The sequence below is a fragment of the Haemorhous mexicanus genome, chromosome 8, assembly GCF_027477595.1.
Source record: "Haemorhous mexicanus isolate bHaeMex1 chromosome 8, bHaeMex1.pri, whole genome shotgun sequence".
NCBI lineage: Eukaryota > Metazoa > Chordata > Aves > Passeriformes > Fringillidae > Haemorhous > Haemorhous mexicanus.
The window spans coordinates 4510319-5663751 of record NC_082348.1 but is presented as its reverse complement, the minus strand read 5'-3'; the positions used below and the strand labels follow the sequence as shown (position 1 = coordinate 5663751).

The 1153433-nt window shown below is 39.7% G+C and overlaps 5 protein-coding genes across 6 annotated transcripts; 1 reads left to right on the top strand and 4 right to left on the bottom strand.

The window, feature by feature from the left end:
• The first annotated feature begins 33840 nt into the window (after positions 1–33840).
• SPOPL (speckle type BTB/POZ protein like) lies at positions 33841–66910 on the top strand. Of its 2 annotated transcripts, none has more exons than XR_009487293.1 (11): positions 33841–34057; positions 48794–48928; positions 49108–49229; positions 49488–49639; positions 53134–53261; positions 57365–57542; positions 57637–57692; positions 59253–59375; positions 60424–60566; positions 60653–60811; positions 62721–62861. XR_009487293.1 is itself a non-coding variant. In XM_059852535.1 (11 exons), exons 2-11 carry the CDS (start codon positions 48851–48853, stop codon positions 62863–62865), a joined length of 1179 nt encoding a protein of 392 aa, XP_059708518.1. In that variant the 5' UTR covers positions 33843–34057; positions 48794–48850; the 3' UTR covers positions 62866–66910. The 2 variants fall into 2 exon arrangements, 1 of the variants encoding a protein (XP_059708518.1); XM_059852535.1 differs by having other exon boundaries at positions 33843–34057; positions 60653–60706; positions 62721–66910.
• A 12807-nt stretch (positions 66911–79717) lies between these two features.
• Positions 79718–114915, bottom strand: NXPH2 (neurexophilin 2). The gene is made up of 2 exons (XM_059852534.1): positions 114680–114915; positions 79718–82540 (listed from the first exon to the last, which is right to left on the bottom strand). The coding sequence occupies exons 1-2, from the start codon at positions 114731–114733 to the stop codon at positions 81797–81799; spliced, it is 798 nt and encodes a 265-aa protein (XP_059708517.1). The 5' UTR covers positions 114734–114915; the 3' UTR covers positions 79718–81796.
• Positions 114916–145125: 30210 nt separating this feature from the next.
• LOC132330287 (basic helix-loop-helix transcription factor scleraxis-like) lies at positions 145126–149640 on the bottom strand. The gene is given in 4 exon segments (XM_059852351.1): positions 145126–148697; positions 148842–149224; positions 149227–149266; positions 149371–149640. Coding segments are annotated over 4 exon segments (744 nt in total). The 3' UTR covers positions 145126–148646.
• Positions 149641–225974: 76334 nt separating this feature from the next.
• Positions 225975–390823, bottom strand: LOC132330286 (von Willebrand factor D and EGF domain-containing protein-like). The gene is made up of 28 exons (XM_059852350.1): positions 390662–390823; positions 354484–354668; positions 344392–344617; positions 341661–341893; positions 333468–333557; positions 331726–331861; positions 327188–327405; positions 324126–324199; positions 318086–318356; positions 314155–314333; positions 309674–310611; positions 296466–296602; positions 295260–295415; positions 290794–290898; positions 287960–288074; positions 284734–284984; positions 283285–283504; positions 278638–278775; positions 276511–276682; positions 274865–274998; positions 260547–261422; positions 253853–253948; positions 253011–253106; positions 250638–250733; positions 248731–248826; positions 234937–235032; positions 233088–233183; positions 225975–226123 (listed from the first exon to the last, which is right to left on the bottom strand). Exons 1-28 carry the CDS (start codon positions 390756–390758, stop codon positions 225975–225977), a joined length of 5676 nt encoding a protein of 1891 aa, XP_059708333.1. The 5' UTR covers positions 390759–390823.
• A 122817-nt stretch (positions 390824–513640) lies between these two features.
• On the bottom strand, positions 513641–991585 carry LRP1B (LDL receptor related protein 1B). Its single transcript, XM_059852348.1, has 90 exons — positions 991297–991585; positions 984754–984879; positions 885946–886083; positions 812370–812489; positions 810621–810749; positions 804358–804615; positions 784422–784584; positions 746701–746923; positions 743729–743900; positions 740890–741033; positions 738818–739054; positions 734202–734382; positions 731174–731393; positions 729357–729546; positions 724400–724522; positions 722252–722392; positions 718911–719036; positions 717061–717177; positions 713909–713989; positions 712475–712642; positions 710647–710829; positions 704015–704215; positions 702298–702543; positions 696260–696457; positions 695364–695568; positions 692884–693048; positions 692257–692501; positions 685665–685796; positions 684253–684480; positions 681282–681456; positions 680889–680983; positions 677179–677328; positions 668349–668489; positions 667461–667586; positions 666147–666278; positions 662513–662647; positions 660871–661000; positions 658405–658531; positions 658099–658250; positions 657687–657811; positions 654275–654646; positions 643954–644143; positions 641859–642063; positions 636489–636681; positions 635233–635358; positions 633125–633253; positions 631626–631745; positions 630004–630117; positions 629664–629813; positions 627027–627149; positions 625145–625264; positions 623037–623165; positions 622063–622185; positions 620674–620814; positions 619281–619468; positions 617645–617828; positions 616332–616417; positions 612734–612856; positions 608907–609088; positions 606443–606642; positions 594689–594877; positions 593791–593939; positions 591176–591269; positions 590025–590141; positions 589735–589854; positions 587318–587437; positions 581678–581794; positions 576631–576737; positions 575850–575979; positions 574756–574862; positions 574301–574433; positions 570980–571102; positions 570401–570523; positions 569618–569755; positions 568967–569101; positions 568167–568286; positions 566781–567022; positions 560886–561109; positions 560528–560634; positions 558744–558860; positions 556720–556893; positions 556080–556205; positions 548854–549018; positions 539849–540010; positions 535631–535805; positions 534854–534958; positions 523481–523557; positions 521332–521422; positions 518953–519097; positions 513641–515442 (listed from the first exon to the last, which is right to left on the bottom strand). Exons 1-90 carry the CDS (start codon positions 991583–991585, stop codon positions 515302–515304), a joined length of 13908 nt encoding a protein of 4635 aa, XP_059708331.1. The 3' UTR covers positions 513641–515301.
• Between the last annotated feature and the right edge of the window lie 161848 nt (positions 991586–1153433).

Below are 1153433 nucleotides of genomic sequence, written 5' to 3'. Positions count from 1 at the left end.
CAGTTGCCCTGGAGAGAAAGGCTTACATGCAATCAGGCAAAGCTGAGTCTTCCTCACCTCAAAGTCTTCCAGCTTCTACTTGGGTTCTGAGGACAGGGAAGATTATCCAACTGCCCACTTCCTACTGGATGGTTACTGTGGTGGTCCTGCCTCATCTTGGAGGAGTGCAGAGACTTCATCCTTCTGCTTTATGCAGACCCTGACCCAGCCTCCCTCAATTCAGTGGGAGTTGAAGCAATGATCAGAGTCACTCATAAGCCACTGATCACATCTGAAGTCATCCAGCCCCTTCAGTCATTCCTTTAACAGCCTATCTCTGAGTACACCAATACCTTCTATCTGGAAGGAGTGAGAGGAGCACAGCCCTTCAGTTTTTTATGTGCAAAACTGTAAGTTATACTGAAATAGTAAAAGAATGAAGAGACACTTACAAAAAGAAAGCTCGCTGTCAAGATAGTAGGAAAAAAAACCTCTACAAACCTGAAATGAAGTCAGTGACATTTAAAAAGAAAACTAAGAATCTACTCAGCTTGGCTTTGCAGTCCAGCAGCTTGGAAATGATGGCTCGTGAGATGTTCTGTAACAAACAAATGTACCCTCTGGGCACAATACATATTATTGATCCTCAGGCAAAAAGAGAGGAGATTGAAAAACACAGATTAGAAAAAAGCTGTAAGAAAACCTCAATTTCAACTTCTCTTTCAGGTTTTAAAATAAATGCAATTGCAGATGTATACTTGGGGAAAGTGCTTCATATTTTCTGACACAGCAGCTTCATATCTGCTGCAGTTCCACACAACGTTGTAATTCACAGGGAATTCTCACAGGCTTCAGCTGTTGTGGACACTAATTGGAAAATTCAGGGAACAATAGAAACGATAAAGAAGTTACACTTCAACACAAAATTGTGTTCTTTGAAAAAAAAAATACTCCTACAGTATGATGTAAGCTCCTCAAAAACCTCACTGTCCTGCAAGGAAACTCAGGGGAAGTTTTGTACAGTGTTACACAGACAGGAATGGCTTGAGTCCTGAAACAAAGTTATTTAAACAGCAGAGTCACCAACCCTTCCAGTGGCTTCTCAGTTCAGAGTTTATGGAAACAAATTCTGAAATTATTAGCAATAGATGTGGCCCAAATTTCATTATTCTGTATCTAACAAACTTAATTTATTTAATTGCAACTCCTCCCAGAATAGCCTGAGAATGTGTTTATACAGATCTTTTGTGTAAATAACAAAAGCAATTCTCCCCACAAACCAACCCACAGATTTGGATAATTTGTTTCTAGCTAAGTGCTGCCCTCAGAAGGACACTTCTTAAATGTTGGATGAGAAAAGGGGAAAAATTTTAGTGCAGGTATGTAAATGTCTGTAATAATTAATAGTTCATTTCTTAACTCTTCCTATGTAACTGAGAAAGTTTATATCTTAAAAATCAAAATCTACATATTGCAATTAAGTATTAAAGTTTTCTATTCAATTGTTGCCTCAGCTGGACATGACCTGCCCCTTTAAAAATATCTCTGCCTGTAGAAATCTGCAGCACAGATCTGGGACTCATTCTCAAAACTGAGTTTTTTTTCAAGAACAAGTTTTCTGTGATCATGGGGAACAGAGACTAAAAATAGTCTCCTACTCACAATTAATGGCATTCATGACTTTTCATTGACTTTCTATTAATGATTTCAGAGGTATTCCAAGCGGAGTTACATTTAAATTAAAAATTAAAAGCACTTACCATACATGATGTAAATTCATTAGGATTGCTTAGTTACAGAAATGTTTATGTGAGAACATTTTTTTCAGTATTGTTAAAATAGGCTATCAAGTTGCAAATGCTAAACCTATGAATAATTATTGTCAAACTGCACAATGAATTACAAGTTATTACACATCTTACACCATAAAGTTGTTGTGCAGTTTATTTGGCTCTGGAAAAAGAGCCAGAGTTGGGGCTAACAATAAAATTGATGAGATTTTGGACAACGGAATAATAAACAAGATAACAATCCAGACGTTTTAAGTAATTGTATGGATAAAGTCCCACTTTTCCAACACAAATATCTAAAATTAGAATTTATCTTCATATTTCAGCTAACTGGAAACAGCTGATCTGAAAAGGTACCAAAAACATACTGCTCTAGTGGGAGCTGATATTTTGCAGTATCATCCAGCCCTGGCCTGCTCTGTTTAGGAGCTTATCATTAGCATTTCACCTTGCAAAGTCTGAAAACCTGCCGACAGGTTCTTGTGCAGCATCTCTTGCTCAGCTTCACTGCCTTTTTATGGAACACGATAATGCTTGCTTTTTTGTTTTTCAAAGCTTCTTTCCTTTATAGTCCTTAGACTGAAGGCATTTCCTGCTTCAAAAAATTTCCTTTTTGTGTTTTCTACACTGACAGCACCCTGTTAAGTCTCCAGAAATCAGCTGTGTTATTAAATGATTATTTATGTATGAGGTCACGATAATTACCATTCCTAATGCCTTGCATACCCTAATACCTCCAGGCTGGTAATCTTTAGCATGTCTTCTTCCAGCAAGTGTTAAGAGGCTTATGCCTGAGAATTTCAAACAACTTGGAGAACAAGACAGAGTCCTGTTGCATTTCCAGCCTCCCTTTTAACTGACATGCCTTTCCAGCTTCAGTTCTCACGTGTGTTATCATTCTTTCATCATCCAGTCTTTACAGCAAGTCCACAGGGCTCCATCAATTCTCAGACAGCCCTCCCAAACTGAGTAACACGCCTGTTTAAATTCAAAAAAAGATCATTTCCTGGCCCTATTTGTTTATTCATCTCAGCAAGATCACCTGAAAAGCACAAACATCCTCTTCTGAAGCTGGAGACACTTTCCTGCAGCTTGTAAGGGCTGTAAGTACCCAGGAGGCATCAATATGCCTCAGATTTCCACTCCCCTGTTTGAGCAACAAGAATATTGCTACAGCTTCACTCACCTTTCCTCATTATATGTGCATTGGATTAGTCCACACTAACTTATTGGCATTGTGCTTAGTGCTATTTCACACACTTTCCATGCATGTGACTCCATCTCACATTTCTCATATTTATCACTTGTTCTTTTTAATTTCACATCTTTTTAATGGTCTCTTATTTTCCCACAACAGCTCTTAGCTTATTTTAAATACCTACTGGTTCCAGTATGGCTGCTTCAGCACAAAACAAAACCTAATGACTCTTTGCAGGTTGCCAAATCACCCCAGTAACCTCCCATTTTAACCATGGTGAGAAAATCAGTTTGGGTTCAAGGAAATAGTCAAAAGCCCCATGGACTGTCTCATCCAATTGCTGTTGTCTCAGAGGTATCAGTGCTTAGAGGAAATATTTGCTCATTACATACTTGCATGCTAATGAGGAAGCATCTCCATCACACCTTAAGCTCCTTTTTTTTTTTTGTCACAGGAAACTTTAGATGAATCAGCTTCCTGTGCATCACTGGTGATGTAAGAGGTAAAGAATATATGGGTGGGAGGCCATGGCCCAGAGCTGATGTGGATATTCACCCTTGCCCTTTCTTAATAGCAAAGCCAGTTTAAAAAGTTCCTGCTCCTCTCAACCCATGCTTTCCTGCACCTCTCTTATGGTCTTCCAACTCTGTGATTTCTGTGCTCAGAAAGGACATTAGAGAGGACAGGCATTCTATGAATATTTCTATGACATTTTGGAGGAGATATCCCCTTGTGCATCTGGAAAAAATCAAGAATGCCTGCTTCTTAATGCTACATTGGTGCTAAGTAGTTTTTTTAATTTTTACCAAATTTTTGGTAACAGTCCAATGCCTTCTTCCCAAGGTAACAAGGATATATTGGCTGTATAGTAATAGCTTGTCTTCTCCAGGCCCAAAATGCTGATGCAAACCAATCATTCAATAGCTACAACAATCAGAAAAGCTAAAGATGACCCTGAGAGCTTTCGACATCTCCACTGGCTGGATTTGGGTCACCATCTCCTTACTGGAGGTGACTGTGGTGTCATGTTGTGGAACCAGTAATCCAAACAGGTTAATTTGGCAGCTTGCCTGCAGGAGGGCAGGTACCCTCCCCTCTCCCTCTGCTTCTCACTGTGCCCTCAAGCCCCTGAGCCCATGCTACTTTGGCCAAAGCAATGTTAATTTTCTTTCTGGTTAATGCTTGATCTGTTCACGATGAAGTCAAGCAGGGCTTCCCCTTGGAGACCAGCAGGCTCTGAGAATGGCAGCATCATTCAATAGTCCATGTTCATGAGCTGCTTCAGTGCCAAGTCTTAAAGTTAAAACTGTGAACAAAAACCAACCCAGAAAAAAACTCATCAGCCTCTGGGCACTGAGACTGGATTTTCTATTGCCAGCAAGAAATGCAACAGCCAGCAGATGGGCAGAATAAACAGCTGGAGGAAAAATGTAGCAACATATTTTGAAATATCATGAGAAGATGAGTTAGAGCTCATCTCATCATGCTGTCATGACACTTGGAGCATTTTGCTGCTCTTACTTCATTAAAAGCTGAACAAATTGCACAACTGAATCCATCAGCTGAAACCAACCACGTCAATCAGATCTGCATAAAACCACCCAAGAAATCAAAAGAACACATTGCTCTGGAGCCAGCCCCAGGAGCTTTGGCCATTTCACAGAGTCAGCACTGCAATGTGCTGACTGTGCTGTGAGCACAGGGGCTCTGGGGGCACAGGGGGTTGACATGGCCCCAGCAGCCCATGGCTCTCTCTTCTCAGGGGTTTCTGTCCCCACTGCAGAAGTGTGCACTCTGCAGCCTCCCTGCCTCATGGTAACACAGAATGGGTGACAAATCTCTTTTAAAGCACTGGGCTAAACATCAGCTAAGCTGCACTCTCTTCACAAGGTCTCCCTGCCAAGCTGCCCCTGCACAGAGCAGGAATTCAGCTGTTCCAGTGTGATGCTGTAATTCCACATATGGTTTAGGGCAGTGTAGGCTGGTGCTGTGTCCATATCCTCCACATTTTTAGCTTTCCTTTTCTGGTTTGTACATCTTTCTTGTATAACATGAGCACTTGTATGGTCACAAAGTGAAGCGGGTGAAGGACTGAAACAAATCTTTTGTGTTTTACCCTACCAAATCTGCTCTTGTAAACACAGATCTGCACAAATGCTTGTGCTGCCACTAGGTCTTTTCTGGAAACCCTTCATGTTATGAGTCAGTGAGTACTCCTGGTCACGTTACTTGCAGCCTGAGTTTAGTTCCTGTATTATGTAGTTCATACACAAGAGGTTTTACCAAGTTCCTTCAGAAACTGATCTATGAATTGACAAACAAGAAGCCTAGTTTAAGTTGAAAGAAAATGAGGCAAATTTTATCTGGCTTGGCAATCCTTTTCAAAGGTGTCTCTCTGCCTCTCCATCTCTGCAGAGTAGCTCAAACCAGAAAATAAGGAAAAATGCAAAGATCTCCCGCTCAGAGTCACATTCAAAGTTATTTTTAGACTAAATACTCATACTTTTAAATAGTCAGATGACAAACTGTCTTTCAATGCTCAAAATGGCTAAATATTAATCCCTTTTATTTAAAATGGCATTATAGGTATTTATAATCCCTGTTGGTATTTATAATCCTTGACATTAACACACAACCCTACACAATATGTAATTTTGCAATTGTACTTTCATATTTATGTAAATGAGCTCTTCAGTGTAGTGCAGCTGTTTCCTCAGCCACATAAAGTGTTTGTTTGTTGCAGGAAAACATACGTAATTACGTTAGGTTGGCTGCCAAGAAATAATAGTCCTAGAAGTGAAACCTATGGATCAGACAACTGCTACATCAGTCTGTATGTCACAGCACAGCTGCTGCTGCTAGGAGCTGTGGGATCAGTCCTTTGTAAACTTTCCAGCTTCTCACAGGTTCATGCCAGGCTGCCTTCCCTCCATTCAGCCCGATCTCTAACACTGTAAAAGCAGCACCCTTCATTTCTCCTCATAATGGCTTTTCAAAAGGCAAATCTTACAACTGTCTCTCTCTTACAGGCACTTTTCTGTCAGGTATATAGCACATTGCTGGAAAGTGCATGTGCATCAATTGGATTTTCAGTGGAGACAGTTATGAGGCAGAGTGCCTGGCTGTTCAATTTGGGATTCTGGAAACCACTGTAGAAATTTAATGGTGGGGAGAGAGAGGTTTCGGACATCAAAAGTTTGGCTGCTCCTCTGGGCACAGAAGCTGTTCCAACTTCTCTGGTTACATCCTCCAAAAGCCTCCAAAAGTTTCAGGGACCAGCTGTCCAGCAGGATATGTCACAGAATTGCAGCCACACTAACAGTTCTACCTACTGGTTGCTGGAAACCATACTGAATGGTGGTAGCTTATCAATCATTTCAATGGGATTCCTTAAACTGTGAGGGGTGGTCAACTGGAAGCTTTACTGGGTTGTTTCAATCTCCTCTAATGCCAACTGGTAAAAGCAAAACACAGCTTGCACTGTCTGCTTGGCTCCACTCTGGGGTGGAGTAAAGAGCAAACAGACTCTGAGGTTGGTGTTTTCCACAGGGACAGGCAGAGGCTGCAAGTCAATGACAAGGGGGAAGAGAAGACAACAAATGATCCATTACAGCTCTAGGTGATCTGGGAAGCTCTAAGACATGACTTTAGAGGTTTCACATCAAACAGAGCTCTTTTCTCTCCCACAGAATGTCCAGGCAAGTTTGCAAGGATCACCTGAATCAGAGAAGAAAAAATGATTTCTGCCACATCCAGCCATGCCTGCTTTTGTGCATATGTTTCAGACTGACCCACACTGCTGCCTCCAACTTAATCTTTTATACACATCAAATATTTTATCTGCTGTACCATTTTATGGTCTCCAAATTAAGAAAATAAAATGTTTACAGCAACAAACAACTCAGCTGTAAACTGCTTGCCTTCACTTGCAACACCATAGGGTCTTGAACCTCCAGCTTTGGTGTGGCCATAAAGGCTGAGGGTGTAAACACCTTTACTCAGTATCCCAATACAACTGTCAAACTGTAATAAAACACTTTAAAGAGTCAATGCATAAAGATATATGTGTTTCTCTAGCTAATTATGGAATGCCTAACTGCCTCTGTGACATTTAGACTTTAACAATTACTTTAGATAAATGCTTGCTATCTTTATTATCCTGTTGATTTTCAAGATGAAAGAAAACTACAAAATATGCATTTTTTTAAAGCACTAGCTCTTGACTCTGTGCTTATATGTGGCAAAGTTGTAGCAGCTGCAGTGATCTGATCTCACATTGAATTTGGTTTGCTACAGATTGAAATTTATTTTTTCAGATGAAATAAGAAAGCTTGGTCAACAATAGCATATAGTTAGTAAAACCACTACCTATATACAAGTCCCTTTGCAAATCCCATCTCTCAATTTCTTCTTAAATGAAGACTCACAAATGGAGTCCACTTAAGAGCCACATTTTGTCACAGAAAACAGTGTTTTTTCCTTCTATTTTCTATTACCACATCTCAAAATCTGTCCTCCCTGACACTTTCCAAAAATGGAGATTCCTCCTTTCCTTCTGACAGCCTCGGACTTCCCCTTTCCATGTAACCCACAGAACTCTCCCAGTGAATCAGCAATCCAGTCACGGGCAGCCTGATGTGCCTCGCTCTGGAGAGCAGCTGAGATGCAGTGAAATGAGGCACGTTTACTCCAGCTGAGGATGCTGCCTTATCAGCCCTCACAGCCCCTGCCAGGGGCTGACCTTGCTGATTGATTTCTGCACAGCTGAGCTCTGTTCCCACATTGTATTTTCTCTCTGGCCTCAGCTGACAAAGGGGCTGCTAGTGCTGGATATCCAGGGGTGTGGAACTCATGGAAAATCTGTGGACCAGCAGGTGCTGCCTGAGCACAGGGAGAGCTTCAACAAGCCCCCACCTGCAAACTCTGCTGAGACACTGACAGGCACAACCAGGTGAAATGCAGCAAGCTGAGGTGTGTGGATGTTCAGGAAGAAGGGTGCCCTAACCTGCTGCCCATCCCGTTTCAGAGCTGGGGAAGTTGTGCTGTAGGTGGCACTGGGCAAAGCCTGCCTGTCACATCAGCAGATCTCACTCACCTCTAATTAAATTTAATTTCCTGCTACTAGAGCTAAAAGGAAACCACAGCCTCCCAGGAATTGCCATTTCTGCTGAAAAGCAAGTCAAAAATCACAAGAAAGTGTAGCTTAGAGTATGAAACACAGACAACTGTACAGACACTGCCTTTTTATTTTAGAGAGAAGCCAACACACAAGTTTAAAGCAATCACCAGGTCTGTGAAATTTTGATGGGGAGGACCAACTGCACTGATGCCAAGGATTTCACAATCCCAGGGAGGCATTCCACCAGCACACTGTAAATGAACTCCCACTCGCCCATTGGAGAGGAGACGACAAAACACTCATTTACAACACCACACAGCATCTGCAGGTAAAACCAGTCTCTGTGAGGGCTCTGAACCAGGAACAGATGAGTTACAGAAGCTCTTGTGAAAGAACAAGAGCGTTTCTGTTGAAGCCACCCAGTGCAGGTGAGGCCCGAGGCAATGACAGTAACATAAGAAAAAGTGGCAACCCAGACCAGTCCATCAGAAATTGCCATCATCACTGGTTAGTGCCTGTTTCAGAGGAAATAGATTGAGAAGCTGATAACTAATAGTCACAAACTAATCGTGACAAATCATGACTACAGCAATTGTTGCTGTCTGAGTAAAGCTATAGATCTACTAATTTGCCACTTACACAACAATACATTCCTTTGTTAGAGCCTGGGCTGGATGAGTCCTGTTAGGCTGAGTGGAAGACTGCATCACTACTCTAATGGGGAGATCTATTTGCTTTAGAGTAATCACAGTTAACCATTACTGTGTGCTGAGAACTGATTTCTCACATCTGAAACGGGAAACAATGAGCCTTCAGCTGCTTCTAGAACCAGAAGGGTAAAACACAAGCAAGCCTGGGATCTGTACCCAGAACAAAAGCTCAAGCAGGGCAAAATAATTAGAGCAAAGGGAAGTGTGTCATACTCATCAGCTTTACCCTAAAGATTCTCTTGTTTTCTCTTAAGGCCTATTCCAGTTCCTAACTTGAGAATTTCATTGACTTCACTTGGGCTGTGTGTCAATTTTTTTCACTTTTACTGCATGACCCAGATTTTAGACACCATGCTCATTAATCTATTCCAAATACAAGTTAAGCATATGACAAATTATTTCCTCATGTGTATTCTGTTCTAAAAACTGCTCCAAAACAGCTTAGCAATTTGCATTGTTAGTATGCTTGAAAAATTCCTCACTTTTTGTCTTCAGACACTTTTTGCTACTATTAGAATTGTCCCTTCAATAAATACACTTATTTAACCAGAAGAGAGATCACTAATACAGAAAGAAGTTTTAATCCTACACATATCCACACAACTAAGGAAAAGGAAGTATCAGCCCAAATATATCAATTTTACTTTGAAGGACTTATTAAAAATCATAGACTAAAGAAGCTTATTTTCTTGGAGATGATTTTTTGGTATAGCAATATCTGACATCAATGTAAGGCCAGCAAAACTTCCTTAGTATGCAGTGAGGTGCCTGGAGTACTGCAGTAATTACACATTTGGCAGGACATAAACTCCTCTGCATTTGTGAGCAGCCTGCTAGGCAGAGTGCAGAATGTAAGGGGCACAGACCAAAAAGCAGGCTCAAACACCACATGGAAAAACAAAGTTAGGAAGGAACATACATGACTACAGCATCAATGGTTGACTGATCTGATCCCTCTGCACGTGGCAGAATAAAATCTGCTGAAGCCAAATCCCTTCCCTAAACTCTCCTCACTCTTGAAGCCATGAATTAACCACTGTTAACATAGATGCTGTCAGGCACTCAACCATTATTTCAAGAAGCACCATTTCTCTCAGAAGCACACTCCCCAGCACACTCTGCACTGTCTGTCGTTACATTGCACACTCCATGGGCCACCAAGTGTCATTTTTGCTGCCTCTTACAGCACTAAGCACATTATTGAAGCTTAGCATCCATAACTATGAAAAGCAAAGCAAAATCCCACAAGTTAACTTTGATGTGGTAGCAGATCCCAGTCCTGGTCTGACATCAGGAAATTGGACTCATAAAGGATTTGGGAAGGCTGTTAGAAAACATGGTGGGGATATTTAGAGCTCACCTACTGAGGGAAAAATGGGAAGCTTGACATGGTTTACTGCAGTTTATTTAACTTCATGAAACCTCTCCATGGGCACTTATAATCAGTGACTTAAACTTGCTTAGGGAGGGTCTCTCCACATAAAGAAGCTTTACACAAACCTGGGCTGTGAATTTCTGAATCTCTGATGGCTCTACATTCACTTGCAGGTAATGATAATGGCTGAGTCCACTTTTACATAGATATGAACACATAAAAATACATATATAAATACATATATACACAGACACAAGTCATGCCCACACAGGGATTTAGCACAAGGAGAAATAAACAGCATGTCTTCGATTCACACTCTGCTGAGCAGCACTCTGAAGTGTCAGATGGCAATGATAGCAGTCAGATCTTCAGGGTATGTGTGCCTTTGTCATCAAACTTGAATCCAGACATTCTCTGCCACCTCTGAGCCCTCAGTTATTTCAGAGAGCTTTTCTTCCATGTAGCATGGGAAATGTGCAGGCTGGCACAGACTTTTTCATTTCTAGTTTCTATGGGGTGACAGCACTGTACCATCTAAGAGAATTAAAATGCCATCATGCTGGGTGCATGCATAATGCCACAGTGAGAAATTCTGTCTCATCTCCTACCACTGAATATTTATACAGAACAAGTGACTGGATTCCCCAGTGAAGTTTGGGGTTCTGTTGTGTTTGTGATTTTTTGCATGTCTATAACAAGTCAATCACAGACCTAAAATATTTATCTCATTTGGAGATGACAAAATCCCAAGGAACATCTCTCTCTCATGATCTAAAAGCCATATGACAGCATATTTTAGCAACAATGGATACTTCTCTTATAAACAGGTTTTAAGGGAAGCTAGGATTTTTGTTTCAAATTTAACTTTTCCTACAGTAACCAAGACATACTCCTTCTTGCCTGTATCTATTTTCAGTGCAGAGGGGAATGTTTTTACTACAGTAAAAGCTAGGAATTAAAGGACAGCAAACCATACTCTGGAATGCACTGATAGTTGAGTGTAACTAATGACAAGAACTCTGGAATGGATCATTGGATCAGGACTCCATCCTGACCTTTCTGAACAGGACAGGATGAGCTAAGCCCACCCAGATTTTGTCACCACTAATTTAAACCAGAAACCATAAAACCACACAGTGTCAAATGCATTCTTAGCTATTTCATTCCCTTGGTGCAAGGAAACACCACTGATCTCTTCCTCAGGAGTTACATTCACAGTTCTCCTACTAAAAAGCAGAGAGACCAAGCACTTGTACCAAGTAATATTACATAACCATTCTGTTGGAAGGAGAATGTTTGGGTGTACTCTGCCAATTCAACCCAATTCTCAAGCAATACTGCCCTTCCTTACTATTAAGCATCTCATCCTCCCAGTTTGTAATAAATGGAACTGGAATCCTCTGTCTTTTACCACAGCATTTTCCACTGATTGAATCAGTCTATTAATATTTCTTGCTGACCTGATTTTTCTCAACTTTCACTTCTAAATCTTTTTTTGACTTGAATTAATCTTGCAGAGTACAACTGGGAACTCATTGAGTTTTGAGTGCAAGCTCTGGTAGCTCACTGAAGGCCTTCTAACACATCTATTTTCAAAAAGAAATAGTTAAATGCCTAGTGAGAGAGGTAGCCAGGTGCCATTGAGAAAAACCACAGTCCAAGACACACAAGTAGAGAATCAAAGCGATGGTTAAAGCAAATCTGTTCCTGAGAAACAGTTTCAATTCAAGTCAAAACTCATTTGGGTGAAAGAATACAACTTTGCATAGGAAAATTAATGACAGAATTGTTACTGAAATTAAGGCCTAGACAAGTTTCATGTGTACCACACTTAGGTCCTGCCATAAACCCTCTTACTTCAGGCAAAATACAGACAACACCCTGCAAATATCAAAATCTGTAACCAGCTACATTCAAATAACATGAAGCCATTTAACAAGATCTGATCACAGGTTGATACTTTTGATCCCATCTTAAAACTGGAGAATATTTACACAACAGGTACCTGCCTGTACAAAAAAAGGACACTTCAGTATGATATAAACTCATGCTGTGCACCTAAAACAACCTCCCTAAATTAAAACTTATTAGTTAAGAGATTGTGAACAGAGGGCAATTCAAGCTGCTGCAGTTTCATGAGAACCACACTTTACTGCCTCAGTTTAATTGCCCCTTCTTAGCTGTACTAAACTGAGGAGACAAAGAGGCTGCAATTTCATGACACAGACTGAACCTTTGTAATATAATAAATAAGCACACCAGGAACATAAATTCAAAACCTAGTTTGTAGTAGTCAGATGCAAACCCATGCATACTAGGAAAGAACAAATTTTCTGCAGTGGAATGTGTGGAAACAAATATCCACTGGTGCCTAGAAAAATATGAAATGCCTCATCATTTTTTTCCTCAGTTTTAGTCTCACTCATGGCGTGGATTAAAACAGTTCTTCCAAGTACAGTGGTTGTATTTGCCATTTCTACTACTATTTCATAGATGAGAAAATTCTCTCAAACTGGGGACAAAAACCAGCATGATACTACAGTACTGAACAACATAATAGAAATTATAGAACAACATAATAGAAATTATTATAGTTCGCCTTTGTGATAGAAATCCCTAATATAGTTTGCCTTTCTTATGGTTCTTTGGTTTTGGGAAATTGTTCCTGAAGTGTGGTCTGTGGATCACTGTTAGCCAGCTAAGTCATGTCAGGGGATCTGCAGAGCTGCATACTCAGTACTGCACTAAAGAATTTGACAGAATTAAATGTTTCCCTGAGAAATTAGAGGTCTAATGTTGACCCATAATTACATGCTCCTCTCAGTTATAGGGGAATATTGTCAGAAAGCAGCATTGTCCATGTGGCCACAAGCTGAACTTTCAACCAGGAGAAGGTACTCTTAGCCAATTACAAGAAAACTTATTGTCCCTTCCTGAGATGAAACCATTTGCTACCCTTTACTATTAATACTACCACAGCAGTATTTTTTATCTAGAGAGGCAAAAGCCAGCACATGCAAAAAAGAGCAGCCCTTTGGCAAGGGAAACAGTGGAAGTTCAAAGGCACAGAAGGCATCACTTAATAGCAGAAGCATAGTTAACAGGTTTTTATCCCACACTTTTTGCTATTTTTTTCTCATCTTTGTGTTGTATTCCTGGTTTGTTGTGGTTTTAGGGTTCCTTTTAATGGATTACTTAGAGTTTTGTGAGTTTCTGTCATGAAAAATACTATGTAACTATTGGTCTAAGACAGAAACAAATGGAAACACTTTTCCTTAAGTGCTTAAGACGTAAGGAGTAAGGTAAAGCAGAAAACCATTTCAGCTGGATTCACTATTGCATTTAGCAAGTGTGCATGCAAAGATATTTATGAAGATGAATTTCATGTTATAACAAAAGGTACAGAACCTTTTTGCTTATGTTGACAATTCTCCTCATTATTATACTATTAAAATAGCTGTTGACAGCACTCTTATGAAAGTAACTATTACAGAAACTGGCACATTACATCTCATTTTCCTTCTTTATTCCAGTGCTTTGACCTTTGAAAGTTAGTGTAGATTCTTGGAGTAATTATGTAGCTGTAAGTTTATGTCCAGTATCTACTGAAAGTATTTGCAAATTTAAGATAAATAATTTCCACGTTTAATTGCAACAGCAGAACTATTGCCTTATTACTATTCTTACTCACTTTGAAAGTGCCAAAGCTGCTGTGGGCAAATTGCCCCTCAATAAAAGAGCTGCACATGAAGTTGCTGAAATAATCATGCAGCACAGTATGGACATTTAAAAATTAAGTAAAAACATTATTTGCAGATTCAGAGGAGCAATAAAAAAAAAATGAACTCTATCCCAGCCAAAACCAGAACAAACAATAATGAGCACTTATTGGTTTTGAAGGTATTTGGTGAATTAACCCACACTTTTTTTTGGTTTTACAAAACTAGCTTATTATTTTAAATGTCCTTGAGAGTGCCCTGCCATTAGCTATCTGAGAGAATGCAATGACCTTTTCCATCAATATGGGCATGAAATCCATATCAGATTTTCCTTTGAGCTTATGTCTGTCAATATAGTTTCTGCATACCACCGTTTTCCATACTGTAACAAATTAAAATTAAATACCTAATGAAGAGGACAAGACATGTGGATGTTTTTCTGACTGAGAACTTTTGTGGTGTATTATCACCATGTCTTCACTAACCACAAGTCATGGGAGCCAGGAGAAGAGGATAACAGAAGTAAGAGGAGGAGAAGGAATTTAAAGTCCTTTTTTTTTTAAAGGATTTGAAAAGGCCTAAGAGCTCTTTGACAGCCATAACATGGCTTCCACCTCACTGGCAGAATGCCCCTTACAGTCCAAACAAGCACTTTCCACATCCAAGGGGTGCTCCCCTAGAGCTTGAAGAAGTCAACTCCTTTCCATGAGCCTGAGCAACCCATAGGTGGCACAGCACCTGTCACAGCTGAGAAGGCCACAATACACAGAATAACACCATGCAATGTCAGAAGGCTTTGAGCATTGCCCCAAACAGAGTAACACCATACCTCATCAGAGGGCTTCCAACAACTTCAGAAGGCATCTGCCCATACAAAGTAACATCATAAAGCTATTACTCAGAAAGCTGCAAGCAGCTGCTTTTTCTTGTTCTTTATCCCAACCTTTTATACCCCTCCTGTTCATGCATTGCACCTGTGTGCCCTCTGTTCCCTTTGGTGGTTGGTCAGTGCCCCTGGGCACTCCATGGCTCATTGCTGTCAATGCTGTTCTCCTGTTTCTCACAGCTGTGCCCATTGGGGATGAGGCTGGGCCACAGCCCCACTCCCAATCACCACAAAGTGTGTGCCTACACCCAGGTCCTCTGGAAAAGGAATCCTCCCCTCCAGCAGCATCTCTGCATGCCCACAGCCTCCCTAAGTGCTCCAGCAATGCCAACACTGCTGACTGTCCAACATGGCAGGTCCAGTTCCTGGCTGCCTGGTCTGCTTTGCCCTTGAGAAAAACACCACAGTCAGGACCATCAGTCACTCTGTTGATCAGAGGAAAAGCCTGGCTGAATCAACACAGTCTTAGGATCTAATCCTGACAGAAGAGTGAAGAGAAATTTCTGGTCAAGCAGATTTGCCACACTGCATGTCTGTGATTAATTTCAAATTAGGCTGATGTAGTCTAAATAGAAGTGACAGCTAGAAAAAGCTGGAAACTGAACCTAAAAGTAAGGGGGATGAACCACTGCTTGAACAGTGATCTTCCCACTGTATTAAAGTAATTAATTTAATATTTTCATTGAATCACAGCAATTAGAGTTAACTGAAGGGGAGGATTCCTTTTTTTCTGAAGATCCAAGATATAAATTATATCCTTCACCCTCCTATCTATTTATTACCTAAATTTTCAAGAACTCTTGGCTCAATAAAAGAGATATCATTCCTCCAATTTCTGGTTTTGTTTGAAATTTCTAACCTATTTGGTCCAGACTTCATGTCATGCTCAGTGAAAACAGCTTGAAAAGAATTAGAGATAATAAATTTATGCTAAGCCTTCAGGTGTTAATTCTTATTAACTAATTTGGCCTGTATGAAAAAAAGCCTCTCCTAAGCCTGAGACTGTGAAGATCTCAGATCTCAGCTTTTCAATCATGATCACAATTTAATGCAGACTATATACACAGTACCAGGTAAACATCAGATAGCTTAGCCCACCTAAAAGGAATACAGAAATATATACTCCAGGATGCAGTTTCAGTATTACATTTGAGGTACTGCAGCTGAACTATAACGTATTTGCAATTCCAAATTACTAAAATCACTTAGGGACAGTTTGGTACAACATTCAGAGCCTGATCACTGCAGAGATGGTACAAAAAAGGAACACTTGCTGCTGTAATGATTATCTCTGGAGGCCATGCCTTTTGGAACTGTACAGATCCCATTCAGAACATTTTGCTTCCACTTGTGTTTCAAAGTGAAAATGGAGCTGCTGGAACACTGAAAAGAAGTCAGAAAAGAACCTTGGCTATTTCTCAGTTTTAGATCCCCATAAGCATTCAGATATAATTCACTTTCATATGTTAAATTGGAAAGGGGAAGATTTGAAGTTTCAAAGGCCTATTTATCTTCCTCTTAATCTGCCCTGCTTGTTCCTATGCAGTGAAACTCTACCTGTTATCTGCTCCTGTCTATTATCACATTCCCCAATTCCCCTCTGGTGTTTCTGACCTTCACCTGCACGTGCTGCTTCTCTCATCCCAAGCTCCTCTGGGAGATGCCAGCTCTGCTCTGAAACATGTGGCTACTTTTTTGTAAACTCTTTTTTTCTTTTCTTAAAATTCACATCCACTGTGACGCGTGGGAACAATGAGGTGACTAATGAGAGATCTGCCAAAGGGAATCTGGGAAATGTATGATAGTGGAAAGAGCAACAGCAAAATTTATTCTTCATTGATGAGTTTTTTTAGGGCATTTCTGCACTGTAAAATACTACAGGACACAGGATGTCTGAGCTGCTACCGGATGGAGCAGCTTTGAAGGACAGAGCTAATCAGGCTGAGCCCAGTGCTGTGCCAGGAGGGTGAGAGAAGGAAGTTAGTGTGTCTTCACCAGAGAGTAGAATTTCATTAGCAATTGAGACAATGCAATTCCCTTGAAGTTAGCAAAACTCACACAATGCCTTATTTGTAGAGTTTATTCTTAAGGTCTTAGGTGCAGGCAAACAAATGTTTCTGGTAAAAACCCAACAATTTTGAACTTCTGTTGGAAAATAGAGAAAGGAATTCCTTGACATTTCTTGAAAAAACTACAACGCAGCAATTATTCTCTTTTTGTGGTCTTTTAACAATACAGAAATTTGAATAACTATAAATTTAATTTTGAGAGGTCTCCCTTCAGTGGAACAGAAAACCTCCCAAGCAGAGCTGCTCTGTTTGCTTACAGCTATTCCAGTGAGCTCTGAAATGCCACTCCCCACCTCGGGAGGCAGAGCAGAGACCTTTCAGTGCACTTCAAGGCACCAGCTCACTCCATAGGAAGTGGCCAGGCACGGAACAAAGCAGCTTTAGGGATAATGGTCCGGGTGTGACCGGCTGCCAGCCCTGTCCCAGGGGTCACTCCCACACACTCCTGTGTGCGGTCAGCTCTGCAGCATCACAGCTCTTTTTGAAAATGTAGAGCTCCTACACTGATGGGATTACTTGTAATGCTGTGTAGTGAAACCAAAACATGAATTTTGATTAAGTGCATGTCCTGAAGTTTTTTAGCTAGCCAGTGCCATAAGCTGCATTTTTATGTCATCCTCATCCTCGACATTTTGACTTCTATTTTTTCCAGGTGGGTTGCTTAATGACCAATTTCCAGCATGCTCCCAGTGACTCAGGCATCATTTCTGCACCAGTCTGATCACCCTGTCACAAGTTCTCGCTCACACAGATCTCTACACCCACCTTCCATCTCAGACTGGGGGCCATATCTTATTGGCTGAACAGCAGGAAAGCATTAGCAGTAATTACAGAAATGTTTTTCCTCTGCTCTAATTACAGTGACATCAGCATTCTATTAACCTTTAAATTACTGGTATTTTTCCAGAGAGAGCTGTAATGAAAAGCAGTTAAGAAAAAGAGTTTCAGAGCAGAGAAAAGAAAGCAGAGGTGCTTTATGCTGGCGCCAGTGTAAACCCTCCTGACAGTGCTCTGGTACAGATGGACACCACTGCCTCTCACAGGTCAGAGCCTCAGCTTGTGTATTTTGGAACAGCTTCACTGATCCTGCAGCCTGGTATCTACAGAGCACAGTTTTTATTTCCCAGTACTCAGATATCTTGGGAAAAGACACCTGGAGCTCAAAGTGCTATTGCAGGCACCTTGCAGCTGAAAACAGTGGGAAGCTACCACCTTGCATGTGCTCCTGGACAGACAGAAAAAAGAATTTTCTGGATTTACCTCAATAACAATAGACATTAAGTGCTGAAGAATGCGAAAAAGAAAAAATTTTCTTTCTTTTGTGATAGTCCAGTTTCATCTGTTATAAAGTTGTTTTTATTCCCTTTATGAGATTCCTTAATTTCTTTTGCAACTGGTCTCAGAATGGAAATATCTTTTCAAGAGAAGCTAAGGAAAGATGAGGCTGGCAGAAAACCTTTTTTTTTTTTTTTTTTGAGCAAGTCAAATGAATTAACACATACTTTTGTGTATTCTGAAAATTATGTTTAACATTTTAGGGATGTTAAGTTAGAGGAAATTATATTTTATTGTCCCTTTAGGCTTTCCAAACACTTCATTCCTTTAAAGGAAGTGTATGGAAATACTTCCCATGAGAATATGAACATTCAGGAAAAATAGGGGACTATTTATGGTGATAAATATTTTTTACTCCGTTGTTTCTGGCAGAGGTGCTTGTTCCCCAAATACACCAGATACACAGTGGCAAGCACTTCTACAGTGATACAACACAAATTTGTGCTCACAGCATACACAGTGGCTTGGCACAGGAAGAACAGAGAAGAACCAGTAATGGAGTAAAATAACCTTACTATCTCATGCACAGCTAGAAGGAGCCCAATGCAGATGATTCTTCATGGTAACAAAATTGTTCTCTTCTTTCAGTGACAAGAATTACTTTTGCAGATGCATTTCTTGCTTCAGTGTAGAACTTTGCTGTGTGTCCTTTGTAAATGTGCCTAGAGTTATCACTTTTATGTCAAAGCTTCTCTGGTTATCACATTGATTTGTGGCTAACATATTTATGCACATATATTGTGAATTTCACACAATCCACTCCTGAAGAATGAGACCTAGATAAAAGAGTTCTGCCTCAGATTTTTTTTTTAATTTATTAGAAGGCAACCCTTATTTCCTTTTTCTCAGTATCTTTCCAAAGAATCATTCTACTGCATGTAAATATTTAAAAATAATTGAATCAGATGAAGTGAGTGCTATGACAGAAGACCTAAACTGAGACTCAAATCCTTGATATGAGTCAGGCAGAGAAGAGACTTGAGCCAGCTTTCTTCTCTTGCCGTGCGACAGAGCCATCATGCCATGGATAATGCTGGATTGATTTTCTTCCTCTGTGTTTGAAATTTTTCAGGGAATCCTTCACTGGCCAAGAATGACTGAAACTGCCCTTCTCAAAGGAGAAGTTTCAGCCTTTCCACAAAACAGTTCTGCCAACTGAACAAAATAGCATGACCAGTGGACTTGTACAATTTCCTAAAACAGCCAAGAGGCTTCAGGACCATGATATTCATTTTCAGAACTTTATACTCTTAGAAACCTTAATCTTACTTCATTTCCTCGAGGGTGAGAACAGTCAGCATGAATTTACCACAGGTCAGATGAAGATTAGAGCAAGCCAAAGGCAGAGAGGAGCATGTAACCTCAGGACAACCCTGATGGCTTTAGGAACGTGGTGTTTTCTGAGCCTTGGCTGGGGTGACTGACTCCAATACAGGAGCTCTTAAATCAGCACACACATTTATTGGAAATGCATCTGCAAAGAATTTCCTCCTAATGAAGCAAGTAAAGAGAACTGAAATTGCTTAGCATATACCTTTAGAAAATTACTCATCTTAGTATTAAACCGTAATATATTGGCACTGCTACAATTAATAGCCTGTTTGAATTTCCCTTACAGTTTCTATTACAGGAGGCTCATAATTCAGGCATAACAATCTTACTCTAGGCTGAAACTTGTTATTATTTAGTGTCTGAACCCATTTCATGCAGCTTTTCTGCACAACCCAGCTCACCTCCCACCCTCTAAGAGTAACAGATGTGGGGTTCCTCAACATAACCTGCTGGTAAGGGGCCAGCCAGCTCAGGTGTAAAATTTGCAAGAGTGTATTTTTAAAAGAAACTGCTGGGTCTGTCCAAGAGCAGGTGGGGTAAGAGCTCAGGAAGTGGTTCTTCTATCTAAATCTTTAAATACAATCAGAGAATGATTCTGCTTAGAAATGAGCCAGACAGAGAATGGAAACAAGAATCATGTCTGGAGACATTTTCACCACAGCAAAAGATGTGATGACTTTGGGATTCCTTCCAGATTGGTCATTACTGTTCATTCTGGCTCAGGTTGTGACTGCAAACACCAAAACCAGATCTGTGTAGGATCAAACCACTCTGCCATGTAAATCTGTTCCACCAGCCACAGATGCAAACTGCACTCCTGTTGAATTATCCAGAACAATGATGATGCTGAGAAAGGTTTTCTACCGTGACATGAAAACAGAGCATCTTAACTGGCAAATTAAATTTGTGTGAGATGATGGTTTGCAGGTGGAACACAAAATTTTTCTGACTGGACAGCTGGAGTTCAAAATCCTAATTTACTACACCCTCAAATCCACTACACATTTCCTTTTCCTTGAGGCATTACAGGCTTTTACACTCTCACTTTTACGACAATTTCTTTGAATGTTTTTGATAATTTCCTGAAATTTACAAGTCCATTCCTTGAACTCTCTCCTAATTTTTTAAAAATTCTAAAGAGTCAGAATTAAGACCTGCTTTTTAAAAAAAAAAAAAAAAAATTCTCCAAAACACAGCCAGAGTGTTTTGGAGAAACACTCCAAACACTCCTCTGGACTGTTTACCTTTTACTATTTTGCACTAAAATTGCATGACAATGATAACATCAATGAGTGATTACACCACTTATCATACTATCTGCAAACCCATAAGGATCATGACTTTAAAAAGCAAATTATGGAAAAATAAGGAGTAGTAGGGAATAGTCACCATCCAGTAGAATGGATCTGGCAGTAAAGATCTCCAGTTTCTATTCCCAGCCTTGCCACTTACAGTATCACCCTGAAATTCACTTTCTTTCTCTGTTCCTCATCTTCCCCATTTGTAAAATATGAATATCGTGACTGACTTCACAGAAAGCCTTCATGATTCACTTAATCAAAATGCTTAACTGAAAAGTTTATATGAACTTTCATTGAGGAAAAGAAAATAAAACCTGCAGTTGATGTAACTCCCAACAAGAAGAATCACAAGGAGAAAATTCACCGTAAATTATGATTTTTGAGAACTTTACCAAACTGTAAAGGTTATGACCCACGATATCATGCTAAAACAGAGTTCATATGAAAATACAATTCTACAGATGATAATTGATGAGCACTGAACAGGCAGCCACCAAAGAAGTTGTGTTTATAGGAATTACTTGATCATAAAATGTGATAAGTGATTCATGTGCATCATGTCAGAGCATGATGAGATTCCACCAATTCTTGTGCACTGGTGCAGATTTTTCATAAAAAGGAAAATCTCCCAGGCTAAATCCACATATTTTAAGTCAGAGATTGGCTGAGTTTTTCATTAGCCTTAAAAATAACCCTGTTTCTTAGGGTTTTAAAAAATCTCTTTTCTTGCATGAGAGACAATAACTTCTCATTTGCACTGTTTTGTTTTTTCAGTGAGATCACTGAGCATGGATTCCAGCTTCCTACAGTATGTTTCATCATCAGCCTGGAGTTCCCATTAAAACACTTCCTCATTTTGCTCTAGATTGATATTTAAATTTTGAAGAAAGAACCATCATTAAAAATATACAAAAAAAAAAATCGACACTGCAACACTTGGTTTGGATTGTTACAGTTGTTTTGGTAGTTCGTATCTGGATAAGAGTTGGAAGGTGTATTTCTGATAATCAAAGGGAGAGAAAAAACCCAACTGAACTGGAAAGGTTTATAAATTCTCAGATGAAATGATATATTTTTAATTCTCAGGCATCTCTCTACAGCTCAGAAGCTTTCCTCTACTGTGACAGATTGGAAAACTCCAGTACAATTTGTCTTTTCAAGCTGTCCCTGAAAGAAGATTCTGGGGGAAGCTTTTCAAGTGCAGAAACATGTGCTGTGTTCTTTGCTTTTAGCTTATATCCAAGCCACTGAACTGAGAACATTTTATGTTCTGTCAGTTTTAATGTTTGCTAGTCTACTTCTGTAATTGTGTCACTTGTGAGATTCTGTTGGAACAAAGACTGGGGTTTGTAACAATGTGAGGTGTGAACATAACACAGGAATTCACAGAGAGTTTTGTATTCACAAAATTCCCAAACAGAGGACGTGCAAACTCTCTGGTGCTCCTGGACAGATTTGTCAACTCAGGCTTTGTCCTGTCTCTCATGTGGAAAGTAGAACCAATTCTTTATTCCAGAGCAGTGAGGTCTGCCTGCTACTCAATATCAAGGCACACTTTTTCATTTTTGTGGCACAAGTTCCTTGATTCCCTTGGCCAAATCCTTTTTTATTTGCTAAAATACTGAAGAAAACCCAAGATATGTGTGATTTTGAGGTACATTTTGTCTGGGTAAGTGACAAAAATGGCAGGTAATGAGAGAAGTCTATGCATTTTTGAAGAAATAATCTGTGTCTAAGTTATACAATTATTTCATTTTGGTTTTTCATTAGAAAACATTTTAGAAGTCACTTTAATGCAAAAGAAAAGAGTAGAAAAAATTTAACTCAGTTTGATTTTAGAAAAAAAAGTGAAACATTCCTATGGTAGATAAGTTAAGGGCTCATGTGAGATTTACTCAGCTGTTTTGGGAGGCAGTTTTCTTGGAAGATAGGGCATTTCTGTGCCAGTTGTTTAAAAATTCAGGCAACAATGCATCATCTTGTGGTGAATGTTTTGACAGCCACTCCAATGGTCTTGCAATGCTGAAGTTCTCTCTCATGATCACATACCAGTTGCTTATCGGTGTTGCTGGAGTAAGATTGCAGCTCTGCTGGTCAGCCAGAACTCAGCTTGTTACTGGGCTTACAGCACACTGCAAAATAACACCCAGGATTTTATTTTCTGCATGAGAAAATAGTGCCTTTTTGAGAGTCTTGTCACACAACTAGTGTTTCTTGGTAGCCTCTGTGGGTGCCTGTATGTGCTTCAGTTTCCATTTTCTTAAGGGAACGAACACTGGGATGTTTTCCCAGTGATGATTTCCTCTGCCCACAAAACACCCAGTAATATTTTGGGCTAAGTGTTTTAGTTCCTGGTTTTTGTGCATTTTCTCTGCCTTAAGAGGCAATGTCTGCTCTCTCAGACAGTGCCTGCCTGCTCTACTTCCCTTCCCTTACCTTCAACTTTTGTAATTGTTGTGCATTAATGGCTATTAAGGTTTTGATCCTTTTCACTCTAAAGCCTCTTTCTGCCCCAAGTCACAGCTCTCACCAGACACTAAATACTTATTCCAGTATTTCAGGCATTATGCCTAGTAGCAGTGTCAATCATTTTATGTCATTGCTTCACAATGGGAAAGTAGAGAAATAAAGGAGAAGAAAAATAAAACCAACTTTATCTTCATTTTTTCCTCATCACCATCTTCTGTAGGTGTTGCAGTGTTGCCTTATTAATTGCATTTCCTGCCTTGTTGTGGATGCCATAAATCTGCTCAGTGACATCAAATTTCATCTTGGGAATGCTGAACAGTAACAGCTCGAGCTTTACAATCAAATTGTTCTTTATCTGCTGCTTACAGAAATCCCAGAACTGTGGCAAACACCCGAGCCAGCATTTAGATTTGTACTGTCTGGCCTACACTCTTCTGTTTTTCAACTTGTACTCCTCATCTAAGTGCCATCCAATTTATTACTTGCATGAAAGACAGCACAGGAATTGAAAAGGCTTCAAATGCTGCAGGTTTTCAGCCAGAATTGCTGCTCAACTTCAGCCTTATCTTCATGGGTAGCACTAACACCATGGTAATTTCTTTCTTTCTTCCAGGTGAGGCACCACGATCAGCAATAGTTACAAACAGGGCCTGCACTTGTAAAGTTGTTTGAGACTCAAAAGAGCTAATTAAGGCTTTTTAAACCAGCATGCCATACTTGATAAATGCAACTTTGCTATGAATAAAATGCTGTAAGGTCAGAAGCACAAGTTTTTTTCTTTTCCAGCATTGTCTCTAACTGATCCCAGGACCCATTCTGGCAGTTTTGTACTATGAAGCCCTGGGCTCAAGTCCTCAGAGGTTTCTCTTATCTGTAAAAATGAGGTTGCACAAATTCCCTCTCTTCTTGCATTGTTCTGAAAGCCCTTCTGTGTATCTGCACTCTATTATCCAGTATGCAGAGAGAAGAACAAGTAATATTGACCATTCAATAACTAATTCTCTGATAAAGAGACCAGCTGAATGGAAAACAGCTTTCCATTTATTTCAAAGAAAAATATTGATAGACTTATCTTTTTAAATAAAACAGAAACACAACACCACCATCCATGTTTCTCCTAAGTAAATATGTTTGTCACTGATGAGAAACTCTCATAAACCAGTTTTTTAAGCTCCTCTTGTGATTGTTCATTTAGGTAGAAAAGAGCCAAATTCCCAAGCTTTGGTAAAAGCATTTGAGACAAGGTGCACACAGTTAAGAGATAAGAGCTATCCACCTCCTTGCACATGAGCAGCCAAGGAACTAGAAGCAAGTAGAGGTGATATTAACTGAGATCAACAGTTGGAAATTTCCCTCTCTGTTTTGGGTTCTGAGTTAGCCTGCAACTCCAAGGAATCAGCATTTGTGAAAGGTCTTTGTTGCATAAAATTTTTGAAATAAAAACTGAAAAATAAGTCTCAGTAATGGCTGATGAAGCTTTGTCAACAATGACTGATCAAAGCCCTAAAACGAAATCATTCTCCATCCAGATATTATGGAATTCAGACTCCTTCCTAAAGTATTGGATGAAAAATTAGAACTGATTTCTAGAACAACAGAATACCAAAGCTGCAAATCAAAAGTATTTCAAAGGCACTTCAATTAACTGCACTACAGTCATATGTTGTACCAATTGATCTCTGTTTCTTTCTTGGCAAGTATTGTTTCTTGTCTCCAGAATAAATTGTCCATATTTAGGAGTGACCTTAAAATTGCCATCAGGGAGAGATGACTCAGAGAAAAGCCTCAAGGTATTCCATTATATCACAGCTTCCTGTGAATCTCTTCATTTTGAGGAGATGATGCTGTCATCTTCTCTGATGTTAAAACTTGCAGGGCCAAACAGGTGGTTCAGATGACAAATCTGATCCTTGTGTTCTTAGAACACATTTTTTAGAGTTGCAGCCATGACTGTCAATGACTTTGAGATAACACACTTCAAGTTTTGTTGGCACTTAAATAAAGTTCAAGGTTGTTATCCAGGATGATCATATTTAACTCATTCCTTTTTTGTTATCTAGCTTGTGTAAATACCTTGAAACACTAAAATTCAAAGGACATTCCAGTTTTATATTACTGAACAACTGAAATGCAAGATATCTGTTTGGATTTGTACCTATCTGGTCTTTTTCACTAAGACTCACTAGGTAGCTATTATTTATGTTTTCTGAACTTAAACACAATATCTTGCAGTTGTTCCACAGTGAATTCCTGCTTTTTGGATATGACCATTACTGAGTCACCTTCTGTACCACTATGAATAATTTGTTGAATCTAATAGAGATACTCAGGCATAAAACAGCCACATTAAAATATCTGACTCTAAATATCAACTATTTAAGTATTCAGAGTATAAAACAAGAAAGAGTTGAAAGCAATTAGGCACCTGCATTTTGGGTTACAATAAAGTTGTTATTTAAATAAATGCTTGTGATAACAAAGGCAAATTCTTTTTTAATGAAGAGATACAGAATGAACCCACATATAAATATGATAATATCATATCTTTCCAAATCAATGGTGTCATCAGACTCTTTTTTCAAAAAAAAAATGAAGCTACCTTCACCTTTTGATATAAGTGGAATGTTGACCTAAGCATAATGTGCACAGTTTTCTGCATAATATTTGTCACTAATTAGCTTTTGTGTTATGTAAATATGGTGAAGCAGTTGAAAGCTGAAATCTCAAATGAAGTTTGCATCCAATTACAGTATTGCAAAATGATTCTAACCCTGTTTTACCTCTACATAACCTGACTCAGAAGCCCTCTATCTGCCTTAATCTACCTCTTCCTGACCAGCAGTTTTAAGCTGCTGAAGGGACTCCAGCAGATCTCCATCAGTGAGTGTTGCACTTGTCATATCACATTATTCATCTGAGATTCTGCTCTAGGAATAGGATACTTCCATGCTGGTCTCTTGAATCCCAGAGCAAGGGGAAGCAATTCATCTTATGAATCATAATATGTCTAGAGACACTAAATGCTTGCCAGCAAGGAGAAATGAAGTGGATGATAGCATCAACAGTGCAAAATCTTTGCTAAGGAGAACTACAGCACTTACAGCACACATTGATAGGTAAAAAGGTGTTAAGTCTAAGTAGATCCCAAAAAAAAAAAAAAAACCAAACACCTAAGAAACACCTGTATTGTCTTAAAATGAAAAGGTTGGCTTCATCAAAATTTCAAATATCTGGCACAATTCTGTTAGAAATTGCCATGGGGCTATTCTGCGTTCCCAGCTTGGTATTTAGCATTTGCATTGGGATCCTTCCAATAATCCTGAGTGTTGTTTGGTGCTTTTTTCTGGTGTTCAGAATATGCCATTTGTCCTTACATCTATTCACAAGGAATGGGGAATCTCGTATGCAAATCTCCAATATTTCTTAGAGATGAAATTCAGTGAGCCTGTATCTCTTCAGCAAAATTCAGAAATCATTCTGCTTAGGAGATTTTCCTACAAAAAACTCAAACTTGTTGCACAGGTCATGTTATTTTGACTACTGAAGATATTGTTCTCTCTCTCTCTCTCTCTCTCTCTCTACATATATATATATATATATATATATATATCTAACAAGATATTTTTATACAAATATATCTAATATTGCTTATTATCTAGTGTACATGGTTCAACATACTTTAAAATTAGCTTAGAGGACAGTCACAGTCTTATACTTTAAGTACTTAAATTTTAGTAAAACCATATGACCAGATTAATTATAGATAGTAGTGGTGAATACAGCTGTGTAAATTATGTCTTTTGTGGGGATGGTGAAATTGAAAAATTAGAAAAAACAGCCAGTAGAATGCTTCCATTGCCCATAAAAAATTATAAAAAAAATTTATGGTCAAACAAAAATGCTGTTTGATACACAGTAAAAGCATGTTTCATTAGGGATTAATTAACTTCTTGAATTAACAGAGGCCAAGTCACACGTACAACATGAAGGCATGAGCTTTAAATTTAATACTTTTCCCCCAATCCATTTTTTCCCCAGTGTACAATTTCATACCCAAAAAATTGCACAAGAGGGGAAAAAAAAGGAATAAGAAAATAGAGGATGTTTTGGTGGAATATGCAGAACAGAACAAAATAGGCAATTTCATGTGTAACTCATAAATCCATGGGTAAATTATTGTGCAACAATCAGTAAATATCCAATTATCTGTTATGCATATTTGGGAGGAATAAAAGTAGGCATCTACTGGAATGACAATGCTGCTTTATTTTAATCCTTATTAAAAATTATGTATTTTATACATATGTATTTTATATTTAGTGCTCCATGCTAAAAAAGTTTGGTTTGTAAAGTATCTCAGAAGACTCAGTCCCCTAAAATGCTATGTTAGAAGGAATATGGGGGTTTTTACCATGCATAGAGACAATTATACCAAGTCCTGCCATGAAACTCAATAATTTGGGGAATATTAATATTGAAATGTACTTCTGTGAGCAGCATAACTAAGGATTTTGTTTATCAGCTGGGAAGCAGGAGGCTGTTTCAAGAGGCAACACCACAGAATCTCACAACCAAAAAGGGTAATAAAGTTCAAAACAACTTATGTTTTTGACACAACTGAACTGAGGTGTGGTTTTTCCTCTAAATGTGCCTTAGCAGCTTGATCTTTATTCAGTGAAGAATCTGGATTCTTCTGAGAGTCTGTTCACAGGCTCTCTGAGCCAACTGAATCGTGTTCAGATGATGCTGGGCATATCTCTATTTATAAATAATGCTGTTTGGGGCTTTCATAAAATTCAGAACTTCGTGCTTGTTCTTCTCTTTATGAAAGTTACTTTTAAAGACATTTTAAAAGCAACTTGGTATTGAAATGAGGAAGAGACTGCATTTGACTTCATTATCAAATTTATGAGTATAAGCCACAAAGTAGCATTTGTTCTTTTTTGCTTTCTGGTAGAAAAAGAAGTTTACACACTCTCTGAAGCCTGTAGAAGGGAAGTCCTTTTGTGTTTCAGTGGAGTTTGGAGAGCAGAAGGAAGTAGAGAAGGACAAATCTGGCGTAACATTTAAAACCACAGGGTTTGATTTTACCATTTTTTTTTTTTTTGAAAGGAGATGAATGCTTATTTGCAAAGAACTTTAAAGAGGTTTTCTCCCCCTTTAGCAAGTTCTGAAAAGAATCTATTATTTTGACAAAGAAATATTTAAAAAAAAATCTTTCCTTGAAGACACTATTATAAAAAATGTTACCACATCCAGTTATGTCTGTCTGGACTGTGACTTACTGAGCAGATCAAACAATACCCCTGGTTTGCCACGTCACTTGTGACCCTCAGTGGCAGTGAAGGGAGAGTAGAAGAAAAACAACCTGGGACACAGCACATGGTTACATAGCCATCATGGTTGTGGAGTTCTGGCAAATATGAATGAAGAAAAACTAAGTACAAGATCAGATTTGTTGGGGTGCATATGGGGAATTTTTGACAAGAAACTGGTGATACTACATAAGAAAATACTGGGGAGGAATAAAACAATGATGGTCAGTGATTTGCAGCTCATCATTCTGCAGAAGAATTATTGTCATGCAGCACTGCAACAGTTTCCAGGAAGTTTTCTGCCATTATGAATTAAAGAAATACCACAGGAAGATAGGATACCTGCTTTGAAGTCTTTGCTCTCTATTTTAAGGCATAACAGTGAATAGCACAAACACAGAAACTGATGGAAAGGAACATGACAATACAAAGCAAATTCTTTTTAATAATTCTTTTTTCAACGCTAATAACATATAAGCACCTCTTGAAATAAAATGTGTTGAAAAACTGACTGAAACTATTTGGAAAACCTGTGCCTGCCTTGTGAAAGTTAGAAAACTGAAATGTTTTCACATTTTGCATGAAAATCTGTCCAGTGTTTATTTATTTGTTTTAATGGAAGAAGAAAGGGAAGCTCACACCCAGCTGCTGAGCTCAGGCAAAGTTTGGAAGTCCCAAGTTCAAACCCCTGCTAAAACTAGTGTTTGTTTATGCAAAGTATAAACAGAGAAGACCTGGTGGTTACAGTAGCTTGGTGGTTTTTATCTGTGGTGAAAGATAGAAGATCAAAACTCACACAGAATCAGGAAAAACAGAGACTTGTCTGTGACTCACCCCCAGTCAGGCTCTGTGCTGCAGCCACTGGCAGGAACACTTCACTCCTCCAGTGTCACCTCGTCTCTCAGGAGAAACTGCATCTTTGCTGAAACCTTCCTGCAAAACTAGCAGATAGGGAAGAGTGCTGGCTTCAAAACAGCGACCTTTTCAATGGAATACCCATTCTGTTGAAACACTAGTAAATAATTTCAGGGTTGTATCACCACTTTTTAGGAAGTCAGCTGTTTGTCATGGCCTAACAGTTTTATTCTTTTCTTTTCTTTTTCAGAAAGGAAGTCCAGGAAAATATAAAAATAATTTAAGTTGGAAAAGTCACTCTAAATTGAGTAATATCTGAATGCCCTGGAACTTTAAATTCCAAAAAGCAATTCAAATTCTGACCCCTCTATTACAAAAAGACAAAAAACTTTCCTGATGGAATTTTTCACTCTTTTAAAAGTGCCCATATAATAGTGATTTATATCAGCTAGATCTGCCTTTGCATTTACTTAATGCAAAGTCACCCATACATCTTGGCAGCACATTTGCAGCGTTGTCTGCTGGCTCTGTTAAAAGTAAATAGGGTTGAATGAAATAAGATGCTGGGGATTTATCATGATTCCTCCAGAAAGTGCTCACATTTGGACAACAGACAGGAAAAGAAAACAGAAATCATGTAAAACTTGCCCTCTCTTGAGTTGCTTGAAATGGATTTCTCTAGAATATGTTAATGAAATAATTACAGTGATTAAGGAAACAGATTAAATTAATATTCCTGTCTTTAATTTCTTTTAAAAATGTTATTTTAGTGGCATAATCCTGTTGTGGATCTTGAAAACTTATTGCAGCAATGTGCTTACACATATGTATATAAATGGCTCCTTTCAGCAGAAATATCTCAGAGATTTATGATGAATCTGTAATTAGGATATATAATTTCACCATTGAAATGTGACTACTTATTGAGTGGAGAATGGTTTCCACTCACAACTGCATTTTGCAAATAATTTCAATTCATGTTTACATATGCAAGTCCTTCCCTTTAATCTGTGGGAGCAATACTAAAACCAATCTATTTACAGGCCCTGAGAGTTAACATCACCACGTGTAGCAGCTGAATTCAGCTCACCTCATATCACAAAGCAAGGGTGAAGAAATCTCATCAACAACCTAGAATAAATCATATTTCACACAGAAGCATAAGAAATACCATGTTTAAAACTACAGCAGACAGAATTTGTGTTTTGAGGGGTTTATCTAAGGTGAAACTCCCAACAGCCTGAAATTTGATCACACTGTATTGCCTGCCCAGACTAGAGCACTGAAAATCTCCACATATTAATCCTTTTATAGCTATATGTTAATATGCTTTCTTAATCTTTCCAGGAGCAATAAGTAAAATTATTTTAGAGGCCTTTCACATTAAACAACCCTTCCCCACACAGAAATGTGTGCATTGAGAGCTTTTTCATAATGAGAAGTGATGGGCAGTCTAAATAGAGGAGTCAGTACTGCTGGCTGTATGTACAATTAAAAACAACCAGAACAGCCATTGTGCTTTCTTCAGACATACAGTTTAGACATACAGTTTCCCAGGAGGTAATTTGGAAATTAAATACATTTAGTATTACGATTTTTTTAGGAAAATAAACTAGCATAGCCTCTTTCTGTGAACATTTTTTGAAAAGTATAAATATCACCAAGGCCCTGCCAGAAAATGGTGTATATTATAAGAGTATATTCCTGTGAGTCCTCCTGCCTGGTCTGAGGAAGCATGACCCAGGGCATTCACTCTGGACCCAGGAAAGTTTTGTCCTTCCTCTGGTCTCTGCCAAAATCCTTGTTCTGGAAGTGTGCTTAATCACTTCACCCTGCCTTGTTTTTCTCAACCCTTTCTGTCATAACTAGATTACAAACTCTATGTTTGGTAAAACATTTGGCATGAAGGGTCATTTACCTCAATTGACCCACTAAGTGTTGCCAAAATGCAAATCACACCGATGCCTCCTGATGTGACAAAATTTCACCTTAGTGTTACACAACAGGCCAACACTGCACGGGGCACTTTAATTCAGCACTGAGAGGGTGCAAAAATGGGAATCTGAGGGGGAATAGAAGGAAACAGGACTAAGCAGTGGATGAAAAGTACAGGAAAATAAGTTAAACTTCTGCTAAAACCAAGTGGAGACTCCAGATCTGGAAGGTGGTAGCTGCTCTGCTTGGCCCCCATTTACACACCCTGCTGTGGCATATGCCCACACCCCCCACAATATCTGAGGGTGAGCAAAGGAACTTTTCAGCCCAAGGGATGCATGAGCTGTAATCTCCCCTTTTGACTGCTGGCAAATATGCATGTTTTCCACAACTTCTGTTAATGATTCATCTTTGCAGACTTTCTCTCGAGAGGGATTTAAGGGAGGGATGGTTACTAGATACAAAGATTCACTTACTGATTTTCTAATGTGCCAACTTACTCTATTTAAATCCTAAGATTCCCATTGCAGACTTTTCAGTTACAACTAGGAATGCACCCCTGATTTTCACTAAGAGTGACTGAATTCTGCCCTGTGAAAGAACGGTCACCTTTCACTTCCCAGTAGCAACAGTGTCTCCAATCACTCAACAGTTCAGCTCACAGGACCAAACATTCTGTGTTCTGTTTGTGTTTCTCACAAATGACAAATGTTTACTGTGTTTTCTTCTAAGTAGTGGGCAACATAAAAGCAGCCTGCAAGAATCCTGCTCACTAAATGGAGTAAGCACTGGCTGCGGATGTAAAGCTGTTTCCTAAAAGGGCTGGTGTGAAAAAGACTCCAAATAAACAAAAACCGCTGAGACATCTGAAAATAGAGTGCAGTGCTAAACAGGTTCATGAAACAGTTCTGAGAGAACTAGTACTACCAAAGGCAGTATGGCCCTGTCAGTGCAGTTTTTCTCTGCAGGATGAATTATCCAGGGCTCTGAGCCTCACTAATGCAGTTGTATCGATTTTGAGACCTTGCTAGCCTGGGTATCCTTACACAGCACAATGCTCTGTGTGTATATTCTTAGTGCTCATTCTCAAGAGAAGCAATTAAGGTGTCACTGGGTCTTAATTGTCTCCATAGAGGATGTTTTCTTTAAAGCCCTGTTTGTTTGAAAAACAAAGCAAAACATATTGCTTAAGTTTTATTTACAGACCTCCACGGGGAATTTTGCAGTACTGTGCATGTAATTTACAAATTATCACACCATTTATTTTTAGACGCAACTACTTCAGTGATGTAGAGAAATTCACCTGGTTCTAAAGGAAACAGATCTGACCAACAAGTCTCAGAACTGCTGGGTGGTGAACAACTGTCACCGAGGACTGGCTCTTCTTCAGCCCCATTACTGAGGAGCAGATGGAGCTTGCGAGTGTCACTTTCAGGTCAATTTCAGGTCAATGTCATCTGAAAAACAAAACAAAATAAAAAATAAGTAAATAAGGAGTCCTCAGAGGAGCCTTACTGACCATTTGGAGCAGAGGTCCAGAGGAGGGCAATGAGGATAATTGGGGGACTGGAACATTTCTTTTATGAGGAAAGGCTGAGGGAGCTGGGCCTGTTAAGTCTTGGTAAGAGACAGCTGAGAGGGGACCTCATTAATGTGAATAAATACCTAAAGGGGGTGCCAAGAAGACAATACCAGGGTCTGGTGGTGCCAAGCAAGAGAACCATGGAATGGTTTGGGTTAGAAGGTGACCTTGATGATCACCTTGTTCCACGCCCTGTCATGGCAGGGACACCTTCCCCTATCCCAGGTGGCTCCAAGCCCTGTCCAAGCTGGCCGTGAACACCTGCAGTGATTGGGCAGTCACAGCTTCTCCGGGAAATCTATGCCAGGACCTCACCACCTTCATTTTTTTTTTTTTTTTGCCTAATATCTGATCTAAACCTGCTCTTTCCATCTGAACCTATTCCCCCTTGTCCTGTCACTACGTGCTATGTAAATAGCCTTGCCTCATCTTCCCAGTAAGTTCCCCTCAAGTACTGCAAGGCCACAACTGGGTCACTCCAAGCTTCTCTTTTTCAGGCTGAACAATCCCTTTGTCCCAGCCCCTCAGAAGAGGTGCCCCATCCTTCTGCACGGGCAAGAGAACACGATTCCACGGGAAGGCACAGGAAATTCCACCGGAGTACGGGGAAGAGCTCCTTTCTGGAACAGACTGGAGCAAAACTCCTGGTAAGGAGCGGAGCTATTCCAGGACCATCGGGACGCAGTCCAGCGCCATGTGCTCTGGGAGCCCCGATGAACCGCTGGGGTCCCCAACAGCCCGGGAGCGTTCACCCACAGCGCTTGGCTCGGCTTGGCTCGGCACGGCCCACTCGGCTCCCGCCCCGCCCCGCGCGCGTTCCCGGATGGAAGCGGCGCGTCCCGCGGCCGCGTGACCGCTCCCTCCCGGAAGTGCGGCGGGAGCGGGAGCGGGGCCGTGCGGGAGCCGGGAGGTGCCGAGCGCGGGGTGGGCACGGCCGGGAGCAGCGGGACTCGGCGCGGGCAGCGATGCGGCTCCGCCGCCGCCCGGGCTCGCCGCCTTCGCCTCCCGCCGGGCGCCGGTGACCGTCACAGCGTCCCCGCCCCGGCGGAATGAGCCCCGCCGCGCCGCCCCGCCAGCGCCGCGATCCGGTACGTGCCGGGCCGGGGGTGCGGGGTGATGGGGGGAAAAGCCTTTGTTGTGGTCTCGGGCCCGGGGCAGCGCCGGGCCGGGCCGGGCCACCGTGCGCCGGGGCGGGCGGTGTCGGCTGTCCGCGGTCCGGAGATCCGGCGATCCCCGCATCCAGCGGTGCCCGCCTCGGGCTCCTGCAGGCCCCGGGTGAGCGCTGCCCGCCGCTCGGCCGCGGAGAGCCCCGCGGAGCAGCGCCGGCTTCTCCGGCCGTGCCCTCGATACCCCCCAAATGCAGTTTGGTTTGGGAAGTTGACGCCGTGTGAGAAAGCAAAAGGAGGCGGCGGGGGAGGGGGGGGGTGTTGGTTGGGAGGTTGTTCTGGTTGTTCGCCGTCTTTGGGCTGCGGCAAAGTTTGCAGCAGGGTTCAGTGGATGGTGTGTGAGGGAAGCTCCTCTCGGTTCACCGGCTGCGCGCACCATCTTAGCCGTGGTCAGGAAGTGGAGTTGACTCAGGCTGGTTTCACCTGATGATGTCGTCTGCTGAAATTCCCGGGAGTCCGGGGAAAATTTGCATCACACTGAGGCAGTTCGAGGGCAGAAGTAGGTGAGAAAGATTCGTAAAGAATGGAAAACGGCAAAACAAAGGAAACAGCCTGAGCGATATCGATGAGGTCTTGGTGTTTTTTTAACTGTAGGATACTGAAATCAGCAATCCGTTTTAAAACGTAGCTTTGCTTTGTGACTGTATTCTTAATTTTTCTAAATAGGTTTTGAGAGTCATAAAAATAGTATTTGGACAAAGTGGATTGTCTCGAACCTCCTGCCAGGAAGAACAATCTGTGACAGAGTCGAGTAGGGTCCTTCCTTATTCTTATCAGTTCTGCAGAAGGCATTATTTTGATAGATATCCCATATGGTTACAGGAATTTTTACCACAGTGGTTCTGAGCTAAACCATTTGTATGACTGCCAAAGAATTTTGTTTTAACCATAAGAAAAAAAGGTTAACAAAAAATGTCTCCTTTTCTGTTTTTTACTAGAAGTTGTATTATTTCTGGAAATAAATATCCCTTTTTAGAGGGGTACTCAGCAGTTACTGTCACCTCTCAAAGTATTTTACCTGGCTTCTCTCTGGGCCTTTTGGGATGTGTGGCCAGGACAACCATAAATGTTTGTGAAGGATTTCCAGTGTGTGTCTATTGCATGGTTATTTCCCCCTCACTCTGCAAGGGGATATTTACTCAGGAAAGGGAAAATAATTTTTAGACAATATGCCTTTTGTGTATAAAGCTGCAAACTCGTCAGGCTTTGGTACATCAGCAGAAACTGCGTTTAACTCTCTTCTGGAAATCTGAGATTTTAAATATCCAGAAATATCCTTGGTGTTATATTCCCTTGAAACAGCTTTCTGCCAAACTTTTAACTTTGGTACTTTGCAGCCTGCTTTTAAACTGTCAGCGAAAATAAAGAATTACATTCTGTACTTGCATAGGCGGCACAAGCTACTTGTTGCTATTAAAAACTTGTATATGCTATAGATAAATATAAAATGAATTTGAAAATCTACCAAGTTCTCTTTCTGGCTCTAATCACTGATTTCAACTGTCAGTGCATGCTGTTTACAGTTTTGCACGTTCAGTTGAAATCACATAAAACTACTTTTTTTCCTCTCTTTTTTTACCTACAGGTTGTGTTTCTCTGTTGATTTTTGTGCCTTTGAAAACACCTAAACATAAATATACAGTAGAGAGAATAAAACCAGTTGTCATTCTCAACGTAAGTTGGAGTGGAGAAGAAATAGCTGAGGACAGCAACAGGAAACAGTTGACTTCCACTTAAATCTCCCTTTTTGCTTCATTCGTTCTTCCCAGGTTTTCTGCCTGCATTGGCAGACAGTCTGCATTGTTTTTCATCTACAGTCTCTTCACATCTGTACACTTTTTTTCTCTGTGCATCCCATGCAGTTGTAGAGGTGGTGGTAATTAGAAATTTGTCCTGTTGAATGTTTCCAGGTGCTTTGGTATGCTCAGGCATAGGCTTCTGTGTGTCTTGCCTTACAAAACTACCTCAGCCTGCTTTTTTCTTTTTTGTTATATTTTCATGTTGATGACAAGTGGATATTTTTGGTGGTTTTTTTTCTCACAGTTTTTGTGACAGGTTTATATGCTCCTTATGGGCATTTCTGTCTCCTTGTCAAAAGCAGTCTGCTTCCTGTGTATTTAGCAAAACCTGGTTGAGACTAAGGAAGTCTTAAGTGAGATTGGTATACTTCCCAGAAGCAGCAACCTGGTGCCTGTAGTCATAAAATCCTGGGGTCTTCGAAATGCTGTGCTCCCAATCAAAGCATGAAGACTGCATTTTGTCCTGGATGTCCTGGGCCCTGCATTTTTGGGATGAAGTAGAAGGTGCTTGCCTCAATGCTTGACTAATGGTCTTGCCTGTGGTCTCCAAGAGCCTCTTGTACCTTGGCACTGGCACAGGGTGCTCAGAGAAGCTGTGGCTGCCCCATGCCTGGCAGTCTCTAAGGCCAGGTTGGATCCTGCTTGGAACAGCCTGGGACAATGGAACATGTCCCTGCCATGGCAGGGGGGTTGGAATGAAATGATCTTCAAGTTTCCTTCAAACCCAAACCATTCCATGATTCCCTTTCCCCTCTACACAATATGTGCATATTCACAAGAGACCTTCCTCCCTTTGATTTCTTGAAAAAATTTCCAGTTCATGTTCCTGTGACATTCTGTTGCTTCTTGTCCCACCCATATCAAAAAGGCTTCCTATTGGAATTGTCCCTTTGCATGGAAGTAGGAAATCTCTCATTCAGCTTGTGCTCAGTACTTAGTGGAGATTTGTTGCAGCTCTGTGAGAGGTGGAGGTGTTTCAGTGGTGATAATTCAGGTGCTGTAGGTCTTAACTGAGAGAAGATGGCTGCTTGCCTTAGTTCAGTGGGTTTCTTAAGAAGTGTGTGTAACTGTGTTACACAGTGAGTGTTCTGCATAAATGTGGAATTTTGGTAATGTTTAAGCTATTCAACTTGTGTGGTGGAATTTTGGCAGGAGTGTATGTTCAGTATTGGAGAGAGCTTAACCTAAAAACCCTCAGCTAGAAACCTCAACTCTGTTTAGGTTCCATTTTATCCAAATTTAATAGCTTTCCAGTGTGTTTTTTGGTAGCCTGGTTTAAAATTATTCTTTATCAGCTACAAGGTTTATTAGGTTTTGTACAAGGAATCACTTTGCAACCATGCATGTATCTGTCAACGTTGTTGTGATGAGTGTTTGCATATAACATTTGGGAAATGTAGTGGAAAGTCAGATACTCTTTCAGCTAATTCAGAAAGTCATTGGCATGGAATAATCCAGAGAGCTCACATGTCCAAATTCCCTGGATTACTTATCCTTGATACAGCCTTGCATCTCCCAGAAGCCATTTATCACTTCATTTTTTGGTGAAAAATATTACACATGCTACTTTTAGTTGTAACAGTTTGCATCAGCTCATCCACCGGGGTTCATGTGGCATTTGCTCCTTGCTCTATATTGTGACTTGAATTCTTAAGTAGTTCAAGGGTGAAGTATCATTTGATGTGTAATTTACCTGTGTGCTTTAAGAAAAAGCAGTTGTGTGCCAGGGAGAACGCAACAGAGTAGCTCTTGGCATAGGCAGTGCTGCTGGTGGTGGAGTAAATGTCTCCAGAAGTTGGGAAACTTCCAAAGTTCATGGGGTGGGAACCTCTTATTGTTGTGCAGTGGAAAGGATCACTGGGTGAAACTCGGGAGCCAAGCTTTCTCTTGGCCTCCTTCCTGGTAGTTCCTTTAATGTTGGTCCCCTCCCAAGAGCTCACTTACCAGTTGGTCAAGTCTTTTGCAAAATCGATTTGCGAGCAGGGCTGCCAATGGAGATGAAGGAAATGGGGGGTGATGACTTGCACTTGATTTCTTTCAAATGCCTTGTTTTCTTGTGTGCTGAATGTTCAGCAAATTAATTAGACTTGAGTGTCTCTAAAAGGGTTTGGGGTGGTTGCATCAGCAGTTGCTTCCTGAACAACTGGAATCGAGCTCCTCTGGCCTGAGAAATAGCTGGTATAACTTTCTCCTCTGGTGTTCTACTTTCTAGTTCTCTGTTCCATGCTCACTTTTTCTTTGGAAAAGTTCACAAAAGCTTTGATTTTCCTGGCTTTCTTTATTCAGATTCGGTTTCTATTGATGAATCTGCTTTCTCCATTAGCATGGCCTGTAGCCTATGAAATACAGATGATTTCAGTACACAGAGTTTAAGTTAAAAATCACTGGGTTGAGTCAAAGTAAAATCTGAACACAAGTTATTCGTTGTTTCAAGCACTTAATAAATTAATCTAGTGATTCAGATTAGCTAGTAATTCCTCTAAATTCTTTCGAGGAGACACGTATTCACTGTCTTCACAATAGGGTCTGAATTACTTCATATGTAGACATTACCTCAGCAACAAAACCATCAGTCTTTAGTGGCAGTTTTTCTTAAATTTTAAAACAGATAGATTCCTTGTTAACAGAGATTAATTTCAGAATTAGTTCAATCAAAACTCTTGAAGATAAAACCAGAACTTGTTTGTAATGAGTTTATATAATGAGTGGTTAATATAGTTTCTTCAGCTTCAAGGATGGAGCAATATACAATAAAAATAATAAATCTTAGCTCTTTTTTGTAAGTATCAGATGTACCAGTGGGCACACAGATATTTACATATCAAGCTGAGTAACTGTTCTTGTAACAGGACAAAATAGTCATTTTAACTAACTTGTCTGTGCTGTGTGCAAAGTTACTTGCAGCATTTATTTGTGGACATCTGGATTTATACCTCTTAGCTGTTTTTTTCATGCATTTGGAAAGTTCCACATAGAGTCTATGTGAACTTATGTAAAGTCCTATTATTTCAGTTCTGAAAATGTTATTCTGAAGACGAAGCTGTCTGAAGTCTCTGGCTGATTTGTGTGATTGCAGGTTAATGTAATGCATTGCTGTACTGACTGTCCAAGTGGGTGTGATCTCACTCTTGGATCTGGCAGTGCACTTGGCATATGGTGGTTTCAGAGGAATAAAATGTATGAAATCTATTTTCATTGGGTTTTTCTGATCTCTGCAGAATATGTCAAGGTAGATTTTTTTTTTGTTTATTTATGTGCATATAGCAAGCAAATTTAAATTAAAAAGAGCAGCAGAATTATATTTGTGTTGCGATGGGTGATAGAGTATAGAAGAAACTGAAACTTTTTATACTGAAGAAGTTTGCATAAATACATTTTAGGTGAGATTTGCAAAATCCACTGGGCAGGTGGTTGACCCAGGGTAAAAAATACAGTAAATAAATCTGAAAGGTTTGAATTAATACTGTTGCATCTCATGAGAGGCTTGTGATTATTGGAGGTCCTGTCTTGCTTACAGCAAAAAAAACCATTTTTAGTAACATTCTGCTCAAGTGGGGGTTTTCCCCTTTAAAAAAAAAAGGGGAAGGGAAGAGAGAAGGAAAGCATAATAGAAGTAGAAGTGAAAGAAAAGCTTCCATAGGCTCAAAATTTGTGTGTGGCAAACTTTATACCCAGAGTTAGTTTCTATGATTAGTTATATTAATATAAGATCAACAAGCAAAATCCACTTTTATTCTGTAGCCAGTGGTTTTGAATATTATTTTACAGGCCAGGCATCATTTTTAATGATTAAATAGCAGTTGTGTTTGGAAAGGTGCCATCCCCTCCAACAAGTGTGAGACTCTGCTCACTGAGTGCTGAGGGGAAAGATATATGGCAGTAACATCATCAAGTGTTAGTCTGGGTTACTAATAAATTACAGTGTCTGAGCCTTCAGAGGTTTCCAGAGTCACTTGTAAAGAGGGGCTCGGCACTTGGAGTTGGCTGACTTCTTGATTTCCTGGTAGTAAATCTCCTTTTTTCCTGCTGTTTGTTTCTCTGCTCTGGGAGAGCATTTGTCCGTGGCAGCGCTGTGTGTGTGGGGTGGGATGATTCACTGCGGGGTTGTGTCTCCTGTGTGTGCATGGAGGCAAAAAGCAGCAGACTCAGATCTGCTTCTGGTCTGCCTTGTTTGACAGCACCCAAGATGAAACCAAATCTATTTACTGCACAGCCAGGCTACCCCGACAGGCCTGTGCCAGCCTCTTTGCCTTGCTGCTTACTTGGGAAATACTCTTCTGTCTTGAGCAACTGGGAGTGTGTAAGTGGGGAAACTTACAGGAAACTGCCAAGCTTTGGATTGTTTTTGTAGTGAAAAAAGGGATCTCAAACAGATTATATCAGAATGGTTCTTAAATCCTGAAGTATAAGCAGAACAGTATCTGGATGTTTTCTGAATGATAGAAGTTGTCCACTTTGAAATTCAGAAGCCAGTTTCTGTTGTACTAATTTGTGAGCTGGACTCAATCATCCTTCCAACTCAAGATATTCTATGATTCTATGAACTTTTAGGATTTTCTTTATCTCTGTGGGTCTGAAGCAGTTTAGCTGCAGTCCAGTCCTGAGATGTTAAGTTTTGCTTGCACTGATGGCTTTTAGAGATTACTGCTTCATATTCACCAAAACGAGTGTGCAGCTCTACCTCTTGGCCTGCCTGTATTTCCTAGGATGTTTTTAATCAGCTGTTGTTGGTTAGCTCAATTTCAAGACTGTTGGGGCAAATTAACACCGAATGTAGTTTGGTCCTCTGGCAGAATTGAGTTTTAGGCCTTTTTTCTCAGTTTCCTAGCTTTAAAATATCACTTGTTTTTTGCATTAAGTCTGACACTCAGGCATAGAGGAGGTCTGAAATGAGCTGTGACTCTCAGAATCTCCAAGATGCAGCTGTGTGCACAAATGTGACCACTGCTTTGCCATGAGAGGTAACAGGGCAACAAATGACTGATCAGCCCCCTCCTGAGAGCATCTGTGAGTATGAGCTTTTGCCTGCTGAAAGCAATTGTACCAATTCTGTGTGAGCTTTGCAGGTGATGCCAGTCTGCAGAAGTTAATGAGGAGAACTTTCTGCTGCTCTGTTCAGCTCCTTTGCAGCAAATGACAATGCAGCACCTGTCTCCAGAGGGTGCAGGCCAGTGCTTTCCACAAATCTTATGGATTTTAAAAGAAAAGAAAACCAAAACAACCCAAACCACCCCAGACCAGCTGTGAATCTGCTAGATAAAGATATTTCTTTGTTACAATTGGAATCAGCTTTCTGTTGGCTTATGCAAACTCGTGTTCCAAGTACAAAGAAGAAAGTTAAGATTAGCTTTTTTGATTTGGTGAACTCTTGATTGTGTGTAACTGAAGCATTTAGGGAAAAAATGCCTTCATTTAATATACTTTTCACATGTCAATGATTTGTTGGAGTAAGAGTAATGGAGTGAAACTAAGGAGGGGAAAAGATCACTTTGGCTGTATACCAGGAAACAAACCCCAAAAGCAATAGATTATTTGAATAGAATATTTTCCCAAGAGGAATCGTGGTGGAAAGACACCTCTTTTGGGTCCTGTAAAACTAGACTGGGCAATGAAAATGAAAAATGCTGTAAGAAATAATCTTGCATTTCTTCTCTGGGGAGAAGCATAGATGACTGCTGTAGGGGATGGTCTGGGATATCTAATACAGAGCACAGTGGGTTTCCTGTATTACAGAACAATAATGCAAGGCTAATGCTGAGGGATTTTTATCAGTGAGCTTGGTTGATGTAAACTAGACAGTTTTAGCTCCAGCTCTGTTGAGCACTTGGGCTTTCTCACAGCTGAGATAAAATTCAACTTTATTTTTCAAAGCCGTAGGATAGGAAAGAAAATTGAGAGAAAAGCCTGAAAATAGCATGTAAGCAACTTAACAGTTTTTACAATTAATAGTATTACCTTGCTGGTTTTGAGCTGCTGACTTCAGAGTCATCAGTCAGAGGTACACCATCATCCTTCTGAAAAGTTGGGCATTTCCCACGTGCTGGGTTGTGCCTTGCTGGAGCTTTTTTGCTGGAAGCACCGTGAGGATGTGCTTTTAAATTCTGGAGTCTTAGTTGCAGCTATTTTGAGATGTCTGTGGCCCCAGCTGCCTGCCCTCTCTCTGCTGGAGTTTACTGTCCCTGGGCAGGGGTGACAGGGTGTATATGGAGTTTCTCAGCTGTCAGAGCCCAGTCCATGGCTGTGTTTTTTTTCCTCACTGGAAAAGTGTGCAGAGAGTCATGAATTGGCTCGTGGTGTGGCTGCTGATTGTGTCTCCTGGCAGGGCACAGGCTTCCAGCAGAGCTGTGGGATGGCAAGGGTGACATGGTAAGCATGAAGCACACAGGAGCAGCCAGAGCTTCTGATTTAAGCCCCAAAGCTTGGGTTTGTGTAAACTTAGTTGCTATTGCGTGGTTCCAGAGCAAACAAATACTTAAATAAGCATTTTTTAATATCAAGTTCTAAAAAAGCCTCAAACCTTTTTTAAGTGTTATAGGCTGCCTTTTGAGTAAGTGTCACAGGGGTTTCCTGTGTGTAGCCCAACTGCTGTTCCCTTCTTTTGCCCCAAAAAGGAGGAATTTTTCATGTTAGAAGTACTACAGGTAACATAAAGTGTAGTACCTCCTTAACATATAAATTTTTTAAGTTAGAGGATGGATATATGTTATTGCAATTGTGTAAGTGTGAGTAATTCTGTTCACTCAAATGATGCAGGGATGGAAAAACAATAAATGCTGAACACTGTATTTAAATTTTTGTAGGTATATTTTAAATATGTTTTCAGAGGAGATAATAACTGAACAAATTGGAAAAGTGCCTGAGTTTAATAGACCTTTCAGGCATCTGTTATTGTGTTGTGGATCATCCAGCAGGAAACTCAGTTTAATAGTTAGCTGTTTAGGAAATACAACAGGAGTTCTTTCAAAAAGATCAATTGTGAAGGGATGCAAATCCTCCTAATTAAGAAAACAATCCTATTTTTTGCAAAGTTCATTTTTTTCCTACTTACTAGTAAAAATTGCAGGAATTTATGTAAGCTTAATTAGCTGATATGACAAGCTCTTTAACAAAAAGAAAAAATTTGAAGCCATAGGTGTTTCATGCCACCGAATAAGTGTGACCCAGGTGGTGGGTGGCTGTTACACAAATCCTTCTGTGATCAATGAGAAAGGAACATGGCTTTTTTCACTCTTAAATAGTTGGGTCTTCATAAGCTGATGCTGCCTAGAACTGTGTGATCCATCTGGGTCCAGGTGGGGCAGTGCAGAAATAACTTTGTCTTTGGCCTTAGAATGTCTTTCACTTCAGACATAACTATTTTGATTGGGTTTGTTTGTTTCCTTCATTTTTATATTCATAAATATATTCTTCCTCAGCCAAGATCTGAGAAGACGGTGTTTTCCCCAAGAATTTTCCTTCTTTGTAATTTGAAAAACAAAACTGATTCCTTGAACAAATATTGATAGTTTTACATAAAACACTTACATAGTAATTATATAATAGTATGTAATATTTTATTCACTGATCATTTAATGAGAGGAAATTAAATAAGTTTCTCTGTAACTATACCATGTTTATTTTGAATGGGAGTTGATGTTACTGAATGAAGGACTTATTTTGGATTTTTTTTTTTAAAAGCCACACTGTCAAAATTTCACAAACTGTATTTGGTTTCTGAATTACGTATTTACTAGGAATAAAAAGTTGGAGGAACAGAGTGTTATTTTCCAGTTAAACTTCAGAAGGTGATCTTTATTTCAGCCACTGATGAAATACCAGTATTTCCAGAGAGGGGACAAGAAGTTAATTCACAACAGCTTTGCATTTTGTGCAGTGTTGAGCCCTGCTCAGGAAAAGACTGTCACCATCTGAGTGGAATATGCAGTAAGTGCACTTGGAATTTATTGGTGTGACCCTGGAGGGAGCCACTTTGATCCTGGAGGCCTGAGCCCTGGGAAGAGGGGATGCTGGAAGGAAGAGGCTCAGCAGGACCTGATCACCCGAGTTCACAATGTGCTTTTCTTCTCAATCATGGGGGGGCAGGAGAAGGTCACTGATTTGCTTGGAGAACCATCCCTAGGTTGGATTCTGGCAGGCTGGATTTGACTTTGGGGTGTGTTGGGTACCCTGCAGAAGACAGTTTGTTCAGCCATCCTACCAGCAGTGTGCTGGCTGCAGTCCCTCACTGAAATGCCACAGTAAACCATTGCTGTTAATGGTTTAATGTGCAACACCTTATGTGCACCTGCTGCACTGTGCCTGCCCTGGGAGGGTCCCAGATCCTGGGATCTGCTTCCTGCACTGAGCTGCTCCTAAGGACAGCCAGGCCCAGCATCCTCCTGACAGGGCAGCTCTTCAAACAGCTTAGCAAGTGTTTTGTGGGTTTATTATTGGGGACATAGAAAATTCTTCTTTGTGTGTTCCTGACTATGTGGTGCTTTCTTAATAAGCTAGTCACTTTTTCAGTGAAAAAGTTGAGATAATTCCAGCACAAGATGTAAGAGACTGGGAATGTGCTCTTGTCTAGCTCTGAGAGGTTGAAAAGTAACTTTGGTTAGAATCATGTTGATAAATACTCAATTTCAGACAGGGGAAACAACAAGTATTTTTGGAAGTCATGCTACTGATGTAGGAAGTCACTTTGAATCTTAAGATCTCTTCTTAAAAGTTAAGAAAATGGAGATCTGATACAGCTTTTGATAAAAAATCTGTGCAAATACATTTTTTGGAAGGTAGCCTGTGCTTTCTTTACACTGTGTGTACAGGTAATTAATTAACAATAATCAATTTTGCATGGCTTTAAGTTTAGCATAAGTGTTTGTTTGACTAGGAGGGCACTTCAGTTAACTCCTAAATAAAATGTACTTTGAGAAATCTCCTTTTTTTTGATGTGATTTCTGCCTACATGCTCACTGTAGGAGGATCAGCTCCTGGAAGATCCAAATTTAACAGAATCTGGCCTAATTGCAGAGCGATTATCAGGTGAAGCCAATATCTTCCTTAACAGACCAGTAGAAGAAGTGATAAGCCCATCATGTTTGGGGTCTGGAAGTACAAGCAAAGAACGTTTGACCTTTCCTTCTTTTCTTTGAACACAAAGTGTTCAATGAAGACAATGAGCACAAACTCTGAATTAAATCAGCACTGGCTGCTGTACAACATTCAGTATATCAGTTCATTAGAAAAAACTCCAAACAAAGGAACTTGACACCCTTTAAAAATACATCTCATTTTTCTTTTGAAAACCAGAAACTTATTTTACCCCATCCATTAAAGCTTGTTTTCCTGTTCCCAGTGCACGTTTGCCCTGATGGTCAGGCATTTCTGCCTGGCAGAATGGCCACACAGACTGGTTTGTTGGGCCATGTCCAGACAGGCACAGCATTGCCTGAAAATTCTTGGAGCTATTGTCTGATAATGTTCCCTCATTTCTGCTGCTTTGTTCATGGTATCCTGCAGAGTAATAAATGCAGGTTCTAGCATGAAAATTGTCCCTCTAAGTTGTTTCATCCTGTGGATAGCAGACCTGTCTTCCTGCAGCTCACTGATTGAATTCCACCCAGTCGTTCCCTGACTGGTTTTGTGAACTGCAGCTCTCTCTGTTCCCAACCATTTGGTCTAATAGGCTATGATGAGGGGTTGGTACCTGGAAAACCATTTTGTTAGAGCTGATGACAGTGGCTGATCAATGATTCATAAACAATTTCTTCAGAGTAGTATTTAGTCTCCTCCCCACGCAGAGTGCGGTAGAATAGAGATGCAACCCTTTGTTCTCACCTTCAGGCTGCCTGTGCAGGGTCCTTTTTGCCGTGGTGACCACTGGTGGCCACTCAGTGTGGTCTGGCTGTCAGTCTAAAGACTGCAAAAGTCCCTTCTGCGAACACCTCTGCACTTTAGGACAGCATCTTGAAAGCTTGTGTTCTCTCTCCCCTTGTAGCTCTGGTAAATATCCACATGACCCCACCCAAATCCCAATTAATTGATTTAATAAAGGGAAGGGCAGATCTGCAGTACTGCTAAGCCATTTCCATCCTTCTCCCTTTTGGTACATGTTAACAGAGCATCAGAATCTCTGTTTATTCATTCTCCCATTATTCAGTTTGTCTTGGTTGGTCCTTTGTTGTGTTTAAATTGTGTGCTTAGATGTACTAAAAAATACAGACAGCTCCTCAACACAGACTCCCAGTATCAAGGATTTAAAGTTACTGCTTTCTGCCAATTTTTTCAGTCTAAAAATGTGTTTGGCTTAGTAAATCTGTGCAAAAAAAGTGGAGTGTTAATCTGTTCCTCAGAGGTGTGTCAGGAGGTCATGAAAATCACTTGTCTGGTGCTAGTGCTGTAAAGGGGAAACCTTACAAAAAGCTGAGGCTGTTCAGAATGACCTGAGAAGTGCACTTAGGTAAAATCAGGCCTTCCTTAAATAAAGGCCATGTAGCAGGTGGAAGCAGCCTCTGAAGCACAGCTGCCATGGGTAGAGCAGGTACAGAGACAGGGCAACAGATGGACCTGAAAATAATTGCAAATAACTACCTTTGCTTAGAGTTAAATTCTCAGTGAATCAAGCTGATTTAGCTGTGAGATGGGAGTGGGCAGATAACTACTGGTAGCTGGCCCAAGGTCACTGAACACTTTCTTAAAAGAGATTGTGTACAGCGGTTATTTTCAGGCTTTTCCAATTTAGAAACCCCTTCAGAGCAAATTTGGTTCAGATCTGCTGCTCCTTCATGGTTACTGGGAGCTGACTGGTCTAATGGGCTAAAGAACTGAGGTACAGGTGAGAGACCAGACAGTCCTGTGCATCTCATGCAAATGACAGAATAAGGAATGGGCTGTATTCTTCTTGGTTTTAGCTTTGGAGACTCGAGGAGCAGCAAGCAGAGTCAGTAAGGCTGAGGTAAGCTGTTCTAACCCTTTCAGGATATGGTTCTGTGTCAAAATCCATTGCATTGGGGGAATAGCTTCAGTTGTCACCACTGAGTAGGATGTGCTTCCAGAAGTAATGGTAATATAAGTGCTAATATTTGCTTTATGAAAGCAGAAGTTCATATGTATACTTCCCAGGAGTTTTACTCTGGGTGGTTCTGTACAGAGAATCAAAACCAATTGTAAACATGTAAGCAAAAACTGTGTAAACACAACATTCACAATAGATGTGTTTCCTGCTTAAAAAAACATGAAGCAAACAAGTTCGGTTATCTTAAATTTAGGGATGATGTTGGTTTTTCATTTATTGAAAGTACTAATGAAGTACTGAATGTTGCCACAAATACAAATTTTATTTGGGGAAAACTCATTTGTTAAAGACAGCTGAATTGTGTTTATTATTAGTTTTCACTGTCTCAGAGATCCATATCTTACAGGAGACCTATTCAGTATTTTGTTTTCACCCTGTCATAGCAGATCTGTTGGTAGAATTTCATTAAGGCATATTATTATAAAGCATCTGCTTCCTCATCTGGTAAAAACTGAGAATTAGCTTTCTTTTCAAGCTCTTATACTTCTGTGATTCAGAGCAATCACCTGTCAGCAGGCTTTGATGTGGAAGGGCTGCTTCATACCATGAGTGAGAAGCAGTACCAGAAAGGCAGAGGGGAAAACATCCAGTGAGGATCACAGCATGTCACAGAGCAGAATTCTTCCTGTAGGAATAATGAACTTGTTACATCATGACTGAATTGTACATGCTCTTGCAGTGCCTTTTTACCAGTGTTTGCATAAAACCTTGTTTCTAAGTGTTGCTCCATCCCTGGAGAGTTCCATCGTTATTAGTGATGTGCAATCACATCTTTTGAGGAAGAGAATTAATGCTGTTCTATCACAGCTAAAAAGAGCTGTACAGTGAAGCAGTCAAATGTTGCAGAAAGATGGTTGCTTTAAAGTGATAGCAGGATATGTTTAAGGAAACTTTCTGTACTAAGAGAAAATGTTTTGTGGCAGAAATAATTGATTTTTTTTCTGGTTTGATCAGGGTTCATTTCACTTTTTTAGCAATTTAATGAAGCAGTTTAAGTGAGAGGCTGTGCTTGTGACAGGAATCTGCCCACAGCTGACAGCAAACCCTCCCATAAAGGAGAGCCAGCCAGGAAGCCAGAGCTGCCCTCTCATTGCCCACCTTCTTCATTGGCCAGGCCCAATGACTGCTGTGTAGCCAGGTGTGAGCGATCTGGGCAAGTGCCAGGCAAGTTCCTCGTGGGCAGGAGGAGCTGCAGTGCTCTGTTTGGTGGTGGTAGTTCATAACAAAATCACTTTGTTTCTTGTTAGGAGTTGAGTGAAACTGTTTACTGGCTTTGTGTTATTGTAGTTCTTCAGCTCTGTCTGTTGGTGTTAAAGATCTGTAAGAAAATACTGCTTGAAATGCAGGTCTGATTTCTTACCCTCCGTTCAGAAATCTCAGGGTTGTGTCAACCTATTCTCCTCCCAGGTGGCTGAGTGTTCTTGTGAATTATGTCTGGGTGAAAACCTAAGGCATTGTACTAATGACTGAGTGCTCTGGGTACTCTGCAAGTCAAAGGAGGAGAGCCTGAAGAAAGTTATAACACTTCTGGAGTGGCCAAAGTGGTAATTTGCAAAGGGGGTGTTGAAATATTGTCATTAGTGGTGGTGTGTGATCCAGAGGTGCTTATTTTTATAAATTATTGTGTGAGGGCTCAGCCTGCAGGTTTTGAGCACCAGTGGTTGTTAATGTGTGACACCCAGCAGAGCCATTGTCCTCTTTTCAGGTTTAATTTTCAGATGCATCCTTTAGTAAACACAGTAAGATGAGTTTTTGTATTTCCCATGCCTAAAAAGGGTGAACAGAATGTATGAATTCCTTTTTTAGGAGAATTACTGAAGCTTGGATTGCTCTCTTGATACTATAAACCTGCAATAAGTGGCAATGTCAAGGGTTCCCACCCCACCTCCTCCTGGGGAGATGTCCAGTGGACCTGTGGCTGAAAGCTGGTGTTACACCCAGGTAATCTACATAAATTCCAATGGCTTCATTTTCTATTGTTCTCATAATAATTGTTAAAAAAAACTAAACTAAAGTTATTGACATATTGAATAAATATAGCTGACGATCTAAGTAGTTCTCATACCTAATGCTTGATATGTAAATTAAATTTTCTTAACATTTTTTGATCTTTTGTTCAGGTTAAAGTAGTAAAATTTTCATACATGTGGACCATTAATAACTTCAGTTTTTGCCGTGAAGAAATGGGTGAAGTTTTAAAGAGTTCTACATTTTCATCAGGGCCAAATGACAAAATGAAGTGGTAAGGTCTTTATTTGAGCAAGTGCTTTGGTTTTGTTTTGGGGTTATTTTGCTTACAAAAATTGTTAAGTTAAATTAAAAATAAATATTGAACACTTCTTGGAGGGTTACTGTAGGTATGGATTGGTTCAAATTTCAAAATGTCAGTAATCACAAAGGAAACATTTATTTCAGCAGCATTTATGATTGTGTTTTATAAAAGTATTTCTGAATTTACTCTGGGTACCATTAAAAATTACAATTTCTCCATTTTTTTCAGGTGCCTGAGAGTGAATCCAAAGGGATTAGATGATGAAAGCAAAGACTACTTGTCATTGTATTTGCTTTTAGTCAGTTGTCCAAAAAGTGAAGTCAGAGCAAAATTCAAATTTTCCTTGTTGAATGCTAAAAGAGAAGAAACAAAAGCAATGGGTAAGGGAATATTAATGTGGTTTTGTAAGAACATCAGCAGTGTTATTTTTTTCAGTTGAGAGCAGAATTTAATATTGAGATAAACTTTTAAAATACCTTTTTTAATTTCCTTTTAGAAACATAATTATAAAATCCTGTTCATGTTTCACACGTTTCTGATCACTGAGCTATGTTAATTCTATCCTGAGCAGTATAAATTACAGCACATTGCCAACTGCTGTCACTCCAGGTCCTTGTCACTTCGTTTTTCCAGCAGATTATTCTTGTTTCCTGTTAGGAGAGGTGTATTTGCTTGTTTGTAGCTACATTGGAAGTATTTGATTTCCATTGCTAAATAGGATAAGCAGAGATGGCTGGATTTTTTTAGGCATCCTTTACAATATTTTGGTCTATTTCAGCAGATTTACTCTGTAATCAGTTTAACAACATGTGCCACGTACCCAAGGAATTAGAAGACTTTGAAATAACTGATTATTTGATTTAATTGTTTTTGTTGATTTGAAAAATATATGGAAGGCTCTTAGTTTCAAACTTGTGAGCACAACCTTCATTGGAAATGCTGTTTGGGAAAGCTGGGATTCTTGTGGAAATGAATAATTTAATGCTGATCTGCACTGAATTTATTCTGCTGCAAGCCCTGTATATGAAGAATATCTGTTTTTCTTCCCTTCTTCTACTCCAGGACTTAAGAGATGTTTCAGGTCCTGTTTTGTTGCAAATTCTGCATTTCTTGCAAAAAATCTGTAGTTCTGCAGTGTTTATACCCAAAGTTCATGCTATTTCTCCTTAAGTAACTTGGCCCACTTGTAATCTTCCAATTAAACCCACATAACTGAGTTCAAATGTAAAAATTAAATTATTAGACTCTTTGGAAGGAAGGTAAATGTATATGTTTCACATGCATGTTTCACTCTCCTAATCCTTTTACACTGATGGTTATGGTTTCTTCAGTCCCTGCAAACTTCCTCTTCTGGAGCTTATGTGAGCACAGCTACACTTGTGTACGTTTGGAGGATGTATGCATCTGGACTTGACACAGTCCTGGGGTGGATTGGTATTTGTAATAAAATGTGAAACTGCATCAAAACCTATTTAGGGATAATCATGGAAGCATAGAATTTTTGAGTTTGCCCTGGGGCTCTGGAGGCTCAGGGTCAGCCCAAGCAGTTTGCTTGGGACTTGTGGTGCTTTGAGATCTCCAAGGATGGAGACTCCACAGCTTATCTAGGCAATCTGTTTTAGTCTCTAGCCAGGTCCTGCTGGCCCTTTGTTTGCCTTAGGGATTTATTGTGGGTTCTTGTTGATTTGTTGTCCCCCAGTCTCCAGTGACCTGTTTGTTCTGGTCTGTAGCAAACACCCAAATCCTGACCCATCATCTCTGCTGGTTCATCATCCACTGCAGTGCTAAAAATCCTGAGAGTGGGTGTGTCTGCAGCTTCTGCAATAGTAGCTGTGCTAGGTTTGGCACCACAGGAGTTATAAATATCTTTTCACTTTGGGAAATTACCAACAGAAGTCTTATTTCTTGGACTCTCCAGCCATTTGCCATCTGCTTCTGTGGGTGCTGTGTATTTACTGAGACAGGAAAATAATGCCCCACTTCCAATGTCCCTTGTAAATTGATAATTTGTGCATAGGCTGCTGCTTCAAGGGATGTTGTATGAAACAGATAGTGAACTAACATTTTAACTTTATTAGAAGAAAAATACATTTGCACTTTTGTGCTGCTCTATTTTTGTTCTTAATTTTGGGGTTTAACATTGGTTGTTGCTAAAATCTAAGTCTGCAGAGTAAAGAATTGGGCTGAATCTAGAGAAGAAATTTGTGAATTCTTTTGGGAATATGATTTTCTGATTTTTTTTCTTTTAATTCAAGGTAATGAGGTTAAAAGTTGGTGAAAGTGTGAAAACACTAATCCAGATGCCAAAAAAACTAGATAATATTGTTTTAAAATGTGTTTTTCCTCCTTGGTATACAGATTTTCAAATGTGAGCAGTGTTGTGTGTTTGTGCTGTTGCCCTCGAAGCCCACACTGCACTTGAGGGAATGCATTTCCCTCTGCTGCTGTACTCTGCATGGGCAAGGGCTTCTTGATCCAGGAGTGTGATTGAGGTGGCAGGGACAGAGACCTCACCCCTCCTGCAATGGCTGCTCCTGGGTGGCTCTTCAGTATATTCTGAAAATACAGTGAAAATCTACAGTATATTTTGCTTGATATAATCCTAGTGGAGAGCTGTTCTGAATATAATTTTTCCAGCTCTTGGAGGTGAGGGCAGTGTGTGACACGTGTGTGTTTTCTATGGTACATGCTTCAGTGTGTTCCAGTGGTGCTGCCAAGGTCAATAGTGTAGGGAAGTCTGGCTTTGCTGATGGCTTTATTTTGGAGGCTGTAGAAGGAAGGATATTTCAACAGATTCTGTCATGCAAAACACTTTGCTTTTATTACAAGCCTCTGATTTAAACTTCTGAAGTGCTCTCTTTACTGAAACATCTCATTGCTGTGTACAGCAAATGAGATGGTGATGTGTTTCTTGCCCATCTTTTTTGGAATAAAAGAAAAGTTCTTTAAGAAAGAACCCTTCATGAGATCCCTCCCCACTTCCCCCTCTGCTCGTATTTCAGTATTCTTGCTGTCTTCATTTTGAACAATTCTTCTAAATTTAATTCAGAATGTGCTTTATTCTCCTTAGATTCTCAAAGCCATTCCCAAAATAACCTCTTTCCCATATTTTACTTTAAGTATAGGGTGCCCTTTCCTGTGGTTTGATTTGAGGAACAAGTGGCCACTTTTCAGTCAACCAGCCATGTAAGATGTGTGATCTTACTGAATTTAAATGTGTTTGCACTGACATGACTGTGGGAATTCTTTTTTGGCTGTGAGCTTTAGAAAAAAAAAGTTGTGTGGTCACAGCATATCTGATGGATTTAAAAAAATTCTTACAACTAGGGTCAAAAGATAAATATAATTAATATCTTTTATGACCAGAAGATAGTTTAGTAGTTGAAAGCTTACATTTCTGTTTTGCTATTTTAATGCTTTTACTGTATTTCAAAATAATTTCAACCTGTGAAACAAGATTTTCCATTTCAGGAAGAAGTCAAACCAGATTGTTGTGACAACTGCAGAGCGTTGTCAGGATGGGTTTGTGGTGACAAATTCATTGTAATGGTGCTTCCCTCTGAACAATTCCTGTTTTGACACATTGGCATTCTAAAACACTCACTGAGAAATCCTTGTGCTGGATGGTGCCTGAGAGATCTAATGAGAGGATATGGTTCAGATTTCAAATTGTGCTCCACCAAGTTCTGTGAAGTGTTTTATAAAATAACACTATTACAATAGTAAAAAGGCTTTAATCCGTTCTGTTGGCACATGATCCAAATGTGTGAAACTGATGAATTTTTTTATTAACACTTAGTTTTGATGTGGAATTGGGTGCTGTTTGTTAATATTTTCCTTTAACTTGCTGTATTTGTACACAATTTTTTATCAGAAAGCCAAAGAGCATATCGATTTGTGCAAGGCAAGGACTGGGGGTTTAAGAAATTTATCCGAAGAGATTTTTTACTAGATGAAGCTAATGGTCTTCTACCAGATGACAAGCTTACATTATTTTGTGAGGTGGGTATTAATTTTTAAGTAATAAAGTTTTAAATAAAATGTTCCCTGCTCTAATAAATAGTGATTTATGTTGATTTAAACAATAACATACTATAAAATTGTCTTCTGAAAACTAAAAACTTGGTAAATTATACATTGCGTTGTCTGCATTGCTTTTTTTTTTTTTTTTTTTGGTGTTTGTACATTGAGGTGTAGAATATTGAATTGATTACTTGTAAACTGCTGGACTTCTCTGTGAATTTGCCACAGTTACATCAGAATTGACTGAAGAATTATTTATGCCAGAGGTGGCTGGTGTGCGCTGTCTAGAGAAATGCTGTTTTACTGAGGTCACTTTTATTTAAAGGAGTTGTATTTGGAATTAGAGGACTGGTTTTCACTGGATGGAAATGTTCACATACTGGTTCACATTATAAAAGAAAACCCAACTGATTGTCAGAATCTATATTCCTTTAATATCCTAGTTGTTGGCTTTAACCAATGAACATGTATTTCCAGTAAATGAAACACTTTATTTTTTTACTAATTGTTACATTTTGTTTTCTGAGAGAATGCAAGTATCTTGTAGAAGTTGTGCTTGATACTAAAAATTAACATTGAGAGCTGTGATATAAATTTAACTTCATGGTGTACTGTGGGTCCCTTCTTCTATAATATCATATATGTCCATAACCTAAATTTTCCTATTAAATTTCAGTAAAAAGCTTACTTGGTGTTAAAAATGGAAAGCAGAGAAAGTAGCAGTGTAAGTGGAATGTATGTTGAATATACATTGGCTGGTTATCTGGGCTGCCATAAAGTGATTAGCGACTTAGGAGGATGATAGATGCTCCAACTGCTAATAAGTTTGCTTTGATCTGTGTATTTACAGGAAATGTGTAAAATTGTCTTGGCAAGATTACAATTTAATTATATGTCATTATGCTGGGTAGGAAGAATAATTGAAATGTGGCCCTTGAGACTAGATATTGCAAATATAGTGCATCTTATTTTCACTTAGACAAGTTAAATTAGCTGCATGATAAATTTGTTATGAATACAATTATTTGGGTGATAAAAGCAGATATAACAAGTGTTTTATGTTTCTGAAAAGATACTTTTGAGTATTTTCTCTTCTTAAGTTGTCCTCTTAATGAACACTTTGATGTAAATGAAAAGCTCTTAAAAGTAGCATTTGATTTTGGAATAGATCACTCTCTAATTTTAGAGATTAGGTTTGTTTAAAAAATATAACTAGAAGAAATACTGGATTTCCAGAGAAATGCTGTTATTTAAATTCTGATGCTAATCACTGAATTTAGCTGTGTTTCCCTATGAAAATAACTTGGTGTTTTAATGTGAGTGGCTTTTGTGAAGTGTTGGACCTACCCTGATTATAAATGTGAAAGGAAGTAAAACATCAAGTTTTAACATGTTCACTGTGAACGACTAAATGTGAACATTTAGTTGCTCACAGTGAACACGTTAAAATAACTTCTGGCTTGTGTCAGGGTGAAGGAAAAACTTGAAAATCCAAATATTTTAGGAATTTCTTTCTTTGGATGTGTGATACCAGCTCTTCAGCTGTCCTTAGAAATGACAGGTGTTGTTTGAAGGACCTGTTTCTATAGACAAGCCTGAAGTTTTTGTCCTTTTAGAACTTTACTCCTAAGCTCTGATTTCCATGTTTGCCTTCCTACTTGTTTCCTGTTTGGAAAACTGACTTACCACTTCTTAACTATTGCACTTGGCTTGATGAAGCTTGTCAGATATAGCTGATATTTAGTGAAAGTCTCTGATTACTGACTGTTGGTGGGCCCTTCTTCTTGTTGGCTTGCAGGAAAATTATTTGCTTGTCTTTGGCAGCAAAGATATTCATTCTGTGTTGCTAAAGATTCTCAGGATCAGCTGGATATGCCCTTGGATGGGATCTGAGGGGCTGTTAAGTTTAATATTTTGTGAAGTCTGGTGCTGCCAGCAGCAACTAGTCATTAAATGCAACTTCAGATTTTTGGGCATACTGATCTGTTTGCCTGAATTCTCTCTTTCCATATAATCTGAAAGTACTTTCAGATGTTCCATTTGCTAATGGAATAGAGTGTTCTCTGCTTTCACAGATCTCTTACCTGCCTTAGTAGTCCAAGGTGTCATTTATATCACCCTTACCGTTAGATTACCACAGATTGAAAATCCAGAAAATCATGGACATTAACCTGGTTAAGTGTCACCACACAGAACTTGTTCAAGTTGATAAGTTTTCAATGGTTATATGGGGTTAACTTGATTGGATTTCAGCTTTATTTAAATAAATTATAAATAATAAGAGGATGCGCTTGATATATGGCATGGCTGTTGGACTGAGATATGAAAGATCAGATCCCTGTAATCATTTGTATTTAGAATCTTTAAAGGACAATGCACTCCAGGTCACTTGGGTGGGGGAGATTTGAATTAAAACTTTGCTTGGGTTATGCCTTAAAAAGATGACCTGTAGCAAATTGCTGTGTTGCCCAGCTCTCAGTATGTATTAGAAACCATTCTAAACCAGAAGTTTGGAAGGTCAGAGATCAGTTTAAGTGCACATAAAGAGTGTGTAGATGACTTTCCCTAGGCATTGTCTGTAGCTAACAGGAGGATGCTGTGTGGACAACTGGGACCGTGAACTTTGAGTCAAGGCTCTGGAAAAGCAGAACTCTCCTCTGGCAACAGAAGATGAGCTTGGCTAAGCTAAAACTTCCTTTGTGTGTATGTATGTCTCCTGAAATCACTGTGTGTGTGAAAACTGGGAAATAGCTCTATAGATTTTTTTCAATGTTATAAATGTACAGTCTAACTGTGAAAGAGAAATTTTGCTGTGCTTTGGGTTTCTTCTCTTTTTTTAAGGTGGAAGAATAAAAAGGAATTTCTTGTATTCACAAGGGGGTATGAGATGATACAGGGAATTAGGCAGTGATTCAAATCCCCAAGCTGCTGTCATAATTGGATCATCTTCCTCCTCTTCTGGTCTGGAGTTTGGCTTGCAGTGCTCTAACTTTGTGAAGCTGAGCTGTGCTGTTTTTGCTTTATGCCAGATTTATTCCAGATGCCTTTGGAAATCAACCAAAGCTCTGATCCTAACAGTATCAGCATTTTCTCTTAAGATCTAATCCTAATTTTCTATATTTGGGAGATGGAGTGATCAAGATCTTGTAGTATGGCTCGTTACAAAGGTTTTATTCTCAGGTCTGTGCTCTCAACAAGAGAAGCAAAACCTGCTGAGCTCTTCTGTTTTCCCAGCACACTGATTAAAAGGACTTAGTATGGGAAGATAACTGAAAAAGCAGCAAGGAGTGCTGCTGTCCTGTTCAATTCCTATATGAAAGACTTAAACATGGGGAATAATAGCAGAATATTCACTCCAAATGAACATATTTCAGTTTTCTTGGCTAGTTCAGTACAGAAGTTACATCCTGTGAGAATGCATTTCACTATTGAAGTTACTTACACCTTGTATTTTGAAAGTAATGGCTTTTAATCTTGTTTGGAAAACAATTACTTGTGTTTCCTGCCTCATCTGGACTAAGCAAAAGGAAATAATGAAGGAGCTGTTACCTGCACTTAGTTTGCATTATCACATTCTAGGTTGTGTATGAACTTAACTGTCAGTACAATAAGGGATATTGAAAAATTCTACAGATTGTTCTTCTGAACCTTTTCTGTGACCATGTGATCCTGATGGTCTGTATAGAATTGTATATTGTGTATATTTTACTGAGATGGGTGAAGTGTTAAACTGTTAACTTAATTCTGAAATAGCACTAACTTGTTATTGTTCCCACTGCTTTTCCAAGAACTGTATCTGTCCTTGTTTATGTTGGCATTTCTGTCGGGTGGCATGTGGTATTGTGCTCTCTCTTTTTGTTTTGGTTGGAAAAGTACACAATATTAGAGTAAACCCTATTTGTTTTATGTTACTTAAAAGTAAATTGTAAAGCATTGGTTTATGGTTCTGGCCTAATGCCAGAAGCTTCACTGTTTTTTTTTCTTTGCTTTGGATTTGTTGGAATTCTAGCAATAGGTACTGTGATTTAATTATTGTTGGCATTCAGTTATGAAGGAGTTGTCTTGCTGTGATTTTCTGTTAGGTAAGCGTGGTCCAAGACTCAGTAAATATATCAGGACAGTCTAATACAAACACTTTGAAGGTACCTGAATGTCGACTAGCAGAAGATTTAGGGAATCTCTGGGAAACAACAAGATTTACAGATTGCAGTTTTTATGTAGGAGGACAAGAATTCAAAGCTCATAAATCTGTCCTTGCAGGTACTTTCTACTTTTGTATTGCTATTATTTTGTAATTTAAATTGCTGTAAGTTTAAAATTTGATTATATTTAATGTTTACTTTTCTTGATACAGCACGATCTCCAGTTTTTAATGCAATGTTTGAACATGAAATGGAAGAAAGCAAAAAGGTAAGCTTCACTGAAAATGTTACATGTAAATATTTGTACCTTGTGGAAGAGGAACATTGCAGAAAACTTGAGGCAGAGCAGATTGAGGAGGATGAGGGTTCTTATGGTGCATGAGGGACAGTTCCTGGATCTCCCCTGGTGATTTCTGAGGGAATTTGTGTAGGAAGAGTGGAGAGGTGCTGGAGGATTTGATTTTTTTCAGGTACTTGTACCTGCCCTGGATAGTGTTTTTTAACATTAGCTACTGGTGTAATTGACCTGGTAATCTCTGCTCCCTTTTTGCCTCAGTTTGTGTCTTCCTGTCAGCTGATTGATTTGACTAAGGTTTTGCTGTAGAGTATTGAAGTGTTTTTTATGGTAACCGAGAAACAAGAGATGGATTGTGACTGGAATTAAGGCCTCAGGCAGTGGAACACCTTTTCATTCACAGCTTCTGCAGGCACTTGACCTGTGTGTTTTGGATAGATGGTTTCTTAATCAGCAAAGTGCTGCTTCTGCTTTTATGCACTTGCTGTCTCCCACGACAAGGAGCTGTTTGTGTCTTTCTTGAAGAGTTACCAAAAGTGGGTTGGTTTTGGGCAGATTCCATGAAAAGGTGAGGAACTGATCACCTCACAAAAGGGTTATGATAGGTGATCATCATTTGGTGTTGAAAACTGCCAGGTGGCACTTGTGTGCACAAACACATCAGGTGAACGTGGTGCTGTGGTACGGCTGAGGGTCTCTTTCCTTCCCGGCACCTCTCCAGTTTGGGAACTGTCACAGGTGGAAGGGGAGTACTGGGAGCATTTTATGGAGATGTTCCTGGTCTGAGAGAAATGCAGACATGTCACAGCTTGAGTAATGTGCCATGCCAGGCCTTTGCCTTCATCAGCAGTGGATCCCCTGTGCAGCCCTCCCCTAGATACTGACAGGAAACCAGACCATGCTCGTCTCCTGTGCTTGGGATTCTTATACTCCTTTCAAAAGTCTGGTGTTTGCTTCTGCATCTTTGACATCGTTGCCCACTTCATTAGTTGCCTGTAGGGGATATTGTTATAGGATTGGTCAAACTTGCAATGCCACTGTTGTGTTATGGCAATCTTCAGCTGTGTGATGTCAGTTCAATGTGTTTGCTTTTTGGATTCTCAGAACAAAACCGGGCTGTGTTGGCTCAGTTTAAGGTGAGCCAAGAATAGCTCAATTTGTTCTGTCTGCTTCTCTGACTTCTGATATTCCAAACGCATTGTCTTTGTGTTGGAAGCTAAGAAGCATTTTTTAGTATTCCTGAAACTGCCTTGATTTTTATGTACAGTTTGTGTGATAGACTTCAGAGTTATGCATTTCATGGGAAAAAATTGCAATTATTTTTTATTGCTGGAGCTGATTTCTACCTAAGTTTTAAGAGCTTTTTTGATTGCTTTTGGCTTAACATTGTTGAATGTTTACGTTAATTTGTAAGGATTTTGTATGATGGATGGTGAATGAGAACTTGTAGCATGCATGCAGTTGAGATTTAAAATTCACTTTGAAATTGTAGCTAAATTCCAAAGACTTTTATTGTTTCTTCTTCTTTACCAGAATCGTGTAGAAATAAATGATGTAGACCCTGAAGTTTTTAAAGAAATGATGAGATTCATTTACACAGGAAAAGCACCAAACCTTGAAAAAATGGCTGACAGTTTGTTGGCAGCTGCAGACAAAGTAAGTAATTGACTCCAAACTTCCCAAATCTGGTGTTTGCTTGGGGAATGTTGATTTTAAAAACAAAAAATCTTATTTTCAGATTGTTTGATATATATTTTGCTTTTTTAAAACGCGAGGAGCAGTTCTCATCAGAAATGAAGAAAAATAGGAAAGAATAGATTTTTTTAGCAGTATAAGGCTGATACATCTTTTTTTAAAGAGAAGTGTTTTAGGTATTTATTTATTATCAATTTTTTTTAGAAATGGGATTGTCTTCCCTACAAACCTAATAGTTCTAATCTTTCATCTCTTCTTTGTTGGGATCATGTCTACTCTTAAAATTGTTGCTCTTTGAAATACTTTTTCTACTGTGATTTTTGAGATTAAGGGATTTACAGCACCTCAGCAATTATGGGGTTTTTTGAATGCTGGCCTTGATTTAGGGCATAATTGATAAATGTAGAGACTGTTATGAGGTGTATGATTGTCTGCAATACCAGGAAAGAAAAATGAAATCTGTTCAGACTGTGACATTCTTCAAAAAAGAAGCACAGTGTATTAAAGCAAAATATAATATGGGAATGCAGGTTTTTTCCCATCAAATTTCTTGTAGGTTGTATCAAAGGTATGATGGAAATTAGGAAATTCAGAGATGGGTTGCGGGTAAAGTTAAATTTGTTCTAAACAATAAGTTGATGAAACTTCATTGTATCATTTCTTGCCCCTCACTTAAAGATGTGAACCTGTTCAATGCTGGTTTGGTTCCTTGTTCCTCCTTCCTTACTAAGCAGAATTAAAATGAAAACTTTTGAATGAGTTATTTTTGTTGTTTGATAAAAACTCTGTCAGCAAGGTCTTTAATGACTTTGTGCCAAGCCTAATGCCTGTGTTACGTTTGAGAACTGTTCAGTGCAGCACATTGTGCTGTGCAGTACCCCTGGGGAAGCAGTTTGCTGTTAAACTTGGGAGGCACCAAGCCTAGCTGGAAGTGTCTGAAGAACTGTAGAGATGAGGACAGAGGGAGTGAGTTTGAGGAATGATGAGTGCAGTTTTTCTCTCTCTCCAGTATGCACTGGAACGGCTGAAGGTGATGTGTGAGGAAGCACTCTGTAGTAACCTCTCGGTAGAAAATGTTGCTGACATTCTTATCCTCGCAGATTTGCACAGCGCTGAACAGCTAAAAGCACAAGCAATAGACTTTATTAACAGGCAAGTAATACTTGGATTACTTACTAAATATGTTTGTGTTTATATTTGGTGTACTTTCTCAATATTAGCACACTTCTCTCTTGCAGGTGCAGTGTTCTTAGACAACTTGGGTGTAAAGATGGGAAAAACTGGAATAGCAAGTAAGTTTCCCTGCCCCACGATGTTCTGTACAAACACTGCTAAGTAGACTGCAGATCTTAAGAACTGTTGCTTCATTTCCACACTACTGAGGCCTGTCACTGACTGTAAGTAAAGTAGGATTCAGCAGATGCTACCCCAGTTATGATTGTGACTCCCCCTTTAAATGACAGGGAATGTTAGCTTCTCTCCAGTGTGAGATCCTAACAATAGCTGGTTTTCATTCCCTCTCCCAGGGGCATAGTGCTGTGAGATGATGGAAGCAGCCTTTATAGAGAAAACCATTCTCATGAGTACCCAGGTTTGTGCCTGGAGGAGTGATAACCCCAGTGTGGTTTTGAGACTTGCTTGGGTCAGTCTGAGCCTGCAGTATTTCCACAGAAAGGAGGGCAGTTGCTCTCTTTGCCTTTGGGGATGTGTTTGTGCACCTTCCCACATGCCAGCACAAGTGCTCTGGAGGCCACACAACTTGTCAGTCAGGTCCCTCTGACTCTGAGGGCTCCTGCCTACACTGGAAATAGGTTGAGACTGTGTGGCTCAGGCTCTGGATTGCAGCAGCTTAAGCGAATCACAGAGTGGAAGACAGCCAGCTGCAGAATAGCTGGTAGTAGGCTCAAACAGTGTAAGGGCAGTGGAGCACTTATTTCTTACCATCAGAATCTCCAGAGAGCTGAAAGGCTGTGTTGTACCACTTAGTTGAAATTATTGTTTCTCCTTGAAACAAAAATGGTTTCATAGGCATAATGATTGAGCATCATGTGGAAAAGCAGTGGGCGGTGAAAGGTAAATAGTAAAATACCAGTAATAGAGATAAGTCAGAATCATAACTATGTAATTACTTGATGTGTATTTTCTCAAGAGATTTGGAAGTTCCTGAGCTGACTTCTTGAATGTTTGCTAGTTAACATGCTGATCATCTTTGCTTCAGCTAAAACATCTACAGGAATTCAGGGAAATAATAGGAGTGGGCCTGGCTTAATTTACTGACTCTGGGGCACTCTGAACTTCAGTATTGTTCCTCAAGGCCCATACCTTCACTGACTTGCAGCAGCAGATTAAAGGCTTGCATTAGAAATCTGCCAAAGATTAGAGATCATTTGGTGTAGAGATCAGCTGATAACTTCATGCTTGATAATGTTCCTGAAACAGTGTGAGGGTGCTCACAAAAGGCTTGTGAAAATGCAGAGCAATGGGAACTTTGGATTGATGCATATTAGTTCCAAATTACAAGTTTATCCTGTGTCAGTGTGACATGCAACCCAGCCAATATAATATTGTTCATGTGCAAAGTGCATTTTTTGCTTTCTTTCCTATTATTTCACCAAAAAGTAAATACATATACTGAGTAAACACATAGTTTTTTATCTCCTGGTGTCATTGTGATACTTGCTGAAATCTGTTGTTGCTTTTGTGTTAGTTAGAAATCAACAGTGGCCATTGAGAGCTATTTTGAAAGTGGCCCATCATCTGCAATAAAAAAAAAGTGAATATTCTCAGTACGCTCCACTGGTACTGAGACTGCAGGCTCCCAGGGAAGGAGCTTGGAGCCAGCCTTCATGCATGGCTCTTTCTAGGAGATGAACTACATCATTTTTGAGGCAGTTTCAGCTGATTCATCTTGTCATCCTTCTCTCTCCCCAAATTGAGCATGCCCTTTTGTGTAATGAGATTATCGTTGTCTTCCCTTGCTTTTCGTCTCTGCACTAGACCTCATTTTCTCCCTAGTTTTCCTCTTTGTTGTTTCTTATGAGCAATTTCAGGGTGGTTATTCTGACACAGTTCTCTAGCTGAGGTCTGGCTGGTACTGAGTAGAGCAGAACAAGTACCTTTTGTCCCACATCTGGTTCTATTTCTATACCCAAATTGCTGCTTCTCTCTGTTGGCACCCTCCCTGGCATCCAGTCTGTCCCACAATACTTGACTGCCCTTCTGCAGCACTTCTGCCTTGCCTGCTCTTCTCCACTGTGCATTTGGTTTGTAAAATGGTGTGACTCTTCTTAATGCTTCTGTTTTCAGCCAAGCAACAGACATAATGGAAACTGCAGGCTGGAAGTCCATGATCCACTCCCACCCTCACTTAGTAGCCGAGGCCTTTCGCGCTCTGGCGTCTGCACAGTGTCCACAGTTTGGCATTCCACGCAAACGGCTAAAACAGTCCTGAAATCTTCCATGAACTCTAGAGAAATTGGACTGACTCCACTCCTCCTTGTCCAGAGGTGTTTTCACAAACCATAAGAGTTTTTGTTATCCTTGTCCACAGAACAGAAGCTGAAAAAGCCTATTGTTTGCTTTTCAGATGGATAATTTATGGTTTAATCCTCAGCTTTAAATTAGACTGATTACTCTAATTCACTGAAAGGCCTTAAATTATCTTCAATGACTCTCTAGTCCATATAGTCTAATGTATCTTGATTTTTTTATTATTATTTTTTAACGTGCCTTGTCTTTTTGACTAGGCTCTGCAGGATTGCACTAGCTCCATAATGCAGTAAAGTTGATATCTGAAGATTAATTTTTGAAAGGGATCTTCCATTGTTTTCAGAAGAAGAAAGAAAAAAGATTATAGTTTGGTCCTGTGCTAACTGGAAGGTTTTGGCTGTCCTCTCATTAAAAGCACTTGAACCAGAGGCGCATCACGTACCCTAGGCGAGTGCTAAATATAGGGAGAGCCTGTTTACCTTCAGCAAATGCCCACAGGCTATTTATGGCAATATACTGCTTTGAACATAATTTATTTTTCATTGTGGGGGCAAATATGCAATGGTTTGGCCCAAAAATGTATTTTCATTACAGTTTGTAATGCTTATTGTGTGTGTGTCAAAGCTGTCCAAGCGGTAAAGAGAAACACAGAATAAACCTTTTGCTTGTGTTTCTTTACGGTCCATCATTAGTTTACATTTAATGCAGAACTGAACGAGAGGTAAAAGAGCTCAATGTGAAAAGGAATAGTGTTGTATATGGAATAAATATATCCCAGTGTATGGTTGCATAGAAAAGTCAAGGATGCATAGAATGACCAAATGTAAATTGAGGAAATGGGCCAAATGGATTTTGAATATGCACTTTTAATGTGTAACTTTTGTATGTTGTGTGGTACATATATATTTTGCTTTTGATGAATTAATGAGGTACAGGTAATTGTGGCTTAACTTTTTAGATACATTTTAAGATGCCCACAGCCACATGGGATTTAGTTTTGTTAGAAAAGAAAGGCATGTCTTTTTAAGACTCAACTGAAGGTGGCTATTGCGAGCTTTCATATTTAAGTAACAAAATATTTTCGCTTATTTGAAAAAGGCATGTGAATGGTAAAAACTTTGAGGGGATTTTTCCCATCTTGACGTACATGCATGGCTCCCACAAACACCTGGGGAGGCTGTGCACACATCCAGGAGTATTTCCCTGAAATGTCAGATGGTATCTGCAAGCAGAGACTTGCTCAGTCTTGCATTTCAGTTATTGTACTAGCATTGTGGATGGTATTGAAATTCTGCATAATGTGGGTGGTATTGAAATTCTGCATAATGTGAAAAGGATGAAACATTTGTAAACTGCTTGTCATGGGCCAGTTCTTTATTATATGAACCTTAGCTTTAATATCAACATCCTCAGTGTTTGATAGCTTTGTTTACAATTGGGAGGAAAAGTCTGCAGTAGTGCACACTCTAAATGTTCCCTGAGTTATTGCATTGAGTTTACTGTAATAGTGATAATATGCTGTATTTCTTTTTTTGGGGGGAAGATTTGGGTTTTACAGTGGGGAATGGGAGGAGATCTCACCTAATTTATAAACATCTTTGCGTAAGGGTTTGAGTTTGCCTATTAAAAAAAGTCATGCAGGGAAGAGAGAGGAAGAATTTCAGATTGTTTCTCCATCCTCATTTCACTGAGATTCATCTGACTTGCTCTGAATGAAATTTTTAGAGGAAAGAATATTTAATTTTATACTTTGGCATCTAGTAAACCACTTACAAAGGTAAATTGGAAAAAAAGCCCAGTCCCATTTTGAAGACTAAAACCTCTGAACATGAATTTTTTCTTACCCTCTAGCTAAATCTTTATGATGGCTAAAGTGTAAAATCAGAAATTTTAATAATACACAAGGCATCAAATTATATATATACAGAGATTTATCAATTTTTAAATATTTATCTAAGATAAGGTCTCACAAACATTCTCCACAACAGGAGGTGAAGGTGTTTATTCCAAAATCGTGTTTTTGCTGCACTGTGTAACGTGTTGGGACTACAGCTCCTCATCCTCATCACTGTAAAGCTCACAGCACTCACGTGCAAAGTGACTTGAATATTTAATGCTGTAATGATTGCCCAGCTCAGCCTGTTCTAAAGTAACAACTTACAGTAATCAGATGGAAAGCTTAAGGATTTGTAGGATTTTTTTTTTTTTCCAAGCCCGATAGCACATTTTGTACCAAAAAAAAGTCAGACACTGTGCTGTGCTATTGTCTGCATCATGGAGTGTCCCCTCCTCGAGCCAGGCAGTATGTTACACCAACAGGAAAGAGCCCTCTGCTGATCCATCTCTTCAGATTGGACTTTATTTATTTATGTTTTCAAGTTCTGACAGATCTTGAGAAAAAGGTAAAGCAGTTGCTGTGTTCTTAAGTGAGTGCACTAATTATTCACCTCTTTAATTACCTACATGCAGTGTTCTCACTGGAACGGGACATTGATAATTAGCTCAGTTTTATTCCCCACATCTCAAGAAGTTGCCCTTAAAGCCTCAGTTGGAAGTGCAGCAGATCAGGAATAATCAGTGGTCAGGTTTTTCCAGGCTGAGATCCTGGGGGTTTTTCCTGGTGTTCCCTCCAGGTTAGGAATATGCCGTATGAAGGTGCCATGTTTTGGCTTGCCAACACTACTCTCTGATAGATGTGAACCACCACTTCTGTGCTTTTCTGGGGAGAGCCCTGCATGTGTCCTGTGTGTGTGTGTGTGCGTGTGTGTGTGTGTGACTGTGTGGTGTTTTTTGTCAAGGGTGACTTTCTAAAAATAAGGACTCAATTTGCTGTTAAAATGCTATTATGTATTATATATATATTTTTTTTTTCCTCCATTCAGACCTCTCCTAAGGAGATGCTTTGGGTGGAAGTTGCTTCAATAAATAATCCTTATTTCCTAGTCCATTTACTGCATGCAGAAGTATGAACACATTGTGCCTTTATAGGAAACTGTTGCAATGAAAGGATGATTTAACAGGGTGCAAGGTCTTTGTCAAACGTATTTTTAAAGGTGAAGAAGAATACTCTTTGGTACACAATTGAGATGGAAAAGTTCAAGTTGCATTTGACCTCTGTTGCATGTTGATTCTTGCTTCCTAAATTCAATTTCACCGAGGTACAAACTACACAACAAGTGGAATAAGTATTACAGATACAAGTTGAGTAATGGTATATTTTCGTGAAATTGTGCTAATATTTGCTGTAACAAGATAAGTGTGTGTCAAAACGTGGTAATCATGGACACAAGGTTACTCTAGTTCTGATGTTTTTCTACACATTGAGTATTTAGTATAAAATTCACCTTTGCACAGGAGATCAGTAGAGGACCTACACGGAGATTGTGTTCCTTTTAAATCCTCACAGCAAGGCTTCTCCTTTGGGAGAATAAAAGCCATGTGCAGTATTTGAAACTGTGTTTCATAGAAGGCAGTGAATTGCAAATGTGAGGTACTGCTACCTGAAATATTGTCAGATTTTGTTGAATTTTACAGTTGATTAAAATTCTTAAGCTTGATTGCTTTTTTTTTTTTTTTTTTGTAATTGACAAATGGAATGTTACCTGTCCTCTGTCTGTTGTCAGTAGTGTATTTAGTGCAGAGCTTAGCTCCTTAGCTAGCCAAGACACTTAGTCTCATATCTTGGCTTCTGCTTACAGTAAATGGACTATGTTTGTAAAGGGAATTCACTATTTCAAGTGTTTTGCAAGGAACTTCACTGTATTTGTAACCTGGTTTTTGAAGGCTTAAGATCAATGAGTCCTATTTTAGAAGTTGAACCAGTGAAATGACTTGGACCTGTTTTGGGGTGGAAACGATAAAGAGAATTCAGATATGTAAACAGTCGTATCAAACCATCCAGCCTTTTTTTATCAGCTGATGTTAATGGTGAAATACTTTTTGTACCTTGTTGCTGAAAATATTTTTGCGTTTCAGCACATCAAGTTACAATAAAGTTGTTACTTATACAGAGTGTGTCTGTCTTTATTTGTTGTCTTGCATTTGTTCCCAATGGCTGCCTTTGCTTTGAGAAAGATATTTTATCAGCACTGTCAGTCTAGTGTCAAATATGCTGCTGTTCTTTTGGAAGCCTCTTTTGGGGAGGATCATCTTGCAGCCTTGCTCTGATCTCCATTAACTTGGTTATTTTTCTGTTTAGACACTTTTAAGCTCTGGACAGTTTAACTTGCCCACCTGAGAAGTGTCTCCCTTAGCACAGGCTCTCAGGGCTGGTGAGAAGAAGGGTTGATGCTGTGGTAATGAAGTTTGAAATCTGCTTTCTTCCACCCACCATCAAAAACCATCATCCTTTGTCCTGCCAAGGAGTTCAGGCTGCTGATGAGCCCATCCAGCAGGAATGCTGTTGGCATTTGTTACAGGAGAAGTGGTGTGTCAGAGGAGGAGTGGTATGTAAGGAGTTTCATATGGGGATAAATATTTGCAGTGATATGTGGCACTGTTGATATGTGGCTCTGGACATTCTGAACTCCTGAAAATGGTGATGTCAAGGTAAGTTATTTTATAAAAAGTGTGGGTCTGGGTAGGTATGTGCAAAATTCTCCAGGTGTGCTTAAAACAAAAAAATTCATCCCTTAAGTGACTCCATAGTGATCCAGTCTAATGTTCCTCATGGGGTTTGTGTCAGTAATGGCATAACTCACATCCCCACAGAGAGTTCAGTACCCCGTGAGGGGAGCAGGACTGCTTACCCCTGAGTGGTATCAGAATTATTAATGCACTCCAAATGTCTGACCTGAGCTTCACATTCCAGACAAACCAAGAATATTCATCTTCGTTATTTCTTTATTTAGAAGGCTATATCTTTGTCCTTTCTGAAGATTGTTTTCCTCCCAGTTGTTAATCTTGTCATCATAAAGAATTTTGTTATTCAGCAAAATAATTCAATGAGCATTAATTTTAAAAAACACCTGTTTTTTTTCTATAGCATATTCCAGTTTTTTTGTGTGGAAACTGAGCACATGAAGAAAACTTTTTCTCCTTTAAGTTGAATATTGTGGAAAGGATTTTACAGTGTTGGTCCAGTCCTGTGTATGTCCTCTTTCTTTAAAAGGCTCAAATACTGAATCTCTAGTGGTGCTGGGTAAAAACCATCTCTTGCTGTACAGAATTGCCTGGCCTGCCCTGTGCTGAAGGGATGGTTTGGTGTTGAAGTGTTTGAGTGCAGCCTGAGCAGTCAGGTGAGAAATTAAAGTTGATTAAAGTGAATCTTTGTGCCACTACTCCAAACTTCATAGTATTAAAGGTTTTCTGTGTTTTAGATGGCTTCAGTTACAATTACTATTCAAGGTAGAATATTACCCATTCCACTACAAATTTTACTTGCCATGTTTATTAAGTAAATTAGATTAAAGATGCAGCTGCTTCCTTTACACACAAATAACTTTGCACTTAACACTGTGATAGCGTGCTAACAGAGGAAATGCTATTAATTGCCTCTTAAAATTAATCTTGAATAGTTTATTTTTCTGCAAACATCTTGGCAGTTTTCCACTAGAAGAACTTATTTCTTGGTGTCAATTTTGAAGATTCCTTCTTTGTACTCAGAGAAAGTTGGAAAAAACACAAGGAGTCGAGTGAAGCATTTCAGATGTGAGATGCAAAGGATTTGCTTTTTCCATTACAAGCACTGCACCAAGGGAAGAAAAGCCATCCCAGGCTCAGTTTGAGAGAGTTCTTGAGTGCTTTGGAATGGCATTCCAGGGGGTGTCAATAAGTTTTAACAGTATGTGAAGCTGGTGCTCTGAGTGTAAAATATGGCTTCTTGTGAGTCAAGTATAAAGAACAGAAACAAGCTTGTGATTTTGAGACTCGGGCAGAAAAAACAACTTTGCAGAGTTTGCATGGCCTTGGCTTATAGAGAAAGTACCAGGAGTGTTTTGAGCTCTTGGTTCAAGTGTTCTGAAGGAGCAATACCTGGTGATCATCATCCTGCCAGGCAGGGGGCAGGGCCTTCTTTGAAAACTGTTTCCTGACACTAACATTTTTGCCTTGCATTCTCAGCAGAGTTTGGAGCATAACAATATTTTGGTGCAGGTACTGTGTTTCAATCAAGGGTAGGTGTATAATGAGTGGAAATCTCTGCTTTGCCCAACTTATGCATGTTTCATGCGTTGGCAGTGATAGTCATGCAGAAAATAAATTACACCATGTCAGACGTGGTGCTGCTGATCAGAATGGAGACAACTGCTGCTGCATTTTAAGCAGTCACAGTTTTTGACTTCCCACGTTTCTCCCTGCACAGTTGACTGAGCCATTTCTGTTAAAAAAGGTAAATTTTGAAGAGTATGCAAAAAACATTCTAATAGGATGAAATCTTAAAGCATAGAAGCTCTAGCTCCAGTCTGACTTATTTTAACCTTAATTGCCATATAAACTATTTATATTTTCTGTTTTTAAGTTGGTGAGTTTTCAGTAAGCTTTGAAATAAATTTTATGTATTATGTGCACAATTTTCTAACCCAGCTGAGTCCTGAAAGTTTAAAACAAACCACCTACTTGCTACTGAAGTGTACAACTGAAATGTTTGCCTGCAGCAAAGACTTAATCTTGCCTCTGGTACTTATTCCATGCCCAGATTAAGAGCTGTGGTGGTCTTTGTCAAGCCCACACCATATGTTATTAAATGGAGAATAAAAATGTCAATTAAGTGGTGCATTTTGTGCCTGTCACCTCTTGCAGGTGGGCTGCCCTTGTCAGACACAGACAGGAGGGAGTTCTTGCACTCCCAAGCCCTCATTCCTCCCTCACAGCAGCATGGGGGGTTATTGTGCTGGATCAAGAGTTTGTACCAACTCAGCTCAAATGGGGAGGATTAGTGCAGGACCACAAATAGAAGGACATGAAATATTTGCATATTTATTGGCTGTTCTGGTCAAGATGGATTTGAGGCATGGGTATGGGGCAGGGTGGATATTTTTTGCATGCAGCTTTTGCTTCAAATGCCTTGCTGTTCATCTCCTGTGGGTTTTTTGAATGTATGCTGGCACCTCTCAAATAATGTATATAAATACAAAATACCTAGTGAACCTGCAAATGCTTTATAGTGAAATTTGAGCAAGTTCAATTTTGCTGATTTAAAGAAATGCAGATGCAAATTTCCTTGTGAAAATGCCTTCTAGCAGAAAATGTCAGATGTGGTTAATCTCAGAACAAACTATAAAAGGGGTTAAATTGTGTACTAGATTAGGAAAATACTCAGTATTTTACGAGTAGTGCTAGAATAGCAGGCATCTACTTCTGACAAGCTGACAGACCAGAGAATTGAAACTTAATGAATCTTAATGCTTTCTGTCATGTACTTCAATTTTCTCAAATTATTTCTCCAATTAGTTCTAGTCCTTGTGAAGGAATGATTAATGATAATTAATACATTCTTATAATTTGCATATTCAGTCTCCAGTGTTTCTAAAAAAATACAGATTTGTGTGTGTGAGCAAGGCTGGTTTGTCTGTTATTTCTTTGGGGTGCTGGGGTTTTTCAGATTTTCAGCTTTGGATTTCCAGTTGAACAGGGAGAATAAGATGGATGCATTAGGGAGTTAAATGTGGTCTCTCCAAATAAATAATTTGGACATAACCCAAGGCTTCAATCTTTCCTGTAAAGATGTTTTCTCTTTAGTGGATAGGTGGGGAATGTAGGGGTACAAAGTTATTGTCAGGAGCTCAGCTCATCCTGCATCAGCTTTGGGAAATATTTACAGCTGCAATTTTGCAAAACTGGGTAAATCCTGGAGGGCATCTGCTCTTCAGAGGTTGGTTTTGGTTTATTTTATTTTTAGAGTTTATATGCCTCCTTTATGTTGTCATTAATTTTGTTTTACTCTTGACATGCACACGTGGAGGGATTTATCCAAATAAATAATCATATGAATTTTGTGTTGAAAATCAATACCATGAGATTTTAAAAGTCACTGTTTTTTGTCTGCACAGGAGCTCTGGCTTTCCATGCTGGTCTGCAGGTATCCAACATTTGACTCATTAAAACAAACCCAAAACCTGCCCCAGCTCTGGGAGCCTGCAAGAGTGGCAGGGTCTGTATGTCTGAAATCAGCATCTCTCATCTCAGCTCTAGAAATCCTTTTTCTTTAGATACACTTCATCAAAGAAATGGAGTGTTAGCAGTTTCAGCTACTTTTTAAATCAATAAATACTTCATTCTAGTTGTTTTGCCACCCAGTTAAATATGTAGTGTTTGCTGGGGCAGTGTGCCCCAGTTAGATTCACCTCTGAATATTCTGTACAAATCATTATTGAAGTGCTTAAGCAGAGTATAAAAACTGTTTTTATGGAAGATTTATCCTGAAAAAAATAGTGTGGGTATTCAGAATGTGTTGATTTGGTAACCAAGGTACACACTCAGCAGGAGGCTGCAGTTTTCCAATAAGGTATTGGAATATTTTGGGCAGTTAGAAAAATAAGCAGAGGTAGAAAGTGCAGGTGTTTCATTACCTTAAAGGAGAAAGGTTTGAAGGACCAGGTTTGGGGATTTTTTTAAAATAATCAGATGTTGAGGGTGCTCCATGTGGTATAAAACTAAGCATTTTGAAGTTGGGCCAATTTTGTGTAATAAATACTCAAAGTTATACTCAGTGCTGTCAAAAGAATCCATAATCTTGTTGTTTGGAGAGAGCAAACTAAACATTTATTCCTGATTCCCCTGGATAAAAATATGTAGGGAAGGTGCTGTCGCTCTGAGATTGTCTTTAGCAATAAACCTGGTTTGTGTTTCTGCATGAATTACAAAGATGGAAAGAAGTTTTTCCTGGGGTGAGTGTTTTTCTTCATTCTTTAGAAGCAAGAGTGGAACCCAGGCCTGGCTCAGCAATGTTCAGTGCCACTGGGACAGCATCAGGAGTAAAAATAAGCTTTCTTTAGCTGTATGTAGAGATTCATACCTCAAAACCATCAATAGTGCTGTCACAGTTCTGTAATCTTTACTTGCTTCTTGTGGGGCTAAACTTGGTGAGAATTGGCTTCTATTCCTGCAGCTACCTGGGGATTGAACAGCTGGGAGGGAAATGCTGCCCTGGAGGGAGGCAGAGGCTGGCCACTGCTCACCTGCCCACAGCCGTGCTCCTGTGTGGGGCTGTCAAGAGCTCTTTATTCAGCAAGTTTGGCTTAGAGAGTGAAGCTGGGGGTGAAGTGGAGGAGGGCACTTCAGTGGGAGCAGTTGAGCAGCCAGAGGGACAACGGGGCACTTGCAGTTTGCTTGTGTTGTGATTGTTTTATTTTACATCATCACCAGAAGATTCACCAAATAATGGGTAAGCAGAGGGTGATGAGTGCTTTTATTTCCAGTGGATTTGATCTGGAAGGACTTGGTGTCCCTTTCACATGGTAGGCCAAGTATTCTTTCCCATTTGCACCTTGCAGAATTAATTCTGTCTCCCTCTCCTGGCTGTCAGCTGCTCAGTGGCTGAGGGGCAGTGACAGGAAGGGAGAGATTCTGGCTGTGCTGGGAGTGCTGGGCTCACTGACCTGCTCCTGAGTGGGTGGGGGCAGAGCTACTCTCACTGCTCTTGGGAAGAACTAATTTGCAGAACTCTTGCAGAAATAATTTGGAAGGGAAGAGAATCTTACTTTGGTCCTTGCTCCCAGAGCTGTGTGCTGACATCATGTGTGTCCCTCTGCAGCCTGGAAAAGGGATTTGAACAAAGGCACATGGAAGAGCCTGGTGTGATGGTGGTACAGTTTGTTTTCTGAAAGTGTTGGTTTAGCAGAACATTGCCCTCACTGCAGCAAAGCCCGAGCCAAATGCACGTGCACAATGTGAGCTCTAATGTGCTTTTGTATCCTGCAGTAGATTAAAATGTCAGTCATATTCCCCTTATTTCAGTCCCCTTGGATCCCTGGGGAAGGAGCACATGTCTCATGTTACTTATGTCCCACCAATAAAACAACCCTCTAGGAGGAAATCTGTGCAGGCCGTCCAGCAAGATGTCAAATTAATTGCACCGAAATAATGAGTTAGCACCAAATGCTAATTAAATATTGATGGAAGTCATACTTTCAATTATCTTCATTATGGCACAATGTTTTATGTAGACTTGAAGTGCTGGCAATGTGGGCATATATTATCATTAATCTTGTCATACAAAAATATTAGTAATTTCTCAAAAACCCACTGTAAGTGTGCTGGAGGTCCATGTTTAGGATCTTTTTGACAGAGTAAAGTTTTTTGTGTTTTTTTTTCCTTTTTCTTTTGAAGGAGCAGGGCTGGAAGGGCCAGGAGATGGGGCTGAGGCAGAGGGGGGCTGGTGACTGAGATGTGACCCAGGGCGTTCTGCTCTGGGACAATGGGATGGGCAAGAGCCACTCCCCTCCCTGTGTGCATTAGCACTGAGGGAAAACACTTTTAATCCTAAGAAATTAGAACATTTTTTAAAGAGAAGGACTTTGTTAGTCAAAAACAAAAGTCCAGGGCAATCTAGACTAGAGACTAATTAAAGGGTGAGTCCCAGGAAGAATCCTAACCAAAACCAGTTTTATATGCAGTTGCCTTTGGGGAGGATGGACAAAATTTACCACGTAATTCACAGATGAAACAGGTACTATAGTGTGCAGTCTTGTTGCTCTCAAGTCCCTTTGAGCTCTTCTAGAAAAAAAAAAATTCCAAGACCTCCAAAGTCGTCCTGGAAAATGCTGTCCTAGGAATTCTTTTTGTTTTAAAAGGAATTTCTTTTTCATCAATCAACAGAAGGCATAAACTGAGGTGAAAATTAATCCCTCCTGCAGACTTTGAGGAAGGGAAGAGTTTGTACAGGACTGCCTTGGTGGGCCTTCTTTTCCAAGCTGGACTGCAAAAGAGGTCCTCCTGCCATCTCTGTGTGAAGAAATAGTAAATTTGTGCTAGTTTGCAGGAAAAAAAAAAAAAATGCTGCTTTTGTGCCTCTTGGCCTTAATTGGCAACTTTTGCAGCAGGTGAGCGTGAAGGATGCTCACAGCAGTGAGTGCAGGATGTGCCAGTGTGCCTGTGTCTCCATGGGCAAAAAAAATTCCTGTCCCAGGAGTGTGAACGTTCTTTGTCACTTCTGAGAGCACTGAAAGGCTGAGAGTGGAGACAGGTGGGTGACCATAATTAGGGAGGAGGATGTGAAGCTTTTTATTGCAGTGGGTGCAGCCTTAGTGCCATTGTCTAAGTGTAAATTGTTCCTAAAAGATAACTCTGAGATTATTCACCCTGGCGTCTCCCTGAGTCCAGGGAGAGGCATTTTCAAATTACCAGTGGTGAAGTGGGGCAGAGCAAAAGGAGCACTTGAGCTGAAGAGCAGCTAATGCCCAGCAGAGCAGAACTGCAGCAGCAGCTGCTCAGGAGGTAATTCTGTGCTCATAATGATTCCAACTCCTCTCAAAAACTATCACTTTGCAAGTATCCCTCATCTGAAGTACAGAGCTTCCCCAGACCATCAGAATAGAATCTCTCCACATCCTGAGCATGTGAAATTAATGACTGAATATTATGCTGAGAGCCGTTTAATTAAAAACACTTTCATTAATAATGCAGTTGGAGAGTGTATGTGTGTTATGTAATTAAAGATAGTACATCAGTAAATGATACTATGCAAAACCAATTCAAAAAATTCAAATGAGTTGGTGTAGCATAAGGAACTTAATTCAAGTGGGAATAAAGTCAGTGTGAAATAAGCTCAGAGTTTTTTTTTTTCCTGGAAGCTGCAATTAATCTGCTTCTGGCAACACAATTCAATACTCATATTTTAAATAAGGGGCTGTGCTTGTTTTAAAGATAACTGGGGTTGTGAATCAAACTAGATTACTCTCTCCCCTCTTTTTTCCAGATAGAAGTATCTCTAAATGTCTGGACCCTGCTGAGCCTGGCTGACCTGGAGGATATGGGCAGCCTTGCACACCATTCATCTGAGCTGCTCTTTCTGCTTGGAGCACTCAGGATGTGCTTGGCTGTGATAAAAGACCGTGGGCCTGGTATTTGTAGTATTTTCACTTTAAAACCAGGTGCTGGAAGAGGAGGAGAGGGGTTATTCCCTCGGGGCAGATCAATCTCCCTGTGTGGCATTGCCTTCAAGCAGCTAGGGGAGCAGGCTTGTGTTGTTTTCCCCGGGTGCTTTGGCTAATCCAAATCTTCCCCGATTGAAGTCAGAAACGCCTCAGTTAAATATTATCTGACATGAGAAGTGGATTGGAATTAAGTGGCTCTAAGTGCTATTTAATAAATAGGCTTGCTTATCATCTTCAATATGGCAGCTTGAAATAGTTTTTAATCCTTTCGTTTACCTGCTCAGAAATCTGTGTTAAATATTCTGTGCTCCCAGGTTAGCAGTGCTCAGCATCACCTGCTTCAGACACACTCTGCCACCACCTCTTCTTTTAAGGAGCACTGCTGGCTTAGAAGGGACTGACAGCTCCTCTCAGAGCAGTTTCCTGCTAAGCCAGAACGTGTTTTTTTTTTTTTTTTTTTTTTTTTTTTGTCATTCTCTAGAACAGCTCAGTGTGAATTGCATTTCATCAGGGGCTTTGGAGATGTGGGCAGGAGTGTAAGTGCTTTCCACCCATCTAAAACCCCATAATTTGGATGTTTCTCTCGTGGCTGTTTAGGTGTTTATCAGTTCAATCGTTTGAGTTGGAAGGAACCTTCAAGACCCTCTTGTTCCACCCCTGCCAAGGGCAGGGACACCTTCCCTAGACCAGGTTGCTCCAGGCAGGATCTCCAGCACAAAAGATGCCAAGTCTTGTTTTTTGGGAAGCAGCAGTGACTGGAAGTTCAAAGCTAACACTTTGATAACTTTAGGTGGGGGAGGCTTTTTGGCCATTTTAAACTTCAGGGCTAATTCAAATAACCTCCAAGACTCATGTTTCACTATTCTCTTTCCTGCCAGTTTGGAACCAATTATAATGTATCACCTTTCAGGAAGATCACCAGCTTATTTGGAGCTGTTAAGATAAGGTAGCCGAGGCTTAATTGTCTTGTAATGATGAAAGAGCCACGAGCTGTCTGGGAATGAGGAAAAGTAGGGCTGCCAAGGGCAAGTGAGCAGGTGAGGACTGAATGCTGCTCTGGGACCAGGCTGCCAAAAAAGCTGCCTTGTTTTCCAAGGATGGTTTGCATGAGAGGCAAGGAGAGCACTGGGGTGGCTGGAAGGTGTTCCAGGGGCAGCTGTTGCACAGGGGCTCCTCTGTCGTGGCTGTGCTCGACTCCTGCTGGTGCCTTGTGAAGGCTGAGCTAGAGCAGAGACTAGGCAGAGCTAAAGAATAAATAGGGATTTATTAAAAGGCCTCAATAGATCCACCTTGGGCAGCACAAGAACCCAGCCAGGGCTACACCCCAGGTGAACCCAAAATGGTCACAAAATGCACAACCAGTCACAGGATCTCTCACTTTTCAGTTCTGCTCCATTTGCATCTTGGAGTTATTGTCCAGCTACAGCTTTAGGTTATGAAATCCCATCCTTCTTGTTTTTCTCTCTTCAGCCCACATTGTTTATGCTCTTGGAGCTGAAATTTGGATCATTTGTCCTTGGTCCCCAGCTAGGGAGGAGTTTTGTCTCCCTACTCTGTGAAGAGAGCTCACCATCCCCTAATATAAAGCTCAGAACTGCTCACTGAAGCAGCACAGTATGTGAAAAATATAAAAGCTAAAACCTGAGGCATCAGTGCCATCAGGCCACGTCCTGTGGTGCTCCTGCCCTGCTCCCATGGCCCAGCTCTGGGTGGGAGTTCCAAGTCTGGCCTCCTGACAAGCCAAAAGAGACCACGGTGTCCCCACGTGCCAGCTCTGAGCTTCCCCCATCACTCCTTTGCTGGTAGCTGGGAAAGGTGTTTGAGCTTCTGACTTGCACAGGGGGATGCTCATCTCCTCTGAGCCCTCACAGAGCTCAGCTCCTCGAGTCTGGGTGAGGAGTCCCAGCACATTCCGAGTGGGAAGCGAGCCAGAAGGATCTCTGGGTCCAGCTCTTCACTGCATGGCCCACGTGGGGCTCCAACCCATGACCTTGGTGTGATCAGCACCTGCTCTGGCCAGCTGAGCTGATCTCATTCCTTTTGCCATAAAATGAAGAAAATACATTAAAAAGTCCCTGAAGCAGTGGAGGTTTTTTTCCCCTCTGCTCTGGCTTGAGGACAGAAGCAGAGAGCAGTGCAAGAGACTGACCTGGCTGACTGTTCCTTTCCTGTTGAGTAGGAAGGTGCTGATATTTCTTTTGGAGTCTATTTTAGAGTCTCACCACTGTTTATGCAGGTAGGATTTTTTCTTCTCCAGCTAAACTGTTTTCCCATGGCTGTGATTGCTTTTTAATTGGGCTGCAGCTGGTGCTGGATTTGTGCTGAGTTGGAGACTGAGTTACATCCTTGGAAATAGCCTTTTTTTTTGGTGATTTTTTCTTTTTTCCTTTCAAAATTCAGTCAGGATGGCTGGGGTTCTTGCTTGAGGGTACCAAGAGCTCTGGCCTTGCTTCTGGCTGACAACCCCCTGGTATTTGGGGCTGCAGAGCTGTGCCATGGAGTTGGTGGCAGCAGCCTTGGCCATGTCCTGTGGACTCTGTTCAGTTCCATCACTCCTGGCTGCAGATCTGAACAGATTTTGCAGCCCCAAGCTCAACAACCCCCAAGGGAGCCATGGTTTGACACCAAGTAGAATTTTTCATGATAATTCAGCTCCTCTTCCGTAAACCCACTTGATTTGTTAGCTCCAAAACAAAGGATGCTGCTCCTGATGGACACGTGCAGGAGGTGCCCACGAGAGAGAGGTGGGAATGGCAAAGTCTGGTTTTTCAAACTAGACACCCTCCAGCTAAAAATCTACTTGATTGATATGTGTTTCATTGAGCTACTTAGTGTAGAGCAGCTTGTTATTGTCTTTTCAACTGTGCAAATTTGAATAGAGACAGTGCTAATGACGAATCATTATTATACCATAAATAAAACATTATCCAGATTATGCTGGTCAACAGAGCATAAAACAAATAGCAAATTCTAATGTCCTTGAATTACAATTTAAAAAGAAAAGCAGCACAGGATGCTGATCTGCACAGAACACCCTCGCTCGGTTGCTGTGAGAGTTTTTCCAGTTGCATCAGGATCATCCAGGGGTTTGCTCATTTGCAAATTCACCCTAAAAAGCAAATGTGCAACCCCAGGTAGCTCGTGGCACACAAAGCTCAGCTCTGCTGTTCTCTGCCCTGCTGGTTCCTTGTGAGGGGCTGGCACTGCCACGTGGTCCCCACGGCACTGGGAGCTGATGGTGAGGCTGAAGAATTCACAGCAGGATGTGACCACTGCTGAGGGCTGCAGGGAAATCAGAAATCTGGAGGTCCAGAGGACAAAATTCTTCATGGTCAAAAGAAGAAAAACCTCAAGCTGTTACTTCCTTCCTTAAGTTGGAATGATTAAAAAACTGTGGATGTGCATGGTTCCTGCAGCTCTGCACAGAGGGCAGGCTAAAGAAAAAAGCTGAGGCTTTGTATGTTTGTCATGAATGAACTTCTTATTGGAAATTTTTAATGTTCTCCCCATTGGGTGGTGAGAACAATAGGAAAGGTATTTAGCAAGAAGTTTGTATATTTAATATGAACTACTCAGGAAGTGGTCACAGTCCCAAACATGCCAGAGTTCAGGAAGTGCTTCAGGCACAAAGTGGGATTTTTGGGGTGTCCTGTGCAGGGCCAGGAGCTGGACTCAGTGATCCCTGTGGGACCCTTCCACCTCAGGATATTCCATGATTCTATGACATTTTCACTGATATAAAGGTGTGCAAAACTCCTGTGGAGATTGGGATTAAATAAAGGCTGTATTTGAAAAACTTCTAGATTAAGTTGCTGCAGTCATAAATTGTCATTGCTCACTCAAGACACTTTAAAAAAATGGTATTTAATCATTCAAGTTTTTGTTTCAAAATCCTTTGAATAAGAGCCATAATAGCAAAAAAATTTGAAACTTGTCTGAAACAGTCACCTGCTAAACAGGAAAATGTTTTTAAAAACACGTCCTGTTCTGTGTGAAATGAAATCACATTTAGTTTTGTTTACATGGGCAGCATGACATCTGACCTAATCAAGTCTGTCATCATTGCATTGTATTTTGCTTACCCTGCTGGGTGTAAATAATTTCTTCTTTAGCAGATTTTGACTGCAGTAAGAATAGACTGTTTTTTTTTTTTTTTCTGTGATGTTTCAAAATTGATCTGAAAGGAAAACCAACCACCTGCTTTTAAGCTGATTCATAAAGTATTGTGGTTGGGGACTTGTTGGGTGTGATGGAGTTTGGTACCACAGCTCCCTCCCTTTGCTCCTGCTGCCAGGCTGCTTCCCTGTGCCAAGGCTGCATGGGAGGAGACGGGTGAGTTTCTTCCATGGTTTGTCTTCCTGAGGCCTGGAAACCTCAGCCTGGGAAGTGCCACAGCCAGGGAGGAGGAGAATCCAGCTGCCCTTCTGATGAGGAATTGAGCAAGGGCTGAATCAGCAGTGAGCTGCCCTCTCTCCCAGCACGTTCCTGCTGGGGAATGTTGTCCAATTTAAACTTTCCTCTTCGTTTTAATGGTACCTGGTGCAATTATTAAACAGTTTAGGAGTGTCTTAATCAAAACATGTGCTTCTTTTCCCAAATCTCATGGAACGCTGCTGAACCTCCTCTGCCTAGGCTTGCACACAGTTCACTATAGCACACATTTAAATATCTCCTAGAAAAACAAATTCCAGCTGGGCAAAAATTGTTGCTGTGCCTTAGTTTTACTTTGTCTCTTCATACATGCAACATTTAAAAGAAAATATCAAATGGGCCACAACCAAGTGCCAGATTTAATAAACTCTCTTTATTTACATACAAATACATGTACACATATGTTCTGTATATGTACACATATTTAAGTGTATATACATACATGGTTTCCACATACTCTACAATAAATAGCATGTAGGGTTTTCTTTTAATTGCCTACAGTGCTGAGTAAAAATACATGGCAATAAAATCATGGCTTACAGCTAAGTTACAAAAGCACCAACCACTGAACTCGTAGCAATAAATCCAAGCTCATGTACAGCTGGGGCGAGGACACGCTATACAGAATACAAAGAGACCAACTTGTAGGAATTGACAGGAATAGGCAAACTAAAAAACATCATTATAGACCAGGAGAGACTCTGTATGAAATAAGATGAAGGAAAACATTTAGATTATTGATTAAACTAAACCACACATTTAAATTTGTCACCTAAAGAGAAAAACAAATCACCCAGTAAGTCATATATTTTTAACAGAGTAATTTTTTTTGTGTGAGTCTTTACCAAGGAAATCAGAATTAATCTCATGAGTGAGTCCTTCTGAGCTGCCATAGTCACTTGTCTGTGTGCACATCACCAAACAGTATTTCAAGAGTGCTTTATTTAAGCTGTGTGTAACTTCTTGAACCTGTGTGTGAGTCTGACTGGAGGCAATCAGCACTTCCTCAGCCAGCTCCTTCCCCAGGACCTGTGACATTGAACTGTCACCAAGGAGCAGGAGAGCAAATTGGCAGCAGCAGCAGCAGATCAATACCCAGAACAAGCCCAGGGGTGATGCTGGAACTGCATGGCCAGAGCCAACCACTCCTGACTGCAGTGGGACCACAGCTGGTGGAGCACAACCACAGCTGGATCCCAGCTTGCTGCAACTGCAGTGCAGGAGCTGGTGCTGCACTGGGGGAAAGCCTGGCTGAGTATTTATATTAGAAGTTTCAAACCTGCTTTATGAGGTGAAGGTGCATAGATTTTTGTTGTTCTCTCTCTTTGTCATGGCTGACACTTTGACTTGAGGTGTGCAGCGCAGTGCTAAGGGAACAACTGGTGCCAAGAAGGAGAAAGCTGCTTGTTCAGGTATCATCCTTGTGCTGTGATGTGTTTTCCTTGCTGCACTTTAATGCTCAGGGGCTGGACAGCAAAACAATTGCTTCCTTTTCCTGGAAGCCAGCCCTGCTACAGTTCAGAGAATCACAAAATGGTTTGGGTTGGAATGAATCTTAAAGATCATCCAGTTCCAATCCCCTTGCCATGGGCAGGGGCACCTTCTACTAGACCAGGTTGACTTAAAGAGAGATTATCTTTTCCCCAGGTTTTTATAGATTCTCTGTTGCTGCAAAACTAATACTGGGGTGTGTGTGCTTGTGTGAATGTGTGAGAGGAATCAAACCCAGTGGTGGGCACGGGAGGAATGGCTGTATACCACACGTGCACACTTGTGGGGTCTAATAAACTAAAGCTCATTGAGCTCTAATTACATCATTGCTATCCATGGGCAGGAAGTCTGAAGGAAGAACTACTCACTCTTCACTTCAGTGAACATCTACAGCTACTGCAACTCATAAAAATGAGACTTCTTTCCTTTTTTTATCAAAGAATTAGCACTTCCTCTTAGTATTTGGACTTGACTACTTGAGCCCTCTGTGTAACATTCTTTATGAAATCAGTGGGAGAGCTGTTTATTTGAAGTTTGGGTATGAGCAGCTTTGAGGCTCCATCACTTGTTCTTTCTATTGTCACCTGAAGTTCCCCATGAGAAATAGGACCTGCTAAGTGCTGTCCAATTCAAGTAAAAGACAACCTCTCTGCCGTGGAGTTGTTCAAAAAAGTGATTTTTAAGATCAGTGTTCATTCCAGACACAATTTTGTTTGATTCTTGCCACGAGCCTGCCTGGCAGTTCCCTTACGAATGATGAGAGAGCTAAAACGCGACGGCCTCAAACGAAAACGACTGTTACATAAACAGCTGGATTAGTTACCATACAGCACGAACACAGCTACGGTTTTTAGAGACTTTTTAACCTGATAGGAAACCACATTCCTCTCCAGAAGGTTAATGGGAATGCTCGTTTCTGTGAGTGATCCCCAGGCCGGGTCAGCCGGAGGACAGGTAGGGTGTCTCGCTGTGGTAGTTGTAGTCGGGACAGACCTTCTGCACCAGTTTGTAATCTACGCTGTAGAAAGCGATGTAAATGCAGATGACTTTGAAGGGTTTGGAACACAACCAGGAGACATGGCTTTGGGTCTGCTCTTGGTAGCAGATCTTGGAAGGGTCAAAGTTGCACAAGGCAGTTTTTTTAGCGCGGTCTGTTTTCTCGTACTCGATGCGGCAGTTGAAGGACTTGGACTCCTTGGTCTCCAGCGTGGACTGCGGAGATGGCTCAAACTCCACCACTTTGGAGGGCGGCACCAGGCTGACAGAAACATTCCCCAGGCCCGTGGAGTTGTGTCGGAAATAAACGCTGAAGGTTCCGTTGCCGTGATCGACGATTTTCCCCGTGATCAGGAGGTTCAGCTTTACAGTTTTGATGTTGGAATGGAAGTCACCCCATCCAAACATTTTCTTGAATTTCCCAGTTTTCACTATAGGTCTGCGTTTAGTTCGTGCCAGAGATTCCTGAACCTCCGTGATGTTGGACAACCAATCCCAAAAGTTTTCTATGCTGTCCGAGTAGGACACCTGGCCGTGTTTCAGCACTGGGGATGGTTTAACAAAGAGGCGTAGAGGGTTGATGATCCTGGAATGGACCACGTTGTCAACCAGTGTCTCTGCAGCATCCTTGTCTTCCCAGTCCAGCACCTCTGCGGCTTGCACCACCCGGCTGGTGTCACAGAACACCTGCTCAAAACAGAAAGGGAGAGCAGAGTCAAGGGGAGAAATGAAACAGCCAAGACACAGAAGGAGCCATTGATGTTTATTTTTATACCCATAGGGTCTGAATCTGTCACCTGGACCACTGTAAAGAGTAATTCCTACTGCTCTATGAGAGTTCAAGGATTTAACTCAAAACAGTTATGAAAGATGCAAAAATCTCAATGGGAGCCATCCATGGGGACAAATGGATAAACCTCTGGACAGGCTGATGGCTGTGATGTGAAAGAGCAGGCAGGTGCCCCATGCTCATAGATTTTTTAGATGAATACCTGACTGGGGAAAGTGGAAACCCTGAAGACCAAAATGGCCCCTCTGCTAAAAGATGGAGTGAAACAGAACAGTATGAATTTCTAGTCCCTTCCTTTTTCTCCCCACAACCTTCCAGCTGGTTTAGGCTTTAAATCCTGTTCTGTTGGTGTAACTGTCTCCTAAACCATTTATTGTACATTTGTCTTTTCTGGTGTTGCTTTTTCCATTTGATCCAAACCTTGTTTGCGCACTTGTGCCCTTAGTTTGTCACAGTGAACATGGCCTTGTTTTGTTGTGCTGGTTTCAGCTGCACAGCTGCCTGTGCTTAGCAAGGCCCAGCCTTCCAGAAGTGCTGAGCACTCCCAGCCACATAGCACAGCTCAGTTTTAAGATCCGTGACAAAGCCAAGCTGAGTCTGCAATCAGAAAGCAAAACCTCCTTCTGGTAGTGACAGAATGGCCTTAAGGTTTCAGAGTCAAACACACAGGTCCCTGTAAAATGTCCAACTCAGTGCAAACACACATTTCCCAGGTGTGTTTTCCTGCTCTCTCTGGCAGAGAAGTCCTGTTGGAAATGCAGAACTCGAGTGTATGATCCAGAGGTCAGGAGGAAGATCTGTGTTTCAACAGGATAGAAGATCATCTGACTTTCTAGGTCCTTTAAATCTTGAGTAGAAGCTTTGAAGAAGGCGTTTTTAGGGTCTGTTCTGTTTAGAACTGTCTTACACGGTCGACCTAATATACAAAAGAAAAACTTTTTCAGCTGCCACTATTTCTACAAAATGTGTGAACAGAACAAAGAGATGCTTAAGATGGGAAGAAGAAAGGCCACTGTTGTCCTGCCTGTGTCCCCAGTGACAAACTGCTCCTGGCCCTTCCTCCCGGCAAAATGCTGCTCTTGCTTCATCACTGATCCCACAGTGCCAGGGTCCAGATGGACCCCAGTATAACTAATGCAGGGATGGGGTTTTCACTCTCCAGCAGCAACATTACAGGGTGGAAGTTTGCCTAAGGCAGCCAAAGTACGGACTGCAAACGTGGATGTGTGCAATGGAATTTTGTGCTTCGTGTCTCATGAGGGAAACCTCAATGCTGGGCTTGCTTTTCCCTCTGCTCCTGATCCCAAAGGGTCTCTTACACCACTGGTTCCTCACAGGGCTCTGTTTTTACAATATCCAGCTGTTATTTCTATAAATTGCAATTTTTCATTTCATCAGCTGGCAAAGATTAGAAACTCCAAAGCCCTTAATCTTCACTGGGGCCTGTTCTGCAGCAATAGGCTCCAAAGCAGAGCCCAAACCCCCAAACCCACTACCATGTGTCCTTCCTGATCACCCCTAATGCAGTGATTAAGATGGAATGTAGAACAGCAGCAACATTCACAGCTTGAATGTTGAAAGGTGACCATCATTATTGCTAAATCATAAAATCACAGAATGGTCTGGGCTGGAAGGGATCTTAAAGATCATTCATTTCCAAACCCCCTGCCATAGGCAGAGACACTTTCCAGCCTGGCCTTGAAAAATTTCAGGAATCTGTTCCAGTGCCTCATCGCCCTCACAGTAAAGAATTTCTTCCTAATAACTAATCTAAACCTCCTTCAGCTTAAGGCCATTCCACTTGTCCTATCACTTATTTTTTACTAGAAATAAATCCACGGCTGGGTTGAAATGCAGTGGGCCAGGTGTGTCTCTGCAAAAATACCTTATTTCCTTCTTCAGATTAAAAGCGGGGGAAGAAAAGACAACTGTGATCACTCTCAGCCCCAGACCTTGTATGTCAACTTTCTGCCTCTATCTTATATTTTTTTTATGGCTGAGCTAGGAACCCGAGGAAATAGGAGATTCTAATGGAAACAGTGACAGATGCTGATCTGTACCAGCCCAAATAGCACTGTCATAATGATGCTGGGGGAAACATTACTTCTGCTGTGATGGAAAGTTCCTGGTGAAGCTCTGTCATGTTTATGTGTGGCTCTTCAGCCACTCCTAAGCCTGTCACCGGCCCAGGATCAGCTGTGTGATGCTGAGATCGCTGGCCATCCCCACTGGCAGGGAAATCACTCCCCCGCTGCAGAGAAGTGACTCTGCTCACATGAAGCAAGAAGTGCTGCACACGTTCACCCATCCCCAACCTGACCTGAGCCCTTGAGAAGCACAAAAAAGAGGCTTTTCTGCTGCTTTTCTAGATTACAGCTGGGCCCAGGGGCCTGGCAGTGCTGGAATACCAGCAACTTTCCTCATTTGCATGGCTAAATGAAATGCTATTTAAAATGCTAATGACCACTCAAACCATGGGCACCTACAGCTGGTATTGCTGTTAGCAACTGAGTCAGAGGGCAATGTGGTTGGATATTTTAAGGTGAAATATATGGAAAAGAAGCTGTTTAGTTCACAGGGGAATCTGGCTTTGCTGGTGTCTGCACCCAGCTCCGACTGTCCTCTGGCAAGGACGCAGGAACACCCTCAAATATCTTCTGGGCTACTTGTCTTCTGCAATGCTTATTGAAATCCTGCAATGGCTCTTTGGCTTTTCTCCCCTTGCCTTTTATGAGGAGAGGCAGAGGACATTGAGCCATGTGCTCAGTGTATGTCTCTTCTGGGGGCCCTCACACCAGATGAGATGGCAGAGCGCTGCTTTCCCAGGGGCGCCCTGCTGAAGGCTCTGATAGAAAAGAAGAAATATGTGGATACAGGGCTGGGGATGGCTGAAGGGTGGGAAACATTAACACATGCTAAAGCCAGGTGGGTTTGCCACATCAATAACGTATCAGGGCACAAGTATTTCAAGATCATGATGGTGAAATCACAGAATTGCACCTTGCTAGACTACTGCTACTTTTATTTATGTAATTCTTACACCAAATGAGGTTTACTCATGGGGTAACGAAACACACCCCTGAAGTTACAGTGACCTGGGCTATTTCATGTGGTAACAGAACAGCTTTCATAACACAGGAATGTGAAATCATTGATCAGTTGAATTATAAGGTTGTAATACTCCTGTTTAAGGCCCAGACAGCAATCCCTAGGCTCTGCAGAAAGCTGTACCTCACAGCTTGAGTTTACTCAAGCTTACTTTGCTTGAGTATTTTTTCCTCCTCATTTTTTAAGTATTTTGCAAGACTGTGTGATTATCCAGTCTTGCACAGCCTTAATTCTTGACTCTGCTCCATCCTAGTGTTGCCTTGTTCCGCTCATTTCATTACAGGGGTGAGATTCAGGAGCTGACAGAGCTGTCAGCTCAGGGGGCTGCAGGGAAGGGACCTTGTGGCTCGGGGTGGTAAATTGTTGTATTTTGCAAATATTCAGTAAAAAAAGAGCTTAACAAAGAACTGCCTGGTTCTGCTCAGTGCCTGCCTCAGCAGCAGGAACGAGGGGACACTGCTCAGAGATGTGAATGGTGTTTGTGCTTTTGTAATGTAAAACCTTTGTGGCGTGCAGATTGTTTTTCCTGTTTTGAATAAAGCTTTCTGCAGTACAAGAGAACCAACTCTAAAACTTGTTTTTTCCCAAGGCCCTTCCCTCACTGGCTGCATTTTGCTGTTAGTGAGGAAGGGCCGATGGCTTTGTTCAGCTGTTTATTCACATTGGTTAGCAATTTCCGGGCAATAAAAAAATCTGTATTGAAAGAATGCAGCACATGCTAGAAAAAACGACTTCCTCAGCATCTTTCCATTTCACTATAATGCACTGCTGTAGTGAAAAATATTGCTGGTAGGGTATTTGAAAAATACCAGCTTAGGGAAGTTAGTGTATCCATTTAAACAGATGGCTGTTGCTGAAGTTCTCCTCCACTGCACCAGTGTTTTCCCATTCCCTCCAAACCATCAATTTCCAAACAGAATTCACCTAATCTTTTTCCTGATTACAGAGGCTGTAAAATGGCACCCAGTTACCCTGAAATTCCCATTTGCCTGTAGATATTTTCCAGTAAGAAACACAACCTTGGCCCCATCCACAGCGCATCTTGCTGTTTTCTTTCGCTGCGTAAACGCCGAGAGCAGCTCAAATCAGTGCAGCATGGTTTATATCTATGGAGTTTTAAACTTCAAACCTTTGGTTCTTCCTCTGCCCTCCTCTAAAAGATGGTGACTGCTCTGCACACTCTCCCCCTACCATGCACGATCCTGATCATGGCAGGGCAGCACAGGGTTAAATAACACTCCCTGTGAGCTATTTTTGAGGAATGAGCTGACACTGATGAAACACTGGTATCAGTAAATGCTCTGTTTTCTCCATTTGCCCAAATTTGGGCTCATTTGGAACTCACTCCTGTGCCTTTCTCTGTGGGCAAGGCACTAAATAAAAGCAGGTGTCCCCATGCAAGAGTTAATAGTTCTGGTGCTTTGGGAATTTTATCCAGGTTATTCATCAATCACCAGCAATCATTCCTTTAGCTTCACCCCTGCCAGGAATCATTTAAAAACTCTCAGCAATTAGCTGGAATGAATTGGTCTGTTGGAATAAACAGCTCTGAAGCACCATTCTGCTGCTCACTGGGAGCTTTTTATCCCACTGCTAGAGAGGAGAGGTACCACCTCCTCTGGCCTCCAGTTTCACCAGCGAAAAACTCATACTGGGGGAGGATTCCAGTGGTCTTCTCACTCTCTGCTGCTTCCATGCCCAAGTGCCCCATGGGTTTGCACTCGTGTCCCCTCTGCAGCAGCACAGGACACCTCTCTGGGTTCCCTCTGCTGATTTTGGATCCTCACAGGCCATGAGATAACGTGGCCCCATCGAGTGGCTGCACAAAAGCCCAAGTTTGAAGGGGTGTGTGTGGCAGGGAAGAGAAATAACTCTGCTTTATCGGTTTGAAAATTCAGTGATTTCAACACATTTATCAAATTTTAAATAATTTATGTCTTGACAGGGCTTATCAATTTTGCAAAGCACACACATTAACCAGATACAATGATCTCATATTAGCTTTTTCAGCATCTTACACTGGAGCCCAGAAATATTAATAAAAACTCAGCCCGTCATCAATTAAATGGAAAAAACCATAAAATTGTGTTCCATTATAGTCTTTTAGTCTTTTTTTCCCCCCAAGAAAATGATGACAGGCTCCAATAATTCATCACAACAAGCTGAGCTTGAACTTTACTGATTATTAAATTTTTTTTTCAAAGACAGAGGCTGTGGAGGGTTTTATGGCTGCAGATGTGATTGCTGTCAGGAATGCTGTGAGGAATTTGGGAGCTAAGCAACATCTTTCAGCAGGACTGTGTAAGAGTGCCATGCTTGTTGCATCCAGTCACAGCCTTATTTTTCAGGATGCAGTGGAGCTGCTCTGCAACGAAGCAAAATGGCAAAGCTGGATGTGGCTTGGAGCAACCTGGTCTGGTGGAAGATGTCCCTGCCAATCCATGGCATGGGGCTGGAATAAAATGAGCTTTAATATTCCTTCCAACCCAAACTTCTGAGATTCTACAATCCACCAAGCACTGAGCTGGTGGTGGAGCAGTGGGATGTGAATATCCAGAAGAGAGGCTGAACTCTGTGGCTGAGGGTGCCCTCACTCCTCAGGCACCCAAAATGCCCTTCTAGGTTCTACAGCCTTGTCCTTGCTAAATGGTAAGGTTCTTGTGCCTGGCCTTCTCTCTTCTGGGGCAATGACTGGCTCTTCAAAACACTCTGGTGCAAAGATGAAATTAAGTCACAAATTCAGAGTTCACTTGCTTGATTTCCGTTTCATTTTGAACCCGATGACACAGAGGGACTGTGGAGTTCAGTGTGCCAAATCCAGCAAGGATATCCATTATGGGGGGAAACTGCAGAGCTGGGAGTCAGGGGGGCTGATCTCCAGCTGGACAGTGGCAGAGTACTCAGACTTTTCAAAATCCCCCAGACAAGTTAGGGAGGTTACAATTTAGAAATCTTTAAATGCTATTGCAACCTTCTTTCACTCAGGGAAGGTAGCCAGAAATCCCCTGTTCAATAACTAACAGAATGGCATTATTTTAGCAATTTTACCCAGCTTTGTGTAGTTAAAAATACAACGAGAAGATGCTTCAGCAGAAAAGAAAGCCTTCATGATTGAACCTTGCAGCCCATTAGATTTTCTGCTTGTAAACAGAATCACTGAATCATTATGGCTGGAAAAGCCCTCTGAGATCACTGAGTGCTACCAGAGACTGAGCACCACCATTTAAATCAGAGCATGGCACTGAGTGCCACACCCAGGTTTCCTAAAACACTTCCAAGGATGGTAACACCACCACCTCCCTGGGCAGCCCATTCCAATGTTTAATCACCATTTCTGTGAAGAAATTCCTCCTAATGTGCAACCCAAACCTCCCCTGGCACAGCTGAGACCATGACCTCTCATCCTGTTGCTGGTTCCCTGGGAGCAGAGCCTGACTTCCAGAGCCTCCTCTTCTCCAGGCTGAGCCCCCTGAGCTCCCTCAGCCACTCCTGGTGCTCCAGATCTTTCTCTGGACGTGCTTCAGCCCCTCACTTTCCTTCCTGAACTGAGGGGCCAGAAATGGACACAGCACTCAAGGTGTGGCCTCACCAGTGGCCAGTCCAGGATCCTGCTGGCCACGCCATTCCTGACACAGGCCAGGTGCCATTGGCCTTCTTGGCCACCTGGCCACACCTGGGCTCACATTCAGCCAGACAGGACCACTGAAAGGGGCTTTGCCATTCCTCCTCAAACCATGTGAGGGAGAAAGGTCTCTGTCTACACCTGCATCCACCTAAAGGCCAGCGAAGGTACAGGTCAAAATCTTTCGTTTAATGAGAATATGAGATGATAACATCCAAATAACCCACAGACAAAAGTACAAATCTAAAAAGGTATGTTGGGAGAAATTTCTAATCCTAGATACAATTTCATTGCATATTTTTAAAACAAAATGGACGCATCAAACTCAGTATCATATTTTACAGGGGAAAAAAAACCACTTTAAAATTCTCCAATTTGTGCAAGCAAGCAAAATACTACTTTACTAAAACAGCACTTCAGTAAAGAAACAAAACTGGGAGGAAGAAGCAGCAGAAGAAAAGAGTGAAAATTAAAAATAATGCCTGCAAAGATTTCCTATTTCAAAAATGTGCCTTTTTCACAACCCTGACAAGTAGTTTTAGGTTATCTGAAGTGTTCCCTCCAGCCGCAATTGGATAAATTGCTTAGAGCATAGATTGCTTTTAAATTATATCCATGCATTGAATTGATCTACCTTTTTGCTGAGAGAACAGAAAATTTGTTCTGAGAAATGTTTCTTGCCAAAAAATGTGCACCAATTCTCTTCATGAAGACTTTGACTCTTTGGGTTCCCCTCCCCTCACCTTAAATCTAAATTAGAGATCTCTGAGATAAAAATTATGTCTTTTATTTGTATGTTGTTGGGGAAAGACTTTTAAAATTTTTTCTTACATATCACTAAGTAGTTTTAGTTCTTCACTACATATGAGGCATTCTGGAAGGGTGGGGAATTAACAGAAATGTAAAACTTTCTGTGAAGGGTCTGAAAAAGTCTCGTATAAAAATATCAAATTGAGATACAGTAGGTACAGAAAACTTAGATTATTATTATATTAGCACCAAATAACCCCCAGTGACTCTCAAGTGGCTTTTTCAGTCACTCTGTGCATTTTCTTGATATTCAGGCTGAATTCTCACAATCTATTTTGTACTGAGCTTCACTGCTACTATGGACACACGTACTGTCTTATGATGTGCTTTTAGGGTGGAGATCTGGCATTAAATTATTTTTAGGGCCATTTAGAAGACAATCCTATCCACCTGGAAATCCTGTGAGACGTGCCAGGTGTTTTCAATCTACACGGAAGTTGCGCTGCTTGCAGGTGCAGCTCATGGAGTCATTTAGGTTGGAAAGGACTGTAAAAAACAAAGAGTCCAAGCACTGATCCGGCACTGCCAAGTCCCACTAAACCCTGTCCCTAAAACCCATGGCAGCCTGCAGGACCAAAGCCCATCCCAGCAAAGGGAAGCAGGGGCACTCAGCCCCTCTGCCAAGCCAGCACCTGCCCACCAGCCCTCTGCTGAACTTTACAGTTAATAATTTCCCTTCCTGCTTATTTCCTTAATGCCTGGGAGATTTCCCTCCACGTTTGCAGGACCAGTTCATTAAAATACTAATTTCAAGCGGTAATTATCTGTGTGTGAGTGCTGCCCGTGCAAGCGGCGCTAGCGCTGACACGCTCTCAGCTGCAGGAGACTTCCCAGATGCTCCAGTCCTGGAAGCTCTGGGCAGGAGCCACCGTGGTGCTCAGCTGGAGCCTGGCTGGCAAAGATTTCTGGGGGGGAAATGTTTTCAGAATCATAGTTCACCATGAAGGCTGTTTTGTGTGGCAGGGAAATGCGTGAACAGAAAACTGCTGTATCTGTTAGAAATGAACCTGACTTTACTGAAGTTGTCATGAGGGTTTTTTATGCCTTGTAAAGTTTAAATTAAAAATCAATTATGGAGGAGCCCTTAATCTCCTCTCTGAAGTTGTTTTGTGTTTGGATGTTAACTCTGAGACCTCGATGACCTCTCTCAGTGTGAAATGCGACACAGCAAAGACTGGTTTTTCTCTCTTCCCACTCATGTGCAATTATTCAATTTTTTACTGCATTATGAAGAGAAGAGTTTTAATAATCAAACCAGATTAAAAGAATGAAAGGATGCTTCTGATGAGTTAGAAACAAAGAGAAGCTGTGCATTTCTAGCAGTTTTCAAGCTCTGTATTATTACAAGGCGTAAGAGATGATTAACAAAGAAAAATATTACAGTTATCTACTCCCTTTGAGAGCTTAACTAATGAACCTCTACCAGCTGCTCTTGAAAAATCAGTTACACTATCACTATCAATTTCAAGACAAAGCACAGCTGACAGATGTTTGAAGTGATAAATCAGGCTGCACAAGGATTAAAATAACAAGCCCCAAATGGCCTTTAAAAGACAAAGGTGCTGCAGTGAACTATTTTCAGCCACTTTGGATCCTGTCAAAAGTTAGATCACTGATACAATTATCTTGCAAAACAGTAATGACCAAAGTAATATGTTATGAAAAATCTAACAATGGTGATATTCGAGCCAGGCTTTTGAAAAGAACAGGTTTGATAGTCATTTGTGCTTTAATGGCAGAACTGAGAATGCCATGCTTCCCTGAATACTACTTCTGGGAATGAGTGATGAAAAGCGAGCACTGGGCTGAAGCATTAAATGTAACTGAATTGCATTCTTGTACATTTTAATTAATCTTTTTTTTAAAGCAAGAAGTTACATTTTAATAGGCAATGAACACCATTATTTAAATCAAGCATAAGATTTTTGTGTTGCTTCACTGCAGGCTGCACTTTCTAACAACCTGCTGATGACGTGATGGAGATAAAGATCCCATTCCTGGAGAACAGTGTGTGTGCTTCCAAACTCTACTGCCTTTAATGAGAGACAACTGTAGCCAGAGGAAAGTGAACAGAAACAAATCCCAAGTTTCTGCACTTTGCCCCAGCTTTCACAGTTTAGTGCATCATGTCAGAACGTGCACTTCCTTTTTAACTCTCAGCTGGGTTAGGAAGGAAATGCTCTGTTTAAAGCATGAAAAGTGTTTTTCTGGCACCACTTTGGCTTAGGCAGGGTCACCACAGAGCTCAGTGAGGAAAACTCCCAGTGGAAAAGAGCTGCCCTTAGCGCTTTCAGCACTGACATCTCAGGAAAACCACGGTCACCCCAAGTTCCTGGCAGGCTCCTGCTACAGAACCAGTTAACTGGGGTTATCCAGTGGCTCTTGAATTCCTCCTAAATCCTCCTGCTGTTTGAAGGAAGTGTGTGGATGTATCCAAGAGACCATCAGCTGGGCAGGGACAGGGTAGATTGACTTTGACTAATAATACTGTCAGGTTAAAAGCTCTCTTCCAGAGAACACTTTTGTTGTTTTCTTCAGGGATGATGTTTCTTCCCGGAAACCCTGCTGCCCACGTGTGCTCTTATTAATGCACCCTCAGCAGCACAGTCAGACCAGGCTCTGGGAGCTGCTCTGTGCATTCGTGGCATCTCCCTAAGAAAAATATTTCTGCTTCAAAGCTTTGTGACAGAAGCACGTGGGAAGTGCAGGAGCAGCTGGATTGGTATGGCACAGAGGCACAGGGGCACCCACTGCTGCTCAAGCAGTGAGATCAGGGAGTGCAGCAGGGCAAACCACAGGCAGAGGCTGCTTTGGAAATGCAGCCCGGGGATGTCAGGGTCACACAGTGGGGAGAAGCTCCTCCACTGAGATCCTTTCAGTAAGGTGGAGGCCCAGGAAAAGCCTGGTGGTGAGCACCACCCCAAGACTGCACCAAAACCTGTCCCTGGCTGGGCAAGCCCTTTGTCACTGCCTTTCCCCATGTGCTCCAGATGACAGCACGGGTTTGGGACGAAGGCCAGGCTGAGGGTTGTCCTCCTCCCCCCATGCAGCCAGTGTGGAAGCTATGCTGTGCAGGAGCTGCCTGTCCCCATGCCTGCTCACAGCTTGTGTCCTGCCTGCTCAATGTGTGGAAGACCACAGAAGTTTTCTAAATTAAATTTAAACTCTTTTTCCTTTTCAAAGCACTTAGCTTGAGGTAGCACACTGGGGCACTTGGAGGTATTTCACTGCTGCCTACACACACGCATGCATGCTGCTTTCCTAAATGAATTACTCTCCTAAAGAAGAGAAAATCACTGACTGAGGCTGCCTGATTATTAAGTTTTAAGGTGAAACAATATTAGCTTTTGCCTGGCATAAGCCAGCCACGCCTCCAGTCATTGTGTTCTTCATAATGGTGGCTTCATACTGTGAGGTCCTATTGAAACCCAATTTTAAACTCTTTTAATTTATTCAGGCATTTTTTATGTCCCCAAGAATAGGAAAATCAGAATTCCTTTTCGGAAAAAACAAAATGACAGGTTTAGGATGTTTTGAAAATGACAAGGTTTAAATGTGAAACTCAGTCACCATGTAAGTTTTAACAGGGCTTAATTAGAAGTTGGTCAGTCATCTGCCCTGATATAATAAATCCATGACTTGTGTTTAACAAAGGGAGATGAGTTTGACACCTAGATTGCCTGGAAGAATGTCACAACATGTGCCTGGTTTGTTCCCTTGCAGGAATTTACCAAGATAATTAATATCTAAGATCATTGTAAATGCACTGTAAGAACAGAAAGAGGATCTGAAGACAGAAAGGCTTAGATCAGATGATAATGTTACATTCTAGCACAATAGGAGTTAATACAAATTGCTGTCATTTGCATGCAAAAATATAATTTCAAACCTATTTGCTCCACATCTGTATCAAACAAGAAGGGAGCACATTTGACATATCTTTACATCTTCCAATCTTTCTTTTACTGCGAATTACAGTGCACATAACCCCAAGTGTTAATTTGGTCTCATTTCACTATGCATTTGATGTATTCCAATCGGCATATAAAGAATAACATTTCCAGGCTGTGTAAAAGAACAGTACTAGCAGGGTGCTTGCAGTTGGTGAAACAAGGCCTGACAGCAGATAAATCATCCAGGGGAGCTGGGGGTGAGGGGAATGGCACTTTACCATGTGGCTTTTAAGGCCCCCATGTCTGAAACATATAGCCCAAAAAATGTACAATCCTAGCAACAGGGCAGGGGGAAGTGCTCTCTTCAGAGGCTCACCAGTGGTGTTTTACAGGAAAGGCTGTATCAAAGCATAACCTGAAAATAATCTTTCCTGTGCTAGCAAAAATAATGCAAATATCAGTGGATTAGTGGATCCAGCCAGCTGGATCCTAAACCTGCAAAGCCCCCAAAGGCCTGAACCTAAAGTCAGTTTAGACAACCCCTCAGTGAGAAATCTCAGCTCTGTTGGCTTGTCTGTCTTCACTTACAGCAGACTTTTTTTCCTCTCCTCAAAGTTCAGATAATCATAGAATCACAGAATGGTTTGGACTGGAAGGGATCTTAAAAATCATTTTGTTCCAATCCCCAGCCATGGGCAGGGACACCTTCAGCCAGGAAGATTCTATGGATGCTCCTATCCCCATTCCCCTAGCAACTCTTTTGACTTTTCCCTGCTCCAGAACTTGGCCATGCAGGGTGACAAAACCAAAGTGTTCCTTAAACACTTCGGTTTTCAGATTTCTTTTGGGGTTATTCTTTTTTTCAGCTGACCACAGTCTTGACCTCCCTGGCAAATGATGAATCTGCTTCCAAGACAGACTTTGCTAATTCAAGACTTACTCTGAAAATTACAAATTTGCAGTAGTCAGTTCTCACTACTATTTAAGAAGTTGAATAAACCAGTTCATAAGGACCCAAAATTGCTGATAAGACTTATAGTCCCTGCTTAATTCACACACTGACTGAACAGGACAAAGTGAGGTGTTTTTCATTAAATTCTGAGTCTGTATAAGAAACCTAAGCACAGATCATGAATCGGTTTGGGGATGAGTGTTAACAAGTGCCCTGAGTAATTTCAAACCCCAAACATTCAGGGGTTAGGAAGAGCAGGTTTTTAGAACAAGAGATGTGAGATGTGAGCTGATAAAGAGAAGCTACAAGAACTGGTGATGTGTAAGTGATGCCAGGCTTCAAAAGTCACGCAGTCCTTCTTGTTCCTAATTCTTGTTTTCCCACAGATTGTGGAGATCAAAGAAGGAAACAAATCTAAATGTAACTGCCTAGACCAAAGCTGGTAATAAGTGTATGACAGACATAAAAGCGACTCCGCTGTAAATGTTTTAAACTGTCTCCTGTGGATACAAAAGGTGGTTCTACCGGGACAGGAAGTAATTCCCTGTATTAAAATTTAATGTGTTGCCCTATGTGATCAATTACAAAGCTATAAATATGTATGTGCGTGACTGAATCAGTAATAAAAATGTGATTTTATAAGTCTCTGAGTTTCCATGATCAGGCCAATAAACTTGTTACATCAAATTACATTGCAGCTTCTGGTATCTACAGGAGTGCCAGTTCTTGTGATGAACCATTTCAGGAAGGGCTTGTCTGCCTGTCTTACCTGCCTGTGATGCTGCAGGGATAAGGATAAATGGACCACAGCCCTGTGCCACCTCCCTGTGTGCCTGAATCACCCACTGGTACAAACCTAATCCAGACCAGTCACCACCATCACCAGAGTACATGCAAGGTAGTCTGCTACAGGTTTTGGCTCAGAAATTGGTAAATAAATCTGGTTTCCCCATTCTTCTTAGCTGGGTTTGAGGCTGGGAATCTTCCAGCTCCTGTTTGAGGCACAGCAGCTTCTCCTATCCACAAGCCATGTATGGAGGGGAGCAGGATGGCCACACTCAGCGAGAAACAAGGATTGTTATCACCCACCTTCAGGGAACAAGCAGCTTGATTATGCTACTTCACTGAACAGAGTTAATATTTCCATATCATGCTCCAGAAAAGAAGGATCTCAGCAGATCTCTGTCCAGCCAGCAAAGCGCAACACCTCATTAGTGCAGATTAGTTTTATGTCTTATAAGATAAGCTCTGGTTCAACTTTGCTCAAAATTGTGCAAAAATCCTGACAGCTGAATACGGATCAAAATGTCCAAAAACTTCTGATGTGCAGTTCATTGCTGCTCAATACTTGGGAGGAGGTATCTTCTCTGGAGAGCCAACAACATACTTCACTTGGCTGCTTTTCTTCATCTCCACGGTCACTACATGGGATAAACAGGCTGGAGGGAGAGGAAGGGTCCCAATGCCCCCAGTTTGCTCCTCTCTCTGCTCTGGGATGCTGCTTCCCTGCCTTGCAGCCAGGCTGTGATGCTCCTACCAGTGTGTGGAAGTACTAAAAGGTCAGATCAGGTCTGATGTTCTACATTTAGAGATGTACTTGGTTTCCTGTACAGTAAGTCCAAAGTTAATGCACTACACCTGGCTCATATTTTTATAAAATAGTCTTGCATTTTGCATGACTGTACAAGGAAAATACTCCTTACCAGAAGTCAGACCCATGCAGACAGCCACAAGTTCCAGTAGGAGGTAACAGGGAAGCACGTTAGCTGCAGGTTTAACTTCTGTCTGATAGCTACAGGCTAGGAACATGCAAATAATTGAGAGGTGTGATTGTGGCAAAAGTGAATTGGAGCACCAGCCAGTCCTGAGAGAATATCTTCTGCTGCAGAGAATGGCAAACCCCCTTGGCCTTTGGCTCTAATGATTTATATTATGTGGTGAATGAATGAACAAGATACACATGCTGTTTTTATTCCTCCACCCATGTCCTCAACTAAGCATTTCTTATATTTTTTACCCTGTGGCTAATATCACAACTAAACTTTGGTATATAGTCTGAGTATTGATAAAAACTCTTCTCAGCTGTTCTGCATAAAATACTTCTTACAGCATGATTCCTTTCCTGATTTCCTTCATGCATATAATATTTACAGAGCAAAAAACCAGAGGGAATCAAATCACACAACCTACAAAAAGAGTGAAAAGCAGGGCCTGACTTGCTCCCAGCAGTGAAGAAATGTAGTGTTAAGACTTGAAACTCAATTCCAATTTTCTGTGTTCTACCATGGTCTCTAAACAGCACATTATCTCGCAAACCAGATGTGCAGCTGTATCTAGGAACTACAGGGTGCAATAAGTAAGGAATTTCAGCCCTATTTCCTCTTTTATGTTTTAAGTAAAATCCTTATTCTGATTTTAATTTAGGTTTTTTTCTTGTTTTTTGTGTGCTTTGTGGGCTGGGAGAGAAGGGGGGAATTTGCTGTTCAATTATAGAAATGGAAAAAGGAAATCACGTGGGACACAGAGTGTTTTAACGTAACAACACAAGAGAAATCAACATCCACACCTCTAATTTTATTTAAATTGGTGTAAAATTAGAGTATAGAAACAACTTAATAAACACTTAAGTGAAATTTTCCCACAAGTCAGTAATCTCTTGGCTGCATCTGGAACTGAAATAAAATGGAGAGATCTTGAAAGTTATTTGAACCACTGTCAAGTGCTATTCTGAAAATACTACTTGGATATTAGGTAATTTGAACACACTACAATAAATTTTACTCTTATGTTACTAGGAGGTTTATTTGTATTCTTATAACAAAAATAACCATAATGATAATGATGATAACAATATTAGTACTTTTCTGTCTCAGGTGGGAGGTGGTGACCTCATGAAGGAGTCCAATGGTATTGCAAATGCCTGTTTTTCATGTATGAGTAGCCAGCCGGGAAATGGAGGACCTAAAACTTTGCACCAGGATGAATCTAAAACCTGGATCCAGCATGCTAATTTTCTGGGATGTTAATAGTATTTGGGAGCTGGAGGGTGGAATATCAGCTCAAGATAAAAGAGAGGCCACAGAGGGAAAAAAGTTTTCGCCTTCAAGGCACATTTTTGCCTTGCTGTTTCTCCAGGAAGGTTCCCAAGCCTGCCAGGAGTCACGGAGCACTCCTTGGCTTACAAGAAAGGTTTCTGTGGGTTTTCGCAACACCTGAACACCAGTGTGGTGCTGCTGTTCCCTGGCTGTGAGCATGGTTTCCGAGGGAGCTGACAATGGTTGGTTCCTCACAGGATCAAACGGCTCCTCACCTCTAAAGGAGCCGAGCCTGATGCGCAGTGCTTGCAGTCATCCACAGACAAATGAGCTAATTAAATTATTTTTTTTGTGTGTGCTCTGATATACTGCATAGTCCAATTAAGTTGCTAAGCCAATCATCTTGAAATAAATCAACCACATTGTTACATAATTCTTTTTAACAAACAGAGACATCATTATATGAACTAGGTTCTAAGGGTGCCAGATGCTCCTAAACAGGGAGTCTAATTTATTTTGTTGATTTTAAGAAGCAACCCATTCATGTGTGATAGCTTTTGTCATCCAAAATGCTAATTCTTGTCTGAGTTTAAAGTAGGTTTCTGTCTTTCTCATCCATAAATGAGAGCACAGAAGAGCTATAGCTGAACCCTCTTTAATTCCCTGTCACACAATCACACAAAAATCTTGTCCCAAAACACTGAATAAATGTCCCTCTAAACACAGCTAATAGAATTGCAATAGAAAATAGGCCAAAACCACTTCTCAAAATTATTATACTCAATATGAAGAAAAAACATCTGATCTCTGAAAACAAAGGTTTTGCTGAAGAAAGAGCACTTGCTGAAAGGTTAGCACCGCGTAATGGGAAAAATGGGATGGACTGGGTTCCTGGGCAGCCCATGGTGCTGCCCAGTAATTATGTTCAACCTTAGAGCAGAGCAGAGCAGCCTGGCAGAGGGCTCAGAGGCTCTGGCAGACTGGGAAGCTCGTTCCCTCTGTAAGAAAAAGAGAGAAAAGATTATGTGCTTTCGATTTGATTAATGTTTCAAGGATACTGTTGAGGGAGATGGGCAGCAGAGATGTTCCCTTCCAACACTGCCCGTGACGCAGGCTCCTCCAGAGGAGTGCAGAATGCACACATCTAACCCTGCAATCAAGCAAGCCTCTTTTTATCTTTTTGCCCTTGGTTATTGCTTCTTTTTCTCCCAGAGAGAAGATTATAGGAAACAAAAAACCTGTGTTGGTTGTTTTTTTCTGATGCACTCATTGGAGGGTTGAGTGACTCTCGCAGAAGCCAAGGTATGCAGAGCGGCTTTGGTTGGCAGCTCTCTCCTAACCCACCTCTGAGGGTTTCCTGAAAAAACTGCTCTGGACCATTAATAACCTGCACCTTCAGAGATGCACAACAGCACTGAGGAGAAAGAAATGGGCATTACTGAATATTTTCTGACTTGCTCCTGTTTATTTTGGACCACAACAAAACAGCCTTGCTTTGTATTTTCACTTGGCCAGTGATGATTGAAAATGATTTCTCTGGATAAAAGCTGAAGAAAAAAAGCCCGTGGTTTCCATTTGGACATTAGAAGGTTGATGTGTTTTGCTGTCACATTCTATTTTCAAATGCATGACACTGCACAGGTGTTCAGACTACAAATCCTTAGCGAAATCTGTCATCTCTCTGCAGCTTGTCACTACATCAGCTCACAGACTGAGGGAAGAATGAAGTTCCTGTATGGCAGAAAACTGCAAGTACTCAACTGTGGTTAATGATAATTCCTTTCCATAGCTGAAAAATATCCCTACATTTGATAAATTTTTTCAGGTGTTATAACTGCTTTGAGGTTCACTTGCCTATCTAGAATTTCTCAAATTATTTTTCTACAAGCCCTCAAAGTGTAGGACACAAACTGACACTAAAAATGTGAATGATTTTTGCAGGAGCAAAAGTTGTTAGTCTGAGTCAAAGAACAGGCTGAAGTTTTACCTCTGTGCTTGCTCTCCATAAAACTCTGACTGAATTCAGAAGAATGAGATCTACAAAGAATTACACATCTTCCCGTGCCTGCCTTAAGCATGTATTATTTTGGTACCAGCAGGCATTGCTAAAATGTAACACAGCAAAGAATTTAATAACCAGCATTTTAAGAAAACCATTCTTGAGTTTTCAATCAGAAAAAAAAAGGGGCTAACCCTGACTAATGCTGTCCAAATGTTTGCTGAATGTCATGCAATGCTAACGTAGAACATCTTCAAACTGTAGAGAAAAGTGGAATGAAGCAGCTCTTACAGGACTGCTCCAGTCACCAAGTAGGTGCCCATTTCTGCCCCACCCTGGCATCCTTGTCCACAAGGAACACTTCTTTCTGCCTCTGTGGGGCAATTCTCTGTTGATATTGGAAGACCAAATTCAAGACCTGCTCCCTAAGTAAAGCTTAGATCTCTTTAAGAGACCTGAAGTGAACCATCCATGTCCTTCTAGTGAAATTAGAGACAAAATTGTGAATGAAAACTATTCCTTTGCAGATGATTATATAAATTTTGGCTTGATGATCATTTAGCATGCATCACTAGACAAAGCCAATGGTGCCTGTCTCAGTGATATCATACTGAACTCCAAGGAATCCATTTGGCTCTTGCACAACTAGTTCAAGTCCTCTGAAGTTTTATTCTATTCCCTACACAATCCCTAGTATCAGTCACAGAGAGCAGGGAATTGGGGTCCCCTGAGCAATCTGAACCCAAACATGGTCCAGAGGGTGGGTGTCATTTAAGTGTGCTGAAAGAGCCAGCTGATGGTATTGTGAGGCTTTTCATTACCAGATTTGAAAGGTTTTGAAGACTGGGAGAGGGCCCGGATGACCAGGAAAGACCCCAAATACAGCAACTGTTTTCAAAAAGGCTAAAAACAGTCTGGGAGATGACCAGCTGCTCAGACTCACTTCAGCCCCCTGGGAAATCATGGATCACATCCTTTCTAAAGTCTGACATGCTAAGGAAGGGCAAGATGATGGCTGGGAAGAGGCAGAGTAGATTTACCACGGATTTACTAAATTTACCATGACTGACTAAACTGGTTGCCAAATATTTATCAAAAAAACTAGATCTGTGGATGAGGAGAGAGCAGAGGAATGTCACCTACTTTGTCCAGGTTTTTGACACAGCCTCCCAAGCACTTCTGCCTCCAAGTTGGGATGTTGCTGCCTTGATGAGGGGACAACTGAGTGAAAAGCAGCTGGAGTGAAGCTCAGAAGGCAGTGGTTAATGAGGCACACTCTGTGCAGACATCAGGAGCAAGGGGGGGTCTTGTTCTCCTGTAAGACTGCAGCCTGAATTCACAGATGGACTTGGAATCACTCTGTCCATAATCACTATCCCTACTGAAGAGATTTGACGTGGTTACTGGAAATCACAGTATAATGGAATAACTCCCCCTGGAAACTAATCTTCCCAAAGATGATTTAAACAATCTTGTTTGCTTCAGATTTCATTAAAAAGTTATTTTCAAAATATACTGTTGACAGCTGTTGATATTGGACCAAAGGTGATTATATAAGTTCTAGGCTTTGATTGCCAACATTTAATTGAATTCAGCAATTTTTTCCATTTGTTTCTAATGTACACATTCCCTGAAACAAGTCATATTTGTGTTGTAAAACTTAAAGGACAGAATTCACCTGCTAACTTCCCAGGATGTTGTCTCACACACGCATACAGAGTATGTCACAGGATGAGCTGTTCTTCCTTGCTAGGCAATACATCCACAACTGTTTCCTATTTGAGCTGTCAGGAAGACAGCGCATTTCTTGAATGCTCAAAAGCATTTTGAATAAAACAGATTTTTTTTTTTTTTTTTTTTGCTTGGTGGGTTTCAAAATATCACAGAGCAGACATACACTTAGCACCATGTGAAAGAAGAATTTAATTTCAAATGTTAATTTATGAGATTTGTATTTATATTTAAGGAGATTATAAAAGTGATTTTAACCCCGTGATCTCCTGGTTTAATCTTTCACCCTTTCTCTGGATGTACCACCTGCAGACCCCACTACTTTCAGGATTCTGACACACCACAGAGAGGGCTCAACCAGTTGGCCCCAGAATTGAGACCACATCACGAAATTAGCAACCAGAGCAGAAAGGAAGATACAATTATGGGCTTTTATGAGTTACATCAATCACTTGGATTTATTAATTTTATCTTACAGAAGATTAATAGATATATAGAATATTAATACACTTTTACAGCAGTGTAATTTATAAAGGGCAAAAAACTTTTAGGAAAAGCTGTGATGCAATCTACTATTAATATTTTGCTGAGGGGGGATGAGACTGTTAAACTATTCACCTTGCAAACACTACTTAAAATTGAAAAAGTACAGCCCTGGAAGGTTATTCTGTATCTTATACTCCAGGGTCAATAATTCTACACTTGGAGCCTTCTCCGAACTGATTTGTCTATATTTCAGATAGGAACACACTTTGATGTTCCTAACCAAATTGATGCATTTCCCCCACACATTTATTGTTCTTATTTCTAACTGCTGAAAGAAAAACTAGCACCTTCTCTAGCTCTTAATGGAAAGCTTATCTATTAAAGATGATGACTTGTATGAGAAAAGGTGGTGGTTCCAGGCAAACGGACTATTTTACAGACTACTCTAAATGTATTTCTTTCAGTAATAGGAAATTTGAAGCAATATCAGGTTTACATCAACAGAACATGTGATCCTTTAACAGCCTCTTTCAACAGAAGCTTTTCTTACACACTGCCAGCTACAAGGGTTGTCACTGCTTGCAAAGAAATGTGTCCCTTGGGAATGCATGGGATATTTCTTTAATAGGAAATTAAGGACTGAGCAAAACACTTAGGTGTACAATCTGTTTATCTGTATTTCCTGCTGGTATTTTTCTTTTCAGGCACTATCAATTTTACCCAGAGCACTGACACCCCTGAAGAGCTTGCAATGGAAAAACTTCATTGGAGAGACTGGTAATGTTTCTGGTAGATACAAGAATGTTCTCCCTGAGCTCTGAGCTGACCAAGCCCTCCCAGCTCTATCCACTCTCCTTTTTGTGGCTGTGCCTGTGAGCTCATGCATGGTTCTAACACAGTCACGTAGTTCACATCTTCAGAATATCCACAGAGCACACACAGTGTCCCATCCTCATGGGCTGGCTGCAGATGTCCAGGGAAAACCCAACTTGTCTACATCACATGCCCATAAAAAAAAAAAAAAAAAAAAGGCAGTGAAAGCATCACAATTTGAAGTAGCAAAAGTATTCCAAGAGAATTATTCAGAATATGTCTTCCTCCTGAATCTAGCCCATTTTCTAAATCTGAGAAATTGCCATATTCTCCAAGACTCCTCTGTGTCAGGGCTAAAAGATACTGTCTAAGCAAATTGGGTCAGCACATATCTTTCCAGTTAGATGTTTTGTGAAAACCAACATGAAGAGGCAAGGAAAAAAATAAAAAAGTAAATTACTCCAAACACCCTGAATCAGAAGATCAATAAAGAGGTAAAACTTGCTGTGACTCACAGTGCTAACGCTGCAGATCTTTGAGGAAAAGCTGCCCAGGAACAGGCAAGTAATGCAATCTGAACAAAGTGTCTCAGGAGTGACAGAAAAGAAGATAGTTAAGCATAAAGGGAAGGAATTAAGAAAACTTTGTGCACAGTATTAGGAAAAACTAAACCATATGATACCATCAGCTAGGGATTATCACGGGACCTTCTAAAAAAATACTAAGGAAGAATACTAGGAAGTGTTTAGCATCAGCAATCCTACATCACAGGAAGGCATTGGGTAGTTTTCCAGGTATCCATCTGACAAGGAAAATGACAAAAGCATGGAGAGTTTGACAGACAGCAAATGAAGTTCCTCCCCAGTTTCATAACTAGTGCCTAAATCTATAATCTCCTAAATCCCACAGTAAAACACATGACCCAAGTGGTCCTTACATTTTAAGGCTGCAAACTCCCCTTAGTTTAAGAGCCTCACCAAGCACCCAAGCTGCTAATCCCTGGATGGGCTCTCCCAGGATACAACCCAGGCATTCCTTCCTTGATTTCTGTTGAAGGATCCAATCCAGGATGTGGTTTTCACACACCTTTGACTTAGGTTGCAAAAACAGGAAGAAAATGCCTGCAGTATGCTTCTACCACATTTTATTTTCTAGTGTCACTTTGCAGGAGCAAAAACATCCTCAGGTAAGCGCAGGAAAAGCCACTTTCTTGCTCTCACTGAATTTGTACATATTCCACCTCCCACCAAAATAAATGAACATATTTGTACCTACTGTGTCTCTTCAAGGTAGACCCAAGTAGGTTTCAGTCCTGTTGAGGGCAGGGACTGAGCACCCTGCTGTAGAATACTGTCTCCCCTGATAAATTTGATACTGACTTGACAGATCCAAGCTCATTTTCCCTTCTGCCATCCTAACCAGGGGATAAGCACTGGCTTATTTGTACAGCGAGAATGGAGATAGCACCTATTTGTTCATCAGTCATTAAAAGCTGTTCCACTTTCAGTCACCCAGATACCTTTAAAAAGTCTGCTACTGCAAGTGGAAGCAGGCATCCCTGCCATCCCTGTTCTGGATCTTTCCTTCTGGCTGAATCTCATTCTCAGGTACCATACACAATCTGCAGGTGTTTAATTCAAAGCCATGGTATCAATAACCTCTGCATTATCTTTTAATGACTGAATTTTCCAGAAGTGTGTGTAGAAAACTCCTGACCACATTTAGTCAAGGTGTTATTCTCAAATTGAAGAAACAAAGAAAATAACCCACCCAAACCAACTGAATTTATGTAGGTTTTCTTGCCTCACTAAAATTGATCACTAGTCCTTTTCCAGGTGAGGATTTTGAGGAGGAGTCGGAACCAAACAAATTATACAACAGCACATGCTTCCATTAAAGGCAAGATTAAAAGCTCTTTTGCAGCCTCTGCATGTCTCTCCAAAACACCAAAATGTGGCGACTCAGGAAATCCTGGTGAATTTCTGATTGCCATACAGGTGTGTTCTGGCTTTCAAACTTGTTTCTGTTTCAAATACTATTTTAGCCCATTTCCTACAAAAACCAAGGTTCCTGTGATGCTCTTGCCCACCACTGAAAGAACTGTTCAATCATTCTGTGCTCTTCAGTTGCACAGAGCTGATGATCTCAAGGATAATTAAATTTCTGTTAGATTAACTGTAGTGGATGAGACAGGAATGGGGACCTAGGGCACATGTTGGGCAGGTTTTATTAATAACTGATCACAGACTGAGTTTATCTCGATACTCCCTGAAAACATAAAAGGATTTCACTGGTATAGGACAAGTCAGTCAATGACTACTGAGTTGTATTTTCAGGGCTATAGTTTCAACATCTGAACAGAACAAAGTTCCATCTCCCTCACAGTTACTGGCATTATTGAAAAAAAAATTAAAAATAAATCTAATAGTTACTCTGGATGGACAAGATAATCCAATCCATCAAAACACAAGAAAGATACAATGGCCATTATATTTATTTGTCCCCATATTAAGCTTATTATTCCACAAAAAAATAACTGTGCTGTTCATTGAAATAATATTGCAAGCTCACCAGAAGGCAAATTTCTGCAGAATGGTGTCCTTATCCACCATAAATACAAATTTTGCTATTTTAAATTCATTCTTTCCTCCACTGTTCAACATCAAGTATTAAAAACAGCAACACTGAACCCTCAGTCTAAGCAAGCAGAATAAGAGATCTCATAGACTATCCACAAAAAGGTTTTGTTGAATAAAATATGGAGTTTAAATTCCCTGGTTACTGCAGCATTAGGCTGCCCATTGCTGATAACACATAGGTCACACATGTCTGAATAAAAGGATTATGGGGTGAACACCATAAAATGGATCTGAGTACGAGGTATGTCACGTTTCTTCATCCTTACATTTAGAGGCATTTTATTTAATTTAAATCAAATAGGTCCTAACTCAACAATGCATTTACTCCCCTGTCAGACACTCAACATGTTGGTATTATTTTAAGCTAGCTTAGCTTGGTGCCAGAAACTGGATACTGAATTCTAGTCAGAAGAAAAATAAGAAAAGACTTGAAGAGTGAGACAGATGAGAATAGCTTTACTGCTCTTTAAGAACTTTAAGGAAAGGCATTACCTGTGATTTCACCAAAACTGATGTAAAAAAAAAAAAAAAAAAAAAAAATCTGGGATTAAGGGCTCTAGGGGGAAGGAGAGAAAGCATAGAGAAACTAAAACCTTCTGTGCCACAGGATGGTAATGTGGAAGAAACACAGTTTGTTGCATCTCTTGGTCTGGATCTAAGTTTTACACAACACAGCTCACTGCCAAAATAAGACCTTCACAGGCAGAGGGGAAAAATATGCTTTTTAGAAACAGATGCCTTTTGGGGCAGAATTTACAACATCTACAGTTCTGTAAAACTTGCTCCTTAAAAACCAATCCTCACATCATATCCCAGTCATGTGCTTTAGAAGTGGATATCCACTCAGACTTGGAATCATGGCAAATGAGCTAAAAAATGGACAATTTCAAATGGAAACACTCTGGAAATACATTATACAGCCTAGGGCCCAAAGCTGATAAACCTTTGGATTGATTTGCTACCAGATAGCTTGGACAGAAGCCGTCAGCGAGGGGTGAACAGATGGCCATTAATAGATTCTGGAAAGGTAGCTCTAACAATTTGTTTCCTGCAAAAAATATAAAATAAAATGTTTCTAAAAATATTTTTTAAATATTTAAATAAAATATTTGAAGCTGAGTAGTAGAAAGGAAGGCAGTCTTTCTACCTGCTCTTGGGCTGCTGTACTTTGGATGGAGGGGCATCTCCAGGAGGAAGAAGAAAGCAAGGAAGAGCAAGGAAGCTGCTGGTTCTCCCAGAGGAACTGAGCATCCTCTGCTTGGGAAAAAACTTCAGGAAGATAGAGCACAGAGGGAGAAAGAAACAGAGGGAGCAAGCAGGCAGCTCCCAGCAGAATGCAGCTCAGAAAAGCTCCCTGGAGGGCCAGAAACTTCTTCACAGCAGTGAGCAGACCCAAGCCAGGGGAAGGCAAAGAAGACTGATGGATTTGTCATTCAGCAATAGAAGACAGTGCAGCTTGACTCAGAATTAACTCAAAAAATGGATGTTTCCAGCCCTGGAAGATTAATTCAATGTCTGGAAATCAACACAGCAGCGCAGCAGCAGGCAGCAAGGCTGGCACATAACAGCAGCTGTAGCACAGGATTTGTCCCAGCCTCACAAGGAATTTAGCATCGGTGTTTTCCTTGCCTCGAATGGTGACAGAACTGAAAGCAGTCAATGGGCAAAATTGAATCGGTTTCAAAAAACACTGAGGTGTTTCAACCACCTCATTTAGGGCAGCCCAGGCTAACACACCAGATAAAACAGTGGTGCCACAGTAACATTATCTACTGCCAATCTTTCCACAAAGCTGATTAGCATTTTGTAAGTTCAATGAGTGGAAAACAACACAGGCTTTAGCCCTCTCCCTGGCACTCCGTTTGCTTGAGAAACTGAAGACTGGGCTTCACTCCTGCCTTGATCCAAATTACTTCACTCCAAAAATGCCCTTGTTGTCAGCCAGTTCAGATCAGATTCAGCAGCTCTTGGCCTTCGTATGGAGATGGGGCAGAAAAGGACAGAGTCAATTAAGCAAAATGTTCTTCTGGTCTACTGGGGTGAAGATAAGAAATTTGCCTCTAGGCTCTGTTTTATTTCTTTAGTTTCTCAAAATAATGATGACACACATGTAACACACCTTGACTTATAAAGTGCCATGAACTCCAGTTACAGTGCACTATAAAATTACTGTTATGTGCATACAATTTCAGAAGTTTTCTTCTAGCAATCACTCAACTGCCTGGAGCAAGGAGAAAATTCAACTTGGGAACACCTTGCCTGGGTTTAGGCTCCCAATGGTGAAGAAACACACTCACTAGCAACAGCTACAGCCAAAGGATTGAGACCAAACCATTGCCAAAGACCCTTAAATTCCCACTGGGAACAGGCTTGCAAGGAAAAGAGAGGCAGGCACCATCAAAGGACAAAAAACTTCATGGTCTGATATTTCACCCACCTGGGTTTGATGCACAAGTAGAACTCTGTTTCTGTGGGAATATTCCTAGTTACTGTCAGTCTGTCTGTCCTTCTCTGCCTGCAGTAACTTCTCAGGCTCACTCCACCTGCCCACAGGGCTGTTTTACATCCATCCTCTTTCTCTCTCTCATATTCACCTCTTACTCCCTCAGCAAAGTCCCAGGGCTTTTTTTCCTCCAGGTCAGCCTCAAGCACAGCCAGCTCCTTCTCCATTAAAGCCCCTTAAATCTACTTAATAGCAGAACAAATAAAGGAGCACTTCTATGCACAGTGTTTTATTTTCCTAGATAATGGGTAAAGTAAGATGAAATAAGGATAGTGTTTATACTGGTGATTGATGATATTAGAAATACCTAGTCATCCCCTAAAACAAGTACTATAGTGTCAAGAAGTTCACAACTGACTGTAAGCATAAACCAAACATGCTGGATCTGGAGAAGCAGAATGAGAGCTTTTGGAGTAGCCTCAAATCTGTACTGTAATGATACAATAACCATAATTGGCCCCAATGCACATAAAGCCTGATTTTAGAGACATTAGATTCTTCACTTTATTTTTTTATTTCTCCCTATTCTTTCATTTTCACTTCCCAGCTAATAATAGCTTCTATTACTACCAGTCATTTGGAACAAAGAGAAAACCTATCTCAAGAACTACAGCTCTTACAGCTCTTTAAATCTACCTTAAATTATAGTCAATCGTTCCAATTCTATATTTACAGTAAGCACTGCCATTCCAGGGAGAGCAGAGCATCACACCAGCACTGCAATCCCTGCTGCAAAGACAAAACTACTCAGTCTTTACTGCTGACCCAACTTCACAGCCCTTCATTTCCTCCCCACACCTAATTTGTTTGCTTGAATCTCTTTGTTAAAGTGCGACTGAGCTTAGAGCCGGCACAGAACACCAGCCCACAAGGAGATTCCCTACAGGAAAGGAATTAGCAATGTTTTCCAAGTCCTCACCTGCAGACCAGACTTACTTCACAGTAGTGATGCTCTGCTGGAAGCAAAAACTGCCAGCAGGTCACCCCTTATTTTCACTCTGATTGATCCTTTAAGTACCTAAACACACTACACAAACTATAGCTACAAACCCAGTGGGAAACTGAAGGAATGGAAACGTAATGGGAGGGACGAATGGGGTTGGGGAAATAAATAAACACATTTAAGATTCGAAGTGAAAGGCCAAAGCTGCCTCAGAATAGGGTGTCTTGGGAAGTCAGGTTCGGGATGAATTTATAACAGCCACGTGAATGGGAACTTCCACCTTCCTGTTGCCCAATTCTGCTAGATGTGCTCCAGCAAATATTTTACAGCTGGTGTTTGTGTTTTATAATGGGTATAATGAGTATAGTGAAGCAGTGTGGTTAAGTGGGCAAAAATTAGGACTCGAAAACAGATTAGCAGAGCAAATGGACTGTCCTGCTTAGCACGAACCCGAAAAAACACCTTCCTTTTTCATCGCTGTCTCCGGTTTTGATACATTGACAAGTAGGCGTGAAAGATCCAAAACCACAGGCTTCCCTGAGCACCAGAACAGCTCACTCTGTTTCTGACCAAGAGGCAATACCCACTTATGGAATCACAGCTTGAGTAGCACTGACTTTTGCTTGCTGCAGCTCTTGACCAAACTGCCCAAGAATTACCACATCGTACCCAACACCTGGAGCAAATAAAGGTCAACACCTCACCCAAGGACCACAAGCAACTTGCTGGCACCTCAGTGCAAATTTCCCCAGCAGCTCTTGTTTCTCCTTGTACCGTTTTGTTTGTATAGTGTTGATTAAAGTGTTGTGTTAAAAATTTTAACAGTCTAAGAGGAATTTGGTGTACCTAGGGCAGAGTTGCACCTCTCTGATGCTCTTAATGTCCAGGTCTGCTGCTCCCTTTTCAAGTCCCATTTCTGAGTTCCCTTCTCACAGGAGGAAAACCAGAAAGGTGGCAGTGATGAGAGCATCCTATTTTAGCATTGGGGCTTCACCAATCTTTCCGTTTCACTTCCCTGTCTGTTACACTTACAGCACAGCTCTGACATCTCTCCAAGTGCTTTACAATGGCAGAAAAATTCCTTGTGTGTTACAGATGAAAAGTCTGAGACCTGGATTTTGCCTAGGGAAGCCTGGGGTATCTTGCGGCCTACTGGACATCAGTCAAAGTCTTGCTGTACAGATTTTAAACAGGATCTGTAATCTTTCTGTGCCCCAGTCAACCTACAAATAAACTGAAAAGGATCATGCAAGCAGCTTCATGGAACTAGGACAAAAGATGTGATGTAAGAACAGGTTGAGTTGTGGATCTCCTACGCAAACTAAACATGGCCCCATCTACCTTAAGACAACTCCTTATTCAGGGTAATAAATTCTCAATCTGCTGAAACCAGCCTTGGTTGATCTGTCTCTAGCTCCAAATTACCTGCAATTCTTGAGTTACCTACATTACTTTATTACACAAGGCTTATAATGCCTACAGCATCAAAAAAAAATTACCAAAGGAAGCCAAATGAAAGGTTGGGTCCAATACATTTTATGACAAAGTTCTCCCTGAAATTAAGGGGGGTGGAATTTCATCTATGCACTTCCAGATGACCAGAGGGAAGCATTTACCTTTCTGAAATGGTGCTGAGAGTCTTGCATGGTGCCTATTTCTGATTCTCACTGCAAGGGCATGCTACCTGGACCACATTTGCAAGGCTATGGAGACAAAATTAAAGTAGCCGGAAGGAACAGATCTCTGTGTTTCTACACCTCACAGGATATGCATATTTTAAATGGAAAGGCAGCTTTAGCTCAGCTTTTAATATATTTCTTCTTATAAAGCAGTACCTTGTGCTATAGCAAATATTCTTTCAGCTCAAATTGCTAAGAACCTTAAATTCTGCTAAAAAAAAAAAAAAAAGAAGAAAAACCTCTGTAAAATTTTTGTTTCATTGTCAAAATCTGCTTTGGCTGCTTTGGTAATAGCTATTTTCAGTCTTTGAAATTCCAAGACAAACAATCTGTCATTGAATTTCACTCATGTCAAATGCTATAATGCTAAACTTGGTGGAGAAAAATTTTAAATTAACAACCTTTGTCTTTTTTTTTTCCTAGTTATTTCTCATCTATATATACAGTGCTGGGGAAAAAAAAAATCAGCTGCTTTTAAGGGTTTGTAAAATGATTGATTTGTAGATTTCTAATGCAGTAACAACTCTGCCCAATGCTAATGTTAGAAGAGAGTTTATTGATAGAATACTGAAGCAACTTTGACTATAAGCACTGGAAAGGCTCACAGCAGCATTTTCTCAATTTCAGACCACAGAGATGCAAGAATAAACCAAGAGTTACAGTGCCTGGGACTGGGTGTGTGTGTGAAACTACACCTTGCCTGGACAAAGGGATAGTGCCAGCTTTTTTTTGTTCCAACAAGAATTCTTTAAAATGACAACTCATATTTGCAGGGAAGTAGAAGCAGCCCGCCCTCCTTAGAGGTATTTAAAGCTGACTTAACAAAACACTAGCAGGGATTCTATAAACTGCATTATCCTAATGCTCCACACACTTTAATTCTCAACATGTAGAACTCCATTACTTCCAAAGAGATAACTAACAGGGCATTCAGCAATTATGTGACAATTGGAAAAGCTTACTGAAAATTAATAGTAAAGCATGAGCACCTATTAATGATAACACAACACAGCAATTTTTCATCTTCTTATCAATAACAGCCCAGACATGCACTGACTGTGCATTGCAAATTGTTGTTTTGCTCCATATTGTCAACAGAAGGTAAAGCTGGCTTTAAAAATTAATGAATTTATACAGGAGCAAGTTAGCACTTTAACCTGACTCAACAGCAGCCTTCCTTACTGCTTAATATAGCCAAATATGCAGAATTTTTTAGAATATACATATGTGCAACTGCAGCATGCATACTGGTACTCCATCTATTAATCAAAATAATAATCTAGAAACATGCTACAAAAATATATCTATGCTGTCTTACAAGTATAAAACATGAACTTCTGACTGAGCAACGTCAGAAACAGCATACAAAGAATCACCTAACACTGCTTTCAGAAATTCAGTGAGATACTCTGCCATAATCTCCTCAGATTTGTGAAGTTTCACGTGGATTTCATCCTAATTTATGCATCTTTAACAAGTAGGTAAGTAGACAGCACACTTTGATATCTGAAAGGAAAGACAGCATTTGAAGTTCAGTCTATTAAAATAAAAAGCACTTCTCCCTTCACTGAAAGGCAGTGCCAAAATATTTCCCATTCTAAGAGCACTGATTTTATAAAAAATTAAGACTGCCCCAGCAGGAAGGGTTTGATGGTAGCATTTCTGGCTTACTGAAATGCTGCTGTATTGCATCACTGAAACCCAGGATTTTTTTTTTTTTCTTGGCTGAAATGCTGAGCCTTCACTGTAGTATTAATATTATCCACACTGATTTTTGGTTAAAAAAGGAAAGAAAAAGTCAAGAATCAGTAAAACCAATGCCTCCTTTCTAAACCTGCTAATCAGATTCCAGGAAGCCACCAGTCCCTCCAAATTCTGCCCAGAGAACAAAGAATAGCACAGACTTGCATTCAATGCATTACCACCAACATAAAATATTTCTTAATTTATTAGAAGCTGTAATTTTAACCAGATGTTCTGGTAAGAGCATGCCAAAATGCATTTACACAACTTTTTAGTAGTGGGTTAGCGTTAAAAGGTACACCTAAAATGCTTCAAAAACCTCACACATTCTCATTTTGCTTTACTTTATTATTTAAACTAACTTACATAAGGTATAAAACTAATTGACTCCAAAACCTTGCTGGTTTGTACCTAAAGAATGCAGAAAAAATGAATCCTCCTGGGTGAGCTGAGTGCCACATCCACCTGAGAACCTGCAGTGGCTATTTATGATTTTTGTTTGATTCAAGGCAGCAACTTTGCTTCATTTAGTCAACCTTCACTCACACATTCACAGCAAGCAACTTTCAAACATCACCTATAAAACACTGCACAACAAACCCCATCCCTGAGGGTACAAGTTCCAATTGATCCCTTTGGTAGCTCTTAAAAAAAAAAAAAAAAAAAAAGGGAAGAAAAAAAGGATGGTGCAAGTGAGTGAGAGAGGTTATAGGTGTGAGGAAGGAGTTTTTATTTAGTTCCCCACTGCTCAGCAACTTTGTAATCCATTTGCTGCTCTCCTTTCCCCATCTCTCACCCCTTCGCTGTTGTTTAGTTGGAAACTGGGCTGCAAGAATGTGAAGAACGTAAACAGCCTTTTATTGTCCAAAAGGATGGGAGTATGAAAGAAATGCGCGCCTTATCGCAGGGCTGCAGCTCGCTACTTCATTGCTATGATAAAGTGCTGGAGCAAAAAACATTACACGACAAGCACAATCCAAAACCGGATTAGAATTTGACATAAGCTTCCTCAAAAACTAATCAATCACCTCACACTGTAAAACTAGACTCCAGTTCTTAAGGAGGGTGTTTAATCCCTTCAAGGTTTATTACACACTCCCTATTGACTACTTCGTGACAAACTTTCGCGTCCAAGGCAGCTGGGGAAGAGAGGCATAACTTTTGCAGCAGAGGTATTTGTGAGAGTAACACCATAACTCCCCCCAAACCAGCAAGCGCAGTTAAAATCTTTCCGAAATAAAAGCGAAGATGGCCAAACTCTTTTGCAAACACGTTTTTCCTCTTTATGAGCGCCTCACGAACACGAGCATCAGTCCATTTGTTCCGTACCATCAGCGCCCCACGGACGAGGCACTGGGTGGGAGAAGTTGAGCTCCTCGCCCGTCTCCAGCCGCGCACCTCGCTTCGCCTCCCTCCCTTCAGAGCTCCGAATCTCGCAATCTGCATCTCACCTTGCCGCCACGTCAGTCCCCGCATTCCCCCACCGCATGCAGAGGAATATTCACCATAACACCGGCGTGTCCCACAGTTTCTGATAAAAATTAAGGAAACACCTGGGGCGCGCTGCAGCAATCCGAAACTAACGGGGGAGCTTCCCGAGCGCAGGCGACTCTACCTGCACACACAGCTATGTCTTGCAGGCGACAAAAAGGCGCCTGAGGCCGGCAGAAAACTTTCCGGGAGCGGGCAGTCTCGGCGATGCTCGGCACACTCTAACACTCCCATCCCTCCCATCCCTGCCCGCGGTATTTTCCAGCTCCGCAGCGGCTCCCGGCGCATCCCGGCCCCCGGGGCCGCGCCGGGCTCGGGCTGCGAGCGTCCAGCATTCCCAAACGGGGCGAACAGAGGCAAACCGCGTAATTAAAATCAAATGAGAAAAAATTTAAAAAAAAGAAAAAGAAAAGAAAAAGAAAAAAAAATGGAAAAAGAAAGAGAAAACCAATATGTTAGGGGCTGCGGGAGGCAGCTTTGGGGAACCGGGCTCCAGAGGAAACCGCGCCCGCCGCGCTCCCCGGAGAAAGGCACCGGTGTCCGCTAAGCCCCCAGTGAGAGTCCGGGGGCCGCGGGGATGGAGACTTACGAGCTGGAGGACGCCCTGGACCACGACGAGGGGCAGGGGCTGCAGGGGCACCATCCTGGCTGCCGGTCTAGGCGGCGACTCCCCCGGCGCGGGTCTCGCTCATCGCCGCTCCGGGAGGAGGACGGGGGGCAGGACCGAGCGCAGGGACACGCCGCCCGCCGTCCCCGCTCACGGGGCGCTGCCAGGCAGCGGCCAGACCCCGGCACTGCCGCGGCGCTCGGCTCGGCGCCGCTCGGCTCCGCGGGCGGCCATGGCGGGCGGGAGGCGGGCTGAGGCGGGCGGGAGGCGGCGGCGGCGCTGCCCGGCTCCCCCCGCGGGGCACGGCGGGGCCCCCTCACAGCCCGCGGCCGGGCCCCGCCGCCCTCCGTGCCGGAGGGACCCGCCCGGGCCGCGGCTGAGGGGAGCGGTGCCGGGGGCGGCGCGTCCCCGCCGGGCGCTGAGCGGACCCCGCTGCCCCGGGCGGGGCAGCCCGGCCCTCACGGCAAGTTTAAGAGGCGGCGGCCCCTCCTCCGCCCGCGGCCGCCCTGCCGAGCCTGGGCGCGCCTCTGGGAGCCGCCCTGGGCCGCCCGGCCCCGTCGATCTAGGGAAGCGGAGACAGGTGAACAGACTCGACGGCCATGCCCTTGGTCCCGGCTTTATAGGGCACTCCTGTCACAGCTCCTTCTGTCGGGGGGATCTGCCCCCGGCACCCACAGGCGGCTGGGCAGCCGCGGGGCTTGTGGAGAAACCCGACGTGGTTCTGCTTGGCGGCTGTGAGCAGGCACGGTGGGACGGCCTGGGGACACTCACAGTGTCCCGGGGACACCGAACCTGTCCCAGGGCCTGCCCTGGGGACACCACACACCTGTCACCTGTGCGCTCGAGCGGGCACAGGCACAGGGTCATGTTTAATTGGGCTCCTTGTGGAGGGCCTCGGGGTCTGGGTAGTGGTGTCCGAGCCTGTGGGGAGCCCCGAGGGCTGCAGGACCCATCTCCAAAGAAGTCACTGGGGTCAGATCCATTTAATAACATCATTTAATGAATGTCACAAGATCCGTTGTTGAAATAGTTGTCTCTGTTTTTGTGGCAACTGTGTACAGCGGCAACCTCGAAAGGGGAAATAAAGTTTTGGGTGCAGGAGGCTGGGTGGAACGGTGACCCCGGCCAGGTTTGGCACACGAACCACTTGCAGCCTGGGCTGAAGCAGTGCCACCACAGCAGGTACACCTGTGCCAGGTCTGGCGGTGCCTGTGTTTGCTCATCAGTAATTCCATGATGTGATACATGAGCTCTCTGCCACCGGGCTGAAGTGCAAGTAGTGGTTTCAGTTTCCAAACCCTGCCTGCCATTTGTAGATTACTTTACTCTTAATTCTCAGCCTCGTCTTCTTACTAGGTCTGTATTCAGGTTACATTTTGACAGCCGTTGTATGTTCAACTGCTAAAATCCTTGTCAGTGGAAACAGCTTTGCAATCCCTCTTGTGGCACTTAGGAGCAGCCATGATTTTACCAGGTAGTGATTGTGGCTGTTTGGTTGCATCCCCCTGGTTCCCTTCCTACCTCTGCTGCAGGGTGGCTTGTAAAAAGTATCATGTGGATGTCATTGAGCCATAAGTAACAATCACTCATTTGAGTTTGGACAAAATCCTTTATCTGTAACAAAATAATCTACTTATTAAGGGAACAACTTGAAATGAGTTCATTTGCAGTAGATTCAAAGACTCAGAGAAGACTGAAATAGTGATGGTCACTGAGTCAATGTACTATAATGAATTTAATATAGTTACTTTTTGTGGAAAAAGTTCAAGAGTTTTTTTTCATAGAATCGTAGCCTCTCAGAAGAGAGTGTTGGAAGGGACCTTAAAGTTCATATTGTTCCATCCCCTGCCTTATGCAGGGACACTTCTCTCTATCCCAGGTTGCTCCAAGCCAACCTGGCCTTGAGCACTTCCAGGGATGGAGCAGCCACAGCTTCTTTGATCAACCTATGCTGGGACCTCACCACCCTCACAGGGAAGAATTTCTTCCTAATCTCTAACTCTGCTCTCTGTCAGTTTGAAGCCATTCCCCCTTGTCCTGTCACTCCACCCCTTGTCCCAAGTCCCTTTCCAGCTCTCTGGAGCCTCTTTAGGCCCTGGAAAGGACTCAGATGTCCCCAGAGCCATCTCTTCTCCAGACCACACACCCTCAGCTCTCCCAGCTTGGCTCCAGCGCAGAGCTGCTCCAGTTCTCAGAGCACCTTTATGACCTTCTCTGGACTTGCTCCAGCAGGTTCATGTCCTTTGTTCCTTGGGGCCACAGGGCTGATGTCCTGCAGGTGCGGTGTCACCACAGTGGAAGGGGCAGGATCCCCTTGCTCAACTTGCTGCCCACCCTGCTTTTGAGACAGCCCAGGACACAGGAGAATTTCTGGGCTGCCAGAGCTCATGTTGAGCTTTACATCAACCTTCTCCTTGGGGATGCCTTCGATCCTTTCTCCACCCAGCCTGCACTTATGCTTGGGATTGCCCCGACGTTATTTTAGTGCCACCATTTGATATCCTGTTTAATACAGAACGATCAGGAAAAAAAAAAAAAAAAGCTAGGATTTACCCGTTTACTAGGATTAGAGTTTAAATCCAAAAAAGTTGCGTGGATGGAGAACAGTCAAACGCTGCTCTGCGTGTGTTTAACAAAGAGAAATGGCACTTTCTGCGGTGCCGAAATCGCATTTTTTGCGCTCAATCGCGGGGCCCTGTGGCCAATGGACACATCTCGGGCGCCCTCTGCCGCCTGCAGGCGGAACCGCGGCCTCGCTCGAGGCACATCTCTTCGTGCCGCCAAAGTCGGAGTTGGAAAGGCTAAATTCGGATCGAGTGTTTAGATAGATCTCCTCTGTATTTAAAAAATAAATTTATAAAAAAAATCTGCACTCTATAAACTCAGGAAAAGCTGAATTTCTGTAATTGGCTTTTAATAGAACAATGGCGTTGTAACTGAAGTACTGCAGTTTTATCCTATTAAATACAAACAGAGTTGATTCAAATGACATTAACTTTGTCACACAAGCTATTTCAGAAGCTGGCCTGAAATCATGCTTTTTCCAGAATAAGTAGCAGTAAATAATTGTCAAGCTCTTTGAAGATGAGAAGCATCATGCACAGTAAGTGCTAAATTTTATCGTTACTTGCATTATTTGCCAGAAAAGTCACAGTAGTGCTGGCTAAGAAGAGAATGGAAGGCCTGTGCTTTGCACCCCCTTGCTTTGTTGTGTTAGTATAATCTTTAAACCTCATTTAAATGGGGATGGGCAAATTTTCTGGTCTAATTTTAAGGCACAATAACTGATAGTTGGTTCATCTCAGGAAATAATGGTTGTACACTGCAGGAAGTAATCCTAATCTCTAGAAATGGATAGATGAGCCAGCTGTGGAAAAAACAAACTGAAAGCTCAGGATCTTGCTAAACCATCTTGGCTGCTACAAGACAGTGAAAAATACCTGATTAACACATGATCTCTAATGCTTGTGCATGAAGTCAGTAGTAACTTTTATTCCTTTATCAAGTAATTTGTCCGCACAAACAAGTTTGTTGCCTGTAGTTAGCATCAAACCCATCCGTTTTCAGCCTCAATTCAAGTCTCAAATCTCATTCCTCTGAGTTAATTTAAAGCATTGACATAATCTTTTACTTCTCTTAGTCCCAAGACTCCTCACTCTGTTTCCAGCTACTGGGAAGAGTGGACTGGAAAGAGCTGCCTGTGTCATTCAGTCCATCTCCCTTAACTGCAGACTGTGAAGTGTGGGGTTTTTTGGAAACTCTTCAAGATCCTCCTTTAAATTAGCTAGTAAGGAGTAGGGGAATTTCATGCTCCAAAAATTCACACCTCTGGCATTTGAAAACCTCTTCCTAACCTCTAATTTTCAAATTTGCTGTATTTGATAGCTGGATCCTTTTATAGTCAACTGCTTTATGTTAATGAGCTCTTCTTCCTAATTGTAATGTGTAGCCCAAAAAATTTAAAAGGTACAGATTCCCTCTCAAATTTTATTAATCATGTGAGCCAGGCAGTCTCTCTCAGGCAATAGCACTCCATTTCCTGTATTAGCTCAGTAAAGCCTTTCTTTTATCTGCTGCCATTGGAATAAATCTGTTTGTTTTTTTTTAATGTGGGTGAGCATTCAAATTTAGATGCTGGAGCCTTGTGGAATGTCATTAATGCCTAGTTTGCCTCTGTTTAAAAGTGAATCTTTGATATACCATGTGACAGCATTTTCCTTGTCTAGAGTGCATCCCCATTCTATTTTCTCTGGATTGCTCCAGTTGTTCCAAAGTGTTATCCAGTCCCTTCACACTACTGAGTGCCTGCTGCTTCTGTGTGAGCAGAATATTTCAATAGCAATTTCTACCTTGCTGGAATTGCTAATTAATTTATTGACTAGCTAATTAATTTATTGAATACCAGTGGTCTTAAAGATCAATCTTTGAAGAACCTTATTAGTTATTTCCTCCCAGACCTTGAACACAGTCTGTTAAACCATACCTCACCCTCTTCACAACTTTTTCCTAATCATCCTCTCCAGCCTATTTGTTTCCCTCCATGACATCCAATCATATTTTGGTTGAAGTGCTGATAAATTACTCTATTTCTTTTGTCTATAAAATTAGTAACCTAATCAAAGGCAGGTAATGAAATATTTGTCATCCTAGAATAATCTACCTTTCTGAAAAAAACCCAAAACCCAAAAACTTAAAACAAACCAAAACCCGGATGAATTTATTCCATATTCTATTTCTCTGTGTTTCCAAGTCTTTTTTCTCCTCCTTCAGGTGGCTTTCAACAGCTTTGCATATTTCTAAAACTCATATTTGCTGATACTGTGTTTCTCTTCATATTCTTAGGAATTAGATTTGCATTTGCTGTTCCACATTTATACCATTCCTGATTTCACAGCTTTATTACTGATCTCCTCTCTCTGACTTGCATTTTCCCACGTTGGTTATTTCAGAGTTCAGGAGTGAGAATTGTCCACTTCCACATCTCTGCTTGTCTGAGCACATCAGCCTTTGGAATTCCGTTTTACCCAGGGTGTTGCAAACATTTTCTTCTGCCCTTTGATTAGTAATATTTGCCCTAAGATTCATGATATTCACTTACATTGAAAGCTAAAGTAGGAGATTAATTTGAGGGAGATTGATTTCCTTCCAAAGAGAGAATGCCTTGGGTTTTTTCCTTTCCATGTGCTTTTGGGTAAGGCTGAAGAGTCCTGGCTACTTTTATGACTCTCAGTTTATTACACTTTCTGACCTCTAATAAATCCATTAACTTTGATTGTCAATACTTTGCCTTATTTTAGTGGTCTGTGCTTATCTTTAAACGCTAAGCTATTTTTTATCTAGATAGTCCCAACACAGTTGGCACTGAGACATTAAGAAGCCAAGTTGAACTTCCAGAGTTTATAAACTATTTTAGAAATGTCAAAACAGGCAAATGGGAAAGATTTTGGAAGGTACATTAGTGAGAAGAAGCAATGATGAAAATCTGCTCGTAAGGAAAATGGGTTGTCTGTAACTGGTTAAAGAGAGCTATTAAATAAAATTGTTTTTAAAAGACATAGTAGCTAGAGTTATTGCAGAACTAAATATTCAAAGAAAGCAATCACAATATTTGAGGTCAGAGTGACTGCATTAACACCCTTGGGGGGTTTTCCCTACCTTCAAAATTTTTAATATGTTTTGCTCATCAGAAATTGATACATTATTTAATCAGTTAATTTCTTGCAAAGGAACATTTTCTCATTTATAATGTACCCTCATGTGAGATTCATTTATGCTGTGTTTAATTTATCTCTAAGGTTCTAGTTCTAAAATTGCTTTAGTTTTAAGTTTTGCTTTTGTTTTCAGAGTTTTTTTGAGGATCTAATTTTTAACTATTTATTTTCCCATAGAATATGTATAAACCATAAATGTGTACTATGTGCTTTGTATTTAACCCAACAGAAAAAAGATGCAAATCTACATTATGACAAAAATATTTGCTGTGTAATTCTATTAAAAAAAACTCCAACTTTATAATATGGGGAAAAAAAGTCCCAGAGCTGTGCTAAAATTTTGTCTGTGACTTGGGAGATTAAATTTGCTGTTGCATTCATTTAGTACTGAAAAAAATACTGTTCAGCATATGCTTCCAAATCCACTTCCCTTTCATTTTATTACATTTCTAAGTAATAACCTTTATATAAAAGTATGCATTGTTTTTACTGTCACCTTTAATCTAAGGAATGATAAGGAAATATCTGTATAAAACATGTTCAATGACTAATATCAAGGTGAACTCTGGCTATTTCTAAAAGACAGCTCCAATATAATATTTTTAATAGAGTTTCAGCAAGGTAGGGATATAAATAGCTTAAAGGGATGATAACATGCCCAAGTGAACTTTGTCAGAGTTAGAGAGAAATGTATCACATTATGCCTTAAAAAGGCCCATGTGGTTTTTAAACCCATCATTTTCCTGGCCAAATTGGCCAAAATAAGGATGTCTTTATTAACATAATTTCCAGCATAAGTGACTTGAATCACTGATGGAGACATTGTGCCCTGCATCTCTTTTCACATTGTTTATCAGCAGATGTCAGATTATGTTACTCTTTTTTTATTATTCTAAATCTACCCAGGCTAGAGCACAGCACATGTCCCAGTGGCCTTTGGTGCCTTGAGAGATAAAATTGTTCATAAAACATCCAGAATGTGCCTTCTGTTATCAGAACAATTAGACCAGGTTGACAAATGCACAAGCTCTTAGGTTAAATACATAATTAGTTACTTTTGAAAATTGACACAAATACTTGATTTTCCTTATCATCTTCCACAAAGCCAAAGCAATTATTCACAAGATGTTTTTGTATCTCAGAGAAACAGGGTATCTTTTGAGCTTTCATCATGTCAGGCCACTTGGAAGGAATTTGTGTTTCCCAGATGCTGCCTGTAATCCTGTCACCAGGAGGCTGAGGTGGAGAATAAGCACAATTCCTTCCACCTTCCCTTTCAGTTGTGACCCAGGTGGGGTCAGAGCTCTTGAGGGAGGAGGGAATTACCTTTGGAAGATTTGTTCAGTAGTGGGGAAACCAACATGAGCCTCTGTTTCTTTAGAATCCAGACCAGAACAACTGAGAAACTTGGAAGCAGTGCTTTGACCCTCTGGAGAAACAGCTTCCCTCCAAGGATGAAGAGTGTGAGAAAAGCAAACTTTAGTTTCAGGCACAATTGTTTTGGAGAACTGGCAAAGCTGCTGCAAAGGTGCTCTGTGTTCAGCATTGGAATAAATCAGAGGGCCTCAGGAGTCTTCTCTGAAACAAGGTAGTTTATGTTGTTGTTTTTTGGTTTTCATTTGCTGGGACATTTTTTTTAAAGTCTGTGGTCTCTGGAGAACTGGTGCTTGAAATAAAATAATAAATGTGGGTTTGAAGAAGCCTGGCTTGGCTTGTTTTGGTTTTTTATTTGACCAGAAACTCAGGACAGGGGCATGAATTTGCAATTAAGTTTGCCATGTATTCCAGTCAATGCTGCTTAGCTTTGCCTTTTGCTCTGAAACCCATCTCAATAAGGGCAATATGTCTAAAAACGGTGCAGTGAGACTGGCTGGGTTATCTAAGGAGAGCAGCAGTGATGTTTGAGGGACCGATTGAATTCCTGTATAAGGTCACACCGGTTTGTTCTGTGTTGACCTCAGACTTCACCATCCAGCTCAGGGCATAGATGCATGTATGAAAATTGTAATACAGCAGGGAAAGTTACATAACCTTTAAGAGAACTGGAACAAAACAAGTTTCCTCAGTCCTGGAAAAGGTGGCAGAAATCAGCCTAGGTTGGCCTTGAGAGTACAGGAGACCAAAATTGCACCTTGGGGCATCATCAATATCACCAGGCCTGGTGCTGCTGGACTGAACAGGAGACATCCCCCCTCTGCTCACGGGGAGACAAAACTGTAAACTTGGTGTGACTGGGGGATGAGGAACACTCTGTTCCTGCTGCTGACTCTGAAGAGCTTTCCTTTCACTTACAGCAGAAAGAGGCATATATATGTCTTGTTGCATTCATTTTTATCCACTCAGTCTTTGACAAATCTATCATGCTCTCATTTTTCTTGCAGAGATCTGTCAATTTTTTATGGTTGTAAAACTAAGTTGAAAAGACCCATGAAAGCCTCTGCCAATTTTAAAAGTTTCAGAGTTATAGAAAGGAAGATTTGACAGATCAATTTTTCTTTTCTTTTGAGAGTGGAATCAGGAGGGAAGAAGACAAGAAAATATCTAGGTGGATGAGAAAAGTTAGGTTTCTTAAATCAAAAAACATTCTTTAGAAGTGTTCCCAAAATTAAAACCTTAACAGACTTCTTTGATCTGATGATTTGTGGAGGCAAGTGTTACTATAACTTTTCAGCCAGCCAATGTCAATGAAGTAATGAATTAAGTAAAACAAGATTCGTGGGATTAAGTAATTTATAAAAGATTGGGATTTTATCCCATCACGTAATTCCCTCCTTATTCTCACATCAACATAAGGCACATCGTAGCCAGATTGCAAATATTTAAGTGTAGCAAGTAGAAATTTTCAATAGTGTTTTCAAAATTCATTATAGGTATCAAACCCATCGGTATAAACAATAGATTGTACTCAGTTCTTTCTCATCAGTACTGGTGCTGCAGTCATTTCAGAGCAATAGTGGATGCAGACAGGTGAAATCTGACATATACAGATTTCTTCAAAGTTATGTCCAAAAGCTTTGAAGTTACCAGGGATCCTTGTTTAGTAATTGCAATTTCCACAAGCTGACAGTATTTGTAACAGTTTTCTAGAAGCACTTACCATAGTTAATTTTCTATGACAGCCAATATTCAGGATAAAATCAATTGATACAAGTACTTAACAGAATAGGTTTTGCAAGACAACCCTTACTGTAAGGAGAGGATGGGTGCTGGGACATTAGAGAGGAGACTTATGTCTGCTCTGTTTGTCTGACCTGTTGTCCAGAGGTTTATGGATTCTTTTCAGGGGTCAGGAAGAATAGCTTGGATAACATACTTTTTATAAGTTGACTTACATTTACAGTACTGGAATATTGTGACATTTTAAGAGCCTTCCATCTGAGAAAAGATGATAAACACTTATTTAGCTGTTCAAGTGAACAAAGCAGTGGGGTCATGCAGTTAGATGTGATTGCCTGCTAGGATATGGAAATTTCTTCATCTCACAAGAGAGACAGAGTGCCACAGATGAAGTTGTTACATCCATGATGACCTTTTTATTTCCTGTGCTTTTCCTGCAGTGTCACATCTGGCACATGCTGCCTAGGCTGTTTGCACACACCAAACTTTTCTTGCTGCTGCATCCCCAGAGTGTGCAGGTTCTTATCTGTGAGGGCTGGCAGTGCTTTATCCTGCTATTGCTCATCAGGGCAGAGAGAGTTAGCTAGTGCTTCTTCCCTTCCATTTGTGACTGCCTAATGAGACTCAAAATATGATCAGTCACTCTGCAGATCGTGTTCAGTATTAAAAGCAAATCACTGACTGTAGGCAGGAGGTCATTCAGCCTTGCCACTAACAGCTTTTGATATTTCTGCATTAAAACCCAAGCCAAGCATTATAGGCACTGAACCATCTGCAGGCCTAAGTAAGCTTATTGTTGCTTAACTTCTTAGTGCAAATGAAGAGGTCTGTTATGTACTTCTGTCTGCTTTTGTGTGAATCCTCTGCTGCTCTCACTGCTGTGTCAGAGTTGAATGAGATGCAAAGAGGTTCTTTTATTTTATTAAGTGTGTGTTGCTGCTCTCTGCTTCCTCGCTGTAATGTGATGTGACAATGAAAGCGATGGCTCTTCCTAAGAGAATGTCAATAGTTTTCCAGAATAGCCTGTTGTCCCTGTAACCTCCTCCCAGTGGTTCAGGTGTCTGTGATCCAGGATCCAGCAATGTTTGTGCAGCCCCAGCTCAGACTTCTGAGAAACCTGCTGACCTGATGGCAAGAGCTGGAAAAGCCTACCCAGAACAGAGCTGTGCAAAGAAACAAGGTGAAACTGCAGAGATAAGGCTGGTGAGAAGGACATAATTGGCAGCTCAAGGATTCAAAAGGAAAAAATAAACATGGAAAAAACATGGAAAAGTTCTAAGAAGAAAACAAGAGCTAAGATGGCAGCTCTGCAACACCAAGGTGTGGTGTTTGTGAGATCCCCAGGACGGGGTGAGAGATGAGAATTTGACTCCATGTTTTCAGAAGCCTGATTTATAATTTTATGATATTATATTATATTAAAGAATGTTTTACTAAAACTATACTAAAGAAAGATAAAGGATACATCAGAAGGCTTAACAAGAATGAATAATAAAAACCTGTGTCTGACTCAGAGAGTCTGACACAGCTGGCTGTGATTGGCCATTAAGAAAAAGCAATTCATGTTTGGACAATCTCCAGACCACATTCCAGAGCAGAAAAACATGGAGAAGCTAAGGCTTCTCATCTTCCCAGGAGAAGAAGTCCTGGCGAAGGGATTCTTCAGAAAATATCACTGTGACACCAGGTTCAACCTGTCCCAAGGATAAACAGAGAAAAGCCTCCTCACATGATCTTCGTGGCTGGCAAATGTTGTTTGAAGCAGTCATCTGGAGTCATCTCGGAGCAGTGAAGTTCTTAAGGGTTGGATTGGTAGCTCATTATTCCTAGCAATTGTTTTTGTGTATTGGACAGGAATGAACTGGTTTGTACTTTTACAAGGAGTGTCCCCTGCTTCCTGAATCCCTTTGTGCCTGTTAGAAGTTGCCTGAAGTGACCCAGCGTGTGAGTGTTATGTACCCAATAATTTGACTGCAGAGCAAACTGCATCAAATCATGCCTTTGCTTTATCTAAGCTGATTATCTCATGCCTCATCTTTTTTTTCTCCTTTTTAATTCCTACTTCTCCTTCAAGATGAGGCCAGGTTATTAAAAACAATCTCAGACCTTTTGTGCTTTTGAAGCTCAGTGCAACACCGCTGCCTTCTGCAGCTGCACTACCTCTGTGTAATTTAGGCCTGATTTCTGAGATGCGGCTTCATTTCCAAATCATTGGTGAATGCAGGGAAAGTACAAGAGGGACAGATGCTGTGTTTGAAACTTTTCTGGCAGTTTCAGAACTGAGAAGTTTTATAATCAGTTAAATGAAATAGTTTTGTAGGTACAGGAACTTGTATAAGGACAAGGACTGCCTAATGCAGACAGTGTCAGAAAATACACTGAAAGATTGGGTGAAACCTGAAACATTTTATTTAACAGTAAAATTATGAAGGCTTAAACAGAAAAGTGAAGTATTTTCTTCTTGATATGGAGCAGCTCTAACCTAGCTGTGGTAGTGTTGGCTATATAGTATATAAAGTGTAAAGTGCATTTCCACCTCCAACTCTGCCACACAAACCAGGTTTCCAATTTTCCAAAGTCAAATCTTGCCTGAGGTTTCTGTGTCTGTAACAGAGACTTCATCAGGCCAGCACTCACTACTGTGGCTGGATTGCTGAACTGAGGGTACTTCATTGCCAAAATCTTCCACCGATGGCATCTGGCACAGCTATGGAAGCTCACTGGAGGTGTGATACACAATATATGTTATTAACCTAAACAAATTATAAGGGTTCTGGGGCTAAAGGGTGCTTATAAGTGAGCAGTCATATAATTTCTCTAGGGTGGAAAAAGCCCTAACTAAATACCAGCTTGTCTGAATTTAGAATTTAAGAGAAATTTTTTTGGTAACAAACTTCTTTTGCTGAAGGTCTGAAGGAAAACTGGGAGATACAGGCACAGCAGGCTGCCAGAGAGCATTTTGTCCCAGAAGGTTATCCAAGACAGGACTAAATCCTTTCCAGACACAGACTCAATCAAAAAAGAGTTCCATGTTGTAGCCTGAAAAAGCTGATTGCAAACACTAGAAGTTGCACATCCATATGAACATTGCCAAAATTAAGTATATTCTTCTTATTCACACACTTCTCTGGAAATTAATTCTCTTTCTCATTTGTAGGTCCTATATTTGCTTCTTATTAGTGAGGTCAGAGTGTGAGAATATGACTCCTCATAGATTTTGATCTGTTGTTTTCTAGCTGCATTTAGGTGCCAATTAGCCTAAACATTTGAAACTGTCTAGATCAGATATCATTACTTGCAACTCAATGGCTGTTCTTATAGCTGGACACAGCACAATTATATTATTGCCTCTGCTAAACTGTGCCTCAATTGCTTGCATATTTCTATGTCTAGAACTCTTTCTCATGTATGAATTCCCATTCAAATTCTGCTTATTTTGATGGTATCATAGTTTGTCCATACAGAAAATATTTTTTATATATCAGTTTTATTATATAGATATATGTGTATATATCTATATACATATCAATAATATTTAGATTATATATACATATACAGATATATCTTCTATTTAAATATAGATATCTATGAAGAAACTTCTGTTATGCTGCTTCATCCACTCTGCTTTACCTCTGCTATTAAACTTTTGCTTTGTTAATTTTCCTTAACTTCCAGTAATTTTTGAATTTCCAACTCTACAGAAAAACTCTGAACATTTCTGAAGGCAGATAAATTAGACTGGCTGTAGGGAAGGAGGTTTTGCAATCTATTTGTGCTGAGATATGTTCCAGCAGAGGTTAAACTGGGCTATCATGTGAGGAGGCAGAAAGCTGACTTGTACCTTTAGGGACAGCTGGTGAATTCTGGCATGCCTGCTCGTGCACTATTAGCACTATTTAAATATATAATGACATTAGATCCTGTTGCCCCTCTTTTAACCTTATCTTTGTTAAATGCTGCTTCAGAGAAGATCCTTCCTTCCCCCCAGCATTATACATCAAATTTATTAAGATCTGAAGAAATACCAGAGAAAACACCTGGAGAGAGAAGTCAGGGAGGAAATAGAGATTAATGGAAAGGTAATAAGGAAAAAGAGGTCATAAAAAAGAAATCAAAGGATGGGAAGGATATCAAGGACATAAAGAATTGTGTTGTCAGTTGCCGTGTTGCCTATAAGGTGTGCTCAGGAACTGCCAAGCAATAGTTGCAAGTAGGATATAATGGCAGCATTAGAACCTGGAGAAGTGCAAAATATCCTGTGTTTCCCTGTATTTTCAGAATTGATGCAGATCTTTTACTGCCATTCTTTGCTATAATTGATGCCATTTTAATTGTCATTACCTTGGGATATTTAAATCCCATCATTTTACTCCATTAATACTGCTTAGCAATACAAAGGATTTTTGCAGCCTTCTTTGTAGTTCATCTGTTGCAACTCAAAGCACACCAAATTTCAAAGGCATACTGAAATTTGGACTTTTTGAGATAGTCTGTGGCAATAATTGCCTAATCCGAAGTGATGCTCTCCATGGATGAGCAGCTGGTTTCAACTTCTGTTCCTTACCAGATGGACTTTTGGAGATTAAATAATCTGAGGAGCTGTCAGGGGAAGCTTGGGGAAGCACATGCTCCTCCTGACAGACCCTGGGAGTCCTGGGGCAGCAGGACCGGGTGGGGAGAGGCCCTGATCTGGCTGCCCAGAGCTCAGAGGCTTGAAGGAGCCTGTGGCTCAAGCACATGAGCCCCAGCAGGAGCACAGGATTCACAGGCAGTGCTTCCATCAGTGCTGTGCACTCTAGCTATAGTGCCTCTGGCATGGGAGCCATGGCCACTGTCCTCAGAGGCTCAAAACAAATGGACTTGCTGCTTTAAAAACATCTATGAGCTCTCATGTGCTGGAAAGCCCTTCTGAGGCCTTCTTTTATTAAGACCAATTGTGTGACATCTTGTAATTTAAAAGCACTATGTTGTTTGACAAAAGGGTTTTCTTTCCCCACAGTGCTGAAGCAGCTCCTACTTGCAATGAGGAAAAAGTGGAATTTTAGCTGCTTCTGAGGGACAGAATAAGGCTAATGAAATCATGTCAGGTAAGAAAAACACACCAGCAACATAGAATAGATTCTTGTTTCTTTAGCATTTATTTTGAAATGACCAAGTAATTCTGGCTGTAGAACCAACATGACAAAGGAGATGCATGAGCTGTTTGTGGACTCGTAGCACTTGTATAAAGTTTTCAGAAAAATACTCTGTTAAGCTTCTATATTGTCAGAAAGTGAAAGGGATATATCTAGGTAGAACAGAGGAGCTTTCTATCCACTGTGAAAACTCTGTTATAAATACACTCTGAACTTGCAAACCTGAAAGAACCACATCACTTAAATTGAAATACACCTTGCATGCAGAAATACACTTTTTTATGTTGCCCACAACATTTAATATAATCACTTCCTCAGAGAAGCAAACTATAGATTGCAAGTGCAAATAGCTGTATATATTTTCTCAAGCCCATTTTGGTTTTGGGAATGTAAAGAATTAGGAATTTGGACTGAATGTACCTGATACTAACTCGAGAATTGTTTCCATTTAAATTATCATATGAAAACCTGTTGAGAGAGGAGTGAAATTCTGGGATTCATTATTTTAAATTTTGTTAGGTGTATACTCCTGGATACACTGCTGCATCCTTTTATACAGGTAGGAAAGAGAGAAAATATTACATATGTGTGTGTATTGTTTGATAGCAGGAAAGTACCCTGTGTAGTCAAGAGCTGTGAAGAGGCAGGGACACAAGAATTGGTTTTGTTGCTAGATTCGATGTCGTGAACTTCAGATACAGGGCTGGAATTCCAAACCTTTACAAACCTTACTGAGTATCTGTACCAAGAGACCTTGTCTAGATTATCTCTGTTTTACAGAAATATTTTATTTTCTGCTGTGCTTTTGTTCGGAAAAAAAAAAATTCTCAACCAAACACCAAACCCAGAATCAAGGAAAGCTTCACAGTTTGACTCAGGCCCTGAAGGATTTTGTAAGAGACATGACTGCAGTATTTTGCTGGGAAAGATATGTAGGGGTAGGGGTTTACAAAGACCCAGCTGCTTCTGTCTGGGAGTTTGTTTCCCCTGTAAGAATTTTGGCAGTCTGTGTGCTAAGCAGCCACATGCTGCCATCTACTGACAACAGGCCTCTGCAACAAATAGTGTCTCAGAATTCCACAACTTCCTTAAATTAATGTACTGTAGGAAAAAACCCAGTAACTGAAATACAAAATCGAACAAAACATGAAAAATTGTTTGGAGTGAAAAAAAACTGCAGTGAAAGTGAGTGAAACAAGTGCTATAAATCACAATTCTGCACAACTCCATATGTGCAGGATGTAAAAGTTGAAGTTCATGTGAGAATAAAAATATGGGTGAGAAGAAACAAATTCTTTATGAATTAGTTTCATGTATTTCCCAACACACTGAAAACAAGAGAAATATTCTGCATTTCCCTAAAGGAAGATACTTGTGATTGAGATGGTTCTACAGTTGTTCAAAAGGGATGGTTGTGAGAATGGGTGCAGTGAACAGGACTTAGTGTGGAAGAGATTCAGTAGGAAAAATGACATTTGTAATCCCCTCTGAACGTTTTTAACTTCTCATACTTGGATGAATAATATGTCTTCCCACTTTTCACTCTCTCTTGGGAGCGGGTCTGCAAGGAATGAGGGCTTGCATATATGATATGAAGTCAACACATCATCTGGGGAGAACATGAAAGCAACAAGCACTCTTCAGTGCTTTTAATGAATTGTTCTGAAAACTGGTTCTTAATGCATGACCTGTTTTGGTTTCCCAGGCTGCTGTACAAGATGCTAAGGCAGGGGATGGGAGGGAAAATGCTGTGTTTCTATGAGAGTTTCCTGCTAATTTTCCCTAAATATTTTGTATGTGAATGAAGAGGTAGATGCAGATCTTCCTTCATTTCAATGAAAAAAGAACCTATATAAAAATCCTGACAAGTGGATGTTGACCAGAAAGTAAAATCATCCTGTTTATGATCACTCCTGCCATCTGTCACTGGAGAGCTGGTGTAGTTGTATTTGCAGAAGAGGAATCCCTCTCCAAACTGCTGAATGTGAAACAAGCATTTTCCTAAAACAGCTTAAAATCTCTGTGTTCAGTTGAATATTTGTTGCCATGAAGGTCACGTTCTGTCCTGTTTCTTGTTTAGGACATATCCATTTTTTTGAGCTTCCTATGCACATGGGAATGTATGTTTTTGGATGAATACATGCAATGCTGGCACAGGTTCTCCTATAATTTGAAATAGTGAATTTATTTGCTAAAACTTATAATTGTGACCAATGAGGAACACTGGCAAGCACTTTCATGTGTAACCTTCAGTGTTTTTTTCCTTATCTCAATCAGAATACCATTACAAATACTAACTGTATTCTAGACAGCAGTAGATAATATCTGTGGTTGGAGAGAGGAGTAAATTCTTTGATGCAGATAAAAGATTAGGTATAAGACTTGTAGGCTGACCTTCCTTTGATGCATGTTGGCTCCCTATTAAATTTTGGTGTTATTTTACCATGCTAATACCTGGATTTTGTGACACTACAACTGGGTGTTGATAGTGTCCAGTATGTAGTCTGAGACCTGGGTGAAAGTTGAAGAATTAGAAATTGGATCTGCAAGAGCTCAAAGTTTGGTTGAGGAAAGGCTGAGCAGGAAGAGGAATGGGATCTGCCTCCTTCTGTGTTTGTAAATGCTGCCAGCAAGGTTTGTAACCTTTGTGTAACCAGAATTGTTTAAAATCCTGACTCTTCTGGCTGCCTGTAGACTGCCAAATCACAGCAGTGAGCTGGGAAAGGTGTTGGTTATGGAAGGTTCCTCCCTTTTTGGTGACTTTCTCTTCCACCCTTGTTTGGCTGGAGAACCACAACAATTCCTGAATGATATCAAACTTTCCCATAGAAACTCAGCACTACTATGATGGACCAGCTATCCAAGGCTGTGTCCTGAATCAGTTTCACAGTAGAATTGCACAGGACTGGTCAGAAGGCAAAATTGGCTTCTATCTGAGTGGATTTCTATGTATTTATTTTTATCTGTTTGGGGGTTAAAGAATTTGGTTCAGCGATACCTTGATGAGGGCAACCTGCTGCCCTCAGCAGAGATGCCTGCACTGCTGTGACATAAAAAGACCCTTTTGCTTATGCACTCTCTGGCCCCTTGCTTTTCTTCCTGCTAGGATCTGACTGTTGGAGTTCCCTATATAAAGTTTATCACTTTATTCAGACTTTCAGGGTGAGGGTGAGGACATATGAGTATCTTCCCTACTCTTTTTGGGTGAAGTCCAAAAGTGGATGGCACCTGTTTTCTAGATCTGGATGGGCTGCAATCCAAGTTGATAGTTGATGGAAATGTCAGGAACAGCTGATCTGGAAGCAAAGACTGTCAAAACAGTCATGGCTTACAACCTTAAGCCCATTTTTAGCACCAAACAAATAATGTTCTGTTATACTGAGCAACAGCAAGCCTCCTGTTTTCTTTCTGTGATTTTGTCTTGAAATTTCGTTGTGAACTGTATCGAATACTGCTGCTTTCAAATGTCAGATGCATGTACTGGAACAGTCATAAAATTAAGCTTTGATCTGAATCTGCTCTACACCTAAATTCAGATCTGATTCAGGCTATTTCTGATGAACAAAAATAGTAGGAGTTGGATTATGAAAAAGATACAAGCTTGTTCTAAATTGACCTCTTACTGAAGAACATTCTGAAAGAAGTTGAACCCTATGCCATGATTCTTGTAAGTCTTGCTCTAAAGGTGCAGATCAGCCAGGCACAGAAACTTACAAGCTTTTACTGCTGTGCCCAGTCCTAAGTAATTTCAATATTACTTGTTTCTGTAGTAGAAGCTGTGCTTTCTCATGCTAAATATTTCCTCAGCTTTTGTATGTGGCATCATGGGAAAATAAAAAGTATGAGAGATGCCATGGTGGTGAAAATTTTATAGAAGTGTTGCTATCTTGTCTGGTTTTTATTAGACCCTTTGGATACTGGGCTGGTGAGCTTTTCTGGTAACAAGGCAAGCTCTTTGCAGTGCTAATCAGGTTTTAAGCTGAGAGTTTGGTTAAATTTATGGGGCAGAGTATTTTATTGATAGAAGAGCTTGCCAGACCTCTTTGGCAATGCTCTCTTTTCACTTAAAGACCTTGGTGTAAATCTTTTTAATGCGTCAGCTACAAAAAAAGTCTGAAAGGAACTTTCCCCACTTCTTACCAGTGCACTATCATCTGTGTAAATCATCTTGCTTACTCATTCTCTTAGCTACTTTAGATTGTTAGTCTTAATGACAGGACTGCAGTAAAAGTGGGGGAAAAAAAGTATTTTAAACTGTCATTAGTCCATAAAACTTTGATCATTTATAGTAAGTGGGAATTCATCTTGGACTTTTAAGAGAACTGAGAGGTCAGTCAGAGCATCCCTACTCAGTGGTGCACCTATGTAATGAAGCACACCTCAAGGGAAAAATGGAAGATGGAAATGTAATTATTAAATTTTCTAAGACTTGGATACAGCTAATTTTAAATTTATAATATATGGTGCAAGAATAAGAACTCCTTTTTCTCCTTGAACTTTTCCTGTACTTGAGAATTTAGAGTTTTTAGTGTAGAGAATTTAGTGTATTTAGAGTTCTTTTAGTGGCCCAAATTTCACAGTAAATAATTTCAGAGTTATGATTGTTATCATTCAGCAGCTCCTGAAGTGTAAATGCTGTGCTCATTGTTGTAGAGCAAAAGGACTTTTTGTTTTATATTCATTACTTACATTTATGTTTAATATCTGTGACCCTGTGTGGGAAGCCCTTGCAGAGTGAATGTGGGTGCAGTGCAGAGAAATCTTACAATAGCATTAGCATTTTTCTAGTTAAATCTTTAGAAAAGCTTTTAGTGAGACAGCAAGTCTTTCCTGGACCTTGTGCTATATTGACATGAACTTCAACCACAGCCTTTGTGTTTGCCAGGTTTTACTGCTATTGATAAACTGCAATGCATGACCAGACCAAAGTTCTAAAAAGAGATTTTTGCTGCAGTTTTTAAGATATATCATCTGACAGGTTAAGAGTTGGTCACTTGAAATGCCAATACTTTATAAATGAATCTCTTTGAACTTTCAGATGAATTTTGGATTACCTGAAGACATTTAAGTACTGCTGAAGTGTGCAGGTCTCTTTCAATTAAAAGGCTTTCAGAGTTCAAAGCACTGCATAAGTATTTAGGAACTTGTCTCTTAAAACTGAGAGGGGTGTATTGTGATCATTAATGAATATAAGTTGTTTTATGTGCTGAAGTATTGGGCTAGAAGTATGTGTGTATTCTGGTTGCTTTGTTGATTTCTTTTCTTTTTAATACGTATATTTTACAGCAAACCTGTAGATTCCTCCCTGCCATTCTGTCAAGCATTACTCCAGTTCACTCAGTGACTTTATTCCACTCTTTCCACAATCCATTTAGATTATTTTCATTGTGCTTAGTTTCAGCACACAGAGATGATTGTTTTAGTCAGATGAAAATATTATTATCCCTTTTAAATGAGGAGAATCTATAAAATTCACTGTTATACCTGCTACAAAAGGTTGTTTTTGGGATGCTGCTGGACTTTGTGTAGCCAGTATATTTAGAAACAGTGCAGCATGAGACTCTGGTATTCTGCACTTTCATTTTGCTGTTCCTCTTACATTAAAATCAACAAGGTTTAACAGGAGTAACCATCCATGCAGAACAAACCAGCGCATGGATGATCTTCCTTGAACACTCACACAACTTTTGGGCAAATGTGGCATTGTTTTGAGCAGAAGAGTACATGGTGTGCACTGTGCTAAAGAGCTTTGCTCTGTTCCTCTCTCCCCGATCATTTAAAGGAAGTCAGGTTGCACAAAAGAAGAGGTAAGCACTGGGTAAATATCCTTATTGAATCTCAACCTGGATTAGGAATAATTATCTTGAAGTATTAGAACTCAGTTTACAATATATGCATTTCAGAGGTCTTGTTCCTAGTTTGTTTTATTTAGCATCCTCACAAATAATTTTTTATTGATTTTGCTGTCATGTTTTCCTACAAGGTTTACTAGATGTACTGGAGGTGTCCTTCGTACAATTTCATTTTCTTTTATTGTCTTCCCTAGGACATCATTATCCTTTGAATAAGCACAGAAAACTGTGTTCTTCTTCTCATCTTTGGATTCCATACTCTTTATTTCTATTTGAATGACAAGATTGGTCAGGGAATTTAGAATCAAGACTTTGTTTCACATTCTCTTCTTTGCCCAATTGTAGTGCAACAAATATTATCCTCAAGGTATAATAAAATGAGACAGGAATGCATCCTGACACAAAAGTAAGGCCACATGTGAGTGGCTGGAATGCATCAGATCACAAAATGGTGTGAAAATGTTCCCCAACTCAAAAGAGATGGTTTGGAAAGGTTTGCAGTCAGAATTGCTTTGTGAGGAGGAAGGATATCAGAATTAGGATAAGATATCCAGAAAGTAGGAGAAAACTCTTTTGAGGTTTATTCTTCTTTTGGATCACTTATCCTTTTCTGTCCAGTCTATCTTTCTGTGTAGTCTGAATCCTACTTTGCATTTATCAAAAAAACTCTTTAAAAATGAAGTTATATCCAATGGAGCAAGCAATTTCACTTCAGTCTTGGGAAAGAGAACAAAAGAAAGTCTTTCAGCTTGTTTATCCCAAAGGGATGGATGGTTTCTGCCATGGTTACAGGAAAATAGATACTTGAATGGCACATTTACTACTGAACCTAAGATTTCAATGGATTTTAAAAAAGAAAGAAAGAAAATTAAAATAGAAAAACCTTTAAATTAAAAAGCTGACCAAGAAGAACTTTTCATCCTCTTTTTTTTTTTTTTGTTCTCCAAACTTTGGCTGCTAGAAAGAGAAAAAAAAAGTCCTTATTTCATCTGGAGTAGGAATGAAAGAGAAAATAGTCAGACCTTTCAAAAAAAAAAAAACCTAACAAAAAAACAATCCAAAAGCAAGCTGAAAGACATCCACTAAGTGCAGGATGCCAGGGATGAGCCTTAATTGCAAAGATGCAAACAACAAATTGCAGAGGTGTTTGAAATTGGTGCATCACATAAAAGCAGAGTCAGACTGTGCCTTTGCAAAAGGTCTTTTCTTTAGTTTTAATTGTTTTTTAATATAATCAATATAAATCTGTTTACTCAGATTTAATTGTATGCTGCTAGTCCTGGTTTAAGCCATGAACTCTCACTTTACTGGAAGCATCAGAGAAAGGTTTAAGTGAGAAGCACTTTTAGCAAAACTCTTGCTGTTCCTCTGCTTTGGTATTGTGTCAAAGCCCTAATGTTTACTGCCTTATTATGCATTTGTGTTTGAATGAGCAGCTTAGTGAGGCTCCATCTGCTCCCTCCTGGTGGAGCCCAGGAGGATGTGAAGGATTGGGTTTCAGTGTTTGAAGAGTAGTAGATGACTCCAGTGCTGTGGCCAACACTGCCTTCCCTCAGCCCATGGCTCTGCAGATTAACTGGCATTAGTGCAAGCATTCACAGCTGCACATGGAATATTACAGAAAACACCAGGGCTCAGGCTTCCACTTGCATATGTTCATTTGCCTGCAAATATGGCTAGAGCCTTGTTCTGGTTTCCTTTTTTCTTCTTTGTATTTTTTTCCCCTTTGTATTTTCTCTCTGGAGATAATGTACAAGTAAAAACTCTTCTGGTCTCTGTACAGGACCATCCTTTTTGTCTTCATTTATCTCCATTTATCTGCATTAAATCAAACCTTTCTAAAGACTCACAAACTGCTGAGGTCATACTTGTGAATTTGTAGATCCCAAGTGACTCTGTTAAACCTTTTAAAACACACACAGTGTATTTTTTCTCTTTTCAAGCCTGAATTAGTTTTGTTAGTGAAATCATGCTATCAGACTTTATTAATGGTGACTTTGGGCATGTTGGAATTGAGAACATCAAGCTTTACTTTCCCTTTGGGTTCAGTAGTATCTATTCCTCAGTCTCATTGCAGTTCAATGTCTTTACTCAGACCTTGAGTATGGTCATCTTGGTGAGTATTCAGAGATTAACTGGGGTATCTCAATCTAGAACTATAAACTGATGCTTATTTTCTTGTTCTCTTACATATTACTGAAGAATATTTCTATATTTTGCTGCAGACTCTCATTCTGTGTAATTTTTTATAGTTTTCACCATTTTCTCTTGGATCATATTTCATCTTGAGAAAGAAGCAGATTTCTTTGCTGAAAGAAAGGTCTTTTTTTGTTTTTATTCCCCGTAGCCTCTGCATATTTATAACACCATTCTAGGGTGGGTTTAGCTCAGTGTGAGACTTTTTCACCAGCTTTTAATCTTTACTTGAAACAGAAGTTCCAAGTATGTTTTAAATTTAAACCCCTTCTAAAGCTAAAAGATGGTTTTGGCCCACTAATAGGTAGTAGTTTCAAAAGGTTAAGCTGCCTGGAAAATGTGACACGATGTACTTATAAAATTAGGGATGAATCCAGCCTGTATAAATTCAGGTTTTTGATGTACATTTTAAATGTACCACATCATGCAATTTTAAATCAGTCTTCTATGCTGGCATCCAGAACTGGCATAAATGACAGGCAGCTGCTGAGTCCAGCTCTTGTTTGTACTCCTGCAACCTTTACAGAAATGTCATGGCTGGGCACAGTGTTTGGTGCATTTGAAAGAACTCTTCTTCCTCTGAAAGGAGCCATGAAGAACATCTCAAATTTAAGGGGATTTTCCCACTTTGGCCCAGATCTTGGCATAACTGGTGCTGTGCTCCCAGCCTGAGTCCTCAGGCAGTCTGACACATCAGCTTGGTGTTGTTACCTGCATTGCACAGGCCCTGTGATCTTGGGATATCTTGGTTGCTACCGAACCTCTGATCCTGCACATGCTGCTTTCCTTCTGGCAGGTAATTCAGTTCTCCCTCACTGAGGAGAGACATAGTATGGGAATTGTGTCCTCCCTGTGTGCTCCTGAAGGACAGGCCACCAGCAGGGAATTGGGCTTGCTCCTAAGGTACTGTGAATATGTGAGTGCTGGCTTTGAAGGAGAAACAGGAATTCCACCAGCAGCTACCCCATTTCATCCTTTGGCTGGCTTGGCTTTGTCTGATAGCGCAAGGAGAGGCAGCAAAGTGTAGTTTTGCAGCACACTGGGACACAATCCAAATCTGGATGGATTCTGTGTACTGCTGCAGGGAGCTGTCAAATTGTTGTGCCATTGCTGGTTGTACTATTTTGCTTGAGGATGTGTTCAGATTCTGTCTAAACAATAATTAAATTTCATTTGCAGGCGATGGCTGAATGTGTGGGGAGAGAGATAAAATAATCAAGGACACAATTATTCACAAAATCAATAGGAATTCTAATAGTCTTATAAAGTACCACTTCATTTCTTTCATAAAGCTGCTGGATTGTTCATATTTCATATTTTTCTTCTGTACAAGTCAATTAAATTTTAGGTAATTTAATACAGTTTTTCACTCTTCCTCGCCTTCAAAGGCTACCGTACATCACCAATTTATATAAACTACACTCGCACAGGCTATTTTTAACTTTCCATACTTGAACAAAGTGCCTGGCTGCTGACCTTTGCAGGGTCACACCTGTGCATATTACTGAGTAATAGCCAATTTGTTGCTCTGATCTGTGTTCTACATGTTTGATTAAATCTACAAGCTAATCTGAGTTAATTTTATTTGAAGATACAGAATTGTTTTTGTTGGAAGATCAGGGAGGTTGGTGTTAACAAATCAGAATTTTTTGCTTGGACTCAAAATTGCTGTGCCTGACAATTTAAAGAGGAAATATCACTATTCTATTATTTTGTGACTTTTAAAATAGTAAAATTTATTTCAGAATTGCAGCACCTCCTTATATATGAAAATCTAAAACAGTGAAGCTCTTAATTTAAAAAATTAAACCATTTTGATTTCAGAGCAGTATAACAGATTAAAATTTATCTTTATGCATGTACTAATGACACCTAATTATTAGATACCTGCTGGTATTGTCTTCATTCAGTGAAAGTGAATGTCTAAATGGATTATATAATATGTAAATATTTTCAGATCATCTATTCAACTATGAATCCATCTCTTTCCACAGGTCCACTTGCCAGGTAGATAGATACAGGCCCCAAAATAAAAAAAATATAATTCAATTTCTGCATTTTAATTACACATCCAATTATAAAATGCAGAATGATACAAATATTAGCATACAGAAATATAATTTTTTCATGACCTATTAAGTTATTATGAGCTACTTAATGAAATGGTGGGGTGTGAGGATGGGCAGAACACATAGTCCTACTAAGGCAATAGACTGCAGCACTGCTGTTACTGTCAGTCATGGGTTTAAAATACTCCTCATCACAAGCCTTTCTGTCAGCAACCTTGAATTAAATTCCACAAAGCTCCTAATTAACACAGAAATGTACAGTAGCCTCCTGGAACTGGAGATTTGTTACTGTATGAAGGATCTGCTAAATCTTGCATTGATTTCAATTGGAAATGAGCTCCTAAAGTAAGAGCTGCAAGTTGGTGTATGTAGTATTGTTACTCATATTATGCTGCCTGAATTAAAATTATTTATTTTGGCAGTGTCAAAGCAAAACAAACAACAAGCCCTCACAAAACCAGATGATTTCTTTTTGCTAGATTACCAACAACTATCCAAGAGCCATCTGCAGAGGGCTCGGGCACCTCAGAATATTGAATGCTTCAATTTCCTCTCTGTTACTACATCACAGTGCTCAAGGCCACTTCAGTGCCTATTTGTCATGCTTGTGTGCACCTAAAATCTGATTTTTCTTACTCACCGTGCAGCCTCTGCTAACACCAATATAGAAAGATCCATAATGGGATTGGAAAGTTTAGTGAACACGACACTTAATCAGTGCCATGAAATTTGTTTTAGCTATACTTTCATATACAATCAGAACAAGAGGTACTGTTTTAATTTTCCAAGGTGACACAGAGTTATTAGAAACCTATCCTTCCATATTGAGGCAAAGTGGGCTGTAGGTTTCATTTCTGTCTAAAGTGGGAGCATAATGGAGTACCAATCCTGAAAAAAGATTGGGACTGGGACATTATCTGGTGTAATCTTCTAGTTCTGCTTGGTAGTTGACTTGACAGGGATTCACAAGGAAGCTCAAACCATGTACCATATGCCATCATAACAGAAGTTTTTTTGTTATTTTCCTTGGTCAGCACTGTGATTTCCCTTTTTCTTCCAGGCTCCTGAGCTCTCTCTTTCCCTCCCAGGCCTGTGTGTGGCTCAGCTGCTCTGCTGACATTTGGTTGTGGAACAGCAGTTGTGCCATGGGGACCTGCTCAGTGGAAATTGCAGAATGTGCTGTTTTCAGCTGAGTTACTGAAATGTGCATTTCAATTCTATGTCTTGGGAGTGGAAAAAGGAACAAACACACAGAGCAGAGCATCTTTCCCAGCTCCTCCTCCCTGTGCATGCCTGGTCTTGTTCAGCAGGGATGGAGCATGGATGGTTCACACATACTCTGTCTGTGTCTTTGTGGAAGTAAGCTGGTAGCAAATACTCTGTTCATCACTTCTCAGCTGATGTCCACCCCTTCAAATTACTCTGCATTATTTTGGTCATTTTCTCAATTTGCAATACACAAGGATGGTCCCTCTGTTCCTGCTGCTTTCCACTCTGGTCAGTTCTTGTGGGGTTTAGGTAATGGTTGATCTGGAAGCACATGCACATAATGGGGTTTGTGTGTGTGTGTGTGTTTGTGTGTGTGTGTGTGTAGATGTTGATCTTTGTACACATTGTGAATTTTATTCAGCATCTGAATCCTAGCAAATTTTTCTTCATAAAGCCTTAGTTTCATTTTCAAGGACTCAAATCTTGTTGAAAATCAGATGAGTTTGGATATTGAGAGGTAAGTTCCAGCAATTCCTGACTGTACAGTTTCAGAAGGTTTTGTCTTTGCCTGTGGCAGAGTGAGGGACTAGCAGGGCTGGCAAAAGGAACCAGAGTCTTGCCCACCAGAACCAGCTGTCTAATCCATTCTTTGCAACTGCTACTGATATATTTGGAGCTGTTTTCTCAGTCCAGGAGCAGTGGTACCTGTAAGATTTGATCTGCTTCTGCTGGTAAAAACAGAAAATTTCAGCAGATGGAGGTGGTGAGCAACAAATTCTGAATCACTGATTCGGCAATTGTCTTTTAACAGCTTTGATTTTCTGCATTGCTTTGACTCTTAATCTTTCTTTTTATTTTATTATTTTTTAAAAAAATTTGGCATCTGCTAAACTACTTGTGAAAGAGAAGCAGATCTGGAGGGTAATGGAGTGAAATTATTAGCCTTTTAGAATCAGATGATAATTAAGCCAACATGAGAAGATCACTAACTGTAAATAATGCCAGTGAAAATAAATTCACTAATTCTTATTTACATTATGGAGACCTTTGGACCCCTTTGTAGTCTTTGAGGCCATAAGATCTCTAAAGCCATAATAGAAATGAGAATAGGCCTTTTAAATAATTTTAATTAAGCAGTTTAACCATCTTAATTAAAACATTTCAAGAGTGACGGTGTTTTCCTAATGGTAGTGATATTCCAAGTAATTTTTTCTGTGTATTTCCCATCCTGGGGAAAGCTGGGCCACTTGAGGAGAGGCAAAGACACCAAGAGGGCAGAGAGAAACAATTCCAGCAGAGAGGAGGATCTGCTCATTTGCAGCACGTTGGTGGTAGCTGCCATGTGCCAATGGATTGTCTGGTGGGATGGAGGACCCGGCAATGTTGCGGCATTTGCTGGAATGCAGAGGCTCCCCATAATGTACATTTTGTTTCTGCTCCATCTCATTGCAGAGGCTAAAATAAGCACTACCATGTTTTATCTAGCAGAAAAGTGGTCTTTGCCTTTCCTCCTGCCTCTGGCTGGTTTCAGCTCTGTCCTGTGCAGCTTAGGAATGTTGTGGGTTGCTGCTGTTGGCCATTCCTCTTTGGGGCTGTCTTGCTGGCCACTGCCCGTGCTCCAGAGGGCCTGACCTATGCTTGGCTGCTCCAGGGTTGGTGTTTCACACTGCTATAGATACTGAGCGTTCCAGAAACTGCCTCTTACATCAGCCAGAAACTCTCACTTATGCTGTTATCTTTCACAGCACCTGTTATTAAAGCCTGTCTTTTCCACTCAGGTTTTCTTTGAGCAGTGTGGCAAATAAAAATAATCGGTTGCAGTGGTAACAAAACAACACACAGTAGGACCTTGCTCCCTGCAGCCTGGAGCCTGTTTCCCATGGATATATCTTGAATCACTTTGTTATACCTCTTGCCACGATGCTAAAGCTTCTATTGTGCATTTCTGGTAGTCTAATTGTTGTATATGCATGTGTTTAGCATATTCTCAGGCTCCAATCACCAGTAGCACCACAGGTTCTTTAAATGTTACCCTTGAAAACTTCAGTGTCTCATAACTTCATTTTATATTGCTGCTGGTGTCTTTGGGAGACATTTATTTGTTAATAAGATTCAGATATCCTCTCTCACTGTTACCTAGTTTGGCATTCATAGTTATCTCAGGTCTCTCTCCATCATTTCCTTTGCACAGATACAGGAGTTAAGACTATGTAATTCTCTACTTGTAATATTCTTCTAAGGTACAACTTTTAACAGATTTTTCCACCCAGCCAGATGCTTCAGACAAAATTCAGGGACATACTAATAGTAATAGGAATTATTGCCAAAAGGGGTCTTGGTGAAATTTGCATCCAGTGTGGGGTTTGCTTTTCACATAAAGGCTTGTCATATCTGTGATGTGCAACACCTCAAAAAGAATTTTCTGCTTGTCATTTGCTATCATATGTTTGTGTGGCGCATTATTCCTGCCAGGTGGAACACTACCAACATTTCTACATTAAAATGCATCTTTTTAAGAACATTTCTTGTTTATTTTTCTATGATTAATCCCTGATTTTAATCATCCCTCCAAAGCTGTCACCTGTAAATTTAACCATCATCCCAAAAAATAATTAAAAACTCTTTACTAATTCAGACCTGAGAGGTCCTTCTGATATAAACAGACCCCTGCCTCTCATTGTTTCTGGTTTCAGAAATTCCCTTTATGGGCCTGTTGAGTTCCTACTTTCTCTAGGAATCTTTTTTGCTCCCCTCTTGGTATGCATACCTGGATGCCCCTCATCTTGTCTGGTATAATAGATCCTGGCACTGACCAGAAGTGTGGGCTTTTCTTGTGAAGTCCTTGCACTTTTCTTTTTATTCCGTTCTACAAACTTTCTTTACAGAGAGCCCTAAACTCATCATTTCATAAAATCACAGGAAAAATTAGATTGAAAAGGACTTTTTGAGTTATTCCATACATCTTCCCTTTTCAAAGCAAGACTGACTTCAAAGTTAGACCCAACTGGGCCCTCGCTCTGTCAAGTTCTGAGGCTTTCCAAGGAAGAGGCTTCCACATCCTCCCTGGATGACCTGCTCCTGTCCTTAACCGTGCTTGTGGTGAGAAGCTTTCTTCCTTAAGTAAAAGAAAATAAAGATTAAATTATTGCAACTTGTGATTTTTTCTGCTTTTGCTTTCATTGGGTATCCCTTGGTGAAATCTGGCTCTACTATCCTGTTGTGACACTGCTGTTGGATTTCTACCTTCGTGGTTTTATTGCCTCTGTTTTAACACCCTTCTTCCCACAGCCTGTCCTGGCTGTCCTGTGTTCCAACTCTCACTGTCCCAGTGGCTCTCTGCAGTGATTATTGTTGCTAAAGTCACCTTTGTTTCTAATATAAAGGAATAATTGAGACTATAGAGTGAAATGATCCTTCTGCCCCTTATTTTTTACTGTTTAGTAAAGGTGTTATCCTCCTCTCATCCTGCATCTTTTCACCTGATACAGAGTTGGTATTTTAGATTAAAATGAGCTCTGAGAGTTTGTGTTTTCTCTGCTTATCTGTTTGGAGACTTCATTTTGCTGCTTTTTATACCAAAGATGTTATTTTCCTAGGAAAAGTGAGCTTCGTGGAACCCTTTCAGGATAGAGCACAGCTGTCTGATCTTATCTGGGCCTGACAGATGCCTACCCTTCCCACCAAGCTCCACAGTCTTATTGAAAGAATTACCTGTTTCTGCAATCTTTGCATTTAAAAATGATCTGCATACATATGTTTGGAAAGTAGGGCTTATTTTAATAATGTGAAGGAAACACAATAAGATGTTGGAGAGAGATGCCATAACAAGTAGAATTACTTTTATCACTTCCTTGTTCCATCACCCATTTCAGTGTAATTGTCTTATTTGTATTGGCTTCTCCTTTGGAAGAACACATAGCAATTTCCAAATGTTTAATTAAAACCTCACAACGCTTCTGTGATGTGAATGCTGTAAAGGAGAGTAGATAAGGCCTTTCTAAAGCCACTTTTGTCTTAAGTATTTTGTTCCATTTTATCTTTTACCCAAACAGGGAAAGATAACTCACTTTCTTTGTGCACCATAGTTTACTTGTATCAAGATATCAAATCCTCACAAAGAGGGACATTTCTTGGCACCACAGGGTGGTGGGCTCCTGGTGGGCTACTGGTTACCATTCTTTATTCATCCATGCCTTCTCTTTCTCCTTCCTCTTCTGTGTTCCTTGCTGTACAACGTCAGAAGTGGGATGAATCTTCAAGGTTTCAAAAACTTTGTATTATGTTGTAACAGCTAAAGGATTTGACTAGAAATAAGAACCTGGGCTGCCTGCATGTGAATGTACATTCAAATTTTGAGAAGGTTTTTAAAGAAATACATCCACAGCAGGCAGTTTAGTTCTTCTCACTATTAGGAAATGTCACTTTTTCACCTAAGCTTTCATGAAACTGCGGTATTTTTTATCCCAGTAATAATTTTCTTTTCTTCTCCCACAATCCTCATATTGATTTGTTAGAACTGTTTTTCTTCAATCTTCAGAGGTTTTCTGGTGTAAGAGATCTCCCAGATCTCTAGCCTTTGTAGCATGCTGTCTATTTTAGCTAATTTTTCATAAATTCTTTCTCCTGTATTATCCAGTAGCTCTTACTATTAATCAAGACGTCATTCTCCTTTTTCAAAGGTGTTATTTAGGCAGTCAGTTTAGGTTGATATAAATTTTGGTGATATTCTCTCAATGAAGTGTCAACAGTCTCACAGTGCAGCAGGCCAAAGCACAGAAACGCAGCAGGGGCTGCTCCCACTCTGGGCTCTTTTACTTGTCTGCCCTGATGAACTTCCACTGATGAATCCATCTCTTCCTTTCTTCTCCCTCCCTTTTCCCCCATCCTTTCCCTCCCTCCATCTCCTCCTGTGTTTAGCACGTAGGATATTGCACAGGCCCTGAGCAGAGGAGCTCACTTTTCATTTTCCCAAGCTTTCCACCCACTTCCCTTCTCTCCTGCCAATGCACACACATGGTGCATTCATACGCATGTCAGTATGCTGCTGGAATCTTGGAGAGATAGATTTGAAAAAGGTAAAGAAAACCATTAAATACTTGTATCTTGAGATGGCTGTAGAAGAGAACTTCCATCTTCATGTTTGCAGTTTGTTGTTTAAATTAGTAGCAAAAATACTGTTTATTTTAGCAAATATAATCACATTTTGCAAACAAATACAGATTTTTGTAAAGAAGCAGATTTCCCATGAAAGGGAACTTCTGTTTTGTAGAACAGAAATGAAAATAGAAGCTAACATATGAAACTACTTTGACATACATTATGATTAATTCATAAATAACCAAGAACTATGTTCAAATGCTTCTTTAAACTTAAACCAGTAAAATCAAACAACATGATTTATTCACTTTGCTTGGTGCTGATTTTATACAGTGATGTAGCAGGCTAAGTAAAATGATTTATACAAAGTACCATGCTTGGATTATTTTAACAATAATTTAATAGGATCTGAGACCAAATGGTGTATATCTCACTGTTTCTGCTTTATTCATGCATCATGTAAATTGAATAGCCAAGTGTTTACAGGAAAACAAAGCTGGGATTGGCATCAGGCATGCCTCTGTTCATACATACAGAACAGAATGCACTCACAAATAAGTCAAACCCCCAATATCTGCAGAGCTAGAGATGGTTTGGCACCTCTGGAACAACTCACATTATTCCAATGCCTCACCATCAAATAAGGTACTTGCTCTCAGACACTCTCAAGGTTTTGACTTGTATATTTGTGCATGACATGAATAACCCTGCTCAGTGATTAAAAAAGTAGGACTGATAAAACACAAGCTCATACAGTAAAAACTCAGTGAAACATTGAATGATGATGAGCTCTTTATATGTGCAATCTGAGCCCTCAATTCATCTGTGTCTCCAGAAATTAAATTCTTTTTCTCTTGATTTATAGAAAACCCATTACAGAGTAACAGCTTGATTTAAATTTTTTTTTTTTTTTTTTTTTTTTTTTTTTTTTTTTTTGCTCCTGGGGTTAGAGAAGTTTTACATTACAAATAAATTTTGGCAAAGTAAAGGATTTGTCCCCAATTTTCCCCATTTAAATACACACAGTTACACATACATAAACGTTCCTCAGAGAAATCATGGTTATAATTGCTTTGGATAGACATTATCTGTCTATACCATAAATATTTGGGCCACAGTGCTCTGGGGTCTAATTTCTGCCACGATCAATCAGTGTTGCTGAAACTCCTGTATTATTTAGTAATTGAAACCCTGAGAAAATCTTCGAGCCCAGTTGAATTCAACAGTTTATCCTGAGTAAAGAGAGAAGAATTTAATGTTACAATGAGCCTCATTAAACAGGAGAGAAAGCCAAGTTGTTAGGGGCTGCTCCTGCTTTTGTCATTGAAAAACATTTTGTATAAACCCTTTACAAAACTAGGGAGATAAAATCCCTTTTAAAGGGAGAACACCAAATTCCTGTGGGATTGTCGAAATTATTCATGAGAGTTTCAAGTTATGAGATTTCAGCTCTTACTTTGGTACAGAAGTGGACTTCACATTTTGTACTCATTTCCTTTAATAACTAAGTGTAAAAATATCTCATTAAATCCAAATATACTTCATTTGCCAAGAGCTACACTAAAAACTCTTAAAACTGCAATAAAATCACAGCATTTTGAAAACCTGAAATAAATAATTTTATTGTCTTTCTTACAAATTCCAAAATTCAGAGCATATTCAATTAAAAATTTGTTTGAAAACTACATTGTAATTTGTCATTTTAGGGTATCATATGAAATGACGCAGCTAAATGAATAAATTAGTGTTAACTGTCTATAAAGAGGTCAGATACTTTGGTTTAATGTGTTGATAAGAATGTAGGGCCTAACTATAAGATCACCTTTAATTGTAGAGCAAATAACTTTTTAAAAGACAATTTTTTTCAAATTGATTAAAAAAATCCAGGGAGATATGTTTGTAGAACTCTACACAGAGGCCGACACAACACAAAAATTAATAAAACACTTTATACAAAACTGTAGAGAGTTCCAGCTTTGCAAATCAGTGCCAAAGCAAACACAGACCATGATCTGGCAGCAATAGAAAGTTCCTCATTAAAAAAAGATTAATGATAGAAACCTTCTAAAAGCAAAAATCTCCTCTCAATCCAGGAAAATACAGCCTGTGGCTTTCAATAACTGAAGAGGCTGACGTGATGTGGAATCACTGGAGCTTTGCTTGGTATTTTTCTTTGTTTGAATTCAAAGGATGAGCTTATTGCATTTCTGTAGGTACAGCAGATTTTTCCTCGTGCTACAGAAAAAGGGGCTGCTGTGTGTTGAGCAGGGGAGAAGGGAAACTAAAAAGGTGAAGTTGTATAGGAGTCCACCATGACCTTGCTCTTGCCAAGTTCTTTGTAACAATTGCCAGAATTTGCTTTGCACTTATGTAGGGCAAGAAGGGAAAACTCTGTAGAGAAAAGAAAGTGAACAACACAGTGCTGCTTCTTCAGCCCTCACGTTTGGCCAGAGCAGCAAGGCTGGCCAGGAGCACAGATGGCAGCAGGGGAGGAAAAAGGAGACAAGTTCTCCTTGCAGCACTTGGAGTGGTACAGTTACCAGGCTCTCAAAGAGTACAGAGTGCCTCCCAAAGTAACAAGCTAAAGCCTAATTAATTATATTATGAATAGCTATAAAAAACATTGCAAAATTAACCTCTGTGTTTCTTAGAATCCAGCATTACTGGGGTTTAAGATTTTAGCCTGCTGCTTCACTAATGTCCAAATCTGAAAACAGAAAGTGCTTATTTACCTTTTAGAGTTACTTCTGAAAAAAAATATACAAGTTAGTAAACTGAGGGGAGATAAACAACCTCAGTGATGTACAGCGCACAATTATGGAACGACCTGGGTTATGGGTAAAAGCCCTTGGGAAACCCTCCTTGCCAGGCAGATTTAGGAATATCCCGTGCTATTTAAAGGACTGGCAGGACTCACACTGTTAATAAGAAAAGAGCATTGCTTACACTGCACTTCTCCCCTTTCCTCTCCTGGGCTGCCTACGTCCCGTGCCTCTCTGCTTTGTGCCTGTGCACAGCCAACGGTGTTGCTTTCACTGGAAGTTTTCCGACTTTCTGTGAACACCTCAAAATAATCTCCCAGCATCGTTGAGACCTCTCAAGCATGTCAGCTGTCGGCATCAGCCCCTGTCCCCAAGGTCTGGCGTGCAGCTGGAGGGGTGGGCGGCAGCGCTGCGTGCAGCCCGGGCTGGGCTGGAGGCGTAGGGCACAGCGTGTTCATGACAGCTTCCCCTGACAGGGGACACTGTGTGTTTGGAAGTTCAAGTTTCATCATGCGACACAGGTTTAGGAGGCATCAGGATCAGGGCTTGGCTGCTGAGGTTTAACGTTTCTCGTGCTAAAATAGCTGCAGCACCAGGTGCAACCGTCTCAACAGAGGCAGTGAATTTCATTTGCAAAACACCCTGAAAAAACCCCTCACAATGTGAAACAAAGTGCACAGGCTTAAAAAGGAACTCTTTTAGGACTGTGCTATCTAAATGTAAACATGCAGGACCAGCGAGGCGATGTTACCCAGAGCAGTGGTACAGTCAGAGCAGGAGTGGTGCGAGACCTCAGCCTGTTCAGAGTCCGGTTACGGCTGGAGCAGGTGATGGTTTCTCTCTTTCTCGATGCTGTTCGATGGATAAAAACACAGATTAGGAGGCACCAAGGACAGCACTGACCCCTTTGGCCGGTTCAATCCCAAACCTGCGGGGGATATCAATAACCTCCCCAACAGAGAGCTCCAAGAGAGGCGCTCGGAAGCCGGCCCTTACCCGCTGCCGCTGGTCGCTGAGGCAGAAGGTGCAGATGGACCGAGGTGCGGAGGCACCTGGCGGCGAGCAGGGCTGCGGGGGCTGAGAGGGCTGCGGGCAGGGCTGCGGGCAGGGCTGCGGGGGCTGAGAGGGCTGCGGGCAAGGCTGCGGGCAGGGCTGCGGGCACGGCTGCTCGGCATCCACCGCCTCGTCCTGCCGGCGCTGCTGCAGCAGCAGCACGTTGGCCAGATGCGAGATGTAGCTGGACGCCAGGCGCAGCGTCTCCACCTTGGAGAGGCGGCGGTCGGCCGGGCGGGTGGGGATGAGCCGGCGGAGGGCGCCGAAGGCCGTGTTGACGCTGTGCGTGCGGTCCCGCTCCCGCGCGTTGGCCGCCGCCCGCCGCCCGCCGCCGCCCCGCGCCCGCCGCCGCCGCCCCGCGCCCGCCGCCCCCCGCGCCTGCCCCGCGCCCGCCGCCCCCCGCGCCTGCCCCGCGCCCGCCGCGCCCCCGCCGCCCCGCATGGCGCCCGCCGCCGCCCCGCCGCTCCATCACTTTTATGCGCGGCAGGTGCCGCATCGCCCCTGCTCGCCCCGTGTCCCGCCGGCCGCGCTTGGCGTCTGCTCTCGGCCGGGGGCCGCCGCCGCCGCACCTGTCGCGGTCCTGGGCTCGGCAGCGGCTCCGCGGAAACCCCCCGCTCCTCCTCCTCCCGCTGCCGGGGGGGCCTCCTCTGCGGCTCCCGCGGGAGCAGCGCTCCCGCATCCAGCGGTGAGACCGATCCTTGGATCCTCGTGGGGCGCACAAACCTCTGCGGATTTTACCCATTCTCCGCCCCCGTATTCCCTGTCTATTCCAGCATGTGTGTGGGTATGTATGCACAGGATCGTTCAGGCTGGAAAAGACCTCAGAGGTCATCGAGTCCAACATCTGACCTGCTGAAAAGGTGATGACCTTGTCAGCTAACCATAGCTCTGAATGTCATGCCCGGCTGTTTTTTGAACACCTCCAGGGTGGTGGTTCCACCACCACCAGGCTGCCCCTGGGCAGCCCCTTCCAATGCTTGACAGCTCTTCATGTGATGAAATTCTTCTTGATGCCCAGCCTGAACCTGGAGGCTCTGTCCTTTTGTCCCTTCACTAGCTGCCTTGGAGAAGAGGCTGACCCCCACCTGTCTACAACTTCCTTTGAAGTTATCTTTTGGCTGGAGTGATACATCAAGCATGGAGGTAGATTTCACCACCTTCCCCAAGCAACCCTAGACACATACAAATTTCTCATTCTGTTCAGAATGTGTGTCTGCCTCAATCATTTACTTATTAAAAGGTCATCATAAGCACTAATTGATTGCACCTCTTTTCTTCATAAAAATTTGACATCCTGTCTGAGCTCAGAGACTCATGAAAGGTCATGGCACAAGTTTGCTCAAAGGAATCATCTCTACCTGATTAAGCAGCCTCAAATGAGGCTTTCTCTGTGGTCCTGGAAGCTTATTTGTGGTGACCTAAATATGAATCCTTCTTCCCAAATTGCGGCTGGATTAGCAGAGTCATATCTCTCTAACCATGGGTGCACTCACTAAGGGTAGGCAGCTGCTTAGATGTGTTTGGCTGGGACTTGTGCCCTCTCAAAATACTAAAGCTGGTACCATCAGGCAGGGCTACATCTCTGCAGTGCATTCCTCTGCTGGGATGGCAAAGTGGTGGTTTGTGCTGGTTGCACTTTCTTTTTGGGCAGACGTTGTAGGAAAAAATGGACCAACACCTCTGTCAGCCAGCTGCAGCAGTATCCTACCTTGGCCTATTAATGAGCAACACTTAATGTGATTTGCCTTTATGTTACTTGGGAGAAAGAGAGGGAAAGTCTTTTGATTTCCCATTGGGAAAAGAGATTTTTGTGATTTCCATAGCAAAATATTGCTGCAATAAAAGTAGTTTGAGGTTGAGGTGTTTGATAGCAAAGGCTGAAGAAATGCAAGGCTGCATGGACAGGTGTGTGCCATGCTACTGATCCAAAGGAATTCCTTTGGGATGAGAGCAGGATGTGGCCCTTCATCATCAGATGGTGGGGAAAACTGTGTTCAAAGTCATGCAGTTTTCCTGAAGTTTGGGAATCCTACTCTCACAGTAGGATGTTCTGTCTGCTTAACCTTTCAAAAAGTAAATGATCTAGAAAGTTCTGGAGTTAAATTTCAATTCTTATAAGTGCTGCTTTTTTGAAGTCTCCAGGCAAGCCTGCTCTGTCCTCCATGCAGGCTTCTTCCTTTTTGTCACCTCCAATATTTCTAGAATGAAATTCCTGACCAAAGTCAATGACAAATCTCCCATTGACTTTAATGGAGGCAGGATTTCACCCTTGATATGTTCTGGTAGCTGAGCAGTGGAGATAATTGATTCTTTGTCAGACTCACTCATTTGCTTACCAGTGTTTTCCCATCCTTAGCATCTCAGTTTCTTTGTTTTTTCTTTCTTTTTTGTTTTTTAATTACTGAAGGTAAACCAAAACAAAATCAACCCCCTTCAACAAAAGGAACCCTGAGACAAAACTAGAACTGGTATTCTCAAAGTCAGTATTGATAAACCAAGAATGAGAAAAGGAATAAGCAATGCTCAGGAAGAAAATGATGCTGTGTCTGCTGAGAAAACCAGAATGATTTCCTGTGACTTTACAGCAATAGCTAATTTGGGGGTTAAGGACAAAGGGGTGGCTGAACGATTCTTGTTCTGTTTCTGAGGCAGTTGGAAATAGTAATGCAAGAAATGGTTTGGTTAGGATTTTTTTTTTTTTTTGGTTAGATAAGGAGTCTTGTAAAAAGGCCAAAATGCTGGTGACTTTAATTACTAGGTTATTGATTGGGATAATATTTATGCAAGTGCTGGGGGAGCATATTCCTCAAGGAAGGTGCAGCATTGCTGTTATTTTACAATTTGCTGAATTGCTAATAGTGAGCAAGAATGGGGCTGCATGAATGCAAAGCAGAAGAGTGGGCAATATTTTATGTGCAGTGATAAGGTTTTGCCTGAAATTTGCCTTCGTGCTATGTGGAGAAAGTTATCTGATATCCATTGTAAGGAAGCATTCAACGGTATTCAAAAGACTGGAAATATGAAGTATCTCACTGATTATTTGCAGTCTAGTGGCTGGCATTTCTTTAATTTGCCTTTATTTTTTGAAGAACAGTGTTAATAGGAAATAAAAAAAAAAAAGAAGAATTCAGAGGAAGGCAATTTGGAAAAGCTATACCTATGAAAAGAGCAAGTTATTTAGAGGATAACAAAAGAAACAAATCTAAATTAGCAGCGCTGAATGTCTCTGGTCACTGCCAAGAAGCCTTCCAAATGTATTTCCATTAAATAGGAAGTATAACACAAAATTGTTCACTTGTTAAAAAAAAAAAAAAAAGACATTCAGGGAAAAAATGCCTTTAAAAAGAAGTACTTGAATGTTTGTGGCCTCATTCTGTGCCTGCAGGTCACACTGATTTCAGTGAGACAATTGTTTATTCAAGAGCAGAAATATGGCAGTATCCTATGGACAAAATTTTGGGTTTTTTTTCCCCCAACTGTTCATATTTTTCTGCCTCACTCCATGGTGCTTCTTGCCACATGCTGTGTTTTTTGAAGGATTATACTCTGTTTGCCTTCTCCATCAAAGCCTTTACACATCCACATGTATTTTTATTTCTGCATACAATATTGCTCACATGTATGTGAAGTTATAACTGTGTTGTAGGCAAAAGCAGCACAGATCTTGAACAGATTTCCAAACCACTGTTATAAACTGTTTTATTCACCAGGAGTGCTCACCTGATAAGGCAGGTGCATGCTATGCTTCAATCACATTTGACAGAAGGGAGAGTCCAGCTCTAACAAAGAGAAACAAATACAGGGTGTTGATGGCTGGAAATGTCCACAGAGCTAAAAATAATATATTTGACAAAATGTTATAAATTAAGTGTCTGTCTTGGACTTTGGCTGGCTGTGACAACTACTGCTGTCCTTCACAAACCTGGGTGATGGAGTTGTCATTTTTATTGCAATTTTTAATAAATGTGATTGCCATAAAATACCTGTTGATTGAATAATTTTTCAAATAGCATTTTGTTCTGTACAGGTTATTTAAGGGAGTGATTTTAAGGAGAAAAGATTGAGGAGCAGTCAAAATACGGGATGGTGCAAGAGAATTTTTTGGCGAAGGAGGCCTTGCACAGAGCATGCTAAATGAGGAAAGGTTAACCAAGAGGTGGACTTAAGGCTTCACGTGTTCAGATCCTGTCAGGTGGGATGGTGAACCTTACAGATTGTAATAAATATCCTGCACACATTTTGAAGTCCCAGTCTGCTACTGCAGTGCAAGCACCCAGGCAGGGGAGGAGCAGGAGCAGCTCTGCCCTGCATGGCTGGTAGTTGATTAATGTGGGACCTAACAAGTCCCTTCTTGATATTCCAGCCAGCCAGATTTAGCATGACACTTATCTCTTCACTTGCAATCTCTTCACTTACAATCTCTGTTCTTCATCTGAATTGATCTGTGCCACGATTCTCTGGTGTGTTAATGAGTTTTCTGTGTGGTGGAGTGCTAGAGGCCTTGTTAAACGCCAGGGACATCCTGCCTCCTGCATTTTATTTATACACCCACTCTGTTACTCTTGACAAAAAGAAGCTGAGTTGTTTATCTTCAGGTTTTTGACAAAAAATTTGTCTTACAGTAATTTTCTCTGCTCTGGCTGCCCACAGAGGCAAATCCAAATATATTATTCACCTGCTATTTCAAAACCATTTAAACTTGCCAAGTCTAAGTGGTGTTTTACACATTGTGCTGATACTCTTGAAGTTGTTATTAACTGCCTCAGAAGTAATTTTTGATTGTGGTTGCATTTAGCAGAAAGATGACAAGGCATGTTCTTTTCTCTGTCAGGCTGAAGTGATTTAAGGACAATACACCTGCCCTTGGAAACAAAATGTTTTGGAAGCAGTGTTTGTGCAGAGTCTGTTTTGTTCATTAAAGCTGCCAGAGCCCTCCCTTGCCTGCTGCCTTATTTCACTGCTTTTAAAATCCATCCTGACAGAGCTTGGTTAGTGTTTGGGAAGATGTTGTCTAGAACATTCAGCTGTTGAGCATGGTTTGGGAGCTGAGATCCTTTGCTAATCCATTTGGAAATCCCTGTGTTGGTGAGAAACCAGGCCTTAGATGAAGCTGTGGTTGCTTGGGTCTCTCTGAAGTTGGCTAGCTGGCCAGGAGGGGCTCTCCCACTCTCCTGTACTTTGCCTCAGACATGAATCCATGCCTCAAGCATGCACTGCAGAAGTGTGTTCAGCTTGGATCTATAGGGAAAAGGGACTGGGAGCACCACCCAGCAAGGTGTGGTGCTCTTCAGACTTCTCATGGCAAAGCCCCAACAGCTCGTGCTCTCTGTCCACTTCCAGAGGCTGTCACAGGATGGTCAGCCTGTGTGATGTTTTACTACCCCACATCCCATTTTTTTGCCTTTTCAGAGACTAAGAGTTGCTAGGTCTGTTTTGCAATGTCTGTTGATCCAGGCTTAGCAGCTTGGATCACTGGTGGAAATCCAGCTTTTCTGGAGCTTTCTAGGTCACTGAGAGGCAGAATGTATAGTATGAAATAGGCATTGAATTTTCACACAGACTAATGTTTGCTTGGCTTTTTTTTTTTCTTAAAAAAAAAAAAAGTGGAATGCTGCTGTAGAAATGCAACTGAATTTTAGTTATAAAAAATAAAAACTCAGCTACTGTAATACTGTAATAATGAACAGGAACATGAGATGTAGAATCATCCAGTTGTGAGGAACTACTATTGCAGACACTTCAAAATCCTTATTGCAATTTGATTTGTTCCATCTTCCCCTCCCAATCATAGTTACATCTGCCAAAAAAAAAAAAAAAGCTTTTTTCACCCCAAACTACTTCTTTTACAGTACCCTTTTATGAATAGCACTATGCTGCACAAGATTTTGTAGGTAGTTTAAAGAATGTATTTCCAACAACAGCTTTAAAGTGCTTAGAGCTGACTAATCCAAAGATATCCCAAAGCCCATGAAAGAAATAGAATTGATTGTATAATTACCACAGCTTCTGCAATATCACTGCAACTGAAGTTGTTTGTATGGTTTCTGTTCCTCTTCTCATCTTCTAGAGTCTCCTCCTATGAAGACACTTAAAATCTGACATTCTTTAGATACTTCTCTTTGTTCTCCTTAGTGCTTCAATTCCACACGAACATTTCTGTTAGCAAAGACATCTCTGATCAGGATTTCTTCAAATTAGATTAAAGGACAGATTCAATTTCAGTCACTCAGGTTCAGGTCAGAACTGACTCCGCTGCCACCAGCTGAGTTAATCTGACCCTGCACCCATGTAGCTGGTGGCATCATCAGAACAATAATAAGCTTTAAGCTGCCATTGGAAATAATTTATTGATATTAGAAGTTGAATGAAGGTAAATTCCTTCATGTTCTCAATTTTTGCCAGACAAGTTGAAGTGGAATATGTGTATGTGTATAAAAACATAAAGCTGTTTCAGTTTCAAATGTGTGTTGTAAAGAAGACAACCAACTTTGTAGGGCCATGTGATCCTACAGTTTATAATAAAATTGTCTTATCCCTGACCTTTTATTCACATTTGAGGCAGAGGGAGTAGACACTTTTATCTCCAGACAGGGATGTTGAAAGTTTTCTAAAAAGTTTGTTTAATCAATCACTAATTGAAAGTTTTAGTGTTATAATTTCACAAGTTGGAAAAAATAAAACCAAAGAAATTATCTACTTAAAATAGAATTGACTCTAAAACACTGTAATTGAAAAGAGTGTTTTGGAAGCCTAAATCCACAGCTGTTGGTGAAGATGTATTCAGTTGTTCTTTGGAGCTGAACTAATACAGGTTAATAAATAATAGGTGAATTATAGCAAACAAAGATTTTACAGTCTGAAAGCTTAGAAGCTGTTATGCCAAATAAACATGGAACAATGCCAGTATTATGTTTTTGGAATGAATTTCTAGCTCTATCAGAGTACAGAGTATCATGTAAAATAAGTCTGACTAAGCTAGTTAGATTAGGGATCTGTGCAGACCATAATAATCTCATGTGTACTGTAAGTATCAGAATTAATCTTTTTAATGGTTTTATACCTATAGAATCTTCATCTAGATCCTGTTGTATGATAAGTATTTTACACAGTAGAGACTGCACGCCAAAGATCAAGCTCAGACACAGAAAACCCACTCCAAAGATTATTTGACCTTTCTTGGGGTCCCTGTGGGGATATCACTTGGGGAAGATAAATAATGCCCATTAAGATTCCTGCTGACAGTTGGCAGACCAGGTGGTCCTGCAAAACACAACTGCAGGGTCTCTCATCCTGAGTCTTTAAAGACTGTGCAGATATTAAGTGGCTTATTGGTGCTCTGAGTTAAACCAAGCTCTTTGTTTTGGTTTCTACAAGAGCTGTTTGCCTCTTGTTTTCTGAACGTGCCCTGCTGTCTCCCTGAAATTTGCCCAATTTTCTGTGGGCTGACCTTGCAGCACAGTTTGGAGTCTTGTAGAACTCTTCTTTTGTGCTTCTCTTTAGTTTAAAGCAGAGTTTCCAAGCTGCCTTGTGGGGTCCCCTTGGCTGGAGTGGACCACTGCCCACTGTCCAACCCAGTGCTCTTCCCTCCCAGTGCTGCTGCTGAATGTTTCCAGAGACACAGAGCCTTTCCTTGCTGGAAACACTGACTCATGTCACAGGCTGTCCTTGCCCACTGCAGACAGTCCCTCACCACTCTCTGCCCAAGGCTCCTGCTTCACTCTGGGCCAGCATGCATGGCCAAGGTGCTTCACACACTGTCCCAGAGCTTGGCTTGTGTGTGATCTCAGCATTCATGGGCACAGTGAAAATGCAGATCATATAGGAGACAAGGAAACTTGAGGTCCTGATTTGAGCGTGCCTGAAGGAGAGCTGCTGGATTCACAAACACACAGCACCACACCTCTGTATGTGCAAAGTGAGCCCTGCATCTCTGTTTAAAAGCTCTCCAGTTAAGTGATTAAACTTATGGCTTTACTAAAACCCTTCCAGAATGGAGATTTTTAAAAAATGTAATCCTTTTGAAATGAATGACATTTAAATTAATTTATTGCTTTTGTCAATTCTATCTAAACCTCCACTGCAATCATTGATGTTACTTACAGGAAGATGTGTTTGTATGGGTAGAGTACATAAAATTTTTTGGTGTGTCAGTTGCAGTTCTCATTTTTCCTTCTGTACTTGCTGAGTCTTTTAGACTTTGTTCTCTGTAGTAACCCACTACCAAACCTTATAAAAGCACATTTCCTTTTATATAAAGACTCCTACCAGAACCTTGTAAAAAGGAATTCTACTCTTGTGTCTGGCATTAAGAAAATGTGGTTAAAGAAACTTCAGTTTGACATATCCATCAACTTTATTGAAAATTATTTCATACAGGAAATAATGGCTTTCTGCTGAGATCATTAAAATGAAATTCTTGACTCATCTTGGGATCTTTGAAGGTGTGGAGAGGCAGACTTGCACAGTTCTGTGCCTGTTAGGCACATATCTGCATGCTGACCTGCCTTCCAGGCAGACCTGAATAAGTTGCTTGCCTGAAAGGTGCTGTACAAAGGCTCATAACTCAGTTTCCAGGCAGACAAGAACAGGTACTTGTCTGGGAGACAGCCCTTTGTTGATAACCTGCCTCCAAGGCAGATCTGTCTAGTTATCTCTGCTGTCTTTGAAGCAGCTCCACACAGAGTTGTGTGTCCTTAGTGGGCTCGCTGCTGCCTGCCTGGGAGGTACTTGGGCTGATCATCTTCCTTCTAGAAAATCCTGAGCAATTAGGTCCCCAAACAGCATCTCTCCAAAAGGGACATTTACAGTATGAACTGACTTAGTTCTGACTGATCACTGTGTCTGGTGTTCTCTATTAACCTGCCATGTATAAGCACTGTCACAAACATCCCTCTCCCACGTTCAGAAAAATAAAATAAAGAGCTTGTCAAAAATTTCTGCTAATATAGCACAGAGCTCACACATGCTGGTTTCTGTGGCAGTAATCAGACTGCCAAACTTGCTGAAGAGAAGGAAGGGAGTAGGGAGAGTCTTTTAAAAAAAATTCAAAATTGCTATGCTGTGTTGAAGGACTAAAGAGAAGGTGGATTCTGTATTTCAGGGTTCAGTCTTAAAAATGGCATCTAATTATAATGTCAGGGATCCAGTCCTCAGCCACTTATACAACATCATAAGTGGTACATGCTCATTTCTAATCAAAGAAATGCTTTATTTTACTTGGAAAAAAGAAGAGTAATTACTAGTTAACTGTAAAATATTTTTTTTTCTTTTCCTTTATTAGAGAAGTTGAGATTGCATCAGATATTAGTCTTAGGAAAAAAAGATTCATATACCTCAAGGCCATAAACCAGCAGTAGTTAAGTCCTGATAAAGGATAGATCAGATATTAAACATTTTATGTTTGGTGCAATATTGTTGTGTAAGTATATCAGAGTAATTCTGCAGTAGGTTGGTTGCAGTTGGTTGTAATCACTCTGGCAGGCATGGAATGAGCCCAGAATTAGCCTCTTATTTTAGTTCTGCTTGTATTTTGTGGAGGAAGCAGAAATTTTGCTTTAGATATGTTAGTCCTGCATACAGTGTGACACATCCCATGTGTTTGGAAAACATTATGTTAACTCAGGAGTTGCAGCAGCTCGTGGTAGGTTCTGCAGTACCTGTTGGTCCTACTCTGTTTCTTCCTGTAGTTTGATCCAGCCCAGGACTAATATCTGCTGTCAGGGATAATTTCTCCCTCTTCCAGTCTCCCTAAATCTCTCAGCTGGGGCTCTCTGCATGAAGAGCACTTGGGGGTGGTGCACTCTGTCCCAGCAGAGGAGTGTGGCCACCCTCAGGCAGGATGCAGGAGGACTTGGCTGTAGGAAGCACATGTCCAGTGCAAGCTGCTCCCAGCCTGTGGCTCCCAGTGTGATTTGTATCATACCCCTGGATGCATGGAATGGGGAATTTCTGCTGCACAATTCTGCACCTGGGCTGGGGAGTAAGGGGGATATTCCTCCTCTCCTTATATGCACTCTGTATCACAGAAGAAATGTGATTGAAAAAGACAAGCTTGTACTTGGAAAGGAAGGCAGTGAATTTTATATTAGTGCTTCAGTTCTAATCTAGGCTAGTTTTATAGTATGGAGAGGCTTTTTTCTCCCTCTTCTGCCCAAATTAATTTTACTCATTGGACATGAAGAATAGAAATTAGGAGCCTGAAGTCATGCTGTGATATCCAGAAATACAGGTATGATCCCCTTGTTTTTCTCCTCATCTTTCTTTCCCTCAACCTCTTTCACCCCATCTTTATTCCAGCATATTTTGACTAATGATTGTGGCTGAAGAAATTGAAATCTGCTCATGGGTATTTCTCAAGCAGACTAAGTTTGTCAGCTAAATTATTCATTGTGAAACAGCTCCTCAGAGGCAAGGACTATACTTGGTGTAATGGTGACCAGACTGGACCTTTGGGTACTGCCAGAACACTCAGATGCAGCACTGACAACATTCACAGTTTCAAAGGAGCACAAATGACAGCAGAGATCTCTCCATCACACACGGGTGAGGTGCAGCTGAAAAGCAGGACCTGCTCATGAGACAGGAGCTGGGTGCTGACAGGGGAGAAATTGCCCAATTACAAATAAAAAGCTGCAAGTGCTAAAATGTAATGAAACTGGGAATAATATTTGGGTGTAGGAGATTTATTTAAATTCTGCCCTCATGGGACATGGCTGTGTCCAATCACTTTCCCAGCCTGTAATGAATCAGGGTTTCTTTCTTGTTCATAAACCAGACCAGGACTGTTACAAGGCACCAGATGTCTTGGTGCTATGTGTCATTAACTGGGGTAGATTTCGATCAGCAGGACTGAAACCATACTTACTTGAGTTCATATTTTGCTTTCTGCAAGTACTGGAAATGTTTATAATAAAGTGACATGCTGTTACATATGTATCAGTTGATAATAGGTGGCAAGTTACTGGTCCAAATATGTTTAAATAATTTTTGAGGAGTAATTTGAGTAGTACATTTGAAACATCAAAGTTTATTGAAGAAAATGTACAAATCTCAGGTTTTCATCAAAGACTTTGAAGGGATTAATAGGTAGCAATTACTTAGGAAGAAATTCTTCCCTGTGAGGGTGGGGAGGCCCTGGCACAGGTTGCCCAGAGAAGCAATTCCTCATCCCTGGAATTGTTCAAGACCAGGCTGGATGGGGCTTGGAGCACCCTGGTCTAGTGGAAGGTGTCCCTGCCTGTGGCAGGGAGTGGAACAGGATGAGCTTTAAGGTCTTTTCCAACCCAAAACATTCTGGTTTTTTCTATGACTTTCTTTTTATTGCTGAAGTGTATTTTTCTAACTCAGCATTTTGGAGTTTGCCAAATGTATTGCACAAAAATCCTCTGATGCTCATCTATGTGTATTTTGGGAAACATCAAACACTAAAGAGAAGACTTTAAAAGATATGGGCAGAAGAAAAGGTACTGAAATCCAGCGACTGTGTTAGAGAACAGAATCTGCAGTAGACATGGGTAACCAAACCTCTGACCTTCCAAGCTTTAGTGAATTCAATAAAGGGTAACACAGATCTGAGCTCTCCATAGTTATTAGTTTGAGTTTTGTGATGCTGAAGTCCCTGCCAGGCTTTTGCTGGTATTGTCCATGCTCTTCATCTCTATCCTGCATAACAAAATATTTCCTCACACAGGATGCCATGGTCTCCTACATACAGTAAGAATGATGAGTGCAATTACCAGCTGGGAGTGAAGTGGAAAAACCTCAGCTTGTCCTCAGTTCATAACCCTTCCCTGGATCAAATCAGACACTCAGGGCATTTTAGAAACTCAAGCACAGCATTTTTTACACCTTGGTCAAGGTTACTTTGTGGGGTGTGGATACCCATTCTGATGCAGTGGGTAGAGGGTAAATTGCCTGGAAGTGCTATTTTAGACATGAATGGAGAATATTTACTTCCACCCTTTACTTGGGCCAGACTTTTTCTCAGGCATAATGTTTTCAGGGTGAGCTATGACCTGTTTTTCATTTTCTCCTGGCTGTTTCTCTCAAAAAAATGGGTCTATCTCTGTGCTCCTTTCCAAATGAAATCCCACTGCTCATCCTGTTTTTAAATCAAATCAGCATTCCACCCCATCTCCTTTTTGCCACCTGAGATGTAATAATTTAAATGCTTTGGGAAGGAAAAACAGCCACTAAATGTAGTGATGGAAAGAAATGTGTTAGAGTAAGCATTAGTCCTACAAAATGCAGAAGTCCTGGATTCTGGATTCTTGTGATTTTGTGCTTGTTTTGGAGCAGGGTTGTGACTGAGCTCTGATTCATTCTGCAGTTTTTTCTTGACAGGGGTGTGAAGTTTATTATGGCTGTCTAAGGGTTTGTACTGATAAACTGTGTTAGGGATACAGGGCCTCTGAGTCTCTGCTGGGTTTGGTTAAACTAGCTCAAAGATTTAAAAACCACTGAGAGGACTGCCAGACACAGGCACACAAGCAAGCTGCTTGCATATGTTTTGTTCCCTGGAAAATCCATGCAAAAAGCCTAACTCACCTCCCCCCTCCCTGAGCTGTACACTTTCCATAAGCCCTGTTTGTCCCTGACATCCCTCTAAAGCTGGAGCTAAGTTTGCTCTGCCTTTGCTCCATTGATCTGACATCAGTCATCAGTCTGACTTCTATCCACACAACCTTTGCCTGTCCTGGGGCCCTTAAAATGCTCCCAGCTGGTTTCTGTATCTTCAGCAGGGCTCTGGTTTTGGCCTTGCAGCACCACTTCTCTGCTACATCTTTTCATTAAGGGCGGATCCATTCTGGTACAATGTGTGGGCCCATTCTCTTATCCCTGGCCTTTGCTGAATTTAAGCTCACCAGAAACACACAGCACAATAGCAGACAAGCAAATCAAGACATATTTTTCTGCAAAATAATTAAAGTCTTCCCCACTTCTAACATAGCACGTAAGGAACATATTTTCCACTTCCATGTGCTGAATTTGTCTCTCATCATTATATGATCTCTGAATTACGTGATCTTTTCTCTTGGTGCATGTCCAGGAGTGCACCTTGCCCAAAGGCAAGATGGCAGATTTTGCTCACTCTGAGTTTACTTGTAGATTGGAGAGCATGAAAAAAAATGTGCTACCGGCATGGCCAGCAGCTAAATGTCAAAATTTGGCTCTAAGACAATACTACTTAAACTATTTCTCTAAGTAAGTGCTCCTTACACAAGAAGGGATTGAAGGATCAGACTCATAGCATTGTAAAATCACTCTCTTAGGAATATTCAGAATTGCCTAGAACATTTTGAATCTAATTCTCCAAACCCTCAGGCAGCTTTGAATATCTCAGCTCTAATACATTGAAATAACAGACACTGATATGAAAAAATGAGAGGCTGATAGTTCTAGCCAGGCGATTTCCCTCAGGGGCTGCGGGCTGTGTTGCGGCGCTCTGCCCGCGCCTGGCCAGGGGTCACTCACCGGGCACCTCTGTGCCCGCAGGAGCATCCATCTGTCCCAAACCCATGCTCTGCTGTTCTAAGGGATTTTTTGGTGGCAGATGTCGCTGCCACATCGGCGGCCAGGCCGGCTCTCCCTGCCCAAGCTGCCGCCCTGCCGCCCCTGGTTTCTGCAGCGGGCTGGAAACCTCCCAGTACAGAAGGGGGGGAAACCTCCCTCCTCGAGGCAACGCAGGGAAAAACCACCCTGATCTCTGCCTTAGATGGCTTTTAAAGGTCTTTTGTCTTACTTGCTCAGATGTATGTCCTTCGGGAAATTTTTATAGCTTCCCAAGCTGCCGGGACTTGCTTTTCCCGCTGTCTGTGAGCAGAGGATGACGATGGCCGGGTTGCGCTTCATCCCCGGCGCCGGGCGGGCTGCGAGTACCACGAGATGGCACTGCGCTCCTGCTCTTCGCACAGCCTCAGCTTGAACCTTGCTCCGAATTAAGTATTTCATCAGAAGGATTTCTTCTGAGCAAAGATTTTATTTTCCCTGAAAAAACTGAGCGGGGAAGATTGTTTTTATTGTGCTTCCTTTTTTTTTTTTTTTTTTTTTTTTTTTTTTTTTTTTTTTTTTTTTTTAAATATAGAGGCTGTAAAAGAAGCTGGCGGAAACTTCAGAGTTTCAAGGGGTAACTTGAAGGGATGTTTTTTTAGTGTGCCACCCAGTTCACCACCTCAGGTCACCCTGCAGCTGCAAACGTTGCAGTTGTGCAAAGGGGCTGAAAATGTCCTGCAAGGATCAGAATCTGGTCACCTGGTTGTATACCAAATTCATATTTTTTGTCATTGTGATGAGTTGTTTCCTTTTGAAGAAATGTTTTTCACCTAACATCTCTTCCTGTTTCTTTTTTCCTACCTTTTTCATTCTTTTTCCCCCACCTTTTTCTTTCTTTTTCTTTAATTCCAAAATCTCTAGGGGGTACAGTCAAGTCTCTGATTGAGAACAGGGATGGGGATGGGGTAGGTAGTGGGGGAAGGATAAAAGAGTTATTTTTCTTTTGTGCTATCAACTGAAAAACACCTCAGAATGTTTGAAATTATATTATTTTATAAATATTGTATTACAAGACTATAAACACTAAAATAGTCACTTTGTAAATACTTGTTTGCAAGAATTGTGTAATTCCTTCAGCTAAGCGTCTGAGGAATAAAATCAGTGCAAGTAGGATACACTTCCTATGCCATCAGTTTTCTCCAGTAGTTAATATTACATTTAAACTGATAGTGATGGAAATTATTTTTGAAAAAAATGCTATTTGAGATATTTTCAGTTTAAAAAATTACATTTTAATGCGATATTTGCTGTCTTATGCAAGCTTGCATTATGTGTGTTGTTGTAACAAGAAAAATGAAAAAGGAGAAAAAACTCCTTGAAACAATTTCTCTAAGGTCGACAGGTAGGTAAAATCAGACATTGCTTGGGACTCAGAAGGGAATAAATACATAGAGACAGCCTTTTCTAGTCCTTTCAGTGCTCCACAGTTTTGTTGGGAGCTGGAGCTCCTGCCCTTTCAGTCATCGCTGGTGTAGTTCTGTACACAGATGAGTAGGAAATGCTTCTTTATTTCCAAAATGAATTCCAGTCAGAGGTAGGCTAAAAGCACCATTCATTTAGATTAAAGATCTTGAAACTATCATGTTTGCAACCATTTGTCACAGTTTAAGTAGCAGTGCATAAATGTCGTGCTGTTGGTATACAATTTAATCTCTGCTGACAACAGCTCCATTTCTAAAGTTTCCTCAGCATCTTTTTTTAATGGCTTACATTTCTTATAGACAACCTCTGCTGCTTATGCAGAAATGGGACAGCTCTGTAGCCTGCCAGACCTGAATCTCCTCCAGATGGGCAAAAAATGGTAAAGCATCAAGTGCAGTGTGTGTGGGAGCATCAGGCAAAGGGTCTTTGCACATGATTCTGTGTGCATCCAGGTCAATGCATGGGCTTCCATTCTGCAGAAGCATTTGATGGTTTTCTTGTTGTTTCAGGTCAGAACATACAGGGTAGATTTTGTTTTTTGAATTTTTCCTCTGCTCAAACCAAGGGGAAGATAATTTACAGGACAAGAGTTTGATTTTTTTCCTCCATGATCTTTTCAGTACATAAAAGAAGCCTACAAAACCATGGAGAGAATCATCCTGCAAGTGCATTAGTGATGGGACAGGGGGGAATGGCTTCAAACTGAGAGTAGATTTAGATTAGATATTAAAAGAAAAATTCCTTACTGTGAGGGTGGTGAGACACTGGACAGGTTGCCCAGAGAAGCTGTGGATGTTCCATCACTGAAAATGTTCAAGGCCAAGTTGGATGGTTCTCTGGGCAATCAGGTTGGGTGGAAGATGCCCCTGCCCATAGCAGGAGGGTTGGAACCAGATGATCTTTAAGGTCCCTTCCAAATCAGGCCATTCTGTGATTCTATGATGTTTGGAATTATTCTGGTAAAAAAAATATGAACAATGATTTTATGAAACAAGAATGCTCAATTTCTAGTGGATGTCACTCTCATTGTACTGTTGGCAGAATGTTTATAGCTGTAGACCTTTACTTGCATTAAAGCATTAGCCCAGAGAGAATAGGTTATAAATCCCAGTGTCTCTTTCCAGGGATAATGTCCTTTATAGACCTTCTATAGATCTTCTGATTCTGTCTGTGCTTGAGACTCTGCCCAGCCTGGAGCAGGTGGAGGAAAAGGTTGTGAATTATGTGCCACTAAGACACTTTGCTGAGCTGTGTCGTGGCAGCTTGCAGGAGTTTTATGGGAATATATCTTCAATAGAGAAAATTAAGGTGTTGGTACGTGGAAGACTACACTGATAGAAACATAAATTGCAGAAGTCTCATTTGCAAACTTGCAAACAGAGGTGCAAAAAGGTTATTTACAGTCTAAGCATGTTTTCACTAACCCAAAGTGATAAGAGGGTACAACTGGGTTGAGGATTTCCTGAAGGACCTGGAGGTCTGTTTTAGTGGGATACTTTTGATACAGCTGAAGGTGGCTCCTGAGGATCAGGGTTAATGTTCTTACAAAGTCACTGATGAGAGTGGTTCATATCAATACTTCAGAAAAACTCTCCAGTCAGTGCTGCCAGGCTTTTGTAGTTATCATCTGTAGCTTTTAAAATGTGTGCAATTGTTCTGGGTAGGAAAAGAGCAGGAAGTCTTTTAGATTAAAGTGTAACCTTTATGACCACAGAACCACTGTAACCATTTATAACCAGACTCACCATTATCTCCACAAAAGAACAAATTCAAGCATATGGAAACAGAATTGGCCCCAGCTGACACATTTAAGCTGTGCCAAGGCTAAAAAACATTAGAGCCTCCTGAGTCTGCAGGAGAAGGTCAGTTTAACTGGAAGTTGCTGTGAATAAGTACCAGTATCCAATTCAGGTAAGGGGACAGGACTGGTAAAAAGTACAGGTTGAGACTGGAGTTGGTGGTAGGAATTAGGAACCAGGAGCCAGGCAGCAAGAAAGATCAAAGAGATCAGGGGTTATTAGATGCAAATACTAAAATCCAAAATACTAGGAATTTTAATTTTCAGGGGCAAATATTACATGAAAACCTGGAGGATGGAAAGGCAGCACTATATCTAGGTTCAGCCTGCACTCTGCTAAAACACGCCACGTGGAAGATGGTTGTCCATCTTGTGGAATTCTAAGGAGCCATGGTTCACAGTGGTGCTTTGCACCCTGGCTGGCCCATTTGGCAGCTCAGTGACTTTGCAGCACTGGTTTGCATTACAGCACTGGCTCTCACAGTGCTGCAGTGCTTTTACTGCACCTTTTCTGACACTTGACTACAAATGCTGGACCATCTCAACACCTGCTGCATGAACAGTGTTTTTCTGTTTTCCTGTCTCCATCCCCATCCCAGCCTGCTCAGCCCCACCACTGCTGGGATGAGTCCTCTTCCACCTCTTCTTTTTCTCCTCCAAAACCTTCTCTTTTTAAAATCTGAGACTTTTATTTCTTCAAGGTCACTTCAGATTTAATTCACCAATGTAATATATCTAAAGAGTTAATTTAATATTCCAATATGGCATTTTAAAAAATTGCCATACAAATATATTGTAAGTATGATCACATCTCTCTGAAATGAAAATCAAGACCACTCAATGTCCTTTTGTCAAACTGATTGTATCTAATTAAAAAAGAAAGAAATCCCAGCGATGCAGCTTTCCTTCCCATTAACATGCACTGCACAGGTTACTTCCTAATTTAGTACAGAATGTTGTCTTGCTTTGCTCCATTCTTGATGAAACTGCCCTGTTTAGATGAAGTTAAGGGAAATTGTGAGTTAGCAAAAGAAACTGCAATCCCCACCCTACTACACGAAGATGTATCATTTGACCATTTATTTCTTTTCCTCAGCAAGTGTATCCAGCTATGGAAGCAGATGGACTGGCCCTTGGCCTCATAGCACTGCTAGCCTGGCACTCTGAATTCTTGGTAAATAGATAAACATGCCTATAAGATTAAGTGACAAATTCACATCAGCACCCAAAGCTTTGATCAATACCACTAATCCATTAAGGATTACAGCAAAGCATCTTATGTTTCTGTCCCTTCTTTCTGGAATTAAATGTGAACCAAAAAATAACAGAATAAAATATTTTTTAAATTAAATGAAAAAAGGAAATTACTCCTTGCACATTTTAAAGATAAAGGACCCTCATTAGTGCATCTGCTTGCCTGGACAGACTGCCTTTGAAAGCAATTTAAGTGTAACATAGTAATTTTCAAATTAAAACAGGAGCGGCAGGTTTCTAAAATGAAAATGTACCAGGGGCAGCCACACAGCCAGATCCAAAATCCCATCTATCTCCTGAATCTGACAGCAGTTAATTTGACCAAATGGCAACTGCACCTGAAGGAGAGGGGACAACAGCTGAAGTAAAGCCAAGGCAAACACCTGTTGAGAACTTAGCAGAGGATTCAAAGTCCATTGAAGTAAGTGGGAATTTTTCTATTGACTTCAGTTGCCCAAATCAGGCCTTCACTGCTTTGAATAAATAAGAGTTTATGACTCAGTGTATCCTCTTTCCCAGTGGAAAGAAGGTTCACAAGAGCGACTGAATTACAGGGCAACAGGACTCTGCTGCAATTTATTTAAAGTTATTTTCATGCCTGAGAGTCTGCTTTGAGAGTCAGGTTCTGCATTGATGGGACTGGTGAGGATGCCTGCTAACATAATGCTGAGGTGACCCAAGTAAGTGTCCCCTCATATCTGTGACCCATTAGATAGTTTTGAAAACACACCTGACTGTAGAGAGAGGTTTGTTTATTGCTTGTGAGTCACTTGCCTCTGATTTCCTTCTGTGTCCTCGCTTTTACTTTCTCTGCCATTGTCTTTTGCTTGTTATAATTGAAAACTGGTAAGAGAAATGTAACTTTTTTTATACACATTCTTCATGAAATAATGTTTAGAAATGTAGTGCTCTATGAGGCATCCCCTGGGGTTGTTAGATCAAGGTCATAATGAGTTGGTGCATTTGCTTACTACAATATATAGGAGCCTAATGGCAGCTGCAATCATTTACTTTCCCTCCCTGGCTCTTTGAGAGTTATTTGCTTGGTTACATGAGGTGTCAACATTAATGCAGATGGGGATGAAACCTGAAGAAATTAACATAAATCGTGTCAACGTGCTGTCTTCTGATGTAGTGCCACTTTCTTTAGAATTTCGTTTTATTGCTATCAATATTTTCCTCTGATCGTCACTGCTGCAACATAATTTCAACACTGAAATTTAATTTCGTCCAAATGTGCTGTCCTGTTCAATCAGCCATGGAGGGTTCACCCAGTCACTCCCTCCTCCCCATTTTTTCCCACCTACTGTGTGATTTTGCTGTTTATGGCTCGTTCTCTGGACTTTCACACCCCCAGCATTTGAGAAAGATGGAAAAAATGCCATGGCATTTCATTTAGTCAGTGTTAACTCCACTCCCCTGGGTTGTGAGAAAGTGAAAATTACTTTGTAAGATAAGACTTGGCTAACATAGGAGCAAATATCACTAAATGCTGAATCTGAAAATCCAAGTGTAGATGAGGTGTAGACATTAAAGTAATTCCTTTCATGATCTTTAGCCATGTCATTTCATGACCAATAACTCTTGAATGCTGCTGTTGAATGTTTACAACACAGTTACAGGTTTCTGTGGGAGAGCAAATGGCATTTCCACAGGGTTTCTAAGGAAAGTTGCAGTAGGGTGAATGCCACAGAAGAAGGATAAGATTGATGTCTTTGCTTAAGGTATACATTTAGATCTAGTTTCTGAGAGGAAATCTGTATCCTGGAGGAAGAGGGAGAAGAAGATATCTCAGAGTGGGTAATAAAGTTCATGACTTCCAGCTATGGGGTCAGGAGGGATGGAAATAGCCCTGGGCTTTACACTTATTGGGATTTGCTTTTGATGCTTTTCTGGGAGCAGGTATAAATTCAAGATCTTCTCTTTCTGCTCAGTACGTCCATTCCCCTATCTTGGAATTATTTTCTATGATTATAGGGTCTGTCTTGTTCTGTGGAGTGAGTTCCATCATGTGAAGTGAAATATGTAAGAGAGAGATAGGGGAACAGAGAAGAAGGAGAAAAACAGGCAAGAAAAGCAAAATAAGGAGCTAAAAAAGAGCACTTCAGAAGTACTTGAACAGAGTGGTCATATTTATATCCATGAGCTGCAGCTGCAGAGTTTTAATAGCGACAGCAGGGCTGTCTTGCTGAGAAAGAGCAGGAGGAGGCAAGAAGACCCTGATGTGGAACAAGGCTGGAGTGTTGTAACCTGGTGGGGAGAGGAGCAGGCAGCTGCCACAGGCTGCTGGAGGTGATTGAGAGCCACGGGCTGGGGCAGCTGTGACAAGGTACCTGAGGGAGCAGGGGACATCGAGGTTAAATCACATCTCCCTGGAGGCTGATGGTGATGCCAAGCAGTAACAGAATTGCCTTGGGCTCTGCCACTTTAACTCCATTTCTCTGAGTGCTGTACACCTTTTGACAAAATAAATCACACTTTGTTTTGAAGAATTTGTTTTCTGCATCACAGCCTTTTAGTAGTGCTTCTTGTCTTCCACAAGAAAAAACTCAGTTGGAGGGAAGTCTGGCAGGCTGCAGCAGCAATTACCAGCCAAGGGGATATGATTTAGAGACCCATATCAGAGAGGTCCTGGGAGCTGGTGTCAAACACAAACCACTTCAGGGAGGTGCCTGAGAGATGCACTCGGGGTCTGTTGGAGAATCTGAAAAGGGTCAGGTGCCTGCTCCTATAGACACAGGAGTTTCCTTCTCCTCCTGTTTTCACCCAGCAGAACAAGGAAATTTCACCTATCATTAGTCTGTATTATCATGAACAAATTGATGTCCCTGGCAGCCCCAGAAAAATGATTTGGGCACCAAAAATAGGACATAGGGAGACCTGGAATTTTCTTTTCAAGAAATTCAATGCTCAGATTTCTATCTGAGCAAACCCTGTAAGATGACTAAATCCATTTGGACTCTGTGCTTTGAATGGCAGCTGCTGTGCATGCTTCAGCTGGACATATTCTACAATCTCCCTTTGTGTATGGTAGGAGATGCTCAGGCAAATGTTACCCACCAAGGGAGCAGCACACCTTTTGCACAGGCTTTTCATCCTGAAAGACACATTCTGAATTTTGGACTTTGTTTCTAGAAGAAGTGGGAACGGTTCTGATTATTTCTGAGGGATGATGATACTTGGAGCACTGTTTGCTGATAGAACAGAAATCATCTAGGAAATGGAAATGTCAAATGCATATATGGTTGCCTTTCTTACTCGTTTGCCTGTGTGGGCAGGTGACTTTGACATTATGGGTCTGAGCATTTCTCTGCCTGGAGTAACTCATTACAAGGGCGGTCATTATGCTCCCTCCAGACAGATTTTCTTCTATATCAATTTAGCACACCTTTAATTACAACAAGGAACCCTTTAAATTTCATCTGAGTTGTAGGGGGCTTTCTACATTCCAGTCTGAATTCCACCCAGTATCATTAAATTAGTCCAATTTACATAAAACTGACCTTGCCAAACCAATAGTAATATAAAGGGGGAAAATAAAGCTCAGAGTACAAAGTCAAGTAAGTCAAGCACTTAGAAATCCCAGGATCAAAGTCACCTATGAAACTTTACATCACCCCTTTCCTAGTTCCAGATAAGCTTTGCTTTGCTCAGCATACAGAGTACCTACTGAATAAGTACTTGGTCAGTATTTATTTTAGTCCTTTTTCTTTGGTTATTTACCGACTGCTACTGAAGCCATGCATCAACAAATCAAATAAATAGACTTCTAGTGGTTTTGCATCATGCTTTCAGTGTTGTAGCTAAATTAATTAGCATGACACCCCTGCAAGTGTTAGCCCTTGTGTGACCATGACATAGAACATGGATTAAAAAGGAGTGTTGTTAATGCTGTAAACCCAGTTTGAAATTACTCACATTTAGTTTTTGCAAAGTAATGTGTCTTCAGTAGCATGCTATATGTTCAAACTGCATTTTCTGCTGGTCTCAGTTGCAGAGGTGAATGTTTGCTTGTTTGCAAATCTAACCCCGTCTGTCTATGCTTGAATTCACAACCTTATCTTCTGAACGAGGTGGAACTCCTTTAAATATTAATATGGGCATGTACATAGAAGTTGTATGAGGAGGTCTAGGTCTATGGGAGCTAAAGAAATGTCCAAGTGCAGCTCACATTTTGACATTTTTATTTTTGGAGGAATCGATTTTTACAACCCTAATAATTTTTTTTTGACATAGTGTCTTGTAATGGAACTCTCAAAAGTATTTATATGTATGTGTGCATAGTTTATGTCAAATGTGTATATATATATATATAATTATTTGCATATATTTGTGGTTGCTGACAGTCTGGTCAGAGAGAAAGTCAGACTTTCCCTGGCATTGCTCTGGGGATTTTTGAGAAAACTCAGAGAACGAATTAAAATAATCCCTAGTCTTTGCAACTGATGTTTTGAACTTGTAAGATGTTTACTAGAAGGGTGTTGCTCCTAATTAGCCAATGATGTGAGGGGTGTTGATTGAGGACCAATCAGGTCCAGCTTTCCTCAGAACAGTCTATAAAAGAATGTGATGTATAATAAACTTCACATTTGCCTTCTGATGACATAGGAGTCGTGTCACTTCATTCAGCTGTCCCTAATACAACATACGTATACTTAAAACACTTATACATACAATTCCACTCTGCACCCCAACCCAGAATGGTTTTGACCCCTTTCCCCTTGGACAGGGTAGAAGCAGTGATTGTAGAGAAAAGGTGAACTGACTGCTCTCCATCCAGCTGTGAAGGGTCATTGACAGGAGAATTTGTCTTCTCCAAGGAGCAGCTGCCTGGAAGAAGACGCTGAGATCCGGCGGCGCTGGGATTGCTCGAGCGTGGGCAAGAGGCTCTGCAGGCAACATCCACTCAGACTGAGGGAGCTGTGAGGGTACAGGGCAGTGAGCTGAGAAATTAGCTATGAAATTCTACTGGGTTCCTAACTGAGCAAATATTTCCAGAGCCTGAAAATGTGGCCAGATTTGAATAGTTTAATGATATGGCAACAGGATTTTCCTTCTGTGCGATTTGTCCCTCTGCTAAAAATTCAGTCTCTGCTTCAGAGCAGGAAAGTTTTAGATAAGACTGTCCCAAATGTTTACATGCAAAAAGCACGGTTTCACCAGACTTCCTTCCAATAAAACAGCTCAGCTGCTTTTCTCAAGATAAAAAAGTCAACCAATGTTCAAAACTAAACATCCCATTTGGAAATTTTCTGTTGTTATTCTGAGAGACATTTAGGTGCAAGGAAAAACTGGATGCTGAATGGAAAATCCTAACTCTGCTTAACTACAGGCATCAATAATTGTGAAGCCAATGTAAAGAACTTCCTCTGGGTCAGATACAAACTTTTAGGTCACATTTGAATACTTCAGTAACATGCAAAAATTGCAAATGTACTAGATTTCCTCCAACTTTTTTTCACAAAAAACCCCTTCCAGTTATCTGCCCCACAAGTCTTCTGAGAGATTTCATTTCCTCTTGAATTTAGCTTGGTTTAAAGCCTCAGAGCTCAGCCATGGAGCAAGCCAGGAGACAGCCTGGAGTTCTTACTGGTGTGTTGGACTTCCAGCAGCATATCCACAATTCTGCTGCCCTCAGGCTGCTCAGGCCACCATTTCCCTCTTTAGCTTTTCCAAACACTCACAAAACATGAATGAGTTGAAGCCTGACGTTTTCTTTGCCCTTTTTTCCTCTGATCTTGCATAACTCTTCCCCAGCCAACCAAAATCTGCTTCCTTTGTAAGAGGAACTTAAGATGGTTTGCTTTTGTGGCATACCTACACTCCAGAGAAAAAGATAAATTAACATTAATTAATTAATTTGCTTTGCATTCTCCCCCTGTGTTACTCTTTATATTTCCTCCCTTTCAGCTGGGAATGAGGCACCAAGGGCTAATCCTGTAAAGTCTTGCATTTATTTCCCAGTTCTCTCTTATTTCAGGGGGTGTATAACTCTTTCAAGACCTTGACTCAAGTCTGGATTCAGTCACTGGATTATGGAATATTCTTCAAAAGATAACTGTGAAAATCTCATTACTTCAAACTCTTATGAATGAGACATTAGGAAATACACCACGAGAAGCAATTGCACGTTATTATTTAAATGGCCTAGAGATAGATCCTCTTTTTCTTTAATAGCATCTTTGACCTCCCTTCTTCCTGTAGTCAAGCCACCCAAAAATTACATTTTGTAGCATACATTTGTACATGGAGCTGTCATTTGGTTATTTCTTTTCCAAGTGAAAACTACTTTGCTCCTCTTTTTTTTCCCCACTAGCAAATAGAAAATTGAGCTTCCAGGAATGTAATGTGCAAACTTCAGTGTTACATCCTGCAAATTTGAGATTGCTTAATGGAACCAGAAAAGAAAGTTTTTTTTTTCTATTATGATCAAGCTTAAACAATTTTAGATAGTCTTTTGTGGTCTAGTGAATGCAGGGAACTAAATCCAGAGTGAATGCCAGAAGCAACAATTACAGTTCTTTTTTTCCTAATTGAATTCTTTGATGATTTTCTCAATTGACTTCAGAAGCCCAAGTACTCAGTCTCCAAAATTCACATACTTGGGACATTAAAATTATGAATTTACAGGAATATTGCAAGTATATTTATGACATTCATGCCAACTGAAATTTGCAACGTGGTATGCAGTAGATTTTCTTCCCTTAGAAAAATAAAGAAACAGTGGAGCTGGGATTTTAGATTTTTTTCTTACTTTTTTCACCCTCGAACTAGTAAAAGATAATCAAGATTATCCTTAGAGGAAAAAATGGCAAATTTCTTTAATTTTTGTGGATTTTTCAAAACTTATCCAAATGAAAAATTGCCCACTGCATTGGAAAATATTTCTGCAAGCTTACCCACACTGGCTGTTCCCATCTGCACTCAGTACAAAATAATCAGTGCACAAAAAAATTCAGTGGGATTTTTTTTTTTTTAAACTAGAAGATTGGTGTTTGGCAACAAACAGAAAAGGAAACTTCAGCAGCTCATGGAAAGCTGCTGCTTGTGCAGCAGAGCTTTGGGGGAGCAGTGCTATGTGTGCAGCATAACTGGATGGGGCTTTGCAGCTGATTTGTAACAGGACACTCAGGGTGCAAACACCCAGCTCTGGTAGAAATGGGCTCTGTGTTACCAGAATAAAGAACATTTTGAGTGAAGCCAAGCAACCTGCCCGCTGTCGTGGATACAGGAACGTGGGGTGTCTGAGACCAGAGTGAGGAAACAGCCCAGGCACTGCATTTGCTTGGTAGCTTTAATTAGCCATTCTCCTCTCTCTGTTCTCAGGCAGGATTCTCATCCTTCAAACACATTTTAAAAATTCATAATGTTTACTGCTTGTTCTCATCGCAAGCCATTTGATTTTTTTTTTTTAGCTTAAATTTTTATGGTCTTGCTAGAAAAAAATTATGTTCTGTCTTAAATCCCTTTCTGCCTGGTCTTTCTTATTCCAAGATTTTTGGTCAATTTTATATATGTCAAAGATAGTCAAACACCCTTTGTACACATTTTTCTTCTCTCTTTTCTTTAGAACATCTTTATGCCTCAAAGAGTTTGATTCTTTATTTCTTCTTAAAGAATCTCAACCTTACGTCTCTACTAAATCACTGGTGCACTCACTTTACGGAATAACTTGCTTCCCCTGTTATGCCTTCCTTATTTCTGTACATAATTTGTATTAAAAGGTGGGAGTTCAGATTTGTTAACATGAAAAAATAAGGATTGTGCTGCTAAAATTCCTTTAAGGAAGGAAACTGGGGCTGCCACTCTATCTCCCCAGCTGCAGTTTCAGTGACTTAACTGCTTGCCCATCCTTCATGTGAGCTCCCAAGTATGGTTTTTGGTGCTTCAAGCACTTTTTTTAAACAAGAATTTTGTGGAATATAAGTTGGTTGGTTTTGTTTTTAAAATTTGTTTTGGAGAAGTAAATAGACAGTAAAATTAAAGGAAGAAGATGCAAGGAAAATGATTTTCTATAAAATGAGAGTGTAGTAGAAGCAGATGGAAATATAAAAACATTCTGGCTTTGATTGCATGATAATATATAACCTCTTCCTTTAAGAGTTTTAGAAGATTATGAAGCTGAAACATAGAAAAAAGAATATCAAAATCTGCAATTAGAAAGGACTGATACTTTAGCTAATTTCAGAAGAAATACTTTTCTGGGTTAGATCCAGTTTAACAAAAGAAGAATATGTGAGTACATATTTTCAAAGTGGTCCTCTACTTCCCAAAGCTTCTCTTTTCCTGATCACATGATACTGTTGAGGTAGCAAGGCCCTTTTCTGTCGTAACATTTCCATGCCAGGGGATGGTGTAAATCTTTTTCTATCTTCCCCCTCCCCATTTTCAAGTTTTTAATTTTTATTTTTTTTATTGTGAAAGAGCAGCCTGTTGGAAATTTAAGGCTTGAGACCATAATCTGCTATTATACAAGTGTAAGGAATTTTCAATACAACTGAGCTATCAGTAAATTAATCACCTAATAGGCTAATAACCAAGTATATTTATTTTTCCATGTTAATGTTATTAATTTCCAAAACACAAGATCATAATGGGAAGCATCAGTCCCTGTGGAAAGGCAGAGTAAGATCCAGCTGGTGTGATAACACTGCAGCTGATGTATTCCTGTAACATGTGAACTTCCTAACTAAGCTTCTTTATTGTTCCTGGAGGTTTATTAAATCTTGTAATTTTGTATTTTTTTGAGGGGTGTCTGGAAAGGAGGTGCTGCCAATGCAGAATAAACAATGCAGAAGAGTTAATAATGTGTGTGGAGAGGATAAAACTGATTCCTTGTGTTCCACTGATGATTGGGAGTGACAAAAGCAAGGACAGCCTTGCTAATGATCCCTGGGAATTAGGAAGTGTGCTGATTTCCAGAAGACTTGCTGAGTCCTGAGCCAGTAAAGTGCACCATTTCTTGCATTTAATCTCCTAATGAAGAGCAAAACTACAGCACCTTCTAATTGCAAAATTTAATTGCTGCCTGTGATCAGGCCCTTTGCTCCCGGCCAGAGTGGCTGGAGTTACCCTGTGGGATTGAGCTGTGTGTGACCATGGCACAGGTGCCCTTTTTCCACATGTCCCATGCTCCACCTTCACCCAGGATTCCTCCTTAGGAACAATTCACTTTGCAAATTGCTTCTTTTCATGTTTATTTTTTCCCTCTGTCCCAATCAGTTTCTAAATTGAAGTCTCTTGTTACTGCTAACGTGCCCATTTCAACATCTTAATTTCTCATATCATTTTTACATGTTTTGAGGGAAACAGGCAGTTTATAGCAATTCCTGTTAGCAACACATTCGACTTCCTCACCCCAAAAATTCAGCCTCAAAATAATTTACCTCTCTAAAAGTTATTTAAAAGTATATCTAGGGTAGATGCTTAATTCTGATTCAGTTACATTCAATAAACAGCTACTTACACAAATTCAGCTACCCTTAGACTTTAAACATTCAATTAACCACAAGATTGATATGTGAAATATTTACTTGTGTAATCATTGGATTTCAAAATGCCTTACAGAGGGGGCTGTGAGGCATTTCCTGTTTATGGATGGGGAAGTGAGGTGATTCACTGATTAAATCAACCTGTGAAGCACTGGCAGAGCTGGGAGCAGACTGAGCCTTGCCAAACTCCATCTGTTGCTCTGGTGGTGACAACAAGCTCATTTCAGCTGAAGTCTTGCCTCAAATAATTCCTTATGCAATGCTAGGAATACTTCAGGCAATTATATGTGATGAATATAATATATGTAGTATTTAATGCTTTGTCTGTAATGATTATTTAAGAATTGCTCATGTATATGCTAGGAAATGTTATGTTTCACATGGATTCTACACAAGAATATTTATTGAAAATAGGATTATTTTGCATTTACTCTAATAATTTACATAATTTGCTTTTATTTGTTTAAAATATTTAAAATAATTTCTTGAGGGTCTACATCCTATGAAGGAAAAATAATATTTAAAAGTAAGATTTCTTTATCTCAAACTCTTGGCAGAGTCAGGGGACTTCATTAGCTCGTGGAGCTCATTTTGGTGTCAGAGGAATGGTGTCAAACTTCAACTTCCACTGAATTATAGAGAACTCGTAAGTGTGGTATAAATGAAATTAGAACTGGGTGAGAAAATATGACTTCATCATAAATCAAGTGATATTTCAGGTGAGACAAAAAAATACATGTGCAGGCAGAGTTTTGTAATTGAGTCACATTCAGAAATATTAAAAAGCTTCAAAGTGAGGAATTGTTTCCTCTGGTGAGCTCCTTTCCAGTATTAAGAGCATGTGTAATATTGATGCATTGCCCCAGTCACCTGGAAGTCTCCTTATTGCTGGAGTAAACAAAGTCACTTTAATATTTTTGAAGGTTTCTCTGCATTATAAGGAGCATCATGGGAGCTTATTAAGTTCATTAGAATGCTGAAGAAATGTTAACAGCAGTTCTAAGTGCTTCTTTACTACAAGAAAACTTTGGGTTTTTTTTTTTTTATTTTAAGAAGGAAAATACAGGCAGTGAGCATTGGAGAGAGACCCATGTTGGATGAAATGAGGAGAAAAAAATGTAGCCACTATTGCTGTTAGCAGTTGTGGAATCTTTTGGGGAAACTTTTGAGTTTAGGGAAACTGTGTATTTTCACTCTTAAAGTTTCATTTCTTTTTTTTTTTGCATCATGTGAAGAAACATCTAGCAAGAGATAAAACACTAAAATAAAGTTTTGGTAACAAGAAGCAGCTTTGAAATAACTCAGCAGAGAGATCATGGAGGTGTCTGGGGCATCTGTTGATCTGACAAGCTGTATTATATACAAACAAAATATATACCTCAAAAAACTGTGCATTGCTCCTGCACCAAGAGCACTGCCTGCAGCTGATGCTTCAGACAATGAGGCTGCAGAAAGTTCCACTGCTCCAGAGCACTGTCTGATTTTATTCCTCACTGGGATCCCAGATGAAAGCCTCAGATAAGAGAAAGGACCTGGAACCAGCCTGGATGTGAGCAGCAGGGGTAAGGTTTGAGTCAGAGATGATGCACATGGGCTGGGCATGTGAGATACTGCTTGTGCCTGTGCTGGATGTAAGGGTCCTCTGGGACTCAGCTGAAAACTTCCTGGCCTTTGGATGACTTCCTGGCTGGTGGAGGATGCTGAAAGACAGTGTCTGGGCAGATCTGCCTGAGCTGGAAAGCAGTTCTGTGAAGCATCAGCCTGAGGGCAATGACAGAGTTTGTGGCTTTGATGGCATTATCCAAATAAATAGTGAGATAGGAGAAAAAAAAGGGTGAGAATGGATGCAGCTCCCTGGAACCACCCAGGAAGCTGGAAGAAGGGGTAGAAGGATAGAGGGGTAGAAATATTCATTAAAAAGTAAAGGAGAAGGAATGAAAACTGGGAGGTGGCAGAGAAGGAAAGGAAGGAAGACAAGAATTCAAGTGAGAGGCTGGCTGCTGGACAGAAATTCACAAATGAAGAATGGAAGCTAATTCAGGTTTTTAGAGACTACATTAAGGCTAAGTTAATGACACCTAACAGCTAGGTTGAGCTGTCTCTAGTTTGAGACACAAAAAGAACAACTCAAATCAACTGTTGTAAGCAAGAACTTCAACAAACTGAGAGACATGATCAGCTGAGAATCAATGGGACAAGAGAAAGTGAAACCCCCACAGGTTTGTACAGGGGGACACCACAGCTCCATGGCAATGGCCAGAGGAAAAGGAGAGAGGAGGAAGTGCAGACAGTTGGAAGGAGATCAAAAGCTGGGATGGGCAAGCAGAAGAGAAGATTAACTGATAATGAATTATGCACCTCTGGCATGGAAAAAGGAAAGGCTTGAGCCCGGCTCTGCAAAATGAAATATGGTGCCAGCAGGGTTGTAAGAATCCTCCTTCACCCAGTTCCTTCTGTCTGCTAAAGGACATTTTACAATTTTGTAGTTAATAGGGGGTCCCAAAGGTGAGAACTCTGGCATGGACAAAGAAGGGTCAATGCAATACACTGAATATAGAGTGATAACAGTAGGGGAACACTCCAGCAGGAGCAGTGTGGGAGCAGACCACAGCCAGGTGATGCAGAGGTTCCTTGGTTCATGAAGAAACTTATGCATTGTCGTTGCCTACAGATACAGAGGGTAGGAGTTGACCCTCTGATATTTTCTTCAGTTCACTCTCAATTTCTGAACTGGTGTTGTGGCTTTTAATTGTGGAATCCAGAAGGGGCTAGGGTCAGGATCCTCCCAAACACCCATTTTCTCCTTGGGTACCCAGTTTTTCCAGTCCCTGCAAGGCATTTCAGGATAGCTAATTACACTGGCCTTCTTTCTTTTATTTTGTTTGCTTGGGTTTTTTTTGGCTTTGTGCCTGTTGTGAGGAGATATGAAGCAGACTAAGATCTGCCCTGTTATGCCTAACTAGAAAGGAAATCTTTCTCATCCTTATGTAAGTGTTTTGAGTCCTTGTTGAAATGATGTATTCCCAAATGGCACTGGTGTTAATGTGAATATTGAATTATGAATAGATTTTTATGACACATATATCAGAGTTTTGAAGATCACAAGGGAAAAAATTTCTACTGACTGCAAGTTGATGAAAAGCACACAAAGCCCAAGATAGCTGCTGATTTCAGGAGCTGTTGCAGTTACAGGTATAAGGAAAAAACAAATAGGTAACTCTGCATTTCTCCTTAATTTCATATGTATGTACTAGTTCCACTGTGAGATTTAAACAGCAGTGATTAACCCTCAAAATAAATAGTTTTCAGAATTTGAAAAAAAAGTCCTTTGGAAACCTCTAATTTAATCATTGATTTTGCCTGACTGTAGGAGAAATTTTGGAGCAGTAGATTTACAAGTCTGAGATGCAGAGTTTAAACAAAGCCCTATTGATGGTGCAAAGGCTTTTATTTCTTTGTCTGAAAAATGACACAGAACAAATAGAAGGGTGCCTTCACAGCAAGACATTTTGCTCTTTGATTTCAGCTTTGATTCTCTTCAAACATGCAGCATTAGCACCTTTATTTAGATGTTCTCAGTATGAACAGAAATTAGGTGAATTCAGAGGGGTCCTATGAAAGAAGACAGTGCATATGGGAGAAGGATGTTTTCATTATTTATTCTCAGTTTGGCTTTCTGAACATTGAAATGCTGGTGCTCTTGAAAGATAAGTTTTTCTAGCAGAAACTGGTGTAAAAATGACATGATGTAGTAATTACTAATGGAACACAGTCTTGGGGTGTATTAATGGAAGTTTCTGTCAGTAAAAGGCAGTATGTTTTCTGGGTTGTTCTTTATTATCTCCTTGCCTCAGTTTTCTCATCTGTAAGAAGAGGATAACTGTTTTTTGGGATTCTTGAGTAATGCACGATAAAAATGCACATTTTTATATTTATCTTTCAATAATGGGCTTAAAATTCCTTAAAACAGTCATAAAGAGAACCATTTTAATTTCCCTTTGACTTTTCATTCAAAGCAAAATAGTAATTCAAAAGATGGCAGTGTATGTGGTCAGCTAAGTTCCCTCTCTAGCCTGCATAATTAATTTCTAGACTAGCTGAGTCAACCATTTAGAACAGTCTTTGAAGTTCTTGGTAATAAGCCAGGAAGTCAGTGTTCAGAAAGGTCAAGAAGACCAAACCATGATCTTTCTCTGAGTAGTTTCTGCTCTTGATAAATCTCTTTTCATTTGTAATTTGTTGTTTGCACTCTCTGTGCCTCTCCAATGCCAAGGCTTCTCATGTGCCCAGGATAAGATGTTTTTTCTTAAGCTGAGCCTGCAAACTCAAGTGCCAGTGGTAAGTTTGGGTAATGAAGGAATTGGGACAAGTTGGTTTGATCTCACAAATTCCCTGAATGTCTGCAGGACAAATAAACTGCCACCACCAGATCTGTCTGTAGGGGTTGGTAACTGAAGCAGAATCTCTTACCTGTGACTGCGAAAATGATGCCTGTGATGGTCCAGTCTCAGAGGTGAGTTTGAGCCCTGGGTTACCATGGAAGATTTAAGAAATCAGCAGAACCCATATGGTGCCCCAATACTCTTTTGTATAAAATAATGCTGCCAAACTCTTGTCCTTGCATGCGTTTTTATTTGATTTTATATTTCCTAACACACTGACAGCACATAACAAATAACAGCCAAGTAATACCTGTGGAGGTATTATTTTTTATTAGTATAAATAAATACATTCAATCAGGCATAATAGTTTCATTTATTTGAGGGACTAAGATTTATTGCTTTATTTTTTGGTCATTTAAGTAAATAAATAATATTCTGTGTGGCTTATAATCTTCTATGAATCATTTCTTTATTTTCCTTCATTCTAGCAATTTATAAATGCATTAAGTACAATTCCATATTTAAATAACATTAAAATGGTGGCACAAGTTAAAGCCACCACAGCGTAAAAGAAGTACAGGCTGCCAAGATAAATGTGAATGTCCTAATTCTGATTATTTATGCTGCAGCCTAAATGCTGAACATATTTTTGTAATGAATATGTTTGCAAATTTCCAGTGGGATTTAAATTTTTTCCAAGTACAAATTTACTGGGGAAAAGAAAATACACGATGACTATAATTTGACTGTAATAATGCTCCTCTGCTGACACAAACAGCTATACAAACTTTAAAAGTAGGTTTTTTTAATCAGAACACACTGAAGCAGTGCAACACAATGGGTGGTGGTGTTTTGGTAAGATAATCACCCCCCGAGGTGTACTGAGGCACAGTGTGGCTGATTGCCCCTAATCCTATTGGGATGTAATTATTTCATGGTAACAATATTCTTGGAAGTGCCTTATTGCTGTTATCAAATTTCTTTTAGCTTTGTATCTAAACACATTAAACAATGACTTTGTCAACTTCGAGGTCCACTGAGATTAAACTATCTTTTCACAACGTTTAATTGGCAGTTGAAATATTTTTTTTCAAGTCTGGTTTTGATTTCCTTTTAAAACTCCAGCAGAATTGCAAGCAGAAGATAGAAGATTGTAATCCATCTCAATGAAGCCTCTAAGCACAAAGAGTTTTATAAAATTAGAAAAGCAGACCTGTTGGCTAGCAGGGATTCCTAGAAAATTAAGAATATTAGGAAGTTAAATCATATGTAGTTATATTTGAATTATTTTTACATTAAAGTCCAATTTTATTTAAATAATATAAAGGAGGTGCTGAAGTCTCATCAGCTCTGCAAGCCTCCAGTGCAGGGTAAAATATTTGAGTGAGTCTGACCTATGGGTGCCCACCAGGAGGGGCAGGCTGGAGGTCCATTTCTCTTCTTATCTTCAGTCTTCATCTATCATCAAATCAATATATTATATATACATTATATATATTAAATATTCAAGGAATATTTGATGTTATATCTGATTTATGTGGTCAGAAGTTATACTTAGACCACAGGGCAGAGGTTTCAGCTGAGCTCTTTTGCTTGAAGGATGCAATATTATTCCATGGCTCTCCTCCAGCATCCTCCTGCCTGTCCTGTCCAGAGAAATCAAGCCACAGGAAGAGGAGACCTCTAACCCCAATGATGAGCCAAAAAAGGGGGTTGAGGAGAACGCTGTCATACATCTCAGCCAAAGACACTGCAGCTCAAAAGTCTCTCTTGGTAGTTTGTAGAACTGAAAAAATGGATCTAGGAATACGAATGGATTCAGCTGAATTTTCTGTTTTAGTGTAGGAGAGGGAGAAATGCAAGAAATTTGTCAGTGGATAAAGGTGTGTTGTTAAGTCATCACATTTTGAAACTATTGAGCCCTTCCTGGAGATGAAGAATTATTCTGCTAAATCCTCAGAGCCCTATTAACTTGAGCAAGGATAAGGAGTTGAAGAGTCTCTTTGGGGCAGAAGAGATTATAGAATGGAACAGGAAGATTCCAAAGCAAAAACCTCTAGAAACAGTTTTGGGGAAAGGCTTAGAGTAAGATTCCTGTACTTTTGTTGCATAATTTATGAAAGAAAGGCTCCAGAAAACTGAAAATGTTGGACCACTGTTTATATAGTGTGTTCAAAGCAGACTTAGGATCTTTTTCCAGCATGATAGCAAAAATTCATTTTTGTTTATAATTAGTGTATAAGTGGATGTTGGCTCTCGGGGATGATCTTATTATAAAGAGAGGAGGAAAGGACCAGCAAGATGTAATGTTTTCTGGACCTCTGCCCATTCCACAAATCACATTCTCCTCCAGGCTTTCTCAGCAGATCATCTTTGTTCTCCACTGAATGGAGTGCTCAAAGATGAGTTGTGTTCATTTGTTTTCTAAAGTAGGGCTTGTTTGCACTCTATTTGAAATAGATTTCTGTCTTATTATACTAATGCAAGTTCAGCTCTAATCTAATAATCTGCTCTAGATTACTAACTGCTAACAGAGCTGTTATCTATCAGGGTGAGTTCATCTCAGCCACGGTGATGATTTCCAAAGGGAATAAGCAAGACTTCAGAGTGTATATGTGAATTATAAATGAGGACACAGGTAGCACATTTCAGTAATGAGGAGGTAAAATGATAATTGACTGGCTCAAACCTGCTGTGATCTAAAGTAGATTTTAATTGATGGAGATTTGCAAGGTGCATGACCTTTGTGCAAGTTAACAGTGTTGAGCTAAGAGGACAGGATACTTTAAAAATTATTTCTACAACAGAGGAGGTTCCAGCTTAAATGAATTCAACTCAGGTTCTACCTGGTATTGTTGAATTCTGTTTCTCTTTGGGGTTTGACTGTAATATTTTATTTTAATTCTTACCTACCAGTTTGCATAAAGTCATTGAATTTCTCATCTGAATCTTTGTAAGTGGTTCTTAGGACGTATTCTAACCTCAATGAAAGCAATTTTCATTATAAAATTGATTACTAATTTTTCAAAGAAACTCACATCAGGTCCAAAATCACAATTCTTGATGGCAATGATATCACTTCTGCAGAGTAAAATGTTGAACTTTTGTTTTGGAGATTTTTTTGTGTGTGTGTGTGAGTAAGGTAGTGGGTCTTCTGCGACCTCATTTAGGAGTTCAGCTTTGATCTGTGAAGGTTTTGTTTGAGATATGAGACCTTGATCTCATATTTGAGTTTTGCTTTAGTGAGTTTGCTGAGTTGCTGAAAGAAGAGACTGATCAAGTTTAAATGCTGCAACAACAAATATTTGAGTAATAAAAATTAGTTAATAGGAATATTTCTGATTGGGAGTTTAAGTTCCCATAAGCCCATTTTTTGGTGTCAATGATAAGAAAGGAGAAAGAATGAACAATTATTTTGGCCTCTATGTGACATCTTCTACCTGTCTTGAAGGGAGAAGAGACTTTGTTTGCCTGAAATGTGGGTTTGTTCTTCTAATGGAGAAGATGGCTTGTGATCCTGACAAGTAGGTGTCTCTGTTTCCAAGCTCCAAAGCCATTGAGGGTTTCTTGCATCCACAGACATCACCCATATAAAAGCAGGTCATATAGAAGAGGCTGGAGGAATGAAATCAGGGAAAGAAATAAATCAGGAGGGGAGAAAAGGAAATGCTACTACTAAAAATGTATTCGTTTCAGAAGTAGAACAATCTGGAGGCCGCCTTCAGAGCTGAAAATGTCACATTGCACCCAGGATTCAGAAAAGAGGATGAGTGCTCTGCAGGCTGCAGAAAGTAAGCACCTAAATTGTGGGTAAGGAACAAGGTGACGGACAAACAAACAAGGCAAGGCAGCAGAATGGACTTTCAGTAGGGATTTGGCCAATTGAAAATTGCACTTCACCAAACACGATTGCAGGGATCTGGGGAGAGAACGGTGGGAAACACCGATCTGTTCTTAAATTTTTTTCCCCCAAATCCTTTCTGGCCCTTCAACAGAAGAGGAAAGACAGAAAAAACCACTGAAGGTGAATGATGCTGAGCTGGTCCTGCTGCCTGTTTTGGTGGTGCTTTGTAGCAATCTTGTACCAGTTTACCCGGGTAAATTTCTGTGTTTCAATGTGAAACACCAAGAAAACAAACTTGCTTATGAGGATGACTTGCAATAACAAAGAAAGCCCTTGCAGATGTTCTTCAACTTGAATTTCAGTGAGGGAAAGTTTTAGTGCTAGGGCAGCTTCTTGTCCTCCTTTGTAGGGAACATCTTCATTGTTGGAAAAGCTCAGAATTCCAGCCCTTCCATCTCTTGTTCATGAACTGCAGGGCCATAGGGCTCAGAGGAGCACTCACAATATCTATGAGTTTCAAAAAGCTGACAAGTCTTGAAAACAATCTTTAAAAGTCTGTATCTCTTGCAAATAAAGAGAAAAAAAAGAGTAAATTGCCAAACCAAATAGCTCTTTTCTCCAGCTACTATGAATGCAAATGTTTAAAGAAACAGGACAGATTTACTCTTTCCTTGGTTTCCAGCTCCAGAGTCTGGGATTTGGCTGCAGACCCTGATGATTGCTTTTTAGGCCAATATCTCACATGGCCTAGCTGAAAAGCAAAGGCTTTTAATTTCTGTTATTTATGATGGAGGTTTCAGCTGAAACCTTGGTCTGGGTAGGCTAAAATGCTTTTAATTTTCACTCAAAAATGCAATTTGTCTTACAAAATGGGCATAATTTAAGGTCTGAATGATTTAGTATAGATTTTTAATAACTGTTTTCTTAGTACCAGATAATCCCTGGGTTGTGCAGAATATTATTCTTAATGCAGGAAGGCAGAGTGGCTGCTTTGGAGAGCTTATTACCTTTGAGCAAGAGCCTTAATATGGTTTAAATCCTATCAGGGCCTGGAGGAATCCCTCATCAAACCCTGCCTCTACCAACTTCCTATTAAACTTGTTCCTCAGAGCTGTTTCTTAAAAACAAAACGAATTGTCTGTTTTACAAATGAGTTGAGCAAGTGCATATTTATGAAGGACACTGCTGGTGCAGAGGTCTTGAAGACCAACATGTGTTTTTTTTCTGGGAGCAGTCCTGGGAGTGTCTGGCAAGGATGTTGCATGGTGCCTGCAGGAAAGTGAGGCTTGGTGGCTCCTGGGCAGGCTGGTGCATCAGCTGAGGTGTAGGAGTGCTGGGCTTGACATTCTTGGCTGCCCTTGGAGGTGTCAGCAGAGTGAGTCTCCTTGTAGGCCAGCCAGCAGTGGAGTAATAGGTCTCTCAGAGAATTCTTGTCATCTCCTGTCTGCAGCTCATTACCATTTCTTTCTCTCTAACCTTTGGCATTCTGATCCCTGTGGCTGGCAGGTTGTGGTTCTCATTCTATGACAATTTCAGTTCTCTCAGGGAGATGAGTGCTCTTATTTTGAGAGTGTGAGTTAGAGAAAAAGGGTGAGTTACAAAGGTACAGTTTTACCTGTGCCTTGCAAGCTTTTTCACCAAGTTACTGCAATTATGATTAGTCAGCCTTCAATAATCTGTATGATACAACCTCTGTGTGTGCAGTACCTCACATTCAGAACCTAAACTTTGCAACCTGGGCCTTTACATCTATACCTCCATGAGCAGACCTCAAATCATCCACCATCTTGTTGATGTCTAAATAGGGAACTGCAAGTGATGGATGAAATGCCTGTCATGTGCCCTGCAGAAAGAAGGGAATCCTGCTGGCTTTAGTAGCAGCTGCTGTAGAACCTCCATGTGGAGGGCAGTGTAAGTGCTCATGTCAAAGTGATCTGCTGCAAAAATGGAGAGTCAAGGCAAGGATAATTCAGAATTTCCTAACTGAAATATAACTCCCAAATGCTTCTTTTTCATTTTTACAGTAGCCTTATAAAGGATCCCAACTGAATTCTAAGTTGTTTAGTTGGGTTTGTGATTGCCTTTAATTTATGACTAAATTAGATGTGGACTCGTTATTTACTCTTCTTACTCCTAATCTCCTCTCTCTTCAAAATCAGACTCTCCCGCACGAAAGTGAGACTGTGAACTTTAAAAATAGGCTCCTTTTCCAATCTCTAATGCCCTTTAATTCTTTTCAAGGTAATTTTCATCCTCGTAGCTCACCTGACTCATCACTGTCTTTGCCCCTTTATATCTTTGTCTGCTATTTTCACACTTCATTTTCTATTCTTTCATTCCCTCTTTTTTTTTCCCCTCAAGCTTCTGACATCCTTTGCCCAATTTCTTCCCTAAGTGTTTCTCATAAGGCCAGCAGTCAGGGTCCTTAATCAGGCCTGATGCACGAGGCTGGACTTGTGTCCTGCCTGGAGCTGCAGAGGCTCAGGAGGCTGGAGCACAAATCAATAGACCATGCAGAGGATGCTCCTCATTCCCCCTGTGCTCTCTCCTTGGTCTGAGCTGATATTTAAGAAACTCAATCTCACAGCACAGACCAAATGAGATTGTTTTCATTAGCCCAGGAAGATCTCAGCAGTGAGAGTTTATACCAGATATGAACTGAGGGTCAAATCCTTAGGCAGAATTAACTAAAATGCTGCTCTGGTGGGAGGAGGGAGAAGGCTCTGATTCCCCACAGCAGGAGATGTGGAATGCCACGGTTCTGTTTTGGCTGTTACCTTTCCAGGCACCTCACAATGCCAGTGTTTTATTATTTAAAGACAGAACACTAGCAAAGGATATAAAAAACCTCTACCACCACACTGAATACTAAGCTTATGAGGCCAATATAAGAAAAACAGCAGCTGAGCAAAAAATGTGGTAAAAAAATTTCCAATGACATTCCAAAGAAGGACCAAATCAAGAAATGAATATCTGTACTCCAAAAAGTAAATGCAAAAGTGGTTTTGGTCACCAACAATAGTTACAGCAAATTTCTACATTCCTGTAGCACAAATAAGAGACCAAAAAACTGTTTTATTTCTAGATTGGGTAAAAAGGTAAACTGGAAATCTTGACCTGCTTTATGTTCTTTAGAGACTGAGCTAAGTGCTTGTTTCTGTCAGGCACTGTCTGGTTCTGTCAAAATGGTAGAAACAAAGAAAGTATCTTTATTTCATGTGCAACGTTCTTAGCTGGATTCCATGGATTTTTCCTTGTGAAATCTTTCTTCTTCTTCTGCTACTGTTATTTGAAAGTTACTTCTTCCTGAGGAAAATATGATGGAGGAGCTGGCTAGGCTGTCTTTGTAGATTAACTATTTGCAGGTAGGGCTCTGACTGCCTCTCACCTTTTTTCTTTATATTAATTTGAATTACTTTCTCCTAGAGATAAAACCATGGCAAAGATATTGCAGGTACTGAAATCTTCAATATTTAGAAGGCCAAGGAAGGAAACACCCATTTTAAACTGGTTTTGATGGGCATGTGTGAGTTTGGGTGCTGGCAAGGGAGCAAGGAATCCTTTGCACCCATGGTATTTTGGTATGCTGCTGTATCTCTGGGGAAGCTGGAGGTGCTAGCACAGACAGTGGATCTTCAGCCCCTGGGGTTGCCATTTCCTTATTTCAGAGCATTATTGTGATCAAAATAGGATAAAAAATGGGCTTCCAGAAAGTTGGGATTCAAGTATTTTAGGCACACAATTTGTGGTAATTGGGAGTGGGGCTGGCTGAGCCTCATCCCCAATGGGTACAGCTGTGAGAAGCAGGTGAGAAGCCATGAAGGTAATGAGATGAGGTGTGCTGACCCATCACCAAAGGGAACAGAGGGCACACAGTTGCAATGCATTAACCATGGGGGGTAAAAATGGTTGGGCTAAAGAACAAGAAAGAGCAGCTGCTTGCAGCCTTCTGAAGTGGAGTGGTGTTACTCAGTCTGGGCAGATGCCTGAAGCCTTCTGATGAGGTATGGTGTTGCTCTGGGGGAATGCCTAAAGCCTTCTGAAATTGTATGGTGATACTCTGTGTATTGTGGCCATCTCAACTATGACAAAATATGGCTTTGAATTTTCTCAAGTAAAAGAAATTGTGCCTCAAATATCTGGGACAATTCTAAAAATGTCTTCAAACAAATGCTCTGCGGTCACGAGTCGTCGCAGGTATGTTAGCTGACAATATGTGTTTTGTTGCCTTTTACAGTAATGATTACTGAAAATGTCACTGCCATTATACAGCACGTTTTATGCTCTTTGTTGAATGCCCTTAAGCTTCCTGTCCTGCTAAAAAGAACTGCAAATTACTGGTCCTGGGTGATCTTCCCTCAGTGGTTTGATATTTGTGTTTTTAATTGTCAAACCAATTACTGGGATTTTCTGCTAGAGATGTTAATATTGCTTTGTGCTTAGCCAGGGGAAAAAATAATACTCATCTCCTAGGAAGTAATGTTTTGAAATAAAGGAATCTAAAAATACATATTTAAAACTCAGGGAAAAATGTGAAAATATTGGTTTTATTTGGCAACTCTTGTGTACTTTAATTATAGCAGAATTAATATTGTTTTTAATTTCTGTAAATCTCAGTGTGGTGATGGAATGTTTTGAAGGGACTTGTAAAAGCTTTGGTAAATGTAACAGCCTGTGTTGAAAATCATTTATGAGTTTCTTGCAAACAGGGTCAGTGTAGGTTTACATCGTGTCAATGGGATCCATTTTGTGCTGGGCTAGGAGGTCTTTTAGCAGACTTTCCCTTGCACTTAAACTCTGATAACTCTGATTCTAAAGGCCATGGGCTGTTTTAAAGGCACACTGTAAATGTGAGCATTTACAGAGATTGCAAAGAAGTGCTTTTGATCACGAACCTCACCTCTGCAGAGGAGTGGAAGGACAGGGGCCTGGAAAGGCAGGAGCTTGAGAAGTGTGAGCCAATTCTTTAAATCAGAGCTACATGGTGGATTTCTTTGTTTCTTTTTTCCTCTCTGCTAAAGCTTAAATGACAGTAAAGAGCAGAACCTTCCCTGGGAAACGTGTATGTGAAAAGGAAAGCTGTGTTCTTCCTTCATTAGAGTGCTGCTTTTCTGTTAAAATATGCAGAACCATTTTCTTTCCTACTCAGTGTTTTCAGCTGTTATGTACAGAGAGAAGTAATGGACTGGGCTCCCTTGGAATAAACTGCTTGGTGTGAATGAATCTGCCCAATCATGTGTAATCCAACCAGGCAATGATGATGACATAGTGACAAGAAGGGTTCTAATGGAGCACAGCTGTGGTTTGGACAGTTTGGGGTGAGCCACAATGCTCTGTGGTACAGACACCTGCTCTGGTCTTACCCATAGACTTCACTCTCAGCTTTTAAATAATGTGACCAAGGCATGGAATAAATGCTTTTTAATGATTTTAATACTTACCTGTCCCACCCAGGACCTCCTGCAGGCTGACTCTCCCTTCTGAAATGTCCACTTCCCCACTCAGTTTGGTGCCCTCAGCAAACTCTGCCATGGTACACTTGATCTCACCTTCCATATCACTTATGGAGATATTTAACAGCATATTGTCTATAAATAATGAATAACTGCTGACTATTTAGATACCTTACTCAAGTATTTTAAATTGACATTGTGATTGTACATTTATTGATAAATTCCTGTGTTTTCCTGTTGATGGCTCTGTGCTGAGCTGCTTTATCTGTGATGCTCTTTATCAGCTCTTTGCCAGCTGAAATCTTTGCAGAGATACTGAGTGAACATAGCAAAGGTGACTTCTGGGCTGAAGTTCCCTCTTGGATTTGGAGCTGGGGTGGGCATGCAGCATGGCAGATGGGTCCTGCTGCACTTTCACAGAATCCTGCTTCTTCAATGTCTTGTCATGCCCTGGGAACTGTGGCCTCCAGGGCAAACTGGCTCAAGTGCCACTGAGGGCACTGGAGTGGGTTTCTTAAATTGATACTTTATCCATGACAAAGAGGAATGTTGGGTGTCTTAGCCTGGAAAAGACAGAATTTAAATGAGATCAACTTCACAACCCTACTGCTCAAACTCTGTTTGTTCTGGGGGAGAGGTACCAGGAGAGGGATCCACATCTGGGTCTGTGTGAGCTCAGTAAATGAGGGGCACAAGCCCAAAGAAAGCAGTGCAGGCAGTCAAAGCAGTGGACATTTCAGATTCTTGCTGTGTTTGTATCTTGGTTTTCCTGAGGAAGAGTATAATAGCTGCCTTCTAATAAAAGATAGTTTTTCTCCTTTGTAACAGAAAATATAGATCTTAGTTCTTCATATTTTTTCATCTCCTTTACAGAAAATGGATTTTTTTTTTCTCAAGCCACAGCAATAATAATTACAATTACATGAAAATTTTCATCCCTCATTTGTTTGGTTCTTTTTTATTAGTAAATGTAATATTTTTCCCCAAATACTTTTTTTCTTTAATTGGAAAAGTCCAAAGACCTGCTACAGTTTTATTCATGTCAGTTTTGTATTTACTCTCCACATGGCAGAAGGAGAAGACCAAGTAATTGCTAGAATGCTCCTGGAAAGAAATGTGGAGAAACTGTTCACATGCTGGCATGGAGGCCCATGCAATTAAAAATAAACATCAGTACAGAACAAACTTTAATGCTAAGTGATCCTGAATATTGAGATGACAGTTTTACCCACCTTTTCAGTGTTAAAGGAGGATGTCTTCCTCTTTTATGCCCTTGTGGTGAAATGTAATTAGAGAGTGATATGATATAGATAGGGAATGTATGGCTGAACATTATTTTTAGACACATAGCACTGTAGATGTTTAAGAACAGCTTGCAAACTGATTAGTTTTAAATCCTGTAGTGTGGATAGTTTCTGTATTAAAAAAGGAACCCACCAGGTGGAAAAGATATTGCTGGCGAAATCCACCAGCAATGGAGTATTGCTTCTCCACAGGAATAATTTTGTGGTCAGATCATTTTTAATAACTGTATTTTGTAGTGTTGGGAACTATGTAGCAAAACTTTCCTATCTTTCATTTGAAAAATTTAATTTATTTTATTTTTTTTATTACGTATTATGCTAAGTGAAACTTTTGAAGTTCAGTGCATGCATTGATTGAACTGAGCAAGGAGTTTCAGCCTGCCTGTGGCAACAGGAGGACAATTCCTATAGTGTCTCAGAAACTTCCAGAAAGACAGTGCTTCAAACTGATGTACCCCTCTTGATGTTCATTGCCAGTGGCAATATCTGCCCTTTGGTTCTGGCTCTCCCATTTTCACTTGCATGGATCAACAGGGTGAGAAATCCTTCCTCCTCCATTCAAAGTTCATTTTCACATATCACAGACAGTTCAAAGTTGGTTCACTTCTTTTCTCTCCATCACTTATGAAAATTAAATCCAATTGTCCTGAAATGTGAATGTGCAACTCTACCTGCAAACTTCAGTGAGGGTTAAACCATGGCTTTGGAAGGTGCAGGTATTTGTGCTGCACATAATCTGTACCCCCAGAATTTCCTACACTTTCAGCTTTTTGGCAAATCAGCTATTCACCTTAATCCTAAGGGTGCATGGCATAATAACAGCATGACCTTTGACTTTTCTCCATTTTCATTGCTACCATGTGTCATGAATTTGAAATTTATTCAACTACTTATAGAACTGTAGCAAAAAGGGATCTTACCTACTTTTTATTCCATTTTCCTTGTTCCTCAGCTGGAGCAAAGCCAGCTCATGTTACTGTGGCACCTTATCTTTACCTATATCAAAGGAAGGGGGTTTAAATCTCATTACATATTTATTTTCCTTGCACAATACTAAAATACTAGAAAAAATCCTCAGCAAAAATAAATTATTTTAAACACCATATGATTTGAAATGTTGCACAGGAGTACACCTGAACTGCAGCTGTCACAAGCCTGAAATTAAAGATGCTTATGACTTAAAATACCTATATAAAACACAGCCTTGCTTAGAGGTAGCAAGTGGGTATATAACTCCCATCCCTGTGAGAGATAGTTTAATGATGAATTTGATAGAATTTAAGAATTGCCCCTCAAAAAAACCCAGCAGAAGTGCATTGTGGTGGCTGCACAGGGATGCTGGCACTCAGAGCAGAGAGCCAATGGCCTTGAAATGGCAGAGCTGGGCTCTGTGTAACCCAGCCTCCAGCCCAAGCCCCCAAGGATGGATCTGTAAATCAGCCCAGGAACATGATCAGCACAGGTTAATTAGACAAAAAGCCATTTTTTTACACAATGAACTTTATCTTGCCTGTGTAACCTGCCTCTAGATAATCCTCTTTGCTGAATAGTCATCTCCAGAGCAATTTAGCCTCAACCCTGTTCACATTATTCATTGTCTTGAGGATCTCTGTGCACAGAGAGGGAAAGGACAGAGCTGGGATGTGTTGCTGCCTCTTGTCCTCCAGCCATGCCAAAGACAGAAAACAAATACACAGCATTTCTGTTTAGGGGATGCAGGAATAAAGAACAAAGAGGAAAACTACACTTCCATCTGTCTGAAAAATCTATGTTTCTCCCTGAAAGCTTGTTTTTCTACCTGGAAATCTGTGTGAACTATGTAAAATGTTCTTGAGAATCACAACACACTTGCATTTACAAAGTTCATTACAGACATGAGGTAAACCTATCCACAGGCATGAATAGCTGGAAAACTAGTTTTCTCCCAAGTTATGTGCTTCCAATTATGCTTTTGGCAAAATACTAGGAGGCAATAATTCATAGGCAACATCCAGCAATATTTAACTATCAGATATGTCTTTCTAATTAAGAATTCAGAAGGTATTAACAATCATTAGAGGAATAGATGGGTAAATGTAAATGACCCCATGTAGGTTTTTTTTTTTTTTTTTGCCATGGATGTCATCTTGAATTTGCTAATGAATTCACTTTGAAAATACTTCCACTTTGAATTTACAATTTTTTTAAAGCTCTAACTTGGCTTTCATTTGGGATCTGAGCTTTGCAGCACCTCATTCCATATGTGCATGGCACTGCACACCCCAAATACATCTGATTCCTTTCAGCAATATTTCAGTGTGTCAGAGCAGGTTTTTGGGATGCTGCTTCTTGTGAAGGAGAGCTTTAATTAATAGGATAAAAAAATCACTGGACTTGGTGTCCCAGCATGATTCTGCTGCCCTAATACTTGGCAACCAAACTTTTGTCACTGCTTGCAAATGTCTGAATGTCTCCAGGTCTGGCTTGGGTTATTCTTGCTGAGGAACCTCACCTAACTCTCTGGTTATGCTTTGGATTAATTGACCACCTGTCTTTCTGGTCTAAATTGCTGTTTCTGTTTACAGAAGGCAATTTTCAAAATAAACAAGTAGTTTCCAGTTCCAATTTTATCGTAATGATATCTTAAGTTCAGGAGATAATTGTTGCCCTTCCTGCCATGTGGGAAAATACCATGAATTCCAATAAATTAAATCCTTATTTTTCCAGTCTGGAGTTCAAATACTGAAAGTTCCTTTATTAGAGCCAAAGGGAAAAAGTGCATAATGAAACCAGAAAAAAACACCTAAAAATCTGCTCAAGCAGGTGACACAGTAAAATTACAGCACCATTTACCACTCCAGAATGTGTGCCACCAGCCCTTGTGTCTTTGCTCTATATCTTCACAATTCTCCTTTCTGCATTGTTGCTGCTCCCAGAGATATGTGCTTCCATCCTTCCAGCTAAGAGCTTAACCCTCTACATTTGCAGTGTGGGATTTCTAAAGAAGGGAAAGCTGTCCCTGAAATCTTTTATTAATATGTAGTCGTGGTAACAGATCTCTGAGAAAACAGCATGTGTTGCATCTTTGTCTAATATTGCAGGATATTGTGATGTAGAAAAAGAATCCTGTCAATAGATTTTTATCTCTATAGAAAATGGCATTTTGCTTGCAAGGTAATAATAGAATGCTACATGACTAGAACTGCCAATGCACTTGTTAGCATTCAATGGAATTATAGTAATAAAAATGGCATTTAAATATGGACTTTTAAAGGAAAATTGAAACTGTTTGGAAAAAAGCCCCATGTCTGTAGCTAGATAATTCCCTAGAAAAATCTCTACTGTAAATTTAGAGCAATAAAAAATTGTATAGAAACAGATAGAAAATTAAAATGATTTGAGATTTCTTACAGTACTTGGCTCAAAGTAGAAATTAGTGGAAGGAATAGCACAAGATGTGCCCCAGAGGCAGCAGGGATGTCCTTTATTCCCTGGTGGAGTGCAACATCTTGCTCCTGATCCAGTCAAACTGAATCAGTGACTGTCCTGAGTGAATGGTCCATGATTATCAAGAGAGGCTCTTCTGTCTGGACAGAACAGTCTGGTAGGCTGCCCTTCATTCTGGTAGGTTTTTGGCATTCTCTGCAGAAGCTTAGAAGTTTAATCTTTGGTGAAATGTGGTTAGAATTTATAGATATGCTGTAAGTGGGTTGAATAGGTCAATAATTACACTGAACCTGAACGCAGTCCAGTGGGATCTCGTGCTGGTTTTAGGACAGAGAGTGATAGGAATTTCACAGGTGATGACACCTCTTTTTATGAACTGCTCTACAGCTCTTGTCTTAAGGGCCAGCAGCCTGAAGTGAACATGTGATGAATTGCTGGTGAAGATAGGTAGAGGAAGGACTGAAATTCATCTTTCCTGCCATAACTCAGACAGATGGCATCACACAGGGTCCTTCCAAGATTGCAGTGATCTCTTCTGGAGACTGTACAATCTATATTTGAGGTGTTCCTAGAGCTCTGCCTGTCTGTGTGCCTGATGCATTTGTCTGTAGAACTCAAGCCACAAAGGCTTCCAGTGAACTGAAACAGGCAAACCCAGTAAGTCTGAGGACATCTGAGAACCTCAAACAGCAGGACCAAAGCTGCAGGGAAGTGTGAAGCTTACAGTCACAATGTGGAAGCTCCTCAGGATGATTTGACATGGATAAGTCATCGTGTTACCAGAGCCAATAAGTCATGTGAACACAACCAATTCCACCCTGAATAATTCCAGGCCTGACAAAGGGCAGCGGTTGTTCATTCAGTCTAAAGGTTCTAATGAGCTTTTTGTGCATCAGTATTCTTGGAAAACACCCAGAACAGTCTTGTCAAAGTGGAAATGGTATTTTATCTTTGAAATTAGGGTTAGAGAATTTCATTTCCATGAATATTCAGCACTTTTCTCACCCTGGCTCTGCTCATTGATCATGCATGTAAAACATCAGTGGCATGCTGGGTACTGAATTAAATTCAGTCCTTGCCATTTGCAATTCTACTCACTTTGGAGGTCACTGAACATGGCAAGGCTGCCTTTTAGTTTTAAAAGCCATGTAAACATCTCCCTAGCCTGCTACTACCTATCAGCCCAGGGAGCACTGCTGGATGTCGGCTAGGAACGAAGTGCAGGCCACAGCAAATTAACTGGCTTTGAAAAAACCCTCTGTAAATCCTTTGAACCTGATGTGCCAGTTGGATTAGCAATAGAAAACTGCAATATAAACTATCCATGTGGCTGACACAAGGACCAGGAGACAAGGAATAACAGGGCTTTCCTAAACGTGGCTCTTTACTTTCCTGTTGTTCTTCCTTCCAGATTTACTTCACCAATGTTTTTCTTTCTTTTTGCCTTTCAACCCCAGTTCTTCTTGTCTTTGAAGTTAGCCACACAATGCACAAAAGCATTTCCTGGAGATGATGATATTTTAGACTTTGAACATATCAAAGCCAATTATGATTTTTATAAATAGCAACTGCTATTAATGTAGAGTTATAAACTTATCTGAAATGTTGGGTCACACATGACATTGCAAGATAACAAAAGACTCAATTACAAGTATGAAATTGAAATCTGTGATGTTAAATATCCTCATATGTGTCTTATGCTGGGTATACCTTTGCCTAAAGATGTATTCCCTGCCTGTTATTTTTGGTTATTTCTTTGGATCTTTATGGGAAAAAAGTGAGAATAACAGCCAACTCTTACAATGTTTTTTAAAGATTCAGTAACTGTAATGAATTGCCTATACTTCCATATTTGTATGACACTGCATTTCCTCTGAATTGTCTCAATCTTGGTGTCAACCACAAAAATCCTTTTTTTTAAAGTAAAAGGTTCAATTGAAGCTGAATAGAACACCATAAAATTAATTGGAGATCTTCCTGGGGAGAAAAGCTACAGGCCCAATGATCCAGACAAATCAGCCATGCAAGTACTGCAGTTTCAAATTGTGTCAATATTTGTCCTGTTCACAATAAGGTAAAGCATAATTACAGATAAAATGTTGGAAAGCAAAATTCCATAGGCATGTGGAAATAGGCATAGCCAATATATTTTATGTGTTACCAAATGTGCATTTAATTGTCAGCACAAGGTAATACAGGCGTGGAATGATGTTTCTTAGAGGACTTCAGCTTCCTCTGAATATTTTAGAATATATTGCCACCACCATATTTTACAGAACTATTATTTTTTCTTCTTCCCAGATCAAATATAAAATTAACCTACTTGTTCCTCGAATCCCAAATCCCATAGCTGGTGAAAGATCTGCTTTGTTTTAATCAGATTTAAATCTTCCTGAGGTTAAAGAGGGACTCTCAAGTGCTCAAAACTAAGCAGGAGTTAAGTGTTTTGCTGGAGAGAGTCAGAAGGAGCTGCACTTTGCTGGATTGTGCCCTTTCTGATTCATGGTGGGATTAGTTGTCTGATTACAAGTAGCTTTTTGTGTTTTATTAAGGTAAAATCCAGGAAAAATGTTGCAGAAGCCTTCCAAAGAGAACTTTGGATAGTCCTCTCTACAGATTTATGATTTTCTTCTTATTTCAATTTTTTTATATAATCTTGATGTTTATCCATTCCTTCCATGCAGGTTCTTATTGTGCTCTTTGCCCTTTGTGTGTGTTTACTGTTGCCTGTCTCCCTCTACGCAGCCTAGAAAGTTAAATAGTAAAAGAGGATAAACAAGCAGGAATTATGTGATAATTGAACCCATAATGTCAGTGTTATGATGCAAGTAATGCAACTCAAGGTCTCTTATCCTTCAGTAGCTAGACTGTAATTGCCTGATGATAATCATGATAACTACACTCCCTGGAGTTACTTTACTGCTGTTGAGAAATATCTGCTGGATCTCTTGCATGATCATGATGAAAACCCCCACATTCAATTATTCTGCTGAAAGTTGAATGATGATGATGCATGTTCCCTGACACAGTGATTTACACAAATAGAAGTTTTTTTCTACAAGGAGGGATAATATTTTAAAGTAGAAGTAATTAAATCCAATGTGGAAACTTCATTCAGTGCTGAATGCAGAGCCTGCTTGTTTGCAGAGCAAGCATTTTATTACCTGCATGTTACCCACATTACACCCCTCAGCAAGTGGGGATGTAGCAATGACTGATTACATCAAGAGGTTATTTTTGAAAAATATGGCTGTGAGGAGTAATCAGTTCAGGTCTGGCACGAGGGATGAAGGGAGATTAGATACTTTTAATTGTTTTGGCAAGTTTGTCACTGTGTGAATGATTGTGCCTTGTTACCCAGCACAGCTACAGCCAGGCTACAGCTCACCCCCACAGCCCAAGGGGGGCTGCATCACAACCTGGTTGTTTAGACTACCTAAGCCAGGGACAGCTATTGGTGTGTTCTGAATATTAGTTTACTATGAAAAATAGCATTTTATGATGGATATCACAGTGGGTTGTGGATATTAATATTTGGTTTCTTATGCAAATTATCAGAAACATCTAAATCTTGGACGTGGGCAGAAATATGCCAAAGTGGTTTTATTGCTTCCTTGGGAGGTGAGGAGTGCTGAAATACAGATGGTAGAATGTCTTGGTGTGCTTTGCAGGAGAGTGATTCTTTTGTGGCCCCTGAAGAGCTTTTGCTCTAATATTTGGTGTGTCCTTGGGGGTGAAGGATGTGGTGATGGCAATGGCTGAAGGCCATGGAGGTGATGCAAGGGCTGCAGCACCTGTGCTGTATGGAGAGAGGCTGAGACAGCTGGGGCTGCTCTGTCTGGGAAGACCTTAGAACACCTTCCAGTGCTTAAAGGGGCTACCTGAGAGTTGAAGAGAGGCTTTGGAAAAGAGTCTGGTGTGACAGGTCAAGAGGGACCAGATTCAAACTGATGATGGCAGGTTTAGATTGGATATTGGGAGGAAATCCTTCCCTGTGAGGGTGATGCTCTGGTACAGGTTACCTAGAAAAGCTGTGGCTGCCCCTGGATCCCTGGAAGTGTCCAAGGCCAGGATGGACAGGACTTAGAGCAACCTTGAATAGTTCCCTGCTGGAACAGAATGTCCCTAGATGATCTTTAAGGTCCTTTCCACTCTGTGAATCCATGATTTTTTATGGTAGATAATGGATTAGTGAAGAATGCACACAGCTCTTTGGGAAGTCCTTGTCTTCTCTGCAGATGGTGATGATTCCAAGGACAACTGGTCACTTGTGGATCCCTTCTTTGGAAGTCTAAGGCAGCCTCAAAGATTTTAGACCACATATTTCTTACTCCATTTCTATAATGGAAAATGCATTTTTAAGGCATGACAAGTATGTTCCACAGCTGGATTTGAAAAATAACTCCTGCAAATCACCCTGTTTTCTCTCTCCCTCTGTTTCTTTTTAAAAACCATTCCTATAGAACTATGCAAATTATTTTAAATAAACCCCAGGCTGATGCCACTGTTTTAAATGTGCAGCACCACCGTGAAAGATGTCAGCATGCTGATTAATTTATTTGCAACACAAGATCAGCATTTCTCATATTTTCTCTTTTTTTTTTTTTTTTTTATGGAAAGATTGAATCCATGAGAGAGCAGCAGACCTTGCATTCTGCTCAAGGATCCATGTCCCCCTCCTGTGTGGGGAGCACTGGGAGGATGAGGGATACACTAATAATATTTTTCTACCGTAACCACCTCCATTTTCTTCTTCAGATGCTTTGTTTCCTGCAATATTCCAGTTCTCTCAACATAATGAATGAGCTTAGGGACTTGCAGGAGTTTCAGTACCATTTGTTTTTTATCCTAAAGGAAAATACAAACCCCTCTGTCAGATAGAACTCTGCATAAAAATAAGTGCTTTCTTTAATACAGAATTTGAAGGTGACCTACAGTAATAACTGGCCCAAACTTTTTTTAAGATGAAAGCATTCCTCCCTAGGTTTTATTTGTTCTAGATAACATTTCCTCTGATGATTTAGGGACTGTGTAGTATTCAAAGCATGCACATTTAAATGGTAATAGATAATTGAGCATCTTAATGGACTGTCTTTTAGCTATCAAATATTGTTTACTGATTTGCTTGGTGGGAAAATGAAATCGAACTTGGATAGAAATAGATTTCTCCATTTGACTTTTAAAATCTGAGAATGAAAGCAAGTGCCTTTCCAAATCAAAAGCTGTTAAAATCTTTTCTCCAGTCAAAAAAATCTTTATGTTTACACCTCACTAAAGAAAAGCTTGAAAGGAATAATTAACAAAGAGAGCAGAATCAAGAGATTCTATTTAAAAGGTAGAAGTTTGTGTGTTTCTCCTGTTTGTTACGTTTTTTCTTCTATTTCTTAATTCTATGTTATCAACAACAATTTTTATTTGAAATTTGGGTGTAAATTTCTTTGTGTAGCTTTACCTCTCTATAAGAAAGAACATGTATTTTAATATGACTCTGTGCTATTGATCAATATTTGTGCCATTAACCAAGCAGTTTTTAACAACCTGTCTGTTCCAACACTGAACTAAAATATTTCTCTCTCCTTTCTATAAATTGCTCCTTTGCATCTCCAGTTTATTGTGAGAATAAGTTACTGTATTTCTTCAGTAATAAAAGCCAGCCTCCCACAGCTGGGAATCTTTGGGGAGTCAATAGCAGTTGGGGCCTGGAAAAGTGACAGAAATGCCCCGAGCAAAGACAAGAAAGGAAGATATTATTCTCCTTCCTATCCAGAGATGTCACAGTTGGATTAGGAGCTGCCTGGTCCCTTGAATTGGAATTTTCCCTCAGTTTCCATAAAGGCAGGACCGAGGCCAACAGAGGCACAAAGCTCTTAACAAGCTAATTAATATTCACAAAAGTGAGTCAGGAACTGGAAAGATGAACTAATGAGAAATGATTAAGAGTTAAATATGCATGGCATGGCTTAACAACTACTAAAGCAATGGACACAGGAGTTGCCTGCAAATACAGAATGTAAATAGAAGGGGCAGAGGAGTTAGTGAGGTTGGTTCTGGAACTAATGAAATAATATGCAGTAAAGTTGTTGTCTTTTTGCTTATTAAACTTTCCCTTAAGCTCTAATGCAATAGGGCTTACTGGAAAGAAATGTGAGAAGGAAATTTCAGAATGATAAGATTGAGAAAAAATCAGATTTTAATGTCACTTTCTGCATCCAAAATAATTAAAAAATGTAAGAAGGGGGACTTAGGGAGTTAAGGATGTCAGTCTCACTCCAGTGCCTGAGAAAGCACAGAGCAAGTCTCCTAGAGGGATCTGAACAGACTGGAAAGGCTGGCCAGTGGGAAACTCACAGTGCCAGCCTGAAGTTCAGCACCTTGGGATGGGGATCCCTCTCCTGGTGTTGGCACTGGGGCAGCTGAAACCACAAGGCTGTGTCTCATTTCAGGAAATGCCCACAAAAAGGAGGATTTTCTGTGGGGGGCTGCTGGGGTGGCTGGGAGCACCTCCTCTGCTGTGAGGAGAGACTGGGATGCTGGCTTTGTCTAGCCTGGAGAAGAGAAAGGGTCATTCAAATTGTACATACAGAAGAAAAAATGGCCCAGTGAGCAGGGTTAGACACCAGCACAGGAGCCCACAGGGGCTGTGGAGATTTTCTCAACTTGAGTGGATGCATCTGGGGGCACACTGACCTGCCTGGGAATCTGGCCCTGCTTCTAGCAGGAGGAACTCCAGCCTGCATTTTGCTGTGATTTTTGCAGTGCCTGAGGATCTGGTTGCTGCTGAAGGGGGAAGTTCAGAGAAGCAGGGTGAGCAGGGGGAGAGGGAACATCCAATGGATTGGTTGTGTATAAGGAGAATTTCTGAGTGGAGCTGAGAAGTAGGTTGTGGTTAAAGACTGCACATATAATAGCTAAACTCCAGTGTAGCCCAACAGAGGTTTGGGGTACCCCATGAAAGCTGGCACCTAACATCTTAAGGTGCCTTTCCTCATGGTGATGGTGCCTTTCCATCCCCTTTCCTCATAAGGACATCCCTAAGCTGGGATGTCCTTATGGAGAAACCAGGACCTCAGCTGGGCATTGAAGCACCATGTGATCTGATCCCACAATGCCCTCAGAAGCATTCATCAGAGATTTTGTGTTGGTAATTGCTTTCTATATTGTTTTAACCAGATTAAAAATGCAGGTCTATTGCAAGATTTGTTTTATATTTATTGTTCTAGTTTACTTGACAAATTGGTGCTACTATAAAGCCAATGTTCTGTTAAATCTGGTTTGCTTGAAACAATGCAGGTGAGACAGCAGAATAATTGAAGTGTGCTGCCTATTATGCTGTTTAAAGTGATTCACCTGCCTTTGCACACATTCAGCAAGATTTACCTTAATCATATAATATAATGGAAGATTTCAGAACAACCTGCAGCTCTCAAATGCTGTAACTCTCTTTGGCAAGTCAAGCAAACAAAGTGCAGGCTCTCAAGTGACAGGGCACGTGCTTCCCCAGCCTGGGTGGTGCCTGGAAAGCTCAGCTCTGGAGCCAGGTTGGTGGGGTGGTGGCACAGCTGGGGCCTGGTGAGGTTCAGAGGTGCAAGGTGAGCCCTGAAATGGGGTTCCTGAAAGCATTTAGAAAATATACCTACTTAGAAGCATAATTAGAACTTCGCTGAAAATCCTGTTTCAGGTTTGCTGTCATAGTGACTTCTATCCTCTCTGGAATTTATTTTATTTCAAAATTGAGCTGTACACCCCAAATAGCTTTACTTGTCAGGATGTGAAGGAAACACAGGGTGAAAAATTGAAGATTTCAGTCCAGCCATAGATTGAATATTGTTGATTTATATTGGCAGTAGTGATTTCTGTGCTCAGAAGTTCAAGAATTCCTTTAAATCTGTATCTTACAGTAACAATATCAGGTCAGAAAGCATCAACCTCATGTAGGATAAAAAACCACTCCTTGCCTTTCTTACAAGAAATAGTATTATTGCAAACCTGAGGTATGGAAAAAACCCATTATTGCCTCCAAGGGGGTATGCCATCTTAATAAGACTTATCTTCAAGACAAGAAAAAATGTACTTTTCAAATCCCACACGCATTATAAACCACCACTTAAAAAACCTTTGTTCTAAAGTGCTGCCAATTTTACCTGGGGCAGACATTTTACTGCATATAAAAGGTCTCCACAGGATACTAGTAAATCTAAGGTGAACCATAAAGACCTATGGATTCAATGAAATTTAAAGTTTTTGTTTTTCCAAGTTTGTTGGTTTCATTCTTTTTTAAAAAACGTCCCTTCCATCCCGCCAGTATTATCTCAATTTATATTTAGAAATTCACCTATTCACATTTTATGAGTGAAATGGCTGGTGAAACAAATAAATTGATGCCTCTTCAAGAAACATCATTAGAAAACATAGCACTGTGGCAATTAAAGCAAATAGATATTTGAAGTAAACTAACAACATAACCAGCAATCTATCTGGGTCATGAGCCAGAAAAAGCCATCTGGCATTCCCAGGGATAGCATGAACAAGAGCTGCCACTTTTTATTGTGTATTAATAGGGTCTGGTAACTACTGGATTGTTCCACATGAATGCAAAATTGAAGAACTTGTGGGTAACATTTCTGGGCACTTGACCTTTCCAGTTAGAATCTGTCTACTTTGCTCCAAAGACCTGCAAATTGAAATTCTGCAAGCAAAATGCTTATTTGAGATCAAACCCCAATCAGCTAAGGGACTGTCTATGCACAAATAGATCTAGTTCCTGGGGGGTCTGGCTGACTGTCAGACATGGAGCTCTGCAGCAGCACCCCAGGTTTAACCATGGAGTCATGGAATGGTTTGTGTTGGAAGAAACCTTAAAGACCATCTTGTTCCACCTCATCTTCCCCATTTCGCTGGTCCCCATCCAGCCTTGGACACTTCCAGGGATGGAGCATCCACAGCTGCTTTGGGCACCCTGTGCCAGGGCCTCACTGCCCTCACAGGGAACAATTTCTTCCGGATATCCAACCTGACCCTGCCCTCTGTCAGCTTGAAGCCATTGCCCCTTGTCCTGCCACTCCAGGCTCTTGTAAAAAGGCAAACCCAAAGCAGGCATGAGATGACAGGCTGAGCATGAGGGGGTTTTCATTGCACCCATGAGAAATTCAGCCCTGGAGGAGTTTGCAAGCTGCATCCCACACCTCCAGCAACTTAGATTTTAAATAGCACAAAGCTTGAGTGAGAGGATTTTTTGTGAACTTGTGGACAGGTAAAGATAATGTTTGGAAAATGAAATTTTATGGTTAGATTCTTCTTTAACTGGGTCAAAAACCTCCTGTTAGGATGACACTAATTTTGCTTTTACTAGAATTTTATTTTTTTAGAAATTAATTGGCAAATGCCAAATGTTTTCCATGTGAAAACAAGGCTTACCTCCCAAATTACAATTAACATTGCACAGGTCACTCTTTAAAACATTAGAAATGTTCATGTAACTTTGTTATGCTTGACAGCTTTCTGTGTAGTTACTGGAAGGCCCATTTTTCATAACAGTGCTAAAAAAGAAGAAAATGATGGTGTCAGAAGGTTTCCTATTCTTCCTTACCAGTCATTTTCCTGGCATGTGTTTGGATGTCTCTCAGCCTTTTATACCTGGGAGCAAAGGTTATAATAATGGCTTTAAATGTGTAATCTTGTGCAATAAAACCCCTGCCATTAATGCAAGGTTAAGTACCTGATTTTTAAACCTATGAAGGTCAGGAAGGAAAGGGGATAAAATTACCAATGCAATTTCGCTTGAGAGCTTAATGTATTAAACAGAGTTTACAACTGCACACTGCAGTGGAGGAACATCTGTCACAATAGAAAGGAAAACATGTTTATAATGACTTAACTGCTTCTCTGACTGATCAGGAAGCACAGAAATCAATAGCAAGCTGAGGCAGGACCCCAGGACAGGGGAGCTGCAGTTCCTTGGGGCCAGGGAATCAGTCCTGCTCCCTTCCCAGGAGCAAGAATTTAAGACTCCCCTGCACAATGGAATATGGGGCTGGGCACTGCTCAGTTATCTGGACAGAGAAGAAAAAGGCCTCTTCCACCAAAGATTTTAACTTCAGGCTTAGGACCAGCGTTTTCTGGTGGGATTCCTTGCACCATCCTGGGCAAAAGTCTGAAATAGCAATCAAAGAATGGTTTCACAATACAGACCAGTTATTTGTGGAAGGTGACAGCCTGTCTTATTCAATTTTTTTATGGAATCTATAAAAACAGGAGGAAGAAAATTGCCTCCTTTTAAGTTTCCTCCCTGTTTTTTTTTTTTGACCTTTATGTAGCCTGGTTGCATCCTTTTGTCTCAGAATCCTCCCTGATAATTTAGCCATACTGAATTTAATGTCTTTTTGAACTTGATCTTGGTACACAGCCTGATAGTCTTTAATTATGGGATGCATTTTGCCTGTTCTAGGCTGTGAAATGTTATGCCAGAGCTCCATACAAGAGTTTCCAAAAAGTTTTATAGCTCCTTTTCTTGCAATGTGTCCTGCTACAGCAGTATTTAAAAACAGAGAACTAGGTGAAAATCTCCCAAAGGGTTCAGTGCAGTGATTTCAGTTTGCTTTAATTAAGTTTCCTTCTTCCTCCCTTGAAGCTGGGACTCCTCTGAGGCCTGGCACATGCTTTGGAAACAGTCACCACAATTCTCATCAGCCCAGTGAAAACTGCAGCCAGGCTCAAATTGCAGCTGAGCTCTCAGAAACTCAGGACTCCTCTCCGATGGGTGCCACTTGTTTGAAATGAGTCAAAATTCAGCATGAATTTAGTCTCAATCCAACCTGAATTTTTGTTCCATGGACCTAATAGCCCTTAAAAAAGCACTGGTAATGATGTGCTAATTTGATGTTTATCAGTTGGATGTGAGATTTTGAGGAAGCTCAAGGGTGCAGTTTATCTGAGGAGAGAAGCTGCAATTAAATAGAAATAATTACCTGTCCCTTGGGTGATCTTTGCAACTGCTGCTTTTCCTTTTTTTCCTCTTCTTTCCTTTCCATCCTGTCATCACCAGAAACAACTTGTCCCATCTCCTTGCTCAGCCTCTTTCACACTCTGCTTTGGTGTGTTCACCTCCTCCATCCTCACCAGGGCAAGCGATGGCCAGGTGGGCTGAAGCAGTACAGAGGGGTGTCTCCTCTCCTGGGTTCTTGCACACATCATATCCATGCCAGGCCATCTTTGTGCCAATTGCCTCGTGGCAGCTCCCATATTGATAAACAACCATTTGGACAATCTCAAAAAATTATTCCAGGCTACAGATGTTATTGGTTGTGCTGGATGATTATCAAAAATAACAGGGAGGAGGACTGCTGCCAGAGTAGAAGATCATGTGCCAAGAATGAATTTCTACTCATGGCATGACTCAATTTGAGTTCAAAATCAAGACTGGGCTACTTCTGTGGTCTAAGGGCACAGGGGATCCCAGGGGTTTCATTGGTGAGGTTGATGCATCACCAATGGGATGGTCAAGAGGGAAGAAGGAAATTGAGGATGTCAGGGAAGCAGATGTGTTCCCTGCTGATCCTCACAGATGTGTGGTGCTTCTGGCAGCAGCAGGTAATGATGGGACATGCCTAGAGGATTGGTGGGACCTTAGGGATTTATTCCCCACTAATTCTTTCCATGAGCTTATCCTTCTAAAGGGAAGATTTTCAAAAGAAGAGATCTTTGTAAGTCTTAATAATGGAAATTACTGAAGTATAGAACATTTTAATGCCTTTGCTGAAGGTCTGTGGTAAATTTGTGGCTGATTTGGGATTGAAATTGATATTTTCTCTCCCCCTAGTCCTAAACACCGTCTCACACAGACTTAACAGAGTCTTTCTGACTCAGTTCTGTCTGGCAGCATCTTCCAAAAGCTATGAACTGCTAACTCATTCCTACAATGGGTTCTGCTCCCTCCTGTGGCAAACAAAACCTAACCATATATATTTGGAAATGGAAGAATTGCTGATAACTTTCAAATAGCAAAAAAACCCTGGAGAACAAATTAAATGCCAATAAACTGATCACTTTCTGACCCTGGGTACAAGAAAGATATTGGCAGAAGGTTACTAATGCATAAAATTCTCTTCTGGAAGGCCAAGTAGAAGAATGTGTTCACCTCAAGAGTATTTTCCAATAGGTTCCTTCAGCTGAGCCTTGAGCCTGAACTCTCAAAAATGAATAAATATTCAGCTGCATGGAGTATTACTTAGCTATTGCATAAGTAGGCTGAAAAGATATTGCTGGTAAAACTAGTGATGGCAGTAAGAAGGAAATTAGTGTAATAACTGAGAAGAGATGATAGTTTATGGAAAATCTGTTTATAACCTCAAGGGCCTTGTTCATAATTGTTACTGCTTTCCCCAGAATGGCTGGAGAATATGTCATAGCCTGTATTTTTTTTAAAGTGCAGTAACTAGAGTGTATTTTCATGGTCTATCTGTGAGAGCCTTAAGATTCATAATAAAATAAACCAACCTTACTAAAGTTTAGTTATATTTGTTTATTTATTTATCCAAGGTCAGGACATTTATATTAAAATATAGGTATAAGTAGGAAAGCATCTTAGAGCTGTGATGTATGTTAATAATGGAAATGCCAGCAGATTTCAGAATGCTTTTAGCACATTTCTGCCTGAATTGTTTGTCATAAGCCTGTACCTGTGTTTAATGTGTGTCTGTTCTGTGTGTTCAACACATAGTTTGAGAATTGAGTGGTAGATATTTAAGTCCATTATGGTAATGGACAGAGAGCTTCAGAAAGGGTGAAATTGAACATTATGCATTTTATTGGAGCTTTGTGAAGTTGCAGCCTTCAATTTGCTCCAAACCAGTGGAGCTAAACCAATGTTCACAAAGATGAGAAATGTTAGAGAAATAAACCTATAGCTTTTTTTCTGTCTTAGAGGTTAAAATTCTCTAATACTTTGGGATAAGAGTAAGCTTTATTACATGTGTTTTGTGATATTTCAGACTGTTGCTGCATTATACTGCTGTATTTTAGCATTGATGCTAGATGCCAACTTCCAGGTGAATATGTTCTGGAGGATTAGTGAATTTTACATGTCAGTGGAGTCTTCTCTTTCTGTTAATAGGTTGTATTAGACATAAAACCACACTAAGCTACAATGAACTCAAGGTTTATTGATACCTCTTTTATTCAGCTCAGGTAGAGAGCAAGCATAGCACTTAGAGGAATTAAAGGATGTGTGAACTCATTATCTGTGTAAATGTCATCTGAAGTAGAATTAAGAGTGTCTTTTATCAATTTGAAATAGAGTAGAATTAAAAGAAGAAAAAACTTTTTGGTAAGCTACCACCTGAAATATCATTTATTTGCATCTCTCTCCTTAAATTCTTTCTTTTAAACTTAAAAGAAGTAGTTTGTTACAGATCAACTTTGCATTTATTAATGGTAACAATAGTGGAATAGATTGTTCAGCCTATGACAAGTGATTTAGAAATAAAAGGAGGTATTTTAATATGAATATAATCAGTAAATTGAGCAAGTGTTCATTATTGGGACGTGCATATCCTGCGAGATGAACACTGAATGCTATTCTACCATGGTAACAATGACAATAGTATTTACCTTCAAAATAATCTTCTAATTTTAAAATAATAACGTTGTCCAACTAAGAGAATACTTAGATTTTAACCGGCATACCTCCAGAACTTAAATTTGATAAGTTTTCTATCCATGTTTAACTGTTTTCTTTCACATAATAGAAGAAGTTCAGTTAATGAAAATGATGTACTAAACTGGTAAAAGGCCACCTCACTCTTAAAGCTTTTCTTGCTTGTAAAATTGACTTTATTTTTAAGGGGGGAACCTTCTATCAAATATCCCAGCTAATTGGAAAACTGTACTTGTGATTTAATGGCACAGAAAGCAGTCAAGACAGCTGAAGGTCTCTAGGGGATGGTAAAAGGTAACAAGTCCTCCTTGTGTGGAGCCCATAGCTGCATTTAAAATCCAAAAGATTAGTAGATAACACTTTATTATTCCAGCCTGATTATCATAACTCTGTGTTTTATTTATATATTTCTAAATGATGCCTGAAGGCACTGAAGTTTGTAATGCTCCTCACCTCTTCCTTTTTTGCTTTATCTCCATTTCACTCTCATCCCCCAGTATCTCCAGCAGAGGTTATTTCCACAATCTTTTCTCATCCTGCTGATAGAGTTAGTGCCAGTTTCTTTAGTGATCAGTATTTAATCAGGGAAGGTGCCTGAGTTAAGAGAGGGAAATCTGCTGTGTGCTGAGAGGGAAGAAATTCCAGGTTTGTGGCACTGTGTGCAATCTGGGTCTGACCCCTTCCTGTGTCCATATCGTGCCCTGGATGGAGCAGGATCCTACAACAAAGTGTGTCCTTGCAATTAAAGCCCATATCACTCCATTTCTGAGGGCTTTGTCAGGGTTTACAGGATAAATATCAGTCTGGCATTATCTGACAACGACAGCCTGATATAGGAATTTTAAAAGATAAATGGCCTGGTTTTAGGAGAAAACCAGCCTTTGAGCATGGTTACAGAAGATACTGCACTTGCAATCCTGATTCTCCTGGTGCCATGGCAGGAACAGGGACATTATCTGGCAGCCCTGGGGTGGGGAATAAAGGGCTTATGGACCTGCTCCAGGGCTCTTCACTGGCATCCAAAGTGGCTTTGCAGACAGAAATTACTCTTGTGAGGTTATTTCTGCTGTGCAGCAGTGTTCCTGCATGATCCTACAGCCATCCCATGTCCCAGCCTTGGCCAGGCACAGTTTGCAGCTGTGTTCCAGGACCTTGAGGGATTCCAGCATTTCTGCAAGTTGGAGAAAAAATCTAAAGACATTTCTGCTCCCACAAGCTGTGCTCCTGGCAGCTGAGGGCTCACAGGACACACTGAGGCCCTTCTGCCTCTTCTCCCACTAAATACATCAGACTTCTCTGATTTGGCCTCCTGTAGGACTGTGTTAGCACAAACCAGAGCTCCCATGGAAAATAACATCCCACAGCCAAATGAAGTTGTGCTGCAATGACTTGATGAAGCTGTGCTGCTGAATGCTCCCTGCCTGTTTCCCTTTTCTCACAAAGCCTTCTGCTGTATGAAATCACCAGCCAAGTAGGCTGCTTTGCTCAAAATAAGGCTTGGCAGTTGTAAGAATGTCAGTGTTGTGGGTAATGTGTGTAAGATAGCAAAAAAATTCCCAATGCAGCTCATCAACAGCTGGGTTTTGTGTGAACGTTTCTGTCCACAGCGTTTGCTACCCATGAAAATGAGACTACTGTCTCTTCATAAATATCCAATGAGCTGTAATGTCATCAGTCTTCCTAAAAATAAAATATTAAACACTGTAAATGGTATTTGACCTCTATTAGAGTGTCTGGAGGATAAAAAATGCTGCAATTTCAGGCTGTGTGTTGTCCCACATGCCTCCAGCCTGTGCTGTGCGCGTGCAGGGGATGTGAGGAAGGAGAGCAGCCTGAGTGAGGGCTGCCTTTCCCCAGCACTCTTCTGTGCTTTCACTCATGTTTTAGACATTTTGCTGGAAATATGGGAAATGTGCTACTGGGACAGCACTCCAGATGAGTTTGCCCACAACCCTGAGCTGTGGTCAGCCCGCAGGAAGGGAGGGATGCCACCCAGAGGGACCTTGGGAGGCGTGAGAGCAGGTCACTGTGAGCATCATGATTTCAACAAGGCCAAGTGCAAGGTCCTGCACCTCTGTCAGGGCAATCCCAAGCACAAGGAATGGCTGGGAGGAGGGTGGATTGAGAGCAGCCCTGGGGAGAAGGTACAAGGGTTCTGAACTGAAACAGGGTGGGTTTGGATTAGGCATTATGAAGAAATTCTCTGCTGTGAGGGTGGGCAGGCCCTGGCACAGGGTGCCCAGGGAAGCTGTGGCTGCCCCTGGATCCCTGGAAGTGTCCAAGGCCGGGTTGGACGGGGCTTGGAGCAGCCTGGGACAGTGGAAGGTGTCCCTGCCCATGGCAGGGGTGGAACTGGATGAGCTTTAAGGTCCCTCCTTACCCAAACCATTCCCTGGTGCTCTGATTCTGTGGCTCTCTGACTGTCTATATGGGACCAAACAGAATTCCATCAGTTTCTCCTTCAGATTTTCAGAGTTTATGTCTTTGCAGGACTATTTTAAAAACTAAGCTTACAGCTTCCTTCTGAGCACTGATAACATATGTTTAAAAACGAGGGTGAATTTGCCATCGAGTGCTACCATATTTTTCTTTAACAGCCAATAAATAATATTTTGTGTTGCTGAATGAGTGAAGCTGAACTAGTGCCTTAAGTTATTTGAAAACACAGGATTATTATGGCCTGATGTCTATTCTCATCTCTGTCAGAATATCTATCATAGTTCTATTTTGAAACCAAAGATAAGGAGTGAGGAATATCTTCCATCTCTAGGGCTTTGAGTTCCAATGGGAGCTACTTAAAGAAAGGAAGGGAAGAAAGAAGAGCAGGTTGATGGTGAGGTTTTTGTCCCTATATAACAGAGGGCACACTAACAACAACATGAATACTAGTTAAAATGAGTTTATTAAGAAGAATTCATGTCAAGCAAATTTTTTTCTCTGGAAAACTGTGTGTGCCTGGACTTCAGAGCCTTTTGCAGCTGTGCCAGAATTCTTTTCTTGAGTCAGCTGAGGAAACCTGGCCCTGCTGTGTTTGCAGTGGGGAGGGGAGGGAGCAAACCTGAGCAGCTGCTGGTGGTTCAGAGCATCTGTGTGGACACTTTTTGCCAGTGAGGTTCCACTGGCTGTGCCCTATGTCTGGTGCTAACCTAAAAGATTTTTCAGATCTAATTCTTCTCTTTGTTATAAAGTAGTGGTAAACTCCCATTTTAACAGTTAATCCTTTTTTCAGCTCAAAACTGAACTTTTAGCTTTTTTCTGTTTATATCAACAGTTTATAAATGCAAGGAAGTAGCAACTGAGGTGCATTTAGTGATAATACAAACACAAAAATAGGAAATTGGCCATTTTACCCAAGTATCAAGCTGTACATTTTGCGATCTCAGATTAGCTGAAAAAAAATTTATTTTTTCCTCATTTTGAAGATGGATTATGCAATTCCCCCCCCCCCCCCCCCCCCTTTCATTATATGTTTTGATCCAAGTCCATTCAAAGTTTTGGTGTTCTGAGCATGCCTATTTTCTTCACTAGAAATTGTTTCCCTGACTGGAAAGATAAAATGTAAATATTTTCATTGTCTTGGTGGTAATTTTATAAAGTAATGATGAGACACAGGAAAACTAAATTAATTTTTTAAAATCTAACAGCCAAACATGGTCTGATTCTGTCTCTCTGAGTTATACATTATTTTACCTATAAACTACTAATTAAAAACTAAGTGCATTGTGCTCAATAAATGTCCACTTGGATTTGTGTTCCCTAGTAGTTACTTCTATCAAAGAGAAGCAAACAATCATTTTATAATTTTTAATAGGAGTGTATTATTTAATAATGTTTTAGCTTTTGTCTTCAGTAACTCCTGCTGTAATTTTGTTAACGTAAAGTAATCTCTGATTAGTTTGTATGGCATATTAAACAATGACAATGTGCTTTTCAATAAAGATCCACTGAGGAATGGTTTCAAATCCCAGTCCCTGCTACATATCTTTCTAATTTGCAAATAATTTCAGGCTTTTTTTTTTTTTTGCTGTTATAGCTTAGAACTTAGTTACAAGCTCTTCTTTTCTCCAGATTTCAGTTCTGTGCGTTTTCAGTTCTTTATAGATAACCCAAAACCAAAATTTCTTTGATTTCAAAAGGTTTTCCTTGTTAGTTCACTGCAGCTCTTGAGCTGGGACATGGGATAGCTCCTGTTCCCTGTGTGTCCTCTCCTGAGGGAGCCTGAGGAGGAAAAGTGGATGGATTTTGGGTAGGTCAGTGCATGCACATTGAGTGTTTGCTCGATGTGATACATCTTAAAGGAGGGCCCAAGGGAGAATTCTGCAGATTCTTCCTGGGGCAAGAGAATCAGTAGCTGGAAATCCAGCAGAGATAAAGTGGTGTTGGAAAGCTTGTGGAGGAACTACAGGGAGCTTTGTTTGTATAAGGGCTGTGAGCTTCACCTCAAAATTAGCCAGAAAACTTTCTAAACCTCTGCCTAATGTGTTTTGCTGCTGGTTTAAGTCCTCCCCCCTCAATTCTGCTATTATTTTGTACAAAATTTGATCAAGTAAGAGCTACTTCAGCAGGGTACTAGAAATCTGTGGGCACCTCTAACTTAGATAAAATCATATGTATTGCAGGTGTCCTCTCTTAACCAGGAAAATTTAAAGCTCCTGACTACAAATCCAAGCATGAAATGATCCGAAGTGAAACTCTATCTCATGTGGCCTTTTCTCCTTCATCTAAATTTAGCCCTCAAGTACACAGATGCATTTTGCTGTGCCCTTGCACCCAAGGACAGGACTTAGCCTAGAGCATCCAGGCAAAGCACTCCCCAGCACTCAGGCAGTAACAGATTGCAGAACTTTGCTCTCAGTGCAGCATTAAAATTGCAGACTAAGACTAAGACTTCTTTTCATGGACACAAAACACCACACAAACACTGGAAGCACTTTGTGCTGTTGGGCCGCTGGCACAAAACTTTTCTTTTTAAGCACAGGGACAATTTTTCCCCTGACTATGGAATATTTATTAGTTTGCAGTTTGCTAATTAACTGGGATGAGTGTACAAGTGCATTTAGGTTCATGTTATAACTTAGCTATTAAAATGTGTTTAAAATTTGCTTTTTAAAGTTTGTTGCAGGTGAATTGTGTGCTAAACAGTGGCAGCCAGGCCTTGGAAACATTTGCCTCGATTTTGATTTGTCTAAGTTTTTTATTTTTGTGGTGCTCTGTGACCTGACACCAGTCATGGACTTTGAAAAATGTATTGAACACTACTTTTGAGTAGTGCTCCATATAACATGATGCACCATGTCTATTAAAGTGTCCAACATTAGGGAATCCACCACTTCCCTGAGGAGATCAGTCAAACACCTGATTGTTCTGGTGTCTCTAATCAGAATCTCCCAGGATTAACTTGTACCCATCACCTCCTGTCTTTTCTACACAATTCCTCATAAAGAGGAAGTGTCTACCTTCTTTATAGGACACACTTTTAATACTTTTTAATTGTAAATATTCTTCCTGTTTAGACTGCAAGCCTATAAAGTTTACTCCTGTTTTATGGAAACATTCTTTAACTTTCTTTTCTAATCCAGGTAGTCTTTAATGCAATAATTTCTAATTCAGATCCTGTCTACCCCCAGCTTTTCTTAACTGCTGCTGTAACCTTCCCCAGTTTCTTTCTTTTTATTCTTTTTTCTTTTTCCCCAGACCTTGTGACCCAACAATTCACCTCCAGCTTTTGTTACCTTGAGATGTTAGGCCTGGCTTTCCTCTGTTTATTTTCAATTCATTCATCTCCTCCTATTCTGGTTACTTTTAAGGGAAGGCAAATCAGTGTTCTGACACTACTTTGTAATATTTGTATATCCTTATAGCATTGTAAATCCTTCTGCTCTTGTCTTGCTCTGATACCACCCTACCTATTCAATTTTTTATTTTATAATGTCCCGAACCTTGCATAATTTAAATAACTGATGGTTTTCCTTGTTGATCTTCCAGCTACAGTCTAAACCAATTTTGTTTAACTCATTGCTTATGTCTGGACTGGTATCTTTAATCTCAGGTGTTTCCAAGTAGAAGTTGCAAACCCAGTTTTTGTTCTCTATGAAGAAATAGTGAATAGAACCAGGTTTGAATTTCTTTTTGTGTGTGAATAGAACTTTGGTCTTTTTTATCTCCTGAAGGAAATCTCTGCCTCTTGCCTTCATGAACCTCCAGTCTTCTTCAGTAATTTGGTCTGGTAAAGTGATGGCAGGTCGTAGCTGTCGAGGGGAAAATGATTGCTTGGTTTATAAGGGCATAAGCTTTTAAAAGTGTTTTAATAGCAGGAGAAAGATTTTGAAATGGTCTCTGTATTAAAGGGCAAATGAACATATGAGGTTGATAGTGGCTTGTGGTGTTAAGCAGATAGGCTGCTTCATCTTGTGCACATTGAAATTCTATTTCAATCCAGCAGACTTCGTTAAAAGGTGAAATAAACAGGCTTGATAATCACAAAGGTTTGGATCTTCATTCTCTGAGACATCCACATTAGTGACAAACCCTTTGTTGACTCTCAGAAGCTTGACACAGAGTGTAGGAAGGCATGCAGCTTTTGAACAGGGTAATCTGGGTTTGCTGCACCCTTATGACAAATCTGTCATACAGCTGACATGGACTCTAACAGCACTGACAATCTAATAAATCAGTCATGGGTAATGCAGGCTGAAAGCTGCTTCAGGGGAAAAAAAAAGAAAGGAAAAAGGCAGGGACTTGAGAGCAAATAGGAGCAGGTTCCTTCCTTCCCATGGCTGTAAGGCAAACTGATTAAAAGTCTCTGTGTCCTCTTAGTAAACTCATGGTAAGATATTCCCATCTTCCTGAGACAGCACAAATGCCAGCAAGTTGTGTGTCTAGATTGAAATTATTCCTAAACAAAAGGAAAAGAAATCTAGCCAGGTGGCAAAGAAATCATCTGGGAAATTGGCTGATACCACCCAAAACATCGTGAATAAAATTTCAGGAGCAAAGTTAGGACAAAGGAAATTTGACAAAATTATGATCATCAGGATAAAAATTCTTTCTGGTCCAGACTGAGTGTTTGTCATGCTAGGGTTTTTTCATTGGAGTCACTTTCCAGTTTTAATAGAGAGGCTTCTCCAAGCCAGGTTAGCTGCAGAGTTTGGGAAATTGTGGAGTTACCTGTCACACTGGAAAGAAATAACAGAACTGGGTCTGACACAGAGAAGAGAGGGAAGAGTGTAATTCTTTGAACTCTGAAGAGGTCAACTGAGATGTCAGTTTGGAACTGAGTTGCCTGGGACTCGGGCAGAGGCAGAAAAGAGAGGCAATTTGTGTCTTGGTTTAGCAGCAGAGACAGAGCACATCCTCTTGGGTATGGGAGTGGGCCTGGAGAGGAGACAGGCACAGGCTGTGCTGCTGGAGCCAACTTCGCCTCTGCAGGGGCTCCTGCACCTCTGCTGACAGTGCAGGGCCTGGAGATTTTATAAAAGAACGGCACAAATCCCCTGTGTGTTCCTTTTCCTGGGAGAAACTGGCTAAAATCCCCCAAACCCCAGCAGAAATAGATGGGCAGCAATATACAGGAGAGAGGAATATCTGTGTCCTGAAAACCTTCCTGTCCAGACCTGCCCCTGAGCTCCTGTTCTCAAGCACAGTGACAACTTTCTGAATAAAGTTCATTAATTTTAGATGTGGCAGCTCCTACCTAGAGCTCCTGAGCAAGAATTAGTTTGCCCAAGTATAAACATTAATCTTAGAGGTACATATTGTTATGCACATTTTGTAGATACTGGTAAGTCCTGTTTCTTCCCCAAATGATATTAATGTTAAAAAATTAATTGAGCATAAAGATGTAGTACAAGGTCCACAGAGCATATCATTAGCTACAGCTTTTGTAGTTAAATAATTAAAAAGCAAAATAATTCTATGCATAATTCCGTGTTCCTTTATTTATGTATATGCAGTATTGCAAAGCCTTTCTCATCTGGGATGTGGTATATGACTTGGCAGATCCTCTCAAGTTGTCATCAGCTTGAAATGAGCCCCAAAATTTCCTCATTTCCACCCAACCCAGCTGCTGTGCCAGTGATCCATGGGGAACAGAGTTTTCTGGCAGGAAGGCTGAGCATTAAATCCCCATAGAGACCAGATCATGCTCCTCTCCTCATGGCTGGTCTCCCTCAGTCAGAATTAGTGCTGTTGTAATTATTTGTGGATAAATCAAAGAATGAGATCTGCAGGCACCCAAAAGTGGGACATTTCTGATGCAAAACTGCTTAACTTAAATGACACTTTATAACATGAGAGAAAAAAACCCTTTTAAAACTAAATGGTATTTTCCCTTATGGAATGCTGAATGACATGGCTATTTTTCTATTAAAAGTTCTGTTTGTTTGTTTTTTCTACTTTGAGCTGAAATTTTGAGGTGATGTACTCTGGTGATGCACTTGTGTGCAAACATACCTCTGTTCAATGGAACTTGTAACCTGTCCCATCTTTTTGGCAAAGGTAAATAGTGGCAAAGTAGGCCCCAAAAAAAACTTTCTACATTTTGCAGTCTCCTCCTTTCCATGCAGAAAAAGTGTAGGGGGCACTTTTTAGCTTGAAAACATCACAAACCCTAAGAAAATCCTAAAAGAATAGAGGCAGTGATTGATGTTTAAACATCCACATGAATGAATATTGTAAGCCATGGATGAGTTAAATCTGCCAATGACTGTGCTCTTCAAAAGGTTTATATTAAGCAAAAACCCCCTCCTGCCTAATGGCTCTGTTTGCCATTCCCATAAAGAGAGATCATGATTTATTGTACCCTAGTTATTCTGGGTTTAATAGGATTTTGAAATAAGTATTCGGCAAACAAAGAATATTGGAAGTCATAATAACAATTAGAAGTTAGAACTAAGTAACTCATGACTTCAGCTAACTGTACTGAGCTGGTACAATTTTTTGGTAGAGTGCAGCTATGCAGACTTCTGCCTTGAGCTCCTTGCTGTATTTTGGACATATAACAGAAGCAGTGGCTTATAAGACAAGGTTTAAAAAAATAAGACCTTTTTTTTTTTTTTTCAAGAAAATGTCCCTATTGGGTAGCTTTCAACATGGTGTAAAACACTATGAAATTCTAAAGAATAATTTCTCTTATCCAAGAGCTTGTTTAAAACACAATCAGGGAGTAAAGCAATTGTCACATCTAGGGAGTTTATAGCAAAGCATATTGAATAATCAGAGGAAACAAATTAGTTAAGTGCTGAAGTGACACTGAGAAAAGGAAGAGTGTCAAATTCATCCTTCAGAAAGGAGAGTTACAGTGACATGGCCTGTGAGCCAAAGCTGCTGTAGGTTACCATAGTTTGGTATCAGATATTGGAGCTCAAGGGTTGTAATTTATTAGCAATTGTCCCTCTTTTCTAACCAGACATGAACAATCCTCAGTGACCCCAAACCATTTTTGAGTTGTCTAAAAATAGATGGGAGTGAAGCTTGTCTCAAATAGTCCCTTCTAGAAATAGTGAGAGACTGCAAGGCATGGAAAGCTGTTTTAGATTCTCAAATCCAATCTTGGCAAGCAGTTTTGATCATTAGCATTGTCTCTGGTAGGCAGAGAGGCAAAGTAATAGAAATCTTTTTTATTGATTGGGACTGTACTTGAAGAAAGGTGTAATTGCCACCCTAAATATAATCTTGTAGATACACATTGGGTGCCAATGTTCTCTTACAGTAATAATGTCTTCCAGGAACTTCTAAAATCTTCATTTCATATTGACATTGCTGATTGTGGTCTAGATCAGTGTGTATTTGTAAAATATAGGAAGGATTTTTGAAGTCTGGTCCTTTGTCTAAGTGTTTGTAGGAAACATTCAAGGAGTGTTGAATGTAATTTGCTTTTTAAATCTTTTGTATTTGTGATACTGTTTACACTGGAGCAGTTGGTAACATAAAATGAAACTTCAGAAATAAAGAATAGAAAATCATCTATTGGAGAACAGAATACATAGATTTAAAAGCAATTTTTGCTGTAGTAGTTAAATGTGAGGAGAAAATGCTACTCTTAGAAGCAGGGGAAAAGGAAGGATGAGTGTTTCAGTGAATTATAGTAGTTACAGTTTTTCCAAGCTTTTTAAAAAAGACTTAATTTGAAGTATTAAAGCATGTCACAGACAAGCGTTTTATTCTTATAAATTGACAGCAAGAGTCAGATCAAATATTGCACCTAGTTAGTGTTATAGTCCTGAAGGTTCAGTCAAAAAATCCTTGCTTGTATCATTGTTCCCCTAAGTTTCTTCAGGAAGAGTGAGGGAATATGAAAACTCCTGTATTCCTCAATCCAAGATTTCAGTCTATATTTGCCCTGAATCTGCCAGTGAGACAAACAACAGGAGAGGGTGGATACCCAGGAGGTTTAGGATTTACCTTACTGCACCTGAGTTTTCCAAGGTGACAATTTGGGGCTTTTTTTTCCCCAACTGAACTTATACTTGATGTTTTTATTCCCTTTTCCACATTCCTTTTCCTATCACCCCTTTTTCCACATCAGTAGCTCTGTTTGTGATGAAACACATGGCCAATGGTAGGTGAGACAATGGTAAGTTTCTATAAATCTGAATTTTGTAGATTACCCTGCAAATTTCTGAGCCCACCTAGATTTTCCAGTATTTTACCAAATATATGATGAGAAGGATGGTTTTCTAAAATGCTTCCAGGAAATTAAGCTGTTTGACTACATGGGGCTTTGTGTGTCCTCAGCATATCAATGGTTTAGTGACCCAGGAAAAGCCTTTCTTTCCCCAGGTGACGCATTGATACCTCCCCAGATAAATGCTGACACATTAAGAACTCAGAAAAGGAAAACATTTGGTTTTAGCAACTACTCAGCAGAAGGAAAAAAATGAGTTTGTGTTGGCTAAACATGATTGAGGTATTTTAACAGGTATTCACTGAAATATCTCAGTAAAAGCAGGATCTAATTCATTCATTTTTCTCTAGACTGTGAATAAACATACATATTTATTAAAAAAATCCAAAAAAAAATGAGGGAATTCAACTGTGCCATCAAATTTTAATGAAAGCAGAATAACATGACACTAAATTTTTACTGTAAAGTGGTCTGTACCCTTGTAAAGTCTTGTCAGGAGCAGTTGTGACAGTGTCACTGCAGCCGCGGATCATAAATTTGAGTCTTGCCATAGACAGGTTTGAAAATAAGGGTTTATTGACATAAAAGAAAGATTTGGGTTTTTTTCTTCATTCTTCTGTGTGATTATATAAGGATAAAAGGGAGAGAACTAGCAATTTCTTCACACTGCATCTTCCCAAATGAAAAATGTGCTCGGTCAGATTATCAATACCCAAATGATTGTCTTCATTGTCCTGCTGTTCTCTTCATCCTATTGAGAGCTGCAAAAAAGAAATGAGGATTCAGCTGCTTATGGGATAACAGAAAAAACAGCCTCATGCATGGAGTTTCATGTAAGAAATTTTACGTGCAAGTGCTCAAATGATTCATTGTAGTATTTTCTTAGGAATTTATGTAATTCTGGCAAAACCACGGTCCCCCTTTTTTTTCCTCCTCCCTACACTTTTCACTTAGCTAACCAAAGGTTTTATTAACCTGGGAATGAAGAACATGTTTTTGAAAGGGCTTAAGCAGTGGAATGATGAATGGGAGTGTTCCCAAAGCATGCAGGAAAAGTGCTATCAGGAGCTGAGGCTGGTTTCTGCTCCATCGCCCCAACAGGAAAATAGCAATATTGCTGCAATGATTCCGCTCAGGCTCTATTATTTGCGGTGGCGCTTGACAGTTATGGAGTTGGAATTCAATTTCTTTCATCTAAAGCAGGTGCACCTTAAAAAAAAAAATAAAAAAAATCACTCTGCCACTTCTCCATAACGCATGGAGATCATTGGCTTCTTGCCTGAAAGCATTTCAGGGCACTTATCCCATTTTTATCCAGCAGAAGTTGTCCATGAATATCATCCCATTTTAAATACACGAGCAAATTTGCTTTATCCCAAAACAAGATAATAGGTGATATGAAAAGCTTTATTTTATGCTGGCATATACATTTAAGAACCCGTTCTGAAGGGCATTTTTATAGAAATCTCTATTACAAAGCACATAAAGAGGTTGATGTTATTTTACTATTCAGGACAAGAAGAAAGTTGTTTCTTAATCTTGATATATCTTTACTTGATAGGACAGGTTGACCTTGTTATTAACATCATGTATCCAAATTTTTCTTCCCTGTTTGACTCTAAAATACCTTTCCTTACTTTTGGATAGTGAGGTATCCAGGCACTATTTGTGACTAGTACATGGCACATTTATTTTCTATTGAAAGACTCCTACAAGTGCCTACTGGGATTTAGACAGGTTTAGTTAGAATAAGGATTTGAGAAAAAAAGTTTGTAATATCTGGAAGAGTGATATATGTTTATTTAGGCCAAATAAAAATTTATGTGTGTGTCTGTGTCACATTACACATTTCCATGTGTGTATATACACATTTATACTGAAATATCTGTCTGGATTTTAGGTGTGCATATTTTTATGTGTAAATTTATATATGTATATATAAATATACATTATATGCACAAATAGTCTGACCAGCAGACATGTGCAGCTCAGTACTGCTTGTATTTGACTTTCCCTTTCTAATCTCCTATTACTTCCATTTACTTGTCAAATAATTTACAAGAGACAAGCTGTATTTTCAGAGAACTCCACAGATGACTGACTTGTACATTGGCTGGTGCTGAATGCAGCTTGGATAACTTGAGAACCCTTGAATTGTGGTTTAATGTCTCCTAATGTATAAATGAACTAAGTAATAGTGATGTGAAGGTCACTAGCTATAGCAAAGGATTGCCTTAATATGAGAAATAGTTTATTAAAGGCACTGTGTATTTTCAGGCTGTACTGAAATCAATAGTGTGTTTAATCTTTGGGAGGTGCTCACTGGGTTCATTCCTGGGGAATAGATGGCCAGTTACTGTTCCATTCACTGGTAAATTCCAGAGTTAAAAATAACTTCTATGAGATTTACCTTTTCTTAATTATTGTTTTCTGCAGCAGGCTATACTTCTCAGAACTTTTCTGCCTTAGATTAAATAATCAAGAGACAGATCTAAGTTTAGCACATTAAGATTTAAACTCTTACTGGGAAAATACACCATCATGATAGCTTGTAGTGTAGTATTATGCACCATTTATATCTAACTAGATAACATTGTTTAGCTTAAATTAACTCTGTTGGCTTAATTAATGCTATTACTTTAATCCATTTAGGAAGGCAAAAACAACAAGGAAAGTGTGATGGTATCAGTTAGGACAACAGATACAATATCAATTCCAACTTCCCACAAAATTCCCTTTGGTACAAATGGTGCAGACATTGTCTCAGCCTCTGTTGGGACTAATGCCAAAGTTTTTAACTGTGCTTCCATTGGAAACGAGGTTTGTTTGGCCTGTTTTGTTTAGGTCACCCCTTGCAGCCCTGAACAAATGTGCTCTAATGGCAGGTTTGAATGTGAAAGTTAGCACGAGCATTTGTCTTCATGTCTGCCATGGAACTTGCTAAATTATCTGGATCTCTCCGAGTCAATACAAATTAAAAATACGCACAGGGTTTCTAAGAGAGTGATTGCTATTCTAGCAAGTTCATTAGCCTTCTGAGGAATGCTGCTGGCAGGCTTTGTTTAGCAGGAGTCCAAAACAAAGTAAACCAAAAATGTCACAAAATGAATTGCAAATCAATTGGCAATATAAATGTGAGAAATAGGATGCAGATGAAGAATAATTTAGGGAAATGTATATTGTTCCTCCAGGAATCTTAACTGCACGAATGGGAACAATGCTAAAGATTACAACAGAGATTGGGGAATAACTTGATTAAACAAATATGGGCCAGTTTTTCCAAATGCACTGGCAAAACCAGACTCCAGGCACTATTTACTTTTTTTGGGGAAAAAAAAGAGTTCTTCTGTTAGGCCTTTTAATTTTTTTTTTTTTCCCAGCTCTCTGCTTCTATTCACATCAGACAATTTGATTGCATTTGTGACATTTTCAGTATTTCCACAGTAAATAATTCTTGCCCTGCAGATACTTGGTGCAAAGAAAAGAAAAATAAAGGACAGGGAGGATGGAACTAGGTGATCTTTAAGGTCCCTTCCAAGCTGAACCATTCTGTGAGTCCATGATTCTGTTTCCTTAGTGTTTTCAGAATGTACTCTGAAAAAATAAATGCTGAAAATGAATATTTCACTCTAATTTTATGAGAATAATTTGAAGACCAAAAATTAAGTTTAAAGGATGAAATCAGTGTCCTAAACTGGATAAGAAGTAATTACCTTACATTCTTTCCCCCAGTTAAGTTCAGGTGCAGTCACCTAGAGCATCCCTGGCCAGCTGCTGGTGAAAGGAGGGAAGAAGCTGCTCCTCTCCAATTTAATCCAGATTTCTTTGAGAAATTTTATGTGTCACTGCTACTATATTGTTCCCATTATTCAAAGATTCATAACAGAAACAGCAAAGCTTGAGTTTTAACTCCCATAGCAAAATGCAGTGGTAAAACCAGCAGGGAGGAGAGAAGGTTGCAGGTGACTCAGGCAAGGCTGATGGGCTCAGTGCCTCTTCTTCACTCTCCACAGAAAGGTTAAATGTGACAAAAGGCTTGACATGACCAGAATTAGCAAGGGAACATGAATGCAAGGGAGAACAGGGAAGGAGCTGAGTATGTAGATGCAGGAAAGTCTGATTTAAGGTCTGTTTACAAGGTCAAATGGCTGGGCAATAACTGGGATTTGCATTTATGGCATGCTGTCTGCTGAGTTTTAACTCCCCATATGGAACATCTCAGCAAACAAGAGGGTCTTTACACGAAGCAGCTTTTGCAGGTCAAGAGATCCTCAGAGTTACCCCAGCTTATTTAAAGATGCAGTTTCTAAACCAGCAGTGATTTGCTTTGAGAACTCCCAAAGGGTATAAATAGTCCCAATAGGGACAGTACATGTCTTTAGATGAGAAAAAATAAGAAAAAAAGCAAGGGAATGACAGCCAAAGATTCAGACTAAGTTGGTATCTGGGGAGATGCTAACATAAATTTTTAAACAATCAATTTATAAGCTCCTCAAGCTTAGTGAGGGAGGAAGTCACTCTGCCCACAAGAACAGATGTTTTTCACTTTAGGGAGACTTCTGATATGACTCAGTCCTAACAGTGAGTATGATTCATAATAAATCACTAAGGAGCAAGGCCTGTTTGAGAAAACATTATCAAGGAATAATTTTATCAATAGTCTGTAGGTCCTGATTTTTCTGCCATTCACCACTTTCCTTATTGTCTCAGGCAATGAGATGTCACATTCTTGAACAGTGTCACACTCAGAGGCAGTGCAAGCAGGCTTAGAATTAAAAATCTTTTTGATAAATGGGTGAAGCAGTTTGAAATCCATAAGACAAAATTAAGTAAAGAGAATAAAGTTAGTGCTTTCAGAAGAAAAGTCAACTGCACCAATGCCAAAGGGAAAGGGAAATAAGTGTTAAGGTTTCAGGGCTGTGGGAAAGGCAAGACTTGTGTAGGGCTGTGGCAGAAAAATGTAAATCTCTTTGTTTAAATGTATTAATCAGAGCCAGGAGCCATTGTGGGGGCAGCTGCTGGGGGCTGGACTCAACCACAGCACACCAGGAAGGAGATGGGGAAACTGGAGTTTGGACAGAGAACAGGGCCAAACTCCAGTTTCCCCAACCAACTAGGTTGGTTTGGCTCAGGAAAATGGCATAAAATCAGGCAGCAGGGATTAGGGTTTTCTTCAGCCATGGAAATGCTGCCCCTGAGAGACCTGAGCTGACTTTTCCCTGTGCTCACCAAGGTGACACCAAGCAGTATCAATTTTACTCACAGCAGACTTTGTTCGGTGTTAAGGAAGTCAAAACTGTGCTCTAATAATGTAGTTAAATACTTGAACAATGATTCTGACAAACTGTGAGGTTTCCATTAAAGCTTATACAGATTGGGTGCAATGAACAATCTAGTCTGATAAATGAACTCTTGGGAAGCTTATCATCCCAATTTTTTTACAGAAATGTGGGGATGTGTACAGTTTACTACAATCCATGCTAGTAAGTTAGCTTTTCATTTCCATGTCTCTCATGCTTTTGACTTTTTGGAGGAGTAGCTCATTTGCTTTCATATAACATAAGCCATGGAATTTATATTAGATACCATGAAATCCATAATTTTAATTACTAACTGAATTTAGCTTTCAGCAAGGCTCACAGACTGAAGGAAAACTGTTAAGTCCCTTTTATTTAGAACATTTCCTTCACATCAAAGCAATACATGCCCATACCAGAGCAGCCAATCAGGATTTCTACAGAATAAGTCCTAAAACTGCAGAGTTCTTCAAACAGTCTTAAAAACAGTGAGAATTGTGAGATCATTGCTAGAGAGACGTGTGTGTTTGCATGTGTCACTGGTGACTTGGCATTTTGGACATACGTAATTTGCAAAGTCTTTTTCTACTTTCTTTTTCTGTCAGGAATGATTTAGTGTGCAATAGTTTATTCATGTGGAAAAGGAAGCTTGATATTTAAAAATATATTATTATTTAATATTTTCTTCTAAGTGTAATAGACTTCCACTTCATTTGTGAAATGACAAATATCATACTTTGCACATTCACAACTAGAATAATTCTTTAAAGCAGTCATGCTAATCTTGGTCTGATGGGTCCAAAAGGTCAATTCTTGACCTAGTGAAGTCAAGTGAAGTCTCCTGAATGGAAGAACTTGCAGAGAATAATTCCAGTTTATCTTGGAATATCCCTGCCTTCATTGAGACTTCTGGTAATTATTTGAGAAAATGTGCACCTTACTCTCCTAGGCTATGGCCAACCTGTTAAATAGGGGTTTTTATGTATAGAAAATTACATCACTTACTCATCTTATCTGCATCAGATGATTTCAATATTGATGTAGGAGATGTAGTTTAATAGGAGAATGTATTTGTTAAAAAAATCTACACAGGAGTTTAATTGTGATATTAAGTTCTAATTATCATTAACAAAATTAAGTGACTATCTGAATAGAGTTTCATGTTTTCTCTTAATATGTTATGCAATTGAAATGAAAATACATTGGTTTTTGCCCCTGGCCTTCTAGTACAGGTAAATGGTGGGACAGCCTCCTGTTTGAGAGCTGGAGGTTGGGCCAGCCAGGACATCTGACAGGAATTGTGTTTGTGGTTTGGCCAATAACTGTGGCTGAAAAAACCCACTGGTGTGATGGCCAGGTCAGGCTCAGCAGCCAGATTTGCAATAGCCATTCTGGTAGTCAGACATGTCTGGTTGAGGGTAAGGCATAAAAAAGGGGAAAAAAAGTCATCTAGAACTTGAATAGTGGCCTAGTCTTCAGCTGAGCAGTCATTCAACTTCCTTTCAAATATTCTATAATCTTATTTACATCTTCCATAGCGTTGACAAGGCTTTATTCATTTACCTGTAAGCTATTTCAGTTACATCTGGTTATTTTTGTTGCTATCACAAAGTTCAGTGGCTTTGGGCCTTACCTTCTTACATGCTGAGCCAGCATAGCTGCTTGTGCAAGCACAGACATTTGGTCTGATGCATCTGCTCCCAAATTGACAGTTTTGCTCACAAAGTGCCACAAATGACAGACAAAGTTCTTTAGAAATGCACTTATTCTAAGTCTCTAAGTAATCAGGATGTGAATGTTTGGAAATACTGAAAATTAAAGATGGTTTGTCATAGGCTTCTCATGCCTCTGTGTCTCTTATGTTTACAATTTTTAGTTTTTGCTTTTTTCCCCACTGATTGGGGAGAGAGAAGACTGACAAAGTGGTGACCTTGGCTCAGTTGGAAATTGATCAGTACAAGGCCTAATTTTGAAAGCCAGGATACATTCTGGGCATTGATGGTTGGGCAAGATTTGTGCCAAAATTGATTTTCTTTTCTTCCAATTAAAATAAATAACAGCTGTTAAAAGAGCTGACCTCGAGCTGAGATGAAAGAATATGTTAAAATATGTACTCCCAAAGGTGATTCTCTCACAATAAATAAATAAATGGGAGAATTTGGTGAACTTCACACACTCCAACCTCTGGAAACCAAATAGGAACATGTGATTTCATGGTCATAGAGAATTAGTAATGAATTACTTATCCCAAGGAAAAAAAAAAAACTAGAGAAATGTTTTATCTAGAGCACCAGTGCTCTAGATAAAACATTATAAAGGCCCATCAATTTGGAGATATTCTGTTAATAAAAGGATCAGTGTTCTATTATTTTTTAAGAGAGAAAAAAGCAATTAGTCAAATTTCAGCTGGTTTTTCATCCTCATTAGCAATTTCCATTGTTATGACATTGTTTTGGCATAGAGGAAAAAGAACAGCCAATTCAGAGGGCACCAATTCAAGAAGAACACACATCACAGTATTTTAATTAGATCTCATGAGCTAAACCTTCTATAAATATTGCCAGAATATTGTATCCTAGTTTCATGCAGTCAAACTAAATGCCTTAAAAACTGGTCAGATGTGACTCAACAAGTGGTTTTTTACATTTTTTTTGTAAAAAATGTGGCAGAGGAGTACAGGCAGCTGCCCAACCATGCCCCATTAAGACAGAGCTGAAAAAAAAGTAGACACATGTCTGTGACCAATCTCGTTCATGATGGAGCAGGATGTTCCATCAGATTTAAGTGAATTTGCTGCATTCCTATGAGTTTTTATTTTTCCTACAGAAGATCAGCATAAAAAAATTAAGGGGCTGAAGGATCAAATTCCTCAATTTCAGTTTGTTGCACTTAGGTTCTAATTCTGCCTCAGATTTAAGTTTGTGCAAAGTCTTTGTGTTGAGATCTGAAGTCTCAGAGGTAGACCAGGGCAAACTTCTTTAGGAAACACATTGGGGGATCCTAAGGCATCCAAAAGTGATTCTCAGAATTAGAATAATTGTTATAATGACCTTGGCATCATGGAATGACTTGGACTTTGTGTTGGGTTTGTTCTGTCAAGTTATTATGCCACTGAGGAGGCTGAGGTTTTGACAGAGTGAGGAATATTAAAATCTAAATATCTCTAAAAACTTCACAGCTATGAAGCAGAGAAGCAAAGAACCAGGCTTGCTGCCACTCTACACATCTTAAAGAGGAGAGACTGTAACCAGCTTGGCAAAAGAGTGTTTTTATGATCAGGTAGTGAGAGCTCATGCTGTGTCAAAAGCACTGCCCCAGAGCATGTCCAGAATAAGAACACACACAGACCTGCATGTGCTGGTGACCTCCAGGTGCTCCTTTGGGAAAAGCCAGCTGTGGCTGTGTGCTGTAGGACTCCAGTGACCTGCAGCTAGGAACTTGCCTTCCTGGTCTATGAGCTTGTTGATGTATTCCTGCCACTTTGAAAAGGCAAAAGTGCTGTTTTCTTGAAACAACTTTTAAGGAGGAAACTTGATTTTGTTGGGTGTCTGTTGCAAAAATCTCCTTAAGGTACAGAACAGTGAACTGCAAACCTCAGAATTTCTCCTTTTTCTGAGAGGGCAGGGGGCAAGTTTGCATTCTGGGTGTGGAGGGGGCAGAGGAGGAATGAAAACACACTCAGGCTAGAACAGGGAGCTTATCATCTCTGGAGTGCTACTCCAGCTCCTCCATGAACCTTGAAAGGACAGAATTACAATTGGAAATTTAGAGTTTGGCTCACTGGAACAAAACCATTTCCCAACAGGGAATTGTTAGCAGAAAAGGCTCCTTGTGCCCCAAGTTTTGTTCCACTGTATGGTGGGCAGGAAGAGAGAGACCTCTGTGTGATAATATTATTAGAGAAAGAATTGTGTATATTTCTATTATTTCTTTGATATTAATATGGGCTGGAGAAAAACAAAAGCTGATTTTCCTTTCATCTTGGTAGCAGATAAAATAGGAACAGGTGATGCAAAGAGAAGTGGATTTTCTGCAGCTCCCTCTAGCATCTGGGGGTGTTCTGGTACAGATGGGCATTAGATACAGTACTAGGAATTTTTTTTTCTGTCTGTGGTTTCCCTGATTCTCAGCATGTGAAAATAAATTTCAAAAAGGGAAAATATTTCCTCTTTTTTCATCCCTTTCTTCCTGTCTATCTCTCCCTGTTCACCCTCCAGCTTCTTTCTGTAGTGCTCAGAAAAACAAGAGCTCAGTTAGGAGAAAAGTTAAAAACATTTTGGAGGAAAATTAGAATTGACATCACAGAGGATAATAACAGAGCTGAAGTTCAGATGAATATTTCATAAATGTATTTACAAGGGATGCTAAGCCACTAAACACTAAAAATTACACCAGCTATGTATGCATTATCCTGTACAGATTCAGCAAAGTCATTTAACAGGCTAAGCTTATGTTAAAATTATAATCAATAAATGCCAATTACAGAAAGAGTTTTATCCTGCATGTTAAAAGAACAGAGCTATAATTTGCATGTGAATGGCATTCTTTTCAAAATTATTTGCTTTTTTTAAGGTTTGGAAGGGTTACAGAGGAAAGCTTGAGGAAATCCTGCCTAGGATGTTGTTCAAGGCAGAGAGAGAGAATGGGAAGAATATTGAGGAAATTATAAGGCCATAAGCTTGACACTTATAACATGCAAATAAAGAGAAGTTATTCTGAAGGGCAATGAGGAGCCAGGATGGGTTCAATAATATTAGAACAGAAGACAGCAGCATGAATTTTAATGATGAACATCCTTCACAACTATAACCTTCTTATACTTTATAATTAATTGTTAGAATTATAACTTGATCCTGCATTCAGAGCTTTGAACAACAGACCTGTCCTGGCCAGAAGCCTTCTGACTTTACTGAGCTGTGTTTGGGGTGTATCTGTCAGGGTGATCAGGTTCTGCTGCCAGATGTTCATTTCTTTGGCCCAGTGTTTCTTTCTGAGCCCAGGAAAAAGAGAGATGTGCGTTACCAGCACAGGAGGAAAGGGAAGCAACAGGCATGGATCTTTAAACTGGTGTCTAATATGGAATAGGAATGAAATCACTGATGGGAAAACATGGTGACCCTGGGATACTGTTTCTTTCTTTTCAGAAAGGCAAGTTTTTGGATATTTTTGCAGCCATGGAAGCTAAAAACCGAGTCAGACAAAAAAGCTTCTAATGGAAGAACCCTTCACTATAAAGCTGTTCTTTTCTGTAGTTCAGACACATTGAATATTTCACATGACTTTTTTTTCACCTGTTCTTCCAAAAGGTTATTTCCCTACATTTGCAGTACAGTCTGAAAATTGACCATTATGCCCCTCAAAGTCACAGGTATTTATCAAGGCTAACGTGTGTATTCCCCCATACACCTTATTTGTTGGGACAAATGACCTATTTTATTGATTCTCTTTCAGAAGCCATTCTGTTCAGTTACAGATGACTGGGGAAGAAAACTACTCTTTTGACTGACCTCTTTATTTACAGTCTGATAAAGGAGGACTATTGTGTTTTATCCATTATCAATGTCTACTGAAAGTCTCTTTTGCTCTTGCCAAGTTCTCTAGTTGCAGCCAGGGACTGGTGAAACTGTAAATAAACTTTCCTGCACAGATGTCTCTGGAATGTCATTGGGAGTTTGACTGATTTTAGCATTAAGAAGTCATAATTCACTGCATGACATGGACATGCAATTTCATTGTGCATCGTTGCCAAAGAGGTAGAGTTTTTGCCTGTGTGATTGCATCTCCAAAATGTAGCTGAGCTGCTCCAGATTAGTTATAAGCTCCTTGTTACTTCTGATATTACAGCCCATTCTAGCTCTCTGAGGCATTTTTAAAACATTTTAGACATAAAATTGTTCTGCCTTAGATGTTGCCAATCTTCATTGCAGTAGAATGGAAAATCTGCTCTAGGGTACTGTCTGTGGGTTTGTCTGCTGAAGGGCTGAAACATTTTGGGTTACCACTTGTGGTAGAGATCGATGTTCTTGTTCCTGGAGAAAGGTGACAAGAAACTCTGAGACATCAGTATTTGAGGATGTAAATAGATAAATTATTAGAGACCTAAAAGCAGAGAATCTTTTGCCTTTTCTGGTTTAGAAGAAGGCTGAAGAAAGAAAGTGTTTAGAGAGGAATTATTGTGGCAGCTGCTGCCTTCTAACATCTTCTTGAATGGTTCATATGGGCTCAGGCCTTTGTGAGTTAGAAACTGAACAGATGGAGGTGATCTGGGACTCTTATGAAAGATAAATCAAGAAAGTAGATGTCCATGTAGATGTCCAAGATGATGTCTTAGTATTTGTCCATTGTTCTTTATGTTGGCTTAAGAACCTACTCTGGCTATCTCAGTATAAAGGACTGCAACAACCTGTTCCACCTGGGAAATGTCCAGAAAATAGTAGTGGAAGTCTCTGTGTATCCTGTGGTTTAGTCACCCTCCTCAATGTGTTGGGAAGCCAGGGAGGAAAAAATGAGGTTCAGGGTGCAGATTTCACCCGTGTCTGCATTTCCATCACCACCATCCTGATAAGGACAGTTGAGTGAATTCACAGGCTGAAAACAAAGAATGAATCTGGGATATTCTAATCATCTCCTACCCTTGAAAAAGCCCCTGGGAAAAAAATCCTGCCTTAATGGATTCTGGATTACAGAGGGATTGTTGAAAACACCTATCCTCTGAATTGTTACTGGTAGAGTGAGATGGAATATTTGCATTATGAAATGGAAACTATAGAGATTAACAAAATGCAAATATTAGAGATTAATAATTTTAAAAACACGGAATTAATAGTATGAATTGAAATATTCAAATACAGTATAAAAACATGTAGTTTTGATTTAAATTAATGTCATAGAATAAATAAATATAAATATGAAATAGTATTTTCATATAATGTGGCAGCTGCTACTTTCTTATCTTACAATGTGAACATTTTGCTCTGTTGTTGAGTTTAATAGCCAAAGTCTGTGGTTAAAGGGGTGCAAATCTAGGGTGAATTCAGCCTTGCTGATGTTACAGTGGAACACAGAATTTGGGAATACACATCCAAGCAAGACAGGGGTGCTGAGCTCAGGGAAACCTCAGGAGCTTAAATGTGACAAAGCAGTTTTGCACAGGGGAGTGGGGTGATGAACCAAAGAGCTCCTTGCCAGGAGCTGAGGGGTTCTGGCAGAGCCTGTGGGTTTGGCCCACGGTCCCTGTGCTGCTGGGAGATGGGACAGAGGCCAAAGCAGTACAAGAGCAACAAAAACAGCAACAGGGTTGGTGTCAGCCCTCTGTGCTGCTGCAGCCTCTGCCAGAGCTGAGGAGGAGGTGAGCAAGGGAGGCAATCAGGAGGCTTCTCATGTTCAGACAGAGAAATACATGGAGTCCAGGGTTTGAGGGAATAGCCTCCCATTAAACATGAAACATGACTTACTTTCAGGGTTGCACTTCCATTCCTAACATCTGCGAGGATGAAGGCTTTCCTGTTCCCCTGCTTCCCCCCTGCCTCGCTGTGAATACCCTGGAGCAGCATTGTAAGACCTCACCATCTGCTCTCTGACAAAAGTCTTCTCTCCTTCTCTTTAAAAAAGCAGAAATTTTGGATTGCTGTGGGACCTGGGAGTTTCAGCCAGACCCTTTTGGACAAAAAAAAGAAGATTTAACCTCCCACTATGGGAAGAAGTAGTAAAATCAGAATGACTAGCAGATGAAGGGATTTGGAGCAAAGTTTCAAAGGTTATATAAATCTATAAAAAAATACCTGGCTTGTGTGCCTGCATAGGACAGCAGAAATTTTTAATGCTGGTCCTACTTGCCTTTCACAGGAGCGAGCAGGATTTGTTTATTTATTTTATAAACTGAGTCAAGAATATGCCATCAATAACTTTAAACATTCCCATGTTTGAACTAGAAGACAGCTGGCACAAAGAAACAATTACACAGCCATTGGGAATTAGCTGACAGAAGATTTCCATAAGTAATTATGCTCTGTGAGTGTGAGGGAAAGGGAGATAAAGGAGATAATGCCCTTTACAGGGGATAATGCCTTGATATTTTCCTCATACCCTTTTGCTGTAAAGCTAATGGCAGCCACAAACTGAAGTGACCCTGGATGTAATTGGCAATAACAGATCTCTTCCCATTCCAGGTCTTCCAACCCCCCAAATGCAAATACTTCCAGCCACCTTGCTCAGTCTGAACAAGCAGAATTTACAGGGTCAGGCTCTAAGGTTAGCAGACACACACAGAATTTCTGTGCTTAATGCCACTTGGGTATAGAGAATGGGTACTCCATTTCCTTTTCTCCTTGACCTCTCCTTTTAACCTTGTATTTCAAATGATTTAATTTAAAAAGTACTTATTTTGTCTGACAGGTTGATGTGAGAAAAAAAGATGAGTCAGGCCTCTTATGTGGGGTCTAGAAATGTCTTTGAAAGAACCAGTTTTACTGGCAGCATAGGACAGTTCTGACAAATCAGAGGAAGAATTTAGGTGCTAATCATGTTAGGGTTGACTTTTACACGTAACAGAATCATGGAATCCTTTAGGTTGGGAAAGACCTTTAAGATGACTGAGCTCAGGCACAAAGCTGACAGAAAACACCCAGAGGAGAAAATGCAATGTGTAAAAAGCTGAGGTGGTTGCAGAGCTGCAGGAAGGAGGAGCACTCACGGGTCTGGCAGAGCATTCCCCCCCATCCTGTGGGGCACTGGCAGACGTTGGGACCCACACACTCCCCTCCATGGAGACACCTCTGCAGGCAAACAGCTGGGCAGGGGACACAAACAAGTGAGAGCATGGATGGGGTGGCTCTGTGTGCCCAAGAACTGGCTGAGAGGTCACCTGCTGGGCTTTATTCCATGTGGCTGATGTTATGAATGAAATGAAATTTGAACTTTTTGGGATAAAGTAGTTAATTAAATTGAGATGTGAGTATGTAAAGTTAAATGTTTGTTATACAACCAACTACAATTAGTTACTTGTATTGGGAAACTAATACTGCTGTATATTTATGGAGGGGGAGTGGAACCAGGGAAAAGATAAAGTGGCAATCATTGTAAAATGACAAGGAACTTTCTAGAAACATTACCTCATGGAGCACAACCTCAGCTAGAGCCAAGACTGGGGGAAAGATCAACCAATGAGAAGTGAAAATACCAAAATGACTGGTTCAGAACAATCCAAGCTATAAACCAATAAAAGACAGAAAGAATGGACCTGTCACAACACAGATCCTGAGCTCCCCAATCAGCTGAGTTGAGAGACTTTAAAAGGCCTGAGGTGCTGAACATCCAGGTCTTTCCTTGGAGCCAGTTTCCCTGGAAACACCCCTGTATTATAATTATAGTTATTAAGTTGCTGATACAAGTCTCTGGCTTATCCAGGGGCTTTGCTTCCAGTTGTTCAATTTTGCAATAAACAGGCTTACCTTTTTTTTTTTTATGCAACAAGCCTCCTCATTGTTCTTTAAGAAATTTCTTTTTTTTAAGCCTGTTCACAGCAGCTAAATTCCAAAGGAATGGGTGTGTTCTGTTCATCACATCATCAGTATGATCATCAGGAATCCTTGATATTTTCTTCTTAAGGAATTTATCCCTGATAATTGTCTACTGGGAGACTTGGCATTTCTAATGCTTAGCTCATCATCAGCTAAGAATAATCTCTCTGTGATACATTCATGCACTACATATTACATGTAAAAAACCAAATATTTTCATAGAAAAGTTTGCAATGTTTATTGCATATATATTTTGTTCAGAGATCCTGAAAGAGTGAGTGCATGATCTGGTGTATATGTATGAGAGACACTTCCTTCCTTCAGCATTTCTGAATAAATTATTAATATTATAAATTCAAGCCACTGGTTCTGAAATCATATTTACTAGCAGGACCCAAAGGGTAAAAAGCCAATATTTTAATCTGGTTTACATACAGTATGTCATCTTGATTATAAATTTATTCAGTTTATCTGTCAACTTCATGGTAATGAATAGCCATGTATGGAAAAATATTCCTTGAAAATATTTTAGGGTGAGAGGTTTTTTTTTTTAATTACATTTTTATGTAACTATAGTCAGAGTTACAGAGTAAGAACACGTCATTCTCCAAATTATGCACCGATGACCTTGAGAGTACATCAGTTTGGAAAGCTTTATGGCAGGCTTTAGATAGTTCTGTACTTTGAAATACATGACATTTCTCTGCAGAATATAACAAAATATGTGAAGCTGTTAAAACATAAAATCAATGCTTCAAGTTTAATACTGTAAAATGAATTTCCATAACAAGATGTATAACAGAGCTGCATGAAGCAGAACCACGGTTCCCCCACACAGCTTTTTCTCCTCTGCAAGCATCGAGTGTTTACAGCATGCTGTAGTACCTGTACTTAAAACTGGTATTTCTCCAAACTGCTGAAATAGCAAAACAGATTCTTTGCTGGTTTTCAGTATTAGAAGATTGCAAATTGCTGTTGACTGGGCTAATGAATATAAACTTTGATGGGAGCAGAGGTGCTTACGTTTGCTGCAGTGCTTTCCCCTCCAGCCAGATGGGCAGTCACAGACATTGGGGTGGACACATCTCCCCCCATTCATGCACGTGGGCTCACACACACCTGCAGGAACAAACAAAGGAAGAATGTGGGGGCTGGGAAATGAGGGAAGACTTTAGTGGAGGCTCACTTGCTTCCTTGCAGAAGGTTAGTTGGCTTGTAATTAAAAAAAAAAAGAAAAAGAAAAGGGGTTTGGAATTGAGAATCTGAAACACAGAGGCTTGATAGGTCCCAGAAATCCTTATGGGAAATGCTGTGTCGTGTGGAAACTCTTTGGCTGAAGCTCTGGTAAGAGCTGCCTCACCAGAGCAGAGAGGCTGATTACAAAAGATTCTCAGAAAAGCAAGTGGACACGTCAAAGATTGTTAGAGCTTTCACTTCCATATGGGAAAATTCCTCCTTCATGTTCTCAGATGTTCATTTAGATAAGAAAAACCTTGATGAGGATGGATTGTTTTCACACAGGTTTGGGTGTGAGTTTGCATTCAACCAAGCCTAAATCCTAAAGATCTATTGTCCTCTTGAACTATTCCTTCTTAAAATACTCACCTTTTTACTCTATTCTTTTGTACAAATAAAATGTGAGAGTTGAGTTTTCTTTCAAACACAAGAAGCCAGATATGTTTTTTTGTTGACTTCATGAAAAATTTGAATAGCTAGTTTTTGTGTCTTCGATTAAGCTGTACTTGTCAATGTTGTTTTAGAACATCCAGCATTAAAATCTCACCTTTCTGGGAGGTCACACCCATCCTGTTTTGATGTAGGGAGGTGCCGTAGGCAGGTACCCAAATTCCTCCTGTCCTGTCTCTCCTTGCCTGTTAAGGTAAGTGTAGGAAGCACCCAACAGAGGCCGGGTAATTCAGAAACATGGCAGTGCCAGTATGGTGGGGGTGGGAATGATTTGCATTTTCCATGGAAGGAGGCACTGGATAATTGGGTGGAGTACACAAAGCTGTGTAATACAGCAAGTGGCTGCACTGGGCTGGGAGAGCCAAGTCAGGAGGAGTTTGGCAGTGAAGGTGTGAGAGCACATTTGTGCCCAAAGGCTCCTGCCATGTCCAAAGCTTTGTATGCACAGAGGAGCTGGCAGTGACCCCTTCCCAGCCGTGGTAATCGGTGTTGTGCCTCCCTGCCTGCAGGGATGGGTGGCTGTGGGACACCCAGCTCCTCTCAGGGGCTGACAGCTAAAGCACAGCAGTGCCTCCATCAGCCCCGAGGTTGTGCTGCCTTTTTGCACATCAGTGAGTGTTAATGGTGCAGCAATCCTGACTGCTGGGCTGTCACTGCACACAGGACTCTGCATGACCACAGTCCCCCCTCAGACCTCTGCTGTAGGAGGTGAAAATCCTGATAGAGCCTCAAAATAGGGATGATTACTAAAAGACAGCATGCAAAAAATGCAGCAACTTTTATGTGATGGGAGAATAACCTTTTGTTCCTCTCTCAGGGATGATCAGGCATTTTTAAGTAGGTAGATTTAGGCTCCCTAATTATTCCTGTGATGTAGTGAAATATTGCTTTTGTGGCACTTCGTGTGCTGGTCCCTCCCTTCAGCCCAGATGCTGCTGCACTGGCAGCTTTTGGAGCTGTATTGCTGCTCTTGCTTGGCTGCTACATTTGCATCTCATTCTGTGCCAAGCCTCCTGGATCCCTCAGCATCCTGACCTGCCCTCAGGCAGGGCAGGCATGGCCATGATTATAGGAGCTGCTTGGACCCCAGCCCTCAAACTGTCATCCTCCATTTCCTTCTTTCTCCACCTCTCCTGATCCATGCTGCAATCCTGGCCTCTGCTTACTCAGGCTAACAGGGATCTACAGTTCTTGCTGAGCTGTTAAAAAATGCTGCAGCCACTGGTTCAAACCTGCATGAGTTCAAAGGGTCATGGCCTCCATAACTCTGAAATCATTTAATCTCTTATTTTCCCTCTTCCTTTTTCTCTCCCCTTTGATCTCACACCTCCAGTAAGATATTTTTGATCCACAATCTTGGATCAATTTGTATTTCAATTATAAAACAGCTCAGACATTCACAATTTAGAGAAGATGAGCCCAAACCATTAAGTTTGGTTCCAGACTTTACAATCATTTTGTGCTTTTTGATATTCATGGACCATAATGTCCCCAGCACTAACCTGCTCTCCTAAAATCAGTTGAAAATCTGTAGATTTTGTTTTGAGATCATGTGAAACTTGGACAATATCTTCCCACCACACCTCTTAGAAAATAAAATCAAGAAAGGGTAATGAGGACAGTAGCACTTGTTCAGATGGATATTTCACCTCTTTTTCTTCCTTTCGTTGCTTACATTTTCTGTATATTTTTAACCATACACAATCACATACCTGTTGTTTTTTGGTTTTGTTTTTTCTCTGTACTGACAGCAGACTCAGCTGCAGGGAGTCAAATTAATAATTCAGCAACGTTTTCAGCAACAGGTGAGGTCCAGTCTTGATCAGAATAAAACACATAAGTTCAAACTGGCTTTCAGCTTTCCATTTCTGCCTTTTTTTTTTCAGCTGCCTTACAAATAACCAAGTAACTATGAAAATATAGCACAAACTGCCTTTATTACTTATGGCATCTCTGACTTCAGTGATAAATCCAAAGCAGTTCAAGGCAAAGTGAACTGAGGGTTCAAGTCAGTACCAAACCTGTTCTGAACTGGAGGAGCACTTCTCCCTGCCTGCCCTCTGGGGAAAAAAACTCTCTTTTTGCCAAGGAATTCACAAGCACCTTTAGGTAAATGAATGCAGTGTTATCTCTCCCCTTTTCCCTCCTGACATCTCCACCTTGTTCTCCCTTTCTTTAACTTTTTTAAATACAACTCCATCTCAATACCCATCAGGCAGACTTCAACATTTGTTAATGATAACTAGTTTGGATCCTTTCTAGTCCCACTCCTTGGCCTCTGTGGAGGAGTTCCAATTTCAAAATAGCAAACAAAAATGCTAGAGCCTCTCACAGGAAAACTAAATAAATTATCAGACACTAGGAGAGCAAATCAAATTATTGCAATTCTCCCAGGTACTGGCATGACTTTGAAAAGACTCACTTTTTTTTTTTTTTTTGCCCTCCTCTTAAGAAAGCCCTGGCATCTTGACCTAGAGACTGCAGGGTTTGATAAGTTTTCCATCTCTCTTGGGGACTAGTCCTAATGCCATGGGTATAAACGCATTTGTGTCTTCCCTTTGTTGCAGTTAGGCAGGATATATCACTGGGAGCAGGGGGAGTCCTGTGCCACCCACAGGTCCTGGGTGCAAGCTGGCAGGCAGTCAGTGAGTATCCCCAAAGCCTTCATCATTGCCCTGCTGCCAGTGCTGACACTTCCATGCTCTTCAGCAAGAACCAAAGCACAGAATTTCAGAGGCAATGGTGTTTCTCGAGCCTGTAACGTGCCACAATTCTGTAAGGCCACCATGTACAGCTCAGAACCACTGCCATGATCTTCTGCTTGACTGAGCTGGTGGGTTAGTTAAGTTAAGCCTTGCTGAAGGTGATGATGTAGGTTGAAGGAGCAGCGTGGTTCTGTGCTGTATTTCAGAGGAGGGGTGGTTGTGATAAGGTAACAAGCAGCTGCAGGGGCTAAGATAAAGCACAGGTGTTGCACAGAGCATCACATAAAACAGGCACCCTCCTCCCACACACTGAAAGCATTCACAGCTTGCTGAGTTTTCTGTTTAATGCAGCAGCTATTTCTCTTTGATGGCTTTAATGCATTTTGACCTTACAATCACTTAAAATTTCCCGTGACCCTTTTCATGGCTTATCCCTTCTAGGCTCACTTGACCCAGTGAAGTGCTTTTTGATACTCTTTTATCAACCTCCATGAAGCTCCATACCAAACTCTTCAGCCCTAAAATCTCTAAGGTATTCAGACCTTCTGCTTTGTCAGCCAAAGAGAGGAATTTGCCTGCAAAATACATATTTCTGTAAATTACTAAAACCACCCAACACCTGAAATGTGTTTGAAGTGAACCTTGTTCTCCTGCAGTGAGCAGCACCAGCCATGGACACCCACAATTTCAGTGACTTCTGCTGCCTGCCTTGGTTCCCATTGATCTGCAGCAACATTCCTACTAAAATATAAAAAGTATTAAGCAAATTATCTGTTATGTAAAACCAGATGGGACTGGGGGCAAAGTTAAGCCCTGGACGTGCTTTGCTGGATGAAGGGTCACACTATTAAGCAGCAGTATCTGCTGGCCAGATACAGAGATTACAAATAGCCAGGCATATCCTCCAAACCTCCACTGCTTCTGTGCATTATCAACAACTTTCCTAGTTTAACCTAAGCCACCTTTAGACAAAAGGACCTCATTACACCTTTTCTCACTAGAAAGAGATAATAAGTAGTGAAAAGCTTTTAATTTTGTAGAAATAAGATGTATCAACACCCTCATAAAGTAAAAAAAGAAAAAAAAAAAAAAGAGAGAGGTGGAATATTACACCATGGCCCTGAAATCTTAGAAGAAAGAGATCTTCTGCAATGTTTCAGGAACTGAAACATCCTTGTCCTTTTGTGGCCATGAGACTGCAGAGACTATTTCTTTCTGAATCAAAATTACCTGTCATCAGGTATCCTGAGCCAAGTCTCTGATGAGGAGACAGTGAATCAGGCTGCAGTGCTGATTAGAAGATGTAGTTTTCAAAATAGCTTCTCTTTCAGTTTCTCTCTCTTTTTTTTTTTTTTTCTTTTTTTTTGGTGCCTTTTTTTTTTTTTTCCTCCTGTGGAAGCTGAGTAAATTGACCTGCTTCTGGGTGCATCCTGCCTTTGGATAGAAGAGAGAAAATAGCCTCAAGCAGTAACATCTGTGTGGGACAGCTAAGGCAATGCATCAGGCTGTATCTTGCTGACAAAGAACACAGAAATGCAGCCAAAAAACACCTACTAGTAGATACTTCAACTTATCCCTTAAGTCACCATCCCTGTGCTGACATTTCTGGGTGATTCACAGGCACTGCTTTTATTTCTGGCTGGTGTTGGTTTTGAACTGATGACTTCTCTGTGGGTCCAGTGCATATTTCAACTTGTTCTATTGCTCTTCTGTGGAGCAGGGAGCTTGATCAGTCTCAGGTTTGTTTTATCTGTGGACACACGTTGTTTTAATGTTTGTTTCCTCCTTGCTGCTTAGTGGTTACCTTGATTTGGTGTGACACTCTCAAAAGCAGAGAGCTGTACCTGGGGAGATACAACCCAGAATGGACACAGAGCATGGGACAGATTTAAAAATATCACTGACTGCTCTTGTCAGGAACATACAGCTGGCAGAAGTCAAGCTGTGGACAAAAATGAAGTTAGCAAATGTGAAAGAAGTGGATTTTGTGCTAAAGCTGGCACTTCTAGCCCTTTCAAGTGTTTGTAGGTAAAATATATCAGCTATTGATAAAACAAAGTGAATGTGGAGAAGCTCTGTGCCAGGAATGGCAGGATGATGACACTGCAGGGATGCTGCTGATCCCTTTCACAGGACACAAACTGGAAGGTCAGACCAGCAGTTTCACCAAACAGCACAGTTCAATTGATCCACTGGAGGAAGGTTCTCCATCTCTCTGAGTGCATTATGCACCCAAGCAGCACTGCTCAGATGAAACATTATCCTGACTGCAGAAAGGGAACAGCTTTTTAGATTCTTCTAGGCTCCAAATAAAGATCTGATCCCGCTGAGTGATTTTCAATCCTTTAAAATAAAAAATAAGAAATAAAAGAAAAATCCCCAAATGGGTGTGTTCTGGCCAAGAAAGATGTTTCTAACAAAGGACACCATTGTTTGGATTCTACTGGCAGCAACTAGTGGAGGTAGAAAAATGTCATTCACCCTTTAGAGGGTATAACTGATGCTCAACAGATCATTAGTGAGATGGATGTACCAATATATCTGCTGCTGTGAAGGTCCCAAATGCACACAGCTCTGAAAAACACGTTATGGATTTGGGACACCAGCAATTTCTAGTCCCCTTTTTTCTGCTTCCAAGGGCAGTGAGGAAATAGTTTTGCTCATGCTGAGTTTTAGGCACATATGTTTTCCCATAGCTTGATTTTATCTGAAATTCCCCATCTGTGTTGATTTGGGTTTGTAAATAAAGGAATAACTTTCTCTGCAAGCTCTGTCTGTTTAACCTCAGAGGTGTGATCCACTGAATGCCAGTAATTATAGCCACAGATTAAATTTTAGGGAGAAAGAATACTTGTCATGTAATAAAATTCCAAATTTTGTGCAACGCTCTAAAATTTGGATCCTTATCCATATCAAGCTACCAATCATTTTGAGGTTTGCTCACCCTATTTCTCGCTTCACGTACCTCTGACAGAGATGCAAAGCACTCCTTCAATAAATTACCTTTCTGAATAATAAAAAATAATCTGGTAGAAACCTCTGAGGGATGCAGTGCGGGAGAACAAATTACTACAAGACACAGAGGGAGCTGTAAATGTAATTGTGATGGTTGTGGTGACAGTTTGCATTTCTAATATATTCACTTTACCACAGAGCTCTAACAATAAGAGTTAGTTTGCATGACCTAGCACTCATTTCAGAAGAAAAAAATGGTCAGAAAAATTGCAAACCATATAGATAGCAATGCAATGTCAGTGCTTTGCCTAATTATGTCTGGGTCTTCATTCTGATGTGTACTCTGATATACTTATGGGGCCTTTTAGAGATATTAAAGCAGGAAATAAATCTAATTTAGTTATTAGTGCAGTAAAAATGAGAAAAATAATTACTACTCTATGGAAAAACTACTGAGCTGCTAGGCTGCACTCCCAGAGTCAGTGTGTGATGCACTGCAATCCTGTTTGCTGTCACGTTGCTCTCAGTCGCTGATAACGTTTTCTGTCAGCTGAGGAGGATCTAATCTCTCCATCTCTACCTCCAAAAGATTCCCTGGGAGTGAGTGAGTGGTAGGCAAGACTCCTAAACCTCAGGGAACCAGTGAGGGATTGTCACTGCAATACAGGCAGGGGACTCCCCACTCCCCTTGGACTGAAATGTCTCTGTCTTGGTCTCATGATCTTCCTTTTGCCTATTGTCTGTGGTCAGATGGAACTCTGGACGTGCAATAGTATATTGGGATAGCTGTGGAATGCATCAGCATCTTGCAGAATGAAGCCACCATAAACAAAATAAGCATGTGTAGGTGCATGTTGAGATGTTTGGGGAATAGTCTGCAGGAACTGGGAGATTTTGAAACCATTAGTAAATCCTTTTTCTCATTTACGGACTGGTTTTAGTCTGATTGCAGCACTATTAATTTGAAAAAGCCTATAGCTCTACTTCATTCTCATCTTTGCAACTGTTAGTGTATAATTAATGTGGGGAATTGCAAAGTATACTCTCAGCACAGGTCACATTCCCAACTTGTTAGGGGCTTGAGTTTGGTAACATTTTCTCTTCATTGAAGAGTGCTCTGTGTTTTATTAGGTCAGTGAACCATTCCAGCCTGCATATAAATTGTTCTGCTGAGCTGCTTTCTTGTCATGCCTGAATGAGAAGTGAAAGAGGGCTCATACACACAGTTCCTCCTCTGTTGATTGTTTTTGCAGCTCAGTGCTTGAGGATGACCAGCAATTCAGGCCATTTGGGCACATTCTCCTTGCCCTGAGCGGGCTAAGGCACTGCCTGTGCTTGGTGCAATTTGCTTCATTTTCAGCTGTGCAAAAGAAAAGGGAGATTCAAGTCTCAGGACAAGGAGAGCAGCCACAGGCTGCAGTGGTCTGGCTAATAACCCAGCCAAAAATGAGGACCTGGCCAGAAGTTTGGAATAGGACTGCTGCCTGCACTGGCACTGCACTGATCTCTTCATCACCCTGTTATTATCTGCCTCAGAAATTAGCTTAAGCTTACATGGAAATCAGTGCTGGAGAGGATTGTCTTGCCCGTGTCTTTTTGTGGATAAACAGACAACGTTAATCTCCACGACCAGCTGTCCTCTGGGATTTTCAAGTAATAGATCCATTGCTCCTTTTTTAAGAGATGTTTAAAAAATATTTTAATAAAAAAAGATAGATCCCCAAAATGTTGTTTCTTAAATCAATTAGTAGGCAAAAAGCACTTATTGTCACATAGAAGGCCACTGCAAAGAGAGATGCAGTAATTCAGGAATCCCTTTTGTTTTCTTTGAGCATTCTTTTACATACAGCAGCAGATCTGGCCCATTTCTTCAGTGCTTTTAAGATATAGGTAAAGAATATTAAAATTTAGATGTTCTACTCTAGTAAAATTCATGCTGTAGTCTGGGAATGTTCTGCTTATGGAATTGAATAAAAAATTTAATAACACTTTTGGGCTTATTTAGGAAATATATTCAGTTCTTACCCAGATTTATTCTTGTTCCCTTCCTGAAAAATAAATTTAGACAGATGCATGTACTCAAACCCCTATTAAAATAAATGCATCACATACATATATATGAAAAAATTTACTTTTTAAGAAAGGCCAACTAATGGTTTTGTCACAAATCCTTACTAAGGGTGAGCAGTGAGGAGCAGTGCTCTGAGAGCACACCAAAAACCAGGTTGTGCCTGAGTCACTGTCTCCTGTTGGGAAGTCACAGCTCTCCCTGTTCCCCCCAGGCAAGATGCAGGGATCATGTTTTGTTCAGCTGAATAGGAAAGACAGCAGTAGCCTGATTTTTTTTTTTTTTCATCTTCTGTTGTATTTCCTGCCCAGGGGAGGAAGATGACATCTAATATGAACCTATTCTGTTATGTAGACTGGAAAACCAAGTAAGAACTGAGACCAGTTCACACTGCCCTGTGTCTCCAGACTGGGCACCAACCAGGGGACAAGCCAGCACACAAACCTTTGTAGTTTTGTTGCTTTGAATAGGAAGTTACAGGTCTGTTTGCTATAAGCAGCTGCTCATTTCCTTCCAAACACCCACTGTTCAAGCACATTTGCTGCCCAGGAATCTTAGACAAACACTTGTTGCTTTTAAGCACATCGTTGCTGTATGAAAAGTAAGTCTGATGTAAATGATCCCTCCATCCATTTGGATGAGATACGTGGTTTGTTGCCTGCTTGTTTGTGTGGGAGGCTTTGCTGGACCTTTGGCTTGCAAACTGGCTGATTTTTGATAGCTTAAGTCAATCTGGCTACTCAGTGAAGACATTCCAGAGAATATATCACACAGTGTCAAGATGACAACTCGGTGGGAGTCTGATTTGTTGAGCAGTAAAACTTCCTGCTTATGCAGCTGGCGAGGCAGTAATGTACAGAAACATTACATGGGAAGGCTGGAATGTGGGAAATCAGTGACTTTCACAATATGACATTGCTTAGCAAAAAGCTGCCTTTGAAACCCAGTGTTCACATTTCCAATTAGTTTGCCTCTAGCTCTCATGCAAAGAAAGTCCTCATGCTACCAGGAAGGGAAAAGAAAGGAGGGAAGAGGAGCAAGCAGTGCTGGAGGAATGACTGTGAGTTATATTGCACACTGTGAATTGGCTATAAATCCTGGCTGCAGGAATTACTGAAATGGAGAAATAGTTATCTCCTAACTCTGAGATCCAATCTGCAAAGCCCCAGTGTCAGTGGGATGATTTATGTGGTACAAAGTCATCAGGATTGAGCCCAACACAATGAAACAGATGCACACAGAAACTTGTTCTCAGTTTTACATGGGGAGCAAACCCCATGTCTCTGGCTGTGTTGCCTGGCCATGAGGTAGTGCCAGAAGAGGGGCTGAGGTCAGGCTCCAGGTGTGCCTGGTGTGCTGGGAAAGGCAGGAGGAGGATGCTGTTTTCCCCTGACCTCTGCTTGCTGATGAGCTCCAGAGGGAGCTGTGGCTCGCCTTTTCTCGCTCAGAAATGCACTCACAAGGAGCAGACAGCAGAGGAAAGGATAAATGTGTGGTCCCTCTTCCCCTCCCCTTCTCTTCATTCCAACCTTCTGTAAGAAAACTCAGTTTTAAGGGCTTACAGTTTTAAAGGTTGTTTGTAGAGCAGTCCTATGAAAATACACTTAGTAAATAAAGGAAACCTACCGTGTTGTCTTTGTTCATAATTTTTGTAAGGATGCAGTAGAATATCAGTCAGAACCCTGCTTTAAAGCCTCCTGAAAAGCAGTGACACCCCAGGACTGTTAAAGCTGTGTTTTTCAGAGGGGAATTCAAACCGCTGCACAAACAGTTTTTCTCTAGCACCTGAGCGTGTTTGTTGGATGCAAAGTTGATCCAGAAACATATTTTATTTTGAGGTGCTGCCAGCATTTGCCTCTTCCCTCTCAACAAGACTGATCACACTGGAAACAATCCTTCTCAAGTGAGGGTATGAGGCTGTAGATTGCTGAGGCACAAGCACACATTTCCCTGTCAGCTCTGCCACCCGTGCCTGGGCCGTGGGTGTCTGCTCTGCATAATCACCAGGCACTTACTGCAGCTGGCAGCCAGTCACACCTCCCTGATTTACATTTTTTGGGGGTTTGGAGTGATGTTTATTTAGATACAAAACACAAATTTTCAGGCTGAATGCCTTTCTCCACACACTCAGGAAGGAAAGGAGAGCGAGCCTGAATAGAAAAGATGAGGTGCCACCACTGCGTCCTGCACGTTTTTGGCTGTCATGCAGACAGTGTTAGAAATTCCTAACTGTACTGGGATGAAACCAAAAATCATAAGGCAGAAATTCCAAACTGTACAGGAATGAAACCAAAAATCATAAGGCAGAAATTCCAAACTGTACAGGGATGAAAGTGAAAACCCTAAGCCGTGCTTCTATGTGTTTAGAATAAACCAATAGCCTGTTTGGGTTCAGTTCAAAAATAACCTCTTTGATGGGTTGTGTGGATTTTAGTTTTTATTATCTCCTTCAATTGAGAATCTGAAGCTGCCAAAATTAAATAGAAGCTTTTTTTTTTATTTGTCCCTGTAGGTGAGATATTAAGAAGGAAAGAGAAATGTCTAAAAGCAGTGGAAACAATATCAGTGTATCAAACAATGACAACATTGAATTAACTGCTAATTTATCTGCCTTAGTATTGAGTTTACTCACTCTATCTTGATAGGTTTTATTAGTCAAGTAAGAATCCACCCCAAATTTCTAAGATTATAGACTGGGTGTATATAAGTACATAATAAAGCTGTTTTGCTGTCAGAAGTGTTTGAAGCTGTGCTAGAAGTGTAAAAGTACATAAGAACACAGCGATTTCATATTCAGAGAGCAAAGGACAATTAAAATAATGACAAAATCCTTCAAAAGGATTTTTTTTTTCTCAGATCTGTCACATTCATCATTGTGGCTGAGCCACCTGTACATTTCTCAATGTGAGGTCACCTGGCAGCAACGGGGGACACCACTGAGCTGTGATTTGTGCCACAGGTTCACCTTTAGCAGTCTCTCTTACACTGTCCTGGTGATTTGGAAAAGGGAGAGGATGCAGTGTTGACCTTCCAGTAAACATCACATCTGATCACAGCTTTGCTATCATGACATGTGCATTTTTTTCCCTCACTCTTTGTGTGGATTTTACAACTCTGTGCAAGCTGAAATGTCCTGTGCAACTCAGGGCTCAGCTACCTTGAATGGAGTCCTTAAAGTCTGACAGAAAAGATGCTCAAATCCAGAAAAAAACCCAAAACCAAAACATCTGTAAAGCAGAAATGTACTGTTTTTTCCTGATTCCTTCTTGCCATACCCTTCCCAAGAAGAAGCACTGCACAAAAAGTCTCCCAGCTGGATTTCTGAGCACTCAGGCCCATGGGACTCTCTCACCTCTGCACAGTCAGCTGCCCCAGGTGGACTCAGGAGTATCAAAATTAACCTGATGAATGTATAAATACAGATATGTTTACTGCTAGTGACCCTGCAGAATGAGCAGCATGATACTCAGCTCTGTTTGGAATTTCAAATGGATATTATGGTAGTTTTTGAATGTAGTCTTTGCATGTTTTATTTAAGAAAAAGAGGGGTTGGGTAGTGGGAATTCTTCACACTAGGGATTTATTCTTCACTTTTTCATTTGTCTGTGTGTGAGTTAGGAATGTGTGCCTGTGTTCACACTTTAGCCTCTCAGTGTATGCCACATATTCTATCTAATCCCCCAATCTAGTCCATGCCTGATGAAAAATGACATGAAATCATGCCAAAGAAGGGGTGAGATGTGTTCTGCATTTGAACTCTGAGAGGTTTATTGCACAGAGAGCAGCCTCCCACTGCTGGGAGCACTGGTTTTCTGCATTTTCTGGGGAGGAAAGTTTGCAAAGGTCAACTGAGACTGACTTCTGCTGTGCCCTGCAGGCTTCTGCTCCAGAGGAGCAGCAAAATCTGAAAGCTCTGCTAGAGGAGAGAGAAGTTATTCTATATAACAATAAGAAGACACACAGCTGTATGAGAAACTGCGTGTTACAAAATCTTGTGAATTCACTACTTCTTTTGATAAATCTTGATATTTGTCCCATGTCCTCTTGATTTTAGGCAAGAAAAAAGAAACATTGCTCAACATTTTTCACCAATGAGCAGTCAGTGGCCAGTAAGAATCAGCAAGAAGTAGTGTTTTCCTTCCACTTAATTATGTTTCTCTTCATTCATCACATTCACAGGCCCTTTATTCAAGTTTTTATAACACTAGGCTAAATAAACCAGACTAAATAGCAGCTCTTGAAGTAGAATGAAGGCTTGGATCAGACAGAACAAAATTGTTTTCATCACCTCAAAAAACATTTTTGCACAAGATTGTACCAAGATGGACAACAAAGCCTCAGAAACTTTTGGAAAGTGGAAAGGAACCTGCTGTGAGTTGGTGGAGTTTGGAGGATTGCAGGGAGAGACTGCAATCATCATCAGCACGCTTCCCTTTGATCTGCCTGGAGATGTGGCAGGGTGTTTAAAGCTGGAAACAGCACTTCTCTAATGTTCCCTAACCTCAAAAACAGGATGCCAAACATAAGGTTTCTTCCTCCTTTTCTCTCCCTCCAGCACATTCCTGCCAGAACAGACTATTCAATTGTGCACTGTGCGTCACGACCCTCTCTGCTGAAGGAGGGGAGAGCTGCAGTGGGGGGAATGAGAGGGCTTTTGTTGCTGCAGGGAATTTTTTGCTGGCTTTTTTTCCCTCTGTGTGTGAGAGACATAAAATGCTCTGGAAATGTACAGATTCTTCCTGCCAAGAATGGTTGTTTTCACAGCTCCCCTCTTGCCAATTTCAAACTGATTAAGAAATAATAAAGAAAAAAAAAAAGTTTTCACATACATATCCTAAACTCCCTGGCTGACAGATATTGTTGAGCAATTGAATCTGTAAAAGTGCCAAAATAACCTATTTCCCCAGAAGAATCGAAGAATCAAATATTAATGCTGATGATAACGTGAAAAAAGGGAGTTTTCAGTGACAAGAACAAATTTAAGGATAAAGGGCTGTTAACCAATTACCTTAATTAAGCTGGAACCATGACTTTCTAATATTTTTAAGTATCTTAGTCAGCTTCTCGGCCTTTGGCTTTAATTTTTTCCCCCAAAAAAATCGTTCATGCAAAATAATTAATTAATCTCTGAATATGAATGTTACTCATTTTGAATGCATGAAATATTTAGAGAGGGTTCCAGCAAAATGTTCTTCTCCCTACTTTGACTTGACTTATTCTAATTTACAAGTTGGTTTGGGGTATATTATGGGCTCTGATGGAAATATAGGTGATCACAGCACAAATACAGGCTAAATGTTCTGTAACATTTAGCTAAAGGTTGTGTGGAACATGCACAAAAGGGAGAAAAGCTGTTTAGGAGTCAGAGAACTGTTGGAAAACAAAGGGAAATGTGTAACTCACTTTTCTGGCATCTCCTTCCAGTGTAGCCCTGGGCACAGGAGCAGATGTTGGTCCGGACACAGTGACCACCATTCTTACAGGGGGGAATGCAAACAGCTGGGGAGAGGAAAGGAAATGTTCTGTGCACCAAACTCACCTGGGGGATCAACACTGCCAAAGCACAGGCTCCTATTTAGGTGCCTCTGTTGGGAGAGCAGCTCACAGAGGTATTTTTTGGGAAGGTGTCTCTCCAAAGGGTGATTTGGGCAGTTGCCTGGGAGGAGACCCTGATTCTGTGTTGTTTGTGGGAAAAATGTGGGACATGATTCCCAGCACCTGAGGGTCTCTTAGATACTTGAGTGGTCAGAATATTCCCAGTGGTGTCAGATTTTTAAGTCTCTCTCAAAGAGCTTCCTCAAGGGCTTCTCCCATGAAATATGGATCAGTGTTGGACATTTCCTAACTTGGCCTTGGTGCTGTTTCTTCTCCCTTTCTCAAAGAAGCAGAAGGAAGGGCTTTGCTTTCCTTCAGCATCCATCCATTATATCCTCCCATCAATTTCAGATCCCATGAATGTGGATACTTATTTTCAAATTTTAGCTCTGTCTAAACCAGAACTTGAGAGCAAAACTTTCAAATCATCTAGATGTTGAAAACCACCTTCCCTGTTCAAGAGCAAGATCATGGAGTTACAGTCTATCATTTTCACTCTCTCCTTCACCCTCAACATCATGAAAAAAAAAAAAGTTTCCAGCAAGCTTTATTTGCAATTGGATTTTTCTGTGTGAATCATTCACTTGCAAAAATATACGGCAGGACCACATTAATCTAGGAATGTGGGAAACAAAAGAGTGTCAGAGCAAAGAACTTTGATTGCTGAAGTTGTTTTGGTAATAAGGGTGCATTTATATTCCCAGATTCAGAAGGAGTTACTAGATCCATATCGAAAAAAGAGAAGCCAGTGGGGTTAGCACAGGGGTGGTCCAGCTGCTGGGGTCTTAAGTTTTTTTTCCTTGAATGAGATACTGGGTCATTAAAAGATTAATTAATTTGCCTTCTCCAGCACAGAGTGAGTGAGAAGCCCAGGACACTGTTAGCCTCAGTTTAGAGCTGGGACAGGGATTCAAAATCAGCTCCTCCTCAAGCAGAGCAATATTGGATCACATTTTTAAGCAAGGATCTGATGGAGTCCTACAGAGGTCTCCCATCCACAGCACTTGAGGGTGGTCAAGTAGGTGACATTGTGAGCCCCATTTGAAGGTAAATTATCACCTGGCTCTGAAACCAGTATAGTACACACCACAGGGTACCAAAATGAACAAGGTACCACCATGCCTTCTCATTTAATTGAGTAGTTGCTGATTAATGATATCACCGTTTTAGAGTAATCATTTAGTTACTATTTATGACATCACCAATAAGTTCTTCTTCCCAATACCATCAGGAACAATAAAAAATGGATTTATGGCAGACTGTAACAAGGGGGCACAGCTAGTTATGACAAGGAGAGTCTCTGGCTACATTTCATGTGGGGTTGGCTAATGCTATGGGTATATTTCTATTTTGAGCCTGAGTGTAGGGGGATACAGTGTGGGTAAATGGAGGTGGTATAGAAGGTAATCTTATCCCCCAGTGAGTTGCAGCTGGACCAATTACTACAGATTAGAAGCAGGCCTGATCTTAACAGGCCACACCTGTAGCCAATAAGAACAAGGGGTATAAAAGAGTGGATTGGGGGGACTCTGGAGTCAGATGGCTGCTGCAAGGACCAGGAACAGGCAGTGCTTAGAGGAGCTGCCTGTGAGAAACATCGAGGCAGTGTGAAGCTCTGGTGATATGAAATCCTTGCACTATAATGACATTAGAACTCTTGCTATCTAAGACAACAGCTGGGCCCTTTATCAAGATGATAAATAGAATTCTCTTACCTCTCTGGCACTGTGGCCCATAGAAACCAGAAGGACAGGAGCACGTGTTTGGCCGTACACAGACTCCTCCATTCAGGCACACAGGATGGCACACAGCTGGGTGGGAATATAAGATAACTTCATGAATCTCTGATAATGTTGAACTTTTCAGAGTAGGCACTCTTTTACTGCTGCACATGTCATTAGAATTAATATTTCTAGTGGTACTGTGAAAAGTTTAATGCAACCCTTGCAGATCAGTTGTGCTAAGTGCAGCACTTATTCATGGCCGACACAGTGGGAGCATTTCAGTGGTGTTTCAGCATAGCTTGGGAGATGAAATAGGCTATAATTTAATGTAATAATTTAATTTATTTCGGATGTATTCTTTTGATTCGCACAGTTCATTTATTTCCATTCCAGTATTCTCACCAAGCACGGTCCCAAGGCAGTAAATGTAGTCAAATAAAATACACCCTGGATAACCAGGAGATGAGATATTAATTGTTTGCTGCTTTGTCTGTGTTCAGCAGAGCATTGTGGCATTTCCATGGACTTGAATAGGTGTGCACCAAAAAACCTGTTTGCTCTGCCTCATTTAAATGCCAGTTCCCACAACACATTGGCTCATTCATCACCAACAAAGCCACTGGCTGAGCTCCCTTTGCCTCTTTCTGTGTCTGTTGTTACTCTAGATGATACAACAGGCATTAGAAATTAAAAGCTGTCTTGCATATTTCTATGTGGCAAGTACCAGACTGTTAAAAACAAAACTATTAGAATTTCAAATTGATTTAGATGGGAAGTCAGTGTGTGAAGGGTAAGGAATCTGATAAAATTTTTATTATAAAGCAGAGTGACACTTTAAACCAGACCTTTTCTTTCTGTTCCCTTTGTCTTTCAGTATTTTACAAGATAGCCTATTAAAAATATAAATGCATTTAAGCTTAAATAAATTAAGGGCCACTAAAATGTTTCAGATGAACTAAAGAAGAAATAAAATATCAATTGAGAAAGAGAAAAAAAAGTGAAATTGTAGTCTATAGGAGAGGTTTTTCTGACTAAGGAGCAGTCACTTATGAAGTCAAAATGGATTTAATTCATTGCTTAAGGGGAATTTGGTTTAGTCATGTCGTTGTCCTGGCTACTCCACAGATGTCCATAATTGTGTCAGTCAGTGTTTATATTTCCATGGTAAAGTCCTATTTTTTTCATTTTTATACCTGCATTCTTCCTGACATTTCTATCATAACACTTGAGTTGGGAAACCCCAGAAGTGCCCACAAAATATTCTGTGCAGTGCACTCCAAACTGTGCCAGAGAGGTAAGTCTGGCAGCCTTTCACCAAAGCTGTCAGCAGACAAAAAAATCCTGCTGCTGTTATTCTGGTCTGGAAGTTATTGCTACTGTTGCTTGTTGTCTGCCCTTCTCTTGGAATGATTCTGTTCAAAGCCACCCCAAAATAAAATTGCAGAACTCCTTGAAAAGAAAAAGCAGAGCTAGTGGGAACCAGAATAGCAGTGACAATCCCAGTCATTTCCTGTGGATCATAGCTGGGCTAATTTATGTTTCCTCAGTAGGTCTGTCATTTTAACACTTACAGGAAGAGCAATCTCCAGGAGATGGAGGTTAAAATGACATCTCTCACCTTCCAGGGAAGGTAATGTAGGCTGAAGGTGTCTCAGCCATTTAATATTCACTGTAGCAGAGGCAGAGTGCCTCTGGAGCCTTCAGGTCTGGCACTGATTCAGGTAGTTCTCATCTTTTAATATTTCACTATTTTGCATGCCTTGTCCCAGGTGAGAGCTGTAGTTTCTGTGCCTTTGGAGAAAATATCCACCCCAGCTTTTAGGACTTTGATCCTGAGAGGGGGCTCTGAGCTGTGTCTGTTTAAAACTTTGAGCCCTGACTGGAAATAAGTCCCTAATTCCAGTCCACACCTTGTCATTTTGGGTGGAGGTGGCTTTTTCCTCCCCCACTCCTGGGGATGCTTTCTGTGGGTGCTCTGCAAGTGAGAGATACAGGCGGGAGGAGCAGTGTGAATTCTGGCAGCACAGCATGTTAAGATTCTGTGCTCCAGAATCACACAAGCTTAAAAAGCTGCCAAAAGATTCTGTTGGTAGGCTCCCTCTATAAAACCCTGAGATTTAGGTAAGCATTTAAACTGGGGAATACTTACATAAACATCTAAATTTATGAACAGTTACATAAACTCAAGCCTTCTGAAGTTTTGCCCTGTACTTGGTCTCCTCTTCTTAAGCTTACATTCTCACTTGGTCTCCTGTTCTTAGGCTTTAGTTCTTTAAACAGCAATTCCCAGTCTGAGCAATGTGGGGCAATGTCAGGGATTTTGGGCACTTTTGGGCTCAGGATCAGGCCCTGCCCAGCACTCACCTGTCTCACAGGAGGGGCTGCTCCAGCCCTGCCTGCACTGGCACTCGTCTGGTGACACACACACCCCGCCGTTGTGACAGTGCCTGCTGCACACCACTGCAAAACACACAAAAAACCAAAATATCTCAGCACCAGCACCACTGCAGATCCTAAAGCTTCCCTCTTACAATAACTGATAGCATTAGTCCTGGAGGTAAACTGAGGGTGGGAGCTGTCCCTTTCCTTTAGAAGCCATACAACTAAAACGCTTTGCTTTTTAAGTACTCCAGCTACTCGGTTTCATAGATAAAATTATATTCCTCTCAAGGGCAGCCTGATATTTAAATAAGCAGGGAGGTCTGTAATGATGGGAGTGCATGTGCTTTGCTGATATGGAAGGGTTTGAAGGCTGATTTTCAGATATTTTCTCCATTGAACCTCTTTTTAAGCTTGTATTGCAGAGTAGCATTGCTCCTAATAGGTTTGGCTGCTCTTTTGTGTTCTCAAAATTAGCACTACTGCATTCACTCACAATCCTAAATTTCCTAAATATTACTATAAATAACATGCACTTTTTTCTTCTTTTTTTTGTTTGTTTTTCCAGAAGCAATTTTACATAGAAAATGTTGATTTTGATGTGCATATTTTTACATAATACAGCAATGCTGCTGGCAAATATGTGCTCTGAAATAGCTACTGTATTACTTGAATCCTTTGTATTCAAGAATCATTTAAGGGGAAATATAGGGGAAAAAAAGAAAAAAAGGCTTTTTGGTGTTTTTTTTTTTTTTTTTTTTTTACTTTTGTAATTTTCTGCTAATTGAAACATGTGAAGAGGAAAGCCTGAGTGAGTTCATACTTACTTGTTTCACACCGAGGCCCTACAAATCCATAAGCACAGGAACAGGTGTTGTGAGGCAGGCAAGTTCCTCCATGCTCACACGGGGGCTCACACTGAGCTGCAAGAGTGAAAAAATCCATTTCAAACGTGACATTCTCTGTGGTTGTGACCACAGCACAGGTTACACCTTTTCCCATCCCATTTTATTAATCCAGTGAGTAATTTGGCTGAGGAAAAGACTGCAGGGCAGCAGTAGCTATCCCATTAGCAACACAGCACTAATGAGCAGCTGTATGGAGTCTGCAAAGGAATGGTTTCAACATAATCATATTTAACTTCTGAGCATGCATGTTTTAAGTACATGTTTTAAAGGCTAGTGATGGATGAAGTACAAGTGCAGTCACAACTCAAGACCTTGCCCGTCTCTCTCTACAAATTTGCCTTGTGGATGGTCAGAAAGCCTTAACAGGTGTCAGAACTCACAATAAGGCAGAGATTAAGTGTTTCTTATAGAAAAGAGTTGTGTGTGGATTTGTCAGCAAAATGGCAAACATTTTAGCCAGAAAAGGTAATATTTAATGAGTAGCATGAGCTCTGCAGACAAAGCAGCAAGTTAGATGAAGAGTTCTTGACTTATTGCAGTATGCAATGTAATTCTGTGGAAAGAAGAGGATGAGTGTGGAAAGGAAACAGGCTATTTGCTGAAGGCATGCTTGCTTTTCAAATGTTGATAATTTTGAATCTAAATACTTTATTGTACAGAGAGCCTGGACATTTTGGACCCTTTAATCTAAGATCTGAGGCAGGTACCTGAGAATTCTTTTGTAACCCTCTAATAAGAGATAATTGCATATGGCAAACACAAAAGAGGGGAAGGAAGATCACTGAAGGGACAGGATGATCACTGAAGGGACAAAATCATCACAGAAGGGACAGGATGACTACTGACACTCAAAGGAGAAACTCTGTGGCAGGAGCAGAGCAAGAAATGTGTTCCAGAGGCGCTTCATGCTACTGGGAAAAAAAAAAAAAAGGGCACCTCACAGAACAGAATGAAAAATATCTTCCCTTGTGTGTGGGAAGTGAATACAGTGAAAAATGTTGTACTTTGGCTCACTTCACTGGCAGAGTTTTGTCTTTTATGAAGGATATGAGGCTAAGCAAGGTTATTCCAAGGAAAAAGCAAAATGAAGCTAACGAGACCTGAAACAAAGCATCTTTCATTTTAAGTATTGTTACAAGGGAAGAGAACCTTAATGCACCACATTTTGTTCCTAAAGCTGGAAAATGGGCTATGGAAATGGAAAGCTAAATGAAGGACTAATTCTTTGGGAGCCACATAATTTAAATGCAGTTATTGTGTTAAAGACCTCATCACCTCTTGTGATTGTCACCAGGCCATGGAATATGAACTTTGCCATCCAAAAAAATAATGAAAGCCATCACACATTTTCTAATTGTATTTACAAAGACAAACTCCAAGAAGGTGCTGTTAAATAAACCACTTTGGCACAAGCCAAACACTGAAGAAATGTATTTGGTATTTAACGATGAAATTTTCAATGCTGCAGTATATAACTTTAGGATTTGACCTTCCTGAAAATAGAAAACTTACAAGTGTATTTTAGATCCACACTGTATATGCTGAGAATGTCATTAGGCTAAATTTATTTTTGATTGGATAAGGTTGAAACATTTGCAAATCAACATGTCCTCAGCTGAAATTCCAAGTATATATCTGTGGGGAAAAAAAAAGGGATAAATGCAAATCATCTTTGTCTGGACAGCTAAATGGATTTAGATAAGGTATTAGGAAGAAATTATTAGCTGTGAAGATGATGAGGCATTGGCACAGGTTGCCCAGAGAAGCTGTGGGTGCTCCATCCTTGGAAGTGTCCAAGGCCAGCTTGGATGAGGCATGGAGCAACCTGGGATTGTGATTTCTTTGCCTCTCTTTGTAAGGGGGGTACGAAACCTGGGGGAAAATGTACCACTCTTTTTAAAGTACATTAACTGTGATTGCCTTTCCTGTAGGATGATGGTTGCATAAAGCCTCCAGGTGCCTCAGTGCTGTGCCAAGCACGGTGACATTCAAGCATTTTACGCTTTATTTCAGCCTGGTTTGTGTAGCACTCAGAGCAAGTGGGTCCGTGTGAATAGAGCACTTTCCATCTGGCCTTTGCACATTCTGAGATGCATCTGAACTGTCAGAAAACACCATGGTATTTTGGATATTAAAACATTTAGCTCTTACGGTGACATTTAATAGTAAAATGTTTAAAACTGTTCTATTATGGGTGAATAGCAAGAGATAAAAACTGAACACTGCCTCCTCTGTGAGAGTAAGAGTAATATTCACTTAAAAGACATTTCCCACTGTAATAGAAATATACTGCTAATGTCAAATTATTTTCCCAAACTCCTATCTTTCGTCTTCTGAAATGAATACTTTTTTCCATGAGCATTTGCTAAATTGTAGGAAGGTATTGTGGTGTTTTTGTACTAAGCGGTTTTGGATAGGGAAAAATAACAGCAAAGAGGAAAACATTGCTGCAAATGGTCAATCTTGCTGTCAAGTGTATGTATGTTTATGTTTACAATTTAAAATCTGGAGGTGAAAATGGAGAAGTGCATTATTGTTTCCTTTGAAAAGGCTTTCTGGGAAATATCCCCAAACTTCTATTTTCCATTAAAATGAGATCATACAGTTTTTATAAGTTTCTCTGCAATAACTTCAGGGGCACTCAGGAATACCAGATGCTGTGTTGCTTCCCTCATTTTCCATAGCCTAATCAGCAAATGTCTTCCAGGACGGAGTTATTGCTTGGCATCTCCACAGTGAGTAACTCCCTGTGCCATCCCCACGTGAGGCCCTGGGTCTGTGCAAATAAAGCCAGGCTTGGAGCTGTGAGAGCATTGCCTGCTTAGAATTTTGCACCAAAGTCAGATCAGGACAGACTTAACTGAAGGGAGCGTAGTCTACCTTGTTTTGTTGTACATTATTTATTTCCTTTTAAAGATACATTAACCTAACTTCCTAAATGTGCAGATGAAGTTTTAATGTGCTCAGCACAAGGATGAGGTGGAAAAGGGGAAAGGAACGTTCCTCAGTTGTTTTTTCTTTTGGAATGCTGTGGACTGAAGCTTTTCTTTTGCATGTAAGATGCACAGATAAATGAAATGAAGCATAGGATTAAAGCATGTGTTACTGCAATTAAATTAACTCGTTGCATATTTAAATAGTCCAGCAGTCTGGAGCCCAGTTGTGAGAGGAATGTCCATCACAGCAACTGGAATATTAACAAGAGAAATTTGCCTAAATAATAGGGAATACAAATGCAGGCACCAGTGCTGGCTAGGTTGTACCAATGCATTTTGCTTTGTGAAATGTCAGCTGACTGCTCATTTGCAGCCAAAAAAACCCCAAATAAAGTGATAGGAATCATTAAGAAAGGAGCAGAGCACACCATGCCAGACTTCCTTATGGCCTGTACCCATGGTGAACTCCATCTTAAATACCATGGGCAGATCCGAGCCCTCATCTCATAGAAGCTGCAGTAAAAGTGGGAAAGATACAGAAAAAGATGCAAGGATAAATAAACAAAATTATAGAAGAGCTTTTGTACAAAGATTAGGCGAATAATGAGGTCCTTCAGAAAAATATGACTTTAGGATAAAAAAAAACAAAAACGGTGAAATCAGATGTTGCCTGGAAAGGGTGAACAGGATAAAGTTCCAAGGCATCACCTTGGTGTTTTGGAGCACGTGATCCCTAATTTCTGAGAAGCTATTCCAGACAGTATCCCTCCACCTTTCCCACATATTGCCAGACAAATGCAGTTGGCAGCTCTTGGAGAAAGGGAAAGGACTTCTGGTTTGATATGGCAGGTGATTTGTGCTGTCCCAAAACCTGCTAGAAGGAGACTGTACCAGTGCATTGGTTTTTACTGCAGATATCCTCAGAAACAGCACTCAGAGTCAAAATTAGGTATTCAGCAACCTGCCTCATCACCAGAGGGATGCTTGGCTAAGCTCACTCCAGAAATGCCAGAGAACATCTTCTGCAAGAGAAAATGTGGGAGAATCCAGTGGACTACAGCAGGCCTTTCCTCCCATACTTATTTTTATTTCTGTATAGGTGATGCTGACTGTCTCCAAAACACTGCTCTGAAATGAAGATTTTGAAGCTGGCCTGTTGGGCTGTGAAGTCTTAACATTAGGCTACTAAAAAAGGTCCTATTGCCTTTGTGCAGGAGGGGAAAGAGCTGCAGAACCTTGAGGAACTGTTCCACCTCCCCTCACCTGCAGAGTACATAGCTGCTGACAGAAGGAAAATAATCTGTAATTCTTATTACACCACAGCAGGAGGAGCAAAAGCAGGATTCTACTTCTGATAGACAACACAGATGTCAGCAGTGAAGGGAGTGATCCAAATGGAAATTGCTGAAATAGTCTGAAAATATCTCAGTTTGGATACCTGAATATGAGCCAGACACACTGACATTTAGCTGTGTTTGTCCAAGAGAAGGTAGGAGGTTGCACCTGATGGTCCCCAGAGGAAGAGGAGTTCCAACTGAACTGTGACAGGGAGGCTGAGGGGCTTGTCCAGAGGGAAAATTATATTAAAGATATAAAATTTTATATATATATAGATATTTCATATCTTTATATATTAAAGATATAAAATGTTATATTTCATATAGCATTTTATATTAAATATATAAAATGTGTTATGAAATACTTTAGGAAAGAAATTCGTTTTCAGGATGCTGCTTATGATTTTTTCCTGAGTCCTCCAAGCCTGGTTTTGAATCTGCACATTTGGAAAAAATAAATTGTATTCTATCACAACATACATACCACTTGGTAAAGTACTTCTTATTTTAGATTATTTTCAGACATTCCTATTAAACAAAGGTCACATCCCCTCAAGATCCAAAGGTGTTAAAACTTGCTATCAGCAGGCTGGTTCTTTTATCTCGCTGAATTTTGATATGAAATAAGATGGTGACAACTATCAATAGTGTCTGAGTCTCTTGACATTTTTGCTGGCTTGCCAAGGATGTTATGTTGAAGCCTGGAGATTTTTCAAATGTTGGTCTCATCTAAGCTTTGATTTTTTGCCCAATACTTGTGCCTCCTGTTCCCAGAGGGCCCTGCTGTCTCGAGGGGAGTTGGTGCAGTGTGGGCATCACAAGGTGCTGATAGCTGAGGTTGTGACAGGCTTTAATCCAAGAAATTGCCCTCATTTTTCAGCCTCGTTTGTCATGATGAATCACCTTCACCTGACATGGGAAGGGACATCCATGGCTGGAGGTACAATGGGTGCTGCTCACAGCCCTGGCTCTGCTCCAGAGTGCAGGTGTGCAGGGGGCTCAGGATGGAGAAGAGAAGGGAAGGGACAGGATAATTATTGAGTCAGGTGTCATGGTCACTGACAAGAGACAAAAAAGGATGTTTGTGCATCGTGTCATCAAGCCCCAAGATGCAGAATGATGTTGGAAATAAAGTATTTCATCCTGAGGACTCTCCAGGGAGATTTTCAGTAATACCAGTAACTGAAGGAAACATCTCAGAAGTAAAAAGCAAAGGCAGATTTGCATTTTAAGGTAAATTTATGTTTTAAGGACTATACTGATGGGTCTGCTAAACACACAGACTGTAAATATTCATATGTACATGGGAAGGCTTTTTGAGGAGAGGCCTTTCTGTGGCCAGACTTGCTTTGATCTTCCCAGTGCCAGAACCTGTTTAGTGCTTTTCCACCTCTAGGTACAAACCAGAAATTAAAGAAAAACTCCTTTGTACCAAGTAACTCTAAATCCTTTAGGAGGGGCGTTTTGGAATTGTGCAAAAAGGCAAAAAAATGAAGTGGTCAAGATTACAGGAACCTTTTTTCAGTACATTTTGTACTATATCTTCAATAGTGCTCTGTTGCAATTGCAGCAGTGCTGGGGCACCCCCACAAAGCCTGGCTTAGAGTAAGGTTCTTCCCAGTACATCATGGCTGAGACCCCCCTGCTCTGTGCATGAGGAATGAGAGACCAGATGAGAAAGAGGGGAATGAATGCTACAAATACTTTTGCTTTGTGTGGTGGAAGACCTGTTAAGATATCAACTTATCAGAGGGATGTCAGCAAAAGGTGTGATTAATGATAGCAAAGTCAGGGAATTCATTGCTTCAACAAAGTACATAATCCTATGGTCTTGTGGAGGGATTCTCAGGTGCCTAATAAATAACTCAATTTATTGTGGAAACCCTTCTGGTGTTATACATTTCAGATGACAATTTCAGTTTCATATTTGAGATATTAGATAGATATTTACAGGTAATTTTTAAGATATTAGAAAAATTACTTTTTCCTAGAATGTGTTGTATGGAGAAGTAGAATCAATTTTACTCTTTCTCTCAAAAATTTTGCATAGTTTTGAATGTGATGACTTTAGTAGAATGAATCTGGCATTAAGCAAGATCACAATCTATCCCTGGTTTCAATAGATTAGATGGATTCAAATAAATATGTCATTTTTGTAAGCAGAAAGAGCTGCTTTAAAGGTATAGGTTTTATTTATTATGTTGAAATATAATTGGTTTTGAAAACAGAATGGTCCCAGCCCCAACATTTCCAAATTTATAATAAAAAAATAATTTTTACTTTGGAGAATTATTAGACTTGGAGTTATTAGAGCATTTTAAAGAGGATTTTCTCCCTTACCTTCACATGTAATTCCATCACCAGTGTATCCAGGGGGACAAGGACCACATTGAAGTTCTCCATCTGCAGCTGGCTCGCACTGCACACCCGAGAAACAGGGCAGCTCAGCACATGCTTCTCTCTGCTGAGCCCCACTGCTGCTTTTTGGCAGCTCCACAGCCCCCCTTGCTCTGCTGAACCCCCTCCTGGCTGCTGTGGGGTGTGCTGGGAGCCTTGCTCCAGGAGCAGACCCTGCTGGGGCACCAGCACTCTGGGATGGAGCATCCAGGGAAGGACCCAGCCAGTGGGGAGGGACATGGAGGTGCGTGGCTGCAGGAGATGCTCTGGGCTGCTCTGTTGGGAAACCCTGAGGTGGTTTGTTCCTCAAGACTGAGACTCCACTGGGCCATTTCCTGGGAGGATAACCATGCCTGGAACGAGTCTGTGAGCTTGCAGGGAATGAACCTGGATTCGTGTTGGGATGAGGAGGAACAGTCTGTGCTGAAGTTTCTTTGTGCTGCTTAAAATGGAGAGTGGGGTGGGAGGTCACACTGACACGTGGGGCTCTGGGCTCTGGCTCCTCATGCAGAAGGGGTGTGAGTGTGTCACTTCTGTTCTCAAGAAAAGGTTGTTTCTCAGGTGCTGTGAACTCTGTATCAGGTTGTTTTTCTGGTGATGTCTGAGCTTGGGAAGTCTCCCTTTCCATTGTAAGGGATGGAGTGTGAATGGCTGTGGGGTTTCTTTCCAAAAGGAATGTAATATCTTGTCTTTGAATTTGGGGCTGGGAAAGAAAGGAAAATACATTTCTCGATGTCTTAGATACATCTTGATGAGAGCCTCCAGCATCTTCAATATTTCTTCCAGGAAAATCCACGTGGGTTTGGAAAGATCTTGAAACTAGGGCAGAAGGAAGATATATATTAGCTAAATTTGCTGGCCTAGAGTTGAAAGGAACCACAGTGAACTTTTGGGCGTGGAGCAAACAACAGAACATCAATTCTAGAAGTAGAAGAGTTAATTATCAGATATTACAGGGAGGTTTATGCCAACTGGTTTAGCAATTACATGGGGCTGTCTGCTGTGTGTGATACCAGCACTGGTGCACAGGGAACTGCAGCGATGACACTCAAAGGGTGGCATTCATGAACCAGATGAAATATATTTTTGGTAGCAAGTCTCAGGGAAGGTCAGGCATTATTTGAGTTGCAGCTCTGGGCTGACATGCAGGGGTTAAATTGCAGCCAAGCAAAAGCTTGCCGTGCTGCTTTAATAATTTTGGCTTGGACTAGTCCATGAAGTTTTGGTACTGTGCACCTTTTTTTTGTGGTGAATCTTCCAGTTCTTGACCTCCTGAATCAGGTTTTGCTTCTTATTACCTGCCTGTAGTGCAATGGTTTGCTGGGAAATGCTCTGAGGGCATAACTCAGAGTTTGCATTCCAGCTCTGAGTCAAGGAGACAGAACATCCCAGCTTGGCACAGACAGATGCTGGAGCTGGAGAAACACACGGTGTCAACATGGCCCTTGGCAAGGGCGTGCCCTAGAGAGGCTCCAGTGCCATCACACCAGTGGGTGAGTCTGGAATGCTTCTGCAGCCCTTCTGATGGCAAAGGGAAGTTTTAGGAAAGCTTTTAAAGGAGACAAATGGAAGAGTTTTGTTGGTGCTGTGTACGGCTCCCTGCAGACGTCAGGGGCAGCGTGTGAGGGAGCGGCCGGTTTGTTACTGTCACCCACTTGTCCCAAAGCCAGCCACCTTTTCAGCTGTGTAAGGAGGGATGATAGATGGGCAGAGGGGACTCTGTGAAGGGCCTTGAAAGTGGAGACGAGGAGTTTGAATCAATACTTTCAGGAAGATTAATGGCCATCTGCTGACGCTAATGAATGGAAGAGGCTATTTTTAACCGGTTCTGGCACACTCACTCTGTAGGATATGGAATACATTGGATCCTGAACAACAACCCTCACTTGCTTCTGGGGTTAACCCCATGCAGGATGCGCCTCTTTCTTTAAATATAAATATTAATCACTTTCTAAAAACTCACATTGATGGAGATCTTAACCATATTTAGCAAGGAAAGAGATTCGGATGCTTGGCAAGGGTCAGATGAAAGTTAGGGCATTGACTGGACCAAAACAAATCCTGGCAGCCAAAGCAGTGTTTATTTGGCTGATAAATAGTGTCATTCTGCTGGCAGCTGATGAGTTTCTATTGCCCTGAAGCACAATGTTTTGGAGATTTATAATGGTGCTGGATCGAGCTGTGGCCATCAGCAGGTAAATATGTGTATTTAGTGGAGCAGAAGGCAAATACATGGATTTCAGTATCCAAAGTAAGGTTGGTGAATGATGAGGGACACACAATGGGAGAACAGAGATGATGAAGCAGGAGGACATCAGCAAAAAGAGCATGTGAGGATAGGAGAAGTCAAAGGATTTTTAAAAATGAATGAATGAGAGAAAGATGAAAGAAGTATCTCCACAGAAAATTATCAGTAATAGATGATCATTATAGCCCTTAGAAAATTTGATTCAGGGACAAGAAATCAACAGGAATGACAGTGAAGGGCTGAATGACCTCTCTGACAAATTTCCAAAATGAGCCCTGATTATAGCTTTGAGCTCCTTCCACTGTGTCATAATTAAATGGGTTTTCCTCCCAATTAAATTTCAGTAACTAGTAAGGGGATCAGGCTGACTACCTGAGAAAGGGAAATCTTTTATTTCTTTAGCAGATAATAGAGGTGAGATACCCATCCTTCAAATAAACTTCATCTTTCCCTGTAAGGGGGAGCATATTTTTGGAGTATTTCTGTGATAAGGTAATTTTTACATCTCAAATGCTACCACTGAAGAGTAGTGACACATTTTTGTTGGTCATTCATTATGATACATACTGATAAAGGTCTCTCAGCCACTCTGTAGAGGTGACTAAACTTCATAAGATGTTGGTGTCATTCAAGGGTGTTGACCAGAGTGTCCTCTCAGCTTTCATTGTTTCAGATTTATGCATGTATTGACAGTGTGCAATTTAGCTCAGATAAGAACAAGATAGATTTTTCTCTGGAATACCTGAAAATTTCTTTCTGCAGCCCTCCAAGTATCTAAATAAGCTAAAACAAAGAAAGCAAACCAAAAGAATGCAGACTCAGTTGTCTGTAGTCAGCAGCTTTCTCAAATCCTGCATGACTTCAATTTATTTTCCTTGCTGTTGATCAATATCTTCAAATGTGTAACCCATTATCAATGCAAATTGTGAGTGTGTGAATCTGGTTTTCCCTGCTATACCAGCCTATGACTGCATGTTGGACTGGGTGAAATCACCACAAAAACCCCACAAGGAGAAGTGTTCAAGGTTATATATGATGGAACAAACCCACTTTTTCATTCCCTGTCAGTATTTCTGCCCAAACTCATGGGGAAATGGGCAGCAGTGGAATAACTGAGTGTATTTTCCACAGAAGTAGATAAGAGACAGAGATGATGCTGCTCTGCTCCAGCTGGGCATGGCAGGACATCTGCTCTTACTGATGCACTGTGAGCAGAGATCATTCCTGTATGGATCAGGTCCCAAAAGGACAGATTCCTCTGTTGTCCCCCTTCTGGGGAACATTGGGGCAAGTGTGACAGGCAGAAAATTTCTGAGACACAGGTTTAACATCCCTCTTCCAGCTGGGTGAGGCACTTTCCACCAGGACATTTTCTACCCATGTGGTGCAGAGGTCCCCCAGCCTGTGACCCTCCAGCCTCTGGTTCTCTAGGGTTTCCCACTGGGATTTCACAAATCAGAGCTGTCACAGCCAGCCCCTGGTTCTCCAGTGCCATCATAGTGTTCCTAAGGCACAGCAAATCTGTAGGATCCAGATCATTCCCAAGGGAATAAAAATGACCTCTGAAGCTGGTGAAAACAGCCATTCACAGAGAAGGTACTTAGGTACTTGACATCTCTTAAACCCAGGGTGAGATATCAACATCCTGAAACAGAAAATTAATCCAATAATCTAATATATTTTTTCTGAGTTTATGGTTTGTTTGATTGGAGGATGGTTTTGTTTTTTTTTTTTTTGGTTTTTTTTTTTTTGTGTTTTGTTTTTTTTTTTTTTTTTGGTTTTTTTTTTTTTTTTTTACATTTACAGTCTTTAAAAAAATGGGCCAGATCCAGATTGGAGTTAAGAGAAGCCATGTCCCTTTCTGACCCCAGCTATTTCTGCTCCCACTGAAGCAGCACACATTTCACAGCCTGCCTAGAGCAGGGTGCACCAGGCTGACTGCCATATTCCTTGGTGCTGTTCCCCCACATCTTTGCTGGGCTTAGACTTACAAACCTTGACACTGTTCTTCCCAAGCCATGTGCCTTGGAGCCCCATCCTGACCAAAACTGGCAGCTGACACTTCAAACACTAGCCTAAGCTGCCTGCAGATATCAGTATTTATCACCTTTCCCTTGCCATGCTTCTCTTTGCAGCTGTTAGAGGTGGAAACTTTCCTTTTGGGTTTTAAATATGAGTGTAACTTTATATTTATGTAATGATTTGAGCATCATGTAATCTCAAGTGCTTCTCTCTCTTTTAATTTAATAAAATGCCCCAAATCAGTCTGATCTTCAGGTGGAGACTGGCTCCTTCTCCTTAAACTCCTCTGGCTGTGGCCACTTCTGCCTGTGACTTCAGAGGATTATGGGCACCTTTAATTCTGCTTGAGTTACAACTCCTTCAGAATTCTGTGAGCAGCTTAAGGATTCATTATTAACACAATTCAATAAATTTACAATTTGTGTAGTTTTAGAGCTATTAACATTTAGTAGTACCTGCTGTCCAGCCCATTTCTCATTCAGGAGAATGTTGGCAGAGAAATGCTCTTTTGACATATTACACTGTGTGGGTCATCATTTAAAATTTGAGACATCTACCAGCACATAAATCTTATTTAAAATGTCAAGAGAGAGCAGAAAAATTACACTGGTCTAAGAAGTCTTGTTACTAGAGTGCTAAGGATATTCCCATTTCCCTCTGTATGTTTCCATGTTAATATTTGTTTCTGTGTTTACTGAGTGAGAAAAGGGAAACAAGAGCACCTGTCAATAGGATGCTCCAGGGAAATTCTGTTTTTTCCATCAACTCTTTTATATTATTATGTTCTGGCATTACTTTCTTTTCTACTTAGAGTGTGTTTAATTCCTAAATCTCTTCTTTTGCCATCCAGTGATACCCTAATGTCTTCCCTCTCCTAAATATTCAGTAACATGGTTTTGATTATCCTTTCCTTCCTCTTAAGCATCCAGAAGATGCTCCCCACACTAGATGGTGGGTGGAATTCCCAGGCACCATATCCCTTCTCCTACAATCCCAGAATCAATTCCTCACCACCTTTAAGTGAAATACAGCTTCAACCTCCCAAGTTTTACAGAGAGTTACTTCCAGGATTTTTTTTGTAGCAAAAAAAGCATTTCAAAGGCTCATTGTGATTGGGATATTAATGTAAATTTAGATAGGAGCTTAATTTTTGACCTAATGATCCTTTACATCATTTTTTGTGTAAAAAATGGAAAGTCAAATGTGGTGTGCCTTACATCCACACAGCTCAGCACAGAGCAGAGCAGTCACACAACTCTCTCTCCATCTGTACAGGACTATTCAGTCCTTGTGCTCTCAAACCACTTCTCTGATGGGCAAATTTACTCACTTGATGCTTTAATGATGGAATTAAAAGGTGAGCATCCAGTTCACAATCCCTGAGCTCTTTCAGCCTGAGAGAAAATGAGATTGTGTCGCTGATGTTGCTGTCTGGTGAGCAATTTTCTTCCCCTTCACCTACCAAAATCATGAGCAGCAGGGAATAGTTTGTGGACTCTGCATCACTCAGCCACTTCTGATTATAACAACTCCTCTGCTCCAGACTCTGTTTGCCAAGGTGGCTGCAGCTGCACATACACAATTCTCTAACACCATTCAGAATTTGCAAGGCAAATTTGTCTTGTGCCAATGAAATACAGAATCATTCTGTTTAACACAACACTTGTGGGGAGGAGAAAACCTGGGATCTTCATTCAGCTCACCCACTAAACCTTGTTTAGGAGACTTTCTGTGTTCAGAGTGAATGATTCCCACAAATGGAAGGGGGTCTAAACTCTGCTATCCAGGGGGCCTCTTCCAGTTCTGGGATGTAGAAAACCTAAGTGAGTATACAAGAAAATATTACCTGAGTGTGAGGTAGGGAGTTTGCTTATGTCACATTAAAGGTCATTTATAATTTTTGCATCACTGTGCAGTTCAATTGCTTCAAGGTTTTCAGAGCAATATAATTGACATCTCAATTCATTAACTGCTGTCTTTAAAGAAAATGAGGATTCTGAGATGGCTGGCCAGGAAAGAACCAGTCCATGAAGGTACAAATGGTATTATTGACTGCTTGACAAAAGTTTCAGTCTTATCTGAGATATGTCAAGGAGTACATAAAGATTATCCCTTTCATACTGAACAAATACAAAACAATTGCTAGAAAGATTTTGCTGAGGTATAGCTCTTTTTTAATTGGGAATATTTTTCCATTTGTAAAACTTTTGCAATAGAAAGCATTGTGATTTAGAGTTTAAGAAACAAAAAACCTTTCATGACGTTTAAGAGATTGTGTAGATTAAATAAAGAGTAATTATGAAGATTACATGACAGAAAAAACCAAGAAGAACAAAGAGCTGGGGCACTTATACTGCCTTAGTTTATAATCATTTAAGCCAGATTTCTCTCAGATTTAAGTGATCAGCTCCTTTTTTGGCCTCCTGGGTAGATAAGAGTACTATTAGGCCAGGAGTTGAAGTCCTAGTCTGACACTCCAGTCTGAAACTGGTAGAACAGCTTTAAATATGAAATTTACCCTAATACATTACATTTCCCCCTCTTATGAGGATCTGCTTTCCAAGTAAGATTCTGGGACTAGACATCACATACAGGCAAAGTGCAGGAAGGTGATTAACCTTAGTGAGAGGAAAATGAGTCTATGAGGAAAATAATGTATTTTGAGCTCTTTGTTTTCAGACTCTGTTTGTTGGGGGGTTTTCTTTATTTCTTTTGTGATTTTTTCACTATGTTTTCAATACAAATTTTACCATCAGGGTCACGAGAGACAGCATTTTTAAAATGGTGCAAGAACTACTGATTGCAAAGATATGAACACGCTCCCCGCACGAGGATTTTTTTTCCCCTTCTCTACCAACAGTTTCCTTTATCAGTATCTTTTTTTTGGATTGCCTATGGAGATTTATAAACCTGCTATGTTTTTACAAACAATGTTTTCTCAAACACCTCGTCTACCTTCCGGTTTATTTCAAGATTTAATTGAAAACTTCCCTCATGTGGGTTGGAAAAAAACTCAGAATGTTTGATGTGCTCTCACCCCTGGCCCAGGAGCTGTGCTCCTCTCACTGCTTTGTTGCCAAAACTCCTTCTGTGCTCTTTATATTCTTTGGATCTAACCCCTTCTCTGCAGCTGCTTTCAGAAGTGCTCTTCCTGTGCTTTTCTCTCAATTCCCAGCCAAGAAAACAGGAAGAGAAGGAGAAGTGTGGTTGTGTGTTTCAAAACACACTCTGGATCTCCCACTTAATCCCCTTGTAGCTGATTTATCACCCTTCCTTCCATTGTCCCTTGTCCATCTTTCAGGTGTGAACTTTTATCCCTCCTCCTTTGTGTTCTGCCTCCTCCAATTATTGAAGCCTGAAACTGCATTATTTCAGCAGCTACAAAGGTGGTGTTAAGATGGAGTTCATGGGACCAAATTATATTTTCTATTCAAGAATTGACAGTATGTTTTACTTCTCAGAAGTGAGATAGATGGAAAAATTAATAGAAACTGTGTTCTTATCTGATGATGCCTCATGGGTCTTCAGATTCTCTCATGGCATGAACAGGTTGATAGATCTATACAAAATAGGCTAAATTAAGGCAGATCATTTCTGAAGCATCCCTGTCTAATACTCTGAAATATCTATGTAGAATCCTTTAGAAGAGTAATAATAGATTATAAAGAAAGTTCATTTCTTCAAAAGAAAAACCATAATATTTCTTCAAAGGAAAAAATAGCTGAAAAACTTCAAAGTATTTCAGCAAAGAATAAATTACTGATATACTTCTTTTATTCAATTCAAGAAATAAATGGTCTAAAACAATAATTATGTTGTTTTGGGCTGTAAACATATAAAAATCGAGCTATTTTACATATGAAAGCCAAGCCACAAAGTGAACTATGTCTTACTGGGAACCAGTAATGAATCTATTTAAAAATCATGTAAGCATGTATAAATACTCTCAGTGAATTCATGCTTTTATGGAATTCTTCACAATTTCAGCTGATTAGGAGGACAAGTACCTAGACTTTCTTCCCTATTTAGAAAGCAAAAGGCAAGGAATTGCAATAATAAGATTTCAGATGGTATGGCACAGAAGAACTTAGCTAGTTCTCTTTGAGAAAACAAAGGTTGGACCGGATAGCTTTTGAGGTCCCTTCCAACACTTTTATTCTGATTCTCTGAAATTCTAAATCTAACATATTATCAGCATGGGCAATGATTTCCTCCTCCATCCCAGAGGATCAGTTGCCTTGTGTTGGCTATAGGCTGTTGCTGTGTCTATTCATGTGATATGTAATATTTGGGGCAAAATTCACATGATTTGGCAGTGGACATCCCCTGGTTGTGCAAGAAAGTCCTGTGAAGTCCTACTATGCCTTTTATACATGTTCAAAAGCAGCAAGATGCTTATGAACTGATCTTAAATGCATCCTGACTGTGATAATTCTGTATATTTCACACCTATATTTATTGAAACCCTGTACTGTGTTGTGTTTTGTGCTGCTTACAAGTCCTTTCTCTTCAAATCCTCCTCTGCTTTATCCCTTAGTGGAAAGACTCTTGTGTGGCTTTAATGGGGCCAGGATATTGGTCCAGTCTGAGTTACTTCCAGTTCTAAAGGGGCCTTTAAGTGCCTTTAACAAAACAGCAATCTTGTCAAATTTGTGCAAACAGGGTTGGCTCCCTTTAAAAGCTGTGTGCTATTATAGCTGGATGATTAAATGAGCCTGGAAATTCTAAGAGAAGATAATCTTGCTCTGCTCTGTCAATGTAAAAAACTACTGAGCCTGTATCCTGTGCAGATTATTTGTTGGAGACTGAGTTGTTATTATCACTTAAAAGTCATGATGGCCCAGTGATTGCTAAAGCAAAAGGTGGCACATTCTTGGTAGGAGAGAAATGTAATCTGTACTTGATATTCTGATTGAATGTAAATATTATTCATGGCATATAGCTGAGTCCTCTTCCCTAGTGGTTTTATGGCTTGGGCTTCATTGGTCTTCTATTGCTGAGCTACATCATTTCCTAAATATATCATCTGTATTGGAAACACTTAACAAGGTCTGGATTGACAGAGTGTATGGATCAGTGAAGCTGGAGACCATTTATCTTTTAAATTATCTAAACATATTCTTCCCACTGTGTCTACTTTGGTTGTTATGTTTGGGTCATGGCATATACTGTAAAGGTCTCTTGATATTTTTCTGAAAATACTTAAATATTTTATGAGGTATCTTTAAGGAGGAGAAAGACATCAGAAAGACTCTCTCTGATTCCCTTTCTGTCTTGACAAGTACAGGAGTGGATTTCCAGTGGCAATTACAGACTCAGAGGGCAGGAAAGGGTCAGAGCTTATGTCCAAAATGCCAGGCTGATCCAGGCCTCATGTGAAGATTACCAGTATGCCATTTGCAAAACTGACTCTTTCATAGGACCAAATTTATATGGAATGTCTTTGTGTGGCATTTCTAACCCCACTTCAGTGGCCATTTCATCACATACCCCTTGAAGGAGACATCTTTACATCATAACTGCTCCATCTAAAAGAAATGTACATTTTGTACTGAAATACACCCCAGCTAGAAACACTGAAACAGTGTTTCTGAAAGGGATCAGCAGCTCCCACCATGCATTCCAGGGATGAATTATGGACAGTTTCCATGGCCTGAGTCAGAGCTAGGAGCTGGAAGGCATTGACATTCAATGCTTCCCAGTTTTGGAGCCCAGAGGCAGAGCTGAGAGCTCTTACCACACAGAGGCAGATCAGAGTATCCTTTGCTGTGTGTTTACTGCTCCTGTTCTGTGTTTGCAAGGATCTGAGACAACCTCTCAGCTGCAGCATCTCCATCCCTGCCTTCACGTGGGCCATGTAACTCGCTGCATACACCACATCAGGACGGGTTAGTTCCTCTTTGCAAAGCACCCTCTGAATGCTGAACAGTGCTTGCCTTTTATCTACACCTATTGGTACACACAGATCTCGGATTTAAAAGTCCTGTGTGTGATGTGCCTGCCTTAACAGGGACTTTTTGTGTCTTCCAGGAGTTGTGCTCAGCTCAGTCCATTAGGGCAATGCTACTTGTTCAGTGGAGTCACTTATGATTTACACTGGGGTGAGACTGGAAGCTGGGCCTTGATCTTTTTAATGCAAATTCATCAATTCTGTTAGATAAAAGATGAAAGGAATCTATTACATTCCTCAGTCATCTCTTGAAACAAAATCATTTGATTGGTTCCAGGCAGTAAGAAGTCCTTACTCCTGCAGTTATCTCCAGACATGAAACCTTGAATTAGTGACCAAAGCTCTTACTGGAGATATTTATTTTTCATGGATTGTGATTAATGATGAGTGCTAATAATGACAGAAGTGATTTCCAAGTTAAAATGTAAGAATGCAAAACTTGAGGTTAACATGTTCCTCTGGTGTTTGACTGAGCAGTGTGTGTTTAAAGACACACACCTTCTCGTACTTCAAAACATTTAATTCTCCTTTTAAACCCACACCTTGATGTCAATCTGACAGTGGTGCAAATGAGAGGGTGACAGAGGTCTCTCTGATGTAAAATCAAAGTGAATTCAGATGCACAGTGCAGACACTGGAGGAGTGTGAAGCACAGAGCACGTAAACATAACAAATAGCTGCACATGCAAAAGTATAGCAAGTGCCAAATGTCTACAATGCTGCAAATTAACTGCTGTGACAGGAGATCTTGCAGTGGTGTTCTGAATGGGAAAGCAGAACTCGATTACAGAGATCATAAAATCACCCCCTCCCTTGATCTTCAGCTGCCTAAACCAGGGGAGGCAGAAAGAGCTGGCTCTGAACAAACAATCTCTTATGGGTGATGGATGTGGCACTGCTTTGTCCAGTAAAATTGCTGATTTACTAATAGTTAAAAAATAAATCCTTTGTGATGGCACCAACCTTTCTAACCTGCTAAAGAAAGTGCAAACAGATGGGTATCTGTGTGACTGTGAGTGATGAAAGCAGTCTGCAGAAATACCCACAGCTCCTGACGAGACGGATATTGCAGCGTGCAGGAACATCCCCAGCATCCCCATTAGGATATATTCATTTTCTTTGTGCCAGGAATATGACCAATGATCCTGGGTGGTTTGATTTACTAGATCTGCCTCTTCTAGCAAGAAAGCAACAGATATTTTATAGAAAAGTGAAATGTGCCCAGGGAAGCCTGGACAGATTTAAATTCCTCAGGCTTTCCTCTTTATTGCAATGCCAGCAGACTTTAGGGACTTTTTGACCCTACTAGTAAATTTTAAATAAATGTAGGATACCTGCTTTATGGGTCTGAAAGGGACAGGAATAGCTTTTTGTTTCTGATAGGTGATTCTGTTCAAAATAAAAACAAAACTTCCCTTTATATGTGAAATTCCATACTGGCTTTTCTTTAAGACTGTTCTGATGTACTTCAAGAAAAATTGCAACCAAGTCTGGTTGGTTTAAAGTGGTACAAACTACAGATATAAGCTAGGTAAAATATGTAAGTGAGAACAGAATGAGGCCCTGCATTTTTAGAGCAGATAAATGTAGCTCAGAAAGTTATTTTTAGAGTTATGTAGTTTGCAGTAAGTCAAGCACTTCAAGAGATGAATACCTATCACATATCAATGCTGAGGAAATGGTACTTTGTTGATTATAAATCAAAATTGAAGGAATTTTTGGGTGCAGCTCATCAAACACTGACTTAGGAGACAATTTTCCTCTGGAATATTTTTCTCCTCAGCAGCCTACAAAGGCAGTTGGGTAATTTTTGTGGTTTTGGTATGAAGAAATACTTATCCTTTAATCCTTAAATCACTGCAATTGACTATAATTTCATGTCCAAAGCAGCCAATAAAAATACAAAATAGGGATTAGCAGGAGTATTTTTAGATTAAAATTACTCGAGTTGGAAAGAAGTGGCACATAATCTCAGTACCTTGACGAGCACGGTAGCAAGCTGAAGAGGATTAGTTCTGTTTCATTTGAAGACTTTTGGCATAAGTTACAAGGGATAGAAGCTATTATTACAACAGGGAGGATTTCACAATAATCATAATCCACAACTGTACATAAATTTAATTGAGAGTCAATTCTTTTCTGTCTGATATCTTTTAATAATCAATGCTATACAATACTTCTGCTTCTACTGGCAAAGCACTTGGGAAGCAAAGTTAAACCCATCATTTTGGCCATAATTTAGGACACTCATAAAGCTGCAACAATTGCTTCCATTTCTAAGTATTAAAACAAATGACTACTCTCATTTAACCTTGAGGCACAAGATTCTCATTGCTTGTATTGTGATATAATTCACAGGAGTGAATATAAGGTTCTGTTGGAACAAAAAAAATAATTCTTCTTCATTCCCTTCCTGAAGTGTTCAAGCTGGCATCATTTCCAGCATGAAGTCCTGGCTCATTTTGTATATTCAAGAGAAAAATGTAAAACACTCCCCCTGCCTCTGATATACAGCTCACTTTTGAAGGAAGCATGTACTTGTTTCAGGTCCTGATACCTGGGATATTTCTTAAGTCTTTGCCTGGAGTTGTATATGGCAGGTATGAATCACAGCAAATGGCAGCTTCTCTCTTCATTCCCCTTTCTAGAACACAGACAAATTTATTGGTTAATGTTTATATAAGCAGTCTGTAAGTGTGCCTGATTTACTGTACCAATACCTGCAGCTGTGGAATGTCTGTTCTACTCAACAGCATTTAAAGGACCTTTGGGGTGCACAATGTGTATCCCATTATCCCATTAATGACAAGGCTCAGCTTTGGGCAATAACAGAAAAGTTATTTATATGCACAATGATTTTTTTTTCCTTCCTCAACCACTTTTACAGCTTCCCCAAGTTATAGAAGAGTCAATAGGTTTAGTGATGCTGGCAGACTAAGTAATACTTTGTACATACTCATTGCTAGGGAGAGAAAAACGTTGAGTTTATTTTTGTGACCTTTAGATTCTGAGAACTGGCTAAAATCAATTTATAGTTCCAAGAGATTGGATGATACCTACACTAAGCAGTAAAATTGCTTCCACTTTGATAGAGTGTGTTAAAATATAACAGCAAGGTAACAGCCATTGATTTGGATGCAGAATGGGAAGTGAAGGAGGGCTGGTCAGGTGTAGGAGGTCAGGGAACAGTTTGACAGGTTTCAAGCCACTCTGTCCTGAGCACTTAGGAAAAAGATTTCAAGGAATCTAACCTGGCAACTACTGTTATTAAGGAATAAACATGAATACCCCTGTCAGTAAAAAGGGGAAAATCATCCAGATTGTGCCTAGAGAACCCTATATTGAATTATGGGCATATCATTGAGAGAGAGCAGGATCAGATGACAGCTGTGTCATTGCCACTTTGTGCCAGCTTTTCTTTCACCACAGCAGAAGACCTCTTTTAATGAGGCCCTCTCTTCAGTCCTCAGAGATTAATGGGAGCAGCTGATTTCCAGAGCTCCCCAAGGAAGATAATTGCTCAGGCTATGAACAATACTACAGAAATTCTTTAATTATCTATTGCCTTCAGTTGTTGGTATAGTTGTTCTTGCATGACACTTTGTTTATTATTGTCTTCACAGGTCACCTTGCAGAACAGATGCCTTGCAGCAGAAGAATTAGGAAGGAAGGAGAGCTGAGTGATACTGGCATGTATCCATCATGTCATGCTCTGATCTTACTGAGGAGGAAACGAGTCCTGCCTTCCTGTGCCAGTGCTGTGGCAGAAATACAGATGTGGTGATTCATACCACTGAACAAGTCCTGAGCTGAAGAATTCCCTCTAGTAGCAAATGAGGTGGTTCATCTACTGGACTTCAACTCATGGAGCCAGGTTTTCCTGACATAATTCCTGCCAGCTGCTCCTCAGGTGAGAGTGACACAACACAGCCACCAGCCCTCGATCCCAGAGTACAGCGTGTTGTGATGCCACGCTAGCTCACACCGTCTCACACCCTTTCTGGGCAAAACCTCTGTAAAATTCAAAACACCAGAAAGTACCTGCTCTGGGGACTTTGGTACAGCTCCGACCATTTCCAACAAAGCCAGCAGGGCAGCGGCCACAGAGGTACCCAAGGGAGGGGGGCTTGCGGTCAAAGCAGGGCGCTCCAGGGAAGCACGGCCTGCTGGCACAGCTGGGCACCTGTGCCACAGCTCCTGCACGGCCAAAACAGGGCAGGTCAGGCATTTATTCACCATTCATCAGATGAAACACATCCCTAAAATATAGCCCAGGTAAAGCTTAGTAACTGCTTTTATTCTTTTAAAGTCTAATTAATGCCAAGTGTTCGCAAACCTTGAGCCGAAGATGAGAACGTCCTGTAGGCACAGTGTAACAGAACAGCTGTTTCTCATTAAAGCAAGATTTATTAGTCCTCTAATTGCATGTTTTCAAGTTTATTACTCGAAGTTGTTTGGCATTTATCATGTAAAATATAGAAACTGTAATTTTCAGCAGAAGTGAAAAATTAACTGAGTGAGAAAAGGTATTACTTGACATCTTTTTGGTCTTTTATAATTGGAAGGTAATTATCAAACCTTACAGCACCTATACTGTACTTCTGAAATTACACTGTGAAGTACATATGTTTCTGATCTGGAAATCATCCTTAATGTGTCAAACCTTGTATTACAGAAAACTGCTTTAATTATCTTAGGACTATGTGCAAAATTTGACACTCTGGTGGTATATAATGTTTTAGCACTTATGATGTCACTGAATAGCAAGTGTATATGAACTGCCTGTGAAGTATATAATAGTGTCAAGACAGAGAACAGATGATGAATACAATCTTAATGATGGTTGTAGATCCCTTTTAATTGCTTCTAGTGAGGACTTCATGATTCTCATGTATTTTCTGCCTTATTCTTGCACTTTACCTACAGTATCAGGATATAGGATACCAGCAGGAGGCAGGTTCTGCTTAGGGGTTGGCTGGCCTGGTACAGATATTTAAAAAAAAGAGGGTAATTAAAAAAAACCCCTTTTATTTTACATGTGAAATATGTTATTTTTACATATAATATATGTATATAATATATACATAATACATATATGTTATTTTTACATATAAAATATGTTATTTATTTGTTGTCTCTGTACAACAGACATGACCAATCTCAATTTTTTGCTGCCTGCTTTCACTGGAAAATCAATTAAAAAGCAACACTCACTGGAGCAGGACCAACACAAGCATGGTGCAGGTACACACCCATGTCAGAGAGTGCTGCACCTCTGGGAAAGGCTACTGCCACAGGCAGGTTCATTCCTTGAGTTGATCTCGTGATTAAAACTCAGTAGCAATTCAGTGACTGCCCATTAAAAATTGAAATAAAACACCAGCACCACTTGGTCATGGCAAGCTGGCCTAAGCTGCCACTTTTATCACCTTGCTCTGCATTGATCACTACAATTTGGGGTGGTTTTGTCTCACCTCAGAAGTGGAGATGTCTAATTAAGCCTGACCACTCTGACTGTTATTGTTGTAATGCCTCCCTTCCATGTCAAATTGTTTAGCAGCAATCCACAGCCTGATGTATTGAGTGGCTCTTTCTAACTCAAATTTTCTTGTGTTACAAACAGCTGGTTTGTGTTTACTGTTAAGGTGTTAAAATTAATGATTTCTGAATCCATAATCTGCCCCAACTGAAAAAGATTTCTTATCCTTGCATACCTACCGTGCCTATCACTTATGTTAAAATTCTTAATTGCAGGAGAATCCTTTGTCTCTAAGGATTGCAGTGGCTGCTTAACCTTAGTCCTGTTCAATTCACCTTTGCCATTGCTTAAAGCTTCTGTAACATCAGCAGCAAGCACAGCTGTGGAAAATATCACAGAGACAAAAACAAGGTGTTAGAGCTGAGCTGTGATTGATGATAAAAAGCCACAGCAACAGCAAATCAGGTAAGCTGGCACAAATTTCCTCTGGAAGCCTGCAAGCAAATAGAGGCAGATCAGGTGGGCCCAGCTGCTGGCACACAGCAAAGCTTCAACCAGTCATAGGAGAAATTATTCTGCCCAAGCATTCTGAACTTTGCCTGTCTGGGGGTCTGAATGTGCTCTGTGATCTTTTACTGGGCTCAGGGCACCTGGAAAGGCTCAGGTCAAGCAGTGTCTGACAGCACTGCCCCTTGGATGGGGGTGCTGCACCTCATCCTGGGAGCTGTGCTCTGGCTGAGTTTTGCCTCTCCTTGAAACCTCTCCTTCTCTCTGAAACTCTGGTGGGAGTGTTTGTTCATCAGTTCAGCTGCCAGCTTCATGTGGATGGAAATACTTGTAAAAAGTGCACATGGATGTAAGGAGGAGGCTCTGAAAAATGTGATTTTCTGCATAATTTTAAGGTAATCAGTTAGGGGTAAAGTCTACGTGGATAGTGCTGCAAGTTAAACAATTATTGCCTTGGGTCTCTTGAATATCCTCTGCTCTTAAAAGAGCCTGAAATTCTGACTGTCTCTCTCTCTCTCTATATATATATATATATAACAATACAATGAGCTGTTGCTCACTTTAGTAGCTGTAGAGCTACTTCAGTCCTGCTTCCCTTTATACTCAAGCAAGGGAGGTAAGAGCAGGAATGTTAAGTTTCTGAATCAGAGCTCAAAATAATGGTTTCTATCCTATCCTAGGTGAACAAATAAGCCCTCAGGTTTATTTCTTCTAATAAATATTCATTTCAGGAACAGAATTTTTTCCTGTTATTAAAAAATGCAAAGTAAGAAATGTTATGTTTTTCAAAAGCATGTTATTTGGTATCTCATTCCTTTGTGGGTCAAGTTAAAATATGTATTTGTGAAACAGATGCAAAATCACTTTGAAATAACCAATGTGGCCAAATGATGCATCACAGAAAACTTTAAATACAGGTGTTTGGCAATGTGATTGAAGGAATGTTTGGTAAATCTGGCAAAAGCTGTGCTGCTGGTGCCAGGGTCCTGCAGCTACCACTGTCTATTTACAATGGATATTTCTTTCCTTTCTGTAGTCAATATGAGGAAATGTTAATGGCTGCACAGGAAATATCTGCATTCCACTTCTTGGATTTCTTTGGAAATACCAAAAAACAAGTAACAAAGTCTTCAAATGTTGATTTATCTCCTTCTGGTTAAAAAAAAAAGAAAAATTCTTTTGCAGAAGGCTTTTGTCCATGTGACTGGAATGAGCAGAGTGTGTGTGAGTCATGCCAAGTGCACTGGGAAGGTCTCAGAGTACAAAGTCACTGTAGGCTCCCCAATGAAGAGTGTGTTCCTCTAAAGGCAAATATTGAGCAGATCTAAAACTGTTCATGGCCCTTTCCTTCACTAGCAGGGATCTGAGGAATGACTTCATGCCAGGCATTCCCTGGGCTATGTCCTTTAATGAAAACACACCTTGGAAACAGAGGTGAAAGGATGGAAAGGTTTGGCACCTTGACCTTTCTCTCACTCTCCTAGCAGCTGTCACCCCAAGCAAAATCAGCTCTGGAGGTGCTCACCAAATGCTCACTCATGGATGTGTATTTAGGAGTGGAATAGTGGAGAATGTGCAGAGTGTCCCTGGCAAATGATCTCTCTGCAAAGTGCTTTTTTGTAGGCTGTGGTGCTCCTTCTCTACCAGAATGAAAAATAGCAGAGCAATTTGCAAATATTCACATTAATATAACATGACAATAGTCTGTTTTGTACATCTAAGGGTCTGTACTTGAAATGAGTGGCAAAATACTCAATTAGGGATAATAGCAGTAGAATTGAACCCATTCCCCCCCATTCTCTTAAAATAAATCATGTAAAACACTTACATTTGCAAGTTTTACCATTTCCCTCCATCCCAGTGGGGCAAGTTCCACATGCATAAGATCCAAAGGTATTCATACAAGACACTCCAGGAAAACAAAGACTCTCTTCACATTCATTCTTGTCTTCCTGACAAGTAAGCCCTGTGGCAAAGCAAAGGGGAAGTTAATAATCAGGAAAGGTTCCCTGTTTATAGTTCAGCTCAAATGTTGAAGCAGACAAAGGCTCACTTCTCAGCTGCAAACTCATTACAGGGTATGTCACTCATGTTCCAGCCAAATTCCCCACTGTCTCACTTAAACCTGCTTTTATCACACTGTTTATTGCTGTCATTATTGGCACCAGAAGGGCTGAATTTGAGACTACTGCTCACAGAAAGCTGTGCATGTTAAATAAAAATGCACATAAATGAAATTAATGTTGTCCCTGCATGCCATGTCTTTGCTGCTGTTTTTGTTTTCTTGTTAATGTGAGATCTTTTTCATGTACTGAAGAACCCCATGAATTTCACCATTTTGGCTTTAGGCTATGAAGAGCCAAGAACTGCCCTCTATTGTCCTTTTTGTTTCTATGTGAACCTCACATAGCTGTGCACTGGCCTGATAGAGTCTGGTTGAAGGTAAACCTTAGAAAATGATCAGATTTTTAAAAACAACCCCAATGTTTCTATTTAAAATCAAAATTTGAAGGAACATTCTGAAGATGTCACTGAACCACAGTACTGGTATTCAGAGGACAGGCTGCCACAGGATTTGAATCCAAACCAATATCTCTTGACTATTACTGATTTTAGAAAGAAGGTTTTAAAAATCCCTTAAAGCAACTGATTTTCAAATTCACAACTTTGAGTGATTTAGTGATTCAAATTAAGGGAGGGTGACCCAAAAGATAGGATCACTATCTGACCAGCAATGAGGCAGAGTAACCAAATACAATGTTTAAAGCTGCTCCAGGCTTCAGGTGCTGCTGTCTCTGCACTTGGGCAAACTTGCTTGGCTGCTGCTGGTCAGAGGATGCACAGCCCCGAGGGCAGCCACAAACCAGCCCTGACCACTTTGATTAAAGCATCCCCTTTGTCCCTGCAGGAATTTACAAGGAGATTGGGACAGCTTCTGGAGAATCCAAGGACATGCCTCAACACACAGCACCAGGTTCAGAAAGGTTTGATCCATATCAGATATCAGCTTTAATGGGACAATAGGTCTAAGGATTAGAGAATCTTTTTTTTTTTTTCCTTCAAAATATAAATTTGTCACAGAGGAATAAATTGCAGGATGATAAAACCAGAGAATTATTATTCACCTCCTACAACATAATCTCATTGCTTCAGCATTGCAGACAGCTTCCACTAGTCCTTTCATGTTAAAATAGTATTTCAATGTAGAAAACTCAAACTGAAGTCTCTTTATAGTTTGAGCTGCCTAAAAAACCAGTGACATCACCTTCCCATGCCTGCTTCTTCTTGAGGAAAAAAAGAGCAGCAGCAAGAAAGCTGCAGGCCTTTTCCTGTGCCATCTCTAGCTAATTTATTATGGTTTTCATGCTTGCTTCATTGTTTGAAACTGGACATCCCACAGCATGGTAGGTCTGGGCTTACCTTTTTCCTTCCCTTGTTAAATTTTGGCTGGCTGTTAATATTTCATTATATTTCAATTATCACATTCCTGGCATCAGACTGCTTTTCTCTGATGCTGATTTCTGGTGATGCATTGGGAAATTATTAGGCATCACATGGAAAATATTGAATGAGTAGCCCTCTGATTAGATTAGTAATTACTTTCTTTCTCTGAGTATCTTACAAAGACTAAACAGCTACCAGAAACAATCAGAGGAGGATCAAAGTCCCCACCTTCAGTAACAACAGTCACTTCTCCCTTGGTCTCTCTCATACTTCCCTTCTCACATATAGATACTCTTTGTTCACTGCAGCCCACTGCAGAGGGCTGTCCTTCATACCTCAAAGGCAAGGGCATTACAGAAATCAAAGGAGCACCATAAGTAACAAGATAAAGTTCAGCCCCTTGGCTGATTTTTGTGCTGTAAAGGTGAAACTATGCAAGCACTGCTTTTCACACAGAGATTTTAAACAGTGTCTGACCAATTTGGGCATAATGACAAACCTGATGAATCCAAGGAGAAATGTTTGCAAAGACTGAAACTTGGCTGCATGATGCTGAAGAAGCAGCAGAAATGGACATGAAACTGCACCAAGAAGTGTCAATTATTCTGTTTACAGGACCTCCCATGCACTGTAGCACAGGGGAGTCTCAACTGCCTTGGCACTGCTACAGTACAAATAAAAATAATAGGAATAGAAGTTCACCAAGTTCCAAGGCTGAACCATCTGTTTGTGTGCCAGCTATATTTCTCCATCCCTGCATGGGAAGTTGTTTGAGAAAATAAAGTCCTTTCATGCCTCGATAGGAGCTGACCACCTACAGATGCAAAGAAAGATTTTTTGACTGTGTTAGCATTAAGTTGACTCTAAAGGAACAGAAAAATCCCATTTAGGGTCTCTATGGTTATTAGAAACCAGTAACAAATCCTGGGAGTTTCTTCAGTTTCCTGCAGTATAAAAATGAAATTATGGTTCCATCTTGCTGCCCATCCCACCACCAACTTTGTACTAAACACTGCTATATGGGGAAAGAAATAATGATTTTGTGATTGGGATAGTTATCAAGGATGAGTTCTCAGGTGGGTGATGTGCTTGCTTTCTGTGGCCAAAAGAATAAACAACAGGGAGCTTTGTTATCTTGTTGGCAATGCAGATGAAAAATGAATAAGCTTTGGACACAGAGGTCCAGTAATAACTCTGGAGCCAGCCTTCTCTCAGATGTCCTACTGGCTTTTCTCCCTGCCTTGCCCCCATTCTTACATTTTACCCTCACACTGATGCACCTGAGTTTTCCCTTCTTGTTTCTACTGCCTGTTTGCTGTCATTTGTAAAGGTTTGATGGTGAAGTGGTGCTGTCACTTGAGCTGCAAAGCATTGCCTTCTCATTAGATTATTGATGGTTTTCTGGGGAATTGAGGCATAAACACAGCATCCAGAATGAGCTTTTATTGTTGTCACCGAACCTGCCCTGAAGTAAAATCATCTGCTTCCCAGCTGGCTTGCAGCTCCACTTGTTTATAATTTTTCACCTGCTATTAAAACTTTGAGATGTATTCCTTTTTCACTCAATCATATCTTATTTTATTTCCTTTTGTTGCTTGTGTTTTGGCATTTTGAGAAGAGCAGTTATTTAGCTTGCAAGATCTGAAGGCGAAGGAAAACCTGGTTTTTCTCTGGTCATCAAGGTTCTGTGTGCCCTTGTCTCTCCAGTCAGCAGGTCCACTGAAGTTATTAACTCATGGAATTATATTGCTTTTTATTCATTTAATCAAACTCCTTACAGGCAATCAAAACTTTTCCCCATTGTATATATCTATAAATTACACCATAAAAAGTTCCAAATTTTTCCTGTGCTCATAGGAATGTTCCTTCCAGGGGATTACAGACATTCTGCACATGTTTGGCTGGCTTAGGGATTTTTATATTTTTGATCAAACTTCTATGTTAGAGCTTTATTCTCCAGTGCTCTTGCCTCAGTGGAGTCTCTGGTGGTGTAAAGATTTTGGACAGCAGCAGGCTTTGGCCATTAGGTAGCATTACCTGCAGTCAACACAGATGAGGTGTCACAGATCTTTTAGGCCATTTTTATGGACTTCTGAAGGATTTCTTTTTTCATTTCTGCTGGAATTTTGTAGAAATGAAATCTGGGCTTGCAGTCCCACATGACCAAAGCAATAAAGCTGCTGACAGGCAGGAAGGGTACTTTGCCCACTGAGTAACATCTGTTCACTGCTTTTGTTTTAAAATGAGTGTTTTTCTGTATATATGCACAATAAGCAGTAATAATTATGTGCATTTGCTGTTACTTCTACTTTATTTTTCAAGCCTCTAACACTGGCAGCAGCCAACCTCATGGGTCTCAAGAATGTGAACAGAGCAGGGGGTTAAGTGATCATCTTCTCTTAATTTCTTAAAATCACATTTTGGCCAGCTTTTCTGGTTTTGGCCTGGATAGAATTTTGAAACCAAAACTTGAAGAGTTTCAGGGGTTAGGTTTTGTTTCATCATCATGTTTGACAACTCACTGGGCTTGTGATTTCCTAGTGCTTAAATTTAATGAAGCTTCAAGCAGGACTAAAGGACAATTTATTTTTCCATGTTTTCCATATCTTCTTCTTCCTAGACCTAAGAAACCTCATTTAATCCTAGCTCTTTCCTCAGCTTAATTAATTGAAATCCTGTCAAGTGCAAAAAGGCCCTGGATCTTTGCCTTTTTTCTCTTTCACTCAGTCTCCTCCTAGCTCATCTCATGGATGGACAAATCCATGGGAAATGAGCAGGAAGCAACAGAGATCTGGGAGGTTCACATCCTCCTTGAGTGATCATTTCAGGACAACAGAGCTTTAGGTCATTTTTCCTCATTATTAGATAGAGAAATGTCATCTTTCTATGTCTAAAGCTAAGCCATGGCAGCAGAAACCAGGATTTTGTTTTCAGTCCATTTGGCAGATGTTGTGGTCATGCCACATTCAAAAAAATCCTGTAGCTCAGTACATCTGTGCTTAAACCAGAGATGCAAACAGTGAGGTGTTACCTCCCAGACCAGGGGGGCATTTACAAAAGTAGCTCCCCACTCTGTCCACACAGGTTCCGCTGCCACAGGGGCTTGATTTGCAGTCCCTGATGTCTTCCTGGCAGAATTCTCCATCAAATCCATTTGGACACAAGCACAGGTATTCACCAAGGCCTGGAGGGTATTTAATGTTGGTGACACATGTGCCACCACTGAGGCAGCTGCAGGGCTTCACTCCAACCTGGAAAAGGCAAAAGGGGATTCTGGTAAGGTTCATCTGAATAACCACAGCTGAGAGCTGTATTGTTCCCCTTTAGCAAGGGAGAGGTTTGCACTGCAAACATGTTATCCACTATTATAGAAACTTATTTCTAAGCAATTTCCTTTGTCTAGATGGATGGTCTTATACTCACTGTACTTATTTATTTGACTGAGAGCTCGACTTCAAAGGGATTTCTTTTTTCATCATTTGGGGGCACATTCTGACTTCTTATAAGGAAGAAAACCCCAATCTTGTTTGTTGTAACAGCAGATTTCATATTGTATCTGAGGGTAGAATTTGTTCCTTATTCTTCAAAGAAGAAAGGAAAAATCTTTTGTCTTTGCCTGCCTGCCCACCTTCCTCTTTCACTTTACAAATGGCTCCCAGGCAGGAACATGACTGTGGCATTCCTTATCTGGTGTCTCCCTTCAGGAAAGGGAGATCCATGGTTGTACTTTACATATGTACAAGAACTGCATTTCTATAGATTCAAAGCTCTGCATTATCTCTCCCAGATAACACAGGTCTAGCTTGAAATATTTCCATTAAAGCCACATCTAGGCTCCAGTTTCCTCTTTGCTATGTGGGTTCAGCAGATTGGGTTTTTGTGTTTGAATGAGTAAAAATAGGAATCTCTGGGATTAAAAATCTTTTCTTCACAAAACTGTTCTTATGTCAAGAGTCTGCATCCTACTTTATTGGCTCATCCCATCAGAGGATTAATGTTAGCCAATACAATAAAGACAAAGCCATGCACAAGCTCTGCCAAGAAACTTAGAGTGTGGAGTAAAGGCATAAGAGCAAGACATCCTCTAAAAATATCATTGAGAATGAGTTATAATCTCCCTTTTATAGCTAAAGCCTGGTCTTTTATGTTATATGCTTTTTTTGTGCAATCCAGATGCAAAATGTGAATTTTAAAGCAGATTAATGAACCATTAAAAGGCTCTGCAAGAATGTTCTTTCAAACAGCAATCAATAGCACTCTCTCTTGTTCCCTGTAAATATGGTTTCTATGTTCTCAGAGATATTTATTCCATTAATTGATCATTATTGCTGTGCTGGATATTATACACTTATGAGGAAATAGCTGAAGCCTTGTTTTGCAAGACAATAACAAATTATTAGCTGTGATGACAATTGCACAATGGCGTTGACATGACAAACAGGTTTGGTTTGTTGTTCCTTTCAAGTGCTCTTTCCCTTACCTCAATAGAGTATCTGCTCTGTGCATTGCACTCATCTGACACAGTGAATTCAAAGGTCTGCATTTCTTCTGAATCAACTTTCCAGAGGAGCAGGCCAGCAGGAGAGAGCCTGGCATCCCGCGGCCCAGCCTCCAAGATGAATAGCACAGCCGACCCTTCTGGATCCACTGCTATTAGCTGGTAAACAAAATTCTCACCAATAAATGTCAGCAGCTGGCTGGAGGGGGCCTGGAACACAGGAGGCAGGTTGTCTAAACAGCAAAAATGAAACCATGATTACATAAACTCCAGTTTCTCCCACGTAAAGTTTCTCAGAGTGGGTCTTTGAAGAAAAGCTCTCAAAGAAAACATGCAGATCATACCCAGAGGCTGATGGAGGAAGAGATTTGTGTGTTAGAGGCAGCAAATAGCTTTACCAAAAGAACACCTTTTTCCTCCTCCCTTTTTTTTTTTTTTTAATGCCCTATGCTGAATTTTTGTCCCATCCTGCACTTGGATTAATTTTGATGTGCTATCTGACACATGGGAGTAAATAATACATGATTTCTATAACCTCCCCCTGGTCCCAATTCTTCTTAAAACTGTAATTAATTATATTTCTTATACTTACATACGGATTTAATGTACCTATAATCCATCCATTTAAACATAAATAAAATAAATCTCAAAAAGCTGAATGACAAATGAACTGGGCAGACAACTCAGAAGGGAAATTAAATTGTACCTCTTCCACTGAGTAGACTCTCCTGCCTTTACCCATGAGGAGTAATTAAACAAGCAGTTTGAGTGAATTCAGTTGGGCTTTCATCAGGAGCAAAGGTCTTCTCAGTGCCAGAGACTGTCCATCCCCAGTGACAGTGGTGTGTATCATGTCACCATTGGCACTGTTATTTCCAGGGCTGCTCTTCACATTCAGTATTTCCTTAATGAAGATAAACCCCTCTAATTTTACAAGGGTATTTAGCAGCAGAAGATAAATGCTACCTGAAGGTACTTTCAATGTACATAGGTAAGGAGGACAAGGTAGAGAAAATGATTGCATTTTATAATTAGAAACCAAGGAAAAGTAAAATCAGATGAGTACCCTGAGGTGACAGCAGCTCTTTTCAGGGCCAGGAATTTCATCTCCATGTCCCAAGCCCCCTCAGCCTCAAAGCATCTTTCCTCTTTAGCCAGTAGTTCAAATTGACAGGTGTTGATATTTAAAGGAATCTTTCACAGTGTAATTTGGCCATATTTATGTTTAACTTAAAGCACATTTCTAATACCCAGGATTAATTTCAAGCCATGCTCTAACATTATGAACGTTATGTGTTCTCATAAGGGCTCCTTGCACTATGCTCATGGGAAATCTTCATTAGGGGTTTTTTTGTGGTGCACATAATTTTTATCCAACTTTGCTTTCCATCGCACAGCTTAGATGATGCAATTATTTAAATATGTGTCTCCTTTATTGCTGCTGTGTTATGAGAGCTTTCTAAAATGCTTGTCCAGCAGATTGTCCTGGCATAACTGTTGAAAGCTTCCATCTATTCATTTACCTTTTATTTCCCAAACACTAAAGCCATGGAGCCCATAAAAGTTGTGCCCAAAGTAATCAATGAAATATTGATGCAGGGTATGCATTTATGGATAAACACAAAGGTGTTAACTGAATGGATGGGAAGTGGAAGTGGTAGGCACAAAATAACACAAAATCAGATGTTCTCAAAGGAGTCTGTGGAGAAGTGTTTATAATCCTACAGAGATCTGCTTGCCATCCAGTAAATATATATTCACTCTCCCTATTACTGCAGAACTTTTAAAAAAGTTTTCACATTTTTGAAAAAAATGACAAGGTCTGACAAGACCTTTCTTCTAAATATTTTTAAGTTTTGACATCATTTAGAAGTGAACCATGACGTGTGTCAGAGTTTCCAAATCACTTCTAGCTTTATAAATTTCAAAACAAATGCAGGTTTTACTTTTTAAACCGTGAATTTGAAAATTGAGCTGTCTTGGTGTTAGTAATGAGTCTGTCTAATACCCAGGATCAGCTCATCCCTGGGGATGCTGCTGCTCTGGACTGCAAAATATAAGGTCAGGTTGGATGTGGACAAGATGATCTTTGAGGTCCATTTGAAGCCCTTCAAATTTTTCTATGATTCTATGACAGAAAGGAGGCAAGGTTTGTGAGTCACAGATAATATCCCTCATTGGATTAAATATTTTTCTAGGGAAAAATACACAGCTTTCAAGTGTACAGACTCACTTTCAGATCTAACTCACCCTTAGGCACTTTAACTCCTCATCCAAGTGACATCCAAATGGATTTTTAGTTGGCCAACTTTTGGGATGTAATAAAACCCCAAACAACTGAAGCAGGCTGGTTCTGTGACTCACCTTTCTGTAATATGTTTGGGTTTACAAAGCCTAAAATGCAGAGAAACTCCTTCTGGAAGCACCACGTGGATTTACATAAAAGCAGTAATATAATCTTTCTATTGACCAGATGCAAACATGTGAGGGAGGAGATGGGCTGTGAGGATAATGCTGCTGCAAGCACAGATTGTCTGTAAAGACTGGGGTGAGCAATGGTTGTTGTTTACACTGGGCAGGTAGCCATGAAAAAACTATGATTTAGTCTTCATCCTTCAGGAGGTGCTTCAAAAGGCAGCCTTCCCCATGACCCCTGCCTCGAGGGGCTGCAGAACGAGCCTCTGGGTTCTGTGGCAGTGAAGGTAATGAGTGGCTGATCCCTATCACTTGGACTCCCTGCCAAGCCAAGCTCTGTTATGAGGCATTTCATAGGATTTGGCTCAGCAAAAGGAAGCAATTCTTCCAGACACCAAAAATACATGGTAGTGTTTTAAAATCAGTATTTTCCCCAAATTGCCTCCTTAAAGATTTGTACCTGCGAGATGCTGACAGAGATATTTAGGGTTCATCACCTTTAGCTGACAGACTTGGGCACTGCATGGGGCACTGGCATATCAAATTCTAATTTTCAAGCATTTTTTCATTTGTTAATCTGAGATTTATCAGGTTTCAGACAGAGCAAGGTGCACAGTGCATGCAGTGGAGTCTGCATTTCTGATGTACCCAATTATTCCCACTGCAAACAGTCCATGTGCACTCACAGGATAGATTGAGGTTAGCTAAATGGAGGAACAATATATTTCTTAAATTAAGTCATAAATTCCCAGGTAAGTGCTTCTAAATTCTGAAAACTAAACCCCTGTCTTACTTTCATTAACAGACCAGGTGAACTTAGAAATGTCAGGTTCACAGAGAAGACAAGGGCTTGTAGGGCTTGACTCTCCTTCACCATAGCAAAGTCCATCTATATTGCATGTATTTTCCTGCCAAAAAAAAAAAAAAAAAGGAAATAAAAATGGGTGGAAGGTGAAGGGGAAAAAATAGGAATAAGAAAGATAGGAAATTAGCAATTATTAATTTCTGGATATAAGCAGAAATTCACTCGTTTCTTGAAACAAGGAAACAGCAGCAATTTAAATGTTGGTGCTTTCTGCTTACAGCAAGGAAACTGTGGAAGTTTTCCAGTCCCAGCTTGGGATCCTTGTAGCTTTGAATGTTTTAGCTTAGGCAAAGAGGTGTTGCTTTGTCATAGATGGATGATGGATGCAACAGAATGTGACTTTTCCCATTTGCACACTCCTGTGGTGTATGTGGTCATTATTCCCAGCTGTGACTGTTCATAGGGGGAGTACCAGGTATCCATGAAAGGTCAGCTCCACGAGACTCCCAAAGCCTGAGACTAGACATTTCCATTTGAAATACTGGAATCCTGCTCTTCATAAACATTTGCAAAAGCAAATTCTGCTATAGCAAATTCTGCTATCAGGGCAGAATAAAGAACTGCATCAGAATTCAGGCTGCAGAGGAGAGCTGAGCATGTCCCTGGTGCCTTGGTGGGGTGGAACATCCCAAAAGCCATCTGTGAGGGGATGCTCTGTGGGCACAGCAGCCTTTGGGCTGACCTGCTGCTCTTCCACCAGGGCCAGGGGGGCCCTGTTGGTCCCACGTGGGTTGAAGGCACTTGGGAGGGAGCACAGGGACATAATTAACAGATGGAGTCAAAGATCTGTCCCATGGGAAGGTCCTATGGAGGAGTCAGGCCTTGTAGCCTGTGCTGGGCAGGTGGGACTTTATCTGACCATAGAGATCCCCAGAAAAACATGGAATAATCCTGGGAACAAGGGGGATGTCCTTGCCACAGTGACACAGCAGGATGGGCAAACTACAAAACACATTTTTCCCTTTCCTTCCTTTGTTTTTCTGAGACTGATATGTGTCCTGTTACTAGCCCTGTGTTTTCTGTCTGCTGCTTTACTGGTGTCCCACACTACTTTTGCAAACTGCATTAGTCAAAAATACCACTTTAGGGTAATGGGTCAGGTAGAGAAACAAAAAGCATTCTCATAATGGCCACAACAGGATAGAGCATGACAGATCTCCAGCATTAAAACCTGGATGTTAATTAGATTTTATTACATTGCTGTTTTCAAGGGCTTGAGGCTATGATGAAAACAAAAAAAAAAAAAGGTTGGTTTTTTTTTTTTTTCTGATGTGATACAGTGTGGTACAGAATGGGCCCCATAAAAGAACACAGAATGTGAAATGGGCTGATATAAAATGTCCCCTAATTGAAACACCTTTTCTGAAAGCAATTTAGGTGCTGCAGAGTAATGCAGAAGGGGTATAATTAGACTGTAGTCTGATGCAATTGGAAGCCTAGTTCAAATATTCCCTTGAAGCATCTTAGAATAAAAATTACTATAATCCCTAGAGAACACCATATTGAGAGACCACATACATTTCTGAGTTTCAAAAACTTAAGAATTAGGAAAGCCTTTGACAAAAATCCCTCACCTTAGCTTTAAGTGAAATGATTCTAACACAGTTATTTTAATCTAAAACTAAAGTGGTTTTGCCCTCAGTTGGGCTGTGTTGGGTTTCCCTGCCCTTGTCTCTCTGAGAGCAGTGACAGAGGGACTTTGAGACATCCAGTCAGGGTCAAACTACCACACAGGCCTATAAAGTAACTTCTGTTCACTCACTCACTTGGAAAAAAGGGAACTTTTAAAAAATGTTGGTAACTGGTATGTGCTTGCAATCAGTGCAGGTTTTAAAACTGTATTTTCTCATTAGCATTAATGAGAACAGTGAGGCAAATGAGTTAAGATGTACCTGATTAATCTTCATTTTTATAAAAAAAGCAGACTGGTGGCCTCCTATTAATTCCTACTTGCCTCAGGGCAGGAAAGCAGAATCAGCACATTCAAATATCCCACCTAATACCCTCCAAAATTTTTTTGAAGCCCCACTGCAAACCAGATAATTTGCTTAATGCAGGCCTCTGGAAAAAAAGAGAAGGGAAGATCTTTTTAAGGGATGCTACACCAATAATTCCATAGGAAAACAGAGGATTATAGTGCTCTTCAGGCAGTTTCTAACATGTTGGCAGTTTAAAACATAGCTGTAGACTTTTGGTTACAGTTTGGAAACTGTCAGAATACTCAGTGTTTGTGCTTAGCAGTGTTTAATGCCAGCAGGAATGGTTTATGCTCTCTCAAGGGTGTTCTCACGTGACAAAAACTGTATAACATGCATCTTTGTGTGCCTCTTGCTGAGGCAGAAAATGGGAATGGAAATGATATACCCTCACCAAACAGGCTGGGAGAGGGAAAATAGCAGAGACACTTCAGAAGTGAAGTTAAGCCTCTCAGGGCAGGCTCCTCACTCTTATTTACTCCCACTAACAGCTGCAAAGGATAAATATTGGCAGCCATGAGCTTTCCTGAGGTGTTGGTGTGAGGAAGGTCCATCACAAAGCGTGCTCTATCAGGTGTTCATACCCCATGTAAATATGAACAGGAAATACAATATTGCAGACACGAGGCTGTGAAAGAGAAAAGCAAAGTGTGGGGCTGTGCAGCTGATCTGTGAAATGGATTTTCCCCTTCCAGAGCAGTTATTACACACAGCCCATCAGAGGGAGGGAGAGGGCTCAGGAAGAGATGAAGGATCCCTATGAAACCTTGATGATCTTTAAATTACCTTTAATTTACAGAGTGCGGTGGGGTGGAATTGGCAGAGCTGGCAGAGCGCGTCGTACAGGGTCAGCACTCGGGAGTTACTGTAGTGCACGCCATCATTAGTGACCTGAATGAGACAAAAATCATCCTCAGAACTCATCATGCTCCATATGGAGACTGTCTGCTCATTGTGGAGCCATACCACTGCCCCTTGAGCTGGATGCGTGCCAGCAGGATAAATTAAACCACTTTGAGTGGCTCTGCGAGCTAACAAATTGCTTAATGCTCCAAACTGGAAATTCTTCATTAATAACCAAAAGATCTTTTGGCTCAGCTGGCATTCAGCTTTCTGATTGCTATTAGGTTTTATCCTGAGGGTGGTTTTTTGTTTTTTTTTTTTTTTTTGATACCCTCATGGAAGATTTACTCAAGTACTACAAGGGGGATTTCAAGGAGTTGTGAAACACAATTAACATTTTTGGCTGAGACTCAGAACCACTTTTTTACTAATAGCAAATCAGTAAGTAAAATCCTTGGCCTGAAAGTGAAAAAAAAAAGAATGTATTTTGTGTAGGTTTATTTGAAATTAATATTATAAAAGATGCAAGGGAGGACAATATGAAAGAGAAACAGTCTCATTTCTGTAGGAAGCTACATTAGAGCAGTCACCTGTCCCAGCTCATAATGGATAATTCAGGAAGCCTTAAACATGGCCTTTTTTATATAAGAATGCTTGCACAATACAAAAGAGTTGAGTAAATTTATATTTTAATTTTTCCACAGTAAAAATGAAAAGATACCAGAGAAGTGTGGATAAGTGAATAGCTTTTGAGAGTGTTTTATGAGACGTCTTGAGTGGTGTGAACCTTGAAGAGCACCTCAAAACCCTGGGGAAGGCCGTGCTGTAGACACTGATGAGAACCAGCAGGAAACCCTTTTGTCAGGTATTTTTCAGGTTTTGTCTTACAGTCAAAATAAAGCTGCTGCTTAGGAAATCTAACAGGGTTTGCTTTGGATTCATCATGTAGCCCTGTGTTTTCTTGCTATTAGAAACCAATCCCCAGCTCTCCTCCATCTCTCCTGAGACCACAAAGCTGAAACACCCTCGGTCCCTTTGCAGGGGATTTTTGCAAGACTGAGGCCATAAAGTTTTTGATCCATCAATAAACTCTTCCAGCTCATGGAAAGAATGTAAGTTAAATTTAACAAAGATAAACAGAAGTACAGAGATCAAAAATACTTGGTAAGTTTCATAAAAAGTAGCAATTATCATGAATTGGTTGAAAGTTCATGGGAGATAATAGAGCAGATTCTCCTACAATGTCTCATGGGATGGTTCTGCACTGTGGGCTGTGTTTGTGTCTGCAGAAACCACCACAAGGGCAGGCACAGGCAGCATTCATGGATATTCACAATTTCAACTTGTGGAAGAGAAATACCTTCTTTGGACCAATATAAATTGGTCCAAAAATTCAGTAAAATTCATTGATCTAGTAAAATTCATTGGTTGAGGGAAAATATTAGACTATTGACATATTAGACTATAGTGTGTTATACTACAGGTAAAAATGCTTTTCAAAGAAATAAAGGATTTCTCCTGCAGTTTGAGAAAAAACTGAAACAGACAAGCCCCCTGTAGACCTGCTCTTCACTGAAAGACTCTGGCAGCAAGACTTCCATTAAGAATTTATTATTCCTAATGCAATTTAAACTTAATTTAAATTCATTTTTTTACTGGAGTGTCCAATGTTGTCTCAATGCCGGTGCACTAATAATGGGGGGAAAAATGGCTAGGCAGGGAAAAATATAAAAAGCTGTAAAATTGCACTAATTGTTCTGTCTGAAGTGAGCATTGTGAGTGAGACGTAACTCCTGTAATTGGATTATTTTTTAATCTGTTTTGGTTTTTTTTCCTACATTCTATTATAAACATCTGTTTTGGTCTCTTTTTAGAATTGGGCTGGTTTATAGCTATTTTAATTGCTTTTTCATTAGTCATCTTAGTGATGTGGAACAAACACTTTGATGAGAACTGAGCTGAGCAAACCTTTAATTTGTTTGGACCTTAAGAGGCAAAAACCAACTTAGAGTTGGGCCTTGTTTTCTTGGGCATAGGTATCATCTGGAAAGAAGGAGCTGCTTCTGCAGAAATGCAAAGGATGCTCAGGAACTCTGTTGCTTCTGCCTCAGGTTTTTCACCCATCATGAAATGATCTTGGCTATTGGCATCGTTCTACACAGACTTTGTAAGAAAGTTTCTAAAAAAAAAAAAAAATTGAAAGGTGTAAAACTGTGCTGAGTTCAAATTCGGTTTTTGCCTCGCTGAATTTTTTGTGATTTTTTTTCCATTCTAGACAAATACAGCAGCAACAACTTAATGAAAAGGATGAGAGCTGCTTCCCAAATTAGATAAGTGCCTGCCAAGCTCTTTCACCTTTTCACCCAGGCATCTGCCTGGACAGCTCAAGTCATCTGCTGCCCAAGCATGGGTTTGTATTTTGATATCTCAATTAATTATGTGAAACACTCTGGTGTAGCCACATGTACTTCCTTATCTGCGTTCAGCAGCATGTCATGGGAACAATGGGCAAAATCTGAAACATGAATACAACAGGAGATTCAATGAAAGAGCACTGAGAAGAGCTCCTGCTCCCCCAATGCTGGTAGTGAAGAAAACTGTAGTGAAATTTTTCTGATTCCTTTGAAATTTCATTTGGGAAGGGGGAGAGATTCTGAAAATATTGAACAGTGACATTTCCAGAAAGAATTGTGCTGACTTTTGGTTCTGAAAAATCCTTGAGCTGTGTTTTGAAAAGTAGATACATAGATACATAACTCATATCCTCAATAAGTCTTATGAGCTGCAGTAAGTCTTAAGAGGAATTTTCTGGAATGGGAATTTTTGAACACCTGTGGAATTAATTGAAAGTAATTTTTTATCTTGAAAAGCTCCATGATTTTGTTCTCTGTGCTGCCATGTAAGGCCAGCTGCCTTTGAAACTGAGCACTAGGCTCTGCCTTCCCAATTTGTTCATCTAAAGATCCACAGGAGTTCCAGACTCACGTGCAGACTGAGATGATTTAATTGAGCGTTTGCTGCGTAGCCATCAGCCTGGTTCCTCTGCAGGGTTTGAAGGAGAGGGAAAGGGCAGAAAGCTTGCAGGTGCAGAGGTTTTCTGGAGTTTAATTTCATGGAAAGAGTTTTTGTAGCTGTTTTTGAGGGGAAAGAAAGAGAAAAATTGTACAGACCTCCTCAGAGCTGAAAGGAAGCACTTGAACACAATCAGATTTGTAACAGACCTGTGCTGTGAGGACGATGTCCTGGAGCACTGGAGAAACCTTCCTGTGCCCATACCAGGATTTTAGCTGTCCTCCTGGGCCAGGAACACCCAGGGTGTCTCCCTCTCAGATCCTTCCGCCATGAGGCAGCATTTTATCTCACAAATGGCAGAGTTCAATACTTTTTTGGAGCAATTTTGGAGCCCTGAGCAGAGCACCTTCCCTCCTGGTTCAGCCCTGGTGTGTGACACAAGGAAGGTCCAAGGTCCACCCCAGCAGCAAACAGAGAGGCTCTGCACCCACAGGGTTTTACCCTAATGTCCTAAACTCCCAAACCTTATCTTTTTAAAATGAGTGACTGACTAGAAGACATACCCTGCCAAACATCCTTCTGTCTCCCCAGGCCATGTGGCAGCACGTGTCCCCAGCGGGGTGCAGGCAGCTGCAGGGTGCAGGACAGGCAGGGGTGAGGGGAGTGTTTTACGTGTTTCATTTTGCATGCTACAATTTTCAGAGCACATCTGCAGTCTCCCTACAATGGCAATATATTCTTCTCAGCTTCAGAGCCTTTAAAAAATTTCAGTCTTGTAAAAAACAACTGATCTGCAGAAAAAAACCATCCAGGCCTAGAGCGAGTCCAAGGGCAGCAGGCACGCAGGATTGGGAAGACACTGGTTTCATGGGGGTATTTAGAAAAATAGGTACCATTTTGTGAAAAAAGGGGCTAAAACTGCAGCAGAAAATGCAGAAGAAGCAGATACTGCACGTGCTTCTTCCTGCAGCCACTCAAACCACGACTGTGACATCCCAGCTCAAGCCTGCCCAGGAGCCAGCCCGGGCACGCACCGCTCGCTCATGCACCCAGGGAGTCAAAGCTCTCTGACACTTGCTGCCTAATCAGGAGTTTGAGCTGGGGTTTTCAGAAATGGAATACTAATGATTAACAATTGATTAGCACAACTGCATCAATTTCAGGTGATTACCTCTAGAAGTGGTTGTAATTTTCCCTTTTGGATTGGCTACAGAGACACCTGGGTTTAGCTCATTGTTTTGGTTGGTGAGGTGTTTTTTTTCCTCTACATGACATTAGTGTGAGTATTTCTACAGGCATTTTCATTTCTGAGAGGAAGAAAACTGTGCTTTGCATTTTAATTTACCATGACAACTGATTTTCTAAAACGTTTCTTAGAAACATAATAAAATTCCTACTTTCACTTGCCATCTTGCGAACGGCTCGTCACCGGCCACGAAGTGCACAGCCTCGGTGATGTTCAGCAGTGGGATCTGGCAGTCCACAGCCTCAGGGCTCAGGAAATCTGCTGCTGTGCTTTCTTCTTCTCTTGATATCCATTCGCCATTGAGATGCTGCAGTAAAGCAGAGGGAGAGTGCAGAAGATAAAGGCTCATAAGGAGATTCCAGTTGTCGATGTATGTTTATATTTCTAATCAATGATGTAAGGCATTCCTAGGTGGTTTATTTAAAAGGAAACATGCTGTTACTATAGCTACAGTAAAGGGGAAGCCATGCTTAGCTAGGCATGCAGGTGGTCTATGGATTTAGGAAGTGCTGTGGTCTGCAATTGGGATGAGATGGGGTGATGTAATCGAGTAACTTTGTGTGTCCTGCTGGAGCTCAGCAGCTGGCTGGTGGCTCCTTGAAGGTGATGTCAGCTACTCCTTCAGATCAGCTGCACAAAACATTCCAACTTGGTAAGAGCTTATGGAGGCCTAAGGGGGCTCAGCAAATCTCAGCTGCGCCTCGTGAGCATGCCAGCACCGACTGAGAGTCAGGCTGAGTGTCTGTTCTGAGGTGGATTTATGAGTTTAATCAAACATTTCATATCTGAGGATGCTGATCCACCAAATAACCCAGTTGCAGCATTGCTTGTGTATAGTTGTTTATGATAAAATTACAGTGCTTGCATAAGAGGTGGGTTTGATGCTCATCTAAACTTCTGATTTGGTGTTGAAGTATGACTAAGAAAATTCAAATAAGAGCCTCTGAAACTGTGGTGAGGAAACCCTATATTCAACCACAAAACTTAACATTTAAATGTGTTTAGGAAAACAACCAAGTGTAGTGATTCCAGATGTACAAAATGAGAAACAGTATTGTGATTTCAGGCTTCAATGGACTACAGAGCAGCTGAACCTAACAGGAGTCAAACAAAACTCCACAGAGATAATGAGCAAGAACTCATAGCTGTGCATGTCCAGGGAACAAGTCCTGGAAAGGTCTGAGCCTCTTCAGCTCCCCTCACTTGCAGCAAACACGTTGGCAGCGGGACTGGCAGGTGAAACACAGCTGAAACAGTGAGGGAAGATAGCACAGATCAGAGTAAAAGATTTCTATATCAACATGTCAACGTTGGACTGTATCACCCATATTTTAGGAGCCAACAGGAGGCAGCTTACGATTAGCCTGGTGACCTGGCAGTGCAGGCTGGGGGACTCTCTGAAGCCGAGACCAAACACCCGGATCCTGCTGCATTCCGAGGCGCGGACGTCGCAGAGGCCCCCGTTCTCCAAGGCTGTGATTTCCAAAGCTTGTTCTGCAGGGTGAGAGGGATACAGAGCCTCAGAGAGCAGCACTTACACACTGTTCTGTTCTGCTGCAGCAGAGATTTTGTTGTAGCTGTTCCTGGTTGTTGTGGTTTAATACTTTTCCTTAAGGAAGCCTTCCTTGCCTCCCTGTGGATTTCTCTTGAACACAGAAACAGCAGTTGTCAGAAGGGGAAGCAGCAAACCTCCATTAAATGTTGTCCTGTGCACCCAGTGCTGCAAGATGTATTAGTGAGTGGCAGGGCTCCTGAATCAATTCTCTGAAGCTTCATGTTAAAAGGTCTCCAGGGCTCAAACTTCTGTTGACCCAAGCATCCAATGGCAATACATCTGCTGACCTGGGTAAGAGGGGGCTACATCCCTGACCCAGGCAACAGGATGGGAGCACGGCTGAGAGGACAAAACCTCATCCCATAGCATAGAGAAACATGGGAACAAGAGATGACCATGCCACCAGGATCTCTGGAGTGTTAAAAAGCAGGGGAAGAGCCAGCCCTATGTTTTGTTTAATTGTTTGTTTGTTTTTTCCCCTAAAGTTTTGGCAGCAGTAAAAGGGTCCTTAAAGTAAAGCTTTCTTGTGAGGGTTAAATCATGAATGGCAGCACTCAGCTCTGCACTGTGTCAGCACAAAGGTCATGCACCATCTAAGTTTTGCTTAAATGCTACATTAAGGCCTTAAGTAGAGCTTAAGTGAAGTACAGCCTGTGCTGGCCCCCTTACAAGGCTGATTTCCACCCATTACTGTTCTAAAAATATTTTATGGCTCTCAGGTAAAGTTTCATTTGGGTTCTCTTGTACTTTGTGTATTCACCTTTTAAAATTGCTCATTGCTTTCATATTGGGGTAATTTTGACAGAGGAAAAATGCAAGCCCATTGTATGTCAGAATTCACATCTTTAATGAAGAAAAATTATAATTTGGTAGATATTTGCACCAGCCTTTGGGTAGCACAAGGCTCAGAATGGCTGCAATATCATACATCAATAATAGCAGTCGGTTGGGATCATGGCTGAATATTTTCATTTATACCATTTGTAGATCTAGTGGTGGGGAGAAGCCACTATGATGACAAGTAACACAAAGCAGAACATTTTCTTCTTGTCTCCTGAACAACACTTAATAGCATGGGCATGACCAGGAGCCCTGGGAGGGATGTTGCTCACCAGCAGAGTGGAGTTCCAGTTGTTATCCCTGCTTGGCTTCCTTTTCCCTTGCCCCTGCACCACGGCTCTGGCAAAGCAATATTGCCCATCAGTTTTTTCTGAGCTGTAGCTTGGCTAAAACAGAAGCTCTCCATCACCTAATATTTTAATGGTACCTTAGTTCAGCTCTGATTTGAGGGGCAAAATGCCCTGAGTGGAGTTGATAACCTTTCTGTTCCTTTAGGCTCTGCCATTTAGGCTGTCGTTAGGAAAAATGCTGTTTAAACTCTGCCATCCCACCAGATTGCAGCCTGTAACAATAGAGCCCCATGACTTGTGTCTTTCCAGAGGAAAAAAGGAAGGAAAGCAACACAAACATGAAAAAAAAGAGAAAATACTTTTCCCCCCTGCACTTCTGAAGTGTTTTTAGCTTTTCTTTCATTTTTCTTTAATTGATTTTATTGCAGCAGTATTACCAACACTGCTGGACACTTTGCAATATTTACAAGAAGAGAAATCGTTCACAGCTTATCAGCTTTCATCAGTTACTGGTGGATTCCTGTAATGTACAAAACTATTACTCAGATGTGGTGGCTGATTTTGATAAATTGCCTTCTTCTGTGGTTAGTGCATAAAAATTAAAAAATAAAAATGCTTCATTATGTTTTTCATGAGATTTTAATAGTTAGCCCCACTAGTACTGAGGTAGCTTGGATTGCATTAATGTTTTCATTATCCCTGCAGATTTTCAGGCTTCTGTGGGTGAAGCAGAATCTCAGAGCCTGGGAAGGAGTGGGACACAGGAATGTTCTCCTGCAGCCCTTCCTGTTCCATGAAAGCACTCTCAGCTCTGTTGATTAAACCCCTGCACTCCCCCAAGGGTTTCCTTACATCTTTATGGCCACCCTGCAGTGTCAGGGTCAGGGCAAGGTCACCCAGCCCCAGTGCCTTGCCCAGTGCCTTACAGTATCAGCTCAGCATTTTGTATTTATTTCTCTCAAACCATTCTGTACACCCTTGTCAGGGTTTAACCCCAGCCAGGAACTGAATATCACACAGGCACTTCTCACTTCTCCTTCTGGCAGGATCAGGGAGACAATCACAAGGGAGAGAGTGAGAAAAATGTGTGAGTTGACTTAAGGGCAGTTTAATGGGAGAAAAAAGGAAGAACATACAGTAATGATAATAATCTTGATAAAATATTTAAAATATATGCACAATGCATATATTTTGCATATATACTTGCCAGGAGATGCCCAGCCAGTACCTGAGCAGTGACCCCTGCCCAGCTTTCCCCCCAGTTCATGTACTAAGAGTGATGCCATATGGAATGGGATATCCCTGTGGCCATTTGGGGTCAGCTGTCCTGTTGGTGTCCCCTCCCAGCTCTCTGAGCATCCCCAGACTCCTCACTGGCAGGGCATGAGAACCTGGAAAGTCCTTTCCTTAACGCAAACACTGCTTGGCAACCACTGCAAACATCAGTGTCTTACCAAATTGAAATCTGGTGGAAAATAAAAGTAATTACAATGTCTTGTTTTTAAAGAAATGGATACTAGAGTTCAGCCTTTAGACTTTAGTTTAAGCAGTACATAAATATTGATAAGGGTTTTTATTTTTATCTTTTTTATTTATTTTTAAATGTCAGATGTAATGGATGTAGGAATTTTAGGCTTTTGGTTTTAATGAGGGTTTCTGTCTCTCTTCCCCTCTGCCTTCTAGTGTTGTTGAATTTTAGCCAGTTTCAACCAAAAAAGGGAGAGGAAATCTCCATTCCATTGGCTTTGGAAAAATCTCCTGGCAGTTGTCAGCTGGGCACTCAAAAATCCAGACCCTGTTCTTCCAGGGGCTTCAGGGGTCAAGGTGTGGTTCATGGAGGGGGAGTTGGAAGTCCAGAGAGGTGCTGACATCAGAAGGAAATATTGGAGAGCCTGAAAAACCCCAGCAAAAGGGCTGCAAGTAGTGCAGCTAAAGACTGGAGGGAAGAAGGACAGGAGCAATAAAAAGAGCTGGGAAACATCACAGAGGTGAGAGTGAGGGCAAAAGTGCAGGTATGCAGAGAAAGCTGAGGTTGTGGAGACCTGAGATGGATGTCTGATGTCTGTAGAGGGGCAAGTTAGAGAGGAGAGAAATCTGTGGGTAATCAGGCAGTTCTTGGAAGGTGCTTGTAAAAAGTACAATATATTTGAACATTAATAATTGATGTTTAGGGAGTGTGAATGTCAAAATACAACGAAACCCAGGGCAGAACATCCTCCTTCTTTTCTCTGTATGGCCTACAGGCCAAAAATGTGCTTTGACTTTAACTTGTAGATTAAAAACTGAAGCTCAGGGTGGCAACCTGGGGCTCAGATGTGTGACAGGGTGCAGCAGATTTGGAGGAGGATTTGAGGAGCTGTGTGTTCACATCCACTGGCTCAGGCATGGGCCTCCCACTGCATTTCCAGTGCCCAGTCTGTACACACAGCCAGTAAATGCCACAAAAATGCATCTGTCACCTGGCAGAACATTGCACAGGGACAGTGTGAACAGCAGGAATGTTGGGGATAAAAAGTAAAAAAATCTTGTGTTTTAATGAAACTGTCTTGAGATAAATTGGAGAGAAGGGTCTGGAGTTGAAGGTGGAAATCTCAAAGGCCTCCAGACAGAATAAAGGATCTGTCCTCTTTGGTTTGCAATGCTTGCCCTCAAAGCACACTTCCCCTGCCTTCCCTTCCCTCTCCTCCCATCTCCAGTAGGAATTTCCAGGAAAGAACAGCAAATTCAGAGTTCCTGATGATGTGGTTTCATTCTGTAATCATTTACATGAATCAAAACTGACAGGGAGCACAGGCTAAGGAATAGACTGACCCCTCCCATAAATACATGGTTGGTTTTACAGGTATTTTTTGCAGTGTATTATGTAAATAATATGCACAGTTGTAGAAGTAAAATGAAGACAGTTGACACAAAATCAAGAATATTGCAAAACTATACTTATTGAAGTCTTACTGACAGATAGAAATGGTTCATGTTGGATTTACTGTTTTATTAGAAAAGTATCCCAGCACAAATAGACTTTCTTCTGCAATGTTTGAAAACTACACGTGAGGCTCTGGGCTGGAGCAGCAGACCTGAAATTGAAACCAGCAGGAATTTTGTTTGAATAAAGAAAAGGAAAGGAACTGCCCTGCTTTTCTTAAAGGGGATGATAAATAAGCAATCTAAGCCATGAAAAGCAAATCAAGAACCAGATCATAAGTGCTGGGTTGGGTTAAATCTTTGCTGAAGTGAGAAAGTAAATGGCCCATGATGCCCAGTTGCCCCTTCCTTGGAATCAGGTACTGATTGAACAATTTTCCATGCCAGAACTGGCTGGTGTGGATGTGGGCCTCCAGCTACCATAGGTTTGAGGGTTCTGTGTCAGAACAAATTGATGCTCAATTTTCTCTACAGCTTGGACAGAGCAAGTCTGAGTCTGCCACCATTCAAATGTTTGCACAAATATTGTGTGTCTTTTGTATATAATGTTATTTTGGTAATCATTGACACAATCATTGAATGCATTATCCTGGAGCTTGTGCTATCCATGACCCAAAGTTCATTTGATAATCCTCCCTAAAAAAAAAACCATCAGCAGTCATATGCTCTTTGCCAGAATTCTTGCACATCAGTGACCTCCCTGGCTTCTAAAGGAAAACTGTGTTTTTCCTGCTTCCAAAGCCAGGTCTCAGAGGACCAGAGCAGCTGAAGGAGCTGGGGATGTCTAGTCTGGAGAAAAGGAGGCTCAAGGGGACCATCTCTCTATGACTCCCAGAAAGGAGGGTGTGACAAGGTGTGGGTTGGTCTCTTCTCCCAGGTAGGAAATGGCAGGACAAGAGAAAATGGACTCAAATTGCAGCAGGGGAAGTTTAGATGGGGTATTATGGAAATTTTCTGGACTGAAAGGGTGGTCAAGCACTGGAATGGGCCTCCCAGGGAAGTGGCAGAGTCACCATCCCTGGGAGTATCTAAAAGCTGTGTAGATGTGGCCTTGGGGACATGGTTTAGTGCTGGGCTTGGTATTGCTGGATTAACAGCTGGACTCACAGACCTTAGGGATTTTTTCCAACATAAACAACTCTGTTTCCATAGTACCAAACTCTAGATCTGTGACCTTTTGCTGGCATGGAGTGAATCTGGTTTTCTGCTTTGAAGGGCTCTGGTATCCAGTATGGATTGCAGAAATGAGCCCTGAGAGAGCGTGGGGAAAAAACATTTTGTGAGAGCTCCCTGCATGTGAGAAATGGCCTGGCTCAATTTCACACTGAAAGCATCCATGTGCTGCAACAATATGGCAGATTATTTTTTGCTTTAGAAAACTCACTGTGACATTTTAGGTTTATTTAATCCTTCTATTTTTAAAAGACTTGCTAGCAATGTTCTTCAGCAAGAGAAAAGAGGATTGTGCTGTTGAATACAGACTATTTCTTCTTTTCCAGATGGCCTGGAGAGGTGACCTCATGTAAGGTTCTGGTTGTGCATTCATGGTGCTCACTGGCACACCAAAGCAGGTCTCAGTTTATGTCCCTCAGTGGCACCTTAGGGAAGAACCCTTGGCAGCATCTTGAGGCGTCCTAAGAGTGAGTGCAGTGATGCCACATAAAGGATTTGGGTCACTGTGGTGTCATCTTGGTCCTTATGTCCACTCTAGTGGCCAATTAGTTGGTTTTAGTAATTTTCCCATTTTAAAGTTACTGAATTAGATTAAATCTAGTTATTACACTCGGGGTTTTGTTCACAATTGGTTGAATGTTCTGTATCTGGAGGATTGTGAGCTCTTTACACTGCATAAAATATTATGTAAAGGCCTTATATGTTTGCTCTGAATTTTTGGTTTGGGTCAACTTAAATCAGACCTTTGAATGGCTTGAAAGTTTTAATTCTAGTTTATAAACTGTTGTGAATGTGTTGTTTATTTTGTATGTGCATTGTGAGTATTTGGAGAAGGAGGTTGTTTTTTCAGGGCTTTTTGTTTTCTTTTGGATTTAACAAGATTTAAGGTTGGAATTTCCTGGGGTACCTGCAAACAGCCTGATGTAAAGAAGTTATAGGTGTGCTTCTGGGGTTTCTGACTTTGGTCAGTTTGAATGAGACCTATAATTTTTTAAACTTTTCTAGAAATTTAATTGTCTGTCCTTTGCAAAATAGTTTTGTTTAGCTGCATGGGGTTTTTTTGATTGTTTTCACTGTTTTCATTTTGCATTAAAGCAAATAAACTAATCTGCAGAAAAGACTGATCTCCCTGACCTGGTTTGCAGGGATTATTATGGATCACTGAGCATGCAACCTTCCATGTCCCTTATCACCAAGATTTGATATCCTTTTAAAATTCATTTTCTATTGACTTTGTAACTATAAAGCTAATAGTCCTCTTCCTGCTCAGCCAGGTCTGTGCCTCAAATGGAAAGAACTGGGACTTAAAACAGTAGATTAAAGCTGGCATTGATGTTTGCCTTTTCAGATGCTTGTTTATTGCATCTGCACCAACAAAAACTCAAGTAAAACTGCTATGAAAAGAAGAAAGGCTTCAAAACTAGCAAGAAGTCCCCAGTCCCTGAGAATTGCCCACAAAGATGTTTGATGTGACTGAGAAAAGTGTTTCTCTGAGCAGAGTGTGTGGGTGTCAGGGAGCATGCATCTATGGCAAAGTTTGTGCTTTTCTTCTCTTTTGATTCTAAACTGTTTTTCTTTTGTAAATTTTGTGGTTCTTACTAAAACTTTTGTGGCTGGAGGTGTTCATTTCTCTGAAAGAACAAGAGTGCTATTTTCAAAAGGTGACAAGTGCTAGGTTCAAAATTTGATGTTTTGACAAGTAATCTCAAAGCTTGATATTTAATCATTATATCTTTTAAAATTATGTCTGCTAATACTGGCTCTGTTTTTAGCCTGAGAAGAATGTATTTGGGCAAATTTTTATAGCCCAGGCCTGAAGACACTATAGAATAATTTTCTTCATATAGGATGCTCCAAGTCCCATCCGACCTGGCCCTGAACACTTCCAGGGATGGGAGATCCACAGCTTTTCTGGGCATCCTGTGCCAGGGCCTCAGTGATGATGAGGACCACTCCTCTGCAGATGGCTGGGAGAAGGAAAGTGTGTTTTGTAAATAAACATTTTAAAGATATTTCCCCCAGTTTTCTTTCAGTGCTAAATCATAAATTGTTTTAACTAGGAAGAAGCTGGCTAACTGAACACAATGTAATCTTAAATTGCTTATTATGTATCTTCATACTTATTCTTTATCTACTTTCCATTATTGGTAAGCTGAGGGAAAAAAATTCATAGTAAGTGGAGATAAGAAGTCTCAAAAGAAAAGTTTTCATTTTCAAGCTGTATAGAACCTTTTTTATGGAGTATTGATATCTTAGTGAGACTTCTTTAATGTCAGCTTAAAGGAAATAAGAATATATCCTTAGTATCTTGAAGCCCAGTGTAAAGAACACAGTCCCAGTGGGAGCAGAGCTGTGCACTAAAATGTGGTTTATGCTGCAATGGTACAGAGGGATCTGCTTGAAATGTTCCCTGCCTTACAGGATTCACTACTGAAGAAAAATGTGTTTGATAGAAACAGAAGCCTCAGCTTCTAAATTTCAGTGCAAGAACACAGCCTCACACCCATCAGCTGCTGAGTGAACCTTTGAACAGGAGAGGGAATGGGGAGGCTGCCGGCAGTGGAGAGTTTCAAACCTCCCTCAGCTGGATAGACAGGAAAATTCAACCTTGTGGAATGCAAAAGTCAACAATTAGTATGAGAAAAAGGGAAAAAGAAAAGAACATTTGTGAAAAAGAGACCTGATTTTTGTCTTGATAGTGTAACTTCATCAAAGTGACAGGAACTGTGACTTTGTCAATACTGTGCCCACCAAAGTCAATGGAATTGTTATAATGAAGAGGAGAATTAAGCCCAATGACTTACTATTTGAAAAGAAGAAGGGCTTTTTAAGGGATAATGCAATTTAACATTTGTGTTGTAGCAATAGTACTCTGTCTGGTGAGAAAAGTTTTAAACAGTAAGCATGGTTTTTGCTGCTCTCACAAGCACATTTGACTCTTCTTATGAAATCCAATATTGAAAAATCAATGGAATTGCTAAAGTGTACTGCATCCTCTCTGCCATAGAACATGTTTTGCCATATTAGCAAAAAGCCTGGTTGTTTTTTCTTTGTTTACAAGCCCAAGTGATTTGAAAAAAAATGATCAGTTCCTGTGGAAAGGGTCACAGTTTCTGGTAACTGTTTCTGGGGCCCTTTCTATTAAATGGAATTCTCCCTTGAAGGTGTGGTCACCACAAGCTGGTCCCAGCCACAGAGAACACCAGCCTTACACACAGTGAACAATATTTTTCATTGTAGATATCCTGGGGATTTAGGAAATGGATTATATTTCCTTTGAAAAGTCATTTTTTACTTTGCATAATATTTCAATTTACTTACTGTAAATTATGCAAGGACAGCATCTAGTGTGCCAACACGCCCTTATGGCTCCCTCTGCATCTTATCAGCAAAACACATATTGAAAAGACCAAAAAAGTATTAATTTACTTGACTTCCTAACAGCCCTTACATAATCATTATGATCTGGAATTTTAAGATCATTGAATTGATTGAAGTGGGAGAAAAGGATTTACTTCAGCCAGTATGTTCCCATACAAATGTTCCAATATCCAAAACAGATTGGAATTTGATGTAAACAACTGAAATGCTCTGTCCTCTTTCACCTGGGGATCCTGAAAAAAAGTAAGTATTTTCTTTCAATGTCTTCCTTGTGCTTTGTTTTTGAAAATGAGAATTAATCTTAAAAATAAATCACAATTACATAAATAGTGAGATTTCTATAATATCTACCTGACCTTACATTCCTGGTCTGATCAAAACTTTGAGCTTATTCTTCCAAGGGGGAGAGGCATTATCCATTGGAACAGCCTGCCTGAGGAACTGAAATAGCTGACCTCATCCTTTTGCTCATTATAAATAAATTTAAAAAAAAATATTGCGTGCTTTAATTCATATTATTTAATTACAGCACATGAACAGGACCCAGAGCAGACTGCTGAATTCAGAAAGGTCTGTATAACCACTCTAAAAATAACAGGGTGTAGCAGATGGGTCTGGGGGACCTGTGTGGTTGTGGTTCACAGCTCTGAAAATGCAGTTGGGTTCACAGCCCCTCTTAATATCACCACTGAAATGTATTGATATGAAAATGGGATCTCTGTCAGTGTGGAAGGTGCACATTCCCTTCTCACCTTCTCACCATCATTTTTTGCTTGCTTTGATTTCTTTGCTGGTTAATTTTTTTTCTCCCCAGAACTTTCCATGTAGAAATTTAAACTTCAAGTGTCATTACTTCACTGAAACTAATTTGTCGTTATTACTCCTCATTACCTTTTATCTTGTAATTGCTCTTTAGAGCTTCATACAATCTGCATATTACATTATTCTATGTGTGCTTTACTAGTCCTGATATTTTTTAATAAGCAACATGGTCAATATATACAAATGGTAAGCACCAACCTGATTTGCTATCTGCTGTAATTGGATTCTGCCTTTAATTACAGGTGGTAATGACATTTTAAGCACCTTATACAGGTGTTGGGGGGAGGGTGGGGGTTATGAAATGTTAAGCAACATTAAGAAATTCTAAGCTTCTGGAGTGCTGCCAAGTTTCAGAGGTGCCTTTCAACTCCAAATAGCGATTTTCATGTGAGGATAATTATAGCTCTGGCCACCTGGACTGCTCCTGTTGGAGTCAGGCAGAGCAGAGGAGTGAACTTGTCTGCAAACCACACTTCACATCTACTCTCTTTATTTCTGTTTTCATTTAAATTCACTTTGAATATATCATGGCCTCTATTTTGATTCCTAAAAATACTGCAGGACCATCTTTTTGTGCATGTTTGCTGGCCAAAACCAGTGGCAGAATATATTGTTCTGTATTGGCAGTGTAGCTGAGGTTGGGTGACCTTGGAAAATATATTTGGATAATGTTGATAGCCTCCTTGATCTTGGGGGAGTTTTAATTCACATCTATAATTCCAACCTGAGAAAATTAGACAGAGATTTGTTTTGGAACTTATGGGAAAATGTATAGCCAGCAAAAGGAGTTGCCTTTTTCTTCATTACTCATGTAGCTTCTCCTGGAAAATAACTTTTCCCTAGCATTAGCACGTAAAACTCAGCATTTCTGAGATCAACACTTATTCCTATTTCTTCTGTCCTGACTTTTTGAAAAGAAAGTGAAAGAGACAGCACTTTCATATGTCCTGCAGGAACCTAATTCAATTCTTAATTTCTCCTCCTTTCTTTCCCTTCCTACAGAACCTCTGCTCGTTAGTCACGAAGCCCAGGGGCTTATCCTGCCTGTGCTGATTTCCTGGGCTCTGCCAGCCAGGCCAGGACTCCTGAGCTCCCAGGGATGGGGCTCAAGCTGTTCTGGTTGGGGCACACAGCTTTATTTCTGAGATTTATCTTAATTCTTCATCTCCAGTAACCAATTCTGGTGTGAAAGCCTTTAGTGATGTCAGCAGGAGCTCTGTTCTGAGCATCTCCTGTGAAGTGACATTTGAGAGGTTGGTGGTTGCTGTGAGGTGCTGCTGTTTTTCCCTGGAAAGAGGTGTCCCATCACAAATGTACCTTGGGATCTGTAGGGGAACAGCCCTGGGGGTGTTTAGCCTGGAGAAAAGGAGGCTCAGGGGGGATTTTATTGCTCTCTGCACTACCTGAAAGGAGGTTGTAGCAGGTGGGGAATGGTCTCTTCTCCCAAGTAAAAAGCAATAGGACAAAAGGATCTTGTTGCTGTCATCACCAAGAGATGTTTCAATTGGATATTAGGGAAAAGGTATTCACTGGAAAGGTGGTCAGGCATTGGAACAGGCAGCCCAGGGAGGAGGTGGAGTCACCATGCCTGTAAGTGTTCAAAAACCACCTGAGATGTGACACCTGGGGATGTGGCTTAGTGGTGAAGATGGCAGTGCTGGGTTCAGGGTTTTGGATTCCATGATCTCCCAGATCCTTTCCAAGCTAAATGATTCCATGCAGTCTGTCTAGAACATTTCTGCATGGGAAATGTGAAAACAAGCAAATATCCTTAATATATTCTGAATGAAATTAAAAATCAAAACAGCTAAAGGTGAAGCTCCCATGGAGGCTTGCCTTGATTGACTGTACCAAATTATCTAGGTGACCTTTTCTTAGTATTATAATGTCAGAGTGATTGGCATGCCAGAACTGAGATTTTATTTCTCCTTGTAGGGGATCAGACCTCGGGTTGTATGTATAGATCTGCTTTATATTTCATTCACAAGATCACATAATTTTATATATATATATATATATGTGTATATATATATTTGTGTATATATGTATATATAAATAAAAAATCGCTTCTCCATTTTTGTAACTGGAGAAAAATATTCTAAATCACTAATAAATGAATTCATAAATGGTCTTTAATAAGGGGCCTCATTGCAGTTCATTCCACTGATTGACTCTAGACAGTGGCAGCACTTTTCCTTTCCACAGTTAATGTTGAGATGAATTTATTGTGTGATGTGTTCTCCTAACTTCTCTACATTTATACCAAAGACAAGGGAGAATACCCTGAAAGTTAAGGATGCTGCTTGTTACTTTGTTTTTATTTTTTCTGGTTTTTTTAATTCTCAATTTTTCTCTAACTCAGGAAAAGCATTGTCTAGACAAGATGGCCCAGCACCCTGTCCAGCTGAAGATTGAAAATGTACAATGCAAAGGCAGCAAGAGACAGACAAAAGCAGTCAGGGCAGAGGAAGGCAATGATTTTGGGGGTGTTTGCCACAGCTGATGTGTGTTTGTTTTCTAGTTCTCACCTCCCTGTGCAATCCCAGGCTGAGCTCTGTTCTCTGTCCTTGTTTATAGTTGATGTCACAGCAAGAAGACAAGGTGCCATTAGCTTTTACTTGAAAGGTCATATTGAAGCTATTTTCCTCCAATCTGAGAGATTTCAGCCATAGCAAAATAAAATTTTAAAATTTGGCCTTAGCAAGGCTCCTAACCTCTCTGTATCACAGAGAAATAAGTTAAACATTGAATTGTATGTTGGGCAATTGCTTCAAAATTGCTCAACTCACTTTTCAGATCCTGGTGTCAGTTATTCTCTGTGTGAAAGAGAATTAATTCTTCCATATTTGGGAAGTTATTCTGCAAATTTTAGCTTGTCATTAACAGAAAAAAAAGGATGTCAGGATATATTTTAACTGCTTTAAAAAAATGCACTGAAGTAATGTTTAATGTGAAGAATATGGGTGATCCCATCCCTGATAATAAATGCATTGGGGTGTCAGATGTGCCACTGGGCTCCTGGGGCTGGCTGGAGATTTGGATGTCTCAGCTGAGCCGTGGTGACTGACCCTAGACTGACCCTACTTGATGGCTTTGGCAGGGTTACTTGTTCATTTTGTCACTTTTAATTTTGTGTTGTTACTAGAATAGTGTTTGAAATTAAGGTTCAAACTTTATTTTCTCTTGACCAGGAAAAAAAGAAGAAAGACATATCTCTACACTGTTTACATGAATATTGACCACAAGGTGAGCAGGACGCTCCTCTTTTTTTGTGAGAAGCCTGCTTGTCAGCATGCCAGTGATAGATCAGATGTAAAGAAAATCACTTCTGCAAAACCAATTTGCTAAGGGGCTTGTAAAATCCATTTTTAAAAAGTTACTGAGGCAAAAAAAGTGAAGGACCAGCCAACCAGATATTTTGATTGGCTCCTCAAGGTCAAAACCTGATTACTAATTCATCAAATACCTTACTGGTAGCGCTGCTTGAAGAGCAAACAACTCCGTGCAGATGTTCTGCCTAATAATGCCAATATGGAAAGAATGCTTTACTCACTGCCAGTATGGAAAGAAGGCTTTACTCACTTTTGGCAGAGCTGCAGTGGTGGGAGCCTTGGCCCCCCAGGCACTGGCAGCCCAACTCCGTGCAGGGCCCGCGGCAGAGCGCGGGACACCGGAGTGCAGCGAGGATCTCCTCCCAGGCAGCAGAGGGCTGGTTTCCAGCAGGGAACTCTCCCTTCCTGCTCCCCAGCACTCTCCTTTCACACTCATTTTCCAAAAGGGCTATCAGTGCCCTCGCCCAAGCCACGTCATCTTTGAGCTGCAGGTCCAAAAGGCAGATCTCGATTGCCTCATCCAGGTGTTTTGCCAGGAGGCCTTTACATGCCAAGCCGATGGTGGAGTTTGCAAGAATTTGGTGGCAAATCTCCCGAGCTTTGGTGGCAGTCAGGCCATTGGGAGTGGGCCATGACAGAGGAATTTTCATCCGAACCCCTTCAAAGTAGTCCTCGGGGAAAAAATACGCAAAGCTCTCCGAGTGTCTCTGGGCTGGGCCATGCAATGGGTGAAAGGACGAGTCTTTATAATACTTGTCTTGCCTTTTTGCTTTTCTTAGGTCTCCCGTTGGTTTGGTAGAGTCAATGGAGCTGTTGCCATTCACGGAAGCATTGTGTGGGAGAGGATTTAGTGGGACCTCAGGGCTTCTTCGCTTTTGGACTGATTTAGAAAAATATCTTTGACCAAAAGTCTTGGCTGGTGGTTTCCCATCTTTTCTCAAAGTTGACTCTGCTTCTGCATGAGTGACAAACTCAGATGTAACATCCAGATATGGGATTGCAAAGGTGTGGTCCACATGGTCATGATGGCAACCAGAGGGCTCAGGGGAAGGAGTCTGAAAGGCATTTCTTGTGTTTGCCACAGGTGCAGGCTTGGTGCTCTCCTTCTGGCATCTGCAGAAACTTTTCCTTTGTTTCCTCTCAGAGGGTGCTGGAGTCTTGTCAAATAAACTTTTCCCCGGAGGAATTCTGATTTAAAAATAGGAAGGGATTAGCAGGAGAAAACTTTCAACAAATTAGTTTATCATACAAGGAAACTTTCACTGAGGGTAGGGTAAAGCATAAATTCCCAACCTGAAAAAGTACCTGAGAAAATGCTTAAGTTTAATCTGTTTTCTTTAGTCACTTTTGCACTGCCTTACTTGAGTTGTCCTGTGTGTTTTCTAGCACTTCATGGAGACTTTTTATACCAGATGTTTAAGTGGTTTGCTGGAGCGTTGCCTATCTGCTTGACTTCTCTTTGCAGGGCTTTCTCTGAGGTGCAGGTTACCCTTTGTGTATTATACATGAAAGAGGCCTTGGATGTGTCCCTGGGTGTCACAGCTAACTCTTGGAGAATGACAAAAAAGTTGTATTTGTTTCAAATCCTATATTATGAAAATCACCTTTATCTGTGTGCCTGATCTGCCCTCTAAGATGTATATATGTATATTGCTAACTTTTTTCTTTTAAATGTCTTACCCCCCCTTTTTTCTTTTCATACCTAATTTCATTCTTTCCTTCTACTAGAGTTCTCTTTGATTTTTTTCTATCAACACAAAGCAGTTCTCTATTGATCATAGGGCTAGGCTATCATATAAGCTGAGATGATTCTCTTCCCCCTTTTAAATTTAGTCTTTAATGATGGATGAACTTCTAGATAGTACAGTTTGAATAAACAGCCATGATTCAAGTTTCTTCAGAAATCTCAAATCTCTTATTGATCTTGTTTGTGAAGCACAAGAGGAATCCTAGAGCTTCATAGGAAAGGATATGTTTCTTGTCCCAATATTTTGCAGCATGTTATTACTAGACAAATTTGAAAGAGCACCAAAAATTAAAATCATTTTGGCATTAATTTTGTCTTGCAGCCAAATGTTGGGGTTTCAGGAAAGTGAAAGCATTCGCCAGCATATTGGAGCCAAACCCTAGATACTGTTGTTGGAAACTGAAATTGCTTTTATCCAATTTGTTAGAAATACATTTTAAATGGCATATCTGATATTACCAATTTAATCATTGACACAATCATGACTTTAAAACAGAACATCTCAGTGACAGTGGCAAAATGAAGCTATTTCCTCTCCTGAAACATGAGCACAAACATTTATGGAACTGTTTTGTCCAAAGTGTGGGCTCAGCAGGAGACAGTATGAGACAAAAGGATGGTTTTCATGCTCATGGAAATGCACAAGCTGTTCTGAACTTCTCTATAGTCTAGGAAAATAAAATGTTTTTGATGATTGAGAGACTTGTCCTTTGGGCAAAACATTTTAGTGTCTGAATGAGTGTCCTTCAGGCTCCATTCCTCTGGTTCTATAGAGGGGTTATCTGCCCCTGAAGCTTCCCTGACTCAGCATCAAGTAAATTTAAACCTAGACTAAGGCAGCAGCAGTAGCTCCTCCTTTGGTATAACACTACATAAACTAGAGGCTATTGTAAATATTATTTACTTATTTAAAAAATAAATCAACCACATAAACTGGTACAGAATCAGGACAGAAACTTAATGCACCAATGAAAATTTCAGTAAATCGAAACTCTTTTGCCTTGCTATCTTACTGAAACAAAATCCTCTGTTAATCCTACATGAAACCAATTACTTACATTTGGTCAGCCCCTGTCCCGAGAACAGAGGTGTATGGTGTGGAAAGAATGGAAACCCCATCCTCCTTCACAGCCACTCACATACAGCTGCTCCTCAGTGAGCTCAAATGTGCCCTCTGTCCCCTGCATGAGATGACCAGACTCTCATTCCTCTGAGCCACCCACTATAATCCAGGAAGAGCTAAAGAAAAGTTTTTTCATCCAATTGAGCTGGATGCTATTATAGAGAAAGTGTCTAGAATTTAACAGCATTTCTGCTGATTTCTTGGTATATTTTTAAATGTCTGAAGATTTTATTTTGCCTACTTAAATCACGTGTTTTGAAATTCATCTTTTCTCTGGTTGCTGTTTAGTGGCTGGGAAGCTCTGATGTTGTTTTTCTGTTTAAAAGTTGTGTTGGAAAGCTGGTGTGTAAAACTGATCTGTGCATGCAGGGCCCTGCAGCTGCTTGAGAGAGGTGGGAGCCAGGGAAAGCTCTGAACTGCCAGATGGTGGGCACTCAGATGGCTTCAGGTGCTGGAGAAAGCCTAGCATGATTTCAGGGTTATTTAAAATGAAATTAAAAACAGCAGCAGAAGAGTCACCCTCTAGCTTTTGTTTTTTACTGGGCCGTTTCTCTGTGAGTGGATCAGAGAATGATCCAGTCTCCTTGGAGGTGACCTCAGGTTCTCTATTGGTTTGTTTTTCTATACAGGTTCTGAGGGCTCCTTGAGAATCCATCCTTGGGAGTAGTGCAAGATGAAACTCACCACCCCTCCTGCCCTTCACACTTAGCAGGAGCTTCTGCCTTTCCTGAAGAATCTCCATCACACAGCCCTAGAAAACTCCTCAGTGTTTTATAACTAAATTCCTTTGCACTGCGCTTTGGCTTCAGCTTTTTCAACAAAATTGCTTTGAGCAAGTTCTCCTAAGGACCTTTTAGCTCTTTTTTGGGGCAGTGAGTTATTGGTTGGTTCTTGCACCAAGCTATTTCTCCATCTGCCTTCCCAGAAGCAATCTCTGACTGATTATCCCATTATTAGGATGTTAATGACAGCTGTTGAATTCTAAATAGGAGAATTTATAGTGACAGGCCAAAATAGGCATTAGGTAGCCATTACTTAGCCCCACTCAATAGAACAGAACTAGAATATGATAGAGGTGCTTGTTTATATTCTGAAGTGTAAGTAGTCTAAAAACTCATTGCTCCTATAGGATTGTGCTGTACTTCCCATGTCAGATTAAGTGCTATGTTAGTGTTTTGCCTTCTTTTTCCTTGCTTCACAAACCAGGCTACACAAGCAAACCCCTTCTGGTTTTAGGAGCACCTATTAGGCATGTTTGAAGTTCAGCAAAACAAATTAAAATGTGGGGCAGGGATAGGGACAGGGGCTGTGACAGGGAGATGTCAGAGTCAGACTCCTGGCTCTGTTTCCAGACCATCTGTCCCAGAAAGTACAAGTTTTCAGAGCTCACTGTCATCATTAGTAGAATTGATATTAGGTTTTAGCATGGTATGTATATTACCAGACTTTGTCAAAATGTAACATTTAATCTATACTCACATATTGTAATTAGCGTTCAGGAATAAAAGAACAAGAGAAAGATGAAACCCTTAATTAATCCCTACTGTCAGCTACCTACATTTTCAAGTGTGGGTGAGAACTGCTTGTTTTTTTTTAACAGCTGAGAGGGATCTTAACACAGCTGTTAACATGGCATCACTTGTGAATTTAGAACTTCTCTCAGTAACTGCTGCTGTGTTTTGTGCTGACTGAAGATTAAGCCCCAGTGCTGCTGGGATGGAGATGGGCCTTCAGGCTTCTCCTTTAGGTTAAGGAGATCTCTGTCAAGCCATTAGGGGAGTCTGTAATGAAATAAACCCGTCAAGGCCATTTGGAGCAGTGCTAAGAGCATCTCCTGGGTGGGAAGTCTGTGGCTTTGTACCTCCACTCCTCTATGAAGTCTTCCTCAGGCACGTTGTTGAGGTCGTTGTGAGCCATCCCATCAAAGAGGCCGCACAAGCCCCGGGTGCTGTTGAAGTCCCTGCCCGGTGTCCTCACTGTCACACCCATTCCCCACTCGCTCAGGTCTGCTCGAACAAATGCCCCAGAAGGGAACAGGATCTGAAGAGGCAGGAAAAAAAAAAGCTCCAGTGAATTGAAGCTCTTGCCAAGCTTTTTATGCAATAAAAAACGTCTCTTTCCATAAACAAAAATTTCAAAGCAGGATGTTAGCGATGGCGAAGGTAATTTAAGATCACTTAGAAACACTATAAATATTTATTTGTGCTATTATTTGGCTTGCTTTCAGATTCCATGGCATTAATATCTGATAGAATTACATAAATATATAACTGCATGAGTACTTTCTTCTTAAATAATTATTTACATCCATTGAAGTTTTCCCAGTGGTAAGTTACCAGCTAATTTTTAAAGTGACTTCCATGGCAATAGGGCCACCCCTGTGTCTTTTATTTTAATAATTTTATAATGATAACTTTTTTTAGAGAAACTGCCAAGATTGAAAAATATCTTTCTTCTTTCTGAACAATTGTTTCATTTTCCAAGGCCGGATTATCCAGAAAATGATTGTGTTTTAAAGTGGATAAAGCAATTTTCTCATTAAAGGACTAGTGGTAGGCTTACACTGACCTTTAAAAGGAAAAAAAAACCTAGCGGGGTTCAAAACAAGAAGTAACTGTGTGGATAATGGATTTTTCAGATTGGTTTACTAACCAAATAATAAAAGGGAAAAAAAAAACAAAAAGAAATTATCTGTTCAACTGACCTTTTTTTTTATTATTTGCTGTATTTTTACAGGTAAAAAAACTATTTGAAAATTATCTGGGCCTGGAGAGGGAGCAGGAACATACTATTCTGATAAGTAGCATTAATACTTTCTTTTTATCCAAAATTAAACCTTTTCAGTTAATCTTAAAAATACATTAGAGTTACAAACATCTCGTTATAATAATTTCAAAATAATTATTTTCCTTTTTTAAGTGGCTCCTGCCTAAATATAATTTATTAATCCAAATTTGTTTTGTTTTCCTTTATTTTGGCTGGGGATTTTCTGGTCCCTTTGAAGTCCCTCCCCATGAAGTCTACTCATACCTGTGAAGGCGTAACAAGTTCATATTTTCATTCTTGTGCTTGAATCCAGAGTTTACTCAGAGTTTGGCTTCACTAAATTATAATTCTGCCCATTTTAGTTCCCCATTACTTCAGGTTTTTTCTAGGGGGCTGTGTGTAAAACCCTTGCAGTCAGAACTGCTCAGTCTTCTGCACTGTCCACATTAATATTTCCAGGTGTGGATTGATTTTGGGAGTTTGGAGGGCTCTAAGCCTTTCCTATCCTGCTGCCCTGGGCAACACATCCCACCTGGATTTAATGCTGCTAATTGAGACTTCAAAGAAGTTTTTTTGAGCCCTCAGTTTGCAGAGTTATTTAGTGACTGCCTGCTGGAAGCTGCCACTTTGCATGACCCAACCCCATTCCAATCCTCCTTGACCATTGTGGGAGCCAGTTCCTGAGCTGCATGAGGATAGTGATGGACAAGTGATGGGAGAATTGGGATGCACCCCACTCACCCACTCGGTGGTGTGCTCAGGGATCTTGTTTTCTGCTGCACAGCTCCTGTAGGTTCCCCCTCACCTCACAGCAGGATTCATATTGTGTCCCCAGTCTGCCCTGATTTGTTTCCCTGAGTTTTACCTCAGGTGTAAATGAGAATAGGGATTCTTTGCTAAGATTGTCTTAGTAATAAAACAGTAATTATATTGCATTCAGTTGCAAAATGAAATGACAGCTTGATTCCTGCTTTTTCTCTGTTCTATAATTAACAGACTTTCAATTACTGCCTTCCTGAGGTCTATTCCAAGTGAGATCACAAGGAGAGCCAAGCACAGGCACTTCCTGCATCATTCTGGCTCTGCTGTGGACCGATCTTCATCCAAAACATTTCATAGCAATAAATCTTGATGATACAACTCTAGGATAAAATTATCTTCTTGGCCATAATTTGCAGCTCTTTTCCTTACCAAAACCCCTGGTGCAGCCTGCTCTTATTTTTCCAGTGATTTCAGTCTATTAGTGTGGATAAGCAATACTTATGCAAAGTAAGTTGAGGCCATATATTTGTTTAGGCAAATGCTTTATGTTACAGCAAATGTTGCACATTTACAGCCCATTTTCATAGCTTTTGGGGGCTCTCTGGCTCTGACTAATAGTGTCTTACTGCTTCACTCAAAAACTCCATTACTCTGCTACCTGTGATCTTTCCTTGCATATTTATATCTTGAGCTCTGCAAAGAAATTTGCTTTATGTGATGTGGTTGGGTAGTGCCTGGCATAAGCAAACATGGAGTGCTGCAGAGAGTAAGCAGTGCTATCAGAACTCTGCTGTGTCGCCAAAAAATTTCCAGAGGGATTTGTTTGGTTTGGTTTTACACTTTGCTAAACCAATGCTTTAACCAGCTACTTCTCTGCCTCTAATTTTGCAGTACATTTGGCTGCAAGCACTCTGATGGCTTCAGATATTTTCTTAGCAACTGTCAGAACCCAGGCAGGACATCCCTCTGGTTGCCCTGGGGGGCTCGAGCCCCTGCCAGGGGGCTCAGAGCCTTGGCACAAAGCCAAAGACACCTGCAGCTTTGATTTTAACCCATGGAGAAAATTACCAACCTTGCATGAGGATTCTCAAGCCATGAGAGTTTAAGTAGAATGAGAGTTAGTTTGTTACAAGATAGAAAAGTAGAATTTTGAGTTTTTAGAATGGGGGTTTGTGAGGTTCTGTGAGGTTTGGGACCCTGATTTGTTGTTAAAAGTCTCTGTTTCAGCCCGCACGTTCAAAGGAGGAGTCAAAGCTCTTCAGTTTTTCGGTCTCAAGGTTGTTTATTGTATCTTATCTATAAAGTTTTCTCCCTGCCCAGTGGAGGTCCATCCAGCAGGACAGTCAGAGGCACTCTGCCTGCCCCCAGGGCGGTGTTATCTTTATATACTACAAACTACGTATAACATGTTTACAGGTATTTTCCAATATCTATCACCTATGTTAGACAGTGGGCTTCTACTCTAAACCAATCTAAACGTGCCAACATCACCAGTGAAGATGGAGGTAGAGAAGAAGAAGAAGAAAGGCTAGACACACCCAAAACCCTCCATCTTGTCCCCAAAAACCCCATGCCAAAAATCCTAAAACCTACATTTACACCCTGTGAGTACTTTATTTTTACACTATTTAAACTGCCGTGGCTTTTATCTCTTCATGTAAAGGTGGCAATTTGTTCCATGGTTCATAATCGAACCCACTGGTGTTCTGGAGTGTGTGCCAGGGTCTCCGAGGCCCCTGGCAAGGGTCTTGGAAGCTTCAGACTCCCAGAGGGATGTCCTGAGTTCCGACATGGGTTCAGAAGCCAAGATGGAGGGATTTGGGTGTGCCTTGTCCTTCTTCTTTCTCCATTTAGCCTCCATTTTCTGGGTGGCACTATTGGTTTGGTTTAGAGTAGAAACACTCTTTCTAGCATAGGTGGTAGGTATTGGAAAATTAGTGTAAATAATGTATATGTAGTTTTTAGTATAAAAAGATAACACCACCCCAAGGGCAGTCAGTGTGCCACGGACCGACCTGCCAGACAGACCTCAGCAGGTCAAAGAATGTTTCATATAACAGAGAATAAACAACCTTGAAAACCACAACTGAAGGATCCTGACTCCTTCTTCGATCTTGGGGCTGGGAAAAAGAGACTTTCTAACACCTTGGGGTCATCTCGACCACAGAAACCCTGAGAGCAACTTCACTGATAATCCAGAAATATTAAACACGTGTTCTCAAAGCACAACCGCCACAAGAGCGCTCAGCCATCCACACACGTACTGTTATTTTCCTGCCTCCATAAGACTTCAGGATCTTGACTTGTGGCGATGCCTCGGCGCTTTTGATGGTCAGCTGGGGCCTGCTGTCCTGAAAGTGGCCATTGCAGGTGTCCAGCACCACGGTGTCCCCCCCTTCTCGTGCAGCTACGCCGCAGTTGCAGGCGGTGGCGGAGCGGTGGCCGCCACAGTCCCACTGGCGGACGTGCACCTCGAACGCCCGCGACTCGCTGCAGCTCAGCAGGAACGTCCCGATTTTATGGCTGTCGTAGCGCCTAAACCACCACAAAGAAACAAAACCAGACAGGGTTAGGCACCCTCAGCATGCTCCTGTGTTGGGAGTTCGCTGGCACTCGTACAGCAGCGCTCCGTAATTAGAGCAGGGTGCTGGCTGGCCTTGGAGGAGGGAGCCACGCGCACGTGGGGAAGAGTTTCTCTGGCTCTGTATCCAAGGGAACGCCACGGCAGTTGTTAGCTGGAAGTACCTAAGAATTCCTGTGAAAAGCAGGAGTTGTGTCCCAGCTGCTGCCATGGCAATGGGCATGGATAAAAAGGGTAAACATTTGATATAAAGCAAATGGGAAGAAGTTTCCTGCCTCCAGGTCTTAATGAATATATTTTGGTTCTAACTGGCTGATTTTAGAGTGTGATGTTCAAAGGGAAATCAGTGCTCAAATAACCTATTCTGTGACTAATCACCAAATTTTACAAGTCTGGCTGTGGCTAGGTAAAGGCTTCCTGTGAAAATCTGGGATTCTACTGAAAGCCAGCTAAAATGAAGTTTATTCCTCCCCCTGAAACACTTGCCCCTAAGCACAACTTTCACACTCAATGGATCAGCAATCAGCGTGGAGAGCAATTCAGGAGTTTCATTCTTTTCTGTAAGGAACGTCCCTGCTCTGTCTGGGTGAGGCCAAGAGCAGGATAACTTTAATAACTTTGCAAGTGTTTGGCCTCTGCATGAACCCTCTGGAACCTCTGGGGTTTCTACCACAGAGGCCTGTGAGAGGACCCTCTTCTGCTTATTCTTTGTGCTCTCACTCCATAAACTTGTCTCATTCTCACTCTATTTTATTCTGCTATATAAAAGGAAATAGTAGCCATATACTTCATATATGTTGTTGATGTTTTCTCCCTATAAGCCAGCAGCTTCCATGTTTAAAAACAATAGATTATTCTGCTTTCTTTTAAGGCACTGTGGATTAGTTTAAAACTTGATTTTTACGAAATTAACTAATATGGAAACGAAAACATAAGCTTATAATAATAAGCTTTATTATTTTCTACAATAAAAAAACATTAAAAGGAATGTATAAAATGCTTCTGCTAAATAACAGGATTATTTTTTAAACAGTGCCATACAAACATCCACATTGTTTCGGGCCATTAATGTTTCTTATGCAGAGGAACAAATAGCTTGTGACTTTTTCACAAGCATATTTCTGTGTTTTGTTCCTCTTCAGAAAAAAAGCTATAGATAACTTTGTAGCTTAATACATAGTAAAAAATTTAAACTCCAGCTCCTTTTCTCTGATAGAAAACATGTCTGACTTTATCTTTCATCTTGAAAAACTTAGATTGGCCATAAAGTGATAAGATTTTGAATGGTTCTGTCTCATCCTACTTTCTAATCAGATACATAAATCCTGTACTACACTGCATAGATGCTGCTGCTAAGATTGATCAGAACTAAGGACAACATAAAAAAATAGATAATCTCTTTAAACCTCTAATACTCACTCCATTTGGATGTCTTTGTGGGGGAGAAAGAGGATATTTTATGAGAGCACCTTCCACAGTTTCCTTCTGCAGGACCAGCTTAGGAGGAGAGGTGTTTAAGGAGGCTGATGGCAAATCAGACATCAGATTGGCTGTACCCAGACTAATCATCTCTGTCTGGTAGAGAAGGCTCTTTTTGCATATGCATATAAATGTCACTGCAGTCAGGGGAGCTATTTATTGCTTAATAATCACCGACAGTGGAGCCAATCCAACCCTCCTGGAAGTCACTCTGAGTCCTTCAATTAAGTCATGGCATAGATTGCATAGCACAAACCTGCACCGTGCCTAAATTAGAGTTTTCCGGAGCCTTCAAATCAGTTGGATGGATAATTGCATGTAGTCAGCTAAAGTTTTGTGATGTTTACACAACTGTAATTGTGATAATGATTCTTTGGACAACCTTGGAGTTGCCTGTAGTACTAAATGCCTGAAGTAGGCTTAGAGCAGCTTTTGCAGGAGGGAGTTCTGCGTGTTCCTTGGGAACCAGGCACCACTATTTGTATCTAAATCTCCCTCCCCAGTGCCCTTCCCCACCCTGCTCCCTTGAGAGTCTGCAGCAATGGGCAGCCTGGGTGAAAAGGGGTTCCCTCCCTTCCCCTCAGTGTGCCTAGATTGTTTTCCAAGGGGGGAAGCAAGTTCTTGTCCTGGCACGAAGTCATGGCTTGAGTTATGCTCTTTATCCAGTAATTATAAAACACTCCTGAGTGTTTGGTTATGGCAGTGAGCTTCTATAGGAATAATTTCTGTTGGTAAATCAGGAGAGGGACAAAAGGGCGTATAGACATATGTAAACTACTACCTAGTATTGTTCAATTAACTCACACCCTGCACTTCCTCTTCACCAAGCAGCACTTACCTTTGTATTTATTCAGTGTTTTATTCAGTGGTCATTCCTGAAGATTTTCCACCACAGCTTTGCCACCAAATTATTTGATTTGTTGGCATGCCACTCCAGGCTCCTTCTTTCTCTGCTACTAGGAGCAGTTTCATGGTAGGCTTGACCCTATGAAGAGCTGGGTGATGCTGAAGGACATTCTCTGCTTTCAGAGTGTTCATCCCATCACGTTGCTCTCAGAGGAGATCTTGGGTTATATTCAGCAGGCACTGGATGCCTGGGGACACCAAACTGCTGCAGACTATCAAAACCCCAGCACCTGACAGGGCTACTCATGCCCAGGACCTAGCTGTGGGCTCCTGTGATGAAAGTCATTAAAGCCAACCAGCAAATGGTGCCATTTCCTTGGTGATAATATTGTTGGGATATTATAGATTAGTGAAAAATTTTGAGAAGTCTGAATAATCTTTTAACATTTTTTTGGTTAGGTAAAATGCAAAATAACATAAATGATGTATATAGTTCCCCAATCAAAAGAATTTCCCATTTTTACTTTGCCCTAAAAGGATTTTCTGCATATTTAGTTTTAAGCTAGTACTTCATATTTAAGAATCTGCGATTTATGGCATGAAAAGCTTTTATATTTATAATGTGCCATAACCAGTAATGAGGGCTATACTTTTGCTTTACCAGGCTTTCACATTTGTTTAATTTAGAAGGTACTTTGCTATAAAAGGAAGTGCTCTCTCTGGATTTTAGCTGGTATAATTAACGTTATTTCACATCTACGCTCCAATATACACAAATTGATTGTGCTTATGCTGTAAAATATGACACATTCCTCTTTGATTTTCAGTCACTCCTTTTGGTGAGAAGAATGAAAAGATTACAAGATAAATATTCCTACAGACATATATTAGCAGGAGGCACAGCAAAGGGGAGTGTTATTAAGGAGTGGGAGTTGGGTATTTCAGTTGTCTAATGAATAGCTGACTACCTCAGATGTAACGTGACCTCACTATGTCAGATTAAAACCATTGGAAACATCACAATAGAAGTTAAAAATTACATTGGAAGTGGCCACTTCAGTAAGAAAATTGTACTGCTAATAGGAAAAACACTTCCCGACTTTTGATTTTTATACCATTTTTCAATTTTCCAAATTTATTCAAATAACAATTTTTATTGAAGCTAAATTTTAAATTTTTAATGATTTAGTTTAAATTTTGAATCCACAAAATAGTCTAATTTCAAACAAATTTTCCCATCAGATTCCCTTACATGAAAAAAGGAGAATGCTTCCCTTCCAGACCTCTGTGTCAGCCTTTGCCTTCAGATTATAGTTTTGTACCAGGACAGAAGCAGGAATTGCTTTCCTCACTCCTTAAAGACAGAGCTTTAAAATCATTTGCTAACGTGGTAACTAACATTTTTTTTTGGATAGGCAGTCAGAGAAGTTGCTTAACTGATGTCTAATAAGGTAGCCTAATCATTATAATAATTGAAAGAGAAATTATTTGCAATAATAAATGGGATTATAAGTAGGAGTAATGGGACTGTGAAATGATGGGTAAGAAACTTGGCTGAATATCAAGAAGTGATACATCTTAGGGAAATAACCCAGTTATTGAGATGGACGAAGGCCCATCAGCATGGCTCATTTAAAGCTGCACTGGACAGAGCAGAGATGAATGAGTGTCCACAAGGAAAAAAGTGCAGCTTTTGAGGGGCCAAGCTGATCCTGGGTTTTTCCTCGTTCGAGTCTGTGTGACTCTGAGGCAGGATGACACAGACTGATGGGCTTTTCCAAACTCCCTGGGCCAAAATAGAACATAAATTGCTTGGAAGCATTTCTGTGTGATATCAACAATAGGATTTAAAAATGAGTTATTCAAATAAAATGGCTTTATTTGGTTTTAGACCTTTGTTCCCCATAGAAGCAAAGTAAAAATGTGCTACATGGCTGGAAGGGTATCCTCGTTACAAGAGGTACTTTTCAGCTATTTATAACTCCCTAAACACAAGAGATCACTGACAGATCACTGCCTGTTCCCAGCCCTAAATCAAAAGGGAGTATTTTAGAATATAAATGTATGGAGAGGTTTGAAACAATACTCTAATCTAGTTTAATATCTCAGAGTTGAAATAATTGCAGCTACATGAGGTATGGGAATATCTTTGAACCTCATGCAGTTCTAATGAAGCTTCCAAAGCAAGAAAAGCACCCAAACATATATGAAACAAGTTCCTGGCCACATTTAAATGCTGTTCAGCAAAGCAGAAAGGGGACTGGGAAACCATGCATAAGCAGAGCTAATCTCCTATCTCAGACTGCCCAATTTACATGAAATCTTTGTTAGAAGCAGAAGTGTAACCTTTAATGGAGTCACTGCCTTTCTTACTCACACTTCATCAACTGATTTCTCCAGCTTTGACATCATTTCAGATGCCACCTCCAGAGCATGTTGGACTGTCATTGGGATGTCAGGAGAGCAGAAATTCCCACCTGCCAAGCCCTTGTGGATGCTGTGCACCCAAAGTCATTGTCTGTGCCACCAGGAGGTAATGGCAGAATGACAAAATTGAAATGTCATCTGAAATATTTGCAACATTGGATCAAATGTGCCCGGTGCAAATTTTAAAAGCTTTCAGTGATGCCAGTTAGCTGGGATAAACGGATAAATGAATGATTAGGGGAGTTAAATGTGGAAAAGTTCTATACAGTTCAGGTTGTCAAACACAAAGGCACCACTTTGGCTCAGTAAGTCTTTAAGCAGCTTATTGCTGGGTAATACAGAAGGACATTTGGACACTACAGGAGGATGTACAACCTTATTTTTGCATTCTTCTCCTGATATTTGACACTTATAATTTCTGCACTTTTTTATCTGAGACATAAGAGCCATATTTTTGGGTTTTTTTGGTTGTGTTTGTGATTGTCACCTCCAGCTGGACATAAACCAGCTCTGGAAACAGAAGAAATCAAGAGCATCCTTCTGATGAGTGACTTTGCAGCAGATGTTCCTAAACTCCTGGGAAGGCTGTCCCTGTGTGCTGTGCTGCCCTGGTGTCACTTGGGTGGCACTGGGGTGTCACTAACATGACAACATGTGGTGCAGACCCCCTCACAAAGCCACTAGTGATGGCTCTATTTGAAGAACATTTTGGAACCTGACCTTTGTCTTGTAAAAATTATTCAGACTCGAACCCATTGCTTCTCAAAGATGAATCCATTTCTAGTCCTTTTGTTAAAAGGAGTACACAGCTGGAAGGAAAGCACTTGTGCTGTTAAAGGAGTACATTCCTCATTGTAAGCAAACCTGTTCAATGCTGTTTTGATATTCTAATGTAAGCCCAAATGCATGCCACATCCAGAAACTGATAACTGCAGTAATTGAGCCAAATTATTTCAAAGTAAAATACTCACCATCCATCAAATGTGATAATGTGTGGATCAGTGAAAGAGTAGCAGTTCCCTGTTGGGAGGTCTCGAACTGTGACCTAGTTAAAATGAAATGTGTAATGAATACAGTCCACACAGCAGTTTTCCTTCATTACTGCTCCTCACAAAACATTAGGGGCAGGATTCATGGGTTAAGTACAAACCACAATCTGACTTCTGAAACATGATTGCAGATGGGGACAAAATGGGCTTCGCTTTCAAACATCAGAGTTTAATCATAGCCAATGAGGGAGTTCAAAGTGCTCCTGTTCATCTGATGTAATGTCTTCCTTTATCTGGTAAAAGCTGAAGATTTTTTAATAAAACTTTTTGCTAAGGAGAAGATCATTCACTGAAATTACCAGGAGAATAGAGTGCTCATTAAATTGTACTAATTTTAATGCCTGAAGTATGGTAAAAAGGTATGCTATAATTAAGTAACATTAGCATGTTTAGTAGTAGCTGCCTGTCCCCCAATTTGACCTCAGATTTTCTGTACCACATCTGAATGGCTGATTTATCAATTTAATGTGGATGTTGATCAGATATTGATGAGGAGGCTCCAAATCACACTGCTTTCAGTATGTGGGTGAAACAGGAAAGGATCTACTGCAGCTGCAGAGATCTTTATCTCCATCAGCCCTTGACTCCTCCTTGGGCACCTGCTGGGTCACAGAGAGAGCCCTGGTACCCTGCAGGGAGCAGATGTGCCTGCAGAAGCCAGAGGCAGGCTCTGAAGCTGTAACACCTGGCAGTGCTGGACCCACATTGCCAGGTCTGCTCAAGAGGGTGTTTTTTAATGGCTGAGTGCCCTACTGACCAGCTCCCAAACGTGCAGGACTGGGTTGTGTCGTGATTTGTGATATGAAGAGCTCCCAGTCATACTGGTGGGAGTGATGGAGTGCTATGGTTTTCCATTATCCATCCTGACAGACTGATTTCTTGGCCAGGGCTGTTAATTCTTTGCTCCCTCCCTGCCCATGAGGAGCCCAGAGGTGCACTTCAGTTAGTTCTACCAGGATCCATGGAGCAGGGAAGAAGGATGGCTGCTATATCCCTGTGCAGTCTTTCAGTGACAAAGCAGAACCTGGCTTTTGGGAACAGGGGTGAAATTAAATAAATGAATTAGAAGGTGAAGATAGAACTTCAGTTCCTGACAACATTCCTTACCTGCAGCAATACATCATCTGTATTTCAAAATGCCCCTTAACCATGACACAGAAACACTGAGATGCCAACCTGTGTCTGGCACACCAAACTTTTAGAATGATGGTCTTGAAGACTGAAAAAATGAACCCCTCTCTGAACAACTTTTTGATCTGGGGTCAGCTGTATCATTTGGATTTACCATGTGATATGAAGTGTCTCAGAATTTCCCCATTTTCTCCACAGCCTCACACATCCTCAGTAAAAATTTAGCACAAACAAATCCATGTGCTCTTCCTGCTCTGTTCCTTCTTGCATGATGTCAGCAAAGACACAATTCCTGGTTGGAGGCAGGACTAGTTTGCTGAGGAAATCCTGTTTACAGGTATCTGAATGTGTTAGGATGTTCTGCCCACCATTTCTATTCAATTTTCAGATAAATAAAAAATATCTGAACAAGTCAGAAGGATTAAAGTTTATGTGGATTTTAATACATGGACTTTTTCTTGCTATGTTGCAAGAACTATGTTACATTAAGGCCTCTAATTAACTACAAAGCAGCAATGGGAAAATGGGGGGGAGGGAAGTATTGTCTTTTGTACTTCCATATATCAAGTTTTAACAGAGATAAATGGAATTTAATATTAAAATTGATTTATTCAATTTCACACTTGATACATCTTCATATTTTAATGAAAGCATTTGTAATTTCAAGAAAAAGTATGAGTTTGTGAGTGCCTGATGCTGAATTAGCTGTAATTTCTGGTTTGAGAATCTTAAAAAGAAGCCAGTTCTGGAGAAATGTTATACACCCATGCGAGGCATTTTGTCTTTGAATACTAATATTCTTTTGGTCAAGTTTAATCTTATTCTCTCACTACAAAATCCACAAAAATTAGGGCAGGGAATTTGTGGATTTCACTGGGGGATTGTTTTCAGTTACTTAAGATATGTCTGCTTGGATGTGCTTCTGCTCTGAGAAATTCAGCTCAGTCAAATCTGTGCTCTGGTTAATTTTTGGGCTGGCGGGATTACAGCTCTCAAACCTCTGAGCTGAGGTCCTGAAATAACTTCATGGACAAAGGGCTGGTCCTTGCTCACCACATTTCTTCATTTTAAATTTTTTTTTTATTTTGGACATTTTGCAGTGGTATAAATGAAGAGGTGGAGCAGCCACATGTGTCATGGAAAGTGTCCTGGCAATTCATAGCACAGTCACAAACTGAACACGGCACTGCTGAATCCCCTTCTGCTCTCTCCTTTCTGAGGCTCTGCCTTTCCTCTGCTTTTTCAGAAAATATTCTCCAAACATTTTCTCCTTGCTTTTCCTCTACCTCCTTCTCAAAAAGGTGCTCATTCCCTAACCCATGTTCTCCCTCTCCTCTTTTCCAGTGGATAGACGCACTCCTGGTGACCTCTCTGTTCAAGATCTTGGCCTTACTGATGTGCTGACTATTAATCACACCTAAATCTGTCAAAGCACAGCTAATTCCATTTAATTTTCTTGGTGTGTAAAGTGACTGATTTGCTTTACTCTGCAGACAGAGGGCATGGCTAGATCAGATATTAGAAAAAAAAATTCTTTATTGTGAAGGTGGAGAGGTTCTGCCACAGGTGGCCCAGAGAGGCTGTGACTGCCCATTCCCTGGAAGTGTCCAAGGACAGGTTGGATGGGGCTTGGAGCAACCTGGAACAATGGAAGGTGTCCCTTCCTGTGGCAGGGGTTGGAAATGGATGGTCTTTAAGGTCCCTTCCAACCCAAATCATTCTGAAAATCATCCCTAAAATTTTATTCTTTTTGGGAAAAAAAGGAAAATAAAAAAGAAAAAAAAAAGGAAAGAAAAAAAGAAAAGCCTCTCATTTGGATTTGCCACATTTTCCATGTGATTTCAGGACCTTACCTTCACATCCCTGGGTGTGTAAGCCCTCCAGAGAACATCCCTTGCTGCGGCCGGCCGGGCGCTGAGGCGGCTGACGCGGTTCCCGTCCTGCGCGAAGTCGGTCACGGCTGTCACTGTCACCCTGGCTGCTGCACAGCTGCTCCCTGAGCACGGCCCTGGCAGCAGATCCACCTGGCAGGCCGAGAGGGCGATGTCTGGGGGCCCTGGGACCTGGCTGCCTGGAGAGAACACCAACACAGAGTCTGACAAGAGTTGTCCAAAGTGCCACCCGTACCCTGTGCTCTGCTCAACAGAAACGCTTCTTGTCACAGGACACACATGCCTTGTGGCTAGGGTTGAAAGATTTAGCTGGGGTGTGTGTTCTACTGCCATCTGTCTGAGGTGGGGCAGTTCTCTGCTGTTCATTGGGCAGTTTTCTTCATCTCTCCCACAGCCAATCCTCCCTCCGGGATATCTCTACTGTTCATGGGCCATTAATTATTAATTATCTTCTGTTCATGGGCCATTGAGTGTCCCTGCATGGCTGATAAAATTCCATCATCCCACAGGGAGATGCTCCGCCCAGGGGAGGAGCCAAGCATTCCTACCTGGATATAATCTGACTTTTGGAACACCACAGCAGCCTTTGCCCACTACATTCCCAGAGGGAGAGCAGGCCCATCTCCAGCAGCCCTGGGCCTTCAGAGGAAAACTCCACCCTTGTGCAGGATCCCTGCTCCAGCAGAACCACAGCTGGCACTGCAGGAGGGCTGAGCCACCCTGGGATGGGACTGTGCCACCACCCTGAGCCACAGGGGGTCAGCTCCTATTCTGAGTCTGTCAGTGGATTGGTTTTTTGTTGGTGGGTTTTTTTTGGTACTATTGCATTTGTATTTTTTTTCAATTTTCCTAGTGGAGAACTGCTATTCCTATTTCCATATCTTTGCCCCAGAGCCCATTAATTTCAAAATTATAATAATTTGGATGTTTACATTTTCCATTTGAAGGAAGGCTCCTGCCTTCCTTAGCAGACACCTATCTTTTCAAACCACGACACCTTGGAACCAGATGGGCTTTGCATGGAGACATTTGTGACTGGCTGAATCTGGCATCCCTCTGCACTCTTTACTATGCTGCTTTTTTATCCCCAAAGTTTTCTAAAAACTCGGTGGTGTCTACTTTTCCACAGGTGCTAATATTTCTGGGACAATGGCATTATCTTTATGGGTCCATGCCCAGGGAATGAAGACAAGTGGTTCTCATGACAAAGAAAGAGATGGATCTGTGTTCTGGAAAACATTTCTCTTTCACTGCTGGAGTATAAGGAGGTATCTGCTGGGAGTTATTTAATTTAAAATAAACAGGTGTTTTGATGTGAAAAGGGAGGGTTCTCGAGTAAGGTTTTGGTGAACTATGGATCCACAACAGCAAGGCAAATGCAGCAGGTCTGTATTTATATTTTTTGGCTTAGTTATGTCATGGTGTTTTGCTTCCCAATCTGTAAAACGATGATGGTTTTATTTGTATCCTTCACAGAAGTATTGTGCTGATAAATTCACTACAAAAATGAGGAAAAATAATAAGCTATGGAGATACTGGCTATGTCAGCATCTGTGGTGGGTAGAGAAATGATGTGTGGTGACAAAATCAGTGTGACAATGGCACGGCACATCATATCTTTCCTAAAGGGACCTCTACACACAGCCAGAATGGCAGTGTCCACTTCTCTTGGGTCCTGACCTTTCTGCTGAGGTCTCAGGTAAAGGGCAAACCTGGATTTTTATTTCCATAGGTGTGTTTTCCTTTACACACACTGAATTATGACAGCATTTAGTTCTGAGCCATCTGGTCTGCACTACATACAATGTGCATTTTCTTCTCAAGAAGCCACTCAAGCTTTCATGAATCCTTTGGTTGATAGGAAATGAAAACTGTGGTCCCACTGAAGCCAGTCAGAATCTAAATGCCGATTTCAGGACTCAGAGCGTTTCTTGAGGAGTACTTAGTTTTCTGTCCCAGACCACTAATTATCATCAGATAAGAATAAAGTTCTAGAAGTGGTGGACATAAAATTAATCTGAGATGCAAACAAGTGATTTTCTGATATTAAAGTAAGTGATTTTTACCATTTTTCCCATTTGTAGAATTGCTTAATAATTTCTAGAGATGGCATTAAAGAATTTTAAGATGGCATTTTTAACACAATCAAATAATCACTGTTTTATTCCTTATGGAAAAATCTCATGAAATATAATTTAAATTAACCCTGTACAGTACTATGGGAACTGAACTAAAATCTACAGATATTAATGACGTATTATATCAAACCCTTAAAGGCTGCCTCACCTCACATCTTATAGAAAAGTCCTCGCTCATTTTCAAGGTTCTTGATTCAATTAAATTGGAGGTTTCCATGAGGAATAGTTATTGCCATTACAGCCCCTTGAGCAGTGCTCAAAACCCAGAACAAAAGTTTAAAATCAAAGAAAATCATCTTGTCAAAATAGTAGTGATAAACTTAACAGAAGCCGAACTCCAGTGGCTCTGCTGTGCCTTGGCATTCATTATGATATTGTCTGAACTTGGAGAGATATTTCTGTGCTTGTAATTAGCTTTCTTATCACTTATTCCCTACATAATTAGCACAAGAGAGTAGTTATATGGATTCAGTCAGACAAGGAGCTTGTCAGTTAATTTATTCGGTATAAACGAATTGCAGCTAAAATGGTTTTTATTTTTAATTTCCAGCACTGTGGCCAGCACACATTTTTCAGAAGCCTGCAGTGTTCCTTCAGATAAACTAATGGACCCTAAAGACAATAAAGGCTCAGAGCAAATGTGGTTGTGCAGACACCCAGCAGCAGATCCTCAGCCTTAAGTATATATAGATAGCTCAATAGATAACAGCCCGAGTGTCATCCCAGGAAATAGCCTCAGGATGGAGCAACCAAGGGCTAGAGCTGGCTTTAGTTTAAGCTGCAGAAATGAGTTGATCAAAACTAACAGGAATTTTCCACTTCAGTGACAACTTCCTTCAAATATGAGTTAATTGGATGAGCTGTGCCTTCCTCCTGGCACCTCTTGGCACCCACACATCAAGCCCATTGACAGCTTGGAAATAGAGCTGCTTCTGCAAGTCCTGTATCCTCTCTTTCTTCCAGTCAAGTGCACACTGTGGGGCTATAGGAGACCTTGGTGAGGGGTCAGTCCCAGTCCAATGTGCTGAGCTCAGCCTCCCCCACCTGAGACCTCCTGGCCCATGCTCTCAGTGTCAGAGGGATTCTGAAAGCCTTGATGGATGCCTAAGAAAATGTGAGTTAAACAAATGACTGGGACTTACTCCTCTCTGGTCCTCAGTGTCTGAGTTGGTTGGGGTCTGTGGGGATGGCCCAGCACACACCAGCCCTGACACCCCAGTCCCTCAGTGTGAGGCAGCCTTTCCTCCACGTGGCTATCCAAGGAAATCTGTTCCCATGAGCTCAGAGGATGTTTTCCTGATGGAGCAGCCCAGACTCCAAGCCAAGAGCAGTGTGTAGAACAGAGCAGCACTGAGCCATGGAGAAACGCAAAGTACTGCACGTAGGAGAGCCAACACAGCTGCTGGAACCATAAGGTGCTGCTCAGTCTAAGTTCATTGTGTTATGATACCATTTAAATTATTTTTCTTTCTTCTGTCTAAGCACTTGGCTGATGGTGAGGAGAGGGAAAGGGAATTAAAAAGAGAAAAATACCAGGACCTCTCTGGGTTTTGCCAACATTTTTTAGAGCTGGATTTCTGTGGGTAGAGAAATTGCAGCTGTAATCCTATCTCTAAACATTTCTCTTGTTGAGTCACTTAAGGAAGAGAAAGAAGTGACTTGTTAGAAAAAAGCTTGGGTGTTTTATTTAGTGCAAATGGAAAGCAAATACCCACGTGCCACCCTTAGGCAGGACTGCAAATCCACCTGATTGACCTGAAGACAGCATTTATTGAATAAAAGGGCAAGAGTTTTCTCTGTGACATTGTCAATGTTTTCCAGTTAATAAAATAAAAAAAACCCTAAATGTTTAGAAAGAGAATAATACATAAGCACAAGAATGACTTTTTCCTTCTGTATTAAGTTAGACAAAAACTATAAGCCAGCAAAAGAAAGAAAAAAGGCTTCACTATGCATTTACTGAATAATAAATCTGCAGGGGAGCTTTTTATTGATAATTAATGAAATTATTCTACCTAAGAACATTCCTGCTACAAAAAAAACCTCCTAAAAATGGAATTTTACGCTCCTGGAATTTAAAATAAGTTCTTCTACTCTCAGTTATTTCATCCATAAATCTCAACAGACTACTGTTCAGGTTATTGCTAGTCAGATTTATGGCTTTGGGGTTTTTTTCTCTCAAAAATCTGTCAGATGTAATCAGCTGTTTTATTTTGCAGATAAAAATATGGCCTAGTTTGCTGATTTTATGGCTTCTGCCCTTTGGTATTGATATATTATATTTTCTATTAGAAGTCATTGTAACCTAAACACTGGAAAAAGCAATCACATTGATTAGATGTCAATATGTAAAACTCTTACCCAAGTCCTCAGTACTTAGTTGCAAAGTGATTTTACAGGAATCATCCTGCCCAGGACAGGCAATGGGTACCGTGCTCAGGACAGTCAGAACATGCTCCTTGCCATCCTCTGCAATTTCTAGGGATTCTGGCAAAAACTGGAAATGAGAAAAGAATTTTAAGATAATTTTGATAGACAAGAGTGATGACAGATTAATCAGGCAACTCTGACATCTATGAAGTCTGAAGTGGTTTTAACCAATTATTAAGATATTACTTGCAAAATAATAATAATCTTTATTATAATCTCCTTAATAATAATACACTTTGCAATAGCAATCTTCAGCTTTATAAGGTAAAATTGCTGTTAACATACTTTAACTACATTTTTTGCAATTAAGAAAATGTTTGCAGTTCCCATATGTAATGTGTAATTGCTTCTCATCTCCAAATCAGAAAGCCAGCTTTTATTAGGCCTGAGAATAATGCTGTGGAATTTATTTAATTTTTAATGTGCATGGTTTAAAGGAGCTCCTACCCCCGGGCAGTAGGAGGAACTCCATGGCATAAAGTCTGGCATAACCTCATGGTCATGGACTCTATGTTTGTAGTCTGCACCAGGTGCAAAATAATTGCAATTTTTCACCAATTCCCCTTCTCTGCTGTGGCAGGAAGAAGAATTGCTCTGCACATAAAATATTACAGGTTTGGAGAGAGAGCTGGGGTTATGCCTTTTCTGTCTGCCCATTGTCCTGGGAAAAGAGCAGAAACAGCACTCAGGGCTAATCAGAAATGGGAATTTCCACTCCCTGGAAAATTCTGATGTTTAAAAAAATTCCTCAGAGACTGTTCTTCAGATACCATACAGAATGGGCTGCCAGATGTTTGAAACCCCTTTGATGGAGGTGTGACACTCAGGTACCCAGAAGATCCCAAAATCTCCTGGGCTGCCAGGCTGCCAGCCTAATCCTTGAGTGGGATTAGACCTGGTCCTTGCACTCAGTGTGAATTTATCTTCAGCAACTTCTGTTTTGTAATGCCTGACCCTAACAGGATGATGGATAAAAATTCATATTTGGTCTTTACTTTGTTCTGGTTTAGTTACAACAGAACTGTGCATCCTTTGTTTGTAGGTTTGTAAGTGTGTCTTCCCATCCCACAAAGCCCCCAGAGCTCTTCAGGGCACATTTACTAGCACACAGAGCTTTGCCCAAACTTTGTGGCACATCAGTGTCTACACATGCACATGGTGCCATGTCACCATGATATTTTATGAAAAATCCCTTTGCCAGGATTTCTTCTCCTGGGAAGATGAGAAGCCTCAGCTTCTCCATGTTTTGCTCCTCTGGAATGTGGTTTGGAGATCTGTTTACCCAGCATGTGAATTGTTTTTAATTAATGTCCTATCCCAGCCAGCTGAGTCTGTCACAGGTTTTTATTATTCATTCTTGTCTAGCCTTCTGATGTCTCCTTTCTCCTTCTTTAGTATAGTTTTAGTATATAATTTTCTTTTAATATAATACAATATCATAAAATAATAAATCAGCCTTTGGAGAACTTGGAGTCAGATTCTCATCTCTCACCTCATCCTGGGGATCTCACAAACACCACAACAGTGCCAGTGGTGCTTCAGGGTGTTTTACAGACAGACTGAAAGCAGTTTTCCCACAGTGACCAGCACTGCTTGTGATCATCAGGACTAATGTTTCTTCATCATGATCTTCAAACATTCCCTAGTCAGTGACTCAGGGCCATGGGCATTACCTTAATCCCAGCATAGAAACCTTTGCTGTCCTCAGGCAGTGACTGCTGCTCAGAAGAGCCCCTCCTAAAAGCTGTGACAGTGCAAAAGACCTGTAATAAATAAATAAATATCACATGCTATAGCATTTCTTAAATAACATTCGTATAATTATGCATCTTCCTGTTGCTCAGTTTTTAAGCTTTCATTCTACTGCTGAGATATATTTTGGGGATTTAGGCTTTGAGAATGTTTACGTGTAAATTTTGAGATTGGGAAGAATTTTTGATGCATTTAATAAGCAAAGAATTATGGTTTTTGTCTCAACAATTAATAACACTTTATGCTTACAATGTGTTTTCTTCTGCAGTTTTTAAACACCTTGGTTTGTGATTTTGACTCATTTTACTAAGGAAAAACTACATTGTTCAAAGATATCACTGTCAGAATTCAGACATTTGCTCTTGGGATCCCAGACTTCAGTCTGTCCACTGGATTAAGCATCTTCTCTCTGTACCACATTTGTAAGTATTTTATTTTAAAATTTGAATTTGTTTGACAGTCATCCAGTCTCAGAAACTGTGTCAGCAATAAGAGAAGCTCCTTTTTTTCCCTTACAGTTTTATAAAAGATGATGCAGATGTGCCTACAGGGTTTATATTGTATTAAAAAAATACAAAAAAATTCACCCAAATAAAAAACCCCTCCAAACACAATGTACTAGGACACTTATGTTGTATTCCTAGCACAGCTACACAACTTTTATCTCTGCTGAGCCTGCGCACCATCTGCCAACTTAATGTTTCGTTGGTTTCAGAAAAAGCAAATTGCTAAAATCATTTCTAGGACCATAAGATTAAAACACAGAAATTTTCCTTAAAGCAAATGACAATAGACTCTGAAACTATAGTTCTGAATATTTTTTTTTTGAGTCTTCTTGGAAATGAAGTAACAGATTGTGACATATTAAATCAAATTCCAGATACTCAGATGACATATTTATAGCTGCTGCCTTTTTTAAGCCTCAAGTAACCCACAAGGAAGAACTGGACCAATCCAATTTATTTTCCATTATAACAAATGCCTTTGGATAGATCATCCAGCATCACTCACTGGCCATGCTGATGCTTGTAGCTCTCCCCTGCTGGCTCAGCCATGACCCTCATGACCACTACCTGCAAAGCAGGTTCTACACCAGGATATTCCCAGATTCATGTCATCATGACTGCACAACAGCCTGCAATATTTCTTTTAGCACCCTAAAAGTCCCTCCTCGGTACCATCAAGTCATGAGTTTCCTCCAAACTGAAGGCTCCTCTTTCCCACCTCATTTGTGCACAGCAGAAATTCCCCACCAGCAATACAGGGTCGTTTGTAGGGCTGTGGGGAAAAACAAGTGTTTTCTGTGCTCTTCAAGTGGATTATTTCCAGTTCAGCTCAGTCCCAGGCTTATGTGCCTTTTGGGATGTTTTTACCTTCACAATTTTTCTCACTCTCTTGCAGACAGTTTCAGACAGTTTGGCCCAGTGAAAATGGTGTCATTTGTTACATTAACAAGATGGAAGCCTTGAGGTCATACTGGGTGTACTGGGGGAAAACAGACAGATCTCACCTCACAGAGACACTTTACAGTTAAAATTCCTCAGATATTTCATAGTTATCCAGCCTGCCTCTGAAGGAGAGCAAGTTGTTGTCTCCTCAAGGTAATAAGCCCCTGTTATCATTAGATATTTATTATCTCCAGTCCTTCCCTAAAGGCTCGTGTTCAGCTGACAGACTTTTCAAAACAGTTCTTCTGCTGGCAAGGCAGAAAGTGAGTGTTGATCATGCTCCTGCAGCTTCTCCTGCTGCTGCCACAGGGAGAGCCTGCAAAATCAGGATATGGCAAGGTGGTGACAGCAGAGAGAGGGTTCAGATAATGCACATTCCCCCTCCCAAAAGCAAACAGCACTGGCCCCTTGCAGAGCTCATGGAGCAGATCACATGCACCCACATTGCAGGTGATGTACTTGCATTCACTGGGCTCTTTGCACTTTTCACTTCGGAACATTTAATCAAAAATGTTCACACTGAGATTCCCTGTGAGACCAGCACGAGGAGTGCTTGTGCCAGGGAGGGAGCTGCAGCTGCCAGGGACAGGCACAGGGATGCCCAGCACTGACAGAGGATGGCCTGCTGATCTTCCCCAGTGATATTCTGGAAAATATCAGAACCCAGCCTTCCTGTATTTCCTTTCATATCTATTTTAGAGGTATATTTTATAGATAAAGCACCAAACACTCAAATAAAATCTTCCTAATGATACACTGACATCTCTGTAGACTATCAGTCCATCCCAGCCCAACCTTCAGTGTTTTAGGAGGTCAGCACAAACTTTCAAAATTCAAAATGTATGGACAGCCATCACAATTTACATTTTATTTCTATCTTTTGTGTAATTCCCACCCTTGTTGGGTGCACTCCTCACAATCAGCAGATATGTTCATCAGATACTGAGCTACAGGTTGTCAGTTTGTCACATAATTATGATAGTCATCCCAAGGAGGAGGGGTTTTTTTTGCCTTCAGCTAAATACTAACTCTTTTTTCTGCACTTCAGTAATCAACTTTTTCTTTCTCTTTTTCTCTTCCCCCCCTACACCCATCTCAGGATGCAGCCTTTTTAAAGCAAAGAGATAAAAGCACCACTGACAGCAGTATGCTGATGGCCGTTGACAAGTTAGGAAGTATTTTTCCACAAACTCATTGGATCTGTTAAAAAAAAGTCAAATTCTATTTTTTCATCATCTCTTTTAAAGGGACAGGTACCCTTGGACAGGATGACTGGATTGCTTCTTAACATGGGATGCTTTCTTTTCCCTGTGTGCTGGCAAAACTTCCCATAGGGCAGAAAACTTCTAGGCACAAGACTTTTATCAAAAAAGGCTCTTTTAGCTAAGAAGTGTCTCCCTTTGTGTGTGTTGGAGGAGATTTCCCCCCTTCCATGGACTCAAACAGAGTTGTACCCATTTTGACATGAACCCCATGAGTGGTTTCTTTGGCTAAAAGCAGAAGTCAGTCATTAATTTGGTGATGGTCAGTTAGTTCTGTGAAACAATTCAGGAGAATTTTAATCCTAGGACCTGTTACCATCCCCAGAAAATTTCTCCCTAATAACTTGCACATTAAAATGTGGGCATTTCCCCTATAGCTTTCAGAATTCAAGTTTCCTCCAAATCAGTTGTTTCTACTTATTTTGACAATAATAATGTCTTCAATTTCACCTTTTCCCCTACCTAATTCTGAATGTGGTGTGGGGAGCCCAGGCTGGGGCAAGGCTGGAGGTGTTTGCCAGCAGATCCAGCTTTTCCCTCTCCATCAGCCTCTCCCCTGTGCTCGTACAGGGGGTTCAGTTAGCAAAGGCAGCTGTGGGGAGCTCCCTTCTCCCCAAAAGGAGCCCTTTAGGGTCCCCTCCTGCTGGCCATTCCCTCAGCAGGCCAATCTGGGTGCTGCTGGAAGGTGCAGAAGGTGATTATTAACTCTGGGGCTGGGTCACCCTCCTGTAGGTGTGAGCAGGCTGGGGCTGCAGGGCTCAGGGTGACACTCCTGGACTGAAGGTGGAGGCAGGGCAGGGAATCACCAGGCCAGGTGAAAGGTGTGTCCTGATGGCTCTGGGGCACTGCAGCAGCCATTGCCTTCTCCATTAAACACTAATGGGCTGGGGTTAGAAACTCTGCTGGGAGCTGGCAGGGAGCTCTGGTTTACAGCCTTGATGAAAAGAGCAAAGGATGAGCAGAACTGAGGGATGACATTTCTAGGGAAGCTGGAAGAAAAGAAAAATAGTTCTCATTATCTTGAGAAAATGATCTGGCTGTAGGTATTTGCAGAAAGGAGTAGGAACAAAGTCTCTGGGAAGGCTTTCCAGAAGGGTTAGCAGGAAGGGGACAGCAGGGAGAATCTGTCTTTGATTTAATTAATGAACTAGACCTTGCAGCTTTAGAACACAAATCACTCCCTGTGAGGGGCTGCTGGCTGTGGAGAGGAGGGAGCAGGTGCAGCTGTGTGACCTGGCACTGTGGGTAGCCCAGCTCTGCTCACTTTGCTGCTGGCTGTAGAGGAAGAAGGCAGCTCTTCCCAGGTGCCAAATGGCCAGGCAGTGTGTGGGAGCTGACTCTGGGTCATTATTCTGCTAAGGAAGGAAATTTTCCCAGGGTAAGAGTAAGGTGTTTTATCATCTGCAGGGTTTTGCTCATCGACTCTCTGACCCTTTCTGCTTTAAAGTCTCTGCTCAAGTTCACCTAGAGTTCTGTTTCTGAGAGGATGCTTCTCATTTTCCACCTGAAGGTTGAGGAAGAAATTGTAAACTCAGCTGTGACCTACAAACAGGCAGGTCTTCCTCTTCCTGCTGTTGATTTTGACAAATCCAGTCAGCTGGGAGAGGATTAGCACTTAAGATGGGGAAATGCCACCTAGTCACTTTGGAGTCCAGATGCTGTTGCAGACCTCTGAGCTGGGCAGTGACAGAGTCTGAGTCAGTGGGAGCTGAGCCAAGGGCAAGGAGTGACCCCAAAGGGGAGATGCTGAGAGCCAGTGCTGACTGGGGGTCTGTAGGATGACACCTTGCTATATCTGGGAGAGGAGAAGGGGCAAACCCTCTAGATGGCCTTCTAAGTGCTTGAGTATTTCCATAGGTACAGACTTTATATGATTTGATATTTATGAGCCCATATGCCCAGGATTTTCCATCTAAATGCAATAAATGCAGTGAATTCATCACCTGGAATGAGCTGCTTCTCTCCCCTGGGCTGAGCTGGGGCATCTCTTAGAAGTGCTGGCAATAAGACAAAAATCCTATTTCCTTGAGAGAAGAAGTGTAAGTGCTCTGCAAGATCTGGCTTTCTTCAGCACCAAGAACAAGAGGACTGTAAGATCTCTTGCCTCATCACTGGAGGTGCTTAAGGCCAACTGGGATGGGGTTTGGAGCAACCTGGCCTAGCAGAAGATGTCCCTGCCCTTGCAGGGGGGTTGGATCTTTGGGTTCTCTTCCAATCCAAACCCCTCTATGAGATTTCACACCTTTTCCCTCGTGAGAGAAGAACAGTTATTTTATATATTGAGGCAATAATTTGCTATCTTTTTTGGCTGGGGCATAATCTCCTTCTGCTGCAGAGTGCCATGCAAAGCAGCCACTTCTATCAGAGAGCTCAGAAAGGCTGGTTTTGCTTAAACATTCTTATTTTACAACGAGCACCATGGTTTATGTAGGGTGACAATTGCTCCTCGCCACGTGAACTTTGGGATTGCTGTGCTGAGCAAAATCTGCACAGTTTTCTCCTAAACACCTTTCTTTCTTAGCATAACTCATTACTCACAGCGTGCTGCTATAATTTATAGATGGCTGTGCCTCGAGGAATGAAATGACCTCTGTCACTATCACATAAATAAGGCTTAGGAATGCCAGGATTTTCATATCAGATGGAGTAGGCTCCTTTCAGAGCTTATAGAGAAATAGTGGCATGCTATAGATTTATTTAAGACTGCAATAGTTCCATGAACGTTATGCTGCCAGCATTACTGTCTGAAGTAACAAAATTGGAGCCCAAAGATGGGGGGAAGAAAGGACACATGATGGCTATTAAAAAATAACTGGCTGTTTAGTCAATACAAGTTCAGGAATGTTGGCTGGTAAATCTCAATTCTTCTCTAAGGTTTGACTGTGTATTAAAATATATCAATAGCTATTCCATTATGTGACTGACCTATTGCCTGGAGGTGTTTTTACAAAGAACAGCATTGACATCAACCACCCAAAAAGTGATGTAAAAAAAAAATTGTCTTGCTTGGCTGTGGTTTTTTGTCAAGAAAGGAACAGAGAAGATGCTGACTTCAGGCCATGAATGTGTGGAACCAAATGCAAGTTATTGTGCAAGTAGAGATTATGAGTTAAAAAGGTTCAAAAATGGCAAGTAGTTTTCAAAATGCTGCAAATTTTCTGTTCTGGGGGACAAATTCTGCCTTGAATGCCCCTCGTGCACCCTGGCAGTGCCCAGCCTTGGGGATGCTACCACTGGGCTCTGCATGGAAAAGGGGAAAAGTACTGGAAAGTGCTCCTGATTTACTGTCTCCCCTCTCTTATCAGTGTGAATCTGGCCTCCCTTAAATGGTGCCTGAGATAATATTCTCCCATCTGCACCCTTCTTGAGCAGGTGAGACAACCCATTGCCTCTGGGAGGTGGAATTTGGTGCCAGGGTTTGGTTCCCCTCTTAGTGGCATCACCTTTCCTCTAGGGTGGCCCTACAAATGCTAAATGTCTTCATATTTACAGCACTGGAGGTGAGAGCCTTCTCCCTTTTGACTCCTGTTGGACACCCAGGCTGGGATGGCAAACAGTGAAATGCTTTTTTTAAAATCTTTATTTTGTAAAACTGAATGCTCAGTAGCAACTGTGGCTTCATCACTTGGTAATGCTACTTTTCACCCATGATGATTTATGGATAATTATAATTAGTCTAATAGGCCATGAAGACCTTTAAGGAAGCCTAACAAGGAAGAGAATGCTTTAGTCTCACTAAACCCACTAAATTAAACATGTAGTTTCAGCAGAGGACAAAGAAGGGCTTACTGGAAACTCAATACAATAAAAAAAGTCTTATAAAGATTTGGCAATGCTACTTGTTAACAGAACCATATTTTCTCTGAATCCCTCAGGAGTGTTAGAACACAATTTGAAGTGATTGCAAGTGAAATAATTTGGATGAGAATATCTCTTCATAGCACAAACTTGTCTTAAACTGGCAGAATTATCTGCCTCATCTTATTACATGTGAGGGTATCATCAGTCAGATTCTGAACTGGGCTAAAGAAATCATTATCTCAGTCAGCGTTTCTCAGGCCACATCTGGAATTTTGTGTTCACTTTGGGTCACCACTACACAAAAACGTGTGGGCAGGCTGGACAGGGTCCAGAGGAGGGCCACAAAGATGAGCCAAAGTCTAGGAAGCTGCCATGTGATGACAGGTTCAGAGAACTGAGTTCATTCAGCCTTGATAAAAGAAGGCTTAAGGGAAACCTCATCACCATGATCCAGCTGTTAAAGAGTGGATACAAAGAAGGTGGAGGATCACTTTTTACAAGTAGTAATGTGGAAAAGATGAGGGAAAATTCAGATGAACCACAAAAAGAATTTTTTTCACAATGAGCACAGTTATCCTTTGGAGTAATCTCAGCAGAGGTGGATTTCCCAACATTGGACACTTCAGGTTCAGCAGGAAAGGGTGCTGGGCTGTCTTGTTTAGACTGTGCTTTTGTCAAGAAAATTTAGACCAGATGAACCTTGAACCCTCTGTGAGGGCTGGTGTTCTATGATTCCATGATCTCAAAGAAGAGCTGTAAAATGCCAAGACTATTTCCAACCTCCTTTTAACACCAGGACATTATTCCTATTTATTCTGTTTGCTGTAGCATCACTAATGTCCCTCTGCCTGTAAAAGTTATGAACCTAATTTAAATTTAAAAGTCTTGTTTCTGTACCATAAAAGGCCATGAATTCATACACAAGTCAAGTTTTTTTTTTCCCATCTGTATTGGTTTCTGTTTTGTTGTTGTTGCTGTTGAGAGCAGATCATTGTTGCTGTGTAAGCCATCAAATATACTTCTTAAAGATTGTTTTGTAATGAACTCTATCTTTCAGTATGCTATTGAACCTGGAATTTGGAATCAGAGAGGCAGAACAACGTGAAGAAAAACCCCATAAAATGAATCTCCCTCTATTTTAAAATGTATAATATTTTTTTTCCTGTGAAATGATGTTATTGTGTCTCTGGTCCATGGATATAAAAATTACTGAGTGCACACAGCCGAGCCTGCCTCTGCTGCAAAATCTCTGCTGCAAGATACAAAAAGTACTAAACAAAAATTGGCTCAGGCACATGTACCCACCACTTATACAAACCTCACAGCATTCAAGGTGCAGTGTAACTGCAAATATTCAATTTGCCTTTAGAATGTGGTAAAATACCTTCCAAGAACTCACTGCAATTCACAGAAATTTTACAGGTCCTGAACCCGGTTAATGTTATTAAATAACCTTGCCGTGAAACAGTCTCAGATCATTTTTGGGCAGTAGCTCCAAGCACAAGGAGTGAGGAGCAGCACTAATAAAAACCCCACAAAGGTTTAGGAGGGAGGTTAGATCCCTGTGTGTGTGTGACCTGTGCCACTGTGGCAGCCGCGTTACCGTGTCTCCCAGGCGGAGATTGGCGCCGTCCATCTCCACGTAGGAAAACGGCTGCAGGGTTGTCTCCTGCTGGATCTGCTCCCTCTTCCCTGGGCTGGAGAGGCGAGACCAGAGCACCCTGAAGTGCACTGGGGGCTCAGGGGGAGTGGGGCTGTAGCTGCACTTCAGGTGGACACGGCCTTGCACGAGCTCCGGGGTGATCGCCGGTTGCAAAGCCAGGCTTGAGAGCTTGTCTGGAAAAGGAGAACAGCAGAGGGATGTAGCACAAAATGCTACTTTGATGTTATGGTTGTTCACCTAACAAGAAGATGTCAATGTAATTAAATATGGGACGAGCACTACATTTTATCTTCCTGTGACTTAATTAGTAACCATGCAAGCAAGAAGGTGTGTTTGTATGAAATGCAAAAAATTGCTAATTGTGTTCTGACTACTCATTGCTGTTACACCATCTGACCTGCTGGTTTTGTGTTTTTTTTTTTTTTTTAATTTTGCAGTGAGAGAAGCATTAGTGAAATGAAGCACTCAGATTAATACAAATTAATTACTCTGGCAAAAGTCCTCAGCTCTGCATTTCCCTGGAGCACAGCCTTTTGATCCAAGTTTTGCAATAAGCCCAGGAGAGCTATGAGAAATCTCTACGTTGCAGAGGTAAACTGACTCCCAGAAAGCAGCCAGCCTCCATTGCCTTACTCTGAACATCCTTTCCAGGCTGTTTTAGGATGTATTTAGGCTAGGTCTGCTCAATATAGCCTCTCTCTGCCCAGAATAATGCCATTGCTCTGAAAATACAGCTTGCTTTCTGTAGGCTTCAACAAGTAATGAAGTCTGAAACCTTTCTTCCTGTTAAACTCCCCTGGAAAGTAGAAACAAAGAAAGGTATAATAGTGTAAGGGGATGTTTTTCATCTCTAGAGACCCAGACTCAAGCAAAACATGAAGCTGGTTCAGATGCTTTGAAAGGATAAATTAAGTAACTTTTTCAGACAAGTGTAGAAAATATAATATGTGGGAACCCAAGAGAATAAAATATGAAGCTGTTCTAGCAGAACAGAGAACCAATGTGTTAACATCTGTCCAGGGCAAACAGTAAGAGGTAAGAAACAAGTTACTTAAAAGATGAATAAAGACCAGCTGTTTATACCCTTTTGTATTTCATTTCTTAGAGAAGCTGCCTCAAACCGTGGCTCACATCATGACTGCATGCAGGAAATTATCCCAGAAGGACAGAGTTAGGTGATCAGCTCAGGGGAGGATGTGAGTGGAATTGCAAGCATGAACTCTGCTTTTCCCAGCTGTGTCCTTTCTGCCAAGTTAGGGAGTTTTAAATTCCGTTTGTTTTGCAGCTCAGAAGTGCTGATTGCTGTCCTGCTCCTGAATCTCCAGCAGAAGGGGCTGGGGAATTGACCCCAACACAAAGCCATGGCAGCTGGACCCAGCTGAGCCTCCTGTGGTGCAATATTTACAGCTGAATTGAAGCCATGAGGTAAAAAAAAAAACAGTAAAAAACCTCCAGATTTGGGTTTTTTTCCATTCAATGCATGAGACTGCAAAAACTAAAGGCTAGAAATTAGACTCTGAAGGACTGGACCTCACTGAAAATGAGATTGGGAAGGGATAAGTTTTCTCTTCTTAGAAATGCAGGCTGCTTTATATCACTGAACAGGTATGAATCATCAAATAGGACAAAATTATTCACCCAAAATGTATTGGCAAAAAAGTTCTTTGAACAAGAGTAGTGGAAATCTTATAGTTTATAAAAAAGCCAAGCTTAAACTGAAAAATTACTATTCAGTTAAAAAGTAATTTCTGAGTAAGAATCGGTTTCATTTATTTTAATGGATTTTTTTTATTTCAAATACTGAATTAATCTCATGTCCTTTGAGCCTTTCTTCCTTCCTTTTCTTCAAGTAGGAATGTTAAAATATTGATAAAGATGAGAAAATAGTTATCTTTCTCTTTAAAATTTATTTAATCTTGGATTTTGCCCAATTGAGAAGCTGATAACCCTAGTTTCTCAGTGTCATGTTTCTGTCCCAAAACACTAAAAGGAAGCTATAAAGGTAATTTTTTCATTTTGAGAAAGAAGCATGTTTTCTGATGAAATCTACATGCACCTGGCCATGCTCCAAAGTTCAGGAGGTTTAACTGAATGAGCAATTGCTTTCTGCTTTCCCTTTGTTTCCTAGCTACCGAACAGGGGTTACATCTCTCGTAGTAGGCTGAAAATTATTTCTGATGAGAACAATTATATAAATGTCATGAAAAAGATGTTATCAATTTGGTTTGGGTTTTTTTTCCCCCTCCTTGCAGAGTTTCAGGATTACCTTTTTTTGAGGGGGGATGCTGTATTATTAAAGATAAGGAGAGGCCTTGGAGACAGTCTCCTGGATACAGAGCCCGGGTACAGCTGAGATGCCTCCGCTCACTCGCTTTGCAACTTCAAGCCAAAGTGGAGCCAAAGACAGTGGGAAAGGTTACACGTGAGCTGTAACCAAGCAGAGAACGCTTCAGCAGCACACACCAGATTACATTTTGCACTGGTAATAGGAGCTATTCTTCAGGAACACCTTGGATTGCCACTGATTTATTTCCTACACGCTCCGCGCCTTCGCGGGAGTGACGCTTGACTCGCAAGGTCACCGAGATGTGCACTGCAACCCCGGGGCCTTTGAGCACCCAGCCTGAGAGGCATAAGCAATCTTATTGATAAATTCTCTGCTGGTCCTCACCTTCTGCACAGTAGCCCATGCATCCTGGGGTGGGCTGCAGGAGATACACAAAGAACGCGCCGCAGTTCCTGACGGCGATGGGGATCTGGAACAGGCAGCAGTCCCTGGTGCCCCCAGAACCCTGCCAGGTGGCACAGCCCGTCAGCCTCTTGCTCTCCCCAGGAGCTGGCAGGGATTCAGACTTCAGGGACAGCCACACCGGGGCTTGGGTCCCACATTTGTTCATCTGAGGGTGCACACAAAGGAGATGTTTACATTTAAGGGTGGTAAGATTCATTTCAGGAAAAGGAATGGAATCTTGGGATCAGAGAACAAAGACTGACAAACACGCTGGAAAGAAGCATTTGATATGATCAAATTGATATCATTTGATATGATCAAATAAAATGCGAATGAAAAAAAATCCAAAAGGTTTGAAAACAGAGTGACTACAACCAAATGGACAGAGATTAAATGAGGGGCAGTGCAAGCAACCAAAACTTGCCAAAATTACTCCAATTAAGATCCTGAAATCAGAAAAGAAAAGTAAACAAAAACACAGAAGAAATGAAGCATTAAAAAAAAAAAACAAAAAGGAAAAATTCTGGTACCAACTGAAAACAATAAAAGTGAATAAGATGACAAGAAGTGCAGGGAAATGGACCAAAGCTTGCCCAAATAATCCTCACTGAAATCTTGAAACCAGAGAACAAAGTCCAACACACACTCTGGAAGGGAGATACGATCAAAAACAATGCAATTAAAAAAAACCCAGAAAATTTGGAAATGGACTTCAACCAAATGGACTGAGATTAAATGAGAGGCAATGAAAAGGACCAAAACTTGCCAAAATTACTCAAATTAAAATCCTAAAATCAGAGAAGAAAAGTAAATAGAGAAGAACCTAAAGAAATGAAATGTTAAAACCAAAACCAAGTGAAAACAATAAAAGTGAATGGGATGACAAGCAGTGCAGGGAAATGGATGGAAACTTGCCCAAATTGTCCTCATTGAAATCACAAGATTTCATTCCCTTCCCTGAAAGTGGCGATGACTAAAACCCAAGAGCCTGCATGAACCTGGAGGGTGAGTGAAAAAGCTGTGTAGGTGGGGATGAAAATGTCTTGCTCGGTTTTGAGAGGTGGCTTTACACAGATAAAATGCTTAAAGGATGCAATAACAGGATTCCAAAGTATTTTCCTCTGGTTTTAGTTGGTTTGTATGAAGAAGACGAAAGCATGAAAGCAGTCTAGGTCACCTGCCCCCAAACCAGCTGCCCTGCTCCTGACAGCTCCTGCCCTTCCAGCACACACTGGACATGTCTGTGGGGTCTGTACCTCTCCCTCACTCTTTAAGAGAGACACATATGAAGGAAGGACAAAACATATGTGCAGGATATGCATGACTTCACTTTCTAATTTTTTTTTAAATTTTATTTTTGCTTTCGGCTTTTATCTATTAGCAAATTCCCTGAATACAGAAAATCCCAAAGCAGAAGGCATTGGTCTTAAATGGTTTAAATGACAGCATGTTGAGTCATGGCCAGGAGAGACTGATTTCCATTTCCCAACTTAGGGATGTGTGTTCAGGAATCTCAGATCTGAGCTGCCCTCTGTACCTGTCAGGCTCTCTCCCCTGACTAAAGGAACACGGTTCTCTAAAGCTGTCTTTAATTTAAGCACCTCAGTGAGGAGATTAGGTGTAATCAGGGCTTTATTAAATATACAAAGCCAATTACAATGGTGACTCATTTTTCTGCACCATTACCTAGCATTTGCCAATATGCAAAGCACGGAGGTATTTGAGCTAAAGTTTGGAAATTATTACCAAATACTGACAATAATTTGCTCTCAGACATCAGTCATATTCAGCAGAGCATGACTGCTGCTGTCACTTTGCATTTCTTCAGCCAGTGACAGTGAACCATCTCTACTAGTCCAGCCTGGGGAACGTGATTCCTCCCACTGTGAGTGTTTGGCTATAAATCACATTGTGGGGGGAAAAAAACTCAAAACCCAGTATTTTTTTCCCATTGGTCCAGGTTTGCTGCTTCTCATTCAAGATCGAAAGTTATTTGTGACAGCAGGGGAAGCAGTGAAAGCCAAAGGATAAATTTATTAAGTCACGCACCAGTTCCCTCCTGCAGTTTGAGTTGTACCTGGGAGCTAAGTGAGCCAGGAAGCAGGGGCAGGGGAGAGAAGGGGTGCACACCTAGGAAACCCAGGGCAGTTGAAAAACAATCAACAGTGTGACATGGCACAGTCTGATTTCCATTTGGAGCTAGTTATTGTCAGGCTTCTGCAAACAAGGATTCCAGAGAGACACAACTGAAATTGTCCAAGGTCGTTGGTTTGGGGCTTTTTTCCTCCTGAAAAGTGGCAGCAGCTGAGCAGAGAGGCTGACCCTGCCTTCCCTGTTCGGTGTCCTGGTGGTCTTGCAGGTGGCACTGGAGCTACACAATACAGAAGCTCCCTGGGGAGGAGCAGCCTTCCAGCACTGTGCAGAAAAAGGGGGGCAACATAAAAATTCTTCTAGGTGGAATTTAGACCAATCCCTTCCCTTGGTTTCTTTAAAAGCCATGTTGTGTGTAAGTTTAAGGAGGTTTGTTCTGTTTGTTTATTTACAGCTTTAAGGGACATGGGTGTTTTTTGTGCTGGTAAAAATACAGATGATGGGAATTTATTGCATCCTGGTCAACTTCTGACCTGGAGTGCAAGATGTGGTGTGGAGAAGCACGTTTCCAAAGCATGCTTATGAGCACACACTTGTGATGACCTGGGAGAGTGGAAAAAAACCCCCAAAACCATCCAGAGAAGCAGCATGGGAGAAGAGAGAAGGATGGAAACTGAAGCTCTGTGGTCTCTGCTTCATCCTCATCTGGGTGTGATACCTGCAGCCTGAACTTCCTCTTACACAAGCAAACCACAAACTTCAGTGCCTCTGCATGTGTAAGTAAAGATTGCTGTACTGGAACATTCTTTTTGAAAGTGCACTAAAAGGCAGGTATTAGTGAGTGCACCCTGGAGGTGTTTGGAACCACACAGGCTGGAAGAATTAGTTATGGGGAGCAGGGCAGCAGGGATGAGTGAGCACTGGATTTCAGTGGATGTGTGCAAACTCAGAGAGTCTTGTAGGAAAGTGTTTCGTGAGGAGACACAGCAAAGCTCACCCACCCCAACTGAAAAAATACCCTTACAATTCTCTGTAAAAGAACTTTTGTTGCTTAAAATGAGCTATAGCATCCATCTGATGCTGCCTTTACCAATGTAACTGGTGCCAACACATCAGTGCTGCCTCTGGCTGGGCACACACAGTGCCTCAGTTTCCCTGGCTGCTTGACCTTGGGCAAATAAATCACTGACTCTGTGTGTTCCTCCCTTTCTTATATCTCAACCAGAGGTGGAGGTGGCTGAGATGGTAATAGCCTTTGGTGCCTTGCAGCAGTGCTGGGAAGATAGGTCATTAATGAGACACCCATCTCTCTGCTGTGCTGGGGGCCATGTAGATAAATAGATGTGAGTGCATTCTGGCTGTGAAAAAAGACAGAAAGTGATCCATATATAAAACTGGGCCTGGATCTCTTGTTAACACACAGAGGAAAAACTGAAATGCTGGAAGAAGAGGATGGTGGTTTTCCTCCTCTGTTTTATCCTCAGCAGAAGTCAGTGAGCCATTTCAGGGCTGGAGAAAGTGTGGACTGGCATCACAGACGTCAGAGTGCAGCTTTTTGATAAACCCCCACTGGGATCTCCTGCATTTGCCCTGGCCAATCTTGCACTGAAACCACTTGAGAGACAGTTTGTTATAAAAAATGCACAAATTACAAGCAATGACCAACCCTTATGAGGCTAAAAAAATCAGACTGTGAGACAGCAAGTCATTGCAACAAACTGTGATACAGGATTATAGGCTGGCCAAGGAAGGATTTTGGTACAAATCAAGTATTTCTGTTTTCCTGGCAGCTCTAGGACAAACATGAATTTATTTTCTGTTATGAGCTGCATGTGGTCCTTCTGAGTCAGGCAAGTTGCCACACACTAGCCAAAAGGATTTGCTGCATGAGGCCTCTGTGAATTAGAAGACAGACCTGGGAAGACAAGGGCAAATGTATATTCATGTGTTCAACCAGCAGTAGAGATAAGAACAGAAAAAAACCCCCAACAAACAAAACAAAAAAAAGTAAAGAAACCTAGAAGAATATTCTAGAAGAGGAGGTTTCAAAGAGCCAAAATTTTCAAGTCCCTACTGTGGCATGATTTGCATTGAATTTTGTAGCTGTCACTTGGGAGAGTAACCAGAAAATTGAACACAGAGGCAGCAAATGATTGGCATTAAAACAGAGCATTTACCTGCACTGCCTGCAGTCACTGCTGCTCTAAGGGTATTGGAGAGGTGTGGGAGTCTCACAGCCCTCCCCAGCAGCATTTCCAAAAGGAAGGAGGAATTACACAGCTGCCTCTATGGGAGAGCAAACTCCACAGGTTTAGGTGTCCAGTGACACAGCTTGCACAAAGGAGAACTTCAGCACAGGAGGGACACATCAGGCTGTTGGCAGCCTTCTTTAGTATCTTTCCATACTTTATCCAATTGTAATTAAATGATGTTTTTAATCTTCAAAGCATTTTATAAACCTTACCCAATTAATCTTTGCAACACCTCTATGTGGCAGGTAAGCATTCATTAAGTATTTTTGATTCCTAATTAGACGCCAGATAATAATTTAAACAATCCAATTTAGAAAACCTAAGCAATAAAAAAAAAGTTTTCTCCCTTTGCCAAAAGAAGGGAACAAGCCATTATTGTTTAATCCAATGATGTCTCCTTCCATTTGCTTGGGGTTTGGAGTATCAACCAGTTTGATTGATTGGACAGTGTAGTTCTTCATAATTGCACAAAGAAATCAAGCTCGATTGTTCTTGTCACTTGGGTATTGCTGGAATTATGCTGTTAAAAATAAGTAGCACCATATGTGAGGAATGCATTGTTTTAGTTGGATGGAGATGGAAGGCTTTTGGGTGTGCTGCTGGTTGGCAGTTAAAGCATTATGATTTTGCATCTGTTATCCACTCAAAACTTTACTTTAGCTTTTTTTTTTTTTAATTTCTTTGTAGTTAGTTAAAGTAAATAAGTTTGGGCTTTTTTTTTTTTTAATTTCAGACTGGGGCCAAACTCCACAGAAATCAGTTTATGTCAGGAATATCTGTAGTAGCAATTAAGCTGGTGCTTGTCTTGCTTTTCTTTTAAGCACATGCCTACGAACAATAAAGGCTGTAATTGTAATTCCTACAGAAGGGGTTTTGCATGTCTGAAAAACAAGCAAGAAAAACAAAGGCTCTTCATACCTAGCATTATGATTGGGAATATTCACGTAAGTGTTCAAGAAAGAATTACAGATTAAATAGTACCTTGAAAGTGTCACTTGCTTTTAAATTCATAGAACAATTGCAAATCAAAGTGGGGCTGGATCCAGAGCAAAATAATAATTGAAACAAAATAATAAATTTATGGCATGCAGCTGAGGTGCTATGTTTTGATTGTGAGTATAAAATGTTCTAGAAGGTGTTAAGGAGGAGGGAATGAAACTAAGTATGGAAAAATAAATCTTCTCCTCTAGGACTGACATATTAAGCATCATGAGCAGGTTAGATTTGCTGTGCTTTAACATGACCTTGTTTTATACACCAAAGATTAGCATTTAAGCCTGTGTTTGATCCTAATATACATGTAAAAAAGTAGACCTATAGTGCTAAAAATGAAACTGGAGAGAAAATACCAACCCTTACTGCATAACACGTCCTCCATTTACATGCACATTTGCAGTTGCACATGAATTTAGAGCATGCTCAGATTTGGAGAGGGTTTTGCTCATTTAGAGGATGAAATTTCTGAAGAAGGGTACTGGAAGTTATCTTGATAACCCATCACAGGCAGCTGTTTGTAGAGGGTGATCTTGTCCCCCAGTGAGTTGCAGCTGGACCAGTTGCTGAAGATTGGAGGTTGGCCTGATCTTGACAGGCCACACCTGTAACCAATAAGCACTAGTGATAAAAGTATGGAAAGAGGAGTGAGAGGAGTCAGATTACTGCTGCAGGGACCTGGAACAGGCAGTGTGTAGAGGGGCTGCCTGTAAGGAACATCAGGAAGGTATGAAGCTCTGACAATACAAAATCCTTGCACTGTGATGATGCTAGGACTTTTGAAATCTAAGACAACAGCTATTATTGGACATTTCTCAGACAGAGTCTCATATCCATAAGTAGCCTGTAGAAAAGCTCACTACAGAATTGTGTGTGCCAAGAAATTGCAGTTATGGGGCTGGCTCATGGAGAGAAATTAATTTAAATCACAGAATCACAGTCTGTGGGGCTGGAAGGGACCCACAAGGATCATCAAGCCCAAATCCTGGCTCTGCACAGGACAACCCCAAGAGTCGCACCAAGTGCCTGAGAGCCTTGTTCAAAAGCCTCTGAGCTCTGTCAGGATCTGTGGATCACTTCCTTGCAGTTCTTGGAGCTGTGACCACTTCCCTGGGGAGCTTGTTCACTGCCCAGCCACCTCTGGGGAAAGAACTTTTTCCTAATATCCAACCTAAACCTCACCTGACACAAATTCAGGCCATTCCCTCGGGTCCTCTCACTGTCACGACAAAGAAGAGATCAGTGCCTGCCCCTCCTCTTGCCCTCACAAGAAAACTGAACAGCCCAGAAGTGTCTGACTCCAGAAGTCTCTGAACCAGGGGTTGCTGGAGTTTGTTAATGTGCAAAAATGAAATTATTCCCCTTTCCTGCCATTCCCTCCAGCAAAAGACATTCAGCTGCTGGTGAGGGCAAGCACCTGGGGCCAGTGGAACTTTTCCACAGGAAGAAGAGAATTTTCAGCCCATTTCTGGCTTTCCAGTGAGTGTGGTGTGGCATTTGAATTTGCATTACAGGCAGCAGCGTGCACTGCTCTGCTGTCATCCACAGATTATCTTTTATCTGACTGTGGAGCAGAGCTTCAATAACATTAGTGTGTGATGCTCCCTCACATTTCTTTTTAATGTTTGTGCCTCCCATGGGGTTTGCCCATATGTACATGTATCCAGGTGTATGCATATAGCCTGTGTTATTTGAATGCAGAAGCTGGATTTTCTGTAATTGATGTATGTTTTCCCATATTGGCTGTTAAGTACTTCTCTGTCTTTTTAATAGATTTTCTGTCGAGCTTTAATTTTTTCCATCTTTTGTTCTTCTTCTGAAGGTCATTTTACTGTGGTCTGGCTACGTCTGTGCATTGTTTCTTAATTCTTAATACACTGCCTTAATCTTGGTAAAAGCTTCACTATGCTTTTTTTCATTCAGTGTTTTTGCCTGGCACAGAAGATTTGGCAGTTCTTGAAGAACAAACCATGATCTGTAGCAGCCTCAACATATGAGGTTCCAAAATTTGCAAATTTTTATTGGGCTTCTACTACAATACATTTTTGGATAGGGAAGTGGTTGTGGCCAGGAGGGCATGTCCAGGTTCTGGTAATTGCTGTGACTCCTTTGGGAGCACGGGGGGAAAGGCAAGGAAGAAATAGAGGGAGGAAGGTCAGGATCATTTGTTACCTGCCCTGAGAAATTCAGCAGGCAAAGCCTAAATTGGAAAGCTCCTTCAATCAAAAACATTTTGCCACTGGAGGAATAAGTTTATGGACAGCAGTTGGATTCAAGGCATGGCAAGTTCAGCAGTGCAATTAATATTTTCACTTTCTCTGACATAAAAGCTTTTGGGTTTTTCTTCTGTCTCTTTTTTTTTTTTTTTTCACTCTGTAGCTTGTGGGGTTTTCTTCTGTCTTTTCTCCTTTTTTTTTCCCTTCTATTTTAATTAAATGAGTGGATGAGAAGCAGCTCCTTAAGAGCTGTTGCTCCTTTTCCATTGCAAAGTTTGCTGTGCCCCTGAGCTGTGGCAGGGCTGCATTCTGGGGCTCTCACACCCCTCTGTGTGACCTGCTTCTCCTCTCTGCTGAGTCCAACTCTTCCTGTGCTCATGAAACAACGTGCAGACAGGGACATCTTTTTGTTCTGGAGTTTTATTTCATGGAAAGACTCAGAACTCAGGCTGTCTGGAGGAGTCAGGCTGTGGGGGCTCCCCTCCCTCGTGTCCCCCAGCACGTGCCATTTGTCCTCCCACACTTCTCCCACACACTCCAAATCTCCATTATGGCTTAAATCCCTCCTGAGCTCAGCTGGGTGACAGGAATCCTTACCTACCAGCACCCTGAATTAAGAAGTTAATCTCATCTATTGATAAACAGCTAATTGTATCTGGCCAGTATCAACACGATATCACTGGGAATATATTTTACAAGGTGCTGGAGTAATGTCCTTTTTAATTCTGCAACCGTATTTTCAGGCTTTATTTGGTCTCTTTTCTCTTCTATCTGTTCAGGGTTTTGTCTTTGACTTTTTTAATTAAAATCAGCTCTCTCCAGCCAGACTGGAATGTCCAATAATAACTGCTTATTAAGGAGTGGAAGCTGCACAGTTATTAATTTAAATTATTTTGTTCCAGAGGTTTTTCTGAAATTAAATGGAAAACCAAATCAAACAATGATTTAATTAAGTGGAAGAGATAGAATGTAGAGGCAGATTTAGAAGGTGAAGATCTAAAAGAAGTGTATTCTTTCAGTTTTGACATCTAACAGATGTAATCCTTCATCAGCGTGGCGAAGCAGAGATTTACTGTCATTCAGAGGATAATGAAGAAACCAATGGCAAGAATTATGTTACAAGATAAGAAACTAAAATAATGAATATACCTTCACAAACCTGAATGAAAAACTCCAGAGAAGAGATTAAAAGAAACAAAAGCATGCATTGTTAGAAAGCAATCTCATACAGCTGAGCATTGCTACGCACTCAGAATTGCTGAAATATAATGAAAAATTAAATAATATTATAGAATATGTAGGTACACTTATAGAGCAATCTGAAAAACTTCATAGTGCATTGGGATGTTTGAGGATGTCATGAAATTAATCTTTCCATAATAATCCCACCACTTTATTAATGTCAATAAGATTTATAGCATATATATGCAGAGTGTTAAAAATTTTACAGAAATAACAACTATCTCTTTTAAGACAAACTTCAGTTGTGATGAGTTCACTGGTCCAGTTTGAATGTATATAAAATGTTTTTGCTAATTTTGAGAGGGTTCTCCAGCTAGAGTAGAATCACCCCATATTGCCATACCCTGGCACTCTAGGTTGAATATTTCATCTTTTAAGTAAGTTATGGTAATTAGTTTATTCATTTCTGACTAATTTTGTTTAACTTTGTTTGAAATTATGCTAACCTCCTGAAGCTGGGATATTTGAGGTGGCAGTGACTTTAGTGAGGGGCTCAAGTTGCTCTGGCAGCAATGGTTGCAAGTTAAACATAATTGTCATACATATTAAACACAGATAAAACCAGATAATTATTGTTTTGTCTCTTTTATAGAGAGTGGTGGAGGGTTTTTTGCTCCACAAAGCCATTAGCATACTTATGAAACTAAAGAATGAAAGAATTGATTCAATGCAGAAAGAGATTCAACTTTAGCTTTTCCTTCAGTTTCCCCAAAGATCTCTTTAAATATTATTTCTTCTGATTTCTCCCTTCTGATTTCATCAGCAGAAGAAATCCCTAACTCCTAATAATTTACATGGGAGAAGAGTCAGGCTGCAGAGTCCATTCTCAAAGCCATACAGTTGCTTGGAAAAAGCACAGCTTGAGGTGACATATATGGTTTACTAAAAATCTCTCTGTGGAGTTGGAAAACACCTGGCTTTATGCTATATTTCCTAGCCTGGTTGAATACTGCCTGATCCATGGGGATCCTGGACTGATGACCTTGCATGTGACAGTGGTATTGCTGGTTTTGATGGTGGTGGTGCTGGTTTTGTGGCTGTTATTCTTGTAATTATTATTATTATTAATATTATTATTATCATCACCATCATTCAAGTGCTTTTCCCATTACCACCCCCCTATGTGCTTTTCCCATTCCCACTGGATACACAGCCTAGGACAGCACAGAGAGGGATGGGGAGGAACCCCCCAGAGGGTTTATAGCAGCTCCCCAGGGGAGAGCTCAGGTTCTGCTGACCTCGACACATCTGGTGGGCATCTCCACGGGCCGCTGGCCGAGCATGAGGCGGTACCATGCTGGTGGCAAGGAGTGGTCACACACCAGCTCCTGGCTGGCCACCCTCTGCAGCTCCAGGGAGTCGAAGGTGGTGCTCCTGCGGGGGTTGTGGAGGATGCGGTGTCCCCCCGGCCAGCACTCGGGAGCTGGGGAGGATGGAGAGGGCAATGAGTCATTTGTTAATCACTTTAATTCCACTGGACCCTTTAATTTGCTCTAATTCCACTTTCTTTAGGTTGGAAATGAGGGTGTGTGTTCTATTCCCATCTGTTAGAGGTGGGCAGTTATCTTCTGTTCATTGGGCAGTTTTCTTTATCTCTTCCACAAACCAATCCTCCCTCCAGGAGCTCTCTGCTGTTAATGGGCCATTAATTGTTAATTATCTTCTGTTCATGGGCCATTGAGTGTCACTGCCTGGCTGATCAAATTCCATCATCCCACGGGGAGATGCTCCGCCCAGGAGGAGGAGCCAAGAATTCCTACTTGGATACAATCTGAGGTTTAGAACAGCACAGCAGCCTTTGCCCACTGCATTCCCAGAGGAGCAGCTTTCTCCTGCCCTGCATTCCCAGAGGAGAGCAGGCCCATCTCCAGCAGCCCTGGAGCTCCAGAGGAAAACTCCCCCCTTGTGCAGGATCCCTGCTCCAGCAGAAGCACAGCTGGTACTGCAGGAAGGCTGAGCCACCCTGGGATGGGACTGTGCCACCACCCCGAGCCACCCTGGGATGGGACTGTGCCACCACCCTGAGCCCCCTGGGATGGGACTGTGCCACCACCCCGAGCCACCCTGGGATGGGACTGTGCCACCACCCCGAGCCACCCTGGGATGGGACTGTGCCACCACCCCGAGCCACCCTGGGATGGGACTGTGCCACCACCCCGAGCCACCCTGGGATGGGACTGTGCCACCACCCTGACACACAGGGTGTCAAGGCATGCTCTGACTCTGTCAGGTGGGGTATTTTATTTTTTTTTTTTGTACTATGGCATTTGTATTTTAATTTTCCTAGTAGAGAACTGCTATTCCTATTCCCATACCTTTGCCGAAGAGCTCCTTAATTTCGAAATTTTAATAATTTGGAGGGAAGGGGTTTACATTTTCCATCTGAAGGAAGGCTCCTGCTTTCCTTAGCAGACAGCTGTCTTTTCCAGCCTAGACAATCCTATATCCTTTTATGTTCTGATTCTTTTTAGGATTGGGATAATATTCAAGGCACACAAGTCTAGATTTAAATATATAAAGGTGCAAGCTTAGTAACATAAAGATTTTCGTTATCTAGATTTTCATCATATCTGAATCAGGACCAAACCCCTTTCAACTTTTAACATGATTTCAGCCTAATTTTAGGGATTAACATCTGAGTGTCTCCTCCTCAGAAATCAAGTAGTGTTTTGAGGTTCCAAAGCCTTGTGACCTTTGAAAGTATGTGGGGTTTTAATTTAATTTACTACATGCATGAACTATTTAATCATGATATAAATTGATGCTCAAGTACAAAGTGCTCTTCACATGCTTTTAAATAAGTGCTGAGAAGATTCAGAACAAGAAATGTTGAAAAGACAAAAAGAAAAAAAGAAAAGGTATGAAAACAACAGTAAAGGGTTTTGAGAAATCAGCTCAAGTTAGTCTTGCAAATATTGAAGCCACAGGTCAGACTTGCTTGGGTTTGGCATAAAGCCAAGCACATCAGGGCTTGTGTGTGTGCATCTCAAAGTCTGAATCAAACCTGCTGCCCCTTGACGTGTGCTTGTTTACTCACCTGCCCTGTTTATATTCATACATTTCTTGACTGTTTTACAGAATATTCAATTTTCTTCTCACCTCATAAAAAGAAGCCTTATGGTGATTCTGTTAGAAGTTGTTTATCTCCAAAGAGCTGAGCAAAAATGGCCTTTTCTTGGTTATCTGAGCCATTCCTTGATGAGGCCAGGTCCCTTTTGCCCACGTCAGCCCTGCAGAGTGGGCACAGGAGGGGACAGAGGTAGAGCTGCTCTGCTCTGGGCCTCAGCAACAGAAGTCTCAGCTAATTTCTTGCTGCAGTATCTTTAATTGCTAATGATGATGTAAGAGGCAGAGGCCACATCACAGGAATTGCACAAACTGGCAGTTAGCAAAATCACCTCTTTTCACTGTAAATAGAGCTTATTTATGTGGCACTGTTGACAGAGAATAAGACCCCTCCCCACAACGTAATTTTTCAAATGTCACTTTTCAGATTGTAACTCTGCTTTAATATTGCGCCAGTGGCGCTCTGAAACACATTTATCATTTTTTATTTTATTGACAAGATACTCAGAAGGTCAAAGCCAATCCATTTATGGCAGTATTTTTAAAGATTATTTTGATTGTGCCAAAGGCAAGGCAATGGTTTACAAGACAAATGGGGACAAAATGTAGCGTAACCAAGGCTTTATTGCAATTTTCAGGGAACTCAACTGTCAAAGTCATTGCAATTCCAATGCAAAATTCTGCTGAATTAATACAATTGCCTTTTTAAATAAAAAAGAAGTGCCCTAAGCTTTTCTTTCCTATATGTAAGACATTTCAGAGAGGGAACACTTGGAAATATTGCACCTCTAATTAAATATGGGATCAAATTCCTTCCCTCAGAAGTCCTTTCTGGAGACCACATGCAGACTGTCCTTTGCTAATTCCCAGCCCAAGGGAAGAGGTGACATTTCAGCAGACCAACTATTTTACAAAAATGAAAAGTTTACCCTATATTTAAAACCCCTTAAAAAAATGCAGACCCTTGCTGACCCCTCCAGTACCACTCAAGACTTCAGGAGTGTTACTGGGAACAGAATCTTGGCTCCTGATGCTTTTGCTTGCCTGACTTAGCTCTTGTCTGAACAAAAGGAAAAAGAATGTAAAAGCAAACAGCTCTTTGCACGGTATTGCCACAGGAATCTTGCAAGGATATTGTAATATAATTAATTGCATTCACTCTCTCAATAATAATAATATCAAATAGTGCCTTTAGATGTAACTAATAGCCTTCTGCTTGATATGTATTAGCTATAATCCAAATTCACACCACATGTTGTGGTCTTACCAGTGATTAACTACTCTGTCTAAACAATGCAAATATATCAGACACTGACACACGGCTAATTATTTTTCATCCCTTGCATGGTTTTGTTTGCAGTAGTTTAGAAAAGGCTTTCTCACATCATCACCAGAGGAACTGAATGCTGCAGATGGGCCTGGCAAAGGCCAGGGAGGCACTTGGAGGAGCACATGGGAGACACCTCCAAGGTCCCTCAGGAGAGGGGTGTTCATCCAGTAAATTTAACAGGATTTGGGACAAAAAGCCATGTGTTTGGTCCCAAAGGAGCCCTGGCTCAAGCAGCCTCCTCTGAAGGAGTGTGTTACCCTGAGTTCACTGCCAGAGTGTGTTTATGTACCTGTGCCTGGGTTTAGTTGTGCTGGGAGGCTGTCACTGAGGAGGCAGGATGGCAAATTGATCTGCTGTCACTCCCCTGGAGCCAGCCTGACGGGTTCTGTTCCCTGCCTGACACAGAGCAGACCCTGGTGGCACAAAAAGCCTCGCCCAGGTTTTGCAGTGAGCCATGAGCAAAACAAACCCTCAATTACTGAGCTCCCCTTGTAAAATGGTGCTTATTATGGCCCCGTGACAGGGTGATTGTAAACTTTAACATGCAAATTGCAGGCTGTGCTGCGAGTTAATTACCACTGGCTTTCCTGCAGAAATAAATGAATAAAGGCATCAATGTAATCAGACTTTATTATAAAAATGTTATTTAAAAGAAAACAACAAGAAGGCACAGCTGAGCCCCGTTGGTTCTTCATCTGAGAGATGTCCACTTGTACCTTGTGGTGTCTGCAGCTACATCCAAATCAGATGAAACTTTCCTGTTCATTTTGAATTCAAGTGTAGGTGTCAAGCTTATGGACAACCATGAAGGGCTCAACATCCCAGCTGTCCCCCTTCATGTCCACATTCTTGTCTAGTATAGAACCAGTGTTACTTTGGGCTATGCAGATTAGGTTGTCTTAAAAAGGAAACAATTATTTTATTAAGAGAACAAATTTAATTTAATCCAGCACTATTCCTACTACTGTATTTAAGGGGCTCATGAGGAAAAAAAAACAAACAAAAAAACCTGGCTTTTTAGGGAACTGGTCATTATGACCATTCTGCTTTCCTTCAGGAAGAAATTAAACATTGCAGTGAGATTTTGTGGCTCTCTATCCAGAGCTTCTGGAATTAAATGCTGGATGTACCTGGTGCTTTAGTCTCCTGCAAAGAGCTGCTTCTTGAACTACCATCAACTCAATATCAGCAAGGAGCTGTTGCTAAGACATAAGCATTTGTTTGCTTTACTATAGACTCAAAAGCTTTTTTTTTTTTTTTTTAATGTAAGAATTTTTTGTCAGAATGTTGTGGCAAGGAGACCCTGAGTAGCTCCTTTTTGACACTGAAAGCAAACAAATAATAGTAGCTGCTGTATCTGCTAAGTGAAAATGACATTTGAGTAGCTCTGGTGGTGTGATGGAGCAGGTTCCTTGGGGGAAAGCCTGTCTCCATCGAAGCCATGAGGAATGCTGCTGTTAATGCCTGGGTGTTAGGAGTCATCTGTTAATGTGTGGGAAAGGAGGGGCAGCCTGTGGGCTCTCTGGGGAGAGGAGAGCCTCCTGCAGAAGGCAGAAGCATCCAGAAATATCCCATGGAAAATGAGCAGGGGATAGATATCTGAACTGAATGGGCTGCTGTGGGCAGGGGGTTTGGCTCTCAGCTAAAGGAAATGTCGATGTGACCACAGCTGGAGGGAGATATTTGTGTCAGCAGGTCCTGGGGACAGCCTGGAAGCCAATTCTGTGCTGGCCAATATTGAACCAGGTGGCAGTGAGGCTGCACAGGGCCCTACAGGAACCAGCCAAACGTGAGTATGGAAAGGTGAACATAGGGCATCACTTTGGGAGACTCCCTGCTTTGGGATACCCTCCCTACCTGCCCACACATTTAACACCCAAAACACCCACTGCTGTTTCAAGCAGGTTGGTAGCTGGATGCTCTGCAGACAGCTGAGTCACCTGTACACTTTTGGGCAGAGGTATTGGTGAGAAAAATGCTGCTTTGGGTCTTTTTGCTGAGGGTCTGTGCCTCCTGCTCATGGCCATGGGAAGAAGCATCAGCTATAACAGAGATAAAGCCAGGAAACTTAAGAGTGGCAGGCTGAAAAATCATAAGGAAATAACTTGCTAAACCTTTGCTTTCATTTCTAAAGACAGATGAGAACAAGTGTAATAGAGCTTTACCTGTCCCTCTTGCTCCCAGTAAATATCAGTGGCTTAGGTGGAGGAAGGTTTAAGAAGTTGTGAGATTTTGTTTGTTTGCTTTGAATAGCTGCTGCAAATCAAATAATATCAATAGGTGATGGCAGCCAGGAAACCCTGCAAGAAATATAGTCCACAAGCCTGAGGTGCATGTTTGCTTTGGGCAAAGCCACACAATATATCTAAAGGGCATTCTAAAGCCTTGGGAAATAGCTGGCAAATTGTAAAATAACTTTTGTGTGGAGGGTGATTGAGAAGCCAGTGACTGATGCAATGCTAACCAAGAGCAGCATTTGGTGATGGGCTGTGATTGCTCTGTGACCAGGAATGATGGGTCCCCACATGCAGACTTCCTTCTTGCCATCATCTCCCATATTGTGGGAACTCAATCTGGAGTTTGCCCCAAAAATACACGTAGGCATATGCATGTAAGCATACATACATTTAAAAAAATATGTATTTCAAATTATGTATGAGTACTCGTATTTTTGACATTTGTATGACATACAGTAAATTTTGGAGGTCCCTCCCTCTGTGGCAGGTTTTCACATTTCTGCTTTTTGTTTCTTGCAGTCCACAGGGTAACAGAACCTTTCTCATTGTATTTGACTTCCTCTTCACAGGAAAATTATGAAACATTTTCATTTAGAAAACTCATTCTGAAATGCTGAGGCTAATAAGCCATAACTCCAAATTAATTGCAGACAAAGGATGTGTTCCCTTTCTTCTATTTCTGTTTTAGAAACAGAAGGAAACATTTTAATCACCAGCCAGTTCTGCGCTCAAGGGCTGGATTTCAGTGAGGTAGAAAAGCTCAGGTAAGAACTTCTGAAGCTTTCAGCATGTCAGTGCCATCACTTCCCCATATTGTCATTTACCACCCATTGAAAGAGAGTTTGTGGAGAGAAGGAAAGGCAGATGTTGGGAAAAGGAAATTCTTTCCAAGCTCTTAATGGATGTGTTCAAAATAACAGCAGAATCCAACCCATCTGACAACATTTAAAAATTCCTTTTGGTGGTTGCACTTTCCAGGTGAACAAACATCTGTTAGTAGATATTTGTAGCTAAGGAACACCTGACAGTTTATTAAAGATAAAAGTTCCTGCCCTTATTTCTTATAATACTTTAAAGATTTTGCTTCAATTATTCTTCCTGCTCATGATAAAAATTTTCATTCTTTATGATAATCAGAGGCAGAAATTTGTTGTGGATGTGACAGTGATCACTACATTAAAATGCTTGAACCATGAGTGCTCCTCTGAAAGATAAAACATAATAACTGTATTAAAAAACCTTGATAGGTAATAAATAAAGCTATTTTCAGAGATTTCTGAAGCAGAGGAACCTCCTACTGAACTGAAATGATAAGGGAGCCCATTGTACAAACACCACACACTTGAAATGGCCAGATCTTGAACAAGTCACAAAGCATTCATAAGGCAAAATTGATAGAGATAAATGAGCCATTGTGCAAAATGAATGTAATTATAGAAATTTTGACCCAGGAAGAGGCAAGAGGCTGAGCACCTGCTGAAAGAATATGACATGTTATTTGTATGGAATAACAGGCAGATCTGAGGAAAAAAAAAACAACCTACAATCTGGAGGTGTTGCTTTCTAATGCATCTGAATTTCATTTTTCTGGGAACAAGGTCACTTGTCATCCTGGTCTTCTATGGAGCAAAGCAATAAACTATTGACAAACCAAGGGCCAACGCTCAGCTCCAGAGCAAACAATTATTTATTCACACTCCTATCTCTTATCTTGCCTTGCATTTCTATTTTTAACTTGTGGTTTAGAAAGGAGGAATTGATTATGTAAGATATTCTTCTAGTTTGTGCATCCCCTGAATAATTTGCAGAACAATGAGCTGCACACAGCTCCCACAGGAGGATGCAGGGACAGGCAGAGAAGCATTTTGTCTGGGGCCAGGGGAGGTGTCAGGAGGGGCTGATCAGATAGGTGAAAACAAGGGGTCCCTGTGGAGAGTGTGAGCAAAGTCTGAGTATCTTCCTGGCAGCTTACAGTGGATTTTGGAGAACTGTCACAGCAGATGGGATGGACAACACTTTCTTCAGTGTTCTATAAATAGGGCAGATGAAGGAACTTTTTATTTTCGGGGACAATGCATGTGTGGCCAACTGAGGTAAATGAGCCAAGAAGTGTCCAGCAGAGTTGTTTTCCTTTAAAATGCTTCAATCTGCAAGAATCACTGTCTGGCATGTCTCATCGATGTGGAAATTGCTCATGGATAGTGTGGTGGACACAAAAAGGACAGGAAATGTCACATGGTTAAAAAGCAATGGGCAGATGTACAGGCCAGGTGAAGCTAGTGCACCTGCTTTGCAAAATGCAGCCTCATTTATTAAAGTGTGCCAGTTAGAAAAAACACAAAAGCCAAATTTTGTCAATAGCTCTATTTTATTTGACCAAGTCTCCTCCTCACTCATTCTGGCTCAGTCCTAAAGCCAGGAAGGCTGATAGTCTGAACACAGAAATCACTATTGCTGTGTCACAACAGAATTCAAAGCCTCATAAATTTCCTCAAGTTATCTCTAAGTTAATCATTATGCCTTTAAGGGCTTCTCCATAAAAATCAATAAAAAGAAAATTATAATTATTGTTATTGATTGCTCTATTTTGCTTTCATCCCTCAGAATGAAAAAGTGAAATCAAAGGAAAAGGTTCTTTCTTACCTCCTAATCTCAGCTGAGCATACAGTCACAAATGTAGCTTTCCTAAATAGAAGCAACAAAAACAAACTCACAGGTTTTGATTTTAGAAGCCACTGGGCTCTATTCAGATGGAAATTTGATTTCCATGGAGAGCTGGAGGTGTTTCTACACCTCAGCTATGACACTGGCTAATTACCATTCGCCAGCCACACATTTTCCAGACTGCCCCCACGGATAATGCTGAATTTTGGCCACATTTTCCTGCACTTCCCCAATGCAGTGCTGGATGTGGGTGATATTGTGCTGGGGAAAGTGTCAGCACTCCCTTGCTGTCAGTGTTTGCAGGCTGCAGCACAGGCTGGTGAGCAGATAAGGGGACTCTGAGTGCAGGCAGCTCAGCGCTGCCAAATTCCAGGTCTGCACGTGTGTCCTGGGTGTGATTCAGCTCCTATTGGATGCAGGGTGACCAGGCAATTTTTCCTGCTATTGTTTTGCTATTATTCATTGCTATTATTCATCCCATTCACTGGCACAACAGTTGCTTCAGCCTCTCACGTGTTTATAATGGGCTTTTCTGTCAGGGCTCTGGCATTTAGGATGAATGGCTGGGTTCCCTCTTGCCTTTGGAGTAAGGCTGTATTTGTTACAGTGCTGCAGCAATGCACACAGACTACTGCACTAACCTGGAAGGATCTCTCCACTAAAATTTAGGTTTTCTTTGACCCTGTCCTGCATCCCCTCGTGGGCTATGTGAAACTTGGAGAGAGTTGATATGAAACTGTCTCGAGCACATAGCAGCTCCTGCTGTGGATGCAAAACGTTCTTCTCATGCATTATAGCACTCTGGATGGATTTAAAAATATTGAAATAAAAGGTCATGAGCTAGAAATAGCCAGCAGCCTGCCTGGACACTGTGATAAGATAAAGCTGTGTACTCCCAACTGTGGAATTGCGACATGAAGCCTAATAGATTTCTAAAATCCAAATTTATCAGCAATCCTCACTGTTTGTTTCCTCAACTTTTGAAAGGCACTGATTCTGTACATATAGTCATGGTATCTTCAAACCTCAAAGAAATCAGTGCCTTCCTCCCATGGAAACAGGGTTGTGTCAGTTCCAGCCAGCATTTTCCTTGGGCCATGATGGAATTCCAGGGAATCTCACACACCTGGTTGTGTGTCTAGCACATGACAGAGGTCTGGTAATGCCTATTCACACCATGAAACAGCAAGGCTTTCAGTTCCTCTATGTAAAAACCTCCAGCTAAATGTATTTGCTATTCTTATTTGAATAGCAAGTACATTTCTTTTTGAATTTAATTCTCAGTTCTAACAGGCACTGATTTTCCTTTTTTTTTTTTTTTTTTGTTTAGGGTCATCTCTGCTTTGGTTGCTCCACAGGTCTCTGCTTATTTACCAGGAGGAGTAGGACCATCAACAAAAATTGCAAGGTTCAGGAACCTACAAGGCCTTCAGCTATAAGATGCTTTTTGATGTAAAAGAAAATGCAACTCAGCTGAGTCTTCACCACATTTACAGCTGCTACCTATGCAACCTTTTAGGATGTAGTTACCATAATAAGAAAAACCATCTCCATAACTGTATATATGTAAAGCCCAATGCCTTTCTGTGGCCATCCAGCCTGAGCTGCAGGTACAGATCTGCATGTTCACAGGGGATTAGGGAGGCACAGGAACAAACAGGAGACAATTGTTGCCCCATATGGTGCACATTATTGGCAGCTGTGCTTTGATCAGGATCAGCCGTGCAGAAGGCAAACCTACTGATTTCTTCTCATTTACACTGAATTAGCTTTGATCACAGCGTTGGTTTGTGTGTTTTAAAGCTTCTGCTGTCTTAAAAATGTGCCTGTGTCCTCAGAAGAGAGGAAATGAGCAGAAATGAGCCCTGTCCCTCAGCAGCTGATGGGCTGTGGGAGGGTTTCCCATGCAGGAATGGGTTGGAATGGGGTGGGGATTTCTTCCACCACGGTCTACATGGTGTTTCTTACAGGAGGTATAGCACTGGCACTTTCTGTTCTCTAGAAAGAAAATAAAAGAAAATCAGATTTCCAGATGGAGCATTCTCAATGGGAACCACTCTGCTCCTCAGACACTGAGAATGCACTACAGTTTCTTCTCACCAGATGAGGTGAATCCTAGCAATTTTTTATTTCTGTGGAGCCATTTCCATGCTGAGCTTTTCATTCTACTCTTCCACCTCCTTCTTGCCTGATAACAAGAACATGCTTTTAGACTATAAAAGAAAGTTATACCTTTTAGTGAAATAGATGCTTTAAAAAATAGCATTACTGAACGGGAGGAGGAAGCAACCAGATCTCAGTTCTTTTGCTAGGGAATAATTCAACTGAAAATGTTATCTGTGCATCTCCATCCCTAGGTAAACAAGGCAGCATTTCAGGTTTTCTTCCATCTTTCTATCATCAAAACAAGACTCAGTTTTGCATTCTTACTTGGTAATTGGCTAATAAGTATAATTTTCATCCTGAGAAGATAGGCCAGTAACCAGTGCTCAGAAAAACCCTACAATATGACAATTGATCAATTCTTCATTAGACTTGATGCATTCAGGTTACCACAGTCATTTCTTTTGCAATTTGAGCTAAAAATAAAAAACAATCAGCAAAAATCTAGTCAAGCAATTTCAGATTGGAAAGCCATAACACAAATTGATGCACAAAGAACCAGCAGGCAATCAATTTATCATTTGCTACTTTATTCTTTAGCAATTTGCAGTCATTGCTGAGTTGCTTTTGAAACTTGTAAAATTTGATTATGTGAAACCTAGTGAGTGTCAGGCTTTGGTCATTTTGTGTTTTATGAGTTGTTTTATGACAAAAGGATGTAACCTCAAGCTGTGCCAGGGGAGGTTCAGGTTGGAAATCAGAAGCATTTATTCACTGAAAAGGTTGTTAAGCATTGGAATGGACTTCCCAGGGAAGTGGTGGAGTCACCACCCCTGGAGGTGTTCAAGAATTGACTGGATGTGGCTCTGGTCTAGTTGAAAAGGTGGTGTTTGGCCAGAGGTTGGACTCAATCATTGTAGAGGGTTTTCCAACCTTAATGAAGCTGTGATTCTGTGATTCTGTTCTAGGAGCTGGTTGGAGAGCAGAGGGTTTGTGCAGGTAGACCTGTCTGGCATCTGCTGGTATCCTGCACAGGCACACAAGCTAAGTCTTAGCCTGGAACTCCTGGCAGCAATCTTTCTGTAGTTTCCTGCAATTAACCCTGCTCAGAGAAGGTTTAGATGCCCCTAAAACTTCAAAAGCCACTTTGAAAGCCAGTGTGGACCTACAACTGCAAACAGTGCAGGAGGCAGCTGAGGTTCCTTGTGCAGGAGTGGCTGCTGCCTCTCCCACTATGTCCCCAGGGTGGGTGGGGTAGCACAGAGCTGTGATGATGGTTTTCACCCTGGGGTTTGAATAACTCACCTGCCAGCCCATGAGCAAGGAGGGGTTTGCCTGTGGCAGACTGAGGAGTGGTGGTGCAGCCCTTACACCTCTCACATTCACCCACAGAGCACCTTCTCTTTTATTAGCCCCCACAGTGCTCATCTTTTGCACTCAGCAGTGAGGACCTCACTAGCCCTGATGATGAACTGAGTTGTATAAATGCTGCTTGCAAGCAGCAGGAATGCTCTGGGAGGCACTGGGTGTGTTTGGAGCACAGGCAGCAGAACAGGCCCAGCAGAAGGCAAAAAAAATCAGGTGAGAGGAGCAGGGTGACTTGGGGACATTTTCTGCTGGGTTTGAGCTTCATGGGCAGATTTGGAGCTGGCTGATTTTCCCTGACTTCAAACCATGACTGCGATGTGCTGGGGCAATGGCCTGAGCATTTGGCTGTTTCATGTAGATCCCCTCCCTCTGAAACCACTGTCTTTCCTGTAGTTTTGTTAACAACTCAAATATAAATATAAATAAGAACGCTCTAACTTTGCCAACTTCCAATGCTGTTTCCCTTCTTTGAATTTTTCTTTTCTTTGAGTTTTACTTTTCACTGATGCATTCTCAATTCTGTTTATAAAATGCATATTTTCTTGAAGAAAACCTACAGGTCTAATACCAAAATGCTTCCTTGCTGGACTCATTCTCACCCCATGTCACTTAAGCAAGCTTGCCCTTTGTGCCATGGACTGCAGCTCTCTGTGATGATCTCTCAGCTCTCCCTCCACCATCCTTGTGGGTTCCTTCCAACTCAGGCTACTCTAGGATTCTATTTTTAACCCACAAAGGCTTTAAAATGTGGTGTGGAAGGAAACCCAGGGTCCAAATTTGCTATGAAGATCTCTGCTAGATATTCCTTAACCTCTCATTGCTCCTCAGTCATGCCACAGTGACACTGTAGGCTAAAGTTCCATTTCATCCTTTCTATTATATGCTGAAATAAATGTCTGGTGCAAAGCAAGGCACTCAAATCTAGGTTATTCCCTTACAGAACATGTAGATTCAGCAGCATGGCTTGATATTAATAACATCTGGATGGCTAAATCCCTGCAAAGTGGGGTAAAAGTTTGCTCCTAGGGATCCAGCAAACACACTTAAACCACTGAATTATCTTAATTCTAAAATAGCCCCCCAGCAGCACCACAGGGCCAGGATACACTCATGGCTTATTTTGCTGTATCTGGAATTTTGAGGCTGTTCCAGACACATGAGGGCACACTGAAAAGCAGAGTTGGACAAACATGTGAAGACTTGAGGGATAAAAGGATTAACAGATGCTAATGTTCTGCATTTTTCTGCTGCAATAATATAAGCACAGACAGCTCCCAGAGCAAAGCAGAAAGTGAAGGATTGCATGTAGGAGGGACAGAAAGACATGGCTATCATGGGGTGCTGCTGGAAATTTTGAAAAAAGGCAACTGTTGAACAGATGTTACCAGCATACAGAAGATTTAGTGTGAATTGCAGATGATTTGCAATTCACTGGTCCACTGAGGAAAAGTTACTTTTTTCCATCTAAAGTAAAATCCTTACAATTTCCCAGAGAAATAAAATCTTTAAAATCACAAAGAATGATTGATAATATTGAAATTCAAGCTAAACCCCTCTTCAGCTTAAAATGAAACATTTTGGAAGCAGGAAGCATTGAGGCATTTGGTTTGCAAAGACATTGAAAGGAAAGAAAAAAAAATTAAAGTTTCAGAAAAATATAGCTTTTTTTCTCTAGGCTAAAGAGCTTGTCAGATTCAGAATGAAATTATGGTGGGGAAAAGTGTCACTGGTGCCATTTGAACCCCTGTTAACCCAAAACACTCTCCCAAGGATGCTCACAGGGTTGGGTTTGCTCCAAGGAGAATTATCCCTGTGGTTTTGTTTTCCTTATCTCCACTTCCTTCAATCACATGAAATGCTTTGTAGGATCAGCTTTTATTTATTTATTTATTTATTTATTTATTTATTTATTTATTCATTCATTCATTTTAATTCTGGCTGTGAGACAGCCAGGTCCAAAATGCAAATCCCCTCAAGTAAGGATGTCTAATTCTAATTTATCTCCCACACAGTACAAGCACCTAAATGAATACCTCCCCTAGATACTCCTGCAAGATTTTTACAGATTTCTTCAACAGCACCACACTCTTCACCCACCCTGAGGGACAGCTGCCCTTACCACCATTTTGGACCTTTTGGGTTGCAGTTCTTCATGGTCCCAATGAAAATGTGATGGCTGACCTGCCACTGGGCTCTCAGTCACTGCCAGGGGTAAGGCAGGGCAGGCCAGGCTCCAGTGGCCACCAGCACCAGTTAATTTCTGTGTTTCTCTCAAGCTCAATTCTTGCTATTTGTTGCTTATTCATCATGACTCCTGGCTGCAGAGAGCACATCAAAGTGGAATTTTTCTCTTTAATCAGGGACCAAAAACATTATCACTCTGATCATAGGGTTGCAGTCTCCATATTTTCTTCTCAGACCTGTTCTTGGAATGTGTCCCATCATTGAAAATCCTCTTCTAAGGCAGGACAAATTACCTTTTCTCCTTCAAGGCAAACCTTTTCTTGGGAGACAGACCTTGTGGGTACATGCCAAGAATGACATAGATTTTTATACAGATTAAATCCTATTTGCAATAATGATTTGCAGTATTTTCACATCACCAAAGTCCTTTCCAAGATTTCTTACAACAGCAGGTTATTTTGGTGATTACATGAGAAATGACAGTCCAGCTCTTTGCAAAAGCCTCTGCAAATAGTCATTAAGCTAAATCTCCTTTCCTCTGAGAGTGGGATGTAAAGAACTGACATGTCATCCTATGGGTGTGCACATGAAATATGCAGAAGAGACAGTTTTTCACCCTTTTTCAAAGATAGGTGCATAACAACTATATTATATAGTTATTATATATCTATGGTAGCTAAAATAAGAGCTGATGTTTTCCTGCCAGATCAAACAGAAGCTGGACCTGTTAACAAACAATGTCAAGATTAAACAGAATAAACAGAACAATTAATCACTTCTTCTGGCCCAAGTAAAATTAACACCTCAGCTGAGTTAGCACCTCTCACACTGAGAGGGGAGTGAAATCCCTGTCCACAAAGCAAAACCTTGCCAGAAGGAGAAAGAGAGGGATGCTTTGGGGACAGACTGCCTGGCCCTGCTGTCCTGAGCAGCAAGGACCCACAGGACACTTGGGCACTGCAATGGAAGGTCAAAGCAAACAGGGCAGGAAAGGACTGGGGAAGGTCATTCAGTGTCCCTGCATCCAACAGCAGCCCCAGGGATTGTCCCACCCCAGATAACCTCTGTGAAATGGGTGTGTGCTCTTAGCAGAGAGCTTGTTTGGGGTCATTTGGGGTTTTTTGGGTTGTTTTGGCAAAGCACTTATCTCTCTGAGCAGCTCCCAGTGCTGGAGCTGTGCTCCTCAGGGGGAATATCTCAGGTCCCTCTGAGGAGAGCATTCCAAGCATTCCCCTGCTGCTCAACATCAAGGGGGGGCTTCTTCACACCCCTGTCTGTTTAGGGCTTGGCATGGATTTCCTGAGCTTGTTTTACACTCTCCCTGCTAACAACTTGCCCCTGAGTGGATTCAGCAGCAAGTAAATAGAGTGAGATACTATATGTTAATTGCAGCATGCTTTTTGCCTGATAAAAGTGAAAAGTATAAGCTCTTGGGGAGATTATTGCATATAAATGGGCTAAGGCAATGGCATGGAGAATCTAGCCAAGCAGCAGCTCCACCATTAAGATTTTATCTAAATGATCCAATGTTGTGAAGGAAGAAAAAAGCAGCAGAAGGCTGGGTAGCAAGATCAAACTACCTAAAAATCTGATTTCTGCTCATGCAGAGGTTTTGAATGTTGAGGTTTTTAGTATGTCTCAGAGGTGCTCAGGCTGTGGTGGTGCATCAGAACAGTTAATCTCTTGCTGGGGTGACTGTGAACATCTTGCCAGAGCAAACAAATATAAGTGGCAAGGGAAAGGATGTTGTTCCTTGACGCAGTTGTTCTCCTGACACTTCACACTGTGAAATACACTCCAATTTCCCAACAGAAAGAAACTGATATTATGAAGAATAAGATTGACTGAAATGGATGGCAGAGTTTAAAAAATATTAGCTAATATTGATGTTTTGGAGGGAAAAAATGACTCCAGGAATGCTGGCCCGAGGAGGTGATGGATGGGGCTGCCACGGGGGCTGTGTCATGCTGGATAAGTCACTCCAGCCGTGTCAGAGGTGATCATTACTCCTGTGCTCCTTGTTTTCTGGGTGCCTGACTGACGACCCTGATATGCAGAAATACGAGGCACTTAAAGTTAGCTGCCTCTGGAATCTTGGGCTTGGAGCAGGCTGGGAGCTTTCTGATGAAAATCTTTTTTTCTCCTCTGTTGGAAAATGTTGGCTAGCCACAGCTGAGGTTTTCACAGAGTGTGTTTCTCCATTGAAGTTCTTGTTGTGTGATTTTTAGTACAGAATTGCTGGAGGGCAAAAAGGGAAAAAAGAAAAGGGAGAAAGCTCTGCACTTTGGCATAATCAAAGCACATGAGAAAATACAAAATGAGGGGCCTGGGCTCTGCTCTGGGTCTGCCTGAGCAAACCTTCCCAAATTAATGTCACTGTCTCCTGGGCTGGTAGCTACTAGGGGGTTGTGGATGTGGGGAAAAGGGGAGGAGAAAAGGATCTTTCTCCCTTTCCCTCTCTTTCTGTGTGCTTTTACTAAACATTTCAAAAGAATTTGTTTCATTGCAGTGTGAAAGAGTGGAAAAAAAGTCTCTGTGCTTTTCATGAAAGGGAAGAGCAGCTCTGTGCCTGGCTCTGCTTTGGGCAGCCCTGGGTTCTGGGGTCAGACACCTCAGCAGATGGGACACACACAGCCCCATCTCCCTGTCTCTGCTATTACAAATTAACAAAAACAATTAACTTCTTGTCCTGGGGATGTTGGTGAAGGTAGGATAGCCCACACCTCACACTTGCCTCTTACTAGACCAGTGATGCTGTAAGGAAAGAGAATTGGCTCACATGCTGCAATTGGCTCTTAATAATCCAGCTTTTTCCTTATTTCCCTGTTTTCTGAGGGAGGATTTAAGGTTGCTAAGCCATGCACCTGTGGGGTTTCCCTGCTCCCTTCCAGCTCCAGGTGAAGGAGTTTTGTGAACAGCGATCTCCCAGGCAAGGTGTCTCACCACTTAAATCATGGCTGACCCTATTCCAGCCCTGCTCAGGCTGCTCTCCCTCTTTCTCCACCATCTGTGGCCATGAGGAATAGCCAGCTGTTGTCTCTCTGCTCCACATGTAAGAAGAATAACCACAGCCCCTTCCAGTGCTCCCTTCTCTGAGGTAAGCTCATTTCCTTTTCACTTTCTTTCCAGGTCACATTTCCAGGTCCCTTGTTAGCATTGCAGCTCGCTTTCTGAACTGCCTCTAATTTGTCCAGCTTTGTTTCAGTAGGATGATGAAAATTGGTCACAGTAGTCCAGCTGTGGCCTCTCAAATCCGTGTGCACAGGTCTAATGAGTTGCTGTGTTTTATGGGCATTGTGCTCAGTAACAAATTCCAGTCTTAATTTTTCCTAATGACTCTGAAAGTTGCAAATCATTAGGAGGAACCTGCATGGAAGGCAGTCTGGCTGGTTTGTAGCATCTCAGACCATCCTTTTTTTCACTTTTTCTTGTTAAGCACTGAATTTTTGCCTCTGTTTTTGCCCTTTGGATGTCAGACGTTCTGCGTTCATTTCTGAAGGCAACTTTTGTTTCTAATGATTTGGTTTTTTACTCATGGTGGTATGCCCATTTTTAGCTCTTTCTTTCATTTTTGTGCCTTGTGTTCTTATTAAGGGCTTGAAATAAACTGCTAAATATCTGATTGTAATGAAATGTCTCTGAGAAAAACGAAGCAAAAAAAGATTTTGAATGCATTTATGTTCCCTTTCTATTACCTGCTCTTTTTCCCTCTTAATGGATCTGCACTACTTCCCTTTGCCTTTAACATTGATATTATTTTGCCTTCACCCTACAAAGGCTATGAAAGTAAATTAATGACTGCAAATTAAGTACCCAGTTAGGCTTTTTTCCTCTTTATTATACTGTCTGGAAAGAAATGGCATTTCCAAGATGGGTTTTGCTACTTTGAGCAATGCATGCATTAAAGCCACGTGCTCACAATAAGAGTGACACGAAATACTGGCTCACTGCTCTGCAGTGGAGTGTCATCTGTCCTGGGAGCTGCAGGAAGCACCAGTCCTCCAGAAATCAGGGCTTGGTGATGCCACAGGGGCTGGGTCACCATTTACAGGCACCAGGAGCAAAGTGCAGAGGCACAATTTGGGGTTGCAGCTGCACATTTGGGCTTTCCTGGTTGGTGAGAACTTCCCTCTGTGACTTTGTGTGTTCATAGATGGAAGAGGAAATATTTGTTCTGCCCTGGTAGTGTCCTGTCAGCTTCTTCAGGGTGAAGGAGTTTTGTGAACAATGATCTCCCAGGCAAGGTGTCTCACCACTTAAATCATGGCTGACCCTATTCCAGCCCTGCTCAGGCTGCTCTCCCTTTTCCTCCACCATCTGTGGCCATGAGGAACAGCCAGCTGCTGCCCTGGTAGTGTCCTGTCAGCTTCCTCAGGGCACTGAGTGCCTCCTGGCCTTGGAAAGAGTTGGGTCTTTCCCTCCTGCCTGGGATTGTACCTCCATCTGTCACTGTTCCATGCTTACCCACTGGAAAAGGACAGAATAATGAATATACACACATATACAATGATGAGCACCTGCCTTTGTAGCCATTTCCACTGCTGAGGTGTGTGGTGGGTGTCTGATTGTGCCAGGCAGGGCTGGTTCCATGTCTCACGTGAGCCCCTGTTCTGTGACTTGTATCTGCACTGCTCTACCCAGAGGCAACAATTAAAGTGAACTGTGTTGCCTCTGAAGTGACCAAGGTTTCCTGCAATAAGGCTGTTCTTACCTGGTGACCTGCAGCAAAATTAAGACCTTATTTTCTGCTGGAGAGGTGTGAACAACCACCAGAGTGAGTCCAGACTTGACCTTGCTTTCCTCTCAAATACATTTTTTTTTTTATTCTCTTGTCCAATCTGGCTGCTGGGGATTTTACTCACAGGCTGTCATCTGACCTTTCTGCCCATGACTGTAAAATTAATTAAACATGCCTCTCTCCATGCCTGCTCACTAAACAGACTGTCCATTCCAGCACTAGAGAGTACAGAGCTCCCACCAATATTAACAGGAAACATCTGAATACAGGGCATGGCAATTCTGCACTCTGCCTGCTGTACAAACCAGCTCACTGCACATCCTCTCCATGTCCCATATGTGTAGCCTCTTGTCTCCTGTGTCCTTTTGACTTAATTTTAGTTTGCCCTCTGCTTTCCCCTCCATGACTGTGTTATACATGGGCAGTTGGCCGTGTGACTTCATCGTATTGGTCTCCTCCTGCTGTTTTACCTCAATCATCTCCAACCTTTCTCCACTGAACTGACAAAGGGACTTTCTCCCGTGCCATGGAAAACATGAGCTAAACCAATATGACAGAGCTGGGGTTCTGCATGCATAATTTCAATAGCATCCCGTGTAACCAGCCACCGGGCTGAGCTCTTTCTAATGAAATCACCCTTGTTATCAGCCTGTTCTCATTCAGTTCCCACAGAAGGATTGCTCACAGCATGAGTCATGCCAGGCATTTCAGTCTCTCTCTCAGGAAAACAGTGAAGATAATAAAAAGGGGTAAAAGCAGAAAAAACCATTTGGAAATACAACACTTAGGAGCAGTGATGCTGCTGATAATGTTCAGCCATTTTGCAGAACATTAAGAAAAAGAAAACCCAATCAAATGCCAAAAGTGACATTTTATTCATTGATATTTTGTTTTTTTAAAGTTATTTCTGGGCTTACTTGCATCATTGTGCAACTCTAAAGTACCATCTTTTTTTCCATTTTAAGGTTTTCTGCTCTCAGAACTCTGTTCTCCACAGAATAATAGAAAGCTCAGCAGGGCAGGAAAAGGCACTCATTTAATCGTGTGAGGCTGGGGCTGAGCCCCCTGCCATGGCTCCAGTGAGGGGGTGCTGAGGGCTGAAATGTGCCCTCCTGCTGCCATCCTTAGGGAGCAGGGTGAACACTGGCTGGCTGGGGAGGTGCTTTCTGACCTCAGTCCTCTCCTGTCCGAGCAAGGAAGGATCACACCACACACAAGTGTGCACTGAGCTCATCTGCTGTTGGGGTTTTTTGCATACGTTTTCCTCCAAAAAATACTTTTTTGTTTTTTTTTCTTTTTTGCAAAGTCAGTTGGTGATATCTACATCATTATGAAGCTTTCCTGGCACTGCATCTGCTGATTGATGGCTGTGAAAATGCAACATATTTCATTTTCTTTTCCTAGACGTGAAGCCAGCTGCTAATGGTTTTCCCAGGGTGAAGCTGGCAGCTGCAGGATCAGGTCTGGGGCTCTGAAATGTACATTTGCAGGAGAGCCACCTGGGCTTTTGGCTGTTTCATCAGTGGTCATTACTGCTTGTGGAAAAGGATCTGAGCAGAGTGGGTGCTGAGCCTGGCTGTAAATTCTGGGGTTTGATTTGGGAAACCACAGCCATTGGAGTGGGGTGGAGGCAAGCTCATTGATCTCAAAATCTTTCTGTCTGCAATTAAAACTTCCATCTCCTGTTTCCAGAACCATATTGAGCCCCATGCTTTAACAGCTCACATTTATTTACTCTTATTCATCTGCCTCTTCAAGTCAAATACAGAAACTAATGCATAAGTAGGACCCTTTTTATGTTAATTGTGAGTGCTTGCTGAGGACTGAAGTGTGAATGCCAGAGCATCATTAAGATGAAACTGTGGCTCTCTGCAGACACCAGACAGCAATAAGTAATCTTCTCCTTCAGCTCTGGGATAAAATTATTATCTAATTCACTCTAGAAAGAGGTGTTTTATTTCAACATGTCTCTATTTTGACTGACTTGCCTGCATTTAATGCACAGCAAGGGACAAGGGACTTGTGGTGGTCTCCAAGGCCATCTGGGCTATGGGATTGTTGTTCTGCTGCTTCAGAATCCCTCTTTGACTATGAAAAAAAAGGGTGGGATTGGTCCCTCCTAGACGTGTGGGTGGCATGTTCTTCTGGGAGGTGGAGGCAGGCAAACTACAGGGGCTTTGGTGGTGCTGGCTGTTGCTCCCTAAGCTGGATAGGCAGGGATTCTTACCTTTCTAGAGAAAGATAGACTCACCTGGATGCCTGGGGGGGAAAAAAATAAAATAAAGTAGAGCTGTGAAGAGATTCCCCATCAGTTTTGTAAGCTGCTGCCAGGCAAGGAGCAGGAGGATCTGCATTTGCATTTCGTGGAGTGTTTCACAGCCACTTAAATGGGGAAGAACAAAGCAGGAATGATTGCTTGTGCTGCAGTTTCTGAGAGCAGCAAGAGGATTTCATAATCACACAAAATCACACAAGCACAAATTTTGCATTGCTGGCCCCTGACAGAAAACTGACCTTGGCAAACACTTGAACAGCCTTAAACGGGAGAAATAGGTTCTATAAGCAGAAATACTGTAAATCAGAAGCTTGCTTCCAGGTAGGAAAGTCCTGTTTGCTTGATTTCCAATCTAATTGATCAAGAAAAAGCATTTATAATTGTTGAGTGGTTGAGAAGTGGGCCCAGAGTGTGCATCCTTTTCTCCTGTGAGGCTCTGTTGAATTCTCTCTCCTCAGTGAGTGTCACAGAGGCTTTAGATAAGGAACCTGTGAAGAACAGCTGAGCAGTGACAGCTATTATCCTAAAGACTGATATTTACTGGATTCCTGCTTTCTGCCCTTCTAGCTGAGTCACAGAATTTCCTTTGTTGCTGCACATTCATTTCCCCCTTCCTCCAGCAAATACCATTGAACTGAGCAGGCACATGTCTTATCCACAGCTATCCAGAATCATCTCCAAAAACCCTTCTAAGTCCTGCTCACATACAAAAGAGCCTTGAACACTCCCAGGGCAGAGCAGTACATTAGCAAGCCTGAGGATTAACAATAGAATTGGGTCAATACAAAAGGGCTGTGCTACCTGATCACAAGGTGACTGTTCCCACTGCAGTGTGAAAAGCTGCTCTCAGTGCTGGAAATGCAGTAGAGCAACAGTTAAATTAGTGCCACTGTACAGAACTCATTTGGATCCCTGCCTGCTTGTTCTGATTTGCACAAGCAGTGGGAAAGGCTATTAGGATAATCAGGAGAATGAAGAGCTTGCTTTTAAAGTATAGGTTGAAATTAATTTGCCTAGCCTAGCAAAAGGGAAAGCGAGGATGCATTTTGTGTTGCTGATATGTGCATAGCAGGGAGGGGAGCTTGGGCTAGGGGAGAATGTGGTGAGAACATCTGCTTTCAGAGCAACATCTGTGAGCATAGTTGAGGTGGAAAATAGGGAATTTCTTTCTTTTGAAAGGTAAAGATCTAGGTGATTTGAGCAAAATATTTTTTTCCAAGATGTCTATATTTAGTCTGACTTTCCTCTCTAGCAAGGGACTTGACCTGAGCAAGAGCCATGGCATGGTTGGTTCAGGAGGGGCTTCTGTCCCATCACTGAGGGAGCTCTGTGTGCTGGCATTGGCCAAATCCTCACTTTTCTCTGTCTCAGAACATGGGTGTGACCAAAACAAGTCCTCTGCGTGGCAGGCAAAAAACCAGAGATAGCCCCAGCCACACTGACTGGGAAAGCAGGTCTCTCCTACCATCCTCTTTCTCTTGTGGATGTAATGCCTGAAAAACTTGCTGGAGACCAAAAATGACCATGATGCAAGAATCTCTCCCCTCACCCCCAGGTTACTTGGGTATATTTAATGAAAGGAAAATGTCTGCCTATTGCTGCAGACACTGAAGCTGGAAGATTCTGGATCAGGGGATCAGAGAGCTCTGAAAGTTTTGAAAATATATTCTTGCCCTCACCCACTGCGGATTTGATTGAATGCTTACCAACCATGTTATTGTTTACAATATTTCACTCTTCTGATGCAACAACTCTGAAACCTGTTATCTATTTTGTTATTTTATCATCAATTATTGAATTCTTGTTGGGGGAGGTTTATACATTCACCATCTTATCATAAATATCCTGGAATATAAAAATATCCGATTTTTACACTCTTCCTATGAATAAATTAAGTTGGATTTATGAGGCTTATGGCCTGTTCTTCCTCTGTTCTTTGGAGGGCTTTGTGAATGTGCAATGAGAGCTCTTATTTCTTATTATGGAATTTTATAGTCACCATGTAACTGGGTTAATATAAGAAGTATAAATAAGGGTATGCATTTGCCTGTGAGATATTTGAATATGGAGAAGAGTATCTGAAGTTCAGAAAATATGAACTGAAGCACAGACTGTATATCTTACTCTGTAAATAGGAAGAGAAACTGTTTCAAGTGCTGAAAAAAGAATGGAGTGTGTGGGAATTGTCCCCTAGGAAAGGTAAAAAAGCCATTGGATTTTTTTTTTTGTTTAAGCCCTCATGCACTACTTTCCAACTACATTTTAGCAACAGCCTCAGATGCTGCAGTTGCTCCCTCTCACCTGCTGGTCTCCTGCACAGACTTTCCCAAAGTGAAAGGAAAGGCACTGAGAGCAAGAGAAGCTGGAAAGGATTAACAGCCAGGGTGCTTTGCCTTCCAATAGTTCCTCTTTGGTCTACAGGAACTTGGGTGATGTTAGTCCGTGCAGCCTGAGACCCAGACAATAACCCCAATAACCCCCAATAATCTACTTTTAAAAGAAAAAATATAAATAAAGACACACAAAATGCTCTTTTTATTAAAGAACACAGGCTAAATCCTGTGATTCTCTCTCTTGTGCCTGAGCAAAAATTATCCTCGTTCATCCCTGCTCTGTGCTGCTGTCCTTGCCATAGCTGAATGCTCCTTTAGCAGCATCAGCTCCAGAAGGATGCAGGCCATGTCCATGCACACAAAGGAGGGGATGGGGATGGAGCCAGCACAGCTGTGCCTGAAGAGACAGCAGCTGGAGAGCACTGGGGTGGCCTCCAAAAGAGACAACAGCTGGAAAACAAACACAGTTATTTTAAAGGAGGCACAGACAAGCTGGCTTAAGTGAGAGGAGCAGGTGCTGGGTCTGGAGAGAGGAGATGGCCTGGGAAAGGAGCAGAATGGGAGATGGGAAGGAGAAAAGAGTTTGTGCTTCACACAGGTTGGGGGAAAAGCCATTCTAGCAGCTCTGCAGCCTCTGGGCTGTAGCAGTAAAAGGCCGTGGGGAAGGGGCTTGGCACAAGTGGCATTTTTGGTTTCCCTTCAGAGCAGACAGTCGGGGAAAGCCAGCCTGAGGCTGCTGCTCCCAAAGGGCTCTCAGCCTCCCTGGGCAGATTTCCTTCTGCTGCCAGCAGGATTGGCTCTGGCTGTCTGTAGGAATGGCACAGCCACAAGTTCAGGGACAGGCTGGCTGTAAAGCTCAGAGTGTTGGAGTAGGGCTTCACTGCTCTTTGTGCAGTACTATAGATGAGAACCTTTGTACTCCTTTCACTGCTAAAAACCCATTTTCCTTTAGCCCTAAAAGTGAGAGTGCAACAGGTATTCTAAGCATAATGGGCACTTTATTCAAAGGTTAAAAATCACTCTGCTCTAAAGGAAAATGGTGATTTCCCACTGTGCCTCAGTGCTGTACCCATCTTTGCTGCTCTGGGGTGTCAGAGGGAGAGCCAGGCAATCGTGCTGTGCTCTGCTTTGCTGTGGAATCCAGTCAGATTAATGAATCTGGGGTCCCTCGAGATTTGCATAATTTATATCCATGACTTGCTGTTTAAAGTGTTTTACAAAGTCAGGAAATAAATTGTAGGTTTTATAAAAATATCATAATTAAAAATTGACTTGTACTAAATATTGGCTCCAGGAACGTGTATGAAGTTCAAGTATGATGGATTGTTTTGCTCACTGAAAACTATAAAAAACCAGGAGAGACTTATGATGATAAAAAGTACTTTTTTTAGGTGGTTACATTATCAATCTTTATATTGAGCCAAATGCTGCTTGCATTTCTTCTGTGCATATTTTATTGACTTCATTGTGACCCATTGGGGAAGGACAGAAATGTTTGTATTACAGTGAAGAAATATTGTCACATACAAAATCAAACTGTGTTCTTTAACCAAATATAAAATTTCAGTAGACAGAAATGTCTTTAATATGACTTAATCACTCCAGATTCTGGCAACCTGCAATAAATTTTCTGCTATAAAAACAGAAGGGGAATTTTCTTGCCTCCCTTTGCATTAGTAATACAGATATCAAGATGATGAATGTTATTTTTTCAATAGGTTGATTCAGGAGAAAAAAATGTAAAACTATGCAAAGGGGAGTCTGTGACATGTAAGGCTGATCTCAATGTTTTTTTAATGAAAATGAGTTTGAGGACAGCTGTTACAATGAAAAAATGAGCCAAACTCTGTTCACTGTGTGGCTGTTCTGTTCCCAGTAAAAATCAGTGGAGCTGGACAGGACCAACAGCCTTGAATTTCACATGGTATTGCATGTTAAATAACACCAGTTTAAAATTAGGCACACTCTTCTATTTTCATGTGCTACCAAACCAAGACTCAATTGTTTGGGCAGGGTACAGAGACATGCAAAAGAGCTGCTAAAAATGTAAAGTTCCACCTTGCTGCTACGATTAAGTTTTTTACAGAAAGGGTGACAAAGTTCTGGAATTGTTTCCCTGAGGAGGTGGTGCAGTCCCCATCCCTGGGTGTGTTTAACAGAGCCTGGATGTGGCACTGGGTGCCAGGGGTTAGTTGAGGTGCTGGGGCTGGTTGAACTCGATAATCTTGAAGGTCTCTTCCAACCTGTTCAATTTGTGATTTAGAGATGAAGGATGAAATGCTTTCCTACCCTTTTCCCTTGGAAAAAGGGTGCTGGGAGAGACAAAATATCCAAGGAAAAGACTGAGCAGGAGCTGGAGAACAGCAGGTGGGATGAGGCAGGAAGGAAGCAGAGTGCCTGGACAGGGACTGGAGGCACAGCAGCCCCAAAACTTTCTGCTGGCGCTCCTCTCCCAGCCCTTGGCTTCAGCAGAGTGACTTGGGCACACAGATGTCTCCTGATTGAGCACTGGAATGGCTGCCCAGGGAGGTGGTGCAGTCCCCATCCCTGGGTGTGTTTAACAGAGCCTGGATGTGGCACTGGGTGCCAGGGGTTAGCTGAGGTGTCAGGGCTGGGTTGAACTCCACGATCTTGGAGGTCTCTTCCAGCCTGGTCATTCTGTGAGTTCTGTTTGTATGGGCCACAGGGTGAGCCTGCAGGGGCAGGGCAGGGCTGGCTGGAGACTCGTGCTCTCCCACCCAGCCCTTCCCTGGCATGCAGCAAGGAGCTCTCTCCTGCTGGATTTACTGCTCAGCAAGCTCTGCCTCAGTCATGGACCAGAATGGCCAGGCAAACAGGGAGAGAGGCAGCCATCCTTCTGGTGCACCCTCATGAAACCAGTTTGAAATCAGTTTTGATCTCTGTGTCAGATATCTGTGAAAATACAAATGAAATTTTTATCAATGGCTGCTTTTTCTCCTATTTTGCTGCCCAATTCTTGTTTTACCTCACCGAGAGCCCTGAGAGGAGCCAAAACAGGATGGGAGTTTCTTCAAATAACAACACTGAGATCACAAGGCAAATATGGGCAGAGCTGGGTAGAAACCTCTTGATGATAAGCACACCATGGAAGTGCTCCCTTAAACCCAGAAGACTGATTCTAGGCAGTGGCTGTCCCCCAGATGCTGTTCTGCTGCTTGGTGCTGTCTGTGACTGCCAGCTCACGTTCCTCCACAGCCCCACTTGGGTCTCAAATCAACAACCACACACTGATAAGTTTCCTGGGCCTTTATTTTCCAGTTCCCTGAATTATAGGCTAGTGGCAAAATCACACAGATAAAATCTTCCAGATGCCTTATCTGTGTTTCAGAAATAAATAACATGCTGGGTTTACTCTTGAACTCTCTCACAAAATACATCACTAGGGGTCACCAGAAAGAAGCAAAACTTTGTTATTTAACCTGGAATGCCTATGAATTTATACAGTGCTTTTCAGCTAATCTTTTAGAGAAGGTAATTTAGTCTTCAAAAAGCAAGACAAATTATTTTTCTACAGACAACAGGTATTTCCTGCTAATGAAAATGCCATTGTAGAAGGCTTGTATTAAAAAAAAGAGAGTGAAAAAAAGAAAAGCTTGTGTGCAATTCCTCACTCCCATAATTGCTCGCTGATACTGAATGGACACTGTGATTTGAAATTTTACTCCAAGCTGAAATAAGATGTTGCCTTTCTAGTTTGGTAACCTGTGTCAGAATACTGGCTAATTTAGCAGCCTGAATTTTAATTTTTCAGCTGGGCTTTAACCAAGCAGCAATGATTTAATTCTGATAAAAACTTACTGCAATATCTTTAAGTTCAAAATCATAGAAATAGAGATTACAGCTTTTCAGAACTTGTTCCAGCTCTTTGCTTGCTAATCTTAGAAAATATATCGTGTGAGGTGATGAGGGCTTTACCCAAGGACAGTCTGCTCAGGTCAGAAGATGGATATTTTGGGATATTTTGAGCAAAGATAACATGGGTGGAGTTCAGGGGAGATTTGAGAGAGAATGAAGAAAAGAACAATAAAATGATGCCAAGCCAAATTCTTGGTGCTGAACAAAGGCAAAGCTTACCTGTGGATTTTCAGCCAATGGTCAGTTTGGCTTTCACAAAAATTAAGAACAAGTGAAGGGATCAATCTCTTTTTAAAATAGAACTATTTCTGCATTTTCCCAATGGCCTGGTGCCTGTCACAGGAGAGGCCAGTGTTTGTAGGGCTGTTTGGATGTGCTGAGAACAGAGATCTGCCTGTGCACAGTCCGTGCTGCCATCAGGAACATTTATGCAAGTTCTCCCACGCTTTGTCTCGTTCTCCTTCAGTTTGGGTAGAAATGACATTCTTTCCTCCTCCCTCCTTGAACGTGGATATTTTACAGCTAATGAAAAAGCTCAGGAAATATAACTGTCCCTTGTATTGATTTTGCTTTTATGTAGTGCCTTTTCCCCAAATGGATGCCAGAAGGCACTCTTAAAATCAACCTATATAGAACAATAATTTCTACAGAATGGAAAAACATGGCAGCAGCTTAACAGAGCACTTTAGTGCTAGGCAACACTTTAGGAAATGAAGGTGGCTTTAAAAAGCAAGAATAAGCTCGTGGCCTTGAAGAAGTTATTGGAAATGAATAAAGAGCAAGATCAAGAGCAGCCTCTGTAATCCACAGCTGCCCACTCTGGATGCAGGGAATATATTTCCAGCCCCTTGCTCAGAGCCTCTGATATCAGGAAATGGGTGTTCCCAAGAATATCTTACAGGCTGAAAGGTTATTTAAGTTATGGGGGCTCTTAAGATGTCAGATTTCAGCTCATGTCACAAATAAGCCAAGAGCCCCCAGCCCTTCACACAGAAATTGCTCCAGTATATCCCTGTGTGCTGCACCTGCTGCCCCAGCTCCAGGACCCTTCCAGAAACTCCCAAATTAAGGAGTCCTGTCCCTTAAGCAAAATGATGCTCTTTGTAAAGTAGAAATTAGGTTCTCTTTATCCTTCTTTCTTCATGCAAAATACCTTGCTGCCTTATGCCTTCCCTTAGGCATACAACAAGAGGGGGTGCAGGATAGTCCATGGCTTTCTTTAGGCATAAAAGGACCTCTGATTAAAAAAAAGAAGTTGAAAATCGGTGTGCTAAAGCATTGCTTCCCAAGCACAAATGAACATAAATCACTCCTTTCTGCATTGCTGGGGACTCACAAACAAGTATCATTACTAAAATTGAAATTTATTGCCCCTTTTATTCAGCTTGTTCATTCTTCTAAAAAAAAAAAGTATGTTCTGCTTAGAGCTGGTAAGGAATTTTAAGTGTTGCTTATTTTACATGCTGTTAATGAAACTTTTTATAGAAATTTGAATGCAAATTTCATTGTTGGTGAAGGTTTTATGGTAGGAAAGGAAGAATTTGAAGGCTCATGCACTTGGGCATAGGTTTTGACCAAACCAACAGGTATTGATCAATTGATGATTAGTCCATCTACTCATCTAACTATGCCAGAACTGCTTTATTATTATTTTTTATATTAACATATATATATATTATGCTATAGAATGATTGAAGCTGCTGTCCATCACAGGTATTTCTACCTTTACTGGACACTTGGGAGACTGCCACCAAAGCCCTCATTTCAAGATGTGTTTAATTGCTAATAGAAAGTGAAGCAGCTCAGATAAGATCTTCTCTGTGGCATAATCGATGGAGAGCTCTGGGGGCACCTGTCTGTGACACAAGAGATTGATCCAGTTCCTGTATCCTAAAACACAACATCTTTCCTGTCAGCAGTGATCAACAAAGTATCACTTAACACTTTGGGCTTCTCCTGGCTCTGTCTCAGTGGAAAAATATTAACTTTTTTAAATGTTTGCAGTTGTGAAAGCAATCAGACAGAAGAAAAGCTCTCTGTGTGGGTCAGCAGTGGTTGCTCATGCTGAAGTAGGAGCTCTTTGGGCAGTCACGTAACCTGTGATGCAGATAATCACAGTGAGGAGCTGGGCTGTGACAGCAGAGATGGAATTCAGAGGCAAACCCCCCTTAATGGGTGGGTCTGTCATTTGTGAGGTTTGTTTTTTGTGGCTGCAGTTTTCCTCGCAGAATTGCTGTGAGAGTGGCAGGAAGCAGGGATGACCCTGGTGGCCAGAGGGATGCTCCCTGTGCTTAGGTGCCCTCGTGGCCACCTGTGCCACCTTCTTCAGCACTGCAGAGTTTCAGTTCCACACTCAGTTTAGCCCCATTGAAAACAACAGAAAGCTGTCTGCTAAGGGTCTTAAAAAACAAAACCTGATGCTACCACAAACCCCAGATTTTTTGTTTCCAGAGCTGATTGTTTTCCAGCTAATCAGGTACTTAGGGTTTCTGCCTCCAGCTTTTTTTCTGCCTTCTTCCAACACTTTTTTTGCCCTTGTGAGGGTTTCTGTGCCTTGGGAGCAGAGTGGGGCTGACCAAGGGCAGCTCTCCAGGTCCCCTCACATCCTTCCAGCACCTCGTGGGGGTGCTTGGTATTCTCAGGAGGAAAGCTGCAAGCTCAGATCCAAGAGAGAAGATGAAGCTGTTTGGAAACAGCAGATGGATAACGTTGTCAGAGGTGTATTAATGAGAGAAAGTGTCTCCACACCCATGCAGAGTAGAGGTAATAGCAAACAGAACAGGAAATCTTCATGGATAGCAGATTTTGGGAAGCAGCAGGAATAACTGTGGGGGATTTTCATGATTAAGAAATCAGTTATTGGGGAAAGGCAGAGAAGCAGTGAGGGACTGGGATGGGCAGTAAATAAATTTATGATTTATGTCAGAGCTGTTTGTACTGCCAGGCAGCAATCATGTCAGGAGGGGAAAAGAGCTGTGAAATTCCTCTGGGAGATGCTTGGGCTGTGCTGGGATTGCCTGCAGCCCCAGCTCAGCTGTCCTGAACTCATCAGTGCTGAGAGCCCAATGCCTTCACACCAGGGACAGGGGTTGAGTCAAACCTCATCCTCCCACATCCAGAACCTCCTCGTGGTCCCAGGCTGTGATCCCCAAGGGAATGGCAAAGCCTCCCTCCTCTGAGGGGCACAGATGAGCCCTGTGAGGGCAGATGCTGAGCCCACAGGTGATGGCACAGCCTGTCCTGCCCCTGAACCCACACCCAGGGAGGGGAGGGGGAGCCCAATGCATCTTTGCTCCAGCCTGGGAATGCTCTGAGGCACTCCTGCTTTCCCAGGGAATTTCTGCTGCATGATCAATTGAAAATACTGAACCTGGCAAAAGACTGAAAATTATCTGAAGCTGGAGGGTTTGTATATTTAACAATTGTGAGTAAGATTTTTTAAAGGATAATATGGGAGAAAAGAAGCCCAAATGCTCCAGGGAGTTTATGGGATGTGGGTGTCTGGCACTCACAAGACTCTTGGATGCAAAAACTTCTGGGCTAGCTAAGGGAAAAGGACAGATTTCTTAGACCTTTATTCTCTTTATACATGTTCAGAAAATCAAATATCCATGTATTTTAGCATTTGAATTGCAGGTACAGTGGGATAGGAAATAGCCTTCTCTTCATTTTCCTTCTATTTCTTGCAGAAGAAAACCAACAAATTAATTAGATTTCATCCTGTTTATGTCTTTGTTGCCAGCTTTAATCTTAACATCTAATAGAGAAAAACAGAGCAAATGGCTTTGTGAAGTTTTATACATTTTTTTCCTCGAGTCCATTAAGAACAGAGCTGATGATAAGGTAGCCTGAGTCAATCAAAGCATCTGTGCTGTGCTGTTGAGGGAGGCTGAGTCACAGACAACGGGTTTTCCAGCAAGCCCACAGCTTATTGTAAAGTAAATAATTGGGGGAAAGGGACAAAGAAGATTAAAGTAATTCTGAATCATGTTTGTGGATTGGTCTATCTGGTACCTGGACCAGATAACAAATAACACATCTGATGGATGCAGGGAAGGTCTAATATGCTAATTCTAAAGGAATTTTTAATTATTAAGTTATGACCAATGAAATATAGCTTAGGTGTTAAATAAGCCACTGCCTGAATTTTACCTTCCTTTGCTCTTCATACAGACCTGCAGGATATCAGTGAGATAAAATTCCATGCAAAGTTTGCATGATGGGTCAAACATCAGCAAAATACAATTTCAAATGGGGATGGGAAGGAAGAAAGTGTAGACATAAGACAGGCTCCTTCCTGTAAAGGAATTTTCTCATTCAGACCCCAAGGAATTTTTCATATTTACCATTAAACTCATTAGAGAGCTATTCAGGAACTTCTGAGAACCCTCTTGTCTTTGTATCATCTTCAGATTTATTTTTGTTCCACAGACTTTTGCCTTCTGAGACAAATTGAACATAAATTGATCAGCCATTTAAAAAGTGGAGAGGAAGTTAGCCTGGGGGATGTTGTGCCTCTTCTTATTAGAATGAGGAGGAGGAAAAGTTGGGGCACCTTCCAGTTTTGTATTCCAGATACCTATCAAGGAAGTTTTTCTATCTGTGGGCAAAAATAACATTTGGGCAAGTTCTCCCTTCCAGAGCCAGGTAGATAAAATTACAGAACTCAGAGGTGGAGGTTTTTTTGTTTGTTGTTTGTTTGGTTTTTGTTTTGTGTTTTTGTTTTGTTTTGTTTTTGGGAGTTTTCTTGTTTTGTTTTTTTTTAATGGCTTATTGGTAAACCACTGGGCTAAAAGAGTACTGGCTGCCAAGAAAATATTTGGTTGTATTTTGAGATCACTTAAGATTTTCTTTGGGTACCTCTCTTGCTCTTTTTGTTTGTTTTTGATAATCATGGCTAAGCTTCTATTAACCAAACTCATAGCAATTGTGTTTTGATAAAGTTGACCAGTATGTGCATATAAATGATGGGATGTGACTGGGATACCTGCTTTAAATGTAACTATTTCCCAAAGTTATGATGACAGAGGTTTCACAGACAGGGGGAAGAGCAGTGGCTACTGAAAAGATTAGCAAACACTGCAGGAGGGGGCATTTACTGAATCAGCCAGCACACAAAGCTGCCAAGGGACAGTTGAGTTGTAAAACACTTCAGCTACCACAGGAGATGCATTACATTATTGTGGTAAGCAGATAATTTGCTATCTAGCTTTTGGAAGCTGCTTTGTAGGAAAAAAAAAAAAAAAAGGGGGAATAAGCAAACTCATTCTCAATCAATGAATTAATATAAAACCAGCAAAAGGAGCAGAGCAGACTACTACAATCCCTCAGCTATATTAGGCAATCAATTTTTTTTTTCCCTTTCAATATGTGGAATATTCCCTGGTGGCTCCCTGTGGATGCCATGCAGTCTGAACACAGCAATCAAAGTAATAGACGTCAGAATAATCAAAATAAGATGTGTCAGAAAGAAGCACATGAGTACATGCTCTCATTAAGGAAATCTCCTAAGAGCTTAACGTAGAAAACTCTTCCCAGAAAAGCTGTACAAACAATTGCCTGCACTAACACATGGCTTTATTGCTGTTTCAGAGACTGATAAAAATATCCTTCAATCTAATCCGTGTTTTTTCAGATTTCACCATAAATAATCTCTACCTGAGGCAAAACACATAAAGTAGCTGTCACAGTGACATTAATAAAGGTCATAACTAAAGGCAGAATATACTACTTAAAAAAAAAAAAAAACCCTTCAAAATCATTAAACAAGCAAAGTGCTGCAAACCATGTTAAAGACAATATCCATTTCTGCAGAGGACTGGCAGTGTACAACACCAAACTTCCATCTGTTAGGTGACAAGACACTTCATCCAGCTAGTAAGTACCAAAAAAGTCAGCACAAATCTCCCAGGGAAACAAATTTTTAGACAAAATCAGTAATCTGGCTGCCTTGAGGACTTTCCCCAGAAAAAAAATTCAAAGAGATGCAGTACAAACCCAGTCCAAAATCAACAAAATGGTATTTCCACAATGTTCCCAGCCCTTTGAGGCAGCAAGATAAGGGCACAAAAAAAAAAAAAAAAAAAAAAAAAAAAAAAAAGAAAAAGAGAGAAAATCTATCTGGAGCAAAGAGCCTTTTCCAAACCTCAAATTATTTTAATAGGTTACAGAACTGGTCTAGGAAGAAGTAGGAACGACTAGAAAATAATTCTGTCTCTAATGAAGCTAATTCAGGATTAGTTTTCCCTTCTGCTCTCCTACTCTATTTGTATGATAAAGAACTTACATCACTTTGGAAGGTAAATGGATCATTTCTCATTGAAAACAATGGGAATTTGGGGGGAATTTCAAGTACTGGCCACCTCAAGCACATTAAGCAGACAAAAACCTACCAGAAATACTTTGTGTCCCCTCGAGTTTGTGTGTGGCCATTTGACTTAGGCTTTACAGGGAGGATGGCAAGGGGCTGAGTGTTTTTATTGCCCTCAAATTTACAGGTTTGGTGCCAGTTCTGAGCCGTGCCAGAGCTGATGGGGCTGGGTTGTGGCTCCTGGGATCCATCTCAGCCTCACCAGAGGGTTTTCCTCGTGACCTTGAGGCCCTGCAGGTGTCCATGCCATCAGGAAGGCAGAGGGATGGTGCTCCCTCTCTGCAGGGATCTGTCTTGTCAGGTCAGCAGCAAACACTGATTTGTCTCGGCTCCTATCGATTGCCAGGGGAGCTGGATGTGCACAATGCTTCTTCAGGTTTGGCATCCTGAGACAAAATAACTTTGAGGAACTGGGCCATTAGGGGAAACATTTTGGCCATGGATGCCCTACACTGTTATGAGCAGGGTCTAATAAATTGATTCTCAATTTTAGCACAGCACAGAGTAGTAAATAGCAGAAGCTCACAGTGAAATCGTGGGTTGCTTTTGGGTAGAACACAAAGCAAATTAGATACTCTGATTTTCATTTCACTCCTGTACAAAACAAGACCAGGACTCATGTAATTGCAAGATACACTGAGTGGTTTTTGCCTATTTCCATTTTGACTATTTTCCATACCTTGACTATTTCCATTTACTTTCTTAAATCAAATTAGACCACTTGGGTCACTGGAAACACACCATCTTTCCATGCTGGCTGTAGGCACCTCACCTTCCCCTGGCACCATCCTCTCTCTTCTCTTCTGGATACGCTCAAATTTCTTCTTGCGTGTTTCAGAGGGAAACCCACAGGAGTAAAATTGCAAACAATTAATTGTAGCTGAGTTTACTACATATGTAACACCTTGCAGTGAAGCCCTGGTGGATTTTGGGAGTTTCAAGGGTACCTTTGCAGGAAAATCACATCCAAATTAAAAAACTCTCTCAGTTGTGCATTATGAAAAGGCTCCAGAGGGGATGGGGAGAAATTCCTTTCCGCTGGTGATGTTACAAGCAACTATTTTAAGATAAATGTTTTTCTGCAAGATACCACTGTAAAAAAACTATTGCCTTTTTCTCTTGACTGACTTATTTACAGAATTTCATCTGAGAAAAGTCTGACAGGCTGTACTGTGTCAGGCCTCCCACATCTCTGATTCACTGAGTTGCTTTTGTACCTGATGCTTAGTCCTGTAATAGAGAGCAGCTATGGGTATTGTTGGTAACATTTTGTGTTTCTCAGTCATGGGATTTAATGTGAAAACCCCAAATATTGAGAATTCCCTCATTCACAGGGAGCTTCATTACCTCAAATAAGAGTGCAGAAGATTATAAAGTGCTTCTTTAGTCTTTAAATTACTTTTTCATCTTCTGTTTTTTAACAAAGCATTTGCAAAGAGCTCTTTGGTCAGGTCTTTCTTATTCATCATTAAATTCTTATGGGATGAGAAGCTTTATTAGAGTACAAAAGTAAACAGCATATGGCTCTGTTAATATCCTTGTAGTGTCACAACCCAATCTGTCGGCGTGTAAACTTTTTTTTGAGCAGTTTCATTTACTTCAAGTTCACTTTATGGAAAAAAAAACCACACTACAAGCCTGATGAATCCTTCTGCATCACCGAAGAGACAGCACAATACTTAATTCTTTTGTGTTCCCAGTGTAATAAGTATGCCCATGCATATTCCCTGCAGTAGGAAAAATAGAGTGGCACATACAGTTACTTAGTTACCTGGAGTTAAAAGGTCGTTTCCCCCTGATGAAAAGCCTGCTCTATCAGATAAGTCGCTGCTACACTCCAAAAGACTGGCAACCCTTCAAAAGGTTTCAGAAATTAAAGGCATTGTTTGAAGATAAAGGCGATAAGGTCATTTGCTTTGAGTTGAGTCCTGCAGAACTTTCTGGGTGACCCTTTGATATTCAAGTGAGGAGAGCTCCAAATTGTTTTATCTTCATAGAGCTAATGAGTGCTGGCTGACAGTCACTGCTAAGACCAGTTGGGACTCTGCTGGAATGAAATATTGTAAAATATTACAGCACATTTTCTTTAAGGGGGAGTGCCTTACAGAGTTTGCCAGGCTGAATCCATAATCACTACGCTCTTTGCTTTTCTCAGTTTCTTTTATTAACTCAGTTTTCACTCGCTGAATAATGTCTAACATGATTCTCAATGTATTTTTGTGTTCAATTAATAAAGCTGTATAAACAGGCCACATATGTGAAATCTATGTCCCTTTCAAACTCTCTGCTAGAGTGAAACAAGACTTGCATTTAATGTGTACAGTAGTAGAGAAATTACTCAAGAACTTTTTATTGCCAGAGGCTGTAGAGCTGTGTATGATTATTATATGTGTAATTAACTAATCTATAATGTTCCTCTGATATATGGTGTATATAATTCTTTCCTAGAGGAATAGAATGCTATTTTAAAGCCCTTTTTTTTTCTTTTATAGTTTGTTTCTTTTATTCCATTCATGGGAAAATGTTATGTATACTTCTTGAATAACTTGACTTTTTTGTTTCTAGTAGGAAGTAAGAATTTTCACAGGTTTTAATTTTATTTTGTTAAAAAAAAAAGTAGCAAAGGAAAGGGAATGTCCTGTAATGATCAATATACATCGTGTGCTTGGCTTTCACTGTGACCTTCTTCATTACTTTAGTTGTTTATTTTAACCTTACTTCCATCCTATTTCAGAGACTCTCTAGTAATAGCCCTCTGTCACTCTGACCCACATTCAAAAGTAAACGCAAACAAGATCATCCCAGTTTCCAGCACACATGAACTCTATCCCCCAGACGCCCACCAGGTAATTAAAAAGCACAAAATCCTTACCTGATGTGGCTGACTCAGCGCTAATGGCCAGCCAGGGAATCCAGCAGAGGCAGGCAGCAAGCTGGAGATGCAGGTGGGAAGGAAAGGGCTGCTGCATAGTGTCCAAGGCAGCTTTTATCCCTGCATCTGCAGTTGCTTACAAGCTAACTTTGAAGTCCTAAACTTTGCAGGAAAAGCCATCAGCCCGCCTGCCTGTTTCAAATTTTTTTTTTCCTCCCTGCCTTTCTTTTTTTTCTTTTCAATGCACTCTCTTGGAGAGGGCTAAATGTGTCATTAATCCCAGAATTTCCAGGAGGGAAGCCCTCCAGCCACACACAGTCACACACACACAGAGCACACGTGTCCCTGCAGCTGCTGTGGCTGCAGCTGCCTGGGTTTGTCCCTGGAGCTCCAGGACAGCCCGAGCCTCCCTGGGGGAGCTGATCCCAAAGGAACTGGGGCTAGGAACGTGCTGCTCCTCAGGGTTTGAGCCAGCACTGAGTGAAGATCACAGCAGTCACATCTGAGAAATGAGAGGTGCTTTTCAGTGTCACCACGGCAGCCAGAGTGACAGAATAGAGCACAGAAGAGAAGAATTCCATCACTCAGGTTGCTCTGGTTGCTCTGTCTTAGGATTTTAGCTTTTAGATTTATCATATATCTGTAATCCTGCAATCCTTTAGTGTGCAGCTCTAAACTCCACACAGAGCATCAGCTGCTGTCCTCACATTTTGGTCAGACACAACAATTCCTCTCTAGGCTTGAGAACCTTTCTGTCTCAGGCCCTGAGAGATGAAAATAAAAGTGATTTTGGCAGGGAGCAAACTGGGGCTAAATAACTTCATTACCTGAAGCTGTAATTGGAACATTAACCCCCAATATTCAAATGGTCCAAACTTCTAAGAAAACCCATGACCCATGGTCCATTTTGGGTGTAGCCCCTGGGGGGCTTCATCTATCCAAAATGTACCTGGAGGCCCTTCAATAAATAGAAATGCTTTTTATTCTCTTGATTTTGTCTGGCCTCTGCTTTAGGTAGCCCCAAGAAGGCATCAGCACCATCTCATTTTTCTGAAGTTTGGTCTCTCCAGGTGCCCTGCTGCTTTCACTCAGTGTGAACAGAGTTTATTGTGTGACAGTGCAGTTCCCACCTTAATGCAAAGCAAGAAGAGTTTGCTGTTGAATTGCATTTTATACTCTGATATTTACACTCAGAGTGTTTTATTTAGAAAATATTGCATCCCCACCCACTGTTCAGTGTTTTCCATACCTGCCAGCACTCCTTTTCTTTGACTTGTCAGGTTTAAATATCTTGTGTCTGCTTGTTTAAGTGAGGATAATGTCAATTATCTGATAAGAGAATATTATGCAAGACTGTAAACATTCCACACAAATCACTGTGGAGGAGCATTTCATGGAAAAGCACACACACCAAGCCATTGAAAATATTTTGCAGTATAACCACAGAGTTTCAAAAGTTGTTCATTTGGCTTAACTACAATGCTCAAGGAGTTTTACTCTTGGATTCCTTGAGGAAAAAATAGGTGACTTAAGAAGAAGCTTCTAAATCTTTGTTCCTAATTTTGATTTTGGATTTTGCTGTTGCAGAATCACTGGTTTTAGCAGTCTCATTGGATTAGCCATCTTACAGGCCTGACTTGTAGCCCTTTGGGAGTCTTTGGAAGTTTTTCCATTAATTTCATTGATGCTTAGATTATATTCCTTCAAGATCACCAAGACTCCAAGTCCAGTATTTCTGATATTTTTTAATAAGAGATCTCTGTCTGTTTCCTGTAAATGGAAAAAAAATAATTTGTTTTTAAAAGTACACAACTTTTACTTTTCTATGGCTTTCTCTGCTAATGTTTGAATTTATTTGTGGCAGTTTCTGTGCACTGGTAAGGGTCCAGTGTGGACTCTGTCTCTTAAGTTTTGGCCTAAAAGGCACAGCTCTGAAATCTGTTGAAGGGTGAGATTTATCCTTGCCAAAATATTGGTAATCAAAACCAATTTCCAACAAAAAGAGTTTTCCAAAATCAGTCCAGCCTTTTTTAGTTGTCTGTTTACAGAAAACAAAAGTAACCAGGCAAAAAACAGAAGTAAATGGAAGGTATTCAGGTCAACAGGAGAAAAGGGAAAATTTTGGAGATTTTCTTATCCCCTTATCTTTGTCCTCCCTTTTAATCAAAGGGAGCCTTTGAGGGTGGTAAAGATGAAATTGAAGCTTCCCATTGTCTCAAGTAGGAATTTTCCCTGGGCTGGATATGGCTCCCTCCAACTCAGGCAGACCAACAATGGCAGGTCAGACAACGAGGTATTTCCCATTCTCCCCATCCAAGACAAGAATTCAGAAAAAAAGAATGACATTGGCTTCTCCTTTCCCCCTCCAAATGTCATTCTAAAAAAAAAAAAAAACCAACTAAAACCATTAAGAACTTGCATAAAAATATCAGAAAATGTTTCCACAGTTATTAACCTGAATAAGAGGAGAACCTGAAACTCCACAGAAGATTGGTAGTGGATGCTTGGAACAATTCTCTTCACTGTGAACAGCACTACAGTGAACCCCTGACACCAGTCCTGCTAGTATTAAGTGAATTTTCAATGGTGGGGATGGATACAGGGAGGTAAAACAAGCCAAAAGGCACAGCTGGGAGCTGCCAGCAGCATTTCAGGCTCTGCCAAAAATTGCCTGATGGAGACACACGTTGGCTACTCTGATGTCTTCACTTTGTAAGAAGGAGACAGAGTCTGCCTGAACATCCCTCCTGGCATGCCAGAGTGGGGAGGGGCTGCAGGAGATGGGCTGGCTCTGCAGGGAGGATGAGCAGCCTGGAGGACCAGCAGAGGGGGGAGGAAGGCTGGAGGAAGAGTACTGAGAGCAGCAATCTTTGTGTTTTTCTTCAGGGGCAGGACTGAGTGTCAGGATGGAACTGAAGGATAACACAATTATAAAAATGCAAGCACACAAAGATGTGGCTGCTTGACACTTTGCTCCAAGTGTGAAATGCTCAGGCTCCAGAGCCAGTGTGGGAGGTTTGAGTGGCCACAGAAGACCTGGGTTACAGAGGAGGGTTGAGAGATGAATCCCATCCCTCACATATTTTCTGAAGGTCAGGTAGAAGCATCCTTCCACCTGGGCACCCCCAGGAAGGAAAGGAGAGGGGAATTTCATGTGCTGCTTCTCAAAAAGTGTGGCTAGCAGTTTCCTTTTGCACTCCAGCCAGCAGGGAGCTGTACAATCCTTTACTTCCTTCTGCTTCCAATGAGGAATACCCTTAACATGAGGCTGTCCCCTGGGGTGGCTTTCTAGGCAGAGAAGAGATTTGTTATTCTCAGGTGACACAGAGAGCATGACCCTGCCTGTACACACACTTTCCTATAGGACAGGGTCCTTCAGAGGGAAAAGATGTCTTCACTATAAAGTTTCTTTTTTTGCAAGTCTGAATTTCCACATTTCACTTGATAAAACTCTCCTCTGTCCATCTTCTTGTTTGCTTTTTTTTCATCTGACTGAAAACACCTGCCAAGTCCAGTGACAAGAAATAAACTCACTGTGCCCCCAGGGCAATCCCCTCTCGGTTGGTGTGGGCTGGCTGTGTCCTCTGATTGTCCCAGTCCTTTCTGCAGCTCCTGAGCAGGAGGAAAGGTTGGACTGGAGGCAGATTAGAACCAGCCCTGGCTAGTTCTAGAACCAGAACTGGCTGTCCACAAATCTGTCTTCTCTTCTCTCACCCTCCTTTCCCACCCTGGCTGCTGCAATTGGATGTTGTGGGAGAGGCTGTGTGAGCAGAGGTTGTGTCCAGGGAGAGCTCAGCTCCTGCTCCTGGCCTTGCCAGGGCTCCTCTGGGGCAGGCTGGAGGTTTCTGCCACTCCTTCCACATAGATGTGGCCTCTTCTAAGCTTTCAAACAGGCCAGGGCTGCCAGGAGTAAATAAAAAACCGCCAGAGCTGTACCAAAAATGTTATGTAAATGGTATGAGATGTAAAATATGGCAAAGCTATTGGGTGAATGAAAACAAGTGCAGAGAAATGTGAGTATTGCAGTGTAGATCATTCCCCTAATTTGATTCAATTGCCTTCCCACATTCATTCCAGACAGAAAAATGCTGCAAATATCATTTCTTTTCAGAGATGATGGGTTAATATAAGTATTAATGGGAGCATTCATCACTATCAGGTTAAGTCTAAAGCCCTAAGAGACAGGAATCCCAGCAGGTTTAGGAGGACACTTGGGCTCCTCCACAGGATGCTCACCATAATTTATTGTTCAGGATCCCTGAGAAATCCCCTGGAGAATCCTCACTGCATCCCTGTAAAGGAAACCAAGGCATCAAAGTGTGCTTTTAAAACTCCTCCTCCTCTTCCAGTCTGTGTCATACACAAATAGGAAATGAGGTTGAACAATTCTGTTAAAACATTTGCAATTACAAATAAGAGTTTTATGTCAAGCTCCCAGTGACATATGTTTCACTCTACAACCTTATCTCAGAGTAGATTGCTTTGGGAAAGACAGAGATTTATTCTGAAACGTTCTCCTTTCATCTCTTTATAGTTCTTTTGATGATTTTAAATGTTTGTGCTATTGGTACTTACATACAGTAAATGATAAATGATATATTATAACAACAACTCCACGAAGCTGAATTGCTTTTTTTACTGAATTTAGTGAATTTACTGCCTTGAAAGGTAACAGATTGATAGCACTAGTGAATTAAATCCTCTCTTTATCCCCAGAACAAGAATAATATGGGCAGTGCAAATATTTTCCAGGCCTATTTATCAGCCATGGCACCTCAGCTCTCATCCACAGGGACCTCCTGCTCCCTGCTTTTATTTTGCTTTTTTTCTAAAGCTTCTTTAGGGATTTTACAGAATATATCAATTTTAAGATGAAAAGGGTGGTAGAATACCTCACAAGCCTCTGGTTTATGTGTGAAACAAAAATTATTAAATTATAAATTATTAGAATTATTAGGAATGCATGGTTTTGTGTTTAGTGCTGCCTCAGAAGGTGGAGCAGGAGCTGCTGAAATAAACTCCTAATCCAGCCATGGATGGGAGACTTTCCTCCTCCTCTCATGGACAGTGTTTTCAAAATCCCCACTCTTTTACTGCTGATACTGTCATAAACCTCCAAGTGGCCACCTTGGAAACCCCAGAAACCAGTGAAATGTTGGAAATACAGTGCTGTTTTCTCTCAGATATATTTACTTCATTGCTCTCAGTGAAGTTAATCTGATTTATACACATCACCCCACAGGAAAAGCAAGTTTCCAACAGAGCTCAGAAAGATCTCATGGGAGCTAAGGGTCAATTTCTAGCCAGCCCAATAATTTATTTTCCACAAGGCTTCCTCTGTTCAGTATTCTCCACCACACATTTTGCAAAATCCAGATTTTCATCTTTTGAGACTGGTAAAAATCAATTCATTACTGAATTTTTCTGAAGGAAATTGTGTGCAGAGAAAAAGCAGGTGTTAAATACAAAACTGAGGCACTCCAAACACATTATTTCAGCTCTTATAAATAACAGTTGTCTCTTAAATTCATCTCTTGTAAAGAGATCTCATCTAATTCACCTGCCTTTGAAAACCCAGTAATATCAAACTAATGGAATAATATTTATTGTTATAGACCAGCAGCATTTTAGAGGCAATGAAGGGGCCAGAATAGGTTTTATTTCATGTGGGTTTTTTCCCACCAAGGTAAGTATTCATTTCAAATATCACATAAATTGGAATCATAACTCTGTGTTACAAACCTGTGTGGCTTTTTGGGCAGTAGATAATGGGCTGCTCCTAAATAATTGCCTTCCTGTCTCCCACTGCACACAGACCTCCCTCGGGCTAGTTTTGCAATGATTCCTTTCTTTCTGCCCAACTTTTTCTGTTGTTGTCCATCTTGACATTTTTATGACCTCATTTTGGATTAGCTGTTTTGGCCACCTTTTTAAGGGACCTTTCACCTTCAGTGCAATGGCCCTCGGCTTCTAATATTCATAAAATTCAAATCCTGCCTTCAGCCAGTTATTCCTGTTGCTTCCTTCTCCAGCTGCTTTTCTGTCCTTTCAGTTTGATTGGCAACACGAGATTTGCTGTGAGCCACCCAAAAAATTCTGCAGTTGCTGCTTCTGAAGGTCCATGAAAACCACACAAGTGCAGCAGAGATAATTTTTCTGTTTTCAGCTTTAGTTTTTAATGTGGCTCAAACCAGTGCAATGCAGGGACATGAAATTAGTGGTGTGTCAGAGCAAATCTTATGAGAGCATTCTGGTGTTTATTTATATCAACCCAAGAAAAAACATTTTTACTTTATTAGGGGCTTTAATGACATTTACCTGTTTGGATTTTACAGTGTCACATGATGGGTTTTACACAGCTGGCTGCTTGTTAATTGAATGCTCCAATTCAGCCTCTAATTCTGCCTTTAATGGTTGAAAGGCCATTAAAGCAGTAATTTCTCTAAGAGCTGTGTAGGAAAGGGGATTTTTATTTTTTGTTTCACCCCAACCAGCTCTCTCCCTCACCTTTGGCTGAGTGCTCTGAAGGGGCTGACCAGACCCTTTTGGTTCAAGCTTGGTGCCAGAGCAGCTCAAAGCCATTTTCAGAATTATCTCACAATGAAAATAAGACAGACCTGCTCTCTGTGTGTTTTCCACAATAAAACACTCAGATCAGTGTTTCCTGTTAGCACATAATAATTTTATTTATATTATATATATTATAATACATAATATTATATTATGTAGATTAGATTTTTATTATTTTATATATTATAATTTACAATACATTACATAGTTTATTCAATTTATTTATTAAAATTATTATTTCTATATTATTATTTATATTACATATAATTTATAAGAAATTTATAAATTTAAATTTATTTAAATTTATACTTGTTAATACATTTTATAAATTTATAAAAATATATTTTATATGTAACATATATAATCCATTATAATATTATGTATAATATATATTATAAATATTTATATGTATATAATATCTATTATATCTTATATACTAGATATATTATATGATATAATAGATTATATAATATATTATATATTATATACATAATATAATATATTATATAATATATTATATCTTATATATTATATAAGATATAGATTATATTATATATATCCTATATAATATATTGTATCCTTTTTTGTTATTTTCTTGGCCTAAAACAATGGTCTCCAGAACTCCTTTCAGAAATTCAGCCAAACCCTTTTTCCCAGCTAAAGAACCTGGGTGAAGCTAAATAAGTCCTCAGAAAATTGCACAGGAGGAAGGAAAACTTGATTTTTTAATTTCCCCAGCACACCCAGAGCTTCATAAAATTCTGGTCCAAGCTGAAGCACACTGGGTTACAGGACACTTCTCTGCAGCTATAAAAAAAGAAGCAGATGTTTGCTCCTGCCAGATTTGCTCCTGACTGCCATGCTGTGAACGTGTAATCTCTGCAGGTAGTGGCATCTTGCTGAAGAGTTAGCTCAATAATTTGCATTAAGGGACATGCAGCTTATGATTCATTTTGTTACAGCATTTTGTTGCACACTTAGTAGAACTGACTCAATACCAATGGCTAAATTATGACTAAATACCATTGGCTAAGTTATCAAGGTATCTGATTTTATAACTCCATCTTAATGTGCTTTGCTCTCTTTTGGGCTTGCTAATGCATTGCAAATTGTCAATTCTTTAAAATATTCTAGAAAATGTCAACTCACATCGTTGCTTGGCCTAAAGTCAAATGTAACAAATGCTTTGTTAAATAATTGGTGTAAGACTAGAGAACAAAGTCATCCATCACCCAGTCACAGGTTTTGTTTTGTTTCCAGTAAGTTCCTTCAGTGCAATTTCCCTTGGTAATAAATCTTGGATCTGTGATATTCAATAGCACTGCACAACACTGAATTTTCTCTGTGTGCTTAACGTAGGCTAAACACCAAAATGAAAACCAAGAGCTTGCTCAGACCTTTCACAGCATTTTTGAGTGTACAGTGGGCATAAAATATTTAAGATATGAGCCAACTGCTGCTCAGCTGAAGAGGAAACTTCTGTTATTCCCCCAGTGCTCATTATCAAGTTTGCTGAACTTTCCCCAGGAGCAGCTGGTGCTGGGCAGTGCCTGATGAAATGAGCAGTGTGCCTTGTCACATCACAAATGCTTCCTCGAGTTTGGAGTGGGTCACAGAGCAGAAATTGGCTGTTTCACAGAGCAGGAACTGATGCATCAGGCACATTTTCAGCTTTTGGATAAAGCCCACCCCAGTGCCCCTGGGTGAGGATCCCCCTGGCCCTGCAGAGCCCAGCACTGGAGGTGAGGATCTGGGGAGTGAGGCACTTCAGTGGTGCAAAGCAATCTCAGCAGCCCCTTTGCTTCCTTTTCTAGTGTGAATCAGTGACTCTAATTCCCATTCTATCAACCTTCTCTCATGTTGTGGTTTTGGTTTTGATTTATTTAAATTCTTTGGAAGGCAAATCAATTAGTAAAAGATTCAGTTGCACAAGCTCACGGAGACATGAGGGTCTAAGTTGTTCATTCAATCAAAGAAGAAATGGAAATATTTTTGTTAAGTTCTGGCTTTCTCTGTGTTTTAGGATCTGAGTCAAAATGGTACCAAAACACAAATGCAATTTGGTCCATTTTTTGGCTGAAATTAATGATAATTTCTACGATTCTGTAAGATTTTCAGATGAATTATGAAGACCCTTTTATCAGCAGTTTCTCTGAGGCTCTCTTACCAAAACTGACTCCACGTTTAGCTGGGAAAAACTCGCAATTTTTTCCCCAGAATTGCAGTATGGACCCATTTTCTGTTGGCCAGGATTCCACTAGCTGTTCTTCCAGGAGTTGCTAAAGCAGAGATTAAACTCCAGGGAAATACATGAGCAGCAGACCCATGGATCTGGGGTCTACAGGCAGCTTCCAGTCTCTCATGAGTTTTCTTGTTATTTTTTTGTAAGGTGAAGACAAGATATTTTATTTGAACATTGACACAAGGGCAGTGGATGAAAGCATTGACATCTCAAAAAAGACTTTCTGGAATTTCTGGAATACCTGCAGCATTTCCTACAAATTGCTAATGTCATTTGGTGACAGGCTGCAAATAACTTAAAATGGTTAAAGATGATGCTTGTAGTTGGTCTTGTTGAAAGCTTTGATCGCAGAGAGAAAGGGGTTCTTTTAAAAACCTACTGTTAACAGTAGGTAACAAGTGAATGAGAAACATGTAAATAATTAATTCTTCCTCTAGAGCCAGGGAAGATTTGTTGTTGCTGTTAATGGACTCACAATATATGTTGTATTGTCTTCTCTGAAGGAAGCACTGAATTACCTGATCTCCATACAAAAGAAAATAATTTATTGCACCAATAACTTTAATACTGTTTTCCCAGAAAACTTTATTTTCCTGGGTTAACTACAGCAGCATGCCTTGATGATAACACATGGCACAGCTAAAGTGACACTTCAAAAATAAACAGGATACTTTAAATCAAAAAAACTGGAGAAGGAAAATATGGAAAAAAAAATCTGGCACTTGATATTTGCAAAAAAGCTATTGCAAAGCACACAGAACTGTCACAGGTGACCCAGCTGTAATACTGCATTTAAATACATTTTCTTCCTCCACACCATGTTCTCTGAAGCAGTTGCTCCAGGAGAAGCAAATTTATTTCTTTGTATTTATTTACAAATATCATAAGTAGAGTCTGAAGGTCACAGCCTGAAGGTCATTCAGGTCAAAAATACTCCTAGGGTTGTTCATTCCACAGCTGAACTGAAAAGATCCTCTCCCCACTTTACTAGGTAAGCATTTTGGCAAGGTTACAATAATCTCTCCCATAATTTGACATTGTGGCATTAAGCAATGTGATTGCTCTTAGCTGGCTCAAGGGAAAGAACTCCTTGATAGTTGTGATGAACTCTTAATTTTAATTCAGCCTTTGTGACCTCATTCTCTGCATTGTTTTAGAAACTGTGCTGAAGCAGGGGCATCTCAAGTTATATCTTGTCATGAACCAGAGGATAGCTGAGGGATAGGTACTGGGTGTAAAAAACACATAAAAAATTGTCAGCCAGGTCCTTTCTGGGTAAGATAGCTCATGGTACAGCTTCATTCATGTGTGACAGACACCAATGGCATCTAATCATTATAAATGCACAGGACCTACTGCTGCTCCTGCTCCTCCTGGAAAAGTTGCCCCTTGGCTATCTGATACTATTACTTTTAATTTATAAGTAAACATAAGTGAATAAATATGGTAGAAAGATATTTTTCTTTTTATTTTTTATTTTTATTTTTATTTTTACTTTTATTTTTATTTTATTTTTATTTATTTTTTTATTTTTATTTTTATTTTTATTTTTTTTATTTTTATTTTTAATTTTTATTTTTATTTTTAATTTTATTTTTCTTTTTCTTCTTCGTATTATCAGTATTATTTCTTTTTATATTTTTATATTTATTTTTATTTTTTAATTTTAATTCTCTTGTTATTTTAAATTTTTGTTTATTTTTATTTTTTAAATTTATTTTATGTATTTTATTTATTTTTAAGGTTTTTTTTTTTTAATGAGAGGCATAGTAAGTTCTGGAGGCTGGGCAGCAGCTGCAAAGATGCACACTAACAATAAACAGAAACTAACCTAAAAGAAAAAAAAAAAACGCAGAAAAAACAGGGGGAAAAAGCAATTTAAATATCCCCAGGACATTTTTTTGTACTGATCATCCCAGGAGGAAGCCCTGGCGAGGCCCCAGCAGGGCTGCAGCCACAGCCATGCCCACACTAGAGCAGGACCTGGCCTAAGCCAGTGCCTTCCCTCAGCCTTTGCATCACCACACATTCCCTCAACCTCCCCGAATTCCATCATTCCATACCAAAGCAGGTTCTCCATCCCTCCAGCAGGTGCCTCCTGCAGCCTCCCCATCCTCCCCAGCAGCTGTGGCACTGTCCTGCCTCCAGGCAAACCTCTGCAGTTCAGGCAGCACATCCCCTCTCCTCTGAGCATCCCAAAAAGGGAAGTATTTTAAATTCCAGTGTCACCAGCAGGAGTTTGAGGACATGGAATTACTGTTTTCCTTTTTCCCTGTGGGTGTCTGAAATAGCTGGAACTTTGTAAAAACCACCAGGCTGATGGGGGCAGGTCTTGTGTCACTCCAGCAGAAATGTCCCTCTGCAGGAATGGGGAATCTCAGTGGCTTTTCACACCAGGGCTGTCACTCATCTTCCCCCAGCAGATTGTCTCCCCACAGGAGCAGGCACATGCTTGAGCCTTTTTTCCTGCTTCCTGTGAAAGCTTTCCTCCACTGATCCAACTGTTAGCAAGTCTTTGGTCACTTGGTGGGTGGGAAAAGCTTCACACAGCCCCAGGCAGCATCCCTGTTTGTGCCTTGGGCTACGGGAGATGATGAGCCTTGTGCTGAGCTGGCAGCCTTGTGGCTCTGCCACCCCTGTGCCACAGGCACCTCCCATCCTCCCTGGAAAACACTCGGGTCAGAAATGAGGCCACATCCTGCTGCATTGGTAATTCCTGCAAGGATCCTTCCTGGCCCTTTGTGACATGTCCTTCCCCACATCTGGCCATGGCAAACATCTCAGCTTGTCAGTGGACGTTGCTATTTCTGGGCTTCTGCTTCCCAGGCTGGGTGTGAGCAGCTGCATGTGACCTAGCCACAGATCTGGGAGAGCAAATGATATCAGTGCTGATGGGAATGAAAACCATACATCTTTTACAGGGCACAGCTGCTGGAGGGGTGCTGCTCCCCACGCAGAAATGCTGTGAAAAACGTTCCCCAATTCCCCCCTCATGCCATGCAAGGCAGACATGCTTTGTTATGTATCTATTTAGCTGCCTTACACAGCAAGCAGCCTGGGAAAGCATCACCAGGCATCAATAATGGAAATAATTAAGAATTACGTGATGAGGGCTCACCAGGCATGTTCCAGTGTGCACCAGAGTCACACAGGGAGTCACATTCTCCTCTCCAAAGCAGATCTCCACTCCCTGAATTATCCAGCTGCCCAGCAGATGGTGGTATTATTTCAACTACTCTGCTCTGAGCTCAATGGGAAGCAGCCAGGCTGCACAGAACAGCCATTGGAAAAGTTGGTTCAGGATTTCACAGCTCACACTGCTGCATTTACAGGTTATTTCCTGCAGCACCCTGATACTCCTTCTTGTAGAAATCAATGTTGCTGATGTGTATCAGCCTCCTGGTGCCCAAAGGGGACTTACAAGAAGGTTGAAGAGGGACTTTCTTCAAGGGCAGAGAGTGACAGGACAAGGGGAATGGCTTCACAGTGACAGAGGGCAGGGTCAGATGGGATATCAGGAAGAAATTCTTCCCTGTGAGGAGGTGAGGCCCTGGCACAGGTTGCCCAGAGAAGCTGTGGCTGCCTCATCCCTGGAAGTGTCCAAGGCCAGGCTGGATGAGGTTTTAAGTGACCTGGTCTAGAGGAAGGTGTCCCTGCTCATGGCAGAGAGACTGGACCAAGATTCTATGATCTATTCAACTAACACTCTTTCAGTTGTCTTGTATAAAATGCTGGTGACCTGAGGGAGATCCTCCCTTCTCACTATCAGGAAGAAATAATTTTTGAAAGATCTGTTTTCCAGAAATTTCAATCAGCTACAAACAGCATTTGAGCCATGGCCTTGTGGTGCCATTACCTCCTGGGGGCTCCAGCCTTTTCCACAGTTTATGTGGGATAACCCAATCACTCACCATCTTTACCAGCAACAAGCTGTTTCTTTCTTTTTCAGTTCTTGTAACATTTCATTCTGCTCTGGTTTTTGCCCCTCCCGAGCAGATGCTTCAATAGATTTGGTTTCTCTCTTCCATCTCCTTTTTGCAGCCTGTGTTGTGTCCTTTTCCCTCTGAGCTGCTGGCACATCTGCAAACATCAGCTCCTCTCCTGCCTGTTTGGCTGCCATGGAGCAGGATTCCCCAAGGGAGAAGGAATCCCCATCCCAGATCTGATGGGGTTTGTGCCTTTGGATGGGAGCTAGAGAGGGGAAAATAGCATTTTTAGTGTGGAGTCTCTCTCTACTCCCTTAAGTTGTACTTAATCTTTTTCTCTCTTTATTATAAGCCATTGAGGCCTGGCATGGTCTGACACCAGCAGGGAATGATCATCCAAAGGAAGTTGGAAAAAATTGTTTGCTGAATGATACTCAATAATAATTGATAATATTCAATCAGTTGTGACCTGATACAATATCTGGAGGCTTTCCAGATGAGTGAGGAATGACTTGTTTCAGTGCAGACCTCATGAGCTGCTGCACAAATTATTTATTTAGCTGCTGTGGATCCTCATGAACCCAAAGTCTGGAACATGATGCAGGTAATTTTCCTGATGTCAGAAGGAGCACAAATTTGTCATACCTATTTAGGTCTTGTGACTCTATATTAGAGTGCTAAGAAAGCAATAACTGATTATGAATATTGAGCATCATGTAAAAATATTTTGGACCAAACTTTTTTTTTTAATATGTTGCTCACCTGCAACTTTCCATGAGCTCTATCACTTAACCTGCAGCCAGGTTGCACAGAGCTGGCAGAACATCCCAGCCTCTGGAATGCTGGCCCTGGTGGGAACTCTCAGAAAATCAGAATTTTGAGGCACCTACAGAGCAGATAGAGCTGAAATTTGACCCAAAATTCTGTTTCAAGTGTGTTTCCTCAAACAGCACAGGCCATGCCTGACCAAGGCTGGTACTGCAGAGCTGTAGCCTGGGTTGGAGTTATCCCACCCACTCAGCCATTCATCAGAATGTGAGAGACATGAGAAGGAGACTGCTCATGAGAACTGCAGAGTGTAATTCTTGTAATATAAGGCAATTTATATGTAAAATGTCTGCAGTCTGAAAAAAAGTGCCTTAAATGCAATATTCAAAATTCAGCAATGAAAACCCCTGTATCTGACAAGGATAAAACAGTGTATTAAAAACATGTCACTCAGAGAGGAGGTGTTCTTTGGGGGGGAAACAAGGTTTGTAATGTGGAGTTCAAACAGTGGTGACAGGAGCAGGATCAGTCATGCACAGCTGATCCCTGTCCCCAGCAGGGCCAGGGTGGGAGGTTGGAGGTGCAGAAATACTTCACACTTCAGAAGGTGCCTGTGGGCACCAGGGCTCTGCACTGGGGCTGCCAGGGCTGTGGGTTTGAAGAACTGGGCCCTACATTAATAGGAAATAGTTGCTGGTCAAGTGGTAAATTCTTCTAAATTGGTTCAAATGGGAATAGTCTAGCAATTCATTTCTTCTTTGTGTTCCAGGCCCCAAAGCACTTCATTTTCAAACAGTTAAAAATAATTAATAAACGAATCAAGTCTTATGTAACCATCCTGATTATGAATATTATGAATATTACCTTTGATTCTTACATTTCCCTGGTCTTTTAGACAGCCTTTCACTGCACTTGATCTCTACACAGAAGATGAAGATTTGTCTTTGTAACCCAAGACAAATAAGCTAAGGAGATCTCCCAAAGTAGAAAACAGAAGCAGTTCCCTTACTTACAGAAAAAGCAGCCAAAAAAATTCACCAAAGAGAGTGGAATAATGCATACCCCACATCCTTGAAATGAACTTTAGACAGCTGTAGAGGAACTGGGACATTTCAGTTGTACAGTACCAAAAATGAGGTCACAACCTAGCTTTCATGGGAATTAGATCTTTATATATCTTGTCTGTGCTTGATTAGAGCAGTGGAATGAAGTGCAAGTATTTTTATATATTTCTAGTATTTTCTCTCACTCTCTTTCTTTTTTTTTTTTCCCCCAGTTAAATCTATTTCCAAAGTAGTAAGATGGAAGGTTTAGATGCTGGAAAGCAGCTATGCCATCAAGCAGTCTCAGTCACAGAAGACACAAACATGTAATAGAGTGTGCAATTTAACAGGAGTATCAGAAAGTATTTCCCAAGATTTTGTTCTACTAAATGTTCACCCATCCTTTGTCAAGTATTTCTAATTACCAGGATTTTAATGGTGATGTTTAACAGCCCCAGAACTCCAGGGTCTTTTAATATCTGCCACAACTGAGTTTTCAATTATCATAATTCTGTCCTTTATTTCCATCATCATAATTATCCTTCATTACAGCAATATTCTTAAACCGGACTCATCAAAGCAAAATTTTTCCTTGTTTGACTTGACTTGCAGCTCAGACTGGGATTTAACCTCTCAAACTGTCATTTCACTCCACAGTTTCAATAAGTGGAAAAAAAACCCTCCAACCCACTTTGCTCTCCCCCATGCAGCAGTTTTTGTTTCGGTGCTGGGGACACACCAGGATTCTTGTCAAAACTGAGAGTCAAGGGTTGAGTATTTGTACAATTCTTGCAATAATAGCAGGAGCAGTGCAAGATAGAACTCTGTGATATTTGCAACAGTCCCTCACAGCACAGCATGGCTGACCTTCAGAGAACCCAGCATGCAACAAAAGAGTATTTGTAGTAGATAAGAGCCATCTCTCATAATTCACCTATCTTAGAAGAGCAATCCATTTGATATGCTATTAATTACATTAAAAAAAAAAAAAAAAGCTAGGATACCAGTAAGCTACAGCTCTTAATTTATTTAAATTTCTCATATGCAATTCATTTCCAAAGTGCCTCAACGTTTGCATTTGGAAAATGTGATCAGCCTACAAAGGAATTTCCATGCTCTCAGTGTCAGATCTGCCAGCCTCCAGCAGCTGTGAGTGACCTCAGTGTGATGGCAAAGCAGGATGGAGCCTGCCTGCCTCCAGAAGTGGCTTTCAATCCCACTGAAGCAGGTCACTGGAGGCAGTGGAGCACTGCTGCATGGAGTCATTCCCCACCTCACCCTGAGCTCATTGAAGGCAATTTTATTGCTGATTTTGTGGGAACAGACTCCAGCTCTCCATCCCTTCGTCAGAGCGCTTTCAAAATCCCTTCTGCAGTGCTTCATCCAAGAACTCAATCTCACAAATTCAGATCAGGAGGACTGCAAAGCAAATGTGGCTGTGACAAGCAGGTCATGATAAAATGTTTGGTGCTCTTTATTACTTTGAGTACTTCTGTGGTATTTCCTCTCTTAAGCCTGTGCAGCAGCCTCAGCTTAGAAGGTTTCTGAATTAAAACTAGAATCTAAGAAATACTACATCATAGAGAAAAATAACTGGCAATCTCACTTTATTTGATGGAGAAAAATTACTGGCAATCTCATTATCCTCTTCTGTCATTGCCCTGTGGGATGCTGTGTGGTGCAAGGAGATTGTGGGGTGTAAGCCAGCCCTGGTGCCAGCCGAGCCTGGGAGTGCCTCTAGGATTTTGGAGCAGTCTCTTGACCTTCCTCCCTTTCAGAGGCAACACAGACCCTTAGTGAGAGCTGGACACTGCTTATAGCAGTGTTTTCTAGAGAGGTGAATTGCAAAGCATAATTTTGGAACAGCAGCTTTGTTCAGTACTGCAATAATGTGTGGGCAACATGCAAGCAGCAGTTCTGTATATACAGAGAGCAATATAAATTTATGAGATTTATAGATGCATGTCTTTGCTTTTTGGCTGTGTGCTATGCACTAAAGAGATCTTCTTGCAGCTGCCTAAAATCTATAGATAATAAAAGTGTAGTCCATACTCTATTGCTAATTAATCTAGATCTTCTCTTTACATTTTATTAATTTTAATGCAGCTGATTAGTGGGCAGAAGACATGATTTATATAAAGGCTGCACTTAGCTCATGCAAGAGGCTTAAGCTCTCAGCTGTAACATGAGAAGGAAAAAAGGAGCCTGGAAACATTTTCTTTCTCTCTCTTCTGCTTCTTTGCTCTCTGCAATCCAGAGTTGACTGCACAGTCTGGCCAGGAGGACACAGAGCCATTCCTGCTCTTGGCCATACCTGATCTTGGTGATCATCCTGCACATTCCTGTTATTCCTGGTCCTGATGACCAGCCTGCTCCATCCAGGCTGGAGTGGATGACCTCCAGATGTTCTTCTGGGTTCCCTAGGTCCTGCTGCTCAGGGGTACAACATCAGCCTGGATGGCACCACCTGTGAGCAGAGGACACTGCAGGGCCTGGGGGGCCTTACTGAACATTTCAGGGCTTATCTTGGAAACCTTGAAATCCTCAAGAGTTTATTTTGATTCATGTTTGCCTGGGAACTCTTCTGGGTGTGCAAATCTGGACCTGGGTCTCACTTTTACCATCCCACACCCCCCCTCCAAAGGTGCCTTTAATCTAAAATCTGCAACTCTTGTGCAACTCTTGTAAATGGGAGATGGTAAAAGATGCTTATTTTAAAAAAATAACCCCTCTCCCCAAAAAAACCAAAACCAAAAAAAAACACCCAAAAAAACCAAAAAAAAAACCCCACCAAAAACTCCACATAAAAAACCCCAAAACAAACAAAAAAGGACACCATAAAATATCTTTTCCATCTAAGATGATAGTTTATTTTTTTAAAAACTTTTACTTTCTTTTACTTTTTAACAAAATTTTCTGTTTCACATAACAGTTCCTGAGCTGATGACAATCCCAGAGTAGCAGCCTGAGAGCAGTTTTGTTCTTCCTTTCTGATGAAACCCCTCCTGTTGTCACAAATGCAGCAGAAGGATAATGTTAGCAGTGAAACCCACCTGTGTCAGATCAACGTGATTTGATTTACAGTCTGTATGTAGCTACTTAATTCACAGCTACATAAATAAATGTTTTAAAAAATCAGGTACTGCAAATAAATATGTCAGAGTGGAATAACTAAGATAGTTTATGGAAATATCAATAATGCCACGAGTATGTGTGTGACACCAAAGAAATAAGCAATTACAAGGTATGGCTTGAGTACTACTGCTGAGGATTTTTATTTCCTGACGGCATTTTGAGAGACAGCCCCCTAACAAGCTGGTCATCCTTAACTTAATGCTGTTAGGAACTGTCAAGATTAAAGCAAATTTGTGCACATGAAAGGGTAAATGAATGCACGTGCTTGATCTCACCTGTTTGTTTTCCTGCAGTCCCAGTGTAAGTGCTCTTTACATCCATAAAGTTAATCAACATCATGACTGGTAAAACTCCTCCTGTTGTGACCCATTTAAAATCTTTAGAAATTATTGGCTGGCTTAAGTAATGAGAGGATGAAGTAGCATTTGCTTCTAGCTGGTCTTTGGACTGGTTTTGTGGCACAACACTTGCAATGTACAGGAATGTGTAATTAAATATTATCTACTATGTTTTAAAACATTCACTGAAAATACTTTTATTCACACAATATTGCTGTTCCTCTTCAGTCTGGGTTTCTAGTGAAAACATGTTGAATTTCAGGGGGGATCAAGAAAGGCAGCAGGAAGCATTGTCCCAAGCCAGGTAAGTTCATAACCAAGTTTTATCTGTCCTGGATGAATAAGCAGCTCTTGCTAAGCACTGCTCTGGGCATGGCCCATCTGCCACTTCAGCCCACTCTACCCAACACCTTCTGGAAGGTGGAAGCATAAAACGTGTCATCCTTTGCTTAACCTCTACTTGAAGGAGAATCTGTGTCTCCTAAAATGCTGGGCTCCTAAATGAGTAGGGAAAGCATCAGAGCTCACTCAGGCAGCTGGGCTGGGAGCTGGCTGCATTGCAGGAGTCCTTCCCAGCTGGAATTCCCATTTCATCTGCTGGGAATGAATTCAGTGCACTTCATCCAGGCAGCCCCCAGAAGAGACAGGCAGGCAAATTCTACCAGTAAAATCAAAATTTGGCTGCATGTGGAGAGTTGACTCTGGCTGGAGTTACCTCTATGAGCACAAGTGCATATTTCAAACTCTGCAAGCACATATGGTAATGGCTGGCAATTAGGCATCCCCTGACAAGGATATTTGTCTTCAAAGTCAACAAATGCAGTATGGTCACCCTTTGTCTAGGTAAAGAACAAAAGTATTGCAGTTCCTTATTTAAAATCATTTACTTTGTTTGTCATTCATGAGAGTCTAATCACACCATCATTTAATAAAATAATATTGAAAGAGCCAGCAAGATCTCAGCAAGAAATTTTATCTGTCCTTTGATTGCAATAACTTACAGGCCAAGCAGAAAAGCACTAAAGAAAATGGAAAACATTCATCCTGCTCACTTTTCTATTAGCTCAGGATTGTTTTGCCTTTTCTTTCATCAGTGTCTTGTCTAGTCTGGTATCCAGTGATCCTGTGAGACTTCTGAAATAATTTAGCAATAAAATAGATAGTGCTGTTAAAATGTTCTCTTTGATATGTATTGGCATTTGTCAGATATTTCACTTTTCTCTGATTAAGAAGAAGTGGCTAAATGTAAACCTTAACCAATCTTTTTTTTTTTTGTAGGTTTTTTTTTTTTTTTATTAAATGCAATGAACACAAAGATTGTTTTTAAAAAGTCATACTAAAATTAGGATTTGGTTATGATCATGATTGATAAAATTTAACAAGTTGCATTTACGACCTCTGAGTAAATGTCCTGTCCAATGAATCATATTTGTGTGTCCTTTTTATCACATTTCTGTCATTGAAAAGAAGAAACTGCCCTGTAGTGCTTGTGATCAAATCTGTTACTCATAGGCATATTTTCAGATGAAGCTGAATTAAAGAAATATTTTCAATGGAGCTTTCTTTAACAAAATATTAAATGCATTTTTGCAGATTAAATCAAATAGAAAGGAAAGCATGATACATGTGAATATGTCAACAGTCACAGGCTCTGCAGTCCTGCCCTTGACTGACTAGGAAAAGCTTTTCTGTTTTGCTAAATATTAAGAGCAGAATATGAAAAACACTAATTAATGTGCACAGCCCTATTGACTCTCAGAAAAAACATGACTTTTCAAGGTCACTTATCCATTTTCAATTATTCCATCTTTAGGCTTTAACAGGAGACTCACATCACCATGGTGTTCAAGAAAAAATGATGTGTCCTGTATCAGGAGCTACTCTAATGAGTGAAAAATCTAAATCCATTTCATTTAACTATTTAAAACCTTCCATTAGAGAAGCCTTGCCTGGACTTTGGATGGGAGATCCAAAAATTCCCCACCAGGATGGTGGGGAGGAAAAAGTGTAGTAATTCCCTCTGATAATGAATGCAGACCAGCCAATCTTCCTCTGACTCCTAAACACTTTTACCCGGGCCCAAAGTGAGCTGTCATTGGAAAAAAATATCATAAATAAATTATGATTTAGCTATACACAGAAAAGAATATAATGTTTTAATCACAAGAGCAGACTGAATGAGTGCTTGTAGAGGAGAAGAGCTGCTGTTATGACCAAGATCAGATTAAAAATGAGTGTTCCAGAGTGGGTTCCTTATTGGATGTAAAAACCACTACCTGTCCTCCCCTGAGGAACTGAAGCTTAGTTGTTCCTTTTATAGGGAAGAAGACAAAAGACTATAAGGGCAATAAAGAGGGATCATACAATCTGCCAGCAAGGCAAACAGAGAAGTCTGGAAATGTGCATCCCATTTTGCCTTGTGTGCTGACAACTGATGCTGAGAAATACCACCAGCCCATACCTCTGTCCTCCCACTGCTCATCCTAATCCAGCCTGAAAAGAAAATAAAAACTATGGAGTCTAGTTATGAGAATGCAGAGATTCCTGCCCTGAAGCAGTGGGGAGCCAGATATGAAGGGAGGCTTTGAGACAAAAGTAGGATTTCATGAACAAGGAATATTTCTATTATAATTAGCCCAAGAAGAAAAATGGGTTATGTGAGCATCAGGAGGCATATTTTGTCCTGTGATACCAACTTTTCAATTCACCTCTGTGATGGAGCCTTACAAAATCCTGAGGTGGAAACGTGCTAAAACAAACTGTTCCATTTCCAACTCTGGCACCAGCACCACACAGGGTGAGCCACCCACTTCTCCTCTGTCTCAGCTTGCAGCTCTGAAAAGCAGGTTAATAACACCTATCTCACAGAGAAGTGTGAGCTTGCATTTCTCAGCCAGATTGGAGACAGCCAGAAAACAGCTGAGGTAATTGACTGATAGTTGCAAAGCACTTTGAATGTAAATATCCACTAGCCTGACTTTATTCAGGATTTCTTATCTTTAATTTCCCATTTACAAACATGTGGCACGCTTTTTAGTTGCAAAAGGCATTTTTTAAGGGAGCTTACAAGCACTTGCATATCAGAAGATCTGACCAGGGTGGATTTGTTGTGATTCTTTCAGGTTAACTGTTTGCAGCTTTCACCACAGAAGTTTCAAAAGTGCAAGAAAACAAATCTAAATGCCTATTTAGCTTCAAAAGCATTTGAAAGACTAATAGCATAATGGTTTTCTTCCTATAATTTTGGTGATTTTTCTTCTTTCTATTTCTGTCTTAATCTTGTGCTTTTATCCTTTTAAAGTTTTTTTATCTGGTGTTTGATTTCTTCCCAGGCACCTCCAGAAAGAGGGCAAAAGGTGGGATCCAGAAAATCTGCTGCCACCAGCTGCAGCTCCTGCCACATGGAAATGCTCCCAGGGAACATCTGTTCTTCCTCATGGATTTGCAGAGGTGGGTTCCTCCTCTTCTTCCTCCCTTTCCTATAGTCAAATACTGATCCACGTGCTGTTTCTCCTGGATAGGCATCACACAATCATGATTAGATAATTATTATTATAGTTATTCAACTACAATTCAGCTATAATTCAACTATTCAGCCAGACCAAAATGTGTGGATCAAAACCATTTCCTTTCTAGAGGCTGCTGTGTGTTTTGAAGGATGAAACAGTCCCTTTGGATGACCTAACACAAACTTTTAGCAGTTTAATGAAGAGACCAGGAAGGCTTTAACAGGGTCAAAGACCATTTTAAACACCACACGCTTTGGTGACCCTGGTTCACACGTGCAAGGAAAGACCAATGAGCTGTGATAATATGCCTTGCCACACTGAAGTGCATGGAGTTCTCATCAAAGCTCCCATTTTCCACTGTGTTTCCAAGATCCTGAAATCTGAAGTTCTACCAATTGGCAGCACAAGTATTCAGCCCTAGATTTCAAATTGTGACATTGCTTTTGCTAAATGGGAGTGCTTTTGAGACAATTGTGTTCCTGCTCCAATAATCTGTGTAGCTGCTTGTTTCCATCAAAGCCTTCCTCTGTGCTGGAGTGACTGCAGTTTCTTCCAGTTCAGGAGCACTGCCACAGGCAGGCTGGTCAGAACTAGCTCTGGCATCCCTGAAATTCTGACTCCTGCTTCTGCATGTCACTTTTCATCTTGTTTGGGCTTTAAGATGAGGGATCGTTGTGCAGTGTTGTTCCAGAAGGCTTCAAAGTCATTGATCAAGAAATATGAATCCATCACTGTGTGTAATTGGGTGTGAACTGTCTCCATCCCACAACTGGCACTTTGGCAACATCAGAAGGGATGCACTTCTACTGAAGCAGTCATCACAGCAGCATCCTGTGTCTTGCTCATGCAGCTTTTACTAACTGAGAATGCAGAAAATAATCTGACATCCCTGCTCGAAGCAGCTGGGAGCAGTCCTTGAGCCTGCTGCACAGGCTCTCATGGGCAAGTCTTCTCTGGCTTTAAAAGAAATGAGTTGATGGTCCTAGAGTTGGGTAGGCAAGTTCTCCTCAAATCAAAATCACTGCACAGCAGTATCCAGAGCTGTCAACAGGAGTTTCCAAAGGGATCTTAGGGAAGACCCAGCTGTTGTCAGTCCCATCACAGTGGGTGAATGAGTATTTGAGCTGGCCAACTGCTGCCAGGGAGAGAGACTGCTCTGACAGGGACATTAGGCAGGAATTTGAAGTGGCTTCTTAAACAGGAAACATTCCTGGTTTTCTGAGAAGTCCTGATATGCTCTTTTTTCCTGCTGTGCTAATTTTAATCCATTGTTTGACCCTCTTAGAAGCTAGATGCTTCTAAGCATCCCACTAGAAGCTCAGATGCTTGTCTCACACTTAACTCCCTCTTATGAGCTCTGTTCTGCTGGGCTGTCTGCAGGGAATGAGGGTAACCAGTGTATAAACTCATATTATTCCCACTCTTTATTCCCTTTTTAGTCTTCTTTGTGTGTGAGAGTTGAGGAGGGATTGTATTTTTGAACTGTGCAGAGATCATCACACGTTTAAGTGTAGAGACTGCTTCTTTCTCTGTATTTCTCAGTATTGCTTTGGACTAAATATTTCCAAAAAGCTCTGGCAGTGCATGGCAGGCTTCATATAATAGAGGCTTGCAATGGATTTGCTGACAGGCTCTTAGTGCAGCACTAGCCACCAGAGCTATGATAAAGAGCTTTATCTAGGATTAAAGCTTCTGGAATTACTCATTAATTGGATTAATGAACTGTAATTCATCATGCATGTCAATCCTACTTTGCTCCAGCTTCTTCTTCCACCCTCCCTATAACATTCATCCAAAGGAAGACCTCTGTTCTGGGAAAGTTCAAGAACAATGTTAAGTCTTCAATGATTCATTTTAAATCCCTAATGTGATCAGAAATCCCTTTATTTCTTCCTGGAGCACCTCTATAACTTTTCATTATATCATACTTAGAGCATTTCTTTAAAACCCCTCATTGCAGAGCTTAGGTCTGTCTGAGGAGTTTTTTAAGCTTTCAAGGCTGTAGAAGCATCTTCACTATTGTTTTTTAATTTTTTATTTTAAGAAGTTAAAGTACTTCAAGTGCTTAACTTAGATTTCTGTGTGTGTATGTGTTGTAATGCAGTCTATTAAAATATTTACTTAAGTAGAGCCAGAAAGAAACACAGTTTGAAACTTCCAGTTGATTCTGATTAAAAAATCTTTGGAAAATATATTCTACCCTTTTTTTTTTTCTCACATTTTTTTTCTTATGTGCTGATAAATGATCTAAAATATTAGCATGTGTTTTTTAGCTTTTTGCCTCAGATAAGCTGTTTCATTTGCACCTTCAAAGGACACCTCATTGAATATACAGAATATATATTGCTCTACACTCTGAAACAGTAACATTAGCCCTGCTCAGCTGTCAAAAGCTGAAACACCGATTCTGCAGATATCACTCCTCCAGAGCTGTTAATAAATTGCCTCAGAGCCTGCTTACAGAAGACTGTGTGCGTGGCAGGAAGTCAGAATTTGAAATGAAGATGTTTCTGAAGTTTGGGAGTGACCCCATCACGCGCCCTCCCGTTTGCTCTGTGAGTGTCCAAGCCCCTTGGCCTGAAACTCGGAAGGGCGAGGAGCTCCCTGCTTTCACATCTTGCTGTGGAGAAAGGGATGTCTCATCTGCATATCCCAGCCACTCTCAGTTTTCAGCAGCTCCTGAGGGATAGGAGCCATCTATCCCATTTATTTGCAGAGTGAAAGTCAAACATGGTCACAGGAGTGGTTTAATGTACATGCGCTTTCCGTACAGAGCGTCTGCAGTAAAACGGCAGCGCTCGCCCTGCCCAAAAAAGAGTCAGAACAGACTGAGGAGTGGAGTAAAAAGAGATTCTGCTACTTCATGTCGAGGAGATCTTTCTCTGCTCCTGTGTTGGGGGAAGGATGCTTTGATGGGAGCCTGCACCTCACTGAGGAGCAGAGCAAAGCCCCTGTGCAGGAGGAGAGCGGAGATGAAGCAGCGCCGGCGAGACCTCCCCAGCTCAACCTCGGAACGTGACTCGCTCCTCCAGAGCTGGGCCAGCACCTCCAGAGAGGGCCAGCCTTGGCACACAGACCAGAAATCAGTCAGACTGATTGCACCCAAGCTCTGACACTATCATATTCCCTGGCACCAAAGCCAGGACCTAGCCCAGCCAAGGAAGAAGAGTGGGGGAATGACATTTTCCATGTGCCCTTCTCTTAGTCTGGGGGAACTGAGCTAATGAAATACCAACAGTGTTTCTATGAGTGAACACATTACTGAACATTGTAAGAGAAATATCTTTTATAAGGAAAAGTAACATCCCTAATTACACCAACTAACATTATAAGAAAACAGAGAGACTTTCAAGCCAGAGTCACTTTGTTACTCTGACAAGAAGAACAAAATTCAGCTTAATGTAGACCAGACACAAGAGCTCATAATTCAAGCTAATTGTGTTAATCACTTTGTGGCAGGGAAGGGAGCTGGCACATCAGTGCAGGGAGGGCTGATATCAGGGGACAAGGGACCATGACCTTAGTTTGGGAGTAATACGAAGGCGCTCAGTGTTGCAGAGTGGGTGAGAGGAAGATTGTAATGTACTGTAAAACCAGAGCTTTTGTGGATTTTTATTAACCAGTCACCTTCTAAGATTTAGTTCTTGGCTTGTCTTTTGAAGGTATTTTTCCTTTCCTGAGGATCAGCTCTGAGAAATTAAATATGGAGCATGTTCTTGGGAGAAATGCTCTTCCAGTGGCAGAACGGAATTGTGATTCATATGGCATCTCTGCTTCCTAACAGGGCTGTTCACTGTCTTTTACCCCCAAAAGTTTCCCTTGTTTTGTACACAGGCTCAGGGTGGGATTTACATCACTGAAATTTAGCTGTTTGTATAGGAGAGACATCACACAATCAATTAAGGGAAAAAACACTCCTCCAGAGAAAAATTCACGTCACCCACCTTCAGGAGAGGCTGCTACTGGATCTAGCATAATGTATTTGACAGGAAACCCTGGTAATTCAATAGCTGTCATGTCATCAACAGCATCCTACAAAGGGGCAGTGACTGAGGGATCCCCCCAGGGATGGAAACCATCGAGGTTACCCAGCCTATGCTACTCCTCATCTTCCAGATATATTTTTAAAATGGGTTGGATCAGCCTTCAGAGGTGGTGAAACAGAGGTAAGAAGTTTTAACCATCTGCCTTACCAATGCAGCTCTCCCAAGTTTAATTTTTTCACTGTTTGAAAATAGGGCTTACCAAAATATTATTGATCCCAGGGATTCACAGAGGCTGCAAAAGACAGAAGCAGTTTTCTTTGAAGACATCAGCTTGTTCTTTGAATCTGGCCCTTGTGGCTAATAGTAGGATATGAAAGAGTAAATCTATAGGTAAGTATGCATGGTAGATGTTTGCAATAAAAATTATGCACTTTTAAAAAAAGTTAGAATAATAAAAGTGAATTGGGTTGAGTGGCCAGTTGATTCTTCTGCTTTCAGGACACCTGGAAAACTTACCACTGCTCTGAGGCTTCTCAGCATGAGTAGAAGACAGAAATTAACCCAGCCAGTGGGATCTCTGAAATATAAAAGACTGCTCCATTAGTTTTAGGCAGGGAGATTTTTTTCTTTTCTTCACTGCAGATGCACACTGGGATGGTGACAGGGGGACAATCCTGTGTCATGAACAGTGAAGGTGAAAGAGAGAGCCCAGGGCTCTTGGGAAAATCAGCTTCCTGCCATGAAGGTTTCCTGAAGGTGACTCCTGCCATGCCAGCAGTGACCTTGTGTGTGTCCATGGAGAGCTGACTCAAGGCAAAACCTTCTCCCTCAACCCCAAATTTGGAGCAATTTGCACAAAGTTTAACAGACTTCAGGCCCTGGAACACAACAACAAGCAAGCACAGATTAACATGCCAGAGGAACACAATGCTGAATGGAAATTTCCTTTTTGTCTTTAATTTAGGTGAGAAACAGGGCTCTAAGCTCCATGTCTTGAACCACAGTGCTGGCACATCTCCATCCCACCTGGAAGTGTCCCCTCCACCAAAACCCTCAGACAGTGTGAGTGACACCCTGTCTATATTGAAATAATCTCTACAGATTGTCTTTTTCTTTATTCAAAGCAGACTATGAGGTTTTTTTCCACAATATACTCCGTATCTTGTGATCAATCCCAGTGATTTTTCTCTCCAAAGCACTGATCTCCTCCTGCTCCTGGACCACCTCTACTCAGATTTGTTCTGTGCCTCACAGAGCCATAATTCCCATTGCCAGGCACTGCTCCAAGCAAATGATAACACTTTACTTGCATTTTAGGATGTGGTTTGAGGCAAAAGGCTGTTTTTCTGAAAAATCCCACATCTTCTACCATTATGGAGCTTTTCTTCCACAAAGCTGACACCACTTCAAACTGAACATTTTTAGATGGCTGTCACAGAAAACATCAGACTCTTGTGTTGAGTGTAACAGTCGGTGTCTGAACCCCAGGAAACATTGCTCAAATTATCATTTCAAATGTCAGCACTGGCTATAATGAAAACTGAACTTCTAACCACTCCAAAACCACACTTACAAAGGGATTTTTCCGGAGTTTTCAAAATTCTGTGGTGCATGAGAGAAGAAGCCCCAATGTTATATGTATTTAAATTAATTTCCAGAAGCACAGATTATGTTGCATTATTATTTTATTAACACTTAATGACTGGATTGCCCTACCAGAAAGATGACAGCTTCTGCAGAATTGCAAAAAATACCTGAGCCTAGCAAATAGAATCTAATACAGCACAAAATAAATTATGATATGTAGTTTTCCCAAAACATGAATGCCACAATATTAAAGAAAAAGTTTATTACAGATAATTGCTTGCTCTGTTTATGCTGTTTCTGTAGAACTTGGATAAGCAATTTAAGTTACAGAGATTTATAACTCTTTCCCTGAAGATGCATGAAACTAAAAAAATTGCAAGCCTTTTTAATCCACCTATAAATCATTTTATACATTTAATTTCTTCTGTATACATTTCATAGGTTCATATATAAAACACAACTGAAAATTGCTACGTGCTTTCAGATGAAGCAGCTTTTGCATTTCTTTTCACCTCTTTATCATTATTTTATGTATTCACTTCAAGTAGAATATATTAAAATTCCCACCAGCTATTTATTATTAAATATGGCCATATTATTCTGCCTTTAAAAATATTTTTGTATGGATGTCAGTGGTGAGTATTGCATATGTTTCTCCTCAGCAGGAATGGGAATGTGTTGATTACTTTGGAAACCTGAGTGCTGATGAGGGAGCCCCAGACAAAGCAAGGCTGGCTCAAAGGCCAAATGTGGCATCCACATTCTCTGGAAAAATCCCTTTGCCCAGGATTTTTCTTCTGGGAAGCTGAGAGGCCTCAGAGAAAAAGGAAAACAATTCTTATCTCCTTTGCTTCTCCTGTGTGGAATGTGTTTGGAGATTGTTTACCCACAGGTGATTGTTCCATTGGATTCTGGTGTGAGTTGTTCCCACTCTTTGGCCAGTCAGGGCCAAGCTGTGTCGGGACTGGAAAGAGTCAGGAGTTTTCATTATTATCCTTTTAGCATTCTGTAAGCATCTCCTCTGTATTCTTTAGTAGAGTTAGTCTAGTATTCTTTAGCATTATAAAGGAACAAATGAGCCTTCTGAGAACATGGAGTCAGATTCATCATTCCTGCCTTCGTTGAGGCATTCCCTGCAAATACAATAGCCAAAGATTGGGGAAGGCTCTGGGGAGACCAAAGAGACCCTTCCAGTGCCTCGAGGGGCTCCAGGTGAGCTGGACAGGGACTTTTCACAAGGACATGGGGTGACAGGACAAAGGGAATAGCCTGAAGGTGAAGGAGGGCAGGGTTGGATGGGATATCAGGAAGAATCCATCCCTGTGAGGGTGGTGAGGCCCTGGCACAGGGTGCCCAGAGAAGCTGTGGATGCTCCATCTCTAAAAGCATTCAGGGCCAATTTGAAGAGGGAAATCTGGTCTAGAGAAGGTGTCCCTGCCCATGGCAGCATGGCTGGAGCTGGATAATTATGGTCCCTTCCAACACAAATCATTCTGTGATTCCATGATTCAAAGGGAAACCCCAGGTGGGACTCAGCACTCTTGGATCAACCCAAAGCCTTCTCCAATGTCCCACCTCTGATCCCTGCCCTCAAGGCAAGCCCTGGGGAGCTGGGGATGTTGGACACGCCACTCAAAGTCTCTCCTGCTCCAATCCATTTCCCCTCTTCACAAGGTGCAGAAAAATCCCTCATTGGCTGTCAAGAATCAATTTATTATTTAACAAGAAAATAAATTTAGTACTTAACAAGAAAAAGTGGCAGCACCAAGGCTCTGACTCCTCCCTGCCCTCAATCTGAGATGTCTCCTCCCCTCTCCTTGTCACACCCACTTGGCCCGACCCTTTCCCAAAAAGTTAATGCAGGTTTTGCTCTGATTTCAGTTGCAGCAGGACATTAAATTCTGAAATCCCCTAAAGAGTATCCTGAAATGTGTTAGTCTGAAGTGTGACTGTGTCACTGCTAAAGTAACAACACAATATTGTTCACTCCTGGTTGTTTTGACTGCTTATTTGTAACAGTGGATTATTATGCACATTTGCTCTTTGTGAGAACTCATTTCTGACCACCTCCCCCACCAAAAAAACCCAAAAACCAAAACAAACAAAAAACACCCACTGAGGAAGATAAATTAAAAATGTCCTTTTAGCATAACATTCTGCAGATAGGCCAAACACATATGGAAAAATTTAGGTCTATTTTATTTGCATTTTTTCTAATAATAGCAGAAGAATTCTGACTTCAGGCATATAAAATGCTTGGTTAAATGGCTTGATTATATATTACTTTTAAAATATATTCACTTGACTGGTGTCTTGAACTGAGCAGCTTGGCAGTGATTAATCAAGATGATATTTATGATTCAAATAATTGAATTGGCTGTTAAAAATTAGGATTTCATTCCATTGGGAAGGAATTCTTGGGAAGGATTTCAGAATTGTGGAGATCTGATCATCAAGGTTCCTTAAGTATAATTAGAATTTGAAAAAGATTTAGAGACAGAGAGACAAAGTGTCCATTTTCCCTCACTGTTCCCTAGAGGAAATCCAAAGAGAAAACGGGGGGAACTTAGCACAGCTCCTACATGAGAAAACAGGTGGGGACGAAATTTCCATTATTATTGATAAAAAACTCCTGTTTTCACTGAGCAAGGGAATATTTGATCTTACTGTGAAAAGCCCTGGTATTGTGACTTCAGTCATGGCACTGAGGAAAGGAGCCTGGATTGTCCCTTGCCACTTGACTTTCAGTTCAAGTTCCATGAAGTGTCTGAGCACCTCCTTCACGTTGTGCTTCCTCTCACAATTGTCTTGCTCCTTTTGTACCTTTTATTTTTTTCAGCTGTGTCTGTGCCTGTGGTTTGGGTGATGTGTGCAGTGTGCAAATCCAATAATGAAAGCTATTCCTAATTTCTGCCCAGCAGCTCCCCACAGTTTGCTCCAGGACACATATTCCAACTGGACCATCAGGATTTCCATTTTCTTCTACCCTCCAGTGAACTCAGAGTCCTTGTAGGCTATTTAATGATTTTTCAAAAGGCTTAACAAGGTTATTGCCACTAAAGTGCTTATATGTCTCAGAGGAATGAGAAAAAAAAAAAAACAGTTTAAGCCATGGAATTTTACAAAATTGTTTTTGAGGACAATCCTCCAAACTTTGCATTTGGGTATCTGGGAGATATATTTTGATGATATGCAACTACTATCAATGTGCTGCTACACAAATTTAAACACAACAGGGCTTCAGTTACGGATTACTTACTGGTTTTGAAATGGTGGTTGAGAAGTTCAAAGCCATTTTATTACTACTGAGAAATTTATCTGTTGGGCCATTAAAATAAAAAGTACTTATTTCTTTGTAACTAAAATCGCACTATTGTGGGGTATCAGTTTGCATTTTAAAGCTGTAAATTCATGGAACTGCATTATGTTTATAGTTGTCATCAAAATATGAAAAGGAACATTAATCTTTTCAATTTTAATTTTGCCTGGATTTTAATTTCATTGCTTATTATCAGAGGGATTTATAGATTTTTTTTTTCTTAATATCTCTGACTTAACAAAGTTTATGTTTGAAAAAAATATATATGCCACAGTACTAAAGAGATTTTTCTAGTTAATTATTTTTCCATTTCTTTCCAGAGCCAAATATTTTATTGAGCAGATGGGACTCTGATACTCCAGTATCAGAGAACATATGTAAAATATAATATCCCTGGCTGCCTGGTTCATGCTGGTATGAGAGAATCCTATTTTGTCCTGCAGTTTTGAAGCCTTGACTGAGCTGCAAGATGAGAAATGTGTGTAACATGGTAGGTGTACATTTATTTGAGCAGCTGAAATAAGAAGATGCTACAATGAAATGAACTTCTGGCTAGATCTCAAAATGCTTTTGTTGAATAGTTTAGGCTTCTTCTGTTTCTTAATAAGATGAAAATAATAAACTGAGAAATGATGAAAAATTTCCTGCACTGCTTGTTTTCTGCTCTGTATCACTGGAGGATCCCTGTGAGATTCACTGCCCATTTAGGGTGAATTCTCATGGTGAAAATGACCACCAAAATCCAAGTTCTGGAAGAAATCTCTCTTTTACCTATAAATTGGGCACTCGTCCTCACTGCCTATCCCACTCTTTTGTTGTCTGAATTTTTATGGGCTGTATTTTAGCTCTGCCAAGAGAACAGCAGCTCTTAAACCACGAAACATTTTCACACAGGGCAACTTAGCCCTTTCTCTATTTCCTTATGGATTTTGCTTCTTTCCAGTTTTTGTACGAAAGCAGAATGGTTTGCTGTGTTTGCTAACCTGGAGAGAGGGAAACAGTTAATTTGGACGTGCTCATTTAGATGATCTTTTTACCAGTCCTTGTGGGAAGACAGAGAATTACTTGCAGATATTAAAATCTCAAAAATGCAACTGAGATGCTACCTTAATAGAAGTCAGGCCTTATAAATATTCCATGGGCCTGGGATTGTATATTACATTTCTGCAATTTTCATTCTGCTATTATCTATTTTTATTATGAGCTGTATTCCATCAGCAGCTCTGATAACTTCAGTAAAAAGTTTATTTAGAAAAACAAATCCAGAAAGATTTTCATTGTAGACTGCAAGGGAGTTTTTGCACTGCCAGTCATTCTTATTTCCAGTTAGGATTTATTGCCTGTTTGTCACTTGTAGTCTACAGATTATACTTATCAATAAACAAAGACCTGTTTTTTTTGTTACAGTTTATGCATGTCAAGGAGGATTTTTCATTCACCTGCATCATCAGACGGGTTAATTTATGAATATCCAACACCTCTGGTTTGTCAGCTCATGGGATGACATGACACCCCTGCTGCCATCCTTGAGGGGTTTTTATATGAGGTATTATGTTAGTGTCACACTCGTGGATCTGTGACTGAAGGTACAAATGTGAACAAACTGGGAAGGGCAGGTTGGTTCTCACAAGTTCCTTGGGATTAACATGGCTTGGGGTCCAACTTAAAACGAAGAAAAATGTGGTGGATTTCAGAGTTTCAAGAGTTCTTTTTCCATGATGAATCTGCTGGACTCTGTTGCAGGGAGGGAAGCTAAATAGAGAAATAATTTACCTCTCTTGTAAAAGCTGATCCAGGACCTTTCTGCTTACCTGCCTACATGGGTTAGAGCAGTCACACAGCAAGGAGGAGGCACTTGCACAGGGCCACCTCCTCCACATGGGGTTCAGACACACTAAATAAATAACACATCCCTTCCTAATGTCTCAGCAGGATGATCTTTCACCCTCTGGCTCTGCTCTCCGGGAAGCCATTGTAGTTCCAGTTACAGTCATGCACTTCTAATTTTTGAAAAGGTTAACCCAGTTTTACCTTTAATAGCTGCTTGATCATTGCAGAAGCTAACAAGTCATGTTGGAAGCATTAGTCAGGGAGACAGGGGAATAGATCTGGATGTCTCACACAATTATAAGGAGGGTTATTCTCCTGCTGTCATCACTGCATTGCCATGGCTGGGATTGAAATGACATATTTATTAGGGAAGAGTACATGGGGTTCAAGAAGCTTTGGGTGCTTGCCAGCAGTGGAGTGTTTGCCTCTCCTCTCCTCCATCTGGTCATCTGCTTCTCCAAACCATCTTGTGAAAATAGTTAGGCTATTGCTGCTCCTCTTATGCTCAAGGATTTCCTGCTGGCACTTTCACTGAAGGGCATCACCATGTTCTCTGCCACAGTAATTTGATTAAATGGCACAGTGCTGTGTTATGTAGAAATTCAAATAAAACAGCTTCATTTTTTTTTTTATGTACTTAATTAAGCATTTGCAACTTTGTGTCAATTGTCTTTGAAAAATGAAATATAATAGAAATTTATTAGTCATTTAAAAAATCTTTTGATTTTTTCCCCCATCTTCTCTCTGACCAGATACAGCCAAGCTCTCTGTTTGCCAGGAATGAGTAAAGTCCCTGAATCTCTCCTGCTTTGGTGCTCCATCCTGGGAGAGGTTAATATCAGGAACTGGAGTCCCATGAAAACTGGAGTCATGGGACAGGTCAAGGGACATAAGCAAAATCTGTGGTCTCTCATGTGGTTTCAGCCACAAATCCATTCTCTTTCCAACAATTCAGATAAGAAATGTTATAATTCTTCTTGTGTTTTAAGTAACTATGTGCTCTGGGAAAAAGGTAGGTGGATGCAAATTTGTTTAAGTTGCTTTTTCACTGGAAAATAAAAACTGTATTGACTTGGGGATCAGCACACAGATAAAATGTTATTTGGCAGTCATCCACTCTGTGGCTTATTTCTAGTGATGTATTTCTGTGTTTGCTTTAGTTCATAAAATACTTTGCAGAGATGGACTACAAACAAAACTGTATTTCTTTTAATTGCAAAATATTATACTTTTTTTGAATATTAAATGTGAATATGTAAATAATGTATCTGCATATTACTAACATATCTATATCAATATCTACATTTGTAGAGAGAAACAGATATGGACATTGATATCATTACAGATATAACTATCCATAGGGATATTCCCAAAAGCATTTTGTGCTTAAGGAATGAGTCATCTAAGTCAAGAATAACTAGCAACATCTGCAGCTGTCAACAAAGTTGCTCAGGTAATTTTTAATAAAGAAGTAACAAAAATTGTAAAATCCATTGGTTTAGAGAAAACATGCATTTCATTGCATGAAGAAATACTCAATGCAAGACTGACATTTACCCACATTTTAGCTGAATATAGGTTAATATAATGCACCTTTTGTAACAATTTTCACAAAAAGTAATATTTTACTGGCAATATTTGTTGCTGATTTCACACTGAACCACTATCAGGTGTCATTTAGGCTGTTTTAAATTTTAAAGCTGTGGCTGGGAGGGTCCAAGGCCAGGCTGGATGGGGTTTGGAGCAGCCTGGGACAGTGGAACGTGTCCCTGTCAGAAGGAGGTGAGCTTTAAGTTCATTTCCACCCCAAACCATTCTATGATTCCATGTTTTCAGTGGCTTAGTGTTTCTACTTGAAGGCTAATTATTTGCTGTAATTAGCTAAAGAGTCCATATTGCCTTTAAGTGGGGAAAAGAAAAACTAATGAAGTTGTACAATTGGAGTAATCATAGCTAATAATTAAATAAGGCTGGAAATTGCATTTATGGAGCTGTTCTACAGTTGGGTTTTTTTTTTATGTCCTTATTTTAATGACTTTTCTGTGTCTTAAGAGCAGAAGCTTAAGAGAAATTTAATGTTCCCCATCTAGAGCTGATGACCAGAGATTGTGCAACATCCCAAAATAATTAAAATTCTAGCTGATAGCCCAGCCCACATGCATTGGAATGTAATAACATTTTGATTTTTACTGTATCATGTGAAAGTGTTTTGGAATTAAAAAAAGGAAAAGTGGCAGAAATTGAGTCTTTTGGCTTGCACAGTTTCAGGAGAGGTCTCTGACCTGTGCTGTGGGTGTGCAAACCCTGACATCCTTCTTGTGGCCACCCTCTGGCGAGCAGGGAGGGTGCTTGGGGGATGTCCAGGGCAATGAAGAGGGAAGAAATAACTAAAACTTGTTAGATCAACACCACAGGCTGGGAGGGAAATGCTGATAACTGGAGACAAGTCTGCAATGGTTGTGGGCAGCAGAGCACCAGTTTGGCCACACCAGGTTCCAGAGGAAAAAAAGATAGTACTGATTTTTTTAAATCATTTTGAGCTAAAGATTTTTTTTATGGGTTTGGGCTTTTTTTTTTTTTTTCCCCTAGCTAGAGCACTCTCTCAATTTTCTTTATTTAGACTGTTTGCACACACATATTTTCTAGTGTTGGAATTCTCTGCTGCTTAATGTAAACACTGGGCAACATCTTGGTTATTTTATAAGGAGTGTTGCACTAAACAGGAATGTGTCAACACATGAATAAACCTAGAAAAATTCAAAATAATTGGACAAGTAGCTTCTACTGCATCCTTCAGTTGACTGAACTAATAGCAAATGAGAATGCCATGATGGAAATAGAGACATGCAGTGCAGAAAGCACATGAAATGCTACATGAATCAAGGAAACCCAGAGATCAAATTACAACAGTGAAGCAGAACCTGACTTCAGGAGTAGGAAAATGGAACTGAAACTCCTGCTTTAATTGTGACAGGCTTTAATAATCCACCATCTAAATCCTCCTGTGTGTCCTCTGAGTTTAACCTCAGTGTCCCAAAAAAAGCTCCAAAAAATGAAAAAAATTCTCCCCTCCAAAAAAAAAACCCGAACAAAAAAACCCCACAGCCTGCAAAATACAGAACAATTGGTGTAAATTTAATAAGTGTCTGCTTCTGTCTTTTCACCCAGGAAAAGGTGCTGCAGGTACCAAAGCTCTGGAATCACCTGGAACTTCTACCAAAGAACAAAACCAGTGTGGAGCAGCTCACAGTCTGGGAAGAGCATCTCAAAAACTCTCTGAGCCTTGCAAAACTGTCATTTAAAAGGCTCCTTCAACCTGGAAAGTTTAAAAAAAAAAGAGAAAAAAAAAAACCCAAACCAACCAAACAGAAGATAGGAACAAACTTCCAACAGATGTAGCTGTCATTTAAAATTAAAGCAAAAAGCTGTGGTACAAAACCTTACGATGTGTGCAATCACCCTTGTTTCTGGAAAAGCAAAAGCAGCAATGTCTCCCAAAATAAATCTGTTAAAAATAAAGGAACAAAGTGCACCAACAGTAATTAAATCAAGGCACTGAGTAGAAGAGCTCCACAATCTGTCCACACCAGCATCCTATAGGCACCTCAAAGCCCCGTCCTCAAGGACCAATAATCCCTCCAAGAAGTGATTTATTTTCCTTGCCACCAAACGTGCTGAAACATGAAGGCATGAATTCTCCTGCTGAAAAGAGAAAAGCATACCTGTCCTAAAAGTGAGAGGAGCAGGGAAGGGGAATGGTTAACAAACCCCACGGCGTTGTGCCAGGGGAGCGCTGCTGGAGGCCTTGGCTTGGGATCAATGCCCACAAAGCAAGCAGGGAAGGTGGTTGTTTCAGGGAAAAAGACCCATTTCAAATAAGGCAGCCATCATATCTAGCACAAATTAGTGGTGCTTCCAAGGAAAAGCCCCCTGCTAACCTGGAAATAAAGAAATCTGCCCAAACTCATCTGTGCCTGGTCCGAACAGCTCTCGTGTCCCCTTGGCCAGAGGTGTGGATGGCACAGAAAACACCTCATGTCTCCAGAGCTTTTCATCTTCTAGGGTCAGAGGGGATTGGGGGAGTAGGTGATTGCATACCCAAAGTGGGAATAATTGCTTGCAGGTAAAAGTAGTTTACTGTCATAGCCAAAATCCACTTTTACTCAAGTGGCAGCAAGCTGTCTATGTATATGAAAAAAAAAAAGGCATCACGGGAATATGTCTAAACTCCTGCATATTTTACTTGACTAATAAAAAAAATTGGTTGCATTTTTTTTTCCCTGAAATTATGTCTTTCTTTAATTATGTCTTTAAACAGTCCTTCTGTGCTGTTTCACCTAATACCTTAACACTTGCATACAAGGAAACGTCATTTTCAGATTACTGCTTCTGCCACACACATTAGAATTCCTTCCCAAGGGAATGAAATCCTAATTTTTAACAGCCAATCCAATTACTTGCATTTTAAATATCATCTTGATTAATCACTGACAAGCTGCTCGGTACGAGACACCAGTCAAGTGAATATATTTTAAAAGTACTATATAATCAAGCCATTTAACCAAGCATTTTATATGTCTCAGGACAAAACAAACCTCTGTCAATAAAATTACAAGGCATATCACAATCTACAACAGATGCTTTATTGAATTCTTTAAATATATTACTCCATTAGCATCAGTTTGTGTCAGTGTGGCACGTCAGGTGAAGGCTTCTTAAATGAACACCAGATAAAGGATGAACCTGTTGCAGCAATAGATTTACTGTTATGGATTTAAGAGGCCTCTGCTGTATTCACATTACTTTATTACCATTTAGCACATTCTAATTAAAAATAAAAAGACTTCCCTTCGCCTCCTTCCCTTGTGCATTGGGAAGTGATTTAATTCTACAGAGAAAGAGCAAACGACAGATCAAAAGAAAATGTTAGACTATAAATTACCTGCTTCTCTGGACATATGGACTATTCATTAAGGATGAGGTTGAATGTTAGCTAAATTGCTTGGCTGTCAGATATGCTAATTCAACCCAGCCATTTTCTACATCGTGTACGACATTCCCTCGCTGTGATTTAGGGAATTGCTTCTCACCTGGAAGCTCTGGTTCCCAGAGACTCTCCAGCCACATCTTTGCTGGTGTGACAAGGACTGGCACTGCCCACAAGGCCAGGCAGCTGTCTGCTCCACCACTACCACCCAAAAGCTGATATTCACTTAATTAACCTGAGAAGGTAAGCAATCTCAGTGGGCGAGTGGCTAGGAAAAAGAAAAAATTCCTGGGAATAGAAATGACAGCAGTACAGATTTGTCCTTCTCTGAGAAAGCTTGTTTGCCTTCATGGAAATGAAATGCTGGGCTCCCCACGTTTCAAAGTGTCCACATCTCTAAAGACAGCCTGTGAATGGCAGGGCAAGGCAGGCAAATTGCACTCACAACAGAAATGGAGTTGCAGAAAAAAGCTGCGCTGTTGACAGCCTAGAAGTGTGTTAATGGGAGAGGGGGTAGCTCATGCCTTTTGGTACACTTGGAGGGGGGTGTGCAAAGGGCCTACATTAGCACCATATTTTATTCTTTAATAAACCTCCCAAAGACTTTTTTGTATTTATGCCAATTTTTGAGAGTGCAAAAATTGTTGTTATTATGAATGAAAGTCTTGAATCCTCGTTGTTGGATTTTTATTTTAAATGTCCATGGCTCTTAGCATTCATAAAGATAATAATAAGACAATTTGCACTGGTTAGATCCTGGCAAAACCCTGCCAGAACCAGCTTAGCCTTAGCAGAGCTGAGTGAATGCAATTTAGCATTCTCCAGCAACCCTTTGCTCTTCCCAGGCTTCCTTTCATCAGAGACTTGCCAAAGTGTTTTGAACTGCTTGGTTATTTCTGACTTAGATAAACACCCTGTAGGAAATTAGATTACTACTAGCTCACAATGGGAAACCCTCACGACCCCCTTTCATTATTGCCACTCCTATCATCATTCACATCATGAATAAAGATGTGGGGCATTGCTCCTGGAAATACATTGTGCTGCTAAAAGGCTGCATTTTTAAAGTTACCTTTGCCTTGCTGGAAGGGGAGAGGTGGTGTCAAGGCAGGTTGTCTGGAGGAGCTTCACTTTGCCAAAGTGAGCTGATACAGTGAACCTGCAAAAGCAAGGCTAAGAAACATTAGATACTGCCCTAAACTAGGGATTTGCTTTCTTCAGGATCATTTAAAGCTGACCTAGTCTCAGGTTAAAATTTTTCCCAGCTGTTGGATAGGGACAGTTTAAGAAAGCTGAAGGCTGGCGTTGCACTTCAAAATGGTTTTTGCTGGATGAGTTTCCAACTCGAAGAGTTAAAATTTATTTAGGACATTTTCCTACACAATAAATTTACCAAAAGGAAATTCAGTTCTGTGAGAGGAGAGAAATCTTCTGTGTATGTCAAACTACTTGAGTCATTTGGGCTATAATGAAGAGCATGTTATCCAGCTTTAACTGGATATTCACGTCAGGGAGAAGATTTCTCCTACTTAGCAGGAATTTGGTTGTAGAAATCAGTCATTTCTCTGAAAAAGTACTGCTGATTAATCCTGTTGTGGCAGGAGTCACCAGGAAATTTTGTTAACAAGAGCCTTGTAGTTATTTTTTTTGGAGAGAAGGCGAATCAGAATTTTTCTCTGGAAAAGCACAGCGCTGTTCTCTGTTTTCCTAAAGAGTGGCCCTTTGGGAGAACTTGTCAGATAGTGGAGAACTTGGTTTTGCATTTTACTCTCCCTATTTCAAGGAAATTTCCAGGACAGAGCAACTTTCTGGGAACTGAACTGTGGTTCATGGGCTAAAGTTTTCAGCAGACTGGGTTGTGGTTGGCCTGAATATGCCCTTTTCCTCTGATGAGACTGGTGTGGATATGCACAAAGTAAGTTAAACTCAGAGTGTAGTTAAACTGCAATTAAACCAGACTCTGCTTCACTGATTTCTCCTCCCTGAGCTATTCTCTAAGGGCAATGCTAAGCACTCAAATGTACATAACTTATCAGAATAGCATTGAAAGTCTGGCCAATTGGAGAGAGCATAAATCTGAATTTAAATGTCCACTTTTGAAGATTTTTGGTTACTGACAGTGATAGCTTTGCCATCATACCCCAAAAATACAGTTCTGCATGAGTTTTTAAGGTTTTATTTGAACATAGTTAATATTTTGTCTCATTGGCAGAGGGTACAGGAGGTTTGCAGTGGTTGGAAAGATGAGGGGAGGAATTGGCAGTTCCCACTTCAGTACTCAGAGCTCCTAAGCTTAAAATTCAAGCAACAATTCCATAAACATGAAATATGAGGGTGAGAAGTGATTTAAATTTATGAATGGGGAATAAAATTCTCCTGCTCTAAAACTCTCTTACCATTTGCTAATGGTAGAATGGTAGATAATGATGGAATGGTTTGTGAATTTACTTTGTGACTAAACTACAGATTGAAGCAGTTCTGAGCTTTCAGAACATCAGAGTTAGATGAGACACAGCACTATGCAATTGTCAAGTATCTCAGGATATCCATAAAGAAAAACTCATTAAACAGCAGTGAAACTGCAGATGATTTGAAAGGTATCAAAATGTTTCTAAATTTAGCTCAATTAAAATAATAGACCAGTGTGAAAAATAGTGCTTAAGAAGTCTGAGGGGAGAAAAAAATTATTCTAGTGATCTAGTAGTCTGTGCTCTGTATAAACAGAGCTCTAAAGATTCAGAAACAAGATACTGTAATTGAAGTCCATTAAAATCAATAGAGGAATAAAAAGCAGAGGGAAGTAGCACAGGGAGGAAAACATGCCAAGGGAGTTTCAGGGTACTGATTGTACCAAGGGAGTTTCAAAATATCACCTGCAATTTCCACTGAATTAACAAAAGCCACTGATGGTCAGGAACTGAGGAAGCCTTGGAAATCTGTCTGCTGGTGAATTTTGGCATGAAACTCTAAGGGCATTACTCTGCTGACCTCGCTCAGCCTGTGATTCCACCCCTGCCCCTCTGTTTTTTTCCTTTTTACAAGGTGTGGACTATAAATAAGTCATAATGCTGAATCACACCCTTTCTGCAGTGCAACATTCTCTGATCTGCTGCATTTGCTTCATCTGAAAGGGCAAAGAAAAGTATTTATGTCTGTCCTTAGGCTTGCCATGAATTACCCTGTCAGCACCCAGCATCTCTAAAAATATATCTGCCATGCAGAGAGTTCCTGTTCCCACCCTGTCCTCTTCTCCCTCGTGGCCACGAGGATCCTGAGGAGCATCACCAGTTATGGGAACTATACACCAGCAGTGACAACTTTCATCTTCTGACTTCATGAGCCTGGCTTCAGCAGCAAAAGGTTTTACTTCTATTTGTGTTTTCCATCTGCTTCCTCATCTTCAACTGTCATTTTCATGACTTTCTTCCTATCTATGAAGAATGTCATTTTTCCCATTCAGGGAAAAGCAATTTTAAAGAATGTGATTGTCATTTTTCCCGTTCAGGGAAATACAGTTTTTAAAAAATGTGATTCTAAGTGTTGATGCTTCAGAAGAACATAAACTAGCATGAGATTTATAAGATAGAATTAAATGAGATTTTTGTTGGTTTACCTTAGAGGAAATTTCCCCTTATTTTCCTGACTCTTTTCTCTATTAAAATAACACAAAAGCAAGGAAAAATCTGCAGCATCCCCATACAGTCACCACTTGAATTTACTGTGTTTGGGTACCCAGCAGACCCATTAGTGAGTATCATTACATACAGAGAGTGCTTATTTCAGGAAGAGCATCATATTTGATTATAAACTGTGGAACACATATAATTTTAATATGCTATATTGGCCAGATTAATTGGTCCTTCCTCTTACATTGTAAGTGGTCTCATTTATTTCAGTACAGCACAAAATTAAGTTAAGGAACAAATAAAAGCGACAATGGGTCAATTTAATAGTCAGGAGGTTGCACAGCCTGCACCACTTTTCCTGCTTCCACTCCAGACAGGCTGCTGTGATAATTTTAACTCTGCCTGGTTAATGATGATGTGAAATGCTGGCCAAGTATTGTACACCTTGCTCATGCCAGCAATCCCACTGAACCCTGGTGTTTATAGCAGTTTCTGTACTCCATCACCTGGATGCCATGAAATGAAGTAGGATAGTCCATTAATTTCTTTTAGTGCAGGACTGGCAAACTGAATACTGCACCAATTGATGTGCTGAGCAGGGGGCTGGGAGGTTGGAACTGGACCTGATGCTGCATCTTTGCACACAGCTCTAGTAAAAAATAATCATTAATCAATAAACAGCTAAATGCATTTTTTAGAGGAATTTTTTTCCAATGAGAGACCAGCTGCTAAAATGGCTACCATAGGAAAGTTTTCCCATTTAAAGTGAGATATTTGTGTAAACTGGCTGATAAACAAGAGAGACAAGTTTACTTTGTAACCACCCTTAAAAGAAATTTTAGGCCCATCAAGCAAAGATATGATGTGCTATTGTGCCTATGAGTGCATCCACGCCTCAGAATTTCCTTTGCCTTCATTTGGTGGGCTAATTAATTCCCATTTATGTTTAAGTAAATGATTCTTCACAGCATTCACTGACTTAGTCCTTATTGAATAAACATAAACAAAATTTATGGATAACTCTAAGCCCAAGTCCTTGAACTGCTGAGAGGACTGTCTTGAGAATTCAGCCTTCAATTCCCAACTTCTTAAAAAGTCCACAGTAAGTAATGATGCTCAGTATATCAGCCTGATACTGCCTCTGCACATTAGCATTGCTTGGATGGTGTCCATAACTCTTGGAGGCTGAAGCCCACAGTAAAAGCAAGTACCATCATGAGGCTTTTCTCCCTCAATAAAAATGTTTCTTTGCATGGAGACCTATAAGCCTCTATCAAAACAACGTGTCTAACTAAATAGCCATCTGCTCCGTGGATTTGGGGGAGCAGAAAGGAGCTGAAAGGCACAAGTTTCAGTGGGCTAAGCTGCTTGTATGGCTTTATGTCCTCTGCCATCTTAAAGATGCTCAAAGGTGGGTGACGTTGGATAAATTGATGTGGGAACTTGCACCTGTGTATTATTTTCTCAGCCTGGAGAAGAGAAGGCTCTGAGGAGACCACATTGAGGCCTCTCAGTATTTAGAGAGGGCTTAGAAAAAAGGACAAGAGCTTTTTATCTGGGCAGACAAGAGGGAATGATTTTAATCCAAAAGAGGAGAGAGATTTGGATTAGGTGTTAGGAAGAAATTCATGGCTGTGGGGTTGGTGAGGCACAGGTTGCCCAGAGAAGTTGGGGATGCTCCATCCCTGGAAGTGTCCAAAGCCAGGTTGGACAGGGCTTGGAGCCTCTGGGACAGTGGAAGGTGTCCCTGCCCATGGCACGGGATGGAACTGGATGAGCTTTAAGGTTCCATCCCAGCCCAAAACATTCTCCAATTCTCAGCCTATGGAACAAAGGAGTCTGACATTTCAGAAATATCAACAGGAGTGAAGTTTTCTAATGTCCCTGTAAGTGGTCCCTTTTAGATCTTCAGGCAAAAGCATAGAATTAATATTTAAATAAAAAATTAAAAATAATGCTTTTTATTTTATCAAATAATTGATTCATTATTTAAATACTTTATTTTGCATTGGTGGTATCTAATAATCTCAGACTGCCATTGCCTTTGTTTAAATTTGGGCAAGAAAAGTCAGTGCGGATCTGACCCATGGGCACTGTGCCAGTGTAAGAAATCTGCTTAAGAAACAAAAGCAGGCAGGTATTTAAAAGAAAAAAGCAGAAAAACAAAACTACGTTTTCACTTAGAAGGGGAATTTTAAAGAGGAAATGGGAAACAGGCACTGTAGGAGCAGATAGGCAGCATTTTTAGAGAATATCCAGACTACAAGGGCAGTAAAATTAAAATAAAAATGAAGCAACACAATGAAAATAACAAAAGATTCCAAAACCACTGGAGTACCTGTTTTACATAATGAAGAATTCAAAGGAAAAGAAGAAAAATAATGAATTTTAAATACTGTTTTCAGTAATACCTAAGTCTCTAATCAAAAACAGAAACCTTTGTACAGAGCACAGCAATTATAATTATCAAATACACCGTGCAAGTTTATTTCTTTGGACTTTTTCTTGTTTCTTCTTTTTCCTTTTATTCTTTCCTTATTCTTCAATTATTTATTTTTCTCTCTTCCTTGCTTTCTTCTCCCTCACATGTGCACACTATCCTTTTTTCATAATTTTTCAGTGCTTTTTCTTATTTTCATTAAGTCATTTCTAGAAAACCTTAAGATGACATGGTGAAAATGTGTGAAAGCCACTCCTGTTGATTCCTGTAATACAAAATTTCTAAAAGTGTGTTTGGGCTCTGGCTGTGAATAATTATATTTAGGCCCCAAGAATGTAACACGACCCCAGTGGAACAATAATATTGCTCATCCCCTGTTGAACTGTATTTTGTAAACACAAGGATGTCTCCCAGGGGGATTAGACACCAAAGTCCTTTGGCATCAGAGTTCTGACAGCGAGATAAAATAGGAAATTAGGCAGGTGAAAATCAGAATTCTCTAGCTGGGTTCCCTTTGCTGAGAGTGCAGATTCTAAAACAGAGTTTACATTGGTATCACCCTCAACACCAATGGCACCAGACAGGAAATGTCTGATTTTATAAACCAGCCCATACTCAGCCCCTTACCAGCAGTGATCACCCCAATCATTTCAGAATAGATAACCCTACAGCAGAAGTCTGAGTAGCTTTAAATCATTTTTCTCTAGTATGGATTAGCTTGTTGCTCTCTCTCTCTCTCTTTGTCATTATATATAAATGTCTTTCTCCTATTTTTTAAGGCTTACATAATTTAGCATCAGAAATAGTTGGAAATGAAATTGTCTACATTAGAAAAAAAAATAAATAAGGCAAGTAAAGCAGAAATTATTTGTTTATTTTATCCCCAGGTCTTACCAAAACCATAAAAAGAAGTACTTCAGAATCTCTTTCTCTGCCCAGTTTGGTTAGGCAAAACACAAGAAAACTGTGGCTAGAAGCAGAAAAGCTGCTGTTGAATAATTTACATGTACAGAAACACATGCACATCTCGCCTTTCTCACTTTCCCAGCTGATGCCAAGCTTTGTGAAATAACACATCCTGCCAGACATAGCTGAATGTCATCCCACCCCCAGGATTTCCTACAGAAGACAACCTGGAATGCTGCAACATTCATACATGAAATGGTTTTTGTTTTCTGCCATTACCAGGGCAGAGGAATAATTTGATATACACAAAGTAGTTCCTCACAATATTGCTGATCTCATAAACATAATAAATATCAATTAGGCAATATGAAGCCTCCAAAATTATTGATGCCCATTGACAAAATTTCCATTTCAAAAATACCTTAAACACATTTTAAGAGGCTGACACACAGGGCTTTTAAAAGGCCCTGCTGATCATCCTCTATTGTGTCTGCAGCTTCTAAGTCTTCCAAGTTGTTCATTTTCAGGGACGTTTTCATTAGAGAGAAAATTAAAGGGTTTAAGCATGAAGATTTTTAGATTACAAATAATAAACCAAACCTGAGTGCCTGAAATAAACCAAATTATTGAGATTTTCAGGCTCACCTACAAGACTGTTTCTTTTATCACTCGTTCAAGCACTTCTGATAATTCAGGTTTTAACTGGAAAGAAAAGAAATCCATTCCTTCAAAACAAAATTATTGTAGGATTAGCATAAAACAGAGTTTAATATTTGTTTTTCAGCTTCATATGTATATTTTAACTAGAAAAGAATAGCGCTGTATTTTCTTCACTAGGGAAAGATTTAGGAAAAAATAAAATTATGTTGCTTTAGTGTTTCCTTGGGAGATCTCCTCTTTTCTACTTCTTTTATGATTTCTCAAGTCCCCAAAAGAGATTCTCTTATGACATAAAAGAGGAAAAAACCAGAAACCATTTTCTTTCAGCCTCTGTGGACTGCACTGCGAGTAGGAGCTGCCTCTTTTTCACCCAAAAATCATTTTCAGTCCGTTATCAATACTGACAATTCTACCTGTGCAGGAAAGACATGACTGGTTTTGACAGGTCCTATGAAGGATGCAGCCAGTGGTGTGCAGCTCTCAGGCTCCCTGCTCTGATTCCTGTCCCAGAACATGGAATCTCTCTGTTCCATCAGGTGCCCTCCTCTTCTCCTGAGGAGATCAATTTCCTCACGGCCAGCCAATAAACAAATGAAGATGCTGCTGCTGCTTCAGAAATCCTTGCTGGGCACTGGTGGGTCACACTGAGAGAGGAAAGAAGCCAGTGAGTGATTCCTGCAGTTAACCTTCACACACACCCAGGTGGGCCTGAGCAAGAGAAAAGGCCACGGAGGGCAGAGCTGCGAAGGCTGATCAGGAAGACGAACGCTCCTGATGGAAAGTGATCTTTCACCATCAGCTCCCTGGCTCAAACCCATTCCAAAGCTGGGAGATTAAGCAAGGTTAAAGGACTGAAGTCACTGAGAGCCCAAGGCTGCAAGAGTTTCCTTGTCCTCTCTGTGTACTTAAAAGGAAAATACAAATACACAGCCAAAAATTGCAGTGAAATTTGAATGCCCTTTGAAAACTGCAGAAAAAATAGAGTTAATACATTTCATGTATGCTCTGCTTCTAATGGTAAACATGGCCACGTTGTCCCAGAAATTAAAGGAGTTAAAAGCTGAGTGGGAAAATGAACACTGCTCATAATAACAGCAAAATGTAGAAAGTGGCGGTAATGATAAATAAAAAAAAGATTTGTGACATTGATGCATGTTTCTGAAGCTAATCTCAGAAGTGAAGAGATAGCTAGATGTAATCAAATCAAAGAAAAATTGGTGATAGAAACATAATATTATCATTATTAAAAATATAATTTAATTATTATAATATTATTATTAGAATATAATTTTAATATTATAATGTTCTTTCCATTTCCTAAAATAATATATACTAATACTATATATATATAATATATAATAATATAAAGGTCAGTCCCAGAACATCAATTACACCTCAGACTTCAGCACACATTCACCAAAACTTTTAACCCCCATTTGCACTTCAGCTGGAGTAGAGATGATTAACAGAGGTTTTCTATCAAAAATACTAGCCTAAGAAATATCAGCACCTTCCAGATATGCCACTGAGCATACAGGTGAAAAGCACCTGCAAGGTACTCTCCTAAAATGTTTTACTTACAGGAAATCGTACCTACAGGAAATTTAAATATGGCCCTTTCTCTTCCATTCAGTCAAATTTTACATTATCTGAAGCTTCCAAAATACCTTTACTTGTGGAGCAGGTAATAATATTGTCTTTTCAAGAGACTGGAATTGCCACATTTTCTGTACTGCTGTGATTGACTTTTGGTGAAATTATTACTGGAGCACCTTTATTATCTCTGAGACATTTTCAGTCTGTCCTTGACTCCAATAACCTGAATAATGTGTGTGAGCTGCCTCAGTGTGGGCAGTGCAGGTCATGGCTCACATCTTAGGGAGGGAGTAAGGTGCCTGACTACAACTAAATATCTGCATCTACATGACTGGGAAACAGGGATTGTACTGACCCCTGTTTTGGTGCTTTTGGAAATTCTGCCTTTCATGGCATTTATTATTGTGGCCACTTACCTGTTTAGGAGAGGAATGAGAAAAAATAAATTTCACATGTCAGGTGTTAGTAAATTGATTAATGCACTTCTGAAAGACATGCAGTTGATAGAAAATTAGGCTGAAATAGGAACCTGCACATAACAAGACTTCTTCAGCTCATTTCCTAAAGTGCAGTAATAACGTGTACTCCCCACATGCAACAATCTATTTCACAACTCACCATGTTGAATAATATTTAATTTAGAACACTTTTTGGCTTGGTTTGGTTTTATTCTTTGCTTTGGTTTGGGTTTTTTTGGTGGGGTTTTTTGGTTTGTTGGGTTTTTTTTTCCATTAGCATGAAGTTTTAATGTTGAATCCTGAGTTTTGAAGCATGGCTTATTGGATAGATGACAAAACCCAGCATGGCAATTAGCACAGACAAGTGTGAGGGAGCAGAATCAAGCCTCCTTGGCAGCACAGGGAGTGCTATGCCCCAATGGGTCCATTTTCTCCTTTGCTTGCAGAAACAACTGCACCATTTCCTCATGCTGAGTCTCAGTTAGAATTCAGGAGCAAATGGGGAGAAGTCATTGACAAGTTTTTTCCAGCACAGAAAGTTAACTTAATTTGCTAGGAGATTGTTTTTTTGTGCAAAACCACCATGATATCTGATGTGAGGAGTTTTCTTCTGAGACCTAAATTGTTTTCACCAATTCTTACACCACCATTTGCTTCACTCTCCTTAATGGTTCAGTTACCAAATGAGATAGAGGAAAATACCCTCATATCCCTTTAAAATTCCAGGAATAATTAACCTCCAAAGTAAACTTTTGTTCTACTTTTGGAGGAATCATTAAGCAATAATGGAAACAATAGACTTTTTAATTAAACTTCACTGGAGAGGCAATTCTGGTATTTGCTGAGCTTGTCAGATGCTTTGATAGCATTTCCCAGTTTTGCTGGCATTTTGCTGCTTTTTCTCCCTGACCCTCCCTGAACTCTAGCTTTATTTAGGGAATCTTGATGTTGACAAAGGTGTTCCCAGCAAACTGAGTTTTCATCTTGCTTGCAGGCACTTTCCGGCTGCCAGTGTCACCTTGTGCACTCCCAGTGTGGTCATTGGCTCTGTGCTCGTGTTTCCTCCCGAGCCACCTGAAGTCCTGACTTCTCACGGAGCAAGCCAGATTTCTGAAGGTGTTTCCACTCTGTCTAAAAGGGATTGTCCCTTGACATTTGAGCCACCATTGCTGACCACCCCAATCTCTGCTGAGGACTTGCAGGGGCTTTGAGGAGATCAACCTGTGAAGGACCTGCTGGGGAAAGGGCAAGGAGAAGAAACACCAGTATGAGCAACTCTAGATTTTTATCTCCTTTTGAATAGTCTGTACAAGAGCAGAGAAAGAGCACAGAGTAAGAGGTGGGTGAAAGGGGCACAGCAGTAAATTGAGATGTCAGAAGCAGCCGAGCATGATGAGTTTGGGAAATCTGTGTTAGACAAGCGTCGTGCTTGAAATGTGTGAGAGGAAGTTGCCAGACAAGGACACACACAGAAGAGTGGTCAGAGATGGGCCACATTTAGATCTATATTTAGATTTATTTTCATCTATATTTAGGTGTTAGTGAGGGTGGTTAGACATTAATGGGTTTTCAGATCTCAGAGTGAAATGGGTATCAGGAGCTGAAATACGAGCAGCTCATCCATACTCCCCAGGGGAAAACAAAGAGAACTCACCATCCACAGCTCCTTTGGGTGCCACAGAAAGAAAATCTGCTGCCAAACCCTGTCATGTTCCAACCATTTGCAAACACAAAATGATGAAGGCACCAATACAAGTCTCTGTTATTGGCACAGCTCTCCTAAAAATGGGATTTTTGAAGTCTTGGGTAGACAGTCCAGAAGTAAAGGTGGGGAGAAAGGAGACAGCTCAGACACAGTGCAACAATTACACCTTCTGACCCAGTCAGGTAACAGAGTGAAGGAAAAGCCTTATAAGCTCCTTGTGGGGAAGGGGAAACCTGGGTTAGACAGGTATACTGAGGTACTATAAAAAGGATCTCAGGAAAGTACCAAAAATTGTCCCAGGAGATTATTGTGGAAAGGGAGTTATAAGTAATCAATAATTGTCTGGATGTGAAGAAAGCCTTGGCTGTGAAAAATCATCCAAAGGAGAAAAACTGTTTACTGTATTATAAAAACTAGTAGTACTATAAAAACTAGTCCTTGAAGATCAATGTCTGTTTTAGATCTCGTAACTTCTCTCTGCAGTTATCCAAAAACTACAGTTACAATTTGTCCATTGCAGCTATGGTAAAAATTAAAAAAATCTTTTTTTTATCCTCTTCTACCACCTGTTTAAAGAATGGCATTCAGTCCTCATATAATAAATGCAAAATATAAAAATAATATGTTTGGGTTTTTTTAATTTCGCTAAAGAGAAAATAATTTGTTGCTTGAAAATTACAGTTTTCAAACACCAGGAGTTTAATTTCTGACCAGGTGATTTTAATGGGAGTGACATTGGATTACTGCCAGGCATTTCATGAAAAATATCCCCTTAAGTGTCTTCATTATAATTATGAAAACAGTGCAGTTCAGCTAAATCTAAAAAACTTATCCCTAAGTAATCGTGCCACGACTTTTCATTATGGTGCATTAGTTTAAAGCACACGTTGAACCCAGGCCAAATCAATACTTGATATAAAGAGGAAGAATGGAAAGTTTTGTTAAAGTCTGGAGGTGTCAGCGTCTGTACATCTCTTTTTCCCAATAAAAATGCATTGCAGAAGCATTTTCTATCCCAGAAAACATTTGGTTGGCAGGTTCTAAACACACAAAACCCAAACCTGATGCAGAGGCTTTATACAAAACCTGGAAATCCAGCTGAGACCCACAGCTGCAGGAGGGACATTTGAATAACAGAATAAATAGGGGGCCATTTTCTGACTGACCAGCTCATTTCTCAACTCATGTAATTTGAGAAGTGCCGAGTTTTCCCTTCCAAATCTTCCATCATCCAGAGCACACCTAGCAGAGTCTGATCTAATCCTTCCAGGAGTTAATTTCCTTTGTGTTCAGCAGAATGTTCAAGACTGCCTATTCAATCTTTTGTCTGTTATATGAGCTTTTAGAATGGGTTCAGAGTATAGCAGTTTTTATAGTGTTTTCACTGTTTATTCTGATCTATGTGAAATCTCACTCAAATACTTTACTTAATTTTAAAATCCAATTTTTATGCCTTTTCCAGTAACATTAACAAATATTGTGTAAGTGCATGGCTAAAATATTAGCATTAAATGCATGTTAAATACCTGGATGATTTCTAGTCTGAACTTCACCTTCAGGTATTGCTGTTTAACATTCATCAGTCCCTGGGAATTGGAGGAGAGTTCAGTTTTTCTTCCTAATTTCTCCCTTGCACAATTTCAGCTTTCAGACTCTGTGGCCTTTTGGGGGAATATTCTCCTTTCTGGGCCTACGTGTTCCATGTCCTGTGGCCATGGAAACTGGAGACCCAAACAAGAAAGAAAAGCAGAACAGGAGTTTTTGCCTCCTCCAAGACCCAGCACTAAGCTCCAAATCATCTTCTGCACTTCCCTTCTCTTCCAGATAATTGTTTGCTTCCAACTATTTATTTTTTCTCTTGAACTGGTTTAGTTTTCATCTTTGCTTTGAGCTGTTTTTAAAGGTATAAAGATTGATTACATTCTCTCCCTTTCTTTTTAGCTGCCATTTGTCACTGCTGTGAAAAACATCAGCATGAAGGCTACTTCTATTAAATGGGAAACACTATAATTCCCATGCAATTTGTCCTTGTATAAGGAACAAAATAAAAAAAAAAAAAAGGAAAAAAAAAAAAAAGAAGAAATAGAATTTTCTCCATGGCTAGATTTGATTTCCCCCCCTTAATCCACACCTTCACACATCCCACCCACACATCACTTCATCCATGCTGCCGAGTGAGTGAAATGCCACCGACTGCAAGGAAATATTTTAGAAACAATTGCATTTATCTCGTGAATGGCACCCTCTGATTATCTTCCTGATAATCAATCACACTGATACCTGATTCACAAAAGCCCAATCTGTAAGAGCAATTGGATGGAGACCTTAAAAGAACAGATTAAAAGGTTTGAATACTTGGAGAGGGTAATTTAAAAATATTTAAAGGAAATTACTTTTAAATTTTATGTATTCATCTATTTGTAAGTTAATGAAATTAATGAGGCAAGAAATGAAATGGAAATTCCACAACTTTGCATTTCTACAGTTAGTTTGTTTGCCCCAAGCAAGCACAGAAAACCATATTTACTACCATTCTGGAGCTAAAAATAATAAATAGTGTATAATTGCAAAAGTAATTCTATTACATATTTTGCCCCTTTTCTCTCATATAGTCTAAAAATATCCTAAATATCTCCCTGAAGGAGTCTCTGGCCAGCATGAGGCTGAAATTCTACTGTAAATGTGTATAAAGTGGGCCTGGAAAAATCAAGCATTTCTATTAAGATTGGTTTTTTCCCTTCTGCAAACAATATCTGCTCAGCATTCTGTGTCAGCCTAACTCTAAAATGAATCATTTGTGGAACTGAAAGCTGTGGCCTAAGAACTGTGAAAAAGGCAGCTTTCAGAAGATGTGTGTGTACTTGAAATGTTTTCTTCCTGCTTCAGATGGGGAGAGATTTGCTCCTTTCCTTCGTCCTAGCTTAGAAAAATCAACACAATCAAAATAAATATAAGAAATGGGCTGAAACTCAAACCTGCAGCTCCTTTGCAATCACTGAACATCTGTAAGTTCTGATCAAGCACCCAGGCTAAGGAAGAATTCCAATGATTGATTAGCCCAGGTACTCTAACGAGGTGGCTGGGCAGCATCTCCACCTGCTGGCATCTTCTATAGTTCATTCTTGGTGGGCTGCCATCCTGATTTCTTTTGCTTTTAAAAAAATCATAATTCACCATCCCAGTGCAGGGACACAGTAATATACACAAGGAATTCGGTTTCAGGGTCTTTGGTTGGGTTATGTTTTTTATGGGTGGTTTTGCCATAGGCAGGATCACCCCTCTGGGTTAGGATGGGCTATGGGAGCAGATGGGAGGCTCCTAACAGACAGTGACTGACATTTTCTTGTTGTTTAGGCCCAAAAATCTATTGTCAGTGGGTGCAGACACAGAGCAAGAGAATAAAAACTGTCAGTGTTGAAATGGGGTAGGAACAGGAACCACTGCTGTTGAAAATTCTCTTCAGAAAAGTTAAGGAGGTCATTAAATAAAGCCTTGCTCAGGGAAGTACTGATATTTGATGAAGCTCTGAACCTCAGGTTCTTACATTATTGCTCATGAAATTGGTAGGAGCCACTTGGTTGAATCCTAAGCTCCTTCTGAGAACACCCTTAGAAGGATCAAAATGGGGAACAAGCAAAGCATCAACATCTGAATGGTTACATCTAAAGTAAAAGGCAGTCAGTGCAACCATTCAAAGAAAGTGAAATCAGCCTAGCCTAGCCTCTAGGTCTTGTGAGAAACAAAATGATAACTTTTGAGAAAAGTAAGAAAAAAGTACATCACCAGAGCTGATGTCCCAAGCTAATATAACACCAACAGAACATATTTTACTTTTACTGGAAGCCATGAAGCACTTAATTAAAAAGATCAAGTTGGCAAGAAGCCTTTTTATTAGTTATATCTAATTACAAGCAATTGCTGTAGTATTAAACAGGTATATATAGTAAAAGTGTCATTTATTGTTATGAGATTCTGTGTAGTTTAAAGCTCTGTTTAATAATACCAACAACAGTGATAATAACATTAATGTTCAAAGCATTAGCTGGAAGCTTATGAGGTCATTGTCCCTCTTGTCCTGCTCAGAAGGAATCCTCCTGGCAATTTTGGGTCTCTACTTGGACTTGTAGGACTCAAACGAATAGAAAATCTCTAAGTTGCAATATTTGGGTCTCAGCCCATGAAATAAGAATGTTTTCAAGCTTGTCTGTATCTCTTGCTCTTGGTCCCTCCTCCTTGGAGACCAGGATGCAGCATGGCACCATCCCCAGGATCCCAGCATGGGAACACACTTTACATTGGTCTCTTTTCTAAAGAGTGGTTTAAACCAGGTGGGTTTTTCTAAGGTAGAACAGCTCCTCTAAAATGAATGGCTGGACACACAGCACTACAAAAGCAGCAGACATTTGGCTTTAGATGCTCATTAGTTGTTCTTTGGCTGGGGTAACAAAGGCATCAGTCTGGATTTGATAAGGAAATCCTGTGGGTATTCATTCTCCTAACTTTCCCCACTACCTTTACACATAGACCCTGACCCTACACTCCTTCCTGTACTCCATTTCTCTCCTGCCAAGCAGGAATCCAAAATCTCACCTGACCTATGAGTTCCCTTCTTCTTTCCCTCATGCCCCACTGCCATGCTGACCACAATGGTGATTATTTTCAGGTCTGGTGGTGGCCCACGTGCCTGAATGGTCATCTAACTTTGACAGCTTCCCATCACTTCTAGCCAAAATTATGCTAATGGCAAACTGCACAGAACTCAGATTTATATCAAAGCATCAAATTAAGGAACGATTTTAGACTTCCACCCAAAATTCATAAACTCAGCAGAAACAGATTCCTGCAGCTATCCCTGTTAAGTCAACTGTGAATATCTGTGGGTAAGTGTAATTGCTTATGTAAGTAAAATAAACAAATAAAATAGCAGATGATATCATATCTTTACTAACACAAAAATAAATCTTCAAAGTAGAAATAGGATTCTGTACGAATTTGTGGGAAAGCAGAATCTTGCCCAAGATGTTAAAAAACATTTAAGCACATTAACAATGCCCAGCAGTGCAATAGTTCATCCCCCTGGTTGCAGCAGCCCACTGCCCACACTGAAAATCTCAGGCCTTGCTATGCAAAAACTTGACTTGAAGAGGGTTTGGACCAAATTGAGTCAGCTGCAGGACAAAATTCTATTGAAAGAAACCTCTCATTGTATATTTGATTTTAGATTTGAAGGACAAACCTCTTTAAAGCTTAAATCTACCCAAATTTTTACTTTCTTTATGATTTTTACATTATTTTTGCAGAGAGAAATTTTGACTTCAGAGCCTGTAAACCAACAAGATGTCTTGATATTGTCATCTACACAAATTGTTATATGTGAAGTCATGCTATCTCCTTTGATGCTTTCTCATGGAAATTGGCACCATTGATACTAAATATATTGACATCCATGTGATTCTAGGTGCATCAGTGCATCCTTATTATTTTTGTATTTCTCACTGCTATATTGTGTTTTTCTTGGCAGCAGCTTTCTCACCTCTGCTCACGTCACTGTCTGATACAATTAATCAGCAGGAAGTGCTGGTCTCTACAGTCAGTGACTCATAAATATTATAAACACTCCTTCAGTGCATCCTGAAAACATAAAAATAACGATATCAAAGTGTTTTTCTATGAGTCATGCAGTTACTTCTATGGAACCAAAAATACATCTTTTCTTCATGTTAAAAAAAAAAATGGATCTTTTTGGCAGAGTTTGATTTCCAGAGAAGGAATTCACTGTATCTCTGTAATTCTCCTTGTTCTTCATTTGCTTTATGGATGATTATATTCAGATTATGGTTATTGTAATGACTGAATCTTTATTTCAATGACAGTTTGAGAATTAACTATCTGAATTTGCTCAACAGAAAATAAATTCACAGTAAATAACAAAGTACCTTTGTCTTACAAAGCAAACTAAATAATGGATTCAAACTTCCTTGAGAAGTATGGAATGTTTTCAAAATATTAATTTAGAGAATTGGATGCTCACATTTGTTTCCTGCATTTCAGGCTGATCTGCAAGTGGAATCACTTCTCAAACAAAGCAGGAAAGAGAAAGAATAAATTTTTCAGAAATACTTACAGTAAACCTAAGTAATTTCTTTTCACCTTGAAAATAATAATTAATAGTGATATAAACCCATGTCAGTTCCTGATTTTGTGTTTTCCTATATATTGGCAACTTTTGCAACAGCTTTTGTGATCTTAGCTCTACTGAAGTCCGTAGTACAAAATAAAATCCCATAGTGGATAAACACAAGCACACTGTGAAAAAATGTGGTGCTTTGTAAAAGAAGACCTGGAAAACACAACACACTTTTTCCTTAGTCCTGCTTTAGCATTTTTACCTCTGTGAGCCCTCAGAAACCTTCAGCTCATTTTTCATGGAAATTATGAACACCTTTCTCTTTTCTTTTAACCATCCTCCAATGCAGAAGACAACTCTTCTGCTTTGCAAAGCAGAGCTTTAGAACTATTATTTCTCCCCCAAAAAATATAATATAGGCAGCAGCAAACTTTTTTGGTTTTGTGATCTTCACATTTTGCTCCAAAATACTTCAATCTTTGAAATAAATGCTGGAGCTGGAAGAGTCCTACATTCACAATCCCCTCAATAAGGCTAAGATTTCTTTAGTGGCCCCTGCCAATAAGACATGACATTTATTTTGGCCAGGATTCATATGTGTTGACAAGGGAATGAGCAAAGTCCTGACCCACTTTATACAGGCCATGAAATATTCCCATCAAAGGGCTGCACTGCTAAACTAGGACTGATTTTAAGAGGTGAAGAATGCTGTATAAGCATGATTCCTTGGAGCAATTATAACCTTCAAGAGGCAACCGTATAACAGGATTTAGTCTAGAATAAGAAATAAAAGACCTACATTCTTGGGTCACATATGAGATAAAGCTCAAATTCTGCATTTTTAATTTTTCTCCCAAGAAATGATTTGAAGAACATCCCCTTTATTCAACTGCCAGACCTAAATCTTTCCAAGCTAATACAGTGCTGCCTTTGATCCTGCTTTGGCGCAGGCACAATCTGCCTCATTGTAATCTGAATCCTCTCTTTTGTTTTCTATTTAACATCAGACACTGTAAGGGAAGAATAAAAGTCCCTGTTCCCCACAGGTCTCAAAAACCTCTTTGCATCATTTGGTTTTACCTCTGAAACTGGCAGGTCTCACAAGTGTAAGACTCCAGCTATGATTTTCCAGTGATTTCTGGAAGTTTCCCTGTCCCACAGCTCTTGTATTCCCAAACCTGCAGTTTGCACCCATGAAATGCCCACTGTCCTTACCTTCTGGAAAACACAAAATCTGTACAAGTATTAAATTCTTCCAGGTCTCCATCACATCAGGATGGTCGAGTTGAGGTTGCTGCCATGAACTCAGATTATTCACCCTGACACCCAAGAAGTCAAGCCATGAATCTGAGCTCCCTATCATTGGCTACAGCTGGGATTTGTGGCTCAGCTTCTCTGTATCAAGGAATCATTTCTCATTTCTGAGACAAGCTGGGCTTTGCAAAATCACCAGCATTGTCACATTTTCAAAAATGTTCATACATTTCCTCCACATGGTCATTAAATATTGCCCAGGCTCTTGACCCACCTGTGACAGGGCAAAGTCCAGTTCTGCTCACAGAGCAATGTCACAGTGCCCAGGGAGGGCTGGTTTGGAAAACAAATCCCACCACAAAAAAGTCCATCCCTACCAGTGACCACTTCAGATGGTACAAGAAATTCTGTGATTATGAATCCTTCTGTTGGTCCAGCAGAATCACAGAATAACTGAACAGTTTGGGTTGCAAAGATCCTTAAAAATCACCTGGGTCCAACCCCCAGCCAAGGACAGGGACACCTTCTGCCAGACCAGGTTGCTCAAGGTGTCATCACGTCTGTCACTGCATCTTGTGAGAAAAATATTGCTAAGGAGCAATATTATATAAATATCCTTCATATAATAATTATATAAATTATCCTTTATATAATTATATAAATATCCTTTTAATTACTCTTTTAGATGTGATGGGCTCAGGTTTTCCTGACTACTTTAAAAGAAAACTTTATAGTTTTTAATCTGTTTTTGTTTACATTCCGCTGCCACAATTTCAAGGAATTTGAACATGTCTGTATTATGGAGAAATCCATGTGTTGGAATTTTGGTTATTGAGAATTTTGGATTTTTTTGTGTTGACAGGCATTGATTTTTAAGAGAATATCATATTTGATTTGAGGTTGTAGAGAAAGTCTTTAAAATTGAATAATAGAATTAAGATTATAGGTGTAGAGTTTAAATAGAAGTGTGTAATATTATAGAGTAGAAAACTTCAGAGTTTAAATTTTTAGAATATAGTAATATATATAAAGTCAAATAAAATTTTTATGGTAGAAGCTAATCTTTTTTAAAATTATTTTTTAAAAAAGATATTTTTAAAATTTAATTTTTTTTTTTTTTTTTTTTTTGCATGGCTGAGAATTTAACAATTTGCAATCCTTGCATGGCTGAGAATTTAACAGTTTGGCTGTGCAAACCAAACATTTTCTGAGTGCAAAAGCACTGCACATTCTTGCCTGGCTTGCTCAGAGGAATATAAATGAGTGGGTCAGATGGGAATCTTTATTCTTTCGTTTTTAAATATCTACTAATGAAGCAATTGTCAGAAGGCTGAGTCATAATGTAAATGTGCTTCTGACCAAAGGTCTGAGTGCTCCAGCACACTTCAGAGTATCCGGAGGAGTACATCTAATCTGCATCCACTCTAGTTATTCATCAGACTCCTGCAATTATCTCAAGAGTGCTGGAAGGAAACAAGCAGACACAGGGAAATTCTTGGAGTAAATTTTGATCTAACTGAACCGAAGCTGCTGCTTCTACTACAAGAAATATTCTTTAGAGGAGCCAAAAACAATTACAGCAAAATATGTTAGAGTTCATCCTGGCATCAAAAAGGTGGCTAACAAGGGTTTAGAATAATTTCTCCTGGAAGGAACATTTAAAGGTCACCTAGTCCCACCCCCTGCAACGAGAAGGGACGTCTTCAGTCAGATCAGGCTGCTCATCCTGTCTTCTAAAAGGATGCTTAAGTCCATCCCTTTAGATGCCCAGGGGAGGGAAAAGAGCCACCAAAGGAGAGAGGAAATGAAGAAAGAAGGAACAAAGGCATTAATAAAAAGAAGAACCAGCACATCTAGTTCAAATCCTTCAACATGATGTAAACTAACAGAAACCAAGCTGCAAGTTATATTTGAAATTAATACAGAGTAAAATTAATATATATGGTGAGAAGATTTAGCATTGCTCACGTGAGAATAATGACACTGTCCCTTCCCCATAAGAGTATGGATCATTCATAATTGTTACTCCAATTTAAAGGCTTCTGAACACTTTTCAAGCACCTTCTCTGAATGGTGGATATAAGAAGGTCAGAAGTTTTATAAATATATAGGGAGAGAAGGGACAGCTAGCAAACAGAAGGAGGAGAGAGCAGGAAAGAGATGTTAAGCTGGTAAAAAGAGAGAGACTGGGATATTTGGTAGCTTCTCCTGCAAATGCTGGAATGGTTTGCAGAGGTGAAGACCTTCCCTGAAGGGCTTTTTCAGAGCAAAGATATATTTGCAATTTGGTAAGTCCTGAAATCAACCTGTGCTTTCCAAAAGGTCTACACATCCTCACATCTTCCTTCCACAATTTCAAAATATGCAGCCACAGTATTTATTTCCTTAATGTTAGTTGTTGTCAAAGGCCATGGTCTTGTTTTGACAGCCAGGGTACATTTCTGTGCAGCCTCTGAGCTGGAAAGGAGCTGAAGCAGAAGGAAGGATTTTTCTGGACCAGCCTGCCAGGCCACGAGATTTTGGCTGTACAAACAGGCTCTGACTCTCAAGTAGGTATGTGCATTGCTTGCAGTGTTTCCAATATTTTTAACTTTGGATTGCCACCAACTAGTAAACTTTCTGTGTGCTTGTGCACATTAATTCTTTTCCTCTCTCTAAAGTTCCTCACCTTCAGGGAAGAAATGTCTTGAGATTATGTCAGGAAAAGAAACACACTTGGCCCTAGGTCTAGGTCAAACATTGACTTGAAGAAACAATAATTGTGTAAGTAAATTATTTCTGGCACAATATCTGTCACCTGTTTCAAAGGAGTTGAAGGCAAACATGCCCATTCCTCAGCTTAAACAAATCTGGCCTCCATGCTGCTGAGCTGGCAAGAGATGCCTCTATTCCTTTCCTGATTTTTTTTTAATCAAGTTTTAAAAGGTCCTAGTTGCCAGGTTTCTAAACAAGCCATTTCAAACCAACTTCTGGTTTCTTCTTTGTTTTCTCAGGGGGAGTTGGAGGGCTTCACTCTGAGGGAGTCAGACAGTCATTTTCCTGTGCTCGTGTCTCCTCTTCTGCTGGAGAGTCAATGTCTGGGAAGGACTTAAAATTTGGGGAGCTGGTAGGGACTAGGAGTCAAAGTACTCAATGAAAGTATTTGTGTAACCCTAGGAAATCAAAATCCTAGATGATGTTATCATTATGGTGTAGGAGAATAACAATACTGAATAGATGTAGCCACACACCTGCTCTGGAGAGCTCATTTTAAATTGATTGTTCAGGTCTCACCAAGGGCAGCAAGTTTTTCTATTGATGCCTGTGCTAGTTTGGAGCTCAAGTGCAATGTTATTATTAGTTGCTTCTCAGTTGCTTTCTCACTTTACCCGTTTCTGAAGGATTTTAGACCAATCTTGATATTTTTCATACTAAACGAGGAAAACCAGATGGACAAGATGGATCACAGACAGCCTTGAAATTATGCTTGTTCTCCAAGGAAGGGATTAAATCCTGCAGTTATATCATTTATGACTGGCTGTTTACTTTTACTGCCTCATAACCAGACCTTGGGATCCATTAATGACTAGAAATCACACACCCTGGAGCCACCGTTTATGCAAACTTTAGTGAGCAAAAAGAAGAGTCATCTGTATCTTTCACATTATGCTATAGGAGAATAATAATATCAAATAACCCAGAATATGCTGCAATGTAAAAGTAGCAGCTGCAGGTCTGCATACAAAAAAAGAAGACACATAAAACTTTATAGTCAATGTCTTTTTAATATTCTAAATTAACACATAAGTGTAAAAAACTACTTTGCCTGTGTCCTGTTAGCCAAGGAGGGCAGAGGTCTAATGTTTCATCTCATAAATTTATTTTAAGAAATAAGAAAACCTGCCTTTGAGAGGTATGTCAATGCAAAAATAATTATTGCAAGCAAGCCCCTCAGCATAAAATGAAATTAGACAAGAAATAAGGGAAATGAAACAATACTATTTGAATGATTAAATCAATTTTGGCTGGGGTCATGTTGCATTAAGGGAAGGCATTATACAGGCAGGACTATATTTTCCCTTCCTGTCAAGAGGACTGCAGCTCATTTGACTCCTACACCTCAGCAGTACATGTGCCACCCAGGAATGTTATCTCCCAGTGCCATTTCAGTAGGAAATGAAAGCTGTTCCTCTTCAGTGCAAACCTCATCACTGTGACCCAGGGATTGTTGAGTTTGGGTTGTTAGAAGAGGTTATACCAGGAGTGACCTCAGCAAATTCAATTATCAAGGGCAATCATATCTCCCCCTCTCAATGTCTGAGCAGAAAAAAGTCTGATTTTGTAAACAAGTTCTCCTCTGAGATCCTTTATCCCTTCCTGCAGCAATTCCAGTCTGGATTCACCCTGAGTGAAGAGGGATAGCAGTCAAGGCAGGCAGCAACACACTTCAGGGTCTTACTCATTAAGACACCTAAATACTTAATTATCTTCACTGGGAAGAGCCTGCAATTACAGCCCCTCAGAGCACTTTGGAAGCAGCATGCAGCTGAGTATGATACCTTATATTTTCTCAGGTGTCAAACTGATGACTTCATCACCCCCTCCTCCACCTGAAGTAATAATTTTCCATCTTGCAACATATCAGATGTGCTGCTGAAACTCAACCCCCAAAATATTATTTCACTTTTCTTTTTTTTTTCCCAAAACACGTCATGTCTAAAAAAATCATGATGATTTAGAGATAGTAAATTTATAGAGCATTTATTGCCTCATATGAATTTTTTTCATTCTAAGTGCAGATAGAGGTGAGCCCAGCAGTGGTTTCACATCTTGCCTCAAACCTTTTTTTTTCTCCTCCTAGGAGTTGTAAAGGCTACCTCGAGATGTCTGGGCAGTGTTTGTGTGAAGTTGTGTGTCAATAGATTATTTAAGATTCTAGAGACTCTTTAATTATTATTTGTGTACATGGTTGGCATCAAGCAATTAGGCTAAGGAAAGGCTTGGGTTTGGGACCATGAATCTGCAATTTGCTGGACTGATTGCTGTCAGAGGGTACCCAGGGAAGGAGGTTAGAAGGATTCAAATGGATGATGAGCCGTGGGTGTGGAGGGACAGGAGGCTGACTGAGCATCAAATAAGGGCCCAATGAAGGGCTGTGAGGCCCTTGCTTCAGGCCACAACAAGAACTGCAGAGCTTAGGAGGAAAACACTGCTGTGGCTGGGTCTTTCCATCACCACCAGGATTGTTGGATTCTCCTATTCTTATCAAACAGGGCCTAAAGAGCAAAGGATGGACCATAGGACAGTTGTGATATTCCAAGGAACAAACTCAGAAAATCAACACTCATCAGTTTGAACATCTTAATCTATTCTATCATTTATTCTGCCTATTCTGTTTGTAAACTCCATTAAAGTGAATTAACAAACTATAATACTGAAGGCAGACAAGAAATCTAATTATCTTTTGTCTCAGAGCACCATATGCTTCTTTTAACTTCAAATAATAGGCTGAAAAACATTAGTATTTTAAATGAATCTTTGATGAAGTTGAACAAGAGAGAGGGAAAAAACCAAACTAACCAATCCCTTCCAGTTATATTGTTTTTTGCTTGATGGGTTTACCTTTTTCACACGCTTGTTTTGCAGCATACCAAAGGGCAAATGAAAACAGGTGACAGGGTTAGTCACTTTTATGTCAGACATCATTTTGCTCCCAGCTGTGGCCCTGAGGAAGGTTTTGTTCATTGGTTTCTTTATTATTACTGTATTTTTGGCATGCTCATCTAGCTGCAAAAGCACCAGATGTCTCCATTGACTTTTTGAATAAACAAGCAAACTAGAAAATTATAATAATTTTAAATCCCTTCATATGTTGCACGCATAAAGGAGGGTCCTGTTCTTCAGGATTTATTTTTTACTCCAAAATGTTACACCTCCAAAAATAAAAAAGCAAACAACACCCCAACCCACCAAAACAAAACAACCCCCTGGAGCAATACCTTCTCATGGCTGATGGCAAGGGTGGATCCACTGCCCTGGAGAGCATTTTCTCAAAGAGTGGAACCCAGGCATTGCCCCTCCATCCTGCTGGGTGTCTGTGAGCACCGAGGACAGCGAGGCTGTGTGGGTGCAGAGCCATTCCTTCATCCAGGAATATTGGCTGTGTCCAAGGAGCTGTCCAGTTCTCCAGGAGCATCTGTAAGGAGGAGAAAGCTGTATGGAAAGATAGTTAAAAATATTTATATTAAAAATATTTCTATTAAAAATATTTCTATTAAAAATATTTCTATTGCTTAGCTCACTTTTGCTCACTTTTTCTTTTCCCTCTTCCCTGTTCACAGGTTTTACATAAGAGGTTTATCTGTACAGATCTTTCTATCAGCAGCAGCTACCAGAATTTTTTAAAATGCATTATTAGTCTTCTATAGAATAATCCACAAATAAACTTAGAGGGTAAAAAAATGGCTGTTGACAATACTGATGATAAAAAAGAAAAAATCTATTTTAGATACTTGGCAAGACTCCTGTGTGCTTTGTCTGCAGGCAGGAAGAGAACAGGAACCATTTGGGGTGTGTGTGCTGGTAATGGAGACATACACATGGACTAGCACCAGCTCTGCCTCATGAAACCATTCTGTGCTCTTCAGGTGATTAATAAAAGGCTTTATGCTTGAGATTTAAGGAAGAGAAAGGTTTTCATACATTTGCTCTGGTTTTCTTTTAAAGGATTACTCACATTCTTTCCAAAAGAAGCTGGCAATACTTTTTCTTGGAAAGGAAATTAATTATAACAGCAACTTCTGGTTTCATTAAATGTATTAGTACTTTAATATTTTATATTTGGTTAAGATCTAAAAAGAGAAATAAAAGCTGTTAAATCTTTAGCACATCACTTCAATTTCCTCAGAAAGTCTGGGGAAGCAATTCCATCTATTCTATTCATTACATAAAGGAAAAGAGGATTATTTCAAATGTATTCAGAGACCTTAACTATGCAATATCCTGGTGGAATTTGCATGTAATGAAGATTGTAGACCAAATTCTTCTTTCAGATAAAGTCACAGTGGTATTTTTTGATTTCAGGACTGGTTCTAATCAAATCAGATCTTGACCACATTGAGCTCTGGCAGGTTTTAGGGCAATGCCTCCTTCCCTGCTAGAAGAAATGCTCACATGGGTCAATCCTGCTCTGTGTGGAGTCCCAGGGACCATCAGTCACCTGCAATATCCTCTCATTCTGAGTGCAAAGGGAAAAAATATGGAATTTAGATAAAGAAATTCAATATTGCTTAACAAGAGAATTTTACTCAAAGAAATTATCCACAAATAAAAATATGTTTAACCAGCCCTAAGAAAGCCCTTTTCCAGTTTCACCTGCAGGAGAGGCACAACTGGCTAATACAAGTTCCAGACTGGAAAGAACTATTTTCCTTTCTAAGCATTTCATTTGGATCCTGACAGTTCTTTCACAATCCTTGGGTTTTCATCTCTGCACTTCAAACATATTATTCCAGGTAATAACTACAGCATTTACCTTTTTTATCTCCTCTCAGTGGTGCTATGAAAGTACTTTTTGGAGGTCTAAAATGTTTCTTGCAGAGCATCTGAGGGGCACTGCAGCCCCTCTCAGCTGGAAGGGGGAGCTCAGGACATCTCTGACCTTTTTACCCTTTTATCAATGAGGATTTGTATGCTCACTTCACAATTAGACCATCCCTACCAGTCTTATTTGTGTTTCTCTATAAAGTCTCTCTGCTGCTGAATCTCTGAGCAGTGATTCTTTTGCAGCTGGCCTTGCTTTTTTGGGCTGCATGTTCTATTTTCCTGGAATGAATCTCACATCACTTTTGAAATGTGGAATGCTGTCAAAGAGAGGGATGTGGACTGCATCCTCACACAAAACTGCTGAGAAAGACACACAAAACTGAGGAGGACTTAGCCCCATCCCAAGACTACTAGACTAAACTAGGCCTACTAAAAAAAATGTTAATCTGCCTCCCTTGTAGGAGTTCTGCTCCACCTTTAGCCAGGGATGCTGTTCTTGCATGAGCCTCCATCAGCTGATGCCTCTCTTCATTCAGTCCTTCCAGGTGAGATGCACATGGATGTGGACAGGTCTAGGAAGGCCCAGGTGAGAAACCTGTGCTGCAGTGGGGGCAGCATGCAAAGGACTTTCCTCTTTAATATCTCACACTTATTTTAAGTGGATATGTCATAAATTGTGCAGTTAAAGACCTTAATCACTGAGGGTGTCTCCTCACTGTACAGTTTTGTATCCCAGACACTTAGGAGAAAAGCTAGAATGAAAATAACTGAAATCTACTCTTTGAGAAAAATTAGGGCTTGGTTTGTTTTTTTTTTTCTCCTTTCAGGTGAATTACATTATCAGGTTAGGTCTCTTCTAAGTGAAAATAATCTTTTCTGTCCCTTTTAATGAGTTCAGTCTTAAGCAACAATTGCACTAGCAGCCTATCTTTGGGTAACAGCCTGTCTTCAGTGCTGAGTGATACTCTGACAACAGGAAAAAACCAGAGAAATGGACAATTTCCCCTAAGCCACCATAAATATTTCCTGGCAGGACCCCCGTGATGAGATGGAGCTGCTGATTTCATATTGCAGCTGCATCCCAGACTGGCAAAAAGGAATTGCACGGTGTTGCTGCTTAGGGAGCCCATATAGTCCTAGTGAGTTCTCTGTCCCCACATGCCCACACCAAGGAATGGATATGATCAAGCTTGGACCTCCTCCAAGCCCTGCTTTCTGTCTCCAGCTTTCTGTTTGCTGCAGCCAAGCCTTTCAAATTTATCCTGGAACAATGCGACCTGGGGAGATCTTTATTTAAACAAACAGAATTAAGGCTGTACAGCTATGTGGGCAATGACAGCTCCTGAAACACATTCAGCAGCAATTTGATGTTATTATTACAGCTAAGTAGTTTCCATAAGGTCTCAGTTAAATATTTCTCCACTAACTCATCAAGACAAAGAGTTGACCTCAGCTTTCTTTCGGAGTCCATCAATACAGCTCCTTGCAAAGCAGAGGGGCTGTTTGAAACAAAAATAAATCCAAGAACTTCCACCTCCTCCTGTTCCAGATTAGCTAAACACACTGAGTCTGCAGGGCTGCCCATCCCCTGATGGCCCATAAGAGCTGTTCTCATTCTATTTTTAAGGGTAAACTTCTCTGTAAAGGTGGGCTGCCTGCTGGGCTTGTGATGGATTTAAGATTTTGGTATTCAGATTAGGGCAGAAGAAGCTAAAAAGGAAGGAAAATATGTTCTAGTCTTGCTGTTGTGTTCAATGAAAATCTAATCACATCAGGCTTTTTTTTCAAATTGGCATTATTTGTATTTAGCCTTCATTAGCACAGTTTAAATTGAACAGTTGGTTACAGTAAACCCTATAGAAACAGGGACAGGCTTCAGCTTCTTTGCAAAGGGGCCTGGGGGCTGCATATTTGTAGAGATCAATGGAAAAGATTACAAATAAAAAAACACAGATGCTTTTGTGTGAATTTAAGTCATATTAGTAATGTGAAGCTATCAACGAGAAGGAAAAAGATTCTGTTAATAAGGGAGCATCTCTGCACTTGTCAGTGTGACAGAAATGATGGGTATTTTCTTTAGAATATGCACATTGTAAGGCTCACCAAGCCTGACATTGCCCCACAGTCTGGGTTCACATTCAGGGGCAGATGTAGAATGGTTTGGGTGGAAAGGAACCTTAAAGATCATCTTTGCAACTCTGCCGTGGGCAGGGACAATTTCCACTATTCCAGGTTGATCCAAGCCCTGTCCAAACTGGCCTTGAACACTTCCAGGGATCCAGGGGCAGCCACAGCTGCTCTGGGCACCCTGTGCCAGGGCCTCACCTCCTCACAGGGAAGAAGCAGAAATGCAGACATTAATTTCCCACAAAGCACAGCTACATGAGACCTGCATGGATTTTTGAGGGGGGAATACACATTTTTTGCTGCTTGGCCTCTGTGGTCTTGGAAAGCTTTCCTGGACCCAGGGAATGGTGTGGGCTGCCAGGCAGATCTGGTGCCCCAGAGGTGCCCAGCACTCTCTCAAGAAGGTTACCTGAGAAAGACCTACCTGAGCTTTGTCTGCTGCCTGGAAAAGTTCTCATGTCCTTCTGTGGAGTTGCCCTGTTATCCCAGATGTCCTTGTCCATGCCTTCTACTTGCCCTCTGTACTTTTAAACCTGAACTAATGGAAAACTACATCCTCCAAAACGTCAAGGCCCATTTCCTTCAATCTTCCCTTCAAGAGCATTAACTCCTGAAGAGTCTGGGATCCATACAGTTTCCTGACTGGCACACAGCCCTCTCTTCCAATTCCAGGTAAATTAACTGCATGAGCTGCTCTTCCCTCTCTTCAAGGTTGCAGTTTTGCACCAAGCCCGTGATGTCTGGGGACGGAAAAGGTCGTGGGACGTTGGAGCTCTGGTGGCTCACCAGCCATGGGGCACCTCTGGAGGCAGAGCCTGTCCTGGGGGCCCAAGGACAGTGACAAGGTCTGCCACAGCCCCGTGAGGTTCTGCCCACCCATCAGCCAGCACAGATGATGCACTGCAGGAGGGGAGAGCCAGCACTGGAGGAGCAGGACTCACCTCTCTGTGAGTCTCCACTTGTTCTCCGCGATTTGAAAAAGTAACTGCAGAAAAAATAAACAAGATTTTGCTTACAAATATGATTGAAGCAGCTCTGTGGAGGCTTTTACAGCAACCAAGGGAGCACACTGTGAGTTTGTAATCAGGCCATGCTGTACTGTCAGAGACTGAGTCCTTTCAGCAGCCGTGGCAATGACGCGCATGTGTTGAAAAGTGAAAAAACAACTTTATGTTTTTCCCCGTGGGGGAAAACACTGAAAGCCTTTTTTCCTTTTTAATACACTGAGAGGTGTAAAAGATTTCATGCTATCTTCAGATGTCAGAGTTAGATTAGGATGTGATGACAGAGGACATAAGGTATTGCTGGACAGTAAAATGCCTCTGGCCACAAGCAAGCCTGTCCTCGTTAATTTTATCTCAACCTCATCTCTCTGATTTGTCACTGGCTCTGAATTCTTCAATCCCTTCTCTCCATAAAAATGTCTAGCTGTCTCTTAAATTCATTTATGTCATTGCCTTTTATGACCTTTCTTGATAACTTACTCTTTGTATTTTCTATCCTGAGTAAAAAGCTCTGCCTGAATGAATTCTCTCACTGGTCTTAATTTCCTAATTTTGAGGGTTTGTGGCTGTCTGTCCAAGTTATTCAATTCTGCACCAATAAGCATTATATTTATGGATATTTAGTTTTTACACTAGCTAAAAAGTTTGGGGAGTGTTGTTTCTTTATTTTTTTTTAAAATAGAAGTTCATTTACTGAAGCATCCATGAGCAGCTTATTTCGTATTTTTTGCCAGATGTAAGTTTGGGAAGAGTTTTAAAACAATACATATCTATACTGTACCTGGAGCAGGGACTCTTTAGCAGGGTTAGGAGTGAGCCAGATAAACACAGCCCTGAGTCAAGCTGCTGGCTTTGGCAAGTTCCTTCCCAACCTGCTCTTCTCTTCCCCTATCCCATGGTTTGTGTGTTTTAAACCATCATCCTCTACTCTGTCAACTGTGAATGCAGCTTCTGCAAAGAGGTTCCTCTTGACTGTCTTGATAATTTTTGCAGTACTTGGAATAATAAAAAGCTTTGAGAAACAGGAATAAAAATGCAATGTTCACATGGATCTCTATTCATACGCATCTCTATTCTTTACACCTCAGCTTGGGCTACCTATAAAAGTCTCTCATATGCATTTTCTATTTCCAGACTTTGTGCTCCAGACCACCTCAAAAGGCTTTATTATTAAAACTTTACCCATTTCATTTCTGTGCAGATTTCATTGTCCGTCATGGCCAATATATCTTCCCTTACTTTTCACAAAGTCCAGCCAGGTAGGTCATGACCAGATTCTTCTATAATCTTTTTATATATTTAGACACTGTAATGAGATCATCAGCCAGTGTGCTTTTTCTTTCAGGCTAAATATGCTACACTTGAGTCCCTTTCTCATCCATGGCATAAATTTAACTCCTTACCTTTACATGATTAAATGATTTTAAAATCCTTCCTTCCTTCCTTCCTTCCTTCCTTCCTTCCTTCCTTCCTTCCTTCCTTCCTTCCTTCCTTCCTTCCTTCCTTCCTTCCTTCCTTCCTTCCTTCCTTCCTTCCTTCCTTCCTTCCTTCCTTCCTTCCTTCCTTCCTTCCTTCCTTCCTTCCTTCCTTCCTTCCTTCCTTCCTTCCTTCCTTCCTTCCTTCCTTCCTTCCTTCCTTCCTTCCTTCCTTCCTTCCTCCCTCCCTCCCTCCCTCCCTCCCTTCCTTCCTCCCTTCCTCCTTTCCTTCCTCCCTGACACTGCTGAGTGTTGCAGAAGCTGCCATTTGGGAGCAGTAGTCAAAAAACAAAAAAAAAACCCCAAAACCCAACAGTTGACTGCTGTTTCCCAAATGCTGGCTGTTCCATGGGTTTATTCTTACCAGCATCCAGCCCCTGGCTTGGAAAGAAGGATAAAGGTTCAAGACTTTTTTATTCTTGTATTATAAACCACACAGGTAACAGAGTTGGGTAGAAAATTGAGCAAATTCCCAGCAAAACAACTCAAGTTCTGCTCTGTAATATGCATAATGCTCTCTTATAAAGGGAATTTTTTCTTCTGGATTTATTAATGAGGAGAAACTGTGAAACACTGAACACATGGATTGTTCTGCAGCACTAAATAATTACAGCAAGCTCTTCTAGTTCTGTCTGTGGGCTGACAATAAAATGACTGTCCTTCCTCTCAGTGTTTAGCAATATTAATTCCTATGTCTCTGAGTTATTTGGCAAGAGTAAGCTGAAAATTCAGAGGAAATGCTGCATTTATTTTTTAGTACTGTCTTCAGTCTCATGGGGCCAGCATGGTTTGTACCGAGGAAAGACATAATTTGTTCTGCTTACAAGGAAGGAAAAAAGCAATTGGGGGTTGGAATTTACCATTATTTTATAAATCAGAGCATTTTGATGTTGAGTTTGGAGGCAGATGTGATTGCAATTGTCAGACAGGTAAAAGAGTGCTGGAGCTGGTGCTCAGCTGCCAAGACAGGGAGCACCTGGGACAAGGGGCAGGAAGGAGGGTGGGCTGATGCCTGCATTGCCATCCCCTCCTGCATGACCAGCTCATAGGCATGCACTGTGCATCACTTTGAAATATTTGTTTCTAGCTGCAATTCTGTGCATGAGCTGCAGCTGCTTTGCTTGGAGGCTGCATACCCTGCTCGGGTGTTTCCACAAAGATGCGAAAGTTTCTCAGCAGAAAAGGATCAGGTAACAGATAAAGCACCACAAGCAAATATTTTTTTTAATATTATCAGACTAGGACTAGATTAAAATTATAATTATCATGAAAAAGAAATGCCATGATAGGCTTGATTTGCTCAAGTCTGGCTGATCATATGAGCACAGAGCTACACTTCCTCCAAAGCATGCCTGAGATCTATTCCTAAAACTGGATCCAAGTGATATTCATTAACAGCTCTACCATGCATATTTATTTTGCACTGCACATGATAATGTGTGAACAACAAAAGGGATAATGTCATTATGGAGGCACAAGTAGCAGCTCTGTACTTGTGAGCAGGTTTATGTTCTCATCCTCTCATCTTCTGCTCCAAAGATCTGTCTGCATGATGTCTTTGGTTAAAATAGCAGACAAAAAAAAAAAACATTAAAAAAATTGTTCCGGGAAATTTAAATCCAGATTAAACAAATTTCTATGCTGATTATTAAAATGTCATTTAGGTATCATCTTATGTTGTGCTTTTCACACAGATCTCCCACACTGATGGAAATCTGGCAGAGATGGACTTAGAGCCTCTCTTTGCTTCAGGAGCAGAACCAAGAGATGCAGTTTAGGCAGCCCACCCTGGAGATGGCAGCACTGGCCAGGTTTCCCGGGATTATGAGTGTCCTGTCCTCTCATGCTTTACTTAAGCAAAGCTTTGGCACAAACCCTGGTGCCAGAATTTGTATCAGTAAGTGTGGAAAGCCCACAGGGCTCCACTGAGCTGCCTTTTGCAGCATTGCTCTGCCCATGAGCTCCTCAGGTTCAGTAGCTCAAAACTGCCTGCAGAAAGGTGTGTTTTGTGAAGGAAATAAAAGTCACACCCAGGAAAAGAAGATCTAAAATAACCCTGAGAATATGAAGAGAGAAATGTTTATATCTCAGCCCAGGATGGCTCTGAAACTGATTTTGAAGCAAACAAACAGCCAAAGAAAGTTACAGGGGAGTCTTAGAAAGGTATTTCTGTAAAAAATCAGGCTGCTCCTGTATTTGTTGCACATGAGAAGGACTCAGGAGCCTTGTGCATGCCCAGGCTCCTTTGGTCACAACAGGACTTGTTCTGTCCTGCCTCGAGCAGAGCAACTGCTGCCACCCAGCTCTGAGTGCCAGCTGCACAAACAAACAAACAAACCAACCAACCAAGGGGCTGGTACCCACCACACTCGGGAATTTCTTTGATGAATTGCCACCAGTGGAGAAAAATTTATCATAGCTGAACCATTTTTTGGTAGAAAACATTGTCTGAGCAACGAAATATGTCAGGAAATACCTTTTAGCTGGAGGTCCTGTTCAGGATGAAAAATGCCTTCCTTGAAGGAACCAGCACACTGATAGCCAGGACAGGAGCCAGGGATGTGCAGGGAAAGGTCTTTTATCCCAGGAGTGCACTGTAGAGCCCAAACAGTGGAACCCTAAAGCCTCTTGTCTGCACAACCCCGTGGTGAGGGGTGCTCTTGGAAGACAGAGAAGTGGCAGCATGAGGACACGAGTGTGTGTCCTGCATCTCCAAACAGAAGATGTCACCTCTGCCCAGGAAAATTATTCAATTCTCAACACTTCCTAGGAAGGGAAAATTCTTCTCATGAGGGAAATGTGTCTCTCTTAGGAAGGATGTGCTTGGTCTGGAACAACAGCCAGCCAGCACTGCATTTCTACCCTTCACCAGGAGTTCTCAGGAGCCATTGACTTTAATCACTTCTTTCTTGTGCCACGTGTGTTTGCAAAATTTCCTCACTCTAAAATTAGTTTGTGGTGTCCTAGAAAAACCTGGGCCCCAGAAAAAAAATACTAGCCCTTTGTTGGGGCTTTTTTTTTTTTTGCAATTCAGGAAATATTACCATTTTCCCTGGTGGTATAATAATCAAAGCATCTATTGGAACAAATGGACAGCTTTCATTTTTGTCTCCTCTCTCTAGTAAATAACAGCTTATTTGAAAGAAACAGGAATTAGCAGAAACTAAATGAAACAACTGTCTATGATAAAGGTTTGTGACAACCAGGCAGGAAATGGTTTTCTGGTTTCACCCAAATTATTTCAGTCTGGGACATTTGTGGCTGCCGGGAATGGGTGAGGGCTGAGATCTCACTCTCCATTACAAAGAGGTTGTGAGGCTGGTGGAGTTCTCACGAGTCCACCAAAACTTTTATTTTTCTCAGGTTTCATTTCAGTTTTGATTTTCTTCTGTTTACACTGCAGTAAGGGAGAGCAAAGTATCAAAACAAAACTCATTTCCAGCTTTCAGAAAACGTATAAGTGGGTTTAGAAGGGGTTGGAATGAAATACTTCAATAACATGCAAGCCTTTCTCTCTGAAGAGTTTCACATCAATATCTTTGTGGAAACAAACATTTTCCTGATTTCAACAGGCCAGTGCTTCTCCTCAAAGCACCTTTCAAGGCTCTCACCAAATTCAGAATGTTACACAGACACAACTCCAGAAATCCTGTGACTTTCTTTAGGCTTTTTGACAATACTACACTTGCCTGAAACAAAGGCACGAGTTTCTGCTCCATTTTCTGGGACAAAAAGACCTGTGGAAAATTGTAATTGTTTAACATTCACTGGAGTTTTGCAGCAAAGGGTGAAACACAAACCTTTATTCTCAGGTTCTCCAAACCCCTACACTGTACAGCTGGGCTCCAGAAGAGAACACCTGACATTTCCTCAGTGTCCTCACCTGGCACTGCTGATGGGCACGGGCAAAAAGCTCCATGCAATTGGAGTCTTGCTTTGAAATCCATGACCCTTTTTGGGAAGTTGAACATATATTGTTCAAGCCCCACCAGCAGAAGGAGGGAAACCAGCTGCATCCTCATTTCCCTCCCAGTGCACTCCCAAGAATCCCAGTGGGTAACAGAAATTTCACTTTATTACAGCCCCTCTCTGTATGGATTAATGCACTCACTGCAGCCTTCCAGCACTCCACTGCTCAAGTAATAGGCTGTAATATCCCTGACATTCAGGATGAAAAAAACCAGAATACAATTAAAAGCAGAATACATAATATTCACTGAAATAAAACAGATTTCCAATCAATTAAAACAGACTCCTCTTCCAATAGCAGCAGACAAATAATACATTTACAAAACTAATCGGTTCTACACAAGCTGAGCTAATGAGTGTCATTTGGGTCACATCCTCAAATTGCAAATAAATGTTATCATTTATCAACCTAACACATTACTCAATAAATCTTCTGCACCACTGTTCATACTTATCAGCTGTGTCATTTAATATTCCTTTCTGGTTTAGAAAACTATTTCCTCTGGTTCCTGACCCTTTGTAATGAAAAACTCCTGAAAACAGACAGTAGCTAATTCAAGAATCATATAATTTGGAGCTAAACAGAGCTGTGGCTGGTGTTGAAATGCTCTAATATTAATTTTTCAATGGGTCTCCTCCCAGGCTGGAAAGACTACGAGCTGTTGAGATGAAATTTTCATTTAAGGAAGGTCAGACTGCAGTCAATGCCATAAGAGGTTTTACAGTCTATAAAAGCATGAAAATTATTTTCTGTTTTTTCATTTATGCAAGAGCAATTTGGACACTCCCAGTCTGAGGCATAAACCCTCTCCATCTCAGCCACCCCATGCACAGCACACCACCTCATGTGCAGTCTGGTGATTTCAGCATCCTCCAGTCCCTGCTGGGATGGAAAGGAGAAAGGGGGAAGCTTCCAAACTCTGCTGACCAACATCCCTCCTTCCCTCCCTGACAGCCATGGGCCAAACAGGTCTTGTTAGGCCATGGGTGATACCTGGGGGGTCCTTTCCTTTGTCCCAAACTGCTTCTCCAGCAGTGGCATCCTGGCAGGGCTCACTCAGGCTTACACAGAGAGGCCCCTTTTCCCAACACATCCATTCCAGACCTGAATTACTCAGATTTGTCTTCTTCACAGCCAGCACATGAAGCACAGGCACACAGCCACTGGGACTCATCTGAGAGGGACATCCTGAGACTGCCCTTCTCCAGGAGTGTGCTTGTGTGCCTCCAGAGTGTGGTCTGAGTGACTGCTAAACACTAAAGGAGCCATGAGCTGCTGTGTCCTCTTGGTGCACCTGCTTTAGAGCCCACAGCACAGCTGGGCACCATCCACAGCTCCACCTTTCACCAGCAGGGCCCTCACTAGCAGTGCTCAGGGGAGTGAATGATCTGTTTGGTGTCCATGGCTGAGCTGGCCATGCTGGTGGTCAGCTGGCTCAGGTTATTGTGTGGATCTAACTCACTCCTCATTTTCAGGTCTCTTTTCTCTAACTCCTTCTGTTTCCTGCTATTTCCTCCATCTCCTGCCCCACTGCTGCTCAGAGAAGTGCCCTTGCATTGACTCCAGCCCCCCTTTGGCACCATCAACTCTCCTATCCCATCCTCTTTATGGCTCCTAATCATCTCATCATCTTCCTTACTTTTCCTTTCAGCTCACATCCCACCCATTTCCATTTCCCAGTGGACCACAGTCCATTTCCTTTAACCTCCCTTGGTCCCTCTCCTTCATCTCTTTCCTTTTCACCCTCCCCTGTCCTTACCTTTCATTTGAGCCAGATATGTTTTGTGATCCCCTGCCTGCCTCTAGCACCTGCACAGCTGAAAGCAAGGATGAGGCAGCATTTTGTTGTCAGCTGGAGCCTGGCTGTGACAGAAACCCCCAAAGCAGAGAGATTTGACTGCTCCAGCTGCTGGAGACCAAACAGAATCACAGAATAGTTTGAGTTGGAAGGGACCTTAAAGATCATGGGGTCCCAAACCCCTGCCAAGGGCAGGGACACCTTCCCCTAGGAATATGGGCAGGCTGTCACCCCTGAGTAGGAGCAGTGGAAGTATGGACTGTGCAAAGCTCTCAAAGGCTGGGACACACACAGAGGTGTGCAAAGATTTCCTCTTTAGGGAAGTTGTGATGGCAGAGTCAGCAAAAAGCACCCCTGGTATGAGAGGATCTGCTGACAAATAACAAGCTCTCATAGCAGGAGATCAAATCAAAGTAATGTGGCTTAAATTAATTGCCAGAAGCAAACATAAGTATGGGTAGTTAGTTATAACTGAAAATTAGAGGGTGATTATGGGAACTGTTAGACAATTTTAGCTTAAACATAGAATTCTCGCTATAGATATGGCTCCCACATTGTTTATAAAAGGCTTAGATCTACTGAAATGTCCCATCACAAGGAATTCTGCATCCATCAAAATCTGGCCACTTTTAAGTTCTACCTTATCTGAGTTTCACTGAGAATGTATGGAAACAAACAAATCTGCCATTCTGGATTTCCATATCAACAGAACTCAGATAAACATGCCAACACCTCAACTGCTCCTTTGAGCTGTAGTTTTGATCTTACTGCTTTCAGTAAGAGCCCTGGAAACTAAACAGCACTGGAATATCCAAACTGGTTTCTGCTGTGCAAATCTGAGGGGGAACTTTACACTTGACTGTTACATTTATTTTAATGTTTGTTTATATAATTTAACAAACACATCAGTACTGTAGATGGAATTTAGCAATGTGTAAATACCTCAAAAATAGTATGCCTAACATTTATGGTACAGCATAATCATAACACATCAACCACTATTAAAAACCCATTTACTTGAATTTTAGGGTTGCACTTCACACTGCTAAATGTCTTAGACAAGTTTATCCAGCCATTTCTAATGTAACATGCAACATTAAAGTAAAGGCATTTGCAGTGCCTGTTGACCACTTTAACCAGTTTAATAAACCATGAATAATAAGGTACATGCACAGAAGTGTTGAATATGTATAAGGTGAATCTTCATTTTTAAAATATTCATCTCCCCATCTAAAAGAAACACCTTTTCTTTGAATGAACACGTGCTGAACTCTTGTGAGTTAAAGAGTCTCTTTGTGCTTTCAGTAAATATTTTCCTTTGTGAGCTCAGTCTGTGTGCACTGTGTGGGGGGGTGCTTCAGATGAGTATTTTCTGGCAGTATTTGCATTTCTATAATCACATCACCTGTAGTGACAATTGTTAAGCAGTTGTTAAGCATCTTGTAGAGCTTTGTCTTGCTCAGAACTACTTCTTCCTCTTGTGCACAGAGACTGCTGATGCCATAGCTGTGTGAGAATGTTTGCATTTAGAGCAAACTTCAGGTTTTTAATCTGGAAATGTCTTGACTGAGTCATGTTACAAAAGGCAACTTTTAGGTAGCCTGGCATGGGGTGGACAAGCAGCCTGTTCCATGAGAGCCTCTATTTTCAGAGACACAGCAGTGAGACCTGAGAGCACTCACAAACCACATTCTGCTCTCTGTGCACATTGCTGCACAGAGGTAGCAAGCAGATTTTCACAGAGATGTGAACTTAATGCAAATTCCTTGCCTGTTTATTCTGTGAAGATACATTCCATGCCTCCATTCCTTCTCTAAACAGTCCTTCCTTTAACTATAGCTTGGTGGCACATAACCATTACACCCATACACAAACTCCTGTCTCTGTGCTTTCCCTGGGTCCTTCTCCCATTCAGCAGTGTGCAAAGCCCCAGCCTTTCTCTGCATTTATCATTCCTCTCCCTGCTGCAGCTCCTGCAGAACCTGGCTTGCTTGCTGAGGAACAGCCAGAAAAAACCACCACCCAACCATTTAACAAGACTTTGAGCTCCAGTCATCTGGATTTACTCTGTGGATCTTGCAGCTGGTATTGATCTCAAGGAATAACTCTGAAATAGTAAGTTCTGGGAAAGTAAATAGAAACAGCCACCAGGGTTTTTCTTACCCATGCTCCCAAGTATTGAATGCTCCATTATGAAACCATTCTGGTTATAATTCTTCCCTTATCCCAACTTCTTTCTGCTGCTTGCTATTTTCAGTAAAACCTAATAAATAGTTTCTCTAGGGTTTTGTTTTCAAGGATACAGAATAATGGTTGTAACTTGCCTCAGGTGCCTGTTCACCATGGTTACCACATCGAGGTTCAGAGAGCTGCAGAACTTTGGACAGCAGGGACGTGGGCTGAGGGAGTGAGCCCCTGGCAGGGCAGGAAGCAGCTTGGAGACTCCTAAGGTGGCAGAATTAATTATAGATTAATTGCCACTGTCTAAGCAGTGACAATCATAATTTGTTTTTCAACAAGAGATGACATCAGAAGTCTTAAAAAAAAACCCCACATCATTTTAAAGCCAGGAAAATTAACACAGGTATGTAATATGTCTCGTCCCATGGTTATTTATAATTGCAAAACTTTCTTGACCTTCCCCTAAGATGTCAAAACTTTTACTCTGAGCTCTGTCATGTCTTAGTTTTGCCCTTGTTCAACAGTATGCCTAGATTTTTAAAAGATTTGTCCCCAGCACTAAGCAGCAATCAAAGGATGATGAATTTTAGACTTTGATTGCATGTAAAGTAGGGAGACAACAATGCATCAATATGCTGCTGCTCTGAGCAACAACTGGAGCCTTTCTCTCACCAGCTTTATGGCTGTAGGAGTCTGACTCATGGGAAGGTATTTTATTTAGTTATTTCACAGAGCAGGTTGTGCTCTGCACAGTGCAGTGTCTGCTGACTGAGTCTTCAAGATTAGTAATTATTCTGCAAAGATGAGATTCAGGAAAGCATCACCTAATCAGTGTGCTGGCTTTATTGCACACGTTAGTTGACATCAGCAGTCTGTTTTACTCCAGGCTCTGCAGCATTTTGGACATCTTTGTGCAACTACTTCAATAAAGTTTTGGTAGAGAGCTCAGGGTGTTAAGCACATGTTCAGCATTAACAATAATGGCAGTCAGGCACATATTGCTATCAGGACTTCATTTACTAATTACCTCCAAGGCTTTATATTCTAAACATTAAGTGTAGCATTTGCCAGAATGCACTTGAGTTTCTTTCATTCATACTTCTGTTCCAGGCTCCAGACAGACCAAATATTCTGATCGTGTCACTCTTTGATGCTAAATTGGATACAAATGTGCTCTGGTAATTAATCACACTCAGTGTTTATTGTGCATCTTTCTTATTATTATGCAAGCAGATTTCTCTCAGCTTGTAGTTCATTATCAGAGGGCATGAAAACAGCTGATTACCTTTCTTCTCATATAATTACATTATATGAGAAGAACAGCAAGGCCAACTTCTTTTTTTCCATGTATCTTTGACCATGTGAAGTATTTGGGAAAGAATCATTGGGAGAAAAGAGCAATATTTCACAGGTTTCAACAAACAGAAATAGCAGAAACACCCAGCATTCCCATCCTCATAGAAAAAAATCCACAGTGCAGAAAACAATAAAAAGACTGCAGAATAAATCTAAGTTTAGACAGATTTGGCTGAAGAAACATGGTTTTCATGGATCTGTGGTTTCATTGTTAAATGATTAGAAAAATCATAAATTACCATGACCCAAGTTGCATCAGCTCATTGACATTTACTCATCAGCCCTCGGGGTCACTGGGGCTGGGATTTTTTACCTTATGCAGGTATTGCTTTACTCTGTGTCTACAGTCCCCAAAAAAAGATCTTTTGGGACCCTTCTTTGGAAATGGGTGCTCATTTTCCAGCCATCCCACAGCTCCCTCTGTTGTTTTGGCATTCCCACCTTGGGGACCTGCCCAGACCTCTCTGTATTCCCCTTGGCCAGCTGCCTGTGTGCTCTGAATGAGATGTGGACATTCAGATCTGGAGCAGCTAAAAGAGAGGATTGATCCCATTTGGATTTTACTTCAGCCTTTTAATGATGGATAGCATCTAAACAGCTTCACCTAAATTTATGCAGATGATGGATATTTTTAAAACAAAGTAAAATTGTTATTTAGTTAACATTATTTTTGTTCTTGAGTGGATATGCATTTTTTTTCATTAAATTACAAGAAAGTGCACAATGAGATTTTACCTTCCTTTTTCAGTTCCCAGAGCAGATATTTTGCTTTGTATTGAATCTGCATTGCATTATTATTCATAATTGCCCCATTTTGTCTAATAAATTACAGGGAAATGAAGACGAGTGACTTAAATTCTCTAAGAAAATAGAGAAATTTGCTGGTAAAAGATTAGCACCATATTGACTCACCTTAGTGGTTTTTTTTAAAGAGGATTATTAGAGGAGAACTCATCATTTGAACTTCCCCTAAACGTGTCAAGCCTCAGCCCATCTCTGATATAGAAAAACACCACTCTTTTGAAAAGTCATGGTAAATATAAAGCAGAGAAACCTTTGTTCCAGGTGCTCTAATTGGCCCCATCCATTGAAAACAAACACAGAGCTGCTGTGTCCCAGGACAGGGGGCAAAACCAGCCTTGTTCTCCCCGTGCAGCTTTTGCAGAGGTGAACAAACAGGTGAGCAGATAGATTTTCCTCACTCAGTACTTCCAAGGAGAAGGGCTGCCAATCACGGACCTATTCCAGGAGATGGATGAATGATGGTGAGGGCTGCTTACAGCCAGGGCTTCTTGTGTTTGCAGGGAGACTCCTCCCTCCAGTTCTGCCCCCCAGTGCAATTACAAATCCTCATTTTGTACCGTGTGCCTGCTTTTGTTAAAGAACAGAATGCTTGAGCAGTTTCTGTGCTCATTTGCATACGGGCATTTTACAGCACACATCATCAACCCTGCTCCCTTATGTAATTATACCAGTCCAGCTTTTTCCTGGGGCTTTCTTCTCCTTCTCATTATCCCTTCACCAGCACTAAAATTCTCTGTGCCTGCCTCTAAATTATCTTCTGGACCCAATCAGTGTTTAGAGCTTTAATCAAACTGAATTTAGACTCTGCATCCTTTCCCATTACTCTGGTTACACTTTAAGAACTGTAGAGACAAATAGCAGTATTTCTGTTATGCTTTGGAATTATTTAATTTCTATTATGCTTTGGAATCACTTCTGGGATCAAATTATCTTTCACATCTGGGTGAAGTGTTGATTTCACTGAGACTGCATGTGCAGATATGAAAACAGAGTACAAGGAGACCAATGGATGCTTAATAAATTAATGCTTTCAGAAAATTAGCTTTCTGCTCTGATGGGATGAAGCAGTGGCACAAAATCAACCATAAGCACATACTTACAACAGAGAGACCTCAATTATTTTCCTAACGTTTATTTTTATTGTCTGTAAATTTGCCAGGAGGGTTGTTCCCTCTGGTAACTCTTATGAAATTTCATAAACCTGTTATTTTCTTATTAATGACCTCCCTCTTGAATTTAAGGGGGAAAAAAAGGGCAGGGGAAGGTAGGTCATGCAGTGTACTGCTCTGGTGCCATATACATATTTAAATACTTCCTGCTTACACATGGATCCCACTCCAACAGCAAGAGGGGAAGAGAAACTTTCAATCAGCTTCTACTGTTCCAGGGTTTCTCTCATCACTGCTTTTAGACTTTTCTGCTAGAGGGACAAAAAAGGATCTTCACTGTTAATTTCGCATATTAAGTGGAATAGCCTTTGAAATTTCTGCATGGTTCCTGTACATATTTCCTATGAATATGCACCATATTTTCACTGCTAAAACATTGGAACTTTTTCAGATGGCAAATTGTTCATGAGATTTATTTTTTGCAAACAAGGGCAAATTATTATTAGTTCCTTCCTTCATTTCTTTTCAAAAATTGGTATATGGAAAAAGAGGGAAGTCTGCCCTCAGAAAATTATTCAACTAAAATGGTTTCATCTTATATCAAAAGCAAGCCAATAACTATGGTGCAACAAGAGACATAACCTAGCATAAATAAAAGGGGGTTTAATTGCACCTGTGATTATATGAGATGAAGGTAAAATCACAGGTCTCTGATGGGCAAAAGCTGTATCTCATCTTGTAATTTGTGGAAATTCAGGATGTTTCTACTTATGCTGTTTGGGGCCACTGTTTTTAGCTTTCAGTCTTTTCCCCCCTCTGCCTCCTTCCATTTTTATTCCTATTTTACCAAGAGCCCAAATTCAATTTCTTCAGAAGGCCAGGATAGAGCAGCTCACCCTCTGTGTGTTTGAGTTCATATGCTGTGGGGCATTTTGGAAACATGAGATAAAATACTGTTATTCTCACCTGATATTCCCTGGGACTCAACATGCTCTGACAAATACGTTCTCAGACCCAAAAGATCCCATTTGGATTAGCAGAGCTTGCTGCATCCCAGGAGGAATGGAGGCAGCACAGACCTGTCCTCCTCTTCTTCCTGTGTAAGAAATAAACCCTGGATCAAACATCCTCAAAATCACCACCCTTGTGGAAGAACAACAGATGGACAACCACAATTTAGAATCTCTCTGGAATTCCACTGGAACACTTAGCAGTGTTTCTGTTGCTGCTGTTGATTTATGGAACAGAGCAAGATTAAAAAGTATTGTCTCACTGGAGAAACTGAAAATTGCAAAGAGTTTCGTGGTCAGCAGTGATCATATTAGCTTTCCTTGAAACAGGATATATCCAAATTCTCATCTAATTACAGTTTCAAAATGATGTAGGGGAGAGAAAGGTCACAGCATTATAGCCAGCATATTTTGTTTTCCTCTGGAAAGAGTACAAGAATAGTTTCAATGGAAGCAGTTTGTGATTATGCTTGATAATTTGTAATTAACTCTCCAGGGTGCTGGTAAGGCCTAATTAATTACTTATTGGAAAGCATTTGGAGATCTTTGGATCACCTCTGTTATAATAATGCCAGGAATTGTTGTTATTGTTATCATTAGGTATTTTCCATCCCCAAATGCAGTTAGGTGGAAAATGTACCTTTATTACTTTATGATGTCTTACAGGCAGGACTAATCTGCAGAAAAGCAGTATTTAAAAGCTGAGAATAATTTTCTCTGCAGTGTGAGGCTGGAGATGTTTATTCTAAACCTGTGAATATAATTTATGAGTAAGGCAAACACACAAATTGCATTCAGGAGTTTCACAGTAATAACACACTTTATATTCTCCATCTGCAGATAAGCAGGTGCATCTATTTGTAGGATTTGTCTTAAGTTATGAAACTGTCTTCAGTGCTGTGAAACTGGCATATCATGAGTGCCTCTGTGTGTTTAGCACCCAGCACTCATTCTCAGGCCTGTCAGCAGGAGCATGCCACCTCTGCAATTAACCCAAATTAATACAGAAATGGAGGGTTGTGAAGAGATGAGGATCTCCATCCAAACCAGGATGATACCTTGCTGCAAAACACCTGGAAACCAGTCCATGCAATATTTGATTTTCATAGAGCCTGGGTTTACACGATGGGACAGACTCACGTGTAGAAAAGATGACAGATGCTGGCTTTTCTCCCAAAAGTCAGAAGAGAAGGACAGCTTCAAAAACCAGCACCTTGCAGGAGGGTTGAGCTGGAGGAAGGAACTGACTTTGGCAGTTTCTGCTGTTCAGATGGGCTGTGGAGGGGGGAGGTGAGCAATGGAACAAGAGCTGTGTGCAGGGACCCAGGAGCCTTCCAGTGTCTCCAGACACACCTCCCAAAATACTCAGTCTTGGTATAGAAACTGAGGAATCTGTAGAGAATTTTCTCAGCATTGTAGATATTTTTCTCCCCCCACCCCAGATCTTATGGTTCATGGCTGGTAAATCTAAAGCAAATAGATAAATTATGCTCTGTGATAATCATAGCTGCAGGTTTATTTTCAGTATCAAAACCCCACGGAAATACCTGCATTGAAAAAGGGTCTAATTGTGTTGCACTAAAGAGTCCAAGAGATAGGAAATATTCCTGAGGTTTCTCAGCTGTGAAGAGCTAACAACCTGGGAGTCTAAAGCAGGATGCTTTGCTCCACACTGCTCAAACAAAGAGAGGCTGAAGTCTGAAGATAGTGAGTGTCTTTCAAGTACAGATCGACCCTGGAGGAACCCTGCCAGTGCTGGGAAAACAGGGGTAAAAATAGACACAAATATGCATCTGATCTATGGAACTCATAATAATTACCCAGAGAAATATGGTTTACTAGTAGTAAGTATTCATGCTTCTTTCAGAAGAAGAAAGATCTCAAAATATATTGCTTTCAATATTTTGTCCTGTGTAGTAATACATTCACGAATAAATCTCTAATAACCATATAACAGTCTTTTTTAAAATATATTTATTTTTTATGGTGTTGAATGTGTAGTTCCCTCAAGCATTAGCTGTCTCTAACAAGCAGGTTGTGGTGGCTCTCTGTTTACCTTGTCAACAGTACTCATTTCTGTTATCACTCTTCTGGAAGAACAAAGTTTCTAGATATGCCTCAAAGGTGAACATAATTACGCTGTTTACATTGTTATTCCTACAGGGATCATAAAACAGTACTTAGGATGATGTTTACAGTCATCAGCGAGGCAGAAATCACTCTGCACGTTGGAGAAAGGCAGCAAACAATGCCCCATCACCAGCTAATTACAAATGGGACTGTGCTGTGCAAAGATCCCCTGCCTCACACGTGAGCTAGGTGTGGGTACATCAGTAGCCTGAAGCATTCAGCAATTAATCTGTCCATCAAAACGAAATTTCTCTGAGGTGTTTTCCTTGGGGCCCTGCAGACAGCGTGACTCACAAGTTTCTAACCTGATATTCAAGGCAAAAAACCAACAAAAAACCAAATATAACGATGTAAGCTTTAATGTACCAAAACCACCACATCCTTCCTCTGTGCCAAACTTTCCTGGTTTTCTGCTAGGCTCAGCAGAAAAGTAAAGTGAAGCTCACAGAATAATTTCCTTTAACTTCAGAGTGGTTTGGGTCAGAAATTTGCAGAGGGGCTCATGAAAACCAGCAGTGAAGTGGAAATTCTGCTGCAGGGGTGTTCACACCAAGAGAGCACAGCTGCTCCTCCTACCCTGTGAGCTGCCTGTGAGAGCACAGACACAGCAACACTTTTTGTAAGTTACTTCTCTAAAATATACAAGAAATACTAATTTTAGACAGCTTAGCAATGATCATTCATTATTTGCTTGAGACTAAAACTTTGATTTTTTGCACAAAACCAGGTGTTTTGTTTATTTCCTGATTGCTAATCACCAGCAAGCCTGTTCCATTCAACTGTGATGTTATTTGATATTCACAATCTTCCTGCTGTAATATGAAGTTTATCCTGGCTGACACTTCCCTTCCCTCATTTGGTGGCTTGGTAGTCAAATATTGTTGCTGTTTGTGGGGGAAGAGCACAGGGGAGGCATCAGCTCCATTGCACATCCATGGCAACGTCAGCCCCACAAGTTCAAATTAATCAGCCAACATCATCAAACACCTAGCATAAAAACCCAAAAGCTATCATTTTGGAGAGAAGAGAAATAATAAAAGAAGTTCAGCATATGAAATGCAGGGAGGATGCAGCAAAACCAATTTTTGTGGGAATCCTTGGACCTTGTCGACACAGCTCTGTTGTTTATGGAGGCAATTATGCCAGTAAACACACTGCTGAAAGAAAAGTGCAACTTTTGAAATTAAACAGATGGAGGATGTACCTTGGCCCTGGTTAACCTGGTTAAGGTCTGGGACAGTCATGCTGTGCTGTTGGTCACCTGTGGGCTGCCCTGGAAATTCAGCACTGTCCTGGGGTGCCATGAAAGGACACCAGGGCAATATTGCTACATCTGGGGATTATAAACCACAGGATCATGGAGTGGGGTGGGCTGGAAGGGACCTCTCAGAGGTCACCCAGCCCAGCCCTCTGCCATGTGCAGGGATGCCTTCCATGAGACCAGGCTGCTCCCCTACAGCTGTCCTTGACTCCAACAATGCACTGAAATTACTGTCCACAGACCAAAAGGGGTTTTGAGAGGTTTTCAGTAATTTGCCTTTTTTTTTTTTTTTTTTTTTTTTATTCTATGTAAGAGTGAGAGCTGGTGAAGTCACAGAGCACATAACCATGCATGACAGTGAGGTCAGGGTTTCCACCAAGCTGTGAAGTTTGTTCTTAGCACAGCACTTCCAGCTGCAAAACACAGGCCAAACTCAGGGTTATTGCTGTCACATCTATTTAAGAGGTGACAGTCATGAAAGAAAGGGCACAGAGTCCACCAGAGGTACAGTTCATACATTAGCAATTTCACAACCCATCTGTTACATTCTTATCTCTTCAGATTTATTGCCAGCTTGACAAAATGAAGCTCCAAGAAGACAGAGGCATCTTCTAATTACTGAGAAGGCTGAAATAAAACATTTCCATATCATGGTTTGCTATATATTTTTTATCATTTTACAGGATGTTTCAGTCTCAGTTACTCATGGAGTGTTTATGTAAAGTGAAACTGGAGACAGTTGTCTGCTTTTCTATTGCAGAGTTGCAAACTAAAGAACTTATCAGGTCTCAAAAAAATTCAATGTTGAATCTGGTCTTGTAACATAAAAAAAAGGAAGTTTTGGTGTTCTTGTCTTTCCAGAACACCATCAATATTCTCCTCTGCAAATGGGGAGAGATTTAGAAGCTTGCACACCTGTAAAGCAGTGACAAAATTTCTGACATTTCTGGCTGACATGTATGTTTTTTTTAATTATTTCTTATTCCATCGTAGACCAAACTCTCCAAGTTCAAAAGCCATTCATATATAAGGACTCTCACTGATTGTGATTAAATTCCTTCTGCATCTCAATAATGATGGATAAGTGCTCCAATTAATTATAGAATTAACTGTTCTCAATACCATTATAGAACCTTTTTTTTAAAGCTATCTACATTAACATGATTTAGAAATTAAGATCAAAATAATAAAAAAAAAATTAAATTGTACAAAATTGAGAGGATCTGCTCACAAACTCTCAGACACGTGAACAAAACACAACTGGAAGTTGAGACAGTACAGATAGGAAACTTCACCATGGTGCTTTCACAACTTGTCCCCTCTAGGAACAGCCATTCTGTTTAGAAAAAATGTTTTTGTTATGGCCCCAACCATATCTTCAAATTAAATTTGCTGTTTCCATTGCTGGTTTAAATTCTGACTATTTTACTTTTCTGAGTAACACCCTACATTTGTTTATTGTAATGATATTTTAATTTGCATGTGGATAAATTCATGTACAATTTCTTAGGTGGATGAGGTGGATGAAAATATATTTTAGTAATAACAATCAAGCCTGTCTCATTTCCTTGGGGATTAATGATTAGCTGGGAGAGCTGATGGCCTCAAGTAGGAATCATTATTTTATTAGAGGTAATTGTTTTGTTTTGTTTTTAATTAGGCAACAATTAGAAAAAATCCTGAATTCTTAGTGAGTAAGAGGAATGAAAGCATCACAGGAAAAAAAAATACAATCTCTCAGACAAGGGAAAAGGTTTCCTTTGTCCAAAAGTGTTTGATAACCTTTGGTAAGATAAGCAGATTAATACTGCAACAAGGCAGTATTTTCTGTGGGTTTCATCTGTTCTCTCGAGTGTTTGTGTTTCTCTGCTCCCACTGGGTTTTTTTGTTGATGTTTTGAAAAATGAAGCATGTAGATTTTGAGAAACATTTGTAAATCTATAGTGCATGCTTGGAAAAGGTTTTACAGCATAATCTTTTATGATGAGTGGCTCTGTCTGACTTTAAGTCTGTCAGCTAAAATGCATTGCAAATGGGTGAGGAAAAGCAAAAGTGGAAAATGTCAAAGACCTTTAAAACACAAAAACCCACAAGCCCCTGGGGAGATAAAAACCTAAACCAAACCAAAGCACAAAGAAAGAGTCAGAGGTTTACAAACCAGTCAATTTAACCTCTCTTGCTAAGATTAAAAAATTAGAACAAATGGTTAAATTAAGTCATTGCAAGTACCCAGAAGACATTAGGGAAAGGGGTAACAACCAGCACAAGCTCAACAAGAACTGTGACATGATTGTGACAAATTTCTTCATTGTCACTTGTGTCAACTATTTTCATATATCACAGCAAAAGGCTCGTGCTACTTTCACGTGCTTTTCTTACACTAACACAGCTTAAATGAACTTGTTAGGATGGAGAGTGAAAAACTGCCAGCAAAGACACACTGAGAGGGAAGGCAGGAGGGGCTGGAGTGTCAGAAGGTCAGAGCTGCAGCACCCTCAGGTTCCTGCAAGGACAGGTTTTATCAGGGACCAGGGAAGGTCAGAGCACAGAGTTATAAAATTTACTGCTAACATGAAGCAGAAGGGAACTGCAAGCACACTGGAATATGAAAACAAGTTTTTAAAAGTCCAGATGATCTTGAGTGGTGGAGTTGATCTGTAAAGAAAAATAAGAGAGAAAAGAAAAATAAAGGAGGAAAAAATCAGCAGGAACTAATTTTGTGCTTAAACAGGAACAATCATCTGCAGCACTACAGAATGGTGAAAAGCACCCAGTTATGGGTGGTGTAAATCAAAAGAAGTTGTGGAGCTCAACCAAAAGTGTCTGAAAAGTGCAGAAGGTATGACCAGGGGTTTACACAGAGGCACCCACGTAGAGCTGCCATCCCTGATTTTGGAGAAAGAAGAGCATGGTATTGTATGACAAGGTGATACAGGGATTTCATAGATAAAGACAAGGGCAAAAATGCTTGAGATCAGATGGGTTCTAAAGACAAGTTTTTCTAACTATGCCTGACCACATTGCTCAGGGTTTCCCTGGCAGTTTTTTCCACTTCTCAAGAAATGTTGTCAGGAAAAGGGAAGGGAAGAAGCCTTCTTGGTGTGTCTGACAAGCAGGATCACACATCCTGAATAAGAAAAACCTGAACCCAGTAGAAAAACTGGAGTGCAAAGTTCAGATCAGTTTCATCTTCATTTTCCAAGCAATTTATAAATTAGCTCCACCTTTCAGGTTTTCACCCTCCTTAAATGTGTTATTTATAATTCTAAGTGTTGTAGCTAAGGAGAACCAGTGCCCATGACAATGCTGTTTTCAGTTCAAGCACACTCTTGATGACTTTGTCTTTGTTAACTTATTTGTCTTTGCTTTGTGAAATTATCTGCCATTTGCTCATCATGTTCTGCAAATCCTCTGCAGTAATAACTACATGCAGCAGCCCCTTCTGTCTAGTCAGTTGAGATTTGACAGCCTCTGTTTGTTAAACGAATCACTTCACTGAGACTTTGGAACACACTTTTCATCTCCCTCCATTCTCATTATCCAGCTAAGGTCCTTATAACATATGGTCCTATTTTCCTAATTGCATCCTCCGTTCCACGTCAAACCAAGCTAATCTTTCAAACAGTCAGGCTAATCAGTACAAAATGCATGGCCACTGTTTGCACACATGCTGGTAACAAGAGGGGAACAGGACCTACACAAATCAGAAAATGCCACTGAGTCCCAGCTGCCTTGTTTATTCCTCCCTCATTTTCTAAGATTATCTGAAATGCATCTTCTTTCGCATTTACATTTTCCGAGTGGTTTTCTCAGCAGAGAACCATTAGCACTGGTGGCTGGTGTCCTACCCAGCCAGACCTCCACCATAAAATACAGCTTTCACTAGTGATTCCCATGAGACAGATCTTCAGGTGAAGGAATAATGCTGTACAAAATGTTCCTATTATCCACAAGAAAAGACAAGGTATTATTTAAGCGCACTTAAGGCAGCAAAAAATGTAGTTTGTGTAGCAATTACCACTCAGTTGCAGGTTTCTTATTTGGTAAAAAATAAAAGGTAACATGTAGCTTGTAATCTACTGATCATAACTTTGACATGATCTCAGCAAGCCTGATCATTCCTCTAAAGCAGGCTGGCTGGGCAGCTAATGCAGAGGGGGACTGGAGAGATGTTGGTTTGTGCACTTAAACACACAGCTATAGACAAAAGAAACAAAGACAAACCCCTTCCTTGCAGTTTAAATATATTTTTGGTATCTGGGCCAGCTGATACATCACAGACCATTCCATCAAAGCTGTATGAATTGAGTAGATCTGACCTAACTCCTAGTGCATCTTCAGACTGAATTATCTTTAATAAATGCAGCAGAAACATGAAGTCTGAGACAGTTCTGAATTAGGATTTTCATAAACTTCGGTTTCATTCCTCAACATCCCACATGACACATTTTTGCCCTCACATATGAGTGGGGCTGAGCCTTTAACCACACACACAGACAAAGCCCACCCATTTTCTGTGTTTGGTCTGCAAACACTTGTGCCTGTGTGGAGCATTTCTCACAGTGCTGTTCCACAGCAGCACAGGAAAAACTGAGAGCATCTTCTCAGTGAGCAGCATAAGAGGTGTAAACCTCCATTAAATTAAAATGTGGATGACAAGGGACAATTGGTTTATATGATCAGAATCTGGACTATCTTTAGTCCAGACTATCTTTAGGTATAAGCAAATGTTTCAAATATAATTAGTGCAAATCCTCATAAGCCTACCTCAAAAATTAATTCCTGTAAGAGCAATTTAGGTCACTCCCCATTCCTGCATCATGGACAATCCTGTAACTTGCTCCTGGTTACACAGGACCTGGTTTACCTGACCTTGCAACATCAAGGCCTGTTCCTAATCCAGGATAATGAGCAGTGAATGAAGGAAAAGTCTGTGTTTTCTCACACAAAGGGAAAGAATACAGAATTCAAGGGTCCTGCTCTCGTTTCATTCCCGCCTCGTGTGTCTCGGATTTATCTGAAGCAGGAATTGTGGAACTGTCTCCTGTAAAAGACACCTAAGTACTGCTCCATGGAAATGCATGCATTCACACTGGGGCCCTATTTAGTGCCTTGGTTTGATCTCCAGTCTAAAGATACCTCTGAAGTAACATCAAAGCATGATTTTAGAACAGTTTTCCTCACATGTATTACACGGAGTTGACTTTATACAATTCAACTGATACAACTCAGACTAGAAACCAAGTAGGGAGGTATTAAATGTGAGACACATGGCAGTGCTGGGAGAGGCACACAGGAGAGGAAAAGGCTGCTGGATCTGTGTAGATGTAGATACAGCCTCTGAGTAGGGAGAGATTAAATGGGCTGGTGTGCAATCTGTTTGGGAAAGAGATGGCTCAGGTGGGATGTCACAGAGGAAAGTTATGAACAACACAGGAAAAGTTAATAGGGAGCAATTATCTGCTGCTTCCCAACACAGAAGGGTTTGGGACAGTGCACTAAATTAATTTGTGTAATTTAAGAAGAGGCAAAGGGCAGCATTTTTTTTCATGCACTCACGATTAAACTGTGGAACTGGTAATTATAGGGTGTTACAATCATAAAGAGGTTCAAAGGCAATTAAACTAATAGAGAGAAGAAACACACTTCTGGGGCCAATCTGCAATGATGTGGATGCTGTGTGGGTGAGAGCAGAGGAGCCAGGCTGCAGGTGTGCTCTCCTTCCTCAGGCATTTGCTGACAGCCACTGCCAGAGATGAAACCCTGAACGGGATGGCTCCACAGCCTAGTCCATGAGAGCCACTTTTCTGGTTTATGTTCTGAGTTTTCCCTGCACACAGAAGCCTCTCAGCAGGTACTTCCAACCCTGGCTACTCCAGAGCCTCTGGTAGGAGAGGGCAGTCACATCCCACAGCAAAAAAACCCCCAGGCTACAATGTTAGGCAAGCAGCAATGCCTGACAGTAATTAATACAGGTCACATAAATACAAAATCATTTGCTTCTAAACACATTACTAAAGTTCACCTAATGGCCAGAAGAAAACAAAACATAATTAAGGAAATTATGTGCTTCTCTGTATTTTTGAGGCTTTCTGAAGAAGAGTGGGGGGGAAAGGATGCTTAAGAGCTTGAATTTTCAGTTCCAGATAATTAGGTTCTGCATTTGAGGCTTATTAAAATATATTGCCCAAGAGACCAGACAGACTGTGAGATGGCTGGGTACAAAACTTTTAGAGATAAAGAGAACAAAGCTGCGAGGCCTAAATGACCTTTTATTATTCCTGAGTACCTTATGATGTTGGGAAATGAAGACTGTGAAACAGATGGAGCTGTTAACGAGTTTAGGCAACAACAAGACACATGCTCAGAAAGGCTGTAGCAAAAAAAGCTTGAATTTCATGTTAAAAACTGTGGGTCAGTTAAGATCAGTCAAATGTAGAAGGGAAAAAGAATCGTAACTTTTTTTTAATTTTTTAAAGCCAGAAAGGCTTCTCTCCACCTGACCTGCCAGATGATACCCCAGCTGCCCCTGGTGGGCAGGATAGGCTAGGGATATCTCAGGAGAAGGGACCTGAACCTGGTCTATACCAGACCTACCTGCTGTGGCTTATGCCTAAACAAGTGAATTGAATCATTCAGCAGAAATCAATCAGCAGAATTCAATCAAATCCAGCACAAAACGATGGATATTGCACCTGCAGACAATGGTTTCTTGAGAAAAATAAAAGCACTGAGTTTTGTTTGAAAACTAAGAGCCTAGTGAGAGTTGAGATGAGGTCGTTCAGGGTGCTGGGACAGACTGTGTCAATGCTTCTCACATGTGTCTGAGGTGCTGAACTTGGTCTGTCTCACCAAACTGCACCTGACAGAAAGGTTAGGTAAGCTATCTGCTACATTTCATACCCACCACACACAATATAGAAATGTTAATAATTCATAACTATTTGTCATTAATATTGCAAAGTCAAGCATTCATAAGCTGGGTTGTCTGGGCAACCTTCTCTCCTGCTCTCTTGTGCACTGTATTGATGAGTTCTGTAATTACAGCAAGGCTTGCCATTATTTCTGCAGGACCCTCGGCTCGTCTGGTGCACGGAGCAGCCATGGCTCCTTTAATGAGCACAGCTCGTCAATATTTTATTTCAGCCCTGCTGGTAATTGTGTGGCTGCATCACATTTACCAGCCCTGGTTAAACACAGTGCTGAGGACTGACCTGCCAGGCTCCCCACTGACCTTCAAATCACATCCACAATTCCCCTGCCCTTGTGCAGAGCAGCTGTTTGATCCCCACACTGACACCACAAGGACAGGGCAGGAGCCTGCTCATTTCATTGTGGGAAACTGAAATTCCAACAGAGGAAGGTCAAAACAGTTTGCTAGTTTTGGATGTCCAGCCTGAGGCATCTGGAAGGTGAATTTTGGAGTGTGCTCAGCATTCTGTGACATGAGGTAGGTGCAGGGCACCCCTCCTATTGCCATTAGCTGCATTACAAGCACTCAAAATTTCTACACATCACACAGTCAAAAACAATGGCCAGATGGTAAAATATCAGAACTTGAAATTGCTGCAAGACTTGCCACATTAGGTTGAATTAAACAGTCTTTCTTGTTCAAATTATGGTGTGTTTCTATCTTGTAGATATTTTACGTTATTTGGGCTTTCCTTCTCTTGCTCCCACGCAAGCCCATGCATTGATGTCCTGATGCTGCTTTCATGGAATAGCAAACCTTTCAGTGGTTGTAACAGAGCCAGGCTTGGCCTGAAATGAGCAATATCTAATGCCCTGTTCAATTTGGTCAATAATGTCTCCTCACAATACTGGAAACAAGGATGGACTGACCCTTGCAGTGACCCGTGTCCTCCTCTCATTCCCCTGCCTTCCACCACGCAGCTGAACAAATTAATACAACTTCGAGGCAACTGAGCTCAGGAAGAACAGTAAATGGTGTGTTCTCTTCCAAACCCCCAAATAATCTACATTTGGTTTGGAACACTACCATGAATCACTTTAATCTATCCTTTCTTGAGATATTTTTTTGATTTCTTTCCATGAATTCCATCCTTCCCCAGCTGAACATGTCTATTCGGGGTGCATTTGAAAACTCCTCGGAGGAGGGTTTTAGTCATTTGCTTTTTGGTGAGTAATTGTGCTCATTTTCTGCCAGAAGGCAGTTAACCTTTTGAGACAGTCTATTGCCCTCTCTGTGTACCTACTGCTGCTCTTACGGGTGGTGGAAGGCTAAAACTTAATAACCTAGAAAAGATGAAGCATTAACTTTGCTCTGACAAAAAAACCTCATTCTAAGTTTTAAGGCCAGAAATTTTCAAGAGAACCTGAAAGATTTGGTTCTCAGAGAACTATTGTGGAGTTGGAAACCTGACTAACTTAGTACTTACTAAATCACAGTCTGTATGGCTCACACAGCATCTGTGACACATTCTTATTGTTGATTGTGATAACTACGTGAGTTTGCAGACTATTACTGAAAGATAATGTGAAATATAAGGATTACATGGATGTATATATCCTTTTTATCAATTAGAAAATCTTGCTTTGCTTCAGAAAAAGAACCCTATGCACTTAAATTAAATGATGGTAATCTTTAACAAACACATCAGGAGACTGTGATTACCTATAAGCACATTAAACTCTGCATATCTTTGTAAAAATCCCATTTTAAAAGTGTTATATGCATTACATATCCAAAACAAATATTGCAACTTGATACTCTTAGAGTACTGCACATGAAAGCAGCCAAGTTATAAAAGATTGGGCAAACCCAGCAATAAATCTTTAACACTTTATGGGTGAAATTCCACCCCACTTTTTGGAAGGGCTCACAGTTATGCAGGCAAGACCCAGGTGGCCTTTAAAGATGAGAAAAAGAGGGGAAGCTCTTTATCTTTGCCCTTGTAGGTGGGCTTTAAGCATTTCCCCCCTGTTCCTCCCTCTTTACCCTGGGGGCCACCAGAACTGGGACAACTGGGACAGAAGGAGACTGGAGGAGGTCAGAGGGTGATTAGACCCATCCAGCATTAGTGATAAAGTGAGGGAAAAGAGAGGGCAAGAAAAACAGGAAGGGACAAAATCCTGGCTGGGAGAGCTACCCTCTGTCAGTCTGGGAGTCCTGACACAGCATGGGCAGAGTCAGAAACCTGGGAGGTGGTTTTGAGGGGAGGAGGTGGGAGAAGATGATGTTGAGGAGACACACAGGTAGAGCTCTTCATCTGAAAGTCAGAGACAGAAAAATAACTAATTGTGGCTTTGGGGACTGTTCTCTTTTGTTTTGCTTCTATTTTTCTTGATAGAGAAAGAGGAAACAGGACATTTCCATTGGGTCTGGATTTAAAATGGATCTGTAAAATCATTCTTCACTTGACAGACTTGGTCTCCTGGGTAGGAAACTTTCAGAAGGTCGTTCAAAAAAAATAAAAACCAAAAAAAAACAACAAATCACCAAAACAACCCAAGACAAAACATGCTTAATATCCCCACAAGTATAAAATCCAAATAGATCTGTGTGAGAGATGCTCCTACCCCTGGCAGAGCAGGCTAATGATGATGTTGCTGTCTCAGAGAAGAGCAGATGTAAAGTTGTAGAGTGAAGGGAGTCTCTGATTCACACACTTCATTATTTCCCTGTGCACCATGAAAAATCAGGCTCTCTCTTTGCCATACAAAGCAGGTGTTCTTTCACAGCTCCTCATCTACCCTGGTCTAATCTCAGTGTCTGAGCTTTAGCCACCAGGTGCTTTTCCTGCTCCAGCAGCAGGAGAACAGCAAACCCCCAAACTGGCACAGCTCTTTCCTTATCCCTATTTGTAGAAAAAGGTCTCATTTCTAGAAGCCTTTGTGTGGGCTTGAATAACTTAAATACAAATTAATTCTTTTTTGAAGCGCTCTAAATTCTTAATTCCCCAAATGCTGAGAACATTTGCTGCTGAGAAATGTTTTATAGAAAAAGTTTCTCACTGCAAATCCATCTGTCTGCTTAAAGGTGAAAAATTACACACATTTCTTAACAGACCCCAAATGATATACTCTTCTGAGGGGCCTATTTTCAGGTGTTTTGTATTTTGCTGCAATCAAAACCACAAAACTTTTTAAAATGATAACTCAGAAAATTATATTTTTGTGTCTTTTTGACTTTCCTTCAACTGACTACAAAGTCAAAATTCTTTAGGCTGTCATTATCTGGCAATTTTTAAGCAATTTCCTTGCCAAAACGAAAAAGAAATATCCCTACAAAGATACTTAAAAAGAGACAATACCTGCTTTGGTGATCACTCCATGCAAAGCCTTTGTGAGAACTGAATTGAAGCAGACATGCTTGGAGCTGGAAGTCTGTCTTTGTTGAAATAAGAATGAACTGACCTGAAACAGCATTTTGGCTCTTTTTCAACCCCTCAGAAACTTAAAGGTGCAGCTCAAGGAATGTCCTGCATGAAAGAATAAAATGGAAACTTTTACAATGCTCAGTAATTTCTGCCCATACAAAGGAGACACAGCCACTGAGCTCAGGAGAAATTATAACCCAACCTGCACATGTTCTAGCATATTAACTAGGGATGACCTGATCCTGCTGGCATGGCAATTCCATGGAAACACTGTGCAAATGAAAAAAGTTACAGGAATGAGGAGTTTCAGCAGTCAGTGCCTGGCAGAGGTGATGCCTCGTGCTGTGTGATACGTGGTGGTGCCAGGTGAGCACAAACACTTCTTCCAAGAGCCCTTGTTTTCATTATTTTCATTGATCTGACAAGATTTAATTGAAAATTCAGCTTTGAACAGTCCTAAAACTGATTATTTAAAATGGTTTAGTATTTCAAGCATAGATCCTGAAGTTTTGCATGAAGTTATTCTGCACCTTTATAAGCAAATCCAGTTTTCCTTGTAACACCAGGACAAGGTGCTCCAGCACAAAGACACTTTGGCCTCATGTCCCTAAGGACACACCCCTGGTCCAGGGCACATCCACCAGTGGCCTGCTCTGCTTTCACAGCCTGGGCATGGAATTCTTCTGGATGAATCCATGTTCCAGGAAGTGGGAAATTTAGTTGCTATTTGGTACATCATCTATCTTTGCAAACCAATAAAAACACATGTATCATTTATTTATAAACACTTTCTGCTCTCTTAGATGCTAAACCAGGCAATGGCTTTCTATACTGTTCTTTTATTGAGAATGTTGTCACATTTTTTATTGTTATCAATTGGGTTTTTCCAACTATTCCTCCTCACCCAATGCCTGGAAATTCAAAACACATGAAATATGCTGGTTTCTCTTAAGAAGCTTCAAGTATTTCTCCAAATTCCCAGCAAATCAGGCAACAATTATTAAATACTTTTCACAAATCATAAACTATTCCAGAAAAGCTCCCTTCCTTAATACATCCATGATTTAAGAGAAGCAATTATCACTGCAAAGGCTTATTTTAGGGCTGCAGCTGTAGCAGACTGAGAGCACTGTGATTTCATTAATAATCAATAAAAGAGGCAATAGAAGCCTTCCCTTTAAGCATCCTATTCATCGTCAAGGAATCTTCTAGTTTGAAGCAAAAATGCAATGCAGATGGATGATGACAACATCACTGGAAATATCTTAAGGCATTTACATATTTTTCTGATTCCAAAACCCATTAGAGAAGGCAGGCACATTTTGCACTCACTTTTGAGCACTGTGAACCCCAGGAATTTAATAATGAGAAATGTTCCAAGTCAGTGCTAGTGTAGTGTTAAATGCAACCTGTATTTCTCATGGAATTTTTTTCCCTGAGTGACAATCTTGACAAGTCTAGACAGGCTTTTTCTCCCACATGTTCACTGAATTCCTCCCATTTTGACACTGAAAATTTCCAGCAGCCTCCACAGTGCAGCAGTGAAGCCAAAACCAAACAGAAAATGGTGTTACAAACCCTCGGTGGGGAGTGGTGGGGAAATAACTTTTTTTTTTTTTACTACAGAAATGGTATTTATAACTTGAAAATCTTGTTTTTATGCATACAAGTTAAAAAAAAAAATCATAGTCCCTGATGGTGTCAGGGAATGGTTTGTAGATGGATAGATGCTTACCTTTTCCTGCCAATGTTATGATAGTGTAAGAACTGGAATATAAGAGAGATGAGGTTTTCAGGAAAGGAGGAAATACCTTTTAAAACATGGCTGGAAGAATGATGAACCTCTATCTGTGGTAAAAGTTTTGTACCTGAAAGCATCTATTGGGGTTTGGTGTTTTTCCCCCTGTACTGAGAGCAACTTTCTTCCTACAACCACTTATAACCCATTTACACCCCCTATGTCAGGGAATCCTCCAACCCTCACCCTCTCTGACATTGCCAAAGACAGCAAAAGTATTGCTCTAAAGAGACACTCAGAGCTTCTTCATGGCCTTTGGGGTGAAAACTGTCCAAAAAACATGGGGAGAAAAACAGGGCTGCAGTTCTCTGTCCTGGCTTAGCTACCTCTGGAAGTGACTGACACATCAAGAGGAATAAACAGAGAATCATAGAGTATTCTGTGTTGGAAGAGACCCAGAAGGATCCTTTGAGCCCAGCTGCTGACCCTGAGCAGGGTAATCCCAAGAACCCCACTGTGGTGGTGTTCACAGGGGTCCCAGGACGAGGGAAGAGACAAGAATTCTAACTCCATGCTTTAGGAGGCTGATTTTTTATTTTATGATATATATTATATTAAAAGGAAATGATATATTAAAACTGTTCTAAAAGAATAGAAGAAGGATTTCATCAGAAGGCCAGCAAGGAAAGGAAAGGAATGACAATAAAATCTTGTGACTGCTCACAGCCTCAACACAGCTGGCTGTCATTGGTCATCAAGCAAAAATAATTTCCCATGCTGGGTAAACAATTCTCCAAATCACATTCCAAAGCATCAAAACATGGAGAAGCTGAAACTTCTCAGCTTCTCAGGAGAAAAGATCCTAGCAGAAGGATTTTTCATATGTGTCTGTGACCCCACATGTGCCATGGTGTGACCAGCACAGAGGATGGAGGAGGACGATGCCCTGTGCAGCCTCTGTGTCCTTGTGCAGCCCCAGATGAGCTGGATGCAGCCAGGGCTTTGCACAGAGGAGAACCAGCATCCCCTGGAGCCCCCCACCAGCCTGGTCCCCAGCAGCCAGAGGGGAGCAGGGCTGGCATGGCACAGCCATCCTGGCTCAGCTCCTGCAGAAACAGCCAGGACAAGGAGGAGGAACTGCACTCCACCAACACAGCCTTCCCTCACAGGGGGTCAATGGAGAACAAGACCAAGGGATCACTTTGGTTGTCAGAAGTGCCATCTTTAAATGAAAATGGCAAGCACAAAGTCCCTGATTTTTCGTGTATTACATGGCAACACTTGTCTCACAGTCAAGTATCGCAGGCATGCTTTCAGCAGGGCTTTTAATGAGGTGCTTGATCCTTATGTAAAATCAGCACCAAGCCCTTATCCAGCAGGAACTAACAAGGAGCTATAAATGGCCCAATTACCAGACTGAAATGTCATTCACACATTTGTTATCTCCCACACCAACAAGGAAAAATAACACAGAGACACAGTAGCTGAAGGGGAATTGAAATTACTGTTGATTGAACTAGAACTTGTGAAGCTCTTCATGCAATTCAAAGCTTTAAAATTTAATGTGAACTATATTTAGTTTCAAACATTAGCTGGGTTCATTGATATTTTGCTTTAGCCTTGCCAAAAGTCACGATATCCTTATTAACAATATTAGCAGCTTTGAGTGTTGCCTACATGATGATGAGCTCTCAAGAGAAGCTCTCTAGAGAAGTTACTTTGAGAGCAGCAGCCCTCAGCACAGAGGATTTATGGGACATGTAGTTTGAGGTCAAATTCTCTTTCTTCAAGCCACCATCACTCTTGTGTGAGGCATGATAACTGAAGAAAGGATTTTGCATGCTTGATTTTTTTAACTGAATTTTTCATCTTAATCATTCTGTTGCCAAATCACACACTGGTTAACTTTGCAGAACAGATGTTAATCCCATGTTATTTAGATCTTTATATTGGCAGTACTATAATAGTAGAGCATCTAAATAACAGAATTATAGAATGGTTTGGATTAGGAGGGATCTTAAAGCTCATCTTCTCCTGACTGCCTGCCATGGACAGGGACACCTTCCACTAAACCAGGTTGCTCTGAGCTCCATCCACCCTGGTCTTGAACACTCCAAGAGATGGAGCATCCACAACTTCTGTGGGTGAAGAGTTCCAGAGCTTTACCACCCTCACAGCAAATAATAATAAATAAAAATTTTCCTGAAAGAAAAAGAGAGCTGATGACATCACAGTCTTTAATACTATGATATAACTGTAATACTATGAGCTCTGTCAGGCAGTGGGAATGCCTTGGCCACGGCACAGCAGCCCTCAGCCATCTTCCCCTGTTTCACAGGCACATCCTCTAATCCAAGCAGAGCTCTGAAATGAATGTTTCCCACTTCAAGCTAGCACAGGCAGCTCCCAGCAAGCAGACATCATCTAAATCCCTCCCTGCTTTCCACAAAATAAAGTTGTTTTTCCTCCCTCCTTTCCTGTGAGCTGTGTGGTTGCTGTGGGACACCTGGCTCCATGCCCATGGGAGATGCTGTGATTCCCTACAAAGCCCTTTGGATGAGACAAGGCTTTGGGCTGAATGTCTCATTGCTCAGGTGCTCAGGGAAGATCCATGGCGGGCTCAGATCCCAGCCCTGTCACGTTTAAAAAGCCTGCTAAGGGAAAGGAAGAGTTTGAATTCCCCCTCTCACCTGGAGCTGTCAGTAAATTCACTAATTGGGGCTGTGAAATTGCTCGTTCCTGGTGTTCTCTGGAAGGCAAACAAGGGATGGGGATCAGGAGCTGGAATGGAGGGTGCAGGTTTGAGACCCACTCAGTTCTAGACACACCTTACACCGGTGCAGATCACACATTTGCAATATATTTCTGTTGATTCTCAGCCAAGGATTTTCAAGCAGATTTAAATAAATGGGGTTAAATTTGCTTGCAGGAGCACGCCTATATTGCACTTTAAATAAAAGCAAATTATGGTAATGTGTGTTGCTGAATGCAGAGAGATATGAGCAATGAAAAGAATAAACATGTCTTATCTTCTTGCCTCTGTAAATGATAATACTTCAGGCTTTTATTAGTGAAATAGCATTTTTTTTTTACCTTTGCCATGGCAAATTCCTCCACTAGATCTCACTGAACTTCGGTGCAGTGAAAGGAGAAAATTGAATTTTCAGTAATTTTGGTAAATCTCAATTTACCATGTATTTTACAGAAAACACCAAACACATCATGTTAGTGACTGATTCGAGTCACAAAAAAGTGCATTTTTTTCCTAATTCACTTTTTAAGGTATTAGAAGAAAAAAGAAAGAAGTTTGATTTTCAACACAGCTATAGAATTCAACATGAGTATTATTCATGAGAATATTGCTATAAAGCATCAACATCTTAACACAACAAACAAGGCCACTTTTTTAATGCTATTTCTTCAATTAATATTTAAAACACAAGGAGCTACTTACTTCCATTGAGTAGGTCTTTTCTTCTTCTCTGACAATTTTACTTCTGTTTTGTTCTTTTGGCTCTTCTTTTGGAGACTTTTCAGGTGATGTGGGGGTGGTGTTGGCTTTGCCTTTTTTCTTCCCTTTCCAACTATTAGGATGGAAGAACAAGATAAATTACTTTTTCTATCCATCATTTTTCTCCTGGAGTATCCTTTGCATCAGCATTTCCCTCCAGCTAAACTCATGCTTCACCAGCTTTTCAGGCACAAGGAGCAATCTCTGTGTTGCCATCTCGGAGCAGAGTCAGCCCAGCCTGCAGGAGAGGATATTGCCCTCTGCTCCCCACCTTGTACACATCCCCCCCTTAGGAATATGAGCTATGTTTTTATTTATGTGAGAATATACAGCTTTTTTCTGCTGTAGAATGAGGGAAGGTTTGGCCTTTGGGCCAAATGTCACTTGCAACACCCACTGGAACAGTGGTGTGTGGTGGATTTGCTGCAAAACCCACTATTTTATGGAAATTTTCCTTAGCAATACAGTGATCCCAGAAAATGACCTAATAAACCACAGATGGACACAGAGGAAGCCATTGGAGTGGGCAAAGCAACTTCACTTTATTACTTTTTGAGATCACCTGGGTGAAGGTGCCTGGTTTTGGTTTGGGGGGGCTGGAGACTGTGATCAAGGCAGATCCTCCTCTCAAACTCCCCTCTGATCTGCTTGTTTTGTTTGTTTGTTCTTTAGTGGGTTTGGTGTGTTTTGTTTGGCTGGTTTTGTTTGGTGGGTTTGGTGTGTTTTTTGTGGTTTGTTTTGGGTTTTTTTTGTTGGTTTTGGTTGTTTTTGCTTTTTTAAATATCCTAGAACCACAGAATGGTTTGAGTAGGACAGGACCTTAAAGATCCTCCTGTTCCATCCCCTGCCATGTGACACCTTCCACTGGACCAGGTTGCTCCAAGCCCCATCACTGTGGCTGTGGGCACTGCCAGGGATGAGGCATCCACAAGGATTGCCACAAGTTTTGCCTCTGAGCTGTGAAAGCTTACACAGAATTTTAGTTATAAGCAAACAAGCAGGAGAGTTTAAAGTACATCCCTGCTTGAGTCCAAGAAGAACTTAATCCCTGAGCAGGAGCAGTTCCTACACTACAGCCTGACTTGTAGATTAAATTTGCTACAGGACAAGAATTTTCAAAGGGAGTAGATAATCCTATGGACAGCCAAGGTATCCAGAGACATAATTAGCAGCTCCTGAAGAAGCTGAGAGGAAGTTCAAACATTTATATTTCACATATTATTGGGCTGGATTGCATTTTGTATCTTTGCATCCTGAATTTAGGCAAAGAACTTACTTTTTACTTTTTTTTAGGCATCTCACCACTGACAGAGACAGACTGCTGAAATGTCTGGTCTTTAGGTCTCATTCAGTTCCTAATCACTGGATCCTCAGATGCAGTCAGGCAGCATTTTTCTCTGCAATCACATTACAATTTGTAGGTGAACTCAGTAATGCTTTCTAAACTTGTTTAATATTTCCAGAGCAGTTGTCAGCCAGCTTATGAAATGTTTACCTGTGCAGTGGTTTTCGTGTTCCTCTCACTGAGTTTCTTCTTTGGAAATTAAAGCTATCCATGATCTTGCACAAAGATATTGCCAGTGCTGCTGACCAGAAGGAGCACGGAGTTTCCTGAGGCCACTTTATAATTGCATTTTGGAATACAAATGAGTTTACTCACCGAAGCAGATATTTCATTTGAATTCTTCCCAACTTAATTTCTTTTATAAACTCCATCACCCAGTGCTCCCACAGTCTGTCCACAAATTGAACAGTATTTTGTGACTGTGCAAGTAGCTCCTGTGTGGGATTCTGACACGTGATTTTGTCCCTGGTTTATAGCCTGCTCTCTGGGAGGATGAAGGACAGACGGAGCAAAGTGGGCACAACCAAAAACCTGTGTGACGTGCATCACTCTGCAGTGACACTGAAATTGCAAATCCAGGGTCCCTGACTTGCACAGCTGTGAGCCAAATCAAAATAAAATAGGCAACAAATTGCAAGTGAATGCTCTCTCGGACCACCCAGAGGCTCTGTGATGGAGCAATGCTGAAATAACTCTGTCAGGTGGTGCCAATTGCTATTAGAGCTGCCCCACTGTGGGGATTTGGGTCAAAAGTCTCCTGAAATGCCAGAATGTTCTCCATTTCATACTACTGTTTTCTGATTTCAAAAGCTGTGCATGCCAGACCCCCCAGAAGTTCGGAAGGGAGACTTCTATAACTCCATAAATGTCTTGCCAGGAAAAACGTTGCCACAAATAAGTGGTGATTCTGTCCTTCTTGTAGTCATTTTTTTCTGTAGTTTTTGTGGCCTTTTCCCTTGCTTCACTACTAAAACACACACTTTTCCACTAGGCAAGAGCTGCTGAAATCCTTTGGTCTGGTTCCCTGCACTGTGGTGTCCCAACCAACCCCAGCTGGCCACCACAAATATCTAAAGAGGGATTGTCTACTCTGTGCTTTGTGCTCACATTGCCTGTGTCAGCCCTCCAGCAGAGTTTTATTGCACTGAATTCCGTTCCTCTATCCATTTTTACATCCTTTAAGAATTTCCAATCATGGTTTTCCTGCCAGTCTAGACACTGATAGCTCATTTTATCTTTCCACACAGTGCCTGCTTTGCCGACCTGCGAACCATTTTTAGAGCTTTTCGCTAAACTCCTTCCAAATTAGTCAACATCTCCCTGCTAATGATGCATTCAGAGTTAACACAAAGGTGAAAAAGCATCACTAAATGAGCTCCTTTCTACGTTAGCAGTGACTTAAATGAAAGCAAGTTCAAGTGAAAAAGCTTATTTTAATGGTAGTGGTGTCTGAGCAAAGTCTGCTCGGCCGTGGAGCACCAGGCAGATGAATGGCTGAGTGCATCTGAGCAGGACAACATGCTAATGTGGGAATGCCAATAAACACAACCATTTGGATGAATATTTGATGGATTCAGGAGAACTTCATAAGGATTTAAATTTTATCATAAAGGTCTTGGAAATTAGAGAATCACTGAAATGTGTTCCCTTCCTGCTGCTTAAAGGGAGTCGTGGTAGTTTTTTCCATCCAAAAATAGGATTTTTTTTTTAAGGGAAGGAATAGCAAGCATGGAATCTCTATAGCTGTAGACAGATCAGTCTTCAGGGACAGCCTGGAATATTGATTCAGTCTTCAGCAGGAGGGAGATTTGGGGCAGGGGGCTCGAGGTAGGGAAGGAAACTTTCCAGAATATCAGTAGGGAAAGCACTGAGTTGGGATGAACCACAGCCACATGCTGTTCCTCTGCATTCACAGGCCACATTACAGCTTCTTTGGTGTTACAAGTAAGCAGTAGAATGGACTTGTGTGGAATTACTTGGCTTATAAAAACTTGGCTGCACAGAAAGATGTCTTTTAAAGTGAAAATTGAATATTGTTCTGTACATGCCTTGAATGTAGCAGAGCACAGAAATTGAAGAAATTATTAAAAAACATCCACTCATGAAACATCTTTTCAACAGAAAAGAGAACCCTAAAAGTTGGAGAACATTAAATGCCAGCTAGATCCACAAAAGGTAAAGCAAATACTTAATCTTTTGCACTTCATTACATGAGTACTAAATCCATGGCAAAGAGTCTCTGGCTGGGCTAAAAAAATACAAGTAAAGCAACTTGGATTCAACATCAAATAATGAGAAAACTTCTGATGCTTCCCACAATTAGGTTAGGTTAAACTCAAAACATTTATGGAAATTCATAAGAAAATATAACTCTTAGTGAAAAGGAAAAGGGTTCTTGTAAATTTTTAATATGAACTATGCAGACAATTACATTAATAAGATTTAATTATACCATGAAATATTTAGTGCTTCTCTCTATGCTAAATATTATTTTGAACACAGTTCTAGAAAAATTAGAAAGCTTAAGAGATACCAAGAAAGAAAACAAGAACAAGTATTAAAAGAAATTATTTTTGAAAATGCATTAACTGTAAAGACTATTGTTTCAGTCTTTACTCAAAACAAGGGAACATTTTGGTCACCTATTGCATATTAATCTCTTTATAAATACAGATATAAGAAATACTTTGTGTGCTATGTTTAATTAACAGAAAAAACAGCTCATGTCCTATAGGTCAGATTTAACAAAATCTACAATTAACATCCAAGTTTTGGAGGAAATGCATAACTATTTAGTTATTGCATAACTATTAGTGTGTACATTTCCTTTTTATTGTGGCAGAACTAACCAGCCATATATTTACTATCCACCACAAAGTGACTGGCTAATTAACCAGCTTGTGAAATATTGTTTCCTAAATTGTCTGCTGTTGCTATCTTCATTCTATGGCTCTTTGGTCTCACACTACATAATTGAGGGAAGCCAAGTTTCCTGCAGGAGGTGCACTGGATTCTGTCCATCCTCAGCCCAGGTTCTGCTTCAGTGTAGGCTGCATCCTACTGACCCACAGGATGGGCTCCCATTCCCACCCAAATCCTTGCTCTGGTGCCCACACACCTGGGTGCTGGTGCTGGGAGTTCAAATTGTGATTTCAACTTATTGCCAAAAGAGCAGAATACCCCCAGGACAGCTGTAACTGGATGAATAAGTTGCTATTCCTTAAAATGCACATGGCAGTGTCCCCTGTACCACTTACCTGTGCCTCAGACCCACTGATTTCACTGAGGTTCATAAGGAATTAGGTGCCAGAACACCATTAAGTGGGGTTTTTCATCCTAAACATGAACCAAATACTTTATGCATCTAATAAAACCAATATTTGACAACCAGAGAGGGACTCCAAGGGTTTACCTGACTTCCAGGTGAGCAGCCAGGGCAGTGTGCTGGAAACCTGGGCAGCCCAGAAAAACATGCAGGATAAATCCTTCCTGGGGTTGTTGTCTCCTCCTGGATGGGAATGAGTGCTGTGGAGGTGGCCCTGAAAATATAAGCATCATTTTTTGTAAATGGGATGTTTGTCTTTACATTTCATAGAGCCAGAGAGTCACAGAGTGGTTTGGGTTAGAAGGGACCATAAAGGTGCCTTTACCTAGTTAAGGTCAAGGGATCTCAAAATAATCTTAACTACCTTTAAACTAGTCCAACACCCAATGCCATGGGCAAGGACACTTATAGGCAGTGAGTTCATGTATTGACTCAAACCTATACACGTTTTAATAAGGATACAATAGATAACATATATTTGCATATAGATGCAGAGCTGTCTATGTGTATACACACACACAGTCTGAAGCCTCTGCTCTGCCCTCCCCTCCCATCCATGTCAGATATACAAATTAACCTTATTTCTGCAGGGCATGACCACAGCTTGAGGAGGAAAGAGAAGAGGAGCCCGTGCTGCTGCTGGCACAGAGCGTGTCCCTGTGAGGACAATCCCTGCTTCCCACAGCCAGGGCACTGACAATCCCTGCTTCCCACAGCCAGGGCACTGATTTAAGGATGGGTTTGCAGCCTCTTCCCTCACCAGTACCACTTGGCATATGGAACAGGGAAGTGGCACTCTGTATATCCAGCCCCAGCAACTCCTAATGGTTTATTTAATAATTTGTCACAGGAGGAGGTGCTATGATTAATTCTGAACACAGAATGCTCACACTGCTTCACTATGGTGATCTCTTTAAAGGATCTGCTGGCAGCAGGCACCAGTTGTGATTTCCCATCCTACCTGGTCTCACCTCAGCCGGGGCACCACAACTTCTAGACCAGTCCTTGGTGGGTGGTGTCTCTGCCCATGGCAGGGGGTTGGAGCTGCATGGTCCTTCCAACCCAAACCACTGCATACTCTACCATGTCATTCTGTTTTACATGTTTTCTCTGCCCTCCACCACTTTCCCCCTTTTTTTTACCTTTAATTCTCTCACTTTTATCTCTTTTCCCTTTTGCCTACAACGCCTTGTTAGCTTGAACACACTCTTTCACTCTGCCTACTCTGCCAGGGAGCAGCTTGGATTTGTTTGTTTTCCATTTGATTTGGAAGCCCATAAAGGAGGGAGAGGAGCAAGTGGTCCCAGGTGCCCAGGGGCAGCCACCTGCCCCTTGTGCCACACGGTGCAGGGGCATGAAAAGCAGAGTTACAGATGGGGAGCACGTAGCTCAAGGAGAGAGGCTGCAGGGAAGATGAGGAGCCAAGAGCCTGGGCTCAGAGGAGGTGAGAAAATGAACCTGCCCAGAGATGAGAGAGAGGAGGGCACAGTTTGCTGCAGCTCAGAAAGAGAATTAACCAAAGCAAATCCCACAAGCCAGCACAGAGCTGCAAGTGGGGCAGGGGAGACAGGAGGAGATGCACAGAAAACTCTTTTTTGCTGTTGTTCTGTCACTGCTCAGCTCATTCCTTTGAAGATTTCTGTTTGTTTTAGATGGGAAATAGCAGGCAAAAGTGAACTGGAAAAATATTTTGTAGGTGTTTCTTCTGTCTTTTTTTCCCCCACTTATTTATTTATTTATTTATTTATTTAAAACACTCTGCTCCTTCTTGAGATCTCAAAGCCCAGAGAAGGCAAGTGCAGACCATCTCTGACTGGTTTGGGGTCCCATCACATCTGCCCTGGGAAACACAGACAGGAATGGGCAGGGCTGGCTCCCTGCATAGCACACCAGGCAGGAGAAGACATTCCATTTATAAGACCAGAAAATAGTTTTATTTTTGTATTTGGCGTGGGTTACCTTGTGTTTAGTGAAAGAGAGGATTTAGCTGTAATTCAATCCTATTTCCACTTCTCCAAGCAGGAAACTGGGCACAATGGACCTCACCTTTTCTTTTTGTGTGTAGGAAAATCCTCCAGGCAGCTCTCCTCACTGGCATGCAGGAAGGTTGCCCACTCTGGACCTGTAGTCTGTGGGTGGAAAAAGAGGCCACTTGCTGTCAGCACAGCATCAGGCTTTGCAACAAATGTCACCATATTTGGCACCCCCAGATACTGAGTTTTCTCACCTCAGACACACTGCCATGCACATGAGCAGGAGGAGGGAGGGAGAAGAAGCCTCTGCCTTAGGCTAATCATGGAGAGCAGTAGGTTAAAAATTATGTTTTCAAAATATATTGATTTTAGAATAAGCATCAATTTACCTTGCCCCCCTACAAGCTTTTTCTAGGACACTAATTCATGATCTTTACACACACACAAAAAATAGTTGAGAAGCCAGAGATAAGACATGCTGGTTGAATTTAAAATTATTTCTGCCACAATAAAAACCAAAACCAAAACCAAACAACTTTTTTGTGGACAGATTCTCAGATAAATCTGCACAGCTCCTCTGAAGTGAACTGGCCCATGACATTTTGTACTCCAGCTAGAGAGTTTGCCTGTGTCAGATTGATCCTGAAGGACACAAAGTCAGCCATCAAATCCCCTGTATTTTCAGCAGGGAAGGATTGGTTCCATTGTATAAACATAGCTGAGTTGCTGAAAAGATGAAGAAAAAGACATCATAAAGTTCCTGGTTTCCTAAGCAGATGGGAGAAAGAGGGCCAATATAGTGTAAAGCATCATTTCACCAGGAGCAGTGTCCATGCTGGAAGAGCTCTCAACAGAGAGGATTTTACTTTGCCATGTGTGGTCTCTGGGAAACAAAAGGAAGGGTGTGACTGAAATGAAGACAGACAGAATGCAATATTTCCCTTTGATGTGTAAACAGATTTAATGCTACAAAAATCAATGAGGAAACTCTCCAAAGGAGAGTGTTTTAATGTGTTATCATATTTCACATAGATTTCATAAAAATTCAATTTCAATTATAGCACAGTTTACAAACAGAGGAAAGCGCTGTGCCTCCCTGGAAAACATATGGCCATCAAAACTTCAAACAAAACACTGCCAAAGTCACTCATAAAAAATAAATAGCCATAAGCCAGTGTGTTATTGTCCTTTTAATGTCTGCTGAATGCCCATAACTCTTCCCGTGCCCGCCTCGGCTGTCAGCTCCCTGACACTGCAGCCTCCCATTCTCACAGCTCCCCTTGCCGAGCTCTCAGAACAGGAGCTGCATTGTGAGCAGGGCTGGATGGTTCTGGTGCTATCTCACACCTCCAGCTGAGCTGCTGCAGGAAAAGGATCCCATCAAAAACCCCAAAGAGCCCCAGCGTGGCGGTGGAGCGGCAGCAGCAGAGGCTGAGCCCAGCCACGGGCCAGGGCTGCTGTGCCTGCTGCAGGAAGGGAAATGGGCTCTGTCCCAGGCAGCAGCAGTCATTTCCTGAGAGCTCCTGGCTCCAGCCACCAGCTCCTGCTTTCCCAAATTTAGAACCCATTTGGTTTGCCCCAGCTGGATGGCAGGACTCGGTGTGGGGCACCTCATTTCTGGCTTTGCTGCAGGTGTCAGGGCTCTGGTCCTGTGCAGGGGCACAAAGAGGGCTGGGTGTACAAGTGGGGACCTACTTTTGCACCTTTGTCAAGGGATTGGGACAGGAATGAGAGGAAAAGTCCAGGCTGGAAGGCAGAGGTGGCTGTGAAACACCACTCCCTTGGCAGATGTGCAGCTTTGACACCAGCACAGCCTGTCCCCCAATGCCCATTGCTGGGACACACTTGTGTCACAAACCCTGTTTTTCCTGCCACTGGGATACAGCTAAAGCTTTATGGAAAAGCAGTAATGCTAGAAGGATCACCATGTCTCTCTCTGCACTTTCCAGCTGATGGAGAGATGAGCTTCTTCCATTAACAATCAAATTGCAATTTTTTCCCAGTATTTTGTCCTTTAAGAGGTTCCTGCTGTTGGATGGAGACCAGCACATGGAAATGAAGGGATGCCTGGCTGGGGGAACGTGCCCCATCCCTCTCTGAGGTTTTGGCCCTTTGCAGTGCCCACAGAGGCAGAAAGGGAGGGCAGGGAGGGGGAGCTTCTCTTGAGACAGGGCCAAGGCAGCATTCAGGGAAAAGCCAATCTCCAGGGCAGCACTCCCCAGCCCACTCACATCCCAATTTAATTTGGAAATACAACAGGGAGCTACTGGTTATAGAGGTTTTGCTTGGTCTGGAGGGAGGTGAATAAGGAGCAAGTGCCAGGAATGAAGCAGAAGAAATGAAAACCAGAAATACAGGGAAGAAGGAGGACATTATTGATGGCATTAGGGAAGTGTAAGCGTGGGGGAAGAGAACGTGATGTATGCTGGCAAGGGAGGATGAGCTCACAAACCTGATGTGTTTTAGCTGTGAGGGAGAGAGGACAGGGCTCAGAGCTGACACTTTTCTCAGGGCACACCTGTCTAGCACAGCCTGGGGGATGTGGTGGCAGCAGTGGGGCTGCCTGCACCTCCACGAGCTCTTAATTTTGCTCTACCTTCACTGGAGCACAGGACAGACACCCTGATAAATATATAAATATAAAGAAGAAGAAAAATCATTTCTCCTTCCTTAATAGTAGCCTGCACCTAGGCTAGAGAATTCTTTTTCCAGAAAGGCTATAAAATGTATCATCCCTACCCTCCCAGTGGCATTAATGTCTTGCCTCAAAATACGCCCAATCTCGACTTTAGGACGTGTGGCCCTTGGAGTAAGGCCAAATATCCACACATCTGCCATTAGGATTTTACAGGAAACCATTTAGTGGCAAGGTTTTCCCACAGGCAGTTCATCTCCTCACTAAATGAGCCATTCTGACAGCTTCTAGACCATCTTTCTCTGTGAGCTCTTTGGGGCAGTTTGGTTTTAAGGCTCCCGAGCATAAACAGCCAACAGCTCGCTGGGTTTGGTCACTTCTAGAACAGTAAAGACAAAAAGGAAAGACTGATTTTTTCCCTTTTGTTTGTTTGTTTTTCCTATTACCAGCAATAGCATCTAAGTTCACAGTGGGTATCACAGTAATATTAAAATAGATCATTCTCCCAGGGCCTGAGAAAATAGCAACAATTAAATGTTAAATATAAATGCATGACCCTTTCAAGGTAGTTCAGGCCAGTTTCATCAATAAATAGCATTGCAGAGAAAGATGAGTCTCACAGCATCTCCCAAAGGGAACTAAAAATGATGGGAAAACTTCAGGCATAGTCACAACAGCAACAGCATCAGGGTGCATAGGAATGCACATTTCTGCACACTAAATATTCTCCTTACAGCTTTCCATCTGGGTCTCTCCTGTGGGGGTAAATTTATTCCAATAATGTCCAATCCTCTATTTAGAGATCTGTAATGGCAAGGCAGCCTGAAGCACAAATTCACAGAGATAAAAGCCCTGGAGAACATTCACAGGTGTGTGCCTCCACTCAGCCTCACCAAGGAACACAAAAGCCCTGAATCTGCAGCAGTTTTGGGTCAGACATATTTTTTTTAGTATTTTATTTGTTGTTTTTTGGTGAGGTCTTTTTTTTTGTTGTTGTTGTTTTGGTATGTTTTTTTGGGGGTATTTTTGGGTTGTTGTTTTTTTGTTGGTTTTTTTTTTTTTTTCTTTTGTTTCTTCCTACCCTGTTAGCTGGGTGCCCTTCCTGAGGGTGGGTTGGGATGCTCAGGTGGGAGAGCTTTGGGTCTGTGTGCTAAAGAAGACAACACATATTTGGAAGTGATCTATAAAAAAGCCTCTGGTTGATACCTAAATTCTTTAAATATTTAACTAACAGCCATGAAGAGAAAAGTGGCCACCTTGTTTAACCTGTGAGGAGCTGGGCTGTGTTAGGTGGCAAATAACACTGTCTAAAATGCCAGGAGGGAGGGAAAAATAAAGAAACACAAACGCAGGGGTGATGGAGACAGAAAAGCACCTCTGTCAGTGGATAAGTTGGTAGCTTTGCTCTGCATGGGAGGTGGGACTGGAGCCTTCCAGGGATCATGCTGTGGGTTTGAAGGGTGGTGGTGTTTAGAGAACAAGCACTGCCTGTCCCCAGGACAAGGCTGGAGGGGAGGAGAGCAGCTCAGATATGTCACCTCCAGATTTCTAGCTGCTTCTGGCTAAAGCAACAGAGAAATATATCCCTTTCCCTTCCAAAAACTCTCCAAGGATCCACAACAGTAAAATCAGAAAGCTCTAACCTAACATTTATAAAGAAGAATATAAAAGAGGAATAAAAAAATATTGCACTGGTGGGTAAGCAGTTGGTTAAATCAGGCAGGAGAGCCAGGAAAATGCCATCCCACGTGATGAAGTGCAGCCAGGAGGACACAGCAGTGGGAGGAGGAGTGTGGAGCTCTGTGATGGAGCTGCTTGCCCGGGGTGCTGCAGCCCAGCAGTGCATCCATGCCTTGGGCACGCTCACAGGGAAGAGAGAAAGGAGTGAAGGACGTGGTTGTGGATCTTCAGGCAGGGCAAGGAGGAAAAAGTGGCAAGACCACAAGAGTTTTGGTGAAATCTGCAACCTCTCAGGTGTGCTCAGGGCTGGCACTGGAATATTGCTGTGGGAACCACTGCTGGAGCTCCCCAGCATGGGGTGACTTTCAGAGAGCTGCAGCAACCCCAGGAGAAGGTTGGGCTGGTGAAGATCAGCCTCAGCAGTGCCCTCCAGGAGAAGAGCAAATAAATTTGGGCCACAGCTTCCCCACTCTGCCCAAGGAGCTGGGAGAAGTCACAGTGTAGGAAAGTTGTGCTGGACTTTAATGAGGCTGCCTGTGGGCAAATGTGAAATGAATAAAAGACAGCTGATGGAAACTAATCACTGCCTAAAAGAGTTCAGTACAGATGTGTTTAAGACACAGTTATGAAAGACAGGATTGAACATCTCCTCCAATAAAAGCTGTGTCAAATGACAGCCCAGGCCGAGGCAGTTAATTAAAGCACAGTGTTGAGACACTCATGTATAGAAAGCAATAAACAGCTTTTGCAGTTGATTAAACAGTGAAGACTGGGGGTTTTAAATTGGCACAGGAGATATTTGCTGTAAGCACACCTCAGAGTCACAGGTACTCATGCTCCAAAGAGGATGGTTTGCTCAGCTTACCTTTCCCAGAGCAGGAGCAGCAAGTGCATGGACCTGGCAGATGGATTTTCTTCTCAGCAGAGGTGGCTGTGGTCGTGAGGGAGGCTGGGGAGAGGCTGCTGTGTGGAGCAGAGGTGAGCTGAGCCTCCAAAAGCAGGTAAAATGCTTGATAACAGGCACTCATTTTGCTGCAGTTCATCTTTTCCATTTCACGAATGCCCCTGTTGGTTTTTAGACACACAAAAGCCGTTCCAGAGCTGAAAATTGCTCTCACTGTGAGAGCACCTGGCTTCTGTGGCTTGCAGCTTGCAGCCATCCCCAGCAGCAGCCAGACGTGCCGTGTGACACTCAGGACACGCACACAGCAGCAAAGTGCCTCACCCCAACTTGTTTTTATAGACAAAGCCAGAACAAAAGCAAAGCCAGAGGCACATTATATGAGTTTCACAATGCCCTGCCATCAAACACAGCCTCCTGCAGCCTTCCCTCCTGAGCAGAGAGTTTTACAGAACGATTTACCAGAGCCACAGAGTGCTAAAGCTGGGAGTGGGTGAATAGTTTTCTTTCCACCTCACTATTTCATTAAGCACAATTTACCCTGAGCTTGAGTGTGCCACCAGCTGTGCCTCCCCACTGCTCTGTCCTCTGCTCTGCCACAGCCACCAGTAGCCCAGGATTTGTGAGCACAGCTCATACTGGGCATGGAGAGTCCCACCCTCACAGAACATTTGCATTCAGAGCCCAGAGGAGAAGGGTAAGGTGGTGAGGCAGAGTGTTTGTGGTGAAATTCCCCTTTCTGATCAGTGACAGCACTGTGTTTCCCAGCTGTGTCTGCACGAAAAAACAGTGTAGGCAATTCAATCAGAGGAATTCTACTTTAAATATCAGCTGAGAACTGTAAATAATATAATAATATAATATTGTAGTGCAATGTAATTCAATGCAAAGTGCATACAGGTGTCAGTTGACAGCAAACAAAGAGAAGATGCTGAATACAGGGGCTAATTGACAGTGCTAATTATTTCTCATGAATGGATAACATACATAAAAAACTATAATTTGTAGAGGATCCTGAATGCTGGAGGGAGATAAAACCATCAGGTTGTGCCAGGAGGAGCCAAGGGACAGGATGGGTTCCAAGGAAGGGACACAGAGCAATGACCCTGTGCTGCTTTCAGCCCGAGTTCTCCAGGCTCAGGAGCCAAGCAGGGCTCCCTGTCCATTCTGTTCTCAACTGTGAAGTGCAGGGAAAGGCAGGAGCTCAAAACGAGTTTCAGTAGTGGATCTGCACTTCACTTTTCACAGCAATGGATTTTTTAAAAGGTATGTCAAAGAGAATTGAATTTGGGCAAATGAATACAGCAGTAAGTGATGTAACTCAAGTTAATTACATCTTCTCTGTCTCCCAAGAACTGGATTTTTCCTTCTTCCAGCAGATATACTCTATATATTGTAGGCTTGGTTGAAATCTAAGCGTTCACTTTGGATCAAGGTGTTTTCCTAGTGAAATATACTGAATACATTTTGAATTTATAAAATCCTCTCATGATCAAAAACTATTGAGAATGAGGATGGGAAAGCAGGGACCCTTTGAAACAGTTTGTAAATATATTCTGTGAAATTCTGGTGTGTGTGGAGGAGTGCCCCTCCTGTGCTCCAGGTGGGGGCCCTTCCCTTTGGCCAATACTTTCTATCAATATAATAGCTATAATAATATACAATCTATACTTCTCTAGCAAGAGAAAAAAAGCTCCACCAATGTGTGAAAAAGCCTGTGGGACCAGGAAATGGCCAAACTGTTACTGGCAGGGTTAAATCATGGAATGTCCTGAGGTGTACATTGGGAAAACAAGGTTTTCTCCAGGCTGTGTGGAGAGGATGGTGCTGCTCTGACAGAGTGATGGCTCTTATTTCTTTTGGCCTTTGGCATGTGACTATCATTTCACATCCTGATGCCCATCAGCAGTGTCCAAACAATGTTCACTGCAGTGACATTATTGTTATTGCTGTTGAAAAATGGAAGTAAACAAGGGGCCTGGACATATCCATAGGGCAACAGGGCTTTACAAGCACTTTTAAATACACAAGTTTTCAAATTTTTCAGTTGAGTACTCTCAATAGCAATACTGTGTGTTCTTGCAAGGGTTTCAGCCTGCAGATTTATGCTCTAGTGTGAACTACATTGCTGCTTTCAGCTGTAAACTTGGTTCAGGAAAAAAAAAAATATGCCCAGACTGCACAGTGAACCTAAAAAAACCTCCCTGTCATTAAGAAGCAGGTTTGCTCCACAGAATTTTGAACAGCCTTTAATTTCCACTGTACATTCACACACACACACTGGACTAACTTCAAGCTCTCACAGGAAACATCCAAAGAAGGGATTTTAAATTCTAGAGTATAAAAAACTGATTTAATCAGCTTAAAGCATGTTGATAAAATAGTTAAGTAGATTAGATTAAAATTCAACAGTTTCAATGCTTCATGAGTAAAGCTGTTCAGTCCCTATGAGAGTGGCACTTTTTTTGCCATCATCTGAGGAAAGCAATGGACACCAAAGACTTGTCACATCACAATAAATGCTCTTTCCTGGCAAACTTGGAATTCAGAGCACTCTTAAAGAGCAGGTTATGCAAATATCCGTTTCCTATTAGAAATTTAACTATGTGATACCATGCTATGAAAATCAGAAATTCACTTCCTGCCTGTGTACCTGGACTTTAGAAGACATCCTTGTGTTTCTGCAGCACAGTAATCTCAAATATCCTGAAATTCCTAAAAATTCCTAAAAAACCCTAAAAATCAGTATCTCACACTGACACAAAAAATACTTACAGAAGTGATTTTGACATTCTAACAGGAAGCTAAACTGCACCATGAACAGAATTAAGTAAAGCAGATCCATCTCTGTGGTGGCTGCTGCCAAGTTCCCCCCAGCCTAGCAAGCAGAACAGTAGAGGCAACTCTTAAAAGCAATCAAAACTGAAATTACAGGGGAAAAAAAAAAATGCAGCATAATGGAGCACTTTGCTTTGCAGGGCTGCTCTAGGTTAGGTCAGGCAGAGTTTTCAATGGAAACAAAAAATCTCTACGCAGTGACAGCAAAGAAAACTGAAGTAGGAGATGCCCTTATTGTCATAAATGTCCATTTCCCTCTGTGTCCTTTAGAAATGTTACTTTTCATGAGCCTCACTACTGTGTAGGGTTATCATGAGCCCTGAGGGGGCTGTGTAAGGTTATCATGGGCCAGTCCAGCCCAGCTGGCTGAGGTGTCCATCCTCTGCAGGTTGTGAGTCTGGTGCTCAGAGCAGGTCAGCACAGAGTGGAGCTGAGAGAGAATTCAAGAGCCATCAGGAGGAGAAATGGCAGAATCTCAATTCCTCGGGGCCAGAGAGCCTGGTGGCACAGGTGAGGAGTGAGAGGAGAGAGCTGGAGTGCAAGTTAAGGGCTGCTGAAGAGAAAATGCTGGAGACAAAATCAGTGTGATCATTGCAATTGCCCAGAACAGACCCGATGCCTTGCACAGCTACAGCCTTTACAGAAAAGCATTTTTCTGCCCTTCCTGAAGGAAATGTGGGGTCAGGGCCTTCCTAGGACTGCTCTCTGGTGTTCACTTCTTTTGCCTTCTTTTCTGCTTTGTGACATCTTCCCTTTAGCAGCTAATAATGCTGAAGGGATAGGTAAGAGGAAGCCCAAACAACAAAAAATCCCTCCTCACTAGAGCACCTGGCAACATGACAAGACACCAGCTATTTGAAATGTCATCCTGGGGAAAGTCTCTTCTTCATTCTACCAGCACAGACCTTCCTCCAACCTGAAAAACTCAGATGTTTCTCCAGCAGAAATGATTCAGAAAGTTTGTAGACACAGATCTTGCTCTTATAGACATAATGAAGTTAGCTACATTGGCTACATTATCCCAGAATCATGGGGATCCAGGGTTCAAAGATACCCACAGGATTGAGTCCAGCTTCTTAGATACATGAAATGCTATCTGCATGACTCTCTGATGCCCAGAATTTTGCAGTGCTATGGATACAGCCTTGTTTGTTTGGAGTTTTTCTCTGCTGAAATATGAAGATATCTGCTCATCGTGCCTGGCATCAGCAAGGGATCAATGCATGTCTTCACTCACAGAGCAAGGTTTACAAGCAATGAAGGGATAATTCAGAGTTCTGTGATCACTTGGACTGCAGGACCCTCTGTGCTCATGAGGTGTAGAGCAGGTCCCACCATGGCAGGGTCATCTCTGCTTCATTTTAACACCACTCTTCCTTGAGGGCTGTAAAAAGTAGGGTAGTTTGTCCATGATGGATGGGACAGGCAGCTTTAAACTTCACCAGTGGAAACTGAGACATGTGCATAAAAATTAAAAAAAAATAAGGACAGCAAGTGCTGAAATTGGCTGTTTAAGGATATTGCTGTCACTCTTGAAATTGGCTGTTTAGGGACATTGCTGTCACTCTTCAGAAACTCTGGAGAAATGCCTGTGGAGGCATTTCTGAGCTGAGGCACTGCCTGAGCTATAGCTGATGCTGTTAGAGAAACGTGGAGAGGGCAAGAAGAACCCCAAGGTACTGTCAAGCCCTGTGATTCTGTATTTCTTATTCTTAATTAAGTAGTTCCCTCCCTCGGTGCTGTCCGCAGGGTTTCTGTCATCTGTAATGAGCATGATTCCGTGTTTCTGTCATTCTACTCTTCCAAAACACCACAAGTTTTTAAACTGCAATTTGAACTCTGAAATTGCAGGAAGTATAAATAAAAGGAACTGCTCTGTACAAAGAACTCAATTTCATATTATCTGCACCCATGGAAATCCAGTTAATTTCCCTGACTTTTTTCAACCTGCCAGGGAGTAGGAAGCAAAAAACCCTATGAAAACATTAAAGAAATAGAACTGCATTTGAGTACTTTGGATTAGGAATAAAGAAGGGTTGAAAACAATTTAAGAAATAAGAGGCTTCCAGTAACTGAGTCCCACAGACTTTGCAGACACATAGTATCTATAGAGATAGTTACTCTCTGAAATATCTGAAAACAAGAATTCAAAGGATATAAAAGGTGTTTTACTGGCTAGACTCATTTTCCATAACTTCTCGTGAGCAGTTATTATCCTGAACTTTGACATCCCTCAAAGCCCCTCAGCCAGCTAAGGGAAAATCTAAACAGAATGATTTCTTCATAAAATCCACATTTAAAATGCACCACATAGCTCCAAATGAACACCCTCCACCAAAAAACATAAATCTCATTATTTCTCCTCTTGTTTTTTTTTTTTTTTTTTTTTTTTTTTTAATTTTAGGTAACTTACATGTAGCTTTCCATGTACCTCTTGAATCTTCACCATCTTGCTCCACACCTCTGGAGACAGTTCCCTCTCCCAGCACTTGTTCATGGAGCCAGACAGATTTGTGTGAGCTCCCCAAAGGCTCGTCCCAGATCTAATCTTGCTCTCCTGCCATTACAAGGCTGTGTAGATGTTTTGGTTTTTTTAATTAAGAAGGGCCTCATTTCCCTTCCTCTGAGACACAACTGTTGCTTTGTTAGGTTGAGAAACACCTCCTCTCCTGATGGACTAATTAATTGCTCCTTGTCCCAGGGAAGGGAACGCTTCTGTTCCCTCCCTCTGGAGAGTCACTGAGCTGGTCTCAGGGTGAAGTGTCCTTTCCAATGAACTTTCATATTTTACATCAAGCTCTACAAATAAGCACACCTGACCCAGCAGTGCAGTGGAGTTTCAGTGTTCACAGGTTATTGCCTGCTCCTGGTGACATGGAAGTAATTAACCACCCCGGGGTGACTGACCTCAGCGTTTTTCTCCTTGGTGGACTGTAGCAATTGTTCTGATATTAATGATGACAATGAAAATAGGATGGGATGCAGTAATATGTGACAAGATCCAGGTTGTCATACTGTATTTATGGGATATGGCTATTTAAACAGACAATATGATTGCTGCTTTTCAATTTTCATTATGGTAATTGATTTGCTGTTTCATTTACTGTTAATGTGCTTGTTAACCTAAACTATTTTATTCCTTCATTAACATGTTAATTTAAAAAAAAAAAATCTTTCTGAAATTCTTCTTTAAAAAGATGTTTGAGAAGAAAATTCCTTTAAGATATTTTCAAATATTGAAATGTTAGCTACATTTTAAAACACTTATAGCAGTAGACACAAGTTGTAATGGATGCATAAACTTTTTACTACAAAAAAGAGGTTTGTTCTGCTGATTATAGACCTTAAAAGTAATTTAATATTGTTTCATTCAATTTTGCTATTCCTTAAAGAAAGACTCTGTTGTCAAGTCAGATGTGCCTAATTAGGACTTTTTCAGTGACAAGAATTGCTGTTCAATCCTTTAAGACTAATTAATTCTATAACAAAAGGCATGAGAGCTGTCATATACTTTGCCAGATATTCTTAAATCTGGGTAGATATATTTGGGTCAGGATTATGGACAACTGTAACTGTCCAGCCTGACTCAGTCTGGGAAATAACCAGCTAAGAATTTTGTTGGGCTAAAGAAGTGGGGCCAAACCCAGTGGTGGTGCTGGTGGTCCTTCACCCCATGAGTCCTTCAGTGGGACACAAGGATGTGTAATCCCTATTTCCCTGTTTCCCTCCCAGTCCTTCCATGCCTGACATTCCTTTCCACCACACTCAGGGATTGCTCTCAGCTCTCCCAGTGCTGTGTCCCCCTGCCCTTGCATATTTAATCATAATTAGAAGTCAAGTGACTTTTACGAGACATGAATGTTAATTACCTTTCAAATTGCTGGAGAGGGTACTTTGTCTGGAGCTGCTGTGATTGTGGTAATTAATTAGTTGTGTGAGGTCAGCCTCCTGTCTTGCACAGTTCATTGAACAGCATCTTTTCAAATATTTATAAAGATGTTTTAGTACCTATCACTGAAAGCTACATTAATGTTTTAATTTAAGCAGAAAAAAAGCACAACCTAATCCTATCAGACACAACTGTGGTAGTATATCTCCATAATAGCAATCTCAAATTAGGCATTATGTTTTATTTTATTCATGTTCATTAAGAATAGGGGAGAAATATATCTGATTCTGCATTGTAGGAAACAAACTAGAAAAAAATGAACTAGAGCTAAAGCTGTAGAAAAATTTACATTAAATGACTTTTCAGGGCAATGAACTACTAGGATTTCAGGAATTTCAAGATGATTAAAATAGCTGAATATATGCAGAAAGTCATCACAGATCTTCCACTAAGGCTTAACATCTTCTGAAAAGTGTCAGATAAGACACATCGGGGCAGAACAAGGTCTGAACCCAATCATGCACACGCAGACAATCCCAAAGAAGGTCTCTCTCTTTATGACAGACCCATTTCCAAACTGCCTGCTGAGGTACAGAGCCCTACAGGTGAGATAGGTTTTGTTTATGCCACCATAGCTCACCCCAGCTGGTGGAAAGGACACCAAAAGTCCTTGGGATCTCCAGCCTGGGGGAGCAGGGGCTGCACCTGCCTTGGGCAGCTCACACACAGCTTTTAGTGCACAGTGACTCTGGCTCTGCTCTACCAAGAGCCCTGGTACACTCTCACTACATAAAGAAGTTCCAATGACTGCCAGCCTCTAATTGAAATGTTGTGACTCCTGAAGTAGGGACAGACATGCAGCATCGATATTCCAACAAATCTGATCACTGGGGAATGTGCTGGACACCTTTACCCAGTTCTACTCCCCAGTGCACTCCTCCTGCTCTGAAAAGCAGCAGATAAGACCAGACTTTAGAAGTTGAACGTTTACAAGTGTACACAAAAATTCAGGATATGCACATATTCCATTTTTGGGTCAGGTAGGAGAAGAGAGATGTCCAGAATTACAACTTACCTGTAGAAGAGGAACCTTAACCTTATACATAAACCAGACCACTCATCCCATCTTGTTTTATTCTTCCTGAAGGACATCTCTCCTGATGTATTATTATAAGACACGGCAGACCACTTCCCAGTATGTGGGAATACTACTTGAACATTTCTTCCTTTTCCTTTTAAAACCAATAAATTTTCTTTTTTAAAAATAAATTTTTTATGGACCTCTAACACCTCAAAGTAACAGCATAACTACAGCTGCTATAGTTACATTTCCATAATCACTTCCTGATTTACCAAGCACTTAATCTCATATCTCACCAGGTGTGCAGAATTTCTGTTGGGCAGCTCTGGGGATAGCTGGCCACTCTCTGAACGAGTGAGGGAAAGGCAGGGTGTGATGTCCACTGCACGGGGGCAGACCTGGAGGGCAGAAATCTTCCCCCTGAGCTCCCTGCTGCATTTTGCTATCAGGTGTCACTGCTCTCACACCCAGCAACCTCGTGCTCTTCAGAGCTTCATTCCTGCTTTTCTATCAGACCAGGGCTCCACTTCAGGAGACCCAAAACCTCAGATTCCTCAATGGAATTAAAGCTTTGCCCTAACATCAGCTGCTGCTCTTTGGACAGAGCACAGTCCACAGTGGCTCCTGCCCTGATTCAGGTGTCACAGAGCTCAGTGAGCTGCTCACACACACAGGGCACCAGATTTAAACATCACCAGGTGCAAAACCTTTCCCCTAGGCTCAAATGCAATCCTTGCCACCCTCTAGAGCTACTCAGAAGCTTGGACACTCACCTGTTGAGCAGGTCACCTCTTCAGCAAGTGTTCTCACAAATATGCACACACTTCCCTTATTCTCTGTATCACTAATGAATCATCCAACACCAACTCATGTGACAGAATGCTGCCTGTGCATTACAAACTGTGAGAAACTATTGGACTACACAGCTTGTTTCCTGAAATCTTCTGAGGTGCCAACTCTTGTAACGTTCAAAATTGTTTATTTGAGAAATATTTTAAGAAAAATTCAGTGGCCAGTTTCTATAAACCTTTTTTTTCTCTCCAGCATGAACAGATACTTTAAAAGAGCTTTAGCAGTAATCCTAAATTAATATTTCATTTGAGTTTCCATGGCAGTTTCAGCTCTTCCTTTCTATTCAACTGTGAAAATTATTTTTTACTCAGAGTAACTACAGATGAGTTCTGATACTATACTATTCACTATATACATTTTGTATTTGTATGCACTGTGGTATTTTAAAGGGTTTTTTTAACCAAAAAATGGATCATTAGTAGGCTTAGTAGCAGTAGTGGAGGTCAGCAGTACCATCATCCTCATTCCAGGGAAAACTGATTGAACATCCTTTGAGGCCAGCAGACAGTTCCCTCTCTGCAAGTTCAACTTTGAGCATCACTGCCAGAGGTCAGGAGAGGCACAACACGCACCAAGGGATGTGCAGCTGCCCCAGGGAAGCACAAAGATTCCTTCTGCTTTTTTTCTTCCTTTTTGTCACCTTAAAATATGGGCACTGAATGAGCAACCCCTGCCTCCACGAGATCTGTATTTCACATGGGGAGATGGTAAAGCACAATAAATTAGTGACCTAGGATGATAAATTGTCCTTCCCTCCATCAGCCATCCTTCTGTCCAGTTAAAACTTGAAAAATTCCAAATGCCTCAGTACTTTTGCAGAGATGCCAAGTGTTGGACAGACAAGATTCATTGTTGGTCTGCTTGTTCCACATGAAAAATGTCTTCACTTTTAAGGCTGACAACCTTGAGGACCTTTTATCATCACTGACATTGCTTCCCTCTATCATCTTCTCATCCTCCAAAAAGGGGATGCATTGGTTCTATTCTGATACATTAGGAACTTTCACAAATTTTCTGAAATGTTTGCACAAAATTCAGTTAATATATGTGACTACACCGATTCTGATAAAAATAAAGCAATTGCTGCTACATGAGGAGTTTCTCAGCAATCTCACTGCCAGGTAATTGACTGAGGTAGGAATTTTAAAGGCATTCCACTACAGTGCTTTCCTCCTGCAAACATCAACCACCATGACTCTCTTAGAAATGAGAAAGAAACAGAATATGCTCAGCAAAATAAATATTCTCAAATCTTCTTCCTAGTGCGTTCATCAAGAGCACTGCACTGATGTTGGCAATCTCAATTTTGTGGAGTGACTAATCAGAGTACCAGGAGCATCACCCATCTCAGTTTGTCATTTAGAATTCTGTTGTCATCATTCAGAGTTTATGCAAACTCTTGTGTAGACCAAGAGGCCAATTACAAGGCAGAGACTCCACTGCACTATTATGTAAATAAACTAGAATAATTTCTGTGGGGAAATAAAAAATCCATTAGAAAGAACTATAAAATTTTCAACACATCCCTTTTTTTTTATGTTTTGCATAGAGATTCTCCATTCAGCAAAGAATTTTAGAACCTAGTTTGTGATGGAGGACATCACATGTCCCCCTTCAAACTTAGACTTTGTTTTGTTGTCTATTGAAAGAAAACGTGGGTATTCCTTAGCCTAAGAGCACAAAGTCAATGAACAGTTCCATTTCTGTAAATAATTTTAACTCCTGCTATTTGTGGAACCCACAGACAGCTTCCCATTGCCAAGCAAAATCATTAGTACTGTGGGAGAAAAAAAATTATCCCAATGAATTCTGTGGAATCTTAGAGAACTGGCATTTCACCTGAGTGTTCACTGAATGCTTTCACAGGGAAACAACCAGGAAAAGCCTTGCAACTACACTCTGAAGAGACAGATCCTTCTATCTGTGATGCAGCCAAATTCTTTTATTTCTAAGCTTGTGTCAGCTTACAACACACATGAATCTGTGCTCTAAACAATAGCAAAAAGGCTGTGGGAATGTAAAAAATTAAACATTTCTCTTGTCCCTTGTAAAATGTTCTGGAATTTCCTGCCCAAAACCATTTTACTGAACTTATGGGGACGTATGTGTAAGTAATTGATCAGGTCCTCAACCTTTCACCCTTCAGATCCTTGAGTGTTCTGCCCAGGTACAGAACCTGGGGATGCTGGGGCTGTGGAAGGATTGTGGAAAGAGTTCCTGTGGAGAACCTTGGTAGAGTGAAAAAACAAACAAAACCCCATTGTGGATTGTTACACCTATGGGCAACTTAAAGATTACTAAGTATGGCAGAGATAGAGCTCAGCATCTCCATCAAAATTCTGCCTACATACTTATGACCTCATTCTGATCTAATATTGAATATTTAATAGCTCCACTAACATCAAATGTGCATTTATAAGGAAATAAATTATTATTTATAAAGTAATAACTCTCAAGCAGGTGTAAAGTAAATAAAATGTCTCAGTGAAGGGAAACTGAGACATCACAGTAAGTAAAATTCCTCAGGCCTGTGTAAGAATTCATGTTTTAACTCATGTTACTTCTATACCCGCCAGATAAAGTTTAGATCTACCTGAGTTTTGAAGATAAGAGATTCTCTTCCAGAAAATTAATGGCAAAGTTTCTGAAATTTCCAGCTACTTACGCCTCATAACAACTGCAATTGTGGAAAAAAAAAAAAAGAGGGCCTAATCTATCTCTGATGATGTCAGCAGAAACAAAGGCAGAACCTGTGGAATCGTAGCTGTGTGGTATGAAACTATTTAATACAGTATTTTTATAGAAAAAATAATAGCTTTAAAATTCTATTGACATTAATATACAGCTATACACCTAAGTCATCCAAACACGTGCAGAGCTGCAAAAACATTCAAATAGAATTTGTATAAAAAGCAAAAATTTTCATTAAGAAAATGGATTTAGCCATTTGTACAAAGTAATTTTTTTTTTGCTTCAATTTGCTTTCTTTAGCTTTCATTTTATAAGTTAAATTTAAAAATTAGTCAACACACTGAATTAAGTATGTAGATTTTCATTTAAATAAATCAGTCAACAATTTTTTTTATAAAGTATTTAACACTTCATTGTAGAAACATAGGCAAAATGACTATTATAACCAAAATGAAAAATACTGTTCAATTTAAAAAAATGTACTTAAACAAGAACCTGAAAAAGTTTATGATATGCATAACATTGTTCAAGCAAAATTGCACTAGTATTACATAAATCAAGAGTTTTATAAAGGCCCCAATATGGCAAAGTTTAGAAATAGGTAGTATGCATGCACAATAGTACAACAAAAATCTCTTATAAAACAGCAGTTATTTTTGTAATGCTTGTACAAAGGGAATAAAGAGCAACCACAAACATATTTAATCTGTTAGGTTAATATATTATGATAGCTAAAAGTCAGTCATGTCTAGCAGAGGAAATAAGAGTCCTCCACAGTATATGTGTGAATACGTCTTTTGTGCCTTTAAAGTTATGTATAAAACATTTTGATTCAGTTCAAACCTGAAAGTAATTGTACTCTTTATTTCCATCAAAATTAAAAAAAAGTGAGTCGGATTTCGCCTCTTAGCAACAACAGAAAACAGGCCAGGTCAGAGAAGTGCTGGAAACTGATACTGATGCTTTTCACTTTTGATACTTGGACTTTGATATTGAACCCAGACTACTGAAACTTGGGCTTTGCTAAGGTTTCCCTAATAGGCAGCTTGGCTCCTTTTACCTCCACAATACCACAGTTTACCTTAATTTAAAGAAACTGCTGTGTTTTGAATCCTTTAGTATCACCAAAGAGGTGTGAGGGGTTTTATTTACGATTGTCAAAACCGAATGCTGCGATCATCTGAGTGTGCTTAAGGTTTGGGGTCTGGCTTTTTCCCTACTGCTCAGTGTGAGTTGGGGAGTTATTAATCCACAAGAACTGCGTGTGATTAAGTGAATAAACATGTAAAGCATGTGTAGGCAATGCCCTCTTGTGCTCTAGGGTGGCTACTGTCCTACAGGACTGTTGGAGTTCCCACAGCAAGTAAGGTTTCAGCTTCCAAGATATATCGTTACTATGTTCTATAAGGTTTTAATAAATACAAAGCTTGTTTACATGGTATATATGTTTAGTATATCATGTACAGTCACTGAATTTCTGAAACATAATCATCGTGTTCATGCAGATCATTAGATGTTTCACTTCTATAGTCTTGTTTACTTCTTGGCAACCTAAAGCTAATTTCAAAGCAAGTTATGTTTGTTGGTGAAAAGTTACCTAGCTTCATCAGGATCTGAAGAGAAGTTCTAATGGGCACAAAGAAGAGAGTAGACCATTCAATCATTCTTTCACCATTTAAAATAAACAAAATTACACACTGTACTACAGCTTCCAGACTACATAATGAAAAAGTGCAGATACCATCTTCATCGATTAAGTAGAACCAAAAAAGTTCATAGAAAATAGATTGCTCATTTTCACGCTACAAACGAATATGTTGTTTGCCATTTTAACAAATTTAAAGGTGTGTTATTTCAGCAGCATTGTTGTAAATTGTACCGTAGTGCAGTTTCTTTTTCATAAAAATACCTTACAAATGGTCAGTCAAAAGTCATCAGCAAAAGAAAAACCCAGAAAACAATCAACCAAACAAAAAACAGAGGTAATGCTGATGCCAAAACAATTATAATACTGTTGGTACATAGAAAAGTAATCCTTATATTTTATACATTTATACAGAGTATAAAAGGTAACAGCAGATTATGCCACAGTCTCCCTTATCCCAATATCTATTTTCTTTGGAAGAAGTTCTCTTCTTTCATCAACACTTGCTAAGGAGTTTCGACAGTTTTGTCCATCCACGTATAACTTTGCATATACTGGATTGGCGTAATTTGTTGGCTGCAGAGAAATGAAGCAAACATTAGACCAGTCAGGTCGAGTCAAAATTAGCATTCATGGAAATGGAAATGGCTTTGTTAAAGCAAGAACAAGTACACATAAAATACAACAGGACGTATTTAATAGATACCTGGACGTCTGCAAACCTGATGATGAGTTAATTATTTAGTTGAAAATTAAACTCAGGATGAGACATGCTATTAAAGTAACCAATGACATGACATGCAGCACATTATGATATTAAAACCATAAAAACATTGACAAAAAATTAAATGAAAAACCTTGAAAAAATGTCTCTGAGGTTGACTTGTCCACCTTATTACACTGGAAGATTTCAGAATAGATATGAAGGAGTTTATAGAGAAGGTGCACTGTGAGACCATGTGACAAGTTTAACAGTAGAAAACTGCAGCCAACAGTTTCCATGTATTACCTGTTCTAAGACATCAGCATCCCATCAATAGCTGACCATGTTTTCGAATTCTGTGGCCCAAATACACAACATGATTTGACCAAAAAATTCAAGACTTTCGTCATGTAAATTAAACTTTAATAATAAACCAGCATAACTGTTAATATATCATAGTAGTTACAAATTGATAAGCCTTTTCTCAGCAATTTTGGTGGTTTGGACTGGAATGAAAAAAATCTGTTGAAATGAGTGGCACTTCAGCATTGGACGAGTCCATTTTTAATGCTGCAAAGCACTTTATTGTGTGAGAAATCCCTGAGTCTCCACTACTTCCTTCATATTTGTGCCTTTATTGTCTCTAGAAGAACTCTGCTATCCAATTAGAGTTCAGCTTTTATCCATGATAACAGGAAAGGGAACCTTGTGGTCAAAATCCTCCTCTTTTTACAACTAATTTATCAGCACTGCTCTGCTTGCACAGATACTGAGTGGAACATCAAGAAGCTCTAAAAAAGGGAAATTAATTTGTTTGCTGTAATAAGAAGTGGCTAAACTTTGAATTGGCCAAAGCAGAACTGGGTAGGTTTTCCTGACTTGAAAATATCCTGAGTTCACCCTGGGAGACAAGGAATGAAAAATGACTTTAAGTCTTAGTTCTTCCTTTCCTTGTTGCTCAACTCTGTTTCTGAGCCCAGGATTAAGATATTCCTCAATCTGGATAGATACAGCAGCTGCTGAGTTAGTGAGTTAAAAGCTGCCCATTCCATCTATTACAGATGAAAAAGTGATTGCCTTGTGGTCCAGACTTTCCTGGAATGGAGGCAGAACAAGGTGAGCCAAATTTATTTAATAAAAAAAAAAAAAAAAAAAAAAAAGAAAGAAACACAATTTAAAAAAGAGCTACTCTCAGTTCTACCTGTCTGTCCCCATAGACCTTTACTTTTGTGGTCATGATTATAATCAGAAATTTAGTTTTATTTCAATTGTCAGGACTTTTTCACTCCATTGACAACCATTATTAAGGATGATAGCCACAACAGAACAGAGATCCTTTGCATCTATACAGTGCCTTCCTGAGTCATTAAAATTGTATATAATAGCAGTGTCTGCCTCATGATCCCTCTCTGAGTGGTACTGATTGCACAAGGCAGTACAGTGAGGTACAGAAAGAAGCTGGAGTGACCAGAATTTAAGAGAAAAAGTTAAAGATGGGTGAATATTCTGGCTTTTATCATCCATGGTTCTGTGCTCCATCAGAAAAAACACACCCCATAACAATTATTACATTTCCAAATACAACATATTACAGTCATGCAAGAATGTGAATGGCACAAAAGATGGGTATATATTGAGGCACATGAAAATGAATGTTGTATTGATGTCCCTTCTGTATCTTAAATCTTAATGTTTGCAACCCTCATGCTAAGTTGTAGCAAAAAACCCCAATATTTTAGAAGGAGCTCTTTTATGATACAAATCCATTGAAATCTGAACAATTATAACATGCTTTGCAAATATTGAAGGAAATAGTTAATTTTTATGTGCATCAAATTCCTTTAAAATAAAACCACTTGTTTCCATTATTTCTGACCATCTTTCAGTTTGATAAACGTCACTAAATGCCTGTAATTACATACAAATTTCAAATATATCTGGATAAATGGCTGTGATGACCATGCTAAACTTATAACTTAGAATATGGCAAAGCATCACATTGCTTACTGGTTTTTTATTCCTTTGCAAAGACATTTGCAGTTTTAGATCATGTTACGATGATGGGTACAGATGAAATTTTGTATGCAGAGGGGGACCCTTTATTTCAAATAGAAAATGTATTATTTACTGTCATTCTTTGTTCCATTAAAAGAAGAAAAACAAAATTAAAAACAAACAGAAAATGGCTCCACTCAAAAATGACAGACAAACTTTCTTTAGAAGGGGGCTGTGGTGGAATGGAATGGACTTGGATCATCATTTCTCACCCCTGTTGATAGTGGTCCTTTCAAGTCAGAGTTTAGGTAGATTGATGGAGCTGTGTGGGGAAGCTTGAATGCAGTGGACCCTCCCCCTATGTATCTGGCCTGTATAAACAGAAAATTTCAGTTTCTGTGCTAATAGAGCATTTTCCACGTGTACTTATCAACACTGTTGAATAAACAGTGCGCCAACTAAAAACATTATTTTAGAGTGATCTACATTTATAAAAACCTCCTTCTAGGCAACCCTCAGCACGAAAAACTCTTACATTCAACACAAGAATAAAATTCAGCATTTTCCAACCATTTTCCACTAAGGATTAGGGCCAGATCACACAATAAGCATTGGCTCAGCCACTCTGCCTCCAGTGAGTAACTCCATTTTCAGCTTACCTCCTGCACTGAGCACACTGCCTGTGTGATGCAGCGGTGACATTCCTAGGGCTATCAGTAATCCTGTTATTGCTTTGTCAGAAATGCCAGGCGGTGATGGCTGCCCTTTGGTGTGGGCCTGATTATGGAGCTCCGGGAGAGACAGCGCGGCATTACCGCGCTCATCCCGTGTCACATCACTCAGGCGCTTCAATCACTGCGCCGGTGCTGCAGGACTGACAGCATCTCTCACAAGGCAATGATAATACTTACTAGCTTTGTGCAAACATTTAATCCATCTGCCCCGTCAGGGATCCCGGCTCCCCGCGCCTTGGCAAGTTTTCACGTGTGCAATAAGTTAGTCTCCTATGCATGCGTGCACTCTTTCGTGCTTCTGACAGGGGCTGGACAACAATGTGTTTCCAGTTTTAAATATTTGCCACTAGGTTGTGGTTTGCCAGCTCATAAACACATCTGCCTTGACAAAAAAACCCCAATCATTTTGTGGTTAATTTCTAACTCTATTTTGATCAAACACAGGCACTAGGAAAAATGACCATCAGACAGCAGAAGAATACAAAACAGCTGTTAATATATACATGACAGTTATTCTAATGAATTCTAACTTGGTTTTATATTCATCAACTAAATCTAAATGTCATTGTTCTGCATTTCTATTCGTTACATTTAAAGACAAAACCTTTGCAAGACGTAAAATGGCTTTGTCACTAGAAAGAGAAAAGAAATTACCTTTTCTGCATTTAGAGTAAAATCTGAGGCTAAAAGACCACCTTCACTGTGGTCATGGCCCACCTCATACATGTTATATGATGGATTGCCAATTTCTACATTGAGTCCTCCATTTATCATGGGTTGTCTTCTGATAGTTTTTGTCCTGTAATGCATAAATACATAAAAAAAAAAAGAAGATAGTGAACTTTCAAGTGAGCTGTTGGGTATTTTGTTTCTCTTTAATCTCTAAGATCAACAGGATGAAAAAGCATTTCCTGCAGAGACAATCATAAAATCCTTCAATTTTCCAAGCAAAGTAACAATCTGAGTCTACATATAGATCTCACAGAAGCTGGAAGCAGAATTTTATTGTTTTTCTCAGTTTGGCTGTATTGGTATGAATCCATACAAAGTACTAACTCGCTGTCTACAACCCTGACTTCCTCCAGTTATTTCCAGATTTCCCTCGCTTCCAAGGAAAGCTTTGCAAAGTCATTGCCAATTCCCTGCAGGAATGAAGGCAAAGAGAACATGAGTCATGTCCTCTTGCTCATTCATTTCACTTTTGTTTCAAACCAGTAGCCCAAAGTCAGCTGTAAACTGAGGACGAGCAAATGGTTCCATCAGGATGCATTAAAAATGTATGAACTTCTCCTCATTCCAGTTTGCATTCCCTGCCAGTGGTGATTGCAACACTGAAGTTCAACTTGAATTTTCTTTCAAGCTTTAATAAAAGACAGAGTCTTATTTTTAACCTTGAATTAGGTTATCAGTAAAGATAAGTGATTGAGTTGAATTGTTTCTGTTGCTGAATTCATTTCTTTCAGCTAAGGAGGTGATTTCAGCCCAGCAATTGAAGTAACCTCAAGAGGGTAATTTTTTCCCAGTGCAATATGTTCTCTAGAATTACAAGGGAATAATAGGGAGGTCACAGTCAGGATGATAACAGTCAAGTCCTCTTGTTGGCTGAGTAAGATGCAGTCAGTATCTGAAATCCAATATACTAAATGATCTGTATTTTTCAGAAATGTCATTGAAAAAATATTTCCTAAAATAGGCACTTAACAGTTGCATGCAAGTGCTGAACAGCTACACCTAGTTTAATACTTGACAGTCTTCTCTGAAGAGATAAAATAACTCTAAAATACATTTTCAAATATAATTTTAAGAAGAAAGCCCTTTATTGAGGCTAGTTCTATTTCTCCACTGAAAATCTATTATTTAACAAGTGATTCTCAGTAACCTAAATAATTTACAGAGCAGCAACTGGTTTCAGGATTTGGCTATCACTAAACTTGGCATTTTAGGTGCAGCAGCACATAATGACATCCATGGAGTCTGGCAGGGTCAGCACTACGAACAGTATGGTCAGGAAATGTATTTATCTTATTGGCTTTACAAAAAAGGTTTTAAAAATTGATGCTCACTAGTTTACACTAGAGTTTGCAGGGGAGAGAGATGCTGCATGTGATCATAAAAACCTAAAAGATTCTTTTAGCCTGGAGCACTGAAATAGCCTCGTAAATGGCCACGTTTGCAGAAACAGCAGATTCACCACTTTTAAAGGACTTAACAAAGAGACATTATCTTGGTTTCAGATGTGGGGTAACAAGCCCCAGGAGAAAGGAAGACAGCTGCTCAAGGCCAGCAAGCAGGACAGCTACAGGCCTGAAGTAAAAGGTTTGCTCTCTGATTTCCACTCTGCCTTCCCTAGTGGGCCATGTTCTTATTACCAGGAGTCTTCCCTTGCTAAATCTGCATCCCCATCAATGTGATGTTCTTTGAACATGTGAAGGGCAGCAGCTCTCTCAGGTGTCTCATACAGCAGAAACACTCTTGCCTCCCCTGGCCACCCAACATGGCCTTGGAAGAAATGCACAAAGTCAAAAAGTCAAACTCAAGATCATTATCAGCTCCAAGGCAGCTAAATTCAAGAGAAAAAAAATATTCCCTGCAAGATCATAAAGGAACACAATAATAAGGAAAAGGTTTGGGACTCTACAGTAAATATTTTGCGAATTGTTTGCATCTTCAATATAACTTGAAGATGTAAATAATACTCAAAATTTGAGTCAGTGGTTTCAATGAAATACATTAATTATGTTCTCTAAGTCTCTGGGTAAAGTTATTAACACTTTTTCAGCCCTGTCAGGATTGAGCAAAATGTGTAAGAACTACAATTTTTTATCTACTGCACGAGGAACTCAAGCATCAATAACAGATGTGGTTGTTCCAGCAAGAACCAAAATGTAACTGATTTGCTGCTTCCAGAAACAAGTCTTGGGTCATTTATTGCATTTTTGTTTCTCACATGAAGTGATTTTTTCTATATCAGAAAGTTGCAAATACTTGAAATATTTATTTTTTTACTTCATAAATCAATATGAAATTACTTACCTTCGTTTCCTTTTGCAAAGAAATAGTCCAATTACAAGAGTAGTGATCAAAGTCACCAGCAGAACAAGAGGAACAATGATGGCTATGCTTCCTAAAACAGAACAAAATATCATTGAATAATCATGGCTTCACAGCTGTAAAACAGATTAATTAAAAGAGAATAATTTCCCACACCAACAATGCAATTTCATGCGATGAGCTTCACTCATCAATTTGAGATTTTAATGCTGATCAATAAAACCCCAGCTTCATTACAGTTAATAGTGTACACAAGTACTTTTATGAACAAATCAGGAGTTTCCTCTTTTTGGATACCAATATAATTTGGATTGATTCCCTGCCCTCATTTGCAGCAGCAGTCCATGAAAATCTGGAATTGCTGAACAATTTGGGCTGGAGTGGCACAGTCAGGATCTTCAGCAGTTTAGGTCATGCAATTATTAATATAAAATATCCAGTAGGCCTAGCTCTGGTTGAAGAACTAATTGGTATTTTAATTAGTATTAGTATTATCTTTATTTGTGGGAAAACAAAAAGCAGCCAGCAGTCTTCATTTCTAGATGGTTGGTGCATTTCTGCATTTTGCTGCATTTTACTGCACTGTACTCGAGAGCCAAGGATTTTGTTATGTTGATACAGGCAATCACAAAAACTACAATAATGCTTAATGCAGCAGAAAAACAGTGCACAGATCAGACAGCAGTGTTAAAGGAGAGCAGGGAGCAGGGAAGAACAAAATGGACTTCACATTATTTTGGCAGATAATTTCACTGAAATGAGACTATCTGCAAAAATAAGGTCAGTGACTGTACCCTTATTTCTGAGCCTTACTTTAAGTATCCGCTCGTAAAGAAATACATGCAACAAATAATTTTATGTTATAAATACAGGACTTATAAAAGCAGGAATCCAGCATAAAGCCAGTGTGCAGAGGGGTGTATTTTCTTTAATATCACAGTCCTTAACTGGTGGAAAACAAAAATATTGCTGGTTGTTTCAATGGCAACATTTATTGATTTATTAAAAAAATAAGCTGCTGGCAGTGTCTGCTCCACATTAAGCACAGTCTAAATAAAGAATTGAGAACTGCTTTGAATTCTGCCTGAAGGCTTTCTGCCTGAAAGCCAAGTCAGGTTGTCACAGACAAGAAATGAAGTACTGAATAAAAACTTGGAGCATCCTGAGTTCACTTCAGCTTATGAAGATTCAGCATGTAAAGGATATTACAGCGAGGCTCTTTTAAGAAAACATTTGATAAATAACTGCCTTAAGTTCTACCTAGGTGCCAAAAAAAAGTTAATTTTGGCTTGGCATGTAAACATTCAGGAAAAAAGCCCTGAAAAACATCCCAGCAGGCATGAGTTACCATTTGGTGGCCAAGGTGCAGCCTGGGGTCTGGGAGAAGCCCCTTCCCCAAACTACAGCTGTTATTCCCTCACAATGAAGCAGTGACCCAAGTTCTGCCTGCTTTTTTGCCTATGTCCAGCTTGTGAGTGCTCTCTCACTCGTGTGGATGGCTGGGAAAGTTTCATCCATCCACCAAGCTGACCTGAATAGCAGGCAGCTCATTGTGCTGCTCCACTTGGGCTAAATGTGACCAGGGCAGGTACAGCAGGGCACCAGCAGCACACTCAGCACTCTGCAGGCAGCCCTGGCCACTTTCAGCTGCCAATACTGCAGCAATGCCATCCTTTTATGCTTTCAGAGGTGTTTAAAAACATTCAGCAGGAGCTATTCTTACTTTCAGGATGATTTTCACAGTAGGTGAAACTCACCCCTCTGCAGATGGCCAATACAAAAGTTATGCACTACTTCCAGCTCTGTTTTTGATGCTTTCAGTAGGATTGAAATGGTCAGAGGTCTCCCACTAGCTCCCTGCACAGGGCTGATATGGCCAAGTGCTTGTCACTGGATCTGCTTTCCTGAAGAAAAGTGCAGCTGGCACTTGGAGCAGGGAGTGCAAGGCCTAAGAACTGCCTGGTGCAACACCAAATGGCAATCAAAAAGTCAAGAAATATCTACATTTTGGTTTTTCAAAGAAAAAGATACCAGTAATGAGCAGTTTTCATGACACAAACTCACGTTTTAAGTTAAGATTTCTAAAGTGAGGCAAATTTGCCAAGTGACAGCAGTGATTGGAAGTACTTACTGGTGCTGATGTTGTCAGACTTGCTGCTTTTGGGAGCTGGCCTCTCACACTGTGTGCCTGACCAGTTGGCTGAACATCTGAAAGGACCCAATTAGGATGGGGAAGTTAATAAATGTCAGCTAATTACCACAGCAACCCATGAAAGAGACCACCAGCTTCTTCTCAAGAGCTACATGAACCACAGCAGTGCTTCTACAAAACCAACAAGAATCCTCATGAAAGGAGTCAGCAGGACCCTGCCACAGCACTGACAACACTCAGGGTGGGCATTTAGTTTAAACCTACACCTTTGTGTGTTTGATTCCTGTTATTATCACTGCAACCTTAATTCCAGAGTTCTTTTCTAATTTCTCAAATAATGTAACAAGTTTAATCAAAGGTATATTAGCATTTTGACCTTTGAAACCATGAACTTTTAAAGCAGATGTTTATTTGCAGAAATATAGCCACATGTGTGTGTGTAAGCAGGCCTGAGAGTCAAAGAAAAAGAGTTGTCCTAAAGGGACAGGAGCATCTCCTGGCCTCAGAAAGCCCTAAATACTATTTATATTCAGAATATGTGTTCCAGGAGCCAGGTGCCTGGATTATTCACAGCTATTCTGCTATAATTTCCTTGTGTGAATATCAATATGCAAATAGTTCTTCAGTTGGGATTCAGAACACTCTCCAGGCACACAAGGAAACACGAGGAGTCCAGGGAAGCAGACTCAGCAAATCCATCAAAACCAGAAACAAATACCTGAATGAAATTCAATTGCTTATTCAAGCTGCTGTAAATATGATTAAGTTTACTACAGACCCTCAAAGTCTCCTTGTGGAAACGGCAGGAAGTAGTCACTTTTCATCTGTCTCTGTTGCATATTGTGCAATGAATCATGTTTTTTTCTAAGTCTTTTTGAATTATTTATGAATTTCACCATCAGTTATCTTTAGGGAGGTGCAATAGAGCGTTACCCTCACACAGTTCCAAGAACTGCTGCTATCTGATGCCTTCCCAAGGATTTAATAAACTGCAAAGTTTAGAGCTGGTTATGCTTAACAACTGATGTTGCTCTATAATAAAAGAAGTTTTGGAAAGACACCAAATATTCTAGACAAAAGCAATGCCATTCTCAGAGAGGGGCCCTGGGCAGCTGTGCTGGTGATGCTTTGGGCTCTCTCCTGTCTTTGCAGATCCCTGCAGAAGACTGGCTCATTTCTCTCCTTGCTCCTAAACCCATTCCAGCACAACCTGAGGTTCAGATAAATCTCTTTACTGGGTTTCATATTAAGCTTGAGCTCCTTTTGGAAAGTTAATTTAATTTTTTGTAGGATACACTATGAAAGTGCTTAAGCTCTACAGAGGGTGTTTAGAAGCATTATTGATTTTTTTAATATATTGATTATTATTGCTAGTTGATTCATATATTGTCACACACTAGTTAAATTGCATTATAACTTAGAAGTTCTTCATGTTCATTGAAATAAGTCTGTTTACTTAAATAAATATGGCAAATACACACTTAGGTTTCCTCACTGCAGAGAACCCCTAATTCCTAATTACACACATGCCTCACAATGATATATTTTATCACTGAACCCAACTGACTTTTCCACCTGCTCACCATCACTTCAGCACACTGCAAGTCACAGGGAACACAACTTTAATCTTTCAAAAGTTGCATCTGTTCCTTTTTCTTTCCAGATCACTTTTTAGCAATTATGTAAGATAAAAATGCTTGCACTGACAGCTTACCTTACTAAGGTACTGTTCAAGAAATTTGCTTTTTAAAAATATCAATTTTCAAAATACAGCTGCAAAATAAGTGTCTCCATTCTTGTAGAGAAACACTATAAATCTTTATACTTAGAATATTCTACTCAGCTCCAAGCTGTTGGCACATGACAAACATGAAACAAAGTCTTTATATTTCTTCCTGATATTTTTCATCATTCCTGCTCAGGATTCAGCTCATGTAATTAAAACTTGTGGTGACAGGCAATTTGCACTTAATACTACACTATTGAAGGGAAAAAATATTTTCAAGTTAGACGTATCTAACTTTGCAACTAAATTTTTATATTAAATGTTTCAAAAGCTTCCACTGTATATAAATCATTATGATAAATCTGTCATAAAAACAGTTTAGAAAAAAGAAGACAGTGAGACTAGGAAAAGGATCACCATGAAGCATTCAAGTACAAGCTCATGAGAAAATTGTATAATGTACAATTACATTTTTCAAAACCTTATAGCAGACATGGTATCAAAACAGATGGGGAAGGAAAAAATCCTACAGCTAGATATGCAGTAAACAGAGGAAAAAATAAGGCAAACATATTAAAAGTTCTTTATCTATCTTGTCATTCTAATTGCAAAAAATCAGCAATATTGAAACACCTGAGGCATTTGATGGAAGTCTCATAAAAACATTGTTAGTTGCCACTACATTTCAATTTTTTTTCCCCCAAATGCTTGCTTTCTCCAATAAACTTTAAAGAGACTGAAGCTGCAAGGATGGCAGCCATTTCCTTCTGCACTTTGAGGTGAAATGACTGCCCTTGGATGGTCCAGCAAGGCACTAAAGGCTTGTCTTGGGCAGGCAGAAGAGAAAAAGGAATAAAGCCCAGGGGAAAGGGATAATTTCTGCAAGGGGATTTGACACAGAAAATCAGCCATGAGCAGGCACATGAATAATGATGGGCTTGGGACATGGACAACTCTTCATGCAGGAATACGGGAAATGAGCAGACCTTCACCAGTTTTAGTTGTCTGAGAGAGAACTTGCTCTTAATAACAGAATTTTCTGGTGTCAGGACATTTAAATTCAGACAGCTCAGTTCCTGGAATGAGAATGACTCCTGGTTGGGTTGGATGTGCAGTGGTTTGTCCTTTCCCAAACTCTTTGGCACCAGGAGCTGTTCTGAGCCATTTTCAGGGGCTGCATGGTCACACAGCACATTTGCAGTCTGAGCAAACAAAAAGGCATTAATGAAGCAGAACCACATGAAGCCACTTTGCTTCATCAAAGGCGCTCACAGCATCACAGACTCAGGAGAAAGGACGGTGGAAATGCCTGGTTTGAGTCGCTCCCAGAGAAATACAGAGGGGGAAGCTGACAGTGAAGGACAGGCTGGAGTCAGCTGTGGGGTGCAAGGTGCTGCAGAGAACATCTCAGGTGCAAATCTCCAGCAGAACCACAGAAAGATCAAAGAGCACCAGTACCACAGGGGATGCCCAAATGAAAACTGAGAGTGAATAAAAGTAAAAAATAAAGGTTGCACACGTTCTGCTGCCAAGGTCATTGATAAAACTGCTGCAGCTCTCTCTGTAACAATTTAGCTCCACATTTATAAAGAGATGAGTGCTTGGGAAGTGCCTCTGAGGTACTGAATTCCTCTGCCATGGGAATTATCTATTTTAAAGAAATAGCATTGCAAAGAGAGACTTTTAAAAAACTTTCAATTGAGGTTATGAAGGTGTTGCACTTGGAGTAAGGAATGTTTAGACTGGAGATGTTTACATTTGCAATCATGCTGTTATTACAGAGTCTGTTCATGACAGAAAAGGTCCCTTTCCTCTATCTCTGTATAAGCCTTACAGGTCAGTGTGATCAAACTCTCTAAACTCCATTATACAGGTACTTGACCATTTGACTATGAAATGACTGAGTAAATAGAAAAAAAAGTAAAAAAAGAGCTAATTTGGTGGCAATGTGCAATTTTTTAAAAGGTTTGTTTCTCATTTTTTCTCCTTCTTTGTGCCACAGGCATTGTCATAAAAATATAATGCAGAAGGCATAACATGCAGTTAAAAGTGCTTTTGTAGACAACTGTTTTCCAACCCAATATACCAGTGCAGATCCAAAAATGACAACAGCAGTGAAAGATTAGTCTAGAGGTGTAACAGAATCTGTGGAACAGTCCTTACAAAACAAAGGTGGAAGGGGAACTGAAATGCTTCTTAGCTATAAATTATATTTCTTCATTATACAAAGTAATTTTTTAACTTTGCTTTTCCTTTTGGTCACTATATAGCAATATACACTAAAACATCCCAATGAAAGTACCTAGCCTCACTATTTTAAGAACACCCAACATTAAAATTTCACTGGAACTTCTCTTATCATTAATATTAAAACTGTAAGAGAACATCTGGATTACAGTTATTTACTATCTAGATTCATTTGCATTGAGAGAGAGAAGTCAAAATTCCCTTTTTCCCCAAAACTCTGTAGGATGCCAGAGGATGATAAAAACCTTGTGCTAAACCAAATAATTAAACTATTCCTTATAATAAATTTAGGAATACTTCTGCAGATATGCATTGTTCATACAGGGAGTTAATATGTTCATACATATTAGAGTTAAATCCACTGATTAACTCTCTAAAATAAAGCACATTCATAACAAAGACCAAAAGTCCCACCCCAGGACTGATCAATTGCACATTCTGCAGCTTTTGCTATTGTAGGGTTTCATTATTTTCAAGTAGCAACTTTTCCATGATCATTTCATACATGAAGAAACCACATTTTAGTAGTTTTGTCTAATGGGCATCCCTCAACATCATAAAAGGAAAATAATGTAGAAGCTAAGGGATACAAAATTTACACTTGTTACCTGAAAATGAAATACAAATTACCTTGCAATCCAGTATATTCAGAATAAGACAATGACATCATTCAAAAGCAGGCAAAACAATAAAAAAATTCTTTTCAGCAACACCAAAAAAATCCCTGAAATTTAGTCAAAATATACATTAAAAAAAAAAGTGCCTTTAAAAATGGATTTTAATTTGGGCATGAGGTTACTATGTACAAATGATTATTCACAGCTGCATGATGTTCACTGTAAAGGAACAACTTCCATGTGCAACTCAGCCTCACTCATCCCAAGGTAAGAAAAAGAAGAAACTGAGAGTCATTGACCACCATGCAATTAGCAATATGTGTACACTACAGAAGCTATACAAATACTGATAATAATAAGAGAAAAATAAATAAAAGCATGGCCAGGTGACTACAACTGTAGCTGAAATTACAAGAAAACAAAATGAAAAGAGGTTGAAATGGTAAAACTAAAGAGAAAAGATGACAAAAGACTGGGTAAGTAGGTAGATAAAAACCCAAGCATGTTTTTTTTCCCAAGCAGTGATATACAGCAGCAAATATCATACAAGTTGTATTTGAACAATTTTAAACTCATGGAGAAAGGATATCTGCTTTATAGCCTGGTTAGTAAATGCTCCATGAAAAAGATACATATTCCTCTTTTCCAAGATCTTAACATTTCCTCCTCTGACAACCACTCTTCAAACACCTGTTTTCATTTGGTTCTTGGACTACTACTAGTTTGTGGTACAAAGTGGATAAAAGATCTTTTATCATACAAAGGTACAACCTGCGGATTATATTCAGTTTTGAGATATTTATAACAAAGATATTTTTAGTTGAAAAAGAAAGCTCTCAAAGGACTGGCAGAATGCTGTGACATTCCTGTTGCAATTGCAATTGGGGACCTCATTAAATATACCCCAGGAAATCATATGGAAAGCATTTATTGCAGGATACTTGATAAAATTTCCTGGTTTGTGCTGCCTCTCAGGGTTACCAGGGCCTTCTCTTAGCCAGGCTTTTCAATCCTGCAACTGTTCTACACCACAGAGGCTTTTTCTACACAGCCTCCAGAAAATGCCAGTCAGAGACTGCAGGCTGTGGTCCCTTATTTGTCCACAACTGGATCAAGGATGAACCTTTTTTGAGCAAAAGTTTGGTTTAGTGATGAGTTTATTTATTATAAACCTGCGTGTAAATGTAGCACCTGCACAGCTGCATGTGATCTTAAATAAAAACTGTTCATATGGGAAGATTTTTCAACAGGAAAGGAATGTCAGGAGGAAGGCACAGCATCACAGGCACAGGGGAGCTGCAGGGGAGCTCCTCCATAAAGAGGAATGCACTCTTTTATTCCTGAATTCTGGAATAAAATCTAAATCCCCCCCAACACACAGGTGCTCACCCCCACACCCTCCCCTCACACAGTGTCTCTCTCCAGCCTCCTGGGTATAAAGCTGGCAAGAACAACCTGGCAACACTGGGCCAGGTTTCCCAGGAAAGCTCTGGCTGCCCCATCCCTGGAATGTCCAGGCCAGGCTGGGTGGGGCTCTGAGCAGCCTGCTCCAGAGGAAGGTGTCCCTGCCAGTGGCAGGGGGTTGGAACAAGGTGAGCTTTAAGGTCCCTTCCAACCAAAAGCATCCTAGGATTCTGTAAGAACAGCACTCCTGCTTGTTTCACTCCTGCAGGAGCTGCTTTTCCTAATTTATCCATGTCTGCACTTCCAGGTGATAACTTTGTTATCAGTTTTAAGTAATTCCACCACTTGTTCTCTCCCCAGTTGTTCATGGTCCTTAACCCGATACTTGACTAAAATTCTCCATTAAGAAATGAAGTTAGTGATTCTTTCTCCACCCTTCACTTTTCAGTTTCCTCTGTTACCAAATTCAGGCTCTCTTCCAAGCTCCTGCATGGTCTGTGCCTTCTCATTAACTCTCCAGGATGACTTGTTCTTCCCTACAGAGGAGCTGATGTTTGTTCTAATATTGAAATACAACACACACTTGAATCCCTCTGAACAGTTAGCACATCCAGCCACAGGCAACTAATGCAATGCTGTACTTTGTCTTCTGGTTTTTATATTTCTAGAATGCCTCAGGGGGTTGTGTAAGGGGGTTATGATTTGATCACATTTATTTTCAGATAATAATAATAGAACACATCCATGTGCAGGTGCAAATAACAATAGTAATACCAAAAAATAAGATGGAGTTCTAGCAACATATAATTATGATGAAAGGATAAAAGAAACAAAGCTGAGAGAGAGCAATATTCTGTGCTAAAGATTCTGTAATGAAAGCCCTGCCCATTCAACAACCACAGCCACTCTTGAGTGCTTGAAAGCTTCAATTCTTTCCAGTTCTCTTCACTGGTATCATACAAGGTGTAATCTCTCTCTAAGCCCTGCTTCTCTTGCAGGAATGAATATACAGGTGGGTAATTAGTGAGATGGAAACAGAGACATAAATAAAGGTATTTATTTAAAGACAGACTGATAGAACAGATGGAATGAACAGTTTGTGAAATACACAGAAAAAACATTTCCTGATTATTTCTCATATGAATCTGATCTGATGATTCCTTTTTTTTTCCAAGTGATTTGTGAATTTACTGGTGCAATTCAGGCATATCTCACATGCTTCTCCTGTTATGCACATCACACACAGACCCCACCCATTATTAAGGAGTACTAAAGAGATCCTTGAAAATGCAGTATGGGAATACTGGGATGGCAGTAACTACACAGAAGATTTTACTACTTTAAGACACCCTAAGTGGAACATTTTTCAGAAAAGGTCATTACCCCAAATGTTAACATTCTGAAATTCTCTCATAACCTCTGTATCTGAGGAAGAACAAAAATGTGGGGGGGAGGGGGAATATTAATCATCACATACCTAAAAATAAAGTGAAGAATTAATATTCTAGATTGCATAGGAGTCCAAAGAGAAATCACAGCATATTCTGCATATTTGAAACCATGACAGAGCTTTCACTGAAACTGGCCATAACCTTCATAAAACCTTCTTTTTTTTGGTGGCTTATATGAAGCCACAGTAAGGCCTTAATTCATTACTAAAATGGTTAGGTGAAAACCACAACTCCTCCTTCCAGAGTGCAACTGATATTTAGGTCATTTAGTGCATTCAACACTAAAAAGACACCTTGAGACAGGAAGATAAAATAAAAATGTGTGCTAGCAGTGCAGGCTGTTGAAAGGAGAGTCTGTTCTTACAGGCTTAGAGTTGCTCTCTAATTATGGCTTTAGGATTGCCCTTTGGAACAGCAAAAGCTTATTCTCTACTGTCTTTACTGAATGATAATAAGGGCATGATTATGTGTAAAGTTTGCATTTTCAACTGATGCTGACTGTGAGGGAGAGCAGAGCTCCTGCTGAATGACAATAAACTCAGGCCTCTCCTATTTCTTCTAAAAATCACCCACTCCCCAGTTAGAGGCTGGTTTAGAAAAACATTGACCTGTGGACAAATGGCTTATGGAGCATTTGAGAGAAAAAGCAGGAAAGGAACATTCAATATGTGACTTTATAGGCAGCAGTATGTTCTTACTGCATGATTCTGAAAACACAAGCATGATACATGGAGATACAAAAAGTTCCAAGCACCCCTGGCCCACACACTGCTGACCACTCCATGCTCTTCCAACTCTAAGAAGTGGTGGTTAGGACATTAATCTTGTTCCCAACTGATTTATGGTACCTCAAGCCAGAGAGTTTCATTGCATGAGAATAAAAAGCAACTGAGACCATGTTTTAAAAAAAATTAGATTATTTACCCTAAGGAGTCACTGTCTTTGCTACCCACCAGACACCCACATCACATCCCCTCAGCATTCTGTGTTTCCATAAACTTTTCACTGAGAGAAGTTTAAATCTGTGTGAATTTCACATTTTCTCCCAAGTCTAGGTCTTTGGTTCATGATTTCACTACTGACTTTTGCATCACAACCACTGAGAGAAGCTTGTTCATCTGACAGGTGTTCTGTATCTCTCTGTGCATCTGCCTTACAGATTTTCAAAGACTAAGGTTGTTTCTTTTCCTGAAGAAGATTAAAGTTTTCTCTTTAAGAAACAGACCTAAAATCCTTTAGAGAAGTAGAGAATACAAATGTAATTTTCTTTTTTAACCAGAGGAGTCAACGTTATGATGTAGCTCATATACTTTTGTTTAAAAATTTCTCTTTTACAGCATTATTTCTATAAAATTAACAAGACTTAAAAATAAAAGCTTCATTCCTGAAGTAGCACCTAAATAGCTGTTCTGTTCCTTTCCCTGTTCAGAGAAGAAATAGGAAGTCAGACTACAGAACATGTGCAATATCACTGTTCACTCAACTTTATGCTACGTAGGATTAACTTGGTAAAATATCTCAAAACATGAGCAATAGAGCCAAAGTGGCATTTTCATTTTTTTCCAATTTATTTAGTAAAATAAAGCCTTTTATTTCTCCCTCAGATGATACACACACTCCAAATGTATTTTTAAATATACTCATCAGTGCAGCTCTCAAAGGGTAAGTGTGTATTATAGAAATGGTCCCCCAGATTAAGTATATATTGTGAAATGTATGTGAATGTGCATGACTCAAACCAATGAACCGTGGCCTGGAATGATGTCACAGAATGTGCAGCATTAAGTGGAAGGTTAAACCTACTTGCATCTCGGTTCATTAAACGTGGTTAAAGTGCAAATTCCCTCATTCTGACAGTAGTAATCACAAGGGTTCACTTTCTGGTCACAGCGCTGACTTTTAAACCCCACAGAGCATCTGCAGAATTTCAGTAAAATAGACCTACATGAATATTCTGCCTCGTGCTGGACAGATCTTAAACGCGTAATAAACAACGACGGCAAGACACGCACACGTACACGGGCACACACCCACAGGAGACAAAACCAATATTTCCTTTTCATGGAAGGTCCATCTGACAACACTGAAAACTTTGCTCATGAGAGATGATCAAGCAGTTTTTAAAACAATAGGTCCAGGCTGCCTGAAGGGATCTCAGAGTGTTGTTGTCAGATGTACATTTCTATTGACTGATCCAGATTGCAATGGCCTTAAAAACAGTCATTACCATTTTCTTGGCATTGTTAGTGGTGTTGGGTATGCTGCAGCATTTATGTATTGTAAATCCACACACAAATTAAAGCACAAAACCTTTTCTTTTTTTTCCTTGAGATGCTATGGTGTTCCACGTGAATTGAAAAAGAATATATGAAATTTATAAGAAAAAATATAATGAAAAGTCACAAGCTTCCAAAATAGGTGTTTAGGCAAATGAATCACCAGGTTTAGTCAGCATATTTGGGCCTTACATATCATAGCTCTGATACTCTGCTTTTGTCAGGATTTATCAGTCTCTAGTCCTCAACTAAAAACATTTAAGGAGCCACAAATAACAGGCAAAATGGTAAATCTAGGGAAAAAATAATAATAAAAGATAAAAATAAGCACTTAAAATATTTCCAAGTGAATGAGGGCTACTATGCAAAACTAAATGATGCTGTCTTCAGCCCTGAACCTGCAAACACACTAACAATTTTTCCAGTGGTAGTGTCACTACAATTGTGTGTCTTTTTTCTCAAGCAGAAGTGTCTCACGGGGAGGAGCCCTTGGCCCATCTCTTCCACTGGTCAGACTAATGAAATCTCAGCATTTATGAAACTCCTTTGAGAGTCTGAATAAAACTCTCTTTCAAGATCACCTGCATCAACAAAATGAAGGAATGGCTGTATCTTTATTCACAAAGTTGTGGTGCCAGATCCCTTTGGGCAACAATTTGCTTATGTCACCCAGGGAATGAGACACTCATGTCCAATTCTGTCTTCCAACACCTCTCTCTTCCAGCCTGGAGGATGCTCTGAGCTGCAGGTTGTTTGTGTGGAAGAAGTGGAAGACCATTGTGAAATGAATATTTTAAGGAAATAAATTGAAAATAAATAAATAAATAAAAAGACTAGGTAGCTCAAAATAACTGAGAGCAGGAAAGAAATTAATTTCTTGCTACGATGACTACTTCAGTATTTTATATTGAGCACTACTTCAGTATTTTGTATTGAGCAGCTGAAAAAGAAGATACACCATAGCTCTCAAGAAAGGAGTAGAATGTAAGCTTTTCTGCTTGCAACAGTATTTCACTTCTAAGCTGCAAAATACCAATTCCTTTTGCTTTTTAAATCTGAGCTTAAGAAAAACACCCTGAATTACTCTCTTGACCATGACACAGGAGGGAGAGCACAATCTCACCCCAGAACAGCCACAGTACTCTGGGCAGCAGGAAGGTTAGGGCAGAAATATGAAATACATGAGCATATCTCCATAAGGGAAGTAACACTGACATGATTTTTCCTATTCTCCAGCTATCAGGAGAGAGGTTTTGCCTCCAAATCTGACCATCTCTGTAGGAAAATCAGACTTAATCCACCTCTGAGAAGCAGGACAGGCAATCTCGAGTTTCCATTCCAGGAAAAAATGCCTGAACAAACCTAAAATTACTGTAAGTCTCCAAAGATATATCTTTGTATCTATATGCATTCACAATGGAGCCCTTAGTTCTAAATTTCAACACATTTTGCAAAAAGGTATGCAAAGTATGAGGTTACACAAACAGCTAGAAAACAAATAGTGTAAATTGAAACTGCAAGCAGCACATTATTCATCCTAGAGAGACCAAAAATGCAGAAACATGCATAATAATTTTATTATTTGTGGTCACACAGGCATTGTAATGATCTGCAGGAGGCAGGATACTCACAGACAGACAGGTATATTTGTCTCTGGGTCCAGCTGACAGGTGCCACCATTGTAGCAGTAGCCATCACACAGCTGACAGGTAGAGGCAATTTTTCCATTAGTGCAACTGCCATGGTCAAAAAAAAAAAAAAAAAAAGAAGCAAAGTGTAATCAGTATTTCAGTAAATCTGAGCATTTCATTGTAAAAATCAGTATTTTATTTTATAAGTATTATAAGTATTTTATACTTATAATACTATATTTTATACTTTTAAGATCTACTGATTGAAAATATCCTAGGTTTCTGGTTTGAAAAGCTAGCACAGGCAATGAGCTTATTGCACAATATATATTTAATCTTCCTTTTAATGAAAATAAACTATTATAATACAAAACAATACAAAGCAATAGAGCAGCACATGTTACTTATGCCTCCAACAGTATTTAGTGTGTTTCTATCACTGCCACAGATAAAGCAGAATTTTCAACAGTGAAGAACAATGAAGAAATTTCAACAGTATAGAACTCCATTGCTAACTTGATTAATTTCAGTGTTTCCAAGTGAAAAGCCATTCAGTCTCCTGTTATACTGTGCTTCCTCCAGTGAGGAGTGCTCCACAAGTTGGTTTTGAAAGACAGGAGCCAGTTGGTTTGGTAGGGGCAGGAGCCACACAGAGGAACTGATGTGACGTGACCACAGCAGGGACAAACTACGGCGTGAGAGATGTCAAGGACAAGGCAGAAAAACCGCTGTGAAACGTGGGATTTGGAACAAAACCTCTTTCCCCCACACACTCACTTGCACACTACGTCACTGCTGTCCTTGTTTGTGAGGCAGTGTCCCCCGTGGCAGCGGGAGCACTTGTCCACCTCGCACTTGGGGCCCTCGAAGCGCGCGGGGCAGACGCACTCCACGCGGCCGTCGGCCGAAATCGTGCACGACTCGGAGTTCACGCAGTAGTGGTGGCAAACATCTGAAACAGCACCAGGCCTAGTTACTAAAAGACATTAGGGAGCTTTATGGAAATAAATAATACGCTGCTTTCACATTTTGAAAGGTACTGTAATAAAAACAAAATGGAAACTGAAGCTGGTGGCTCACTGGCAACCACAGGAATCGAGAATACCCCATAAACAGATATATAATATATTAACAATGTAATCTTGGGAAGGGAAATGGAAGTATAAACTCATAAGAGGTTTTTTGGTTTTTTTCCCCTTTCTAGTTGTCTAACCATTTATGGCATCATTCTACATAATATAAAGACTCCTGATGAGAAAAGCAGAGCAATGTTAATGTATTTAATGGGACGTTGGCTGAATAAAAATCTTCTGATACATTCACATTACCATTAACAGCATTATGCTAAACTGAAATTGAAACGATATTTTGAAATAATTAAGTTTTATTTTCATTTATCCACATATTAAAATTTCATGAAGTTCTAATAATAATATATAAAGACATAATCCATAAGTTCTACAAAGTACTACAAACAGCATAAGCTTCACAGAGTGTGAAAGACCCCATTATGGTATTTAACTGTTTCAATGCCTGTAAGACTGAGATTTCAAGTAGTGAATTCTTTCACTCTTCAGGATCACTAGTAACTGTCTCAGTTTTCATCCCTTTTAAAAAATCAAATTGCCAAACTGAAGAAGCTTCCAAGGGCCACAAAATACTGGCATCCTAACATTGTAGTTAATTTTTATTTATGTGGTAGTGACAACTTTATTTCATGGTTTGTTTTTTAATTTAAAGTCTTCCTTTAGGCTCCTTAATGGGCAGGGACACCTTCCACTATCCCAGGCTGCTCCAAGCCTCATCCAACCTGGCCCTGAACACTTCCAGGGATGGGGCAGCCACAGCTTCTCTGGGCAACACTTGTGAGGATATCTCAAAGCCAGAAACACATTTTGGCAATGTCACTCTGTGCTGCTTTTCCTCCTCTCCAAGGAGTGAGTACTGCTGGAAGAGTTTTGCTGAGGGACAAAGCATGGCTGTTGGAGAGGTTATTTCTCTCTGAACATTCATTTTATGTCTCCACTGTCTGTGCAGGCTGTAGGCTCAGCTGCTTAAGGAATTAGCAACAAGAGCAGCTTGAAAAATGCTGAATGAAGTTGTTGATTGTTTCTTGTTCCCCAGTTCCAGGTATGGAATGGCAGTTTGCAGCAGGGGGCCTGTTTTTGGAACAAAAACTACTGCAGTTTGAAAGCTAATACTGAGAGTGATTTTATGCAAGTGCAGTGCAAGGGGCATATGTTTGCATGTACATTATGATAAAAAAACCTCCAAAACCAAAACCCACAAATACCCAGGAGTAGGAAGGTCATATGTCAAAACAATTATTAGGTGTTAGGATTGATTGCAGCCACAAACACCTACAGTCATCTGCAGTATCTAAAATGTTTATGCTACATTTGGGTTGAAATGACACAAAATTATTTCTTTTTTCTCCTAAAAATAGGGATTTCAGTTTCAGAGAAAGTCACAGCTTGTGGGATCACCATATTCACTTAGAATCATTGTAACTGCATGAAAATGTTTCCTATTTTTAAGGTAGTTTGGGCCTTAAATGATACAAGAAATGAACTTTAGCTACTCTGTGTGTCTTTTTTCTGGAATTTAAAACAGGGTGCTACATTCAAATACATCAGATTTATGTGTGCTTAATAACATGCACAGTGTTAGTAGAATTCTATGTAAATTCAGTCACTTAAATTTATTTCAGCCATGCCAGTGCCTTGACACGGAGCACTCATTTAGGTTATTAGCCCTTCTGTGAACTAATCACAGGAGAAACTCTGCATTGGGTAATTGGAGGCGATGAGTGTGGGGAAAATGAGGTCTTTGCAAGCTGGTAATTCTGCAAGCAAATGTCTTGTCCCTGCCATAAAACCCTACTAATAATATTTTAAGCTTGGGAGCAGGAGTAAAATATCTAGACACATTCATGTGTCACCCTTTGCATATGAACCACCTTCAATCACAGCAAAGACAGACTGAAAAAGATGTCTGGGAGGAAACCAATCTTTGCAATAATGCCATATTAATGTATTCCAACTGGCATACAAAGTGAAGGTAATTAATAAAGCAAAACATCATTCACATGTGTGAATAAAGGAAAAAAAATAACAGATATGGCTTTGTATACACATTATTAACTGTAGACTGGTATAATATCACAAAAATTATTGGGCAGCAAAAAATACTCTAAAAGATTGGATGACTTTCTTTTTCCCCCAAAAGACTTATGTTTTAAATCAGCAAAAGCTGAATTTTATTTTGTATTTTATAAAGTCTCTGAGTCTCTGTATTATGGCAGTTTCCCAGACAATCCAAATCTGATAATAAGCACTGTTTAAAAAGTACCCCTAAATTCCTGAATTTACATTTAAATTAATTCTCTTGGAAAAAAAAAAAAAAAAAAAAAAGGATGTTTGCAGAAGCATTCAACTAGAAACAATTTGTTTGGTTTTGGGTAAGCCTCAAGTAAATATTTTTCCTTAATCTGTGTGTCTGTCTGTGCATGATTTATGTGCTATACTATTTTCAAATACCCAATTGTGTTTGCAGATACTTATTTGTGGATTCATGCAGTTTGTTTAATACCAAGGGGGAGAGAATCACAATTACTGCTGGTTTTCCATTCAAAGGTTTCAATTTATTTCATAGTCTCCCAACTGGAAATATATTCAGTTTACTTCAGTACAAATCCCATTTAAGATACACTATCCCTTTCCTTGTCTGACAGACCTTCCTCTAAAACTAAATACTTTTTTATATTGTAGATAATTCTAAACCAGACCTTTATAACAGCTAATTTCCCATCCCTCTTTTTCTTAAATCAAGCCTTCTTCAGCAAATTCACTGAGGGTGTATAAGAGATGATGGCTTTCACATTTAATGCTCTCTGACAAGCACTATGACGGTCCTTGCCTTTAGAATGTTACAGTCAAAGAAAAGCGGGAGCAGAAACAAGGACATGATTAAAAAACATCATTCAGATCTCAGGAAAATAATTTGTTCTAACTTAAGGAAGGTTGTTTGTGAGTCATCATTTTTGAAAAGACATTGGGAAGACAAACTGTTGTTTTTAAAGGAGTGACCAAATCAAGAAATTCAAGGTTACGTTAAAATGTCTTGAGTTACTGAAAAGAGATAATGAAACAAAACAATAGCATGGCAAGGAAATAAATATAAATGAAGTAAGAGCAAAATGCCTACTGGGTGATAATCTACTTTTCTTACTCCTCTGTTAAAGAAGTGGAAAATTAGAGGACATTGTAGAAAGTGAGTAGAGCCTTTTTAAGGGCATGGAAACCTTCAGAAAACTATCTCAATGAGATGAGACTGATGAGTCAGTGGAATAAAAAAACAGGGAGAGAATCAGATACAAAAGACAGAACCCAAGTCCTGAGAATTAAACAAGAGTAACATTCAGAAATCCTTTACAATTCCAACACCAGGATGGGGCAGAAACCATACTCAGGGTGATCTTTGAGCAAGCTGAAGGAATATAGCATTGGGAAACTCAAAGCTATCCTCAAGGTGCTCCTTGCTGGGGTTAGAAATCAAAAACAAAGGTACAGGAAGAGTTTAAAAGACTTTTTTGTCTGCAAAGATCAGGGACACCAGAAGGTTCTTTAACCAACTATGTCAATTCATTACCAGCTTAACAAAACACAGGACAAGTTGTAGTAGAAGATTTTAACACAATTATCTCATGGCTACTGACAAAGTCATCTGTCTTGTACCACTCCACTCTACGGCTTATTCATGAAAATACCAATAAATCATTCCTAAAAAAGCTCATGTAGAAAGGGAGAAATCTGCTCAAAGATCACCTGAATACACCAGATGACATTGCCTCAGCAGCACGAACAATCTGGGGCTAAATTTAACAACGCCATATTAAAAAAAACCCAAAAAAAATCGCCCACGCGGGCTTTAAACTTCCATTGCGTGGAGCTCTTCCCACAAAGCCAGATGGAATGATTTGTGGGGATTACTTACAGTACTGGCACCTGTCTCCTGTGTACTCGGGCAGGCAGGCACAGAAGGGCTGGTTGCCAGCAGTGACACTGCAGGTGCCCCCGTTCTGGCAGAAGCGCTCGCACACGCTCTGGTTGCAGCGCGGCCCCGTAAAACCCAGAGCGCAGCTGCAGGTCGGCCGGCCTGTGCAGAACAGAGAAAGCTATTTTATGATAAAAATAAACACAAATTGAAACAATAATCAGCACTTTCTCAACACAGGATTATTGTAAGAGCAGGAGGTTTCAGTGTTCTAGCCCAACTGTGTTTCTCTGGACGTTGAGAGAACGTGCCTTTGTAAACATTGCTTGAATGCAGAACTTTTGAAAAACTAAATAGTGTCTGGGAGTTACAGCCATTCAAAAACTGAATCTGTGCATTTTTACCCTTGTGCTTGTGCAGTCGTTGACTCTTTTATGAAAAAAAAGGTCGTTATTTAAAATATGCAATTGTCACCATGATATTTTCTGAAAAATCCCTTCACCAGGATTTTTCTCCTGAGAAGCTAAGAAGCCTCAGAAAATAAATGTAAACATTAATTATCTGGTTGCTTGGAATGTGGTTTGGAGGTTGCTTACCAACAGGTGCATCTTTGATTGGTTCTATGTAAATAGTTTTTAATTAATGGCCAACACCAGTCCATCTGTGTCGGGACTCTGGTCAGTCACAGGTTTTTATTATTCATTCTTGTCTAGCCTTGTGATGTCTCCTTTCTCTTTCTTTAGTATAGTTTTAATATACAATTTCTTTTAATATAATATAATATCATAAAATAATAAATGAGCCTTCTGAGAACTTGGAGTCAGATTCTCATCACCCACCTCATCCTGGGGACCCTCACAACACCACAACATGCAATCCTTTCAGAGGTGGTCCTAAGCAGGAACTTAAGATATGACTGAACTCTTCAAGTCATCCTGCCCTGCTGGGTTCCTCCTGTTGCAGAGGATAACTGTGTGATCACCATTGGTGTCTCTTCAGAGTGCACTATGTTATTCTTAAATCTACAAACCTTGATATATATAATCACAAGAAAAACAAGTATTTACTAATAGCTACACTTTACAGAACAATTTTTAATAAGCCACAAGTATCTGTGCCTGTTTTGTGTTGTTGGTCTCCAGATAATGGAGACTGTTACACAAAAATTGCTGTCTGGCATCAGACCAAAGATGCCTGTAACATCAATATTCAATGTCTGAAAAGCAGTTAACACTTGGGGATGAACATTTGCACACAATGAACTCCTAGTCTACAGCTTCTTTTCAAAGGATTTTAAAATAGCCTTTAAAACCCAATGCATTTTCTTCCTATGATTCTTCTCTATTGTAGTTTTCCCATTTTTTTTTCCTTATCTAAATCTTATGTCTAAAGGATTTATAGCTTTGTTACAATTCCACTGCTTTATTAAACCCTTCCACTTTCCCGTCTTATTTTCTTAAGGCTTATCTTTAAAACAAACTTCTAGATCCCATTAATGTTTTTCCATCTCCTGACTTTGCTTTTTTATCTCATTTATAATTTTCAGGTAAATGACTTGATGTGTCCAACCAGCCATCTCCCCTCCCACTTCCTAATAAACTATTCTCATTCTTGATTATCTTTTGCAAGACATTATTTTTCTCTCACCCTCCTCTTCACTTTCATTCAGCTTTAAAGATTCTCCTAAATTTATGGAGAACAAAGTTTAAAACTTTTATTTTTCCTGGCTTCCCATGAAGGAAAGACATGAAGATTAAGCAGGACCTAAGGACCCTTCTGAAATAGAAGGGCAGACAAGACAGGCTGGAATAAGATGAGCGTTAAGGTTCCTTCCAACCCCAAACATTTAATGATTTGGTGTTAATCAAGTTGACTACATAATGTACTGCATGTGTGATGCAGAATCACTGGACTGGAATTACAGGCATAAACAGGAAAAGTAACCTCTCAGATTTTACCACTGGCAACCCAATGCATCCATTTTCCCACTTGCCTCCTGATGTTCACCACAGCTGCATCCGAAACTCTGAGATGTGCAACCCTGCTTACCTTGCTGGTCTTTCTTCTCCACTTCACTGGCTGTGTTACTGAGGAATTAAGTTTAAACTGAGTATTCCACAAACCCCACAATTTGATTTTTCTTCTGGTCTGCCTTTCATTTAATCCTGTACAATCATCTAATATCAAATCCTTTTCAATGCAAGGGAAGCACCCAAATTTTGTCTCCTCTCTCTGACTCATGAAGAATGATTTATTCAATCTTTTTCCTTCACTTCTTGCCCTTCTAACACGACACACTTCATGTAATTCTTCTCTGTGTTTTCTATTTTAAGCCATGCTAATTTAAAGTGTTTTGCAAATCATCCTAAGGGCCATGAGATCAGTTAGTCTCTTTCTCTAATGAGTACAGCAGGAACAAAACCATTGACCTAAAAATAGCTCCAACTCCTTTAATATGCATCAGCCTGGTTATTCATATCTGTCCCCTGTGATCTAAACATTAAATCAAAGATGTTGAACTCAGATGTTAGCACACATTCAACTTGTTTTTCCCCGTGTATACAGATGTATTTAAATTTCTGCCCCCAGGACAGGGGGTTTCACATAATCCTTCATTTGAAGCAGTGATTCATTAAAAAAAAAAAAAAAAGATAAAATAGTGATAGAACATAGATCTGGAGGTCTGAAATCAGTTTTCATTATAAATACTCCTCTATCTGTTAAAAGGATGAGACAATGATATTTTTCTAGTTTACAGAAAAGATTATTCTGTTCTTTACTAAAGTAGACTTATAAATATGCCAAACTGCTGACAGCTAAATGAAAATTTAATACAGTATAGTCCAAACCCCATTTTTGTCACTCAATTGAACATGACTTTCAGTAATGTTAACAGTCCATTGCCTATTTATACACAGACTGTTGACACCAGAAATAATACTAATAATGACATTTTCATTTGCCTTATTCTCATAAACTATTTCCGATACAAAAAAAAAAAAAATGGTTCCCAGAACAGTTTAACAAAACTCCAGCATTAAACAATGCCAAAAGATGCCACAAGGTTTTGTATCATGGAATCAGAACACAGATTTATGTTTGCAAAGGAAACAGTCGTGTAACCAAGATGTCACATAACCCAGCTAGCAGGAATTGCAGGATGAGCTCATGCACAGGGAACTCCAGCACCTTCTCTGGCCATGAAATCTCAGGATTGGAACTCTACAGACACAGAATTAAAACTCCCTCTGAATTCTTGACCATCACCACCAAAGAAAGATTCACAACACATTAGCATGTAGAAAAATATTCACATGGAAAGTGGTTTATAGAAGGTTAAACTGCTTCAAATGCAGAACAGAATTTAGTGGAATAAAGAAGAATATATTCTGGTGACTCTAAGACATAAGTTATCTTCAGCAGTAGGATATGAAAAACTAGAATAAATTTTTGACATAGAAATGAAATGGAGTTTCGCCCCTTCTTACAAAAAAAATAAATAATTAAAAAAAAAAAAAAAAAGATACCAGGGACTAAAATCTTTCAATGTTCAATTAGTTTGGATACAGAGGCTGCAGTTACTGCTGGTTTGTCAATTTAATTTTCTACATAATAACTATAATTTATAATAAGTATTTATATTAGTTAATAACTTTCTAGTTATTAAATAGTTTAATAACTTTTTTCCTATATAATAATATTTTAAATAAACTTCAAAAATTGCTCAGAAATATCTTGGTTTACTTACTCTGTAATATGTGGGTTACTTCTTTTGGGGATTCATTCATTTATCTTAAGCTTATATTTATATATATTTTGCAAGGATTAGAATTCTAAGGAGATCAATTTTCATTCGTGATATTGCCTAAGCAACAGAGAAATGCTCTGGATTTTCAATAAGCAAATAGAGTTTAAAAAAAATTACAAATAATTAAAACCTAGGTCAAGAGCATTATTTTCGTAAGCTTTCTGCAAGTTTTGAAAAATGAGATCATTCAGATGAATGTCTTGACCAAAACCTACATTAATAATTTCTTCCAGTCATTGGTAAATTCACTACCAGCAATGTGTGTTTTGAAGTTGTTATGTGTGAATATGCACAATTAATTTCAATATTTAACTTGCTGTCACTATTAGAGAAAAGGAGGTGGCTCTACATGAGCTTTCTGCAAGCAACATCTTGTCCTTTGGAGTTGTTATCAGCAGTCTGTGGGAATCACAATAATTCATTTCTGTGTGGCTGATGAACCATAATTAGCTGTACTGAAACAATAGGAGTGGAGAGAAGCTGCATTATTGAAGATAATTAGTAGGTGAGCTGATTGGGATCTATCCCAACAGACACAAAGTCTCTCTGTGTTATTGGAAAGGAGAAAAAGAACAATTTCTAAATATCTCTGAGTAGTCTCAGGGATTGCTCTTTCCAGTGCTGGTGCTGGTGGTTCTGCTGGGATCAGCTCCTAGGAAACATCACCCTCGTGCTGCCCACAGCACCTTGGGAAACTCCTGGGACTGATGGGGCACCAGCAAAACAGCTTCTTCACTGACAGCGTTTCCAGCAGGCATCAAATCACCTCGTTTTGCTCATAAAATAAAAAATAATACCTGCTTCATACACAATGATTTTTTCAGACTATTTCATACATTTTCATTTAAAGGAAAAACTTTTTTTTTCACTCATTTTCATACAAACATCACAATTCTGTATGATTAGACATACCTTAGACAATCAGCAAACTATTCCTGCAATATTTTTACTTTCAACTACATGGAGAAACAAAGTGTGTTTTTATGGCAACAGTGACTTTTGTTGCCCAAATTCCCATTAATTTGGCTTACTGGAAAGTGTTCATTATTACACCCAAACTTTTAATTACATGTCTCAGATGTGTACTTTTAATTAACTGATGACATTTTCTTTGTTCAATTATTGTAGTTCAATACAACTGTCGTAAACTTATAAATTTTAATTAAAGCTGCTCCAATCTCTGGCTATATAACATTCACATCGGAATTTGCCAAAAGGCTTAGCAGTAAGTAAGCCAACAGTGAATAATCCCTGAATTGCCAGTGGGATTTGTTTAACAAATTAACATTTGTGTGCAGATAATGAGGTTCTACAACTTAACACATCCAGCAAAGATTTAGCACAATCACGTTTTAAAAAAATTAGTAATACTCTGCAATTTACTTAATTAGTTATCACATTACTATTCTGTATTAGGTGGGGAAGGAGAAGAGGATTTACACATTCACTAGAACACACACATTCACCAGAAGAGTATTTCGTGTGCTGCATCCTTTTATTTGGATCAGAATATGAAGCAAGGTTCATTCCCAGGAAATCTCCTCATTTTTTGAGCTAGAATTGATCAGTAAGGAAATCCCCTGACTCCTGGGGAAGCTTCCAGCTGTGGGGACACTTTGGAAGCATCATCTCATGAGGCTAAAATTGCTGGCAGCCCCTAAGCTCTCCAGAGGCCACGAGTACAAAATGACCCTTGTGAGATTGACTGCATCAAAGCTGTTAGAATAACATGCCAGAACCGACAAGGGCAATTCAAGCCTCCAAGAAAAGAGGGTCAAGCAAGCTGAAATGATCACAGGTCATTTGTGTTTTGCAGATGGGTTTAGATTGGCACTGGTACACGTACGGCTTCTGCAACTTCCAGAGGAAAAATCGTCATCATTTTGAACAAAAATACACTTTAAGAAAAGACAAAGTTGGGAAAACATGTAGAACTTGATTGCATGAGTTTAGCAGGTCAGTTTGACAAGTCAGATGTATAATGGATCAGAAGGATGACTGCTGCTCGTTGAGGAGGTGTTTGTGAGCACAGACAGCAACAGCACAGCAGATCAAAGTCAAATGCCACTGAGCTGACTTAATTTTAAAATAGTAATCTCATACTTCACAGAGATTGAGGGAGTTCTTTACCAAAATCAGTTTGCAATATACCTTTTGGAGCACAGGGATTTAAAGGATGTGACACTTCTAGACCTGGTTTAGTGGGGGACTTGGCAGAGCTGGGTAAAGGGCTGGGCTCAACCTCAGAGGTTTTTTCCAGTCTTAAAGATTCTATGATTTTATTTCTTTCAGACTGATCAACCTGGAAGGACAAACTACAAATCTAGACAAAATACAACACTGAAGTTCTAAAACCATTAATGAGAAACAGCAATTCCTGGTAATAAAGAAAGTTTTCATTACTACGTGTAGAAATGTGTAAGACTAAAGTAAGGACAGACTAACAACTCTCACTTGAGCCTGGCACAGCAGCTCAGCTCTGCCTGGAAGGCTGAGACAGGGAGAAGGCTGGTCTGGATTTCACACTTTCAGTCCAACCTTAGAGGGCTTGTCCATGCCCTGGGGCTAAAAGTGCCCTGCCCAGTTTTGAACTGTGTATCCAACTGGAAAGACAAAATGGTTGCTGCAAAAACACTTGAGGAATTAAGCTTGCTTGGTTTAATGACATTTTTTCAATGCTTTTGGGGTGTCCAGTGTAACTTGTCTCTGTAAAACGTGTAGCAGCCTTAGTACATCATGGGCTAGATTAAACTGTGAAAAGGGGCATCTCTCTGGCATGCTAGTTTGTTTCAGTACCACACGATTTATGGACTGATAGAGATAAGAAATATGGCCTGATAAGAAATAGAGATTTCCTCTTAATAGAATATTTACCAGGTCCAGGGGCTAGGCATGCAAGGAAGATGAGATGCACATCAACCTGAACATTTTATCTGGAATATTGGATGGAGTCACCGTGATTTAGAAAGATACAAGGTCTTTTTTTCCACATTTCCAGCACAAGAAAGTTATGGTGTGGGCTCCAAGGCACAGCTACCCTCATGCATTGGAAATGGCAGATAGGACATCTGGTTAACTTGAAATATGGCTGTTAAAAATTTGATGAAACTAAAGGGAGCCAGCACAGCAGAAGAATAATCCTATCAGTGGGTGTGCACAGGTACAGCCATGAGAGCCAGCTCTGTGCTGGTCTCAGCTCTTAAAGGCACACTTTGGTCATGTGTGCTACAATGAACTTCAGCTGCTGTTAAAGGTTCAGATTCCCCCAAACCAGGCAGCTGAACAATGAAATGTGGACTGTGGTGCCACCCATGCTGGCTCTCCTGATGCACTTTAGTGTAGACACATCATTCCATTTGGGACCAAGCATCAGGCTGATTCCTGCCATCCCCAGCCTGATTCCTTCCTCCCCAGCCTGATTCCTGCCCTTCCCAGCCTGATTTCTACCCTTCCCAGGCCCATATTAAGAATTCAACAAAGTGTACTGTAGACCTTGCTCATATCTTGCCTCTACCCACTGGTGGCCAAACCTACTGCACTAATTGTTTTAGCAAGGCTGAGAGATTTCAGAGGCTGGATTTAGCAAATGAAAATTAAAAATATCCATGTGATAGCATAGCTGTGTGAGCACAGCAAGTGTGAGCTGCCTGGGAGAGGGAAAACAAACTGCTGGAGGTGAGTGAGCCCTGTGGCTACTGCCAAAAAAAAAGGATTAAATAAAACCCTGGGGTCTCTGCAGGACTCACAACAGAGCTGAGTTCCAGGAGCCAAGTTATTAATTTTATTAAGCCTTTTAACCCCACCAAAGAATCAATTAGATGCCAGACATGTAAAAATGTGGGAATAAACATCCTCTCCTCAGATGGTGAGGAAGCTCTGCACGCCATTTAAACCATCACTTCCACTCACTTGCACGTCCTCACTTAGCATTTATTGATCTCAGCACATTGATAAAAATCTCTGCTTATCACTTGTGCCAGTAGTTCCATCAGCTGTTAGGAGCAGTTTAAAGTCTAATTCATCAACTTCCAGTACAAGTAATTCTCATTTTCTGATATTTAGTCATTATTATGAACAACATTATTAACCCTCAACGACTCAGAACTGAAAGAATAAATTACTAGACTTGCATTCTCTTGGAATTTTGCCACCAGGCCTCAGTCAATGGGAGGAGGCTCCAGAGAAGCCAGCAAGTGGGGCCAAATTAGCAAACTGCATACATTAATTAGTAAGGGATGCCATGGAAATCTTTACAATCCAAGCCCTCTCTGCGACAGAGACTCAGATACAGAATTCTGCATTACAGAGAGAATGGACAGTCACAAACGTCTCAAGGTCAGGTGCCTGGACTTTTTTTCAGAGGGTGGTGGCCACTTCATCACACAGGAGAAAATGATTCACAGCATCTTAAGCAGATAAAATCTTCTAAGAAGGAAATAGAAAACTCTTCCCCAGGTCTTGTATTTTGAATCAAATATTTAAACATTAATTGAAGCAGAAAATAGAGTTCTACTTCTCCTTTCTCACAGAATTGCTACATTTTAGAGTACTTCTTGTTACACTTTTCCTCTCTATCCCAAATATTACACAAGATACAAAAGCTTGTATGTTAGGGACAAAGACCAATTGTCAAATGCCTGCTTTTTAACAGGATAAACCCCCTGAACCCAGGAGATGTAATTTCAAATTCCTTCATGAAAATGAAGGATCTGAGTTCACATCAACAAAGTCTTCCAGAGAATTAGGTGAGTAAAATTCCTATTTGGTGAACCCCAGTAAGACAAAAGTAAAGGATTGAGGTCAGGTATTTAAGCAAACATCTCTGTGTATGCACATATAAATTTAGGGGGTGAATTGATATAAATTTTAAGAAGATGATGTCTGGACTGTTGTAGATGTAGCTTGACTGGACATTCTGCTTTACAATTCCACTGCTACACCACAACACGTGTGTCATTACATTGAATATTTACATTTATTCTTCTTTTTCTGGTATAAAGTTTAATTGTGCTGAAACACCCAGACAAGGAAATAAAAATCCCTATTGACTGCAAAGAATATGTGTGGAATATGCTGTTTTGTTTTTGCATTTTGTTTCAAAACAGACAAAGCCAATAAAGAGAAAAGGAAAAAAACTAAAAGGAACAAATTCAAGTATTTAACGCAGGTCAAGACAGAGCTGCTCAGAAATACTTACCAAGGAGAGAGGCCCCACAGGTTCCTCCATTCTGGCAGTAGTTGTAGCAGTGGTTGGTTTCACACCTCTCACCAGAGTAGCTTGGCCAGCAGTGGCACCGGGCATCCCCCTTCTCATTGATGATGCACTTCCCTCCGTTCTCACAGGTTAATTTACAGCTGTCATCTGCAGCAAGAACACACACAGCTTCAACATCCCCAGCTCCAAATGGCAAAACAGAGCCTTGCCTCAAACACAGCCGTGGATCTCTGTCAGTGAGGGGTAAAATATCACTTTTCAGAATGGAGAAAGTGAACTATGCCTTCTGTTTGCACAGAAAAAAACCCCACAATTTGGGGACCAGAAACCCTGGAAAGGCTCCCAGGAGCTGTAGGGCTGGTGGGAGCTATCTCATGGCTCAGAGAGGTTGGCCTCCCGAGGATCTATGTGAGTAATGATACTGTGAATTCTTGTTTGAAACTATAATTCCAAGTTTGAGAATTGGAAAATTGAATGCTGGTTTCATCTGGGAGAACCCAGAAAACTTCTGTCATTTCCTGGTGACCTCAGCCCTTTTTTATTAGCCTTTTTTTGATTTCTCTTCCACGCTCTCTGCTAGCTAACAGCCTTCTTAACTAAGCTCTCCGAAATATTTATAAGGAAATTATTTAGCTTTTAAATCCTCTTCCAAAATTGGTATTTGCATGCAAGCTTGTTGCTCCTAATTCACATTTTCTGCAATTTTTTTTTTTTTTTTTTGCTTGGACTGTAAAATCCCTGAGAAGGGAAGGTGCCTGCTGCTCTGCAACCACAATTCTTATAGCAGCAGTGCCACCCTCTTGGTGATGAGGTAAAAAAGGAGGGACACAAACTCTGATCAGGCCAGGTTCAGTCCTCATGTAAAGCTCTTTTATAATTAGAGTTGTGTCTCTCTTAGAAACACTTTGAACAGCAAACCTCTATTAATTTCAACGAACAAGGTACAAAATCACTCAATGATAACAACAGCAAATTGATTATAGATGAGCACACACACAATTCTCAAACATACAAACAACTGTAATCCTAAAGAAGCAGGAAAGCACCTTTCCAGCCCAATCATGCTTTCAGCAACGAGACTTCATTTGTCAAATAGCAAAACAATTCTGCTAAGCCAGACTGCTTCCCAACTAATCCAGGAATTTAGCCAACACGGCTTTAAACAAGAGAGATGCCACAAGTACCAAGAACTTTTCAATAATACATCCACCAGCTGCAGGAGTGTTGCTGAATTCATCTGCTTTAGTCAAACAGACCATGAAAAAGAGTCAAAGTTCCTATTTGTCCCTTTCTGGTTGAGGTCTAGCATTGACTGGCAAGGCACAGGCACAGCAACTCCTTTGAGGTTTAAAGAAACATATTGTTTTGCAAGTGCAGAGTTTAGGAATGTTGACACAAAACCTGGGATGGAACCTCTTTAAAGAAAACTTCTGGAACCTGTCATCTTTCAGATAATTGTACCTTTCTAAAATTAAGCTGCAACTAGGCAGCAAATCTTAAATTTCCCGTGATGGACTGGCTGGTGCCTCATTATTTCATGAGTTGAACAATAAAAAATATGAAATCCTGTTTTCATTTGATTTTTTGGTATCCACCCTGTATATATACAATTGCTGCAAGAAAGCTACTTTGTATTTGGGAGTTTGAGGAAGCTTCAGTGTTTTATTAATTTGGGTGGTTCATTAAATCCTTTGATGTTCCATGAACCGTTCTTCAGTTACTCATTACAGAAGTTGTTTGAATGGATAATGTAGCATGTCTTATTGGAGAGAAGGTCTATTTTTGTTTTGCTTATCTTATCTGTTTTACTTATCATTAGTCATGAGTTTATGGAGCAGAACTTGGCAAAAACAGAATAAATAACAGTGACATACAGACAACTGCTCATTTTTATGAACCTTTCTGATAGTGCATTAAAAACAGTTTCTATTTCTCTTTTAGAGCAATTCCACAGAATTAAGATATAAAATTTGTGGGGGGGAATGGAAATTACTACTGGTTTTGTTCTCTATGAAACATTTTAAATTCAAGAGTCTCAGTACAACTCTAATATGGAACAGAGAAATGGTAATGGAGTAATTTTGGACTTTCAATAAGCTGAGAAAGAGGATTGAAAGATGCAATGGAAAAGGCAGTTTTAAAATAGTGTATTAGACTTGAACAATATATGGGGTTTAATGCTGCTGCTTTGCTGTCTAGAGGTAAATACAAGAAACAAATTACACTGATTCACATCAGCTGAGTACAAAAAGGGGATGACATGCCTTCCTTTGTGTGGGAAACATGAACAGAATGGTTCCATAGGAGAAGACAAGAAGAAAAGGAATACAGGAGAAAATACAGAAGAATTAGCTGAAAAAGCTGAATACAGTTAATTGGAATTACTGAATAAATACCTCAGAAGGAAGAAGTGGGAACAGGTCTAGTAGTACCCACCCTTGGAACAAACTTGTTAAACAGACAAAACCAGAAAAGTTTATAACTCCAGTCTTCAATGCTGCTCTGAGCTTGCTAGACCCAGACTTAAAGACCTCTCAGCTGCTCCTTTCACTTCTGAAATGACAGAGGTAAATCATTCCACTTGTTATACTACCTCTAGTCTAGCTACTGAATCTCTCTAACATGAAAGAAAGAAAGGATTACAGATCATGTAATTTTATATATTCTCCCCTAATCTGGATATTTAGTCTTCTGCTGCCTTGTCTTGCCTATTTCAATCTTAACATCTTTAATACATAATCAAAGAATTTCGATTTGCCGTTTCTCTTATGATTTTCTTCCCACTAAAACTGTTTGGCACAAACATTAATAGAATTTATCAGCTTCATCGTTGACTCTTCCCTTTTACTGGAAGCAAAAGGAAAATCTTACAAAGAAGAAACACTGATAAAACAGCAAATCAAAGCTTTGTGAACTCTACTGGTATGTTTTTCTTTCACTTGTTCAATTTTTAGATATTCCACTCCTCTACCCCCACTTACTCAAGACACACCTTTTATTGACATTTTTATAACAACCCTATTCTTTCTTGAGAGAAATACATCTTTTTACTATTTTCTCCTTTTTGGAGTATCCCCCAATTTGTAGACTGGACAAGTTAAATGGGGAGATGATGTTATAGAGCACAAGGTTTGGGACAAAACCAGTTTCCCCCCACAGTGGGAAATATTCATCCCATGGGGGAGAAAGTTCTTTGCTCTTGGCTCTCCCTTGGACAAATGTGTAGCTCATCCTTTACTGAGCTGAATGCACTGAATAAAGACAGAGAGCAGAGCTCTAATGTTGAGGTGAAGTTCTATAAATCTTCCTTCAGATGAGAGTCTTACTACACCTGCCAATTTGCCATATGCTGAAAAGTATCAGAACAAGTTGTTCTCCCCAAATTTTGTCTGAAGGCTGTAAGACAGATGCTCCTCTTTGTTTTCCCTTCGCATATTTTTTTTTCCCCTCTTAAGACATCTGTTTTCTTACAGTTTTAAAAGGAAGAGAATGGCTAAGAAAAGAATGCACAGTGTGAAAATCTAACTGGCACCCATTCTCTTCTGCACTGGGAAACAACCCTCCCCACAATGACCCCTTTGTAAATACAGAAGAAATGCTGTAAATAAGATTTTTTTTTCCAAACCAGAAGCAGATTTCTGTGTGACCCTTGTTCTTCTGAAACCTAAGAAGTCTGGAAAAGCAGCAGAACGCCCAAGAAGATAGCATGGACCAAACTGCAGTAGCTCCTCCTCCCTGAGGCAGACTTGGGGGTTGAAAAAGAAGGAACACAGGGATGAGCCTCTCCAACCCCAGCCAAAGCACCTTCTCTGCCTGCAATCTGTGCAGTGGGCAAGTCCCCCCAGAGATGTGCTGAGGGAAGCAACATGATAAATTGAATGTTTCATCTCTGTTCAGAAGCAACACCCGTTCCGAGTCTTTGGAATTCTTTCCTCAGGCTTTCCATTCAACCAAAAGAGCAGAAATGTTCCCCTCTTAAGATGAAAGAGATGAGTGTGTGCCTCCAGAACAGGGAACTCTTGGAAGTGTTCATTACTCCTGCTCCTTCAGCTGTGGGACTCAATGTCTTCCTACAGTGCGATTCTCTCCATTCTCATCCTCTGGGTGCATTTTTAGCTTCATTGTGCTACAGACTATTGGATACAAGAAACCCAATGGATGCAAATCCAGGGGTCTCTTTTAGGAAAATGAAGTGGCACTCTGCTCTTTCCTTTAGGAAAACTGAAGGGTGGCTTCTAAACTGAAAAAGTCCAGCCTGTTTCAGTCCATAAATAAACCCCAAAAGAATTCTGGTCAGTCAGTCACAATCAACCAGGGAGAAATGAGATGGAAGCTTATCTCAGAAAACACTGGAACTTGTACTCACTCTGTTATGAAAAAACATTCTCAGTGATGCAACAAACCCATATGTTGAAATGACTCCAGCTTGAAAACTCCAGATCAAGCCCAGAAACTGTTTCTCCTCAGTTGCCTGAGGTGCTGGGGAAACAGCTGTCTGAGGCAATCTGGATTCAGTCCTACAGAAAGCCACTCAGGAGTCAATATTTAACATTCCTCATGTATGGCTCAGGAAGAAAAATAACAGAGTGGACCAAGCCAAGAGTAGCAGTATGCAGAATTTTAGGACTTAGCTAATTCTCTTCTCATTAAAAAAAAAAAAAATAGGAAGAAACTGAACAATCCAATGAACAAGAATCTGAGTCAGTTTTTGGGATGTAGCACGAGGAACGGAGCAAGACTGAGATTATCTTCCAGTCACCAACCTTTATGGTAGACAGACTAAGAAGAAATTCTACTGAAATGGAGATGGCTGTCCCATTTTGGCTCTGCCAAGTCATGGAAATCTATCAGTAGTTTCCTCACTGCATTTAAAAAGACTTAAAAAACAATCCAAGGCATTAAAAATGTTATGAATATCCAGGATCCTACTATTTTCTATTGTAGCTTGAATTACATTCTATTCAAAAAGTATAGTTCAACCCTACAAGTTCTTGATATCCACAATTGCTACTAATTTCTAAGAGTAAAAGACTTTCATGACGTAAAATAGCTGTGTGCAAGCACAATAAAACCAGAATGCCTCAAAAACAAGAAGACCACCAAAATCAACAAAAATATTTTGACTGACATTGAATCAGGATTTTATTGCAGAGAAATGAAAAAAAATATGTCTGTATAATCTCCCTTTGGATTGTCAGGTCACCTTTCAACAATATACAGACAAGTAAGATAGGATTTTCTGGTTTGGGTTCTTGACATCCTTAAAGTGCCAAAAATGTTCTGAATAGCTTTAAACAAGGTGAATGTGTGGGGTCTGGAATATTTCACATACATTTCCTAGATCTTCATTGGAAAAGAAATTGCAGCACCTAGTTTTTTATTCCATACTGTATAACCTCCTAAAGGAAAAGGACCTGATTTATAAATTGATTTTTCGTTTCTTTGCAGGCTATTAGTGACCTGTTAATGGCAAGTGACTGTCAGTCAGCCTTTAATTATAAACCTGTATCAGTCCAAGATGCTGATCTTGGGGTCAACTCTGATCTTTCCAGAAATCTCTGCTGGTCCTTGGGAGCTGAAGTGGAGTCTCAGCAAGAGACAAACATTTTGCATTCCCTAATGCTTAAAAAAAAAAATCAAAATACTGCAAAAAAATTATTAGAGAGTGCTATGATACAGAAGTTTCCTAATTCCTAATTTGTAATCTGTGATACTCAAACTTGCAGTCTACTATTACAAAACTAACCTAGATGAAAGAAAAAGTAAGAAAAAGCCTACATTAGGCATTACTTGAAATCTAATTGTAAACAAAAAACTAAGGAAGCACTTATTCAGCAGCCCTTTAAAAAGTCATAACAGATATTGCAGCCATGGGAAAGTACTGAAAATTATCAATACATTAAAAATGCTTCTCTAGGCATTTTCTGCCTGCCCATAAAAATTTATAACAAGTCATTTAAAAACCTCTTCAGATCTCTCTTTAATAAAAACACACATTCCTGAAAACATTACCACAGCATAATCCTTTGCCCACTAGTAAAAATGGAGGAGTACTGAAATGATGAGTTCAAACTGGTATAAGTCAGCAGTGAAAACAAATTTCTTCTATTTGTCCATTCTTCAACACCTAAGTAGTAACTCTGGGTAGTTTGCAATAATTCTTGGGTGGTGCTGTAACAGCAGAAATTCTTGACATCTGCCCACCTGAGATGGACAAAGAGCTGACACATGGAGGGGCAGGGAGGGTGTTCAGACTGATTTTTGCCCAGAGTTGAACAGTTTTATTAATACCACATCATGAACCACTAAAACACAGTCTTGTTAATTCAATACTTGAAGTCTAGGCAGTATAGATCAATGAGATTTTCTCCAGAGAATTATGACATTTCAGGTAAATTAATTTAATTGCTAAATTGAGCACTTTAAGCACAGAGGATCTCACCAAAATACCCATCACTTGCACTTCTGAGCCTGGAATTAAACTTCAGAAAAACATCCTAATTCACATAATACACACAAGAAATGCTCTTCTGTGATTTCTAGAACATTTACAAATTCAAGCTGGCTAAGAAATCATCCCAGCAGTGTGACCAAGCTAGGTTTGGCCTAAATTAGAGTGAAGACATTTTAAAGTACTTAATAATCTTCTATGGAAAAGATTCCCTCCCCACCCCTAAAACACAGCAAGAACTTAGAAGCTCTTTTCATATGAATTCTGGTTTCCTGTGTCTCAGTATTAGTCATTACAGAGGTTCCCAGAATATATAATTTTAGATAAAAATGCTGCAGGTTTTTTCCCTTTCTCTGACTGTTACTTCAAAGTCATTATTATTTGCTATGTTGCTCTCACTGCCTTTCACCATTGCTGCAGTGTTTCTTTTCTCCTGAATGACTCACTTTTAATTTGGGATCCAAAACACCTCAGTGCTTTTCAAACGTCTTTTGGTCAGTATTTATGAGTGAGTACTTTTAATTATCATCTTGTATCAGTTAAGCTGAAAGCTCATTTTTCACTTTGATGAATATTAGCAGGGGAGGTATTTTTTTGAATCAGGGATTTTGTTTCTTCACCTTTCAGTTTCAGCTAATTAATGTGTGTATTGAACAACATCACAAAACTCTGCACTCACAGCCAGCCTGGCCTTTTGCAATGACCAAAACTGACCAGCTGCTTATTTTCTGGTTTTCCTGCAGTTTTCAGTACCTACCTAGAAGGCTCTGATCAATGCATGTTCCATTCATCAATGCCTTTCCTTCTGGACAAGCACATGTTGCACCAGAAGGGTTGAGTAAACAAATGAATTCACACGTCAGGTCCAAGCAGGGGTTAGGCACTGTTTAAAAAGACAAAATGTTAGAGACATTGCTTTTTATTTTTTTTATTTAAAAAATTTAGAACTGTGTTCTAAAGCTAAGAAAATATAAATAATCAGATACAAAAATTCTGATGCACTTCCACTTCCCAGGATATCAACAGCCTCAAGTCTGTGCACACATTCCCCAAACAGCAATGGAAGACCCACAGAAGGACAGAATTTATTCCATTACCAAAAAATCTACTGGTAACATGGAGTAAAGAGTTTCATCTGCTTCTGGCTAGAGGGATTGTTATTCATCTCTCTTCTAATTTTTTTTACATCTCAGTTACAGAGCAGGTACAAAAGGCATTTCTGTACAAATTTGTCCAGCGTCCTTTCAAATGAGTGCAAAGACATCAAAATTATATAAAAAAATTATTAAATCTATTTTCATTTTGTACAATCAGGCTCTGGTTTATGTTTAAACAACTTGGTTATTTCCCCCCCCGAGGTTGAATTTAAAGTATTTCCAGTAATTATGCTTACTCACAGTCCGTTTGTTTGTAGCGGTGAAAAATCAAGGCACTTTTTGCTTTATCAACATCCACACTCAGATATTCTACAAGGCTCTTGCCAAATTTGTGCACTCTAAATGCACCATTTTTAGGGCCTGCTCCATATATGTAATCCTCAAAAATGTCAATTCTATGTGGATGCAGTAAACCTTGAATAAAAATGGATAGTAAATACAAACACATATTCATATTCAAGTAATAAACAACTTTTTAAAATAAAAACTTCAGTTCATTACTGTGATTAACACCTAAGGACATTATTTTTCAGACAGCTTGTTTGGTCCTCACAAAAATTACTTTTCAAAAAGCAAACTTCCTCAAAGGAACACTTTCCATTTTGCAGACAACTTAGATTTCAAGATTTTTATCAGTTTTCCACACAATTGAGTTTCAGAAACTGGCTGGTAATTGAAAAAAAAGAAACTCTGTAGTAACAACTCACTAATTAGAGCAGACTTGTTCTACTTGTTGTACCTTAGGTACAACACTTTAACTAGATGTATGTGACAAGGAAAAGAGAGGTCATTTTGCTTCACATCAAAGAAATTATTCTGACAAAACAGTTCTTCAGCTCCTTCCTAACATATTTGAAATGGCAGTTTTTGTACTACGCTTGTTTTAGTTCATAATTATAGTAAATTAATGCAAAAGAAATTGTTAACTCTACCAACTCCTCATTTTTAAGAGCTCTGAGGGTTCCTTAAGCCACCAGTTGGATTTCCTGTGTACAACTGGCTGTAGAATTTCACACTCAACAAGGAAATGGCTTCTAACTAAAACTTCTTTGCCTGAAATGCATCTCTTCCTGAAGCCATAAAAAAAATCAGAATATATTCCTTGTGACACCTTGTGCCTGCTGTTTTCTCCATTTACTCTAAAAATGGGTTTGTATTTCCCTTGTATTTACTTAACTTCATCAATCAGCCTTAATTTCTTCCTACTGTTCTCTCATTTTTATCAGTGCTTGGTACTCAGTATTTCATTTTCATGAAAATATGAATGAATTCTAATTAATTCTTTTAGGCTTGTTTAATTCAATGGGTTGAAGGTTTTAGTCTCTTTGCAAAGCAATTTCTAAACTGCCCCAATTTTCCTGCAGTCCAGTGCTAGAGGAGGCTGTGGTCAGATCCCTACACTCAAAGTGATCTCTCTTCAGATGATTAACTTCATCTATGTTGCTACAAATTGTGGAATAAAATACTTTTAAATCAAAATAAGCTGTTTTCAATCTTGTCCTTCCCAATTAGGATGATGGGAGATTTCTCCCAGTATATTCCAGAATATCCTGGTGAATTGTGGGTTAAAACACTCAGTAGCACCAAGTAGAGTAACACCCTGACAATTCTCCAGAACCAACTGCCCACTAATCAATCCTCCCCAAAAGGCTGCTTTCAAATAATTTTTTAATGTATTCCTTTAATTTTCTACTCAAATTTCATCAATTTCTTACTTAAAAAGTTGTTAAAAAGACATTATGCAATTGAAAATAGTTTGCTTCACCAGAATCTTCTTTTATCAGAAGATTTTATCTCCTTTTTTATCAGAAGATTTTATTCTTCATTCACATTCAGCAGAATTCTGTGATTACTCACTGACCTGGAAGCCAAGCCCATTATTCTCCCAGAACTGATTCAGATCAGCTGTTCTACAACCCCTAAAACTCCAGTTCAATGCAGGCAGCTCTAATGGAAGTCCAAGTGAGATCAAGCCTAAATATTAATCACAATGTTACTTGGTAATACCTGTACTTGCAGATGTGACATGTCATTGAATCTTTGTTCCCCTAAGGTAATTTTGTTAGATTATTTTAAAGCTGAAATTATCTTTATCTTATCTAAAACACTTGCTTGGATAAATTTTGAAGCATTGTCTAACAAAAGCACAAAAAAATTACTCAATAATCACTGATTTTTGCTTACATAATTCCTCTGAATGGTGAAACTTCAGCCAACTAAAATAAAATGAAATGAGGATCATGTTATACCAAGGCTCTCCATACCTTGTTTTGTGCTCACAGACACAACTGAGTCAGACCCATCAAAAAGAACACTGCCAATAACAGACAGCTCAAAATCAGCCCAGAACAAGCGTTGGCTGAACGGATCAACCACCAGACCTACAAAGGAGATAAAGTTCAAATAGGAACACAAAACCTAAAAGTAAATGACTATTTTTCTATAACTCTACATTTTTATGTCATTCATATTCTCAGGTACACAAAATATTGTGGCAATGAAAAGACCTGACTGGAAAACAAAGAGAATAAAATATTACAGCTCCCACTTAAACCTTCCCCTTGGGGCAACCATGGATTTTTACTTTCTTCACCTTGCTCTGCCCCAAGGTCAGCACCTTTTCTAACCCATTCTCCTAGAGATAGAAATACCAGGTGGGAATTAAATAGAGTCAAATCCTCTAACCTGTTCTGCCAACCAAAATCTAATATGCCAATTGCACCAGTGGGATCCTGTGTTAAAAACAAGGCATTCAGAATTCATGAAGTCTTTGCACCCTTTAATTCTGTTCTCATTTTTATCACCAAGACTTCCCATGCAGTCTTGCAGAATTAAAAATCAGAGTATTTTAGCTACATTACTGCTGCAAGACTTAAACAGCAATATTGGTAGATATATAGCTATTTATGCATATTTTCATCTGTATATGAAAAGAATAAAAAAGAGAATAAAAGATCAATGGCATTATAAATACCCAGCCTCTAGGCAATAATTAAATAGTTAAATCAAGTAGTCCATGTTTCTCATTGGAAGATTAAATGGTTAATATGCCATTTTAGGTCATGTCAAACATTCAGCCTGAAGAAAATATTGAAACCATGAAATAATTTCATTCTGAGCTTTTGAAGTTGCAGTGCATCTTTAATAAGAATGGGAAAAGGTATTTTTCTTCCTATTTATGTAAGTAGGTAAGTCAGAAAAAATACATCAAAAGAAATTATACATAACAGTGAAAATATTCCTCTTAAGGTCATAAATTAATCAGCTGCAGATAGATGAGAGAAAGTGGGGAAAATCTGACTCACAGACCAGTGAAACATGTTTACATTTAAAACTCCATTAAAAACCCCTCTTTTAAAGAAACACTGGCATTCAGGGATATGGCTAAAGAGAACAATTTCTGGTAAAAGGCAATCACAATGTGTCATTTCTGTGGGATACGTGGCACCTGTAAGGGGCATGCTTTAGAAGCAGTCCCCACTCTCCAGCTTTAAATTATTCTTTGCATTTTAATGAGAAGATTTAAATACAAATTAATACATAACTAGCATGTACTTTCATGGTATCAGAGATAAAAGTATTTCTATTTGTTTTATACATATAACATTCCTGTGATAGTCATTTCTGTAAAGTCAAGCCCAAATGCTCAAACTCTCCCCCCCTTTTATTTGAAATAGGAAAGTCATTTGTGTTAATAAATTTAAGAACAGCGTAAATAATATTGGCAAAGTCCCATTTGGGAGGAAATATTAAAGGTTTGAACTCTTTCTTTGCATTCCCTCTCTATAGGCCTGTGTTAAATATCTGACAAAAATTTAAAAACTCCATGAACATCTATTTTCTACCATGAAGTAAAGGAAGAAAACACAGAAGGGTGTTAGTATAGTATTTTCAGGCAGTAAATACAGGAAAATGCCCATTTCTTGGGTGTTTTGTCAGGTTGGGGTTTTTTTTTGTTTGTTTGTTTTCTTTTTGTTTTTTGTTTGTTTTAAACTGAGAAACTGAAATCTTCCTGAGCACAGGTATTTGGGAAAAATAAGGTGTTTACCTGTAGGTCTTTGCAGGTTCTTTTGAACCAGTATCCTTCTCAGAGTACCATCCATAGATGATTCCTCTATGTGGGACCGATCCCCAATCACTGTCCAGTACATCATCCTGAAATATTAAACACAAAAATTAAGCTGAATGCCTGCACAGAGCCTCAAAACACCACTGATGCTCAGTTTTTGTGAGCCTTACAACATTCCTGGCAGAGTGGAGGTCATGGTTTACATTCAGGTAAGTTGAGCAGGAAATTAAGTAAACAACTTGGGAAAGTTTAGACAATTGCAGAATTTTTTTTCCTTTGCTGCGTTTTGCAATTTTATTGGAATTACCAAATCAGAGTGGTGCTGAAGGATACATACCCCTTTTTAGGATTGACAGCAATTGCATATGGCTCTCCTGCAATGCTGGTGAGGAGCCTGGTGCAGTTGGGTCCCTTCAGCTGTCCCACATTGATGGAGTACCTGAGGCTGGTCCAGTGAGTGGTGTAGTAGCTGAACCAGTGCATCCGGGAATGATCGGTCCAGTAAACATTCCCAGCCACCCAGTCCACAGCAATGCCCCTGGGCCTTTTGAACTCTGGACACTAAAGAGAACAGATGGTGCAGTCAGATTTGTGGAAATGGCCTTTCACAGCAGCTGCACAGCCAGAGATTCCTGTCATTTATTCAGAAACACTGCGTTGGAAAGACTTAATCTGCACCTGCAGGAGCTCAGCTCTGAGGGATCTGCTGGCACCTCTATTCCATGCAGAAGAACAAGCCATGCTTCAAATCTGTTCTCTCAAGTTTAAGGCTTCCCACAGTAGGGAAAAATCACTTTGACATCAGCTACTTGAACTACTGATACTGAAGCAAACAAGTGTTTTGGACTGTAATTTGAAACTGAAGGAAAAGGAAGTTTTAAGATTCTGCAGCTATTTTATTCCATGGTGTTCCGTCCCGAAGCCCTCAGTGAAAACAGAGTGAGCCCATCCTGAGGAGTGGGCAGAGAAAATCACTGCATTTAGAAAAATGCATAAAATTCCCTCTGTATTCATGAATATTCAACTTCACACACAAAAGATGCTTGACTGATTATAACATTAAATTTATCAACTTCAGGATCTCTATCATTATTTTTTTTCCATAATTATTAAGGCTTAGCTCTGAAAGATGGTCCTAAGGACAGGAATTTCCATTGCAAATAGGAGAGCTATATGAACAACTCCAAAGTTCACTGGAATTCCTGCAGAAATGAGTATTCCCTGTAAAATAGGATTATCCAATTCTTTCTATCATGAATGCAGTGTATCATAAAAACCTCAAGACCAGCATGAGCTAATAAATACACAAACAGTTGTTTGCCTATTTACTTATAACTATATCAAGTTAAATTATGAAAAAACCTCAGATATCCCTAAAAAATAAAGCAATGAAATGCTACTAAGCCACATAACCAAAAACCAGGAAAGAAAATCCTAAAATAATTTGTTTTCCCTTAAGTGTCAGAGTCCCCTAATACCACAAGACATTTGTAGACTATTTTATCATAAAATAATGGTCATTTCATTCTCTAGGTGAAATAACAGGATCACAAGGATGAATTTAGAGGGTTCATTGCTCATAAACTTTTTAATTCTGCAAAAATTTCATAGAAGGTATGTATTATAGATATGTAGAACCTTGATTTTGTATTTTCTATTTAGAGGGATAGTAAACCAGCAAAATCAGTCATTTACAAAACTAATTGTTTAAGAACAGGGTCACAGATGATTTTTAAAGTTAAACAAAATATTGTACCATAATTCTTTGCTATGAGATGATGACACTGGTGGCATATGCTTCCACAAATAACAGAATTTTTTAAGTGTAGCATTTGCTTATAACAAACTTTTTTCTTTGTTATTATCCAAGCAACACTCACAGAAAGGACCAGATTCCAAAAAAAAAAGGGGTATTTTCAGATAAGACAAACTGTATTTTTAGTCCAAACTCCTTTTAATTCTGGGCAATATTCAGGCACCTGAGTCAACAAACCTCTCATACCTGGAGATCTCTTTGGATACCACAAGGATTAATGGCTTACAATGCTGGAACCAAATATTCTTTCAAAAGGAAAGCAGCTGTCATGGCCAGAAAAAACCTCTCAGCTTTTCTTTTTTGTGACTGTTCAAACCCACAGTTTACAGTAAGACTTTTTTTTTGAGAGCCTGGAAAGACCAGGATGGGAGTTGCCAAGCACACTGAGAGATGGTTCCCAAAAAAGGTGGTTCTAGAAGCAGATGAGACATCTTAAAAGAGACAGCCTACAAAAACTGGGGAATGAGGATGGGGTTGTTGAGGAATACTGACCTCACTCCTCCACCAGACAGGAAAAGTCTGGTTTCAGTTCCAGTAATGCTGGGGGGAATATTAAAGATCAAATGAAGAAGGAGATGAACAGAAGAAATGTCAAGGAGCCATCTGGTGTAAGAGATTTAAAAAAAAAGAGGAAAAAAAACCCACTAGCTGATGCTGTGGCTGTGCAATTTCCAGTTGTGCTCATTAAGTTGCAGCCACATCATATTTCTGAGCTCTTCTGCATCTTCTCACACTGTCTAGTGAAATTGCTAACTGGAAATGAGCTCTTACCTAATAGCTTATTTGGATTATGTTAATTTTGAAGAATAATTCTGCATACAAAATAAGGATGAAAATACAGGAAGAAAATCACATTAGTGTTTTCTACAGTGATTTTAGCCCACTTTGATGGTAATTATAATGTACTACAACTTATTAGAAAAATTGGGGTTTGAAAGCTAATTGCCTTTCACAGTTTGGAAGTCTCTGCACAGCTACAGACCACGTCAGCTTGATGACTTTTGACCAGAACTGCTGTCTATGGTAAATTCTGTTTTCAAGGTAAAGAATTATTAAAAAAAACCAAAAAAACCCAACAAAGCAACCAACCAAACAAACATAAAAAAAGAAGCTGCAGCAACAACTTGGATCTGGAAACCTTTTGCATATAATGGCAGATTGCAGATTTTCAGCCCCTAAAGTTGAGTTTGACTGAAGAAAATATGTTGCACATGCAGTGGGAACACATCCCTTTGCAATGTTCAACAGGAAGAACAAATGACAAATCTAATTTGTATCATAAGCACATCTGAAGCAGTATTTTATCTTATTTATTTTGCAGGTATTTTGGGTATGGAATTGCTGTGGGACAAAAGTAATGTTTTATTTTGCCTCTGCATTAAAAAATAACACATTATCTAATGTTATATTACTAGAACAGTAAAAATTTTGCCCACTGAAACACAACATTTTTGCTGATAGATGAGCATCCCAGTGGGTGCAGTAATTCACCAATCCACCACTGGAACTACATAAAGTAGGATCATTTATAAACCCCAACCAGCTGATTCCAGAAAGAGCCTTCTAAGTATATCAACTTCATCCAGACAGAGCTGTAGCTCTAAGATAAAACCATAAATTCCTGGTTTTTAGAGAAAAGGGCTGGAAGCAGTTTGCATTCACAGGGGTGCACTGGGTCCTGGGGCAAGCTTTGGGAAACAGGGGTGGACTCATCACAAGGGTGGTTGAGGGCTCTTGTGAAGCTCTCAGAACTCTGGGGCTGGAGCAGGCTGCCAATAAAATGACTGGATACACCACAAAACCTGTGCTTTTCTTCCTGTTAGATGGTATCATCATTTTAATGTTCATCTTTTGTCCTCTTCCATAAAATAAAGCACTTGAGCTGAAGTGTGGGGTGGCTCCATGTTCATTGTTCACCTCAGATAACTTCTGCAGCTCTCCCCAGGGGTTAGGCAGCAAACAGCTGCTCCAGTTATCACCAGCTCACTCTGACTGCCTGAACCCAGTTGGGATGAAATCCTCTTCTGCACCTGTCACTAAACTCTGAAGAATTGATATTTACTATTTCCTCTAATGCTTGAATTTGCACCAGTCTTAAACCGCTTTTCACAGAAAATCAGGAGAGCTACTTAAAGCTATTCTCTGAGGAAGGCTCTTGATATGCTAATTCTGTGGAGCAATTTGGTTGAGATGGATTTTTGCATTAATGTAATTACCTGAAAATGCAGGTGACTTTGTTCAAGTTTACTGTCCTGATTTACATATCAAAGTCTTGATATAAAAGTTATAATGTAACCTTTGAAAACTTATCCATTAAAAAAAACCTTGGGTTAAAATTAAGGAATTCTCAAGCCTTTTAAAACCAAATTTCAGTGACAATATTAAAGCAACACTATAAAACAAATTAACCTATTGATCAGCTGCAAATAAGGCAACAATACTTGAATATTAATGAGATAACGCTGGGAAAAATAACTGAATGGTTAAGTACACTGAGAAGCAAATGTTTCACAAATATAAATGAGAAGTGTCCAATATATATTCAAATACAGTCTGTATTTGCATTTCCCACATTCAGATTTGAAAAAAAAGCTTTGTCTAGCTTGGATCAAGCATTGTTATGAGGACCTGTGTGCACTGAAGGGACAGGGGAACATGGGGTAAAAAAAAAACCCATCATTTTTTCAATATCTTTGAATAGAAAAGGAAGAGACTACGAGATGACAGTGAAAAAGGATACAAAAACTCAATACTATTTCAGTACGTTAGGAAAATACTAATTCTAAGAATATTTTATCTCTATTAGTTTAAACAGGGAGACAGTGATAAATGGGCTGGGAAAATTTCCATCCCTGGACTATGAAGATCTCTGAAGGAAGCTTATGCTCCATTTTATGGACCTCTAAGAAAGTGTTAGATTTATTGGAGAGGCTGCAGGTCAGCAAGCTGCTCTTGCAGAATGCACCTGCAGATTACCCCCCAAAAATAAAATTAAACAAAAAAACCAAACCAAAAAACACCACTACCTTCTCAACACTAACTTCACAAGGTTTTACACTTTCATTATTTTCTAATGAATAACTCAATACAGAGATCAGTTTAGCAGGATTTTTTAAACAGAAATGTACACCACATTGTTAAACGAGAAAAACTCCACAGCAGAATTACTCCACATCTTCACCACAGGTATCCTGCTGCAAAACACAAATAACAGAGCTGATCTGTTAGAGATCCTAGGCATTACTTGTACTTCAGATCTGCTTTCCATACACTTTCTGTGAACAAAATCTAGATATTTCTGCTGGGCAGGTGGAAGTGTTGCTTTTAAACCACTCTTATAAAGATACAAGAACTGATTCCAGGATCTTCGGAGTCCATTGGTGCCTACAGCAGGAGGCTTTGTGCCCTGCTGGTGTCAAAGGTCAGGAATGTCATTCACTTGGAGAGGAAATATCCTTGGGTGGATGTACTCAGAAGTGGTTTCAGAAGTGCATGAATTATAGATGAAAGATTGGGCTGCTGTTGCTACTCCCGTTTATTCTGGGTGAATAAAGGCAGGCATGTGATGGGAGGTCATCACTGTTACCTCTCCTAAGTTTAAGGAACCATGAAACAGCCAGACAGGTGTTTTTTCTAACTGGCCAAGAAAAAAATTAGAAACTCTACCCTGCTGTCAAATTCAATGAAGACCAAAAATCCCAAAATCTAAATTTACAGCATTATAGAAACACCAATGTAAAGACCACATCATATCACTTCCTAGAGAACTTTTCAGAAATATTTTAGGTGAAATGAATAACAACCTGCATTAATTTTATTTTCAAGTAAAGACCACTTAAAATTACCCAAGCTTATGAAAATCCACATTTCTGTTGCAAAGTCCAAACCTACGTTTATGCTTATTCAAAATAAGATAATATGCAGTTCAACAAAAATGGGAATAAATACCAATTGTTCTAACATTTGAATACATGTCATAACTTTGCCAATTTTATTGTTTATATGATCACTGTAGAAATTAAGTTTGTGTTTAATCTCCATTTTCTGTCTTCCAAAGATTTGAAATTCAAGGCTTTCTTCTTCTATGTATTATATTCTTCCCTTTTCTCTGGTGAAATAGAGAATCTTGATGGTATACAGCCTTCCCAATATAGTGGGAAGTTAGTTCTAATATAGTGTTTACTTCTCTGCAGGAAAGTTTTTTAAATCCTACAATTGTGTTGTCTTGGAGACTCTACCAAATCTGTCAGTCTTGAACAGAAAAGTTTTAGTAGCCATATATATCACAGAAATAAAATCATTCTCAGATAGACATTTTAATTTACTGAATCAGCCCATGCTATTACAGAAGAGTCAGAATAGAAAAATAAATTGAACGAAATTTGTGTGATTTAATCTTTGATTTTGATCACTTACTATCAAGCCACTGTTACTCTGCCTTCTCTCTCTGTCGTGAAGTTTTCTGTAGAAAATCCCTCCTGGATTAAACTGAGTGCTCCAAACAATCATATCCCCTTGAAAATATGCATCCATTCCAGTTATCCTTGAATTGTGTTCAATGTGTGATATTTGCTGATGAGCACCACTGTAGTTGAATGGATATGCAAAACCCAGGATGTCAGTGTCATTAGCAACATAGAGAACTTGATCTTCAGAGCCTAGGGATTAGTGCAATGAAACAAAAATAAGGTAAATGTCAACTAATGCAGAAATCAGTGTGTTTAACTCAAGTAGCTTTCTGGTGTTCAACTGATAGAATTTCTGAGGTTAAAATTATTTTCTGGTTGTTGAAGACTGCAGAAACACCTACACTCTGGGCAATAAATGCAACTCTTGATATTCTGATATCAACATATCAACGTCAGTGCACTCCAAGCACACAGGGAGACACCCAGGACTACATTTTAAGGTGTATGTAATATAGGAATTGGAATATTTTAAGCAGTACACAAAAATACAGGATATTATGAATTCAACCCATATGAATACCAAATTTTTTTATGCATGCTGTCTTTAGAGGGTCCTAAATGTATATATTACAGGAACACAGAGCTGTCAATAAACATGGCTTTAAATTGCTCTATTGGAAATTAGAAGTGGAATGATTTCATCTTTGGTGAAGGCTGTGAAGTTTTGACTGCAACAGAACCTGTGTCTTACACCTCATTTCAGATAGCCAGATACCATCTTGATCCAGATGTTGTAAAGTATATTATTCATAAGAAAATGTTCTTTAATATCAATACATTGAGTTTTGAGAAAGTTAAAATCTGCTTGATATTTTAGAATGTATTTGGATAATTTTTATTGCTCCATTGGTATCTCATTTATCTATAGAGAATCAATTTAAAATGTCACACTTCCTCCTTATGAGTATGAAATATCAAACATCATTTGTTCCCTTCCTCCTGATAAATGCAAGAACAAAGAGGAGGTTGGTTAAAGCAAATATCAGTGAGGAAAGAAGGAAGCATGAACTGTATCACAATGGAAATGAAGCTTGTGGAAAATTCAGATTTAGGATAATGATTCCCAGATTTTTAAATTATAAGCTTTCAGAATTATGTCTGTGTTCCTATAATAACAAACCATTATCTTCCATTAGTAACCCTATTTGTTCCCATGTCATAATCTGATTTCTTTAGTGACAGGCAATGATGCCAAACCCTGAGAGAGTCCATGTTATGTGTGAAATACTAATGACTCATTAATACAATCTTCCCATGGCAAATTTGCTTCAAAAATATGGACAATCTACATAACAAATGACAGCACTGCCTATTTGGATTTTTACAGCCTTACCTTTTGCTATGCAACTGTTGTTCCTCTCCTTATAATTTTTCTCACACTCACATCTGTAAGAGCCCTTTAAATTATGGCAGTGTTGGGAGCAGGTGCCAAATACCATGCACTCATTGACATCTATGAAGAAAAAATTGTAATTTATACCTGTAGTGGAGTACCCTGTTATTTAACATGTTCTTACAATCACGGAACAAAGCAGATGAACAAAGGGAACTCATAAACATTTTCCTGCTGACCAGTGGGGCATGATACATATGAAGACTAAATTTTCTAAGGAATTTCACTTTCTATCTGTTCACTTTGATTTCAATTCTGTATTATGCATCTTCATTATTTTACGCATCTCAAAATATCCTCATATGCCAACCTCAACATGTTAAATAATATACAAAACCTTAGAAAATCCATTTACTCCTTAAACTATTTAATAGTCTGACTTGAACCTTTTGACATTCTAACAACTTATGTTAAATCAATTGTTCTTAACAACTAATGTTACATCTTTGATAACCTCTCCAGGTAAAACGTATGAATCATATTCTGTAAATACTTTCTGCTGTTTGTTTATTTTTATTGTTGAGGGTTTTTTTTGTTTTGTTTTGTTTTTTGGTTTTGTTGGGTGTTTTTTTTTTGTTTTGTTTTTTATTATTCCTTAATGCCATAGCTATCAAACAGCTTTTACTCTGTGGAAAAAAAAAACCCAGACATGATATGTATCTCCTTCTCCAGCACAAAAAATTGATGACAGAATTTACTTTTAATACTTCACATCAAGGGAAGATGGAAAATCTCTGTACCTTCACATTGTCTATTCCTCCTGTTTCTCTGAAATCCAGGTTTACACTGACACAAAAGGGATGATTTTGTTTGATTACAGAATGCATCATCTCCACAAGGATTCACATTATCTTCACATGTATATTCAGCGATGCCTAAACATAAACAAAATGTCTAAAAAATCCCTGATAGATTTGTTCAAAGGGTTAAAAATGATATCTAAAGTGACAACAACAACAAATAACAAATTCATCTTTCTTTTTAAAGAGGATCAGGTAAATTTTTAAGAAATAAATGACATTACAGTGTTTATCTACATCTGCACAATTTAATGTATTATATTTTATGGAATGACAGTATTTAACAAATACATTTCCCATCAAGAATTTAATACTAAATTTTTTCTTGTTGTAAATATGAAACAATACAATCAATTTGTACTTAAATTTTGTAAAGAACTCGTAACTACACCAAGGATCCTCTACAGCTTGAATTGCCATCAAATTTGCCTTGCTCTTGTGGTACAGAATTCCATCTATTTTTAACTAAAAGAAGGAACTACGTTAAACTGACTTCTGAATTGTTCAATAGGCTTTGCACAGATGAACGTCTTGGTTAATTGTTTCTTTTCTGCTACAGTCAAGAGAACAGATCTTGCCAGTCCAACTCACTTATTTTGCAGTCCTGCTCATCTGAGCCATCTCCACAGTCATCAAACCAGTCACACTGCAGCTCCATGGGAATGCACCTCTTGTCATTGCAAGCAAATTCATCTTTTTTACATGGTCTGGCTTTGTATGTGATTTTATCTACATAATTACAGATTAATAAGAGAAAAAAAAATCAGTATTTAGGACACAAAATCAGTTATTTTAGACACATACCAATGGGAAGGACCTCGAAGCACTAAGCAACTGGAATTTATTTCAAGCTTAATTTCTTCTGGTCTCAAATTCTGATCTGCTAACCTGCAGTTAAGTCTTACTGAAGGACAAGCATGTGATAGATGAGTAATGCAATGACTGACTCTTACAATTAATGGACAAATATCTTGTATATAGGTTAAGAAAAGTTTGTAGATTTATAGTTGTATTGTACCCCCTGGCATGGTTATCAAGGGACAGCTGGAGTTGGGACATCTGGGAGGGTTGGCTTGTCATTATGGTGACACCTGACCTCCAGTCAGGATTTGAGGAAGAGATCTCCACCACTGCACAGTGAAAAAAGGGTTGATGGACAGAACTGCTGGGCACATGGCAGGGAAAATCTTTGGCTCCCGGTGCTGTAACCCTTTTCCTTTATCCAGTCTTCTGTTGTATTTTTGATAAGGTTTAAGAACCCTTCCCAAACTATGAAAAGTGAGCAGCTATTTCTCACAAGCAGATCTGTGTAACAAAGTTTGCCTTCCAGGTGTTTTCTGTGATCTGAATGCCTTGGAAGGTGAGATCACCTACCACAGTGATCCTCATCCGAGTTATCCCCACAGTCGTCGACCTCGTTGCAAATCTGCTCAGGCCGCAGACAAACCCTGTTGTTCCTACATCTGTAGGGCCTTGTTGGAGGGCAGGGAAACTTCACTGCACAGCAAAGAAAAGAAGCAGCTGTTACCCAGCTATTAATCCTTTTTTAATGACACATCAAAGCCAGACATGTGTTGGCACTCTAAGTTCTTCGTTTAGAGATTTTGTGTCATACGGGTGATTTATAGCTTTTTTGGAGAACTAGTAAATATGGCAGAAAAATAGCAAAAGGAGGATGGAATGTAATGATGCTCAATATTACATCATACAAGTAACTTTTTCCTCCCTCTGTGGGTTTCTTCCAGAAAAGTTTCATTTCTCAAAAATAGCAAATATCAAACATCTGAAATTACATGAAAAGCAATAACAGAAGAAAACTGCATCCCCACATTTCAGGCTTATCTTCTAAAAGCAAAACAAAATTAAAGACACATGTGCCTTTATATATTTCTGTGTCTTAAATGCCACTCTTGCTTTATTATACAAAAACCTCTGAAAAATATAATGCCATACCACACATTTCAGCAACTTCATCAGAGTTATCTCCACAGTCATCCTCACCATCACAAACCCAAAAATGTAGTTTGCAGAGGGAATTGTTGCACAAAAATTCATCAGCTCTACATATATTTCCCCCTGGGAAGATGAACAGACGACAGAAAAAAAAAAGGCAGGAAAACAAAAAGATGAAAGAAAGTCAGTTTTTGAATAAACCACCACAACCACTTATCACATACTATTTGCAGAGAGTAGCACAGGTAGCATAACTAAATTTACAGATCCCAAAGGAACAGGCTGGAGAGGCAGAGGAATACTCATTCAAAAGCTCTTCCTTGACCAAGCAGTTCCTGTTCCTGGCTGCTGGCTGGGAATTCCCAAACCAGTGACCAGCTGGGCATGTTCCACTTCCATTTAGCCAGGAGATGTTTAAACTCCCTGTCTGCCACTCTCCTTGGTGATGCAGCCTCTCAGCAAAGGCCTGGCTGCTACATCAGGAATCTGGGCCATCAGAGAATGAGATAAACAGAAATAGGGCCAAATATGTGAAAAGCCACTTCAGTCCAGGCTTGCTTCACACCAATGTCTGATCCTCCACCTATTCCTGCTCCACTCTCAGAGTCACACGTCAGAGACTAAGTGATTGCAGCCCATCTGCCATGAGGCAGCACCTTCTTCTTCTCCTGAGGAACAAGAGGCTTGGCCAGGTTTGTAAAATCCCCACCACCTCTAAATGCTGTTATCTAGGAAAGGTCCAGCCACGTAGGCACAGAACAGATAAAATAAAGTGACAGGATCTTCCTATCTGTAACTTCTGAAATGACTCATCAGGATATTTATTGAACACAGAAAGCAGCAAGAATAAAATCTTCCATGTCTTCTGAATCATCTAACAAAAGGGAACACAGGGTAAGGGAACATGGTTTAGGGCAGAGTGCTCCTAGGCTTTAAAAATTATTTCAAGGTGGATTCAGTTTTAATGTGTGTTGTGCTAAGAGAGAATTTGTTTCTCAATTATGACTAAATTTTATCACTACCAATCAACAAAGTTATGGAAAGTTCTTGCAATTAATTTCCTATAAAACATTTTTTTGGTAACTGAATTTTCAGTTTCCTGAGAGGAGTGGAGTATAAAATAAATAAAGCTGTGTACCTGCAGAGAAGGAAACAATGAAATTTTATATGGTAATGCCAAAACTCTCACTGTGGCTTACCTCAATGCATTACATCCACTCTAAGAGCTAGATCAGGCTTCAGTGGCTTTTTACTCATTCATCCACTGCCCTGTTCACACCTCATTCAAATCGACAGAAGGCTTTCTTTTGCTGTAAAGGTTCAGAATGGCTGAACTTTTTTCCCCCCAAAAGCTAATTTCCATGAAATGCCCATTGCATCAAAGGAGATTCGAACTCTCACACTATGCTGCCAGGTATAATTCACTCCCATGGCAAATATAACTTATCAACATTAACAGACAGATCCTGTATAATTATCCAAGGAAAATACATAAAATTCAAGTACTCTTCATGATGAAAGGCATGAATCCAAATAATAGTGTGTGCAATCACAAGATAACCATCATTCTAGTTGTTTAATAAGATTGAAGAGAGTTATTTTTGTAAACATGCACAGTGGGCCATGGATAAATATTATGGATATTATTTTAGAATGCTGTAGAATAAAACTCCATTTGTGTTTGCTGTATTTCCAAAGATGAAAAAATTAGTTATCAGTGAGATAAACTGGCATTTCTTTCATGTGATTGCTCTGCCTGTCACAATTCCTTTATAAAATAGATTTCTGCAACAGAATCATAATTGTGACATAAATACAAAGTATGATAGCAATAACCAACTAGGACTAGGCTTCTTATTGTATTGTAAGCAATTTGCAGTTCACAGAAGCTCCATTATGCTACCCAAAGAGTAATGTGGGCATCAGATAAAAGAAGTGTGTTACTATTTACTTACACTTCATTGGGTTTTAAAGAGATACAGTCCAGATATTTTAAAAGCAGTTTTAAAATGGACTAGATGCTTGTTATTTATTTATTTATTTGACTTTGTTATCTGTCTTCTTGCACCTAAACATCTCTGGAATATTCTTCACATTCTCTGAATTTTCTGGTCTTTCTTTCAACTTTAATCACCCCCACATTATGTCTTTTTTCTTTCCCTTTAGTCTTAAGTATTGTGTAATAGACTTAAGGAAAGGATAATTTACTATGATTGCTTTGTATCTGATTATTATCCCATGTAACTGTACTCCATTATATTTTGAATTTATGCACAGAACCTGTGACTGTAGAAGGCTAACTCACAGAACTACCCACTTAAAAGAAAAAAGAAAGTAGAAAAATCCAGGAAAAAAACCCAAGAAGATGACAAAACTCCAACAAAACCTGTTCTTTAGTAAAAAAAAATCCTTTAATTTGACTTAGAGGAGGGTCTGATGAGGAATGTGGAGCTCAAGGGCAGCCTGGGCTGCAGTGACCATGGAATGGTGGAGTTCAAATCCCTTAGGGCTGCAAGTAGGGTGCAGAGCAAGCTCCCTGCACTGGGTTCTAGGACAGCACACTTGGGCTTCTCCAGGATGTGCTTGGGAAAGCCCTGGAGAGAAGAGGGGCCCAGGAGAGCCTGGTTGGTATCCAAGCATCCCCTCATCCAAGCCCAGGAGTGATGTGTCCCAACAAAGGGGAAATCAAAATGTGCCAGAAAAACTCTGTGGATGAACAAGTTACTCCTGGACAAACACAAAAATGAAGGTGAAGCACTGGCACAGGCTGACCACAGATGCCCATCTCTGGAAGTGCCCAAGGCCAGGTTGGATGGGGCTTGGAGCAGCCTGGGATAGCAGAAGATGTCCCTGCCCATGGCAGAGGGCTGGAACTGGATGAATTTTAAGGTCTCTTCCAATGCAAAGTGTTCTGTGATTCTCTGAAATAAACAGAAACCTGGGCTCTTAAGATGTTATTTAGCAAATGTTCATTATATTGCACAGCTGTGTGATTTATTGTGCATGGCTTTGTGGTTTATTGGGCCCTATAAAAGCTTGAATTAAGCAGATTTACTACTGATTTCCTTGATGAAAAAGAATATGCTTCCTGTAACAACATGACCTTTTCATCACTGGGGAGGGAAACAGAAAGGAGGAACAAGTCATAAACAACCCAAGTTTTGCTTATTCCAGCAGATCACTTGTTAAGCTGCTGTACTGCCTTCGTCAGGAGAGGTCACAGAACTTTCCTTTCTCCACTCAGAATGGCCAGGGTACCTCTAACTTGCAATGTGTGTGTTCATAAAGCCCAATAAACTTGTTTAGAGAAGTGTGTCTTGCCTTGGTCACAGCTTTCCTCGTCGCTGCCATCCACACAGTCATGGATGCCATCGCAGAGCCAGCGCACAGGGACGCAGTAGGCTTTGTTCCTGCACCGAAACTGACCCTCCTTGCATTCTGTCACACAGTCCATCTGTGGGAGCACAGACATCAGCCCTGGGTTAATGAATGGGAGCAACAACAACTTCTCCTCGCTGCCAGGAGGGAGCAGGCCCTGATGGAAACCGCCCCAGAACCACGCCTGGGGGTTGACTTTGAGAAAACAAAATTTCTGCACTCCAAAACCTGCCCACAGAGCACAGAAACACTCAGCCATGGGGCTAAGTTATCTGACAGCACTCAAAGGATGCAAGAAAACCCTATTTGTCTTTTCAATTATTTGGAGACTTAAAAAATTTACCAAAAAAAAAAAATATCAGGAAAAAAAAACAAATCACCAGAAAAGTGTCAGGTACCTCATCAGATCCATCAGCACAGTCCAGCTCCCCGTTGCACTTCAGGGATGCTGAAATGCAGCCTCCACTTGCACACACGTACTCACTTGAAGAGCAGGTTGGAGATGCTGGTTACAAACACATATTTTAGCATTAAGAAAAAGACAATTTATGAATAAATCGATTTTTAATTTAAAGTTTCCTTCTGGTTAATAGTGAGCCAACTTGTGTCTAAGCACTTTCGTAAACTACAATAAAATATTTGACAAATCTGAATTGTGGCATCCGAAATAAATTGCATAATAGTAGTGAAAAGGTATTTGTGTTTTTTCACTTAGAAATTTAATTTTATTTTCTCCTTATGCTTGGTAACAAAGGCAACTACACAAATGCACACATTCATAGAATGAATATATTTAAAAAATTGCATTCCTTAAAATGGGCTTAGAGTTTAGCTAAATTTAGCTAATTTAGAATTGAATAAGCTAAATTATTTTAGGAAACCAACTCACTGGAAAGTATACACTATTAGAATCAAAACACATAAATATTAAGCAGGATATTTTAATATAGATGTTGATATTTTTTGTTGCACTGTAAATCAGGAGAGTTTTGTCATCGACCTTTATCAGTTACATCTAGCTTACAAAAAAATGTAGGCAAGTTCCTGCAAAATAAACAACTGTATTTTTCAAGAAAGCAAAAATAAAATAAAATAAAAATAACAATAATTTAGTAGACAAAAATCTTTGCATAAAGACTATTAAACATTGAATGAAGATCACAAAGTAAAACATTTCAGGACACGCCAAGATTTCCTGATGTTTTCAGAGCAGAATATTATATGCTGAGTATTTATTTTCAAATTACAAAATAATTAAATAACTATGCCCCAACAAACTCCACACTGCAGAGTTGTTCATAAGCAGGGTTTTCAAAACACCAGTAGGAAGACACAATGATGCCAACTCAAAAGGTGAAGTATTTCAGGGTTTTTTTGCACTTTCTTGCTGCAAGTAGTGCCCAAGAAATCATGATTTGATGATTTATATTCTTCCTTCACTCTGATTCATTCCTGGCTTCATTTTATAATTCAGAATTATTCAAAACAATACCTGGTTCACAATTTTTCTCATCATCCCCAAGTTTGCAGTCCTCGTGACCGTCACATTTCCATTTTGCTGAGATGCACTGGCCATTGGAGCACTGGAACTGATCCCTAGAACAGCCTGTTTCACAATACCTCTGGTACCAAAGAAACAACCAAGAAACAAGATCAAGAGTTTATATTAAACACTGGAAAATGTGCAGCTGCTGACAGAAGTTACAGCCCATAATCCTCCATGTCATGAAATATGTAGTATTTAAAGTCTTGTGAAATGAAATATATTTGTGGATATGATTCAAAATGGTTGCTGACATGCTCTAAATGGCTGGAAACACCTGAGATTCAGCATTGACAGGAAAAAAGAAGTGAAAAAAGGGAAAAAAAAACCCAGAAAACCAGCAAAGTTTTATCCAGTGAGCTTCTGATACACAACAGTCTTCATTGTTCTCTCAAAAAAATCTCTCAAACCAAACCAGTGCTGTGTGTAAAAAGAATGGTTTCCCAATCAGGACATAAAGTATTTGTATGATGGGAAGAGTTCCAGATCTTTGTTTGGACAAGAAAATGTAGAATACTCTTCAACTTCACTTGATTTATTTGTAAGTTCTCTTTTTAGAAGAATTACATCAAGAGGTTTGGTTTTAATTTAGTAATGATATTTGCATCCAGGGATTCATGTGCAGAGTTTCCACTGCTGCCTTTTAGAAAATTTCTATGCAGGAATCCACTCTCCAACAATTAAAAACTACTAATTCTCTAAAGAAATACTTTTTCTGGAAGATGCCTACCTCATCTGAGCCGTCTGCACAGTCGTAGTCTCCATCACACCAGAATCTTGCTGAAACACAGTCTCCATTTGCACAAGGGAAATCTTTCAAAGTGCATGTTTGAGGCTCTGAAGAAGGAAAAGAAACAATCCTAGGTTTATAACCGTTTCCTTTAAATATTTTACACATAACCACCCCCCACAATCAATCAATGACTAAATATTAAAAACTCAAAACAATTAGCTTGCAAATGATAAGGAGTGGTTTTCTGTGGGATTTCATCCCACAACATCTTTTAACTAAATTTCATTTACATATAGTAAGACAGTAATAAAAATACTTTCATTACTTTCATTTGGGTTCTACCAAGTTTCTTTGCAAAATAACATGATGTTGAGTGTAAATATTTTATGAATTTCAACACATGTATGTCATTAGAGGGTCTGTGAGATATGCACCAGAGGCCAGAAATACATTTTGCATGTCAATATCCAATGTAATTAGAACTAAGCAGATTTCTGACTTTCCAGCACAGGGCAGCACCTCATTTATCACATACCTGTTAGAGTGTGTGTGCCAAGAGTCAGCTTCCCCCGTGCTCAGCACTCAGGGGAATGGCAAAGGGAACACAAAATTTGGTGTTTCAAATAAAATACAATTTTTCACTACTGCTGACACAGAAACATTGGCAAGGGGGACCTCTGGGGAAGAGCCCCACAGGAGAACATCATGTGCTTTCCTCCTGAGAATGAGGACCACTCCAGAAGACATTTTTTGGGTGCTGGAGCATTAGAATAAACAAAGGTAGAGAGGTATTGGGGATTTAGGAGAAGTTAAACAAATCTCTGTATGCAATTTAGATGTGCCAGTCAGGGGGCTTGGGGAAAAAAAAAAAGAACTTAAAAGGCAAAAAAGGATTATTTCCACCACAGGAAACAGTGCATTATGTAAATGATGTAAAATCAAGAATAAGGATTAATCAGTAAAACCTTTTCAGCAGAGAGATGGGGAACAATAACTTACAGTGATTGAACCAAAGGAAGAAAGGGGGGAAATAAAAGAGAAGAGACAGAGCAGACAGCAACAATGGGCAGCAGGAATGGACAGCAATAATTTGAGAAATCCTGAAGGGTCCTTTAGTGAGTTATGGAAGGGGCAAGAATGAATGCTTTTGTAAAATGGGCCACAGTGATAAAGAAAAGCAAACACAAAAGTAGAGAACTCAAACTGATAAAAATTTGGTAAATACCAGTGTGAAAATGCACCACACACAAGTTACATGGATGTAACAAACTTGACTTCGTGTGTTTTGGTTTCTTTGTTTGGTTGGTTGGTTGGCTGGCTTTGCCAGGATTTATAAAAATCAAGAACTCTTCCATGAAAGGAATAATTTTAGTCAACTTTTCCTCTGCCTTTTTTCCACTCCTTACTTCTTAAAAGAGACTCAAAATGACTCTGCTTGAAAAATTTTTAAGAGAAATTTCATTTTTCGGGTAGGAACAAATTTTAATTTTGAAGTTGTAGGAAAGTAATTTTAAAAGCACATCTACAGCAATTGCATCAGATCTCCAAAAGTGTTATTCTTCAGCAAATCAAAGGTTGGCATTTATGTGGACTCAGATTATATGCACACTACCTTAATTTTTTTTTTTCAAAGTGTAAGCTCTAGCAAATCCGTGACATTTGATTCTTTTTGTTTTCAAAAAGCCAAGAAGGAGAATTTCATGATATGATAAAATATATAAAAGGAAATATTTTGTGGGAAAAGTAATTCACAAGCTAAAAAACCCCCCATTATCATGTTTCTATATTGATTGGAAAAATACAAACAAATACTTTTGCTATACTGCTAATAAATTATTTATAAGCAGAGATTTGATACTGGGAAAAAAATGTACACAAAGAGCTAAGTACTCAATTCTCTGTTTGCAAGAAATATTTCTTCTGCTGCTGGGATGCAGCTCTGTGATTTACATATGAACACAGAAAAGTACTTTTCCATCAGTGCTTAGATTGTTAGGAATAATTATTAATACAAAACAACATTAAAGGAACAAGCACTTCTGTACAACCCATGAAGGACAGCACTCCTTAGCTTCTGCTTTACCAAAACACTGAAACTCCTTCCCAAGGAAAGCATTTGGGACATAAACTTATCCCAGGACAAAATTAACTCATTGGTTTTCTTGGCAACTTGTGGAAGCAACAAAAAAGCATTAGGAAGAACTTGTAGCAGCACAAATATTTTTACACTGATTGAACTCATGTCTTGCTACAACATTATTGTGTTTGCTTTGCTTCAATGGTTACAGTACCTTACATTTTCTTTAATCACATTAAATTAAAAGAAAACAAACTGGTGCCTTCTTTTTAGGTTAGATAGGTAGAATAAGATTAATTCCCATGGAATTTTCCTTTTTTGGAGTTTCCTGAAAGAGGAAAATCTATTTTTGCAGTAATTTGCTTTTAAAAATCCAAATAAACTCTGAAAGCAAATTCTCCCTTCAGACAGATATTATCTCAGAAGAGTTAACAATGTATCCCACATTTCTTATTGTGGACCCATGATGCACCAATACCCAAGCTAAAACCTCTTATTTCACAGTGTTCAAATATAGTTAAAAAACAATAGTCTGTAAGACAAATAATGACAAAAGCTCTTGTAAGGAGCTGTATCAGCTATGAAAAAATGCCTGCCCTCCAACTGCTCAATAATCTGGGGAATTAAAAAGAAATATTACAATTTTTTTACTTTTATCAGTTATGTATCGGATTTCTTACTTCTGAAAAAGAATCATAAACACTGTTCAGAAGTGAAGTGATAAGCATTTGTTAACAAGGAATTTGGGTCAAACACCACCTGCTCATTGCATCTTAAAAAAAATAAAACCTGAATGGGTGAGAAAAATTATTGGTGCTGTCTCATTGTGCCCATTAAGACTTTGTTATGATATGACCAGAAGAGTGAATTTCTTGCATGTGAAGAAACTATAGGCAAAAGTGTAAATGCTTGAGCTGAATTTCTATAATTCAGTGAATTCATTCCTCATTCTTGAGAAACAACTCATTTCTGATGTATTTCCCTGACAGCCCTTTGTATATTATATTCATGGATGCCATGAACAATGTATCTCACTGTGCAATGTGACTTATTTTGTCAAATGCTTCTGAAGTTCTAATTTCATCTATATTTGTTTCATTACACTTTATTCTGTAAGTGGCTTGATGGTCTATAAAAATTTTATACAACTATTTCAAACAGCTGAATAGTATAAAGTGCTGTCCCAGTGCTTGCAGGATTTTGGATTTTAAAACTGTGCCAGCCTACAGTGCTTAATTCAAACAGGAGAATCTACAGCTAGAATTTAAGTATGCATTTGACAAGCAAAAGTGAATTAAAAAAGCCCCTAACATCCTTTAGTTTAATTCACCTTCTACATTTGGGTACTCTCAACTCTCTAATTCCATCCATTACAATAATTACAAATTTCTTTATCTTCAAGTCTAGAAAACAACCAAGAACTGAATGTATAACTTTGCTATTAATATGGACACAAAGATGGTTAACCTAATTTCTTTTTTTTCTTAAAAAGTTCAGATTATTTTTCTCTTGTTTGAACTTTTTAATATCACTTTCTAGTGTGATGATCTGGTCTTTAAGGAAGAGAATTATTACTGCTGGATCATAGGCATGGCTAATTTCAAATATGATACTCAACATTTATTTTGCAAACAGCAATAACATTTTGTGGAAGTTTCTGTTTTGTTTTTGGGATTTTTTTTTCCAACTTTTCAACAGACTGCTCAGTCCTGTACATTAACACCACCACAGCAAAAATATCACTATTTGATTTCTACATGAGAATAAAAACATGAAATAATTTCTTGCTACTTGTAGTACAGAAAACTGACACTAATAATCAATTCCTAAGTAAAATCTCCCACAAAGTTAAGAAAGCTTTTGTGTGCCAACCCCCTGGGGTACAACAACAAAAGGTTCTGAGTGATTTCTGAGCCACACAACATTTTCCCTTTCTTATGTACCACAGCACTGCTGCTTGCAGTAATAAAACTCACAACATTTTCAAGTGCAGGGAGTAATTACCAGGCAGACAAATCCACTTTAACCTCCCAAGCTGAATGAGACACTCTGTACCTATGGACACCACAAATCTTGGACTGGAGAAAGGGGCAGCAGCATCCCCTCAGCATTAGATTGCCTAATTTATTAATCTTTCTAGCTCATCACCCTGAAGATATTAAATATACACTCATGGTATACAACCAGGAATGTGTATTCAAGATTATGTGCAAGAAAAAGATATTAGATTTATGCATTTCTGAGCAAAAAGGAAAAAAAACCCACAGCAATTGTCAAGAGAAGGCACTTCAGAACTATTTAGGGAATGTCCCTCTTGAAATATTTTTAATGACAATAACTATTAGATAAAATTATTACAAATTTTTCATTTTTTCCTGAGACCCAGATAGAAATTAACTCCCTGAAAGTGGCATTACAGAGATTTATTAGGCCTTCAGCTTCCTCATGGGTAGGAGAGAGCTGGGTAACCCAGCTACTTTGAATAACCACACCTACTTCTCAATGCAATTAAATACTAGAGAAATTCACTTCTCAGTATGAAACAAGGCAAATCATCTCAAGAATACAATGAATACAACAAGCAGGTAGAGTTTGATCCAAATTCCTTGTTAAAAAATGCTTATCACTTCACTTCTGAGCAGTGTTTATGATTCTTCTCTAAAGATAAGAAATTTGATACATAACTAACTGAAAAAGGTAAACTAATGGTAATATTTATTTTCAATTCACCAGATTATTAAGCAGTTGGAGGTCAGGCATCTTTTCATAGCTGATACAGCTCTTTATAAGAGTGAACAGAATTGAAGAATCACAGCAAGGGACATTTTCAATTGTGGTCAGCTGATTTTCAGCAGATCAGAGGGTGCTGAATGAAAATACACATGTATTTTATAAAAATTCCAAAGTTTTCTCCTGCACATTGCCACCCTGACTGTTCTAGAGTGGACCAAGGTAAAAGTTACTTACTGCAGTTTTCTTCATCAGAATTATCTCCACAATCATTCTGGCTGTCACATCTCCAGTGATCTGGAATGCAGTTGTTGTTTTTGCACTGGAACTCATGAGGTCCACAAGTTTTTTTATCTGTAATTGGGGTGAATAATATTTACAGCATTGCAAACCAAGAGTCAAAATGAGAAAGATTCCCAGTAAATGCATTATAAAGTTACTGGATACAGATAAGGACGAGCAACCTTCAATACTTGAAGTTTTACTTTCAGGAATTATTTATTTCTCATAACATTCTTTAAACTTCTATTTATATATTCACACCTTAATTAAAATTGGTTAAATTAAAATATGCAATGTATAAACAGTCATATATAAAGTTAAAAAAATATGAAATTCAGAAGGGGTCACGAGAGAGAGCATTAGTACACTGAATCTCAAGGACTGAATTCATTGTTCCTTGAATTTATCTGTCCTAAAAAAGATTGTCCCAAAAAATATCAGGTCACAGTAAACCTCTAGAATACTGATTTGAAAAATGTACCAACTATGTATTTCTCAAAAGCTATTTTTGCATATAATAATTTAGAACAGAAAATTTGGCACTTTGATTTAAATTTTTACCTACTGATGGATTGGATGTTACTCGTATGAGGTAAAACAATACAAAGCCTGTAGTGCTGGACTGAGGGAAATTTCCTCCAGGGTCTTGATTTTCAATGAGCTTTTCTATTTACAGAGGAGCATTGGAGGCCTCTTAGAGATACATGGACACCCTGAACTCCTCCAGCAGGAAGGAGCTGCCTCTGTGTCCTCTGTGAGCAACTCTTGAATAATTTGTTCAGCTTCTGAGGACTGAGATGAAATGAAGTAAATTAAAAAGTTATCAGTGACATTTTCGTTGGGGGAGGGAAAAAAAAAAAGTTTGCTTTGTAAAAGCCTCCATGACATATTTAAAATTACACGTCACTGTGATATTGCACTAGAAAATGTTTAAATTTCTGTTAGGCAAAGTCAAAACACGTCAGAGCAGCTTCACTCTGCTCTCAGGGCAAGCCCAAGGCTGCTGATGGCTGACAAAAGCAGTCCAGTCACCTGGTTCCTCTGCTGCTGAACCACAAATCAGAGCTGCTAATTCAATGCCAGAGGCCAAACGTTGCCTTTTCTCTGTTGTTTTAGGTGTGGCTCTGGAACCAGACTGATAAAAGCACATTTGGGTACCAAGACTGGTGTTGCAGCTCAGTTGTGTGCATTCAAAAACTGGTCACTGAAACTCTGCTTTTTGTGTCTGTTCCTTGTTCTCTGCCAATGTCACATTTGCAATAAGTTTTTTCCCAAAGTATGTTTTTTTCCATGATATTTTTCAATATTACAATCTATGGTACTTTGATCGTGATATTTCAAATACTTGAACTGACAAACAATTAAAAATATTTACCATTACAAAACATAAAAATATTCCTCCCAAGCTTATGACACTCATATTTTCATTCTGTAGCTCTGCAAAGGATAAAGTTTCAAACCTGAAATCCATCCTATATTTATTAAAATATTTCCAGTAAAGTCTGCAATCTCCCACTAGAGTATTTGCCCACAAAATGAGTTGTAGCACTAATGACAGATAACATCACAGCAACCTCTAAATATTCTATTTATCCTCTCACATTCAGTAGAAATACCAAGATCTAATCAGCAATACACAGAAGTCAGAGATGACATCCATTCATTTCAGTCACCTGAATATGAAATATACCTTTTCTTACACTTCATAAAGGATTATTTCCTTCTCAAGCATGCTAAATCCATTTTGTAGCATTTTCTTTCCTATACACATGAAGAAAATCTAGATTTTTAATTTAGCCAACCTTAACCTCTGATTGCTACTTGGATGTTAATCTTTCTCTTCTTCACTCCTACCAAACATAAAGGAATATAATTTTTTTAAATACAAAATATTTTGCATGTTTGTAAGGCTCTCCTTTCTTCACAAATCCGAAAACTTTATTTTTCCCCTGGCTTGGATGATCTCTGACTGCTGACAATGTCTTATCAAACCAGATTTGCTTGTCTTGTATTTCTTTCTTCCCTTTATTGAGAACTGAGGAAAACACTGGGATGCCAGAGATAGGATACAACAAAGAGGAAAATTTGGGAAAGTTGTGTAACAATTATCTGATCTTTGAGAATGATGGACTCATTCACCTCAAAGCAAACAGTACCAGACCTTCTTCATTGGGAATTGTGGAACCACGAAAAGCACACGGGGGCCCACACACATTTTGTCATCTCTGCCTTCAACACTAAATTGCTTTCTCATTTTTCTTGAAATGAGACCCCCCTTGAAGTGTGAAAGTTCAGCTAGAAATGGTGCAAAGGCAAAGGAGCAAACACTGATAACTCCATTTTCATATTGCTCTCTTCAAATTGTTATGAGAGATTCACTGACCTGCCGTACCAGGCACAGCCCTTCCTTAGAAATTTGTGATCTCAGGGAGCTGCTGCTGGGCTGGCTTCACTTTTTTGTGCATATTGAACTAGGATTTTACTTTAGAAGTACTTCTAAATGAGCATGAGGAAAACAGGATGAAGGCTTAAATGGGGAAACAAAACCAAAACAAGGCAAAAAAGCTCATCTGCACCCTAAACACATTTTGATTCAAATATCAATCCCTGTTAATGAAACCACTAATTATACAGATTGCTCTTCTTTGGGGATTTTAAATCCATATATTTTCACATGTGTGCATTTGTGTGTGTGTTTCTGAGTGGGATAAAATCCAAAACTAAAAGGAATTTGCTTTTGATCCAGGATCAGCTGGCTGTCCTAGAGCTTGGCAGGCTGACACCCATGCTGGAGACAGGAAATTAGAAGCCTATTGATGGAAGTTTAAGATTATATCATGAACATCCTTCAAGTGCCTGAAAGAAAATATTTTTTATCATCAGGAAAAAAAGCCTACTTTTTACTTTCACAGCTAAAAAAAAAAAAAAATCAATATTTTAAAAAGTGAGAAGGAAGAAAGCAGACATACCAATGTTGACACATCAGGAAAATAAAGACCTGAAACACACATGGCCTTTAAAGACTATTATAAAATCACTTTTCAAGACCACATGCAGCTTTCTTCAGGTTCTAACTCAAACTGGTCCATTTTGATGTAAAGTATCAAAGTTGTGAGCAAGGACTAGCATAATCTAATGGTTTTCTTTAATTGCCTGGACTGGTAGCACCAGTGAACTCTACCTCTTGTCCTCTGAGAAACACCAGGCACTCCTAAAGAAACCCAAATTTCCTGATTCTGCTCAGCTGTCTGAGTTGGAAAGCAACCACAGCAGGCTAAATACATTTACACTGCTTCTAGAAATGTGCTCAGTGTAACACCTCCAATAACACACAGCAGCAGAAGTTGACTAAGCAAAATACATATGGCCAGGCAGCACTCATCAAAAGGAGATTCTTGTACACAACTTTTGCATTGCAGACATTTTAGAAATGAACTCCAAACAATAACAAATTAGTGTTACATCAACATATGTAGATCCTTTTTATATTCATTCTTAGAATTTAATTCTATCAAACTTTGTACATAAAAATACCAATCTTTAACTTGAAAAATAAAATGCAGAAGACCAAATTGCGCTGAAGCTACTGCCATTGTAAGGTCATTTAACCATATTTCAAATGCTAAAAAAATATGGAAAACTTCAAAATGTGATTAAACACACCCTGTTCTTTTCAAGGCTTAGCTGTTCCATGTGCACTCAATTGTGTTTGGCACAGAAATTGTGACTATGGATAAATTTTTATCTCCTCCAACACAAAAAACAAAAGCAGTGTATGCAGCCAGGAGATTAAAAATAAAGATGTGGGTGTTTCTTCAGGGGATTGTGTGGTTAAACAGGGGGACACCTCGCTGCAGCATGTTGTGAAAACTTTACAAAGGCAAAAAAAGTGAAATCTATGCTGAATTATTATAAACAGAGACATGTTTGACTGACAATATCTCTGATTCTCCAGTTGTTAGAGGATGGAAGGGTATTCCAGGGAGGTTTCAGTATGGGCCTGCTTTGCTCACATAGTCCTGCCAGAGACAGGACAAAAGCCAGGATGAGTCTCAGATAGGAACCAACACCTCCAGCTGGATATGTTGTGATTTAAATAACCTTTTGAGCCTGGAACTGCACACAGTCCCAAATTTCTTCTCTATCCTTTTTAGTCATATGAGTAATTTTTATTCTATCTATTGTAAAATGATGGCTCAGAGTGAAGGACTTCATTCTAAATACAATTTTTCCTATTTGCTGTCAGTATTATTTCTTTTTCTCTTAAAAATAAATAAAATTATGACTTGAGGATATTACTAGATGAACTATTTTACGACCACTTGTGCCACATCAGTTGGGAGTGCAGAGGTTGGCCAAAATGTGAATCCACAGTTTAGAAGCTTGGAATGCTGTCCCAATTGGAAAGCCACAGCATGCTGGAGATCCAGGTGATGTGGAATAGTGGAGGAGAAAGTAGCTGTGACGTAGATCAGAAAGTGAGCAGTGCAGGGCTGTTTCAGTAACAGACCAGAAGTGGAGGTGAAGCTTCATCTCCTTTGCATTCACTGTTCCTTCAAGAGAAATGATTCCTTGCACTGTAAACTTCTCACCAGTTGACAGGAGTAATTCTTTTCCCATCCTGGCAATTCAAACAATGGTGTTGGATTTTCAGTGTTGAGAAAGTTCATTTTCCAAGGCATATTTGCCACCTTCAGCATGTTTTATATATGCTCATGTGTCAATTATTTGAAACACCTCCATGGAAAAGCAGCTCAGTGCTTTGTCCTTGACTGCAGCCTGTAGTTTTGTTACTCTGTTGTCCCAGAGATAAACCTGTCCAGACACAGGTGTTTCATCAAACCATTCACTGATGCATGGATGAATAATGGGGAGAGCTTCAAATGTTCCATATTTGTCTTGTTCTCCTCCACCTCAGACCATTTTTCTATATTTTCCTTTACAGACCAGCCTTGGAAGTTTCACAAGTGTTTCTGCACATGGTGAGTGTGTGTCTTGCACTGACACCCATCTTCAGGGATTTTCCAGCAGTACTGATCCACTTTCTCTGCCTCTGATTGTCTGTAATCCATTTCCCAGGCAGAATATTTATATTTATTATTTTCTCTAATTACAATAAGAGCTGACTCGTAACTCCCTGGAGGTCACAGAGCCATGTCAAGTTAGAAACTGCTCTGAACCTTTCTACACCATCCATCTTTACCAGGATTTGCAAATTATTGTATTTTCACTATTTATGAACTACAGCAGCAGTTAAGTGCAGACTGAACTGATAGAAACTGGATAAAACTGTGAGAAAAATAAAGAATATCACCTTATCCTATGACAGCCACTACATTTTGTGCCACTTCTGTGACTCTAAATGCCAAATGAGAGCCTCATTTGCAGCTCCTGCCAATAAAGAAGTGGCACAATAGGAATTTTATGAACTACTCATACAAAGATTGCCATTCAGTGATAACTGGATCAGCCAGAGAAGTTTCAGATAGGTATTACCAAACACTGAAAGAGGATATAAAAAGTGGGATGATTATTTCCTTTTGCTAAAGCAATTTCAAGCCTCATCAACAGATGCAGAAGCACTGGCATACTCACCACAGTTTGCTTCATCTGACCCATCTGCACAATCTGGGTCTTCATCACACACCCACAGCTTGGAAATGCAGTGTTTGGTTGTTTTACACTGGAAGTGGTCTGGAGAACAACTGTTTTCAGCTTTAAATAAAAGAATTCCAGATCAAAATTAGAAATTTCTGCTAATATTTAAAATATGTGTTTTAAACAACAACAACAAAAAGTATTCAAGAATCAGAAATTGGATCTTTCCAGCATAATTTATATAATATCTGTAAGAAAAAAGCATTCAGGTTTATACTGTTTATAGTTCTGTCATTTTCTTAAGTATTATTTTATATAAACATAAGGATAAAACAAATATAATTAATAAAGTGTCTATTGTGATATTCTTTTAACATCAAATAGACTTACCATTGATATAATCAAACCACTTCAGCAAAAATCAGACAAGTTTTTTACCTTTAACTTTCTAAAGTGCCAGTTATAAATTCTGAGAGTCAGTTTATAAGACTAAGGCAGTTCTGGATGCTTTGATGAAAAGCAGAATTAAAATTATGCACAATTTTTGTGAATTTCTGTGCTCTGTTAAATTGGGCAAATGTTGAGGAAAGTTTAACAAATATTTCACTTTAGAACAACAATTTTTGAATGAATTCTCCAGCAAGAAAAAGATGCAAAGATGCAGCTGAGCTTTCAGCCTATGCCTTAAGGATGGTCTAAGAGTTTACCTGCATTAACCTTAGAACAGCCTTTTAAAAACAAAACATCCTCAGAGCACACATGAGATTCTAGATGCTCTTTAGAGATATGTCCTGTGAATAATTTTAAACTGAATTGACCATAGGGGAAAACCAGGAAACGTTTGATAAGGTTTTCCCACATGAATGTATGTCCCACTTCAATTAAGGAATTCTGTAGTGCCTTTAAAAACTTTCCTACCCCTGTTGGAAAGCAATTTGCTCCCTGATATTACCATTCTTGTTTCTTGGGTTTGCCAAGATGAAAAATTTTTGGTTTGCTCTAAGTTGGTGTATTATTTCTTTTACAGTCACATTTCCATAGACTTGGGTATGTTCCTAACTGTACCACAAGAGAGAATTCTGATCCTCAGCTAGGACACATCACCAGGGGATTTCACAGTGCTTCACAAGAAGGACCAGCACAATGACCTTCATTGTACGTTTGGAAAGCCTTCTGTATGAAATGTGACACTGAAAAAGTCACCTGGTAAGCAAAACAGAACAGAGGCAGACCTAAAGTAACAACAACAAAAAAGAAAGCATTTTATGGGTCCCAGACTGGTGACACTAGAGAGAGAGAGAATCTCACCTGTTACCTGTCTTGTGCCAGGAGCCCAAGTCAATATGAACTCACAGCCCCTGAGCTCTGATTTATCTCTGCTGCTCTGATTTAACTTCTGCCAGCTACACCTCAAGGTTTTTGGGAGCCTTCCATGTACCATGTGCAGTTCTTTCCAAAGGAAAAAAGTAATCTCCCTTATCTTTCACAGGAGCTTTCCTGATCCCTCCTAATCAGTTTTTAAAGAAACCCAATGTGCAAACCAACATAAAGAGCTTTCTGCAAAACTTGTATTTACATTTCTCCTGAGCAGTTTGGAAGACAGCCATTAAACATGACCATCCACAAAGCCTTTCTATCCCTTGCAACCCTTCTCCCCTTGGAGAAGGATTTGTTCCTTGCAGAAATGCAGGACATGCAAGCCTTGAGAAAGCTGATCCAGAACAAACAGCTCAGATCAGCAGCAGATCTGAAATCAGTGAAAGACAGAGCTACATTTCATGGCAGTCACATCATCTTTGTTACAAAATGAACAGACACAAACTTATTCAACAAATTTACATTATAAATCTAAAAATATTTTCTCCACTTATATTTGAGAAAGGTAAAGTGAAAATAAATGCGTGAAAAGTAAGTTGCACTAAAAGCTGAGCAAATGGAAATCCATAGATAAATTAATGAAATCCCCCAAGAAAGGGGAACAGAAAAGGTAAAAATAATCAATGAAAGAACAAGAATGTAGAAGGAGCTTTGGATCTGCAGCTTTTCCAACAAAGCTTCTGAAAAACATCTTTTTCCATTGAAATGTATTGCTGCAAGGCATGGCAGATGAAAGCCTCAGGAAGATGAGTCATTTGTGAGGTGGTTCAGAGTCAAATACATGTTTCAACCTCAGTCAAAAACCCAATTAAATGCCTGAAATTGTTTTTTACCCCTCTCTTCTTTGCAATGACTTTAAATTTGGAGTTAATAAATGGCATTTTAGTTTGCTCTTTAGTATTTGAAGTATTGCTCACCAGTCCCGTGAATTAACTGTTTGCATGTTCTCAAATTGTTTTAGAGGACATTTGCAGTGTTTTACTCCAGCTCCCTGTTTAAAACTAGCTACAGAGCAAAATTCTCAAAGCAAAACTTACGACAGTCTCTTTCATCTTCTTCATCACCACAGTCATCCTGGCCATTGCATCTCAGGTTTATTGGGATGCACTTCTGGTTCTTTGTGCACTTGAATTGCCCCGACAGACACACGTGTGTGTCTGTAAATTCAAGGGAAACAAAAAGAACAAGTTAAAATGATTAAAAGTTGAAAAGATTCAAAACTCCAAGTGTAGATGAAGAAAAATGATGTTTGTTGACAGAGTGTGAAACATGACATTTAAAGAAGTTTGGCCTGTTTCTGAAGCCTGCAGTGTATACAAGCACCTACCACAGTTCAGTTCATCAGAATTGTCCCCACAGTCATTCTCTCCATCACAGATAAAGGCTGGGAGAGCACAAAGCCCAGTTCCACACTGGAAACGTCCTGGCTGGCACCTGAATTCAGCTGGGAAAAGACAAAACTGCTTATGAATACTACCAGAGCAATGGTTTCAGTCTCACTATTGCTGTTCTTAAGCCATGGACTAATCAAAAACACCTATAAGCTTGTATTTCCTTTATAATCTCAATCTGAGTAGATATTAGTAACATATGATTGCAAGACTAATTTCAAAGTCTGATATCTTTAATTTGTAGAGCTCTAGTTACAGTGCTAATGACTCAGAGTGAAAACCCCCTGCAGGTTGAAGCTTACCAAAGGCTCAACAGAGACCTGCAATTTCAGATCTTGTCTGCTTTTAAGAAACTCCCTATCCCGCTGTAATCCTATTTCCCAAGAAAGGAATTGTTCCTTCTCCAGCCACTGTCATTAGAAATAATGAGCAATTATGTACCTCTATAGTAATATTATATATAAGCATAGAGTAGCCTAAAATAAAAACTTATGTAGAATGATTACATTTACATTACATGGTAAAATTTGCTTCAGAGGCCTCTGCAGCAGGAAAAGAAAACTAATTATAAAATTTTAAAAATAGGGGTGAAGGATTTCAATAAAAAAAAAAATTAAATTAACTTTTAATTAACCAGAAGATTGTAGAACACCCAGATCATTTTTTTTCAAGTGTAAGCTTAAGGAAGGCAAGGATCACAGCATTGTTATTGCTCAGAAAACTGCAGTGAAGAATAATGTGTATCTAAATGCCTACAATTGCAACAAAACTCAAGCAAATGAGATTAGAACCCCACATTTTTATTACACAGAAAAAAATCAAACAAATAAACCTGTCAGAACTTTGTGTTCATGCAAAGAATCCCACAACTTCAAAATTAAAATCTTTAACGAAAACATAACTGGGATGAAGTAAAGGTTTGAAAGATGAAAAATATGTATGATTTTCCAAAGATTTTAAAAGGCTCATAGACCAAGGAGCATAAACAGAAGTGCCCACAAAAATCCTTTTCTAAACTTTATAAATAGGTGTTGTGTTTGGTTTGGGCCCTGGTGACAGAGGCAGCCCCCAGAGCGCGCGCACTCACGGCACTCGGCGGGCTCGTCGGAGCCGTCCCCGCAGTCATCCACCGTGTCACACTTCCACCAGAACGGGATGCACTTGTCGGTTTTGCAACGGAACTGCAAAGAGGAAAGGCCAGCAGGGACTAAAGATTTCATGTGGACATTTATTCATTCATTCATTTATTTATTTATAAGCAGGAATGGCAGAGTTTATGAAAATCGGCTCCGCTGCGAGACAGGGGATTAGAAATTTAAGGTAGAAACCAATTTTGGATTTAGCTGGAGTCTGCTGTTTAAACTTGTTTAGTCTGTAAACTTGTTGTGCTTGCAAAAGAGAAACAAAGAGATTCTCTTCAGAGAAAACACGGAGATTTCAAGCATCCAAGCTGAAGAGAGGTAAAGAGGGGCCCCACCAACCTTGGGGCTGAAGCAGTCAGAAAAGCTGAATCTGGGTTACAAACACCACATTACAGCTGTGTGACTGAAGTAGTGTGCAGGCTCATAAAGATTGATAAGACAGTTTAGTACATGTGCACATGTCTTTTATGCATGGGCAACAGGTTGGGGATAAAATAGACTCAGGAATTTCTGGAGGTACACATGTCCTTTAAAGGAAGCTATTCCACGTGTGCCCAATGCTAAAATGAATCATATCGACTTTACAACTTTTACATGTTGTGGAGTGGTTTTTTTCCACAAATCAGCTGCTTGAGGTGTTGATGCATTGATAATTTTCTGGCTGATAATTTTAAAAACTTGTATTTTAAATTTTAGGGTTTTTTTATTTGGAGATGTTTGGCACTGAGGTTTTCAAAGTGATAAAAATCACTGCAGTTTCAATGACTGTGTTACACTGGCTTACAATGCCCCAACACAAACTGCTCATTATGTTTTGCTGCATTCTGTGATTTCATTCTTGAAGGTCTTATTCAAAGCAAACACTTCAACTCTGCTTTTATAGACTGTTGAAGCAGACAACATCATTTTTTCAGATATACCCAAACACCCACAGTTACAGAAAAGAGCCTTAATGTGTGGTGTTGTATACAGTATTGCTTACATTGTTTGAATTAAATGAACAAACCAAATGTGAAGCCTTCCAGACTTTCAAAAGGATAAAACATCTGTAGAAAAAACTGAGAAATCCTTTGTGAGAAGGCTGTGCATTTACTCAGGTGACTGTTCTGACTGAAAGAGGAATGCAAACAAAACAAACAGTACAAACTGATGTAATTTTCTAGGGCTCAACCTAAAAACTGAGTACATTATGTGGCTCATGTCAAGGAGAAAAATCTGGGTAGATTATCAGTCAGCTTCTAAGAAATGTTGGTTTTCCTAACTGGTATCTCTGTGAACACAGAAAGGAAGGAAACCAAAAGATTTAGAATGCCAAGTCGTTTCACTTTCTGTCTCTGGGCAGCTTTTTTTGACATTTTAAAAATCGTTGATTATTCAATAAAGCTGTATTTAAATGGTATATTAATTTGGTGCCTTAACTCAGAGAATTGTCATTCTTTGTGTTCTCTACTTGTTCTGCTCACCACAAGGGACCTCAGGCTGTCAAAATGGCATCAGAAACTTATTTCCAGGAAATAGGCACTAACTCTGAGATGTTGTTATGAAGATACTTGCATTCCCTTCTAAACTGCAGAGACAAAACCCTGCAAAATCAGAGATCAGGGTCGTATGGATCTTAAGTGGATGGAACTTTGGTGTTCAAGAGTCTTTCTTTTAAGTATTTTACTGTTTCAATAGATTAATTTTTTCTGTTTTACCTATTGGATTGTTTTTAACACAAGTCTATCCTTTTCTGATTTTTCTAACTGGACTGAGATTGTTTTCTTTTTTTAATGCAAAATTCATTCAGGCATCCCAAACCACTGTTACACACACTTTGTATTTTGATATTTCAGACAAATGTTTTTTCAAGGCCATTTTTACAGGTTCAGCAGCTGTATTTGTTCTGGTGACTGGCAGGAACACCAACATTTGAAAGTGAACAAGTCCTGAATTCTCTGGAGAAAAAGCCATTTGCAAGTGTTTCCCACTAACAGCCTTGGAGATGAAACGCTCTGTGGAATCTCATCCAGCTGGGATTCCTGCTCCAGATGCATTTGCAGAGGGCTTTGGCCACACACCACGGCAGGCAGGGCACTGAGGGGAGGGGACACCTGACCAGGCCACGGTGGGAAGAGTGGGCTCATGGAAGTTAGAACTACGCAAATAGAACCATCCCATGGTCAAGTTCACAGTTCTCCTTCTCCCTTGGCTCAGGACTTTTTTTATAAGGCCATGTTCTGAGCTCACCTTCCTGACTGGACCTTGTGCCCCTATACCTGGCTGCATTTGCCCTGCCCAAGGGGTCTTTGGCCCCAGCTCTGTACCCTGCACCCCCTTTGTTACTTTTGTTACTAAAATTTTTCTTTTCCAGGCTGGATCCATCCCTCCCACTCCTCTTCCATTAGCCAGCTCCTCCCGGTTAGCCGAGCAGGGAGATCACTGTGAGATGTCAAACCCACAATGCTCCAAGTGCCCCCCTGAGTGTTGGGCTCCTTTTGAAGCTCCCCACTCCCAGCTGAAGCCAGCATTCCCTGTTGCACAGCAGGAGCAGGGCAGCCCAGTCCCCATCACGCCATACCTGGCTGGCGGTGCAGTTGGACAGGCACGTCCTGTTGTCCGCGGCCAGGTAGAAGTTGGTGGGGCAGGCACAGGAGTGCAGCTTGTCAGGGGCCAGCAGGCACAGGTGGCTGCAGCCACCATTGTTCAGTGTGCACACGTGTCTGGACACTGTGGACAGAACAGGGAGGTAGATCAGAGCCTTTTATCTCAGCACACTGGGTATCTGCTTCCTGGAGGAAGAAAATTGTGTGCCACGTGCTGTCTTTGCAATGCAGTGTCCCAAATCAAAAACCCACAGAGGCAAACTCTTCCTGCTGCCTTTAAGCTATTCTCTGTTGCATGCAAAAATGAATTATTACTGTGGCTGTAAGAGCAATACTGAAGGAATGAGAGGAAAAAAGAGGCTCCTTTTTTAAATATAATGAGAGAAAAATTAGCTTATTTAGGTCAATTGCCAAATAGCATTCAGTTACAATTCAAATACAGCGATGTCAGCAGATAAAACACAATCATACCACTCACATTCTCTGACATTCCCTCTTTTCTTCAGCAACATTAACACTTTTCAAAGAACCAGGTTAAAAGTTTTTGTAACACACTGTTCCTCTCTTAAAAAAATTTAAATTGTACTGTAATGCAACTTAACAGTTCTTTACTTTTAGTCAGTATTTGGGTTAATTTTTAAGCACATAAATTATCTCTCTACTGAACAAGTTTTGTTAGATGTATTTAATACTGGATGTACTTAAAACATTAATCACAGATTTATGTTTAAAAATGATAATTTGAAAACTTCCACAATCTGAAACAGAGCAGAAGCAATCATTGCAGATAAATGAGCATGCAGTACCTCAGCACATGGCTACTCAGTTAAATACATCCATGTGCTGCTTGGGAAGCAGAGACAGGATAATTACCATCAGGCTGCCTGTAGGAATGATACACCTGGATGTCTGTGATGGTGTGCCACGAGTTAATCAGGGAGAGCCTGTCTGAGCCAGAGGTTTTGTGGGCACGGCTGAGGGATTTGGTTTTCCCGTCTGTCCAGTAGATGTAGTCTTCAAACAATGTCAGTGCAATCACCCCTGGGATGTCTTGATTAGGGACTGGAAGGAGAGATGCTCAGATTAATGTTCACCCTTGGGAAACTGCCAGTTAAAATATTCCCCACTGTAACTTTCTCTACTCTTTGCATAAGCAACATAAATTGGCTCTTTTACTGGAATAAAAGTTATTAGAAAACATCCAGAACATAACATATACATCTCCTGATGCTCTGTGTTTAATACCCTTTCAAAAAATCAATGGAATTTTATTTCAACAAAGTATACTGACAAGAGAGACAGGAAAAATACCCAGAAAATGACATTAAAAACCAATGCAATAAGAGGAATTATTGATCATTTCTAGCATCACCAACCACACAATATTAAAAAATAAAGTCCATAGCTACAGTATCACAAAATTATGAGCCAACATCATTTGGAAAACGATGGAAGGACAAAAGGGAGAAAAAGCTTTGGAGCATTCTTTATCCCGCAGTGCAGTCCTTAACCTAAAGTATTTGTTCTTGGTAAACAGTAACTGAATGCCACCTTTCTTTTTCCTCCTTTTAACATCAATAGCAGTAACCATAGATGTCCCAGGAGCATTTGTGACCACAATAATTAATTTGTAAATGATAATCTTTGGTTGCTGAATCACCTAATTACTGACAGAGCTGAAAAGGCAGAGCAGCTGCCTGTCACATTTAACCAGCACATCTTTAACACCTTTACCTTGTTTTCTTTTTACCTGGAAAGTGTTGACATAGAGTAGGCAAATCTCAAATTCCTGTTGGAACATTTTATAGCTCACTGAGATCTGATGACTGGTACTGAGTATATGGAACATCAACTTAGGAAATTCAATTTTCTATCCAGTAGTCCTCCCTGTACTGAACCCCAGTGCAGGGCATGTTGCCCTCTGGTCAAGGAGACCTTGCTGCTTAGGCCTGAAATGATTTTCCCTTCTTATATGTCTCCATGAAGCATATCTATCACACTGAAATAAGAACATGTTTTTTTTTGAAAGAGCCTCAGAGCATTTCCGAGAAATCAGTCAAAGTTCAAAGAAATTTTGGCAATTTTAATCTTAATCCTCATTACAGAGGCGACTTGCCACAGTTCCATACACAGCACAGTACAAGAAGAGCTCTTATAATTATAATTTCTGTGATTTTTAGAGTCCCATTGTGTGATGTTTCCAACAAGGAATACAAACCAGGCTGACAGGAGAAGCTGGATGGGACATCAGGAGCTGCTGCCCTGAATGAGGCCCAGAAGCTTTCCCTAAAAGTAATTATTTTATTTTTGCTTCAGTTCTGAGACAGTATTGGTTCATAAAAATTATAACCCCTGCTTCTACTTTTGACACCAAATTAAAGATGCCAAAGGTCTCACTCCAGTCTCTCTGAAGACAGAAAATCTCTTATTTTATGATGAAAGTTAAGTTTGAAATCAGAATAAAAGGGCATATAAAAGCATTAACATACATGAAGAGATTTAAATAGAAAAAAATATTTTGATTTCATCATATTTATTATTACACCCACCAATGAAAAATACACCCAATAGTTATCCTTATTTTGGATATCCAGGAAGCAAACCCATATCCAAAGCATAGATATATGAATAAATGCTTAATCTTTGGATTTGTGGACGTTTGTGGGTAGCCAGACAATTTATCCTGCCTTCATTGGATTAGACATACATCAAAATCCAGATGAAACTTTATATTCATGAGCTAAAGAAGATTCAGGAGATTACCTTACACTGCCTGAATTGTCCCATCACACTGCATTAACAGGGAAGCCAAGTTAAGTGTGTGGCACAAAATATTGAATATTACACTTAGAACACTGCACAGATGAACATTGTTCAGTGACTCAAGTACCATTTTCTTTTATTTAAAGAAAAATAAATTCTACCAGTACCAGGTTTAAAAGCTTAACTCTTTCAAACTTCTTAAAAATAAACCCACTTGATCAAGAACAATGCAACAACTATTAGTTTCTCTTCTTTTTATGTTCTTTAACAGAATAATGACAAAATATATTGGTTTCTAAAAATTTGGTTTCCTATTATTACCATTTATAGGTATAAAGTTGAAACTGTCAGTGTTTTAGCTCTCACAGGTTCAGGTTGCAGTTTGTCCTGTCACTATTTTTATTTCTGAGCAACTCTGTAATTTTAATGGGCTTCTGCATTAACTTTTCATTAGGTCACAATCAACACAAAGTTGCACCATTTAAAGCTGTTAAAGCTAAATGTATTCTGTTGTGAGACAATGTTATTAAAAAATAAATTAAGAAAGCAATGAATAGTAAATGAAACTCAAATAGAAGTAAAATAGACTATAACTACAGAATCACTGGACAAATATTTCTGACAAAAATCCTACACTGACCATAAAAATATAAAATTCTTATAAAAGAATAATTAAAAATGATAATTGCATAACAGAAAAAACTTATAAAATTTCTTCTAAGCTGACCAATAAAACCCAATGTATTTTCTTGTAGAAGATAAACCTGTAAAGCCTGAGAGAGTTTTCTTAAAACAGGCATTGAATGGCAACCAATTCTGACTTACTCTGCTGTTTAAGGCATAGTTCTATCATAGCTGAATACAATTCTTCTTTGCCTTTCAGTAAGTTATAGCAAGGAAACATCAGAACTGTTGACATGTAAGAGGTTACAGAATATACAGCTCCCATCGCTTGTGAATAACCAAACAAAAATGGACAGAAAACTGAGGTCATTTTTACATCTGATTATCTGATGGAGTAGTAAAATAGTCTCTCATGCTCTTTGCCTTTGAGGTCATCAGTGTTTAGCACTTTCCAAAATTTCAGGTAGTGAATATTGATTTTTTTACAAATCTATGGAGTAGTAGAAACACCCCCTTCCTTTTTTCACTCTTTCCTGCAACTCCAAAAACACTTCAGCTGATTGATCTCATCATAAATGACATGCAGTACTAATATTGTATGTCTAATACTAATTATGAACCCTAATTAATAGTAATTATTAACCCTACAGCAAGCTCTGTGGTGTGAATCAGTTTTAAACAGGAGAGGAGCGCTCCTCTTTGGCAAGCACTGCAAAACCAGATTATTTTGTATGAATTTAAAGTAAAGGCAGGTTAGTGATAACAAAGCACCTCTGTTTCCTCTGCATCAGCTATTTGAAAACATTTTATCCCTTTGCAAGCCCATTAGTAAGAAAGGAATATATTCTGTTAAAGCTAAAAAATTTACTTTGGTGATTCCTTTCTCCTCCTCAACCTCTTCCTCTCAGAGCTGGGCAAGCTCCTGGCAATTCCTCCTCTTCTAACACATCTGCTGCCAATCCTGATTCTCTAGTGGTGTTTCATTTCACCCATAAATCATGGATTTTCTGACATGGAGTGCTAATCCCAACCAGGGCTAATCCCAAACAAGCAGATGAGGAAAGGGGCAAGAAAGAGGAGGCAGAAAGGAGAAGGAATGCACAGGCCTTTCAGAAAGCTGCAGAAAACAGGAGTTAAAAACACAGGCAGGTAACAAAAGGGAAAAACGAGGAGGCTGGCAACAGATCAGAAGTGGTGGGAAATAAAAATTATTAGACCCTTGAAGACAAAAATGACAATATATAACACAATAAAGGAAGATAAAGTGCTGCATGAGCTTAAGAGAAGAGCCACAGGAGGGAACATGGTTATGTAGACACATGAGAACCATGACAGACTCAAAGTAGATCTGTCTCTCTCCTGCATTTTGTATCCATTTTGATCCAAGAATATAAATTCATAGGCTGTAAGTCATATTTGTGATAGAAATGTTTACTTTTATCTAAAAAGTGAACTCTGCTTCCCTTATATTTTCTGAGCACATTTGCTTAAGCATAAAAAAATGTCCAACTGATTTCAGGAATGAAAATCATTCCATCTAGGATTCCTGAGCTACAAAACCTGAAGCCCTACAGAAGTGAAGCCCAGATCTCTTGGCTCTTATTGAAACACAAGTGTTTCCAAATAGAAAAGCAAATACAATAACATGAATATTAATAAAAAGGTCTCACTGGTGGGTGGAAAAATCAATGTACCAAGAAAAAGTGTACTTAAAAGAACAAATGTTGACCTCTTCCAAGAGAAAAACAAAACCAAAATCATCAGTGCCCTATCATGTCCAGAAGATGGTTGATCACTTCCAAGACAGAAAGGGATGTATCCCTTCCCCTTCCAAACACAAGGGACTAAAGCCTTACCCTGCCCTTGTGCAAAATCTACAAAAACAGAAGGGGTGAAAAGATCCCTGTTAGACTCCTCCCAAAAATTCACCCAGCTAGAGTGCCAGTGCTGGGAAGCCATTGCTAAAGGTAATTAATTATTGTTAAACTACAATTTAAATTACTTGTTCCCTGTGGCATTGGAGCAGTTTCTGTTTCAGAATTTTGGCACCCAAACACAGAAAATTTACATGGGTGACCCAGCCTGAAAAACCAGGCTACACTAGTTTGAATTCCACTCCCTGAAACTTGATTTTCTGAACTGTAATAAAACAGAAACAGAAATCTTACTGATATCTCGATCTAAATGGAACCAGTGGTAATCTCCTAGGAAGGGTTCCAAACCCTCCAAAGACAAATTGCATCAAGGAAGAACAACATTTAACAAGAAAATAGCAATTAAACCTACAAAACCAAATCAACCTGGAGACTGCTGATCTCTTCTGCAGCAATTCCTGGCCCCCACTGTCCTCTTGCCAAGTGAACTCCCTTGTAGCTGTTTCTGTCTCATTTTACATTCAACTTGGAGCCTCTCTGAGACACAGTCAATACTTTTTTATTTCCTATACTACTTACTCCTGATGCTTCTTCCCTTTGATAAAGAATTTGAAGTGCTTAGTCCATAAAATTAATAATGAATAATGACAATAAGATTATCTTTTAAGCTTATGACAAAGTATGTATTTCTGACAGATATAATTAAATTTAAGTATATTACATTAAAATACTCTATTTTAAAGATGAGACATTTTACAATCATTATTACTTTTATGAAATTGACACTTGGTTTAGAAACCTAAACCTATCAAACCCAATGAACAGTAAAAAAATATTCATGGACTATATAGATTAAGTCTATATATAAATTATGTATATAGTTTTAGGATGGTATTACTCATATCTTTAATAACATGTCCATGCACAAATATCTCTTTCTGCAAAATTAACAAATATATCATATATAACACACACATCCATATTGGGCCAAGTATGGAAGACATAAGTCCTAGCATTCAGTGGTGGGATATTTTGCCAGTATAAAAATATAACTGAAACAATGAAAACTGAGAATATGTCAACAAACTCACACAAAACTTGTTACACATCCCCAAAGATGTATATCACTATACAACTTTAGCTATCACTAAAGAAGCAGGAAATTTAGCCCTAAATCTAAACATCTTAAGGCACTCATGTGTTTGAGACATTAAAATTCACTATTAGATATAACAACACCACGAGAAGAGATGCATAAATTTTTCAAAATCTGCCTATAAAACCAATTGATAAAAACTAGGAATGCAATATTTTATTGTCCCACTTTAAAATGTTTTATTACTGTTTTTAATTCACCGTGAGCAGCTGTTTATGTGCCTGTAACTCCACAGCAGTACAGAGCAGTAGTAAATTACTCACAAATATACACAAGTCACTATTTGAGTGGAACAACTGTGTTTGTTAGTGAGTTTTAAAGATTTCTAAATTATTTTTCAGATTTACAGAGACCTTTTAGATGCCTGCCAGCCCCTCACCTTAGACTCCTGTCTTGGTTTTGATATCCATTCCCAGTGACTCCCAAGCGATTCCTTCTTTCATCTTTCCCTCTCCTGCCACCATCCAGCTGTGAGGACATAAACCACTGGGCCACTTTGGTTTATCTCATTTATCTTCTGCTGGAACTGTGGGAGGTGACCAACACTGCCACTGCCTTGCTCAAAATCCTCCCGTTTTCCACTGTGTTGATTGGAACAGGGAGAAAGAAAATCTCTGGTTTGTGTTCTCTGTCCTGATGCCCCCTGACAGGAATGGCTGCATGGAAAGCAATGCCCATCCCTTAAAATTTGTGATGGCACAAGTCCAGCCCATGAAGAAGTTTCAAGCATAGTGAACTATTTTCAGAAATTTATAATATAATCTAATTTGAGTATATTTCACAAGACCAGGGGAATATACAGAAACCAATCTGTTGGCAATCGTTGATGCCTCAGGTTTTAGCTTTTATATTTTTCAGATTCTGTGCTGCTTTAGTGTGTACTTTTGAGCTTCATATTAAGGGGTAATAAGCTCTCCTCACAGAGCAGGGAAACAAAACAATTCCTTCTCTAGCTGGGGACCAAGGACAAATGATCCAAATCTCAGCCCAAGAGCACAAACAACGTGGGCTGAACAGAGAAAAACAAGAAGGATGGGACTGCCTGGGCTAAAGCTGGACAATTAACTCCAATATGCAAATGAACCAGAACTGATAAAAGTGAGAGACCCCGTGACCTGTTGTCCATTTTGTGACCATTCTGGTTCACCTTGGGTGCAGCCCTGTCTGGGCTCTTGTGCTGCCCAAGGTGGATCCATGGAGGAGATCCTTTTAATAAATCCCTACTTTATTCTTTAGGTTCATCTAGTCTCTGTTCTAAGTCAGCCTTCACAAGGCATCACCTTCATAAACTGTTCATAAACTGGAGACCGGGGAACCTTAGAGTAAAGTAACTGTGTGAACTGCCTTTAGTATAGGTGAATCTGAACAATTTCTTCTGAATATTATCCTTTAAAGGAGAAGGAACCCATAAAATAAAGTAATCAGATTCAGGAAGACATATGGATTGGAGAATTTTATAGGAAGAATGATGAAAAGCAAATCCAGAAGTCAATAATGGAGAGGAAGCAATTATCAGTTTGTGTTATCAGATGTGGCTACAATGAATAATTCTATAAACCCCTCAAAAGTTGGGAAAAAAACTTGCCATATCAGAACTACTTCTTATCTGCTCTGAGAAACAAACCCTCTTTCAGTCTAATTTTGAGCTATGAAAACCTCCAGTATAAACATGGAAGGAATTGGTTTCTGTAATCTTTTAGATCACTTCTACATTAGAATAATTTTATAAACAATTGGGCATATTCTCTTTTAAAAATCTGGTGGCAGAGTTCACAATTTGACTGAAATACTCATTTTCTACCTGCAAACCCCTTACAATAAGCAACATTTGAAATTACAGGCACTAAAAATTAAAGTGGTTGTAATCTCCAAACCCCTTGCACTTGTTACTTCAAAACTTGCAATTCTGAGAACTGCAAACATTCAGGCAAAAGCTATCTCAAGAACAGGGTTTTTTTTTTCTAATTGAGGTCCTCCAGGAAAGTTATTCTCTGTTAACTATATTACACCTAAAGGAGTAATTTAACAATAATATTTTGGTTAAAGTGCAACACTTTTCCATTGCTTAATTTCCACACCCCTGTCAGATGAAGGAATGAAGTGTCAATTTTTTGTTTTTACAGTATAAACCAACAATTTGGCACAGTTTAAGGCCTAATCTCAGAAAAGTTTCTGTACTTCCTAAACTGGACTGTCAGATTTCCCTTTTATAGTTTTATTTTACTGAAATGCTTGTCTTCAAATGGAAATGGGGGATGCAGGCAGCTCTGGGATTTAAGAGCCCTGAAGGTTGGGAAAACCTGCATGGAGCAGCCAGATACCCAGGGAACTGTGAAGCCTGCATCTCCTCTGGGCTGTGGGAACAGAGAGCAGCTAAGTCTGACAAATTCTTAAATATTTTATTTATTTTATTTTTTTAAAGCTCACATAAGTAAACCAGCTTAGTGCTTAGCCAGATTAGTGCTTCAATACTTGCTTAATCATTTACAGCGTATAACATTTGTGAATGCTGCAGTGCTGAATTGGCTGAGCTCTAAAGACAGTTTATATAACCAAGCATTAAACTTCAAACAGCTCAGCAAGGTCATCGCTGTCCCAGCGCCAAGAAGAGCTCCCAAGCACTCTAAGATTTCTGGCCTAGTTAGCATGTTTTCAAAATTCTTACTAGGAGTCTCTTGGCTCCTATAAAAGACAATTTCTCTGTTGAAATGTAGAGGAATTTTACAAGAGAAAAGCAGCAGATGTCCTCCTCAAAAAGCTTTAAGATCCAGAAGAAAGAAACAAATTAAAAAACCCCATACTTGTTGAAGAAATGTTAAAACCAAGATCTAAATACATGTAAACTCCCATTGCATGTAATAAACACTCCTTGGTTTAGCAGACAGCGTGTCAATAATTAGCCAACGATTGTTGTGTTTATCCTAAATTATCTGATGTGGAGCACAGAACACTGCACACTCATAGCATCACTTAATGATATGAAATCCACTAATTCTGACAAGTTACTTATATTTGCTGTGTCTTTTGAAATCTCTGTGGCATTTTCTGATACATTTTGTAACAGATAATTTAAGATCCAAAACTTATAGTCTCAGGAAAAAAAAACCTCAGAGCAGGCCAGCCTTATCCTGAGGCCACAGAAACAGGTGAGAAAATGCTTTGTTTGCCATTATTAGCACTTCACTGCATCACTCCCAGCATTCCTGTTCACACTTTTTCCTCTCCTTCGTGAAAATTTATTCTGTGATTGCCATATCTGTGCCTTTATCCTTCTCCATTTGAAAACACAAAGGATAAGAGCAAACTCACCTCCCCCTTAGTTAACTTTGACAATACCAAATGTCCAAAATGACAAAGGAAAACAGACCATGAAATCCATGTGAAAAACATGCCTTCAAGGAACACAGTCATCACAAGAGATAAAACCTAATCTTTCTCATTTAAGTGCTTATCAGTGTGGATAACAGATATCAGAAGGCCAAGAGGGATCACAGTTCCAAACGCTGAACTTGAACACTGAGTTTCCCCTATTCAAATGATTATTTTACAATGGCTAAATTTCATCATCCAACATATTTCCAGTTTTGTGCTGAATCACTAAGAAATTAATTTTTTTGGGGTTGGTTGTTCCAGGAAAAAGCTGGGAGAAAGGGAAAAGACTCTGATTAAAGGCTAATTGATCATTATGTGTGAACTCTGCAAAACTGTCAAAGCTCTCCTTGGAGCACCCACAGGGTTGTTTCATCTGCTTCAGACACCAAGAATTCTATCACTGTCTTGTTACATCCACAGAAAAATTTTCTACAACTTCATTTTAATTTGTTAATGAAGTTTTGAGTGAAACTCCAGACAGCAGAAAGCACAAGAGGCATTAGGTGTGGGCAGGTGGAAGAGGATCCAGACAAGGGGCACAAAAGATGATCCAAGGCTTGGGAACCTGCCATGAGAGCAAAGGCTGAGAGAACTGGGCTTGTTCACTCCTAAGAAAAGAAACCTCACCACCACATTCCAGCCTTTAAAGAGGCTGCAAAGAGATGGAGACTCCCTTTTCACATGGAAAAGGAGAGGGGTGATGGGAAGAGGTTACTCTCAGGAAGATTCTGACTGGAGACAAGAGGAAAACTTTTCACAATGAGAACAATGAGCCCTTGGAATAATCTTCCCAAGGAAATGGTGGATTGGGCACTTTTAGGATGCAGCTGGACATGGTTGTGGGTCATCTCGACCATGCTTTTTCCAGAAAAAATTGGACTAGGTGATCCATGAGGTTGGACTAGGTGATCCATGAGGTTGGACTAGGTGATCCATGAGGTCTCTTCCAACCTCATCCTCCACAATGATTGCCTAAGGAAAAAATCTTGCTTTCACATAATTGAAATACCTGAGGATCTTTCTCCCAAAGCTCAATTCTTATGGCTTGAATATTTATACACCATCTGGACTTCACAGAGACATGTCCTCAAAAGCAGCATGATACCAGCTTTACTCAAAGTCACTTTTGCTTCTGGAGCGTGCCTCAGATACTTCACTGGCACCAAATCTGGATAAATTTGCTGTGATATTGTGACAAATTTCCTTCTTCTCCAGGATCAGGCATCCTCAGAAGAAGACATTAACTCTGCAGATATAAAGCAGTTGAAACTGATTTTATCCAGTTGTGCAGGAGAACCCCGCAGGCTGGAGACCAAGGCAATGGACACTGAAGATGGTCTGGCTGGAATTTTGCAGCTATCTGCTGAGTTTAGTGACAGAAGAACATTTCTGGGGAAAGAAAAACTCTGAAACTCTCAGGCTTGAAAGGGAAGACTCTGAAAGGTGTGACCACTGTGTTCAGTTTAGGGCTGAGAGAGACACATTGGCTACTATTTAAATCTTTCCTTTGAAAGATCCAGAAAGAAGAGTAAGAGGATAATTTTATGGGAATGAAAATAGCAGCACAGGGAGTGACATCAAGAAGAGTAGGGAGCTTTGCTTCCTCTGTCAGAAGAGCAGACTGTCAGCAGGATAGCTCAGGGCTATGCCTGAGTGAGTGCTGCTTAGGTGAGCAGGTTACAGCTGACCGGTGTTCATCCCAAAAAAACCATGGATATTCTGCTGAGAATAATGGGAATATTTACAGCTCTCGTAGCTACTGCTAGAGTGTCTCCAATCTACCATCTCAGTCAACTGCCATTGAATTATTCATGATGCATTTATAACCTACAATTCATGAATGCAAGGGCTAGAAAACTTGTTGGCTTCCGTTTTTTATTTCATGGTGAACCTTTGATCTGAAAATGAAGTAGTTATTTCATCAATTGTGGTTTGGAGAAGACCTGGAGGCACCCAGTATGAGATAAAAGCCTAAAAAAGCCCAGATCCATGAAGTTTTACCAGCAGTACAGCAGTGCTGAGGTTTGGGCAAAGCTTGAGGAAGGAGCTCAGGTAACATCTGAAATAAAACATCTGAACTTCATCTCAAATAAAACCTCCAAAAAAACTTGGCAGACCAATATAATTTCATATATTTGAATTAAAATGAAAGCTCTTTAATTATACTATTTGGAGTATGAGAACAATTCATCACAGTGTAGAATTTTGCTTTTTTTTTAATACTTTACTGATAAATGACACAAACTGTTTAATTATCTGTCAAGTGAGAAGCAAAACACAGGGATAAAGATTAGTTCATTACATAAGTATTTCAAAAGTTATTATTTCACCCATCTACCAGGAAAACCCCAAATTACATTTGAAATACTGGTCTCATGCTGAGCAGACTAATAGCTATTCCAGACTTTCTGAGGTAGGAGAAAAGCTGATTTTAGCCCCCTATTCTGACACACAGCACAGAGGATCTATCCCTTCTACTTTTAACAGCAAGTTTCACTCACTTTGCAACTTAATCAAGAACATGTCTATATATGCCAGAGTATAAAACTAAAAGGGTGCCTCAGATTACTCTATGTGTTCCTAGAGCTTCTTTTTCTATTTGACATTTTTCCCACAAACTCATAGTACTGCACGTTTAAAAACAATTCATATCCTTAACAGAGAACAAAAATGAAAAGCGGATTTTAAAATATGGATAAAAGGAAAAAAAATCTCAAACAAAGTTAGAAAAAGGTTTTAAAGGACAATTTTTACATAGCTATACATAACATTGAAAGCATTAAAAAAAAAAAAAAAAAAAAAAAAAAAAAAACAAAAAACACTGTAGTGTTGACCAACCTTTATGTCTGTGAGATCCATCCATGTCAGAAAACTCAATGTGGTTTTCATCAGCCCAGTACAGCCTGTGGTTGACGTAGTCTATGGTGAGAGCCATAGGTCTGGAAATCTGTGTTTCTACAACCACAGCTTGCCTGGATCCATCCATCCCAACACGGCCAATGTGAGGGGACTCACAGCAATCGATCCAGTACAGGTATCTGTGGAACCAAGCACAGCAGCTGAGGAACTGTGATGCCTCAGGTTGTAGCTTTTATATGTTTCACATTCTGTGCTGCTTTAGTGAGGGGGTCTGGGCTTCATATTAGGGGACAGTGAGTTCTGCATGCACAGAGTAGGGAGACTAAACAATTCCTTCTCTAGCTGGGAACCAAGGACAACCAATCCAGATGTCAGGCCCAAGAGCATAAAAAATGTGGACTGAAGAGAGATAAAAAAGAAGGATGGGACTTCATAATCTAAAGCTGTAATTGGACAATTAACTCCAATATGCAAATGCAGCAGAACTTCTAAAAGTGAGAGACCTCATGACCGGTCGTGCAGTTTTGGGACTATTTTGGTTCACCTTGGGTGCAGCCCTGGCTGGGCTTTTGTGCTGCCCAAGGTGGATCTACTGAAACCTTCTAATAAACCCCTACTTTATTCTTTAGCTCTGTCTAGCCTCTGTTCTAGGTCAGCCTTTGCAAGGTATCAGCAGCAATAAATGACCAGAGATGTTGTGTCTGGCCCATCCCTGGAAGTGTCTAAGACCAGGCTGGATGGGGCTTTGAGCAACCTGGAGTAGTGAATGGCATCCCTGCCTATCCTGGGGGTTTGAAACTGGATGATCTTTAGGTCTTCTTAATCAAACCATTCTGTGACTCAGTGCTTAATTTATTTAGTTGATCTCAAGAATAAATCAATAATTACAATATTTCCACCTTCCAGATAAATCTTTGAGTTTTCTGAACCTTTCTGTAAATAGGTGTGCTGAATGTAAAGGGTTTGAATGGGAATCCCCATGCTAGGTATGATTTTATTAAATTGATTATGGACTAATAAAATGTGCATTTAAATGGCTTAGTCTTGATACTGTAGAATTTGAAGCACCACCCAAACTGGAATTTGTGAATTTCACATCCTGCATAAATGGCATCATTAATAAATTTATCAGAAATAGGGTATGACATCTAATTTTTTTTTTTTTACACATTACAAAACTTTTTTTTGCTGTTATGCAGCAACATAATGCAAATTGAATTGCTGCAGGAAGTGCTAGCCCCAAAACATTAAAACAGTTTTTTGCACAGAGGGTTTAAAAATGGGTGAAGCACTGAGAGAGACTGTTGGAAAGCTGAGCAGCAATTTTCCCCTCAACATGCTATTTAACCACAATGCAGAGCACGTTTGCCATAAAGGAAGAAAAATCCCATTATTTAGTACATGGATGCATGCTGCTGCTGTTGTGTGCCATTACTCAGAACCTCAGGACAGATCTTTCCAGCTGGGAAGCTGATTCTGCTCTACAGGCTTTGGGCAGGCTCTCCAAAATCCAGATGCAGCTCATATTCTTGATAACCACCTGGAACAGAATTTGTGTGCAGGAGGAAATGGTGGCCCCAAGACCAGTTACAGGTATCCTACAACACACAGGTGCAATGTGCTGGCACCCAGCCTGCTCCACACAAGCAGCAGACAGAGGAAACTTTCTCCACTCTCTCCAACAGAAAATGTTTTCTTTGGAAACAAACTGCATGGCAGCAGCAGGATAATTCACTAAGCATTTCTCATTTATGAGGGAAAAAAAAAAAAACAAACCACAAGATTCAAGTAACACAATTTCAAATTATAACTCTGATTTTGAGTTTTTGTTTCCAGCAAAATTCTGTATTAAAATAAATGAACAAAAGCTTATATTTAGCAATAAAAATGTAAAAACAGCTTTGGAAAGCTGTCTATACACACCAAAAAAAAAAAAAAAAAGCCCATTAAGTTATTATACGTCTTTATTTATATATCTAAGTCTTCCTGAAAGACTTTGATCTGGGACTATGTGTGCTGTTTGTAGAGAGATTTTTTGCATACTCAGGGATGCCCAGGCAACCACAGAAAGATCCCATGTATTCATCTCTTGGAGACATTAAACAAAGGTCTGTGTCCTCCCTCCCAAATATTACAGGTCAGAAAAGGTACAGTTACCAGAAAATTAAATTCTGGTTCTAAGAAATAGCAGAAAATAGCTTTTATCTTGAAAAAAATAGCAAACTAGATAGCTTATATTTTTATGCAAGGAAAAACATTGCTTTTCTTTGTTTAGGTAGAGTCCAGACCAACACAACAACTTTCTCCTTTCACTGAATATTAGATTAAAAAAACCCAAACCAACAAACAACTAAGCATTATTTCCTATGTATTTTTGAATAAAAAATATTTTAACATCAAATCAGGATTAAGTAGGAAGTACTGAAAATTGGCTGCTCCATACCCAGCTTGAGGATCTAAGGACAGATCTCTGGGGAACTTCACTCTCTTGCTCACGAGCACGGTTGGGTACAAGCCATTGAGTTTAGACACCTCAATAACTCTCTTTTCAGTATCAGACCAATAGAGATTCTTCCCAATCCAATCGACAGCCAGGGCATTGGGAACAGCTGTATTGTGAACTACCTGGAAAAACAAAAATGACATTAATTATTTATCTACATAACTGGGAAAAGGAACAATAATTCGAGAGGTGCTGATGCCAGGATATTGAGAGACTGGATATTTGATGCAGTGACATACAGCATATAAAAATTGGGTATTCACTGCCAAACACTGACACTTCTCAGGTAATGACACTTCTTAAGTAGCTACTACAATGTGACACTTTCCTCCTAGTGAGGGAGAATGGAGCAGACTATGATATTGTAAAGAGGAAATTAACAACTTCTCTGCATTGTGCACAAACTTTTAAAAACCTTTGATCTTTCATTTTTCATCTTAAGTACCTAGTTTTCTCTTAATGCAAAAAAATAAATAAATAAATAAATAAACAAATCAAACAAAACCAAACTTTTCTCCCTTTCCCTATTTCATTTTTTGTTCCACAGAACAGAGTGGAGATGTGGCTGCTCTCCCCACAGTGTGCCCTTGAGCACATCTGCTGCTCATCTCCCCATTTCTCTCAGCAGTCTCCATCAGCATATCCTTCATTTTAATGTCACAGTAGTGCCATATGTCATCGTGACAGGGAGACCATGAGAGCACTCAGAGTTACTGGCTGGAAAGGAAATACTGTGCTTTTATTTCCAGCATTCATGTGGCAGAAGAATGAGGAACATTCCAAGAATTAGCTAAATTTCTAAAGTACTACATTGCTAGGAGACAAAACCAATTTAGTCACCTACTGGAAAGCCTACAGACTACTGACAGGGATGTGTTATTCTCAGGGTTTTTGATGACTTGGATAATTCTGGAACTTGAACAAATTCCTCTAGATATATTACAAATATGTGATTACAAATCTCATCATGGCATGAGTCAGTCTGGCTTGTCTGGGAGTACTTCATGTCAAGTGTTCAGTAATGTTTGGATATTCACAATCGTTTGAGCCCAATTGCTTCTAGGCTTGAAAATTCTATTCCTGAGAAGATCTATCCTGACCTATTCCATTCCTGATTAAGGTTTGTGCAACTAGAACTTCAGAAAAAAACCCCACAAATCAGAAAGCAATACTTGAAAATTTATGCTATTTCTTAAGCACTAATAATGGGTTTATTGCTGTGGTGTACATTCTAATTTACTGCTATCTTCATCACCAACAGCATGTGCACCAGGGTATAAACTTCATGGATAAACCTGTATTATGTATAACTGAATGTGCTGGTTTTAAATTTATTTACCATCTGAAGACATGGAAAAGCCTTCAAGATAAGAGGGGATATGGTGAGATGCTTTAAATCAATTTTATAGTTATGAATATGTAAAAGCACCTTCTCAGGTTGTTACATAATTCATCACCTTATAAAATCTTTTTAAGAAGTTAAATTCCAGGATACACTGCTTTTTTAATGGCAATAAGAGGTTCTATTTTCTAAAACCTCCACATTCACCAGTTTATAAATGTGTAATTGCAGCAATTGCTGCACTGCCACAAGGGACATTTCATGCAGAAATGGATAACTGAAAACGGAGGGAGTGGTTTAGCTGTCTAAACACTACACTAGAGCACCAAGCCAAATAATGAGCCTCTCTTTCTGATGATTTTTCCTTGGGAGAGTCACTTCAACGTGTCCCAGCCACTGAGACCACCAGGGTGGCACTTCCTGTGCATTGTCCTGCTTTTGACAGCCTTTCCCACTACCATTTGAATCTAAACTCTCCATAAAACAGTTTTAACAGCTGAACACAGCCATGTGAAAAGCTGTCATTTCAATTCTCCAAGTATCTCCTCCATGAGCAGAGGCAGAAGAAAAATGAGATGCCATCAGGCTTCCCAGAGCTGGTGTGCTGCAGAAATGCCATCTCCTGCAAGGGGAATCCAAGGCAATACATCAAATAGAACCACTTACACTGAGAGCAGATCTATTCCTAGCCAAGAGTAACACAACATGTGAGAAGATATTAAACGAGAGTTTCATCAGGGGAAAAACCATAAAAACTCCCTCTGGTGACAAAATCACCCCATTAAAAGATGCAAACAGGTTTGCTAGATAAGAAATAATAACATCAGCATTTAAATAATTAAATAAATCATTATAATAATTTCATTTGAACTAATTTTTAATCATTCCAGTTATTAAGTATGTCCTAGCAACCTAATAAAGTCAGAGCCACAAAAATTTGGCACTGCATAAAAGGTTGCTATTAGACAGCTCCAGTATATAATTCTTGCCAATTTTTTTCACCTTTTTTTTAGCTTTCAGAGGCCAAATCTGGGCCAAGTTTTTCACAGAAAAAGTAGTTTTGTGTATGAAAATTAAATGGAATTCTTTTTATGATTATTGCTTTGAATATGGCATGCTATATGAGCAAAATTTTCATGAACATGACACTTGTTGGGCAAATTGCAAACTGATGGAAAAAATATTCTCCATGTCTTCATCCTAATTTTCTTCTAGTGGTTGCTCAACTTTTTGATAGCTTTTCTTAAAAAATGAAATTATTAATGAATGAGTAGAAAACAATTTTTTTTTATAGTCTTCTACCTGGTTATTGGAACACTTTTAGCTGGGAAAAATTCTTTGTAGTTAGAATAGTGAAGATTAGAAATAAAGAGTCTGAGTAATCCCCAGCCCTTACATAATACTGAATCATCCAGAAGGGACAGAAGCTGAGGGGGATGCTTTGGAAACTGTTTAAGGACAATAAATATGATTCAAGGATTGAATGGATTTTGAACCCCACACTTGCCAGTCTTCTATTTTTTTCCCCACACAGGTAAAACTTCTGAGTGTATGCTGGGTTTTACTTTTGCCCCAACACAATCAGATTGCCAGGAGCTGCTCATCCACTTGCTTTTTTTTTCTTTTGAAGAACAATTATTTTGGTGTGAAGGATGCAAACAAGGTTCCCTGGAGCCTAACTCACATAAGGAGCAAAGCTGACATGCTCTGAGGTTGTGTCAGTCCACTCACCAAGCTGAGAATGAAAACCACAAATCTTTTCTCTCTGCATCTTTATCGGTGTGCAGAGAGGGAACAAAACATCACAGGATATGTTGCTGCTCATTTAGGTCCCTGTTTCAGAAGGTCAGACATAATAGAATAAACAAAGAATTCTTTACTGCTTATCATCAGTTCTGGGAAAGTGTTCACACAAGTCAACAAATGTGCTTTATAGTGGATTTGTGAACTTAATCCACTACAGAGGCAGAACAGGCTGTGCAGAAATGGGAGTGCACTTTTACCCTTCACAGCAAAGACATTGAGTTATTCTAATTATCAGTGTAGTGGAGGTGAAACAAAAACAAACTGAAGATCACAGGAAATGTTACATAGGAAGAAATAATTCACCAGTGTATTTGCACAGCTTACACCTAATTATAGCTCTTTTCTCCTTTGGCATCCTGGAGCCACATGGAACTGCCAATTCAGTAAACTGTCAGATAAGTCATAAGGAATTTAGCTCCTAAATACAGTTCTCCTTGTCCCTATCTTTACTTCAAATAAGATACAAATGCAATTAAATTTTACTAGGACTGGCTAGCTCATGCTGCGTTTGTATTCATACACCAAAGCCTCACAATCTGGGTTAAATGTTTGAGGGAGCATTTCCCAAAGCACTCAAAAAAATTTAATTCTAGTAGTGACATTATTAATCCTCAATTACCTTGATGTCACTTCCATTTAAAGACATTCTGTTTATGCGACTGCCATTTGGTCTGCTGGAATCAATCCAATAAATGAACTCTTCTCTGTAGTCAAAGTCTATTGCAATCACATTGTTCAGCCCCTAAAAACAGAAAAAAAAGGTTCATTTATTCAAATGTTTGAACACAAACTGCTGGATAGCATTCAGAATGCAAAACACAGCTAATATTCCTAATGCTTTATTTTACTGTCTGCATATTTCTGAAGCACTTCCCTCTCTTTTCCATACATTACTTGTAAACAGACTAAGACAAAGACTGTAACAGAAATAAATATGGTGAGAAATTAACTGTGCCACTTCAAAAAATGCAGATGATACATGAAACTACGTGAGGCTGCTGTGTTTTTCTATACTCTTCTTTAAATGAAATTTATCAGTAAATACGCCTAATTTTTGCTCAGTTTCACTGCTGGTTAACTTTGGCCTTTCTTTGGCAAACTAGATGGGAGAATCAGAAATAGTATAATCTTTATGACATTTCAATAGGAAAAAAATTCGTTAGTAATATAAATTATTCAGGAATTCAAAATGGTGGAGGTGCAAAAAGACATTAATGTTAATTCCTGAATGAGGAGGTTTTGACTTAGATGCTATATTATAGGTACTCATATATATGTATTTATATATATGTGTGTGTGGATACACACAGACCCAGTGGGAGATACAAAAAGCATGAGAGCTGGAGATCCAGCAGGAATCTGGGAATCTCCTGTGGCTCCAGTTACAAAGCCAACACGTTTTGAGAGAGAGGGGTGATTATATCTGAGGTACTCCAACACGCTGGGAGGAGCACTCACACAATAAGGGCTTTTCATCCCAAATGGCTGATAAGGAAGAAGAGGGTTGCATTCAGATGATGGCTCTTATTTCCTTATCTGCCCCATAACCTGCTGAATGTTCTGATAGGCAGTGAAGTCACAATTATTCTTAATATGCCAGGGTGTTGTTATCAATGAAATATGGGGCAGCAGCGCTGAAAGGAACGGATGTGGTCTGTATTCCCTCTATAAATTCAAGGTCAGTTAATCAATTCCCTTATCAGCCCAATGGCATCCTGCTCTCAGGTAGATCAGCAGCCTTCCTGTTTAGTGTAAATCATTGCTGGGAAGGGGTGTGCTGGACCAGCCAGCTCTAAAGTAAACAACTAAGGACAATATTTAATTGTACAGAAACTGATACACGGCTTATCCCCCAACTACTGCTGTGTAATTACTGTAAATCTACCTTTTGATCAAAATGTAGAGGAGAAGAGGAGTTAGGCTGCACAAATGATCATTTTAAAAAGCCTGAAACAATTCAGTGTAGGAAGAACACTCTCATTTTTCAAAAATATCATATACATGCAGACCCTTTTCACAAAACCAGCTGCAGCTCTGTCAGTCATAACTGGGCTGCAAAACCCTTCTCCTGTCTCTTTTCCTCCTTTTAGTATAATTGCATCTTCAGAGAAACCCCCACCCCAAATCCTTAACCAAGGAGACAACAGGTCAACAGATACAAAATATTATTTAATACAATTTTATAACATGTTATAAATCAAAGTCAGCAATTTGTAAAAAATATGGCCTTATCTCTATATATTCCACAACACTGTGAAAGTTTCCAAAGGATCAAGGCTAATACAGAGAACTGACTGCCTGCACATCTTTTGTTTCAAGAGTTATATTTTGGGTCAGTTTAATTTCAATTTTTATCAGAACATCAACTGCAGGCAAAGAATTCTGCACATCCGCAACAGAGTTCTCTGTCCAGACAGAATTTCCTCTTTATCATATACATCTCTCACTTAAGGCCTCCTAGCATAATTCTTTGTCATTTCACAAGTAATCTGCTTTTTAGAAGGAAGAGGGAAGATTTCAAATGGCATCAGCTGCCTTGGTCTCTCATCTTAAATCTGTGGGATTGTTTCTGTTACACACAGCACACAATATATCCTTGGCTGTGATTTGTGTTCCCTTGGTGCCCCACTTAAAAACAAGGAGATAAAAATCACAAATAATGAGGAGGAAATTATCTACTCTTCCTATTGAAACCCTGAGGATTTTGATGACTAGGAGTGAAGGAAATGGAAAGCAAAGATGATACATGAGACACAATTCAAACAGTTGTACTGTTTATGTGTATTTGGAAAAAAAAAAAAAAGAAGAAAAAGAAAATAGAGGAAAAAGCTGGCACATAACTCAGAGCAGACTGAAGGAGATCCTAGTTTGAGCTCCTTTATTCTGAGTTGATATGAACTATTAGAATGGTAATCACAGACCAAATACACAGAGACAAGGGTGGGCTTGCTCCTCTGCCAGAGCCACTCTGGTGTTTGCAGATGTGCAGGAAAGAGCCAAATCCAGCAAGGCACTACAAGGACACAAGGATGTCCTTACGAGGGACACACCTCCCTGTTCTGCTGGTAAAGATCCCTCTTTGGCTTTCTCATCAAATGCTGCCTCTGCAGGAGCAAAGACCAGTGGGTTCAACAGCAGAGGGGTTTATCAGGCCAGTGAATGAATGGAACATGGAAAAACCACATGTTTTGTTCAGTGGCTGGAGCTGCTCCCTAATGCATTGAAGAGGAGCCCATTGAATTCAGGACCATCTGTCAGCACCAACCACGAAGAAAATTCCCTGTTGCTCCCCTCTTTTCACAGGTCTCTATGAACAGGAACACCAGCAAAAGAGGAGAGAGGCAGTGAGATGCAGATGGAAGGGAATCAGAAGGATTTCAGGAGAACAGACAGACTTTCACAATGTCTAAGCTTAAATAAAAGCAATTCAAGATGGTTCATTTCATAATTACTGTTGTGCAGACCTGAGCACCTCTCTTGTGACATTTAGGTGCACAGCAGAGTGACACAAGATGCTACAAAAAGCCGAATTATATTGATGGGGAGTAAATTATTTCCTAGTCTTGCTACAATTGATCCATTAGCATTCAAGGAAATGGATAATTTTATTAAAACATATTTTGGAAATCTAATATGTGGTAAATAACTACACTTAGGTGAAGCATAGAAGGACAGCAGACTGCAAAAAAAAAGGCAGCTCTGTATTTACAGGGTGTCTTTCTGTTTTTGTGGTTTTTCACTTTTTCTTTTCTCTGTTATAATATTTTTGAGTAATTACTTTAAAAATTAGATTTACACAAATAAAAGAGTTCACATTTTGTAATACCATAAATATTGGGATTGCCTGTCTGAAAATAGATTTAGATTATGACAGTAAGTGGCCCAAATCATACATGGCCAAATAGATGGGGATTTTTGTTTCTTTTTTTTAACTGAAATAGACAAATTGCACAAAACATATTGTGATGGAAGAGGATCACAAACAACATCATTTTTTTAGTACATCAGAATGACTGACAAAACAACTGCCTGAGCTTTAATCATGTCAAATCCAGAAAAAAATAGTTAATTAAAAGTATTGTAATAACTCTGAAGGCACTGCAGTTGTTCTGTGGTGCACACAACGCCAATTATAGGATAATGTTTCTGTCAGTTGCAAACTTTAGAAAAAAATAAAAGTATTGAGTTAAACTTAGAGCATGGTACTATGGTTATACCTGTTTCAACAAAGTGTAGTTGGATCCATCAGTGCTAATTTTTCTTATTTCGTGATGATCAGCCAGAATTAAGAAAGGTTCCTCATCTAAACCCCAGGAGAAAGAATATATTAGACTAGCTTTTACGTTAATTTATGGAAAATCAGGAATACAATGCTGAAATACAGATGGCTTGAAAAATAAATGTTACATGCTCTGATCAATGTTATGGATGAAAGAAATATTTAAAACATTCAAATGCTCCAAGAAAGATCAATGATGCAGTATAAAAATGAACAAAGCAATCAATTAGTATATCTTTCAATGCAATTTAATTCTTTTGCCTTTGTAATATGGGAACCACACTGCATTTTATCCTAATTTAATGTCAGAGATTAAATGGGAAATATATTTCATTCCATAGGTTTTAATTTCAACATTTCCTTTCAATTTAACACTGACTACTAAGTATGGTTGCAAACCAAGCAGGTTTTGACCATTGCTTTTTGAGACTTCATTAGTCTGAATGGTACAGAGAGAAAGAAACATCTACTCATAAAAACCTTGATTTTTAAAGTTTGAACTGAAGCCATATTTGACTTTGTGGAACCCTGGCTTTGCAGTTTATAAAAAATATTTACTTTCAGATTCTCATTCATGACGTCACTGAAACATCTCTGACACTGACATACATAATTCTAAAAATATCTTTTTAAGGCTGTCTTTATTTTAGCTCTATTGAGAGACACCTCTACTATAAAAAGAAAAAAAAAAAAAAGAAGGTTACCAGAGATAACTAAAAATGTATTAAAGGCTTTGTATCTACTGCTCTTGCACTCTAGAATGTAATGTGTTGTCCAGACCACTCTGCTCCTGGTACTGAACACATTTGCATGTTGTAACAGAGTTGCTTTTTCTATTTTTTTTTCCTGTTCCTCCTTTTCAGATGAGGAAGTTTGATGTACATTCTAATATTCTAAAGGTGATGAAATCTTATCATAACCATGCTATTATCATCTGACTCAGAAGCAGAACTAAGTGATGCATTTTAACTTCTCTAATACTTTTTCTAATAAAGTTAATATTCACACTTTCAAAAACCACTGTATCTATTTACTACAAATGAGCTGAGGAAAACACAGACTAAAAATATAACTTATTATTGCATTCAGACACAGTCACATTTGTATTTTATATTGAAAAAGTAGCAGATTCAAAGTAATTCTGTTTTTATCTTGCATATAAAGGTACCACAGACCTCGGGGCTAAATTTGTTTTTTTCCACAAATTATTTTGATACAGCTGTGGATTATAAAAGCATTAAACAGTAATACCTGAAAGGGATTTGCAGCCATTTGGGTTATCAGGCTGTGTTTCATACCCTTGTGCACACAAGCATTTGTATGTTCCATAGGTATTGATGCATTGCTGGCTACAGGGAAATCCAGATGAACATTCATCAATATCTACACACGTTTTGCCATCATCCTTCAGGAGGAATCCAGGCCAGCATTTGCACTGGGAAAGAAAACCAAATACATTCATTTTTAATTCTGTTTATCACCTGTGTCTACTTGCTTCTGAATATGTTAGCATCATAAAATTTTTATGCATCTCATTTTTTCAAGTAACATCCTAATTACTTTGCTGCTTGTATGGTTTATAGGAGGCATGCCTACTTTTCTTTTCAAGTATTCCTGATGTGATCCTAAGCACTATTTCCTCCATAAAAACCCAAACAAAACCCTGTAGAATGAATAATTATTTCTACTTCAACTGAAGAAAAAGTAAAGCACACATTTTCAAAAATATAGAAAGGATTTTTTCTTGAAAATAAGAACTCCAAAGGGTCCATCCATCCTTAAGTTTCAATTATGCATGTGGTTTTTGGTAAAGAGAGATAGTTTTAAACTCTTTTCCTTGGAATCATTGATACCACCCATCAATCTGTGTAACCAGCACAGGAATGTGAATCAGAACTCTTGAGGCCAATTAGGAGCTGGACATGGACAATTCTTGTAGATCCTTTCAAACTCATAATATTCTCTGTTTCTCTCTGACATTTATTTGGGTCTGGTAATGATCCTGGCAACTTTATCACAGCAATGTGAAAGGTGCAAAATACAACTGGCCAGAGGGGTTTTGAAAAAGGGGCATAAATTTTGTTGCCAGAAGACTTTCTCTCGTGTTCCCTCCTATATTCTCTATTTCTCTCTGCAGAGATCCAGGATGTGCTTTCTCCACTACTTCAACAAGGTTTTTGTTGAACCCAACAGCTCTTGGGTCTCTGTCTCAACCCTCACAGTTCCAGAGGGTTGAATACCTGCAGATCTAAGCCAAGCTGCACAGATTTTGTTTAGTTCTCAGAGGGCCAATGTTCAGCTGAAAAGATGAAACTTTGGGAGTGCAGTTAGGGTTACTTCAGAGTTAAATCCCTGAAAAAAGTCTTTCTTCTATTTTTAGGTGCTATTTACAGGCTGTTCCTCTCTACTTGTCAAGGCCAAAGAGCAGATTCAAAAAACATCCTCACATGCAGGCAATGAACAGTTTTATTCTGCTACTAAGGAGATATTACTTTGTTTAAATATTTCTGTAAGAGTCTCTGTCTTGGACAAAAAAAAGAAAAAAAAAAGAAAACAAAAAACTGGAGAAAACCACTATTTCTTCTGGTCATTCCTATGTATTGTAAAAATTTTACTCATTGATTTTCAGTGCTCTGTATACACCAGTATGATTTGTTGTATTTAAAGTACCTTTCCATAGGTTTAAAATATGCACTGTACCATTTTTAAAATACAATTGGCAATTTGCTCACAGGAAATGAAAATTTGAATGTTCTTATTTTGCCATGTAAGCTATTTCACTACAAAGAGATAGCACACAGTGAGGCTTTATTATAATCAGGCAGTAGTTAAACAGTTGAGAGCTAAAAACTGGCATCATATTAAACCACATTTTGCAGTTATTCACCTTGTATCCAACAGGAAGGTCCTGGCAATCCTGGGAACAGCCACTGACTTTCTTACTGAGGCATTCATTAATGTGGCAGCTTTTCTCATCAGACCCATCACTGCAATCCTCTTTGTTATCACAAACCTCGCTTTGAGGAATGCACTTGCCATTTTTGCACATAAAAAAAGAGCTGTTACATGGCTGCTCTGGAAAACAAAAAAAGAACACACAACTTGGTGTCATCTCTTAGTATTTGGAATTAGCTTTCTCATGGATCAGCTGCTGTGTGCATGCAAAAGGAAAACAGTTTGTAACAACTGAATATTTATTCCTTATTGATAGCTTTATGATAACTTCTCACTTTTCAGTGTCTTTGAAGGTTATTCCTCTCCTGGAAAAATGGGTGAAGACACCAACTTATTACTTTCTCCTACACATTTGTTTTCATGTAATGGAGAACCCTCTACATAATCTCTGCACAAAATACAGTTCTAGTTTCCAAAAGTTTAAAAACATGGGTTCCCCCCTGTGGATGCTGAGGGGTTTGGGAACACAACTGGCTGAATTCCAATGCATTCCTTGTCTAATGACCTGCAAATGTGTTCTTCCCTGTTTGGCAAAACTTCAATACATCATCTCAGCTACATTCAGATACTTCAAATAACAATTGGAACATTTAAATAAATATAAGGTAGGTGTGCTGCCTCACCTCACAGCAGATGAGTGTTTTCTATCAAAACTGGAATAAAGAACCTGGCTACAGTGCAATGAAATGCTAAGGTCTAGACAGAAGAATTGGTCTTTCAAAAAGCCACAGACTAGAACAACATATGCAGACCAGGACTAATTTCCCTCTCAAAAACCAATCAGACCTCATCAAAATTATTAATGTAAGCAGAAAATATCAATAAAATCAATAGCATTCAGTCAATAATTTACTTAAAAAACTAAAACAGTGTTTAATATTTATAGTGGGAGCAACTTTACATCCCCTTTTATGTTAACTCCTTCTGTGTGATGAATATCTGGAGCACAGTAACCATGATAAGAGCAAGCAAGAAATTTTGGAAATTACAATAATAATATCATCTTATTTTAGCATCAACAGGAGTTATGCATTAAGGAAATGTTGGCTCTTTTATTCTATAGGAACTGGTGGCTTGGACTTTGTGAACTGAAGTTTTGGATGCTCAGAACAATTTCTCCATGCAAGACATGAGCAAAATCACCACGAAAGCACTGGAAATTTAAGGTATGAGGTTTTACATTTGCTGACTTAGAGCCCTAAACCATCGCCCTCAAAAAAGAAAGCTCACGTGTGTTCTTCAAAAAATTACAAACCTGAACTTTTGCACTTGGTGCAAAAAATTACAAACCTGAACTTTTGCACTTGGTGCAAAAAATTACAAACCTGAACTTTTGCACTTGGTGTTGATGGGGGCTTCATCAGAGTGGTCTGGGCAGTCAAAGTCCCCGTCACATTGCCACTGGGAATTCAGCAGGCAGCGCCCATCAGCACAGGTGAACTCTCCAGGACGGCAGCGACGATAGCCTACAAAACCAGCAACCACCCACCTCGTGCTTGCTCTCAGAGTTTCAACATAAAATTCTGCATGTTTGAAGCAGCAGAAAGAGAATTATTTTTTGCTCCATTTTGAGCGCAACACTCTGCATCTCTAACACCGGCAAAGAGAGAAATCAAAAGAAAGACATCTATAATATACAGATATTTTCTCACTATTTTCTGTTGTGGTTCTCATTTCTGGAGCAAATTTAAGAGTAAATAACCAATATAGATTGTAACAGCACAAAAGCAGCATAGTAATTGTTACTGTCATATTTTCTGGAAAAATCTCTTCGTCAGGATTTATTCTCCTGGGAAGCTGAGAAACCTCAGAGAAAAATGAAAACAATAATTATCTGACTTGCTTCTCCTGTGTTTTTCTGCTTTGGAATGTGGTTGGAGATTGTTTATGCAATATGTGATTTTTTTTTTACTTAATGACCAATCACAGCCAGCTGTGTTGAGGCTCTGGAAGCAGTCACGAGTTTTTCATTATTATCTTGTTAAGCCTTCTGTCTGCACCCTTTCTCTATCCGTTAGTATAGTTTTAGTATAGTATTCTTTAACACAATATAATACAATACCATAAAATAATAAATTAGCCTTCTAAGAACATGGAGTCAGATTCTCAATTCCTCCTTCATCCTGGGGACCTCGAAAATACCACAGATAATCACCAATTTGTCATTTTGAAGGGGATATTTGCTCTGTGTTTTCCATAAATATTATTTACATAGATTATTGCTTCTGAGTATGGCCCAAGATACATTGAGCAGACACTCAGAACATATAAGAAACCCTAAAATCATGTGAATGGTGAAAATTAACCATTAACATATGGTTATAGTTGGTATAATTTAAATGCAGTGATTATCATGACAGATGTGTTTGATTCTTTAATAGGGAAAAAAAAGGTATACGGAGACAAAGACAAAAATAAATATCATAAAGATAAACTTATTAAACAAGAAATTCCAGGTCATACTTTTAAAATTCTCCTAAATATTATTGGCAATCAACTGTAAGACTCTATGGCAAATAATTTGTCACTGTAGCCCCAGATCCAAGTTAACTCCAAGCTGTATTAATTAATGCATAATTTAAATTGAGAATTAAAACAATTTAAAAAAAAAAAGAAGAACTTTCTTTTTCAATAATGCCTTAGAGTGGCAGACCTGAAGAATGCCTTACAGCAGTGTGAAATTGTTTTATTTACTCTATTTCTGTTATACTTGCCACATTCCAGGGATTCATCTGATCCATCTCCACAGTCATCATCGTGGTCACAAACAAACTGCTTGGGAATGCAGACTTTGTTATGGCACATGAAAGCATTCTCATCACAAGTGTTATTGGGAGCTGAGGAAAATACAGCACATAAAAAAAGAAAAAGACAGAAATGGAGAACAATCAGATAAACAGCCGATTTTCCTACACAAAGATGAAATGAGAAGTGAATTTGAGGGAATTCAATGGAAATAACCATAACTTTTTAGTCAGATAAAAAGCATCACACAATTCAATACTAGAAAAAGCTACTCATCACAAAGAACGCTACAGAAGTAAAGATAGCTAAAATCTTCTGTACTCCAAGAAAGAAAAGCTTCAGAAGTCAATGCTGTCTATGGCTAAACTAAAGTCTGGCCCTGAAGAAAAGAATATTTTGGAAAAAGAGATGTCTTTATATTGGTCTGCTCCTGAACAAATGCTCTGTGAAGGCCAAAAACACTCGAAATATATAGAATATACTTATGTACCATTTTTATGTATTAATAAAAAAAAAAACCCTCCAATGAAACAATTACTGAACTCCTGACACTGATCATGGAAACATGCCTCAGGAAGACTGGAAGGAGCATTTTATAGTGCAAGAGATGTCAGGATCTGAACAACTAGACAGAGTAAACTGAAGACAGAACTTGCATCTCCTTTCCTGATGCACATCCCCCTTGACATGACCAGCAGCATTTTCTTCAGGAAGGGCAATAAACCCGCAGGGACAGTGAAGTGCTGATTTTCACCAGTGAGCACTGCACAATGCCTGTGAAGTGCCACACATCCTGATCTCCAGCTGGGCTGCCTCGCTGTGTCAGCCTGAGTAAAGCTGTGAAGGACCCTCTCCACGTACTCACACTCTTCACCAGCAAAGTGGACATGAAAATAACATGAAATAGCATGAGAACAACATGTTTTTGGACCTGCAAACCTACCACAGCCCGCTGTGGAGAGCTCATCGCTTCCGTTGGGACAGTCGCGCTCGCCGTCGCAGAGCCAGTGCTGGGGCACGCAGGCGTGGGAGCCCAGGCAGCTGAAGGTGTCTGCAGCACACGTCACTGAGCCTGGGGACACATGGCAGGGGAGCCCTCAGCACTGCACCATCCCAAAGCCCCAGCTGGAATACCCTAGCCCAAGTTTGTATGGTGACTGGGTATGATTAAAGGGGTTTATTTTAAAATCTCAGCGAGTATTTCATTTTGCACATCATGGTAAACCTACTGGCTGGGATTGTTCTACAGTCACAGAATCACTGGGGTGGGAGAGATCATCAAGATCATCAAGTCCAAGCCAGCTCCAACACCTCAACTAACCCTGGCACCCAGTGCCACATCCAGGATGTAAAACACATCCAGGGATGGTGACTCCACCACCTCCCTGGGCAGCCATTCCAGAACTTTATCACTCTTTCGGTGAAAACCTTTTTCTTAATATCCAACCTGTATTTCCCTTGATGCAGCTTGAGACTGTGTCCTCTGATTCTGTCAGTTCCTGGAGAAAGAGCCCAGCCCCAGCTGAGCACAGCCACCTTTCAGGGAGTTGTAGATAAGGAGTGATAAGGTCACCTCTGAGTCTCTTTTTCTCCAGGCTAAACAACACCAGCTTTTGATCATCTGCTGTTTCTTCCATTCTTTTAATTTATTCAACCTCTTAAATTCCCCACACTTCATGGAAACTATCCAGCAGAATAACTTTTCAAACCAGTTTTGGTCAGTAACTTTGGCTTCATGTTTGGACTGACTGGACACAGGAACTGATCTGGCAAACCACATGATCCTTGCATCACCAAATTCTATGCCATGAAGCCAAAGGTACTCCAAACTTTTGTTAATCAGTCCCATAGAGAAGAAAACAATGTGTACCAAGTACAACAGTAGTGGGAGCAAAAAATATCTGATCTAACTAACTCAACGTATTATTTACCTGACTAATCTTTTTTTCTTTTGGCTATTTTTTAGATAATATACCCTAGGGTTAAACTTACTCCATTTGGCAGAAAATCTTCGAAAAAAATCAGTATTTTTTTAACAAGAAGTTCAAATCCAGAAATATCAAGTAATGGCAAATGAGTGTAAGTAATAAAAAGTTGCCACTTTTACATAAGTAAGATAGAAAATAATTTAAGAAAATATTTTAATATTTTATTAAATTCCAATTAAAACTAGTAGAAACTGCACTGTCTCCTTTTTAGTGAAGTATTTTGAACTTATCTAAGAGGGAATAGAAGAAAGAGCTAGGAAAAAAAAAACCTAAAACAAAAATACAATACCTTTAGGGTCTTTGAGCACCTGGCACGCAAATGTAAAACTCAAACAGGGGTTTTACATCAAGGATAGGAACTGGAGAACAGGCTGGCTGTCCTTTTACCCAGCTGGTTTGCCATTCATAACTTTACTGATAGTGATGCCTTAAGTTTTAGCCTTCATATTTTTCAGCTTCTGCACTGTCTTAGTGTGTAACTCTAAACTTCATACAAAGTGTTAGCAAGTTCTCTCCACAGGGTAGTTAAGACAAATCCTTTTCCAGCCTGAGAGCCAAGCACACCATTGCAGCTTCAGGCCCAAAAAGTGTAAATACCAACCAATTGAGGAGAGCAATCTGGGAGGATGGGACTGCATAACCTGAAGCTGTCATTGGACAATTGACCCCAATATGGAAATGGATCAAAACTTATAAAAGTGTGAAAACTCCTGACCAATTGTCCATTTTTGTGACCACTTTGGGTCCATCTGGGACAGAGCCATGGCCAGGCTCTTGTACTGCCCAAGGTGTATTCTTTGAAGGCCTTTTAATAAAAACCTACTTAATTCCTTTAACTCTATCTAGCCTTTGTTCCAGGTCAGCCTCTTTAGACATCAACAGAATGACACAAATCATACGGTTCCTATGAAAATAGAGCTATCTGCTGGGTGGAGGGAGCTGAGGGAGGAGATCCCTCACACCCTTTGGAGATTCTGTCCTTGTTCCCCTCTCTTTGGAATGATCACCCTCATTCAGCACAATCTGACCCAGGCCAGAAGTGAGAAGATGGCACTGAACTCACCGCAGATGGCATCGCTCTCATCTAAACCGTCCCCGCAGTCGTCCTCACCGTCGCACGTCCACTGCTTGGAGATGCACTTGTTTGCAGAGCAAGCAAACTGATTCCAGGAGCAGGATGAATCTGGGGGTGACACCAGGCCCTGCATTCGTTAGGTTCACAACACCACTGCATTCCTTGCCGTTTCAAGTACTGTTTAGGATTTTTTGCACTGCTCCTTTCTCTCCTCCCAGTTTCCATGTATTAAAATGCTCCAACACTGTACAATCCCAATCTTGTTATTCAGCATATTAGGTTTTGATAGTTTGTGCAAGTTTGCATTCACCAACATATTTTTAAAAATAAACAGTGAACTATTCCAAAAGACATTCCAATATTTTCAAATATTTTGTAAGCAGGATGAGGATAAACAGCTTAAAAAACTGAAGCCTGGTTTGCATGTTTAACAATCCTACAGCTACAGTGAACTGCTTTACTTGGGTAGTAGGACAGAGAGGGCACAGCCCAAATCTTCCAACCCAGCCTTCCTTCTGGTATTCCAGAAGTTAACTCCATCTTTAAAAGATATCATTATTTTTTCTCACAAGAAAAATTTCTGTGTGTTTTCTTTATCCCATTTACAGTTTTCTATACTCTGAAAACAAAAGCTTAGTTTCTACATTTATGAATCAGACAGCAAAACTGTCCTAAATCAATGCTATTCTTTTCTGAAAAATTCAGGTCTTGCATTTTCCCCAGGCTTCTTTCTTTAAGAATAAAGTCTATTTTGTTGCAACTATTTTGATTACAACAAATTTTAATATTAACATTAAAAGAATTTTAGGTAAGAAATCAGAATTTAAAGGAGAACAGTATAACAGGTATCAAATAATGGGCAAGAGAAATCAATGGGGTAAGAAGCATTGACTTAATCCCCCTTCCCTTTTGCCCACAAAAATCAGCTAATTCAGTTTACAGTATTGGACAAAAGAGTATAACACCTGAAATGTAAACACCAAGTTATGCTTGGCCACAAATGTGGCCAACAAAAAAGGTTCTGATTGTCACAGTGCACAGTGCTTCCTAATTTCAAAGTTATGAGATAAAAATATACAATGTAAACTGCAAACCAAATATGGAAGCATGCCAGTGGGAACTGGGTCATGAAGAGAGTAGTAAAATAAATAATAAGTAATAAAATGTTCAGTCATGGTAAGAAGTAAAGCAAAAAAACCCACAAAAAAACTGAAAAAAAACCCCCACAAATTTCAGGTCTTATTTAAATTGGGAATAGAAAAACTTGACACTACTTTCTGGTACCATTTAATTACAAAAATAATCCATTCAGGTAATCCATGCAAACTGAAAATACCAGCTTTGACTAGGAGTAAAACCAACCTGCTTTGTGCCTCAAGTAGGTAAAATTTAAGAATCTGAAAAGATCTGAGACAGAGCAGACCCTTAACCCAGTTCACAGTTCATGCTGTGTTATATTTACATCACTTTTGTCATTATTTTAAACTTATATCTGTATGGCCTCTGATGCAAAGCAATGCCTGCTTTGAGGTTTGGGTATTTCCTCCTGGGCTCCAGACACTGATTCAAATTCTTTATATCTGTAAAACTCTTCTAATGAGGAGTTGCGAAAAATTAGTGGAATTGTTAAGTATTAAATGAATAGAAAACCCTGTATATAAATACATCCTTAAGAGAGAAAAAAAAATAAAGGGCTTTCATTCTGGCATGAAATAGAATTTAAGGTGTTGGCAGCATGAAGTATTCGAGCTGAATCTGAAAACACAGCATTAAAGACTTTTTTATGGGATCTCTGAGATAGAAATGCACACTTGTTTGTTTCCAAAGTGCATTAGTGACCAGAGAAATGCAAATAAGACATAATGCTCACCACAGTGCAATTCATCTACTCCGTCCTCACAGTCTTTCTGCCCATCACAAAGCCAGGTGGTCAGAATACATCTTCCACTAGGACAACCAAAATAATTTTCTTCACATGTGGGTTTGTTTTGAACTGTGATAAAATAAAGAATGTAATGTAAAATGGTCTCTACTAGTATGACTAGGAGCCTAATACATTTCTGCTAAATTTCTGAATACTGATGGACAAAGTGTTTATGTCTAAAAATGGAAAAAAAAATTGTGTTCATAAAAAAAAAGGTGATTGCTAAGTAGTTTAGGGAGCTGAAGTAGTTATTTTTTATTTTTAGAGAAGAATCAGAGCACAGCTACAAACTAAATCAAAAGGCCTGGAGAGGAAAGTGGTTCAGTTTACAGGTTTTGAGGTCAGGCAGGTCAGCATTGCTTGTTGTTTTACACCAGCTGAAGAAATTGCCCCTCTGAACTTTCTGCTGTCATTTACAAGATAATCTAATTGTGGCAGTATTTTTGCCACTGGGAGAAGCCACAAATCTCATGCATGCACTGACTAACAGGAGCTAAACTAGTGATGCTGGAGCCAGAAGTTTAGACTTGGTTAGGAATTAAAATGCTCCCCCTTGTATTTTTAATTTTGTTTAGTCAGAATTAATTTAAAATTTGACTTTTATGAATGGTTAAGAAACCAGGTGTGAGGAAAGAAAACATGCCACATGTAGAGTTTCATGATGGAAGCACAAATGTTAGTCTAAAACCAGCTTATTTTCAAAATCTTAAGCAAGGTCCTGGGAAAACCCAGGATGCAATTCCAAACTCTGGAGACCACTGAAACTCTCTGCCATGATTTTCATTATTCCCTCAGTGTACTGGATTTGTTTTCAGCCTCCTCTCTTTTAAAAGCAAAGGTAAAGTAAACATTTATGGCTTCTACAGCTGTATGAATGAAAAAGAAAAAAATAAATAAAAACTAAAGAAAGAAGTGAAGCATCTGTGATGACTTGGTAGGTGTTAAGGATTCCCTAAGCAAAGCTACCCTCCACGAGTATATTGCTGTAATTTTCTGTAAGAACAATGACACTGAACTAAACTGCTAATGGGAATTGCAATATTCATAACAGAAACAACACTCAAAAACTTAATGTGCCAGAGCTGGTCAGTTTTGAATGAAATGGCGAAGGAAATCACACGAAGGCTGAGTGGGGATGGTATTGCTTCCAAGAAAAGGGAGGAATGATCCAGGCAATTAGTCACACATTAAAATGATGGAACATTTTGGCACACATTTGGAATTCAGAGAGAAGTAATACAAATAAATGGACAGTGGAATAAAATGCACATTAGTGTACTTGTGCAACATTAGTTTACCGAAGCTGTAGCACACTGCTCTCAACATTTTCCTTGGCATGGAAAAAAAAAAACAAACCTTTCTTTGTCTAAAAATACAGCTAATTAAGCTATTTTGATCTTAATGAAGTGTTATATACAATAAATTCTTCATAATTAAGAGATAATCTAGAGAACGTAGAGATTAGAATGAAAACTCTAACTTAATATACATCTGTTTTATAGGACTGATGGAAGTTCTCAATGACAGGCTGGCTGACAGTTCTGCTGAAGTCCCTGGTTCCTCTGGATCCTGGTAGTATTTTTGTCAATAGATTTGGCACAATGTATGTGAGAATTCTAACAGAACCTTCTGGTGACACAACAGGATTGTCACACAGATAAAGAGAATATTAAATGGAAAGAATCAGATTATGTCCACTACTATGCAAAAATTTGATGGCATTGAACAACAAAAAATTAGAAGTTCTAAATTTACAAGCAAATAAAATTTATTATTTAGTAAATATTTATTTTTATTCAACACTAGTTCTTAGAGGAAAGGGAGTTACTGGTCAACAGGAGGGTAATTTCACTCTAGAATGAATCAATTATAAACCAAATATAAATAAAAGATATTTTAATTTTGTAATTAATATTCTCAAACTCAAATGAGGGGTTCTGGATAAAAATGGAGCAAACACATAAATGCCCTCCTTCATTAGGTAGGAATTTAATATTATGAATAATTCATTGGTTAACATTAAACAGAACCCCAGTCCTGTGTCTGGGGCTCAAGTGGTCATGATCCCTTTCTCCTGGCTGCTACCACAAAAGCAATAACCCTGGATTCTACCCTGGCAGACTGTTCCAAGGACCTCCAACAAATAAAAGAGAAAATAAAACAAGTCAGCAAGAAAAGAAATACCACCCACTAAAGCAGTAGCTAATAAAAGTTCCTGAGTGATTATGCTGATGCTTGATGAGCTTGACATTTTAATGACTCATGTTTTACTTAAATAAAAATGATAAATGAGAGGCCTAACCTGGAGGAAATAGAAAGCTAGACATTACAGTTTGCTTCAGAAAAAAAGACAGTATTCATTTGTAATAATTTGTATAATCCCAGGAAACACAAAATAAAGGTGAATAAACTGCATTCAGCATTGGAATAATCTCTGCGCTAAATAAATCAGTAGTGACCGAGTAAACGTTTTGCAATACAATGAGAAACACTCTCCCTCCCCAAATAGGACTTTTTTCTCTTTGTTTAAAAGGTAAATTAATGTTTTGGGTTTGTTTTTTTTTTTAATTTTTTTCCAGTTACCTGGGCATTTTAATTCATCTGTATAATCTCCACAGTCATTAGACCCATCGCAAATCCATTCTGGCAGTATACAGAGGGAAGTGGAATTACAGCTGATAAATCCTGAAGATTTTATGCCAAGTTTATAGAAGTAAGCACAGTTTGTATTATCTGGAAAGAGACAGAAAATTACCACACACCTAACCCAGCCTGAGAGCCTCAACGTTTAATTTTCACGTTGGGCTGGAGCAGCCCACGCAGGCGCTGGAATCCCAAGCAGCAACACCCAGGAATGAACCGCTCCATAACAAGGAATAATCAGGGAGCAGCTGCTGGGAGGGGGGCAGGAACACAAACTCACTGCAGTTCTTTTCATCCGAGGCATCTGCACAGTCAATGATCTGGTTGCACCGCGCTGATTTCCCGACGCAAACCCCGTCTGCGCAGCGGAACTCCGCCGGGGCGCACGCCAAGTCTGCAACACACGGTTACAAAGGATGCAAATTTGTGTGCTAAACACACTCTTCAGATGCACATCGGACACGTGATGATGCTTAAGCCTTCTGCCTTTCAGAATGAGGAATTCAGGACACACCACCTTCCAGCAGATGTATGATTTGGAGTTTATTACACCTTATAAGTTGCTAATTTTTTAATTTTTTTTTTAAGCCTAAAAGTGTGCCTAAGTAATTCAATTCATCTTGAGATAATCAATTGTCCTCGTTTTGCACAACTGTAGATTTCCCCGGGTGGCTGCTATTTGTGAAAAAATTGTGAGCCACAAGAGAACTGTTTTTTTCTGGTGGAGAAATCTCCATAACATTAACAAGAGGGACTTCTCTCCCTAAGTGAACTGAAGAAAGACTTTTCTACAAGTGACAAACTTACTGAAATTTTAGGGTTTGTTTCTTTACATTGCCAGTGGGAACGAAAAGGTGTGAGGGGAGAAGTGTTCTGAAGGTTTTGTTCTGATTCTTATTACTCTTTCTTCTAGTTACAGTTAATAAATTTTTCTTTATACCCTTTTAAAGTTTTGAGCCTGCTTTGCCTTTCTCCTAATCCCACCTCACAGCAGGAAGTGAGTGCACTGGTGACTGGCCAGCACTGAACCCACCACACTCATTGGTGCACGGGCCAGGAAATCTCAAAATTGACGAAATCTCAGATTGGTGAACCAAAACCACTACATGAAATTGGGGTTTCCAACTGATTTTAAACTGAAACCACCACATCCTCATTTGAGGGAGGAAGAAGCATTTTCAGAATCATCCATGAATCTCAGATTTATTTTTTGTAAAACCAGCTTGGGGTTCTTGCCTATATGTTTTTACCCCTACATATATTTAGATAAATGATTAAAAAAAAAATTCGTGCCTTCAAAAAATGCTTGCTGCTATTTAGCTTTTAGTTATAAATCACGTGGAATAATATCCCTGCCAACCTTTCTGAATTGTAACTAAGGATTTGTGTGGTCTGCTTGCTAGTCTATATGCATTGGCTGTTGCACAGATATAAATATTCATGTTAAAAGATATAAATCAAAAAACAATTCTGATATGAAGAGGAGAACAATTCTAGTAAGCTTTGCAAAGAACACGGACACTGCCATGCATCTGAGAAGCAGAGAAATGGAGCATTTCCTGCTTCAGAGAAGAGGCACACGCAGAGGAGAAATCACCATCGTTCAATGTGCCTGCAGTAAAGTTTCTCTCTCATTACTTCACAGAAGATACAGCACCTGTGTTTTATATTTTATACATATAAAACATAAAATATTATATGCATAATGCACATGTATATTTTATATTTTATAGCCAAAACCACTCTCCTTATAGAAGACAGTAGGTGCAAACCAAAATCAGCCTTTGCATCAATCCCATCATATGCTTAAATCACACGTTATTTTCCAGCTACTCCTATTTGCATAATGAGTATTTACAAAGCAATATTCTGAAATCACCTTGGAAATAGGATGCCATTTACCTTTGCAGTCAAATTCATCAGAGTTGTCACCACAGTCATTGGCACCATCACAGACTCTGTCACTGGGAACACAGCGGCGGTTGGAGCACGGCTTGAAGCCCTTCCGACAGCCTCTGTTTTCTGGAAAGTTAAATAGCAGCTCATGACTGGATTGACACCTCACAAAAACAGCCTTACCCTCCATCCAAACAAACATTCCAGAACAATATTTTAATTGGTGATGCATTCCAAGCTACAGGAAAAAAAAAAAACTCCAGAAATTGTTCATCCATTATGCAGCATAACTTGGACTGATATAGGGATAAAGAGCAATAAATGTAAGCAGCATAAGAAAGAATGACCAAAAAAAAAAAAAACCACAAAAAGAGAAAGGGTGGCCTAATTCCCAGCTTTCATTACCTTGGTACAAAATGCCCACTTTAAATGCATTTCTTTTGACAAACACTTGTTTGGGGAGAATGTTTGCATGTGGCACCACACAGAATGAAGCAGACCAAATTTGGCCTAAACCAAAACAGGAATAAATGGAGAATAAAATAACAACAAATATTAGCAGAGAGGTTTCTGGATTTCTGAGCACCGATACTAAAAGCATTCTGCTCAAGAACACTCTTGAAGAATGTATGAATTTTACATATAATGATATGTTTGAAAATTCAGGACTGATTTACTAAAGCCCTAATCATTACAGAAGTCACAATAATAATGCTCACTGCATTAGTTAATCAAAATAATGAGTCCAGCACTCTGTTCTTTATCAGATTCAGAAAGCAACACCCTGTATACGACCTAGTGCTTGAAAGGACCCCAGTTCTTCCAGGTTTTTTCTCCAACACGTAGCAAAATATTTGGTACAGTTGATTTAAATGAGACAAGGTGTTCACTGTCACACTGCAAATCAATAGGATGTCCTTCATAAAATTATGTGGCAAATCCATGGAAAGACAAATTGTTTGTTCTCAGAACCACAGAATCATGAAATGGGTTTGAAGGAACCTTAAAAACCATCTCCTTCCACCCCAGGCCATGGGCAGGGACACCTTCTACTAATCCCAGGCTGCTCCAAGCCCTGTCCAAGCTGGCCTTGGACACTTCCAGGGATGGGGCAGCCACAGCTGCTCTGGGCAACAAATCTTGTAATTATAAATCTATTTATAATTTTAATAACTAGCATTTATATATTTTATATTACTGTACAATAAGGTATCTTCCATCTTTAAAAAAGCAGTTAGCCATGTTTTTCCTTTTTTTTGTTCTAGACAGAAACATGAGAACCTTTGAGATGCTTTTTATTAAATATGTCAGTTAATACATGAAGTTTGGAAGAAAAAATTATTTTCAGGTAATTTTTCCATGTCATGTCAAGGTTTTCTTAATGTGTGTTGGCGTTTTCTTCCTGGGCATCTTGGCCAAGCAGTTGGAGTGAATAAGAGCAAGCAAATTAAACATGTTTAACATCAAAATGACAACAGGAAGGTGAAAGATCTAGAAATACCCACCACAGTAGAAAAGTTTCTCATCAGACTTGTCCTTACAGTGAGCAATGCCATCACAAGTCAGCTGATAATCAATGCATTCACCGTTCCCACATTCAAACTCTGAATAGATGTTGCAAGTAGAATTTTTACCTAAACATAAACCACATTAACAGGTAATTTTTAAAAGCTTTTACAACTCGTGAAAATGAGGAAACATGCTGGCTGCATTTCAATCTTGACCTACATGAATTTTGAAAACATGAGTACAAAACAGTAAAACGCACCATGGCATCAGAATTTAAAAGCTTCTACAGAGAGAACCTGTAAAAGAAAATACTTTGACAAATATCCATGAAGGCACATGCAGGGAAGCAATTCACAAGCACTCCTTCTGATAAGATAAGAACTTTGGAACTGCTGTGCTCAGCTTCCTTCTACTCACCCATGCCTCCCCAACTCCCAGCTTGAATGATACAGCCTAAACCCCAAGGGAGAAAACCTCCTGCTTCCATTTTACTTTTTTCTTTTGTTCACAAAATCCCTCCCCTTCTCATCTAGTGGATGTTTTATTTATTATTTTAGAAGAGAACCAGGTGCACATTTAAAACTTTAACTCTTTTACTTAAGAAACAAAAACATTTCACAAATTGGACACAACAGTTTGGTAATGAACTTCAGGATAAGTGATTCGACTGCTTTGTGAGTATGGTTCTAACCAAAATATCAAAGTGAAGAGAAACTAAGAGCATTTAGGATCACTCAAGAAGAAGAATGGAGAAATTATATCCAATTGTTATGCTTCTTTCTTGTTTCCATTATAATCACTTCAGCAAAAATTCAGGAAGAACCAATGTCTGTAATACTCAATAGCCAAGCCAATATAAATTGAAAGCATTTCTTGATTTGATTGAAACACGAAGAAAAAGTGCTGAAAACAGATTCTGAACAAGGCGAGATCTGGTCTTGAACATGACTTATTTAGTCCTGTACATTCTTGTATTTTTATCTCTTTTCCCTCCGTTTATGGAGAACAATTATCAATAACATTCATATTTCATCTAGTTCAGCATCTTAGACTGCAATCTTTAGAAAAAAAATGAAAACATTAAAAGTATATGTAGCATAACCTGCCCTCAGTTTGAGTCTAACTGGACACCCCTGTAGAGATTGCTTCAAACTCCATCTTGCAGAAACAAAGAATTTAAGCACCTTTCAAATGGTTTCTTTGATGACAAGTAAGTAGTCAGAGTAGTCATTACCCATATCACCATCTCTCCCTCTCAGAATTTCACTGCAGCTTTGTCTCAAGACTCTTGACTGGCAGAAAGTTACACAGCCTAATTACACTGTGAAAGGACAGTTAATTCCTTCTCTCAGCTGGAATTGCCAACTTTCAATTTTATTGAGTATCACTTGCAATTCTTTTATGAAGAAAGGAACTTTTGATCTCAAAGCTAAACTCTAGTCTGTCTTGTTTCCATCCTTTCTCTGCTACTCTACCCCATCATTTAATGTCGTCTTCTTTTTTCCTGATAGCTGAGATCAACATTTCCTGCAAACACTCTACAGAATAATTTAGAAGATTAAATCTTATTTCATGTCCTAGATGACAATTTAAACATGGTTTTACCTAAGAGCAATTTTAAGAATTGTGATGCATTTGGAAAATATAAATGCCATATAATTATAAAATAAATTGTTAGGCATGTGAAGTCATCTGCTGAACCTCTCTCACCTCCACTGCCAGTCACTGGTTTGACAACACAGAGAGATAGGTGAGAAAGTGATTTAATTAAGGTTCAGTTTCAGTAGCTTATCCCACATAATTCTAGGGAAGGATACATACAGATATTTCTATCTCTGCAGTAATTGTGATAAATAGGTAAAAATTCTATTAACAGGTAACAGCAACCCACTACCATACTAGGAGTTTAAGGATAGTATGAACATGTTTTAACGCCCCAAAAGGCTTACAAGACAAAAAATTTAAAAGCCTGGTTTGTGCTGAATAGCCAGATCAATTTTTTCAATATACACAAGAAATAAAATGAATGGCTTGGGCCAACTGCCCTATGAAAGCCTAGTGCCTCACAGCACAGAAAAGCATCGTGTCAGCCACCATTACTTACTCACACATCTGTTATCATCTATCAGGACTCTGTCCCCTCTGCACGAGCAGTTCACTCGTCCATCAGGCGTCAGAAGGCACAAATCATGGCAGCCTCCATTCATTTGTGCACAGGGAGATAACTCACCTGGAAGACAAACAACAAGAGATGAACTCTATTTTATTAAATTTGCTTCAGTGGCCAATGTCTTTGAGAGAGCAAAAGTCACCATATCTCAGATTCATGGGCAATTGATTCAGGTTTTATCAGTCAGATGAAAATGTCAGCATCCCTCAGATGCTGGCATGCTAAAGATAAACAAACACCTGAAAAATAATAATTTCAAAAACTTGCAACATTCAAAACTGCAGAAATTTGACAGGAAAGTATTTAACTGCTATCCACTGAGCTCAACACCCATAGCAGAACATTCTAAATAATGCTTATTGACTTGGTGTCCTGGGTTGTAAGATAAGTGCGTATTCTCTTGCCATCTGTTAGAGGTGGGACAATTAATTGGGCAGTTTTCTTTATCTCTTCCACAAACCAATCCTCCCTCTGGGAAAATGTCTTCTTTAATGGGTTAGTGAGTGTCCCTGCATGGCTGATAAAATTACATCATCCCATCAGGAGACACTCCGCCCAGGGGGAGGAGCCAAGAATTCCTACCTGGATATAATCTGAAATTTGGAACAGCACAGCCGCCTTTGCCCAGTGTATTTCCAGAGGAGCAGCTTTCTTCTCCACTATATTCCCAGAAAAAGACCAGGCCCATCTCCAGCAGCCCTGGACCTTCAGAGAAAACTTCACCTTCTCCAGGATCCCTGCTCCAGCAGAAGCACAGCTGGCACTGCAGGAGGGCTGAGCCACCCTGGGATGGGACTGTGCCACCACCCTGACCCACAGGGGGTCAGGTCCTATTCTGTCTCTGTCAATGGATTTTCTTTTGTTTGTTTGTACTATCACATTTGTATTTTAATTTTCCTAGTAAAGAACTGTTATTCCTATTCCCATATCTTTGCCTGAGATCCTCTTATTAAAAAAATTATAATAATTTGGAGGGTGGGGATTTACATTTTCCATTTCAAGGAAGGCTCCTGCCTTCCTTAGCAGACACCTGTCCTTTCAAACCAAGACACTTGGGAAAAGGTTATACACCATCTTTTCTTAACGAAAGAATTAATGAAACACCATGAAACACTTTGAACTCAGCTAAAACCAAGTAAAATCCCAGAAATGAATGGTATTGGCATTAGGAAAACTGCTTTGTAGCTTACAGCTGTTGGTGTCGTTGGCAACAGCGATGATTCCCATGGGCTGGTGCGGGATGTCGGAGCGGAGAACCTTGGTGTCCCCTCCCGTGTACTTGCTGGAACGCAGGATGGCTCTCCTCACTCCATCTGACCAGAAGATGTACTCGTCGTACACAGCCAGGCTGAGGAAGGTGCCTGGGCCAGACTTGACAATGACCTAAAGTGCAACAGTGCAGAAGAGAAACAGGAGAGGAAGTGCTGTCAATGAATGAGAGGATTTTAAAGTGCAAACTGCGACTCGCACGACGTTTAGGGGAAAGACTTAATACTTTTACACCTGCAACACCTGGGGAAATGAGATAACAGCACTTAAAATGTGTTAAAAGGATGCCACAGGCATCCAAATTTCAGAAAACCAGGCAGCTGTTCCTTAATTAAAAAAATCGCAGTTTATCTAAACGTGCCTGTAAAAATACCTACTCAACACCTTACCTGCTTAATAGCTCCAGCAGAAGAGAGAAGAGGTTCTTTCAGCATGGCTGAAAGTCTAAATATTCAGTCTTTAGGAACCAAAGTGAACTGAAGAGCTTTAGAACTGAAGAGTACTCACCACATCATCACATTAGAAATTTGAACCCTAGACAATAAATGTTTCAGGTTTCCCCATTCAGAAAAAAAAACAAAACAATCCCACCACAGTAATAACTAATTTAAAGCCTAGAAGGAACAAATGAATTGAAGGTCACTATATTGTTTGAAAAAGCTATCACTACAAGGTCACCATAAAGTTTGAAATACAATGAATTTTATCTCAATCCAAATCACAGCTCCTGTAAAATATTTGCATATGTTCTTTCTTTACATATATCAGAATTTAAAATTTCACGTGAACAGTTTTCCTTCTGAAGAATATGATGAATTGATATCAGTTGTTCAGTTGAAAGTTTAATTTTGGCTGAAGAGAATTACAGGAAAGGGGTTAGCTCTATTAGATAATGGACATAAATAATACTCATTATTTTTATTGAATTGTATTCTAGATTTGTCTGTGGAAAAAATAGCAGGTTATGTATATTTATAAAGAGGCAACAGTTCTCACCCAGGCTATGATCCTAAAAAGATCCTGTGTCTATGCGCAACTTATCATAGGGAAATTGGGATAAAACTAGAAAAATAATATCCTTTAACATCTGTACTTAGATCACCATGGTTTTCCATCTGCTTGGTGTGCTTTATCCCCTTTCCCAGAGGGAGTTTATAACAACTATGAGTGCTCATGGAAAGCTCCATGAATCAGCAATCCTTTGTGCTTGCAAGGGAATGCTGTGTGACAGCTCTTTAAAAAATGCTGGGATGAGAACAGAGCAGTAATAGTCAATCCCATATTTAAGTATTAAATAATTCATTGTGGGTGTGTAGGAAGTTTTTCTCCATATAACAAATGCACCTACTATAGAGGGCATCCAAATTTCATTTTGTGAAACAAAGCCCCCAGTTTGGATACTACAGCTATGCCTTGGAGACTAAAAAGGTGCCCCAGTTCTGCAGGATTCCATACCAAGGGATGCTCCAGGTTTGCTCCCACCTGTGCCAGGCCAGGGTATGTCAACAATCTGCTAACAAATAATTCTAGTCCTGTGCACAGGAACATTCCTGTCCATGTTTAAATTCACTTATACAGACAGCATGTCAAAATTGCTTACATTAATCAGATAATTATAACAAATTCTGCTTCACTATGCACATCATGTATTGCTGCATATTTTAAAGAGGGTTGGACAGCAAATCATTTTACCCAGTAAAGATTTTTTTCCCAGTGATAAATATCCCAGGAGGACAACTTTTCTCTACCCAACATTTTTCCGGAATGAAAAGTATTAAAAGATAAATGGGAATAAATTAATGGTAAAAGATTTTTTCTCTAATTGTGCACATTTCCAGTAAGACACTTTTCATAATACACTCTTAAAAGCTTGCAGTATTCCTATTCAGACATTTCAGGGAAAAAAAAAAAATTAGAAATCACCTATGTTTCTGAAAGATCTTTATGAAATCTGGCCATGCAGATTTTGCTGCCCCATATTTTTCTCTGTGATAGAGTGAAACTGTCCCAGTTGGAAAGATTTTATTGTTAAAACCAGGACTAAAGCACTGCCCTGCTCAGCTTTTTGTGCTGGGCATCACTGTCCTAATTTATCTCAGATGGTAACAATAGAATGCAAATTCACTGCAGAACTGATCTTTGCTGTTCAGCCTTGGGAGAGCTGAGATCCAAATACAGTGCCACAAAACCAAACATTTTCTGTGCCCATTGTATTTCATTTCCTGGAGTCTCTGTATTATGTCACAACCCTATCCAAGGGCATTGGTTTTATTCAAGCAATCTAAATAAAGACTTCATATTTCTATCAGCTTTGGGTCACCTTTACAGCTCACTGAAATTCTAATTTATATAATAACACTAAAAGTTGTGACAATTTTTTGTTTCAGTTTTTTTAACTCTAAATTTATACTAAAACTTGCAACAACCCAAGCACAATTTTAATACTTTAAGGAATTATGAAAAGACATCCCTACCACCCCTTCCACCTGCAAGAGTGGAAGTCAGACACATCCAAGAGTTCATCCCATGTTTTAATATATAATGATAACAAGGTTCAGTTACAGAAGACATTTGAAGCTCTAAGCAACAGATGAAATTTTTTCTCTGGTTTCTCTGGTTTTTCATAAATGCACAGCCAAACGTAAACCTTGCACTTCTGCTGGAGACTGAAGAAGATATCTGATAAAATCTAATTGAATAAACCAGAAGTTGAATACTTCTTGAAATGCATTAATACAGAATAAAAACAAACATCCTAGAAACTGGAAGTTACAATTACTGGCAGGTTGCAATTACATGAAGGCTATAATTACCAGAAATATCTCTAAACTCATATTGATTTAAACAATCACACCTATAAGTCTTCAAAATTATAACTGAGAACAAAACATTCCACCTGGATGCTAAAAAAAACCCCTGTTTACAGGAAGTTAACGATGTTTCTAGTTTACACACATAAAATGTTACAAAATATTTCACACTGAAGAAGAAAAGGAAAAATAAATCAAAGTAGCTCATGATTTATTAGAAAAATAAGTCCAGTACTTGAAACTAGCTTTATTTGCTGAAAGCTCTGTTTCTGTATTCATTAAAAAATGTTGCATTTAAAGCACTAAGCAGCTAAAACCAGGTGTGGCCATAATGTTAAATCCAAGTGAGGGCAGGATCAAAACTCAGAAGAAAATGGGAAAGAATAATAAAAATTTTTAAAAAAGCACCAGAAGATTAGACAGAACAGAACAAAAAATGTCAAAAATCGAACCTCAAAATCTTCATATCTTTCAAGCAATAAGAAGGAACAATAGTAACAAAAAAAAAAAAAAAATCTTCCAAACTCGAAAGAGTATTCCTGAAACCAAATACTGGTATTAAAATATCAGCTCAACAGAAAAATCAATAAACCCTTACAATCCACTTTAAGGAGTCAGTTCAATATTGCTAAATGATTTTCTACTAATTCAATGCACTAGATTATTGTGGTGAACAGAATGAAGAAAGAAGCTGCTATCTGGAAGGAAATTCATTACATTACCATTAGCCTTTCATGTTCTACTACCCAATTTCTATCCTTGTTAACCTAACTGAAACCAGAGAGCAATAAAGCAGAGATACTGTGGAAAAGGGTAATCTGTCTAAACAATTTTTGACAGCTGGCTGAGGACTGAAACACACCAAAGAATCTGAGATCACCAGAGGAGCAGAACAATAATTGCTCGTATTGATGTCACAGAAATCAGGGATCTCATCCAGATGGGCAGCACATGAGCAAAGTAAAACAACTACCCTGCAAATATTACTTTTCACTAGGTTAATGATAGAGTCAACAGTCTGGATTCTGGCATTGCTTGTGTCAGTAAAAATGAAGTAAAAATGATCTACAGCATGATCAGCCACTCTGCTGAAGTGCTGCCAGAGGCCAAGCAGCCTGTTGGGCTTTTCCTTCTGCCATAACAATCCTCTTCTAAGCAATGCAGGAAGAGTGAGAACCCAGATCAATGCTTTTACAACAGAATCAGCTGATTATCCCACAACAGGGACTGGTGTAACACACCAGAGCTCCCAAAAAGCTTTCAGAAGAGTGTGCTGGACTCAGAGCATTGTGTCCAGGAGGTTCATTTTTTACTGCAATGGAGAAGAAGAGGTACATTGTCCGAAAGCCAAACCAAGAGGCAGGGTACTCAGAAAAATTGGAAGTTTCAATGTTCAATCACTGAGACACCTCAATTTTCTTCTTGCTGCTGCAAAGTGAAAGCCAAAGGCCTGACTTAAAAAGTACTATTTTAGTAATGGTTTCTGTAACTAAGTGGCAACAAGTCCTACTTCATGTCTGTGATACTGATTTTGTTACACCTTATGCAAACAAAGTTAAACTATTTAATCACAACCTACTAATTACTTTGTACTTCTGTTTTGTGTTAATAAGTATTCAGTCAGAGACTGAAAACTTCAGAATCCATTTGGTTGGTTTGCCAAGTTTTTGATACAGTTACTGCATCTGAAATCATTAGTGAGCTGTGGTCAATTTTTATAGAAGGAAAACGAATGGAAAAAGGAAAAGCACGTGCCTGTCCATGCTGACTGTGCTTCAGTTCTGCTCTTACAAGCTTGGCTCTCCTATTTTATTCTGAAAAAAAAATTGTCTAAAAATAGTGTGGGGAACTACTGGATAAGATTCCAAAAAGCCATGTAGTTTTCATTTATGATGAAAAAAAATATTTCAAAGTTCATATATTGCATATGAAGCACTTTTTAAAAGTTAATAGTTATCAAAGTGAGATGATGCACGCTCTTGTAAAACTGGGAATTGAATACAAGCCAGAACATGCCCTTCATTCATTATATCCTGAACTTGGGGAGGTACAAAGTCCCTGAAATGAAGATTTCATGAAATAAGAGAAATGTAGTGCTAAAGATGTAACAAAACCACAAGCACAGATCAACTGCCTTCAGCACATTCCTAGTAAAAGATCTGCTTGACCTGAAACTAAAAGAGTCTTCAAGGACCAAAATATATTACAATGAAAGACTAATGGAGAGCAGTTCAATATCTGAAAATGTAGAGTTAGAAAATATTAGAAATAAGATTTGAGAAACACTCAAGCATTACACAAAAGAAATTCTGAGCAAACAAAGCATTATTTGTATTTCAATAGTTATAAGTCTAATATGCAACTAATACTAGGAGAAAATTAGGCAATTATTAATCTTTCTGTAACCATTTAACTTTGAAGATGGTAATGGATGCAAACAAACATAACAATGGGTATACACAGAATTTCTGGTTTACTTACATATCTTTGTGATCCATCATATTCACACCTCTCAATTTTCCCCAAGCTGCCATCTGAAAAGTAAAGTTTCTCTGCCCTGTGATCAATGGTGAGTCCATTTGGTGTCAGAATATCAGTGCTAATGATAACCTGGGCATTTTTGCCTGAGAGGGTGGATCTCATGATGCTTGGGAGCTGCTCATTCCAGTTAGTCCAAAACATTAAGCTGTATTAAAATCAAAATAACAAACACAACCATAAGATACATTTTATAATTTAATTCTCTACAAAATGAGCAACAGAGAAAAAAACCCAAACAAATGCCTTCATAAACAACTATGAATGGCATCTATAAATAATTGTGATAATCAATAGTGAATAAGAAAATGCAACAGCCTATAATTAGGTTAAATATATATATATAAATTATAGCAGTTATGTAGCTCCTTAATTTGCATAGGAGTATAATTCTTTTCTCTTACAGATCTGTTCAATCCTGATCTTGTCTCTGTAGTAATTTACCATTAGAGAGAGATAGAAGCTGTGTAATGATATACACTTAATTCAGCTAATGTGTATATTAGTAATATTTAACAGTGAAATCAATCTGCAGCTTCTCCCATGTTTGAGCTCTAATACAGACCAAGGAATGGTGTGCAGAGAGTTGATAATGGGAAGAAAAGGACCTTAATGTGCTCTACAGGAGGCTCAGTCAGCCCCTTGTTGCTAACAATACAGAAAATGTTATGGACCAGGCTGCTGATGGAATTCTAATCCATGGACTGACAGAACCTGCCCCTCCTCTCACTGCAATCTCCATCAGAGCTTTGGGGTTTATTGGTGGTACCTTGGTAATTGTATTTTACAATGCAGCATAAACCCCTCACTTGCATTAACAGGATAGGAAGTCACAGATGGAAATATGCTCCACTATTCATGCAGCTTTGTATGTTCAGCTAACACAAGTTAAAAATAGAATTTAATATGGCATAAATGTTCCCCAACTTCCCCAAAAGACAGAGAAAGTTATAAGAAGGAGAAAAGGCAGATTGCTTTTCTCCTAGAATTAACAGAGAAAATTTAAAGAACCACAAATATGTAAGACACTCAAGTAAGAAATAAAAATTCTCTCACTAACACAGTATTTTTGAGATTGGTGGGATGGAACTAAGTTAGACTTCTTTACAGGATTTTTTTCCATTTTTACATACTTTTACACAACACTTATTTCTGTGATAAACACATGAAACTCTATGTTGCACATAAGAAATTCAGACTTCTCTTTGTAAGTGCTTAAATTCATTTTGGAATTTTTTTTAAACTTAAGCAGTAAGAGTGACAATGCCTTGTGAAGGCTGAACTAGAGCAGAGGCTAGACAGCTAAAGAATAAAGTAGGGATTTTATTAAAAGGCCTCAATGGATCCACCTTGGGCAGCACAAGAGCCCAGGCAGGGCTGCACCCAAGATGAACCAAAATGGTCACAAAATGGATGACTGGTCATGAAGTCTCTCACTTTTACAAGTTCTGCTCCATTTGCATATTAGAGTTATTTGTCCCATTCCAGCTTTAGCCCATGCAGTCCCATCCTTCTTGTTTTTCTCTCTCCAGCCCACGTTGTTTGTGCTCTTGGGCTGAGATTTGGATCATTTGTCCTTGGTGCCCAGATAGAGAAGGAATTGTTTTGACTCCCTGCTCTGTGCAGAGAGCTCACCACCCCATAATATGAAGCTAAGAACTACACGCTAAAGCAGCACAGAATCTGAAACATATAAAAGCTAAAACCTGAGGCATCTGTGACACGTCTGAGACCACTCCATAACTGCATTTAGCTCACTCTTAAAAAAAGCAGCTTGAATTTCTTTTACATTCCATAAAAATGCAATGATTATTTGATCTGAAGCATAAGAACAAATAAAATATTGAATCTTCTGCAAGTCCTTTATAAGAGCAAGACAACAAAAGATACCAACAATAAAACATGTGAACATTTGCCTCCTAAACGGAGAAATCTAATTAACATCCGTAGGGTTCAGCAGTGTTGGCTGACTGAAAGAAAGAAGTGTTACTTGACACCAGGCAAGAATTAGGGCTTGCAGGAGAGATGTAACACCTACTTTTGGCATTCATCCAGGGCCAGCACGTGGGGATGGTCGTCCTCAGCCATGGTGATGACGGCCTCGCGGTTGAACGCCCCGCGGCGCCGCTGGTCCACGCTGTGCCTGGTGATGGAGGACGTGGTGGAGCTGGTCCAGTACAGAGTGTCCCAAGCTCTGTGATAAGCCAGGCCCTCCACTGACCCAACATCTGCAAGATACGGTGACAGACAGAGCAAATCAAACTCCTGCCAATGGGCTGGTTTTGTTTGTCCTCAAAGCTGATCCTGCTGACTCGCAGGGTTCAGTTATTTCAGCTTATTTTTATTTTTAAATTTCTTCTGTTTATTTTTATTGTAATCAAAATCTTACAATTTTCAAAAATTTAAATTAAAACAACATAGAGGGGAAGACCACTGTCAATAACACTTCACTATATTTATCAATTCTATTTATCAAGCATTAAACTGGTATTACCACTCCAGTGTCCCCAGATAACACTTTAGAAATAACAAACATTTATTCCAGACAATAATTATTTTGTATCATCTTCAAATATCATTTATACCAGGTCTTGGCATTTTTTCAACAGTTACTTGTATTATTTAGCACCATCTCTCAATGTATTTTGTAGCACTGACACGCTATACTAATAGGGATCAAAGTACCCTGTTGTTAACAGCTGTATTGGCTTTTGCTAAACACCTGAAAATTACTGAAAAAATACCAGCTCTGAAGGTCTGGGCATCAATATATAATTTTAATAAGCCATGACACCACACTCACTCATTCAACACAAAAAACTGTAAGCTAGGGGGAAAAATATATTAATAAGCAACTAAAACATATATTTAATGCCTGGAAAAGATAAATTGTATTTAATCCCAATATATAAAAGTGACAGACTGTGAGAAATAGGAATAATTATTTTCTACCACTACTTGTGAATTACTACAGAAATGTGTATGCTGATAACTTCACTTATTATTTTGCTAGAAACAAATATTTTTAGACCAGAAGGTTCATGCAGCTTATTAATGAGCTACAGAAGGCAAAAAATCTAGAAATATCATTAAGATTATATTATGGTGGCTATTACAATTTACATTCAACTTGTTGAAAAATGTAATTTTTACAATGCAATTCATAGATACAGAACAAAAGGTCCCAACTTTTTTGACTTTTGATTCATCAGTTTGAAAGAGCAAACACTGAATCAAAATTTTGAGGCAAATAAATCAAAACTATGAGGCCAATAATGATGTATCAGTTTTTTGTATTTTTCTTGTTAAAGCATTTGGCCATCTTCTGATGTCACATTTTGTGACATATCTGTGGAGAAGTTACAATGACTCATATTCAAGTAGAATCAACAGAAAAAATAAATGAGATGACACTCTTTAAAGGGAGATGAATATGTAAAAATAGTTTGCCTACTTATGAAACAGAATTTATGAAACAAACCCCATGTACCTTCAGCTCATCTACAAGTAACTCAAAATATTGAAATATAGTGAAGGTTTTAGAAATCACCAACTGAAATTCAAAGATAATCAGTTCTCTCAAATATCGTAACAGAGATTTCCATTAAATTTATATGCTGAATCCAAATTCAAAACTACATACAATTCCTTAAACTAAAACAAATATTCTTAGATATATGATTTAACTACTAGGTTTCCCTGTGTAGAATCACAACTTGGTTTCAATGGTCCTCATGGGTCCCTTCAAACTCAGATATTCTGTGACTCTATTAAAAAATGACAGAGGTATTGACATTTTCTGACCAATTCTACACTGCATTTGTAAGGAACAAACCAACAAAACATTTATTACTCTTCTCTTTTAAGATGACAGAAAAAATTTTTAAAAATGTTTTCCTGGTGTAACTTCTTGAATTTCTATCAATTTTAGCATTTTTTCCTGTCTGAATCTGTCAAGAAATTTGAGCGCAAACTGATTACAGAACATAGTCCAAAACTTTTCTGTAGCAGACAAAAAAATAATGATGGTCTTCCTGTCACAGCAAGAGGTGATCAACTCAAACACAGCTACAGGGATGAAAGTGCTCTTCAATGCCAGATTTGTTGTTTTATGAGTAATTCCTGTACTAAAGAGGGAGACTCAATTTTCCCAGGGATATCAGAAAGCAAAGTTCCCCCTTGTTGCACCATATTGCAGTTCCATGTTTAGACTTGTGAATGGTGACCAGAAGAAGGTTTCATTTCAAGTTACTGTTTATAAAATGGTAATTTATAAATTTTTAGACAACAGCTATATGGGGGGTTATGCCATGTAAGGAGACAAGAAAGCATTTAGCACACAGAGGAAAAATGTGTTAACAAATTATTTGAAATACGCAGTTTTGCAAAAAAATCTTTGCCATACAAATTGTTTGATACATAATTGAAGTAGAAAAACTCAGTAAAAAAAATATGCTGTCAAGAAAAAAAAAAGAATCAGAGGAATTCAATTGCTACAAGACAAGAAAAGAAATAATTAAAAAGAAAATTAACTTCTGCAAAGACACACCAAGTGCATTTTCTTAACTCTACCAAAAGGATTCATTCTGAAGGATTTACACCAGGCACACACTTTTATTTGCTAATAAACTTTTAGTTTTATCATGTTCTGTACTTATGGAATTGACAACTCAACCAATACAGAAGTGACTCATTTAATAGCTTTAGAAAACTATAAATAAGGTGGTTTTAAAGTCAAGAGCAATGATTTAGAGAACAATACAACTTTTAGATAAAATGGATAACACAAGTAATGTTGTTCTTGCTAGCATATGGTGTGAGCTGGATATGCCAGCAGTGCACTTTTTTGCTAATTTATAAGTTTCTAGATTAAATTTGTTTGGGTTTTTTTGGGGGATGTTTGTTTGTGGTTTTGTTTTGGTTTTCTTCTTTGTTTGTTTAGTTGCTGATGACTCTCCAAATTCCTGCAAATCTGTTTATCAATGAGAAAACAGTGACCAAGGACAGATTTATCCTAGAAAAGGTTCTCTAGACTTTAGGCTGTTCCTTAAAGCATTTCAGCAACTTTGTAATACTAAAGACAGGACACTGGAGAAGATTCCTAAGCAGTGTTATATCACTACTGATTTGCATCGATAAAATTTATACTTCCTTATTTCATACTCCTTTAAAGAATATTCTAGAGCAGTTTTTTCCTTAAATTTAACTTATCATTATATACTCAGTTACTGGAAAATACATCAGAAATACGTACTCATCCTCTCTGGTGCTACAGTTGGGAGATTTAGTCCCGAGGTTGAAAATTAGCAATTTGTTTACTCTAAGCTTCATATTTCTGCAGCATCATGTAATATTCTGAATTGGTAAAGCATAAAGAAACTGGAAATGAAAAGAATCCCATTTGTTTCACTGACATATTGAATTAAAACACTGATGACATTAGATGCCTACAGCACTGATTAAATTTATTCTAGCCATGAAGCAACAGTTTATGATTTTCACATGAATAGCATACTTAAATGAAAAGAACATTAATACAATATGATATTAATATACAAATACTCACATTATTCACCTGCCACTGACGTTCTGAATTAAATCAGTAATGGGGTGTATAACTGATTAAATATCTACACAAGAGAATGCAACAGCCTATGATTTACAAAGGCAATGCCAGAGTGATCACATCATTACGTTGCCAAATGCTATCTATCACTTTTACTGAAGTTAACGAAGATAGATTGCATCCCACAGATGAGATGCAGCCTATAAATATTGCCATGCTGATCTTCAGCTGACTTTCTTGGGCAACAGACAAGCAACAAATCAATAGCTGAAGAACTCAGAATATGCTCCCTTATTAATGCAACCAGAAAATAAAAATAGTAAAGGGCAAAGTTTAAATTATCCAATAATAGTTGAGTTTGGTTATATACACACACACACACAAGTTCTCCATTTCCCAGGTTTTCACCTCTTATCTTCTGTTTTGAAACCATCTAGAAAGTTTACAGTCAAAACTTTTCCAGTTGCACCACTCCAGTTACCTGGTTCCTTTAATTTCCTATTTCAACCAACTCCTTCAACAATGATGTAAAGCAAGAACAACTGTCAACACCATCATTTTTTTTTAACACTGAAAAGCCATCAAAGTAATAAAATTGAGCACAAACAGCACATTGCTATCAGAACATTGGCCACGGCTTTAACGATCAGTATTCATTCTCTGGCTCAGTTCTGCAGTTTCCCTTTCAGGATTCAGCCTGTGGATGGTTCCAGCAGGCTGGTCACAGGAGGGGGCCGTGGTTTCTGTCACTCTGTTTGTGTAGGATTATGGTGACAGGTAACAGGTGGTCACCGTTTGATCTGGGCTGAAAGCAAAGCCTCACGAGCAACAAGGCACCTGAAGGAAAGTGTTTATTTTCACATCTCTCACTGACTGCACAAGCAGAACTTCACAGAATTCCCACCCTCGCTTTGCTCCTCGAGTACCAAAATGCCTTTTTCCAAACAATAGTTCTAAAACAGAACTAAGTTTATAATAAACTGCAATAACCAATTATGACATCATTCTATTTAGCCTGAGAATATAATTTAGTTTCAGTGCAGATGTAAAGTCTGCTAAAATTATACCAAAAATGAACAAATATCTGTACCATTTTTCTCTGTCTTGACAAAATAAACCCATGCTATAAGCTATCCCACATAAAATATTTTTAAATGCAATAAGACAGCAGGAACAAAGGCTTTGGGTTCTTCAAGGTAACAAGTAGTTTAAGTTAAAGACACTACCAACATCTCCATGGATGCAACCTTACTACTCAAACTTCCTGAGACAATATTGGAAAGAATGAACATTTCTTGGGAATATTATAAAGAAATATAAGACCATTCTAAAAGCAGAAAAATCCCTCACTCTTTTTGTTGCTTTTTGTCTGGTTAATTTTTTTTTTTTTTTTTTTTTGGTGGAAAGTGTAATACTGAAACCTCATATCTAGAAAAAACATTTGGTGTCTGCCAAAACCATCAACAGCTTTTTGACAGAATCTATACCTACCTCCAATTATTTCTTTCCAGACAATGGATATAGTCCTTCTACAAATGTTCCCTGTTTATTTACCAAGGAAAATCACAAGAGAGATGCAAACCTACAGTACTCTGTGCTTCATTATCTGAGATATAACTTCCTCCTCTAATAAATTTAGGGATGGTCTTAGGGTCAGCAGGAATAATGTAGCAAAGGACTACAAAAGAAAATGCAGGCAACTCAACAATTTAGGAAGCTAACAGTATTTTGTGTAACTGGAGCCCTCCAAGGATGTTTTAACAAATCATTACTAGTTAGCAAGTGTTATGACATCATAACTTCAATGTAGTTAAACATATCCATATAAAAGAAGTTTTACAAGCAGAAAGAGATCTGGAATGGAAAGCTAACACATAAAGATGGAAGTGTTTTACTAGGTTATTAAAAATCCCAACAATTTTCATGGAAGAAATGTTTTCCTAATTATAGGAGTTCACATTATCTTTTCATGCATTACATGTGCACTCTAAAAAAAAACCCCAAAACTCTTCACCCTTACCACCTTCAGAACAATATCACAACAATCCTAATAAGCTTTCTAATAAATGTGTATAATCATACACTTTTATTGCTGCTGTTGAAAAGAGCTATTTGAGGCATTAATGGCAGAGCAGCCTAGTAAAGCCTCATGATCTAATAATATTTGCTAGATCACATTACCCTTTAGAAAAAACCCAATTAAATTAAAGGGATGTTTCTCTGCAGCTTTTTCCTGACAATCCACCAAACACAGTTTTACATTTTATGCAACTAAATCACATCTGCTGATGGAAAAAAATGGCAAATGTGTACATCAATATAAATTTAAGGGCAATGTTTAGAGTTGAATAAGTCCCAACCATTGTTTAGTCTTCATGAACCATCTTAAGTGCAACAGGCAGGAACACCTTTTCTCAGTAATGAGGTTGGGAATGCTCAGGACATACCAAACTAAAAGATCAGTGTGAGTCAGCTCCCACCATGAATATATTTCAGAGCTTCACACCAGGAACACCTAAAGCATGAAATGTGCACATTTCTAAAATAAAATTTAAAAAAGATTAACATAAAATTAGTAAACTTCAGCTACCTACAATAGCAACTCATAGATCTTACCCACTGATCTTAGTCTAGTGGAAGATATCCCTGCCCTGGTAGAGTCTTGGAACAAGATGATCTTAAAGGTCCCTTCCAACAAAAACACTCAGTTATTTTCTGATTCTCTAATATGCAACAACACATATAAAAAAATTACATTGTCAAACCAGACACTTTGTTTTCCCCTAACAATCTTGGCATTGTAATGATAAATATTATGTTTTACTATTTAAATATCCTAGAGTTAACAACAGCCTCACACTTTCACTCCTTTAAAAAGTGAAAAATCACTGGACCTCTATTCCAACGCACACAGTTATCATGAATCCCATTCATTTATGACATGAAAAACGGCAATATTCAAGTATTTATTTTTAACAGATTAAAAGTTCTTTCCTGCAGAAGAAAGCTCCAAAACTAAAGGGATCTCAGACAATGTATAAAATGTAATGCTCTGTAAGAGAAATGGGAACATAAATGCCTTTTTGACAGTTAAATTGGACCCATTTAGTTGGGAAGAACAGCAGCACACACTGGAACATCTTTAAAAGATTCAGACTGTAAAAAGCCTTAAAATATATCACAGGATCTGACACTTTACGTTAGCAGTGGGAAGATTTTTGCGTTCCTTGGGCATGAGTGCCTCAGGTTCAAAACAGGAGCGTTTTTTTCACAAAACATTTCCTTTTTGTGCTGTGAAAGACACCACACTGGCAAAATGTCTCTGCCACTGTTTACACAGGCAGAAGAAAAAACAGCCCACTGAGTGTCTCATCTTAATACTTTTCCCTCTTTCTAATTTGATTTTTTTTTTTTGGTTTTCCTTACCTCCACCTTTTTTCTGTAATTTTTAATTTGTTCATTGGTCTTCTGTGTACTGTTGTACCACTGTATAAACCTATTGGAACACTGCACTGCTTTTCTAGACACACTGAGACAGGCTTTGGTTAGTGAATATATTACTTCAAACTTCTCCCTATGATAAATAAATAAATAAATAAATAAAACCACTAATGAATAGAAACTGAAACTTTTACTTCTAAAAAGGCTGCTTGGTATGAACATAATCTTTGAAACAACTTAGATCAGCCAAAAGATCATTTGTGGGAAATCATAGGCAAGAACAAGGTTCTGCTTCTAAAAACTGGGAATAAGAAAGAGTAACCTGATAAAGTTACTTAGGGGAAAAAAAAAAAAGAAAAAAAAAGGAGAAAGCCACTGCTGATTGACCGAGAGTTTAGAGACATGAAAGAATCCCCTCAAAAAAAAACCCCTACATTACACCAATAATAAAAGTGTTAGGGCATGGCACTGGGCACATCCTGAACTGGTTTATTGTTGTTGTTGTCATTGTTTCTTCCTGCTGAAGACAGGACCCCGCCAGGCACAGGAATCTTGGCGAGTTTGGGATCTGTTTTTAGTGAACCAGAACAAGTTAGATAAAGTCGTTTATACGCTGTAAATCTACTTTCTCTGAGCCGAAAACGTGTTAGCTAATGGGTTGTTTATGAGTTGCAAATCTGTTCAGTGAGGTGAAAATTTGTCAGATAATGGCTTGTTTATGAATTCTAAATCAATATTCAGTGAGTCGGAACTATGGTAGATAATAGCTTGCGTATGGGTTGTAAATCTGTTTTCAGTGAACTGGAAACATGTTAGATAATGGGTTGTTTCTGGGTAGTAAATCTGTTCTCAGTGAGCTAAAAACATGTTAGATAATGGGTTGCTCGTGAGTTGTAAATCTGTTTTTAGTGAGCTGGAAACCTGTTTTACAAAGAGCTCTATGAGTCTTAAGTGTTTTTAGTGTGCAGAAAAGTTCATGGATCTATTAGATTTGAGTGGCACATCTGATTTCAGGGAGGGAGAGATCCACCTTGAAATAGATCTTTCATGAGGAGATTTACATTCAGGGAATAAAAATCTGGGACAACAGTGTCTTGGATGTATCATTCCCTATTTTCTCTATTAAAGTCAATTACTGATTAGAGGTTTTCATGATTTGTAGTCTTCAACTTAATGAAGAAGAAAAAGAGCGTAGAACTGATATAACCACACTAGGTATTTCCAATGGGGTTTTGAATCTCTTCCTAATAAAGGAAAACTTCCTACAGATCCTTTCTAATATTTTTCGAGGAAAAATGGCAAAAATCAATATCAAATACGTAATTTTTCAATACTTAAATGAAACCTTATTACTAAAATCTCTCAGAAGGATTCAATTTAATAATTTCTAGATCACAGATTCTTAATGTGGAAATAATAAAACTTTAGAATTTTTCATCTTCCAGTGGATGGAATTCCTGGTGTCAACCATTCTTACCACTGCTTTTCTACTTATAGGTGGAGGTTGAACAAATACTTCCACTATATCAAGCAGCTTCATGAACTGTCTGCTGTTTACAATGAGAAAAAAAAAATCATGTGCAGACTGTGGGATGGAAGGCTACAAAAATACCAGCTGAAACAGAATGACTCAACATAAACTGAAGGGGTTTAAAACACATGAAAGAGGGCAATAAACATATTAATGTATGTTATGTCCCTTCTCACTTACAAACGAAGCATTTTTACAGAAGTATTTCTACAAAATGCCATAGTTCACATGTACATCCCAAGCATGTACAGTGAAGGCTCATACAAGGATAAAAAATTTCATCTGACATTCAATTATTCAGAGTGCTGACTCTGCTAATGAAAAATGAAATCTGGCATATTAAGCTACAAGTAGAAACACTTCCTTACAATTTCTTAAAACCATAATTCCCAGCTATACTTTATGGAATGTCTTTAGCTCTTGTAGAGCAACCTATTATGAACTAACGAGGAATACTTTATTGTTCTTTTAAAAACCAATTTCTATCTGCATTAGTGCTTCACTAGTATTTATTTCTCCTCTTTGTCTGTTTTTAATGTTGAAAATTCCAGTGACTTTTCATATAATACTCTTAATCTCTTCTTATAAAACAAGAGTTAAAACTGTGCTTCCATGTCATCACTGCACGTTTCTGTCTCACGTGCAGCCAAGCTCAACTCTGAATCCCTGGGTGCATTTCTGGGAGTTGTGGGAACATCCTGACAACATTGCTTAGTTTATCTTCAACATATCTCAATACAAATGTAATAAATTCCTCTGAGATATCCACACATAGGAAATCAATGGGAAAAAAGCTCAACACCTTGTATCATATAAAATCACAGAATGGTTTGTCCACATCTTAAGGAATAAATGCTACATAGAACATAGGATATTTTACAAAACAATTACTGAAATTGCAGCCTTCAAATAAACCAGAAAGCATTGAAAAAGGAAAAAAGAACAAACAAATTAAGTATCTGCATGTGATAAGTGACTACAGATGAATGTGGTTTGTTGCATATTTTAGAAAAAACTAAGCAGAACAGAAATTAAAGATACCAGAATTTTTTACAATTAACACTTTAGTCATACAGATTTATGGATGTTTAGCATTAGGGATGGATTCCTTATGAATTCACGTTCAGATTTTGCCATGACAAACCTGGTACCTTCCTTACACCTCATATTACAGTTGTGTCAGACTTGGTTGATAATTTATTGCCAGATATTGAGATTTTATTGAGACCTCAGATGCAAAAAATGGTTTGTCTAATCCTGAAGATTTTGATGATGATGCTAGCAGAAATTTCTTGATGTTAGTGCAAAGCGTGAAGTTTCAAAGTCTAGAAAGTCTAGGTTGGAATTTGCCTCTGATTATCAATGAGTACAAATCCCTTTCTTGGGCTTCACTTCAAGAAGGGTGGATCAGCTGAACATGCTGACCAAGGTCTTAATGTTTTATACTGGGAAATGGCTACACCAGAGACTTCACCCTCACTAACCAGAAAGATATACAACCAAAGAGTTTAATTTCCAGGCAACACACAGTGAGGTTTTGTTTCAACAGTGAAGCTCCTAAAATCACAGTAATATAAATTAAACACTGCCACCATCACTTCTGTTTTCTAGTAATATGCATCACACCTCACAAGCCCATTTTAAGCCAAATTATTTTGAAGTGGTTAATGTTTAATACAGGGATAGAATATAATAATTGATTATGGTAAAATTTAATTGACATTTTCACTCTATAAAGCCAAGTGATCACCAACTTTTCACTCAAAGTTTACTGAAATACTAAAGGCATATTGGGAATTTTTTTTGGTTTGTTTTACTTACTTTCAATTAGCACTTTTCTGCCAGTCCAGTTGTCTTTAATTACTTGGATGTTTCCATAGTGGGCATCACTGAAAAAGATACGATTGGTGCCCCTTCCCTTCAGGCTGTAGTCGAAGGCCAGCGCTATCACGTTTTTGAAGTACTCTGGGTTTTCGTAGGGCCTCACTGGAGAATTCAGGTTGGTCTCATCTGACAGGTGGATGCTTTTTAATATTGTCCTTCCCGAGTAGAGCAGGTAGCCCTCGTGCCTGAGGCAGCTGATCCCATCCTCTGCCAGGTACCCGTGAGCGCAGGCACAAGTTCTGCGCGCGTTGCCGCGGTAAAGGCAGAGCTGGTGGCATCCGCCGTTGTTCTTGGCACAGACGTTGGTACCTGGGAAAAAGCATAATAAACCCTGTCTTTTATAAGTCAAAATATACTTAGTTAAATAGAAATGAATTTTTATGTGTTCTGGGAATTCTCCTCTTAAAAATTATTTGGGCTATGTTCACAAGGAAAACAAAAGGCCAGAAGAGCAAATAATGCAACTTTAACCACACTGAAAGATAATATTAAACAATACAATCAATGAGCAAATACAATTAATGTCCTTTTCAATTCACAACAGCACATATTTTATGAATAGAAAAAGATAAAATGTGTTATTCCTCCAAAACCAGCTGAAGACTTAGAAAATGTTTCAAGTCCTTTGAGCTTTAATTTTTTTTTTTTAAACACCTGTTACTGGCAAAAAGTCAAATTTAGCTACAATCAGAATACAGTACTGCTTTAAGGTATTTTCTACCAAGTTAAATATGCACATATTGACTGGTAAAAACTGTGCAAATCCACTTCCCTGTTTTAATGAAGACATTTCCCAACATTTTGTTCTAATTTAATTCAAAACCTGACTTCAAAAACATACTCCCTGACAATTGCACTCCATTAAGGAATCACTGTCAAATTAGTAACTACAATTGTTACAAGTTGTATTTAAAATAACTGTAATCATCAATAATTGGGAGCTATTTGTCTTTTTTATTTTGGACTATCTATGAATTACTATTATAGCTAGTTGAGATAATTCAGCTTCTGTTTCTGACAGCCCTTTCCACCTAGCAACTCAGCCTTTTTTGTAGAGTAATTTTCCCATTTCTGAACATTTTCCACATAATGAAGGTGAATAAAACATTTTAATAGAATGTTTTGAGGTACAAAACTGTAATTGTTGGGAAGATGTAGTGTCTGAAAGTACTGTTGATTGAATTCTTTAACTGATACATTTCAAGCTGAAAATCCTTTTAAGAAAAAAAATCATGGCAAATGAGAGTAGCTTGTTCTTTAAAGAGGAAATATTTAATTTTGTTCTCCTAGGAAAAATTCCATGAGCTAGTCCTCTGGAGTTATGTAAAACATGTGGAGATTCAGGTATAGACATTTTTACATTCCATTTGCTTAAAAGATACTTTAAAAGTTTTATTAGGCTAGAAAAGTTAATATCTGTTTGGAAGGATGAGAGGTTGAGAAGAAAAAAAAAAAAAATGAAATAGATCCTCAAGCTTCTAAAATCTCTTGGAAAACTTCAATGCTTCCATGGTTCACAAGCTGTAAACATCTTTAAAAATGGCCAGTTCTGAAGCCAGGGCAGTCAGGGCATGTCCTTGCACACCTGTAAAATTGCACTGAAGGATGGGAATCTTTGCAAGTCCTGCTGCAGGACGGATTCATCAGAAAGGGTAAAAGATGTGTTTGAAAAAAAAGTATCAATCACAATCAGCACAGCTCATTGGGGTGGTTTTTTTTTTTTTTTGTTTTTTTTTGTTTTTTTGTTTTTTGTTGGGGAGTGTTTTAATAATAAAAGTCAGGACACTATTTAATTACATTGGTTTTTTTTTTTTAAACTTTTTAACTACCTTTAGTTCAATAAACTTAAAAAAAATATGTGTGTATATATATTTAATAGGGTGAGAGAGAAAAACATTCCAAAAATATTTTTCACCTGTTTCTTCCCTTTTGTCCTTCTCACTGGCTCACTGACATCCCCTCCCAATGACATTAACCATTTGTACCCTAGTAAAATTTGAAAAATGTATTAAAAAATCATTCAGGTATGTTTTTCAAACTAACATCAGTAGATACTTAGCCTCAGTAACCATTTATCCTGTTCCGTATGGGAACTAGTCTATAAATCCATCAATTAAAATTACACATAAAGAAGCATTGTTTTATCCCACTGTTCTATTTTCCTAATTCTATAATATAAAGCCCTTCCAAGCCAGCAGACATTAACAATTTCTAGCCTAGTTAAAAGAAATGGATTTTGGTGCGGATTTACTTTTATCCACAAAATATGATGGTCTGAAATTGCATGCAGAAATCCATAGTAAAATTATTATAAATATATGTTTGCAAATTATTTTTTCTCAAAAATATATTTTTTAGAATTGATTTATTCAAAAATGTTTCCTTTAAAAATGCAGATTTATTTAACATGCCATATATAATGCATTCATTTGGAGAGATTTAAGAAGAAGAGACAGAATCTTTGGATACAATGCTGCTATTATAACAAATTTTGAGTGCTACCAACACCATAAATATGATTTTATTAAAAACTTTGTATATAATAGTGTTAACGTTATTTTTTTCCTCTCTTTTGAGTATATGTCTAGAAAACTTTGTATGGATTACCTAGTAGCAGTTTTTTCTGAGGAAATCATCATAATTTTTGGTAGACATCTAACAAATTTTTCTCAGTAAAACAAGTTTTTCAAGGTCTTGTCAAAACCAGAATTTTAGAAGTAAAAAGACAGTTAAAGAGCAAGATTATTCTTATTCAGGTAGTGGAGAATAAAGTTTACCCATCAGTACCATAAATCACAGAGAGTCTATAATAACTTTTGTCTCTTGAGTTTGATAAACTAATTGAATATAAAGGAAATCTGATTATTTACAAGATCTCTCTCCACAGAAGGAGGAAAAAAAAGAAAGAAAAAAAAGTGATTTAAAGCACGTAATTTCAGCAAATAAATATTGAGACAAAAAGGATGGGATTTTTTAATAAGAAAAAAAATCTTGTTTTCTTTCCAATAGAAATCTGAATCTCCTGAAATTACTGCTCTGTAAAGCACAGGTTAATGTCTCCCAATCCTAAGACTGTTTTAAGAACAACAAAACAAAAACCATCAAAGCTGGAATGATAGGAAGTGTTTTGGTTTTAGGTTTTCTTTTTGAAACACTCGGAAGAATTTTAGTAGGATTTGTACTATATGCTTTCTTTAGTACATTAATTTTAGTTAAAAAAAATAAATACTTCAAGAGTAAAAAAGTGGTGATAAGATCATTGCTTACTTAATTTTTGGTATGCTTTAATATACAGAAAAAGTAGCAGGTGATATTAAAACAATCAATAGCATCCTTAAGAACAGCCAACCTTTCTCTCGTGCTCTATTAAAGACTTTCACTTCCTTCAGGTTTATCCCAAGGCCAGTCCTCATGGTCACAGCATCCGTGGCCTCATTCTTGTGGCCTCTTCTAATAGAGCCATTTGCATGTGCTCTGCCAAAAAAGTTGAAGATGTCTCATCAACAATCCTCAACTAATTCACACCGAACAAATGACTGAGGAGCAGTGGAGAGTTCACTTAACAGGAGGTGGAGAAGCCTGCTCTCATCTATGGCACTGAGGCACTTTTCATCTCTCAGAACTCCCTCTCCTTGGAAACGGCGCGGGATTCCGCGATCCCGCCTGCGACCTTGCTAAGGAACAGCTAATCCTACAAAGGTGAGGCACCTGGCACCGAAACAACGTTTTGAGATTTAAAATACTTATGAAAAATAAATTACCTGTCAGACCAGTAGATGTAAGCTCCGAACACAGCAACTGAAAACATATCCACATTGCTCCCTGACAGCACAATCTCCCGACTCCCTCCACTCTCAAGGTCAATTCTTTCTATCTTGTCGGTACGAGCATCACACCAATACAATTTATTTTCCTAAAGATTAATTTCAAAGAAAACGTCAACAGGCTTTTCCAAGTATTTAATTAAGAGTTATTAAGATTACATCAAGGTGGAACACCAGCTGGCTTTAATGAAACATAACAAATACTGCATGTTTTAAGGTATGCTGGAAGACAGAGGAACCAACCTCATAATCGATGGAAATCCCGTTAGGCCATGCAATCCCCAGGCTCACAAGGACAACCTTCTCAGAGCCATCCAAGTGTGCTCTGCCTATGCAAGGGCTCTGTCCCCACTCTGTCCAAAATAAATACCTAGAATGTTGTAGAAATCACCAATTAAAATTGCAATCAAAATAAACTATTATCATTAAATGGATATCAAAAAATACCACATGGTGCTCATGTCTCTAAATAATCTTAAGAAGTGCATCATAATACTTGTTTATTGGACACTTTGTTAAGATAGTCTTTTCAAATCACATATATGAAGAAATTATTAAAATTGTATTCCATGAGTCCATAGGCAATTCTATTCCTTAAAGAATTCAGCTTTGGGCTTGGGGGAAAAAAAAAAAGTTAAAAAAAAAAATTCTGGAACAGAGGCTCTTGCATCTAATCACTAACAAATGCTGGGATATACAAGGGATGCCTAATTCAAAAATGTTTTAGATATGAACTAGTGAGAAAAACTGTGGGAAATGGTAGAGAAACGAGACCTCATTTAAAAAGAAAATATTTTTCAAATTCTGCCAAATGCTTCATGAGAATAATCTGAATCTTATCTAATCTCATGTTCCTGTATACTTACTGCCACATTTGCATCATCAATTTGGGACAAGATGGTTTGTCAAACTTCCACCTTGATAAATCTTGCTGTCTGTTGCTTCGGGTATAGCAAAATGGAGCCAAAAATCTGCACAGAGCACCTCCTTTATGAACAGTAACCTTAAAGACTACAAAATCTTTTGGGCACTACTCAACAGTTCTCCCCTGTGTCTGGTGATATCGTTACACCATTCTGAGATTAAGCAGCTGTATTTGAGTAGATGCCTACAGATATGTGAAATAATGAGGGATAATAATGTGATAAGAGTGAAAAAAATATGAATCCTATAATTTGCTCATCAAGTTCAGCTTCTGAAACAACCCACTTTGGCTCTCATTGTAGAGCTTTCTGGCTCCAGGAAAAATGAATCTGTTCTCATAGCTCTTGATATAACAAACAATACCATTTATACTAATGAAAAAAACTCATGCAGACTAGCAAACAGAACAGCAATGTGGGTTAAAGTAAAAATATGCTGAGGAATGCCAAAAGAGGCAGTATTAATCCGCTGAATTTTAACAATCACCACATAAGTTTAATGCAATTTTAACCAGATCATTAACAGCAGCGCTAAACAACTGAAATTGCTTTCAGGCATCTGGTCAGAGGTCAGAGAGTTATTTGAGACTTTCTAAATAGATTTAAACGAAATGTTGACCACAGGAAAGCAGACATTTATATACTCAAATATTCCTGAAACAAACCCATAATTATCCGGATAAATTAATCTAAAATTCTCCAAAGAAAATCATAAACAGCTGCCAAAAATATTACATGAATAAATATACCTGATGAGGGACAAAGACATACTTTTGTAGGGCTACACATTCCTCACTTTTGTCCTCAGTGACAATAAATAATGTCACCAACCAGCTGAATGCTGCCTGCTTCCCATCTTGGCATAACTGGCAGATTCAACGAGCTCTAATAACTGCTATTTTCTTCTCTATTCTTACAGCTGTCAACTCCAGCTTCCAGACAAATGCAGAATGTGAAGTCAGGGCAAGGGGAGGGAAGAACACCTTTAAAAGTTTTACCTCAAAAAGGAGGAGAGATTTAACAATAATGCAAAGGGCAAAAAGGCCTTAATCTTTGCACAGAAAGGCAGCCCTGTACTTCCCTAGCAAAATGCTGCTGTTCTTCTCCTGGAGAAACTGAGTGGAGACATCTCAAGTTATCACAATATAATAAATTATGATTTCCTTCCTTTGTAGACAATACACCATTCTACCAGAAACATAAAACAGTAGTCTCTGGTCCTCTAATTCTCTGTAAGTATCCTAAACAAGCCCCATGCCATGGGGCAGGAACACTTTACACTAGGCCAGGTTACTCAGAGCCCCGTCCAGCCTGGCCTGGACAACTCCAGGGATGGGGATTCCACAAGGAGTTCTGGAGCTGGAAGGGGATGGTACATTCCCTATTTCTGCAGGGAAATGCTGCAGGGTAGTCCCTGCCCTCAAAAATCACCTGGGTGAATACAGATGTCACTTTTGCCAACGGTTACTCTCCAGTCCACAGCCTTCATTTCACGTGACTTTCAGCTACCCTGGCCACTCCCTGGTTGATGTCGCATGATCCTGGAGTTTATAACTACCAAGGATTACACTGCTTTGGGATTTCATCATGAAATCCCTCATCAGCTGGCGTGGCTTCCTGTGATTTGCTGGGCACTTCAGACCAAAGCACTCTTCCAAGCAACACCTAAACTTCCGGTGGAACGGTTTCCTTAGAAAACCAAAACCATTTTGCAGAGAGCTTGCAGAATGTTATGAATACAGAGAGCAAGGCAAAAGCTCTGTGTACGTTAGGAATAACATGTTACCCTTTCTCTGGGTGTACCGCGATAGAGCGTGGCTGGTCCAGCCCCTGGGAGATCACCACGTAGCGGAAGGAGCCGTTCAGCCGCGCCACCTCGATCAGGTTGAAGCCATGGTCTGTCCAGTATATGTTACCTGGAAAAAATACCCTGAAGTCACTGCTTGAAGGAAAGGCTACTTGAAAACTACTACTTAAATCTTGGGACTTTAGCTGGTCGGAGTGATCCCAAGATATGTTACAAAGTCTCTTTTCCCAGCCCGGTGGTCGAAGAAGGAGTCAGAACTCTTCATTTCTCAGTCTCGAGGTTCTTTATTGTATCTTCTCTATAAAATTCTTTCTCCTGGCCTGCTGAGGTCTGCTCAGCAGGACAGACAGAGGCACTCTGCCTGCCCCCGGGGCAATGTTATCTTTTTATACTAAAAGCTACATGTACAATATTTACAATAACATCCCAAAACCTATCACCTATGTTGGACAGTGACCTTCTACTCTAAACCAATCCAAAAGTGCCAACATCACAGCAGAAGATGGAAGCCAAGAAGAAGAAGGAGAAAGGCTGGACATGCCCAGATTCCTCCATCTTGCCCCCATTCTAAAAACTCCAAAAAAAAATATTTTTCACCCCGTGACAAACTAATTTTTATTCTACTTATACTTTTGTGGCTTGCAGATCCTCATATAAGGTTGGCAACTTGCTCCATGGGTCATAATCAAAACCATGGGTGTCTTGGGCTCTGTGCCAGGGTCTCTGAGCCCCCTGGCATGGGTCCTGGCAATCCAGGACAGCCAGAGAGATGTCCTGAATTCTGACATTTAAACAGACTACTTCTGCTTAAGTCAGAACCAAAAACTAACTGCTATATTTTCATTTGCATAGGTGTTATATTTTTATAGTCCTAGCCAGCCATTTTATAGCATAAACTTGTATTGAAACTGTTCATCTAGGAAGTAACATCCTATATATATTATTTTATTTTAATTATATTATATTATATTATATTATATTATATTATATTATATTATATTATATTATATTATATTATATTATATTATATTAATACATATATAACTAATTTCCAGACATTTACCATACTAGAAATTAGAGCTGAAAGGAATCAAAGTTATTTAACCTTGGGCTAAAGAGGCAAAGCTGTACTCTCAGAAATTATGACATGTGTTGCAGTAAGGTAGAAAAATCATAGAGGAAGGCTTCATAAGATCAAGCCTGCTCTCCTGGAATCAGTGGCTGGCCTTGTGAAAGCTAGCATTTTGCAAGTTCCCATGTGAAAGCAATCCTGTTGCAAGCAATTCATTAGTATAACAATTTCTGGGTAAAAAACACCTTGCACCTCTATAAACTGTTTTTGCACCCTTACAAAAATGAAAACTACCTTTCACAAACGACTTCCATGCACATATGGAAGAGAGTTTGAGTGACCAATCAATACAGAGTAACAACTTTTTACTAAGCAGGAAAAGTAATTGGCAAGAAAACTACTAACCAGTTGGAGCCCAACACGAGGTCTGTAGAACTGTATAAAAAGGAGTTCTGTGAATAAAGGAGAGGCCTTTTCCCACCATGAAGAAAATGGAGTCCTGTGTGATTGATTCCCCATGCAGGCATCCTGGAGCAGGCTCAGACCTACCTGCTATCCAGTCCACTGCAATGCCTTCAACTCGCCCCAAGCCGTTTGTGACAATGTCTTCTTTCCAGGTTTGGTCTCGCTTAGCTCTGCTGATCTTGTTGAAACCCATGTCTGTCCAATAGATTGTATCATTTCCTACAAAACACATGCCAATGATTCTCAGATTAATTCACTTCCTTCAGTCCTAGTAGCTGCATTAGCAACTGTAAATATTGACACTTATAGCTTTAACATGTATTAAGTATCAAAATTACTAGCTTTAATTCCTCATTTGTTGGCCTTTTCTTGAATTTTGTTTAAAATAATTCTGTCAGAATTCTAGGTTGTTTAGTATAGCACATGTAGCACAACAGGGCTATGGCAGGAAGCTACTACCTCTGTTAAAAATCACAATAAATATGCTGCCTTTACCTTTTCCCTATGGAAAAAATGCTTCAAAAAATATACTATTTTGTTTGTCACCACTCCAAAATACTCAGGAGTCTGAAAAGCTACAGTGTAAAACTACTTATACAGACTTTTCCTTCAGTAATCAGACACATTGAATTTTAAAAGTGTAAGGAAAAAAACTAACTAGGGAAATAAAAAGTGACATTTGACAGTGATATGCTGACAAAAGAATAAAAAAATATATTCCATCCACAAGTCAGTTTTTTTTTTTTAATGTCCTGACAAGCTTCCACTAACAGTCTTTTTGTTTGGTGTTTCAAGACATCTCAGCTGTCTTTCCAGCCTTTCTGCTGCAGTGATTGTCCATAAAGTGGAAAAGAGGGAGTACTTGACAATCTAAACTCAACAGCCAGATGGAGAATTTGAAGTGGCCCAAGCACAGACACAAACTCCCCTCTGTGGCACATAATAACCTCAAAAAAGAGGTGGGGCAAATGAAGTGAGAACGTCCCTCAAGCAGAATTGTCTCTATTTTCACTGACAGGGTTCTGTAAATGAGCTGCAAACAACATTCTGCTTGTGAAGTAATGAGCTGATGACCTCCTGAGGGAGATGCTTTGTCAGAGAGATATTAAATAATATTTGTTCATTCATTATTTTTTCATACTTTGTAAATCTGCTTTTAATTCCATAATGGTGTCAGTGTATTTATGGAACATATATTTCTAGATACAGCATAGAAATGTTACCTATATAAATAAATATAAATAATTCATATCTACATATTTACACATGCATCTATATATATATGTATGTGTGTGTGAATATTTGTGCAGAATGATAGATATATTTATAAAATAAGACGGTTATTTGTGACCAAACAATATTGGTATGCTCAAGAATCTTACCCCAAGACAAATTAAACAAATTACAATTCTGACTTCGAGTAGTCAAAACAAATATGAGAGTCATGCATTTTGCTACTTATTTGCTAATTAGAATTTAGTTAGAAGTATCAAAACACAGGGAGAAAAAAGGTGAACGCATCTTTCAGATTGTTCATCTCTGAAAAAACATTGTCTTTAGACTTTTAATTATGATACGCTGTACTAGCATTTGTAAACACATTTTATCCACTTTGCATACCTAAATTACTGAGATAACAGCAAAATCTGGGAATCCTTCATGATTAAGAGTGAAATGAAAGCACCACTCACTAAATGGAAAACAAAAAACCAATATGAAATCTGAAACTACCTCCACTTGCTTTCTGAGTCACATTTGATATATGTAGCTTTTAGAAATGAATTTATACAATTGATTGTAAGATATCAAAATGAGAAAACCAGATGTTTTTGAAGCTGAAATGCAGTTGAAAGCTGTAACATTTTTATAACACACTATCCCCTTGTGATTTCACTGCTGCACACCATTTACATTTCTTTGCAATGCATTTGTCACTGCCAATTCTAGTCATGTTCCTGTGCCCTAACTTCATCAAGCCAAGGGGGAGAACCTCACTTAATTTCAGCCAGCCTCAAATTTCATTTTTCCAAAAAGTCAAAAATCCTATTCTTCCAAAATAATAATTTGTTATTTATTAGTTAAGGCTACATAAACCTCTCTAAAGTATATCATATGACTACTGTAAAAAAGAAAATAAATACCAAACCAAAATCATGAGATGCAAAATAGCTAATAAACCAATAAAAGTCAATATGATATTGTTATTTTAAATCGAAAATGTCAATTTTCAGTCTTCTGTGTTACACATAAGAATTTGTAAAGTTTGCATAATTTAAATTTAAAAAAAACCCTAGAAAACCCAATTGCATTGCCTTAGAAGTCTCTGTCATGAATATGTGTGCTCAGCACTTCCCTCTCACCTGTGTCTTTCCAGGAATAGATTAAATCTCTGTGACAGAGCTTTTCCCATCTCAGGTGTGTGTACAAAGGTTCTGGCTTTTAAGTGATTTTTATGTCTCGAGACTATAACTGAACTATAGCCATGATGGGAGTAAAGCTCTGAACATCAGCTGCCACTGATTTGAAAGCAAAAAATGCAACTGTGGGAGTGGTGTAAAATGTTGAGAGAACTTGAAATTTTGCTACTCAGAGATGCAAGAGCATCAGTGAAGAAGCAGGTCATAAAAAGTGAAGATCTAATGAATTTAACTTCCAACCTGATAAAAAATGTTTAGTGATATTTGTGTGATGAAGTAGCCCAACACAGTCAACAGAAATAGGTCTGATTTCAATACCAAGGCAAATATTAACATACAATTGAGAAAAATATTAGGATCCCTCAATGCTCAGTTCCCAGGCAGAATCTATGTCAAAATATAAACCAATGGAGTGTGGCAAAATAATTGTATGTTGCAAGAAGGTAATGTCTGTATTTAAATAACACAGGTAACTTAAGATTTTATTTCTAGACTGACCGTTTGGAAACTCGATGGGCAACAAAATGAGTCTGGAAGGAAGGCTGATGGGTTAAAAATACAGAGACACAGGATATGTTTCAGGTCACTACTTGGTCACAGATTATTTATTTTCCAAAAACTAATCACAACTTGCTAACATGTTTGAAGATATCCAGACACTACAACCATCCAAGCACTTTTAGAATCTGATCTTTAATTTTTTTCCCATGCATACAAAACTGAAACCTCCTAATGTCATAGGAAGTTTGTGAGGCTGTATAAATGAAAAACTCCTTCTGTAGATGCAGTGGAAAGGTGTGTAGTGGTACACAAGGTGGAAATCATCCTTCAGGCAGTCAGAGCTCCTTCCAGAAGGAAGGGACAGATCCAGACTTGGCTTGTGCCCTGCAGGAACATGGTTGAGCTGGGCTGGACAGGGAGAAAACCATTCCACCCAGGTGTCAAAGCCACTGCTAGGTACAACAGCACCCAGGACTAAGAAAATGCCATGGAAACTGTCATAGCAGGAACAAGCCTTTTCACACTTTCTCTAAAACCATCAGTTTCCCACTCAAGTTCTCAGTGATGACTGTGCCAGAAGAGAGCAGCTGCTGCTGAGCCAGAACAATTGGCATGTGCACAATATTTCCTATTTACTGTAAATACTAAAGGTAGAGTTTAACTCTGTAACATGATGCATTTCCAATTCCTTCAAACACAGCTGAAACTTCTTAGAAGGTTTGAGAACAAGGGGTTATTTCATTTATGAGAAGAATTTATGATTTTAACCCTACATACAATAAATTTTACATTATATTTACCTGCATGGAAGTCTATGCCCACAGCAAATGAAGCCCCAGATATGGGCATTAAAGCATCCATTTTATCATTTGGGTCAAGAGGAATTCCTCGAATTCCCTCATGGACAGAGTACATGAGAAATGATTCAATACCTAAGGGAAAGATTAAGCAGCCAATGAGAGCAAAGTGGAAACTTTTCAAATAACCAAGATCTGAGGAGATAACATACATTAGACATGATTTTCTACAAGTGCTCCACAGTTTTGCAGAGTGACAACTCCAGCTCTTTGAAAAGATATCCATGAGTCATTAGAGTGCATTTCTAATTAAATTACAAATGTGGTCCTATCAAGAGAAGGGAATCACTGTCCATGTCAAACATCACCTTACAATCAGGTAATTATTTCAATTTATTCAATTTCAGCAGAAATTAAAATTAAAATTTAAGAAAAAATTTGGCTTGAATTATGAGAAATTTAAGCATATTTTCAGTGCACACATTTGTGCTTTCTAAGCATGTTCAGCAAGAGATAATTTTAAAGAACTTGTGGAAAACAGGAGAGTAAATTGTCTTCTGAAGTACTGGTTTCACCTCACCTTAATTATGCACATTTCCTTTGCAGAGAGAGAGAATTACATAGATTTTATGATGCATTTTAAATGTCTGCTTTTGTGTTAGATTAATCAAATTCCAAATGCACCTATTTCTTTTAAGAAGGAATGAATTCTACAGTGTAGACTTCTTCTTACATAGTAATTCTTGGGAATTACTTAGTCCTAATTAATAGTCATAAATAATACTGAATTTATAAAACTATAAGACACCTTGACCATAAACTTGTTTTGCGTTGTTCAGGCAAAGAGTAAGACTTTGGCTGTGAGCTATGTTCTGACTTCTGCACACTAAAAAAAGAAAAAGATTTAAGGACAAAAATTGGTTTTATTTTATATTAAAAGCAATACAATAGGATGAGATACCCAACTATTCAGATACTTGTAGCCTGTAAAGATAAGTTATATGACCTGTTAAAGATAAGTTATATGACCTTGAACAACTATTTATGAATGATGGTTCATATGGTCTGCTTTTCTGTCTACATAAAAAAAAAAATAAAAAATCAGAGATACCACAGAAATTTATTTATTCAAATAATTTAATGCAAAGCTAAATTTAATTCTCTCCTAATCACAACAGACATTTCTCTGTTACTGCTTCAATCAAGCATATTAGGTATAGTTATTTAAGTGAAAATGACTGAATGAAGTTTATTTACTCATTGCAATGCTCCCCTGGAAGTTAAATTGGCCAAGATAAATGCTGAGAGCCCTTTTACCTTTGCAGGCCATGCGGTTCTTTTGGAGGTTGTAGCCTACTGTGCACACACAGGTTCTGGTGGTTTCTGATGTTGGCAAACAGAGCTGGGAGCATCCCCCATTGTTTAACTGACAGGAATTGCTGCCTATGACATGACAGGAGAAGAGACAAGAGAAACCAAAACTTGAGCAAGGCAACCCAGGCTAAAAAGTAACTGCTGTTGTCAATAAATTATTATTATTTCCAATTTTTGTTGTCAATAAATTATTATTATTTCCAATTTTTGTTCAGATAACCTATTTGGAAAATTGAGATATTATATCAATTCATATACCTTTCCATGCTTCACTCATGCATTCACTTCTGCATATTCATGCAGAATTGCAACCCCACTTTCCCCCCTGGAACATAAATAATTCTGTTTTCTGAAAAATCTGCCCATTTTAAATTAAAAGCACATGAAAAAAACCTGAACATTCTGTGCTGAGTTAATGATGAAATCTCACTGACTTTAGTGTATCTTAATCTAGCCCATGAACAAATCATTGGTTATATCCTATTCATTCATCAAATATTATAGTAGCCTTGTAATCTTCATGAACGAGCCATTTTTAGTATCTTCAAGATATACCCCAAAGTGATATCACAAATCCATGCTCCTGTCTGATTATTACAATATTTAAGTAATAGAAAATATATTTTAATAAGATTGATTACAGAAATTCTACACAGTAAACTAAGCACATCTCCAAAATTTGAAGCTTCCAGATGAAAAACTTAAATTCACTAAGATACACAAGGAATTAATTGATTACAAGTTATTATTTTCTTCACATTGGGAGAACCACATGACAAAAGATATTGTGCACCTCTAAAAATGGATTAAACATCCTTCAATGTGACTTACCTTGCTGTGCTGCCTTATCATACACTTTCATATGGACCACACCTGCAGTTTTGTTCCTCAGGACAGTTGGGTTTCTTCCATCTTTTTTGTTACAGGTGCCAATCTGAGCCAAGTTCTGGTCTGCCCACCAAAGCTTTTTATCTGTAAAATTTAGTTTCAGAAATTAGGAGGATCACTATCAAACTGTATGGGGTTGAGACCTAAGGTGAGAAAAAGCTTTTGAGGTTAATTCTGAGATCAGTTTTAAGGGAAATTGCCTAAAGAGGTTATAGAGAATATCTGAAGAAATTGTGTTATTAAGATTCTGCAGACATGAAAGCAGTTTTCACCAGTTAAACTTTTGCTGAGACAGCTGCTGATTTAAGGCTACCTGCATAGAAAAATACCTCATTTTTCATATTTATGTGGAAATTCTAGTGTTACCCTAGGGAAGAAATTAATTTCCACAAGTAAACAAAATTGCTCGAAACATTAAACTAAGTCTTTTATTAAAAAAAAGTTACAGTCAGTTACTGACAGTTACTGTCAGTTACAGAAATCCTGAAAAAATTGAAAAGCAGGCACTGCCTCCCAAAGTTTCAGAATTACAATTTTAACTGCTTTATTTCAAGCTCAGACTTCAGTGAACTAATGGCTGAAGACTGTAGCCAGCTCTGAGATTATCCCTGTCACAAGTCCTCACTCCTTGAGTCCACACAGATGAATGAAGAGATGGGCTCAGGGTTCTTAATTTCAGACTGAAAAGCTAATTACTGTAGAGTAACCAAAAGTAAAACCTTGAACTGAAAACCTTTAAACTTCAGGAGCACTGCCTTCCCAACAAATATTGTGTATTATCTTCACTTTTAGTTAATTCTCTTTTCAGTTAAAATAATTTTTGCCTACACTACAGTTTAATATTTAAATTACAGATTTATAGAGTCCCAGAGTTGAGTGACTTCTGATAGAAAGTGCAGATCTAAAAAATAATTTCCACTGTGATAACTGTAAAAAGTTATAGCACAAAATACAATATCCAGGAAAAATCGAAAACATTCTCTCCACAAGTAAGACCAGAATCTGTGGAATGAAAAATATTCTAAATATCAAGATTTGGAGACACAAATGGAACTCTCTATTTAGATCTGGATAAAACTTAAAGAAATCTTATAATTTTATGCATTGATTAGTCAGTCTATAATTGACTGATTCAAAACATCATCATGCAATAATGATCAATAACAGCAGCTTGCATCTAAAGACATTTTTATCAGAAAATCCTTAGAACACGAAGTGCCTGTGTTCAATTTTGATTATGTCAATTATAACAAAAAGGCACATGAAAGCTAAAAATGTGAAGGTGACTGTGAGCTATAATCCATATATGAAATATTGGGAATTTGAGTTAGTTTTTTTCCTGTTAGATAATGGCCCAAAATCATAAAGGTTAATTGAACTTTTTCAATGAAATATTTGTATGTGAGGAAGAGCTTTTGTTCCTCATATCCTCTTTGTGACCACAAATCAGAAAAGGCCATTAAATAATTTCGTTAATTCAATTAAATTAACCAAATTAAATGATGACTGGTGTTTTGTGCCTAGTAACATGAACTGACTGCTTTACACATCCAAACGGGTTTCTAAAAAATGAGTTGTTTTGTAAGACTAGGGTACAGGAAGAAAGCAAATTACATATGGATTTGGTGTTTTCATCTTTTATTTCAAGTAATCAAACTGGTTTAGTCATTTCTTTAGTATTTTGTGCAAAACCTCAACTTTGGCTATGGTTTCAACAACCTCCCAGACCTGTCCTTGGCTGACCTGCCGGTCTCCTTAGGAAAAGGAAGGAAACAAAAACTCCAAATAACCAACTTGAACTATTGTTTTACCAAGAGATGAACACATGCCATGTACTTAATCAAGGAGTTTAATTACCAGTGATTATCTACACCACAAATATTTTCATTTCTTCTGTTTGGGAGCCAAGTGCAGAGCCAAACCCATTTGTACACAAGCAGCTGAATGTTCCACCAGGCACCTCTTTTGTTTATTGAGGTACTCAATGAGACCACATCTGCTTCCATGCACAGTTAAGAGGGTCTAAACAATTTCCATCAGTGGTGTCAGACACATGAGATCCTGGAGTTGTTCTCTGGTGACAAAAATAACACTTCCTAAACTCATTACTAATCCTAAGGCACTCGGCTGTGACTGCAGAGGTTGAGGAGTCTCCTATACCCCTACACCAATATAAAGCACAAATCATAACAATTCACAAGTGAAGTAACACACTACTCTTCAAAATGATTACTTTTGCCTTCCACTTGCATTCTTGTTAATGTGAAACCTGGATAAACCTTTAAATAAAAGTGTAACTTACTGAATTAGTGTTTATTCTTCTCTTACGTAGAATGGTACACTATGATTTTTAGAAAGAGACAAGGATAGAGTAGGGGGATTTAAATGAGAAAGGTCATACAAATCCTGATCTAGTATGGTAAAAAATAAAAACAAAAGGTAAAAAAAAAAAAATCAAAAAGCCTCACCAATCTAAAAAAACCAAACCAGTATGTCTGAACAAAACAACTCACAAATCCTGAAGTACAGACACCTTGAGGTCCAACCTCTCATGACTACCAAAAACTTGCCAGTTATGCCCTAAAACCTAAGAAATAAATGTTTCAATTCTTTAGAAACTGCTAGGTGACCAACAAACACCACTGCAGTCTCAAATAAAGAAAAAAAAACCCAAACCAAAACAATTACATGTCTATTTTTGATCATAATTCTAAGTTAAATTTGGACTATTTCTCTCTGCATTATTAATATTCTGTCAGTAGACAACTCATTTGTGATGTCTAGTATTCAAGATTAACTAATAATTTCTATATTCACTTTAAAATATAGTAGATAGTTTTATAAAAAACCCACTTCAGCGTTAAGACAACTTGCTTTCACACATGAGGGAAGAAAAATGCTGGTTTGGACCTTTCAGCATCAAACTAAAGTGATTTATTTGCATGATTATGCTAACAAGAATGTTGCTCCATCACTAATTACAATCTTGATGCTGAAACTAGGTTATAATATATATTAAAATTGTTGTATTTATCCATTCTGTTGGATAATTAGCATTAAGCACAGCAACATATTGGGAAACAGCAACTTCAGATGCCAAAAATTGCTACCCTGGCTTTGTGGACAGTCCTTTGGAGACTTCAAGTAGTACTCTGAATGCAAATTTTGATGGGCCATTAGTTTTCATTAATGGTGGTTTGAGTATTTATGGAAGACAACTATGTACTGCACTTAGAGCTGGGCAAACTGCCTAGATATATTTCATATATTAATGCTAACATAATGAATGGTGTTATGGCAATTAGAAGACTGATGACTTGGAAAATTAAGGTGTATGTGTTTGAACTCCCCTGATCTGAGCAGCCCCTTTCACTTTGCAAACAGATCCAGCAAAGTCACAGCATCTGAGCTACTAAGGAAGCATTCTGGTGTTAGTTTTGAAACTTTATTTAGGGTGAAACAAAAATCAAATGACCAATAAATCATCTAATGCACAATGAAAGTAAACAGGAGCATGAATATATTTTGGTACTATTAACCTACATCTTCTGTCTAAAATGAAATACTATAATTGTTACTTTCTGTTTTGATGGCTTGAAAACACAACTTGATGGCTATGTTTATATAAGCTTTTTGTTCAAAAAATGTTCTTCTAATATCTGCATGCCCATTGAAAAGCTATTATGTATATTTGATTTTGTTGTATTGCTGATTGAATTTTTTAACATAAACTTCAACAGAAATAGCACTTACACATAAAATCATTCACTACATAGAGTTACTCTATTTTATACTAAAAAAAGACCAAATGCTCAACAAATTATATCCTCATTATACAATCTACATTATATTCCTATTTTGCAGAGACATGAGCTGAATGTTGTGGTTTTGTGTCAATTGTATTTCTGCGAGGAACTCATACAAAATCCAACCAAATGCCTCCACCAAAACTGCTGACAGAAGCCTTCAGCATCCCTTTCTTCCCAGCTACAGACTTACAATAACTAATCAATACTTTTCTAGTCTCTCATTCAGAGTCATTTGTCATTCAAGAAACAACCCACCAGTTTGGAAACACGTCAGATACTGCTGCGAGCTGCTCTGCAACTCAGATGGTGTGAAGGAATGACTCTGCTCCCCAGTCCAGAAATACAGCTCTCACATCAAGGGAAAATTTCCAACCAATTTCAATAACAGTCAAGGAACCGTTTTCACTAAGTAACTTGGAAGGCAGGAAAGGAGACTTTAAGCAGAATTCCAAATATATCTTTATCATTTGATCCCACTGAAAACACTGGCTACCAGGAAAATGGCTAAAATCAAATATTGAATGGTAGATTAAACTCAAACTTTAAGACAAATATAGAAAGTATTTTATTATTGTTCAAAAGAATTTTGCTGTACTGTATAAGACATTCAGAGATTCTTTCACGTGGAACATGCTGAATTTCAGAACAGGGGATCTATTGGATATCAACTTTTAAATTGTGCCAGCAGCAGGTGTTGAAAATTATGTAGGGCACAGGGTGCTGTGAATCAGATAAGCTTCTAAATTACTAAAAAAATCAGCAGAGGTCTTTGAAGAAAATAAAATGTCAAGTTTACATAGTAAAGAAGTAAATTGCTATGACCCAATGCAAGACAATAACCAGTGGGAGGTACTAGAAAAAGCTTTCATGTGGTTTTGACTGATAGATTAATTAAAAATGGCTGATGTTCACTACACAGACATCTTGCACAGTGAATATGGATTTGAAGAAAAAGTGGTAAGAGTGGGAAAGCATGTAGGACTTCATAGATTTACAGCAACTTTTTTGTAATACAGAATGGTAACAGCAAACTGGTTTTTTTTTTTGGTATGGTTAAAGGCATGGAAAAATAGCCATTTTGTACATATCAAATGGAATATTATTTTCATCCCATAAAAACAGGATGAAAATAATATTCCATTTGATATGTACACATTCAAAAAAAATAGCAAAAGCAGGCACCAAAGGACTAGGAATTTTGCTCAGCATATTGAAAAAGAAAGATGACTGACACTGCTGAGTAGAAAACCAATAAATGAAAGACCCAACATACAGAAAGATGTGAATTATATATTGTTTCCATTCCCCTCAAGGATAAACCTGACAGTTACCTTGGCACCAACTTGTTTGCTAACATTATTTTTTATGTCTTATCATTACCTTCTATAAGGTTCCACTAAAGAATGCAGTAGTAGAAAATGTTAAACAGAGCCTGGAAAGGACTAAACAACAGCAAACATCTGAAACAGAAGTGGCAACTTCCAAATGGTTTCCAACAGCTAAACTGCAATGCTAAAATAGAGGAATTGGAAGCAATAAAAACCATGTGGAGATTGAGGGGTCGTGCTAAAGGAGAATCCTCATTGCTGGTGAAGCTCTGAGCCACTCCATAAATTGTATTACAAAGCAAACCAAAACTTTACTGACTTCCCTGGCAGTGTCTATTGAGTTCAAATCACAGAACACAGCCATGGAGGGCCTAACTGCTTCTCTTTCCCAATACTGAAACTAAGAATCAAAGATCAAGAAACCTGAGCTTTTAGAACAGCACAGAGATCACCAAGACAAACTGAAGAAGTCTTGGTTGGGCCAAGCCTCTCCCAGACATTGCTTTTTTTTATAGCTCTGTAAAATCTTCTGGATACAGCAAAAGCCACTGGGAACTGTCAGATCTGTGAGTTTTCTGTGCAGAATTCTGTCCAGACACGGGATGGAAGGCATTAGCCCTTGACACAGGCTGTGGGATTCTCTTTGGGTGTCTCACAAGGAGACTGATGGCTGGAGAAGATGCTTCCCAAACAGCTAAAGAATTTTTCAAAAATCAACAGCTGAGGTGCTTGAAGAGACATCACTGGTATAGTAAATTTATTAGAGACTCAATTTTTCTGAAGATCCTTCCTCCTTCAGAGCACCTAGCCTTGGCAGGGAATGGGTGCATGGCAACCAGGGCTACCTCAGGCCACATCACCCTCCCCCTCAATCCACTGAGGCTCCCTCCACTGTGTCCTTGTTTCAGCTCCTCAGTCCAGTAAAGGTCCTGGTGATCAATGAGTGACCAACTCTGTGACCTGGTGACACAACTGTACACAGGCAGTTTCAAAACACCAAACTCCAACTCCTTTTTCTGCTCAGTGGAAACATAACCCAACAATATGACAAGATCCTATAGTAAAATATATTAACAAAGAAAATTAACTGTCCAAGACACTGATTTTATCTGGGAAGACACTAAATGCAAAAGACAGAATAATGCAAAAGAAAACTGAAGAATACAGAACTCTCCAGCAATGAGCAGAAATTAAATTCTACAAAGCAGTTAAGGGATTGGGCACAGGTATCATCTCTCTCTTCAGTCACTGGTGAATTCAAATGGTACAAAAAAAGATGGCTCAGTGTATTCACAGAGGAGAAGTACTTCATTCATGCTTTATTGTGTTTACTGTGTTTTTACATACAAGCAATCAAGAAAATTTAGGAATGGGAGCAAAAATGATGCAATAAACATTGCAATTACTGTGATTCACCTGCTTAAACCTCTGATTAAACTTGTAGACAAGCAGATCAGCAGGAGTAGTAAATTTTCATACACTCACATTAAATCTTTCATTGGAACAAATAAGTCATTCTTCTTCACTTATATACTATTAGTTATGACCATTTATCAATTAGATAAACTCTTATCTTGCTTCATATGGCACTGGATTTTCTGTTCTGGCCCAATTTACATGCACAAAGGCCTGCTTGTAAGAAGCTGATGCACATCCACTCACTGTTTAGGAGAATAAATGGCATTTATATTACCACAGTGTGTTCCACAACATGGAAACTTACAGGAGAAATGAATGAAGGAACTTTGCATGTTTTTCAATCAACACATGCAATCCTGCTGATAAAATTGTACGTGCTTTTACTTTTCTCCAGCAGATTTTTATAGGGAATCCCACTGCAACACCAAGATGCAGTTTAGCACAACTCTAAAACCCCAAAACAAAACAAACAGAAAGCCCCAAACTCTTTGTAAATTCTGTTCACCATTTTTGAGGAGAGAGAACTGTTACCACTCATAAAAACCAAGCATCCCAAACTCTGAATATTAGAGGTACATGTGATAAAATCTACACAGCAGATATTCTTCCATCTCCAGAGGTGCAAAAATTCATCTACTTTCATGCACTCTTTACATGGCAGCTATAAACTCTTTATTCCCTGTCCCAGAGGGATCCTCACTGCTGTAGCTTCTGTGCATGGCAGGTGAAGACCTGGCACCACCACCAGCTCAGTATGAACAAACAAAACACATTTTACACCTCCTAGTAAAGACTTCCAACAGCTCCCCAGAGTAAGGGTCATTTATTCAGTCTACTTCCAGTCACAATCCAGTCAGTGAAAAACAATTTGTCCAAATTAACATTCATGATTCCTTCTGACACCAAACCTGCTCGTGGTTATGAATGCACACATGAAAGCTTAACAGGTCCAACAGATACTGACAGCATTTAGAGTTCAGTGCTGGCCAAATGGGTAAATCTAATTGAGTAATCACCACTTTAAATATGACATAATTTACACTGTGTGTATAAAAAGTCATTTAATCTTATTTAATTTTCACTAGCACATCATCTATATGTACATAATTATTATTTAATTAATCCATCAAATAAAATATTTCATAATAAGACATATTAAAAATGGGAAAATAGTAAAAAATAGAAAACCTAGCAGTGATTAAAATATCAAAATATAAGGAAACAAAAATTATAATAAATATACAAATTAATAAGAAATATAAAAATATTTTGTAAAATGAGTGGCAGTTGATAACCCACTCATTCCAATAAAAGTCTGTTTATCAACTGAACTTTGTTTTGGAATATCCAAGATAAATACAAGTGATTTTTAAGTGAACCAGAATAGAGGTCATTAATTTACAGGAAATATGGAAAGCTCTAGTCATCTCTAAAAAAGCAGAAGCATAAATGTAAATTCTGACTCAACCTGTAATTTCTTACTACACTCTATCCCAGCTACAACAAGGACAAAGAGCTGAAGGTGCATATGAGAAAAAGTCCATTTGAAGCAATATTTTTATAATATTCTATGATCAGCAATTAGCTGATTTTTTTTAGGAATTTTTCCTTATGCTACTGTTCTTTTGATTTTTCTGATAGATGTTTGTGAACTTTCTAAACATTTCTCATTTATGAAGTGTAACAAATAGAATATTTTTCTTTCAATCAATTTAACACATGGAACATGAGCAGACATCTGAAAATCCAATCCTCAATTGTCAATTCATAACCCAAAGAAGTGTTCCCAAAGTGCCAGGCAATCCAACAAACTAGGAATATTCTGAACTAAGTAGGAGGAATTGAGCAGAGGAAACATGTCATGGATAATTCTGTGTGATAAACATGCAACAGCTCCTTCCCCTTTCAAAATTCTTTACATGTGACTATGGTAAATATAAGCCATCAATTTGTTGCCTTCATTCCTATATATATATATATATATATATATATATATATATATATGCAAATCTACTTTTAGAAATATCCTTGTAATTGTAATAGAAATTGCAAACTGTTCAACTGAACATAAAGAACTTTTCATGGACAACACAGTCTGACTTGTGAATGCACTGTATCTATTATTTACATAAAACCAACAATAACTTCCCTAAGCTTCTTACATTTCATTATTAATTAGCTTTGAATAATTAAAAAATATATTATCACTGGACTTACCCATAATGGTTAAAGCTGTGGCTTTTGTTAAGTCTTCTTTCATTGATTCAATTATTTCCAGATTACCACCATCCAAATTGCATCTACTTATGGTTCCATTTCCTGAACTGATCCAGTAAAGCTTGTTCTCCCCATAATCTATTGATAAACCTGTAATTACACATACAACTTTAATTGTGGCTTTAATGGGTTATATACATGTATGGTTAAACTGTTTTCATTATGAAAGTACATTTAAGAAATAAAAGATATATATAAAATATAATATATACACACACAATTATATTATTTAGTCACTCATCTACTTACACTTAAAAAAAATAAAAATTGAGAAAACTGAACTTGGTCATTTCCAATGAAAAAAACCAGGCTTTTGGAAAGATTAGTGCCTTTTATTTCTTTCAGCAGTTACCAAAACCAGTGACTGACTGATGAAAGAGCATTATCTGGCAATGAAGAATTACTTGAATAAGCTGGGGTCCTGAGCAAGGTTATTAACAACTTGTAAATGCAAACCAGAAGCCATCATTTATATTTTAAAATTATGAATACACAGAGAAGCGGTAAACAAGGTACTTTTTGTGATTCAGAACTATAAAAATTCTGTTCTCTCCCCGCTTAGGATGATGAAATACCAAAATCTAATCCAAACTCCTGATAAATTTATAGTATTACTTTTCATTTTGATTCATAGTGAACTGACCTCATAATCAGTTCCTTGGAGCTTGAAGCAAGAGAACTGTCAACAAAAAGATACTTGCAAAATAAGCTACTAAATGAATAAAGTATAGAGTTTTCTGAAAGTAAGGGCAAAGAACTAGGAGATAATGTATTTCAGACTTCTGTAATCCTTTAAAAATGCTCAAGAAGTGGTAGCAGGAGATTTTCCACAGTGAAATATTCTTGGCATGGTAACAATACCCGCCATAACAATTTGCTTCAGTGCTCCAGCTTTCCCAGAACTCATGCTAAGTATCCAGCAGCAAGTTGCCAAAAACCAGTGTCTTTCACTGCATGGGTCGAGCTCTGGATATGGCACTGAGGTCTTTTCCATCCTGGGGAAAGCTGTTTTGGAAACCCTGACAGCAGAGAGCAGTGCCATGAGCTGCAGCCCTTACAGCTGCCATTGTGTCACTTCTCCATGAACACTTGACACAGCAGGCCAAGAGGTGTCTGCTCTCTGAGCTTCTAGAAACACCTTTCCAATCCCTTTGCAGGGACTGATATTTCCTTCCCCTTCTCTGCAAGGGAATCACCCAGGAGGAAACATCACATGCTGGGGGGAGGGTCTGGGGCAGTGCCTTCAGGAGGGACTCATCTCACAGTGTCACAGCCTCACGTTTGCACAAGCAGCTTCCCTCCGAGCACAGAGCACCAGGGATCCTGGACACAGGCACAGCACAGGCACCTCCCAGCACAGGGAACTTCTCTGGGAATATCAGGGTGGGTTTATACACCAGCAGGAAGGTTCCCCTGCTCTGAGATGCGCAGCTCTTGGGATCTGCCACAGCTCCTGCCCATGAGCTGCTGCCCACAGATTGCCCCCAGATGGGATCTGTTGGTGAGGCACTGCCAGTGCCAGCTGAGCAGCAATTACAGTCCTGTCCTGTCTGGTTTTATACTTCAGATATCCAGCTGGTGCTTCTTCACACAGGCTTTCCAACTACACAGCAGCAATTGATATGAAAAACATTCCTGGCTCCTACACAAGTCTACCATGTTATTGTCCCCCAAATACTTTCCACCTATTACCAACCTTTGCAAAAACACATTATTTCTAATGTAGGCAGAGCATTTTTGAATAGATTTTTTTTCAGGATTTGTCCTGCTTTACTAATGGAAACAAGTGGTTTATTTGCCATAAGCCTTACAGATATTCATGATGAATTCAAGTGTAGGTTACTGGCTTAAACCTTATGAGATGCTAAAGTCAATCTGACCATGAAGATTGGGCAATAAGTCTCTCTGGGAATTCAAATGAGCAAATGATTTGCCCAACAAAGTATCAAATTAATTATGAATTCTGAATTCCTAAGAATACAGATTGTTGGTACTCCAATGACCAGTTCTTTTATCAACAAATATACGTGTTAGCACTGGAGACTTTTAGAACTGCAGAATGCACCAGCAAACCATAACTAGTTTGTACTAGTTAAGATAAAAATAAATGACACCATTTGTCTTCCTAAGAGTTATCAGTTCCCAAAATTTCCAAACTAAAAATACTCTTGGTAATAATAGAAAATACTGTAAATGAAAAATTGTCTCCTTGTTTTGATGGAACTCAAAAAGGAAAAATAAATCCATCAGCTTAATTCAGGTCACAGGTTGGAAAACTCCCTCATTTTTCAAATTCTGAAATTTTGCCTCAAGAACACCCCATCAATTTCCAGGATATCCAACTATAATAAAACAGATATTTGTCTTTTTCAGCAAACTACCTGAGAACTCCCCAAACACTCAAAATTAGCACTGCATGAATTAGAGCTTCACTTAAGGAAAAAACCAGTTTTCTCAGAGAACAAATGGAATATTAAATTAAGGTTTTAAGACTGCTACTTTCTAAATCTTTAGAAGGATTTCGTTGTTCTTAGCATGGGACTGTATTTTGCTAATGGTAAAAAACCATTTAAACCATTGAAACTGGCATTTTGAATATATTTTAATTCAGAGTTTGATACTGGAAACCCTAAGCATTTCAATTTAGGGCCTTGTAACCTCTGATCACAAAATATTCAGTGCAAAGTTTTGCCCACAGCTGTCCTTAATATTGTTCTAATGTTATTTAAAGTGTTTTTTCTTCACCTTAAAATTAGTGGGTTTGCCACTCTTTTCTCTCCAGATAAAAAGGTAATTGTCTCTTCAAGTGGATAGACAGATAATCTTATCAACAGTAAAACAGTTATCAAGTATTTTCTGCAAAATTCATTGAATGTAGGCTGTAAAATGCATGTCATGTTGCTCTTATGTCAAATTTATTGAATTCTTTAAATCACTTTCACTTCTTCAGGCTTAATGCATTTAGTTGTAAAAAAATAAATGCTTTTAAATCACTTTATTGGTGGGCCATTAATAAGGCAGCAACAATTGACATAACCACTTTAACTCCATAAAAAATGAAATTATCTACCAAAAGAGATGTAAAAAAAAAATACCCAAAAAATGCACATGGAAAGAATTTGGTTTTCTTTTTTAAGTGCCATAATTTATCATCAGCTATGTGAATCCTCAAATACTAAAACTGAGGCTGTCATGATTTGAAATTCATGCTTCAACTGTTGCATTTTCCTCTGTGTGAAACGTTAAGGGCCAGTTTATCTTTTGATTATGCAGTTGAGATTCTGGTGAGGAAGGATCCACATTTGCAGTCAAAGTATTCTCTCACAAATATCCATGACTTATTAAAACCCTGACCTCCACATTTTTGCAGCCATGATACAAAAATTGAGAAATACAGATGGGCTCTCCTTCAGTCTACTGTAGTCCTAGAAGTCAATAATACTCCACTAAATCTACAATGGGTTTCAGGTAGAATGGGCTAAAAGAAGCTTAAATTATGAAACACAACAGTAACACAAGTGTTCATTTCTCTATGTCTGTTCTTATCACTGTAGATGAAAAACCTCATTCTACATTTAAATAGGAGTTCAAGAAAATGTCCATAATAAATCACTCTCAGTTAAAAAACAAACAGGAAAAAAGGTATTTACCAACAGGATCTTTTTGGTTCTGAAAGAGTATTTTGCTGTTGCTGCCGTCCATGTTTGCCATGTTGATTGTGTTGCCATCCGTCCAGTACAGCTTCCTGAAGAGGAGAATTTACATATTTACAATATTGCTTTGTGCACACAGTGCCACTAATGAGCCAGCAGTGAAAACACTCATCAGCTTAGGAGACAAAGTGCAAAACAACTAATAGTCACATGATTTAATCAGCAGCTTTCTAAAGGAAGTATCCAGTCAAGATATTTTCAGTAAAATCTTTAAAATTTGTGCTTTTAAGTTCAAAAGAAAACAGAATGGCCCAACTTCAAACATAAATGAAGAGCCACCTTCTGATGAGCTTTACTGCAGTTTATTCATCACAACCATGGACACCTTACCCTTTTACTGGGTGAACTGCAAGACACTGGGGTTTGTCAATTCCATGGATGATTGAGGTTTTCAAGGAACCATCCAAATGTGCCACGTTAATTTGTGTTTCATCAAATTCTGAGCTAATCCAATATAAGTTCCGGGATATCCAATCCACTGCAAGACCTCTGATACTCTGAATATCTGCAAAAAGGGAAAGCAGTTTGTTTGATTTTCTTTCTGGATTGTTGTCAGTGTTTGGGATTAAAAAAACCCCAATTTATTCTACAGTTTGTTAACAATGCTGTGCAATCTTCTATTCAGATGGGTTTATTAACTAGTTGCCAAGAATTAATAATTTTGATTTTTCTTCCTGGGCCTGATACACTAACAATAAGAACATGAAAATCACACTGAATATTCACAGTATGAAACCTATTATCCCAAAAAATTAATCAGAGCTGCTGAACTTCTGCATTGTGTTTTTCTACTTCAGAAAGTGTTTGTTGCTCAATGGCATTCTAAAACAATGCTATGCTGAAATTGAAAAGCCTCCTTCCTTCTTCAGCTCCACAAAGGCTCAGTGCAGAGGATCTGGATTAAAACCACTGGTCTAGAGCATAGTTCTGTAGCTCCTAAGTACTTGTGTCACTGGAGAAATTTACAGGTTTTACTTTTGAAGGTTTTGAAGACTTCAGGTTACTCCCCTGCCTTCTTCGATATGGCAAAACATCATCAGCCAATGGGAAGCAGGGAATGAATTCTTTACTTTGCTTTCTTGCTGTTCATAGCTTTTACTTTTCAAATTAAGTTGTTTTTTACAAGATACACAAGACTTTTCTCACTTTTACCCTTCTGATTCTCTTCCCCATGAAGGAGCAGCTGAGGGGGGCTGAGGGTTACAGCACCATTATTTCCTGAGGTAGCAAAACAGGAATATGATAAGACTGATTTGGTAACTTGATGGTCTTCCTTAGCAAGGTATTTGAATAAATGTCAGTCTGTGTTAAAGTCTGCCTGAAATACTGGGTGTAAAGTCACTACTCCATCTCTAGGTACCAACACACCCCCTGCCCTGAGTTAATAGTGGTTGGCATCTTTGTGGAGAAGGGAACAGGCCAAGGGTGATTCAATGATTCATTATAGTTCATCATTTATACACATCTCCTGTCAGCTCAACATGGTAATTTGCCCTGACAGGATTATTGCCCTTGACAGAGTGACCTGGAAGTGGCTGAGGACTGCTTTGCACGTCCATAAGGATGAGCAGTGATTGGGCATTAGGAGGTTTGCCAACATCACAGAATGCAATGAAGGACACCAAACACACAGTCCTTGACCCATTTTAAATTGCTCCCCTGCCCTTCTGGTTTTTTTTGGGTATTTTTTTTTTTTGCTTGTAGGATAGAAAATAATAATTTTATACTCTTAAAAAGATTAAAGTATGACTTGGCATCTTTGTGACACTGGCATAAGACTTCACCCAACGAGAAGCCCAGCAGGACGTGCTTACAAAGCTTCTTATGTTCTTATAAGAAGTATAAAAACACAACTGTAAGCAAATGAGATAGTTTACACATAATAAATAGTCTTTACAATGTCTTGATGTGCCAGAACATTGTAATTTTCCCAAACTTATTACACAAAAGTTAAATCTGGAACAAAAGAAACCCCAAAAAACAAATCAAACCAAACCAAACCACAAAAAAACTCTACAACAGGAGCTACCATAATAAAAGGAATATGAAAGAATAGTATATTTCTTTTGGTTTACACTAAGCTCCTTGACAAGTTCAGTGGTTTTTCTAAAACAAACAACTTTTTTCTTCTACTACTTTCTGGAAAAAAGCAAGCAACAAGTCCCTCTGCTGGGTACCTGAATACCTGATATAAAGATCTCCAGGAGGAATTCTAAGCCTTGTTCTCTTTACTGGGACTGAAAAACATATCTGATTGTTAATAAAGTTGTCTTTGAAATAGAAGGGGAAAAGAAAAAGTAGCTATGCAAAATAAATTAATTCACAGTCTACAAAATGGGGAAATTGCCATATTTGTCCAAACATTTCCCAAAATATGCTAACACAGAAGTAATTTCTTCTAAAATGACACAAGGGGCAGAGCTTGAACTATTTAGTTTCTCAAGTCCCCAGATAATCAACTATATGGTTTATTTGCTCTCCAAGTCAGAAAAGGTCTGATCTTACACAACTGAGCTATTTCTTTTCTCCTCTTCCCCACCAAACATTCACTTAACTGTTGGGGAACCAGAGTTAGCAAAATTTACTTTCACATGGTCAGTTTTTCCTATTTTCATGCAGGTAGGCTCATCACAAAATAGAACAAGTGCTACCAGGAGAGGAGCTGACAGTGGTTGGAAACAAAAACCAAATGTTACCAAGGACAAAAAATGGTTTTCACTTCAGTACCAGGGCTACTGAAATAGAGTTGAAGCAATCAGATATAGACTTTATATTCATTAAGTTTCTGTGCTTATGTTCATATTCTGCACAGAAAAAAAACACATTACACCAGTATCACCAAAATTACCAGGCTGCCATGTTGTGGTTTCACCAATGGTCCCAAAGCTGAGAGATCTACATGGACTGGAAAGAGAAAATAACCCTGACAGAGCCAATTTCATTGCTAGGTCAACATAGGACACAGGAAATTCCTCAGAGCAAAGCTATGTCAGGATACTGTGCTTCTCCTGCTTTTTATCTTTATTCTTTCTGCCTTCAAGACATTAGCTTCCTTTTTTTACTACGCATTTCAATCTTGCACAAAATCAATGCAAAATTACATCCCAATTTGTTTACATAAAATTGAATTATCAATCAATAAAGTGAACTAGTATCCTAAAGAAAATTCTGCTTGCTTATTGTTTAGATCAATTATCCAATACCAGGGCAAGTTACACATATCAACAACCTGCATGCTCCTATTTTAGCATGCTCATTTACCTAGAAGGAATTATTTTTACTTCAATGCTGTGCTGTTTACCTCTTGAAATGATGGTTTCTAAGCCAGTCCCGTTGATGAAGGCACGTTTGATGGTCTGGGTTTTCACATCAGTCCAGTATAAACGTTCCTCAACAGCATCAAAATCTATGACTGTCACATCATCAATGTCAGGAACAGTGAAGGCTGTGATGAAGTTGAAATATGGGTTCTCTATGTCCACCCCTCTTATTTCTGAACGCCTTGCATAAAGAAGAAACTTCTTTCTTTCTGTTAGAAAAAGGCAAAACGTCATTCCTCATCCTCTTCACAACATCTCTAACAGAAATCAAAGTCATTCATTTGAGAGCACTTTACAAATGTGTAGATGACATTTATAAATGTGATTAAACATCTCCAGAAAACCTGCAGCCTAGTGACACTTGAGAAATAACGTTACAGAGCATAAAAAGCACTGAAAAAATATAAGAATTCTCTATGTTGGACATTGTTACCACACCTCTAAATTAATATGGTCTTATGAGTGTGAAAGAAAAAAATGTTGAAAATGTTATTTTAAATATTTCACCCTCTTTAGTCCACTCAAACAAATCCTGCTTCACCTGCACGTTCTAAGAGAGTTTAACATTTGGTATCTCAGGGTATCAGATTCACTGTAAAAGGGAAGTTTTGCAAACAGCAAATGTGTGTGTGTGAAAAGCAAACAGCTGGACCAAAAAGGGCAAATTGGTTGTTTTAATTTACACCTCCACTAGTGAAAAAAGGATGATGAATTAAAGGCAAAGCAGAGCTCTCTTTTTAATCTCAAAACTCTGGATGGCTGGAGCAAGCACCTGCAAATGAACAGTAAAATTAACTTTTTTTTCCCTGCAATATCCCTGACATGCCAAAATATTATTTTCTTTTCTATTTCTTTATTGTTATTAATCAACAGTAAAAAGGATAATTCAGTACAAGGTTTTATAGATAATACACACAGTTATTTGACATTTCAAGGGCTTTTAGAGCTTAAAAGTGTGTATTGTAGTTTTTTTATAAAACTTCCCTGCAAGGATGCACTTCTAATATTTACTCTTTGTTTTTTAATCCTTGAAAATGAAACTAAGACAACTCCAGAGCAGGTAGAGATTTAAGGTATTAAGCATCTTTTTGTTATTCAGCTTACCTGACTCAGAATGTTGGGAGGAGGCAGGTTTCAGTATAAAGCTTTCTGGTATGCAGAGATAAATTTTATGAACACATCACACACACCAGCAGCACAAAGGAGCAGCTGTGGCAGCAAATATCAAAGCACCACAGACCTCAACTGTTAGAATAAGTCATTGATTCTCAAAAAGCAGCTTCTCCTTTAAAACACACCATTAAAAAGCACTGTACAGATTTTATTTTTAACATTAATTTGCCCATTGATTCTAAAATCAATGCAATTGCCAGGCTGGGGCAGGAAAACTTACCATAACATGTCTTTTTGTCTGAAGACAGTTTCATCAGGTGTGGACAGGCACAGGCAGCACTTCTGTTGTGATTGATCAGGCACATGTGAGAGCAGGGACCCCTGCCCTCGTTAGCAGCACATGGGTTGGCAGCTAAAACAGAACCATTGGAACACACGACATGTAAAAACACTTGTTAGAAGTCAGGGTTTGCCAAACAGCTGAGGGAAGGTAAAAATTCTGTCTGAAGACAAACCCAGTCTAAGCAACTTACTGAGCCTGTGCTCTAATAATTTCTTATAGGCTAATATTCAACTTATAGGCAAATATGCAACTCTAGTCCAAGAAAATATCTATATATTAAATATATAAAATATCTATATATAGATATAGATATATTAAATATATTTGCCCCATAGCAATACCTTCAGATATATCTATATATACATACATATTTAAGTTTTGCTTTTTAACACAACCAAAGTTTATAATTATAATTTTAGGAAGCCACTGGATATAATTTTCCAAGGAAGATAATAATTTTGCAGCCTTTTCATAAGATTTAAATCTAATCAAAACACATGAGGTTAAAAAAATGTCAATATGATGTGGACCTGGAAAACAGATTTAATTGTGTGAAAGCAATAGTCAAAGCTTAGATTAGGAGATGAACTATGGTAAATTCAATTTTCTTCTCAATTTGATTTCCTTACTAGAATATTAGTTGGAAATCTAACACAGAAAGAGAATCTGAAAGGGGAAAAAAAACCAAAAAACCAACAAAAACATAGCAAAGTATTTCTGCTTTCTCAGAGGAAACCTCTCCTAGGTGTAGGTTTTCACAAGTTGCCTCCTAAAGCTCACTGATTGAATAAGATGTGCTAAAATTGCTGTAAAGAGCAGGAAGAAAGCTGAGCAGAGAGGAGCCCCTTAGCCTTATAAAACCTGGGAATGGTTCTTATCTTCATTCCTTGTTACAAACCCCAAAGCTCCAGAGCACTGCTGAAGAGACATTTCAAGCATAAACAGAAGTAATGTTGAGTCTTCCTTTTGTAAGAAAAATAAAACTTTGAAAATTAACATTGATGAAAAGGGAAGTGGGATTGACTGACTCAAAGACAAACTTATAATTAACAAAACCAATTAGTGTAGAATATATTGCTCTAACACTGAGCTAGGCTGCAGTACAAGTAATTAGATAACCACAGCAGTCTAATGTATGAATTTCCTTAAAAAATAAATTTAGCTCAAACTCAAGCACTACAATTTAAAGACAAAATTTACTTCTTTGAACCATTTTTTTTTTTCACCACTGCATGCTTCCTTAAATTTATCCAGCAGTTCCTGAATCCTTTAACTACTTACTTGTCTAACCTGTACTGTGGGAAGAAAGAAACTTTCAAAATCTTGGAAAAACATGTTAATTACAATTGTAGCCATCATTCTATCAAAACAAAACAAAACAAACAAGAAACCCAAACCAAACAAACAAAATAAAAAAAAAAAATCCCCAAAACACAAAACAAACCCACAGACCAGGCACCTACTATTTTCTATAAAACCATCCCATTTGCCCCTTTTGAGCACTGGAGGCCACTCAGCCTTTACCAGGACCTAAAAATGAGGAATGTTTATTTAACATTATTTTTCTTGTATCAATGGGAACACAAAGAAAATCTGGGTGATCTCTTGCAAAAAAGTTCACAATGCCATTGAAGAAAAGCCACTGAAGTTAACAAGGCTCAGGGACCCTTTCCAATTATTAATGAAGAGAAGTCATCTATCCCTAGGAAGTGTACATCAGGAACAAAACACAACTTAGAGTTTTGAAAATATTGTGAAGCAGATCACAGAATCATTTCTGTTGTAAGGAATATCAGGACACCAGCTAGAGATTCAACCTCCTGCAATTTTTTGGCATTTTTCCCACAGGTGCTGCAAGACTATAAAAATCTGATCCTGTGTTTTGCAGAGAAGCATTTCCTTTCATTCATTTGCCAATACAGAGCAGTAATTTCTGTGGAATTTGAACCTCTCTGTCTGCACACAACCATGTGACAAGGATTTACTTAGAGCCTAAGAATAATTAATCCCTGTAGTGTCTTTCCATGCAAGTAGTGCTTTATGGAATGGAATTTAAAAACGACAGAAGAACAAAATAAAAGGCATGTTGGTTAATGGATATTTTGAAGAAAATGTTGTAGTTCAAGAGTGTTCCAAGCATCCACCAAGGAGCCAGTGGAATTTGTGTCCTGTTCACATCACCACTCCCTCCACATTGCACAGAACACAAAATTGGTGGGAAAGGAAATGTTATAAAGCAGATGTGTTTGTTTCCACTTGAGTGCACAACTCTAGGAGCAAAGTACCATGATCTAAACATTACTTCTAGCAACACATATTTATAGATTCCTTTCATATTCACACTGCTTTCATGGAATAGCTAAGCCTGCTCTTTATTTCCTAATAAAAACTAATTCTCCTGAGGGCACACTGTTATTGCTCTGACTCTCAAAAATTTGGCTTTTTTATTTTCTTGTGCTCATTCAAACACTTCTATTTCTATTGAGAATAACCTCATAAGCATTTGTTACTCACCTTTCCTGTGCCATTTATGGTTTCACAGACTGCCACCATACAGAAGCCTGTCTATAAATGGTAATTCCAGCAACATCAGCCAACCTGTCCCCACAGCAAAACCTGTCCCAAACTCTTGATCAGCCTGTCAGGCCTCCTTGGTGTGCTGTATATGATCTGTATACAGAATTCCAGCTGTGGGAGTGGTATGGATTTATACAGCATCACAGTTCACTACCTGGGCTGCTTTATTCCTTTCCTAATCATTTCCACCAATCTATTTTCCTTTTGATCACAGCAAGCCACAGACCTGGCATTTTCCCTGACTGAACAGCCTTTTTCATTATTTGATTGATTTCCAGTGCTGATTGCTTGTCCATCTGTTTGTCTCACAGTGCTGTGCCCAGGTGTACACACGCCAGTGTTGTCACATTGCTTCTTGACTGCTCTCTAAAACTTCATTTAAACAAAATGCTTCTTTTTCTTGACCAGTAACCCTTAAAAACAACCCCCTCAGACATTCCATCACCAGCTGACAAATGAAAACTTACTCTGACAAGCTCTCAATATGCATGTCCTATGGCCAATTCATCCCCTGCATTAACTTCATACTGAGCTTGTCCCTTCGTGGCACCAGATTTTTGTGTGACAAAGTTTGATCTTACACTTTAACAGTGCACAAAATGTTTGAATTCTGCCTAAACCTTCAAATACCTGCACTACAGTCACATCAAATTGCTGGCAATTGATTCCCACTCCTATTTAAAACCAGTTACAGATCAAATCCTCTGCTCCCTGTCACTACCTCCAGTAGAATTGCTTTTCCTGAGGCCAAGGTACTCAGCCAAGTTAAATCTTTATATTGCCTGATTATATCTGGTTATTTTAACACCAATCTTTGAAATTGCAGATTAGGAGTGATCAGATGTGTAAGTTCTAAAGTAAAAATATTTGTTTCCTCTAATCACTCTGTTTCAGTTTTTAATCATCCATTTCAAAAATTAGTCAGTAGAAAAATTTTCACATTCACCACGAAACTAAATAAACAGGAATACTCTTAGAACAAAGCACAATTCTTAAAAAAAAGTCAGAAAAACATATTTTAATATCTATAAATGTATATTATAACTCTATATAAGTTATATGTAAATATATATGTATGCTATATGTAAATATATAATATGTATACTATATGTAAAATATATATGTATACTATATGTAAATATATAATAAATATATATTATAAGTAAAATAATATATATTTCACATTATTTATGATACATATACCAAACTTTCTGCTCGTTTTGAAGTAAAAAGAACATATACAAGGTTGAGATAAGGTCTCAAAGTAATAAAAGTTTTTAGTTCTTCTAATCTTTAGCTACATTTCTGTAAGAGTTTGTTATTTTAAACAGCTGGCAATCTGGGCCTCAGTAGAATATTGTAACAAAACAGTGCTATGAAGTTAAATGTTCTTTATTTTATTAATTACAAAAGAGCCCAGTGGCACCAATATACCATATTTCTTATGGTACTGTTTGTCCTGATTTCTAAATAGAAATTTAATCTGCAGAAAGAAAACTAATGCCATAGCCATACTTGGTTTTTAATTTTAATTCAAATTTGTACCTTGGAGAAATGAAACAAAAAGGGGGGGGAAGTTTGAGAAATTCACAGCTTTATGTTTTCAAGCTGTGATCCTTCCAATGCTCTCAATTTACCCCTCTTACCACCATCCTCAGCAGAGCACTGCTACAACTTCTTGTGAATAAAATAGACCTTGCTCTTTGCAGCAGGTGGATTTTTAAAAAACAATGATAGTTGAAAAAAAAAATAAATCTTCCTAGAAACTTTTGTGTTTGCCATCTTACCAGCACTGCTGAGACTCAGGTTTGGTTCTGGGAGGACAAATGGGGCTCCAGCTCACATTCCTGAGAATATTCTGCATTAGGGGAGAAGCTTCCCCAATCCCTGTGGTTTGCTGAGAGCTGAACTTATCATCCATACAAATGTCTCACTTTAACTTTGCTACCTTAAATTAGCATCTGTCCTAGACTGACTCCAATAAAATGGCTTTAGGCTAGGAGAGTTTATTTAGCTCTGCTCTACTTCATGTCAATCAAAATAACTTCCTTGATAGATATATTAAAAGCTAATAAACTTTCACCCACGTAGATGACCCAGATGGAGATGAAAATGCAAAATGTTCATCCTGCAGTTCATCCTACAATTGGCAGGGTAAATCTACTCCTAATTTTATTTTAAGATTCTAACCTGCACACTGTCTTGTTCATTTATTGCAAAATAGCTACAAATTCAAAGGAAAATTTAACAAGTAATCAGGCAGTATCATCATTTCTTCAGCTCAAATAAAAAGGTACTGCAGTTTTGAAGAAAAAAAATTGCTCCTGCTGGAAGAGAGTCATTTAGAGCAAACCCAGAACGCCAAACATAAATCAGAATTCGGTGCTTTCTACATCATAAAGTAAAAGCTGCAATTACACAACTTGATCCTTGAACTTCTTGATTTTGGCAAAAAACAACTGAGGACTTTTCTCCAGCTTTTATTTGCCTGGAGGCCAAGATATCAGTGACTGTGGAATAGTGCCTGATGTCTCCCAAGGCTACAGAATCCCTCTGAAGATGCTGCCTGGCCCCAGTCCAAACAGAAAGGAGTTGTTCTTTTTCTGAGAGCAAGAAAAGGCAAATAGCAACTCCCCTGCTACTTTAGAAACATCAAATATGGAACACTGTTCCTCAAATCCCAAAGTTATGAGCGATTAAATGAAAAGAAAAATTGCCAAATTAAAGAAATTAAAGTTGCCCAAAGCCCCCAAACAGAAAAGAACAAACAAAAGCTGAAACAAAAGAGAAAAAAAAAAAAGGAAAAAAAAACTTATTTGAAAGGCATATGCAGAGATGCATATTTACTCCACTCCTATTTTAACTGCCTGAGCACACAAATTTTCTTCAGCAGAAGTCAGACAGCTTTTAAGAACCCTGCCCCAAAAATTAAATTCTGAAGAATAAGGGAAATAAATGCCTTATTTCAGAAAGTGATGAAGTCCAAGAGACTTGACATCCACTGAAAACCTGTTAAATCCATCTTCAATATACATACCTAACTATTTTAAAATAAAAGCATCAGAAAAATGAATCCTGACAGTTTATGTCACATACTGAGAGGTCACAGTTTTCACCACGCTGGGAAACACAGCCCAACAATGATGTGTATTCATTGCTTTTCCTTTGTTCCATGGGAGAACATTCCTCACATCCTTTGCCTTCTACTGTGCAGTAGAATTCTCCTTGCTGGTACTCATTTACATTAGAGCTTTAACCAACATTTTCTATGCATAACTAATGCAGAACTGGGCTCCAATACATTTACACAGCTATCCAAAATGGTCAGGATTTGAAGTTTTCTAATCAAGATTGCTCACAACTTACTAACATAAAAGTCTAAGTTACTTACTGAGAACTACAAACCTTGGGTGAGGAGAAAAACAAAATATAATTTCTCAGTATTAAAAAAAAATAGAAAAACAACAAGCATTCATGAGATAAATTCTAAAATAATATTGTATTAAGATTAACTTCTTGCCAAGAAAGTTGAAATTTATCCAGAGAACATGGAAGATTCTTGAACTAATTGGTGGTCATCCTCCAGTGGTATTTTTCACTTTCCAATATTTCTCTATAAAATATCCACTGTCTTTTGTTATATCTCACAACAAAAATTCATACTGTTTTTTTTCAGCATTGCTATTTTGCACATTACATCCTAACCTATACATATATGTATTTGTAGCCAATAAAAACTTCTGCCACATGGATTGTGTGTGCTTGATTTCATCTAGTGCTAAATACAACAGTTCAAGACAAAACAATACACAGATATTTATATACAAAAAAAATATGGATTTCCCCCCTCAGAGGAGGAATAATTAATTATTCTATTAATAATCCAGATATTTATATATAAAAAGAATACCTATTTCCCCCCTCAGTAATAAATGATTCTATAAATATTCACCTTGTGGCTGGCGGCTTGGATGATAAATCTGAAGATCAAATGGCTGAGCACTTGTTTTTTGTATTACACTGACATTTTGGCCAGTCCATTTATTGGCTTTGGCGAGGGTATTGGTCCTCCAATCTGTCCAATAAACTTCACTCCCATACAAAGAAACAGCAAAAGGGTGAGAAAGATACTCGTGACCCCGAATAATCTCTATCATGCTGGTTCCATCATACAATGCAGAATAAATGGCATCCGATCTACAAGACAACCCCAGATTTAAGATTATGTAAAAATAAAATAAAAATCACACAACCATTATGACACTGGGCAAAATGGGTAAAAACTTACTTTGTAAGAGTGGCATGACCAAAGAATTTTTGTAAGGCAATCATTAACTTTATAGATGATAAATTTTATATTATTAATTTAACTAGACATACTAAAAACTTGTTTGTATAATGCTTTCATTTGCCTCAGTGCTGTGAGAAACACAACAGAAAATTCAGTTTTCTTTCAGATGATCTTTAAAAAATAATGACCTAACTTGGGCCTTGCATGGATGAGTGTCAAGGAGGACACTTCCACTTTCCATTCAGTGAGCATTTCTGAGTGACAATAAGGATGCTGTGAGCACTTTACCTGGCATCTGTCCACACTATTCTTTTTTCAAAGTGATCCACAGTGAGGCCATTGGGCCAGGCTCCAGTGTCCATGTCCTTGTAGATGATTTTCCTCTCTGCTCCACTCATGGAAGCAGACTCAATGCGAGGGAAATTTGCATCCCAGTCTGTCCAAAACAGAATTCTGGTGAGAGGAAAAGGAAAAGAAAGGGGGATAGAAAAAAATATTAAAGCTTGAAGAAAAAATCTGAAATGGTTTATGAGAGAACAGTTGAAAAAAAGGTTGAACCATTTACATACTTGAAATGAAAGGATTATACATAGATCAATTTGGGTCTCTCTATAAATTCCTTAGGGTAACATGGAGGTAATATTTCATTATTAGTTAGAGCTAGCATGAAAATAAAGAACTTTAAAAAAAAAAAACAAACTAGGGGTTTAATAGCATTCCCTTTTCCATGTCCATTTACACAGTGGCAGCTTGCCTTGTCTTCCCTCTATAATTAGAAACCCAGCTCATTAACAGAAATTATAATGAGAGCCTTTGAAAGCAATCCAAGGATAAGAAGGCTGGGGAGGGGAGAATGGGAAGAAAGGTGATTTGAGGTAGCAGGGATCAAGGAACAGGCTAAACAAGAGATTTTCAGCAGCTCTTAAGAGTGTTTTAATTAAGACCCCTGAATTTTGTTATGTCACTAATGAATTTTATACAGATTAGACTTGCTAAGAAAACTTCAAAGACAGATTTTATTGTTGTCTCTCTCAGTTTTGTACCATCTCTAATGTTTCTCTAATAAGGAGAACTTTCATTGTTATAACCAAAGAAGATTCTTGTTAATTAACAGAAGCAGCATCACCAAGAAGACAGAAATAAACTCTAACTGTTCTTAGATTACTGAATTTTCAACAATGCACAGACTTGTTAAAGGAAAATTATACTTTTGATAGGAAACTTGTGGTTAGTTGTAGAGTTAATTGCAAAGAGCCAGACTGCAACAAAACTTCTGACAAGTTTTTGTATTTCCCACTAAAAGAGCTTCAGCCTTAGCAGCCAGGGAGAGTCACAGGGGAGGTGTTTATCTACAGATGTTTATTTTGCACACATCTGTATGGGTGTGGACTGAGAACACCTGCTCAGCCCCACTGCAGGCTGGAGAGCAGCTCTGCCTCCACTGAGATACAGGATTTGTGCACACCCAACACAACCCTTTTCCTTGAATCAACAGTGTATATTCATATTTATTTGTGAAAGGATGAGGAGCTATTCCTGTCTATGCTTAAAGATTTTTTTTTCCTTTCCTGACTTCTAACATAATGTAGCATCAATTGCTCCTGGCTCTTCAAAAGGCAGATTAAGCCTTCAGGTCCAAGAAGAGTGATAATTTGATTTTTTTTTTCCTCCCAACCATTTAATTTGAGCAACTTCTCTGCCAATTTTTCTGCCAACAGGATGCCTCTTTTTAAAGATCTTTACAGATAAGTGATGCACTCTGTAAATAAGCTTTCTAACAGCTCAGTTGAGAGAGCAAAAGCCCTAATCATTAAGGCATGTACATCCTAATTCACAATTTAGATCCCAGAATTTGGGACCTTTATTTCTTTATTCACAGCTTTGCCTCTGAGAGAAATATTTGGTGAAGACACATGACACACCACAGCAAATTCCTAAACAAAATTAAATATCATGACTTTGAAAACAGGTCAGTTGTGTTAATTTTGGCCACATTTAATTTATGGCTGGTGGCTTGGTGATTTTGTGGTGTTTTTCTGAATGTTTTTGTTTGTTTGGGGTTTTTTCCCCTCCTCTCTGAAAGAGCAATAATTTTAGAAGGAAAATGGAGCTATTGAATACACATAATATTCTGATTTATAGCATACCCCTAATGAATAGGTAGAAAAAATACTGACAGGAGCTGGCAAGCATTACCTCCACTTTAGAGATGAAAACCAAACACGCAAGGTGGCTTTTATCTCACTCATTTTTAAGGCTTCCAGTAACATCTAAGCTGTATTTATAGTCCCACCAAAAAAAACCAAAAAACTGAAACAAAACAAAAAAAAAAACCCCACAAAACAAGCCAACAACAAAAAATCCCCAAACAAACACAAAAAGACAAAATAAAAGACAAAATGAAAAGCAAAAGAATGGTATCTAAGTGAGAAGAATCACCTAAATCTCTCTGTTAACCATACAAATGTAAGACCAAACATTCCAGCTATCATTCACCTCAAAAAAAAAGAAATGAAACAACAAAATGGCAAGATGAGTAATTTGTCAACAATAAGATCCCTGTATCTACTGATTTACCATTTTTTAATCCTTTTCACTTAGAAAAAAACACATTAATAATGGATTCTTTATTATTCAAAATAGACTTTCAAGAGCTATTAGAAACTATAACTCGCAGCAAAAAAGGAAATGAAACAAGCATCACATTTAAACATCTTTAAAATATTTTGCAACAAGGAAAAAGAATGTTTTCTATAATTTATAATTACCCATATCTGGGATCCAAAGCAATGGCTCTTGGATGCTCCATAGCTCCAGCTATTAACGTTGTCCTCAGAGTGCCATCGAGTTTTGCTACTTCAATTTGGTCCAGATTGCTGTCTATCCAGTAAATGTTTCCTGCTATCCAGTCCACAGTCAGACCTTCAGGAGTGGCCAGGCCATGTTGCACCACAACCTCAATGGCACTAACACCTTACAGAAAAAGGAAAAAATAAGAAAGAAAGAAAAAAAAAAAAACAAAACAAGAGAGGAAAAATATTCTTTAAGAACTGATATAGAGACTGGCAGAATGAACATGGACATACAATGAACATGGACATACAAGTTCATCAGATGTTCTTGGAGTAATTCCTGGATTATTTGGGGCTTGCCTTTTAGATGAAAGCACTGGAACATACACTTCAACAAAGAACATTTTATAGAAACTCTTTTGTATATATTATGAGATTGTATTGAGTTATAGGCCATCAGTATGTCACCAGGGCAAAGAAAAAGTCTTTCCAGATGCTATAAAATATTGAAGCAGAATCTTTCACCTAGTGAGAAGAGCTAATTTATCAGACATCTGATAAATTCTTATACTTTTTTAATAAGGTGAAGATAAACTGCAAAATAATGAAACAAATCAATATTGCACTCATTGGACCAGTTCTTTGCATTTCCCATTTTCTTCCCCCTCCAGCATACTGCAAAAGGAAACTTTGATAACAAAAGTCTTTTTTCTGCCTGGAAATGAAGCACAACCTTGACACAGCCCTTGTGAAAGGCAGAATGCCATCATAAATTCTGTTTGTGAGAATGGCAGCTCAGTTACGACTGACCAGGTCTCACACCCTGTAACTGCAGGTGTTCCAACTGTTAAGGAAATAGATTCAATCCATACCTCCAGTATCAGAGAGCTTCCCTCTGTAAATTTTATCCTCCACCACATCTGTCCAGTACAGTAAACTCTGGCTGAAGTGAAAATCCAGGGCTATTGTGTTTCTCAAGCCAGGAACTAAGAGGCTGTAGTCACGCTTGTGAAGATCAATTTTTCTGATCTCGTGTCGAATAGAAAAAATTATGAAAGCCTCAAATGGATCTGGAAGAGGAAGATTAAACATTTCAAAGGAATAATAAAAAAAGATATTGCTACAAATTGATATAATTGACAAGTAGAAGGTGAAAACCAGAATACTTTATCAGGAGAAAGAGATGATTAAAACAATTCATCTTTTGATAAGGAGTCTTTCAATTACTTTTTCAGTCCAACAGACTTTTTAATTCTCCCTTCTAGCATTATCTTTGATCCCAACTAGAGATATTAGACATTAAATCTGGGAATACTCAATACAGAATATTCAACTGTTGAACTGTATTTTGTAGCTCTAGCATTATGAGCCCATAATTAGAGCTTTAAAAATTCACATTATCAAATATAAAATCTGCTTCTCAAAAGGCTCAGAAAAATGACACCATAAACCATCCATTGTTTCAAAAGCCAATCAGCTGAAACCATTTACTAATAACATAAAGTACCTTTTGAATATACAGTGTACCTTGTGTTTTCAATTGAAGTGCATAAAAAACCCTCATGCCAACCTAACAAGCAAGAAAATGAACATTTGATGTCACATCATCACAAATCCAGCTACCCATGGCTTTCTCCTTCCATTGTTAATGCTGCATGACTTGTGCCAGTGAGTTGATATCAAAGTGCATAAAAATATCTGTAAACATGATCAGCATTGGTCAACCATACTGTGAAATTGATTTTTTTTATTATAGTTCTTACATACATTAGGAAAGGTTTTTCAAGCAAGTAGCTGGGTTAATAAAACAAACAAGGAAGACAAAAAATTGGATTCTATAAACTGTTGAATCAATTCAGTATATCCACTTTGATAAAGGTATTTTTTCCCAGCAAGCCTTTTCTGTGGGGAAGCAGTTGCTCCCCCCAAAACACTCTGAGTTCCTTCTCCTAGAGTGAAACACAGATTATACTGGGAGGCTTGCTTTCCATACAATTAAACTTATTTATGTAAAATATTAATGGCAGTTTATGGCAATAGGCAATACTCCTGCTCCTCCAGGCTCCTGAGACCTCTGAAAATTCCCAGTTTATCCCTTCTCATTCACTTGAACACTTCACTGCTCCCTTCCTCCTGCAGCTCCTCTTCTCCTGATGCCCACTGCACACACACACAAATTATCTGTGATGTTTTAGGCTGATCAAGCACCTCAGCAGAGCTGTGTTTCTGCTCTTGAAGCACTTGTTCACAACCTGCCTTGAACTTTCCCAATGACCCTCCAATCTGTTAAAGCAATGAATAACTTCCTGCAAAGCAAATTATTCAAAGCTCTGCAGTGCCTAAATAATTTAGTGCAGAACAGGACCACTGACATTAGGAGCTGTTTCACAAGCACCAGTCATCTGAACTTGAGACACACTTTAATGGCACTTCCCAAATTCTGATGAATTGGGAGCTATTTTGCAGGAGGCCACTGATCTATGGGGTTTTTTGGCAATTCCAATGCATAAGAACACAAGTCATAATCCTCACTAGTAGCTTTGTTTGTAATTCTCAGCAATTAACAACACAGTGGGAGAAAAAAAGAAATAATGAATCTGTGCTATGTTAGACTGGTTTTTTTCATTCAAAGTAGAGGAAATACAGTTTGAGATAAATAACCTACAGTGCAAATTATCTTTATGAGAAGGATTAAAGTTCAATGGGATCTTGACAGGATTTACAATTGAAATAAAGACAACAAAACCCTAAGCTTGGCTGACAGCAGCCTGCAACACTGCACCCTCCTCTGAGCACAGCTCCTGAAGAGGAGAGTGAATCAGTACAGAAAGACAAGAGGAAATGAGCAGCTGTTCCAAGAGCTCCAGAAATCATGGCCTGCAAGGCAAGAATGAGCAATCTGGATCTGCTTAGTCTAAAAAAAATGGAATTAGAAGATGAGTGGAGGCACGTAAAATTCCCTTAAGACATAAAAGGCTTATGAATTGAAAACAGGAAAAATCCTGTTTTCTGTATAAATAACAAGTAGGGCAAGGATTAAAGGTTTAAACTGGACCAGGAAGACTCAGAAAGCCCAGAAAAACAAAAGTCTTCAGGAGAGTGAGTCAACAAAACATTTCACCCCTGGGAAACTTGGAGTTTAGCACTGAAGGTGTCCTGAAGGTCTTGGAAGGCAGATAAACAGCAGCAGTATTAGCTGGGCTTTGATCTTCCTTCCAACCTGATCATTCAATGGCTCTATAAAACCAGCTACATTACAGGCAATTGGGATTTTCAGGCTCAATCAAAGAAATTTAAAAAAAAATGAATATGCTTCCATTATCCAATAAACCCACAATTTGATGTTATCTTCCTGATTAATCTTTTAGAAATTGAGCGCAAATACTTTTTATTCTGCAAATTGATTAAAAGAATTGCTGTAAAGTCTCAAATCAATACAATGGTTATTGATCACATTCTTTAAAACTTTCAGGAAAATTAACTGCTATCAATTTGTTGAGTAAACTCATACATTTCTGCACTCCATGATTTCATAAATGCCTCAACATTTTTTAACCACAAAGGTAAGGATATAAAGTAAAGGATGCAAACAAAGTATAAACTGCATGAAACACTGTAAAAAAAAAATATCTCTGCTAGAAGAAAACTGCCCACAAATGCCATCAAAAAAGACTCTATAAGGAATATTGCCTCACATTTTTCAGTGGGTTAAGTTTAAAATTCTTTCTTAGGAAAAATTCTGATTGAACCTGATTATTTGATTGAAGCTCACTGTAACAACAACAGCACAGCAAGCAATCTACACTGTGCTTTTATGAAAATTACCTCAAAGAAAAACAATAACTTGATAAAGATTCTGAAAAGAAACTTAATTAAAAGCCTGACTAAGCTCAGAGAGGATTGGACTATTCCCCTTTCCATATGAGTATTGAAAGGTATTTGGAAATTATAACAAAATTGAGTTTCACACCAGCTAAGACAAATCAAACAGACAGACATAACATCCTCTATTAAAATAAATAAATAAATAAATAAATTTTATATATATATATATATATATATATATATATATATGAAGTGACATAACAGTTTCCACTGCTTAGGAAAGGCTGACAATCAATTTTAAACTAAGTGGTTTTGAGCTCATCTAACATTTATTATACCAAAGTCTGAAAGGTTGAATGTAAACATGAAATTTAAATATCTTTTAAGATCAGTTGTTTTTCTTCTGAATGCTTATTATCATTTAAAAGAGCAAGTGCAATACATCAGCACAACCTATTTTGAAATGTGTTTTAAGAGAAACCAGGAACAGGAGTATGAAAACATATAATTTGTATTGACTTTCCATCTGAATAATGGAGCTCTGTAACACACTCTTAGTTCAATCAATACAAATTTAAATCTAAAGGAAACATTTAAAGTTTGGGAAGTCAGTAATGCCACAATGCCAGAACAGCAACAAGCAAAGGAGATGAAAACAAGAGGCATGGAAAGTGCTGAAACTCTGGAAACATTTAAAACCCTCAAGAAATGAAGACAACAGAAGTAGAAATGAGATACAACAGAGGAAACCCAGAAAGGCTTAGGAAAAAAAACTGGAAAGAGAAGAACTGGTCAATTCAAGCATTTCAGTTTTATATATTTATTATTCTGTAACTCATTATATTTCACTGGTAATTCATTAGATTCCCCTGACAAGCACACTTTTGGATTCTGAAATGCAATCAGGGAAAAAAGATAGAATCACATAATTCTTGCATTTTCAGCACTCCTATTCCCCTTCTAATGGGCTCACAAATAAATGTTTTTGCCATATTCTGAAAAGTTAGTATGATTTTACCATATTCTGAAGTTAGAATGTTGCATACTAACTTCACATGTTATTGCTGTGTACTTGTGAAATGTTTCTTATACAGAGGAAAATGCTGTTTCAGATAAAGAAAAAAAAAGGTAAAGGGCAATCTTCTCATTTTCTTCTCAGTAATTTATTTTTTCTTCTGGAAAACAGATTACAAGTTCCTGTTCTAATAGAATACACACCTGGTTCAAGGCATCTTAAATCACCATGGCTATTCTAAGAATTACTTCATAACAACTGAAATTGTTGAAATAGTATTTTGGCATTTGGGGGACAGCCTGTCTTCATAAGGTCACTTTGAACTTTATTTCTAATAGTATAATATAAAAGTTTTTTTCTTCATTCTAAGTTCATTCAAGTTGTCATGCTCAGAGACTCAGATGATGGGGACATTTTGAGTCTCACAGGTTCACAAAAGAAACCAAAATTATTCTCACTTTCCTAAAATGCCCTTCACACAGTCAGCAACTGAAGTGTCAGAGGACCAGTCCTCCAGAGAACTTGCCGTGACTTTTGAATTAAATAAACTGAAAAGGGCCAAGATGATTTGTGCCTTTAAAAGCACATGCCATATTTAATATGGAATAATTCTGTCACAGCTTTGATGGCATTAGGGTAGCATCATCACAGCTTGTAAAGAAAAGAATCATTTTTCTTTATATCAGCTGACACCACAGGTCTCAGATCATATATTTAGTATTACATTCTTTGAAAAAAATCTGGAGAAATCAATTTTTAACTTCAGATTCTCACCAACACCAGTAAACATTAAGCAGAAATATCTCATGGGCTTAGGAAACCCGAGAAACTGTAGTCTCATTTTTCTTATTTTATACCACAAGTGAGTGTACTTCACTTTTTCCCCATTAATTTTCCAAATCAGTCATTTCTACCTGATTTGGTTTAAAGTCTGTTTCAAGCTTTCCTCATATGAGTTACTAACACTGTCTTAAATTCCTTTAATCCTCTCCTTTCTCTAACCCAATAAGAATTAACTTTTTTTCATTTGCTGGAAGTGTCCATAATATAGCAAATCAGATTGATCAAAAATCATTGGGAACCAGACCAAAGCACTGACATAAAACAAGACCCTAAACAGCAATCACTGCAGAGTAAGAATAAATAAAGAATATCCTAATCATATTTACTGAATTGTGAAATATCCAAATAAGCAAAAGAGAATGTGGAAGATATTTCTGTTCAGAGTTGATAAAACTCTATGAAACAATAGAGATAATATAGAATAAAATTATCAAAGAAGCCTGAACCAAAGAAAACTGAGTTATGAAAATCTAGAAAGCAAACTCAATATTATTTTTAAGTCCCTACCAGGGAGGCAAAGGTGTGATACCAGTTTATATTGCACATGCATGTTTCTGTTTTACACACAACACTGCACCTGAAAAACACTCTCCTAACATGGTTTCCAAGTGATGCCTGGGTACTTATTAACAGTGAACAATGAGGAGAAAACATTCCCCTCTCCTCTTTTGGCTCATGTTGGTTTTCACCTCAATTAGTGAGCTGAGCAGGCTCTTACTGCTGTCAAAAAACAAGTGCCAGAATGCCTGAAGGGAAAAAACATCTTAAATATTGAATGCTAACAGGCAGCATATAATTGCACATTTAAAATTAACCCTCTGAACCCTCAGCCAATACTGATCAATATCAAGATTGATCCATTTCTTAAAAATACTGAGTAACTTTCCCATATAGAATGTGTTTATACATACATGCCCATGCATATTAACTGCACATGAAAAACTGTATACAACTTCAAACAGTTTCAGAATTATACCATATTAACATTCCTAAAAACATCTGGAATTAGCATTCTTAGGTTAGCAACAGTTTCAATACCCCTTTGTACATCAAGAACAGGGACAGTTTTAATGAGTCCTTAGATTGCAATCAACCCCACATTTGGGCAATGCCAGCCTGTATTTCATAAACAGAGGGGAAAAAAAAAAAGTGAAAGAAGCTCTCAATAAATTGCCATCATGACTTTTAACAGCCTGAATATTGAACATGCACCAAATTTCAACTTACCAGTACTAACACAACTCTCCCCATCCTTACTGAGTTTCCAGCCTTCATAACATGAGCACTTGACAGTATTTTTATGCTGTTCACAAACTTGGCTACACTTGAGGTGCTTGGTGCAGAAATCCATAATCTCACAGGTTTTGTTGTCTGCAGTAAGATTGAATCCTGCAGGGCAGGAGCACACAATTCTTCCTCCAGGAACCACAGAACACTGATGGCTACATCCACCATTGTTAAGTGAACATTCATCTGAAATAACATGGAAAAACAGTAATTAAGGGCTGCAAAAGCTGTCAGTTAGGTTGTATATAGCAAAATCAACCAAAACACCTACAAAAGCCTCCAAGATGGGCAAACAAAAACTTATATTTCTAAAACAGATTTCTATACTTGTTTTTAAAATTATCTGAGGTGCAATCATTCATCTGGTAGCTTTACTGAACCCTTCAAGGCTTTGGCATAGCTCCACATCCAAGTGGGGATCCTCAGGAGTCAGTGTTGGCATTGACACCATTTGACACCTTTATCAGTGACATGGACAGTGGGTTTGAGGGCACCCTCAGCAAGTTTCTGATCAGACAGAGTTGTGTGAGTGATGCAGCAGGGAAAAGATGGACCAGAAGGACTTTGCCAGGCTTGAAAGGTGGGGGCTGAGCCACCTGAATGTTGAAGTTCAACAAGGCCAAAAACCAGGACCTGCACTGAGTCAGGGCAATCACAAGCACAAATACAGGCTGGGAAAACAATGGATTGAGAGCAGCCCTGAGGGGGGGAAGTGGAGGTGTTGGTGGATAAGAAGCACAACATGACCTGGAAATGTGAGCTCGCAGCCCGGAAAGCCAAACATGTCTTGGACTGCACCAAATAAAGCTGTACCTCACAAGGAGGAGATTGTTCTTGTGGGAGGAATGAATCCCACCTGAAGGACTGAATCCAGCTCTGGGGCCCCCAAGATGAGGAAGATGGGGGCATTTTGGAGCAAGTGCAGGGAAAGCCATGAAAATGCTCTGAGGGCTGGAGCAGTTCTGCTCTGTGAAAAGGCTGAGAGATGGGAGTGTTCAGCCTGGAGAAGAGAATGCTCCAGGGAGACCTCAGAGTCCTTTCCAGGGCCTAAAGGGGCTACAAGAGAGCTGGAAAGGGACTTGGGACAAGGGCCTGCAGTGACAGGACGAAGAGAAGTTGCTTCAAATTGACAGGGGACAAGTTAGATTTGATTTTGGGAAGAAATTTTTGACTTTGAGAGTGCTGAGGCCCTGGCCTCAGAGAAGCTGTGGATGCCCCATCCCTGGAAGTGTCCCAGGCCAGGTTGAAAGGGGCTTGGAGTAACCTGGTCTAACAGAAGTATCCCTGCCTAAGCAGGAGGTCAGAAGAAGCTGCCATTTAAAGTGCCTTCCAAACCAAATCATTCTATGGTAGGAACTCAAGCTTTTGCAGCTGGAGAGATCTGCAGATGAGCTGAAGTCCTTTCCTACACATCAATGTCCTTTCAATTGTTTACTTCCAGGGATATTTTAAGGGGTTTGAAAATGAAAGACTTGTCTCCTTTGCCTTATCTGAAGAAAGCTAAACCTTCAAGCATAAACTCAGTATGACTTTAACTGAACTAAAATCCTCACACAGGCTCCAGTGCTGAAATTTCAGCAGGAGAACCTTTTTCTCAACAGGAGGTATCACAACAGGCAGTATCATGAGCAATCAGAAAAAGGTGTCTAAAAAGTACCACAAAGATCGCCTTCATCAGATCCATCAGGACAATCTCTTCTCCCATTGCAGAGCTTCTCAGGCTGTAGGCAGATGGAGGTATCATTAGCACAAGGGTATTTTGGTGGTCCACACAAATAGCCCTCGCAATTATCCTCATCAGACTGATCCTCACAATCAATATCGCCATCACATAGCCACGCTTTGCTAATGCATCTCCCTTGGGGAAAAGAGACAATAAACACAGGAAATCAGACTGGAAGCAAACTTCAGGAGGAGAAAAAAAAACCTTCAAAACAATGTACAGATTCCTCTTTTATTATTATTATTATTATTCTTTTCCATTAATACCTTTTTCCTCTTTGAAGAGCAGAAAGAAACCAACTTGCACTTTTACTCTGAAGCATCATTCACAGCATCACAGCACTTTTGAGAATGTAATTTTCCAAACAACACCAGCCCTACTTATTTGTGTGCTGCAAAAAAGTGCATGCAGGCAGGAAACAACCTCAAAATCTGTTAAATACACCAAATGATACTTCAATTTTCTAACTATTTTTCATTTTGGCTTTTCTTCATCTCTCTTCTTTTATCTTCTACTGCAACAGCCCTCCATGGAAGCGATGTTTCAATACCTGACTTTTAATTAGCATGGGTTTGCAAAGCAAAAATCTTTCTAGAAGTAGACACAACCCATTCCCCAGTGATGTCAGATAAATGGTCAGCTTTTAAGCAAAATAACTACACCAGACAAAATTTCTTAGATTACTTCAGTTTTGTCAAATCAGTGTTCAGATCATGTCTCAAAGGGAGAAAAGGAATTTGTGATCACCATCAATGTTTAGAGAGGCAAGGAAGCCTCTTGATTAGAAAAAAGGGTTTGAATCTTTAAAATCATGGAGGTATTAAATTAGAATCAACAAAAGGAGGGATTTAAATGAAAAAAGCCAAGACTGTGAATGCTGACACTTACAGGTGGGTGTGTGTGTGCTCCTGTCCCAGCCTATTTTTCTACTTCCTGCCTACAGCCAGGAGGGTTTAGCTGTAAATTTTGATAGCACCAAGCCTGATCAAAAATGTCATGCATTTTATTTTCCAATTAATAGAGAGAGAACACAGGTAATGAAGCTGATCTAGAATATTTTTTCCCCCATGAATTAATTATGCAGAGAAAAAAAAATCAGTAGGAATAGGAAGGAAGATCCTGGGAATGTTTAATTCCATTACCAGCAATTCTGGTGGCACTGACTGGCAAAGCCTGAGACTCCTAAGTTCAAACCTGCTCAGCATGAACTGACACAACTTTCTGGCAACCCTTCCCAGCTTATGCAATAGCAGATTTCAGTTTTCTTAAAAGGACACATTTGTTGAGATTGGTTTAATGTGCTTGGTTTGACATTTTAATCTTCTTTTGATGCAAAAATAGTTAATATCCTCACAGAAAGTGAAGGGGATAAACAACAGTGAAACAAGACTGAAAAAACCCCATGATTCTGCAGCACTCATGAGGAAAATGTGAGATTGTTCTCACTTTTGGTGAAAAAAAGCAAGAAGTGAAACTTCAGGATCATACTACACTGAATGTGAGGTTTCAACAACAGATAATCATTTTGCCTGTGCAAAATTGGCTTGAAAACAGACAGGATGGGGTGACAATTAGAATGAAAATCTTCCACCATTTTCTTTAGAGGCCAAAGTCCCAAATATCCCACACTGAAAAGACAGAACTGCACAGACATGAGGGAACAAAATTGTATGCATGATATGGATGCAGCTTATCATTGCATGCAATCACAAGTGTTTCAAGAAAGTGTCCCTATTCTTTCTTCTCCTGAATGATCATTGATTTTATGTATTACTATAACACAGCAGTAGAATGCAAGCTAATGGAAAATACCAACATGAAGCAAACCAACCATAACCCAAAGTAAATTGAAGTTGTTTCCAGTAGAGCTCCTAATCTGTTATTTTAATCTTTAATGCATTCAAATGTTTACAGAGAAAATCAGTTTCCCTGCTTTTCTTGTACCTTAGTGAAGATATGTTTTATAATGAAAGATTCATCTTTCATTATGAGAGATATGACATGTTCTTAAGTAGAATATACTTTCAAGGAATTCATCTTTGCCAAGATTCTGAAGAGATGGACTTAATGAAATATTATGACTGTCTTGAAATCATTACTTAAAATTCACTGAAGTATTTTTCCTTTATTGGCCCTTAGTGAAACTCACACTTCTGGTTTCCAGGAACCTCTTTAGTAAAATTCCATCATAAATTAATTGCCTCAATAGCTGTATCTGCCCTTTTCCAAAGCCCTTTTGTGTAACAGTGAATCAGGAGGCCTGAGAGCAGCTATGTGGGGAAGCCTGTTCCTAATGCTTCTCCAATGCTTTTTATTTCCTGCAAATATTATCAACAGAATTAACTACTTCCAAACCATTTCAGTCTTCCTCAGGTTGTTGTACACAGGAGGTTTTCTGACTGAATACATCTTCAACCATAAGAAAACTACTTTGGTGGAGCATTAATTACACTGTTTCCTCTTACAGCTGATCCTTACTGCCTAAAGCTGTAATGTAACACCTTCCTGAACTAGAGCATGGATTCAATTTCCATCCCATCAATGTTACAGAATGCTCCAATCTCACACATTTAACATAAGGTTGTGATTGTCATGATCTCACTTGTCCTGTAGAACACACATGGGACTTAGACTGAATCACATTGCTTCAAAAATGTGGTCATTTCTCAATTTAAAGATTTTAGTACAAAGCAGATGTTTATAAATGACTCCTGGATGAGACAAGAGGAAAGGGGAAAAAGCAAAAAACAAAAAGGCCTAAAGAAGAAGAAGAGAGCTGATACCACAGAAAACAATGTGGCCATGAGCTAAGGAGGAAAAAAAAACAACAAAAAACCACTACCAATTTCCTCATCATGTTTCTGGAAAACCTTTCCTTCCCAGCCTCCCTCAGCACCAGGTTCTTTGGTCACAAACCTAATCTGGACTCTGACAATCTCCATCCAGAAAGCACCAGGGTTTCTTTTGTTATAATCTTCCAGCATCACTGTGATCTGCACCCATTGATTTGATTTCCTCTATGTGTGTTCCTTATTTTCCATTCCAAACCAATACTGCTTCTTTCCACAAAATCTTTTTTTCCCCTCTAATATATTATTACATGTAAGGAAAAAAAATCAGAAAATACCAAAAAAATTCCAAAAAACCAAAGTATAAACAAGTAGTTCAGAGCAGCATCAAAAATGCTGGGATACCATCAACTGCTGCTTGAAAAAATAAAAAAGAACAGTAAATATGACAAATAAGCATTACAGCTCAGATGTACTGCTTACTAAACTGAAGTATTCATGGCTCTTTGCATTTGTCTTCACAGAAGTACTTTATTATGATCATTAGAGTAATTAGATGACATTTTAAGTGAGCTTGCACTGATTCTGCTCTTGGTGCAGCACTACTAACTGAAAAGTAGGGAGAGGGAATAAAAAGGATAAATTTATGTAGTACATAAAATTGAGCTGAAGTACATGCCTGTAATAATTTTTGGAAGACAGAATCAGAATTTAAAATAGAAAGTTGGACCTTTGTACAATTTAAATTAATCTAGACTAATTTAAAAGAAGCCTAATCTAATTTTAAACCAGAAAATAATTGGCTAGCAGCAGCCCAAGAGTAGTCAATCTCAATCAGGTAATGACTCCTTCTCACATCCTACTGCTGTGCAACCTCTAGTAGATTTTTCATCACACATCCCTACAAACAAACATGGGATGGTTTTGAAAAAAAAAAAAAATTAGAAAAGCAATTCTGAAATTTGAAATCACTGCAAACAAGCATGGGATGGTTTTGCAAAAAAAAAATTAGAAAAGCAATTGTGAAATCTGGTAGCTCAAGTAGCCTGCAGCATTTTGGCTGACTTTGGACACAGCAGCTCAAGGACTGCCCAGGCTGGACAGTTCCAGCAAGACCAACCAAAATAATAAGATGTAAAAACACAAAATAAAGGTGTAAAAGCACAAAACAGAAATGGAAGATGTTCATGGGGAGAAGCAAAGTATTTTGCTCAATGAAATAATATTTGCTCAACAAATAATGCATTTAGGGACCCATAAGTCATTCAATATCCAAAGGAGTCAGATGACTTGTTAGGAATAAAATGTTTCAGTCCTAGAGGCAAATGACAAAAGGCCATCTCTGTAAGTTTTAGAATACACTCTGCCATAGATCCTTAACTGAATATTGGAAAAGGAGCTGGGTACAATGGGTTCTTGAGATCACCACCCCTGTAAGCAGAAAAATCCCTTTTGGCTGAATGCTGACAAATCCTGGTTTTGTAGCTTGGCACTCATCCCTGTGGCATTGTGACACATCAGCCAAAGCCACAAAAGCCACGGTAAGGAAAGACCCTGCAGCTACTAATTACAGACATAAAATGGAAAGAAACAGGCAAAATTGGGCAGTACCATGTCCCTATTACTGTTCTCACCAGCTGCCCCTCCCTCCTGAAGTACTGGCTGTTTCAGCTCCCTCCACACACATGCTCCTACACAGACCCATCACATTCTGTACCAGATGTCACCACCCAGCAGTCTCTGAGGGGACAATTAGCCAGTGCCTCCTCGCCAGAACAGCTGCCATAAATGCACAAGCCAGACAGCATTATTTCCCTAGAATCATGCACAGAGAAAATTACCCTTCTTCTTAAACATTCCAGTAACTATTTCTCATAAACCCATTATTACTCCTTTGTCCAAACCACATGGAACAAATGGAAAAGTAGCTAAACAAAAATTTATTTGCCTTTGCTGTTTTCTGCTACAGTGCATTACTACATGCCTCCTCCAAATTCTGCTCCTTCCAGGAGGAAGGAATATTGCAAAAGAGAAAATGATGACTGTCATAACTGGTTGCTCCAGTGGTGTTTCCCAACAACAAACAAGCACAATTGCATTTTCCTTCAAATCAAAGCCATATACCCTTAAATTTAGCAAATTTTTGATGAAATTATTCTTCTCCTGTATTTCTGTGTGACAGCCAGGGAAGTCACCTTTCACCTTGTGCACTGAGACAGTGCCCTCCTTTAACCTGCCTACAAACATAGGAGTACATAATGAGGGAATGCAGCTTGGACTGTGGGCTTGGAAATGGGGTTCTAGTTCTCTGTTGAAAAAACAACTCATTTAGACAATTATGCTGAATTTAAATCCTTACTATTTCCTGTTATTATGGCAGATGTATTTGGAAAATCTTAGCTTACCACCAGAAGGGTTTTCCATTCTCTGTATCTAAAATCATTCAGGAGAAGTAAGAAACCAAAGCCCAGCCTAAGAAGCAAGCTTTTCTGAAAGGAACAAAGCCTAATAACCAAAATCTGCACTCCATTTTGCATTCCACACTGCCTCTAACCTATCTCTGCTTCCTCTTAACTAAAGTAATAATATCTAGCCTCATTAGCTTTCCAGATGCAGCTGATGAAAATAAACCTCATCTATTGTGATTTATTCACCTTTCTTGCCTCTATTAATTCTGCTTTAGCCATTTGGACTGGTGTTAGCTTTTCCCCATTTGGGCACTAGGAAACACACTTCCTCCTGGCTCTATTTCCTGTATCAGGGTTTCCATCACTCAGTGTCAGGAAACAGACCATTCTGTTGGAAGTGAATGATCCACTTTTACCTATAGAAAAAGTTTCATGTAACAGCTACTTATTCCACACATCTTTTGGGACACAAAAGGAAATGTGGTTTTTTAGACACCATTCAGCATTCCATATTTCTTTTTCAAGACACCATGATTTTTATAACTTTAAAATAGAAGGAACAGCAAGGTACTTTTGGATAGAGATCACACAACCCCTCTGTCACATTTATTGTGCTTAGCTGTAACACAGGCATTAGAGTTGGTTCTCCCTTCATTCAATATTTGTAGTTCCCCAAGTATAGTTCCTACTTTACAGCCTTTAAATATTGCTGTGAAAGTTGCTTTAACCCTAATATCAAACAAAGCTTTGATAGAAATCACAAAAATATTAATACTGTGCTGTCATATATTAATTTCTTCCTTAACTAGACTTTCCCTTAAAAAAAGTTCCATCTAAGCACTATTGTTTATATCATTACATATCCTCATGCATGATTGTCACATTCTTATCCCACCTTTTAGTGTAGTATACTTAGAGAAAAAAATTAGTTTTAAACACAATCAAAGAATGTGTTTTTCTTCCAATACTGGACTTCAAATTTCCAGTGCTGTAGTTGTAATTCTTCAAATATTCAAGGTATTCTATACTGTTTCATTCAACTTATTTGAATGAAGGCCAGACAGGGGAAAGAGAAGAAAACACCTGAACTTTGGAGTACTATTAAATGCTTTATTTAAGTATTTGGTGTGATGCACTATCATAGAGAGTGGTCTCAGCTTTAAGTAATCTCAAAACTCATCCATTTCAGATTGTAAATCAGAAAACAGGACATGTAAATCAATATTATTTTCCTGATAGGAATACAATGGATAACCTCACCTCAGGAGTATTAAGCATTAGTTAAAGAGCAGATACGTGATGAAACAACACAGACTCACCCAGACACACACAGAGTAAGTGAGAGGAAAATGCATCTGCCAGCCCCTACCTGTACTCCTGCAGGAGAACTTTGTTTTCTCATCACAGCCCCGGAGAGTTCCATTGCAGCCTCTCTCATCGCTGCCATCCTCACAGTCCTTCTCTCCATCGCAGCGCCACAGCTCAGGAACGCAGCTCCCCTCAGGGCTGCACTGGAATTCCCTCCCACTGCACCTTCCAGGAGAGGGAGTTTCTTAGAAAAATAAGAATTACATTGAAGAATTTGCTCATGTGAGTTTTTTTTTTTCATTCCAAGTCTACACTGGCTTAGAATCCTCTTCCTAACCCAAGCCAAAATCAGAGTTCCCAAGTATAACACTGAAAATGCACTATTCCATCTTATAACTCACACCTTCAACCCAAGCTTCAGACAAATTCTTTCTTATCCTCCTCACTTCCTTCACTCCCCCTCCAGCACATGCACAATACTGATTTTTATTCCCTTTTTCCACATCTGTCAGACAGGAAGGAGTTTGGAGGTAGACGGAGGAGGAACAAGGCCAACGAAGTTTCCCTGGTGTTTCATAAACCCTCAAGCTGCTTTCCCTCATCCTTCCTCATTCTCCTTTTCTACCCAACAAGGCCCATCTCCTGCAGCACAGAACCTGAGAGGTCCCACCTGTGCCCTGACAAGGCCCCCACACCTGCTGGTTTTGCTGTCACAGCACTGCAGGAGCAGCTGGAGCTGACCCAAACCCCACAGCAAAGGGGCTTCACTCAGTGCAGCCCTGGAATCAGTGCTGACTGCTTCAAATAATAATTACTGGGAAGTTTTAATTATTCATCACATACATAATTCTCTAAGCATTTTCCAGCTTATGGCCATTGCAATTTTATTCTTGCTTTTCTTTTCCCAAGCTATTACAGCTGTATTTCTATTATTTAATGACATACTAACGACAATAGCATGAACTTTAAAGTAATGGCCTACTTATCCTTCCCTTGCTTGTACCAAGAAGCATTATTTGAATCAATTCTTATAGCACTGTTTATAAATATACATTTTATTTTATTTAACATTTCTTTGTTGTTTTTTTTCCTTATATAATCAACAGTCTTGTATTCTATTGTAAAAGGTTAGAGCAAGGCTTTAAGTTTAAAATGGAAATGAACAGGGCTTAAAGTGGCTTGTTCAGTTCCAGACTGATCATTTTGATATAGTTAAAAATTATTTTTGTGAATATATAAAATTAGTATGACATTCTGATAATTCATGTATTTGTATGAGGTATCCAACTAGATTTAAAATATAAGGTTATTAAAAGGGACCAATAACATTTTGTACAATTACTTTGTTGGTCAAAACACATTAGGAGGAAAATAGGAAAGATATTCCCTCATTCTGCTATGATTATTTTTTATTCTTTGCCTTTCTCTCCCCAGTCAAATAAATACAATGCATGGCATTTAAATAGGGCTGGAGTTTGTTAAAATGCTTTTATGTAAAAAAAACCACGAAGACTTCCATCAGACAAAAATGAGAGTATTACTGTTCCACTGCATGAAAAAACCCAGAAAATATCAATAATACCTTAAAGAATGTTTCTGCCTCTTCACCTAGACAGCATGCATCTCTGCAGTGAGACAAACCCACATCTAGCATAATTACCTGAAGTAAAACTGTAAAATTTATCTCTCTGTAATACCTGTTCTGTTTTCAAATGCATTCCTCTTCATGATACACTTCTGTGTTTTCACATTGCACTTGACATATTTCCCATTCCAGCCTTTACCAAGGTTAAAAGCATCTCCTCTTTTCCCATTGGCTGCAGGTCAGGTATTTATAACAAATCATTCTCTCCATTAAAAACTTGGGGGAGAAAAAAATAAAATCTAACCTTCCTTGCTGCAGTTTGTTCTGGTTTCATCACTGAAATCTCCACAGTCATTGTCACCATCACAGGCCCAGTGAGCTGGGATACATCTGCCATTGTGGCACCTGAACTGATCAGCAGAACACGAGTGAACGCAGCCCAGCTCGTCACTGCCGTCACCGCAGTCGTCGTCTGCAAACAACATTTTAAAGTGCTTTAAAAGATAAAAGTTCTGAATGAAATAGGGCAGGAGGGAAAATCATTTTGAAAAAGGCAAAAGGAAAAACAAAATCCAGTAAATAAAGTAGTATGTTTTTGGCCCACAGGCATCAAATTATTGCTAATGCACACAATACTTTAAATATTATTTACCAACAGCACTCAACTCAGTCATAGTTGGATAGTCGAACCCCTAACTCAGTTATTCAATCACAGACACCAGCAAGCATGAGAAGCCTGTAGATTTTCTTAATTTCTTTAACTGTGTGTGACAACACAGGCTTTCAAACACGGCTGGTTTACTTTATTCTCTGTGATAACCTAAGATAGTTAATCACAGACACAAACAGCTTCATATAAACCAAAATGAAAACCTGACAGATTTCTTTTCAGTGCTGTTAAACTTTGTTTCCATGTGCTTACAAGAGTGCAAAGTGGAGAAAACACATAAATAATCGTGGACTGCAGTTTCTCATTACTCTAATGTTGCAGTCATTACAACAGTCTTAAGGCAATTCCCGTAATTTGATCGTGGTCATCAAGGGAGGAAGGAGATAAATATGTTAGGTACACTCTAAAGGGTCTCCATGCACAGAAATTCATCAGCACACTGTGATAATTTCGGGAATTTGTCCACTTACAGCTAAAAACTCCTGTCAGACAAATAAAATTATAGAAACACCAAATGCTTTGGACCAACCCAATGTTATTACGACTGGAGCAAAATCACTCCCACACCACAAGCTCTGAGAGGAGATTCATTTTAACATTCAAATATGTACTCTTCCAGCCAAAAGAACTAAATACATTGTAAAGTTTTGCTGGCCTTCAGTCTTCAAGGATGCTGTTTATGCTATTTATTTTAACTGAACTTGTCCACAAAAAGCATAAAATCAGATATATTGGTCACTGAAATCATGTTGCTTTCTAAGAACAGAAAACGCTTTCATAAGCAATAGCTTTGCTTCCTTTTTTTTTTTTTTTTAGTAATGAATCATCATACTTCAATCCACATAATATAGTATTTGTACCTATTACAATATCCAATGCCTCATTCCTTATCTGAACCTTCAGTGCTGCTGATTTCTAGGTCAGATCAGTAATTCTCAAATGCTTTATTTATTCTCTGACCACTTACAAGCCAAGCTGACAAAATGAGTCTCAGAAAAAAGAACCTCAAAGCAGTATTTATGTGATATCCCTCATATTCATTTCAGATGTAGAGGACTTGATACTTGCCTGAATCACAGAGCCATTTGCTGCTAATGCATCTTCCATTTCTGCAGATAAACTGAGTTAGTGGCTCACATGTTGGGAATTCTGTGAAAGTGTTCAAAAAGAAATAAAAACTATTTAACATAATTTAATATTACTCTTCAGTAATATTCTGTCACCTTCCTGTATGCATAAATTACACAAGTGTGCTGTAGCAAACATTTGCACCTTCCAGGTATTGAGTCTGGAGAGGAGAAAAAGGTGAGACACCAAAAAGAAAAATAAAATGGCTTCAAACTGTAAATACTGTCCAAACCCTACTTTTCATCAACACCAAATTCATTCCTCTGTGATAATTAGTCTGGTCCTATATTCCCATCAGACCAAGGCTGGTTTTCCCACTGTGCCAATATTTAAGAGTAACCATAGCTTGATGACTGATACAAACTCTATTTTCCATGTGCTTATTTACAGAAGGGTTCTCCAACTGCAACAGCCCTGCCAGGAAGAGACAGGAAATGGAGCACTATAAAATGGGAAGGTTAAGTACCAAGCTAAAGAACAGCCAAGAAATAAAGTTACTCTACACTGGCATAATAAAATACAAGATTGGAATGTCAGCCTTCACAAGCAATTCCTGCCAGCATTCCAGTAAAGCAGTAGAAATCTGAGACAATATTATTCACAAAGAATTGTCTGTATTGACCACACATATTTGTTTCTATAATTATCTAATATGCTTCTGAATAGAGTAACTTAAATGTGGTCTGAATTTTTTCAGACTTCTTTTTCTTCCAAAGCCAATGGCATAGGTAGGTGTGTGAATTCATTATTATCCTGCTAAACACTCTGAGAAATACTGAAGAGCTTTTTCTAGATTTTTAAACCATGCCACATAAATATAAAACTTTCTTAGGACAAGAACTGAAATCACTTTGTTTTTACTGAACCTCAAAGTTTTGGCTCAAAAAGAGTCACATTCTGATGAAGCACTAAAGCAAACCAGCTTCATCTAGTAACAGATTTAAAATAAAATAATTTTTTATATAAAAATTACATAGAGAGCACCAAGAGCTTAATTGAACAGAGGTGATTACCCTGCTTCAGAGGTGAAAAGGGTAAGGAAAAAAGCTCCCATTGATGACAACACTTTCTCAGTTACTTCTAGAAAGTTCTTGCTTTTTTTGTTTGGTTGGGTTTGGTTTTTGTTTGTTTGTTTGTTTTGGGTTTGTTGCTATAGGGGTTTTGGTGTTTTGGGTTGTTTTTTTTGTTTGGGTTTTTTGCTAAACATAATCATTAAAATGACAAAAAAATCTGTTCCAAGAAAAAAAAATGGCAGTGTGCAACTGCAGTAGTGCTTAGCCACAATACATGCCCCATGTGCTTCAAGCAAAGCTGAAAGCAACTTTTAATTTTGCTTTTTCAAATAATCTTTCCACAAGTTTAGCTCGTTCATTAAATGTAATTTTCCTCTTTTCCATACATGAATGCCTCCATGACTTAATTTTCTTTATGTTGCCCTGTACAGAGGGACAGAAACTGATTAAAGTGAATTGTGATTCCCCTCACCACCACCAGCACCAGCCAGTTCACGACTCCCAGCCCAGCACAGCCTTTCCAAGAATGTTTTGCAGCATCTCCAGAGTTTACCCCAGCCTTCATCAGCCACAGCTCCTGCTCACACACCAGAGGACACCCAGCACTTCCCCTCATTGTCCCCAAGGTCCTTTCCTCCTTCACAGAGCAGAGATGCACATCCTGCAGCTGTCCCTCACCCAGCCCTGTCCTGAGTGCCCAGGAGACACAGAAATGAGCAAAGGTGAATCTTGAGCTCCAGTGAGGTCTCTCCACAGGGTAGACACCAATCTCCTTTCTCTTCTGTGTCCTCATGGATACAAGAGTTTTAAATTGTTTCATAGAAGGAAATATCTCCCACTAAACAGAACATGTAAGTAAATGCCATTAGCATGCCTATTATAGGGCAGGATGAAAAATGAAATATTTGACCTCATTTGCACAGCCACAGTGTTTGAGGATAGCAAAACAAGATGCTAAAACATGGAGCAAGTTTGGCTGTACAGAAAAACAGCCAGTGACATAAATCCTGGTTAAAGGATCTGAAGAAATATCCCAGTCAGCTGAGAGGACGCTGAACAAAGCTCACAGGAAGGATTTCCAAAGGTGCCAGTAACATCTGTGTGTTGCTGACATGCCTGAGAACACGAGGTAGAGGCAGAGAAACTGTTATAGCACTGAGAGCCAATGCTGTGCCATTAAACTGAAAGTTAGAACTTCAGAGATTGCAAAATACAAATCCCTTGGTCACTCATCCTACCTCTGCACACAATTGAACTAATTTGCTTTGAATCAAGGCAATTAGAAGTCTACCTTAATAATATTGTTACTTTTATTCATGTAAGCATTTCATTTTCTGCCCCATCCCTGCAGGTGCTCAGTGCTGGTTTGGATGGAGCTCTGGCCTGGTGGGAGGTGTCCCTGCCCATGGATGGGGGTGGAACAAAATGGTCTCTAAGGTTCTTTCCAAGCCAAAGCACCCTGTGCTCCTACACTGCAACACTTCGTGTTCTGTGATTCTGCACCTGCACACAGCTCATTGACCCTCGTGCTCTCAGACTCACAGCAGTTACCAGAGCCCTGCAAAACAAGTGACTATTAAAATCCTTAATTGTTTGGAAGCAGCTGATTAGAGAGAGCCCACCCCTCTTGGCAGTATCTCAGCAAAGCAGCAGTCAGCACAGCTGCTGATACTCTCTCATGATAGAACCAAGATTTTTTATTTTTTCCCTGAAAAATACAAGATCAAATATGCTTCTGCTGAGGCTTGAAACAGGCTGATTTTATTGACATCTAGAATACACTGAGGGGGCCCATTGGAGAGGTATGTGGCAGAGATAAAGAATAATTTTTGAGGGTGAAAGCATTTGATAATGGGCTGTAAATTAAAAAAGTCTAGATTGATCTGCATATTTGGTCTTGTAGTTAAAAACTCATGAAACAGAAAATGCTGCATTTGCTTTGGGTTTATTTATCAGCCAAACAAAGTCTATTTGCCATTTCAGAAATAATATTATCATTTCATTTGACAAGAGATCCCTGTATGTTTTATGTGTTACAGAAGAATTTTCCTTTCCCCCCCAAAAGAAAAATCCACTTACCACAGGATGTCATTTCATCACTTCCATCTCCACAGTCATCCTCCCTGTCACACAGCCACGACGTTGGAATACACCGTCCATTCCCACAAGAAAACTGATTAACCTGACAAGTTCTTGCTGTCAAGACAAAGCACTCCAAAAATACAAGGGAAATGGACTAGATCCATTAGGTCTCTTGGTGGGTGTCTGATTTTAGAAGCTGCAGGGCTGGAGGGCACCTCCTGGCCTGCTGCACCTTTCCCCTGCTCTGACTCAACATCATTCACCTCCTTTGATTTCAGAGAAAACTGAGGTCACCTGCAGGGTTGTGTTCTACCTCTGATGTGTGGAATTATTAGTGCTTCCTTCCTCGTAAAAGAACACAAAATTCTAGATGTAACTGGGCAAAGCTAGGTGGTAAGAAAAGAATTAATATGCACTAATTCTTGAAGTAAAGAAAAATCAGGTCATGAAAATGCCCACCAGTTGGAATATTAAGAACCTGTATTCCACATCACGAACAATGATCTTGTGAATTTTGTATTTACATGGGAAAATGGGAATTAGCCTGTGTGTGGTGTGCCTGGCCTCACTGTTCTTAGAATCCCTGCCTTTGCAAACACTTAACTGCAATCATCCATTAAAGGAATCAATGCATGTCTTTCTCCTGAAGTAATAAGGATCACTAAAAGAATTTCTGCTATGTAGCTACAGAAATTACTTTGAAAGCTGATGAATACTAAAATGTCACTAAAAAGCTAACTTAGAAAACTGTCATTACATGTAATTTTGTTCATTTAAAATTTGAACCCATAAAAATGCCAGAGATAGCAACATAGATTTTGATTCCAAATTTAAGCTTTTAGCGTTCACCTGCATGTTATTCTACACTTTAAAAAATGGCTGATATGTAAAAGACCCTAGTGACTGAAATAATATTTCTTCATTTATTATTTTTGACTACCATTTTCCTGTTTCTTCTGAGAAGTAGCCCAAAACACAAAAGAGGAATCTTAGTTTAAAATATTTCATAGTGATATTTTAAACATTAACTGTGTTTGCCACTGCAGGAATAAATGGAAAAAACAAGAATACAAAATTTGATCCATTGCCAACTGACACAGTTTATAAAAATGGTCTTCAAATCAGACTCTCACCCTACAAGCAAACAGCTGGATATCAAAGAATATCAAGGCAGTAAGGCATCAGGGAATATTTTAATACACAATGTGTGTTGCACTGCACTTCAGTTCAAAACACTCATCAGCTTATTGATGGATGGCATGTTGCATATTTGAGATTTAATGCTTGTTCAGAGTACTCTGACAATGAGCACTAAACATCACTTCCACACAAGCAAAGGACAGATTTGGGAATTCCATGATTTACTACAGTGGAATCATTAAACAATCCTCATCTTGCTATTTGCTTAAAAACCCACTCACCAGTTAATAACTCAGAAATGAAGAATTTCAAGGCACCGAGTGGAAACTGAATCACTAATTATGCATAAAGTAAATCAGCATAAAATAAAATTTACTGGTGACATGGCACCCATCACAGCACGTTAATAAAAAATGTTCTAACTGCCAAAAAAAGATTTGTACCTCAGAGTTTGTACCTGAGCATTGCTTTGACAGTCGACCCATATGGAGAGATTAAGAGCTGAATAACTTTGGAAAGCTCAGCCAAGCACATGGATTAAGTAAAATATAATTTGCATTCCAGCCTTGGTGGCATCAAAATCTGAATTCATTTAAAATGTCAATAATCAGATTATAAGTTTGGTTCAGTTCAGTTCAAATCAGTCCTGAACCATTCATGGAACTGAAGTTAGAGAACCTGTTTGCACAACCAAGTAAAATTTTTACCTGCACAAGTTTTATTTGATTCATCTTCGTTATTACCACAATCATTAGCTCCATCACAAAGCCACCTCTTGGGAATGCAGCGATTATTCTGGCACTTAAACTGATCATCAGGACAGCTGTGATTGACTGTGGAGAAAAAATGAGAGGGTTTTTTTTCCTCTAACAAGATAACCTGAGAAAAACAGCCGTGAAATCTGTGAAAAGAACACATTAAATGCTATTCCCCAGAGATGCAGTTAGTGTGGTTATCTTGTATGTATAACTACCATGACATAAAGATTGTTCAGCAAACCAGTCAATAACAAACATTGCAGTGCTTCAATCATAAATTAAATAATATCTAGTAAAGATGCCAATATGGGGAGCCTCTTCTATTAGGTGATAAAAGGTAGCAGCATTTTATGGAGTTGTTTCCTTAAAGAAAAACGTTCTTAATCACATTTGGGCAGTGTGATGAGGTTTGCAAACTAAAGTGCATATAAACAAAGGAAAACACCAAAGGGAACAGCTGCAAGCTGCTAAGTGCAGATCCAAAATATGATACCACAGTGAGCAGGGATTTGGGCAGGTCATAAAATGCTTCTAAAATGAGGCACATTACTGTGAATGGCCACATATAGATCTGCTGTTTACTCACCATGAAATTGTAGGTGTCAAAGAGTGAAATATGCAACACGGTGTTAAACTAACAGAAAAAAAATCTGGTATTCAGGAGTGAACAAGGTATCTCTCAAACATGTTTTTGCTGGCTTCCAATTCTCAGGGAAAGGATGAAGCTGAATGCAGAGGATTTATGTAAATACTATTGGCCTGCTCTTGCAACTGCAGTAAGTGTTTATGTTCTGCTTCTTTCATTCTAATAACTATTATTAGCAGATCTTGCTCATCTCCATCTAGACAAGAACAGTAAACTGCACACAGTTTCAAACACTGGGTTAAAAATAATCTCCAGCTATTTTTCACCTACTCAGCCATCCACAGGCTCTTTTTTAAAGTTTAACATACATCTGGAAACAAAGGGTATTTAAAATGAAAGGATGTCTTGCAGGCTTATCCTTGACATTTCAGCAGCTTTTATCTTTGACCTTTCTGCCTATTCTTGCAATTGAAGACAACACAGAGCAAGGGGGAGGCCAATAGCACACGAACCCTGGTCTGTGTGCAGGGTGCAGAAGCACAGGAAGCAGAGATTAACTGATAATCTCAGCAGAAAGGTGTCCCAAATCTCCTACTTCCAAAGTTTGCAATGTGACTGCAGAACAAAACTGGGAGCATCCAAGCAATAAAATCCCAAGTTGAAGTATTATTTTTTTTTTTAATTTGACTTTAATACTGGACATAGATACTGCTTTAAATGGTCATTTAGCTTTTGCTCATGTATATTTAGTAACGTGTATTCTGCTCATAATTGCAAATATTTCAAACTCATAAAGAACTATTGGAGTTACTATGGCAACAGCTGAGAAGAGATCAATGTTATCACACTGGCCATGTAAACTATAGATCTCGTTCAGGTTATTATTTCATTTATATTTGTATAAATCCTCAGAGAATTGCAAGCTTTGATCAATGAACTGATCTTCCTCACACTAATTTAAAAGACAATCAAGTCAAATCTGCTGAAAGATTTTCCTTCTCACTCTCTTTATTAGCTGAGCTCCTTAATTTAAGTGCAGGAAATGCTGGTTTCAAAACAAAGTGGGAGTAAGCACTACAACTCAGAACTAGGAAAATATTTTTTAAAGTCAGCAATGGCTACCACATGGAGCTACCAAAATACATAAATGCTGAAAAAAAACCCCACGATGAAACAGAACTAATCCAAAACTGGCCATTTAGTAGCCATATGGCCAAAGGTCTGGGCATGACAGAGGATTACAAGATCAGTCTGTATCAGCAGAATCAGGCCCATGTGAAGCAGGCAAGATTTACCCAAGGATGAATAAACATTCACTCTTCACAAACACATTCTCTCAGCTTAAGCAGCTTCACAAAGGCCTCAGCAGAAATACACATGTCCAGTTTTTGACATCCAACCCCTAGAATCACTTCAGAAAAGAAAAATGAAATCTAAAAAAAAACCCTGCCACAATCCACTATGGGGGGAAAAACCCAAAAAAACTCAACAAAACACAACAAAAAACTAACAAAAACCCAGAACAGTTTAGAGTTGTTTGGTCTCAAAGAGATAAGAAGGAGAGACTGTGAAAAGAGTTTTCAGACTCAACGATACTGCAGAGCAGAAGAGTGTTCATGTCTACAACTGATTGGGAGAAGTATTGTACTTTCATTTCAGTCAAGGAGACTTGGTTTAGAGAAATGATCTAAGGACGGAAATAGAAAGCATTGTGTCAAACACAGTAAGAAGGAGGATTCTCAGTGCTGAGACACTAATTTTAAAGCAGGCCACTTAAGAACCTTCCAGAAATGACAGGGACATAATTGGTTTGTTTTCTGTTCTTTTTCATTTCAACAGTGGAACTCCTCTACAGCTAAAAAATACATCTCTTGTAAAACCATAACTGTAAACACAACGTACAATAATTTAATACTCAAAGTTGTGTAGGGATTTGAGTTTTGGTTTTGCTGCTGGTTTGGTTTTCTTGGGGGAGTTTCAGGTAGGAGGTGATTTGTTTACTTTGTTGGTTTGATTACTTGTAAGGTTTTTGGTTTCATTTGGGGTTTTTTTTGTTTGTGTTTTTTCCACTTTTTCCTGAGGATTTTTGAGTGGTTTTTTTAAGAAATGCATTATACAGTCTCAGAAATTTTTGTGGTTGGAAGGGACCTGCTAAAATCCCCTGGTGTAATCCCCTACTTGAGCAGGGCCAGATAGAAGAGGTTTTTCAGGACCATGTCCATAGAAATTTCAAGCACCTCCACAGACAGAAACTCCATAATCAATTTGGACAATCTATTCTAGTGTCTGACAGTAGAAAAGTGTTATCTTTCAGATTTTAAGACAAATTTAATGCTTTTCAGTTAGTGCCCGTTACCTCTTGTCCCTCTAGCGACATTACCAAGAAGAGCCTGGCTCCCTTTTTCCATTCCCTCCCATCAGGTGTTATACTGTGTAAAAAATAGTGGAAAACAAAGCAAAACCCACCAATATTCAAAGAATCAGGAATAACAATGCAACCCCAAAAGATGACTGCTCTGGCACTGTGCTATGCAACAAGTGCATCAGCAAGATTTGAAAGGGCCGCCATTACTGCACGCAGGAAAAGAAGGAAATGATTTGCAGGAATGGCTGCAAGGTGGTTGCTTTAGTTTGGGTGCATGGTTTGCATTGCAATCCTTGAAGTCAGCCTGGGTTGTGGGGTAAAAGGAAAGTGCCTACGTACAGCAGATCTCTGAGTGCTCGTCGCTGCCGTCCAGGCAGTCGTCGTCGCCGTCGCAGCGCCAGCGCTCCTGGATGCAGCGCTTGTTGCTGCACTGGAACTGCTCTGCCTTGCACAGCTGGGGCAGCACTTCTCCCTCTTTAACTGGGGAAAACATCCAACAAGAACATCTCTTTATCTGTTTGATATAGCCAGAATGCAATACTGCCCCTACATAAATACATATCACAGAACTCACAGAATGAGGTTGGAAGAGACCTTCAAGATCATTGAGTCCAACCCATGGTCCAACACCTCAACTAAACCCTGGCACCCAGTGCCACATCCAGGCTTTGGTAAACACACCCAGGGTGTTTACTCCACCACCTCCCTGGGCAACCATTCCAGAACTTTATCACTCTTTCAATAAAATACTTTTTCCTAATATCCAACCTGTATTTCCCTTGGTGCAGCTTAAGACTGTGTCCTATGGTTCTGTCAGTGCTGCCTGGAGAAAGAGCCCAGCCCCAGCTGAGCACAGCCACCTTTCAGGGAGCTGTAGAGAGTGATGAGGGCACCCCTGAGTCTCCTTTTCTCCAGGCTGAGCACTCCCTCAGTGGTTCCTCACAGGGTTTGTGTTCCCAGCCTCTCTCCAGCCTCGTTGCCCCCTCTGGACACACTGAAGTGTCTCAACGTCCTTCCCAAACTGGGGGAAATATCAATTCTTGTTCTAGCACTTCTGAATGTTTTTAAGTAAAATCAGCACATCTGAGGTAATTCCACCTGAAGCTTGTAGTGGCACACATACCTGAGTGTGGTTGAAGGAATGAACTTTAAATAAATGGAAAAACTCTGAACAGAATGGCACTCAAACTGCTTTTTGAATTGGTGTTTTGATTACTGTGTAAAGTACCAGTTTAAATATTGCAATATCTCATCAAAAGTAAACAAGAAGTATTCTGACAGACATTGGCCAAATTCTGGTGCACATTTAGAGATAGGAAACGATTACTAAAAAGCTGATTCTTGTATCCAAGCAACAACTCAAACACCTGCATTATGCACTGGTACAGACTCGGCAGAGAAGAAAGGATAAAATTCTGCTGGGGTAGAGTTAGGTAGCAAGCTAGAAGCTCATTAATAAATCCAGGCAGATGTTCTCCTCCATATCAGGTTAGAAAACTTCATGTGCAAATGGCACACATGAGTCCAGGACCCTCTGAGGAATACCAGAGTCCTTGGAAAGACCCAGGCAGTGATGTGTGTTGGGGGGAAAAAAAACCAAAACAAAACAGGAAAGCTGCCCCATTCCAATCTCAAAGTGTCTAGCCTCTCTTCCTAATGCCTACATTCCATCTTACCAGTGAGGAGTCCCCATTCCAGTTACTTCTGCTAAAAATAAAAAGAGCTTTTTTTTTAAGAAAAGTGATGGCTCTGCCTGGTCATTGCAGGCTCCATAATGTTCATCATGTTACGAAATAATCCTTGTGCTTTTCTCATCTCTACTAAGCTTATTGCTGAAGACTTATGTAAAATGTTACAATTAATTTCAAGAAATACATCAATGAGACTTAAAAAAAAAAAGAGAAAATTTTTAGAAAGTTACAAATCACAAGTCTAAACATTTTAAAACAGAGATACCTGTAGTACCTGGCAAGTTATTATTTTAATTGAAATCCTCACCTTTTAATGAAGATATATAAAGAAATTACGAAAGACAGCAATATGTGCACAGTCTGGGTAAGAGTCTATCATACATAAATACATCTGCTTATGTGTTTCGTGAACAGTTTCATAATGAACATTTCAATGCCAGATTTCTGTTTAAGACAGCACAATAATCTGAAAACTGTTCATATATATTTAATTTTATAATTATATGGATCCATTTCTGATATTTTTAAAATATTTCAGTGAAATATTTAAGTGTTTTATCATATCAGATAAGCTGAAATATTTTCCAATGCATTTTATCCTTAAATAGTGTACTTAATATTCTGTTTTCTTTGGAAAATCTTTTCTGTTCTGTAAACTGTAAACTAGAATATTTATTCAAGTAATATTTCTTTGTCTTATAGACCCAATAGGAGGCCACACTTTCTGGTTTTATTTTCATGTCTGACTTGATCCCTTAACAGCAGCATCAACTCAGATATTCTGTAAAAATCTTACTCATGCAGGTTGTACTGTTTTCCTCCAAAAGCTGATTATCAGCACAGGCACAAACTCTGCCTCCAGGAATGGCCAAACAAAGAGTGCTGCAGCCTCCATTATTAACACGACAGGCATTATCACCTGGGAAAAGAAATAAAAAGCATCTTTAACAGCCATGCTAGGACTGAACAAGGGGGTTTTAGTTGACTTTTTTTTTTTTCCCCCTTTAGGAACATAAACAAATGAAGAATTTTTAGCAATTACTTTCCTCTTGTGTTAGGAGCACGTTATTCTCATATTTTGGTTACAATATTTAAACGTAATTAGTTACAGATCACTATTGGTAGTAGTAGTAGTAGTAATAATAATAATAATAATAATAATAATAATAATAATAATAATAGTACGACAAAAACTTCACCACCAGCTCACAGCACTTTATCTGCCTTTTTTATGAAAGGAACAAATGCTGCAAAATACTTGGCACAGCTACATGCACGCAGCAGCTTCAAGGAATCAAACAGGAGATAAAGGAATGTTCTGAAGTTAATTGGGATCTGGACATGTTAAAACAATGTGACTACAAATATAGATTAGGAAAAAAAAGGAAGACAGAAAACAAAAGCATAAAGAGATTTATGGCAGATACAATACAGGCAAATATTCCACTCCTCTTTTCTGAGCACATCTGCCATTGCTGTGCTTTGCTTTTCTGTATTCTTGTTCCTTCCCCAAGCTGTTCCCATGAAAACACTGCCTGAAAAGCTGCCTGGTGTTTCACCATCCACCAAGGGCTGCTGCACCCTCACCACCTCATTCCTGAGGCAACCAGACTTCAGTCACTGAGAGCCCACCAATGCCCCAATTTCTGTTTGTGTCACTTTGGTCACGACCTTTGCTTAGATCTGCACTGCTGGGGACACCCAGCTTCCCATGAGCAAAGCTCTGCTGATTTCAGGTGTCAGTGAGAAGTCATTATGATCAAGCAAGATACAAAACTTCATGTCTGCCGAACCTTTAAATGAAAACCTTTTCCCTTTTTTTTTCATCTTCCTGCGCTAGTAGAAAGCAGTTCCTCTTTTTAAAGGTGTAGAAAACATTGATTAGCTTGCTGGGCTAAACCAGACTCCATACAATTCCCTCTCCTCAAAGCTCCTCACTTCACTTTTCATAGAAAATATAATATTAAATTCTCATGGAGCTATGAACATGGATATTAAAGTGTCCCATCAGAGCCAGTCCTGCAGGTGCAGGGAAATCTTTTTGAATTATCAAATGAACATCAGACAATGAACAAATAATTTAAGATTTTGAACATTTTTATATTTCAAGATGCACCTTAATATGTCTTACAATATTTATCAGCCTTTAATAACCTTTTTGTAAACTTTTTCTGATCCACCATACACAACATTTCTTATAAGAAAATGTGTCAACAGTCCATTAAAGACCCAGTGAACTTTTAAATAAAATTGTGCAAAATGATTAACAGAGAATGTGAAAGGCCATTGTGGTACTTTCAGTGGACAGGGTGTGAGTGAGATGACAAGAACACAGCTCTATAACCAGGGAAAATGGGAATTCTCCAAGAAGTCTGAGGGCTTGATCACAATTTTAGAAAGAGCTTAGACTGGACACTTAATACACATTATTAGATCCTGACTTCAAGTCTGGACTATGATCAAACAACTAAAAAAATCTACTGTTACAGCTATGGTCAACAAAATGGAAATATTATGAACAAAACATCAAAAAACCCTAATAAAAGTATTTGAGTCTAAATTTTGGAAAAGCTCAGGTAAAAACAAAGCCTCAGAAAAAGTAGCCTTGAAAGTCTCTCCATCTTTACAGGGCCATCATTGTACAAATCAAAAGATGCCAGTCAAAAAAGATTTTAAAAGTTCTCAGAAGCTGCCAAAATAAACAAACCAAAATACAACCTTCAAAAGTGACTCCAAAATTACATGGCACAAGTCAAAACATGTGCAGTGATTTAATTAAAGCATGTATAAGAGTTTGTCACCTCACTAAAAGAAAATAAACCTACAGAATAAAAGACTATTTCAGCCAAATATAGAAAACATATAGTGATGATTCTGAAACCCAATGAAGGCTGAAAATACATACTATCAACTATTAAATCACTAGATCAAAGTCAAATGGTCCATCTTGAAGATGAAAAGTTCCTACTTAACCTCATAATTGGGATGACAAACTCCTGCACAGTGGGTTATGTGCTAGGTAAAGTGATAAAAGAGGGGATGATGACAAGGAAAATAGAAGTAACAAGAGTAAAAGCAAGAAGATCCAAGATAAAAAGGTTTATAAAGTGCAGTCTTCAACCTGAAGGTGCAATGAGACCTTCAGTCCCATCAGTCTTGCTGAAGAGACTCCTAGGCTTAAATGTCTCCCAAAACACAGTTCAAGTAGGTTAAGCCCCTTTATTGAACTAGCTGTAGAACCTGTAAAGCTACCAAGTATTTGGGGAATTAAATTTCCTCAACAATAATTCCCAACAGCTATTTTATATGGTTGTTCTTAAAGCAGTCCAAACTTTTTAAATACTTTCTCAGCTATTATCATATTTTTCATATTTTGACAGCTTTTAAAACAGTTGTTGGCCTGTTTCTTGCATGTGAATAAATTAGGCCAATTCCATTTTAATCAGCAAAAAAATTAGTCCAGAGCTAAACCAATTACAACAATGTAACTGCATTTCAGTCATCACTCTCAGAAAAAAAAATGGAAACCATGCATATTTGTTTAACCTTTTCATTTAAGAGATCCACTGAAGTATTTATTGCATTTGTAGATTGTTATGAACCTAACCTCAAGTAGTGTTAAACTGTGTAAGGCCCCTCTTAGGATCATCCTCCACACATGAGGAGCAGCAGCCTGGTGCTTGAGCTCTTCTTTGCAATCTGAGGAGTTAAAACATCAGCTGATTTCAAAAGAGGCTACTTTAACTGCTGTGAATGCACTGAGCCCAGAGTTATTTACATGGGAGTAGCAATCCAGCCTTTCAAAGCAGTGGAAATACCTGCAAGGTCATATTCTGAGTGTAAATCCAGCTCCTGTGATTACTATGCCTCACCCTCCCATATTTTATGATGCACAGAGATCCAAAGACTCAGCCTAAGAAATTAAGGTGAATTCTAAGCTTTGAAAGAAAAAAACCAAACCAAAACCCGTTCTTCCTCAATGGGATCATGCCTCATGAGAGAGAGACAATGAAGAACACCTCTCCTTGAGGAGATCCCAAAAGCTTCATGTCCCTACCCAAAGCACAAAGCAAAGCAGGATTGGGACAGTATCCTGGAAAAGCCCCCCTAAAAATGCCAGTCTGAATTGAACCAAGCCCAAATGAAATGACAGTTCCTGCCTGTGTGACAAGACCTGCAGCATCAAAGCAGTCACCACAAAAAACCACAGCCCAAAGTTTCTGAGGTATGTGCATGTTACAGCATGGAATATCTTTAATATACAACTCCTCTATAAAGTGGTTTTCTGTGGGTTTCTCTACACAACAATTCAGCCCTGAGCCTGCTCTTTTACAAGGGAACCATGCACACACACACACAAATAGTTTCTTTAAGAGAAATTTTTATGCTCCTTTGGGAGCAATGGCAAGATCAACCTCACTGATCATGACAAAAAGGGAAGTTCCTAAAGGCTGCAGTTAGCATACAAAATTCCAATTACAATTTCAAACAAAGAATATATTAACAAGCCAAATTCCCTCCCTTAAGACTTTAGCTCGTTCAGCAAAACTGTCTAAGAGGCAATACTTTCTCTCTCTGGTGCCAGCTTATTTGGAAGCCAGCAGCAACTGCATTAAATGCCCCTTTTTTCCTGAAAAATAAAGGAATTTTCTGAGTACCAAATAAAGCAGCAATCATATTGAAAGCAAACACTGCATCTTCTATTAGCAGGCACAGCATTCTGAAATTTGGCCACCTTGAGGGGAGATTTGGGCCCAGATTTTGCCTTAAAAACACCAAGCAAACAAAACCCATACTAAATTCAAGGAAAAACCCACACAAACTATACTTTTACATGTCTTTGAATGTCAGAGAGTGTCCCTGAAAAGCAGCTGTGACAAGAGGAACACTGCTGCAGCAACCCTGACTTGGCACAGCACTACACACACCATCTTGGTTTAGGGAAAGGAAATTTAGATGCTACAGTGTCAAAAAAGAGAAAATTTAAACAGTAAAAAAAATAATCTTTTAAACAGTATTTGATCTATATTAATTCCTGATGCTCATTTTCATGTTTGGTGGCAGACCAAACATTCTTGTAATTGGAAATATGCTTTAACTAAAGCGAGCAAATAAATACTCAACAACTCACAGGAACACTGCATGTAGTAAAGGGAATTCAAAGTTTCCTCCAGTAACACACATTTTTATCTTAACCTATAGAGTAGCAATTGTATTTTCTAAATTCCATCCCTGCAAACTTATGGCTTTTATCTCATTTCTCTACTGATACAAGCAGCAACAACTATGGATTTTTCCACTACTCTCAAGTAACTACTTTTATCCTGTGCAGCATACAGTGCTGATTGTAGACCAAGATGGGGGAGGAAATTAAAAAAAATGCAGGCAGAATCTATGATCTCATTTAAGAAAAGGTAAATGTAATCACATATTTTATATCTATGAACCAATGCAGATATGTTTTCCTCTGCAATTGATACTTGCAGAGCATCTCTTGGTCACACAAGGAAAAAGGGCAATAAAGGCAGTGTGAATGCACAGAAGGAATTCAGACAGGAATAATGCTGTGATTCACTTTTTAGTATTTATGAGAGAATCAATTTCTACTTCAATGGACTGAAACTCTGGACTTTCTCATGCCACACTCTTATTTGTTTTTTCTATTTTTGTTCATCCAGTCACCTCACAATGCTTGGAGACTCTAAGGAAAAATGTCCTTTAATAACAAAGCTCTGGAGAAACTGTATCAGTACCTTGCTGTTTGCGTGGATCATAAATCTGGAGCCCAAACAAAGGTGGCCTCTCACTTCTCAACAGTGTCACATTCCTTGTTACCAGATCCAACTGGAAAATTGACCCATTCATGTAATCTGTCCAGTATATGTAATTTCCATGGTGTGACAGTCCAAAAGGATGATTCAAATCTTTTCCATTGTAGACTACCTGCAATTAATTAGTGGTAGGTGAGGATCAGCAAGGGTGAAAGAGTCTTTAATTTTTTAGAGAAGGTAAAACAAGAAATAGGAAAACTGAGACCATTACTGTCCCAAACATAACAACCTACTGCAATAAAATGAAATAAAGAGTGCAAAGCCCTTCTGTGCAGCAGAACCAGTATCTAGCTTGAAAAAAAACTTCATAGAAATTCACTTTAAGTGGCTCCCATCAGAGAGCACAGGAAGTGGTGCAGTCTCTAACCCTGGGAGGATTTGAAAGATGTAGAAGTGGGGTTTAGGGGGATGGTTAGTGGTGAATTTGGCAGTGCTGGGTAAAGGGTTGGACTTGAAGATCTCAACGACTTTTCCAACATAAACAATTCAATGATCCTGTGATTTTATCCCACCAGATTCAGTTTGGAGTCATTGGTCTCCTTCTGGCTGGGATCCTTGCTTGAACCCAGAGCCTTTTTTCTACCTCGCCTGTAGAGAGGAGGAAGCAGTTCCTCACATGTCCTCCCTTGTCTATTTCTAGACACAAACCCAAGAGAACAGGGAGAAAAAGACAACTAAAATACTCTTTTGAGGTGATTGACAAACATCATCCCCTTTTGCCCTTTAAATTTTCTCTGTGGACTTGAAATCTTATAGTCAAAGCTCCTCATCTCCAAACTGCCTTTGATCCAAATAATCAATCAGTCAATAATCTGACAGCTATTAGTGGAAGTAAGGACCTCCCTATCCCCCACAATCTTTACTGTGTTAAAGAATTATAGATGTGACTGATCCCATTAAATTTTGACCAAAATAACCTATAATTAAATACAAATTATTAAGCATTTAAAAAATGCATCTTCCAGTTACTTCCAGCTACATAAATTCAAGTAGTTATGCATCTTTATTACATCTCAGGATTATAGAAAACTTGCTTTTCAAAAAAAACCAAACCAAACCAAAAAACCAAAAAAACCCATTCTTGACGCACATCAAAATAAAACCTGTAGGCATGTGTTTCTTATTATTCACCAGTCACTAATTTTATGAAGCAGATGGTAAAACTTCCCCAAATGATCAGACTCCAGTTTGAGCCTTAACCATTGTCAGTGTCTTATTCTGTGCTTGTTGCTTCTACAAACCCACACAGAATGACTGCACAGCCTTGTATCCAATGAGTAAAGGCATTAGTACCACCTAAAGCAATCTCTCTCCATCTTTGACAGCATTTGCTGAGTGCTGCCCTTCTGAATATTACCACAAATGCTCAAAAGGGGCACAGAGATTCAGATAAACCCATCCAGCAAAGTTCAAGGAAAAACCTCTCTCTGGCAAAGCCAAAAAAAAAAAGGGTTTTTCTATCGAAAAGCTCTTTGCAGCCTCATGGCTCAATCAAAACATAAGGGCAAAAAATAGATTTAAAATACAAAAATCAGGTTTGGTGTGACTTAGGCCAGAGGAACACCCTAAGCTGTGTTTCAGCCTCACTTGAGACTGCCACCACGGTTCCAGCAGAGGTGATGGGGGACACGCCGTGGGTTCCTCAGACTTTAAAATCCTGGGGAAGTATTTTTAACACAACACAATAAAACCCAGAGACAGAACATGCCTGTGGCAAACCAGCAGCATTTCTCTTTTACCTTTCTGTCAGTCCCATTCAAATAGATCCTTTCAATGTGATCATAATAGGCATCACACCAGTACAGCACGTTGGCACGGTAGTCCAGAGTTAAACCATTTGGCCAGAGCATCTTTGATGTGACAAAAACCTGCCGGCTGTAGCCATCCATCCAGGCCTTCTCAATCCTCCCCACGCTGGCATCTATTTCATCTTCCTCCCAGTCTGTCCAATACATCCATCTGGGGAATTACAGAAATGAGCATTCAGATCCCATTTTAATCAGGTGAATTGTACCGCAGGCTTTTAGCAGCAGCTCGTCCAAGCCAGAGCAATTTTGACTTTTCATGTTTCTTTCCATTGCTGTTTCTGCAACTCTATTTACTGTCCCTGACCACTGGATGCTGCTGAAGTGACACTTATGTTATTTTGCTCATATTGTGATAAATCACATGAATACCAGAGAACCAACAGACAAGAAAAGTGAAAGAATTAAGACCTTATTTATTCCCACCAAAATTATAGGGTTTCTTTATTTGTTGTTGTTTTTTTTTTTTTTTTAAACATTACTTGTATTGACTTTGTCAAAAGCCTCACACTTACAGTGAGCTGGTTCTGGCCAGGTCAAGTTGCCTTTATGATGTAAATATCCTTTTTATTCCACCTAATTCTATCAAAGAAGTTGCAGCACAATAATTATTTGCACTCTGGGGTTAGAGCTAAAGGATAACCTTGACGTTCTGTGAACTTCATGAAAGCAGCTAAATCACTCAGAAAAGTGTAAGGTGTACTTGCCCATCACAAAAATGTTTAGAAACAGTTGCTGTAAAAATTAGTTGAAAAAAAGCCAGTAGGCAATTTGAGCATAGTTTTATGGCTTATAGTGCAGCAATATAGATTAAAACAAAGAAAGTCTGAAAGAGAGGCACAAATATTGCTTTGGAAAAGTTTAAAAAAATCTGTTAACTCCTCCAAAAGTTTTGGCTCAGAGGAATTCTATGAGCCATTCTCTACTGGAATCTACAGAATAAACCTTTCCTTATTGAATTATTCTGAATATCATATTCTATTCCAGAATTTGCCCTTGAAAACAGTGATTTCAACCATTTAAAATATGCAACTTGAACTTGTACAAAACAGAAGGTTAAAAATATGCTAAGAAACCACTTTTCTTTTTTCTCTTTTTTTTAACATGTTTTTTCCCTAAGGAAATGAGTTAATGGGAAGAAACACTTCGAAATAATGTAAGCACTCTGTGAATCATCTCAGATTGTATCACATAAAGTCATATCATTTCATAAATGAAAACATTTGCCAGACAGCAGATGTTTACTTTTAGTCAAACCTAGGGCTTCAATTAATAAGTATTAAAGACAGAAAAAACCCCATCATGCCAATCTTAAATCTGAATTGTTCATCCTGCTTTAATTGGAATTAATATACTTCACCTTTCCTTTCACCAGATCTATGTTTCTGAAATACCTTCTGTGATCCTAAGCCATTAACCATTTAATTGGCCTGTACTTGGAAGAATAAAGTCCTGGAATTTAAATACTGAATTTTGAATGATACTCTGAAGTGAAAAATTATTTTCTTATAACACCTGTGTAAATTATATCAAATCTATTGGTCAAAAAATAATTCAAATGCACTTTTATGTATAAGAATAATTTGACATTTATGAGAAACTGGAAAAAAACCAGAAAAATTGCATGACACAAGTTTGCAGATATGCACATGCAGTTTTTTTGTTTACTTTTCATTTCTCTCAAAGAGCCCTCTAGAAGGTTGTTTTGGGTTTTTTTAATGTCTTTGTAAATATGTGCAAAGAACATCAATCTAATTTTGATCTACAAGCCTTACAAACTCCATTGCATGTTTGACTCTAACAGCACTGGGTTTAATCACAGAATTATAAACCCTGCACATGCCCGGAGGCTCAGGTCAATATGGCATTTATTTTATTGGGAGACAAAATATGTTTTACAAATATTTACACGACTTCTCAACAGCAATTACTGAGCTTTTCCCCATTAACTTTTTGTCTGTCCTTATTCCATTTATCCTGTCATAAGCTAAAACCTGCTCACAGTGACAGGCATTTATGTCAGTGTGCTTTAATTGTATCTCAAAATGCAGTTAATGCTCCAACACCGGTTAAATCAAGACTAAAATTTGGGCAACACAATTAAAAAGCCATAATAAATGCTATCCCTCAGGAAGAGCTTCCATGAGAAGTATAATCATGAAGGACATGCTATTTTATTAGAGAAGTGTTTTATATAATGGCCCTTTTCAGGCAATACATCTTCATACACTGCTTCCTGTGCCACGCATTTACTGAGCTGGAAAATTTAACAGAGTAATTGCAGGTGTGGTTATGGCTCGTGGTCTCATTTTATACCCTCACTGTCTGACCTTAATGAATTGCAGCCTTTCCACAGCCACTTCCACTCCTCAAAGGACAGGCTCAAAAGGGAAAACCTGAGAGGGTAAATATTTTCTATAACAGGAAAACAGCAATCAATCCAGCCACACTGAAACTACCTACCCACGTCATTCCTCCGTAGTTTTTTTAAGTAAACGACCATTATACCACAGTAATATAATGTGGTTTTCTTTAATATGCAGCCTACCAAAATTAATTTAAGCTAATAAGTAATGAAGAGTACCTGTCTCTGTTTTGTAAACCAATGTGTACAAGGATATGGTCATAATTGGATCCAGAAACTGAGATTACAGAGGGAGAAACACAGGAGAGTATCCTAAAATTCACTTGATATTAAAAATTCATACAGGACTTACACCTTCAATTTATTTGAGAAAAAGGTGAGTCACATTCAGACTAAGAGGACAGACATGCAACAGTGACAGGCATACAAATTCTTCTGAAGGCTTCAGGGCAAGAATGCTGGGCAGGAACTGCAGAGACTCCTGAAGGATTACAGACCACTACATAACTCTAAAACCTCATCCTGAGCAATCTGAATCCTGTCTTTATGCCACCAAGACAAAGACAACCATCACAGAAAAATCAGTTTGCTTCATACCCATTGACAGGATCGACAACAATTCCTCTGGGGTGGGACATGTCTCCCTCCAACAAGGTTTTCCTGCTCTGAGCAGCTTTTTCCAGTCTGGCCACAGCAATGGTTTTCCTGTGGCCATCATTGGTCCAGTACAGATTATTTCCAATCCAGTCCACTGCTATGCCTTCCACATTATCAAGATCTGTTGAGAGAGAGAGAACAGTAGGGAGAGATTAATACTATTTATGCTCTATATGCACTTATGTTCACTATTTATTATGTGATATCCATGTCATATTTTTAAAATTGCTTTTTTCCCTTATCTACTGAAGATCCAAAGCAAATTACAGATATTTGGTACCAACCAAAGTACCAACTAAACCTTGTTCACCCAAGAAACTAAACCTAAATTTTGTAAATCAGTCACAGGTGTAGAGATGACAATACATCCTCTGAGACAAAACATGAGAAAGTTATTTGAAAAATTAAAAGAAAAAGCCAAAACAGTGGTATGAGCCCAGGATTCTTGGAAAATGTGTTTTAACATTTTTATCTGTATTTCTCAAACACCTGAACATCACTTTTGGGAAACTATTTTTCCTTGTGGTTTGAGAAGCTGGAGGGAAGCAAAGGTGTCAGAATGAGCTCTCTGGGACATGAAACAAGAGAATGATGACACTTCTAACCCAGCAAGCACCTGGTCTGGCAAGAATCACCCAGAGCACGGAACTGCTGTGGGTCAGGTGGTGTCTGAGAGCAGTGCCAGCAGCTCAGCCAGCTTCCCAGGACACTGAGGGACACTGCCAGCTTTATTTTTCATCTCTCAGTGTCTGTGCTGCATTCTTTGGAAAAGACAATGGCAGAGGCAGCTGAAAATTCCTGAAAGGGGAGAGTGGCCTTTGGTCTTGGAGTGGTCATGGAGGTTGAGAAAAGTGCTAAGAATGGAAGGGAAAAGAAAAGAGAATTTAACGAAAGACCTGGAGCCCAAGGCCCAGAGGGAAAAAAAAACAACAACAAAACCAAAAAGCAACAAAAAAACTGCTGAACAGAACAGGCAACATGGAGAAACTTGAGTTGTGCAAGAAATGTCCTATTGGGCTCTGAGAGGCCTCAGCAGATTTTGCTCAAGTCAAGAAACCACTGACATGAGTAAAATCAAGCTTGAGGACACTGCCTGATTCAAAACCCATTTTATTTTTATCCTGTCTGACATAGGCAATTTGAACTAAACACAGTTTTTATACTAATAAGCTCAGATTTTTATATTAATAAGATCATCTTTTTAGGGAAACTATTTTGCTGATTTTTTTGCTTCTTTGGGAGTCAAACCAGTCCAAATATGGGCTGTGTTGGTATCAGCAGCAAAACTGCTAGATTAGAATGCTGGATACCTCCTAAAATTTACAAGACTTATGCTCCACATCTATTCAGCTTCCTATAATGCTGCCTTTGAGCTACCTTGCCTTCTGCAGGAATTTTGGGGCAAATATGATTCTAAGCAAAATACAATTTAAGTCAAAAAAAACCCCTCATGGTAACTAGATATTAAATATATCAGAAATTTTGGCTTTTTTAAAGGAGAATTCTACATCATGACCCTATAGAGATAACTTTCATTGGTTTTGTGGAGTCACAATTAAAAATTCACTTTTATTTCACTAAAAGCTTTAAATACATTAATTATTCTTCAAATGGGTTTCATATCAAGTAGTAAACAGGAAGAAAACAAAGGTCATTCTGCCTTTTTCTCCTGATTTGACTGCTGTAACTCATTCCTTCTTCAGTAAAGCCCTTTCAGCATTAAAGGGATGAGGAAATAAAACACCCTTGTGATCATTCTTCACTTGCTAATTGAAAAGTTAACGTTTGTAATTCTGAAATTTCCACCAGAATTTTACTACCAACACTGATATGAGAGCTCCAAATACTTTCAATGTAGATGGAAGGTTTTTAAAAACTGTTCTAGAAGCAGCAGTTTGCCACACTGCTTTTCAGTATGAAACAGAGAACAGGCACAACAAGTAATTTGGTACAGAATGGACAAGCTCACCAATGCCATGTGTAATAAATAGTGCCACAAAGGCTAGATTGACACAAAACCTGGTGGGAAAAGAATTCTTCTATACACCAACCATCTAAACAGCTTCCAAAGAGCTTTACAGACTTACTTGGCCTTGTTTAAGCAACAGGTTGACAAATCTTGGCTAATATTTACAAGTAAATATTATAAGAATTTTAGAGTCATAGCAACCCCCCAAAAAAAACATTAGGGGTACAAACACAAATAAAAACCCTTGAGTTTGTGTTCATGTTGACTGAACAGTATTCAGATCCATTTTAAAATGTCAGTGGTTTTTAAAAACACAGACATTAAAAATGTCTAGGTTTTGGGATTTTTTTCCAATTTTTATTGTAAAAGACTGATTTTACATGCAAGTTTGAAAGGTTAATTATAATCTTGTTGCTGGTGGAAGTACAGTACTGCTGCAGCTGTGCCACCAGCTCTAAGCCAGGCTGAGCTGGGGGCTGTCAAATTGTTATCAACACTACCCAGCAGTTTGCTTCCCAAAGTGAAGAAACAGAAATCACAGCTGAAACTATATGGGAAATCAAACCCCAGCAGTGTGAGGTGCTCAGTGATCTCAATTCCCAGTCAACAGCTGTAGGATCAGGCTCTTGTGTAGGCAAACTGTAATTATCTGAGCTGCAATGCTGTCTGAACAAGTGTATATATTCTCAGAAAACCTGATAGTCACCAAAAAAAGGCAACTTCTAATCTGAGAAGTGGCTCCTACCACAGCTAGAAGCTCTTAGCAGCATGCTGCTCAAAGCAAATATTACACCACCTCCTGACACACCTGATTTCCTGTAGTAGCCTTCCACCAAGGAATGATTTAATCTGTCCCCGCTGAGTTCGTGAGAGTTGACAAGAATAAAAGCTGAGGCGTTAGGGCTGGAGGCCATATTCATTTTTTAAATCATGAAAAATACATTAACAAATGTTCTTTAAGTATACTTTAAAGTTATGAAACTACACCAAGTTAGAGCTAACAATGTAAGCTCCTGGGAGAGGGGAGAATGACAGTGACATATTTTTGGTCTTTGCAAACAGAATCACCAAAAATAAATCATCAGATAATCCACAGCTCTTTCAGTATTGCATTAATACTTTTGCTATCTTGTCCTTAAGTACTTATAAAGAGTAGACACTGCACTTAAACATCATTTACAGGACTATCACCAATTTTCTGGTTTGGCATGCAAAATTTATTCATGTTTGAGTAGGCCAATCCCAGCCTGTTTGACCCCAATCTGTCTGACACCTCTCAGCCAGGATGCTCCTTGCTGCTCCTTTAGAATGTTTTAATTTACATATTTCCTGCTCCTTCCTCTACTCCACATTTGAACTACTTCCCTGTCAAATGAAATGCACAGTTAGGAAAGGAAAGTCAGCAATGGAGGATGTGAGATGTACATTATCCATTCCCGTGCTGGCAGTGAAATGAAGAATTACCAGACTGACAGCTGAGTATTTGTTATTTTCTGAGACAAATGCCCTTTATTAACCATTCACCAGAGCAGGGTAAAGAGCCTGTCACTATTCCTTGCAACTGCTGCTGAAGGGATCTTTGTGCAGGCTCTGAGGAGAGACCTTACACTAAAAGAGCATCATATCACTGCACAGAGGAGATGGCTCCTCAGAAGTGTGCATTAAAACATGTCTTATGAATGACAGGGAGTGAACATCCCTCTGCTGAAACAATGGTATTTCAGTTACTTTCACTGTCCTGAGTTTCCATTCACAAGTAAATATATTAAGCTCTCTGAAGGCCAAGATGAATATTTATGCTTCTTCTTAGATTGAGGACCAGAAAATAATTACTGTAGAATGAATTGCAGCTGAGGCAGTTGCTACCTCCTGCTGAAGCAGTATTTCAGAGAAGGGTCCATAAAGGAAAACAAAATATCAATTGACAAACTGGAAGATTTTTTCACTACAACAACATTTGGTGTGATGAGATATGATTCTAAAACAAGGAGATTTAGTGTAGTGGGAGATGTGGAAACTAAAGACTTGCTGCCATTTTCTCTTATTGCTATAATAAATGTTACAAGCATCTTAATTAAGGTTCTAATAAATGTTTAGGTCTAACTGTTGCTTCTACATTCACAATGGAAAATGCATCAGGAAAGACAATGCTTTTATCCTAATGAGTTTTCAAGCACTACAGACACTCTCATTCTGCCAAACTACTTGAATAAGCTCCAGAATTCACAGTGTGATGCAGGCTGGAGTGAAGAAGTCTTATAAAGCCTGCAAGGATTTGGGATGGCTCAACAAATATCCAGCTACTGGAAGGACACAGTGGAGAAACAGGAATTACTCACCAGTGGTGAGCTTAAATGGACACAGTAAGAATCCACAACAGAGTGACTTAACCAAACTTTACAATTCTGCCCTCAGGAAAAAAAAGAAAAAAAAGCTGTAAAAAAGTATCTCCAATTCTGTTCAAGGTCAAATTTGTGTCTTTTTTTCCACAGGAGACTCAAAACCCCCTTTTAATTATCTGCAAATGTCAGTTTAACTTCTCAGTGGTGAGCATCTCTGAATGTCACCAGCACTGAGCATCACCCACCGTCTTTGAGGATTGTTTCTCTCCCTGTGCCATCAATTTTCTGCCTCCCAATCAGGAAACTGGTGGTATCAGCAAAGTAAATGTAATTGGTTTCAGCGTGGAAGTCCAGAGCCCGAGGATTGACCAGGTTCTCGATGGGGATCATGTACTCGTCTGACATTTTGGTATTCAGGTCCATTCCCCGGATTATTCCTGGCCGTCCCTTCCCATAAAAAAGGAACAATTCATTCTTTGGTCCTGCAAAAGAAAGATTACAAACATAAACAACTGATGCTGCCTAATGTTCTTCACAGTGCATAATGTCCCTGTTTAATTAACTGGCATAATTAGTGGGGAGCAGGAGCCTTATTCGATACTGAAAATTAAGCTTCCATATATTCTGAAGGCATCTAGATTAAAAAAAAAACCAAAAAAAAACCCCAAACAAACAAAAAAAAATGGGGGAAAAAACCCAAGAAAAAATACCTAATTACATTACCTTATTCAAAACACAAGTTATTTTAGTGAGCTGCTTACATCTAATTATTGTTTTATGTAAAAGTTCACACTGAAAAAGCAGTTGTGGATCAGGGAATAACTTTGCATCTGCTGTGAAGTGGACATATATAGCTCTGTAGACATTTAGTTTTACAATTCATTAGTATCTATCAAGGAAATGTAGACCTGAACTGAAGTTATCTTAAAATCTAACACCATGAGGCCAGCCATTTACAAAATGCTTTTTTTCCACCTAAACCTTTTCAGAATCAAACAACAAAAAAGATTAAATTTCATTAAGATTGAAAGGAGTGAAACAAATCAACATACTCAGTTCTTTCCAGCTGAGGTAGAAAACATGGATATCAAAAGTTCAAATTTCTAAGATTTTTACAATTCAAATAATTAAGCTGATTACAAACAACTAAAGCTTAGCAAAGTGATTTTCTTTCCTTAATGATACTTATCCTTAAAGCCTTAATGCTATCAATATATGCTATCAATATACCTCTTAAAATTCTCTCTGTATTTTTCCTGCTGGCTCTCAGGGTTTTTTGATGGAATTGTCAGTGAAAACTTCATCAGGTTTGACTGAGGTCACATAAATCCATCTACCAGCATCCATCAGAGTCTCTAACTGCATGTCTTTTATCTGAACTAAATCAACACCTTTTGACTGAAAAGCCAGGCAAAAACCAGGCATTTCCCAAAACTCCTGTTGGCTGTAGGTGACCAACAGACTGTGTACATGTAACCTTAGGTATAAGCACAGCTGCACAAATCACATTTCTTTTCACAGAGTATTCTGAGAAAAAACCTTGACTTGTTCACATGAATGTTCTGCTTTTGAGCTCTAAGGTGATTGCATGGGTGGAAATTGTAGCAGTGCCTGTGTGCTGTGAGAAGCCATAGCAAATAAATAAGGAGTGAGGCTGATTAATGTAAAACTTGTGATAATTTTAGTATTTTTTGAGCATTCCAGGTTTAACCTGTCCCTCCTGTGAACTGAACCAAACCACGTAACTTTAAGGAAATGAAAGGAGCATGTGAACAAAGTGTCAGGGACACGCTAAAAGTGTGTAATATTGTAGAGTGGAAAACTTAAGAGTTTAATGGCTTAGAATATAGTAATACATATAAAGTAAGATAGAAGTTTTAGGATAGAAGTTAGGTTTTTTTTTTTACCTTTTTTAATGAGTTTAAGTCGTATTGTAATTAATAAATTGTAATTAAATTATAATAACTGTTAACATTATTAATTGTAACTAAATTTAAAAGTCTACATTATAGATTATAAGTAATTTGTTTTTAGGTTAAAAGTAAAAATAATTGAAATATTCTTTTATACTTAGATATTTTATGTTTAGAAAAACTTTATAAAAAAATAAAGTTTAAGTGTTGTAAAAGTCACAGTTTGTGAGACTATAATAGAGATAAGAATTACTAAACATTTGAATTTCAACAAAAAATACTGTCTCACACATTTAATGTGAAACAAACTTTATCCCAAAGCAGCCCATGTGATTTGCTAGAGGACACCCAGAACCACCCCCTGGATCATTCCTGGCTGGCAGCCTGTGACCCCAAGGACATACTTTTGCATGACCTGCCGTCAGTGCCCAGGATGAAGCCAGTCCTGCAGCGACAGGTCCTTGCTTTGTGGCTGCTGCTGAGCAGGCAGATGTGGGAGCATCCCCCCGGCATTCCAGATGGATCCGACTCACAGGCGTGGCTTCTGACTGTGGCCAGGGGAAAACAGCTCAGGTCATTGAAAGCAAGGCAATTACATCAGCATGGGGAGGGGTTAGACACAGGGAAAACATAAGGAAAGGGGGTTTGTGTCACAGGAAATCTTTCCCCAGAATATAACTGCTAAGGAAGTGCTTTTTAAAGATGGCTCTGTGGCTGCTGCTGAGCAGGCAGATGTGGGAGCATCGCCCCAGCGTTCCAGATGGATCCAACTCACACGTGGCTTCTGACTATGGCGAGAGGAAAACAGCTCACATCACTGAAAGCAAGGCAATTACACCAGCGTGGGGAGAGGTTAGACACAGGGAAAACATAAAGAAAGGGGGGTTGCTTCACAGGAAATCTTTCCCCAGAATATAACTGTGGCATTCACATTCTCTGAAAAAATCCCTCCGCCCAGGATTCTTCTCCAGGGCAGCTGAGAAGCCTCAGAGACATGGAAGACAATTCTTATCTCATTTGCTTCTCCTGTGCTGTGCTCACATGTGGAGTGTGTTTGGAGATTGTTTACCCACAGCTGATTGTTTCATTGGCTTCTGCTGTGAGTTGTTTTCACTCTTTGGCCAATCAGTGCCAAAAGTCATTATTATCTTTTTAGAATTGAGTAAGTATCCTTTCTGTATTCTTTAGTATAGTATAGTTTAGTATTCTTTAATACAATACAGTATTATAAAGTAATAAATTAGCCTTCTGAGAACATGGAGTCAGATTCATCATTCCTCTCTGTGTTGGGGATTGTGCAAATACAATATATAACTTCTAAGGAAGGTGTTTTTTAAAGATGGTATCCAAGCCAGGCCAACAAAGCCCAGGGCTATCGAGCCGTGCCCGTGGCTGTGAGCAATCACCCCTTTGTGAATGAGCTCCTGCACAGCATTTGCTGGCCAGTGTTTCCCTGGGGGAGTAATTCTTAAAACTTCTCCCCTTTTCCATTTGTGGCTTTGGTTCATGTGGTTGGTTGTGGTTTTCTGAGGACAGAGTGCACCCCATGCCCACACAGTCTGGTATTCCTTCTACTCCCTTAGACAGCACCTCTCTGGGCAGACACACATGCTGAAAGTAAAGAACAGAACAAACCTCAAAGAATTCTTCCATATTTATAGAATCACAGAAGGGTTTGGGTTGGAAGGGGCCTTAGAGCCCACCTTATTCCAAACCGCTGCCATTGGCAGGGACACCTCCCACTAAACCAGGATGTTCCAAGCCCCATCCAACCTGGCCTTGAACACTTCCTGGGATGGGGTGCAGATTCGTACAGCTGGGATATAAATCCAGCTGAAGAAGTCAAAGAATTCCTTATCCTTGAGTTCATATTTCCAAATGCATGGTTTTATATTAGGAGCCTGGCTTTTTTTTTTTTTTTTTTTTCTTTAACTGTTTAAGGCAGTATGCTGAGGAAACAAAACCTACCAGGCTATCTTACAATTTCTCTGCTGGCTTAAACCAGAAAAGAGTATTCTAGCTCAGAAAATGTTCAGTGCTTCCTACCTTACCTCAAGTTTTCAGGTTTGTTTCTTTTAAAATAAAGCAATCAAGTGGTTTAGGGTCGATAAGGTTAAAGGTAATACAGAAACTCCACCAAGCTGAGACAGCTGTTACAGGGAATCTTGACAAGCAACAAACATGTCCATTCAAAACAAAAGGAGTAGTGGGGTAATCACAGGATGTAATAAAAGATTACACTGTGCTCATGTCTCTCCTCTACTCAACCTCGCTGACTCCCTCAGGAGTACGAGAGGGATGATAATAGCAAAGAAAGAATCTTTGCAGCCTCCTTCAGACATTGACATCTGCAAATCAATGTCCTCAGCTCCAGGGTGAAAATTAGTTCACCCACTCTACATCAATTTAGAGTTTGTTCCCACTTCACAAGCTTCTTCAGAAGCAGCCATTCTGTTTAGAAACATTGACATTGAGAATTGATGTGTTGGCTTTTCTGTCTAAGCAGTCATGGCAACGATTTATTGTTATCAGTCATGCCAAAAACATTCCCATAAAGCGTCACGGTAAACATTTTGGATCTTGCTATCTTTGCACAAAGTTCCCAGAGCTCCCACTGATGCTCTGCATACAGAAAGGATGTGAGCAGATTACAGTCATACAGGACTACTCAGAAATTGCTGTTTTACCAAAAAATTCAGAGATGAAAAAGAGTTCTTCCATTCTGGATGAAAATGAAGATTTCTTTCACAAATGGCAAAGCTGATATTCACCCTGTCAGCATTTCCCTCTCTCAGCAGGGCTGTGCTGGCAGCTCAGCTGCCCACACCTCTGTGCCTTTTTGGCAGCCCCAAAGATGGGAGCTCACCTGAGGTGTGGGTCTGTCTGAAAAGCAGGCCCAGAGATATCAGGAATCTCTGAGGTCTGAGAACCAAAGCATGTGGACAACACTGGACATCCAACAATCCTGAAGGTGTTAAATTCTCAGAGTGCTGAGTGCCACAATGTGCAGAGCAGGGCCCTTGGGCGGCTCTCCAAACTGAATTCTCTGGAAAGGCTTGAGTTGGAGCTTAGAGACACGGGAAAAGTGCAACACAAAACTCAAGGAACACAAAGTTCTGCCACAAGGACAAATTTTCATTCCATCTGCAGATCCTTTTTTTGGGTAGGACCTTTTTGACTGCACAAGCACTCAGTGGTTTTGTCTGGTTTTGTGCTTTCTAGAGAGAGGAAATTTGATCTTACCTGCTGCTTGAGTTCTCTTCTGGAACACACGGACCTCCTTGGCATTGTCCAGCCTAGCAAGGGCCTGAACATCAGTACCATTGTACCTGTGGATCCGTAAAAGGCTGAGGCTGTCTGAATTAACTGTGTACAAATAGTTCTCAAACACTGCCAAGCCACAAAGATGCCTAATCTGGAAAGGAAACAAATGGTGCCATTATTTTAGCTCAATATTTTAGGCATGTGCCTGAGTTGTACATGTCAAACACTACTGTGGATTGTATGTGATAAACTGCACAAAAGGCTTTCTGAGTACTTGTAAATCATAAACAAAAATTACACTAAAAATCACCTTCTTGTAGTGTGAAATGTGTAATTAGAAAAGCTTTATACAAGAAAGGTAGAAAATTCAAATTATTTAGCAATCTAAATTCCTCTACACTGCAAATTAACCAGTTTCTCTGTTTTTTAAATTAAAATCGTTTACATTCTTAAAGTGCAACAGCTACATTAGTATTAACTAACGATCATTAACTAACAGTGATTAAGATAAATTAACTATTATTACCTAATAAATATAGCAAACTTAGAAATTTAAAACACAATTCATAGGTGTAATTGATCCATTTTTTATAATTATTTTATGATCAAATCAGGGCAAATGGTGCAAGATATACCTGCTGAGTATTTTCTTGAGAAAATATTTTATGAGAAATAAACAAATTCTGTCAGCTCTGTTGTGTTCCCTTTGTGTTGGTGTCTCTGAATATGGTGGTGGCCACTTGGCAGTGCTTGTTTATCAAAAAGTGAAGTCTAAATTTGTGATAATCTCTGATGTGTCTGGTTACATTGATTAAAAATTACCTAATAGCTGGTAGTTAGACAATTACAGCTCAAACACAATGGGTCAATAATTTAGAAGCCGTGCTTGATTTAGAAATTTAGAAAATGTAAAATATCTCACTGGCAATTCTGAACAAATTAAAGAGAATTTTCTTGGCAGATGTTCAGATATTCACAGGCTGAATATCTTATTACTTTAACTATTCCATTGCTCACCACAAAGTATTTACTTATCTCATTCACTCCCAAATTCAGGCACATGTCACCAAAACCCAATCCAAACAAAAAAACCCTGTTGTGCATCAAGTATTTCAGTTATTCTGGAAATTATACCCCAGTTGGCCAAGTCTTACCATTGTATTCTGTCTTTATCCAGAAAAAGGAATAATAATTGACATCATTGGAAGCATTTGATTAAGACCCAACAGAAATTCAATGCAATTATAGTAAGATGGAAAAGAAAACAGCCTTGAAAATAAAGCCACATCTGTACCAAACTGTGGAATTCTCCCCTGAATTACAATCCTTTCTTCCCTATTTCCATTTGCACTCAGTTTAAATCTTTATCATTTAACTCCCATGAGAGGTTTTCTTTATTAAAACTATTAAAGCTATGTGGCTCATTTTGCAACATTTTTAATAATGATCTAATTATTTGTATTTATTTTTTAATTTGTTGGGTTTTCTACATCTCATGAAGCTTTCTGGCAACCCCATGCATGAGTAAAAACATTACTGGTTTGTCCTTTAAAAGCCACCCAGGCTGTCAATCACAGAATCCAGTTTTGTTCAGAATCACATCTTTGACATGTTTGTACTTACACAATAAATTTTAGTCCCTAAAAATTCTTGGGAGCAGTTTTGTAGTCTGCTGTTTCCTTGGACTAATGAGGAGTGATTTGGAGGAACAGTCATTCTAGATCATGGCATATGCAGCCCAAAACATACTGAAATTACCAATTCTTCCTTTGAGTGGAAAGACAATCAGTGCCATTTGTGACAACAGGGAGAGGCCAAACTTCTCAATACCCTCAACCCATATCAAAAACCAGAGATCTCATCTTTTTAGTCAGGTTTGAGAAAAATTCCTCTGAACTTGATAAAGTATCCTCTTTTGCATCTAAATTTCAGTAAGAAGAGGAAGAACAAGCATCTCTCCTATGACAGAAGTACAGCTCAGTTAGAAGCCTGTAAAGGTATTTTTTAATAGCTTCTGAAAATGGTTTTAGCTTTTTTAAGTATCCAATCCAAAATGATACCTTAAAAAAAACCCCAAAAAAACAACCTGCCAAAAGTTTGAAAGTCCTCTTGTTCCATAATTGGTCAAAGACCAAGGAGAGATTGGCAAAAATAGGAAGGGGTTTGCCAAACCAGCACTTAGACTGCTTTTTGTCACATTTTCTGCCTATTTTTGTTAACAGTCCAACCAGTTTCATTTTGCTAAACACTGATTGCTTGGAAGCAACAAATGACCAAAGAACTGGTAAAACATTTCTTCTTTTTGCACATCTTTACATTCTCTGTTTAACCTCAGGCAAACTTGGTGCTCACACCTGGCAGTCCAGTAGTGACACGAACAGTTTGGTCTTTGCTGATTCTCCCTGCATTTACATAAGACTCACAAATGCCAGAGAACTCTTCCACTCTCCAGGTTAATGGACTAAAATGCTCCTGCTCCAAGACTCACAGCCTCAGAGTTTGTCTTTATGACTCTGAACATCAGGATCAGCTGTGAAAAGCATCATTGCCACCGACAAAAATAAGATTTAATGGCATCCAGATTAGTCTGAATGGGTGGATAGCTTTTGCTATTCTATTTCACATTATTGTGCCTGTTAGTCTCTCCTTGCTGAGTGGGTAAGGACATCTTGTCATTAATGATTTATCTCTCTGCACCTCTCCACCCCAGATTCTCCCTCCTGAGGTCTTTAACAATGGTGACTTACAGGGTGCATTGTTAACTGCATGGAAATATTCATAGGTTGCAAAATTGCTAAACTGCAGACAAACCAAAGCATGTAGCTGGATCTTTTAAATTCTAAAACATTTGAACTAAAAAGGTAACAGATTATGAAATTCCTGTAGCTGCTAGCATATGTGCATTTATGTTGATATTATTACTTTTTACTGATTTACAAATAAATACCTACTTGTCTGCCTTTAGTTATTGTTTGCCTCCTCCTCCCCTGATAGTCAACAACTTCCACACTCTCCAGATAGATGTCAAGCCAGTACACATATTTATTGATGAGGTCTAGTGCCAGAGCAGTTGGCTGTTCAATTTTCGAGTCTACTATCCACGTCCTGTTCATTCCATCCATGTCACATCTCTCCACCTTGGCAGCATTCCCGTAGTCTGTAAAGAAAAGCTTGCTGTTGAAAGAAAATAAGATGTTGTAAGTTTTAAAGGGTGTGAGCAGAGTGCAAAGCTCCTGCTGGCTCTGGAAAAAGGAAGTTTTCATTCTTTGTCATTTCCATTTCCTATATACCCCATAATTATTTTTAAAATTCACCGTATCTTCTAACAAATTAACAATTACACAGAATTATCTTTCAAATGTAAAAGAAATGCATTTCCTTCCAAAACAGATGCACCATGTAACATTCTAAAATTACAATCTTAAATTCAATTTAAACCACTATTTGTAGAAAATGGTGGGATAGTTACAGATGACAGTGACAAAAGCACAAAGCACTCAGGTTGTCTGGAGAACAGTCATTGCACATAAGCTATAACAAATGCAGGCATCCCCACTGTCAGGTGTTTTAACATCTGTTTCTGGAGGAGTTGCTTTAGTCTGTAGTACATTTGTCTCCAGCCTTGGAAAGGTGTTCAGGCTTCAAAATGCTCCCACAAACCCAGTGAGTCATTCCATCCAGGAATAATGGGAAACTATCAAAGACTTAAACTTGCTGCTAAAGCTCCCTAAGCCAATGCTTGATTAGCATTCACTGGGTTTAGCAAATCAATTCTGATTAACCTGACAATATTTTAACAGGATTACCTCTTTGTGAGAACAAATTACACTTGCAGGCTCAAGACCACCTTGCCATGACTTTAACATGCTGTAAAGAATAATCTGATTCCAGGCTGAATGTTACTAAAACCACTTTGAGAACAAGGATTTCATTATCCAAATAAAGTGAATTATCTCCTAGTTATTACCACTAATGGGAATAACTTTGGATCAACAGCATATAAAACTTCAGATATCTTTATGTGACAGAGCAGTAATTTATAGCCTTGTAACTTCTCATAAAAATCCAGTTTTAGGCTATTTGCTGAACAGCAGAACAAAACCCATATCCTTTATTTTTAGTCTTCAAATAAATAAGAATACATTCTAGAGGTAAAGTGTTTCAAGTGCAAAAAATTCAAATAAAATACAAAAAATCCCAACAATTTAAAAAAGTAAGGGCATTAGAATCATCTACAGTCTATGTGCAGGAGCTGTCAAATGCCAAAATGAATTGATCTCAGAATCATAAAATAGGGCTGGAGGAGACTTTGAAAGGTCATGTAGTCCATCACCAGGCCATAAGGCAGAATAAACTTTACCTATAACATTCTTGAGGGATAACTCCTTTCCTGACAGGGATTTCTATTTATCAAAATAACTCTGAGTTCCTGTCCTGTCCTTCTTTAATCCAGCTGCACTCTAAGAATGTATTTAAATACACAAACTTAACATCCAGGTCTATATAAATCAAAATGTCCACAGCACAGAATATTTGCAAAGTAAAAATCATGCCTGAAAAGCAAAAGTAATTTGGAATGAAAACAGAAAGAAAAAAAAAAGTGTATTCAGTAGTATATACACTTATTTATGTATGTATTCGGATCACCAGAAATAACAAGGCCAACACTTATATATATTTAAAATAAGTTGTTAAAATGTCACATGTACTCCAGAATACCATCTCTACTTCTGGAGATTTGATTTCTGTTATTTAATGGAACTTTGTACCTCAAGGTTCAATAATTCAAATCAAGCTCATTTTGGAATCATAGAACCAACTGGATTTGCTGTGATCAGACACTCACAAACAAATAAATCTATAAACACACTTTTATGTAAATGCACATAAGGACACACAGCAGTTATAAACACCTGAAGTTTGACTTCAGACTGACTCTACTGTGTAGTGTTTGGTTTTATTAATAATTTAACATTTCTAAAGATTAAAATAAAAGTTAAAAAGAAAATAAAATATATTAGCCTTTACCACAAGAGTATCTTTTCAGATCAGACAAGAAATAAAATGTCTGTATGTCAATAGCAAATAGATCCAGTAAGGAACATCTAAGAATTAAGAATATTTAAGATTTTAAGAAATTGCTCCAGCTTTGTGGAATAGGGGAATATTTTGTGGAATATTTTTTCCTCAATATCTGTCTTATAATAACATAATTTGTGCAAGTTATCATGACTTCATGTTTAAATTACAGTCTTTTTACACTAAAAATCATTGTTCTTCTCCTTGAGACTGACAAAAATGAAACTTTATAATTAAAGGAAGAGGTAAAAGACAGAATAAGAAAGTAGTTCCCTAAGTGCTGTTGCATGATCAAAGTGCTTTGAAAATTAAATTAAGAAAATTAAGTGCTTTAGTGTGTAATCTTAAAATGCAGTTCTGTATTTAATGACTACTGCAGATTTTTAGAGTGAGGTTTGAACCAGAAGTGCATTTCTAACACAGAAAGTTGACCCACAATTACACTGTACTGCCTTTGCCTTGGGAGCTCTAAAGGATGCACTGTGCAGTATTTATTTCAGCTCTGGGCTAATTTTTGTGCTCACAAATGGTGCTGGGTTTGCCTCTCCATTTTCAGCAGAGGGCAATGAAATCTTTTACCCATTCACAGAGCAGTTTTGGGAGGAAAACTCAGTGTGCATGTCCCTGCAGAGCCCAGCTCAGGGCACTGGGGCTGACAGAGAGCTGAGTCCATTGCAGCCTTCATTTCCTGAGACTACCAACGAGGCTAATTGATTGCTAATTGAGGCTGCTGCAACAGCAACAATGTTGGCACTAAACTGAATTTTATTTAGGCAGGTCATCTTTTGAAAGCTATAGACTTCCTGTGTGGAAATTCTGAATTCTGCCTCTAGTTAAACAACAACAAAAAGGGGAATCTTCTTCATCAAGTCCTGGTCCTTTGCAGGCATTTAAACTCATAAGTATTCAGTTGTTTTGACTTTTCCAGAATGGTTTCACTGTGGTCCCAGCAGTTAGGATTCTACAGCTAATAACTAATGGTGATATCTTCCAGGCTGAATTACACAGACTGATTTCTGCAGCAGCTTATTTGGCTTAAACAGCTATTTTCACCTGTGCTCCCCTCCAGAGCTATTTCTAGATGGAAATCAAATTCTTTCCCCCTGCCTAGCAGTTAGAGATAAGCAAGGCAAGGCAGACTTCCTCCTCTCATGAGACAGCCCCTTTCTGCTGCCCTCCTGTGCAGTTATTCCAATTTTAGGTCAGTAATTGAGCAAGCATGGGCAGCACTGGGTTGGCTGCTCCAGAGCTGAGTTCACTGGGGTGCACAACAGCCCAGCAACCTCCTTGCACCAGCTGGAGACTCAGCCACCCCTGGATGGCATTTGCTATTTTCATAGCACTGTTACACTGCTGATACAAACTCATCCTTCCCTCTATTACGTGCACCCTCCTCAGACTATCAACTCAGTCTTAAAAAGTTATGGCTGGAGCTTTTGCAGAGAGTTTGGCTCCAGCTAGGAGCACAAGGACTATTTTGTGCACATCTGAGCAATGACAGCTCTCCAGCCTTTTAAAATAATCCTCCCTGACAAACCCACTGACTAAAAAGAGCAATATCTGTTACCAAACAGAGCTAATTCCAGAGCAAAAGAATGCTGCCATGAGACAAGAGAGACAGTGAACTTGCCAGGCCCTGCTCTCACACACATCTTCCCTTCATTATCAAAAATATGTAAGGAGGGCTTCTAAAGGGCTGTTGTTCTCTCCTTACAGAGACAGCTGTAGGACAGTTACTGCCTTAGCTCAGCTGCCAAACCCCTTCTCACCACTGGTTTTGCCCAGAACCTTCTCTCTCATCACTTCCTTTTGTTTTTCAAGCTTTCAGTCACCTCTGTCATAATCCACCTGTTTAATTAGCTGAGAAAGAATTGTTTTCCCTGTAAAGCTACATTTGGGTACTTGCATGACTGAAAACTGCTAATTTCTAATGCACTTAAGGTGCCAAACACTGTACATAACAATCAGAGTTTGGGGGGCAAAAATACAAATTCTGGAGCTCCTTGACAAAAAGCCAATGAAATATTATAGGAAGAAAATTAGTAAAGTATATATAGGAAAAAAGGATGCTTTCTTAGGCCAAGTTACTGCTCTGAACAAGACCTAACTAGAATAAAGTAAAATTCCTAGCACACCTCAACAGGAGCTATGAGTAGAAAGGACAGGGTTTAATTTTCAGAAATTACACTGAGGGTCATTTTCAAGACAGAAGGCAACTAAAGATATTCAGCTGATCTTAGCAAAATGAACAAGTCACAAAGAGTTAGAGGCTTTTTACCAATTTAGGAGCAGGGTTATGATGTGGAGAAAAAAGTTTGAATTGGAATTAAGAGAAATGCTGTGCAATTTCATTGGTTTGAAGCATAATGAGAACAGCACTGGCATTGAGTGGCACCATCCAGATTTACTGTAGGACAAACAAGATAACTAAAATTGTGGGGACTGTGGTGAACAAGGAACCTTCTTCAGAGGAGGTGATCAAAACAGCTAATTAAAAGGACTGTGAAAACACCCCTGGGGTTCTCCTGCAGCCTGTGCTATGAGTGATCCACTGGCTGCATTCTCACAAGGGGACTGCCACACTGTCCTGTGCCTGATTTCATCTGCATTTAAAAATGAATGTGATTTGATTTCGTTTCCATCCCATTTAATTAATAATAAGCTTTCTAGCATGGCCCAGGAGCATTTTGAACTCTGATGATGTTTAGGTTGGTTTCTGGGCTCAGCAGTTTTCTTTTTCAACCACATCTAAAGCAAAAGAAATGGGTCACCCTCAGATTTGGCCCATTTTTGGTAATAAATCATCCATGGTCCTCAGAGTCCCAGATTTTAGGAACTTGGAGAGCATTGCTTGCTAGAACACACACACACACACACACACACACACACACACACACTGAGAGCAATTCTCAGGTTTGGGGCAAAGGGAAATTTCTCCCCAGAGGAGGAACTGAAATACCACTGGATTTGGGGATTTGGATTTCTCCTTCCTCTGCTTCTTTCCAGCACAAGGCAGCATCCATCACCTGGAGGATAATTTCCCACACTATTTTGGGGGGTTAGAAACTCTTTGGCTCTCCAGCAAAGTGCCTTATTTTTTTTTTTTTGGAACTGATATTGGAAGGAAATATGGAGTGGATGTTTTTGTGCTGCACGGGAGTGAAATTCTATTAAAGCTCCTCTGTGATTTCTGCAGCGTAAAGGAAGACATATGCTCCAAATGTTCCTGGCATTTTGGAAATCTAGTAGTGAGTAAAATAATAATGGTTTCTGCTCCTAGAGAGCTACAGATTTAGTGCCAGGCAGGAAGCAGCACAGGGTCGAGCTGCAGATAAAAGTAAAACCCAGTCAGACAACTCATTCTCAGCACGCAGAGCCCAGCTCCACTCACTGCTTGCTGCACAGCAACAGGCAAAAATCAGCAAAACTCAGCCCCCAGGGGGGACATTTGTCATGAAATACACTTCTCTTTGCAGGGAAATTGCCAATTCAAACAAAAGTTTTCTTATTTGGAGGCACAGGGGTGGAGGCCTGAGCAGCAAATGGGGAAAGTAGCTGAGAATTTGGGGATGGATTAAAATCAAAGCCATTCTGGTTCACTGCTAAAGAAGATGCAAGTTGTCATATTTGTTTGTTTGTTTCTGTTTAAACTTTTCATCATCCATTTACAAAAATATGCCTGTTAGAAAGCTAAATTGGTTTGCCATCAACAGGTCCCCCCAGCCCCCATTTCCTTATAGACACAGAAATGTGAATTTTTGAGGTGCTGTAGAGTGAACACAATTTACCAATCAAGTATGGTTGTTTATTGTATTGTTATGACTGTACTCCACAATTGTTTTAGCAATCCTGCATGTTATTCTTCAAGTTTGATCCCTTCCACGACAGAGGGTATAAAAGCCTTTATTTGCCTTAGGGATGTCAATCAAATATACATATTGAAAGTTCATAAGAATCCTTCAAAGTGCTTGCCCCTCCTTTTCCCACCCAAATATGCTTGTTCTGAAGGGTGAGAGTGCAGATGCCTGTCCTGTGCACTCATCTACCATCTCTGGATATAGCACAGAAAGATATACAGCTCAGTTTCTGTCTAATGATGTTTTGTCACAGTTGCAACTTTCTCACACAAGCTCTACTTCTTCCTATGCAGAGGAATATGTAAAATATGAAATGTTTTATCTTATATATTATCTATATACATATTACATATTTTGTGTTACATATTTAATATTTAAATATGTAATAAACCCAAAGCAATCCAACCATGTTCTATTTCTCTCTCCATTTATGAGTAGTTGTGGCTGTACATGCTCAAAAAAAGCACATCTGGAATATAACAGCAATAAATCAAACACACTGAGAAATGGAAGTTCAGTTCCCAGGTTTTGCTTGTGGATAAAATTGCAGAGAAAGTTTGTCTTGCACTCTCATCACAAGAATTGTCTGTTTTTTCTTTTTTCCAATATCAAGACTACAGCAATGGGATATACTCTTGAAAAAGTGCATCCCTTAGAATATATCAAATTTATACTTGCTTAAACCTGCTTTCTGTCTACATACAATGCAATATCTTTTCATTAAAATAATCTAATTACCTTGAGCAATTTTGTGCACAAATAAATTTTCTGAATAAAAAGCATGTTCTCTGAATTTTCCAAACTTATTCCCAATATGAAATTTTAATAAGTAAATCCAATATTACCTCTTCAGCCACATTTCTATTCCATAAATACATGCAAAGTTTTAATAACTGTCAGTTTGAAATGAAAGACACATTGCAGATTTATTCCTGGATTCATTAAGGGCCCTGAACTTGAATCAGTATTTATTTCTCAGATTACTGCCCTTTATCTGAAAATGTAAGGATTCAGACTTAAATCAGACACAGAAATTTGGAATTAGGAGTCCTTTCAAACTAAATGTGTTTCCCCATGTGCAACTACAAGCTCATCAATTAGAACAGAAATGAAGAAACATTGATTATTCCCATTTTATCACAAACCAGCTGTGCCAAATCAATGTGCTGATCCACTAAAAAAATCATTTTATAAACACAGTGCCATGTTACATGGCCTTCTATCAACATTTAGGTAGACTTTTACTGTGACATCCAAATGATACCATGAAGTCTCCATCACATATTTAAAAAGTAGATATAACCCCCCTCTAAAGTAAAGAAAATATTTAGCAGATTTTATATAGTTACAAAATATGTGTTTACATTCAAAGCATACACTGATGTTAGAGATACTGAAATGTGGAACATGATGATGAATAGGTCTTGGATTATCCTATTTATTTTTGAGGTTAAGATGGCCCATTTCCACTCCTTTACCACATGTACAAGATGCAGGGAAATAATTTTGCCACTGAAAATTAAAATTCTCTTTCTTCATTGGCAACTCAGGCTCTGATATATTTGTTATCCCTCAAACCCAACTCTAGATAGGTATTTTAATGTGCAATTTTTTGATTATTCTGCTTTGAATGATTTCTGGAGCATCAAAATGGTGCCACGTGACCTTTTATACTCTTTACATGCACTCTTTTATGTACAGAGCAGAATACACATATTCATACCCTGATTTTCAAAGATTTCCTCACTATTGTACCAAAGCTCTTTCACAGGAGAAATAAATGCAGCACTTTTCCTGGAGGTATTTAATTTTCACAAGATATTATGTGCAGTCAGACTCTATTGCTCCCTCCACTTAATAAATAACCTTTTCCTTTAGTTGAAAAGAGACAATATTAAAAATTACTTTGAAATTAGGATTTTTTTGTGGGGGGGGAGGGAGGGAGGGGGAAAGTTTTCATTAATTGTTCAGTGATTGTAGGGCAATAAAGGTAGAAGTAAAGAAGATCCCTGAAATTGTGTTTGTCTTGCAGCCTGAGGAGCCTCAGGCTAAAGCAGTGTGGAGTTGGGAGGGTTTAACTTCTGTCCTAGAGCTAAGCTCAGGCTCAGAGCAAATCAGGACAGCACCAGCAGCAAGTCCTTGTTTAAAAATGACTGTCTAGACACAGGAGGCCATCATTTCCCAAACACAGCCTCCCTTCTCCAGGGCCTTTTCCTTCCCAGAATTTGAGACATGGCCTTTTCAACCCAGCCTGAGAAATAAATGATGGTTGCATGGAGCATTTGGCACTATGAAATGTGGAAAATGGGCCCACTCAGTTTGTCAGGGATTTAAAATCATGTTTTCCACACCACCAGCATCAATCACAATACAGGATGCTTTGTCCTCAACCAAGTGATTTCTGTCACCCAGCTTTTTCCCACTTAGTGACAAGCAATGAAAAAAGGAAACATTTTTGCAATATTAATTTCTTTTAAATGTATTATTAATGAGAAAAAATAAATTAAAACAGTTCTTCCACCTTGGTATTTGATGACCTATACCAGATTAAATGTCAGTAATAGCTGGCATTTGAGAACCTGTCTCATCCATCTTATGCAGAAAATGCTACAATAATCATCATTATGTAGGATTACATTAAATTAATCAAAAATCCACAGTATGCAAGCTTTAGGAATCTCAGGGCTCCTTCCCAGGCAGAAAGGCCAGGATTACATTGAGACTTTAGATCCCAAAGGCTTCAGACCCTGAGAACTGATGAGTTTAAGTTAGGATGAGTTAGCAGCCAACAGAAGGGAGGGGGATTTTTTTTTTTTTTTTTCCTTCCAGCAAATTCAAGGAAAGGTGTATCAGTGCTGTGAAATGCAGTGATGTTCCAAATTCTGAAAATCCCAGCACTGCACACAGCTGGAAGCTGGCAGGTTTGCTGTGGGAGCTGCTGCTGGATGCTGGGCTATTCTTTCTTTCTCATCTAAGGGGTGGTTTAGCCTTTTTGTTTGTTTGTTTGTATTTTTGTTTGTGGTTGTTGTTTTGTTGGCTTTGGTTTTGTTTGTTTGTTTGGTTGGGTGTTTTATGGTTTTTTGGTTGTTTTTTTTTTATTTTTGGTTTATTGTTTTTGTTTGTTTGTTTGTTTTTTCTGCATGCTGTGGGCAGTAACACTGCTGGTATATCCCTCAGTGCCCCTGCTCTCAAAGCTCTTGGGTTAGATTTAAGTCATTAAATATAGTCAACCATTTTACCATTAAACAATCTTTTAACCATTAAATATAATCAATGACATCAAAGCTGAAAATTATCTTGGATGATGAAAAGATGAGGCTGTAAAAAAGATTATTCTGACAAAATAACATCTGAAATTTATATTTCCAATACATACACAAATTCTAATTTAATATTTAGAATAAATAATAAGCAATAAAAAATTATTTCAAATTAAGTTTATGCATGTTAATGATTTCACCTTATGCCAAAGAGGAGCAAAACCATTTACTATTTGATCTCTGCAGGCAAACACTGCTAACACAATCAATCCTTGAGCTGGTTTACATTGTGCCAGTGGTTATTTATCACAGAGTAGAACAGAAAATAGACAGCAGAAAACAGACAGCTTGTGCTTGGCAGCAATGGCCAGAACTGATCTGTGTTCTGGCCTTCCTTTGGGGTGATGCAGTAAACTTTGCAGAATTATTATTAATTGAATTATTTCAATTCAATTGATGATTCCTGTGGTTAAAACCAACGAGAAATACTCAGGCCTCACCAATAAAAAAAATGTGTCTAGCCAAACTATAACTGCACAAAATGAAATAAAACCAAGATTCCTCTCCAGCACTTCAATTCCCCTGTTTGGATATCTCTTTTTTTTTAATGTTTGTGGGGGTTTTTTGCAAAGTAATAAGTTCTGAAGTGAATATTAGAACTTACATTTTGAATATCTGATGTTTCAGATATTTTTCAATATTTGAAACATTTCAATATTCAAATATATTTCTGGATTTCAAATATCTTCTGCTGCAGAGGTTGGTTTGGATGCTGCTGGTCCACACCAGGCTCATTGATGGCACATCTCTGTGCAGGACTCAGAGCTACAAATCCTCCCACTACAAATTCCTACCTGGAGCATTATTTAAAGTCAGCAACAAGGGAATGACCTGATTCCATTCTCATCCTGGCATTTGACAGCAAGTAAAAATAGGCAGTTTTGCTTCCTCATTAACTACTGAGTAAATGAATCATATTCTCCCCAAAATTGTAATTGCAAATTAAAATTATAAAAAACCCAAACCCCAAACCAAAGTCTTGTCTAAAACAAAGATCATAGGCAACAAATTATCAAGTTAGTAGAAAGAAAAAGCAAAGCAGGATTTTTACAGAACTGTAATATTTGAAATTAAGTTGGAAGCATTGTATTTGCATTATTTTATCTCTTCTGAGATCACACAATCTTTAAATCTTCATGATATTTTTTCTTAAGGCACTACAAAACAGAACTCAATTTCAGTTAAGTGTCAACAAAATTGGTTTTATTTCACCATGGAGAAGGCTCTTGTGCTGTTGCTGTTGTTAATCTATTCTTGATCTGTTAACCTTTAATTTACAGCAGCAAGGCCTAGTGGGAAGGCAGAATTATTTATGATACCACTAGTAATTAGTGCCTAATTGCTAGAACTAATATGAAGCTGCTAGAAAGCTGTGCATATATTCAGGGTTTAAAGTCAAGGAGTGCTGATTTGTAACACAAATATATAAACAACAGAAATATTTCCATTTTGACTTCCCAAGGTTCCCCAGCTGAGAGCCCATCAATGATCTGCCACATTACTTAATAAATTTCTAATTTGGCAGAGAAATTATACACATAATTGTCAAAAGGAGTTCCTGCTTTTGGCTCTAGTTAGGAAATCTTTTCACAGACATTTCCTGAAAGATTTACTGAGTGCCAAGAAGAACACAAAGACAAAAAAGTTTCAGTGGTGGTGTGTAATGATATGGAGATACTGACTGGAGTGTAACAGTGAACTGCTGGAGGTGCTGTATTTTGATGTTCAAAGTGATAAATATGCTTATATTTATTTATTTCAGTCATTGGTTTGAAATTTCCCTTTTCAATAGAGCAGATCATTCTAATAATCCTGATTTACTGAATTATCTATGGCCACTTTCCACATGAGGTTTGTGCCATTTGAAGAGCAGTGCAAACCTGTGCTGGCATGACAAAGTACTTCATAGAAAAGCCATATGTGTAATACACTCACTGTGCTTGTTACAGAGCTGTGAACATAAGTAATGAATTAAATAAGAGGCTGCAAGAAGCAACATGGGAATTGTGGGATTAAAGATGCTGTCAGCTGATCCAGAGGCACAGCATCCACTTCTGCTCCAAACACATTTATAGAATTTTTTTTAAGCAGTTGGCAAAATGTGGTAGCAAAAAATTATGCTTTATTTACAAAAACGATGAAGGGATTAGCTGAAATCAAACAAATGAAGACAGAAATAAAATAAATAAAATAAATTCCTTGTCTCCTCCCAGAGAAACTGCAAAACCATGGTAAAAATTGACCAAGATATTCAACAACAAAATAAATATTATTTCAGGGGATTATTGGGTTATCTATCTATCTATCTATCTATCTATCTATCTATCCATCTATCCATCTATCCATCTATCCATCTATCCATCTATCCATCTATCCATTCATGTCAACCAGAAATTTTCTGCAATGAGAGTTGGACTCCTCCTTGTTCTCTGGGAATAAAAGCATGGAGCAATAGCGTGTTCAGCATGGAAAGAATTCCAGAAAGTCACAAAGCATCAATGATTAAAAGAACAGAAAAATACAGGGCACTTTAGCACTTCCCCTCCTGCCCTGCTCCACTCTGTGTGCCCTGGGCTGTCCATGTTTCTGAGGAATGGGACACACAGGGCCACCCCACCCCACCCACCCCACAATTCCTCTGCAGCACACAATGAACCCATTCCTGGATTTCCTGATTCAGGGAAGGATTTTCATGAGCAATTTTGAAGCCAGCAAACAAATCTACCTCCTGATTACTCTTCTGCAACACCAGAAATGTAGAGATGTATTAGCAGCTCTGGCTCCAAGCAGAATGAGGAGAAAAAGGGGGGGATTTGTACACCCCAGTGATGGCTGCATGCACCATCTCTGTAATAATGTTTTCAAATACCAACCTATCCCACAAAGAATTAGATAGAAAGACAATTTCTGAAAATTACTAAAATTAAAAAAAATGAAGAAACAGTTTCAGTAAAAATAAAATAAAAATATTTTTCTGGCCAAGTACAGGACTATATTAATGTGCAAAGCAGTTAGGTTATGCCAGCATGAACTGACAGCTCATCCACACTACCCCACCTATTTTATTATCAATTCTAAGACAATTTCAGAACTCAAAGAAGTAAGTTATGGCTGATGTCATTAATACTATATGAAAAAAGTAATTCTAGCATAATTATGATTCATGCCACTCAGTCTCACAGGCTTTTGGTCACATCAGTGCTCACTAAATCACTTTTTCCTTGCTCAAAATACCACTGCTCCCCAAGACTCCAGTCCACCAGGCACACAGTGATTAGTACAGTTGCATTTTAGAGCTGCTTAACTTATTAGTTTTATTAATTAACTAATTATCTCATTTTAGGAGAAGAAACAATATAAACCCCACTACAAATGCTGAGTTCCTGATATCTCATGTACTGAGTGACAGCAGGAAAGGAGCTTGAGCTACACAAGGAAGGCACCTGCACGTGCAGCCCAAGAGGAACTGATGGAGAAGCTTTTATTAAAACTGCTGATACAGTCTGAGGAGAAGATTCTCTCTGCAGCAGACAGCCTGAAAGCAGATCATGGTGTGCCTACCTGTCAGGAAGGCTTAACTTCTTTATTTTAAGACAAAACTGAAATACACTGACATGAGTGAGAGTGGATCAGCAAACAGCCTGGTGGGATTTGGAGGGGCTCAGGGCACTGCCTGTTTGCTTGCTTGATTACAGGATAAAAGCATTAATCCACAGGCATCATTAATGAAACAAATTCTTTGCATTATTTTTGCCTGATGCCAGAACTATAATTAATACCTACTTTGCATATTACCTGCAATAGAAGTGAATTTACTCTAATCAGCCTGAGGTGAAGGGAGCACAGATTAACTTGGGGCTTTCTTCCCCTCCCTTTGCTTCACCAAAATTGTCCTCCTCTGACAGACCCCAGTGAATCATCTCACAACCTCCAGCACTTTATAATCACTCCCATTCCTCACTGCTCTCTGTGAAGAGGCAGAAGACAGCTTGGGTTGGGACACACAGGCACCACCTGCTGCAGAGCACTCATTTCCTTTCTTACCTTATTAAAAGATCTGCTCCTGGTCTTTTCACGTTTTTTTTCCAAGAGAGGGAAGACTGAAGAGCAGTAAGGATACTACTTTATATTCCTTAAGAGCTGCTCCTGTGTTCAGCAAGCAGTAATTGCTTGATTCAACCTGCTTCTTGATGGCACCTGGCAAGGGAGGTGCTTGCTTGTCAAAGCATAATGGGGAGACAGCAGCAGTGACAATCAGCACAGCAGATCAGATGGTGCCCAATCCCCTGTGAAACTACACCAATAAAAGGAATAAACCCCTGGGATTCAGCTCTTTTTGGAAATCCTGATTGCTTCCCAAGTCACTGAGATCCAGTCCCATCCCTGTCAAGTCAGACGAGGTCTCACCACACAAGTGATGAACCCCAAGAACTCTGAACACAGAAGCACCACTCAATTATAATTCAAAACTTCATCCTTCCTGCTATTATTTGGTTCCATTTTTTTCCCTTTTTATTTTCTTCTTCTTAATTAAACTAGTAATTGAGGCTGTGCTATGAGCTGAACTCAATTAAATAAGTCAGGGTATGTTCAACACATGCTCCCAAAACTCTGTCACTCAAAGCCCAGGCTGGAACATCTAATCTGCAAGCATCAGACAGCTGTAAAGAGGAAATAAATTGCCATCTGAGCATTGTGCTATTGAACATGTCTAGGAACAGGCAGCACTCTCCTCAGTATCTAAATAACAGCTGAAAGTCTAAGGACAGTTCCAAAGGTGAGGAAAAATTCAATCAAAAATAAGTATTTCCTGGAGAGAGCGGGGCATTTCTTTGGTTTATTGGCTAATTACTCTGCATTAGGGATTTTGCTTTAATATTTTATCAAGCACAGTGATTTTAGCATCTCATGACGTTTTCTGGTGAGAGGGTAACAGAGAGTACCAGATACTCCAAGGGCTGGGATAAATCTGTTGCTGACTTGATGAGGTCTTCAAATCTCCATGTACCTACTTCTACAGCAGAGAACCTGGCCCAAAATTTCCATCTGAAACTTACTATCTAAAACAGAAGAGAGAGCAAAATCAATAAAAACAGGTATGAGTAAGACAAAAAGTTTCTCATCTCTAATGAAAATTATTTATTTACATGTTAAAAAAAAGCTTCAAAAAGGTAATATTTGGTGGCTAAACACTTGTCTGGTGTGTTGGAGGAGTGGAGATACTCGGATTTGGAAGTACCAGACATTACATGAGGATCTCCTGTGGCCTTGGTTTTCCCAAGATATTTCCTTTTTCATGGTAACTGTGAAAGTTCCCAGGTTCACCTCGAAATAGAGCAGAAAATCTTTTGCAGGACAGAAAAAGTTCTCCCTATCACCTCAACTTCTGAAACATTAAGAGATAAAAATGTTTCAACTCTCTTTGTAAACAAACAAAACAAAAGCACAATCAATTTTGGTGCTAGAAATCCCAGATATCAGGTGATTCCTTATAGAAAATGCTCTCTTCATACTTAGGAGTAGCCTAAACTGAAGGAAGCAGCTCAAAAGGTCAGTACCTGTAGTGTTTATTTTGTGTTTTCCTAATCTGTTAAGGATATCCAGCTATCCTCATATCCAGAAACAGATAAGCTGCTTCAAATCAACGCTCAGAATGTTTTCAATGGCACACTGCCATCACATATTTGTGAAAACACCAGCTATTTATAGAAATAAATAATTGGACATGAAGCTCTTCCATTGTCATAACAGATCACTGGACATCATGAGATGTTCATTAATCTGTGCTCCAGTTTGAACACATTCTGTTTGAAGCACAGAAATGGAAGCCAGAAGAGCAGAATACACACGTGCTTTATTAGCAGCCGTTTTTCAAATGAATTCTCTGATGCCACATAACAAGGTCAGTGATCCAAGAGAGCTAAGAAATTCAGAGGGTAAGAGGACTGAAAAGGATGATATTATTAAGCCTCTTCTCAGGTTTTCCTAATAGAAATCCCATCACTAATCAGTCATTCGTAACAAGTACTCATTAATTGTCATCCTTCTCAAAGCACTCAGCAACAGGCCGGCATTTTAGAGGTGGGGAGGTTGAAATGTAGAGCAGTGAGCTCACAGAACTGACAAGTATGAAAACAGGAAGGAAAACCAGTGTTGTTTTAGCTCTTACACCTGTGCCTTCCCCATCTGTTTGTAGCTGGGTCTTTGCTGAACACCGAGCAGGCAGCGTGCCTGGAGCTTCAACACGTCACGGGAGACAGAGACGTATTGGCATCTCCTTGTTTGCCAGGTACAGCAAATATTTGCTTTCACTTCTCAAGCCCTGCATTGACATCAAACAATTTATAACTCTATTGAGTATAAACCTCAAAATGAGCTCATTGGGCTCACGGAGAATTGAGCTGATGTGCTGCAGAAGACGAGGAGGACTCTCTGTGCCTGTCACACACCCCAAGAATTTAGAAACACAAAGTGCTCAGTTCTGCCTTCTGCTAAACACATGTCTAGAAAGCTTGATAAAAACTGAGTTTTGGTAAGGTTTTATGAAATCCTCCTCTACGTTTCTGGTCAAGGTTTTAGGTCTCTGCCACAGAGCCACAGTGGCAGCTGCTGTAATTAAGGCAAGATTTTATCAAAACATTGATTCAGTTTTTTGGTTTCACCTTTTCCCAGCCATATTTCTGCACAAAGGATTCTCTCCAGGGGACTTAGATTTTACAGCTGAAGAGTCTTGTGCTCATAAGTCCTTGTTTAAATTTTTGGTGAGATCCTGTTGGCTTTTGCACGTAGGAGGCAAAGTTCAGTTTTCAAGAATGTGCACTTCCTACAAGAGAAAGATGCACAGGTTCTGTGGGTTCTCTCACAAAAACACTGCCCCATCACTGCTTACAGTAAATATTCCAATCAAATATTAATATTCCAGTTTAATAATAGGTGTAGCACAGTTTCCCAAGAGCATTGAAAACACTTGTACAATAAAGCTAAAGACTGAGATTGCCCCACTTGAACAAGGCTTCTTTTTTAAATATTGAAATTTCTTTATATTATTTCTTTATATCTGTAACCAGAATAAAAGAAGAGACATTCTTCTATTTTTTTTTTTTTTTTGGTCTCCTTAATTCCCACCTTTACTTCATGTCTCTTTATCCATCTCTTTTTCACACTACTCCTTAGCTCCTTAACTAGATATTTATCCTCACCTCCCCGTTTCAGAGCACTGCCCCTTGACTGGGAGCCACGAAGGCTGAGCAGTCTCAGATGTCCCCATTTGGGAAATGAAAGGTTTAATTCATCCAGCTTGTTTTTGAGATTTTAGAGTTTGGCATTCAATAAAGAGCAATTGCATATTCTTGAAAAGAGCTCTCAGTGCACGTAGATAAATACACTGTATTTTAAGCACACAATGAATTTTAAAATGCATATAATGACTTGAAATATTTCTTCATTGCTGTCACAAAACTGTTGAGAATTTTTTTTTCTTTAATCTATCATGACTGTAGCTATAAATCCAGTGATGGAAAATAAGCATTTTCATTTGATTAAGCAGTTTGAAGCAGCACTGAGTTTGGGGAACACTCGCTTGAAGCACAAAATGAGAAATAAAATGACACAATGAAAGGTAAATGTCACCAATCTTATGATTAAAAATACAATTAGGAAAGACTTAAAACTAATTCTGTGTATGATTTTTTTTCCCTTTAAACTGTACCACATATGAAAATATGCAACACAGACAGCTTCACCTAGAGAGGCCAGGCTGTGGGCAGCCAGTGACCTCTGACAGGTGCCCTGCAAAACACTCCTGGTGCCAAGAGAGCTGTGGCACAACCTTTGCTTTATTTATTGTGAGGGAAAATGGTGCTAGAAACAGAAAACAGGAGTTAAAATCACATAAACCAGAACTGGAACGACCTTCTAAGCCATGTCTAAACTCAGTAGCACCAGAGGAAGGATTCTCCACTGGACATTTTCACAGGTTTTTTTAAGCCTTTTTCTTTGCAATTAAAGGAATGAAGTAATTACAGCTGGCTAAGTTTTCATGAGGCATTCTACCTAGGAAAATAATATATAGCCACAGAGAAGATATGATATATATATGCAGGAAACCAGAATGGTTGGATTCGCCTCTCAGACAAAACTTCAACATCTTTCCTTTTCTACCCTGATTTTATAGCAAATTCCTGTCAAAGTACCTTCCATGAACACCAAGTTCTTCAGAGAACCTGAAATTTGAACAGTTTGCCTAATAATCAGTTTAGGGAAAGGGTGGAAGCAGAAAATCCAGGCCATGGCCATCCCCCAGAGCTCGGGGGTGAGCTCACCATCCCAGTGTGAGCCTGTTCAGCACTTGAGAGGCTTGGACCTGATGGTACTGGGTTTAAATGATCATATTTGAATGATCTGTGCCAGAGGACACAGTCTCAAACTGTGTCCAGGGAAATACAGGTTGGATATTAGGAAAAAGTTTTTCACAGAAAGAGTGATGAAGTTGTGGAATGGCTGCCCAGGGAGGTGGTGGAGTCCCCACCCCTGGGTGTGTTTAACAAAGCCTGGATGTGGCACTGGGTGCCAGGGGTTAGTTGAGGTGTTGGGGCTGGGTTGGACTTGATGATCTTGAAGGTCTCTTCCAACCCAGGGATTCTGTGAATATTTACTTTCACAGAGAGGTAAAAAAATAAGGAAAGCACCAGGCTGAGCTCAGCACTGCACACAAAACTCCATTAGGGCTGGACTGAGTGCCAGCACTACCCCAGCTAAAGGGGCTGCTGAGCACTCTAAAAACCAATTCACCTTCCCTTCTCCTCCAGAATTCCCAGGGGCTGGCACTTCCCTGTGTACACCTTCCCTGAAAATATCTCTTCCAGGATGGTGCTGGTTCCAGGAGTCAGGTGTATTGGTGTAAAAAGGGCTGGAGCAGCTCTCATTTTACTTATTTTGGTTGCAAACAAGCAGTGACTGAGGAGAGTTAAGTACAATTTCTTTCCTCCCCAGTCCCTCCCAGCCCAAATCGAAACATCTTTCCCCAGAGCTTTGGCACTGACAGTGACAGTCATTACTCCTAATACTGAAAAACAGGATCATCTCCAAAACCTGTAAGAACTCTGCTTAGAAAAGAAAGATTCTGCAATCTTCATCTCAGGGTTTTCTTACCACTTGCAGAAATCCATACTACACTGCAGTGGCAAAAGCTTCCTATCAACACCTGTGGATTTCAAACTGCAAATTAGGAGCTCTATTTCTCTGCAGCATCACAACAGCAAAATGAAGCACCAGCAGGACACCAGATGTGAAATGCTAGAGTTTGTCTCATCAAGAAAAAATTGGGTCCCATCCAAGAGTAAGAGAAAATCAAAGCTCCTACAATTTGTGTAATTCTGCTCTATGTGAAGTGGCCCATTCGTGGCTCCTATTTTCTCTTTACCTAAACAAAAGCAGGTTGCTCAAATTAAAATGTAATTCAGCCATAGACAGTTAACAAATGGAGATTTGTGTCACAGCACTAGAGCAGCTATTTTCCCACCACAAAAATATATTCCTTTCATTTTCCTTTGGGTGTTCAGAGAGGTGCACATTCAGGAACATATAATCTGTCTGTGTGACTGTATGTAGGAAGACATTGAGTAAAAATGTCATTGAAATAGGATCAGAGCTGCTTTCGAGCTGCTTGGAAGACTGAAAATGTTACCTAGGATTATTTAATACGTGCACACTTTGTAACTGCACATAATTACTTACCTGACAGTAAGACAGAGCCTACAACTTCATAAACATAGGAAAGCTGCTGTCATAGCTCTTCTATCTCCACTATTTCTCCTTCAGCAGATAGAAAATGGCTAAATTATCTTTCTCATCCATGGCAAACCTAATATGAGCTCTCAAACCCACCACATGCTGAGGAGAAAATACAGCTCAGGTGCCCCTGGTTATTATTAGCTGTCATATTTTTTATTCTAAGAGGTCTGTAAGACTTCATTATCTGATTTTACAGTGGTACTTTGCTGGTAACGAGTAAAACCAAGTAAAGAAGCACAAAGAAATGGAATTGTGCACTTGGGGAGGTGCAGAGTGGCCATCCTGGAGAGGCTTCTCCAGAGCAGACAGCCAGGGTTCAAACTGAGGCCAGCTCCCCTTAACACCTGTAAATCAAAACCAAACCTGTGCCCTGGGAACCATCCACACATTGCAGGAATTTACAGCAATGTGCAGGATCACAGCTTTTCTCTTTTCTAATCCCTCTGCCTGTCTGCAACAACCTAATGATGTTCTTCATGCTGAAGCTTTCTTAGCTTGGTTCCTTCTTTCCTTTTTCTCTTCTCATTTTTCCCCCAAATAAGTTTGTCCACTCTTCGTGTACTTTCGTCCCCTCTCACCCAATTTGCTCCTTTTGCACTTTGAATTGTATCTGCTTGTCTGACCTCAGATTATTTTTACTGCCCTTTCTACAAGCTGGCATTTCATATTGTCTTTTCCACGTCTGTCCATACTCATTTTAAGCACTAAATTGTACTTTCCCTTCTACAGCTTTCCAATGTGATTTGAAATTGAAGAGAGCAGCAATAGCCTCAAGACATTCAAACCCATCCATTTAAACTTGATCATAGAGAAGGCTCTGTAACTGGGAAGTTCACATCTTTTTTTATGGTCTCTTTTCCCCTGGAACACCCTTGCAGAGAAATATCATGGTAGAATAAAAACTCATCATTAAGCCCCAGTGTGTGTGAATATGGAGGCGAGCCAAAACACAAAGAGGTATTTGGCTTTTGGCAAAATAGTGTTTGGCATTTAATACATCAAGCAGTAATCTGCATTGTATTTATTCAGCTGAGCATTTAAGGTGCATTTGAATGTGAGAGTGATAAATAGAAAGGAGTTTCACAAACTGCAATCAAGCTGTGTGCTATTCTAGGCCTCGGAATTACTAAAATGAAAATACAAAGAGAACAGTATGGGGGGTGTTTCTATAAAGGATGCTTTAGCTAATACCTCTAAGGGTTTATTTGTAGGTGCAATTCTTTTTCTCTCAGTGTAAAACCACACCTCTGAGGCAGCTCTCCCAAAATCTCATCTATGTGTGGTACAATAGTCTAGGTATGAAACTACTTTTCCCATTCAGCTTTTAGAAACCCTCAAATGCAATCCAAAAATTTCCAAAGCTGGCTGCTAACAAGCCAGTTCAACCTTCACAAACCCCACACATCAGGCACTGACTCAGGCAAAATTGTTGTGATTGTAGCTTATATTTATTTTTGGAGTGTTATACTCTCATTTATCTGTGGCCCAGCCCCAGTAACTGGATTGCAGCTTTGTGTCATTCCCCATGGCTCCAGGTGAATTAATTGCCAGATATTTATTGTTGTTTGTCCTGTGTTTATCTCATTACCTTCAGGGGACAGATGTTGAACAGATGCTGAGGTGGGCAATCTTTTGTACTGTAAGCAAAGAGGTTTGCAATTCTGCCTGGGATTTCAATCCTTATCTTTCTACAATACAACACTTGCCATTTAATATATTAGAGGATAATCCATGTTGTATTTGTTTACAAATACAAGTTTGGGCTACTTGGAACAATAAAATCCAGGAACTTTTTTTTCTTCAACATTCTCAATGAGTTGCAGGGGCTGAAAGCAGAATTTTCTAGAGATCTTTTGGCAGCAGCTGTTTCTCTGGTTTGCTTTCTCTAGCTTATCATGCATTGCAGTCAATCCTACAACCACTTTAACTTGAATGAAAATGCCCAAACTTGTTTGTGTGCAACTTTTTATCAAGTGGAGGTTGGAACCATTGAGGCAAAAGGAAAAGAAGTGTTGATACACAAATCAGCATTGTATTTCTCTAATGAGAAAGAAAGGAAACTGTCAGCTGACTGAAATCCCAGTTTGTCCTTGCCTGGTGCTAATGGCACCTGGATTTCTGGAACTCAGAGCTTCACTTTGCAGGAGCCTAAGGTCAGACCTGCTGCTGCAGGAATGGAGCAAGCTGCTGGCTGCTCACTGAGGTGTGAGACATGGATAAACTCAGCCCTGTCCACAAGACACTTCCACGGTGACCATGGCAATGTTTGCCCCACAAGGGGACTGCCCTGATGTCAGTGACCTCAATACAGCTGTGGGACTTTCAGCTGTGACTTCTTTCACCCCCCTGCAACCCTGTTACCTGGTGGGTGTGTTAGGGCTAACTAATACATCTTAAACCAAGCACCACAACATGCATCCACTCCTTCTTTAAAGTGATATTACAACTGAGAATAGTTTACACAGAAATGAAGAAAAGCATATTTGTGAGAGATGATTGGAGCTTGCCTGTGAGTGCCTGCAGGAAGGACGTGATCACTTTGCTGTTGCTATTTTTAATTGCATTCTTACTATCCTGGAATGCAAGCAAAACTCTACATTAAAATATCAACCTTTCATCTGCAGCATCACCTGCTGCCTTCACCTGTTAAAGCTGATGCCTTCAAGGTGATATAGCTCATTGGTCTTTGGGCAATAAAATACCCCAAAACATTCAGCAATAATGATCTCACAGAAGGCCAAAGCACCATCTGGCAGAGCCCAGAAAGTGCCACAGGGCACAGGGGGCACCGAGGGCCCAGCCTGGGGAGAGCTGCACTGGCAGCAGGCACAGAGCACTCACTGCTCATAAGTCCTTGTTTAAATTTTTGGTGAGATCCTGTTGGTTTTTGCACGCAGGAGGCAAAGTTCAGCTTTCAAGAAAATGCACTTGCTATGAGAGAAAGATGCACGGGCTCTCTCACAAAAACACTGCCCCGTCACTGCTTACAGTAAATATTACAATCAAAATATTAATATTCCAGTTTAAATACTAATAATAGGTGCAGCACAGTTTCTCAAGAGCGTTGTACAACAAAGCCAAAGACTGACATTGTCCCACTTGCACAAGGCTTCTTTTTTAAATATTGAAATTTCTTTATATTCTTTCTTTATATCTGTAACCAGAATAAAAGAAAATTCATTTTACTTTTTTTTTTATGTCCCCTAATTCCCACCTTTTCTTTAAGTCTCTTTATCCATCTCCTTTTCACACTACTCCTTAGCTCCTTAACTAGATATTTATTCTCACCTCCCTGTTTCAGAGCACTGCCCCTTGACTGGGAGCCACGAAGGCTGAGCAGTCTCAGATGTCCCCATTTGGGAAATGAAAGGTTCAATTCACACCCTGTAACTGCTCCATGATGTTAATTACAATTACATGTTCACTGCAGAGCTTTATGGCTTGTATGAACAGATGAATAGAGACTTGATGAACAAGCTAGGGGCTAAATGGATTTATTTCTGAGGCTGATGTTTCTGAAAACTACTAATGGGGTTTAGTAAAGTAATACTTCCTGTTATTAACTGGCAAGAGAGAAGCAGATCATGCACAGCCATATCTCTAAGGAGCACATGAGATGAAAGACATGGATATCCTTATGCAGCCCTGTGGTCTGTGTGTGGGTATTTACAGTAACAAATCTCTTGTCAGAAAGCTTTTGCATTCCATCTCTCAGCATCTGTACTTCTGCTACAACAGTCTTGTCCTGCATGTGGGGTTTTTTTTGGCTTTTTCTTCCCTTTTTACAGAAGGGTCAGAAACCAGCTTACACATTATTGTGCTGAGAGGCAACTGCTGCCAACTTCACCCTCCTCCAAGTCGTGCAGCACTGAGGTGATGACAGACAGGAGTTCTCACTCCCACACTGGCAGCTGTGTCCCTCCGTACCTCCCAGGGTCACTTTAAAAAATGGAAGTGGAAACTCAGTAGAAATCCTTTTCTGAAGTTCTGCTGGGCATCAGAAAACTATCTTTTAAAATAATGAACAGTGTGCCACAGAATAAAGAACACATCTTGCTTTGAACAGCACCAAAAAGTAAGGGATGGAAGGCAAGGAATATGGGGAAGGGAATTAGACATCCCACTGTTCCAGCTGAAAGAGGATGCAGGTGAGAAGGATGTATAGGAAAAGCTGTCTGTGTAGTGTGATTTCAACAGAACCATCCCAAATGGCTTCCCCTGTGCAAAATCCCCTGTCACTGTCATATTCTCTGAAAAATCCCTTCACCAGGATTTCTTCTCCTGGAAAGCTGAGAAGCCTCAGAGAAAAATGAAAACAATAATTATCTGATTGCTTCTCCTGTGTTTTGCTGCTTTGGAAGGTGGTTTGGACATTGTTTACCAACTGGTCATTGTTTGATTGGTTCCATGTGAATGGTTTTTTACTTAATGACCAACCATGGTCAGGCTGTGTCTAGGCTCTGGAGAGAGGCAAGTTTTTAATGAGTATCTTGTTAAACCTTCTGTCTGTATCTTTTCTCTATTCTTTAGTATAGTTTTAGTATAGCATTCTTTATTATAATATAATATCATAAAATAATAAATTAGCCTTCTAAGAACATGGAGTCAGATTGATAATTTCCTCCCTTCGCCAGGGGACCCCGAAAATACCACAATCCCCCTTTATAATGATTAGTGACTCATCTATGCAGATACAAGACAGGGAGGACCTGGATCTGCAAGAGCACTTCAGGAAAGGATCTAAAAGGTGAGGCAGTAACATCTGGAAGGGCTCAGAAAGAGCAGGAGCAGAAAAACATGTAGCAAGAAGAGGAAAATACAAATCATTAAATCACTTTTACCAAGGTAACACCTGACCAGAATCCAAACTCAAGTCAGCTTTATCACAGTGCCAAAGAAAAAACTCCAGATAAACAGCAAGTATTACACTCAAGTGTTTACACCAGGAAACAAACAAACTTTCCTACTTCCAGCAGCTTTCCAGGAAAATGGAGACCAAGCAGAGACTATATAGAGTGAAGCAACTAAAAAATTAGAAATTTGGATGAAGAAGTTATTAGTGGTGGGGAATAGATAATAAGCTTAAGTTGCAAGAAGTGAGTTTTCTTAGTCTAGATTAAAGGAAGCATCTGCTAGTTGTCCTGAAGTAGCTAAAAAGTCACTGCAAGAAGAGGCAAATAAACTGTTCTGCATGCCAGCTCACAGGATAATTAGAGACAATAATCTTCAACTGACAGAATCAAAGATGTATAGTTCATGTAATCTCCTCTCTGAATATTATGGAATATGAAATTTAGACAAAACCTGCTTGTAGAATGTCACAGGCTCATTTATTCTGCCTTCAAAGAATGTGATAAAATAAGCAACCTCTCAACCTTTACCTCTAATCTCTACTGCTTTTCCATACAAATTGGACAAGGTGGGGCAGGTATGAATCTATGTTGCTTATCTCCAGGCTGTGAGATAAGTCAGAACAAAACAAAAATAAAAATACACATAAAAATGTTATAAGTGCAAATCCAAGCATTCAAATGCTAGCAAGCATTGCAATTCCTGTGTTGCCTTAAATTTTCCCATGACATGAGCAATCAGAATTCTCTGATTACATCCACTGGTTATTTTTTCAGAACACCCTCCTCATGCTCTGAGGAGTGACTGCTGCTTCCTTACATAAGTGCTGCCTCACACCCTTGCACAGAGATGGATTCTGTTCAACTCCTGCTCAGAATGCAAAGCTGCTCATTTCCAAACAGGCACTTACCAGTGTTCACACCTCTGTCTCCCACTGCTTCCCAGACATTAATGAATTCTTCTTCACAAAATCCTCCCAAGCTCAAATGAAGTGAACCTCACACAGAATTTAAACCACAATTTCAAGCCTACCCAGTAATTATGGCTGCTCAGCTTAAGCTTGATGCTGCAGAGCCTGATTCTGCCTGTGACACTGAGACTGTTATTTTCAAAAACCTCATCCCCAATCACAGGCAGTTTAACACAGCCAAAACTTCTGCCTGAGGACACAGGTGGCTCATCAAGTATTATTTAACTATATATATGTATAATTATGTGAAAAATACATAAGCAGCAGTGTCTCGTAGAAGATCAGGCTAGAACAATTCACCAGCAAAAGACAGGAATCCTCTCCTGAAGTCTTGGAAATCATACACAGACACAACATGTATTATGTAAGCAGTCTCACTTCAGCAGTCTCAGCTGTTCCCTGGATTGGGTAAGACCAGTGGGCATTCAAACCTTTCAAAATAAAGCTGCCAGCATATTGAAAGTTTAGGCACGTGCACAAATTCCAGTATTAAGATTTCACTTTTGAAAATGTTAGAATAGACATCAAGTTTTCTGAAGTGACAGCTGCATACACCAAAGTATTGTGCTCTGCTAAAGTATTGCTGCAGTCAGAAAACTCTAGGTGACAAGTACCAGAACAGTAATTTAACAAAGAGATTCATACATAAAAACAAACAAACAAACAAATCCTTGAACTTTCAGAAGATGCAATGTTTTCACATCAGTAAACCATGTCAGACACTCAGGAATCCAAACAAGAGCTTGGCGTGGTGTAGTCAACCGAGTTCTGTTCCAATTTAAATATTTTGGTTAGAGGTCTGATTTTCTGTTGAAGGCAGTGTAATCCCTGTTGGGAATGCAGTTTGCTTTTTCTCCTCTCCTTCTGCTCAGCCCCAGGAGCTGTGCCAGCAGAAAGTACAGTGCATTTCTGTTCTGCTGGATGAGAACAGCCAAGAGGTGGTGCTGTGCAATCCCTGGGTCTGGAGAAGCCTGTCAGCAAAGCCCTGTGTTTGTAAAGCTTACCAAGCTCTCAGAATGCAAGCAGTGGTTCCTCAGCATGTAAAAGAGGCAGTGGGGTTCAAATACCCTCCTATTAATGGGGTATTTTCATTTAATATCTGTTGAATAAAGATCCCTGAGTATTTTGCTTTGGGGTTTGTCGATTTGCTGTCAAATCCTAATGAATAAAAATGATCTAAACAAAACTGAAGCAGAGTCAATGAGATTATTTTTTAACTCGATGGCCTTTTCCTGGATTTCCCTGTGCTAAAGTTTTGCCTCCTCAGTGAGCTAATTACCCATTGATTCAAAGTAAACAAGTTTTCTAAGTGCCAGCCTGGACACTGCCCAAAGTCCTATTTTCTGCTCCTTGGAAACACCAAGGCTGAGGCCAACTGCAAATTTGGACCAAGTTTTTTGTGTGCACATGAACGTGTTTGTGTGTGAAAATGAACCAACTAACCCAAGCTAACTGGTAATGAGCAAACTTCGAAAGCTTTAGAAGTTTCTAGCACAGAGCACATTCATTTCAGAACCAAGAGAGAGCCAGTGCTCCCACACTTTGAGGACTTTTGCTGGAGTTTTCAGGATGGTGAAGCAGAAATTGATTCTCCTTCCACTGAGGGCTGACACAGTTGTGTTTCAATAGATAACTTTGGACAGTTTATTCAACAGCTCCATGGCTGATCAAACACAGCAAAGTATGGAAACCCAGAGCACTGGGAATATTTCCCTGTCTGCTCTGGGGTGCCCTGACCCTCAGGGGAGCTCTGACTCTGACCCTCACTCATGGACAAAGTTTCCTACACTTCAAGATAGACTGGAATCCACAGAAGTGTGAAATAGATTACAGAGAGCAGTGTAGGTGTGTCACTGGGTGAGAAATTGAGGTTTTTGGGGTTTTTAGTGTTTTGTGGATGGAAGGGAGATGGAGGGCACAGGGTGTTGTCCTGGATTTCTTCTTCATGCTGCTTCTTCCTCCTTCTCCATGGGTTTGGTTGGCATTTTGTAATTGGACAGAAAAGTCTGCACTGGTGGCTCTTTGGGATCAGTTATTGGGTTAGAGGGAAAAGAATCCAGGTGCCAGCTCTTAATTGGATAGTTCAGTCTTAAAAGCCCTTGGAACATTGTTGGGCATTTTGTGCCTTGCTGCCAAACTCACAGCAGTGAGACTGCTTCACTGATAAGAAATAATAAACACCTGAGTCCAAACACGAATTGCTGTCTCAAGTGCCTTCACTCCAGACCCAGAAAGCTGCTCCTGCTCCTCACCCCCAGTGGCCACAACCTTCCACCCAAGGCAGCAATTTGCCTTCTCAACCACCAGGTGAGAAAGCTGCTGTGCTGCTTTATGAACACAAAACTAAACTATTGAACTCACAATCTAACCCTCAAATCAAGGCAATTCCTAAAAAGTGAGGATGCAGCTTGTGGGTAGGAACTTGTGAATGTGTTCCAGGATAAATTTTTGGTATTAAAATCCATTTAAAATCCAATTTGCAGTTTCATTTGTAGGAAATCCTCTAAAAGAAGAAAACAAAACTTCCTAGAATTTATGTTTTGACCCATTTTCCTTACAATCTCTCAAATTCCTCCAAGCAGAGAAACAAAACAAAAGGTTACTTTGGTACTGATTCAGCCATACTTTTAAATAGGAGCACTGAAACCTTAGTAAATAGAATTATTGACATTTATTCTTCTAGCACACCATTCTTTGACATTATCAGCTTACAGACCTGCACACACAGACATCCTGATGTGAAATCCAAGGCTGGACCTTGAATCCCTTCCAGGCAGACAGTCCCAAGTGTCCTAATGACAGAGGGAATTCTACACCAGTTAAATGCTAAGGTTGCCTCAGACTTGAATTTTTTTTCCTCTGTTTACCTGTATCTGCTAATTAGAATTATTCTTTCTGTTCTTTCTTCAATAAGAATTAAAATCTACCTTGCTGTTCTACCAGTCTTCTATAGGAATAGTATGGATTTTCTCTTCTAGAATAGGTTACCACAGTTCCTGCAAGTTTTACACAGGCCATGAGGTTTTCACATTTTTTTATTTCCTATTAATATCTCCAGATTTCCCCCAGCTTTTCTGTATCCTCTACCAAAAGGGGTCATGCTGCAGCTGAGCTCCAGGAAGGCATGTTCACCCAACTGAGCACAGAAACAAGGCCACTGACATGCAAGAAACCTCAGGAAAAAATAAAATTGGAAAATCAATACATATTAAAAAACATAGCCATCCATGTAATCAGCCCTGAGAAAACAGCAGCTCCATCAGGATGATATCATCACACTGCTGATGAATTAACTGAATTGACTAAATTCATCATTTTTGTTACTCTGGGTGGTTCTGGTTAATCCAGAGCAAGAGTAATGGACTCAATGATCCTTTTGGGTCCCTTCCAGCTCAGAATATTTTATGATTTAGTGGTTTTGTGCTTCAAACATGGCATCTACACAGGCGGTTATTTATCTTGTGGGAAGAAGGAAGAGAATGGCATGGCAAGAGCTTATTAGAAAATTCATGGTTTGCACAATTTTGCACTACTGCAATGCTGACTCAGTTGAAAAGCACAAGAAATATGTGGGCTGCACTAGGAGAACAGATTTGGAAAACTTTCTAACACAATAATACACTATCTGTGTTAAACATGAGCTTTTTGTTCCTGTTTTAATGTTCTTCATTTTACAGGGAAAAAAATCTCCATCAATATCTATCTATATACACATGGGCATTTTTAGGTCTAGACTAATGCAAGTACATCTAAAAAAAAAGTCCTTAGCAGCTATATTTTCAATTCTGTTCTTTCCCTCATGCAGTGCTCTATATCAGAGCCTGTCTTCCACATAAATGACCTTACAGAAGCTGGTTAGATAATAAGACAATCAGGTAATAAAATAAAAAAAAAAAAAAAAGGAGACTTCAAATGGACATGAACATTATGTCCATGCATTATGGAGCCTTAAACTCCCATTTATATTCTCATTCAGAAACAAAGTGGCCTCAATTCTTTCAGCTTAATTGCTTTCAACTTGAAGAAAATCACTGATAGGGTGACTTAAAGCATGTAGCTTTTGCCTGGGCATTTCAGTTATTAAAAATATATTTATATATATTTTTGTAATTCATAGGTCTGCGGTAAAAGAAGAGCACTTCGAGTAGAAGCTTAATTAGAAGCTTAATTAGTGAAGGGCTGAGGGTGAGGGGTGTGAGGAGAGGCAGCAGAGTAAGGACTCCAATCCCACAGGGAGGTGTGAAGCTGGGTGGGAGGATGTGTTGGATCAGCTGTGGATGGCCCCAGGCAGTGCAGCTCAGAGTTTTATTGGTGCCCAGCCTGGTTTGCTGAGCCACCTCTGATGTTTAGGGCCCACAAGCACAGGGCAGAGCTGGTTTGGGTAATGAAGATGCTGAGGTTTGGCAGCTCAGGAGAACCTGAGCCCCTGAGAGAGGCACCACACTCCCTTTGTGCTCCTCTGCACCAAACTTGGGATAAATGAAGAAAAGTTTTACTGAATTACAAGATTTTTTTGGGTTTTTTTTTATTTTTTTTATTTTTACAAACCACAGCTATCTTGCAATTCCACAAATGTTTTTGTATTTTATTCCCACTGATTTTTTTTTTTTTTCATACTTGCTGACACTACTCAAATGTTGTTCCTGTTAGTAGCAATATATGAAATCCATTACTGGGCACAAGCTGCATAAGAAAAAAGGCTCACTTTGGTTCATGCTTCACCAGTATTACTCTAGTTAGCTTCTTATTCTCCAGGCAGTATTGTTATAACACCAAGTCTCAGAACATCAGTTCTGAACTATTCTAATAACATTGCCAATGTTCACCTTGCCAGCTCTTTCACAAAGGATTATTATCAAAAAATACATCCTTTGTCACTGCTACCAGTACTTTTTTTTCCTCTGAATGCAGCTCGGATTGGGCACCAAATACAGCTCACCTTCAGAGTCTGTTAGACTGGATGTTAATTATACTCATCCATCTTTATTTTCAGCAATGTTTGATTCATGAAAATGCACAATAGCACACACATCATTACTTGAGAACATGCATGTACCAAACCTATTCTATTTTTATTGTTTTGATTATATTTGTCACTTCAATCCAGACCAATAACCTGACCTTGTGAATGAGTTCCTTTTTAATGCAGTTAGGTCACATGCTTGGTATTTTAACCCCTTTAGATTTGTCAGTGACTCTGAGTCCTTTTCAACTGAATTAGCTGATTTTTCATACAAGCTCATAACTTTCCATGTTAATAAATCAAATTTTATTTATTTTTTAGTTTGCTGTTAAAAAGAACTATAATTTCTCCTATCTTCTGTTTGCACATGAATGCAGAATCAATGTATCACCTTATTTTGGGAAGGAGAACAGTCTTCACTAATTAAACTTCTGCTCAAAATGCTCTTCTGTTCTTGGAATTACCCAAGATCTGTGAATTAGAATTTGGGGTTTTTTTGGTTTTTTTTTTTTTTTTTTTTTTTTGTTTGTTTGTTTTTTTTTTGTGAAGGAGACTCAGAAATGGACAAGTTGTTCTGCTTTTCCACTCTTGCAGTGCTCTAATTCACATCAGAACCTGTCTTCAACATGTGACAACATCTCTTGCTTCTTTTTCTTACCAAGAGCAGCAGCCACAAGGTTTCCCAGGGAGCAGACCTGTGCTGCTGCACTGGAATCGAAGTTGCAAGGGAGAAAAGATCCAGGGGGAAATGCAAAGGTGAAAGAGTTTGCTGTCTCAGTTTAGTGACAACAATTAAAATTAAAAGATGGAAGAGCACGGAACTGGAGGCAGTTTTGTAAAACCTGAGATCAGACAAAAATCTTTCTTTCACAATTTTCTAGCAAGCATTTGAGCTAAAGGGATAAAAAAAGAAGTGGAAATAATTTTTAAAAGAGTGTTTTGTGGGGTTTTTTTTGGTCTGATTAAGTAACTTTTCTTCTCTCATCTTATTTTGGCTCCTCTATTACACCTTCTCCAACTGTTCACAGCCTGAAAAAGGTTGTGGAGGGGGAGGACGAGCAACAAAATATGAATTCTTAATGAAAACTTTCATACTATGATTAGTTATGATTAGTTACTACAAAGTTTTTTGTGTTTTTTTGGTTTGAGGGGTTTTTTTTGTTTGTTTGTTTTGTTGGAGTTTTTTTTTCATGATTTTTTTAAGATTCCTTTTCAGGCCATTTTTAAGTTTTTTGAAGTGAGTGAATCTTATATGTATCTTACAGCTCTTTGAAAATCTTTGTGACAAGAAAAGGAGCTGAGCTCTTTTAATAATGGCATGTTATTAAACCACTAATGATTTGGCTGTTTAAAAGTGAGCTTTAATGATGATAACTATCCTCTTTGATCAGCAGAAAATGGTGACTAATCTGATAGGGAAAAAAAACCCCAAAGTTTTAAGACTCAGAGTCTCTCCTAAGCCCAATGGCTGCTATAAAAGCTCAAAGGCAAGAGAGTAAAAAGAGAATAAAACAGGCAGCAGACAATAAGTGCAGATGTTTTATTTTTACCCTGAACTACTCTCTTGTCTAAATAACAATGAAGCAAACAAAGAAAAAAAAATATGGTTTGACCTCCCCTCATTTTTGAATTTCTACTCTTCCTCCCTGCAAAGATTTTCAGCTCCTCACTGATACCTCCAGGCAAATATGAATTGAATGCAAGCTCAGTTCCTTGTGCCTAATACAAATTGCATTTGTGGCTTGATTTTTTTTTTTTTTTTGGAAATACATAGGTACAGAAAGAGAAGAAAAAACAAACGACTGCCAATAAATTTGTTTCACAAAGGTCTCTCTCCACCCCTCACCAGCTGATTTGCTCTTTGCTGGCTGTTGTGGATTTATTAATGCAGCATTTCAGGGCTGGCTTTGGGTTCTATCCCATCAAACATTCCATCAGAGACCTCACCCATCTTCTGTCCAAAATCCCACCAAGCAGGACAGCTCTTACTGGCTTACATGGCTAACCATGATGCCAAACAGGTTGAGTTGTCAGCCCAAAACTCTTTCTATTTATACCTTCCATCTCTTTGACTCTAAGGTCTGTTTTCCATCCTCTGGGATGGCTTTTCCAGACCCCAGGCACCATCTCCTGACCATGGCTCTCTAAGAAGGAAAACTTTTCATTCAATGATGTGTAAATTTTTTCATTCCTTTCAATTTTTAGTGAAAAGTGCTTGGTGGACCTCGCATTGCATTTTGATCTGACCAAGAAAAGCAAACATCCCACAAGGATGGTCACACACAGCTTGAGAAAAAACATTTGGAACAGCATCTAAACACCCTGGTCACAACAGGGGGATGGCCAACCCCCAATTTTCTCCTCTTACCTCTACCAGACTTGAGAGGTAGCATAAATTCAAAAGTAAATCCAAAAGAAAAAAAAAAACTAAAAGGCAAGATTCAATATTTCTTATTATTCTTCTTCCAGATCCTTCAAAGGTGGTTTCTTAAAGCTGCTGTTCAACTCTGTTCTCATACAGAAGGCTGAATTTCAAAATACCTTCTTACCCCCTTGCTTCCTGCTGCCTTCTGAAATTTTAGACAGAGGCAAATTTCCCTACTGTGTTTTACACAGTGACAGCGTGTATTTTTAATTATCATTATTATGTTCATACTGTGGCTTTGATTTGAGCCACAGAAGAAATCTGTGCTTAGCATCTTCAGAATCAGCGAGGAAGTTCGCAGAATAATATTTTTATATTTTTTCCTTGGAATAAATTTCTGAGATGATGAAGTAGACAACTTCAGCTGTTAATTCTTCACTTGTTTCCCCCGTTCCCCTTTGTTAATCCCAGAGGTATCAAATGATTGCTATTACAGACTTAAAATGCAACAGAGTTTTTGTTTTTTTGGGGATTTTTCTGTTGTGGATTTGTTTGTTTTTTCCTGACTCACTAACATTACCAAGAAATGGAACATAACACCATAACACATTAATAGCTGTTGTTCTTCAATCATAACACAATCTCTTTTTGAATGCATTCACAAATGCTGTGTGGAAGAAATAACTGGAGCCTGTGGGTTTTTTTGTATTTCTACACCATAGCAGAAAGAAAAGCCGATTAAAAGATTTATTCAAATATTTACATGACACACACTGTTGCAGTATTAAAATGTGAGCTTGCTCCTTTTACAAATCTCTTTAGAAGTCTTTTCTCCCCTTTGTTCCTAATACAACTTATAAATGGCAGTCACAAGTTTGAATGACTCCAGCAATGACTCAATTGTTCATCCCCTCTGGTTCTTTTCCCTCTCTATCTTCTCCCCCTCAATCCAGCCTCTCCTTTATTGGCCTCCAGTGTGCCCTGGCAGCCCAGAAAGCCACCCAGGTCCTGGCTGATCACAAGCAGAGTGGACAGGTCCAGGTGAGACCCCACCTGCAGAGCTGCCTCCAGCCCTGGGATCCTCAGCACAGGACATGGAGCTGCCGGAGAAACTCCTGGAGGCCACAAAGATGCTCCCAGGGCTGGAGCCCCTCTGCTCTGGAGCCAGGCTGGGAGAGCTGGGGGTGTTCAGGGGGGGAATGGGAAGGCTCTGGGGAGACCTCAGAGCCCCTTCCAGAGCCTAAAGGGGCTCCAGGAGAGCTGGAGAGGGTCTGGGGACAAGGGATGGAGGGACAGGACAAGGGGGAATGGCTTCCCACTGAAGGAGGGCAGGGTCAGACGGGATACTGGGAAGAGATTTGTCCCTGTAAGGAAGTGAGGCCTGGCACAGGGTGCCCAGAGAAGCTGTGGCTGCCTCATCCCTGGCAGTGCCCAAGGCCAGAATGGACAGGGCTTGGAGCACCCTGGGCTAGTGGAAGGTGTCCCTGCCATGACAAAGGGTAGAACTGGCTGAGTTTTCAGGTCCTTTCTGACCCAAACTCTTCTGGAATTCTGTGATGATTCTATGGAGTCCATAACTGCTCGTCACTCTGCTCCACACATCCTTCCATGCTCCAGCCCTTCTCTCCACATCCTTTTTGCAATGTCACCCTGTGGAACCTCTAGTCACACATCTCCTTATGCTTGAACAGTTTTGTCAGTGGATGCCACATCAATACCATCCACATTTCAAACCTCACCTCCTTGAAGTTCATCCTTTTCCATAAGCCTGGGAAACAAAGTAGAAAGTTGTGGCTGGCATCCCAAAAGAGCATCACAGCCATTGGCACAAGCTGCACATTTCTGGAACCAGGAGTAGCCCCAAGGCTGCAGCCTCATCTGCTCTTCCTGTCCTTTCCCCATTTTCTGCCATTCCCAAAGAAATCAGACAATGGGTATGAAGAGAAATTAAAGCACCCTGGTATTTATATTATTGCATATATATCAGATGTCTGAGCAGTATGACCAGGACTGAAGTGTTGGGAGGGAACTGCAGCACATCCCCCTGCTCCAAGGCATTTTTGCTCTGTAAAATGATGCAGTACATTCTCCATGGCCATTGTGGTGCAGTGGAAGGCTACAATTTGCCTTGAACCCTGGGGGCAATTAGGTAGACATATTTACAGAATAAATATGAGGATGTGCACAGTTACCATTCCACAATATTAATTCCTAATGTTCCTGAATGCATTCAAATATCACATAGCTTGAACAACAGGCATTGCATGCTTCTTATTGAATCCAAAGAGATGCAGAGCCATAAAAAAAGAAAATGCTCTGTGTAGAGCCATTTAGCTGGTTGTGGCAGAGCTGAGAGAGAACCTAATCTATCCTCCTGTGAGTTTTAAACATGTTACCTTCCCCACCTCAATGACTGGTGATCAGAGTCCCATGAATATGCCAATGGAATACTGGCTGGAATACTTTGAAAAACCATTCCCCATGAGTACAGCAGACCTGAACTGAGGATCTCAGCTAAACCCATTCTAACCCAGCTTGTATTTGTTTCATGTTGACAGTCAGCAGCACCATCATCAATTTTACACCAATTTCATGGACCAGCAAAAGTAATTGCTTCTGTTCCTTGACCACTGAAGAAAAGAAGTCCCATATTAAAATTTATCAAAGCTCTCAACTGCAGACATATGGAGCCAAACATCTTAGTTCAAAGGCATTTGATAAATAATATATTATTGTAAAACAATTTATTCTCCCTCTCTGCTACCAATTGCCACTTTATTTCCTACTGTCCTGTCCCAGCTTTCCCTTCAGTCCATGTTTCACTGCTGTGTCTGGGCTCTGAAGTGCTCCCAGGGATCAGTGGAGGCACATTCTCTGCCCCTGGAAATGCTCTCCTTGCCACAGGTCTGATACTTACACTGTGCTACCCTTAACTGACAATTAGTTGATGTAACAGAGGAGTACCAGCACTGCAAAACCCCTCACTGGGTAAGTTACCAGCTCCCTGAGGGAAGCAGGGATTTTTCTGGTGGATGTGCATTACATCTAGTCTGGAATAACCAAAACATCAGACACAGTTCAGATTGATAAAGTGCTGAAATCCAGCCAAAGTAACGTGCTTGGAAGAGAAACATAACAAACGTGGCTCTTCAAGAGCTGTATGAATAACAAAATCTTTTCTTCTCCTTAATTTCAAATTCAGTTTTATGAGAAGAAACTTTTATGAAAAGTTTTTTCACTCCCTGTGTGATATGAAAGAGGCTCAGTAGCTCAAGTTCCATTGTAAGCTCACAGGAGAATGTATCAAACCATCACCACTAAACATCATACAGAACTTGCAGGCACACAGATGTAAAATTAACCACACTTGCAAAAGATATTCCTGAGTGCAGCAAGGGAAACCATTTGGAATGAGCAAATTTTCCACCATGCCTTGGTTGTTTTATGGATAAAAGCAGAATTTCTGGTTCATGACATAACTAGACTCCTAACACAGGGATGTGAACATGCAAGAATAGCAGGGCTTGACCCTGTGCTACTGCAGGAAGTTTATCACAGACCTAAAGGCTTGGGATCACACTCTGAATTTCTTAGCATTGGAAATGGTCCCCTCTGTGTGAGCAGCAGCTCATCCAGAGCTCAACTTGCACTAAAGGTTTTAATATGGATGCTTTTGTCATTTCTTAAATAAAATAAACCCACTAAGTTATCAAGTCAGCAATACCACCCTAAAACTCTGACACCAAAATAATCTCAACTATGAGCAGCGTGAAAGGGTTAAAAGAAAAAAAGGACAGAAAACAAAAGACAAAAGAAAGGATAAGGAGATTTTTTTTTTTTTAAATAGCCAGAATGATTTTTCATTATCTGTTTACATTCTGGACCAAAACCCAGTCAAAAACTAATAATTAATATATAAATTGGGCCTTAGCAGTTAAAATGTATGTTAGGTATCCAATTAACAGAACATACATCAACTAATTAATAAAAATGCCCCCAAAAAAACAGTAATGAAATAACTGCTGCAAAACATGCACTCTGATAAAATTTTCCACACTGTCTTTTCACCACTAAATAAATGGAGATTGCTGAATAAGAATCAGAACCAGTGTAAAATATCATGGTCACTTGATATTTTACCCTCAGGCCAGCACCTCCCTCTCCCCACAGCCTCCACTCTTCACCTTGCACTGCACAGGTGGCTCTGAGCAGCAATGGTTTGTAGCCAGCAGATAACAATTGAAATCTTTCATTTTTCTGTCCCTCCTCACAAAACCAAAGGCTTGGGCACAATTCCTACATCCCTGACAGTTAAGATTAGCTAATGACAAGCTTTGGATTCATCCAGTAAATCCAGCAAAGAATATACAAGTAAAGGCATAGAAAAAAGGCTGCTGTCAGCAAATTTGAAAGCTTCAAGTTCTTTCAGATCAGAACTTGCAGAAAATCAATTTCTACATGAATTTTTATTTTTCTTTTTAAACAACTCTGCAGTCAGATCAAGTCAAGCTTACCATCTGCTGCAGAGAGAAATACAGCTACACTCGAGATCACATTATCAAACTTCTTTGTAAACTTTACATGCAAGCTGTTCCTGTCAGAATTGAAGTCATTGTGATAATGCTTCTTAATATTCGTTCAGGCTTTAAATAAAGACTGACAAAAGTCCACATATGGATGACAAGCTGTTCTACTGTAAATATTTTTGTATTTGTTGAGAAGGGGCTTATGGCAGTTTAGGACATATTCCATCAGGGATTTTGGTCTGAACTACTTACTGACTAATAAAACCAAGGTAAAATCTTTGCTCAAAACCATTACCAAAATTTAGTTATAAATTAATTTGATCCTATTCCTACTCCTATTTAGTAATGCTTTCACATCATTATTGCTTAAAAACTTTTCCCAGCTGGTGGATATTATAAATTGGAGGACATTTAGTACTCTGTATTTTAAGCAAGGCTTAATTCCCAACTGGTACTGAATGTAGTTATCTGTGGAACAGAAAATGGTAATTTTACCATTAGAGCTGACCCTCTAAAGAATAGTAAAATTCTTCCACTTTTTTTTGTGTAAATAAGCTCAGTGAACTCATTTCCTATTTTCCTGTAAATGAGGGGATAGAGCATAAAAATCCTTCAAAAATTCCTCTCCCACATGCTTTAGTTAGAAGCACAACTTACAGAGAAGCAAACACAAAAGCAAATGTTGTGACAAGTAGAGATTAAATTGCTTTCTCAGTTTTGATTCCATTTTGAGAAGTCACAAGGCACATGCTGCAATAATTATGGCAATTAACACAGTTAACTATTTGCTCCGAGTTCATTACACATTATTGCTTTAGTATAGCAACTGTGCAAGTAACTCAATGCAGCAAAGGAAAAACAGTGATTAAAACACCTGCATGGAACAGATACATGATGTGCAGTCACAGACTCATGTGAAATTAGCCCTAGTGCAAAGAAAGAGCCTTACCCTGATGTTGGATCAACAGCTATGGCCTTGGGGTTGCTCAGGTCCAGCTCGATGAGGGTCACACACACTGAGCCATTCTGGCTGCAGACAAAGATCCTGTCACTGACGTGATCCACAAAGTAAAAGTTCCCCGTGATCCAGTCCATGGCTATTTGCTGCACATCTGCCCAAAAAAAGGAAAAAAAGAAAGGAAAAGGAGCTCAGGAGTGCAGTTTCAATCCAAGTAAGCGAGTGCTGGCTGCTCTGCCAGCAGATGCTCCACTCACTTAAAGATCTCCAGCTGCTTTACATCTATTACAGGGTTTCTAATAAGGAATCCAGTTCTCAATACACAAATAGGGGTTGGGGACAATTTTTTCCTTGTTAAGTACAGACATCTGATTGCAAGCACAGTGGTTTGAAAGATGCACGTTTGTTTTGAGCTCTGTTAAATATTTTTGAGTCTGTCATTGTGATTTTTTTATGGTCTCCTCAGAAGCAGCACCACTGAATGATGGTGCACCTGTGAAACAGCTGGAGCACAGGTGGTGCCTGGCTGCTGGGGAAGGCAGCTCTGAAGTCACTCAGATTCTGCATTTTGTGCTCCAGGGTGTCTGCCAGACCCTGGGGATGGCACCTTGGTAAAGCTTAAAGGGGTTTGTTGGTTATATTTGAAGGGGACTAAAAGCAGACCAGAAATACTTAATAGAAATAAATAAAATGGGATATGCACATCTAAAACCACCTTATCTATGCATTCATTTTAATTTAAAATACTTTTTTCTTGTAGTTCTGGGGTATCTGGATGATGCCAGATTTCTGATAGTTGCCAGAAGAAGTAGCATTGAAGTAAATTTTCTGTGATAATGCAGACACATTCACTAACAACCAAGTTTTCCTTCTCATGCCTCTGTGGCAGCTTCACAACACCCCAACACAGCTGCTCCCTCCATTCTTTTCCTTCTGGGATCCTGGAACCACTCTCTGTAAATGCCTTATAAATCCTCCATTTTTCTTATAAATCAGCTGACCTCCCCATGCACTGTCTCATTGTTACAGTAAGCAAAAGTACAGAGAAGTGCAAAGAACATAACTTTATAAATTTTATTTGACTAATATTTCTTTCTTCCTCTTATTATTGACAGTATTGTATTGATACCACTGTGTAGGACAGAATTAGTTATTCTTTAATAAAGAATACTGCAATTAATAGAAAAATATATCCTGTTAAATGTTTTCAATGATCAATGATTTTTGATTTAAAAAACTTAAATATGTTTATTATACTGCAGTACTTTCAAAATAGTGCTAACATAAGCTGAGATTCTGTCATGATGAGAAAAGCCAGATGTGATAAAATATCATTACATAGAGAAGCTGGTTTTATTTTTTTTATCTTTTAGTTTTCTGTAATTTTATAATTCTTCAGATGTGGGATTTTTAGGTTTGCTTTCCACAATACAAAAAAAAAAAAAAAAGTTGCCTCCATCACATCCACGCTGCACTGGAGAGTGGTAAGTAAACTTGATTGAACAAAAATTGTATTCATTGAGTTTTTGATGATAACTCAGGGCTTATGAGCCTTGTACTTAAAACAGACATGGAAGATCATTTATTGTCCTTCAAAGTGCAGGTAACTTAAATAGGATTTACTGAGTGAAATACCAGGAACACCAACTGTATCCCACCTCAGCCACCCCGTTACACAGTTCACTGCTGTCTTCTGTCTCTCCCATTCCTGCCCTTCCACTACTCATTTCCCTTTTAATTCAAAGGGAATATTGTGCCTGATAGCTCTTATTACCAAGATCTGCTGAGCCAGAATAAAGAAATGCTCCATTTAGCCCAATATCCAAACTCCAGAGAAGGCCAATGTCTGATGCACTGAGAGATATGTGAGCACTGATATATTTCAGACAATAGGAAGAAAACACTTTTGTTTTTTCTCCTCCCTTTTTCCAAGCAAAATAAAGGACATGCTTTTAAAAATGCCAGAAGAAAACTCTGTGCTTCTGGAAATCAGTAATAGTTAAAGCATTTTCAATGTGCCTGCTTACCATTTTCTAAAGTTGGGTTTGTGGAATGAAAAAATTTATGGTTTACTGATTCAGGGAGACTTTTGAAAATTGCAGATAAGCTTCTGTGTAACAGAAGCATTTCAGAAAATATTGTTTAAATGGGACAAAAGGTACAAAAGGGATCCAATTTCAAGCATTTGTAGAAATAAAACTAGTAATTAAATTCCTGCAATGAGAGCTCTAGAAGATTGCTGTACACTGGGAGGTGGATGAAAAGGAACAAGGTTAAGTAGCAGCCTGTTGGAGGAGTTTTTCTTATTGTGTGAAAAATGTACCTATTTTGAGATAAAAGTGATATATATGTGAAAGGCACGTCACACACAGGTTATTGGATTTGTTAACATAGCAGTATTACAGTTATAAAATGTTTGCTCTGTTCTTCCCTCAGGTTTTTGGTAACACATCACAAGAAATTGCACCAAATCACTTGGGTTTTTTTATGGAAACCAAGAATAATTTGTTCAAGGTCATATTAGGGATAACCATTTGTATTAGGTAGCTAAAACTGAAACATTCCAGGAAAAGTGAGACATCCAGAAGCAATGCCACACCATAAACTTTGTGTCAAACAGCATTGGTAGCTGTGAACACTTATTTATGCAAGATTCCTGCCCAGCAGGGTTTGGGAAGGGCTTGGAGCTCCCAGCAGCACGGGCTGTTGGAGAGGTTTAGGCTCATTCCAACTGCATTCCTTGTAAAGCTGCTCTTTCCAGAGTATGCCATGTTTCATCACTTTTATCACAGAGTTTCCAGAACAAGAAACACATTAATTCACAGCAATTTTCTTCAGAAGAACAGACTGCCAGACAGATGTCCTGAATCAAGGGTTTAAGAAACTGAAAGAGTTAAAAGTTTGGCTAGATTTAGTAAGGGGTGGGGGGAGAGAAACAATTAAGAGTATAGCAAGAAAAAATAAGGGATTTATTCTTAGCAGATGGAATAGTTAAGGCTAGGATGTAAATCACATATTTGTCTTTACTGTGTTTAAAGAAGGAGGATAAGATGTGCATCTAATTGTGAAAAAGAAGAGGACCTGGGCCCTGAAACTTGAGCTATAGCCAAGGGGACCAAAGCCTGCCTACAGGGCAAAAGTAAAGGTCACTTTGACTTCAGAAGATCACCCACCCACTTCAGAACCCACCAACCCACTTGAGGTGAGGGACTGCACAAGCGTGAAGGAACTTTGGGCTCATTTAAATACATTTTAATACTAAACAGGGGGAGGTGGGGTTAGGTAATGAATATGTATCAGGTGTTTTGGGAATTATATGGATATGTAAGACTTTTCTAGATCAGTAGAGAGACAGAGCCTGTGATCCTTTGCACGTGCCTTTGGAAATTGTTCCACTTGTAATAAACACACCAGTTTTCAACTTTAACTAGTTGAAGGGTCATCTGTCCAAGCTTCAGTCCTGCTATGCAAAGAACACTTCTCTCCAAACCAGCCCATCACTGTCCTTAGCAATTCATGTGGGCACTGAGCACATTTGGCATTTGTGTGTTGGAGGCACCACTGATCTGCTCTGGGGCTGGTCTCTGTTGCTGCCCCCTGCCTTGGACACATCCACCTTCTCACCAGAGAAGTTTGCAAAGAATTGCCCAGGTCCACTCCCCACCAAGTTAAATTCTCCATGAGAAATCCCCACAGCTGGCAGATCTTGTTTTATCTCCGTGGTTTGGCAGCTGCTCTGCACGAAGCTGCTGTGAATGGCTCCCCAGCTGTCACACGAGTTGCACCCACTGCAAACCACTGAGGAAAGGCTCTGGTTGAACTGGGGACTTTTAAAATATATATAAAACTTTTTGTACTCAAGAAGTTCCTGAATTCATTTCATGCCTATTTCTGGATTCATATTTAAACCCCACTATGTGAAGATGTCCGGACCACTCACATCTTTAAAGTAATTAATCATTTTTTCTTTTCATTTGCACAGTTTCAGAAGTCTCTAAAAAGAAATGTTTCCCCTTGAAAACACACATATTTATTCTGAGCAATCTTCTATATAGTTCTGAGGGCTTTTCCTATATTAATAACAGTTTCCATGGAGCATTTCTGCCAAATGTGATCATCTTTCCTTTATTACTTTCTAAAAACTAGGATTTCTTCTTAAGGACTTCATAAAGAATAGTTAAGACAGCATAAAGGTTAAATTCTGCTCTGCTTAATGACATTATGTAGACTGTGGGCACAGCAAAAGTGTGTCTGGAAGTGAACTTTTCCTATGTCTTTTAAACACACAGACATTATTAGACCTTTAGAGAAAATAATAATTTCATATAAGGGTGGCTAAATCTTCAAAGGGTTCTGGAAATATCTGTCTTATGGCCAATCCATAGTTTATGGAAATCAGAGAAAAATAGAATGGCTCTCTGCTTTTACTTTGATTTTCCAACTTATATCTTGTAAGAATTATTACATTTATTTCCATTTCAAATCAAGACTAGCACAAGACTTCAGATCTTCAGCAGAAGAGAGGCAAAAGCAGTGACATATCCTTGTGTTTCTGTTACTGCTGTAATCAAGGATTCTGCTCATGCAGCATCTATTAAAATCAGTCTTATAGTAACAGATTCCATTTTTCCCAGATGTAGCAACAAAAATTAGCAAGCTTTTTCCTGTTAAAAGCTTCAGTATAAACATTCCTTGTTTTTAATGTAAGAACTGATCTGAGCAAACTACTCAGTGAAATTCTGGAGTTGCTGGATTATTTTTGAGAAACTTCTGAGTGAACTGGGGAATGATTTTGGATGAAATGTAATTAAAATTTTAAATTTTCCTTTACCTCTCCATATTTTTCCTAGTCAATGATGAAAGAGAGACCATTTCTCACTATTCTAAGGGAAAGAACTTAGCTCCTACTGCCTTATATAGTCAATTTTTCCTTAGTCTGGACATTACTGCAATGAAAACTTCCTAATATATGCATATATAAATCAGTATTAAGTTAATATTTAGATTTTCCCCATATTAATATATATTTTAAACATATATCTTTGAAAGGGCTTAAAACAATCTGTTTATCACATGGAAATTATTTTTTAGGTTTTTGTGGGGTTTTGTTTGTTTTTTCCTCCTTTTTTGAGTTTGTTTTTGGGGTTTTTTTTGTTGGTTTGGTTTTGTTCTTTTCAAAAATTGATCATAAAGAAAGAATTATTTTGATTGTTTTAAATTACCAATTTTTCTTCTATAACCCCTATATCTCCTTTCTGATTGCAATGTTCAAACTGGCACGGCCAGACTTAGTTTAATTTATTAACCAGTCAGAAAGGAAAAAAGAGATAAAATTATATATTTATCAGGGAACATACAAACTTTATTGCAAAGACAAGCAGAAAGGCACTTGGGAACACTTTTTGCCTCCACTGAATAAAAAGCCATGTTTGGAACAAGACAAGGAGCACCAAGTCTTCCCTTTTTTTTTTTGACTCCAATAGCCAGTGATGGTGAGAGCAGGTAAGAAGTGTTAAAACACATCAATGACAAGCTGTGAAACCCTGCAGCACCACTGCCTTTGCTGTGCCACTCTTTTGACATTAATGCTCTTAATTAGCAGCCCAGACAGCCTTGTACTGACACTGTGCCCTGGGAAAGTGAAGCTGGAATTCTGTCTGCCATACCACTTAAAAAATATGATTTTTATTAAAGATGTCACCATTCAATAAGTCAGACACACTGGTGTCTCAACTTTTAACAGCCATGTCCGGAGTGATTATTACATAAGTTGAAAAATGAAAAATCAAGTGAAAAATATCCATCCATCTTTTTCAAATTACTCATCCTCAAATATCTGATTCCTCTGAATTAAATCAGCCTTCGGAGATACTCTTTGTGAGAAGCACAATGAAGAACCTAAAATATACTAAATTTAAATTAGGACTTTAAAGCACCTAGACTTCAAGTTCCTCAAAAGAAGAGAAAGCTTTTCCTTTTCTTTGTGGAGTAAAAGCATTTCAATTTCAATCAATTTGGTTACTGACAAAAATATTGTTGGCTTCCTTTCAACCCTGGAGCATCAGATACTGCATTAAAAACCTCTAAATGTGAACACTGAGACAATAGCATTTTCTCCAAGTGAAAGAATCTTCAAAAATATAAGAATAATCTAAATATTATGAATACTTAATGAAAGCATCCTGATGGCTCAGAAAGACACAAAGTCTCTCAGAGACGTGGTCGATTCAGGCACTCTGAGATTCAGGCATTCAGCTACACAGCAAGTGCAGAAAAGAAAAATTCTGGGCATTTGGTGAGGAACTGGAACAGGTTGTGGCTGCCCCATTCCTGGAAGTGTCCAAGGCCAGGTTGGATGGGGCTTGGACCAACCTGGGACAATGGAAGGTGTCCCTCATGGAATGAGATGATCTTAGAGGTCTCTTTCAACCCAAACCATACTGTGATTCCATGATTCTGCATTGGCTGAAGTGGAATATTCAGCAGGTACTGAGAGAGAAATGTGAAAGTGCAGCTTTAATAAACTTCCTTCTTCCTCTGGGGATCCCAAAAACCAATATGAACACCAGTGATGACAACAACAATCATCAGCAACATCCTCCTCTAACAAATTCCCTTACACAGCACTCAGTGGAAATGATGATGCCCAAGATATCTTTGTGCCTTTCCCAGGAATTTTACAGCAAAATCTGGCCCTAAATTCTTAAACATATTTCTTTTACTTTTGTTACAGAATGATTCTATCAGGAAATGCATTGAGCTCCTGGAATGAGTAAGATGAATAAAATTTCTGTTATTGGGCCCTGCATCACTGAGCTGGCTGTGATGCCAACGGGTGAAAGGAGCAAGGAGAAAGTGTGAAACAATTAAATAAGGGCCTTGTGAGTGGCCTTATCTTTTAATCCTGCCTGTTAACATTTTTACAGAGGGTGAATTTTCTGACATCAATCTCATGTCAGAAATAAGTAAGAATGGCTGAAAACCATAACATTCCTAATTTCTGCATTGCTGAGTCTCAAACACATTGCCCAGTGATTGCAAACCTGTAATGGGGTCCCAGTGGCCCATGTACATGCTGAACAATAAAGACAGATTTATAGAGGAACACAGCTATAACAGCCTTATTTTTTTCTTTTTAGCTGCACATTCAACAGCTTCTTATAAATCTAGTGAGACTGTAAATCAAACCCAGTTATTTACTTCAAAGCAGTTAAGTCACCCACTGTTAAAATTAAAGCATAATTCAGCTGCAACAGGCATCCCACCAGGCACGTGGCCTCGGAGAGCTGCCATGGGGACATGGCCTGGCTGCTCCAGGCTGTGACATTCCCTTCCTCCAACCACCTCCCACCCCTAGGACTGCCCCCTGCATGGGTTATGAACCCCATAAACCATCACCACACCACAATAAAGCCACTTGAAACGTTTTTCCCACAGACAGGCTAAGCAGCAGATGATTGCAATGCAAAGAGATGCCAGTAAATATATGGAGTTGCTTTCACAGTGCAAAGTATTTAAGGGAAATGATTTCCAGAGAAACTTTGAACAGTTTAATACCAGAGGTAAGCAACAGTGCTTTGAGAAATGCTTTTTGGGGAATAATTGAGAAGTGAATTATGCCTGACAACTCTTTAAAATGGGTTAGGCAACCCAGGAAAGGAAACTCACTCTGCACTTTTTTAGTAGAAGGCAGCATTTGTCAGAGAACACTCATTCACAGGATCCAGATTTGCTGCAGGTTCTTGCAGGGACCATGCAGGCCTTAATTCTGTAGGATAATTTCTGCTGCTGCCCACTCCAGTTGCTGTTAGCAATAAATGGTCTAGACAATATGAAATGCAGGACATGCCATGACCCACTGGTGTAAACCATCCCCAAGGGACATTTTTACACTTAGTTTTAATCAGAAGCTAATGCTGACCATAGAGTATTTCATTTTGTTGTACAGACACATTCACATTGGGCACAAAAGTCTTTGTCTTCCTCTCAAGCATGTTACAGGAAAAAGAGAAGAATAATGCTTGCAGCAAATAAAGAAACAAAACACACCACAAAAAATCAACCAACCAAACAAAAAACCCAAAACCAAAAAAAACCCCAAAATCAACCAATCAATTAAAAAAAAAAACCACAAAACACCCCAATATTGCTAAAATAAATAGAACTTGCTTTTAATATAATTAAAATCTGCATATAGAGACCATTTCAAATCCAGCTTGAGAATTACAACCTAAAAATATTCCCAATATTAAAAAAAATGACCTGCACAGTTAGCAAACTAGGTGAGGTGTATACCTCATTTCTTCACACAGTACTTTGGAAACAAAACCCTATCATGCACTTTACTAGATAAAAAAGCCTCTTTTTTAGGGTTGCTAAGGAAAGATACAAAATTGCTTCTTTAATGAAGGACATGGAGGTTTTTTCTTCATCTTTTCCTTTCCCCCTAGCAGAGGGATCATCACACCATGCCATCAGCAAGCTGGCACTCCTGCATGACTCTGAAACCACTGCTCAGCACCTACAAAAGTCATCTGAGAAAAACAAACAAATAAAACCCTTCCTGCCTACCAATGCTGCCAACAGACAATAATAAATGGATCCCATGTAAACATTACCTCATCTTCCCTCTCTCCCTCTCTGTCCTTTTCTTTTTTTTCACCCATTTATTACATATTTTCAATATAAGAAGAGTAACCTTTGAGGAGAAGACTGTTATTCTTTATACGTGACCTCACCAACAAGACAGACAACTGCCCAGACTCAAAATATTGACATTGTTACTGCACTTAAAAATAATATAAAATTTCCTTGTGAACTTATTTCCAGTAATAAAAGAAATAAAAATAAAACATGGCTTTAGATTTATACATAAATTATTTTTCTATCCATTTTCAACGAGACATTGGGCCACTGCTTTTTTTGTTGTTGTTTATTTATTTCTCTCATCACCCCAATAGTGCTGTTATTGGTCTACCTGGGCATTATCTTAAACCAGAATGGCACCATAGATCCCATTAAAAGTCTCATAAATCCCTCACACAGCCAGTGCTCCCAGACATATGACTCCAACTCAATGTGCTTGTATGTCAGAGCCTGACCTTTGCTTTCAGAAGGCTTCCAGCCCACCCCAGGAAGATGTGAGCCCATAATCCCACCTGTCCACACCCCCTGAAGGTCCAGGTACCTTGTGCCAACCACTCCCACCTTGTGCATCCCCCAGCATTTCAGGTTTTAAACCTCACAGTGTCTGTTATTCTCTGTTATTCACAGAATCCCTGGGTTGGAAGAGACCTTCAAGGTCATCCAGTCCAACCCAGCCCCCATACCTGAACTAACCCCTGGCACCCAGTGCCACATCCAGGCTTTTCTAAACACACCCAGGGATGGGGACTCCACCACCTCCCAGGGAAACCATTCCAGAACTTTATCACCCTTGCTGTAAAAACCTTTTTCCTGATATCCAACCTATGTTTCCCTTGACATATTCTACATTTAGAGGGGAAAAGACACAACACAGCATACTGCCTTTCTTCCTACATCACTGCTCCTTTCATGTAAACAGCAGAAACAAACTGTCCCAACCCATGCAAAGTGCAGAGGAGAGACACAAATCTGCACTGCACCCTGTCCATGTCCCCTTGGATTCCTCCTAGCAATAATTTTACCCAATAAAGTTTTGCCTGCCCTGATGTGAGCTCAGTTCTGAGGGATCCCACAGGCAGCACAGGCCATGGTGTGCACTGAGTGGAGCAGGGGCTCAGCCCCAGGTGCTCCTCAGACCCTCATCCCTCCAGCAGCTCTGCAGAGCACAGATCACAATGCATTCACAGGCTGTCATAAAACACATTTTCTATTACTTCATCTTACTTGAGTTGCCTTTTCTCACTGGGTTTGTTTCTGAAGGTAAGGCAGGGGTTGTGACTGTTTAAAACAAATCTCAATTCTGCAACCAGTTGTACAGACTCAGTGACAAAACAATATCACCTCTGAAGAGCCTTAAAAGGAAAGTAAATATTTTCAGTAAATGCACAGGGAAAAGGCACTAAGAGAAAAGGCACTAACACATTATAAATGATACTTATCTCCTTATATATCAATAGGAAAAACTTCCCAAAATTAAAAAGTGGATAATGCATTTAAGTAAAGGAGCAATAAATGACATTCAAGACAAGTCCAAAATGAGCAAAAAGAGCAGGATGCCCTGAACTGTCAATTGTGGCACAGATCCCCACTCACTCCTCAGTCAGCTCATTATTTTTGCTTACACAGTGTGACAGAAACGTTATGGAATTACACATGCACAGGGAACCCAAACTTTGTCCCCAGCTCGGAACTGTCACAGTGGATGCCTGGCCCAGCACACAGAGTGGCAGCTGCTGGGTGACATGCTGACAACACTCAGGGCATTCATTTTATGCAAGCAAACTGACCCTTTGCATATCCTGTCCTTATCATTTCATTGCTTGCAATGGTCTCAACACTTTCTTTTCCAGAACAAAGAAAATCAGATTTTGCCTTTAGCAAAAGTGATCTACTTCAGGCAGAACATTTGTTGCGTGCAATTTGTCAGTTTTAGAAACATGCTTCACTCAACTGTTAAAAACGTGCAAGAAGAAACAAGATTTTATTGTATTGAACTCAACTGACAAATAGTGAAAAGGAGAAACTTTGTTGTTGCATTTTATTTAGTCCATGATGCTGACATGATCCAAAATCAATGTTTTCAGCACTTCAAGTTCTATTCCAGAGCTGAAGTCACAAGAAAGTTCTAAATAAATTTGTTTCATTCAAAGTAGAAATCCACAATTTTAGGTATTGAGAACAAACCCAATATTTCCATGATCTGGAGATCTTATTTGTTGAGCCAGTCATTGCTTCTGCCAGTCAAAGGAGTTAAAAACTGAAGAAAGCAATCCTATATTAAATCCCCACAATCAGATGAAGGTTTTAATTTGTCTTGTCCATCACAGTCTAAATAATAATCACAACTTTGCAAAATATGCAATTCATCTTTTTCTAAGGGCTCCTGATGAAGTGATAAGGAAAGAACAAGTCCTTTGTTTATTCTGACACACACAAAGTTTTTGGTGTGTCTCTGCCACAGACTCCAGTCCAGCACAGGAATACCCAGGCTGCTGGGAGCACAGAGAGCAGATTAGGCAGGAGCTTAAGGTGCTGCAGCAGCTGGTTTTAATTTCATCACATGTGTAGTGATTTGCTGCCATTAATGCAGTTATTCATTGCTATTCCTTTCTGAAAGCCATGCTCCCTGTTTACCCTTTTCCCTGCAGTAGAACAAAGCATCAGATCAAAACCTGAGTTTCAAACAGCGATTTCCAGAGGCCACAAGTTTGAGTTGCACATTTGTGATTTTAGTCTATGAATCTTTTCATTCCATAAGACACACAAACAGATCTTTATTTCTTTTTTTTTTTTTTTTTTTTTTTCTTTTCCTGCTGCTTCCCCAAGATTTACAGCAGGTGGAATGTGTGGTTCAGCTGTGCCATCCCCTGGGGGTCACCTCCCTGCAGACTCAGACCTCTGTGCAGCACAGAGAATTTCTAATCCTGCTCAGGATCATTGCTAACAAAATCCTGTTCCCTCATGGCTTTAGCTGCTGATAAATCCCTCTCTGGGATGGACTTTGGTCTGCAGTTGCTCAAGTCCTTCATTTTTATATCCAAGCATGGTTCCAGTAATGATGCTGGATGTCAACAAACCGTATTTTGGAGTTTATAGTTTTTATGTCCCCTTTGCTCCTATAAAGGCACAAGCACTTTCAAAGAAGACACACACCTTTTAAAGTTTCCTGCAATGTTGGTCTGTGCCTCAGGAAAAATCTTTAGGAGGCAGAAGAACTCATTAAATGATACAATCCAAAGTGAATTATGAGAAAGAAAAAAAGCCCAAAACCAAGAATTCATGACTTCTTCACTTGACTTCAGTGGAGTATTTTAGGTTTTTTATGAAATCTGAATTAAATATTTGCATTAATAAATAAATATCTGTATGGAAAATTTGCTGTCAATTAGTCTAAATGAAGCAAACTTCGTTAGCAATGTATGCGAGTTGCATTTACAAAGATATTTTATCACACAAGAAGACAACCACTGACTAAATCATAGGAGATATGAAATTTATAGAGACAATATTAAAGTACCAGCAGAAAGCAAAAAAGTTATGCATATGTATTTAGCACACTGAAATATTAATAATTTATTTTATTGCCATTAAGAAAGTTTCCAAGAGTGCATTTGAAGGCTCAAGTCCATAAGCAATTTTACTGAAATGGGCAGCTTACAAGTGTTTTGTCTCTTATTTATCTCCTATATCTCTCCTCGTTGGAAGAAAGGCAGAAGAAGAGCTCCTGGGAATACTGAGGAAATATGGGATAATTCCAAGAACAGTTCCAGTGGCTACCAAGTAAAGAACAAAATGAAGCCAACATGGTGCATGTGGATGTCAAAGTTTTATGGAAAAATGTGAGTCCAATCCCATAAAAAATGCAATAATTAATGCCACATCTCAGAAAAAATAAATGGCTTGTGAATATGGTTTTTGTACTTCAGTACTGCTGTATATGAAGATATAAGTGCTTTTGTAAAATATTCACTACAAAACTGTGATTTACATTAGCAGGAACCTAGTTATCTACACATTACATCTCTACAGTCCCCACTTTTATTTTTATTCTACCTTAAAAACCTTGTTAACAAAATCAAAATACTGCTGTTTTACAAGCAGCATAATAATTCAATTTGACAGAGACAAAGAGTCCCTCAGATTTCTGACTGATAAAGATAAATTTATGTGGTTGCTGCTACTTTGACAAAAAAGTCCTTTTTTCTTTACAAAACCCTTCTGCTGCTGTGGGAATTTGCTTTCTTGCTCTTGTATTTCCTTCCTGGTGCAAGAGCTCTTCCACACAGGATGGGCTGGGTTGTAAGGAAGACATAAAAAGATCCAGTCGTGTCCCATTTTATGACAACAACAAATCTGCAATTAAGGAGAAAGTCCAAAAATGGTGAGCTAAGAAATTGATAAAGCAGAGAAAAGGGAATATGACAATTCAGCACTGATAATTTTTGTCTCTTTGCAGAGAGAGCATTCAGGAGACTGATCCAGGCAGAGCCCAGGAGTTTAGAGAAGGGGAAAAATACAAAACAAAAGCAATCAAAAATTTGCACTGAGAAATGCCATTGAGATAAGGCTTTTTATTTCCTGTACTCAGTCTGAGATGGAACTGTCCAGGACACCACCACTGAAGAGCAAATAAAGAACAGATATCATGCCAGCTTTGGTAGGAACAGAAGTCAGACACAGGGTTTTGACCAATGTCAATACAAGATCAATTGTGAAAGCTGGATGAGTAACAAAGCTTGAAAAATAGTAACATCACATCTCTGAGCAGCTAAAAAAATCCATTTGTGGCAATTAACAGTCAGTTAATAAATAGCTCTGGCATCAAAAAGGAATTAGTGCAGATCACCTAGCTTTGGAGGGAAATGCCAGCAATTCAGGCTCTCTGCCATGGGAGCTTGGGCCTCACAGTGACACAAGACAATGTCATGGTGACAGTACTCAAACCAGTAGAACAATTCCCAAGCCAGATGGAAAAGTCTGTACCCAAAAGATGCAGCAAAAGCAGACAGATCCTTCACAAATAATGTTTAGAACCCCCTAAGAAATGAAAGGCCCTCTTAGGGTTTCAGCTATACAGATTATATCTTAACTTCTGTGCAAACACACCATTGAGAATTGAGGAACAGACCTGATTACATGAATATTATTCATTAAAAAGGATAATCAATTTGCAGTACACACTGTGAAGGATGATGCCCAAGTGATTGTGCCTGCTGGAGCAGAAAGGTTGAATGAAGAGATGACCTACCCTTATCCTTCCATTAACCCTGATAACCATCAAAAAAGCTGTGCAGAACCAAAAATCAGCAAAGACAAGGAGAAAAAGAGAGGGACTCGCTGATCAAAGGAAGTTTCTGTACAGGCCTAAGTCTCTAAAGGAGTCTTGGCATTGCAGGGGACAGAAAAACTCTCTGAAAAAGGACAATTATCAGACAGCACCATTTCCAGCACAAAATAAAATCCATACTGTGCTAGGAAAGCACCTTACTGAGGCTGTGTCAAATCCTGAATCAAAAGTTCTGTCAGTTCAGGGACACCAGAATGAGAAATAAAACAGTTGGAAAGAAAACATTTCCTGTATCATGGAGCGTGAAGGTCCAAAAAAAATTTGGGCTCAAACCATCTGAAAGCATATGAAAATTAAAACAAAATGTAATCAGGGAAACATGAAAATCCCAACAGATACTGAGAAAAACATGAGGCAGACTTGGGAAAGATGTAGCCTGACATTCAGGACAGAGATGGACCAAGGACGACCCAAGGGGATCAGTCCTGGTTCTCTATGGAGCACCACCAAGTTCCAGAGCAACAGCCTGGGCTGGAACCTGTGTGAGACCACATTCATGAGCCACCCAGAAGAGTGAATGAATAACAAAATGATGAGGTCCAATAAAAATGAGATTTCCAGAACAGCAAAGAGGATGGTTGTTTTGAAGAACTGCAGCACCTTAGGAGACTGGCTGTGAAAGGAGATGGGAAACTCAAGCTGAATAAACAGTTAATGAGAAAATTATCCTAGTTTTGTATATTTACTCATGGCTCTGTGTAGAGCACTTAAGAAGGAGATGTTGAATCTATTAAAAGAAAGAAAAAATAAAATTAAAGCCAAAAAGCAAGAAAGCCCACCTTTGGACAAAGCAAGAAAGTCCATTATCCCCAAACCAGCACTTGACCAGTCTTCTCAGAAAGGCAAGGACAGCAATGCAAGATCAGCCAGAGCTTGACAAGTCCACACTCAGGAAACTGTTCTGTGAAACTCCCTTAGGACACTCTTGTCACCTCCCACTGGGGCCCCCATGACTGACTCAGGTGCCCTGAACACTACTAGGGAGCCATGTGAGGTATAAATGACCTTCCACATGAAACCTTCTCCTGTCTGTGCATCCTCAAGGCACATGGGCTGTCTGTCACAGGAGGAAAAGCAAACCCACATCCTGTGTGACAGCTCCTAGTGCCTGTCTGGAGCCAAGTTTGGGGTAGACTATGTAGAAATAAACACTTTCCCCCAGATCTTCACAGTTTTGCTCCTGCAGAGTAAGCCAAACTTTGCTCTGATTTTCCATGAATATTCATGGCAATTCACAGGAATTTCTGACAGGAACACCATCTCCAGTGCTTGGGGTTTCCTTCAGTCACTGAGCCTCATCAATGCCAAGGGAAATTACTGCAGCTACTCTGAACACAGCAGAGAGTTATCCATGTTTATGGATAATCACTGCTGAGAAGTGGTTTAGCTCAGGAGCTGGAGGAGCCATTAGGGGGATCAAAATCAGGGAAGGAAACAGTAATGTACCCAAACAGACACTCCTGGATCATGGTCAGATTCCCTGGGCTCATTGTCTGATGTTCTTCACTCACATCCAGAAAGTGGGAGATCCAAAAAAGCCAGCCTGGATTGTACCCAGCAGGTCAAGTAGAAGGTTCTGGGTCCCACAAGCAGAGAGGCAAATCCCTCTCCCTCCAGAGACTCCAGCCCCTCCAAACCACCCCCTGCTCCCGACCTTGGCAGGTAAAAAACTGAATTACTACAGAAGAAACAAGATGTTTCTCTTAATCCAGAGCAGTCCTGTCCAAACACAGCTGCCAAGAGAAAAGCCTGTGCCCCTTCCCAGGTGAGGTGTGATCAGCTGTGGGCACAAAGCACAGGTGGCAAAGCTGAACACAGGCACTGCAGCCTTGCTTGTGGTGTGCTGAGATAACTGAGTGCCAAGAAAAGCTGAATCAAACATCAGCCAAGCAGAAAATATCATGCATCATTATTGAAGCATCATCCCAGAAGAGATTTTGTTCTATTGTGCTGAAGAGTAGCAGCTAAAACCCAGGTTGTGCTGCCTGGTGCTGGTTTGTAGAGCATGAAAGGTGTGTGGTGCTTGTAATGATGAAGACACAAAATGCCTCCTAAAATAAGGAAGAAGGAAATTCTTGCACCCAGAGGATGCTGTTCTGGCCAGCTCCCACATAAAAGCATTAATATAAGACTGCACATCATGGCTTTGAAAGGACAGACTATTGGGAAATTTTCCACATTCATGCCATTAGAAAGAATTTTTGTTAGTTTGGGCCTAGAGATATCAGTTCAAATAAGTGATTGTTCCTGAAAGTCTCGCTGTTCTCACTGCAGTGGCTGTGAGGTGTCAAGGAGCACCTCTGTTACCATGGACAGAGGTTGCACCAGCCTCCCTTACAGGAAAATCACCTCTGAAAGCCCATTTGGCTCCAGTACTCTGCATAAATCTTTTCCAAGAGGAACATTTCCAGCTTCTCTTCCAAAAACTTCTTGGTTTTAAAAAGACAAAGGTGAAACAACGTGACAATGCCTGGCCTTGGCTGAGACCAAAATGCTTGTGCTGATACTGCTGTGCCTGCAGAAAGCTGTCCTTATGTGAGGGGATAAAACTACTAAACAAGCCCTGAGATAATCAATATTTCAAGGGTGGAATTAGCCTAAATACTAAGCACAAGGGGGCATCTCTGGAGCTGCATCCTGTTCTCCAGAGCAGAAAACACCCAAGGGCAGGATCAGCCTCTCCTCAGCCTTTCCCCTTCTGCAGAGAGAGACACTGACCAGGTTCCCCAGTGCTTCAAGGGATCTGATTCCATCCATCTGGGACTCATCCTCTCCAAAGTGAAGTCACACTGGACTCTTCTGAGGGTGAATGATGGAAAGCAGAGGACTGCAATTTCCTTTCTTTTGTGAATCCAAAGCTTATGTTCAGTACCTGGAGCTGGTGCTGTGTGACCCATCATGAAAATGAAGTCATTTTCATAGTCCCTGCTTTCCTAGATGGAGACTTTCATCTTTAAAGATGATCTATATTCTTTGTTCCTAACTAGAAGACTTACTTGCCTTCACTGAAGAAAACACTTTGAATAAATCTACTTCAAGCAGTCCCAATCACTTTGTATAACTGACTTTTCTAGCACTTTTTGTGTCAAATGCAGATTTTTTTTTCCACTAACAAAATGATTAGAAGATTGGAATAAAAAAGATAAATTCCACAAACACTGCTAAGAAAGCTTTTTATCTTTTTTTTCCCCCTAGTACTTTTAGGAATAACCAATTTCACACAAACACAAAAGAAAACTTCCTATGAAGAACAGAATATACAATTTTATGTGAATCACCCCATGGCCCTGACCATTTATTTAGCTTGAGCTGGCAGAGAATGCAATTACACTAGAAAACATTTTCCTTGACAGAGTAACAAAATTAATTTGCCTCATCAGGTGTAGTGCTGTATGATGAAGAGAAACAGCAGAAATGTCCTGACAGGTAACAGAAGGTGGAGTGAAGAAAAAGGAGAATTTAAAATTAAAACTCAATTTTGCAGCAGCCACAAGATTATCTGGCAAATATACCAGGCAGAGCAACATGAGATTCCTGCCATGTCCTGGCAGGAATAACTCCAGGGGTGTCTAGAAGATCCTAATTAGGTGAACAAAAGCAAGTTTCATGCTGCTTCTTCCTCTGAGGAGACATGCCCAGACCATGGGGATTGATGCAGCTCCACTGAGCAACACAACAGAAGTGTCTGTGGATGTGTGTGCTGGGCAAAAACACTCCCACAGCTACATCTGTGAGAGTGTGTCAGTCAGAGCTCCCAGCAAAGTTGTTTTATTGAAGCCCCTAAGCACTACTTCCCAAATCAAAATCAAAGGAAAAGTCAGAGCAAGTCTCTACAGTCAGCTCATGCGCGAGGGAATTCTTATTCCTCATCTAAATAAGATGGAATGATCACCAGGAAGTTTGAGAAGAATATTAGATACCACAAGCTGGTGTGTGCTGGCCCTATGAAAAATGAGCAGCTCATTAATTCCAGCACTGTGTTCATTTCAAACCCATCCCAGGCCCTTGGTTTTGCAAGCAGAGGCAGTGCTGCAGATCTGGCCAGCACAGGATCAGAAATTCCCTGGACATGCAGGGAACAGAGGGACAGGAACACAGGCTGGAAGGCTGAGGTCCACTCTGATGGTGCAGACATCATGACACAACACACAGAGTTCAAAACAAAGCACATTTTGCCCTGGACTATGGTTAATTTGATTTTTCTTGCTAAAAGGAAAACAAAATATCAATGGCTAGGAGAATTGAAAATGCACAATGAAATACTACCACCATGATATTTAGGGTATTTGATGTCTAGAGTATAAAAAGCCCTCTAAAATACACTTTAAACCCCTAAAAATAAAAAAGAAAAAAAAAAGAAAAAGAAAAAAAAACCACAACAACTGAATAGAGGTAACAAGAAGACAGCAAGGAAAAAAAATCTGCAAATAAGTATCTTTATGCCTAGGATAAGAGTGCTCACTAAAAGTATACTCATACTCACAATGAGTAGTGAATCAAAAGATCCACAATATCCAAATCCTATGTTTTTGAGAGTTTTTCTTTAAATTCAATTACTATTATAATACATATAAAATTAGGAAAATAGGTTAAAAAAAGACCCTCACCCTGCATCAATGAGCATACCTAAAAACTGCTATCTTGATAGTCCAAAGGACAATCTCAATGAAGAATTTATCACTTTTGCACCTCCAAGAGTTATAGTCAAATTTGTGGTTTAAATATTCCTGAACTCATGATCAGAGGTTTGAAATCCTTTCAGAGATATTCTTTGATGCACATCTCACCTTAAAATAATTTTTGCCAAAGCTTAGATCAAATTTTAGACCATCTCTGTGAAAGAGGAAGAAAATGACTTTTTTTTTTTTCCATTCCTTGCATGACATTTTGCAGTCTGCTCATACGTTAATGCTGATGCCTAGAAAGGCTCCCTGGAACAGGGGCTGGACAGAGTTAAAGGAATAAAGTAGGGATTGATTAAAAGATCTTCAAGGACACACCTTGGGGAGTACAAGAGCCTGGGCTACGCCCAAGATGGACTCCAAGCCATGAGTTTTCACCCTTTTGTAAGTTTTGGGCCATTTCCACATTGGGGTCAACTGTCCAATTACACCTTCAGGTTATGCAGTCCCACCCTCCCAGATTGCTCTCCTCAATTCCTTGGTGTTTACACTTTTTGGGCCTGAAGCTGCAATGGTGTCCTTGGCTCTCAGGGTGGGAAAGGATTGTTTTGTCTGACTAAGCTGTGAAGAGAACTTACTAACACTTTACATGAGGTCCAAAGTTATACTAATGCAGTACAGAATCCAAAAAATATGAAAGCTAAAACTGCAGGCATCAGTGTGTGTGGGGATGAGCACCTTCCTCATGAGGTAGCTGTCCCACAAACTGAAAAGCTGACTGAGGAATAACACTGTAATGCAAAGTCTAATTCAGTGGGGTAACTTCAAGGATTTTTAAATTTATTTTCTTAATTAAAAAAAAAAAAAAAAAAGAAAAGAGGAAACCCTTTGTTTCCAGTAAGTCAGGAAATAGTTTGGTATTTTTAAGAACTAACATACCTCTGACAGTTGGTGTGCTAAATCTGATTCCATTTCATTGTTAGCATTGTCCCAGTAGCAAAGAATGACTCGAGCTTTATGTAGCATTATTTTGCCAGAGAAAAAGAAGCCTTTTACATTTCTTCTTCCATTGCACTGCTGGTTTTGTAACTCCCACACATTACAGCCAGTTATAAAACCACACATCTTAAAAACCTTTGCATAGATACAAACACTACAGCTCAGGCTGAAATGTGAGTGAAAGACCCTAAAACCACCTCAGTGTGAGCTGCAATATTCAACGCCTCAAGACTGCTTTCAGCTGCAAGCCCAAAAGCACTTCTGCAGGCTCCTGCTGGCCAGGACAGACACCCCTGCTGTGCCAAATACTCACTGTGAAGGTTCTGGGCGATGCTCACTACCCACTCCTCTGGTGAGGTCCCAGCTGTGGAGATCCTGGAACACTTGAGCTGACTGGAGAGGTCTCGGGACTCCAGCCAGCACAGGGTGTCCTCTCTGTAGCTGTAGTCCAGGCTGACCACTGCAGAGCCCTTCCCAGGGCTCCAGGCAGACATCCTGCTGCCATTCAGGTGCAACACCTCAATGGTCTCAGGGCTTGCAATCAGAAGAAGAGGAGGTCTATCAGCAGGCTCTGAAAACAAAGTGAGCAGAGTTTAAAGGATTAACAGGCTGTATGCTTCATTTTTATCTTTTCGGTTCTAATGTAGCTTTTATGTTCTTACCTGCTTGTTTTAAGATATGTAATAAATTGGTTTTGTTTTTATTTTCATAACTATCATATATTCCCAATTATTAGTCTATTTTATCCTGCTGTTCCAATGGTTCACATCATTAAAGAAAATTAATTACCCCAGCCTCACAGCCTCTGCTTAATTCCAAGTATCATTATTGCAACATTTTTCATGCCTAAGTCATAAAATGAAATACAACTTGTGCAAATTCTTTCTATCCAGATTAGTGGAATTTCAAAAAGAATTAAGGCCAGAAAAACCTGCAGAACTCACGAGGACACATGGAATTGTAAGATGCTTTTTATATGAGAGTCTATAAAATAGGACAAAAATCTGAGGAGTGGGTGCCAGTCAAAAAAGTTATAACCAACCTGACAATAAATCCAGTGCAGTGAAACCTTAAAACATAGAAACTCTGCAATTGAGGCACACGTGGAAAAAAATTGTGTTGCCACATCAGGAGCTCTCACCCCAATGTAATCTGCTTGTTTTAAAAGGAATGCATCAATGTTTGAACACTGCATTGGCATGCAGCACTTTCAGTCAACATTCCACCTAATGGAGTTCTCAATTTTTCACTAAGCAGTTCCAGATGTCTAAATGGTGGAAAAAATGGCATAAATAAAAGGATTTGACAAATGGTACTTCATCAGCAGGTCTGACTAAAGAGAAAAGAATATTTCAGTGAGTACAGTGCTCAGTGATCTCACTCAAAGGCACAGCAAAAGGTGTTCTGTTCTTTGGCAATATCTGCTTTCATTTAAATATCTTGCTTTAAGTTTTTTTACATGATAAAATAAATAAAAAAACTATGTCTATAAAGCTTCAGTGTATATTCTTTCTAATATGGATTTCATTTACTCAGTTATTGCCATTCCATAATGTATTCTGTCTTGTTACACATCCTGTCCCTGCTCAGTAAATCCCACGTGAACATCTGTAAATCCACACTCCTGCAGCATTGCTTTTGGAACTTACTGCCTGTCCTCATCATCCTCACATTCACTTCCACCCATCAGATCAGATCCAAGCATTATTTTTCTCTGAATTTCAGAAGATATCCAAGAACTGCAGGGATCGAATTTCTTTGCAAAACAATCCCTTGAGGTGATGCCATGAGTGAAGCTCTTGTTTGTTTTTTCCCTTTCCAAAAGATAAAGCAGTGGGGGGCAGGGGGGGTTTCACTAAGCAATTTTTTTTGTTTGAAATCTGCCAGGTAGGTCCCTTTGCAGCCAGTGCCTGTGAATCTCTCTTTCCCCTTGTTCTTAGCAACTTTTGCTACCCCTGAGGAGAGGCAGATTTAGGAACTTGTGTCCCTATCACCCACTCACCCCAAGCTGGAACAAAAGGAGAGTTCCATCTGCATCCTGCTGAGTCTGGGGATTTATTTTCACATCCAACAGCTCTGTGCTCAGCTTCTCTCTCCCCCCAGAATAACACCACTGCCTACTTCTGGATTCAATCACTCTTTCCCCAGCTCCCAGCAGTGTGGAAAGACCTTTATTATGATTTTTGCTCTTATTCTGTGTGTTAAGCTGGATATTTCCAGAGTCTGCAGTATCTAAAGCCTCAAAGAGAAGGCAGCTCACAGGAGCTGTTTGCAGTTTCAAAGCCACCTGGTGGTTTAGGGCTGGGAGAGAGAGCCAAATCTTTGCTTTGAACTGACCTCTTGAAAACTGTAACGAGGATTTAATACCTCACTAAACTCCAGAGAAAGGCTGTATTTTGGTATTAGGGTCTAAGACATAAAGGAATTCTTAAAAGGAATCAGTTCAACCCTCTTGAGCAGCAGTTGTAATCAAACCTGGCTGCAGACAAAGGTGTTGCAAGGACCTGTGGCATTGCCAAGAGGTTCTGCTCAGCAGGCACCATTACACATTAAAAATACAGAAACTGGATTACTGGCCTTGAAATTGTATTTTTAAAGCATAAATGCATTTAATTCAATGGGTTAAAGCAGTTAACCATGGTTTTGCACAGTAGGGTAGATTACCTGCTTCCTTCAGTGTTGCTCAGATAAAGGCTGATTTCATAATTTGAAAAACATTATGTATTGATAATAAAATGGTGCAAAATATATACATTCTATAAAAACACAGATTTTACTTACTGTATAGCATAATGCAGATGAAAAACATCTTTTAGGAGATACTAAAGAAAATCCTGTCTTCACTCTCACAAAACTGCTTGTCTGTTCCTGGAGAACAGATTCTACACAGCTCAAAAGTTTAGTGGACAGATTTAGGGTGAGTTCCAGTGAGCTGACAGCAGCTTTTCAAACAAGTGGACTTCATGTGTGTTATTTTCACAAGTTTTTCTTTTTCTTTTTTCTTTTTTTTTTTTTTTTTTTTTTTTTTATAATATAGGAAAGATAAGAAGTGAGTAGCTCTTTAATCCAGGGAAGTTTTATGATTCATCCTTCTTGACTAAAATGAAAGCATCCTCCTTTGAATTATGTTTAAGACAGAGTAGTGAAGAAGATGAAAGGCTTGCATTTCCCTCCTACCTGATCTTGTCTAAAATACAGATCAATAAGTGATGCCACAACAAATCAGAAATGAAGGTGTCTTGCACTGCCAACAGACTTCTCATCTGAAAAAAACCTCAGAAATGCCAGCATTTTCTAATTTTTCCACCACAATAAACCCCAGAATTCAGGGCTTACAAACAGCTTCAACCCCTTTTCCTTAGCTATACATTGTAAATCATAAGAGCTTTGCTGTCACCAATGTATGTGTCATATAAAAATCTGAAAAAATACTGAGAAGTCCAATTTTTTTTTACATTATTTTTGATGTTTAACCATAATGTACCTCAAAAATGGGTTGTTTTATTTCTAAAGTTTTAAAACTTATTTTCATGAGATTTTACAAGAAAATTGTGTTGTCAAATCAGTTAAACAGGGCTGATTTTTTTTTTTTTCTAGAAGCTAGAATTTCTTTTTTTCTTTAGTCATTTTCAGTTCATCCCACTTTATCTACATGACAAATGTTTCTCACCACATAGCATTTCTCTGTAGATTGGCTTTGGAGATATAAAGCATCCCAGGAACTTTTGTAAAACAGATGAATTTCTTTTCCTCACCTAGACATTCCCAATCCTGTAATTTTCTTTCCTTAAATATTCTTCTCATCATGTGCAGACTTTGCAATTTAGGCATAAAAATCTGATAAACAAGTAAGTTCTTAAATTCTGTTTGGAAAGCTGTGTTTTGTTTCATTTTCACCTCAGAAGAAACCATTAACTGCCTCTTTATTCATAAAAGAAAATATGCTTTAAAACTCTGGAAAAAACCCACAGTGAGCCCCCAGCTGTTTTGATACCCATTTTAACATCCTTCCCAAAGGGAATGTGCAGCTAAAAGCTTTCAGCTCCAGAGTTATTTCATTGTGCTGAGGAAGAAAATGCAGAATTTAATGAGGGAGAGACCTCAGCACCTTCCCAGCCGAGCGTTTGGCTGCCTGAAGGGCAGCAAGGAGCAGATTTTGGGGAGCTCTCAGCTAAATGTGCCACCCCACACGTGCAGAGATGGTTGAGAGGGGACAGGCTCTGATGTCACCCAGCAGCTGATGGACCTGTGGGGTCACCACGCTGTCCCCAGCCCTGGACAGAGCTCCTGCAGGTACCAACCTGCTCAGCACCTCACTGCTCCTCATGGGAAAAATAGGAAAGTGAGAAGATTTCTAGAAAGCTGTGAAAACAGGTCTCAGAAACAGTAAAGAACTTCTAGCTAGGTGTAGCTGTAAAGCCTGAAAATAGAAAAGTTACAGCAGTACAGCAAGCAAGGACATGAAACAGTAGTTTGAGTTTTTGGTTTGATCAAGATAGACCTTAAGACTACAGAAAAATAGTCCACAGAAGACTACAGAAAAAACTTGGGAAAATATGCTTAGCAAGACAGCAGAAGGTTTTAAGCTCAATAATGGAGTATTGTGTATTGTTAGTGGAAGGCACACAGGCATTGTGTGAAGCAGGTGCACGTGTACTTTTAGTGACTGGCTAGAGCAATGATCTGTAAGCTTTAGCAACAGGCTATTGGCTAGAAAGTTTTTAAAATGCTCTTTAACAAAGAAATCTTTGGGTTCTGCTGGCAAGACTTGAGCTTTGCCATCCTCCAATTGTCTCAACCATGAGATGGGGTGATGCCACAATAAAGCTCAAGGGATGTGTCCCAGCAGTGCCATCCTGTTGGTGCAAACCTCCAACACAGTCCTCAGTGCTCAGAAACCTCCCAGCTCATTCCCAGAGGCAGCTGGGGTGCTTGGTGCTCTGGGTTGTGTCGTGGCCAGGATCTCAGCATGGATGGAAGTTCATATTCAGGGCAGACCTGCTGTTATTAACGTTGAAAGCTGCACAGAAAGCCCAGCCTACACCTCTAGTGCTGCTTCTCATCTCTCACAGCTTTCACACACAGAGCTGAGTGCTCCTCAGCTCATCTTCTTCATCTGTTTGGCAATTACTTTTGCCAAAGGTAGACAAAGCAGAGAGGTCGCTCTTTTTCCATCCTTATTTGCTTTAGGTTCTTTAAGGACAAAAATTGATAGGTTTTCTAAGGGCTGGGTTTGTTTTTTCCATAGACACCTGCTTTTTTTCCCCTTGGACTCTGTTTTTCTGATCCAAAGCTAGCTTTTTTCAAAAAACCTAAAGTAATGGGGAACACTCATTTCTGTGCAGCACCACGACCCTGGTTTGTATTGTCCTACAGAGATGTTTTGATTAATGAGTAGTGATTCCTTTCAGAGGATACCAAAAATGTGAAAACTTCTGTCAAATAAACATGATAAAGTAGCAAACACTACAGAGAAGCCCCTTATTAATGTGATTTGTTTCATCTTGACACCAACAGCTAACTACAACCCTCGGTTGTTACTCAGTTTTCTGTGTGTAAAAATGGGAATTAAAAGGGTCATCTCAAGCCCAGTACAGACACCATGAGGATTTCCTGATCTAGAATTGCATTTATGATTTCCATGAGGTGGAGAAAGAAGAATAATAAGTTATTTTTACTTTGCATGGGCTGACTTATCTCACAAAACTTCAGGGTCTTTCTTTAAAAAATGTCCACGTAGGGATCAAGTAAAACCAGTATAAGCAGGAAAACACTCTTTAACTCTTAGTGGTGATCAACTAAGGACACATTGAGTAATGCTTCTTAGGTGAGGAAGCCTCAAAACCATCCTTAGACCTATTTTCTGATGGAAAAATAGTTACAAAAAGGAAGCCTTAAAAATATATACAATAAACATGCAAAATATATACAGCTGCACATGCTTCAGTATTGTGGATGTTGAATTCCTTAAGGAACTTTTTTTGTGTTTTTATATAAAAGCATTGTTAATTCATTATGCTGAATAAGAAAACACTGTCTACTCTATTGCCTCATTAAGCACAATTGACTAATTTCCTCAAATACCCAATCCACTACAAGAAATGAAAACATGCACTAAGCAACAAAAAGCCTCGTGTGAATATGTATATCAGGAAATTCACCTCTTGGGATGATGCAAGGACAAAGCAACCTCATGTCTTTTTTCGTCCTAAGGGTACAATTACCTCATGATCATTTCCCCTGTCTCCATTGTTTTCCCAGAGTAAACAGCCTTTTTTTGTTTGTGTGAGGAAAATCTTTGATTTATTTATGAACAGGGAAACTGGGAACTCTTCTAATCTTGGCTGAATTGAGTAATTTGCTTTAATTAATAATATCCAGATAATAACTTTTGATATTTCCCTTGGAGCATTGTCTTAATAAGTGAATTTTTTTTCCTAAGCTTGTTGTGCAGCTCTTTGTAGTGGAGTGAAGGCAAGTTCATCTCACCTGTGTTCATCTCTGTCCTTTCACATGAATCCTCCTGAACCAAACCACAAAATATTTTCAGGAAGGTAAAAAGAAGTTAAAACTTACTATTTTTGGCCTTGCAGGACTTGTTATCAGGCTGAAGCACATATCCCTCCACACAGCTGCAAGTGTAGGATCCATCTGTATTTAGACACATCTGGCCACAGCTGCCATACGTGTCACATTCATTCACATCTAAAGGGACATTAACAAGATCCAGTTTAGGGATTAGGAAAAAAGAAAGAAATTCAATAAAATTGAGTATTCTAAGCGAGTTTTATAAGTCATGGATCATTTTGGTGGGAGGCCTGATGTTTTTCCTTTCCCAGACCATGAATTTATCAGGGATGTTGGCTGTTGAAATCACTCAAATAGCCGGAAAGAAGGGCAGGAGTTTTCAAGTTCAATAGCTCTTAATTTTGAAAGATAAAACCTTCATTATTTCAAGTAGTCTCCAAAGCCTGCATCATGTCAGGGAGACATTTGGGTCCTTGTTAGCAGTAGAGATCACTGGTTATCAGGGTTGATGAATGGAGCAACATTTCAGGAGAGGAAGTAATTGATTACCCTTCTCAACCTATTTATGCTGGCAATGTCTTACAGTTCCTTAAATGAGCTGTCACCACGTCTCCATTAAACCACCATCCAACATCAAAAACTATACACTCCTCTAATAAATATAAAGAACATTTTTCTCAACTAGGGTATATTAAAATAATACCATAAAATCAAGATATGCTATTTAACAGTGGTTGAGGGTTTAAGCAATAAATTGACATTCCAAAAAAAACCTGCTGTTTAAATTACTTCCTGAGATATATTTTTAATCACAAAACATGACAACCATAGAGAGAAAGAACCTATAATAAATTATACTTATGAAGAATCTGGCTCAGTACTTTTAGTTGGAGAGAGAAGGGATTGGTAGTGAGAACATCCATAGGGCCAGAGAACTCCAATATGATTATCAACAGAAAAAAAGATAAAAATAAAGCAAGAAACAAACACCTGCATAGAGAATGAAGAAGTCATATATTTCAAAAAGTGGAAGAGAACAGTCTACAACTTAAGTCTACAAGTAATTACTCCAAAATAATGTTCTCAGCTAAATTGTGTGACCTTGGGAGGCTTCATTTATCAAATTCTGATCTAGGTGTGACTTCATGGCCATGAGGTGAAACACTACAAGTTGCAGAGGCTCTCCTGGTGGGGAGGTGTGGAGAGAGAGCAGCTGACACAACTGAGCTGCAGCTCCACAACTGCTCCAGTCCGGCTGAGCTGTGGGAAACAGTAAAGGTAGGATGATGCTTGAAGCAAACATTGTTTGAAGCAGGCAGACCTGTACTTTTAGTGGTTGGCTAGAACAATTGTCTGTGAGCTTGAGCAATATGCTGTTGGCTAGAAAGTTTTTAAAATACTCTCTAACAAAGAAAAATCTTTGGCTGCTGGCAGTACGTGAGCTGCTACCATCTTCCAATTGTCCCAACGATGTAATGAGGCCAACACTACAATAAAGCTCAAAGAACACATCCCAACAGTCCCGTCCTCTTTGAGAAAAACCCCAACACACTGATCCTTCTGTGACTTCAGGGGCACAGGAGCATCAGAGAGTCAGGAGGGAGGTCCTGACTCTCATTTTAGGGACACTCTTTCCCATTCCCCAAAAGCCCACGCTTGTCCCTGACCAACGCCTTTGAAGAAGGATGAGGAAGCAACATTGCTGTGCTGGTTGTCCACCAGCTCCCTGCCCCTGAGAGCCAGCAGGGAACCATGGAGACACCTGGGTGTTGATGTCACATGGAATTTCTTGTTTACCTGTGCAGCTTCTCCCATCAGTGCTCGTTTCGTATCCGTCCCCGCAGTAACAGCGGGTGCCGTTCCTGGTGATGGCACATCTGTGCTGGCAGTTCATCTGCTGGCACTTGGGGAGCAGCTCTGGGAATGGCAACAGAGCAACATGTTACTAAATATTTGTGTTATCCCTAAATCTCAAACTTTAGAAACACTGGAATAGATTTAAGTGCATGTCTCAGGAAGGAAGCCCCACCCCCATTTACATTAGCTGGGAATATATCACACACACACCCTGTAAAGAGCATGTTATGAAAACTGCATGTCAGCAAGTTAAACGTTGGAAATCAACATTTTATCTCTATCAAGAGTTGCTCATAAATTTATTATTGAAGTGTACTGTCGCTCTGCTTAAACATCCATTTTTTGCATGTTAGTCATAACTATAGTTGGGGAAAAAAAATAAACCAAAACAGAAACTATCCTGAAATGGTAACAGTTATAAAAAAATTATTTTTCAAAATTTTTCAATACCCATGTCTTTATTATTCCTCATATCAACTGATTTTCTAACTTTTAAAAGCTTGTTTTGATTTAATGATGCACACAAAACCTTCACACCAAACAATGGGGAGACATTCTGCCTCAATAATTTAACATTGGACAAGTAATGCTGGATAAACCTGTGGAGACTGTATATGTCATTACTGCAGACATCCTTCATAGAATCTGCTTAACCACACACCATCAGCACAAGGCAGGATGCAAACAAACTGAAGAAATCTTGTAGAAATACAGACTGCAATGTTTTCCAGCACGAAACAGCACAAAACCAAACAAAAGCCACTCCAACCCTTCCCAGCTCAAGCTCGGTGCCGTGTTTCAATAATTTTGCTGATCAAAAAAAAAAAAAAAAAACACTTTTTTTATCCTCCAGGAAAAGGAAAAAAAAATTGAGAAACCCAGCTTAAGGAGGTGCTCTGAGGGTATTTTTCAAAACTATGCAGATGAGGCAGAAAATAACCTGCAAATGGGCAGAGAAATTTCTGCTACAGGGCTGGCTTTAAGTAACTGGGTATGACCTAAGGAAAAAGAGAAATCTGTATCCTAATATGTGAACAGTTTTAATCCATCTGATCATTATTCATCGAGTTCTACTTGGGAGTAGAATGAACATGAATATGAAGAAGAGTCTCTATCAGCATCTGAGCCCTGGAGCTTCCATTCCGGAGCAACTGCCACTGTCAAAATAAAGCTGAAATTTTGGGAGACAACTGGATGTGGCTGGCACACAAAGTTACTACTTATTCTAATGCAACTATTCTAAAAAGAAAGTGGTTTTACACAATTTTCTCAGGGCATTCCCTAGAACTCTGTGCCACACAATCTACAGACTGCCCAGAGGTCCATAAACCACACACTGTCTAAATCTGCCCATTTTCCCAGTGGTTTCTGGTATATTTCTCTGCCTCTTGGGCCCCTGTGCATAGGAAGATAATATATTTTGTGGCTGTAGCTGGCTTTGTTATTTTCCTGTCCCTAGTCCAGTCCTTAAATCTGCTACACCTTTCCAAGAACAAGTCCCTCACAGAGGGTAAACTGGAGAACTTCCCTAAAATGGTTCTGCAGGCTTAGATGCAGAGCTGTTGAGTTAATATTTCTATCTGAACAAAACCAACACACACATCTCATTTTCTGAGCAAACATGGATCAACCATCCTCTACCATCTATAATTTTCTTCCTGCAATATTTGTCTGATGCTGCACAGCCAGGAGCTCCTACTGGATGAGAACTGTTTGACTCACAAACAGGACTTGGTTTGTTTGCACTCTTTCCTTAATGGATGCAGTCAGGCAGCAGCTTGAACCAGAACAGATCTGCACACAGCCAGGAAAGCTGGAGAACAGTGACAATAAATTGGCAAGTGAGGTCCATTTGGGGAAAATTAAAAACAAAATTAAAAAACAAACAAACAAAAAAAAAACCCAAGCACCAACCACAAAAGTCTATCTGCTTTTTTTTTTTTTTTTTTTCACAAAAACTGTTGTATTTCATTAATTTTAGGTTATTGCAGAATCACATGAGTGGCTTTTAACAGCAAAATGGTTTCATTTTCCTTACAAAACCATTAAAGAACCACTGTTAGCTGCCATCTGTTTCTGACTTCAGACTGACATTTTCCCCTCCTCCCCTAAATTATACATCAGATCATTTCAAATACATTTTGGTTTTTTATTGTGACAGACACTTTTTGGCCCCAGAAATTTTTGCTCCGTTGCTGATCTGCTAACCCTGCCAGGGAAACCCATAAGTGAAAAAGCAAAAAATTCAATAACAATTGATAGCAAGAATAGATAGAATACAACAAATTAGAATAGATTAGGAAAAAATATTTCATTTGAAAGGGACCTACAATGATCATTTAGTCCAAATGCCTGAGCCCTTCAGGACTGACCAAGAGTTAGGGCATGTTCTTAATGCCTCTACCTGATGCCTTTAATAAATAAAACATGAAACAGTAAAATAGCAAATGTATTTTCTACTTTACTAGCTAGCTTGTAATAGCTGCAATAGTGATTCTGAAAACCTTTGGAAGAAAACAGAGTTTGACTGCCTCTGGCAATGTTTGAAATATTGAAGGACAAGCTATGGAAGACAGTGTATACATTTAAGGCTTGGTTAGATTTGTAACAGGTTTCTTGGGAAGTGAGGAGGCAAAGAAAAATCGTGAAGCAGAACACTGATATTTTTAATGCTCCAGCTAGGACATTTAAAGAGATAAAAGCCAGGGACTGTCATTTCTTGTCTTCTCTAAAATTCTGCACCCACTTTGATCTCCCTTTCTCAGCGAGAACTGGTTTACAAAGTACACAGGCAGTGAAGAATGAGCATCACTGAGCCTTCCACTTTCATCACAGCTACAGAAGCCTCTGCATTTGTCAAAGCCTGGTATTTCTGCTGCAAGATTTAAAGGAAGGAGCTGCACTGAAGGAAACAACAGGAGAGAGCTTTACAGCTCTCAGGCAGAGCCACAGTTCAAGACAAGGAGCTGCAGAGCAAGCCGTGAGATTTGCAGAAATGGGGGGCAGCAGGAGCAGCTGTGAGTGTCTTTAGGATGATCTAGTTTCCCCAAACCCAGGGAGTAGGGACAATTCATCCAACTCTGATTTAGGTCATTTTGTTCAGTGTTTTCTTTCTTCCATGGGAGACACGAAGGGCAGCATTTTTCACTTCCCTACATCTCCATGAACTCTCTGAAGTTGTGAGCCAGGTCTGCCACAAAAGCCACCCATGCCAGTCTTATGCTTCCTGCCTTTCATGCTGCTCCAACTCCCAGGCATCTGCTCCCACAGGAGAGCAGTCAATCAGGCAAAGATGCTGCTGATCTCATCTCCCCTAAAGTGATGCACCTTTGACAATGACTCAGAGGAGCTGTAAGCTTCCTGGACAAACTGCTCCCACAGGAATTCACTGTAATAAAATCCTGCCTTCATTTATTCCTTCTGTGTTCAATGAAACACACTGCTTATCACAGTTCATTCAAGATGAATGATATAAGGAACTAACTTCTCCTGAATGGCTTTTTAATGAAAGGCTTAAGCAATTGATCTGACTATCCTTTTTGTCAGTTCCTCCTGAGCTGACATGAGGTTCACAAAGGGTTCACACCAGGTTCACATGCTCAGATGTTTTGGCTGCTTCTACAAAGGGGAAAAGAAGCTCAGCTTGCAGCTTCCTAATACTGAATTTATTTATTTGGTGGCTACTGGGGACTGTCCAAAAAAAAAAAAAAATCCCACAGATTTATCAATGTACCTGTTTGTCACAGTTGAGACAGCCACAATACATAGAGGTTCATCATACAGTTCCAGAAGTCCTCAATCCACACAGAGTAACACCATAACTCATCAGAAGGCTTCCAGCATATGCCCTTCTTGTTCTTTAGCCCAGCCTTTTATACCCTCCTGTTCATGCATTGCACCTGTGTGCCCTCTGCTCCCTTTAGTGGTTGGTCAGTGCCCCTGGGCACTCCATGGCTCATTGCTGTCAGTGCTGTTCTCCTGCTTCTCACAGCTGTGCCCATTGGGAATGAGGCTGGGCCCAGCCCCACTCCCAACCACCACAAACTGTGTGCCTACACCTGTTAGCTTTGTCTTTCCTGGCAGGGAAAACAACCAAGGCCAGGCTGGATGGGGCCCTGAGCAGCCCCATCAGGTGGGAGGTGTCCCAGGCCTTGGCAGGGTGGTGTGGGATGCAGTGAGATGCCCTGTAAGGTCTCTTCCAAGCCAAAAATTTCTGTGATTCTATATGACCATATGAAAGCAGACTTGAGACATACAGAAAAATGTATTTAGCTGCCATTATTCCTGAACCTCCTTCATGATAATAAAGCCTTTTGGCTGCAATGGGTTCCCAGTTATGCAATATGTAAATCCTGTCCTGCTCTTTTTGTCATGACAATATGTACTGGAGAGTACTGACAACACTTCAGCACTCTGTGAATTAGAATTTACTGACTATGTAGTGTTGATAAACATCAAAAATACAGAGCTGGTGCATATAAAAGAAACTGGCTGAAGTTTACATGTTCAAAGTGCCAGACAATACACCAAGGGGATAAAAGCAGAGCTTCTGTTGTCAGTTCAGGACTTCCCAATTTGAAACAACAAAGGATCCTTGTCACATAGTTCATCAGAGAGTGCCCAGGAGCTACCAGTGCAATGCTGCCTGGGAAAGAGGGAAATGCATCACAGAGAGCACTGGGAGAAGCATTTCCCATGGAGAATTGTTGGTGTCAAGGCCCAGGATGCTCCCTGCCTTCCCTTCCAGGAGGGAGCTGCTGGCAGCTGTGCACACCCCGATGGATACAAGGGGAATAACTCAGCTTTAAGCAGAATCACAGCCTGAGGGATTAGCAGGGGAATGGAGAGCTGCAATTTGATAGGGAGACTGTAAATTTTCATCTTGATTGGTGCCAGGGGATGAAAATGAAGAGGAATTAGGACTGCTGTCTATGAATGTATCAGAGGATCAACAGCAGGGAAAGAGACAATTTAAACTAAAGGGCTATTGGCAGAAGTACAAATGAGTATAAATTGCCCATTAATAAATTCTGGCTGAAAATGAGAAGGTTCTTAGCTATTACCATAATCAGGTTCTGGAACTCCTCTTTGAGCAGGAAGAGCAGGGACAGAAAATAAGTGCTTGCTTTTAACAAGGATCATGATAGACCAAGGAAAACCAGCACATGGAAAGGGCCCTGAAATATCAGAAACCATTTGTGTGACCCAGGAGGCTCCTTCACTGTGTTCCTCAAGCAACATACTACCTGATGCTAAAACACAAGTTTTCATGATGGAATTAAGACCTATCTTTTTTTTTTTTTACCTCGTGTCTGAAATACACCCAAAGGAAAATCTTGTTACTCAACTATTCTTCTAATCAAATTCTGTGCAATCTCTTTTTTTCCCCTCTTAAATATTAGTATTCTTTTTGGCACCATTGTGTTTCATAAATTTACTTGATTTTATCTCTGTTTTATTCAGTTTTTGTGATTCAATATTCATACACTGATGTCTAGACTATTCTTATCACACATATGCCATAAGCATTATTTTTCTTTTCTGGCTTATGTTTTGAGTTTTTGAAGAACAGCTCTTTCACAAATTAGACTTTGTTGTAATCTACTGTAAGTTTTTTGTTTGTTTGTTACTGTTGATGCTAGAGAGACAATATAAAGCTCCATGGATTGCTTCTCTGGCAGAAAAAGGTGGCTTGATTGATAGAGTTCAACTGCTGGACTGAAATAATGCAGCATGTTTTTATCTTACATGTGTTGGTCATGTTATTAGTTTTTAATATCTTACCACAAAAGCAAAAGAGACAGAACTGTAATGAACTTTCTCAGACACCTCAGCCCATAACTCTGTTATGGTAGATGCAGCACAGAAAAAGAGACATGGAAAGCAGAGATCATGACCTTACAGCCCTGCTGTGGATGACCTCTGTCAAATTCAGCAGAAAAACACAAGGAGTCAAATTTAAAAATATTGGGGTTTATTAGCTCCTAGGAAAAAAACCAAAAAAACCAAAAACATCCACTCAGCAAAATAAACTTGGATCTGTTAAAGACTCAGCTCAAGTCTATAGCCCTGCCCCAGGATCCATCAGGCAGTGCAGGATTTCTGTACAATTCACAGACAGGGTAATCAGGCCCCAGAATGACAAGCCCAAACTCTGCATCCTGAGCTCTGCAGCAAGCCAAAGCAAGCTCTAAGTCCTGGGTATAACCCCAAGCCTTTTCCTTCACACTGCTGGGATGTCTGAGTTAGGACTGCTGATAGGTAACTCCCTGTGCTCAAACTCCTGAGGGCACAATCTCTTCCTGAGGCTGAAGTGTTACAATAATATTTTCAAGACAAAGGGAGAAAAATGATGCTTGAGGATGGTGCTTTGTCCTGGGTACCAGGCTGCTCCTAAATTTTCCACAAAATTTTTACTGGATAAAATGTATTAACAGATTGCTGTATTTCCACCCTTTTTCATTACTATCATCATCAGGCAAATGAGCCTTTTCCCCAGCAGTACTGATTCAACCTGAAAACACTTGATGCAGCAACTGGTGCATCCTGTGGAGGAAAGGATGATGGGCTGTGATGTCTGAACACCCCTGAGGCTCAGGAAACACCTGGGCAGTCCTGGTTGCCCCTTCCTAAACTACTGCTGTGAGGACAATGCTGTCAGGTAAAGGCTGAGCACCTCATTTTGTCATGTTAGTTATAATTTATTTGTAAAAATGGCCTTAATGCACTGTGTCAGAGCTCAGCCCCACCAGCAGGACAACCTTGGCCTGCAGCAGCAAGTGATGCAGGAGGGTTTACCTGGAAAGGAGCAGCTCAAGGCAAGCATGGTGGATTGTGCTTCACAATTTCACCTGATGTATCTCAGCCCTCTATTGTATCTTTCCCCACATCACTGTCTATGTGTTGGCAATCAGTTGCTGAACAACTTAATTTGTTATTTTAAATAGACATTACAGCGTGTTTGTCTGTTTTATGATTACAGGAAAATTACATATCTTGTTTAATCTGCCTGTCAATCTGCACACAACCAGAAGTGTCTCACTGTGATTATTGTTCAGTGAAAATGGGCACATCTTGCTGAGTAAGTTCAGGCTGCTTTGGAGTAACAAGATATTATTTACAAAAGACAGATTTTTTTCCCCCTTTTTTTTCCCCTTCAGTCATTTCCAACATATCAAAATCAGAGAGAAGAAGGAATGGTGCAGAAAAAAAAAAAAAAACAAAACAAAAAATACCCCATTAAATAATATGTTTCCATAACATTCAGCAGTTCTTTTCAGAGTATAACTATCTTAAAAATATTACTGAACAATATCTCCCTACCCAGTTCATGGAAAAATTTATTTTTCAAGGATGTACTATTGAAATTTCTGCCTGCCTCAATCTTGACCTACAATATTTGGCTCAGCTTCAAAACAATTTGTTTTATGTGGTGTTCTTCAACCATAGCATCACACAACACTTTAAAAGATGAGATCAGCAGGTAGGGGGCATGTAGAGAAATATTGGCTTCACCCATGGAAATGGCTCATTATCCTGACCTTTTGCTGTTTTAGTTATACCTTGGCTGCCATACACAAGCATAAGCTAAAGAAAAGTTCACATGGGAAAATACAAACTGGGTAAATGATTTCATGGCTGAAGAGAGTAATTTATCTGTTTTCTAACCTGGATACAAGATGTAAATTTTAAAGAAAAGCTATGAGAAGAATACACATTTATTTAAGTTTATAGAAGCCCATTTATAGTTTTAGGCATATTCAATGCCATTCAACATACCAATTTCCATGGTATTGAGTACATGTTCATTGAGGTACAGATAATAATCTTTGAGGGTGTCTAATGAGATATGAAGCCTGGCAATGCTGCACATGTGAAAAGGCCAAAGATGAAAGCAGGGAGTGATAAAGTCTGTAAGTGGCAGAATGGACAAACTACAGAGAGGTCCAGAAGTCAGCAGGAGCAGATCACCTGGGCTTTTTAGTCTGGGCTTAGTGCATTTCCAGAATTAGCTCACAATTTCTCAGCCTTGTAAGCAAATTGCAGTGCAGTGCCTGAGGAATGCTTGGATACCAGAGCAGCAATTTGCTGGCAGGAGCAGAGCAGGCTCTGCTGGGAAAAATGCTCAGGAATGTTTTGTGGCAGTAAAGGATGTTAGGAAGCCTCAGGAGGAGCTCTGGAAATCTAAGTAATGTTGGGGAGACTGTTCCTGATTGTCTCTCCTGGGCTGTCCCCTCACCTAGGCACACAATTCCACCCAGCTCATCTGGTCACTGGATGACAAGGACTTCTAAGAGGAAAAAGTGTGACTTCCTGTGGTTTTATACATGTTTATTTATGGAAAGATATTTATTTTATACAGCTTTATTTATGGAAAGCCAGTTCACAGTACAGCACCATCAATGCTCAGAGTCTCTCTTAAAACAGTCTCTTGCAGAGGACTGAACCTTCTCACTCCCTCATGAGCTCACCCAAAACCAGTGGTGTGTTTTCATACCTGGATTTCTGGCCATGGCCAGAAATGGCCCACAAAAATCAGCTGAAAATCTCTAATGTGCCTCAAGTGAACACACCCCAGCATGGCAATGCCCCGTTCCCTTCGTGTGGCACACCAAGATGTCTCAGTCCTCCTCTGGAGCAACAATTTTTAGAGATAAGTAACAAGTTTGGACTCTCTTTGTAGTGTTGCCTCATCTAGTGCTACAGATATAATGGTGGAACGGAGCTGGGAAGGGTGTGGAACTTTTAAAAGTTGCAGAGAGGCCAAAAAATTATTAATTTTCTTTTACTGATACTTGAGGGGGAAGGGGACAAAGAAAAAGGGAAAACAAAACCAAAAAAAGCTGGCAACTTTATTTACTTTGCTCCATTTGTAGTTATGTGGAAAAACATAATTAAATCATTCTGAAATCACAAAAGACACCTATAATAGCTTTTCCCAACGCCCAATTTCATGCCTCTTCATGGAAGTAGTACCTCAGAAATTGCTTCTCTTCGTGGACACAACTACACTTGACAGATAAAATCCTCAAAAAATTGCCAAGCAGAAACCTCAGGCTCATGAGGCAGAGCCTTTCTGGAAACTCAGCCAAGGACTTGGAATCAATTACAAAAATAGCAGCAGGTTCCAGAGAACCAAACATGAGATTCAGTAAGTGAACATTGTTTATGTGCAAACTAAACCCAGTGAAGGATAACAGAAAGGACTTTAAGTTAGAAGCAAAATTAAAAACTGGTGGCAAGGAAAAATTATGCTGGAGAAATAAAGTCCTTATTCAATTGTTGACTGTTTTTATTCCAAGGAGACACACATATGTACTCCTGGACTCTGGCAGGGCTACAATAAGTGACACACTCCCTCACAAGCAGATGTTCAGTCACCTAAAGAGGCTGAATATTTAAATTTTTCCCTCCAGCAATCAGGGTGGGATTCCAGGTGACTTTTGGAGTGTGTTTGCCCCATTGGAAGGGAACAATTCATGACAAATTCTACTTTAGGTTGTATATTGCTGCTGGTGCTGGAACCACTGACAATTGCCAGTTCTCAAGGCACTGCTGGCAGTGTTTTCCTGAGCATTTCTCACCCATGGGTGTCACCATCTCACACGTGAGTCAGGGTGCACAAATGCAGGTGTCCAGAGAGGCAGGAAATGGGATCCATCAAATCCCAATGCCTAGGAAGTCACTGGGATTTGATGGATCCCATTTCACTGTGGGATCCCTCCTGTGGATCCATTCATTCACTGTGACTGGTTTGAGTCACTGTGACTCAAACCTGCTGTCCCAGTGTGTGGGAGAACACACACAATTCCATCTTTGGTGATTTGATATCATCTCACCTGGCATCCAGCTGGGATTGCTCAGCAAGAACTTTTCTGGAAGCACCAAACTTGGAGCACCAGCTGCCAGCACGAGCAGCTGCAGCACTGCAAACCATGGCAACACTTGCTGCCACTTCCCCATGACCCATCTCCCCTTGGTGCATTTCTTATATTTTAGCCAGCTAATGAGCCCTTAGCCCTTGGCAACCTGTGACTGACTCTGTGGCTCTGAGTTTGAAGGCAACAGAAGGCCAAGAACTGCTTTTCATCCATCTCTTCACTCAGCTGCAAGTCAGAGCTTCCTTATTGCCCACGCAAGTTATTGCCACAGCCACACATAATCTATGCAGGAAACCCTGATTTTACTGAATATTTTACATAGGATAACCTCATTCTGTGCTTTTTTCATTGTCAGTTCTCCAGCTGTTGTTTCAGGATTTTCTTGTTTTTTACAAAGCATTTCAGGTCTCTAGAGCCCAAAATAAAACCCTTCCCTTTTCCCATCCTATAAATCAAAGAACTGGTGAACAGAAAACTCCAGTGATTCATCATTTCAGCCACCTGTAGCTTTTATGACCAAGTAAAGTTACATTTTTATGTAGCTGCATGTACCTCTGCATGTAAAGGAAAAGGAAAATGCAGTTTTTCACAGGAGATGCCATTTACACAGTTTATTAGTGGCCAGAATGTAAATAAATCTAATCCCTGATACCTGCCCCTTGCTTCATTCTCTGCTGAGAAAAAAAGTTAATAAAACATGATGGTTCTCAGTGCCAATTTCAGGATTCCAGAACCCAAGATTATGGCAGGCACAGCTGCAAAGGATAACACTGAAAATGAGAGGCTCAGGTGATGTGCTTTGGGGGTTGAAAGGCACCACAAAGATCAGCCCTATTTCCAGCTCCTGAGAATAAACATGGAATTGCAAGGTATTTACACAAGGGCTCCGTGTGTTACTTTATTTACTAACTTTTAACAAAAGCCATTAAAAACTTGAATATCAGAATGATCTGTAAAGCAAAAAAACCCCAAAACTGAAAAGATGATTACTGTGGAAAAAAAAAAAAACAGTTAAAGAGGGAATGAGATGGTTGTAGGACAATTAAATTCTTCATGAAGAAAACAGAAACTGAAAATTAAATTGAGAAAATTAAATTTGTAGCAACAGCAAAATTTAAATGTGTAACTTCACCTTCACTTTTTCTAACAACCAAAATATAATAACTCAAATTTAGAAAAAAGTCTTGCTTTATTCTGCAAAGTCTATTAGCATTTATTTTTAAATTTATTTATTTATTGCCCTGTTTGGACATGCCTTTTTGAGATCTCCCAGGCTTTTTATTTTGCTCCATGCTCCTCATTGTCCCTCCCTCCACCACACTACCAAACATTCTCCATTCTGAACACATTCAATTATTCTCCAAAAAGCAGCATTTTCTACTTCTCCCAAACTTTTTCACTGCTCTCAGTCCAGCATGCAGAATAAAGAACACCAGAAACAGAAAGCTTTTCTTTCAACTGCCTCTAAAAGACAAGGCATATCCAACTAAAAGAAAAATGCACAATACTTGCATAGCTGTGAAAAACAATTCCACTGCCACATTTAAAAGAGGAGAGGTTTCAGAAGGCAAAATTGTTATTTTGTAGCATTTTTCCTTTCTTGTTTCTTTTTGATGAGGTTGTAGGAAAAGTCAGATTAGAAAATTCATTATTAAAAACTCCTCACTGTTACCTGAATACACCTGTACAATTAATTGGAACTATTTAACATGCATTAAATCTGATGTATTTTTTTGTTTCATGCTTTAATGGGTACTGTGAGTGAACTCCAGGCACACCTGCTGCTGGCCTCCCTGTGGCAGCTGTGGGACCACATCCCCTCAGGCCAGGTTACCACCAAACAGTTCCATCCTGCCATCACCTGAAGCTTTGTAAATGCCACAGTTTTCATGAATTTAATCTGATTTTTTTTTTTCTGTGTGTTTGTGTCAGTAGCATTTCAGAGCAATGAGGAGACAGCAATTCCCATTTCCTGCCACAGCTTTGTCACAGTCCTCCCACACATCTCTCCCCAGACTCAGAAAGAGAAGGACAAATCCAGTAGCCTTCAGTGGTTATGTCTGTTCACAAGCAGCTTTGGTGATTTCTTTGGTGTAGTGTTAGTAGTTGTTTTAACTATGCATTTCTTTTTACACCATGCATTTCTTTTAACATGAGACAGAAAATTGGTTCTGGGGCTGGAAAGTAAAAGTTGCTGGTTTGTTACTCCAGTTTTGGTGCTAACTTGCTTTTTCAGCCCCGTCATGTTTCCCTTTCCCAAACTGATCTATTTTCAGCAGCACACAATGGGAATCACCTGGTAAGAACCCCAGATTTTAAGAGAATACAGGAGATGACAAGAGGAATCTGCATCAGGCACAAATCCATAGAGGGTTGCTTTCTTCTTTCTACAATTAACCTCATTGTGGCATAGTGTGGCTTTTTTAGTTTAAATAGTACAACTGAAAGCAATACTTAAAATATCTGGAGAAAATCCTCCACCTCTGTCCCACCAAGCCATCCCCTAAGGAGCTGCTCCAGTGATGCCATTATCACTGATACCCACAGAGTAACTCCACATCTGTGGTACAACATACAGCGTGGCTGTGCTCTGGGAAGGCAGCAGTTCCAACTTTCATGAGACGAATTATTTGGAATTTACATAAATCCAGCCATACATATTGAACACACAGCTCCAGAGCTCCTTCCCAAGCCTCCCTGTCTCATGCAAGGTCAGCCTGATGTAGCCTGCAACATCCAAGGAATCCTGTGGTATTTGCTGGGTCCCCAGGATGAAGGAGGAATTGATGAATCTGACTCCATGTTCTTAAAAGGCTAATTTATTATTTTCTGTACTTCTATTATATAAAGGAATGCTATACTAGAACCATACTAAAGACTAGAGAAAGGATACAGACAGAAGGTTACAAAGAATGATAATGAAAACTCGTGACTGCCTCCAGAGTCCTGACACAGCCTGACCACGATTGGTCATTAAGCCAAAACAATTCACCTGTTGGATAAACAATCTCCAACCACATTCCAAAGCAGCAAAACAGGAGAAGCAAATCAGATAATTATTGTTTGCATTTTTCTCTAAGGCTTCTCAGCTTCCCAGGAGAAGAAATCCTGGTGAAGGGATTTTTCAGAGAATATGACGGTGGCAGAATCCTAAGGCAGAACACAACCCAGAAACAAGTCTGTATCCTCACAGTCACATCCAATTTCAAGTGATGCCCTTTAAGTGGCTGATGAATGGACATTATTATAAAGATGTCTACAAGACAGGTCTATTGGAAGATCCTGAATAAAATAAAGACTTCAAATACCATTAAAGTTAATGAATTAGGTCAAGGCGGGTAATTTATCACCTGTCTGAATTGGAATCCAATCTGTGGCATCCTTTAAAAAAAGACACATTCAAATGAGGTGGTGTTCTCAGGGAAGTTCACAGTGAAGATAATCATAATTCAAATGAGAAAATGCCTGCACAGTTTTTTGCAAGCCTGACAAGGGGTTCTGTGCAAAAGCAGCATGGTAAGCAAAAGCAAATTTCCTCAAATTAATTTGACCTTGATGAAAGGCACATATTTTTATCAATCAGACTTAACAAATATTGACTTTAGGCATTAAGTGAAGATATACATAAACATTCAGGTTGTTGAAACAGTTGTCAAGTTCATTTTCCTTCTGAAATCACAGTTTGCTGCTGAAGATCAAACTGAACTTAACCTCTTGAAAAAGCCTGTGGTGCCTCATAAAGCAAGAGTCGCATGGATTGGTCTTCTCTGTCTATCAGCTGCTAAAAAAAGATGTGTCACACAGGCAGACTGAAACCTGGAGCCAGAGTGCTGACTAGGATACACCCAGCTCTGACACTTGGAATAACTAGAACCACGCTGGGCTCTGTGCCACGGCCCATCCTCGTTCAGCAGCACCAGCTGGAGGCTGTGAGGACACTTCTGCCTGTGAGCCCCCTTCACCATGGAGGTTTTACTTCCATAGGAGGGGCAGCAAAGCAGCTTGCTTCAAGGAGCATGATTTATGGGTCACCAAGCAGAGGACTTGCCTGAGAAAAGACTAGCACATAGGCACTGATTAATTTTGCAAAAATCTGAAAGATGAAAAAAAAATCATTTTAATGGTACTTTGTATTCTCTGCTCTTTGTGGAGGAGGGAGGGGAAGAGAGCAGCTGGTGTACAATGGTGCTGTCTTCTTTCAAGTCACTCTAACAGAATCTGAATGAAGAATCAACCCTCACTCTGGGAGAAACAAGATTCCCAACACATCTCCCCAGTGCCTGGGCACTCACTGAGCAGGTACAAGGTCTGTCCTGCCAGGCAGGGCACCAGCTCCAGGCTGAGGCTGGGAGTCCCTGCAGGAAAAACTCCCTGATAAGAGCTCTTCCCTCCTCTGAGCCCAAAACCTTCTCTGAACTGTCAGATTCCCTGGGAGTAGGCAAGAGCAGGAACCACAGCAGCAGCCAAGTATTTGCAAACATTCCGTAAGGTGAGTGTGAGACTGGACTCGAGTACAAAAAGGCTTTTTCTGCACCGTAGTATTCTGGCATCTATTTTGTGTCATAGCCAGCCTTCACCAAAGAAACACCTTGAGGCATTTCATGGCTATGTTGACATTTCAATTATGCTGCATTTAAATGGATTTTGTTGTGCTGAGTCTTGTGACTTCCCCTTCTAAATATAGAGTTATAGAAGTATTTACTAAGGTAAATTCTGACAGAGACTGTACCAAGGAAGCAGCAAAGCAGAAAGTCACAGCATTTGCCTCCCCTTTTTAAAAATTCTCTCTGTCTCTCCATTTTTCATCTGCTCCATGACTGGAGGCTGTGCACAGAGAACACTGCAAAGACAGAAGCAGAGCTCCGTAAGGAATTTTCAGAATGGTTTTCGCGTGAGGAATAGCAAAAGAAAGTTTCTTTTCTCCTAGAACTGGCTGTAAAATGAGCTGGAGATCAGCCTACCTGCTGGAGTGGCCAAAAAGGGTCCAGGCCAACATAAGAAATCTGTGAACAGCCTGGGAATGAAAGGCTGTAAGTAACTCAGGGAGCCGCTCAGCCAACCATGTACGCCAATACTTTTCCCTCAAATATTCTTGAAGCTTATAGGAAGCAATAGAAGCAAAGAACTGGCAGATAAAAATTGCCTCCATAATTTAGCAGCCTGTCTGTAATGACTGACTTCCCCACAAGCCCTGGAAATGTCAAAGCCTCTGCTAGCAGAGTTTGCAGAGCTCCCTTAAACACTCGTGCACAGCGAGCCCTCCGGAACCTGCGGCTTCCTGAGCCACAGAACAGCCTCACACTCTTTGAAGAAAGAAGAAAAACTAAGAGTCAGTTAAGTTTTATCACTGTCTCCTCTTCCACCTATTCCTGGCTCAGGAAAGTGACAGTTGGCTAATTCCAGACTAGCTAGGTATAAAGATTTTTTTTTTCTCCCCAGCACAGGCTGTGCCTCTCTTCTGCCACTTTAGCTGTTCTGCAAGTGACAAATGGTACAGAGCCTGAATATTTCCCTACATGTATATTTAAGATTTGTACTAACTGCTGTTTATCCAGAGAAAGTAATGGCTTTCAATCCTGATGAAAATTATAGCAGATTCAGGCCAAGTTTTTACTGAATCTGGTTTTATGAGAAAGAATAAAACAAGTGTGCAGAGCTCTTCAGCAAGTTATACTGCTCACTTTTTTCATGTGCCTAGAAATATTTGAGGTAGTGTGAAGGTGATCTCTGGAGGATATATCCAATACCCACTGTTACCCTTACAATCCCATGCTGAAACATCACTGCCAAAAATAGCCTCCTGAAGGTGACACTTCTATAAAAGATGTCACAAGTTGCAGCAAGAGGCTCAGGAGTATATAAGTCATCTTTACAGTTCTACTGCACAAGTATTTCATGCATTTTCCTTTTCCTATCTGATACCCCTTCTCCAATTTTACAGCAAGTTTTTAGGTTTGGAGCTTATTTTCAATACATGCAGTTGTGCATGGGGTTTGCTTGAAAAACCTCAGTATTGTATGAATGTGAATGTATCTACAGAACAGTGGGTTTGAGCCAAAAAAGGAATCTGGAAGCCAAAGAGCAAGTGACCACTTTGTACATTTACAAGGCAAAGAAAGCAGCTATTGCAACAACAACAAAAAAAAAAGAAACAACACAAAACAAAAAAAAAACACCCACAAACCAAAAAACAAAACTCAAAAAATCCCCCATAATTTAATATGAGCACCAAAAATAAAACCATTCCCCAAGCAGCTTCAAAAGAAACAAGTAATGAATGGATGTTTGATACTTGGGCAAAAATTTTCATTTTTTTGAAAGCATCAACACCACCACATGATTTTGAGTGTAATATTTCCCAAAAACTCACTTTTCTCTGCAGTGACCACTTATTTCTGCATTGGCTTGTCCTTCTCAGCACAGCTGAGGCTCCAGACCTGGTTCAGATTTTGAGGAATAATATCTGTCCTCCAGTAAAATCGGATGGAATATTTACATAGAAAATGCTTATTATTATTCAGGTGACATAAAGGCTGTTGTGGGACCTAGAAGTGATGCTAATTTTAGGTCATATTTCCAACTGCAGTGAGCAGCTTCTTTTATTTTATATTTTATTTCACTTTCCCTTGCTCTACTTGTCACTGCAGTAGTGATTCAGGTACAGGGTGCAGATGAGCTGCAGGATATTAGCTGCTGGTGTAAGAAATATTCCTCCAGTTTTACTACAATGCTTCAGACTCATTTCACATCCACAACCATTAGGATAAAATATGAGGGGAAAAACAACCCTGAATGGTTAAATTAATAAAAAAAGGAATTGTGTAAATGAGGTTGTATGAGCATATCCCACCTCCTACACTTTTTGCAGGGAGAGAAATACAATTTTTTAATAGCTTTTAGTACAACTAAGGAAAACTAACATTTTTCTTTTAAAGACTGAAAAATTAGTCAAGAAACAGAACTTTTAGCTTTCTTTAAAATACAATTTGCTCTATTATTCAAAGAAAATGGTGATCCTACTAGAAGTGCTCCTCAATCAAAGTTGTTGTGATTTTTTTTTTTTTTTTTTTGAGATGGGAAACATTTATTAAAAACAAACAAAGGGACAACATCAAGTGATGTAAGTTTGTTATATCAAATAATGTAACAGCTACTCTGATGTAAGTTTAGGACAGTTAATAGAGGCTACCTTTGGGGGAAAAAAACCTAAATTCACAACCTGAGAATCCTACAAGCCAACAAGTAGGATTCATACACATCCTCTTGATCCTGATAAATAACATTAATGATGATCAAGTTCTTTGTTTCTGAAAGGGTTGCTTTGCCAACAAGATGTGTAGATTGTTCTGAGGGGAAGCAGGCACTGCAGTGACCAAGGGAAATAGCTTAATATTTTATGACAAGTGGATAAATCTGTATACTCTGCTGAAATGCTACAGTATTAAAGCCATGTCTGTTCACTCTGAGGTCAGACTGCCACAGCTCATGTGCTTTACACACCTGGGGCTGGATGTGATTAGTTATCCCCCGTCCCAAAATGGACACAGGAGAACTCTACCACTTTCTCTTCATCAGGCTCCTGGAGGGACGTGTAAGGTTTGGGCTCCCACAATAAAAGGCACACATTCCTACAGCTCTCTCCTCTTGGCAGAGCAATTCCTGTCTTTAAAACGCACAGCAAGTCTCGTGACAGCTACACAGGCATGGAAATAGAGGGTGAGGAATTACATGCTCTTTACTACTCCCTCCACTCCTCCTAATACATCTACACTACATTGCTGCTGCCATCTGTGAGTGCACGGTTGTAATCCACCAAGTTGTAAGGAAGGAGAACTTGGCTGACCTCTGGGATTTACCCTAAAATACTTAAACAAATTGCTAACCATCATAATAATTTTAGCTCCTAGGAGTAAGGAAAAAAATGAAAAGGAAAGTCAATTTCCTTGTAGGAATGAGGTAGAGTATCAAGCAGAGACGTGCCAAAATTCATGCTTCACCTTTGAAAAGCAAACTCAGGTCTTTATTCCAATATAAATGAGAACAAAACTGGGATTATACTAGGATGAAAGGACTGGGAACAAGACTCCCAATTAAAATCATACCAGCAAAATCCAGCAATGCATCAACCAGTAAGAAAGCCAATTGTTCTGCAGCCCCCAGCTGCCTACCAGGCTCAGCTGTAAGAAAAATACAACTACATCCAAAACTATTTCCAAAAATTCGTATGGAGAACTTCTAAGGGACCCATATTACTTTTCCTAACTTTTTTCAATGTATCATGTTCTCTGAAGTGCCTTTATTAGTGCATTCAGGGTTTTAATAAATTGAGACACTATCCAAGATCAGAGATCTACTTCCTTTCAAGCAGCACCTCCAAAAACCCTTCCAACATTCAGAAGTTCAAACTGAATGCTGACTATCACAGTGTGCTCTTCCTGACCTGAATATTTCAAATTCGGTTTTCTAATGAAAATCTCCCATCAAACACTTTTTTTTTTTTTTCTTATTGACAATGGTGCTCTCCTCGGAACAAAGAGAACGACACCTTGAGAATAAGAAATGTGCATCTGCAACCCCTCCATATTTTACCGGTGACAAAAGTTCTCTGACTCCATGCTTTCTCCATACAAAAAAAACCTACAGGGAAAGCTGTGCCATTAAAATCATAGGAGAATCAAGAGTGCACTAAGAGCCCATTATTGCTGCTAATGAGGCTGATACCGCTGCGTCGAGTTGCTCTTTGGCGGCTGCTGCTCCACAATTGAGGCAGCCTGATGGACTCAGAGCCGATTGTCAAACACCCAGAAGGCAGCACAGGGAGCTCACGGGTCTGTGCAGCACCAGACACGTGGGGAAAGCCAGCAGAAGAAGGATTGTTTGGAAAATAGAGAGTATGCAAATGCCTTGTCTAGCAGAGTAAGTGTCTGACAGAAGAAAGCTCTGCTGTTAAACCCCAGGATGGCTCCTGTGCTCCACCAAGATCTCTCCAGCCTATTCCACCCTCCCTCAGCCACTGAAATGGAGCAGGAGGATGACTTAAAGGAGCTTTCAAAGTGCCACCACTTCCCACGAAGATCCTGAGATATGGCACACCCACATCCACATCCACCCGATCTGAGCAGCTCCCCGCTCAGCATAAAACCACATGGTTTAAAACAATCATAACTCCACATTTTCAGATGGCACCATTTGTTACAGGGTGGCTGTCTGCTGCCTGGTTTATCTTCTACAGATGGAAAATCTATGGTTGCTCTTGAAAATGTTTCTGGGGAATTCAAGGAACTCGCTCCCACCTTCCAGGGTACAGCAGCTCCCATCAGTTCCTGGTGGTGACACCAGGACAGCGGTGCTTGGTGAGGGGAAGCAGGGCTCTCCCAAACACCAGGTGGCTGACTGTGCTCACAACCAGCACACACAAAATAAATTAACCAGCAGGAGGATAACCATGTGGGGAAGGCTACACTGAACTCAGCATCCTGTTTTCACTGGAAGAAAAAGACTGGACAAGTGTGGCTGTGGCAGGTAGGTCAACGAAGTAATAAAATGGATTATTGGATCATACATACTACAAAAATGCTGCTATTTATACCCAAAACATGACTCAAAACTGGAAAAAAAGAATCCATAATTGTCTAAGTCTATATTAAAGATACTGATGCCTGCCATGATTCCAGAAATCACTTTACCTCTGCTTTTACTTTCCACAATTAATATAGATATTGATAAGCAAGTATTTATTAGCTAAAGTTACAACTTAATTCCATATTTAAATGAATTACCTTCAGATTAAATTATTTTATTTCATTCTTTGGACACAGAGACGGCAAATATAAAAGGTTGATGTTGATAAAGATCTGTGGTAAAGCAACTGAAAACTGGAAAAAAACAACTAGTAGAACACCAAAAATTCCATGCTAAGAGACCTAGTAAGGTGACAATTACAGCTGAAAAATAAAAAAGCTAATATATTTCCACGATCTCCCATTTCTTGCAAGAATTACTGTATCCCTCGATACAATCTTTTTTTCTTCCTTTAATGAAATGCCATTCAAAAGCCCTTCAAGAAGAACAACTGGCAGCAGCTGCAATATTCTTTAGATTTTTATAAAAAGATGAGATGACCTGATTGAAAAATGCTGGTCAGTAACAATAGCTTTGTCCCATCTTTTTTTTTTTTTTCCCCCAAAGGAGAAAAGTGCTCCCTGACTGAGAAGAGTGGGCACAAAGTGTGTTCTCCTAATCACTCAGAGGTAACAGGTCCCAGCTGAGCTCTACCAGGCAACAAGCTTTCTATTTTCTTTCAAAGAAAGGGAGGTAGACCTCATTTAGAGAATTTAGAAGTTGGATGATTTTTTTTATTCCCTCTTGTGAATAGAAATGGCTGCAAAATAGGCTGACTAATGCTGCAGTGGCTCTTCAGAGCCATATTGGGTTTATTGTGCAAGAAGAACTTGGTACCTCTTCTGCAGGAAACTAACATGGACATCCAGGGGCTCTTCTCAAATTGGTCAGTACTCTTAGTTCTACACTCAGTATTAATAAACCTGAATTTTGATCTTAATCTGTCTTAATCTGTAAGAAAAAAAAAAAAAAGAAAAAAAATAGCCAATGGATAATTTGGGCTGGTTTCCCTTGACCCTGACAAGAAATGACACAGAACACAGAGCCTGGGGTTAATTTGGATTTCATAATTTAATGACTGGGCCTGTCAATCAGAGAGGAAATGTGTTAATAAAATCATCTCAAAGTGCTAGGGGGGATTAGGACTCCTTTCTCTGTGTGGGACTGTGGTGGCCAAAGGTTATCGTGGAGAATATTAAAACCAAGAGATGCTGATAAAACAGCTTAGCATGTTTAGCAGCTGCTGCACAAACACAATAATCATTTCCACACTGAGCACAGAATCAATACAGAGGATTACTTCCAAATGCCTCCCAGTTTGTTCTCAATGTCACCAGGGAAGGTCTGTCTGAAATGCCAGAGTCACCACCCAGCACCTCTCCCACCCACCGCCCTCACTGACACCGTTTGCTATCTCTGAAACTTTGACATCCTGCTCTTCTTCAGCTGCACTTCTTCATCTGCCCTGGTCCATCCTCTGTACCCTACAGTCTGAACAAAAGGGAGACCAGCAGAATTATTTAGATCTTAGGCTGCTCCATCACAAAGAAAGAGGCACAAATTTTGTCCAGAAGACTTTCAAAACAACTTAGTCAACCATCTTCTCTCACACGCACACCCCCACCCCTTAACGTTAATAAAGAAAATTTGTGGCCAGTTTCTATTCCTCTCTCCAGCTTTGCACTCATTCTTTTTTTCCAGTAAATAATTTGAACATTTTCTTAACTTTTGCAGCTTCGGTGCTTTGCACTTACTAACAGAACTTCTGGGTCTGCTTGTGATTTTGTCTGAGTCTTTTATTTTTGAGTCTCTTTGACTACCATATCTTAGCTCTTAAAGAATTTATTTTATGTAATTTTATGCACTTTTTCAAATGAATATGCTGCACTTAAATCTACAAATCAGTGTTCTGCGCATCCCAAAGCAAAGCACCAAGAGCCAACAAGTCAAGCAAATAAAAACAGTAATTACAGAATTAATCTACTTTTACTTTTGATTTGAAGTAAACTAAAGCAAAATTAATGTGGTAAAGAATTCCAAAGGAGTATTGCATGAGCAAATTCTACTTAAGTAAGTTAAAGAAATAAGAAAATGAGACATAAAACAGAATGAGTAATTGAGTGGAAAACCACTGGGCATCTACAAAAAGAAATGAAGAGGGCTAAGGTACCTGGGCAGGGATAATGTGCTTATATCTAACACTTTGGTAGCTGAACTATTATAATCCATATTTCATCCTTGAGGAAAAAATAAAACCAAACCCCTCACCCTTTCCATGCTATGCTGCAATATTTAATTGCCAACTCTTAACTATTTGCAACAACTCCTTCCTTAAGATGAGAAGGAAAAAAAAAAAAAAAAAAAAAGGAAAGATTAAATAAACCCCCAAGTCTGTAATATCATGTGGCAGGATGTAACATTTATTTTTCAAAAATAGTTATAAACTTATTGCAAAAATCTTAAAGAATGCTGAATAACTCTAAGTCTCTTAATATAACTGTATTTTTTAGCTTTTTATAGGTTTTTGCTCCTTTTGCATCTGAATAATGCTGAAAACAATGCATGTGCAGTAAAGAAAATCAGGAAAATATTAATTCCAGAAATCCAAAGTGAAAAACAAGAGAAGCTGCCATAACAATGTAAGTTCTATGCTTAAGTTTCAATATCCTTTTAAAAGATGGAGAATATGTTCACTTGCTAGAACAACATTTATTGAACTCTAGATCCCATTATAAGAGCTACAAAGGATAGTAATTATTGTAAAGATATAATAGTGGGCCTGAAATAGGAATAGAGATAGGGAGAGAGAGACTGCTCAGTCTGGGAAGATCTAGTGCACAATTTGAGTTCTAGTGTGAAAACTACTGTTTGGTGGCTCCTCAGCCAATCCCATGCAAACTAACTGTTAAAGCAATGTTTGTTGTTGGCATAAATCTGCTTGTCTACACCTCTGTAGGACTGAGTTTCTAAATCAGAGGTACAAAAAGTACAATTTCTCAACCAGCAGCTTCCCTCTGTTAGGAGATGTGCAGGTCCTGAACTTTTACTGATTTTGAGAGCTCTGCATGGTCCAGGCTCACAAGTCAAAGCAGACTGCCTGGATTTTTAAACAGCCATAATTTCAATATTACTTCAGGAGATCAAGATTTAGATTTGAGTGTGATTTTTTTTTTTTTCCCCTCACAGAACACCTTCAGGGCTGGAATGGAAAAATGACATTGATCATCCAGCAGCAAGTGGCAACTGGAATATTCTTATAACCCTAAAAAATAAGGGGCTGACAAGCCTATGGAAAGAGGCTGACATAGAGGTGGGTTAGGACTGGAAAGAAAGGAGATTTAGAGGATGAATTTAATAGTCAGAAAAAACCACAGCAGGCAGAGGAGGCAGTTTATACACATAGATGCAGTCAGAGCCCTGTGGTGTGCTGATACCTGCCCATGCCTCCTGGTAACATGAGCACATCATCCAGAATCCTCCCAGGAATCTCCATTCCTGGGATTTTGAAGTCTGGGAGAGTGGCAGTGCTGTGTGACAGCTGTGATCCTCTGGGAGGGTCACAAAAGGCAGCCCTTGAGCAGGAGCAGCCTGGCAGGGCCAGGGCCAGGGGCTGAGCTCACCTGGAAGCCACAGGAGCTGCATCAAGCAAATGCCACCACAGCCAGCATTCCTGCACAATGGCTCTTCCCTGTGCCTCCCTGAGGATTGTCCTGATGAGAGCTCTTACAGCCCTCACTCCAAGCTTCTGCTTTTTTTTGTTTTTTTTTTTTGTTTCCCTGGTATTTCAGGAGTACCAAATGCCAAGTCTTTTCCTGCCTCTAACAATATGTTTTTCTGCACATTCCTTTGTTTCTTCATTTGGCTCATGGTGCAACTGGCTCCAGCCTAGACTCAAGCCCTGCTTTTCTAACAGCTTTTTGAGTTTTGATTTGTTTTACTGAAGAATAAGATTTCCTTAAATATGAACATCCATATTTCACAAATGACATGAAATCCTGGAACAAGTAAAAATACCTGCCCAAGAAGATGAGATGAGATGGGTGCTGAAACCCAGCTTGTACCAGGAAAAGCTGCTGCCCCTACAAGTTCTTCTTTGTCACAGGATTCCAAACCAAGAAGCCTAAATCACTAAATACTATTATAAATGATTTTTTTGATATTTGATTTTGATAGCTTTATTGTAAGGTTTTGTGTTTAATTGGTATCAAAGCTTAAAGCCACACAGAAATATTCTTCAAAACACTAATAAATACTTCCAAAGGTTGAACTCAATAGTCTTAGAGGTCTTTTCCAACCTTAGTGATTTTCTTATTCTGTATCACATCACATTAGAATTGCTTTTACTATATAATATTTGGCTTATATTTGTCCTTGTGATACAATATTTTCCCAGATGGTGTCACTAAAATAATTGTCATCAACTAAGAAAAAACTCCTTTGTTCTGAGATGGTATTTTGGGTTTAATTTCAATAATTATGCTGGCCACAAGTTGAGATCCTTGCAATAAGAGCTCAGATACTGAGTGAATTATGCAGGAGCCTCACCAGCACAAAATATATTTCCCATAAAAGAATATTATACCTTATTATCTACATTTCTCTAAATTTTAGATTCTCTTTGGGCAAGGAACACTTTGAAAAAAATTAATTCTGTGGAGTAAATATTTTAAAATGTGTAATGTGTGCTACCCTGTGGCTACTCAACATAGATTTAAGCTTATTATACAAAATATTAATTTTTTTGCCAGTTACTCAGGGCAGAAATCCCTTTTACTGTAATTTATCCATTTTCTTGTTGATGCATGAATAACTCAATTTCTCTTATGCTGAAAATATAGTAGAGATGCCCCTCTATTAAAAATAAAGCAGCAGGAATGTTTTCTGGACTGTGTAGGTAGGGGGCAGATTTAACATAGAATCAGAATCCTCTTTTACAGACTTGGATTTTATAGCAAACTCCCTTTTGAAGTTGGCACTCTCTGATGAGGCATACTGGATCTACCAAAAAGTGATGTATGAAGTGTTAATTAACAGAGGTGATGCTAATGAAATATAAATATTCTAGCAGCATAATGATAAAGAAAATGACTTTCAGAGAATTTCTGGATCATGCTTGCAAGTACCACATTAAACTGTGCTACACTTTCAAATTGCCCTTTTGCTTGCCTACATGTCTGATAGCAGCTTAATTAGTGGCTGACATCCAGTGAGAAAACATAATTTCTCATCCTTTTCTTACTTCTTCTTTGTGAAATGCTACTTGCATTAAAAGTTCCTTTCTAGTTTGGTGTTTGCAGCCTGGAAACGGAGAAGTTTGGCCCAAGCTCCAAGAGGTTGGGGCTGAAGATGAACGAGGAAAACAGGAAGAAGGACAACCAGAAGAAAAAGTATTAGGAAAGGACACAAAGTGCACATTTTTCCTCTTCTCTCTTCCATTCACACAAAAACCTGTTCTGACATTAAAAGAAATCATTGCAACAAAGCAAAGGGTCCTTGTTACTTCTGAGGTGTGAGTCTGTCTAAATTTGGGACAAATGAGCAAGTTGAAGGCATTTCAATTTCATTTCAAAAGGACTAAGGACACTCTTTACAAAAGGTCTTCTATTATTTGAAAAAACTCCCAACTTTGCTAAAAAATATAAAGATTTATATATCACTTTGGTGTTCACTTGGTACATAATAAGCAGTGAAAAGTAAAGCCACTTCAGCAAGTTCACTTTTCCATCTGCTAGAATTTATGCCAGTATTTTACAATCTAAGGGAATTTTTAAATATACCATTAATGGCTATTTCATTTTCAAGTGGAAATGTTGGAAGGCTCATCAAACTTACACTCCTGGGAAAAATCCTGAACTAAAACTGGGATGACCAGGAGACACAACATAAATATTTCATCTCTAATTTCTTAGAATAATTGATAAATAGCTCGATGAGTGGATCACAGTAATTGCTAAGAGTTCTTTATAAATTAGCTCAGCAGAGCCGTGCCCATAAGAAGCCAGTAAAATAATTCTCTCTATCCTTAGATGAAAACCCAGAAATTAAGATTTATGGTTAATAATAATTAATGGGGAACTACAGGATCTCACCCTTCTTGTTCAAAAATGGTCACTATCCCTTTGAGTGAATAAATATTTACCTCTGTACAGGTTCCAGTAGATTACAGAATGAAAAAAAACCAGAATATTTGATAATTTTCAGTTTTTAATTGAATATTCATTTTACATTTTGTCCAACTCTTTGGCAGATATACTAAATCAAAATTCCTTCTGGAGTTCTACTGAGTGTGCTTAATTGATAACACCAGCTAATTAAATTTACAACTTCTATGCATATTAATTCTTCATTTTTATTTTGGCACTCTGAAATTCCATCAAGCTCCTGTTAATAAAGGATGCAAACATGGGTATGTAGCTGTTTCTGTTGCTTAGTGTACATGTGGAGTTTCAAAGCACAGAATTTAGAACCTATAATAAAATGGACACCTTTTGAACTCACTTGGAATATAAAAGACAATCTCAAAGAGCCAGACTTTTCTGAACCTGTAGCAATCAAAGCTGTGGTTTACTTAGGAAAGATAATTATTCTAAAATCTTTTAGATCAAGATACATATTATCATAAATTAAAAGCCTTAGGGCTATGTTTTAATGTGCAATATCCAACTTACAGTTTCCTTCCCCTACACAATTCACAGAAAGTATAATGCACAGTTTTCACTGGCAGTGAGAGCTGTCTTGACTGACCCAACCAAACTCACTCAAAACATTTAGTGATTTTGATTTTAAATCTTTGCACATCATGAGATCCAGAAAAACTTCCCAATCTGTGGATTTGTCCTTAAAATGCATTCACAGGTGCTTGAATTATTTTTTCCTTATTGATCTGAGGCTTCTTGTGCACAGAAGAATTCAATGAAGAGGGCCACATCTGTATTGCTATAATTGTCACAATCACTCTCATTTTGCAGCCATAGCTCTGATTGCACAAGTTTCTGTTGGATAAAAATAAAACTATTTTTTTTCCCTTTCAAAAGCTCATGCCTATTTGATATCAGCATTATCTCACACCATCTTGAAGGAAAAGAAAGTAATAAAGACCAGACAGGACAAGGAACTCTTGGGTTCAGAGCAGTACCAGGACTCCCTCCCACTGGTTCTGTGCCTTTAGCCACCCACCAGTACATTCCAAATCTGGGATTATATTACTCACACAAGAAACAGATATTTGACATCAGCCAAAAAAAAAAAAAAAAAAAAAAAAAGAGTTGTAGGGTGACTGGGAGATTTAATTTTCCTTGGAATGTTTTCCTCTGATTTATGGTCCAATTTAAAAAGATATTTTGTGGACATTAAAAAAAATAGTGTAAGCACTACAGTATCCCAAAGCAAAAAGATGTTTGTAAAACTGATTTAGACCATTTAATTCAATGAACTACTTTATCTGAAGTCAGAGAAAAGTGGCTTTGACAACCAATAATAAAACCTGGATCTTTCAGAATGTTGTGTTAATAAGACTTGAGTTGATGGATGAATTTTGCTGACCTCACTGAAAACCTTTTACATTATGGGGATGTCTTAAACAGCACTCAGCAAATGTGCTCGCTGGAGAGAGGAATGAATGTAGATATATTGGCTCCCATTGGCACATCATTGCTTTGTTAGATTTCGCTTTATTTTTGAAATCCTGATGCACTTCAGGTCACTGATAATAAGCAGCAGTCATTCCCAAAGGATTTCTCACAGTGTAACCCCAGTGAACTCATGCTGCTGTCTATTATCCACTCCAGATGTGTGCCACTAAATAAACTGAGATTTACAGCCTTTGGGAGTAGTTAGTAAGTGGAAAGCAAACCCAAATAAACAGTGTAGTTTTCTGTAAGATAAATTATATCTAATTGAAAGAAGACTTTCATTGTGGCCAAGAGTCTCCAAGAACAGGCAATAAGTCTAATATGGCAAAATATGTTTGTCAAAAAAGCTGCTTTCTTTCTTGGAAAGGATGAGGCCCACCCTGTGTCAGCTCCTGAATCAGGCAGCAGTACTAAGCTGTAGTTCAAATCCTTCTGAGAGCTGCCAAAATTCACTCCTTCACAAGGGAAACCAAGGGACGACAAGGCAAAGGGACAAGGAGGAGGAGCAGGAGGATGAGGAGGATTTTCCTCTGTCCCAGAGTGAGCTGCTGCCAGCTCCTCTGGAATTTCCACAAATCCTCCCTGAGCTGAGGGATGACACCAGGGCAGAGCTTGACCTCACTCACCCAGCTCCATCTGCAGGGGGTGCAGTCCAAGCCTCAAACACAAAGCTGCTGGGGGCTGTGGATCCTGCAGCTGTGAAGAGGTGCAGGGCATTTAGTGGGGATCTCTCCTGTGCCTGGCCTGGTGAGAATTGTTGATTGCTTTACTAGGAGATAATAAACAACAAACAGCATGGCCATGGTGTGGCCATGGAGGAAAAAGTTGTGGTTATGGAGGTCATGGAGGAAAAAACATAAACTTTCTTAAAATGGATGAAAGAAGTTTATAAAACGAGGTGGGAAAAGGAGATCCAGATGCAAAACTGTGGGAGATGCTTATCTTCCCAAAACAAAGGGCACACACTCTTTGTCTCCCCACCAGCTCTTCTTCTAATATATTCCCCAAACAATGACTCCTGGCTCCTGGCAGAGATTGGATCTTTGGCCAGCTGGACCTTTGCAGAGAAGTTATTTTGGGGTCAGAATTAAAAGGAAAAGTTTCTCCCCTTGCCTTCTAATCCCCCTTACATTTACCTTTCTCGGTTACAGTACATAAAGCTATTGAATTAGCCAATAAAGGCCAAGTATTAAAGCTATTATTTCTGCTCTTCTGAAGTTACACTTGAGAATAGAAGGCTTGGAAGAAGTTCTATTTGATCCTTAGGGGGAGAAAAGGCTTATTTATAAAAAGGAACAGATGTAGCTAGATGAAAAGAAGCCAACCATAACACTTAAGAGGAAAAAAAAAAAAAAAAAAAAGGGAGAGTAATCCTTCACTCAGCAAAAAAATGGATACTTGCAATATGTGAAGATGCTATTAAAATGCTTCTTTTAATAGCATTCTATTATGCTTCTGAAATTTTCAACTTAAAAAAATATTTTGCTCATAAGTAAATTGAACTTTTTGGGAAAAAAAATCCTAAAATCACTGAATTGCTTGGGCACAATTTTTTTAAAGAATCATGAAAGTAGAAGATTTCCTCTAGTTTTATTGATAAATATGTCTTTTCTTCTTCTATTATAATTCTTATATTCATTAAACAAGCTTCAAAACTCTCAGTTTCTATTCAAATTTGTTTATTCTGCACTTGATCATTTGCACCAGTAGGCCATGGTAGTGCATGGAATTCCCTGCTGTGCCCTTTCCATGTATGCCTGAGAAGAATTTAGGCTAAATTCAGATGGTGGGGAAGACACAAGTATGACACATGGGTGACAAATGGTTGCTCCTCCTGCTCTCTGGCTAAGTTTACAGCCTGATTTGGAACCACATTTCTTTTTGCACGAGGCTGTACAAGCACCACGGCATGGCAGCACGCTCCCTAACAAGAGCCTTGTGGCTGATAAACCTTAACATATGAGGTTATTTTAATTCCTTCATCTAAAAGAAATTCTCCCAGGTGGCTTCTAAAGACTGAGATAACTTATATTTGTGTGACACAGAAGCAGAGAGGAAGCACAATATTTTATTGATGATTTGAAAAAGTCATCAGCGAGCTGCAATTTGTACTCTAACGAACATGAACTGTGTTGCTGCCATCCCTTAAAATAACTTATCAACCAGCCAAAATTATCCTTACTCTGGTCTCCTAAATTCTACCACACATCCATAGTAAGTGGAGCTCGATGGGCCTCATCTAACACTATTTTTGCTAACAATTTAGTGAGCACTATGGAATTAATTCACAGCGGTATCACCACAGACTGTGCTGGAGGAAATTCATGGTGCTAAGGATTGAAACCCAATGACAATGATTACCATAGGTATGGGGTTAGTATTTGCAAACTGCTTTCTGTGTTTATCTCCTTACAGGAATAATTAGGCTTGTTCTTGGAAAGACTGGATAAAAGCCAAAAAAGGACACAAGTATTAATGCATAAATAGCTGTGGGTTGACACCAGGAGGAACAAAACAGCTATGCCACTTGATTTTTAATAAACAAGGCATGTTGTGTGGAAGAAATAGAAGAAATTTGAATGGCAGGACCAAAGGGTTTAGAAAAAAGCCTTTTCCATTGCTTCTTCCAGGATGCTCAACTGCAGCAAATGTTGCCTATGCTGCATTCAATGAAAGTAAAATCCAACACCAAAATGCTTTTCAGAAGCTGGGATTTGATTTTTTTGTGGGTTGTTTTTTCTTTTCTTTTCTTTCGTTTTTCTTTTTTTTCCTTTTTTTTCTTCTTCTTCCTATTATTTTATTTGGTAATAAAACAGAAGAACACTTAGGACACTCGAACTAGGACAGTAATGTCACTGTAAGTGTCCACTTTCCTGCTCAGTTTTGGTCCTGTCTAAGCACCAATGATAATCCTCCTCAAAAATAAAGAACTACCAAAACCTTGGTTGAAGCCATAACCCATCTGAGACTTTTTGATCAGGAGGCTCCAAAGGATATTATTAACACAAGCTTTCATGTTTTTGTGCAACAATTATGCAGAATTTAATGTTTTTCTTCTGCATATTTACAATTCAGAATTGATCTGGGTGCTGGAGGTTATTTTCCTCTCATCACACAACAAGTACAGTATCAACAGCTACACCCAAGGGAATAATTCCTTCAGCAGGGAAGCCCAGGCCCATCCATTTTCTCTAAGAGCTGAATGGGAACGACTACTCAAAGTAATAGGTTTTAAAATGTTTTCTGAGATAAAGCAGCAGCACTCCAGCACTTTTTTTTTTTTTTTTCATTGTGATTCTGTTAGGAAACAGGTAGGCAGCAATGCTTCAGTATGTAATTCCATTTACACACAGATCTGAATGCAGACTTGAGACTCCTTTGTGCAATTCAGCGCTCTGCAATTGTCACACTGGGTGTATCTCACTAAAGCCTTGCATTATAGATTGCAAATGCAGAACAGTTGTTAAGTTCCCATCCCTGGGGAAAGTGCAGGCACTGCAGATTTGGAGTGCTCTGTCTGCAGGCGAGAGGGAGCCAGCCAGAATCTCTGGGCATCAGCTTTTCTCCTGGCCAAGGAAAGAGTGACCTTGCTCCTGTCCTTAGCAGCTCTGAAAGACGTGCAGGAAACTGCATGAGGAGTGGGCAGCAGCAGAGGAGAGGAAGTGGATATCCCACCCCTTGGGGCTGCAACACAAATAAGACTGTAAATAAATGCATGTCTGCCTTTCACTGTGCTTTTTTTCCTCGTATTTTTTCATATTCACCTTCTCTCTCCTGCCTTTGCCCCCAGGCAGGCTGCTCCTGTCTATCACCCTGCCATGGGACCAGGTGGCACTGACACAGGAGAAAGCAGCAGCAGCAGCAGCACTGATGAAGGATGCAGGAGCCACAGGGATAATTATGTGTGGCACAACAACTGGCCCCCAGCTCCTCTGTGCCCGTCAGCAGCTGCAGCAAGAATCCATGGATCCAAACCCTGGGAATGCAGGGGCTGGCTTGAAAATGATCTGTCAGTGGGCAGAAAGGCTGGGCAGACTTCAGGCTGCTTCTCTGCTCTGGTTGTGCTGCTCAGCTGGGCACTCTCCCATGGGACTGAGCTGGGGCATGCTCACACACACAGTGAGGAGCCCACAGGGGTACTGTGAGCTTGTGTTTGCATCTTGCACTGATCTCTGCTGGGTGTAAAGCCAGCCTTGCCTGCATCCACGTGTCCAGGTCAAGCTCCTGTCCCTGAGTCCTGCAGAGATGCTCCTGTCCTCTCCAATGACACAGCTCCCAGAGCTAATGTTGTGTGTCTCACAAGCTCCAAAATCACAAGGCATGCAGAAAAATATGCAAGGGAAATGCTGGGATTTGACATGGCAATCTTTTCATGGCAAAGCCACTGGACATTCATTTTTGATCATGTATAATTCAGAGTGGGAATTCAACCTGAAAGGAACACATTGTGTGTGCAGTTAGGCACTCACAGTAATGAAGAATTTAGGAATAATGCTAAAAATGAGAAGAGTATTGCTCTTCAGAACACAGCCACACTTTTCAAGTGTGTTTTTCCACTTGAACAGACAGTTTACAGCTCTTGAAGCTGTTGGACTATTTCAACTAAGCAAAAGGCTGACTTTTAAAGATATTATATTCTGACAAGATTTGTGAAAATCAAGAGCTTCACATGTGAGAAACTTATTTCCAGTCTCCATTACCAGGGAAGCTGTGAAAAACCTCTCTCCCTGGTTTGTCCCAGTGACTTTGGCAATCACCTCACACTCCTGTGCCAATGAACCCTGGGCAGTGCTTTTGGGATACCCCACACAGGGCTGCCCACTGGGGTGAAGGCTGGGGGACAAGGGAGAGTTTGGGGGGCACTGAAGGGGGTCAGGGAGGGAGGGAGACTCGGGAGGGAAGGATGGCAGCAGGGTCAGGCCTGGAAGGAATGTCTGAGCTAGCTTAGGAAGGGGAAAGGGACACTTAGGGACACTCATGGCTTTACAGCAAACTGGCTTTTCTGGGGGATGGATGAAGATGCAAGATACTATTCCATTTTAAAATATATTTTATAATTATAAAAGAACTACTTCTTTTTTTTTTCTCTTGGTTCTTGGTGATTAAGGATCTTTTCATTCTATGATTCACTATTTCCTTGGTCTTTGCACTGATTCCAGTAGTTGAATCCTTCTTTTCCCTCCTTCCAGAAGGCTGCTGCATTCTTGCCTTTGAGAACAGCAGCATCTCTTCTTACTGATTCCTGCCTTTAATCCCTCCAGTCCTCCTACAGTGCCTTGATTCCCATCTTACATTCCTCTCTGGTTTTCAGAGTTCTAGCCCCACATTCTCCTCCAATTCCTATCTCAGGTGTTTTTCCTATCTTGTGCAAAGACCAGACACAAAATTTCCCTGCCTCTTCCACTGTGTCTTATTCCCATTTCTTTCCTCTGCTCTGTAGCATGAATGGCACGGGGCCCCAGCTCTCTTTGTGCAAAAACAGTTTACAGGCACCTCCAGGACTTGCCCTGCCATCAAACTCCTTGAATGGCCTGCAGCTGATTTTCAGCTGATTTTACAAACGTCTTGAGGTGTTAAAGTGAATACAATTCCCCTCAGCCTGAATGGCTTAGAATCAGATATTTCTCCTCTATACCAAAAGGCAAATGTGTATTTGATGTCTCTGACAGGTGCCTTTGTTCAGGGATCTATATGTCTGCTGCTAGACTGCAGTGGCATGATAAAAAACCTAAGAAAGCAGTAAAAACATTACCTGTATTTCAGCTGACAGCACATATATCTCAGTATTAACCATGAGCACATCAAGAATATCAGCTTGTTTCATGAACAGGCTCTGCTGCAATTGTAGTAATAGACCTGGTGCCATTAAGGAGTGACAGTTTGTTGTGTTTGCATTACAACTGTCAGGTTCCAGGCTTGTACAGACCTCACTCTGCTGCCTCTGCCGCGATGAGCATGAGAAGCAGAGCAGAAAGATTAACTGCAAATCAAGCTGGAGGAGCTACACAGGTGAGGCAAAGTTTGTAGGAGGGTAATGGCTCTGTGCTTCCCAGGAAGAGACAGGCTGTGAAGGGGAAAGTGTTGTTTCCCAGCCCCAGATGACATCAGGAATGTCAGAGATTTAACACACAAGCTATTAACCTGCACATACTCCAGCAGGATGTGATGAAGCTCAATTAATGCTTGCAAAATGTTTGAAAATGAATTGACCTTGCTATCATAAAAATCAGTCACAATTATGGCAAAATCCTGTTTCTCAGCTGTTGATAATTTCTCCCTTAGAGTCTCTTTTAGAAAAAAGCAAAATTCATATCTTGCTTGTGATAGTCTATTATCCAGCTACCAGTTCCCTTTTAACAAAATCTTCTTAGTAAATGGGTCTGGTTTTTTCTATTTAAAATTGTTAATTCTTATCCCTCTCTGATGTTGTATTGCATGAATCCAAACCCCAATTAAAAGAAAAAAGTAATTGTGCTGACAGATTATTATCAGTTATTTTCAAGGAAAAAAAAATCCTTAGAAATGACTACAAAGTGCAAATATTGTTTACAATTAAAATGCAAATCCTAGGCCTTTAAGCTGAAACTCACAACATTAATTCTGTACAACAGAAGCTGGTCAAAACAGTATTACATTTCCTTTATCACTTGACATAAACAGACAAGAAGGAATCTGGTAGTCAAGTCTTTCTCTCTTAGATGTATGAAGCTTTCTGCTGAGATCTGACACCCATCAGGACCCCCCAGGAAAACTCATTGTCCTGCTAGGAATGATTTATGGTGAGCTGTGAACATTGTTGTTTCGTGTGGTGAGGTCTCGTTAGAATGCTGATGTATTTTAAGAAAGTATCATCACCTCTTAAACTCTGTGATAATGTATTAAACCTGTCTGGGTGGCCATCCAGCCTCAGCACTGCCAGCTGTAAGAACCAGCAGCTTTCCTCTCCGAGGAGCTTTTGAAACACAGCCCTTCCCTCTGAGCTGACAGTTTCTGATCCATCCTGAGCATCCAAAACCACAACAAGGAAAGACTTTTTATACTTCCATCCCCAAACAGAATAATCCCTCTGCCATTTGCACCAGTGTGCTTATTGTTAGTCCAATTCTTGTTTAAACATTTCTTCTTTCACAATTGCCAGTGCTGTGGGTACTTTAGCAATGAAGAATAAACAGTTGAGCTGTTGTGACTCTGCAGTGGTTTCCAACTTGATAATTAATGCATTAATTAATTCACAGAGTCTTAAATGTGGGGGATATTATTATGGCAGCTAAAACTACACAATGTAGCATTTTGGCCAACTTGTATTTCCATGATGGTTTAAACCATAAAGTAAGAGGATGAAGCAGAGTAACAAACTATAACAAAACATTTTAAATTCTGAAGGCTGTGCCCAACCAAATTTCCCTTTCCCAATTACCCCATCTCTGATATTTCATCAACAATTACAAACCAACATAAATCTCCCTGTGATGCATACAGGAAAATTACAGATTTCAGCCTTGCTGCATGGCAGGTATCAGAATGCAGATCAGCAGAAACCTGCTGCACTGAAGCAAGGAAAGAGTTTTATTCCAAAGAGATGTTTTATAGACGTTGAATATAGGACTGAATCTCTATCTAGCTGCTGTTCAGGCTTACATCCAGCCATGGAAAGTGTCTGAAAAAAAGCCTTAACAAAGAGAGAAATAGGAAAGCAGCCCAGGTTCTGCTCACTTCCATAGCATGGCAATCAAGGAATGCAATAAGAAGCTTTTTTTTTTTGTTTGAAATTAGCAATCAGACTGCTCCAGCCTATGTTTGAGTGTAGATTTAGCAAAATTACAGATAAACTTGCTCATCAAGTAGCTGAGAGAGATCCTCCCATGCATCCAAGGAGGCACAGAGGTTTCCACCCCAAGGAGCTCAGGACAGGGTCTGTGGGTTTGCCTGCACTGCAGGGAAAAGCTGCTGCAGGAACAGACACCATGATCACCCATGCCTGCAGGGCCAGCTGATCAAAGGAATGGCTAATTGATGGGTTAATTATGATTGGGTTTCTCAGATCTTACACATTTTCAGCTAAGTATGCTTCTGCCTTGACAGATGGACAGCAGCCTGGTGTCTCTGGGAGCTCCAAGGGTTGAACTTCTAATGGGGGTTACAGGAGTGAGGAAATGATGTTCCCATCTGCAGCATTAAGCATCCCAGATCTGATCCAGAGCAGGGTGAAGAACATTTTTTATATGGATGAACTATTACTGGATGAACAATTGAGCAATATTTTCTAAAAAAACCCATAATTTGATGAAAATTAGTTTGACTTTACTATTATGGTAGCTGATGAAAGTACCTTAGTGCCAAAGTAAAGGAGGGAATAAAGATATCAAAATGGGATTTGTTGGAAGAAAGAAGAAAGAGGTTACAGGCAGTGGATCTTGCAGTCACTGGGTAGTAACACTCATAGCTGACTATTTTTACTACCAAAAAAAAGTGGTATTTAAAAAGTGTTATTTTACATACTAGCTATTAAAACTGCTCTGTCATTAGGAAAAAAAAATCAGAGTAAGGTAATTTTACAGGAAAAAAAAAAAAGTCCTGAGTAAGAGGGATTTTTTTTTTGGATTTTTACTAGATTGTTAAAATGGAACAAAATGGAGTGATATTTTTTTTCTTCGCTGGCTGGTAGAATGAAGTTCTCTTGAACATTGAGGAAAAAAGTGAACCTTTCACTGGCTTTACCAGATGAGAAAGAGCTACGTGGTAACCATTTCCCTTTCTTGTTTAAGATCACTTCATCCAGGCACTTCAGTCTATTAGAGCTCCTTTGAAAGGCCTTAGCAGCACACCCACAAAATTCACCAAAGTCCCCTTTGCCCTTCCAGTTGCTTCCAGTGGAAGTTAGAGCTGCTGTTGTGCAGGATTTGACCACTCTGACATGAAATTCTTGGGGAAGTTACCACACATTCCTCCTTAAGAGCATCTGAAGCCTCAATTTCCCCCACTTGTGATGCTACAGTAAACAGACAGCAGTGGGAAAAGATGCTGTGAAGCAGGAGGTTACACTGGGATTTCAATCCATAAGTATTCACATTTTAATTGAACATTTTAACAAATGCCCAGATATAACTGATTTTCCTAGCCAAGGGTGTAGTCAGCCAAATTACACAAAGCTGAAGGAACTGCTGTCATTTTTATGTTCAACAAGCATGTAAGAAAAAGACCCTGTTCTAGGAGAAGCTACAGAAGGGAACATGATCATTTGCTCTCTATTCTTACCTCCAGTAAAAACTATTTGTATTAAAGAATAAAAATTAATGACAAGTGTTCCACACATCCAAATCCAATTATTTTATTCTCTGATGACTGTTTTTTTTTATGTACTTGTTAGAAGAAATGTGTGAGGTGAACTGTGATCTTTCTCACATGCAGCAGGTCTGATTGCTATGTTCCTACAAGGTGCAGCCAATACAGCATTCATTTAAGGCCACAGCAAACAAAATAATCTTATTATTGTCACTCAACTACAATCTTTTATTTACTTGGACTTGACACTAATTATAGTAGAGCTTTCATAGTAAGAAATGTCTTCTGATACATTTATCAAGGACAAAATAACAAACACTGTAATAGGAGAGTAACTCTGGGTCAAATTAGATTAATTTACATTGATCTAAATCAAGATGAATTCTTTGGATTTCTATCCTAATAATGAAACAAAAAATGTTCTCCTGCTTTATATTTTAATGTTGCACTTCCTGAATGAAGCTGTACATGTCAGAGTCTTTTATGTGCCAGTTACATTTTTAAATACAATACTAACCATTCCCACCTCAAAATAACCTGAACAAAAACATTTCCCTGAAACAATTGGGAAATCAAAGTCCCCATTGTTAGTTGTCAATGCTTCAAAATGCCTTTTGAGAATGGAATTTTCAAGAACAGCTTTTAGACGCGTAACTAAAATAACTTCTGCAATTGTACTCAGCCCTCAGATTTTCAGCTGAGTGTGCTCACAACAATCTGGCCGGGCTCAACTCCCTGCCAGAGCTCTCCTCATCAGATGTGCACCAGGTGTGCTGAGATCCAGCACTTGGGGCAGATGCCTTCCAGGGTGAGGAATCTGATTCTTGACCGTGGCACAAGAGGACTTTTGATTTCCTACATCTGGCAGCTCCCAAGGCAAACATCAAAACCTCTGAAGTGATGTTTGAACACACCCTAGAAATGTGATGCCTGGGGGTTCAGACTAGAGAATTGAGCTAGCACGTGCTGTTTGCACCAAAATCTAAATAATCATGTTACAAACACAGAGATGTTGCTATTATTGCTATCAGTACTTTCAAAGTTTGCTGCAGACAGCTTTAGTGGGGCTAAAGGAGATCTGCTGCTCCTGTTGGCTCTCCTTTGGGTGCTGCTCAAGGGGCATGTGGGAAATCCAGGACTCCTGTACAATGACCAATATGATCAAGTAGAAGCCATTTATGGTTTACATTACACATATTTAGGGATTCTACAAACTACTAAGCACACCAAATACACACTTCTTGATTGGTGCCTTTTCTGCCTGCATTTCTCAGGGGTAAAGATTGGTTACAGTCCAGGAGTTTCACAGTCCTCTGTTATCTAGTTCTTGTGGTCTTGGCATTTGGTTTCTCAGCCTCTTCTTTCTTAATTTAGCACAATTTATTTCCCAATAGCCTTGATGAATTCCTGAGGCTTTGATAACAAACTTAGAAGCAGGCTGGGTGGTGCACACTATGACCTAACCCTTACAAATACATTGCAAGGGGGCACTAGTTCCTGTTCCAAAACAAGGACTTTTTAAAGGGTGGCTGAGTCTGCCCCAGCTCTGAGGAGCCATCCCAGCAGTGCAGAGGACAGCTGACAGCAGCAGGCAGCAGATGGGCAGGGGAGTGGGGAGGTCACCCCAGGGCACCAGCAGCCAGCCAGGACATGGAGATCTCAGCCCTGTGTGGTCAGCAAAAGCACCAAACAGCAGAGAGGCTTTGGCTCTCTGCTCACCATGAGCCATTTATCACACCATCTATCACTCCTGTTGGGTTTGTGAATGTCTCTTTTCTAAGGTATTTTGAGGGCATGGCCAGTCCTCCCTCCTCAGCTGTCTGTGGGATCAAACTGACCAAGCACAACCCAAACACTGCACATTCCAGCAGTGCCTTTTTGGAAAGATGTATCTTATCTTAATCCCCACTTGAAATGAAGATGTGGCTACTGTACAGCCTTGAAATTGGAAAGAATTGCTGAAGAGCTCTAAGTTGCTGTGGCTGTAATGACCATTGAATTGAGCTGTAAAAGGTGAAGACAAGGAAAGCAAGGAAAAAAGGTAAAGGAAACACACAGGTAACATTCCCCTATTGACTGTCACTTGTGAGGCACATAGCTCACAATATGAAAGACATGAGTCCCCAGAAGTTTAGGCTTTTTAAATTCATTAAAACTACACTATTTGATGAAAATCATACTAATGGAATAGAAAAGCAAATTTATCTGAGGCACTTCAAACCCTAGTTGTTGGTTGGGTTGGGTGCCAGCACACAGATATCTGGTACTGGCTCAAAGCACAGGCACCTAAGGAGAAGGATACCCCAAAATAAACCAAATTCTTATGCATGACTTTGGACTTGAGCTCACACGTCATGCAGCATTTGATTTTTCTGTCTAAGTGCACTTCTGCATTCCCCGTTACACAGAATATTTCATCTAGTTTCATTTGAGTTTTCTTTCTTGGTGATACTTTGGAAAACTGGAAAACCTCACATCAGTGTCACTTGGTCTATTTAGAGAGCAAACAGAAAGTGTCTAATCTGCATTTTATCAAAAATGATAAGAGAACCTCCACCAATTCAGTTCCTCCTTCTGCTTCCACCTTCCTTTCCACTCCTGCTGCCCTTCCAGACCTTTCCCAGCACCACTGGAATTAGCCCATCTGCATACACACCTTGGACAGACATAATCAGAGGCTCTCCTCTTTGATTCTTATCAAGTCAACAGCAAAAAATGTAAATCCTCACCAAATCTCTTTAGGGACCAACCAATTACACTCACTTGAACTCCCAAGAAGAGATGCATAAATAATTAACAATTTACTAGATGATTTAAGATCTAATTTTTACTTATAACAAGATTGCAGAGTTCTGTTGTTTGGGTTGGTTTTTTTTTCAAATATTTTTATTATTGTCTTTGGAAACACCCTGTGAACTATTTCTGTAAATAATTCTTTGTGTGCAGTTTCTAGTTGTGTTTGAGTTTCTCTGGGGGATTTGTTACTCAGCACTTACAGGCTGAGATAATTGTCTGAAACCACAGATCCCATATTGTGTTTCATGGTTTTGCATGGCTGCAGTAACTACAATTATTTCCTGACGTGAACATTAAATTAGTCCATCTGAAGCAATTCTTCACTATTATTTTAAGAACTGAGTTTCTACCAGCATTCTTGTAGCTAAAACTCAAGATGGCCTTGTGACCACCCCCATGTTCATCTGAGCTGCTGGAATTATGTGTGTGAGAGTGCTTTGCAATCTTTCTGCAATGTCATTGGAGAGCAAGATATGAAACAGATCCATCACTGCATTCACTGAGGGCTCCTTCTATTCTGGTACTCTTCCAGCCTCAGGGGCAGGAGAGTCAAACACCAGGCTCAGATCTGGAGTCTGAATGAAAGAAAAAAGGGGAAAATCTCAATAGGCAAGAAACCAGAGCTGGGATAGGTAGGGAAGAACAAGGAGCTGTGTTAAGAACAGGAAAAGATATGGAACTGACAAGGACTGAAAGCCAGCATCCCCTGATAACAATGTATGGAATATTTAATGGTTTAGTTCCAGACCTAAACAGCCCTCTCTATCAATAAAACATGCCCCTCTCTGCTGCAGACATTATTCTTCCAGGTTTTATATTTCTCACAAGTCTTTAGTCTGTCCAGAAACCACAGAAAACAAAAGGGAAATAAAGATATGGTCATTCAGGTATATATAGGTTGGAAAAAATGAATATATAGAAATTCAGAGAGCTCTCAAATTGTACAGCATGAACTATCAATGGATGGATTCAACCCATACCTAATTAACTCTGTTTTTAATTATTAAATCACCAAAACTATAACAGCATAAAAAAATAGGTGCCTGGAAACCATCCTTCTTTCCAGACTGTGTAATTACAAATTCCACAATATTGAACTCATCCTAATACTATTAAAAAAATAGATTTGTCTACTAACAGAACATGATTTGAATGTTTCTAGATAACTGAAATAGTGCAAAACTATTCACTCATCAAAAGAATTAGGAAGATATTCACGTACACGGCCCCTGCTAAAGAATTGTGGAGGTGGACTTTTTTTTTTCATGGGGAAAAATACCAAGAAATAAAAGATGTACTAACACATCAAAGAGAAAAAACAGTGAAATCCTTCTGGAGAATAAACAGTGTTAAGAAAGGAAACCTCAGCAAAATTTTTGTTTATTTCTTCTAAGACAAGGATTTTTTTGTCCTTATAGCTAAAATTAGAAGGGGGGAAAAATCTCTTGTAAACATACATCAAGAATGAAACTCATTCCAACACTCCAAAAAAAAAAAAAAATCTGTTTTGAATCTTTCTCTCTATTTTCTTTGAAGAATTCCTTGTCTGCAGCCTATTTCTAGGTTAACCATTTCTATTTCTATTTCTGGGTTAACTCCACTATTTCTAGTGGAGTTAAATGCCAAGCAATCCAAAAGTGAACTGCTTTGGGTATACATTTCTGTGCTCAGCTCCTTGAGTGCACAATAGGTCTTAGAATTAGCTGTGAATTCATTAGAAATGCTGGTAAAAAGCTGGGAAACTCCTTTGTGGAACAAGGTAGCTGAAAAAAAAGTGATACTTCCTTACAAGTCTGGTAGCTGCCACTATTCAGCCTGACAGGGCATGGACAGGACATTTGGGACCAGGAGCTTCACTGAGCATTATTTTGGGATTGGTTTTCTATTATTGAGAAAGAAGTAGAAGGACTGGTATAGCAAAGACCAAAGGAAAAATAACAAAAAAAAAAAAGCTGCAAATAACCTGGGGCACAGCCAAGGAGGTTTTGGAAGCTCTGCCCTTAAAAACAAAAAACCAAAACAAAGTTAAGCAGGAAAGTTGCTGGGCTGAATGCTGCAGAGCCAGAGCCATCATATGTGTTGCAATTCCTGGCTTAGGGAAAAGAGCTTTGGATGTTCTCTGTGACTAAAAAGGGTTGTGTAAATACCAAAATACAAACTAACAGAAAACAGCCCAACAAGCCCAAAACACACCTACACACCAAAAAAAAAAAAAAAAAAAAAAAAACAAAAAACAAAAAAACCCAAACAACCAAAAACTTACAGCATGATTTTTTAAAATTCCTACTGGAAAAAAAAAAAAAAAGTCTTTAAAGATTCTGGATCCAGTTAACGACTTCAAAGAAAAGGGTGGAATGTAAATGTTGCAGAGGAATTGAGTTTCCAAGGAAAGCAGCAAGGAACTGGTCCTCCTGATGATCCATGATGGAACAAACAGTGCAGGTACTTTCATAGCTCACAGATGTCTCAGAAAAAAATGAAAAATATGATTTAAAACAAAGGCTGGACACATAAAAATGAATTAAAGCTGCATCTGAAAGGTTTCTAGAAAACAGCAGAGGGATGTCTTGCTTTTGGAGATGAAACATCTGTTAAAGTAACAACCAGACTGTCTAGACAGATTATGAAGTCCATTTGTCTCACAATAGTAAGACAAATCAGGACAAAGTGACTAGTAATGCAATTACTACTGACAAAAATATTTTTTATTGTAAAAAGGTGGAGAAGTTAAAGGATACTCTTAATGGAAAAGAACTGCAGCAAGGACTTCAGCACCTGGGAGAGGGCTGAAAACCCTGCAGAGGGACTATTTGGTCATGTTTGGAATATTGACAGAAAAAAAAAAAAATACAGCCCAACTGTAGTTCCAGCATCCAACCAAAAGTGCCAAGAACTTAAAACTTCTATCAGTTAGGTTACTCATTTATCCCAGTTTAGAGCCTGGTCTTTTTACAAGGTTTCATTCCAGTCATTTGCCAGGGACAGGTAAGGCTCGGTTGGAAGCTGAAGAAAGATTTAAAGGAGAAACTCTGTCCAGGCTGATAGAGGACCTTGGGAAAGTTGCCTCCTTGGCATAACAGATTAAAATTACTTCTGGCATAAAGCAGAACTGACCTGGTTTATAGCTCCTATGAAATTTGTCATGGAACTTGCAGTGATAACCAGGAGAGGCAGAATCTACCAGGGCAGGGAAAGAGCTTTTCCCAATAGTCCCCAATACATCCTGATGCCTAAGATGTCCGTAGGATAGAGGGCTCTCATCTGCTCCAGGACACTCCTGAACAAATATCATGAGTTTGTAAAAAAAGAAAACACAAAAAGTAGTGAAAAAAACAGAGGAAAGTGGCTGGGGGAGATGTATGTAGTTCCATATTGGCACAGTCACAAAATCTATCAGGGCTGTGTCCTCTTCCTGAAAATTGCCAGGAGCAAATGCTTAGGAAAATATACTACCAACAAGACATGTTCAGAGTCATCTTTCCTCTGGTTTATCTTCCCAGGAGCTGACAGCCAGAGGCCAGTGAACATCTCCCACTGATGGCTGTGCCAGACATACTAGCTACTGATCAATAGTGCTACCAGGAATGTGATTATGCCCTTTTTTTATTATTATTATTTTTCCTTTATATTGTAGGGATAATTTAGCCATATCCTGAGTAAAAAAAAAACCACATATGAAGGGAATAGCCACAAAACCCCATGCACCATAGCTATTAACAAATCCTGTTACACAGCAGATCCAGCACCAAATACAAAGCAAACATGAGCTGAAAGTCACTTTCCTGTCGTGACAACAAGAGGCAGCACATCCTGGAGGCAGGCAGCAGTCTGGAAGTGCTGTTTACCTCTGCACCTCTGTTTTCTTTGCTTTCTGCAAAGTAATAATCCTGCTACTAATGCAATTATGGACAGGAATGGTAGATATTTGCTGAAATGTAATAGTTATCAGATCTGACACACTGAGACAGCCCAGGGGAGTATTAGCTGCTAAAGTCCCTGTGGATCTGGAGGAGAAATGTTGCACCTACCTATCACTGCCTGCTGAACATTTTAACTGGCAGGAAATGGTACACAAGGAAATACTGGAGCAAATCTGGAGTAGAAGCCTTTGAGAGAGAAGAGAGTGCAAGAAGGTGGCATTTCTCTACAAATGAGCAAGTCAGCCTTTCCAGTCTGAGACAGCCTTTGTACTCTGCAATAATCAAAACTTAACTGGTCCAGCCAAACATTGAAACTGGAAAAAAAATCAGAAATATTTCTGTAAGACTCTACTTGAGCGTCTAACAAATCTCTCAGGTTGATTGCTCATTTAACAAACGGGTGAGTGAGCCTTGGGTTTTAGAAGTTTTCACCCCAAACTAAAACACCCCAAATTTCCCTCAATATTCACACCAAGAAAGCAGGCAATGCATGCTGATCTTAGTAATTTTATATATCAGAAACTTCTGACCTATAATTACTGATGTACAAAGTGTCTAAACTTCATTAGGTATCCAAGTGATTAACTTCTATTTATGCCACTCAGTATCAATGCTGCCTGTATTTCTAACTTGCATAATTTCTTACACTTGCTTTATTCCCTGATCAACAATTTAAATAACCTTTGTGGGTTATCCAGTAACTTGTTTATATCAGCATTCCCACAGTTCGATCCACTTAGGTCAGGCAGGAAAAACTTCTAATTAACCACGTTCCTCAAGCATCTAAATTGCTCTGCTTGAATTTCTGCAAAGTTAAAAACCTCAATAGGGTCAACAGCCCTTTAAAGGATTCTTAAGTCACAAACATCCTGGATGCAACAGCAAGTTCAATCATTTATTCCTCCCCACGTTAAAGGACAGTATTGGCAGCTGGAAGTGGATCTGAAGGAGAGGGAGAGATTCTTGCAGAGAGAGCCAAGGCCCTGTAATTCAAAGTCATGGCTTTTGAACCTGGCCACACTTAGCAGGCTAATGGTGGTGACAGTGCACGACCTGCCTCATCACTTTGTTTGTTATATTAGCCCATAGATTACTTTTTTATTGCATGCTAAAACCTTTGGAATGTCTAAAAGATGTGTGAACAATCTGGCAAAACCCTGAGCTAGGCTGTGAGCTGAAGCTGTGAGGGAGAATTCCCTCCCAGTAAATGAAAACACAGATGCTGTGGAACTGTCTGCGGCCAGACACCAGCTGCACAGGGGTGACTCGACTCTTAAAAACAAAAAAAAAGCTGTTAATTTACTGCTCTCTTGGTTCAGATAAAATATTCACTATAAGCACCGAAAAAAATAAGTATTTTAAAGTTTGCAAAGTTTTGGCTTTATGACAAAATCTGCCATGAAAATATATAAAGCTATTTTCAAAACCAGAACTCCCAGTGGAGCAAAGGACAAGAGTGCAGTATTTTGAAACTCCACAGTTAAGACAGATTTTTTAGATATTTTTAAGTGAATGATGAAGCCAGCTGAATAATTTTAGCTGAGATCTGATTGTCTTTTCCTAAATCTCATCAAATTTGAAGATCTGTTGCAGATTTACACTGGGAAGCAATGCTGTTGTGTCACCTGGTTGGTGGCACAACAAGTAAATTAGTTATTTGAACTATTTTCATGAGTTATTCAGGAAGGTGACGAATTCCCAACCTTTTTTTCCAAAAAGACCATATTTGATAATTTGAAGAAATACACAGCAATGGCTGAGTGCACTGAAATTCCCAGCACTGCTACAAGTGTGAGCAGTAAAAACCTGCCAAATCCAAACATGGTGAAAAGGTCAATTAAGGAATCTTAAAATAAAACAGGCAAAGGTGTTGTGTACTTGAAATGCAAATAAAAGGAGGAATGAAAAAAAAAAAACCAAAAAATAGTGCAGATGAAAATTTCTTACTGGTAAACATAGATTTTTGATTTTTTTTTTTTTTTTTTCTCTTGGAGGACACAGTGGACCCTGCTAGAATTGAAAGCCTGTGAACACTTGCAATGCATGCATAATTCAGCAGGTAAAGTGCTAACTGTTGAAAGCATTAAAATCCAATGGGTATGTTCCACTGGAATAAAGGGAACAAAATTCTTAACCTCATCCACAACCACACACAGTTTAACTGTATTTCCCCTAGAATATGTTTGTAATACAGAAAAGCTCCCAAGAGAGTTCTGGTGACTAAATACTACTTTGTAAAGAAGATCACATTTCATTTATATTGTGCACTCCTGAAAAATTATGGGCTCCTCATACACAACATAAAGGTCAAGTCATTACCCTGGAAAATTTCTGCATTCAGAGGTGGAGAGAGGAGCTGTCTGAGGCTGCTTCTTCTTTGCTCAAAGGTCTGGCTGGGTATTTCATCAGACACCTCAGAAATCTTCAGGCTGGCAATGTGTTCCCTTCAGCTTCATCATGCAGTGCTCTCCAGAATTCAATAAATTTGATTCTCATTTTGTTTGCCCTGAGATGTTTCAGGTTGAGCACAGTTGCTGTTCCAGCACTCTGAGCATGCCTTTCTCTATTGCTTCTATTGGCAGATTATCTACATACAATGATTTTAATGTCAAGGTGAATTATGTGCAGGGTTATCAATGGCTTGCACCCTTTTCTCCCCTTAATAAAAACACAAAAGTTTGACCTGCCAACAAACTTTCCACTCTTATTTTCAATGAATTGCCTGAACAACACAAAAAAAATTTAAAAAAAACCAAAAAAAAAACAAAAAACAAAAAACAAAAAACCAAACCCAAAACAAAACAAACCCCAACAATTCTGGATGAACTGGTTCTGACAGTTCTTTAAAATATTATATCATTATCACTATCTGAAGAGATTTATGTGGCACAGCAGATAGATGGGGACATATATCAACTGGGAGATCTATGATGCCTGTGTGCCATGTATTGTGACAAAAAAATAATGGCACAATAAAATATTAACAGGTGTGGTCACTACAAAGCAGGCTTTTTCTGTTAAATGTTTTAAGGAACACCACAGAGCAAAAGAATTAATCTTCATTCTTTATTTGCCAAAATCAAAAGCCAGCCAAGGCATGTATGTTCTAGTAATTTAAATAACTTGTGTTGGCACCTGATATTCAATTTTTTTTAGGTTCATTCCTTCATAGGGAATGACATGTGTATATTTAAATAGAAAGGAATAAAACCTAACTTACTAGAGGTCTCTTCAACACTCTGTGCACTATAAACTGTACATTCCTTGCCATTTTTACTAATTCTCAAAAAAAAAAAAAATCCTAGTCTGTATTTCCTGCAGTAATCCATAGGGATAAAAAATAGCTTGTAGGAAAAAAAAAAAAAAAGTCTCTGATCTCTGTTCCTCCCTAGCTTGTTCTTTGACAGAGTTTTTATTTTTATTTAGTTTCTTTAGCACTGATGACTCACATCCTGCACTTTCATTTCTGGTCAATACCTGAGCTGGGGCTGGTCCTCAGCCTGGGCTGATCCTAGAACTGAAGCTGAAACACTTCACCTGTAGCTCACAAGCATGAAGAAGCCAACACTCTTGGATCAAGGGGACATTTTTAGAGCAAACCTCTCAGAGCTGCAGATACAACGTCAAGGACTCAGGCTTTGGCCTCTCAGTCTCAGTGTTTTACATATCTGGGGTTGTTCTGTTTCTAAACAAATGTGGGGAAGAACAAAGAAGCCAACAAATCACTCAGGCTCACCAATTTGATGCTGCAGAATCCAGATATTTACATGATGACTTTGCAGCCCTGCTGTAGTTCCATTCCTGTTTTATTTTCAGAATTAATTTATACTGCACCTTGATTACATCTCTGTGTATTCCCTTAATCTCACTGTCTAATTTGGAACATTGAAATTTCCTTTGAACTGGCTTCTCCCAACTGCTTAAAGCCATTAGCAAACTTCATCATGTTACTGCATCTTGGAATTAAAATACAGAAAAAAACCCCACATTGTCTGAAGGCACCCTTTTAGTCACTGACTTGCTTTAGAAAGCCCATCAGTCATCAATATCTTTATCCACTGAAGTCCCTCCTGGTTCTACCCTTGATGCATTCACCAATTAGTGTTTTGCATTGCACTTTATCAAAGCTTTCCAAGACCATTTTTTTGTTGTTGTTATTGCTTGGGGTTTTTTCCCATTTACATAAACGTTACTGCCTGGAAAAGACACCTCATGATGACCAGCTCACAGACCTCCTTAATATGTGCTGATTTCTAAGATGTTAACAAGAGTCCCACGTAATCCCCTCAGTAATTAATGCAGCTACACACTCAGCAGAGGTGGGCTCCTGCTTGAATGAGGAAGAAGGAAAATGTGGAATTGCTGAATTACAGTCCCAGGGCTAGAGGTTGGGATAAAATATTATAATGAGAAAATCTGAAACAACCATCAAGTTCTGCACAAATTTTGTAAATAACACAGCTATTGCAGGAAATAGAAAAAAAAGGGAATAAGACATAAATTGATGTACAAACTAGTGCTGAGTATCATGTTGGATTCATGTCTAGGAGCTTCCCTAATATCAGAACCTTGGGACAAGCAGTGGGAGCTGCAGAGCTGGGACTGGACATCCCACAGACCCTGAGCTAGTGCTAATCTACATCCCCTGAGCATGCTGAGAGCACACATCTGTGTGTAAATAACTCCATCCTCGCCCTGGGAGCAGAGTGACCCTTGGAATGCACACAGGGAGCTCCCTGCCCTTCTCACTGCCCTGCACACCCCTGTGGAGAACTCTGTGGGTAAACTCTGTGCACGGGACATTGCTGCTCCTCCCTGGCTCAAGCTGAGCTGGCTGATTCCCCAGGTTTGCTTTTGTGTTTGAATGCAACTTACTGCACAACATAAAGCAGTGTATCACCATTGAAAATCCCTGACCAGGCAGCCTAGCACATTTAAAATTTGTCATTCTCTCATTAAAAAGAACACTTGACAAACATGAAAAATTTTATTGTAATAGATTTTTTGAAATTTGTTTGTATTTTTGATAATCTAGCAAACACTGTGTTTCATCTTCTGGAATGTTTTAACAGCTCAGATTTCAAATGCCAAGCTTGTATGTATAATGGAAATGCTTACACACATTTATTGTTGCCTCGTTAGCCGAGCCGATATGATAAAAGCAGCTTCATATATCCTGTGATTTTGACCTGATTGTTTGTGTCAGCCAGCCTTGTAAGAGCAAGGGGGAGCACAGCGTGCTCTCCTGGTCTCTAAATGGCAACATGAATTGTGGTCATTAGAGCATTCATGACCTGTGTACCAAACAAGGCATCAGTGCTAGCACGGGCTGAGGATCCTGCGGGACCAGATAATTGCTCCTCCTGCTATGGATCAAACTCTGCCCCTGCTGCAGCTCAGCCTTGGCAGCTTCAAAGCTGAGGGGTCTCTCCACTCTGAGCTTCAGCACTGATACATGTTAGAGTCTATTTCATTTCTAGAAATGTAATTCATTGCTAATCCAAGAAGAAAATAACAACAACTGAAACCCTACCCCCCCAAAAAAAGAAAAAAAAATATATAGCAGTTCAGAAAGGCCTAGATGTGACCACTCTTAAAAGGAAACACATCTCAAATTGTGTATCTTTTTCCTAAACAATACACATTATTTATTCATGAATACACATCTGCAAGTGAAACCTATACGCCTGTATATACATTTAAATGAAGCAACTGATACTATACATCATTAATTTTATTTCTTTCACCAAATCCCCTGAGCAAACTAAAAACAAAGGAATTATTAAAATGCCTAGGTCAGCAAAAAATGTGTATTCTCAGGTATTGATTTATTTATTTTTGCTAGAATCACCTTTTCTCCAGCTATTTTCTAGTTCAGAATTAATAAGGCATGTGACCAATGGAAGATCTGGCTCAGTTGCTGAGAGTGGCCCTGTCTGACGTCCAGAGAAGACCAAGAAGAGGCCATGTGAGTAACACTTCCCTTAGCATGCTCTCACACTCTAAATATATTCATGCCAGAGATTTTTCTGCATTTGCTGCATATCCCATCACCTTCTGAGAATTCTTCTCCCATTCCTCACACCCAGTTTGTCCTTGCACCCATTAAAACTCCCATTTACAAATTCTTTGGAGAGGCATTTTAAAGGCTCCTTATCTATTGTGTTGAAGAAATATTTGTAGTGATTGGTCTGAAACCAGTCACCCATCAGCTTTGACTGATGCCCTGTGAATTCTGTCATTGAAAAAACACACAGCAACAATCCCTATCCCCCTCTCTCATGTTTTTACACATCCCAGAAATATTCCAACATGGACATGGTAGCTTGCTCCACTAATCCTGAAAACACATAGCTCCACCATCCTTGTTCAATAAAACTCGCTGCCCTACACTCATTTCTCCCCAGTTTTGCAGAGTGGGAGAAGCAATCTTTCATTCCCCACCTACTTTGATTGATATCTACTTTGTGGGAGAGGAAAACACAGATCCCACTTGCCTGACTCGGAATTACAGCTCACCAGGACAGGTCTTGGCTAGGATTTTCTACTTTACAAGTCAAATATATGTCTTACCCAAAAGATAAAAAGATAATTTTTCTCAAACTTGGTACTTATCCTCCAGAGGTACAGACCTAGGCTCCAGTTTGTCACTGAAGGATATCTCATATTAAAGTATTTTAGAATAAATCAGCACCAATGGAGATTGAGAGCTACCAACTCAAAATACTTCCCAGAATGATGGTCTAGTCATCTGTGTTAAGAAATTCAGGGAAAAGTTCACATTGACTCAAGGAGACAGAGTTTGAAAGAGTGTCTCATGCTTCCTGATGAAATGATTTGAACACTTAAGTTAAAGAAGGGGTTCTTCATCCAAAATTCTGTGCATCTCAGGACATGTTCTGAAACTGTTATTAAAATTTAACATCCCTTTCAAATTACTCAGTAAAACCTGAAATTTCAATTAAAAACCACCAAAATAATTCATCGAGTCCTAGTCTGTTACCAATCTCTGCTTTCCAGGGAAAAATGTACTATTCTTTAAAAATTGATCCAGATCAACACAGCAGATGCATCCCTACAATGCTTTAGAGCTTTACAAACCTCAGTTTGTAACCCACAATGTTTTCACACAAAGCACTTTGCAGGGCAGCAGCCAAGTGAAACAAACACTGCCACAATCTCTGAACAACACATCTCACCTGGGGCCCAGAAAAGGCATGGCTTGCCAAAGTTGAGTTTGGAACAATGTGTGACAAAGAAAGGAGTGATAAGGATATACAATCATTACTGAGGGATGAGTCAAGTGACATAAGACAATGAAGAAATACCACCAGAAGAGATGGGATAAAATGGCTTTGGATGGACACAAATGCCCCCCATTGCTTGGGTCTGGTTTTCCATTTTTCCCTTTTCTAATTGGGTAAACAGCTCACAACAAATGCCTCTTTATGGGGCAGAAGACACGTGTAGAAGTGTAAAGCTGTTTGTGGGTTTTCTATTTCTGTTCATTTCCCTGTGCCTATTCCATGTGGGTGCAAATGGATGCTGGGTGTCCCAGAGCTCAGGGGGTGTTCCATGTTTGTCTAAAGGTGCTCCCAGCACCCCTGCAGTCAGTGAAGAGCTTCCTTGTGCCATGCTTAGAAGATGCTTTAGAAAAAAATATCTAAACTGAATAAATCACTTCATTTTCTTCCTCCTTGTTCTGCAGGGAGGAGTATTCTTGCACTGATTTTGTAGCCATGAAGAAAAAAAAAAAAAAACATTCAATAACATTTTATTTTGCTTCTCTTCCAAAAACCTTTTCAAAGCATTCATTTGAATGCAAATTTATTTTTTAAAGCAAAATTTAAAAAAATTAATTCTAGCAGCTTGTTTTACTGCAAGTACTTTCCAGAGCTCAACAGTGAGATCCCCTCAACTCATTCTTAGAGAGTCCCTGTCTGCAATGTTTCAAATGTCAATGCACAAAAGATGGAAGGATTAAGAATATACATTATGTCTATCAGCTCTCTGGGGGAGGTTAAAACTTTTACTATGAATAAGTGTAGTTTTACTAAAAACAATATTAATTAAAATCACTTTGGATAATTAAAGAAGGGAAAATGTCATGGTTCAGGTCCATCTCTGTAATTGGGGTCCTCACCAGTGATTTAAGGGATTTGCCTTTAGATGATGCAAGTTCATAGGAATCTTTTTAAAAGGAACTATTAATTGTGCCAATGTCTGATTGCCCAGCTGTAATCACACCTGCCTTCCTACAGGTAGATGTACAACCATAAAATATCAATGGCTATTATTCCAATGTGTTGTTACTATTATTAAGACCAAAACAAGCCTGCATGAATCATCTTATCTCGGTTGTGGAAGCTGCAGAGTGAAGGAAGACAAACAGAAACACCAAATGTCTGAGGCTGTCCCTAGGCAGAGTTTGGGAACTCGCAGGTGTTAGTGCAGAGCCCCGCAAGCAGGATGCTCCAAGTGACACCGCTGTCGTTATGGCAGAGGTCACCAGATGGCACTGTTAAACATGCCAAGATTCAGCCGATAAAGACTTATTCTTTTTTTTTTTTTTTTTTTTTTTTTTTTTTTTTTTTTTTTTTTTTTTTTTTAAGATGAGTAACCCTTTAGTCTTAAAGACAATGCTACTGTGTCACTTTAGGGACACTCGAGGTAAACCTCTGACAATTAATTAAGAAGTTTTCTGTTTAGATTTGTCTATTTAGAGTCAATAACAGAGAAAGTGATCTCCTGAGAGCTCTGGCTGAAGTTCTGCAGCGAGGGGCAGCTCCATGTGGGATGCTTCTGGGCTCTTTGTTTCCAAGACCAACACAAGTAGTGTAAAATGCACTTATTACACAACTGCATAAAGCTCTAGATATGCAGAACCTTTTTTTTTTTCCTTTTTTTTTTTCACCCATTTGGAAACAATCCATAAAGTTTTGATATTGGGTGCCAAGAAGGGGAAAACTACAATTCTTCATGGAAAGGGGAGATAGGGAGACTTCTTCTATTCCTTAACAAAGATTTCCTTCTATTTTTTTTCATACATACAAATCCAAAACATTTTTCTGGTGTGTCCATGGAGCCTTTTGTAAAAAGAGGAGAACACACTTTGAGAGAAACTTCTTGGCAATGCTTTATATTAATTGATACTTTATTTAGCAGGGAAAACCATACTGATAGTCCCTGAATACTACTCTGTCCTCTTGGGAGATTCACAATCTTCCCAACAATGAAGATCAGTGGAATTCCACCAACTTGTTAACCTGAAATCTTTATTTTCTAGCGAGGGAAGATCTATTGATCAGCACTCTTGCACAGGATACATCGATCATACCTGTCTACTTAGATCTAAGAGCAGTGGGGAGGAGTGGGAATGTGTACAAACTTGCACATGAAATGATAAACAGCACAGTCGTGTCTGACACAAATTTTATCACCTGGCTGGATGCTGAGGAGATTTATGGAGACAAGTTGTCTAACTGGCTGAAAAGACACATAAAATCTCACTAGCTGGTCACTTAGGCAGGGAAAGCTCTGAGGAATTTTGGCCCATGCTTTTATATTTAGTGAATTCTCCTGTCACTTCACACGTTCGTATAAATAATATCACATTTTTAAAATTTCGACCTCAGGAGTATAAAACTGTCAGCCTGTATAAATTGCTGTCATAATATATGACAGCACATTTTGGGCAAGTCAGCAAAACTGGGGTTAGAATTAACCCAGTGATTAATTTCATTGGCACCAATTGAAGAGAAAGTCAGCAAACACACTACTTTTACAGTGCCATAATCATAAGGGAGAGGAAGGACCTATATCTACAAGCTTTAGGTGCTTTGAAATTTCAGTTTATTTCCCTGCAAAGCAGCAGACTTCATGAAAAAGACACTAAAACTCTTTTGGTTTTCATCTTTATCTGTAAAATAAAAAAAAAAAAAAATTGTCTGGTGCCCTTTCAGCTGTGGCTTGAAGTTGTGGTCTGGCTGTCATCTCCGTCCACCAGTGATGGTACCACTGAGAAGGATCCATTCAGCTTTTGGGTGTTTTAGGGTATCACTATGGTTTTTGCTGAGAGGAAAAACTGAGAGTCTCAAAGCCATTCTAACATAAAGCAGAAAGCTTTTAGAAGTCTCCAAAAAAAGCATCCTCAGAACATTAGCAGGACCTTGTGCCCTCTCAATGTCTCTACATTATCCAATTAGTAAATAAATAGCATTATCTTCATAACTTTTGCATTGTGGAACCTGCTTTCTCTTTTTTATTTTAAATGCAGACATGCTTTAGGGAGAAAAAAATTGTATTTCCTTCTTTGCAAACCTTAATTTGCTTCAACAATTTGTTCCACCTACATTTGGAATTCTGTCAAGAGTCCAAATAAAAGTGGTAAAAACAATCAACTGAATATTACAGAAATAAATACAGACCATGTAATAAATCTCCAACTGTGGCAATCTCACTGAAATACACTGATTTACACCAATTTCCAAAATTTTGAATTTAAATTTTAAAAAATTTAAATAATTGAGATCATTATAGATGTCAGCTTTGTCCCATAGCATTTTCCTGTGCATATTTTTTTTTTTAATCAATGCATGGCTAAACTAAAAAGCCTAAGGAAAGGAAAGAAGACAGAATGTTATTTTAATCTATTAATTCAAAGGAAATGTTTTTATAATTTTTCTTCACATCCTAATTAAGTTAAATGACATTAAAATAACTAAAATGCACAAATTTTTGACCAGGGAATACCTGGCAAAAGTGCAGCATCTGTTAGAGCCGAGGAAATGAATTTAGTTTATATGCCTGTAATTGTCATTTGGGGGGAAAAAATATCACATAAAAACCATATATAGAAAACAAAAAATAAAACCAAGAAAACCTGAAAATTCCCTAATCCAAAACCTGAGAAGCTCAAAGGGGACATTTTTATGTAGGACATTAATTTTTTGCTTACTGTCCTATGTAACATTTGTTTATTACAGACCAACAGGAATGAAGACCAAATTTAAATTAATGTTATGGTAGGTGCCTCAGCCTTTCATCCACAACCCACAGTCATAAACCCAGTCTGATTTTAAATATGAAATTGATGTTAAATACATATTTGCTGCCTTCCTTGCATTAATTTACTGCTATTACTGGCTCTTGTCAGCTTCCATTGTCAGAAATTTATTTTCATGGACAGAATACTTGTGGGATTCTTGTAATACTAAGTGGTGCTGGGCAGTGCTGCAGAAAAAAACCCTAAAACCTCCCTCTAAAACCATCTCTGTGTATAGGATTTACTTCTGAACATGCACAAATTCCTGGATAAAGCTTCTAAAGTTCACTTCTGAACAGGACAAGAAACAGATCAAATGGATGGTCAGGGATGGACTGGCATTTGCTGGTGATCTAAATAGGCAAATCTGCTTTGCAATCAACTGGAAAACATAAACCACGATGTTCTACAAAGTATTTTTCCTTGTGAAGAAATGTATTATTCACCAAGGTTTGGCAGTATGGCCAAGAAACTCCAATTGAGAATGACTGGACAGTTGGCACCCAGTAGGCACTGCCTGGAAGTGTGAAAGCAAAACCTGGATCATGTCCAGCCTGGGGCTAGAGGTCATGGACTGGAAAAACCTCTTCTTTTTATTAAACAAACTCAGCATAGACACTCCAGTCACAGCAGAGTTCTCTGTTAAGAACACGGGCATGTTCCAAGGAGTGCTCTTGATAGTGCACTTCAATCCTGTGCCCTTGCTGCCAGGAGTTTCCCTTAGCAGGAGCAGCAGATTGCAAAGTTTTCCATAAAGAAGGAAAACTGAAACAGGCTTGATTTCCCTTCTAGAGTTCCAGCTTTGTAGTAAAAACTGTCAGAACTTGTAAGAGAAATGACCCTGCAGCTTGGCCTTAAAGAAAGAACATCTGATATGATGAGCAAGTGTCAGGGTGGACATGAGGATAAAGGAGCATCATTAAAATGGATTCTAATTCCGTGCAGTATGGAATATTGGAGCAGCACATTCTCCATTTGTTCTCCCCTTTGTGCCGCAGGGGTCACCCCCAAGGTCACCCCTCCTGCTCAGGACAGACGGTGGCTTCCTGCTGGTTCCACTGCTCCTCAGCCAACAGCACAACTGTGTTGGTCATTCAGGGGCAAAGAGTGTGAAATATGGAATTGTCAAGTTCTTTTTATGGAAGCAAACAGTCGGGAAGATTGAAAAAATCAACATGGAGATTCTCAGTTGTTTAACTGCTCTTCTTACGGCACATAAGTGTCTCTGGGAGACTGAAATGCTTTTCTGGGTTGTCATGTCACCTTAAATTTTGGTGACTCAGGCATCCCAAATGACTTCCCTGAAGTACATAAAAAACCCAGCAGGAAGTGTTGAAGTAGCTGCTGAATGTCTTTGGATATTCAGCACAATTTAGACTCCATGAAATATAGATTTTTCAGTACACCTTGTCCTCGGCAATAATGCGCTGATGTTTACAACGATACATTTGATAATTTGTGAGCACCGCTGTAAAAAAAGGAATAAAAAAGCCAGGAAATCTGAATTTGGAGTGGATGTGGCTGTTTTCAATGCCTTGGCTGCTCTCTGCTACCTTTGTTACACAGCTCAAGATCAAGGAGTCTGTTTCCACCTTCAGGCTGGGTAGTTGGACTCCAGAAGGGAGCAGTTTCTTTAGGCAAGCATGAGAATGGTTATCACAAACTTCAAATCCCTTTTTTGTGGATTATTATTATTATTCTCCCCCAAATCAATACCAAGGAGTAGGTGGAGAGTGCAGAAGGGACAAAAGCACAGACAGTGCAGTAATGAACAACAATTTTGTTTAAAAACTGTGAAAAAATGGCCTACTTTCATTTTTTGTCTTCCTAATATGCACAGTTGAGCTTCCCTCATATTTATGCACTTTTGCTGATACAAACTTCTTTCCATTGAAACTGTACACACCTTTGTTGTACTGCTTCTACTGTGCAATTTATTTTGGCTATAATAATTCTCAGCATTAGGCTAAGCCAGAAAACAAATAAAACCAACATAATGAAAGTAATTTCTTTTCTATTTGATTTCCATGCATAAGATTTAAATGTGTTTTGGGGAAATGCATGAAGACTGAAGAGACTGTTCAGAAATCATTGAAGGGAAGGTGCAGCAAGCTGAGAGTCCTGTGTGCTGAGCCTTCCTCCCTCTTATGTGTGCCAAAGGCTGCCAGGAACAGAACAGCAGCTCCTACATCTCACAAATCTTATGGCTGGGCACAGGAGCAATGCACCAGCCTCCTAAACATCAAAAGTTATGAGCAGCACATTAGGATTTCACAACTGTTTCCTAAAGCCACTTCATACTACAGCTCCTTGGTGTGGGAGGTTATGCTTTTTTATTCCTCAATTTTGCTTCAAAGTGCCAAGCAGTTGTATTAACACATAAGAAAAATATTCAGGTCAGTGCTGAACAGTAATAATCTTCCATGCAAAAGGATCATAAAGTAATTGTGAGCTATCTGAGAGTCATCCTCAAACTGAAATGCATCCATGTCTGGGATGGAAGGAAGGGAATTTGTTACAGCAGCCCTGGTGCCAGCAGTAGCAGCTGAGGATAAAGTAAAACAGGGCAGTTAATAACAGCTCAGTCTGTGCAGGCCTCACAGAACAAGGCCTGTGTAGCCAAGATAATGAAAGCAGCACACCAGGACTTTGGGATGAAACACAACAGGAACCAAGAGCTTCCCTAAGCTGAGCCATGGAGCTCTGGTTCTGCTGTGGACACATCCAGAGTCCTTGGGAGAGAGGCAGGGCAGTGCCAGGCCCAGCTCCTGGTTTCTCCAAAGCCTCTGGCGTGACCATCCCTCTCCATTTCCCCTCTCCCTCCTGGCAGCTCACCTTTAGCATCTCACCTTCCTGAGGGTCACTCAGGAACAGGAACTTTTTGGGGCCCTTCAGCAACCAAGGCCATTGATGGCAGGTACCAAGCTGCCCCCCATGCTGCACAGAGCACCCTGCCCAAGGCTTTTAGGAACCAAATTGTGCAACATGCCCTGAATCAGACTCAAGCTGCCCTCTATGAATAACTGAAGTGTTCCTGGAATAACTACTTTTGGATCTGCTTTGGCACGTCAACATTCCTACTTCTGCCATTACAAGAATGAAATAAAGCAAAAACTTTAGAGCCCTGGAAAGAGGATAAAAGAAGAGCTGTTAAAAGCAAACATTCCCCTTTCATTGTGCTGTTAATTTTCTCTTTAAGAGATCACATTCCCAATGCCCCCTGAGCCAGGAGAGGTCTCAGTGGTGGTGCATTTTGCAGAGCACTCAGTAGCACACATAAAACCCTACCTATGTAGGACACAGCTGCTTGAAATTTCCATGCAGCTGCCACATTTGTTTTAGTTTGGGAGGATCTCCCTGCAGTTGATGCACAGATGGAGAAGGCAGTTAACTCACAATGATAATGATCATCCTCCATGGCAGGCCCGGAGCTGGATCCAGGTCTGCAGTGAGCTTTCAAGGCTTGGAGTCACTGCCCTGGCCATTAGTGAGAGCACAGTGGAGAAGAGGCACAAGCCTCTGTTCCTGTTGGGGATGGAGGCTCTCTTTGAGCCACTGAGCCCAGGCAGAGCTGTCAGGCAGAACTATTTATTAACAGGTGATTATCCTGCTGCAGTGCAGGACACACACCAAAGAGAAGCCACTGTTTGAAACCACTATTAACCTTGGTGAACAGGTGAGTTCTCTAATCATAAAAACGTGTCATCTTGGAGGCATCAGGGCAGGGAAGGACAGTCTCTCTCATCTCCTCATCTCTCCTGTGATTCCAACAGGAATGATACAAAATCCCTCAGAGGTGAAAGGTTTTGATATTTATTTTTTTCTTTTTTACTACACAGTCCCATTATCCCAAGGAAAAGTTTATCACATGAGTGTTGCACCCATTATCTTATTAATTGTCATTTTTGTACAGTTAGTTGTGGGTAGAAGGATTGAATAGTTTGGTCTGGGTTTAGATACACATGATAATATATGAATGCTCAGGATATTTAATTTGCAGCTGAAGTGGAAGCCCTCTGAGGCAGACTTTACAGTATGTCTGGCTTCACAGAAGTATAAAATATGAACAGTGGGTGAAAATTATATCAATGCACCAGAGTAACCATGAACTATTCAGAATATTGGAATTCAAACACTTTGAAGTGCATTAAATTCCTGTTTTCAAAATGTTACATCAGCTTTTTACTATGTAGTAGGAACTAGGGCATAAAAAGTTCTCCCTCACCCTATGAATAACAATTCTATAGTATTAGTTTTGAAGTGCTCTAAAATAAAAGTAATCCTAAATTTTCAATCTGTAGCACCAAATTAGGAGAGGAAAGGTGTAGCAGACATTTTGCAGTTAAAGAGAAGCCAATTCATTTTGCTGTGAATAACTTCTGAGGCAATATTAGAAATATAAAAATATGCATAAATACAACACATCTGGCTTTTCAGTTTTAAAACTATCCAGACTTCAACAGTCCCCAAACTGCAGTTTGGGTGAATTTATGATGGAGGAGATGCCTAATTCACTGTGCTCCTTGCCTACCCAGACACCCTGCAGGTTGGATTGTCTCATTGTTTGGTCCTTTGCCAGCAGTCATGGTGCAACCACAGCAGAAAATCAGCTGAACCTAACTGGGATTTATGCTCCATTCAGCTTCATTGGAAAACAAAAATTTAGATTGTTTTTTATTCTGTCCAAATGGCATCAACCACCCTTACACTGCAATTGCAGGAGCAGAGGACAAAGAAGGTCAGAGAATAATGAAATTATACCTCAATGACAAAATAACAAGCAACAAATGAATGCATTGGCAAATCAAGCCCAACGACAGAACATGAGTCAAACAACAACAAGATGATTAATAGATTTAAGTATTCCTGGTGATGATTAAAACACCTGAATCTGTACTTATGGACTTGATCATTCCCTGGCTGTGAGGAACAAAAGCCACACAGTAATTGCCACCTCCTTAAAGCCACTGGAGCAGATTTAATGTGCTCAGACTAAAGTTCTTTTGGCTCTAAAGCCATGAGGAATGATTGCAACCTTTCCTGGCACCTATCAATAAAAAATGGGTTTGTAGTGATATTAAAAGATGAAAATCACTTTATTTTACTTACTGACATCTTTTTGAAGTTAACTTTATGATTAAAATGAGAGCAGGCGTTTTTTGTCACCGCTGAAAGATGAATGGATTAAAAGCACATATCACCACTGCAAAGAGGCTCCAGATCTTCATCAATATAAATCCACAAAGCATTTGACTGTGCCAGGGAAACATATTCTCAAATTTTCATTCCACTAAGAGATTATGGGGACTTAAAAGGCAAATAGCCATTGATTCTTATTACACAAACTGCTAAAGCAAGGAGAAAAAGCAAACATTTAAACCATTCTTTTAAATCTCTTCCTTAACTTCTGCTTCTTCTCACTGAAGTGCTGAGCACTGTTAAAATTTCTGTGCAGTCTGTGCTATGTTTTCCCCCTTGAACTTTCTTTCATTTTGCAGATCAATCAAAACTCTTAGAAATTATTTTGTTTTTCACTGAGGCACAGGAGGCAGCATTTTCCCTTACTCTTGGGAGTGTATTTTGTCACTGAAGGGCTGTTGAGTATTCTGAACAGCCAGGGTGTTTGTATTCCACCCCAAAGTCTCTTACAGGCTCATTGATCCCAGCTCCATGGAACAACCAGGGGTTTTCCCTTATGCACACACCTCAGGGTGTGATAATTGTCTCTGGGGTGATTAGCCATAATTATTATAAGGTAATCATTATTACCTCAGTGCCCAGGAGTTCAAACTACACAACCAGATCCCCTCAATCAAGTGAGGTATTCCTCTGTCACAGGGAACTTCCAATCCTTCAGCAGCCAGCTATCCAGGTAATTAGGGAGGGAAATCAGGAAATTGCAGCCAATACCATGGACAGTACAAGAGGCAGCTCCATCATGTGCCAGGTACTCCACACTAGACCTTTTCATGTTTCCAGAAACTTCCCTGAGTTTAAAGATATCAAATATCCACAATTTTTAACACAAACATAATTTTTTTAAAAAACATTTTTGGACAAGAAATGTGAGTTAAGATTATGAATTCTAAAGAACTTCAAAACAGTTAGAAAAGCTTTATTCTGCAGGTTTTGGATTGATCATCTTTTTCTCCTTGAAAACATCCATATTTAGATGACCCTCTGAGGAGACTAGAGAAGTTTTTGTATGATATTCTGAAAGTAAATTACACTGCAGCTGGTGGCACACATCTCTTTCTAAAAAAGCACTGAGGTAAAAACAATTTTCATGCTGCTTTGTAATGGCCAGGCTCTCTATTCCAGGCAATGTTAGATGTGCTTTCAAAGCTTCTGACCAGCCCAACTCATCCACCAGCTCCAGGCTATGTCCTGTCCTGCCTGCTGGAAAATCTGTCCAGAGCACTCAAGAGGAGAACACCCAGGAAGAAAATTCTGTACTTGAACTCTGTGATTTCAGGAAGCACAGTGCTCTCCTTCTCCCTTGGGCATTTTCCTGCCTGGATCCACAGGTCTTCTTCATCTCAGCACCACCTTCACCTGCTCCACATCCAGAAAGTTCTTGATCAACTGCTGTTTTCCCAATCTCACCAATTATCAGTGCTTTGCACAGAAGAGTTTCTATCATAATATCAAAGGGACAAGACACCTCTCATCCAAATGCTGGGACTTTTCAAATTTTAAATTAAATTTTTGAAGAATCAAGTATTATTGGTTCTTAATTTCCAGCAATTATCTTACATTTTTATCACAATCTATAAAATCTAATCTTTAAAAATTCTAAACTCTATTTTTATAATGTATTGTCTGACCTTTCCTAAAGTAAACATCTCTATGTAGAGCATGGATTTAGTGGAGGTTTCTGCAACTCTCTTCTTAAAATACATCAGCATGGGAACACAACAAAATCTATACTTGTAATTAAATCAGGCAGAGTCTGTGGTGTTTGGCTAAAGACCTAATATCAAATTGTTTTTAAAATTCACGTTTGACTTTTTAATTTACAAATATTCTAGCCTTCTGAACACAGCAATCTAGATTAATTTGTATTAAAAACTCCATAACTTGTTGGCTAATGGCTATTAAGAAAAAAAATCAATTATCATTTTATATTTTTGCCACACACTTTTTTTTCCCCAAAAAATGCCCTTTCTAACATCCAGATACAAGTACAAGCAATGCTTAGCACTATAATCAACATTTCCAAGCTACCTGCCAGCAGAACTCACAGTGCTGAACATCAGCACTGTCAGCTCCTTGGAAGCCTCAGACATATTTTACATAGTCCAAACAAATTATGGGCTCCATTTATAATCCTTGCATGCAGGGAGGAGAGCTCCTGAGCAGCAATTGAGGCTGGAATGTGCATTCCAGCTGAAGAAGATCACTGCACAGCAGGCTCTGTGCCCAGGATCAGCACGGGATGGCTGAGCTGAGCCCACCTCTCCTTGAGGAAAACTCCACTACCAGGGATGAGACAAGAAATGGCAAAAAGATTCCAAGCAAAACCAAAGAAACACCCAGTTGTGGGTTTCTCTGGGTCTGGAGTGAAGGCACTTGAGACAGTAATTCGTGTTTGGACTCAGGTGTTTATTATTTCTTATCAGTGAAGCAGTCTCAGTGCTGTGAGTTTGGCAGCAAGGCACAAAATGGCCAACAGTCTCTTGTTCCAAGGGCTTTTAAGACTGAACTATCCAATGAAGAACTGAAACCTGGATTATTTTCCCTTTTAACCCAATTACTGATCCCAAAGAGCTGCAATGGGGACTTTTCTGTCCAATTACAAAATGCCACCCAAACCCATGGAGAAGAAGGAAGAAGCAGCATGAAGAAGAAACCCAGGACAACACCCTGTGCCCTCCATCTCCCTTCCATCCACAACACACTAAAAACCCCAAACCTCAATTTCTCACCCAGTGACACACCTACACTGCTCTTTGTATAATCTATTTCACACTTTTGTGGATTCCAGTCTATCTTGAAGTCTGGGAAACTTTCTCCATGAGTGAGAGTCAAAGTCAGAGCTCCCCTGGGGGTCAGGGCACCCCAGAGCACACAGAGAAATATTCCCAGTGCCCTGGGTTTCCCCACCCAGTAATTTCTATTTAAATTAATGTTTTCATACTTTGCAGAGTCTCACTTGCTCATCCAGACCCCAGCATCAAATGAAGCAGGATATGCAAAGATTCACTGAACTGCCACAGCTTTTCTGTGCTTCTACCTCCAGAAATGCCCCCAGGACAAGACAATAAAGAATCTCTCCAAGAATTAGTTGCTAACAACAACTCTTTGAAGGCAGATAAACTATTCTGGAAGTCTAGAATCCCTAATCACACTCTTTGTCAATCCCTAAATGCACAGCTGTGCCTTCATTAGGGGAACAAGCCCTGTGTGAGCAGCACTTCCACAGCTGAAGCCAGCAGCAGAGGCCTGCAGATGTACCCTTAACCACAATTGTATTTCACTCACAATACTTTTAGTTAGATTCTAACACAGCAGCAATTCCTGCTGTTATTTACAGTCCATCTATTGAAAAGAGCTTCCTGGGTGCCTTGGTGAACACCAGGAGTGGTGCTCTAAGACCAACAGACTGATTTCCCACATGCCACTGCTGGAGGGATGAATCCTTTCAAAGCTCCCTGTCCCTGTTCTCAGGGGATATTTTCAGAGCAGAGGGTCAAACCCAGCCAGTTCCTGTCCTGTGTGCCTTTACATCCTGCCCAGCTTCCCTCTGCAGCTGCCTGCTGGGAACTTGGTATGATTTGTGTACATCCTTAGGGATGTATCATATGGAGCACAAACACACTTTGGATACAGCAAGGGCTCTTTCTGACTCGGTGATGAGTCTTGGAGAACCTGAGGCATTCTCTAAATGGTTCCTCTCAGCTCTAGACACCTTTGGCATCAGAAGGAAAAAAAAAATTCTAGACTGGCAAAAAAAAATATATCACAAGTAATGGATGGACTTTTTAAGAGAGATAAATCAGGAGATTGAAAATTTCTGCATTTAACATGAAATTTATATCTCAAAACCTTGACTGTTTGTGCACTGGAATGATTCATGTCCTTGCTGCAGTTTCCAGACAACATCAAGAAATTGGTGGACTTCAAAATTAAAAGTTTTCACACAGCAGAAAGGCTGATTCTTTATGGGAATCATGTAAGGACTTTTTTTTTTTTTTTCTGCCTTTCATCTGCTTCTCCTTTGGAGACCCAAACAGGACATGTGTGTAGGACCCAGCAACCTTTCCAGTCAGAGAGGGACCCCCATGATCCCCATTTTCCTCCAGCTGAACTGTAACCCACACTATGTCACTAAAAGCCATGCTGCTATTTAAAGCTGGGTTTTTTTTTTCCCCTCCATTAAGCTCAAGAGAGAGAAATTACAGTTTGAAGAGGACAGTTTGCTTTATCCTTTAATAGCAGACATTGTGACCAACATCATATTTGGTTTGGGTTTGTTTGGGTCATTTTTCCTCTTTACTAAAAATCAAAACATCCAGCTCTCATGGGCAGGGCAGGATGCATTCCCAGGTTTTCCTGAAGGGCTCACCTCACATTTTTTTGAAAACAGGACATTCAAGTTTACAACAAAACAGAAGTATGGGCCCCAAACTGTGTTCACTTAAATGCATAAGTAATTAATTGTTTATTTTTTAACATAAATTGTAAGTGTCAGCTCACAGCAGAAAGCAGAACAGTTGTGCCTCCCAGAAGTATTTTTAGTGTCCATGTACCTTAAATGTGAGTCCTCAGGATGTCTGAATATTTTTTTAATGTAACTGTGCTCATTTTATGTAACATTTTGCAGAACAGAACTTATTCCCACTCTTTTTTATCCTCCTGATGCCACTGTGTGCCATTAGTCTGAGTAATGTCAATGTCTACACTCATGTCTTTCCTGTGGAAACCTATAAATGACCTGCACATAAATGTTTTGTGCAGCTCTGCTTCCTTGTCTTTCAGTGGATTAAAAAAATCTCAATTTTTGAAAAGAAAACCAAATGTTCTTCTACTTAAGAATTGTGAACTCTCTTTTTTATTTGTAAGCTGGACTCATCTCTGCTAAAATTCCAGGAGGTGCACATCATTAGGAGAGGGAAAAAGTCAATTAAACAAGTAGCAGGTCTTCCATCTGATGCATGCTTTTGAAAGAGGCTATGAAATATGCAAGACCATTAGAAAAAAGAAAAAAGTACCTTAGACAGCAACTAATTGTGCTGAATTGCCTGCTGGTAATTAAACAGGGCATTTGTTAAAAAGACCATATTTAGTTCTTAATGAGTGAGGATTTTGACCTTCTGTATAGCTGGGCTAAAAATTGTTTGGGGATTGAAGCACTATGAATGATTCTTTTATTGCAAACCACAGACATTTTCTCCCTTACTGATCTTGCTCTGGGAATGTGACATCAGCTGTTGTGGAATCTCTCTCTCATGAGTGTGAAAACCAAGCTGAAAAGTCAGAAGAGTGTCACTGTGCATGGGATGAATCCCTTGTTGGAATCATAATCTGGACTGCTGCTAATTTTTCCTCATTTTCAATCCTGGTGGCCAACACTTCCTTGGGGTACTTTGTTCCAGTAATCCATCCCACGTACAAGATACCCTATCTTTCAATCTGCATTTTTGGTAGTTTCCTGCATGTTAATGGACTTTAAGAAGGACTAGATTGATGGAAAATATTTTAGAAATATTCTAAATGTAGTCTCAAAAAGTTTGATTTCACAGAATTTGTTTCACCAGGATATCCCACCCTCAGAAAGAGACACTCAAGAGAGAAGCCAGTGCAACTGCAGCTGCCTTTTCCAACAGCTGAGTGCCAGAAAATGTTGATTTGCAGAGAGTGGGTCATGGTCACGTTTTAAGCTTTAAATATGGCTTATCCTTCCTCAAATGGAACAGTTACCTGGAGGTTTTTTTTCTTTTTATTTTTTTTTTCACATGTAAATGCTTACAGCACCTGAATAAAAGGGATTAAAAAATAAAATACCCTTTTTTCTTTCCCAGTCCAGAAGCCTAAACCTAAGGAAATGCTGCCATTCATTCCAGTAGGACTCAGGTCTCATCAGAACAAATTTTTATTTTCCCCTTCTTGTACACAGCTCATGTCCTGTCACCTATGCACAGCAACACACTCATTTTCACATGAGATAAAGTATTTTTAGATTATGGAATCTCCTGGAAAACTCTTTATTTTCATATGCACTGGGAACACGTTTGCATTCTTTGAAGGACATAGTTCCAGAGAACACTGATTTAAAGTAGTTCTGCCTGACAATCTCTCCAATAAAATCTCATACTGAACCTTGCTATTGACTGGGCTCTGTGTTCCCCCAGTTTTCTGTTTTACTTGATTGCTTCCAGGTATTTTTTTCCTCTGTTGCCCACAATTTTTCACTTACTCTGTTTCATCTCACAGTATTTTAATCTGTCCATTTGTCATATAACTAAAATCATGAGCATTACTGCAGTGAGTTAAAGATTAAGTTACACTTTCGTAGAATTTTGTGGAGAAAAGATGACTGGAATCTGAGAGGGTATAATGAATTCTGAAAATCAGTTTTTGTACACTCTGTGCATGTTCTTGCTTCTGAGTGGAAGAGCAAGAGTAATTTCTCAATGTGTCAAAGCAAACTTCACACCACTGAGTAATATCAATCTCACTTAAAACTGCTGGTGACATCTTGACTTGTTTATCATAGTCTCAGAAATAATGGCAAATTTTAATTTTTAAACCATATTACACAGTTTGAGAATGACTTAGGCTTTTGGATTATACAGTTCCATGAGCTTAAAATTGAAAAACGTAAGTAGGGAACGGTAGGGAAGCAAAGCCCTTGTCTGGAAGAAAAAAAAATATGGTTCCTCCTTATTTCAGCTATGAATTGCAGTGTGTGAAAATGCAGAATCTTCTGTGTACAGGTGGTCAGGCAGGTGGATGCTGTGCAGAGGCATCTGCATTCCAGGTAGGAATACTCCTACCCCAGCTCCCAGAATTTACCACTCTGGTTAACTACACACAGCTAATTGCTGAGATGGGAACAAGTGAGAGACCAGAACTCACTCTGCAAATGCAAATGAACACTCCTGCAGCTTCAAGTATTTGTACAATAAATGTTTAACTGTTTATGGCTCCTGGAAAAGAGCCCCGAGGAGCCAAAGTATCCCCTTCACAGAACAGATGTCTTTCCTTATTTGTTTATTCACCTTGGGAAGATCAGGAGCTGGGAAGTCAATCCCCCCAGGCAAGGAGTGGAAGAACTTGAAACCAAGTCTTAGAATGTAGCTTGGCTGAGGGCTCCCGGGGCAGAAAACTGACAACTGCACTTCTGACAAATTATGTGATGCTAGCCCCAGAATTTGCTCTGTTCTTTCTTCTTCTCTGTCTCCAATTTGATACCATTCTGTAAATTTAGGCTGACATTATAAATTGCTCTAGGAGGACCAAAATCACGTTTTTCAGCACACATGCCTGTCACTTTTTTTTTTTCCCTCACTTCAAACACCAGGTTGCCCAATTATTTTAACACTGTTGAATGAAGCAATGAATAGGCAAATAATGTCACTGGAAAAAGAGTACATGGAAATTTAATGACATGTTTTATTGATGGCCAGATGCCTCAGATGTGTTTTTCTGAAGCAGATATAATTTTATTATTAGTTAATGAAAGAAATAGTAATTAAATTCTCACACTAAATTCTCAATGTAATAGTTTATGTATATATTGAAAAAAAATAGGAAAAATGCCAAAAAAAGGGAAGTGAAAAAAAACCATTATTCCTTCTAAATAAGATTTCAGGATGTCTAAGCTATCCCATCTCCTCAAATCTAGGTGGTGATAGCTGAAGACAGACCCCACGCTGTCGTTCTCCCTACGCCTCAAGGTTACCAGTGCTTCACAAGCATTTGGTGTCAGGTCCCAGTCTGTGCTCGGTGAAAAGCTGTCCCTGAGGCCTGGATATTGAAAATACACTGAAGATTTACTCTGTGATGTGATCTAATGGCAGCCAGGCAGCAGCTACAATTCCTGATCGCGGGCTGAGTTTAGAAGTGTCAGGGTTTTTTTGCCATGCAAATATGTCTGGAACTCCTGATACAGAGATTGTGCCCAGAGTATTTATCTACATTAAAATCCTTTGAGATTTTTTCACACAAAAAGCTTGCTGCATTTCTTGCTCCTTAAGGAGTTTTATTAGATTATTTGTTTGTTAACAGGGACAAATTAACAGGTACCTCTGCACACTAATCAACGGAAAGGTAATAGAACATCTTGAGTAAAACTGAAAAGGAGATGCTCATAGTATGAGTTTAAATGTTTGTTTCCTCAAAAAAGGGCAGCCTCAAAACAGTAACAGCAGGCAACAACAACAGTAGGCAACGATAAATACCATTTAACCTAAATCCCTGGCAAGCAGAATAAAGATTTCTCAGATCATTCCTTGCCATCCCCTGAGTCACTGACTGTAGCTGCTTTCCCTGGGTTTCTGCAGCCCTGTCCCTGAACCAGTTAACAACCACTAACAGGCCCTCTTCACCACCATCATCCCATCTCAAGCATGATAGATTAACATCTCTGCTACACTCTGTGCATTTTATTAGGCAACAGGATCAGAGGAAAGCTGAAATGTTTGAGTTATAATCTTTACACCTCTTTTTCATAATGGAGAACTCCATGGGTTAACCATCCAACACTGCATTTGCTATTGCAAGCATGGTTTCTGTGCCCTGAAGAAAGCATGTCTGCTTAAATGTGTGTGCTATAAATACTGATCAAAATTGGTATTCAGGGAGGCCAGACCTGACCAACACTTCATTTCACCAGCAAGAAACAGTAGCCAACATTTTCTCTCAGGAAAGTGGACCCTGCAACTGAAATGGAAATACTGGCTGGGAGCAGACAGGACATACATTGCTCCTCCAGTGGACAAGATCAGAGCACTCTCTGCAAACCAAGAACCAAGTAATGATCTGCTGTCACATATTATCATCACAAATGGCCAAACGTTTAAATCCTGCATTTAATTTGCCACAGAGACAATGCTGGTACCTTCACAACAGCTTTCCTTTGTGAATTCTAGCCTAAAAACTCCTCAGCAGCAGCCCATCAAGGTAGGATGAGATCACATCACTCAAATGTCTTCCACTGCTCATTCCCCCACCAGCCTCCTCTAATTTGCTTTGCTGCAAAAGGATTTTGTGATGGAAAGTTATTAAATCACCAAGCCTATGACTTCTTTGTCTTGACAGTAGAAGAGACTAAATGACCTTGGCTAATTTGAATGAGCCACATCATACTCTGTTGAGGCAAAAATATAAGAAATACAGTAATATACTGCCTTATACAAGATAAAATCCAAGAAATTGGATGTTTGGATGCTGAAATGAGGAGATATCATGATAATAAACTATGCAAATTGAGCCTTCAGCCAGACAAATAGAGTTCTTTGCTAGCAGCTCTGTTCCAAAGCAAAAACACTCAGTTTTTTGGGTTTTTTGGTTTTTTTAATACCCCTATTTTTTTCTCTTTTCTGCCTCATAATCCAAGTGGAAACCTTGATGCAGAATGCAGGGTGGTCACAGTGGGAATCATTCCAAATGTTACCTGATGGTTTCAGCAGCCCCACTGGTCCATCAGGAGCTCTGGGAGATTTCCTGGGGGTTCCAGGATTCAGTAACCTCATGTGAGGCTTTGCCTGTCCCAGCCTTCAAGGATGAGTGATTTAAAGCTTGTCAGAATAAATCAAATGAGTTCACAGGGAAGCCTGATGCAGGTGAGCATTACTTCCAGAAAAAATTCTCATGAGAAAATGGAGGGATATTTATAACTCCTGACTGGTTCAGGGGTTTTTTGTTACCTTGTCACACAACTTCACCAGGGGAAAAAAAAAAAAAAAAGACTACAATCTAAATGTAGGTCCATATCTTTCACTTTTATAACTTTGCATCATTCTTGAAAGGGCTGAATTTTCCTTAAAATTCTGAAATTTGTATTTCCTCTCTGTTAAGTTTTTACACTAAAAATTTCCCTCTGTTTCACCTGTAGAAAGTCCAGGACAAAACGTGATTGAGTAATAACAGCATTTATCTTCATCTTCTGATAACAATTCATTCAAAAAGGCTAAACAGAAAAATAATACTCTGATTATAGGCTGCTAAAAAAGAACAGCTTTTGGCCAAATCTTCTCAATGTGTTTTCTGCAATTTTTAATACTAAATGATCCAGAGTTTGCCTTTGAATATTTTATTGATTAGGGACTTCAGAGATTATGGTTCAGATCACAGTTAATAAAGATCCAAATAATCTGAAGACTTGGAAGGATTCTATTTGCACTGGTATTTTTTGCAGTATTCTCTTAGCATTTTCTGGCTGGAAAGCTAAAATATTAGCACAGATATTCTAGGAGCTACTAAATAATAAGTTAGTTAATTAAAAAAGGAGATCTCCATATTCTGTAAAAGTTTTACTTTCCTATAGCTCTGACAGACCAAATCTCAATTTTGGCACTCCACTTTCAATTGTGTGCCATATACAGATATAGAAAACACTGATTTATAAAACTGTACTGCTCACCTCTGCAGCCCTATTAAAACAAAAAAACATGAAAAACACCTTTACTAAGATTCATGGGATTGTGACTGTAATTCTCTAGAAATTATCTTAGTTACTATAGCTAGTGCTTTATGTACTCAAGGCCAGGTAATTCCAACTACCCCATCCATGACAGATATTCCCTGAGCCATTCCTAAAACTTTCAGGAGGAAAAAAAAAAAAAAAAAAAAAAAAAAAAAAAAAAAGAAGAGGAGGTATTTTAGCCTTCAAAAGACCTCAAAGTCAGACTGGGACAAGCTGCAGGCACATGAGCCCAGCTCTAACTAACCAGAGCCAGAGCCAGCCCCAGTCCCACACTGGGATAAACCCTGTGAAGGAAAGACTTGGAACTAAAAAGTTCAGTTTGCAATAATTTGGCAGCTCCCTGGGGCAGGTGAGTTCTCAGCTCACTGCTCAGCTGAGCAGTAAAAGTGGCTGCAAATGCAGCTGAAAGAAAGGCCTGGCTCTCCAAAGAAGCCTGGAGAGGTGTGTCAAAGAAAGAAGCTTAATTACCAAGAGCAGATCTGGAGCAGTCTTCAACTAGAACTACTCAAGCTTGGCTCTAGGTTTGGCACTGGGAAATTTTTTCTGAGCCTTAGCAACTCTCCCAGGAGCTGATGGGTGTGAGCCCCCCTTCAGCAGGGCTGGATTGTGCTGGGATTGCTGGGATTTTCAGAAAGCTGAACAGCCCCAGGATAAGCTTTATAGGAGAGGTCAATATATATTTTGATTTCTCCCTTATTCAGCCTCTCTAAAACATTCTTCAATTAGATAAAAAATGAAAAGGAGTCCAAAATTACCAAATACAGATGTCTTATCACTTCTCTATGCTCTGAGGTTCAAATCCAGTGAGTTACACACCCCTTTCTCCTCTGAAGGACATTGGAACACATAATGTGAAACAACCATGCATAATAAAACATTTTTTATTTCATATTGCCACAACCTCTCCTGAATTTATGCATTACATTCACCTGCAAAAATGCATATGTGCCTGAAATAAAAGATGATCATACAGGAATGTCATTGTATTTACTACTATTCCCTTGAAATTCCCCATCCATTACCATTTCACACTAGAGCAATGACCATATTTCCCCTTGCCAGGGAAGGGTGCAGGCCTGAATACAACTCTAAAAGATTGTTAATAATGAATTGATGTGAGAATGTGAAATTTAGAGAGAGAAATTAGAATAATTCCACTTACTGGATGCTTATACTCCATTAGTTCTTAGAGATTTCACCCCTTTGGAGTCACCTGTGCCCTGAAAGGGGCTTTGCCCTGGTGACACCCCCATATTTCAAACCATAACTGCTTTTCCTGGTGCTTGGGCTGTGAGTTATTTACACAGCACTATCAGTGTCCCCAGCAAGAGATGACTCTAACACAGCTCTGTGACCAGCTGGCTCCTTGCAATTCACTATTGAAAGTTGCTGTTGCCTTCCTCAATCACAAACCTCACATGGCCCCTGTTAATTACAGCACAATGGGTAATGCCACTCGTGGGAGTCAGAGAAAGGAAAAGCTGATGGTCTGCCTGGATTTCTGAAGGAACTTTGACACTTTTGGCCACAAAAATGAGTTCAAAATATGATGGTGTGTTCAAGACTCAGAAAGTAATGACTCAAAGGTCACACAAACATTTTTCCAATAAACAGATATATATATGTATATATATATATATAGAGAGAGAGAGAGAGAGAGGGGGAGACAATGATTACAACTAACTCATACCAAATATTGGATATTTAGGAATGTAACATAATGATACTTTAGTTGCAGCTGTTTGTAACAAACTACAGGATCCTAATGTAAAATTATGGTTTTCTATATTCTTTGGCTGATATTTTCACTGATATTTCCACTGATATTTTCAATTCTGCCCCCACTAAGCAAGTAAAAATATGGAACTGCCAGAAAAATCAATATTAATGAGTTGTTAACCATTTCCTAGATAGTGACACTTTATTATGTAGGTGTTCAGTGTGGCCTAGCAGAAGTATTTATTTAGAATGTTTTACCAAATTCTATGGTGATTTATTAAAGCAGACATTAATTTTTCCACTGGGAAGCTTTCATATTCATGTAGGATAATAAAGAAAGGAGTGGGAATCAACATGAACCTTACAAAGTGTATTTGAGCATAAATTAAAAGGATGTGAATATAGATTGGGTATTCCCTGTGCTATCACATTCCAAAATACAGAACACATGTACAATAAGAAAAGCAAACATATTTCATTGCCACTAACATAGGATTATACTTTTACTCCATATTTTTTTCTGAATCCATTAATCTTGTGGTTTAAAGACTTCAAATACAATAAAAATATAAAATAGTGATAAGATAATAATTATTCAGCACTGGAGATTTTTAATCCTGTCATTTAATCCAGAGTAATTTACAGAAAAACATGAAATATTGGGGAGCATAAATTTAAACAGAACTTAATGAATCAATACGATTCTCTGAAAAACACTCACCTGCAACTTCAGAAAGTTTCAGTAAAGGCCAAAAAGTTGTTTGGCCAGTTTAACTTCTGGGGATTTTTTTTGGATGCAGGGCCCAGTGCTAAACCCGATATGTTGGCACAAATTTTGATTTTGTGTAATGCTCATTGAACAAGGACTATAAAATAGTTGAGCCTTCAAGAAAAGAAATGATTCCTATCAATGTGAATAAGAATTTTCATCTATTTTATGACAGCCTGTATCCTCACCTGGTTATATAAAAATAACTATTTGCAGTTTTGTGAAGTCAGCAGTATTGCACTGATTAGTTCCAGATGGCTTTTTTTTTTTTTTCTAATTTTAATTTCTTTTTCAATGTGCCTTATTTTTGGTGTGGGCTTAGATTTCACTCTGACAGCTCTGAAAATATGTCCACATGAAATTTTAAATTCTAATTTAACTTTCTGAACTCTACCATTAATTTTATCTTTCACTGTATATTGTCATTTTGCATTGCAGGAGAAGTCCCAGCACCTGTCTCTAAGTTTCTGGTTTGGAACATCAGATCTGTTGAACATCATCAACAATCATTCATCTGGAAATCTGCTGATTAAAAATAACTGATTCAAGGTATCCAAGATTTGGCCCTAAAGCTATCCTCAATGCAGACCTCAAAAAGTCATCTCAGTTGAGCTGAGGTATTAAATAGTTGACCTTCCCCAATTTCTATTTAAGATTTCTCATTGTCAGAATTTGGTGACTACATTATTTAAACAATAGGTTATTTCCATAAAACCCTCTTGAAACAAAGTCCTCCATGAAAAATAATGCTCATAGCAAATTTGATATATTTTTCAGTGGTTTTCCTTGACTTTTTTTTTTTTAAGTAGAAGTTATAAGGAAAAGAAAATTCATTGTGGCAAACAGTGTTTGTGCTGCCCAACTTTTGCTCAGTAAAGTTTCCTCATCCTTCTTTAGATAAAGAGTTTCCATCCTATAAACTTAGTAACTGATGCAGTAAAAGTCCCAAAATCTCTGTGTGTTTTTTACTTGCATTTGGTTCACACAAAATATTTTTTTAAATTAACTTGAAACACTCTTTAAATTAAAATACACTTCTATGGTTAAAATACAGTTCTATCGGTTTGCTTTTGGGTGTTTTACACTTATACACACACACATATAGAACTATATGTATTCCCAAGGAGTAAATTCTGGTTCTCTTTGAACTCAAAAAAGAAAATGCAGTGGAAGATTTGAAGTTAAAGCAATTTTCACTCACCCCTGCAATGAACTCCTTCGTCGTAGCCATCGGAGCAGTCGTAGACCCCGTTGCAGAGCTGGGACAAGTGGATGCATTTGTTGGTACCAATGCAGCTGATGAAATTTGGGCTGCACTTGAAATCTGATTCCTCAGGACCTAAAGAACAGATGGAAAATTTCTTACACGTGTTTTTACATCCACCACAAGGCAAAGAAGGTTCTGCACCTTATTTCCTTTCTAAAGCTGAGGGCGACACTCTGTGTATTAGCTCATTTTGAAGAATTTGTTCATTTGGCAGAATTTAGGGCCTTGCTATCACACATAAAGTCATCAAGAAATAATTAGTGCAATTGCAAATCAATGGCTCAGAGGATTATTTCCTAAAATACTGGTGGTTTTGTAGTTGCTAAAATAAGCCTTGCAGACACTAAAAATATTAGTAAACTAAGATTTTCAATTGACCTGTGAATATCACATCAAGAGTCATATCAAGAGTAACAGGTACCACTATTTACTCCCACTGTTGTGCTATGCAGATAATTTTAGATATTTATTAAAATACATATAAATTTCACTTCTTTGTGGCTGCATTAGATGAGAGAAACTGTTCCTCCAGCCCAGGAGACTGCCTCAGAAACTGCACAGTCCAGGATGGAAGGGGGAGGATAAGGATGCTGTGATTGCTCCCTTTGGGATACCACCCCAGCAGCAATCACTTCTCTCTGTCCCCTTTTTCCCAAAGTGTTTGATTCAGGGAATTTTGGGGGAGCTTAGGGACTCTTGAGAATCACTTTTGTTTATCTCTTAGAAATGGTTCTGACTGATAAAATTCCCCCCATAATTCCACACTATAAAGACTTCGAGATTTTTAACACAGCAAAGAACATTTAGAGGTCTGAAGGGTTTGGCTCAGTTAGAGGCTGAACCATAATTTACACATTGTATATCATTAGCTACTCACAGACCAAAGGGGTGGAAATTTTTTAGGAAAACAACTTGAACCTCCTTGATTTCTCAAGTTGGAGCCTTGGGTCTGTGCAGCTTGTCCTTTAGGGAAATCTATCCTTGGATGCACAATGCTCAAGTGCAACATGCTTTCACCTCCCTCGAGGCACAACTCAGGAGGAAGGACAGAAATCACTGGCAGTAGCTGAAAGCTCTCTAATTAATAAGTTGGAAAATCTCAGCTTTCTCAGGTCTTGTCTCTTGGAGTCAGCAGGACAAACCATTTGAGGGGAATCTACAACTTCTATAACAAATGTGCTGAGATGCCTCTCAGCACAGACCATTAAATAAAAAATCTAATTGACAAATTTTGTACAAAATTTGTCCCAATTAGAAAACCCCCAACAGCACAGGGCAGTGCTCTCCTTCCCCAAGCAATGCAGGAGCCCCTAGCAGGGCCCATCCCTGGTGCAGGAAAAAGGGATGCAGTGCCCTGCTCCCTCCTGTGACCTTCCAGCTCCACACCTGGTACCCCTGAGGGACACCAATGACATCCTTGAGGAATTCCTGATTAACAGGGACACAGCACACTGGCTCTAGGGGTGGAAAGGCAATGCTTGTGTGCATCAATGTACCCTGTCTCAAAAGATTTGTGTGCTCCCAGGATGAAACCCAAACTACCCTCACCATTCTCCATTAAATACACACAATTCAAATGCAGAGGGATTAAAATGTTTCACAAAGAAAAAATATTCCCTGCATTTTTCAGTAAAATATAAGAAGAACTTAACAACAGAACACTGAAAGTTGATCAAAATTGATCCTAGATGTCAGGATTTGCTGCCTATGGTAATGAAAAGAGAGAACCAGAGAGTTTGGGTTTGAGGCACTTTATTCCTCACTTTGTACCTGGGGGCAGGACACTTCATGCCATGAAGCATCCCATGTACCTACAGCACCTACAACCCCTGGCAGTGCCAGGGCTCCTCCAGGACTGCTTTGACTCTGCAGACCTTGCAAGGAAGAGCATAAATAAAGCAGCCCAAAGCTCAGTGTCAGGTAGGTCATATAAAACCATAGGGTTTAATTTTATTCCCATCTCAGCTGCATCAGTACTTGAAGGCACCTGACATGTAACAAAACCAAATTCATTCTCTGATTTGCCAGTAATAACTTGCTTATTCTTTGTGTAAGAGCATCTGTGATAGAATGTGAGGAGTGAAAAAAATCTTTTCTTCTAAAACAGAGAACATTCTTTGAAAAAAAAAATTAGATCTGTGAAGTATGTGAACCATGGTACCTACATTATCATAAACTTTAGATCACTAGAGGGTTTTCATACTTTAGCAAACAGAAAACTTAGGATCTCTGACCAAAACCATATAAACATATTTACATATATCCTAAATTTAATGAGTGAAAGAAGAAATCTCTTATTAACATTTAAACCTTTAACAGACTAGTCTGACACGTTCCTGTCTATCACATTTTTTATTTGATTCTACTTGCTCTTAGAATACAAGATTCCTCCAGGACACAGACATTGTACAGTTCTAAACATATTCTCTAACTCAAAATACTGATAGTGGAGCTTCCTTAATAAGATTTATTTGATTGGGAACATAGGATGGGACACTGAAAATCATTCTAGGAAGTATTACTCAAATTGTTTTGGTTTTGAGAGAAACTTTGTGCACCACTTGCGAAGGGAGAAGACTGGAAGTGATTCCTTTCTCCATGTGATAAATTCATTTGTCCTTTGGCTTGTAACAAGCATCATGTTTGGAGGGCAACTTGACTTAAAAACAAAGATGAGCTTCAGTCCCAAAAAGTCCTGTTTTATAGAAGCTTTGTGACTTATTTTGTCTGCAAAATAACTCTAAATGGTAATAAACCTCCACCACCAACACCAGTAGAATAGGACAGCAGGCCTCCCAGCCCACAATTTCTATGACCTCTATTGAAAAAACTAAAATAAAAATTAAAATACCAAATCAAGCTGCATGTTGTGATGCCTTTGAAGCAGCACTTGCTTCTCCCACTGAATCCTTCCCAGCTGCTGCACTTTCTGAAATGTCTAATGCAAATAAAGAAGAGTAGCTTTTTATCTTGTTTACTCCTCTTCACTCTCCCTTTAACAGACAGCCACTTCTGGCAGTGTTATCAAGTGAACTTCGGGAAAAGGAATTTAAAAGTGTTCTTCTTCAAAATAATCTCGGTGTATTTTACATCAGTGCAAGAATGCTAAGAATATAAAAGACTGATGGTGTCTTTTCTTCCCTTCAAAAGACATAATAATTCCTAGCCTTGCCAGTTGGTGGAAAAATAGTCAAAACTACTGGCTGCAATTATGGTAATACAACATCTCGATGTTTCAAACATTCATCCTGGGATGCTGCTTGGAGGGCAAAGAGGATGCAAGCAGCTCAAGAGAGTCAGCTCAGGCAGCAGAATATCCAAGTGTTTCTGTGAGCAATTGTCTGGGAACAGATGGCTGAGGAATGGGAAGGAGCTGAGCTGCAGAAGCCGAGCCAGGGCCATGGGGGAGCCCCCAGGGCTATGGGGGAGCCCCCAGGGCTGCAGGCAGGGCTGTCCCAGCCCTAGGGGAGGGAGTTTGGGCACTGGGTGCTTCCCTGGGGACAGAGGGTGCTGGTCAGGAGTGGTGAGGGTACCAAGGCCAGGCACATTCCATGGCCAGGTGCACAGATTATTGCTGCTTTCCCTGAATCTCCAGGAAACAACCTGTGCCCAGAGATAGACAGGCTGGAAACAGGAGAGAGATTAATTTCAGATCCAGATTTCTTTGGCTGTCAAATCACCTGGAAAAGCCTTTTCTGATATGGTCACACCAGGTCACATTCACTGGAAGGAAGCTGCATGGTGCACCATTTCTACTGTGGACTCAGAGTGTGGAATATGACATTTAAATCTGCAGAGTTGATTTCAAAACTTTATTCTTTAAAATATCTTGTTCTTTAAAAAAAATCTTACTCTTTAAAATCACTCTTGGCAGCAAGAAACAACCTGCAACATGTGATCAAAGATAAAATATCTGCTACAATTTTAATTGAGTATTCTTCTCACAGGTGGGGTTTTCAATTTATTTTCTGCCCAGTTCATTACCAAAAATCAGGGGTTTCAAAAGTGCTAATCTTTTAGAAAACTTATAATCACAACATCTTAAAGTAATGTCTCTGACCCTGCCAAGACAAGACATATTGTAGCTTAATGAAGACATTGTTTTCATGGGAATATTAGATGATTTTGTATTGGGTTTTGCTTTTTTTTTTTTTTTAACCTAAATATTTGAACTCTCACAAAAAGTTGAATTCTAGATATTAATTTCTGTAGCTATGAATTCAGGTAAATGTAAACTAAACACATAAGGTATCTAATGGTATCCCAACTGCTTTATAAAGTCAATTTTTACACAGACTAGAGGCACATTTCTAATTACAAGACTTTGAAACACTGGGATAAATGTATGGAAATGACTTAAAATCCTCACTCTGTGCTATCTTATATATATGCAAAGAAAGAATTTCATATTTAATAAGGATTTATGCTGCATAAGTAACCCCTTATCCATAGTTTCTCTTATCCACATGCTTCATTCAACCATGCAGACTGATAATTAATATAAATTTGAAGTCACCTTCATTTAAATCAGGTATTCAGCTGCCCATGTAAGGAGAATAATAAACATTTAGAGCAGGATGTGGATAACTGAAAAGAGCAAAGTAGAACAGCACAAATGTAAACTGTGACCTCACAGACACAGCATTTTATCTCCAAAATAACACTTCAAAGAAACAATAAAACCAGTGGCAACCAGGGGCTTTGTGAGGTGGCAAGTGAGCAAACACAGCTCCAGCACACAGAAGTCATGGCTGATGACCAAAGCTAAGACAGGAGTTAAGACTGTAGAAACCAACACCAAAACAAACAGAAACAAAATAGAAAATGAAGAACTTCAGAAATCAGAAGATGCCTTTGAGTCACCACAGTGTGACCAGCAGTTATCTGTGCTGGCTCCACTTGTCACACACCTGGTGACAAGTGTCTGCTCTTTACCTGGGCGTGTCAACAGCTCCTTCTGCTCTGCACAGGCAGCAGAAAAAACAGCCAAATATTCCCAAATCCTACCAAAACAGCTACCCCAGCCAAACATTCCCAATCCCATCAGAACAGCTACCCCAGACAAATATTCCCAATCCCATCAAGGCCTTGCATGGAGCAGCTTAAGCCTCCTCTTGAGTCCTGTGCTCAGTTTTGTGCTCCTCATGACAGACTTTGAGGGCCTGGAGCATGTCCAGGGAAGGGAATGGAGCTGGGAAGGGTCTGGAGCACCAGGAGAGGCTGAGGGAGCTGGGAAGGGGCTCAGCCTGGAGAAAAGGAGGCTCAAGGGGGACCTTGTGGCTCTGCACAACTCCTGACAGGAGGGAACAGCCAGGTGGGGTCTGTCCCTTCTCCAAAGTGATAGGGCATGGAGCATCAATAGGATACTCCACATCAATAGGAAATAGAGTCAATTTGCACAAGGGGAGGTTTAGCTTGGACACTGGGAAAAAATTCTGCCTCAAAAGGGTGAGCAGGCACTGGGACAGGTTGCCCAGAGCACTGGTGGGGTCACCATCCCTGGAGATATTTAAAAGACAATGTGGCCCTTGGAAACATGGCTTAGTGGTGAGCACACTGGTGCTGGACTCAATAATCTTTGCAGGTTTTTCAGACTTAAATGATTCTGTGATATATAATTTGATCAGTCAATAACACATAATATTTTTTTTTTTTTAAATCCACATTAAAACTCCCTTCCAAATAGTTCCCAATTCTGTGCATTACAGCAGGAAAAACAGTTCAAGATGTTATCTGGCTGTAAAGTTTAACAGGGCCCACAGTGGCTCACCAGACTCCCATTCCTGGACTCCTGTGACACCCTTAGCACCAGAATTGTGCACAAATGAACTCACAGGTGCAGCACACAGCATATGGATATTGCCTTTATGAGCATCACACTTTTAGAGTAATGCTCTGCACTCCCCTTCTCCTCTGTGTGGATTTGTACACACCAGACAAGCAAACAGCAAGCCAGCTTAAATCTAATATTACACACCAACTTTGATTTTGGAAATACTTCATTTCAAACCACAACAAGGGCTCTGTCAGCTCTGTTTGAAATGGCTTCTCAGCAAACACTTCCCCTCTGGCTCTGTTTCCTGCTCACTGCTTTCTGTGTGTCAGACACTTGCTCATCTTCACTGCACAGATGTAAATAATTAACAGAGCCACAGGACTCATCCTTTCTCCTGTAATGGAGCTGATGGCCACTGGAGACAGGGGCAAAGCTGTGCTGAAGGTTGCACAAAAGCTGATGGAGAGGAAAAAAGAGTGGAGGAAACCCTTCTGAAAGAGCTCAGTGCTGAATCACTATCCAAAAACCCCTCTGGGCAGTCTCAGGCTGGGGTGGGGCTGCAGGCAGAGCACAGCTCTGGGGGGGTCAGGCCAAGAGCAGCCACCAGAACTGGGACCCAAATTAGGTGTGTGGTTTCCACCTAACATTAATGTTGCCACTAAAGCTATAAAAGCCGTGCAGGTATTTCGATTTTTAATAGTAAAATCAGCTCATTAACAGAAAAGCCCATCTATATTCCTAAATAAGGTAGGATTTTTGAAACCCTAAATTATCTCAAAATAGAAAATTTACCTAATAAAGGGAAAAAGGTCACCTCCTCAGCCAACCTCCATCTAATGCCACCATTAAATAAGACTGGGGTATTTTTTTCACTGAACAGCTTTAAATGTAACCAATTCTGGATTAAATACAGTGACAAAGTGGGGTTTTTTTAGGTTTGGTGTTGGTTTTGGTTTTTGTTTTGAAACAACACTCAGGGTGATCATTGAAATCCATGGCCACAGCTGGAACACCAAACTTTACCTCACCCTCGCTGCTCTGCAGCCGGTCTGGTTACAGAAATAAACAAAAAACAAGTGATGGCAAAGAGAAGAGGAAAGGAACTGAGATCAGTGTGGCCTGGGGAGCTCCAATATTCATTCCCTGGAGGAATGTGAGGAGCTCCATGTAATAAATAAATAAAAAAATATATAGTGCTCAAACACTGCAACACTGTACCAAAATGAAAATCCAGTTCAGGGCAGAGGGTAACACAAACACCTAACTACTTTATAGAGGAACTGACAAGGACCTAAAATACAAAAGATGTTTGTGCTTTGCATTTTTTTCTGGTGTCAGTGAAAATTATCCATTCAAAGAATTGATGAGGTTGGAATGTCTATTGTTATTGTCAGCAGGGTTGCACCTCTATGCAAAATGACATTTTCATTCCTATGGAACAGGTTATAAAAATCCAGCCTTTACTAAAGTCAAGATAAATATCCTCATTTTTGCCATTTTGCTTAAATCAGAACCTTATTTCTACTGCTTCACATGCACATAAGATCTACTACCATGCTAATATGGCACCTCACCTTTCTCACTCCCCATTCTATAATGTCCTCAAATTGTGAACATAGATATAAGGAGCATGTCTTGCATAGTTTTTACACCTCTGATATGGCTTAAATATTCCTAAATTTCACATTTCACCTTAAAACTTTCATGTAAAATTGCTGTAAAGAAAGAGATGCAGTCTGGCAACATTAGATAGTATGGAAGATAAAGCATAATGTCACACAAGCTAACAAAAACCCCTCCTTGCAGGCAGGAAACACTAGCCAAGATATTTACCTGTAGACAAAACTGGTTGGTGCTCGGAAGCAAGAATGAAGAACCAACAAGAGAACACATCTAGCATGAATTTTTCTTAAAAATCAAATCTCTGTCTAGTCTTGCAAAGCTCAGTGGGGCAGTAGCTTTTTTTGATTAAAAAAAAACAATAAAACAATTCTTGCCATTACAATCTTCCATCACAATGATCCAAAATAATACAGTTATGCATCAATGCATTTTATACCTTGCTCAATGACCACAGCTTGAGCTTGAATGGTAAAACTTCCCATAGAGATGAGAGAATTTGTGCTCTTTGCCACAGATCCTAAAAATTAAAAACCTAATCTTAAGCTCTTGCATGTAGCATGTATCAGAATATAAAGGGAGGTCCTTGTATGTACCAACATCAGCAAAGTCATTGCTAATTTATATTCCCTGGTTATTTTTAAGGAATGGCTTTGCAAACATTTGTCAATGATGAGGAGAAAGAAAAAAAAAAAAAAAGTATGTTCTCAGGAAGCAAAAATAATTAATATTCTTTGTACTTGCAGGGACAAAAAAGCTTTGCTAATGGATTTTTTGGTGATTTACTACAACACACCACAGCAATAATTTATGATCAATGAAGTAAAAAATGAATATTGTCTCATGTAGGTGGTCACTCCTCATTAGATATAAGGAACCTATTTTTAATTTGGAGATTTTGATTTAATTAGTGTCACACATCTCAAGGCTGCAATGCCTTGGTGTCTGTGTGGCACAGCAGTAGCTGCTGCTGGGGTCTCACTGAGGAAATGGCACGAGGAGAACTGAAGTGTTAATTACCCAAACAATTAAAGTGCCCAGCACCAGCAACAGTGTAACACATCAACACTCACATTATGCATGTTTACGTGGCCACAGTGTACAAATGTCACTTGTAAATGTTCTTTGTAAAGCAGTGCAATCATGCAATAGAACAGCTGGATGCAGCAGCCACCCAAAGCTCTGCAGCACCCCAAAGAGACATTGCAAAAAGTCTGTTTGACATTGTAAAAGTGTGTGTGACACATTTACACACATCATCCCTCTCTGGGCAGACCTTTCCATCGAGTTCCAGCTCAGTTCTTCTTTAGATGCAGAAATTGTATCAAAATGAGATCCCCTCAGAAGAAGGTTTATAGTGGACCACAGCAATACCAAGCTCTGATGGAAACCCAAGGCCTGCAGCTCATGAACATTAATGCACTCCCACACAACCTCAGCATGCCTAGGGACTGAGAAGGGCTTAGCAAGCTCACTTTTCCACCAGCAGAACTGGAATTCAAGCACACAAACCGTTCTCAAGCCCTAAATAACACAGAATTTCACATAGTTGGATGAAATTTGTAACATAAGACATTTTTCAAAACAAGACAGGACTAAAACATGCATTGATACTTCAACTCCTAACTATAAATTGCAAAACACAAAGTTTTCATCTCATTTGCAATACTTTGAGATATTTCAGCAGATGATGTTACTATCAAGATGCATGTTTTATTTGACTTGGGGTAAAAATTTACCATTAAAATGCTGTGTTCTATAATCACATGAAAAATTAGATCTGAGGGCCAGTACTGTCTAGGTATTTCAGCTTTAAAAAAAAAAAAAAACAAACTGTATTACTTATTCATTTTAAAGGTTATGTTATATGTTCAATTCAGCTTTAACACAGAAACTTAGAAATAGTTCTCATGCATTTTTAAACCAAGCTAGGCAGTTTGCAATCATAAACTTATTCATTTTTATTTTGTACACAGACATATAAATTGCATCCAATTAAAGTAAGTGTTCTACTTGTTTTTTTTTTTTTTTTCCTTACCTAGTCATGCACTGAAAGGATGAGAACCAATTTCAATTGCTCTAAGTACAAAATATAACACTATAAAAGATGTAATCAGCTTTGTTGGAGTCTACAGTGTGTCAAAAAGATAGAAATGGCATGGCTTTGTGTTGTGTAGACACTGAGGATCCTATTTGATTGAGTATTGGCCTATAACTATAAAGTGACCTGGAATTTCTTTCATTTGGAACAAAAAATAACATGTGTTGGTGTGTATGACACAGTAAAGTTTCCATCTCTCCCAACATCTATGTGTTTCCCCTTCCTTAGTGATGAAAATAGGAGAACATCACCTCAGATGGGCAAAAAAAAAATTAGAACAACTGGCAAAAGAATGCTGTATTGCTTACAGGAAATGTGAGATTAATAGTTCTTAGAGACTTCTGAAAGGCTTTGTAGTGTTACAGGTACTACAATTCAGAGAGAAAAATAGTTTCACATGCTTACCAGCAAAAAATTAAACAGCTTTGCCCTGCTCATTTTAGTGCTCTTAGAATAATTGTGAAGAGGCATTACTGAGGGTGATTCAGTCCTGGCTGTATCAGTCTCCCGAGACAAAACCCAAAGTGCCTCCTGCTGGCAGCAGACAAAGAGCCTGTGTCAGACACAGCCACGGTGGGTTCAGCCCTTTCAAGGCAGATCTTCCCCCATTATTGGGCAAGTACTAATGAAATCCACAGGGAAACCTCCAGCTCATCCAGCTGCATTCCCTCTGAAAGAAGATTCTGCTGAACTCAAGGCCAGGGAGCAGGAGAATCTCCAGATGTGATCCTTACCCACCTGCCCAGCAGCTCCTGGAGCTTTCTGCAGGGCAAATTGCCAAGAGCTGGAGTGCTCAGGGTGTGTCTGAGCTGTAAAAATGTCTTCTGTAGTTCAGTTCTGTATGTTTGAAACAGAAATTGGTATTTCACCACTAACAGAATAGTCCAGAACACTGGAATTTCCAGGAACTCATGCCTGGCTGGTAGCAGAATCCTCACCAAGTGAAGGGGACTGAGGCATTAAGTCTGAAGAAGCAAGAGGAATTTCATGTGAAATGCAGGGAGAATACATTGGGGTTAAAAGTATTATTTGCCTGCTGACTTCTGCTCTCCAGACATTTCCCCCCTCATCACCAACAGCACAGCCTCTCAGAGCTGAGCATGCAGATATTCAGGGTTTATCTACCTCCTGTTTGTAGATATTCACTGTTTATTCATTGTTAAGAGGATATTTTAAGCTTTCCATCATGTCCTAGAAGAGCTGAACACTTCAGAGGACTCAAGAGAAAGGGAAGCCCAGAAGTGCAGGGACTTTGACAGGGACAGAGGGAAATGATGCAAACAGCCAAAATGCTGGAAGACAATAACCAAAACCACGTTCAGCTTTCCATCTTTTACCATATCTGCCACCACTTTTTCTACAACTTATTGTGTCAAAAAACTATTCTATGATCTTAATTTTCTGTCTCTCTTCAAAAAAATAGTGCTGCTAAGCCATGAGATTCATCATTTCTGACTAAGGAAATCACTTCCATCATGGGGAGCTTCAGAGAGTGTTTACCAAGAAATCCAGCCATTATTGGTACTCATCAAGGTCTAGCAGAGAGGTGTGTGTCACAGAGCAATCTCTAAAAATTATACTCCAAGATGGGAAAAACATCCTTTCGTTTATTAAAAAAAAAAATCTTTAAATGAATCTAAGCCCTTATTAAAATCTTGTGTATAACTTAAATTGCCATAAAAATAAACAAACAAAGAAACAAAAAACAACAAAACTTGTTATGAAATTATGAAATAAAATGAAACCTCTTCCATATAAATCTATGAAATGGTAATTACAATGGTAATTATATTATTTAGTAATGTTCCCAAGTAAAATAGAACAAACACAACATTTTTGTTCTATGTACACTAATTTTAGAAGGTATTTTATGTACCTGAACTAGAAGTGTATGGTAACAAACTAATTGTGAGATAAAATTAGTATGTTGAAGATAGAAATGAAGACAATGCTTCTATTTTTTACAGGGATAAAAACCAGTTTATGGACAGTATTTCCTCTCTTTCACAATAGGACTAGTGGTGGAAAGATTTCCAGATAATTGCAACAGAGTGCACTGAGCTGGACTGATGATTGCTGTTAAGACTATTTCCTCCAATATTGGGCTTTAACTGTCAAGACTGGAGATTTAAAACTATATTCAGGTGAATAGTTGTAATGTTTTCAAATATCAAACCCCAGAAAGTGTCAAAATGGTTTGTAAAGAAGATATATATTATGCTGGTTTTTATATATAATATTCTAAACCTTAGAACATGCTGCTTTGTCAAAATGAAACAGGAGTTTCTGTCTAAAACTTTTTTTACTGTCTTGTGCTAACATGCTGTGACTCAACAGCTAAAGTTCTGTATGGCAAAAAAAAAAAAAAAAAATATTCCTGGGCCTGTAATTACAAAATATTCTAAAGTTCTTATATTGGTCTGTAAAAAAAAAAAAAAAAAATTAAAAAATCAGATTTAGACAGAAAGAGCATATAATTGTCCTTGTAATTTTATGATGGTTAAAAAAAAAATCCATTATATTTTTGTTGAATATATAAATGTTAAATAGAGAGATAGTAACCTTCCCCTTTATTTACCTGCAGCCAACAGGTAAATAAAGGACCTGGGAAATTTCTGGTATGAACTTGGTATTTTCAAGTCCAACTTTGTAATGAGTCCTCCTCTTCCAGGAAAGGGATGACATGAATGACATCAAACTGATTATTTTTTCTATTTAATATTTTAAAAAGCCCTACAAAAAATGCAAGACATGGTTCCAAAATATTACCAGTGACTCAGTATTCAGTAATTCTTGCTGAGAATCAGCAGTGCCTAAAAAATGGATAGGCTCAGTGCAGCTGGGAATAAGTGCTGCAATTTAAGTATCTTTAGAGTAGGGACATTTATTGTTCACTTGAAATAGAAAGCAGAAATTTTCCAGGAAAGTGACAGTACATAACAGATATTGGTGGGGTATTGGTGTTTTTTGGGGTCTTTTCAAGTCTACAGTGGTTGACTAAATAATGACAGAAATTCTATATTTGATAACTACAGAAGAGACATGGATGAGTCTGAGTGCTGCCAGAATCATTTCCAGCCTTTACAGACAGGTTCTAGGAGAAGTAACTCATTTACTTGAATATCATTTCAAGAAATTCCTTTTGTGCTTAGTGAACCTAGCTGCTGTGCTCTGGCATTTGGTGAAGCACAAAAGTCACTTTATTCTGATGAGAGCAACTCAGAAAGAAAAGACTCTAATATTCATATTTTACCTGAATACATTCCTAAGCACTTTTAGGACACATATATTTAAAGGATTCAATTTAGAGCCTGCTACACTGACAATGTTATCCTGTTAATCTCCACAGTTTGCCTTTGTGCTGTTCACTTCTGGGCTAGAACCTAAAAAGTAAGAGAATTGTGTTCCTTTTCTCAGCACTGCTTAGTTTTCATCCATGCTCAACTCCTGTCAACCTTAGGCAGCTTCCACAAGAGCAAGATGTGATTTTAGTTATCCCCCATTCACATCTTTCTAACATTCAGCTTCTCACAGATAAATGTCTTTTCTTTCCTCAGTAAAGCAGCCAATGGTGTCCACAGATACTTTGCTTTAAAAACATTTTGTAAATATTTAATTTTCTATTACCTCTCACACCTCCAAAAAGTTCTGGGTGTAGATACAGAGCTCATAAAGCACGTGGAGAGAAACTAGATGAAATTTGGACAACTAAATTCAATGTTAAGACTGAAAAAGTCTCCAAAACTCCATGAGTGAAATTCACTTTCAGTTCAAAGCACTGCTATGCAGAAGCACCTGGAAGAGTTGGAAAGGGAGGTGTTTGCACCACACACAGGAGCATCATGGAAGAGAGGAGAACTCATAATAATTAATTTCCCTTTATCATTAATTCCAGCTGGGATCAACCTGGGCTTTGAAGGCTGTATCTACATCAATGCTGGCTCTTATTGCTCCAAGAGGAGACTGAATATTGTTTGTTTTTTCTGGGCCAAGACCTGAATTGCAGGTTAAGAAGGCTGGAGTGCAGAACTTGAACTGTCCTTTTGTGTTTGACTGAAGAAGATGCAGTAGGTGCATTGCCACAGTCTCCTTTTCCAGACCTCTCCCATTGCTACACAAACACCCCACTGCACTTTGCTCTGTGAAAACACCTCATTTTTAAGAACAAAGCCTGTAAGGATCCAGTGCTGTGCCCAAATACCCATTTTTACCTTTCTAGTCTTGTTTGAAAAAAGGAAAAATGTCAGGGCTTCTCCATAGTGAAACCACCATTTGTCCCCTGGCTAAAAGCAGACACCAAAATCAATTGTGTTGGTTTTACTGTCCATTAGTGAAGCTGGAGTCGCCCCTTCTGTCTCAGATTTTTCTGATGTCCTTCTAAGAAGATCAGTAGCTGGGATAACATTTTATCCCCTTTCTGCTGGTTCAAAAATGATGTTTCATTCTAGAGCCATTGAAATTTGTTTCAATTTTAAAAGAATGTAGGAATTTTTCTCTTTTTTCATCCTGATCTTTGACCCAGATGTCTCAATTATAAAGAGTTTAAGTAAACAATGGAGTTGGAGAGAAGTATTTTAAATGTATCTTTTATTCATGCCCTTTCTCAAAGATGCTTTTTTTCCCTTTTTTTTTCCCATGCTAGAGATGATTAAAAAGGAGAAATCTACACCATGAAGAATGGTCTCTGTCTCTGGACCTCTTAACTACAACAAATATTTAAAAGGTAATGTTTCCCTTTCTCCCTGCTATTGTGCCTTGGATGTTTTTATGGAAAAAAAAAGTTTTATATATATATATATATTCAATATGCTGTTTGGAGGACCTTTCTCCCATTTTTGTTATCTCTGCCTCCTGGTGGTCTTTGTTTTTTGAGTTTTATTTTAAAAAATCCACTTTTAAGCAATTCTTTAGTCCTGACTCATGTTCTGCTATTTGAATGCCTTTGCCTGGCAGTCACAGGCTTTACCCTGGTGCATTTATTTTATACATTAAAAGAAAGGTATTGAAGCTGAGATCACAATATCAAAGAATTGGCCCCATTTTTTCCTGGCAAATATACTGCCTGCTTTTCAGACCTGTTCCTTGGAATCTTATCCCTCAACTTTGCCTGGCTCAGATTTGCTTCAAGGTAATACTCTCTTGTCAGAGGAACAATAATGAGTGACCCTGCCAGGCTGTGAGCCAGTATCCAAACCCATTTCAAGGCCTTTATTCTGCAGTTAAACAGAAGTGTTTTTCCCACTTACTTTCATAAAACAGCAGTTGTGAAGCTCCTTGCTCCAGGCAGTGGCTCATGTAAATATTAGTTTACAAAGTTTCTCCCTTTGTCACTGCCTGCGGAGCAGCTACAGAATCCATCAGTCAGTACAGACATCAAGGAGAAAACAAAATGAAAAATGGTTTTACTATGAACATATCTGCATAGACAAAGGAATACTGGAAGAATAACCCAGGATCAGAGGCAGAGAAAAATCACAAAATGTTTTGGGTTGAAAGGGACCTTAAAGATGATTCAGTTCCAACCCTCCTGCTGTGGGAAGGGATTCCATCGAGAGAGAAGAAATTAGGCAACAAACACATGCAGCAAATGGAGGGGGGGAATATGAAAACAAAGCCAACCCCCTCAAGACCTTCATCTGCTATAACATTTTTTGCAATTTTTTTTTAAGACCTACAGTGCTTGCTGAAAGTCTTTGATCGATGAATAGGAAAAAAGTTTCTCTCCTAATTTAAATGAGTTAAAAAAATAAGGTCTGACATATCTATATATTCAATGGATGTATTTGCATCTCCACAAATAGATAAATGGATCATTTATTCCCTTCCATGAAGCACCTTTATGTGTTGGAAGACAAACAAGAGGGAGATTTGTAGAGCTCCATAAAAGTCCCAGTACCCTGTCAGTACTCACATTGTTTCCCTGTGTATTTACTGGTGTGCAGACACAACCAGCTATTACCTGAAAGATTTTCAGTCACAGGTCTAAGTGAACTTCTTTAGTTCCCAGTTGAGCTTTTAGAGAAATTGCCATGGTTTCTGAGAAAAAAGAAAAAAGTCCTAGACTTAAGTACCTCAACGCAGAAAGCCATTTTTAAGCTACTTGAAGTCTGGAGGCATTCTGAGATCCAAAAAATCCATTGTTCTCAAGAAATTATTCAAAGTTAAAGTTTTACATCTTCAAATTTAGTTCATCAGATTATAAGAATTCTGAACATCCACTGCCAGGATCTGAACTGGTTCAAAAGGTGGATTTCAAGATGGGCACAGACTTTGATTCATCACTGGGCTCCTTTTTTGGGGGGTTATGTTACTTGCTGACTAACTGCTGTGCTGAACATCCTCCTCCCTGTTCCACACTGACTTTTACACAGTTTTGGGCAGTGTGCAGAGAGCTTTGCTTTCTGTGCCATGGGGATAATGGAATTCATGCTTGGCCTATTGTGCAGAGCTGCCAATTTCTCTCCTGCCCGGCTGTTTCATAGCATGACTTTTAATTCAGAGCAAATCTCTCCCTTTTCTGAACATGAACTGTGAATTATACAATTAGTGTCCTTTTATATCTGAAGAAAGAAATCTAAATGTTAACTAAATACAATTTTCCTCTTGATGTGTATTCACAATGGTGGCTCAGTCTTCTTAGTCCACCAACCACACACTATTAATAGCCTTTTTTTATTTTCCTTCAGACCTATTTCATCTCACTTCTAAAACTCTATTTACTGCTAAGATTTCATTTTTTCTGAACACTTCCCATCTTTGTTTTCACCAGCTTCAGTTAGTGCCTGTGCCACAGCAATTCCAGGGAGACTCTGCATTTTACCATCATTCCCTCATCTTCTAGAAAAGCAGATTTCCCAACAGAGCTCAGTAAAAGCAAAGGAGATTTTTGAAACAAAATGCAGGCACACTTTGGAATGCCTCCTTTTGTCATTTACAGAACTGTATGGCTTTTCTAACTTGTCCTTTTTCAGTGAGAAGTTTCCTAGGTTTTCTGTGGCTAATATTTATTAGCTGGTTTTCTATAACATTTTTTTTTTATTTCCAAGTAGAAACATAAAAGGAAGAGATTTTTTTGTTGTTTTGTGAACACTGTCCACGAAGTGTTATAATCTAATTGAGCTGTCTCAACTGGAGCTGAAAAAACACATGAACTTGAGTTATCCACACCTTTGATGAACAGTCACTGGATTATTCCGTGCTTTCTGATTTCATCATTTGCTCAATAACATTTAACTAAAACTGCACAGTAACTACTTAAAAATTCAGCAGCTCCTCTTCACCAAAGTCCATTTATTCCAACATCCCAATGTAATTTTCTGTCTTGCACCAGTTCATGTTTGTGAGACTATACCCAAAGTGCCTCCACTGCTCATCACTGCGGCTCTAGGACAACCCTGGTAAGATCAGCAACTAAAATAATTTTGTTTTGCTTTGTTTTTAATGGGCAAGCTGAGACCCCTTCAGCCTGTAGCTTCAATTGTTCAGCATTTCAGATACCATCTGGCTGGTGCTGGACACGTGCCACAGACAGATAAATACTCTTAGAAAGAGATGTGCTTGTTATTGCTTAATTCATCCTTTGGCTCTGCTTTATTTACACTGCAAGTCTTTCCTGGTTTATAACCATATTTTCTGTAACTTACAGGAAATCATCCTCTTTTAATAAAGTTTTAAGTTTAATAAAGTTTGGGGTTTTGTTTGCTTGGGTTTTTTGTTTGTTTGGGGTTGTTTGGGTTTTTTTAGTACAACATCAAATGAACATAAGAAAAACAAATAATCAATTTTCATAAGGGCCTGGAACCTTTTACCTCCCATCAATTCTGATACAGGAGCAGGTGCTGTTATCAAGGAGACAACTTTCAGACCAAGAACAAGTGATGTTCCAAGAGTTATTCCAGCCTTGACAGACAACTCCAGCTCCCAGCCCCTCATGGACACGTTAGGACAGTGAAATGAAAAGCAGTTTTCAATGGGGAGAAATTGATTTTATGCCTGCATGAAAATTTGCCTGCCTTGGCAAAACTGCCTCTTGAAGAAAGGAGTATTGTTTTTTCTTCCAATTTTGGAAAATGGCTTAAAACAAAAATAAGGTTTTTTCTCTCTCTCAGATGTTCATTGGTTTTTCTTTTTTGGTTTTATTTGGGTTTTTTATTTGTGTGGTTTTTTGAGGTTTTTTTTTTTTTTTGCTTTTTTGTTTTGGGTTTTTTGGTTTTTGGGTTTCTTTTGAATGGAAGGCTATTTCTTCCAGTCACAGCCTGTTGGAAAGCCAGAGCACAGCCGTGTGTGTGCACTCCCAGAGCTGGCAGTCAAATTCTCAACTCCTGTTATGCCTTCTGAGAGTTTCCAGGTAGAAAGCTGTAGCTGATTAAACCCCTCCTCCCTCCCTGTGCAGTTCTGCAGGCACTGTGCCTACTGTTGGTTTTCTGTTTGTTTTCAACAGGAAACTGGTGGGAGCAAAATCCAGCAGTGTGGTGATGCTGGGGAGTCAGGGCAGTCTCAGACCTCCCTCCAGCATGGCAAAGTTTGATCCTGTCCATCCTGGAAGGCAACAGTGCCCCAAGTGTTCCAGAAATGGATTATCACTTCTGATCTGGGTAAGTGTCTCCAGCTCAGCCAAGCATGCCATCATTCAAACCCACATAACATTTTTTTTCTGACAAAGCTGTAATCACCAGTTTTTTGGTAATCACCAGTTCCACCCCTTAGATGAAAAATTTTTAAGCAAGGCTTCTTGTTTGAAGGCTGCATTGTCACAACAAGCTTCAAAAATTCAAGTAGGAAATATGAATTTCATTACAGTTACTCATGCTGTGAAGGAATTGAATCCTTTCCAAGCTGCTTTTCCAACTCCTATCTCACTTTTTCACCTAGATCTCCCTGTGCCCTCTCAAAAGTGGTTTTGGTTGCTTTTTTTTTTTTTTTTTTCTCCTCTTCATCTAAAGTGATTTACAGCTTATCTATGTTCAACAACTGGGAAGACTGCTTGAGTGACTTGACATCAGTTTCCATCCAGCTAGAGATGTCTCTGTCACCTGTGACCTGGGGACAGCTGCTGACATGCACAGAGATCCATCCCAGTGATTGTCAGATCTGACTGGAGTGGCTCCTTGGAAGAGCTTCAGTGAGCTGCTGAGCACACACAGGCTCAGGAGAACAAGTGCCTTAGCTCTGACATCTATTCCTTAGGCCAGCAAAACAATCAGGCTCTGACCTGTCTGGGGGCTTGATTTAAAGCCTAAACAATAATAAAAACAGTATAGAGGGGGGAAAACAAACAAACAAACAGACAAAAAAAAAAAAAACGAGAGAGAGCAGAAAAACTTTTTTTTGTTTTAAGTAATTTTCAAAACTTGGAAGAAAAAAAAAAATACACCTTTCTCCACGAGGCAGTTTTACCACGGCAGGCAAATTTTTATGCAGGCATAAAATCAATTTCCCCCCATTGAAAACTGATTTTTGCCCTTCCCTCATCTAAACCCCACATCTTCACTCTACAAACAAATGATAAACAAAAGCAAACTAAAAAGGACAACACAAAAGCCCAATGAACTCTACAGATAAGGTGCATCTGATCAAACTTCTTAGTGAGTTAAAATCATTCCAGATTCTGACAGGACTATGAGATTTGATTCTTATTGAGTTCATTAACCCAATTTTCTCGAGACCCACGTGCATCTGACACAAAATGAGCAAGGCAAATGTTAATCCTTGCAAAATACAAAGTGTCAGTGCAGAGCAAGATGTCACAGTGGTCCTGAGGACTTGGGATGAGTCCTGTCCCCACTGGTTAAACTGGTGGGAAGACTGGAGAAAGGCAGGTCCAGCTGGGATAACTGGTTACTCGTGAAAGGAAGGGAGAGCACAGGGAGGATAAGGCAGCACACCCACCACTGATTTTTTTTTTTCTCTTTCTGCATTAGCTAAGGCATGGAGAAAGCATATGAAAACACCATTTTACACTGACAGGGACTTCAAAAAGAGAAAAGGCAAATAGTGAAAATATAATGTATGTGGGATCCTTCTAAGAAGACAGAACAGGAAGGTTGAAGAACAGTATTTACATTTAGAACATAAAAAAGTAGAGAGCACTGGTTTGCTAAGTGTTTCCAGTGGATATAAGAGCAACAGCTGCTTTTATGCTGCTGACCCTTTAATGAAAAGCTACCAACTTTTAGTGAGAGAAATCTTTTCTGTTACTAAATCACTCAGCAAAAGCTACTCCTCATGTGTTTGTAACTGATTTTTTTTTTTTAATACATTTATAGAGACACACCTGATCTGGGTTCTTGGCAGAAAACAATCTTTAATCTGAACAAGCAATGTAATCAAATGACAAAAGTCATGAGCTGGGAGAAAAACAGTAATAAAAATACCATCAGGTATCCAAAAAAGCCAGAGTGAAGTAGCAAGCAGAAGCCACAACAACAAAATACCTCTGTGATGGCCTGATTAATTATTCTACTTATTCAGAACTATTTAAAAGAAGTTCAAAATGACAACTTCTCAGTTTGAAACTTACACAACTGCTGGACAAATCATTTACATCCATGTGGAGCACACACACTAGAGCTGAACACCTGCAGAAGCACATTTACCTTTAAATTAAATATTGCCACTAAAGGTATATAAAGTAAGGTACAATTAACTTTATTTTAATTCTTATGGAACAGAACCTTTCTACACTAACCTCACACATGAAATAAGGACAAATGGTTTAACATATTTCTGATACTCACAGTTGCCCCTTGCTTCAAATAAAATGTTTACTGTACTATGACACCCTGTAACTCCCTCCAAAAATGCATATAATTATACAAACCACCCAGAAATATTAATGGAAAAATGTAAAAGTTTGATTTAATCTTCCAACAAAGTATAGATGGAGATTTCAACATGAGTTTTATTCCAGACCCTGAATTCCAGGAGGAGTTGTCAATATTGGTTGGTCCTTCTCATTTTTCTGAATTATATATTAAGCTTCATTTAACATAACCAATGAGGCTTTAATTTGGGAAACATCAGATGAGGGTTCCCAAGGGTGTGTTGATGGAGAGTATGTAAATTATTAAATTCAAGTAATCAAATATAGAGGAAAAGCAAAAAAATGCCTGCTAGATCATGCATAATTAACTGCATACTAAGAGCACACACAATACAACTTTGGTAATTTGTTTATTAGGCTCATAATTGAATTTTTTCTTCTATTTAGAGCTATTAATATTCTCTAACCTTTCTGTAAAACACCTGATGTTCTTTAGTCCAGACTTTCAAGTGGGATGCTGAGAGGCTAATCCAGCTCACATCCATATAATTGCATGGAGATTGTGTGGCTGTATTAGTTAATATTTGTTCTTTATTTATTTATAGCCACATAAATCACGAGTAAGGTGACAGAAATCAAGGCAATTATAGGGCTATAAAATAGATGCAGGTAAAGATGACCTACACCATTAAAACTGAGCCTCATTAGGGCTGCTTTTCAAGTAGGAAAAGTTGATGGATGACAGGGGGACTATTTCCCAGGAGCAAAGTATCCCAGAAATATAGAACCATTTACCTGGCTGGAATGATCATATTTAGTCATTACTCAAAATCAGATTATCATTAATGCAATGCACTTGCCAGCACACACCTCTTAGGAGCCATTTGAATATTGATGCATCCCAAGGTGCTGCACAATTAGTTCCTCAGTTCCAGTGACATTCCTGCCCTCATCTGATCTCTCCTCAATCAAACCACCTTGGAATATCAGGTAACAGGGGGGTTCCTGCCACTCCCTTTGCACAATTTTGTGAATAAAAGCATGATATTCTTATTGTAGTAAAGTGAAAAAAAAAAAAAAAAGGCAAAGGGAGTAAATAAAATAAACAAACAAAAAAAAAAACCAAAAAACAAAACAAAAAAAAAAATACAATGGATTTTCTTGCAGCTTGGACCAGCAAAAAACTTTTTGCAATATTTGCTTTGCTCTAATTGCTGATATAGCATGACATTTTTACTTAAACTAAAGATCAAATCAAGATTATTTGCAGTAATTAAAGCTGCAGCCTCCAAGCACCTGCTAGGTGAGGGGAAAAAAAAAGTGTACTGCTGGAGGAACTCCTTCAAACTTCCCTGGGCTCTTGGCTGATCATTCTGTAGCTCCACAAGTGGAGCAAGCAGCCCAACATCCACCCTTGCCTGGAGCAAGATTCTGTCCACTCTTATTCAGATTAACAAGAAGAGATGAAAAAATAGAATAAAATTAAATTAAATTAAAAGAAAAAAAACAACCAAAAACCCCTCTATCCTCCTTGTACCCCCACTGCCACTCCTTCCTCCCAAATTTTGTAAAACCTCTTCTATATGATAGTAGTTTTTTATAAAATATTAGTAAGTTGTCTTCTATATTATAGTAGTATTTACAAAATATTAGTAAATTAAGGAACTCTGAAAATTTGTACCAATTCAATATAATCTCTATTTAAATGAATGCAGAAGGGAAGGATCCGAATTTACCAGAACAGAAAGAACAAGTTCTGAAAAACTGCTAAACATATTTATATGGTGAATTTCCAGGGTATTGAAAGATCTCTTTTATTAACCTAGGAATTGCACCATACACCTTTTTTTATTTTCTTTTCATTTAGTAAAAATGTAACCTCATCTGTTTAATGAGACACTAAGCCAAAGTAGCAAAGTGATATTTTCTATTGATATTTTCTAGTGAATGCTGATTTTCAGCCTATACTCTCTTACACAATTTGTTTAACCACTTTTAAATGCAGTTCATGCCACTGAAATCTAAGAAAGTTCTCTGTAGAGTATCCACAAAGTAATAGATAACTCAAATTTCTATCCATGTACACAGTGACACAAGATTCATCAAAGTCCTACTTCTTGCTTATTTTTCTTAATTCAAGTTAGAGACACTAAGACAGGAAGCTTTTTCTGACATTGGTAGCTGTCAAAAAGCTTTCCTAAAAAAAGAACCTGGGAGACAGGGCTGCATTTTAATTTCCATCTGATTTCAAAACAAGATATTTTTCTGTCCTACAGGCAAATTACTTCAGAGCACAATGGTGTGAAAGCACCATTGTTTCAGCCTGATAAATGCTCTGCTCCCAGCTACTTTTTCCACTCCTCTGCTTTGGCTTCAGTGTTCAGTTCCTGTCGCTTCTGCTAATATTCCTTCACCCTCTGTACTTCTCAGATTCTCCTGGTTTGGTCCTCTGCTCTTAGTTTTGATGTGGGTTTTTTTGGTTTATTTGTTTTTCCCCCCTCTTGCTATCTACTTTTGTCTTTAATATATGACCAAGCAGGTTTTCTTTCCATAGTCCTGTTGCTGCTTTTTTTTTTTTTTTTCCCCTTAGTTTCCACATCAGAATTTTAATCCAAATTCTGGCAGTAGCTGGACCACTCAGTTTGTATTGAGGAACATATTTCAAGGCTATTTCTGCCCAGTTACAAAGTCCATATTAAATTTAGCTAAACTAAAGGCTAAATAGAAAATTCTTCACAGGTAGGCCCATGACTTATATGATAATCATTCACTCTGTGATTCTGTGTGAATAAACTCAAAAAGGATTCAAAAACTTGTCTTGAAGAAACTCTAAAATTTGCACCTGACAGTATTCATCTCTCATTTTTTCTCTCAAACATCAATCTGAGTAGCATTTGTTTTCCACAAGTGTTGGCAGAAAGAAAAAACTTTTACATCTTTTCAGTGTTTTCTAAAAAAATTATTTGTTCAACAACTTTAGATGCTCTTTATCTTCCCTCCACTGGTGAAAGTGTGGGATTTCACAGGAATTAAAACTATTCACAGCTCATTACTCTGCCGACTAACAGCGTTAATTGGTCAAATAATTATTTGCTAAGAACGTTTCAGCCAATTATCTTGAAGTATGCTGCTGGGGGAGAGGGAGGGTTATTTGTCAAGAGGATGCAGCTGCCAAACACATTCCACATTATCATAAAATAATCTGTGTCTGGGTAGGCTGAGGAACACGTTTTTTATAATGCTTTTTTTTTTTTTGTTAAAAGGAATCTAAAGGAATCCCTATGCCAGCTCTTCCTTTTATCTGAATTTCAAAATAACTTTTAATCTTAGAAATAGAAGGGAAAAAAAAACCTCAAAAACCTCAAAAAAACTTCTATGGGAGGCAGTCCTACTAGGGTAGAAGAGGTAAGAGAAAAAATCTGTTTAACCTTTGTGTCCAGCTGTAATTGCACCACAGCTCCACTGTCCACAGGAGACCAGAGAAATTCTCAGCAGCTGGTTACAACCAGAATTAAATTTCTTTAGAATAGGACCCATCTCTAGTGGCAACACAACCCTGTCTCTGCAGCTTTGTTTACTACTCCCATTGATTTAGACCCAGAAGATAGAACTTATTTCAGTGATAAACTTCTGAACAATGTAGGCACAGAATTTATCCTCTTTTGTGCCATCTTTTCACAAACTCATAAATCTTTTTATTATGAGCACACCTTCAAAACGTTACTGATTTCCTGAGATGTGCCCTCAGTGAATGTGTCACATTTCAGGAGACAAGTAGAATATGAAAGTTCAGATTTAAAGAAAACATGCTCCATGTCTCAACTGTGAAAATATTAAGATCTTGTAAAGGAATAATGGGGGGAAGCCAATCAGAAGAGTATATACCAATTTCAAAAGACAATTTGCCAATCATTTACTCTACTCTGAGCTTCTGTGGGGAAGTTCTCCTAAATAACAATAATTTGACTGGTAAATTGTAGAGCTAAGAAGCTCATCTTTGGCATCCCCATTAAAAGGCTTTCAGCTACTCCTTAGCTCACTGAATGTAGTTTTATTTTGTTTACTTGTTTGGCTGTAATTGCATGCAATTTGTAGTTGTGCCTTCCCTCTAATTACACATGCCACTTTTCCTAGTGAAAAAATGATGCAGCAACGTGGCAGTCTAAAGATATATGTGGTGAAAATTGACAGATTTTCACTACTACATGTTTTTGATGTGTATAGGTGTCATGGAAAAAAATGAAGACCTAGCATTGCACACAGATCAAAGCTGCTCAGTTTTGCAATGGAAATCTAAACATGCATTAAAATTCTTTTCATCTTAATGATGATAGTGTAATAAATACTTTGCTAAATGAAAACCCTTCCATTGTTTCTTTTTTTCAGATAACTGTGGAGACTCACCACACCATAATGAGCTGAAATAGAGATATTTTGCAAACTTCTATAAGGTGCCCAGTGACCACGAGGGTTATATAGTGCAGCAATTCACATGCTGTACTTCATTAATTTCTAAAAATAGGGCTAAAATACCCAAGTTTTCAGTCACCAAATGGATGCTTTTGATAATCCTTTCAGAAATAAATGGAAGAAGACTTTGTTTATACAGAAATGGGGACAAGTTATATAGCAAAACTGAACAGTAATAGAAACAGATGTTAATGCAGTTCACTGAAATGAAAACATAATCCAGATTTTAAGAATTCCAAACCTAAACAATTCACAATTCGACCCTGAACTACGATTACTGCAAATGTTGATGAGAAATGATGAGAAACTAGAGGAAATCCTCATTTTCCTTGCCCCACGAGATGAAGAGAGGACAACACCCCCTAAATGCCAGCTCATTAGAAGCATTTGGATCCCATTAGGGTTAGAGAAAGAGAAGTGAAGGAATAGCACATCTCAAGCAAGTGGCCTCACTGACAACATTTCAGTCACTTAGATAAACAGCTGCAATTTTAACAGCAGCACTCCTAACTCTGCATAAAAAAGGCATGAACATGAAACCTGCTAACTACCAGCAGTGTGTACTGCAGCCTGAATGCTCTCCTCCTCCAGTGCACTGGATATTTGGAAAACATGGATTCAAAAGCTGGTTCTGCTCCCGAGTCACTGGGCACGCTCACGTGATGGCAGCTAAATTACAGTTTATCTATCACATCACAGTCACTCCTCTGTGTGTGTGGATATCTGGGTGCAGGCAAAACACACTTCATTTCCCAAGGATAATGCACATGGCTTGAGCTTTCACATTTTACTCTCGGAAATGATGGAATATTCATACTGGTTTTGCAGCTCCTTTGACAAGCAGTAACTTCCTGAACTATTGCAATTTGTGTTTGTGACCGTGTTCTGACCAACCCACCCAACAGACTGTCCTCTTTTTACAGATAAAACAGCTGAAACAATGGTGACAGACAAACTTCTGGTTCTTCATCTCAAATCTGCCCCTGCTGTTTCCACACTGTCTCCAATTTACAGCCAGGCTTCAGTAGTCTTCCATACTTTGCCTTTTTTAACAATTTTTTATGATCTTTTTAGTACTGCAATAATTGTAATATATGTGTGTGTAGATCGTTGTGGGAAGTAAAACTATTAAGAAATTTTACTAAAATAAAGCATGTCGGGTATTAGAGAAGCTTCACTGATGTGACTTTTATTGTTTTCCAATTTTATTCATATATTTTATCCCTCCCAACCCCAATTGTTATTCGGAGCAGACTTTTGTAATGTTATGCACAGCCTTTTACTGTCTCCATCAGTAGCTGGAAATGCTCAGAATGGGTAAATATAAAAATGCAGATGAATTTCTAGGCAGTGCCAGTCCATCAGTCTCTAACATTTCCATTGGCCAGTTATTTCTGTTGACTAGGGAGGTGGAGGGAAAGAATGAAAAAGGCAAGACTGATTCAAATGCCTGAGAACATTCCCTTCAGAAACAATCTCAATTTATTTCTCCATCAGCATTTCAACTGACCTCATAGAACAAACCTATTTCTGATTCCTCTGTCATCCACTGAGAATGGGAACAAGAGATGTGATGGACAATGAGAATTTCTGGGGCAGGCAGGAGAGGAGAGCAGGAGTTTCCTGCTGTGCTCCATCCCTACTTCCCATCCTGTCCTTTACAACACCTGTTTGTGAGCTGGCACAGTTACCACTCCAATACTCCTGCTCTTACTCAGGTAGTAATTTACTGAGGAGCTGAAATGAAGCTCCCCCTAGTTTGGCACCTTTTTCACCTGGCTGTGCCTCCTTGGCAGAGGGCACCACCCCGGGGGCTGTCACTGCCAGCTGAGAGGGTTTGATCCCACCCAGAGGTGGGGCTGTGATCAGGGGCTCCACCCTTGTGCCCACCTATGGCTGCTATCTCTGCAAAGCTGTGTTTTGCACTAATGAAAAACATTAACTGTCTATCTACTCACCTATGTTCTAAAATTGGCATTATAATAAAAAACAACCCTCAGGCACGAAGCTACTGTTCAAATACATCCAAGTATTTATCCCACATAGTCTAGTGAATCTATGAACAAAAGGAAGTTTTCTCCATCAGATCAGGGGTGTTTGGCATTCTAACCTCAGCCACCTGTGGTGCCTTTCTCAGACCACTCTTTTGCAACTGTGGATTTGCAGCTTTCCTAGTCTGTAACCAACATCACAGAATGGTTTGGATTAGAAGGGACCTTAAAGATCATCCCATGGATACTTCCAAGGTCAGCCCTGACCTTCTTGGGAGTCTCTGTGGTCAAGGTGACCCCAAGGTGTTAAAAAGTCTCTGTTTCCCAGCCCCAAGATCAAAGAAGGAGTCAGGATCCTTCAGCTGTGGTTTTCAAGGTTGTTTATTCTCTGTTATCTGAAACATTCTTTGACCTGCTGGGGTCTGTCTGGCAGGTTGGTCCGTGGCACACTGACTGCCCTTGGGGTGGTGTTGTCTTTTTATACTAAAAACTACATATACATTATTTACAATAATTTTCCAGTACCTATCACCTATGTTAGAAAGAGTGTTTCTACTCTAAACCAAACCAATAGTGCCACCATCACCCAGAAGATGGAGGCTAAAAAGAAGAAAGAAGAAGGACAAGGCACACTCAAATCCCTACATCTTGGCTTCTGAATCCCCATTCTAAAAACCCAAAATTCTACTTTTCTATCTTGTAACAAACTAACTCTCATTCTACTTAAACTCTCGTGGCTTGTGCATCTTCACCTAAGGTTGGTAATTTTCTCCATGGGTTAAAATCAAAGCCACAGGTGTCTTTGGCTTCATACCAAGGTCTCTGACCCCCCAGCCCCCCAGGGCACCCGGAAGGATGTCCTGGGGTCCGACACCACCTCACTGAGGCTCCTGTGCCAGGGCCCCTGCCACACTCACAGTGAGGAATTTCTTCCCAATATACGACCTGGAATATTTGAAATCTGGATAACTGAGACAAGATTTGTGTGTTGCTTCTCTTCCACACCAACACACCCACTGTGGGGTGAACTAGCTCTTCTCCAACAAGTTCTACTGCTGCAGATGGCCACAATCCAGAAGATTCCTGTTAAGAAATCAGTTTGCAACAACAATATCTCAACCCTTTGGTCCCTGATTTTCCCCCAGGTACAGACATTTGCAGCTATGACTGGGGGAGTACCAAAGGAAAACAGGAGTTGCTAGTACTGTATTTATTTTTCATTTAAACTCAGTAATTCCTTAGAAGGCTTATTATGTCAAAATAAAAGTGTTAGCATCATTTATATCCTTCTGAGAAATATATTACCTTATCTATCAAGAAAACTAATTAGAGCCAAGAACATTGTTTTCTGGTCCTTTCTAAATTGTACACAACCTTTTTATTGGCACAGTGAATTGTCCCTGGTTGAAAGTGATGATTCCTTCAGAGCCAACCACTTAAATCTTTATTTAATAGTGGAGCAAGCCCTGAAGAAACAATATTCCCATGTGTCAAAGTAGTGTATTTTTGAAAATACAACCTTCTGCAGAAACAGATTTCAATTACACTTCTTTCATGCTTAAAATACAGTTACCTCATTGACTAATTTTCCATCTAGCATATAACTATGGAATGTATAACAATTTCAATATATATGTAGCTGGCTATAACAAAAAAAAAAAAAAAATTACTTGAGAAATAAACCACTGCAAATCATTGCTTAATTGACTCACAAATGTCACTAGCTCCAACCATGTCACAGCAATGACAAGTTACTATGGAAACTAATGTATAAATTATGTTTTAGAATAATTAAAATGTGCATTACTTCAGCATTGCAGCATTTAATAGAGCTATGTAGAAACAAACCATCTTGCACAGAGGCATCCACCACCCCAGAAGTGCCTCCTGAACCTGATGGAAATGAAAAAGGATGCATTTTCCTGCTAATGAAATCCTTCAGACTTGAGCTAGCTACACTTGTGCTCTTTGAGAGGAGCCATCATCTGTGTTTTGTATCTCCACCAGGCACCACACTAAATGTAGAATTCACAAGCTGTGTACTCTATTTCTGCTTTTTCCCAGGGAGACAAGGGCAAAGCAGACTGGAAGGAAGAAAAGACAATCATGTTGGATGCTCTGAACATTAGATGGGAAACAATTCTGAAATGGATGTAGGTGTAAATGCCTCCTCCTGATCTGTGTCTTCACAGACAGCAGCACAGTAACTCATTGTTTTCCCTCACATGTTAACACTGTGATAAGCAAATGAGAAAAAAGAAAAAAAAAAAAAAAAGAAAAACATTCTAGCAAATTATTTTTTATTTTCCCCAAAGATCAAATCCTTTGTTCTGCAGAGCATGTCAGTGTCTCTGAAGAGGGATCCTTGAGAGGGGAGGGAGTTAATTGCCTTGTGAGTCCAATGCTCTGTTAATAGAAATTTCTTCTGAATAAATAATGTGGAAATAAGAATATTAAATAGCTCCACAAAACACACTGGCTCTACATAACACCATTCCAGACAGCTTTGTGTTGTGAGAGCTGCTGGGTTAGAACACATTTCAGTGACAGAGAATCATGATTTGACACTCATTTGCAATTTCTCATGGCTGGGAATGTATCTGAGAAAGACAATGAATCAAAACATCTTTTCTTTTTTTTTTTTTTTTTTTTGGCCTAAACTGAGTAAGTTTCCTAGCGAAAAAAAATCAAATTTTGCTGTTCAAAAGACAGTGCAAATGAGTTTGGAAAATTGGCTTCTAGACAGCAATGGGAAATGTTCCTTAAAGGAAAGCCTAGTAGGACTTTCTTCTTCCTGCTGTCTTGGGGTCTGCACAATGTCACATTTTAACTGTTAAATATTGAATTTTCTTAATTTTCTTTCCCCCCATATAAGTTGATTATGGAAAACTTCATTTAGAGATGGATTGAGAGTTTCTAAGTGAGTTAAAATTCTGTTTCACTATATTCTAAATTTAATCATGAAGGCTAAATTTATATAGAACAATTCTTCAGAGGCAAGTCATTATCATAATGTGAGCTCAGTAAAAACCCAGATTTAAAAAAATAGCCAAGGGAACCTCTTTTTTTTCCCTCTTTATGTAAACAAATAACCACAATCCAAACATCCCCCGAAGTAAAATCAATGCAATGCACTACAAAAATTAAAGTATTTCTCTCAATGTCTTTTCTTTTCCAGGAGTAATGAACAACCTACATGTGATAGATCTTACCCACATCCCTTAGTAATAGGAGCAGCATTAGAGCAATTAGTGGGTATTAGTATTTACATAAAACAGAAGTTGGTAGAGACAAAATGAGACTTCAAATCAGAGAAAACAGGTGGAAATTGTATGAAAAAAAAAAAAAATTAACAAACATGATATGATAATGAATAAGATACAAAGAGGAAGCTAAAAAAAGACATAGAATTAAAATAGAAATAAAGTGTCTCTCAAGTTTACATAAGCCTATTAAAAAGGTGAGAAGCTTCTGGAAAAGAACAATGAATATAAGTCATATCTATATGATAACCCTTTTTACTACTGTCCCTTACCTAAATATCTTAAAATAACTGCACCACCATGAGGTAAGAGAGAAGGTCATCCTGTGAATTCAAGAGTCTCTAAGAGATTAAAAGCATATGGCAGAATTTTTATTTCCCCCCTCCCAGTAATAGATGCAGGCTATTTCAAGGATCAGGGCTCAGAGCTGTGTTGTTCAACATTTAACTAAATCACGTGGCAAGCTGGAAGGTTTGTACAGAAGTTTGAAGGAAAAGGCACAGACAACACAGACTGGTGATAAAATGGCAGATCCATCCAAATGGCAGCACAGAAGTAAAAATAACTCTACCTAGAGCAATAAGAAACCCTAGATAAGAGCTTGCCACTCATACAAGACATCTGGTGTCGTGTCAGACAGTTCCCTAAAAGTGTCAGCCTAATGCTCAGTGGCTCTCAAAAAGGCAAATAGAAAACTATTAAGAATATCTCAAAACCATCATCATGCCATTGTGTAAATTCAGGATGTGTAAATTCATGTCTGGAATTTTCCATGCAGGGATCTCATCTCAAGAAAGCCTTAAGGCAGAACTATGAAAAAAAGAAAATAAATAGATAGATAGATAGATAGATAGATAGATAGATAGATAGATAGATAGATAAAAATATATATTTTACAGAAGTTTCTAAATAGGAAAAAACCACATGTGTAATGGAAAGGGGGGAAGAAAAATGCCCTACGAGTAGAACAAAATTTTTCAGAGCAATAAAGAAACAGAAACAAAACCAGACAAAATAAAATACCAAATCTTATGAGGACATTAAAAAAAAATTAAAATTCATGTGTTTCAAAGAAACAAAAGAAGATAAATTTAAACAGAATCCTTTAAAACCAGCATTTGAAACCCTGGTTTTGCAACAGTGTTGAGGATTGCATTTCAGTCAATGTGTTCAGTTACAGGTCAGGGCAAAGTCTGCCACGGCCAGTTAGGATGGTGCAGATACAAACCCTGGCTCTGGAGGGATTTTTCTTTGTCCTTAACTTCTCAATTAAAATCTGTGAAGTATCCCAAGGTTGGAGAAGTCTCCCTGTGTCCTGGATACTTCATGTTTCCCTGCTGGCCACTTTCCAAAAAACTTTATTGAATTGGTTGGATTCTCCATCTTAGAAGTTTTTATGCTTCAGAATCCTCAAGCTTACTTATTGTTAATGCTCACCTGATCCAATTAAACCTTGATTTAGCTACTATTATATTGGATGTTTTATTTGGATATTTTATGTTACTATTATTGGACAGGAATTATCTGGTTGAGATATAAGATACCTCTTTATAACAGTTTGTTACAAAGTTATTTCCAAGTATCACACATTTTTTTTCCCCTTCCTTATTTTCCATTTATTTTTTTGTGGTGGCATTCTCACAGCTTTCAATAAAAAAAAAAAAAAGTTATTTAAACAGCCAGACAGCATTTAAACCAGTGTGAACCTCCTCACACAGAACTATTAGCTAACCCAGAGCTGAAAATTGGTTGGAAATTTGCTGTACTGCAGAAATTGAAAGACAACTCCATGGCAAAGGTCAAGGACTGGAATAAACAGGCAGAGATTCTGCCTGAGTCAGTGGACAGTAATATCTGATTTTTTTCTTTAAAACAACAACTTACCCAGCAAATTGCTAAATTGCTGCTATTCAAGGCACGCAGGACTCAGAAAATACACTGGGACTGCAGTTTAAAATATCTGCTCCTGCTCTGCCTCTGCTGCCCAGGCCTGGCCCTCCTCCTCCTCTGTGCCAGCACTGGCTCTGGTGGCATCCCAGACTGCACAGAAAGATTCAGTGTGCCAAAATTATCCCATGATGGAACAGCACAGGCTGCACTGATCAGCTCCCAACACCAGAGTTATCCCAACTGATGGAACAGCACAGGCTGCAGAAAGATCAGCTCCCAACACCAGAGTTATCCCACGATGGAACAGCACAGGCTGCACAGAGCAGCTCTGAACACCAGAGTTATCCCAACTGATGGAACAGCACAGGCTGCACTGATCAGCTCCCAACACCAGAGTTATCCCATGATGGAACAGCACAGGCTGCACTGAGCAGCTCTGAACACCAGAGTTATCCCAACTGATGGAACAGCACAGGCTGCAGACAGAGCAGCTCCCAACACCAGAGTTATCCCATGATAGAACAGCACAGGCTGCACTGATCAGCTCCCAACACCAGAGTTATCCCATGATGGAACAGCACAGGCTGCACAGAGCAGCTCTGAACACCAGAGTTATCCCAACTGATGGAACAGCACAGGCTGCAGACAGAGCAGCTCCCATCACGGCTCACTCTGCTCATGGGTAGACTTTAAGTGATGGAAACAACAGAAACTGGTGCTGGAGGAACCATATGCAAATAGTGTGATTCAATCTTTTTTTATCATCATCATCAACGTTGTTATTCAGCATAAAACAAGAGGCAATACTTTCATAACATCTTATTTCTATTAAGAAGTCCTTACTAAAGAGGAAAAAGCAGGAGTTGTCCTCATCTTTTCAGAGGACTATTCACTTCTCTCTACAAAGATCTTTTTCACAGAGAGATTTAAAATGCTTTCAGTCCCATGGATAAATAAAGAGCTGCCAGCAGTACAAGGAGATTCTAATGGATTACCATTAGCAACATGTCCAGCTACAGAAAAATAATTGAATTGGTCAGTGAGCAGGTCTGCTTCCTGTGTGGTGGCATTAGGAAGGCACAGGAGAAATGGGAGAATGTGCTGTTGTTAAAGAGCCATGCCAGGTTCTGTACCCTCAGCACTATTAGCAGTCCAGATCTTGTAAAATCCCAGCTGACAGGCAGTTAAATGTGGTGGAGGACTGGTACTCCCCATGGCTGGCACCTGAGGAATGTTTCTGGAACACTGGGACTGCCCATGGATGGCACCTCTGGAATGTTTCTGTGGGACGGGATGCAGACTCACAGTTTGATTTTGAGCTCTAGAGCCCCATCCTGAAACTGGAGAAATGATTCTTCAATCATGACAAGCCATGGGACACCAGAGTGAACAACAACCTCTTAAATCCATTTTTAATAGTTCTTTTTAGACAGAAACCACTAACACAGGCAGGCCATGAAACCCTTGCAAGGCTGTGCCAATACTTTCCCGTAACATTTTAGTATTTCAAAACCTATGGTTGGTCTAAATTGAGAAAAATTAAGTGTTTCGAATGGTTACCCAGAACTGGCAGGTTGAAATATTATTTTCAAAGTTACACTCACACTCCTTCCTTTCAAATTGATATTCAGGATGGTTATTGAGAGGAGCATAAAGCCCATCACAGCCCCTGCCCAAGGTTCTGCTCTCCACGCTCAGAACATTCAAACACAGTCATTTTAGATGATTTCAGCACAGTTCTTACACAGTATTTTGGGAAGTCCTTCTTCCCCTTCCCCTCTTCACCCAAAACATCAAACTGACAGATCCCTGCAAAATATTTTGGCTGTACAAAGCCAACAAGCTCTACATGTAATATTTGCTGTTCACCAGCACCTTGTCATGTCAGAGAAACAGATGTTTCCCTGCTTCCCTTCTGACAAGTGTGTACAATGTGCAGCAAACCTCCATCTCCCCTCTTTGGCACCAGGCACGCTGTCAGTCACGAGCACAAAGTATTTAATCAACTCCAAACAAACCTCCCAGACACCAGCCAGGCTGAGAAATAACAAGAGTGCCTCGAAAGGGGATGCACTTCTTTCAAAAATAATCATCTCTCATCCCATCATTCTTCAATAGCTTAGATTTGGGATTTCTCTGCCAGTTCGTGAGGCTTCCAGATTTCCTTTCATATCTGCTCAGAGCTGGAAATCCTACATGCAACGAATTTTATTCAGCTTCTCCAGAGGGAATTTTATGTAATCATTTAATTAAGGCTTCCTTTTGTTCAGCTGGCCAGCCTGGGTCAGGGACTGCAGGGATCCCAGGCCCAGGCAGGATGAGTTTGAATTACACTGATGCTGAATTTCACCAGACTTTTATATCACTTTAAGGAAAAATGTCAAAAAAAATGGAAAATTATTTTGCTTTCAATGAAAGATTTGTCCAATACCAGCTAGAGATGTAGTTCATTGAGCCTGTGGCTAATTTATGAGAAGGTCCTTTGTGTTTCTGATGTTCAAAAGAATCTCCATTAAAGGAGAAGATTTGCAAAGTCAGAAATCTGCTTCCAGTGGAAGATTTCAAGCATTCCTCACACTTCTAGCATAGCACAAATGAAAACTTGCCTTAGATTATAGTCAACAATTTTCCCCTCACCCCAAAATGAGATCATGAACCAAAGGACAGAGTTCTGAAAGAACAAAATACACTGCCACTATGTAAAGCATGTGGGTATTTAGGAACACTGAACCAATATTAGCTTTAGGTTTACAAGATATTTTATTCTGGGGTTTACTCCTGTTCTTGTTTTATTATCCTGACTACCCTGAAGTTAGAGTAATGCACACTAAACAATGAGGCAGTTAAAAATATCTATATAACAATAGCATGGCTGCCTTGAGGATGAGCTCTGCACACACCTGAGCACTGATTTACACTCTTATTATTTAACCACTGAGGGAAATCTCCTCATTTTTATGGGCTCACAAAGGTAGCAGCAGAGAAGAAAAGCAATTTTAGGTGTGCTGAAAATCTAGGCTGAAAATTATTGCCTAGGATCCTTTCAGAGACATATTTTGCTAAATTTAGCCTTTAAAACAAAAATGAATTTGTCACAGAAATTCTAAGTCAACTCTATATTAAAATTAGCACAAAGTTTCCTAATGCCAGTTCCTCCAGTCCTCCCTACATGGTCATCTACTTTTTCCCTTTACCAAAAAGAACCTCTCTTAATTCTACACCAAAAGTGAGAATAAAACTCCATTTCATCTCCTCTCATACTTTCAATGTAGTTTTACCAGATACTTACAAAAAAAAAAAAGAAACAGAAAATTATGGGGATTTTTTTAACTGAAACATTTTATCTCCTTTTTGATTTAACAAATGAATGTGTGAAGACCACTTCCTCAAGAAAGATCAACTGTAATGGCTTCTTTTCATTTGCATTGTGAAATGCTGATAAAATTTCAGCCTTCTCTGTCCTATTTCATTCCCCTTTCTCAGATTTTAACAACATATGCTTTGTCAGCACTCTTCATTTATAGCATATTGCTCTGTTCCCTAAGACTGCTTTATCTACTAAAAATAAAATTGGGAATTTGTCTTGCTTAACTTGGCTATGGGGCTTGTTCTGTCTATCTTCCTTTCTTTCTCACCCTCCAAAAATCCACTTACTGTCATTCCTGTCTTGAGGCTTCTCAAATAATATCTATACCAGTAAGGTATACATTGCTCTTTTTTGACAGCTGATTTCTTAGTTTGATAAAGATTTCCCCAACCTTACACACAGCACTAGAGCAGCCAAAATTTACTCACCTTTCTGTTTATGCATGGAGTTTCATAACATGCCTTTAGCTAGAAATTCCCACTTCATTGCTATGAAAACAGAAATGTGACAGGTATATTTACCCATATTACTGTGAGTGGAAATTTTGGCTGAAAGAAATTTTGATTCCCTCACTCAGCAAAGCTCCAGGGTCCATCATTCTTGAAAGTTTTGGTGAACAGTGGCTCAAGTGACCTCACAAATACAGCACTACCACCAGACTGGTGGTAATCCTTCAGGGTGAAATGGAGAGGTTCACTGCAGCCAGATTGTTCAGTCAGCTCTGTAATTAAGGCTAAAAAGGTTTGGATTTTGTACTCAGAGGTGCCCAGATTGTTACACCAGAACTGCAAATACACCCTTTGGTTGTTGCCAGCCTCCAGCACTGTGTTGTGTTGCTGCTGTTCCTGAGGTAGCACGTGCTGCAGATATTTTTCCAAGGCTCAAGACTGATGTCAGCATCTTTGTTTTATCAACCAACTTCTAATCTCATCAAAACCAATACCAAGGCAGCTTGCTAGGATCTATTTTCCCTCAGCCAATGCTAATAGGCATTAATTACATTACATTCCTTACATTTTTATGAAGCAAGCATTGCATTAACCACTGCATTATTTTGCTCTGGATCAATACCAGGCTAACAGGCCAGCAATCACCAGGACCAGCAGTGACTCTTTTTAAATATCAGCACAACATAATCCTTCTGCTGGTATCTCTACCTTCCCAAGATGAATTATTTTAGTTATTACAAAAAACAATTCCACAAAAACAAGAAAAATGCCATTGCTGAAGTAACTTTAATTTGGTATTTTTTGGTATAAAATACATTTTCAAGAAGCCTTGGGCATCTAAACATAAAAACTTTAAGATCTTACATCCAACATCCTGGAGTTTATGGGCAAAACAATTTTGCTTAAGGGCAAGACTGTTCAAGTTTATGGTCAAGACCCATCAGGGCAAGATGACATTCAGCCCTTTCAGGTTCATTGTGTTAATGAGCTCTGATTATTTCAGGGGGAAAAAAAAAAAAAAAAAGAAAAGAAAAAGACACCTCTTTGCCTACTGCTGCCAGAACATTCCCCATGGGAGATCCTGCTCCATATCCTCCTCCAGCTGAGCAGACTGCAATCCCTGTTCCACCTCCCTGGAGGGTTCCTCACTGTTCAGCCCTCAGGTGTTGGGCAGCTCCATCAGCTTCTGCCAGCAAGATTTCTATGGACTTTGGAGGTAAAAATTATGGATTAAAACCAGTTTGTTGAAGGTATTGATTAAAAACATCCAGGGGGAAATTTGCTCTTGGAATTTCTTAAACTGGGTTTGCAAAGCTGCCTTCATATATATGTGTGTGTATATATATATATACAATCACACAGATATTTGTATATTTGAAATTAAAGACCACACTGAAATAAAAATTAACATCTCTATAGAACATGAAGAGTATTGGAAATTATGAAACAAATGAAATGTCATTTCATTTTCCTTCTCCTTCTGGATGTTGGACCATAGAATATGCACTCATTTGCTGTCTTAAAAAATATATATTTTTACAGCAATGATTGAGCACAGTTTATTCATCTCAATAAAAGAATCAAAATTGTGAAGCAAAAATGTAATAATGTGGATGTCCAGATGAAATTTTTGACACTGTCAAAGACAAAATCAGGGGCTTATATAAACTGACTGAAGTGAAGACAGCTGGGAGCTCATAAAAGATTTAGGTCTTGTAAAAGTTCATACTCTGGTCAAAAACACTGGATAGGAAATTGGTGTAATTATATTCATATTCCTTAGTTTATTTCCCAGGAGGAAAAAAAAATCTTCTATAAAACTATACAGTATTTTGAATCAGTGCAAATTATTTAATTGGTTTTCCCTAAAATGTTTGAATCGGTGACATAATTACAATAGCTCTTTTATAATTTTATATTTTTTTCCAAATATGGACTACTTTGCTAATGACATTCAACTCTATAGTGCCCAGCAGATTTCCTTTTTCTCTTTACAAAGCTTTTGAAGCAGCAATACTGGAAAACCAGAGTACACAGTACCCAGAGGAGCAGTTTCTCTTCACTGCCTTTCTACTTCCCCACTGAAAGTAACCACGTCCTTAGGCTAATCTATGCCTAAATATTTCATTATTTCTTTTATTCATTGAAAGGAGCAACAGAAATGGATAATAACTCTAAACCACATCAAATAATGTTCTGCCCTGGCACAAAGAACACAGCATCTTTGAAACTTGTTTCCCATCTCTGCCTCAGAACATCTGAAAGAAGCATGAGGCGATGTGGAAGTCTCCCTGACATGTCTCCCAAAGTAAGAGAACTGCTCATTTTCTAAGAAATGCCCAGTGGTGCATCAAAAAGGAAAATTTTGTATTGTTTCCAAACCTTTTTATCCACACAATATAACAATGACAACGAGCTGTTTGCATTGAAGTGAATAAGTGGCACAGGAGTAATTCCAACACGTGTGAATCCTCTTCTACATGACTGTGCTCAATGCAGTGGTAAAACCCTAAATGCTTTTCCCTTTCATTCACCACCTTAGCAAATACACATAAATAATGCACAACAAAAGATTCTCCATGGAAACACTCTGTTCAATAGCTTGGATTATTTTTCCTATTAATTCCTAATGCATAATGAAATAGCTGGTGTTATAAATGAGTAATATAATAGCTGACTCTCACAATTAAGGGGTGAACATTATGTGTATGTTAAGATGTATAATGATGCTACTGTAATGTGTCCTCCCATGGTCCTCTTTCCCCTGCCCCTTGTACCAGCCTCAATAGTCAGGGCATTTGGAGAGAGCCAGCTTGTTCCCAGGACGTGCAGCAAAAAAACATCCAATCAAGATGTAAGGAAGTGATCTCCACCAGGGGATGGCAGAAAAAGAGTTAACTGAAAAAACTTTGGGAGGGGCTGAGGTATAAAAGGCAGAGCATCCATTTTGTAGATGGCTGATAGTCATGGAATCATCCAGTGGTGCAATTTTCCTTATTAAGTCCTTTGTTGTATTTTCTGTTAGGGTTTAATAAACCTTTAAAATGTTAAAAGTGAGGGTCCTTTCTCACAGCTGGTTTCTCACAGAGCACTTTGCTCCTCTAAAGAAAGTGGAAGTCACGACCTGTATTGAACCATGGAATGGTCTGGCTTGGAAAGGACTCTAAAGATCATCTTACACCAATCCCTGCAACTGCCCAGGACCCTTTCCACTAAACCTATGATGACAATCAGCTGCCTCATTTTGTCACATATATTCCCACCATATTCTAAAGAATTCAAAATCTGGCTTTACAAAACCATCCAATATGGTTTATTCAACATTCTTCTTTTGAATATCCTGACCAGCCTAACTGGAATAGGCTGGGAGGAGGCAGAGATTTACAGAACATCTCTGGAGGCTCTGCAGCTGGAGATCTGCAGAGGCAAACCTCGTCTTTGTGCCTGATACAAACACATCAACAGTGACAATATTCCATCTGGGCTTTGTGTTTTCTCAGTCTTTCCATTAAAGCCTCTATTTCTTCAAAAATATTTCCATTTGCCTACTGTCAAATAAACTGCTGCTGAGCTACGGGAATTCCAGGTATTTGTAGCTACCCAAACTGATTCATTAGTTCTCAGAATAGTGTGGTAGACAGCTCTAAAAATCACATTTTCATCAGATGAAGGTTGCCTGAGCTTCAGGGGGTAGTTATATATCTGAAATAAAATGCATTCTAAGGCATAGTTCCAGAAACTACAATAGAGAATTAGTTGAAAATTGCTGAAAAGTACAAATTAAATGGCTCTTTTGGTAACATGATTCTGGAAATAAGATTGCATTATAGGAAACATGTCACAGTTTGACTTTGGGTGGTTTTGATAACTCAAGAAAAGAGTTTTTAGAAGATTACATTTCTTAAACATTGCTCCTCAAATCAGAAACACAATTTTTATTTATAGATATATGTTTAAAACCATGTGAGCTTTGATACAGGTTCTGTATTTTGCAGAATTCAGAGCTGGAGGAGAGAGGGCAAAGAGGAGATGGAGACCATCAAAAAAACCCAAATCATGTTAAATAATGATGCTTCAGTGGCAGAAAACCATAGAAAATTAATATGCCTTTTATCTGAATAAGCTCTGTAAAGAGGAAAAAGCTGTAATTTAAATTCCTTGCCTAATAATTATATATGATTATAACCAGAAACAAGACTCAGATCAAGTTTTGTTTTTTGGTTTTTTTTCCCCTTGACTCAGCCACCCCTTCTTTCCAAGAGGCAAAGTTTGGAGAGTCCCACTTGCAGGCTTGGGGGCAGCTCCATGTGCAATGAGGCACTGAACAATCCAAAAGAAAAGTACATGCAAATTTTTGCCAGCAATTAGCAGGGTTTATGAGCTCACTCAGAATGTTATTCTGTGAATTGATGGAAAAAAAACTGTTATTTCTTTCACGAGCAGTTGACATTTGTGAACAACAAGGCACCAGACCATCAGGTGGCTAATTTAAGCATTAACAGTCCTTGGCAGGAAAGACAGCCAGACTGCATGCAGGCATTTATGACAGCATTTCTAAATGTAGGTTTTGGTCTGTAATCCTATAAATGAACATTCTTTTGTGCAATATTTTGACAAATCAAGGGAAAAAATGCCAGGAAAAATCCAGCAGATAGTATGAGTCACACCTTTCCTAAGCCATTTCAGGCATCTGCTGCTATGGGACCATATGGGTAAAACAGAAGATGCAGGTACCTTTTCCAGTCACAAGTATTCTAAAGATAAACATATGGGTAGAAAAATGCTAAAAAAAAAGGAGAGACTGATTTAATTGTTTGTTAATAGGATGTACTATGCTTGCAACAGCTTTTCTTTTATCACTTTTACAGTTAATTGTGATTCACTGTTGCTCTTGACACTCTGACAGCCAAGTGTCAAAACCAAAAGTAAAACAATTTGAAATTTTAAAGTTGTGGGGTTTTATTGGTTTTCAGGGTTTTGTTGTTGTGGTTTTGTGTCTTTTTTTTAATTGGGAGTGGGTGTGTTTTCTGTGTCAACACTAACCTCAGCCTTCACCCATAAATTTTGATCATTCTTCTACAAGTTTATTGTACTGTTATAAAATGGACCAGCTGAACAGAGTAGGCTGGAATTGTATTTATTCTCCCCATAGCAGAAGACTGCTGAATGATGAATGTGCAAATAGCTTTGACACCAGGGGTTAATGGATCATTACCTGCATTTGCATAAGAAAGACTTAATCATGGTTTGTTCTTTTGTTTTAGGGATCCTGAGAGTTATCACCAAGAAAAACAAAATTAAAAAAAAAAAAAACAAAACAAAAAAAAAAAGAAACCCAAACCTCCACAGGCATTAAATGCTATAAATAACATTTTCTTACCTAATGTGTTTCTATAAATGGGTTCCCAAGTGCAGGCAGACCTATGAAGACACAAAACCCTGGAGGCAGAGTAGCCCCTGCTGGCACTGCATATGCCCAGCTGCACTTCAGAGAGAGGTGCCACAACCAAAATCCCACCTTTTAACACAGATCTGTGAGTCAAGGCACAAATCATGTCAGGGCAATCTATCTTCCTCATCCTGATCATAATCAAGACATTACAGTGCATGAATTGATAAATATTATCGTTTTTACATTTGTTCATGGTATGATTATCAGGTTAAGATTTGTAAAAGTACAGGGTACTTTTACTGTATTTTCCCATTTTGGGCACCAGAAAAATGTCAGGACCAGACTGGTAGGTAATTTTCAAGCTGTTCTCAAGGTGTGAATGAACTTGAGCGACTTCCAAAACCATGAGAATTCACAAATTTGAGGAAAGTGCAATTTTCAGCCATCTCAAGAGCTCCAAAATCTAGAGAGCATAGTCTCAAATAATATGCCTTTTCTAATGAAAGATGGCATGTATTTTTTGTGTATATATATCTACACACACATATATACCATAGAATGGTTTATGTTGGAAAGGACCTTAAAAATCATCTACTTCCAACCTCACTGCCATAAGATAGGGACACTTTCCACAACACCCTGTTGCTCAGAGCACCATAGATACAGATAGATAGACAGATAGATAGAATTCAGTATTTCAGAATTTCAGTTCCATTCAGCTGAGCTAAATTGACTGCAGAAGGTGAATTCGACAGCAGCATTTAAAGAATTTATCACAATATTTTGAGGAATATCTAAGTATTACAATAATTCACCACTGTGCTGTGGGTTTTACATGCATTTTTTTGTTGAATAAGTGTTGCATTGTTCTGGATTTCAGCTCTTTCATTTGTATCCATGCTTTTGGCCCTGCTGCAGGACTCTGTGCTGATTTGGATCCAGCAGGAATGTTAACACTGTCAAAGCTTTCACCTTCCTTCCCTCTTCTCTTCCTTCCATCCTGAATATTTTTTTTAAATACAATATTTCCTTATCAGCAAACCATATGCAGAGCTAATCATGAAAGCTGTGTTATCACCTCCACTCTTCCAATGACAGATCTAACAGAAATCAGCTTTAAATCAATTACAGCATCAATCAACCTCCCTGCACTCCAAATTCAACAGGACCTTGTGTTTGAAAATATCCACTCCAAAGGAGGGTCTGACAATATGCACAGCTGACTCTTCTTTCTCTCAGTGGCAATGTCTTTTTATCATAATGATAAGCAATGACACTTGAAATAAAAGTGCTGGAAATCTGAATATCACAGCTTGAACAATGTTAGTGTCTCAGGACATTTAAAATGAAAAAAGCTCAAATCAAAGCCTAATGCTGCCCGTTTTATCTTCTCTGCTTCTTCCTGTCAGGTGAAATAAAAGCACAAATCCACAGAATACACAAGGATTATGAAATGCTCCTGCTTTCCCTGAACAGCCCTTGCTGCCCTGCACTGAAGGTAATTGCTGTTGAGTCAGAAACTGCTGAAAAATGAGAGAAGAAGCTGCAAAAGGCAAGTGCAATTGTAGGCATAACACAGAGGTGACAGGGCCTGCCTGTTGCAAGCCAGCATCCTTCCATTTGTCCTTCCAAATCTGGCTAGAAAAAAGGATTTATTTTCTTTTACAAGTTGTTTTCCAGATCCAATACATAAATAATGCTTCCCTACATTGAAATGTGCATTTATTGTCTGTCTCTTAGGTTTGCATGTAGCTAAAATTCTATTTCTGTATTTTTTTCATTGGTAAAATGTGTATATCAACAAATAATTTTGACTTGCACACCACTCAGTGTCCCACCATACCAGTGCTAGCACCAGACTGGCTTCAGTTACACCCCAAAACTGCTGAGAATGTTATTCACATGACCAGAGAAGTCTTTCAGTCAACCTTCACAAGCTGCTGTAATGATATTCTGCTTTTGAGATTTCCATGTGTGTAGCCCAACACTAAATTTTAAGCAGATTATAAAACAAATAAAGTATTGAAACATATCCTAACATGTGTATGGAGGACTGGTTTAGGTTGCTTTGCTTAAAAGAGGACCCAGATGCACATGAATATAAATGCAAATGGGTTGGCTTTTTAAAAATCAAAATAAATTAAGAAAAACTATGTTTCTTCCTCTTTTTGTTTACTCCAGAGGAAGTAATCAAGATGCATTTTGAAAACTAAAGGATATTATAGCAAAATTATTATACTAGGTACAATTAGAAATAATCTTATTTTCAATTATCAGTGAGAAAGACGTGCTCTTACTAAAACATTAATTACAGATAATTTAATTATTGCTTAGAATTAGTTTTTTGGGTTTTTGTTAAACTTTTGTTTCTCTTTAAGGCAATTCACAAACCTTACTCTCATAGTGGTTAGAAAATTCTTTTTAGACATAAGCAAATAGTAGCATGAAAACATTATTCAGAGCCTTTGACCATGTCCAATTCCCAGCCTGAACTGAAGGCTTTGTAAACATTCTCCAACATTTCATTAGAACTATTTGCACATCTTTGATCTTCTTGTTTATCTCTGGGCTGAGTTTTAAGTGCCAAAACAGAAAGAATAGAACAAAATTCAGTCAAGTCCAAAGCTGGAAGGGTCTATAGTGACCATCAAGTTCAACTGCCCAACCACTTAAGGGATGACCAAAAGTTAAGCTCTATTTATTATTAAGGAAATAATCCAAATCCCTCTTAACTATGGACAGGGATGCAGCAAACTCTCAGGCAATATTTCAGTGATGCTCCCAGAGAAAGAGGACCTTCCTTCTAACAGGAATATCCAATTATATTAATTTTCTCCTGGGAATACAACAAAAGAGTGGTCAGTTTTCCTTTTAAACCTTGTAAACAATTAGTGTGAAATAAGAAAACACACTTTGGGATAAGAAATTAAACTTTGTATCATGGAATAATTTTTTTTTCCCCCTTTATGTATTTCTCTATACAGACCACAAACTCCAGCAGTCATTTTTTGTTCATTTAACAATTCACAATATTTATTTGAAAGAATTTCTCCCTTATTTTACCTCTGTGTACATACACTGCCTCTGTAGGCACAAGCTCTGCTCAAGTCAGAGGCAGAGGTGATCATCCTGTAACAAGCAAAAAGCCATGGATTTAACCAGAGATGCACTGGAAGATCTTACAAAGGGCATTATCCCCTTGGGAAAGGCTCCATTTCCTGGTCATTATCCCAGCAATCTTCTCCTAGTATTATATTTAGCCATGTATTTAGGGCAAATCAGCCAAGCCCAGATCTGTGTGCCTACACTTAAGGATGTGCCTGAGCATTTCTGTGCCACTGACCCCATCCAGCAGAGCACTCAGACATCTCTGCACAAGCCTGAAAGCACACACACACACACACACACACACACACACACACACACACACACAGAGAGAAACTGCCACGTGCACTGCCACCAGTTTTGCTTAAAAGCAAGTAAATTGCCTCCAAAATACTTAAATCATTGCCATGCATGTAAAATACTCTTATTCCTATTCAGTGTGATAAACCCCTCTCCCAGGAGTTAATGGTTTTGCTATATTCAGAGCTCTGCAGATAGGCAAGTGCACAGAAGAAAGTAAAGTATGAGTTACTCTGTGCTGATAGCAAATGCTGCAATTTTCCTCAATTTCTACAGTCTGGTCCACAATGCAATCCTCCCTGGAATATGGTTAAACATTGAGCAGTTCAGTGTGTCTGTCATTCAGCCTCTTGGCTCTGCAAAACCTGAAGAGAAATAGATAGGGCACTTGTGGGATTCACTGTGTGTGTGTGGGAGGGAGATAATTAGTCTGGACACAAAAAAAGATGTGCTGCCCTGCCCCAAAGAGACTGACACTGATGTGATGGTATCTTATCAGTCCTAACCTCCCAGTAAGCACCAAACTTTAAGGGAGAACACACAGAGGGGAGGAAAACAGGCACAACAAGGCCAGGTTGGATGAGGCTCTGGGCAACCTGCTCTGCTGGGAGGGTCCCTGCCATGGAAGGGGTGGAACTGCATGGTCTGTAAGGTCCCTTCCAACCCAGACCATCCCATGATCTTAAAATCCAGCTCACAGTTTTGAATGACACCACACAAATATCAGAATGACAGGCTTGACCTTTTAGAATCTGCTGAAAGACAAAGATCTCTGGGAAGGCTCTAGGTTGAGGGGTTGTCACAGAATTTCCTAGGAAATTAATCCAAAATAGACTCCATACACTAGAATAGATCAAGCTTTGCTCAACGCTCCTAAGTTTGCAAGTATTAGTATAATTCAAAGTACATTTACAAAACATTTTCTTCAATCCCCACACAGTTTTTAATATTATGAACTCTTTGTTTGTTTGTTTGGGGTTTTTTTCCCTGAATTTGTTTCTTGGTAAATCAATTGATCTTAAAAATAAAAATGGTCTAAGAAATTTGCTTTGAAAAATTACTTCAGTAACTTACAAAACACACCAAAAAAAAAAAAAAACCCACAAAAAAACCTGACTTCAAGCACAGAATTTCCTAAAGACTCTACTGGGAAGACAAAACTGCACTTAGTATGTGAGGTTATTGTATAGAAAGCCCTGGGGAATTCTGTATTTGCAGATCAGACAACATTTGAATGCTGCTTTAGGAAGGCAGGTTTCTGAGAGGCAGTTGTCGCCCAGAGGCTCTCTGATATTAACAGCAAATCACTCCTGATGGTGTGTTTTGAATCAGAAGCAAGAACATGGTTATGGCATTTTGATCTTGGGTTAAATATTCATGTAATAGCCACGAGGGTGAATAGTAACTATTCTCCAATGAAATCACTCTTTGGCTACAGGTGTCAATATGAAAGAGCCAAAGATGAATCTTTTCCTTTTGGATGCTGAGGGAGAGCATGGCTAGGATAGAGAAGTTCTTAAAACTCCCAACTCAGAGTCCCAGGTTAAGCCTGGTTTGTGTTGCCCTGCTATGAACCAGAGCTGAGGTCTCAGTGTTTCTGAGTGTTCAAATGCTCCTTTTGTGTCCCATTTCTGTCTGCTTCAGCAACTACAGTGATCTAACACCAGCAACTTTTTGAACCCTCTCAGGTTTTCTTTTGTAATATTGAATTAACATGGTGTTAGGTAGAAGGCAGAGATTTAAGAAGCTATGCCAAGTGATTCCACCATAACATGGTTAAAGGTTTTTTTTTCCCTCCCCTTTATCTTGTTTTGTGTTATATTTAAACCAAATAAACCCAGCCTTTGCTAATCAGCCAGTAGAACACAATGGCCTTCACCCTGTTTGTCTGATATGGCTTCTTGATGAGATAAAGGCTGTTAATAAGGAAATTATTATACTACATTTGTTCTAATTTTGGATATTAGTATCTTAGACATGAAATTATTAGAAAACATAATGACCCGAATTGTAATTAAACCCAATATTGAAGGTGTTGTGCAATAATGAATGACTAATGACAACCCTGCCACCACTGAGAGAAAGCAGACTGCAACCTAAAGCTCTTTATCTCCCTGTAATGGGAACATTTCCTTTCCCTTGATGCCCTGCCAGAGGTTTAGCCTTTCTGACATCGTGGTTTGAGTCAAAACCCCACACAAAGGCTAAAGAGAAGAGCTGATCTACTGAGCTTGTTCTGATATTCTCCTTCTACTGCTTATTCCCCCTGATAAGCATTTCAACCTCGATGCATGCCACTGCAAAACACCAACACACCTGGAGCTGAGCAGGGAGAAAAGGTGAATGACAGCAGGCTGGGTGTGGATTAAACTGAATCTGACCTGAGGCTCCTGGCAGCCTGTCACCCCAGGGCAGTGACAGAGATCAGGCACCACTGGGCAAACCCCAGAGCAGGGCTGGGGATGCTCGGGGTGTGCAGGGACATCCCCAGGAGCTGATCTCCGAGCTGTCACCTACCGACTTCAGGAGGGAACAACAACCAAAGCCTCGGAAATACCTGAGCAAGACCAAAAGGAATTTTTAAATACCTTCTAAGGTGATTTTAAAGAGAATTAAATACGAGGCTCTGCTCCTGGAACAGTTCATACCCCAAAGCTAACTTACTTCTATTTCATGCCAAATAAAAGCTTTATGAATCACATAATAAAATGTTATGGCTGCTGGCACAATTAATTAGGAATGGAGGACAGCACAACTTTCACCTCAAACACAAGTGTCATATTGAAAGAAAGAAAGCTGTTAAAATACTGAGACCATTGCAAACTGATTCAGTACAGAAATTAAGAGGAGCTAAGAAAATATTAATTTAAAGGAGATAAGGACAATGTATCACTGTAATGTTTGCAAAACACCTGGAGATCATTTGAGAGGAGGGTGGATCAACACTTCAGATGACAAACCTCTAATTTCTCTACTGCTACTTATGGCTGCAAAAAAAAGTGTATCAGCATCTGTACATGGGCCAAACAAGTCCATTTACACATTTGGGAAAAGAAACTTTCACAGTTAATGCACTGATATCCAACTTCCTACATGATTCTGAATCTTCCTTCTAGATTTAGACAATTATACTCCTTCTAAAATTTCAGAAACAAAAATTAATTCAAGAATTATTCAGGATTGCTCAAAACTGATTACCCTCCTGAAAGATTACATGAGTGCTCATGGAATAGAAACCCACTGTCTTTTATTTGTGGCTGGGTTCATGGAGCACCATCTTCATGCAATTTAGTGCATCAAGTCCATACACTATATGTTGTGCCAGGAAACACCTTAAAAATACAGCAAAGCAAGAGTTTTAAATCAATGAGAATAAATGTGACATTTTTTAGAGGCTATTTCTATATCAAGCAAAGGTAACACCCTAAGTGTCTCTTAACTACCCCTTTAGTTCCATTCACATTGACAAAGTTTCAGGTGTGACTGCTTAACCAGAACAGAAAACTTGCAGTCCTCACTCCAAGTTTGACATCTCTGAAGTGGTATGGATGGTTCATTCAGAAGAAATATAAATACAACATTGCTCAGGTACCAAAAAAAAAAAAAAAAACCAAAAAACAAACTAGCAGTGGTGAAAGCCTTCCTTCTGTCCACCAAACATGCTCAGTCATCACTCCCAGAAGAAATGTGGATTTGGGACCCAAGTTTTGGCACTCAAGGATCACCCTCCCCACATCCCACTCCTTTTACACAAAATGAGCAGTCACCCTTTGCAGTAAATCATTGTGTGACTGCACAGTGACAGCTGAGATGTCACTTGTAACCTCTGATGCCTGATTATGTCACTTAACAGAAACACTGTTTTAGAAGTGTTTATGCACACAATGCAGTGCAGCAGAAATTGGGGATCCACTTTTGACAGAAGCAGGCAATGACACAAGGGCTCATTAATATCTGCCTGCACGTGTCAGCTCTAATTTTTAAAAATGTCTATTTGGAAGACCTAGAGATTATATATAAGTATTTTGATTATAGGTAATTACCTAACCTGTCCTCAAAGTTTGTTTCACCATTTTTAAGAGAGGTGCTCTTTGCTCAAGAATCCAGGAAACTTTCTGCAGAAAAGTTGTTAGTAAATAAAACTTTTCTCAGTCTTTGGTTTTGTTTGGGGTTTTTTTGTTGTTTTGTTTTTTTGGGTTTTTTTTGGGTTTTTTTTGTTTGTTATGATGGTTTGCATGGTTTGTTAGGCAGGAGTTCTGCTCGACTGGTCGATGCAAATTGCAGCCCTGCTCAGATGCAGAGTGCCACGCTTCTGTCTGCACCAAACCTGATTAACAACCAGCATCCACCAGGAGCTCTGCCTCTCACAAATGAAACTTAACTAGGTTGCCTTCTGTGATGTTCACCCACAGGGAATGAGGAAAAATTTGTATTCCTACTTAGAATTTCTTCCTCTTTGCATGTAAGAGGAAGCAAGTTTCCCCTAGGTATACATCCTTCTATGTTTATGAACAGATGTAGGAAGGAAGCAGTGTTTATAGTATACTACTTTTAAATTGACTCATTTGTGATTTCATTAAAATGCAGAATAAATTTGATATCCTCAGGCAATATTTCCACAGAATTCTTTAGGTTAAGATTTCCTATTTCTCTAAAAAGCAAAGGAGATTTTTTAAAGGCATGCTGATTTTATATATCATTAAAAGTGCTGTTCAAAGAGGAAAGGAGAAAAGAACAAATTTTATTCCTCAATATTCATCATTACTTCTTAAAACAGCATACATTTCATGAAACTTAAAAACTCAGAAAGTTGGAGAGCCTCCACTTGTGGAGCACCTCTGAAGAGTAAATGTCTTTGCATTTGTTACACTTTTGAATTCTCTGTCTTTCCCTTTCTGCTAATGTATTTATTCTGGATTAGTTTAAAATGTGTTTTAGGCATTAAAAAAAGAAAGACAGCTGTTGGTATGAAGCTACATAGTGCAAGAAACTCCAATATTTTTGCCTTCATCTCAGGAGTCTGTATTCTCATACATGAATATTTCCTAAATTCTATGATCAATTAAAAAAAAGGTTCTGTAGTTTAGCATTCTACATTCTATATAAAATTTATTCTTACAAACTACTTTGATGATGAAAAGTCAACTTTGGTGAACCAAAAAAAAAGTATTAATGTACTTCTGGTTAAATATTCATTAGGCCTAGAAATTTTTTTATCTTTAATGACATGTCTAAAAATGCCACTAGTGACCCTATATGCCATCCTCAGACAATTTTTGAGGTTTGAAGATTTGGCACACACCGTGTGCATCTGAAACGCCAAGATGAAAAATCATTTCCAAATTTTGTCATGGGAGATTTAGTCACAACCAATTATAGTGAGGTTCTACACAGGCAGTGAAAGACAACCCCAGACCTGTGCTGCAGGTGATCAAGGGATATTATTCTTTGAAAAATATCAATTTCTGCAGTTGCAACCACAGTAATTAACTGAGGAAGGGACAGGAGATACTTTTGACAGAGCAACCAAGTCTCACAGCAGAGTTTGGAGTCCTTCAGCTGCCAGCTTGTGTTGGTATCACCTTTTCTGGCTGAACTCCTCCTGACTGGAGTATTCCTTACACTACAAAGCACTGAACTGTTGGATACATGGATTTTAGTGGAAATTATGCTGTCTTTTCAATTTGACTGTCTTATTTGCAGTTGGACTTTTAGTTCAGTACCAGGAATCACTTATCAAATGTATAAATTGCTGCCTAGGCAGGAGACATTGTATACAGGTTATCTGAAAAATTTCTCTGGTCAGTAAAGCCATAGGGCAAAAACACAAATCAGTGTTTATTCTACTCTGCTTGTGGTGAAGATATAATAGAAATGTAGGGGGAAATAATTAAGAGAAAAGCACTTTTACTTTTGTATAACATTCCCACCTTACAGATCCATCATTACAGCTATCATTCTGTGAGCAAAGAATGAAACCTAGTTTTGAAAGCTTAATTGAAGTTTTTTGGCTTTGTGACAGAAGCAGTCCAGACCTGTTTGCTTCAAATAATCTCACTGCTCCTTCAGAAGTTCCTGCACTTGAACAACACCAGCAGCCTAAGTGATGTAACAGATTCTACCACTAAAACCCTCTCCAAAATTAGGAGATATTACATGAAGGGCATATTTCTTAGTCTCACATGCTACTATAACAAAAAAGTAGAATTATTTCCATGAAGTATTTTTTGTTAGCATACACTGCTTATTTCTAAACCAGCTATTTGAAAATCCTGACCCTTGGGCTGCTGCAAACTACTCAGGGGGAGCAAGAGAAACAAAGACTGAGGGATGAGGAAGATCATTAAACTGGGTCAGGGTTCAGTCCTGAATTAATGCAATCTGCTGGGACTCTTGAACTTTTCTAAAAACTGGAATTCAGGGGGGAAACATGCAGCATGACCCAAGTATCTGTGACTGGCCTGGATTAGACTGCAAAAGCTGTGGGGACAGCCAAACAAACACTTTTCTCTCCTGCATAATCCAGGCAATAAGTGATGTAAAAGAAGGCAGCATTTCCCAAGTGGCCACCAGAAGGTGAGTGTTGTAAGCCAGGCTTTTATTATTTCTGTCTGAACTGCTTATCTTCTGAAAAGGCATTTCTCTCAGAAAGAGATGAACACTTCATTGCAAAGTTAGCTGGAGAGGCAAATGTGGGACCCACTGGGAACCCGAGGTTGGAAATGGAAGGCACTGTCACTAAGTAATAAGTCCTATTTACCACATTGGGGGATTTTCTTTCATTTTGCTTTTGTGCTAAACAACTGTAAGTGAGGGAAAATACAGGCTCCAAAAACCTTAATTTACAAACAGCCATGTACTCTAGACAGGGTAGGGGGAAATAGATGCATTCCACTTGATTAGGTTAGAACTGCTCTGAGAACAACATAAATTGAGTAGAAAACAACTATGGGGTACAGAGTGATGCAGGGAGTAGCACTCCTCTCATGTCAGCTTCCAGTTTCAGCTCAAATCCAACTATTCCTTCCCATTAATAAGTGTATATCTTTACTACTTATCTACTTCACTGAATAAATTCAGTTCTTCTGTAAATAGATGTTATACCAGGTATTTCAAGAGTTCAGAAGACTAAATTTGGCCAAACACACTCTGGAGCGCATCTACAGATTTAAGTTTCTCTCTGACCTTGCAAACATTGAAATTCTTGTGAAAAAAACACCCTTTTATGTCTTGTGCATTGCTCACTTCCAGCTCACAAAGGCCTAATTAAAGATTTGTTACTTTTGCAAGGTTTCAGCTCTGACTTCAACACTGAAAGCATGTGAAGATTAAATCTGCCTGTCGAACAGGCAGATTAATGCACATCAATTTTGGTGAAGAATCCCATTCTAGCAGGACACCTTCCCTGGGATGACACCTAAAACTGTGCTTTACCTAAAGCAAGCCTTTAGAGGTGGCAGATATGAAGGAATCTGTCCTTCCTGAAGGAATCCTGTGACAGAATGGGAAACAAAAATCAAAGAGGGAGGAAAATAACACTGCACTTTTTTCATGGGTGTATGGAACATGCCCTGTGGAAAAAAAACAAAGGACCAGCAAAGAAAGTAGGTGCTAAAATGTAGGAAAATACAGTAAATGTGAATTTTTAGGTGTTTATATCTTGGCAAAATATGGATATGAAGAATACAGATACAGGAGTACGTCATGGGCAGGAGGAAGAACAGAATATGTGTACTCTTAACAACATCTTTTAATGTTTGAATGAAGAAGCTCATAGGTCACTTAAGAAATAGGGGAATAAAGGATCTTGGGAAATGCTTCCTTGTTTCAACCTTTACAACACATCCCATGAAAGGCTGTACCACTTGTATGTAATAATCAGGCAAAGAATATATTTTCCCTTAATCTCTCTCTCTCTCTGAAACACTGAACATATTTCACAGACTGAAATAGCCTGGTATTTAGCTTAGCTCAAATAACTGACACTAAAATTTCTGCAATACATGCAAAGCTCAGCAGAAGAGAAACAACCCCTGAGAGCAGGGTTTGGTCTGGGAAGGCAGCAAACAATCCCCACAGGAACCCCTGCTGCAAGTCCTGCCAGGAACAGATACAAAGCAGAGCTTTTCCCATAACCCTCCAAAGATATTCCCTTGGATTCTTGTCAACTATCAAATTCTGAAGCTGTGACTGAGCTTAGCTGCCACCTGCCACATCTCACGTGGCAGAGCAGACATTGCTTCCAAGAGCACTCGCAGGAGCTGTGACTTCTGACATCTCTAGTGCCTGCTTGGAAGAGTAACAGGAAAATTGGTCTGTCTGAAGAGTATTCAATTCAAAAAGCAATTTACATTACAAAACAACACACAACAACAACAACAACAAACCACTTTTAAAACAGAGAGGGCACTTGCAAACAAAGTGTTCCAAGAATTTCTCTTGTAATTGTAACTATACATACAAAACACACACATGGTGGATGGCAATTCTCAGTCGCTCTCATCCTTGACCCAATTTCAAAACATTAGATAAGATGTCACAAAACCACTTTGAGGGACGGTGAACATTTGCACCTCAGGACTTACATAACACTATTTTCTTCAATATTTCATCTGCCTGTCTTATGCCTGCTCAGTTGGAATGTTCTTTATTGGCCCTCACATAACACAACCGAGTGTCGAGAACACAGGAGCTCTAAAAGCTCAGGATATTTCTCTCTTGAAAATGGCAAGGATAATTGAATACTCCTTGCCTGGGGAGATTAGACTTGCAATATGCTTTATATATCCTAGTTGATTGGGTAATATACTTAATGGAACATACCTGGGAAGATGAACTGCTTATCTGGCCATAGCATGTCTCCAGGAAAGATAAGACAATTGACTTTTTTTTCTCCTCCTGAACCGATAGTTCTTGATAATTCACCTGTTTGTTCATTTGCATACACCAAATGTTTCATGGAGCCTTTTACACCCACTCATCAAGAGGAAAGTGTGGAGAGCAGTAGCAAGCAAGCAGCAGCTCTCTGACATCCTGAGCACATCTCCATGGGTGAAGCAGCAAATCAGACACCTGCACATGTCGTGGTCTGTAAAAGGGCTGTGGCAGGAGAAGCTGCAGCCCAGTGAGATCAGTCAGGCTTGAAAAGGCTCTGACCTGAAATTTTAGCTCTTACACAACAATTAAGCATCCTGGTATGAAGTTAAATCAGATCCCTTCCTCACTCCACAGCCTCTACTGCTCATCAGCAATTGCCAGAAAGACACCTATGGCCAACAGGAAAAGTGCAGGTAAAAACAACTGAGATGCCCAGCAATTTCTTCTCCTGCAAGCTCTCCTTTACCTGTCCCATCTCAGATCAAAAGAGCACCAGGCATTAGCAGTTTGTTTTATGATTCTCTTTTCAGAAAACCTTTTTTTTTTTTTTTTTTAACTGAACAGAGTTGAGATCCATTTTTCTGTGACAGGGTGCAGTCAGCCACCCCTGACTTTGGAGTCATTACATCCCAGAGCTTTCCTGAAAAGAAGAAGTGGGAACAAACAGCAGAGAAGTGGAAATGGTACTTGGTAGGCCAGTCTTTGTTTTGAGAAGGAATTTTAGTCACAAGTAATCAGAGTGGGGGTCTAGCTTGGAATCCACACTTCCTTCTGGTGGATTTCTGGGGAAGCTGATGGAGCTGCAGAGTAAAGGCTGTGCCCTGCTGGGCTCTGACAGCTCAGCAGGTGGGTGATCACCAAAAGCACAGTTTTGTCTCAGGGAATAAAGGCACGCTTGTGGTGAACTGAGGTAGGAAACCAACTCAATAAACACCATTTCCACAGTCATTTGGCTGACTCATGGCCAAAATCAAGAAAACAGTTATATGAGCAAAAAGGTCTACAAAACTTCAAAAATTCTGAGGGGGCGTTGGTGCATTTTGCTGGGCCATGTGTAAATCCCAAACTACCTGGGCCTTTAAGGGTCAGAATTCCAACCTCTTCCTTCCAGTACTCCACAGAAAGATCTACTTTGGGAAAGCAAAAAGGCTCCAGAGAAAGATGTTGACAAAGAACAGAGAAAGAAAATGGCTTTTGCTAAATTCCTCTTTGCTTTCATTACTAAAGCAAGGGAATGGACACCTTTTACTGCCAACAACTCTGCCAGCCAGTAGCTCACAACAAAATTACTTAATAGATTTAATAAGTGAATCATTTCCTATATTAAGTTACCAATAACTATAAATACAGTTATGACAGCTGAAGTTCCATAGTCTGGGAGAAGCAGGTCACCCTAGGGCCACGTTTTTTTACAGTAGCTGGCTCCTGATTTAAAAGTCAGTTTTTAGAGCTGAACTTTAAACTCACTGAGTCACCATTACCAAGGCAGGAACAACAAGTTCTTGGTTCATTACATCAATTAAAATTGCTGATGCTGCTCACGACTGAAAAGTAAACACACAAACAAACAAATCCAGGCCAAAAAGAAGTGGTATGAGCTTACCTGCAGCTCTTTATTTATTCAGAGTAGGTGTTACTGAAGGCTGAACACCTACTGCAGTAAAATCTTGGTGTAAATTGCCATAACCTCACAATAAACTCAACAGTGTTCACTTTGAATTTAGTGAAAACAGTAAATTGGATTGAAATTAATCTACATTAAAAGATTACCAGACTAAGAACATTCATAGAATCATAGAAAGGTTTGGGTTGGAAGGGATATTAAAGATAATCTCATTTCAAACCCCTGCTATGGGCACCTTCCACAACACCTGGTTACTCAAAGTCCCCCAAATGATCAGGGAATGTCTTTGTGATACCTAAAACACTCTCATTTTAAACATTTCAAAATACTTTCTTTTTATTTGTTGCAAACCATCAAATGTTGTGAAAAATATAGCTGGGAAAAGCTGAGTGCAAGATCTAAAATGTCTTTCTACTTTTAATACAGGTCAGTCTTTTAGAACAGAGTAGAGTTTATGAAAAAAAAAAACAAACCTTCTTTTCCTCTGCTCCTTTTCTCACTCCCTGCTGTTGTTTTCCTTATCTTTGTGGCAGTTTTCCACATCAATTTCTATCAAAAGAATTGTTAAGTTTTACTGTCTACATCTCAAAATGCCTTTCAATAAAATGAACCCGCAGGTGCAGTGCTTTGAAGGGAGTAACTTTTGCAGCTGGGACAAAATGATACCAATTTTATTGACAATAAAGAACAAAACCAAAAAGAATGGGGAAGAGAAATAAAAACACACCTAAAGCCATACCTTATATCAAATAATTGTGGCACTAAAGATGGGACAGTAAAAGAGTGCAGAAGCAGTATTTAAGGGAAGGAGAAATCCACCTGCTTTGATATCCCTCATTTGGGCTGATATTTGAGGAGTGGATATTTTTTTAAATGGAGAATTTGACTGGGTATTTCTCTTGGAAGACTGCTCTTCAAAACATGTAATGTATTTCTATTTTAGTTTTTTAGTGTCTAGTAGCAGTGTGGCAAATGGAACAACTGATTCACTAATTCACAAAAACATTACTCAGAGTCTGACAGAAGGCAATAAGTAGTTCAACATTAATTGCATTTGTGAAAATGAAAATGCTTCAAAACCAGCCCAATTGATACACAGCCCTGATACACCTAAACACTTAATGCCAGCATGAAATGATGACCACCACACCAATCCATTCTCAAACCTACAATTTAAATTTTGGATTTCAGCATGGCTTCTCCTCCAGCCAAATATAAAGCCTATCTGAAACATAAACTTTAAATTAACAATAAATACCAAAATAATTATAAAGTGTTTAAGAGTCATTTTGATCCATGTGTTTGCTTGAAATGGTCACCTGCAGAAGCAACACAAGTCAATGCCTGCCAACAGAACATTCTGAATAAAAATTGCAATGAATGCTTTCAGTCTTGATGTATTTTCCCAACACTAAACTGCATAACAGCTTTATACTTTCATTCCTCTGTTTTGCACAATAAATTTTTTAAAATGTCTAAAGAACAGAAGTTCAAGGTCCAGCTGCTCTCACAATCAACTTTATCTTTCAAAACAGTTGAAACAAATTAGATTAAATTGATTATCTTGAATTTTATTGTGATTGGGGAGCATGCTGTTTCCAAGCATTTGGATTAATTGCATCCCTTTGAGGCCTCCTAGGCCCTGCTGTGGTACAAGGAACCCATAAATACTAACTAAGTTTATTTTTATAAGGTGAAATATGCCAAGCTGGAGGAAAAAAAAAATACAACTGGAAGGATGAAAGCAAAAGTATAAATAACCAAATAATTTCTGTTCCTTTGACTGTGAAGCATGTTAGCTGTCTTGCCTCTATTCAGCAACCAGAGAGAGAAACCTGGGCTTCTGCTCTGTTCTTTAAGAGAAGGATTAGCCAGAACTTGTAGTTGCAAGTCTTATTCAAGCCTAGATTCTCTGCTCCTGGTTAAAAACAGCAAGATCACATGGATTCATATGTCTTGACACAGCTTTCAAGTAAATGAAAGTAATCTGGACGAGCTTACTTGATTAATAAAATCCTCAAGCTTTAGAATGTTTCATTTTGATGGACAGGAAAGAAAACACACAAAACTGTGTGAGAGAAGAAATGTTATTGAGCTGGCAAGAAGCTTTGCATCACCAGAGTTTTGATAAGCACGCTCAGGATGTCACCTTGTGTTTGCCTGTGTGTGGAATATCTTGCCCTCCCTAATTTGATGGCATGCAATAGAAATAAAACACTTTCCAAAGAGTTGCCATCAGTTAATTTTTCAATGGTCTACCTTGATTTAAATAGTAAAATCTAAAGATTTTTAAAAACCTGAGCTCAATTAGAAAATTTATTAAAAATTCCAGATGACAGAACAGAAGACCAGATTTTGAAATCCCCTCTCAGGATATGGTACATGACAGCTCCCATATACTGATAGTGAATAAAAACATAACTTATCTTAATGACAATATTTTTAAATTGGTTTTGAAGTACTACTGTGACTCCCTAAGTGAAATTCAAAAATTGAAAACTGAGTGAAGTTATATGCTAACATGTTGCATATTTCAAATCTGCCATCAGTTTAGCCTGCACATTCATACATCACTGGCATTCATTTATAATTCATGAACCATTTCACCACATTATCAGATTCAAAAACATGTTTCTGCTTTTGTTTTGCAAATGCTACAATGAGACGCATGGAAGGATTTGAGAAACTGCAAAGGAGAAACCACTGAACCAAATTTGTTACAATAACCAAATCCTACCTGCAAAATGTGTCTGACTGAGCAGATTAATTGTTCTTTGCTGCTCCCTTGGCGAGATGAACCACCCAGAAATAGGCCAGGACTCCAGAAACTTTTATCACTTGTCAGCTTCATGCAGGGATCAAAGCTTCACAGCCACACACAGATTTGAGAGAAATGAGAAGGGGCTACCTGAATTTGCAGCAGCTTCTACAGCAGTGCCCACAGGAGCACCAGAATGATTTCGGTGCCTACACCTTCCCACTTGAACGATGGAAATGGTTCAGTCTGCAGTGCTGAGGTGCTCTGGGAACACCTTCCCCCTGAGACTCACAGTCCATGGGGTTTAAATCTGTGGTCCTTTCTCACTTACAGCCTGACTCAAAGCCTGTTTTGGCACGTGAGAAACTTGAAGCACATCTGCCTTCACTAAGTCACTTCCAGGGGACTCACTCATATGGCATCAACCACTATTTGCAGTACCAGAGATGGGAAGGGGCAGGTGACAACAAGGTATCTTCACATCATCCTTGGGAAAGGTTAAAGCCAGAAAATCTGATGTTTCCCCATTTAAAGGAAACCTAGTGATTTTAGCTGTAGGAATTACTAAGGTTGCTCATTGTCTTGTTTGTTAGTAAAGCACAAGAATAAAGAATAGAGAACAAACAGAGTAGGAATATTTACAGAAGTGTGCTCATTAGAATAAAGCCACCGTTCCTTGCAAATTTTCATCCTTCTGTGTAATAATTACAGCTCAAACCCCAAGGTCAACCTGAGTAAACACATTACAACAAACACAACACTTAAGCATCAGCACCAAATCTCTCCCAGTGAGCACTTCCAAGCTGGGTAAGGACCAAAATGAGACAATCCACAGTCACAGAAAGGAGGAAATGTAAAATAAAATCAAATTGTGCACTAAAAGTATAGAGAAAGATGTTTTCTTGTGAAGTATCTGTGTGGCCTCTTATTACTCTAAGAGACACCTGCAGACAAACCTCGTCAATAGAGTCACACACCGCTGTTATTTCTGTTTTGAATTTTACACAGCAAATTACTCATGTAAGATGCAAACTGTTTTCTCAGTAATGTGATTTTAACCTGTCTTTTGAGGCTTTTTTTCCTTGATTAATGGTAAATTACTGAGACTATTCAGTGTCTTTCAGTAGTCTACTTCTACATATTAACAACAAGATAATGATGGGTAATTCATTTTAACAAAATTAAAAGCTTTCACATGTGCTACTTTCAGCCCAAAGATGATTTGCATTTATTCCAATAAGACTGCAGCACATGGGCAGGTGCCAGTACTTTTCTTATTGCCACTTTACTCCTGGAGTTTTGCATGGATTCTAATTCTTAATTCTGAAGTCCTTTTCTTCAGCATCCACACCAGAACAACTTTTGAGTTGTTGAGCTTTTGAAATGAAGCCCAACATCATCAAAATCAATGCAAGCAATTTCTGTTCCAGCGAGGCAGGCTGTGCCTGGCATTCAGCAAATACCCTGGGAAGGCCTGGCAGGGGGTGCAGTGGCTTTTTAATTGCTCCAACCTGTCCTGCTGCCTCACACCTGAGCTGGCAGCAGCAAAAGTGACTATTCAGCCTCCTGAAAGACCTTCTGTAGTAGGATGCACTCTGCAAGAAATCCTCACTCCGTGTTTCCGCCTCTCTTGAGCTTTTGTTCACAGCCACTGTTCTGTGTGAGGACCAAACCTCGCCACCAATTTGTGCACAGCACTTCCCCATTGATCCCAGGAGGATCAATAAAGCAGGGGCTGCCTGCTGAGCCAGCAGAGCACGGGGAGCATCCACCCCCCTGGGAGGCAGCAGAGATCTCAGGGACCACAGAGCCACCCCTGCTTCCCACACTAGCTTCCAAGAGTCTCCACCACCCTCAGTTTCTCTCTGTGGAAGAAACACACCACAGAAATCAGACATATAAATCATGTGCTGAATAAATCTGCTTTGAGGGCAGGCTTGGCAGAAAATAATCCTTTAAGGCTCCCAGCTGTTTTTTATTTTTACTGTGTCATTAGACTCACATATTCCTATCCTGGATTACCTAAACAGAAATGCACACACACCTGCATATCCCATAATTGGTGTCTCCTACTTGTTTGGGTTTACTGTGGAGCACAAGTGCTCATCTGTTGACCCACTGTGCCTCAAGAGCAGACCTGGATTTTTCCAGTCTAATCAAAGCACTGGCTATGGCACAGGATGTCTGTCCTGAAATTTTCCAGTTCAGCCAGAAAAGATATTAATTAGAAAAGCAAACACATCCAGACACACAGCAGTTCTATTCTGCCCAGTTCTGCCAAACTAGAATGCAGAAAATATAAAAATAATAAAAAAAAAAAACAAAAAAAAAACCACCAACCATACTTCTGTGGTGCAATGTCAAATTGCACTACAAAATTTTCAGGAAAAAAACAGATAATAAAAACTAAAAATCAAGAATTAGAAAGAGCTGAAGAGGATGAATTAAAATAGATTCAAACCCAAGCAATGGAAAAACTTTTTCGATATGAAATAATTCTTTGCCACAAAATATAATTGAGAGAGGCTGCTCAGTAACATTAGCATCGATATGATGTTTTGGCATCTATATTATTCCCTAAAAGATTTCAAAGTTGTCATCACTAAGAGTTGCAAATTTGACAAAACAATATAAAAAACATCTACAATCAGAAATAACTTTACTCATTTGTGCATTATGGTAGAAGCAAAACAGCTGAAATTTCATTACAGTGTTCCCTAACTATCAATTAGAAAAGCACTAATTCCATCAATAAACAGTTGTCAAGAGATGACACTTTCTTACAAGTCTCTGATTCATATTGATGCCTGAGATTTTAGCTTTTATATTTTTCAGATTCTGTGCTGCTTTAGTGTGTGGGTCTGAGCTTCATATTAGGGGACAGTGAGCTCTCTGCACAGAGCAGGGAGACAAAACAATTCCTTCTCTAGCTGGGGACCAAGGACAAATGACCCAAATCTCAGCCCCAACTTGGGGCTGAGATAGCAAAAACAATGTGGACTGAAGAGAGAAAAAAAAAAAATAGGATGGGACTTCATAACCTAAAGCTGGAATTGGACAATGAAGTGCAATATGCAAATGGACCAGAACTTATAAAAGTGAGAGACCCCATGACTGCTCATCCATTTTGGGACCATTTTGGTTCATCTTGGGTGCAGCCCTGGCTGGGCTCCTGTGCTCCCCAAGGTGCATCCACGGAGCCCTTCTAATAAATCCTACTTTATTCTTTAGCTCTGCCCAGCCTCTGTTCTAGGTCACCCTTCACAAGGCATCAATCAGGGCTCAATTCTGTGCCATTTACTGGCTTTTCCACCTATTTTCTGTTTAATGTGCATCTTAGCTGTCTCCAGATGCAACAATTATTTTGAATTCTCATAGAATTATTAAGGTTGGAAAAAACATTTAAGATCATTGAGTGCATCCAGTAACCCTGCACTGGCAAGGCCACCACTGAACCATGTTCCCAGGTGCCACACCTACCTGGCTTTAAAATCCCTGCAGGGACAGGGAGTCTGCCACCTCCCTGGGCAGCTGTGCCAGGGCTTGACAATCAGTTTAGTGAAGGAATTTTCTCTGATTTCCCATCTAAACCTCCCCTGGTACAACCTAAGGCTGTTTCTTCTTTTCCTATTGCTTGTTACCAAGGAGAAGAGACAGACCCCACCTAGCTGCACCCTCCTGTCAGGGAGTTTTTGGGAGTGAGGAGGTTCCCTCTAAGCCTCCTTTTCTCCTGGCTGAAACCCCTGAGCTGCTCCTCGTTCTCCAGATCCTCCCCAAGCTCTGTTCCCTTCTCTGGACACACTCCAGCCCTTCAATAGTGTTCTTGCCATGAGGGACCAGAGGGATTGAAGGTGTGGCCTCAGCAGTGCCCAGCACAGGTGGGACTCACTGTCCTGTTCCCACTGAGCACAATATTCTGGACACCAGCCCTGCTCCAGTCCAACAGCATGGGGAGTCAATCCTGTACATTCATGCCATGACCACCTCTGGTTAGGAATCTTTAACCAAGCCTGACCTTCCCAATCAATCCTAATTGATGCTGTTGGTTCATTTGCAAAGAGAAGACACAAGGGAAGCCTAAGCCTTGCCAAATAGACCATTTATGAGAGAATATCCCGAGGAAATAAAAGGTGAAAACCCATTGTTTGGGAGCATTAAAACACAAAGTGACAAAATCCATTGTGAGGATATCACCTGGAACATCACTGCCCTGGAGGGGAGATTAACTCCTCTGTCTTCTCTCCAGCCAGCCTGAGCTTATTTGCTCTGTATTGAGCTCTTCCTCATCTGCTATTCAAAGCAACTTGGAGGCAAATCACTTATCACTAATTGCTATCTGTTCACCGTGCTGCAAAAATGTACACATCAGTTTTTAGGGCACTTCTCCTGTATTTCATTTGTAATTTAAATTAACTCTCAAGTCAATATGAAACATCCCTCTTTAGCTCAGAGAAACGCTCTTAATTATTTTTGTAGTTATAGGAGCCATAAAAATCAATGTCATTATAAAGACAAATACATTTTAGGCAAGTCATAGAAAATACTGTTACAGGCAAGTCACCTTTTCAACATCTATTTTGTTTTCTTTGTAAGAAAAAAGCTCTTCTATTCAAAGCACAGTTCTGTCCATTCATAAATCACACGGTAGCTAGAAAGTTTTCTAAGTGAATTAATCAGACCTTGCAAAACTCCAGATTCAGGCAGTGGAAAAAATGATTTTTCAAGTGAAGGCCATGCTTTTATGCTAAAGCAGAATTTAACTCACAAGTTTGACTAATACCCAAGCTGTTTATGAATCAAGAGAAAACTCATCCTCACAAAGCACTTCTGAGTCCAACTCATTGAGTAACTGTCAAAAAAAAGCTCCACTGGTACTTCTGAATATTTATGCCATGTCACACTGATGGGCTGCAGAAAAATCACTATTAGTTGAGTCAATCTACTATGGTTTGATGAACCAAAGGAAAGGAGAGATACATTCTGTGCCATATTCTCAAAAAACAGTTGTTTCCACTTTTACACTACTGCACCAGCAGTCCCAAGGAGCAAGGATGCAATTAGATCATTCATAATATCTGAAGAAATAAAATCAAGTGAGAGTTAACAACAGAGAGAGATTATGTGAGGGCCATAGATGGGGAAAAAAAAAAGTAAAGGTGGAGGGTAAACCATACCACCATGGACTAAAACAAAAAAATAAAATTTAAACCCTTCAATTTTAAAAATATAAATATGACAAAGAGTAAAAAGTCTGAACCATGGTGGAAGAAGAGAGTAGGGATGAGCTTTGGGAGAAAGGAACTTTTGCAGCAGTGATCAATCTGGATCTGTCCCAGCCCCTCACACTGACCCATGCTTTCATTGAAGAGGGTTTATCCATGAGGCTGAAAAGCTTCAGAGGAACAATTTTATATATTTATTTCTTGGCAAGAAGTGGCTCAAAGTTCACAAGTTGCTAACTTCCCAACAACCTGGAGAGTGAAATAAGGAGCTGACATTTATTGGGATTTGCCTTCCCATTTTTGTTGCCTGGTTGTGACATTATCTCCCTTGTTCTGTTACAATTTAAATGTAAATCTATTTGGTGTGTTTTATGGTAACTCTGCAATTTAGTATTGTAATACAGAGAGTCCATTTAATGCTCTAAGTGCTCCCAAAAGGTATCTGTCATAGTGCCACGTTTTATTATTCTCAAACATCATTGAGAGCAGGGAGAGGGCCAATTCTCACTCATTATGCTGCTTTACACCCAGTTTTTTCCCCTGGTTCTGCAGGAAACTGAAGATCCATGCACTTTTGGATACGCTCTTGAGCATACTGATGGCTCATAAAAAAAGAAGAAAAAAAAAAAAAACCAGAAGCAGTTTTACTTTTAGGGTCATTAATACTGAAATGCAAATAATTTGATTCAAACTACCTCATTTTAAGATACCCAAGTTATTTAAAAGGATCTCTTTGAGCATCCCTTGGGTCTTACAGAAGTCTCCCCAACAGAACACCCAACACTTCAGCATTCTACATAATGCTGGTGCACAGGGGCAGTGCAGCCTGCCTTGAAAGGGTCAGGTAACTCCCCATCAGCCAGGAGCTGTCATCACATGCAGCCTTTTATTAGTGATTCTAAAATCCCCTCAGCACCAGGGTCAGCAGATAATGCTCCCAGGATCCATTTCCATGACAGGAGGTACAGGGTGATTTTAGCATCTCCTTTGACTGAGGTCCAGGGCTGCTTTGGGTAAGGATGCCTTCCCTGCTCCACACAGCATCACTGTGGTAGCTGGCTAATCAAAAATAACTGTAGTAATTACATGATCAGCAACACCGTTGTGACAGAATTTGGGAGATGCAGTTTCTGATTTAACACCAAGTATCACATAAGAATTAATGTGCAAACAGCAGAGCACTTATCCCACTTGGTACAAACACAATCTTGGGAATAAAAGACTTGGGGAAGACATTTACACTTAAGGGAATGCAGAGTTTGAAATTTCTCCCTATGACTGAAAATTCTACTGTTATTTCCTTCAGTCCACATTAGGCAATTGTGGGAAAAAAAATGTTTCTGTAGTCAATGCACAAAGCAAGTTCTCAAGAAAAGCTTTTGAGAAGATACTGCACAAATTGGCAGATAGTAGGAAATGCTGGGATGTTTATGCATCCCCTTGAAAAATACATAAATTTAGAAGAGGAGAACAGCTCAGGAGGATTTGCTCTTATGAGTTCCTCATACAGTATTTCAGTCCTATATACAAGTATAAACCTGCAAAGACAAGTTTATTTCCTAAAAAAAAATGCCCATGGTCACATTGTGCTCTAAGTTGTGTGGGATTACCAAAACCTGCAGCACCACTGTTGGAAATCAGATCTGTTTTCATGTTCTTTACCATCCAGAGGATGGCAGATCAACTGATATTTTTCTCTCTTGTAAACATTGTCAGTGAGATTATTATTAAAATTATTTGGTATTCTGAATTGTATCCCTCCAACCCAGGCTTTGTGGTTTCAATAAATACTCACTAACACACAAACTGGTTTTGCAGCCCCAAAGTCCAAGTTTCATAGCCTGGGCTACGTTGCCAGCTCACTTTTAAGTTGGATTTAGGTGTTTCAGTGCTCATGCAACTCAAAGCAATATCTTCTCATTTGTATGTGTCTGACCTCATTGAATTCCATTTTTTTCCAAAACCTCAGAGGTAAGATACAAATGTCAATACAAATTAAACTCTGGCCAGTGTAAATCTCTTTAGTCTTTTATTTCTTTATAAAAGAAAACAATGTGCAAGAAAAGAAAGAAACAAAGAGAGAAGCAGGATTCAATCTCCCGTGACTTCATTTTGAAAATACCATTTAAATAAAAATAAGTATTATCCTGAGTATAAGCAGCCACATTACCTTCCTCTAACTACTAAATGTGAAAATTACCATTAATGGTCTGAAATTTCCCAAGCCTATGAAAATTCTACCTGTGTCTTATAAACAACCAGTCTAGCTTCTTATTTAATGTCTTTAAATTCAGTGAGTCTGGAGAAGAGATTTGTAAAATGGAAATTTTACAATAAACATACATTCAGATTCTTTAATTTTACTGACAATTACTTTAAAAAAGGACATAGATTTTCTGTGCAGCTAAGAGAGAAACCGAAGGCATTTTCTGAAGTGCCTGTGTAGCACTTCAGCCTTCTCACTGTTTACTGAAATCAGAACTATTAGGTATAAACAGAAATAGACTTCCTAATTTTGAGCAACAAAAATCCTATCCCCATTTTTTTACCACAGTACTCTCTGTCTCCAATTCATAAATATGTGGGATGTATTTAATACACATTGGGACAGGGAGCCTTTGATATCACTTCTTCCAGTTTTTGTTCAGCTTCCAAAAAACCTTAGCAGAACAACCAGACCATGACAGTGGGAAATCTGGGACCAGCATTATTCACTTCTTCCATCCTCCCTCTTCCTCTCAGATCTGCTGTGCTGCCTCCCACCACCCTCTTGAGCCCACAACACAAACCAGACACATCCAGCCTCCTGTATGTATTTCTCAAGCTTTTGAACAGCTCCTTGCAGTAACTCTTCCCTTTTTTCCCAAGGATTTAATCACACTCCAGCAGCCATTCAGCAAGTGTCAGCTGCCGTGCTCCAAGGGAAGGATATATTACAGGGTTTTTATCTTTATATAGTTTTACAAAAGCTACATGCAAGTTTGCTGCCTGCCTTTTCCATCAGTGCTGATAAATAAACAGGGACAAAGCCACAGCTTTCTGCTGTAGAGTTTGCAGCTGGAACTCCCTAATGAATGAAAATTAAATGTCTGTGCTGGCAAAGGACGAGACCTTCACTTCTGATTCCCCTCAGCTCCAACTTTGAGCTGAAAGCTCTTCAAACTCAGCCCAGCAGAGCACTCCCTGCTCCAAGGCTCAGAAATCCCCACTGCTGAAAGCTCCTAATCCTCCTGCTTCCCCTCTCCTCCCAGCTACCTCTCCACATGGTGTTATTTTCAGAAATAGCTGAATTTAACAGTAACAACTGCTGCACATCCAGAACCCCACTCAGTTCAATGCCAGGGCTGTTCTTAGTTCCAGATGAAATCATATTTTCAATTTTTATTTCTTGGCATTGGAGGAAGAAGAAAGGAAAGGAAAGGGAAGAAAATATACTCTTAGCAGATTTTTCAAAAATACGTGAATAACATTCATTGCTCAGAAAACATGAAATAAATTACATTCTGCAGCAAACTGTTAGTAGGAGCTTGAAACAAATTCTGCTAATTGTACTTTTCAGAAAAAGCCCTGCGGTTAAGATAACTAATCAGCTGGGAATATTGTAATCTGGCAAAGAAAGCTGTCAATTGGGGGAGGAATTTTTAGCATTGCTTATGAGCCAGAATTAGGACAGCTACAAATGGTTCAGAGTATTTGGAAATATTGGAGGAAAGTTTAAGTAGGTTAAAAAAAAAAAAAAAAAAAAAAAGAAAAGAAAGAAACTTAAAGTTATGACCAGCAAAACAAGATGGTTGGGGAAAATAATATCTATTTTTAGCAGTGCACACATATATGTAAGCACTGCAAACAAAACTGTACATATATTTAATGCTAAAATCCAGGTTTCTGATATACCACTATTCTCATTTTTACTGGAGAAAGCCACATTGCTTCCTTGTGCCCCAGTGTAAAATCAAGTAAAAGAGAGAGGAAAATAATAGTTTCTAAAACCTTGAAGTACACTTAGAGATTTCAGTGTCTAGAAATTCTCAGAAAACAAAAGAAAAAGTGACTGACTGACAGGTAAAAAAACAGCTCAAGAAATTGATGAGACATTATACTCAAATCTTTTCCAAAATTCCCTACTGCTGTTTTCTTGTCTCCAGCCCCAGCTCCTACATCCTGTCCTGTGTTCCATTGAAAGAAGGATGGTTCAAATTGGTCCTAGGGATTTTTCTGCTGTGTTATAGAGCAATAAAAACCCATGAAAATAATGTTTACCCTGATAATAAAATAAAAACAAACACTAACCATAGCTCACATGCCTGTTAAGGAAACTTCCCTGACTGTCCACATCACAGATGGGGATGAAACCATTCTCACACAGAGATTGCACAGCAGAGACCCAACTGATGAACTTTTGAGAGCAAAAGGAAAACAATTGAAAAGTCTTGTCAAAGCTTCTGTCACCTTTGTTTTCAAGAGAAAGTATGAGCACCAAAATAACCCTTGTGGGTTCTAATTTATCATTTTTATATCTTGCATAATTATGTGTTATTAGCATCTGTCATCATAGATTAATTAAAAAAAAAAAGGTGTCCTTGGACTACACTCAGTCCTTTCTCTGAACAAAATACAATTACAGTCCAAAGAATTCAAATGGATGGAAGCTGTACAGAAATGTGGTGTCTCTTGCTTGACTAGTTAATATAATTTTGGAGTAAAATTCCACAGCAAACAGATAAAATACAGAGGTTTTTTTCAGATAGCTGGTATGTACAAGGCATGTATTTTCTATCTATATTGAACTACAGACATTGCATGTTCCTACAAAATATGAGTATTCAACCTCGAAATAGTAAAATTAGTGTAGATGATGTTATATGACAGTTTCACTTCACTTTACTTCCTATGAAGAAGAAAAAAAAAGGGAACTTTAGATATCCATGCATATTTAAGGAGTTCCTCAGACATAGTTCTTCACTAGGGTAGATGAAGTATTTGTACTCAAGGCTAATAAGCTCATCAGGGGAATAACCACTAATGATTAAAAGTCAGAAAACAAGATTTGCAACATTGAATGGCACTCAGGCTGAAGTGATCCGGCACATTTAGGAAAGATCACATCCCAATTAATTAGAATATTTAAGGCATTTATGGAAATGTGTAGTTCTGTGTCTCAAAAGTTAATAAGTAGATTTCATATGATTACCAACTGGAGTATTTGCCTGGGTATATGTTATCTGATATCTTTATTTAAAAAAACCCCAATTATTATAGGATCTATACTGAGACTGAAATATTATTGAAGGAAATCTAGAGCTTCTAAATTAAAAGTAATAAAATAATGGCTAACAGATGAGAAGAAAGAAAACTAATGGATTGCATTAGGTAAACAATGTGTGTTGGTACAGACATAAAGCAAAGGAGGAAATTTAATTCAATTGACTTTACTCCAATCTAAAAGCAGTAATGCAGATCTATAAGTAAAAAAAAAATAAATAAATAAAATTAAATTCTCAGACTGGAGCTAGGACAGTGCCAAGCAGCACTGATGTAACTGGGAAATGCTGATTAGAGAAAGAGTATCAAGGTCATTCTCTAATTGAAGACTAATTGATCCCAGTCCACTGGAATCAATGAAGCCTTTCCCAATGGCTTGTGTGGCAGCCAAACACCAAAGGAACCCCCCACAGCCTCTGCCCAGGGCACACAGGGAGCCCAGGGAGGCAGCAGGTCTCCTGGCAGGGAGGGATGCCAGGGCCACAAACCCAGCCCCAAACCACTCCTCCATCAAGGATCACACCAGGTGGCCTTTATGCTTGGTAGTTTGACTTACTAAAGATCACAGGACTGTAAACTTCCAGAAAAATCCAAAAATGATATGCCATCCATACTGGAGATTTAAATAAAGAATCTACAGAATATCCACAGAAAAAATCTGTCTGGCTACCGTGAACAAAAAGACAAGGAGGTGACACAGTACAAGAGGTGTGATGCACACGATGATTCACAAGTTACCCCTGATGAAAGATGGGCCATTACAAGCAGTGTCTTCTAAGTGCTATGGGGTTTTTTCTGGATCTCCCATACATTGGCACAGTCATCAAAGACTTAAGTCAGGACTGCTTATAAAAAAAAATTAGTCACTTCCAGACCTACTACCAGAACACCTTTCCCCCTGTGTAATTACTTCTTAATCCATCTCCTGCTTCTCCAGCAATTCATTGCTTTGACTGTGACTCAAATGGTATTTGAGTGACTCGAGGTGGTTTGACTGTGACTCAAGCTCAGCTTTTTCTGAACACACTGAACTGAAATCCCATTGTGGGGATGAGTTTGTTGCTTTTGTTGCCTCTCAGCGAGTCCCCTTTAATCTCTTACTCCACTCCTGGTGACAATTTGTGGTGCAGCTGGAGGTGCATTGAGCCATCACCACGGGACTGTCAGTCACTGCAGTTCCCAAGAACAGCTCCAGCAAACTGAAGGGAAATACCAAGCAAAGAATTTAGGAACTGCCCACTGCCAATAAAGTTGACACTGCACTGGACAAGGAATGTATTTGACATTGCATACAGTGACACTGGAAGCACTTTGGTCATTAAAGGAGGGTCAATGTCCATCAATGTCCCATCATTCAATGGAGATTATCTTTACTGTATCATTGTGTTTTATCTCTTTCTGATTTTCTGTCACTGCAAAAAAGTTTCAATAAAGGCTGTTTCAGATCCAAACTCAGAACAGGTAAAAATGCAATCTCAAAAGGAAAGCCAAACAAAGATTTAAACCCCAGACACTGCACAACAGTCAGCCCAAGCTGAACTGTTCCCACTCTGCAGCCTTGTATTCCTGTATTTGATTCCTTTTTTCTGTCTCTGTTGAACAACTACAATTATTTCTAATCCCATCTTCCAGTTAGTAACTTAATGGTGATACAGAGATAATGAATCACCTCCAAAACGTATTCAGGTTTTACTGCTAGCTCAACAGGAACACAAGAATGTATATTCTGAGTCTTTTTGACAGAAACATCTCTGTTCCATCAGAATTAGCAGGTTTGGAGCTTAATATGTACAAGATGCAAACTCCCACATCTGTGTTCCAGGTCAGCTCTATAGAGCAGAGCCCTTGGCATCTCAGGATTGCATGGAAAAAGTCCCCATGTTCTGAGGGAACAGAATTGGCTGAAAAACCAGTAAGAAACTTATGAAGGAGTTGGAAAACAACAAGAACAAAATAAACAAACTCAGGGACAATTAAATAGAAAGATTTCGAGCAAACTCTTGAAATTAATGTACTCCTAAGTAATGTCAAAATATCTGTTCTAGGCTGCTAGAGGAGATATTACAAATATGGATGTAGTGTTTATACAAAGGCTACTGTTCACCCTCCAAGACAGAAATCATTTGTGGAGGGACCAGGGCATGCAAATGTATGAGCTCTGAGTCCAAAACCACAGCCAGGTGTTGCAGACTTGTCATTAGAATCACATGAAGAGGCACTGTTTGCAAAACAGTTTCATCCCAGAATCTCTTGACTGATGCTTGAACAGCAACCCAGTTTGCCAACTGGCACCAGGTTAGGGAGGCTCCAGAGCAAATTGTCATTTGTGTCATCTGCTGGTTTTTATGGATGCAGCACACTCCCCTTCCCCACCCCCAGAGCACAGGGACAAATACAAGCTTATTCTGGAAACTACAGAATCCCTTTAAATTCCATCCCTTTTCCCCCTCTTCACTGTCTCCCCCAGCAAAGCCAAGTTCTGAATGCTTTACAGCACGAGGAAGGGAGCTCCTGACGTGCCCTGTACCAAGTCTCTGTGTGTGAAAGCAGCCTCAGCCTTCCTGCTGCTCCTCCACAGCTTCCCCTGGTTTGCTTTGCTTTTAAGGACTTTAACTTTTAAAGCAGCATTAAAGTTCTCCCAGGCCTCTCTGGACAGCAGCTAAGAACCACCAGGGAGTGGAACCTGCTATGTTTTATCCCCACCCTGTTCTCCTTCAGAGGGTGAGCTTTTATGGTTTTGTACACCAGATGGACTCTGGAAACTCCTTTCTGCAGGAGGTCATAACTTATTTTACACAACAGAGTCTGTGTTTAAGTCCCAGAGCTGAAGGGAAATTATTGTGTGCCCTTTCTAGTTTAGTAGGGACTTTAAAACTACCTGTGCTTTGTTCTCCACAACCTTCAAGCAGGAGTAATAGATAAACAGGGCCAGCTTGTTTTGGAAAAGCCATCATCTTGAATAAAAATTAGACTTTACTGATTTGGAACAAACTGTAATCCTACAGTTTGTTCCTTTAGTCCCAGCCAGGAATATTTTTTTTTTTTTTGAATCATCGTCCTTTCTTTTTTTCTTTTTTTTTTTCCTAAATGATGGCTGATATCAGTATGGCAAAGCCACCAAGAGTATCATTATTCCACAGATAAAATATTCAAACTATGACTTTAAAAATGAAGGACATTAGTTGCACTGGAATAATAAGTTTTCTCTGAATCTAATATAATTCCCACTGAAACAGATTTCCTGAACTGAAAAATATGTAGCTGAACACTATTCCACTTGAAAAATTTTTGAAAGCAATTCACTAAAAGGAATTCCTCCATAAACCACATTCCTGCTTCATTAACCCTCATATAGTTACAAAAAATTATAATGTAATTATTAACCTTAACAAAGATTAAAGCATGTCTGCAGACACCCTAAGGTATTAAGAACTGTGGTACAACTCTGAATACTTTTTCATTTAGTAGGTTCAATTCCTTTTCAAAGATTTAATATCTGTGACACAGACACATTACAGGCAAAAATACACAAAAGGAAAAGCCAGAGGATGAAAATAATACACTTTGCAGTTTACAAAGTGAATTTTTCTTGTTTCTACATTACATTGAGAAAAGCTGTTTTATACTGATGCACTGATTCTTTTCCCCCCAACACCCCACAAGAAAATTGGGTCACCCAGAGCCATGGAAGGGGCACAATTTGGACTTTTAGTCCCAGAGGGTGAAGGCACACACCACGGGGCACTGGTGCTGTCAGTAACTGCCCCCCATGCTCTCTGGTCTGCAGCAGCACTGCAGCTCACCTGCCCAAACACAGGCTTGGCTGGCCAAGATATTCTGCAGAAACCAAATTTGAAACCTTCCTTTGGCCCATTCCCATCCCCTTACCCTGGCAGGGCAGCATGAAGGGGAAGGAAGGATCAAGAGATGCCTGAGGTAAAGTTAAAAGGTTCTAAGTCTATCATAACTTAAAGGGGAGCAGTAGAAAGGGAACTGAAATGTTGAAGGAGGTTAAAAGCCATTTATGATTAATAAGCTTTTTATTTTTCATCTTTCCATAACTTTAATTAAAACACAAAAAGCAGATATGAAATGCAGCCCTTTACTTTGTGGCACTAAGATGAAAGCATGCTGCTGCTTTTCATTCCCATCCCAGGGCCCCTACACCACACCTCTGCAATAAGTTTGTCTTTCAAAAACTGTCCTGGACCACATCAGAAGGGTCTGAGTGTGCATCTCCTGATCCTTCTACTCCACAGACCCTGTGCAGCATCTCTGAGCAAGGCACTCTCCTGCTGGCTGGCACTGCTCCATCTCACAGATAATATTCACTGGGTCGGCATCAAAAGAGCATTTTGAGTCAAAACTCACATTCAAGAGCCAGCCAGCCAGGACAGTCAGCTCATGATGACTGCCTCACTTGGAGTGCTGCTCCAGTGAGTGCCAAATACTTACTCTGCAGCTGCCACCAGTCCTTCCTACCTAACCCAATCCGTCACACAACGCAGCCTCTGCAGAGCTGAGCACGATCCCCGCGAAAGCAGCTGGGGGAAGCTGCCAGTTTGAGTGGCAGCTGAGCTGCCTGCTGAAGATCTGAAGCCTGGACTTACACTTCTGAAGTGACAGGCATCTGTCTTAACTCTGTGGATGCAGCCTTTAATTGTTGTGGAGCCTGGCAACTCGGGCAGACAGGAGAATGGCAGTGTCAGTGTCCCGCTCCACGCGAGGGACGGGCTGGGAAGCACAGCGTGCCCAGCACGGAGCAGTCAGGGAATTTCCCTGCCAGCTGGAGCTGCTGACCTGTACACAGCAGAGAAAGGGAGCTCTGGGACAGCAGAGAGAGGATCAGCTCTGCAGCAGGATCTCCACTTGTAATTCCAGAGGATCATCTCTGCTGGAAGCAGAGGAATGGCTCCAGCTGTAGTTCCGGAGGGTGAAAAAGCAAACAGGGATTTTCTGGAGGTGATGCTCTCCTCACAGGTCCCCCCTTGTGCAACCAGAGTGATGAAAAACTTACTAACACAGTGTAAGAGATGTGCTAAAAACGGGAGGGTGAAGTTCCAGAAGGCAAATCTGTAAAACCACTTAGGTCCTGTGACCCATTAGGACCTAGGGCTGCAAGGCGAACTTTGCTTTTCCCAGCCCAGTTTGTTCCTCCTCTTTTCCCAGCCCAGTTTGTTCCTCTGCTTTTCCCAGCCCAGTTTGTTCCTCTGCTTTTCCCAGCCCAGTTTGTTCCTCTGCTTTTCCCAGCCCAGTTTGTTCCTCTGCTTTTCCCAGCCCAGTTTGTTCCTCTGCTTTTCCCAGCCCAGTTTGTTCCTCTGCTTTTCCCAGCCCAGTTTGTTCCTCTGCTTTTCCCAGCCCAGTTTGTTCCTCTGCTTTTCCCAGCCCAGTTTGTTCCTCTGCTTTTCCCAGCCCAGTTTGTTCCTCTGCTTTTCCCAGCCCAGTTTGTTCCTCTGCTTTTCCCAGTCCAGGACACTGGATGGGGAGACAAAGCCATTTTTGCAATAACTTTCTTTTCAATTACATTACCCCTTGCACTTTTCAACATAAAAAGAAGGAGCACTTGCTGATGGATGACAATTCCTTTTGTGAACCTGAGGTTTTGGCATTGTACTTTGAACAGCAACACCTGGGAGATCTGCATGAAAAAGTGCAGGAAAAGCACAGTCCCTCGAGGGAGCTTAGACTGCAAATTACTGATGTGCTAATAAGATTCTTTATGTACAAACAGGAAAAAAGAAATGAAGAATATGGGCAATATCAGTAGGATACACACAGATAAAATTAAATAACGCTGTGGGAGTAATCCTCTGTAAAAGACATACTTTGGGGCATTTTATTTCTCTCTGCTTAGTTAAATAAATGAATTGCCTAATAGAAAGTCAGAATTATAGTCTTTTTATTTTTTTTTAATTTAACTAATGCTTCATTTTTTTAATTGCTTAAAGACTCTAATTTTTCCAAAAGTACCTATGCAATCAAATATGCTGGAGCTACAAAAATTCATCCTCATATATTATTTTAGAAAGTCTTCCATATACCATCTAAAATTTGAAAGCTAAAAAATATGGAAAAAAAAGGAAGAAAATTCTGCCTTTAATTCTACTGAAACATGCTACATGCTTAGAATTATTCAATATACTTAAAAAAAAAAAAATCCAAAGGCACATTTGTGCCCTTTTTTAATCTGGTTTCTTAGTCCTGTTTTGTTTATTTTAGTTAATCAAGACCGCTCATAATTCATTTTGGCCTTCTATGAAGAATATCTACTTCTCTAAGAGCACATGGACTCAGGGTACTGAACATATAAACCCACTTTTAGTTTTTGTGGTACAGAGCAGAAACCTATTTCCAATCTTAAGCAGCACAAACCCTAAAAAACTAAGGTTTACTTCTGAGGAGCATATTTCTCATGTAGAAATAATGAGGAGTTATATTGATAACTAAGAGGAGTTTCAGAGTAAAAAAAAAAAAAAAAAAAGTATTTGTAAGAAAAGAGCAAAGAAAAATCAGAGGCTGGGGTTAATACCAGATTAAATTCAAGGGGGCAGGTTCACCCAAAACTCTGAAAACCTGAGATGTTTCTTCTTGCTGTATCCAAAGTGTTCTCCCTTTCTGCTTTTAAGTAACATCAATCATTTTCCTGCATTATACATTAAAAAAGTATTAAAAAAAAAAAAAAGACTGATTATGTTATGGGTTTTTAATCAGCATAAGTGATTTAAGTCATTCATTGGCATCAGAGAGAAAAAAAAAATAGCAATAAATTACAGGGCCCTTCTTGTGATATTTTTTTCTTTTCATTTCTTTCCGGAATCACACAAAGATTAAACCAGGAGTGCTTGGGAAGTTGATGACACATTTTTAAACTACAGAGGAGTTTTAATTTCTGAACTGATGTTTCAGTCACTGCCTGTTACATAAAATCCAACGTATCAACTGGAAGAGCAGAAAGAAGTCTCTTTTAAAAGAGGTTTTCTTCTTTTTCCATATAATTTCAATTTTTTCCTCTTTGGAACGGTGTAACAATGAGAGAGTATCTCTTATTTAATTGGAACCTTAAAAAGAATGGCTGCATTTTATATGTTACATAAATCAGAGCAAGAGATTAGAGTTCCTCTCTACAAGATTTTTTTCCAATTTCCAGAGGTTTGAAAAGATGAAGTTTTCTAATATATAAAGTTCTTAGAAACTATCTGACTTTGACAAAAGATTTTTTTTTTTTTTAAATTCTGGGCTATTCTAGAAGACAAATAATTTTAATATTGTAAGAAATTCAGTATAATTCAGCACACTAACCCACAGGCATATGGTCTTTCATAGTATGCTACACTTTGCTGGTCTCCATGTGCTTAGGACTCCTGTCTGAGCATCTTCCTCCAATTTATTGGAAAAAAAAATACTTTTCCTCCTTTTTAAAAAAACCCCACAAAATTAAAAAGCCTACTAATTACATTTAAGTACCTGGTAATATTTTCCAAATTATTTTCCACCTTCAGTCATTTGTAGCCTCATACCATTGCTAGTAATGAGTCATAATAATAACAGCATCAAAACTGCATTAAAAGTGATTTTCTTTAGATACCAAGAGCTTCCATCCATGTGGACAGTTATTTGGTTATCCTGTGTGGAGCATTTCCTGAAAAATGTAGTTTTTGATTCCTCAACCAAATACTGCAAATCCTGCTTGTGCTTTTTCTGCCTAATAAAGGGCAATTATCTTGGTGGAAGGAAAGCATCTTGGGCAGGAAGCAGACTTTAAAAGCTTGCAAATATCACTTTTCTGAATTCATAGCCTTGACTTAATGCTGGACTGGAGATTTTTTTTTTTTTCTTTCAACTTTCTCCCACAGCCAGGTTCCTTTTTTCTCTTTTTTTTTTTTTTTTGTCTCAGGAGCATCCATCCTCCCATTCCAGCATCCTGTTTCTTTTACACCTCCTTTTTATTTTTGGGGGGAAAAAATAAAAGAAAGGGGAAAAAAGCATCTATGCAGTAGTGGGATTTCTACAGCTACTGCATATCTGAAAGCAAAGAACCAGCAAGGAGCCAGAAGTGAATGGGTTTAGGATGTGCTAAAATGCTGCTCAGGGTCAGCTGTGGGTTGGAGGAACAGGAGTTTCCAGGAGGGCAGGGGGGACAGGGACCCAGAGCTGCCCATTCCCTGTGGAATGCTCCAGGCTGCAGGAGCTCCCCTACAGCAAACCTTGGCAGGAGCCCTGGAGGCAGCTCAGGAGCCTCAGACAAGAGACAGGATTGCTCATTTGCCTCCCTTGTCTGAGCTCAATATCCCTCTCCAGGAATGCTGAGAGCTTTCCCTGTTCCAAGGCAGAGTCAGCCTCTCGAACACAGCCTTGTTCTTGCACTGGAACTTTGCTCACTCACTCTGCCTCTCCTTGGGATGGACAGGACTTTATCCATTATTCATTAGAATGAAACAAGGACTCCCCAAGGCCTCTCCAAAAAGGACAGGAGATTAAGGGAACAGGAGAGGAAAGCTGGAGGTGCTAAAAGTGCCTCTCAGAAAAACCAGCAGGATCTGTGCTTGTCTGCAGGGTTGTTCAGAGGGATGAAATTCCTGATGCATTCTCCATTCTATTGCAGAGCTTTGGGATGCAATTTTCTGTGTAATTAAGAAGTCCAAAAGCACTGCATCACTGGTTTCAACAGAATTTAGGTCAAAAGCATTCTTGACCAAAATACCCAGCACAGCAACAAACAATACTCTGCCCTCCTGTGCTACAATGCAGTGTAAACAATGAGTAGCTACAATTAACAGCAGAACATCTACACATGACTTGAAATTAATGTTTGGTTAACACGGCACTGGAGCTGCAGATGATGTATTATAAAGACTATTGTTACAAAAATCCTGTACCAATCAATTTAAAATAACCTTGTAAAGCTTAATTGCTATCTTACAGGAGTAATGAATTGAACAAATGTCAGATCCCAGTAAAAGTGCCTTTTATCATAAATCAGTATTCCACATACAATAATTATCCCATTAATGCTGAATGAAATGCTTATTGAGTTTGTTTAGCATGCACTGTAAGTGGATAAAGTGACCAGGAATACCAAATAATTTCCTGACAGGCATATTCAAAAAAATATTACTCTGAAAGGGAAATTATAATTTATAAAAAAAAGTACTATACAGAAGATGATTTAAATAGAAGCAAAAGTATAGTGTCCTAAATTCTCTTTAACATTTTCTGACTTTTGTAAATAAAAAACACACCAGCAAACTCCAGCATCTTCCTAAAGCAAGAAGGCTCAATGTTTCATTCTGGTTTAGTTCTGTCTTATGAGATAAAAAATGGAGCAGTTGCCAATTTATCTAACTTAAAAAGTCCCAGACTTGCCAAGTATGCTGTGATAAATAGTTTTAACTACCTTCTGCTCATATTTTATTATAGGACATGACAAAGGGATTTGTAGATTAAGTCTTGGACTTTACTTGTGATACTTTGCAGAAGATAGATAAGAAGGGCACTTTAGATGTTTAGCATGAAAAATACATTTTAAGAGGTAAACAAACAGCAAAACTATATTTTACATTGAAAATATCTCCAGGTTTAGAAAAGCCTTTAAAGAAAGCTCAGTGTTGTTGCAGCCACTGAGCAATGCCCTGAATAACCATGATCTTCTTGCTCTCTGAAATCCATCTGCACAGATCCTGTCTACCTGAGGAAGCCACGTGTCTGTCTCAGCCTGGGACCCTGAGGGAAGCAATCCTCTGCTATGATGTGGGAGAGGAAATGTAGGCAAACCCACAACCGTGCCAATAATCCAATTCAATGAGCTCTGCACAGCTGGAACACTCCTAACACCAAACACAGCCTCCCACTGCCACAATGAAGGGACACATCAGAGCTGCCATCTCCTCTCCCCTTTGCCTTCCCAAGCTCAGACTCATCACACAATTTTTTTGTGTGGGTTTCAAAGTGAGAACTCCTTTTTTTTCATTTTTCTCTCTAAAAATCACCGTGGCACAGGACTCTCACTGGTTCAGTGAGAGTCCTGCCTCTCACTGAACCAGTTTGCCTGCAGGCCACCACAAACCCTGCAGCAGCCCCTTCTGACAACTTCACTGCTGTGACCAGTGAAACAAACCCATGCATCTCTATTTGCTACCTTGGAAATTAGAGACTTTCTAGAAAGCCCAGGAAAGCTTACAAGTGTGCCTCCTGTTTCATTAGCAAATTGTGTGCACCAGTGATAACCATTATCATTAAATCATTAGCATAAATCATTACCATTACATGGTCCTTGCCCTCATCCCACCTGAGCTGATCCTGCATCATGACAGAAAGCTTTTTGAACCCTTGTATTATATTTTGCACAACCTATCAGTAGAGCACTTCATGTTGGGGGGCACTTTTTGCCTGATATAGAGCAAATGATGTCCAAGTTATTAGGCAGCTTAATTTACCTTTTACCTGCTACAAGCTGCAACTCTTCTCCCACCACCTCAAGCAGTGGCTCTTACCTGCCAGTTTTAACAACCCCAGGTCCCAAAATGATGAGTCTGGAAGTACATGATGATTGCAAGACAAAAAGAATAAACAATAGTTTAATTATCATATTATTCTGCCATCCTCATGACAGAAGCCTGGCAGTTGCTACAAAACCATCATCTAACAAACTCCTGTTCCTGAATCAACCCAGATTTGAAAAACATTGAAAAAAAAAGCAACATGTTTATGGAAACGTGGAAAGAAATGTAGAGGGTATAGAAACTTGCCAAATATGAAGTCACCACAGGCTCTACCTCTGCCTACTATTTCTGGCACTCAACATACTTTGCTCCCCTTATAAGTGCTTAGATCATTTTGAAACCTGTTTTATTTGCAAGGTAAATATCACTGTGATCTTATACATTATGAAATAAAAATAATTACTGGAAAAACACTGGGTAAGTGTTTTACTGATACAGTTTATTACATTTCTAGGAAAAAAAAAGAAAAAACCAGAAAAAAACAGAAAATTGCCTTAGAGAATAGTCCTGCAACAGTAGAGGAGAAAGGTCTATTTGTACAGGACCCTATGCAGGGGATGGGAACAGCCCCTTTGTCTCACCAGGACACATTTCCATTGATGCTTTTCCCTGTCTTGGCTCATGGGCTTCAGTGCTCTCTCAACAGTTACACTGCCAGCTCAGGCTATGGGTGCAGGCACCAAATTTTATCTCTCTTGAAACCCCCAAATACTGAATTTGTTCCAACAATTATGTGATTGTGACCTACTTGCAAAATAACTCATCACCAAGAGATAGGGTCACTCTGGAAGATGTAAGTCTGCTGACTCAATTCAGAAGCTCTCTGAGCCTCAGTGGAAGCTCAGCTCCTGTGACTCCCTCGTGCAGCAAGGTCACTGTTTTCACACCATGCTTTCTTCTTGGTGCTCTGTTAGAATTTTGCCAACACACCAGACAAAGCACCTGCTTCTCTCCCCACACTCACACACTTCATCTGAGGCACAACAAAAACCTTTTCCAGAATAAATTACCACTACAAGAGACAATGTTTGTATGTAGGTCTGGCTTTTGTGTGCACACGTGTCAATCTGCACCTGAATTACCTTTAAGAGAAACTAAAATGCTTTGCCTTTTAGCCACATCTCCCATGTGAGATCTGTGACATCTACTGGCTAAACTCCACAGAGGTTCCATAGCCATGCTTTTTATTTCATATGAGATTCTTTTCATATAGGATCTTCTCCAAAAGGTATTTATCAAATGCTGACAAGATGATAAACTGATTATACCACAGCACACCACAAAATCTGATGATCTTCCTTCTTCCACCTCCCTCCTAAACAAAAAATAAAACAAAAAAGGAGAAAACATCAACCTTCCTTCCTTCCAGAGACAACCTGGAAATAATAAAATATCAAACATTTTTCCTTTATAAATTTCTTTTCTAGACAGAACAATATCCTTTTTGTGCTACTTTACATTTTGAAATCAAGTTATTTCTGGTTTTTGTTTTCTACTCATGTTTCCACACACTTCACAGATAAAAATCCTCAATAAATGTGGGACTAACACATTTCATATCCTCCCACAATTTGTGGAACTTCTCAGAGCATCCTTAGCTTGTGAGAATCTGTCTAAAAAGTCTCTGGGAAGAGTGTGAAAGCACTGGTTATGTTATGCCAAAGCTAATATGGCAATGTAGTGGCCACATTTATATGGCCATACCAAACCAATGTTCCTTCAGGCCCTTCCTGGCTGAGTGATTAAAGAATAACATTTGTAATTCCATGAGGTTTTTAATGGCATGGCTGAAATGGAGCCTATCAGAGGCTATGCTGCCCCTCAAAATCTGGGGTGAAAATTCTGTGGAAATAACAAAATTTTTTCAGATGACTTACATTAAAAAAATCAAACTTTAAAACTCAAGAATGACAGACTTGCATAGAATCAATTAGGTTGGAAAGGGGCTCTGAAATCTCTGAGTGTAACCAACCTCTGACCAATATCAGACCATGACATCCAGGCCTTCCTTAAACACCTCCACGGACTCCACAACCTCCCTGGGCAGCCCATTCCAGTGCCTAAACACCCTTTCTGTGATGAACTTCTTCCTAATGTCCATCCTAAACCTTCCCACTGCAGTCCACATAAATATGAAAAAATAGTGATGACTATCCTGTGCTACAGGTCACACAGAAGGAAAGGAAAAACCTAGAAGAGATTCAAAGTAATGCAAGACTAAAGAGAGCACTGCTCTCTCATTATGAATGAATAAGCCAAAAAAAAAATTAATTAAAAAAAATATAAATACCAAAAAAAGTGTCAAATTTAAGGAGAAGAATTCACATGGAAAGACAGTGTTGATTAAAAAAGTTGGGGGTAACACAACATTTAATCAGTGCACCCCAGGCATATCCCGAGGCTCTGCCCTTCAACTCCAAACAACCTCCCTTCGAGAAGGGTCCAGCTCTCCCCCAGAACTGGAGGTTTTACCACGTTTCCACCACTCAAAGCACGGCCCTGGGGTGAGTTGTTGCCCTGATTTACAGAGGCACTCTGGCCACCAGGCCAAACCCACAATAAGACAGCAGAATTCATCAAAAAAGCAACATAAGAACCAGAACTGCATCACTTTGCAGGAGTTTGGATGGCATGGCAAAGCTCACAAAACCACCTCCTGAGAGAACAAATCCTTCACAGAAGTAACTGGAGATATTGCAGCACAAAATGAATTGACTATTAGCCTTCAGCAAATGGGGTATTTATTATTTTTAAATCGTGCATTAGTGCTCAAGCAACGATGATATTTATACTGCACATCAAACCACAAGAGTAGGAAAGTGGTGAGCTAAAACTGAGAATTTAGATTAGTGATCTTGTATGCCCTGAGGGAGCACGAGACCTAAACAGATGCACACATAAAGTAAATAGGATGCAATGATACTGAGGAAATGATGCCAACTGAGTCAGCAGTATGAAAACCCCGCTGCACAGAAATGTCCTGTGGACATCAGACTCCAATCTGAAAAGACAGCTTGGGAACTGGAGAGATGTTATCAAAAGAGGGAGCAATGCTGAAACAGGAGCTAAGAACACCTCCAGGAACAGCAGTGACTAGTTCTTTCCCAGTGCACTGTCTAGAAAGCAGCACATAAAGCTCCTTGCAGAGCAGAGTGAGCTGGCACCCAGCAGAATGCTATACCATCATGTTATATTTCTGTCTTCGGAAGTTCTCCTCAGAGAGCAAGCCGAAACATCAACATATCACTATTAAAAATTCCTGTTATCCTCCTACAGCTTTTAGGTTGTGGATATTAACAAAGATGAAATGCTTATCTGTTCAAATAGAAAGGCAATTTTGACCTTAGTGCATTAGTGTAAAAACAAAATGTGCTGTTTTGATATTTACAAGATGCCAGAATTAGCTGCAGTTCATAATCAGCCTCATGGCATCCGTGCTAAAACAGCCTTCCCAAAGTCTCTGTGGAGGAGGAGAGAAGAGAAAAAGCAAGAAAAAACAGTTACCAGTAGAGGATTTACAAACCAGACTTTAAACTGAGCACTTGAGCTCTGTAGACAAAGGATTCATGAAGCCCAAACTAAGAACAGGCTTTGCATTTATGTCAAACCCTTCCCAAGGCCAGCTAAAAGCCCGTGATTGCCAGAGCTGCTGGGGAGGATGAATCCTGCTTTCCAGGGACTGCTGGAGGTGCCACGAGGATTAGGGAGGAAAAGCTGGTTTGCACAAGCCACGTTCATCCTGATTTGTCTGTACACCCTCCCAGTTCTCTGGCGAAGCACGAGGCAGAGGGTGTTTACCTGGAGATGTTCTGGCCAGGGCTGCTGTCAGGGAGCCACCCCGAGCACACAGACATGCAGAAAAGGCTGGTTTTAACTAATCTGAGTCCTCAACTGCAATGGTGAGCACTGCAGTGCCACCAGTGACTGGCTGTGCTGTGGGGGGCTGGAGGAGGCCCTGACACCCAGCAGGGAAACCATTCACGCCAGTGCCAAGCTTTTTATTAAACATCTCCCAGCAATACACCTGGCACAGCTCAGAGACATTTCTAGTTTTTATTTTATTCACTCTTTATTTCAGCAGCAAAGATCCTGCATCCCTTTAGAGGAATATTAATGAGCAGAAGACCCAACCCTGAACCCTGTGAAAGCTATTACTGTTTGCTCAGAGTAACTGGGCTGATGCCAGCTCAGTTGATTATATCTCCTTTGTTTGTTTCCCTGAAAACACGATGCTACAGTGAACCAGGGGATGTTAATGTATTTCCACGCCATGCTGCATTTGTTTTTATAGCCAGGACTCCTTACTTAATATAGCTGATACCTTCTGTGAGGCTGGGACATCTTAATGAGCTCAGCACAACCATGCACGGAGGCCACCCCAAAGATCACTGCCTGGTGAGCAGTTTGCTGGGGAGGGCATGGATCACTTTCCAAATGCTACTGCTGGCTGCAGACTAACTAATGCAGCTCTAACAAGCTAAGAACATCCTGCTAAAACCAATCTGTCATTACAAATAAGTAACAATAAAATGGGCACGTGGGCAGTGTGTGTGCAGAGGCCGTTGGATGGGAATTACCTTTGGTGCTTAGCTCAGAGGGTTTTGCATACACTCTTTTATTCTGGTAATTTCAGTGGATAAAAGAGATCCTAGAGTCAGCCTGATGCATTATAAGGCAAAATCCCTTCAGCACCCCAGGTTCATTAAATGGTGCCACTAATAAGGCTGTGCCTGAGAGGAGTCCTGCCCACCCCTGGGCACACCCTGTGATCTCAGCCTTTCAAAGATCACAGTGCCATGCTAGGGGGATGCCAGGTAAGCCCTGCTCTGCTGACCTGCAGGGCTACAGGTGGACCATGCACATATCTTTGATTAAGACAGCAAGATGCTCTCCCTGAGGGATGGGGCTCAGGCCCAGCCCAGCACAAGATTTGCTGTCAGGTTTAACTGGACCCTGCACTCTGCAGCTCCAGGAGTGGGGCTCCTTACACAGTAGAATTGCCAGAGGAACATGCAAACACACATTAATGACAAGGTTCTTCTGCACTGCTCTGAGAAGAGAAAGAAATCTTTCAATTCAAGCATAACTAAAAGTGCATCCAGTGAAGTGCTTCTCTGCACAGCCACAAAACATAAACAGAGATAAAAACCAAGAGACCCCAACAGACACCCATATTAAATCCACCTTAAATCCAACACCTCCCTCTGCCCTCAGTAACTTTTCACATCTATGTTCCAAGTGTTAGGAGTTTTTCAGTAAAAAAACCCTTTCAGTGAGGGTCATACATGAAAGGAGTCAAAATCTGCTGATGTTCAAGACCACCTTGGACAGGGCTTGGAGCAGCCTGGTCTAGTGGAAGGTGTCCCTGCCCATGGCAGGAGGCTGGAATTACATGACTTTTAAGGTCCCTTCCAACATAAACCATTCTATGCCCCTGTGAAACATGGATTTTTTTTTAAAAATGGAAATTTGAGGTATTATGGGTACTGCATCACTGTCTTTTCCTCTCAGTACATTCCTCAGGTACAATTTTACATGTCTCTTAGCTTTCTTCACCACAATGGAAAAGAAACATTTCCCTTGACTGTGCATGAAGTTTGTCAGCTCTTTACTGTCATACAAAAATCAAGCTGAAAAAAGTAAAATCTCCCTAAAGAATCTCACAGTAATTTTTATACACTCAAAATTATAAGCTTGCTGGCAGCTAAAATGTAGCCACAAATGCAGCTGAGTCACAGAAAAGCAGAATAAACACACCGTGATTTATGGCTTTATGATTTACCCCAGAAAAGCCACTGGGCTGTCTGGATGACTGCAATTTTCTCTTCCTTTCTCGACTTGGATTGCTCCCAATTAGAGGAAGCTATTTTAAGCCCTTTGAAACCTAATTAAAAAAAAAAAAGAAAAGAAAAATATAAAAAAAACCCCAACTGTAGGATGCAGACATGACAAGATAAAGCTGTTTGACTGTAAGAAAAGGAGCTGAAAAGTGCTCAGTGATGGGGCAGTGACTCAGGAGTGCCAGGCTCTGTGAGCTGTCCCTGCCTGGCAGCAGCACTGCATAACCCAGGCTCAGGAGTGAAGGCTGCTCCATGCTCACTGACCTGTGTGGGCTGTGAGAAGCCTTGAAAACTGATCAGATCCTGTAGCTCCTCCATCTCCAGCTCTCCCCTGGCAGGCCAAGGGCTCCTGCTGAGCCATTTGTCCTGCACAGCCCCAGGAGGGCTTTCCTAGGGGCAGCAGCAGATCCCTGCAGCAGCAGCAGCAGCTGTGCTCCCCCCTCCTGCCTGTGGCTGCATTGTGGATGCTGCAGGTGTTACCACGGTGTGCTCTCATCTTTCTGGGTGCTGCTCCTGACAGCAGCGTGCCAAAAAACACAGCCCAGGCCTTAAAGGTCAAGGAATATAATATGCATCATCTCACTATCATCAGCTCAAAGAAATAAAAGCACCAACCACCAAGCCTCTTTTGCTTTAAGCTTGGATTAGTCAAAGTTGACCTTCTTCTGGCTTATTAAGGAACATTTATCTATTTCATGTTTCCAGTTCTTGTAGGAAAACATAAAATGTTTAAAAAAAAAAAGTTAAAATCCATATACATGCCTAAGCAATTAGCACACTTCACAGAAACATTAAATTAGCCAAGTCCTCCTTCCAGCATCCCTTTCTGTGGCAGACTAAGGAACAGTGCTGGGAAATGGCTTCTTTTAATATTCTTGCTCATCTGCACCATCCCTGTGAGCTGTGCTGGTAAACAAGGAAAGGAGCAGTCCAAAGGCAGCCCTGTGCTCAGCCCAGCACCAGGAAAGTGCTCTCTCCTTCACACCAGAATGGAAATCAAAAATGGCCCCATCTTCCCCACAGCTCTGCACCCTACCTTGCATATACATTAATTCATTCTTCCTCTGCTTAACTCCCATTTTTCCTGCTTTGGTGACTTGACCCCAACAACCCAATCTGAAATAAAACTGGAGGAGAAATTCCCTTTTATTAAAAAAAAAAAAAAAAACCAAAGAAGTATCAGTAGGATTTTTCCAATTGGGGGATATTCAGCAGTGTGGAGAGGGTACTACATAATACTTCCTGTCAACAACAGCAGATGTGCTTCTAGTAGAAGGAATTGGCTGGATATTTATTTATTGACATTTTGGATGACCAAATGTTGCTATCTTTTGATCTTAATAATCATTTATACTGACCCTCTTTAGAGGTATCAGCTATCAGCAGTGTTTATTGATGGGTTGGAATCCTGAATATGATTTTGGAATATGGATATGTGGAATATGAAACTTCAGCTGAATTAATATGGCCCAACAACAACTAAATAGTAGCAAAAGCTTCTGGTTGAGGTCAGTATAAAACACTTGCAGAAAGGAAATAAGCACATAGCTAAATCTATACCAAATGATCAATTTATAACAATTTAAACCCTCAATGCATCAATTATTCCTGCAGAATATATTCCTAAAGTCCTGCTCCAGACTCTATAGAATGCTTCCAGTGAGTGCAGGATTTTTCTCTGTCACACAGCCTTGGGCAGGTCTGGACAGGTAATTCACCACAGCCTGTTCCTCTGGCCTGGGCACAGCAAGCACGGCTGAAAGGCCAGAGAAAATAACTTCAAGGACCAGCATTTAATGCACATGGACAGAGAAGAAAGCATTCATCACTTAAATTGTTCCAAAGCCCATCCTGCTCCTTAGGCTGGAGACAGTGGCTTGCTCATACAGAGCAAATTCAAAGATCAGGGTTCTTGACATGGTAGATCAGGCTCTCCTTGCACCCATTTTGCTTGCTGTGTAATTTGATCATTAACAATCTTTGTGCCACTTCCAGATAAGAATGTCTCTTTTAAAAGCAGCATTTTTTCTCCTGAAATAAAAACCTTTTCAGGTAATTTTTTAAAGCACAAAAAATTTCTTGCTGCTAGTATTAGAAACATATTAATTATTTAACTGAAATAAATGCATCTGTTAATGTGTTTAATTAAGCATACAAAGCTCTTTATTTGATGTTATTTGTATTTAAAATTTCCTGTTTTCCCTGAAGTATTTATTATCCGAGGCATGATTTTTCTAATCTTAGACATACTCTGGGACTCAAGTACTATTTTATATCAGCATTTCTCAGCTGCTTTTATCATGAATAAATATATTGCAAACCATGTTAATGAGCTGTTTAGCATTCATATATTAGACTTTTCCTCATTTTATATGGAAATGGCACTATAAAAATTCTAAGAATACTAGTTTTATGTGCACGATAATGATGAGATTCAAAGCAAATAAGGAGGAGAAAATCTGTGGTGGCAGTGAATATGAAATGGATTAGTGCACCACCAATGTGCTTTACATTGGTATAAAGTTATTAAGCATGTAATTAAGTAGGATCAATGGTACTGTTTGTTTTGGGGGTAATGTTTTAGCTATTTTAGATGTGTCATCTTTAAGAATTTAATTTCACACCTTAATGATCTTTTTGTAATTTCCTCCTCCTGCCATGAAGTCACACAGTCAGGGTAGGCATGACATCCACTGCAGATCAGGGAGTGCCTCGGGTGGAAGGCCAGGCCAAAGCCACCGTGACGGAAGGTGAGAAGGAGGCAAATTAATAATTTTGTAAATACAAAGGTAGTTCATTTCAACTGACCTCATTCATCAGGCACATTCAAACCCCTGGGATTGTTAGCAGCAAAGAGGTTTTATGGTTACTTGCAGAATCTGCAGCTTTGACCTGGCTGACCTCGGAGACATCTCCAGTGCAGCCAAAAAGAAATGAGACTTGGTGTTAGAGGAGCCTAATGAGTCAAACCACAGCCTTCAGTACACTTGCATCTGCAAGCAGAAATTAAAAAAAAAAAAAAAAAACAAACAAAATTAAAAAACCCCAAACAAACAAAAAAAAAATAAAACAAACCCCAGCTCTGGGTAACGAGGAAAAAGAGAGAGAAGACTATTCTCTGTCTTGGACAGAGAACTTACTACTGGCTACTGAATAAAAACCCAACTGTGAAAACAAGGCTGCTGCTAAACTGAATTGTCTCACTTCAAACTTGGAATTACAAATCAATGGAACAAAGCCTTTGTTGTTATGGAAAACACAGTGTCTGAGCACGTTCCCTTATTAATTTTAGATGCTGGACAGAGCAGATGCTGACACTGTGGCCCCAGCTCATGTCCTCCTGTATGTGACTGCCCAGGGACTGACAGCAGAGCCAGGGATGGCAGCAGCAGCAGTTGGGACTGAAAAGGGTTAGGAAGGTGGAGAGAAATCCATTGAAAGGCAAAATGACAATAGCTGCTATTTTTTCTATGAAAATACAGTCAGATTTCAGTAGAGAATAATGTGGGTTTTACGTTGTTACTGAACCAAACAGGTGTTACACCACAGAACTGCTCTCTTCATAGCAGAGCAGGCATCCATTATTTATGCTGTTCATTATTTGTACCTGGTTTTTGCTACCTGAGCTCACTGGCTTCAGGTAACACAGCACACTTGTAAAGGAAGCTACATCTTGCAAAAAGAAGAGAACCACCTTAGACAACTTTAGTCTAAATAGTTTTTAAAAATTGTCTCAAAGATCAATAGCCTGGTGTAGAAGCAGAGCAAAAGAAAAAAGGAATGAGTAAGAAAATGCCATCCCAATATCCTCCACAGCCTGAGCACAAGGGCAGCAAGAGACACTTCTTGCAGCCCTGGTCTGTTTATGAATGCTGAACAAGTGAAGGAAGAAGAAAAACTTCAGAGGTAGTTTTATTATACTATGAAAAAACAGGTTTCTCCCCCCGCTCCTAGATTTTGTTACAACAGTTAAGTAATGAAAAATAAGTTTTCCACATCCTTACTCTGAAGTAACTCATGTTATTGCATAGCTACCATTAACAGCTATACCTGAGCCTTTAACGAGGTGATAAATGGCAGATGGTAAAAATTAATTTAGCATTCTCTGTGAGGGAGTATAAACACAAACTTGGGTCCAGTCCCATAACTGGCTGCTCTCATGAGTAAAACTAACTTGAAATTACCTCATAGTGGGCATTTCCCAAGTTTTACATACAGTTTAAGACCCATTTCTGAGGGCACAGCTCACAATCCTCCAAAGTGGTTGCACATGCTTTGAATAATGTGACATGAAGCTGTTTAGCAATACAGACTTGAAAATGTTTCCTCTGGCACAGTTAAATTTCCCCCAGAACTGCCTGGGCTTGAGTAAAAGCTGCTAAAACATGGCCTCTCTGGATTAGATCTGTACATTTGTAAGTTAACATAAGGAATTAAATACTTATTAAATCTCAATTTGTTTGAAATTATTTTTTATCTTTTCCTTTTCTGCTGTATTAAGTTCCACTCCTCTGTCATAGTTATCACTACTCTTTGTGAGCAGAGGTTTTGGTCTAGCACTATTTCTTCATCCATGGCAAAGTGCCCTCTTTGCTGACTAAAATTACTGTGCATGTCACCAATACAAACATATACAAACTCTTACTTTAAATCACAGCCCTATTTTCAAAAAAAGCAATTTTACTTTTCTTCCAGAAATTCATCTGCTTGCTAATGTGAGTTTTGTTCATCGGTAATTTTGAAGGAGAGGAAAAATTATTATTACCCTGGCAATTTCAAGTGACAAATAAGAAATCCATCCAGCCCTCTATTTAAGTCCATGACATTTCTCCCAGTGTAAGATCCACAGGCCAGATGCATCATTATAATTATAAACATCTGTAATGAGCCTCAGTGCAATTGGGTGAAGTAGCACCACCTCAGATAAAAACCTTTCAACAAGCCATTTCATACCCAAGATTGCTGTAATTTCTAAATCCCTGTGTGATCAAAAATTACCTTTTGATGTCAGCAGAGCCAAGAAGGGGTTTGATGATGCTATATTCTTATGTTGTCTCCTAAATATGTTTCTACATTTTGTCAATGTCCATTGATTAGACATTGCTGTGATACAGCAATTTCTCCACTTCCCTTATACCAGAGCTGTTCCTGGCAGAGAAAGCCTGAGTGACAGCCTAAAAATCAACACCCTCACAATCAGCTCTGGGGTTTGGCTGAATTATCCTGAAAAAGGTGCACTCCTCATTTCTCAAAATATTCTCTTTTCCTGGTGTTGACTCTAGAACAACAGCATCACAGGACAGCAAGGCACAATGGGATGAAAAACTGAGACAGAAAATGAATGAGTAGGTTTGGGTATCAGCAAAATTGATGAGACCTGTGAGAGGGGAAAGGGAACCTGGTGATGATGTTGAGAGAGGAAAAATAAAGGAACATGGGAAATGAAACATAGTTTTCATAGCAGTTTTAATAGTTTGTCAGCAGAACTAAGAAAAAAAGCAAAGAAAGTGTGAAGGTAATGAATAAAGCAACAGCAAGGATTAGGGACAAACAAAATACTGTGTGAAAATGCAGTGCTACAGTGAAAGGGCTCAGCTGATGTACAGAAGGCCTTTAGAGATTTGCAAGGACATAAATATGAAAGAGAAGAAAAGAAAATAAAAAAATAAAACCGTTGTTAAATAGAATACAAATTAAATGGATTGTAAATAAATGTGCATAGAAATGGGGACCAAAATATCATGAAGGATTTCTAAAAGAAGTGCAAACAAACACCCCACACTGTAACCTCACATCTCTGCTCCCTCACTTGCCTAGTGACCAGTTCCTGGCCCCTTGGGGGGCATTTTCTGCCCCAGTGGATCTCAGAGGTGCAGTTCTTTGATCCACAGGGCTCCTGTTGAGCTCAGAGACACCTCACTCCTGTGAAAGCAGAGAGCACAGCCTCTGTACCTGACAGCCCACACTCAAGCCATGCCTCACACTGAAACAAGTGTCTTACTTGTGGCCAAATGCTGTCAAGAAGGTCAATTTTTAGAAAGAAAAACTAAAGCCATTAGGCTCAGCTCAACAGCCAGCACAACCTCAGGAAAGACAAACTGTGCCACATTTTTCCATCTCTTCTCTCCCCATGGGCAATTCCTTATTTAGTTTATTTTTGGAGGGGTATAATTAATAGCTTCAGTATGAAAATAAAATTGCTTTGGGTTAAACTTAAAAACAAAGTCTTCCTCAAAGTATGAATTACTTTTATAGTTTTTTTCAAAAGATTGATCTTTTAATTTTCTCATCTTATGAGTATACATCACATGAGGTCTGCCTCTGTGTAGGAATTGCAATTTTAGCAAGCAATTAATCCATAAATGAGCTGTTTCAGAGTTTTAGGTATTGGGTATCACCCTTCAAAGGCTCTGTGCTGGCCTTGGATTACATCTCCATGTTTCCACAGACCTCAAAAGAAGCTCATTTTGCCAGCAGTCATTTAATTGAATTCCCCATAAATCACTTTGGAAAATCATGCTCAGGATAATCAGGCACAGGCCAAAAAGAGGAGGTAGTATTTCTAATAACTGTGTCACTGAGAGATACAATGACCTTTACATCCTTCAACACTGAAATTCTTGTTGCTTACTTTTTTCCAAAGGAAAATACACAGCCACAGAAATTGCACTTATTTGATCCTGGACCTCTTGCCAGGGCTGCTGAGTTTCTGGGCAATAACAGGTCCATGATTCCTCCCCACGTAGTTCTCATCTTTGTGGTTTTGACATCATCAACTCCCCAAATTCATAATTAAAGATTTTGAATATTTTGCACCGTGTGCAAAGGCAAAATGAAATCTAATTTTATGCATTATGCTGCATTTTGTGTACTCAGATGGTGACAAACTCGAGCACTTTGTTGAATAAAAGTGAAAATCTTGTATGAGGTCATTCTCTTACTACGCACTGAAGCATTTAAAAAACAAAGGAATTCTTCTTCTTTCTTAAACTCTTTGTGCACCACACAAACCTTCTGCTATATATTTGCAAGGCAAAAATCATTCCTAGCACACCAGAAATGAGCTCACCTTACCAAAAACCATTTCACTACAGTAGGAGTTAATGTAACACTTTATACTTGAAGGTATAAATAACTGTTTAAATATCTGCATATGTAACACACCAACTTCAGAATCATAATAAAATTCAGTCTTCAACTATTTTTTAAGGTAATTATATTTGGCTGGAACAGGTTTGGGTGTTTGGACTATGCAACGGAAACAAAGAACTTTCAGACTAGAAACCAAAGTGAAATGAATACACAGAATAGAAAATAAAGTAGGAAGAAAAAAAAAAAACAAATAACATGGCACAGAATTTAACCAAGCATTTTTAGTCTTTTAAATGCTTTAAAGAAAATTAGCAGAAGCAAGTAATTCTATCCCCTGCCAAATTCCAATGTATACCTGAGTGTAGCAGGACATTTGCAAAATAATTATATAAGAAAAATTGCTTTTTATTCAGAAAGCTGAAATTGTAGCCCCTTGCTTAATGAAGCTGCTGGGGGCTAAGCTGCTGTTCTCAGCCCTTTAGAGCTCAGGCAGCAGTGCCTGACTCACCAGGAATGAGAATCTCTTCATTTCTGACTCACACCTTGCTCTTCCAAGATCCTTATGTTCAGTCTGGTGTAAATTTTAGTTCCCATGGTGTTACCTGACACTGTCTAATCCCACCAAGTATTTAAAGTCACTCCCCCTGAAAACAAAGTGAATGAACTAATTTATGTAGAGAAGGCAAATGTTGTACCCCAGTGATGGGACACTGTGCTCATGTCTCAGAAGTAGAATTAGAGCCCATTGGGAAATTATAAAAAGAAGTTGCCTCTAAATGTTCTCTGGAGCCTCAACAGCACTGCCTTTATGCTGGCTGTGGCAGGAAGTAAATACATCAGAAGCATCAAAGTTATCCCCTGGCCCCAGGCAAGTGCTCCCCAACAGCCAAAGATGGGGAGCCCAGAGGGAAAAGGAGCAGGATCAGTGGAGAGAAAGGCAGGAACATCCTCCAAGAATGATCCCCCTAAGGATGACAACTGGGCATCAAGAGCAGCCCCAAACTCCCCAGAGGAACAGGCTGAGCTCCTCCACACTGATGGCAGAGCAGGATTTGTCTCACTGGGGTGCTTTGGGTAACATTCCCAAAGGGCTTAGAGGGTACAAGCCCCATGGACACCCATCCTTTCCAGACTGTTTGCTCTAATACCCCATTAACTATCAGAACATCAGCAATCCCATCACACCAGCAAAACCACATTTCCTGGAAAGGCTGAGCTCTCTGGTTTTCCAAATGATGGAGTAAGGAGAAAATGAGGTCAAAAGCTGAAGCCCAGGTCACAGTCACTGAGATGTTTTCCAGGAGCCAACAGCCTGGATGGGATGGAGCCAGCAGCCCTGCCAAGCCATGTGCCAGTAAACAGGATGGCAAAGGGTCCAGCCAGAATAAAAATGCCTTTATAAGTCTTTTCTTTACCAGAGTTCACCAACCACAGAAGCTGTGCCAGGGTAAACTGCAAGGAGAGCTTCAGTGGGAAGTGTTTTGTTTCAGGTCTGTAAAAATAGTATCAGGAAAGCTAATATTCCTTCAAAACATTCATCTTGTTCTGTCAGAAACACTTCTCACCAGCTAACATAAAAGCTGGCAACATTGTGTTGCTGCATTAAGCATTTAACTTAATTTTATGTAAACTAGCAGCAGTTGGATAAAATTTGTTGACATTTGTCATTTTGCTGTGGTTCATTTCCTACAACAGCTTCAGAAGTTCTGCACTACTGATAGGAACAATCCTGATGCAGAGAAAGAAAGGGAGTACCCATTCATCATCTCAAATCAGATTAAATTAATATCTGGCCAGTAACAAGTTCAAATATCTTGCTGAAAAATAGGTTTAAATAGGTATTTTATATAGCAAATCCTTATTCAACAGTAACCACACACACCAAAATGATAAAGAGTGAAAACACAAGACCACACTTTCCCCTCACGTCCAGCATTTTCTTCATTTACATTTAGCAGCTTCATGGCAGTGCACCTTCAATGTATGCACATTATTTATTGAGCTGGGATTTTCCAAAGCTACTAAAGAGTGGTTTGGGATCCCAGCTTCTATTGAATTTCAATGAATCTACTCATAAAAGAATTAGGAGCTTTAGGAAATTTTATCTTTATTGTTTCATACCACAAGAGCAACATTGCATCCAATTATCTTATCCTTTGCTGGTAAAAGAACTACAACAGAGGTACCCAATTAACAATTTTTAAGCTTCTGAAACTAGTCTCCCATAATTAGCATCCAGAGAATGAAAGGCACACTTTTAGCAACCAAAGTGAGACTCAAGCTTTTAAACAAGGCACTTCTGGTTGCTGCATTTCTTTTGCTCCTCCAACTTCAGTTTAATCATGATGATAGACACTGACATTGCCTAAAATCCCAAAGGAAGATAATTATCAGAAATACTTTCAACATGTTACAGTAAGGGTACATCTACTCAACTACCAGAGACAGGGACCATTCAAATTTGATGATTTATTAATGGCAACCAGAGTTGCTTCAATGCAGGGCCAGTGAGCCACAAATAAATTGTGTGGGTGGAAGGTATGCAAACAGTATTTGGACAACATTTAGGAAAGCTCAAATATCAGAGCAGCAGTGTCAGGATCACAAAGGGCAGCTGAGGACAATAGGAGAGACAAGAGTTGCAGTCTGGCTGTGAGGAGTGAAATGTTTTCAGGATTTTGCTGCTGCTAAAATAAATGAGCATCAAGCACTTTTGGACTTGGCAGTTCCTTTTAGAGTGCTGCTCTGTTAATGGGAGATCTGATATTGTAGGGTTTTATTCCCTCTGGGTAATTCATGGCATTCAAGCAGTATTTGGGGTCAGAGATGGTTTTAATGGGAAGCTGTGCTGCTGCAGAGCTCTGCTGCCTGTTCTGCCACAGATGGCTACAAAAGGAGCTCAGGGGAACCTCGTTCCAGACCTCAAGGGTCTCCTCACAGGGCAGCTGTCAGGTACTGTTACAGCATCTTTCTCTTCTCCATGGCTGAGAGACAACAAACAGCCTTTGCTGGAGCTGCTGCACCCAGCATCACAATCCCCAAACACAATCAGTGTGCACAGTTTCAAAAAGAAGCTGTAGGAGATAAGCAGCTTCTCTCCCTGCTCCTTTGTTTCACCTCACCCTGGCAGAATACACTCTGTCAGAGAGGGGTTGGTGAGATCAGATTTGAAAACAACATGCAAGCCAGATGAGTTCTGAAGCTGCAAACACACAGAAAAAGCCTCAAGTACTAAATGGAAGGAGTAATTTGCCAATGCACCTTTTAGATCTCTGCTAGTAGGAGGCTGAGGAGAAAAGCAGGCAATAGCACATCACATCAAATATTTGTCTGGTTTCAGAAACCACAGTATACCTTGGACATGGCTTACTTAGCATGAATATGTTACTGAGAAGTACAATTGTGGAATACAAAACACACAGGTAAAAAAACATGTTTTAAACTGGATCTTTAAGATACAAAAAATTAGTGAAGTTCTCTACTCACAGTTGCTGAGATAGGCAAATATTTACAGCTTAAGACCAACACTAGTGGCAAGAATGGTAAAATAAGCCAAAAAATACAATCTAAACAAAACACCAAAAATAAAACAAACAACCAAAAAGCCCCAAAAAACACCACTAAAACCATTCCCAAGAAAATGAGTATTGCGTTGATGTTTATAACTGGTAACTGCCTACAGCACACAGTAGTGGAGTCAATTAATGATACAAATACACAAATTGTTGTCAATGTTATGCTTTTAAAATCTATGCTTTTCAACAATGGATTTGAGTTTTGTAATTGTTCCACCAAAATCATGTGTCAGGTGAGTCTGCAGGCAGCCATTATATTTTTCCTTTTAACAGAGCCCTGCCTCTGAACATTTGCATCAGCCTCCAGACTCACAGCTATCTGTAAAAGCCAAACTGTCTGGCCAGATTCGGGGCTGTCTGATAAAGTTCTATTGATTTTGAGTGAGCTTGCTGATTTAGCCTGCTGAAGAACCCAGCATCATCTGATTAGGTTGAGTAAATTGATTTTTGAATCCTGACTATTTGCAAAAAACTCATGAACAACCAAGAGACCACCCAAGAAGGCATAAAAATTACTTGGTCAAGAGGTTTATTAATACATTTTATTTTTTTCAAAAATCAATTTTCTCATGAACAACTCTGGAACAGAAAAGCAACAGAATTTGTTCACTAAATTATTCATTATAAGTTACTGAGGTACCTTGGTACTGTAAAAAACAGCATCCTCAGAGAGCAGAAAGAACTACAGCTGCTAAGAAATGGAAGAGAACACAAGTGTAGATGCTGTAGGAGTTCACTTGTGATTTTACCAAGCTGTTTGTGAGACCATTTAGAGGAAGGTGGGAAGTAGAAGGGGAACAGACTGGCGCTGGAAGCTTTCTGCTGCCTGCAAGAACACACAGGCAGAGCCAGGACTCCCCCAGCACAAACCCAACAGCTCAAGGAAGTTGTGCCTGCACAGAGCCCTGCCCAAGCTTTGGCCAACAGACAGTGAAATCCAACAATAAATAAAGATGCCACAATTTCCCCCTTTTCTGTCCCATCCCAGACCTCCTTACAAACACTAATAACCTACTGGATTGTAGGATTTCAGGTGGGTTCCTGAGGCAATTAGTGGATACAGGCATAGCATGTGTGTTTGTACAGCCAAAGAACTTTCAGGTTCCATTGCAAAACTTGGTAAAAATGCCACCAGGAGATTGCTTACAAAGATATTTAGTTCCTGGATGTTTTCTGTAAATAGATGCTTGAGTGATGAGACTAATAAGACTTCTCATATTCCCACCATGGGAAAAGCTGCAGCTTGAGAATTTCTCTCCTTTTCTATACTTTGAAATCCCCACAGGAGAGAAGTTAAGAACTTCCACTTGCAGAAAAAGCTTTGATCAATGCTAGTGCATTATTAGAACCCAGAAAACCCTATTACTAGGCACAAATCCACAGAAAATCAATCAAAATCCATTTGTTTACGGCTATAGGAACAACTAGCAATATCTGTCAGGCTACACAAAATAATTCATCATATGCAAGTCAAAAAAGAGCTGACAAATTCATCTAAAACAAAAAGACACATGACTCTGTGCACAAAAACTGAATGTGCTGTGTTCCTGGCATTAGCACCAGGGATCAAATATATTATAAGGATATTTTTAATGTAACTTTTAAGTTTCTACAGACAACATGGTGCAAAGTATTAGCAGGAAAAAACAGGAGCATTATATTCATTTTTAATGAGAAACAGCTTACCTGATGAAGCCAGAGTAGGCACACACGTTTCAAAAATTTGGCAGAAAATTGTGCTGACTAAAAAATACAGAAGCATCCAGTGCAAACCAAAATTGTGAGCAATTATTTAACAGAGTTTCACCCAATGCCCCAGTGCTGTCACTTGGTTCTCACTCAGCCCTGGGCTGAGTTACACTGAGAGGGTGAGAGAGGGCAGCAGACCTAAGGCAATTATAGTCTCACTCACTCAGCTGTGGCCCAGGCACCTCATTACCCAGCAGCACCTCAGCAAAGGGCCAGGGGAGGTGCAAAAGAGTAAGGATTCAAACACCTTCCTTCTCTAGAACCAGCAAGGCCACGGTGCTGACCCCTGCCTTTGGCTGAGGACAGCCTAAGGAAAGCATCTGACAGAAACTGTTCACAGTTGCAAAGGGAAAGGTGTTTCCAAGAGGACCATGCTGGTTGATGTCAGGAAAAGTGTAGACTCTCTTTCCAACTCCCTCCTCTTTTCTTCAAGCCACCACTAAACTCCAAATGTCATGTTTTTAATATGCCACAACTTAAATGGAATTGTTGAACACAGGTCTTACAAAACATGTGACATTCTCAAGAGGAAAATACCTGGGCATCCAGCAAGCTGTTGGATTTGGGACTACATGGTGAATATCAGAAGGCAAGTTAAAAACTGTGTGCCCATTTGTGTGCTCCTACCTGGATATTCATTCACCAGGAAAACTTTTACCTGCACATATCAACACTGAGCTTGAAAACACATCTGAGAAAGGGGCAATCAGTCAGCAGTGCAGTAACAAAATCCCAGCTGTACCCAACCCTTCCCACTGCAGGATGTTGTGGCTGAGAATCCCAAAGTCTGTGGAGGGTGGTTAATCAGAGCACCCTCGCCACAGCCCCCGAGGCAATTTTCTGATCAGTAGCAGAGAACAAGCTCTGGAGCAGGAAGGCTGCAATCAGCACTGCAGTGTTGGCCCAGACAGAAATGGCTCCCAGACATCTTGAGCTTCTGTCCCTCATTTTAAAGATTAGACTCCTAAATACTGTCTGATGTTTGATATTTTCTTTTCTTTGAGCAGCAAACCCCATTTCCAGCCTTCCTGATTGTCAGTATTGCTTTGATACAAAATACATGGTTCTTCTTTCACATTAAGTGATTATCCTGGGGATAAAATCAGGAAATTCCCCCATTTTCCTCAGAACACAGGAAACAAGGGAACATTAAGATTTAATAACACCTCATCAGTAGTCTACAAGGCTGATAAGAAAAAAGTCTGTAAGGTTGTTACTCTGGTGTTCAAAAGCTCTTAGCCACATTAAAAACCAAAAAAACCAAAAAGGTCTTCACTATAATTAAATATGTTTTATTAAAGCTTTCCATCCTCTTCCTTTCTTTGTTTATTTCCCCCCTCACAGCTCTCACATCGTCTTTCATTTTTCCCTTTGATGTTTGTATGCTTTTCATATTTGTATTGAAAAAACTTTGCACTCTTCCACCCCAGCTCCCCCAGAAGTATTTAGAGGAGCACATTTTCCTGTGCCTGACTCTGCCTGTCCCCTCTCAGCCCATCGACAGCTCGGCGAGAGCAGAGGGCACACATGCTCATGACACAAGAACAAAACACCTTCCATCCCATCCATCTCTTCTGTCTCTCACCTACACTAAGAATGTAACCTGCTCCCCTCAACCTGCTGTGCCTCACCAAGAAGATTCATACAGGATTGATAAAACAACAAGGAACCTGCCCTTCCAGTTGTATCATCAGTGTGACTGAAAATGTTTCAGTTTAAAGGGAGATAAAAGAAAAGAGCAGCTCCTCCTTTACTTACAGGTGTCTAAGGACTCATCAGAATCATCAGGACAGTCGGGCTCCCCGTCACACAGCCAGTGCCAGGAGACACAAGTGACACCATCGTGGCACAGGAACTCCCCTACGTCACACAAGGGGTGCTCTTCTGGAAATGAGAATGGGTTAGAGTGAAATGGTTAAAGGTGAAGGGGAAAAAAAAATGTCACAATGAAAATCAAAAGTGAAAAAGAAATGATTCAAAAAGCAAAAAACCAAAGCAAATGATAGGAATGATATGAAGCAATAATTTAGTGGTATCTGATACCCTCTTTTAGGGAGCTCTAAGATCCAGCTGAGGATTCAGTGGGAGCTGCCCATCCCCCTTCCAACCTGACAGGAACAAGATCACCATGAACTACTCGTATGGAATAAAATTTTAAGAAAATCTGCTTTTTTTCTATATATTTCACCATGAAGTAAATTTGCTCACTAGATAGAAACCAACAAGATTTAATGGCATGGTACCAGCAGGGAGGTTCCCAACTTACCTCTCCTGCCAGAGAAAATATTTTTAAATTGCTTCAAGTAATCAAATTTTCAAAGATGTATTTTGGCAAGTGATCAAAGTTTTACTTAAATAAACATATCTATTTTCAACTATTACCTTAAACACCTTTTAATGACCAAATCCTTCCACCATTTTATAAAAAAAAAATTTATAGTTCACATGACAAATTAGCAAACAATTTAAAGTCAACGCTGGGGCACCTTGAAAACAATGGCTTTTAAAAGAGGGCAATTTTGGAAGTTTGGCACACCCACACTATCTGCTGCATTCAACCACCACAGGCTGATGTCCTTGAGATCTAGAGTTAATTAACTCAAGACAATTCCATCATTATTCAATGTAAAACTATTCTAATATTAATTAAAGCTCACAAAACCTCTGTGCAATATATTATATTCGTTTTATCAATATATAAATTACAGTAGTGTCTTTCACAAGGTTACATTGCAGCTTGCTGGGAAAAGGTTTCCTCATTATTCCTACACTGGCACAAGAGAGAAATAACTTCGCTGGAGTCAATACTGCCACAAAGGCATAAAACCAAGAATAAAGGAGCAGACAAAACCCAATCCACTCATAGATATCTCCATTGGCTTAGTTCCTCCAAAAGCCATGGAAAGTATTATCTCTAAAGGCAAAAACAACAAGAATCCTTTATTAGAGCAATAATTTAATAATTTCCTGCGTGCAGGTCTCATTTCCGAGGTCAGGTTCTCAACTACTGATGCCATTCAATTTTACAACAAGCCAAATTTGCAACTGCTATGTAGATACATTTCATATTTCTTAAAATAACTGTATCACAACTTCTTTTAAGCCTGCAAGAATGAAAGGATTTTTGTTATATCTTAATTCCTTCCCCTCAACAGCAAAAATGAGCAACTGGATAATTAAGAGTGGAAGTTTAGATGGAGTGGTTTTGCTTAAAGCTTTCAGGGAGATGATTAAAGTCCCTGCTTTGATAGCACATCTTGAAAAACTATCCTGGAAGTCAGAGTGAGAGAATTTGGCAAGTTGTAGCATTTCAAAAATGTAGAGTAGTGTGAGAAACACACAGAAGAACTCTATACTATTTGGTTTTAGAGTATTCTTGAAACCCATGATACATTTCTGCTTTTACTACAGGATGAACTGCAATTTTCTGTGTATTGCACATCTGCTTCTAACAGACCTGGAAATATTAAAACTAGCACTGCCAAACATGTCCACTTATTTATTCAGCTCTGGAATGATTATTCCTCAGAGCAAAAAACATTGAAAATTCTTTCATTATTAAGAGTAACAAATTTATTTCTTTATTTAGAGAGGTTTCTGAACTGACAGCTAACTGAAAAATATTGCTGAATAAATATAGAAATGTAAAGCTGTGAAAACACTTCTACAGTCAAGGTCACCCAAGTGTCTGGTTCTACAGAACCTCCCCAAATAACTCCATGTACAGCACCTATAGAATAGAAATCTTGTCTGAAACAAAACCTGGCAGGGTGATTATCCCTTCCTTAGTGCAAATGCTTCTTCCAAATCTGCAGATGGTCACACGTCTACACAAAAAAATAATCTTGCATTTGCTCCTCTTTTGGGCAAAGTTTATGAAAATAGCCAAAGTAACAGGATATAAAGAAGTTCTAAAAAGCAATTTCACATTGAGCTCAGAGCTGAATGTTTGTACTTGAAAAAAGGCTTGTTTGCTACCTTTTTTTAAAATGGAAAAAATTAAGCTATTTCCATACTATTAAATTGTTGTTTTCCATTTTATAAAACAATACAGAAATTATGGAGATCTAAGGTTTTTATATTCTCTACCTTGAGAAAAACTTAGCAGAGTGAAAAATGCACTAACTTATAAAACACTTTGAAAAATAGATTTTGTTTAGAATAAAGCAGTTTAATATTACCTCAGGGTTTTATTGGCTCTGAAAATGCTTTCTCAAATGTTTTTGTTTTGCATAACCACTGAATTATTTTTATTTTCAGCTGTTTTCTTTACAGAATGAATTTGTCCAGCTAATTAAGAATATGCACTAATTAGTGGGCTTTAAAAAAATAAAACAAAAATCACAACAACCCTGCTGCTGAAAAATAGTCATCTATGATGGCCCAGAAGTAAAACAGTTCTTTTCAGTGACATCTTTTTCTTTCTGTAATACGTGAGCTGTGCAGGAAAGCTCCCAGAGGATGGGAAAATTCACGTTTTTAACATCCCAGTTGTCTGAGATGCAGAGCAGATGGTGAGAAATCATCCCTCTATGGGTAAATGAAAGCCTTGCCTCCCTAAGGATACTACTCCTATGCTCCTATCCTATGCTGCAAACACCTGGCAGTGCCTCTTAGAAGGAAAGTTTAAAAAAAAGAAATAGAAAACCTGATGCCTTTGTTTAAAGTCAATGTTCCCCCAGCCAAAAATGTGTTGATTTTTTATTTTCAAGATGAACATTTTTTAAAGAAGATGAAGCTCATAATCTTCATTAGGAAAGCAACTAGAATTACACTGTATGAAATTACATCGAAGTTGGAAAACCAAAATTCCATTATGATGACAAAAGAAAAGAGAAAAAAGGGAAGCAAACCAATCAACCAACCAGCACACAAGGCAGTGAGTGATGTCTGCCTGGACCAGGAATGCTCCTGGATTATAAAGGCATTTGCCTCTGCAAACTTGCATTCAGCTCCTAAATAAGTAGGGATGAAGATAACTGCCTGTGGTCACTCTTTAGGGTCAAAGGGATCTGGATCTTTCCTATCTGAGGGAATGCAATGAAGAAAAGCAGGTCAATTTAGGGCTCTTGAACAGAACTAAATGGGAGATCACATTTTTATAATTGAGGGCTCTCCAGCTCTGTCACGAGACTGGAAACAATCTGCCGTGAATCTAATTAAGAACTGCCTTGGTCAAGGAACCAGGTGCCCAGAGAAGCTGCTGAATTCCAGAATTGTGCTTCCCACTTCCAGCAGTCCCTTGCTTGGGCACTCTGTGGATCTGCCAGGCTCCTGCTGTGGTCCTGGTGACCCCAAGCCACCTGCACAGGAGTTGCTTGGTGCTCTGTCTCCCGAGCGCTTCCAGCTCCATCTGCCAAGAGCACCTGAGAGAGCCCAAAAAAACAAACCTCCCACATATGGCAACGCTCTTCAAAGAGCAAAACTCAGCCTGATAAAGTCTTGATCTGCTAGAGCAGGGAGCCTGCTCATTAGGCTTTCACTAAATATTCAGAAAAAGCACATGTGCACGCTAACCCAAAAAGCACACTCCTAGAGAAGCTTCTGAAGGACATGATAGCATTCATTCCCATCGTGTTTCTAAGAATTAGAGATCATCAGAACATCATATTTAAAACCTTTTATAGCAATACCTTAGGATCAGTGTGAAGCAAGAATGTCTCAATAAATGATTTCATTTAATTTTGCACTTAAAAAAATGTTTTCACTGTGTTTCAAGTGAAACAAACAAAGCTGAACTATTCAAAATTCCCTCTCCATTTTCAAGGAAGAGGGCAAGAAAAGATGCACATAGACTAGGGGGGATGTGTGTGAACATGCTTTCTCTTTCCACTTGAGAAAGGTTAATTCAAGGAATGAACCATGAAATCCATGAATGAAAACAACAAACTGATAGACCTCAGCTGGTTTTTGTCTCTTAGCTGCATACCCAGAAAAAACTCATAGGAGAGCAAAGGAATTTCCTGCCAAAATACTTTTTTCAGAAGCAAAAGAGCAGGAATAGTAAGAAAGAGCAGAAAGGCCAAAAGGAGTGGTCAGAAAACTGCAATCCAGCTGTACATTTCCATTGGGATCCACTGGCATCACCTGCCTGTATGACCAGGAATTCTGGCAATGATAATAAACCCATCCTGCCATGTTTCAGAGATGTTATGCAACCAAAAACTTCCACTTTTAAGTTCTTAATTAGTTTTGCTTTGACTTTAATTAAGTTATCTTCATTGCAAGAGTTCAAGAACTCAGAACTATTTCCCCCCCCCCCCCAAAAGTGTGTTTTCCATTTGGGATTTTCTTTGATCTCTCACTCAAACATGGGAGGGTTTCCATATTAATTTCAGCAAAATTTACTCCAAAGCTGAAAAATGTATTCTGGTAGTAATTTATGACAGAATTCCTCATACACTGAAACCTAAATTGCTGTAACTGAAAGGGAGATGTGAGGAAAAAGCATACACAGCATTTCCTACTTATGAATTTCAGACTTTATATAATACTTTTGAAATCTTTCATACCTTTGGAGTTAAAACTACATTTTTAGAGCCCAGCACAGAGCAAAACATTTACATTTTGGCCACACTAAACTACAGACAAAATCCTTGAGATTCATCTTGCAAAACAGTAAACAGAGTTTTACATTCAGGGTATAAAAATATTATTATGATACCATTTATTTCTGTCCTACTTGGTTCAGTGTAATGCTTTGTTCAAAGTTATGACATTTTATTTACAGAACCCAAAAATCTCTCACAGGATCTACCAAGTCCTGATTTGTGCTTCCACAACACAAAGGGGCTTGGAGAGCTGCTGTATGTTTACATGTAGCATTCTAAACAGAAGTACAGATGTTTTATGTGTATTTATTCAGCTCCAGGCATAATAGTTATCACTTATTCAGCATTTACTGATCAGCTAATTGCTTTATCCATAAGCAAGGCACACGAACAGGTACCTGTCAGTAAAAGCACCATATGCTCAGTTTAAGCCACATTTGTCTAAATTCCTGTGTAAAATTTCCTCAGTGTGCACTTCTCCCACCCAGCAAGGTCACAGGCATCTTGTTTGGAGTCTGTGAAGAGACACTGCACATCCCAGTTCTCAGTCCATAATATTCATGCTTAAATCCCTTATTTACATCACACAGCTGCAAGAGTTCCTCATATTTTTTGGACTTGCTGTGTGCTAGTATAATTTATGGATCAGATTAAGCAAATATTGAGAGGCCAGGACTAACAGGAAGATGAGAAAGATCCACTGATTGATGAAAATCCTGGAGCATTTTTGGAAGAGGGCAGGTGATATGTTTAGGGACCGTCTCCTTTCTTGTTCTTTTTGGCTCTTTCTTTGCCAAAAACATACTTCCAGTAAGAGGGGGGACACCAAGTTCCCTCCTGGATTTGAACAGGAGAAGCTTATTCAAACTCAGCTTGGCACACTCTATGGACTGAAAAATTTAAGAAATACTCAGATAATGAGAAACACCCAAATATTCCTGAGCCAATTTTTATCTAATCAACAAAGGGTCACAGAATAATACCTATCTCAGCAAACTACGAAATGACATGATAGTTATGTTCCTTAATGGCTCAAAAATACCACAGAATAGCCAGGTGCCTTCTCTAACACAACAGAGAGACCCTAATAGAAACACATTACCTGCAATCCTGCCATTTGACAATCCCTGCTCCCAGGAGCCCTACAAAGAAAGGAGGCTGAAGGCCAAACAAGCTCCCTCTGAACCTTTTCTTCACAATTATCCTTCACCTCCTTGAAAGCTGGAGGAAACATGCAAAGACATTCCCCAGGGTGAAGTGGTCCTTCTTTCCAAACAGCCTGACGTGGACTCAATGTAAATGTCAGGGTGGAGGGTCAAAGTGACCATCACTTATCCCTCTGTGTGTGAAGAGTGACAAGCCCTGTACCAGAGTCAACAAGGTGCCCTTTCAGCTGCTGACAGCCAGTGCCAGGGTGAACATGAGCAAAAATGTTCTCACTTGTGGAAAGCCTTCAAAGGCTCCCACTGAAACAAGCCTTCTTCCTTTCCCACGTCAAAGAACAAAATGATTTTGAAAAAGGCATTTATATGGAATGTGAAAACCTCTGAGCCTCTCCACTACCTTAGCCTGTATTATCATAAAATTGTCATTTCATTTCTTATTTGACAGGAAGAAATGGTTGTGACAGAAGACTTGAAAAAGTTAATAAATATACTGGAATAAGAAATAGATTTTTATAAGGAAGGGCAAGCATCTTGGAGCTCTTATATAAGGACATTTCCTATACACTTGGATCAGCAACACGAACTTTCCCATGAAAAAGGAATTCTAGGAGCCGTGACTTGAATAACACGTTTCCTGTACACAGACGTGTTTCCTGCTTCATCAGGAGGCTCAATGGAGAAAAGAGTGAGGTTTTCAGCTGCTCCCAGGATCAAACCTCCAGAAGGTCTGACAGGCAAACTCCTGAAGAGCACAGGAAAGGAGCAGACGGGTGGGGACTGAGGACAAGTCACCCGGCGCGATTTCAAACCCAGCTCGCCGCAGTGCGCCGCTCGCTGTGCCTCCAAGCAGGACTTCAAATGAATCTTTTTCATCTCCTAGCTTTTGGAATTTAGATATTTCCAAGTTACACTTCTTCCTTCACTGAGTTGTAAAGCTTCCAAATTCAATTATAATGTTTCCACAACAAAATTGCTTCTTTTTCTTAAAGTGGGATGGAAATCCCAACTTGAGACAAATTATTTAAATAAATGCCACACAAAATATTTTCTCTTTTGAAAGCTGAAACATTCATTACATAGCTTATTACAATACCTTTGATAAGCCCTCTGCTGAGCAGATGTTCTATCATTGTGAATTGTCACATATGAATGTTTTTAGCAAATACTAAAAGATAATTAATTTAGATAAATTTCATCTATCAAAGGGTAATCAATGATGTCATTGTTTTAATTTGGTAGTTTTTTTACCATGTAAAACATTATAAAGCCATTGCACTTGACTATTTCAAACTGTAATAGAATGACATCTGTCCACACAAGGAAAGAAAAGCACAAACTGTTGCAATATTTTAAGATACTGGGAACATTATAGGAACGTTGAGAAAAAAAAATAGGCTCTGCTTATCCTCACTTTGAATGAAAGCAAAGTTTTCTTTTAAAGTGCAGATAACTTTATGAGGGAAAGATATAGATAGGTAAGATCTAGGTATCTCAGATGACTGCATAATTGGGAAAACAAAGTTATACTGAGAAAACAGAGAAAATAAGTTACCATAAAGGATTAAAAAAATTAAAAGCAGTAAGGAAGGAATTATGAAGTATCTGGATTGAATTGAACTATCTTCTTTACTTTCTCTTTTATTTCCCTGGAGGAAGATGTTGAGGCTATGCTAGCATTGGTGCTTGATTTGCTTGTTTGTTTTAGGACTCAAGCACAAATTTTATTCCTTTTGCCATATCCAAAAATTACATCCTGGATAGGATACCAAAAAGGTTAATCCTGAAATCAGATAATCTTCTGTCAACTGAATGGTTTATTCTCCTGAAGTTCCCCAGTCCAGCTCCCTCAGAGGTTGTCCATGCAGCTCTTGGATGCAGCAGTGGAATTCCTGCCCCGCCTGGCTCCTATTCCAGCAGATCCCGTATCTGCCCTGGTGAGTTCCAATCCCATTTACCCAGATCCTGCTCCATCACAGCAGCACGGGGCCATCCACCTTCCCTGCCCACTCCTGTGCCACTGCAGTGCCATCACTGAGTGCTGCCTGCCCTGCTAAGCACCATCAGTGTTCCCAGATGGGGTGGGGCTGATGGATGGCAGCGCTGGATTATCCCACAGCAATCAATGCAAAGGGCTGGGAGAGACACAGGGGGCTTGTGAATTGCACACAGTTTAACAGCACAAATGAAACACAGGATTTTCCAGAAGATGGCAAGGCTGGAAAAGTGAGAACCAAACTCTTGGAGAAAACCTTCTCAGAAGGCAATGCATTCATTTCTGCATCTCGAAAGGAAGGAAGCCGTGTCCTACCCTGCCTGGAGAGCCAAGCCTGCTGTCACTAAACATTTCTCAGAATGCTCCCACTTAAAATGACACAAAATAATGATGAACAGGTTTCAATAGCAGATGGAAGCCTATTACATAATTCAGTTTTAATGACCAGAGAAATCTTAAATATGATGGGTTTGTTTTGTGCAACAAGAGACTTATATTAAATGGAACATCCAAATCTGCTTCTGTAAGCAACTGCATATGTTTAATACACATTTGTTTTATATTAGGATAATTAATCTACAGGGAAATAGGGTTAAATACTAAGGTAACTTTAAACTATACTCAGTTATTAAAAGCATGAAAGAACTAGGGGAAAACCAAGCTAAAATTCCTTTCTAAATAGTGTCTACATAAAGAGCTAAAAGGAAAATCTCATTACCAGGGTAAACTATTTTATTCAAGTTGGATGTCACCAAGCATTAAAAATACAATAGTAATATTAGCAACTTGTAACTAAACTAATCTGTGTCTCATATAAACCTTTAAAAAAATTACTCTAATCCTATACATCTCTACATTTATGCTGGGCCCGACTGAAATTGTATCCATTATTTTAAATAACTACCATCAACAGTTCTAAATGAAATTGTAAGAATTAAGTAAAAGGCACACCAAAGGGTCACTTAATATAGGTTTAATTGCAATTTAACAGTTGGGAAAGTAGTTACAATTGTGATCTTCTGCAGTTCAGGTCTGACTTTCTTGATAGCATGATCCAAGACTGATAATTTAAGGTCTAATTTTAAAATGCATACACTGAATGACAATTTTCACACCACTAGAGAGCAACGCATTGTGATATTAGCTGCTGCTATCAGTAGGTCTTCAATGTGATTTTCTGAACAGGCAAAAATATTCACAGGCAGCAAGACACAATATTTAGCAAAAGGTTTCTGCTAAAATATTTTAAACGGTGTTTTGCAGGGCAGCTTGCATTGCACCCAAAAAGTCCATGTTACAAAGAAGGATCAAAGTAAAAAGTAAAAGATAGATGTGACATCAGCCTGGTGTCACCAGATACCTACAAACAAGTCCTGAAACCCTCTCTGCTTGGATTTATTGCCCCACTGTGAGTGACCACAGGCAGGATTAATGAGCCCATCCGCCCATCGGCTCCTCTGAAACAAGGAGGAAATGGCCAAAGCCTCGACACTAAGGAGAGGAGTTGGATTGATAAAAGGATGAGAAGGCTATTACAGGCTTCAAGTCTGGACTGATAACAAAACCCTTTTTTTTTTAAAGGGAGCCAAGAGTCACCTCTCTCTGTCAAGAGCTTTGCTGCAGGAACAAGCTCTTGTCCTAAGTTGCATTCTACAGTCAGCACTGGTCCATCATGCAAGGAAAACCAAATACTACTGCTCAAAATTATTAAATGTTACTGAAGAAAACCATAAAACATTTATCTATTGAATGTTTTAAAATACAAACATTTTAATAAAACAATTATATAAATTAAACATTGAATTATTCAAAGGCAAACTAAATCCAAGGAACCATCAGTTTAGATAATTATTCCTTTGATTTATTAAGGTGATGTTTTATTATAATTCATAAGCATTGACTATTTAAAAAAATACTGTAAAAAAACAGCTATCAAAACAGATACAAGGGAAATAGACAACTATGGATATGTTATCAAGCAACTTGGTCAAAATAATTTTAAAAGTTTCTTGCCAAGGCATTTGGACACTTGACAAAAACCAAAAGACCCCCCACATATCCTTATGGAGGAAACATTTAATTCTAAGGCAGCTTTCCTGTGTGAAGGCTTTCCTCAGCTATGCTTTTTCAAATCCCTGCCATCCCCGAGGCTATTTGTATCACACAGGATGATCAAGAGAAACAGGCAATTAGAAAATTAAAGACAGCATCAGGAACAGAATAGATAGGATGGTATGCAGGATTATACACAGAGTAAATGCTTTAGTTGCACAAAATCCAAGGAAGAAATAATTTAATTTTTAATGTAACTGCTTTCTTCAATCAGTCCTGGAGTCTGGGGACTGAAAGGTGGCCAAGAAAACTAACTTTTAAGAAATTCCACCACAGTCATGGAAATGAGGCTCATAACTCTGATGTGCTGAACAAGGAGTTGCTGGACACCTGAACAAATATGACAGCCCCAGGTTTCACAGGGGAAGGTCTCACCACAGAGTGGGCTGGAGGAAATCCATCACAAATACACACTCAGGGTCCTCTTTGTCACCTCTCTATCCAAAAATCTTTAAGTTATTTTTTGAGACTTTCCATATGTGAGGAAAAGATAATTACAATTTAAATGGTGGCTCAGGAGGCAGGAAAGGAAATCAAGAACTTCATATTCAGAAAAAAATTGGTCATCTTTAAATAGAAACCAAAAGGCATGGGACAGGTGGTAAATTTAGGATCAAACCTACAGATGGAATAATTTTAGCAGGTCAAAAGATGATGGATGTCTAACCTTTGTTAGCAATAGCAGATCTGACTTCATCAGCAGGGGTGCTGAGGATTTTATTACCAGCTTTGCGAGCTGCTGAGATTGTGAAGAGAAAATTAAGCCCTGGTTTTACCACACAAAAAAGTGAACAAAGACTCTCTTTGCATTGCATTGAGCTGCTTGGCCTCTAAATGATGATTCCAGCTCCCCCTTAACTGATTTCATGCATATCAAAGGTGAGCCAATGCTTTATGCTGTAAAATAGCTCAAATCTTGTCAACTGTCACTTAGGTGGGTGTCCCCAGCTACATCCAGGTGATGCAAAAACTCAAACTATGTCTGCTGGGATTATTAAACAAACAGAGTGCTCTGCAGACTAAACCTTAATTAGGTACAATGTCAGTATTGTAAAAGAACAGTAATTATGGCCCTGCTTGTTCTACTAATTTCCTCAGCACTAAGAATGTAAGTTCTCACAGCTAACATGAAAGTGGTAGTTTTCAGTTCAGAAATCTCCTCTCTTCTGATGGGGAAAAAAAATGCTTCTGTAAAAATAACAAAGCCAGCAGTCTCCACTGTACAAATCTCTATATGTATATATATATATAAATTTAAAAACTCCATGGGACTTTGGATCAGGCCACAAGTAAGGAGCTTTTATATCCCTGTGCAATATGGACCACTTAATAGAGTTAAGTGACACTCATCTTTATAGCATCTCCTCCCCTGAGAACAGAGTAACAGCAGCCGCCTACACAGAAAAAACAATATTAGAAAGCATGTATTTTTAGCAACTTTAATTATGTTCTAGCATATTTAATTATATTCTAGCAGCAGGAAAGAAAGAGATGCAGAAGCTTACAAGCAGGCAATTTTCCCCAGAAGACAGACACAGCTTCAGAGCCCTGCAGCACAGTGATTTCTCTTGTGAGTGGGCTCGAGTCAAGGAATTACTGAGGGGACTGCTCAGTAATGCAGAATGTATGTACACACCCTCCAGAAAGAGATGGTTTGGCCTGATCTATGACCACAGTAATAACAATACTTAAAGGGTTTTTTAGTGGCATCCCATTTCTAAGTTTCCCCCAGCTGGTGGCTTTTTTTAAGAACAATTCTATGTACTTTAGGGCACAGGTAAAAAAAAACAGTTTTACCTCTCAAATCCACTGTTGATAAGAAGCTGTGGACCTGAATGCCCGCCTAGATGGTGCAATACTGTAAATATTTTTAATAAGTATTCGAAGCAACTGATATTCTAGCCATGTAATGATCAAAAAACCCAAGGGAGAACCAGAGAAATGGGGTTCTGAACTAACCCAGCTGATGAACTCTAGTAATTTCTTTCAATACACTAAAGCAGCAGCTTTTCTGGGCAGCAGGCTGAGGGAAAATACAGGACAAAACATTCAAATCACTACGGCTGCTGATTACATGTAATCAGACTTTCATCATACCTATAGCTTTTGCTGTGTGCAGGGCATGATGGATCATTTAGATTGCATTTAAGATGCAAGAGAAGAAAAGAGCTTCATCCCATTCATAAAGAACACATTTTCCTACTGCAAAGTCCGTGCCTCTCCCTGAGCAGTGCAAATAAAGGCAGGATTCGAAAGAAGCTGAGCTTAGGAAATATTTACATCACAAAGGTAAATGTTTAGATAGGTGCTTTAGTGCCATATTAGTTTGGGGAAATAAAGCCTCATTTCTTGACTGTGAAGGGAGGCAGATGTGGAGGTGCTGAAGGGCACCTGCATTGCCCAGTGCTGTTGCCTCTGTGTCCAGCCTAACCTGAGGCAGCTCCATGTTTTTAGGATATCAGAGATTTAAAACCTGTAATAGAAAATTACTTTGGTAGCAAGAAACAGAGCATCCCATGCATGTTACATTTTCAGGGTGGATGCTATCAGCGTAGACAAAATTATACCCACACCAGAGACTTTCTATTGTAGAAATAAATAACCAGTGAAAGAAACCCTCGCTCAAAATGCCACTGCTTTAAAGAACTGCATTTAAATGCATGAGTTTTACAACCACTATTAAAATAAGTGTTAATAAAAACCACACACTTAGAGCACATGAATATACATTCTTGTGGGGGTGTCTATTACAGCTTCAAGAACCAGGACCAGAAGTAAACACTCCCCAGGTGGCTCAGCCCACTTGCAGCTGAGACAGGGGAAGGATCTGTGAAGATTCCTTCCCACTCTTATTTAAGGAAAACGGAAAGAATTTAAAGCCTGGCAATCAATAACCCAGACAGAGGCTTCCTGCACGATGGGTATAAACATTTTACAGTGCCATTAACACATCCCTGTGCACTTCAAAACTGAACCTTGATGTGTTCTTTAATAATCCAGGAGGATTATAATGCTGACTGCAAGTTCTTAGCAAATGAAGTTGTGCTCACTCAGGAATACTTTTTGTCTAAAACTCTGCCAGGAACATGTGCTCTGCAATATCCAATATGATCCCCTTTGCACACTACTGCTGGAGCCAGATGAAGTTAGCTCTTATATACCAAAAAAAAAAATTAAAAATCAAATTATTACTCATTTTATGCTGACAAAATCATACACAACATCAACTGCTCAATATATTATTGGAAGACATGTAATAAATATTTTAAATAATTTACTTCTCCAAAATAATTGTAATAGCTCACATCATGGTGTGACAGTCAAAAAATATTAACTTTCATTTCACTTCCTGTATTTACAGAACAAATACAAGCCTGAATTAGGGCTCAGGGAATGGAATATTTAGTTTGTACAATCTAAATATATCTCCCAGGGAAAAACAATTAATTATCTTTGTTACTGCCACTACTGCTGAGAACAGCTGCAATTTCTGGCTTGCCAAGTTCACATCATTGAGGGTTATTCCTATTAATATCAATTAAGATCTAAACTGTTTGAGTCTCTACAATAATGATGCTCAAGTAGATTTAAAGTGCAGTCTCACAGAAAGCACACCTGTGGCAGAACACAGGTGACATATAGTGATACCTATTACTTTCTATCTAAAAAAATATTAAAAAATAAATATATCAAGAATCATAGCAATGACCCACTGAAATGTGTTTGAGCACTGGTAAGTGAGGCACATGAGTTCCTAAGATGGCCCCAATGACCTGTGTATTTACTTTCACTTTAAAAGTCTGGTAAAATTTTAGTAGCTGGATTGAATCAGAGACACTATTGCACCTTCACTTGGGGACTGCCACTCAAGCAGCCCCTAAAGCCATGTCACACTGGCCATGTGTTTATGTGTTTAAGAAGAGACTGGATGTGTTTAAACAAGGATTGGATGTGGCACTGGGTGCCAGGGTTTAGTTAAGGTGTTGGGGCTGGGTTGGACTCTATGATCTTGGAGGTCTCTTCCAACCCAGAGATTCTGTGAAATTGAGTGACTTCACTGCTGAGTGCCCCTGGAGACCACCACTGCTGGAGGAAACCCCTCCCTGAGTCCATCTATTTGTAAGATATTTAAATTTATTCCTCATTAAGCCACTGAGGGCTGATGAGTACAAAGAGCAATTCTCTCATTGCAACAAGCTTCCTTAAACTCTAAGAAAACAAATTCACATGGCAGAACACTGGCATTGATTGAAACAAGTCTAAACTGAGTTCTAGGAATTAATTAAAAAATCATTTTTCATCATTTGCCTTTAACTGACTGATAAAAATACAGCTTTTTTTTTTTTTTTTTTCTCCTCTTAGATCCATTTTCTACAGTGTTGTTAAAGGAGGGGGGAAAATGAACAAAACAGAACAAAACAAAAAAAAAAGAAAGAAAACCACAGCAATGGCTTTGAAGACATTTCTAAAGATTGCATTATGAAACTAAATTTATGGTAGCTTGGCAGGGAATTTTAGGTAGGATTTAGCAAGAAACCAAGGCTGTTTGTAAGCTGCTTTGTCTATCTGCACAAATAAAAAAATATTTTTTCCTGTCATTTATTTCTCAGTAATGAACACTATCATAAATACTGAGATAGTTTAAGCAAAAAATAAGTCTTCCAATCCTGGCAGATACAAATACCAGAAAAAAAAAATCCAAGAGATTTTAAGGGCAATTTGACAAGAAAAATAAACCATATGCCTCATTTTGAAGAAAACCACATGTTATCACTGAAGACAAAACCAGCATTCCAGGTAGAAGACATGAATATTGAAGATGACCTAAGGTGATGAATGCAGATGGATACACAGGGGAAAACTTTTTAAACTCACACCACCTGTTTAAAGATATTTTAATGATCCCTTGAGGTATTCATTAAAATGGCTGGATATCTGAAAGCATTTTGGAAATGTGCCTTTTGAGGAAACAGAAAGATGACATTGTAGTAAACAGGCATCAAAATTGTGAAACTTTTGATCAATGAAAATCAGAATAAAAACAGGATAAGATGCTCTAGTCAAGCAGCATTTTCTTAACTGCTCTGATAAATGGAGTGAGGAATATTTTTATTATAATTACTGGAACTTGACAGAAAATAAGGTAAATCAAATCTAGGTATTCATGAATTTCCCAAGATCTCCAGCTGGGAACAGTGAGGTGTTTTAAGCAGCCCCTGAAAGGGCAGGGTGAGGCCTCCTGAGGACACTGCAGGAGAGCTCTGTCTCAGAGCCCCAGCTGGACTCAAGGCTCTGCTGAGATCTCTGTACACCATTCCCATCACACCCATGGACTGGGGCACCAACAGGCAAAATATCCACACTCTGCTCCACAAAACAAAGGATCTTTCAACTGGCTTGGCTCACCTTTTCCATCTCCTGCTGTGCTGATGGAGAGCCAGATCAGAGGAGTGTTTTACCCCAGCCCACATCTGGGGCAGCACTCTCCCTTGCTTTTGTTCCATCAGAAACATCCCACTGGGAATAACTTTAGCTAAAAAGGGACATGGCACAATGCAGCAAGAGGAGTGAGGAGGCAGAGTTGGATCCATAATTTCCCTCTTTAGGTGGACATGTGAGCAGTTTCACCTCCCAGAGAGATTAATCTGCCAGGCCAAACAATCTCTACCTTCTGCAGCAGAAAGATTCATGTATTTGTGAGCACTAAGGGGGAACTGTACAAGCACTCACAATTTACAAAGATGAATGTGTTACAAAATCCATATTTCCAGAGCTCTTCTAAACTCCACTGATTTTACCTCTGAAAATAAGTTCTTCAAGGCTTTCATTGGACATTTGCATGAAAACCACTTTTCATGGCTCCACTCCCTGACTGTGCCTGGCCTCAACAAGGACATTGTTTGGTCCTCATGCTTTCTGTGCTGGCCCAAACGTCACTGGGCACCATCTCCCTTCTCATTTCTACCAAGTGACATTATTTTTCATTCAGGTGTGGTCCAGAGGAGACCACAAAGGTGATTGGCACCTGCAGCACCTCTGGTAGACGGAAGGGCTCAAGAGAATCAGAGTTGTTCAGGCCAGAAAAAGCTAAAGTGGAAGGATTTCTTACAAGGGTCTGGAGTGGCAGAGCAAGGGGGAATGGCTTCACAGTGACAGACAGCAGGGTTAGATTAGATATTAGGAAAAAATTCTTCCCTGTGAGGGAGGTGAGGCCCTGGCACAGGTTGCCCAGAGAAGCTGTGGATGCCCCATTCCTCAAAAATTCCAAGGTCAGGTTGGAAAGGGCTCTGAGCAACCTGACGCAGTTAAAGATGTTTCTGTCCTGTCCATGGCAGTGGGGTTGGACTAGATGTCCTTTAAAGCTCTCTTCCCCAACCTATCACGTTATTTCAGGATTTAAGAATGCCCCAGACAAATTGATGGGAAGAGCAAGCTCTTCCTCATCTGAAAAGGGAAAAGGACAGCAGTAACAGGACTGCTGTTAGGGAAGCAAAAACTAGATAAAATTATGTTAAGATAGACAAGAAGATGATGAAAATAGAGACAACTAAAAATATTTAAAAATTACAGCATTAAAGCAAAACAAAAAGCAGATCAAGGAGTTAACTACCTTGTGTGAAATTGTTTTCATACACTTGGAAATGGACCTCAGCACATCCAAATCCATGGAGGGATTAGGTGAGTCAAAGGAACCCTTTTATCTGAGTTTGCATCAAGTAGACAATAACTTGAGAAAATAACCTTTGAAAGTGAAGCCTTATTCACCACTCAAACCCAAATGCAGGATTGTTCCTGTTTAAGTCAATGTTGTTTCTAATAAAGTGGGAGAGACTCACGTTTATTGACTCACAAGTTCATTTTCATTCTGATCCAATTCACTGATAGACATCGTTGTGCTCCCTCAACTTGTCAAAGGAACACGGGACCAAGACATTCTCAAGGCTGACATTTCAGTACATAACAGGACATTTATCACTCAAAAGCAAACGTTTTATTTTAAAAATTTCCCAATAGCACCTTGTGGCTGGGTAAAATCCCTTCCAAGTTTCTCTAGTCATGGTCTGGTTGAACAACACCAACATAAAAGAGACTGCTTCATGAAAAATTCTGATTTTTTTTTCCCCCCAACCCTAAAGGTAACTGCCTTAAGTACTGCAAAAATTAAAATTCAACAACACCAAATTTAACATAGATAGTTACTTTACATAACTTAAAAGGGACAAATAGCCGAAATCTGCAGAACTACAAAAACTAGAAGAAACTAACTTTCTGAGTTACCTTGAAAAAATGACCTCTTCAAAAAGTTGCCTTTTCTTTTTCTTTACCAAACCCAAGCTAACATTTCCCATCTTCTCCATTTTCTGTTATTTTTTCTAGCAGCTCATGAGAAATCCTGTTATCATTTTTCATAATTCCTGGCCAGACTGCTCCTGCTCTAGGCATGGAAATACATCATTAATCCAGGCAGGCTGTCTTCCCTGAGTTTTCTGGTGTGCTTCCCAGAGAAGGAATTCTATTCCTACTCCACCTCTATTTCTGTTTGCAGTTATGCTACACTGGTATCACTCAACTGCATTTTTATAAACAAAACTCATCCATGCACCAACATGAAACATAACTTCTTCCTTGAGTATTATCTCACCCACATAAATAATTTAGAATTCCAGCCAGCTGAACTATAATCTGGGGAATAAAGATCATCAAGAGAAGAAATCAAGTGGAAGTTATTTATTTAGCAAAATGAAATAGAGGTTGATGGGAAGATCACCAGCTCTGAAGGAGGTAGAAGAGACTCAAGAAAAATGAATGTTTATACAGGTGTCCTTGTCCTTAATATCTAGACTGGCCATGATTTAATGGACAGAAAGTTATAAAACCTAAATTTTGAGAATTTTTCCCTAATGACCAGTAAAGGCATAAAATGACAATAACAAAATACAGTGGACCTTAATGAAAGGGATGATAAGGATATAAAGCTGTTGTATACAATACATTCTCAACATTCCTCACCCATAAAGCACAGATGGTATGACCAAAACTTTCCTAATGACCATGTTTATACTTTATTTTCATGTGTTTACTTAGACCCATGATCAAAAGCATTTTTTCACTGCAATGCCAAGACCAGGAGCTGGCACCTGCCAACTTGCATTTAAAGATAAAAAGGAAGCCAAAGCTGCCAAAAAGGAAGTTTAATGGTACCCCTTGAAAAATCTCTGTCCTCCACTTAATTGCAATGACCCCAAGATAATGAGCATTTCCTGGAACATACAAAGTATTCTTTTCTGATGAGGACAGAATATATTTGTTTCCTAAATTAGGTAGAACCCTACAGATGTTGGCATTAAGTGTACTGATGGGAATCATGATCATCTGTCAGGAAAATGTATAAATCCTCTGGGCTCTATAGCAAGTTGACAGCATTCCTGTGAAATATTAACTAGGCACAATGCAGACATTGACATTTAACTCTCTTTCCACTGAATTTTTCTTCCAACTCATCATTGCTGCCTCCAGTTTCCTCAGGCTCTGTATTTTAGAGAAATGGCCATATGTTTAGATTTGTATTTGATTACATAATTGCAAAACTGTACCAGTTCTAGCCCTGCAAAGGAGCTGCAAAGCTGCAGAAACATTCTGCAATGTGGTGAAAGCCACGTTAACAGCTTCCAAATCTCAGCAATGAAATGGATATTTACACTGCCAGTTATAGCAGAAGCAGGAGACCAGGCAGCCCTTAACATAAAGGGCTGCATTTACAATAGTACCAGAGGAAATGGCAAATTTGAATCTGTCTGGGGTTTTGGGTTCTGTGGAAAAGAGGGGTCGGCCTTTCTGTAGATCCATCATCATTTACAAAACAGCACTATGGTGAGACAGAAACTGTATGAATGTTTTATGAAGTTGTAGGTGCTAGAAAACACATTCTTGCTCAAAAGAGAAAAACTGGAGTTTGACCTTCTCCTCCAAAATTCCTTCATGAGCCTAAGGACTCTCTCCTTCAGGAAAGTTTCACTGGAAGGGAATGGCCTTCCAGATACAGTCAAGAATAATCACTTTATAAAAGCTATTGGTTGTTTTTTCTGATTAATCTACTTAATCAAAAAATTTTCCAACCAGAACTTCTAAAACAGCCAAAAGAGACTCAAGGGACAGCAGCACAGGATGGGCAGGGGGGATTTAACCACAATTCCTTTTATCTGTCCTGATGTCTCATTCTTTCCTGTGTGGGTTGTGAGGCCCTGGCACAGGGTGCCCAGAGGAGCTGTGGCTGTCCCTGGATCCCTGGAAGTGTCCAAGGATGGAGCTTGGAGAAGCCTGGTCTAGTGGAAGATGTCCCTGCCCATGGCAGGGGGTGGAACTGGATGATCTTTCAGGAGCCTTCTAACACTGCCATCCCTTCATGCTGGGGACCCCTGAGCATCTCCAAGCTGTGCTGGACATCAGCTCTTGCACATTGAGCTCCCCCACGTAGGAGATCACTCCATGCAGTTCTTGGAACACTTAAACTTTTGCTTGAATTGCTTTATTCTTTCTATACTTTTACTTTCTCTATTTAATAGACTTTGAGATTACAACTGAAACCAAAGTAAGTATTCAACTTGGTGTGGTTGTAAAATATCTTTATACATGATGGTAGGAAGTGCCTGATTGTATTCCAGTGCTACAGAAAGCCAAACTCCAAAATCTGACATGGGACAAAAGCTCTGTCTCATTCATTCTTCTAATCAGAATATTAAAGTAAGTAAAACTCGTCCAACTGAGCTAATTATCATTTCAACAGAAGCAGAGTTAAGATTTAAAAAGGGAGGTCTACTAAAAAAAATACAATCAACAAAATCTTGTACTCTGTAGAAAAACATAATTGTTCTAACTTGATATAGATGTACATTATTTCTTGGATGCAAAAAGCAAAGCTTGATTACGGCAGTAGAGAAAGCTACCGTGATTATCCTAATTAAAAATTTGCCAAGTTATTTATAGTATAATATAAGGAAATGACATTCATTATCCTATAAACTATTCAACAAACCATTAAGCACTGTAATAAAATCAATTGGCAAAAAGAGGTGCAATTATATATATACTCATGTAAACTCCTTAGCAAACTGGAACCAAATCATCCTTTAGGCTCAGCACTCCTTCTGCAAGCAGGACAAAGAGATTTGGAAATACATAAGGAGCTCTTGATTAGTATGTGAACAGTTGTTTAACTTCTCATTCGGCAGCCAACTGCAATTACACAACAGGTTTGCAGAGCACAGAGTTCAGAAGAAGAAAAAGAAATTTCATAAAGCAGGTACAGCGCAAGAACCATAAACACAAGTCAAAAACTATTTTGCCACCTTTTAAAATATGTTGATTTACTCTTAATTAACTGATGAAGCAGCATTCTGAAGTCTTTCTTTCACTACACACACAATTAACTCATAAGCAATCAGGGAAATTAGAGGAAAATTACAAACAGGGTTGTCATAAAGGGTTGATCATCCCCACCTGCAATACACACCTGCTGGAATTTAACTTGCATCAAGAAACAACTGGTTTGTAAAATACCACTTTATCAATTTTAATTTTTTAAAATGTATTTTAAGCACAACACTGTCCACAACCTGGACTGTTTAAGCTATAGAAAAAAGGTTGGGCTACAGGGCAATCTTCTGATTTGTGGAAACAATAAGAATACAACAAACATTCCCCAAAGGTAGAAGTGAACACGCCATGATTTGCCAACACCTCGCCAGAGCCAAACCCATTTAGGCCAATTTAGAAAGGCATTACACTACATTTCTATCAGCTCTGCTGCCCCTATCAATATCTCAAGCTAGAAAATAGAAGTTCATCACCCTTATCTCTCTCAGCATGTACCTACATCAGCCCCAACACCCAGCAGCACTCACAGAGAACTGCTACCCACCAGGCTCTGCCTTCGTGTCACCTGAGCTGCAGAGCAATCCCTCACCCATTCATTTGGCATAAAGTGCAATAAAACAATTTTTTTTTTTAAGCTCAAAGGTTGGCTAAGCACCTGCAATAACACAACGAAGCTCTGTGGCTTTGCCAATATACATATATACAATTTTTTTTCTTCTTTTTTGAGAAGCAATTAATACCTTTGAGGGAGTGTGTTAGTGGAAGGGGAACTCTGTGCTTTGATCTCATTAGTGAGAATGAATCATGACTGGAATTCACCAGAGTGAATAAAACCAGGAGTCTAAGCTCACATCCATCTCTCCTGCTGAGGAAAAACATGAAACTAACTAGAAGTTCCTTACAATAGTGTAGATTATTCTGCAGAGTCATCCTTCCACCTCTTTAAAGGACTAATAAAATAGGAGCTCTGCTATATTTTTTTTAAAGCAGCTTATCTTTTCTTCCTTTGATCTAAGAGGTGTTTGACGATTCCCACGTACAGGAAATGTTTGTACCACTTCTCACACATGTTTAATCCTCTGAATAGGAATACCCCCAACCCAGATGCAAATATTTACTAAAGACTTTGAAATGGGCTTTACCTGCAGTGTAACTTCCATTTACAAAAACCATTAGCTACACAAATAAATCCAATGCCCTGCATTGAAGGCATCATTTCCCCACAAAGGCCAGCTCTGCCCACACCAGGCACTGTACAAACCACTGGCATTTGCAGGCAGCAAAAGTCTCAACACAGGGCTAAGCAGAAAGATTACTGGAAATGTGAAGTTGGAGCCCATGGAAACAGCTGTTTTCTCCCTGGTAATGCACAAACTAAGTTTCACATCACTCCCTCTCTCATGAGAAATGTGAGCAATGAAAAATCCAGTTTGTCCCTCTGCAGCAGGACTCTGGTTGAGAACAGGAACATCTGTTAGAGCTGAGAAACCTCAGCCAGCTGACAACCTGAACTGAAAAACACTCCAAGGACCAAACACCAAATAGCAAATTCTGATGTTTTCTTTCTCTATCATTAATATGCCTTCCCTTACAATAAGGCTTTTATTTGTTTTTTTTTTTTTAATACTCAACATCAGAGTCAACATGAAGAATTTTGGAGGGGAAAAAAGTGCCAAAATCTAGGAGCAGCACATCTTCCCACTTATTTGTGATGCCCTTTGGGTTTATACCATAAGCAGTGATGCATATTCATGCCAGCAAAACAATAATTAGAGGGGGAACCATTCAGCATAAGAAATTGAGGCATCAGATATAGACATAGGGCTACAAGTAAATCCAGGAGAGGGCATCAAAACCCCTGACACCCCCTCAGTAATGTACCTGCAGTCATGTCCCTCCTTCCTCCCTGCCCTGGAAAATGACTCAAGCACAAAGAGTCAGTAAAAAATGTTTTCCTGACACAAAAATTAAGGATTTTCCAGGCGGAATTACTGATCAAACTCCTAAATTGATGTACACTTTTATGCTGTAGCTGGGGGCCGGTGACACAGAACAGCTCACTTGGAAGGGACCTACAGCCCTCACCTAGTCCATGTGCAGCACAACACAGCTGTGACCAGCTGGCCTTAAACCCCCACAGTGCACAGGACTCAGGGGAGCAGGATTTGGCCCTGCAGAGCCATCAGTGAGGTTTGTATTTCTTGTCGTGCATCTTCCTGTGTGTATTTCAGCTTCATGCCCTCTCCTGCACTGACAGCACTATTAATCTCCTGGAGAAATACAAGGCAATTAAAATACTACCTTCTTCCTTAAGCCTTCTGGGACTCTTGAACAGTGCCATTTCAGAAAGGAGAGGAGAAAAGTTCAACCCTGCTTGTTTCTCCTCTCAGCAGCTTCAAACTCTCATGTTTAACAGCCACAGTGAATACAAGCGAGTTTAACAGCCCTACTGGACGACACTTTACAGGGCAGATACAAAGCAATGTGAGAAAATAGCAAGGACACAAATGAAACTCAAACAAGCAATTAAATCTGTTTATGACCCCCCTCCTTTCTGAATTTACACAGCCTGGGACTTGCAGATGAATCCAACCAGGGCCCTGGCTGGAGGGGAGCCAGGGTCTGCAGCACCCAGCACCCAAGGGTGCCATCAGCACAAAGCTATGATAAGAGGAGGAATTTGGGACATAGAGCAATGAGAAGCCATGCTGCCTTAACTTTTAACAGGTTTTTTGATAAGACAGGAATATTTAAGGAGTCATAAGCACGGAAACAAGCCCCCCATCTATGGAACCCAAACCCATCTTTTGTTTAAGTAAAACGCTGGAGTAGCAGCAAGTATTTTCATTCTAAGAAATGTTGATTCTGCTTACTTAGTATCACTGAGAGAAAAGATGAAGGAGAGGATGAAGAAGAACATGGAATATGACAAATTTATTATGAGATCACACTGGAGTGAAAAATCTCACTTCCCTTCAAATTCAGCTTTCACAGTCCTGTAGACACCTGCTATTTTTGGCCCACACAAACTTCATGTCTGGTTTCTGGACAACAGATGACCTGCTTGCAATTGCAGCTAATTGTTATAAGCCACCAAAGGGATCATCGAATATTTTCTGAAACTAGACTCTGGAATGGACTTCCATGAACTCTAAAAGTAGGATTAAGCACACACTCCTCCTGTTTTCAAACCCAAGTCTGTCACCTCTTACTTACTTTGTGCTGGACAAATGCAAAGCCAGGCAAGAATGTGTTTTTCTCCCTTGAAATAGCCCCTCTGGTAGGGTTATGCCTTTTCATATGTATTCTCTGTTAGCTGAATTGTATTCCCTTTTTGCTTTTCAGCTTTTTAGTTATTTCAGTTTTTATTTAAATAGAAGATAAAGACCAACAGCTTTTTTTCCTCAAAAGAAGGCAGTTCTTGTCAGACATTCTTATGAAGTGACCATGTTTTTCTGAAATCTTGGTTTGGTAATGGGAACAGCTAGAGGCTGATGTTCTTCAAAAATGTACACCCCAAATTACCTGCTGCTGTCTCTAAGCCTTCTAAAGAGATAAAGAAAATGAAGACAGGGAAATATTTGATCTTTCATGCTATCGCCTGGTAGAAATTCCTTCCTATCTTTTAAACACATTTAAGGCAAGTCCTGGAAGTAAAAGCACATAAGCAGTTGAAAGTAATTGTATGATACTGCAGAAGATCTGGCTTTGAAGAAAATTGGAGTTCTTCAATGTATAAATAGTACATGTGCTGCATTTTGTAGGATTTTAGTGATCTGTAAAACTTGCATGCATGTACTGAGGTTTAGTCAAAGTCACAGAAGAAGTTTATTTTCTTGCATGGCTGATGCACAGAGGGTTACAGGCTGAACCAGTCAATGGCAATTTGCCACTGACTTCAAAAGGGTTGGGATTTTCCCCTTAGCAAAATTACATTCAGAAGAGCCACAGAGTTGTTACTTTTATATAACTTTCACTGGATTAGCATAAAATAAGCAGAGCTCTTTGCTCAAAATGACATTAACCTTTGCAAGCTTTCAGTGCAAGACCAGCAGTGTCCTGTTTCCAAAGAAAAGAAAAATATATCTGCCTACTCAGACTGCTTGTTACAAACTTTAAGAGACCAAGGATGTGAGCAGGGCACACACACTCACACTCAGTCAAGTGCAGCAGGTTCTGAGTCCCACTGCCAGCCCTGCTGCTGCAGAACCTAGGCATGGAGCCAGCCCAGGCTGCACCTGCTCAGTCATTCCTGTATCAGGGATGGCACAGCAAGGCTCCAGGAGACTGAGACCCCCAAAGGGAGCAGGGCTCTGGCCAGGGACACCTGAAAAGCCCAGCACTCGTGCTCCAAGGCACACATCCCGGAGGAAGACTGGCCTAGGATCAAAGTGGATGGAATGCTGCCTGTGTGGGTTTGAAATCCTGCTCCTGCCAGGTACTTCAATTGAATCCACTGCTCTGTTCCTTCATCCTCAGCACAGATTCAGACCAGATCCCTCTCCTTGAGGCTGGTATCAACATCCATTAGACAAATAACAAGAATTACCTCACTGTTTCCCTTTCAAATCACCATTTTGTTAGGAGCCTAATGGATAAGAGCAGGTACATCAAAGCATTTGGCCAAATGCTCAAAATCCTCAGCTAGAGCAGAGAGTTCGCCCAAAGTTTCCATCTCCCAGGAGACCAACCAAAGGAAGGCTTTTGCCTAGGGACTCCAAACTCCCCCTCTGAAACCCTATCTCCAATCAGCTGTGAACTCCTCTTTCTCCAGAGGAGAGAGCTTTTGCACCAAGGATCCCATCAGACAGGTCAGGATGGGCTCCAGTCTCTGTTTCTAGCAGGGCTCATCCAGTTTTGCACTGAACAATTACTGAGCAACAATAAAAACAACTCAACAGTCACCTTGAAAAATCTAACTTCTTTTCCAATTACACCTCTTCATCATTTCTGCAGGAGGATGCTCAAACCTCCCTGAAAAAAGTTAATGGAAAAGTTTAATAAACCTGTGAAATCTATCCTGAGAAACCATCCAGAATTAATTGCCAACAAAAATCATCTTCTGTTCAAGATGGAAGGGAACAAACCACCTGGGCATGGCATTATGGAGTGCTTGCAATAAAGATACTTGATTAATCCTTTCAGAAATTAAAATGAGTGAAACACTAACACTAGCTGGTGGTAAATAGCTGAAGTAAAATTCAACAAATATAGCACACATGGCTTGGGGGTTTTTGGTAGGATTTTGATTGTTCTGTTTTCAAATCTTTCAATCATATCATGTCCTTCTGAAGAAAGCCTAAGCTTAGGTTTTCTTTAGAAGAACATGATTTATAATATTAGCTGGTCATGAGACACCATCAAGCCCATGGTTCTGTGGGGTTACTCTGTGCCCTACCCTGCCTTTTTCATAGGTATCTTCTAGAAAAGTAAAATAAATAAATAAATAGTTTTAGCAGTTTAGCCACGTGACAACTGTTGGTAAAAAAAAAATGCAGGTAGAGTGTTCTACAATAACTACACTAGAGAATGATGTTATCAGCTTGTTTGGAATTGCCACTGGATACAGGCCAGATATCAAGATTTTAATTAACAGCTAATTAGAGACACAGCCTTATCTTGGAGGTTCCCAGTAATCTCTAGATCTCTCAGTGGTGGTTATCACACCCCTTACAATTGTTTAGAGCATATTGGGGGGATCCTTTGTCACATGTGATATTCCACCTTGGTTTTTGTGAGCACACCAGTGGCATTAATGCCAACAGGTAAGTAAGGTCAGAAATGGCCTAGGAGGGGAAAAAAAAAATCTATTTACTTAAAATTAAAATCTGTGGAAAAGGCTGTTGCTTTCTTTATTTAAACAGATAAATAATAAGTGTGCTTCTATTTTCTGAAAAGGGGTTTTTGAAAGTTTGATAAGCCTCCACTTTTCAAATAAATAGAGATATAACTATATTTGAGGGATGTTTCTTTGCAACAATGCACAAAACAGGAACTTCTTACAGATTTCAGATATTTCTGTGAAGGAATGCTCCCATCACTACTTATATAAAAATTTAAACAGAAGCAATCAGTCAAACTGCTTTAAAAGGAAGGAAGTACTTGATACAAAACTCACCCTCTCCCTTGGGCAGACACATTTTCCATTAGCCCTGGCCTACAAAACTCAGCACTGAATAGCACAGGTAGGAAAAGAGAAGAACAATTTAGATTGTTCTGGGACTTGAGGGAACACTACAACATCCTGAGACGTAACCCTGGCATTTTAAATTGCACAGCAGCTCTGGGGCTGCCACTCAGCCTCCAGCTCCAGATAGTGCTTCTCAATTCAGATTAAGAAGGGATCCACTGTGTGATGCTGATTACAGGGACACGTTGTGCTGACATTGTCAGGAACATTCATTTTAATACAATGGAGGAAGTGGCTGAGGCAAGTTTAATTTCGACCTTGAAATAAGATATTATGCAACAGAGAGAATGCTGAGCCTATGATATATAGAGAAGTTTGGGAAAACTAAAGCAGGTAAATCAAAATGTCCAGCTGTGGAAGTCAACATGATTTACCTTATCTAACTAAATTTGGGGTTAGGACCCATCTCTGATTCAGATTGACTAAATTATTCTATTTCAGCAGCCTCTTGACCTGTTCTCCAAAATACAGGGAAATATGAATGAGATTTTTGCTGGACTTTGCACAGAACCAAAGAACATCCCAACCTGGAAAAGCTGTAGTTATTACCTAGGTGTGTGGATACAGCACACTGTGCCTGAAGAGAAGAAATACTCCATCTTTGCTTTCCAAAGTGGCTGCATCAATCTTCAGGAAGCAATTGATATAACCCAGACACACAAATCACTTTCAAATAACCAGTCAAACCCATTTCTCCATCCATTTATAGCCAAGAACCTCAGTGATTCTCCCCAGCTCTCACCAGGGACAGGGTCTGGCTTGGCAAAAGCTCATGGCAGAATAACATATGCAGGTACTTTTCAATCCAAGTTGCTCTGAGTTATGCATCTTCGATATGGTTTATTCCAACTGACAGAAAGACAGCACTGCTTATCAGAAGGAGCTTTATCAATACACAAATAAACCTCTGAGCTGGTTCATGCCATGAAAACCCACTGTGCTTTCACAGCCAACTAAAAAGAAATTATGAAGCATTTCAGAGACTCCAAAATCTCGCAGCTCTGCCAGGGTCAACACCACCTCCCAATCCAGGTTTCTCCCATGGCACCAGAGCAAGTTTTTCTTCTTCCTTTTGCCCTCCTGTGTCTCCCAGTCCTTCCAGCACTGCTGTGCTCCCATTTTTGTAGAGCAATTAGCAGTCCCAGTTCAACCATGGCTAATAATACAACATTTGGGTGTTTCTCTGTTTTGCATTTAAACTTCCTTGAACAGGTCTTCCATAAAAATAAACCAACTCTTTTCACAGCCTAAATATTCTCTTCCACAGACTCCAAGCAAGTAAACAGCAAATTTCTTTTACCAACAGACCTGAACAACACTTTAGTGGTTGTGAACACTGAAAACAATCTTTGCTCTTCTCCCAAGTGCAACCCAAGACCCATCAGCAAGAATCATTTATAATATGGGCAGAACCAGTGCATTAAATTCTGAGCAGAACAGCTCTCACACCTGAGATCCCTGGAGCTCCCAAGGGCAGGAAAGCTGCAGACCAACCCCAGGGACAACATTCCCTGCCTCACCTTCCTTATCTTCATACAACTGGATACTCTTTCAGTGTAATCACTGCCTCAAGGTTTCTGTAGTGTCCTTTCCCATTCCCCTTCCTGCTCCTTACCAGCCTGACCCTCAGGAAGCATAAAAATCAACACTTTTCCCAGACTAAAAGCCCCCCCTTAATTAAGATCACTCTTCCCTTTCACCCCAACTATGTATTTTACCCAAATATAATTATCACTCACCCAGTTCATTCTGCACTGCTCCAGACTCCTGATTATTCCTTCATCCCAGATTAAATCCCAGAAGCTGCTCTCTCTTGGAGCACCATAAAGCTGCTGCTTTTCTTTGCCCACCCTTGTCTCCTAAATCTTTACTGGCTTCAGGTGCTTTCCATCAAGTCCAACGAGGAGGCAAACAATTCATCACAGCTGATCTGAATTATTCTCTTTAATCACACCTGACCTTTAATGATCTTAAAAAAAGCAAAAAAACAAATCTGAAAGGCTCTATGCTCTGGAGCTTTATGTGTGGTTTGGGGAAAAAAATGTAATAATAGAACATAAATAAATTTAAATATGTGTAACTATAGCTTGTTCTATTGCAATGGTGTGTTTCCAGATATGGGGATCTTAGGGTTTGTAGTGTTTTGCTCAGACTATGCAGTGTCCCCTCTCTCCAGCAGCAAAGCCAGGTCTTGGGGATTTCTGGCAGGTGAAGAAGCAAACAAACCAATTCCTGGCATGATCCCAGTATGTTTTGTAATGGTATGGGGTCCCAGTACCTGCAAGCTTTAGAAAGCTGGGGAATGCTTACATCCCCTCAGAGCCTGGTACCTCTTTTAAAAATAACAAGGGGTTTTTGCAGAATGTAGATGTCTGGGTAACCTGTAGCCAAAAAAACTAGCAGCTGCAGGGTGGTTGTTGGACCTCAGTTCTAGAGCAAGTACTTAAATACTTCATAAATCTCCCATTAGTGTCTGGGTCTCTCAGGGAGGATCCAGTGATGGAGTTTATAAAGTTATAATTGCTGCCATCAGACGATGCTTAGAAGGAAATGATAGATATGTGCAGGCTCACCTGCCAGGGGGGCTATTAAAGAACAAAACAAACTGGACTGGAAATTATATTAATATATGGTGTTAAAATAAAACTGATTCTAATTTCACCCAGCTTTCCAGTAATATTACTTAATGCACTGCCTTTCTTGTGTTGTTTTTCTTACCCCCCAAAAAACCCTTTTAAGTAACACGTCAGAGTCTCACATCACCAGGATGGGGTTTTGTGGGTCTGCACATTTGAAAAGCAGCAGGTTGCCAGAACCCTGATGGCTGGATTTCCACTCTTGTTTTTTACATCACTTTTTATAACTGCTTATTGATATTTCCAACAAATTACTTTTACACCACAGCCTGTGGATTCATAGAGCCCAGGGATGGACAACTCAAATTAGCAGTTTGAAACACTGTTCTTCCTCTTCTCATATTTTTTCAGGGCTTTTTTTGCACATGTTAATTCCATGCCATCTGCACTCATTCTGTGCATACACCCTGTCCAGTTTCCTTGAAATTTCTTTTCACTCATTAAAGATGAATACTAAGCATTTATCTGAATACTTTAAAAGTTTCATGTGGATCAAAAAGCTAAAATTTACAAATACAAATATTATAGCAGACTGTGTTACTGCCCTAGACAAACAGGAGTATTATTTTAAAAACAATTTTATTTAAATATATTACAAAATAGTCCAGAGCAAATCAGACAAAATCACAAATCTGAGGGTCAATATGATCTTCTGATTCAATAGAAAACAAATACATCACAAACTACTGCTTTCCAGGGATTTCATTAATACAGTTGTTCTGTCTGGAAAGGACACTTGCCAGTGGCTTACCCAGAGGAAAAATTCTTTTTTCCAATATTGTTTTTTCTCCCTTTCTCCTGTATTTTTTTCATTGTTTTGGTGAACAACAATTAGGCTCATTTTTTTTTTTCATATGTTTTTCATTTTTTTATAGAATAATAGCAAATACCATACACAAAGTAGAATATACTGATTAGATCTATGATTTGACATCATAATTTTGTATTCTATTTGCATATTAATAGTGCTGATGGGAAGAACAAATTGAAAGCAGTTATTAGAACATGTAAGGAGAATTTTCTTGCATAAGCCATTTTTATATCATGTCGCCATTATAATAAAAAAAAAAAAAAATTGTGATGAATGTTCCCCCTGAAGCTGACAAGTTACAAGGGCTTGTACTAAGGGAATAATAACTCCAAGATTCATAAAAACGGTAATTACTTTATCAACCTTCTAGTCACATTGCAGACACACACACTGAATCACTCCAAAATAACACTGACAGAAAAATTAGACTTTATGTTGATATTACACTTCTTACCTGAGGTTTCCTTCTAATAACATACAGGCCCAATATACTGCTAATTACCCTGAAACCAAGAAAATCAGGTTTATGTCACGTATCTTTAAACACACAGGTAAGGCTGGACAGGACAGGGAGGAGGAATAGGTATCAGGAGGAAGGAAGTGTTCAGGTTCAAGGCTGACACTGCCAAGGTGTAAGGTACCATATATTTCCTCTGGGAACAGCAAGGCTTAGCTTGACAGCTCCTGGTAAGACACCATCATCTTGGACAGTGTCCCAGCAAGGGCAGCAGAGATAAAAGTACACCATAAACCCAATCAGCTTCAAGTGCTGTTCAATTAATTAATTAATTACTTAAAGAGATTATGTGGTGATGCCACTACCAAGGAACATCCACATCCCTCTTGGCTTTATCTATTACTACACCCCCGGTGAATGAGATCCAAAAATAGGCCCAAAAAAATCCTAACCCTACACCTTATTTCTCCTATAAACTGCCCAAAATATCTACAGCTGAGCAGGTTCAGCAATGATGAGGAATAGCTCCATGGATCTAAACAGATAATCTTGTGTCCAGAGGCACAACTTCCCTAGCACAGCTGGATCCCCAAAGCAGAGAGCTGAGAGAAGCACTGCTTTCTGCAATGAAGACAAAATTGTGATCCCAGAGTTCATTCCTGAGTGAGATGGGGATCCCTGTGCTCCATCCCAAGCTGCTTTTGTCTGTAAAAGTGGCAGGCTCCTGCTGACCCTTTGCCTCCCAATTTAATCCTCAGCCCTGGAGCAGCACAGCCCCTCTGACTCCATTTCCAGCTCTTATCTGTCCTCGGGCAATGATGAGGACACGGAGCACTTCCCAGGGGCTGTGGATACCAAAGGAAGGGGGGTGCTGGGCTGTGTAGCACTCAGGTCCTTCCCAAAGACCCAGCAGTTGATCCTTTGCAGTGTTCAATGTCTGCATCCATCGGTATCCCTGTGAGATAAATAATATTACCATCGGGGTTTGGAGGTAGAAGCATTTAATGTACTTCTCAGAGATGAGTGGATAAGCAGCATTTGTTCTGTGTTCCAGTAAGAGGGTGCAACTGGACAAATAAATGTTCATTACTTCTTACTTAACTCATTAATCACTATGTGCTCTTGGAGCAACCTGAAGGGATGATAACATCATTAGGCTGGAAATTAAAGGGATAGTGTTTGCTCCATTTTTTTAATTTAGGTTTTTTTTTTTTCCCCCAAATTTTAACACACAATTTTTCTCATCCATCAGAGTTCAGAGGCTGGAAGATTCAAGGTGGTTCTCCCTTTAAAAGGTGTCAGTCAATTCTCCATCAGGGAGTCACTGGGTCACCAAGAACCAGATACTGTTTTAGGAGGAGGGAATGAGATTAAATGTATTTCAGTGTCTCATGTCCATGCAAATGCACAGGATTAGATATGTGTAAAATTAAAAATGTAAATACTATTATGATTTTTTAAAGAATGCTTTCAGCCTGAGGCAGAACATCATCTTCAAAACAATGCTACAGTTTGTCTCTTAGATACACCCTGCCTATTCTCTCTGTAAGAGCCTGAACTACTCATTTTTAAACTCTTAATCACATTATTTTAATTTCTAATGAGTTCTTATGTGTGGCTGGACATTTGAGCCCTTTAAGAAGAGTGCCTTGCAGATGGAAATCTCTTTACAGAGGGACTGCATCCTCCCTGTGAGCTCCCAGGCTCAATGTAGCCTGAAAGGAGGCAATAGCTCAGCCTTTGTTCCAGCTGGGTCCTTGACCTCCTTGTTTACAGTGCTAATGGGGACAGCAGTTAGTCAGAGTCAAGATGGCATTTCTGAGATGTGAATAATCCCACAAGAAAACAGGCTGGAACAGTCGGCACATTCACAGCTCGGCCTAACCCAGCCACTGGCTCCTTGTGGTGTTCAGCCACCACTACTGATCCGAGCAGGAACAGAGACAGTGACCTATAGGAAATATAATCTCTATCCCATTACCAACTCCCAGAGACATTTTTCTCCTTCTAAAGCCCAAGATTGTCAATGCCATCCTTCTCAAAAGACCCTCTTTCATGTCACTTTTATCATCCTGACCTTGTTCTAGTGGGAATTTCCATTCTGCCTTTTGAGACATGCAAACGATGCAAAATTTCACTCTTCTCTTTCTGCACAAAGCTCCAAAGAATAAAAACCCAGCTTGGGATGTGGCCTGTCTCCCCCAGCCTGTGTGGCCAGCACAGAGTGTGTGCTCCTGGTCACACTGCACAGGCTGCCTGTTCCCATCACAGAGTCACAGCTGGCCCGTCCCTGGAGCACCAGCTGTGCTGCCAAGAACATGCAGTGTAAGAAGATTTGATAGATTAACTAGTTATTACATACAAACCCCATTTACAGAACTTGTTTTTGCAGAAGAGTGAATTATCCTGTTTGACAATACCATCTTTACAAGTGGAGAAATGTGACGTTCAAGACATCAAATATCCGTCTCGATGTTTTGCTTGGCAATCAAAATCCCAGATAAAATCCTTGAGAATTTATTACATCTCTTCAGCAATTCCCTGTAATGCTACTTGAGTGAGCATAAAACACTCTGTGTTGAACCACTGTGGCCTGGATTTCCTTAATTGTATTGGAATAAGATGAAGATTTCCCCAACGCGCAGCTGTGACTCAAATGCACTCAGCTCTGCCCAGCTAATGGGGTCACACCCTGTGCAGACACCAGGTTCACAGGTATCAGGGCTCAAGAGCTGTGGCCTCAAGCCCAATGCACTCAGCAGAGTTGTAATTATAACACTTAAAGCTATTCCAAAGACTGAACCCACACATCAAGTAAAACCAGTAAGTACAAAACACTGTATGGAGAGTATTGTTTGCACAAGCTCATGGCTTTAAGCTTCCCAATTCAAAACCTTCAGCTTTTATCACTTTGCTTCTCAGTTTTTTATTAAAAAGCTGATTGTATCTTGGGGCCAGTAACACACAGGAAAAAAGAGTGTCTGAGGAGACAATCAAGGCTGTGTTAATCTACATTTTTCATAACACATTCCTTACTATTCTTTAATTTGGCTTTGGGAAGTGAAGGCTCTGAGGGGAATTAAGAGACCCTTCCAGGATCTAAGGGGGTTCCAAGAGAGCTGGAGAGGGGCTTTGGACAAGGGCCTGGAGGGACAGGACAAGAGGGAATGGCTTCAAACTGACAGAGAGCAGGGGATTAGGTATTATAAAAAATTCTTCCATGTGAGGGTGGGGAGGCCCTGGCACAGGGTACCCAGAGAAGCTGAGGCTGCCCCTGGATCCCTGGAAGTGTCCAAGGCCAGGCCAAGCTGGATGGGGCTTGGAACAACCTGGGATAACAGAGGTGTCCCTGCCCATGGCAGGGGTGGAATGAGATGAGCTTCAAAGTCCCTTCCAACACAAAGTATCCCATGGTTCTGGAGTCTCTGGTAAGTGAAGGACTTTAACACCACCAGTGTTGGAGTGATATAGGAAGAATAATTTTTGAATACAGAGTCTCAACTATTGCATAAAAAAGGGATTATTGTTTATACCTTGCTTTTTGAACTTTGATCAACAAAAAACAATCTTATCTAGAAACCTCAGAAACCACTTTTCTGTATGTTGGTGGAATCACAGCCCCTTCTAACTCAATTCACATCCTTAATAGGTTCTGTCATCTGTTCTTCTGAGTCTCACTCCAATGTGCAGAAGAGCCTTATTTTAATTTATCTGTGTAGGAAATGCCAGAGTGTAACTTGTACAGTACATACAGCAATTGATTCCCTACAACAGTGCTAAGATTACACAAATAAGAGCTATCACTTCCTGAATTTCACAGATGAGGAGAGGAACATCATTCTGTCTACTGCACCTTTTAACTTGTGAGCTGTAAAGAAAAATCATAAATAATTTCCATAGGAAAAAAAGAGCCATTGCTTCGCCCTCAATTTTCCTGTAACTTCAATGCATTCAATTTTCAAATTAGTTTGATATAAAGAAAGGGACATCAATGAAATGCTATTATCCATCTGACTTTCTAAGTAGAGCTGCAGTCATGAAAGATTACTGGAAATGATGTGGTTAAAGCACTGCAGTACATGTAGAAAATGTAGCAAGTAAGGTCAAACTTGCAAGCAAATTCACAGATAAGAAAGAATTGCTTTGATGATTTTTAAAACATCATAGTCATACTATATTGGGTCATCCACACTAGCTTGAATCTTTTTAAAAGTCATAATAAATTGAAAAAATCCAATTTCTTGGATGAAATATTTTTATTTTTAAGTCAAATTCAAGCTTGATTGAAATGTACTTGCAGGATTTGCAAAGTAAGCCAAGTCTGTAAAGCAATCAGGAAATTTTGATGTAGGTAGCAGGAATAGTGTCATCCGTGATCTCCAAGTTCCCAACACAAAGTTTCCCAGCAATGAATGAGGCAGGGGAGTTCCAGGGTTCAGAGTGCCTGGTAGATTTATTCTGTTCTGGTGGAACTAATGCATTTAGTTGCTAAAACTAAATAGGAAAGTTTTAAAGGCGTATTTGAAAATGCATTAACAAATCCCCTAGAAGCCGTTTCTGATCAGATGAAGTTGAAATAAAATAATATTAAAATTTTTCAAGTACTTTTCCATGTTTCACCTACTTCTCCTACCAATTAATAATATTATGTTTGCTGCTATGGAAACTCTCATTTAAGAAGAGAACTATGGTTACACCAGTAATTTGGATGGGTCTGATCAAACAGAATTCTTGTACCTCTTTTTCTGTGCCAGGTCTAGGAGTGGATGCATGATCCCTCAACCTGTTCTGTCTATGACACAGAGATAATACACACAAAGTATTTTCTGCAGAATACACCTTGGGAGGCCTGTCAGTACAGTGCACTGTGCATATAATTTCATACCACTATTTGTTTTAAATCCAGCTATCTGTAAACTAAATGGGCAATCCCACATTTTACCCTCTAGTGTCTACTGGCTGCTCCTTGAGGATTTCTGGATGGCAGCATATAACCAGCATAATCAGACTTTTTTCTTGAGAAATAAAAGTATTTTGTTCTCTGCTACCTTCTGCTTGAAATGTGATTATCAGGCCAGGGACTCATTGTTATTTTATTGTCTGACAGCTTCAGAATAGAATTGAGATATTACATATCTGTTGCCCTGAAAGCCTTTGAGAGATTTTGTCTTTGAGAGTGTGTGAAGCTGCATTTCCCTTGGATCTCTGGCCACAAAGGGCTCTGACCTGTCTCTGCAGCAGCCTCTGTGCCCTGTGCCTTGAAAGGAGGCCGTGGCACAGCATCCTGCAGTCCAGCCTGCAGGGTGCTCCAGGCCAGGCCTGCAGGAAAAAAAACACCTGGCAGATTTAGGATCTCCCCCACAGAACTGGGGTGGGATGTTAAAATAGAGAGTGGAGAGCTGGGCTAGGAAGGACTGCAGACAGCAGGCTATTTCTGGGTGATGTGAACTGGAAAGAGCTTTTGTTTCTCTAACAGTTGGTAGAGTCACAGCTCGCTGGCAGAGAAAGCCCAGAGCAGGACAGGAGATTCTGGACAGAGGCAAAGCCCGTGCAGAATTCCTGTTTTTCACAATGTTGTACAGAGAGGGGTAAAGGGAATCATCCTCCAAGGAGATCCCAGCTTGCTCACTCTTGCAGGTTTTCCATGTGCTGTGACTCCTAAATAATATTGCTCTGTTTTCTGTATAATTTTAAGAAGGTGTAAAAATGTTGTTGGTTTCACTCACACACTCTGCAGTGGCACTCCAGGAGGCAAAACCACCCAACTTCAAATGTAATTCACAAATACCAGCGTTGTTTTTCTTGGATGGGCTACCAAAGCATAAAGCAATATTAAAAAAATCTTTCATGTCATCAAAGAAATCCTCATACCATTAGGCATTTGCTGGGATAAAAATATCTATATAGTGCTGGAGGGGATTTTTTCTGCTTTTTCTGTTAAAAAAATGACTGCCAGAACTTCAGAGAAATGAAAACTTAGTTGAGCTCATGGCAGGTATGACAGACAGGATCAACACAGGCTCTTCACTGCTTTTTACTCTTAAAACTGTTTTAAATTGTCTTGGGTCTAAACTGATTTTCCTCAAACCGTGTCTCCAGTTCTGCCGTAGCTTTGAAAATGAGACAGTTGGCAAACAGTAGGGAAATACCTGCTGTGTCCAAGGCTTCCTGCAAGGCTGGGAGCCAACTCCACTGCTAGAAACCCACCTGGAAAAGGCTTCCTGAGGGACCGTGTTTGGCTTAGGGCAGAATCACTCCTGCACCGTGGGCATGAAAAAAAAAAAAGGTTATTACACCTCCCTACACCTCCCTGTGCCTAATTACTCCTAGGAGGGAGAGCCCTTTGGGAAGAGGCTGGGATGTTTCTCACATCCTCATCACTCCCCAAGGTACCCAGGGCAGGGAACTCACATGCCAAGACCATCAATATGTGGGCTTAGCTTTAAATTGCCTGTCACTGCCACAGGTAATGGTACAATTACTGGCATCCCTTGACATCAAACTCTGTTTCATACCGATGCATGTTGCTGTGGAAAGATTTTCTCAAGTTCTCTTTAAGGCAGAACATTACATTTTTCCCTTTAAATATCCTGATCCTAGATGCAACTCATGCCAACATTGTTACTTTTTAAAAATTATTTTTAAAAATCTACCTGCAGTTTCTTTTTTCTGCTATACCACCACTCCCACCCCCTGTCCTCTTTTGCTCTTGGACACTTGCACCAGGAGCTAACAAAGTGTGTACTGGTCTGAATTTGCTGAGAAGCTTCAAAGGCAGATTTTCTTACTAAAAAAAGGCTCATTTGATTTGATGGCAGGGGATTGAAATTAAATGATCTATAAAGTCACTCCCAACCCAAACCACTCTATAATAGCTAAAGAGCTGCAGAATCAAGAAGTATGAGATCAATTAATTTGGAAAAAGTTGATAATGCGACGTTTTTTGTTGCTGCAAGACAAAGTTAGTATTGAACAGCCTACTAAAAACATCAAAGTGACTAACTAAATGTGAGATTTTATACTGCTATAAGATATTGCATATAAGAAAGAAAAGGCCATTGACAGAGGTGACTGATGTGTGTAACCCTGAAAAAATCTTAGCAACAAGTAGAAAAGATAAAGAATACTTAAAAAAAGAAATCAGAACAACTTCTTAAATTTTGGCTTAAGGTGCAGAAACTTTACTCTCATATACATAAATGAAAGAGTGAAACTTGGCTTTTTTTAAATGCAAACTTTTAAAGATATGACCTCAATACACTTGTATTATATTGGCAGTACATAATAAAAATACCCTCTAAACATATTCCCCCATCAGTATTATGGAAAAGGCTTAAGGAGTATTTCAGATTTAGATGTTTTGTTTGTTTTTATTTCCAAGTAAGACCGTGGAAATACATGGGAAATGGACCCTCGTTGGAGCCACAAGGCACCTGAACAAATCCTCCCACTTTAGGGATGGCTTCTGACAAAAGTAACTTACTTTTTGTGTCTTTTGATTATTGGAATCTTCCACCATGATCCCACCTAGCACTGAGATACCTTGTGAAGGACTAGAAAGCTCCTACACTAAACAAGAGGCAACAATTTCAGATATTCTTCATAAAAATTTGGTGAAATGAAAGCTCTAGTACCACCTGTAGTGAAAAACTCTATCCTATGATGACATGATCTCTGCTGAGATAAAGAATAAGTGAGCTATGATTCATCAAGGCAGTAAAAGACACTTCAGGTGTTGATTCCTCAAGCAAACTGTGTAAAAATGGTGGGGAGACATTTCAAGGAGAGGGACTCCATCTGAGAAAACTGCTCTGGTATTTTGTGGAACCAAACGTGTCTGGCTTTGGGATGCAGGGCAGGTACGTTTGTTCTGGCAGCCTTTTAATTGAATCTCTTCTCTGGCAGAGAGGCCATTCTTGTGTGAGACAGTAATGTAGATTTATGGAAAATAATAAGGTGATCAGCTGCCCTGCAGAGTTATTATTTTGTTTCATTAAAAAAAAAAAGGCACTACACCCAAACTGATGTGTTGATGAACGCGGTGACACACGGCTCCTGTTTCATACTTCAGTGCAGCTAATGGAAAAACTCCCATTGCCTTCACTTAGAATCAACCAGCAAGTGCATAAACAAGGCACAACAGAAACTGAGAGAGAAAAAACCCTAAAGTTAGGTAAGTGCCAGAGCAGGGACTGTTTCATAAATATCCACATAGTTTAAAGAATTTCTTTTGCCTCCATTCTTGTCCCTTTGTGTTCCCTGGGTTTCATATTTTGGCAGATTTATTTAAGGCAAGATTAATCACCAAAGCAGTGAATTTAAAATTAATATCCCAGAATATGAAAATATTATAATTAGAACATTAATTTTAAATGTATAATCATGTTTATGCATAAATAATTATTAATTTTTCACTCATCTACCTCCTCACAATTATCTCATCCTAATAATAACTCTTTCAGATCAATGGAATGACTTTTCTGGCCACAGAAAAGTGCCCTAACAGATTCTTAACCAGAAATAAAACACCCTACATGATCTAGTGCATGCAAGTAAAGCTGCTGGGGTTTCAAATTTCAATCTACAAAACCACTCAACACTAGTATTTTGTCCTCTGCAAAAAATCCCTGAGAAAACTCTTCAGTGCTATGAATACTAATAAGAAATGGCCCAGGGCAGAAATTACTTACATGTACATACCCCCTTCTTTTCTGTTAAAATTTCAGCTAGACACAGCCCTTTGTGCCCTTCCTCCTTCTGGTTATCAGACCAGAGACATTTTCAGGAAACCAAACATTTCCAGTTTTTCAATTAATATTTCCAAATCTTCTTTTCAGGGATGCAAAAATTATGCTGAAACAGCTGGAAGTACCAGAAGAATCCAGCTGGCTTCACAAGAAATGAAACTGGTTTTCACCACATACAGTATCAGCTAAAAAAACATCCTTTGTTTAACCACAAGGAAAATATCATAGTTCCACGCAGGTCAAGTTGAGAGGGATGCACTTTTCCACCAGGATACAGAAGAGAAGATGCATCTCAGTGTGTCACTGTCACCACCCAGAAAATCCCCTCAGGCTGCCCTTCTCCACCCAGAGCAAACATTTCCATTGCTCCTTTCCAAATGCAGTAGTGTTTGAAATGGTGATATCACATCCTTTAAACCAAGGAGTCCAAATCCTGCACTGTCCTTTGAGCCTTTTCATGGGTAAGGAAGTTTCTAACTGAGGAAAGAGAAACCTTAGTGGTTCTCCATCTGTTACTTCAGCTTGCTTGCAAAGGTTTTTCTCTTCTTCCCCTTGGAACACACACACAGCACATTTACTGTGAGTTCCAACACTGGATTTGGTTAATCTTTGTATACTTGATTGGGGCAGATAAGACAAAGTAAAGAGAGTAATGTAAGTGAGGCAGAAGGGTAGTGGGAAGAGGAATGGTGCTCCTGATCCCATGGGCAGAGCTGTACCAATTTATCTCTTGACATTTTGTCCCTTGTTTCGCCCAACAGGCCTGGGAGCACCAGGCCAGGGCACAACTGCAGCACTGTAAGACAGAGACTAGAGCCATCATTTTCTGTTCACCCTTTCCAATCAATGCATAGCTTCTTCATGGAAAAATCCACTTAGAAACATCTAAAATTGTTCCCTGCTCCTTTTTAAGGGATTGTGCAGCTGAAACTTCTCTGGTGAAGAAAGTCAGGGATGAGCAGCTCCCCAGAGCACACTGTGATGTGAAATATTTTCCCCGTCTCCTTTGCCTGTGTAAATGGCAGTAATTATTTGGGATTGACATATGGCACATTAACTTATTCCTGTAACTTTCACACAGTCAAGCACCAGCAAAACTTGCAGGTTGACACTTGAATGCTTTGCTTGGTGCAGCAAGTCCTCGACACAATAAAGTTTCTGATGCTCCTCGTGGCAGTGCTGCTTGTGGGAGATGAATAATTTCTCTCCCTTTTCACTTGGCTTCTGAGTCCAACCCTGCCATTGATCAGCTTGCCAAACTCCAAGTGACTCCAACACGACTTCATATACAACTTCCTGGAAAAGTGGGATTTATTAACACTCTGCTGGAGCTCCCAGGCTGCTGCTGCTCTGCCTTATTGATCAGATCCTGTGAAATGGCATGTGTACCCACGGAGATTATGGGTAGAATCAGCTAAGGGCCATCAGGCTGACTGATATTTTTAACAAATTTCACGTTGCTTGTTATTTTCCTGGTGCTGCGTGTGGGGAAACAAAGGTGCTAACAAATGTAGGAGGGAAAGAGTTCCTAAAAAGGGAATATCAGATGAACTTACAAATTTAAGTGGCATTTACACTAGGAAAGAAAGGATTTTATCTGTATCTTTATGAATTCATACAACAGATATTCCTGGGTTTGGGTTTTTTTGTGGTTTTTTTTTTTTTCTCTCAGAGTTTTAATCTTTCCAGGTAATCTAGCTCTATTTTTTTTTTTTCTTATAAAAAAATCCCAGCTGACCCATGCTCAGGGTCTACCTAAGTCTTCTGGGATTAAAAACCACGTTTGCTTTCCCATTCAATACTCCCAGGCTCAAGACTTTGGGTGGACTTTAATCAACTGCACATTGCCCTTTGCTTGATCTGAACAATCAGCTCAGAAAATTTCTCATTATGGTTTTTGTAAGAAGAAATAATAGCCTGTCTTCTTGCAAGCAAACACAATTTGAATGAGCAAAATTAATGGCTGCTTCTCTTATTTTTTCCTCCTACTGAAGTGATAGGTTATATATGAGGTGTAATTACAACAATGTCACTGCAGAAAGAGTTAATCTGCAAGGAAAAATTCCCACCAGGAAAAACAAAATAATCTTTGGTATGCAGATGAACTGTTTACTCGGTAGCTCTTGTGTTATCAAAATGAAACAAAGCTGAACTGCTGAAACAATAAAAGTAAATTGTTACTGGGGCTTTGCAAACCTCAATTAAATAAATATTATGCAGTAAACAACATAGTGGATCTTAGTTAGGATAAAACAACTGAAAAAGGAGTTACCACCCTTTTGTGTTATCTCACAGTAACCTTCAAACACTTATTTCAGGAGACATTTTCATTGTAAAGAAATTTAACTTATAAAAAAAAATTACAAAACACCCACTCTCACTTTATTATTATAAGCATCAAAAGCCATCTCATTATATATTTCCCCTCCTAAAAAAAGTTTCTATAAAACTTTAAATTAGATAAATATGGGTATTGATGGTGGTTTTCTGGTCCCAGATTTTCAATTACTTTTAAGAAAGCAAAGCATTTTGAAAATAATGTGATCAATTTGTTGCACTTACTCTAACAAAACAAAATCACCATCTAATTATCCAGTCAAACAAAAAACGAGTGCTAACTGGGGGTTAACTAAATTTAAATGGCAGGTACCAGAATGGAAATCATGACTCATTTTGCATTTTTTTCCTAGTAGGAAAAAGCAGTGTAATACAGTATTTTTATTATTCATTTGCTTTTTTTTTTTTTGTAGCGCTGTGCACTCTGTAACAGAGATGAATTCCTTGCTGAGCTCCCAGATCCCGGGATGCCTTTGGCAGTGGTAAAGCAGATTTCTACAGAAACTGAAGCACAATCCACACTTTTACTCCTCACCAGTTTGTCCCAGCCCTGAAACTGGGTCCCCACAGCAAACCATGAATTTTTTTTATCCCAGAGCACAGCATGGAGCACGTGTTAGTATGGCTTAAAGGGGAATAAAATGTCCTGTTTCTTCTTCTAAAACAAACTTCACCCCTGTCTCCAGCAGCCTGGAGAACATCACCTTCACAAATATATTTATGTATGCAGACTGTTTAAGTGTCAATTACTGTCAATTAAGCTGTCTTCAAAACGTTAAAATTGCAGCCTTCTTATAAACATTGTTCCATTAATCAGCAGTGAAACAGCCCATTCTCATTGGAGACAAAATTATTCGTCTAAAAATGAAAAGTTGAGCTTGTAAAAAAATAGCAATGACATTTGTAGGTGCTGACATTTCTGCACAACATGGTGAGCTATTAATTTGCTAATTACACATGTAACACCATTTCAGTGCATACTTTAAGCAACAGTCTAAATTGAACCTGAAGATTAAAAGTCTCACCCTAAAGGCTTGGATTTCTCCCTAGGTTTTGCAGTACTCCTCTGAAGTAAATTAACAGGATGCTTTTTTTGTGACTCTCCCAGGAGGGAAAGTGGGAAGCTCAAGGGTCAGACTGCAATGCCCTGGGGGAACAATCACCACCGCCCTGTGGTCTCCTCTGTACCTGCAGAATTTGTACATTTGATTAACCTTCCTGCTCTTGAGAGTTCCAGCAGTGTCCACAACCACAGCTGGGCTCTGCCACCTCTCTCTCCTTTTCCCCTGCTGTTGCCACAGCTGCATGCACACCTGGAGTGTGGCAATGGCTCAGGGGCTCTCAGATCTCTTCCCTGGCAGGAGCTGGGAAGGGATCACACCTGGCACACCTGGAGGTGTCAATGCCTTCTGCTGCTGCTTCTTTAGGTGATGACTCCCTTAATCAGCTCTTAATTCTACTTTATTAAAGAGACTATGCCTTACAAAATGTCATTACCCCCGACCTTTGCTGCCAGGTAATTTTCTCCCACTCACCATCCTGACAGGGAGTGTTCATGTAGAAGAAACTTTTTTTTTTTTCCCCCCCAGAAAATGACAGAATGACCTGCACACAGCAGGCCAAAGAATCAGTCAGATTTCCAGTGCCATCTCCAGCTGTTCCTCAGCCAAAACTCAGAGGCCATCTGTGCCAAGCTGAGCAAAGTCTCACCTGATAACAATCCTCCTGGCTCTCCGTTCACTCCCTACATCTTATTTGCTCCCCTTACCCTCCCAGTCTCCTTGCTAGCTTTTTGCTCCTGCTTAGAGAAAGATAATTTCCTTAAACAGGGCTCTTGACCCTATTTTAGAGATCTCACCAGAGACTTTTGCCATTCACAAGACCTCAGCAGTTTTATTCTGTGTTACTCTAAGGACAACTGTTGAAGGTCAAAACGAAAATTTTCCACCACTGTCACACACATATGGCCTTCACTTCCATATGACCAACAGCTTCCAGGTTCACAGAAGGAAGACTGACAGTTCTGTGATGTGGAACACACAGAAATCCAACCTAATTAATTTAAAAGAAAATCCATCTTTTAATGTCCCTGTTGGTTGATTTTTCTAGCAGCAGAACACAAAGGTCAGATCTTTGTCAAATTCACAAGTGACATTGGGCCTGTTCCTTTCTCTCTTTGTCCTCACCTTCTCAATATCCAAACAATGATAAAGTGTTTAAAAAATAACTGGAAAAGCATCAAGAGAAATCAGGGAACTTCAAGTTACCTGGCAGTATGGTACATGGCACTGTCTGGAAATCAGCTCTTCCTAAGCTCCTGTTGTACCTCTGTCCATTTTCCTTATGACAATAAGAATTAGAAGAAGAAAACTCATGCTTAGAGGATTTAGAACCATTCAATTATACTTTTTTTTTTTCCCTATCTCTCCTTTGAGGAATGCTGTTTCCTGTGTAAATTATTTTCTCCCCCAGCTCAGCACACAGCCAGCCACAGGCTCCTCCAAGCTCCTGAGAAGGGCCAGTCGTTGTCCCTGAGAGGACACACAGGCTGAAATCAGTCACTCATCTACGAATGGGGGTTTAAAGGCCTTATTTGACCAATCTCCTCAGCTACATTCCTGAATGGAAAGCTGATCCAAGGGTATATAGATGTGTATTTATGTTTATGTATGAGTGTATTCCCTGCTTACAGAATGTCCACATGCAGAACTTTCACGAGTTTTCATACTCATCCCCAGCCTCACCACCTGTATTTTCTCTCTGTAGTTATTTCCATTAGAGAAAGGGATGAGTCTGACCAAAACCTCCTCTATCCAAGCTATATTCAGCTGGTCTAGAACACCTCCACTGCTGTAAATTCTGTTCTAAGAGAATTCTTTCATAATGTACCAGAAAACTGGGATGTAACCAAGCTGTGACCAGCTGGCTGATTGTTTTCCCCCAGACTCCTTGTTGTAGCCAAGCACAAGCTCAACCAAAACCTTCCTGTCAAGAGTCCCAGAATGTTGAGATTAACAGACTCTGCAGAGCAGGATGCACAAACCTTGTTTATGAAGACAAAGAAGAAAGTAGGTGGGTTTCACATCAAATGCATCTAAACAACATTGTAGGGGGAAAAAAAAAAGGGTGTTTACAAACTCTAACCTATGAAAAATTACTCTTTAAGACAAACACAGTGACCTCACATGTGGAACAGGAAGGCTGGGTGACTATGGGTATGGAGAAGCAGAAAAGACAAGAGTGTGATTTTGGGAGAGGGCAGTACAAATTTTTAGGAAAATACTGGAAGCTCACAAAACTGCACTTAAAAGTTGACTTTTCTCCTTGATCTCTCAGTAGATGTTGCTGTGATATCTCATTGCTGCTAAGTGAACAAAGAAGCCCTGAGTATATGGTTAAATCACACACCACAGCAAACATTAATTAATTGATATTTGAATAGCATATGGAGAGCTTAAGAGTTGTACAGCTGGGACATGGGAAGCGTTCACTCAAATGTGACATCTCTGGCATTCCCAGTTCTCCCTGCAGCTCCCTGGTTTGTCAAGAGCTGTGATTTTGGTGAGAGACAATGCCTGGTGTCCGTTCCTGTGGCTGGTAATGGTGGGGATGGTGGTGGCTTTGTTTTCCATGTCACTGCTAGAGGTACTCATGCTCTCTGTGCACAATGAGAGGAAGTAGTGATCTTTTACTTTTGAAAGTCTCAAAGCATGTGTATTTTTATTCAATTTTTCTGAAAGGTCAATATACTACAGATCACTTATCAGTGATCCTTCCTTGCCTGGGCATCATTTGTACACTGTAGCATCCCTTTTCCTGGTTCAACAGTCAGCTCCTAATAAAAGAGGATGACATGTATAAGAGGTAAAGAAAAATAGCTGTAATAATAGCACTCCAATCCTACTTACTTGTCTCTTAACCTCTTTCTTTCAAAGGCTCCCACGCTGCAGTGCTCAGAAGAGAGTTGCCATTGAATTATCCACCGGAAATCCATTGGCATCTATTGCTGCTCTGGTGCAGCAGCGTTCAGGGCAACAATAACTGATAACACTTCTCACATCCCTGCCCCTCCTCCGGCTCAAACTGTGGCTCTAGAAATAAAACCCCGTGCAGACAACGAATATCTTTTAAATTAAGCTCACAGCTGCAGACAGAAATCAGCTCCATCTGACAGCTCAGCCCCCCAGGACCCCGGTGCTCACTCACTGCCCCCCTGCTCCTCACAGCATTGTTCTGGGGAAGCACTTCTACAACAATTCTCACTGATCATGAAAGGCAAATAAACCAAATCCCAGAAGCAAAAGTAAGAAGCATCAATGCAGTTTTCTCCAGCAGCCTACTGCTATTTATACAGGTGACTGTGAACATTCACACATCAAAAACAGTGGTATTTTGGCATCTCTTCCAGGAGCAATCATCTCCCTAATGGATAGCACTGTAAATACACTGTCTCTGATGAGGAGAAGATGCTTGAATCATTACAGCAGCAGTCTGTAATGAAAAGGATGCAGATGCAGTTCCTTGTCAGATTTCCTGATAGGAGATTTTTTTAGAAATCTCACAGGTACCTTTGGATTTCAGTACAAGGATCTAGGTGGCTTTTAATGCCACAATTAAAATTTTTGTGCTTTTCCAAACTTCACAGAGGAATTATCAAGATTGATACATTAAAGAACAAGGGATTCATCAGGGAGCTGGCAGCACACAGCTCTGGTATCTAAAGCAGATGGAAATTCAAACTGGGTGAACAAACCTTCCAGCCTAAAACTGTACTGGTTCCACCAATGATTGGTTCAAGGGGACACAGAAACAGCCATGATCTGCTCCCTTTTTAGGGCTCAGTAGCCACGTAAATGCTGAGTTACACCTCTGTCCCCCAAATGCCCTCTGAGAAGGGCCCAGAAAACTCCCTAGCAGATGATGATGTGGTCTGTCTGCATGGCAAGATCCCAGAGTGGTTTGGGGTGGAAGGGACCTTAAACACCATCCAGTTCCATTCCCTGCCATGGGCAGGGACACCTTCCACTGTCCCAGGTTACTCCAAGCTCATCCAGCCCGACCTTGGACACTTCCAGGGATGGGGATCTTGCTGTTTTTACTGTAAAAGTGGCACAAATACATTCATCCAATGTTTTTCATGGACAGGCAAGACAATTTCACACACTTTTTTTTTTGTTTTGTTTTGTTGTTGTTTTTTTTTTTTTTTTTTTTTTTGTTTTGTTTTGTTTAAAGCACCTCTTGTGCTGATCTTGCAGCCCAGGCATTCAAACTGCAATCTGTGCTATCTCATTTCTAAGATTAAGCAGTTAAATAGTCTTGGCCTGGATCTTCTTAATCACACTAATACCACTTTTACAGTGATCTGGGCTGAAAGGTTTGGTATGAAGGACAATCACCCTCCTTTATTAACAGCCAATGCTGAGCCAGTGCATTTAACAGGAAAGTCATTGTGGGCTTCAGAAAGAATAAGATCAGAGTTAGACTCCTGTTGACATGGAAATACTCTGAAAAGTCTCTTAAGAAATGTCCCAAGCACTGAAGTTCTCTGTATTCCTTATGCCCTAATGAAGTTGCTGCCACAAGTCTGAATTTGGAGCTTTTCTTCCTGTTGAATGTTAGTGTAAAGAATAAATAAGATCGATTGGAGTAATTTTGGCACTAAAAAAAGCCAGTGTACTCCATGTCCTTGCCAGGGCTCCCCTGTGTATCTGACAGGAATAGCTGCAAGGACTGGAGAAGCAGTAACTTTTGGAAAGGACTATATCTCCTACAGAAGCACCACATTAAGTAGACCATTTCCAATGAATCCCAAATGCTCATGTTCATTAGCTTTTTGTGAAAGCAGAATACCATGTAAAATGTGCATTGCACAGCATGACTTGTACTGGTGCCCTAACTGGAGAAAGAAGTCAAATGATATCCCAAGATTAAACATTTAAAGGCAAAAGAAATTATCCCCAGATTAAACATTTAAAGGGAAAAAAAAATTATCTGAGCAGAAGAAACATTGCTCTAGAACTGCAGTCAAAGGGAACTGGAGAGAATACATTTTCTTTACACCAGAGCATGAAGTACGTGTATCTTAAAATCAACTAATATCTACTTACTAGACCTCTAAACCAGAAAAAAATGTATTTTGCTATTTAGATAAGCAGCACAATATGAGTTTGGGGACTCTGTTCAGCATGCAATGAGATATTAAACATCAATTGAGTCAGTTATATTAAAAAATCAAAATCGCAGCATTTATATATTATCACTTTTCTTTTGCTTCTCTCTTTTTTTCTTTTTTTTTTTAACCTGAGAGGCAGTGCCTTAGATAAACAGTTTTCTCCATGAGTAAGGGACTATGGGAGCTCTAAGGCTTTGCTCAGACATGAGATCTGCTGGCATTTCCCAGTTCCTGAGATGGATGTGGAAGGATAAGGCCTCCCCTATCCCCCTCCATGCATTCTCTGGTTTGCAGCTAAAGAAACTCTCACCATGTGGCCCTGAAGGACCTGCAGCTTGTACACCTGCTGGGAAACTTTGTTCTGTGGCAAGAGTCAGGTATTTCTGCTTTTTACACAGACAAATCAATGTGTCAGACATCAAGGATTTCACAAACACCACTGTGAACGAGTAAAGAGATTGAGTTCACTAAATGGGATATGACAAATGTCATCGTTGACTGGAACAATTACTGGTTTTCCTCATTTCTTTATAAAAGGTGACATCTAGCTCATAGCTAGAAGAAATATTGTTTGCCATGTAGGTGAGGCAGATTAAAGCAGAGAGTGGATTTAAACTGGAATATTCCCTTGTTTTTACTACTGTAAAAAATTTTGCACGTGATGTGCATTAGGATGTTCTTGCCTACTGTGTGTTTATTGCCAGTTCTTTTGGTTCATTTATATGAAAGTAAAAAATGAACAAAAGTATTATCTAACTCACTGGGGAGTTATGAACTGCCACTGCTATTGATAACAACAGGAAATGAGATCTGTGCCTGTTCCCCTTGCTCAGCATCAACATGGTAAAATCATAAAACAACTGAGAAACCTATGTTTGGCTGTGATTGCAAGGCAAGGTGAGGGAGCAGCTTCAGCACTGTGACATCTCTGTGGCTCCAGTCACTCCAGCTGATTCATAATGGAGCAGTCAATCACAGCCCTGAGGCAACTCCTGCTCCTTCCTCATTTTCAGCTCACCAAAGGACTTTGTCTAAGGCAGTCCAGCAATACATTTTTGCATGTCCTGACTCCAATAAAACACCTCAGTGTCTGCTGAGCTGGTGTCCAGATCAGAGTATCACTACACAGTAAAGAAGATGTAAGTCATCTACTTAATCAAATCCAGGCAGCCAGGATGCTGCACTGGATGGACCATGGCCAAGGACAAATGCTTCAGACAGAGGCAGACTTTGCAAAAGCAGATTAAGATCTGATTATCGATAAGAAGTCATGCTTTAAGTGTGGCAAATTTACCTACAAAAATATTTTTTTTATTAGTTCTTTTGAAAGGGTTATAAATCTTTCCTAGCAGAAGTGCAGCAGCGGGATTCTCTGTGGAGGGGAGACAGTGCTGGCTACCAGTATGGCCCATTGGCTTCTGCCATTTGGACACCTCAAGGTGCAGGATAGACTCTGCTCTCCCAGCAGCCACCAGCACCATAGATCTGGAGCACATCCTGCACATTCCTGCTATGATTCTCCAGGCATCTGTTGAAAACACCCTCTCAGCTCCTGGGCAGCACTGCAGACCCATCATGAATTCCAGAAGGCACACACCATGGACAGAGCAAGGAAAATCACAGGAAAAGGACGGTGAGAAAGAGAGGTGTGATTTTGAGAACAGAAGGAAGACAGCACAAATGAAGGCAGAAAATCCCTTTTGAGTCATCAGGTGACACGACTGCCAACACGAATAGCAAAAATCAGTGGCTGCTGCCAAGGACTAAACACTCCACACACACAAGATATTGGCCAAAGTCCTCAAAACAGCCTTTAAAAGCAGCCATTCCAGGGCCTTGATGCCCTCTTGTTCTCCAGAAGTAACTCTGTTAACTTGCCCTGGACTACTGAAAATACCTGACAACAAGCAATACAAGCTCAAGACAAAATCTAAGGTGGGTCCCTCTAAGTTATCCATGCTCTTGCAGCAAATTCTCTTGACTCTAAAAAGATCAGAGAAAAGCATCTTCCCTTGGTTCTGAGGGGCTGATGACCTAAGCAAGATTTATATCAGGCCATGGAGTCATAGTGACGGAATTATTCACTTCTGGAAGGAAATGCTCTTGGACAATCTGTGGCAAGCCAGGGCAAAAGTCTAAAGATGAAGAGGTGCAAAAACCTTCCCTAAAATGTAAGTCCTTTTCCTCATTATTTTCTTGACTCCCTTTCCTTATGATCCTCCATCAAGCTGAAACTCTGCAATGGGAACAGGATGCTTTGCTTGCAGGCAGAGCTACAACTGTTCCTATCAAGTTTAGGTCTTGATCAGAGAAAAAAAAAAAAAAAAATCCCAAATTCTGCCAGAGGACTACAGCCTTCAGCTTCCATTTAAGAAGGCTCCTTGTGGATCTCTCCAACTGTTCCAATGCCCATAGCCTGGATGTCTCCACAAGGATGAAACAGGAATGGCACAAAGTGTGGGTGTGTGAGGATGCTGCCATTCTGCTCCAGAGGCAGAATGACATTCAGCTCTGCACGGCAGAAAGGGAAGCACTTTGCTTCAAGTAATATTAAAAAAAAACCCAATCTTGGAAAGCTGTGCTGCCAGACAGCTCTAGGAACACAGCTTTTACCCTTGTGTAAGTACAGCTGAAGAAAGGAATCAAGAAACACGGATGAAATGGAATAAGCACTAGAGCCTGGAGATATTCTCAGCTGCTGCCTGGTTCTCAAGCACGGCCACTCCAGCAGGCACACAGGTACTGAGCTGGGCTGGTTCCAGTTAGCAGGGTCCTCACAGCAAAACCACCAGTGTCAGCTTGAACTAACTGCTGGAAATGTGTGAGGTGGACTAAATGCAGCAATTTCACCCTCTCCAAAACCTTCCAGCATCTGCAAAGTTCTTTGTATTCACATGAGTGAGAGGAAAGAGGCAGATGCAGCACATGCTGGTGCTGCCATGATGCCAGAATTGCAGCCCATCCTCTCCACATCCCCAGCAGCCTTGGCCTCACAGAGGGTTTTGGGGCCTCGCTGCTGTGTCCTCTGGCAGCTCCAGCAGCACCAGGTTCTTGGAGGATGACGTGTCCTCTGACAGCTCCAGCAGCACGAGGCTCTTGGAGGATGATGTGCTGGTACTCAGCTGCTTGTTCGGCTGTTCAGCAGGGAAGAGAAGCATTGGTGTTGCTACTATCTGTACTTCAGCCTTTTGAAATCAAATATTGCCTTTTTCCCCCTTCAAATCCAAGTCCCCTCAGAGAGCCCTCAGTTTTTCATTTCCCATCAAAACCACAAGGCGCCCAGCGACTCCTGCATAAAACTTGGGCACGAACTCATGCAGTGTTAGTGTAGTTACACTTGATGAATGAGGCAAGAGATTTCCAATTTGTAAAGTTATTATTCCATAAGCACAGTTTGCCAGGTAGCAACTGTAAAATTCAGAAATATTTATTCAGATAAGATCTGATATTGATCTTCATTCCATTTCCATCTGGCAGGGACTTTTAAGGACCCTACCAGCTATCTCCTCCCAGTCATACCACCAAGGCTCCACCTATACTGAAACAAATCCCCACCATTTTAGCAAAAGCACATGTGAATGTGATTTCCACAATTTTCCTTGAAAAATGAATACAGTCTATGCAGTGTTAATAAGGCAATTATCACACAAGTGGCACAGCTTTTTTCTGTGATTTCCTAATTAACATGATTATCAACTGCTTGTTATTAAAGCAGTTTCCTATGCTATGACTTACAGCATACTGTAAACAAATTTAAGATGCCATTTCCTGCTCCATCGTTTACATCACACTCTTCATTCACACTTGCATTTGTTTTTCCTATCTGTTAGTGCATTTCAGAGAAAATCCTACATTGTAATGGGGAAGAAAAGCAATATTAAAAACAAAGCCACAAAAAGCAGACTGGTGGATTATTTCCAAATAAATCATGTGCCATGGGAATTTTTTCATACATTTGTGAAACTACATATCAATAATCTGGAAAAACTACCTCCTTGTGCATGAGTATTTTATTGGCCTTTTCTCCAACAGATGCCACTGACAGTTTACTAAATGGCACACTGCTTAATAGATTTAGTGGAGGAAAAAGAACACTTATTTTCATAAAATTAAATCCTGCATGAACCTAACTGGAGCATTCAGGGGAAAAAGGCTTCGGTCCAGTAAAGTGGGGGAGCAGAGTGGGAGAGCAGAATTTCCACCCTTCCTGAGGTTAACATCAAGCAATTTCCAACACGGCACATTCTTCTGGTTTGCTGTTTCCTGTAAATGCCATCCCGTGGCTAAATTTTTCCAGAACCAGCAATTTAAATATCCAGCTCTTTGAAATGACATCTCTGTGGTGGTGCAGCTGTCAGAGAGTGCTGAAACCCTCAGGTCCCATAAACATCCACTAATGAGATGAAACAAGATCTAAAGTGCTCAAATGTTGATAAGTACAGAATGTAGCTCACGATGTACTCTTCACAAATTAGTGAGGGGTTGCTAGGACTCCTTAATGAAATGTTATTATGTTTTAAAACTGAAACCAGACATCTGGGGACGGGGGGAGGAAATGGGAGCGAGTGTTTAAACACCGTTGTCTAGGCTTCCTTTCATCAGCCAGCTGAATTTGCTTACTTGTCCTGAATGAGTGGATCCATTTCTTCAGCTGGTGCAGTGCCTTGCAATAAAGCCGAGCAGTGTGTGCAGAGTTCCGCTCCCTGGGAAGCAGAAATCACTGCTATGGGAGAGGAGGCTTCTGTAGGAAAGGCTACAGGAGCTGCTCTTTCCTGGCTGTAAAAGTCTCCTGTCTCCCTGTAGCATGGAAAGGATTTGAAAAATGCAAACATGCCAATGTATGCTGCACGTTCTCAAAACGACCTGTCAGATCTTCAAAAAATTAAGCACTAAAGTGGTGAGAATTGCTTGTTTCATGCTAGACTCAGATGGAAAAATATTCATTTTAAAGTTCTTTATATGAGACTATGACAATTTCTTTCCTTACTAACCTTGATATACATGCACAGAAAGACAGAGAGAGAGAGGAATGCATATATCTATATACACATACCTGAACACAAAATGTATATATACAAAACTGGAGTGACAGACAATAACAGATATGGCTCCAGCTACAGATTTCTGACCTCATGGTAAACACTGACTTTTTCAGCAGTGCCCAGCACTCACAGAGCTATTTCCCTCCTGAGTCACAGAGCAATCACTGTATTACCAGCCACAATAACAACTAAATGCTCCATCCTTGGCACTGGGAGGCGATTCCAAAATCACACATGGAGAACCATGGGTTAAGCTAGAGCTAGTAGACACCCAGGAACACACTTCCTCCAGCGAATCCTAAAAACATTCCTTTAAATGCATCCTTTAAAACTTTCTTTTGAGCGGATGAAGTGAGGGAGGACCACGCTGACAGAGATTAAACGAGCTGGCATTCACTCTGCAGCACTCCAGGACGCTCAGCCTGCTGCTGGCACTGCATATCAACACCGCACGTGGGCGGCCGGTGCAGCCCCCAGGGGTGGCTCTGGCAACTGATCCCATCTTTCCTAACAAACTAGCACACAAATGTATATCCATTTTAAATCAGATTCAGCTTAAATCTGATCCATTGAACCAGTTTAACTGTCCTGCTTGTCTTGTCTACCTTACATGTGGCAGCACCTCCAGGCTGAGGGCCCCTTGGCCCACGACCTGCGGGGCTGTGGCTTGAGATCCTGCATCACAATTGCCTCCCCAGGGTCCCTATTTTCCAAACTAAGGGTACTTTTAATATTTGCAATTCTAGTAATAGCTCTTGTAGGGAAAATTTTTAAAAAGGAGACTAAAGCCATGCAGTTCAGATGCCTGACAGCTACTCCTGGCCTTGGCAGACCTACAAATGGCACTGGGGCCCGCGCCGCAGCCAACGGCGTCAGCCCAGCCTGCAGGGATGAGTTCACACATCTCCTTATCCATCACTCTGGCTGCTGGATCAATTGAACCCATACATCAGAGCAGAGACCCGACCCGCTTCTTAGTACAGTCAGATATTTCTTACATTAATTACTGAACACAGAATCATAGAATCATTTAGGCTAGAAAAGCCATCTAAGATCGAGTCCAACCATTCCTCCAGCACTGCCAAGCCCAGCACTGAACCATGTCCCCAAGTGCCACATCTACACATCTTTCACAGACCTCCAGGGATAGTGACTCTGCCACTTCCCTGGGAAGCCCACTCCAGTGCCTGAAAACCTTTCAGAGAAGAATTTTTTTTCCCTAATATCCAACCTGAACCTCCCTCTGCACAACTTGAGGCCATTTCCTCCTGTCCTAGTGCTTGTTACCTGGAGGAAGAGACTGACCTCACCTCACTACAGTCTCCTTTTTGGGAGCTATAGAGACTGACAAGGTCCTCCTGGGCCTCCTTTTCTCCTGGCTGAGCCCACTCAGCTGTTCCTGGTGCTCCAGACCCTTCCTCAGCTCTGCTCCCTTCTCTGGATACACTCCAGCCCTTCAATGTTTTTCTTGTAGTGAGGGGAAAAAACTGACCCAGACTCAAAGTGTGGCCTTGCCACAGCCCAGTACAGGGGGACAGTCATTGCCCTGGTCCTGCTGGCCACACTACTGCTGATATAAGCCAGGTGCCATCCGCCCTTCTGGCCACAGCTGGCTTATGTTCAGCCTCTGCCAGAACAACTACCCCTACATACACTTCAGCTGGACATTGAACGAGCAGATGGCTTTGGCTGAACCCTAAGAACTTGAGTATGACTTTGTCGTTTGAATATAAATGTGAAATTGTAAAACACTGCTCAACCTACTCATTAGGACCCAGCTCTCAGTGCCTGGGCTGGAGCCCTCAACCCCCACCATCAACATTTGCAGGAGGAATAGCACATCAGCATCACAGAGGCAGTTCATGTGGTGAGGCTTGAACACAGACCTTCCTGAGGGAAAAGCTCTGTGTGAACACAAGCACTTCAGTATGTAGACGGAGGAATAAAATCTTGCCACTTAAAATTCATGGTGAAAATAATAGATTGGATTAAAATCAGCTTTACTCCTTGTTAACTATATTATTTCCTTCCCCTAATTGCTATGTTCACATCATAAAGTGCCATGCATGAATTTTAAACATTTTAAAAGAAGGATAAAGAAAAAGGAAGGAAAATTTATGTATGCACACATATATATGTATTTATACATAGCCTTATTACTTTCAAGCCATTCAAATACTGATTTCAACAATCTAGTACTGGAAATCCCAGGCTGGTACTACAGAACTGTAATCAATACTCCCAGAGTAAGTACTTTACATTTCCACAAGAAAAAAATTAAAATTAAAAGACTCAAAGTGATTTAAAGGGAGTGATTCAGATGATATATTACATGATTTCTGTTTATTACTACCTACTCTTTCTGATTTTTAATACCAACATAGAGGTTTCAGGACAAGATTTCCAAACAATTTGGTCTTCTTCCATTTGGCAAACACTGTATCTAATGGAGCTTGAAATTAAACCAGCTTTTTTTGGTAATTCCCTCTTTAAAAAATCCCAGCAGTGATGAGGGACTCTCCTGTTCACGGGCTGCAGCAGAGGATGCTCAAAAGAAAGCATCTCTCACACAAACAGCTGAACTGCTCTGTGAGGCTCCAGTCCATGAACGAGGTCAGTAGGAGCTAACACCTTAAAAATGGATAAAATGTAATAGTACACTGTATTTTGATTTTTGCTGCGAGTACAGAAGAGTGTGATTTATGTCTTTGACCGCCTGTGCTGGGACAAATGCGAGTGATAAACGGCCACTATAAATGACAAAGCAGTGGATGTTGTTACCACCTCGCTGGGAAACTGACAATATCCCCTTGGAAATCCCTGTCTCACTAGATTAGGAGTGCATGCAACTTAATTAAAGAGACTACTTCAACTCTTATTGAACATTTCAGAGACTCAAATAAATGCGCTCACAGGTCTGTTTAAGTTTGTCTTTTTCTTCTTAAGGGTACTTGATCTTTTCCTGCATTTCAGAATCCATTTGGACAACCTAATCTGCTTTAAGAGATGAGTGGTTATGAAAAGCCGTGTTTTGAAATGTCTAGGAAATACTTGACAGCCATAACCCGGACTTTTCCTTGTCTATTTGGAAAATTAAATATGTATTTAAGTTGGAAGTTTCTCATGCTGAGCCTTTAACACATTAGTCTTCATCCAGATTTTAAGTTTCCACCTCCAAAGTAACAGTCACATCTCCATATCCATACCAGCTACAGCTACTCAGGATATTTCAATTTGATTTATAGTCTGGCCCTAGGAAAAGTATTTTGCTAATTTTTACATTTGTTCACTCTGGGCCATCTGTTAATTCTTCATCAGCACTTCATTCCACTGCTTCTTACACTGCAGAAGTCTCCCCCTTTTCCCAGTGCACGCTGTGTGTCAGCATTGGAAAGGGGCTGGGTGTCGCCAGAGCCACTCCTCGTGGAACACAATCAGTGTCCTGAACTGATCAGCTGGGCTCTCTCAAACCATACAAATCTGCTGCAGTGCAGTGACAGATTGACATTGCCCAAGATTTATGCCCTATTTTCCAAACAGTTCCTGGGAGATCGTGACCTTGTTGTGGATTTTCTTTGAGGAAAAACTTAGAATTATTAACTTCAGATGATATGTAAATATATGGATCAATGCTCCTCTCAGCAGGCGATTGCCAGAGTATTCAATGACTGCTTTTTTTGGTACAAAAGACACCTTCAGCTCTCTCCTTCCCTGAAAATCTCCTCGTAAATGTCTCTGATGGCAGATCGTTAAATGCTGAGCTGTGGCATTTCCCTGAAGATATAATTATAAAGCTGTGGGAGGAAAAGAGACAACTCTTTAGACCACACTCTTCATTCTTTTATGGCTGTGTAGTTCAGTGGCTAATGTGTATATTGAATTTAATTTAATCACTTCTGTTATTCTACCAGTTAGATAGCAGCCATTTCATCCAGACATATTATTAAATTATTTATGTGGGACTTTCTACTAGCTCAACCTCATTAAGATGGAGTTAAAAGTTTATAAGCTCCAAAATAGCATGGTTGGCTGAGGTCATGGCAAGAAAGCTGCAGTACAAGAACATTACATTTCCATGTTGGAATTCATATGCCTGCCTGTGAGCCAGATGCCTAAAATCCATTGCCACTGGAGATCCAGAATGGAGACTCAGGAATTTGCAGGGCCAGCCACTCCCCAGGGCTCTATGGCTTCATCAATCAAGTCTCCCCTGGCATGGCAGATGAGACACACTGGCTGCATGCAGATGCTGATATTTAGGTTAGTCTTGTATTGAATCCCACCCAGACAGCCAGGAGGTGGAGCATCACCTAAGAAGTTTTGAAAAGTTTGTTAGTTTTGTTGTTTTCATTTGTTTTTTGTTTTTTTTTTCCCTGGAAAACAGCTACATTTTTAACAGAACTTGTTTTTTCTCAGTATTTGCTTGAATAGTGTTTGACTCCTTGGAGGGTAGTTTGGATTACTGTGCTCATTTTTGCTAAGGGCATCACAGCCTGGTTTTAGACGCTCAAAAAAATTCAGGGATGCCAATCCATCCTACTCCCCAGTACCACACAATTAATGTAATGCCTGATTCCCAATTTTACCTGTTCAGCCCTCCCACTTTCCTTACACAATCCTTACTATTGCGTATCCTAATCCTTGCTACTCCAATCCCCCATTCCCACAGACTGCACAGTACCTCAAACTCACAAAGCACCTCCCAGGTATCCCCTACAAGACACGAATGTGAATCCCAGCTGGTGGGATTCAGAAGGCACAGCCTGTCCTCAGCCCTTCTGGCTGAGCTAAATGCAAGCCTCTTTCCTGAGCATTTGTGAATCCAAAGATGCCTCTTATATAACATGTGAGGCCACTCTTGGCCTTCTGCCCCTTGCTCTCCAGAGGTGGGACAGCAGCAGGATTAAGGGCCAGGCCAGAGAAGCAGGATGTGAACAGAATGGGCTGGAAGCTGGTGCAATCACATCTCTTCAGCACTGACATCACTATATACAACTACTTGAAATTAAGATTTCTTCCAAAATTACCTCCTTTCACTCTGCTTAACTACAATTGGCTATGTTCAATCAACAGTGATTTCATAGCCCACTCTTTGTCTTCCATTATAGGAGCCATTCAATAATTACCTGTCCTACAACCACATTCTTCCCATCACGTGCTCTAACTAGACAAACTCCATGTACAAATATCCCTAGGAGACTGAACTCTGAATATGAAGTTTCCACCCTCAGATCAAGGGACACATGCAGCAATATTATGGTGCCAACCTATTTCCCTTCCCAAATGTTGTACTGCTGAAGTCAGTTAGGTTTCAGCAAGTTATCAAAACATGAACATAAATTAAATCACTCTGTTCTGGATTTCAAAGACTGAGACATTTCCTAGACATTTAGCTGACTGGGCATGTGGGGAGTTTCCATGAGCCTTAGGTACTACAAGCACTATTTTTACTAGAGCAAGCTGCAACTACCTTCTTTCAAAAATCTGGCCATTTCCTGCAGCTTTCAGAAGAAAAGCTCAGAAGTTCTTGTTGCTAAATTATACCAAAATATGTCATGCAATATACATAGCTGTAAGAGATTATAAGAACAAGGGACATGTGAAAGAGAAAGATAGGGAAAGAATAAGGCCTTATCTACCACAAGTTGTTATTTGACTTAGCATGATTTTAAATTAATCTTGCTAAACTAGTGGAAAGACTTTGTAAACCCCATAAGTCATTTTTACCGTGGTTTAAATCCATTTTTTAAAAACAGATTAAAGTCGTGGACACAGGAACTCGTTACCACAAGTAACAGATTTGTGCACCACAGGCAATCTGTGGTAAAGTGGAATATGTCACATGAACTGAAATAACACTGTCTGTGGAGATGCTTGTTTTAATTTATCAGAATCACCTAAGCCTGTAGGAAATGGAGACCTCCTATAAAAAACACCAGGACTGTGAGAGGCAAAGCAACAAATGTGTGAGAAAAGAGCATGGATTGTGTTTCGAATTATACACTGCATGCATAGAGGTCTGGAGATAAACATTCGTGTAACACAAATTTATAGCACTGCTGAGGGCTTTCCATCACATCATAACACCAAAGAACAAAGCTGGAGTGTTTTCTTGCCAAAATGGGATTTTCTAGCACTTTGCTGATTGCTTGTTTTTATAGCACAATCGGTTTATTTGACTTGTTTCAGTCTTCCTGCCTCGCAGCTTCTGAGCCTGACCTGCAGGAACAACAGCATTTGAGAACTTGGTTAAATATTGCCAAGCACATCAAAGATCACTGCAGTCAGCTGAAAAATGACTACTGACCCCCATGATCTCTGGTATATGTGCTCACCATGCTCCGGTGTCTGGCATGGAAAGACGCTGCCTTATAAAACATTCTGGAAGCTTGGGAAAAAGAGGCAGGAAAATTGAACTGCTCTCCATCCTAAAGACAACATAGTCACGTTAAAGATAATCACATTTTCCATTAGAAATGTACAAAAGCAATCAAAGTGAGGCTCTTAAGGATCAAAAGGATCAAATCTGTATCACTAAGACTGTGCTAAAGTCACACTACTAATGGTTGTAAGACATGAGCAATTCAGTTCAGAAGAACTAAACAACCTGCATAAAGGTCTTCAATTGCTGGATACTTGCCATTCACCTCCTCTGCTATTTATACTCTTAAATTATAAATAATATGGATTTACAAATTCTTTTAGCTCAGGTAGCCATTTCTTCCTGCCTTCTAATTGCACTATGAGGTGGAAGAATTAGAAACAATTTCCACGACAGTGCAGGGCAGGGCCAGCATGCGCCACTGCAAAGTTTTCTAAGGAACATCTCCCCCTCCTTTTGCCACAAAATTGCATTTAAAAAAAAAAAAAAAATTACTAGTAATCCCATCAGATCTGTCATACAAAAAAGTTTGCAGATTTTTTTTTTCTAGTCTGATGCCCACTATCCAGGGAGTTCAGCTGGACTTCTTTGAAAAAAGCACTGAATATAGTTTTGTTGTTTTTTTTTTTTTTTTAAAGCAAGTGAAATGCTATGGTCTGGCTCCCAGCCACAAAAGCAGGGACACTGAAAATTAAAAATGACATTCATGGCTTTTATTCACACTACCAGTTTCTTTCTTGATCTTACGCAGCAGCCTCGTTTTTCACTGACCTTTGTGGTGCTGTAAGAAGAAAGAAACGGTTTGACACAATAAATCATGATGTCACTTTTGCTGTAATTGTGTAATACCTGACTAGATTTTTTTTCTTTAATCAAGGTGAAATATAGGGCTACCCTGTCTTTAGTGGGCTCAAATCAACTCTAAATCCCAGTAACAATTAATTTTCTTGTCCTAATCAAATCCCCAGTTGATCTGGGCTTGTTCATGGCCAAATTTAGTTTAGTATTATAATACTCAGAAAACCGTGTGTTGAGTACATTAAAAAAAAAAAAAAAAGCTAAAACTTTGCATTGCCTGAGTCAAGCCTGTCAGGTTTGCTTGCAGTTATTTTTAAGGAAACCCCTTATGCAGGGTTTTAGCCCTTAGGGCTAAATGAGCAACAATTTTGAAGCTTATTACTTTATTTCTGACTCACAACACTATGGTAATTCCCAGGAGAATTCCACCCTTCTGGGGTTAAATGAAGTTGGAAAGGTTTGGACTGGGACTAAATGTTCCGTGTCCTTTAACATCTTTGTAAGTGTTTTATTCTATGAATATTTCATGGGGAAGAAAAGCCTTGTTTGTACATGCCAGATAAGAAAGGTTTCAAGGATCTGCCATCTAGCCAAGAAAATAAGAAAATCCATCAGAAAACCTTACCAGGGAGAAAACAGGAAAATGCAGCTCCAGGAACAAGAGTCAGACACTTGAAAATGTTTCATCCTCCCAAATTTACATCCTTACCCAGCAGAAAAATCTGCTGCTGCTGCTGCACATTACGGAAGCCTGAGATCAATAGTAAGTGGGTAATTAAAAACCTAGTTATGTTTAAGGGACTTCTGTTGCTTGTTTGATAAGCTCAAAATTGTGCCTCTGTGTTTAAATCTCATATTTTTAGTTAATTATGAAGCAATGAGCAGTAAGAGGTAAACTCCTTTTGGTTGAAGGGAATTCCTATAGTTAGGAATTTTCCAAGGCCTGGGATCCAGGCCTTGGAAAAAAGGACAAGAAGACAATCCTAAAAAACCCAAACAACTAAACAAGAGGAGCAGGGCTAACAACTGACTTGCACCACAGGCACAATGATGCTCTCAAAAAGTCACTCCAAATAGTCAGATTATAATCCATTTTGCACAGATTATTCTTGCCTTTGCTTTCTCAAATTTATTGAAGTGGGTTGGCTTATTCTCCAACCTGTGAACAGAGCAATGATCACATGAAATCCAAACTGGTTTGTTTGGGGAAGTAATTAACAGTGAAAAGATAGAGCTGCCAGACTGCCTTGGTCCTAGGTTAGGAATTATATTTTGATGCAAAATTTCTTCACACAGGGTTGAAATCAGCTGTGTGCATGGCAAAAGCTGCTCAGTACTGAGAAGTGATTCCAGGTCTCATTATCTTGATCCTGGTGTGATACTTACATACTACTCCAGTATTCCGACATCCCCTTTCCTAATAATCACAAAATAAATATATTTATACTTACTAGAAAGGAGATGTGAAGACTTACGGCACATTTTTGAAAGCTATTTATATATTTGCAAAACCAACAACCCTTGTCATTTTTTTAAATTAATAATGTGTGTCACGGCCTGGATATTTATAGGTACAGGTTTTTCGCAAGAAAATGTTAATTACATTCACCAGCCATGAGCAGAATATATAAGAAGCAATTTATAAATTAAACACAGTAATTTGGGGTTTCAGGAAATAAGAAGTAAACTGAAATTATATTTAGATTCAAGGAACAGAAATAGGTAGTGATTCACTACAGCACAGTAAAACATAATCAACAGATGGCAGAACAGTATTGGTCTTGGAGGTTTTTGTGTTTTTTTTTTTTCTTAGTACACATTAATCTACATTAGGTTTATAAGACAACAGTGTCACTGCTTACTAAGGGTTTGAGAACAAATTTGTGGGTTTGAAACGTGGCAATTAGAACACCTAAGAAATACAAAAGGGGTGAACCCATGGAACTGATGATTGGAAAAATAAAGTTTTAACTTAGATCTGGAGGTAACAGTCCTAGAAAACAGAAAGATTCAGACGATGGTAAGTTGCAATATGACATTAACTTTTAAATTAAAACCACTGAAACATGTACAGAGAAAAAAAGAACAGAGGATGAGACTAATTACTGTTAGCTCATTCTTGTCCCAAAACTGAAGTAAACCTGAGGTCATTAACCCAAAAAGCTGTTCCACAGCATTATGAATTAAGGGAAAACCAACTGTGGCACCTGAAAAACCACCATCGGAGCTAAATCCCTCGTCTAAGTATTTATTGGGGAAAACAAACACAAAAACAAACCAACCAAAAAAACAAAAAACCCAAACACCACCAATGACAAAAAGGAAATAAACTCACCTACACACCTGCTTTGAACAAACTCAGTAGCAAAGAAGGACCTGCAGGTAATCTGACCTTCTCAGCAGGAACAAGGCAGGTTAATGAAGAAAAACACTTTTTGTCTCCATCTATTGGTCAGAAGCCCATTTAGCTGCTGCTTGGGTATGTATTTTGCAGCACTATTCCAGAAAGGACATCTGGGTAGCAAATACCCCAATATCCCCATCTTTTCTATCTTGTGATGAGCCTTTTTGATGCCCAGGAACACATTCTCCATCTGCCTGATCAAAGCCTTTTTGTACAGAATGCAGGTGTCCGAGTTCATTATTTGCTTGTAAGGCTGCAATAATGCAGCAGCCTCTGACAAATCACCTTCCTCCCAGAAAAATAAAGTATGTGCCTTCACAAAAGGAGAATATTACAGAAAGGACCAGAAACTGAAGAGGTAATTTGAGTTTTTAACTAAGCACAGGAGTTAGAATAGCATACTGACATGATTTCTGGTGACCTTGAAATCAGAATGGTTTAGGGATTTTTTTTGTTGTTTTTGTTTTTTGTTTTTTGTTTTTAAAATAATAAATACAAATGTAAAGGTTTGAACAGAAAAGAATAAATGTTTTAATGTTTTAGGAATTCTTCAGTCAGGGAAGTGCATTAGCACTTCAGGAGAGAAGGTGCAAAGGGAATAAGTAGCTGTTTAAATGTGAGCAGCATCTCTTGATTTTTTTTCCTTACTTTTTACCATTAGCTTCCAGAATAAAACAACCTGTATATAAGTTAATATTGGCATACTGTCCCTGCTCAGAAAGCATTCCTGCTGCATTACAGAAGGCAGCTGGGCGGCACAGTAAATGTGTCATTTGCTATTTAACATCTCTGTGACCTGGATTTAAATTCAGAGTCACACAAAATGAGACTTCAGTTCCCTCAGAGGACTATTAAGGCAGACACAGAAAGACTTGTGAGGGATCCAAAGCCAGAGGGAAGGCGCTCCCTGTGCTCGCCCCTGTGGACACACACCCTCAGAGCCCATGGGGGAAGAAGGAACTGGATAATTTTTATTAAAAGGATGCCTTCAGTTTGGAACAAGAGCACCCAACTACTGTGAATAAATCTTCTGTTTATTTAAAAGTTTACCCACAAGGCTTCAACCTCCCTGTGAGAAAAGGCATTTGATATGTTGCTTTATCCCAGAGCCTCACACAGAGCTTTGCAGGTCTAATTGTTTTCCTGTCCACAAAGAACAAAAAGGAGAGCTGTGAAAATTCAAAAATGTTATACTCACTCCCTTAAAGCATCATTACCCACCATCTACTGCATAATACTCCTGGCCTTGCTGCTGCATCTGTGAACAGAACGAGCCCTATGTCTTACCTTTACAAGGCAGGGCAAGTGCTTATGGTGAGGCTTCTCTTTAAATTAAGCTCAAAACTCACCTTCTTTACTAGTTTTTCATTTGCCACCTTAAAATAATTAAAACTTCAGCTTTGGCATGAGTCAGTATTTTAGGCTCAGTTGTTGTCTTTTTGAGAACTAGCCCAGCAAGACATGGAGACCAACACACAGGTGAGGTGGCATCTGTGTGCATCACACATCCCAGGTGATGTGAGCCCAGCACCTCTCACCCCACTGCTGTGCCCTCTCACCCTGACCCCACACCACTCTGGATCCCTGCAATGATCCTCCTCTGCCCCTGCCCTCAGCTCCAGATTCCTTTTCTCTGCAACCAGCTACATGCAGCAGCCCTCCCAGCTGAAATAGAGGCTTTTAAAAATTTTTTAATATTATTTCTTTTTTTTTTTTTTTTTTTTTTTTTTTGGATGGGCTTAAACTGATGAATTCCTTGGTCCCCTGACTACTATGGTATTGGCACAGAGAAGGAGGTACAAAGATATCATCTACATACAGACTTAGATTAAATCTGACCCCTTAAACATGAACCCCAGAAGAGACCTCTACAGCTACAAGAAGAGATACTTGTAAAGTTTCCAGGTAAATATTTTCCATAGAGTTTGATTTTTGCCATCTCTTCCTTGAAACATTGAAACAAAAAAAAATTGTTTCAGAGACCTGAAGTTTAAGCAAAGCATCTCAAAGTGTCAATCTAAATCCAATCACTCAATATTAATGCACACCTGTCTGAACCTCAACATGGTCTTTTCCCTTTCCTTACCAAACAAAATATTGTGAAACCTTTCTGAATAAAAAGATGAGAATGAACTGAATCGTAAGTAATGCTGAAAGGTTTCTGAGAAGGAGCAACCAGAAACAGCTGTATCTTTCTGCACACTTTAAACAGTCCTTTTCTATGCAGAAGACAGATTCAAAGGAGAAATTTAAGAAGGATTTGGATACCTGTCTGATGTGTGACAAGCCAAAATTAACTCTTCAAAACCTCCTTAGCCCTGTGACAGTTGTGTCACAAAAAGTACCAATGGCCCTGCAGGGACAGGACATTGTCCATTCTTAGCATGAATCTCCTTCCCCAATGCATCTTATATATATTTTTTTATTATATTACAGGACTTGCACAGCTCAGGCAGGTCCCAGAGCAATGTGAGGTCTGAGAGCACCAGACCAGGCTGTGACCCAGCTGTCCTTGGTCCCCTCTTCAGTTATGAAGGTGCCACCTCCATCATCTGTCTCACTCCCACTCTCCAAAACTATTTTCTTATTTTTTTGTACTAACCATTTCAGAGGGACGCCTGTCTTCAACCTTTGGCCACGCCAGGCATTTTCTCCTGGCAGCAGCAGGAGATCTCACACCCACAGACTTCAAGTGGACCCAGTAAAGGCTTCTGCATCTCTCCACAGTTTAAGTCATACACACACAGAGTTAAACCCACATATTTTTCTATTTACATTCTCAGTTTTATCTGTATTTTGTCACTGTCACCAAGAGTTACATGTGCTAAAACACCTATGAGCCCCAGGTTTCATCAAGGATCTCTTTTTGGCAGAATTTTCTTTATTTATCTTATTTCCCTGCAGAAAACTCTAATTGGGATGTTATCTGCTGGCTTTATTCAATTCCGACAGGACTCTTCAGGGCTAGGGATAACTATAAATCGAATGCTTCAGAATAAATCAAAGCATAAAATTACATTGTCTCTGGCAAGAAAAAGATTTGATTATCTGCATTTCCGTACGAAGAAATTACCGAAGGACTTGCTTGGGAGTTTAAAGGTCTGACTTGTTCCCAATTGAAATGTGGCAAGCAAACAGGTTTGTCCCTCCAATCTTATCCTGACAGGCATCAGTTTGAGCTGATTTGTCCCCTCCCTGGTGACAGGGAGGGAATGCTGAGCACTTGGAGCTCCATTGCAGATGGAGCGATTCCGGTCTGCACAGACCAGCAGGGATTTTATGTGTAGCAGGAATTGAATTGTGCATCTCTCCCAAATGATGGGAAAATCACTCCCCATGAAGGTGAGGCTGTGGAAGGAATCAAAGAACGGCACAAAGCACACTACAAATAAAGGTCAGTTTCTTGCTGTATTTTCTTCAGCGAAAGACTAAACCTGGGGACATGTCAGAAACAGGTAATTGCATTATCTGATGAGTATTTGTGTTCTATACAATCTCGTATCCCAAAACTGTCATCAAAGGTAAAAATGGGCAATATAAGGATTAGCTATGAAAGTAGTTAATGATTCACCATAATGCATGACTTAGCTGTAAGCTAGGAAAAAAAATCATAAAAATAGCTCAAGAAACTAATTTCTTATGCTCTTTCAGGCATACAGATGATTTAAACTCAGGCATTTCCATATTCTTCAGATCCCTGAGCAATGGCATTTGATGAGAAACCGATCTGTTTAGACATTCTCTTTTAGGGTGAATAACGACACTTTATGGCATCCCAGAAAAGATTGTGTAGTTCCATAACTGGTAATTTTGTACAGCTTGCATGAGGTCCCTTGTCATTTCACAAATTTCCCAAAGCAACTGCTGTGACTGGGGTGCTGTAATTGATTACACAGAATTGCTGGGAAAGAGAAACAAGCACACAATCAATTACATTGATAGAAAATTGGTGGGGCTGAAGAGTGATTTATAGCAACCACAGCTGAACTCCTAATGGCAGAACAGGTGCCATGCTCACATTTTAGGCTCAGTGTTAGATTACAGAGCACCTAAGGAGTGATACTGAATAACCCTGGGTTAATTCCAGCAGGAGAGCCCAGCTTTCCAGTGAGAGAAAAGGCAGAGCTCAGCATCTCAATGACTGCATTCTGCTCAGTGAAGCTGAACTCTGAGTTGTGTCCTTGACTCTCTACAGGGTGATGCCAACCTGATAGGAGATTTGCTACTGGTGTCTTCACTCTCCTGTTCCCTTTGACCAGGATTACAGCCCTCAGTCATCAGAAAAACTCCTGGGAACACATGATCTGCTTTCAAATTCCTTAACATTTCTCTTTGTGAGCAAAGTTGAGTTTTAGCCATCGAGCGCTGCTTGTGTCAGATTTATCTCTAAGGGAGCAGAGTGCTTGTGATTTCATGGGCTCAGCTGATGAGGCTCAAATGAACTCAAATGCTTTCCCATGTGCTGTAGTGAGAGAGGTTCTGTCCTGCCTTTGCTTCACCACAACCGCTCAAATCCTGTAAGGATTCTGCTTCCCACCTACAGCAAAGGGAAGACTGGACTGATGACATAACAAACTCTCAGTCCTCCTCAAGTCTTTTGGTCCTACTTGTACATCCAGTATTCTCCTGGGGTTTGTCCTGGTTTCTGAAATTTCACCACCTACTACCATTAGTGGTACAAGAATGATAGATTTTCTATACAAATAAAAATGTTCAGCTGAATTCATGTCTGACCCTCTGGGCAGAAACATTACTGTGTGTGCCAGAGCATGGCCCCAGACTCCTTCCCTTGCCATTGCTGGGAGCCTCATGTGCTAAGTGAAGCAGCCATCAGAGAATTAATGAGCTGAACTAATGAAGAAAAATCTTAATGAAGAAAATCTGTACACTTTTAAATATAGAAAGTGGCTATGTAGTTATATATATATTTATATAAACATACTTCATATTTATGTATATGTGTGTACTTTATTCTGGTGTCTTTCAGAATAATGTCAGCAGTAGATGTGCCAGTTCTTGAACTCAGACCCCAGTGTTTTTGTAAACACCGCAAAAAACAATCTAAAAGTGCTTGTAGTATCAAATTCCTACACTGAAACCTTTTATGTCACTTCAGAGCCTCCCACAAAGACATTAAGCACAGTTATGAAAAACAACAGTCTTCCAGGAACTACACTACAATGACTCTTTTCCAACACCAGCCATCAGAAAATCTCTTTAAGATGTTAGATGTGGTAAAATATGTAAATGACATACAGTTGCTAGGAGATAAAAAACTACATGAACTTGTGAAAACATTGCAATCTGCTGCCTTTGAATCTGCAAGGTCAGCTGTATTTTTCATGAAGATAACTTATTTATATTTTCTCCTTGCTAAAGATGAGCTTTTATGCAGGTTACCTCTTTACTTAATACCCGCTGACCTACTGTACCTACAAATTAGTATTTATTACAAGGCTGGTTAATTTCCTCACAGAGTTTATAGCCCTTTAATTACATTCACCAGACTAATTAATAAATACACCGTACACTACTCTTGAAACAAGCAAAGGGTTTATACTCAACACTTCTGCATCCATTTATTTATTTAAGCATTTCATTAAATGTTAGATATGTCTCTTCTTAATGAAAAACACTGGAAGAGGAGAATGAAAGTGTGGTTTATTGTCCAATTAACAAATCTAGTAGCTTACTCTGTCACTCAATGAATGATAATGTCTGGCTCATAAATCAGGAAGAAAACTACTTAGGCATAGACCTCGTAATCAATGCTACAAGTATTGGCTGCTCTCCACATATTCCAGCCCTAAATGTGCAGCATGATTTTATTCCAGTAACACATTAACAGAATGTACAACCATTTTGACTTTTGAAAATGGGCTAACGGTGTCGCGGCAAAAAGCATTTGTCCATTTTTTAAAATAAATGTGTCCCATTGATGAATGTGTGCAGCAACTTTAGTGATGAAGTATGAACATGAACTAACTGTGGCCTCACAGCGGAGGCTCTTTGATCACCCTGTTTCAGATGGGATCTCCACCAACCAAAGTGTGCTGGCTGGGATTCAGTTTTCACAAGGACCTTGATTGTTCTGTGTTTCCATGCATGTTCTTGGGATTTGATTTCTGTATCTGCACAGGAAGACACTGCTTTTCTGGGAAGCATCACTTGCTCTCTTCAAACAAACAAGTGACAAAGCACTGTAGGTTGTAAGGGCAGTGGCCAGAGGCTTTGTCATAACATTGTGCCACAAAGCTGGGAAGAAAACCAGCAGCTTTCCCAATTCCATCCCCACTACTGATTCCAAGGCATTGTCCTGGTCCAAGGACTTGCCACTCCGCTGTGGAAAGATGGCAACATTTCACGGTCTGTACTTGTTACAAACCTCTCCTGATGTAAAGCTGCTGTCTTTTGAATGCTCAGAGGGTATTAAACAGGGTAAGTGCTAAAAGCATCTCTCAAGAAACATAACAAAATCTTACTAAAAGACTTCACAAATGCATCGACAGAAAGCAAAGGGCAAGATCCATGGCTTCTGTCATTTCTTGGTTGACAACCCATTTTTGCTGACGCAGACACTGCAGGAAAGCCAAGGAACTGGAGACCCCAGCAAAATGACATGTGGCACTGATGTGTCAAACATAAAAGCCTGGTGAATCCAACAATTTTATGTTGTTTTTGTTGGGTTGTTTTTTTTTTTGGTTTTTTTTTTTTTTCTATAGTGAGCTCACTTATTTGTTAAGAAGCTTTGCCTGAGCTTTCACAGCTAGAGCTGTGGAGCAACAGTAACAGCATTATGAAAGATCCCCCTGGGATATTTGAAAGGGCGAGAAGGTTCCAGAGTAGCTGAAGAATAAATCCTAATTCTCATCCAAAAGAGAGAGAATGGGAAAATCATGAAAATATTAGCAGAATAAGCATGTTGAGTAACAGCCAGAGGATCTTTTACCAAAGTCATCCTAAGCAGGATTGAGGAAACATGTAAATTAGTAACATGTGGATTAGTACAGTTTTAGGATGAAATGGTGTTTATGCAGCAAATCTTACTGATCACACAAAATGGAGAAAGAAAGCAATTCTGTGTGATGTTTTCTTGCAGAAGTTTCTTCACTTAAAGAAAAGATCAAGATGTGCAATAATGGAAAATCTCTGAAACAAGAGAAAACAGGCTTGACTTTGTTCCACTGTACTGTCTACACATGTACTGAAGCAGATAATTTAGATTGTTTTAGAAATATAATGGAAATATATATTTTTTCCTGTTTTCTTCTCTTCCTGGAAGAAGGAACACCTTCCCTAAGGGAAATAGTTCATGTACTGCCATGATGATCTTGGCACTACCAGAACAGAACAATCAATGCACGTTATTTTGAGAATTAATGGGAAATAGGACAGAGGAAAGGGATGGATATGAAATATACCTGAAAAAAAACCACTGAAAAAGAAAATAGATATTCTGTTAAAAACAAAACAAAACAAAAACAACAGATTATTTTTGAGATAATGTGAAATGGAATCGGAGAAAATTCTCAACAGAAAAAGCGTCTAGCACTGATGAAGGACTAAGCCTTCCTCCTGCAGCAGAGGAGCTGTAATGCAGATGGGAAAACTCACCCACACTTCAGTGAAGCAGCAGAACTGTGGGTGAGTATCATCAGCAGCCAAACATGTATGAGATTAAATACAGGCTTTCTGCAGTGTTTTAACAGCTCCAACACTACTGGAGTGTTGAGGTATGACCCCATGCATGTGTCTGACCTTCCCAATTTCAGGCCCTATTCCAAGCTCTGGTTCACAGGGTACCATCATGGATTACACTGGAACAGCCCAACCAGTGCACGATTTCAGAGTTCTTGGGAATGAGATGAACCTCCATTTGCCTTCTCCAGCTGTCTTTGCCACCCTCCCTTCTCTTTACCCTGCTAAGGTACCATCTTGCTGGCTTTTAGAGTGCTCTCCAGTTGCCATAGCTGATGGACATGGTTACATAATGAAGGTGTGTCATTACCTCTCTTCTTCAGACTATGTAATTATAGAGGTTTGTAAGTATTATAACCCAAGGGTAGGTGGTTTATTCAGGCACTGGTCTTAAGCAACTGCAGTTTTCAGTCTTGTTACTGGATGCCTGTGAGGGGAATACGCTGGGGCTGAGCATGTTTGGAATTAGTCTGCTTGTCTTAATGGGACTGCCAAGAAAAAACAGAACTAGGCAAAATGGTAAAACCAGAACAACAACAACAACAAAAAAATCTGCCAAATCCATTTTAATGCTTCCCATCACAAACATCGTGAGCAATCAAAACCAGTGGTCCTGCATAGGTAACCTCTGTGTCAAAGGCTTTCAGCAAGTTCTAGTTGGAAGCTACCTTCTCCAGTGTACCACCACAGGAATCCAATTCACAAATGTCATAGTGTGCAACACTCGTAACAGAGCACTAAGGGCTGCAAATAAAACCCATAAACAAGAAAGGACTCCTTAGACTTTCTGACCTTATCTACCTCAGTGATTGCTAAACTGGCTGTAAAATTCCTGACCTTGCCTGATTTCACAAAACTATCCTTGCCTCAGTTTGCAAAAGTCTGCAAAATATAAAGATATCATTATTGTTTGCCCCCATTTTTTCCATTTAATAATTTAACTTCTGAGATTGAAATTGTCAGTATGTTTAGAAGTACAAAGCCTTGCAAAGTTTTATGTAATTACTGTACTTTTGTAATCAGGTCATTCACACCAATGAAGCTTTTTCCTTACTGCACATACCTTCCAAAGCACGTCTGTTTTTCTTTTTTCCTATTTTCAAACAAAAGACAGATTTAATACTTTACCTAAACAGACTAATTAGTTGGTTAGATGTTTGTATGCTGACTGCTGAAGGAATAAGTAGATTGCATTTCATTAATCAAAATCAGCTTTAAAACCCTATTACTCATAAAACATTTACATTTTACAAATCAGCTGACACATTCCCAGACTATCCATTAGAGATTTGCTTGTGCTTATCTAGGATTCTACTCCTTCCCAAGGTTTCTGTGCATCTAATGAGAACAATGTGTTCCAGTGACCTCCACAATGTAAAAAATGTTGCCCTTGTTTAGACACAAATTATTTCCCTCTACTTTACTTGGTGGACATGAAAGTGGTTAGGGCACTATTACACCATACATAATTTAATATTATATTTATTATTCTCCTGCTTATATGGACTTGGGGTTGAAAACTTCAATATTTATGTATTGAACTCTAAAATAACACAAGGGGGAAAAACACAAAGAAAAACCCCATAGCACAGGCATATGAAGTAAGAGAATGTCTTTGAGCAGGGGTTATGGACAAACATATATGAACTTTGCAAACACGGGAAAAAAAGTTGTCAAGGGACTTAAACAGAAGTTTTTTTATTAATTGAACTGAAACACTGAATATTTCCAAATAGCACAGATGGAAAAGGCACAACTTTAAATGGCAGAATAGTTCAAATGCAGTTAACAAAGTGTCATCTGGATTTCCTCTTTGCTTACTAACAGCAGAGCGATGCTCTGCCTCACACTTCCCATGAGCCATTTCCAAATTGCTCGATCTCTCTAAATCTCTGAAATGAGAATAACAACAATTCTTATCTCCTGCTCTAAAACCCGGCCAAGGTCTCTTGTCAGGTGTTTGTGCAAAGACTTCCACAGTGGCTCTGAGCTCAATTGAAGTCTCTGGGCACTGCTGAATTTTAAATAAAATTATTACTAGTGACTATTACCAGCGATCACCATCTCGCAAAACTTAACCGTCAGCTGCCGTACGAATGGTCGGTCTGAACACGGCAATTGTAATTTTCCCTATTCCAGAAGTGATTTCCATCTATAATTTATGTAGCTATAAAATTTAAATGGCTCAGCCTCTCCTCCACTGAGTTTGTGATTCACCTGATCGAACAGACACAGTGTGCCCCACACTGAAGGAATGCTGTCTCATCCACATAATGGACTTCTTTCCTTCCTTCCTTTTTTCCTTCCTTCCAGGGCACAGCTCTACAAGGATTTGATCCCACTCCTGAGGAGCTCTGCTGCTGCTTTCAAAGGGTGAAGGAGGAAGCAGTGTGAGCTCCATCCACAATAGCAGAGGCCAGAATAAGCAGTTGAATGTTATATCCAACTGCTACCTTATATATGCAGTTTCTCCCTCAAAGCCAAGCAAACCCTGAATTCATTACAATATCATGAGCTTTAAATAAATTAACACCCAGCTTGTGTCAGGACTCTGTGCGTGCTGAGCAATTTGCATTCCGTGCTTCCATGGATGTTTTTTCTCCTTTGAAACTCTCCTGTTGGCAGAAATCAAATCAGGACACGACGGATTGCACCTAATTCTAATTCTTTACATCCTTCCATTGAACTGTACTTAAAACTAATATGAAAATTGTAAATTGAAGTTTTATTAAAAGTTTATATTAGGGCAGAAATTAAATTAAGCAAGTGTGACAGAACACCTGTCAGACTGGACTGAACCTGGCCATCCTGATGGCCTGGGTTAATGATCAGTGCTCCTGCCCAGGCAGGCTGGGTCATGCTCTGAGAATCACAAGGAGTTTGTGACTCTCCAGCAGCATGGAAACCACAAAAATTCAGCTCAGGGATGAATGCTGAAGCATCAATGCCGCTGCAGATGCTGGGACCATTCCTGCAGCGCACCTTGGTGCAGCACACCTTGGTGCACACCTTGGAGATGTGAGATGCACATCTCCCTCTTTCAACCACCAGTATTTCCTCACAAAGCAGCCCTTGAATGCTCCAGATATGATTTAGAACTGAACACATCTTGCTGTGGAATTTTTGTATTTATTATACTCAGGTTTTTCCCACTTCAAATGTTTTTTCCTTGCTGCACTAACTTGGTGCAGTCTTGCTGAGAAGAAGGAAAAAAAAAGAACCATGAAGGGTTTTTACCTGCAGGTACTTCTATGTATCTCACATGTTGCACACATGCACAAGCATCTTGATCCTATCTGCCCTCTGTTTCTCACACAGAGAACTTGACAGCTCCTATTAACTTTCTGAACAATGTTATTAAAGAAAATTACTTCCTAATTATGAAGAAACAAAAGTAACAAGGGAATAAAACAATGTTTAATATTTTTGTTAATTTAGGACCTAGCCTGCATTTTTGTGATAAATATCAAAATATATAAAATCATTCTTTCTTAATTTTAAAATCAAATACAACTCTCCTTTTCAGAAAACCAAATGACCAAATTACAAAATTATGCAGGGCATCCTCAGTGTTCCTCTGACAACTCATCTGGGACACCATGCTCAGGACTTTACTGATGAAAGAACCACAAAGAGATTGATCTACAAAAAGAAAGAGATGTTCACAGTTATTAATAATTTTAGGGATAAAAACTGTACACACCTTCCTTGTATGTCAAAATAATAAAGGTATTTAGTGTGTGGATTTGTTTCACAGCCAGCCCTAATTTCTTACTGCATCACAATCCCTGTGTGCTGTGTACTCCTGCCCCTCCACCTTCCACCTCTAAGTGGTAAATTCAGAAAGGAAAGTGCTTCTTTATGTCCTACCCCCCTCCTTCAGCAGTTACAGAACCACAGAATAACCTGAGTTGGAAGGAACCCATAAGGATTATGGGGTTCAACTCCTGAACAGCCACAGAACAACCTCAATTTTTTGGTAAAACGCTGCCACTATCAACAAAGTTCTGCCATGGCACTAAAATGCCTCCTCAAACATTAAGTCTTGAGGTTTCAGAGAAACATTTTCTGATTTATCTTAGTTTGAATTTAGTTGAATTCAGTTATTTATAAACTCTGTTACCTTCTACCCTACTGGCCCTACTGTACCACGGTCTGTTGATTACAGATCCATCTATTGCATAGCAAGGTCGTCTCACCCATGAAAGCTGTTTATGTATGGGATGCAAGCTCAGGGCATATTGATCCATAGGATGAAAAGAGATCATAGGGCAAAATGCCCTGACTATTTTTAGTTGGGTTAATTTTTTTCCCCTGCTATCAGATAAAAGGAGATGACTGCTTTAATGCATTGTGCTGGCTCCCTTGCTTTTGAAAGGAAAAGCCATATATGCTGCAGCTTCTCTGTCACTTCTGTTCTACTTCAGTTTGCATTAGTGACACTAAGAGAGGATCTGAGTGCTGGCCATCAGGTCTGATTGCTGGCCCACGCTCAGGGGCTCAGCCCAGCTCTGTGGTGAAACAACACCAGGCATTTCTAGCCCCAGACACATTCAGTTCTGGGTGGTCAGGGATGGCTTGGCTCGTGATGTTTAAATTGTATCCAAAAACTGTTTGCAGAAGCTACCCAACCATAGGGTGAATCCATCTAATAGAAAAAATATATATATTTAGAAAAAAAAAAGCTTCAGTTGTCCCATTTACCTTCTGTTTGCAAATAAAAAACCACTTCAATTTATTTGCTGAACAAATTTCCATAAAATATTAAAGGAACCAATGGCATCAATTTTTCTCCTATTGCATAAAATATTTTGCAACTTTATACAACTCCAGTTAGAAAGCTTTTATTGCATCTATTTCCATAAGATAAAATCAGAATCTGCTCTCTTTTACAAATCTGATTGCTTTTGCCTTCTGGTCTGCTTTATCTCTTTAATGTTTATTCTTTCAGTCAGCACTTTGCAGTGCTGATTGCTTCAGCTTTTTTTTCCCCCATTAGACAAAAAACTTTTTTCCCAAGTCACAAGCTCTGAGCTGGGCTTATCTCTAGTACCAGCTCTCACCTGCATCTACAGGGCTGTGCTGCCTCCTGCCCACAAGGAATCTATTTCTGAAATACCTCGTCATATGTGGCATTTATTACCACTTTTCTCTCTCATGTTTGGACATCCCTTAGTTTTGATGTGCAACAGAGAGAGCAATTCCAGCCGTGCTCAGAGCAGGAGTGCAAGGGCTCTGCAGGTCCCACATGCCAGGACAAAAGATGTTGAGTTTGGGACAGAGGGATTTAAGGAAAGGATTGTCAGACACAGAGTGACTGAACACTTTGGATGAGGAATACCGTCCATGCCATCCTCCCCTGTTTCTCTGACTCTGGTTACCTGCCTGCTTGGAGCTCAGGCTTTGCTCCCCCAAGGCCTCTCCTGCTTCTTATGAAGCTGCCAGCTGACATGGACCAAAAAGCCTGAAAAAGCAATTCTTGGGAGCAGCTCTGCCATGAATCAGCCAGGAGGAAGAGACACAGAGAAACTTCCAGGTGGAGGAACGTAGAGACCTTGTCATGTCAGCCCTGGGGCTGACTTGTTTCCAGGCTTTTGGGCACATAATGCTGAAGAAGTTTGTTGCATATATTGTTTTATGCTCTGCAGAAAACCCAGCAGAGGTTTAGATTTCCTTTGAGCACCTTGGTTTAGCGAAGCAGTAAATATTACTTGAGCCTGCACAAAGAAAAAAGCAAAAGAGAAATGACTTATCAACAATGCTGAATACCTCAGCATTTCAGTCTGAGAATGGGTGATAGGGAGCTGAAGATGATACTGCCTTCCTACTAGAGGATGCTTACAAATGGAAAAATGAAAACCCCACAACCTCCCCACAACATGAGCCTATCTAGAGGCCTGAGCACAGGAAATCACTGAAAGTGTGTTCAGCACAATTTCACACATGAAATATATGCACATTTTCTGGTCTGAAAGATGTGAAGAAGAATTCCTCTTCCTATTTGTCCTGAACTTTATCTATTGCAGCTATTTAGGGAAAGTCTTTCAAGGATGAAAGGTTAATTATCTTTTCTGCTATTAGCCCCAATGATATTATAAAAGTTCTTGAGATGTTAAGAATTAAACCATCTGTGCATTTCAGGCTCATTGCAACCTCCTGCTCTCTTTGCTTGGGGGGGGGGGGGGGGGGGGCGGGGAGAGGATTTGGGGACTGCTTTGTAAAACTTTTAGGAAAAAGGATGGAGATGAAGTGGCTGGTGCCCACTCAGCAGACACAGAGGGTACTGGTGGTACTCAGAGGAAACCAAAGAGGTTCCCAAGTTGTGATAAGTGCTCTAGGAAGGAGCTAAGACAAAAGTTCTATTATGATGCAAGTCTCTGAAACAACAAGGCAAGAGGCCATATAGAGGAGCTCGCTTTGGTTTGTGAGTATAAAAACACCTGACATTAAGCAGCTGAGCATCCACAAAGGGAAAGTCAAGGAGCATTTCAAATGCTCTGCTAAGTTATGTACAGCAGAGCCTTCTGCATTCATTACAGACCATCTTTTGCCATGCATCTGCTTTACTTATTAGTATAATGAATCCCTAATTTATTAAAAAAAGCCCCACAGAACAATCCAAGTACATGGCTCCCTTTGCACTTGCAGCGTGAAACTCATGTAGCTCGTGTATATTCAGTATCAAAGCTCTCTCTGTTCTCTGAGAATGTATCTCAGAAATCATCCTTTGCATCACACAGCCAGTGATCCTGATGCAAAACACCGTCTCTGAAGGATGTTTTCATTTGTTTCCATTTTCCCTTTTGTGTGTGTCAGAGCTGCTGCTTCAGATGGAACACACCGAGTCGTGTTTGACTTTCTGTGAGCTCCACTTTGAAGCTCCCATTCATGCAACAGTCTTGGAGAGGGGAAAAAAAAATCTCTTTGACAAGATTATGCATAAGGAAATTGAAACAAATACAGGAACGAGGTGAATTGTACCCTGACAGCCCATGACCCTTTGCCAGAATCAAATGCACGTATATCCTGATGTTCAGAAAAGCTCCATTACCATTATTCTCTCTATTTCTGCCTTCCAGCCCAATTTTGAGCCAGAAGGGATGGAATGATTGCATAAGTCTCACTGCACAGTGTTTTAGTGTGCAGCTGGATTGGGCTGTAGCACATTTGGGAGGCAGCTGAATTCCATGCCAGAGGCACAGAGGGCTCCAAGACTTGTGTAGGAATTTGGGGTGAGCTGTGGAAATGCTCTGAGCTACACTCTGCTGATCCCTCTTGGTGAGGAAGGTCCTCCTGTTATGGTGAATCTGGGTGAGGCTGCTCCCTGAGCAGAGGGCTGTCACCACTGGATGTGTTTATACGCACACAATTTAGAAAAACACTCAGGGATCAGTTTCTGAGCAATTCAGCTAAATTCCCCCAGCAAAAATCTGCAAAAATAGGAGCCTCTGATCTTTCTGATAATTGCAAAATGAAAAATAGATCTGTTTTCTGCTGCAGATTGTGCCAGGACTTGCAATCTGTTCATAAGCAGCATAAAGTCATAGGATGGAAAGTTCTTCTGTTATTGTCTCTGCATTGCCCTCTTTCTGTCATAACATTTCCAAACCACTATGAATTTACTAAACTCTAAATTCTTGCTCCTCTATTACCAGCCATAAAGAGCTCAGCTTCATTATGCAACTGTAATTTCGTTTAATTTTTTGAGACTTCAACGTGATTGTCTTCATGCAGAATAAGAAAAGTTATTGAAAATGACAACATTTTAGTTAGGTTGAATGAGCTTATCTCAATCACTCTGCTAGGATAATAATTTTTGTTGCCTAATGTGAAAACCTACCTAGTTTCTGTTTAAATGCAAAAAGGAAGGAACATTTACTCTGGGTTTCACGTACAGATTTTAGGTAAAACAACAAAACATTCTAGCTATGCTCAGATCTTTTCAAAGTTAATTTGTGTATCAGCTTCTGTATGGGATAGTATAAGAAGAAATAACTTTATGTACATTTTCTAGCAACTTCTAAGAAAACCTGAAAGTGTTTTTGGAGAGAAAACAGATTTCCCCTGCTTTTAGAAAAGCATTGTAATCAGCTTCTGTTATTTATGGGGACACTTACATTTCACAAAAGCCTGGGGCCAACCCAGCTTGTTTTAGGGTGATGGTCTGGGTACACAGGGCACAGTGACAAGAGTGTCTCAATCCATCTTTTGGCCAGTTCTGTAGGAGCCACAATTCAGGCTTGGTCTGCAGGATGCTTTTAAGGTCTTTTATGAATGCTCAACGCCACAGGTAGTGACAGCTCCTCTGTCACAGCACAGGGTGTGGACTGGCCACAAAAATGACAGTGGTCTGTGTTTTGATGGAAACCTTGCTTTGAATCTTGAGCCTGTGGCTATATCAGGAGTTGTTCATAAAAATAAAGATGAGCTGATTAACATGGACACTTCTCAGTGCCAGTGAAGTGATGTTTGTGGGAGAGAGCCTGCCATGACCAGTGCTGCACGAGCAGCCTGACAGCCTCTACATCTTCCCAAAATCCTGGTGCAGTGTCAGTAAACACTCTCCTTCCCCAGAGCAACCTGGCAGCTGAGGATGTTTGTCAAAGAGGGACTGGCTTCAGCCAAACAAGTCACCTCTCAAACTGGAAAACCTTCCCTGAGCTCTGCTGGGGACACCAAAGTTAATCCCTCATCTGCTCACAGTGGTGGCCACCTCACCCCCCACTGCTGGAACCTAAAACACAGTGAGACATTTTGGTAACTCTCCCTCCCACCCAGTTCCAGGGAGCTGATACCTAAGGGAGAAGCAAGGCTTTAATGTGATGTAGTGTAATGTTGAATTCCTCTTTTATTATCCATCACTAAAAACCAATACAGGAAAATGGAATTTTGTTTCTTAAAACCACACTGTTCCCCAAGTCTTTTTATTAGAAGCTACAATTGCACATTCATTATCATCCCCACAGCACTGAGCTACAAGTAAACACCAGCTTTTTGGAACACACAAATGTGCCACGTCCTAACAATTCCCAGTGAATAAAGGCAAATGCTGAAAACATGTTTCATAAAGAGGATATTCCCCAAAGTCTTAGTGGTTGTTGGTTTAGTTTTAATTTCCATTAGCAGCTCTTAAAAACTCCTGTGTCTTCATATGCAAAAACCCTGCAAACAAAATGCTAAAACATTTTGAGCTGGGAAAAAGTCTGGAAGACAAAAGAGTCACATTCTGAAGTGCCAGCCTTTCCCTTTCTCCATGTTCACTTTGCTCATAGGAGAACATGAGTTTCATGGTAAAAGGAAAGAGAAAAAAAGGCTGAAAGTAGGCCGAGATGTACAAAGCAAGATAAACCACTTCAGCCTAATGAAGCCAATTGAAAACTTGGAAACTGTCTTACAAAAAAGGAGTCAAATGAAGCCAAACTGTTGCTCTCAGACTCCTGTGCTTGGCAGGCCTTTCCCTGCCTCATCTCCCAATGGTTTTTAATCTATCAGACCACATAAGCACTGCTTCCCTGTCTTTAATATATCTTTATTTTTTTTTTTTTCTCATGAAAAAGACAGACAATATATTGTGAGTAAGTAAAGTCTAGAATTTTAACTCCATTCGTCTGCTCTGGTTTTTGAACTAATGCATTTTGTGTGAGTATCATCTATGACTACGTTGGCAAATTGAGACAAATGACTCTCAGAGCCAACAGCAGAAGGGCTGGAATATTGGATCTTCTTTTTCTGTATCTTGCAGCTCTTGCAGCTCACCTGAAAAGCAGTAAGATCTGATTCAAGTGTATGCACCACACAAGGTTATGTGCAAGTCTGCTCTCCTGCAGACCTCCCAAACATCACCGGCTGGACACAAACACTTCCATGTCCTCTGCAGTTATTTTGACTGCCTTATTAAAAAATTCCTACATTGCAGGAATGCAAGTTTGGCCTCCCCAGTCCATTATGCTTTGAGTGTAGCATAGTTGCCAGCAGTCAGCATTTGCAAGCAATTAATATAAAGCACTGTGAGGTTCAAGATCCCATTACTCTTCCTTCATTAGCCTTAAAATCTTTCCTATGACAAGTCTGTGGTTGGCAAAATCTGACTTTTAAGAGCTTCTATAGCCCGCAGTTTTACCTTCTAGTGTGTTGACATCTCCAAGGTGCCTATTGAAAAGACAATCAGTAACAAGGATGCATCCTAGGATGCTGAATAAGTAACTGAGTGAATGTGAAGGGGCTCACAGGCTGCATGGCAAGACCTGACACATGTAATTAGAACACACCTGGAATACTGTGCTGGTAGGACATACATCCTGACATCTCAGAGAGATGGATGGTTCTGAAGAGAGTAGATGAAAACTTTAAAGGTAAAAACTTAAATAAAGATGGCTCTACTATTATTTCCCCTATATATTTTATACATATTTATGTATATATATTCCTATATAGAAAACACAGTTTCACTTACATGAGTCCATCATAACTGACATAAAAAAATGTCTTGGGAAGAAAAGCAGAGAAGCACAGAGAACAAACACATGTCCATTACTCATTCCCATCCCAAGTAATGGCTAGAACAGATAAAAGTAGCAAAAGATGCCAACATTTCATGCCCCATTCACCCCAAACTTGTAATTCTGGGAGTCTTATACTTGCCATGTTCTTGTTAACCTCCTAGAACCACTGTGTCATGATTAATTATTAATGAAAATTTGTTGAAATATGTCCTTTGGGGAGTATAAATACTCCAAAAACCCTGTTCCAATCAGCACATTTCTACTTTGAAGTAGACAGTAATCTACAGTAAGAATTTATGGTACAATTTATAGGTCACCTTGCAAATGGAAATATTTGATTTTATTAGTTTATTGTTATTAAATAATGAAGGTGTAAATTTCAACAGATAACACAAGTGGCACCGTTGCAATGGTTGGTCATTATTTCTGTGTCAATATTCATCAGGTCTCATGTCTCAGAGAAAAGCACTGCAGACCCACAAGGAAAACAGATGAATAACAGCTATTTTAGAAATCTGCATTTATTTCCCAGTTGTTTACTTAAAGGAAGCTCTTTCCCAAAAGGAAAACATAACATAAGCAAAGCAGAAGGATTCAAAGTCTTATTTATTTTTTTGAACCACCACAAAAAAGGCACCAAGGCTGCAAACGCTGGCTCTGTGCACAGGGATGCAGAATAGAGTATCAGGCAGAAAGAGTGAGGAGGAGTGAGTGAAATGCTGATTACTTGACTGACAACAGGGCTGATGCTGATGTGTGACCTTGAAATTATGTCCAGAAAGCCCAAATTGCTGAAGGAGCAGAGCCTCTGAATGTTACAGTGAGTCTCTGTGCTGCTTCAGAACAGAGTTATTGACACATAAGAGTATTTTTACATGCAAAATTCCTCTCTACTGTTCTTCCTCAAAGATTTGATGAAAATCTGTGCTACTGCTTGAAACTCACCTGCATATATCCTGCTACTTTCTGAGCCCACAGCTGATTCTGTCCCGTGTTTTTCTCTGCAATAATCCTTTGCCCATAAACATGGCCTTATTTACTTTCTTTAAATCACTCCAGAGATGATATAGCAGTGTCTATCATTACCAAGTGACAAAGTTCATCCTAATTCTTCACTGCCTTTCCAAAAGATGATGCTGAGGTGCTTTGCAAATTTTGCAAACAAGCACCATCAGGCTGCTGGAATGTGGCACCCATTGTGAGCGACTTGGCAGCCTCTGAATTGGCACAGCAACACCGCATAACGCTGACAGCAACAACAACAACAACAACAACAAGTGCCTGAGCTCATTCCTGATGGCTCTATGCAGGCAGAACAACAGGAGGAGTTATTTTTGGATTACCTCTGCAAATATGTTTGTATTATTATGCTCTCCTTTGAGGCGCAGATAGATTATGATCAAAGACGGTGCCAGGCGATTTCTGCCTTTATCCAGGTTTCCATTTCATCACTTATAATAGAGATGTCCATTTGTCCACTGTTGAACAGGGTTTTGTTGAATCACACTAAGGCTGATCAAACCTAGTCTGCAGAGGAGTATTAGAGATAATAGATCACTGCCTCCTTCCCCATTCCTGAAGAACTTGATGTTTGAGATAAGAGATTCTCCTCATCTCATCTTAATAATACTTAGCACTTTACAAGCTCTGCTTCAAAGTGTTATACAGACATGAATTGTCACAAAGCCCCAGTGAGAGAGCAAGGCATTATCTTCATGTAAAAGATTTAAGAAAAAAAAAACATAACCCAGACCCAGAGAGCTTTAGTGACATCTCATGATGGACAGAAACTCTGGGTCAGAGCTGGAATTAGATTGCAGTGGTTCTTTGCTTTATCTTTAATCTCTAAATATAATTTTACCCCATCTGCCTCCTCTGGATATTAAGTATTTATAGAAGTATTGTCTCTTCCTCCCTCTACCCAGATTCTTCATTTTCAACATTACTAGCATAATAATTACAGAAAAATTGAACTATTAGCACCAATTTCTATACAAATCTATAAACGCTGAAGCATAGCTTCAGTGTCACATTGTCTAGAAGAGGAAAAGGGCATGATTTAATTGAATATGACTTTTCTTCTTTAATTCATTAATTTTGTAACAACCTCACTGCACTGGCCATAATTCTTTTCTCTAACAGGTGGATAAAGTGCTAATTCCTCTGATACCACCCATTTTGCTCTCCTCTTGCAGCAGTAACTTTGTATAGGATTGAGGCTGCCCAGCCAAAGCAGACAGGCTCTCTTTGGGGACTGAAGTGCCAGAGGAGATCCAGGCTCCCATTCCCACAGCTGGCCCAATTGGCAGCATCTTGCATCTGGTGCCCTGCCTTGGCCACCAAATTTATTGGCAGTAGGGAAGACAGCAACAGGATGATACAATTCCCCAGCCATCTGGCTGTGGTGCTGATTTTTGTAACCTTGTATATGCTAAATAGCATAATAAATTTTGAAATAAGATTTTGAGAAGGCTCAAAGGATCCTTTATGATGACAGGATGAGTCTGTTCTAAACAAACATGACCAGCCATGTCTCACATATCTCCATGTACCTGTACCCTGTTATTTTAGCTGCAGGTTTACTAGCTAAGTAACACCTTGTGTAAACTTTTGTTGTTGTTACTGTTGTGTAACCCTGCTCTGTGCACTCAGAGCTGTGACTGTAAAACAAACACATCAGTCTGGGAGCTGTAACCACATCATATACAGAGAGCAGCCTTCTCAGGGAGTCAGGAAACTTGAAAGTAATTTCTGCTTTCCCCACTGATCTGACCCTATTACTTCAGCAGATGAGAAAGCAAGTGAAATGAATTCTCCTGCACGGTGAGACTTGTGTTTTGGGTCATGGAAAGGGGGGAGGCTGTGCCCTGAATTCCTTCAACTTCATCAGTGGCAGAGCCTGCTCTCCACAGGCTCTGCAGCGTCCCTGGGGGTGTCACAGAGCCGTGGTGCTCGTGGCCATGCATTGCCCAGATGCCAGGTGGGTGCTCTCAGCACCACCAGCTCAGAATTTGAGATCGTGGTAGGCAAGAGGCAGAGAGAGTTAAGAGAGGGAACAGCACCCCAGCACAAAGGGAGAGAGTTCTGGGTTTGTTTTTAACTCTGTCACTGACTTTGGCCTTGAAGAAATCAATCTTCAATCTACTCCTTTCCCCACCTTCATACACTGGTGAGCAGTCTGGGCTGGAAACTCACATCTAACATTTGCCCACAACATTTTAGGTTGGTGCTTCTTAGCACTTCTTCAAGGCTGATAAACAACTGACTCTTCAGAGCATTGAACTGGAGAGAGAAGGACATGGAAGAAGTGCTCCCAGTCCCTCCCACTGACTGTCTCAGTCCTGTTCCTGTACCACAGGACACAGACCCCTCTGAGAAACCAGCCAAACCAGCCAGGTCCACTTCCGAGCAGTTTCTTCAAGAACAACTCAAGAGGGCAAACAAAATAGCCTTCCATTCTTTTCACTACTGTTTCAGTATCTATTTTAATCTAAATAAACCCAAAGGCAGGGCTCAATCTCATTTAAAGTCACCCTCTGTTTGTGAAGAGCATTGGTAGTCTTGCTCACTTTGTCCTGTACAGAACTGCTGGTCTCTACTTTCCTAATGAAAACATTCTGTTCTTTCTACCACACCACCCTAAATTAATTCTCAACTAAAATCATATTTGTAAATTGTCTGAGTTAAGTTTTTAAACTGAACCAACTCAGGGGGAGGAAAAAAACACATCTGCAAGCCCAGGATTGTTCCATGTGAGTTTTTCCTTTTTTTTTTTTTTTTTTGTTTTGGTGGTTTGTTTTTTGGTTTTTTTTTTTCATTATCAAATTCAAAGTCACTGTTCCATGCTGTAGCACTTCACAATTAATTGCAATTAATTAACCTTTGAGAAAACTTGTAAGTTTTTACGCTCCTTTTTTTCCTGGTCTGTTTTTCTTATAAGCCTGTTTTGGGGAGATGTTAGGCTAAGGAAGGATTAAGAAATCATGGATACTAAGGCAGAATACTAATTCATTGCATGTTTCATCTGAATTTCCCAGCTCTTTCTGAAAGCATTTTAACTCTCAGAAAGCACAGTCATAAAGAAAAATAAAAGTAATAATTTATTTTTGTTGCTTTCTTTATCTTTCCATAACTAACACACCTTATGGGTTCACAGTATTTCTGTACCTGCTCTTTTCCAGTGAAAGAGCCTAATCAACAAATACAGACTTGGTGGAAACCTGGCCAGGAGCAGAGATTTGAGGGAACTGGTGCCATTTCCAGATAGCAGAGTCCACGGGGAGAAATCCTGCTCAACACAGAGCCCGTGGGCCTCTCTGAAAGTGGGACACGATGACCTTTCCTTGCATTTGTCCTGCCGTGTGCTGGGCTGCCCTTCAGCAGCACTGCCTGCAGATCCTCAGAACCAGTACCCCCCAGAACTCTGCTGTCCTGATGAGCCCCCCCAGAGCTCACCTGTGTGCACAGCCCTGGCACGGGGCTCTCACCACAGGCACACCCTGAGTGAGAACACAGCAAGTGTGAGGCAGCAGAGTCTCTCACAGCACAGAGGAGAAGCGTGATCCATCCCATAATGGGTGTTCTCCTACAAACCCTAATCATGATGGGCACTAGCTGGCATCATTACTTACTGCTGCTGTCTGTGATATTCCTCCAGGGGAAAAAACTTTCCTGTTCTTTATTTGAAAGGCTCAAACCTGCATGTGTGGTCCCTGTCAGTGCCCACACAAGTCAAAAGGTGCATGGGATTTTCTAGGCTACTGGAGGGAAGTGTGCAGCATTCCAAAACTTCAATATTCCCAAGCTTCATCTGCACTGGCCCATCAACAGCCTAAGCTCAGGAAAGCAATTCCATAGGAACAGAGGATACTGGAAGACCATTAGTTTTATACGTCAGATTGCAAGTGGTGACACTTCTTATTTGTCTTTCCAAAAGAGATCTTGGCTTGTGGCAGGACAACAAGAACTTAAGAGCTCCCAGGCATGTTTTTATGTAAATCAGACTCCAGGCTTTATGTGAAGACACATTTTGTAATGTAATTTATTAGGAGATGTTTTTTTTTTTCCTTGAAGTTGAGATTCTATTTCATAGAAGACTGGCTTTTATCAAAGCCTTTCTGTGTATCTCAACTTCCACTACTGTTTTACCTCTCTAATATGAACAGAAGGAGATGAAGGCTCATTAACAAGCATAAAGAAATTACAAGAGACAATGCTCTCAGTTTTAAATTCACCAGCCATTCCACTTAACCTTTTCAGTTATGGTAGCCTGCAAAGGATGCTTCAAAACCCAGGGGAAAACAGTTGCCATGCACTCACAGGTGCATGAAGGGAAAGGAATCTTTTACCCACGATTGCTGGCATGAGGATTATCCATCACCACAACTCTGCCTGTCCATGGCCTCTCCATGGGGTTTGCCAAAAATGTTGAAGGACAAGGACCCAAGGACTCTTCTGAACCATGTGGAAGACATGGTCTACATCTCAGCTGTGCTCCCTGGCTTGGAGACATCACCACACAATGTAGAGCACCAGAAATAAACTGCAAGAATAATCTAAGAGAAGCTGCTAAAAGCCCACAGAGCTGTAGCACTGGAGACAGGAAGAATCATAGAATACTTTGGGTTGGAAGTGACCCTAAAGACCATCTAGTTCCAATCCATGTCCCATTGCAGGGACTCCTTCCACTATCCCAGATTGTTCCAAACCCCATCCAGCCTGACCATGAACACTTCCAGGGATGGGACAACCAACAGCTTCTCTGAGTCACCTGTGCCAGGGCCTCACCACTCTCACAGGGAGTATTTTTTTCCAGCTAAGGGCACATAATCAGCATTTCTCTCTGTAAGTGAAGGGCACTGGCATCGACAGAGACAGACATAAGGTGGCTTTAATTTTAATAACATCTGGCCTGACCTTGTCAATTTATTTACACTGCAGCAACAATTAAAAGCTCTGGTTTGGGATTAGGACTGGATCAGCCTAAAAGTGCTGTACAAACAGCCATCCCAGGCAGATGATCCCCACAACAACCATTTCACAACCACAGCATAAGGTGAGGCACAGACAACAGATGGGTATAACAAAAGGTTAAAAGCTGCACACCATGACAGTGAAATGATGATGATCACTGCCACCATTAGCATCTAAAACATGCAAATGCAATTTGTTATTCAGGATGCTGCAAATACCTCGCCTGAGGCAAGTGAGAGGAAAGAACATGAGTGTAAATCCCTAATTGTGGCCACAGGTCTACAGAGCAGCCAAGGGAAAAGCTGAGAATTGCTTTAAGAAAAACAGAGGAAGACTTAAGGGCAATGATATATAACTAAAGACATAGGAGGGGCAAAAGGGAAACAATGACAGTGCATGGGGAGTAAGAAAACCCCTTAAAGATGAATAGTTGTTATTTCATAACCCTATTTCCCTCTGCTGTCAATGTTTCTGGAACATTGGAACACCAGCCCCTGCCATCTGATGTCTTTTATCCAGGAGTTTTTCAGTGGAAAATACACCATTCTTTCAATATTCAGGAGAAAGTTATCACTAATGATAGAAAATAATAGAAAGTGTAACTGCTGTAGTATATTGGTTGTCATTCTTTGAGACTCACATAGCACCTGACCAAAAATCCATCTAATAGCAGTGTATTTCAGTCCAGAGGAGACTGCAATGCCATATAATCAGTGCAACCATGCTTAGAACTCAGTCTGTCAATATGGGCTTTCAAAAAAGTATTTCCAGGGGCTGCTTTCAGCCTGAAGGCTTTGGCACTTAAAGCACAGATGCTTTCTGTAGAATTTTTCCAATTGTAGTTCTGCAAAGCAGCCTTCAGATGTATAAAGCATCCACATCCATCTCTGGGGAGGTGATTCCAGGGACTGCAGTTATGGACTGGAGTGGGGGGAAAATCCATATTTTACTGGTGTTTAAAGAAATGACATCATCTTTACCTGAAATAACCATTTTCTTGTCTTGCACACTTCAAAATGTCAGGGATACAGGAGAAAACAGAACCACCCATCAAGTGAATCATGTTGATTTCCATCTCCAATATATCTCACCTTCAGATACGTGTTTACAGGGAATTCTGTAACTGTCTTTGCTTAACCAACACCTACTGCCTTGCATGTCCCAAAACACCTTCTAATCTGCATTTATAGCAAATGAGATGGCAAAAAAATCACACTTCTTAAATGTCTGGTTCAGGGATTTCTGAGGCATGTAGTGTATGATTAACTTTATCAAAACAGAAATCCACTGCTATAGAAAGCACCTTCACTTGTATGTTCTATTCAGCTAATACATTTTGAATAAGGGAGGAATTTCCTAATCAAGAGTGGTTCCAATTTCTTCATAACACATCCCACAAACAAATTACAGTCAAGTGGCTGCTTTCAGACCATTTAAGACAAGATCCAATGCCTGGTGAAAATTAGTGAGCATCCTTCCACTGACTCTGGGCACAGCAGAGGGGATGGCAGACAAGTGGCCACTTGCCATAATGGTAGCATCCAAGCCAGGTAGAGGGAACCCTGGCTTCATGTTGAAAATGCCTCTGCTCCTAGCAGCTGAGAGGTCAGGACAATCCCTTGTGGTGTCTCACTGGTACAGAACTGTATTGATATTAATTGTCATGTATTGGCTAAGCCTGAAGTGCTAAAGGAGTAGTTTACTTCTGACAAAGCAGCATTCAGCTTTTGAAAACACAGATATAATTTGAAGTACCTTTTCTATCTCTAAGGGCATGAACACAAAGGAGAGCTTCACTTAGTGCCCATCTCTAACAGAGAAAAATAAGAAGAATCTCAGTAATTCTGCACCTGTACTCAGTCACCAAGTATCACCTGCCCCCTTGTGTGCTCCCTGGCTTGGAGCTATTATCATACAACATAGAGCACCAGAAATAAACTGCAAGAATAATCTAAGCGAGAAGTTGCTAAAAGCCCACAGAGCTGTAGCACTGGAAACAGGAAGAATCATAAAATACTTTGGGTTGGAAGTAACCTTAAAGAATATCTAGTTCCAGTCCATGTCCCATTGCAGGGACTCCTTCCACTATCCCAGGTTACAAGGTCACAAGGGTGACCTTGTGGTTGTCCACAGCCACCTTCCAATGCTCCCAGGTGTCCCATAGCCCAGCACACAGAGGCAGGCAGCCCATGACATCTCCCTGCCACTGAGACCAACCTGCCCCAGAGGAGGATCCAGCACCTTCTGTTCGTCCCAGAGGTCACTCCTTTGAACCCTCCTCTGAGCCAGAAGGGAGCCCCGAGAAGAGACACAGCCAGAGGTAAAAGCACAGGGCTGGGAGACTGAAGACACTTTTATATAAAGACCTGCCTCACATCTTGGGGCAGTATCATGAATCTGACAGCCCTGCAAGGTGCTCCTGCAGGAACTGATAAAGTTCACACGGAGAGCTGCTTGCCACGATAAGCTCGACTTTAGCACAAAGAGCACCGGGGTCCAGGTGAGGAGACCATGAGTTATCATCTCAGCTCTCCCACTGACTGCCTGCACTATTTCCCTGCTCTTCCTAATTCTTAATAACCAAAGTCCCTCGCCCCTGCCAGGGCCCAGATAACTGTAATTTACCAAATGTGCAGCTGCGGTGACGGAGGGGTTGGGCAGGTCATGGCAGGCAGACCTGCAGCAGAGTCCTCACTGCTGCCAGACAGACTCGCCTCTTATCCATTTGCTCTTTCAGGAGCTGACAGAAAATGATAAGATCACTGAAGGGCCGTTGAGCTGGCTGGCAGGTCATCTAATCACCACCAAATGAGGGCACTGAAGGAGATTCATCAGTGCCTTTTTTTGCACTGTACTTGACATCTGAGATTTTAATACTCATTCACAAATATTTATGCAGTCTGGAACAATATAAACGATGTTTTCTTGCACTGGGTCAAAATCCCAGAGGGCAAAAGTAGGACTACAGTGAATGCTGTCTAATCACCCAATTAGTGAAAAATTGTATTTAAATAAATTTGATGAACCAGGTGAGATGTCAAAAGTAGCATAAGATGCAAAATGAGCAACAAGGAGGCAAAACTGTAAGTTTATGGATCTTATCAGAGGCTAAAGAACTTGTCCTGTGCCACGACCGATGAAATTAAGGAGGACAGCACAGGAGCTGTTTTTCTGTTTATAGCAACTCAGGCTGCTCAGGATGGCTTTAGACCAGTCATGAGTCAACCTAAAAATTGCATCCCTACAATGAAGATGCATCTTTTTGGAACAGAGAGCAGTAAAGCTAATTAGAGAAATTGGGGTTCTCAGAAGCTTTTGCCTGTTTGAATGCACAGGCTTGAGTCTAATCCAAGCAATTAGACAGTAACAGGCACTGCCATCAAATAGATATTCAGGACTCCAAAAAGAAATAAGTTTTTTAAAATTAACTTGCAAGTACTTTCTCTTATTTGCAAAATTTGGTAACAGATAATTCCTGAAGGTAAGTTTTAAGCAGAGTCTAGACTGCCACAGAAAGCATAAGCAAGACGCAACATGAGCCATTCCACATACCTTGGTTTGTGAAAGTACAGCCAAGTCCTGGTAGGATGATTAAGGAAGAGGAAATTAAAAAGAGCTTGGTCTGTTTAGCCTAGCAAAATGAAGTCTGAGAGGGGATGCAATTATTCTTTATAGCTACATTTGGAAGTAAACAGCAGGGAGGGAGAAGAATTATTTAAGTTTGAAGACTGATACTCATACAAGACCGAGGGGTTATAAATTGTTCATGAATAAATTTGCACTGGAATTTAGGAGAATTCTGACAATTTGCAGACTTCCCAAAGAAGGTAATATAGGCAAACTGATTTGAAAGGAAGCTTGATACAATTCTGGAAAAAAAAATAAGATAGAGCAGAGAAGATCTCGGAGGCAGAAATTAAAGTTTTCAGTAGAGGATTCAGGAGTTTGATTGTTGTGATTGTTCAGATTTGTCTAAAACAGACTTGAAAGCCTTGTGTGACCCTTTGTATGGAAGTCCCTGAGAGTCTGATTTTCTTGACCACACAAGACAGCTGCTGTGAGTATCAAATGCTCAAGATCAAGAAATAGTTTTCAAGGTGAAATGCTGTTTCTGGCATGAAAGTGGCAGGTTAGTTCTGGAAGTCATGTTTCCTGGGATTTAGTAAGCCAACTTTCTATCTTTGCAAAGATGTATTTTCTTCTACTGCTTTAGAAATTTTCCTGCTTTTAGTGATAAATAAAAGCAGACTGGACAGTTCTGTATTGGCCATTTGTGGAACAAATATAGGGGTTTTCTTGGTTTTTTTTTGTTTGTTTGTTTGTTTGTTTTTTAATGGTTACATGCTCATTTTCCACACACATTAATTAATACATGGAGGCGAAAAATATCAGCCAATGCTACATTTGCAACAAATTTTAGGATCTAAGAGCTCATTTACTCTGATCCTGTCCTTTATTCCTCTCTAATTTTTGGATACAAATTATATATGAAAACTAATTTTTATTCTACAAAAATGTTTCCATGTAAGATGTTTGCTCTAAGTACTTCTAAGCAACTCCATGTTTTAAATTTACTGACAAGCCCTTTAACTACCTCCTGTAAAGGGTTTTGTGTGCCAGATACCACTAAGGTTTTTCCAAAGACTATCCACAATGCAACCTTTTATTACAAAATACAAAAATTGAATTAAAAAGGATGCATTTGCAAATCTGATTTTTTTTTTTTTGCAAGCTCAGTACAGGTTTTGATCTCATGATTTACACATTTGTTCAAACACATGTTTTTTCCTAATATTCCCTCATCCCTAACAAACCCAGCATGTTTCACCACAACATCTTTAAATATTCTTGCCTACCCCTGCACTAAACCTGTTTTCTCTTCCATCGTGTTTCAAAACGCACCATTGCCACAGCAAGGATTTCAGTGCAATCCATCAATCTCACTACATTATGAACATCAGTAACGACAGAAAAACCTTCATAGAATTTTTCTTGCTTATTTGGAGAGGGGAATTGATGAATACCATGATATGTTTGAGCACAGCATTCAGGAATTGATTAGGGCAGCCAGACAGAGGAGGCTGACTCAGGTACGTGATGCCCCCCACAAACCTCCGGAAGGGCTCAAGGACTCTTCTTCAGCTGGTGGAAATTCTGGCACCACGGCTGAAATTCATGGGTTACTCTAATTTATATGGCATGAGATTCCTCTGTAATTAAACCTGAATGGAGAAAAACAACAAAAACAAGAGAAACTTAGGAAGAGGGAGAGTGACACTGACTTTGTGCAGTGCTCTCCTCCAGCAGGAATGTGGGTCACATTGGGCTGAAGAAGCCTCCTGCGTGTGCTGGGTGTGACACCCATCCATCTTCCCAGGTGTGCACAGCCATCCTCTGGAAACCTTGTTCTTGCCTCCTCCCCCCTCTCATTCCTCCAGCTTATTTAAGGAGCACGGAGGCACATAATGATGGAGATAACTCTCCTGTACCCTGCACAGCACGTTCGGCAGGCGTCAATGTCAGCCCGTGTGTGCTCAAGGACTGCGGCTCAGAGACTGAAGAATGAGTCTCGTGGCAGGATCTAAATATAAAATTAAAAAAACCTAAGAAGTGTTAGAATGTAGACAGCAGAATCTGACTTTTGCACCTATGAATATATGGTAAGATTATACTGAGTTTAAAATGTAGGCATGCCTGCAAGGTTTATTTACAGATGACCAGTAAAGAGTCATCTTTTAGCATGTTATTTTTAGCACTGTAGCTGAGAAATTCAGAATAGTGTACAAAGAGGAAAAAAAAAAAAGGTTGTGCTTCTAACTTTTGTTTCAAATTAGGTATAAATAGATGTCAGTCTCTCATGTGGGACACAAAAGAAAATAAATCCAACATCATTTACTACTCCACTGTAGAAAGAAAAGCAAACTAAATGCAGCAATAACAACATTAAAACTGCGACATTTTCCTAGACCTTATCATTACAGAAAGCACATCCCTTTCAAGTATCAGCCCTCCAGCACTGCAGGTCCTTCTATCACGTTGTTATTACTAACCTCTGATCCTCCTGGATTCAGCAGCATGATAAAGAGAGCTAATTAAGTAACAACAGATCCATAGATTTTTTCCCTGCTATCATGTTAAGATGTGACATCATACCATCACTGTCTAAATAAGCACAGGGAAGAGCCTCATCTCCCTGGCTCTGTGCATTTAGTGGAAAGCAGAGACCCCAAATTCCCTAGGAAGGAGGATAGGAAGGTGGAAAATATAAGTGATATTCTACCTGCCTGAATAGGAACAGGCACACCAGTTTTATTTTTTCACACAATTTTACTGCAAGCTGAAAGGTAGTGGTTGAGACTCATTTACTTTAAAATAACCACTTAAATGGTTTTTCTCCTTCTACATAATTATAAATTACTCAGAGTAAATTTATAAAGATCTCTATTTGAAGCTTTTGTATGATTATTAAGCTTACAGAGAGCTCTGTGCATAGAATGACAGAATCACAGACTGGTGTGACTTGGGAAGGACCTTAAAGTTCATCTTGTTCCAGCTCCCCTGCCATGGGCAGGGACACCTTCCACTACACCAGGTTGCTCAAGCCCTGTCCAGCCTGGCCTTGGACACTTCCAGGCATCCAGGGTCAGCCACAGCTTCTTTGGGTACCCTGTGCCAGGGCCTCACCACCTTCACAGGGAATAATTTTTTCCCAGCATCTGATCTAAACCTAATTTCTGTAATTTTAGATCCATTCCCTCTTGTCCTCTCACTCCTTAATCTGGTCCCAAGTCACTCTCCAGCTCTTCTGGAGCCCCTTTAAACCCTGGAAGGGGCTGAGGTCTTCCTGGAGCCTTCTCCAGGTGAGCACCCCCAGCTCTCCCAGCCTGGCTCCAGAGTAGAGGGGCTCCAGCCCTTGGAGCATCTCCATGGCCCCCTCTAGATTCACTCCAGCAGCTCCACATCCTTATACTGATGGCCCCAAAGCTGGACACAGCACTGCAGGTGGGGTCTCAGGAGAGCACAACAACTATCATCCAAACAGAATTACTCAGCAGTAGGCAATCCATGCTCAGAATTTGTATTTTCTCACTGGACACCAGCTCTCAGGAGACAGTCTCCTGAAAAAACTGCCGGTTATCCAAATCCCAGCAATCTATCATTTATTCCAATACTACAAACTGCCTCCATTACTAAGATGTTGCTGTGACAAACCACTAGAAACTGCATGCTTTTCAGTTGCCTATTAATATCATACCACAGACAAAAAGGCATTAATCTAGAAATGATTTCAAATGGGTAGGACTATAGGATCTGAACTAATGATTCATAAAATCATTTGCAGCTATTAGTCTACAAGGATAAGTGAAGCTACTGCTTTTATTTCAGTGCTTGGTGTGGTACCATCAATTTAAAATCTATCTCATCTGCTTTGATGGATTTATGTATGCAGTGGAACCCAGAGCAGCCTTGTCAGGATTTTAAAGTCTAGATTGCTATATACAATTACAGGTGTCACAATATGAAATAACAATTGGAGGCACAGAGAGGAAAACTCCAAAAATTCCCGTGCAGGCCACGCGGGAAGGCAGTTATTTAATATTCCTGTATCACACTGTGATTATTTCACTTGATGGAAGTGATGTATTTTTATATAGCTTGATCTAAGGTTACATCTCTCATGAAAATGATTTGCAGTCTTGAAATCCCTGGAGATAAGGAAAAGTAAGAGGGATATTTTTAATGGGCAGATGTCATTTTTGTGAACGTTTCACCAGCTGTCAATACAAAATGTGTCAGCTGGACTCTATCTTGGAAAAACAGTAGAAAATACCTTAGCTGGCAGATATTTTCGTTCTTAACCTTTTTCTTGAGTAGCAGAAAGGCAGAAATATGCAGTGCTAGGCATAACTAGCAGCGACTGCATTATGGAGGTGAAAACAGTGACTGAGCTGAAAGGAATGAGCAGGTTTAAGGACAAAACTTCTTGGAGGACACACCATGGTCCCTCTGGGTGGAGGTTGGGTCTCTGAGACCTCACAGCACTTTGCTCCCTCTCCCCTGTGCAGCAGTGACAGCAGCACTTCATTTCTATCTGTATAATAAATTAGATTAAATGGTTGGGGTGTTGGGGGACCCGTGAGCCCCAAGGGATTGCCAACTTGATGAAGACCTCATTTTTAAGTCACTAAAAGACATACAATCATGGGAAGAGTAATGAAGAAATCATAATTGTCTGGAGAGCACATGGGGCTGACAGACAGGTTCAATCCCTTTTCTGTAGGACAGATGTGTCAAACACAACACAACAATACAATATGGAGTTATTTAGGGCAAGGGCAACCTGTCCAGGAGAGCATTGAAGGGGCAGAGGGTGACACAAATCATTTCAGCCTTTTCAAAACTGTGTCCATCCAACACTTGTCTTACAGGAAGAGCACTTGACCCCCCCCTTACATGTGCAAGGGGCCCTCACCAGGTTTTGGGGTTTTGGGGGCTGTTTATTCTCTGCCACTTCCTTGCACTGAATATGCTGAAAAAATAATCTCCAGTGAAGACAGAGAGAGTATGTCTGGCATTATGAAAACAGCAAATGTGCTTTATGAGGACTTTAATTCAGCAATGTTTAAACTTAATTAAATTATTTGTATTGTGCAATTAATTATGCTAAACTGCCTAAGCCTTGAATGAATGTACTTTGCCTTTTAATCTAAATAAAACACATGCACAGAAAACCAGCAGCAGCAGAGAAGTCCACAGCTGCTGCCAAGACCTGCAGAATTTGAGATTCACGTGACCTTTCAGGAGCACTGCTGAAAAAACAAACCAACCAGGGGAAAAAACTTAAACTGCTAAGAAAGGAGAAAGTGAATATGACATTTTGTCAGGACATAAAACACCTTGTTATGCAGTCACCAGGACAAGTTAAATGGGCTTCACCAAATCCTTTAAACTGCCCAGAAAGTTCTTTCCAGTGTCAGTTAAAGAAGTAGTAAAGAAAACAAAAGCTCATTTTGAGGTTCATCATCTTTGCCCCTTACAACATGCCCAGTGATGGAAACCCAAATGGCCAGAGCCACTGAGCTGCCTGCTTTAGCCAGCTGGTTTGCTGGGAAGGAGCCACAGTGATTCAGAGTTCATCTGGATTATAACAAAGGACTCAGTGCTTACTTTGGAAAAAGGAAAGATTTGGGAAGTCTCCTCTTTTTTGAGTAGGTGGAATGAATCAGTCTATGTGGGTCTGTATCCAATCTGAAATTACAGAAGAGCTTTATGCACACGCAACCTTATTAGCCTTTTACAAGAGTAACTGTCATTTTTATTCTAATATTATGACTATAATGCTGAGGCTGGTTAATGCTTCTGATATTTAATCACAGAGTACAAACCATAATTGTTCTATTTCCAATACGCCTCTAACCTCTGGCCTCCAATGATAAACTATGTGATTGGTTTTCAAAATACATAAATGTGCATAGATTTTAACAGTCATTTACTTAAAAACAGATATTTGAAAATATTAAAACTTAAATTAAGCGTTTTTGTCAAGACAAAAATATTCCAAGATTTTGAGCTATGTATGAGGACATTCTTTCAATATTTTTAAGACTGCTGGCAAAGAAATAGAAGTACCATTTGCATATTGAACTGGCCATTTCCATACAGGCAGTTAGGGGGTGATATTAAAATGCTCCCTGGTAGCTCTAAAAGAGACACCAATGTTAAGATCCAGCAAAGTCTTTCATTTTCTTGGGCACATTTGGATCTTGCATCCAGTACTGAATCAATGTTTGTGTAAAAAGCCTCTCAACATCTCATTCACTTGATAGGTCCTTTGGGGCATAATATTGTTCCTTCTGCTATAATGGACCATTGCCTTCAAATACTGTAACATCTGTGGTACATGATTACCAACTTCCTGGGCCAAATTAATCCCTGGTGTAAATTCCTTCAATCTGATCAAATCATGCCAGGGTGAGTCTGACTCTTAGCCTCACCACACTTCTTCTCAAAATTTAAGAGTGTAAATGGTGTAATCCTTCACCTAATTTTTTTTTTTATTTTGGTCCTAAATAAATAAGCCAAGAAAATTTTGGAGGCCTGAAAAGGGTCACTGAATTAAAATCCATTATTATTATTATTATTATTATTATTATTATTATTATTATTATTATTATTTTGTATTTAATTCTCTGTTTTCTACATGGGAACAGTCATAATTAATTTTCTCTATCTCAGAACATAAAACAGGAAAAAATCAAGACGTTTCAGACTAATTGGAGCTTGATATTTCTTTAGCTCTCTTGGAAAGAAGCCTAATACCCCAACTGTGCTTTTAAGTGTGGATTCTTTGGGAGGCAGAATGAAAAGCAGAAATCCAGATGGGAAAGAAGAGGATATGCTTGGTGCATCCTTAGGGAGTCTTACACATGTCTTCAAAGAATACCTTGGGAAGAAGGCTATATTTGGAACCAGGCAATGATTTAGGTTGTAGGGACCTCAGGAGGTCCAACCCCCTGCCCCTCCCAGGGCTGACTTCCCGTTAGATCAGGTTCCAGGGCTTTGTCCTTGTGTTCAATCCTACCCTAGGGTTAGAGAGCCCAAACCTGCAGGGGGAATCCTAAACAGGGCTGTAATTGTCATTAATTGCAATGGCTGGCTTATCAAGAGGACTGTTTTCCACAGCCTGAAAAGTAGCAGAAAATGCTTTTGGGATTTATGGTAAAGCTTTGCCATGGCTGCAGTGGGAACAGACCACGGTGAAGGGCAGGAGAAAAGAAATACTGCCCAGGGCCAAGCACAGCCTTGAGCAGTTCACAACTGGAGAAAATATGAGAGGCTGAGGAAGGCAGCATTCATCCAGAGGAGGAAGGAAAAATGAGAGAAATAAAGCACAGTGGAGTGGAGAAATTTGTCAGAAATGGCAAAGAAGGATCACAGAGGAAGAAGAAAAACCCGGTTATAATGGTGGAAAACAGATTCTCTGCCACACAGTATCTGCTGACTGCACGTGTCTCATCAGTCCTGATTTCTACCAATTTATAGCATCAAAGAAGAAAAGAGAAAGGGAAAAACCCAGAACATAATTCTTATGATTAATCCAAACAGATGTATGTGTAGAGCAGAATATACCAGTGATAGCACAGGCAATCATAAACCTACCCCAGTCAGAGGTCCAGCTGGACCTTTTGAAGACCTCATGTGTATAATCCAGCAGATACCAAAAGGAGAATCAAAACCTTTGGATGTGAAGAGGGTGAAGGTGAGTAAATGGCAGGGAGGGAAGTGGAGGGATACGAGCCAGGACTTTGCAGAGCAGGTATCGAGCTCGGCGACTCCGGGAGGAGATTTCTGTCTGGAGATAAATTGTCTCCATTGCCACAGGCACTGAGAAACTGCCCCTTCTCCTGCTACCCAATGAATATGAATGGAGTTACAAATGAGCAGCACTGATGAAAAAAATCAGACTGATAATCGATAAGACTCTTCTGTAGTGGGCACACAAGGAAGGCTTATAAAATTCACCCATGCTGCAGTTTATTGCTCCATAAATTGCCATAATGATTTTTTTTCCCAAATAAATACAGACTAAACATTGTAAGCGATGCAATATTTGAGAAATACACGTTTCCAGCAAGTATATCCCACCTTATTTCCAGCAGGTACAGTTTGTAGTCCCCATTATTGATGTAAGATTCAGGGGTCTCTTTAGGCTACTGTGATATTTTAACTGTTATTAACATAAATGATGGTTTCTCACCATCACTGACAAGACAGCAGCTCCTTGTTGTCTCATAAGAGTGCCTATATTATTCTATAAATTATTTAATGCTGTCAGATACTCTCATAGAGGACTAACAATTATTGCACTCTTGTAATGATGGATAAAAGTAAGCTATGATTGATTAGGAATTACAGAGTTATTGATTAAATCAGGCTACTGAAATCCCATGACTCATTTTCTTTTCATGGTATGCAGAAAATAATTTATCAGTCACCCAATCTTGTCTTTTTAATACCTGTAGTGTAATTTAACTTTCATTGTTAGCAGGAATCTTCAAGAGCAGTTTATGACCTTGGCTAGCTATGGCTAGAAATAAAACCACTTAATAAATTCTTAGAATTTACATATTTTTTTCTAAAAATAGGCTATATGCTATATAATATGCAGATAATATATGCTGAAAAAGATTAACTAACTTAGGGAGAAGAAAAGGGGGAAAATGAGAAGAGAATTTCTTTTTTAAAAAATAAAATGGGAAAAATTAGCCTCTTAAAGATATAGGACATAGAACAGAAGTTCATAACTTCCTCATGGCTTTTTTTTTTTGACTGATGCTTCCATTAATAAGTCATATGGAAAGGCACAAGGAAAGAGGAAATGAGACAGAACTGCCCTGCTGAAAATTCAAAACTCTTCCAACAGCAACAACACTTCCACTTGCACCATTGCATGCAGTTGATTTTTCATTACTATGAAATGATCATATGCCTTTCAATAACATTTTTTAAACATTATTTCCTTGGAAGCAAGTAAGAATTAACAAAGTAATTTTAATAAAAACATTTTGCATTTGCTTAAAATGCAAAACTTCTTCATGACAAGCTGTTCGTCATACTTTTGGCAAGGTTATCCATGATTGCCTTTTTATTTTTTGGCTATTACAGAGGCTAATGGCATACTAAAAAATCTCCTTTCATGTACAAATTAATTGTGTCCTTTTGCAATTCATATCAGCCTGCCTAACTTTTCATCCAGAGGCTTTTAAAAGGTTTATATGGAACCAATGGATGTTCTCCTTTGTTGTGCACACCACTTCAATTACCCACTTTCCACGAGTTGAAAGTGAAAAGACTGTAAATGCTGGATACAGACCATTGTCAACATGCAGTAATTTGGCAGAAAAATTTAAAAAAAAGTTCTCTTCCAAATGATTATTTTAAAAAAGAAGTAAATTTAAACTCTCAGCTTTGGAGATTGCTGGCAAATTATTTTTATATTTAGCAACTACAAAGAAGCGTGTGCTCCCTAATGATGGAACAGGATGTTAGCTATTTGCAAAGGTCTGAGTTTCACTCCTCCTGTTCCTGAGAAAAATATATTATCCACTCTTCCCTCACCATTAAATGAAGTTCAGCCTTCTCCTTTCTGTCAGTTCTTTGCACAAGTGAAAAGTTGTGCATTTCTTTTTCCTTTCTTTTCCTTGTTGAAAACACTGTTGGGCACTGAGCCGAGCATGGCTGTTCTCCACACAGAGCCAGGGATCCGAGGGACACCCTGAGCCCCCATCACCCCATCTGGGCTTGGGAAACAGAGACATTTGGTATGAACTTACAATTTCTGCAAGAGCTGATGGCATTTCAGCAAGCAGATAACAAGCACAGGGGGTGTAGGATACAGGACAAGGAATGACTTTGCCACCACAAACAATTTTGAAATCTGAAATTTTAATGCTGCACTTTAAGTTGTCCTGTCTAAAACACCTACAGGAACACAGACTCGGTGTCTTTTCAGGTTCACCTCTATCACTGTAATCAGAGTGAAATCACCCTTTTTTTTATGCTGGTCACTGAGATACTGCATCTTGTAAACACTCCTAGAAAAGCTAACAAGAAAAGTCTAAGTCTATGCTTAAAAGGTATTTCTTCTCCTTGGATTCAAACCACAAATTCCTCAGGCAGAAACTGACTACGCTGCAAGCAAGTAAAAAGAAAACAGAGTAAAATAGAGTAAAAAGAAAACTCAAGTTTTGTTTTTGTTTCTTTTTTTTTAATTTCCTTTATTCCTAAACAATACCTTTTATACTCTATAGGACATTACTACTTTTTCAGCAATTGACTAATTTTTGCGTTTGATATTACTATTACCAAGCAGATAGTTGCAGGCAGAGATGGAGAAAGTTTCCTTCCCTGGTTTCCTTCCCTGCAGCCACCACAGCTGCAAATGCATCAACAGATTTGGTGAACTCAATTCATTTGGGTAGAAGGAGGCGTTGCATTTCAACCCTGGCAATTTATGTGTCAGGGTATGAGATCCTGAGTAATAGATATGTATCATCCAAGGACTGGTACATTCATATCAGCTAGCACTGGCTTGTCTCATTCCCTGTGCTCTGGAAAACAAAAACTTTTTTAAAAGTAATCAAAATGTATATATACATATTACTTCAGCTTCTTGTTTTTATCTCCCCCAAAGAAAAAAAAAAGTAGGTTTTTGTATAATAATGCTGACATTTTTAAGGAAGGAAGAAATAATTTTCTTTTTCCTTCCCTCTTACCATTTCATGCTTTGTGTCACTTGATAATATACATGACTAGGTTTAATACTCAATCGTTTCCCAAATCCAATTTGACTACCTAACAGGGTTTAATTTACATGATGATACAATTTCTCACACCAGAAAGCATAGTAACCCTTCTTCTTGGGAGGTTAATGGTGATCTAGCTTAAAGCCCAAAAGATAATTACAAGGAATGTGCTTCAGGTGACAAAGTATTTTTGACAACCCCAGACTGTTGATAGCTTTTTAATTATACTTCTTCCCACCATAGGAAACAGTATGCTTTTTCCTAAATAGTTTGCAGGCATTTGGAGTTTATTTATTTATTTTTCAGCAAATTGCTATGCACTGTAATCAATATTTTAACTGACTGCTACCTCAGGCTCTGCTCTCTTTCTTTCTTCTATTTGGAGCAGAAATTAAACTTGGGGTTATTTTGTTTCCATAAAAAATGAAACACAAAAGAGCATCAAAGGAAGAATACAAACATTTATTGAGTTGCGTCTTATCTTCTGCACCCATTTGATATTTTGTGACATTTAGAAATTGAAACTTTGCAGGATTTTTAGGTGCGAGCTTTGCTAACAGAGAAGGTCAGGCTCTTAAGCAACACGGAAGTTTATGATTATTAAATATGACCAACTAAAAAGGAAAAAAAAGGAAAATCCCATGGATGTTTTTGCATTTCCTGAGTATTTTTTCTGCCCCTGAGTTACTCTGTGGGCAATAAAAGGGCTGGTTTGGTTGAGAGCAGAAAGTAATTGTTGTAAATAACTGTGATACACGCCAGGAGCAATAATGTGCAGGGGCACTTGTTTTCCATTTACTTTATATGCAAGCGTTGATTGTTTTTTATGCCACTGAAATTAGTTTCCCACTAGTATTTATGTGTCTTACAACAAATTGTTTGTCACTTTCCCTGATTAAATGTGCTCTTAATAACACCCAACTTTAAAAGTCTTTTCAGTTTGGAGCCCACAGTTCAATCATGATGTCTGCCCCTCCCAGCACCTCTCACTTGTCCTTAAATAAACACCTCTATAACTTAAAGAGAATGGCAGAAAAGTAAAAAAACAATGAGACCTGGGTGTAAGTGCTCCAAAAAAACAACACAGGTCTTGGGATAGAACCAAAAAAACAGAAAAAATGTAATTGCTGTTGAAATTAATTAAAAGTGTAACAGTACCTGCGCCCCCAAACATTCTCTGCATTTTATTAGTCCCTCTGCAGGTTCTTATTAACATGCACAGAGAAAACTAAGTTCTCTGTTGGGGCAAATAGGAAATTATGGAACTCCAACACAAAGTAAATACTTGGACAGCCAAGGATTTTCTGGTTTTTGATTTATGCTTTCCTTAGTTCCACCTCTTGTTCAGCTCATACTCAGATCTATTCCCAAACCTCAGCTGGATGGGGCTCTGAGCAATCAGGTCTAGGGGAAGGTGTCCCTGCCCATGGCAGGGGCTTGGAAGGAGGTGACCTTCCAACCCAAAGCATTCCAGGATGCACAATTCTATGAAATACATGATTTTAAGGTAACGCCAGAAATTCTGTAAGCTGAAATAGTACAGCTCAATCTATTTTTGTACTTTTAATTGTCAGTCCATGTAATTAATCCCTGGGGTACCTGACACCAGCAGGGAGGCCCTTTAGGCTGGGCTTTGGGGCTTTCCAGGGAAGCTGTGCAAGCTCCTGTGCCCTCATTCCCATGCTGGAGCAGCTTCACAGTGCCCACTCTTGTTAGTAGCAATTACAGTGGTGCAGCTCTGCTAGCAAAGCCTCTGAGCATCACTGGAACTTATCTCAATTCTTCTGTTCTATTTTTCTTTCTCTCCTAAATGTGGCTCGTTTTGCCTCACTGAGTGAAGTAAGTGCTCCTGAAATAAAGAAGTTTAAATATTGAAAAAGCTCAACCTCCCCCAAAAAACCCATTATCCATCTAGGCAAACTCTCCCAATGCTGGGATTGCACAGGATCAGCTTAAAGCAGCCACAGACAGTGTCTGCTTCTGCAGACAAAAAGAAAAAAAAATGGAGAAAAACTTCAGCCCAGTACAAAATTTATGAAGAGTAATATTTGTTGATAAACAAATCTTTTAAGCTACTCTACCCTTACAAAAGCTGGACTGGAATGAACTCCCCTAAATAACTCCATGGCATATTTTTGCTATGGATTTACCATATATTTATACTCTTGTCATAAATGACCTTTTATTTTTTTGTGTGATGTTTGCTCTTATTAAAGCCTAGTAACAGTGGAGGGCAGATAATAAAAGCATGTCATAGAGAATATTCAGAATTTCTATTTCTAAAAAAAAGAAGCTTTGCATACAGCATGGATCACACTTCAAAAGATGTGTTATTGCCTTGGGTGTGGTTACAAGGGAGTGCATTATCACTGATGCTACATTTTAATCTGAAAATAATAAAAAACCCCTTTTTTAAACACACTGCAGCTACATTGAATGACTGCAATGAGAGCCCCACTATTTTCTCCCTGTGAAACCCAGCTCTGTGCAGTGCTAGTGGAAATCAGAGTGGTCTTATTCTGTCTGATTTATTTGAAGTTTCAAGGGCACACAGAAATAGCAAGTGGCAGATCTGCACTCTTTTCCCCAGTATGGACATATGTAGGTTAATAGATAGACAGAGCAATTGGCACTGAGACACATTATGTAAGTTAAAAAAGTACTGAGTGAGGGGTTTTTTCAGGGCCACAACAAAAAGTTCAGTCCAGGGGGCTGATACTGGAGTTCACATTTCCCCCCTGACTGTGGAACAGAGCTGTACCTTTGAAGTAAGTAACACTTAAATTAGTCTCCACTAAATTGCAATAAGTAGAGCAATGAGATCCAGTTTAGGCCAGGCCACTGAATTACTTTTTTTTTTTTTAATTTTCATGTAGTGCTGGGCTTTTCCAGCAAGCTCTTTATCACCACTGAGTCTTAAACAGACTCAATGTAATATGAGAATTGCAGGAGTTAGGAGTTTGGATTTGGTTTTGTTTTTCCCCAATCAGTCTAATCTAAAAGCAGAAAGTCAGAATTATAAGTATTTCCTAAAATCATTCCAGTTCTTCCTTTCCTTTACCCCTCCTCTAGATATCATTGTCTCTTCATATATCACGTTGTCAAACATTTTCCTGTGGTCATCACAAGAATAACACTTGATTTACTTCCCTTCAAGAGTTGATTTTCTACACAGGTCAACATTTTCACATTTATTTTTTCTGTCACATTATCATCATGTTTTCAAATAACTAAATGACAGCATGCTCAATGTATCATCTTGCAGCAACAAAACTCCCTTCTAAACCAGATTTCAAATATGATGGCTTTGAATGTCACTTCTCCCGACACCAGGCAGCTGTGAAATCTGCACAGGATCTTTCTGCTCTCTCCAGACAGCTGTACAGTTACAGAGCTACATAAATCACAGCAATACAGAGTGAATTGTAGGACTAATACAAATTTCTAACCACTAAAGGGATGTTAATATCAAGTATTTGGGTAGCTGCTTTGCCTTATTTACACAGAAAAAAAAAAAATTGCATTATCAGAGCTGTGCATTATATAAAAGATTCTGACAATTCATCCATTTACTGAAGGTCCTGCTGCAAGCCCTACATTGAGCTCCAGCACAGCCCTCTCCTTTGAGACCAACTGCTCCTCTGATACTTACTGACTTAGAGCTTTACCTTCCAGAGGTGCAGACAGGCAACAAGATACAGAATAAAGTCCTTCTAGATATTCCTCCTTTAATTTGTGTAGGTTAGGCACAGGAGCTGTACCTGTTAATACAAACACTGCAAGACAGAGCTGCAGTCTTACTAAAAGAAATTGTTTTAACTGTGACTAAATCATGAATAGCATCAGCAGCACAGGTTCCTTGCAGGAAAGTTGCAGGAACAGAACCCCTCACACCCAACACGACTCATGCAAGACAGCTGGGCAAACTCCAGTGAAGTCAGATTCCTATTTTCATCCCTATTCCAAACGTAGGGCTCACACCTGTTGAGCCACGATCCTTATGTCTGCACAAATCCATGTTTCAATCAAATTGCGTCTTTTCTGTTTCCTTCTTTTTTTTCTTCTCCCTGCCATATGCATAATGATGGGTGACAGCTGAAGAGAGAATAGGCTGACATGTTCATCACTGTGAAGGATGGCCTCCTGTCACCTCAGCTGTGACAGAACGGTCACAGCCTGAAAGGGCCTAATGAATAAGGAAGGCTGGATTTTGTCCTTCCTCCATGAAAAGTTGCAGCATTGCCTTTTCCCCCCTTCACACAGCAACACAATGTCACAGTGAGCAATCCTGCTTGGATCTGCTTCAGCCAGACACTCGGTGTCTATTTTTACAAAACTGAAGAGTTTAGTAAAACAAAAGCAGCACATTTCAGGCTGCCTCTCAGCAGAAGAGAAATGTACAGGATGGGTATGTCAAAAGGTAGTTTTAACCCACACTACCCAAAGAGGCCAGGAGGAAGGTGCAGTGCTTGCCCATTCAGAAGGCAACTGTAAACACCCACTTACTTTCAAGGATACCCTTCCTGGAGCTGTTAAAGCCTGGGAAAGGTCATTTGTCAGGACACAATCCAGCAGTACATCTTGTCCTTCTAACAAGAAGGATTTCTTTCCCCTCATAGCAGCGAGAGAGAAAAGAGTACTGAGCTAAATTCCTCAAATTGGCAGTAACTAGGATGTTTATGGGTGTGCTAAGAATATGATCTGCACACTGGTAGCAGCTAGAAAAGATTTTGCAATTCATTTGCTAGTGCAGAAGGTCATCCCTTTGCAGATGGAGAGCATTTGCTGTGTCCTTATGCACACAGGACGATAACTGTGCATTTGTTTGCCTGTGAATGCATTCTGATTTATGTGGTTTATATGTATTGTGTGTGCATGCTGTCCAAAATTGAGTTCATTGCCACTGTTAATGACTCATGATGTGCAGTTCCACGTATAAATCATGATTAATTTGTGACAGAGGGATGGTAGGAAAGAAAACTCTGTATTACCTGATAAAGGAGACAACTGATTCTCCCTTCAAATATAGGAATGTTCTGAAGTGTTTTTATATGTGCAATTTCTTATACTTTTGCTTTTCCAATTAAGTAGCAATTCAGTCTCAAGGCTTCAATGAGTCTAGATGCAAGTCCAACATGACCAATGAGTTTTCCTTGTCTTGATTAAAAAAAATGCAATTTAAATATATAGCATATTCAGTAAAATGTTACAAATATATAAGGCTCAGACTGTTTCATTGACTAGCCTGGTTGGGGGGCCACAGAATATTCTGGACTCAGCACAGTATAATTTATTCAAATCAGAACTAATACTCTATATGAAACAGGTACTTGAACTCTTTTTTTCCCCTCTAATCATGAACAAGCCCTAAATCTGCGAAATGTGCATACATGAACATTCTAAAAAATATTAAGTGGTTCCAAATAGTTCATTTTAAATCAAACCTGTCCTTGTTGTCTTATATCTTCTTGTAAACACAAAATAAACCACTTAGAAAGTATAGTTTCCAATTAAGAACCAATATATTAGTTTTCAAAAAATTATCAATTATCAGCATTGCCTCATAGGAGAAACATTCCAGAATTCCCTCTGAAACAATGTCCCAACATGGGAGAAATCCACACAGCCCAGCTGAGCAAGTATCATAAAAACTGCTTTTGGAGTAGCTTTCAGCAGTGGCTTGAAATGAAATAGAATTAATAAAGCAGCTGTTTGGAGTTCTTAGCCTTACTAGTTTTTCTCACTTAAAGTAGTCCAGGGCACTCAGCGTGGAGGGTAATTTCTTCACCAAAGTGTACTATAAACACACATTGTGGTCTAAACCACAAACCTTTACCTGATAGTGTAAAGATCTGAAAATCCAGCCTTCCTCTCTTGCAGAAGTCTGCACCAAATGCTGGGAATTTCAGTAGGAACATGGGTATGCTGGATCACTATGAAATACTGCTTTAAGAGTGTGAAAAGGTGGCAAACAACTAAAAGGATAAATTAAAAGAGTCAAGTTTTATTTTGCAACAAATCATAGAATATATGCCTATAAAGAAATTACTTGCAGATGCTGCTTTTAGGATGGGAATTAAAAAGCAGAGGGCACAAGGGCAATATACTGCTCAACGTGTGAATTACATGTGTAATTTAGTAACTTGCTACTACATAAAATGTGTAATTAAAGAGTTACATTGCTTCCAAACTTTATACAATATAGTCTAAGTAGCCCATATATTTACTCAGCTGAAAATGCCAGGGATTACACAATACAGAAAGTTGTTAATGTTGATTTATATGCGCACACCAATTCAATGTACGAGTGCTGTACGGAGGGGGCTGGGTGCTGCTACACTCCTTGGTTCTTAAACTTGGAAGGGGCTGTTTTGCAAACCTTTAGTGAGGCAATTACACAGGAGCTCTAGGAAAGCTCCCAGACTGATCAGCAAATCAGTAATTTTTGCTGGAAGACAAAATTATGATATTTATTCACTCTGTTGCCTAAATGTGCAGAATTATTCCCTTCCCTAAGCAGCTCGTGTCAGAGGCAGGATGGGTGGGAGATACTGAGGGATTCCCAGGCTCCCAGCAGACAGCAGCTCTTCTGCTAGTCCACAAGGAAATCTGGGAGAGACAGCCAGAAAGCAATTGCTTCTGTCTCAATTCACCTCCATTTCCTTGCAATCAAATTATTGCTGTTAAATGTTTTCATTCTGACAGTTCAGTCACCTTCTGCTAGCATAAAACACACAAAATGAGTAAATTCCCAGCTGTGTTTTATCAGGACTTGGAAATCTGGATGATTTGGAAGTTACCCTTTGGGATTACACTGCTGTTGGTTTAGTAGGATGATTAATTTGGAAAAAGGTGGTTGGAATCAGGAATAACCACTGCTGGACAGCAGACCTGGGAGAGCAGAGATTTTTGTTTTCTTGAAGAGTTAATACTGCATTAGGGAGAATATTTTTAATTACATGGTACAGCTTTCTGAAGGTGAAACACTCTGAATTTATTGCAATATGGAATTTATCCATAGATATTAACATTCTGACACATCAGTCAATTATTTTGGGGGATCTTGGGGTCAACAAGCTGACTGGAGTCCAGGACCCAGTTTGGACCCTAAGTTCTTTTATAAAGGAGATTATAACTTTTTTTCTGTCATTGTTTTTTTTTTTACCATCCCTCATCCTTCTTGATGGATTGAATTATTTCCCCCCCCCCCAAATGCTTGCAAAATACGGGTAAACAACCTATCTACATAAAAAAAGAGAGGAAGAACCTTTTAATGGGACAGATGGACTATCAAAAGTTACTTTGAAAAATCACACTGCAAAGGGTTTAGTGTAGAAAGTTCATACAAAAAGGGAAGTCTGCAAATTAACTGCAAATTAGAATATTGCTATTATATTTGCATACAACAAAAAATAATCTTATGACATTTCACCCTTATTTTGAACATGGTTCTAAAAATTGATGAGGGCAATAGAAGACAATACTCCTCAGTGTTCTTAAATTTTTAGAAAATATTGACAACACTGGTTTTCATAAGATTATTTTGATATTATTAAGTAGTATAAACAACTAGTATGCACCAGACTGAAGCTCTAAGGTTTGAGTCACATGTTTAGCAACACCCAGAACTGGTGTTGTTACCCACACCCCTGCAGGTGTGTGAGGTGGCAAGGCAGGGGAGACTGGGGCTCTTTTAAATACCTGATTAAGAGCAAAAAATGTTGAATCCAACAGCAGCTGTACTGGAAACAGTGGCACAAAAGCAGCAATAGCCATTCCTGCTATGGGCTTGGTAGGAACAACATGAAACTGTCCTCTCTTCCCACACTGCAGACAAAGGTTTGCAAAGAACCTTTGGCACAGGGTTGCAAATTAAGCCTGTTAACAAGTATGTATCTGAGCTTTTGTGGCTAATTAAATGGAAAAAGATTTCCTCGGGAAGCAAAGAGCACAGAAATGCAAATGGAACAAACAGACAAAAAAAGCTAATATGCTGTTTCCACAAACATCAAAGAGTTTCCTAAGTGACATTTTGTACACTATTGAGATTTTGTGCTAGTTATTGCAGAGTTTTACTGCTGCTTTCTGCTGTTTTAGGTACAAATGTGAACCTAAGCTAGTATAGTAGAATAGGTAGTACACACTACCTTTAATGAAGATCAGGAAGTCAACAGACCTAATTGTAGCCAACACAGCTCAGTCATTTATCAGATCCCTGATAAAACAAGTTTTTAACTAGTAGAAAAATTGTGGGTTTTTTTGCTGTAAAGCTTATTCTTAGAACAATACTGTTATTTTGTTGCACCACTGGCACAATAATCCTGTTAATTTTGGATTTGAAGTCTTAATTTGGCAATTTCTGGCTTGTATCTGGAAGAAAAAAAAAAAATTCTGAAAGTGTGAGTGCTCATCCCTTTAATGTCCAAGGCCAGGCTGAATGGGGCTTGGAGCAACCTGATGGAGAGGAAGGTGACCCCACCCATGGCAGTGGATCTCTAAGGCCCCTTCCAATCCAAACCATTCTGTGATTCTGTGAAAAGCTGATGCCATCATGTCAGTGCTACCTAGTCTTTAAAGAGTAATTTTTTTAATGGTTAAACATTAAATAATGGAATTTTAAAACTCCAGCTTCAAAGTTCTGTTTAAAAGACACTCTGAGCTTTGGGAAGTTCTTTATCAGTTTGTGCCATATTGATCTCCATCCTGTACACAGAGATTGGACTAAAGTATTTTGGCCTACAATGAATTCTGTGCACTACCACCCCTGCAGGCTAATAACCAGCTCTGACTGACAGTTCTTTAAATTAATGGCATTTACACAAGAGTAGTGAAGATGATCCAGCTTCAAAACAACATGAAAATTAATTGGCAGAAAGTTCAGGCTGCTGTAGAAGCCCTCAGGTGCCCCTTAATGACCAATATGGGCATCCTTGTTTCTGCTGGTGTCTGAGCTCACTCGCCTGTTATTCTACAGACCATTCTGCAGCATTATTTTGGCCAAGATAGCTCTCTTTAGGGCTTTCCTTCCACAGCATCTCTTATTTACCTTTTAATAAAGCCTTTGCAACATTTGACAGCCAGAGGCCAGGGCGAACTTTGTTGCTGCCACCAAAATCTTCGGCAGGAGCATCACCTTTGACACAAAAGTAGAGAAGAAAGAGCAGAGCGAGACCTTTCTCCGCGCAGCCGCCCACCCCAAGCCGAGATAAGACAACAGCCCCATTACTGCTGACAGTGCAGGGAGAGCAGGAGTTTAACACCACCTCACTCTGCTGGGAGAGCCCAGCCTGCAGCGTTGGCATTCAGCATCCCCCCTTTGATCTACATGGGAATTCTGCACGGTTCATCCCTAATGAACCCCAACATGAGCACCTCTGCAGTGCCCAACGGGATGGATCCCCCTCTGTAACCCAGGTTCCACCTATGGTTTGCAAGGAATGCTTCTGTTGGATTAGCAGTGTTTGCCATTCCTCTTTTCCCCCCAGCACGTGCCAGCCCATCCCCACGGATGGTTCAGAACTCGGAGCCGAGCCCCTGCTTGAGTCCTTTGCTAAAGCTGTCTGATCACAAAGATGGTAAGCAGCAAACTGGAGGAAACAGCAAACACCAGACAGTTCAGCCAGAAGTCAGGTGTTTCTTCCAGCCCTTTGGACAGACAGGCAAGAACAGCTTGTACTGACTTATTTCTTTTATCTAGTTCATCACTTTTCCTAACTAATTCGGCCTTCAGAATTTTATAAGCAATTTAAGCTCTGCGAGGTCACTACTTCCTAAAGGGATTTTAATTTTTAACATTTACGGATGGTTTTTCAGTTCAGACCTGTGAGTTCATAAACAATTTTGAGCTACATGGTTTATGGTTGTATTCTAATTGTAGCAAAATGAAAAAGGCCTGCCTTCCTTTATTTTCCATAGCTTCAAGCAGAGGATTTTTCCTTTCAGCTATGCATTTCAGCCTTTATAAAAGCATCTGAAAGGTAAGAGAGCTAATATAAGAAAGATTTTCCTCTCACAACTAAAGTAGCAAATCCTTCTACCTGCTGCAAGATGTGTCATATTAGAGTTTACAGATATTTTGAAAATATAGCATCATTCTCTCTCTTTTCCCTGACACCAGCAGGCACCTGGATTTGTGGGTTAATTGCAAGTGCTTTCAGTTAATGTCAGTGTGTAGGTGTGAGCTAGGGATCAAGAGCTTTAGCACCAGGAGAAGTTCACAGACAACCCTTATTTCAATTACAATCCCCCACCTCACCCATCTTTGTAGCATTTCAAAGAAATGCTGACCAGGAGACAAATGATCCAAGAATGCATTAAAACATGTATCTACATTTACTGCACTTTTTACTGTTTTATTATTTTTGCTGAACTTGTAATATCTTAATTAACTGGGAACACCCACAAAATTCTCCTTGGGTTCAATCTGCCCTAGTGGCATCGACATTCCTCAGTTACTGCTCACCAGGGATGACATCAAACCACCTGAGGCACCCCAAAAAGATCCAACCACAGTGATTTATGGGCTTTAATGATAAACATTTCTTTTTCTTCTACTTTTCCTGACCAACTGAACCCAAGTTCTTATATGTGACACCATTTGGTGTCCACTGAGTAGAAATGCGTGATCCTTTTGCCAGCAGGCCTTGCAGGGCTACCTCCTGTTTGGCAATGGAGGCTGGTAACAGAGAATTGAGTATTTTCATTGTGAAAAATGCTCATTTATGGGAATAACCTCTCTCAACGCAACAAAGGATGTGTCTTCTTTAAGAGTACTTAAAATAGGGTTTCCCCCCAAATTATTTTCATTTACCCTGATTTGCCTTGATCTCATATTCAAAATGATCGCTTTCATCCTCAGCACTTATTCCAATCTCTCTCTCAAAAGCACATCAAAAATTCCACTTTTTTCACCTTTTTTCAGACATTTCCAAACCAATGATCCCCACAGCTTGAACAAGAATTAGTGATGTAACCTGTTTAATTTATCTTCTGGTACTATTAAGAACTTGAATTTTTCCTGAAGAAATTCTCTTCTTGATAACTATGGCACTTTATTTTTATTTTTTTTTCTAATGGGGATTTAATATCTTTATTTTTAACTGTATTTTATACATTTATTACTGCATATGTTAAAAATACATGCAGAGCAGGATCCTGTCAGCAGTTTTTGCAGTGAGTCACCAGCTTCACAGCTGCTGTTCTGAAATAATATATTTAATCTCCAGTTTTTCCAGCTGTGTCCAAACAGACCACTGCTCCTGTGCTGAAATCCCTTCATTTTAATGGGTACTATGCATGTATTCCCATCAGGAGCAGACTGTAGAATTAAGTCTCAGTCTGGCTGCCTATTGCACATGTCAGGCTCTTACAGAGGTGTAGAGGTGAAACTGAGGGAAGGTGAAAAAATTACATTGTTGACATCCTGGGCACAGTTTTAGCACCTGTAAGTGTGCAGAATAGTGAAAAATATAATTAATTAATTAAACTTCAGGCCAATTATGTATTTTAAAATAGAGGATAGAATCACAAAATCATAAAATCACAGAATGGTTGGGTTTGGAAGGGACTTCAAAGACCACCCAGTTCCACTGCTCTGCCATGGGCAGGGACAACCTTCCACTAGACCAGGCTGCTTAGAGCTCCATCCAGCCTGGCCTTGGACACTTCCAGGAATGGGGCAGCCACAGCTTCTCTGGGATACTTGTGCCAGGTCTTCACCACCCTCACAGCAGAGAACTTTTCCAAATATCTAATCTTATTCTAGTGTCACTCTGAATCCATTCTCCCTTGTTCTGTCACCATACCCTCTTGTCAAATGTCCATTTCCTCCTCAACCAAGAGCAAGGGGCTGTCTGGATCCCCTCTCCACCAAACTCCTTCCCTTGCTCTGCAGAGCAAGCTGCCTGCACAGACTGTTTCCTTCCTGCAGAGGATGAAATACACCCCACAATAAAAGTCAATGAGGCTGTGCAGCACAAGGCCAGTCCTGGGGGGGTTGTGATTGACGGAGGCAATCGGAGACGCTGATGGCAAAGGCTTACACAGTCCACTAGGAATATTTACTCTGCATTTCATATCTGCCACACAAGCCTGAAAACCTGTTTGCTGAATGTCACTGTTTCACTCCATCAACACCCAACACAATGATCAAACTCTCTCCAGTGGGGATCTGGTGTTTGCTCTGCCTTTCCTCCACTAAGCAGCATGGGTTAATAAACTGGGAAACATCTCATGGCATCCTATCTATGAAAAATAATAATCTCTTTGCTTTTCTGAATCCTGAGTTTCAAAATCAGGCATAATTATAAATCAGTACTGGAGGAGTGATGCTTCCATCCAGGTTTAAATATACTTTTTTTCTCAGCTTCCTTCAAAGTCATCAGACTTCTTAGAAGCCATATAAAGAAGACTGTTTCAATAGTTGCAGTTTTAAAAACAGCACACCCTTTTCATTTCTATGATTTAAAAAATTGAATATTTAGACTCCAAAGCTAAATAGAACTGTCAAAATATGTGCTCTTTAGGAAGTTCTATGACACCAAGATTAAAAATAAAGGAATTTAGAAGATCGGTTATTACTATTTTATTTATGGTTTCCCTTCTTATTTACAGTTTCCCTTCTTATTTACAGCGAGTGCTTAGAGAAATCTGGAATCAAAAATCAGTTATTCTTGAATGTCTATTGAAAACAATAATGATATGGTCAAGAGGGCTGGGTTTTATTCACCCAAACTCGTGTCACTCCTTCACATGTTGATTCAAAGTAATGTTATTAACAACATGTGTCTCCCTTGTGCTGTCAATGCCATTTGTTTTTAATTTGGGATTTGGTAGGTACAAGCACATGTTTGCTGCCAACAACCCCAGCTCCAAAGGGATCTTGGTACGTGCTGGTGGTCCCATTCTATATCTGAGTGCCAGGAGAAATGTGAGGGCTCCACTGCCCATCAACAGCTTTCCATTTTGTGCTTTCTTGACCTAGAAGACTTCCTGTTAATAAGCATCTGCAGGCAGATAAATGGGAATATAATTTACTTTCCACGGAAAAAACCTTGATTTATCGCAGTGTGGCAAGCTTATACAGACCACTTTGTGAATCTGGGCCAATTCGGGCAAAAAAATGCTAGAGGCTTCAAGAGAGACTCCCAAGAGGATGCAGAGCTGCTTCAAAGCAGGGATAGAAAGGCCCAGCACACAGCTTGGAGGCACTGGGCTCTCCTGCTCAGAGGAGACCAGGCCTGCGGCCACCAGGGCTCAGAACCAGCTGAACTGGCAGGAAATGAGAGAGATGAGCCCAGCACCTCTCCCTCCACCCCCAGGTACACAGAGCTATTCCAGCACTTCTCCCCAGCACACACACATGCCCTAGAGAACATCCACCATCTTAACAAAAGGAGGAGACGAAAGAAAAACAAGCTGCAAGTGCTCATAAGAGCACAGGCTAGAACTAAGCATTTTAGAGCCAATAATTTTTCAAATAAAGCGATGATGCTTTTCTTTCTATTAACATTATCTTCCCCATCAATACCCAAGGCTGGTATTTCTTAATGTTGGCTGTAAGGGCAAGTTCAAAAGCTCTGAAGTCTCAGTCCCCAGCTCCTCCCCTGCTCTGGTGCACTGACTTGGCAGGTTCCTGCACCTCAGGAACCCCCTGTGAACCCAGGCACTTTGTGGATGCCAAAAGCTCACTGTGCCAGTACTGCTCCTGGGGAGAATCCTTGAAGAAAAAAGGTAAGGAAACCCCAGGAGTTGTGCTAATTGATTTTCCATATAAACAAATAAATCATTAAATAAGCAACTCAGGGGCTTTACTCGCATGAAGTTAATAGCTAAATGCTCAAAAGGAATTACACTAAAGTCCTGGTTAACTCTTAAATCTATATATGCTGCTTATGCTGAAGACTTTAACATACTAGTAAGGAATAACCACAGCAAATGAAAATATTTATTTCCTGTATTCATGTGAAACAAAAGCAAATGGAGGTATTTGTCCTAACAAAGCTATGTTTCAGAATAAGCAAAGCCAACTGTTTATATTTTAGGTTTGTTGGGGGAGGTATTTCAATAAAACACACTCTGCTTTTAAGTATACTACACATGAAAAAATGTATTAAGTAAGTTAAATGTTGTCTACGAAAAAGGAGCTGAATTACAGTCTGAGCCAGGGCTGTCTAATGTCCATGAGATCTCTGGAGCACAGAGATATTCTGCATTTACTCCCCCAGGCAAACCTCCAGCACTGGGGAGTTTTCACCAAAGCACTGGCACGATCAACTCACTGCAAACACAGTCACACTAAAACGCTTTTCATCCCAACCCCTCCTTTCAGTCTTTTTCATCCCCACAATTTTCCAGACTCTCAATAATCATAATTCTAATTTTCTATTCTCTAAGCTTCCAAGGCTCTCTTGGACAAACCACAAAATTCCAAGCTACTAACCCCTTTGCTGAGCAGAGTGTTTTCCTACTAAATGCTGTTTTTCTCCAGTTCTTTGGCTTGCCTCCAGTTACCAATCTACATTTGCAATGCCACCTATCTCTGTTTGCAGTGCCCTCTCTATCCCCCAAGTCCCTTCCTGCAGCTCCAGCTCTCATCACTTTGAGCCTCAGCATCCATGACCAGCTTTCCCACATCACTTCCTCAGTAGTATTTTCTTTAACTCCAACGTTTTGTCTCTGCCAAGATCAAAGTAATGACTCCCTGGAATGAGCAACAGTTTTGCTCTTTGTTGTAGGATATAGTAGCCAATGTTGTATGTAATTTTGGGAGTCAGTCTTGTAACTCTTACCAACAAGACAGGAGACGAACCACAGAAGCACAGCAGCTCACAAATATATATATATGTGTATATATATACACACACACACACACACATACACACACACACACATATGTATCTATATCTATATGAAATACATAAGTAATTTTAAGGGATAGCTACAACTTCCTGACATCTGTTAGAGTTTCAAGCTCAGTCTGTGCAGCCACTGGGCAATATTGTGATGCCAGGGGGCAAGTACTGCTGATCTGAGCTAAAACCTCACATCCCAAGTGAGGGCCAGTCCTGTCCTCAAACACTGGGAAAATCACACCTGTTCTACTTATGAAGCAATAAAGAAACAAACAGAACCAAAAATATGTGTATATTAATAATTCACATAAGCAACACTTGGCTGAGATTCCATTTTTCATCACCACTGAACTTCCACCACTATTGTTCCTGCACTGTCACAATTTGTAAGACCAACATATTTCAAAATTGCAAGAGAGAGGCATAAAAACTGAGGAGAAAAAGCAAAATGTTTCTCCTTTCTAATATTAATAATATTTCTAATAACTGTTTTCATTCTAAGTATCTTGAGATAGTAACTTTTATACAAAACTCATTAATTTTATGAATTTTAAATTAATGCAATAACGTCCAAATATCTATCTTTGCTAATTTCTACTGTATTATCAGTTCTTCATTACTTTTACATATTTTTTCATTGACTGCAATAGCAACAGGCTAGGATTATAAATTTTTTAAATACTGGGTATTGGATTCTGAAGAATTAAAACCAAATGGAGAATCTTGGGAATGCTGATGAGATTGTTGCTTGGGCACTTCCTACAGATATTCTGTTCCAACAGTAGGCAGTGGGAGGATTCTTTTCAATCCAAACAAGTCATTATGGTGGAATAAGACACAAAATGTCTGTCTTCAAAAATCAATGTAAACTCCTGCAACTCCAAAAAGAAAAAATGGGAATGTGAAAACTCCAACTCTCTGTAGCTTGGGCTTGGTGCTCAAACATAACTCTGAGACTTACAGATGACCTAAAATAATGACAGTAGTCCAAAACCATAAGGTAATGGATATAGAAGGTATCAAGAAATAAATTGCATCTGAGCCCTAGAGGACTCCCTTCTGCTGTGAAGTTTTTCCAGGACTGGCTTGGCAGAGAGGATCAACCATTCCCAGCCCAGAACAGCCCGTGATCCCAACAACCTGTGCTCAGTGCTGCTCACAGAGGAGACCCTCAAGGGCACCTGGATGGTGATCCCAGAAGACATCTGCTTATTGCAGGATTTCTCACAGGTTCACTGGCCTGCAGCAATTTTCACTGGACCAAATGCATTCTTTAAGAACACTTATTTAGGCAGAATGTGAATTTCTAGAACCTACTGAGGTTCACCCACCATTGCTCTCAGCACTTTTCAAGGATGATGCTCTAAAGCAATCACTCTTATTTTAACAGGTAGGGTCTTTTTTGTATTTTCTAGTAAACACTGTGCTTTACAGGCATTCATGTTCCTGGCAAAGAAGTGTGGCATAAACCTTGAATAGACCTTTCACTTTTTCAGTCTTCAGTGCAAAAATGGGGGAAATACATATTTTCTATGTGAAAACTTGTATTACAGCACCAATACTAAAGCAAAAATGGTGATAATACATCAAGTTTAGTATGTCAACAGTAAAATCCAAATTCTGTTCTCCTTTGAAATTCTGCAGTGCCTAATTGCCTGGAATGGTAGAAGAGGAACCATGAAGAGAAGCATAAAAAAATAGAGGTTTAAATTATAGTTCAATTTATTACAAATTCTGTTTTATTTAACAGTCTATAAACTCAGGCAAAAATTCTACAGCTTTGGTTCTGTACATTTTTTAAAATTAATTTCTAGAAAGATTGTGTTACATAGAAATTTTAATGAATTATTTTTTGGTTGAGCTCCTCCTCTGTTACCTATCAGATTTTCTGATCATTAGGTATTTCTCATGCATGTCAGACCTTTCATTTTTAATGCTCAGAATGATCAAGAAGCCTGATGTTTTGTCATTTATTTTAAATTAAGATGACCCTGAAAACTAGCTCAGTCAGTCATTTCTGTACAGCAGTCCCTTATCATTAAAGCAGCAACATTTTCCCAACCTCCATAATTAACCTTTTTGTACAAGCAAAAGCAATAGCAATCTATCCTTTGAAAGCCCTTCTGGGTCTATTTAGCACACTTCTCTCACAACTGAACAGAAATAAGCCAGCAAAGATGAAAAAAAAAAAAAAAAAAAACCAAAAACAAACCCTGAACCACCCTGCTTAGAATAAAATTAGATACTTTGTTCTATATCAGTCATAAAAATATCGCAAATCAGAATTAAAACCTCATTTAACTTCTTTTTTTTTTTTCCCCCAGGTCATAAATGTCCTGCTTTATTTTTCATCTCTACGCACTCATGGGATCCTGGTAAAATGTGTATTACTCAATTGCTTTCAGCATAAGATTATTTCCCCCTTTATGTAATTGTTTGCTTCTACTCCCTATTCAAAAATCAATTTTTATTGATCTAGTCAGTGGCACATTGTTTCCCACTGAAAAGGAGAACTATGTCGTGCTAATTCATACACAGAGGCAAGTTCCATGGCTGTATCTGCCCTTCTTTTTCAGAAAGAATACCTTGGGTTTTTCTGTTTGAAACAGGGAGAGGAGCTGACAATAAACACCAGCTTACCCCATGAAACTGGATGCAACACTGAGGGAAAAATTACAGCAGGAACACTTGGGGTTAGGTCAACAGGCCTTAAAGCAGAGGGCTGATTTACCCCAAGAGCTTGGCTCTCATGGAGAGAGGCAGGACAGTGATGCTGGCAGAGGCTGATGCTTCACTTCGGAGCTCTTGGTGCCTGGGACTGCAGAGGTGTTCCAATGGAAATGCGGAGATTGATGTTGGGCAGCCCAGAGCGTGGCCATGAGACACTCCAGCCTCGTTCCACAGACTGCAATCTTGCTCGAATTACCAGGATAATTTTCAATTTTCCTCTTGGAAAACAAGCTACACACACAGGAAATTATACCTACGACCTATATTTTAAAGTTAGTATTTGAAGACCTATCCATTTCTTTTGGTTTGGCTGTGAGCCTCTATTTCTGTTGCTGCAGGGAATGGAAATATCCAATGTATAAATTTGCCACAGTAGCAGAGATGAAACCTGTGTTTGCAGGAAGAAAAAGAATCAAGGTCTTGGCAGAAGGGTTTTTATTTGTTTGTTGTTTACTGTTTTTATTTTTCTGGCAGCCACATGAATCAGTTGAAGAGTTTTGAACGCCAGAATAAATCTCAGCAGAGATACAGTGAGCAAAAGCAGGTGAAGTGAACAAAGCTGAAATTTAATCACATTTCTATTATAATCAAATATGCATTCACAGTTGTGTACGACATATTATACAAACATACAATGAGCTAAACTGTGATTTCAGCAGTGCAAATAGCAGAGAAAATGCATTGATCTCAGGAGAGTACTTGTGGCTTCTCACTGGTATAACCAAGAAGAATTCTGAGCAACAAATGCTAATTGCATACAATATCATATGGCAATCTGTACAGCCATCACTGAAACTCAGCTCTGATCACCCTGCCAGGAGGCTCATTGGTCTGAAACTTTGCTGCAGGAAGAAATATAACCCTCGATTTTCATCAGGCAGCAAGTCAAACTTTGAGTCCCATTAAAATAACATTTGTAAACATGTAACAAAATATCTGCATTCCAGTTTGCCTTCCCAATTCAGTTTGTGGATAAAGTATGATTTTGTAACATAACGACTCACCAAAACCATGAAGAAAAATATCCTGCGAATTTATTTTTCCATCCTCAATTTTACATGCTCTGCTGTTCTATTAGTAGAAGCATGCAATTAAAAACAAAGCCCATGTAATTAAATTAGGAACTGATTTATTTCTAAATTGTATTATTAATTGTTAGAAAGCCAGCAACAAAACTCAGCTGACATATAGAGATAATACCCATAAGGAACAACACCCATAAGGACACCCATTAAAAAAAAAAAGTAAGAAGAAGGGGGCTAGTGGAGGCAGGCAATACACCCAGCTTTTGGGATTTTTCCTTTTCCTTTATCTGAGCTGTAATATGCATTTATCCCAGTTTATCAAGTGCTTAACAGGCAAAAACAGCCCAAAAGATTAAGACTGAACCAGCCGTCTTCATCTCCTCAGACCCCAACTGGCTTTTAACACACTTAGTAGAAGAGAGTGCCTTGTCTCATTTTCATCAACTCTAACTGCAGTCACTGTGCTTTCACTGATACATGAACTACTTTACAGCACAATCCCTCTTACCTTTAGTAAGAAGAAGGGATGCCCTGGCCTGTGGAGACTCCTGCTCAGTCCTGTGGAAAGCCTCTCCCTGCCCCATGGGTGCACAGCTGGCACCTGGCTGAGCCCAGCAAACTTGGAAAACTGCTTTTTGAGCACGCTGGACTGGAGCTTTCAGGTTTAATCGAAATCTGAAAATAAATTCTAAAATTCATATTTCCAGATGTTGTCCAAGACAAGTGTCGAAAACTATCCTGAAAACATTTTGTTTCTACATCTCTGAATAGCAGAGTCTCTGTATCACCCCTAAGGCTGCTGTACAAAAGTGCCTCCTTCCCTAAATGCATTTTAACATTTTCCCAATGAACCCTTCCTCCAAATCATCTGCTTTGAACCCGAGGTTACAAGTAAACCATAGTACATGTGATAATTTGTTGCTCCTGACACCTTCTCTTTTTTCCTCATTTGAAAAATTGATCATCTAAATACCAAAGAAAGTTTGTATTAACGTAAATCTATTTCACTTAAGCACTGGCTTGGACAATGAATTATTAAATCCTGACAAAAAGAATATTTATGAGGTACAGAAGAGTCTTTTGACATAGAGAAATCAATATATTTTTTTCCCTTCAGAATTCTCGGAATCATCAAAAAGATAATATTTATAGAGAAAAAAATCCTAAGGCAATGACAAGCGTGGTATTGTATATTTCTTAAGTCAGTGCAATAAAATAAACGAGAGAAGAAATTAACTCTAATGGAAGAGCCAATAATATGTCAGAAGGACGTGTTATTTTATATGCTATGGAAAAAAGGAAGAGTTCATGTAGTTCAGGAAGAGATGCTGGTACAGGCACACAGAGTCACACCCACACACTCAGCTTCAAAAACCACATTGCCATGGGGCCCGCAAAGCTGCTCTTATGGGATTTGTACCACCATGTTTTGGCACTAGATATCAGCTCAAAAACCCTACTTGGATGGTTAATATATATACAAAATGGCCTAAAATCTCTCTCATTGATAGCAAAACTTCCCAAAAAACCCATCACCCCATGAAGAGACATGTGCTGAGGTCCCGTTGTGCGCCAGAGCTGGGACAGCCACCTGCTGGTCCTGTGCCCCTCCACAGCTTGGGAAGATGGATGTCTCCAGGGATTACTTGATTTTCTAGGATGCCTTACACACAAAGCTGCAGCCCAAGATTTGAGCACTTGCCCTTCCTTTTACTCCAAATGAACCCTTGCAATTTTTGAAAAACCCAGCCAATCTCATCCTCCCATATTTTAGCTACCACAAGCTCTGAAACAGGAACAGTATTACTTTCCTCATACTTATTTTTAAAGGTTAATTAATGTTCATACAACATCCTTCGACGACTAAATTCCATTATTATAGATTTGCTCATAGATCAGTGCACAAGACAGCAGATTGGCATTCTTTGCTTCAAACTGATGCACTACAGGAGTCACAGAGTATTGATGGTCATGGCTGAGATGCTGTAGAAGGCGATGTTGAGAACTGCATATATTACCTTGCTAAAGTAAAGCTGACCCTTGCCAGCTCTATTGATCCTCCATTAAATTCACCCCTTAAAAATCAGAGGTGAAAAAACCACCTAGTTTCCTCACTTCTAATTCATTTTGCTCTTATTTCCTTTTGCCTAATATATAGTTTAATGATTTTAAAAGGTACCAGGTACCCAGATTATGGCCATTTTTCAAACTTATTGATTTACACTCAGGTGAAAATTTACATCCAACTTCTCTTTGGGAGATTTGAGCTTCTGTGAAATGCAGGACCACTCCCAAAATGGAAAGGGCAGAAGAGCAGGCCACTGCAAGAACTCACCTACCAGGAAAAGAAACAGCCTTTTGGGAAATGACAAGATAAATATCAGATCAGGTAGCCTGTGGCATTTGTAGTGTTTGAACTTGAAGGAAGAGAAAATTAATTTCTCCTCTTTCCACATGCCAGAGTGACTGACAACACCTTGACTTTATTCCTAGATTTACCATTCCCATTATTTCTAACTAGGGATAAATAAGGAAAAAGAAACAAAAAGGAAAAAATACTACATGTTCTAGCGCTTACAGAAGTACAAAATCAAATGACCCTTGAAGAGATATTAAAATTAGCTGCAATGCCTAATCATTGTTTAAAGAAAAACTCTTAGAGATCTTCCAGTGACAGGCAGTAAATCCTAGAGAACATTATTATTTTTACAGTATTTGAGTGCATTCATCTGCTACTGCCTTTCCTTTTAGCCAAGAAAAGCTCAGAGGAGCTCAGCTGACCTAAGTGTTCTGAAATTTCCTCTTATGCTCTGTGGTTCTGTTAAGGTCCATTATGTAATTGAAATGCCAGTTTCCATTGTTCAAACGAAACTGTACTTCTGAGATGCTGCTGATAGGAGATTATTTTAATTTCATTTTGTGGTAGTTTGAATTCTGGTCAATCTTTTGTGTCCTTTCTGTTCGGTGCCAGCTGCTTTGTACCCTCAGCTGGCAGTGAGTTTTACATTCCAGGGTTATGGGAATGGACTGTAGGAAAAAGCTCATCGTCCTTTTGTACTGCAAAGGGAACAGCATTGCAACTGAGACAAAAAGAGCACACTTTAAAGACAAGTATCAGTTGATAGCGTAGCAGAAGATCCAATTTTTTTAGAGATGGACAAACCAAGCCCCTGGGAAGGTGCAGTACTTTGCACAAGAGGGCAGTAAATAATTTGGCACTTATTTTAACCTAATGCAATACTATTAATATAAAAAATATTTCCACTGCATTCACCAAGATTGATGGAGTAACAGAAGTATACGTGGTCTAAAAGCCATTCTAAAAAGAAAAATTTATTTATAAAGTTAAGAATAAAAGAAAAGGAAACACTCCAAATAGATTCCTTTTAACTTGATGTGGAGCTGGATGAAGAACAGCACCATGACATTGCACCTGTAAGGGATGTCAGAGGAAAGAAGGGTTGGGGTTTTTAGCTCTCTCTTTGGAAAAGATGGACTTTTATATCACACAGGCAAAGGTTTACAGTGATCCTATTGCTTATGATTTCTTATATGCTCAAAGCAGAGTGTCACTAATTTCAAAATCATCATTCTGGACATGACAATAAAAAACCATGTTAGGTACCTCCCCAGGCACCCCCCCAGGGCAGCAGCAGACTCCTCCTCACTCAGTTATTGGACCTTCCTAAGGGGTACAGCTGCTCTCTGCCCCTCTGGGCCCTTGAAAACCTTCCCCCTGAGATCACTCACTGCTGCTATGTTCTAAACTGTTTTCAAACTCCAGCCACCATTCTCTGAATCAAAACCCATATACACAGAAGAGGTCTATGGAGAGAACAGTCTGTGAAATCTTGACCTTCTGACTTCCTCTTCAAAGAACAATTTGGATGATGGCAACAACTCCAAAATAAGCATTTGATTGATAATATCATGAAAGCCAAGTTTATGTTCTTTAGACGCTTTGATGGAGCCACAAAACAATCCCCTTTGCCTCCTTTGAGAGAATTTCATACAATACCTTGAAGAAATTCTGGTGTATCATAATTCTATGCAAAGAGGGGGAAAAAACCCATAAACGCAATTGGATGTATGACTTGATTAAACACTATGATTAAACACTAAGATGTATCATCTGGAGTTTGTAAAATGCTGCCTTTCATACATCACTGCTCTTACTCTTTAGATGTCAATACTTTCAAACATTATTCACACAAAGCTTGACAGTGAAGCAAACACAGGTCAGAGGAAGAAGCAAAAGGGGATCTGTGGCTCTGGCAAATTCAAAGATGTTCCATGTCATCTGAACCAGCCATGACCCCTTTCCCTGCCCACTGTCCCATGGGCGAGAGGACAATCAGCTTCCTTGGAAAGATCATTTTTATCAGTTTACCAATCTCCTCCAAATGCACGAGGGTTTAAAAAAATACTGTTTCGAAATCTTCTTTTCCCATCTAATTTGTTTTGTCTTAAGCCACTCTTGGTTTGGTAATGGGGTTTAACCACACTGGCCTTTAAACTCCATAGATGGGAGAACAGCATTGGGATTTTGAGATGTTTTTATTGTCAAGCATGCTGTAGATGAAGCAAATGCCTTAAAGAATAAAGCCTCACCATTCCCCCACATAGGATAAATCAGAGCTGTCTTATTTAGACTAAAAGCAAAATGCAGGGGTGAAAGGAGAAATTTGTGCAACTGTTTTTTCTGAGTCTGCTTTACTTTGCATTAGAAATTGTGCCTCCAGCACAGACTGTGGCAGGCAGGGTGGAGATCAGCATACTGCAGATACAGAAGCCTCCCAGATGTTCAGAGGGTGCAGCCACTCATGGCATCACCCGGCAACCCTTCTCAGATCCATCCCATACTGAACAGTATCTGAGATTTAACAGTGCAGGCACTTGAAAAAAGGCAGCTTTCTTGAAAGGCTGTCTAAAAATGGTGAGAAAAAATGTTTTTCTGTTCTCCCATGAAATGCATCCTTTCCATGGCGATTAACATAATGAGTCCTCAGCTCATGGGGAGCAGAGCTGGTCTGAGGGCACCAGCCTGTGATCATTTCTATTTCAGGAATCTGAAGAGGAGTGCGTACATGAAAAACTTTACTGAAGCTGTGAACTCTGAAGCTATCAGGGGAAGAAGCACTCAGTTTGCATCAGTGCAATCCTGCAGCTTCCTTGAGCTACCCCTAATTTACACACTGGGAATTGGAGGAAGAAGCAGAATTCACTCTGTGGAAGTTTAAGAGTATATGAAATTTATTCTATCCCAGCACTAACACTCCACCCCACAAAACAGCACAGGGCAAACTCTGCACCCTGTGCTCCTGCTTTCTAGACTAAGTTAAAGTTTGCATGTTTATTCAAGGTCTGGGAATAACAGTTAAATCACAACTTTAATTTAGATTAATCCCACTCAACACAGTGGCCCTAAAGCAATCTCTTATGCTGGTCACAAAGAACTGACAGATGTTGTACCCAAATGTGACCCCCGCTGTTAAATATGATCATCACATTTCTATATGCAGTTTTGTCATTGATATGCTAATAGGCAGATGTACACATGGTGTGTCTGTTTTGATGGTAAAACAACAAACATTCCCATTATGGGGGAAAAAAAAAAATCCTATATTCATACAAAGCAGCCTGCAGAAAAGATGTAATTCTTCCTAGCACTGAGCCACTCACTCTTCTTCAGGAATGTTTTTAAAGGACTGGCATAATGATAATGAAATTAGAAATAAAAACATTTCTCATTCACTCCACAACAAGCCTGCAGATGTGGCATCTTCTGATCTTCTTTCTAGTTACAACACATCACACAAATCTTCTTTCTTTAGCTGTTTTATTACAATTCTGAGTACAGTTGCCACACCACAGGATCCCATTTTCTCCCATTCCCCTCCGAATGCTGATGGCAAGGCTGTATTTTATAAACACTTCCCAATTATTTCCCTTGGGCTGGATGAGACACACACCAGTGAGCACTTAAAAGTTCAGCATTTCCTCCAAGATCTGCAGCAAGTGCCTACATGAAAGCTCTCTCTGCAGGGCACAGGGTATTTGAAACATAGATTTCCTCGGCTCCCTGCAGGATCTCACAAATACATCTGACCAAGGAGCTCAGCTCTCCACAAACTGACAAAAGTTTACATGTGCCTGCCAGGTCCCCCAAGTGCCCCAGCTCAGGTGGCAGGTCACAAAAGAAAGAAAGCCTCAACAACCCAATTACAACCCTGGAGCATTTGTGTGCCTAAAGGCTCTGTATTCCTGGAATATTTTAATAACATCATCATCCGGTGCAACGAATAGTAACATCATGTTATGCTTAAATAGTCATTTCAATCTGCATGACCCCATGTGTTTGCTTCACACTAGACAAGGAAAGCACGCCCCACACAGGTATGTCAGCTGGGCCACACCAGATCCTTTCCTGGAGCTGGAAAAACACTGCGTATCAGAGGGAAAAAAATGCTGACGCCAATCTCAATTTGCACCACTAATTTACATTCTGGTTTTGCAAGGTGATTTGAGGAGCCAAAATTAAGTATTTTAAGAAGTCATACTGTGAAAGTTAAATTGGTGAAATCCATTTCTTTGTTTCACAACTCAAATACTGCAAGAGCAGCCACAGACACACCTCAGAGCTCAGTGTTCTTGATGCTCCATTCAGACAGCTCTGATTAACTGAAGTTAAGTGCTGAAACCCATATATCAACACAAGAAAATGTCTGGGAATGTAAGAAAATATTTACAAACACCCAGTCCTGTACTCCCACTGTTCTGAAAGGTAACATACATCTCGCAAAAATAAGTGATCTATAACAAAAAAAACCTTTTTTTTTTTTTTAATCTTTGAAAAATACCACCAGATTGTAATGTATATCCTTATCTCCAGAAAATCATATACCAGATGAAAAGGGGTGTCTAAACGTGCACATCTCTGTTAAAGTGCCTGAACTTGCTACAACAAAGAGATCAATGGTATCACTAAATCCCATTCTGGGACTCAGTTTTTGGCCTTTCAAATTATCCTGGAGCATTCAGTAGCCAGAGTTCAGAGCTCGCCTTTGATACTTGCGGAAATAAGCAGCGATTGTACATTCAGAACAAGTACAGCATATGCACAAATTTATCTTCATTATCAGTCTCTTTTCAATGACTCCAACAGTTGAAACATGCCAGATTTTGGGCTTATTTATGATACTCATGAGAGTGCAGATATGCAACTAAATATTCACATCCGCATCACTGAGACATCGCTAACTGCATTTCTTCAATTGTAAACTGGGAATAATAATGCTTAGCAGTCCACATTGCTCATTTAATGAAACAATTAACCAGAGACAATTCATGTTCCAATTTAGATACTCCTTATAACTACAGCAGAAATAAGAGACATAAGTCATGGCATGGTATCTCTGAGGCGATTAAGTGCCACTGGCATCTGCTGAGGCACAGTGCCACAACAGAGGGGTTCATAGTGTCTAGAGAGGCTACCTGGAACAAAGGCTAGACAGAGTTAAAGGAATAAAGTAGGGATTTCATAAAAGACTTTCAAAGGATACACCTTGGGCAGTACAAGAGCCCAGCCGCGGCTCTGCCCCAGATGGACCCAAGATAGACACAAAATGGACAGCTGGTCACAAGTTTTCACACTTTTATAAGTTTTGACATATTGGGGTCAATTGTCCAATTATAGCTTCAGGTTATTGAGTCCCATCCTCCCTGATTGCTCTCCTCAATTCGTTGGTGTTTACACTTTTTGGGCCTGAAGCTGCAATGGTGTCCTTGGTTCTCAGGCTGTGAAAAGTTTTGTCTATCTAAGCTGTGAAGAGAACTTACTTTATATGAAGTTTAGAGTTACACACTATGACAGTACAGAAGCTGAAAAATATAAAAGCTAAAACTTAAGACATCACTCAGGTTGTGACTTTGAATCTGAGAAGAAAAAAGAAAAAAAAAAAAAAGCAAGGCCACTAGAGTTAGCACAGAAGCTTTTTCATCTTCGTGAACACTTCAATGTGTTAAAACAGAGAAGCTAAAATTATTGACTGGTTGACCTTTATGCAGATTAGAAAGTTTCATGCAGACTCAACTCATTAGGCTACAAAGCTCAGCCAGAACAAGTTATCGGACACTGGAATGTTTCACATTAATCAAAAAGTTAACTGTAATCAATTATATTTCTAAAAGTCTTCAGGGAGTCACACACCTCTACAGAACTGTGGCTGCCCCATCACTGGAAGTGTCCAAGGCTATGCTGGAAGGGGTTCAGAGCAATCTGCCATAGTGGAAGGTGTCCCCATCCACAGAAAGGGATTGGAACTAAAGCATCTTTAAGGTCCCTTCCAATCCAAACCATTCTATGGTTCTATGAAATGTGGCTTTTGTCTTGAGACAGTTTGGTTGGTTTTAATGTTTATTCTGGCAATGAGAGGAGTCAGCAGCAGGAGAGGCTGCAGAGCCCTGGAGGGTACCACACAAGGAGCATTAGAGAACATTGACCCTCATGGCAACCTAGGGAAACACAGCATTTCCTGGATAAAGCTACTGCTCAATGTCACCTCAGCTTTGGCTTCCAAAATCTCTGGGGAACACATTAAAGGATGTGTCCACGCACATTTTCTTTATCTTAGCCATCAGCAAAGCACTTTGCCAAGGCTAACCTGGAACTCATCACCTAACAATTTCTGCTTCTGATTCTTTGTGAGCCATTTACAGCTATGAACGTTAACACAGGAGTTTAGGGATATCTCAGGAGCCATTAGCACAACACCCTTGTTAGGATCCTCAAATATTAGAGTTCAAAAATGGCTTTTTTCAATTGCAAGGTCAGAATAAACATGCAATCAAATTGCTAAATCTGTCATGAACAGGAGCTACACATCTGTGTTCCTATGGAAACTGCTTTGGTTATGCTTGGGGTTGACATTTATTCATTTTTCTATTGTTTTACCAGTTCTCAAAACTCACCTGTTCATCCAAAATGTTCAACTTCAGAAGATAATCTCAGTTCTGGGAAGAATTTCCTTGAAACAGACAATAAAAAAAAAAGCTTTTCATTCATGAATATGGAACACACAGTGGCCTGGTTGGGATTAGTGTTTGTCTAAATCTGAGAAGAAACAGAATGCCTAAAGTTGGCAATTTATAAGATCTTGCCTGAGTCAGTCTTGTCCTCACACTTCTCATGTGTATCTTCAAAAAGGATGTTGTGCTACTTCAGCAATTAATTTACACAGCCTTTACTTCATTTTTTTTTTTATTGCAAGCTGACTGCTCAGCCAGGATTTTTCCCCCTGATGTGCCCATCTTGTGTGATTTTCCTTGCTACATTTACAGAAAAGCCTGTAGACATGTTATGCTTCACAAAGCTTTTTCATACGTGCAGGAATTCATATTAGTGTAGCTTGAGAAGACTGAACAAATAGCTAAATCCAGAAACTGACCCAAAGGTGCTGTCAAAACTCAAAAACGGAAATTCTTTATTCTTCTGGATGATCATACCAATTTAATGATAAGTGGCATTCTTCCAAACTTCCATACTACCCAAAAGGAAATGAAAACTGTTTGTAGGAGATTACAGGTCCAAATGAGGAAACAGTCAAGGGGTGCAGTAAGGCCATCACTCACTAAACAGCACAATTTTACACCATTATTCATGATTATCAAAGAAGTAATTCTGATATTTGGATTACTAAGAAGTATTCATTAAATATTTTAAAATTTTCCAATGACTGCTATAGTAATATATTAGATAGGCATGTCTAAATAAGGAAACACTTTGAAACAGATAAATTCAGTAAATAGACATTAGTTATGAAATAAATGACTTTCCAACTTTTTAACTTAAAATAAGAAGAAAGCAAGAAGTCAAAACAAGGTAGCTGTTACTTCGGACTATAAATACTATATACTACATGCAGACTATTCCAGAACAAAGCTAATATTTCTTAACTTCTACAGGCTTTCAGAGAAATTTATTAAAATTTGTCCTTCTCATTAGCATTCTTGCTTTGGAAGGAATGATCTAATTTACATTTTCCCTCATTCCATCCCAGAGAAGCATTTCCTTCTCCCAAACATTGTGGTTCTTAAGCAGCCCCTGCAACTAAAGAGAATTGTCACCCATCATCTTACAGGTATCTTATTTGTTGACCCTGCCAAGCACTGTTTAGGAACTGTTTGCTTTTATTCTCCAATTACTCTTTTTATTTCCCCCCACATTAACCCTCAAGTTAATTACTACCTCTGGTCCAACGAGGGAGTTGGAGACACCCTTTAATTTTTGTTGTCCAAGTGCAGCAGGATAAACATTGCTATACAGCCTTTAATACAGACCCAAGTACACCACATACTCTGCATCACATTGGGAGCACTGGCAAGTGAAATTCAAGGCTCCCTGTGCCTGAGGGTCAACACCACTTCTGACAAGCCCAGGTTGAAGCTACATTGCTGAAGCTGAACTTTTCCTGCCAGTCTTTTTATTCTTTTCCAGCTGTTTTTGTGTTGGCAAGGCTCAGTGGCTTTTGTAACAATTCCTGCAAGGATCAATGTCACTGTGCAAAGAAAAACCTGTCTTTCTCCACCTTATCAAGCCACTCATCATATCCACCTTAACCAGCTTTGCAACCCAAAGCGGGGTTGCTGTGAAAACCCACCTCTGAGGCTGACATTATGATGCCATCACTGTATTAGCAGCTACCCTGTGTGTCTTGTAGCAATAACCACACTGGTTAGAAACACTTTCACAGGCAAAACAGCTTTTCTAAAGAAAAGCCTTCTGTATTCTGAAAATTCCCTTTGCAAATTTACATTGTGGCTCTTTCTTGAACTTTTGATATTTTGTGCTATGAACAATAATGGCTTGCTCAGACACCATAGCTTTCACAAATCTTTTTTCAAATAGATCGTGATTTAGGCTAACTGTATATATGTGTATATCTGGCCTCAACTTTGGGACTGTCTCTTCAAGAAGCTCATTATTTTGGTGCAATTTTAGGCAAGTTTTAAAGGCTTCTTTCATAGCTTTTGCATTTTTCAGTGGCTGACTGAAAAGCTGGTACCTTTTATTTTTTCAAATCCGTAATAGCGGAGGTGATTCAAAATCTTCCAAGACTGTGACTGTCCAAGTAATACTACTTGGACCCTCCTGTTTTCCCCCTGTAAGTTGGGACATACCTTCAAAGGTCCTGGTCCAAACCCCTTGCTCAAAGCAGAATTAAATTCATAGTTAAAGCTGTTTGCCCTGGAGCAGGACAGGTTTACTGCTGGACAAGGATGGAAATATCACAGCTCCTCTAGGCACCAGTACTACCACAAGATTCTCTCATGGTGAAATCTTTTTTTTTCTAGCTGGAATTTCCCTTACTGCAAGTCATGACCACTTCCTAATGTCACCAAAACCAGAGAAAGTCTCCTCCCAAACACAGGTGGAAACACTATTCCTCTATATCCACTTCTCACTGCCCAGGGACAGCATTCAAACCACTGAACTTCATTTTTCATTTAAACATACACATTACATATTGGGGGAGTGATTAACAGTTTTATTGTCTTTTGTTGGTGTTTTTGGCTTTTGTTTGTTTGTTTTTTATGAGACCAGGCACAGGTTACCAACCACCATTGTGATAATGCTTTGAGTCAAACCATCTCCACTCTTCTGCTATCTTTGAGGCAGACTGGGAAACCCCTTAGTTCAATTATCCTTTATCTTTTTTAATGAGCTTTTTACTAATTATTACACTGATGATTCAGAACTTTCAAGATAATCTGAGGAGTGTTGACAAGCAGTGGTACAGTGACTGTTATTACTGCCAACATAAAGTAAGAACAGACTCTGAAAGATTTCTAGGCCACAGAGCCAGCAGTTGGTTCCATAAGACAGCAGAATTTTGTCACCAAACACCGAAACATCATCTGACACTGCAGGTATCCTTTGAGACAAGACAACAGACACACAGCCTAAGTCTACTGGCCTGGCAATAGTAAGAACCTGGACCAAGATTTTTTAAACCAGAAGCCAACCACCCCACAAACCTACAAACCCAAATAATGCACAACTCTTGTCTGACTTTGCAGGAAATGCAGAGAACTTTGCAATACTGATGATTAATCTAATCACTTATTCTGGTACCTATACATCAACTTATGTGCTATGCCTTAGAGTAGATTTCCAAAAATTCATATTCCAGATCAAGTGATCCAGGTTACTTGTAGGAAATGTCAGCTGGCTTGGGGTGTAAAGACAGACCTGTGATGTCTAGGAGGAGAAAAGAGAAGAAGAAAAAGGTTGACATGTAAAACTTCATGAGCTGTACTGTGGAACAGCAGAGGGGTAACTTTGTAAATAACATAAAAGATAACAATAGCTCTGAAATCCATTTGACAGGAAAACAGAAGCACAAACAACATTAAAAATATGTGTTGATATGCTCAAAGCAACATAACAACTTTCCAGAGTAACATACATATGGATATGTGTTTCCTTGGGATTTAAAATTAACTACTTGATAGATTGAAGGGAATAACAATCTGTCATAAAGAGATCTTTTAAACAAGGCACATATGCACTGTAATAATTTAATTGTACATCATTGTATTTTAGAAACACATCTGACCTTCTGTACACTAAGAATTTATTGATTTTCAATAATTCTTAATGCTCAGCAGGATCCTTGATTCTCAGAGCAAGCCAACAGCAAGTGTTTGTAAATATGTCTCTTAAATTATAGCTGCCTTAACAAAAGGTGTCTTAGCTCTTTCTTAGCAAATTTATCTTTTGAAAATTTAGCAAAGTTATGCGTGCAGCTGTCAATGTTGTGCTCCATCCTTGTGGTTACAGTTTTATGAAAATTGCAGCCAAGCAGCCACCCAGTTTCTTCCTTAAGACTGGAAGCAGAGGGTGGAGTTGTATGCAACAGAGGGGCTGGAATTCTGGAGCTGGCAGTTGGCAGTGGCATGGCTGAGGGTGTCTCTGGGTAAGGACTAACCTCAGGTACAGGAACGGAGGGAACCAGCCAGGAATGATGCCCTCCTTGATTTGCTGCCTGTTAGCAGAGAGGGCCTCATGAGTGAAGTGTGGTTGGTGGCCATCGTGGCCACAGCAGTCACGAAAGAATCAAGTTTAAAACATGGCGACAGGAAGGAAAGCAAATGAAAACTGCCCAAATAAAACTTGGGCACAAGGAGAGCAGATTTCAGGCTGCTAAGGGAGTGAGTAAAAGCTCCTAGGAAAAATACTTCTGCTGGGGTCCATCAGCATTGGTTGCCTTCTAGCAATACTTCCCAAAAGCAGAGGCAATTCTGAAATGTCAGAAGGCAAGCAGACAAGGCCGAATTTAAATCCTCCAGCTGGCTTGGCTAACCAGGGATGACCTTCTGGAGCTAAGGCAAAAAAAAAGAGAAGGGCAGAACCAATGGAAGCAAGGTCAGGCGACATGAGAGGAATGAGATGCTGCTCACCACTGTAGAGAGAAAATTTGTGTGCCCAGAGCTCATTTATAGTTGAAGTTGGCCCGAACTGTGAGGAACAATGAGATTATTTAAATGCATTGATAGCAAAAGGCAGTGTAGAAATAACGTTGACTGTGGGAATGGTAAACTCCCAGTCAACCCTGAACTTGTGTGGGATCTGCTACTCCAGCTGGATCCCTGTACATCTATGTGGCCTGAAGGGATTCAGCTGAGAACACATACAGAGCTGGCTGATCACCACAAGGCCTCTCTCAATGATTTTTGAACAGTCTTGGGAACATGGAGAGGTCTCTGTTGAGCTGGCAAACGTTTTCCCAATTTTCAAGAAGGATGACCCTGGAAATTACAGGTCCTTCAGTCTCACTTCAGTGCCTAGTAAAGGGGCCCTGCAGAGAGGCCTGGACAAATTAGAGGGCTGGCAAACAGCAGCTCTACAACGAGATCAACAAAGACACCGAGAGTCCTGGGGGCAGTTCTGGGCACCAAAAACATAATAAAGAAATTAAACCATTAGAGAGTGTTCAAAGCAGGGTTACAAAGATGGTCATGATTCCAAGGCTGCCAGAGCTCAAGGAGCATTTGGACAATGCTCTCAGGCATGTGCTGTCATTTTTGGAGCTTTCCCATGATAGATCAAGAAAAGCTGAGCTTTGACGATCCTTAAGGTCCCTTCTAACAAAGGATATTCTATGATTCTATTCTATAATTCTAAATTATTTTCCTTATATCATTTTAGGATCAAGAAGTGGCTTAATCACACAGGTTATTCATAATGAAGCACTGATGGAGTTAATAAATTAAATCAAATCAGCCCCATGCATGGTTTCTTGTATTCTGTTGCAATACTCCTCAGTTCTCAGGCTGGGCATCCCATTGCTATGCACATGGCAAAGGAAAAATGACATCTCAAAAAGTTCTCCTTTTTGTCCTTGACAGAAATGATGGGGCTACAGGGGATGCATATCAGCAGAATCAGCTCTTGCCTTCAAGTTGAAGGGTTTACGATGACTGGGAAGAGGTTTCTTAAAGATCAAGATGTCAAAATGCTCCCCTTGCTTTTCTTATTTTGCTTATACTGTTCCTTTGATTGCTTTTGTCAATCTATTGTTTGTCTTCCCCTTGGTTTGATTCACCTCCCATCATGAATCCCTTTGTATTTCGGTCTTCTAAAGTGACTATTTTGCACCAGAGGGAACATCTCTACAGAAAAATTTTGTTGGATTTAAAGCCTGCCTATTTTGATTTTTGAATAACACTCAGATCTTGCTTTACACATTCTCTTTGAACAGTTACATTGTTTTGTTCATTTTATTTCTTATTTTCATTTTAATCTCCAGGTATTTAAAGATACCTAGAAGTCTTTTTCTGTAATTATGCATTCAGAGTGGTGAGCAAACACTCCATGGTGAACACCACAGTCCATTTCCCCAACCAAAATGAAATGTCAGGACTGGGTTGAAAGCGAAAGGACAGGTACATGCTTTAACATATAATTTCCCAGGGGACCACAGCACACAATGCTGTCTCACCAGTAAACACATCCTGGCAGACGCTTTTCTTTCATTAGTCAAATATCACATTTTTCCACCAATTAAGAATATTGCTATGCACTTCTTTTTTTAAACACTATTTATCTACTGAATGAAGCATGAACATTCTGGCACTGAAAAAATATAATTCTCAAAAAATTGTAACAACATTACTGAATTTTTTTTTCCTCTTTCTTGCCTTAACAGCAGCATAAATTATTCTTCAGCAAATAACATCAATTAGCAACAGAAGTAAGATGTGCTTCTATAAAAGGACATTATCTCCCCTTGGCTAATATGACCTTTTTAAAACCAAGGTAAAACTTTTAATTAAAATCTGAGTTGCTCCTAGGACTCCTTAAAACTAGGAATTTTTCATTTAATTGAGGTAATTATGAAGTACCAAACATGCCAGATTGAAAAGTAGTTTATACATATCGCATATTGATTCATATAGGCTACATAAATTTGTGTAACAAGCAGATTGATGTAACCATATTTTATTTAAAAAGTGAGACATTAAATCTATGTCCATTTGCTTTGCTGCATATTGGTTTATGAATAAAATATGTTGCTGCATGGTTGTTTTATTTGCGTGTATATAAAACAGGGGTTCATTTATGACAAATTGATTAATGCATATAATAAGTTGACTTGCAGTTGCAGAATATTAAATGTGGCAGGATTGCTTTTGGTTTTGTAAGTCATTAATTTTTTGATAGCCATACTAGTAGGATTTAAAACACATAAAAGTCTATTTGCCTTTCTTTAACTGCAAGTAACAACCATTAGAGTTGATAGGACTTCTGTATGTAGCTAGAGTCTGAAAAAACATTCTTAGACTTATATGAATTAAAGGGAGAATAAACAGAATTGGAATCTTACATGAGATTTTGGGGTAGTTTGACAGGCAAATGTGGAAAAAATATTCAAGTTCATAAGAGAGATATACACAGGTTAGATAACATTTCCAGAACAGGTAAGCGTTGTACATCTTATCCAGGTATTCCATCTTAGTATTAGGCACAAATGTTGTGGTTGGCCTAATTATGCACATTTTAAGAACCTCATCTCATTCTCCTCAAGCTCAGGGCACAGACTGATCAGGGGGAAGGGTATTTGGCAGGAGGAAGGGAACAAGAGGAAGGTTTCTCCTCCCTCCCACACGTGGTCAAACAGCAGAGAGCACAGCAGTTTCCAGCCACCTCACAGGTACAGCAGATTACAGAAATATTGGCTTTATAAGCCATTTGCACCACAGCCTGCTTGCTCCATCTGTGGTAGAGCTGCTCACGTCCAGTGTGGAAAAGAACAACACAAAGAACACAAATAATGTATTTAATTTATGAACCCAGGACCAGAGAGCCAAGCATGGGCCTCTGCCCAGCCAGTGAGGCAATTTCAGTGCTGGCAATGGAGCTGAGGTCCATCAGAGCTCCATCTGCTGACACGAACAGCAAACTCAGCCAAAGCTCATCCAGATTTATCATATCCATAATTTCCACAGATCCTTCAATTGTGTCAAAACTCCGAGCTAGTGACAAATCACAGAGAAGGGAGTAAGACCAAGTTTTTAAATGGGAGATGACCAGAGCAGAATTAAAAAGAGGCAGGAAAATGGGGAAGAGGCACTCCCCAAAAAACAAGTGAACATTTTCTCTTTGACAGCCTTATCCATGGATTTGAACATGGGAAGAGAAAATATTATTTGTATATGTGGTTTATAAATATTTTAGTAAGAATATTACAGCATTACACAGAATATAGTACTACAAAGAAGATTTACAATTACATATATTAAAAATATGATGACCAGATTGTGCTCTTTCAAGTATCAGAACATTTCATGTTAGAACTCATGGCAGGTCTGAAAATACAGCACCTAACCAATTAATGCCCATTTAATCCTTTCAAATGTTACATTTACTTTTAAATAAAAATGAATTTGCTGCAACACAAGAGCTCTACTGACTCCAGTGCACTCCTAACCAGAACAAATGTATCTACCCCGAAGCCCAAATATTTCAGCCAAAAAAATCAATGCATTTTAACACAAGCCAATAAAATTACATCTGAGACAAACTATTCTTATTATAACCAATACATTTCCCCTGGAATGTATGTAACACTACTGAACCAACCTGGAGTCATTGAAACTGACTTAAAACTGATTAAAAGGCTGAAGAGCAGGAAAACACACACACACACAAAATCTACTAGTGCTGCAAACCTTTCAGAAAACTTGGAATATTTTTATTTTCTTTATCATTACCCTAGCCTCATTCATGTTGAACCATTTAATGCACTGTCAACAACTCCATGTCCCTGCCCAAATGATACTTTAGACTGTAGCAATCTCATTTTTATCAGGCAACACACATCCTTAATAACACAGAAAGCAGGATGGTGCAGAGGGTGTCATACTACTACTTTTTTCTTGGTTTTCTCATTTCTTTTTTTTTTATTTACCTATGGATTTTAGAAATTTCATTGAAAACAATCCATCAATTCTTATCTCTGTTGCCTGGATGCCATGCTGTGGGATTTCCTGTGATGGGGCAAGGAAAACACAGAGCCCAGTGGGGATCAACACCTCGCTCAGCAGAGCAGGCAGATGATGCTGGTTCCTCCCTCTCACATCCAGCAATGCTGACTAAATCCAAGCTGAAGTCTGTCGGCACTGCCTGGCACTTTGAACCAGATTTCTATTTTAAATTATGCCGGAGAACACACGGTGCCACTTTTGCATCACAGAAAATATGAGAATTAATCTTTCTCATTTTAGAGGTTTTTTTTTGAAAAACCTGGCCTTTACTTTTTTGTGTTTTCTCCTCCATAAGTGACCCAAGATATAAAAACTTGACTACAAACATCAGCTATAACATCAGATCTAGCTCTAGAGTACCTGATTAGATTATCCTGGATTGAACTAAAATTTCCTGAAACAATGTGTACTCCCTCTAGTGTCCACAAAAATCCACTCCAAATGGTGACTAAAATGCATGAAACCAGTTTTAAAATAAATGCGGATGAAAATTAATATATTTTGAGAACTAATAGTCGCTGAATTAAATCTCACCCATTCACTTTTCAAACAGGAACTGAAAATTGATGAGGAGTTAAGGCTGAATACAGATCTCATGTGAAAAAGACCCATGTAACTGTGAGGAGTGGTTTACTGTTAGGCCAAAAAAAGGTATCTGCTGAATTTCTCTTTGGTCACAAATCAGTGCGTTTACCCCGATACACCAATCAAGTAATTTGCCTCAGAGAAAACCACTAACACTATAAATTCACAATTAGATTAAAATCAATTATTTAAATCAAAGTTTTCTGCTTGTTGGTTTAAATCAGAGTTAAATCACTTTGATTTATGTCAATTCACCTTATTGAACCCTTTAATCTTTCAGTCGATGACAAAGCTGCCATTGACTGGGAGTGGATGGTTCGGGAGGATTCCCTTAGGCTGCACAAACCAAACTCCTGCCTGCTCTGCCAGAATCACGTTCAGACAATTATCAGCCCCATCTGATAAATTAGTTTTATAGACTGACACAGACAATGTCAAGAATTACAGCACCTTTTGCTGTAACGCTCGAGTAATGTGCAGGCACAATCTTTGCCTGTGTTGGCCCCTGCATGTTTATCTTTCCACAAGCCCTGGTTCAAAGCTAACTTGTTTTTTTCTTGGCCTGGAAACTCAGATCCAGCTCCATGTACATCACTCTGGTTGAACCAGTGCAGAACACTGTTTCCATTAGATCAGGGCCCATCTGACCACTCATAGAATACTGGCGGGTCAGGGCCTAAAAGTTTCCTGCATTTGATTTGTTTTTTTCTGGGGTGTAATTAAAAATGCAGCATTTTTAATAAAAAGCTGGATAATGTTGCACTGCCTTAGCAGTGGAAGAGAAAGATCCTGCATCCATTATTCACAGCTCTCTCTGAACTCATGGCTGGATTTTGCCAACATATTAATTTTCACCTTTTTTTTTTTTTTCCAAGGAAAAAGAAAAGACCTTTGGAAGAGAATCAAAGTAGTGAGCATGCAAAACAAGCACACATGCAAATCCAAATCTGAGAATGCTTTCGGCTAAAAAAAAGGCTGCAAATAAAAACAGAAAGGCAATTTAAACAATCAAATTAAATAATCCAATTAAAACAAACTAATTCATATATTCCCATGGGTGTCTTGATGAGCTCTAAATGGAGGTCTGAACTGAAATAGTACCATTAATTTAACAAAACAAAATTATTCTTGCACTCCCCTTCCCCAAAATGGCTGTTTTGCTAGAAATCCCATCTTTATCTATTTGAACTATTCAATTTTTAATAGCCTTTTCTGGGCATCCAAAGGGCTTTTGTGAGTGGTTACATCTTTCTGGGAACTGCATGTAGTTCTGATTAACACTGATAAAATAAAATCAGAATCTACCACCCATAATGAGGCAATTATCTTGCAAGCTAAAAATAAAATGAAAAATCCAATTAAATTACTTCATTCTCACTAATACTGACCAGTTGTTTTTCCCAGCACTTTTGTCTCAGAAAACATGCACAAGTGACCATGCAATTTGCACCCAGAAACATGCACTTATGCTGCATATATATATATATATATATATATAAAATATTTATATATAATTATCAATATATCTATATTTTTTTTTCACACTTTATGGATAGACATTTAAGAAAAATTGAGCTCTATTTCAATAAATATTGAGGTTTTGCATTTTCTTTACCTCTTCTGGGTAGCATCAGCAACAACAGCATTATCATATGGCCAAGGTGATCAAGAAATCAGTAGCTTATTGCCCATGATCACACCAAACTGCAGATGAATTATATAATTTGTCTTTATAGGTCACATTATGATGGCCACACTGGCATTGTCCCCATGGTTACACCTTGATTAATTCCTGAATTATGTGCAGAATTTCAGCATAAGCAGCTGCTGGGCAGGAACCCAATGTAAACACAGTACCCTGCTTAACTGGGATATCCTATTGAATTATCCTTTACTGTGCCACCAGGATGCTATTAATAGTGACACTTTCAATAAGCTGCATTTCTGAAAGTGAACTAGAAACCACCACAGTGGTAAAGCACTTAGAAGTTAATGCTATACCACTGAAGAAATACAAACACAGTTATTAGATGTATTTTTAAAGGAAGACTTTTTTCTCTCCATAGAATTTACTACACTCCCAGTTTTTACGTCTTAAGGTGTTGCCTGAGCAAAACAAAGGTTGTGCTTACTTGGCAAGGAAATTCTAAATTGCTGATGCCAAGCACAGCACACTGAAGACAAAGCTATTAGGATTTTAAAGAGTATAGTGGGAAATAAACAGCTAAACACAAAGAGAACAGTGTGGGATGGAAGAGGTTCATCAACCAGTTCTGAAAGCAGGCAGGTCCAGGAGCAACTGAAAACAGCAAAGAAGGAATGGGGGTTTGTGAACACAGAGCTTTCCACTGTAAAAATCATGGGTGCTGTGTTAGAAAGGGATCCTTTTCAGAGCTGCTTTAAAACATCTGTCAAGAAGATGTGAAGGTAAGGCTCACACCAAAAGCATCTCAGAAATTTCTACTGCACGAAAAGCATAAAAAAGGGGCATGCAGAGGTAAAAGAAAACCAGAAAACAAGGACAAAGTTCACCTAGTGGATACCCTCCTTGTCTTGCAGCAGGTTTTGCTCTGCATCTGTGCAGAATCAGACACATGGATTTGGGCCAAGGACTACAGTTTTGATTTTATTGAACAATCTTTATTGGAGGAGAGGGGTTGCTAAACTTCCACTTAGGGCTTTTTTCAAAATGTATTTCAGTAAAAAGGCTGAAGCTCCAGGGATGGTTATTCCAGGATAAATGCAGGAACTTTACAGAGTGGAGCTATTAATGTAGAACAAGGAAGGAAAAAGAAAAAATACTCTTAAGAAATTAAGGTCATCTCCCACCTTTCATTCATCCTTTTTGCCCTAAAACTACCTATCTCACCCTAATATTTTTTGGGTTCAAGACTTGAGGACCCCTCTGGCCAGTTTACCCACTACAAGTTGAGTCACACTTCCCAGTCTTCCCTGCTATCATGCTAAGAGAAACCTGCCTTTTTTCTTTTCTTTTCTTTTTTTTTTTTTTTTAAACCAAACACCTACTCCAACAGTTTTCCAGTCTGCTTACCTTTAGACCTGCCTTCATCACCAGTTAAGAGGTGACATTTGAAGTCTGGCAACTCCTCACATTCACAGAGTGGGTGTCTTGATCTCATCTAAAGACAAATTTTTATTTATCTGCATGCTCTCTTCCTGAAAGCATCATTTTTCCTTTACCAGATAACCCCCAAATCAACATACACCCAATATACATCTCACTCTCTTTGGGTAACTGGTCCTCCACTTAGGAAGGAATTCAATTTTTCAGGTTCAAGAAAAATCAGCTTGCAAAGGCAAATTAAGTGAAAAATGTATTATACTTGAGAATGCAATTGTTAAGCAATCCCCTCATTTATAAGATTCTTCACTCAATAATGACTTTGGGAATGTCTTGTGAAGATGAGTTTTACGTGTCTATTAGCTGCCAATCCTGAACCTTTTCCCTCACCCCATTCCCTAACAGGCAATAGCTGTTGTAGCAGATTTGTCTTTAGTTTTTGTTAGTCCTGGCTTACCATGCAAGGGGAAGAGGAAGCAATTCTTAATCTGCTGTGTCTAGCTACGAACAAAAGGAAATAATACAAGTGAGGCACAAGTGAGCGAGCTCCAGAACCCCAGTGCCCTGCCTGTGCTCAGCAGACCAGACATAAGGAGACCAGGGGGAAGAAAATCCATTTCCAAGCAGGTTGCAGGAATAAAGACGCCAGGTGGAGGGATGGCATGTTCTCACCTTGTTTGTATGCAGTTTGTAGCTAAGATGGTTTAAGGACTTGGCATGGGAAAGACGAGAGCTCCCCCAGGAGCCTGGCTTTGGGCTCACCTGGGCACAGGCTGCTCTGGAGAGGGCTCTGCCTGGCCAAGGGACAGCTCACAAACACCACCTCACCTTGAGGAGTGGTGGAGCCTGGACTGTTTTTAGCAAGGAACCAAAACAAACTCAATTTCCATGCAGGCAGACTGCCTCTCCTGGTGGCCAGGGCCAGGAGAGGCCTCTCTTGCCTGCAAACAAGTTATAAATAGCAGTATTATTCATGCACTGATAGCAGATATTCCACACAGTGACTGCAAACCAAGGCAGGGTGATACACACCAATCCATAGCATTCCTAAAATAACCTCTTGTTTGTAACTCTTGGACAAGGCACGGCTGCATCCTCCTGGTGCAGCAGCAATGTCAAAGGCAGCCTCCTCTTTATCCATGTGGACGAACTTGCTAAGAGAAGCCGTGCTGCTGGAGCAAATCAGGTACAGTTTCAAACAGAGATTAAGTGACTTTCACAAGTTGGAAAGAACACTGGAATAAGGGGAATGAAAGGGAGGAAAGATTAAAAGAAAGGTGAAGAGGTGACCTCCTTTGATGAAAAAATGAACAGGTTAAAAAACATGAAGAAAGCACATCTGAAACCCAAAAGCTCAAGCCCTTTCAGTAGTATTCAGACAAACCCCAAATAGGAACAGATTGTTAAGGCTTCTGGAATCAAGAGATGGGATTTTTGTGAAATACTATTTAGCAGCAGTTAATATTCTAGACGTATTTGGCAAAATGTTTTTCCTCTCAGACTTTAAAAAATACTCTTTTTAAAACCTAACTATTAGTATACATTTTCTATAAGCGAGACAAAGTTATGAAAATTAGTTTCTAATTAAATAAAAATCAACAGATGGCACGCTATAGACAAGTCCTTATTTTCCTCATTAATTATATGGCTTTGCCTGAAAATTCTTGTGTGATTTAAAGAGTTTGCCATTTGGAGACAACAACTCTGAAAAAGTCACATGAAATCTGTTTAAACTGGATTGTCCCTAACAATGTCATTAATGGCAGATGAAAAATATATATACAAGGCAAGAAATCTGAACAATTCGTATCTCCTAATTTTTTTTCAGTCTTGGAGATTGTAATTACCTTCTGTCAACAAGGTATTTTAATTCACATACACAAACAAAAGCCTTCCTGTTTGCAGCTACATGTGCAACTTTGCACAGGGAATCACAGGATTCTTTCTTGTTAGGTGTGAAGGTGTATGGAGAGAGTAGCCCAAATAAAAATATCAGTAAACTGAGTTGCATACAGACTGGATCTTAGTGAGGAAAAGCAGGAGTCTTCCTCACCCCAGCCTTCCAAAGCAAGTACACCTTAATGCATTTTTCTTTCATGGCAAGTACTACTTCCATCTTTACCTTCCCTAACCCTTGGCTGGAAAACAGGATAGGCTGGGCCTGACTTCTGGAATACAGGGCTTAGACACAGAGGGAGTTTTGTTCTGGGTTACACAGGACACGATTTCAGCAGTGTTTTCTATCCCAGGAACTGTCAGAGGCAACTTCAGCCACAGCAGCACTGGCAGAAGCCATTCTGGGCAAAAAATCCCATCAAAGAGTGCTTCAGACCCTACTCTGGGAATTTTTAACTAACACTAAATTAACTCCACACCCCCCTGGACTCCCCCACAGCAGTTTCTGGAGGTAAACAATGAGTATAATAGCTGACCAATATGTTTTTAGTTGGTTATCACACATTAAAATGACAACGCTGAAACTCAAGAGGAGCAGACTGACATGTAAATGCAGAGGTTTTGTCCTTATGCAAATAAGGCACAGTTTACTGTAGGCTGATTTTTCCTCTGTGTGATATCTGGATTAGTAATTAACATTTTAATTAAAGATGGATTAACAAATATTAGGAAAATTATGTCTGGAACTGTTCAATTTAAAATCTACCATATATACACAGATAAACATGCCATTAAGTGCAAGTCATTTTCTGGTCTGTGTAAAAATGATGCGATTTATGTCTTTGAGAGACAGCATAATAATTTGATATTATTATACATGGAGATAACTACTGAACAAATATAATACAGGGGGAATTTTTTTCTTTAGAAGCTATATAATTACCATTAAGTTTCAGATGTTCATTTTGTGGAAGCTCTGACTGCAGTTCAAGCTATAGACTAGTTGAACTTAGCTATGTTCAAACAGAGCATGGTGGTGAAGGAGGACACACCGTTCTAAATGTAAATTGTATTAGCAACAACATATTGAGATTTCTGTACTCTTTGTTCCATTTGCGGATTTTTTGCCACAAGAATAAATCACAGTGTGCTTTCTGTTCTTGCAGCAATCTTTGCAGGGAGAAGCCAGAATCTGCACCATGTGCTTTTCACTCTGCATCTGGTCTCCTTTTGTCGAGGCACCCTGGGTGCTGGGTTTGCTTTTTCTGCTGTGTTTTTCTGCGAGGGTAAAAACTCCTAATCTCCATCTCACCTTCTTACCAGACAAGGCAACATCATGATCTGAGAATAAGTGGCACTAATGGCCAAAAAGTCAAATAGAGAATAGGAAAAAGAGCATAATGTGAGGAATATTTGGACCTATTTACTGGTCATTAAAATTACAGATAAATTGCACTTTCAGCATGGTCACAGAAAGGAACTGGAACAGGCACAATTATGGCAAACAGTATTATCAGAACCTGCAAAAAACTAAACTGTTCTCATCAGCACCTTTTAAACCAAGCTGGATACAGCTGAATGATTTTCCATTTGTAAAAATTTACTATACTTGGATGAGTAGTAAATAGCATAATACATACAAAGAAGCATTGATTTATAAAGCCAGCCTTTTTACTCTTTAGTCCCAAGGTGTTTTAGCTTTCAATAAAACACTCGAAAGAAATGAACCCAGATCATTGTAGTGCACAGTTTCTAAGGCAGTAGCAAACAAAACAAAAAAATCTTTTAAGCCAAATAACTTCAAAATGGCAAAGCTTTCTGGTTGTATAGTTGTTCAGCATCTCTCAGAGTTTAACTTCATTGATATGAGTAGTGACAAAGAAATTTATTTCCGACAGGTGCTGAGGAGACAGAGCACCCACTGGTGGGTAGAGACACACATTCAATGAGAAGCAACTGCTAAGCAAATGAGATCCACAGCTAAGCAAACAAAACTGAATACCTTTGGAAAGGGAAAAAGCCTTTTCATCTAGGCCAGTGTTGAAGGCAATATTTGTATAGGTCATGTCAGATTTGACTATGACTCCTTTCTGTATGTCAGTGTCATACATCTAAAAACTCACATTCAGAGCTTGGAAGGAAGAGGAGACTCAACAATAAAGTCTCTTGTGTCTACAAAGCAACTAGAAAACACTGAGGCAGCAGAAATGTATTTTAGAGCTGCTCACTTAAGTTTAAACATGACATTTTGTCATTTCATGGGCATGCAACAACAGAGGAATACTCACAATACAGAGTGCTAACTCTGACACCATGCATTCTAAAGGCTGTTCCAACATCTTTATGGAATAACTTTGTTAAACTGTGGTTAGGACTTCTGCTATTTCTGGTTGGGTTTTTTTTTCAAAAATACTAGTGTCAGTCTTTGTCTGGACCACACTGAGGTTCAAAGCTTTGAGCTTGGAACTACCTTACCCACATTTAACTGTGCAAAAATTGGCACTCGACAAGAGCAGAGCCCGTGTAGAAAGGCAGGGATGGGGTGAATTGGTTTCTAATAGGAAAGACTTTTCTTGCCTTCCCAGGCAGCCTCATGATTCTAGCAGACAGCAGTGGCAAAGCAAACACAACCTCAGAGTGTTTCTGAAAAATACAACTGCATGATTTAACATCTTTGAGGTACTGAGAGCCATTACACAGCCTGGCCACAGACCACAGCCAGCTCCTCTGCAGAGGCAAATCCCTGCAGCCACCTACAAGGCTGTATCCCAACAGGAATGACTGTATTCCTACTGGGTGTCCAGGTAGGTAATAAACAATTTCCATCTATTGTGAAGATCTTTGGTGTGAATTTCAGAAGTACAGGCCCCACACATTTCCACTGTAAACACTATAGTGTTTGCACCTGTTCTTTCTGTAAATGTTTTGACTTGTCCTCAGAACATGCTTTGAAATTGCCAAAGAACCAAGACCTTGTTCCTTTAACTTGTCAAGTCCTGCACTGCTATTAACATTGCAGGAATAAAAGCAGAAACAAACACAAAACCTCAACTGCATTATTAAGAGAAGAGAAATACAAAGTGCTGGTCATAAATTACACTGAAAGTTCTAAAATGCCCTCACAGAAGTTGCTGCAATGTTTTGAGGGGAGAGAGGGTACTCTGAAGTGGCACATGAGCTACCTGAAGCTGAGCTGTCATAGCAACAACCTCATTAAAGCACCCCTCTTGGGAGTGCTAACCTGTATTCCAGCTGTGGAAAGATGTCATTTATAATGCGACTTAATTCAGTTAAGAATCAAAGTATAGTAGACAGCAGAAAAGTGAAACTGCTAATTTAAGGAATTCATAAATGAACACGAATACCATATCAAACAGCTGTGAAAAAAATCTGGCTTTTGCCCTCATCATCTTCCATTCCCTGAAACCACCACACCACTATTGCAGTCTTCAAGCCTATGATTTACAAGTTCTGGCAATTCCTCTTTCCTTGCCACCATCCCTGTAACCAGGGCTCAGGATGTGGCTCTTTTCTTATCCTGCCACCCCTACATAGAAGGCATTGGCATCTCAACTGCCCACCCTGACTGTCTCCAGCTCTCACACTGAGCTCTTACCCCAGCAAGTTACACCCCACAAACAATCCCACAGCAGGATCTGCTTTGCTCCTCTACTGCACCATCCTCAAGGTGCTTCCTTCAGTATCCATCCTTCCCCCAGAATCCCCCAAAAATGACAATTCAAATGAACACTATGATCCTTATTAAGAAACATCTGCCAATACTCAGGGCCGCCTGGATATGATACTCATCACTTCTCTAATGGAGTGGCTGTGCAGCAGCCGAATAAATTCATGCATATTTGGATTTCACTTTTAAAGATCTGTGATTTAATAACTAATTGACAGCAATAATGCATCAACAATATGTTTTGGAAGGGCCTTTCAGTTTTTAGAGGAGTAGAGATAATTGCAGATGAAAAATGAAAGAAAATGGCACTGCTTAGTAAATGAGTCGTTAACCTTTCAACCCGAGAGCTCCCGCTGGAAGCCTGACCAGAGGGACTGCAAGAGCTCCAGCAGCTGCAAGAGAGAGAATAAAGTTAATTCAGCTTTGGATTTCTTTTCATTTTTTTTAATGCTTACAAAACTTGGTCTCCATCTCCCCAAAAGAGTTGCTTGCCACAGCATTTTATGCATCACGAGGCAGGCTCAGATATTTCCCCCTTTGGTAGATCTTACAGTGAAGGTGAGCTTTATGTATCCTTGCCCATAATGTGCTGCCTGCAGCATTTTAAGCTAAAACACGAACCAGTAATTTGGTGTCAGTGCTTTGACCTTGAGTGATAAAAATCACAATTTTCCCTTTGTGCTTGCAGCTCCCCAAACAGCAGTAACAATCTCCTCAAAGGTCAGGGAGATGCAGCCTGCAGGGCAGCACTCCTCGCATGGGAAGCTGGGAGAGGAACAGTGACCAGCAAAGCACACAAACTCCCAGTTTTAACTTCTGTGAATCCCAGAAAGTGTCTGAAGTCATGATCCATACTGCTATCGCTCAGTCGAGATTGCTTGGACAAATTACATGAATGTTTGCATAAATCAGCTCTCCAAAAAATACTTTTCTTTTAACCTCATTAAATCTTGTTAGGTCTTAATCCACAAACTTGATTCAAATTTTGGTAAAAATTTGAAGACTTGCAGCTCTGTATTTGGATCACAGCTTACAGTGCTATTGCTTAGAATAACAACACAATACAGAGACTAAGCAATAAAAGTATCTGGGACTTGCATAAAATAGATTATTTACATTGGGCTCCGGGTATGACTTGAGTTAAATAGAAAATACTGCTCATATTTGCACTGATTTCAGTTATCCTGCACAGCCACACTTACCGAGAGACACACAAAATGCAATTATTATCTTCTAGCTTGCTGGTTTGTTAAAACAAGCCATCTCTGCAGTTCAAGGTATGGTTTTATCCAGTACACATGGATCTCTACAAGACTTTCTGTATTAATGTGTTTATTTGTTAACTGTTGGCAGGGTTGTACAAGAGTACTTTTGCAGCCAGTTGCAACTTACAGATTTTACAATAAAAAGGGAGAAATATTGGCCAGATAGTTAATTAAATGGCACCGAAACAGTTTTTTTCCCCTTTCACAAATTCCAGTTAGTATTCCAAACCTGTCTTAGGTGCCCCAATGACACAAAAACCAATAAATCTTCATTTATTGTCAGTAGATTTCTAACCTGGCTGTTTTAAACAGCATGATGAACACATTTTAGCAGAATATATTAGCTGTGCCAGTTTAATAAGAGGAAGATTGATGAAGCCTTTCCGTTCTTCCTGTGTACGAAGCACAGCACTCAGGGAAGAAAATCCTTCAGATTTTCCTTCTTCAGCAACACCATTGCCTTTCCTGGGACACCATTTCTCCTCCTTGGGCTATTACTAGCCAGTCTTCTCCAAAAGAATTTCCAATGAAATTCAGGAGGAATTTCAAGCTTTATCAGCACCCACCTGAGAAGAGAGGGGGAGGAAGAACAACCTCAGCCTCGAGGACTGTACTGCTGTGCCTAAGCTCTGCACAGGTTTCCCCTCCCTGTTGGGTACAAAGCCAACACAAACTGAATGTGGTAATCTGGGCCTGACAGGGAATGAGGTCTGAGGAGGGGGCACCCTCCCCTGGGGAGGAGCCAGGGTACAAGCCAGGTGGTCCAGGGTCAGAGCTCCATCCTTGACCCCTCACTCCAAGATCAGCATCAGCAGCACCACCAGCACAAAAGGCATGTCTCAGATCAGATTCTTTGGCAATCAGAGGGTTACTAAGGACAAAAGAGTGTTTTTCTTCCCCATTATATAACACTTAAGACTACCCAGAAAAATACAAATGCTTCCTTTTATTATTTTTTTTCCTTAAGGAGAATACTTAGCTCACATTTAAAATTGCTCCAAGAACTAATGCTATTCTTGGTGCCTGCATCATTCACATGAAGAACCAGACTACCACACCATGAGCAACCTTTCTCTACCACCATCACAAGAGAAGCAGAAGCCCAACCCCACTCCTTCCAGAGGTGCTTTACCTAGTCCCAATTGTTAAGGTATTTTCCTTGCAAAAAACCCATAATTTACCAGTTTTTCTAAAACTTTCCCCAGCCCCTTGTGCAGAAAAGGCTGCAAAGGGAGGCAGGAGTTGTGACCTTGCCAAGTGTATGAGCCCCAGAGGTCCAGCAGAAAGGAGATGTTTTGAGAGGTGTTTCTCCCCCAAATATGGGTATGCATATTGTTACTGGCTAATGAAATTCATACTCTTACCTCCCACTTACTCCTGAAGGATATCCTTTTGGATACTTTGTGGTCCAACAGACTTTGACATCTAAGGACCTTTTATTCCTCTTGTAATTAGAACAAATGTTCAGGTTATTGAGAGAATTAAGAAAATCAATATTAATGAGCTTTTGGACTATGTTATTAGACGGTTTCAGCCGACAACCGCAAAGTACTCTGGCTTACTTTGACAGGGTTTTGGGTTTGTCTGTTGCTTTTAAACACTAACAGACTCCTCAGGGCAAAAAAATGGTAAGTCTGTGCACCCAAGCTGACCAAATTTTAAAAACTCAGTTTATAGCAGTCATTACACACTCCTGCCCTTAAAAACAAAAGAGCTCTAAAGAACAGAGCACTCCACCAAATACAGTTTTGGGGTATGTACTTATATTAAATATAACCAATTGCTTTAAAGGGCAACCATTCCCACAGCACAAAGTTCACATAAACTTTCCCACAAGACCCAAATGCAAACACTATCTGCAAAGTCCACACACTTTGTATTTCACCAAAGCTTTGCAGAATACATTTAGCATAAGAGAAAACACAGTTAGGTTTTACTCTTCACTTCATCCTTTTTGACAGAAAGATGTCAATAGAAAGGTACTGACAGGAAAGCTGACTGCAGCCCATGCAGCTTTATTACTGAAGTATAGGGGGATTACGTGGTGTTATTGAAATATCACTGCACTACTGCTGACTTCTTTTTTTTTCCCTTCACAATGGTAGTGATTCCTACTGGGATGAGTTACTTTTAAACTTCACTTATTTATCAGTGGGGAAAAAATAAAAAAATAAAAAGAATTCTTTAAGTCTAGAATAAGGGAGGTGAATGTAAAATACACCCACGCAGACTTGAGGTCCCACAGTAGGTTACCATTCATTTCTATAAAAATTAGAAGCGGATCATCCATGAACTCTTCACTACTACACTCATTCCCAAAAGCAAGTGCTTCAAGAAGCCTCCCGTATTTTCAGGAAAGAAAGAAAAGATGTTGATTTCCCCATGGCTTATCAAAGACAATACTTGCACATACCTAATGTTGCTGCTTAACTCTTCATGTATTCAGCAACACAAGTTCTTTTTGGTTCAGAAGCACTGTGGAGATTTTTAGGGCTTTTTGGAACTGGACATGGCTTTTCAGCTTCCCATCAAATAAAATAATGCTGTAATTTAAGAAATAACCCTCCTCTATTCACTTCCAGCTTGTTTTTTTTTCCCTGTGGCTACAAATGAAAACACAGCATTTGACAGACACCTGTACCATCAACAGCTGTGACTCTCTGATGAGCTCAGTAGCACCTGGCCTCCTGAAGTTGTAAGAGAATTTCCCAGACATGAGATTTTGTAAATTTGACAGGAAGAAAAAAAAAAAGGAAAAAAGAGAGGGATATCCTACTCAAGATGAAACCAGAATTTGTGAGGTGAAATAGGATGCACACCACTCTGCTGGCCCACTAGCAAAAAAACCCATGGCCAGCTTAAGCTTCTCAGGTGTGCCATGTTATGCAATCCAAGATTTCCACTCAGGTGGGGCAACTTTTCCACTCAACAGAAAGCAGGAAACCAAAAGAAATTAAATAAAGATGTTTTTTAATACCAGTGAGGGGAAATTACTTTTGTGCATGAATAAGTGGTAAGCAGTTCAAGATGACCACCCTCAGCAGACAAGTCCTCCCTCCCCAAAAATCAGCAGAAGAATCATCAGCTGACTTCAGAACAAGCACGCTGCTGTGTTAATTTACTCCTAGTAGTACACCAAGGACATGCTGTGCTATCTTTAGAAAAAACTGGCTAGTGTGGGGCGAAGCAGACTGTTGATATATTACGCTCTGACATTTTTCATTAAGATATATAAACTTGTGGAAGATGCGCTCTTTAATTTGCATACTTGCATCATGCTTTTCATAGCCACGTAAACAGACTTTAATGCACTTCAATTTCTTTGAGCTGCTGGATTAGCAAAGGGAATGCAGTAGAAGGATCTGAGTTGTGCCACACCTACCGGATCTCAGCGCTCATTTTATGCAAATGCTTTTAGTTATGCTCCTAAGGCTCACAGCCACTTATTAAAATATCCTGAATTTTCAAGTCTTTTGCTGGTAAGTCTTCAGAGCAGCAGTCAACAGCAGAATGGCAATCACGGGCAATCACCGAGAGTTTAGTTATGTTACAACTTTTTGTGAGGCACTTCTGACACAGTGTGATGCCATTGTGGGAAGACAGGCCACCAATTAATGTAAATCAGCATGGTTTCATCAAGGAGCATTTAACTATTCTAACTGACACAAAATCATAACATGGTTCATATACTCATTACTGAACACCACTAATTGGTGTGGGGAGTTATGCTGTTTTCAGAAAAAAGTATGGAACTTATGAATTGTTCCGAGAATATTCCACAGCAAAGGTAGCAATAGCATTAGAAACACAAGCAGGCTTTAAACACTTGAATGTGCTTCAAATAGGCTTTATATACTCAGCCTCACAGTTTGTATCAGAGCCGTATTTCAGAATTTTGTCATCATCTGCTGACAACCATCTGCTTCAAACTTCTTACCGCCCTAAGAGTGGCCAAAATTGGATACTGACAGGGAGAATTTCTACACAGAAAGCAAACGATTCACAGGACAAAATAAGTGTCAAAGGCTGGAGACCTGGACACAGAGGCCCAGAAATCCAAGGTAAATAAGAAAATTATAGAAATTTAGATCTGACACTCTCCTACAATACTACTGCAGTTGCAGTTCACAAGTCTCTGAAAATGCAGAAGCAGCAGATTAGCTGACACCAATTCTCCAGAGGAGTATAATCTATAGAGTAAATAGGTAATATTGTGTACTGTCAACTCTACTCAACTCACAGCCACTGGAAACCCAGAGAAAGAAATGTAACACAGCAAGAGCAAGCTGAAGAATTCATTCAGGTGGGTCTGTACACACACACTGACCTGAATAGCATGCTCCAGTTTGAAGAAATGTGATAATGGGCCACTTGGGTCAGGGCATCAGATTCTATCTGCTGAGAAAAGCCCTGGTACTCCTGGCTTTGCTGTACTTAGCACAGCACCTCTCATGTCTCCTCCTCTACAGCTCCATATACATATGTATATATGTGCAATATATTCTCACAGAAGTGGTTTACAGCAGCCCTACAGCATCACCTGCTCAGGTGAGCCTCCAAAACATCTTTTTGCTAAGCACAGAACAGCTTTGTTTCCAAAGGCATACACAATCTGTAGGCCTGGGACAGTGCTTAAATTTTCACACTTTTATAATCCAGACCTGCCTCATCTCCCTTGCACAGGATTTAACATTGCAGCCTCAAGAGTTTTGCCTAAGACTCCTTACAGTAAGATACCACTATGGAGAAACCATTTGCTGCTCAACATTCTTTCTGAAATCTAAATATAAAAATAAAAACACTTGGCTTAGGACTTGGGCCCAAGGAGAACAAATTCCATTTTGCAGCCTTCCTCCACTCCTTGTACTCTTAAACTCCCACTGCCTGCTAACATCCCTCAGAAAAAGCAACTTCAATAGTTACACAAAATAAACCTATTTTAAACCAAGTGTTTCTGATGAATTTGGAAGGCAGGCCAGTTTCCCTCCAGGAGAAATATGACTATCAGCTCTGGAGAACACACAGGCTTGACCTACCCCTCATTATACTTTACTAAATACTGCTGGAAAAACAGCTGCTTTAGGACAGGTTCCAAAAGAAGGTCAAGCGTGCTCATCCTTGGATAAATCTGCAAAGATTCATAGGGAACTGATGTGCAGACTAAGAAGGTGCCACCTTTATAATCCTTCCACATCTCCAAAGCCAATAGACATTTTTTATGAAGAAAAGGGTAGTGCATCATGTAGAAGACCAGCAGATCCTTCTGTATAGAAAAAAAAAAATAGGTTTAACCAATCAATGACTTGCAGACCATACACATCTTAGCATATTGAGCTGTCTAGAATTTTCTCAGGTTTTCTTTCTCACAGGAAGGCAGTTTCCTGGCAAAACCAGATGTTTTTACATGAAAAAAATCAAATAAACTTTATTAAAATAATTCATGCAATAACTCCTCTTCTAGAGGATTATTACAAATTCTGAAATGAGAAGTAATCATGCATGTGATGCACATAATTTAAAATTAGATAAGAGAAATATAAACATGGATTCAGTTAAAGAAATCCTGCAAAACTGAACCAACTATTGGAATAGAAATATTTCAATAAATAGATATTTCTTTCATAAAAGTCATAGGGCAATACAGACAATGTAATTTAATTAGAGATCCTCTAAATAAGAATTTCCAGTGAAATTTTAATAAAATTGTTCAAAGTTCCTTTACACTTAGATGCAACCTGATTCTATTACATCAAGGACAAAACAAAGAATCCATTGACTTCAGTGGTCTTGATGAAGATTTTTTTGTTTACAAAACATAAAAAATGTTTTGCTTCAGAGGAGAAAAAGTCTTGTTGGCAAATGACACACTTTGATTTCCTAAGCACACAGCTTTACACAAATACCAATATACTTTAGGTAAATCAGTGTGTGTTTGCATATGCAAAAGAGCATCCAACCAGCAATGAACTTACTCTGCTCTCTCCTCTTTTATCTTCCCTGTACCTGCAAGCAAAAAGAGGCAGGTGTTTTGTGGACATCTACCTATCATGTAGAAAATTGTTGTGATTTTTTGCGATCTTCTGGCATTAGTGTAACTTTTTCAAACTCGCATTTTTTGACTACACAATACTACAGCATTTCTCCAAAAAAAATTACACACTAAGAGGGATGTATCAGAAATGGTGGGTTTTTGGTACTTCCAGTGCCTTAGAATTATTGCGAAGAACTTTGCTTGAGGAAAAATACTTTCCTGCATGTTAAGGGAGGCGGAGACCCAAGTGTTCCACACCATATCACAGCCTCTGAGAAAATTACAAACAGCAGCCCAAACTATTTGACAATATCAAAACTGTATTTAAAAAAGTAGCACTGACACGATGTTTTTGTTAGTTTCCAGGCAGTAAATTACAATCACAAAGCTTTATAAGAAAGCCACATGGGAATTTTTGTGGGAGCATGTCCATGTGTTCATAGAACAATCTTCTAGACAGAGTACCTCTCATCAAAAAACTGCATTTGCAGAGCATTGCATTGGCATTTGTCTTGCTTGCACACAGCCCATCCCCAGCCCAAAATACCACTGCAAAAACCAAATCTGCACCTTTTCATTCTCTCTGCTCATTCGAGGAAAACCAGGAGGGACTCTTATGAACTGCTGTTAAAAACAGAGCCCTACAGTAGTGAAAACTTTGAGGAATTATAGATACTATTCTGATGGCTTAGATTTTAGCTCCTAGCACTTATTCTACTGCACTTGAAGTGCAAGTCATTCAAGAGTGCCATGCCCAAAAGTTACCAAGGGACATCCTACAGACAACCAGGCAATAGATAGCCCAAAATGCGTGGGTATTTCCAAGAAAAGGAAACAGGTACATCCTTGTTTCTGAAGTGAAGCTGAGTTTCAGCTGTCTGGCTCCTCTGGAAGGCCTCATCACTCAGCAGGAAGCAGCAGGAGAGGTGTTTAGGAGCATTGTCGGGTTGGGAAGAGCATTTCAGGATGCAACGTACCATATCTAGAACTCGTAATGCTGTAATCTGTTTTTCCGCCTCAGAGAACTAGGCTGTATTTCCAACTGCATGGAAATAAAAATCTCCAGGCGTACCTCACTTCCAGACTGGCATTACATCATCTCTAAAAAGCCCTATTACTTAGCAGCACACTCTGCATATTGCAGTGTTTTGTTATTAATACACCACTGCAATTTATAGCAAAATGGTCAATAAAAATGCGGTTTGTGAAGAGACAAACAGCCTTCTCTCCAGCCTGCAGCCCTGCCCTCAGACTGCCAGGGCTCATAACCACCACACACAGAGCCCAACCCCAGTTCTGGATTTACATACTGCTGGGGAAGCAATGACATATACAACAACAAAATATAATGGGCTCATATAACACTTCCCAGGTACAGAGAAAAATCTTACTCCTGCTATGTGGATCTTGCAAATTAAATCAGATTAATAACATGGTGAACATATTACTGGCAAAAGCATGTGTTTATCTCTAATGATCCTTCCCAGTTGCCATTAAATCTAATTAAAAGGCACTGACTGAGTTTTATTGGAATTCCATTACTGAGGTCTAATCCTGCTCTCCCACAGCCCAGCACCCATGGGAAAATGCCCTTCCCTCCTGCAGAGGCTCCAGAGCATCCTCACCAAAGGAATCCTGTCAGCAGGACCACGGCTGGGCTGGGCAGCTGATTCTAAAGCAACGAGTCCTGGTTATTTCACTTTACCAACTGCTTAAAAATGAAGATTTGTTTCACTTAACAGCACTATGTTTTGGAACATCTTGGGAATTTGTCCCATTATGGTCAACAACTGGCTAGCTATCTGGGATAAGTTTACAAATATTTTCATCTCTTCGATAGAGATAATTTATGGGGAAAAAAATTCAACTTGTTCAATTAAAAAGCAAACTAGTGGGTTGGACAGAAGGTGCAAAGTCATTATTTGAGTAATTATATTTTTAAAGAAACCCAATTAGTTCCTAATTGCACTTACAAATTTAAGACCTAGTTCTCCAATGTCTACACTTAGCCCAAACTGACATTAAATACAGACGCAATAGTCTGTATGACTTGCTTAGAAGTAGCCAAGTTCTGCTATTTTCATCTTCACTGTTCATAATTAAGAATGTTTTGAGGAAGTGCAATTAAAATGAGTTCTCTAAGCAAATTTTTTTTTTAATTGCATTTGAAGAACAAGACTATTAAGCGACAGATTAATGCATAAAAACCAGGAAAAAAGCAACAACACGCTGGGATACCAAATATGCTACTGTAACAAAAACAACATTCTATTATCTAAATTGCCAGCCTTTCTAGAGAAAGCCATAATTCTAAATTCACAAGTTACAATTACGTAAGTCCTTTGAGCCAGTGCAAAATGGAGAAACCAAATTTCTTCAACTGCAAAAAAACCAGTAAAGGATCTGTAAGAAGGTGCTGGAGGAACACTCACTTCCAACCTGCAGACTGAAGTCAATGTGAGTTTTGCCAGGTTAAATGCAGAAAGATTGGGGTCCATATGAACCTCAAAGGTATGGCGTACAGTCAGATTTACATAGCAGCCGTCACGCAGCTCTTCAAAGGAAGCACTGTGTGAAGTGAGAGCTTCTCTCCAAGCCTTTGGAGGACAGCTCCTTCAGCCTGCCACAGCTCCAGCAGAACTGCTGTGATAAATTAGTAAAAGGCTTGCTGCAGAACGAGTTTACACATAGTCTTTTCACATCAAACACCTAGTTTTGAACTTTAAAACGCAGCTTAGCCTTTAAATTGTTTGTGTGTTTCTACCACTTTCTTTTTACTAAACTTCAGCTCTCAGAAACCACTGAAAGAACAACCCAGGTAAGAGAGAATGTGCACGTCAGTTCACAGAAGCCCACACACAGAGCTCAGGCTCAAGGAGTGCCAGGGGTTTGTGTGTGCACTCACAAACTCAGCTGAGGGCAGACAGACAGCACTGAGTGCCTCCAAACCAGTCAGCGACTGAAACTGCACTTGTGGACATCTCCCACCATTCCTGACTTTAATTAACCCTTATCACACATCCTGCAAAGAACTGTCCCAAATTTTTTGATATATTTTCACTCTCCTCTGTAATTTTGCCTCTCTAATGATAGGCATGTTTTTAAGTAATGTTTTTTTCAGGTAAATAAATAAACAGCAAAGTCACTATGACATTGGAATCATCTCTTTTGCACAGAAGATACTAATACTTAATATCTGTGTTCAAAACAACAGAGTTAACTATGGGAATATCCACCTCTGTAGTACAGCGCAGAAACAGCTTTTGTAGGTTTTTTCAAGAGCACTTTCCAACAGATGGCCAAGCTGGAGCTCAGTCTGGTGAAGTACAGTAGTGCTGGTACACCCAGTTTCCAGCATTAAGCTGCAAATAATGACAAAGTCGTATTGTAAAGGCTCCCAGTGCAGTCAGTCACCTGCTGTGGCACCTCACCAGGGAACGAAGGCCATCAGCAGTCGTCCCAAGGAGACAAATTTATTTTGCCTGGTTTGTGTTTCTGCCACAGGGTGAGAAATCCAAACTCCCACCAGCCTGACTTTAAGCCTGAAAATTCCATTTCAAAGTAATTTGCTTCCAGATTTCACTTAAATACGGTCATAGGACACTGTGAGAACAATAAATTCCCTGTTAAGTGGGATGAAGACAGAAGTTTTGGAAGTCTTTTTGGGACTGCAGAAAGGAGTAAAATTCATGAAGATTTGTTGTCCCTTCAAAAAAACAGTTTTCAAATCAGAAAAAAAAAAAAGTGTGAAATGCCATCACTCATGAACTTGAGTTTTAAGTTATGTGACAACATTTTCCCATCCCATATAAAGTGGAGCATCTCTTGTCTGCACGACTTTGCTGAGAAGCTGTTTCACCATGCCAGTGCCTGCCTGCGAGCTCCGAAACACTAAAACCACACATGAAAGAGAGGGAGAAGACAGTGGCTCAGTGCTGCTGACAGCAGTGACGTGCCACCAAAACCCAACACAAACAAACCTCAGCATAGACAGCAAGTCGATTAATAATGAGCAATGCAACTCATTAATACTGGTGTGGATAGACATCTCACTGACAACACCAAGATTACCCAGTCAAGCTCCTATTATCCAGGGCATCTCTGCAATTTGGATCACCTCTAGGTAATCACTCAGTTAGTGCAGTGGATCCATGTAATGATGCTCACAGCAGCAGACACAAAAATCAAGGATGACAAAAAAGGGTGTAGGAGCCCAGGCAGGGAGCAAGGTGAAGCTCCAAGGCTGGGAAGAGCTGTGGGAAGGAAACGCCCACAAGAACCAGAGAGCACCGATGGGACCTGTGAAGTTCCCTTAAACCTCTGTAGAGAGAGCAGGTAACAAATGTTGCCTTCTCAGCTTCCCAAACTGTTTGCAAGGTTTTTCTCAGGCTCCATAAATTCATTTGTTGCAGCTATACTGTGAAGGAGTTGCAAGTGTCACAAGGAATCTGGGTCCATCCGTTTCCTTAGGAAGAACTGACTAAAGTAGAAGGAAAAGAAATCACCTCTTTGTGGCTTCAATAGCACAACCTCAGCTGCAGCAGGACTTGGCCCTTATCCTACCACACTCTCCTGGCTGGATTCCCTTCTGCTCACTTCCCTTTTTCCAGCTCCCCCTCTCCATAACATTTTCTCTTCACAATTTTTTATATGCATGAAGTTAGAGGAGCTGTAACCTGGCTGAGGACAGACCTGATAAGACTGAAAGAATTTAATTGTATTTCAAACCCAGAGAAAAGGGCTTAGATAATTCAAACTTTGGTGGGGTTCACCCCCCACCTCTTTTTTCCTCCTGATGTTGCCCACTGATCTAAGAGAAAGTGTTACCTCTCCCTACAGCACCTCACTAGTAAGTTATATTACCATGGCTACCACAACAGTGCTATTAACACAACCCATGACATTTTCCCAATTCTCTTAGTACCGATGGCCAACCTCAGTGCATTCCAAATTTCAGTGCCTTTCACATACAATAACCTTAGCATGCTCCAATGACTCAGAATTTCCTCCTGTAAAGGAAAATCAACTTGGTATGGTCAATAATTTTTACACTGTATCATAAAGTTTATCTGATGTGCAAATATAATTCCCTTTCTGGATGCCTCATCCTGAATCCTTTTTAGGTTGAGACCACTTGACATTTTTTGTGAAACAAAATGCCTTTTAAGTCATAATTTGTGCAGTGCTCAGTTTTGATAAGACATGACATTATGATATGATGAGTTAGTTGATTCTAAGTAAATTTGATTTATCCCACTTTTGGGGCTGGTATGATTTACAAGGATGCTGCCTTTTAAGATAGGATTGATTTTAATATAAGCTGGCAGCACCTTTTTTTTTTTTTTTTTGGGTGAAACACTAAATCAGAGCGAGGGAACTATGAAAAATAAAAAAAAAAGGTAAAATGAAACAAAATTTAAACACCAGAAATTAATATTCATGCATAATTGGCACCTGCTTACTGCTATGAAGGAATACAGAGAGACAAATCAGTTTCCAAAACAATTCCACAAAATGTTTGTAAGTTTTATTTTTATTCATAAAATCAGATACAAGCTACAGTTGCTGAAATCTAATCTGACCATTCTGTGAATACTATGGAAAGTTCTTGAAATATTTTCCATCAAACAAGCACTACCACGACCACGAATCTTTGTGAACCAAAAGCAAAAGCATATGTACCCTTCATAAAACTGAATAGATTTCCTGAGACCCTTTCCTCTCTGGCTGTCCAAGTGCCGTTCTACAGACCACTATCCTCATTTCCTTGCAATATCCCTGCACCTTGTGATGCAGTGTTTTACACATGCAAGTTTGCGATGCTGCAGCAATACTTTCCTCGTTGATAGGTAGTTATTTCTCATTTTCGCAGCATGAATCACCTATGTAATTCTGATGGCTACGTGGGAAAGGGACGGGAGAGGTTTGGCAGTTCGACTGAAGCAGAAATCTATACCCCAGACCGACTGTGCAGGGGCATCCGCACTCACCCAAACGAGTTGTAAGCAGTTAGTAAACAATTTAGTAGGTAATGTGTACGTGATGGAGAGGAGCTGGATGTCTAACAGTGAGAATTCAAGGCTTTAGAGAGTTACATTTCTACTGAGATCTGACTAAACCCTCGCAGAGTACGTACATCACCCAGGGCATCTCATTCATGAGACCACGCAGTTTGGGAGCTGAAGGGCTACAACAAACCGACAGACAATTTTCTGATGAGGGGGGGTTTTCTACAGCGCTAAGAAAACCTGAGTCAGAGCAGCACACCGCCGTTCTCGCACCTGAGCCACACAGAAGGCGGACTTGGGCTATACTTAGAAAATATCCAATTCAAACATCTCGCAGGAAGATGAGAGCGCTCTGGTGACTGTGCAATAAGCGACACGAACCCAGAGCCCCGCTCCGGCGGGGGAACCGCAACCCTCTCGGATCAGGGACTTCTCTGAGCAGAACAGAGTTGGAAGTTCCGCGATAGCCCACCCCGCGGCTGCGGGACCCCGAGCCCCCGTGCCCAAATCCAAGTCCGGGCACGGAGCGAGCGGCAACTCGGGGACATTGAGGAGGGAACTTTTGGACGGCTGTGGGAAGCGGAGGGCGCTCGCCGTTCCTGCGGTACATCTCCGCCGGCCGCAGGGCTGCCTCGGGGAGCCGCGGCCGGGACCGCGGGGGTCGCCGGCACCAGGGGCTCGCCCGCCCCGTGGCGGATCGCACCCCGTGGTTCGTGCCCGAAGAGGTCATCGGGACCACCGGGCACATCATCCCGCTCCTCACCCCCGTGTATTCGCCGCCGCCAAGGTTCGCCCCCAACCCAGCGCAGCGCGTCCGCAATCCGGGCGTGCGGGAGCGCGGTGATGGAGCGCGGTCAGGGGAGCGCGGTCAGGGGAGCGCGGTGATGGAGCGCAGTGAGGAGTGCGCTCCGCGGCCGCGCCCGTCCGCGCAAGGCGCAAGGGAGCAAAACTTCCCGAGCAGAAGCGGCGGGAAGTTCCGCGGCTCCGCACCCCGCCACGGACGCGCCTTACCTCCGCGGGCTGCAGCTGCCAGCGCCTCGGCGACGGGCGGTAATCCCCAGAGCGTCGCCAGGGTCAGGAGGAGCGCGGACATCGCGGCGGGCGTGCGGGAGGAGAGGCTGAGGAGCCGAGCCTGTCAGCCGCGGGCGCGGAGCGGCAGAGCCTGTGCGGGAGGAGGCGCGGCGGCACCGCCGGCACTTTGCGGAGCGCGGAGCGCGGCTGGGCTCGCCGCACGCAGCGAGCGGGCAGCGCGGGGCGCCGGCGGCCGGCAGCGCCGCGCTCCGCCCCGCACCGCCCCGCGCACCGCCCCGCGCCGCCCCTCACGGCTCCGCGCGCCGCCCCGCGGGGCTCCGCGCGCCGCTCGCGCCGCCCGCTCCCCCCCCCCCCCCACCACCACCGCCGCCACAGCCGCGCGCTCCCACCCCCCCCCCCGTCCCCGCACGCGCGCGCCGGAGGCGCGAAGCCGCCTCAAGGGAGGCGCCCCTCAGCCCCTGGGCCTCCCGCCTCGCGTGGGAACGGGGATGCGCTCTGAAATTTGAGGGCTTGTTTCGTCTTTTTTTTTTTTTTTTTATAATTCGCAAAGGCGAGTGAGGCTGAGGGAGGAGGAGTGAGTTAGCATAAGGAAAAAGAAAATATTAAAAATAATAAAAAAAAAAAAAACAAACCCACAAGCCCTTTTGCCGTGTGAAGCTGTGGGGATGCTGAGGGACGGCGATGCTGAGAGAAGGAGGTGCGCGCCGCCTCCGGCTGTGAGCGCGAAGTCGTCGGCCAAAGATGCCCAGGTAAATTTGGCTTCGGTTAATGATGCTCCGATGATTTGTGGTAAACACCAAAGCCCATCCAGTTCCAGCCCTCCGCCATGGGCAGGGACAACTTCCAGTAGACCAGGTGGCTCCAAGCCTCGGCCAACCTGTCCTTGAATAGGGTTTTGTTCTTAAGTAATTCACAGACAGTGAAAGTAGGGAATCGCGCTACTTTAACAACACAACCAATGACCGCTCAATCTTCTCTAAGTGTTCTTTTTTGTCTTGAGGTAAGTCTCAGTTCACAGTCGATACTGCCTGTTTAGACTTTATGTGACTTTACGTAGGAGTATTACTTTGAAATGGCCCCATACCAAAACAATAGTTTATCACATCTTCATACATTTGTTTTATTTTTGTAAAAAAAACAGACCCTTTAAAAGGTGAAAGTTGATAAAACTTCTATATCATCCTCAGATATTAGTTTTCTCCAAAGACAGCCGGGTGCTGATATTGACGGCTGAGACCTTCACATTCCAAGGGTAGAGCCTCAGCTCTTTCCACCTTCACGTTTATATCCACAGCACAGAACCTAAATACTTTTTATATTAAGCACTACGGCCAAGAGGCTTCCAGGACCAGACAAACCAAGCAATGCTGAAGGACAGAAAAGTACACAAGTAGTATGTCAAATATTTCATTATATCTGTTGAACTGGGGGAAGTTCAGTTGCCCAAGAACTGAAGAGCCCAGTCTGGGTCCCAGAGTCGCCTCTGAGGTCAAGGACTGTCAGGACTCACAGAGGGTTGCAGGTTTGCTTGTTGACAGCAAAAATTTACAGCCAAAGGGGAAAATCCAGTTGGATCAAATTCTGCATTCATCTACTGCCTTTAAAACCTGTGTAATTCACCTACAGTCAATTAGTATTTATACAGCCATAACTGAGCAGAATTATGGATCCCAGAGTAGAAAACCTTTGCTAATACAGAAAGAGGTCTGAATAAAGATGAAAAAATCTGGCAGAGTCCGTGGTCTTGGAAATCGGTTGCTTTTATAACCAAAATGAAGTCATGCTGAATGTCACACTGGAACATCATTCCACCGGGTTTATGGAAGGGATTGCTCTGTGTCCTGCCTCAAACCCCCCAAGCCACCACCATACGGCTCTTAGGCGTTAATTGCGGCGTTATTTGAGCAACCTACTGCATTTCAAACACGAAAATGTGTAGACGCTGGAGCGAAGTGAGAAAAATGTGTGAAGGAAAACAAGGGAATTCCAAGTTTTAAGGAACTCCTCGTTAAATCAGTGGCATTTCCCCCGTGCCAGGACTGTCACATGGTACAAAGACACACATATTCGCAGCGAGCACGGCATTCTCAGGGTGTGGAACTGTCTGCAGAATAGCCTTCCTTCATCTTGACTTCTCGCATCTTTTGCAAAATTTTCAAGGTCTGCAGGGTTGCAAGTGGTGATGCTTTTCCCACAAACATTATTATCTGTTAATTGGCGTGCTGCCCTTTCGTGCCTCCTCACAAAAGCACCTCAGCTAAAATCCTGCTTTCCTACCATCTAATTTGCTCTTTTTCATTCTTATTCCATACTTGTTTAACAACAGTCCTCCCTACTCTCCGTGAATAATTTCCTTTAATGATACGGTGCCATTTAGTGCCCATTTTAAACATTAGCATTTATGAGAGACTTTGAAGAACTGATTGATCTAGCTTTCAATACTGCTGATCACATATGCACATAAGCTTATTAAAATTTTTAAATTATATTTATAATAAAAGTCAATGGCCTCCTTGTTTACAGGACATAAAGTTTTGATAAGGAGTATGCAGTGAGAATTGCGACTTAAAACACAATTACTGATAAGTAATTATTTTTCAAATTGCCTAAAAATGTAACTTGCTTTAAGATAACGCCATGAGGCGAGAATTCTCATAGAAGTCTCATTTTTAAAATACAGGCTGTTGAACAAATAAAAGTTGACCTTTGATAAATCATTCCCCTCAGCCTCATTTCCATTAAACATCATTTGCTATCAAGTGTTGGAAGGATGGTGCATCTCTATATGATGGAATGGGATGACCTCAATGGTACAGTAAAACTGCACAGAAGTAACTGCCACTCTCATCTCTCCTTTCCACACCAAATAAAGGCTGCACCAAGAACTGTATGAAAGTTTTAGTGTGTATATTCTAGGAATAAAAAAAAAAAGTTTGCTGAAATGCTTGCTGAAATGGCCATAATCTAAGGCAGTATCTATACACATATTATAATTCAGATGCTTCAAGCCATCACCTGCTGTATGACAGGCTTTTTAGCCTCAGACTTGAGAAAAAAAAGGGAAGGGCAATTTTAGCTGGAAGCAGTTTCTGCATTCCCAGACTCCCTGTTGCTGTTTGAATGCACACAGCTGTGTTCAGACTTCTGTGTGGTGTCTGAATGTCGAGACATGCAGGACCAGTGCAGGTACACAGCTCAGGAACCAGTCTGGCTTGTCAAATATTTATTGAAGTCTTCACTCAGTCCCACTAGAAAAATCCAAATCAGAAGCACTGGGGAGCTACACAGAGAGCAGGATACAATGGAGAGCTACAGAGAAGAATCCAGGGAATCTCTTTTCCTTGCTACAGACGAAAAAAGGAAGTTAATTGCATAGGAGATGGTTGCATTGCGTAGACTGAAATACTTGTCAGAATTAAATTCAAAGTTAAAACTGCTGTTAGAGATCTGTTCACACTTATGGTACTTTATAACTTCTTCCTCGTAATCAGAGTTATTAACACTGACAAGTTAAATAAATTAATTCATCAAGCTATAGAATATTATGAAATCTCTTATTTAGATAAATTAAACAAAGTAGAACCAATCATTCATACTTGCCGGTATAATACAACACAGGAATATTAATTATCACCAGAAGGTAATTCTGGCATTAGTCACTATGAAAATGCCTGGACTGCATCACTGAGACGTGGGTTATGCTCTTGTTTATTGTGTACCAGCCACAGCCTTGGAGTGGTTGTGTGGGTAGGCAGGGATGGTGGCATCAGTGCCTGGTGTGACAGGGGCAGTGGGGACAAAGGTTGCTGGCTGGTGTGCAGCCCTTTGCAGAGCATCACAGTGCCTGGCCTGGTTGCTAGGGGATGGTGCTGGCAGCCAGACCAAAGGCGGTCGGGTGCCCTGCCCTGTCCCACCACACAGAGAAAAGTTGCCAGGCAGCAGCTGACACAGGAGCAGAAAGAAGGGAGAAAGTATTTGAGAGGATCGAAAAGAGAAGAAAGACCAAAGATTAAAAACAGAACAAAAAAACCCACCCTATCTGAATTCAGAGGGTTGCATTACATGCTATCCCTGCTGGAGAAAACATCCCTGAAGGAATTTTTCATTACTGCAGTGCAACGTTGGTTTCATTATTAAAGACTTTCTGAACGTGCATCTCCAACAGCTGAAGGAAAAGTTCTCCATGTGTGAGCTGTAATGTGGGAATTTGCATACCAAGTGTCAATGATAGAAATTGCTGCCTGGCATTCCAGATGATTTGGCCTGGCTTTAACACATAAATTGGGAAGTATTAAAAGCCACATAAAAACAGATCCGTGTAAAGACCCTGCCTCACAAGTGCAACAATAAATGAGACAAAAAGCAAAAGGCAAAGTCCTAAACCTTGAAACCATGACCTTGATCTGCACTAAACTCCATCTTCCAGCTATTGTAAAGAAATCCTGATTCTTATTTTCTTGCAAAACTCTTGAGAAGTGGTGCTGGCCCACACCAGAGGAAATGCAATGAACTGCTGCAGCTCTGCTAAAGGGCAGCTCAACACCAGCCTGTGGTACCCAGACATCTGCTCAGGACAAGTGACATTTTGTAGTTAACTGGACATGCTTTAGTGAAGGCATAAATGGGAAATCTTAATGCTGATTGCAAGGTTTGATTCTCGTAAAAATAGCCTCATAAAAGTTATTAGAACAGAAAAGAACTCATCACCTTTCAAGTCTGTTTAAAGGACAATTTTGACACGCACACACAAAAAAAGCATTTCTTTCAAAAGAAACTTCAAAATCATTCTATTACCCAATAAATTAAGATGTTTATATGAAACAGGCCAAATTCCTTACCCACCATCCTGCTGCATGCACATGTGGGAAGAGACGAAATTTATTTCCAATGAGTGGGGTAGAAAGTCCTTGTCCAAAAAAATAATGTTCACAGTCACTGCTCAGAAAAAGTATGAGAAGTAGAAAAAAAATATAAAAAATATCTGGTTCCATCTGTTTCAAACTCTCATTGTAAAATTTGTGACCAGACCATGTTGCATATTAGCCTGTTCAAAGAACTTCCTCCACCAGTTTATCACAAAATAAATATACTACATAGCTCTGAATAACAAAATATCATTATTTTTGCTTAATATAATGTGATTTTCTGAGACAGTGGATATCTAAAGTTCATCTCCCAAATACCCATGAGCATGTGCTTAATCATGAATTTGTTCTACATCTTTAGTCCTGAAGGTCCAGTTACTGAACTTGTTGAGATCTGGACAACTAAGTGCCTCTCCAGTAAGCCCAAGAGGTAGCAGAGACAACCAGTCCTACCATTAGTAATTTAGGATTAACTCCATAATTTATGGCATTCACACAACACCTACTCAAAAACCCACATGAATATTGCCACAGAAGAGAACTCATCTTTTTTTTTTTTAACCTTTTAAAATTAGATCTCAATGCAACTTATTTATGAAATTTTCAATTTCATCATGCAAATGTTGTGAAGTAAAATGTACAGCTTTATCTACCTCTTTTATTTTCCTAAACATGGCATCAGGAATAACCTACTAGGATCTTTCTTAGTGACAGCAAATGATTAAAATAATAATAATGCATAATGCAGAATGTATTTGACAGCAGTCATTATCCTTTTCCTCAATCTCCTATTATGTTCCCATATCCTCCTGCTCTCAAGGATCATATATTTGCCATTTGCCAGAAGCACAGAAGGAATGTCTAAAAAAAAGGGTTTATTTTTTTAAGACTTACACCTGGTGGTGCTGAAATTGGAGATACTTGTGTTGTAAATGGATGCTATTTGACAAATATCAATTGTGTATTCTCAGTCATGCAGCATAAGAAGAAAATACTAAATACCACAGAAATAGGGGCGCCTCTCTTGACAGACCTGGGGAGCTCATGGTTGTTTGGCGTGCCCAGGAAACATAAACTATTTCTACTTATGCAATAAAATCAACTGTAGTTAATGTATTTATTATTAAAAATTTACAGTTGCCACTCTGTGTTGAACATTGGCTCTTCATGCCAAAATGATCTCAGCTTGAAGCAAGACAATGATGATGCTTCACATTTGTATTTTAGGTGATTTTCCTAAGGGAAGAGCCCTCCCTTTGCACTCCAAACATACCTCCACAATACTCAATTCAGCAGCCTCATAAACTCAGAACATTTTCTCTTCTTGATAAACCTTAGACACTTGCATTACTGAAGGAGCTTGTAGGAACACTTTCCTTCTGGCACAAGATTTTTCTACAGAGAAGTGGAATTTTACTATTTGGCTGAGGTTTAGCCCCGTGGCTGGTAGTGCATCAGCCCAGGCTCTGTCCCACCCCTACTGCAGCAGCATCAGTACTGCCTGGCCAGGCACGAGAGCTTCTGTATCCAAACTTCCTTTAACTTTCCCTCTAGGAGAAATTAGTGCTATTTACCAGTCTGAGATGTTTGGAAAATTATCCTGCTGACAGCTATTATAGAGACTTTTTACTCTCTTCCTCCAAAATGTAGGAGAATGAAAACTTATGAGTCTGCACCACAGCGTTTCAAAGGCTAAACGAGCCTCCCCCCCGACTACAAAGCAAATTATTGTGCGACGGCAGCCAGGTGCCAGAGCAGGGTTTTCATTCTGGTTTGGGGCTAAATCTGATTAATCATAAAACAGATCAAATAAAAGAACATCTGGTACAAGATTTTTGCCATCAGATAAAGGCTTTACGGTGGCTGTCCAAATGACTGCTGTGGCAAACAGCCACCACTACAGTAGGCAAAATTTTCTTTCATGGCAAAAAAAAAAGAAAAAAAAAAATCAAAACAATTTGCATAAATAATTGTTTCACTCCATAAAGCCAAGAACAGAGCATGCAAATGCCATTAAAGTTTAAAACAATCCAGAAAAACACGGTAGGCTAACAATAATTGTCTCTACTATTGAAACATCATGTAAAAGGTACCTTGTTTGGAATTTAAAAATGCAGACAACCTCCACAGTCTGCACAATGCTCTTACGCTTTTAGCATAATCAGGCTCTGAATGTCATTTAAATGCACCTTTTAATATAATTTTGTCTTTCATCGGGGAATAGTGAGGCTGCGACAAAAATGGTTTAGTTTATTTTCCTCACTTTTGTTCCTTTTATAAAACGTAATGTGGAAATGTGCCCCAGGGTCTGCCCCATCCCGGCACAGACGATCTGAGAAGTTTGGGAGGAACGGGATCTGTTTGCAGTCCTTGAGTGCCCCCCATAGGCTACTGCTCAAATAATCGCTTTAAACTAGGTTCAAACCCAAAAATCTTTCAATTTTGGTTCAAAAAGAGCGTAAAATATTAAAATCAAAGTCGTCCCCCCCCCGCAATAAAATTATAGATCACAAAAGAACATTACAGTGGTTTACATGACTGTAGAGCCAGTCACTGTTTACGTTGTATTTTTTTTAATAGTCTGTGTTCAGTAGGGTTAAGCTTCAGATAATTCTAATTATAATTTATTTCAATGTGGCCATTCAAATTGGAAAAAAATAGAAATAGAATATTTTAAGAAGCGTAATAGTTACTTTTCTAACAAAATTTGCAATTGAAAATTTTATGGGAATAAAAACTGCAAAAGCATACTGTAACTTGGAATTATATAGTTCTCAAAATAAGATAACATATAAATTCATAAATTCTATTAGAATTTTTTTTAAAAAGCTAATTATGATGAGTACTTAAAAAGTAGGACTTTTGAACTTCTGTAAATAGTCTCTCTTTTTATAACTGACACTAAAATATGTTGTCCTTTTATCTGTGGTTGATGTTAAAGTAAACCTCACACTTTGTACATAAAGAAACATCACACATATGACCTTGGCAGGGTCAGATACGTCCTTGTCACATACCCACCCACCTTTGGAGCATCTCAAGTCTGCACAAATGCACTTAAGGAGCATGAAGGAGGAAAGTGGTAGAAGAATCAAAGGAAACTATTGAGAGAAAATATTAACTGGGATATAAAAAAAGTTCAGTGGGTGTAGTCATTGAATAATATGTTAGAAGGTGATTC

What these genes read in the sequence shown, in the direction of transcription:
- LRP1B (XM_059852348.1), bottom strand. Translation starts at nt 991,585, where the DNA reads ATGAAAAAGATTCATTTGAAGTCCTGCTTGGAGGCACAGCGAGCGGCG. An exon ending in ATAGTGTGGACAGATGCCAG is followed by an intron (nt 692,502 to 692,883) that starts GTAAAGTGCTCA and finishes GTTGTCTTGTAG; the next exon opens with ATCGGATGCCATTTATTCTG. An exon ending in GCTCTCCACAGCGGGCTGTG is followed by an intron (nt 622,186 to 623,036) that starts GTAGGTTTGCAG and finishes TATTTTCCTCAG; the next exon opens with CTCCCAATAACACTTGTGAT.
- NXPH2 (XM_059852534.1), bottom strand. Translation starts at nt 114,733, where the DNA reads ATGGTGCCCCTGCAGCCCCTGCCCCTCGTCGTGGTCCAGGGCGTCCTC. An exon ending in TCCAGGGCGTCCTCCAGCTC is followed by an intron (nt 82,541 to 114,679) that starts GTAAGTCTCCAT and finishes TGTTTTGAGCAG; the next exon opens with GTGTTCTGTGACACCAGCCG.
- SPOPL (XM_059852535.1), top strand. Translation starts at nt 48,851, where the DNA reads ATGTCAAGGGTTCCCACCCCACCTCCTCCTGGGGAGATGTCCAGTGGA. An exon ending in AAAGCTGGTGTTACACCCAG is followed by an intron (nt 48,929 to 49,107) that starts GTAATCTACATA and finishes TCTTTTGTTCAG; the next exon opens with GTTAAAGTAGTAAAATTTTC. An exon ending in GGGAAAAACTGGAATAGCAA is followed by an intron (nt 60,707 to 62,720) that starts GTAAGTTTCCCT and finishes TTCTGTTTTCAG; the next exon opens with CCAAGCAACAGACATAATGG.
- LOC132330286 (XM_059852350.1), bottom strand. Translation starts at nt 390,758, where the DNA reads ATGCAGCAGCCCTTTCCTTCCCACCTGCATCTCCAGCTTGCTGCCTGC. An exon ending in CACCTGGTCTGTTAATGAAA is followed by an intron (nt 284,985 to 287,959) that starts GTAAGACAGGGG and finishes TTTGCTGTTTAG; the next exon opens with ACAACCTGCCTCCTGTGTTC. An exon ending in TACCAAAGTCCCCAGAGCAG is followed by an intron (nt 261,423 to 274,864) that starts GTACTTTCTGGT and finishes CTTCTGCCCTAG; the next exon opens with TTTCAAGATCTTTCCAAACC.